This window comes from Cercospora beticola, chromosome 1 (genome assembly GCF_033473495.1).
Source record: "Cercospora beticola chromosome 1, complete sequence".
Lineage (NCBI taxonomy): Eukaryota > Fungi > Ascomycota > Dothideomycetes > Mycosphaerellales > Mycosphaerellaceae > Cercospora > Cercospora beticola.
In genome coordinates this window covers 1-870873 of record NC_088935.1, presented here as the reverse complement: position 1 = coordinate 870873, position 870873 = coordinate 1, and the positions used below count along the sequence as shown (strand labels likewise).

The 870873-nt window shown below is 51.8% G+C and overlaps 340 protein-coding genes and 4 non-coding genes across 344 annotated transcripts; 160 read left to right on the top strand and 184 right to left on the bottom strand.

Annotated features, from left to right (window-relative positions):
• Positions 1-43811: 43811 nt before the first annotated feature.
• Positions 43812-45607, top strand: RHO25_000344 (uncharacterized protein; the record flags this gene model as incomplete). Its single annotated transcript, XM_023592963.2, has 3 exons — positions 43812-43919; positions 43971-45382; positions 45460-45607. 3 exons carry the CDS (start codon positions 43812-43814, stop codon positions 45605-45607), a joined length of 1668 nt encoding a protein of 555 aa, XP_023458973.1.
• Positions 45608-46032: 425 nt separating this feature from the next.
• GEL1 (beta-glucanosyltransferase) lies at positions 46033-47555 on the bottom strand (the record flags this gene model as incomplete). The annotated part of the gene is made up of 4 exons (XM_023592962.2): positions 46033-46618; positions 46670-47212; positions 47268-47385; positions 47438-47555. The coding sequence occupies 4 exons, from the start codon at positions 47553-47555 to the stop codon at positions 46033-46035; spliced, it is 1365 nt and encodes a 454-aa protein (XP_023458972.1).
• Positions 47556-48661: 1106 nt separating this feature from the next.
• RHO25_000342 (uncharacterized protein) lies at positions 48662-51355 on the bottom strand (the record flags this gene model as incomplete). The annotated part of the gene is made up of 1 exon (XM_023592961.2): positions 48662-51355. The coding sequence occupies one exon, from the start codon at positions 51353-51355 to the stop codon at positions 48662-48664; it is 2694 nt and encodes an 897-aa protein (XP_023458971.1).
• A 3502-nt stretch (positions 51356-54857) lies between these two features.
• On the top strand, positions 54858-56653 carry RHO25_000341 (uncharacterized protein; the record flags this gene model as incomplete). The annotated part of the gene is made up of 2 exons (XM_023592960.1): positions 54858-55919; positions 55994-56653. 2 exons carry the CDS (start codon positions 54858-54860, stop codon positions 56651-56653), a joined length of 1722 nt encoding a protein of 573 aa, XP_023458970.1.
• A 183-nt stretch (positions 56654-56836) lies between these two features.
• RHO25_000340 (uncharacterized protein) lies at positions 56837-59158 on the bottom strand (the record flags this gene model as incomplete). Its single annotated transcript, XM_023592959.2, has 2 exons — positions 56837-58417; positions 58478-59158. The coding sequence occupies 2 exons, from the start codon at positions 59156-59158 to the stop codon at positions 56837-56839; spliced, it is 2262 nt and encodes a 753-aa protein (XP_023459133.1).
• Positions 59159-59599: 441 nt separating this feature from the next.
• On the top strand, positions 59600-61223 carry DBP5 (RNA helicase required for poly(A+) mRNA export; the record flags this gene model as incomplete). The annotated part of the gene is made up of 2 exons (XM_023592957.2): positions 59600-59964; positions 60026-61223. 2 exons carry the CDS (start codon positions 59600-59602, stop codon positions 61221-61223), a joined length of 1563 nt encoding a protein of 520 aa, XP_023459131.1.
• Positions 61224-64100: 2877 nt separating this feature from the next.
• On the top strand, positions 64101-65759 carry RHO25_000338 (uncharacterized protein; the record flags this gene model as incomplete). Its single annotated transcript, XM_023592956.2, has 1 exon — positions 64101-65759. The coding sequence occupies one exon, from the start codon at positions 64101-64103 to the stop codon at positions 65757-65759; it is 1659 nt and encodes a 552-aa protein (XP_023459130.1).
• A 1267-nt stretch (positions 65760-67026) lies between these two features.
• Positions 67027-67911, top strand: RHO25_000337 (uncharacterized protein; the record flags this gene model as incomplete). The annotated part of the gene is made up of 1 exon (XM_023592955.2): positions 67027-67911. One exon carries the CDS (start codon positions 67027-67029, stop codon positions 67909-67911), a length of 885 nt encoding a protein of 294 aa, XP_023458966.2.
• Positions 67912-69450: 1539 nt separating this feature from the next.
• On the bottom strand, positions 69451-70566 carry CGA1 (Glucoamylase 1 precursor (Glucan 1,4-alpha-glucosidase) (1,4-alpha-D-glucan glucohydrolase); the record flags this gene model as incomplete). The annotated part of the gene is made up of 2 exons (XM_023592954.2): positions 69451-69586; positions 69641-70566. The coding sequence occupies 2 exons, from the start codon at positions 70564-70566 to the stop codon at positions 69451-69453; spliced, it is 1062 nt and encodes a 353-aa protein (XP_023459128.1).
• Positions 70567-74305: 3739 nt separating this feature from the next.
• RHO25_000335 (uncharacterized protein) lies at positions 74306-76756 on the bottom strand (the record flags this gene model as incomplete). Its single annotated transcript, XM_023592953.2, has 1 exon — positions 74306-76756. One exon carries the CDS (start codon positions 76754-76756, stop codon positions 74306-74308), a length of 2451 nt encoding a protein of 816 aa, XP_023458964.1.
• A 3070-nt stretch (positions 76757-79826) lies between these two features.
• Positions 79827-81840, bottom strand: RHO25_000334 (uncharacterized protein; the record flags this gene model as incomplete). Its single annotated transcript, XM_023592952.2, has 5 exons — positions 79827-80289; positions 80344-80515; positions 80567-80749; positions 80984-81568; positions 81624-81840. The coding sequence occupies 5 exons, from the start codon at positions 81838-81840 to the stop codon at positions 79827-79829; spliced, it is 1620 nt and encodes a 539-aa protein (XP_023460185.1).
• Positions 81841-82174: 334 nt separating this feature from the next.
• On the top strand, positions 82175-82897 carry RHO25_000333 (uncharacterized protein; the record flags this gene model as incomplete). The annotated part of the gene is made up of 1 exon (XM_065602006.1): positions 82175-82897. One exon carries the CDS (start codon positions 82175-82177, stop codon positions 82895-82897), a length of 723 nt encoding a protein of 240 aa, XP_065458078.1.
• A 447-nt stretch (positions 82898-83344) lies between these two features.
• On the top strand, positions 83345-85088 carry RHO25_000332 (uncharacterized protein; the record flags this gene model as incomplete). Its single annotated transcript, XM_023592951.2, has 5 exons — positions 83345-83507; positions 83554-83796; positions 83851-84111; positions 84172-84392; positions 84447-85088. The coding sequence occupies 5 exons, from the start codon at positions 83345-83347 to the stop codon at positions 85086-85088; spliced, it is 1530 nt and encodes a 509-aa protein (XP_023460186.1).
• Positions 85089-87833: 2745 nt separating this feature from the next.
• Positions 87834-88406, top strand: RHO25_000331 (uncharacterized protein; the record flags this gene model as incomplete). The annotated part of the gene is made up of 1 exon (XM_065602005.1): positions 87834-88406. The coding sequence occupies one exon, from the start codon at positions 87834-87836 to the stop codon at positions 88404-88406; it is 573 nt and encodes a 190-aa protein (XP_065458077.1).
• Positions 88407-90076: 1670 nt separating this feature from the next.
• Positions 90077-93406, bottom strand: RHO25_000330 (uncharacterized protein; the record flags this gene model as incomplete). Its single annotated transcript, XM_023592949.2, has 5 exons — positions 90077-91112; positions 91171-91374; positions 91427-91815; positions 92003-92789; positions 92838-93406. 5 exons carry the CDS (start codon positions 93404-93406, stop codon positions 90077-90079), a joined length of 2985 nt encoding a protein of 994 aa, XP_023460180.1.
• A 726-nt stretch (positions 93407-94132) lies between these two features.
• On the top strand, positions 94133-95298 carry RHO25_000329 (uncharacterized protein; the record flags this gene model as incomplete). Its single annotated transcript, XM_023592948.2, has 2 exons — positions 94133-95165; positions 95216-95298. The coding sequence occupies 2 exons, from the start codon at positions 94133-94135 to the stop codon at positions 95296-95298; spliced, it is 1116 nt and encodes a 371-aa protein (XP_023460177.1).
• A 196-nt stretch (positions 95299-95494) lies between these two features.
• Positions 95495-96341, bottom strand: RHO25_000328 (uncharacterized protein; the record flags this gene model as incomplete). The annotated part of the gene is made up of 2 exons (XM_065602004.1): positions 95495-95949; positions 96029-96341. The coding sequence occupies 2 exons, from the start codon at positions 96339-96341 to the stop codon at positions 95495-95497; spliced, it is 768 nt and encodes a 255-aa protein (XP_065458076.1).
• A 1650-nt stretch (positions 96342-97991) lies between these two features.
• On the top strand, positions 97992-99290 carry RHO25_000327 (uncharacterized protein; the record flags this gene model as incomplete). The annotated part of the gene is made up of 1 exon (XM_023592947.2): positions 97992-99290. The coding sequence occupies one exon, from the start codon at positions 97992-97994 to the stop codon at positions 99288-99290; it is 1299 nt and encodes a 432-aa protein (XP_023460178.1).
• Positions 99291-99485: 195 nt separating this feature from the next.
• On the bottom strand, positions 99486-101801 carry RHO25_000326 (uncharacterized protein; the record flags this gene model as incomplete). The annotated part of the gene is made up of 1 exon (XM_023592946.2): positions 99486-101801. One exon carries the CDS (start codon positions 101799-101801, stop codon positions 99486-99488), a length of 2316 nt encoding a protein of 771 aa, XP_023460183.1.
• A 417-nt stretch (positions 101802-102218) lies between these two features.
• On the top strand, positions 102219-103253 carry RHO25_000325 (uncharacterized protein; the record flags this gene model as incomplete). The annotated part of the gene is made up of 2 exons (XM_023592945.1): positions 102219-103038; positions 103129-103253. The coding sequence occupies 2 exons, from the start codon at positions 102219-102221 to the stop codon at positions 103251-103253; spliced, it is 945 nt and encodes a 314-aa protein (XP_023460184.1).
• An 824-nt stretch (positions 103254-104077) lies between these two features.
• On the bottom strand, positions 104078-105054 carry RHO25_000324 (uncharacterized protein; the record flags this gene model as incomplete). The annotated part of the gene is made up of 4 exons (XM_023592944.1): positions 104078-104378; positions 104516-104622; positions 104704-104769; positions 105034-105054. 4 exons carry the CDS (start codon positions 105052-105054, stop codon positions 104078-104080), a joined length of 495 nt encoding a protein of 164 aa, XP_023460181.1.
• A 1692-nt stretch (positions 105055-106746) lies between these two features.
• On the bottom strand, positions 106747-108030 carry GOT2 (Aspartate aminotransferase, mitochondrial; the record flags this gene model as incomplete). The annotated part of the gene is made up of 1 exon (XM_023592943.2): positions 106747-108030. One exon carries the CDS (start codon positions 108028-108030, stop codon positions 106747-106749), a length of 1284 nt encoding a protein of 427 aa, XP_023460182.1.
• A 327-nt stretch (positions 108031-108357) lies between these two features.
• On the top strand, positions 108358-110043 carry RHO25_000322 (uncharacterized protein; the record flags this gene model as incomplete). The annotated part of the gene is made up of 1 exon (XM_023592942.2): positions 108358-110043. One exon carries the CDS (start codon positions 108358-108360, stop codon positions 110041-110043), a length of 1686 nt encoding a protein of 561 aa, XP_023459053.1.
• A 532-nt stretch (positions 110044-110575) lies between these two features.
• RHO25_000321 (uncharacterized protein) lies at positions 110576-111815 on the bottom strand (the record flags this gene model as incomplete). Its single annotated transcript, XM_065602003.1, has 3 exons — positions 110576-111353; positions 111405-111646; positions 111726-111815. 3 exons carry the CDS (start codon positions 111813-111815, stop codon positions 110576-110578), a joined length of 1110 nt encoding a protein of 369 aa, XP_065458075.1.
• A 2305-nt stretch (positions 111816-114120) lies between these two features.
• RHO25_000320 (uncharacterized protein) lies at positions 114121-117318 on the bottom strand (the record flags this gene model as incomplete). Its single annotated transcript, XM_023592941.2, has 1 exon — positions 114121-117318. One exon carries the CDS (start codon positions 117316-117318, stop codon positions 114121-114123), a length of 3198 nt encoding a protein of 1065 aa, XP_023459052.1.
• A 1649-nt stretch (positions 117319-118967) lies between these two features.
• On the top strand, positions 118968-121097 carry RHO25_000319 (uncharacterized protein; the record flags this gene model as incomplete). The annotated part of the gene is made up of 3 exons (XM_023592940.2): positions 118968-119053; positions 119113-120304; positions 120360-121097. 3 exons carry the CDS (start codon positions 118968-118970, stop codon positions 121095-121097), a joined length of 2016 nt encoding a protein of 671 aa, XP_023459059.1.
• Positions 121098-121982: 885 nt separating this feature from the next.
• On the bottom strand, positions 121983-124567 carry RHO25_000318 (uncharacterized protein; the record flags this gene model as incomplete). The annotated part of the gene is made up of 2 exons (XM_023592939.2): positions 121983-122405; positions 122468-124567. The coding sequence occupies 2 exons, from the start codon at positions 124565-124567 to the stop codon at positions 121983-121985; spliced, it is 2523 nt and encodes an 840-aa protein (XP_023459058.1).
• Positions 124568-126087: 1520 nt separating this feature from the next.
• Positions 126088-129444, bottom strand: RHO25_000317 (uncharacterized protein; the record flags this gene model as incomplete). The annotated part of the gene is made up of 1 exon (XM_023592938.2): positions 126088-129444. The coding sequence occupies one exon, from the start codon at positions 129442-129444 to the stop codon at positions 126088-126090; it is 3357 nt and encodes a 1118-aa protein (XP_023459061.1).
• A 1083-nt stretch (positions 129445-130527) lies between these two features.
• On the top strand, positions 130528-131430 carry RHO25_000316 (uncharacterized protein; the record flags this gene model as incomplete). The annotated part of the gene is made up of 2 exons (XM_065602002.1): positions 130528-130845; positions 130912-131430. 2 exons carry the CDS (start codon positions 130528-130530, stop codon positions 131428-131430), a joined length of 837 nt encoding a protein of 278 aa, XP_065458074.1.
• A 679-nt stretch (positions 131431-132109) lies between these two features.
• RHO25_000315 (uncharacterized protein) lies at positions 132110-133774 on the bottom strand (the record flags this gene model as incomplete). Its single annotated transcript, XM_023592936.2, has 1 exon — positions 132110-133774. One exon carries the CDS (start codon positions 133772-133774, stop codon positions 132110-132112), a length of 1665 nt encoding a protein of 554 aa, XP_023459055.1.
• Positions 133775-135224: 1450 nt separating this feature from the next.
• RHO25_000314 (uncharacterized protein) lies at positions 135225-135860 on the top strand (the record flags this gene model as incomplete). The annotated part of the gene is made up of 2 exons (XM_023592935.2): positions 135225-135315; positions 135373-135860. The coding sequence occupies 2 exons, from the start codon at positions 135225-135227 to the stop codon at positions 135858-135860; spliced, it is 579 nt and encodes a 192-aa protein (XP_023459054.1).
• A 15002-nt stretch (positions 135861-150862) lies between these two features.
• RHO25_000313 (uncharacterized protein) lies at positions 150863-152676 on the top strand (the record flags this gene model as incomplete). The annotated part of the gene is made up of 2 exons (XM_023592934.1): positions 150863-151021; positions 151072-152676. 2 exons carry the CDS (start codon positions 150863-150865, stop codon positions 152674-152676), a joined length of 1764 nt encoding a protein of 587 aa, XP_023459057.1.
• A 3241-nt stretch (positions 152677-155917) lies between these two features.
• RHO25_000312 (uncharacterized protein) lies at positions 155918-156772 on the top strand (the record flags this gene model as incomplete). The annotated part of the gene is made up of 1 exon (XM_023592932.2): positions 155918-156772. One exon carries the CDS (start codon positions 155918-155920, stop codon positions 156770-156772), a length of 855 nt encoding a protein of 284 aa, XP_023459434.2.
• A 356-nt stretch (positions 156773-157128) lies between these two features.
• RHO25_000311 (uncharacterized protein) lies at positions 157129-158133 on the top strand (the record flags this gene model as incomplete). The annotated part of the gene is made up of 1 exon (XM_023592931.2): positions 157129-158133. One exon carries the CDS (start codon positions 157129-157131, stop codon positions 158131-158133), a length of 1005 nt encoding a protein of 334 aa, XP_023459433.1.
• Positions 158134-158199: 66 nt separating this feature from the next.
• RHO25_000310 (uncharacterized protein) lies at positions 158200-160124 on the bottom strand (the record flags this gene model as incomplete). Its single annotated transcript, XM_023592930.1, has 3 exons — positions 158200-158529; positions 158580-158845; positions 158945-160124. 3 exons carry the CDS (start codon positions 160122-160124, stop codon positions 158200-158202), a joined length of 1776 nt encoding a protein of 591 aa, XP_023459442.1.
• A 755-nt stretch (positions 160125-160879) lies between these two features.
• On the bottom strand, positions 160880-163537 carry RHO25_000309 (uncharacterized protein; the record flags this gene model as incomplete). Its single annotated transcript, XM_023592929.1, has 2 exons — positions 160880-161415; positions 161470-163537. 2 exons carry the CDS (start codon positions 163535-163537, stop codon positions 160880-160882), a joined length of 2604 nt encoding a protein of 867 aa, XP_023459441.1.
• A 2618-nt stretch (positions 163538-166155) lies between these two features.
• RHO25_000308 (uncharacterized protein) lies at positions 166156-167221 on the top strand (the record flags this gene model as incomplete). The annotated part of the gene is made up of 2 exons (XM_023592928.2): positions 166156-166290; positions 166346-167221. The coding sequence occupies 2 exons, from the start codon at positions 166156-166158 to the stop codon at positions 167219-167221; spliced, it is 1011 nt and encodes a 336-aa protein (XP_023459440.1).
• An 890-nt stretch (positions 167222-168111) lies between these two features.
• Positions 168112-169282, bottom strand: RHO25_000307 (uncharacterized protein; the record flags this gene model as incomplete). The annotated part of the gene is made up of 2 exons (XM_023592927.2): positions 168112-168894; positions 168995-169282. The coding sequence occupies 2 exons, from the start codon at positions 169280-169282 to the stop codon at positions 168112-168114; spliced, it is 1071 nt and encodes a 356-aa protein (XP_023459439.2).
• A 568-nt stretch (positions 169283-169850) lies between these two features.
• RHO25_000306 (uncharacterized protein) lies at positions 169851-173352 on the bottom strand (the record flags this gene model as incomplete). The annotated part of the gene is made up of 2 exons (XM_023592926.2): positions 169851-170012; positions 170065-173352. The coding sequence occupies 2 exons, from the start codon at positions 173350-173352 to the stop codon at positions 169851-169853; spliced, it is 3450 nt and encodes a 1149-aa protein (XP_023459438.1).
• A 1454-nt stretch (positions 173353-174806) lies between these two features.
• EGD2 (GAL4 enhancer protein) lies at positions 174807-175475 on the bottom strand (the record flags this gene model as incomplete). The annotated part of the gene is made up of 2 exons (XM_023592925.2): positions 174807-175128; positions 175192-175475. 2 exons carry the CDS (start codon positions 175473-175475, stop codon positions 174807-174809), a joined length of 606 nt encoding a protein of 201 aa, XP_023459437.1.
• A 536-nt stretch (positions 175476-176011) lies between these two features.
• Positions 176012-176616, bottom strand: RHO25_000304 (60S ribosomal protein eL14; the record flags this gene model as incomplete). Its single annotated transcript, XM_023592924.2, has 3 exons — positions 176012-176059; positions 176151-176414; positions 176491-176616. 3 exons carry the CDS (start codon positions 176614-176616, stop codon positions 176012-176014), a joined length of 438 nt encoding a protein of 145 aa, XP_023459436.1.
• A 768-nt stretch (positions 176617-177384) lies between these two features.
• Positions 177385-178371, top strand: RHO25_000303 (uncharacterized protein; the record flags this gene model as incomplete). The annotated part of the gene is made up of 1 exon (XM_023592923.2): positions 177385-178371. The coding sequence occupies one exon, from the start codon at positions 177385-177387 to the stop codon at positions 178369-178371; it is 987 nt and encodes a 328-aa protein (XP_023459435.1).
• Positions 178372-178847: 476 nt separating this feature from the next.
• On the top strand, positions 178848-179099 carry RHO25_000302 (uncharacterized protein; the record flags this gene model as incomplete). The annotated part of the gene is made up of 2 exons (XM_065602001.1): positions 178848-178928; positions 178986-179099. 2 exons carry the CDS (start codon positions 178848-178850, stop codon positions 179097-179099), a joined length of 195 nt encoding a protein of 64 aa, XP_065458073.1.
• Positions 179100-180763: 1664 nt separating this feature from the next.
• Positions 180764-182060, top strand: RHO25_000301 (uncharacterized protein; the record flags this gene model as incomplete). Its single annotated transcript, XM_023592922.1, has 3 exons — positions 180764-181003; positions 181055-181853; positions 181930-182060. 3 exons carry the CDS (start codon positions 180764-180766, stop codon positions 182058-182060), a joined length of 1170 nt encoding a protein of 389 aa, XP_023458218.1.
• A 465-nt stretch (positions 182061-182525) lies between these two features.
• RHO25_000300 (uncharacterized protein) lies at positions 182526-183190 on the bottom strand (the record flags this gene model as incomplete). Its single annotated transcript, XM_023592921.2, has 3 exons — positions 182526-182840; positions 182889-182974; positions 183040-183190. 3 exons carry the CDS (start codon positions 183188-183190, stop codon positions 182526-182528), a joined length of 552 nt encoding a protein of 183 aa, XP_023458219.2.
• A 611-nt stretch (positions 183191-183801) lies between these two features.
• RHO25_000299 (uncharacterized protein) lies at positions 183802-185677 on the bottom strand (the record flags this gene model as incomplete). Its single annotated transcript, XM_065602000.1, has 7 exons — positions 183802-183822; positions 183875-184142; positions 184200-184567; positions 184682-184817; positions 184869-184899; positions 184955-185514; positions 185670-185677. The coding sequence occupies 7 exons, from the start codon at positions 185675-185677 to the stop codon at positions 183802-183804; spliced, it is 1392 nt and encodes a 463-aa protein (XP_065458072.1).
• A 277-nt stretch (positions 185678-185954) lies between these two features.
• Positions 185955-187210, bottom strand: RHO25_000298 (uncharacterized protein; the record flags this gene model as incomplete). The annotated part of the gene is made up of 4 exons (XM_023592919.2): positions 185955-186809; positions 186862-186918; positions 186976-187043; positions 187108-187210. The coding sequence occupies 4 exons, from the start codon at positions 187208-187210 to the stop codon at positions 185955-185957; spliced, it is 1083 nt and encodes a 360-aa protein (XP_023458225.1).
• Positions 187211-188446: 1236 nt separating this feature from the next.
• RHO25_000297 (uncharacterized protein) lies at positions 188447-189045 on the bottom strand (the record flags this gene model as incomplete). Its single annotated transcript, XM_023592918.1, has 2 exons — positions 188447-188782; positions 188830-189045. The coding sequence occupies 2 exons, from the start codon at positions 189043-189045 to the stop codon at positions 188447-188449; spliced, it is 552 nt and encodes a 183-aa protein (XP_023458226.1).
• Positions 189046-189451: 406 nt separating this feature from the next.
• RHO25_000296 (uncharacterized protein) lies at positions 189452-191074 on the top strand (the record flags this gene model as incomplete). Its single annotated transcript, XM_023592917.1, has 1 exon — positions 189452-191074. The coding sequence occupies one exon, from the start codon at positions 189452-189454 to the stop codon at positions 191072-191074; it is 1623 nt and encodes a 540-aa protein (XP_023458227.1).
• A 393-nt stretch (positions 191075-191467) lies between these two features.
• RHO25_000295 (uncharacterized protein) lies at positions 191468-191836 on the bottom strand (the record flags this gene model as incomplete). Its single annotated transcript, XM_065601999.1, has 3 exons — positions 191468-191485; positions 191551-191577; positions 191633-191836. The coding sequence occupies 3 exons, from the start codon at positions 191834-191836 to the stop codon at positions 191468-191470; spliced, it is 249 nt and encodes an 82-aa protein (XP_065458071.1).
• Positions 191837-194104: 2268 nt separating this feature from the next.
• On the top strand, positions 194105-196652 carry RHO25_000294 (uncharacterized protein; the record flags this gene model as incomplete). Its single annotated transcript, XM_023592916.1, has 3 exons — positions 194105-195669; positions 195731-196437; positions 196498-196652. The coding sequence occupies 3 exons, from the start codon at positions 194105-194107 to the stop codon at positions 196650-196652; spliced, it is 2427 nt and encodes an 808-aa protein (XP_023458220.1).
• A 1576-nt stretch (positions 196653-198228) lies between these two features.
• On the bottom strand, positions 198229-199383 carry RHO25_000293 (uncharacterized protein; the record flags this gene model as incomplete). Its single annotated transcript, XM_023592915.2, has 1 exon — positions 198229-199383. The coding sequence occupies one exon, from the start codon at positions 199381-199383 to the stop codon at positions 198229-198231; it is 1155 nt and encodes a 384-aa protein (XP_023458221.1).
• A 499-nt stretch (positions 199384-199882) lies between these two features.
• On the top strand, positions 199883-204133 carry RHO25_000292 (uncharacterized protein; the record flags this gene model as incomplete). Its single annotated transcript, XM_023592914.2, has 1 exon — positions 199883-204133. One exon carries the CDS (start codon positions 199883-199885, stop codon positions 204131-204133), a length of 4251 nt encoding a protein of 1416 aa, XP_023458222.1.
• A 938-nt stretch (positions 204134-205071) lies between these two features.
• FPR2 (Peptidyl-prolyl cis-trans isomerase fpr2) lies at positions 205072-205713 on the top strand (the record flags this gene model as incomplete). The annotated part of the gene is made up of 3 exons (XM_023592913.2): positions 205072-205183; positions 205253-205513; positions 205667-205713. 3 exons carry the CDS (start codon positions 205072-205074, stop codon positions 205711-205713), a joined length of 420 nt encoding a protein of 139 aa, XP_023458223.2.
• A 4941-nt stretch (positions 205714-210654) lies between these two features.
• Positions 210655-211889, top strand: RHO25_000290 (uncharacterized protein; the record flags this gene model as incomplete). The annotated part of the gene is made up of 2 exons (XM_023592912.2): positions 210655-211003; positions 211057-211889. 2 exons carry the CDS (start codon positions 210655-210657, stop codon positions 211887-211889), a joined length of 1182 nt encoding a protein of 393 aa, XP_023459995.1.
• A 4357-nt stretch (positions 211890-216246) lies between these two features.
• On the bottom strand, positions 216247-217070 carry ATP7 (ATP synthase d subunit; the record flags this gene model as incomplete). The annotated part of the gene is made up of 4 exons (XM_023592911.2): positions 216247-216276; positions 216332-216418; positions 216525-216920; positions 217059-217070. 4 exons carry the CDS (start codon positions 217068-217070, stop codon positions 216247-216249), a joined length of 525 nt encoding a protein of 174 aa, XP_023459994.1.
• A 412-nt stretch (positions 217071-217482) lies between these two features.
• Positions 217483-217833, top strand: RHO25_000288 (uncharacterized protein; the record flags this gene model as incomplete). Its single annotated transcript, XM_023592910.2, has 1 exon — positions 217483-217833. The coding sequence occupies one exon, from the start codon at positions 217483-217485 to the stop codon at positions 217831-217833; it is 351 nt and encodes a 116-aa protein (XP_023459987.2).
• An 816-nt stretch (positions 217834-218649) lies between these two features.
• On the bottom strand, positions 218650-219234 carry RHO25_000287 (uncharacterized protein; the record flags this gene model as incomplete). The annotated part of the gene is made up of 1 exon (XM_023592909.1): positions 218650-219234. One exon carries the CDS (start codon positions 219232-219234, stop codon positions 218650-218652), a length of 585 nt encoding a protein of 194 aa, XP_023459986.1.
• A 771-nt stretch (positions 219235-220005) lies between these two features.
• Positions 220006-221385, bottom strand: RPL3 (60S ribosomal protein uL3; the record flags this gene model as incomplete). The annotated part of the gene is made up of 4 exons (XM_023592908.2): positions 220006-220261; positions 220314-220987; positions 221043-221199; positions 221294-221385. 4 exons carry the CDS (start codon positions 221383-221385, stop codon positions 220006-220008), a joined length of 1179 nt encoding a protein of 392 aa, XP_023459989.1.
• Positions 221386-222009: 624 nt separating this feature from the next.
• On the top strand, positions 222010-222512 carry RHO25_000285 (uncharacterized protein; the record flags this gene model as incomplete). Its single annotated transcript, XM_023592907.1, has 2 exons — positions 222010-222160; positions 222217-222512. 2 exons carry the CDS (start codon positions 222010-222012, stop codon positions 222510-222512), a joined length of 447 nt encoding a protein of 148 aa, XP_023459988.1.
• Positions 222513-222755: 243 nt separating this feature from the next.
• TUB4 (gamma-tubulin) lies at positions 222756-224379 on the top strand (the record flags this gene model as incomplete). The annotated part of the gene is made up of 5 exons (XM_023592906.2): positions 222756-222763; positions 222815-222855; positions 222906-223255; positions 223309-223905; positions 223954-224379. 5 exons carry the CDS (start codon positions 222756-222758, stop codon positions 224377-224379), a joined length of 1422 nt encoding a protein of 473 aa, XP_023459991.1.
• Positions 224380-225598: 1219 nt separating this feature from the next.
• On the bottom strand, positions 225599-226714 carry RHO25_000283 (uncharacterized protein; the record flags this gene model as incomplete). The annotated part of the gene is made up of 2 exons (XM_023592904.2): positions 225599-226595; positions 226653-226714. The coding sequence occupies 2 exons, from the start codon at positions 226712-226714 to the stop codon at positions 225599-225601; spliced, it is 1059 nt and encodes a 352-aa protein (XP_023459993.2).
• Positions 226715-227302: 588 nt separating this feature from the next.
• On the top strand, positions 227303-228928 carry RHO25_000282 (uncharacterized protein; the record flags this gene model as incomplete). Its single annotated transcript, XM_023592903.2, has 1 exon — positions 227303-228928. The coding sequence occupies one exon, from the start codon at positions 227303-227305 to the stop codon at positions 228926-228928; it is 1626 nt and encodes a 541-aa protein (XP_023459992.1).
• Positions 228929-229460: 532 nt separating this feature from the next.
• Positions 229461-230669, bottom strand: RHO25_000281 (uncharacterized protein; the record flags this gene model as incomplete). The annotated part of the gene is made up of 2 exons (XM_023592902.1): positions 229461-230267; positions 230319-230669. The coding sequence occupies 2 exons, from the start codon at positions 230667-230669 to the stop codon at positions 229461-229463; spliced, it is 1158 nt and encodes a 385-aa protein (XP_023458811.1).
• A 388-nt stretch (positions 230670-231057) lies between these two features.
• On the bottom strand, positions 231058-232451 carry RHO25_000280 (uncharacterized protein; the record flags this gene model as incomplete). The annotated part of the gene is made up of 2 exons (XM_023592901.2): positions 231058-232048; positions 232105-232451. The coding sequence occupies 2 exons, from the start codon at positions 232449-232451 to the stop codon at positions 231058-231060; spliced, it is 1338 nt and encodes a 445-aa protein (XP_023458812.1).
• A 928-nt stretch (positions 232452-233379) lies between these two features.
• Positions 233380-236278, top strand: RHO25_000279 (uncharacterized protein; the record flags this gene model as incomplete). Its single annotated transcript, XM_023592900.2, has 4 exons — positions 233380-233671; positions 233721-234061; positions 234154-234265; positions 234318-236278. 4 exons carry the CDS (start codon positions 233380-233382, stop codon positions 236276-236278), a joined length of 2706 nt encoding a protein of 901 aa, XP_023458809.1.
• Positions 236279-236458: 180 nt separating this feature from the next.
• On the bottom strand, positions 236459-237494 carry RHO25_000278 (uncharacterized protein; the record flags this gene model as incomplete). Its single annotated transcript, XM_023592899.2, has 2 exons — positions 236459-236970; positions 237038-237494. 2 exons carry the CDS (start codon positions 237492-237494, stop codon positions 236459-236461), a joined length of 969 nt encoding a protein of 322 aa, XP_023458810.1.
• Positions 237495-239429: 1935 nt separating this feature from the next.
• RHO25_000277 (uncharacterized protein) lies at positions 239430-241494 on the bottom strand (the record flags this gene model as incomplete). Its single annotated transcript, XM_023592898.2, has 2 exons — positions 239430-239742; positions 240014-241494. The coding sequence occupies 2 exons, from the start codon at positions 241492-241494 to the stop codon at positions 239430-239432; spliced, it is 1794 nt and encodes a 597-aa protein (XP_023458807.1).
• Positions 241495-245165: 3671 nt separating this feature from the next.
• On the top strand, positions 245166-245393 carry RHO25_000276 (uncharacterized protein; the record flags this gene model as incomplete). Its single annotated transcript, XM_065601998.1, has 1 exon — positions 245166-245393. One exon carries the CDS (start codon positions 245166-245168, stop codon positions 245391-245393), a length of 228 nt encoding a protein of 75 aa, XP_065458070.1.
• A 571-nt stretch (positions 245394-245964) lies between these two features.
• On the top strand, positions 245965-247988 carry RHO25_000275 (uncharacterized protein; the record flags this gene model as incomplete). Its single annotated transcript, XM_023592896.2, has 3 exons — positions 245965-246817; positions 246905-247300; positions 247354-247988. 3 exons carry the CDS (start codon positions 245965-245967, stop codon positions 247986-247988), a joined length of 1884 nt encoding a protein of 627 aa, XP_023458808.1.
• A 519-nt stretch (positions 247989-248507) lies between these two features.
• On the bottom strand, positions 248508-249104 carry RHO25_000274 (uncharacterized protein; the record flags this gene model as incomplete). Its single annotated transcript, XM_023592895.2, has 1 exon — positions 248508-249104. The coding sequence occupies one exon, from the start codon at positions 249102-249104 to the stop codon at positions 248508-248510; it is 597 nt and encodes a 198-aa protein (XP_023458804.1).
• A 2567-nt stretch (positions 249105-251671) lies between these two features.
• On the top strand, positions 251672-253723 carry RHO25_000273 (uncharacterized protein; the record flags this gene model as incomplete). Its single annotated transcript, XM_023592894.2, has 1 exon — positions 251672-253723. One exon carries the CDS (start codon positions 251672-251674, stop codon positions 253721-253723), a length of 2052 nt encoding a protein of 683 aa, XP_023458805.2.
• A 137-nt stretch (positions 253724-253860) lies between these two features.
• RHO25_000272 (uncharacterized protein) lies at positions 253861-256062 on the bottom strand (the record flags this gene model as incomplete). The annotated part of the gene is made up of 1 exon (XM_023592893.2): positions 253861-256062. The coding sequence occupies one exon, from the start codon at positions 256060-256062 to the stop codon at positions 253861-253863; it is 2202 nt and encodes a 733-aa protein (XP_023458802.2).
• A 717-nt stretch (positions 256063-256779) lies between these two features.
• RHO25_000271 (uncharacterized protein) lies at positions 256780-257883 on the bottom strand (the record flags this gene model as incomplete). Its single annotated transcript, XM_023592892.2, has 1 exon — positions 256780-257883. One exon carries the CDS (start codon positions 257881-257883, stop codon positions 256780-256782), a length of 1104 nt encoding a protein of 367 aa, XP_023458803.1.
• Positions 257884-258528: 645 nt separating this feature from the next.
• On the top strand, positions 258529-260145 carry RHO25_000270 (uncharacterized protein; the record flags this gene model as incomplete). Its single annotated transcript, XM_023592891.2, has 1 exon — positions 258529-260145. One exon carries the CDS (start codon positions 258529-258531, stop codon positions 260143-260145), a length of 1617 nt encoding a protein of 538 aa, XP_023459898.2.
• A 1939-nt stretch (positions 260146-262084) lies between these two features.
• Positions 262085-263732, top strand: MKK2 (serine/threonine protein kinase; the record flags this gene model as incomplete). Its single annotated transcript, XM_023592890.2, has 3 exons — positions 262085-262804; positions 262855-263516; positions 263603-263732. 3 exons carry the CDS (start codon positions 262085-262087, stop codon positions 263730-263732), a joined length of 1512 nt encoding a protein of 503 aa, XP_023459897.1.
• A 657-nt stretch (positions 263733-264389) lies between these two features.
• On the bottom strand, positions 264390-266222 carry RHO25_000268 (uncharacterized protein; the record flags this gene model as incomplete). Its single annotated transcript, XM_023592889.2, has 1 exon — positions 264390-266222. The coding sequence occupies one exon, from the start codon at positions 266220-266222 to the stop codon at positions 264390-264392; it is 1833 nt and encodes a 610-aa protein (XP_023460019.1).
• A 2531-nt stretch (positions 266223-268753) lies between these two features.
• RHO25_000267 (uncharacterized protein) lies at positions 268754-269895 on the top strand (the record flags this gene model as incomplete). The annotated part of the gene is made up of 4 exons (XM_023592888.2): positions 268754-268801; positions 268861-268890; positions 268944-269057; positions 269113-269895. The coding sequence occupies 4 exons, from the start codon at positions 268754-268756 to the stop codon at positions 269893-269895; spliced, it is 975 nt and encodes a 324-aa protein (XP_023460018.1).
• Positions 269896-271066: 1171 nt separating this feature from the next.
• On the bottom strand, positions 271067-271597 carry RHO25_000266 (uncharacterized protein; the record flags this gene model as incomplete). The annotated part of the gene is made up of 3 exons (XM_023592887.2): positions 271067-271352; positions 271409-271505; positions 271564-271597. 3 exons carry the CDS (start codon positions 271595-271597, stop codon positions 271067-271069), a joined length of 417 nt encoding a protein of 138 aa, XP_023460017.1.
• Positions 271598-271880: 283 nt separating this feature from the next.
• RHO25_000265 (uncharacterized protein) lies at positions 271881-273224 on the top strand (the record flags this gene model as incomplete). Its single annotated transcript, XM_023592886.2, has 2 exons — positions 271881-272337; positions 272392-273224. The coding sequence occupies 2 exons, from the start codon at positions 271881-271883 to the stop codon at positions 273222-273224; spliced, it is 1290 nt and encodes a 429-aa protein (XP_023460016.1).
• A 2183-nt stretch (positions 273225-275407) lies between these two features.
• On the bottom strand, positions 275408-277175 carry RHO25_000264 (uncharacterized protein; the record flags this gene model as incomplete). The annotated part of the gene is made up of 4 exons (XM_023592885.2): positions 275408-276412; positions 276468-276600; positions 276653-276674; positions 276725-277175. 4 exons carry the CDS (start codon positions 277173-277175, stop codon positions 275408-275410), a joined length of 1611 nt encoding a protein of 536 aa, XP_023460028.1.
• Positions 277176-282991: 5816 nt separating this feature from the next.
• Positions 282992-284179, bottom strand: RHO25_000263 (uncharacterized protein; the record flags this gene model as incomplete). The annotated part of the gene is made up of 3 exons (XM_023592884.2): positions 282992-283105; positions 283302-283664; positions 283844-284179. The coding sequence occupies 3 exons, from the start codon at positions 284177-284179 to the stop codon at positions 282992-282994; spliced, it is 813 nt and encodes a 270-aa protein (XP_023460022.1).
• An 862-nt stretch (positions 284180-285041) lies between these two features.
• On the top strand, positions 285042-286145 carry RBG1 (GTP-binding protein rbg1; the record flags this gene model as incomplete). The annotated part of the gene is made up of 1 exon (XM_023592883.2): positions 285042-286145. One exon carries the CDS (start codon positions 285042-285044, stop codon positions 286143-286145), a length of 1104 nt encoding a protein of 367 aa, XP_023460021.1.
• Positions 286146-286511: 366 nt separating this feature from the next.
• On the bottom strand, positions 286512-289156 carry RHO25_000261 (uncharacterized protein; the record flags this gene model as incomplete). Its single annotated transcript, XM_023592882.2, has 13 exons — positions 286512-286543; positions 286597-286857; positions 286922-287064; positions 287123-287434; positions 287506-287672; positions 287734-287751; positions 287841-287978; positions 288043-288118; positions 288177-288339; positions 288416-288652; positions 288728-288767; positions 288871-289025; positions 289114-289156. 13 exons carry the CDS (start codon positions 289154-289156, stop codon positions 286512-286514), a joined length of 1785 nt encoding a protein of 594 aa, XP_023460020.2.
• Positions 289157-290311: 1155 nt separating this feature from the next.
• RHO25_000260 (uncharacterized protein) lies at positions 290312-291351 on the bottom strand (the record flags this gene model as incomplete). Its single annotated transcript, XM_023592881.2, has 3 exons — positions 290312-290580; positions 290632-290856; positions 290910-291351. The coding sequence occupies 3 exons, from the start codon at positions 291349-291351 to the stop codon at positions 290312-290314; spliced, it is 936 nt and encodes a 311-aa protein (XP_023458711.1).
• A 1107-nt stretch (positions 291352-292458) lies between these two features.
• Positions 292459-293536, bottom strand: RHO25_000259 (uncharacterized protein; the record flags this gene model as incomplete). Its single annotated transcript, XM_023592880.1, has 3 exons — positions 292459-292820; positions 292885-293191; positions 293279-293536. The coding sequence occupies 3 exons, from the start codon at positions 293534-293536 to the stop codon at positions 292459-292461; spliced, it is 927 nt and encodes a 308-aa protein (XP_023458712.1).
• Positions 293537-294068: 532 nt separating this feature from the next.
• RHO25_000258 (uncharacterized protein) lies at positions 294069-294642 on the bottom strand (the record flags this gene model as incomplete). The annotated part of the gene is made up of 2 exons (XM_023592879.2): positions 294069-294568; positions 294627-294642. 2 exons carry the CDS (start codon positions 294640-294642, stop codon positions 294069-294071), a joined length of 516 nt encoding a protein of 171 aa, XP_023458713.1.
• A 215-nt stretch (positions 294643-294857) lies between these two features.
• On the top strand, positions 294858-296693 carry RHO25_000257 (uncharacterized protein; the record flags this gene model as incomplete). The annotated part of the gene is made up of 3 exons (XM_065601997.1): positions 294858-295026; positions 295123-296238; positions 296302-296693. 3 exons carry the CDS (start codon positions 294858-294860, stop codon positions 296691-296693), a joined length of 1677 nt encoding a protein of 558 aa, XP_065458069.1.
• A 78-nt stretch (positions 296694-296771) lies between these two features.
• RHO25_000256 (uncharacterized protein) lies at positions 296772-298442 on the bottom strand (the record flags this gene model as incomplete). Its single annotated transcript, XM_023592877.1, has 1 exon — positions 296772-298442. The coding sequence occupies one exon, from the start codon at positions 298440-298442 to the stop codon at positions 296772-296774; it is 1671 nt and encodes a 556-aa protein (XP_023458715.1).
• Positions 298443-299122: 680 nt separating this feature from the next.
• RHO25_000255 (uncharacterized protein) lies at positions 299123-300088 on the top strand (the record flags this gene model as incomplete). The annotated part of the gene is made up of 1 exon (XM_023592876.1): positions 299123-300088. One exon carries the CDS (start codon positions 299123-299125, stop codon positions 300086-300088), a length of 966 nt encoding a protein of 321 aa, XP_023458716.1.
• Positions 300089-301119: 1031 nt separating this feature from the next.
• RHO25_000254 (uncharacterized protein) lies at positions 301120-301919 on the top strand (the record flags this gene model as incomplete). Its single annotated transcript, XM_023592875.1, has 2 exons — positions 301120-301256; positions 301355-301919. 2 exons carry the CDS (start codon positions 301120-301122, stop codon positions 301917-301919), a joined length of 702 nt encoding a protein of 233 aa, XP_023459810.1.
• Positions 301920-302552: 633 nt separating this feature from the next.
• RHO25_000253 (uncharacterized protein) lies at positions 302553-302950 on the top strand (the record flags this gene model as incomplete). The annotated part of the gene is made up of 4 exons (XM_023592874.2): positions 302553-302566; positions 302616-302740; positions 302796-302882; positions 302940-302950. 4 exons carry the CDS (start codon positions 302553-302555, stop codon positions 302948-302950), a joined length of 237 nt encoding a protein of 78 aa, XP_023458718.1.
• A 700-nt stretch (positions 302951-303650) lies between these two features.
• Positions 303651-305048, top strand: RHO25_000252 (uncharacterized protein; the record flags this gene model as incomplete). Its single annotated transcript, XM_023592873.2, has 1 exon — positions 303651-305048. The coding sequence occupies one exon, from the start codon at positions 303651-303653 to the stop codon at positions 305046-305048; it is 1398 nt and encodes a 465-aa protein (XP_023458719.2).
• Positions 305049-306003: 955 nt separating this feature from the next.
• RHO25_000251 (uncharacterized protein) lies at positions 306004-308028 on the bottom strand (the record flags this gene model as incomplete). Its single annotated transcript, XM_023592872.2, has 3 exons — positions 306004-307643; positions 307760-307864; positions 307983-308028. The coding sequence occupies 3 exons, from the start codon at positions 308026-308028 to the stop codon at positions 306004-306006; spliced, it is 1791 nt and encodes a 596-aa protein (XP_023459813.2).
• Positions 308029-313940: 5912 nt separating this feature from the next.
• RHO25_000250 (uncharacterized protein) lies at positions 313941-315257 on the bottom strand (the record flags this gene model as incomplete). Its single annotated transcript, XM_023592871.2, has 1 exon — positions 313941-315257. One exon carries the CDS (start codon positions 315255-315257, stop codon positions 313941-313943), a length of 1317 nt encoding a protein of 438 aa, XP_023459841.1.
• A 256-nt stretch (positions 315258-315513) lies between these two features.
• On the top strand, positions 315514-318504 carry RHO25_000249 (uncharacterized protein; the record flags this gene model as incomplete). The annotated part of the gene is made up of 1 exon (XM_023592870.2): positions 315514-318504. One exon carries the CDS (start codon positions 315514-315516, stop codon positions 318502-318504), a length of 2991 nt encoding a protein of 996 aa, XP_023459840.1.
• Positions 318505-318661: 157 nt separating this feature from the next.
• On the bottom strand, positions 318662-321033 carry RHO25_000248 (uncharacterized protein; the record flags this gene model as incomplete). Its single annotated transcript, XM_065601996.1, has 4 exons — positions 318662-320173; positions 320229-320424; positions 320510-320830; positions 320960-321033. 4 exons carry the CDS (start codon positions 321031-321033, stop codon positions 318662-318664), a joined length of 2103 nt encoding a protein of 700 aa, XP_065458068.1.
• Positions 321034-321861: 828 nt separating this feature from the next.
• RHO25_000247 (uncharacterized protein) lies at positions 321862-323996 on the bottom strand (the record flags this gene model as incomplete). The annotated part of the gene is made up of 4 exons (XM_065601995.1): positions 321862-323106; positions 323165-323441; positions 323757-323794; positions 323856-323996. 4 exons carry the CDS (start codon positions 323994-323996, stop codon positions 321862-321864), a joined length of 1701 nt encoding a protein of 566 aa, XP_065458067.1.
• Positions 323997-324382: 386 nt separating this feature from the next.
• RHO25_000246 (uncharacterized protein) lies at positions 324383-324795 on the bottom strand (the record flags this gene model as incomplete). The annotated part of the gene is made up of 2 exons (XM_065601994.1): positions 324383-324525; positions 324546-324795. The coding sequence occupies 2 exons, from the start codon at positions 324793-324795 to the stop codon at positions 324383-324385; spliced, it is 393 nt and encodes a 130-aa protein (XP_065458066.1).
• Positions 324796-325478: 683 nt separating this feature from the next.
• On the bottom strand, positions 325479-326186 carry RHO25_000245 (uncharacterized protein; the record flags this gene model as incomplete). Its single annotated transcript, XM_023592867.1, has 1 exon — positions 325479-326186. One exon carries the CDS (start codon positions 326184-326186, stop codon positions 325479-325481), a length of 708 nt encoding a protein of 235 aa, XP_023459849.1.
• An 867-nt stretch (positions 326187-327053) lies between these two features.
• Positions 327054-328106, bottom strand: RHO25_000244 (uncharacterized protein; the record flags this gene model as incomplete). Its single annotated transcript, XM_023592866.2, has 1 exon — positions 327054-328106. The coding sequence occupies one exon, from the start codon at positions 328104-328106 to the stop codon at positions 327054-327056; it is 1053 nt and encodes a 350-aa protein (XP_023459848.1).
• Positions 328107-329515: 1409 nt separating this feature from the next.
• Positions 329516-330709, top strand: RHO25_000243 (uncharacterized protein; the record flags this gene model as incomplete). Its single annotated transcript, XM_023592865.1, has 1 exon — positions 329516-330709. The coding sequence occupies one exon, from the start codon at positions 329516-329518 to the stop codon at positions 330707-330709; it is 1194 nt and encodes a 397-aa protein (XP_023459843.1).
• A 1408-nt stretch (positions 330710-332117) lies between these two features.
• RHO25_000242 (uncharacterized protein) lies at positions 332118-333933 on the bottom strand (the record flags this gene model as incomplete). The annotated part of the gene is made up of 3 exons (XM_023592864.1): positions 332118-332885; positions 332936-333073; positions 333157-333933. 3 exons carry the CDS (start codon positions 333931-333933, stop codon positions 332118-332120), a joined length of 1683 nt encoding a protein of 560 aa, XP_023459842.1.
• A 1172-nt stretch (positions 333934-335105) lies between these two features.
• RHO25_000241 (uncharacterized protein) lies at positions 335106-336336 on the bottom strand (the record flags this gene model as incomplete). The annotated part of the gene is made up of 4 exons (XM_023592863.2): positions 335106-335453; positions 335504-335920; positions 335973-336157; positions 336219-336336. The coding sequence occupies 4 exons, from the start codon at positions 336334-336336 to the stop codon at positions 335106-335108; spliced, it is 1068 nt and encodes a 355-aa protein (XP_023459845.2).
• Positions 336337-338405: 2069 nt separating this feature from the next.
• On the bottom strand, positions 338406-339335 carry RHO25_000240 (uncharacterized protein; the record flags this gene model as incomplete). The annotated part of the gene is made up of 1 exon (XM_065601993.1): positions 338406-339335. The coding sequence occupies one exon, from the start codon at positions 339333-339335 to the stop codon at positions 338406-338408; it is 930 nt and encodes a 309-aa protein (XP_065458065.1).
• Positions 339336-339527: 192 nt separating this feature from the next.
• On the bottom strand, positions 339528-339852 carry RHO25_000239 (uncharacterized protein; the record flags this gene model as incomplete). The annotated part of the gene is made up of 2 exons (XM_065601992.1): positions 339528-339717; positions 339767-339852. 2 exons carry the CDS (start codon positions 339850-339852, stop codon positions 339528-339530), a joined length of 276 nt encoding a protein of 91 aa, XP_065458064.1.
• A 362-nt stretch (positions 339853-340214) lies between these two features.
• On the bottom strand, positions 340215-340946 carry RHO25_000238 (uncharacterized protein; the record flags this gene model as incomplete). Its single annotated transcript, XM_023592861.2, has 3 exons — positions 340215-340602; positions 340658-340836; positions 340887-340946. The coding sequence occupies 3 exons, from the start codon at positions 340944-340946 to the stop codon at positions 340215-340217; spliced, it is 627 nt and encodes a 208-aa protein (XP_023458669.1).
• A 575-nt stretch (positions 340947-341521) lies between these two features.
• Positions 341522-344130, top strand: RHO25_000237 (uncharacterized protein; the record flags this gene model as incomplete). Its single annotated transcript, XM_023592860.2, has 3 exons — positions 341522-342145; positions 342243-342515; positions 342568-344130. The coding sequence occupies 3 exons, from the start codon at positions 341522-341524 to the stop codon at positions 344128-344130; spliced, it is 2460 nt and encodes an 819-aa protein (XP_023458670.1).
• Positions 344131-344603: 473 nt separating this feature from the next.
• Positions 344604-344924, bottom strand: RHO25_000236 (uncharacterized protein; the record flags this gene model as incomplete). The annotated part of the gene is made up of 2 exons (XM_023592859.1): positions 344604-344780; positions 344835-344924. 2 exons carry the CDS (start codon positions 344922-344924, stop codon positions 344604-344606), a joined length of 267 nt encoding a protein of 88 aa, XP_023458663.1.
• Positions 344925-346601: 1677 nt separating this feature from the next.
• Positions 346602-346728, bottom strand: RHO25_000235. Its single transcript has one exon. It is a non-coding gene; the product is annotated as a tRNA-Arg (tRNA).
• A 373-nt stretch (positions 346729-347101) lies between these two features.
• RHO25_000234 (uncharacterized protein) lies at positions 347102-348107 on the bottom strand (the record flags this gene model as incomplete). The annotated part of the gene is made up of 4 exons (XM_023592858.2): positions 347102-347550; positions 347613-347731; positions 347803-347900; positions 347955-348107. 4 exons carry the CDS (start codon positions 348105-348107, stop codon positions 347102-347104), a joined length of 819 nt encoding a protein of 272 aa, XP_023458664.1.
• A 675-nt stretch (positions 348108-348782) lies between these two features.
• Positions 348783-349790, top strand: RHO25_000233 (uncharacterized protein; the record flags this gene model as incomplete). The annotated part of the gene is made up of 1 exon (XM_065601991.1): positions 348783-349790. One exon carries the CDS (start codon positions 348783-348785, stop codon positions 349788-349790), a length of 1008 nt encoding a protein of 335 aa, XP_065458063.1.
• Positions 349791-350291: 501 nt separating this feature from the next.
• Positions 350292-351011, top strand: RHO25_000232 (uncharacterized protein; the record flags this gene model as incomplete). The annotated part of the gene is made up of 1 exon (XM_023592857.1): positions 350292-351011. The coding sequence occupies one exon, from the start codon at positions 350292-350294 to the stop codon at positions 351009-351011; it is 720 nt and encodes a 239-aa protein (XP_023459244.1).
• A 579-nt stretch (positions 351012-351590) lies between these two features.
• RHO25_000231 (uncharacterized protein) lies at positions 351591-352033 on the top strand (the record flags this gene model as incomplete). Its single annotated transcript, XM_023592856.1, has 2 exons — positions 351591-351888; positions 351951-352033. 2 exons carry the CDS (start codon positions 351591-351593, stop codon positions 352031-352033), a joined length of 381 nt encoding a protein of 126 aa, XP_023459245.1.
• A 439-nt stretch (positions 352034-352472) lies between these two features.
• On the bottom strand, positions 352473-352968 carry RHO25_000230 (uncharacterized protein; the record flags this gene model as incomplete). The annotated part of the gene is made up of 2 exons (XM_065601990.1): positions 352473-352744; positions 352944-352968. The coding sequence occupies 2 exons, from the start codon at positions 352966-352968 to the stop codon at positions 352473-352475; spliced, it is 297 nt and encodes a 98-aa protein (XP_065458062.1).
• A 724-nt stretch (positions 352969-353692) lies between these two features.
• On the bottom strand, positions 353693-358704 carry RHO25_000229 (uncharacterized protein; the record flags this gene model as incomplete). Its single annotated transcript, XM_023592854.2, has 6 exons — positions 353693-357655; positions 357710-357747; positions 357800-358132; positions 358198-358294; positions 358349-358375; positions 358432-358704. The coding sequence occupies 6 exons, from the start codon at positions 358702-358704 to the stop codon at positions 353693-353695; spliced, it is 4731 nt and encodes a 1576-aa protein (XP_023458668.2).
• Positions 358705-359907: 1203 nt separating this feature from the next.
• On the top strand, positions 359908-361902 carry RLI1 (Fe-S cluster-binding ribosome biosynthesis protein; the record flags this gene model as incomplete). Its single annotated transcript, XM_023592853.2, has 4 exons — positions 359908-359927; positions 359991-360430; positions 360490-360657; positions 360710-361902. 4 exons carry the CDS (start codon positions 359908-359910, stop codon positions 361900-361902), a joined length of 1821 nt encoding a protein of 606 aa, XP_023458665.1.
• Positions 361903-362942: 1040 nt separating this feature from the next.
• RHO25_000227 (uncharacterized protein) lies at positions 362943-365345 on the bottom strand (the record flags this gene model as incomplete). Its single annotated transcript, XM_023592852.2, has 2 exons — positions 362943-363059; positions 363111-365345. 2 exons carry the CDS (start codon positions 365343-365345, stop codon positions 362943-362945), a joined length of 2352 nt encoding a protein of 783 aa, XP_023459249.1.
• Positions 365346-366206: 861 nt separating this feature from the next.
• On the top strand, positions 366207-367258 carry RHO25_000226 (uncharacterized protein; the record flags this gene model as incomplete). The annotated part of the gene is made up of 2 exons (XM_023592851.2): positions 366207-367149; positions 367224-367258. 2 exons carry the CDS (start codon positions 366207-366209, stop codon positions 367256-367258), a joined length of 978 nt encoding a protein of 325 aa, XP_023459774.1.
• A 962-nt stretch (positions 367259-368220) lies between these two features.
• On the bottom strand, positions 368221-371414 carry RHO25_000225 (uncharacterized protein; the record flags this gene model as incomplete). The annotated part of the gene is made up of 2 exons (XM_023592850.2): positions 368221-370765; positions 370828-371414. The coding sequence occupies 2 exons, from the start codon at positions 371412-371414 to the stop codon at positions 368221-368223; spliced, it is 3132 nt and encodes a 1043-aa protein (XP_023459773.1).
• A 1729-nt stretch (positions 371415-373143) lies between these two features.
• Positions 373144-374214, bottom strand: RHO25_000224 (uncharacterized protein; the record flags this gene model as incomplete). The annotated part of the gene is made up of 3 exons (XM_023592849.2): positions 373144-373751; positions 373807-373876; positions 373951-374214. The coding sequence occupies 3 exons, from the start codon at positions 374212-374214 to the stop codon at positions 373144-373146; spliced, it is 942 nt and encodes a 313-aa protein (XP_023459772.2).
• A 1746-nt stretch (positions 374215-375960) lies between these two features.
• On the top strand, positions 375961-376634 carry RHO25_000223 (uncharacterized protein; the record flags this gene model as incomplete). Its single annotated transcript, XM_023592848.1, has 2 exons — positions 375961-376082; positions 376157-376634. The coding sequence occupies 2 exons, from the start codon at positions 375961-375963 to the stop codon at positions 376632-376634; spliced, it is 600 nt and encodes a 199-aa protein (XP_023459771.1).
• A 229-nt stretch (positions 376635-376863) lies between these two features.
• RHO25_000222 (uncharacterized protein) lies at positions 376864-378774 on the bottom strand (the record flags this gene model as incomplete). The annotated part of the gene is made up of 1 exon (XM_023592847.2): positions 376864-378774. The coding sequence occupies one exon, from the start codon at positions 378772-378774 to the stop codon at positions 376864-376866; it is 1911 nt and encodes a 636-aa protein (XP_023459770.1).
• A 777-nt stretch (positions 378775-379551) lies between these two features.
• Positions 379552-382801, bottom strand: RHO25_000221 (uncharacterized protein; the record flags this gene model as incomplete). The annotated part of the gene is made up of 2 exons (XM_023592846.2): positions 379552-381936; positions 381998-382801. 2 exons carry the CDS (start codon positions 382799-382801, stop codon positions 379552-379554), a joined length of 3189 nt encoding a protein of 1062 aa, XP_023459769.2.
• A 604-nt stretch (positions 382802-383405) lies between these two features.
• RHO25_000220 (uncharacterized protein) lies at positions 383406-384904 on the top strand (the record flags this gene model as incomplete). The annotated part of the gene is made up of 2 exons (XM_023592845.2): positions 383406-383700; positions 383757-384904. The coding sequence occupies 2 exons, from the start codon at positions 383406-383408 to the stop codon at positions 384902-384904; spliced, it is 1443 nt and encodes a 480-aa protein (XP_023459768.1).
• A 1018-nt stretch (positions 384905-385922) lies between these two features.
• On the top strand, positions 385923-387913 carry RHO25_000219 (uncharacterized protein; the record flags this gene model as incomplete). Its single annotated transcript, XM_065601989.1, has 4 exons — positions 385923-386164; positions 386241-386511; positions 386578-386923; positions 386982-387913. The coding sequence occupies 4 exons, from the start codon at positions 385923-385925 to the stop codon at positions 387911-387913; spliced, it is 1791 nt and encodes a 596-aa protein (XP_065458061.1).
• Positions 387914-387978: 65 nt separating this feature from the next.
• On the bottom strand, positions 387979-388788 carry RHO25_000218 (uncharacterized protein; the record flags this gene model as incomplete). Its single annotated transcript, XM_023592843.2, has 2 exons — positions 387979-388714; positions 388778-388788. The coding sequence occupies 2 exons, from the start codon at positions 388786-388788 to the stop codon at positions 387979-387981; spliced, it is 747 nt and encodes a 248-aa protein (XP_023458987.2).
• A 3431-nt stretch (positions 388789-392219) lies between these two features.
• RHO25_000217 (uncharacterized protein) lies at positions 392220-392465 on the bottom strand (the record flags this gene model as incomplete). Its single annotated transcript, XM_065601988.1, has 1 exon — positions 392220-392465. The coding sequence occupies one exon, from the start codon at positions 392463-392465 to the stop codon at positions 392220-392222; it is 246 nt and encodes an 81-aa protein (XP_065458060.1).
• A 262-nt stretch (positions 392466-392727) lies between these two features.
• Positions 392728-394620, top strand: RHO25_000216 (uncharacterized protein; the record flags this gene model as incomplete). The annotated part of the gene is made up of 1 exon (XM_023592841.2): positions 392728-394620. The coding sequence occupies one exon, from the start codon at positions 392728-392730 to the stop codon at positions 394618-394620; it is 1893 nt and encodes a 630-aa protein (XP_023458586.2).
• Positions 394621-395170: 550 nt separating this feature from the next.
• RHO25_000215 (uncharacterized protein) lies at positions 395171-396060 on the bottom strand (the record flags this gene model as incomplete). Its single annotated transcript, XM_023592840.2, has 2 exons — positions 395171-395408; positions 395549-396060. 2 exons carry the CDS (start codon positions 396058-396060, stop codon positions 395171-395173), a joined length of 750 nt encoding a protein of 249 aa, XP_023458587.1.
• Positions 396061-396462: 402 nt separating this feature from the next.
• RHO25_000214 (uncharacterized protein) lies at positions 396463-397170 on the top strand (the record flags this gene model as incomplete). The annotated part of the gene is made up of 1 exon (XM_023592839.2): positions 396463-397170. One exon carries the CDS (start codon positions 396463-396465, stop codon positions 397168-397170), a length of 708 nt encoding a protein of 235 aa, XP_023458580.1.
• A 592-nt stretch (positions 397171-397762) lies between these two features.
• On the bottom strand, positions 397763-398338 carry RHO25_000213 (uncharacterized protein; the record flags this gene model as incomplete). The annotated part of the gene is made up of 1 exon (XM_023592838.2): positions 397763-398338. The coding sequence occupies one exon, from the start codon at positions 398336-398338 to the stop codon at positions 397763-397765; it is 576 nt and encodes a 191-aa protein (XP_023458581.2).
• A 1555-nt stretch (positions 398339-399893) lies between these two features.
• On the bottom strand, positions 399894-402614 carry RHO25_000212 (uncharacterized protein; the record flags this gene model as incomplete). The annotated part of the gene is made up of 3 exons (XM_065601987.1): positions 399894-400820; positions 401153-401469; positions 401552-402614. 3 exons carry the CDS (start codon positions 402612-402614, stop codon positions 399894-399896), a joined length of 2307 nt encoding a protein of 768 aa, XP_065458059.1.
• A 51-nt stretch (positions 402615-402665) lies between these two features.
• Positions 402666-404067, bottom strand: RHO25_000211 (uncharacterized protein; the record flags this gene model as incomplete). The annotated part of the gene is made up of 3 exons (XM_023592836.2): positions 402666-403118; positions 403612-403793; positions 403848-404067. 3 exons carry the CDS (start codon positions 404065-404067, stop codon positions 402666-402668), a joined length of 855 nt encoding a protein of 284 aa, XP_023458583.2.
• An 816-nt stretch (positions 404068-404883) lies between these two features.
• RHO25_000210 (uncharacterized protein) lies at positions 404884-406590 on the bottom strand (the record flags this gene model as incomplete). The annotated part of the gene is made up of 1 exon (XM_023592835.1): positions 404884-406590. One exon carries the CDS (start codon positions 406588-406590, stop codon positions 404884-404886), a length of 1707 nt encoding a protein of 568 aa, XP_023458790.1.
• A 670-nt stretch (positions 406591-407260) lies between these two features.
• Positions 407261-408412, top strand: RHO25_000209 (uncharacterized protein; the record flags this gene model as incomplete). Its single annotated transcript, XM_023592834.1, has 1 exon — positions 407261-408412. The coding sequence occupies one exon, from the start codon at positions 407261-407263 to the stop codon at positions 408410-408412; it is 1152 nt and encodes a 383-aa protein (XP_023458791.1).
• A 696-nt stretch (positions 408413-409108) lies between these two features.
• RHO25_000208 (uncharacterized protein) lies at positions 409109-409579 on the bottom strand (the record flags this gene model as incomplete). The annotated part of the gene is made up of 1 exon (XM_023592833.2): positions 409109-409579. One exon carries the CDS (start codon positions 409577-409579, stop codon positions 409109-409111), a length of 471 nt encoding a protein of 156 aa, XP_023458792.1.
• A 9-nt stretch (positions 409580-409588) lies between these two features.
• On the bottom strand, positions 409589-410596 carry RHO25_000207 (uncharacterized protein; the record flags this gene model as incomplete). The annotated part of the gene is made up of 1 exon (XM_065601986.1): positions 409589-410596. One exon carries the CDS (start codon positions 410594-410596, stop codon positions 409589-409591), a length of 1008 nt encoding a protein of 335 aa, XP_065458058.1.
• Positions 410597-411621: 1025 nt separating this feature from the next.
• On the top strand, positions 411622-412679 carry RHO25_000206 (uncharacterized protein; the record flags this gene model as incomplete). Its single annotated transcript, XM_023592832.2, has 3 exons — positions 411622-411959; positions 412104-412390; positions 412477-412679. The coding sequence occupies 3 exons, from the start codon at positions 411622-411624 to the stop codon at positions 412677-412679; spliced, it is 828 nt and encodes a 275-aa protein (XP_023458793.1).
• A 39-nt stretch (positions 412680-412718) lies between these two features.
• RHO25_000205 (uncharacterized protein) lies at positions 412719-413405 on the top strand (the record flags this gene model as incomplete). Its single annotated transcript, XM_065601985.1, has 1 exon — positions 412719-413405. The coding sequence occupies one exon, from the start codon at positions 412719-412721 to the stop codon at positions 413403-413405; it is 687 nt and encodes a 228-aa protein (XP_065458057.1).
• A 2439-nt stretch (positions 413406-415844) lies between these two features.
• On the bottom strand, positions 415845-417967 carry RHO25_000204 (uncharacterized protein; the record flags this gene model as incomplete). The annotated part of the gene is made up of 5 exons (XM_023592831.2): positions 415845-415997; positions 416380-416465; positions 416658-416722; positions 417238-417358; positions 417742-417967. 5 exons carry the CDS (start codon positions 417965-417967, stop codon positions 415845-415847), a joined length of 651 nt encoding a protein of 216 aa, XP_023460282.1.
• Positions 417968-420534: 2567 nt separating this feature from the next.
• Positions 420535-422305, top strand: RHO25_000203 (uncharacterized protein; the record flags this gene model as incomplete). The annotated part of the gene is made up of 2 exons (XM_023592830.2): positions 420535-420547; positions 420714-422305. 2 exons carry the CDS (start codon positions 420535-420537, stop codon positions 422303-422305), a joined length of 1605 nt encoding a protein of 534 aa, XP_023460283.1.
• Positions 422306-424734: 2429 nt separating this feature from the next.
• On the bottom strand, positions 424735-425076 carry COX19 (Cytochrome c oxidase assembly protein cox19; the record flags this gene model as incomplete). The annotated part of the gene is made up of 1 exon (XM_023592829.2): positions 424735-425076. The coding sequence occupies one exon, from the start codon at positions 425074-425076 to the stop codon at positions 424735-424737; it is 342 nt and encodes a 113-aa protein (XP_023460278.1).
• Positions 425077-425891: 815 nt separating this feature from the next.
• On the bottom strand, positions 425892-426713 carry RHO25_000201 (uncharacterized protein; the record flags this gene model as incomplete). The annotated part of the gene is made up of 1 exon (XM_023592828.2): positions 425892-426713. One exon carries the CDS (start codon positions 426711-426713, stop codon positions 425892-425894), a length of 822 nt encoding a protein of 273 aa, XP_023460279.1.
• Positions 426714-427156: 443 nt separating this feature from the next.
• RHO25_000200 (uncharacterized protein) lies at positions 427157-427645 on the top strand (the record flags this gene model as incomplete). Its single annotated transcript, XM_023592827.1, has 2 exons — positions 427157-427552; positions 427604-427645. The coding sequence occupies 2 exons, from the start codon at positions 427157-427159 to the stop codon at positions 427643-427645; spliced, it is 438 nt and encodes a 145-aa protein (XP_023460280.1).
• A 542-nt stretch (positions 427646-428187) lies between these two features.
• Positions 428188-428799, bottom strand: RHO25_000199 (uncharacterized protein; the record flags this gene model as incomplete). Its single annotated transcript, XM_023592826.1, has 1 exon — positions 428188-428799. One exon carries the CDS (start codon positions 428797-428799, stop codon positions 428188-428190), a length of 612 nt encoding a protein of 203 aa, XP_023460281.1.
• A 2634-nt stretch (positions 428800-431433) lies between these two features.
• RHO25_000198 (uncharacterized protein) lies at positions 431434-432264 on the top strand (the record flags this gene model as incomplete). Its single annotated transcript, XM_023592825.2, has 1 exon — positions 431434-432264. One exon carries the CDS (start codon positions 431434-431436, stop codon positions 432262-432264), a length of 831 nt encoding a protein of 276 aa, XP_023460274.1.
• A 1140-nt stretch (positions 432265-433404) lies between these two features.
• On the bottom strand, positions 433405-434085 carry RHO25_000197 (uncharacterized protein; the record flags this gene model as incomplete). Its single annotated transcript, XM_023592824.2, has 1 exon — positions 433405-434085. One exon carries the CDS (start codon positions 434083-434085, stop codon positions 433405-433407), a length of 681 nt encoding a protein of 226 aa, XP_023460275.1.
• Positions 434086-435993: 1908 nt separating this feature from the next.
• On the top strand, positions 435994-437896 carry RHO25_000196 (uncharacterized protein; the record flags this gene model as incomplete). Its single annotated transcript, XM_023592823.2, has 3 exons — positions 435994-436565; positions 436622-436862; positions 436913-437896. 3 exons carry the CDS (start codon positions 435994-435996, stop codon positions 437894-437896), a joined length of 1797 nt encoding a protein of 598 aa, XP_023460276.1.
• Positions 437897-437953: 57 nt separating this feature from the next.
• Positions 437954-439306, bottom strand: RHO25_000195 (uncharacterized protein; the record flags this gene model as incomplete). The annotated part of the gene is made up of 2 exons (XM_023592822.1): positions 437954-438956; positions 439011-439306. The coding sequence occupies 2 exons, from the start codon at positions 439304-439306 to the stop codon at positions 437954-437956; spliced, it is 1299 nt and encodes a 432-aa protein (XP_023460277.1).
• A 325-nt stretch (positions 439307-439631) lies between these two features.
• RHO25_000194 (uncharacterized protein) lies at positions 439632-440807 on the bottom strand (the record flags this gene model as incomplete). The annotated part of the gene is made up of 3 exons (XM_023592821.2): positions 439632-440083; positions 440134-440695; positions 440754-440807. 3 exons carry the CDS (start codon positions 440805-440807, stop codon positions 439632-439634), a joined length of 1068 nt encoding a protein of 355 aa, XP_023459164.1.
• Positions 440808-441166: 359 nt separating this feature from the next.
• Positions 441167-442846, bottom strand: RHO25_000193 (uncharacterized protein; the record flags this gene model as incomplete). Its single annotated transcript, XM_023592820.1, has 1 exon — positions 441167-442846. The coding sequence occupies one exon, from the start codon at positions 442844-442846 to the stop codon at positions 441167-441169; it is 1680 nt and encodes a 559-aa protein (XP_023459163.1).
• Positions 442847-443161: 315 nt separating this feature from the next.
• Positions 443162-445173, bottom strand: RHO25_000192 (uncharacterized protein; the record flags this gene model as incomplete). The annotated part of the gene is made up of 3 exons (XM_023592819.1): positions 443162-444230; positions 444283-444872; positions 444940-445173. The coding sequence occupies 3 exons, from the start codon at positions 445171-445173 to the stop codon at positions 443162-443164; spliced, it is 1893 nt and encodes a 630-aa protein (XP_023459162.1).
• Positions 445174-446080: 907 nt separating this feature from the next.
• On the bottom strand, positions 446081-447863 carry RHO25_000191 (uncharacterized protein; the record flags this gene model as incomplete). The annotated part of the gene is made up of 2 exons (XM_023592818.1): positions 446081-447745; positions 447813-447863. 2 exons carry the CDS (start codon positions 447861-447863, stop codon positions 446081-446083), a joined length of 1716 nt encoding a protein of 571 aa, XP_023459161.1.
• A 403-nt stretch (positions 447864-448266) lies between these two features.
• RHO25_000190 (uncharacterized protein) lies at positions 448267-449709 on the bottom strand (the record flags this gene model as incomplete). The annotated part of the gene is made up of 1 exon (XM_023592817.1): positions 448267-449709. The coding sequence occupies one exon, from the start codon at positions 449707-449709 to the stop codon at positions 448267-448269; it is 1443 nt and encodes a 480-aa protein (XP_023459160.1).
• A 922-nt stretch (positions 449710-450631) lies between these two features.
• On the bottom strand, positions 450632-451555 carry RHO25_000189 (uncharacterized protein; the record flags this gene model as incomplete). Its single annotated transcript, XM_023592816.1, has 1 exon — positions 450632-451555. The coding sequence occupies one exon, from the start codon at positions 451553-451555 to the stop codon at positions 450632-450634; it is 924 nt and encodes a 307-aa protein (XP_023459159.1).
• Positions 451556-451949: 394 nt separating this feature from the next.
• RHO25_000188 (uncharacterized protein) lies at positions 451950-453617 on the top strand (the record flags this gene model as incomplete). The annotated part of the gene is made up of 1 exon (XM_065601984.1): positions 451950-453617. The coding sequence occupies one exon, from the start codon at positions 451950-451952 to the stop codon at positions 453615-453617; it is 1668 nt and encodes a 555-aa protein (XP_065458056.1).
• Positions 453618-453963: 346 nt separating this feature from the next.
• RHO25_000187 (uncharacterized protein) lies at positions 453964-455097 on the bottom strand (the record flags this gene model as incomplete). Its single annotated transcript, XM_023592814.2, has 1 exon — positions 453964-455097. One exon carries the CDS (start codon positions 455095-455097, stop codon positions 453964-453966), a length of 1134 nt encoding a protein of 377 aa, XP_023459157.2.
• A 493-nt stretch (positions 455098-455590) lies between these two features.
• RHO25_000186 (uncharacterized protein) lies at positions 455591-457180 on the top strand (the record flags this gene model as incomplete). Its single annotated transcript, XM_023592813.2, has 1 exon — positions 455591-457180. The coding sequence occupies one exon, from the start codon at positions 455591-455593 to the stop codon at positions 457178-457180; it is 1590 nt and encodes a 529-aa protein (XP_023459156.2).
• A 1472-nt stretch (positions 457181-458652) lies between these two features.
• On the bottom strand, positions 458653-459138 carry RHO25_000185 (uncharacterized protein; the record flags this gene model as incomplete). Its single annotated transcript, XM_023592812.1, has 1 exon — positions 458653-459138. The coding sequence occupies one exon, from the start codon at positions 459136-459138 to the stop codon at positions 458653-458655; it is 486 nt and encodes a 161-aa protein (XP_023459155.1).
• Positions 459139-459580: 442 nt separating this feature from the next.
• On the top strand, positions 459581-460438 carry RHO25_000184 (uncharacterized protein; the record flags this gene model as incomplete). Its single annotated transcript, XM_023592811.1, has 1 exon — positions 459581-460438. One exon carries the CDS (start codon positions 459581-459583, stop codon positions 460436-460438), a length of 858 nt encoding a protein of 285 aa, XP_023460198.1.
• Positions 460439-461264: 826 nt separating this feature from the next.
• On the bottom strand, positions 461265-462221 carry RHO25_000183 (uncharacterized protein; the record flags this gene model as incomplete). Its single annotated transcript, XM_023592810.1, has 3 exons — positions 461265-461812; positions 461863-461983; positions 462051-462221. The coding sequence occupies 3 exons, from the start codon at positions 462219-462221 to the stop codon at positions 461265-461267; spliced, it is 840 nt and encodes a 279-aa protein (XP_023460199.1).
• Positions 462222-462619: 398 nt separating this feature from the next.
• Positions 462620-463216, bottom strand: RHO25_000182 (uncharacterized protein; the record flags this gene model as incomplete). The annotated part of the gene is made up of 1 exon (XM_023592809.2): positions 462620-463216. The coding sequence occupies one exon, from the start codon at positions 463214-463216 to the stop codon at positions 462620-462622; it is 597 nt and encodes a 198-aa protein (XP_023460206.1).
• A 740-nt stretch (positions 463217-463956) lies between these two features.
• Positions 463957-465734, bottom strand: RHO25_000181 (uncharacterized protein; the record flags this gene model as incomplete). Its single annotated transcript, XM_023592808.1, has 2 exons — positions 463957-465052; positions 465109-465734. 2 exons carry the CDS (start codon positions 465732-465734, stop codon positions 463957-463959), a joined length of 1722 nt encoding a protein of 573 aa, XP_023460207.1.
• A 303-nt stretch (positions 465735-466037) lies between these two features.
• On the top strand, positions 466038-468475 carry RHO25_000180 (uncharacterized protein; the record flags this gene model as incomplete). Its single annotated transcript, XM_023592807.1, has 8 exons — positions 466038-466146; positions 466203-466498; positions 466592-466610; positions 466680-466874; positions 466936-467225; positions 467289-467495; positions 467560-468068; positions 468130-468475. 8 exons carry the CDS (start codon positions 466038-466040, stop codon positions 468473-468475), a joined length of 1971 nt encoding a protein of 656 aa, XP_023460204.1.
• A 617-nt stretch (positions 468476-469092) lies between these two features.
• Positions 469093-471001, top strand: RHO25_000179 (uncharacterized protein; the record flags this gene model as incomplete). The annotated part of the gene is made up of 5 exons (XM_023592806.1): positions 469093-469298; positions 469360-469522; positions 469587-469829; positions 469888-470082; positions 470153-471001. The coding sequence occupies 5 exons, from the start codon at positions 469093-469095 to the stop codon at positions 470999-471001; spliced, it is 1656 nt and encodes a 551-aa protein (XP_023460205.1).
• A 1294-nt stretch (positions 471002-472295) lies between these two features.
• On the top strand, positions 472296-472384 carry RHO25_000178. Its single transcript has one exon. It is a non-coding gene; the product is annotated as a tRNA-Glu (tRNA).
• Positions 472385-473358: 974 nt separating this feature from the next.
• RHO25_000177 (uncharacterized protein) lies at positions 473359-476014 on the bottom strand (the record flags this gene model as incomplete). The annotated part of the gene is made up of 4 exons (XM_023592805.2): positions 473359-473842; positions 473907-474176; positions 474231-475232; positions 475977-476014. The coding sequence occupies 4 exons, from the start codon at positions 476012-476014 to the stop codon at positions 473359-473361; spliced, it is 1794 nt and encodes a 597-aa protein (XP_023460202.1).
• Positions 476015-478266: 2252 nt separating this feature from the next.
• Positions 478267-480085, top strand: RHO25_000176 (uncharacterized protein; the record flags this gene model as incomplete). Its single annotated transcript, XM_023592804.2, has 2 exons — positions 478267-479647; positions 479703-480085. The coding sequence occupies 2 exons, from the start codon at positions 478267-478269 to the stop codon at positions 480083-480085; spliced, it is 1764 nt and encodes a 587-aa protein (XP_023460203.1).
• A 688-nt stretch (positions 480086-480773) lies between these two features.
• Positions 480774-482336, top strand: GGS1 (geranylgeranyl diphosphate synthase 1; the record flags this gene model as incomplete). The annotated part of the gene is made up of 1 exon (XM_023592803.2): positions 480774-482336. One exon carries the CDS (start codon positions 480774-480776, stop codon positions 482334-482336), a length of 1563 nt encoding a protein of 520 aa, XP_023460200.2.
• A 579-nt stretch (positions 482337-482915) lies between these two features.
• Positions 482916-483841, bottom strand: RHO25_000174 (uncharacterized protein; the record flags this gene model as incomplete). Its single annotated transcript, XM_023592802.2, has 2 exons — positions 482916-483289; positions 483523-483841. The coding sequence occupies 2 exons, from the start codon at positions 483839-483841 to the stop codon at positions 482916-482918; spliced, it is 693 nt and encodes a 230-aa protein (XP_023460201.1).
• Positions 483842-484167: 326 nt separating this feature from the next.
• On the top strand, positions 484168-485418 carry RHO25_000173 (uncharacterized protein; the record flags this gene model as incomplete). Its single annotated transcript, XM_023592801.2, has 2 exons — positions 484168-484687; positions 484745-485418. The coding sequence occupies 2 exons, from the start codon at positions 484168-484170 to the stop codon at positions 485416-485418; spliced, it is 1194 nt and encodes a 397-aa protein (XP_023459063.1).
• A 397-nt stretch (positions 485419-485815) lies between these two features.
• On the bottom strand, positions 485816-486091 carry RHO25_000172 (mitochondrial 54S ribosomal protein uL30m; the record flags this gene model as incomplete). Its single annotated transcript, XM_023592800.2, has 1 exon — positions 485816-486091. One exon carries the CDS (start codon positions 486089-486091, stop codon positions 485816-485818), a length of 276 nt encoding a protein of 91 aa, XP_023459062.1.
• Positions 486092-486386: 295 nt separating this feature from the next.
• On the top strand, positions 486387-488684 carry RHO25_000171 (uncharacterized protein; the record flags this gene model as incomplete). Its single annotated transcript, XM_023592799.2, has 1 exon — positions 486387-488684. One exon carries the CDS (start codon positions 486387-486389, stop codon positions 488682-488684), a length of 2298 nt encoding a protein of 765 aa, XP_023459065.1.
• A 323-nt stretch (positions 488685-489007) lies between these two features.
• RHO25_000170 (uncharacterized protein) lies at positions 489008-490659 on the top strand (the record flags this gene model as incomplete). The annotated part of the gene is made up of 4 exons (XM_023592798.2): positions 489008-489121; positions 489278-490367; positions 490418-490563; positions 490624-490659. The coding sequence occupies 4 exons, from the start codon at positions 489008-489010 to the stop codon at positions 490657-490659; spliced, it is 1386 nt and encodes a 461-aa protein (XP_023459064.1).
• A 2534-nt stretch (positions 490660-493193) lies between these two features.
• RHO25_000169 (uncharacterized protein) lies at positions 493194-494224 on the bottom strand (the record flags this gene model as incomplete). Its single annotated transcript, XM_023592797.2, has 3 exons — positions 493194-494069; positions 494130-494168; positions 494222-494224. The coding sequence occupies 3 exons, from the start codon at positions 494222-494224 to the stop codon at positions 493194-493196; spliced, it is 918 nt and encodes a 305-aa protein (XP_023459067.1).
• A 510-nt stretch (positions 494225-494734) lies between these two features.
• RHO25_000168 (uncharacterized protein) lies at positions 494735-496399 on the top strand (the record flags this gene model as incomplete). Its single annotated transcript, XM_023592796.2, has 3 exons — positions 494735-495730; positions 495887-496121; positions 496359-496399. The coding sequence occupies 3 exons, from the start codon at positions 494735-494737 to the stop codon at positions 496397-496399; spliced, it is 1272 nt and encodes a 423-aa protein (XP_023459066.1).
• A 1029-nt stretch (positions 496400-497428) lies between these two features.
• On the top strand, positions 497429-498570 carry LYS12 (homoisocitrate dehydrogenase; the record flags this gene model as incomplete). The annotated part of the gene is made up of 2 exons (XM_023592795.2): positions 497429-497456; positions 497510-498570. The coding sequence occupies 2 exons, from the start codon at positions 497429-497431 to the stop codon at positions 498568-498570; spliced, it is 1089 nt and encodes a 362-aa protein (XP_023459069.1).
• Positions 498571-499090: 520 nt separating this feature from the next.
• On the bottom strand, positions 499091-500167 carry RHO25_000166 (uncharacterized protein; the record flags this gene model as incomplete). The annotated part of the gene is made up of 2 exons (XM_023592794.2): positions 499091-499668; positions 499729-500167. 2 exons carry the CDS (start codon positions 500165-500167, stop codon positions 499091-499093), a joined length of 1017 nt encoding a protein of 338 aa, XP_023459068.1.
• Positions 500168-501058: 891 nt separating this feature from the next.
• On the bottom strand, positions 501059-502604 carry RHO25_000165 (uncharacterized protein; the record flags this gene model as incomplete). Its single annotated transcript, XM_023592793.2, has 2 exons — positions 501059-502511; positions 502567-502604. The coding sequence occupies 2 exons, from the start codon at positions 502602-502604 to the stop codon at positions 501059-501061; spliced, it is 1491 nt and encodes a 496-aa protein (XP_023459071.1).
• Positions 502605-503142: 538 nt separating this feature from the next.
• On the top strand, positions 503143-504279 carry RHO25_000164 (uncharacterized protein; the record flags this gene model as incomplete). The annotated part of the gene is made up of 1 exon (XM_023592792.2): positions 503143-504279. One exon carries the CDS (start codon positions 503143-503145, stop codon positions 504277-504279), a length of 1137 nt encoding a protein of 378 aa, XP_023459070.1.
• A 310-nt stretch (positions 504280-504589) lies between these two features.
• On the top strand, positions 504590-505551 carry RHO25_000163 (uncharacterized protein; the record flags this gene model as incomplete). Its single annotated transcript, XM_023592791.2, has 2 exons — positions 504590-504906; positions 504987-505551. 2 exons carry the CDS (start codon positions 504590-504592, stop codon positions 505549-505551), a joined length of 882 nt encoding a protein of 293 aa, XP_023460120.1.
• A 2075-nt stretch (positions 505552-507626) lies between these two features.
• RHO25_000162 (uncharacterized protein) lies at positions 507627-508413 on the top strand (the record flags this gene model as incomplete). The annotated part of the gene is made up of 3 exons (XM_065601983.1): positions 507627-507825; positions 508073-508148; positions 508203-508413. 3 exons carry the CDS (start codon positions 507627-507629, stop codon positions 508411-508413), a joined length of 486 nt encoding a protein of 161 aa, XP_065458055.1.
• Positions 508414-508463: 50 nt separating this feature from the next.
• On the top strand, positions 508464-510866 carry RHO25_000161 (uncharacterized protein; the record flags this gene model as incomplete). Its single annotated transcript, XM_065601982.1, has 1 exon — positions 508464-510866. The coding sequence occupies one exon, from the start codon at positions 508464-508466 to the stop codon at positions 510864-510866; it is 2403 nt and encodes an 800-aa protein (XP_065458054.1).
• Positions 510867-512732: 1866 nt separating this feature from the next.
• On the bottom strand, positions 512733-514402 carry RHO25_000160 (uncharacterized protein; the record flags this gene model as incomplete). Its single annotated transcript, XM_023592789.2, has 2 exons — positions 512733-512915; positions 512969-514402. The coding sequence occupies 2 exons, from the start codon at positions 514400-514402 to the stop codon at positions 512733-512735; spliced, it is 1617 nt and encodes a 538-aa protein (XP_023460112.1).
• Positions 514403-515590: 1188 nt separating this feature from the next.
• On the bottom strand, positions 515591-517031 carry RHO25_000159 (uncharacterized protein; the record flags this gene model as incomplete). The annotated part of the gene is made up of 3 exons (XM_023592788.2): positions 515591-516784; positions 516849-516905; positions 516963-517031. The coding sequence occupies 3 exons, from the start codon at positions 517029-517031 to the stop codon at positions 515591-515593; spliced, it is 1320 nt and encodes a 439-aa protein (XP_023460113.1).
• Positions 517032-517589: 558 nt separating this feature from the next.
• RHO25_000158 (uncharacterized protein) lies at positions 517590-519838 on the top strand (the record flags this gene model as incomplete). The annotated part of the gene is made up of 2 exons (XM_023592787.2): positions 517590-519213; positions 519267-519838. The coding sequence occupies 2 exons, from the start codon at positions 517590-517592 to the stop codon at positions 519836-519838; spliced, it is 2196 nt and encodes a 731-aa protein (XP_023460114.1).
• A 210-nt stretch (positions 519839-520048) lies between these two features.
• RHO25_000157 (uncharacterized protein) lies at positions 520049-521694 on the bottom strand (the record flags this gene model as incomplete). The annotated part of the gene is made up of 3 exons (XM_023592786.1): positions 520049-520228; positions 520279-520469; positions 520518-521694. 3 exons carry the CDS (start codon positions 521692-521694, stop codon positions 520049-520051), a joined length of 1548 nt encoding a protein of 515 aa, XP_023460115.1.
• Positions 521695-522216: 522 nt separating this feature from the next.
• Positions 522217-523161, bottom strand: RHO25_000156 (uncharacterized protein; the record flags this gene model as incomplete). Its single annotated transcript, XM_023592785.1, has 3 exons — positions 522217-522300; positions 522352-522476; positions 522549-523161. The coding sequence occupies 3 exons, from the start codon at positions 523159-523161 to the stop codon at positions 522217-522219; spliced, it is 822 nt and encodes a 273-aa protein (XP_023460116.1).
• Positions 523162-523724: 563 nt separating this feature from the next.
• RHO25_000155 (uncharacterized protein) lies at positions 523725-524986 on the top strand (the record flags this gene model as incomplete). The annotated part of the gene is made up of 4 exons (XM_023592784.1): positions 523725-523751; positions 523804-523987; positions 524047-524378; positions 524426-524986. 4 exons carry the CDS (start codon positions 523725-523727, stop codon positions 524984-524986), a joined length of 1104 nt encoding a protein of 367 aa, XP_023460117.1.
• Positions 524987-525340: 354 nt separating this feature from the next.
• RHO25_000154 (uncharacterized protein) lies at positions 525341-525787 on the top strand (the record flags this gene model as incomplete). The annotated part of the gene is made up of 1 exon (XM_023592783.1): positions 525341-525787. The coding sequence occupies one exon, from the start codon at positions 525341-525343 to the stop codon at positions 525785-525787; it is 447 nt and encodes a 148-aa protein (XP_023460118.1).
• Positions 525788-526008: 221 nt separating this feature from the next.
• RHO25_000153 (uncharacterized protein) lies at positions 526009-526374 on the top strand (the record flags this gene model as incomplete). Its single annotated transcript, XM_023592782.2, has 2 exons — positions 526009-526234; positions 526292-526374. The coding sequence occupies 2 exons, from the start codon at positions 526009-526011 to the stop codon at positions 526372-526374; spliced, it is 309 nt and encodes a 102-aa protein (XP_023460119.1).
• A 649-nt stretch (positions 526375-527023) lies between these two features.
• On the bottom strand, positions 527024-527954 carry RHO25_000152 (uncharacterized protein; the record flags this gene model as incomplete). Its single annotated transcript, XM_023592781.2, has 2 exons — positions 527024-527104; positions 527160-527954. The coding sequence occupies 2 exons, from the start codon at positions 527952-527954 to the stop codon at positions 527024-527026; spliced, it is 876 nt and encodes a 291-aa protein (XP_023458985.1).
• Positions 527955-528288: 334 nt separating this feature from the next.
• Positions 528289-529344, top strand: RHO25_000151 (uncharacterized protein; the record flags this gene model as incomplete). Its single annotated transcript, XM_023592780.2, has 2 exons — positions 528289-529065; positions 529126-529344. The coding sequence occupies 2 exons, from the start codon at positions 528289-528291 to the stop codon at positions 529342-529344; spliced, it is 996 nt and encodes a 331-aa protein (XP_023458984.1).
• Positions 529345-530223: 879 nt separating this feature from the next.
• RHO25_000150 (uncharacterized protein) lies at positions 530224-532275 on the top strand (the record flags this gene model as incomplete). The annotated part of the gene is made up of 5 exons (XM_023592779.1): positions 530224-530374; positions 530426-530835; positions 530891-530954; positions 531083-531758; positions 531864-532275. The coding sequence occupies 5 exons, from the start codon at positions 530224-530226 to the stop codon at positions 532273-532275; spliced, it is 1713 nt and encodes a 570-aa protein (XP_023458979.1).
• A 453-nt stretch (positions 532276-532728) lies between these two features.
• RHO25_000149 (uncharacterized protein) lies at positions 532729-534390 on the top strand (the record flags this gene model as incomplete). The annotated part of the gene is made up of 1 exon (XM_023592778.1): positions 532729-534390. One exon carries the CDS (start codon positions 532729-532731, stop codon positions 534388-534390), a length of 1662 nt encoding a protein of 553 aa, XP_023458978.1.
• Positions 534391-534622: 232 nt separating this feature from the next.
• RHO25_000148 (uncharacterized protein) lies at positions 534623-535906 on the bottom strand (the record flags this gene model as incomplete). Its single annotated transcript, XM_023592777.2, has 3 exons — positions 534623-534751; positions 534802-534922; positions 534978-535906. The coding sequence occupies 3 exons, from the start codon at positions 535904-535906 to the stop codon at positions 534623-534625; spliced, it is 1179 nt and encodes a 392-aa protein (XP_023458977.2).
• Positions 535907-536536: 630 nt separating this feature from the next.
• RHO25_000147 (uncharacterized protein) lies at positions 536537-537609 on the bottom strand (the record flags this gene model as incomplete). Its single annotated transcript, XM_023592776.2, has 2 exons — positions 536537-537477; positions 537573-537609. 2 exons carry the CDS (start codon positions 537607-537609, stop codon positions 536537-536539), a joined length of 978 nt encoding a protein of 325 aa, XP_023458976.1.
• Positions 537610-538281: 672 nt separating this feature from the next.
• RHO25_000146 (uncharacterized protein) lies at positions 538282-544368 on the bottom strand (the record flags this gene model as incomplete). The annotated part of the gene is made up of 1 exon (XM_023592775.2): positions 538282-544368. The coding sequence occupies one exon, from the start codon at positions 544366-544368 to the stop codon at positions 538282-538284; it is 6087 nt and encodes a 2028-aa protein (XP_023458983.1).
• A 2029-nt stretch (positions 544369-546397) lies between these two features.
• On the bottom strand, positions 546398-549230 carry RHO25_000145 (uncharacterized protein; the record flags this gene model as incomplete). Its single annotated transcript, XM_023592774.2, has 3 exons — positions 546398-548667; positions 548721-548872; positions 548929-549230. 3 exons carry the CDS (start codon positions 549228-549230, stop codon positions 546398-546400), a joined length of 2724 nt encoding a protein of 907 aa, XP_023458982.1.
• Positions 549231-550964: 1734 nt separating this feature from the next.
• RHO25_000144 (uncharacterized protein) lies at positions 550965-552174 on the bottom strand (the record flags this gene model as incomplete). The annotated part of the gene is made up of 4 exons (XM_023592773.2): positions 550965-551107; positions 551169-551774; positions 551840-551975; positions 552082-552174. The coding sequence occupies 4 exons, from the start codon at positions 552172-552174 to the stop codon at positions 550965-550967; spliced, it is 978 nt and encodes a 325-aa protein (XP_023458981.1).
• A 376-nt stretch (positions 552175-552550) lies between these two features.
• RHO25_000143 (uncharacterized protein) lies at positions 552551-553092 on the top strand (the record flags this gene model as incomplete). The annotated part of the gene is made up of 3 exons (XM_023592772.2): positions 552551-552580; positions 552650-552816; positions 552930-553092. 3 exons carry the CDS (start codon positions 552551-552553, stop codon positions 553090-553092), a joined length of 360 nt encoding a protein of 119 aa, XP_023458980.1.
• A 1314-nt stretch (positions 553093-554406) lies between these two features.
• Positions 554407-555714, bottom strand: RHO25_000142 (uncharacterized protein; the record flags this gene model as incomplete). The annotated part of the gene is made up of 3 exons (XM_023592771.1): positions 554407-554490; positions 554577-555373; positions 555429-555714. 3 exons carry the CDS (start codon positions 555712-555714, stop codon positions 554407-554409), a joined length of 1167 nt encoding a protein of 388 aa, XP_023460033.1.
• Positions 555715-558309: 2595 nt separating this feature from the next.
• Positions 558310-559824, top strand: RHO25_000141 (uncharacterized protein; the record flags this gene model as incomplete). The annotated part of the gene is made up of 1 exon (XM_023592770.2): positions 558310-559824. One exon carries the CDS (start codon positions 558310-558312, stop codon positions 559822-559824), a length of 1515 nt encoding a protein of 504 aa, XP_023460034.1.
• A 491-nt stretch (positions 559825-560315) lies between these two features.
• RHO25_000140 (uncharacterized protein) lies at positions 560316-561484 on the top strand (the record flags this gene model as incomplete). The annotated part of the gene is made up of 2 exons (XM_023592769.2): positions 560316-560381; positions 560462-561484. The coding sequence occupies 2 exons, from the start codon at positions 560316-560318 to the stop codon at positions 561482-561484; spliced, it is 1089 nt and encodes a 362-aa protein (XP_023460037.1).
• A 529-nt stretch (positions 561485-562013) lies between these two features.
• RHO25_000139 (uncharacterized protein) lies at positions 562014-563700 on the bottom strand (the record flags this gene model as incomplete). Its single annotated transcript, XM_023592768.2, has 2 exons — positions 562014-563339; positions 563401-563700. The coding sequence occupies 2 exons, from the start codon at positions 563698-563700 to the stop codon at positions 562014-562016; spliced, it is 1626 nt and encodes a 541-aa protein (XP_023460038.1).
• An 861-nt stretch (positions 563701-564561) lies between these two features.
• Positions 564562-565020, top strand: RHO25_000138 (uncharacterized protein; the record flags this gene model as incomplete). The annotated part of the gene is made up of 2 exons (XM_023592767.2): positions 564562-564765; positions 564865-565020. The coding sequence occupies 2 exons, from the start codon at positions 564562-564564 to the stop codon at positions 565018-565020; spliced, it is 360 nt and encodes a 119-aa protein (XP_023460035.1).
• Positions 565021-565448: 428 nt separating this feature from the next.
• RHO25_000137 (uncharacterized protein) lies at positions 565449-568050 on the bottom strand (the record flags this gene model as incomplete). Its single annotated transcript, XM_023592766.2, has 5 exons — positions 565449-565812; positions 565888-566121; positions 566198-567740; positions 567791-567983; positions 568036-568050. The coding sequence occupies 5 exons, from the start codon at positions 568048-568050 to the stop codon at positions 565449-565451; spliced, it is 2349 nt and encodes a 782-aa protein (XP_023460036.2).
• Positions 568051-569770: 1720 nt separating this feature from the next.
• Positions 569771-570400, bottom strand: RHO25_000136 (uncharacterized protein; the record flags this gene model as incomplete). Its single annotated transcript, XM_023592764.2, has 1 exon — positions 569771-570400. The coding sequence occupies one exon, from the start codon at positions 570398-570400 to the stop codon at positions 569771-569773; it is 630 nt and encodes a 209-aa protein (XP_023460041.2).
• A 236-nt stretch (positions 570401-570636) lies between these two features.
• Positions 570637-574021, top strand: RHO25_000135 (uncharacterized protein; the record flags this gene model as incomplete). Its single annotated transcript, XM_065601981.1, has 3 exons — positions 570637-570656; positions 570851-571493; positions 571559-574021. 3 exons carry the CDS (start codon positions 570637-570639, stop codon positions 574019-574021), a joined length of 3126 nt encoding a protein of 1041 aa, XP_065458053.1.
• A 126-nt stretch (positions 574022-574147) lies between these two features.
• On the bottom strand, positions 574148-574885 carry RHO25_000134 (uncharacterized protein; the record flags this gene model as incomplete). Its single annotated transcript, XM_023592762.2, has 1 exon — positions 574148-574885. The coding sequence occupies one exon, from the start codon at positions 574883-574885 to the stop codon at positions 574148-574150; it is 738 nt and encodes a 245-aa protein (XP_023458467.2).
• Positions 574886-575376: 491 nt separating this feature from the next.
• On the bottom strand, positions 575377-578702 carry RHO25_000133 (uncharacterized protein; the record flags this gene model as incomplete). The annotated part of the gene is made up of 2 exons (XM_023592761.2): positions 575377-575707; positions 575758-578702. 2 exons carry the CDS (start codon positions 578700-578702, stop codon positions 575377-575379), a joined length of 3276 nt encoding a protein of 1091 aa, XP_023458924.1.
• Positions 578703-579021: 319 nt separating this feature from the next.
• On the top strand, positions 579022-579788 carry RHO25_000132 (mitochondrial 54S ribosomal protein uL16m; the record flags this gene model as incomplete). The annotated part of the gene is made up of 2 exons (XM_023592760.2): positions 579022-579091; positions 579142-579788. The coding sequence occupies 2 exons, from the start codon at positions 579022-579024 to the stop codon at positions 579786-579788; spliced, it is 717 nt and encodes a 238-aa protein (XP_023458923.1).
• Positions 579789-580588: 800 nt separating this feature from the next.
• RHO25_000131 (uncharacterized protein) lies at positions 580589-582195 on the bottom strand (the record flags this gene model as incomplete). Its single annotated transcript, XM_023592759.2, has 2 exons — positions 580589-582036; positions 582108-582195. The coding sequence occupies 2 exons, from the start codon at positions 582193-582195 to the stop codon at positions 580589-580591; spliced, it is 1536 nt and encodes a 511-aa protein (XP_023458920.1).
• A 3974-nt stretch (positions 582196-586169) lies between these two features.
• RHO25_000130 (uncharacterized protein) lies at positions 586170-588439 on the bottom strand (the record flags this gene model as incomplete). The annotated part of the gene is made up of 2 exons (XM_023592758.2): positions 586170-588009; positions 588063-588439. The coding sequence occupies 2 exons, from the start codon at positions 588437-588439 to the stop codon at positions 586170-586172; spliced, it is 2217 nt and encodes a 738-aa protein (XP_023458919.1).
• A 325-nt stretch (positions 588440-588764) lies between these two features.
• Positions 588765-589625, bottom strand: RHO25_000129 (uncharacterized protein; the record flags this gene model as incomplete). The annotated part of the gene is made up of 2 exons (XM_023592757.2): positions 588765-589202; positions 589263-589625. 2 exons carry the CDS (start codon positions 589623-589625, stop codon positions 588765-588767), a joined length of 801 nt encoding a protein of 266 aa, XP_023458922.1.
• Positions 589626-590514: 889 nt separating this feature from the next.
• RHO25_000128 (uncharacterized protein) lies at positions 590515-591168 on the bottom strand (the record flags this gene model as incomplete). Its single annotated transcript, XM_023592756.2, has 2 exons — positions 590515-590771; positions 590829-591168. The coding sequence occupies 2 exons, from the start codon at positions 591166-591168 to the stop codon at positions 590515-590517; spliced, it is 597 nt and encodes a 198-aa protein (XP_023458921.1).
• Positions 591169-592483: 1315 nt separating this feature from the next.
• Positions 592484-593465, top strand: RHO25_000127 (uncharacterized protein; the record flags this gene model as incomplete). The annotated part of the gene is made up of 2 exons (XM_023592755.2): positions 592484-592495; positions 592545-593465. 2 exons carry the CDS (start codon positions 592484-592486, stop codon positions 593463-593465), a joined length of 933 nt encoding a protein of 310 aa, XP_023458916.2.
• A 1861-nt stretch (positions 593466-595326) lies between these two features.
• Positions 595327-596250, bottom strand: RHO25_000126 (uncharacterized protein; the record flags this gene model as incomplete). The annotated part of the gene is made up of 1 exon (XM_023592754.2): positions 595327-596250. The coding sequence occupies one exon, from the start codon at positions 596248-596250 to the stop codon at positions 595327-595329; it is 924 nt and encodes a 307-aa protein (XP_023458915.2).
• Positions 596251-598548: 2298 nt separating this feature from the next.
• Positions 598549-600492, top strand: RHO25_000125 (uncharacterized protein; the record flags this gene model as incomplete). The annotated part of the gene is made up of 2 exons (XM_023592753.2): positions 598549-598699; positions 598757-600492. 2 exons carry the CDS (start codon positions 598549-598551, stop codon positions 600490-600492), a joined length of 1887 nt encoding a protein of 628 aa, XP_023458918.1.
• A 279-nt stretch (positions 600493-600771) lies between these two features.
• On the bottom strand, positions 600772-602157 carry RHO25_000124 (uncharacterized protein; the record flags this gene model as incomplete). The annotated part of the gene is made up of 1 exon (XM_023592752.1): positions 600772-602157. The coding sequence occupies one exon, from the start codon at positions 602155-602157 to the stop codon at positions 600772-600774; it is 1386 nt and encodes a 461-aa protein (XP_023458917.1).
• A 687-nt stretch (positions 602158-602844) lies between these two features.
• On the bottom strand, positions 602845-606426 carry RHO25_000123 (uncharacterized protein; the record flags this gene model as incomplete). Its single annotated transcript, XM_023592751.2, has 1 exon — positions 602845-606426. One exon carries the CDS (start codon positions 606424-606426, stop codon positions 602845-602847), a length of 3582 nt encoding a protein of 1193 aa, XP_023459944.2.
• A 1551-nt stretch (positions 606427-607977) lies between these two features.
• On the bottom strand, positions 607978-608908 carry RHO25_000122 (uncharacterized protein; the record flags this gene model as incomplete). Its single annotated transcript, XM_023592750.2, has 3 exons — positions 607978-608104; positions 608171-608647; positions 608736-608908. The coding sequence occupies 3 exons, from the start codon at positions 608906-608908 to the stop codon at positions 607978-607980; spliced, it is 777 nt and encodes a 258-aa protein (XP_023459945.1).
• Positions 608909-609693: 785 nt separating this feature from the next.
• RHO25_000121 (uncharacterized protein) lies at positions 609694-610462 on the bottom strand (the record flags this gene model as incomplete). Its single annotated transcript, XM_023592749.2, has 3 exons — positions 609694-609700; positions 609841-609947; positions 610007-610462. The coding sequence occupies 3 exons, from the start codon at positions 610460-610462 to the stop codon at positions 609694-609696; spliced, it is 570 nt and encodes a 189-aa protein (XP_023459951.1).
• A 1014-nt stretch (positions 610463-611476) lies between these two features.
• RHO25_000120 (uncharacterized protein) lies at positions 611477-612220 on the bottom strand (the record flags this gene model as incomplete). Its single annotated transcript, XM_023592748.2, has 1 exon — positions 611477-612220. One exon carries the CDS (start codon positions 612218-612220, stop codon positions 611477-611479), a length of 744 nt encoding a protein of 247 aa, XP_023459285.1.
• An 822-nt stretch (positions 612221-613042) lies between these two features.
• RHO25_000119 (uncharacterized protein) lies at positions 613043-613817 on the top strand (the record flags this gene model as incomplete). Its single annotated transcript, XM_023592747.2, has 3 exons — positions 613043-613105; positions 613167-613187; positions 613239-613817. The coding sequence occupies 3 exons, from the start codon at positions 613043-613045 to the stop codon at positions 613815-613817; spliced, it is 663 nt and encodes a 220-aa protein (XP_023459953.1).
• A 1978-nt stretch (positions 613818-615795) lies between these two features.
• RHO25_000118 (uncharacterized protein) lies at positions 615796-618051 on the top strand (the record flags this gene model as incomplete). The annotated part of the gene is made up of 2 exons (XM_023592746.2): positions 615796-616159; positions 616217-618051. 2 exons carry the CDS (start codon positions 615796-615798, stop codon positions 618049-618051), a joined length of 2199 nt encoding a protein of 732 aa, XP_023459954.1.
• An 825-nt stretch (positions 618052-618876) lies between these two features.
• RHO25_000117 (uncharacterized protein) lies at positions 618877-621089 on the top strand (the record flags this gene model as incomplete). Its single annotated transcript, XM_023592745.2, has 2 exons — positions 618877-618883; positions 618943-621089. 2 exons carry the CDS (start codon positions 618877-618879, stop codon positions 621087-621089), a joined length of 2154 nt encoding a protein of 717 aa, XP_023459947.2.
• Positions 621090-621480: 391 nt separating this feature from the next.
• On the bottom strand, positions 621481-622102 carry RPL35 (60S ribosomal protein uL29; the record flags this gene model as incomplete). Its single annotated transcript, XM_023592744.2, has 4 exons — positions 621481-621492; positions 621607-621832; positions 621895-622037; positions 622100-622102. 4 exons carry the CDS (start codon positions 622100-622102, stop codon positions 621481-621483), a joined length of 384 nt encoding a protein of 127 aa, XP_023459948.1.
• Positions 622103-622408: 306 nt separating this feature from the next.
• Positions 622409-623198, top strand: RHO25_000115 (uncharacterized protein; the record flags this gene model as incomplete). The annotated part of the gene is made up of 3 exons (XM_023592743.2): positions 622409-622471; positions 622525-622638; positions 622698-623198. 3 exons carry the CDS (start codon positions 622409-622411, stop codon positions 623196-623198), a joined length of 678 nt encoding a protein of 225 aa, XP_023459949.1.
• Positions 623199-625584: 2386 nt separating this feature from the next.
• On the top strand, positions 625585-628340 carry RHO25_000114 (uncharacterized protein; the record flags this gene model as incomplete). Its single annotated transcript, XM_023592742.2, has 3 exons — positions 625585-625636; positions 625745-628191; positions 628242-628340. The coding sequence occupies 3 exons, from the start codon at positions 625585-625587 to the stop codon at positions 628338-628340; spliced, it is 2598 nt and encodes an 865-aa protein (XP_023459950.1).
• A 1383-nt stretch (positions 628341-629723) lies between these two features.
• RHO25_000113 (uncharacterized protein) lies at positions 629724-631001 on the top strand (the record flags this gene model as incomplete). The annotated part of the gene is made up of 1 exon (XM_023592741.2): positions 629724-631001. The coding sequence occupies one exon, from the start codon at positions 629724-629726 to the stop codon at positions 630999-631001; it is 1278 nt and encodes a 425-aa protein (XP_023458845.1).
• An 841-nt stretch (positions 631002-631842) lies between these two features.
• Positions 631843-632904, top strand: RHO25_000112 (uncharacterized protein; the record flags this gene model as incomplete). Its single annotated transcript, XM_023592740.2, has 1 exon — positions 631843-632904. One exon carries the CDS (start codon positions 631843-631845, stop codon positions 632902-632904), a length of 1062 nt encoding a protein of 353 aa, XP_023458844.1.
• A 612-nt stretch (positions 632905-633516) lies between these two features.
• Positions 633517-633662, top strand: RHO25_000111. Its single transcript has one exon. It is a non-coding gene; the product is annotated as a tRNA-Leu (tRNA).
• An 836-nt stretch (positions 633663-634498) lies between these two features.
• RHO25_000110 lies at positions 634499-634642 on the top strand. The gene has a single exon. It is a non-coding gene; the product is annotated as a tRNA-Cys (tRNA).
• Positions 634643-634989: 347 nt separating this feature from the next.
• On the bottom strand, positions 634990-636703 carry RHO25_000109 (uncharacterized protein; the record flags this gene model as incomplete). Its single annotated transcript, XM_023592739.2, has 2 exons — positions 634990-635412; positions 635597-636703. The coding sequence occupies 2 exons, from the start codon at positions 636701-636703 to the stop codon at positions 634990-634992; spliced, it is 1530 nt and encodes a 509-aa protein (XP_023458853.1).
• A 537-nt stretch (positions 636704-637240) lies between these two features.
• RHO25_000108 (uncharacterized protein) lies at positions 637241-638651 on the top strand (the record flags this gene model as incomplete). The annotated part of the gene is made up of 3 exons (XM_023592738.2): positions 637241-637276; positions 637342-638548; positions 638626-638651. 3 exons carry the CDS (start codon positions 637241-637243, stop codon positions 638649-638651), a joined length of 1269 nt encoding a protein of 422 aa, XP_023458852.1.
• A 564-nt stretch (positions 638652-639215) lies between these two features.
• Positions 639216-640826, bottom strand: TUB1 (alpha-tubulin; the record flags this gene model as incomplete). The annotated part of the gene is made up of 5 exons (XM_023592737.2): positions 639216-640400; positions 640462-640516; positions 640570-640637; positions 640691-640714; positions 640815-640826. The coding sequence occupies 5 exons, from the start codon at positions 640824-640826 to the stop codon at positions 639216-639218; spliced, it is 1344 nt and encodes a 447-aa protein (XP_023458851.1).
• A 343-nt stretch (positions 640827-641169) lies between these two features.
• RHO25_000106 (uncharacterized protein) lies at positions 641170-642037 on the top strand (the record flags this gene model as incomplete). The annotated part of the gene is made up of 2 exons (XM_023592736.2): positions 641170-641505; positions 641555-642037. 2 exons carry the CDS (start codon positions 641170-641172, stop codon positions 642035-642037), a joined length of 819 nt encoding a protein of 272 aa, XP_023458850.1.
• A 1640-nt stretch (positions 642038-643677) lies between these two features.
• RHO25_000105 (uncharacterized protein) lies at positions 643678-644799 on the top strand (the record flags this gene model as incomplete). The annotated part of the gene is made up of 2 exons (XM_023592735.1): positions 643678-643697; positions 643758-644799. 2 exons carry the CDS (start codon positions 643678-643680, stop codon positions 644797-644799), a joined length of 1062 nt encoding a protein of 353 aa, XP_023458849.1.
• Positions 644800-645147: 348 nt separating this feature from the next.
• RHO25_000104 (uncharacterized protein) lies at positions 645148-646254 on the top strand (the record flags this gene model as incomplete). The annotated part of the gene is made up of 1 exon (XM_023592734.1): positions 645148-646254. One exon carries the CDS (start codon positions 645148-645150, stop codon positions 646252-646254), a length of 1107 nt encoding a protein of 368 aa, XP_023458848.1.
• Positions 646255-646576: 322 nt separating this feature from the next.
• RHO25_000103 (uncharacterized protein) lies at positions 646577-647401 on the bottom strand (the record flags this gene model as incomplete). The annotated part of the gene is made up of 2 exons (XM_023592733.1): positions 646577-647102; positions 647160-647401. 2 exons carry the CDS (start codon positions 647399-647401, stop codon positions 646577-646579), a joined length of 768 nt encoding a protein of 255 aa, XP_023458847.1.
• Positions 647402-648303: 902 nt separating this feature from the next.
• On the bottom strand, positions 648304-649416 carry RHO25_000102 (uncharacterized protein; the record flags this gene model as incomplete). Its single annotated transcript, XM_023592732.2, has 1 exon — positions 648304-649416. One exon carries the CDS (start codon positions 649414-649416, stop codon positions 648304-648306), a length of 1113 nt encoding a protein of 370 aa, XP_023458846.1.
• Positions 649417-651789: 2373 nt separating this feature from the next.
• RHO25_000101 (uncharacterized protein) lies at positions 651790-652590 on the top strand (the record flags this gene model as incomplete). Its single annotated transcript, XM_023592731.1, has 1 exon — positions 651790-652590. The coding sequence occupies one exon, from the start codon at positions 651790-651792 to the stop codon at positions 652588-652590; it is 801 nt and encodes a 266-aa protein (XP_023458186.1).
• Positions 652591-653678: 1088 nt separating this feature from the next.
• RHO25_000100 (uncharacterized protein) lies at positions 653679-660511 on the top strand (the record flags this gene model as incomplete). The annotated part of the gene is made up of 2 exons (XM_023592730.1): positions 653679-654293; positions 654344-660511. The coding sequence occupies 2 exons, from the start codon at positions 653679-653681 to the stop codon at positions 660509-660511; spliced, it is 6783 nt and encodes a 2260-aa protein (XP_023458185.1).
• Positions 660512-660705: 194 nt separating this feature from the next.
• RHO25_000099 (uncharacterized protein) lies at positions 660706-662345 on the bottom strand (the record flags this gene model as incomplete). Its single annotated transcript, XM_065601980.1, has 3 exons — positions 660706-662088; positions 662167-662240; positions 662291-662345. The coding sequence occupies 3 exons, from the start codon at positions 662343-662345 to the stop codon at positions 660706-660708; spliced, it is 1512 nt and encodes a 503-aa protein (XP_065458052.1).
• A 412-nt stretch (positions 662346-662757) lies between these two features.
• RHO25_000098 (uncharacterized protein) lies at positions 662758-665470 on the bottom strand (the record flags this gene model as incomplete). The annotated part of the gene is made up of 2 exons (XM_023592728.2): positions 662758-665368; positions 665418-665470. 2 exons carry the CDS (start codon positions 665468-665470, stop codon positions 662758-662760), a joined length of 2664 nt encoding a protein of 887 aa, XP_023458187.1.
• A 348-nt stretch (positions 665471-665818) lies between these two features.
• Positions 665819-666548, top strand: RHO25_000097 (uncharacterized protein; the record flags this gene model as incomplete). Its single annotated transcript, XM_023592727.2, has 3 exons — positions 665819-665885; positions 665954-666137; positions 666200-666548. The coding sequence occupies 3 exons, from the start codon at positions 665819-665821 to the stop codon at positions 666546-666548; spliced, it is 600 nt and encodes a 199-aa protein (XP_023458190.1).
• Positions 666549-667109: 561 nt separating this feature from the next.
• Positions 667110-670252, bottom strand: RHO25_000096 (uncharacterized protein; the record flags this gene model as incomplete). The annotated part of the gene is made up of 5 exons (XM_023592726.2): positions 667110-667199; positions 667255-668939; positions 668991-669206; positions 669269-669590; positions 669809-670252. 5 exons carry the CDS (start codon positions 670250-670252, stop codon positions 667110-667112), a joined length of 2757 nt encoding a protein of 918 aa, XP_023458189.2.
• Positions 670253-670842: 590 nt separating this feature from the next.
• Positions 670843-672380, bottom strand: RHO25_000095 (uncharacterized protein; the record flags this gene model as incomplete). The annotated part of the gene is made up of 2 exons (XM_023592725.2): positions 670843-672259; positions 672334-672380. 2 exons carry the CDS (start codon positions 672378-672380, stop codon positions 670843-670845), a joined length of 1464 nt encoding a protein of 487 aa, XP_023458192.1.
• Positions 672381-672875: 495 nt separating this feature from the next.
• RHO25_000094 (uncharacterized protein) lies at positions 672876-675554 on the bottom strand (the record flags this gene model as incomplete). The annotated part of the gene is made up of 1 exon (XM_023592724.2): positions 672876-675554. The coding sequence occupies one exon, from the start codon at positions 675552-675554 to the stop codon at positions 672876-672878; it is 2679 nt and encodes an 892-aa protein (XP_023458191.1).
• A 790-nt stretch (positions 675555-676344) lies between these two features.
• RHO25_000093 (uncharacterized protein) lies at positions 676345-676974 on the top strand (the record flags this gene model as incomplete). The annotated part of the gene is made up of 3 exons (XM_023592723.2): positions 676345-676397; positions 676451-676537; positions 676590-676974. The coding sequence occupies 3 exons, from the start codon at positions 676345-676347 to the stop codon at positions 676972-676974; spliced, it is 525 nt and encodes a 174-aa protein (XP_023458194.1).
• A 1257-nt stretch (positions 676975-678231) lies between these two features.
• RHO25_000092 (uncharacterized protein) lies at positions 678232-678929 on the top strand (the record flags this gene model as incomplete). Its single annotated transcript, XM_023592722.2, has 3 exons — positions 678232-678317; positions 678368-678502; positions 678794-678929. The coding sequence occupies 3 exons, from the start codon at positions 678232-678234 to the stop codon at positions 678927-678929; spliced, it is 357 nt and encodes a 118-aa protein (XP_023458193.1).
• Positions 678930-679876: 947 nt separating this feature from the next.
• Positions 679877-683965, bottom strand: RHO25_000091 (uncharacterized protein; the record flags this gene model as incomplete). The annotated part of the gene is made up of 1 exon (XM_023592721.2): positions 679877-683965. The coding sequence occupies one exon, from the start codon at positions 683963-683965 to the stop codon at positions 679877-679879; it is 4089 nt and encodes a 1362-aa protein (XP_023459296.1).
• A 1278-nt stretch (positions 683966-685243) lies between these two features.
• RHO25_000090 (uncharacterized protein) lies at positions 685244-685642 on the top strand (the record flags this gene model as incomplete). The annotated part of the gene is made up of 1 exon (XM_023592720.2): positions 685244-685642. One exon carries the CDS (start codon positions 685244-685246, stop codon positions 685640-685642), a length of 399 nt encoding a protein of 132 aa, XP_023459297.2.
• Positions 685643-685868: 226 nt separating this feature from the next.
• On the bottom strand, positions 685869-686939 carry RHO25_000089 (uncharacterized protein; the record flags this gene model as incomplete). Its single annotated transcript, XM_023592719.2, has 4 exons — positions 685869-685921; positions 686010-686481; positions 686543-686580; positions 686642-686939. The coding sequence occupies 4 exons, from the start codon at positions 686937-686939 to the stop codon at positions 685869-685871; spliced, it is 861 nt and encodes a 286-aa protein (XP_023459304.1).
• An 822-nt stretch (positions 686940-687761) lies between these two features.
• Positions 687762-689895, bottom strand: RHO25_000088 (uncharacterized protein; the record flags this gene model as incomplete). Its single annotated transcript, XM_023592718.2, has 2 exons — positions 687762-689181; positions 689234-689895. The coding sequence occupies 2 exons, from the start codon at positions 689893-689895 to the stop codon at positions 687762-687764; spliced, it is 2082 nt and encodes a 693-aa protein (XP_023459305.1).
• Positions 689896-691004: 1109 nt separating this feature from the next.
• DPH1 (Diphthamide biosynthesis protein 1) lies at positions 691005-692463 on the top strand (the record flags this gene model as incomplete). The annotated part of the gene is made up of 2 exons (XM_023592717.1): positions 691005-691194; positions 691247-692463. The coding sequence occupies 2 exons, from the start codon at positions 691005-691007 to the stop codon at positions 692461-692463; spliced, it is 1407 nt and encodes a 468-aa protein (XP_023459302.1).
• A 348-nt stretch (positions 692464-692811) lies between these two features.
• On the top strand, positions 692812-695457 carry RHO25_000086 (uncharacterized protein; the record flags this gene model as incomplete). Its single annotated transcript, XM_023592716.1, has 1 exon — positions 692812-695457. One exon carries the CDS (start codon positions 692812-692814, stop codon positions 695455-695457), a length of 2646 nt encoding a protein of 881 aa, XP_023459303.1.
• Positions 695458-695665: 208 nt separating this feature from the next.
• Positions 695666-696259, bottom strand: RHO25_000085 (uncharacterized protein; the record flags this gene model as incomplete). Its single annotated transcript, XM_023592715.1, has 1 exon — positions 695666-696259. The coding sequence occupies one exon, from the start codon at positions 696257-696259 to the stop codon at positions 695666-695668; it is 594 nt and encodes a 197-aa protein (XP_023459300.1).
• Positions 696260-697336: 1077 nt separating this feature from the next.
• Positions 697337-698062, top strand: RPS8A (ribosomal protein S8A; the record flags this gene model as incomplete). Its single annotated transcript, XM_065601979.1, has 3 exons — positions 697337-697341; positions 697403-697471; positions 697534-698062. 3 exons carry the CDS (start codon positions 697337-697339, stop codon positions 698060-698062), a joined length of 603 nt encoding a protein of 200 aa, XP_065458051.1.
• Positions 698063-698449: 387 nt separating this feature from the next.
• Positions 698450-699874, bottom strand: RHO25_000083 (uncharacterized protein; the record flags this gene model as incomplete). Its single annotated transcript, XM_023592713.1, has 1 exon — positions 698450-699874. One exon carries the CDS (start codon positions 699872-699874, stop codon positions 698450-698452), a length of 1425 nt encoding a protein of 474 aa, XP_023459298.1.
• Positions 699875-700693: 819 nt separating this feature from the next.
• RHO25_000082 (uncharacterized protein) lies at positions 700694-701551 on the bottom strand (the record flags this gene model as incomplete). Its single annotated transcript, XM_023592712.2, has 1 exon — positions 700694-701551. The coding sequence occupies one exon, from the start codon at positions 701549-701551 to the stop codon at positions 700694-700696; it is 858 nt and encodes a 285-aa protein (XP_023459299.2).
• A 299-nt stretch (positions 701552-701850) lies between these two features.
• On the top strand, positions 701851-702825 carry RHO25_000081 (uncharacterized protein; the record flags this gene model as incomplete). The annotated part of the gene is made up of 2 exons (XM_023592711.2): positions 701851-702034; positions 702095-702825. The coding sequence occupies 2 exons, from the start codon at positions 701851-701853 to the stop codon at positions 702823-702825; spliced, it is 915 nt and encodes a 304-aa protein (XP_023458259.1).
• Positions 702826-702977: 152 nt separating this feature from the next.
• On the bottom strand, positions 702978-703561 carry RHO25_000080 (mitochondrial 54S ribosomal protein mL61; the record flags this gene model as incomplete). The annotated part of the gene is made up of 2 exons (XM_023592710.2): positions 702978-703359; positions 703413-703561. 2 exons carry the CDS (start codon positions 703559-703561, stop codon positions 702978-702980), a joined length of 531 nt encoding a protein of 176 aa, XP_023458258.1.
• Positions 703562-703708: 147 nt separating this feature from the next.
• Positions 703709-704719, top strand: RHO25_000079 (mitochondrial 54S ribosomal protein bL28m; the record flags this gene model as incomplete). The annotated part of the gene is made up of 1 exon (XM_023592709.2): positions 703709-704719. The coding sequence occupies one exon, from the start codon at positions 703709-703711 to the stop codon at positions 704717-704719; it is 1011 nt and encodes a 336-aa protein (XP_023458257.1).
• Positions 704720-704848: 129 nt separating this feature from the next.
• On the bottom strand, positions 704849-706459 carry RHO25_000078 (uncharacterized protein; the record flags this gene model as incomplete). Its single annotated transcript, XM_023592708.2, has 1 exon — positions 704849-706459. The coding sequence occupies one exon, from the start codon at positions 706457-706459 to the stop codon at positions 704849-704851; it is 1611 nt and encodes a 536-aa protein (XP_023458256.1).
• A 1008-nt stretch (positions 706460-707467) lies between these two features.
• RHO25_000077 (uncharacterized protein) lies at positions 707468-709410 on the bottom strand (the record flags this gene model as incomplete). The annotated part of the gene is made up of 8 exons (XM_023592707.1): positions 707468-707580; positions 707631-707993; positions 708048-708227; positions 708277-708408; positions 708465-708763; positions 708823-708896; positions 708947-708960; positions 709008-709410. 8 exons carry the CDS (start codon positions 709408-709410, stop codon positions 707468-707470), a joined length of 1578 nt encoding a protein of 525 aa, XP_023458255.1.
• Positions 709411-710605: 1195 nt separating this feature from the next.
• On the top strand, positions 710606-712165 carry RHO25_000076 (uncharacterized protein; the record flags this gene model as incomplete). The annotated part of the gene is made up of 1 exon (XM_023592706.1): positions 710606-712165. One exon carries the CDS (start codon positions 710606-710608, stop codon positions 712163-712165), a length of 1560 nt encoding a protein of 519 aa, XP_023458254.1.
• Positions 712166-712732: 567 nt separating this feature from the next.
• On the top strand, positions 712733-714185 carry RHO25_000075 (uncharacterized protein; the record flags this gene model as incomplete). The annotated part of the gene is made up of 5 exons (XM_023592705.1): positions 712733-712867; positions 712914-713101; positions 713172-713255; positions 713312-713881; positions 713972-714185. The coding sequence occupies 5 exons, from the start codon at positions 712733-712735 to the stop codon at positions 714183-714185; spliced, it is 1191 nt and encodes a 396-aa protein (XP_023458253.1).
• Positions 714186-715162: 977 nt separating this feature from the next.
• On the bottom strand, positions 715163-715642 carry COX13 (Cytochrome c oxidase subunit 6A, mitochondrial; the record flags this gene model as incomplete). The annotated part of the gene is made up of 3 exons (XM_065601978.1): positions 715163-715261; positions 715321-715433; positions 715594-715642. The coding sequence occupies 3 exons, from the start codon at positions 715640-715642 to the stop codon at positions 715163-715165; spliced, it is 261 nt and encodes an 86-aa protein (XP_065458050.1).
• Positions 715643-715842: 200 nt separating this feature from the next.
• Positions 715843-716320, top strand: RHO25_000073 (uncharacterized protein; the record flags this gene model as incomplete). The annotated part of the gene is made up of 3 exons (XM_065601977.1): positions 715843-716022; positions 716076-716091; positions 716148-716320. 3 exons carry the CDS (start codon positions 715843-715845, stop codon positions 716318-716320), a joined length of 369 nt encoding a protein of 122 aa, XP_065458049.1.
• A 530-nt stretch (positions 716321-716850) lies between these two features.
• Positions 716851-717593, bottom strand: RHO25_000072 (uncharacterized protein; the record flags this gene model as incomplete). Its single annotated transcript, XM_023592702.2, has 2 exons — positions 716851-717427; positions 717481-717593. The coding sequence occupies 2 exons, from the start codon at positions 717591-717593 to the stop codon at positions 716851-716853; spliced, it is 690 nt and encodes a 229-aa protein (XP_023458250.1).
• A 1334-nt stretch (positions 717594-718927) lies between these two features.
• On the top strand, positions 718928-721416 carry RHO25_000071 (uncharacterized protein; the record flags this gene model as incomplete). Its single annotated transcript, XM_023592700.2, has 3 exons — positions 718928-719026; positions 719095-721047; positions 721105-721416. The coding sequence occupies 3 exons, from the start codon at positions 718928-718930 to the stop codon at positions 721414-721416; spliced, it is 2364 nt and encodes a 787-aa protein (XP_023459391.1).
• Positions 721417-721968: 552 nt separating this feature from the next.
• On the top strand, positions 721969-723039 carry RHO25_000070 (uncharacterized protein; the record flags this gene model as incomplete). Its single annotated transcript, XM_023592699.2, has 2 exons — positions 721969-722461; positions 722516-723039. 2 exons carry the CDS (start codon positions 721969-721971, stop codon positions 723037-723039), a joined length of 1017 nt encoding a protein of 338 aa, XP_023459386.1.
• A 242-nt stretch (positions 723040-723281) lies between these two features.
• Positions 723282-724541, bottom strand: RHO25_000069 (uncharacterized protein; the record flags this gene model as incomplete). Its single annotated transcript, XM_023592698.1, has 1 exon — positions 723282-724541. The coding sequence occupies one exon, from the start codon at positions 724539-724541 to the stop codon at positions 723282-723284; it is 1260 nt and encodes a 419-aa protein (XP_023459387.1).
• Positions 724542-724855: 314 nt separating this feature from the next.
• On the top strand, positions 724856-725226 carry RHO25_000068 (uncharacterized protein; the record flags this gene model as incomplete). Its single annotated transcript, XM_023592697.1, has 3 exons — positions 724856-724889; positions 724950-725029; positions 725083-725226. The coding sequence occupies 3 exons, from the start codon at positions 724856-724858 to the stop codon at positions 725224-725226; spliced, it is 258 nt and encodes an 85-aa protein (XP_023459388.1).
• A 173-nt stretch (positions 725227-725399) lies between these two features.
• RHO25_000067 (uncharacterized protein) lies at positions 725400-727190 on the bottom strand (the record flags this gene model as incomplete). The annotated part of the gene is made up of 1 exon (XM_023592696.2): positions 725400-727190. The coding sequence occupies one exon, from the start codon at positions 727188-727190 to the stop codon at positions 725400-725402; it is 1791 nt and encodes a 596-aa protein (XP_023459389.1).
• An 888-nt stretch (positions 727191-728078) lies between these two features.
• RHO25_000066 (uncharacterized protein) lies at positions 728079-729719 on the top strand (the record flags this gene model as incomplete). Its single annotated transcript, XM_065601976.1, has 3 exons — positions 728079-728687; positions 728740-729565; positions 729619-729719. The coding sequence occupies 3 exons, from the start codon at positions 728079-728081 to the stop codon at positions 729717-729719; spliced, it is 1536 nt and encodes a 511-aa protein (XP_065458048.1).
• Positions 729720-730592: 873 nt separating this feature from the next.
• On the top strand, positions 730593-732039 carry RHO25_000065 (uncharacterized protein; the record flags this gene model as incomplete). The annotated part of the gene is made up of 2 exons (XM_023592694.2): positions 730593-730710; positions 730856-732039. The coding sequence occupies 2 exons, from the start codon at positions 730593-730595 to the stop codon at positions 732037-732039; spliced, it is 1302 nt and encodes a 433-aa protein (XP_023459383.1).
• Positions 732040-732633: 594 nt separating this feature from the next.
• On the top strand, positions 732634-733808 carry RHO25_000064 (uncharacterized protein; the record flags this gene model as incomplete). Its single annotated transcript, XM_023592693.1, has 5 exons — positions 732634-732743; positions 732803-732969; positions 733020-733054; positions 733109-733155; positions 733217-733808. 5 exons carry the CDS (start codon positions 732634-732636, stop codon positions 733806-733808), a joined length of 951 nt encoding a protein of 316 aa, XP_023459384.1.
• A 661-nt stretch (positions 733809-734469) lies between these two features.
• Positions 734470-735084, top strand: RHO25_000063 (uncharacterized protein; the record flags this gene model as incomplete). Its single annotated transcript, XM_023592692.1, has 3 exons — positions 734470-734632; positions 734737-734954; positions 735025-735084. 3 exons carry the CDS (start codon positions 734470-734472, stop codon positions 735082-735084), a joined length of 441 nt encoding a protein of 146 aa, XP_023459385.1.
• Positions 735085-735120: 36 nt separating this feature from the next.
• On the bottom strand, positions 735121-737249 carry RHO25_000062 (uncharacterized protein; the record flags this gene model as incomplete). The annotated part of the gene is made up of 2 exons (XM_023592691.2): positions 735121-736990; positions 737041-737249. 2 exons carry the CDS (start codon positions 737247-737249, stop codon positions 735121-735123), a joined length of 2079 nt encoding a protein of 692 aa, XP_023458363.1.
• Positions 737250-738646: 1397 nt separating this feature from the next.
• On the top strand, positions 738647-741602 carry RHO25_000061 (uncharacterized protein; the record flags this gene model as incomplete). Its single annotated transcript, XM_023592690.2, has 2 exons — positions 738647-739541; positions 739594-741602. The coding sequence occupies 2 exons, from the start codon at positions 738647-738649 to the stop codon at positions 741600-741602; spliced, it is 2904 nt and encodes a 967-aa protein (XP_023458362.2).
• A 404-nt stretch (positions 741603-742006) lies between these two features.
• Positions 742007-743899, bottom strand: RHO25_000060 (uncharacterized protein; the record flags this gene model as incomplete). Its single annotated transcript, XM_023592689.2, has 4 exons — positions 742007-742449; positions 742511-742735; positions 742799-742934; positions 742985-743899. 4 exons carry the CDS (start codon positions 743897-743899, stop codon positions 742007-742009), a joined length of 1719 nt encoding a protein of 572 aa, XP_023458369.2.
• A 684-nt stretch (positions 743900-744583) lies between these two features.
• RHO25_000059 (uncharacterized protein) lies at positions 744584-745542 on the bottom strand (the record flags this gene model as incomplete). Its single annotated transcript, XM_023592688.1, has 4 exons — positions 744584-744799; positions 744871-744990; positions 745041-745169; positions 745222-745542. The coding sequence occupies 4 exons, from the start codon at positions 745540-745542 to the stop codon at positions 744584-744586; spliced, it is 786 nt and encodes a 261-aa protein (XP_023458368.1).
• A 1041-nt stretch (positions 745543-746583) lies between these two features.
• On the bottom strand, positions 746584-747687 carry RHO25_000058 (uncharacterized protein; the record flags this gene model as incomplete). The annotated part of the gene is made up of 1 exon (XM_023592687.2): positions 746584-747687. One exon carries the CDS (start codon positions 747685-747687, stop codon positions 746584-746586), a length of 1104 nt encoding a protein of 367 aa, XP_023458371.1.
• Positions 747688-747993: 306 nt separating this feature from the next.
• Positions 747994-748610, top strand: RHO25_000057 (uncharacterized protein; the record flags this gene model as incomplete). The annotated part of the gene is made up of 2 exons (XM_023592686.2): positions 747994-748009; positions 748066-748610. The coding sequence occupies 2 exons, from the start codon at positions 747994-747996 to the stop codon at positions 748608-748610; spliced, it is 561 nt and encodes a 186-aa protein (XP_023458370.1).
• Positions 748611-748799: 189 nt separating this feature from the next.
• Positions 748800-749439, bottom strand: GPX1 (glutathione peroxidase gpx1; the record flags this gene model as incomplete). The annotated part of the gene is made up of 3 exons (XM_023592685.2): positions 748800-748873; positions 748931-749212; positions 749280-749439. The coding sequence occupies 3 exons, from the start codon at positions 749437-749439 to the stop codon at positions 748800-748802; spliced, it is 516 nt and encodes a 171-aa protein (XP_023458365.2).
• Positions 749440-750114: 675 nt separating this feature from the next.
• On the top strand, positions 750115-751621 carry RHO25_000055 (uncharacterized protein; the record flags this gene model as incomplete). The annotated part of the gene is made up of 5 exons (XM_065601975.1): positions 750115-750173; positions 750227-750330; positions 750401-751053; positions 751111-751275; positions 751328-751621. 5 exons carry the CDS (start codon positions 750115-750117, stop codon positions 751619-751621), a joined length of 1275 nt encoding a protein of 424 aa, XP_065458047.1.
• A 168-nt stretch (positions 751622-751789) lies between these two features.
• Positions 751790-753867, bottom strand: RHO25_000054 (uncharacterized protein; the record flags this gene model as incomplete). Its single annotated transcript, XM_023592683.2, has 2 exons — positions 751790-753591; positions 753672-753867. 2 exons carry the CDS (start codon positions 753865-753867, stop codon positions 751790-751792), a joined length of 1998 nt encoding a protein of 665 aa, XP_023458367.1.
• Positions 753868-754290: 423 nt separating this feature from the next.
• On the bottom strand, positions 754291-756598 carry RHO25_000053 (uncharacterized protein; the record flags this gene model as incomplete). Its single annotated transcript, XM_023592682.2, has 4 exons — positions 754291-756189; positions 756255-756373; positions 756424-756465; positions 756517-756598. The coding sequence occupies 4 exons, from the start codon at positions 756596-756598 to the stop codon at positions 754291-754293; spliced, it is 2142 nt and encodes a 713-aa protein (XP_023458366.1).
• Positions 756599-757046: 448 nt separating this feature from the next.
• Positions 757047-757613, bottom strand: RHO25_000052 (uncharacterized protein; the record flags this gene model as incomplete). Its single annotated transcript, XM_023592681.2, has 1 exon — positions 757047-757613. The coding sequence occupies one exon, from the start codon at positions 757611-757613 to the stop codon at positions 757047-757049; it is 567 nt and encodes a 188-aa protein (XP_023459475.2).
• A 948-nt stretch (positions 757614-758561) lies between these two features.
• RHO25_000051 (uncharacterized protein) lies at positions 758562-759839 on the bottom strand (the record flags this gene model as incomplete). Its single annotated transcript, XM_023592680.1, has 1 exon — positions 758562-759839. One exon carries the CDS (start codon positions 759837-759839, stop codon positions 758562-758564), a length of 1278 nt encoding a protein of 425 aa, XP_023459476.1.
• A 1446-nt stretch (positions 759840-761285) lies between these two features.
• Positions 761286-762060, top strand: RHO25_000050 (uncharacterized protein; the record flags this gene model as incomplete). Its single annotated transcript, XM_023592679.2, has 3 exons — positions 761286-761480; positions 761563-761770; positions 761825-762060. The coding sequence occupies 3 exons, from the start codon at positions 761286-761288 to the stop codon at positions 762058-762060; spliced, it is 639 nt and encodes a 212-aa protein (XP_023459469.1).
• Positions 762061-762244: 184 nt separating this feature from the next.
• RHO25_000049 (uncharacterized protein) lies at positions 762245-762944 on the bottom strand (the record flags this gene model as incomplete). Its single annotated transcript, XM_065601974.1, has 2 exons — positions 762245-762483; positions 762536-762944. 2 exons carry the CDS (start codon positions 762942-762944, stop codon positions 762245-762247), a joined length of 648 nt encoding a protein of 215 aa, XP_065458046.1.
• Positions 762945-763644: 700 nt separating this feature from the next.
• RHO25_000048 (uncharacterized protein) lies at positions 763645-764552 on the top strand (the record flags this gene model as incomplete). Its single annotated transcript, XM_023592678.1, has 2 exons — positions 763645-764261; positions 764321-764552. The coding sequence occupies 2 exons, from the start codon at positions 763645-763647 to the stop codon at positions 764550-764552; spliced, it is 849 nt and encodes a 282-aa protein (XP_023459595.1).
• Positions 764553-766201: 1649 nt separating this feature from the next.
• Positions 766202-767717, bottom strand: RHO25_000047 (uncharacterized protein; the record flags this gene model as incomplete). Its single annotated transcript, XM_065601973.1, has 2 exons — positions 766202-767593; positions 767643-767717. The coding sequence occupies 2 exons, from the start codon at positions 767715-767717 to the stop codon at positions 766202-766204; spliced, it is 1467 nt and encodes a 488-aa protein (XP_065458045.1).
• Positions 767718-768523: 806 nt separating this feature from the next.
• Positions 768524-769155, top strand: RHO25_000046 (uncharacterized protein; the record flags this gene model as incomplete). The annotated part of the gene is made up of 3 exons (XM_023592676.2): positions 768524-768545; positions 768602-768766; positions 768869-769155. The coding sequence occupies 3 exons, from the start codon at positions 768524-768526 to the stop codon at positions 769153-769155; spliced, it is 474 nt and encodes a 157-aa protein (XP_023459468.1).
• A 525-nt stretch (positions 769156-769680) lies between these two features.
• Positions 769681-772180, top strand: RHO25_000045 (uncharacterized protein; the record flags this gene model as incomplete). Its single annotated transcript, XM_023592675.2, has 3 exons — positions 769681-769847; positions 769943-770882; positions 770933-772180. The coding sequence occupies 3 exons, from the start codon at positions 769681-769683 to the stop codon at positions 772178-772180; spliced, it is 2355 nt and encodes a 784-aa protein (XP_023459598.1).
• A 940-nt stretch (positions 772181-773120) lies between these two features.
• On the top strand, positions 773121-773639 carry RHO25_000044 (uncharacterized protein; the record flags this gene model as incomplete). Its single annotated transcript, XM_023592674.2, has 1 exon — positions 773121-773639. One exon carries the CDS (start codon positions 773121-773123, stop codon positions 773637-773639), a length of 519 nt encoding a protein of 172 aa, XP_023459599.1.
• Positions 773640-774693: 1054 nt separating this feature from the next.
• Positions 774694-775986, top strand: CKB1 (casein kinase 2 regulatory subunit; the record flags this gene model as incomplete). The annotated part of the gene is made up of 1 exon (XM_023592673.2): positions 774694-775986. One exon carries the CDS (start codon positions 774694-774696, stop codon positions 775984-775986), a length of 1293 nt encoding a protein of 430 aa, XP_023459596.1.
• Positions 775987-776411: 425 nt separating this feature from the next.
• Positions 776412-777190, bottom strand: RHO25_000042 (uncharacterized protein; the record flags this gene model as incomplete). Its single annotated transcript, XM_023592672.2, has 3 exons — positions 776412-776774; positions 776850-777102; positions 777183-777190. 3 exons carry the CDS (start codon positions 777188-777190, stop codon positions 776412-776414), a joined length of 624 nt encoding a protein of 207 aa, XP_023459597.1.
• A 403-nt stretch (positions 777191-777593) lies between these two features.
• RHO25_000041 (uncharacterized protein) lies at positions 777594-782908 on the top strand (the record flags this gene model as incomplete). The annotated part of the gene is made up of 3 exons (XM_023592671.2): positions 777594-777638; positions 777703-779160; positions 779219-782908. 3 exons carry the CDS (start codon positions 777594-777596, stop codon positions 782906-782908), a joined length of 5193 nt encoding a protein of 1730 aa, XP_023458434.1.
• Positions 782909-783380: 472 nt separating this feature from the next.
• On the bottom strand, positions 783381-784855 carry RHO25_000040 (uncharacterized protein; the record flags this gene model as incomplete). Its single annotated transcript, XM_023592670.1, has 3 exons — positions 783381-784120; positions 784174-784392; positions 784456-784855. 3 exons carry the CDS (start codon positions 784853-784855, stop codon positions 783381-783383), a joined length of 1359 nt encoding a protein of 452 aa, XP_023458433.1.
• Positions 784856-785542: 687 nt separating this feature from the next.
• Positions 785543-786429, bottom strand: RHO25_000039 (uncharacterized protein; the record flags this gene model as incomplete). The annotated part of the gene is made up of 4 exons (XM_023592669.1): positions 785543-785656; positions 785734-785859; positions 785938-786060; positions 786127-786429. The coding sequence occupies 4 exons, from the start codon at positions 786427-786429 to the stop codon at positions 785543-785545; spliced, it is 666 nt and encodes a 221-aa protein (XP_023458438.1).
• Positions 786430-787941: 1512 nt separating this feature from the next.
• On the bottom strand, positions 787942-788679 carry RHO25_000038 (uncharacterized protein; the record flags this gene model as incomplete). Its single annotated transcript, XM_023592668.1, has 2 exons — positions 787942-788391; positions 788446-788679. 2 exons carry the CDS (start codon positions 788677-788679, stop codon positions 787942-787944), a joined length of 684 nt encoding a protein of 227 aa, XP_023458437.1.
• A 1005-nt stretch (positions 788680-789684) lies between these two features.
• On the bottom strand, positions 789685-789987 carry RHO25_000037 (uncharacterized protein; the record flags this gene model as incomplete). The annotated part of the gene is made up of 2 exons (XM_065601972.1): positions 789685-789867; positions 789919-789987. 2 exons carry the CDS (start codon positions 789985-789987, stop codon positions 789685-789687), a joined length of 252 nt encoding a protein of 83 aa, XP_065458044.1.
• A 723-nt stretch (positions 789988-790710) lies between these two features.
• On the top strand, positions 790711-791214 carry RHO25_000036 (uncharacterized protein; the record flags this gene model as incomplete). The annotated part of the gene is made up of 1 exon (XM_023592667.2): positions 790711-791214. The coding sequence occupies one exon, from the start codon at positions 790711-790713 to the stop codon at positions 791212-791214; it is 504 nt and encodes a 167-aa protein (XP_023458436.1).
• Positions 791215-792675: 1461 nt separating this feature from the next.
• RHO25_000035 (uncharacterized protein) lies at positions 792676-794267 on the top strand (the record flags this gene model as incomplete). The annotated part of the gene is made up of 2 exons (XM_023592666.1): positions 792676-793158; positions 793227-794267. The coding sequence occupies 2 exons, from the start codon at positions 792676-792678 to the stop codon at positions 794265-794267; spliced, it is 1524 nt and encodes a 507-aa protein (XP_023458435.1).
• A 492-nt stretch (positions 794268-794759) lies between these two features.
• Positions 794760-795260, top strand: RHO25_000034 (uncharacterized protein; the record flags this gene model as incomplete). Its single annotated transcript, XM_023592665.2, has 1 exon — positions 794760-795260. The coding sequence occupies one exon, from the start codon at positions 794760-794762 to the stop codon at positions 795258-795260; it is 501 nt and encodes a 166-aa protein (XP_023458442.2).
• Positions 795261-797592: 2332 nt separating this feature from the next.
• On the bottom strand, positions 797593-798936 carry RHO25_000033 (uncharacterized protein; the record flags this gene model as incomplete). Its single annotated transcript, XM_023592664.2, has 1 exon — positions 797593-798936. The coding sequence occupies one exon, from the start codon at positions 798934-798936 to the stop codon at positions 797593-797595; it is 1344 nt and encodes a 447-aa protein (XP_023458441.1).
• Positions 798937-800577: 1641 nt separating this feature from the next.
• On the bottom strand, positions 800578-802082 carry RHO25_000032 (uncharacterized protein; the record flags this gene model as incomplete). Its single annotated transcript, XM_023592663.2, has 3 exons — positions 800578-801027; positions 801085-801888; positions 801936-802082. The coding sequence occupies 3 exons, from the start codon at positions 802080-802082 to the stop codon at positions 800578-800580; spliced, it is 1401 nt and encodes a 466-aa protein (XP_023458440.2).
• An 857-nt stretch (positions 802083-802939) lies between these two features.
• RHO25_000031 (uncharacterized protein) lies at positions 802940-804769 on the top strand (the record flags this gene model as incomplete). The annotated part of the gene is made up of 1 exon (XM_023592662.2): positions 802940-804769. The coding sequence occupies one exon, from the start codon at positions 802940-802942 to the stop codon at positions 804767-804769; it is 1830 nt and encodes a 609-aa protein (XP_023458439.1).
• A 148-nt stretch (positions 804770-804917) lies between these two features.
• On the bottom strand, positions 804918-805909 carry RHO25_000030 (uncharacterized protein; the record flags this gene model as incomplete). Its single annotated transcript, XM_065601971.1, has 2 exons — positions 804918-805552; positions 805771-805909. 2 exons carry the CDS (start codon positions 805907-805909, stop codon positions 804918-804920), a joined length of 774 nt encoding a protein of 257 aa, XP_065458043.1.
• Positions 805910-807044: 1135 nt separating this feature from the next.
• Positions 807045-808683, bottom strand: RHO25_000029 (uncharacterized protein; the record flags this gene model as incomplete). The annotated part of the gene is made up of 4 exons (XM_023592661.1): positions 807045-807250; positions 807309-807937; positions 807988-808358; positions 808411-808683. 4 exons carry the CDS (start codon positions 808681-808683, stop codon positions 807045-807047), a joined length of 1479 nt encoding a protein of 492 aa, XP_023459564.1.
• Positions 808684-809750: 1067 nt separating this feature from the next.
• RHO25_000028 (uncharacterized protein) lies at positions 809751-811819 on the bottom strand (the record flags this gene model as incomplete). Its single annotated transcript, XM_023592660.1, has 2 exons — positions 809751-811290; positions 811344-811819. 2 exons carry the CDS (start codon positions 811817-811819, stop codon positions 809751-809753), a joined length of 2016 nt encoding a protein of 671 aa, XP_023459565.1.
• Positions 811820-811971: 152 nt separating this feature from the next.
• RHO25_000027 (uncharacterized protein) lies at positions 811972-813768 on the bottom strand (the record flags this gene model as incomplete). Its single annotated transcript, XM_023592659.1, has 5 exons — positions 811972-812180; positions 812232-812408; positions 812465-813339; positions 813392-813561; positions 813616-813768. The coding sequence occupies 5 exons, from the start codon at positions 813766-813768 to the stop codon at positions 811972-811974; spliced, it is 1584 nt and encodes a 527-aa protein (XP_023459566.1).
• Positions 813769-814217: 449 nt separating this feature from the next.
• On the top strand, positions 814218-815780 carry RHO25_000026 (uncharacterized protein; the record flags this gene model as incomplete). The annotated part of the gene is made up of 2 exons (XM_023592658.1): positions 814218-814555; positions 814628-815780. The coding sequence occupies 2 exons, from the start codon at positions 814218-814220 to the stop codon at positions 815778-815780; spliced, it is 1491 nt and encodes a 496-aa protein (XP_023459567.1).
• A 117-nt stretch (positions 815781-815897) lies between these two features.
• On the bottom strand, positions 815898-818050 carry RHO25_000025 (uncharacterized protein; the record flags this gene model as incomplete). Its single annotated transcript, XM_023592657.2, has 3 exons — positions 815898-817705; positions 817763-817843; positions 817897-818050. 3 exons carry the CDS (start codon positions 818048-818050, stop codon positions 815898-815900), a joined length of 2043 nt encoding a protein of 680 aa, XP_023459568.2.
• A 303-nt stretch (positions 818051-818353) lies between these two features.
• Positions 818354-820041, top strand: RHO25_000024 (uncharacterized protein; the record flags this gene model as incomplete). Its single annotated transcript, XM_023592656.2, has 4 exons — positions 818354-818387; positions 818451-818792; positions 818843-819129; positions 819181-820041. The coding sequence occupies 4 exons, from the start codon at positions 818354-818356 to the stop codon at positions 820039-820041; spliced, it is 1524 nt and encodes a 507-aa protein (XP_023459569.1).
• A 455-nt stretch (positions 820042-820496) lies between these two features.
• RHO25_000023 (uncharacterized protein) lies at positions 820497-821281 on the top strand (the record flags this gene model as incomplete). The annotated part of the gene is made up of 2 exons (XM_023592655.1): positions 820497-821013; positions 821067-821281. 2 exons carry the CDS (start codon positions 820497-820499, stop codon positions 821279-821281), a joined length of 732 nt encoding a protein of 243 aa, XP_023459570.1.
• Positions 821282-821570: 289 nt separating this feature from the next.
• Positions 821571-822537, bottom strand: RHO25_000022 (uncharacterized protein; the record flags this gene model as incomplete). The annotated part of the gene is made up of 2 exons (XM_023592654.1): positions 821571-821983; positions 822102-822537. The coding sequence occupies 2 exons, from the start codon at positions 822535-822537 to the stop codon at positions 821571-821573; spliced, it is 849 nt and encodes a 282-aa protein (XP_023459571.1).
• Positions 822538-823241: 704 nt separating this feature from the next.
• RHO25_000021 (uncharacterized protein) lies at positions 823242-824189 on the top strand (the record flags this gene model as incomplete). The annotated part of the gene is made up of 2 exons (XM_023592653.1): positions 823242-823378; positions 823439-824189. 2 exons carry the CDS (start codon positions 823242-823244, stop codon positions 824187-824189), a joined length of 888 nt encoding a protein of 295 aa, XP_023459572.1.
• Positions 824190-827734: 3545 nt separating this feature from the next.
• Positions 827735-828468, top strand: RPL9B (60S ribosomal protein uL6; the record flags this gene model as incomplete). The annotated part of the gene is made up of 3 exons (XM_023592652.2): positions 827735-827780; positions 827879-828182; positions 828237-828468. 3 exons carry the CDS (start codon positions 827735-827737, stop codon positions 828466-828468), a joined length of 582 nt encoding a protein of 193 aa, XP_023459573.1.
• Positions 828469-828978: 510 nt separating this feature from the next.
• Positions 828979-831242, bottom strand: RHO25_000019 (uncharacterized protein; the record flags this gene model as incomplete). The annotated part of the gene is made up of 4 exons (XM_023592651.2): positions 828979-829177; positions 829249-829386; positions 829464-829611; positions 829688-831242. 4 exons carry the CDS (start codon positions 831240-831242, stop codon positions 828979-828981), a joined length of 2040 nt encoding a protein of 679 aa, XP_023458534.1.
• Positions 831243-832361: 1119 nt separating this feature from the next.
• On the bottom strand, positions 832362-834223 carry RHO25_000018 (uncharacterized protein; the record flags this gene model as incomplete). The annotated part of the gene is made up of 2 exons (XM_023592650.1): positions 832362-832879; positions 832987-834223. 2 exons carry the CDS (start codon positions 834221-834223, stop codon positions 832362-832364), a joined length of 1755 nt encoding a protein of 584 aa, XP_023458533.1.
• Positions 834224-835086: 863 nt separating this feature from the next.
• RHO25_000017 (uncharacterized protein) lies at positions 835087-835941 on the bottom strand (the record flags this gene model as incomplete). Its single annotated transcript, XM_023592649.2, has 1 exon — positions 835087-835941. One exon carries the CDS (start codon positions 835939-835941, stop codon positions 835087-835089), a length of 855 nt encoding a protein of 284 aa, XP_023458524.1.
• An 809-nt stretch (positions 835942-836750) lies between these two features.
• On the top strand, positions 836751-837658 carry RHO25_000016 (uncharacterized protein; the record flags this gene model as incomplete). The annotated part of the gene is made up of 2 exons (XM_023592648.2): positions 836751-837583; positions 837637-837658. 2 exons carry the CDS (start codon positions 836751-836753, stop codon positions 837656-837658), a joined length of 855 nt encoding a protein of 284 aa, XP_023458523.2.
• Positions 837659-838570: 912 nt separating this feature from the next.
• On the top strand, positions 838571-839880 carry RHO25_000015 (uncharacterized protein; the record flags this gene model as incomplete). Its single annotated transcript, XM_023592647.1, has 4 exons — positions 838571-838690; positions 838754-838824; positions 838896-839298; positions 839365-839880. 4 exons carry the CDS (start codon positions 838571-838573, stop codon positions 839878-839880), a joined length of 1110 nt encoding a protein of 369 aa, XP_023458526.1.
• An 867-nt stretch (positions 839881-840747) lies between these two features.
• Positions 840748-841711, top strand: RHO25_000014 (uncharacterized protein; the record flags this gene model as incomplete). Its single annotated transcript, XM_023592646.1, has 2 exons — positions 840748-841284; positions 841337-841711. The coding sequence occupies 2 exons, from the start codon at positions 840748-840750 to the stop codon at positions 841709-841711; spliced, it is 912 nt and encodes a 303-aa protein (XP_023458525.1).
• Positions 841712-845873: 4162 nt separating this feature from the next.
• Positions 845874-847339, bottom strand: RHO25_000013 (uncharacterized protein; the record flags this gene model as incomplete). Its single annotated transcript, XM_023592645.2, has 2 exons — positions 845874-847052; positions 847115-847339. 2 exons carry the CDS (start codon positions 847337-847339, stop codon positions 845874-845876), a joined length of 1404 nt encoding a protein of 467 aa, XP_023458541.1.
• Positions 847340-848798: 1459 nt separating this feature from the next.
• RHO25_000012 (uncharacterized protein) lies at positions 848799-850138 on the top strand (the record flags this gene model as incomplete). The annotated part of the gene is made up of 7 exons (XM_023592644.2): positions 848799-848895; positions 848944-848987; positions 849040-849168; positions 849223-849331; positions 849384-849615; positions 849663-850008; positions 850061-850138. 7 exons carry the CDS (start codon positions 848799-848801, stop codon positions 850136-850138), a joined length of 1035 nt encoding a protein of 344 aa, XP_023458527.1.
• Positions 850139-850723: 585 nt separating this feature from the next.
• RHO25_000011 (uncharacterized protein) lies at positions 850724-851851 on the top strand (the record flags this gene model as incomplete). Its single annotated transcript, XM_023592643.2, has 4 exons — positions 850724-850837; positions 850900-851415; positions 851470-851542; positions 851595-851851. The coding sequence occupies 4 exons, from the start codon at positions 850724-850726 to the stop codon at positions 851849-851851; spliced, it is 960 nt and encodes a 319-aa protein (XP_023458270.1).
• Positions 851852-852051: 200 nt separating this feature from the next.
• Positions 852052-853082, bottom strand: RHO25_000010 (uncharacterized protein; the record flags this gene model as incomplete). The annotated part of the gene is made up of 2 exons (XM_023592642.1): positions 852052-852510; positions 852567-853082. The coding sequence occupies 2 exons, from the start codon at positions 853080-853082 to the stop codon at positions 852052-852054; spliced, it is 975 nt and encodes a 324-aa protein (XP_023458529.1).
• A 426-nt stretch (positions 853083-853508) lies between these two features.
• Positions 853509-853922, top strand: RHO25_000009 (uncharacterized protein; the record flags this gene model as incomplete). Its single annotated transcript, XM_023592641.2, has 1 exon — positions 853509-853922. The coding sequence occupies one exon, from the start codon at positions 853509-853511 to the stop codon at positions 853920-853922; it is 414 nt and encodes a 137-aa protein (XP_023459643.1).
• Positions 853923-854362: 440 nt separating this feature from the next.
• Positions 854363-855534, top strand: RHO25_000008 (uncharacterized protein; the record flags this gene model as incomplete). The annotated part of the gene is made up of 4 exons (XM_023592640.2): positions 854363-854623; positions 854673-855018; positions 855069-855349; positions 855400-855534. 4 exons carry the CDS (start codon positions 854363-854365, stop codon positions 855532-855534), a joined length of 1023 nt encoding a protein of 340 aa, XP_023459644.2.
• A 303-nt stretch (positions 855535-855837) lies between these two features.
• On the top strand, positions 855838-856919 carry RHO25_000007 (uncharacterized protein; the record flags this gene model as incomplete). The annotated part of the gene is made up of 2 exons (XM_023592639.2): positions 855838-856075; positions 856129-856919. The coding sequence occupies 2 exons, from the start codon at positions 855838-855840 to the stop codon at positions 856917-856919; spliced, it is 1029 nt and encodes a 342-aa protein (XP_023459641.1).
• Positions 856920-857026: 107 nt separating this feature from the next.
• Positions 857027-858091, bottom strand: RHO25_000006 (uncharacterized protein; the record flags this gene model as incomplete). Its single annotated transcript, XM_023592638.2, has 4 exons — positions 857027-857157; positions 857213-857279; positions 857344-857827; positions 857877-858091. 4 exons carry the CDS (start codon positions 858089-858091, stop codon positions 857027-857029), a joined length of 897 nt encoding a protein of 298 aa, XP_023459642.1.
• A 476-nt stretch (positions 858092-858567) lies between these two features.
• Positions 858568-859795, bottom strand: RHO25_000005 (uncharacterized protein; the record flags this gene model as incomplete). Its single annotated transcript, XM_023592637.1, has 4 exons — positions 858568-858750; positions 858809-859089; positions 859138-859492; positions 859547-859795. 4 exons carry the CDS (start codon positions 859793-859795, stop codon positions 858568-858570), a joined length of 1068 nt encoding a protein of 355 aa, XP_023458274.1.
• Positions 859796-860152: 357 nt separating this feature from the next.
• Positions 860153-861525, bottom strand: RHO25_000004 (uncharacterized protein; the record flags this gene model as incomplete). The annotated part of the gene is made up of 4 exons (XM_023592636.2): positions 860153-860277; positions 860342-860833; positions 860885-860905; positions 860961-861525. 4 exons carry the CDS (start codon positions 861523-861525, stop codon positions 860153-860155), a joined length of 1203 nt encoding a protein of 400 aa, XP_023459640.2.
• A 741-nt stretch (positions 861526-862266) lies between these two features.
• On the top strand, positions 862267-866228 carry RHO25_000003 (uncharacterized protein; the record flags this gene model as incomplete). Its single annotated transcript, XM_023592635.1, has 4 exons — positions 862267-862764; positions 862829-864279; positions 864335-864593; positions 864648-866228. 4 exons carry the CDS (start codon positions 862267-862269, stop codon positions 866226-866228), a joined length of 3789 nt encoding a protein of 1262 aa, XP_023459637.1.
• A 1127-nt stretch (positions 866229-867355) lies between these two features.
• Positions 867356-868410, top strand: RHO25_000002 (uncharacterized protein; the record flags this gene model as incomplete). The annotated part of the gene is made up of 4 exons (XM_023592634.1): positions 867356-867412; positions 867469-867524; positions 867586-867723; positions 867780-868410. 4 exons carry the CDS (start codon positions 867356-867358, stop codon positions 868408-868410), a joined length of 882 nt encoding a protein of 293 aa, XP_023459638.1.
• Positions 868411-868440: 30 nt separating this feature from the next.
• RHO25_000001 (uncharacterized protein) lies at positions 868441-869932 on the bottom strand (the record flags this gene model as incomplete). The annotated part of the gene is made up of 2 exons (XM_023592633.1): positions 868441-869751; positions 869813-869932. 2 exons carry the CDS (start codon positions 869930-869932, stop codon positions 868441-868443), a joined length of 1431 nt encoding a protein of 476 aa, XP_023459635.1.
• Positions 869933-870873: the final 941 nt, after the last annotated feature.

Sequence of the window (870873 nt, the reverse complement as noted above, 5' to 3'; positions counted from 1 at the left end):
ATAGAGACTTAGTCTTTACTAGCTAGTTCTAGTTAGACTTCTACTACGAGACGTATATAAAACGTAGGCTAAGTACTATATTCTACTCGTAGACTAATAGTTAAACCGAGCGCGCAAACTAGACGCTTAAGTAGTACCTATATATCTATTATAGCGAGCGATAGGACGACTAGGCGTCTATTCTATCGTTAGCGGAATTCGTATATAATAATAGCGCGAATACTACGCTTAAGATATTGCTATTTCGAGTAGTATATAGGTTTAACCTAGACCTTTCTATAGAAATATATAAAAGGGACGTAGGCGAAGCTCGGAACGCGCTTCTTCGGAGAGAAGTACTAGTAGCGAAGGATACTATAGAAAGGTTAAAGTAGAACTATAAAGAGCTAACTAAGCGCTAGTAATAAGTAAGCGAATCTTAGGCTAAGTACTTTAATTAGAAGTACTAGCCGATAGAATTTAAGGTTAGCGACTTAGTCCTATTATCTATAAAGAACCTCTAGTTAAAGGTACTATCGAAAAAGCTAGTAGACAAATTCGCTAGACTATTTAAGGTTATTAACGTAGTTAGAAAGTAGGCGTACCGCCTAGCTCTACTAACTAGCTCGCGGATTTATAATATCTTCTATATATCTCTCTTAGAACTCTAGTAAGGCGGCGATACGTAGGATACTAGCCTACTACTCGTAGATAAGTAAGACGAATAGGAAGTCGAGAGGATACTAGAAAGCTATATAGAGAAAGGCGTAAGGAAGTACCTAGTTCGATAGTATAGATAGCCGGAGGAATATAATATCTAGGAGCCGGTAGAATATATCGGAGATTACGAGGTACTTAATATATTCGAGGCGTAACGCGAAACTAAGTAGCCTATATATAAAGCGAAACCGCGGAAGAAATAGTAATACTAGTAGTTAGTAGAATAGCGGAAAATTCTAAGAATTCTAAACGCTAAGTATCGCTAAGATATAAGAACTACTAAGATACGAGAATTTAGAAAACTAAGATATTACGAGAGGAGAGAAAGTATTTATTTATAGTACTCGTAGGTATAGTATATACTACGCGTAATAGAAGTATATAGCCTAGAGCCGGCGAGATATAAGAGTACTATAAGAGCCTAGTAGAAGAAAAGCGCGAGGCCTATAGGCTACTCGCCGGCTACGCCTACGTCTATAGCCTTATTATCCTTCTCCTTACTCTTCTTCTTATTATCTGCCTCGAGCTTAGAGAGCTCTCCCTTATTCTAAGTAGACTAGCCGAGGTAGGTAGAGGCGACGGCGAGGTCTAAGGCCTCGCTAGAGGCGCTAAGTAGGCGGAGCTTCTATTATACGAATTACTACTATATAGGATAAGCAAGCGACTAGTAGAATATAAGATATACCTCGTACTCTAGCTCGAATATACCGCGCTAGATAGCGAGGCCTATACTCGTCGCTACGAGCTCGTTAGTAGAGGGTATACTAGTAGCTAGCGCCTCGCTAGCCTTCTTCGGCGTAGAGAAGATACCGGCGGACTTGCCCGAGTTGCTCTATAGGCGCTTAAGAGTAGTAGCGATAGCCTCGCCTACGTTATCGAGGTAGCGGCGGAGCTACTAGAGGCGTACGGCGCGCCTGCTTATACGTAGTAGGCGGTAGTAGTAGCGCGTATACTACGCCTACTTTATAAGGTCTAGATTAGTAACGTAGATATACTTATAGTTAGACTTACTATAGCAAACGTAGTTTAGCTACTAGCCGAGCTTTATATCGCTATTATAGTATAGCTCGACGGCTAGGTATAAGGAGTTAGTAGACTCGAAGTATACGATACGTATACGAACCGCGCGACTTATAGTCTACGAGGTATAGGAGGTAGTACTAGTAGTCGTCGTCCTCTACCTTCGGTAGATCTTCTACTATACGAGGTAGATAGTTAGTAGCCGGAGTAGTAGGAGTAGTAGTAGCTCTCCTAGGAGGTATATTACTTATAGGTCGTATACGAGGGAAGTACTAGATAGTTAAGTATATAGTGCGAGTCGGATACGAAGAGCTTGCTAAATATAGATAGTTAATAGAGAAAATACGCGAAGAGTATACGACGAATTTATAGTATACTAGCGCCTTATAGCGCGAGCGCCGGTAGTACGTACCGTTAATAAGCTTATTACTATAGAGGGTTACTATATAGTAACTAGCTACGAACTAAGGCTCGACTTAATATTTACGTACGTAAGAAGTAGTACGAATATACTAGATACTATACTAAGATAACGGAAATATATAGCCTCCTCTACGAGCTAAGGTAGCTCTATTAGAGAGAGGAGATAGTTATAAGAGCTAGGAGTATATAGCTCGAGAGGCGTAGCTTATTAGGCGTTAAGGTATAATAGCTAGTACTACTTATACTTAGCGTAGGATAAAAGTATATAGAACGTATATAAACTAAGAGGTAAGAATTATTCTTAATATCTCTAGATAGGGAGTCTAGAGGCGCTTAATATATTACTATATTCTACTCTTATAATTAGCTCGTAGAGGAAACTATATATTTCTGTCGTCTTAGTATAGTATCTAATACGTTCGTACTACTTCTTATATATATAAATATTAAGCCGAGCCTTAGTTTATAGTAGGTTACTATATAGTAACTCTCCGTAGTAATAGGCTTATTAATAGTACGTACTATCGGCGCTCGCGCTACGAGGCGTCGGTATACTATAAATTCGTTATATATCTCTTATATGTTTTCTCTATTAACTATCTATATTTAGTAAGCTCTTTATATCCGACTCGTACTATATACTTAACTATCTAGTACTACTCTCGTACGCGACCTATAAGTAATATACCTCTAAGAAGAGCTACTACTACTCCTACCGCTCCGGCCGCTAACTATTTCTCTCGTATAATAGACGACTTACTAAAGGTAGAGGACGACGACTACTAGCGTTACCTCCTATACCTCGTAGACTATAAGTCGCGTAGTTCGTATATATATTATATACTTCGAGTCTACTAACTCCTTATACCTAGCCGTCGAGCTACGCTATAATAGTAATATAAAGCTCGGCTAGTAGCTAAACTATATTCGCTATAGCAAGTCTAACTATAAGTATATCCGTATTACTAATCCCGACCTTATAAAGTAGGCGTAGCGCGCGCGCTACTACTACTGCCTACTATATATAAGTAGGCACCTCGCTCGCTACTAGTAGCTCCGCTACTATCTCGATAATATAGGCGAGGCTATCGCCCGTACTCTTAAGCGCCTATAGAGTAACTTAGGTAAGTCTGCTAGCCTCTTCTCTATACCGAAGAAAGCTAGCGAGGCGCTAGCTACTAGTATACTCTCCGCTAACAAGCTCGTAGCGACGAGTATAGGCCTCGCTATCTAGCGTAGTATATTCGAGCTAGAGTATAAGGTATATCTTATATTCTACTAGTCGCTTACTTCTCTTATATAGTACTAATTCGTATAATAGAAGCTCTGCCTACTTAGCGCTTCTAGTAAGGCTCTAGACCTCGCTATTACCTCTATCTACTTCGGCTAGTCTACTTAGAACGAGAGAGAGCTCTCTAAGCTCGAGAAGAATAATAAAGAGAAGAGTAAGAAGAAAAGCGATAAGGCTATAGACGTAGGCGGCGAGTAGCCTACGAGCCTCGCGCTCTTCCTCTACTAGACTCTTATAGTACTCTTACGTCTCGCCGGCTCTAGGCTATATACTTCCCTTACGTATAGTATACGCTATATCTACGAGTACTATAAATAAATATCTTCTCTTCTCTTATAATATCTTAGTTTTCTAAGTTCTTATATCTTAGTAGTTCTTATATCTTAGTAATACTTAGCGTTTAGAATTCTTAGAATTTTCTACTATTCTACTAACTACTAGTATTACTATTTCTTCTATAGTTTCGCCTTACGTATAGGCGGCTTAGTTTCGTATTACGCCTCGAATATATTAAGTACCTCGTAATTTCCGATATATTCTACTAGCTTCTAGGTATCGTATTCCTCTAGCTACTCGCGCTATCGAACTAGGTATTTCTTTATACCTTTCTTTATATAGCTTTCTAGTATCCTCTCGACTTCCTATTCGTCTTACTTATCTACGAGTAGTAGGCTAGTATCCTACGTATCGCCGCCTTACTAGAGTTCTAAGAGAGATATATAGAAGATATTATAAATCCGCGAGCTAGTTAGTAGAGCTAGGCGGTACGCCTACTTTCTAACTACGTTAATAACCTTAAATAGTCTAGCGAATTTGTCTACTAGCTTTTTCGATAGTACCTTTAACTAGAGGTTCTTTATAGATAATAGGACTAAGTCGCTAACCTTAAATTCTATCGGCTAGTACTTCTAATTAAAGTACTTAGCCTAAGATTCGCTTACTTATTACTAGCGCTTAGTTAGCTCTTTATAGTTCTACTTTAACCTTTCTATAGTATCCTTCGCTACTAGTACTTCTCTCCGAAGAAGCGCGTTCCGAGCTTCGCCTACGTCCCTTTTATATATTTCTATAGAAAGGTCTAGGTTAAACCTATATACTACTCGAAATAGCAATATCTTAAGCGTAGTATTCGCGCTATTATTATATACGAATTCCGCTAACGATAGAATAGACGCCTAGTCGTCCTATCGCTCGCTATAATAGATATATAGGTACTACTTAAGCGTCTAGTTTGCGCGCTCGGTTTAACTATTAGTCTACGAGTAGAATATAGTACTTAGCCTACGTTTTATATACGTCTCGTAGTAGAAGTCTAACTAGAACTAGCTAGTAAAGACTAAGTCTCTATCGCTTACGATACTAGCTAGTACGCTACGTAGTCGTATTATTTTATTAAGTAGGATATCTATAAGCTCTACGCTAGTATAGCGCTTTATTATTCGGACGAAAGTTACTATCTTCGAGTAACGATCTATAATTATAAGGATCGCGTTAAAGATATAGCTATTCTACTTACTAGGTAGAAGATCTATAATAAAGTCTATAGATAAATCCTTCTAAGAATAGTTAGATAGTAGGAGCGTAGCTATCTCGCTATAGAGGCGATAGCGCCTCGCTTTTGCTTTCTAGTAGCTACTATACTACTCGACGTACTACCTTACGTCGTTACTAACCTCCGGCTACTAGTACTTCCGCTTAACTAACTCTACCGTCTTATCTTTACTAAAATAGCTCGCTAGGATATCGTCGTAGTATATACGGATTACTTACGTCTATAATACTAGGTCGTTCGGTAGGTATAGAGCCTCTTTCTAGTATATATAGCTGTTCTTAATAGTATATTTCTCGCTTACTACGCCTTCGCGTTCGGCCTACTCGTATAGTACTTTTGCTTTCGGATCGAGCTATACTAATATAGCGGTATACCTAATAATTATATCCGAGATATTAGTATACGGCTACTCTTATATAGTAATAGCGCTAGCGACTCGTAAGGGCAGAGCAAAGCTAAACGGACGAACCGAATAGTTAGCCGCTACTATAATATACCTACTATCGGGCAGCGCTACTCTACCGCTCTTAGCTACCTCTATAACTACCTTTAGGGTATCTAACTAAGCCTAGTAAGTAGCTTTTATACGGGTAATAACTAGGCTACTTGCAAGTATAGTACTCTATATCTAGAGTTTCTACTATAGTAATAGTAGGAGGTTACTTATCTCCTTCGCCTCTCGTACGTAGTCGCTATATCTAGATAGCGTATCGGCTAGGTTAAGCTTACTAGCTTAATAGCTAATAGTAAAATTAAAGAGAGCGAGGAATATTACCTATTTTACTTATCTACCTATTAACTACTTAACGTCTATAAATCCCCTAAAGTTAGCGTAATTAATAAGTACCTTAACCTTATATATAGCGCTTTCGAGATATAGTCGCTACGTCTTAAATGCCTTAACTACTATAAGTAGTTCCTTATCGTAAACCTCGTAGTTATATTTAGTATTAATTATCTTCTATAAGAAGAAGGCAATTAGATACTATTCTGCCTCGAATAGTTAGCTTAGGATACCGGCTACTACGAAGTCGGAAGCGTCGGTTTCGACTTATAGGCGTAGTATAGAGTTAAAGTATCTTAGTAGTAGTATAGTCTAAAATCGATTCTTTAGCTTATAGAACGCCTACTCCTTAGCTGCTTCCTACTTAATTAGCTCTAGCTTCTTTCTATCCTTTATACTCTTTAATAGCGCTATTAAAGGTACTACTACTCTCGAATATCCGAAGATAAATCGATAGTAGAAGTTCGCGAATCTAAGGAAGGATTAAACTTCTATTAGCGTAGTTAGAGTTAGCTATAAGGCGATTGCGGCTACCCTACTTAGATCTATCGTAACGCTACTAGTAGTTACTACGAATCTAAGGAAGTCGACCTTTTTCTAGAAGAACTTATACTTAGAACGCTATACGTAGAGTCTAAACTTATAGAGCCTCTTAAGTATAGTATATACGTCTTATATATATTCCTCGTATATCCTACTATAGATTAGGATATCGTCTAGATATACTATATAGCTTATATCGACTAGCTCTACTAGCGTATAGTTAATATATACTTAGAACGTCGCTAGTATATTCGTTAAGCCGAAGAGTATTACCTTATACTAGAAATAGCCGTAGCGCGTACGAAACGTAGTCTTCTAGTAGTTACTTAGCTTAATCCGAATATAGTAGTACGTATTAGCTAAGTCTAAGGACGTAAACTATACGGCTCCTATAAGCCTATCTAGTATCTTACTAATTAGAGGTAGTAGATACCGGTTCTTAATAGTAATCTCGTTTAGCCTATAGTAGTCGATATATAACTATAGCTTACTATTCTTCTTTAGTACGAATAGGATAGGCGTACTCGCCTCGCTATCGGAACGCTCGATCTAATCGTGCTCGAGTCCTATCTTTAGATACTCCTTAAGCTCGTCTAATTCTCGCTCCGACTAGTAATATAGTAGACGGAATAGTAGTATAGTTCTAGGCCGTAGGTTAATCGTATACTCTATACTATTAACTAGCTTACTTCTTATTTCCTCTATTAGATTAAGAATATCGTTAAAACGATAGAACTCCTTAGAGATAGGCTTAACCTTATCGCCTATCTTACTTAGACTTACTATAAATACTACTAGTATCTTCTAAAGATCCTTAAAGAACTTATAAGCTTCTCGGACTTCGAACTTACTAAAACAATCGTTACTATATAGCTATTTATCTATAGCGCTACTAGCTAGTATATACTAAGTACGTTACTATAGACGGCCTAAGATTACGTTAGGAGTTAGTATATTATATATATAGAAGACGCTACCTATAGATCGCTCCTTACTACTAGAGTCTACGATCCGTATACGTATATAGTACGTACTATAATAGTGCCCTAATTTACCTATAAAGGTAGTAACTAGCGGTAGAGCCGCATTCGGCCTTATTAGTAGGTTATACTATAGTATAAAGGCCCTTAATATTATATTAATATTCGTAGTATCGTCGAGAAGGAAAGCGGCCGGCTTGCTACCCGACTATATTTCGACTTCTCCTTCTACGCGCGTTACTAGTACGCTCTAAACCGGTAGAGAGTTATCGCTATCTAGTTTAGCGCCGGTAACTCGCGCGTTATCTCCGATGCCTTAGCTTTTTTCGCTCTCCGCTTCTTTACTATAGTTACTCTATAAATAGCCGGCTTATTACTATCTTTCTTAGAGTTCGAGTAGTTAGAACTAATATAGCTAACCTCGTTATATACGAAGTACGTAGGTTGCTAACTCTTACCCTTGCCTTTACCTCTACGTTTACTCTTTAGCTTACTGCTATAGGTATCGCGTTAGCCGCTAGTCGAACCGGAGGCTCCTTTATAAGGAGCGTCGCTATTAGTACGCTTACGCTTAGCCTACTTATTCTCGGTATTACTACGATATAGCTTACGAGGTATAGCCTTCTTAGCTTACTCGAGGCGCCTTACTAGAGCGATAAGGTCGGCACGCCTATTAGAGATAATATAGTTCTTAATAATATCCTTACGTAGCGATAGCTTTAGTTTTATAAGGAGCTAGCGTACTAGCTACGCCTTAGTATAGTTACCTAACTAAGACTCTAGGTTACTAAGGTCTATTACGAACTATCGTATGCTCTAGCTCTTACTCTAGTATATATTCTCGTATTCTATAGTTACGAGAAGTATACGGTTCGCTTAATCCTCGACGATATCGTATAGGAATTAATAGAACCGAGACTAGGTATATCCTATAAGCAGAACGCCTAGGTATTTATTATACTATACCTCTTACGCTTCGCCTACGAGATATATAATACCTATAATTACCTTCTAGTAATCCGTCGGAAACCTCTTTAGTATAGCTATAAAGTTTATCTCGAGAGTATAGATAAATTCGCGTACTTCCTTTATAGTCTTACTCTTAAAGAGCTTAGGCGCACGTAGCTTAATAGACTTATATAAGCTATACTCGTCGCTTTCGGAACGTACGCTACTCGTATAACTTGCAGACGCGCCGTCTTGCTAAGGTATTAGCTAGCCGAGGCCTAGCGCTATCGCGCTTAGCTATACTAGTAATTTAATTATCTATACTTCTCTTAGTAAGCGTTCGTTCTTAGCCTTAAGAGTACAGATCTCTAGCTATTTGCGTAACGTATTATTTTTAGCTTAGAGGCGCCTACGTATTATATACGCGTTACTAGTATCGTCGGCATTATCTATATCCTCGTCCTATTCCTCTTTAGCTTATACTATTCTAGATTCTAATATCTCTTCGATATAGCCTAATAGCTATCTATCGTTCGGTACGTCGTCGTTACGATTAGTCCGCTAGGTAGATACGTTTCGCGTAAGTATAATAGGCCTTAATAGATCGCTACTCTCGATAAGGTAGAAGAATTATAATTATAAGAGTAGAATATAGTAATATATTAAGTGCCTCTAGACTCTCCGTCTAGAGATATTAAGAATAATTCTTGCCTCTTAGTTTATATACGTTCTACGTACTTTTATCCTATGCTAAGTATAAGCGGTACTAGCCGTTATGCCTTAACGCCTAATAAGCTACGCTTCTCGAGCTATATACTCCTAGCTCTTATACTAAGATAGCTCTATTAGAGAGAGGAAATAGTTATAAGAGCTAGGAGTATATAGCTCGAGAAGTATAGCTTATTAGGTATTAAGGTATAACGGCTAGTACTACTTACACTTAGTATAGGATAAAAGTACGTAGAACGTATATAAATAAAGAAGGCAAGAATTATTCTTAATATCTCTAGATAGAGAGTCTAAGAGCGCTTAATATATTACTATATTCTACTCTTATAGTAGTACTTAGAAAACTATAGAAACTAGACTACTTAAAGCTAAAAGTATATAGACCTATTACTCTACTTAACATAATAGCAAAAGTCCTAGAAGCTATAGTTACTAAAAGAATATCTAAGAAGACTAAAGAAAGAAAGCTCCTTCTAGAAAAATAAATAGATACTAGGCCTAGTAAGTCTACTACCTTAGTATTAGACCTTATTACTAAATAAGTAAAAACTATCTAGAAAACTAAGCTAGGAGCTATAGTATCTATACTCTACCTTAATATCTTAGAGGTATTTAATAAGATCTCCTACTAGAGGCTACTCTATAATATTAGAATAAAAGGCTTCCTAGACTATACTATTAGCTTTATCTAATTATTCCTCTAAAATAGAACTATCTATCTAAGGCTTAGAGAATTTATAGACTAACTAAGGCTCTAAAATATAGGAATTCTCTAAGGCTCTACTCTATCTCTAATTCTCTTCCTTTTCTTTACTTCTACTCTACTTCTAATACTATATAAAGAGACTACTTTAGTAATAGAGTTTATAGATAACTCTAATATCCTTATATATAGTATATTAATAGAGGATAACTATAAGCAACTTAAGAAAGCCTACTAGAAATATAAAGAATAGGTAAGGAGATATAGAGCAGAATTTATACTATAGAAATATTAGCTAATCTACTTTACTAGGAGTAGGAAATATAACCTTAAAGCTATAGTCTAAATCTAGAGATTTAATAGAGAACTACTACTATTACTTAGACTTCTTAGAGTATAGGTAGATACTAAACTTAAATAGAGCCTATATATTAAATAGATAGATAGATAATTCTTATACGCTAGTCTACCTCTTTTAACTAGAGTAAGTAGTACGCCCTATATTTTTCGTAGATAGAAAAGCTCTCGTACTAGTACTCTAGTAGAAAAACCTCCTTATATCTTTATATTTTATAGTAAGCTCTATATAGCCTACTACTTCTATAGTTTCTAGTTCTCCTTAGGATAATTTATATTATCTTAATAGTTTATTAGATCCTTTATAATATAGTTCTCCTTAGTTATTTCTTATATTATTTATTACTTAGGAGCCTAATCCTCTTACCTACTAGCTTAGAGACTCTAGCCTATATATATAGTCTTTATCTCTATACTAGTATCTATATTAATCCTATACCTAACTCTTTCTTACTAGTTCCTAGAGTAGGTATCTCTCTATATAAATCCTACTTAGATTTTAACCTTCCTTAGTACCTAGTTATATAACCTATATCTAGAGAAATTCTAGTTTATATAGAATATCTAGAATAGTAGGTATCTTTATAGGTAGCTCTAAGTATAGTATAGAGTTAGATAGCTTATATTAGATACTCTACCTTTAGACTTAAAGTTTCTAGAGAGCTCTAAAGCAGAGAGACTAGTCTGCCTTAGAGTCTCCTATTTTAGATAAAAGGCTCCTAGTAGCTAATTATCCTAGTATCTATAGAGATACTACTATTCCTTTCTTCTATTTCTACTATTCTTACTCTTTCTTATTAAAGCCTTCTCTTAGATATACTTAGTTCCTTCTTTTTAGCTTATTTAGAGCCTAGGTTACTACTCTAGCCTCTAGACCTATAGTAGTATTTACTATCTAGAAGAGCTATCCCGTATTCGAGTATTAGAATCTTATAGTAGTTATACTACGCTAGCGTCGTTTTCGTATTCTTAGAAGCTCTCTAATCTTTCTAGGTCGAAATTCTAGACTTTTTATTACTTTCTTCCTATCTCTATAGATATCTAGCTACTCTATACTTTACTAGTATAGCCGAAGCTATCTATTTCTACCTACGACTATATAGAGGTATATAATAGGACTTCGTAGGCCTATATATTAAATAAGTAGTAGAAAAGAGAGCCTATTAAATATAATTACTTTAGAGACTATATAAGTCTATATAGAGAGTATCTTTCTAAAAAGTAAGGTATCTCTATATAGTAGTAGTAAGACTAGCTATTACCTTTAGCTACTAAGTCTAGTCTAACCTAGAGAGTATATAAAGCTATTATAGAAACCTTACTAAACCTATTAAGAAGATCTAGAGAGAGGCTCTAAGGAATATTATAGGATTATATAAGTTAGTTATAATAGCTATTCTAGAGAGAGAAGCAAATATTACTCCTCTCTATTTATATACTTAGGACCTAGCTAGATAAGTATCTAAAAAGCAAGATATCTAACCTATATACTAGTATATTAAAAATAGGTATAGAGAGATTAAAAGATAAGTATAAATAGGAAAGAGAGCTAGGCAACCTATACTACTAACCTAAACTAGATAGAAGGAAATCCTCTAGATAGTATAAGGCTAAGAAATAACGATATAAGTATACTTAGGCTATAAGGTATAGTAGGCTAAATATTAGTAGAATAGAAAATAGAAAAGGAATAAGAAAAAGAGAAGAGTAAGAGTAGAAGAGGAATAACTACTAGTATAGAAAACTACTACCTTCTCTACTATTAGACTAACTCTATATAAAGGACTTACTAGACTAGAGAGTATAATAGTTATACTCTTAAGGATAGAATATATTAGGATAAGGCAATACTTTACTAAAAGAAGAGTCCTAGAATTTATACTAGACTACGAATATAAATAGAGATATAAGATACTAAAATATATATATATATTCTACCTAAAATAGAATAAGAGAAGATACTTACTTTTCTAGATAGAGGGATCTATAAACTAGAAGGATCTAGCTAATATAAAGAGAGAGCTATATATAGTAGTAAAGTAGCTTATTTAAGAAGGAGTTCTAGACTAATTCTTACTTATAAGAGAAGAGATATAGAAGGATAAAAGAAGAGAGAAGAGGAAGGATAGAGCCTAGTAAGAGGAGGACTTACTAGATATCTAGTATTATCCGAAGGAGAATAGAAGCGAAGAAAGCGGCTACGTAGGCTATAAATAAAGGGATATACGAGAGTTTTTCGAAGGCTTTTCTCTCGACCGATATCTATAGAGCGTACTACTTACTCTAGTTAAAAGAGGTAGACCGGCGTATAAGAATTATCTATCTAATTAAGCCTTTCTAACTTCTACTATTCCTTTATAATTAATTCCTATATATTAGCTAGTTTCTTAGCTTATTTCTAAGCCTCTTTCTTAGCTTATTCTACCTTTTTATTTAGCTATTATTAAGCTATAAAGTCCTTAGCTTCCTTTATTTTCTAAGAGCTATATATTATAGTACTACTTATATTTAGTTTACACTAGTTATTAATTAGGCTCTTACTTTTAGTTTTATATTTTTTCTTATTAGTAATAGCCTACTTTAAGCTATTATTTTTAGCTTTAAGTACCTAGTTCTAAGCTTATATAGTAAATAGCTTATTATAAAGGCTTTAGAGTTATTTATAATACTTAAAATTAAATACTTTAGAGAGTATCTATTTAAATATACTACGTATAAAGCAGAAGCTTAATTCTAAGTAGATTAAAGTATAGCTTAAGGCTTTTAAGCTAGTAGTAACTAGCTTTAATTAGATAGATAATTCTTATACGCTAGTCTATCTCTTTTAACTAGAGTAAGTAGTATACTCTATATTTTTCGTAAGTAGAAAAGCTCTTATACTAGTACTCTAGTAGAAAAACCTCTTTATATTTTTTATATTTTATAGTAAGCTCTATATAGCCTACTACTTCTATAGTTTCTAGTTCTTCTTAGAATAATTTATATTATCTTAATAGCCTACGAAGTCCTATTATATACCTCTATATAGTCGTAGGTAGAAACAGATAGCTTCGGCTATACTAGTAAAGTATAGGGCGGCTAGATACCTATAAAAATAGAAAGAAGGTAATAAAAAAAAAGTCTAGAATTTCGATCTAGAGAGATTAGAGAGCTTCTAAGAATATAAAGACGACGCTAGCGTAGTATAACTACTATAAGATTATAATACTCGACTATAGAATAGCTCTTCTAAGTAGTAAATACTACTATAAGTCTAGAGGCTAGAGTAGTAACCTAGGCTCTAAATAGGCTAAAAAGGAGGAACTAAGTATATCTAAAGGAAGGCTTTAATAAGAAAGAGTAAGAATAGTAGAAATAGAAGAAAGGAATAGTAGTACCTCTATAGATACTAGGATAACTAGCTACTAGGAGCCTTTTATCTAAAATAGGAGACTCTAAAGTAGACTAGTTCCTCTACTCTAAAGCTTTCTAGAAACCTTAAGTCTAAAGGTAGAGTATCTAATATAAGCTATCTAACTCTATACTATACTTAGAGCTGCCTATAAAGATACCTACTATTCTAGATATTCTATAAAAACTAGAATTTCTCTAGATATAGGTTATATAACTAGGTACTAAGGAAAGTTAAAATCTAAGTAGAATTTATATAGAGAGATACCTGCTCTAGGAACTAGTAAGAAAGAGTTAGATAAAGAATTAATATAGATACTAGTAAAGGGACTAGGACTATATATATAGGTTTAAGTCCCTTAGCTAGTAGATAAGAGGATTAGGCTCCTAAGTACTAAGAATATAAGAAATAACTAAGGAGAACTACTATTAAGGATCTAAACTATTAAGATAACGCAAATTGTCCTAAGGAGAACTAGATACTATAGAAGCGATAGGCTATATAGAGCTTACTATAAAATATAAGAATATAAAGAGGTTTTTCTACTAGAGTACTAGTACGAAGGCTTTTCTACCTACGAAAAATATAGAGCGTACTACTTACTCTAGTTAAAAAGAGGTAGACTAGTATATAAGAATTATCTATCTATCTATTATCTTAATAGTTTAGATCCTTTATAATATAGTTCTCCTTAGTTATTTCTTATATTATTTATTACTTAGGAGCTTAATCCTTTTACTTACTAGCTTAGAAACTCTAGCCTATATATATAGTCTTTATCTCTATACTAGTATCTATATTAATCCTATACTTAACTCTTTCTTACTAGTTTCTAGAATAGGTATCTCTCTATATAAATTCTACTTAGATTTTAACTTTCTTTAGTACCTAGTTATATAACTTATATCTAGAGAAATTCTAGTTTTTATAGAATATCTAGAATAGTAGGTATCTTTATAGATAGCTCTAAGTATAGTATAGAGTTAGATAGCTTATATTAGATATTCTATCTTTAGACTTAAAGTTTCTAGAGAGCTCTAGAGTAGAGGAACTAGTCTGCCTTAGAGTTTTCTATTTAAATAAAAGGCTTCTAGTAGCTAATTATCCTAGTATCTATAGAGGTACTACTATTTCTTTCTTCTATTTCTACTATTCTTACTCTTTTTTATTAAAGCTTTCTCTTAAGTATACTTAGTTCCTTCTCTTTAGTCTATTTAGAGCCTAGATTACTACTCTAGCCTCTAGATCTATAGTAGTATTTACTATCTAGAAGAGCTATTATAAGAGTAGAATATAGTAATATATTAAGCGCCTCTAGACTCTCTATCTAGAAATATTAAGAATAATTCTTATTTTCTTCGTTTATATACGTTCTACGTACTTTTATTCTATACTAAGTATAAGTAGTACTAGCCGTTATACTTTAACGCCTAATAAGCTACGCCTTTTAAGCTATATACCTCTAGCTCTTATAACTATTTCCTCTCTCTAATAGAGCTACCTTAGCTTATAGAGAAGACTATATATTTCTATCGTCTTAGTATAGTATCTAGTACGTTCGTACTACTTCTTACGTATATAAATATTAAGTCGAGTCTTAGTTCGTAGCTAGTTACTATATAGTAACTCTCTATAGTAATAGGCTTATTAATAGTATATACTATCGGCGCTTATACTATAAGGCACTAGTATACTATAAATTCGTTATATACTCTTTATATATTTTCTCTATTAACTATCTATATTTAGTAAGCTCTTCGTATCTAACTTATACTATATACTTAACTATCTAGTACTACTCTTATACGCGACCTATAAGTAATATATCTCTAAGGAGAGCTACTACTACTCTCGCTACTCTAGCTACTAACTATCTCTCTTATATAGTAAACGACCTACCGAAAGTAGAGGATAACGACTACTAGTATTACCTCCTATACCTTATAGACTATAAGTCGCGCGGTTTATATATATATTATATACTTCGAGTCTACTAACTCCTTATACCTAGCCGTCGAGCTACGCTATAATAGCGATATAAAGCTTAGCTAGTAGCTAAACTATATTCGCTATAGTAAGTCTAACTATAAGTATATCTATATTACTAATCTAGACCTTATAAAGTAGGCGTAGCGCGCGCGCTACTACCGCTATCTACTACGTATAAGTAGGCGCCTCGTACGCTACTAGTAGCTCTACTACTACTTCGATAACGTAGATAAGGCTATCGCCTTATAATAGCGAAATCCTAGAGCTTTGTTTCGTTGCCCCTCGGCTAAAAGGCACAATGTCCGAGCTTAGTAAGCACGGACAGCTCTGGGTCATGAATCTTCAGCATGTCACCACGTGACCTAGGCATCACGTGACCACCCACGTGACCCCGCTCTTATACGCCTATACTCTTAAGTACCTATAGAGTAACTCGAGTAAGTCTACCGGCCTTTTCTTTATACTAAAGAAAGCTAGTAAAGCGCTAGCTACTAGTATACTCTCTACTAACGAGCTCGTAGCGACGAGTATAGGCCTTACTATCTAGCGTAGTATATTCGAGCTAGAGTACGAGATATATCTTATATCCTACTAGTCGCTTACTTCTTTTATATAGTACTAATTTATATAATAGAAGCTCTATCTACTTAGTATTTCTAGTAAGGCTCTAGACCTCGCTATTACTTCTATCTACTCTAGCTAGTCTACTTAGAACGAGAGAGAGCTCTCTAAGCTCGAAAAGAATAATAAGAAGAAAAGTAAAAAGAAGAGTAATAAGGCTATAGATATAGATAGTAAGTAGTCTATAGGCCTCGTACTCTTCCTCTACTAGACTCTTATAGTACTCTCGCGTCTCGCTAGCTCTAGGCTATATACTTCTATTATATATAGTATATACTATACCTATAAGTACTATAAATAAATATCTTCTCTTCTTTTATAATATCTTAGTTTTCTAAGTTCTTATATCTTAGTAGTTCTTATATTTTAGTAATACTTAGCGTTTAGAATTCTTAGAATTTTCTACTATTCTACTAACTACTAGTATTACTATTTCTTCTATAGTTTCGCCTTATATATAAGTAGCTTAGTTTCGTATTACGTCTCGAATACGTTAAGTATTTTATAATCTCTAATATATTCTACTAGCTTCTAGATATTATATTCCTCTAGCTACTTATACTATCGAACTAGATACTTCTTTACGCCTTTCTTTATATAGCTTTCTAGTATTCTCTCGACTTCCTATTCGCTTTACTTATCTATAAGTAGTAGGCTAGTATTCTATATATTACTATCTTACTAGAGTTCTAAGAAGAATATATAGAAGATATTATAAATCTATAAGCTAGTTAGTAGAGCTAGGTAGTACGCTTACTTCCTAACTATATTAATAACTTTAAATAGTCTAGCGAATTTATCTACTAGTATAAGAGCGGGTTACGTAATGTTACGTAATGTTACGTAATGTTACGTAATACCTAGGTTACGTAATAATATACTAAAGATTTATAACCTAGAGCTATCTATACTTACTAAGCTCGGATATTATACCTTTTTAGCTAAAAGATAATAAAATAAAGCTCTAGGATTTCGCTATTATAAGAATATCCGAGCTTAATAGTTCTACTATAAGTTCGGCTAGATTTAGTATCTCGGTATATTCGAGGTCTTTAGTTCGATCCTCGCTCGGAGCTAAAAAGTAGAGTTAAAATTATATTAGTATATATACTAAAGCTAAATACCTTAGTACTAGATAATATTTATAGATTTACTTTATTATATACTCGTATTACGTAACTAGGTTCCGTACGCGTGCGACCTATATACTTCCGTAGTCTCTTACCTATTACTTTAGAGTTAATATAACTTAGTAAGTACTCTTAGTTATATAATATACTATAGCCTCTAAGTATATAATCCGAGCTTAGCGCTAGAGTATTGCCTTCTAAGGAAAGAGGATAGTTATAAGAGTAGGTTACGTAATGTTACGTAATGTTACGTAATATTACGTAATGCCTAGGTTATATAGTAATATACTAAAGATTTATAACCTAGAGCTATCTATACTTACTAAGCTCGGATATTATATCTTTTTAGCTAAAAGGTAATAAAATAAAGCTCTAGGATTTCGCTATTATAACTAGCTTCTTCGATAGTACTTTTAACTAGAAGTTCTTTATAGATAATAGAACTAAGTCGCTAATCTTAAATTCTATCGGCTAGTACTTCTAATTAAAGTACTTAGCTTAAGATTCGCTTACTTATTACTAGTACTTAGTTAGCTCTTTATAGTTCTGCTTTAACTTCTTTATAGTATTCTTTACTACTAGTATCTCTTTTCGAAGAAGTATATCTCGAGCTTTACTTATATCTCTCTTATATATTTCTATAGAAAAGTCTAAGTTAAACTTATATACTACTCGAAATAGTAATATTTTAAGTATAGTATTCGTACTATTATTATACGCAAATACCTACGAAGCTCTATTATATACCTCTATATAGTCGTAGGTAGAAATAGATAGCTTCGGCTATACTAGTAAAGTATAGAGTAGCTAGATACCTATAAGATAAAAAGAAAGCGATAAAAAGTCTAGAATTTCGATCTAGAGAGATTAGAGACCTTCTAAGAATATAAAGACGACGCTAGCGTAATATAACTACTATAAGATTCTAATACTCGACTATAGAATAGCTCTTCTAGGTAGTAAATACTACTATAGGTCTAGAGGCTAGAGTAGTAACCTAGGCTCTAAATAGGCTAAAAAGAAGGAACTAAGTATATCTAAGGAAAGCTTTAATAAGAAAGAGTAAGAATAGTAGAAATAGAAGAAAGGAATAGTAGTACCTCTATAGATACTAGAATAACTAGCTACTAGGAGCCTTTTATCTAAAATAGAAGACTCTAAAGTAGACTAGTCTTTCTACTCTAGAGCTCTCTAGAAACTTTAAGTCTAAAGGCAGAGTATCTAATATAAGCTATCTAACTCTATACTATACTTAGAGCTGCCTATAAAGATACCTACTATTCTAGATATTCTATAAAAACTAGAATTTCTCTAGATATAGGTTATATAACTAGGTACTAAGGAAAGTTAAAATCTAAGTAGAATTTATATAGAGAGATACCTGCTCTAGGAACTAGTAAGAAAGAGTTAGATAAAGGATTAATATAGATACTAGCGAAGGGACTAGAACTATATATATAGGTTTAAGTCTCTTAGCTAGTAAGTAAGAGGATTAGACTTCTAAGTACTAAGGATATAAGAAATAACTAAGGAGAACTATTATAAAGAATCTAAACTATTAAGATAATATAAATTATCCTAAGGAGAACTAGATACTATAGAAGCGGCAGGCTATATAGAGCTTACTATAAAATATAAGGATATAAGGAGGTTTTTCTACTAGAGTACTAGTATAAGAGCTTTTCTACCTACGAAAAATATAGAGTATACTACTTACTCTAGTTAAAAAGAGGTAGACTAGTATATAAGAATTATCTATCTATATATAGTATATACTATAATAGTACTTTAATTTACCTATAAAGGTAGTAACTAGTAGTAGAGCCGTATTCGGCCTTATTAGTAGGTTATACTATAGTATAAAGGCTCTTAATATTATATTAATATCTATAGTATCGTCGAGAAGGAAAGTAGCTAGCTTACTATCTAACTACGTTTCGACTTCTCTTTCTATATACGTCGCTAGTATACTCTAAACTAGTAGAAAGTTATCGCTATCTAGTTTAGTACTAGTAACTCGCGCGTTATCTCTAGCGCTTTAGCTTTTTTCGCTCTCTACTTCTTTACTATAGTTACTCTACGAATAGCCGGCTTATTACTATCTTTCTTAGAGTTTGAGTAGTTAGAACTAATATAGCTAACCTCGTTATATACGAAGTATATAGGTTACTAGCTCTTACTCTTACTTTTATTTCTACGTTTACTCTTCGGCTTACTACTATAGGTATCGCGTTAGCTACTAGTCGAACCGGAGGCTTCTTTATAAGAAGTATTACTATTAATATACTTATACTTAGCCTACTTATTCTTAGTATTACTATAATACGGCTTACGAGATATAGCTTTCTTAGCTTACTCGAGGCGCCTTACTAGAGTAATAAGGTCGGTATACTTATTAGAGATAGTATAGTTCTTAATAATATCCTTACGTAGTAATAGCTTTAGTTTTATAAGGAACTAGTATACTAGCTACGCTTTAGTATAGTTATCTAACTAAGACTCTAGGTTACTAAGGTCTATTACGAACTATTATACGCTCTAGCTCTTACTCTAGTATATATTCTTATATTCTATAGTTACGAGAAGTATATAGTTCGCTTAATTTTTAATAATATCGTATAGGAATTAATAGAACTAAGACTAGGTATATCCTATAGGTAGAACGCCTAGGTATTTATTATACTATACCTCTTACGCTTCGCCTACGAGGTATATAATACCTATAATTACCTTCTAGTAATCCGTTAGAAACCTCTTTAGTATAGCTATAAAGTTTACTTCGAGAGTATAGATAAATTTATATACCTCCTTTATAGTTTTACTTTTAAAGAGCTTAAGTATATATAGCTTAATAGACTCGTATAAGCTATACTCGTCGCTTTCGGAACGTATACTACTCGTATAACTTACGGACGCGCTACTTTACTAAGATATTAGCTATCCGAGGCCTAGCGCTATTACGCTTAGCTATACTAGTAATTTAATTATCTATATTTCTCTTAGTAAGCGTTCGTTCTTAGCCTTAAGAGTATAAATCTCTAGCTATTCGCGTAATATATTATTTTTAGCTTAGAGGCGCCTATATATTATATACGCGTTATTAGCGTCGTCGGTATTATTTATATTCTCGTCCTATTTCTCTTTAGCTTATACTATTCTAGATTCTAATATCTCTTTAATATAGTCTAATAGCTATCTATTATTCGGTACGTCGTCGTTACGATTAGTCCGCTAAGTAGATACGTTTCGTATAAGTATAATAGGCCTTAATAGATCGCTACTCTTAATAAGATAGAAGAATTATAATTATAAAAGTAGAATATAGTAATATATTAAGCGCCTCTAGACTCTCTATCTAGAGATATTAAGAATAATTCTTGCCTTCTTCGTTTATATATATTCTACGTACTTTTATCTTATACTAAGTATAAGTAGTACTAGTCGTTATACTTTAATACCTAATAAGCTATACTTCTCGAGCTATATACTCCTAGCTCTTATAGCTATCTCGTAGTCGAGTATTAGAATCTTATAGTAGTTATATTATACTAGCGTTATCTTCGTATTCTTAGAAGCTCTCTAATCTTTCTAGGTCGAAATTCTAGACTTTTTTATTACTTTCTTTCTATCTCTATAGATATCTAGCTACTCTATACTTTACTAGTATAGTCGAAGCTATCTATTTCTACTTATAACTATATAGAGATATATAATAGGACTTTATAGGTAACTAGCTTTAATTCTAGCTACTATATACTAAGTATTACTAATAGATCTAGTAGATAAATACTAGTCTTACTAAAAGAGCTAAGGATATTCTTTATAGTAAAGGTCTAGGTAAATATAGGCTAAAATAACTTAAAGAAGTCCCGTTTTCTTACTATAGATAGCTCTTAGTACTCTATATTAAGCTTATTAAGCTCCTAGCTATATCTAATAGATAAGAGCCTAAATAATAATATATCTAGTAGCTATAGATAGTAGGTACTATATAGTAGAAATACTATAATTAGAATCTTCCTTTCTAAAGTAAAGTTAATAAACTTTATTATTAAATTTTAGAGGTCTAATCTATCTAGATATAGCGGAATAAAGCAAAGTAAAACCCTCCGAAGTAAGTAGTTAGAAAGGCTTAGGTTTCTATCTACTATAAGCTTATAAAGAAATACTCTCTACTAAGAATTCCTAAAGCCTAAAGTACTACTTACCTAAAGCCTAACTATTAGATAGAGAGATATAGTATCTATAGAATCTTAAATCGTAATACTCTCTCGAATAGCCTATCTCTTAATAGCTAGTTACTTTTCCTTAGTTTTATCCTCTATTATAGTAAAGGCTCTTACTTTACTTATATTTCTAAAAGCTAAGACTATACTTCTTATAGGTTCTAGATACTAATAGCTTAATAGTAAGTATCTCTTCTTTTAATATAGAGTATACTACCTAGCTTTAAATAACTCTAAGTTATTTATCTTCTTTCTCTTTTATTATTATCTCTATATAGCTCTTATAGTATAAGCTAAAAGCTCTAATTCTTCTTCTAGTTTAGGTTACCTAGGTATCCTTACTTCTTTCTCTTCTAGAATAGAAAGGATATTATTAGGTAATAAGTATAGTTAGGTATCTATAGTATCTCTAATAGATAACTAAGATTTAAGTAGGCTACTAAGTAGAACTTAGATTCTATTCTTAGATTTAACTACCTCTACTATTACTAGCTAGGCCTCCCTTATCTTCTTTCTAAGTAATAGTAAGCTAGACTATACTTATAATATACTCTATAAACTTATTATTTAAAAGGTAAAGTACTACTATACTAGTTTCCTTCCTAATACTTTATTATTCTTATACTTCTTCTTTAGCTCTTACTAGATAGCCTTTACTATCTCTTTCTCTAATACTACCTCTTTATTCTCTTTACTAATATAAAGCTAAATCTAGTAGATTACTTTATAGTTTACTTTATTAGTTATTAGAGTAGATATTAAGGTCTTAATAGTTAAGTATAGGTCTTCTCTCTTAAGGAATATAGCTATCTTTCTAAACTATTATTCTAAGTTCTTCTTAGAGAGTACTAGATATAGTCTCTTTACTAAAGTACTATTTATTTTATTTTAATTCTATCTTATCTTCTAAAGAGTTAACTTTAGATATATATATTACTAAGTTCTTCTAACTATAGCTAAGAAATAAATTTGTTTTATATAGTAAACTAGGACCTATATATCTTAGTATTTAGTTCTTAGTATATATATAGGTAGAAATTCTCTTATACTAAATAGACTATCTAGTAGAGAATTAACTATACTAAGACTCCTTTTTCTTAGCTAGAGCTTTTAGAACTCTATCTTCTAAGTAGCTCTAGAGTAGATATTATACTCTAGGCCTTATATATAGTATATATATTAATAGCTAAAGAAGTATACCTCTCTAGTACTCTCTAGTATAGGAATCTCCTAGTACTACTATATTTATAATAAAGGTAGATTTATAACTCCTTTTAATTTTAGGTATATTAGTTTATCTAACTAGGCTTCTAGAGCCTAATTATCTAATTCTCCTTTAGATTCTAGAGATAGTAAGAGATTTAGTTAGTCTCTAAAGTATTATTAGCTAATAGTAGGTCTCTCTAGAACCTACTTTATAACTATCCTCTCTAAATATAACCTACCTAGTATAAACTAATTCTCTAGCTTTATAAGATCTTCCTTTAAATAGATAGTAAGTTCTATTTATATAGCTATCTTTAGGAGACTCTCTCTTTCTCTAATAGTCTAACTACTCTTCTAACTTTATTCTCTTCTACTTTCTAGTAGTAGGGAAATACTAGACTAACTCCTAGTATTATTAGACTATAACTTTTATTTACTAAGTACCTAGCCTAGGTACCTTATAGAGTTTATTCTCTATTTTTATATAGCTATATAGTATATCCTTCTACTTAGGACTAATATATATTAGATATCCTATCTATCTATATATACTATTCTTTCTACTATCTAGTTTATACTTATAAGACTACTCCTTTTACTTCTAACTCTTTTATAGCTTTAGATTCTACTATTACTTTTAAGTCTCTTACTAGAGTACTTTAACTCCTACTAGAAGTACTTACTATTATATCCTCTAGCTTCTAGCTTTCTAGCTATAATATAAACCTAGGCTTATAACCTATTAAATTTTAGAGGTCTAATCTATCTAAGTATAGTAGAATAAAGCAAAGTAAAACTCTCCGAAGTAAGTAGTTAGAGAGGCTTAGGTTTCTATCTACTATAAGCCTATAAAGAAATACCTTCTACTAAGAATTCCTAAAGCCTAAAGTATTACTTACTTAAAGCCTAACTATTAGATAGAGAGAAGAGAAAAAATATAAACGCGCTCTAGTAGGTAACGACGATAATAGCGGGAGGCCTCGAGGCCTTCTAATACGTAATAATACTTCTCGACTAATACTACGATACTATAAGTAGAGAAGAGAGCCTAGAAGGAGGAGGTTACGACTCTAACTTCTAGGCGGCCTAAATCCGCCTATAACTACCTCTCTCTAGCTAATAAGGCTAGAAAATAACTACTAATACTAATACTCTAAAACTAATAATATAAAAGAACCTAAAAATACTTATAGAATAGATCTAGAGTTACCTCGATACCTAGATAACTCTTTCTTTCTCTCTAACTCTTCTCTTTCTCTAATAGGCCTAATAGGCCCTTCTCTATCTTACTCTCTACTAGGAAGAGTCCTAGACTCTTTAAGCTATCTAGAAAACTCTCTAGAGCTATCTAATACCTACTACTACTACTTCTAAAATATAGGCCTAGATAGCCTAAATTAAATATATAATACTAAGACTCTAGCCTTAGGTATCTATAACTATCTTAGTAAGAATAGGAAACTAAAAAGAAAGAGAAATAGTAAAGAAGATAAGCTATAAAGAGCTTAGAAGGAAACTAGGAGTATAGTAGTTTAAAGCTATATAAAAGCTCCTAAGTAGAGACTTTAAAGTTATTCTCTATAGAAAAGAAGAGAAAAGTAGGCTAGAGAAGGACTAATCTTAGCTTAAGGCTATATACCTAGAGGCCTAGGTAGAGATACTAAGTACCTAGGTAACTATATATAGTATTAGGATATCCTAGATACTACGTCTAAGACGAATAAGCTATAAGTAGTAAAGTGTATCTCGATTCTATATATCTACTAACTACTATCTAAAGGAGGTACCGGCCGCTAAGGTACCGGCCGCTAAGTATAGCTAGTATAGTAGCGGCGGCTATATAGTTATACTATAATAATTACCTCTCTCTCTATCTTAAAAAAGTATTATCCTCGATATAGTATACGCCTTAGTACTAAATACGCGAGAGTATATCTCGGTCTCTAAGCGCGAGCTCTCTTTACGTCCCTTAGTTATCTTAATATCTTAATATCTCTAGGCTAACCGGCGCTTCTTCTTAGTAGCGGCCTACTTTAAGGCTTCGGTAGCCTTGCGTTTTTTTATAGATCGGGTAGGAGTAGCTACGGTAGTCTCTTCCTAAGCCTCTACTAAACGGCTCGAGTAGCGCTTAGTCTTCTCGATAGGCGTACCTATAGAACTATCCGTTAGGCTAGTCTTTGTCGTAGACTTAGCTAAAGTTAGGCTAGTCTTTGTCGTAGACTTAGCTAAAGAGGATTTAGCGGCCGAGGAGTTAAGCTTAGGTAAGAAGGCTAAGGGTACCGACTTTCTAGTAGTCCTCTAGCTCTTTAGTATCTCGGTCGCGGTAGGCTTACCCTTCTTTAGCTAGGCCTTAGAGATAGCCTATTAAAGATTATCGGACTTCTTCTTATAGCGAAGAGGCTTAGCTAGAGCTACTATAGAGAGTTAGAGCTCGTCCTCCGAATCTTCTCCGATCTCTAAGGCTAGTAGGGAGTTAATAGCGCCCGGTAGAGAGTTAATAGCGCCGTCGGAGTTATCGTTAGTAGTATTATCTATTAGGCATAAGGATAGGTATAAGCAGAGCGCCGGGTTATCCTTCTATACCTAAGTAAGAGCCTAGTAGTAGCTATAGATAGAACGCGAGGAGAGGAAGAGGCGGTCTAGATATAAGAACGTAGTATACTTAAATTTTAACTTATCGACTATATAGAGCGGCTTCCGACTCTTCTTCGGAGAGTTACGAGAGCGGAACGCGGCTTATAGCAGAGCGACTATCTTAAGAAAGTATACTAGGGCCGGCGTCTACTCTTCCTTATAGAGTACTTCTAGTACTAAGGTCGAGATAGAGACGATATTAATCTCTACTAGCTAGCGGATATTATCCTCGTTTATAACGTAGTCGGAAGGATCGATCTAATTACTCGTATAGTTAGCTTTATACTATATATAGTTCGTACCGTCGAGAAGATAGTATTTATCGCCCTTTATATAGTATATCTTCTCGTAAGCTACTTTACTATAGAGGATATAGCGTCCGTATCCTAGACTATAGCGCTTACTATTACCTTCCTAGATAATATACAGACGGCTATAAGACTTATATATATCTAGGATACTACTCTTTAAATCGAAGACTACTAGGTAGAGCTTATAGAGAGTATCGAATAAGATATAGCCGGCGTCCTTTAGCTCGTATAATCGTCCGAGATAGACGTCTTCTAGTCGGAAACCGGCTAGCGGCAGCGTATCTATATATACGAAACTCTAAGCGTCGAATAGTAAGATCTTAAGAATATTAACCGGCGTATTCGGATGCTCCTAGTCGAAGGCCTTCTAGTAGTCGAGGTCGGAGTACTCTATAGTATTATACTAATACGTATCGAAGACTACGTTATCGCTAGTAAGTACTATAGTAGCTAGCTATAGAGCTAGATATAGTATATAGGTAGAGACGCTAGTACTACCCTCTTCGTCGGACTCGTCCTAACTACTAATATTACTATATATAATACTATCCTTATTATACTCGATCTTAGATAGGACGTTCTAGTCTTCTACGTCTAGCCCGTAGGTATCTCTCCTAAATACGAATAGGCCTATAGAATCGGAGGGAACCGCGTACGCGAGTTAGTTATCTAAGTCCTTAACGATAGTATAGTTAGTAGAGTTAGAGCTATAGCTCGCGAATTCGATATAATAGTAGCGGCTATTATCGATAAGGTAGACCTTATCGCTACTATTATAGAAGCGGTTATATAAGAGTAAAGGCTATAGGCCTTCCGGTTCGTCCCTATTATAGAATAGTAGGAGCTATATAGTAATAGATCGGATAATGCCGTTTATAACGGGCTAGACGTCGGTAGGCGCGCTATAGTAGCTAAAACCTATTCTACGAAATTTTCCTATATTCTAGCTATATTGCTATACGTAGTAGTTAAGTCTCGTTAGCTCGTAGATACTACCCGCGTTAGTATTTATCGTAGTCTAGGTTAGGCGTAGCGTATAAAAGACTGCGCTATTTACCTCTGCCTAGTAGTTAGAAGATCCGTAGACAAAATTCTCGTACTAGAGTCGAACGAGATCGACGAATACGTTCTCCTCTATAGCCGAGCGGGTAGTTAGTACGTCCTAGTTAGGCTTCTTAGCTACCTTAGCCTACTAGAAGTAGCGCTTCTAGGCGGCCTAATTCTATATAAGAAACTAGTTCTTATCGGTAGTATCGTAATAAACGGTATCTCGTTCTACGAATTAGAGGAAGCGTCCCGGTATTAAGAGGTATAGGTAGTTATAGTCTCCCTTAAGTAAGGCTAGAATAAAGGTATAAGCTATATTACCTAAAGCTTCCCTATAGAGAGCGTTAAGAATATCGGCTATATAGACGGCCGCCTAGTTATAGTTAATATCGCCGGTAGAGTAGTTAGCCTATCTAGCTCTTACGAGATCTATAAGTATATAGGCCGTATACTATAATAGGTCTCGATTAGTACGTATATTCTTATCCGTACCGAATAAGCTAGAGGAGATATAGGCGTCGAACTAGGCTAAGGCATTTAGTTAAGCTTAGAGCTTAAAGAAGGACGCGCGGAGTATAGACGCTTCTTCTCGGGCATCTCGTCTACTCTCGGTAGGTAGCGTCCTAGGCTAACTACTACCGCCGACTAGTAGAGATTCTTATCTAGGTTCCGTAGCCGTCTATATTATCTTCCCGAGCTTATCGTCGCTCTATTCGCCGGTAATACCGACGTCCTAGTCGAGTAGTCCGTTACGACTATATTTCCTACCTATTTCGAACGTTAGGGAAATTGCCGTCCGCGTAGAGTAGAAGTAGTAGTATAAGTTAAATAGGAGCGGTATAAGTATAGATAGGATAGCCGGCTTAATAATATCGTATTAGCCGATAATATCCTATCTTATCCTCTCCGCGATATAGGTCTTATAGCGGGTAGTCTTAGTAGCGACCTAAAAGGCTCTTATATTAGTAGGCTTAATATAGACCTTATAGTAACCTAGTAGATAGCTGCGTTTTAACTAGAGTAGCTTATCTACGGGGGTGTCGTCCGCCTCGTTTAGAGCGACTACTATAATCTATTTATATACTACTAGTAGAGAAATGCGATTATAGCTCTAACTAGGATAATATAGAATAATAGCTAGTAGGCGACGGACGGTTTCGGGTATAAAATTAAAGCCGCGGATTAGTATATTATATAGGAGGTAAGGCGTCTATTATACTCCTAGTTTTATCCGAGATAAGAACTATAGTACGAGTTACGGATCGTAGTAGAAGATAGTAGCGTAGGTATAGTAGGTCTCGACTAGTAGTTAAATCTCCTATATAGTAGAGAAGCTAATTAGTAGGTAGTAGTTATTTAAACGGGCGTATACTCTCGTTATAAATATAGTATTAGCTCTATAGTCGAGGAAATCTATAACTATAGACTAGGTAGGGAGTAATAGCTAGGCGTCGGTAGTTATATCGATTAGCGGCGTCTAAGTCGCGCCGACTATTAGAGGACAGCCGTCCTTAAGAGTAAACTAAAGATCTATATTAGTTAGAGAAGAGGCCTAGATAGATATAAGTACTATAATTAGGCTATACGTTATTACGTCGCGCTTCTACTACGTAGTAACCGGGACGATACGGTGCCTGCCTTATAGTAGTACTATCGGGACCGGGGTATTCGCTACGTCTAGTAGTAGGAGGCCGTTAAACTTAGTAAGGAATTTAATAGAGTTTCGCTAGAAGAACGGAAGGGTAAAATCCTTAGCGACTATCGCAGCTATAATAGTAGGAGCGCCTTCTATCTCTATTATATAGTCGCCCTTCTCGCGGCCTATTTATTTAATATATTCGCTATAGAAGTCGTCCGAAGTCGGGATAGTATAAAGGAATAGGTTTAGTACTAGCGTCGGGAGAGCGAATAGGTAGCAGACGTCTTCCTTCTTCTACTCTATAGTCGGCTTAGCTATATTAGAGAGTATTATATTCTTTAGTAACGTCGCGGACGTAGAGGTAATTCTATTCTCGAAGACTAGCGTCTATATTTCGAGTAGCTTAGTAACTAGGGCCGTTCGTTTAAGGTCGCGAATATTAACTAGAATAGTCTAGCTCTTATTAAACTTCTTACGTATCTTTTCGCGTAGTAGGCCGAGCCGGTCGAGCTAGTTATCGTTCGTTACCGAAGAAGCTATATTACTAGCTATATAGCGGACGAGATAGTTATAGTATTTATTACGTAGCGGAGGCGGTCGTATAGTAGTAGCCGCGTCGAGTCGTGCTCTATAGAGCTAGCGAATACGTACGACGTAGACTTCTAGAGGCAGAGTTAGAGCAAAAATAGTATCGCTTAATATATAGATAGACGTAGGTACGCCGTCGGAGTTAAGGATATAGCCTTACTAATAGATATTAGACGTATCTAGCGGAAGATATAGCGGAGATACTAGCAGCTAAGTTTGCTACTATTATATAATAGAAATTTCTAGTAGCTAGTTACTATTAACTACAAAACACGCTAGTATAAATATAGACGCAAACGCAAAAGTAAAGCGCGACGTTACTAGCGTAGTCTACGCTCGGTACGCGTCTAGCGCGTAGTATCCCTATCTGCTCTCGAGTCGGGACGTAGAGGACGTAGTAATAGTAAATATAAAGATAATATAGTATAGCGGCCTAAAAAAGGCTAGGCCTCCTACTAGCGCTAATAGTTACTACGTCGTAGTTCCTACTAGTAAGGTAAAGGATAGTCTCGGTCGTAATTCGCTATTAAATCTATAGTATCGCAGAGGTCGTCGATATCGTACTAGATATTATAGCTATAGTTATAGTCTTTCTATTTTACTAAGTACTATAGCCGGCTATAGGACGTCCTACGATCGAGAAGCCTCTCGATCTTAAAGGAGAGCACGTTATCGTCGTTATAGTTAGCTATCTATACCGGGCCTAGTTCTAGCGGATCGCGGTCGTAAGAGTTATTACCTTATAGGTACGGCTCTAACTAGGCTACCGAAACGACTAGATAGATCTTTATTACTAGAGGGAGGATAAGTCTATATATAAGTCGTCCTATAGTACGATCTACTAGTAAAGGGCTAGCTCGCTAGTAATAGTACTTATAGTTACGCTATCCTAGGATCTCGTACTCTCTATATAAGCGAAGAAGGACTTACTATCCTAGTATAAATCGGATAGAGCGGTATACCGTATCGTACCGGTCTTTTATTACTACTACTACCTATACTAGAGAGTTGGTAGCTTAGTCGCGTGCCTTCTAGTAGATAGCGATATAGTCGGCTATAGGCAATTTAGCTAAAGGTAGGAGCGCGTCTAAGTTGTTCTTAAAACTCTAAATAATTATATTCGGGATTTCGCCGGAAGAGGTATTATAGGAATTATTAAGCTCGGCTTAAATATATAGGAGAGCCTCTATCTAATTAGCTGCCGGGAAGGACGTAATAAAATATCGTAATACGATTTCTATAGTCTAGTTCGTCCTCTTACTTTAACTATCTATCTAAGAGTAATAGGTAGTCGTAGCTAGGAACCTAGTGCCTAGTTTTTAAAAGGCAGACTTTATAAAGTTAGATAGCTATCTCCGATTATAGTCGCTAATTATTACTACTAGTAGGGATCTCTTATAGACGATATAGCTATATAGCTAGGCAGCACTATATTCGGCTACGGACTAGTCTTCTTTTATCTTTATAAGGATAACTCTTTTCGAGAATTTATAGGTCTTAGTAAGGAAGCTATTAAAGCCGTCTACTAGCGGAAGGCTAAAGACCTAGTTAGCCGTAACTATATAGTCTAGTACTACGACGGCGTAGATAGGATTTAGCTCTCTATATAGCCGGTAGTAGTAAGTCTAGTTTAAGATATAGTCCGGGTAGTACTTAATATAAAGATAGAGTTCCTTAGCTAGCCTATAGATATAGAAGGAGGCAAAGACGTAGGCGTATATATAGTAAAATCCGGAATAGTAGTAGTCGTTATAGGCTATTCTAAATACCTCCTTTATTAAGGAACTAGGAATATAAAGGCGTTCGCGGCCGTTAGTATCGTCCTTAAAATATATTAGGCCGTCGCGTAAGAAGAACTATAACTCTAAGAGTACTACTTCTTATTCGCCGTCGTTTTCGTCCTCGCCTTTAAGGTCCCGGATACGCCGCTACTCCGTAGCTTATAGTTACTCTAGCCGCTATACCTAAGCTAGGTCGTTCTAGTATCTATAGATTAAGTCGCGCTTAAACTCCTCTAATAACCCGACTAAGATAGAGTAAAACGCTATCGTCTCTATAGACGTATATATACGACCGGTATTCTTATCGATTATTATAGCGTAGAAATACTATACGTCCTTATACCCGTATAGGTAAAGGCACGTAGAGTTGTCGACTATATCGTAGGCTTAGTCGGGATCGTTATACGTAAGAGGATCGAGGGTATCTATATTCGTATATCTCTAGTCGTCGATTAAGCGACTAAGTATGTCCGGAACGCTATATAGACGGCTAGGCCGGTAGATCGCAACTATACTATAGAACTATAATAAGTACTAGCTAGCTCGTACGAGGCGAAGGTTTATATAGTCTAGGGACGTAGTACTAGTTATCGACTCGGATACTATAATTCCTAAAGCGGCGGTATAATCCGTAAATATAAAGACAGGTTTCTACGAGGCCTATAAGACGTAGCGTAGTTTCCTTATAGTCTAGATAAAGCCGGCGACTTCTAGTTCTATTACTAGATATTACGATTCTATATCCGATAGAGCCTTACTTAAGTATATAACTAGCTAGACTTTAGTAGCCGGGAAACGAACTGCCTTGCCGCTATCGGTAGAGGTAGGGTCGCCTTCTACTATATACGCGACTATAGCAAAGCTATCGTAGCTAGAATTAAGATCGATATAGAGAGGACGATAGAGGTTAGTATAGTAGAGGAAGGACGCTATTCGGTAGATCTTAGCTAGAATATCGAAATAGCGACGCTACTAGTTAAGGTTTTCGGCGTCGTCCTATACTCTAGTTCGCGCTACGAATCGCTTATAGGAATTGCCTTAATTAGGTCCCTATCGTAGTAGGTACTTCTTTCTTTCCTCGAATAGAGCTATAATTTATAAAAAGTACGGGATATAGTGCCGTTACTAGCCCGTAATACTAATATAAAATTCTAACTCCTTAAGCGTCTATAGAAATAGAAGGTCGAGGATAGTACGAACCTTTTCTTCGTAAGTAGTATAACTAAAGCCGCTAACTCTCTAACCTAGAAGAGCCGTAGATAGGTACCTAAGAAAGGTTTTCTAGAGCGCAATACTAATATCGAAGGAATTAAGGAGGCCGAATAGGCAGTTAAGATATATAAGGTAGTCGTCGAACGTCTACGAGAAGATAATAATATTATTAATATATATATAGTAGAAGTCTCGAAACGGCTTAAGGATATAGTTAAGTTGCCGCTAGACGTATTAGACGCTATCGGCGTACCCTATAATTGCGACATTTATCTATTCTTATCCGTAGTAGCTATTAACTATAAATTTATAGCAGTCGCCTTTAGCTACGGCCTATTAGTAGAAGAATAATACCGTATCGATTATAGTAATATATTCCGCGCTATAGAGAGCGTCTACGATCTCGTCTTATTATAGCAAGAGATAAGAGTCCTTAACTACTATCTTATTTAAACTATAGATATCGACTACGGCTCTGCCTTTCTATACTAGTTTACTATCGAGTAGGACTATCTTCTAAATAATAAAGATAGGAAAACCGAAGAGAGTCGGCCTAGATATAAACTCTATTTTGCCGTATTCGTATAAGGCGTTAAAGGCTTTATTAACTACTTCGTAGTCGGGTCTAGAAAGAGGATAAATAGTCGTAGGTAAGCGGTAGGCCTTACTACTAGTAAGGAGCGGAATAGGTAGGTAATCGGCCTTAGAGACTTTAACTATAGTACCTTTATTAACCTAGAGGCGTTTCTACTTCTTAACTAACGTCGCGTACGCCTTTTAGCGAGTCTCGTCCCTATATACTATATACCTATTCTCTAATTTATGCTCTATAGAGTTTAGTAGTATATCTAGAGGGACCGCTACCTTTAGTAGAGTAGACTTACGAGTTAAACGCGACTCGGCCTTAGAAAATCCGGAAGCTCGGCTAAATCTTCGACGCGGCTAGCTAGAGTAGCTAGGAAAGCGCCCTCTAGTACTATTTTATAAACTACTCTAAGACGCGTTTATAGTAGGAGAATTACCTCCGTAGTACTATAATTAGCGACTAAGACGTACTCTATATAGCTGTCTAAGACTACGTTTAAGATACGTAGGGAACGCTAGAGTCTAGTAAGATAGTTCGGCTTAGAAACGAAGTTAAAATTATAGTCGTTCGGTAGTAGGTCGCGTACGGCAATTAGGACCTAGGACTTAGAATACGGCGGCAATACGAAAGACTCTACTATCTCTAATACGGTACGGAATAGCGTCTTAGCCTTCCTCGTAACTAATAATAGGACCTTAGCGTTTTTATACTACTCTAGAGTAGCAACCTTATAGCTAATATCTATTATAATATCCTCTATAGCAATAACGTCTATTCCTACGAGTATCTTAACTAGTAAGTTGCAGACGACGTAGGTAGTATAGCGAACGCGAGCGAGAATATATTCTCCCTTAACTAAGGCCGGAATCTATATATCGATAGTAGCGAATCGGTCGCATTCCTACGTACCTATAATACTTCTAATCCGATACGGCCGAGGTAGCGGATAGAGTTATACGTCCGAGTAGTAGTTATATAAGAAGTCCTCGTCTACGAGAGTACCGCCTATGCTAGTATTAAGGACTACCTAGTAATTAGAGCTGTCCTAGCGTACTCTTAAAGCGAGCCGGAGGTACTAAAAGGATCGTATTAGGACGTTACCTATACTACGCTATATAATAGTAGTCGATTCGATAATATACTCTAGCGGACCGACCTTATTCCTTAAGGAAAACTAGGTCGCTATTAAATATACCGAGGTTTAGTACGTCCTTAAGGTAGACGCTAATAGAAAGTATTAACTATACGTCTAATAGTAGTATTCGCGAGAGAGGAAGGCTAGCGCGAATAAACCTATTATAGCTATAATATCCGTAGCGAAGAAATAGGAATCTACGTTCCTTAGTACTATACTATAGTCGTCCTTAAAGTTAATTATGCCTATAAATATACCTAGAACGTCCGGAGATACCGAACGGCTATAGGATTAGTCTTCGGTATAGTAACTATTAATAGACGAAGGATAGCTATCTAGATTCGCTATATATATACGGCCTCTACGGCTACGAGAACGCGCTCGCTTACGTCTAGGTTTAGTATACTCCTAGGAGAAATAGCCTAGCTTACTATAGTTATAGTAAGAATAGCTAGAACGTTCGTCGATAGGTTCTTATTTAATATATAGTTCTTGTTTAATACGGACGTTATTAGATCCGCCGCTATTTCTATAGAGGCGCGGAAGGCGATCTTATATATAGTCGTTTTACTACGAGGCTAGGTTAGGATATAGTCGGTCTCTAGGAAGCTAAGTATCTATAGAGCGACGGCTATCGGATTAGTTCTACGTAGAGTATCGTCTATAGGCGCGATCGTACTCTCGCGCTAGTCTCTAATACCGACTACGTCTATCTATATTAGCTCTATCGGTATTATACTTACCTAGGCGGCGGCTAGAGCGGCCGCGTTCTATTTGTTTCTAAGAAAACATTTAGTTCTTAATTTAGGTAACGAATACGTTAACTATAGTCTCCGACGTCGGAGAGAGTATAAAGACGCGAAGATCGGGGTATAGGCGTATCTAGGCCGTACTTAATTATACTATACGGTCGGTTATATAGGCCTCTCTCGATAAGCGGATAACGTTTAGGACGAACTCTATAGGTAAGCGGTCTATACGAACGTCTTTCTATATAAAGGCTTCTAAATCTAGGTAGGCTAAGGCCTTAGAGGCCGGTAATTAAAACTTATTCCGAAGGGCCGTCTCCTACTTATCGATTCTATAGCTACCTCGGATGTTTCGATAGTCGTCCTTATTTAGTTCTAAGTAGAACTAGGATATCGCTATACCTCGTAGGTACTTAACTAGCTACTAACGAGTACTAGAGGAGCTATTAATATATATATAGTCCTTCGCGGCGTCTAGGAATAAGTAAACTAACCTATAAAAGGTCTTGCCGCCTCGGTCTATAATATCTTCTTTAGGTAGCTCCGTAGTCGTAGCGTCTAGATAGAAGTACCTAATCTCGTCGAGCTTAAATCGTCTATCTCGCGAACGGCTATAGTAGACTAGAGAACGGCTAGAGCGCTAGTTACTATTATAGTAAGGATCGCGGTTTCGAGAGCTACGAGAAGTATAGGATCTATCGTTACTAGGAGAGGAGGATAGGTTATAGTAGCTATAGTAGTAGCGACCGCGTCCGTCGTTATTCCTACTATAATCGTTACGTCTATAGCAGCGATTATACGATCCTCTATTATCGTTACTATTATTAGAAAGAGAAGGATTATCGCGTCCGCGTCTTAGCTATATACTATCGTAGCGGCGCTTATAGTTATCGTCGTTATAGTAGAGTAAGAGCAAACCGGCGCGTTCTAGACGTTAATTACGCGCTTCCTATTAACGTTCGTTATTAGTTAAGTCTACTACTACGCGGGCGTCTTGTCCTAAAACTCGCTATAGCAGCTATACTAGTCGTAGCTATACTAGTCGCGGCTGCGGTACCTACTATAGCTAGAGCTAGCGTTCTAGGTATATAAAGCGAGCCTCGAACTAGTTAAGCCGAGTCTAAGTCTAGGTCGCGTAGGTCGCTATAGTGTTCCTTATTTTAGTTAGGAAGTCGTTAAGGTTCGGGACTTATAGAATAGCTTAGGCAGGGTCGGTAGCTAGAGGATTAGCTCGTCTAGAGTCGGTAGCTAGAGGATTAGCTCGTCTAGCGGCTAGCGGCTCTAGTATACGACTACCGGCTAGCTACTATTATTCCGCGACTTCTAGTAGAGGAGTACGTCCTAGGTATAGAGAGACCGGGTCCCTATCTACTACCTACTTAGCTACTATTATAGTACGGGCAGCTAGAATAAGCGGTAGTAAAGAATTGCGGCGTTAGTAACTATAACCTATAGCTCTCGTAAGTAGTAGATAGTCGTTCCCGTATCTACGACGCTATACGTTTCTATACGGTCCTACGTACTTACTATAGAGTCCGTTTCTACTAAAACCGCCGAGTAGTCCCTACTAGTATTATTAGTATAGGTTATTGCGAACTAGTTTACGAACTAGTTCTTACTAGTTCTCTATTTCTACTATTACTAGTATCGGACTCGGTAAAGGTGTTATATAGACGTAAACGACTAGTAATTTAACGGCCGCGAGGACGGGAGTCTCGACAGACGGCTATAGTAGAGAGATCGGGAAGTGCTCTAGAGTTCGTAGTTCTAAGCTAGAGGGCTCGGATTATAGCTGCTACTTAGGTAAGTTAGTAGGAGGAGAGCGCTTAACGGACGTATTAGATAGAGTTTCTTACGGCTATTCTTATAAAGTCTTAGGCTACTAAAATAGCGGGCCATACGCGTCTAGCTATAGAGGCTATAAACGCGAACGCGAGCGTAAACGCGGCAAGGATTTAGTATATACGGCGCGGTTAGCTCGGTTTGCGCGTCTACGATTGCGTACTATACTACGTCGAATCTCGTTTAGCGAGCGGATAGGTCGATAGCGGATAACTACCTAAGGGATATTATTAAGAGCTAAGCCTTCTTCTTATTATACGTTAGGTACTACGTCCTAGATAGCGACTAGTTCGCGATACTATAGTAACTCTTAGACTAGCGGAAGATTTAAGAGTACGACTTTTACTACGGTCGTAATAGAAGAGGAGTTTACTACCTAATTCTATAGAAATCCTAGACGAGAGGCACTACGTTTAGCTAACTCTATAGCTAGTTTATATTCGTTCGAGGTAGAGTAGTATATCGTTAAGAAGTCTACGAGCTTTTTTAAGGCTAGCTTTTAGCGTCTAATACGTATTAAAAGGTTGTCCTTCTTAAGGAAGGCTTTAAATAAAAAAGCAAGAGTAAGAGACGTAGTATTAATATCGGGTAGGTCCTAATTCGCTAGAGTAGGCAGGTCTAGATATAGTATTTAGCAGGAGAAGTCTAGTACGCTATAAGAGCCGTTATTAAGCGTGTCCGACGACTGCCGAATTAGACGTCGTATAAATTAAGGCAGGACTACGGGGCCGTCGCGAGCTACGTACGGCCGGTATAGAGGCAAATAGAAGCGCCGCGAAGGCGGACGCGTTACTAAATTATATAGTACTTAATATTAGTATAGTATACTATCTCTTTCTTATATTCGTCCGGTCTTAGTACGCGACGCGTTCCGATTAGACGTCCGAGACGTATAGATCGTAGTACTTAAGATCGGCGGGATATAGGTAGAGTCGTTCGTCGGAGTTAAATATATCTTTCGAACGAGTTTAAGGAAGAACCTCCGATACTACTAGTTTACTACGTCTAGGACGAACAAGCTATAAGCGGTAAAGTATATCTCGATTCTATATATCTACTAACTACTATCTAAAGGAGGTACTAGCCGCTAAGGTACCGGCCGCCAAGCACGGCTAGTATAGCAGCGGCGGCTATATAGTTATACTATAATACTAGAAGCTAGAGGATATAAATAGCTAGGCCTAGCTTAACTAAGATAACTTTACTTAGTTCCTAGATAGGCTTAAAATTAAGAAGGCCTTTTAGCTTAAGAACTAGAGAGTAAAAGAAGAGACTAACTTCTTATTAGTAGTAATAGTAGTATAGGATAGATAGATTATAAGAGAAATATATAGGAGAGGTATTACTATTAGATTAATATAGTATATAGTAGAACTATACTATCTATAGTAGAGGATTATATAATACTTTAAGTATAATAGCTTTAGGTATATTACTACCTACTATAAAGCTATAGAAGAAATATATAGAAACTATATAGAGAAGTATAGAATAGATAGCTATAAGAAGAAGAAAATTAAATACTATAACTATAAGAGAGACTATAAGGTATACTCTCTCTAATATAGCTATAAAGCTACTATAAAGGCTAAAGTAAAAGTATTCTTAGAGTAGTTTAAAAAGCAATAGGAGGCAGCCTTAAGCCTAATATAAGAAGATAGAGCTATAGAACCTATAATTCTTAAAAGGAAAGCTCTACTAGCTAAGCCTCTATAGAGAGATATTAAATATAAAGATAGGCCTCTAGGTATAATAGTAATAGTAATAGCTAGTAGAAAGTAAGTAAGTAAGCTCTACTTTTCTTCTATATAGAAGAATAAGGATATCTAAAAAGTAATAAGTACTCTCTAGGAAGATATAGATATTAACCTAATTAAGCTTCTTTTCTAAGAATCCTACGGATCCTATAAGTAGCTAAACTCTAATAATCTACTAATTTAATATTAATAGGTTAAATACTATCTAAACTCTACTACTAGATAGCCTAGCTATAGAAGAGGCTATAGTAATAGTACTATAAGAACTATAGCTTAATACTATAAATAGTAGAACTAAAGCTAAGAAAGGATACTCTATAGTCCTTCTACTCTAGTAGAACCTAAGAGTAGTAATACTTATATTAGACAAAATTAGAACTAATAGCTAGAAACTACTTTTCTATAATATAGGTAACTTAGTAACTATCTAAGTCTAGATATCTATAGGAACTATCTCTATTTATAACTACTATAACCTCTTAGAGCTAATAAGCTATAAATAAGAAGAGACTATCTCTATACTCTAAGAAGTACTATTATAAACTCTAGAGGATATAAAAGTAAGCTATATAGTAGTAGGAGACTTTAACCTCTACTATTTAAAATAGAAGGGAAATATAATCTAAACCTAATATACTATAGTAGATAAGCTTATTAAAACAATTATAGAAGCCTAACTATAGCTAGCTCTAGAGCTAGAGATAATTATATAGAAAAGATATATAGCTAGCTACTAAATATTAGACCTAGTCTTTATTAGCCTCTCTCTCTAAAACCTAATCTAAGAATATAAAGCTCTCCTAGAAGAGATATATAGCTCTAACTATATCCTTCTTAGGATAACTCTCTATATTAACTTCTAAGAGCTAAGAGGAAGAAGCTAGAGAAAGTAGTAGAAAGCTACTAACTAGGATAGAATCTAGGACCTTATAGCCTAAGATACTAACTAACTTAACTAACTCCTACTTAATATAAAGGAATATCTAGATATACTAGCCTATAGAATATAATCCTCTATCTAGAGAATTATAGAGAAGATAGTTCTAATAGCTAGACTATTAAGCTATATAAAGATAGTATAGACTTAGGAATATAAGGAGACTATAAAGCTAGTAAGAAAAAGAAGTAGAGAATAGAGGAACTATAAAATAGAATAGAGCTATAAGCTATACCTTAAGGTATTATATATAAGAAGTAAAGCTATAAGAAGAGAGCAAAACCTAGCTTAGAAGAGACTAATAAAAGAAGTTATAGAGGACTCTAAGAAAATCTAGAAAATAGCTAAATAAGCTAGAGAGGGAGCTAACTAAGAGTACTAGCTACTATACTTCCTAAGCCTAGCTAATATAGAGTATAATAGAGATACTAATAAGAGGAAGGCTATAATCCTAGTAAAATACTTCTTCCTAGACCTAAGAGAAGTAGACTTAAGTAATATCTAATATACCTAACTACTACTCTAATTCTAGATAGAAGTTAAAGTTTAACTAAAGAATATAGAAGGAGTTCTTAGGAAACTATCTAGTAATAAAGCTCTAGGACCTAACTAAATACTAAACCTCTTCCTTAAAAAGTATAGGAAATAACTTTCCCTAATTCTAGCTAAACTTTTTACTATATATCTAAGAATAGTATACTATTCTAAAGTCTTTAAGTACTCTATAATAGTAGTACTTAGGAAACTATAGAAGCTAGACTACTTAAAGCTAGGAGTATATAGACCTATTACTCTACTTAATACTATAGTAAAGGTCCTAGAAGCTATAGTTACTAAGAGGATATCTAAGAAAACTAAAGAAAAGAAGCTTCTTCTAGAAGAATAAATAGATACTAGGCCTAGTAGGTCTACTATCTTAGTATTAGACCTTATTACTAAGTAAGTAAAAACTATCTAGAAAACTAAGCTAGAAGCTATAGTATCTATACTCTATCTTAATATCTTAGAGGTATTTAATAAAGTCTCCTACTAGAGGCTTCTTTATAATATTAGAATAAAAGGCTTCCTAGACTATACTATTAGCTTTATCTAATCTTTCCTCTAAGATAGAACTACCTACCTAAGACTTAGAGAATTTATAGACTAACTAAAGCTCTAAAATATAGGAATTCTCTAAGGCTCTACTCTATTTCTAATCCTCTTTCTTTTTTTTACTTCTACTCTACTCCTAATACTATATAAAGAGACTACTTTAGTAATAGGGTTTATAGATAACTCTAATATCCTTATATATAGTATATTAATAGAGAATAACTATAGGCAACTTAAGAAAGCCTACTAGAAATATAAAGAATAGGTAAGGAGATATAGAGTAGAATTTATACTATAGAAATACTAGCTAATCTACTTTACTAGAAGCAGGAAGTATAACCTTAAAGCTATAGTTTAAATCTAGAGATTTAATAGAGAACTACTACTATTACTTAGACTCCTTAGAGTATAGGTAGATACTAAGCTTAAATAGAGCCTATATATTAAATAAGTAGCAGAAAAGAGAGCCTACTAAATATAATTACTTTAGAGACTATATAAGTCTATATAGAGAGTATCCTTCTAAAAAGCAAAGTATCTTTATATAGTAGTAGTAAGACTAGCTATTACCTTTAGCTACTAAGTCTAGTCTAACCTAGAGAGTATATAAAGCTATTATAGAAACCTTACTAAACCTATTAAGAAGATCTAGAGAGAGGCTCTAAGGAATATTATAGAAGTATATAAATTAGTTATAATAGCTATTCTAAAGAGAGAAGCAAATATTACTCCTTTCTATTTATATACCTAGAACCTAGCTAGGTAAGTATCTAAAAAGCAAGATACCTAACCTATATACTAGTATATTAAAGATAGGTATAGGGAGATTAAAAAGTAAGTATAAGTAGGAAAGAGAGCTAGGTAACCTATACTACTAACCTAAACTAGATAGAAGAAAATCCTCTAGATAGTATAAAGCTAAGAAATAACGATATAGATATACCTAGGCTATAAGGTATAGTAGGCTAAATACTAGTAGAATAGAAAGTAGGAAAGGAATAAGAAAAAGAGAAAAGTAAAAGTAGAAAAGGAATAACTACTAGTATAGAAAACTACTATCTCCTCTACTATTAGACTAACTCTATATAAAGGACTTACTAGACTAGAGAGTATAATAGTTATACTCTTAAGAATAGAGTATATTAGGATAAGGTAATACCTTACTAAAAGGAGAGTCCTAGGTTTTATACTAGACTATAAATATAGATAGAGATATAAGATACTAAAATATATATATATATTCTATCTAAAATAGAATAAGAAAAGATACCTACTATTCTAGATAGAGGTATCTATAAACTAGAAGGATCTAGCTAATATAAAGAGAGAGCTATATATAGTAGTAAAGTAGCTTATCTAAGAAGAGGTCCTAGACTAATTCTTACTTATAAGAGAAGAGATATAGAAGGATAAAAGAAGAGAGAAAAGGAAGAATAGAGCCTAGTAAGAGGAGGACTTACTAGATATCTAGTATTATCCGAAGGAAAATAGAAGCGAAGGAAGCGGCTATATAAGCTATAAATAAAGAGATATACGAGAGTTTTTCTAAGGCTTTTCCCTTAACCGAAATCTATAGAGTATACTACTTACTCTAGTTAAAAGAGGTAGACCGGTATATAAGAATTATCTATCTATCTATTAGATAGAGAAATATAGTATCTATAGAATCTTAAATCGTAATATTTATAGTTATATAGATAGATAATTCTTATACGCTAGTCTACCTCTTTTAACTAGAGTAAGTAGTACGCCCTATATTTTTCGTAGATAGAAAAGCTCTCGTACTAGTACTCTAGTAGAAAAACCTCCTTATATCTTTATATTTTATAGTAAGCTCTATATAGCCTACCGCTTCTATAGTTTCTAGTTCTCCTTAGGATAATTTATATTATCTTAATAGTTTATTAGATCCTTTATAATATAGTTCTCCTTAGTTATTTCTTATATTATTTATTACTTAGGAGCTTAATCCTTTTACTTACTAGCTTAGAAACTCTAGCCTATATATATAGTCTTTATCTCTATACTAGTATCTATATTAATCCTATACTTAACTCTTTCTTACTAGTTCCTAGAATAGGTATCTCTCTATATAAATTCTACTTAGATTTTAACTTTCCTTAGTATCTAGTTATATAATCTATATTTAGAGAAATTCTAGTTTTTATAGAATATCTAGAATAGTAGGTATCTTTATAGATAGCTCTAAGTATAGTATAGAGTTAGATAGCTTATATTAGATACTCTACCTTTAGACTTAAGGTTTCTAGAAAGCTCTAGAGTAGAGAGACTAGTCTACTTTAGAGTCTTCTATTTAAATAAAAGGCTTCTAGTAGCTAATTATCCTAGTATCTATAGAGGTACTACTATTCCTTTCTTCTATTTCTACTATCCTTACTCTTTCTTATTAAAGCTTTCCTTTAAGTATACTTAGTTTCTTCTCTTTAGTCTATTTAGAGCCTAAGTTACTATTCTAGCCTCTAGACCTATAGTAGTATTTACTATCTAGAAGAGCTATCTCGTAGTCGAGTATTAGAATCTTATAGTAGTTATACTACGCTAGTATCGTCTTCGTATTCTTAGGAGCTCTCTAGTCTTTCTAGATCGAAATTCTAGACTTTTTTTTTATTGCCTTCTTTCTACTTCTATAGATATCTAGCTACTCTATACTTTACTAGTATAGCCGAAGCTATCTATTTCTACCTACGACCGCGTAGAGGTATATAATAGGACTTTATAGACTTATAGTTATATAAGAGCTATAGCTATCTAGAATTAAGAGCCTCTACTTTAGCTATACTTTAGCTTTTATATATCTATTAAATATATCTCTAAGCTATATAAAACTAAAGTTATTATTAGTCTATCTAGTCTTAGAGGTTTACTAGTAAACTTTATAGATCTTAGAGTTAAAATCCTATATCTAGCTATTTTAAATATTACTTTCTTAAGCCTTATAAATTATTATTAGAGGTAGCTATAAACTATTAGTATAGATACTAGCTAAGATAGTAATCTATTTATAGTTACTAGAGTAAATATTTCTAAGTACTTTCTTTATTTCTAAAGTATATTTTATATAAATACGCTTTATTTTATTTATAAAGCTAATTATAAACTCTTTCTTATCTATATTATACGTATTCTTAGGCTTAATCTTATATTAAGTAACCTTAGCTTTTAGAAGCTTAAAGTACTAATTAAATAACTACTTAGAATTAGCTTTAAAGCGTAAATACTCGATTAGTACGAGATACTTAGAAGTAATCTAATTAGGCTATCTTTTTATAAGTCTTAGTATCTAGTTATTTCTAGGCCTATAACTACTAATCTCGTATATAAAATTAAGAACTATTAATAGAGTTAGAGGTATTCTATAGTAGGTATATCTATTAATATATACGATAAGAGATACCTCTTAAGAGTAGTTAAGAATACGTTACGATTTAGCTTTATTTGCTCTACTACTAGTCTTACTATTCTAGTAGTTACTAAGAGTACTACGGTCTACTTTAAACTTCCTTAAAGCCGTAGAAATATTCGGCTTATCTTGTTTACTAAGCCAGTCCAGTGCCTATAGCATAGCATCCATAATGGTGGTGTAATTAATAATTGAATATGTTGAGAAACGCTGAAACTATAGGTTTACGCGGGGTTGTGGGTCACGTGGGGCACACTTCTATCACAACGGCATCCTCGCTCGGACCTGATTGCGACGTTACACTCGCAACAACTGCACTTTCTCACCTTCCTCATCTGTCCTCCGACCATGGCCAGTTCCACTTGACCTGCAGCCGATGATGATGCGATGCGTTGCTGCATAGCTTGTACAATATAAGCCCTGCGCCACTGGAAGATACTGTATTGCTCGGCGTAGGCCTTGTCTTTTGCTTGCTTCACCGCGTCACCATGGCGCCCTTTTCTGCTCTGTTCTCCCTGGCACTGGCTGTTGTCTCAAGCGTGAATGCAATTGATGTTCGCCTGGGTGCAGACTTGAGGTCTGAACATATCCACAAGGTGGGAGAAAGCAGACGGCGATCCAGTTCTTTCAGCTCACACCGTGAACAGGCTCCAGCTCTATCTAAGCGTGCGACACCCGAAGGACTGTCCGCCAAGTACCCAGCACACAACTTCTCTGTTCCTATAGATCATTTCCACAACGAGACAAAGTACGAGCCACACAGCAACGGCACGTTCCCACTTCGATACTGGTTCGATGCTTCCTACTACAAGCCTGGTGGCCCAGTGATTATCCTTCAATCAGGCGAAACCAGCGGAGTGGGCAGACTCCCCTTTCTGCAGAAAGGCATTCTGCACCAGCTAGCCAAAGCTACAAACGGCATTGGCGTTGTGCTGGAGCATCGCTACTACGGCACATCGTGGCCTGTGCCAAACCTCTCGACCAAGAACTTCAGATTCTTGACCACAGCACAAGCGCTGGCCGATGAAGCATACTTCGCGTCAAACATTCAGTTCCCTGGTCTTGAGAAGTATGGCGACCTCACGGCGAAGACTACACCCTATATCTCCTATGGCGGCTCATATGCCGGGGCTTTCAGTGCTCTGCTGCGAGTGATCTATCCGGATGTGTTCTGGGGCTCTATATCGAGTTCTGGCGTAACCAAAGCCATCTGGGATTACTGGCATTACTACGTACCCATTGCAGAGAATGGCCCGCCAGGTTGCATCGAAGCTCATCGCAAGCTTGTCAGCTTTGTAGACGGCATCATCTATTACAAGAATGATACTGAACTGTCTGGACAGCTGAAAAGCGTCTTCGGAATGGAAGGCTTTGGACCCGATAATGCCTTTGCTCAAGCTGTGACAGTGAATCCTCTGGGTGCCTGGCAAGCACTGAACTGGGACCCTGCCGTCTCAAGTAACGCTTTCTACAAGTACTGCGACAACATAACCTCCACCAAAGTCCTCTACCCAGAAACCGAAAAAAGACGACCCGCCTTAGAGACCTTAATCAAAGCATCCGGAAGTACAGCAAACCCAACCTCACTCCTAAACATAATAGGCCACTTCAACGCAACCCAACTCCAAGACCAACGAGACTCCAACGAAACCCTCCAATCATACTTCGACTCCAGCCACAACGAAACCTACAACGCCCAAACCTCCCTCCCCCTCGCCGAATGGAAAAGCTGGCCATACCAATACTGCACAGAATGGGGCTACCTCCAAACAGGCAACACCCCACCCGAATACGGTCCACCCCTCGTCTCCCGCACAATCGACACAGAATACCTATCTCTAGTCTGTAAATACGGTTTCAACATCACCAAACCCGCAAACGTCGACATCATAAACCAATACGGCGGCTACGATCTCTCATATCCACGCCTCGCGATCGTAGACGGAGCATGGGATCCTTGGTACCCAGCTACACCCCACGCCTTTGAATTCGGAGCGAAGAATCGGAGTAGTACAGCTTCAGAACCTCTTATTTTTATTTCCGAGGCCGTTCATCATTGGTGAGTATAGTGCGATCGAAAAATCATCAAATTTTATTGCCATTCCGCAGGAACTGACAGATATGTGATAACAATAGGGACGAAAACGGCCTTCTACCAAACGAAACGACAGCCGAGCTCCCACCCTCCAGAATCGTCAAGACGCAGAGATATCTAGTGGAAGCGGTAGAGTCGTGGATGCTTGAATGGGAACTTGCGAAGCACTCGTGGCATCAGGAAGTTTAGAGTTTCGGAAGTGCTATATGCATAGAATTGCATTCAATATCGGCAGTGAAGAAGTCATGAAGTTTTACATGAATAGATAAGGATGAATGACATGACTCATTTCTGACAAGGTGATAGACTCTACTGTGGTTAGTCCGCCTATTCATGAACCATGAGCTGTTCATCAGTAGCGAGAAACTAGACTTGTGTCCATATGGAATCACAATCAGCCTCAAGAGATGGCACGAAGAGAACAGGTTGGAGAAGTGGCACTGCGTTGGAAAATGACAGAAATAAACATTCCTTTCAACTATGGTGCATCCAACGCCATCATGATTTGTGCGCTGGCGGTAGCAGCAGCACCTCTATTCCCTTGTGATCCCAAGCAGTCCTCGCCGCAGCGAATTTATACACCACTCTGTTCAGCCATATTCTCGCGACCAGTCTCAGACGAAAAGACCGGCTCCCAAAAGCGAGCACATCATGACCACACCGGTGCAGATGAAAGGCGCAAAGCCAATCTCACCCATGACCAGAGATCCTGCAGCAGCGCCAGAAGATGTAGCACCGGCCTTAGAGGTTGCAGTGACGCTGCCAGAGCCTGGAGAGGCAGTGCTGGTAGAAGCACCGCCAGCGTCCTGAGAGCCTGGACCGGTGAGACCTGGGCCCTTTCCGGCACCATCCTTCATGTACTTCTCAGCACCCGATGGAATGGCTGGCAATTCCTCGCCAGAGAAATCGGTGACCTCCCAAGTGTCGCTCTGAGATGGGCATTGCGATGGGCTACCGTTCGACTTGTAGCCGCCATCGCCACTCGGTGGCTTGGTCTTCTCGAAAGCATCGGCGAGAGCCTGGAAGTCGTCCTTTTCGGTGACAGAGTTGCCATCGATCTTGACAAGGCCGTATCCGCTACCTTCCTCAGAATACTCGTAGACGAGGCCACCAGAGTAAACAGCGGTCATGTCGTCACCGTACAGAGAGGCAACTTCTTGGAACTGTCTCTTGTTGGTGATGCATCCGTACTCACTCAGGCTGTTGATCATCAGTATTGCAATCGCGAAGTGGATTGGGCGAAGAACTCACAAAAGTGGAATGCTGTAGTCGGCATACTGCTTCACCTTCTGGTCCCATCCAGAGGTTGTGAAGGAAGATGGGTCACACCAAGAGTAATCGTTGAATGCGAAGAAGTCACTGCGCTGGTCATCGGTACCGCAGTTCATGTATTGAGCCATCTCGAATCGGTTGCTCTCGACGTCAGCGGCGGAGTAGCCGACTGGAATGCTGCGGTACCCCATGCTGCCAATGTATTGCTTCATGTCGCGAGTGACGGCCTTGATGTAAGGCGCGCAATTGGTGTTGTTGTCTGCATTGATCACCTCGTTTCCGGAGAAGAAAAGAAGTGTGTTGTCGTACTTCTGGAAAGCATCGATCGTGGCAAATACGGACTGCAAGTATGTTGGGTTGTATGATTGTGCCGGCTTGTCGCGGTTGATTGAGTATTTTGGAGAGTTGACGTCGAGCGCAAGATAGATGCCAGCATCTGCCAGTGCGCTCATGCAGTCGTCGTGGTTTGCAGTGTTGTCCACCGTGTACACACGGATAGTGTTGATGCCCAACTTCTTGAACCTGATCATACGCATCAGCAGATTGTCGGAGGTGAGCTCGCTTCGCGTGGTCGTACTCAGCAATGTCTCTCTGGCAAGTGTCGGTATCTGCGATTGGGTCCTCAGCCTGTGAGGAACCTCCCGGCTGATAGTCGATTCCGCGAATGTAGAATCGCTGGTCGCCGGCGAAGAATGCTATTCTGCGTTAGCGGACGCCGTGTCTGCATTGGCTCTTGAGATTGCGTACCATTGCCCTTGACAGTCACCGGCTGGATCTTTGATGCTCGGGCTGCGACATTGTTCGGTGCAGCAGCAGCATTTGCGATCGCAGCCGAAGCCGCTACCAATGCGGCGGCTCCCTTCATGTTGCTGCCCGTGGTGATACCTGCTCGTGCGACGGCGGTGGTACGATCGGAACGGTCGGAAAGGTGAAGTAGAAACAACAGTCGATGGAAGAAGCCTCGAAACGAGTGAGAGGCAAGAGTAATTAGAAGCGATAGAAAGAAACCACAGTGAACGTGGTTGAGAGAAAGAGCAGTTGTCGAGGAGGGAAAGCGGCGAGACGAAGAGAGAGGAAACATCGACCCTCGCCTGTGCCAAGGGGTGCGTCGTTGCTTCCCCTGCAGCCAAGGAAGGCTTCATCAAAACTAAGCTCGCGAGACACGCCGTCTACCAATGACACGACACCGTCTGAACTCTAGCGCACCTTCAGCATTTCGATCTGCCGCCGCTACAAAGTCTTGTTCTCCTTGGCCATTGCTTCGTACGAACAGCAGGCGCGTGGACGATGACGCGTATCCGTACTGCCATGTGCTCCGGTACGATCGTCTTCTATTCTTGTGTTACTGTGAGCGATGCATATTGATTTGCTGGGGCTCTACGACACCGCAAAAGTCACTTACCTGGTTACGATCGGTTGCTAGACCGGGGTCATTTTCCCCCAGGTCAACTCTAAAGCCCGCGCATCTCCACTGTGACGCCTCTGTCCCGCCATGGACAGGTCCTTAATCAGCAGCATTGCGCGTGCAACGATCTAGAGTTCGGCCGGGTCATGTGCTTGCGCTGTGCGCATTCTGTCAGTGATGCGGCAACTGTTTAGATGTCTAGTCTTTCTGGAATGATGGAAATACCGCTTTGAGCCGCAAGCCACATGCATGTTGTGTTCTCGTTACATTCCATGAGCTAATTCATAGTGGTCTTCATCCACGTCCAAAAAGTCTACAGTCACATGTAGCTCCGATTGCAAAAGCGCATGACTGGCGTCGTCCTCCTTGTCCATGCCTCTACATATCCATTCGTAACTCCGCAAAATATTCCTCGTGCCCAACCTTGCAGTGTGTGAAGCTGGTAATTCATCCCATCGCATAACGCTCATCAAGGCAGTCTCCCTTGTGGGAAGCCGCCGTCCCAAACAAATAACCCCCAACAATCCCAAATGACGGCTGGTAGAAAGTAATGCATCCGCGCTGAATCAGATAACCGTAGAAGTGCTGAACTGTCGTTTCGACTTCCAGAACATCAGCTTCTTCAGACGGTGCTCCTTCTTCTTGGGCTGTGAAAGAATGGTCTCCGTTGCTGCTGTTGATGGTCTAGTCTCGTCGACGTTTTGTGATCGAGGTCCAAATGGCCCGCCTACCAGCTGTGACAGACTCTGAATGCTAGCGCGCTTTCGTCGTCGGCTCTCAGCGGATTCAAGCGAGCCAGAGGTCAAGGACGGGGTGCGCAGTCCGCTGACATCGCGTCGCGATGAGTTTGCATGCGCAGTACTGACCATGGTTGAACGTGAGCTTGTGAGGGACGGCACATCATCCACAGACATCCTGTAATCCTGTTGCACTTCACCCGTCGTGCATGAGCTCATAGTGCGGTTGTCCGCAATGGAAGATGCGGATGTACCAACACGAGAAGCCTCAAACGAGTTTTGCCGACGAGTGAAATCTGGCGATGAGAATGCGGAAGAAGTTGACGTCTCGGGCGTGGCATACGCATGCGGATCGTCTGGTAGCGATAGGAAGCTACTGGGCGCCGCCATGATCGTTGGCGCCTCGCTGCTATCGGAAGACTTGGTGAGTGAGTGCGCGCGCAAGTCCATGCTCTGTTCAAAAGATTCCGCATCATGGGCAATGGCAACGGATTCGACGGGGCTGGTTTCCTCGAATATCGTTTGTTCAATAATGGAGCTCGCCCGACGCTCAATCGCAGGAGTCGACAGCCGGGAAGCTGAGGTGGTATAATGTGGCGTTTCGAGGTCCCACTCGTTACGCTGGATTCCGAGTCCTTCGTCTAGGCTGGCCTCTTGCGCAGCACTTGTCATTGTCGGGTCAGCATCGACGACGGAAACTTCCGTAGAACCCTCGTCGTCGCTAGTCGACACCGTGCTGCTTGGTCGTGCGGACGACTCTGGCGACTGATCTTCCTCCTCTTCATCAAACACAGCCAATGTTGTTTGCGGGGGTGTTCCAGACCGGGACTGATCGAAAGCCATGAGCACGGGAGCGCTGGCAGTCCGGTGATGAGTCGCCCGCGGCTGGTAATGAGCACCTGGTCCGATAAAGTCGGAGAATCCGCGGTCGCTATGGAGCATCCTCCGTCGTCGCATGCCTACTTGAGTCGGCGTCTTTGGGCGACTCAGAGCATCATCCAGGTCCAGCATGGCTCCCTCCTCACTGTCGCGGTTGCGAATAGGGATTGGCTGAATGTACTGTGGAACGTCAAGCTGCGACGGCGCGGGCACAGATCGGTCGTGCACGATATCTGAATCATTGTCCATGCTGAAGACGGCATCAAGGTCTGTTTCGGCAACGGATCTGGGGGCTTCGGGTTCGAATTGCATCGGCTGCTTTGGCGCAAGCACTTCCGAGCGAGGTCGTGATCTCCGAGCGATCTTGGACACGGCCCAGTCTTTGATTTTTCGGGTCGAGAAACGTCGCTCCGAAACTGCCTCGTCTTCGTCAGTGTTCACACTCAGCTTCGAGGTGGACTCTTGAAGGGAGAGCGCCGAAAGACGCGATGGCTCGCTGGCAAGCAGGCCGATGGTTGGCTCGCTTTTACGGCGGTCGAAGCCCAATGAGCGGCTAGCCGCGTGTTTCTTGCTTGTCCGTGAACGCGTCTTAGCCACGACGTTGTCCGCCGCGAAGGTGAGAGATTTGGAAAGGACATCGGAGGCGGTTGATGGTCGCTCCAACTTTGCTTGAGATCCGTGCTTGAGCCATTCTCCCTCACGTTCTACACGTCTGGCGGTCTCGATGGACGACTTCAGAGACGAGTCGGGCTCGTCTTCCAAGGTGGTCTCGAGGGAAATGGCGCGGGATCGCGGAGCAGGTGGACTTGGGGTAGTCATGCTCAGAACTGAAGATATACTGTTGTTAACAGAGTGTCCTCGAATGGTGTTCAATGAGCTCTCTGTTTCCGAAGATATTGTCGAGAGAGGGCGTGGAATGTATTCCACATTCTCTGAGAATCCAACTTGGCGACGGGATGGAGGACGAGTGGATGCGGTATTATCCAAAGCAGGGCCAAAAGGATCGTGGAGCGCTGCAGCGTTCGACCCAGAGCGTTGGTGAGCGAATGGGTGGTCGAGCGGGGTGCTCGGCAGGCTGCTGGATAAGCGTGGTTGGGGCTCGGCTGCAGCTAGAAGTTTATGAATCTCATGTGAGGATATCGCTGCGGATCGTCGATGCGAATGGTGCGCTCGTTTGGGCTTATCCAAGGTAGAAGGCCTAGTTGGGCTGGAGCTCATCGCGCTGTTCAGGCCAACACCGCCTACGAGCTCACTGTGGTTCCTCCTGTGTCCTCCCCGTGATGGTGTCATGGCATTTGGTTCCACAGGCTGTGAAGGAAGCTGTTCCGCTTGGAGGCCAGAGGCGTCCCCGGCATTGAACTTGAACGTAGGCAACTGCTGTGTTGCTGCCCTCTTATGGCTGTTACGCGCATCTGCAGTCGCTGGCCTCACATCAACATTCATGGACAGTGGTCGCCCATGGCTCGTTCTTCGGGGTTCCAGGTTGAGGGTGTGATCTCCAGGTGGAGGAAGCCTTGGGAAAGAGAACTCTGGGTTCGGCTGCATCTCAATCTTTGGCGCGGCAGCAGCCATCATCGGAGTAGAAAGGGTGTTTCCAACGCCATGCGAATATCCGCGGGAGCCTGACGCCGCAACCTCGGTCATTATCGCGAAGTTCGAGACAAAGGTGGCTTTGATGTCGACGTCGAATAAGTTAATTGTACAACAATGGGCGTCCACAGGTCTGTCGCAACATCGAAATTGCGTCGTCCAAGGTCGCCGTGGTGGCAGAGCGACGTCCGGGACGTGCGAGCGAGGATGCGTGCGGAGGAGGACAGTCGGCGGGATGCGAGGAGCGACGACAGGTGCCAATGGCAAATACGATTATTACTAGAGCGCGGCCATGTCAGTGACCAATGTCTTCGTAGTGCTAGGCACTCAAGCGCGCACGCCACAGCGGTGCAGCGGCGGCGGGGAGGAGGCGTACAGATAGAAGGCTTTGCTCGCAGAGCAAGAGGCACAGCAAAAGCACTGGGGGTACCCGACCGCGAAAGAACGACAACAATAATCAAAAAGGAGTGGACGGCAGCGAGAGCGCGTGCGCGAGCGACGGACAGCACACTGCGAGGAGCAGCGGTGGTGGTGCTGCTGGCTGCTCAAATGGAATGCCCGGCGAGGTGGACGGCGGCGGTGGGTTGTGAAGAGGAACTGGACAGCGGAGAGACAATCGCTCGCTTGACCGTGCACGGACACATCACTATTAACTTTCGCTCGCTATGCCTTGTGCAGACTAGGAGAGATGAAGTCGTCTTGGCTGCCGCGCCGCTGTCTGCTTGCGTTGCACACGGCGCGCCGCTGCATGCTGCAACCACGGGCGCTCTCGCACGTCGTGCACACGTCTACGCTACCCGATCTGGCATATCCACGCGCATTGCGCCCGCAGCTCCAGCGCGCGCCGCGGCATCCGGGCATCGCTGTCGTTGTTGAAGTCGTCGACCAGCAGTGCCTAATTTGGGCCTCGTCTTCACACACGAGGCGTCGTACGTGAGAGGGCATTGCGCTAACTATAGGATCGCCCGATGCAACTCTACCAGGGCCACAGTCAGCCTTGGCTCGGGCCAGCATGAGGTGGTCGCAAGGCAACACTCTATCTGGCCCTCTGCCTATCGATGCGCCCGCTCGACAGAGGCAGGCTTAGACAGCGCAGGAGAGAGCCTGTCTCCGGCAGCGTTGCCCTGCGAACACGACAACGTTGCGCATCTCCACGTCCACGAATGCGTGCGTGAGCTCGGGACCGCCGCTTCACCATCCCGTCCTCGCCTCTCCTTTGCGCGTCTCGTGACCCTCCCATTGGCCAGCGACGTCCGCCATGTCGTATCTCGGCTTTGGAAGCTCCTTGCGCGAACCCCACTGCTCTTCACAGTGGCTCACCGTCGCCAGCTCTCGCCTGCGCCGCCGATGAGCGGTGCTGCGAGCTGTGCTGCGCCTGGCCGCTCAGCCAGCAGTTGTGTGCCCGTCTGGAACGGGCCTCAAACTTGCTCGTGGCCAAACTCACCTGCGTTGCCGGCCAGACGCGGCGTCATGTCAAAGGATACGCTCTGCCCGGCGCTCCACGAATGCGCCTGCCTCGAACCCTGCAAACTGATCTGCATGCTGCGCTTCTGCAGGGGCAGCCTCTCGTTCCTGCACCTACTCGACGCAGCCCGCCGGATGCATACGCACTTGCAGATTAGCACCATGGCACGCATGGAATGGCTGTAAATCAAAAGAGCGATGACTTGCTTTGTGTGCCGGTTGCCGCCTACTACAAAGTCGCCATGCAAGAACAGTTTATGGTATATCCACCCCAAGGATCCACTCCATCTCGGACCATTCGTTCGGCGATGATGAGCCGGAGAAACCTCTTGCGTGCCCTACCAATGTGCCAGCATTCAGAGTTTAAACGAAACGTGCTTACATCTCTCTACGCCCACACGAATGCAAACAATACACACGATGATCAGGGTCCGGATGATCCCGTCCTGAGTCGCTCTGAGCTCGTCGTTCTCACTTCTTCTCTTCACAGCTACTACTCTGCGTCGTCGTCAATACCCCACCGCCACTTGGATGCACAGCATGATGCAGCAAGCCTCGATCAGGGGTCCAAATGATGCTAGGGCCTCCGAGCCGTATTGCATACAGGCGCGCGAGCCAACAGACACGTCGACTTCCTCCTCGCAGACCACGGCCGGAAGTGGGCAACGCGTGTCGCGAAGACGAACCACTGGTCACGACTGATGCTATAGACCCTGATCTGAATCAATACTGACTCGCCGCCAAATCATGCCTTGGTACTGGACCAGAATCCCGCTCAATTCATCCCGAGAGTCTGGATTCGAGGGACTCAAGACAGCTACTCCTGAGTCGTGCCGTGAGCTCTCCCTGATTGTGACACAACAGTGTATCTGCCCGTTCGTACTGCAGATGCGATCATTCCCGGTTGGGTGCTTCTGTGATCTTTTCATTTTGGCTTGACAGCTTCGTTGCACATCCGGGCCGTCCGGATTGCACACTCCAATCTCTTCAATGGCGTGTTCGACCCCTTCATACGCCTTCAAACAGCAAGAGCTGCGGTTCCGACAGAGAGGAAACACTACACAGCATCTACCACTCCAAGACCTGATGTGACAATGCAAGCTAGGATGCCCATGAACAGGAGGCTGATACGAGCTTCGATCAAATACCTCCGATGTAGGTCAGCACAACAGAAGCCCAAGGAATGCCTTGTACACCCAATAACGGCAGAGCCTCACTGCTGTGTAAGATTGACGTCGCATGATGCTATCATTGAAGCTGTTGAGAACAAAGTGAACAGGGCTTGCATAAAAGGTGTTGCGTTGGCATTGCCATGGCTACTGCGGCATATCTTCTTGGGGTCCCAATGCATTGGAATGCAATCACTGGCCACGAAGCTGGCAAGCAAAACGGTTGAGACGTTTCATTCCAGCCTGTCTCGCAAACTGGATGTCGAATGACAACATTGTCCGCGGCCACCGCGATGTCAGACGCTCTTCGCGAGACAAGACTACAGATGCCTGCTCAACGTGTTACTCTGCGCTACGACCCTCCGGCTCAGACGCTCACGCTGCTGACGTACAGGTCTCACGTATGCAAAAGTGGACTGCCTGGAAATTATACTGCACACAAGAGTTAACATTGGCACAAGTCGAGAGATTTATACGGAGAATCGTATGCTATCGTTCTAGAAGCTGCCGAGGCACGCGATGAATTCGAGCAGGCTTTCTTAGCCGACAACCGCCCCGGACCCCACTCTCCACGTTCTTGTCACGCGTGCACCAGCCTCGACAAGCACTCACAGAGGAGCTGTGCTGGGGATCCTCTGCGGAAACGAGCGCTCACGGTCAAGGCGGCACGGCATTAATCTACAATCGGTCTACTGCCGACGATGGTGTTCGTGCATAGCCGAATCATGCAATTCTTGCTCTGTCATGCTCACTCTGTTTCATGCTTACATCCTCGAGTGATTCTCAGCTCTGTCTTCGGCGATAATTGCACCACAGAGACTTCATACTGCTGACTCTGCATATCATCATAGATCATTAATTGAGTGATCAGCCCACCTCAATCGAACGCCAATAGTAATCGACAAAGGACAATACCCATCAAGATGCCGTGGAAATCAAGATGGAGTATAGACATTCCAGCCTGCTCGCTCCCGACCTATCTCTTCAAGTCACCAACCGCAAAGCTCGAAGATAAACCTCTCGTGATCGAAGGAGCCAAGCCAGAGAACTATCTGACCCATAACACTTATCGAGAATGGTGCATGAGATTCGCCGCCGGCCTCCAAAAAGCAGGCCTGCAACCCGGTGATCGAGTAATGCTCTTCTCCGGCAACACCATCTTCTTCACCAGCGTCCTCTTCGGCACCATAATGGCAGGCGGAATCTTCACCGGCGCCAATCCCACCTACGTCGCCCGCGAAGCAGCCCACCAACTCCGCGACTCCGGAGCCAAATTCTTCCTCGTCGGCTCCGCAAACCTCGAAACCGGCATCCAAGCCGCCAAAGAATGCAACTTCCCCCTCCAAAATCTCTACGTCTTCGACGACGGAGTCGAATCCTTCTCCAATCAAAACATCCCAGATACCACCACCCCTCAAGGCATCATCATCAAATCCTGGACCAAACTCCTCGTCCCCAAATCCTCAGCCGCAAATTTCCGCTGGGAAGAATTCACCTCTCGCTCCCAACAACAAGATCGTACAGCCGTACTGAACTACTCCAGCGGCACCACAGGTCTCCCCAAAGGCGTCGAAATCACACATTACAATTACATCGCCAACTCGGAGCAAACAAACTACGTCTCCGCTCTCGCAGAGGACTACGCCGAATGGCGTTCTCGCGCGGCGGCGATCGCTTTCTTACCAATGTATCATGCTTATGGTCAGACGTACTATGGCATGAATTTCCCTTTGCAGGGCGTTCCGATGTATTTGATGCGGAAGTATGATTTTATTGATATGTTGGAGTATATTCAAAAGTATAAGATTACGCAGTTGACGCTTGTGCCGCCGATTGTGGTGCAGTTGACCAAGCGAGATGAGGTGTTCAAGTATGATCTTTCGAGTCTTGAAGGAGTGGGATGTGGAGCGGCACCATTGGGGAAGGAAGTAATTGCGGAGTTCGAAAGGCGATTTGGAGTTGGGGTTACGATTCGACAGGGTTGGGTAAGCCTTCTTCTTCTCCTACTCATACCCCATGACTGACCGTCTAATACTAACACTGTCTTTCTCCTCCACAGGGCATGACAGAAGTAACCTGCAGCGCCGTAACCTGGGACCCCAACCTCAAAGAAAAATCCAAACTCGACCTCGCCGCCGTAGGAGAACTAAACCCCAACATCGAAGGCGCCATCGTCGACGAAAACGGCAAAGACGTTCCCCAAGGCGAACGCGGAGAACTCTGGGTCCGAGGCCCCAATATCATGAAAGGCTACTGGAATCGCCCCGAAGAAACCCTCAAAACTTTCACCTCTGGCCCACCCGGCCAACGCTGGCTCATGACAGGCGATATCGCTTTCAAGGATAAATTCGGTCTCGTACACGTCGTAGATCGCAAGAAAGAATTGATTAAAGTTAAAGGGTTACAAGTTGCTCCGGCGGAATTGGAGGCGTTGTTGTTGGATCATCCGGCTGTGGAGGACGCGGCTGTGGTTGGTGTGACGATTGGAGGGGAAGAGTATCCGAGGGCGTATGTGGTGTTGAGTAAGAAGGATGTGACGACGAAGGATGTGGCGGAGTGGTTGGCCGGAAGGGTTAGTAGGCATAAGAGGTTGACGGGTGGTGTTGTGGCTGTGGATGCGATTCCAAAAAATCCGTCTGGGAAGCTTTTGAGGAAGGAGTTGAGGGATAGGGCGAAGCAGGAGGTCGGTGATAAGGAGGGGCAGAGTAGTAAGCTGTAAGTGGAGACGGGCAGTAGACTTGAGATAGACTTGACATTCTTCATCTGTGCTGAGTTTCTCTTATTCTTACTTCAATGCTACGCATTTTATCGCTTCCGTGGCCCGCTATGCACATCTCCGCAAAAGGAACAATGTCAGGAAATAAGATCTATCACAACTGGCACAAATGCTTATGCAAGCCGGCTACAATTCCTTTACCCAACTTGCAGGCACCACACCCTTTCCAGCCCTGCTCTCCACCTCGCACCACCCATCACCCTCATCCGCCTTGACAAGGACCATCTTCTCTCCCTCATCCATATCAACCTCACCAGGCCCATTAGCTTGGTAGGTATACATAGCTTCGACATACTTCTTCGCCGCGGCACCTCTCCTTCTGGGCGCGACAGCGGGCCCCTGTTTCTTAGGTCTAGGTGCTCCGTCATCGCTTCCCGTGAGAGACGCCGTGGAGTGGTTCGAAGCAGCCGCGCTGACAGGCCGGACGTCATGACCCAGTGAGGCTTTCGATGGGATAGGAGGTGCCGATAATTCGGCATATGAAGCTGGTACGAGCCCGGCGACCGAACCAAACGTATTAGGTTTGACTTTGATCCATCCTGACCCATCATCGGGCTCCACGAGGGTGAAAGAGTCCCCTTCGGCGACGGAGATCTCGCCTTCGCCTCCGGCGGTGTAAGCATATAGCATTTTGCCTTTCTGCTCCACCAGCGAGGCAGGGTCTCCATCGCTGGGCTTAATGTAAGCTGCCGGAGGCGGTGCCATCACACGATGCCGGGCAGTACTACTGCTTGTAGAGATCTTGCTCGTGGGTGCTGTGGAAGTGGCAGACGGAGGTTCGTCTGCTGATGAACGAATCGTCATACCTGATACGCTGCGGTTTGCACTTGCTGCATATCCAGAGCTCAAAGTATTCATCGACCCAATGGTGTCGCTCCTCTGCAAGCTCTGAGGACGACTGTCACTGGCGTGGTCGCCATTACTTGATGGCGGAGGGGGCGCGGCTTGGGCGGCTTGTGCTGCGGCTTGTCGCGAAGCCTTTGCTGACTTCTTTTGCTCCTTGTTGAGCTCGCCTGGGCAATCTGCAGGAACCTTAAGTTCGCATTTCGTATGACAAGTAAACCCACAGTCTTCGCAGCTTAACCCTTTGGCATTCAGTCCCCATAATCGGTCACCGCACAAGTCGCAACTCGTGGGTATCTTGTATGTCTGATTCTTGAACTTGTGGTTTCGAGCTCCCACGGACACGTCACCGACAGCAGACGTGATGGTGCTCACTTCGACCTCTGCTGTGACTCGTTTCCGCTCTGCCTCGTGCAGCAATTCCTGGTGGTGAAACTGTGCCCGCACGACTTCCACCTCATCCCGCTTATCTTTACCCTCGCGAATCGCCTGCCTAACACGCTTCGCGCCCTCGACTTCACGTTGTTTTGCTTCGCATTCTCGTTTCAGCTCTCCTAATGACGACTTGGACTTGGACAAGATGTTCATGAGGAAAGTCTTGCTCATAGGATCTGATGCCATCACATCATCGTCCAACCATACCGGAGCTGGCTCAAAGACAAAGTCCGGAGGATCTTGCCATTGTATCGCATTGTGCCGAGCAAACATCATGCTATCAAGGACGGGGTTGTTGCGTGGGATCTCTGCCGAAAGGTGATCCAACAGCTGGGTCGAGTTCTTCATGGCCTGAGTCTCCATAGAAGCTGCAGTCAGCCACAAGCCATTCAAAGCTGCAGTTCGGGCTTCAGACAGAGACTGGAGCGACTATTCCAACATAGCACATTAGTACAGATCTTCACGCAAAGCACGAGCGCAACTTCTTACATCGAGAAGATCAGGAACATAGTCGTGATAATATCGTTCCTTCTGCTTGTTCGTAACATTGATTGCGATCAAGTACGTGTTCTTCATGTTCCTCATCTCCGCCTGTTGCTGCTGAAAGGCAGCTTGTGCCTTTTGCTTGCCATGGTCGAAACTACTCTCGGTCTTTTTCCGTTTGTTCTCGACCTCTTGACAAGTACTGTCGTATTTGCTCTTGGTCTTCTTCAAGTCCGCGTAGCTGCCATCTCGCTCCTTCTCCAGCTTGGCAGCATAGTCGGCGTGGGACTTGCGCAAGTCCTCGTACTTCGCAGCAAGGTGCTTTAGTGGCTCTGCAACGTGACCGATCAAGGCATTCGCAAAGCGATCGTGCTCGTTCGCCCGTCCTTCCAGTGTCGTGAGCTGGACCGTCCACGTGGTCATCGATGCGCTCTCGAGAGAGCCCGGAGTTACTGTCGGAGTGTCGCCCACGCTCAGGCTGCTGGTCTTCTTTGCCTTCTTCTCATAGTATTTCTTTGCCAGAGCGTTCAGCTTCTGGCTGTACTCCTTCTCAATGGCATGACGTTCGCGGTAGAACTGCTCAATGTCGTTCAGCCAGGCGATGCCGCCTGACACCCAGGCATTCACGGGCTTGAAGCCATCCTTCAGCTCCGCGCCGAAGCTGGTCGCAATCTCCACCTCGGCCATGTCACTTCACGTGCATTCACCGACTCAACAGTCACGGTCATGGCCGAGCAGGCAGCAGTGAAGTGAAAGGACAACAATGCACAAGTGAAGACTAAGACTGGGCATCATCATCTTCGGCCAAGAAAGCCGGGCGTCGCAAGCCCACCCAGCACCCAACAACGTGCCTGCCCGGCCTGCCGTGCCCCGCGATCTGCACGTGCGGCGAGGTCCGTGCCTTCCTTGTTTCTCGAAGCTCGAAGCGGCCATTGTCGAAAGCTCACAACTTTTGTCGCTTTCACCATCCAGCCGACATCTCACTTCTCGCACTTCAGCGAAGTGCGCCTCTTCTCAACACATCGGTCGTTGTCATCTCAACTGACCCTCGTCGGCATTTTCAGCCGCCCACGCTCTTTGCACGCACCACTCCCTCACCAAACACTTGCCCCTCGGCACAACAGTAAGATGTCGACAGAACCAGACGCGCCGAAACTCGGCGGCCTCAGCTTGGGCGACGAAAAGAGCACCAATTCCCCCGCGAACGGTACGAAGGCCAACCCTGCCGCCGCGATTTTTACGCCATCCGGTCCTGGCTTCAAATGGTCCGATGAGGATGACTCGACCGCAACGGGCTCTGACAAGAAAACAGGCGGTGACGGAGCGGACAAGAAAGATCTCGAGAAGGCTCAGGTCGATGGCGCCGGTCACTTCATGGCGGGCTCCAAAGGCTTGAACGAGCCAGAGTTTGACGTCAATGTCAAGTTGGCAGATCTTCAAGAGGACCCGAACAATCCTCTTTACTCAGTCAAGAAGTTTGAAGAGTTGTCGCTGTAAGTTGCTGAAGGATATATATACGACAATTGAGCAACTGTAGGCTGACATTGCAAATAGGAAAGAAGAGCTCAGCACTGGTCTGGACCTTATGGGATTCCAGAAGCCCTCCAAGATTCAGGAGCGCGCACTTCCACTGCTGCTCAAGGACCCACCTCAGAACTTCATCGGTCAATCACAATCTGGCACAGGCAAGACTGCCGCTTTCGTCCTCAACGTTCTCCAACGCGTTGACCTTTCCATCAACAAGCCACAGGCGCTGATTCTCGCACCGACTCGAGAACTCGCTCGGCAGATCGCTGGAGTCGCGACGACCATGGGCATCAAGCTTCTGGAGAAAGGCTTGCGAATCTCGCAATCGGTGCCAGACCCAGAGACCCGTGGGAAGCCCGTCGAGGGGCAAGTCGTTGTTGGCACACCAGGCACAGTGATGGATCAGCTGAAGCGGCGGCTACTCGATGCACGAGGCATCAAAGTCCTTACGCTCGATGAGGCGGACAACATGCTCGATCTGCAGGGCATGGCAGACCAGTGCAAGCGTGTCAAGCAGCAATTGCCGAGGACCGCCCAGGTCGTGCTGTTCTCCGCAACTTTCCCACCAGACGTTTTGGCCTTTGCCGAGCAGTTCTCACCCAAGTCGAATATGATCACCTTGAAGGTCGAGGAGCTGTCCGTTAAGGGCATCCGACAGATGTACCTGGACTGCCAGAATGACGAGGAGAAATACGCCGCCCTTCTCAAATTCTATGGCCTCATGACGATTGGGTCATCAGTCATCTTCGTCAAGCACAGAGAAACAGCGGTCCAGATCGACAAGCGCATGACAGCCGAGGGCCACAATGTTGCCTCTCTGACAGGTGCAAAGGAGGGCGCAGAGCGCGACGAGACTTTCCGGAAATTTCAAAAGGGTGAGGCAAAGGTGCTGATTGCCACCAATGTGCTGTCCCGTGGTATCGACGTCTCCACTGTCACCATGGTGGTCAATTACGACATTCCAGAGACGGTGGATGGTCAACCAGATTTTGAAACCTACTTGCATCGCATCGGACGTACCGGTCGTTTCGGTCGCACAGGTGCTGCGCTCAGCTTCGTTCACGACCGCAAGAGCTGGCAGAGTCTCATGGCCATCTGCAAGCACTTCGGTGTCGAGCCCACCAAGCTTGACACCAGCGACTGGGACGAGGTGGAGCGTAACATCAAGGCGATCATGAAGAACTCTCGCAACAACATCAACATCGAGGAGATCGACATGTCTTGAGGACATCTGATTGTGGATTGTTGAAACAGCATGATGGCAAAGTATAAGCATGAGCATTGAAAGCAAGGGACGCAAGAGAGCACGCATATGGTCATTCATGCGTCCAGGCAGGCGAACCATACCGTTCGATGCCTAGAGACGAGACATGAGGCCGAGCTCGCACTGCAGCTGTAGAAACGGGATGGAACGCAAAGAGGAGCGATGTGCCTGCCACGGAAGACCTGCATGAGATTGGGCAGGCCAAAACAGCATTACATTGAGACCTCGCGCGATGATAGATACCCAGGCTAATAAGGCCAATAATGAAGCACGAACTTCAGCAAAAGAGTCAACATCTCCTGTTTCACCGATCTGGTTGTTTGTGCTCCTCCCTACTTACATTATTGTGCATCTTTCGCGCTCGTATCCCTCACGGGACTGCTCAGCTCACTGCGGCGGCTCCTAACCCACTTTCCATGCAAAGCTGATGACTTTGAGCACCCACAGTGGCGCCCCACTGCAGGGTTCGATGTAGTTACGCCTACCCAATCACAATGTCGACAGCTACTTTCTCCCGTCACGGAGTAGAAAGAGCTCTATCGCTCGCGTGGCCTACTGCTAGCCATTTACAAGTACCAAGTATTCTCTCGTTCAGAGGAGAACATTCATCACACCGCTTTTGCGGGAAGCAGGTACAGTTGCCATGAGAAAGTGGTACGCTAGAAGCGGAGTTCGCTCCACCGAACCAACAGTGGCTGTGGAAGTCGTTGTTTTTGTTGGCTGCAGGGAAACTGGCGTGCTGGCTGTGCTGGCGTTGCTGGCGCCGGGTCAGGCCCAGATTAGTAGCAACTGTGGCAGTGGATGTGGCTCCGCTTTTCACATACATACATGCTCATGCTGTGTAACTTGTGACTGTACCGAGTATCAAAGGCGTGCTCACGCGTTTTGGTGTGCTCGGGCACGATTGTGTTTCTGATGATGAAAAAGGTGATCTCGAAGTCGTGGTCTGGAAGCTGCTTCACGCATGCGGATCGGGGAATTTTTCGTTGTGTCGCATGAGTTCTAGAAGGGTTGATCGCTGTTGAGAACGTGTGCGAAGCAGGTTCGGAGGCGAGATGGAATAAATGAAACGGCCAATCAAACATGAACAATGTCCGTCAGTCACCGTTTGGTTCCTGCGTAAGTTGGGTTCTTCCTGGGCTATAGCACGTTGCTGCTGAGCTGTGTTGCTGTGTCAAAGGGACCTCGTAGAGTCATGTGCACGCAGGTTGGAAATGCAGGTCTGCAGATCGGCTCAACGTTGATGTGTTTGGCTGCACAGGCTGGACTTGTCGGATCGCTAGTCAGTGGAAGAGGTGATGCACATGGTGCAGAAGTGCTGTGAGGGACCGAAGTCTGTTGTTGCGCTGCGCGTGCCGATGGACTGCAATGTCACATAGCTTCCTCCCATGTGCAAAGGGATCCTGGGTGGCGTAGCAGCAGCTCTCTGCTCTGCTGTCACCAAACTGTCAATGGACGCTGGCGTTGGTTCGCCCGGGGACTACAACGACAGGAAACGTTTGCTCGCTGCTTTTGGATCAGCAGAAGCGCCTTATGCACGGTATATGCGTGGTGTAGGCGTTGTGGTTGCTTAAGCGCCTGAGGACCGAAGCGATGCCACTAGCTGCGATTGATGAGCTGCCGATCGAATACGCCAGACCCATGCCACACTATGAAACCAACCGACATGAGCGGTTTCTCACGGTGGGCGCACCATCCGGACAGGCATGGGCAGCTTTCGTGGGGTGGCCGCACCCGCAATTTCACGAGAGGGAGCCGGACTGACTGCTGCTGTGTTGTGCGATGGCTGTCTATCGAGACAGCGCAGAGTAGAATGTGGTTGATGGCGGCAGCAGCATGCGGGCGTCGGAGAGCAGCAGCACGCGCGACGAGGGACGGGATGGAAGCGAGTGGCTGGGCGCGCTCGTGGGCTTGACCCCGGTCGCTCGCTCCTTCCCGCACCAGTCCAATCACGGGCGGCCGCTTTTTGTCTTTTTCGCCGCGCCAGCCTGTGCTTCCTCCTGATCTTCGCAGCAGGCGCGCTGCGAGTGCTTCTCTCACATCCACCACCACACCACACGCCTCGACCACCATCATTCCTTCCCTTGCGACCGCCGTCCGTTAGTCTGCCAGTTGCATCTTTCGCCGCACTCACCATTCTTGCCTGCCTGCCTGCCTGCGCATTTCTGCCCCTTCGCCCGCCCGACCGCAGCCTACAGAGCGACACACCACGCCCTCGTCGCACTCGTCACCGCCGGGAGCCCCCTAATCTCCAACTTGCCGACGATTGCCTGCGCACGCCCACGCCCTCGCACGCATCATCATCATATAGCGCGTGCACGCCCGCAGCCTGCCATCGACCTTGCGACGATCTCGTCTGCTGCTGCTGTCGCCAACACCACCCGCAACGACATCTGACTCGGGTACGCGCTGACTCTCACCGCACCACGCACACACACACAACACTCTCGCCCTCTCGCCCGACGCCTCCCACACGTCAGGACTCACTCGGCAACAAAGCGCGTCTCTGCTCTTCATCTTTCGGCGGCACTCTACGACAAAGACTGCATTGTTGCGGCAGCTGGCTCTGGCACTCAGACAAGACAAGGCTATTTCTTTGTAATCTTATAATTTTACACCTTACAGCTACGCCGAGCCCTTTGACACCGACCGGCGGCCTAATTCTGGCGTGTTCGACCACACGTCCAGCACCATCTGTCTAATCAGTCCTCTCACACAAGAGCGATTCTGTTCCGGTCAGCTGTATCGTCTCCCCACAGCAGCGCCCAACACCAGCACGCTTTCACGACTTCCGATTTCTACGCACTACTACAGGAACGCATACATATCTGATCGAGAATGAGCATTGGCACTGGCGGCATTGCTCAAATGACTTCTTACAACAACAACAACAATAACTCCAACAACGCCTTCCCTTCAAATGGTCTTGGTCTTCCCGGTTCTGGCTTCAGCGGCGCACGAGGCCAGCGTCAGAACACCAAGCGGTTGAGCGTGGCTCTCCCGCCCCGTGTTGCTCCCATTAGCGAGAACTCGACCGACAACCCAACTCCACGCACCAGCCGTTCGCACCTGCTTGCAGGTCTCCGCACCCAGCCCAAGACTCCATCGGTCCCGGCTTCCGCTCCTTACCACCAGACACATCACTCCGTCTCTGGCATCAACGCTTCTCAATGGGCAGACCAGAACTACCCTGGCTATAGCCAGCAGCAGGTTCCACACACTGCCTCGCGAGCTAGCTTCGACATGTCCGCCCAGTATTCCAAGAACGCGGGTCGCCAGATGTACTCTCTGCCCGAGCAAGTCTTGGCTCCGCCATCAATGTACGAACAGGAAGATGTTGACCCCACCGTCCTTCAGCAAATGCAGATGCACAGCCTGTTCTTGGCCCAGCGCCAGCAGCAGTTGCAACAACAGCTCGCAAACATCACCGCCGCCACTCAAGGCGTGAACTTGAATGGCCGCGGCTCTTTCCATCAGCCACAGATGTCGGTGCAACATCAGCAGGCTCTCTATCTCCAGCAACAGCTTCAGCAGCAGCAACTCCAGCAGCAACAGCAGCTCCAGTCTCCAATCGAGGTACCTGGTCAACCTGGTGTTTACCTTGTGTACAACCCAGCTCTTCAAGGTTACTCGTATGTCGTCGACCAGTCCGTTCAGCAGCAGGCACAGCAAATAGTGTCTCCTGTCCAGCAGGCTCAGGCTCAGAACTTCCCGCAAGCACGCTACGACTCTCCGGCGCAGACCTTGAACGTCACCCCACCAGTAACAGAGCGCTCTTCGCCAGCCAATGGCCGCTCTTTCACTCCACCAAAGAAGGCGCCATCTCCACCTTCGACTCTCGAGCACGTTGAGCCTCTGCCACCGCCATCTGCGACCGCCTTCCGCCGTGGTCATAAGAAGGCATCTTCTCTCGCTATTGATGCTTTGGGTGGTGTGGCAGATGGCCCAAAGACTTCCAGCGCTGCGACCTTCGGCTCTCAACGTAGTGCATTCCCACCTACTCCAATGACTGGCACTTTCGGTCCAGGTGCGGCTCGTGCTGGCGAGCATCCAATCCGTCAACCACGCGGCCCTCCGGCAATCGAAGAACTGGCAGCTGCACCAACAAGCAAGCACGAAGGCAGCAAGAACTTTGCCACTCGTCAACGTCGCCGTGCACTTGACAGTCTTATGAAGGCCGGCAATGACCGTCGTGCTGTGTCTCGCTCTTCGGGTGGCAGCCCAGTCAGCGAGTCTGACTTCAACTTCGACCGTGCCGAGGTGCGTGGTAGCAGGAAGATGTCGCCCATCGGCTCCGAGATGCAGCAGAAGCGTGGCAGCCAAGGCTCCGCGGATGGCTACTTTGGTCTGAGCTCAGCATCTAGCAGTGAGGGCGAAGACTTTGGAGCTTTCAAGCAGCCGCCTACCCCAGCAACTCCTGTCGATGCTGGTGACCGCAAGAAAATGATGTTTGGTGTGCTCAATGCCGCTGAGAAGCGCAAGAGCCACTTTGTCTAAAGTAGGAATCGGTGGGAAACTGGTGTTGGTTGCTGGGATACACTTTTTTGGATTTGAGACGGCAGGTTTCTTGGTTCGCAATGCATGTGCACGACCTGATTGATTGGATTACCGTCATGGGAAAGAAAGAAAGAAATTGGAGGAAATGGGACACATTTTGGAGAAAAAGAGGATTCACAAATTCTGGAGAGATGGAACACAAGAAGCTGCAAAGCTTTTCGGAAACATTTCTTCACCCAGAGCTGTTACGCAGGGGCTTCGTTTCTCACGCTGTTGTCCGCTGTGCGCACGATGGCGTGTGAGAGAGCCTTTTCTGGCGGGATAACAACTTTTCATGTTTGTGCATAGTACCCTACCAGTATCTTCACTTCGGAAGAGCTGGGAGAGAGGGAAGATGAAAGATTTTATGATTCATTGGATGGGGTTCAACTTGAGCATCTGTTTCTTCTTTTTATTTTACACATGATCATCAGGAGCTACAAACTACAATTGATGCTCTTTTACGGCCGAACTTGAAGAATTTACTCTTCATTAGGGAAACCATATCTTACACCTTCTCACTCTCTGCTTATCAACTAGTTCTTGGCCAGCTTGCACTCGGAATTTGCTCGTCGAGTTGTAATGAGTTGGTATGGTACGGTTAGACGTGCGGGAATATCTGTTGCTCTATTGCTCTTGCGGTTCTGGAAAGCACACCACAGCATGGGGGAGGAAAGGAAGGATATGGGAACATGGAGACAATATTGATGCGAGAGTAAGATGAATTGCTTATCGACTATAATGACAGTAACGTTCACTGTCCGCTGCTTTTGTAACGTGTTCCTCGAATCGGATGGACGCTAATTTGCAGTGTTGGCGGGTTTTGGGTGGTTGCTTGGGAAGGCAGTCAGTGCATTGGTCGTACTTCCCCATTCGATTGCCACGAGCTCGAACGCTTTTCCCGGAAACATCACCTCACGCCGCGAAACACCATGCCATCGCATCCTACATCGCCGAATGACGAAGGCCGATAACAGAAGGCGACAGAAAGCAGTTGCAGTAGCCTCTTGACATGCTGCACGCCAAAATCTCAGCGCCTTTGTGCCTTTGTCCGCCAAAGCAAGCTGGTTGTAGGCCGGCCTCAGATGCAGCTCAAAGAAACTCCATTGTCGATGAGTGCACAATGGTCTTGTACTGCGATGATCAAGCATATCCTCACATACAGAAGATGACTTACTATAAAGTCTCGTCAATCGAGTTCGAGGTCGCAGCAAAACCATACGCAAACATGTCGTCTCACAAGCAAATCGACGTCACACAAGACATCATGCAGCAGCTTCCTGGTGAAGTTGTTGCGCATATTGCATCGTTTACGGAGAAGAAAGACCTGAATAACCTCCGCCTCGCGTCTAGCGACGCCGCCGCGAAGTCGAGCATTGAATTTGCAAAGCAGAACCTGAAACACCTTCACGTCAATATTCGCATTCAGGATGATGATTCGACTGACTTCGGCCGCTTCGACCTCTCTGATATCGAAGACGCCCTCAAAATTATCGAAGACAACAACCGTGCGAGCTTTGTCGAAGAAGTGACATTCGGAGACAATCTCGACTGGGACAGCACTCCATACATCTCCCCCGACCAGGTATTCGGGTCTCGCGAGATGACCAAAACTCGAACCTTGCTAATGACTCTCTTCTCCAAGTTGACATCGATTCGCAAGGTCTCATTCGCGTTTAACTTCGAGCCATTCACAGACTTCCTCATGCGTGCGCTCGAGGACTCCAAACACCTCCAACTCACCAGCCTCAACCTCTGCCACGGAGGCCTCATGCACGCCTACGACCTGTCCCAGGTCCTGAGAACTTTCTCGAAGACCCTCCGCTCCTTACATCTCCACAATCATAGCCTGCGATGGAATGAGTGGCAAGCGATCCTCGAAAACGTACGCGATGATTTGCAGATTGAAGAGTTCAGCATCAAGAGCGCGATCGTAAAACAGTCCATGTACCATCCGAATCTGCTGGATTTCAAGGCATCATCAAATGACCACGATCCCGATCTGCCGGAGGGAGAATCTTATTGCTTCGAGTGGGATTCTGTGGTCATGGTAGGCAAGACTGCGGTGAAAAGGAGCACTCAAATGTTGTTGATCATGCTGCCAGGCTACTAAGTACGAAGTACGGCAAGCTTGAAGGTAACGTGACGATCGGCACCATCGCAGATATGTTCTCTGGTTCGTGAATTAGTGCCAACGATTGAGAGTGCCTTCCTGTGTCGAGTTACTAAGCTACAAACAAGTCCTCGAAACAGTCAACCAAGAGAACATGTCCCGCTAGTAGGAGGCACGCAAGAGCCTATGTTGGCGCGGAACACGAACGAACCTCAATGACTCCGAACGCGTCCCTCTCTGCGGGCACGCCTTAACGCCTCTGTCAATACTGCTACCAAACATTGGCAGCAAACACGAATGGAATTCATATCGTACCGTATCCTAATCCCAATTTTGTCTTCTCAAAAAGACAACTGCTCAACCCTCTCTTCTCTTCTCTCCTCTTCTCTCCTCCATCCAAAAAAGTATTCTATTCTCTCCCAAATTGCCCAGCACCTGCGGGGAAAAAAAAATGGAAATCCAACCCAACAATAATATTTCCCGCCTCACTCACTCAGTGATAATGTTATATCACTCGAGGACGACGGAAAAGCTCAGAGAAAAGATACTACGAAAAAAAACCAATTGACTTGTTTGGATTCCTAGCCAAGTTCTCATTCATTCATTCATATCAAAAACAAACATCCATTCATCCATCCATTCCTACACATACATTCATTCAGAAAATTGTCCACCCAATTCTTATATTTTCAATGACAAACCCCCCATTCCTCTCGCAAGCCATCAGCACAAGGACAACAGGGTTCTCGTTCAGAAAGTGTGCAATATACCTACCAACCTACCTAGCTCTTCACTATCGCTGGAAAAAGAATACGGGTATTGGAGTAAGATATTTGGCGGAGAAGCGAAGGAGAGGATTTGAGGGAGTGGACAATATATCAGAAGGCGAATGGAGCCGAGAGCCTGGGATGGAGCATTAGTACACTGGAGACAGAGAACGAGAAAAGCAGCTTGTACAAGGTCCAGCCAGGTTTGAATATCTCTTCATCATCATCATTGACGAGTAAACGAGCACTAAAAAGATGAGGTAATTGGTTTCGAAGTTGATAGATAAGTTGATGTTGATAATGACGATGATGATGATTGGTGAGAAGATGGATCATATCATGCCCTTTGCGCCCTGACCTGACCTGACTTGACCACCGCCACCGCTGTCTGCTGCCTCCGTCTTCAGCGCGGCCGTCACTGACTCCTTCTCTCCCCCCCTTCTCGCACCTCGTTGCCGTTTCAAAGAAATACAGTCCTTCTTTCGCCCATCCAGTGGAAAACCCCCCCTCCCCGTGTTTGATATATGTCGCGCAATCTTTGTAATGGCCAGCAGTAGCGGCAAAAACAGCGTCCCAGAAATGTGTCGATGTCCGCGCGTCGTTGCTGTTCATGTTTCTACACTCTCCCATTTCTGCGTGGCATGCCATGCGTACTGTTGCGAACCACAATGTCCGTAGCGCACACATCCCCAGTAAAAGTGGCGACGATCATCATCTCTTCGCCGCTCCCGGGGTTCCAAGGTCTCGCATTCATGCATCGAAAAAAGGCCGATTATATCAGCCCGCACATGCGCAGATTTTCTTGGATGATAATGTCGTTCACAGCAGCCATGACGAATCGTATCTGCATGGTGTCTGTCGCGCACGTGAAGTGTGTGTAGATCTGCTTGGTAGGATGTTGATTGAGCCTAGAGCAAGGTCAGTTTTGCCAGAGAAAAGCCGAATGCGCCGGAGATACTCACGAGACAAAACGGTTCAAGATGTAGTCACATGCGGCGCCATAATCCTGACCTCCCTCGTAATCCGGGAAGTAGTTCTTCATGGGTGACACGGGTAGCTTCTCCTTGAAGCGGTCGATCTTGTTGAGGAATAGAATTATGCTGGTCTTGGTGAACCATCGGCTGTTGCAAATCGAGTCGAAGAGTGTCAAAGCTTCTTGCATTCGGTTCACGGTCTCGTCTTCGAACAAAAGTTGGTCGTATTCTGATATTGCCACCAGGAAGAGGATTGTCGTCACGTTCTCGAAGCAGTGTATCCACTTTTTCCGTTCCGATCTTTGGCCACCAACGTCGAACATGCGATATGTGAGGTCGCCGATGATGAATGTCGTTTCTGTGATACCCGTTGTCTTGACACGCGACCGCAGCACGTCCTGGTCGGAAGGAATGTACGTCGGTGACGCGATTGTGTCAATGGAGTCGAAGTAGTACTTGGCCGAGTCGTTCAGCTGGTACTCCCTACTCCTCTGGAACGCTGATTGCACGCCGGCATCAGCCCACAGAGTCTTGATTGCTTGACCGACTTCGGGAGGTAGCACGTCGCCTTCGATTTGTGCGGGTTGCATGAAAATGGTCTGCACGTGGTATTCGGCTCGTTGATCGTCCAATGGCAGTTCTAAGCTCTCCATGGCCTCCAAGATCACGCGCATACTTTGCACTGTGTTTGAGAAGATGATTTCCCGGAAGCTTTCTCGCTCGTCTCTTGAGTAGCCTCCCTCGTGTATGAGCTTCATCTGCTTGAGAATTGTCGATTTTCCTGATTCACCAGCGCCGAGGAGCAGCATCTTGATCTCATTCCGCAGGTTCATCTTGTCCCGCTTCAATTGGTTCTCGATCTCCTCATTTCGTTGCTTACCCTCCTTGGACTCTGAACTCTGTCCACACCCCATGATGGCGGTTGTGCGCGCACGGCCGTGGCGCGATGTATGTGTCGAGGAAGGGGAATGAATGCGATGGGGCGCGATCGAGGTCGCGCGAGTGCGTGCGGGTAGGTGCTAGTGCAGTAGGGATATACGTCGAGAACTGGCCGAAACGCGTTAGTCAATGCCTTGGAAAGCCTGTTTCCGACGTATGGTATGATGGTAGCACGAAGATGTTGTTTGCCGTCGCAACGTGACCAACGCAGCTGCTGCCGATCCGTGGCTAGCCTCTGCACAAGCTCAATTCACGACGCGATGGTGTGTCGAACAGGTCGCCGGCCAGCTTGCAGACTCTGTCTCGCGAATGCCGAGGGCCGGTTGTGCGGTGCTTCGTCTCGTTTCGTCTCGTGGTGATGGTGGTGTAGGACGGCGGCGAGGGCACTTACCTCGTCAATGACAGCAAGCGTCAAGGCGGACAGCTGTCTCGCACGTCGAGCAGTCGTGGGCGCGGACAATGAATGGAGCGCAATGGAGACGGTGCACTCTCCGCTCCTTTCGCGCGGCGAGCGTCGGCAGGCGGAGGCGTTCGCAGATTGCGTCGGGTCGTCGCGTCTCGGAGGCGGTGGGCGGTGGTCGACGAGGCTCGCAGTCGGTCGGGTCCACACTCGCAGGCAATGGGGTGGAGGGGAGGCAGGTACGCCGCTCGCGTGCAGACGTTCACGCACAGGAGGTTGCGGACTGCAGCAGAGGTGAGGTCTGGCAGTGCTGGCGCTGGAGACAGCAGTGGGAGGCCCAGTTTGGAGCTGCAGGGAGATTTGATTGGTAACAGCCGGGCGCTCGAAATGACTTTCGGAAGGCAGGGAGCGAGATCAACAGCCTTCCTGCTAACCCGTCTATCCCAGCGCCTATCAGCCAATGGGCGCGCGCGCTGCTGTGCTCGACTGCCGATGACCTGCAGGCCGGCGAGCTGGGTCAAAGCGGGTGGCGAGGGAGGATTGGGAGGAGCTGGAGCTGTCGCGGATCTGCGCTGTGAGGATCGCGAACAGCTGGTGGTGTTGGTGGTATGAGGATGGCGAAGGAGCTGCTCGGACGCCGACGCTCCTGCTGGCAAGTGGCACGGCGGCGGCAAAAGCAGCAGCAGCGGTGCTGTAAGTAGAGCCAAGGCAGTGTCTCGCTTGCAGACGGTGCGACAAGGCACGATGTGCTGGTGTGAGAGCGTGGTGCCTCTTCCTGTCCCAACCCTCTCCCGGCTCGCCTGCTGGCATCAACGCAGACACGAGGGACCGTGCTGCCAGAACAGAAAAACACCCTCCACCGCAGAGACCAGCCGCTTCCTGGCCGTGAACAGCCTCCAATCCGCCCCTGATTCGCTCGACGCATCGCATGAGGACAGGATCTCGGACTGTGCCACTTGCACGACATGATCGCGCGGCCAGCGCTGTGACGGGAAATCCTGCCACCACCGCCCGCCCCTCACCTCGCCGTGGCCGTGGCCATGACCCCAGACGTGGAGAGAGTCCGCGCGGTACAGTATACAAACACTAGTCGCTGCCTCTCGTTCCTGCAACTGCATCTGCACATCTCACCCGCCCGCAACAACCAACTCACCGAATAGGCCGTAAGCACATTGACGAAAAGCCATCCCTCGTCATTCACACGACAGGATGCCGCAGCTGAAACGCTTCTGGCCGAAGCCTTTGATGCAGACGGGAGGAGAGACACCCGTCAGGCCGGGTCAGGCCAGCATTTGTACGACCCTCAATCGAGCCTTCGTCTCACACGCCGGCCACTCATCTCTCTGTGTGGCGCCCTGAGCTGAACAGGAGAACTGGTTGCTGACTACAGATCCGGAACGACAACACCCTTCTTCTCAGTCAGCCCGTCCCATCGGACATCGTTCTGTCCGGATCCCATCGTCATCCGTGCTGTGAGCCTTGAGACTGGAGATTTGTGGGAGAGTGAAACGCCATCGAAGCTCCGTCGGGTAGCGCGTTCTAGGGAGCTTCGATACGTCCTTCGAGAAATTGCCTAGTTCCCGCACTCTACATCACGGCAGGCAGGAAACACCTTCCGCTGCTGCTGCCGGCGCCACCACCACCACTCGTCTCTTGTTGCGAGGAAATTCCTACCGGGTCAGGTCCCCATTAAACAACGTGAAAAACATCACTTCCTCAATTCCTTTTACCCCTCTTGCAGCACAACATCAAATCTGAGAACAGTTTACAAAAATAGCAGCAAATCGATCATAAAGAGTGGGAACCCCATGCCAACACTCAATGTCAATCATCAAGGCACGCAAAAGCCAAACAAGAATAGTGACATGCTCCCAGGGTGGAGAGCGTGGTCTCTTTTTCGGGAAATGGGCTTGTCAACGTTGAGGAGACAGAGTTTGGTAACTGTGAAGGGGGTTCGTCCGTTCTTCCTCTTGAAACACGAGCGGGTGGATGGAATTGATTGATGCCATGCCGCTTGCTTCGATTGAATCCTCGGTCGTGCTGCATACTGTACTGTGCTGAGTAGGAAGTCTTCTTGTTGTCCGTGAGCGATGCGAAGCAATATCGAATGCGCACGCGACATTGAATGTTCATGACAGTATATATTACCCATTTGAGCATTCATCCTTGCAATCGTGACTCTTGTTGATTACAGAAGAAAGAGCGTGCCGCGGTAGTTCATCAATCATCGGCATTCCGATGCCGATTCGGCCCCGCTGCCTCATACAGCACAGCAAATCAATCACCCATGCAAAATCAAACCACTCCCTAGGCTTTTCATCGCCCTCGCGTGGTGCTTTCCATGCCCAGCGAACCACGTACGTGCAATCGGAAGGAAAGAGCGATTCGTCAGACCGCTTCTGTCGAATACCAAAAAGGCGGACGTAAGGCTGGAAGGAACGATTGTTCTGCGTGCGACGCAAAGGAAGCGAACCCGTAGCAAGGTACATGTACATACAGTAGCGTAGAGAAGATAGATCTCATTCCCTTCCCTGCGTCATCAATCGCCGCTTTGAGCAATTCTGTGTGGTACAGTTCATGCAAAGTTGAACTAGAAGAGAAGAGAGGTCAACTCTGCGCCGGTATCGCGCTGTTCACCACGTATGAGGTGCAAACGCACAAATCCCCTTCTAAGAGATAGAGAAGTCATAAGTCACGAGTAAAATAATATTTACATTTTACATCTATCAAAGTCGTAAGAAGCACTACTGATTACTCTTCTTCGTCATCATCAGCTCCCCGCTCCAGCTTCAGCTTCAACAGAAGAATAGAAGCGTGTCCGGAGCGCGCCGATGATGGTTAAATAATCTTAGTTCAATCAGGTAGGGCAAACCAAGCGCCAGATTTGCTGCTTGATATTGGGTATCTCTTGAAAAAGCACAATAATCCAAATTGATGGAGATGGGGGAGGCCATGTACGTCCTCCCAAAAACGAAAGAATCCACAACAGAAGTCCAGAATGTTTGGACTCTCTTGTTGCTTTGCCAACCAGTTCGCGCTGCGTTGGGCTTTGTGGTCTCCTGGTCCGAACGCGGTAGCCAGTGAGAGCGAATGTTGTCGTGAAGAGACGACTCTTTCTCTGTATTAGATAGCACGCTGCCGTTCAGGCAGCTGCGCCAATGCTGTCGTGATGGTGATGTCGGTGTCGATTATGATCGAGTCAATAATGTCATTCAGGTCGTGAGTGTGTGAGGAAGGGGCGTCAGAACGTGACTGCCGTTGTATGCAGATGTAATCGTCGAGCAGAAAGAAGTCTCGTGATGGTTGCTGGGAGTTTATGCCATCATTGGGTTGATGAGCCTCGTGGTCCGGCGTCCTGCCATCATGGCGCGGTGATCGGTCGGATACAGGCCTTGGACGCCCGCAGCGTGCGCTTGCACCCGCATTGCAGCCAGCGCATGACGTTCGCAGTATACCCGGCTGTTGATCTCAAAGTAGTCGTCTGTCAAGATCACGCGGCATTGCGAGCAAGTGAAGCATCGCGGGTGGTATTTCTTGTCGACAACACCTTGCCTGGTTGAGGTCGTGGTTTCGAGGTATTGGCCTTCGATGCCGCGATTGCAGCCATGGCATAATGAGTCGTTCTGCTCGTGGTAGTGATGCTCGCAGTATGGGTGGTTGTTGATGACGTAAAAGTCGGCCGTGAGGAAAGGCGCGTCGCAGGTCCGGCAAACGAAACATGCCTTGTGCCATCTTCCTGTGAGACGTCCGTCTGCAGCCTTGACAGATTTTCCTTCAATCATGTGCCCGCAGCCACGGCACATAGCCTTGTGCGACATTGTTGGACGACGAGCATGTCGTCGTTGCTGTGGCTGTTCTGGAGTAGGCGGAGGTTGGGAAGTGCCCTGCGGTGCAGCTTTCATATCACCTGCTTCTGATGGGGCTCTGGACCCGTAGTGCGAGCTCGAATGGCTTCCCGTCTCGTGGCCGTCTAACGATGGCTCTTGTGGAACCATTGGGGATAGTTGCCTATTGACTGGATCTACACGAGGTACCTCGACAGGAGTTCGTGTTCTCAAGGGACTCGCCTGCGCTGATGGGACCTTGAAAGAAGCTTCTCTTGGCTCCTGGCCTGCAGCAGCACGATGTGGAAGCATATTTGGATCCATGGGCGATTCCAGAGCATAAAAGTCCTCTCTCTTCGCTGGCGTCGGAGGAATGGGCGCATGGCGAGTAAAAGCTCGTGGTGGTGACGCTTGTCTTGGAAGCTCTGCACGTTCACCAGGCTTCTGCTGAGCTCGAATGTTCAACCCTGCTGGGCGCAACTGTTCGTCGTCTTCCGGCTTGCTGAGGGCATTTGCAAGTGGAGACAATGCCTCCACACTTCCCGCTGGGCTTGGACGTGTGCTGTATGTGTGATCAGTGTAGTTCGATGAGTGCGTCGTTGAGATCGTCGACGCGTCTGACTCCGAAGGCGCGTGACTGCTCTCAAGCTGCATATATTGCGACACCGGCTTGGGCACCGGAGGCGCATCCTGAATGCGATGATCTGTGCGCAAAGCATTCCTGCTCTGACTTCGTAAGGGTAATGGAAGTGCAGAGGGCGGCGGGTTAGCCAAGGATGGCCTGCGCTGCGAGCTGCGTAGGGCTGGTTCACTTCGCTGCTTCGCTAATGTTTGTAATCCTGACCTTGACGTTTCGGGAGCAGGAGAAGCTGGATACGAGTTGTTTGAAACGAGCCCGGCGGTTTTGGGTACTGACGCGTCTTCTGGTTCCGCGCTGAACTGCTCAAGGAAAGTTGGTGAAAAGATTTCTTCGCTGGGTCGTGATGGCCGCGGTGGCGGTGTCGCCTTCTTCGGTATGCGACTGATTTCCGACTGGCTGTGACTCGTGGCAGGTGTCGTCGGCCTCGAATGAGTTGATGAGGCAGTCGCAGGGCGATTTGCCTCTACCGCGCTTGGCCTCCTCAAATTAGACGATGCGCCTCCATCTTTCGATTCAGCGCTGCCCTGCCGCTTTGCTGCAAAAGGACCACTCTTCAGCATGTTCAGCCGTTGCAGCACATTCTCGCCTCCGTTCAACCGTGGACTCTTCGGTTCATAGCTGTAAGGATCCTCGACTGTGAGATTATGTTGTTCGTTGCGCGACGCGGCCCTTGACTCAGCGCGTGAGGGCGCTCGATCAGTTGCTGGTGTTCTTCTTCCATTGCTGGTCGATGGCCTGCCGGGCGTACTGCTGCCTGATGTTGGCCATGGAGGAAAAGCACAATCCAAATTCGCACTCAGTTCCGGGCTTGGTGGTCGCTGATCAAGATGCCGGGGCATAGGACTGATAATATTGCGGAGGCTTGAGAACTTGCCACCACTCGACGCTGGAGTAATCGGTGCCTCAAACTTTGGATGGGGGCTCAGAAAGGACTGATTCGCTGCCGTAGCATTGATCTTGGGCAATGCGATCCGCGAAGGCTTTTTGCTGAGCGTCGGGCCTCTACTGGGTGTCTGTTCCTGCTCTTCCCTGGTGTGCGCTCCCGTCGCAGGCGGTGTGCTGCTCGCATCATGTTGGCGCAGCTTGAAAGGGTTGCTCAAACCTGGTATGCGACTCTTTGGCGGGCTTGGAGGGGGAGCTGGAGTCGGAGCCGGAGCTGTGACTGGGGCACTTTGTCCAGAACACACATGGTCCGCCAATTCTGATATCTCAATGTCGATGCCACATGTTGAGCACTTGATCGCGGGCAGGAAAGAAACTGGCCGCACGCCATCTCGCGCAAGAGTGGCAGCCAGTGACATTACAACTGGATCGGTTCTCGGTGGGTGTCGTTCGTGGTGTTGAAGTGGTGTTGCTGACTCGTCGGTGTCCTAGAAACGCGGTGCACCATCGCAGGCCCTCGGTATCGTCGATGTGGTTACTGAGGATAGCTCACTCTCCTCGGCCTAGCAATTCGGTATATTCGCGCTCACTCCTCCTAGCTCGCAGACCTGGATTGACAGACAGAGCTCTCTGCTGCCGTTACACACATGTACAAGGGAGACAGTGTGAGACAACAAAAGCATAGCAGTGCAGCTTGCTCAAGGTTCGAAACACCAAAACGGTTGCCAGATCGCAGACAGCAAGCCACACAAGCGAAACCATAATCCAGACTGCGATCAGACAGCTCCCAACGAAGGGCAACGCCGTAACCCAAGGAGGCGTGATGGCGACCACACATAGCGCTTGGACGGCCTGGTGCTGGCGAACGACAGTGCCGAGCTTGTGCCCTGGTCGGTCGGTGGTCCCGAGCCATTGCGCTTAAAGAAATGAAGCTGATCAAAGCTCCGGCAAGGGGCGCACGTGAAGAGACATTGGGAGCATCTTCCTGGCGGAAAGGTTCACCTGTCAAATAATGTTTCAACGCCTGCCATCGTCATGCCGTGAAGCATCGTGCTCGTCGCCGTCTGCTTCCTCAGCTGCGCGCTGTGGTGGGAAGTCCTGTCTATTCTCTCCGTAGCTAGATGCGTACAGCAGAGCCTCCGCTTGGACTCTTGAAGACCCTGGGGGTGACTGACCACGTTAGCGTGCGCGGTTGAACGACGGTGAGGGCCGACTCTCGCAGCAGCTGCGCTCAATTCGGCAGGATGTTCGGGCGGGCAGCCAGTAGTGCGCGCCGTCGAGCATGCAACTGGTGGAGAGACGTTTGGGAGATTTCGACATTCGAGCATCGTGGCGCCTACTGCCCAGTGCGTCCTGCTATCACACCAATCATCTTCGCGCTGCCATCTTGGCCTTTATTCCCGCACACGAGCCATTCCTCTCTTCGACAATACAGAACGCCGCACTGCGACGTCACGCGTCTCATCGCGCTGCCTGAGTCGGCATGCAGTAGCAGCCGCGGCATCACCACAATGGAAAGACGATAGACAGGAGGACTACGTGGTTGTCGTCATTCCAAAATACCTCAACATTCCATCGAAAATCGCAATATCAGCGCTGTGTGAAGCCGCATCCGAGCAGTTTAGTGATGCTCCGGGATATCGAACATCTACCAGGGCACCTGTCTCGCCGTGCCAGGATGATTTCGCCAGACTCGTTCCTGCGCCAGACAGCAAGTGAATTGGCGCGGGTGCTGTACGCGTCGGCTGAAAAACTTCACGAAACTGCCGCAGTGTCGACGTTGACCGCAATTCCCATCGCGACTTTCGGACTGCATCCCGGCCAGGTGAGACGGTTATGGCACCTGTTCATCAGCCCAGTCATCCCCCAACGGTTCGCATGTTTCACAGGCTCTCAGCAGCGATCAAGCCATTGCATGTCAAGAGCTTGCCCATCTAGCCTGCCTTGCGCAGGTCCGTGATGGAGAATTTGATGAAGCGACTCAAAATGCCATGTGGACATCATGCGACCGCAGTGACCATTGTCAGCAAGCCATTTCTATAACAAGCTACATTGGACAGGCTCATCACGTTGCCGGCCTGTGATCGATCATCTTGCATGAATTTCCCTCAGTGATGAAGAGCAGCGGGAGACGCGGCACAGCATTTACTCAATACGAACATGACTTGAAGGACCCTGATGTCTCAGAAGATGGCGGACATACCCTGTCAGTGTTTCGAACGACACCAAGATCTAGACTATGACGCTCCAAGTCGTCGGGAGAGCAGTGTTGTTCTCCTTCCAAGTAGGTTCTTCCGTGCAGTCCACCAACTGCAATCAGAACCCAGCCGCTTGGAGCCACTGACGATTCCACGGGACATGAGACAACAACCACCAACTCAAAGTGCCCAATAGCACGATAGAGTGCTGTAAGGCAACACAATCGCCTATTTCTTCAGCCCTGATATGCGAGGAAGTGGTTAGATTCGGAAAGTGCTAGTCTCTGCATCCGTCACCAGGAACAGACTCCTGAGCACGGGAGCGTAAGCAAAGTGGACGTCGCACAGTCCGAGACTCTTATTACCCAACACGTAAGACCAACCTCTTGTGCTTACAGCCTCTTCTAGAACCTCGACGACCTTCGCGATGCCATTGACCTCCAACAAGCAGAATGAACACGCTGGTGTTGATGATAACAGGAACATGAAAGTGAATCGTAAACTTGCGCACAAGACACATCCAACTCTCTTTACACTCAACGTTCAATATTCCAATTCCGCCGGTAAGATAAACGTTCCGTGCAGAAAAGCTTCATAAATAGTCTCACCGGGACGCACCACTTCCTCTGTACGTACAGTACGACCGAAGTTGTCAAGTCAAAAAGCGACCCCACAACTCTGGTTCTGGTACCGATATGCGTTGACATCAAACGTCTGCTCCCACTACCCACACACCGGAACAGTTCCTATAGCTGTTTCGTCCCACGGAGAGGACACATTCAAGAACCTCTTCAAACAACACCTATGCGTGATGCGATGCCTGCCCTACAGCGAGCGCCACAAATATCATCGTTCTTTCAAACTTAGGAACCGTGTAGGCTTTGTATAGTATTGCATTCCGTCCGCTTTGCCGTATAGTGGTCTCATGCTATCGGGCAGCAACCACGATCTTGATGACACCTGGATCGATTGTGAAAGACGATCAGCATTCGATCTATGGATATTCGAACTCCTTGTCACTTCCGGGCCCTATCATCGAACAACCCTGACGAGAACAGAAAATGGAAACACAGCCACTGCACAGCACATGCGGGAAACGAATCACGTTCTTCATGTCGTAAAGTTGTCTGTCTGCCGTTGTCCACTGCTGAAATTCCCTCTTCCGCCTTAGCCATCCATTTTCCAACTTGGATAACGGTCAGCCAAGAAGAAGAGTTGTACGAGCAACTCCTTCCTGCACATAGCAACAGTAATTTAGTCACTGATACAAAGTCGCAGACTTCGGATTCAGCTACCGCCTTTGCTGCTGCTGCGAATTCAAAACCCTCGCCAAACCCCTCAGCGCGTCCATCTGATTTACAGCCTGGCTTCCTTGGTTTCTGAGCTTCTCCCTCTCCTCCAGTACATTCGCAGCATCCGCCAAAGACTTCTCCGCCACACGCTCCGCAGTTTCGCGCGTCGTGCTGAGAGTATGAATCCCGTGGGCGAACTGATCCACCGCGAATTCCAAGTCTTCGGAGATAGTTTTCAGCCGTGATTGAATTGTCCCCGGGTCGGCGACTGTGGCTGTTGCATCTTCCGAAGAAGTTAATTGTTCAAAGATCCTGCGTTGTGGACTATCGAGTAGGTCCGGATGCACTGGTGATAGACTTCCCGTTTCGGCAGGTTGTTGGTCTTCGGTGCTGCTGGGCTGTAGTGTTACAGAAGCCGCCGATTTTGTTAGAGCATCCCATTCGGCGCGCTCTGACTTTAATCTACACAGGGAACCGTCAGCTGCTATAGGGACTCCGGGAGACTGTGATGCTTACCGTTCTAATTCTCGTTCCAGCTCTTCAGCTTTTGCAGCATTGGCAACATTTCGAGGGTTTGCTTTCTTGCGCAGAGGTATTTGAGGCGGAATCGACTCGTCCCTCGAAAACCAGTCGCTCAGTGTTCCGTTCGTCATCAGGCTTTGTGACAGCTCTTCTTGAATGACGTGCGCTAATAAAACATCAGTCGGCCGAAAGATGGAGGGGAGATAATGTTACTCACCTGCTTGCTGCGCTTGAAATTCCAGCATTGCCGATGGGGTATTCTGAGTTGGAGGGTGAGGTTTTGGTGGTAACAGTCTTGTCCCGCACCACCCAAGCAGAGATCGCATGCGGCGAGGTTCAGTGATGTCTGCAGATATATGCTTGTAAAACTCGTTGGCCGGAACTTCGGTATGCGGCAGAGCTGAAAAGGCGGAACTCTCGTCAGTAATTGTTTCTTGTATGTCCCCGTTCGTGATCTGAGGTTCAGCGGTAGACATTGCTTGGTCTCCAGAAGCGCTGTCAGGCGAGGAACCGGTCACTGTCGGCTCCACCGAAGGGTGATTCGACTGAACTGTTGTTGTGTCTGACAGCTCTGCATGCAAAAGCACCAGGTGAGGAGCTGCACACCCATTTTTGAAAGAAATGATCGACTTACCGTTGCCTCGCCCTTCGTCAATAACACTACTCGCCCGTTTCCCACGCATTCCTGTGCTGCTACGCCGATGGCTTTCCGCACTCGTCTTGCGCATCTCCTTGTTTCGCCGTTGAATGGGGGTATCGGCAAAAGGTAAAGAAATTTGCATCACTCGAGTCTCTCTTCGCTCCTCAGCTGGCTGTGATCGCTTCTTCTCCACCGTAAGAGGACGTCCTCGCCCCGGACTTGGTGAACGATCCGCATTCTCGTGCGACTTTGCGTAGGCTCGCCTGTGTGGGGAGGGTTGCGCTGCTGCTTCTGTCGACTTCTCATCTGACAGGCGTTTGCTCCGTCGGGATGGCTTCTCGGTAACTTCGCGCTCAGGTGTCGTTGGCAGTCGTCTTCGCGTCTTCTTTTGCGTGGTTTTCGGTGCTGGCTCCTCAGCTGGAGGCTCGGCCTGCGCAGGCTCTTCCTTCTCCGCCACTGGTGCACTTTCAGCTGCTGGTGCAGCTTCCAAATTGCTATGAACAACAGCATCCTGGGTGGTCTTCTTCCGCTTACTGCTTTTCCGTGCGAACTGGAAGTCGTCTGCTTGATCGGTATATTCTGCCCAAGGTCAGCGCCAAAATCCCACCTGTGCTCCCTCGCAGCGTGTCCCTACCTTGCCGTTTCTTTCTACTCGCAGCTTTCTTAGGTTCGCCATCTTGTTGTTTTGTATTTATCGTGGTCGTCGTGCCTCCATTGACCTTCGCCTTCTTCGCCGGTGGTTCATTCTCGCCGTTGCCCTCGCCCGACAGTCGCGCACTGCGTCTTTTCTGAGTAGCGCCTCCGTTCATTCCAATGACTTCTAGCGGCGCTCGTGTCAACACGATTGACATGTCTTGGGTCCAGGTTTCGGGCAGGTCGCGTGGGTGTGCAGTCGCGTGCGCGAAAGCTTATCGTCGCAGATCGAGTCGTCGCGCATACATATGGAGCGTCAATTGAGGAAATTTGCGCTCGCCGGCGCGTCGTGCGACTTTTGCTGTAAGGATGGCCTCGCGAAGTGGTCGTTGTCTGTGCGGGTGCGGCGGTGGTCTCGTGTTTACGTGAAGCTGGGATGTTGTGGTCGCTGCTGCCCAACAGCCAATCATGGCACAGCACGCCTCCATACAGCTCGAGCTACGATTTTGGCAACACTGTTTGTCTGCCACACGCACCGCACTTGACAGCAAGATGGGACCGCAAGTGATGCAGCACCCGTTGGTGAGGGCCGATGGATCAACGGTGTTCTCAGATGGTCTCTACACCGTCATCGCCGGTGTCAATGGGCCCGTTGACGTGCAACGACGAGATGAATTGCCGGAAGAAGCTGCAATCGAGGTCAACTTGCGGCCAACTGCTGGGGTCGGTGGGCCGCGTGAAAGGTGGCTCGGGACAGTGGTAGCATCCGTTCTCAAAAGCATTCTGCTTGTTCACATGCACCCGCGAACACTGATCCAAGTCACGCTGCAAGTCACGAAAGAGCCAACCATGAAATTTCGCAAAACGCCTACAGACATCTCGACCTTGCCCGCATTGCTGAACGCTGCCTTCCTTGCACTGGCCGATGGAGGACTACCGCTTGCGACGACGATGAGTGCTGTTCTGGCAGCTGTCGATGTCGAGGGAGAGATCGTTGTGGCGCCTGATGAGAAGACCATCAAGAGCAGTAGAAGCATACACGCTCTTGCTTTCGACAAGGACGGTGAACAATTGCTCGACCAATCCGCAGGGAAATTTGATCTAAACACTTGGAGCAAAGTCGTAGACGCAGCCCAGCAGACTTGTGCTTCTGCTGTTGCGACTACTGGCGAGGACGCGGCAATGGCCAATGGGGTTGCGCAAGGAGAGCCGTGGTTGCGGCAGACTTTACAAGATCAAGCTGCGAGTGCAAGTGCGTGGCGTGGAAAGACCTGAAAGATGCTGGGATAGGCAACAAGCACCTTTCATTGGCAGCAGTCGCACACCGAAGAGCAGCCCCAGATGTTGACTTCGAACCGGCTGCCGCAATCCTGAGAGTAGGATAACCCACTGGAGCCCGGCGGATGGAGGTCACAGACAGTGTGCTCGCCACATAGAGCCTGCTGCACCCGAGCAGCCACTCTTGGCCACGTGCGATGCTAGGACTCTGCGCAGGATGTGCACACTTTTAGCAAGCCATCGAGGCTGTTGTGTTTGCTCGACAAAAGGAGTGCGCACTTACATCAACAGTAGGTAGGTGGCGAAATCAAGAAGCTTGGGAAGGTGCTGAGGAAGTCGCGATGCACGCGCTCCTTCCTCGCACGGCCAGTTCTGCCTCCATCTCATCTGGCACCTCTTCGTCCCACATACACATTCTTCATACACTTTTGATACATCCTAAACATGGGCGGCTCTAAGAGCACCAACGCCTCCATTCAGGCTTATCTGACACCAGTCACCTCTCCAGTCAAATCTCCGGCTGTAGAGACACCTGTGGGCGATGGCTTCACTGCCGAGGAACTTCAAGAAGCTCTCAAACCCAAAGCCCAAGAGACATGGCATCCGGGTAAGGAGCATCTTGGGTTGCTGTGACAATCGCTGATTAGGCAAAGACTTCGAATACATGGACATGGAGATCAGCGACCTCATCGCAGGCCCAAAGGCCGTGACCTTCATGGGACGAGTGGCTAATATCTTTGATGTTGCCAACTCATCCCGGACACCACGCTCCGCGAAAGGTTGCGTGAAGCTGTGTGTGAAAGACGGCAGTGGTGCGATCACAGTCCGTCTGTGGTATGCAACACGCTTGCCAAATATCCGCATTGGCTCTCTTGTGTCTGTCTGGGTCAATCACAGTATGGCAATCTGTCGCTGAAGCGCTTGCTATCAAATGCTGATATGTGTGACAGTCAGCAATGGCGAGAATGGAACACTATCAAGCTCAAGTGCACCACTATTCACTTCAATCTTTCCTGAGCGCGACCGGAACTGTCATATCATGCTACACGAGAACAGCGACGACGGCAAGATGTATCGTACGCCGCGTGAATACAAAGACAACGTACCCATCAATCGCCTCATGACTCTAGAGACATTCATGAACGGAGGCTACGATGTGGTCGATGCAAAGTTGCTCGTGGTCGTGAAGAGCATTGGCGCGAAGAAGAAAGGTATCGCTCCCTTACCGCTCACCGATTTCAGCCACCTGATAGTATCTGACGCGACAATAGTGACCCGCAAGGACGAAAGCGTCACGGAGAACTTGAACCTACAAGTCCACGATGATACTGGTGAAGCTACGCTAGGCTTATGGGGAACTTCGGCATCCTCTCCTCTCGCAACCCAAGCTCTGGAGCACAGCGATGCGTCAAACAATACCGCGAGAGAATGCTGGAAGCCAGGAGAGACGGTGTTGCTCCTCCAAGCACCAGGTTGGAAAATTGGACGCAACGTAAGTCAGAAGCTGGCCTCTTTTCATCTTGCTGCAATGGTTGACATCCTCAAGATCTATCTAAGCCTCACCTCCGCCACAATCATCGACGTTGATCCAGCCATTCCAGACGCAGCTTGGCTACGCAAATGGGCCCTCCGGCTTCGCACCCGCGAAGCTATCAATCCGCCTTTCCCACAAGATATCTTCTCAGCCGACGATGTCCGCGGAAGCTCGCTGCGCTGCTTATACACGATCGGCGACCTGGATGAACTCGCACGATGCTCTCAGCCAATTGAATCAACCATCTTCCAAGGATACCTTAGTCTCCTCATCACAGAGTTCAAACTACTAGACTATTGGAAACGCCAGATGCTCCTATCTGGCGAATGCTGCAGCATCCCGATCTACGCAAATGCTCTGACAGCGAAATGCAAAGGCTGCGACAAACAAGTCACTCTACGCCTCAATCCGAGGATTGTCGGGCAAGTCATTGACGAGACAGGCGCTGTAGCCTGCGGGAAATTGCTTTTCAGCGACGAGGCATGGAGAGATCTTTTAGGGAGAGGGCCAGAAGATCTACTGAGAATGAAAGCTGAGGAGATCGAGTATCTTCATCATCGCATTCTGTTCACTCGGGTCACATTACTCTTTGGCTGGTCAGGAGATGAGACGGTGGCTGGCGGGAGGATTTGCGTGCTTGCGGTCGAGGAGTGAGACGAGTCGTTGGCTGCCATCTATGACGATGTTTCGAGCGGTGGGCTATCTTTGCTTGTGTTCACGAATATTCTGATGGGAATGAAGTTGCTATGTCTGGTCGCTTTCTTCTCCCGCTTCGATCTCGTGGTCACGATCTGGCTCATACTTGCCAGCTGCTACACAGTGCTGTACTTCGGTACACGCTCACCGCTCAAAAGATCAACATTCTATCTCTCTGTCATTTCTCATCACTACAAGTCGACTGAATGTTCTAGGCCTACCGAAGCTGCGGCTTAGGCGTCTACTCTCAAAATTCAATACCATCATCTCTCCGTCACGTCCAAGACATTCGCAGAACCAATGCTGTGGCACCTCCCTGCAGAAGCCACCGACTCCTCATTGCAGAACAACCACGGCTTGACGAAAGCATCATCGTCAGCAACTCATGCAGGGCGCTTAGGGTGACGCACACGTTCATGCCACATATGAGGCTCGTGAAGCCGAAATGTCTCTAACGTTCCTTCAATCTCAGAATCGCGATGGCAGGACGTCCTGCTGACAATGCGCGTTCGTCTACCTCCACGCCGAGCAACGTCAAGTTCTTCAAATGTCCATTGTCATATGCGCTTTAGCCCCCACGTCCCAAGTGCGACAACTCATCTTTGCGGTCTTCGTGCATACTCTCCACCATGGATACACCGCTCGGCCCTGGTCTGGCGTGGCAGGACGACGTAGACGGACAGGAAGCGAGCACCACCTTGTCTGACGAATCCATCAATGAAGGCCGTCCACGACAGTCATCGATGTCAGAAAAGCGCACTGGTTGACGCCGTGCGGCTGAAAATCGGACCAAGATGAAACGGGCAGGGCAGGCAACAAAGAGGAGGCTCAAGCTCGCGCATCGGACAAGGATGCGATCATCGGCCAGCGGGTGTGGCTATCTGCCGTTTTTGAGTTTCGACGGCGCCATGTGTCGTGACGCATGGCGGGAAATCCTTTCCTGACCTCTTCGTATCTCCAGAGGCGAGAGAGCGAACGTGGGAACGGTGATGGTCCTCTCGCGTTGCTGATACACGTGTGAATGAGAGAGAGGCACAACCGCGGCTTCCCGAGTAGCGATCTGGAAAGAGAAACAAGTGTATGCGTATCATTGGGCTATCGATCACAAGGGTCAACTGCGCGGTCGTTATAGGGATGAGATCCTCATGCGTAGTCGGCAATCCTTGCTGAAATCACCAGGACTGGTCCTTCTCCTCACCTCTACTACGTATTTTGATAGGCGGATACTGCTCCGAGATGCGCGACGTTGTTGTTACAACCGCGGCGCTTCGAGGGCGAGCGTTCGCACTTGATGGCATTGTGACAAGTAGAGACGCCGTTTCTGTACGGAAGCAAGAAACGACCCGAGTGTTCCGAAGGCCACGGAGCTGAGTCCATCATAGGCTACCATTGCAGTAGTAGTTTTGGTAGTGTGCGCTTCTCCCGCTTCGGCACCCTTCGATTCCTGCTGATGAAGCTGCGGTCTGGTGACCCAGCAGCGAACCGCTCTCTTGGAGCAGAAAAGGTGGATATTGCAGATGATGAGATAATTGGCAAGGGTGATTCGCTGACCGCGGCCGCGCATCGTCCACTCTCGGTCTGGGAAGTGCTGAATTATTACAGCACGCGTAGATGGATTTTGCCTTTGCCTTTGCTGGCTCTGCGGGGTACCCTTCTTTTCTATTAGTTGCCGAGCTTTGCGTGAAGAGGCCGTCATCTGATAATTGCAACACCGTCATGGGCCGTCACCTCCGTGCCTAGCCTGATCGGAGTAAGTGGCTTGTAATCAATGCCGTCTTCATTGTTCGAGAACATGCTCGCGAGTAGTGCGCGCAGGCGTGGTAGAAAAGTGCAGGAGAGCCGCCGATTCCACAACTGCCCTTCCTTCGAACAAAGAACCCACAACGGGAAGGCGGCAGTGGCACCTCGAATTAGCACAGCAAGAGGCAGCAGCAAGTACTCTTGTCACTACTGATCTCCGCGACCCGACAACGGTGTGCAACAGAAAGCTCAGGCACTGGCTCCACATAAACCGTGCAATCGCCCTTCTCATACGCACACAGCGCCCAGGGTCCACACAGGCACTCAATTTCCTCTTGTCGATAAAGAGTAACGATCAGACGCCCACCTGGCCGACGGTAGAAGAAGCCGAATCGTCGCTGCTAGCTGTGCCTCACTAGCACAAACATCGACATATCGCAAATCACAAACAAAGACCAGCCCACGCGGCATTGTCACGACAAGGAGACAAACAAGCCAGGAGACCGTCTCGTGACAACGACGTCAACCGCCTGTGCATCGCGATTTTAATTCAAGAAAAGCGTGGGCGTGCTCCAGCGCGCGACCCGGCGGCAGCACAAAGTACAGCGAGCCACCAGCCAGCATAGACGCGCAGCTCGTTTGTCGGTTATTAGTCTCCATTCACGACCCACCGCTTGGCTTGCATCCATTTCCAAGACGCAGGCGTGCATCACTTCCGCTAGTGGTGCTGCGAGGTGTAACGACCAGACGCACTTTGGGGAGCTTGCTCGTGATCGCATGTCTTCCAACGCCGCCACCAAGCTGCATTCGCTCTCTGCTACTGCCACATCATCAGCACGCTCGCGGCCCAACACCACGACGACAACCACGACCGCTCCTGCCCGAGGACGTTCACCCACCCCCGGCTTCTATTCCGGTTTGGCTGCTCCGAGAGGGATGCCTTCGCCACGCACCTCGCCCGCCATGAGACCAACTTCACCTCTGTCGCCTGGCTATAAGAACTCAGGTCACTTCGACGGTTTCCAATCACCACCACAACGACCAATGCATTCACGAACGAGCAGCGGTCAGCACCATCACCACACCCAACAGCAACAGCGACGAGCTCCGAGCAACTCGCTGCGGTTGCCGTCACTTCCGAGATTCCATCCCGCGAATTTCCCATCTGCGCAGAGCAGTCTCAATTCCACGCCAGATGTCAATTCCCATGCCTCCTCACCACAACCGCCAATGTCTCCGAGGCAATACCAGCGACTGTACAACGATGCACAGAAACAACTGTACTTCAATCATCGGGAACTCTTCTCCACAGCCGTTGGTGGCAAACCAGTCAGTCCACGATTGCAACCTCTAGGAAGTCCTGGACCTGTAACGCCACTGGAGCTCGAGGGTGAAGAAGGCTACCTCATCGCTGGCGCCCGGAGCATGAACACCTCTGCGGCAACGCCTTCAGATGTCGCAGAGAAAATGGTCAAGGCCGAAGTTCAACGTCAGCGAACCTCGGAAACTGGCAGCCTGAGGCAAGCTTCACGATGATGAACCTGGATGAAGTTCAACCTTCATCACCAACGAACCTCTTCGTAATGTGCGCGCGTGCAGTACAACCACGAATACGCGACACTCTCGGCCTTTTCTGGTACACGACAATAGCATAGCGAGGTCTCTTCATCATGGTCCTCGCACATTGGGCACAAGGCAAAGGCGTTTTTATTTTGTATCGGCGGCGTAAGGAAAAATACCCCTCGAGACCACAGAATGGAAGGAGGTCTGGAAGACGACGACGTCGACGGTAACCCAGGAGGTTAGCCAGAAAAAGAATATTCCACAACACACAGCGGTCTTCGCCATCAACGAGTCCGCTATTCCCTTGGTTCGGCAAACGGATTCCCTTTGGTTCTACATTTTCGGAATACGGAATGTTATCTATAGCGGAGCGTTTCTGCTCGCAGCTCGTGGCTCGTTTGCATCACGCAGGCTGGCTTTGTTCCTCTACGCGCATCATCATCTGGCGCTCGTCTTTTCTTGGCATTAGCTTCTGTATGTACTGATATGGTTGTACGATGTCAGACCGAAGCGAGTCGGATACAGATAGCTAGACAGAGAGATGGATGAAGCATCCAGTCAATGTAGATGTACAACAGCAATTGAAAGAAAACCTCATCATTGAGCCACGTTTCTGAGCATGTCGCTTGGCATCATTTGCATTAAAGTACGCTTCTACTTGCATGCTTGTCATTCTATGGTACTGGTTGTTGATAAAACCTTCCTGCGACAGTAGCAGTTGGGCTGCTGTGGTCAAGCAAAAGCACGTCAGCGAGCAGTTTTCGCAAGCATGTTCCTTTCTGAGCTAAGCTAGTACATAGGTAGCTGGCGCTGGCGCGGCTGGGGTAAGGGAACAACCCTGGTCTCTGCATCGCAGCTCAGCTCCACTCCACATTCCCTCGAGGATCGTGGTGTGGAATGTGTGATCGGGGCTGATGAGAGATCGGAGATGGTACCACGGATACTGTGCTCGCGTATGTGGTTGTTTTGCGAAATTGGGGGAGGTGCATGAAGGAGCAGTTTGCACAGCATATGGTGCATAGTAGGGCTTTTGGGACATTTTTGCGTGGGGAATGTGAAGTACTCCACGCAGTTGCAGTGACAGTTAGGCAGGCAGGTAGGCAGACACATGCAAGAGCAATATGGCTGATCTCTGGAATGTGTGAAGTTAAGGTCTAGTGTGCATCACTAATCTGGTCTTCGTCAGGATCGTGGCTTGGCGAGACATGTACGTCTTGTAGGCGCGGCAGCATTGTGTTCGTCCGAAGAACGGACGAGTAGGCAAGACATGTGGTTGTGGTACTAACGGAGTTGGGTCATTTTGCCTGCTTTGTGGAGTTCGTTGGGTGACCGGTTGAGCCGAGATATCATTCTGGATGTCCTATAATGCAGATGACTCTTTCCTCTGCGGTACAGAGCAGCTCAACGCGTCAAACTTTTGTCATCTGGTCACCAGCCATGGCTTCGCTCGTCTCGAAGCGGTGGTCATCTTAATCGGTCTCGTGCGTTCTCGATTCGACGCTATCGAATTGTGATGGTCTGGGGTTGGCGCGCATGATGGTCTGTATGGAGCAGACTCCGAGGAAGAAGGACTCGCGAATACATCTCGCCTAACTTCGATGATTCATTAGTTATACAGTAGCGCTCGTTCTCCAGTAGCGGCATCAATCACTGTCAAGAAGATCAACGATTTCGATCTTCCTCTTCGTGCCGGCATGAGGAGGACCAGAAGCCGCAGCGGGTACCGTAGCCATCCGCGGTGGATTAGGCCTTGGTAACAATATCTTTGATGGCGGCCTCTTCACGTCGAGGGGAAGTCTCGCTTCTGCGGAGTGAATCACTGATCGCATCCCGATCAGCTCCACGTAGTCTCGACCCAGCACATCCCAGAGCACATCTAGCTCAAAACTTCCCATCATTTTGGCAAGGGAATCGCATCGGGCATACCAGGTATCATAGGCGGCTTGGGCACGATCCCTTTTGGTTATGACCAGCATCAGAGGCCTTGTATAAGGCTTTGTGGCATGCGTGCAGTCGATGTTGCGGGCTGAGACAAGCTGTTGTTGTACATGTTGTGCCTTTGGTTTTCCCAAAGAAAAGCGGCCGACTTGTTGTGTAACGCTGGTGAGATAGAGGTTTACTTGGAAACAGGTGGCACAGCTGCGCTTGAGACGATCTCGTGCCCAGCTCTGCGTTGATGGGGGCTGTTTCTGGACGTAATTTTCAATGCAAGCTCCAAAGATACTGCAATAGAGTTTTCGAAACATGGGTGCATAGTCGTTGTTGAGGTTGGCCTTGGCAAGCGGTTGTAAGAGCTTCAGAAACGGCATGAACACGCCCACTAGTAATGTTGTGCAGCTGGCCATGATCGCGCGGTCCATTGCGGTAAAGAAAGACTCGATTTCAGCGCGCATGTCGTTCTGGAAGAGATAGCGCCACAGCTCTGCTATGTTCGGAGCAGTATTCCGGCTTGCTTGTGCAACAGTAGTGACAAGGTAGTTGTATCCTTTCATTTCCTTCTGGCCTCCTGTCGACAGGAGTGTTGGAAGGAAGCCGTCGAGGACATCGCCCATGAAATGCTTGACAATGACAAGTACTTCCGCCGGTGGAAGAGCGCCGTGGGCCTTTCTGATCAACTCTGCCAGAAAAGCTAGCATGAAGTTTGTATTACCAGTGCGTCGCTTGATCACTTCAGACATGCTATCAAGAATTAGTACGCAGCCGAATCACAGCCAGACTAGATACTTGCTCATGCAACCCTCTGAAAGATATGGTAATCTCTGCCAGAGTCGTACCGTCCTGTTCTTCTGGCTCGACGACTCCGCCTATTGCTCGCTTTACTGTGCCTTTGATCCAGTCCGCCGTGGGGCCGGTTTGTCCGCCAAGCTGGTCATTGAAGAGTGCCTTGAGTGCCTCGAACATGAATTTGATGGAATTGAATCGGCCGAATGCTTTTGTGAGGCTTCAAGTTGTCAGCTGCGCGAACCTAACACATGCTTCAATATGCTTCTTACGCTGGAGCCAGTCTCTCAAAGCGATCACTGATCAGAGGTGCAAGAGTTGCGAAAGCTGCAGATGACTTTTGATCCGCTGAACTTGCAACTGCCGCAACAAGACCATCGTAATTCCCTAGTTGCAAGAGGATCTTGACAGCCTCGTTGTAGATATCTGCCGGGAAAGCAGGTCTTCCGAATATTGTCTCAGTATTCTGCTGCGTCACGTAGATGCAGGCCTCGCATAGATCGCTCTTCGCTTGCTCTATGTCCTCGTTTGAGCTTTGTTGGTTGCACCTAGTTTTCAACCACGTCCGTAGCGGGAGAATGTCGCCACGACCACTGCTACCTTTGGAGTAGGATTTCAGACACCACTGCACTGTGCGTTTGCCCGGCACAAGGATCACGACCTAATCGTAATTAGCACAAGATCGTTGAGGAGCCATGCCAACAGGCATCGCTTTCTTGGCAGAGACACAGAACGTGAGAACGTCTGCTCATTAACATCGCCCTGGGCACAGCTGCACGGCAAAGAGCCGTCTGAGATGCTAACATCATTTGCTGGTGAGAATCGACCAATGACTCCTGCACACTTACAGTATCGCGGTACCAATGCGTCGCTTGAGCGCCTGCGTTGCCGGTATAGCCTTCGTAGTCGTGCTCGTCCGGCTCACGTACGCCGGTAAACGCTTCATCCCAGAGTAGTTCATCGTGATCAAAGTCGACATCCGTCAGGATCTCTGTGCCTGCTTCATCAGGCAGTACCACGCGATTCAGGGTCGTCCTCTCGTCAATGACCTCGTCTATGGCGTGGTAACCATCGTCGGATGAATCACAATCCTCGTGCCACCCTCCACGCCCGTACCGTCTTCCATGGAAGTCGTACCGATCGTAGTCGTCCTCCGCAGACCCGCTCATTTCGTGCTCCATGGACCCGAGGAAGATGTTGTAATTGTACTTTCCAGCAAATCGTTGAAGTGCCATGACTCTGCTGTGGTCAGCCCCTTTCATCGCGGATAGTCGCAAGCTAACGTCCGTATACTTGTGCTCAAGTATGTGCACGACTGCTCCGGTTTCTGAGGCTGACCAACTTTTGAGAGGGCGCTTCAATTCCGAGTAGTCCCGTTCCATACCCAAGGCAGATAAATTTCGTACTGGGTTTTCGGTTTGAACCAGATTGTAGGTCAGAACAATGCGGTAACCCGATGTTACTTCTTGGACTTCGTGCTGCACGTCGGAGTACCAGCAAGCATAACAGGGCTGTTCTCTTGAAGTGGAGAAGCGTTTCGTCGATCCTCGGTGTGTCAGAACAAGGTCACCACCTTCATGTGCTGAAGGCAGGCAGATTACGAGCGTGCCGAACATGCCCGGAACCTTTTCTGTACTTTTCTCTCGTCAAATTTTGCCTCAAGTGGTGTTCGGCTTCACTTACTCTGTATGAGCTCGAAACATCGCACCTCGTTCGTAGATGAGCAGTTTGTACAGCTGAGCGCTAATTGTCGTTCCTTTGGGCACGCCCAGTTCATCGGCCACGTTGACAAGGACGGGAGACATTACTGTGTCGTTGAAGGCTGGATTGCATACGCGAAACTGATCGTGGTTCAGTTCCCATGTCCTCCTGACATTTTGGTCAATAATGGTCTCAGATCCTTTGCCAAATGGAGCCTGATGACTGCATGCAATGAGCCTTTTCGCTTCAACTTCGTGCACTGGAAGTGTTATGGGCGGTTGATTATCTGGTATCCATATTATGGGATCAATGAATTGATTTGCGAGACCAGCAGAATGGGCGAAGCTGCCTGATGGCTGGATCTTCTGCAGGGCGCTCAGCAGATTCTGTTTCAACTTCCAACTATTGCTCGTGCAGCCCACTTCAGAATCCGAGTTCTCAACATCGCCGAACTTGTCCTGCTGGGGTACTTCGACTTCCTTTGGGTCAGCTTCTTCCGGCCTCTCCTCCGGCAGACGGATAGCTTCTTCTGCAATGGCCGGCTCTTCCATTTGGGCACAGCTGCACTTGTTCGTGCTAGCACCTGAGTGTTAGCACGAGCGTCAACACACCAGGCGGACAAGCTGAGTGGCAACAGGTTTGCGCAGAGAATTCAGTGTCCAGAAACAGATCCATCACAAACCCCCTCCCCACCCTGGAGACGCGAAGCAACGCGTCTGTGGCGTAGCAATCTCCGCGTGAGCTTCGCGTGAACTCAAGCATGGGTAGTGTGACGCATGTCGAAATGATATGCAGCCACCGTCATGAAGTGCGGACATCTTTGCAATAGCCTTGTCTTCATCTGCAGCAGTCGTCTATAGCTGTTCTTGCGAATGGAATGATGTGGTCAATGGCGGTCAAGGCTCAAGCTGTTTCCAGCTCCTTCTTGGCAGTGATGACAAAGTCGACCCACTTGTTCGTACCTGCCGGTCCAGCCTCTTTCGACTTCACTTTGCTGTCGGGCGAAGGTGAAGGTGCGGCAGCACGAGACAACAGCGCTTGGAAATTGGACATTCACAAGACATTTGAGTCTTCTTGTCGTCACTTGTCTCGCCTCCAAACAAGTAATCCTCTTCTGACTCAGCCAAACACTTCACCTTCCGCGGACAGAAGCCAACGTTTTCCTTCTCTTCTTCATCAAGAACACGAAATTGTCACGCCTTGACAGCTGTTGACGCTCAATACAAACGAAAGCCCCTGTTGGTGCCATAAGAATCGGTACCAGCGCGCATGAAGCAATGCCTTCACCAGAGAGTATGACAGAGTGGCGACGCAAATTCAAGCAGAGAGACGATGAATTTCGTGCGGCCGTCGAGCATCATTCCAGTCTCGATGCTGCACTCAATCAAATCGAATTGCTGGCAAACTCAGGAGACAGCGTCAGCAGCGAAGCTCTCCGAGCGGCATTAGTGAGTGCTCGAGCTGGCGCGGCAGGTCTGGACAGCCACCTTCGGAATACAGGTCGCCCGTCGCTGTATACTGAGCGCTGCCCCGACCGAGCTCGCGGCCTAGCTCAGCGTGTATTCGATGTCCCAGAGCTACTCGAATTGATCCTCAGCAAATTGCCTGTGCTCGAGCTCCTGAAGTGCTACCGCGTCAACCACCAATGGCGTGATGCCATTGAGTCGTCAGTCAATCTGCAGCGGCAGCTGTCCCTGCGCGCAGACACCCTCGATGGCCACTTCCAAAACGTCTTTCAGGGGCGCATTTGCGGATACAGCGAAGTCTTGCCAGGTTTTGGCACGCGAGCCTTCTTCAGCACGCATCGAGCACTCTCTAGCTACGAAGAGACCCTTCCTGGCAACGAAATACTGTTCAAGGCCGAATTCGCAAGCACGAACGACTACTTTCGTATGCCGAAAAAGATTGGGGCAAGAGTGCGGAGAATGTACGTTTGCCAGCCTCCAGTGAAGGAGCTCAAAGTCTACCTCGAATGCTGTCGCTATAATTTCACGCATCACTCGGACGACCACGACCGACACTCCGCGACAGTGGCGAATGAGAATGGACTGACGATAGGCGACCTTCTGGACAAGACAATAGAGATGCTCGAGGCCCATAAGTTCTGCGCAAATGCCGAAGTGTTCATGCTGGACGACGAGACGGGGGAAGTGAAGAACGAGGTCTCCTTCCGTGGTACGGTCGTGCTCAAAGATGACGACCCGATGCTGATAGAGAAGCGTGAGAAGGAGGAAACGCGTCAGAGGGAGTTTCGGGAGAAGAAATTGCGTCGGCAGTATATCGAGCAATATCGCACTGCGGCGCGACTAGGTGAGTTTTCGCATATTGCTACGCTGCCGCTTTGGGCTAACCTTTGACAGCGAGAGAGTCAAATCAACCCATGCCAGATCTCCAGGAATTCATCGCAGAGGCGACAAAACGAGAACTTGAAGCAGCATCATGAGGTCATGACGAAACCCGAAATCGTTGAGTGCTACCTGGTCCAGACATGCGGCTTCAGCGCAGCGCACAAGAAGACGCGGAAAAAAAGCTTGCATACAAATGGTACACGATGCTCTGTTTACAGCATACGCTACCACATAGAGTCACCGCAGTAGGCGTGACACAGCAATAATTAACAAATCTTCTACATGTAATCCTCATACCTTCCCATCCCCGGCATCACACTTCCGTCCTCGCTTCTCTACATTCCAAGGCAGCCTTCCAACCGGCACCTCAAACCAAAAATTCTCCCGATCCGCCATACCCGCAAACATATTCCACCATGCCGCAAAAGCCGCCAAAATACCAAATGCACCACCTGCCTTATGCAAACCTTCTGCAGCAGAACTCGCTGCATACTGCTGTCCCAATGCCAGACACAAGAATGCCAGATCCAAAACGAAGAACAAGAAGAAGAACGCAAGTGTTGATCGTGTCGTGACGAGTAAGCACAACGTGGTGAAAACGAACCAGCCCCAGAGATACAGCGCGAATGCATCGTGGAAAGTGTTGAGTCCTGTGCTTTGGTCTTGATAGGAATCGACGATGCCGAAGGATGGTGTTAGGACGATTCCGAAGGAGATCCAGAAGCCGCCGTAGGAGGAGAGGGCAGCTGGATAGCAAAGGAGGTTAGTAGTTGTTGCACTGAGTTTGCTCACTGCTGTTGTTTACGAGAGGCTGAAATCACTTACTCGCACCAAATGTATTCCCGCATGCTATTTCCCACATTCCGGCGAGGAGTTGCACTAGCCCTCCGTAAGCATACGCGAGAGCGATGACGAGGTTAGGTGCTGTGATGTCGAGGACTTTGAGGTTGATGCATGAGAGGACGAATGTTGTCAGTGCGAAGGCTCCGAGACCGAGGGGTGCTGGGTTCGCGAATTTGCGCTGTTGAGTAAGGGCTAAATGTGGAAGGGGCGGTAAAGCTGTGATAGGGAGGCTTTGAAGATGATCGTGTTGTGTTGTTGTCAAAGTTGACTTCTCCAAAGTGCTAGATGTGGACATTTCGAATGCCGCTCGATGGCCCGAATCGATCAATCCCGCCTGTATAGCTGGATGGTCACAAAATGTGGGTTCTCTGGACGTTATAAGTAACGCGCTACATCTGGATCACACCACGCTTCTAGTCATCTTCCATTCGAGCGAGGGTACATTGGTCGCCGCTTCTGGATCATACCACGTCTGTGTCATCATCCTTTCGAGCGTACATGTACTTGCATGCAATAGCCGAATATCGTAGGGCGGAAGAGGATCTAAGACGGAGGTATCGTTCCATGAGTCTCGACATCATTGCCTTGGCATTCATTGTATGACATATGCGGCCACAAGCCCTCGCATGACTCCCATGAGAGTGTATCGTGGTTACGGAAAAGGTCGTAGGTTTGGCAAGGAAGCGATGACGGTCCTGATGGGGTAAATCCCGGCCATATACTGTAGACTTTAGCAAGGGTGTCTCAGATGGCCAAGAACTCGCAGCTTGCATTGCGGCTCTCAGGCGGCTCATAGTGGAATGTATGGAGCCTCAGTGCCTTCGAGATGTGGTCAAAAGGAAAGGGCCCTTGGGATAGAGACAGCATATCACCGAGAGTGATGTGCAGAAGAAGTTCTGGTGTTCAAGCCGGGGCCGAAGAACATTGATGAGAGTATGCCTGTAGAGCCGCAAACTCAAGTTGCGTCATGCTCTTTGCACTTCAAGAAGACGAACATGCTGCTCGAACTGTACCTCGGTGAGTCTTACCAGCTGCACGATTACAAGAAAGTGCTAAAGGAGCATCTGGAATTTTCCCTCGGCCAAAAGTACGATGCTCCTAGCCCATATGAAGCAGGTGACCTATATGCTGCAGTCGAGTAGGAGGCGAAGGAATCTCGATTGGGGATGACAGCAGGTACGAGTTCATAAAAAAACGTCAATTGTTCAAGATCAAAGATGATCGATCGATGCGTCAAGATGGGAGTGATGGATTTTTGATACAGTAAGTCAACAAATGAGTTGCAGTGAAGTCAGAAGGAAACGCCGAGGGACAGTTCTTGGCACGAGCCTCGATCCTTCCTTGGACGCAGCCCGTCAGCTACAACACTCTGTACAAAGTCGTGCACCCATCATTGCAGCATCCTGTTCGACGTCAGTGCCATCTTTATGCTACCGTTGCCTCGCACCCGCTTGTCACCTGCGGTTTTGATCGTCGTGACCTCGCTGCAGTCGTCCCCGCGTCCTCCTCTTGCATGACCCCCTCCTCCAACAGCCTACGAGCAAGCTCTGTCCATCTCCGTCGTGTAGCGGTAGGTGAAACCATTTCAGCTCTGGCGCTCGTGGATAATATCAGTCGCGACGATCTCATACATCTGCACAAGGAAGGCATGACCTTCATTCGCAAATTGGCTCAAACGGCTCCGCGCGGATCGTCCTTCCCCTCTGCACCCAGATTCCTCTTCACTGTCGAGTGGCTCGAGCTACTGCATGAAAGTGCATGCGGGTAGTGTGCGAGCGGTCTTCACATGGGAAATGCTTCCCATTCACCTCTAGGCACCTGAGGGCCAGCCAATACACCCGCTCTGCCTACACGTCCTAAATCTTCCTTTCCCCTACATACATCGAGTTATCACTTACCTAGTGCGACGACTGTACTCATGAAAATGCGCAGAATTTCCACGATCATGGCAGTCTTGCCTTGGCTACAAGCAGTGCTAGCCCTGCCATCTCAGTCCTCATGGATGAAGTTCATTACTCCGGATTACTATCCAGGCGCACCTTACATACTGCCGGGTCCAGACACTCGCACCAATACTTGCCATGTCAAGCCTGCACCAAGCGGTGGCGACTCGGCACCAAACATCGTCACTGCCTTCAAGAAATGCGGTCAAAATGGCAAAATCGTATTCGATAACACAACCTACCACATTGAGTCCGTACTGACGACCACAAACCTGTCCAACGTTGAAGTCGACGTCCGCGGAACCTTACTCTGGGGTACCGACATTCAATACTGGCTGGCCAACTCCCTTCCCATGGGCTATCAAAACCAGTCCACAGCATGGTACTTTGGTGGCGAAAACATCTACCTCCACAGCAGCACCCAAGCCGGCACCTTCAACGGCAACGGCCAAGTCTGGTACGACTTCACGAACGGGGCAAGCAACTACCCTCGTCGTCCCCACCAAATCACCTTCGGCTCCCTTCGCAACTCCGTCATCGAGGATCTCAACTTCATCCAGAGCCAAATGTGGACCATGACCCTCATCCACAGCAACAACGTCCTCCTCCGAAACATCTACATCAACTCCACCGACTCCCAACACCGCGATAAGTTCGGCCCTCTGAACACCGACGGCGCAGATACAATCTACTCCAACAACATAACCTTCGCCAACTGGACCGTGGACTGCGGAGACGACAACATCTCCTCCAAAGCCAACAGTTCCAACATACTCGTCGAGAATTGTATCTTCCACCACGGCAGCGGAATCGCACTAGGTTCTATAGGCCAATATCCAGGAAAATACGAATTCATCGAGAATTTCACCGCGCGAAATATCGAAATGTTCGGGCCTGTGCGTCAAGGAGGATACATCAAGACTTGGACCGGTGTGCAGAAAGGTGTTCCACCGAACGGTGGCGGAGCAGGAATTGGCTACATTCGCAACATCACGTTCGAGAATTTCACGTTGCATGAAGCGGAGATTGCTTTGGATATCACGCAGTGCGTGAACTTCGAAGGCGGAACGGGAGATTGTGATACGAGTACGTTTCAGATTAGTGACTTGCATTGGAAGGATATTCGGGGCACGCAGAGGCGGAAGGATGCGGTGACCGACTTTCAATGTTCGGCAAAGGCGCCTTGTCCCAGGATCGAGGTGAAAGGTTTGGAGATGAGGGCAGCAGACGATGGGGAATTGGTGACCGGACATAGGTGTAGTAACGTGGTGAAGCCGATTGGGTTTGCTTGTGATGGGTAGCGATGCTACTGCGAGGGCGAACAAACAGGACCAGGCATATGAAAGCGACGAAGTAATACGCGCATGGGAACCAGTCCTAGTAAAGACGTAATGAAATGGCAACGAAGCAATTGCGAAAGTAATATGAACTTGAACAGATGGACTATCCCCGATGAATGCGACCAAAGTGGAGAGTATGAATTCGAATTCTGCTCACTACTCAGCCCTCTGCTGCCCTCCCCTTCTCCCACCCTCCATCCGCTTCTGATAAGAAATACTCATCCTGGGCCTCTTCTTCACTGCATGCTTCGCCACTTTCTTCGGCCCACCCGTAATCCACGCATTCATTGGTCTTCTGACCCCGATGAACTTCCCCTTTGGACTGAAGACCTCAACTTCAGGAAAGTCGTCCTCCTCCACCTGATCAGACTTCTGCTGCGAATATCCTCGCTGTTCCGCCCTCTGTTGCATATACTCATCTTCCCCTTCGATGCCCAATTGATCGAACGCATCAGGAGTAGGCTTCTTCTTCCGACTACGGACTTGAACGGCGATTTCGACCCATCCAACACTTTCAATCAGAATGTCTGCGCTGTAGACCTTGAAAGGCAATTCGTCGACTTTGCGTTTGCCGGCTGTGCGGTCTGTTAGGGAGCCTGTGCGTTTGTTCGTGGCGTTCCATTGGATTTTGAAGGTCCCGGCGGTTTTGATGCGTTTCTTGGCACTTTCTGTGCCGATGTTCTCCACTGTGCCTGAATATGGAGTTCCGTCTTCATTGACGCCGGTTTGGATGGCGATGGCTTTGTCGTTCCGCGCGGCGTGAGGGGTCAGAGGTGTAAAAGGGTACACGAGGAAAATCAAGTCGTCAGTCTTGGGCGTGATGCGGATGATGCCGCCGAGGAGAAGAGAGCGGCCGGCACGGAGGGTGATCTGTTCAGGTACAACTCGGCTCTTCATGACCAAAGAAGCTCGGTGCTCCGGCTGGATGTGCGTCTCGAGCGAGCTGCGTTGAATTCCCGGAAGATCGATCAGCTCGCCTTTGCCGTTGCCATACGGAATCCGGATTGGCGAAGCTGTGGTGCCTGGGAGGGAGGAAACAATCGGCATATGAGGGTATGCTGTCTCCTTTTGCGCAGGTGGCAGCAGGGAGATGTCTGCATCATCGTCATCTTCTTCAATGCCATCTTCCTCGACTCTCAATTGCTGAGAGTCATCCATTTCACCCTCTTCTTCAACCCCGAGTCGTGTTGAACCCTGCTCCTCGATCACTGTACCGACTGTCTCTTCCACCTCAGCGTCGGCTTCGAGGCTCGTACTTGTGGATGTGTTCTCCGGCTCCCTCGTTTCATTTCGTGTCTCAGCACCTTCGTCCAGTCTCGACTCTGCGGCATCAAGCATACTATCACCAATGCCCGCTGCACTGCTTTCTCCCTGTTCCGGCAATGGCTCATCTGGCACAGTAGGCGCGACCAACACACCACGCTGCTTGACTTTTGCCAGCTGTGCCTGTGTACCTGGCTTCAAGTTTCTGCCCTTGGGATATGCAACCTCAAACAACGCGCTCTTGCCCACATTGACTTTCCCTACCACCCAGCCTGCGCCGCCTCTTTTCCAGATCTCTTCCTTGACTTGCGGCGTCCACCAGCCTCGTTGAGCACTGACACATCTGACATTCCCTAGTCGCAAATTCTTACCCGCTCTACCAAGAGCGTCACGGAGCACTTCCTGCAGGTATGGCATCAAACGATCTACGTCTTCCTTCTTCGGCGCGAGCAGATCCGATCTCGTGATGATGAATGAGATATCAGCTTTGCGGCCTCGAATGTACTGCTTGCTCTTTGATCGTCGATTCTGCGTTCGTAGGCGCGGTAAGTCGAGCGAAGAGATTAAATTCGGGATGAGAGACATGGGAAAGTCTGCGGCGTCGATGACATGGTAGATGTGATTGTCGCGATGTGGGCTCGATTCAATGATATCGCGTATAGACTCCATCGACGGATGAAGGATGGACTGGCCTTTCGACTGATACATCAGGTCGTGACAGCGATCGCATAGCAAAGGCTTGTCGTTCTCCAGAACTTCTACGTCTGGCTTTGGAGGAAGTATAGGTGCCTGGTCTTCTGACGACAATCTCGCCATGGCCTGCTCGAAGATTTTCTCTTCATCTTGCTTGTCTGCGTCTCTTCCTTTCCTGATATTTCGCTTCTTCGGGCTGTAGAATCCGGCAACATCGGGGTCAATCGTCTGGCTCATACCGCCGCATCCTGGACAGACAACGGGCAGGGTCTTCGCAAAATCGTATGCTGATGGTTCTGGTCGGTCGGACAATTGGCTCTGAGATGAGGCATCTGCAGTAATCGCAGCTTGTTGCCATTGTGTTCTTGCGCTTCCAAAGCGCCTCGGATATGCCTCACGACATGGTAGCGGGTGTTGGCCGCCAAACGCGACTACGCGCTTTGTGGCTGCTTCGGTGAGAGTCGCGATGCGAAGTGCTCTCGCAGTGTGCTGGGTTGTACCACCGAGTCTCAACATCAATGTGATGGAGTCTCACTGCAATGCCACAGTCGCGTGCCTGAGAGAGCGGAGACCACACGGAGGAGGAGGAAAGAAGCTCAAGATTTGGACACCACGTGCAGGCGGGAGCGAAGATCTGCCCAGCCGCGTCTGTGCCCTGCATGTGAAGCTTGCTTGATTGGCATCTCCGTGCTCGATTTCGCGGCTCTCCGACACCACTCTCCTTGCGCCAGCCAGCCCACTACCGCCGCCGTTGCATACGTGCGTTGCGCACTCACTGTACACCCTCCGCGCAACCACCGTTCACGCTCGCTACACGACTGTCGAGGCCGATATGGACAGCTGGTGAAGCACTCCGCCGGACAAACCACTTCCCCCCGAGTGCCCAGTGCCGTCTTCCGTCTAGGCTTTCTACCGCCGACTCAAGAACACAACATGCAGCAGTTCCCGTACCCGCGAAAGTCGTCCACCGTCTACACTCCTACCCACACCTCCGCCTACCAACAACGACGACTCCTCAAACGATATGCTCCTCCGCTGCTGGGCTTCGTCAGCCTCATCTGGCTCCTCACATACCTATTCAAGGGTACATCGACATCAACATATATCCCACCTGGCACCCCACCAGTGGTGATCGTTACGAATCTCGACCCCAAACTCTCCGAACCCTTTCGCGAAGCGATCAAAGAAAACCGTCGCGCGTATGCCGCCCGCCATGGCTACTCCTACTTCTTCACCAACACGACCGACTACGATCTGGTGGAGAAAACCCCTCAATCATGGTCCTCCATCCCCTCCCTCCGGCACGCCATGACCCTCAACCCACACAGCACCTGGCTCTGGTACCTCTCCTCGGAGGCTCTGATCATGAACCCGACGCAATCCCTCCAAACCCAACTCCTCGACCCGCCCCTCCTCAAATCCCTCCTTATCAAAGACCAACCCGTCGTCCCACCCGACAGCGTCATCAAAACCCTCTCCCACATCTCCGTCTCCTCCATAAACCTCATCCTCTCCCAAGACGGCGAGGGGCTAGCCAGCGGAAGTTTCCTCCTCCGAACAGGCGACTGGGCCAAATTTTTCCTCGACGCATGGTTCGACCCCTTATACCGGAGTTACAATTTTCAAAAAGCAGAAGGACATGCTTTGGAGCATATTGTGCAGTGGCATGGAACAATTTTGGCGAAACTGGCGCTTATACCGCAGAGGAAATTGAATTCTTATACGAAGACTGCAGAGGAGAGTACGACAGAGGGTGAGTGTTTGCATATCCTCCTATTCACAATCCTGCAATCACCGAAACTGTTGGGAATGTGTAAATGGCTAACAAAAGGTGATGTGATAGGTCTCTACCAAGAAGGTGACTTCATAGCGAATTTCCACGGCTGCCATACGAATCCTAAACGGAATTGCGAAGAGGAGATGCAGTCCTTTATTGCGAAGTCGATTGAGAACTCGAAGAGCCAGTGAAAAAAGAAAAGAGGAAGCAATCATGAAAAATGGTCCCGACCACCTATACGACACAGACAGCTTCTTATGATGGCAAGAATGAGAAGGGAGGAAAGCGGGCAGGAAAATAGGCATGACCACGTTTGTAACAACACCAAATGAAGCGACAGTTGGGGGTTACAATTTGCATGTTCGCGAAACTTGAACAATTTGGGAGGCGAGGAGTCGGGGAGTTGAGGGTGGTGCATTATGGATAAGATACCACCACTTTTATGGCGGGCATACGATATATGTCTTTTGAACATTTGTGTTTTTCTGAAGCAGCTTTCATGAGATAGATACTTGCACACTACTTTTTCAGCCGACGATGTCCATTGACTGGCAGAATGACTCGGATCAACAGGCGGAAGCCCGAAAGAGCAAGAGCTGAGCATTAGATGAAAGATGAGACTTTGTGTACAAAACACAGTATTGAGACCATGTATGACGTCTGATCTTTGCGGTCTTCAAAAGGATGACTATAGCGTAGACACATTGAAAGGCAGGGAATTCCAAAAACGACGAACGTAGAAGTAAGTTTTAGGCGAATGTTCAAGAAGGTAGTAGCAGATAAGGTAGAGAAGCTGGACACAAACATAAAAGTTTCCGACCCATCTTAGGACCTGGCTCCCTCGTCTCTCTCACTTCTTCTTCCCACACCTCATGCCAAAGCTAGGGCAAGGCCATTTGTTCCATCCAACAAGCAAGAAAGACGACTACTATCCACAGAAAGGTCGCTCTTGCAGTGCCCGCCCCATGTCATGTCGTGATCATGTTATTTGATTGACTCCCCACTTTCAGCCCCTCTAAGACTTCTCCGCAGCAGACGAGTCCTCCGTACTGCTCTCAGGGACTTCCTCGTGGTAGAATTTCCGTAGCACTCGCTCGGCATCCTTGAAATCCTTCTCGGCTTGCGTGATGTACTTTTCACAGTTCCTCAGGCTCTCTTTGTCATCGGCAACATCTTTGTTGCCTGTTTCGTCTTTACGAGCGCCGAAATGTTGGATCTTCTCGCACGAGTCTTTGACTTTGTTGAGACCAAGGGTTGCTGAGGAGCCCTTGAGGAAATGGCCTAGGGATGAGAGAACTTCGAGATCTTTATCTTTGCTGTTGGGAGAGGGGAGTTGGTGGTTAGTTGTGCCGTTGTTCTGAGGAGGGGAGATGGTTCTTCTTCCTCTTTACTTTTCATCCGGTCGCCGCGCAGTTTTGTCGGAAAGGGGAGGGACGTTGTGAAAAATACTTACAGACCCTGGTGCATCTGCTTGAAGGTATTTGCGGCTTGATCAAAGAAATCGTAGACTATCGATTTGCTGAACTCGCGCTCGTCTTCGTCATCGTCCATTTCGAGAATCTGGGTTTGGGGTCCATATGTCAGTTGTCTTGTCCCTCGAAATCGCGCTTCGCACGCAGAAGGTTTGCTCTGTTCACTCACCTGCTCGAATGTGGCCGGATCAATCAGATCGCCAAACAGTTTTTCGATCGAGACATTCTCGTCGGGCTGCTCATCAGACACACCATCAGCGTCAAAGCTATACTCGTGCGCTCGCGCAAGTTGAAAGTGACGTGGGGTGAAGTATTCGGACACGGCATTGCGATTGAGCTGCGGTCGGCGCGTCGTGGAGGATGGCGAGCAGCAGCACTGCAGCTCGCAGTGTTTTTGCGCTCCGGCTCCCGCTGACGGCCTCCCGGCGGCAAAGTCGAGGCTCATACGCTGCTGGTGTTGCCGAAGAAAAGCAGTGGGAGAAGTAGGAGAGCGGCGTACTTTCTGATCTGCCGCAGGCATGGTTGGGGGATATCTCTGGTATCGGTAAACTTGGGTGGGAGGATGGATAGTGGGTGATTGGGGCGGGTCGACTTCGTGCTCGAGGTCCGCTGTCGTCGGCGCAAGTGAGGGTATGCTTGGCGCCTGGGTCCGAACGACGGAGCAGAGGACGACGGCGACGGTCGGTGGTCGCAGTGTGGGCTGCCTGCCGCAATCCGTGCTGCAAGTGCAAGCTCGGCTGATTTCTGCGCGCGCGTGTGTGCTGTGTGAGTAGCCCCGAGCACGATGATGTCAGCTGGCGGAGGAGGAGATGATGTCGCCAGAGCACCGGTGCAGCGGCCGGGCAAGGTTGGGCCTGTTGGGGCGGCGACGTTGTGCGCGATCTTGACAGGACGATTAGCTTCCTGCCCGCGTGCGTGCCTGCGTTGTCGGTTGGTTGCTCTCTCACCGGGCGGGCTGGCTGGCAGGCGTGAAGGGTGATGGGGTGCGGAGGGTGAGCGCTGGGCACACGGTGAGAAATGGGGAACGGCTCACGGCGAGCTTAACACTGCACAGCACCACTCACCCACGGCCGCGATTAGGTGCGCACGGAGGACAGGAAGGAGGGGGGATTCGGATGTTGAGCGCGCAGAGTAATGCTCTGGTGGAGCACGTTGGAAAACTGGTCTACCGCCTATGCTGAAGCTAACATTTCGTGCGACCTCTGTCACGCTGCCGCCGCAGGGCCATGGCGGGCGGGCGCCTCGCTCCCACGCACCTCCCGCAAGGCTGCATATGGTGGTGATTTCTTTTGTCGAGATATGCGTCGCCTGTATATCGATATATAGACAATGCTCCACGCGCAACAGGCTCGTCACACTCGCGCAAAAAACTGTGCCTGTCCCCAACGACGTCACTGCACAGTGCGACAGGGAAGCAGGGTCTAAACTCTGCTGTGATCGACCGGCGCTGCTAGTCGACCAGGGCCGAGAACACACTTCTCCTCATCGCAGCTCCACCGCGCGCTGCACGACAGCTTCACCCGCCGGACATAGCGAGCCTGTGAGTGGGAGCACGACGCCGGTGAGCAACGAGCAGGTGGAGTCGAGGTCAGGGCCAAGCATCGCAGAGATAAGGGATGTGCATCTGTCTTACCGTTGTGGGAGCTCCGGGATGTGTCGTTCGGCGTCTGCCACTGCGCTAACATTGCAGCGATCAGCGGGACTGCACTCTCTGCACCTTCCGTGCAACGGGAGCACGTGGAGATCGCGACGTTCAAGCGTCCAGAGGCTCAGCCTTCACCGAGTAGGGCAGACTGCCGCCGTCCCAGCGCACTGTCGCTGCACCGAACTGCGGGAGAAGGCTGTATCGCACTGCACGATGCTGTCAACGGCCGCGCGCACGAGGATGGCACGGATGGCTCCCAGGATCGACCACGCCGCGCCATGACAACACATTGATGACAGTCGGTCAAGGCGTGCTTGAAACGCGAACATAAGCAGCCCCACGATGTGTGAAGTAGTCGGCCTGGACGTTTCGGGAAGTGTGTGGATCATACTCGTCAGTCTATTATACATCGTTTTCCTCCGAGAGGCAAAGCACACTGCATGCAGCTATGTCTTCCCCATCCTCCTCGAGGTCAAAGCACGTATTGGATCTCGGAATCAACCCGTCTATCGCTGGCTCCTGCGCGAGTCGCTAGTGTACAGTTTTCCCCAGCACGCGATGCCCGCTTCAACCAGTGATCTTATAGATCGCTTCGGCGAGCCGGCCAACATTCTCAGACGTAATACCAGCAACGCTGATACGGCCGTCCTTGGTTGCGTACACTGAGTGCTCCTCGGCGAGCTTCGTCATTTGCTCAGGCTTCAGACCAGTGTATGCAAACATGCCGATCTGCGAAGTGATGTGATCCCAGTTGTGCTTGCTACCGAGCTTCTCCAGGTTGCCCTTCAGGAGAGCACGCATCTTGATGATGCGGTCTGCCATCTCCTTCACCTCACCGAGCCACTGCTTGTTGAGGGCTGGATCGTTCAGGATAGTGCTGGCAATGCGGGCGCCGTGAACCGGTGGGTTGGAGTAGAGTGGGCGGACCAAGATCTTGACCTGCGAATCGACGCGGGTCTTCTCCTCTGGAGAGGAGGTGACAATGGAGAAAGCACCAACACGCTCGCCGTAGAGACCCATGTTCTTGGCGAACGACTGGGCCAAGCATGGCTGGTGGCCTTGCTGGATGAAGTAGCGGAGCGCGAATGCATCCTTGTCGGTATCACCAGAGGCAAAGCCCTGGTAGGCCATGTCGAAGAATGGGAAGTGCTCGCCCTCCTTGACTGCGTCACTGATGGCCTTCCACTGCTCCTCAGTTGGGTCGACACCAGTTGGGTTGTGGGCGCAGGCGTGGAGCAGGACGATGGAGCCCTTTGGCATAGCCTTGATGTCTGCCACCATACCATCGAAGTCGAGTCCAATGGTATCCTTGTTGTAGTATCTGTACTGCTTGACCTCGAGGCCGCTGTCGGAGAAGACCGCCTTGTGGTTGGCCCACGACGGAGTTGGGATGTAAATGGCCTTTGCGCCTGGGTAGTGACGAGCCAGGAACTCACCACCTATCCGCAGAGCACCAGTACCAGAGATGGACTGTGTAATGACGACGCGACCCTCCTTGAGGGCTGCGCTGTCCGGGCCATAGGCGAGAAGAGCAGCGGCCTTGGTGAAGTCTGGCACACCAGTGATGCCAGCGTACTCCTTGTCCAAGTTCTGCTGCACAACCTTTTGCTCGGCGGTCTTCACGGATGGGAGGACATATGGCTTGCCCTTGTCATCGCGGTATGCACCGACACCCAAGTTGATCTTCTTGCTGTTGCTGTCCTTCTTGAATGCCTCAGTGATTCCGAGAATCGCATCTGGTGGGCCTTGTGGCACTTGCGACCAGGCTGATGCGGCACGGATGGATTGTTGCTGGAAGGCGGCGCGAGCTGGAGCTGCCGCAGCTCGCTGAAGGGCGGACTTGGCGATCATGGTGGCAAGGGGGGTCGGAGGTGTTGTATGCGATTGAAGGAGGGTGTGAAGTCGCAGAAGTCCAATGGCTGATGAAAGGAAACGTGTCTGATGTGCTGATGCGGAAACACAAGGAGACGCGGATGACAGTCGACGGGGCAATGGAGCTAGTGGGTGATGGTTCGAGAGTCTGGAGATTTTATGGAGCTGTGAAACAAAAACGTGCCTTCGCGCGGTATCGGAGCGTGACCCGGGCCGAGCCGTCGAGATCTAAAAAGTTCAAGCTCGACTCGGGTTTTGAAATCTAGCGGCCACAGAAATGTTCGCACCACGATAAAGGCCGGCACAATGGCCACTGAGCAGGAGATCGTCGCTCGATCCGGAGGGGAAGAATTGGAGGTGCCGAAGAAGAAGAGAGGTCCAACAGCGCAGCTCACGCCAGAGCAGGCCGAGCAGAAGAAGCGCCAGCAAGAGGCAAACCGGCAATATGGTCGTGGAAAGTCAGTGCAGCTACGAAGCATCAAGGACAAGAAACTGCGAGGGAATCTCAAAGCACTGGAAGAGCGCTACAGAGATGCTGCGCTCAAGGCGAAAGATGCAGAAATTCTGCTCGAGAACGACTCTGGATTTCTCGAGCCCGAGCATGAATTGGAGAGGACATACAAAGCGCGACAAGACGACATCCGGAGTGCTGTCAGCGTCGAAACTGCGAAGAAGGGCTTCGAGCTCAAGCTCACCGATTTGGGGCCGTACACCTTCGATTATTCCAGGAACGGCAAAGACCTTGTGTTGGGTGGGCGCAAAGGGCATATTGCCTCGCTGGATTGGCGGAGTGGGAAGTTGAACTATGAACTGCAATTGGGAGAGACCGTTCACGATGTGAAATATCTGCACAATAGCCAGTACCTCGCGGTGGCACAAAAGAAGAACGTCTACATTTACGACCACCACGGCGTTGAGATACACAACTTGGACCAGCACATCGAGGTCACACACATGGAGTTTCTACCATACCACTACCTTCTGGCCACAATTGGAAGATCAGGATGGCTCAAGTGGCAGGACACAAGCACCGGGCAGCTCGTGATGCAGATGAGCACCAAGCAGAGATCCCCCACAGCTTTCGGGCAGAATCCCTACAACGCAATTCTCCACGTTGGGCAACACGACGGTACAGTTTCGTTGTGGTCGCCTAATTCCACTGCACCACTCGTCAAGATGCTTTGCCATCGTGGTCCTGTGAGCTCTCTTGCGGTCGATCGTGAAGGAAGATACACGGTCAGCACTGGACTGGACAAGAAGATGGCAGTCTGGGATGTGCGCAATTACAAGCCCGTACATGAGTACTTTTTGCGCGCACCAGGAGCTAGTCTAGCCATCAGCGATCGAAATTTGACGGCAGTCGGCTGGGGTACACAGACTACGATCTGGAAGGATTTGTTCACCAAGCACCACGACGATGTTGAACAAAGCAAGGTGCAATCGCCATACATGGCGTGGGGTGCGCAGAACCAGGCCGTGGAAAGAGTCCGCTGGTGCCCATTCGAAGATATCCTCGGCATTGGTCACAATCAAGGTTTCTCATCCATTATCGTGCCTGGTGCTGGCGAGCCCAATTTCGATGCACTGGAGCAGAATCCATACGAGAATGCCAAGCAGCGACAGGAGGCTGAAGTCAAATCTCTGTTGAACAAACTCCAGCCGGAAATGATCAGCCTTGATCCGAACGCAATTGGCAATCTTGATAGCGCCTCCCATGAGCAGCGACAACGCGAAAAGGATCTTGATCGCAAGACCGGAGCCGAAGCAGGGCGAGAACGAATTGAGCAACTGAAGAATCGCGGCCGAGGCAAGAACAGCAGTCTGCGAAAATACATGCGTAAGAAGGGCAACAAGAACGTGATTGACGAGCACAAGATGAGGGTCATGGAACTCCGCGAGAAGCAGAGAAAGCAGGCCAAAGAAGCAAAGGAAGGAAAAGCGCAAGAAGAGCTTGGTCCGGCTCTTGCACGATTTGTGAGGAAAGGTGGCTGATAGCGACGACAACATTGCGGATGCACTGTATCATTGACGGAGATGATCAATCAGCAACATGCTGCGGTGCCAGGAACTGCTGGCCTGGTTACGACATCTGGGGATGGCGTGTCCTCTTGCCTTCGAAAGTTCGGCTAATCGGTCACTGTCGTGACCGAAATGATCCAACGAGACCGCTGAGCTAGGAACTGGCTCGACTGGACGGGTCATCTTGCCAGGCGTGTGCCCTTTGCGGAATTCCGGTTATCCTGGCACAGGGCTCAAAAATTGCTGGCCGCAGTGTTCGACACGTTGAGAAATATTCCGTGTCGAGAATGACCGCTGCGGCCGCGTGTAACTTGGGCCTCCTGCTGTTGCAGGACGGACGTACAGTCAAGTCGACAATGGCCAATACGCCGAGTACGATCGCATTTCATCATGGCGGGACTTGCTATGTCCTGTACATAAACAGTCGCTCCTGCCACAAGCATGCGTGCTCGAAATGATGGCAAAGCAAGATAGGCAAGCAACAAGATGTAGACCAGCTCAATGCTCATGAAGATCGTCTATCATGTGTCCTCTCCCGCACCAACTCCTTGGTACTTTCCGACCCATCACCATCACGACTCTTTTCTCGTTCCATTTCATCTCTGGCTTGCTCAATACTCGTCATAACATGTATTTTTCCCTGCGGGAAAGGCATATGTTGGTGCAATTCGATATCATCCATGCTGTCTTGCGCTCGGATATGGCTTTTCGATTTTCCTACCAGCAGTCCACTCTTTGGTGCGATGAATCCATCGCCTCTGCTATCATTTTCAGGCATGCTGTGGTACGCTCCTACTGGAGGAGGAATGTTGTGGTTACGCCCTGATCTCATCATACTCGTGAACGGCGACTTGTTCGAAGAGTGGGTTCCTGATGTTCCGGCTCCTGTGCCAGATGCAGTCCATGGGCCTTTGGAGCCTCCTGTTCGGCCTAAGTTGTCAGGATTGGTATGGGAGAGACTTCCGCCGATGCTGGTGGCTTTGAGCAAGGCTGGGAAAAGTCGTCTTATGGTTGGACCACAAGATGCGATGATTGCTGTGTTCATTTCGACGACTGACCAGATTGCGGCCAATGGATTCTCCCAGGACACATCTTCAGCGTTGGCGATCACATATAGCGACTGTAACCGCAGGATCGAGATGATGCACGTGAACCCTCCCAGGCCGAAGACCAGCATCAACGCCCGTCGTTGTCGTTTGGGTAATTCGAGTGCGTTGAGGACGGGAAGTGGAAGTATTGTGGTCGCTATATCGGTTGCGATATTAAGGCCCGCATTGGTGAACCTGATCGAAGTCAGCCTCCCAACTCCAAAAGCGCGCTCAGATGACGCTCACCAAATCGCGAACTGATTCAAACACTTCCCACCCTCAATCGTCCGGTCCCAGAAATAAGCAATCGGCCAGCACAGGAAAATCGCAGTCAACACAGCATAAATTCCGTAAGCGATAATAAAGGCCATCAGACACCATGTGGATATCCGGAACCACCTCTGAGGGAAAATCCGCAAGTACTGGATCAGGATAGAGACTTTGGACAGTGTGAGGGATATGTTGTACACGTAGAGCGATACCCAGAACTGGATGATCGAGCTGTCAGCTCACTTTTTCACGACAATGACTTTGCAGTATCCCGTATGGAGGCTGGAAGGAACTCACAGCTTTCAAATTCCTCGTCAACTCATGCGGTTCGATGTCTTTCGAATGTCTGCCCATTCCTGTTTCGACTTGGAGAATTATCACGACCATGGTCGCGATTGCGAAGAGCTGCACGACCAAACATCAGCATTTCGCGTTTCATTCGAGATCACATTTTCCGAGAAGATCTCCGCGGACGGAGAGATGGAGGAGAGGACCAACCATGGAAAATGATATGCACAAGTCGTCCCATCCCGCGCTTCTTGCCAGGCATATTCGCGCATACAGTCGCATCGCGACGAATATGCAAGCAAGGACGGTCATGATGATGGCCACGGCCACCACTGCCGCCGGTGAGGCATGGCCAGAGGTCATTTTGGTTTGCCGCAATCGAGCTCTCTCGTCTTCGGTGTCTTGCCCTGTATAGTCCAACGGCCTTTTCGTCACCTTCTCAAACGCCGTCGCATACGAGCGTTGTGTATTTGCGACGCAAGATTTCGCTGAATCGATGATGTAGTCTTGCTCCCGTCATCAACACGGGAGCATTTTGGCGATCCTGTTGTGCACCTCCCCTCCTTCGCGCTGTCAGGATATCCCGACAATTGAATCGTCGAGAAGAAGCAGTGTCGTCAAGTGTGGTACTTGTGGTTGTCGGGATAACTACCACTAATGGTAAGAAGGCCTAATCCGTAGGAACAAGGTGATGTCGAAACGGCTTCAGCACTCTTGCACTGGCCAAATTGAGGAGAAGAGGAGGTAAGCCTCGACCCAGGAAAGGAAGAACTGAAGAAAGCTACGCACGAAGTCGACTTGGAACTTAGAGAACAGAAGTGCACGCCGCAGAATGCCCGTGGAACACCCTGACAAAAGCCTATAGAGATCGGATGCCACAAAGATGACCGGCAAGAACCCAGACGACTGGAAAGGCGGAGGACCGTTAAACCTAAGCCAGAGTGAAGAAGTCAATATAAACTTCTCCATGCCCAGTTCGTGTGTGCGTGTCGCATGGGGATGTGATGGAACCAAAAAGCACCCGAGCAGCCGATGACCAGTACATGGTGACCATGGTATACCCCAAGTCCTGCACCTGCACAATCGAGCAAGATCCTGGGCGAGGAGCACAGTTACCTGCCAGATGCTGGCGGTAATCAAACCGTCACCTTGGTATTCCCACTGGAAGCGTCGCAGTGAGATTAAAAGAAAGCCAAGTCCCTCTCGGACAACTAGATTGAACTGCACAAGTGCGCAGTAGTCCGCCTCGCCATCTTCAAATGCTGCAAAGCGGGTTGTTGCAGCGGTATGCATGTCTCGGCGAGTGTCCCGTGAAGCAAGCGAAACGAAAGCACCACCAGCTTGACTGACCCTAGGAACGGACGGCCCAGAACGCACAGGCCCCCCATGAAACCACAAAACAACCTCGTCCTTGCAACAATGCACAACTTTCTCGGCCATAAGAACACTCAGGGTCCAATCCGAAGAAGCTGTCGACGAACAGGAAAAAAAGAGACCATCTTTGAGTTCTTACCTCATCCACCATTGCCAGACACTCCATCTCCAAGACAAAACCACGTAGCAAACGAAGCATACTAATCAAAGAGAAAAGCGATGATGCTTCACAATAATCGATGTCATCATCCACATCTCAACCTTATCAAACAATGTCCTACTGCACCACGTTTCCTTGGGATTCTCCTGCTCCACAACACCTATGCTTCCAAGCAACGACTTCTTCCTCTCTTCTTTCTATGCACCATCACTAATCAACTCCATTTCCTCATCTCAGCCGAAATCCGAACGGATCGGAGGACATAAGAAACAGCCCCAACCAACCACCCTAGCTTCCCAGAAATCCCAGCAGAGAGGCAAGATCCTAGTAAGCAGATCCGGGGCTAGACCAGGATCAAACAGATCAAAAGGAGTGAAGATCATGACTCGCGTCGTCATCTCTTGCTTGGTCCAGCACTTCAGCGCCGTCATGGTATTGTCTTCCAGGTTCTGTTCGTCACGATGATCGACCTTGTTCTTGGTCTGTTCGTTTCTTGGTTAAGGTAGAAAGACCGCCAGAGACTCAGCACGTAAGCATAGCAGCACATGGCAGAAGCACGAAATACATAATGCAAGTCGTCAAGAAACGTGAACAAAAATGCTTGAATAAAATTTCTCGGACTGATACATACGGATTTGATGGAAGAGTGGGTATCATGGGGGCAAAAATCTCTTCCAACGTCTCTTCTTCTTCCTGCCTTCTCAATGGGGAATCTTAATCAACGCCGCCCAATGCCTGGTTTCGAGATCTTCGCCGAGACAATCAAGTTTTTCGCTCATTCCATGCTGCTACCCAAAAGAAGTTTAGAACCAAGCAATGAAGTAGATCCAAAGAAGAAGTGGATTCAACCTTGCGGTATTTTTATGTTCGTCAAGAGATGACTTTCGCGGATTCAAGTGCCCCGGGTGCGGTATCCGACCGCTCGAAACTTCGCACCTCATGCACAGCAGGTAGTCCGATCTCCGGAGAAGTAGGTGATGCAGAATCGCTATTTCTGTTCGGCGTGCCATCGTCCCGTGATTTGAGCTTCTCGTCAACCCTGTAATTCGTTTTGCTGGAGGTCCTACGAAGGATCCTTGTAATCGCGTCATCATCCAGCGACGTGCCCTCGGTCTTCTCGCTCAACATCTTCGCGGTTAGCCGTAACTCCTTTTCTAGCTCTTTGAATGCATCAGGTGTGACTTTGTCGTTGCTGGACGCGATAGCGAGCTTCTTGCGGTACATTCGGAGCGTGCGGCAAACGGAATCAGTCGATGCCGTAATCGTCCCGAAACCAGAGCCATTGCTCACAGTGGCAGTCGTCCTGAGCACGTTCTCGCTACTCTTGGAGCGAAGAGACATGCCCAGTTGGGAAGTGCTGCGAACATTCTCCTTTTTAGTATTCCGTGGACTCGGTGGTGAAGGTGATCGGTGACGCAGACTTCGTCGCCTAGATGTGTCATAATTTGTTCGGAAGCCAGGTTCAAGTCGCGGCGCTTGTGCTAAAGAAATCCTACTAGTCTTTCTTCTGACCTTTGGCGGCGATGGCGGCTGGACAGCAGTTGTGTTGCAAGGCGAGGGTGGGTCCTGCACTTCTGCGGCCCGGTCGCGCCGAATCTTGGAGATCTCCGAATGTGATAGCACCTTCCGCAGAGGTGGGCCGAGGGTGGTCGGCGTCGACGCACTTTCGCCGTTGCTGTGGTCCGACATTTGTGTGCTCGAACGCGTGGTTGCCGTGCCATGCCACACGAAAATGGTCGAATCGGCAGCGACAGTGACGATCTGAGGAGAAGCACTTTGTTCAACCTTGCTTGTGATTGACGCTGCAATTAGGGCAGCATCAGTGATGCCTTCTGTGTGCCCCCAATCCCTGGCTACCAAATTTCCATAGTCGGTATATAGGCGAACTGATTTGTCCGTGCTCGAGACGCCCACAATGGTGGGGTTACCATTGAGTGAAGGTGCGAACAAGATCTTGGACAGCACGACGGCTTCTCCATTTTCATTGTCTGCACATTTGAAACTGAAGCCGGAAGTGCCAGTTTTCGTGCTGAACTTCGCCACTACTCGGTCGGTGCTCGAGACTAGAATGGTGTCCGGACTTCCAGCAAGACACATGCTTGTGGGCGCAGATTTGAGAGTGATCGCTCTGAGCATAGCAAATGCTAAAGTGCGCGGATCATCGGCTTTCCGTATGCAAGCTTCGCGCACGACTACTGAGCGGTCGGCGGAGCATGACATAAGGTGCTGGCCATTCTCAGACAGGAGTAGCCCGGTCACAGCGCCAGCATGTTCATCCATTGTCTGTACCAGATCCAGGATTCCGCCGTCACACATGAAGAGCTGTATTGTGCGATCTCGACTCGCAGAGGCCAGGAACTCCACTCCGTCACGCTCAAAAGCCAACAGTGCTGTCACTTCGGCAGTATGAGCTCTGATGTGGCACTTGACCTTTTTCGTGCGGAGGTCCACGAGCGCGAGAGCGCCAAATTTGTCACCAGAGGCGAGCATAGAGCCATCGCTCAGCACCGCCAGTGTTCGCATCTCATTCACGTTGCCGGAGGCATCCGAATACTCCATAGGCATTCGAATTGTCTCCGAGACTGTGTCGCCTTCTGCGTCCCAGAAATGCACAGCTCCCTTTCCTGAGTAGGTGCAAAATGCGGCTTTTGAGTAGATCGAGGATCCAAATGGTAGCACACCAAGCACAGGATCTTGATGGGCCGAAAGACAGCGAGAGGATTGAGTGTCTGTGGAGAGGTCATCTGCGCGTTTCGACATTCGAATGCTGCGATTCGAGTCAATCGTCACTATCGCATTGTCCAGTGTGGCAGCTGCAATGGTGATATTCTGGGGGAATGCAGCTCTGGATGGCGAGGTGGAAGGTGATTTCGTCACTTTGCTAGAAGCTCGGCGTTGCAAATCTGGAATGAGGTATGATGTTTGGCCATTTGCACCGTAGACATGGAACATATCACGATCGTCCTTTCGAGCCGTGCTAATGGTGGAGCCTGTGTATACAGCAAGGCTGAGAGATTGCATTTTGTCCCTGTCATCCAACAAGCAGATCTCGCCACCCTCTGTGCATAGCAAAGATTTGGAGTCGGATATTGCAGTGACTGAAACAAACGCGGCATCCAGCAGCTCGCCGAGCAGACTGTTTTTGCCTGCTAGCACCCGGTGTTTTGGAGTCAATATGCTGTTGCCGTAGTCGGAATTCCTGGTTTCATATCGCGGTCGCGGTGTTGTTAAGGCATGGCGAGTACTTTCTCGCGCCTCGCTCGGCGCATCCTCGTCCGGCCTCCATATTTTCACAAATCGCAGCCCTGCCGTGATGATGCTATTGCCCATCCATGTCATGTCATTTATGAAGGTCGTGCATTTGTTACTGGCATGCAGACTTGCAATGCCAGTGCGCTCTTCGATGTTCCAGACATACAAGAAGCCGTCGTTGACTGTCCCCAAAGAGGCCAGATATCGTGAGTCCGGGCTGAAGCTGAGGGCGTGCACTCCGAATGAGTGCTCTGACAGGATGCAGATGGGAGCTTCGGAAGAACCCTCCTTGAGCGCGAAGATGAGGATCCGAGGACGGTATCCAGTTTCTCCTACAGCCAGCCACTTCCCATTGGCGCTCAATGCTACAGAAGTAGCGCTCTTGATCCGATCTTTAGCTGTCGAGGACCGCCCAGTCGGCGAGTCTGACCAGTCTCGACTCGCAGCGCCTAGAGGTGACGCGCCTTCTTTGATCAGCTGGCTGGTCGGTCTGGGTGTGGGTGTGGAAGGCCATCCTCCAACAGTATCGCGCGCCCCACCATTCGAGTTTGGCTTCGCACGGAAGAAGTCTTGTGTAATATTGAGATCCTGGTCGACTGTGACGACCACGGCAGCAGCTCCCGCTGTGTACGCGAATTTGCTGCGACTGTACAGGTTGTCGAAGCCACTGACAGCTACTGTTGTGGTTCCTATGCTTTTGTGCAGGTGCAAGCACGGCTCTTCTTTGGCGTGTTTCGTGGGAGAACGTGGGCTCGGGGATCGGAGGAAGGGCGAGTTCGAGGGCGTGAGTCGTATGCTGCCGTAGAGCGCGCTCATCCTTTCTCATCAAACGAGTGTGGTGGGCTGTTGCGAGGCCGGCAGCGCATAGTCCGCTCGGTGGAGTCGAGAAGCGGCTGGCTGGGTCAATGGTATCGTCTCTAGTGAAGCATCACTGCCGTAACTGCGGAATGCGCGAAAGGTGGTTGCCCGGCAGAACAACAAAGTACCGCCCGTTATCGCTCATAGCACGCCTCACCGCACATCACTCTTTCAGCGTTCACGTTCACGTGGATATGTGCGCGTGAAGTGAACAGAAGAGGTGCCAGCAACACGAGCGCCTTGCTCGACGCGACATACCTCCTAGTGCCTCTCAGGGACCAGCCACAAGGCCGTAAATGGATGGGGCATTGGCAGTTGTTATCATTGGCCCAACGACCATTCACTTCTGGAGAGCAAGACGAGCTCGTCAATGTAGACGGCGACAGACTGAGGTGGTACTAAAACACGAGTCGTTCACCACCGACATCATTCTGTTGCTGCCTCACATGCATAGACACTTGCGACCATGAAACAATGCCGTCGGCTGGAGACCCGCGTATCCCTGTGCTTAGCGCCTCCTGAGGCTCTGCCGAGTCTGCTTGCGGCCGCCTATTTCAGCGCTCAAGCGGTTGCCGGTCGGCTGCAACTGTAAATTCGGTCAGGAGGAGGAAGATAGCACGAAAAGCATCCTGGTCGTCCGGAGCACGCGATACTGCCGACCATGATGGACTCAGAGCGGCTGCTGCGGCGGCTATACGGAGACCAAGCCTGCACACTCGGACATGTTGCTGAGAACTCATGCTCCGCCATTGATGCTTCGCGACGCAGTACACATTCCCACAAGAAGCATGGCGACATGGGCCATGGGCAGCTCGCGTGCTGAACGGCAGCTTCCAAGCCTTTCTGAACAGAAATATGGCGATGACGGTAGAGCAGAGCTCCCAGCCGGAGTCGTGTGCGGGAGTCGGTAGAGCGTCTCTGAAATGATCTTGGAGCTGGGGCATAATGCTGGAGAAGCGCGATGGTTCTGGCCAATCCAAGTGTCTGAAAGTCAGACAAGTTTGCACACAGTGTAAGTCGATAACTGCAGCTAGCTCTTTGGCCATATCATCGCCCATTTCCGCAGCCGATCTCAGCGGCGGTCGAATGGAAGAGGCTGAGAAGTTGCTTGGCGTGCATGGTCGCCCAAGAAACTGGAGCACCCCTCCCAAACGTCAGCGGTTGGCGGGGTCTCGGAGCGCGTGCTGTATCGCTATGGGATGGCTCGCGGTCTGGGCAATGATGCTCGCAGTGTCTGGCGATGGCGCTTGACGTACGACAAGCTGTCGCTCCAGCTGGCCCACCGCTCACAAAAGTACTTCTTCCACCATCGCGCTGCTTCTTCCGCTTCTCGTCCAATTCCCACTTCCGCCAGAGCACACACGCGCCTCGAACAAGCTGTGGGTCCACGCTTAAGAACCCGCAATCGCTCACCTCGGAAACTGCTAACTGACATCCTAGCCGGCACCGCTGGTCCGAGATATTTTAAAAGCTCCAGAAGCTCTGTACCTGCGCACGAACTCACCACTTGCCTCCTGACTGCACCTGGAACCGCATTCACTTCTGCTGTAGCACCGAAGCTGCGGCAAGACCAGAGCTCATACAGCACCCAAACAACTGCTTGAGCCATGTCCGAGGGCACGGAGCAGCCACCAAATGGCATCCCAGAGTCGCACTCTGCGGAAACATACCATGTCCCGGAGGCTTTCTTGAAGTGAGCAAAAGCAACGACAGCACTTGAAGCCTGGGAACAAATGTTGACCTTTTACACAGGAAGCACCCAAAGCAACCTCACATTGGATCTCTCGATGAGTACAAGAAAATGTACCAGGAATCCATTGAGAACCCCGACCAATTCTGGGGCAAGCTTGCACGCGAGCTTTTGACTTGGGAACGGGATTTCCAGACAGTACACTCTGGCTCTCTCACAAACGGTGACAACGCCTGGTTCACAGAGGGCAGACTCAATGCATCCTACAACTGCGTCGATCGTCATGCACACAAGAATCCAGACAAGCCAGCTATCATCTACGAAGCTGATGAGAAGGGAGAAGGCCGAACCATCACCTACGGAGAGCTTCTCCGAGAAGTCTCGAGGCTCTCGTGGGTCCTCAAGCAGATGGGCGTCAAGAAGGGTGACACAGTTGCACTTTACCTTCCCATGATTCCCGAAGCAGTCATCGCTTTCCTCGCATGTACCCGTATCGGAGCCGTTCACTCTGTCGTCTTTGCTGGCTTCAGTTCCGATTCTCTCCGAGACCGCATTATCGATGCCGAGTCCAAAGTGGTCATCACCACAGACGAGGGCAAGCGTGGAGGCAAGCTGATCGGCACAAAGAAGATTGTGGACGAGGCTCTCAAGCAATGCCCAGATGTCACACACTGCTTGGTATACCAACGTACTGGTGCCGAAGTTCCATGGACCAAGGGTAGAGATCTGTGGTGGCACGAGGAGATGGAGAAGTGGCCAGCGTACTATGCACCAGAGAGTATGAACGCTGAAGACCCACTCTTCTTGCTCTATACATCTGGTTCTACTGGCAAGCCAAAGGGTGTCATGCACACTACTGGCGGATACCTTGTGGGAGCAGCAGCAACTGGCAAGTACGTTTTCGACATTCACGATTCGGATATATTCTTCTGCGGAGGTGATGTGGGTTGGATCACAGGACATACCTACGTCGTCTACTCACCTCTGGTTCTTGGCGTTGCTACTGTTGTGTTCGAAGGTACTCCAGCGTACCCAGATTTCAGCAGATATTGGGATGTCTGCGAGAAGCACCAAGTCACGCAGTTCTACGTGGCCCCAACTGCTCTGCGTCTGCTCAAGCGAGCAGGTGACGAGCACGTCAAGCAGCAGATGAAGTCGCTCCGTGTTCTGGGATCTGTCGGAGAGCCAATTGCCGCAGAAGTCTGGAAGTGGTACCACGAGATTGTCGGCAAGAAGGAAGCACATATCGTTGACGTGAGCAACATAACCCCAACAACACCTCCATACAAAACACTAACAAAATCCACAGACGTACTGGCAAACCGAAACCGGTTCCCACGTAATCACCCCTCTCGGCGGCGTAACCCCCACCAAACCCGGCTCCGCCTCCCTCCCCTTCTTCGGCATCGAACCCGCCCTCATCGACCCCGTCTCGGGCGAAGAAATCTCCGGAAACGACAAAGAAGGCGTGCTAGCCTTCAAACAAGCCTGGCCATCCATGGCCCGCACAGTCTGGGGCGCTCACAAGAGATACATGGACACATACCTCAACGTCTACAAAGGCTACTATTTCACCGGCGACGGAGCAGCCCGCGATAAAGAAGGTTACTACTGGATCCGAGGCCGCGTCGACGACGTCGTCAACGTCTCCGGCCATCGTCTTTCCACCGCAGAAATCGAAGCTGCTCTCATCGAACATAACGCTGTCGGTGAAGCTGCCGTCGTTGGTATCAACGATGAACTCACCGGCCAAGCTGTCAACGCTTTTGTTTCCATCAAAGACGGAAACGAAGTCAACGATCAACTCAAGAAAGATCTCGTCCTCCAAGTCCGAAAATCTATTGGACCTTTTGCTGCTCCGAAGGCAGTTTTTATTATTCCGGATCTGCCCAAAACGCGTTCGGGTAAGATTATGCGACGTATTTTGAGGAAGATTTTGGCTGGGGAGGAGGATCAGTTGGGTGATACTTCGACGCTTGCGGATCCGAGTGTCGTGGATAAGATTATTGAGAATGTGAAGGAGAATAAGCCAAAGGATAAGAAGTAAAGGTGGTGGTGTGAAGGTCATGAATTGATGATGACGATGATGTTTGATGAAGGCTGATATGGACTGATGGGATATCCAAGTATTTCTTGACAGTTCATCTCTTTTCTCTTCTCTTCGAGAGAGCGCGTTGGCGATATCCGATACCTTTTGCTGGTCTTCGAATCTTTATCTCTCTAGATACGTACTCTATCTATACGGCGTGACATTTCATCAACTTCATCAAAAGATTCCAACAAACACTTGATGCCTGGTTGCCTTATGCACCCGTTCGTGCTGCAACGCGTGCCTGTCCTGTTCCTCTCGACCACCTTCGGGACCACACGCGTGTGCGTAGGCGGCCACATATATGTTTCACACAGAACTCTTCTTCTTTTCTAAATGTCTCAAACACTTTCTTCATTCACCGCTATCCTATATCCCACTGCACGATCCGGTCAAATCCTGCACAAGCACCTTTTCTCTCTATTGCTTCTCCGCTTCACATGCTGCAATGCAACAATATAAATATGTACACCTGAAGCCTTTATCTCTCTGGTAATAAAATGACCGATTCTGCGATCCCCTCATCTCGACTGAGCTCGCTTTGATTTTCTTTCCAACAACGGCAACAACGGCAACAACGACTCTCTTCCTGTTCAAGGATGTCAAACGTCTCTTCTGCTCAATGAAGCTCTTTCCGCCAACACTACAAAAGCAAAAACAAAAGCAGAAACAAAAACTATGCAAGATCGATATGGGGTTTTCTTCCCAATCGGTGGCCGTAAACTTCGTGAAGACTGTGTGGTATGGGACCTGATTCAGGTGTGCCAAAAAAATGCAAGATGCAAGCAAAAATCCAGAATTCTTCCTCGTCCAATGCAAACAAGGCCGACGAGGCCATCTCATCTAAGCATACCGCACACTATTACTCCTTTGATCATGCATAGGAGGAGGCGGCGACCCAGCTTGATGATAAGCGGGCGGAGGCGGAACAGGAGGCGCATCCCAGCCACCAGCATTCTGATTTGAAGTCGCCCAGCCTTGACTCGGATGCGAAGAAGGAGCGTAGAAGCTGTTTTGGTGCTGCATAGGAGGACCGCCTCGGTTGTTGTTGGGGCCATTCCAGCCTTGCCAGCCTCCAGGAGGTGGTCGAGGTGCGACAGGTGCCTTTCTTCTGCGGCCACCGCGTTTGCAGCAGCGGTAGAGGCAACCGAGGACGGCGAAGAGTATGAGACCACCGACTGCGGAGGCAACGCCGATGACGATGGCTTTGTTGTCTTCGATCCAGGATTTGATTTGGCCGCCGGTAGTGGCGCCTCTGCATTGGCCCTGTTATTGATGTTAGCGGACTATACTGACAGATGATAGCAGATGCTGAGGAAATGACTTACTGCTTGAGCACATCGACCACCACCGCCACACGGCGTGCCGGGAATGAAGTTCTGCTGCAGACTGTAACAGACATTCCTTCCGAATTCGGGACTGGCACATCGAATGAGACAACCTTGGCTGTCACAAGCATACGTGTCGTTGTTCTGAGTATAGCTGCCCATGACAGTTCTGCACTGCTGGTTACGACTGGTGCATTGACCACTGGCGCACTCCAAGCCATCTCCACAGCTGGTGCCGTCTTCCTGAGTCTGGTCCTCAGGACAGGTAGCTGACGAGCCAGAACAGGTTTCCTCAGGATCACACTGGCCAGTGCTAGACCGGCAGACAGTACCCGCCGAAGCGAACTGGCAGTTGCGGCAACAGTCCTCGTTGGAGTCATCGCACACAGATCCTGAAGTGAACTTGCAGGTGGTCGGATTGCAGCATGGATCGTCTCTGCATCCTTCTTCACCCCCGCAATCACAATCCTCGCCAGGCTCGACGATGCCGTTACCGCATTGCTGTCCCGAGATCGTAGTGACACCTCTATTGTCCGTCAAGCACTCGCCATTGACAGAATTACGGAGCAGAGCGCTGCAAATATTGCCAACAGAGCAAGGACTGAACTCGTTGACGCCCTGAGTCGTCTGTGGGTTCATGATGTATTGGCCTCCGGCAGGACAGGTGTTTCCGTCGAGTGGGCAGCATTGTTGCGATCGGACGAATTCCTCGTTGGCACACGAGCTGGAAGTGCAGTCGTGAACGGCACCGAAAGTGTGGCCAACCTCGTGAGCGATAATCTGCCATTCAGAAGCACCCTGTGTTCGGATGACAACGTTGGCGCCAGTGACGGATTCTTGTCCACCACTATTTGATTGGCCATCACCGGTGACACTGCCATTGGTGGTTATTGTGGTACCGACACATGCTTGTCCTAGCCATGCAAGTCCGACAGCAGATCCAGTGCCACAAGAGCTGAGCAGGGTCCAGAAGGCATTGGAGTCGGTTTGCGAGCCACGCCATCGGGAGAACATGTTCAAACGATCCGAGATGTCGACGCTACCAGAGCATTGCTGATTGAACTCGGACGCAGCAACCGGAGTTCCAGGGCAATTCGCAGGGAACACTGTCAGGTTCTGTAGTCCGAGCGAGATATTGAAGGTGTTCTCGTAGATGGCAGACGCCCTGTTGACCTGGTCGATCACATTCTCTCGGGCAGCTTGTTCATCTTCGAAGTCGCCGGTATAAGTGCAGTCCGTGGCCACACCCATCAAGGCGACCTTGCGTGTTGTAGGACATCCAGCAGTCGAACCAAGACTGGCGATCAGGTTGCCTCCTGCACTGTTGCCACCAGTCATTCCATCGAGATCCTGGCGCTTGCCGAACAAATGGCTGAAGTCCATCCTCCCGTAACGCTGTTCTGAACGCTTCGACTTCATGGCCATGTACACCGGGTGATCGCCTCTGGTATTGAAGCCCAAGGCATCAGCCTGACATACCGGCTCCGGTAGAGCATCGCGCTTCAACTCCTGGTGTCCTAGGACCTGGAAGTCACGCCGAATGTCCGAGTCTCTCCACAACACCATGCCGTTCGCGTCCTCAACTTCAATGGTAGGATCGTCCAAGTGCCTTGTTCGCATATAGTTCCTTGCAGTCTGAACATGGTGTGCATCCCGTTCTATCGAAAATGCTCCTTGAAAGATAGGTTCTCGTCCATCTTTCACAATCGACGCTCTCGCCCATCCAACATGCCTCCACTCATCTACTTCATTCCCCAACTTCTGTATCCATGCCGTCCCGCGGTAGACTTTATGCGCTAACCTGTCGACTGTTTCATGTCGAGATATCGTGCCATCTTCGTCAACATATGATATTGTTGCGCCCTCGGGGAGGATATCGTGGTTGGGTTCTAGATGGAATCGTACATGCAACTCGTCACGGACAGCGAATGTGAGGTCGAATTCGTGGAGCGCTGTTACTCGGTGGTTGGGAGTGTGGATTGTCGCATTCTGGATCGTTGAAATGGCTCCGATGGGGTTCCGGGTGGTACTGCTGGCTGATGCCGAGAGGAGCGTCGACGCCGCGTATGCCAGCAGGGAGAAGGGGAGTTGGCAGCGCATGGCCGCGGCGAGAGCGCGAGGGACAGCGCAGTGCCTGCGGAGAGGCGAGGAAGGGGAGTGAGAGTCCTAGTCGCGCGTAGCTATCATGTGGCGGATGAATGGGTAGGCTGTCTCGAATGTCCGGCGAATTCCCAAATCGTTCGGCGGTCGGTACCAAGTCCAAGATTGGATGTCAGCGAGCGACAAACAAATAAAGAGAAAAGCCAAGTGGTGAATGAGAGAGGGAAGGAGCAGAAGTAGAAAGCGGAATGATTAGCGGAGAGAGTCCTCGTACAGCAGCGCAGCAGATCTGACAGACGCCGCTCGCCATCTCTCGCTCGCGAGGGCCAAGAGGCTGGCGCTTCTGGTTGGTTGGCCGCGGAGTGCTCAGAAGGCAGCGTGGCAGTGCACAGGCTACAGCACGACGAACCCGCCGCCCGGCCTTCTATCGCTATGCACAACGAGCGTTTCATCAGAACTGCTACTCCCACTTCGGCCAACAACCCGTTCTCTCGGATGTTCAAGCGTGAGATCTGACGCCGTGCCGGCAACATGCCATGTCCAAACCAAACACGATCGACCACGCTCCCATGCCCGTTCGAGTTCCCAAGCAAAAGCTTTTCGAACGCACGGGTCATCTTCCATCCGACGATCCTATTCCCATTCATGAACAAATACAGTGATAGTATCACAAAACATCCCACATGACCACCATCTCCAAAATCTACCACGTACATGGCTTGCATTGTCTCTTTGTTCCGCGGACGCACAACGTATCGTAGTACGCCAAGCTCAAATGCAGCCTACTGCACCTCTGCTCCGTTCCATGCATCACCACGCGCCAAACGAGCCTCCACACCTACTCAAGCCAAGCCTTCTCCAAGCCGAGAATTGCGTATACATTTGAACCTTTTGCTTTGTTCAAACGCATGATTAGTCTGCAATTTTTTCCTCCTCTTGACGATTCCCGGGCTTTGCCATACCGTAAGCACAATGCGGCCGCATTGTCCGCATGCAAAGCACACGCACGCGAGCAGAGTCTTCTACTGTGGTAGTCTCACCCGTACCTTACCAGGGAGGTACTGCCTCCTAGTTTGCTACAGTAGCTATGTGAGAGCCGGCTTTCAAGCAGTATCGCTCTTCCTAACTCCGTCTTGGGACTTGCGCATTCCATGATCTCACTCTGCCTGGCGTGCGTGTTCTGTGGTGGCGTGCCAGAGATATGTGGATCTGTCTAGAACTGTAGTAGGTTCTGCTTCAGCAGGGCTAGCAGAAATTCTCAGTATCGCTGTTCTCGTAGGCATTGATTAGTCGATGTGCAAGGATATCTTTGTGGCTATGCTCTGATGCGAATTTGTAAGCAAACAATCTGGTCGGTTGCCATCATAGATGCACGACGAATTTGCAGCTGGATCGAAAGCAGGACAGGAGACACGTTGAAGGAGGCACGCAATGGTCTTCTAAGGGGTAACGAGCAGTCACTTCTGTGCAAGACACATCTCTATTATCTATGTCATCTCATAGGTACTTGCCCCTTCCCTTCACGGCGGAGGTGCACCCGGCGACGGTGAAGAAGTCGATGGGCTCTGCACCTCACTCGACCCCTGCCTCACCCTCGCCGCATCTTCATCAACGCCACTATTTCCAACGCCAAACCCGTACTGCGTCTTCTTTCTCCGATTCCTGCGATCACCATACTGTTCATCGAACTTCCTAATCGCAGCCAACGAGCCCATGTCCTCGCTAATCGATGCAGAGATCTCCTTGATCGCCTTTTCGAAATGCCTAGCCGATAACGTTCGCTTCTCGGGGAGTTTGAAGTCTTTGTCGACACCCTTCTTGCTTTCTACCAGATCATTCTCTTCACGCACACATGCGAGCGCGGCAGAGACACAGAGGTTCTTGAGATCGGAGCCGGAATAAAGAGGGGTGTCGGCAGCGAGTTTGGTCAGATCGACACTGTTGTCGAGTGCTTCGTCATGAAGGTGGATCTTGAGAATAGATTCTCGGTCTTTCGCAACGGGCAGATCAACAAGGAGTCTTCGAGGTAGCCTTCGTAGTACAGCATCGTCAAGATCAAAGGGTCGGTTGCTTGCAACCATAATGAACACATTGTGCGAGTCCATTCCATCCCACTCACGCAAGAACTGGTTGATGATCTCGCGATGCGTGTTTCGGTTGCCGGCAGAACTGCGACTGCCAAAGATAGCATCTGCCTCGTCGATGAAGACAATGCAAGGCGACAACTTCTTAGCCAGGCTAAAGACTGCTCGTACCATCTTCTCGCCCTCTCCAACATATTTCTCATAGATCTGAGCACCACTGACTTCCAGGACTGTAGATCCAGACTCCTTCGCAACAGCTTTCGCCAAAAGCGTCTTGCCCGTTCCTGGAGGACCGTAGAGCATGAGTCCTGGCAAGCGATCGGCAGCTAGCACACCGTATTTAAAGGCATCAGGCCGTAGCAGCGACAGTGAGCTCATTGTCTTGAGCGCATCGATAGTCTCGGCAGGAGCGTGAACTTGATCAAAGCCAGCTTTGATGTTGGCGGCGTCGATAACACCAGTCGAGAGTTTACTTTCATATTGGTTCAGATCCTTTTTGATCTTCTCCAGTTTAGATGGAGCCTTGGACGGGGTACCGTTCGACTCGAAGTTATTAGTATCAGTAAATGGCACGCCCAGGTCTTTGCTGCGCACGTAGTCGGCCCAGTCGCGCTCGACCTGAGCCGCTTGCCTTGTGATCATGGTCGCAAGCCCGATATGACTGGCGTTCACTTGATCAGAAACAGCGTGCGTTTCGGAAAGACCAATGGCAGTAAGTACTATACGTTGAACCATATCAAACGACATGACATTCTTCGCCAGAATATCGTCGCCAAGCCTGAGCTGCCGCTGAGCAGCTTCCGTGAATAATTCGATCGTTTCGCTCGGTCGCAGACTGCGCAACATTCGCTGAATATGACGCAGATTGATTTCCAGAATACGACTATACGGTGGCATTGTGATGTTGTCGTTCGCCGGTGTGCCAGGGACGAACTCAGCCTGATCATGCTTCGACATGCGGAAGACGGCTGGAACAGATAGCGTTCGGAAGTCATCCAGAGCTTGTGGTAATGATACAAAGTCAGAAGGATCGCAGCAAGAAGAGCCAACGATCACTATCCTTTGGCCAGCTCGGCGCCGTTTCTGAACAACGGATACGAGTCTTCTGACGATCCTCTCACCCACCCGTGAGACAGTAATGTCTCGCAAATCGCGGATGTGTACAATGGTGCATTCTTGGTGCTCTGCGGGCGCTTCATTGTTGCCGTCCATTGTTTCTACTGTCAAAGAATGCTGCCCTTGTGACTCTTGCTGACTCGAATTACGGATCTGCGTTGCAAGCAGACCTGCTGCATCTGGCCGCCAGCAGCCAGCACTAGAATGCCACATTCGCCAAAGTGCTTGATGGGAGATGTCTGTTTTGTTCGTGTCCTTGTGCGCCCTCATCTCCGATTGGCTCAGGCTGAATTTGCGCAGTGTATTTCCGCTTTGACCAAGCTTAGGTGCATCGAGAATTTGCTCCAGGAGATTCGTCAGTCGGGCAACGTCGTATTCTTGATCGTTGCGTGTATTAGCGGGAGTAAATGTGTTGGGCTTCCAATTTGTATCCAGATCAATGATGACATCTTGTGGCCCAACCTTGCTCAATGCTCTTGCCAACTCGAAGCGGCGGCTCATGAGCTGTTTTCTGAGGCCTTCCAGGCTGAATGGCAGCGGGTTCCCAGCACTACCGGGTTTTCGTGATTCCGCATCCTCGTTCTGCTCATCGTCCATCTCGTCCTGATCGTAGGCCTGGTCCTGATCGTCCTCGGCTTTCCTCTGTGAAGGGACAGTCTGTGATGTATATCCACCGAATACGTCGTATGCTAGATTGGCGAAAGATTCAGGTGAGTCTGCTCCTTGTCCGACATAGTCGGCCGCTAGATCGGCGAGATCATTGGCGTCGAGTCGTATAACGTGTGCTCCGGAAATCGCGGCGAGATCTTCAACGAAGTCGTCCATTTGGACATGCGAGTTTGGATCATTGCAATACAAGGACAAGTCAAGCCTCGATGCTGCCTGCGAAGAGGCGTGCGGTGTATTGCTCGCAATGGAAAATGCCGCTTGCACTCCAGCCTCTGCTTGCAATATGGCCCAACGTAGGAGAGCATGTGGATTCACGTCTTTATACAGATCCTCCGATGGCTGAGCTGTGACTGGTGCATCTCGTGGCTTTTCTGAAACAACGTGCTCCTGATCAAGAGGGGTGAATTTGTGATCGAAGTAGTTCTGATCGAAAGACTTCTTTGGCGACGAAGCAGTTTTTTCAGTCTGCGGCGGCACTGTGGAGGTCGTCTCCGGAACTAGACCCGGGACAGGCCATGCTCCATAGTAGGGCAATGTGAATAGTGTATGGCCAGTCTCGTTGTCCACACAGCGCAACACCTTCGCGTTCTTAGCCCGCCTATCAGGCTTTACGGTGTCGACGTAGAGCTTGACATTGTGCTGTAAAAACCAGTCCGGCAGAGGCGGTGGTTTAGGGATGCTGCTGCCCCCTAATGCTTCCTTCTTCCTCTGCCTGAACGTCTTACCCACCAGCTTGGGCTTGCGTGTGCCATCACTCTCGATCGTCTCATCCTCCTTCTTCACCGTTGCCGCATCTTGTTCGCGCGCTTTTTGCTCCTCTGTGCGACTATCAAGTGCGTTGTGATCATCTGACGAAGGGTTTTGTCCGCGACTGTCCTGCTGCGGTCGAATGGTATGCCCAAAGCTTCGGAGCTGCGGTTGTTGAGATACGCGGTTTCGGGATTGTGATGGAGCTCGCACTCGACAGTTGCCGGCCAAGCGAGCGCTGTAGCGCGCGATGCAGCGCATTCGGTATAAGAGAAACCGGTCAAGGTCGTCGAGGCAAGGGATGTGGGTGAGCTGCTTCCTATCTCAGAAACATTGAAGGGCTGTCTCGAGCTTTCATGCACGAAACCGGACCCAGGTCCGCCGCTGTCTTCGGTCGTGCTCCTCCTTTGTTCCCGATCCTTTCTCCTTCAACAACATCGCTTCTGGTATGCACAGAGTGGCTGCACTGAGCAAGTCGATAACTTGACCAAGAGAACACCTCCACAACAGTTGTACAAGAATGCCCTAGCGGATCTTTCACTTACCTACCAATGCCTCACTCAGCAACTACCAGACGTCCGACTTTGCAGCACCAATCACTAAGAAGATCAAGCTTCAGTGGCGCATCAGTAACATTTCATCCCGTATGCCTAGAAAGACATATGAAGCGCGTACACCTGGCGGCTCCAGAGATCTTCATCCGCTATTGACCAGATGAATCTGTCTGTGGGAATAAGACTTCACGAGAGTATCTTGGGACAACTTCGCTTGATGTTCTATGTTCGCCTATTCTACCGTTCGTGCTGGCGGCGACATTACCCACGCAGTCAGTATGCGGGCTCGAAATATCGAGTATGATTCGAAAGCAGCACACGACATCACCTGGGCCTTCACCGGCAATCCTGGCAGGTATCCTATTGACGCTCAATAGCGATCGTGACGGGCGGTATTTTCACCAAGTCACGTGCAACAGACGAATAGACTCGTTCGCCTCAATAACAGCTGCGTGAGAGCTTTCAATAGAGCTCTATTGAGCAGTGCACTGCCTGTTCTATCGCTCAATGGCCGATCACGCGTCTATAGTGATTGAGCAAGTCACTGGCGCTGGACCTCTATTGATGCCACAAAGATAAGTACACAAAGGCTTTGTTCAACTTTGTCACTCTTTCCTCCAATTCATATACTCGAGCATACCCTCAAGTGGCAGACACAGGACCAGCACCAGACCGCGAAACCTCGTTCCACGCAGAACACGGGACCAAACAAGCAGTTCCAAACAAGCAGTTCCAAACAAGCAGTTCCAAACAAGCAGTTCCAAACAAGCATTTCCAAACAGCACGAAACATGTCCAACTCCGACATCGAAAAAGGCGCAGGCGCCAGCACTTACGTGCAACAACCACAAGCTGCTCACGTCGAACACAGCACGTCCTTCCTCCCGACGTACGAAGAGCACCTCAACGAAAATCTGCGCAAGTTCGGCCAGCCCGATGGACAAGACAACGCCAAGGCCTTCGACCTCATCGAAGAGCCAAAGGCCGGTCGTAGGAAGTGCATGAAGCGAGAATACCTCATCCTCGCCATCATTTTCTTCCTCATCTGCGCCATTGCTCTGCCACTCGGTCTGGTCTTCATTATCCGCAACCACCACTCTGATCAAGAGGTACGAGAAATCAACTCTACCACTTCCACTTCCGTTCAAACGAAGACTGACTTTGTCTCTCTTCAGCCATCGACTTTGCAGACACGTCAAGCCGAAAGCACCTCCTCCAGCATTACACCTGTCACCGCAGTCCTCACATCTACTGTCGTGCCTGTGACGGTCTACGTGACCATGACTCCAACACCAGAAGCCTCAACTCCCACCATCACCGTCACGCGTACTCAATCGCTGTCCACATCGAAGCCAGAGACTACCGCGACATCAGACGCTTCAACAGCCACCGTCACAACTCTCTCAATCGTCACAGCGACACCATCGACTTCAACTTCGACATCATCTACATCCACACTCTCCAAATTCGTCCTCAACCCAGCTCTCATCCCCAGCATTCAGTCCGAACTCGCCGAAGCTTCCTCTTCTCGCGCTGCAGAAGAGACGAAAGCTACAGCGACGACAAAGAAGGAAACTACCACCGCAACAGTCGTTTCTGCAACGACCATCGAGCCACCGACTACAGCTTCCAAGGCTATGCAAACTGCTCATCCGAGATTCGGCTTCTGTGGTGTCGCCGGCTCGAATTGTTAAGAGCGATGAGATGATTGAGCAAGCTTGCAGGATTGGAGGCTCGCAAAGGGCATCTGAGGTTCGGCATTGAGCGTTCGCTCGTACTTGGACATTTTGGTCATGGAAGTTCAAACGATTAGCATAGCGTTCTTTCCTACTTTTGCGATATTAGATCAGCGGAGCTACTAGACAGAAAGCTCAACAGTAGCTAGTCAGCAGTCAGATCAACTACTTCCTTCGCAATGGAACGAAATACCATGAATTGAAATCCTTCCAACCTCACAACATATACTTCATCCTTTATCCCTCGAACTTGTTCCGTCGACGTCTTCTATTGCCGTTCCTCACCCAAAGTCGCGTTGCGCGCAATGACCTAGCATTCGAGTAAGAGATAAGAGTGATTTGAAAAACAAGTCTTTCCCGTAGCATAACCTAATCCTGATCATTTCGCACTTAATCGTATTTACAACTATACACAGTCTTCCTTTCCATTTCAAAGCAGTACCGCCAAACAAGGGGAATCCTATGAAGAAGCAAAAAGCACACCCAACGCTCATCATAACACAATTCCTTCATGAAAAAGAAAGAGAAAACGCCCATCGCTCATGCCGCATCGCTTGTTTCATCACCGAATCAAACAAACAATCCTCATCAAGCGTACCCATCATTCCTCGCCATTCCGCCTCAGGTTGCACATGAATCACAACCACCCCAAGTTGGCTAGTAGTCCTTTCACCTCCGCATCCTTCAACCCATTCGTACTCAAATGCCGCACCTGACTCCCCTTCTTGAGTCTCGAAATCCCGACAGCAACCTTCCAAGCCTCCTTCTCATCCAACACAAACGTATACCTCTTATTATCCGTATCTCTCGTCGTCGCCCTCAGCACATGAAGAGCTCCATTCCCATTCGGTAGTCTGACCATTCCATCCTCGACACACTTGAGAGTCCAAGCTTTAACGTCCCATTCTCGTTGTCCGACTTTTCGGATATCGTCGTCGATTTGGAAGAGTTCGGTGTTGATGCTTAGGACGAGACCATCGGTTACGGGGCCTTCGTTGGCGATCAACTGGGAAATGGGGCGAGAGGGGGATTTATCGCTGAAGAGGTAGACGGCTTTGATTTGGATTTTGTTTTCGTCGGGGGTGGAGTAGGGTCCTCGCATGGAAGGGGGAGGTGTCGTTCGAGCGGTGCTAACGCTTTCGGCGTAGCTGCTTGCGCTTAGGCCGGAGATAGATGAGGCGGAGGATGTGAAGGCCGTGGATTTGGGTTTGTCGTAGGGGCGATAGGAGTATGCCGTGTCTGTGCCAGCTTGTGACTTTGCTGTTGGACGTTCGTATTTCGAGGGCGAGACAGGTGTTCTCGTGGGAGTCGAACGGACGCTTGCAGCTGGTGCAGCTGCTGATGCTTGTCGAATGCGCTCGATCTTTTCCTTCTCAGCCTGTCTGGTCTTCTCCCAGTCTGCCTTCTTCTTCTCGGCCAGCTCCCGCGCCTCGCGCTCCTTTTGCTCCTTTTCTCTCTGCTCCTTTGATTGCGCTTGCTCCTTCTCTCGCTGTTCTTTTGCTCGAGCCTCTCGTTCGCGTGCGATGCGTTCTCGAGCTTCGCGTTCACGCGCCTCCTTCTCTCGGGCACGCGACTGCTCCCACTTCTCCTTCTCCGCCTTCGCCCTTGCAGCCTTCTCTGCTTCTTCTCTCATCTTTTGTGCTTCTTCTCGTTTCTTCTTGAGCTCCTCTTCTCGCCGCCGTTGCTCCTCTCGCTTGCGAGTCTCCTCTCTGGCTTTCTCCCACGCAGTCTTCATATCATTCGCTTTAGGTGTTGATTTGGGTTGAGGTTCTGGCTCAGGAGGAGGCGGAGGAGGCGCCTGAGACTCTGGTTCAGGTGGTGGGGGAGGTGGAGCCTGGTATTCTGGCTCGGGCGGCGGAGGAGGAGCTTTCTGCCAACTATTTGGCGGTGGCCCCGTGTGCTTTGAGCGCTGGCGTGGGCCGTTTTCACCAGCGCTTCCACCATTTTCCGACCTCGATGCATTGTGCTCTCCTTGTGTCTTGCCCAGTGCCCATGCGATCACACCGACGCTGATGACGAGCACTGTCATACCCACACCCGCGCCGCCCGCTGCTACCAGGTTCAGCCACTGCTTGATGACCGGGGTCACCAGTGAGTAGAGGCCAACGACTAGCAGAGTAGATGCGACACCAGCGAGGAAGCTGTTTCGATGTGGTTGCATCGAAGGAAGATATAGAAAGCCCGAACCGGCCGAGTGTGGTGGGATGATGAAGATGTCGTAGTTGCCATCAGGCAGACCTCCTCCCGGTGGCCGGGGATTGGAGCCATGCGGTGGCGGCGGTGGTGGAGGTGGTTCGTCCATTGTTCGTTATTTACACTGGGTACCCTTGACCGTTTGACGGGCACCGTCAGAATGCTACCGGTGGTTGGCGTCGTTGACAAACGCTCTCCGTAACCGCCTGGATACTGCCATTCGTAGTTGTTCGCTCTTGTCGCCGACAGTCGTTGCGTGTCACGGCTTATTTCGAGTCCGTGTCGTTCGAGGGTGCGGTTACCGTCTCATGAATGACGCTGCTGCTGATTCACCGCACGTCAAGCAAAACTCCCGAACGCCGGCCACGAACCCGATGCGCAAAGAATGTTCGACGTGTCTCCAATAACTTGCTCGGAGGGACGGACAGCGAGTGGTGTTTCGAGGTGTGCGGGCCGCTGCAGAAAGGCGTTCGTTGGAAGTTCTGGCGTGTGTTTGTGAAAAAGGATGTTCCCTGGTCGAACGAGTTTCTTCACGACTGGAAGGCAAAGCACGGACGTCACACACGATCCTGCTGCTCGCTCGTCCCGAACACGGGCAGATGCTCTTCACGGGAAAGAGGATTCGCAGCAGTTTCAAGCAAGGCGCAATGGGATATTATGGTGGCGAGGTCCATGTCCTCTTGCACCTCCTTGTTGGTGTGCAGCGACCCATGTCCCCGACCAGCGAATGAACAGCGTATCGGCACACTTCACGCCCTCCATTTGATCAATTCTACGCGCCAAATACTCTCGCTGCACTCGCGATAGGCCCAATCTACTCGCATTTCTGCAATGCGATGCAGCTAGAGTCGCGACGGACGTGCCATCCCTCACCGACTGCTGCCACGTTGAAGAATGCGATGCAGCAAAGTATTGGCGCCGTCGTGTCGGGCTCAGGAACCACAAATAAACAGATGGCTGGTCGCCTGGCAACGCAAGCTCAGACGCTGATGACGTGAGCTCTCCAACCACCGCCGCAACTTCAGTGCTTCACGTGCTCTGCAACATGCACTGCGACGAATTCGTTATAGGGGAAGAGACACCGTCTTTACTTCATGCGCTGGTGCGTATCTGCTGCAGCTCAATGTGGCTTTAGTGGTTTGCGATTGACCGAATAGGGTGGACTGGCAGGGGACGTGTTCCCAGCACAACCATGCAAGGCAAGAAGGTGACTCGAGAACTCTATGCTGGGGCACACTGCCATCACAATGGCTTGAGCCGGAACGGAGAGCCTATTGTGCATCGAAGTTCATCAGTTGCACCTCACTCCATCTTGAGAGCATAGGCGTAGGCGCTGCCAACTTCAATGCAATCGTCTCACAAGCAGGTTTTGCGGAAGATGCGCTGTGCGTCGTTCATCCTGATGTCACTTGCTTTCATGTGACACTGCCTTGCCGCAAGGTACCACAATCACGGTAAGACTTACGTTGCTCAGCATCAAGAGCTCTTCCCCATCTCCTCAAGAGTCCTCTCAACTTCTTTCATCCCACAAACAACAGCAGAAGAACAAGACCGCCACCATGTCCGGCCGTCCATTCTTGACCGACGAACTAGGCACAGGCCTCCGAACAGCCCAAGTCCTAGGCCTCACAGCCTCCGCTTTCCTCGCAGGTATACCTCCACCCATCCTCAACACGTTTCCCGCTCCCCACTAACACCTATTCCCAGGCAAAACCTTCGCAGCATCCTACAACGCTGCCCCAGCTCTCCTCCAAGCTCCCGCTCCTCTGCTCGCCAAACAATGGCAAATCCTCTTCACCCGCGACAAACTCCTCGCTCCCATCATCAGCCTCTTCTCTAGCGGAACATTCGCTTGCCTCGCCTACCGCGACCAAACCTGGACCAAGCCCGCAATCCTCTACACCACAGCCTCTTCTCTCCTCTTGGCTCTGATTCCATACACTTACCTTCTCGGGGAGCCGGTCAACAAGAAGCTTGAAGAGAAGGCACGCACGCTCAAAGCTGAGGAGGCACCAGGTGTGAAGAGAGAGGAATCTGTACATGGATTGGTGGATACGTGGGCTTCCGTGAATTTCGGACGCGCGGTTGTGAGTTTTGTGGCCAGTGCTGCGGCGATTTGGGCGGCGGTCGAGAGACCAGGTGTTGTGCCTGCAAGTGCGACATTGGCAACTGGGGCAAACAGGATGGGCAACTAAACTAGAAGGCCAAACAATATGGTAGAGCAGCACGGAGAAACCACCAATTCCCGAAGCACATTAGAAGTCTTACAAATGAAATCATGTCCTTGAAGGGACACATGCTCTACACAACATCACCACCACCACCACCATGACCATTACCAACAACATCCGGGTACAACTCCGTCGAATTCTGTCGGTTGGCATGGTGGCCACCTCGCATGAACCGGCTCAAGCCATAACTGCCGGAAGATACACGTTCCGTTCCGAGGCAGTGGTATATAGAGCTAGCTCGTTCGCTACCTTCTCTTAAATAGAACATAAATCTTTACTATACTACCGTTTTGTTACCTAACTAAATACTCTCTATAGAGGAGCCTATCTATACTAATTAGTATAAGTTTTTTATTAATTCTTATATAAATTAGCTAGCTAGAAGAGCGTAATTAGAACGAGGTTAAACCTATATATAGTATTATTAGGACCTTAATTAACTTCTAATTATAGCTAATTCTTAGCGAAACTATATCTAGTATAGTATTTTAGATATATAGCTACTAATAGAAACGCTAAAATCTATATCCTTTAGTTAATTTAATATCTATAGTACGAACTATTAACTATTTAAAAGAGGATTACCTATATATAGTATTATTAGGACCTCTAAGTAGCTACTATACTATACTATATATACTTATATAGTAATAATACTAATAATATAATAATATTAGAACTACTAGAGAAGCTATAGAAGTTTAGCGACTTAATTAATACTAGTAGCTAGAAGTATACCGAACTAGATAATTAAGCGATACTAGAAGTTATCTATAATTAAATTATATACTTTCTTAATAACCTTATCTTTTATTATAATAGAGTACTATTTAAAGAAGCTATAAATACTTTTAGCTATCTTATAAGTAAGTAATAGAAGATAACTAATAGGCGATTACTCTATAAACTAATTAATATACTACGCTACTAAGGAGTTCTTATTTAGATTACTAAGTAAATACTAGTAATATATATTAGATAGGCGCTAGAACTAGAAGAATACTAACTCTAGCTAGAAAATAAAGTAAAGTAATAGTATAATATTACTAGCTTCTATAAACGATTAATTTATAGCTCTTAGTAAGCTATTAAACTATAGTAGTTATACTAATATAAGGAACGATTAGCTTTAAAATAAGCGACGAGTTTACTAAAACTAGTAGTAATACTAATACCTCTAGTATATAGTAATATAATTAACTCTAAGAACCTACTAGAATAACTAGCTATTAGTAGCTAAGAACTAATTCTACTACTAACTAGTAATCCTAGCTAAATATCTACTTATACTTCTTAGAACGAATACTCTAGCTAGAACTAGAACTCTACTAGTAATTAAACTAGATAAGTATAAGAGTAGAATATAGTAATATATTAAGCGCCTCTAGACTCTCTATCTAGAGATATTAAGAATAATCCTTGCCTTCTTAGTTTATATACGTTCTGCGTGCTTTTATCCTATACTAAGTATAAGCGGTACTAGCTATTATACCTTAACGTCTAATAAGCTACGCCTCTCGAGCTATATACTCCTAGCTCTTATAACTATCTCCTCTCTCTAATAGAGCTATCTTAGCTCGTAGAGAAGACTATATATTTCCGTCGTCTTAGTATAGTATCTAGTACGTTCGTACTACTTCTTATATACGTAAATATTAAGTCGAGCCTTAGTTCGTAGCTAGTTACTATATAGCAACCCTCCGTAGTAACGGGCTTATTAATAGTATATACTATCGGCGCTCGTACTATAAGGCGCTAGTATACTATAAATTCGTCGTATACTCTTCGTATATTTTCTCTATTAACTATCTATATTTAGTAAGCTCTCCGTATCCGACTTATATTATATACTTAACTATCTAGTATTCCTCTCGTACGCGACCTATAAGCAATATACTTCCTAGGAGAACTGCCGCCGCTTCCGCTACTCTAGCCGCTAACCGTCTCTCTTATATAGTAGACGACCTACCGAAGGCAGAGGACGACGACTACTAGCGCTGCCTTCTATACCTCGTAGACTATAAGTCGCGCGGTTCGTATACGTATCGTATACTTCGAGTCTACTAACTCCTTATACCTAGCTATCGAGCTACGCTATTATAGCGATATAAAGCTCGGCTAGTAGCTAAACTATATTCGCTATAGTAAGTCTAACTATAAGTGTATTTATATTACTAATCCGGACCTTATAAAGCAGGCGCAGCGCGCGCGCTACTACCGCCGCCTACTACGTATAAGTAGGCGCGCCGCACGTAGCTAGTAGCTCCGCCGCTACCTCGATAATATAGGCGAGGCTATCGCTACTACTCTTAAGCGCCTATAGAGCAACTCGGGTAAGTCCGCCGGTATCTTCTCTATACCGAAGAAGGCTAGCAAGGCGCTAGCTACTAGTATACCCTCCGCTAATAAGCTCGTAGCGACGAGTATAGGCCTTGCTATCTAGCGTAGTATATTCGAGCTAGAGTACGAAGTATATCTTATATTCTACTAGTTACTTACTTATCCTATATAGTACTAATTTATATAATAGAAGCTCTATCTACTTAGCGCCTCTAGCGAGGCCTTAGACCTCGCTGTCGCCTCCGCCTACTTCGGCTAGTCTACTTAGAACGAGAGCGAGCTCTCTAAGCTCGAGAAGAATAAGAAGAAGAAGAGTAAAAAGGAAAGTAAAGAGAAGAATAATAAGGCTATAGACGTAGGCGTAGCCGGCGAGTAGCCTACGAGCCTCGCGCTTTTCTTCTACTAGGCTCTCGTAGTACTTTTACGTCTCGCCGGCCCTAGGCTATATACTTCTATTACGCGTAGTATACGCTATACCTACGAGTACTATAAATAAATACTTTCTCTCCTCTCGTAATATTTTAGTTTTCTAAATTCTCGTATCTTAGCGATACTTATATCTTAGCGATACTTAGCGTTTAGAATTCTTAGAATTTTCTGCTATTCTACTAACTACTAGTATTACTATTTCTTCCGCAGTTTCGCCTTATATATAAACTACTTAGTTTCGCGTTACGCCTCGAATATATTAAGTGCCTCGTAATCTCCGATATATTCTACTAGCTCCTAGGTATCGTATTCCTCTAGCTACTCGCGCTATCGAACTAGGTACTTCTTTACGCCTTTCTCTATATAGCTTTCTAGTATCCTCTCGACTTCCTATTCGCCTTACTTATCTATAAGTAGTAGGCTAGTATCCTACGTATCGCCGTCTCGCTAGAGTTCTAAGAGAGATATATAGAAGATATTATAAATCTACGAGCCGGTTAGTAGAGCTAGGCGGTACGCCTGCTTTCTAACTATATTAATAACTTTAAATAGTCTAGCGAATTTATCCGCTAGCTTCTTCGATAGTATTTTTAACTAGAGGTTTTTTATAGATAATAGGACTAAGTCGCTAACCTTAAATTCTATTAGCTAGTACTTCTAATTAAAGTACTTAGTCTAAGATTCGCTCGCTTATTACTAGCGCTTAGTTAGCTCTTTATAGTTCTACTTTAACTTTTCTATAGTATTCTTCGCTACTAGTATCTCTCTCCGAAGAAGCGCGTCCTAAGCTTCGCTTACGTCCCTTTTACGCGTTTCTATAGAAAGGTCTAGATTAAACCTATATACTACTCGAAATAGCGATATCTTAAGCGTAGTATTCGCGCTATTATTATACGCGAATTCCGCTAACGATAGGATAGACGCCTAGTCGTCCTATCGCTCGCTATAATAGATATATAGGTACTACTTAAGCGTCTAGTTTGCGCGCTCGGTTTAACTATTAGTCTATAGGTAGAATATAGTACTTAGCCTACGTTTAATATATATCTCGTAGTAGAAGTCTAACTAGAACTAGCTAGTAAAGACTAAGTCTCTATTGCTTACGATACTAGCTAGTACGCTACGTAGTCGTATTACTTCGTTAATTAGAATATCCGTAAGCTCTACGCTAGTATAGCGCTTTATTATTCGGACGAAAGTTACTATCTTCGAGTAACGATCTATAATTATAAGGATCGTATCGAAGATACGGCCGTTCTACTTACTAGGTAGAAGATCTATAATAAAGTCTATAAATAAATCTTTCTAAGGATAGTTAGGTAGTAGGAGCGTAGCTATCTCGCTATAGAGGCGATAGCGCCTTACTTTTGCTTTCTAATAGCTACTATACTACTCGACGTACTACTTTATATTGTTACTAACCTCCGGCTACTAGTACTTCCGCTTAACTAACTCTACTATCTTATCTTTACTAAAATAGCTCGCTAGGATATCGTCGTAGTATATATAGATTACCTACGTCTATAATACTAGGTCGTTCGGTAGGTATAGAGCCTCTTCCTAGTATATATAGCCGTCCTTAACAGTATATTTCTCGCTCGCTACGCCTTCGCGTTCGGCCTACTTATATAGTACTTTTGCTTTCGGATCGAGCTATACTAATATAGTAGTATATCTAACAATTATATCCGAGACGTTAGCGTACGGCTACTCTTATATAGCAATAGCGCTAGCGACTCGTAAGAGTAGAGTAAAGCTAAATAGACGAACCGAACGGTTAACCGCTAATATAATATACCTACTATCGAGTAGCGCTACCCCCCCGCTCTTAACTACCGCTATAACTACCTTTAGAGTATCTAACTAAGCCTAGTAAGTAGCTTTTATACGGGTAATAACTAGGCCGCTTATAAGTATAGTACTCTATATCTAGAGTTTCTGCTATAGTAATAGTAGGAGGTTACTTATCTCCTTTACCTCTTATACGTAGTCGCTACGTCTAGATAGCGTATCGGCTAGGTTAAGCTTACTAGCTCGATAGCTAATAGTAAAATTAAAGAGGGCGAGGAATATCGCCTACTTTACTTATATACCTATTAACTACTTAACGCCTATAAATCCCTTAAGGTTAGCGTAATTAATAAGTACCTTAACCTTATACGTAGCGCCTTCGAGGTATAGTCGCTACGCCTTAAATGCCTTAACTACTACGAGTAGTTTCTTATTATAAACCTCGTAGTTATATTTAGCGTTAATTATCTTCTATAAGAAGAAGGCAATTAGATACTATTCCGCTTCGAATAGTTAGCTTAGGATACTAGCTACTACGAAGTTAGAAGCGCCGGTTTCGACTCGTAGGTATAGTATAGAGTTAAAGTACCTTAGTAGTAGTATAGTCTAAAATTAATTTTTTAGCTTATAGAACGCCTACTTCTTAGCTACTTCCTACTTAATTAGCTCTAGCTTCTTTCTATCCTTTATACTCTTTAATAGCGCTATTAAAGGTACTATAACTCTCGAATATCCGAAGATAAATCGACGGTAGAAGTTCGCGAATCTAAGGAAGAATTAAACTTCTATTAGCGTAGTTAGAGTTAGCTACGAGGCGATTACGGCTACCCTACTTAGGTCTATCGTAACGCTACCGGTAGTTACTACGAATCTAAGGAAGTCGACCTTTTTCTAGAAGAACTTATACTTAGAACGCTATACGTAGAGTCTAAACTTATAGAGCCTCTTAAGTATAGCGTATACGTCTCGTATATATTCCTCGCGTATTCTACTATAGATTAGGATATCGTCTAGGTATACTATATAGCTTATATCGACTAGCTCTACTAGCGTACGGTTAATATATACTTAGAACGTCGCTAGTACGTTCGTTAAGCCGAAGAGTATTACCTTATACTAGAAGTAGCCGTAGCGCGTATAAAACGTAGTCTTCTAGCGGTTACTTAGCTTAATCCGAATATAGTAGTACGTATCGGCTAAGTCTAAGGACGTAAACTATACGGCTCCTATAAGCCTATCTAGCGTCTTACTAATTAGAGGTAGTAGATACCGGTTCTTAATAGTAATCTCGTTTAGCCTATAGTAGTCGATATATAACCGTAGCTTGCTATTCTTCTTTAGTACGAATAGGATAGGCGTACTCGCCTCGCTATCGGAACGCTCGATCTAATCGTGCTCGAGTCCTATCTTTAGATACTTCTTAAGCTCGTCTAATTCTCGCTCCGACTAGTAATATAGTAGACGGAATAGTAGTATAGTTCCCGGCCGTAAGTTAATCGTATACTCTATACTATTAACTAGCTTGCTTCTTATTTCCTCTATCGGATTAAGAATATCGTTAAAATAATAGAACTCCTTAGAGATAGGCTTAACCTTATCGCTTATCTTGCTTAGGCTTACTATAAATACTACTAGTACCTTCTAAAGATCCTTAAAGAACTTATAGGCTTCTCGGACTTCGAACTTGCTAAAACGATCGTTACTATATAGCTATTTATCTATAGCGCTACTAGCTAGTACGCGCTAAGTATATCGCTATAGACGGCCTAAGATTACGTTAGGAGTTAGTATATTATATATATAGAAGATACTACTTATAGATCGCTTCTTACTACTAGAGTCTACGATCTATATACGTATATAGTACGTACTATAATAGTGCTCTAATTTACCTATAAAGGTAGTAACTAGCAGCAGGGCTATATTCGGCCTTATTAGCAGGTTATACTATAGTATAAAGGCCCTTAATATTATATTAATATCTATAGTATCGTCGAGAAGGAAAGCGGCCGGCTTGCTACCTAACTACGTTTCGACTTCTCCTTCTATACGCGTCGCTAGTATACTCTAAACTAGTAGAGAGTTATCGCTATCTAGTTTAGCGCCGGTAACTCGTATATTATCTCCGGCGTCTTAGCTTTTTTCGTTCTCCGCTCCTTTACTATAGTTACTCTACGAATAGCCGGCTTATTACTATCTTTCTTAGAGTTCGGGCAGTTAGGACTAATATAGCTAACCTCGTTATATACGAAGTACGTAGGTTGCTAGCTCTTACTCTTACCTTTACGTCTACCTCTCGGCTTACTACCGTTAGTATCGCGTTAGCTACTAGTCGAACCGGAGGCCTCTTTATAAGGAGTATCGCTATTAGTATACTTATACTTAGCCTACTTACTCTTAGTATTACTATAATACGGCTTATAAGGTATAGCCTTCTTAGCTTACTCGAAGCGCCTTACTAGAACGATAAGGTCGGTATACTTATTAGGGACGGTATAGTTCTTAATAATATCCTTATATAGCGATAGCTTTAGTTTTACGAGGAACTAGTATACTAGCTATACTTTAGTATAGTTACCTAACTAAGACTCTAAGTTACTAAGGTCTATTATAAACTATCGTACGCTCTAGCTCTTACTCTAGCGTATATTCTCGTATTCTATAGTTACGAGAAGTATATAGTTCGCTTAATCTCCGATAATATCGTATAGGAATTAATAGAACCGAGACTAGGTATATTCTATAGATAGAACGCCTAGGTATTTATTATACTATACCTCTTACGCTTTGCTTACGAGGTATATAATACCTATAATTACCTTCTAGTAATCTGTCGGGAACCTCTTTAGTATAGCTATAAAGTTTACTTCGAGAGTATAGATAAATTCGCGTACCTTCTTTATAGTCTTACTTTTAAAGAGCTTAGGTATATATAGCTTAATAGACTTATATAAGCTATACTCGTCGCTTTTAGAACGTACGCTACTCGTATAACTTACGGACGCGCTACCTTACTAAGATATTAGCTATCTAAGGCCTAGCGCTATCGCGCTTAGCTATACTAGTAATTTAATTATCTATACCTCTCTTAGTAAGCGTTCGTTCTTAGCCTTAAGAGTACGGATCTCTAGCTATTCGCGTAACGTATTATTTTTAGCTTAGAGGCGCCTACGTATTATATACGCGTTACTAGCGTCGTCGGTATTATTTATATTCTCGTTCTATTCCTCTTTAGCTTATACTATTCCGGATTCTAATATCTCTTCGATATAGCCTAATAGCTATCTATCGTTCGGTACGTCGTCGTCGCGATTAGTCCGCTAGATAGATACGTTTCGCGTAAGTATAATAGGCCTTAATAGATCGCTACTCTCGATAAGGTAGAAGAATTATAATTATAAGAGTAGAATATAGTAATATATTAAGCGCCTCTAGACTCTCTATCTAGAGATATTAAGAATAATTCTTGCCTCCTTCGTTTATATACGTTCTGCGTACTTTTATCCTACGCTAAGTATAAGTAGTACTAGCCGTTATACTTTAACGCCTAATAAGCTACGCCTCGCGAGCTATATACTTCTAGCTCTTATATTCTTCCTCTTAGCTTTTAGAGATTAATATAGAAAGTTATTCTAAAGGAGATATAGTTAGAGCTATATATCTCTTCTAGAAGAGCTTTATATTCTTAGATTAGGTTTTAGAGGAAGAGGCTAATAAAGACTAGATCTAATATTTAGTAGCTAGCTATATATCTTTCCTATATAATTATTCCTAGCTCTAGAGCTAGCTATAGTTAGGCTTCTATAATTGTTTTAATAAGCTTATCTACTATAGTATATTAGGTTTAAGTTATATTTCCTTTCTATTTTAAATAATAGAAGTTAAAGTCTTCTACTACTATATAGCTTACTTTTATATTCTCTAGAGTTTATAATAGTACTTTTTAGAATATAGAGATAGTCCCTTCTTATCTATAGCTTATTAGCTCTAAGAAGTTATAGTAGTTATAAATAGAAATAGTTCCTATAGGTATCTAGACTTAGATAGTTACTAAGTTATCTATATTATAGAAGAGTAGTTTCTAGCTATTAGTTCTAATTTTGTCTAATATAAGTATTACTACTCTTAGGTTCTACTAAAGTAGGAGGACTATAGAGTATCCTTTCTTAGCCTTAGTTCTACTATTTATAGTATTAAGCTATAGTTCTTATAGTACTATTACTATAGTCTCTTCTATAGCTTAGCTATTTAGTAGTAGAGTTTAGGTAGTATTTAATCTATTAATATTATATTAGTAGATTATTAGAGTTTAGCTACTTATAGGATTTATAGGATTCTTAGAAAAGAAGCTTAATTAGGTTAATATCTATATCTTCCTAGAGAGTACTTATTACTCTTTAAGTATCCTTATTCTTATATATAGAAGGGAAGTAGAGCTTATTTACTTGCCTCCTACTAGCTATTACTATTACTATAGTACTTAGAGGCCTACTTTTATATCTAATATCTCTCTATAGAGGCTTAGCTAGTAGAGCTTTCCTCTTAAGAATTATAGATTCTATAGTACTATCTCCTTATATTAGGCCTAAGGCTACTTTCTATTGCTTTTTAAACTACTCTAAGAATACTCTTACTTTAGCTTTTATAGTAGCTTTATAGCTATATTAGAGAGAGTATATCTTATAGTCTCTCTTATAGTTATAGTATTTAATTTTCTTCTTCTTATAGCTATCTATCCTATACTTCTTTATATAGTTTCTATATATTTCTTCTATAGCCTTATAGTAGATAGTAATATATCTAAAGCTATTATACTTAAAGTATTATATAATCCTCTACTATAGATAGTATAGTTCTACTATATACTATATTAACTTAATAGTAATACCTCTTCTATATATTTCCTTTATAGTCTATCTATCCTATACTACTATTACTATAGATAAGAAGTTAGTCTCTCCTCTTACTTTCTAGTTCTTAAGCTAAAAGGCTTTCCTAATTTTAAGCCTATCTAGGAACTAGATAAAGTTATCTTAGTCGAGCTAGATCTAGCTATTTATATCCTCTAGCTTCTAGAATATTCTAATACTATATATAATTACCTAGGTACTTAGTATTTCTATCTAGGCCTCTAGGTATATAGCCTTAAGCTAAGATTAGTTCTTCTCTAGTCTACTTTTCTTTCCTTCTCTATAGAGAATAACTTTAAAGTCTCTACTTAAGAGCTTTTATATAGCCTTAAACTATTATACTTCTAGTTTCCTTCTAAGCTCTTTATAGCTTATCTTCTTTGCTATCTCTCTTTCTTCTTAGTTTCCTATTCTTACTAAGATAGTTATAGATACCTAAAGCTAGAGCTTTAGTATTATATATCTAATTTAGGCTATCTAGACCTATATTTTAGAGATAGTAGTATTAGGTCTTAGGTAGCTCTAGAGAGTATTCTAGATAGCTTAAAGAGTCTAGGACTCTTCCTAGTAGAGAGCGAAGTAGAGGAGAGCCTATTAGGCCTATTAGAAAAGAAGAAGAGTTAAGAAAAAAGAAAAAGTTATCTAGATATCGAGGTAACTCTAGATCTATTCTATAAGTATTTTTAGGTTCTTTTAGATTATTAGTTTTAGAGTATTAGTATTAGTAGTTATTTTCTAGCCTTACTAGCTAGAGAGAGATAGTTATAAGTAGATTTAAGCTACCTAGAAGTTAGAGTCGTAAATTCCTTCTTCTAGGCTCTTTTCTTTACTTATAGCGTCGTAGTATCGGTCGAGAGAGGTTATTACGTATTAGGAGGCCTCGAGGCCTCCCGCCGTCGTCGTTATCGCCTACTAGAACGCGTTTATATTTTAAAATAATAATAGTAATTACTTAGTATATAGTAGCTAGAATTAAAGCTAGTTACTACTAGCTTAAAAGCTTTAAGCTATACTTTAATCTATTTAGAATTAAGCCTCTACTTTATATATAGTATATTTAGATAGATACTCTTTAAAGTATTTAATCTTAAGTATTATAAATAACTCTAAAGTCTCTATAATAAGCTATTTACTATATAAGCTTAGAACTAGGTACTTAAAGCTAAAAATAATAGCTTAAAGTAAGCTATTACTAATAAGAAGAAATATAAAACTAAGAGTAAGAGCCTAATTAATAACTAGTATAAACTAAATATAGATAGTACTATAATATATAGCTCTTAGAAAATAAAGGAAGCTAAGGACTTTATAGCTTAATAATAGCTAAATAAAGAAGTAGAATAAGCTAAGAAGAAGGCTTAGAAATAAGCTAAGAAACTAGCTAATATATAGGAATTAATTATAAAGAAATAGCAGAAGTTAGAAAAGTATTAAATTTAGAGGTCTAACCTATCTAGGTATAGCGGAATAAAATAAAGTAAAACTTCTCGAAGTAAGTAGTTAGAGAGGCTTAAGTTTCTATCTACTATAAGCCTATAAAGAAATACTCTCTACTAAGAATTCTTAAAGCTTAAAGTACTACTTACTTAAAGCCTAACTATTAGATAGAGAGATATAGTATCTATAGAATTTTAAATCGTAATACTTCTTCTAATAGCCTATCTCTTAATAGCTAGTTACCTTTCCTTAGTTTTATCTTCTATTATAGTAAAAACTTTTACTTTACTTATATCTCTAAAAGCTAAGACTATACTTCTTATAAGTTCTAAATACTAATAGCTTAATAGTAAGTATCTCTTCTTTTAATATAGAGTATACTACCTAGCTTTAAATAACTCTAAGTTATCTATTCTCTTTCTTTCTTATTATTATCTCTATATAGCTCTTATAGTATAAGCTAAATACTCTAATCCTCTTTCTAGTTTAAGTTACCTAGGTATCTCTACTTCTTTCTCTTCTAGAATAGAAAGAATATTATTAGGTAATAAGTATAGTTAGGTATCTATAGTATCTCTAATAGATAACTAAGATTTAGATAGGCTACTAAGTAGAACTTAGATTCTATTCTTAGGTTTAACTACCTCTACTATTACTAGCTAGGCCTCTCTTATCTTCTTTCTAAGTAATAGTAAGCTTAACTATACTTATAATATACTCTATAAACTTATTATTTAAAAGGTAAAGTACTACTATACTAGTTTCCTTCTTAATACTTTATTATTCTTATACTTCTTCTTTAGCTCTTACTAGATAGCCTTTACTATCTCTTTCTCTAATACTACCTTTTTATTCTCTTTACTAATATAAAGCTAAATCTAGTAGATTGCTTTATAGTTTGCTTTATTAGTTATTAGAGTAGATATTAAGGTCTTAATAGTTAAGTATAGATCTTCTCTTTTAAGAAATATAGCTATCTTTCTAAACTATTATTCTAAGTTCTTCTTAGAGAGTACTAGATATAGTCTCTTTACTAAAGTACTATTTATCTTATCTTAATTCTATCTTATCTTCTAAAGAGTTAACTTTAGGTATATATATTACTAAGTTCTTCTAACTATAGCTAAGAAATAAATTTGTTTTATATAGTAAACTAGGACCTATATATCTTAGTATTTAGTTCTTAGTATATATATAGGTAGAAATTTCCTTATACTAGATAGACTATCTAGTAGAGGATTAACTATACTAAGACTCCTCTCTTTTAGCTAGAGCTTTTAGAACTCTATCTTCTAGATAGCTCTAGAGTAGATATTATACTCTAGGCCTTATATATAGTATATATATTAATAGCTAAAGGAGTATACCTCTCTAGTACTTTCTAGTATAGGAATCTCCTAGTACTACTATATTTATAATAAAGGTAGGTTTATAACTCCTCTTAATTTTAAGTATATTAGTTTATCTAACTAGGCCTCTAGAGCCTAATTATTTAATCTTCCTTTAGATTCTAGAGATAGTAAGAGGTTTAGTTAGTCTCTAAAGTATTATTAGCTAATAGTAGATCTCTCTAGAACCTATCTTATAACTATTCTTTCTAAATATAACCTACCTAGTATAAACTAATTCTCTAGTTTTATAAAATCTTCCTTTAAATAGATAGTAAGTTCTATCTATATAGCTATCTTTAGGAGACTCTCTCTAACTTTAAGAGACTCTCTCTAATAGTCTAACTACTTTTCTAACTTTATCCTCTTCTACTTTCTAGTAGTAGAGAAATACTAGACTAACTTCTAGTATTATTAGACTATAACTTTTGTTTACTAAGTACCTAGTCTAAGTATCTTATAGAGTTTATTCTCTATCTTTATATAGCCGTATAGTATATCCTTCTACTTAGAACTAATATATATTAGATATCCTATCTATCTATATATACTATTCTTTCTACTATCTAGTTTATACTTATAAGACTACTCCTCTTACTTCTAACTCTTTTATAGCTTTAGATCCTACTATTACTTTTAAGTCTCTTACTAGAGTATCTTAACTCCTACTAGGAGTACTTACTATTATATCCTCTAGCTTCTAGCTTTCTAGCTATAATATAAACTCGAGCTTATAACCTATTAAATTTAGAGGTCTAACCTATCTAGATATAGTAGAATAAAGCAAAGTAAAACCTTCCGAAGTAAGTAGTTAGAGAGGCTTAGGTTTCTATCTACTATAAGCCTATAAAGAAATACTTTCTACTAAGAATTCCTAAAGCCTAAAGTACTACTTACTTAAAGCCTAACTATTAGATAGAAAGATATAGTATCTATAGAATCTTAAATCGTAATAAAAAGCTTAATTAGCGTATAACTAAGTAAGAATAAGCTACTAAAGTAAAGATAGAAGTATAATATATTAAAGAAAATAAAGTAGCTAATAGATAGCTCTAGTAATATCTTAATTAATTAATTAAAGCTCTAAAGTAATTAAAATAAGTAGAGTTAAAGGCACTACCTCTATAGTCTATATTTATAGAGCCTATAAAGCTAGTAGCAAGTATATAAGCTAATCTAGCTAAACTATTAAGAATATAATAACTAAGTAGAAAGGTAGTACTAAACCTTTAGTTTAGTAAGCTTAATATATAGCGATTATAATATAGTTTGAATTATAACAATCTATGCAGTAATAGTTAAGAAACACTACCTTAAAAACATACTGGAATTGTAGGTTTACGAGGTTCTGTGGGTCACGTGGGGCACACTTCTATTCCGCTTCGAGCTTGCCGCCTCCAGCATCACACCTCACCCTTCGGCCTCGCTCTTTCATTCTCGGACGAAAGCTAGCATGCTCCAGATGAGAACACAGAATCCTTGCCAAGCAAGACTGCATTGGAAGTCGAAGTAGGGGTTTGACTCACAGAGTGATCTGGCCGTCATATTCTCATTTGCTGGATTCAGACACCTCATAGGCTCCGCCGAGGGCATATCTCCGCGTGAACGGACAATAACGGTCGCTCGGTCGAATGATACTTTACATACTGGGAGGCGCAAATGGGTTGACATGATGGTCACATCGAAAATGGAGAGCGCAGTAGAGACGGACTCCTGCTCGCTCTGTCGAGTGGACAAACCTTCCGCCGTATTTGCAAACACTAACATCGAATGGCTACGAGAGACGGAGTGTCGACTCAGCATTGAAACTGCTCAATCCAACTCATGCGAACAGTTGCGCTCCTTTGGTCTGGCCGCTGTCCCTGTGACCTTTCAATTGACGGAGATGTCAAAACGTGCGAGTCGCTCGGCTGGACAAGAAGACCTGGTCGCGCTCCTTAGGTCAACGAGGTGCCACCGTGTTCATGGAAGCTAGAGAGAGTATAGCTAGCTTTATGGTCACTCGCTTCATAGGCAGGCGCAACTTCAACGCCATGTTCCCATCGGCCGGCACCGAACTGCCTCAGAGCATGGAGCGTGGCTGTTACTCCCATTCATTCACTCTATGGTGGACAGGTAGGTACACTCAGATAATATGGCACGAATGCACAGTAATTCAACTGGGCACGGAAGCTGACAATTGCACAGACTTCGATTCTCACGAACGATAGGATCTCGCACAAGCACAGCACACCCTTCGTCAACCGCCCTCTCAATCAAGCCGCCATGTATCGATCTCAGGAGATGTAGACAATAGCGGTCATTCAGAGCGAGGCCATGTGTAAGTGGTGCGCTATTGCCATGGGTGAAACGTCGATATTTGAGTGAATTGATCTATTGACAATAGTTATTTATAACCGCTGCACTTGGCACCGTTGACCTATTGTTCCGTGAGTGAATGATCAAACGACAATAGAAACTTCACCTGCATTTCTATTGGTCGTTGCAAGAGCTCGAAACCTCACTTGGCCAAACCTCACTAGCATTGTCTGGCCGTTACTTAAGTGCTGTTTGCCGCCTCTACCTTCACGTTCACGCCAATCACTTTCTCACTCCGGTTTTTCGACCCATTCCCACCCAACACAGGTAAGCAAAAAACCTTTTTCCTTCGCGGCGGCGCGGTAGAGCAGAGATGGCGGGCCTTGGGGAGGCGACCTCTCCGCCAAGGGCGTGGAGTTTTTTGAGAGATGGGGAGATCGTCCTCCCAGAAGAGGCGATACAAGAGAGCCTTCGCAACCTCGCCGTCACCATCATTCGGCACAAACAGCTCATTGCGAGCCACCACGGCGTCGTAAGTATCCCTTCCATTCCCTCACCTGACCGCGGAAACTGACATATCAGGCCTTCGATGAGGGCGACCCACTTCTGCACTTTGTGTCCGTCACACACGGGCGCGCGCCCACCGCTGGGCGCCTCTTGAGGCTCGAAGACCTCAACACACAACAAGTGTTGAGCTTCCCTCACTGGGAGGGCGTCTGGTGCGCCACCATCGCCGACGTGCTCTCCATGCACGACGAAACGCTCGAGGCGCCGAGCAGCAAGCTCATGCACAACCACGGAAGCACGAGCCACGAGAGCGATGCTCCATTCACTGTCGCCCACATGCAAGCCCTGCTGAGAGATATTTGGGCACAGATCACCGACCCACGTTTCGTCGGCCCACTCGAAGTTGCGGTGAGAATCCACGAGCACGCGCAGACTTTCCGCAAGGCAGACCTCGACTACACCTTTCAGCAGACCTTCGTCGAAGTTTGGGAGAGATACTCGATGCAGGAGAAGACCGACATACTCAACAACACTCTCGGAATGCTCGACGTCGCTCACATGAGACCGGAGGAGATACATGAAGATCTTCGAGTCCACTGCTTTCCAAAGATCATTCAAGCCAGTCACGAGGAGCTCGGCATTCCATACACAGGACCCGCCCAAGGCGAGCCGTACAACCAGCAACAAGCACCAGAGCCAGCACTCCCACCCGCCGATGAGAACACATGCTGCTGCCCACCGAACTGCGCCTGTCGCATCGTCTGTCAGTACGGTATTCACGAGTGCGAATGCAAGGCGAGAAGAAGCAAGACTAGATCAGCACCAGCACCCACTCCTGAAGCTTCTTCATCTCCAGCGCCACCACCGCCTCCAGCGAGCGGCAGTTCACGTCCACGCGGCAATACGACAGGCAGCCATCGCTTCCACCATCCTCAAGGCGCGCACCAGCCTCCCCGCCGCCAACCGCTCAAGGACGTCTACCCAACAGATTTCTACCTGTCGCGAGGTTCTGGCCGTTATCCAGCCTTCAGTTCCAGTCCTCCAGAATCTCAGCCGGCGACTTTCGCGAGTTCATCTTCCCCATTCCATCCACCGGCAGCGAGGACCACACCAGCACCTCCTGAGCATCAGCCGGCGACTTTCGCGACGTCATCTTCTCCATTCCATCCACCACGAGAGAGGATCACACCAGCACCTCCAGCTCACTTCCCACCGCCATCGAGTACCACACAGTCGCCGCTCGATCTCTTCCCACCGCCAGCGAGAGCCACACTAGCGCCTTTCACGCCGCCACCGAGGACCACACCAGCACCTCTGTCTCTCTTCCCATCGACAGCAAGAACCACACCAGCACCTCCAGCTCACTCTCCACCACGCACACCAGAAGAGACCTCAGCACCATCCCGTCCGAGCCTCACCAACAGACGTCTCGTCTCCGCCGGCGGCAACCTTCCACTCTCCGCACGCCCATCTATCCCAGAAACCTACTTGCCGGCAGCGCCAGCAGAGCGCGGATTTTCCATTTCCAGAGAGGAGTATGCCGCTTTGCCAACACCGAGACGCGCTCAGAATCCTGCTCCTGCCTATACTATTGGAGGAAGTGAAGCCGCGCCTTCCCGCAAAAGACGCCCATCGTGGATGAAGAGAGTTTTTGGCAGTAAGAAGGGCAGTAGCGAGTAGGAGTAAGTGAGGACAAGTGAGGATGTGCGATGAGGAATGAGAGAAAATGAGGATACATGAGGGAAAATCAGGATAGAAGGATATAGATTGCATAAAAGAAGGGCTCACGCTATTGGTTGCTTAATTCCCCATTCCTCTGATTTCTCTGTGTGCTGTACTGTTTCAATGCCACTGACTGTTCAGACAGCTATTCGAGGACAGAAATAATTCTGCTGAGTTGCCGTTCATGGTCCACGTTTCTTCTTGTATCGAAGAATCTCAAAGCCATTGCGTTCCAGTCGGACTAGGCCAGGTCTCTACAGAAATCGTAGAGGCGTGGGTAGCAGATTTCTGCCTCTACCATTTGCATCAGCCCAGTGGCCATGAATGTTCGGGCCGCGAGGTGTGGTGGCGTATCAGGATTCCCGAGAAGCTCTTCAAGCCATATGAAGGCGTCCTCGCCAGGCGTAGACAGCACTGCACTGCACCAGGAAAGTATGCATTCTTGGCCGGATATCTCGTACAGGACAGCTAACATGCACTAGCTAAAATCATCGCCGTCATTGATCACTCTGTCCTGTATTTGCACAGAGTCCTGCTGCAACACGTCGGAACAACGCTTTGGTTCACGCCTCTTGTCGTAGTTGAAACGACTTGCTGACCAACGACTCTGTGCGCAAGCTGGTTGCAAATCGCCCCAACGTTATCGTCGATCAGCAACTGGACAGTCTTCTAAAATGTGTCGACCGCACTCGCACTCGTGGGCACGCCATACGACCAGCAACGATGCTTTCCACAATCAATTATATCATGGCTGAGGCAGATTGACAGTCAACACATGCTTGAAAGTGCTATTGTTAGCTAGTGTAGGCCGTCAATGCAACACCACAATTGGTGCTGTAGCTTGACCACTTGATCCTCCACTGAACTCGATGCTGAGGGTCTCAAATCGTGACAGCGCTTAGACGCCTCACAGCTGCACTGTCCAAACAGCAACACGTGTCAAGTCCGACGAGTATCCCCTAGCAGATTGTTACCTTTCGTTTCACGTCTGTCTCTTGCGCTTCGATCCTGACCCAGCGGACATTGCGTGCTTGACAGCTATGCTCAGCATTCTGCATTTGCCGCGCTCTACTGCAGTTCTACGGCACAGCTGATCCACAAAAGCAACTGAGGAGGCGCAGCATCGGTTCGACGACAGTTGTAGTCGCGATGAGTACCTTGCACTTCGGTGTAATGTCCCATTGGCTGTGTTCCAGCATTGCCACGGCGTCTCGGTTCTCTGTTGCCGTCTTCGTTACATCTATTCTGATCCGGCGGTAACATGCTGCCCAGCGATTCAGGCTGTACAATTGTCACCAGATAGCAGATATGAGAGATATGTATATGTTGGAAACCAATCCTTCGAATTCGCGCTCCAATAATTCTCAGAAGTCATCACTTCGGCCTTTGCATACCATCCCACAATCTACCAACACCTCCTACGCATCCCTTGTAGAGATCTGGAAAGAGCCAGAAAGATCTTCCTCAAACTTTGTGAATAATCGAAGCCGGAAGCCAACCAGATTCCAACGCCTTTCATAGAGCATTGAACTCGAACCTCACTCTTTCGGTAATATGGATCCATTGCCCTTCTGCCGAAGCGATCTGCTGAACAATTGCTAGCCATGTGTGTCTCAAAATTCATCAAATACACCTGCGGATGTAAGAAGGAGATGGAGTTTATCCATTGCGACGCGAGACGTGGGACCAACGTGCGTTGCCACCCAATAGAGAAACAATGGGGCAAGGACTCGACCAATTATTGTTCAAAGCATTTGGTGAAGCCGGATGCGCCAGTAAAATATTATGATCAAGATGGTAACCAGATCTAAGAGTCCTGCGATGGTGGAGAGTCTGACTTAGGTTCGAGGCAAGCAACAGAAGAACCTAACTGGCTGTCAGCCACGTCGGACGGGCAGGTTCCATGATTGGAAACGTGTATCTAGTAACCACTTATTGTCTTGGATTGAAGTATCCTCCTCTTTTGCAGGCGTACGGCATGTTCGAAGGTTCCTTCTTTCCAGCATCACTTGATTGCCACAACAGCTGAGCTTCTTGACACTCCTGGAAGTGCTCGAGAAACGATTGTCGTGAATAGACTTTATCACGAAGGCTGAAAGCAAGTTCATGGCTTCTAGTGCTCTCTTCCACAGCAAGTTGGCAGCCAGCGCAAGACACGCCGTTCTGAGCTGATTTGGACTTTGGATCGTAGTACGGTAGCGCGCAGCAAGCCATGAAATCTGTGTATGGCTGTTGCAAAAGAAGTTCTGGGGCCTCCACTCTTTTGCGTCCCTCACGTCGCGAAGCCAACTGAGCTGCTTGAGCCGAGACAAGGCTGAGTCGATTCTTGCGCGCGATCTCTTCCATAGAATATGTTCCAGGGAGAGTTTTCAAGCTGCGGAGGCTGTTCAGTGACTTGGTGGAAAGCCCGAATAGCCGCTTGACGCTTGCAATTGACATCGTCCGGGTCTCTTCAGACCGTCGCCGGAGACACGCCGAACAGCAACGAATCCAGTTGACAAGATGGACTAGATCGCCGTAACCGTCTCCGCATAGCGAGCATGACCCTTGGCATAGAAGCCGATGAAAGTCAAGTAATGTAACCCACGAAGCTGACTTTGTTCGCAGCAAGGCACAGAGGCAATTGAGCGCGTGCGTCGTGATAAGCTTGTACTCTGGCAACGAAGTCACTATCTGCCGTGCTCGCAGGTTGACTTGACGGAAGGCGAACAATGATTCCAGATCCAGCTGTAGGCAGATTGTGTTGACCAGTTCGAGTGGCAATCGATCGAGTTCTCCCAGTGAGTTCGTGGGATCGCGAGAGATGGACGATATAGATTCGGTCACGGCAGCATGCTCCCGAGCAGGAAACCAGACAACTGCAAGATCGAAGTCGGTCCTGTGGTAGGCAGCAACCCTTAGGATGTCATCGGCGTGAGCAGGCGACGTTGATGCAGCAGATGCCATTTTTCCTTCGGTCGACGACAATGGCCAATTTCTCTTGCTTGTGATGAATGTCTCGCAGACCTGGACGTTTGCGAAAGTGGAAGAAGTGACGCGACCAGACGCGTTGGTTCTGCAACCAATCAACGTCGGCGGAACATTGGAGCACTTCGACCCGCTTCTTAAAATAGTGTATTCAAAGCGCTTAATCCTAAAACACTTTCAACACATAAAGGTGAGCACATGCAGTTTTCTTGCCAAAGCAACGCATGGAACCATGTCATCAGAGCAAGATCTTCCTTCAGTACTTTCCATGGAAGTCGATGTCGAAAACGAAGATGAAAGCGAATATCGTCTCCTGGTTAACAAGCATGTCAAGTACCTTAAGGTCGCACCCAACACCTTCGAACGAGATGTTCTCTCATTTCCCCTCGAGTCCTTACCACCACTACCGTTTTCTGACCCCAGCTGGAAAGTGGCGCAAATCTTTCGTCAACCAGGGTCGAGCAAGCTGAATGTCGTATTATCGTACCGAAATCTAGCCGCAGTTCAAAATGTCTGGCACTCTATCCGCGTCGACGTGCTTGACCTGGACAAAGTCGTTCAGTTGACCGCGGCAGCGTTCGAAGCTATGCTACCAACGTCTACGATAATTTCCAGCGCATCAGCATCACATAGCTCCTCGCGGGAAGTGAGAGTGATTGCCAAAATTGCACGATTCGAGTGGGAGATTCCACGCATCGAACGAGAGACTCGCGCGTACCAGATTCTAGAACAGCAGCAAGTCGCTTCAGGGATAACTCCTCGTTTTCTTGGACATCTCCACGAGCATGGGCGTGTCATGGGCTTCATCATCGAGAAAATGGACGATCGGCAACACGCCTCTCTCAACCATTTGGAAGCATGTGAAATGGCACTTGCAGAATTTCACAAGTTCGGCCTGCATGGCGACGTGAACCGGCACAACTTCCTTGTCGGGCAAGATGGTGAGGTCACATTGCTGGACTTCGAACGCTTTGAGGAGGATGCCACAGCGGATTCGAAGGCGAAAGAGATGCAAAGTCTGAGGTCAGAATTAACAGATAATTCCGGAAGAGGAGGAGGGTTTAGATCTGGTGACTTTGTAGACTGAAGAGCTCATGGCCTGTGAGGATCGTGGACTGGAAGCACAGCATGACCGGATTTTGATCGCATGGGTGCATGGAGTATGCGCTGGCGACTGCGTCTCGAACGTCGTTCTGTTCTCTCTGTGGCTTTCATGTATGTTGTGGATTGGATGTGGGAAGCAGATCGCAAGAAGTGTTGTAAGCGGTCTGCTGAATGGTCTTGGCATGTCAATGACGCATTCATTACCACCATGCCTTCCGTTGTGCGCCTGCAACGAACACACCATCAATCATGTTGTCTGCACTGCTATCTCCTGGTTCTACCTTCTCCTCCCCCTACAGAGCGAAGCATAAAGTCTGACAAGATATCACCGTAGCAGCCATGGAACACCACCGACCGCACAAGAATACCTCGTTCGAAGGATACTACAGCAAGTTCGACCTGCCATCAGGAGCTCACCTAGCCCTGATCTGCTGTCAGGTCAGGGGCGCGAAGCATAAGCCAAATATGGTCTCGTTCACCTATGTGCCCAAAGACGACGCTGCTTCTTACTTCCAACGTGAGGTCTTCTCGGTAGAGATGAAACAAGAAGCAAGCACTGAAGACAACGGCTTCATCATTGAGATACCCGAGCTGGGCTACGTTCGATGGCATGAGAACCACACCGAGTACAAAATTCATCATTCAGAGTTCATGTTCGAAGCGAAGACTCTATCTCGTACCGCTTGGTCCAAACACGCCAATACTCCTGAAAGCTGGCTGGTCAATCTACCATTGCCTCTACATTGGCATGTGCAGTCGCTAGCATCCGAATGTGAATATAAGCTGGAAATCCATGACTACAATCTTCCATCTCAAGATCAGTCGGGTCGAGCTATGATCCACGATGAGAAGAACTGGGCAAATTCTTTTCCGTCCGCGCACATGTGGCTTCAAGCTAGAGACGGCGATCGCGGGTTCAACTGCGCTGGAGGACAAATTCTTGGAATGGAAGCCTTCCTGCTCGGATACCGGAGCAAAGATCTCGAGTTGGACTTCAGACCACCATTCGCTGTCCGCGTGCCTGGCCTAGGGCCTTTCATGACTTACACGAAGAATTGGGATGACAGGACCTTCGAATTGAGCGTGCAAAGCTTTCGACAAAAGTTGACTGTGAAGGCTTTTGCACCCAAGAACACTTTCTTCTCGTTGACTTCGCCATTTCCAGAGGGGCACAGGGAGAATTATCTCGGACAGAGCTTCAACGCGACCATTGAAGTCAAGATCTACGAGAGCGGATGGCTCAGCCCGTGGAAGTTGGTTCGCGAAGACAAATTCGAAAATGCTAGCCTGGAGTTTGGCGGTGGTTATTATCCTCCTGCTGGAAGCAGAGAACGCCTTCACTGATTCCTTTTCGACAAATGCTTATGCTGTGCAAACTATACTACATCATGCCGCGTCCGGGCCATGGAACTATACTGGTCTATACACGCCACTGCCCAGCGTTTCCGGGACCTCAGGCTCTTGCCGTGGAGAGGGTCTTTCATCTCTCAGTGGACTGATCTCAAAACTTCTCTGCCGCGGCAAATCTTGAGCAACGGAACTTCTTCTCGGAGTGTTGAGCCTTGCTGAAGGGGGTGTTCGAGGCGTCAAATTTGCTGACATCGGCGCATCGTTGCCGCCCTCTGGCCGATTCCAGGCCAGAATATGCTGATTTCGCCGCACATCTCTCGAGAGATCTTCTGGAGGGTTCTGGCGGCCAAGGATTGGAGACTCCTGGCTTACTGGGCTTCGACGAGCAGACTAGACAGTATCAGCGATGGAATCGAGAGCATGATACATTTCTCACCCACCGTGTCTTCCATTTCAATCATATGCTCCACAAACACGCTCGATCTGGAACCACTCTTCTCAAGACTGGACTTGGATGCCACCGGCGTGCCGTCGAGCATCTGAGGGTATCTTAGAGCGCCGGCTCTCAACACTGCTCCATCGTTCTCCGCTCGAGACCCGGGGTGGTACGCTTGATACCGGCTTGCATGCGCGCCATATGGGTGGTCGCCTGGGACATTGCCGAAAGGATCAGCACTCTTCTGGATTTCGGATGGACGCTGGAAACCTACACATACCCACTGTCAGACCCAGTTACGGTCCTCGCCATCTTGGTAGATACTTCGCTGTCGAGTATGAGAATGCTGCTGAGGCATGTAATACGCACCTCCTGCCGACATATAAACATCATTTGCTGTGCTTCCTGATCGCTGATGGAGGCCTGCCGTTACTGTCGTTACGTTGGGGTTGTGGTGAAAGCCATCATATGTGTCTTGTGGCGAAAGCATCGGACGTCCGACTTTGCGCTTCTCTCGTCGTTCATCGACCTTTCGCCGGTACCGCCGTGTCAGGAACGCTATCAGTAGCAGCAGGAGCGCGAGTCCTGCAATGCCACCCACAACGCCTCCTGCGATCGCTCCGATGTTGGTCCCACCTGAGCTCGAATCGGACTTTGGCTCACCACTCGCAACGGCAGCGGGATCGACTTTGTAGCATGTCACGTATGAAGCGACAAGCGCCGTACTCTCTTCGCCCGACGATTGCTCATTTCGAAGATAGCAAATTCCAGAGTCGTTGCCGACAAATGAGAACCCGACACAATCGGCTCGGTACGAACAAGACGAAAAGCACTGCCCATACCCGCCTCTATCGACTTTCACCAGCTCATACGCAGCGCCCGCATTCGTCGTTGAGCATTTGATCAAATATGGTATTCCCGCACTATCTGTAAACCGGTCCAGCGAAGCTTGCGGACACTCAGGAGGTGGAGTCGCTAATGGTGCAGTAACAGTAGAAACTGGTGTCGATGCATTCGCAGTGGAAGTCCCTGTGAGACTGGCCGACGCTGTTGTACCTGGCGTCCCAGTCGACGAGGACTGCGATTCTGTGACTGTTCTCGTTACAGTCGCTACTGTGTCACTGGATGTTGTGCGAGTCTCGCCATTGACTGTTGTGGTTCGCTCGATTACGCTGGTGGATTTGATTGTGGTTGTTCTTGTCGCGCTTACGGGAGCTCCGACGATTACGGAGCCCCCTTGGAGTTGGCGTTTCGAGACGTCTGCGGCAGGTAGCGATGCTTCTGTTGGCGTGGGGTTTGGAGGCTCTTCAGTTGCAATAGATGCGGAGTCTACTTTCTCAGAATTTATCATCGCGTCAAGCGGAACGCTTGCTTTCCTCCGGCCTCGTACTCTGCTCCTGCCCAACCATGTCGTGAATGCTGTCTGTGTTTCCGCTCCCGTTTGTGCCTCTTCAGTCGAATGTGGCGAATGCGATGATGGCAGTAATGTCGTCGTATTCAGAGCTTGCTTAATGGCTTCCGCCACGCTTGTAAGATCTGGAACATACATTCTGCCTGCTGGCAAGCCTTGCGGGACTGTGGAGTATTACAGGAGTGGAAGTTGGATGCATGAAGACGTTGCTCGAGGCAGTGGTCTGCGTTGCCGCATCTGGTGATCTGGAAGACAAAGAAAGTTGTGCCATCATCGTTGATGGCTACGGACAATGATGCTGACATCGGAACAAAGAAAGATGCGAGCTGTTCTGCTGCAAATTTCCTGTCTGTACGTGGAGTGCTGGTGCGGGGCGCTTGATGTTGTGAGATTCAGAGCTGCATAGGCGTGCAGAATTGAGGAATCTGGCTCTCTTAAAGTGCTGTTACCGATGTTCTGTCGTTGAGGTCCACGAAGATGAAGTCAGCATGCACTACTCAATAGTCACATTCCAGTGCACCAAAAGCGGCAATCATCACTTCGACCACTAATGAGAACGTCAGATTCTGAGAAGCGATTGAAACCAATTTGCGACTAATTTTTATGAAAGTGGGTGTCGCGTGGCCAACGAGCACAAAACACACTGCAGCGCGTGAGCTTTGGCTGATTGGCAGTCCCAGCCCATTCCCTTTCGGCGTCCAACTTTTCTGCTCAAGTGGCACAATTTTCCACTTGCTCTCCAAAACTTGCCTTTCCAAACGGATTACGAGCTTACCCGTTGTGCGAGCTTGGATCCCGGTATCTCAGCGCAGCAGTGCAATCACCGCCAGCTCCAACTTGAGTAAGCTCCATGAAGGGTTCCAGTGCCCTACAGCAAATCTTGCTTTGCTCGCTCAAGCTTCCTGCTTCTGACGCACAACGAAGGTGTCCTTGTCGAACTTGAACCACTTGTTGAGACGCTTACCCATGATACGAAGCATGACAGGATCAACGCTTGGATCTGGGTGAGGGCGATGGAAATTGATGCTTCCTTCACTTGCGGAATCCTTGCATGTGAAGACCGAGCCACCACTCGGTTTGACTGAGAAGCCGGCATCGATCATGGCCTTGATGAAGTCCTCCCATCTGGTATCGCACTGATGGTCGCTTCTGGCATCGTACATCTGCTGGAAGATGTCGTATGCTGCTTTGTCAACTTGGATGCGAAGGGCAAGATTATCTAAAGCTTGTGCTGCTTCAGTGACCTCGCCATCTCCTTCATTCGGGTCTCTTGGTGCTGGTTGCAGAGGTCGAGTCTTTGGTTTCACCTTCTCAGCGGGAGGTCGGAATATCTCAGCGGTTTCTTGTCCCCAGATCTCCTGTGGCGGTGTATCAGATGTCGTGAGTCGCGCCACAGCTGCAGCACGAGCTGATGCTGTTGCTTTGCTCTCTGATCAGTGGTTAGTGCATTTTCGCATTCCTTCTGGAGCCGAACGAGACTTACCTTGAGCTTTTATTGCACGAATGAGGGTAGCACGCTCGGCCATTACACCATCACGATAATCATCAGTAACCGAGAGGCTGACGATACTTAACGATCCGTCCGCGAGTATCTCAAGCCGCTCGACACCACATTCAGCCAACTGTTTCCACTGCCCGGTCCACCATCTCCTGCGCACAGCCGACCAGAAAAGCTGGAGCATTTTATGTGACTCATCGAAGATATGCAGAGCCCTCCTGTTGATACTCCTCGACTGACGTGGTACACGAAGCAGGTCCTCGAGTGGAGCAAACAAAGGCTCAAGGTTTTCGCGCTGCAGATCCCTGAAGGCTTTGAACATGATCCTGCATGCTTCATAACCCTCCCAGTGCGATGAGTCTTTGAGCTGCTCGATTGGACGATGTCGAGGTCTGTGTGATCGTATCGTGGTCAGTGCATCATCGATAGCAGTCATGCTTGACAATGCACTAAGGAGTAGTGGATCGATACGAGCCGCCTGGTCTTTCGAATTGTCCATGATCTGCTCGAGCATGCGTAAATGGTAAGCAGCTGGATAGGACAGACGTTCTTCGTAGGCCGCCAGCTCCATCAAGTGGTGTGCCAAAGGGTCCGATACGAAATTATTCATCTGGGTGTCGTAAGTGATCCGGCGCCCCGGAAGGAATTCACAGTGTTGGCCAAATGTTTCCGAGTAGAGGATAAGCGTCATGAGGCAGCTACATTGACCGCTGAACTCTTCTACTAGAGAGCGCTCAAGGCCGGCCAGTGCGACTTCGTATTTCTCCGGAAGCGGTTTGCCAACCTTGACCGGTCCACCAGGTTCCTTTAAAAGAAGCAGTATCCTCTCGGATTCAAGATGCAGGCGACGCCAGCTCTCCCAAGCCGTCAGAGGCATCAAAGCGATCTGTGCTTTGCAGCCTTGAACCTCGTCTGGTGTGGAGCCTTTGAACAGTAAGGCTCCCTCACATCGCCCAACATATTCTCGGAGATATGCTGGATCTATCTGCATCAGCCATAGTTCGTCCACCGCAGCTTTGTACCTTGCCCAAAAGCCGTCAGCAAGACCTTCCAAATCGAGCTTTGGTGGTGGTAGGCAATGTGGATTTGTACGGCCATTCTTGTCAGTCCAACCCAGTTCGTTCTTGAAGGCATTCGAAGTAAGTGTGTCCAATTCGCCACGTCCTCTGATTGCTGGAGGGATAGCGCTCAAGCCAAGACTGTCGACAAACTCGCGCAGCAGTATGGACAATTCATGCTGGGCCTGAAAGATGAGGAAAGCTCTTGGGAACCCAACGATATCCAGCCTATGGGCTGCCTCCTTCTCCCAAGAGACCAGCTGGCCAAATTGTCCACCGTACATTTGCACACAATGAGGGTTGTAAGCTGTGCGCATGTAGGGAGCTCTGAAAAAGCACTCTAGTTGTAAGCTGTCGAATGATGCCCACTCGGCTGGCTTGAAGCGAGTGCGTTGATACAGCAAAGCAAGAAGATCGCTCGCTTTTTGACTCAGAGTTTCAGCGTCGAGGTATGATAGCAAAAGGCCCTTGTGGTACTTGGTCGCGAATGTAGGGATGCTTCTTCTGGTGGTGTTTCTGCTCATCTTCCACATTCTGTACATTTTATCCATCAGAAACCCTTTGCGTGGAGCTATGTCCGGCATTGTCCGACGTATGATATCCTTGCGCTGGTCAGGAGACCTCTTTTTCCATGAGTTCACGATCGTATTGCCGTGCTTGTCAAGAAATGTTCGAGTGTAGTTCAAGTTGTTGGAAGTATTGGTCTTCAGATCAGTGATCCGTTTTGCGGCTTCTTCGTCGGTGAAGCTTCGCTCATAAGGCATTACTGCCGTGCGAACAGGCCCTACCCATTGCCCTGCACAAGTGATGCATTTGGTCATACAACCTGGCGGTGTGGCGTCCGACTTGTGTGGATAGCCCGGGTGCTTGTAACCGTACTTCGCATCAGGCTCCTCGAAGTTCAATAGCGTGGCGTAGTAGAATTCTGCGTTGTCGCCATAGTCTATTGCGAAGCCCCGCCTCGACTCTTTCGTTGCTGGCGTTGTGGCCGCCATGCGTGGCCAGTACTGCGCCGGCAGGATGACTTTGCGTGAAGGGATGTAATGACCGACTCGAAACGTCGAGTGCGTTCTAAAGGGACGGCCTCAGCGTCAGGAGATCGCCGCGGATGGCGCCATGTCGTATGCTTGCGGAATCGGTGAGGATGATTTGTGTGTTCGTGTCAGTTGGAAGAAAAGAACAAGAACCACGATGAACCAAGTCGAAGGCAAGGCACGGACTCAGTCAACTTCGAGTGGCGTCGCACCACAATTGGTCCGCATATGCTGATGATACGCGTCATTCGTCCAGAGCAAACAAATGGGCAGCAGTAGACCTCCTAACCCTATGCATGCCTGAGATGTTCGCCGACAGAAGCTGTATTCGCTGAACACGCTTCTTTCACTTACGGCATCTGAGTTGACCACATTGATCTTTATTGCACGTTGCGCAGATATTGTGGCCTGCAGATGGAGTTCAGCATCCAGGAGTGAAATGCGAAGTGAAGTCGTGGCTGCGCCTGCCAAGCAATGGCTGCAGGTATCGTGCAGCGCGGTTCACGGGGGCCTAACTTGGGCTGCAAACCCTCGAAGGGCAAGTGCAGGCAGATGTTGCAATGAGGAACGATGTGCACAGTACATACTGGCGCCATGTACACCTGTCCTGCGAAGGTGCGCAAGCATACACCAAGGCCTGAAGTCTCCTCGAGCCCGAAAGCAAAAGTCCTGAATGAGCTCCATCGAGACCGACGCTGTGCGTCAACCGTTAGCTTCAGTGATCTTACCTTCGCAACAAGCGCAGCTCTCCATATCTCCCCATCGGGCAATTGCTGGTGGCAAAATAACAGCCGTCTGAAGAAGCAAAAGTCTAGCAACTTCCACAAGTCGAATTCGAGCCCCTGACCCGTGCGGAATGCAAAACGACAGAAGTTGCAGGCTCTTGACTGTCCCTTGCCGGTACTCCGAGAATTACTTGGCTTCTGTCTTCACTAAGCAGTATTTCAGCTTGGTCGTAACTGCTGCCAACTTGCCACGCGCAGGTATGCCGGATACAAAGCCCAATCTGGAGAGTGGAAGTATGCGTCGAGGCGGTGCATGATTTAGGCAGCCAGTCATGAGAAGCATGAACGTGTTTAGTTCGATCGCAAGTGACTAAAGCGTAGAAGAAGCGCTCGAACGACCTGATGCGACTGTTAGCCAAGATATCGAGGAGGCGACCCCAAATGGGACGGGTTGCCGCACTGAGCTGTACCAAGCAAGACTGTTCACACAACTTCGCTGCGATGAGCTCTAGATCCAAATATTGTTTCGCGTGATAGATCTCAGTTTCAGCAGCAGCTGCTGCGCAATCCTCACTTATCGCCCCTTCCTGGCTTGCTCACAGTTCACAAATCATGGCAATTACGAGAGTAGCGCCGCCATGCCATATTGAGCGAGTTCTGCGCACCGCATCGATCTTCGGAAGAGCAGGAGCACGCAGGGGGCGGCGTGGAAGTAACTGCCCGTTCGTCCACTTGCTGTACGATGGTAGTGCCTCATTCGGAGTCAAGAAGTGGTCGTCATGGCCAATATCACTCGCAGAGTGCTGGTAGACCTGTCTTCGGCAAGCAGGCAGTGCGCTGTGCTGTGGATCCATTTCTGCTCAATACAGCAGGCCAGCACCGTATAGCATGTGAACTCCAGCCCCGGCACCCTTCCCGTAGCGCACGGCAGACTCAAGGCATGGCTTCTCCGGTTGCTGCTCTCATTTCTTGTAGCTTCCACTCGGACGAAGGTTGGCAAATAGACTGTCACAATCCAGATCATCTTGGAAGCCTCTTTTGGCCCTTCGTGGAAGTTGAAGATACGTATCTTATAGCGGGTACTTGCAAACTCCGGATACCAAGTCATAGCATGCCTCTGCTATCTCGGCTTGCCGGATAACTCCAGGCAAGGATGTGACTCGGACACTCATGTTGCCGTTCGGATACTCCTTGAAGAATTGTTGGTTCCTGCTGCTGACGGATACAACGTGGCCGTTGCTCATATTGAGCAAGGAGAAGGTGTGATCGGATAGACGTTGGATGTGTCCGGGTTGCTGGAAAGCATAGCAGTGCAAGGTTTCCCAGTTAGGTTCGGAGACCAGACCATTGTCGATGGAAAGTCTTACTCCTTAGGGGGCTCAAGCCGATGACCATCACCGAGTCTCATCCTTTTAACGGAGTTGATATCTGAGGCATTCCGTGCTGCCATGATGTAGTCTTGAAGCCAGGACATGGACAGCGCCAACATATATGTTCTCTATTTCCGGAAATACGTGCCAGTAGACAACCGTTGTTGACAGCTTGGCGAGTCATGTCTAGACCCAAAACCGTGAAAGCTGAAACGCAACCCCAACATCTCCGACAGCTTCACGTGCCAAGGAGCGACAGACTAGCAAGGATTCGGTGGCTTAAGCCGATGACGGATAACAGGAGCGGGCACGTCTCACGGTGTATAGATTCATGCATCTTGCTTGCTCGGGCTATCCTAAGAAGACAGTAGATCGTCCAGCTTTTGCATGATCCGCAATACTCAAATGCGGGAGCTTGCCTCCTGTCCATCTTCTTGACCTTGTTCACCGCTGCCCGACTTTCGCTTCAGCTTCAACACTCACTATGGCGCCTTCGCCGAAGAAGAAGAAACTCAATAATGGCAGTGTTCGCAAGACGAGCTCTGTCGCATCCGGGCATTCGCGCAATTCTTCAGTCAGCAAGACCGAGGTGATCATCAATGTCTACGACCTCTTACCTGTAATTCCTCCACATCTTGACTCGCAACTCGGAGAGACACTAATTGAACATCTAGCCCGGCAGACTCTCCTCGCTACTCTGGACAATCGGCGGCAGTCTCCTCCACTCGGGAGTAGTCATTAACGATCGCGAATACGCCTACGGCGGCCACAACAAACGCGGTGTCACAGGCGTCTACTACACGCGACCGAAATACGAGCCTCCGGGAGGCACACACCGCATCAGCATCCTGCAAGGCTTCACGTTCCATTCCCCGCACGAAGTCGAGCGCATCATCAAGGAAGTCAGCGACGAGTTCCTGGGCCCGAGCTATAACCTCTTGACACACAATTGCAACCACTTCACTTCGGCGCTGGTCACGGCATTGACAGGGAAAGCTGCGCCGGCATGGCTCAATCGCGCAGCTTCGATAGGATTGGCATTACCTTGTATGGTTCCGCGCGAATGGATTTCTCCGCCGGACGTGGAAACAGCAGACGGCGCATTGCTGGAGGATCAAGAGGAGCATGACGACGACGATGCGATTGAGACGGCACATTACAAAGACGACGACGATGACGACGCTGATGAAAGAGCGAGTATGTTGGAAACAGAACGACATGCGCGCTTGAGAGAAGAGCAGAGACGAGCACGAGAGGAAGAGCTGAGATATCGGAAAGAGAAGAGGATGAGCATGAAGAGCGGTGGAGCAAGCAGGATGAGCAATGCAAGTCTTGCGAGGGACAATGGGAGGAAAGGAAGCGCAACGAGTAGTTCTGCGGAAGAGGACAGTGAAGAACAAAGTCTCGCTGGCGGACCACGGATAACGACAACTGATGAGCCGCCTCCGCGCTTTGTGAAGAGGACGGATAGTCAAGGCAGAGAGCTACCTGTGGCTGAAAGAGCACCATTGCCAAGGTCTGCTTCGAGCGCTTCGGCGAGTAAGAGTTGAGATGGGCAAGACAGTTTCTTTGAATTGGATATTCTCTTGGGGAGGTTTATTTTGTTTATTGAGATACCCACGCATGCGATCGCTATATTAATCGAGATATTGGAGCTCAGGCAGCATATTCATCGACCCAGACTGCTAAGACTGCATTCTTATGATAATTCACATCTTCAACAGAAGGGTAATGAGGACGAAGATGGTCACGTTCAACAGAGTCACACACATATCTCGTTGAATAGATTAGGGTCGGTGGGTTCAGATATCGATTTGACGAAAAGACTGATGGAAATCAGTCAAAGAAGCAAAACGAAACGTTCATCCTTGACAGGTGCGATGGAACCAGACTACTGGTCCGGGCAGTTCTAAGTCTGCTACGGACTCGTGCTACTTTCTCGACCAAGCATTCCTGAACATCAAGAGCGACTTACTAGTGTTTCCACTAGACCAAGGATGGTCGTTGGTGAGCAAACTCGCGAGCGTGGCTATAATTCCTGGGCAGGGGCAGTGAGCAAGGGATGAGTAGATCGGTGGGTGGGTTGGCCAAGAAGGGGATGATCTTGGTATTGAGTGGCATTGATTCTGTTTGTCGTAAGACAGAGGAAAGAATTAAACTCTTCTAGAGTATAATTACTAAGTCTATTATAGTTACTAGTAGTAGAGGAAGGCATTTTAAAGTAGTTCGAGTAATATACTATAGTAGTATAAGTTAAATAGTTTAGAGTTAGTAATGAGCTCCCATCCCAATTCTTTCCAACCGTCGATGCGATATGTTGCTACAAGCATCGCAACTCTCATCTCTTTTCGCTTCGACTTATAAAGCAGCCATTGAACTCCTCGCTAAGCATGACAGCCATAAAATTCTACACCCGTCCCCGCAACACATCGAAAGCTCACTACGCTCTCAAATTCAGCGTCTTCCTCTTTCCCAAAGCAGACGTAGTCCTGACATGCACTGGTCTCTCAACACTCCCATTCTCCTTCCTCACATCCTCGACACTACTCTCTCCTGCTGCACCATAAAATCTCTCCGCAATCCTCTCTCGATGCCGCACCAAATTCTCAACCCTCCTCAACCCCTCCGCCAAAGGGTTGTGTGTCCACTCCAACCCGTCATTCAGCACCAAATGCAAATAAGCAAAAACACTCGCATCGAATAGACCCGGCCTCTCAACTCCAAAAAACCACTCCTTCTCCCCCAATAGCTGACTCAAAGCCTGAAACGCCTCTTCAGCTTCTTTCAACAAAACATCCGCGTCAACAACATTAGTCCCCGCGCTCTTGACCAATTCCTCCTCAGCCGCAGCACGTAATTGCCTCGTGATCGTAAAGCGAACAAGAGAATGATTCGAGCAAGGCGAGACGTATAATCGTTGCATAAGAGCGTCGTTTTCCGGAGCGAGGTATAATTGATAAAGCCAGGCTTTTCGTATCCGATTATCGATGAGAGACTGGTAGGCTTCGAGACGAATGTCGCTGGGTTCAGAGGAAGAAGTGGAGTTTTGTGTATTCGCGAGCCATTTTTGAAGTTTGTTCGCTGGAATTGGATCGGGTATTTTCGAATCGCCGGTGCTGCTCGAAGTCGTTGCAGGTTGAAGGAAAGGCAACGAGCCCGAAGGAGAAGCGTGGTTGTTCGAGGAAACGAGAGAAAATGGGACGTCTCTGAAACGGAGATATGTCTGTCGGGTATAGCAATTCTATCGTCAGCCTCAATTTCACCACCGATCCATTCTTTATCCAATGTGACCATTTCTTCAGACAGGATCTGCGGTTTCTTACCTGCCACTTCAAACATCCCGGATTAAAACTCGGCCTCCCACCTCTGATATCCTCTTCCTGTGCAAAAACATGCAAAACATTCCCCTGTCTCTGCTTCTGATCCGGCGCTCTTGCCGGTAAAGCATTTCTCTCATACTCTCTTGGCGGAAAGAGATCGAACACGCGCTTCACAGGCGCAGGCAGCGCGAACCAGCTCTGCGGTTTCGATCGAACGACGGGAGCGTTAGAACTTGTGGTGAGGGGTACAACGCGAGGTTGACCATCGGAAGGAGTGTCATCGTTGGACATGGTATGCATCCATTGCTGTCAAAGCAAAGCAGGAAGCAAAGAGAAGAAAGAAGTGGAATGCGTGAAGCAGTGACGGAGTGCAGCCAGACGTCGGAGGTGCCATGTGCTTCGCCGCTTTTCCGAAACAGACCGAATGTGGTCCGAGCAGCGATGTGTAGACAGGCAGCACGATTCTCGAAACAACATATCAAAAGCAGAAGCAATACAAGCGATGAATGAACTGGTGGAACACAGAAATTCAAGGATGTCCATGCTAGGTGCCATTTTGAGTTTCTACGTCTTCCCTTCCTCTCTTCATACCACAACAAGTTTGAATTCGAGGAGTGGTTGACAACCCTCGTCGAGGACCAGCTTGTCCTGTGATGGTGTTGGGGCAGGTACTCAACCATGCCATATGTACTGTGAGTCTTTTTGTCACCTCCACCGCCTTGCTTCTGCGGCTGCTTCTATGTACCAGGTGACTGCTTTTTTTTGTTTTCGCTCCGACTATGCTCGCTAGATGCTTCTTTCGTCATTCATACAACAATCTCCTATGCAAATCATTTCTTCATAATGCTCACTTGATGGGCTACATCGCAGTGGCAACGGTCTTCCCCGTGCTCGGAGCAAGCGAGCCTTCGATACGTTGCTTGGCGCGCTGCTTCTCTTCTTCAGTTGGGTTGGCCTTTGGCTGATCTGGCAAATGTGGCGCATGGCCAGTCGTGCGGCCGATTGACATGCCAACGCGGACCTACCAGACAGTCAGCAAAAGTGCAACTACAGTGGATACGATTGATACTCACCAAGGTCTCAAGAGCACCACTACTGTTTGCAACCAGGTCTTCGTCGAACTTCATCACGCCGGGCTCGAAGAGCACAAGCAGAGTAGATCCTCCAAACTTGAAGTATCCCAGTTCTTCTGCCCTCTTGACCTGATCACCCTTCTTGCGCGTGATGACAGTAGACCCGACCATCATCGCTCCAACGCAGATGACCATTACACGTCCATGGCAGGTCGAGTCAATGGGTACAACAACGCGAATATTCTCGCCATACACATCCAGCGCAGAGCGAATGGCCATGGGGTTGACTGTGTAGTACTCGCCATCGATCAACTTGGGCTCGCCCATGACACCATCGACTGGGATGTGGAAGCGATGGTAGTCTTGGGGAGCCAGGCGGAAGATGCCTAGAGCACCGTTGTGATAGCGCTTGGCATCTTGTGGGTAAGCATCGCCGAGCAGTCGCTCGATGTTGAATTCGCGGCCTTTGACCCAGATACGCTGCGCGTCGTCCATGCGATTGAACACGACTGAACGGCAATCAGCCGGGCTGACAATGATGTGCTGGTCATTGGGAGCCGAGCACGGACGAGCTCCAGGCTTCAGCTCGCGGTAAAAGAACTCATTGAAGGTCTTGAACTTCTCCGTTGGCAACAGGACCTCACTCATGTCAAGCTGATGGAAATTGATGAAACCAGCGATTTGGGAAGCTGAAGCAGGATCATCGTACTTCCGTCCTTGTTTGAAGGACATAGAGCGGAGCAGCTTTCGCACTCTCTTCTTCTCCATCTCTCTGCTCTTGAGGCCCTTGTAGAGAAGACGAATTCCAAGACGTACGTATATGCTCATGCGCTCCTCATTGATCTGGCCAGTGATGCGATCCTGTACAAGGATGTTGGCACTATTCGCGCCCAGCTTGTAGCCTCCGTAAGACACTTTCGTGATGATCTTAGAGTACCACTTTCGTTGTGCTTGGGAGCTAGTGACGAAGCCAGCCATGACCAGATTGTTCACAGCTCGCCAATCGCTGCTCGCACATGTTGCAATGTGCGTGATGATATCGGCATCAGTCGTTTTGCGGCCCCTAGCAATTCTCGGCTGATGGCAGATCGGGCATTCAGAGATCTCGACCACATGCTCCTCCTTGGTGTCCGGATCGCCACCGAGCTCTTCTTCGCCAGCTTCGAGATAGTCTCCCATCTCACCGCTGTCACCAAGGTCACTTACTTCCAGTGCCGGAATCGAAGTCTTGGACGGATGCATGTTGAGAGGGTCGGATGCGTCAAGGTAAGGTGTTCCGCCTCCTGGGCTATAGTCTGGCGAGCTCGAACTGTTTGTGGCCATTGTCAGTTGTGACGTGGAAGTGGATGGGTCCGATTGTCCTGAGCGATGAGCAGAGCCGTTGTGCAAGTCTTGAAGCTTCATGAGCTGCTCCTCCAAACAAATCACCGCTTGGTCCATAGTGAGGTACTCCTCGCCGTTGACATGCGCCCAACGCTTGAAAAAGCCGTCGATTGTCTTGTTGTGGAGGGTACTGCCTAGCGTATCCAGCATGGTGACGAGCTCGATTTTGTCAATTCTCCCGCTTTCATCAGCATCGTACTGTCGCAAAAGAACACGCCAGAACTGCTGCCGCAGAGCGCGGTACGGCAAATATTTGGCTCGGATGTACAAGACAGGATGATATCTTCCCTCCCAGCGCTGCGCGTTCTTGAGCTCCAGAGGCAACTCGAAGGAGTGCATTCCAGCTTCATCACTAAGGTCAAGGGCGTTCTGATCCTCCTGACTAGTGAGGTGGCCGCTGCTGGCCATTCGCCTCGCAGCCAGTTTCGCTTGGTGTGGCACAGCAGTATCAGACCCGCCGTGCTGCAACTGAGGACGAGATGCCTCAACCTGTTGCATACCGCTGAGATTGCCGCTGCTCGAAGACTTCGACAACTTGTTCAAATTGGTGCTAGAACTGTTCTTGCTTCCCAACTTTGGCAGATCATTGCGGCTTGCGCTCCTAGAAAGGGGGTTACGGAATCTTTTGCGTTTCGACTCGCTTTGGTCGCCTTCGATCGAAGCCTCCGGATCTGGTAGCCTGTACAATCCGGTCTCAGGATCAGCCTCTGGAGCGAGCTCGCGCGCCTTCTCCAGCGGAAAGCTAGCAGTACCAACAAAATCGTTGCCAGAGAACTTGTCGCGATCAACCACCGCAAAGTAGAGACTGTAATTTTGCTCGCTCTTTTGAACTTGGAACACCAACTTCTCATCGAAGACTGGGTTGAGGTCATGCCTGATGACACGAGTGCGGTAGGTCTTTCGACCTAACGAAGTGACCACAAACGGATCCATGTCAAAAGTGGTCTTTGTGACGTTCTTCTCGGGAGGAAGGTCTGTAACTCTGTTGACTTCCAGGTACAGCACTCCAGCCACATCTGATGCAGCACCGAACTCGTATGCGCTCGTCTTCTTCTTACGTCGTAGGCGCCTGAGCTTTCTACGACGTCTAGAGCGTTGCTTCTCCTCCGAAGTGCCGCTAGGTGTTCTTGTGCCATCATCTGTCTCGTCCGAGGGATCTTTATCGTCATCATCCTCCTCTTCGAGATCGTCCAAGTTGCTGCTATTCATTCTTCTCAGAAGCTCTTCGTCCTCGTCATCTTCATCGTCTTGCTCAGGATCTGACACGATTCCCTGGAACCTTTGCAGTATCTGCTGTGGCGTAGCTGCGCTGTTGATCGGGTCGGAAAGCTTGAATTGGAGCAAGATCTCGCCAGAAATGTTACTATCCTTTTTCTGCTTCCGTCTGCCGTTGCGTCTGCCCTCGAGCTTGAACCATCTCGGCTCGGGGGTGATATTTCCTGCAGCAAACACCTCTTCCAAGACGATGTCGAATTCGCCCATGTAATCGTTCCTGAAGCGGTCTTTGTCCCAGCACACTGCTTCGAGCAATGCAGAGTCGGGGGAATTGACTGGAAATTGAAATGTCTGATTCCATTCTGGATTCAAAGACTTGTTGACAACGCTGGTTGCCTCCTTGTGATCGCCCAATGTGAGTACGAGGAACGGATCAGAGAAGCCGCTCTTGTCCTTCGCAGCGAGGTTGCGTCCTTTGAGTACCTGCACCACCAATTGCAGCCCCATGCCCATGTGGTCGCCTTCCAGCGGCCGACCTGGAGTTCGCGGAGCACCGGCCATGATGTAACCGGAGCTGGGATTCTGTGCAGCTGGCGGGGTGGACGGAGCAGAAGAGTTGGCACTGCCAGTGTTGCTGCTGCTCTTGATCCTCTTGAGGGAAATGTGGGATGGAAGGTGAGGGCGAGGCATGGTGAGCAGGGGAGCGCCGTCCGGCAGCGTTTGCTGGTTGGCCTCAGGTGTCACAGAACAGCAGGTCAAACGCACGTAGGGGAAGCTGGGAAGGCTGCCTCAGCCTCAGCAGGTGACGTTTGAGGAAGAGGGATTCAATGCTGTTGGCTGAGGCGCCCTCAGGAGGATGTGTCTTTGTCGTTTCGCCTCGGCCGCCAGGGCGCAGCTCGCATAGGAATGACGCTGCAGTAGGATCCAAATCAATCAATAAATGTGGGAGAACGAAGGGAATGCAATGCCGGGCCAAGAGGACGAAGAGGACGACGCGAGCATCGCGGGAAGATCAGCGCGGTGCGATTGTGGGGTGGGCTGTGACGGCGGCGCGGGCAGAGGCAGGAACTGTTCGTCCAAACGAGCACTAAAGAAGCCTCCGCCGAACGGCCACCGCTGCTACGCGTGTCCTCCTCGCTGCAGGTCCGAAAATGCCGCATGGCCTCCTCGGGCAGCGCCCTCTGTGCCTGTCCGGGTGATGTCCTGCTCACAGATCCTCCGCCGCGCGGGACGACGTGATGCTGACCCTCATTCGTTGCGCTCATCGAGCAAGGATGGAGCTGCGCGCCGAAAGTCTGTCGAGATGCTCGAGCTTCTCGATCTCTTGCAGAATGCTGGGCGGGGCGACGCCACGGGCGACAATGAGAGGTCGGCAGCTGTAGAAGGCGGCATCTGATGGCCATGCTGACAATTCTGCACTACTCACGATGTTCTCAGATGTACCGGGACACGGCTCATGACATAGATGGAAATGGAACTTGGATCCACGGTCTCTGACGGATCCGTGGCGCGACGCTGACGAAAGAAAATGGATAAACTTAGCTGTTCATCCCTCCGGATACCGTGGGGTAGACAAGATGTGTGCAGACTCCGCGATCTCGTATCCCAACATTGTTTTGAGGCCTTCGGAGCCAGGCAAAGACAATCAGGCTAATGGGACAAGGTCGTGATCCAGAATGGGAACCAGCAACCAGGTAGCAGTACCTTTCCGGCATGCTGACGCGTACCAGAGCCTCGATACCTATTTCTGTGACGAAAACGAACGTCCGCCTTCATGCACAGTAAGCTGCCATGCGAGCTCTGGATAGAGCTCCATGAACGAATCGTGCTCGGCCATTGCTTAAGTATGCTAGTACGAACGGTCGATGACCTTGGCCATGTAGACCCATGGAGCTTCCATGAAATTGTCCGAATTGACAGAAGAACACAATATATTGGTCAGCCTTGGAAAGGGAACAAGAACAACGTGCAACCATAATGAACGATCGCGAGGACTTGTTCAGTAAGAAGTAGTACAGCGCTTTTGCGGCTTCTCTCGGTCAGCTAGTACGAGTGGCTCATAGATACAATTGCCAACCTCTCAAGCTCCCTCAGCCACTGGCATTCGACACCATGCATGCAAGCAGCATTCAGGCGAAATTTTGCTATATGCTTAGAGCCATGATACTGTTGACAATGTCGTTGTCATTCTCCTTGAGCGCCTTCACAGCCTTCTTCCGGCTGACGCTAGCCTGAGCCATCACGAGCTCGATGTCCTTGGCCTCGAGACCAGTGTCGTCAACCTCCTCGCCATCGTCCTCTTCCTCCTCAGCCTTCTTGTCAGCACCGCCCTCAACGGCCTTGCCCTTGTCGCCGTCAGCGGAGTGGTCGTGACCGGCCTCGTTGGCGGCCTGGCTGGCGAGCTGCTGGGCAGCGGAAGCCTGAGCCTGGGAGTTCAAGTCCTCAATCTTGGCCTCGCCGAAGATGCTATATCTGTTGTCAGCCATTGTGTTCTTCCCCGCGGTTGTTTCAATATCAATCTGCTCTTACATCCAGGTGTTGCTGTTTGGTGACTTGTAGACATCTGGGTTGCTGATGACGAAGAGGATGTTCTTTGGTCGGCGCAGAGTCACGCGGGTGATGCCCTCGACGTGCTTCAATCCGAGCTTCGCAATGGCCTTGCGGGCCTTCTTCTCGTTTCTGCTGTGCACGGCAACCGAAGCGCCTGCTGGGATGTTGGCCTCGCCCTCCTCATCAGAGTCAGAGGACTCCTCCTCGACCTCTTGGACCTTCTTTTCCTCGTCTGGAAGCTCTTCGACACGTGGGTTGGCCATGATGGGCGGTTTCGAGGCGGAAGTGCGAAGCTTTGCGATTCGTTAGCTACTGCTGCGTCGCCGAACAAGCGAGGTGTCGTGCGGAATCTGGTCAAGATCGTGCGCACTTTACGAGAGTACTCACGGGTTTGAAGATTGTTTGCGGGCTGGACGTGTCGTCTGCTCAGTTCCAAAGTTCACAAGTGGTGATGCTGTGGTGCCAAGCACAAAATGAGTGCCTTGTGGGGCCACTTAAAGCCGCTTTTGCAGCGCTTCACATGTACAGTCGCAAGAACGTCACAAGTACAGAACGATACAATAAGAAATAGAGAACGATTGGAGATTTTGACAGTTTCACGTTACGACATCTGCGGGGCCTTCTGAGGACCATGCTTGAACCGCTATCAAAAGCCTGAAGACAGCCGCTTCTTCCACCTTGCGCCAGCCGTTCGCCCAGATGGCTGAAGCCAGTCTATCTTGTTCCAAGTGAGATGCATGCGCTTCCGTTCTAGTGCTGTCATGATGCGAGAGGGTATTTAGCATCTTCATCTCGCAATCTATGCAGCCTTCGCAGTAGCAAGAGCCTTGCGGGTCTCGAAGCGAGCCTGTTTGCTGTTAGTGCCCATTCCTGCTTTTTGCCAACGTAGGTGTTCATCGCAGCACTGCGCATGCCTGCGAGACACATGTCCAACGTACCTGCTTCCTCAGGCGCATCACCTTGAAGCGCTCGAAATCGTTCAACTGCTTTCTCCGGGTGGCCTTCTCAATCTTCTTGGCATATGGGCTCTCCGTCCACTTCTTGTCCACACCGAACTCCTCCCATTGCTTCGAAAGAGCAGTCACACCAGCACCGAGAGCGATCTTTGGGATGACGAGTCCAGTGAGCGAGAGCGAGGAGATTGGGGCGGAGTGACGTGGAGTCGCGAGCTCGGAGACCTTCGATGGGCCATCGACGAGGACCTGTACGCTGTGAGTCTATGCACTCTTTCTCTTCCTAGTTCTCGCCTCCAGTTGTGCTCGGGAAGTGTGCACATACGCGCTTGTGGTCGATGATCTGGACAATGGCGGCAATTCTGCCAGCGTATGGGCCGCTGCCGAAGTGAACGACACGGCCGACCTCGACCTGTCTCCAGGATGGTGCTACGACGGAGGAATCGCCCATTGTGTCGGTCGGTCGGTAATCGTTGGGTGAGTTGTCGGGGTCGTGAAAGGTATCGCTGTCGTTCGACGCAACTTTGCGGTGTTCGGACACACAGAATTACAGATGCTTGGCGGCAGGCACGGCCGGGCCGCGCTAGTGGGTCGCCCCGACCACTTCTCAGATTCCGTTCCACAGAACTTTCTCTTCTCCTGCTTCACCACCACAACAATGTTTGCGCCCTCACAATTCGCAGGCTGCATCTGTGCATCACACATCCAGGTAAGCTCTTGGATCCCGATCTCATTTTCGCACAAAGATGATATAATTTGCGACTGATGGCAGTAGCCTGAGCGCCTCGCCGGGTGCTCGCTAAGGGCACTGTCTATTTGATATTCAATTCTTACATATACTGATCCACAAGCGTTTCCGCCTACTTGCAACATCCTGCGAAACTCTGGTGCAGAATGCAAGCTAACATGCGAAAGATACAGGATCTGGTCTGCCCACACGATATGCACGGATGAGCCCACTTCCAGACTGTGAGGTACGTGACCCCATTTCATTCTCCCTCTTCCTATGATTAAAAACTACAACGCACTAGATAGTAATTGAGCCTTTACGGCGCTGATCACTCTTTACACCAAGATCACTGAGGAAAACCCAAAAACACATCTGCTCATGTCTGAACATGTCCTGATGAGCATGTGCTAACCAGCATGTCACAGATCTATTCCAATACATGATCAGAGAGGCATTCCGCACTCTGTACCAGGTCTTCTCTGCAGCCGCATGGCCACACCTGATGGACTCACGCCCTTGAGGATACGTGGCAAACGCCGCGGTGCTCCCAGCGAGAAGTGGAATGCTGGCAAACGTCGTCGGCCAGAGCTACAGAAACGGCACAACTCTGTCGATATCGCCAAGGCCGACGAATCGCGATCTGCAAAGCTACGCCTTCGTAAAAGCCGTGAGTCCGACGACGACTCGCCGCTCGAGACCTTGCCAGCAGAAGTCTTGCAGCAGATCTTCGAATATGCAGGTAACGTGGACCTGGCAGTAGTGTCTCGTCAGCTTGCTGCGAAGCTTTCCAAGAGCCATCATCTGCAGTACGAACTTACAACACGCCTTCTTGAGCCTGTCCTCGATCCTGCAGATGGTTCCGAGCCCAGCGCTGCAGAGCTGCATGCTGCTACCCGTCTGCTCGACTCGAGATTCATGACCTGGCGATTTTTCACAGCATGGCTGCGTCGCCAGACCAACGTCGCGCTCACGGGAACCTCTGACGACGAGCCCAATTTCAACGAGCTATGGAAAGCCCTCCGGCCTGATCATGCTCTGTTGCCACCAAGAAAGCTTTTCCTCCCGCCATTCACCACAGAGAAAGTGTCTTTCATGTCACTTCTACTTCAAAACGTGAACGACATCACGCTCCTTGACGCCTCTTACGGAGAGATTGCATATGAAGGTCTTGTCGCGGCCATCCAGTCTGACATGCCAGACCTGGTCTTCTTGTTCCTTGGTGTAGGGCTGAACAGCGACACAGAACTTTTGCGAACTGCTGTTGAGGCTGGCTGCAATCAGGAGATTGTGCAAATGCTTGTAGATTCTGACGCTGCGAGACAGCGAGCCGCCGGTAGGTCGAAAGGCGAGGTCGATTTGCTGGATCCAGCCATATGGGCTTGGGCTGAGCACGCTCGCAAGCACGGCAATGATCGGGGAGAGTGGCTCGTTTCTTATCTTCAAGCACGCCAGCGCAAAATCGTCCCATCACGCTAAATACTACTCCACTTCACAATTGACTACATGCAATCCTCGTCATCTCTTATTCTTCTTTCTTTCGTAGATATTTTTCCTACATTCGCAGGATTTGTGCTGATAATTTCCACCATCCTCGGACTGAGCCAAGTTTTGATCTTCCGGTGCGGCTGTGGCTGGTTTCCCCGCGAGACAAATTTACACCTCGCTCCCAAATCGCATCGACGCTTCTCGCCATTCGACCAATCCCCCGAAGTCGTCGCTCAACGACATGAAGTCAAGACGCCACTAGCATGAACCCGCGAAGGGAGTACCACGCGATGGAAGAGCATGTGGCGTCAGCTCAAGCTTTGTCGCGGTCTTCAACGCTTATTATTTAGTCCATGGCCTGCTCACTACTGCTTACTCTTCCAGTTTTTCCGAGGCAACAATAGCACTTTTCTCTCAACGTTTCAAATTGCACAGGCACATCACAGAGCATTGCCATGTACAGCACGATGCCTGAGGAAAGCAGTAGCAAGTTTTCGAACTTCCTACTCACGCTGAGTAACAAGATACGGTCATCGGCGGCTGGGATTGTATGTTCACAGCGGCGCCAGACTGCGGAGTTGGACTAATTGAACTTGCCTTGACAGACGCAACCTGCTCAGTCCAAAGTCCAGGAGGGAACGAAGCCGCTCAATGCCGACCATGCAGCCGTGGAGAGGATTATGGGCCCACCGAAGAATGCACGGGAGAAAGAGACCTGATTCGAATGCATACTCTGGCAACGGAATGCCAGAAAAAGCTCTGGGCTCACTTGGAATATGACAGCTCCGAGCGCTGATAGTACAGAGAGTCCGGCTCGACATCTGGAAAGCACAGCCCGATGAGATTGCAGAGCCTTGAATACGAGAGCGATCTGTTGCCCATGATACTGAGGCCGCCTTCTTGATTCAGGTTTCGCCTTGGGCCTTTCGCAGATCTCCTGGGCCTAAAGCTACACCAACGTCAATCTAGGGCGAAAGCGAGATCAGTCGCTTGCAAACGCGCAGCGCACCATTGAGACACAAATCAGGAAGCGCAGCCCAACAGCGACTCACCAAAACTTCGGAATGAATTGGACGTCAGTTCATGGTGGCCACGCACCACAGATTGCTGCTATCACATCAGGCACGATGGCCAAGCAGCTAGAATTGCATAGCTCAATGGAGCCCGATGCAATCTCACGACTACCCTGTCCGGTCCACAAAGAGCTGGCGGTATCGAAATATGGCTTGGCAATCAAATGCCATCGCGGCATCGGCGCGGCACAAGCCTTCGGCTCAGATGTACTTTGACAGCGGGAAGTCTACAAGCATGATGGCGTACTGAGAAATGCATGAATCGCACTCAAGATAACATCTACTCGAGTAGGATTGCCGAGAAAAGCAAAGAAGATAGCGAAACTGGCACTCCTGAACAAGAACCACTCTGTATCGCTTCTGCTATCGAGGACTGACTTTATCGCAGATACACAATCTACCTAGTCTTTGTTCAAAGTTTGGAGCTTGCCGTCGCTCGATAGCACCCTTCCCGCCATGTTTAATGTGAAGGCTGCGTAAGCAAAGGGCCGATCATCGACGAAGTCAAAGGGACAAGACCTGGTAGGAAATTTTAGCAGGACGTAGTACAGCCTGTCATTTGAAGACAGTAGAAAACGTGCAAGCGTCCTCCACAAAAAATGTGAGACAGCTACGTGAGCAGCCCGAAAGTTTGGGAAACCGTCGAACATCGTTTGGCTTGGCAAGCATGACGAAATCGATCCGCGGAAAGTCGATATGGCTGATACACTTCACGTCGTCACTTCTTATCTAAATAACAACCTATAGCCTTCTGACCCGACACCAGAAGATAACCCTGCATTGACACTACCGCAGATAGGTCGACACATCCGCGAGAACATCCCAGACTAGGACATTCTTCGGGCAGCGAAAGAATTGCAGTCGTCCCCTGAATCACCCTGCAAGCTTCGCAATACTGAACACGCGTACGACGCGTTTCGAGGGGCTCCGTACCAATGTTCAAACAACAAGCCCCAGTCAAGAGTAGCTTGTTCAGCCTTTGCAATAGTGAACACGCGTTTCGAGACGTTCCGTACCGCTATTCAGATCCCCGGCAATCGAAGCTTATCCGATGAAACTGCACAGTGTTTGCAGGTCTATGCTTGATGCGATCAAAGTGATCGGCGACTACTACTCTTCAATTAGCAAAGTCTCCATGGCAGGTGCTTTTTGATCCTATCTGCACTTCGCATCCTCGCCTCACATCATTCGTCCCGCTGTTCCGGCTGAAATGCGACTACATATTTCTGCCAATTTGAAGATTTCCCCGAACCCAACCGCTCTGCAAACGACCAACTACTGGTCGAGCAGTTTCGTGGCCGCCGTTCGTCATGTCCGATCACCCTACTGGTTCAGCGAAACCGGATGGAACAATGCATGGACCTCGTCGATCCGTCACAGCACCTGAGTTGGCTCAAGCGCTTGGGCAACTTCCGTCTTCACGTTGGAAATGGTTCCCAGGCGTAGTAGAAGAGAAGTCGAAGTCGCCGAGAAAATCTGTAGACAACCGACTGAACGACCTCGATGCAGAAGCACAACATCATCACCGTGGTGAAGGTCAGGCGGAGGACGTGAGTACATATAGTCCCTATGGCATCGCTAGCACATTGACATTCACTCAGTCAGGCCAAACGACCGACGAGGCGAAGGACACTGACAACGACGCCAGAGATGATCCCGACCTCGACCTCGAACTCAGACCTATCACATCAACAAGAAACTGGGTAGTAAGAAACCTGTCGCCTCCACCCCGACGACTACCCAAGTCTGGAGCATGGCAAACATACTTCATGCAAGAAGTCGCAGGCGACAAGTATCTCGAAGCGCAACTCCTCCTTATGACGATTGTGACTGGCGCCCTTGATGTAATGACCTACATGACCTACCGCGTCTTCGCATCGAAACAGACTGGCAACACACTCTTTCTCGCTCTATACGCCATGGAACTTCCAGCACTAGATCCCGGCGTCGAGAAGAACGTAGGAGTTTCGATGGGCGTCTTCATCGGCGGAGCAGTATTCTTCGGACACATCGGACACATCTCTCGACAAAGACGAAGAATCTGGTTACTGATATCGAACTTCTTCCAAGCTGCTCTCTTCCTAGCCGCTGCTGCGATGCGATACTGGGCTTCGAGAGACGGGACGGGCCCCGGAGCGATGGGAATTCTTGCGGTATTGTCGTTCGCCCAATCTGGACAAATAGCGAACGCGCTGAATGTGGGGATGCCGGAGCTGAACACTACGATGATTACCGGAGCGTTGATACAACTTTGCACGGATCCGGAGATCTTCAAACTGCATAACCTGAAGCGCAATCGGAGGTTTGCGTTCTTCTGTTCGATGCTTCTGGGGTGTTTCCTTGGAGCAGGAGTTTTGAAGGCATCGAGCCCGAGTGCGCTTCTCGTCTTGGTTGCTTCAAGTAAGTACAAAAAGCGTGGATTGAGGTATCATGAGCGTGTATTTGCGACGGTCACTAATCTTTGTGGTGGCTTTAGTGAAAGGTGCTCTAGTATCAACATTTCTATTCAACCGCGGAATCGTCGAGAAGAAGACACATCTAGAAAACGGAGAGAAGAAAATCGAAGGCCACGCCACACCCGTCACAAGAGTCCTTTGGGGAGATTGAGAGGCAGCACATCGTACTGTGATGTGCGAAGAGCAGAGTCTACTTGGGATGCAACGGCGGCACGAAGTCATCGTGCTTGGACAGAAGCCGAGAAGCGGACATGTGCACATGTGGATGACTGAACATGCTTGGACAGCAGAATTTTCCTATCGTTGGCCCGGATGCGGGGTGCTACAGTTGGCACTTTACGGGAGGTCCCATTAGAGATACACCAACGATACGGGGACGTCGTTACTTGGCGAGTAGGTGAGCCATCTACAACCGCTCACACGAAAACCAGATCAGGCTTAGACAGCACGATTTCATTTGAAGTCAAGAGAAAAGAGGCCCATTGTCCTCTTCAAAAGGCTTCCACTCCAGCAGACTGCATGACAGCCAGTGGAACCACAACTCAACACATCAAAACTACCATTCTCCCAATGGAGAACTCCATCCCCACCATCCACCCGCCTCCCTCCCCTCCCCTCATCTACCCTCTCCCTCCTCCCCACCCTCCCTCAAATCCGGCACCTCATCATGATCCATCCTCAAATACCCCCTATACTTCTCCAACTTCATCGCGTCCCACTCTCCCTGCTCACACCTCACCCCATACTTCCCATCCCAATCCCTATCCGCCTCATCCATCTGCTTCAGCTCCTCTCTACACTTCTTCAACTCAGCCTCAAGTCTCGGGATCTCTTTCCTGAGACGAGCACGCTCAGCTTCGCGAAGAGATTTGTGGGCTTGGCCTGTGGTGTACCAGGATCGAGAGACTTTCGTTTTGGTGTCGAAGTCGTCCTACACGAACAATCAGAAGTGACCGGAGCTTTCAGGGGGAAAACTTACGACAAGAAACCCATACTCAATCCACCTCCGACTAGCCTCTTTCTCCAGAGCTTCAGCATTTCCGAAACGGCGCACGTTTCTTACGTCTATTGGCGCCCGCCCACCCGTTAGCTCAGAAACGAACGAAGAGGAGCAGAAAGAGAAAGCTCACCGGGATTGTTCTTTGCGCGAGAGCTTCTTTTACCCTTGCCACTGCTGGCTCTCGTAGTGGTATTGCTATCTTGGACTTGCACCAGGTTGCCGTCACCGTCGGTGACATATTGAGTCTGCTGTTCGGTCGGAGAAGGGCGTGCGTTGGCCATGCTTGGATTGTTGGAGTGAAGTGCTGTGAATGTCGGGACTTGACTGGAGGAGTGGTACGAGTGGCGGTAGTATGTGAAGTCCGTTGTCCAGAGGGTAAGACGGCGAGATTACTTGTATGCAAATGGAGTTTAATATTTGGCTAGATCTCTTGTACTCACTATTCGAACTGTTGAGAGATTGCACTCACAATTCTGCGTCCTGTTCAGCCAAACCAATCGTAATCTGCCACAACACCTCACTTTCCTCACCTGCGCGCATGTCTACATGTATTGTCAAACTTTTGCTCTTGATGTCATCGCTACTGTTTCTACAGGTTTGTAATCTGGTCTGTCTGTTACAACTAAATGGACAACATACTTCTTCGCTTCGTTCGCTAATGCCATACAATGAGCTCCAAGGACTGTTCCACCAACACAATGCTTCTTCCGATTGCGCCCGCTCGCTCGTGATGCATCGTGGTCAAAAAGAAAATTTGGGCGTTCGTTGCCGCCACAGGGTATCGAGTTGTTTGTAAGCATCGTCCTCGCGTGCATGCTTTTGTGGGTGAGGTCGGAACCTTCAGGGAATTGTAAGGTTACACGGGTAATGTGAGTCGGGTCAGTCGGCGAAATCAGCGCAGTCCTATCACGCTCTGTTCACAGTCAGTGCCATTACGCAGCAATTGGGTCTCGAGAGATACTTGCCATCTCCAACGTCCACACTCGCCTAATCCAAACCTTGAGCTTGCCTTCAACACCTTCAACGTTGTCAAGCTCAACACCCTCCCACCAACATCTTCTCGCTGGCTTTCGCCAGAACAGTAGAAGCTTCTGTGCCATGCCAACAGCGTTCGCAGCACCGGCAGAGTCGCCTTTGATGTCTGTGCGGAGACGTGCAAGTGCGATCGAACAGATCACAGCTTTTTGTGGCTCGGCTGCCCGATGGCCCCATGTATCGTCGTGATTGAAGCCGCTGCGGTACAATTAGCAAAAATTGATTCAGACGTGTGTCAGCGCTTGTTCGACTCACCCAGCTGTCAGCATTTCGATGAGATGTTGCTCTGTTGTGCCTGGCTCTTCGCTCTTCCTCAGGCCAGAGAAAATGCCGTCTTGCTTGAGAAGAGCCCTGCTTGCCGCACGCTTGATGCTGATCATCTCCATTTGTTCGATATCCTTGCGAGGCGGAATGGCATAGAAGTCAAGATCTTCTCGTAGAACAATGATACCAGCGCGGTCTTGTAGCATGTCGCGAGCATTGCCGGCCATTGGCTCAATTGGCATAGTGTTAGGTGCAAGTGGGTCGCTTGATTGCCCTTGTGATTCCTCGGATGTGTTGGGAATGGTTTGTGCAACATTTCGGAAGAACTCGAGCATATATTGCAGGGAGAGTGGGTCGTACTGTGAAAGATAAACAATGTCAGATAAGTATACATCAGTGTTCAAGACGTTTGTGATTTCGTCAAGTGAATGTGCCTTGGCCTGGGTGAGCGGCTTCGAGCGGGTGTTTCTTACGTCGACTGGGTAGACGTCGCCGTCATGGTAGCTGTTCATATGTCCATCAGGCAGCAAACCATTTGGGAACAGAGAGAGCAGAACGAATTCTGGCAGGGTCAAGAGTTCATCTCTGGAGAGCGTGAAACGAGTGCCGCTGTCATGTGTTAGAAGTGGTTACATTTGAGGCAGGCTGCTGGAAACAAACCGGAGCTCGAGAGTAATGTTCTCATCTGAACCTGTTTCATGTGATCAGCTTTCACATGCGCAGTATGGCGATCTGTTGATGCTGACCTCCGCCCAGCGCTGTATTGATCGGCGCCGGCCCTCCCTGCTGGACCTGTGTGATGATACTCGCTGCTCCTCCTGCTGCGGCCATGACGTATGTGAAGCCCTCGAGCGGACTTGAGCCTTCGGTGTATGGCGGTGGCGGTTCTCCGTCGTCGAGATCTTTGCTGGATCTACCGTCTTTGGTGTCACGAGGAAGCGCAGCCTTGGTATCTGCAACGACAGTGGATGCTGCGGCGTGTCCCTCGGTCTCTTCGAATGGGAACGGCGGAGCTGGACCGGCTGGCGCTGTGGCAGTGAGCCCGGCTGCCGCGCACGCAGTGGTGAGCGGGTATGGCTCTTCGGGCGACGGCTCTGGGAAGTATTGCGCTGGGAAGCCGTGCGAGGAGAAGGGCGGCGGGCTCTCAGCGGCTTGGGCTGAGGAAGGCTCAAGGCTGCGCTCCTGCTCGTGGTGGTCGTGCGCGGAGTCGAGGTGCAGGTGCGAGTCAACGTCGAGCTTGAAGAGAGGCACGAGGCCGCGGAGGGAAGGGGTGGTGTGGATTGAGTCGTCGTCTGAAGCCACGGCGCTGAGTAGCGGTGGGCGCGGGGGGGCTGGGGGCTACGGCGAGAGGCGGCAGACGCGGTCCAAGCACAACAAGTTCGGCCGGACGGGGCGGAGGCTCACACGCAAATGTCCAATGCGATGCAGCGGAATGTTTACGACGGAGGCAGAGCAGATCACAACTTCATCGCGCGTGGGCTAGTTCGATCGCGGTTGCGGTGCTGGGAGAGTGCATTGACCGCCAAGGGATCCTGTAGCCGCGCTGTCCAGTCAGCGGAGCGAGGTCGCCAACGCGTGAAATGGCCGCTCAATATTTGGAGACATATTGACTGAGGTGGGAGCGGTCCGCTGCCACCCCGGCCGAGAAGGAAACTACGCGGTCTTGGTCTTGCTGTTTACTGATCAGAAAACGCGTACATCATACTACAAATATGACAACAACCCGGACACAACGCCGGTCTGTGACTACTTCTTGTTGAAGTCAATGACAATGCGGCCGGCCACCTCGCCGCGTCGCAGCGCTTGCACACTTTCATCAAACCGAGACACGCCTCGAACCTCCGCAATTCCCTTCAGCAGTCCACGGCGGGCGTACTCCAGCGCTGCGGCTGTGTCCTGCATCGTACCCACGAGTGTTCCGATGACCGACACGTTCTTGAAGACAAGGAAGTTGGGATCCGTCCCCATGTTGACAGTACCAGCAGGTGGTAACGCAATGCACATGATCTTGCCTCCGATGCGATCTCCCAGGTATGAGAAGGAATCCTTGTATGCTTGGTATGCTGTCACCAGGACGCCGTGAGCACCGACTCCGCCAGCGACTTCCTTCACTCTGGCTGCAACATCCGCATGCTCTTTGAAATCAACAAACTCCTCCGCTCCAAGCTCTTTCGACAACTTTGATTTGGCTTCTCCACTGTCAATGACGATCGGACGCATACCCATGGCCTTTGCAAGCTGGACGCCCTGAATACCAACACCGCCACCTCCTCCAGGGAAGACAACGAAGTCGCCTGCTTTCAACCCGGAATCGACGAGCGCTCGGTGCATCGTACTGGCCGAGCACATAATCGGACCAGCAACTTCGTCTGGAACACCTTCCGGGATCCTGCTCGTGTAAATCGCTGGAGAGACGAGGTATTGGCGGTAGGTTCCTTCGGCGACCAGTCCTGTGTAGACTCCTTTCTGGCAGTAGTTTTCTCGGCCATTCCAGCAATGCTCGCAGTTATGGCAGACGTCCCACAGAGGCTTAATACCAGCACGGTCACCTACTTCCCAGCCTTGGACGTTCGGACCTAGCTTGACAACAACTCCGGCTCCCTGCAGCTGTCAGTCTTCACTTCCATGTTCACTGCCGGGATCGACCTCGAACCTCATGTCCTGCACACTTTGTTCCAAGCTGTGACATCGGTGGAACCGCCCAGTCATTCTGCAAGAAATATTAGCGCACGGGCCATCATGTGGTCTGTGCGTAAATTTGCGATACCATCATGAAGTGGACATCGCTCATGCAGAGCCCTGTGCAATTGAGACGAATCAGAAGCTCGCCGCTCTCTGGATTCATGTGTTAGCAACAAGCATAGCAATTGTCGGCCAGCAACAATGGCATTCAACTCACTTGGCTCTGGAATGTCCACCTCTTGCACTTCGACCTTGAACTCTGGACCCTCATTCACACACACGCCAGCCAGGCCCTTTTCAGGAATCTGTTCAGTAGCCATTTTGCAAAGAGTCAATTCGATTTCAGGGCAAGATCGGGATAGAGAAAGCTGTCGGGAAACAGCTCACAGCTGGATCTACCTTTCTTATAACAACGGCCGTCGGCCCACAACAAGACCGCTGTTCTTATGCCGCTCTTGTCAAGACATCCAGCGCTCGGCCTGCCATTCGTGTGCACTGCTCACTCCACAGGCCATGTTTGGCAAATTGGGGCGGGGCTTGATCCATAGCGGGGTAACAACTGCATCCTGTGGATCATGAGATGTGGAGGATCTGGTCTTGAATCGACGCGCGCAGCAGCTCCGGGGACGCATGCTTCCCGTGCGGTCTCTGTCCGAAGGCAAACAGCTCACGCCTTATATACTAACCATTTGCGACCATCAAGGTCGCATTTCAAACAGCGCCAGTGCAGTCTTCATGCAAGAACTGGGGCTGGACGTATCTCTCTTCCCTTCGACAACGTCTCCACGATGTCATCTCGTGGCAGAACTCAATCTCAAGATTGTTACAGGCTCACGTGCAGCGGGTATAATCTTCGGCATGTATTTCCATCCATCCTGCCGGGGCCAGCCTGCAATGCAGCTATGCTACCCCATGTGTGGGTTCTCCTCCAACGATTCAGGCTCTGCGACTCGACGACAAGTCGCTCGTTGCCTCTTTGCTGCTGCTCCGCCGTGGCACGCGTGGATCGCGTACGTTGTCGGCGCGGGTCTCGGTCGCGGCAAATGGCAATTTCCGTCTTACGATAGAATTACTCCTTTGAGCATTTGCTGACTTCGTGTGCCAATCGTATGCTCTGACTTTGTGTACAGAAACAACCAACACGCTGGTTCGCGATGATGCGCGGGGTAAGATGCCTGTCGATTGGGGTTGCAGGCCGCGAGACGAGACGACACACCGCGAGCTTTAACATCACGAAGCAACATCGTGTCTAGACTGGCAATCCAGAGAGACGAAGTACAGTATGATCAGGCAGTCAAAAACTGGAAGCTCTAGGTGCGGTAGTATTTACGCGTCTGCACTACCCGAGTTGTAGTCAGCTAAATTTTACTAGTTTTATACTACTATCAGCGCTAGCGACTCTCGAAGATGACTGCAACAACAGCGCGTGCAGGAAAGACTCCACGCACATCTGTGTCGCATTCCAAATCGGTGGGTTTGGCTCATTCGTGCATATGGCGAACCTGACGCTCGGAGCTGAGCAAAGTGTTACAGCACGTTGGCTATGCTCTGGTTAACTACTGGAGACTAAAAACAATGGTGGCCACGATCGCCCATCCCGGAAGAGCCTTAGGCACGAGCCCGCCTCCAGACCTATAACCACCACCAGAAGAAGACGACCCGGATCCTGTACCGAAACCAGAACCGGAACCACTATCGCTTTCAGTGGGAAAGGGTGCTGGACTGCTCTCGGTTGCCGAAGCGATTGCACTCTCCAGATCCCGAAGCATACTTTGCAATCCGTTGAAGTTCCTGGTCAGATTTCTCAATTCTTCCCCCTGTCCGTTCACTTCTGTGTTCAGCTGGCTAACTTGTCCGGTGATGTTCTGGACTTGAGACGTGTATTGCAGAGCCTATTCTCAGTCAGTACATTCCTTCGAACGTGAAAGAGAAGACTCACTTCATTCGCGTTGCCATCTGCCTCGGCCGCTGTTCCATTGGCAGTATTGGCAATCGAGAAAGCTCTTTGCGCAAGCCCTCGACTCTGGACTGCGAGCACGAGCTCTGCAATCACCATGGCGAGAGCAGCCACGATGAGAAAGCTTTGTATCCCATTCCACCATTGCTGTCTGTGATACCTCCTCTTCTCTACGTCCTCTTGCTCGGGGTCATTCATTGCAAAGTCCGTGTCGTCGGAGATGCTTGGGCATCATGCGTTGCGACATTGTGGGGATCGCAAGTCTCTATGAGCAGCGGAGCGCTGAAGGACAAATGTCAAAACGAGGCTGACGCGCCGCCACCAAGGCATCTTAATGGCGAAGTATAAGATGTCTCTGCACCGCCTCATTGGCAGGCCGCTCTATATTGCTTTTGCGGAAGGCAAGGCTGAGGCTAGACGACGAGGCTGAAGCGGCCTCTGCCTTTACCTCTAGCTTCGCCACGCCAGCGTGCCCTACGGCCTCCGCCTTCACGCTCGGCACAATTGTCGCTTGCCGGTCTCAGCAAGCCGTACCAGATATCAACTTGCTGCTCATGCCCTGTACTACACATGGCTGATCGGTGGCCGATCACGTTTGCCAATCATGCTTCGCCAGCAAGAATACCGCCGTGTGTTCCAGTACGAAGAACTGCAATCACCTAACACATTCCGCTTACTGAGGTTATGTGCTGGCAGCGGTGAGAGGATACAATGTTCTCTTGACCATTTCATGCTGGATATAGACCCAAATCCGCTCTATACAGCGATTTCCCACACCTGGGGAACCGGCGCTGCTAGCCATCAGATATACTTACGAGACGGCTCAGTCATCAAAGTACGCGAGAATCTGTATAAAGCGCTTCAATCCATCCGAGATCCCGAATCAGATAACCTGTACTGGGTCGATGCAATATGTATCAACCAAAAGTCGGACCAGGAGCGTAATCATCAAGTCAAATTGATGGCGGACATCTACGGCAAAGCGAACAAAGTCCTGGTCTGGTTGCAAAGCTCTGGCGAGAAAGCTGATGTGTCCCGAGCTTTTGCTTACATGCATGCTGCTGCGACATACCACAACAGTGACGACTCAGTCTATCAATACTTGCGAGGCCATCAGCAGAGAACTGATGACGACTGGCGTTCCATACAAAGGCTTTGCAAGCTGAAGTACTGGACGAGAAAATGGATTATACAGGAATTGGTCATGGCCCGTACGGTCGTGCTCAGAGCCGGCAATGCCGAATTTCCGATGACTGATTTCGAGACATTTTGCTACCAACTAAGGCGAGCCAACATGAATGAACAATTCCGAAGACTTAATACTCCTGCAAAAAAGATCTGGCAAACAGTTAACGCGAGTCCTGCATCACGTCTTGCACTTCAGAGACTGGAAGCTCAACTATCAAACCAACCTCGAACACTCTACGAGCTGGTTGAGAACAATCGCGACAATCAGTGCCAAGTACACTGCGATCATGTGTACGCACTTTACAGTTTGGCAGGGGAGCACAGAAGTTATCTCAACATTGATTACGGAGCTTCGCCTGTGCAGAGGCTCGTGGACATCCTAGACTTCGTCACCAACCATGAAGACATGCCTCCAGCAAAGGTCATGGCATTCACAAATCTCCTCATCAACCTTCTCAAAATTAACAACGACGATTTCACACAAGGCTATCCTCTCCTCCAAACTCTCTGGCTCACGATCCCAGCAATCATCCTAGGCACAGCAGAACTTCGTCAGGAATCTCACGAAATTCTCAAAGCCCGCAAAACAATCAAGCCCTTCGAGCAAATGCCCATCTATACCTTCTCCACCGATCAAGCAACCTGGACCTCTATCGACAACAATCAAAATCACCGACATATGTCCGTAGCCGTCGGCCGTCGAGACATGGCACACTTCAGCATCGCAGGCACAAATTTTCAAGGCCTCGCAGCTTGCACAGTAAATCACGGAGATATAATCTGGAACTTCTCCGGCACGAAGCACGTCTTCATCGTCCGAACATTTCAAGGTTCCCAAGCATCGATCGTCGGAAGAGCTTACCTTTTCCAAGCTTCGAATAACAATGGTACTCTTCATTCATGGATCTCGCGGAATGCGAATCAAGGGGATGTAAGTCAGGGGACGCAGCTTCTTTTCGGTTACGCTGGCGACGCTGTTGGAGATTACGAGTTTGGCGAGTACGACGAGTCAGCAGGGGAAGAAGAGGAAGGAGGTTGATGAGAAGGGGAATGTGGTTTTGGAGGATTTCGGGGCTTTTTGCAGGAGGCGTTGGGCGAGGATTATTTCTGTAGTGGCTTGTGGTAAGCAATTTCCCTGGAAGAAGTTTGTAGTTGTGGCTGAGCGCACTTGATGCTGACGGGTTTTGAAACAGGCATGATTATCGTGTTGATGGCTGTGGTGGTGGGGATACATGTGAGGAATTAGTCGTTGATGCTCTACGAACTGTATATGGCTTCGAAAAGTAAAGGAGGATGCAAGCTCGATCGTAGAAATACTTCCATTTTGAGACAACGAATCCTCCTCGAATCGAATAGCCTAGCAGCTGCGCAGCATAGGATCACTTGGACAGGCCCAAGTAAGCTATGTGAGCGATGCTCTCTTCTAATCGACCTAACCACACAAATCCGTCTTCATTTCCCGAAAATCAGTTACACAACTCACAAAAGTATAAAACACAAGCTGTATTTACTCACGCATTTCGGGCAATGGTTACAGCAAAGCTACACACAACAGTCAGCAAATTAAGCGAACAATGAGAAGAGTTGGGTGCTTTACATCTTCAAAGCCGTAGCCATCGCAGAAGTTGACGTAGCAGCCTGCGTAGCAAGCGATGGTTTTCCCGCTCCCGTCTTTGAAAGTCACACCATTGTCTGAAGGTGGCGTGGCTCGAAGGCTCAGGACATTTGGGGAGGTGCCCTGGGAGCCTGGGAGAGCGGCTGCTGTGGCGGCGAGGAGGAGGGTGAGGTAGGTGAAGTGCATGGTTGCGTGGTTTGAGCGGGCAGATGATGGTGGTGGGTGCGACGTCGAACTTGTGAACGCAAGCGTTGGTTTATGTACTTGCTAAGAGCAGCGCGATGGGTATCTGCACTTCTTGATCGATCGTGGTGTTTGTGTTCTAGACAGACTTTCGATAGTGCAGTGTAGCGTGCTGCGTGAGTGCATGTTACATTTAGCGTGTGGTCTCAATCATGGCATGGCACATCCGGATACATGGCCATGTTCAGGTTCATGGCGCTGCCTTGTCTCCCGCGGTCACTCAACTGGGGCAATCTCGACTTCCTTTCTCCGGCGAAATGCTCGTACCTTTCCTGATGGGTCGAAGGGGGACCGCTTTTGCTGTCCTGCTCCGTAGGCGCGTGATTGAAGGAAGGGTCTGTTCCAGACCGTCAGCGACAACCCCCAGTCGACTGAGCTGTGATTTCAATGGCGCGACTGCTTTTTGCGCAGCGTCTGGACGCTATAATCATGCTGTACGCTTTGTGAAGCTCGAGATGGCAAATCCTCCGGCGTTTGGTCTTGTGATTTGCTTGCTCGATCGAGCTCTCCAGACTGCACTTCTTCATGGTATGTCTCACATGATAGCCGAGCCGGAAAATGATATCTTGGGCCGATGTTGATGTGAATGCAGGGTTCGACCGATGAACGCCTGCGGCCGTTGAGTCTAGATCGAGTTCCATCCTGCTGATCGGCTCTCTGTTCCGGCTCACTTTGCAGCATCAAAGAAAGAATGCGTGAATGAGCGACAATGCCGCCTCTTATGCCTGTTGGACTCATCCGTTGGCGGCAAGAATAGTGCTTGCTTCTTCATGTGCCAATGCCTTGCACAGTGGGCCGTGGCACGGCATCGGTATGCTCGGGCCTTGCTGGCCCATGTCCTCCATCCGCTCGCAAACTCATCTCAATGGTCCAGGTAACATCTGAAGTGCCGCCTTGGTCGCGTTCGGTAGTATCCGGATTGACGCTCCAAAGGCCCCATGGAGGACACATCCTGGTACCTGGGCCGATGGACTTCTCTAACCATAGACTAGCAGCATAGCTTGCTTGGCTTCACTCAGCCCTCTACTGCTAAGAAAGACTAAGCACAAAAATTACTTGGCGTTATTGAGCCCTCCGCACGGTTTTGTACTAATCAACATTGCCTGAGATAAGAAATTGTACCGTTGGGACGGTCGTCGAATCGGAGTAAGTCCGGATCCCGGAACTTCAACTCGAGCCTTTTGCTATATTCCCCTGGTTGATCCGGTCTATGGCGGTGACGCCGAAGCAACTTACCGGCTGACATGTCTTACAGACTTCTTTGGCCTTGCAGCGAGTGTGTAGGCAAACTGTGTTTGGTAAGGCGGATCGAGATGCCGACAGGCAACATATGTGCTCTTGTAATGTCCCGGATAGGTTCCGATGATGCATTCTCGGATGCAGGACTTCGGAGCGAGGCCACCAGTATGGAATAAGGTCCTGGGAGTCGTGATCATCGCCTGCCTCCGGTTAACTCCTTCTCATCTGATTGATACCGACATGCATCAAGCGACAAGGCCGTTCCTCACTCGTGAAATTAAAACGCAGGTTGTGCACGCCACAGTATTTAGATGAGATCTCATCTCTTTTTGCACGAGCAGCCAGTGGGCGAAGCGCGAAGAAAGGATGGAATTGCGTTCTTGTGGCCGGCTAAGGGGGCGGTCAATCACTTTGGACACTATGTGTCGTGAGCAGGATTGCATCTAGCACCTCGGAGTGCCCAAGTGTACTGTTCTGCACAGATCCCAAGTTCAAGCAAGATGTAGGTGGATGTGCATGACTGCAATGTGCATGTGATCGATGTCGTTTCTGCCAAGCCGGGAGCGACCAGCATCCCGCGCTTTCGGTCTTCGTGAGTCGAGAACGTGCGACTGCACTTTCCCCTCGCAAGGCGTGTTCATGTATCTCATCTTGATGCAGCGATGTATCTCAAGAGGGAAGACCGCGCTGCTCCAGTTCAGATCAGCATCTTCGCCATGCATTCCTGCAGTCCCACACGGTATGTAAAAACGAGGCTGAGCACGACACCACGATGTCGGTCGTGGCGCGAGGCACATGTACGCAGTACATGCAGCCTTCAGCCTTGTTACACCTAGAAGTGGTCTAGGCAGATCTCCTCTCCTCCCGATTCTCGCAATCCTCTTAGCCTCGCAGCTTCCGTTCGGTACTCAATGCTTTGATGGTGCGACACCAGAAGACCAAACCTTAGCGTCTCGACTTCAACATGCAAGCATGCGGCTCCTCAACATCGAGACCTTCCAATTCACCTCCTTTCGCGAGAACAACCGCCCCAAATACGTGATTCTATCGCATCGGTGGGTTGAGGACCATGAAGTGACACTCCAAGATGTACAAGAAGGCAAGAACACGCATTTCAGTGGATACGAGAAGATCGTGCAGTTCAGCGGCTTTGTCAAAGAGCACATGCCTGGGATAGAGTGGCTGTGGGTGGATACTTGCTGTATCAACAAGGACAACAGCGCAGAGCTTTCAGAATCTCTGAACCTGATGTTCGACTGGTATCACAATGCTGAGATGTGCATTGCGTACTTGGCAGATGTCTCCAACGACATCGAAAGCCAGAAGCCTGACGCACACCAGGTAGATGGCAAGAATAGCAATGTCGAGGAGCATTTCGCGCAGAGTGAGTGGTTCCGTCGGGGCTGGACCTTACAAGAATTGCTAGCACCGCCTACGGTGATATTTGTCGACAGAACATGGAAAATCATTGGCAATAAAGGGGCATCCACGAATGGAAGTAGCGCAAAATTTGCAGGGGAAGGACTCGAAAGTATTACCACTGAGATTACAGGAATTCCCGAACATGTCTTGCGCGACTACGATACATGCAACAAATTTAGTCCGAATGTAAAGATGGACTGGATGATTGGTCGTGCAACTACCCGTGCAGAAGACAAGGCGTATGCGCTTTTTGGAATACTCGGAATCGCACCCGGAGCAAACTATGGAGAGAAGTATGAAGGCGCGAAGCATCGTCTCGACATGGCTTTAGAGCACAAAGAAGGAGCGAAAAGATTCCAGAGTATCGTAGACTGGCTCTCGCCGCCGGATCCATGGACAAATCACAACTCGGCACGTCAGCTGCAGGACCCCGGCTCAGGTGATTGGTTACTGAATTCAGATCCATATGAAAACTGGAAAACTGCCTCTGACCGTATCCTATGGCTGCACGGTAAAGCCGGCTGTGGTAAAACTGTACTCTGCTCCACAGCTATTGAGGAAGTGAAGACCTATTGCGGGGGACGGCCACATGCTGGTTATGCTGTCTTCTACTTCACTTTCTCTGACAGTCGAAAGCAGCAATTGGTCGATCTGCTTCGCTCGCTTGTTGCACAATTGGGCTGGAAAGGTCCCGCTTTGTCCCTACTCCAACAAGCGCACGACAGACCCAATCGAAGCCCGCTAGGCCTTCGTGAACTTGAGGGAATAGTGGCGTCTTGTTTCATTGCGTATGACGAGCTATTCTTGCTTCTGGATGCGCTAGACGAGTGTCCAGAAGACAACGATACTCGGCACGATGTATTCAAGTGGCTGGGAAGCGTCTCGCGCGGAAACAGGACCGTCAAGGTGTTAGCAACCAGCCGAGAAGTACCGGACATAGAGAAGGGAATGACTAAGCTGCACGCGACATCGATGCCAATAGCTTCAGATCCGGTCAACGAGGACATCCGTCGTTACACAGTGTCTCAGCTCGAAGAGGACCATCGCTTGTCTCGACTAGATAGGAAAACGAAGCAATTGATCGAGGATACTATTACCAACAAAGCTGATGGGATGTAAGTAGAGTTGACCCTTGTAGTTGGCGATTTCAGATACTGATCTCGGGCCTTGTAACAGGTTTCGTTGGGCATACTGCCAACTTCAGGAGCTGAAGAAGCTCAAGTCCACTAAGCCCAGTTCGGTTAGGAAGGCCTTGTATGACTTACCTCAGACCCTAGACGAGACTTACGAACGAATTCTGGTGAGTATATCGGACGATTATCATCGCGACGCTGTCGCTATGCTCCGGTTACTGGCATTTTGCAAGTCGCCACCCACGCTTGACGAACTTGCGGAGATCACGATCATTGATTGGAGTGGGGACGGGCACGTAGATACAGAGGACCGCCCAGGGCTCGAGGATCCGCTAGAGATCTTGCCGGGACTTGTTACAGTTTACCAGGCGAAGGAGTGGAATTCTGACCAGCGTGAGCACACCGTGAAAGCAAGAGTCAGGCTAGCCCATTTCTCGGTTCAGGAATATCTTGAGTCAACCCGAATCTCACAAAGCAGAGCAAATGCCTTCCATCTCGAGAAGGGGCGGGATCACAGAATACTGAACCACAGCTGTCTGGCCTACCTCGACTATTATAGCGGTTGTGATGAACGGCTTTCTGAGAAGCGGGATCTGGAGACTTTTCCTTTACTCGAGTACACGGCAAAGTCGTGGTACTATCATTCCCCATTGCAGCAGCCGCCAGATGTCGCACGTGAGCTGCGATTTCTTTCTGACCAGCGTATCGTGGAGCACTGGCTCATGGTGGAAAATATGGAATGGGGCACTGGTAAATTCATACCTCTAGAGAACCATGTGGCCTCAGGTTTATACTGTGCGAGTTTTCTAGGACTCGAGGTAGTTGTCCACGAACTTCTCAAATGTAAAGCAGATCCTAATGTTAAGGGAGGCTTTTACGGCAATGCACTACAGGCGGCATGTTTAATAGGCTACGAGCGAATAGTGCAGATACTTCTCGATGCCGGCGCCGACGTTAACGCTTAGGGAGGCTATAACGGTAATATACTATAGGCGGCATATAGAGATAGCAGGAACGACCGGATGGTATAGATACTTCTCGACGCCGGCGCCGATATATACGCTTAAGGAGGCGAATACGATAATATACTATAGGCGGTATACTTATTTAGTAATAACGAGCGGATAGTGCAGATACTTCTCGATACCGGCGCCGACGTTAACGCTTAGGGAGGCGATTACGACAATACACTATAGGCGGCGTGCTCTATTTACGGTAACGAGCGGATAGTGCAGGTAATTCTCGATGCCGGCGCCGATGTTAACGCTCGGGGAGGCCTTGACGGCAATGCACTACAGGCGGCATATAATAGACGCAACGAGCAGGTAGTGCAGATACTTATTAATGCCGGCGCCGAAGTAAATGCTCAGGGAGGCCGTGAAGGCAGTGCACTACAGGCGGCATGTAAATCATTGTACGGCAACGAGCGATTAGTGCAGATGCTTATCGCTGCAGGAGCCGATGTCAATGCGTCGGCAATAGCTTGCGGTGCAGTTGCTTATACGCTTGAAAGTGCTATAAAGGTGCATCAGGGATGTCAGGACAGCCTTGTAAAAGGGCAGGGCGGAGACTGAGACCAGAAATGGAGGCCGCATAAGCAACGAGGAAATGGTAGCGGAAGAGCAAAAGTGGCGAAACATCGTGCAGATGCTAAGAGATGCTGGTGCGGTTCTCCCCTACAGAGATGAGAGCGATAGAGAGCGATTTGGCACCTTGGCGGCACTATTTTCTTGGAAGAAATCAACTTCTTGGCAGAAGCAGACAAGAGTCAGGCGTATTGCTCGTCGAGCACATCCATCAGGCCATCGCAAACATGCAATGGTTTGTGAAACAGGACATCATCTGTCGTAGAAAGGCGGGAATCCCAATGGAAGGGATGGCAGACAATAATCACAGAGAGAAGGAGGTCATCTCAAAATTGAGGAGAAACATCTCACGGGCATCGCTTCGACTCTAGCTCCGCTACCTATTCAGGCTACCAGCTCGATCCCGATATCTGGTAGCAGTCTGTCTCTTCCGTACGGTCTGCGTACCTCGTACAGATTTAGTCCCCATTGTCTGATCGCGCTGGCGTAGGATCCAGCTGATAGTCAGCAGATGCAACAGAGCCGTGCATATACTTCCAAGTCACGTGCATGGCGTGCAAATGTTGTGAAGCTGAAAGTTGGAAGATGTTGCTGTCAAGCGTGACAGGATGGTCATTGCTTGCATCACAATGTAGCCGTGCAATGCCGCTTTTGTTGCTGGGCGCAGAGCTCGCTCGTCTTGAATTCGAACAGGGTGGCCACTCCCCGGGCTTCTTGAAGCGAAATAGCGGTTGCAAAGACGAAAGTTATTGATTCTTGCGACGCTGTTCCAACAGAATTGGCGCATGGCCTGCCGCAGCACACCCTTTTGACAGACGAGACTTAGTCTTCGTTGCCACGATTACGTCCACTTTCCGTAGCGTGGCATTTTACATTCCGCCCTGCCAGATTCGTCCAATCTTGAAATATCGTGGCGTACAATATCGAGGTCGTCTTCCGAACGAGCATCGTTCTCCTATGAGTACCCTCCAGACAACCCCCCCACAATCTTCAGTCCACCTGGATCTCCAGAATACGCCACCGCATGCCTCAAAGGATGCCACGCGACCCACGTCACCGCATTCGTCGTCTCCAGCTTGACCACCTCTTCTCCCGTCTCAACATGCCAAATACTGAGTCCTCTCTCGTTATCCTTCATCGGATCCGGTCCACCTCCAGCAGTCAAATATGCACCATCGTAGCTGAAGCTCAGATCTCGTACTGCACCAGCAGCCTCCTTTAGGGTGTGGTCGACGAGCCAGGTGTCTGTGTTCCAGAGTGTGATGAGACCGTCGGTGCCGCCTACTGCAATGTGGTTGCCTGTTGGCGATTGTTGTACGCTATACGTTGATCCGCTGTGAGCTACTAGATTATGCACAGGCTGCATGGAGGGGTATGAGAGGACTTTGACAGGTCCTTCGGTTGTCGCGGCGAGGATGTGGTTGCCAGAATTTGTGAAGGCCATCTGATAGAAAGCACCCTTGTCCTTAGTAGGAGATCGATCTGTCGCAGTGGCATCATATTTGGGTAGATTGCTTGCTGGAGGCGCGTTGGGTTCGAGCACCATGGGTGTATCTGCTTTGCGAACGTCCAAGGCTGTAATGACATCGTTTCGCGTTCCTACAAGAAGCTCGGTTCCATTTGGGTGCCATGTCAAGAACAGTGTCTGCTCGCCTGTCTTGTACTCCCCGCTCTTTCCTTGTGTATGCCCTTTTGCGCCATACCCGCTCCCTCCTACCAGACCTGTTCCTCCACCAGGCACTCTTACATCCCAGAACTTCACCAAGCCATCTTGTCCTGTACTCGCCAGCAGGCTCTCCATTCGCGGGCTAAAGGCAAGCTTCTCAACAGTATTGCCGTGCGCACCTGGCTTCGGCCCATCCTGCAGCGCTGTTGTGGCCTTCACATCCGCTCGTTCAGGGTTCCACACTCGGATGTTGTTGTGTATGTTGTGCGCAACCATTGCTCCTGTCGGTGACCAAGATATTGAGCGGATATTCGGGGCCATTGTGCTGTTCGTAGGAATGGGTCGTCCGGTCTCATTGAGCACTATCGGCTTCGCTTTTTTGTAGTCGAAATGCGATGCGACCACATCTTTGCGCAGGTTGCGCCTTGGTGGTGGAGGCGCCATGTTCGCTTGCCTATTTTGAGATATCGGTTTCCATACATGCGGTGGGCAGTCCTGCTAAATATGGCTGCGTTGGCAGAAGTGAAATGTGCAAGCTCGGACGCTGTCGCACGTGTCAAAGTCGCGTGTGGGAAGCTGGCTTGGATCGATGCGGACAAGGATGGCAAACCTGGAAACGGTGGAAGAAGCAAGTCTCCTCCCGCTGTCCTCATCTCCGCCCTCCTGTGCATCGCTTGCTTACACCGACTCTCCTTCGAAGAGTACAAATCTACGCCGTCCTGCTATTGTGTGTTGCGTCGCACAGTTCTCGCGTTGTCCGCCGCCACCAATCTGCACGCGTCACGCTCGATGACGAAGCCAAATCCAGCGGCATCTTGATCGGAAAGCCGCCTGCTTGCTAGGAAGCTTCGGTGCGGATCGCGACAGAACCGACGACGGCACGACTGCCGAAGCAGGACCGGCCACCTACTAGTCTGGGTTAATACTGTCCGCAGTCGCCATCATGCCTACCTCGACCGGCGGGCGCTCAAGTCCTGCTTCCCTGCGTTCGCACCACGTTCGCTACTCCAGCGATTCCAACATCGCCCTGCGGAGCACTATCATGGAGCAGCCCGAGGGTCGTCCCGAGCTCGAAACCTACGATTCTTCCGGCACCAATTCTAGTGGCAACGATGGAGATGAGTATGCGGGCAATCAGGAAAGTCACAGCGACAGCGATGGAATTTCCAGCAGGCATTTCGTGGCAGGCAGTGGGCAGGCATATGCACAGGATGAGGTAACGCCTCTCACCAACGTGTCGACATATGGGTGGAGCCAACCAGGGTCGAGTAATGTGTCCCGGACGACCACGCGAGGTTCCGTTGGCTCTGCGATGCCCGGTACGCCAGCCTACGAGGGGACGGGAACGGCAATGACCAATGGGACGAGACGACCTGCGAATACGAGAAAGGAAAGCAGTAATATCTATGCACCGAACAGAGGGCCTGGGAGCTCGATGCGATATGCATTGAACACGGCTACGCGACCACGAAACGGTTCGACGCATCGACGAAGGAGGAATCCGAACGATGAGTATAGAGCGCAAGAGAAGGCATACGTGCAACGAATACGGCAGGACGCGCCTGACAACGATTTCTATACGGAACCTAGAACACCGAGTCTGGACTACAGTTCTGGAAGTGAGGACGATGAGGAGAGCCCGACCAATGCCAACTACGCAGATCACGACCCGGCCGAAGTTGACACATTGCTCTATTACGGGCAAGAAGACTTGGAGCCATCTGTAGAAGAGTTGAATATACCTGCGAATAGAGAGCGGCTGGAGTGGCATGCAATGTTGGCAAATGTGTTGACGGGAGACGTCGTCAAGCAAGAGAAGAAACGTTTGATCGGTGGCCCAGAGCAACAAGGCGAGAACACACTCAAAACCGAAGTCTGGATAGGAGTACGGGCGAAGACATGTGGTCGATCGATCGCTGCTCAGAAACGTTTGATTGAGGATGGCAGGTCAAAGGTCAAGCAAACGATAGAATCGATAGTCGCTTTCGAGATCAAAGGAGAGGCTGAAGTTGGACAATCGCCTATGCAACAAGTCCAGGATGTGGTGAAGAAGATTGAGAAGATCGAAGGCCTGTACCCTACCCGCCAGGCATTCGAGGCTGCTCATCCTCGAGCTGCATCTTCCGCATACCGGGACACATGCGATGCTGTCATTGCATGGAACAATACAACGGAGCTCATCAGCACTGAGCTTGGAATCCTCCAAAGCTGGGTTGGAAACATGGAATTGGACTTCACGACTGCCCGTGTCCGGCCCGAAGGCGAACAGCATAACGAACTATTCGACGACAGCTCATTCATTGATCGTATTCTCAAGGAAGATGGGCTGAAGTCTCTGCAAGGAGACAAGAACCTTCTCAACGGCGTCAACACTGTCATCCACAAGGCCAAGGCCACCTTGATTGCCAACGCTGAAGCCTTCTCCGATCGTCACCTTCCACCATACATTGAGGAGCTGCTCACTCTCATCAACTTCCCGAGTCGACTGATACAAGAGATCATCCGCATGCGGCTTTCATATGCTAAGAAGATGAAAGACGCAGCGCAGCAAGGTGTTATGACCGCCGAGCAAATGATTCTGCAATTTCAGATCCTGCTGCAGTTAGCTGTGAAGATCAAGGAGCAATACTTGCTCATCGCTCAGCCTGAGCCAGGTTGGGATTTGCCGCCTTGCATCGACGACAATTTCGATTCTGTCGTGCTCGATGCTTTGAAGTTTTACTTCAAGATGCTGAACTGGAAGCTTATGGCTAACAAGAACACATTCAAGGAAGCTGAAATTTTGGAGCAAGAGTGGGACTTCTCAAACGAGCTTGGTCGACATCTTGACGGAGGTGATGTGGAAGTTGCCGAGCAGTTCTCCAGCCTGACATCCAAGTCCATGGGTCGTCTAGCAGCGCATTTCGAGAAGGAACTTCAACGGCCTGCAGACGAGGTCGCTGGTACCGCTGAGATGGACAAACGATATAAATCGATCCTGGACTCCGTTCGTGTTCGACAACGAAAGATCTTCCGATTCGGCAGAATTCTGAGCCAGCGCTTCGAGAACGCAACCGAGTACAACATCAACATCGACAACGAGCTGTATGAGGACTTCCTTCTTGCCCTTAGACTATCAGGCCATTTCCTGGTTGAGACGAACGCCGAAAGTTCTGTGCCCACTCCAGGCGATAACGAGAAGGCTGGTGGCAAGGTCTACATACTGGCTAGTCCCGTCCTCAGAGAGAGGCCGAAGGATATCCAAAGCATGCTCGGAACCTGCTACCACGCCGAAGACAGTCCCGAGGATCCTAGCAATCCCTATGTTCTCATACTGCGACCGGAATTACCTCTTGCCTGGGAAGGTGATCGAATGGACGCTTCGCACTCTGGCAAGGAGATCTTGAAAGTACCGCAGACGCTGGACCTCAAGACTGGTCGGCTACGGCTCGTCGCAGATGGCAGTCTGCAGCGACTTCAGAATGCAAACATGGCGTTCACCACTGCCACAGGTAACTTTGACCTGACAATACTTGTCGAGCAACGAGCAAACCTGCCGCGAGTCAACCAAGAACTGGCAAAGATCCGCAAGACTGCGCACAAGCTCTCCAACACGATCATGGACTCCGTCGCCATTGTGCGCTCGCAGGTCGAAGCCGCAGGGAGAAAAGGCGAGAGCCAAGAACTCATCCAAAACTGCTTTGCATTCGCGACAGAGTTCGGTCAGCGTTCCGCCATCCACATGGACGCACAACGACGAGCGGTCAATCAGCACAAGCTTACAAAGCTTGCCTTGGATTGGGTTTCCTTTATCTGCGATGATTGCGTTGCCTCCGACCGCAAGACCTTCCGATGGGCAGTCGTTGCACTAGAGTTCGCCATGGTCATGACAAGAGGGCAAAACATTCTCTCGATCTCAGACGAAGAGTATGCTCATCTGCGATCTAAGGTCGCAGGCTGCATGAGTTTACTCATCTCTCACTTCGACATCATGGGTGCTCGAGGCACTGTTGCCGCTCAAGCAGAAAAGCAAAGGATGGATGCCATGGTAGGCAAGCTGCGTCTCGACATCGGAAAGCTCAAAGATGACGATGAGTCATCTCGCATAGTACGTGCTCAATGGCTTGACGAACTCGAGAAGCTTGATCAGGCCCGCAAAGACCGCGAGGCAGAACGACAGGCTCTCGGACGAGTTCTGGAAGACTCAAATGACGCTGATCGCGCTTTGACACATCTTTCTGCTTCCGCTGGCAACGTGCATTTGCGATGGCAGCAAGGCCAATTCGTTGGTGGCGGTACTTTCGGCAGTGTTTATGCTGCCATCAATCTTGACAGTGGTCACCTGATGGCCGTCAAGGAGATCCGATTGCAGGACCCGAAGATGATTCCAACAATCGTCTCACAGATCCGAGATGAAATGGGTGTCCTGCAAGTCTTGGATCACCCGAACGTTGTGCAATACTACGGTATTGAGCCTCATCGTGACAAGGTCTACATCTTCATGGAATACTGCTCAGGAGGCTCGCTGGCAGGACTTCTCGAGCATGGCCGCATTGAGGATGAGACTGTTGTTCAAGTTTATGCTCTGCAGCTGTTGGAAGGTCTGGGATATCTGCACGAAGCCAACGTCGTGCATCGAGACATCAAACCTGACAACATCCTGCTCGATCACAATGGTGTCATCAAGTTCGTCGATTTCGGCGCGGCAAAGGTTATTGCCAAGCAAGGAAAGACTGTGGTCGCCGATGGGCCTGGCGGCAATGGTCGCCAACGATCCGTACAAGGCACTCCCATGTACATGTCACCGGAAGTCATCAAAGGCGGGAACCATACTGGCCGTCTCGGCGCTGCAGATATTTGGTCCCTGGGCTGTGTCATCAGCGAAATGGCAACTGGCTCGCGCCCATGGGCCAACATGGACAATGACTTCGCCATCATGTACAACATTGCCAACGGCAACTCACCACAGATGCCAACACGAGACCAAATGTCCGACGTCGGCCTCGACTTCCTAAAGCGATGCTTTGAACGAGATCCTGCGAGACGTGCTTCTGCTGCTGAGCTTCTGCAGCATGAATGGATCTCTTCAATCAAGGTTCAACTCAGTCTCGAACCTGGCACGCCGCAGACGCCTTCGATACAGAGTGAGAACTCGTATAGTGGTGGGTTGGCGACGCCTAGCAGTTCTACGTCCACCAGTAGCCGACAATTTTAGCAGAATCGTCGCGCGGTGAGCGATTGTGGAGAGGTCAGAGGAATTGATGAAACGCTTGGTCTCTGCTTTCCGCATCCGATTGCAAGACGGGATACGGCGGTAAGCGAGAGCGATGCCGATGTTGTCAGGAGTCAGAGGAAGAGTGGGAAGAAGAGAGTCTCGTTCAGTGATGAGGGAAGCTTCGTTCCTCCTCCAACGAGAATGACACTCGAACTACCGGAGAAGAGAAGACTTGCCCTAGAGAAAAAGAAGAGCGCGCTGGAGATGTATTTGGACGATGTTGCGGTTGGAGATTATTGTTTGTGGGATCGTTGCGATCTGTTGGATGTTATGCCGCCTACTCCTGAAGAGCATGAAGTTGCAAAAGGAAGTGCGGTGACGGCATTGAGTGGTTGAAAGATCTCATTACTGGATTGAGTGAGTTGAAGAGGCTGCATTGCATTCTTGAGTCCTTCGACTTCTGGTCGACTTGATACCTACTTTGGCACTAAATTGAGACGTACGAGACGAGAGGATACATTAGCGAGGGCGTTCTTTGGGTTTAAAGAGAGTGGGATGTTTCGAGGCATTATGCATTTTTTTTTTCTCTTCGTTTTGCATTAGTTTAGTCCGGGCCTTGATTATGGGCTGCAATTCCTAATTCTACTCCGGTTCGGAAGAATGCAACTTTTAATCATTCTGCCAACACAAGCCTCACCTTCACTCACTCAGCTGCATGAATAATCCCATGCCTGAGGAAGAAACTGCACAAGCAAAGCACTCCACCTCTCTCACGTGACAGATAAGATAAGCCCCACATAAGCTCAAGCTCCGCAAGGGCGGGAGGGCGCCAACTCTGTGGACATTGATGAAGCCAAGTAGACCACATCCTTTCACTGCAGACATTCAAACTCGACATTCATACGAACAGGACAGAACTACTCACTACCACGACAACCATGAAGGTCGCAACCGTAATCGCCGCATTGGCCCTCGGCGTCGCCGCCTTGGACAAACCACTCGACATCGAAAAGACACACACAGTCGAATGCACAACCAAGACCAAAGTCGGTACGTACAAATCCCCACGACGAGGCGTCAGCCATACCATTTCGCAAGCTGACATATATTCCCTTCCAGGCGACAAAGTAGAAATGCACTACCGCGGCACCTTGGCCTCCGACGGCAGCGAATTCGACGCCTCCTACAACCGCAACCAACCCCTCTCATTCACACTGGGCAAAGGCCAAGTGATCAAAGGCTGGGACGAAGGCCTGCAAGATATGTGTGTAGGAGACAAGAGGAAATTGACGATTCAGCCGGAATATGGGTATGGAGATCGGGGAATTGGTCCGATTCCTGGTGGAGCGACGTTGATTTTCGAGACGGAGTTGGTGACGAGTGAGTTTATACTTTCCTTCTTCTTTCTCTCTTTCTGGGAGTGGGGTTGGGGTTGAGGAGGGTGGGAAAAGGAGGAGCGAGGGAGGAGAGACAGGAGGGGAACGAGAGAGTTGTGGAAGAGAGGAATTCTTGCTAACCTATGTGCTTTTACAGTCAACGGAAAAGGCGCAGAACCGGCCGCAGCGAACGACGAGCTATGAGCAAGATGACCCGAAAACGCGAAGTGTGAAGATTAGCAGCCAGTCTGCGTGAATGATAGATTCTGCAATCGGAAAAAAAGTCATGGTGCTCTGTTGCTCGGTCCGGAGAGAAGCCAGTCTCAATTCACTAATAACCGTACCGTCTTGGTATTAGTCTCGGGCACCGAAACCATCTGCCATAGAACATCCTATCTTTTGGCATTGGTCTGAAATATCCCGAATAGCTCGTCGGCGGTGCGAGAAATACGACGGCAAGGAAAAAGGAAAATTTTCTTCAGAGTGCAACACTGTCTCGTGCGTGAGACACAGTCCCGTCACTGAACCAGGTCTTGGAACATCCAGTGCCGGCTGATGACCTAGGATTGTGCTATAGTAATAGAGTAGTAGGATTGGTTCGAGCTCATTCGGAGTTCGCTGCGAAGTATTAATGCTGACTCACTCTGCACCAGACCGCTGACTACAGTAGTATTGCGCAGCGCGCTATGGAGAAGTGCGACACTTAGTAGTCAGTCAAATTCCGAGATCCCGATGTGGTCGGAATTCTAGGCATCCTCGTTGGACACAAGACGTCCAGTGCTTACCACGCTAACAACGAAAGCGTCCAAGTATTCCACACCGCCTACAAGGACAGTGCTGTTGTTGCAGACACGAACAGCACGCGACACCACGGTCTCAGCACAGCCGATGCATGGAAACGACCGTTGTGTTAGTGATGCGGCGGCGATGCTCCGGTTCTCGATCTTGACTTTTTCTGCTTACTTACCGTGGGAGCAGTAGTGGCCGGCGGGAGTGGACGCCATAGCTCACCGGTCTTTGAAGGCTGACATTACTATCGTGCGGAATATAGGCGTCAAGAATAGCGACAAACGGTGGACACGCTGCCTGGTACGATTCAGCCGGCATGGTATCGTGGTTCCACGGTAGGGAACGCCATTCGAAACGCTCAAGGCAGTGTAGGCGGAGATCGCGAAGCCACTGTAGGCCATGTTCTTCGTCTATGGCGACGACCAGATCCAACACGAGCTCGAAGGTGTATTGTCCAGTCGTAGGCAGCGGATTTGCGTGACGAGCAGTTTTCTGGCGGAGGGTCGAGTGCCTGGTGGGTCTGCTCAGGCTCTCCAAGTGTCCGACAACATGTCCAATGCCCTTGCTTCATTCGCATGAACTGGCGGTGCGGTCTTCGACACTATGTGCCGTGTAAGCGCTCGCTCTCGAAGCACCGGCCGTCCAGCATCTTGTCTGCAAGTTTTCCCGAGTCGATATGCATCCAATATGGGTGGTGCAGCACGGATACATGGTTGTGGCACGTAGACTAAGTCGGCTCTGAATCTTTTTCAGCAGATTATGCATACGTTACACGTGCCACGTTTTGGCAACGTGACTTATATTGCCGGGGCTGGCGGTGGTGCGACCGATCACGACCCTTATGGTGTGTGCCCCTGCGATCTGCGTGCGTAACGGACTTCTGAACTGTGACAATGAGGACAGCGATTGCCCTGTCCGCATGAAGCATTGTTGGCGCGGGTGTGGAACTCGTGCAGACCGCGCGTCGAAGCAGGTACCCACGAGGCATTGTCCGCTCGCTTTCCATGTCGCTCGGAAGTTTTGTTGCAGATGAGGAAGGAGCGCCGCTTCGAGAAGGTGTGCGGTACGCATGAGTTTCAAGATGAGCAGAGATGGGGATGGCTTCTAGACAAGCCAGCATGGCCCTGTCACGACGTCGATCTCGATGCTCCACGACATCATCTGGTGTCGAGCGGAGCAGAGATCCGCAGCGAGCTCAACATCTGCGAATGTCATTCAGTCGGCAACAATGTTCGGCTCTTGCGGAGTGCTCCCAAATGTATCAAGAAATGGTTCTCATCCTCATTCACTCAGTGCTCGCAATGACCAAAGGCACTGTTCATCTTGTGCTGCTTGAAGGTGCCAGGTCACAGGCGCGGCATTACTTCTGCAACGGGGTTAAAGACGCGTGTTTCTCGGCTTGAGTCTTCATCCATATAACTTCGGCCTCCACATCGACCTGACTGCAATTTCGGCAGCTTGCAATACGCAGGCCGACAGTAGAGTAGTCTGGTGTCTGTACTGGACTGACCAGATGAAATAGTGGTCGACGTTGCTGAAAAACCTGAGGTATGTCACATGGCAAGTATGAGGCGTACTCGGCATTTCCATTTTGAGAATTCGAGTTTCTCGAATATGTCTGGAAGCCAGCGGAAGATCCACATGTCGAAGCCCTGTTGCTTCTCATCTCAGCATAGGGAATAGATTGTCTCACGTCTTGAGTCAAGCTCACGTGCGCCCATCACACCGACTGCGCAGACCGTCGCTACCGGGAGATCCGCTAGCCAGATGAAGGTGATCGCTTTTGGTGACGCTGATCGCTAGTTGCACAGAAACCTTGCGTAAAGCAGGGGAGCCATGAGGCCAAGGCAATTGGCAGTGTGGTCCCAAGACGCGAAGGAATCTACGCTGTAGCGGCCGTTTTACGAGAAAAGGCGGTTTTGACCTCGGAAGCGTCGCCTACGGTCAGCCACCGGTGGACATAGTTGCTCCTGAACAACACGATCGTATCGATGTCAAGCGAACAGCGAGCGTGAGGGCCACTCTGTCGCGTGCCGTGTTCCATTTTAGATCGACGCAGCAGCAGCGGATGGTGGAAGATCTGTGCGAGCCGGCGCATCTGGTGACGAGTGATCTGCGCGGCTGCCGCCGCTAGAGCATATGCATGTCAAAAACGTGGATCCGAGCCGGAGAAACTGCTGTAAGCACAGGAAGTTCATGGGTCCCTCGACGACGCGAGTGCCGGTACTCCATCGTCTTCGGGAGGGTTGCATAAAAGAGTAATGGCGCCGAACATATGTGAGACGTTTCCTCCATCATCCGTGCAGCAATCACCCGGCAGGAGGCGTCTGGCGCGCGAACAAGTGCTCGGCGTGCAAACAGGGCCGGAGCTGTGCCACCTCGCGCGAGGCGCTGCGTGTCGTCGGATGTTTCCAGCGCGAGGCAGAGCTGATCGTGCTGCGAGGTGATGGGAGGCTCGCGTGTCTTTGACGCAGCCCCGAGCGGGCGAGCGGTCTTCTTTCGCAGCAGTGAAACAACAGCACCGTAGAGTGCTTATTCTTAGCAGGGCTGCAGCCTGGGTGCAGCAGCAGTCGTTGGTGTTCGCGATCTGCGATGCAATGGTGACGGCGCTACTTCCTGTGGTGATCTGCTCGTGACGGGCTCGTATGTGTATTTGGCGGAAGGTGTGGTGGAGGCGGGAGCTCTCAGTTCACGCTTCTTTCGGGTGCGAGGTGCAGCGCGCGGTCGGTGGGCGTGATAGGCTGATCAAGTCGACAAGTTCGAGAGGCTCGCTTAGAACAATGTGGTGGGCCGTCGATCAGAGCGTGGCACTGACAGGGTTGGAGTGCAGTGAAAATCACCGCCTTTTGCCGTCTAGCGAGCGCTCAAAGGGTGCTTGTTGAGTGGGTGGATCTCCGCCGCGCATATGCGACTCGACCCGCTTCATCGGCTCTGCTTGTCTGCCTGCGACGACGTGTCATCGTCGAGCAGCGCGTTTGGCAGCAGCAACCACGCAGCCGACGAACAGCATAGCAGGCACAACGCAGCACGGCATCCCTGTCGGCGGGCAGCTCTGCCCCTCGAAGTCGAGGCACAGCGTGGCACGGCAGGCGAAATGACGAGCCGCAGAAGGCCGCACTCTGTGCCTCACTAGCGTTGACGACCAACACGGCGGCGTGGTCTCGCAGCGAATCCCATGCTGGAGCGGCCGCCATGCCATCGCAGCACGGCACGCGGCGATCCTGCGAATCTCTGGCGATGCGGGTGCAGAGTGCACAGCTTGTGCATCCAACGATGCGCACTCCGGAGGCCTTTTCCTGTATGCACGCCGCTCCTGTGCCGCGCTGCAGCAGCACGAGTGTGGTGATGGTGTTGGGTGTATGCGAGGCCGGACAGACAGGCGAAGCGCGGCGAGCAGCAGGACAGACACTGGACAGTACTGCAGATCGATGGATGATGAGACTTTCCGTTCACGATCCACCGGAGTGGACCACCTTGGCCCGACGCTGCGAGTCTTCAGCAGCAGCGCGAACGAGACCCTGCACATCGACTGGCCGGGCGTGCAGTCTAACTTAGCGGCGACGAGTCAAGAATGCTCCGCGCGCGCGAGGTCACATCGCTGGAGGGCCTCCTAGGAGGACGCTGCTGACAGGCGGTGGACGTCGCGCTGGTTTGGGGGCGTCCGGCTGGCAAGTCCTGTCAACTCCTGTGGCAGCTCCACCCGTGGGCGATGTGGATTGCCGTTGCAGATTGAGAGGGAGCGCAACGCAACGCACGACCTCCTCCGTGCTGCTGCTGCTGCTACTGCTGCTGCTGCACGTTGCCCATCCATGACGGAGGCGATGCCACCGATGCATCCTTCGTCGCTGTCTTCTGCACCCGTTCACGCTACTGCCAGCAGACGACGTGTGGTGCCGCGAAGGGTGATGTTCCCGAGCCCGATAGATTAGCAGCCAGGATGGACCCACCCGCGCGCCGCTAGCCTCGCGCAAAAAGCACCTTGGCCCAACTTAACTAGCCTCGCGACGCCTGCTCACGCCCACGCGCTTGTCACCTCACTGCCGCTGACCAGGGTCGCCGACCTCCTGTCGCGCTTGCTGCGAGGCTAGCACGTGTGTCCCGCCCATCGACGTCGACGGTCCCGGGAGAGTCAATTTACGCCCATCACTTGGGCGCTGTGCCTCCAATTTACATACTGCCCGCTGTAGCCTCGCCCGCACCAAGCGACTAGCCATTCCTCCCTCGTGTCCGACAATATCAGACTCGCCACGCCACCTTTTGTCGACTCGGGTACCTGATCTGCCATCCCAGTGTTTGCCAATTCACTCTCATCAACAACCATCACCTCAAACCAGACTCTTCTTCACATCCATTGGAATGGCAACAACGGTCAGCATGATGGCGTACCCCGTCCGCAATGGCTTCCAAGCCTATCCGCAACACTATGCCATGTACCCGACTCGTGCGCAGCAACCGCAACTGGACGTCAACCAGCCCATGAACGTCAACCCATACGCATACAACCACGTCGCACAACAACAACAACAACAACAACAACAACATCACCCGCAACCGCAGCCGCAACCACAACAGCAGCAGTCCTACCATGTGCAACCTCGCTCTCCTCAATCCTCGGGATCACCGACGTCAGACGACGGCTTCAAGCCATCACTCCCATCGATATCGAACCTTCTCAGCTTCGCCGATCGACCTGGAGGTGATGCCAGTAAGTTGACGCCCCTAGTCTTCCGCGTGATGTTGTCACTAACTTCTCACCAGATCAAACTTCACAAGGCTCCGCGGCACAGCAACAACAGAAAGAGCAGGTGGGGTCGCAACAAACGTCACCACCACTACCATCATCACAAGCAATCGTTGCACAACAAAACCAACCCGCCTCGTATCCTGTTGCTGAGGCGACTTCAAGTCCTCGCGACGTAGTCCCACCGCCACCGCCAATGCGCAGCGACTCGGTGCTGGAGTCGACGAACAGCCCGTCAACCATCTCGACGGCATCCGCACTCTCGGGCTCTCCATATTACGTGGGCAGCTCAATCAACAACATGGAGCCAGCAGACCAGCGCGCAGCACAATTCCCAGTGATGAAGCGTGCACAAGTCCCTTCGCAGATGAACGCCTCACCATATGGCAGCGCACGCTATACGGCCTCGCCCTACGCGAACTCGCCCACAAGCATGCCGGGCACGACATATTATCCACCACAACAGACTGCGTATCAAGTACCTCAAGGAATGTATCAGCAGAGGCCGCTTCCCTCCAACTTCCCTCCGCCACCCCCAGCTGTCCAGGTCCAATCCTCAGCCCCTCTACCTACAAGCAACCCTTGGGAGCACCACCACTACATCAGCCCATCATCACAAGCCACGTTTCCACAGTCTCAAGACCGCTACATTTGCACAACGTGCAACAAAGCCTTCAGCAGACCATCGAGCTTGAAGATCCACACACACAGCCACACGGGCGAGAAGCCTTTCCGATGCCCGCACAACGGCTGCGGCAAGGCCTTCTCCGTGCGCAGCAACATGAAGCGACACGAACGCGGGTGCCACAGTGGCATGGCAGGTCACATTGCACACCCACACATGATTTGACGTTAAGCGGATTTTGACTTTTTTCACAAAACGGCACACTTTGGACATGGATTTCTGCACCGACAAGCGAGGAGTTCCTGGCGTTATTTTCGGGCCCATCTGCGCAACGCAAATCCCGCGCGTGACTGGGGCCCATGGGGTTTTCGAAACTCTGAACTGTACAGCAAAAAGGATTTACCAGGTAATCCCTGGATCCATTGGATTTTCTGGAACGGCGAGCACAGCGACTGTGCGGCGGAGAGAAAAAAGGATGGTCGTCGCCTTTTTAGCCGAGACGCCGATGTAGAACTAGTATTAATTACTCTGACTGACGCCTTAGCCAAGCAAACAGACGGCTTGAGCTAGTATAGAACGGCGCGCCCGGATGGGCCATCGCAAGCCGGAAGCAATGAAATGAAAGACAAGATAATAATCTGACTGAGATGCTGGTGTCGCAGTTTGTCTCAGTTTGATGTGCGAAAGTGCAAGTCGATCCGTTCAGACCGTGGACTTGGGATCGCGGTGTGATCTTGTGTGTGAAGACGGTTTGTCGCGATCGATTTTCGCGTCTTCATGCTTGTAGGCGGATGCGAAAGGAAACCATTTCGAAACTGTGATCAATGTTTCAAGACTCGGACAGACCACCGCGACACCAAGAAGAAACAGTCGTCAGCATCCAAGTCAGCTCAAATCCCGTGTGAATTCGAACAAGTCCACTCCCTGCCCGACTGGACCCATACAACTCCACGATCTCCAGTCAATCCAGTCCAGTCCAATCCCCATTCATCCTTCCAGACCATCAGCTTGCCCCCTATTCTTCGGACACGACGCCGTAATAGCGGTCGACGAGTAGTCGCTCAGACAATGGACGCGATGACTGTGATAGTCTAGCCAGACATCGGAACTGCATCGTCGGGTTAACTCCCCTGTGTCCGATGAAGAAGGTTTGCGAGGTTCAACCACCGTCTAGCAAATCATAACGCAACGGCACGACGATCCGGACACAGCACGCACGTCGAAGGAGGAAGTATGTCTCGCATATCGGTTGCACTATTTTCCCTCCCTTGCCCTTGTCCCAGTGCCAGGAAGCTAGGTCCAGTGCCTTAAAGGCCTGTCACGACGACACAACCCTATCTCCAAGTGGGTCCAGACTTCCGAGACTTAGTCCCAATTGCTTATACAAGCACCTCTCAAAACGGAAAAGTATTTAGCCCACGTACCTGACGGATCAGGTAAAACTGCTTACAGAGACTAAGTCGCATCCTGGTCCAACTGCAGGGCACGATATGGCTTTCGTTTCTTTTTTGCTGGCTAATGAGGGAAATACGCTACCACTTCGATGGTTCCGCACGATGGCCAGTCCTGTTGCTCCTCCTGTCCTTCGTGCCCCTTGCCTGGTTCAATCCTGTCTTGCTCCAGCCGGATCCTCGCGGGAAGACAGTGATGGGGATGGGAACGAGCATAAGGTTTTCCAATTGTTTGATTCCTCATCATAGGGCTTGTTCAGTTGCAACTGTATGTTTCGACCAACGAGACGATCGATGGACGTGGAGAGGAGGGTCCTGGAGATCGTCCCGGATGATCCATTGTAATCTGCCATTGCTGTGCCGCAGACCAGGCAAGATTCTCCCGCATTGTCGTTTATTGACTCTGGGAAGCTTTCATGTCGGGAAACGCTGTACGCCTCGCCAGTCGCCACTCTGAACGAAGCGCCCGGGATCGTAAGGCGAAGGATCTTCGGGAAGCATACTACCTGTTCCTCCTTTGCGAACAGACACAAACCAGGTGAGAGAAAACCAGCAAGCCTTGTCTTGTCACCTTGAACATCCGCCACTCGTGATCGTCGTCGACGCGAGTGTTCGACTAGGCTAGGCCATGTTGTCGATCGTTTAACTCGTATACGGTTAGTACCATTTCCTTCAGACTGGCAAAACTCAGGCACAAACATCCAGAGACACTGCGAGCGCAGGCAAGAAAGCGGTGTGACAATGTTGCAACCTTGCTACTTTCCGTGAGAGCAGTTCCGCAGGGCTCTTGAAAGCGCTTGCGTGGAAATGGTCCTTTGCTGGGCATCCAACTGGATAGTGAACGACTTCCATGGAAGTTTGTTGCAAGGCTCTGCCTAACCCACACCCAACAGAGATCAGGCCCGTTGGAGCCTGTTGATGTGCGAACGACGGGCTGATTCCCTGTTCAACTCTGTCGATCCTGTTCGCGTATGGCGACAGCTGCTTGGCTACGCAATCACCGTGATTGCTCGAACAAGCTTGGTAGAGTGAGAGCCAAGCAGGTCAAGCCGCCATCATCATGCCACCGTGGCCGGAACAAGATGCCGTTCGCTGGTGTGTTGACTGCGGATACTTATCCGCCTGCAACGGCAGTTGCATTGGGCATTGGCACTTGTTGGTAGACGGGTGAAGTGGTATAGAGTGAAGTCAACTTTCTCGACCCTTGATAGTGCTGGTGACTGATCAGCCACAAGAGCTTGTTGGCAAGATGGGTGGCTGGTGACTCCGCAGAAGTGAAAATGACCCAGCAACAATTCCCCCGACCCGGACATAAAATCGCAAGATATGCCCGACACTTGGGACGATCCTCGCCATCCTCTGGAGGCCCGACGTGACCAGGTCCTCATTCAACTGTTGCAGGCGCGCTTGTTCGCTTCGCTGTACCATCAGGCGACGTTGGCTGTTCCCGGACGTGGCGAAGGATCAAGGTAAGAAACGCCGAGCCTGCAGCTGTCTCGTATTGACCAGCACTCCTAGACCATGACCGTCGTGTGCCGCGACGAGCTCCATCGTTAGCTGTGTTCTACCTGCTCGGACAAACTCACATACCTGTCACATTTCGTCGCCGTCGCCCTGTGCAAAGTTGCTGCAGCTAACGGAACAAGCAATCGGACCATTTATCGACGACCGGGCGGAGCAACTTATGCATTGATGCCACGCACCAGGATGGACTTGATGCACCAGCATTGCAAGTCTGTCACAAGCTGCGTACGCCTGGTCCACGCTACCCAACGCGCATCGGACATCCTATCGTTGTCCCCATGAAACCGTGACGAGAATTCGTCACCTCAGGTGAGACAGCGAAGACAGGAAGCAGAGCTTCCTACGAGCCTCACTCTTAGCAGCGACAGCGGAAGGTAACTGCAGCAAGGGCGGCCGTCGTGGTCGTCAGGCATCAAGAGCTTGACCTTGGACTATCACCAAAGAGGCTATCCTCTGGTCCTCTGCAGTTTTCTTCCTTGTGTATCCCGCCAGTCCCGTAATAGGCGCCTCTTGGCTGGACGCCTTATGACGCGGTGAGAGGTCGCCTTGTGCTGTGCCCCCATGGCATGTCGCTGTGTTCCGATATCCGTGAAGCTCGGGATTTCTAGCGGGCTTCTAGTTGCTGATGCCCGGGAGGTAGCTCTCAAAATTCAATTGTGTTTCAGAGGGAGGTAGGGAGAGATGTCGCTGGCTTTGATGCTGGCTCGGAGAAGTCAGGTGCGGAGGGAAAGACGGCTGTCGGCTCCGAATTGGAGTGAAGGGCACAGCAGGTGTGCTTGTGCTTCCTGGTGTTTTTGGTATTGCCACAATATAGATGCTGACAGAGAAGTCGTCGACGACGCCTGCTGTGAGGATTTGGCGAGACATGTTACAGAACGTCGACGGGCCTCGTACCGGAATCTCTGTCGTTCGGCGAAGTGCGTCACAGGCAAGTGCCACTTCCCGATCCTCCTTCCTCGCAGAGCAGCCGCGAATCCCGTCAACGGCAGCTGCGTGTGCCAACGTGCCTCCCTTCCAGTAGAGCATGCAGAAGCCATATTGCGAGCGCCGAGCAACACTTGTAGCCCAGCATGTGGCCCACCATTCTCTGTTGTGCCTCAGCCTTCGGTTGCTCATGCTCGAGCAGTCGAGCGTTTCCGATTTTGACTGCAGCCCAGCAGAATATGATTTCTCATCAGATGTGAGACTACTGCAGCTTCACAAGCTGCCAAGAGCATTCCGGAACAGCGGCCTTCTTCCACTTCGCCTTTTGGAGCTTCGATCGATGCCTCATCGAGGCTAGAGGCTCTTGTGCTTCATCGTCCACGAGGCGCGTGCTGAATGCTATCAACCTACCGAGACGTGTAGGCGGCGGCTGGGCGATGGGAGGTGCGCATTAACTAGTGCAGGAGCCTTGTGAAGCCGTGCGGCACAATGTTTGCATCCTGTCAATGATTAGAACACGCTGAGCTGCGATTAGACTGCCTGCTGGGTAAGTACGACTGGTGAGCAAAGAGATGGAAACCGTCGAGATCTGCTGCACATGCACATGAAAAGCATACTCAACAAAGGAGACTCAGTAGGCATATATACAGGATGTGGCTCTATAGAACATTGGCAGCACCCATCTATAGCACTGAGAGGTTGCCGAATTTCTCCTAAAATGGAAGTCAGTACTGCGAGGCGAGACCGCAAGCATAGAGGTGAACATACCTGGTAGCCTGGAACTTGCCAGCGACCCTTCGACACGAGTTGCGAGACGCGCTCGTCGATGTCTGGGCGGGCAGCAACAACTTCGTCCTGTATGATCACCCAGGTCAGCCTTCCATCGGCAATTCGTCACGTGACCGATGCATTGAATCTGAGCTTCTGATATCCATGTCTCGATCCCAATCCCAATACGTACCACAGTGAGGTCCTCAAATGGTCGGGCAGACTCAATGTTCTTAAGAGTCTTCTCCAAATCCTGCAGCTCAGCGTCTACCTTGCCCTTGGTCTCCTCAGCGCTCTTGACGGCCTGGGCCTCAAAAGCTTCAATGGCCTTGATCTGTCTCTGCACATCGTACTTCTTTGGCTGGAAAGCGGAGAATTGCTTCTCAATATCGGCGATGACGTCCTGGTTCTTCAGGACGGAGCGGTAGTGCTGGAAGTCAACGGTTTGGGGTTGCTCGGAGAGCTGCTGGACCTTGCGGCGCGCGGCATCGTTGCGCTGCTTGAAGGCGGCCAGGGAGTTGGCGGTGCTTCCCTTGAGACCTAGCTTGGAGCCTAGGTTGGCCCAGTCGACCTTGAGAGCGGCGGATCGCTGTGGTGGAGGGTGTGGTTAGTATGGCTCGCAGAAAAGGCTTTGGCATTGAGTTGAGGAATAGGTTGCCGGGCGCGCGAACGTGTCTTCGTCCCCGGGAGGAGCTGGATTTCGCGCAGATGTAGGAACAGCACATACCGTAGCCGCCATTGTGCAGACTGTCGAGTTGGAAGTGGAGATGGGGTGGTGGTGAAGCTGCTGTCTCGAGCGAGGTCCGAGTTGTCGTCAACTTCGGTGGTGATCCCTAGAACCGCCGGACGCTGAGGTGCCTGAGGCAACCACTCGCGCTTCAACATCGCGTCTCCAATGCGAGCTTGATGGATGTCAAGAGACGAGTATGGCGATCCGAATAGTAAGACGCGCACATGGCGTCGCACGGAGTCTGTCTCTCCGAAGAGCTGCCAACATTTCTCAGAATGCTGTGCGGCCCTACAGCCAACAGAAACCAGAACTCGACATAGACCAGCTCCTCTCGACGCCAACCTGGTCGGTATCTTCTCTTTTACCCAGCAGTAGCAGCTCCTCCTCAACGCCGCAAATCACATCTAAACAGCTTCACCATATGCTCCGACTCTCAGCTCTACCACCACCAAAAGACGCCGCAGAAGAGCTGAAGATGCTCTCGACTTTCTCATCACAACTGCATTTCGTAAAAGACATTCAACAAATGGATACAACAGGCGTAGAGCCGCTCAGAAGTCTACGAGACGAGACACAACAAGGAGAAAAGGAGGCAGAGCTTGGTCTGGACGCATTGAAAGTCGCTCTGGAAAACGAGGAGATCCGAGGCAGGTGGCATAAGCGGATCCGGCGGCAGAGAAAGCCTGCGGATTCGCAGAGATGGGATGTTTTGGGCTGTGCGAGCAAGAAAGTGGGGAGATATTTCGTGGTCGAGGGAGGGAAAGATGGGTGAAATTGGGTAATTTCGATTCACAATCGAGTGTCTCCAAATATCCGACTGGATCGCTACACGGTTCGCTTGGAACCCCAGTGGCCCTGAATACCACAGAATCTCAGAGAAACAAGAGAACTGACAGGTATCTCCAAGAATCTGCCCGCGTCTCTATCCAGCCCGCTTGGACTTCTGGTAGCACTGAAGAAGCAGGATTTTCAGAGAAACGCAAGATCGATGAGTATCTCCAAGGATAACAAAATCTCGCTCTGCAGCACGCTTGTACATCAGATGGCATTGAACACCAGGGATTTCCAGAGAAAACAGAGGGCTAGTGACCATCTCCAGAAAGTCGATCGCGTCGCTCTGCGGCCTGTCTGCAATCCTGGTGGCATCGAATATCACGGTTTTCCAGAGGAACGGGAGGACCGACGGATATCTCTATAAATCAGCTCATACCGCTATGCTGCCCTCCTGGACATGTAATGGCATTGCAAGCATCGGGTTTTGAGAGAAACGAGAGGACCAACGATCTTCTCCAGAATTCCGACTGAATCGCTTCGCAGGCAGGATAGATATCTGGCGGCATCGAACACATGAGTTTTGCGGAGAAACGAGTGTCTAACGAGCATCTCCAACAATCCGACTGGGTCACTCTGGGGCCTACTTGGACATCTGGTGGCATTGAACGCATGAAATTCGCGGAGAAACGGCTCCGACCAACGACTACCTCCAAAAATCTACCAAACCGAACTCCCTCCCCATCTCCCACCCAAACGCCCCAACTCGCCACCCAAACTCCGAAACAACGCACAAACCCACCCAAGCAAATCCCCATCACTTCTCCTCCTCCTCCACCTTCTTCTCCCCCTTCTCCGCCGCCCTCCTCTCCTTCTTCGCCTTCTTCTTCTCCTTCCTCGCCACCGCCTTCTCCCCCGCCACCCTCTCCTGCTCCTCAAGCTCCTCGAGATTCGCAAAGAACACGTGCTTCACCTTCACATTTCCGTCCTTATCAAACAACTCCGTCCAGAATCTCTCCTCGTCCAGCTCATACTCCTCACTTGGCACACGCGTCTCTTTCCACAAGATGTCATATTTGACGCCGTTCAGGGACACCGCGGTCGAAACTTCTTCGACGTCTTGAGCTTTGGCGCCGTCGCCAGTGGTACCATTTCCAGAGAGCGCAGGAGAGTTGGTGACGGCGTACCCCTTGAATTGGGCCGCGCTGCAGAACACCACAATTGCTTTTGGTTCTGGGTGGCCGAGGCAGACGAGGAGGTTGTGTGGGTAGGTGAAGTTTGGGTCCTCGCGGCTCTCTGGGAGGAAGTAGTGGGGGATGAAGTTCGCGATGGCGTTCAGGCAGCGGTCGCGGTGGGCTGGCGACGGAGATGCGTTGGATGGCTTGAGTGATTTTGGTGCCATGTCTGCTGTCTGGTGCGGTGTGAGTGTTAGTCGCGGAGCGATTCTCTGTTATGTGTGATGTGTGTTATGTGACGTGGGTTGGCTATGGAGTGGCAGAGCGTGGGGTTTGGCTTGTGGTATGAGAGAGAAAGAGAAAGGAAGAAAGCGGCGAGGTGGCGGGGTTTTGATTGTGCGAATGTGAAGTATGCGTGGCTGCCTATCTGTTCAGTTTCGCCTTCACTTCAATAACGTCGGGCTGGAAGACAACAATAGCGTGCATATATGCACGACGGTTTGGTGGGATATGCAGTGAATAAGCTCACAGCTTCAGATTTCTTTATTCACTCAGCAAGCACAATGGCGGGAAGGGGCAGGCAACAGGGAGGCAAGGCATACTTCTACACAATATCAAGGCAAGAGGTCGGTAGGGTATTGTGTCAAATACCACAGTACCACGTAGAGAGCACAGGAGTACACGACATGGGCACGCGAACCAAGACTGAGCAGCACGACGAATAATAAACGACAAGAAGGTAGAACGTTCGTTGGTATCATTTCGAAACAAACTACCCTGCAAGCCGATGGACCCCCAAAGGTAGTGTGGCGGTAGTAGCGTACTAGTATACAGTCCTGTGAAGCCTACGCCGAGGAGCTCTAAACAGGTACTGCATAGCCATGGCTTGACTTTGAAGGATGACGATGGAAGAACGCCAACACCATGCTCCCTCCCATCCCTTTTCTTTTCGTGAGACGCTAGACAAAAACAATCGACAAGCTTGACGCTGAAGCTGCTTATGCCTGAGTGACCAAGTCCTTCTTGAGCGTACCGACGAACTGCTTCTTCTCGGTAGGCGTTTGGTAGGCACCGTGACCGAACTTGGAGGATGTGTCGATCCATTTGAGCTCGACCTTCTCGAGGGCACGGCGGGATGTGTGGATGAACATGGACTTGCGGAGGGTCATGACTCGCTTCTTCACACCTGGGACGGAACCCTTGAGGAGGACGAAGTCGTTCTTGACCTCACCGTAGCGGACGAAGCCACCCATACTGCAGAGATGTTAGCAACGGCCTTTGCGAGAATAATGCTTGGGAAACATACGGTGTGATGGTCTTCTTGCTGTGGTCAAAGTCGGTAGTGGCGTTGCCCTCGTCAGAGCCCTTGCCAATGCGGTAGACCTTGTGGTTGACAGAAGTACGGTGGTGGTAACCCATTTGACCAGCACGGGCAACAGTCCATTGCACGTGCGATGGATGCCATGCACCGATACAAGCGACCTTGCGGAGACCCTTGTGTGTCTTGCGCGGAAGCTTCTTGGTGCCCCAACGGCTGGTCACACCCTGGTAACCGTGACCCTTGGTGACGGCAATGCAGTCGATCATCTCGTCCTGCTCGAAGATGGTGTCGATCTCGACTGGCTTCTCGAAGAGACCGTGGCCGAACTCGACCTTGTCAGCGATGGAGCCACCGTTGACCTGGATCTCCATGAGGTGGGCCTTCTTCTGCTTGAGAGGAGTCTTGGAGATCTGGGTGTGGGCAAGCACACGCACGACAGTGCAGTACTTCTTGATGCGCTCGAGGTCACGGGTGATGCTCTTGCCGCTGTCCTCGGCGTGCTTCTTGGCGTACTTGGTGAAAGCCTTCTTCTTGCTCTTGTACCAGTTCTTGTAGAAGCGGCGCTTGACTTCGTCCGAAAGGTGCTCAGCCCACACAGTGGTCAATGAGCGGAGGCCGCGAGGAGTCTCGATATATCCCACCAAACCAACGACGATTATCTGTGATGTACGGGTAAGCGCATGCCATGAATGGTATTGGCGCCGACACTCGTACCGGAGGAGTTTCGATGACAGTGCATGCCTCGACGATCTCCTTCTTGTGCAACTTTGCGCCAGGACGGTCGAGGTCGCGGACGATGGTGGTCATGCCGGCCTTGTAGCCCATGGTGGCAGTCAAGTGGCACTTCTGCTTGGGGTCGTCCTTAGGGAAGCTGTTGCGCAGAACCATCGTCAGTCAATGCCTTCACATTCCCTCCCAGCTCCCATCCGCACTGTGAGGTTTGCTGGTATTGCAGTGGACTTTACCTCTTGACCTTTCCTCGGTGGCGGGCTGCGCGCTTGCGTGGCAAGAAAGCCAGCGAGCCATGGCGAGGCGCTTCGAACTTTCGGTGCGACATTGTGGGTGTTGTTGTCGATGTATGTCGCAACGGACCTGAAGAAAGCGAAGAGATTGGGCTGGAGTGAAGATTCGGTATTCTATTTAGTTGCCAAGCCGTGCGTCGGGCGTGCAAACACCGATCGCACGCGCCGCATAATGGTTCCGCCGATCCGTTCTCCCACAATCCACTGCTGCGATTGACTATGTACGTGCCTGCCATTATCACACCCCGCCCCGTTTGAGAATCAAGTATGATTGAGATGTTGAGGAGTACGTATTTCTCTTGTCTCTTGGGCAAATCCCTTCTTCAACATGTGATGCTGTAGCGGCATTTCCGCCATTTCGGGAAAAATCACTTGTGATACTCACTCCACAATGGGCGATGGGATGTCCAGAATGAGTAGCCTTGAATCAAACTTGATTGATCTTGACTGCGCGGGTGCTTTCTCAATATATACCACACATTTGTGTATCTTGTTGCAGGATATAGCAATGACATTGCTTCGCTTACTACATGATGCGTAAAGTGCTCTGTCCACCCGAGGGTTTTGCCCCGCCTAGCGATGACATATGGAGCTCAATAGCGCTACTCAGGTCAGCGCTTTCATGAAGTACTAACCAACATCACAAAAGCTGCAAAGCAATGGCGCCGTATCCGACAGCTGAAGAGATCTGCAGCTTTGCCTCAGCATTGGGCACAGCCGATCAATCACCTTTCTTCGATCGAGTGTCTCCGAATGTCGTTTGGGATGTGATGGGAACTCACCCAGCCGCAGGGCACTTCACCAGTCTGGGTAAGATGCATGACTTCCTTCAATCGTCACCTGATAATACTGACTCGTATACCTAGACGCTTGGAAGAAAGGCGCGCTCGGCGTTGTCAACAATGTGCTGAAGGAACCTATCAAGCTCGAGCTCGTCAACGTGTTCGGTGGTGGTGATCAAGAATGGGCAACTGTTGAGCTGAAAGCAGATTCGGTCTGCAAGAACGGTATGCCGTATCCACAGCGGTATGCATGGCTCTTGAGGTTTGATGAGAAAGGCATCATCGTGCAGGCCAGGGCATATCTCGATTCGGCACTTGTGCAGAAGGCTGTGGATGGGAATTCTGGTGAGGGTTCATCGAATCTTCCAAATTGGCCATGACGGAGAATGGCAGTCGCGACCATTGTAATCATCAGAAACAGTAGAACATTCTTATTAAGATATCAGACTCTGATGCGTTTGAATGTAGGCGTCGATGTTGATATTGTTACGGCACAAGAGAGCACCAAACAAACATGAGGGCAAGTCTTGGCGACGACGTGAAGTGGGGCAAGTCAGGCGCGTCTTTCGCATCGCGTCGATCTTGTGATGTCCCTCTTTGCATGAACATGACCAGTCTTCGCCATGCCACGGTACGTACGTGACTATGTGTCGCGCTGACAGAGCCACTGACCCTTCTACAGTGAGATCATCACGATCCAGGCCGGCCAGTGCGGCAACAGCGGTCAGTAACACGTTCGATTCCGCAGACCGCATCACTGAGACATCTCGCAGTCGGCTCGCAATTCTGGCGACAGCTGTGCGTTGAGCATGGCATCAATCAAGATGGTAACCTTGAAGAGTTTGCGACAGAAGGAGGCGATCGCAAAGATGTCTTCTTCTACCAATCCGACGATACACGATATATCCCTCGAGCCATCCTCCTCGATCTGGAGCCACGCGTGATTAACGGTATCCAGACTGGGCCCTACAAGAATATCTACAATCCCGAGAACTTCTATGTGCACAAAGAAGGCACTGGCGCTGGAAACAATTGGGCTGCTGGCTATGACATGGGTGGGCAGGTGCAAGATGAGGTTCTAGATATGATTGATCGCGAGGCAGACGGCAGCGACAGTCTTGAGGTCAGGCGCATACGATCGGAGAGCGTTGGAACAGATGTCTGACAACCACACAGGGATTCATGCTGCTGCACTCCATCGCAGGAGGAACGGGATCAGGATTGGGCTCGTTTCTGCTCGAGCAACTGAACGATCGCTTCCCCAAGAAGCTCATTCAGACTTACTCCGTCTTTCCGGACACTCAAAACGCAGGCGATGTGGTTGTGCAACCATACAATTCGCTCCTCGCCATGCGCCGACTGACACAGAACGCCGATGCCGTCGTGGTGCTGGACAACGGCGCCCTCTCTAGAATAGCGGCCGACACTCTGCATGTCCAAGAGCCATCTTTCGAGCAGACAAACCAGCTTGTTAGTACCGTTATGTCTGCATCGACGGCTACACTGCGATATCCTGGATACATGCACAACGACTTGGTCGGCATTGTGGCCAGCCTGATTCCGACACCACGATGCCATTTCTTGCAGACGAGCTACACGCCATTCACAGGTAACAATGTCGACTCTGCAAGGACGGTCAGGAAGACGACAGTATTGGATGTGATGCGCAGATTGCTGCAGCCGAAGAACCAGATGGTGACAGCCAAGCCAAACAAGAACAGCTGCTACATTTCGATATTGAACATTATCATGGGTGATGCAGACCCTACGGACGTAAGTTGACCACGACCTCACCTCCCGTGTCCATTCTAATAATGGCAGGTACACAAATCATTGCTCCGAATCAGAGAGAGAAATCTCGCATCCTTCATCCCATGGGGTCCAGCCAGCATCCAAGTCGCTCTGTCCCGCACCTCTCCCTACACACAGCCTCCATACACGACTCGTTCTCCACCTCGAGTATCAGGTCTCATGCTGGCCAACCACACTGGAATCGCCACACTCTTCAAGCGGATCGTCTTCCAATACGACCGCCTACGAAAACGAAACGCCTTCGTCGATACGTACAAGCGACATGGAACCTTCCGCGACGGGTTGGGCGAATTCGATACTTCGAGAGAAGTTGTCATGGACCTGATCAATGAGTATGAGGAAGCTGAACGAGCGGACTACTTAACTGGTGCGCAGCAGGAAGATCCAGCAGATGGCGGCGCCGATGCCAGAACTGATGGCGTGACGGGTCGGTGATTGGTGATGACCAGATACAAAGTCCTCCACATTGGCAGACTGACCGATCAGTGAGCGCAAAACATGATACCCATGAACCAAATTCGATTGAGAGCGATTTGCAGTCTTCACTTTTCCTGATCTTCAACATCTTCTCTTGTCCTCCATCCCTCAAGCCCATCCCATCTCAGCTCCCCTGATCCCATCCCATCCCCTTCATCACACCTGCAAATTCCTCTTCACCAAGGTTTCCCCCTCCCATCCTGTTCTTCCACATACGTCCTCTTCCTCTTCCTATGCGGCTGCTCTTTCGGCCTCTTGGTTTTAACTTTCACTCGAGGCAATTTGCCTTCTTCGAAGTAGACGCTGATTTTGATTTCGCTGGTCGGATTACTGCGGGGGCCGAGTTTGATTTTTAGGGAAAGGGCGGAGGGGCGGTAGTCGGTGTCGAAGTGGACGTGTTTGGGTTTGGGGGCGTGAGAGTGGTGATGATGGGTGTAGGAGGGGTGGGTGTAGGAGTAGTGTGGATGAGTGTAGTGGGGATGGGTATGGGAGTAGGTGAATGGATTATGATGGTGGGAGGGGAGGGTTGTTGTGCTTGATGCTGCTGCGGTTGTTCCGCCGGGTTTGGGAGGGACGGGGAGGGGGTTGTTGTGGGTTGTGCGGAAGTGATGGGCCATTTTTGTGGTGAAGGGGGAGAAGAAGGTGGCGGAGCGGCGTTTCCAGAGGGGGAGGGGATTTATAGACTTTGTTGAAGGGGCAGGTTGTTTGGCAACAGGAGGTGGAGAGTTTGGGTATGCTCCTGGTGGGGTTTTCTTGGAGCGGGATGAGATTGAAGAGTGAGATGGAGAGTGTAAGGAGGAAGAAGACATGTTAGTGGCTCATCTGGCTTGCGGGAGGAAGAGACATAAGAGGCGGTTTGGAGATGACATGGTTTCGCGCTGTGCGAGGATGGCTGTGTCGTTCAGTCGTGAATGTGGGCGTGTGCAGGTGGGAGAATGCTTCTACGATGATGTCGCCCGAATGTAAACTTGTTTGGGAGATGATCAGTTTTGTCAGACAGAAGTGAGAATGTGCAAGTGTGAGATGTGTTCGCGTGGGATGATGTTTTGGAAGAGTCGAAGCTGACATGTGATTTGTGTCTGAACGGATTCTCGGCATGTGATTTCTTCGGCCTATTTTGGTAACGAGCGCCGTGCTCAATATCTAGCTGCACGTGAGTGCGGGAACTTCAGCTCCTCTATATCTTACTGCCTTGGCCGAACAGTGCATCGACGGTATCGTACGTATATTCCAGCTTTCCGTGCCAGTAGGGCACAGCTGTTGGCTTGGTGATCAGCCAGGCCTGGTCGAGCACTTTCAATACTTCTTCCGGCAGAGGTCCCTTCTCGATATCGTTCAAGTTGGTTTCGAGCTGCTGCTGGCTTGAGACCCCGATAATGATGCCATCATTGCCGCCATCCTTGATGTTCAGCTTAGAGTGATGCACCAGCCACCGAAACGCCGTCTCGAGCAGGGTCAAATTGTGCTTCTGCACCACTTCTTCACATATTTTCAGGGCTTCGAATGTGTCATCGCGGAAGTATCGGTTCCGGTAGTTGGCTCCTACTGCTGATGCTGTATTGCTGAATCGACCTTCGGCTGGGACATCGGTGGACTTAATCTTGCCGCTGAAGAGACCGCCTGCGAGAGGGTTGTAGACCACGAGATCCAGACCGTATCGCTTGAGTGTCGGGATGAGATCCGGCTCAATGTTGCGCTGAATTGCATTGTACATGCCTTGGTAGATTGTAGGTCGCACCCAGTTGTTGTACTTGCAGTGCATGACCACCTCTGCCACTTCAGCAGCTGTGAAGTTGCTCAAGCCAAGGTTGACAAACTTCCCCTGCTTGTGGAGCTCGTTCAACTTCTTCAGAGGCTCTGTGAACGGGATGCTGCGGTCTGCGGCATGGAGGTAGAAGATGTCTACGCAGTCTGTGCCGAGCTCCGACAACGACTTGTTAACTTGCTTCTCCAGTATCTCCGCCTTGTGAGCACCCGCTTCATGAGGGTACCACTTGGTGGCGAGAGTAAGCCCTCGTTCTTTCCAGCCTGCATCGCGAGTCCAGGCTTCTTGCTTGCCGCCAATGTAGACTCGTGCGGTATCAATCTCATTGTATCCACGGGATTGGAAGTGGTCCAAGCACGACTTGTAAGTGTCTAGAGACGTAATACGAGCTCCAGCGGCCTCGTCGGGACTGTTGAAGGTCAGTTCTCTGCTTGGCGTGTTGTATTCTCGTTGCCTGCTCGCTTACCCGAAGGTCATGGTCCCGAGGATGACTCTTGGCTTGCCCGTTCCTGCATTGATGAGCGGCATCTTGGCCGTGGCTTTCGTGGTGATGAATCTGGTGAAGCTGGAAGTTGTTGCTCTCACTGCAGCCACTTTTCTAAACATCAAGCTGTCCTGAACATCGCGGGCGACGTCGGCTTTTGAGGCAGAGACAGCTCATGGACTCATCGGAGTTAACGGTAAACGCCTAAGAATGATGCCATGTCTGTGACAGGGTGGAAGTTTGCTTGTCGTGTTGGGCAAGCATTGCTGTCCATCTCTAGAGCATATTACCAACCAACTTCACCTCTCGCCCTCGCAGCGGTATCGTGCCTGATCGCCCGCCTCATGTGGTTGTTCTGCAGGCGGAGCAGCGCGGCGCACGCGGCGCTCGGAGCAGCTGAGGCCACATGGCCACCGACATGACGCAGCGCGCATTCTCGGCGCTGAACCCCTTCGCCCATCTGCCACACCTTTTTGGGGGCTCCGCACACGCGCGCGCGCGACTCGCTCAACCCGTCACCCGCCGAAATGTACTGGAGCAGCAAGACCTAACCTGACCTGCCTGCATCAATCACGCAATTCTGCCGATAGCGCCTGGTCACATGTCGCCCAATCTGCACCACCACCGCTTGAATGCCTAGTACAAAATCACCTCCCGTATCTCGTCAGTCGTTCGAGCTGCAGTCTACCAGCTTGCTACCCCCCGATCGCTCCCACGACGCCGACTCATCCACCAACGGAGACTCGTCCAGCTTCGTTGACTTGGGCCAAGAGGACTCTCGCCAGCCGAGTCCATTCCTCGACCTCTCATCACCACATCACAAGACTCGTCAAGACGGCGACGAACACGAGGACAGTTTTCTCGCGTGGGACGCGCAAGAGAGGCCGTCGGAGGAAGGCCACGGCCACGCCATGCCGTCCGACCTGCGATCCGATCATACCAGATCGAAGAGCCATCAGCATCAGCCCTTGCTGAACGGAGACAAGCGGACGAGTTATGACAGCCCTGTTCGACCTGGTCTTGGGTCAAGACAGTCAACACATTTCAGAGAAAGAGATCCAGAAATCATAGAAACGAAAGACGATGTTCGGACACGATATACATATGCGGCAGCATTTCTTCTCCTCAGCTTGGTAAGCTTCGCTGTCCAGACGGAGACGGCAGTTTACATTCAGCATGACTTGCATTGGAACAAGGCGTACTGCATGCTCTACTTCACCCACGGCTCCTGGTCGGTCCTATGGTTCGTACAGCTGGCCATTCTCAGAATCTCCAAATGGAACCAGCCCTGGGATTCCTTCTGGCGACGACACGTTGCCCTTCTCCGGTCGACGGCGCAGATGGTGGAGCACAGAACGTTGCACGTCCCGACCCACTTGGCCAAGAAATCCCCTTGGCCTTACTTCATCAGAACTACGGCATTTGTCACCTGTGCCTTGACGGTCGCGGGAGGCAGCTGGTATGTTGCTGTGGATCTGACTACGGCCTCTGACTTGACGGCCATTTATAATTGCTCGGCATTTTTCGCGTATGCATTTGCCATTCCCATTCTGGGCGAGAAGCTTCGGTGGAGCAAGGTGGCTTCCGTTGTTGTAGCAATCGTTGGCGTGCTCGTGGTAGCATACGGAGACCAGGCCCATCCAAAAGGAGGCAGCAAGTCAGGAGGTGGTGCTGGAGGACCTTCCGCCCCTGACAGCTCAGCCGCATCAAATCGAGCTCTAGGAAACCTTGTCATCGGTGTTGGCAGCGTATTGTATGGCTTCTACGAAGTCCTCTACAAACGTGTGGCCTGCCCACCAGATGGCTGCCCTCCAAACCGCGGCATGCTTTTTGCCAACACCTTCGGCTCCATGATCGGCCTCTTCACCCTCACGGTCCTCTGGATCCCCATCCCCCTTCTCCACTACACCGGTCTCGAAACATTCGAACTCCCCTCCGGTGAAGCCTCCTGGATGCTGGCCATCTCCGTTCTCTCCAACGCTACCTTTAGCGGTTCTTTCTTGGTTCTCATTTCTCTTACATCCCCAGTGCTCAGCTCAGTAGCAGCACTCCTCACGATTTTCCTTGTCGCACTCTGCGATCAATTACTCCCGCCACCGATGTATAGCCCTTTGACTGGTGCTGCGATTTCTGGAGGCTTGTTGATTATTTTTGCATTTTTGCTGCTGAGCTGGTTTACGTATCGGGAAATGGAAGAGGAGCGGGCGCACAAGAAGGCGGAGGAACTGGTTGAGGAGTCTGACGTGGAGGATTTGTGAATAGATGGATGATTGATTTGCATGTGGGGTGGTTCGAGTGTTTGGCTGGAGGGAAAGTCTGTGCCGCAGATAGAGGCATTGCATTTGCATCGCAGGGCGTTGGAGGCATGGCGCTCACGAAGAGAAGCTTGTGCTTTGTGTCTTCTACTTTTCGTTTTTAATTTCTTCTTGCATATAGAAGTTGATATGGAAATGATATCTGACTCGCTGTGTTGCAAATCTCGTAAGCGTTTCGAGAATGTGTGAGCTCGGCCCAACCTGCTTGTGAATCTTCATCGCCGGCTTCAAGCCAGATCTCACTCTGCATCTCCCTCCTATTGCCTTCGTTGCCTTCAATCCATCCCGTCGCTCAGCCCTAATCGAATCGCACGGAACCGATTTTGAAGGCTACGAATCGCCAGCGCAGATCAGCAAGCAATCAAGCAGATAAGAGAGCAAGAACCGCGTCCGATTCCCTTTCAAACTCATGAAATATGCCGAGAAGACGCGCCAAGATTCCACCCAATTTGCACCATTTTTCAACAACACATCCTCACCTCATCCAAAACTCCTGACGCTCTACCTCAACCTCACGTTTCCATACCCGCTTACCTCTGGCCCCGCGCGGCTTCTTCCCACTTCCACTCTCACCTCCTCCTCCAACACCAATCCTCGGTGAAGCTTCACCAGAAAGCAGTGGCGACCCGACAGCAACAAATCCTCCGCCATCGATCGAAGGCGAAGAAGCAGCCGAAACCTCCCTCATTGCAGCTGGGGCCGTAGGCGGAGCCTTGCCGCCACTACCTAGACCCTCGATTCTCGTCCTATTCTTCCTATCATTCGATTTCTGAGCCGGAGATCTCAGATCAATAGACTTTGGTCCAAAAACGAGGCCGGTGGAGTGGTTGAAGCGTGAACCGTAGGTTGGATTTGCTGGACCGGTTGGAACAGTAGATCTGGAGTCCGATGGCGGAGTGTTGTCGTGGACCGCGGCGATGATGGCTTTTGCGGCGGCTTCGCGGGCGGCGAGTTGGGCTTTGAGTTCTGCTGTGGAGGGCGTGGAGGAGGCCGTGGAAGAGGATGGGATGAATGTTGGAGCTGTGGCGGAGAGGCTGTTGATCTTGTGGTGGTGATGATGTTGAGGGGTTTGTGGGGGTGCTGAAGGTGCTGAAACTGGTGCTGCTGGTATTGTTGCCGTGGCTAGATCCGAAAGTGGTGGCAGCCGAGTGGGGAAGTGTAGGTAGCCTAGGTGGTGGAGCGGGTGGGTGAAGCTTGAAGTGGTCGGCCTTGTCTTGAACGACCAAGGAGGGGGGTGGTCGGACCTGTAGTTATCGATAGATTCAAACTGAGGCTGGTCCTGCTTTTGAATATTTAGTCGCCGCTTTGGCAATGGACTTGAGTCATCGCTTACCACTCTAAAGCAATGTCCGCAAACCCTTCTCCTGCAGTCAACTGTTCCGAAACGTGGCCGCGGAGCATACAAACTTCCAACGGTCTCCTTGTAGCCATCTTCGTGCACGACATCGACACTCGAATAGCCTATCGGCGGACCCTGATACGGTGCACACTCGGAAGTGTCGTCTTCGGTAGAGCCCTCCAGAAGAGACGTGATACTGCGAGTGCTCCTCTTCGCGGACTTCGGAAACACACCTAGGATTTTCGGAATGGCGACGCGCTTGCGCAGATCTGAGGTTGCGCCGTGGACTCGTGTGTCATCGGGCACAGAGGTAGTTGCGTGCGTAGTCCCTCCCGACGCTGCCATCGTTTGGCGAGTATTTGAGCTGGAGCCTGTATCGAGAACGGGTTGTGGTAGTGATGGGAGGTATGCACATAGTAACCAACTGGAGGTAAATGGCCGTGTCGATGAGTGTTGTTCGGAAACACGATTTTGCAGTTAAATAGTTGTTGTTAATGAGCGGAGCGTGACGGAGCGGCAGCTGAGAGTGAAGCCTGAAGCCTGTGAACCATGGCGCAGCAGCATGTGATTGCTTTTGCAGTGACTGAATACAATGAGGCACAATCATTGTTGAGCCGCTAAAGTGAGGTGTTGCCGTGTTTTCGGAACTCAGCCACATGAAAAGGAGCTTCATTGTCCTATTGTACAGTCTCGTCAATCTCGTTACGTCGTTATCAGTCTTACCGGGTTTGCATTACGCCCTGTATTCGAGTACATCATCACCATGTCCATGTAGCTGCCGCAGTGAGTTTTGGCTCTTGGAGCCTCTCACTTCTACCTCTTCTTGCTCGTGATCTCTCGGGCCGAACCCACCCCAGCCGTCGAACTCCTCGGCCATCTTGACGGCAGCCTTGAGATAGAATTGATTGGCGTCGCCCCAGGTCTTGCTGCACTCGTGCATTGATCGCAGAGCTTTGACGTAGTGGGCGTCAGTATTGTACTTTCCTGTCAGAGCCTTGTCGGTCACGAATTTCCAATCTCGGCCTTCAAGCTCGACGAGCTTGATGGTGTCGATGTTAATCTTTGGTCGCAGCTGAGCAATGTACACAAGAAGTGTAAAGAGCCACCATTGTCGCACGAGTGGAATATGGTGCTTATTGGGGAGGAAGGGAAGTAGTGTTCGGACAGCATGACTGCTAGTCAGGAGATGCACACCAAAGAAGTCGTAACCCTTTTCGTTGTCAGGCTCTTGGGCCGCCACAACGAGCGCTACAGCGAGTTTCTGCGATTCTGCAAATTGGATCTTAGGGTCTTTGAGATCCCATGAGTTCCAGTATTCCAATGCTGCTGCTGCAAGTTCTTCGTTGCCTAGAATCTTCTCAATGTTGTCGCTTCCTTGGTGTTCGGCCAGGTTATCAAATTTCGGGTCGTTTCTCACTCTTTCCAGAATACTAAAGAGCGAGTCTGTGGGGTTTGCTGCGGGCTTTGTGTATTTTGGATCGTCCAGATAAACGTGCCATTCGTTGTAGAAGCACGCTGCCAGCCCCAGTGCTTCGATCGCAACAGTTCGAGAGGATAGTTCGTGGGCGTAGCCGAGGTGTATAAGAGGATGTGCAAGGCCCGCAATGAGGTTGTTGATCAAGGGCTCTTTGCCTGACAGCAGAAACTCGTCGAGTAAAGCTCGCCAGTCGTACCCGTTGACCACGAGCTGGTCTTCAAAGAAGTCAATGTATGCTCGCTGGTACCTGGAGCGTCTCAATCAGCTTGTGCCTTCTTCTTTCAATCGTCGATGCATGCATACTCTCTCTTGCCCAAGTACTCCCTCCAATCACTTTTGTCGATCTCACCAGGGCTGTCTTTCCACGACTCCAAGTGCTTTCCTTCCTCTTCGTAAATATGCGTCAGGTGATCTGTATCTCCTCCCAGAATATATGCCGAGCCGAGGATATGGGGCATGTGATTATGGAAGCGAAGCTCGTTGTAGATGATGCTGTGGTTGATGTGGTTGGCCTTGAGCAGGTGTTTGAGGGTCCGCGCTCGCTTTTCCGGCTGCTCTTCGATCTCGTGCACTTCGCCTTTGGGTAGTTTGATGCCCGTCGCGAAGGGCGACGACCATGAGGGCAGTGAAGGAAGCCTGAAAGACAGCATGTTGTTTTGCTGTCGTCGAGTCAGTGATCAGACAAAGACGTTGTGGTCGAAGCTGTTGCTGATCGAGTGACGTGCCACATGCTCGATCATGCGGGGACCACTCTCTCCGGTCTTGGCTCCGCATCCCAGCAGAAATCGTGTCAAGCACGCGACACTTCACCTGCTTTCACCTGAGTTTGCATCCGCTGCTGAATGATCACGAGCACAAGTCCACCTCTGTCAGCTGCAGCGACGACCTCGAATCGGCCACCCCTCGAGAAGGTGGAGGCACGGCATGAGATGATCTCACACTGCTTCGCTTGTCCGCCAATTCCACGTGGCATGCCATCATCTTTGCGGATTTCCTGGCTCGCAAATATGATCAGTAACCAGAGTCCAGGTTTGCCCGGCCTCTTGGGCCATCATCCAGTGCTTTCCTGTGAGATGTGTTCTAGCTCCCATAGACCTGGGAGATGAACACGAACGGCTGTCTCGGCTTTACCAACCCAGGAACGTTCTCTCAAGCGTGGTGCAATATGCTGCGATGCTTTCTCGCCGGCATGCTGCGCGCAGTGAGTTTATATCATCCTCGCACAGGTCGTACAGCACGAAAAGGCGACAGAGCAGCCGCCATAGGCTGATTCGGGCTCATCACAAGCTTGGCGTTCATCTGGCTCCTATATTGGGCTGAACGGCCCGCTTCCCCATCTCGCTACCTTCTAGCGCGAGATCCCTCGGTCCCTCGTATCTGGGGCGCGTCTCCTCCTCCGCAGCACACCTATAGCATACACACGATTGGCATATTCGGACCTCCAGGTGGGTATCGACGACACTGAGGTCTGGAGCTCATGGCCGCAAGTACAAGTCCCGGATCTTTTTGAATCTTCACGATCTGCTGTTCTCGAAGTGCAATCGTAGCTGGAGGTCTCCAGCACAGCATAGCAACGCGATGTGGACCAGATTCGCGCTCGCTGCGCTCAGCTATCAGGCCTTTGTGGAAGCACAGAATACCACGACAGCTGATGGCATTCTCACGGCTTCACAGATTGCGGCTGCCATCAACAGCACCGGATTCGTTCCGCCGGAATTGATCGACCTTGCTGCCAACTTTCTGATCAGCGCCGCAAATTCTACCAGAGCAGCAATTGATTCTGCATTGGAAAATAATCCCGTGTCTGCAAAGCGTGATGATCCTGAGCTCTACTACTCTTATGGCCGATCGCCACCAGTCTATCCTTCCCGTATGTACAAAACTGACCCGGGTTTGACCAGCAAACTAACACATGCAAGCTGAGGGACGCGGTGATGGCAATTGGACAGAAGCCTACGAAAAGGCTCGAGATACCGTCTCTCAAATGACTGATGCTGAGAAGAACAATATCACCATTCCCTCCTCGGATACTCGTGGCTGCACTGGCTTCACTGGAACTGTCGAACGTCTAGGATTTCCGGGCATCTGTCTCAATGACGGACCTTCGGGCTTTCGAGGAGAAAGCAATGGTACTTCGACAGGCTTTCCGGCGCAGATTCACATCGGCGCTAGCTGGGACCGAAATCTTGCCTACCAACGAGCGAAACAGCTGGGAATCGAATTCAAGGCGAAAGGCGTGAACGTCTTCTTGGGTCCAGTGGTCGGTCCACTTGGTAGAGTCGTGTCAGGCGGGCGCAATTGGGCAAGTGGTGCAATTTATACTGGACGGAACTGTTTCTAACCTTGCTGCAGGAAGGCTTCTCCAGCGATCCATATTTAGCTGGTCAACTTGTCGACCCGGCCATTCGAGGTCTGCAGGAGAATGTCATCGCCAGTGTTAAGCACTTCATTGCTAATGAACAAGGTTGGTATATGCCTGTCATTCCAAAGAGACTCGAGTCTAACCACGCGAATAGAAACGAATCGCAACCCCTTCGTGCAAGGGCTCCTAGCTCCTTTGGGCCTCAATCTTAATGTCTCTCTGTCTTCGAATGTGGACGATCGTCCAATGCACGAACTGTACCTCTGGCCTTTCTACGATGCTGTCCGCGCTGGCGCAGGCAGCGTCATGTGCAGCTACCAAAATATCAATGGCTCCTACGGCTGCCAAAACAGCAAAACCATGAACGGGCTTTTGAAAACTGAGCTGGGCTTCCGTGGCTTTGTGTTGAGTGACTGGTATGCGCAGCATACCGGCATTGCGTCTGCGAACGCAGGAATGGACATGGTCATGCCTACCGATATCTACTGGGGCGATGAGACTCTGGCCAAAGCCGTAGACAATGGTACCGTAAACGCGACCAGACTGGATGACATGGCTACTAGGATTCTCGCAACCTGGCATCGCTTCGCCGAGCTGGAGGAACCTGGCACGGAAGAATTCGAGAATACTACTGTCAGCGACGAGGAATCGACACGAGTGGCCTTCCAAGCCGCTGTGGATGGACATGTCCTCATCAAGAACGTCAACAACGCGTTGCCGCTCAACAGACCTGCGGCATTGAATGTGTTCGGCTGGGATGCTGTCGGCGGGCTCAACACCTCGGCACTGAACCCACAGCTTTGGGGCGTATCTGTTCAGAATGCACTCAAATACACCAACGGGGATGACTTCAATGAGCTTGTGTACATTCAGCTTGCTGGCTCGATCTCTCCTGCTGGCACCTCAGTGCCTGAAGTGGCGTTCAATGGAACACTTATTACTGGAGGCGGCAGTGGTGGCATCCATCCGGTCTTCACCATCGCTCCCTACGACGCTCTCTTATCTCAGTCGCTTGAAGACGACACCACTTTGCACACAGATTTCACCGATAACAACACCCCGACTGTGGAAGACCCCAACGCTCCTTGCCTAGTCATCATCAACTCCTTCGCTTCAGAAGCCGCAGACCGCGCAACTCTAGCCGACGAGTACTCTGACACCCTCGTCACAAATGTCGCCAATCAATGCGCCAACACAATCGTCGTAATCCACCACGCCGGCACACGTCTCGTAGATCGCTGGATCGACCACGAAAACGTCACAGCCGCAATCTTCGCTCACCTCCCCGGCCAAGCATCCGGCCAAGCCCTCACCGAAATCCTCTACGGCCGCCAATCTCCTAGCGGTCGCCTCCCATACACCGTCGCTCGTGCCGAATCCGACTACGGCGCCCTACTTCGCCCAGACCTCCCCACACTAGAAGACCCGCAATATTCCCAATCCAACTTCTCCGAAGGCGTCTTCATCGACTACCGCCACTTCATCCGCGAAAACATCGAACCTCGCTTCGCTTTCGGCTACGGCCTCACATACTCCTCTTTCAACTACTCCAACCTCGAAATCAACCTCTCATCCTCCGCAAACAAAGCCCTCCTACCATCCGACGCCCTCTCCCCAGAAACTGTCGCTCCTGAAGGAGGTCTCAATTCTTTATACGAAATCATCGCCACAGTCTCTATTTCCGTCGCAAATGTGGGTGAGGTCGCCGCTGCGGAAGTCGCGCAGCTTTATTTGGGAATTCCGAACAGTGATGTGGAGAGACAATTACGTGGATTTGATAAGAAGTTGATTCGGCCGGGGGAGTTTGCGAACTATGAGTTTGCGTTGAGGAGGAGGGATTTGAGTGTTTGGGATGTGGTCAGTCAGAATTGGGAGATGCAGGAGGGGGAGTATAGGGTTTTGGTGGGGAAGAGTGTTTTGGATACGCAGTTGGAGGGCACGTTTAGGTTGAGTGGGGAGGTTAATGTTGTTGATGGCGGGGCGGTTTCTGGTGATGGTGGTGGTGGTGGTGGTGGTGGGGACCAGCCTAGTGAGGGTGTGAGGTTGGGTGGTTTGACGCCATGGACAGTGGTCGCTGGTATGGTGGGTTGGGCGGTTGCGCTGTGTATATCTTGAGATGAGAACATATATGTGAAGCAGATGTACACCAAGAAGAATATTGGTTGTCAAGGAAGCAGACACAGATCATAGAATTGAAGCAGACTTTTTCCCACACCAGCTGTGTCCATTCTACCTTTCTATCCCTGGTCCTAAACTACCTGAAACCTCTCGAGCATTCTTCGAACTCGCAAGTTTTCAGTTGTACCCTCCCTGTCCGCTCTGTCCGCCCTGCTGCCACTGACCTCCCTGGCCTTCTTGTTGTTCCTGATCCCACTGACCTCCCTGTCCAGGCTGGCCTCCCTGTGACCACTGTCCACCTTGGCCTGGCTGACCTGGCTGGCCTGGTCGACCTCCTTGATTCCATTGTCCGCCCTGTCCACCCTGTCCACCTTGTCCGCCTTGGCCTCCTTGACCTCCCTGTCCGCCCTGTCCGCCCTGTCCGCCCTGTCCGCCCTGCCCTCCAACCTGTCCAGAGTGCGTCAAAGTCCAATCAACACTGACCTGCTGTCCAGACGGCGCGTCGGGGCTATCACAAGGCATAGCACCAGCTGAAGAAACATACAGGGAATACCCACCACGGCAGCCAACAGTTCCGTCCTTGGCATACTTCTTGATGGAGTCCGTGACCAAGTCAATGATATCGGCGTTGCCGACTTTGCCTGTGAGAGAGGGATCTTGACCGGAGGAGGTGACGGCATTGAAGGCACCTATATTATATCTCGTCAGCAAGGGGAAGAGGTAGCAGGTAACTGAGTGGAAGGGAGTATGACTTACAAGTACCGTTGTACACGAGTGTTTGACCCTGACTTGTAACAGTCCATTCATAGTCCTGTGTGATGGACGCGATCATAGCTTGGCAATCGGTAACAAGAGGGTTGTTGCCAGCAGGTTGAGTAATTTCGATGAAAGATGAGACACCGCAATCGTTGATGCCGGGAGCGTTGCCTGCGTTGGTATTGCCGTGTCGCCATTGATTGTTGCCGTTACCGCCGCTGTAGGAATTCTGTCCTCCGCCGTTCTGCCAGTTGCCGTTACTATCTGGTACTTGGCCGTTGGTGTTTTGCCAGCCGCCAGTGTTGCCCTGTGCTTGCCCGTTGGGGCTCTGCTGCACGTTTGAGGCTCCCAGCATGGCGGCTTGGGGAGCATTGTTCGAAGCTCCACTGGAACGGAATCTGGTGGCCGTGCCCAGGGCTGGCAGGAGAGCAACGAGAACTGATGTGGTGTACTGCATGATTGATGTTTCCGTGAAGGTTTTGGAATTGCTGAAGTGCTGTGGTCGATTGGGATGTGAATGAGGTAGAGTCAGTTGGGAGTCAATGTTGGGAAAGTTCGACTGCTCTTTAATACAGCATGCCAATGCCGCAATACTAACAATAGGTTCAGGCATGGTCATGGATGTCTGTGAGCTCTGTGCCTGCACATCCCGGGTTCGGTATTGGTGGGTTCATGGCACACAGGGAACAGCATTGCGCACATTTTCCAGATCGAGCATGCTTCATCGCTCCACCAACTTTGATCCTCGTGTAACTTTTTGCATAGCCGCACTTCTTTTACCTTTGCCCTAGCTGTAACCCCGCTATAGAGACGTGTCGGCAGCATGGCATATTCTTGTTCGTTAGAAGGTTTACATATCCAAGACTTGGCCGCCCTCTATACGGTCATCATGTGGGTCGCCGCTGCTTCCGGAAAGGTAGACAAGCCTGTTTCCAATATTCAAGCACTTGGCTTCTTCGTGTCTTGAGCCCTGGGGATACGAAGAAGCTCTCGTCACAGGTATTCTGGGCATTGCCTTGCGGAGGGAAGGCCGGGTGATGGCAGTGAACAAATGATGTCGAGTGCAGTACGTGCCTTGTCTTTGCTAGGACATAACCTCGTGCTGAAGCACAAGAGTGTCTGGAGTCACTCTCCAATTCCCGCCAGGTCCCGTGTTGGGACGAACGTGCGGTGTTCGACATTGTGGCTGGTCACTTGTAGCCTTGCAAACATTGAATCCTAGTCAGCGAGGCCCAGACTTCCAGCAACTCCTGGCGACCGCGCGCACGATCGGGTCAGACGCTGCGCAGAGCCAGGCGCGGCTTCAGAGACCTGCATCGTCATTGATCGCTTAGGCATTGCTGCTGGCAGTCCGGTCGTGCTGTAGGATGACACAGCTTCAGAGAGACGAAGAGAGCCAGCCAGAGGTCTCCACCTCACGACCAGAGCGAAAGTTGAAGTTACACATTTCGACCGTTGTCGTAAGCATATAGCGAGCACTCAGCGCAGCCTGACATGAGGACGCGGCGTTGTGGCTTTCCAAGGCGACTAAGTGAAGTGGAAAGAAGAGAAGAGTACGCGAAACAATTACTTTAATTCCAATTACTTTAAAAACAACTACTTTAATTCCAATTGTGCACTTCTATTAGCGGCGGCCCTTCCCGATTCGTTCGTCGCTTCCCAAGCCCAACTCGCTCCTTCTCTGCTCGACATCCTCTGTCCATCATCTCTATATCTCACAAGCTGTCTTCGGCACTCTGGCGGTACTCATCACATCTCGATAACCTGGCGGTACTCATCACACCTCGGTACTCTGGCGGGTACTCGTCACCATCAACTGCAATTTTAGCTCAAAGTATCAGAATCTGCCCTGGTACCTGTCACTCACGCAAGAGCCATTGTGACATACCAGGATACGATGTCCACGCTCTCCTGGAGACCTGGGTAGATCGCTCTAGAATACGGGCGATGTGATGTAAAATTCGAGAAAGTCGACGCAGCAATGCGGTGTCTTCCATCGTCGTCAGCATTTGGCCGTCCTCGGACACGAGTCCGAATATTTGGGATCTCTGAGACTGACGGGTATTCAAGATCATTTAGATTTGTCCTTCCTTCCAACAGGGTAGGAAGGGATGGAGGGTTCGTGTGAGAACCAGGTGAATTGATTACTTCGCTATGCATAGAGTTATGCAACTATACACACATCCACCTTCTGTAACAAGGAATTTCGCGAACTCGCCAAGAGCGCCATGCAGGGTATCAATCGCATGCTGCAGCAGTATTATACCAGATCTCTTCAATCGCATCGACATTACCGCTTCAAGTCCCAGTCATGCCATGCGCCTTTCTGTCGCCAGATATTCACCTCACCCATAGTGATTCATTATGTCCATCAAGTCGTCGCTGGCATTCATCATCTCTGCTTACCCCTCCTAGTATTACTCCCTCCATCTCTTCCACTCCTCCTGGGTGATTCATCCGGAACATACAAACCTCTTTCCACAGCACCCAAGATCTGCAGGGTTCTCAGAATTGCTTCGCGTCGCTCGTTCTCTTCGACTCTTCGTCCTTCGGTGACAGCTTCCTCTTGCAGAGCTCGGAGGTACTCTTTTGGCAGTGGCGGAGGCGCCGGATGCGGGATTGTCGGAGAGTGGTTGGGTGTAGTTTTTGTCATTGTCGGTGGAGGTGAGGTCCGTGGTGTTGAAGCGGAGGCTCGGATGGAGTATCTGTTAAGGAAGGAATAGTGTTAGGATCTGGTTTGCTTTTGCTCTCAACTCTTTTTCGCAACAGCGCTCAGAATGCAGTTCTTCCCGTCATCGCTTTGGCCTCTTTGAGCTCGAACTTGTCCGAGACTCGCTCTGCTTTGACTTCGGTTCCTGCTGCTGCTGTTGCTGCTGTGTAGATCTCGACTGATGCTGACTTCTCTGCTTCTTGGATGACGAACTCGAGCTCGACTGATGGGACCTTTGCTGCTGGGGTGGTTGGGGTCGGACGTACCCTTCAGTCGGCGTTTGCTGCCGGCTATGAGCTGCTGAACCACCGCTTCCGCTGCCACGTCTGCTGCCACCACTCGCACTCGCACTCGCGGTACTTCGCTGTCGCTGTCGGACCTGCTCCTCAGCTTGCTCTACGAGCTTCCGCTTGCTCGCCTTATCTGAAGCGGCCGAGGTCACAGATGAAGCCCGATTGGCCTGACTGCGACTACTCAGGCGCGAGACTGGCGGGCTAAAAGCTCCAACCGTCGACGCCGGTGCTGCTTCTGAGCCCTCCACTTCTGCCTCTGGTACAGTAGAGAGTCGCTCCGGCGATCGCATGACTGAGCGTGGAATTTGTGTCGGTGCAGGGGCTCGTCGCTGCTGTGACTGCTGTGCAGGCTGACCACGAGCGCTCGGCGGACTCACTGCTATCGTGCGATCGATGTTCAGAGGTGGAGCTGTTCGAGGATGTACCCGAGGCGTAGGACTGCCTGCTTGTGAGCTTCTTTGCTGAGGTGTAGACTCGTTTGATCCTCGCTTGACCATGCCTCCGAGCGCTTGGACGAGGACAGACGCATCCGCGAACTCATCATCATCCAGGCCGTCGGAAGAACTGTATACCTCCTTGATAGTCTTTCGAGCAAGCAATCTCGATCGATCATGCTCTTTAGCACAGTCCCAGAGAAACGCCGAATGTTCAAGCGCGACGGATAGTCGCAACGCATGGGTCACTGGTAGTAGGCTGTCCGATAGCTGTTGCGCTGCCTCGAAATGTTCTTTTGCCATTGGCACAAAGTTCAGTGGTGGCAGCAGAAACGAGGCCGCGGACTGTGCCGCTGGTATGTTGATTGGCGCAAGCCCAGGAGGTCTCGATGGAGTACGACGCGCTCCTTCAGGAGGCAGTATTGCTAGTCCAGGCGGCGGTGTCTGTGTTGCAGTTCCGACGTATGGGTTCGTGACGAAGGAGGCGTCGGATTGAATAGACGGCACGGGATCTCGCAGAGGAGCTTTACCTGCTCGTCGTCGACTCCCTGACTCCTTCGGTGATGTCTTTGTTGGCGAATCAGCCGCATTGCCAGTGTTCTTCGGGGTGTTCGTCTTAGACGGTGGGCTTATTGACGTTCCAGATCGACCACTGAGCAGGCTGATCGGCGGGTGATTATGAAAGAGGCAGAAGACATGGTATAGCGAAGCGCGAAGCTTCGCTGCCATGACGCGGCACTCCGGTCCGTAATCGCCATTCTGGCAGTAAGGTAGGATGTACGCCTCTGTGATCGACAGTCCTTCTCGAGCAAGCCAAATGATGTGATGATAGAGCTGCAGCGACTTCGTGTCCCTGGTGAGGTCAAGCTTGCGAAGTTTGCGAGCCCTGTACAGCTTTCGCGACAGCAGAATCGATAGTCCAAGGACCTGATACAGCGATGCAGATAGGAGCGGGTTTGATGGTTCTGTCAACTTTGCGAGTCGACCAAGGATCTTCTCCTCGATTTGAGACACGGCCATCGACGTCTGTCAGTAATGCGCACCAGATCTGTTTGGTGTGTCGTAGGCATGCAAGTTAGTACGGGTCGCTCGTGATAGTGTCGATGGAGTCAAGGTACCAGTGGCTCTCCACAGCAGCAGCTCAATGGGACCGTCGTTGCTGATTGTTCGGCGATCGGATCAACTGCGGTGTATGCAATGAAGCTGGTCGGAGTGGGAGAATGATGCAACGTCAACGTGTTCGACAACGCACAGCATGCCTCCAACCAAGTTCAGGCACCTCGACAGCTGATACCGTACCACGGCCGGTGCGGATTGTGCCTCAGCGACGACCGGGCAGCGCACAGCCCAGCGTCGGCGCCTGACAAGACGCCGAACAGCGGGATCGCTGTCAGCGCTTGTGACGATATGGACAGTCCTGAGCCAGTTACCAGATCAGGCAGGCCATGTAGCCAGTAGGCGACGGTAGGAAATTGCTGTGACAGCGATTGGGTCGCGCCGTGGATTGAGGTCGACCAATGATGGGGCCGGTAGGCGTGAGGAAGGAAACAGAGAATAACAGATGGCTGTACAGAGTTCGTGCTGTGCCTTCGCCTGGACCGGCCGGGCAGTTAAACGCTGACGAGCCATCAGTTCCTTCTGAGCATAGCAAGAAAAGATAGAGGCGAGGAAAGAGTCCTACCTGATGCGTGTGCAGAAAGACAGACTTCGGGTCTAGGCGACGGCAATAGCTCATTCGCTGAGAAATGGTAAAAGCACGAGCCAATGAGGATGTGTAGTGCGAGATATGAGAGTTGCCCAAGTCGGCAAGCACTGAGGCGAGACGTCACCCGTATATGGAGTGTTTTTGGAGGAGGCTGGAGTCGTCTCGATGCGCCTGGCACACGCCGCCCTGACCTCACTCTGCTTCTTGCTCTGCTCGGGCGTTGGGCGAGTGGTGTTCGAAGGAAAGGCGGAGCGGTGGCGGAGAGGACACGCTGGCAGGATTCGCGCGCGCCCAACAGTCTGCAACACCGTCTCTTCGTCGAATTTCGCACTCGACCCCGGCTCTGTGCGCGCCTTGCGCCTCGGTACGTATCGTGGTGGTCGTGGGCTGGTATTTCGTCGAGACTGGCAGCGCTTGGCGTTCGCACCTGGCAAAAGCGGGCAGCGCAGAAAGACAAACAACACCACCAACGCCCGCGAGGCCGTGTCAATGCCGCGCACAAATACAGCAGCGGGCAGCGAGAGGGAGGGAGGACGCTCAGGAGGGCGAAAAGCAGGAACGCACACCAGTTCTCTGCGTGCCGGCAGCGTGCAGCTGCTGGTGGGCCAGTCCGCTATCCCAGATACGTGGCACCGCTGGAGGCTAACACGCTCCCATGCACGACGCAGCGCCCGCCGATTGCCATTGCAGCTGACGTCGCCGCGTGCAGGCGACGTTCGCTCAGTGTGCAGCAGCTCGATGCCGCGAAGGGAATGAACAGAAAGGCGTATGCGCTGGCACGAACGCCTGACGCGCCGTAGCGCCAAACTCAATGCGCTGTCTCTGATCTCACTTCCCTCGTGCGCCGGTCCGCCTACATCTCCTCCACCACCAGCGCACCACTTGTCGCGCTGTCGACCGGACACGCTGTCGCTGCTGACGACGCCGTACCGCCCTTTCGTCCCTCCTGCACGAGGGGTTTGGTCCGTTCCACGAGGTCTGCGTGCCGCTGCAGTGCCTACCCATGGATTCCCGGTCAGCGTCATGCCCTCAACCTGGATCTGTTCGCCTGCAGAGAAATCATGCCAGATGATGCGTCGCTCTTCGCTGGCCATGCCCTACATCCGCGGCTGGATTCAGCCGCCGCATTCTGGTTGTTGCATCGTACCGCGCTTGTTTTCGTCAGGCGATTTGCCGGCTCGACCTCAAGGCCAGCCATTCGGAGGGAACGAGCTTGCGCAAAGGAGCTGCGTTAAGCGACCCTCGTGCGTAGCCGCGACGGGTACATGGTGCCTAGCAACAGCCCGGCTGCCTGCTAAAGATGTAGGCTTTCGATCAATCGCTTTTCCGACATGCAGACTCCGCACCGCAGAAATGGCGGTGTACAAAAAGCATACCGCAATATGATTGGATGACAGGCCCGCCAAGCTTACCAACACGCCTTCGGTATCGGATTACATGAAGATGGCTGGATCTCTACTGCAAGCAGTGCATATCTGTGCAGTAGATCCGTATACCACTCCACTGACGAAGCTATCAGGTAGTGTTGCGCGTCTGCGATCATGAGGTCTGGTCTGCAGCTGCTTATATGCACGACCCAGCCGCGACAAATGCTCCAGCCATCGACTTCGTAATTCCATCGGCCCTTCTGATTCAGAACGTCACGACGAGACCGCTCGAATGCTGAGGATAATGACAGATCTGGCGCTGAATGAAGCCAACGTGGCTGGGAGTGTCCAGAATCATCTGGCGATTCTTTAACTTCAAGTTCGCGGATTCTGAATGTGCTGTGGTGCTCCGGTGAAATATATTTTGGAGAGGGCCTCCAGAAGGTTGGGAAACGCGTCAATCTTGAACCGGCAGCGTAATGTGCCAAGCCTGCTGGCTTCACATCACTCGATACCTGGCAGCTTTCCGTCATTGTGCAATGCTGACAACTGGTCTGGAGCAATCAGTACTCGGTTCATCCCGCAAGACCTCGGTCTTGTACTCGCGTCCAGAATTTGATGCCAAACAGTGACACCGCTGACAAAAAGCAAGTTCGCTCCGGCCTCAGGCAGAAGCACTTGTGCCCCGTCACAGCGATTTGTCAAGCCACGACTCAAGTCTGCAGCCTGTTGAGCACTGTCACGGCAGGTGTGCAATCACCTGTCTGCGTGTAACACAGACACGGATTTGACGAGGAGCAAGATCTTCTCACCGAGGTGCAGTAGGAATGGTGCGCTCTGAGCGGAGCGGTCTGCACCTGCGGGAATCCGAGTGTCACTGCAAGGTCCCGCACCTCATGTTTGTTGGTCACACGATACCAAAGTATACTCCGTGGATGTTCAAAGCGATGCAAATCCATCAGCAACGACAGCACCAGTGCAGATCGGTCCGACTTCGACATGTTGCTGGACATTCAGCAAGTCATACCACGCGCGGCCGCCCGCATATTTTGGCTGTAGGGCTGACCATCTTGGCTTCAAATATGATTTGGTTGGCCGTAACCGCGCCGAGGCCTGTCAGGTATATGAAATTCGTGGTAGCCGGACGTGCAGGAGGCACAATACGCTGATGGATCTGGTATGCGCTGAGTGCAGTTCGAGGACAATCAGTACCACGTTGCCAGGATGTTTCAGAGTGCATGACAATGGTCAATCGTGGTGAGTGGACGATTTGTAGGTCGAGCAGGACTGCACGGTAGAAAGATAAAAGGTAGGAGAGCCTGCGTTGAAAGCCATCTCAATCAGCATCAACAAAAACCTCGATGCAAGCATACAGCATACAGCATCCGGCAACATCCTCCGCGAACATATCAGGTCTCCACTGATCTTGTGCTATCCAATTCCGCGACAGGCAACTAGGCAACTAGGCAACGCCCTGCTGGTATCGAGGTGAGTTAAGGCAAATTCTTGTGCAAACTCAAACCGGAAGGCGCATGCTCATTGACTCGATGAATAGCAGAACATCGGCCAGCACTATTTCCGAAGCCGTGCACAAACCGAAATCAGAAGCATCTGCCACCATGTGCAAATACTACGCTCACTCCTACCCTTGCGGCCACGTCAAGACTGTCTTCGCGGCCTTTTGCGCTCAGGCTGCGCTCGTACAGAAGCCTTGCGGGAGAGGAGATATTTGGGCGACTGTCAAGATGGAGCAAGAATGCCAGCACTGCTACGAAGATGAGCCGGCAGCTATTCCGCGATCCAGAATCGGAGGTGCTGCAACCCGAAAGAAGGTCATCCGTCGGTGAAGATGGTCAAGGATACAGTAATCATGGTGTCGTGGAAGGAAAGCGGTTCGTTGATGTTCGTGATGTACGTGCGTCGTTTATAGGCGGAGTTAGGGTTTTGGGCCAGTGGGCGTTGGATCCGAGGCAATACGAGATGACTTCGCGAAGTGCTTTGCGATATCCTGGAGATATTCCGAGCTCGAGCATGTACATAGTAGAAGCGCTGCTTGTTCGCGTGTGCGAATATGGTAGAGTGTGCGAGCATTCCTGCAGTTCATGCATGCAATTACACATCAGACTGCACATCGCTGCTGCACAACTTCATCCGGCGCATTGTATACTACAACAGCAAGAGCTCACGACCGAGCAAGGGAAATCGAGCTCTCGCTAGCGTAGTCCGACGGGATGATCGTCAAGCCATCTGGCAGCCACTTCGGAAAGGGACTTGCCCACGTGGTGATTCACCAGCTCGACTGCTGTTGCCTGCGCTAGGAGCTCATTCCGTCGTCTTCTTCTGCGCTACTTCTCGAAAACAACGACGACCAAGGTGAGAAGTGTCAAAAACGGCTGGATCGAATAGACTCTGGGCGGCATGGCGAATTACCTTCGCCGGGTCCTGCAGCGTGGGGCCGCACGTGAAACTGAGACGGCAAGTTCCATCACGACCGGGGTCAGCAATACCAACGATTCAAAGACGTTGGATACCACTTCTACCGAACAACAAACATCGACTCCGGTTGATGGCAGTGCTGATCATGGCGACGACAAGCGCATTGGGGCAGACGACAATGCCTCGGCCGACTCACCAGCTCATGGCACCTTGAACGAGAAGAAGGACGACACAACCATCGTAGTCGATTCCACCGATCGCCAAAACAGCACTGTCGCATCAACAGACGAGAAAAATGCCACTACTACCAGCGAAGACCCAGACGACGAATCCAAATACGTGACAGGCACACCTCTCATCCTCCTCGTCATTGGCCTCCTACTCGCAACCTTCGTCGTAGCCCTCGACAACACCATAATCGCAACCGCCATCCCCCGCATAACCACAATCTTCGACTCCCTCAACGACGTAGGCTGGTATGGCAGCTCCTACCTCCTCACTACAACCTCCTTGCAACCCTCTTTCGGCAAAATCTACACATACTTCAATGTGAAATGGACGTATTTGATTGCGTTGCTCATTTTTGAGCTCGGGAGTATTTTGTGTGCGGCGGCGACGAGCAGTACCATGTTGATTGTGGGAAGAGCTGTGGCGGGAGCTGGAGCTGCGGCGTTGTTTTCCGGGGCGATGACGATTATTGGCTATAGTGTGCCGTTGAGGAAGAGGGCGCTTTATATTGCGAGTTTGAGCAGTATGTTTGGGATCGCATCTGTGGTGGGGCCGATTTTGGGAGGAGCGTTTACCGATAAGTTGAGTTGGAGGTGGTGTTTTTGGAGTGAGTGGTTCTCTTCTTCTTCCTTGATCTCATTGAGGAGAGGATGGGCACGAGAGAAGATTGCAGTGCTGACGATATGATTTCTAGTCAACCTCCCATTCGGCGCCGTCAGTATCGCTGTTGTGTTCTTCTTCTTTACTGATCCGCCGAGAGACCATGCGGATATGACGTTCAAGGAGAAGCTCAAGCAGATCGATCTTCTGGGGGCTTTCTTCCTGATCTGCGCCATTGTCTGTCTACTTTTGGCATTGCAATGGGGCGGCACTGTCTACCCATGGTCAGACAGTCGAGTCTATGGTTGCTTCATCGGTTTCGGCCTGTTGCTTGCGATCTTCATCGGCTGGCAATTTAAGCTCCAGGACCGCGCCACGATGCCACCTCGCATCCTCGGAAAACAGCGAACAGTCGCGGCTGTTGCAGTCTTCTCTGCCTTTCTCGCTATGGCGTTGTACACGCACATCTACTTCCTGCCTTTCTACTTCCGTAAGTACAACTGTGAAACGAATTCCGAATTGCCATGCTAACCTCCCCTGCAGAAGCCGTCAAAGGCACCAGCGCCGAGGGCTCCGGAATCCGCTGCATCCCCTACCTCGTCAGCATCGTCTTCTCTTCCATCGTCGTCGGCGCAACTATCACCCTCATCGGACCGTACAACCCACCAATGCTCATCGGCTGCGCAACCTTCGTTGTTGGCTGCGGCATGCTCTACACTCTCAACCCTGGTTCCTCAGCTGGAGTCTGGATCGGCTACCAAATCCTGGCCGGAGTCGGTGCAGGCGCCTGTGTCCAGATCCCCTTCATCGCAGTTCAAGTCGTGCTCAACGAGAAAGACATGCCAATTGGCAACGCTATCGCGATCTTCTTCAACACTCTTGGCGGAGCAATAAGTGTTTCTATCGCGCAGAACATCTTCAGCAATACTTTGGCGCAACAACTTCCCGTTCTGGCACCGACCGTTGACCCGAGAATGGTTATCGCGGCTGGAGCGACGCATATCGAAGATGTGGTTCCGGAGGGGAGCGTAGGCGCCGTGAGATTGGCGTATAATCTTGCGGTTACAAGGGCGTTTATCATGCCGATTGCTGTGGCTGGGTTGGGGTTTCTTGCGGCTCTGGCTTTTGAGTGGAAGAGTGTTAAGGGGAAGAAATTGGCTATGGGTGGTGCCGCATAGTATCAGAAAGCTCTTTTGTCTGTGAGTAACAGACGATAGATGCGTCGGACTTGCAGAGGCTCACAGCACATACTGTACTTTGCAGAGCAAGTAGACCACTCCTCTCGAATGAGTTTGTTAGAAAACATCGTTCCATCCCATCACTGCGCAATGGAGCATATGAGTTCCAGTGATTTCATAGTAGATATGAGGAAGTAAAGAGAAGTTCGTGAAGTGATTCGGTTGAAAGGTAAAATGCAGTATGATAATTTACAGCTGCGACTATCACTACTGTTATACATGATCAATTCTGATTCTGGTTGATGCTCGCTCTTCAATGCGCGCTTTTGATGCTATTCATCATCGGTCGGTCGTTAAAATTCTCGAACTCGCTATGCCATGCATGTCAAATGCGCAATCAATGATCGGCCGTCTCTGTGTTTTGATGCTCTATTCGTCATGATTCCCAATGCGTTCTCCAGGAAGAGGCAAGCAAACTTCTCATCTCTCTTAGATCCTGTCAAAAGCGGAAGAGAAGTTTTACTTGGTGTATTGCCAAGCAGAGGTGGTGTTGTCGGCGAGCTGGACGAGGCGCCAGTTGAAGCCCAAGCAGTCCTCAGCACCGGTGAAGCGGGAAGCAGCGTAGACGGTCCAAGCACCCTCGATGCGCTCACTTGGGCATGCGACCCAGGAGCTGTTCTCGAACTTGAGGGTAGCGTCGTAGACGTTCTCGAAGCCAGTGGTGATGGCTGGGCCGTCGGTGCGGGCGGTGTGGGCCTGAGTGAACTTGAGTTGACCGGCGACTTGGCCGATGGAGTCGTCACCCTCGGTCACGTAGACTTGTTGACCGCCTGGGACGCTGGTGAGGAGGCCGATGGTGCCTTGGCCGTTCACGTAGGTGAAGACGGTCTGGTTGTTGAATTCACCCTCGACGACGTCTGGCTTGTAGGTTGCTGGCTCGGCGCCGATGAGGAACTCGGAGCCGTTGGCGTTGATTTGGCCGAAGTGGATTGGGCTGGCGCTGCGGAGGGCCATGCCGGCGAACTTCAGAGGCTCTTGTGGGCTGCTGCCGGCCTGAGGAGCTGGCATGGCAGCGGCCATGGAGGCGAGAGCAGCGATAGCGAGGTTGGCGTACATTTTGTCGGTGTTGGTTGGTGGGTTTGTTGGGGTGGTCGAGATGGTATTTGACTTGCTATCGCGATTGATGTTGCTGGATTTGATGCTTCGAAGTAACTTGGTCGGGCAGGATCAGGATCTTTGTATCTCACTCATTGCCTCACCTTCCATGCCGAACAGCCCGGGATGATCACCGGCAGAATTCTCACGATAGAGTAGCATGCACATCTGCTGTACGAAAAGATGTGACGTTAGTCGCATCCCACAATAGAAGAGAGAGTCGGAGCTTCGCAATGGCGATCGCACCGAGCGAGTGGTGCCAATACGAAGCGCATCATGTCACTAGTTAGGGACGTGTAGTTGACTTGTGTCAGGCAGACTTCACATAATCCCAGGGTATGATGTAACAAAGAGTGGCGTCGGTCAAGCTATCCGGCCAAGTGTAGAAGCACAACCCCAGCTAGGGGCGGAATTTTAGGCGGACGGAGGCTTTGCCGGATAGTGCTGTGCCAGAAGAGTACAGCAGATCGCTGTAACCTCGTATTCCGTTGCAAAATAGCATGAAAAGTAGGGAAGTAGTTGCACTACGAGGTGTTCTCCCAGTGGCACAAAGTTTTGAGATCGACGAAGGATTCCAAGAATAGCCACTTGGCACGGCGGTCCGGTGCTTTGTGGGCCGAGTTCTCCATCGAGCCCTCCTCGCATCTCGCTTCACTCCGGTGGAGCCTCCGGCATGTCGTCAACAAGGTATTGTTGAGCTTGCATATTGCGTCAAATAGTCCCTGCGAATGTGGACTCGCGATGCGCTGGTATCGAGCACGACTCGTGATTCAAGACCACCAGAAACCCATCGAAAGTCACTATGCCTATGAATAGCAAGACTTGAAGAATCGCGTTCGCCCACTCGGAAGATCGCCGGCTGGGGCTATCGTGCAAGCAACCACGCCCGAATAGGCCGATTGTTGCAGAATGCGTCGCTTGTGAGGTGGCTCGCTTGCAAAAATGGCATGAATGGGGCAATACCGCCAAATGTCCTAGCTCTCGAATGTATCATGAGACAGATGTTGACCGGATACTGTGGTAGCTAAAGTCTTTCTCGTATCAGCGCCTTCAACGCTGACGACAGAAAAGTTCCACCTGATCGTAAGCAGAACCGTGATGGTTTCACCGCTTTCCCACCGACTACCTCAAATCCCGGAGGTGGTTGGTTACGGATCGACCAGGCTCCAAGACGCGCTGTGAAAACATCGATACGCAAGCGGCCTCAACACCTCGATACCCGTCTGCGCTGCACTTAGCTCGTTGCAACATTGGACAAACAATTCTGTAGTTCTTCTAGGCAGAATCAGCCACAATGTGCAGTGAGCTTTGTAAACATCAGCACTACAGCTGAGTTGTCAGACGGCACGCTTGACCAGGTTCGGTACCCTGGAGAGCGCGACATGTTGTTTGGGTGTCTGGAGAATGCCGCACGACTTTTGAGTAGAATCTGCGCCTGTTGATGATCTGCAATTTCGTTCGGAGAAGGATATTCTTCGGACGTTTTGGAAATTGAGGAGTGTCTCCCGCAGCCCATTGCAGTAATCATGGAAGCGATGTTGGTTCAATTGCTGCTGCCGACCAAGGGCAATACGGCCATACAAGCTGTGCGTGTGTACGCCGCCTCGATTGACCAGCGGCAGCCGAATTTCATTGACTTCCAGCAGCACAGCGGCTCAACAAGTATCAAGTACAGCCCCGAGAACATCGAGCGCTTCCCCGAGACAAGCAGTCGGCTTTCAAAATGCTGTCGTATCCAATGCGATGGTCTGAGGACAAAATTCTCGGCACAGGAATAGTGAGTCGGTCTCGCACCTAAGACCCGTATTCCTCATAGTCGGCGGTGTCCCGAATACTGTAATTTTGTCTTGGTGGAGAAAAAAGACCGTCCGGAACATCTGTATCAAAGCACGGGCAAATGATTAGAGACAGAGCGTGGTAAGGGTGTTGAAGGCGTTATCATGGGGGCACCTCCTCTAACGTTCATGTCTCCTCGCCCTCGAGAAGTACTCTTGCCTAAGTCGCGAGGTCCTGTGTAGGGTAGAGGGCGAACTTCAATGCGTAGTTGAGGCCGATCGCCTTCGTGCGATAGCCAAAGCTCTCCAGTCTAGATACTTGAACCGCGCTTCTATGGTAATCTGCGACGATGAGATGTATCGGACTGTTTTCTGCGATGCTTGTGGAGGTGTGCGAATGAGTGGCCGGAAACTGTTAATGCAATTCTGCTCATCGATGTTCGGTGTTCTGCAGGACAGCGTCGCGCGCACGATTTGATCTCAGACTTGATGCTGTCGTCAGCATTGAGAAGACGTTATAAGCATAGTCGCAATTGAGCCCTAGCTTGGGCGTATTGCGAAGTAGCTGAAGGACGGACTTGACGTGTTGGTGTTGGTTGGGAAGGATGTGAATGGGTGGAAGGAGCGCATGGAGCTAGCGAGATCGGATGAGCGCGCCGATCCGCTGCTCCACTGAAAAAAGTCCAGCTTCATCCGAGCAGAAAGTTGAGCGAGGGAATCTGCAAATCCTCCAGAAAGACAATGTCCAACAAGATGGGTGGAATCAAGCGCAAGGAAGCGCCATCTGCTGCTGGGAAAAGTGAGAAGAAGCAAAAGACCGGCGGATACAAATACGAAAAGCCAGCGAAACCATCTCGTCTCGAGCAAGCTGCCAACGACGATGGCGAGGACGACGATGTCGATACGGGCGCGATGAACTCCGAGCGAGCGGACATGGTCAAGAAGCCTATGAGCAACACCAACGCTAAATTCAAGCTCGATACCTCTTCGGCCGAAGCACATGCGAAACAACGACAACTGGCGAAGGAGCGAAAAGCTGCGAAGCCCAATGCGGATGTGGTACACAGGTCGAAGCAGCTGTGGGAGAAGCTCAGGAGAAAATCGCATGTACCCAAAGAAGAGCGTGAGGAGCTGTTGACAGAGCTGTTCTCGATTATCGACGGCAGAGTGCGGGATTTCGTCTTCAAGCACGATTCTGTCAGAGTGGTGCAGTGCGCCATCAAGTATGCGAGGCCGGCACAGCTGAAGGGCATTGTGAAAGAGCTGCAGAACGATGTGCGCGACTTGGTGGAGTCGCGATACGGGAAGTTCCTCGTTGCAAAGATGGTTGTACAAGGTGATCGCGCGGACAAGGACATGATCATCCCACAATTCTACGGCAACATCAAAAGGTTGATCAACCACCCCGAAGCATCGTGGATCTTGGACGACATTTACCGGCAAGTGGCAACTCCGAAGCAAAAGGCGGTGATATTGCGGGAATGGTACGGAGCAGAGTATGCTATCGAGGGAAAGCAGTATACGAAGAAAGCACCCCCTGCCGATGTCACGGCGGACCTTGTGAAGATTTTGGAAGCAAATCCGGAGAAACGCAAGCCGATTCTTGGCTACTTGAAGCAGCTTATTAACAACCTCATTCAGAAGAAGATGACTGGCTTCACAATGCTGCACGATGCGATGTTACAGTACTTCTTGGCCCTTCAACCTGGCTCAGAGGAACAGTCTGAGTTCCTTGAAATCTTACGGAACGATATCGATGCGGAAGAGAATGATGGCGGCGGCGACCTTTACCGAAATCTGGCATTCACAAAATCAGGTTCTCGACTTGTGTGCCTTGCTCTCGCACATGGCTCCGCGAAAGCGAGGAAACAAATACTGAAATGCTTCAAAGACCACATTGAGACAATGGCCTTCGACGTTCACGCTCGCATGGTCCTGGTTGCTGGTCTGGATGTGACAGATGACACCAAATTGACCTCACAGACCGTGCTCACAGAACTACTGGGTCTGAAAAACGAAGACACAAAATCCAAACACGACAGGCTCGAAGCGATGCTCACAAATCTCCATTCCAGGCTACCGATCCTCTTCCCTCTAGCCGGCACCGCTAAATGGCTTTGTCAAGCGGGCGAGAAGGAGGCTATCAAAGAGATCCATGCCGTCCGCGCCACAACTTCCAAGAAAGCTCCATCGCAACGACGAGACGAGCTTCTCAAGACCGTCAGCGAGCCACTACTCGAACTTGTGGCTGATCGTGCATCAAACCTCATCACATCTTCTTTCGGCACCCAAGCCATCTCCGAAATTCTCCTCTCCTGCAATGCATCGAACCGAGCCACAGCAGCCGAGGCCGTGGCTGCTCTGGCAGAAGGAGACCCTCATTCGGAAGACCACATCGCAAAAGACCCAGCAGTCGGACGCATGCTGAAGACACTCGTCACAGGCGGAGCTTTCGATCCAGCGACGAAGACCGTCGTGCTATCAGAGCCAAGACTTGGCTTCGCAGCTACTTTATATCCCCAAATCAAAGAGCACATTGTCAGCTGGGCAACCAGCGACTCATCATTTGTCGTGGTCGCGCTACTGGAGTCAGAAGATGTAGATAAGGATATCAAGAAGAAAGTGAGAAAAGCGTTGGAGAAGGGAAAGGAGGAGATCAAGAAAGCTGCTGAGGCAAGCAGTGAAGGCAAAGTCGAAAAGACCAGTGACGAGGAAGAAGAGACTGGCAAAAACAAGAACAAGAAGCGAAAAGTAGAGCACAAAGGGAATGCTGGCGCAAGAATTCTGTTGGAAAAGTTGGGCTAACGTCGTCTACATGTTGTTCAGAGGTAGACTGATGATACCAGTATTAAAGCATCGTATGAACTTCTGGACTCAGGGCCTTTATGTCCCAGGCAAAACCTCCCTCGTTCCCTCCAGTCTCCAACCACTCTTGACCCACCCTAACAAATCCTCTCCTCCGGCGGCCTCCACTTCACCCCCAGAATCTCAAAAATCCTCTTCTCATCCCTCCCCTCCACAAGCGTCCCCTCCGCCAACTTCTCCCTCCCCTTCCCCCTCAAAACATCCTTATACAAACCCCTCTGATTCAATCTCATCCCCTTCGTACTAGCCAACAACCTCAAAGACCTATTGAAAATGTCATTTCCGGTAAAGTATATCAACGCGGCCCCAATTTCGTCCGAAGGTACAAGGAGTAAATCCATGCGACGCCAGATTTTACTACCTGGTAGACAGGATGCTCCATGCCATTTACTTCCATCGTCTTTGGATTTCATGGCAAGGTTCGCGACGAGGAAGTTTTGGGCTGTGAGGGACGGTACGAGTTGATTCATTATGATGTTGCGGAGGTGAGCGGCGCCGGTGTTGGGGCGGGTTATGATGCAGTCGATGTCGCCGCTGTCGGAGGCTCCGCGGCGATAGGAGCCGCCGATGATGACTTCGAATGTTGGATCGAGTTGTTTGAGAGCGTTGCGTACGATGGCGCCGTGTTGGGCGACTTCGGAACGGGGAATGCGGGAGTTGAAGTCGGTGTAGTGTTCGATGCCGATTCGTTGGTTGGTGGTGAGAGGAGCTTTGGCGAGGAGGTCGTCGAGGGTTTGGTAGCCTTGGTGGACCCATTCGGTTGCTTGCTTGATTCCTGCGCCGTATACACCCATGAAAGTTTGCAGGAGTTGGTCCGAAGGTTCTGCTTTGGCGTTTTCGAGTCTTCTGAGGCGGTTTGTGAAAGCAATCTCTTCGATCTTCTCGGCCAGACGTGGTCCGATGTTTGGAAGCGCTCCGGCCTCCTCCTTCGTGGTGACCTTGATCGGATGATTCTTCAAAGTCGCTATTGCTTTGCGATAGGCTCTGATCCGCCATTCATCGCCTGTCTGGCCGTAATAGTCTGCCATTTGCTGCAAAATTTCGATAGTACCGCTGTTTGGGTTGTCTGAATTGGCACCAGTATTCTTTTGCATGCACTGCCATCTGTCTCGCGCCTCTTTGAACTTGGTCTTGCGCGTGGCCACAAGTTGCAAGCCTGGCTTCTTCTCTTGCTCTCCAGACCCCAAGCCTTCAGAGCTGTTGGGTCGATCTTCATCCTCTTCTTCACCAATGTGTATGGCTTGAAGTGCTTTGGCTTTTGCGATCGCATCGTCTAGTTCGCTGTTGCTTGCAACGCTGGAGAATTGAAAGCTGTTGGCGACGCGTGCCGGATCGTCCAGTGAATCATCGACCGGATGTCCGGCGACAACCGCAGAAGCGACTGCGGCAAGCTCGTCCTCTCTTGGTGGAGTCTCAGCTCGTCTTTCCATTTGGGCTTTGCCTTTCGCAGGTTTCAGTTTCAGAGACTTGTCAGATTCGACTGAGTCTATCCCAGAAGTTTTGGGCGGCACAAAGCCTTTGACTGCAAATCGGGTAGGCGATGGATCAAGAAGCACGCCGTATGTAATGCATTCGGCGGGATATACGTCGTTGACCACGATCACGCTTTGCGGAATGCTGTCCACTTTCAGCCATTTCTTCAAGTCGTCAAAAGTCATAGATTTGTCAACGACAACGTGCGTGATATCTTTACCCCATGTCTGGTGCCATACTGCGCCATATTCGCGAGCTTTTGTGATGCGCATCCGGCGAGCAGGTGCTGAGTCATTGTTTGGGAAGAAGTAAAAGTGCAGATCACGAAAGACCTGTATCGCTTCTGGTACAAGCTTGATTGACGCCTCACGCTTCCGCTTGCCTGTCACTTGTGTTGTACCCGGCTTGCTTCGCTGGCCAGAACTGATGTCGCTGACAGTCTGTCTCAGTCCGCGAGGTAGTGGCGGCTTTGGCGGAACGTTGGCACTCTTCGGATCGGTTGACGATGGAACAACTGACCTTCGCTCGCGCGCAGCGCTGTTCTTTGGCGGAGACGAGTTGATAGTTGCATCTTGGTTCGCCTCCCTCCCCTGAAAGGCTCCGGTGTTATCAGAGATGGAGCGAGCGAGAGGACGCTTTTCTGCTTTCGATGCCAGCGCAGCGTGTTTCTGTTGTCCTCTCGCTGCAGCGCGTTTCAGCGCGTCTTCAGACGCTTGTCGCCCCAGGTCAGGCTCATCGTCGCTACTGTTATCCAACTTGTCCAAAGCGTCGAAAACCTGCTTCTTCTTGGCAAGATAATCGTTCATGTTGGAAGTCATGATGTCAAAAGAGTGTTGAACCAAGCGACGAGAAGGTAATGTTCTGAGCTCAGTTAGCAATCGAGTCAAAAGCACCTGGTGATGCTTGAAGCAAAGATGTGTTACACATGCTGCCTGTCACTGCGCGCTCCGACAATGTGGATGCATGTGAGAGCGAAGGGTTGGTGAGCTTCGCAGGCCGAGTCTCTGCCTTGCGTCTGAGAGGTCTTCTGTTGTCGGCCAAAAGTCGAGAGTGACAGCCATTAGTCTTGGGCCTGCCTTCACTTCACGCATCGCTCCTGACAACTGCATTGCACATGCACACAAGGAACTGAAGCGGCATCCCAGATTCAGCCACTCGATCCACAGCACATAAGTTCAGACACATTCAAGGACACGATATTTCGTTACGAATCTGACATTCTCTGATTCTACGTACAGCAGTCGATACCGCCAATACCAGACCAAAATTCCAAACCCCAGCCCCAAGTGCCCTTTAAAGAAAGTGTTCGAGCTCGATCGCTCGTCTATGCACGCATGCCGACCCATGTAAGAAAAGACTTTCGCATCCAGTGCGCAAAGCAAGCAAAAAGCCCCTGGCCTCAATTAAGTTCATCCAACAAATTCGTTCCTTCATGTTGCTGGCCAGCCTCTCAAGAACCGCGTACTCATCGACGCAGAATCACAATCAATCAGCAGAGCTTGGAAGTCCTGTGAATCACGCCCTCAAAAGCCACGCATGGCATTCTCTCGGGCTTTCGTTGAGCGCATGAACAAGTTCCTCACACTGGCCTGCGCAGTCTTGGCCCCTGTCTTAATCGCATCAGCAAGCTGCTTAGCTGTCAGCTTGCCATATGTCGCATCAGCCTGACTCTCCGCCTTTCGCACGCTATGCCTCAAACAGTCAATTGAGTCAGTAGTCAGATGTCCGATCTTCTGTGCCGGGTGATCATATCCCACAGGATACCCACCTAGAAGATGCACACAGCTCGTTGGCTTCAGCTCAAAGTCTGGGTCGTCTGAGAAGAGCACAACAGTAGTGTAGTCCGTCGTTGGATGCTTCTCGACCTTGGGCTGACCGGCTTGCTGCACGCAGCAGTACTCGAATTGACGGCTTCTGGTGACTTTGTTGGCCAGGCCAACTCCGTTCCAGGAGAACAAGGGCAGGACGACCATGGATTCGCCAGTCTTGCGGATGATGATGGCAGGGCGCCACTTGGTGAGCAGCGGCCCTAGCTGCGTGTAACTTAGTTGCTCGTCGTCGGGTTCGATTTTGGGATCGTTGTTGTGGGTGTGCCATGGCACCCACAACACATCTCCGATCTTCCAGTCTTCGGTCGTCTTGCCGGTACTTGAGGACGTCGGGGTCGTAGAGCTAGCAGCGGGTTGCAGCGACTGCTGCTTGGACAACCCAACTTGATTCGCCGGAGATGTGGTTCGCGCTGCAGCACAGGTGGACTGTGCAGCGCCCAAGGCATATGCATTGCTCACAGGTCGTGGCTGGAAGGCGCTCGATCCTGTGCCCCAGCCATACTCTTTCTGCAGGAATCCATGGCCTCGGGAGGTCTGGGCTGAATCGACTCGTGGCCGACCAATACCGTATGGAAGGGTCTCTGAGTATTCGGTAGCTGCTGCGAGCGGAGCAGCCTTGTATCCTCGAGCGCCAGGGACTTGGTAACGCGCTATGGCAGGTGGTGCGTCTGCTGGTCGACAGCCCGATGTGACTACGACAGACTCGACGGCATCTTTCGCGGACTTTTGGGCATCTACTGGAGACTGATCGTACGTGTCCGCTTTCTCGTCGTCTTCGCCGATCTCTGAACGCGGCATGTTGCTTGCTGCTGGTCTCTAGCCTTCTTCGATTTTGGTCTTTGCACTGGTGCTGATGTGGACTATGTGATGTGGGAATGATATATCTTGAAAGGAAGAGTGAGGCGCCAGCATCGCGACTGGTGAAGGATCACACATTTGCGCGAGTGATGAGTCGCTGCACACGCTTGGACTCGAGCTCTCGGTCCAATCGAGTGAATGGCATCACCTGACATCAACAATGCTACACAAAAGCCCCTCGATGCGAGTACGAGCCATCCCTCAATCTAGACGACTGTTAGCAACGTAAATTTTACAGTATACTGATCTTGACGCCAGAGTATTGGGTATTGAATATTGCCGCCGCCAAATCCAGGTGATTCTCGCTTTTTGATGCAGTGAATCGGAAGCAGGTAAGGGTGGAGGCGCGAAGAACAAAGCGGGTGTCCAGCAACCTTCCCGAGTGAACGAGAGCGGATGAAGCGCGTTGACTCTTACACTGAAGTATTTGTAAATCTCTTCCTTCTCGACACATAAGGCTTTCTTAGGACAGGATAGCAGAGACCGAAACCAGCAGCAGAGGCATCTCACTTCTTCTCGGACACAGCAGACCTAGAAATCCAGTGAGGGAATGACAGCACCACAGCTATAGCCATTCCGGTCGTCATGGCAGGTGGCACATCGTCGCGCGCAGTGGCTTTCCTGGCCACCACACTTTCCGTCGCCATCGCCAGCAAGAAACATATGAGGCTCAGAGGCTTCGCACAGAACTTCAGCCGTTGGCGAGGATGGGCTGGTAGGAAAAAGGAGCATGTCGGAACCCGCCAGGAGAACGTCGCGACATGCAATGTTCCACCGGATGAGGCTGTCGTATCCGACGTGACTCAAGAGCTCCACAGTAGCTCTGTTCAGGGGACCGTCCAGGACGAGACGCTTCAGCGACCGATAGCGGTAGTAGCGGACAGCCAAGATATGCACCAAGGCACCCAGCCGCCACCAGTCCCGGTCGCTCCAGCTGCTGAACCAGCACAAGAAGTGCCAGTAAATCCCGCAGAACAACGAAAAGCCCGAAGAAAGAGATGCATCAGGTTTCGTGGCGAAGATGAAGACGACTATACCAAAGGCCCGATCCGCATTGTCGACGCATTCGACGGCATTGAGAATGTGGCGTCGCTTCTGCTTAACTTGGACTTGTCGCGAAAGATCCAAGCCGCTTTATCAGCTCGAAGGGACCTGCAGACTGCCGAACGAGTAGCAATTGACGAGCGTTCACGTTGGCAACAGCTAGGAGGTCGAATCGGCGGCGAATTCGGTAATCTGGAGCTGATGATCAGGGTTGTCCGAGACCAGAGCGTCATGATCTTCTCCGACCAATATCTGGCTGAGGTAGAAGCTTCAAAGCAGAACGTGAAAAAGCTTGAAGGCTTTCTGTCGGCCGTTCACGAGCAATACCTGTTAGTCGACATGCGGCTCCAGTCCAAGATTGAGGCACTTCGCAGCTGCCGTGAAGACGTGGACCAGTATCTCGAGGAGGCCTTCGTGGTGGCAAGATTGATGCCGCCCGCTCCTGCAGAGGCCTCGCCAGTCTTCGAAGAGTTTGACTTCAAGTCCATGTATGAGCACTACTGCCAGCATGGCTATACACTGGATGAAGGCGAGTTGATCCTTGGACGCGATGGACTTGTTGTGAACGGACCGAACGCCCCTACTGACATAGTTGGTCAGATTGATCCCGGTGAGCAGAAGAAGAGGGACACGGAGGCTGCCTTTGACGAAGCTCGTCGCAAATTGGGGGAAGCCCAGGAGGCATTCGACATGCGCCGAGGCATAGACGCGCATGAACAGCTCAACCTAGGCGATGAAGAACCCGTACAGCTTGAATACTCACTTCGGTGGGTCCAGCGCGGCCGTGAGCTGACTCAAGCGCTGATCAAAGCAGAGGAAGAAGAGCATAAAGCTCGGCAGGCCGCGCTGGATGCCGGAGTAGTCATCGCGGATCAGTACCAGAGTTCAAACTTCCGCGACCATCCCGACGACGGCTACCGTGAGAGCTACGAGAACAACGCCATCGCTCAAGTGCCTCGGAAGAGGATTACAGAATGGATTGCCAAAATACCAGACTCCGCTGACCCAGAGGAACAGGAGTTGGCGATGAGGCCGGAAATCGATAATTGGAGTGCTGTTTACGTCGACATCGGTGACAGTCGCAGTCTGGTTGACGATTCATCGCAGCAGAATAAGATCAAAGGTTGGGCGGAGATATGTAATCGTATGGGCCGATGAAGTATAGTATTTGAATAGCTGGAACGACCTTTTTTGTGTTAGCAATGCCAACCAACCATTTCGGATCATGCAGATTAGTACACTCCGCGTTAATGAACGTTGCTCTCTTCTCACTGCCTGCTTGATGTGGCCATCTTACCAGATGTGAAGCAATTGCACGAGCGGTGTTCTCAGTATGCGCATGTATCGTGTATATTGTTGTGCCATATTCGTGATTTCGAGAATATGGGAGTTTGGCCCAGACGAAGCCCATCACGATCGGCAGAAGTCGACCTTGCAACCATGTGCAGACTGGTCTGGTACCCATGCATTGCCAGAACGAGAACAAAGAGTTTGTGCTGACGTTTGACAACCTGTTTAAGACGCCAGGTGCTGCTCTTTGACGTCTGCTGGCCAGACTCTCGACCAACAAGGATGCAGGCTGTTCATCTGGAGTGGCAACTGGCGACCACGTGTTGAAAGACAAAATGCAGTCGAACGTGCCGTTGCGTGGTCGATGGCCTTGATTGAAGTTTCAAGTGATGTCTGCTGCCAAGTAGTCGCGCTTGCCTTGTGCCGGGGAAGCCATGGTCAAGCAGATTGTGACATTCATTGCTCTCGCAAGAAGCTCGCGCTGTCGTAGCAGCAACCATGATGGACACCGCTGATGATGTGCATCCGAGCAAGCCGCGGAAGGCGCGATGGTGAAGCCGTTCGGGCGAGCTGGATGTAGTGACAACACATCGTCGTGATCGTACATGTATGTCAGCTCGTACACTTCAGGCCCCGGAAGGTGCAGTAGGCGGCAGGAGCAGGCCAAAAAGGACGAGTGACATGGCCATGCTGGCGCTGAGAATGGAGACGAGCTGCACCAATGCACCTGTAATGAGTTGGGACGTCATGCCGTCCAATGATGTTCTCGTGGACAGCGCTGCATTCGGCACGGGCAGCCGATGGGTGGAGCGGTGCTCATGCAGCCCTACGTGCGTACAGTAGATACACACTCCTGTCGCTGTGCCTCATCTTCGGCTGGGAGAACTGCTGAGGGAAAATCGGGTAATTGAAGGCCGTGTTCGCTGGTGTGCAATCAGTGGCCGATGGGAGATTTTCCTATCGAGAGTGAAGAGTCGGCAGAGAGGGCGGGCGGGTGCGCGGCGGGTCGCGTCGCTTGCTAAGGAGCTGTTGGTTTCAGGCCGATCAGCGACATCATTGCTCGGCGGCAATTGGGCCAACAGTCTGACAGAACGGCGGACGAATGAGACGTGCGTGGGAGAAGTGCTGATTTGGCCTGATTCTTGCTGCCTCCGTGTCCTCAGCGGATTTTCTTTCAACAAGTAGCACAGAACGGAACACTTGAGCCATCATTGTCGTTGTCGTTGTCGTTGATATCGAGTGCAACATTGCTAGAGAGCGCGGCTCAGCAAGGTCTTGGCAGATAGTCCGGTGCATGCTGAGGAGGGTCCTGTGGTGGCTAGCGCCTGGTGACTGCAGACGTGCCACATGAAACACGCTCGAGCGAAGGCCACACCACCGCAGACAACTCACCACATTTCCACGGCGCTGCTCCCACCGCCGACACTCCTCCCTCTCCACCGCTGCCCGAACGACGAATCTCCGCCCACCAAGCTAGAGTTGCGGCAATTTGACGGAGCACGGGAGCATTGACGACCGCGAGACCACCTTAGCAGCCGTGGCCGAAGAGTGCTGGTGCACCGCATAAACGAGACACGACACCGCACGCCGAAGCCCGCACCCACGTCAGCGGCGAGCAAGCAGCATACACTCCTTGGACTCCCTCACACCACCTCCGCTCCTCAGCTCAGCACCGCATCACATACCAGAGCCCCGCTATTAGGCTGTCAAGAGCGCCAACGAGCTCTCTTTGACGGCCGCCTTTGCCAAGACGCCCATCGTGGCCGACAATACCCATCTCACCTCCCCGCCGGTGGATCGCGCAGATATGGCGTCGCCGGCACCGCTTCTCCGCCCGCCCATTCCAGGCGCTGGTCGTCAACAGGGCGGGAATAAGCTCCCACGTCTCGGTCTAGCTATTCCGGCCTCACCGAGTCAGCGACCCGTGAACAGCGCGGCCGCGCCGCCCATGGCTGCCAACAATGTACCACCGCTTGGCCTACATATCCCATCGCGAGCACAGCCGCCCAAGCTGTCACTAGCAACTCCAATGGGTACTGCACATACACCGCAAGAGACTGCTCAAAGTAAACGAAGGCTACCGCCCCTACAAATAGCTCCGGGCTTGTCTGCGAGTGGAGGTAGCAGTGATGAGTCGGCACACAGCAGGACGAACAGCTTCGGCGCCAACACTACACAAAATGGATCCGTCTCGACGACGTCATCGTATTCGGCTCTAAATTTTGTAGAAATGCTAAGAAGTGATGGAGATCCAGTCTCAGCCTCTGGTTCATTATACAGCTCGAGTTCGGCACATTCAGGCGGTGTGGGCATGGAGCGAGAGGGGAGCACGCAAGGTCTACCCGATCTGGAGAAGTTGAGCTTAGAAAAGGGGCGACCATTGGATGTAGAAGATCTGGATGATGCAGGCTGGAAAGCTGCAAAGAAAGAAGGACGTATCGTGGAAATAGGCAGTCTCGGTGAAGGTGCTGGCGGCGCTGTGACGAGATGTATCCTCAAAGGTGGAAAGACAGTCTTTGCGCTGAAGGTGAGCATTGTAAACGCGATCAAAAATCGGAAATTACTGACAACGCGCAGATCATCACAACAGATCCCAACCCAGATGTGAAGAAACAGATCGTGCGAGAACTCAGCTTCAACAAATCCTGTGCTTCGGAACACATCTGTCAATACTACGGCGCCTTCATGGACGACACGAGCGGCACCATTGGCATTTCAATGGAGTTCTGTGAAGGTGGTTCTCTTGACAGCATCTACCGCGAAGTGAAGAAACTTGGCGGCCGCACAGGCGAGAAGGTCCTTGGAAAGGTCGCCGAAGGCGTCCTCAACGGCCTGACGTACCTCCATGGCCACCGCATCATCCATCGCGACATCAAACCCTCTAACATCCTACTCACCCGCCAAGGACAAGTCAAACTTTGCGACTTTGGTGTGTCGGGAGAATTCGGCACCAAAGGCGATGCCAATACTTTCATCGGCACCAGTTACTACATGGCACCCGAACGAATAACAGGCCAGAGCTACACCATCACATCCGATGTTTGGAGTCTGGGTGTGACATTACTGGAAGTTGCACAACATCGCTTCCCCTTCCCTGCCGACGGCACAGAAATGAACCCTCGAGCAGGACTGATCGATCTGCTAACATATATCGTCCGACAACCGATTCCCAAACTCAAGGACGAGCCAGAAAATAAGCTGCGGTGGAGTGAGAATTTTAAGTACTTCATTGAGTGCTGGTGAGTCTCTAACGACCTGAAGCCCTTTTGCCCGTTTTCGGCGATTGCTTTTAATGTTCGATGTGCTAATCGATCTTCAAATATAGTTTGGAAAAAGACCCCAATCGCCGCGCCACGCCTTGGCATATCACAAAACATCCTTGGCTAGTCGAGATGAAGTCCAAACGAGTCGATATGTCTCAATTCTTGCGAACGGTGTGGGACTGGCAAGATTAGAGAACGCAATTCAATCAAGGGAGCGAATCTTCCGTTGGCTCCGTAAGCCCTCTATTCTCTCACCTCTTGTCTCCACTGGATATTTGAAAACAGCGCCATTCGGACTCGATCAACTCTGGCGAGTTGTAGCCGGATTCTCCCAGAGTTGCTGTATTTTGGGGCTTCGATACGGTACCACAAGACGTCCTCAGGGGGCGCTTCGTTGGAAGATTGAGAGACAAAGCTCTGGAGAAGCAAAGGGAGGGAAAATTCCAGGACTGGCTTTTACAGCTTTCGTTCTATTTTGTGTTTTTGAGTAACCAGCATGCATGCATCAGCGAAGCGAGATCACGAAGGTTGAAAGAAAGAAGAGCCAAGAGTAGTGCAGCGGCATTCGACGATCATCATTTCTTGCATATGGCGAATGTTGTGTGGATAACCTTCGCAGTATCTCCTGCTTGTACTAGCGGAATTGAAATGGAAATGAGAAAGATGTATCCGGAATGCTCCCTAACCCCGTTGATCTCATTCTTAGCATGATGTGCGAAACGTGTGCACAGGAAGACTTGAAGAAGGAATGCAAAACGCTAATATGTGTGTATATATGCAAATGCAACAAAAGCCGCCACCAAAACTCCCTCCACCTCGCAGCAAATGCACGCACGTAGGCACCAATGCTCAAGCACCCGTAAATCCAATCCCCTCCCTCTCATCATCAATCACCCTCGCATACTCCAAAAGCAATCGAAAGAACCACACCTCAAAATCCTCATTCCTTAGTGCACTCTTCGCCCACGTCCTTCCCTCCTCCGCAACCCTCAACGCCATCTCCTTCCCTTCCTCCTCTGAGTCAAAGTACCTCACAACCTCCAACACTTCCTCTCCCTTCAAGCTCAACGGAATATAATGCACCCAAGGCATAATCCACTCCTCATGCCATTCGCGAAACACAGCCATTTTCAATGGTAGGGAATGACTTGTTAAAAAGGCGTAGAACCGGCCACTGAAAGCATTCCCGTCAATATCGAGCAAGTACTTATACTTCCACGCTTCTTGTTGATCAGCCGGAGGTACGATTTGGAAGAATTCGCGTTGCGCATCGCAATCTCCTGGGTCACATTGTCCGACATGGGAGAAATGGACATCCATGATAGAGCTGAATTCCGGTCTTGAGACTTCTTTCGTGAGCCATTTCCTCGCATTGGGATTCTCGTCCGTGGCGCCGGCATTGCTGCTGGACATGATTTTGGCTTTGTCGAGGGAATTGATTCGAGAGACCAGCTTCTGTCGATGTTGTCTCCTCCAGCCTCCTGATCGCGAGAAACCACCTGTCGTGCTGCCTCTCCACCAAAGACTATTCTTTTTGTGCGTCCAGTCCATGTCCTCGCTTTCATCGTAGGTGACTTTGCCGAACCAGTACCAGGGGCTGGGATACAGAATATCGTTGAAGCTGGACATTTTGCTCTGGCTGAAAATGGGAAAGAGGTCGTGTACCACGTTGAAAGCGTTCGGGCGATCGAAAAAGCCATGCGACTCACCGAAAGAGGGCGAATTGCATACGTCGGAGAAGGCTGTCTGATTGTACACAAATCCCAGTTCGGACAGGGCATATGCTGTCATGTTGTCCATGAGCTGAGATTCCTCCAGGCCACGAGCAGGACTATCAGGCGAACACGAGAGTCGCGATGGTATCCACGTCGGTTGATGAGCGTAAATGTTGAAGCGTGTGGTTTTCACTTCCGCGATACGCTTTCCAGACTTGACATCCTTGGGTCGCGGCGAGAATGAGTCTTTCGGCTTTTGTACCGCTTGAGCAGCAGGCATGTATTTTGTGCGAGCGAGTTCAATCAACCTCGATAACTCGTCGTGCGGCACGACCACACGAGGCTCATCGTGAAAGTTGAATGCCAGATCCATGTCAGGCAGGTACTGGATGAATTGCTCGAGCATACCCGTCACAGCCTGCTGTAACCACTCCTGGCCTGACTCCACAAGCGAGACCTTGCCATCACGTATTAGCAGACCCATCAGATTGTTCTCACTGAAACCTAGTGCTTCCCTTGCTCTTGCTCGAATTGTCGCAGGCGACAGGCCCCAGAATGGCAGCAGCGAATGGTAGATGGTGTCATATTCATCGATGAGCTGCACACCCCTCCTCTTCGCGAATTCGTACCATTTGTCAAAATGTGGGGGAGGAGGGATGCCATATCGTCGTTGGTATTCGGTTACAGCTTCCTGCAGAGTCTTCGACTGTCGCTGCAACTTTGCATTCCACGAGGTTGACGCATTGTCGATGAGATTCTTCACCGGGTGTGTTTGTGTGTCGGTATACTGCAGAGGCTCGAGAGTCTTTGCTGGCGGTAGCGCACTCAATGGCCGAACAGGAAGTGGAGCGGAGCTGGTTGGGAGATGGTGCTGGGTAGACCGCAAAGGCTGAAGGTAGTAGAAGGCGAGACAGATGCAAGAGGCCACAACAGCGAGACTGAGCAGCCTCCCATAGCGCATCCTCATCCTGGGTCCAATTGAAAGTGCGGCCTGTTCATCGAGAAGAGCGACTCCGGAAAGGGCACATAGCGCAGCGAAGCAGATTCGAGTGAGCGAGAAATCGGTCAGTACTCCCGAGGCGACTGCAGCGGAGAGGGGAACGAAGCTGGTGAGTAGAGTGCCCTGTCGAAGTATCTGGAGGAGAGAAGTTAGTGGTTGAGTGAAGTGCACGCAATTGTTGGCAGACGATTGAGAGTTGAAAGGGAAGCGACCCTGGCCCTGCTTGCTCGGCTGCGGAGGACGCGCCGCTCCAGCGCCATCGCGGCCGCAGATAAGGCGATAAGCGAGACATCGGGCTAGACCATCAAACTTACCATCAATATTGTAGACGTGTATAGTGTTACATGTGCAAGCACGGTCATGAGCGTGTACACGATGGAGAGCATTCGTTGTCCGGAAGTCCAATGATCGCCCAGCAGTTGCGAAGCGAACCCGTAGTACACGACTCCACCGAAGTTGGCATTTTCCAATGCGAGGCTGGCGATTGTGGTTGTGATCGCGCAGGCTGCCGATACGTCGCGAAGTACAGCGAGGCAAGGCTCGCCAGATGACCTGGAAGCAGCTAATGGTTTGTTCAAAAGTCCACACGCCGAGTATATCACGCTGCCTCCATGCAGTTGATGCTCAGAGGCATCGAGGGCGCGCTCAATCAGGTGAAAGGCGAGTACTCCGAGAATAGCATAAGACAGGCCCAGTGCAGTGACTGTAATCGATGTTGAATGAGTCCAGAGCACAGCCAGTGCTGACAAACTCAAGATGGTGATTGACCTCCTCGAACCGGTAGGACTCCTGCTAACTTCACGCTTAGAGGGGCTGCGAGCATCGTGGAGCTGAGCGGAAGCTGTCTCCAATATTCCATTCGCGGTCAGGCTGTAGACCAATGCCGGAAGGAGTGCCTAATCCACAGACTTCAGTCCGTGATCTTATCTTCAGAATTTGTGTATTGACCTTGGCCCACTGGATATCGTCACCATCCACAGCCCTATCGCACACATGTGCTAAAGCCAACAATGCTCCTGCGGTCCATGACAAGCGTTTTGAGAGTGTGTTCTCGAGCAGCGATCGAGCTCCCGTCCTCGCTGCAGTGTACATGCAGATTGACAGCCATGCCACAGCGCTTGTCACCAGTGAATGTATGGCTGAGATCGCAACATTGGCCAGGATGGACGATATCAGAAAGGCGAAGGCCAGCGCGGTGGGAAACGGGACGGCGACATGGTGCCCGGGTGATGCCAATGGCGACGGCATGAGGGAGATGAAGTTCACCAGGCGTTCGTCATGGACAGTTTTGTGCCGGGCCAGGCTTCAAACAAGAAAGGCAGCATCTCGTTTGAATTCTGGTTTCATGCTGCCGCATGCATCGTGTGCCGGCGACGCGCAAGGGACGCGCAATTCGTGCCTGCTGCAGCGGCAGACAATCTGGAGAACGCCATCGCGAGTTCCTTCTCGTGTAACGTGTGATGCCGACAGCCGGACTCATCTCGTTGTCTCCGTCTCTGCCGTGTGCATACAGTAGACAACAAGAACAGCAAGACGAGGCTGAATGTCAGATGGCGGCGCATCGGCACTTGCTGACTGACTGCCGACCGATCCTTCCTTGGCTGCTTGGCTGCCCAACTTTCACTCGCGTCTTCGCCTCCTGCCTCGCTCTCGCTTCTACATATCGCAACTACGAGGCCTCTCACGCCTCATACGTGCTGCTGCCTTGGACCTGAACCCTCTCCTAACAAGCTCAGCAAGCTCGCGATGCTTGGTCATAAAATCTCCGACAACGAGTAGTGCCAAAACTGTTCAGGTACCGTAAGAGCTGCGGGCTGAACACTTCGCACGAGACTGATTGAGCCATTTACTCGGAGAGGTCGCTTTTGTTACGCGTCGAACGGGCTCATTGTACGCTTAGCGATAGCGAATCAACTCAGAATTGCCATTCAACCCTCTTCGTATGCACATTAAGCGCACTGAATTTAGTCAGCAAAATGTCAATTTTTCCGGTATACGGTCTGACTCTTCGGTGCGGGCCAGCACCAGGCCTGCAACGTGCAAAGAATCAATGAGACCTACCGATGGAGGGAAGGGCCCGCCAAACTGACGACCTCGGAATCACCAAACGCGCAGCTTGCGCGGTCGTAACTTGGGACGTCGAGACGTCCAACATCTTCTGATCAGTCATTGAAATCTGACGGCCACGCCCTACGGACGTCCGAATGTCCGGATGGCGAGACACACCAAGCTCAAATAGGGTCGTAGCAGCTGGCACATATTCGGCCCCGGACGTAATATGGTGTCGACTTTATAAGGCAACACTAATCAACGAGTTGCTCTACGACGCCGACGCCAGGGTTGCTAAGCTGGTTGCCTCAGCAGTGACTACCACGTGGATGACAATTGGTCCGAGGAGAATGGAAAAGATACATAAGCTACTCTCTTTGCACGTATTGTAGTTAACATCGTCCCCGCCCAACACCACCGTTGACATCAAGACACCTGACTAATAGATCATGTGCTTTCAACTCAATCCAGATGTGGGCGCTGCCCTCGCCGCGATGGTATGAGCGAAATTCCTCGAGCAAAATGCCGATCTACTCTGATACATTGACATTTTCAGGCAGGACCAAACGCCCCGCCGCCAATTTCTGTAGGTCTATCATTGTCAGCTACTGCCCTTGCTACTATCTGACTTCGGTTAAGGTTGGCGATGTCGACACCCGACGTGTTGTCCTTGACGCAATCTTCAGGAAGGCAAGCGCCACACTAGAACCCATAAAAGGCGTGGATGTGAAAGATATTCACATTGAAGCACAAGTAAGTTTCGTAGCCTTTCCCGCAAGCATGCACACTGATCCACTGCTCCCATCAGGACGGCCACAAACTCCTCGCTCGCTGGTACACATCCACCACCCACCCAGCCCCAGGCAGCGCAGTGCTCTACAGCCATGGCGGAGGCTACATAGCCCTCTCCCTCGAAGTCTACGACCATATCATCAAAAACTACGTTGCCAACACCGGTGTCCCAATACTCGCTGTCGAATACCGCCTCGCTCCTGAAGTCCGCGCTCCCGTTCCTGTGCAAGATGTCTACACCGGCCTCCAATACCTCCACACCAACGCCACCTCCCTTGGCATCGACCCCAACCGCATTGCAGTCATGGGCGATTCCGCCGGCGGAGGTCTCAGCGCAGCCCTAGCTCACTACAACAAAGTCCAACCACAACCCCTTCCCATCAAAAAGCAGATTTTGATCTACCCTATGCTGGACGACACCAACACCGATCCTTCATCTCGAATACATACTTCCATCGCTCCCTTTCTTCTCTGGAAAATGGACGATAATATTACCGCTTGGGGCGCCCTTCTTGGGAGACAGACCTCAGCATCCGACTCCATCCCAACAACACACGCACCTGCTCGTTCAACGGTCGAAGAAGCGCAAGGTCTGCCTCCGGCGTACATCGACGTGGGAGAGCTAGATCTCTTCCGCGAGGAAGATCTGCAGTATGCGAGTTTACTCGGACGAGCGGGCGTCAGTTGCGAATTTCATTTGGTACCAGGCGTTCCGCATGCTTTTGAGACTGTTGCGCCGGGAAGCGAAGTTGCGAAGCGAGTCATGGCGAGGAGATTTGCGGTCTTGAAGGAGTTGTAGGGAATGAGCTCAGGACGAACAAAAGACGAAGAGAGACTAAATGAGAAGAAGTTGAGACTGGATGTACGTGTTCAGTCTCTGGCTGAATAGATGACTTGGTGCGATGGGCGAAATATTGTTCTAAGCACGATTCAACGCGCTTCTCGATCATGTCAGGTGAAGCTCATGCCGTATTCTGGAGTTTTCCTGAGATCAAGCACGATCCATATTGTAGAGCATGATCCATGACCGAACCTCAAACAGGCACACGCCCGCCAACTCTGAAATCGCATCAGCACGAATTACCCTAATGAGCACATCCCTCCTGCTGCGAAACGATACATGTGAGCGGGAACAATTGAGGAATGAAGTCCGAGTGATGTACAATGCAAGCTTTTGTGCCTGTGAGACGGGTTTTTCGGGAAGAAAGCAGACCGAACGAAATCTCCCTCGCGACTGGGATTAGAGCGTGGGTAAAACTGTGTTTACTGGAGGAATTGTACGTTACTTAGGGCTGGTTGTGACTGGGTACGAGACAAATTCATGCTTGAATGTGGTCGTTGTAGCGCAGCTAGCAATGTCTGGCCGCTCACTGCACCTCGCGATCGTGGTTCTTGCTTTTCCCCACAACTGGGGGCTCTAGTACGCCTCTGCGAGTACGAGGTTCTCGTGCTCTGCTGAGCTCTTGCGCTCCAGCTTCTGAGATCTTTTTGCTAGCCTTGAACGACCTTTGGTCTGCATTGGACGGAGGAGATAAAGGCTCTGGCGAAGGTCTGGGCTTCTCTGCAGATGGTTCTGTACTCGACGGGCGATGTTCCTTCTTCCATATGCTGTTGTTCTGCGGCAGTAAGACCTTCTGAGCGTCGCTGTTGCGCTTTGTTCCACGTCGGATATGTGACGGCCACACCGATGGTGGAAGATGTGGATAGATATATTGGCCAGGTCCAATATGGGGGTCGAAGTGAACCCCTTGGACATTGTTCAGTACCGTCGGGTGTCTACTCACCGAGGTACTGGAATGCCGTTTCGTTTCTGGGTGTTGAAGAAGCTGCAAAGCGGCGATTGCGATGCTCCTGAGACGTTCGACTGGCTCGGGTGTGATCGCAGCTTCCTCTATTCGCACAGAGAAGACCAAGAGCTCCTGGTTGGTGCTCGCCAATGATAGTCTGGATAAGAACCAAGCAGTCGCGCTCTAGTTGACCGGTCTGCCAGATGCTGCAGCAACCTTCTTCACGTCTTCTGCCATATCCGGAATGCCAGTAATAATGGTTTGCGCCAGAATGTCATGGAAATCGCCATACGCTTCATTCCGTCCTTTCTGTTCCTGATTGTGACGCATGACCACCTCGACAAACTCACGAGTGTAGACGTCTGGATTACGTGCCAACTCGACATAATCAATAATGTCTTTCGGCACATGCGTGGGGAGTAGCTGTGCCTTTTGCGAGAGATTCTTGAGGTTCTGCAGTAGATCTTTCCTACACGTTCGCAATGAGCTATCGTATAAGCAGATCGCGTGGGGGCGCCTTCTTACATCTCTCTCTGTAATGCCTGATTTGTATTTGGGCCTTGATACTCGTGCGCTTGGCAGAGGACCATGTAGAGGTTTGTGATGATGGCGCGCAGTTCCTCTGTTGATTGGTCAGTTTACGCGCTGTATAAGGACCGAAAGCAGATTCATCGCCATACTGTTCACCTCATCGAGAGTAGTCGTGGCGGCCATTTTCGCGAGTTTCCTGGCAGTCGGAATATCACTATGCGGATTGTCAAGGACGAATGTTGTTGGAGAGTTGACAGCTCGCAACGCCAGTTGGTTCAGAGCCGCGTGCTTGGCGCGAACTCAAACTCAAATGTGGGGAGACAACATCCCACGACCCACGTGCGACCTTTCCCGACATTCACTTCGCCTTCCGTTCACTCACAAGCTCAGCACGACATAAACTTTGTATCGCGTACGATGGTGGCGGCTATACCGCGGTCAGTGTGCCACATTTCTTGCGACCCAAATGGCACAAGGCGCGGCCGCCCGGCCGACGAGACCGCACCAGCACCGTAGAGGCCTCAGCTTTGCACGACAACCGGATCGCGATCACAAGCAGCGGGCTGAGGACGAGGCGACGGTGGCATACATCAAGCGAACACTATGCGCAAGGACTCCGGACCCATCCACATCTGCAGACTCGACTGCTCACAATCGAGTTTCCGAGCCTCTTGAACAGCTCTTGCCGCCACTAACGAGTTCCAACGATGTGGATATCCAATTATATGCTCTGATTGCCGTAGTCCTGAACCTATTCGTCCAGACATGGTACAACCGGATCACGCCAGATCAGGAATTCGTCGCTTCCATTGTGCAGATTATTGCCCACTGCACAAGGGAATTGGAGCAACGATTACGGCATGTCGACCTGGAAAGCTTGCTGTTGGACGAGCTGCCCGAACTGCTCGCCGAGCATGTCGACGGTAATTTGGACATAGCGAGGCTCTCCCGCCAGACGAAATGCTGATCCGTGGCAGCCGTTCGCATCGCTCAAACATCGCTACGCGCACGTCTTACGACTGCAGAAGTGCGTCAGAGATACCACGCCCTTCGTCCACATCCCGCTCTTTCACCAGTTCCGGCGACCGCTGAAACCACGCTTGAGCAGCAAGAAAACGAAGCCGCGTGGTGTCTACTTCTCGTGGACCGAGTATTGCCACTACTTCTGCCTCCAGAGGATCTGCAGAATCCATGCCTGGACGTTCTCGTATCGGAAATCCTCGCCGAGCTAATCTTTCATAATGGCATTTGTGGCAAAGCTTGTGAGCCGTGGCTGCTATGGGATGGTATTACAAAGCTTTTGCGAGCAGTGCGAGGTGATGCAGCGCAGACTCAACAGAAGAATGCCACCAGCCAACTGGACACCTTCGAACTACTAACCGCAGCACCCGCATCAAATGCGAGTCATGAACAGCTTCGTCCTCGACGGCGCTTCGACATGCTCACTCATACGTTCTGGATTGTGATCCAAGCCGTCATGACGATCTGGCTCCTGGTTCGTACCTTCACTATCGCAATCCTGCAGGCTTCGTCGATTCCAGCACGACCCATTCGATCCTCACACACGTCAGACGGACTGATTGGAGCGTCCGATGATTCTCACCCAACATCGAAAGGAGTCCAGAGCTCACGCTTAGGCGGCGGCGAAACACAGGCTATAATCGGCATGCATGTTTGGGTGTGCATATCCAAGCTGTTGATGCTGGAGCAACGCACCCCATGGCTGTCAGGTGTCCTCTCATTCCTGCAATGGACGGCCTTGCATGGACCAGGGCAAATCTGCAGCACGAACAGCAGATTGGACAGGTGAGTCGCGAATGTTTCTTTCTTCCTTCATCATCAATAAAAACACCCAGGTCCAGTGATGATGACGCTACCGAGGCGGACGAAATACACGGAGCTACGTGCAGCGTGTGTCCCAACGTGTGTCGCATACCCTGGTATTACTTCCCCTCATTCGCCCAAGCGAGAAAGCCACGACGGCAGCCTGCATGAGCTCGCGGTCATCTGATTCTGACGTCCGCCAATGTCATGCTACGGACCTTTCGTATTCTGGAGACTGTGTTTCAATGCCAGTGCTTGCAGTTGCATGGTCGCTTGGCACGCTTACAACAGCGCGTCGTCGCGAAGCGCTTCAACTCCGGCCGAAGAGCTCTCTGTGTCTCGCGAGATCGCTGTCAATACATGCAGCAGCCAGCAAGCAGCAGCCACCCACCACGCTGATGGAACCTGGCGAGCTTCTCTCGGTCCCGACACGTAATCATCGGGCTCCATCACAGGCGCTTGCGGTGAAGCGAGGCAACACAACATGTGGTGCCTCTATCGAAAGATACCTGTTCCAAAAGAGGAAGCTGCTCTGCTCTCGGCAACTGGATGTCCAATCCCGCTCGCGCTGCGGGTTCGGGCCCTTGCGGGCCAGGGTGTTCATCCAAACCCTGGACAGCGCACAAACATCAACACAAAACGTCCGTGCAGCACCACCCGGCCCATTGCGATTGCGGCCCAAACCTAAAAGAACCTATTTTGTCAGAAGGATCCCGGCCGGACCCAAAGCTTACGGATTGGCCCTTGCTGCCGAAGTTAACTGTGGGCACCAGTGAGAGCGCAAAAGAGCTTCTGAACACCTCTATTCGTCCGTCTAAACAGAAGCGATGCGACGGATGCGAGAAAGCAAGCAAGCAAGAAGCGGGACAAGTCTTGCGACTACTGTAACGCGATCCGATCCCGGTGCCCTTCTCTCGTTGTCAATTCCTCTGCTGGTCTGACGCAGTCCGTGCAGCAGTGCAGCCAGCACAGCACATGCATCTATTCGCCTCTACTACCACGAGGCCACCTCCAGACCGAAGAACCGCAAACGCCATTGCATATGCACGCAATCAGGCGCTTTTACCCTTCTCAGCACAAACACTCATCCAACCAACCTCCCGGAACACCATAACATCATACTGACACATCCATTCACCACCCATTCACTGACTCAATCCACCAAACAGACTCCTCTCCTCCCAATTCCACACCCACATCCTCTCATCAGCCTCAATCAACAAATCCCTCCCCTCCATGCTGCAAGCCACCCGAACCGCCCTCTTCCCCGAAAACAGCCCAGCACCCGCCCGAATCCCTCCAACCCCCGAAGAAGCTCTACAGCTGCGGAAAGAATGTGCCGCTGTCATCGTTTCTGCCGTACCAGAATCCATCCGCGCTAGATTATTCGCGACGGGTGATGTCGAGGTAATGCAGGAAGATGTGGAGTGCGAGTTGGAAAGTTTGCTCGGGGATGGGTACTTGAATAAGCATTTGGTGGTGAGAGTGGTGGAGTTGATTGTTGCGAGGTTGTTTCCCGAGTTGAGGGTTGAGGCTTCTGCTTGACGGTCAGTGGCGGTGAAGACTGGATTGTCGGTTAGCAAGATAGACTAGAAGGTCAGTTAGATCGTTAGCTGGTCGGTTGATCGAATGAAGATTCAGTTCCTCGACGATAACTGATGTAGAAATCGATCATCAAGTCGACAATACTCGTTAGCGATATCGCTCGGTGCATTCTTTCTTCTGTCTCCTGTCTTCCGTCTCCATCGACGGCTCGAGCTACTTTTTTCGCTCGCTCACTCTCCCTCTCGCTCCAAAGGCAGTCAATGCAAAAACATAACAATACAGTATAATCCGAAAGATTTCCTCCTCTCGTTTGATGATAGCCGCGCGAGCGGACTTAGATCCCCTGTGTCTCTGCGTAGTTGACGAAGAAATTTTTGTGGTGGTCTCTTAACCCCTTCTTCCCTAACGCGCAAAAGATATATCGTGCTGTGCTCATGTGTCCCATATTTACCAGTTCCCGTCAATGCATAAATAGTCAAATCGCGCGCTGTGAAAACCGAGATAAAAGCTGTGCAAGATATACAAGCTGGAGAAACGTAAACGTGGAACTGCTTCTGCTGAATCTGTTCAGCGGAGACGGGGTTGTCAGAAGTGAAAGAAAAGACTAGGTTGCAGCAGATCGGATCAACTGCCATTGGCGTTGCCTTGCGAAGGGTGTGATGACTGTATTTTTAGCTTCTCCATCAACTTGCCAATGGTAATGCTCTCATTCAAGTCGAGAAATCCTTGTGGCTGTTGTTCGAAAAAGGCGAGAACGATCTGAAGTGCCTGGCGAGCTTCTTCGGGAGAAGTCGCGACTCCAGACTTCGTTGAACCGCGTCGACTGGACGAGTCGATGTGCGGCGGGAGAGGAGGTGGTCCCATACTGTTGTGATCGTTCGACATCGAGGCCGGATGTATCGTTGTGTTCGAGCCATTGTGTAGAGCCATGGCCTCATCAAGGCTGATCAGCGGATCAGGGGGCTCTTCCATCGGTGAATCGAGTGTCGATCCATTGGTAGTATACTTAGGCGTCGCTGCATCTCCCGGCGAGCTCGAATACTGGTCTATGCGCGGAAAAGTCTGGCTTCGCGGTCGGTGGGAGCTGGAGTTCGACGGCACGGCTACGATCGGTCGCGAATGGGGTGTGGGTATAAAAGGTGAAGGTGCCGTTCCGGAATCGGGCGTGAAAAATGGTGATGTACCGGGACTGAGCGGTCCCGGTGAAAACGAAGACGGCGCTGTGTCGGTGAAGGCGCTGTTCAGTGAGGTCGTGCTCTGACTGTGGAATACACCATGCCTGTGGTTGCCAAAGTCGATGTAATCGTCTGGACTTTCGTTCTTAAGACTTTCCTGGCTCTGCACCCGTTGCAGGTCGATTGGTGACGGTGAACCCAGCCCAGAAGGCGATATTGGGGAGGTGTCGCCCGGAGTGTGTGAGGAAGAGGATACTGCAGCTCCAAAGTCGGCGTCATCGGGCGCGAGTGACGCCTTACGCGACCGCGCGCCCATCAAGTTGTTCTTGAGCTTGAACTTTTCTATCCAGCTCGAACTTAGCGTGACATGGTTATCTGGACTCGTCGTTGTCGCAGCAAATGCGCGCGCCTGAGCCCGTATCATGTCATCGGAAAGAGGATTCCCCTTCTTCTCCTGCTGAGCGATCAATGACCGTCATCATCTGTTACTTTGCACAGCGCACACGAACCTGATTCTTCGCCCACACAGCAAGAGCACGCTCAATGTCAGGAGACCGTCCTTTCGCCCGCTTCACGGGCGATCGACTGCCATCGTCCTGAAAGAGGTACTTCTCCTTTTGTCGCAAGACTTTGGAGACGGTGCTGGGAGCTGGTCAGCGACGATCAAGGCACCTTGACTGCACTCCGGTCGTACCTTCTCTCAACGCCGAAGATTGCTGGTTGCGATTAGCGCTTCGTTCATCGATCAGCAACACAATTCACGTACCTCCAATCTCGGTCTGTTTGCTGTTCGGGTGCTCCTCTGCATATTGACACATGCGCTTTCGGTCCAGGTCAGTCAGAGTTTTGCGCGGTGTCGAAGTCGATCGAGTCGATGTTGCCGACACAGGTGTCAGTAAGGGTCCGGCGGACATCGGTTGAAGAGGCTGGACGGGCTGTTGATAGATGGGTGGGTAGGAAGCCGGGCCTTGACGGTTCAGCATCGAAGGCCATTGCGGCATGCCGGTCACCAACGGTTGCAGCTGGTGGTGCATTGGCCGTTGGTGCATCCCGCTGGCGAAGGCACTGGGTTCCATGGGCAGCTGAGGCGAGGCGAAGTTGAAGCCCTGATACTCCTGGGCGGGCGTGCCGTGATGGGAGTGAGGATGTGTCGGAAAGTGCGTCCAGTGGGTCGGCGGCGAGGATCGATAAGCGGTGTTGCGGTCGTCGTCGGCCATGGCATCGACGACCGTGTAGCAGCGCCGCGGTGAGGCAGCGCTTACGTCGTGGCAGCAGGTGCGGTGCAGTGCAGCAGGCAACGGTGCGGCTATAGCAGCAACGGCGTTGGAGACAGCAGGAGCGAACAGCAGCTTTACACGCCTGTGGCTTGCTTGGGCTTAGGGCGGCAGAAACGGCGGCTGCACGCTATGCTGCAGCAGTTCGCTCGGGGATGCGATGTGCAACATGCGAGCCAGGACTCGACAGCTGGGGAAGGCGGCGGGATGAGGGCATAATCAGCGGCGGCAACAACGACAGCAGCAGCAGCAGCAGCAGCGAGCGAGACTCATATGCGGGCTGCGGTCTGCGCGTGCAGGTTACAGGAGACGAGTCGAGGCTGCGAGGGCCGGGTTGAGTAGATCAAGTGCTGAGAGTTTGCGGAGGCGGTCGTGCCAGGGTGTCTAACTTAGTGTAGGTTTGCCAGTACGCACGGTTCGGCGCGGTGGGAAGTTGGCCCTCGCGCTGGTGCTGGTGCTGGCGCTGTGCTGCTGCGACGAGTTGAGGCTTTGCTGGATGGCCATCCCTGCGGCCTGCGATCGACCGCACGGCCATCGCGCGCGCACTGCTGCTGCCCGGGGCTGGGCGTGGGATAGAGGATGTGGACCGCCCGCCCGCCTAGTGCTCACATCCACATCCGACGACAGGGCGGGACCGCGTCACAGAGCGCTGCCATCGCCAGACACAATGCCTGTCAGACGTCGCACAGTCGTCGCCCGCTCTCGTGGCCTGCCACCGCCGGTGCAGTCCAGGGCGGATCCGCATCCACTTGCTGGCCGGCCTGCTGCGACCGCGCTGCTGTGCGATGCGGTGGTGCCTGTCCTGTGCTGTCCTGTGCCTGTTCTGTACTGCACCGTCTGCACTATGTACTACAGTATTGCCATCTGCCACTCGCCCTGCGATGCAGTGGGCATCATTCCCGCTGCAGGCGCTTGGGCGCTCTGCATCCTCTTTCGTCCACGCGCGACCTCCAATGGCAGAAACATACGCCGCATCTGCCTCTCCATTGCTCGCCGCTACCACCACACGTGCTCCCTGCGCCTGATCGCATCGTCCAGCGCATCGTCACTCACATCCACTCACAGTATGGCACACCCACGCCCAGCCGAGGTCGCCGTGTCTGCTGCGATGACGGCGAGCAGGCCGACCAGACCAGACCAGGCCAGCAGGCATTCGGGCCACCTCGCTAGCAGACTTCCTCATCAAAGATCGTCGAGTGCAGGCCGCCGCAACTATTGCCCGTGTCGTCGCCCAAGCTCGCCATCCAGGCCGACACCTGCTCACATCTCCTCCTGCCCCCGAGACACGCCTTTCCCATTTGCTCCATCGCGTTCAACGACACCGAAAGCTTAGCGCCTTTTCGCAAAGGTAAAAGCTGCAGCGCGCGCGAGTAAGCTTGTGAGTTTGGCAGAAACGCTGAAAGTGTACTTTTGCGATTGGTAGAATATGCTGCACCTGCTCCACACTAGCGGCGATCCTTCTTGCTGCGACTCTCAACGCTTCCTTGCCTGCCCGTGCTTGGCGCCACACCTTCCCGCTGCTGCTCTGCTGGCTGCTGATCCGGCAGAGCAGGCACGACGACATGATGCACAGCAACTCCGTCCGTCCTCCCGAAGGGCCATATCGCGACACCAGACCAGCCCGCCCGCGCGGGGATCACTCCTGTCGATCGGCGCGAGACGGCCTCGACGGCCGCTACCTGCAAGCTTCATCCGCCCACCTAAACTGAAACAGAGCAAAGTAGGTTATCCAAACCTCGACGACTCCCCAAATTACCAGAGGACCAGCCACGCGACCTCCCGCTGGGTGTTCGTCTCGCTTCGCATGCTTTTTGCTATGAATGGCAATATGGCACCCAGCACCACGCCGCCATCACTGCCGGCGGGCGAACGCACGGTATGTATTCCATGTACTCCTGCTCGAAATAGCTCGGACCCTTCCGACCACCACCATTCGCCCTAGGCCTTGTTGAACTACTCCCAGCTATTGAATCCTGGATTTCCCTCTTGGGCCGCGCATCATGATACACCTCATCTACCCTTCCCACTCTGGGCGTCAGCGTGTTGGGATCTCGACTCCTGCTGAGCAATTACATCGATTCTGGCCAGCGACTCAGAGCGCGTTGCATACCGCAAAGCCTTACCATTTGCTAGCCAAAACTTACGCTTGCGCGCTTGCGAGGGCCGCCTCTGCTTAGCTCACACAATTGCCTTCAACTAGCCTGGAGCCGGATCTCCGGGCTGCCTCGACATCGTTTGAGAGTTTCTCTTTTCGATCAATTCTATTGCACCGCCACCAAGTCTCTCACGCCATCCCTACACTCGAACAAGTCCGGGCGTGGTTGGTCCTTCCAATGGTTTCGAAATTCAAAATGACGGCAGCGATGCGGGCCAATGGTGAGATCCCACGTCCACAATTCTGCAGGTTGTACCCAACCAAACTTCTCCGAGTCGAAAGTAGGTTGTCGTGCAAGATTGTAACAGGCATTGTCCGAACCCTTCGGCTTGTACAACATTAACCTTTCCGTTCCTGTAAACTATGCCCGCAAATAGAACACGCCTGATTCGAAACTTACGAGCCCTTCCACCGCATCGCATCGCTCTCGTTGCGAGCATCATCAAACACGAATAATGATATATCGCCGACGGCCACAAGCCCACAAGAAAAGATTGTTGCTGATCATCTTCAAGTCGATCCGGCTTGTCGATCAATAAACGCTCGGGAGAGCGCCGCGGTCTAATCACTACAAGCTCAAGACGGTTCTAGCTTGGCACCACCAGCGGTGCTAGCACTTCAAGAACATATGCAAGTCGAGAGTCTCAGGGAGACGATCTTTGGAAACGACAACAATGACGCGTTAGGAGGTAGTTGCACGACAGCATCAGCCACACAGCCCGGAATGCGCCGTGTCACCAACTCGAACATGGCCACTTCCAGCATGTGACGGAACATTCGTGTTCGATCTTCGATATCTCAGAAGCTGTGGCAGTCAGGAGTGGCCACTGCTGTACCTGCTTCTGGTAAGCTGCAGTTCCTGTCGTACTTTGGATGATGCGCAGACTCGATCGGCAGGCATCAAGCATGCTGCCCCACTGCTGTTCTCCAGGGCGTCGAAATCACAGCGGCCTCGTATGCAGATGCAGATGAAGCAGAACATCCCTTCGATTATGCGTCATCATAGATCTGGACAAGAGATGGCCAGTTCAACATAGTCGTTGAGCATCACGAAAGGTTCCGACTCCTGACAACGATCATGACTCTGACACAGCACAAGCACCGTAGTCTACGCATCCTCACATTACCCCTCGGCAGGATCCGGCATTTGCCAAGCTCTTCGTTGACAGCTCGTAACTTGAAACAAGACATCCAATCAAGCGAGCAACTGTTGAAGAAACACAGCCACGACGGGTTCGGCGATCGACGTCGTTTTCAGTACAAGCTGCGCGCCCATTTATTTGGATTGTCAAGCTCAATCGCGGTGGGGACCTCCCAGTTACACAAATCCAACCACGACAAGGCTGAAGACAATCCTAGACATGAAACTCTCCGAATTGCAATCGACTGCATAGACGCCCAAGTCCGGAGTTCCGCAAGCACATCAATCTATGGGATCGTTGCCAACGAAACTGAACCTTTGGCGTCTAGACCTCGAGACGCGGGGCTTGTGGGAACCGGACTGCCGGGTCCGCCGTTGTAACTTTGTAGGCGAGTATTCGTCACCGAGGCCAACCGCATGTCAACCAAATCTACCGACAAGACGGCATTGATGAATTGTCATCTATCAATGTTTGCGGTATCGACTGCGCTGCATGACATGAGAAATCGGACGATCGTGTTGATGCGCTTGGTCGACTGCGTGACGCTAGGCAGAAGGAAAGCACTGTTTCCTCGTGAGAAGTGCTCCAACTCCAGTGCAATGGGATCACAAACCCGCATAATATCACAAATTCGAGCACAACGCTTGCCTGGAAGTTGAAACCACCAGCATTAATCATTAAATCCAGCGCAAAGGTAACTTCATTGAGCACTTGATCAGCACTCAAACTAGCTTACCAAATCTCTCCTTAGTCAATTCTCCGAGAAATGCGAAGAAGAATGGCGCAGTCTAATATGAGACTTGGCAACAACCAAGTCTAAGGCTTCATCGACTGAGTCTATGACTTAAAGTTGGGAGGATCACCACTTTGCAATACTGAATCGAACACGCCGCATCATGCTCCGAACATTCATGGAAAAATCGGCTTTCCAGAAGGTATATCTTTTTAACTGACTAGCGGAACTAGGGCAACTTCCGTCATCTTCCGGACGTTGTTCTGCAAATGTGCTCACGACGATGCACAGATGTGACGTGCAGAGCACTAGATCAGCGGCCAGCGGACGTGTCTAGACGGAAGACGTTGGACGTTTGTTGTTAGGTCTTGCGTCACTTAGTCATGGGAATATGACCAACGGTGGTAAGTCTGTGCGTTTTGCCTTCTTAGCGTATAAACTTAAGGAGAAGAGAAGGCTGGAGTGATGGGCTGGGCGACGTCGTTTGGATTTGCTGCACCGGATTAGATATTCGGATGGTTGGAGGTGCGGTGGGCCGAGAGATGGGGTGTGAACGGCCGAGTTCCGAGAGGGGAGGTCGAGTCTCCTGAAGATGTCGTGTTTGTGAGAATGCTTACCACGGCCACGGAGATGGTGGGAGTCGAGTGACCATGAGACATACTCAAAAGCTGAACGAACATGGTTTGCAGCGAAGAACGGCAGTTTCACATTGCTTCCCGAACAATTTCCCATCAACTGCCATTCAATCCATATATCCCATCCTTCTTCTCGGTCCCTTCAGGTCCCACAACTCCATTGCACGAAGTGCCACGAGAAATCTAGAAGAAATATTTGTTACCGCCATCGACACACTGCTACCAGTGCAGGTCAACCAATACCAAAAATATCATACCCTTCCTTGTTCCCGAACCATACCCCTTCTTTCCTCTTTCTCTCTCACAAATGTTGCCCTTTGGCCTACTAATCATTCAACCCACCATCTACTACCCCACTACCTTCTGCTCCACTCTGAATGTCTTCTTCACATGCGAAGAAAGAAACCACGTATCCTAGGACTGCTACGAAAGTCCGCAAAATTGGAGATCTATGATAAGCCGGATAATATCTTCGCATTCGAAGTCCTCGGGACATTCCCGACGTGAGAGGGTTTTCCCTTGTGGTTGCGGATGTAAATGTGCGTTTAAGAGGGAAATGCGACGTTGATTTGTGGCCAGTGACGAGCATTGGGATACTGATGGGCAGGGATGAGGGGGTGGTTGGATTGGCGGGAGCGCAGGGGAGATGGGATGAATGCATGATGAAAATCGTTTTTAAAGGTTTCGTTAATTGCTATGGATGTAGTCGCAGTGAAAGGTACGATGGCAGCACGCTCCATCTGAAGTCCGTCAGTGAACGCCTTTGCCGACAAATTGGTCAACGAACGCCTCCCTTTCCTTCCCAACCGATACGCCATATCTCCTAATCAAGATCGTTCGTGCGGCAGTATTCAATGTCCCTCATTGGGCTCAAACTTGCAAAACGAAGAATGCGGCAGCTAAAATCAGGCAGTCATCGCCATCGAACCCACGTCGACGCAAGACGCCTTCGACGTCTCTCACCAGAGATGTAATCTCTGACGATATTCAGCGATGCTCGTCGAAACAAGGCTCTCAAAAGTAAGTAAGCCGCCGGCAACATTTCGAATGTTGTCGCGGTAAAAAATCGAGCTGTTCAAGAACCTCGACGCCCCTCACATCTTGACGCCAAGCTCCGAATAGAAATGGTTCATCTTGTGCTTCTCGGAGGACTTCTTGCCTGTATTGGGATCATACGTATGGCAGCCTGAGGACGCGGCATTCGGTGGCTGGTTTCTAGTCAGAAGGAAGATCGAAGGCGCAATGAAATGCGTGGGGTGGAGAAGGATTGCTGAAGCGTGGGTGAGGGCTGGGTGTCGACTGGTATGATGAATTGGGTATGTGCTCTGCAAGATCCACTCGCGCCATGGTAACGACAATATAAAGGGTGTGCGGGGTGTGTGGAGCACGAGATCGGATACTCACAGTGTACAGATGCAGACTGATGGCGAAGTCTTCGGGATCTGTGCTCGGGTTGCCGACCGAGTGCAAGCCGAGACGGTCACTCATGTACGTTACTTGGTCCGTGGTGTACCGTGTCTTTCGCATCACGGGTAACTTGCTGGTCGATGAAGCTCTTGGGCATGTGGCTGAACATTTGTGTTCGGTATTGCCGTTCAGTGCAGCACCTTCTGCAGAGTCCAGATCGAGTAATGAAAGATTGGAGTTGGCTTGACATGGGAAGCCATAGAGTGTTTCTTCAAGCGTGCCCTTGAGGACTTTCATGACACAGTGAGCGTTTGCATGATCGTGTACGGGCGATGCCTTGCCAGGCGTCCAGACGAGAATCTACATGTCGATGGTCAGTGGGTGTTGTTGCAGGCTAGTGTGGTGGACTGGAGCGGATGTGCTGGGTGCCTGAACTTTAAGGCACCACAAATATGGCGTGCTCAGAGCTAAACCGCTTTGAACACGCGGGCGAGGACAAAATGCCATCCACTTTCCCACTTCTCTTCCTGTAGACTCACCAAGAGATTCGCTTTGCCGTTCCCTCGATCCACGAGGTTCCTCGTGTATGCCATTTCAGCGTCCGAAAACGCGTACCGGGACCATTCTGACTCATCGGACGAGTATGCCTCCATCGCAGAGACCAAGTCGCCCACTTTGACCGATGCACTGTCGATACCATTGCTCGGACCCAAGATGCGATTGATGTCGCTAACGAGACGCTGGAATTCGTCCTCATGGTCAAGAGATTGTCGTCGGGATAGCTGAGGCTCGGGCGAGCCTCTGGCACTGTCGTGCAGCGACGCGGTCTTCAGCGACCCCGCACTACTAGAGGCCCGTCGTGCTGTGGTAGTCATACTCGATGGCGATGATGGTGAGGTGTCCTGGTCTGGCGGGACGAAATGAAAAGTGGGAAGGTGGGACTACGGCAAGAAGAAAATTTCTGGCGAGCGAGTCTTCTGGCAGTTGGGAAAGGCAGTCGCTTGTGTGCTGCTTGCCAGACTTGTAGGGCGCAAGACAAAAGCCTTACGCAACGTGTTGGCCCACCCCGCATCGACCGGAACGTTCTACCTCGAGGATTCGTGCGCGCATGTGAGCGCTCCAGCTTCCCCGATGGTAGCCGGTCATTGGCCTCCCACTCACCGCACCACTGGCTGGAGCTCGGATTGTCTCATGCACAATTACCTCGCACAGCGCCAGCGTGCGTGGGTGGGAGTAGATCGCATTTGTCCACATGCGATGAGCCGACGGTTTGTGCTGCCCACTGCCTCGTACGGAGTGTTGCTCTGGCAGCAATCAAAAGGTAAGTTGGCGGGCAGACACCGACGTGGGCCCTTGCAAACGGGCTGTCCATTGTGGTTAATCTAGCGACGAGCCGGCGCCAGTAGCTGGTTGAGAACGTATCAGCTTGCACGGGCCTACCCTGAGCCAATTTGCACCCAGTGTCGTCCCGAGAATGTAGCATGTGTTTCGAAGTAATGGCAGCCAACTGCTTATCTCCAAACCTTCGTCTGTCCAGTTTTGCTTCGCTCTGTATATCTCTGTCTTCCATATCTCACGTGACCGAGATTTCTCGGGACTTTCTTCGATTGCCCCACTAATGCGGTCATAGTCGATTTTCTGAGCGAACACCTTCTGTACACCACCACCCACCGCGACAACGACTCACGAGTGCCTCGGCGGCCGAATACGCGAGATCGCGATCAGAAATAGCCCATCATGGCGACGACGCTGGACAAAATCAAGGCCATCGAAGATGAGATGGCCAAGACGCAGAAGAACAAGGCCACATCTTTCCACTTGGGACAATTGAAAGCCAAGCTCGCGAAGCTGAAGAAAGAACTGCTCACGCCGAGCAGCAGTGGAGGAGGTGGTGGTGTGGGTTTCGATGTGGCACGTACAGGAGTGGCATCGGTTGGGTTCATAGGCTTTCCATCTGTGGGAAAGTCGACGTTGATGTCCAGACTGACGGGACAACACTCTGAAGCTGCTGCATATGAGTTCACAACACTCACAACTGTTCCGGGACAGGTCATATACAACGGTGCGAAGATTCAAATCCTGGATTTGCCGGGTATTATTCAAGGAGCCAAGGACGGAAAGGGTAGAGGTCGGCAGGTCATTGCAGTCGCGAAGACTTGTCATTTGATCTTCATTGTCCTCGATGTCAACAAGCCACTTACGGACAAACGTGTTATCGAGAGCGAACTGGAGGGATTTGGCATTCGCATCAACAAGCAGCCACCGAATATCAAGATCACGAAGAAAGAGAAGGGTGGAATATCAATCACCACAACACAAACTTTGAACCACATTACCAACGAGGAAGTCAAAGCTGTGCTCAACGAGTACAGAATGGCCAACTGCGATGTTGCAATCCGTTGCGACGCCACTGTGGACGATTTGATTGATGTGATCGAGGCGAAGAGCCGAGCATATATTCCAGTCATCTATGCATTGAACAAGATTGACGCGATTTCCATCGAGGAACTCGATCTGCTGTACAGGATACCAAACGCTTGTCCAATTTCTTCGGAACACGGCTGGAACATTGACGAGCTACTGGAGCAAATGTGGGAGAAACTGAACCTCCGCAGAGTATACACGAAACCGAAGGGCAAGCTGCCAGACTACACTGCACCTGTCGTGCTGCGTAGCACAGCATGCACGGTGGAAGACTTTTGTAACGCCATCCACAAGACGATCGTGGACCAGTTCCGGATAGCAATTGTTTATGGCCGCAGTGTGAAGCACCAACCGCAACGAGTGGGCCTCAGCCACGAACTCGCAGACGAGGACATTATCACGATCATCAAGAAATAATTCGACGGTTTTCGCTTTACGCGCAAGGAAGACTGCCATGTCTGCTCTGCAAGCAGCGGTGTGGCGACGAGCCTCAAGCGATCCGGCTTGGCATGTCACGTTGAGGTTTTGGTCTGCGTCAGCTCAAAGCTGGTACGTAACGCCGACACGTCGATCACCACGCAGTCCTGGACCACATGAGGCCGGAGCAAGGAAAGGGATGGAGGACAGTCGGTAGGAACGACAATGAGTTGAAGGAAGCTGTCCCAACTATGCTGTGCATCGTTCAGATCATCATGACCGAAACGAGTACATGAATACACCAACCTCGAGAAGAACAGTCTTTCCTGCTCTCTCTGGCTGGCTCATGATCTCCCAAACACCCATTTACATCACGACTGCAATATGGTCGTCCATATCTGGACAGTGGTCAGCATCGCAAACACTCTCTCGGCATCAAAGGTGTGCTTACATTTGGAGATATCTCCGAGGAAACAGGCGGCGACGATACTGATCGCACCAAAAGCGATAGACACCAGATAGACGTAGATGTACGAATCCGCATATGCGGTTTGCCCCGCAAGGACAACTCCGTCGTACGCTCCAGGTACTCCGGCAATACCGGGAATGTCGTTGATTCTCTCGATCAAAGAGACTCCAGTCAGTTGAATGGCTTCCGCGATGAGGGTCTCGTTGGTGATGTTCAGGCGGGTCATCATGTAGCCCCCAATGTCTAATGATTTTAGCAGATGCCACCTCCAAGTCAAGTAAGCATTGTCGAACGTGGGTGTGCTTACATTCGACAGCTTTTGTCTCGAATTTGTGGACGAAGACATTGTAGTAGACGCAGTAGCCGATACTACCGCCGATAACTCGAATCGCGAGGGTCAAAGCGGCGACGGTAGCAATCAAGTCATCGGGACAGATGATGGTGGTGATACTGCAAGGAGTCATCGTCAGCTGCACGCAACAACCTTCCAGACGACAAGCAAACTCACATCGAAGCCGGAACCACAATTCCTCCGATACCAAGTCCTGCGATGAACAGCAGACCCCAGATTGTATTCAAATTGTCAACTCGAGCACAGGCCAGCGATCCACAACCGGCGGTCATCAGAATCGAAGAAGCGATCATCAGTTCCTTATTATGTCCTCGAAAAACGGAAAGCAGCCAGAGAACGATAAATGCTCCACCCAGGACACCAAAACTTACGGGCAAGCCGCGAATTCCAACTCCGACGGGGTCGTGGCCGTAGACGTTGAAGGCTTGGGTTGGCCAGAACATTTGGACGGAGAAGAAGTTCGCGCCGCTGCGATGCATGTCAGCACACACGGAGATTCTGATGATCGAGGCAGAGCTGTCGAGATTGATGAGACTTACGAGATGAAAGTGATAACGAGCGTCATGGCTAAGGTTCGAGGGTCTTGTCGGAGGCGTTTGGGGAACATGGGATAGGGGGCGTAGTAGCTTTCCCATATCAGGAAGGCTATGATCATGACGACGCCGAGGATGAGGGGGGCGAGGACGTGGGCGCTGTCCCAGTCGTACTGAAGAGGGAGATGTCAGTGTGAGCCGACCGGATTTCTGGATGACAATTCCGGGGCTTACCTGGTATCCGCCCCATTGCTATAGGAGAAGAGCGAGGAGTCAGCAAGCTGGTTCTGCGAAGAAAATGACGGATTTGCAGAACTGTGGATGACGTTGTTTCGACTCACCATTCCCATCATGAACATAAGCATTCCGCCCACGGACAAGATACCACCGACATAATCAATCTGCCGGAGGACTTCTCGGGTCGTCATGCCTTGAGAGTTGACTCGTGGCGGAGGGTGGTAGAAGACCACGACCATCACCTGCCATAAATGTTAACATTAGCTCAAAGCCAGTCGAATATCTCCGCTCACTCTCTAAACTTACAAGTCCGATGAACGCCCACAACCCACAAATGAGACCGAGCCATCTCCAGTCGGCATAGTATGCGATGAGCTGGCCGCTGAGATTATTGGTCAACATCGTGGATCCCTGGAGGACGAAGCAGTGGCAAAACTTACTACAACACCGACGGCAAGAAAGGCAAAATCGAAAAGATCAGTACAGCAACATACTTCCCTCTCTTCGAAGTCGGTGCCAATTCGGATGTCGCAGCCAGTGCAGTAAGCTCGTTAATTCCAGCTCCTACTCCAGCGAAAACCATGCCGCAGATGAAGTAATTCACTGGTAATTATATCAGCACATTCATCTCACATGCCTCTCGTCGACACAGACGAAACGAGAAGTGTGGGAAACTCACTATCATGCACAGTCGAACAAATAATCATCGCAATCACCAGCAATGAAGCCCCAATAATCGAAACCCAACGTCGTCCAATCAAATCGGAAATCGAACCGACAAACGGACACACTGCAGCGAGGGAGAGGAGGTTGGCGAGGACGAACCAGACCCAGCGGTCGAGACCTCCGATGTCACGGTAGATGTAAGGTGGGACGGCGCCGAAGAGGTAGACGGGGATTTGGCTGCCGGTCCAGACTGTGCAAGTAAGGCGGGAGAGTTAGTGAATGGCAGAGGAGAGCGAGGGGGCCGGGGGAGGGAGGTGGGACGTACGGAATGCCATGGCTACGAGGGACATCATTCGGGCGAAAGACTGTTGTTGTGGGAGTTTGGTTAGCCTGCGGTTCGGTTTGATGTGTTTCGTACGTGGAGGAAATAGTCCCGTTTGCTGTTGTACTTTATCGGAGGAGACGTACCATCTTGCCTATAGGCTCATGATCAACTCCATCGCCATAGGTGCGGAGACCATTCTTCTCGTAGTAGTTATCATGGCCGGCAACACGCTCGTTGGTGTGTATCTGTTCGATGTGGGTAATTTCGGCTTTCTCTTCAGTGTTTTGTTGTGCGATGTCTGTTCGGAGAGAAGTCATCAGTACAATACTTCTGCCTGCTCTTGATTGCATTGATTGATGAGGAAGAGTTCGTTGTGATATCCATACCGGATGATGCCTCACTATGTGCAGCAGGATTCTTCTCTGCCATGTTCGTCGTCGTTCTTCTTGTGCTGCTTGTGGATCGAAGATCTCCCAGAACGGTCTCTGTTCGGATTGACGAGATAGATGAAGAAGGCTCGAACAATTGTTCTTCCTATCTATGTATCGCCCCAAGATCACCATCCGGCTATGCACTCCATAGGCGAAAAGAAACAGTCCTAGACAGGCAGTACAAAGCTACCTGCGCATGTCTTGCCCGAGGGAGGCGTTACCCTCTCGTGTCACCGGAACGTAGTTCGATCTATTGTGAGCCCGTCCCAGGGCGTCAACGTGTACTCCACGCGGAGAACCCTGCAAGACGTGCATGAAGGGACCACATTCTAAGGAAAGATCGTATGGGGTAGCTCGGAGTGCATTGCGCTGGTTGGGTGAGGAGAAATAGCAGTGATGCCTATAGGGTACCGATGGCTCGAATACGGTTTGCGATTATGCATTGTTGACGCTGATCATAATGTTTCTGCAATCTCCCAGGATGGAGTGAATTTTCTGCTTGTACTCGTTGTATTCCGATTGCTTTGAAGTGAGACAGTCCACAGGACTACTTCATTCACTTCGTAAACTCGCAAAGCTTCGAACCTTAATTCCTCGCCAACCCAAATAATTCTGCTTAGACGCACAAGCTTACACGCAAGCAAGCTCGCCTATTCTCTCAGATGGCGACCTTATCCTTTCTAGCGCCAAGTCAGCTCCCCGCACAAGCTGTTCTCTAACACTGGTTCTTGCGATCCTTGTTGATGCACGACTGACTCTGGCGGGTCGAGTCGTGTAGGAATTGTTCCGGAAGGTCCGGAGTAGAAGCGGGCTTTCCTTGAAGTATAGTAACATGAACTCGGGAAATACTGTGTAGGATTTATTCCCGTGTCGTCGAATGCGTTTTCTTAGGCTGGGAGTTGTTCTTTGGCTCGCGTTTTGTACGAGACATTAGGATTGGTTACCGGTCAGATGGAGAAGGCTCACGACAGTAACATCGGACGCGAAGGTGCCGTTTCTGTTGACTCTGCTACTGGAAGTCAGACATTCGGACCGCATCGTTGGGACGTCTGCTTTGAACTGGTCGTACTGGCCTTCGTTGCCACACACTTGGTAGTAGGCTTACATTTGAAACTGGGATCATTTATTAACTTTCATTACAGACATCATTATCTTAATCATCACCCTCTTCCACATGTTGAGAGTTCTCAATATGTCGGTGCAGGTCCACGGGAGGCAGATGTTTGTTTCCGACTCTGTGGCTGTGATTCCACTTGTTATAGGCCCACTCGCGGATCTTGCCGAAGTTGCGGCAGGTGTGAACTTGGTCGGAGTCGATGAAGTTCCGGCCATTCTTTCCCATGCCATCCCACCACCGTGTTGGGATGAGGGTGAGGTCGCTGTTGCATTGGATGTTCTGACGTACGATGTCGAGACAGTGGTCTGCAAAGGTCAGTTGCGTGAGACGGCGAGAAGCGTGATTGGCAAACATACCGATGTGGTATTGCTGGAACTTCTTAGATCCATGGTTATGCTCCTTGTAGTAATCCTTGTATAATGCCTTACGAAGCATGTTCACGCAGTGCAAAGTGTGAAGGACGTCGAGGCCGGCGACGTAACCTCCCTTGCGCTTCTCAGTATCTGGATATCTGTAATACTGCTCATAGTCTGGACCCCAGGCTTCGCGAGCCTCACTGTCGTCAATAAGGAAGTATCGATCTGCCTCAGGTTAGCACTGATTACACATGGAGGATCGACTGTCCATCACTCACGCTTAATCAGCTTGTTCCACGCGCGATCCATGGCCTTGGTGGGAGTGCCAGTGTAGAGCACCTGATCTTCGGCATAATCAAAGAATGGCTCGCCTTCATCGTCGAATTGTGCCGATCCGGTGAAGCGCACTTGCTCCAGCTCCGCTGCAGGTCGCGCTGGCTTGAATTCTGTGCTGTACGTTTGTGCTTTCTGTCCTTGCCTTGAGGTCACCAGTATATTCGTCGCATACCCGAGAAAGAAGACCGCTATCGTGATCAAAACGGCCAGAGCAATGTGGAGTTTGTTGAAGTTGGAAGTCCTCGTCTGCCTCAGCTCGCCTTTGCACCACCGACAGCCCTCAGCAGACCGCTCTCCACCATCTTCCGAACTGCCAACATCCTTCTCATCCTCAAATTCATCCTCCAGCCTAAGCGGTGCATATTGTTCATCTGATGGAGCCATGGTGAAGTCCAGCAGACCAGGTCAGGGTAGCAGAAACAAAACCAAAACTGGAGGGGACGTTGCGCTCTTCTATGGCTGAGGCGATGGCTTTCTGTGGCTTCGGATTGACTCTCCGCAAAAGCCGGTCCTTCGCAATTATACCTGTACCCGTATAACACTTTGCTGTAATTTGCAATGTTTTAGGGCGTCGCATGCGCAACACAGTGACAGCTCTGCCAGCCCGTGGCTCTGCCGCAGCCTTTTACCCAATCTTCACAGCCTCAGTGCGACACGCACGCCCCATGTCTTGGGGAACAGATGGAGCTTGCTTTGTTGACGTGCCCAGACGCGCCAATAGTGGCGGAGGCAGAGACTCAGTTGTACCAGTGGAGCTAACCATGATGTGATTGGTCGGATAGCGAGGTCTCACAGGCCCCGACTCCTGTTTTGCCGTTGAACGTTTGCTGCTGCTCCGCGGACACGAACATGAACAGGAGGAGAAAGATGTCGATGTGCATTCGACACGTTTCAGACGACCGCAGCAGGTTGGCAAATCCGTCTTGGCGATTCCTGGTTGATTGTGATGAAAGTGACAGAAGTCTCGACCCTCGCCCGCTGTCTGTAACGGCCTCGAGGCAGCGAAGCCTGGTCTGAATTGTCTGCGCTTATGACGATGTTGGACTGGGCATGCCTGTCCCAGACATGGGAGAGCACATTGCTGGCATGCTCCAGCCATTGCATCCGTTGCTTGCGATACGATCTCGTGGGACTGATAGCCATACTGTGTGAGGATTTCGGGCGCGATGTGTAAGCTGCTAAACGCGCGACAGAACCAGAAATTGGAGACGCACGCGAACCTCAGACACAAGCTCAACCGGAAGTCTCGGGAGCCTCAGGAGCACATGGACAGATGATCTCAGCGTACACAGCGCACACAGACGTGTATAGACGCACGAGTGCACCACCGATTGATGCATCGAGCACTACCTATAGCGCTTTGCGCTCGAGTGTTGCATTTACTTGCCATTGGAAGCTTTAATGGCACGCTTCCTCGTCTTCATTCGATCATGCGTTCATCCAAGCCTCCAATCATCATCTCCCCTACACGGACGGTTACCAGGTTCAGTCTCAATCAGGTACTCCCGGATCGGGTGACGGTCGTGCCCAGGTGGTAGTGGAAGCGAATACAGCCACTCCGTATACGGAGGACCCCAGAAAATCGTTGTCCTCACGATGTAAAGAAGGAGTTTTGAAAAAGCCGATGCTCTCATAGTCCTTTGCCAGAAGAGTGACAATGACAGGCTCATATTCTCCAAGAATACAGTGTTCTTGCAAGATGTTGAGCTTCGCTCGACAGTAAGGATGAACTTGTTTGGACGTTGCTGCAGTCTTCTCCCTTAAGTCTTCGAGAGTCTCGGCGCAGGCGCGCGTGCGTGTCTCCCATTCCGCAGGGAAGTTGGACCAGATCCAGGGTGTTAAGTAGCAACATCCTTCTGGTGTATCAGCATCGTGGGTGCCGTGAAGCTAGCCAGTGGAACAGAGTCATTCACGTACCATCACCGCTGCCGCAAGTCGAACTTGAATAGTCCAGCCGGATCGCCGTATGATAACAATAGTCGTCACGCTGGAGATACATCAGGGATGAGTTAACGGACTCAAGTTCGTAATCATCGCCTGAGGTGGGCATGAAGAACTTCAGGCATGCCCTGCGCTTCGAATGAACAAAACCCCTTTCTGTGCAGTCCGCTTTTGCATTTGGGCCAGGAGGCTCATTGGAAGCAAGCTGGAACTGGACAGCGAGTATTCCGCAGTCGGCCAATTCCTCTAGATCGGCAGCCCACTCAGACATCTCAGCACTGAACTATCCGATCGTGAGTGTTCGGTGGAACGTTGCGCAGCTCACATCTGGAACGTCCGGCAAAGGCAGGAGACGTATAGTTGCACCTACTGGCTTGTCACAGTAAGGAGCCTCTGCAAGCTCGCCGCGTATGTATTCGCGTTGGTAATGCATCAAGTCCTCCCAGTCGAAGCCGTCCTTGAATCCTGGCACCGTGGGCTGGAAAGGCGATCCCCTCATCGAGTCTGCATCGCTCGTGGCCGTTGGGTTATTTGCCGTTAAGCTCTCCGAGTTCGCGTCACTCATGGCGGCGTCGTTTATGGCGGTGTCGCTTCCGGAGTCTGCGTCGCTCATGGCGGTGTCGCTCATGATTGTGAAAAAGTATGCCTGTCGATGTTGCTCTCACGGAGTCGAGAGCACTCCGCAGAGAGGACGCTGGGCGCCAGGCATTGTCCTTCGGGGTGCATCCGCGCAGGCGCCGATGCAAGAGCACCTCGCGTGAGTATGGCAACAGCGTGGGAGCGTCTCCAGGAAGGCGGAGTCGTTCCAGACCAGCATTGGAGAAGTGGCCCAGAGCGTCAATTCAGTGGATTCGTGAAGCGTGACTGTATTTCATATCTCATCCGGCGCCTGTCCGAGAAAGGCTTGCTCAGTCCGACAGAGACCGGCTCAGCACCTCACTTCGCTGACCCCGTGTAGCGTGATGTGGTAGTATTCCGTATCTCCCGGAACCAGCGCGAAATACGAATTTGCGGCCGCTATCCAAATGCTCCAAACGCAGTTTTCGCCAGAGCGCCTTCGCTAATATCACAAATCCCTATTCATGAGCGATCATGCATGGCTTCCTCTTAGCGCATCTCAATATGCCTCGAAAGAACGTCTACCCATCGCCATCTGTTGCTCAGTACCAATTCGCGCGACCTCTCCCACCACCAGCCGGAATGCCTTGCTCCCTCATAATCCTCGCCACCCGCTCTTGCTCACTCCAATGGGCGTACTCTCCCTTCCACACACCCCACCAGTAACCCAGATCTTCCGCAACCCCCGCAGGCCCTCTCGTATACACCCACAAAGCCAGACCCATCAGCCCACCGTAGAACACTACGCCCTTGATGAATCTGAACCACCACAAGACCGTGCCCACTACCATGTTCAGGATCTTGAGACTGATGAATATGATGACCAGGAGGAGAGCGACTGTCGCGAGGTCGGGTTTCGTGGATACGCTGTCAATTGCTGCGTTCAGGACTGGTCGGAAGAGTGAGGTCGCTTGATTGAAGTAGAAGAAGAGTGAGCGGATGTAGGACCAGTATGTGGGGTTCGAAGCGAAGACGGGAATCTGTTGGCGAAGGCCTTCGGGAAGGTTGTGGCCATGTTGTTCGTAGAGGTAGTTTGCCCAATCTACAGGCAGTAGTTAGAATGAAGTTGTGCGAGATTGATGAGAATGCCAGATGCTTACCCTGGACGTTTTCCATCTTTGCGGCGTCTTCCAGATTACGCTCGACTGGCTTGTTGCGACGAGACGCTCCAGTGGGCGATTCAATGTAGTTGCGGTGTAAGTTGCAAGCTGTTTGTCTTGAGAGTCTGCCAAATTGAAAGCTCAAGTGGGTCGCGTCTCGTGACGCGCATCCTTGTCGCGCATGTGAATCGGCCAATTTCGCTCCGACTCCGTTTGCTCCATCAACACAACATGTCCAGTCATTCTGTCGGTCAGCGTTTGAGCTTGAAAGGTCAAATATGCACTGTGCAGTATGTTGGTGCCGTCCAGAACAAGTCCGGAGAGTGGCTCGGAGTTGAGTGGGACGATTCCGCTCGCGGCAAGCACAATGGAACACATGAAGGCGTGAAATATTTTGAATGTAAGTTAAGTCAATACCTCGAGACCAAAGCGGCTGCGGGTGCGATGGCACTGGCTCTACTCGAATTGCAGGGCAGTCTTCCTTAGCTCACATCAGGCAGAAGCAGATCACCCACAACCGCTTCATTTCTCAGGCCAAATCAGCCATGGGACAAATCGAGGACTTTCTATCAAGCACTCCACGAGAAGTATATGTCTGATGATGCCTCGAACCTTGGAGCGACTGTCTACTTCTCCACCAAACAAGCCGAGGAAGTTGGCTTCCAAAAGTTTGCGAAACGACAAGCTGCTCTGCAAGGCATCCATGTGCTGATTCTCGATCGGATGCGTATACGACACACTGGCAACGACGAAGACGATAATATCAGAGAGACCTGCAAAGACATCACTGAGCTGGATCTCACCAGCAACCTATTCGAGAGTCTCGATGAGATCCTCAATTTGATCGCATTACTCCCGAAGCTGGCTCATCTAATACTGGATGGGAACAGATTCAGCGTGGACTCCGACAAGAACGCAAGAGATTTTCCTCGCATCTCATCGCTAAGTCTGTCGAATACCTTACTGCATCGAAGTGGAGAGCTATTAGCTCCGATTGTAGCACGTCGCTTCTCGCGTATAAAGACGCTCATGATAGCCAACGACGAGCTCTCAGACGCCGAGTCGCTCTCGCCCACAGATCTGCCTGAAACTCTCACATCGTTGGATCTCTCGAACAACTACTTCATGAACCTCGCTGATCTTCGACAACTGAGCTCATGCAGCCATTTGACGAAGGTCAATCTAGAGAAGTGCCAAATCAAGAGTGCAGGTCAGAAAGGCAGTTCCATCAGCAGCTCGATATTGGACCTCGATCTGGCCCACAATGCGATTAATTCCTGGGACGTGGTTGACGCTCTGCCAAGCGCATTTCCCGCGATGAAGCAGCTTCGCACCACTGGCAACCCAATCTACAAAGATATGAAATCGGCCCTGGGAAAGCCATTGATGGCAGAAGACGGTTACATGCTTACGATTGCGCGCCTGCCCCAGCTCGACATGCTGAATTACAGCAAGATTACCGAAAAAGAGAGACTGAACGCTGAGAAGTACTATCTCAACGAGATCACGGCGGAGCTAGCAGGTACAGCTCCAGAGAAGCGGGCGGAAGTATTGAGAAGGCATTCGAGGTGGAATGCGCTGTGTGAAGAATATGGCGAGCCTTCGATACCAGGTAAGTGCATAATGCTTGGCCCCTTTTCATTCTTGAGAAGCATCATAGACTAATGTTTCGCAGACCAGCCCAAAGCAGATTCCATCGATCCACGAAGTCTAGCTGCTAGACTTGTGGATGTTACTTTCGTCTTCACAGACCGCCCAGAATGGCAAATTAGGATACCAAAGTCTTTCAATATCTACTCTGTTCTCGGCATGGTTGGCAAGAAGCTCGGTGTGATGCCGCTGGAGTTGCGGTTGATCTGGGAGACTGGTGAACGAGATCCGATCGGCCTCAATCAAGATCAGACTGGCATTGAAGAGTGGGACTCAGATGAGGAAGAAGACGGCGATGAGACCAGGGTCGCAGAGCATTCAGTGGCAAGAGAAGTGGAACTTGTTGCTGGCACTAGGACTTTGGGAACATATATCGAAGGGCGTGAAGCGCGTGTGAGGGTGGAGCGCAAGTCATGACAATCTTGGACGTAATGTCTACAATGGCGCTATGCAAGTTACCTTCTCCAGCAATGTCGAACCATCCCCTCGGACAGTCTATACAGCAAGCTGCTCCCTCTCAGCACTACACGTCTGCTGCCACTGCTTAACTAACTTCCGCCTGTAAGGCCACGAATCCAGCATACTTTGACTATCCCAGGTCTCGATCTCCATCGCCATCGCATCGTTCAGCACAAGCACTTCCTCCGGCTGCTTCGGACTCTGATCGACTGCCTCAAATTCACTCTCCTCGACACGGCTCTCCAACCACTCCAACACCTTTGGATTCGCAGAAGTCGATGGGACTCTTGGCCCAGCCAACGAGCTCAGATCACTTCCCGATCCACATCTACCATCTGACCTATGATTGGGATAGATCCCTGACCAATATTCATCTGGAGCGACAGAGATAATCTCAACATCCGCTTCGATGGCAGCTTTCCTCGCGGAGCGGAGGTCATCTTCTGCTTCGAGGAGCTCATGAGTGATCTCGTGATTGCGAACAAACCAGCGTCTGTCGAAGGCTTCTTTGTCGACATCGATAGGCTCGAGACCCTCGAGGGTACGCTCTCGATTGAATTCCTTTTCCTGCCATTGGTTATACTCTTTGAAGTGAAACTCCTTCTGCGCAGTATTGAGTCTATCGCCTGCAAGTCGGAGTCGTTTTCGCCGGTCCTGGGTGAATTGCTCCTCGGGTGTCGGTGTGGGAGGTTTGTTCATGAGGGTATTTTGCGATGTGTCGAGGGCTGGTGGCGGTGCCACAGGGTGGACTTCGTCCGGCTGAAGGTTCTTCTGTCGTTGTGCAAAGAACTTTTGATATTGCTCCTGAAGATCGAAGCGCTCTATCGGCATCTCTTCTTCGTTGCTTTCTTCGGCAAGCGCCGCTACCACGTATGCTTCGTCAAGGTGCACCATCACTGCAGAATGTGCCTCTATCAGATAGTCCTTGATTGTTTCGAGCCTTGTTCGTAGCTCTCGTTCCCGCGGACCTAGATTCTCGCACATCTCTTGCAGAACCTCAAGCTCTCCCTGTAGCCTTTTGGCTTCTTCCTCACTTGGCTTGATGTTCAGGTCCGCATCTCCCTTCAATTTCAGCTCATGGCTTCTGATCTCGATATCCAGCGTTTCCCGAAAGTCTCTCATCTCCGCCAGCTGCTTTCGAATGTAGCGTTCCATTTTCTTGTGATGCCGTTGCAGTTTAATGGCTCCCTTGATATTCTGCGACATCTTAAATGGCACCATCAAAGCAGCTGAGTCCTTCACGCCATCGTCAATGAACACGTATCGACAAGGCCCCTGGGTGTAATCTTGCTCCAACTCCTCGGGCACGAACTCGATATATTTCTGAGCACGAAGCGCCTCTTCGGCAGCATAGACGTCCTCCACAGCATCTTCGTGCCTCTGGATGTTGTTCTCATAATGTTCGTTAATTTCGTCACTGTCGTCCGAGTACCGCCGTACTGAAGGTTCTCGCGTTTCCGGATAGTCAGCTGGTCCGCCCTCGACACCAGACTCCTCAGCCGCATGACTATGTGCTTGCGGATCCTGGTGTCCATCATGTTGCGCCCGGATATCTTCAGCTCCAGTCGACTGCTCGTTGGCAACTTCTGTAGCACCGGAAGCGGATGCGTTTTGTGAACTCGTCCTGAGAAAACGAGGAAGATAATCACTTTTGATGATTCTGCCTTGTATCTTGTGCGCTATCGCAGCAATGTCCTCGATGGCCATGATGATAGACTTCCAGCGTGTCGCCGTCGCTTTCTTGGGCTGCCTTTTCGCGACTCTGGAGCGAACAAAGCTATGCTTTAAGGAGTGATGTTGGGTGTTGCAGCTCTCCATGACGTGCAGTCTCAACTTGTCTTAGAGAATTGTGAGTCGGTTCTGGACAAAGGCCACTCGATGCAGTAGCCAAGCTGGCTTTGTTTTGTTGTCGTTGGTCGAGTTTCGTGCCTTCGCTCGCTTTCTTCACTGTTGCAAGCGAAGTCGCGCCTGACAGAAACAACAAAGAATAGTGTACCGCATTGGTAGACCTATTCTCCGCTGCGAAGTCTCATTGAAGACTGGTGGTTTTCAGTTGGGTTGTCTTCACCACGATCTCGTAGTGCATTACCAGTATTATATTTGTTTGCACCACTTCTGGCGGACAGCCATAAAAAGTCGCAAGCCGTCCGGTGGTAACGGATATAGCAAACCGAACAAGCCTGGTTCCACAGCCTACACACATCAACATGCCTCAGATTCTCGCAGCTAAGCCAGCAATTGCTGTCGCAACGTCCTCAAATGCAGCCCCAGCTCCAGCAACAGCTTCCAACATCAATTATGCAGCGGCAGCGTGATCCAGAGTCCAATTCGCCACAGCTTCTACAACACCTGGGCCGGTTGACGATTCCCCCGGTGCGACTCCAACCATGCAGACAATCGCTCAACGCCAGCCTCCCCCTCGTTTGTGTCCTTCCTTAGCACCCGCACCTTCATATGCAAGCGTCAAAACTCGCTTCGCCCTATCCCAGCATCCAAACGACATACAAGTGTATGCAAACAACGTACACCCGAAGCAGCACAAAGGTTGGTTCGACAACGGAGTTTGTGTGATATCGCCGTACCATCGAGGCACCTTCAGGCAGGGGGACGTGGTATCGGTGCCCTTCCATATCTCCAACACGAATCCAAATGTCGACAAGTATCAAAAGGAGATCCAGATCACCGCACAGGGCCCAGTGTACTCAAAGCGCCGGATGTTCATCGTGTTGTTCAAAGCCCGGGAGGCGATGTTCTGTCTGCCATTGTACTCTTGGCAGCAAGTCGGTATCGAGAAGAAGGACGACGGAAGAGGCCTTATAGATGACCATGTCTGCGTTGTCAACTACAAAGACAGAGTCGAGTTCGAAACGAGCGGGAAGGTAACAGGTCCTCATCGGCCCTTGTTCTTCGTGCACAGGCATGAAAACAGTGTCGGACTTACTGAATCAACAACATGTCAGCTTGTGGGAGGCCAGTGGATCAGTTACAACGAGGACATTGGAAAGGTGGGGCGAATAACCGAGAGCAGTTACGACCAGATGCTGCTTGCCTGGAATGAGAGGTGCAAGGCATGCTGGCGTGACAAGGACCCATTTCCGGTGGAAGGCGAGCAAGATTACCGTTTCGTCAAGCTGAATGCTCCCCCGTCGAGAATCGGAGGTCAGTCGCAGGCACCTTCGCGCCGCTCACAGGATCCCTATCACTCACAGGCTCCTTCAGGCTACTCACAGACGCCTTCTCGCCCCTCATATGCATCTTCGCGCAACTCTCACGCAGCTTCACGCGGCAGTATGGCCGGCAGCAACTGGAGAAGAGGCAAAACAGACCATTGGTCACCTGGTCAGCCTTATTAGAAGTCGTGGGTAGTTTCAGTGTAACCAATTTCGCAAGAGCTCCTTGTCGCGTTCCGGAAGTGAATGATTCAATATCGCCCAGGCGTTTCGCGGAAAGCTAGTCTCGCATGATGAGGTCCTATCTCCGACTGAGTGCTCGCTCCTGAGGAGCATCGCATGGTCTTGAAATGCCTTGCACATGCTTAGAGCTTGGTATTAGCTGCGCGGCTTGATATGGAACTGTGAAATTGATCTTGATGTCGATGGAAACTGTTAAGGCTGAACGAGAAGGAGAAGGTGCTCTGCTGACGCCAAGATCTCTCCGCGCACGAGCGTCACTTCCCACGACTGCTCACATGCACCTTTGCTCTCACACTGTCAAGAAAAATTATACTCCCAAAGAGTCTTTCGACACTTCATCATCGCTTTGCTTCAATCTCTTCCATCTAGCTACAGCAAGCCACAAATGCCTCTAGAGCACAATGACCAACGCCCAGCTTCCTCGCATAGCCTCTCGCTTTCCGTACATCAAGTTTCCACCACTCACAACCCACACTTCACTCCAACCACGCGAAACCACTACATCACAACCCAGATTATCGCTGAAGTCCGCTCTATAAGCCCTCCTCCAAAAACGAGAGATTAACGCCCCGAACTGCATTTATAGGTAGGAGCTTACATCACGCAGTAGTGTGCATCGCATTGCCCAATGACTTTTCGAAACAAGCGAAGTGATCGGCCGCCAAGCAGGAACGGGCTGCTGCGAGCAGAAGCTGAAGCGGCACCACGTTCACGCGGAGTTGATCAAGATAGGATAGAACGTGGTTTGCACGATGTAACCATGTTGATCTTCTGCTGTGAGGTTTTGAAGAAGAAAGGAAGGTGGGTGATGGAGAGGGAATGGATATGTATATAAGGAAGCGTGTGTTCGATTGACACGACTTACTTCCATTCAGCATAAGCACTTACCCAGCATATTTTAAAGATGTTTGCCAACACGATCCTGTCAGCAGCTCTCTTGCTCGCCAGCACGGCGTCAGCGCAGTACCAGTATGGCACTTGCACAGCCAATGGACAGAACGGCGTCTGCATCTCCACGTCCGAATGCGGCGGAACATCCACAGCAGGCGCATGCCCAGGTCCATCGAACATTCAGTGTTGCACGTACGGCCGCTGCTCTCGAAGCGGTGTAAGCGGAACCTGCGAGTCCGCGTCCACATGCACAGGAAGCAGGTAAGAGGCCCATGCACAGCTTCATGGAGGACGCATCTGACGAGTTGATAATAGGTACTCTGGCCTGTGTCCTGGCTCTTCAGACATCCAATGCTGCATCCGAAGCGGTGGCGGTGGAGGTGGAGGCAACTGTCCACCTTCAGCTCAAGCCAACATCATCGACTTTATCAAATCCTTTGAAGGCTTCCGAGGCAGTCCATACCAAGATGTTGCAGGCAAATGGACAGTCGGCTACGGCCATCTTTGCTCTCAGTCAACTCGCTGCCAAGAACTGGGCTATTCGTATCCAATCTCCGAGGCTCAAGGCGAGCAGCTTCTGGCACGCGATGTGAGGCAATTCGAAGTCTGTATCGGACAACAGGTCGGTGGTGTTCGACTCAACGCCAACCAGTATGGTGCGTTGGTTTCCTGGGCGTTCAACGTTGGATGCGGGAATACGGCATCTTCGACATTGGTGAAGAGGCTCAATGCTGGAGAAAATCCAAACACAGTTGCTGCGGAAGAGTTGCCAAAGTGGAACAAGGCCGGTGGACAGCCTGTGGCTGGCTTGACAAGGCGTCGTGCTGAGGAAGTTCAGTTGTTCCAGACAGCCACCAGCACTGGTGCTCTGCCATGCTAGATGAGGTAGCATCAGCAAATAACAACATTCTTCGTCGAATAACCTGTTTCACTATCAGACCTTGTGTGATGTCGCCAGGCAACAACGTTGAGATCGTGATGATGTCCGACGTTGAGTTGCCATGCGCATGAATTGTGCAAGTTTCCTGACCTGTCGTGCTGTCGTGTTAAACAAGTGGAGCATGTGATAGAGTCGGAGTAACTACGGGATAGCATCACTGTGACGCGAATCTGTCTGGCACGACGGGTAAACAACAAGAAGTGCGCAGGTGTCGTAGGAAATGTGTCTGCTGATAGAGAATCCCTCGCTATGCCGGCCAATAAGTGGAGCTCTATGATGGAACAGGTTGTGCAATCTCCAAAGCTGTTGTCCAAGTTTTGTACATGTGCCCGCATTCTGACGTAGCGCAATGTGTATGCACTGCGAACGCATGCAATGAGTACGCGCAGTGCAGTATTGAGGGGTGATGCCATAGGACGACCTCATTGCCCCGCTGTGAAACGTGAGGGTGTTCGTGCTCCATATGTTGGCATATAAGAGAGTGCTGCCACAGAGGGACATTCGATTTCCAGATCACCTCGAAAGCAATCAACTCAACTCAACGAACAACTTCAAATCACATCAATCGCCAAAATGTCCGACAGCTTGTGAGTAGCTTCTTTCAGCAGGCCGCAAACGTGTCCTGACGGGTACCAGGCGCCAGTCCAACACCGACAAGGCAGCTTCTGCCTTGAAGCCAGACAGCCAGAAGTCCACCACCGAGCAGCTTGGTGACAAGGCCAAGGGCGCTGGAGATTCTGTCGCAGGCAAGGCTCAGCCAGGTGAGTTATCCAATCCTGTGTTCATCATCGATAGGCGTCTGACAATTTCATGCAGAGGAGGAGAAGTCCGCCACGCAGAAGGCGACTGACAGTGTCTCGTCCGCCGGCGAGAGCGTCAAGGACACTCTTGGACTGGGAGACAGTGAGTTGCCCACGGACAGCAACACCTTCTCTTGAACACTGCTAATGCATTTTGCAGAGAAGCAGTAGAGCAAGAGCTCTGATCATGTCTCCTCTCTTCCATGCAGATGAAGAAGACTTATTTGGACCCACAGCACCTTGTATCTGAGATACCATTGATCAAGTCATGATTTATGCCGTAGCATAGTGCCGCAATGAAAGTGTAGCCGCTACAATGCTCTTGCCGATTTCATCCGCATCTCTTCCCTTGGCTTCTCTTGCTTGAGCGTGTACGTGGCAGCATGCTGTCACACATGTCTGATGGTAGGACTGTAATCGACGAGGTGTTGTTGCGACGGCGTCTGGCTTGTCGTGGGTCGATAGACATGTGTTCCTGGTTAGGACCTTAGTCCTGTTCAGGATCTGGGAAGGAGAATTTGTGCCTCAGGCTTTTCATCCGACGGGTGAGCTCATGATCGACGCTGCCGGAAAATAAATGTTCAGGACGAGCCTCCGAAGACGTCCGATGTTCTGAGCCCATTGCGGACCATTGGGACAGTCGTCAGCTCTTGATCGTCACGCCTGCATCTACCGTTCCATTTCTTCTTCTTGCGCATTCTCCATCATGTTTCGTACAGCGTTCCCGCGTGCAGTCGCAGAGGTCCGACTCTCCAAAGCACTACCAGCGAAGCTCCCCACTAGAAGCTTGACAGCTCGACCGCTCGGTGCATCCAGCAACACCACCTCCGCTCTCCCACGATCGATACGAACTTTCGCCAGCACCGCCAGAATGGGTAGAATAGAAAGCGATGCCTTCGGCGAGCTCGAAGTGCCCGATGACAAGTACTGGGGAGCGCAGACGCAGCGCTCGCTCGGCAACTTCAATATCAACCAGCCACAGGATCGCATGCCACCGCCGATTGTGCGCGCATTCGGTGTGCTGAAGGGCGCTGCGGCGACGGTGAACATGAAGTTTGGATTGGACCCCAAGCTTGGAAAGGCTATTCAGCAAGCAGCCAGCGAGGTCGCATCGCTGAAGCTAGTGGACCACTTTCCACTGGTTGTATGGCAGACTGGATCAGGCACACAATCAAACATGAATGCGAACGAAGTCATCTCGAACCGCGCAATCGAGATCCTGGGCGGCAAGATGGGCAGCAAGAAGCCTGTGCACCCCAACGACCATGTCAACATGTCCGCATCCTCCAACGATACATTCCCTACGGTTATGCATATTGCCGCGGTCCTGGACTTCGAAGAATCTCTCCTGCCAGCTCTCAAGAACCTGAAAGAAGCAATGAAGCACAAGGCCGCACAATTCGAGAACATCATCAAGATTGGACGAACACACTTGCAAGATGCCACTCCTTTGACACTCGGCCAGGAGTTCTCCGGCTATGTCACCCAACTCGAATACGGCATTGAGCGCGTAGAATCCGCCCTCCCACGTCTCCGCCTCCTCGCCCAAGGAGGAACCGCAGTCGGCACCGGCCTCAACACCTTCGAAGGCTTCGCCGAAGACATCGCAACCGAAGTAACCAACCTCACCGGCCACCAATTCTACACGGCTCCCAACAAATTCGAAGCCCTCGCCGCGCACGACGCCATCGTCGAAGCCCACGGCCACCTCAACACCCTCGCCACCTCTCTCTACAAAATCGCCCAAGACATCCGCTTCCTGGGCTCAGGTCCCCGCTGCGGTCTAGGAGAACTCAACCTCCCCGAAAACGAACCCGGCTCCTCCATCATGCCCGGAAAAGTCAACCCCACCCAATGCGAATCCCTCACCATGATCTGCTGCCAAGTCTTCGGTAACCAAGCCGCCACAACTTTCGCAGGCTCACAAGGAAATTTCGAACTCAACGTCTTCAAACCCGTCATGATCCGTAACCTCCTCCATTCTTCTCGCCTTCTCGCCGATGGAATGAACAGTTTCCGAGAGAATTTGGTTCTCGGTCTCGAAGCCAACGAGGAACGTATTGCAACTATTATGAAGGAGAGTTTGATGTTGGTTACATGTTTGAACCCTGTGATTGGATATGATATGGCGTCCAAGGTGGCCAAGAATGCGCACAAGAAGGGTATTTCATTGAAGGAAAGTGCGATGGAATTGAAGGCTTTGTCGGAGGAGAAGTTTGATGAGGTTGTCAGGCCTGAGCTTATGATTGCGCCAAAGGCGAAGAAATAGACGCCATGCCATGTTTAGCGGAAAAAGAATGTGCAGGAAAATGTGTACAATGAGACGATATTTATTCGATGAAAGCATTTCGTTGTACATTTTCAAATCTTCACCTCCCTGTCGTTGCTGCCACTCCGTGGAGCTCTTGTCAATAGGCTGACAAGTAGTACAGCGGAGGTCAATTGGTGGCAGAGAATAGAACAATGTCACGATGTGTAAAAGCGGAACCGAAATGATGAACTCGATCTGGCATACCACTACGTCTGTCTAACCGTAACCCAGCACACCGCATTCGCATCGCATCGCATTCGCACAGCCCATCCATCCCATTCATCCAATCCATACTGATGATAAGTCTATGCAATGATCCGGAACGCGAATAAGAAAATCAAAGGCGAAGCGAAAAGAAGTTTCAAAAAAGCAATCTGGGTATCGTCACCACTTTGGAACCAAACAAGTAGAAAGAAGCAGAAGCAGCCACAAGAAAGAAGTTTCCAGTCCGCTATGCCATTATTAATGCAGGTTGGGGGTGATGATGGTGATGATGCATGCTGAATGGTCCTCGTTCGCCGTGGAAATCAAATGGCTCATGCAGGAGTGCAGAAAGGAGGTGATGCAGTAGCAGTAAGCCCTCGATTTCGAAGTGCACAGCAGCAGGAAGCTGGAAGTGTCGTTCTGGTAGCTGTTTGATGATGCGGATGGTTGCTCTTTCGAACGATGTGATTTGAGCGGAGGGGACCGCGAGCGGCCATCCTAGCAACGCCATATGATGATGTGGTTGCACAACCGTGATGCAGTGGTAGAAGTAGCGCCAACGCCGCCCCAGGGATAAATAATGCTGGCTTGACTGGTTAAGCCTCGAGCGGTGCAAGGATCTACAAGAAGTGTGAAGATATGTTGTATTTTCGTCCTGACCGAGTTGTCGGGTTTAAGGTCACATCGAACATTTTCGGGTCAGGAGGTTTCATTGGTAACCGTAGTTCTGGGGCATACTGTTACCAGGAGTGGACCAGCCTTGCATGCCTGGTTGTTGGCCTGGCCCAGATTGTGTCTGAGCTCCCATATACTGGCTCGGGTTCGGCTGATACATGCTTCGGTTCATGCCTGCATAAGCAGAGTTCATCTGGCCGAGCTGTTGGGCATAACTCATGTTTTGGCCCGGCATCTGCGGCGGCGGCATTTGCGAGTGATGCTGCTGTTGCGGCTGTTGACCATAGCCAGACATGTGTGATTGCCCCAGCGGCGAGGGTTGCGGCTGAGGAGGAGGCCACATCTGGTTCGATGGGTAGCCGGGGTAAGACGGAGTCTGCCTGTGTTGAGCTCCGACAGCCATGGAAGGCGAGCCATGATGAATTTGACCAGGTGCACCTCGATGCATAGTTTGAACAGGAGAAGGCATTGCATTCTGCTGGTTCTGGTAAGCCGAATATGCCTGAGGGATGTCCTGCCGCTGCTGCGCCACCGATTGTGGGCTTTGTAGATTTTGCGGTGCCACGGTGCTTGCTCCAGCTTGCTCGGTCTGAGCCTCTGTCGTCTGCTGCTCGTGGGGCCGCTCCCAGTAATTCGTCAGATAAGACGACCTGTGTTGGCGTTGCGCGGCCAATTGCTTATTGAAATCCGCTGCGCCCACGGCTTGCGTCATGATCTCTGCCGGTGCGCTCGATCTGGTGATATCCACGTAAGCTGGCCCTATAACTTCCTGCCTAGGACGAAGAATGCCACCAGATGCACTTGGTCTGAGGTCCTCGCTCGGTAGGTGAATCATGGGCAGTGGCGCCAGCGATACCTGTCCGAGACCTGGCGGTCCAGCTTCCATGCTGGCATTGCTGTAGATGATTTCCCCTTGAGGAAGAGCATTGAGGGCATTGGCGTGACTTGCAGCTGCTTCTGCTGCAGCCTGTTCTCGAGCCCGAGCGGCTCCTGGGCGTTTCTCTCCAGCTGGGTCGTCCTCTGTGAAACCTTGTTTCCTAGCCTTGGCTTCCCAGTAGTCGTCACGAACGCGGCGGCCACCTTCGATCAAACGGCTACCAAACTGCCTGAACATGGACCGAGCTGTGACGATGGCGATTTGCCGTGACCTGTAGGAGTAGGGCAAAATCTCCTGATGGATCAGGTTGTCCTTCTCTGCTTGGTTTGCAATAATCTTGTAGAGTGACCTGTTCTTGTTGAATAGCAAGTATGAGTCGCGGTATCCAAGCACGCGAGCGCATTCGGTGGCCAGCATAAAAAGCTTCTCCCCTCGGTTGGGAACGTTGAACGTCCGACATCTGTACTTGCGCTCTCCTAGAGGGTACCCGTCCTTGGACACTTTGGTTTCACCGGCCTCATCAATTTCTCGTGGTATGTACTCGTCACCCTCTGGGCCAAGCTGATCTGTCGTGTGGTCTCTAACAGTGGGCAGGGCCTTGACCACAGGAGGCTTTGATATCGAGCCTGGGGTGGATCTGGTTGGCGACGCCTGAGTTGGAGATGCGTGCGATAACGACGACGTCCTCATGTGAGGCGTTTGCACCGGCTGATGACCGACGGCCATCGACATGTTGGGCGATGGTGCAGGACTTTGTTCCGACTTCAGTTTCCGTATCTTGTTGGTCTTGGCGTCATCTGGAAGCGGCGTGTCAGCGTGCTTGCCTCAGCTATCATTCCTGTGCGCACACAGAAGGTGCCACTTCGCATGCGACTCCATCTGTCACACGCTGTGTATCTTTGCAAGTACATACCACCTTCTTGTTTCACTCCGGGTGTGCCGTACGAATCAGGTGTTCGACTACGCTTCTGCCCGCGTGGGCTCGCTGTCGTCAAGAGGTTGGAGGTGCTCGTGGCGTCTGCAAAGGGAGGAATGAGTTAGCATATTGTTCAAATGCCCGACCGGGCTGCGGAGCGCTGTCGAACGGCGGGGGAACGCGTCGCATGGTGATAGAGCGGGTGGGAGACAGTGCTTACTGGGCGCATTCAAAGCTGCTGGATTGATGGTGCCCGAGTCTTCCATGTCCAGACCGGCGTGTAATGTAGATAATGCTTCAAAGCTCCGATGCGACACGGCCAGCATCACATCCCGCTACCTGGCATGGAGCACGCAGAGTCGGTACGGGCCTGTCGCACAGCAAACGCTGTATCTGGCGCAAGTGTCTCGAGGTGCGCGCCGGTGGCGGCGAGTCGATGGAGATACTCGGGGACTGGCGCGTATTGGCAGTGGACAGCAGCGACGTGCCCTGGGAATTCGCCCTCGCGCGTGCGCGCACTTGGGATAGGTCGATGTGGATAATAGCTCTGCGACCAGGGACGGAGCGCAGCGCTGCACGATCCCAAACTTTGACGAGCGCGCAGATAAGCTTGCGGAAGGCTGGAGAAACCCTGTAGGCCGAGCGCAACGGCCAGGAGCAACAGCAAAGGTCGCGAGCGGTGGTGTTGAGGCGCTGTCGATGCAAGGTCGAGGCTGCACGCCGTGAGGGCTGATGGTTGTGATCCGCCGAGAAGCTCTGCAAGCGCGATCCACTTGCGATGGGACGTGCGTCTGAGCGGCTGGATGACGCAGACGGCTCGCGAGTCGAACAACCCCACTAGGCTGCCCTTTTCACAGTCAGCTTCATCCTTCAATACTCTCCATTTCGACGCCCATCGGCGACCGCGCGGTGTGCATTGTCCATGTCCACTGCTCGCGCAGTGCAGCGGCCTGTTTGCAACGCAGAGAAATTGACCGGTCGCGGTGCCCTTCAGCCTGTGACCCGAATCTCTGCGCGTTTCTTCAGGCGGCCGCTGGGGTTACACGTGCTGGCCAGACGCTGGGCCCTCAACTGCAAGGGATACTTTGCTGGGTCGGGCGGAGCGAGGAGCCAACGACCAGGCGCGCGAAGTGCAATTGTTGCGTGAGTTCCAGTGGGATGGTGGAGGGAGGTTCGGGTTGGGTAAATGGAAAATGGCACTCACTTAGCAAATGCAGCGCGCCACGTCGAAGGCGGTCAGTTTCCAACAGAGTGAATGCGGTGCCGTGCTATACTCGCACGTCGTGATTCGTCGTGTGCAAGCTGCTCGGCCACGGCGTTGGTAGCGATTGTACAGAAGGTCGTGCAGAATTGCAGCGGGCACGGCGAGTCGCTCAGGCCCAATGCGCGCGATGCGAGTGTCGTGTTGTTCTTGCAGACGCCGTGCTCTGCCAGCATCGAGACAGAGGAATAATGGGCGAGCAGAACAGGTGCGGTTGGCCGCTCGTCGATGGCCCGAGTGTCGTCTAGGTTGCTGCCAGACGAACCGTGATCGCCGAGCCGGTTTGCGTTTGCGGCTGAGTCGCGAGCAGCGTTCGCTTCCTTCCTCTCTGCTTCCTACTGGCCGTCCAAGACAGTAATATCGTGAGGGTGAATGCGTCCCTTCGTGGACGAGGGCACAACGGAAGGCAATGCACGCGAACTGCACAGGCACCCGCAGCAGCGAATGATCGAGGCAAAGTGGAGCACCGGTGGCTTATACTTGCACTGCTCAACACTCTGGCCGCCGCAAGTCACCCATCTGCGATCTGCCCGCGCGGGAGCGGGCGCTGCTGCATGATTGCTCACATATCGGACTAGACACAAGCGATCGCGCCGCTACTGGTGCAGCTTGATTTACCCAGTGCAGCTTCCATCGCGACCACGACGCGCCCCCGAAACGGCTTGGCTACCACGAAAGCTCCAAAGATAACCAGCCCATACTATCGCAGACAAAGCTCCGCCGCCGCTGCCACTATCGACTGAGACGAGAAGAGCAGCTGGCCAGGATGCCGCCAGCCAATAGCTGTGCACGCACGCCAACGAGGGGCCGGTGGCAGCTCATGCCCTCCCGCGCTTTGTCTCTCGCCACTTGCACTCGCTGCTGAGCATCTGTCGCCTCGAGGCCAGCCTGCTCTGCTCGCACGCTCCTCAGCAGAGCCAGCACATTGACTCATGCCAGTGACGCGCTGACTTGCCAGGTGACGTCCCTCTCCGGCAGCCACTGTGCTCAAACGGTGCATTCGTTAATGCAAATGCCCGTCGTGTCGTTCGCTTGGGCGACGGTCATCCACATCCCACGCCTGCTGCAAGCTGCACGCCCGATGTCCTCGGCACGAAGCTACACGCCTATACACGATTGTCCTTCGTCGCGCGTCCCGCACGGTGCCATGCCCGCCATGGAGATCTACGTGCTGGGGCGCAACGCTCGAGAGCATGTGCTTCGTGCCAAAGTCCGGTAACTCTCATCCTCACGGCCACTACCCTGAACTATAAAGATGAGCAACCAGGATCGCTTTCACACGCACAAAACACCTCGCTCGATGCGTGGCATCATTGGCTCCGTCTGGAATGCAAATGGCTGCATCTGCTCGGGTAGTTGCGCACGAACCGTGCGTCTTGCGAGCATGCACAGATATGCCCTGGCCATCTCTGCCTCGCGTCCAAGGTGAAGATCTGTTGTGGAGCGTAGACGGTCAGCTTGCATCTCTGGTTGCTCGCCCGCCCCCAGCCTTCTGCCTTGCGGCCCGCAGCAGCATGGCAGCAGCAGGATGTCACAGAGCCACAAGATCATGCACTGGATGAAACAGGGAATCGCAGACGTAACATGAAAACATCTGTGATCACACGACCGGACTGACTTTCGGCTTCCCTACCGAGCCCGACGAACCGCAACAGACCCAGTTCACGGACGAACGACAGCGGACGGACGCGTTGCGCAATCGAGCGCTCATGCGCCCACAGCCTGTCTCAGTTGGGCATGCGAGGCTGAGAGGTGACGCCTCCAACGAGAATTGCCAACTCCGTCAGGCTCGTAAAACGCCAATACTCTTTCTTCCGCCAACGATTGGATGGCTACGCTCGAATCCTGGTCGTCCCAAGAGATGCGCTCCAAAGCACGCTATGTGCGGCCGACTCCACATCTGCCTGCATAATGGGCAAGGTGACCTCTCTATGGACCAGGGTTCGGCCGGCTTTGAAAAAGCGATCACATGCATCTCCACAGGTACATTGTATCCTGCATCATCATTGCAAGTGGTATCGAATCACCACAGCCTGAGCCATTCACCGCCATGAATACGTGAACGAATGATGGCGTACCCGATGCAACGAGAAGTGTTCGCCCCATTCATCCCGAGAGTGCGAGCGAGAAGCGTGGATTCAACGCGTGCAAAATAATAGGAAGAGCGAAAGCGCGTGGTCGATAGCTTACGAAAGTCAAAAGGACGGGCCGTCCTTGCAGCTACTCATTCTATGGTCCTATCCCACGGGGTCTGGGAACAGCGTTCGAGGGTGCCGAGATAGCCGACCAACATATGCACCAGGTCAGCAAACAATCCGTAAGACTTTTGGAAATGACGCTGTGGTTCAGGCTTGACCAGGGCAGCCCGCGGAAGACCTTCGTATCTCCGTTCCTCATGACTAGAAGGTGCAGAGCTACGGAAGTTACGTCCAAGCTGTCCGGACTTCATCTCGAATTATGGAGGCCTCTAGCAGGCTAAATATGTCAGATGAGGCTTTTCCTAACGACCTTTGTGGAAGACACGTCCCGGGATTGGCCGCGCGAGGCCTGCTGATAGGATGGACATCACCGCACCGGCCCATCCGAGATCCAGTGAATGATTATGCTTCGGGAGTTGACTCCGTGGTATGCCCCATCACCTTGATTTGTCCTACGCCTCGACCTCGCCATTTGGCAATAATCCAAGAATGTTAGTGATGGCCACGGGCCCTGGGGTCGATCTCTAGCTTGTTTCATATCGCTGACGCAAAGCGCCTGGGCTCGAAGTAGCTCGAAACCCAATGTGCAGGATATAGAACGCAGCACATTTCCGGGAAAACGAGTCATGGTCGCTGAAGCTGCCGCCGTGCAGTTGCTTGTTTCGCTGTCAAACAAGGGCAACTCCACGAACCTGTTCTCGGGCTCAGCACACAGGACCGAGTAAGATCGGACGTCTCGATACGCGTTGTCCTGGAGGCGCTCGCGATTAGTGGGGCACGAGGTCATTGTCCCTATGGATGCCCAACATGTCCCTCACCCATGCTACACTCCCACTACCGCCACGACTACCGTCGACATCGACACGAGGTCGTCCACGCGCTATACGGGTGGCAAAGCAACGTGTCGCCTGCGATGGCGAAGTCTCGGAATCCGGTGGCAAAAACGAGGTATATGCACGCAGTTGCCTAGTGGCTTCTTGCGACTCCATATCGCAACCTCTAGCACGCCTTGCGGTTGCAGTGGACGCCTCGAACAGACTGTCGAATTGGTGTCGTACGTGTAGCTATCGAGCCAAGACGATCCGCCGAGTGTAAAGTGCCTGTTCCGGTTGCAATTGAGGTAGGTTTTGCAATGGCGCGAATGTTACGAAGCACTCAGTCGGCCGTGCCGTGTCAGCTGCCTCGAGCTTCACTCCTCCCGAACGCCAGTATCAATCGGGCTCTTGCAAGAATTGCGTCATTCTTCCAGGCAACGGATTCGATAATTGTTCACCGGAGTGTCGATGTCTATTCGTAGCACCGCGTCTCGTATGCTGGTAAGATACGAATATATTCGCCTGTCAGCCTTGATCAATGGATACCGGTCAGGACAGCTCAAAGCAGACAGCACACCTTGTTCTTCGGCAGCGGAACTCGCCACAACAACACCCTCTTCACAGAATACACCACACCCTCAGAGGCGGCCGACGCTGAAAACAGTAGCAGAAACTAGCTGTAGAAGGCAAACGGTGGGCTGAAGTGAAGTCAACATATACTTTTCCCTCTTCTCCATCCTCGCGACATTTCTTCACGCTGCACAAGCAACCTGGATCCCGTTCTAAACTTAATCTTCCCGTGTCCCAGCACAGCAGGACCCTCGCATCTTCAGACCCCAGATTCTCCTTCAAAATTCTCCGAAATGGCAAGATCTGCATTAGAGATGGTGTCTGACGTGGCAACTAAGGCAACTGCCAATTCGTCCACCCCAATTCTTCCTTTCACAAACCGAAAGATTAAAGATGTGCCGCGGCAGATAACACGCAGCAGCAGCACATGGTGGCTTGCGTCTTTTGTTCTCTGCGTTGGCAATGCATCGTGTCGTGTCGTGCGTGATGCCGCAAGTCATACTTGCATTGCAGAAAGCTCGGGAATTGTGCATTGCCCGGCTTTTCTGACACACTTGACACGTCGTACGCAACACACAGATTCTAGAAGCAGAATAGATGTAGGGTCTGGAAGCTCGGTCACGGCATGCCGACGCGGCTACCTGCATACGTCTACCTCTACCTTTCCCTTGTGGTGCCTTGTGATACTTACTTTCGTGCTCGTGCGTTAGCCACTCGAACTCACAATCACTCATCATTGCCATGCCACCACGCGGGAAGGAAAGAGTAATTAATTACAAAAACGTGCAGCTGTGTGGCGATGCTGCAGATGTGCAGGTGTGACAACAGGTACGGCTGACAATCTGACAGCATTGGCAATAAGCAAACAAGCATGACTGGACTTAAACTTCCGGTGTAGACTCAGTCGGAAGAGGAGTGTGATGACAGATGCAGAAGGGTGCATGTTTGCTTTGGTCCGAGGGTGTAGGAGCCGAAGCAAGCAAGCAAGCAGAAATGTGGCGGGTCTGCATGACCAATGGTTGCCTGACCCAATGATGGAGCAAGTTTGAATGGTGGTAACGGAGTTGTTGTGAAGATGGCAAGCTTCAAGCAAAGAAACGCGAACGGGGAAAATTGTGCGAGTAGTTAAACTGTTTCAAATTGCCTTGATTCGTGTTAGACTACATAGGAAATACTACGCAACTGTTGTCCAAGCCATATGAACTTCATGGTAGTGTTATGATAAGAAATGCAAGCAACGCGCGAGTGGGGATATCATTCTGATGCCTCTGGTGTAGCCAAGTTCTGTTATTCATGCAATCGTGATGCTGGATGATGGGAGATTGAAGTCCCCATTATCTCCGGACCGAATCCAGTTCTTCAATGAATCGATAGATTCCTTCAAAGCCTTGGTATTCAAGCGGATCGTGTTTGTTCGACCCATAGCTTCCGGAGTGCACTGACTGATAATCAGGTGATGACAGCCAGGGATTGGAATACTGCTCTTCTTCGAGTATGTCCTCGAAACCCGTGTCCGATTGCGTAGAATATGCTGGGCTGCCCGACAGCATATCGTCGAGACTTATAACGTGCCTTTGGGATGCCATCATCGGTTTGATCGGGTAGTCGTAGAGATCACTTGCACAGGATTCTTCGCTCATGGCTGACGGGTCATTGCTAGGAGCAAATGGGAAGAGTAAGGCTATCTCGGTTCCAGCGAAGGCGTCAAATGCTGGATCTTGAGTGACAGTGCCTCGCTGTACGTTAAGCTCAGAGCAGAGACGTTCCACCGTATCGGCGTCACAGCCCGGAAAGTGCACTCTTAAATGATCCTTCTGGTATGTGATTGGTAAGTCCCCGAGCGCTGACAGTCGTTTGAGGTCATTGAGCACAGCAGCCAGATCCTTCAGAGCTCGCGAGAAGTCGACAGACAGAACATCGAGGAGACCCTCGGTGTTCAGGTTGTGCTTCTCAGTGGTCTGAGACATGGTGTAGCCGACGACGGAGCTCAGAGGAGTGAGTGCGGTGATAGTTGGGTTGACGTGGAAGTCGATCCATGAACCGGGTGTGGCAGCTGGCACAGAGCGCATCTTGCGGCCGGTCTCTTCCTGCAAAGCAGACACAGCCTTGAAGCGCTTGTTGCCATTGCTGTTCACTCCATCGTACTGGGCCTTTTGACCTTGCGTGAAGAAGGCACGCATAGCCTGAGACACATTCTGCACAACTTGAGATTGTACAGCTGGGCCATGGCTGAAGTATCTGGCGCCCCCTCCGCCGCCGTGCGAGTATCCGCCTGCTGTACGACCGAGTGTCCCGCCAGTCAGATTGGGTCGAAGAGTCGAAGCGAATGGTGCTCGTCCCGACGATGACTGTACGTAAGATCCTATCCTCGATTTCGGGAACGATGCACGATCGTACCGGACACCAGGCTTGCTACCAGCTGAAGAAAATCGTCGGGGAGTCGAATATTGACGGGATTGGCTCTGTCGAATGCGTGCTAGAGGATGGAGTGGTTGTTTCGGTGCGTTTCGGGCGAAGATGGGCTCGAGTTGAGCTGCTCGCTGCCCGCTGACTTGAGCATCGATGGCCCGTAAGCCTTTCGATAAGGCAGCCTTGAGGCTCTTCGCGTGGCGAGCCACGAGGCTGTGCCACGCATGCAGCCCTGGCGGCATGGTGATTGTGGGATGTGCTCAGCACGAGGGTTGAGATGTCAGTGTAGGAGGAGAAGAGGCAAGTGAGGCACAGCCAAACAAGGCACGTCAGCTGTGGTGGAGGAGTGGCGAATGCAGGAATGCAGGGTCCGAATCCCGCCGATCGCGCGGTCACGTGCAGTGCGCAGCTGTGGCGCATTGCATCGAATTCTCGGCCGGCTTCAAACACAGCAGCATCAATCCATCAGCGCTCGAATCATCAGCACTTTGACACGACATGACTTCGCTCAAGAGGTCATACGCGTCGACCGGCTCGGGCACGACTCTAAGCAGCAAGACATACCTCCGAACGCTCAAGTCAGGAAAGGTCCAAAAAGTTGTCCGCGAGCTCTACCTCCGCCAAGACATACCATGCTCCTCCAACCTATGCACCGAGTGCATCGACATCGCTCCAGCAGGATTCAATGGCAAGAAGGAGCCGTTCGTTCTTTCCGCCACACCTGCTGGTACTAAGCTCTATCCCGGCGGGCACTACCTGGTTCCTGATACAAATGCCTTCCTCAATGCCATGGACTTCTTCGAGGCCGAAAACACAGTGCAAGATGTTATTGTGCTGCAGACTGTGCTGGAGGAGGTCAAGAACCGGTCACTACCGTTATACCACAGACTCATTGCTTTGACCAAGAATGACGGCAAGCGATTCTATGTCTTTTTCAACGACTTCCGTTTGGAGACCTACGCCACTCGGGAGCCGGGCGAGACCATTAATGACCGCAATGATCGTGGGATTCGCAAAGCCTGCGAATGGTACTCAGAGCATCTGCAGAAGGCAGTTAAAGCTCGTCAAAGCATTCGATGTCCTGATATTGTGATGCTGTCCGATGACAAGGACAGTTTGCGCAAGGCTCAGCAGGAAGGTGTGGTTGCCACTAATCTAAACGACTATGTGTCTAGTCTGCCAGATGCAGACCGTCTGCTGGATATGGTTGCTTCTAGTCGTGACCAACGTGCATCACGAGATGCCAAAACGCAATTGCTCTATCCTGATTATATTTCCACGTCTGCCATGCTCACTGGTGTCAAGAACGGAACTATGCATCAAGGCACATTCAGCGTATCGCCATACAATTATCTGGAAGGAACAGTGCACGTCCCAGCATTCGATCGTCCTCTCATCATCCAAGGACGCGAGAGTAGCAATCGTGCAGTATCTGGAGATGTTGTGGTGCTTGAAGTCTTGCCTAGAGATCAATGGAAAGCCCCCTCAAGCAAAGTCATCGAAGAGGAAGACATTGGCAAAAACGACAACGCAGAAGTCGAGGATGGCAGCAATGAAGGTGTCATCTCGGTACAAGAGCGAAGAGCATTGCAGGAAGAAGTCAAGCGTGCGCATGGCAAAGTAGCAGAGGGCAAGCCTCAGCCGACCGCAAAAGTCGTTGGCATCATTAAGCGTAACTGGCGACAGTATGTGGGACACATCGACAAGGACTCTGTCAAATCGGGAGCCAAGCAAAGCCGAGCGCAACAGACCGTCTTTCTCATACCAATGGACAAGCGTATCCCGAAGATCAGAGTGCGCACGAGGCAAGCCGGCGATCTTCTTGGAAAGCGCGTACTGGTCACTATTGACTCCTGGGATCGCGAGTCACGGTACCCTGTTGGCCACTTCATTCGTAGTCTGGGTGAATTGGAAACAAAGGGTGCCGAGACTGAAGCTCTCTTACTTGAGTGGGATGTGCAGTACAGGCCTTTCCCAAAGACTGTGCTAGACTGTTTGCCAGCTGAGGGACACGACTGGAAAGTGCCAGCAGATGTCAACGATCCAGGCTGGAGAGGCAGGAAAGATCTTCGCGAGGAGCTCATATGCTCCATTGACCCTCCAGGCTGTGTTGACATTGACGACGCTTTGCATGCGAAGAAATTGCCCAACGGCAACTTCGAAGTGGGGGTGCATATTGCTGACGTCTCACACTTCGTCAAGCCAAACAATGCCATGGACAAGGAGGCCGCTCTACGCGGTACGACAGTCTACCTGGTGGACAAGCGTATTGACATGTTGCCTATGCTCCTCGGTACCGACTTGTGCTCACTCAAGCCATACGTCGAGCGGTACGCGTTCAGCGTGTTATGGGAACTGGATCAGAATGCCGATATCGTCAAGGTCGACTTCACCAAGAGCGTCATCAAATCTCGAGAGGCCTTCAGCTACGAACGTGCACAGCTTCGCATAGACGATCAATCGCAGCAGGACGAGCTAACACAAGGCATGCGCCATCTCATGTACTTGTCAAAGAAGCTGCGAGCGAAGCGCATGGCAGCTGGTGCACTGAACCTCGCCTCACCTGAAGTTCGAGTGGAAACAGAGAGCGAGACTTCCGATCCTGTCGATGTGAAGACCAAACAACTACTGGACACCAATCAGCTCGTCGAAGAATTCATGTTGCTCGCCAACATCTCCGTTGCTGGCAAGAACTATTCCGCCTTTCCACAGACTGCTCTACTCCGCCGCCACGCTGCTCCTCCAAAGACTAACTTCGAAGAACTAAGCAATCAGCTCAAAGTGAAGAAGAACATGGAACTTCGCTCGGACTCTTCCAAAGCCCTCGCCGACAGTCTTGATACCTGCACGGATCCTCAAGAACCTTTCTTTAACACGCTCGTACGTATCCTCGCTACGCGATGCATGATGTCCGCCGAATACTTCTGCTCCGGCACACAATCTTACCCAGAGTTCCGACACTATGGTCTCGCGTCAGAGATCTATACACATTTTACAAGTCCGATTCGACGATATGCAGATCTGGAAGCACATCGACAGTTGGCTGCTGCTATTGAGTACGAGCCTCTCGACTCATCGTTGCAGTCGAAACATAAGATTGAAGGAGTGTGCAAGAATATCAACGTCAGACATCGTAATGCACAGATGGCGGGCCGCGCCAGTGTAGAATACTACGTTGGACAAGCGCTGAAGGGTCGTGTGATGGACGAAGACGGATTTGTGATGCGGATCTTCAGCAACGGATTCGTGGTTTTTGTACCAAGATTTGGTATTGAAGGTCTTGTCAGGTTGAGAGACTTGGGTGGTGAGCAGCTGGGTGGCGAAAGGGAGCCTGAAAGTGTGTTTGATGCTGAAGAGTACTCGTTGGAGATCAAGGAGGGAAGCAGAGCCGGAACAAAGGTTGAGCTGTTCCAGAAGGTGAAGGTGAAGATCAGCGATGAAGCGGAGGAGAGTACTGGTAAGCGGAAGATCAAGTTGGGTCTGGTATGATGACCACTACATTGCTCGCAGCAGAGAGCCAAGCGAAGTACCAGACGAAATAGAATCCTTTCAAAACACGAATGCCAGCATTCGCAATACTCATGATCTCGTTACCCATCCCTCTACCATCTAGATATCTATTATTCCCCCAACCTTCCATCTATATCTACACTCTCCCACTTGCTCTTCCCCTCCCATCCCCGTCCCTCCTCTCTACCAACTCCACCTCATCCCCCTCCCTTTCCCTCTGGCCATCTGGCCCTCGTCCCCCTTGCCCCGAAACACTCCCCATCCTCCCAAACCCCCACCTCTCCCCCTTCCCAGTCTTCCACCCCCTCACAACAACCACAACCAGCAACCCCAACATAACAGTCGGCACAACCCACGGACTAAAAACAAACCCCCCACCCCTCGGATTCCCCAAATTCGCAAAACTCGTACAACACAACCCCACACCAATCAGCGCCCCAAATCCCAATTTCAAAAACTCCCATTTCCTACTCTCCAATTCTCCTGAAAGCCGTTTTTGGAGTAAGAGCCGGTGATTCGAGAGGTATGTGACTAACATACATAGGATAATGACTAAGCCGATAGAGGTGAAGAAGTATACGTAAGTGAGGTTGAAAACTCCAGCTGTGGTTTGAGTAGATTGGAGGACGTCTGTGAAAGTCGAAAGGGAGCCGAAATCGACTTTTTCGGAGTCGACGCCTGAAGGGTTGGTTTCGTTTGCGGGAGAGGGGGATAAGGCGGATTCGAGACTTGTGCGTTGAACCGGGGAGTCGAAACCGGCGATGTTGTAGATTGTTTTGTAGAGGGTGAAATAAATCCAATACAAGGCGTCTTTCGCGAGGGAAGGGTGTTCGTTGCCGTTGGAGATGATGGCGGAGGCGTTTGCCGCGTTGTTGAGGTCGTATGAGAGCATTTCGAGGGTTTCGGAGAGGTCGCGGGAGGTGAGGAGGCCGCGGTAGATGAGGTAGTGGGCTGTTTCGTTGACTTGGAGGCCGACTTCGGAGTAGGCGCCTTCGTTGACCATGGATTGCCATTGCATGTATTGGTTTGTGAAGATGTTGCCGCGGACGACGGCGGCGCGCCAGGTTATGCATTGGGCGAGGCCTTCGACGCTGAGGACGAGGGCGACGTGGAGGGGGAAGTGCAGGATTGACCAGACTTGTTGGATTATTGTACCAATGTGTTCGTCTTCGACTAGGGCGTCGAAGTAGAGCATGTAGATGAAGTAGAGGATCAGGACTGCGCAGAAGATGTTTGCGACAGTCGATGCAGTGAACTCCAGAGCACCTTCCGATTGCACGATGCGTTGAGATTTTGTCGCCAGAGCGATGACCCCTTCGCCGAGGATGATTAGGGTCAAGAGTGACATGCGCTGCACCAGGTGCGTGCCCTTGAAGCTGATATTTCGCCAGACAGACGAGATGGTCGTGGCGATGACAGTCTCGATGATGGCGATAGCGTACCAAGCTCTGTAGGTATGATGTTCCTCTTCGACGCTCCGAAAAGTCCAGATCAATCCAAAATAGGCCATAGCAGCAACGAAATAAGTCGCAGTGATGAGCGATATGGGCAAATATGCTTGCTTATTCCGTCGATTGAGCCAGATGTATTGAATGTACTGGAACACTAACATCATCCGGCTGATCATGAGGTATATCGACAAAGATTTCTAGAAGCCACGTCAGCAAGCAACGACAGTATAGCAAGAGTATCTCTGAACTCACGAAATACCCCTCTGAAGTCGTCCCCTCAGCATCATCTTCAGCTTGTTCCTTCGCACCACCCACATTATACTTGGGCCCCACGACCGCAAACCCAATCATAACCAAAAACTGCACAGCTTTGGCAATTCGCTCAAACAGCGAGTCGGATGCAAAACGAACATCATATAGACTAACTTGATACCAAGTGAACCACAATCTGTCATCAAAGTCAGTCAGTCCAGTCCCAGACCCTCCCTCTCAAAGCCCTCCCACACCACCTCGAACGAGGAAGAAGTACTCACATGCAAAAGAACCCCACGTACTGCTTCAGCGTCTCCGAATCCCTAACCTCATGCACCGCAGTAAAAACCGTCAAATTCGCCGTAAAGAAAAGGTCGTAAAAGAGTTCCAGATTCGAAACTTCACGTTGTTGTCGTACAAGTGAAGCGGTCTTGTCCCCAGAAGGACTCTCATCTTCTCGTTTATCATAATGCGGCGACTGAGCCTTGATATCGCTCCTCATAGTTGAAGCGGGCGAAGGACTTCGCGAAGCTTTCCTTCCGTATGATGTGTCAGATGTCGTGATCTGGTAAAGAGGCAGCTGGCTCGTGCTATTTGCGAATCTGTGATGATGCTCGTCGTTATTCATCGCATATGGCCAGCCAAGAGCGAGAGAAAGTGTGTTGTTGAACAGACTGAAGTGAAGTGGGCACACGTTGAGAAAGCAAGCTGCTGATTGCTGCGGCGCCTACCTGTATGAGCAACCGCGCACGGAGAGAGCGTTTATCCTGAATTGATAGGTAGGCAACACGTCAACCTGGCCCATAGTCAAGGGTGCCCGAAAAACGCCGACCAGGGATCTCGAATTTAGACGTTTGCATTCGTACCTAAACCTTGCTTAAGGAGAACGGGCGTGAAAGACGACGCGCAGCCTTTCCGTTTTAGTCGGCCTCAAGCATGTGAAAATGGTTCGTGAGAGAAGCTTAATATTTCTCGGCGTCTTCAGCGTAATTCCAGCTACACGTTTATTAGTGCAGTGAGATGCGAATTCCGGTCTGCGTGATTGTGAATCAGATCAGACGATCTACGCACAACCTGATATTTGCTGCATGCACGTGCTCGATGCGTTGGGCATTGGACAACAGCAGCAGCAGGCTGGTGCGCACGACGTGCTCAAAGCTGCATACGTATGCCAATGATGCCATCATTCACCCCAGTATCTTTGAGTGCTGACATTTGATCTCCAATCGCTGTCAACGTTTAATTTGTTATCTGAGCATGTTCCCCCGGTTTCAGCAACGGTCGGTCCGGGATCCGCGACCAGTCCTCGACTCGGAATCTTTGGCGTCGATCTCCGTACCCCAGGTGAGGAAACAGAGTGGTTAACGTGGAGTTTCATTACTGTTTTGAGTCAATGCTGTACCGACTCTGGGTCGTAGCAAAGATTGCATATTCAACAACGAACTCTTCAATCACTGTCGTGCGTATACTCCATATGACAGCTTTGCACAGTCACATGTGCTGCCCACGGCATTTCTGCATCGTGTTCGGCCCAGTAGTCGTGTTGCCGGCGAGTTGGCTAGGAGCCGGCAGCGGTCTGCGGGAGCCGCCGGGAAGTCCAATCGTCTCTGGAACACGCAACACTGTCTGGCTGTCACGACACACCGGCGAGATTGTCCCAGAAAGCTGGCTCCAGTACACCGCTGCCGAAATAGCTGAGCTGTGCACGTTGTCCTGCAGGTCCCCCGCCAGCAGCAGAACCGCGTTTGATCGCTTCGCACAGGTTACGGAAGGTGAGCAGTAAAGACTCATGCCGTGGCGCCAATGGGTCAGCTTGGGGTGCATTCTCCATGTGTGCGATAACAGATTCGAGAGCCAGATCTCGTTGCAGCATCGAGGTAAGTGCACCTGCCTCCCACCCACCAGCACTTGGCAGCGGCCGGAATACGCGCGACATGAGAACTAATGTTTCCAGCATGCTTGCCCAGTCAACAGACGACATCTGATGCAGCGTCGCAGGAGGTCGGGCCAGGAGTTCGTCCACATATTCCTTTACGCTGCAAGCGCATTGTATGAGCATTGATGACTCCGGACTAGGGCCAGCTCGCAGTTGCCGCTGATAAATGTGAATGCTTGATGCTGCGAATCCTAGGGTGCCACCTAGTGATGGAAACTCTCGCTTCAAAGCTTTGAGTCGCTGACTTGCTGCTCTTGTGTAGCCATCTATCACCTGTGGCGATATCGGATCCCGACCATCAGTGGCTTGTCGGAGGCCATCCTCCATTTCATCGATGGCGCAAGACAGCTCCAGGACGGCTACCAGAGCCCTGTCGGATGGCATACCGCCTGCCGCAGCAGCGCTCTCTGCACAAGCTCGAAGATGATTCGTCCATCGCATGGGATTCGGCCTGTCAAAACCAATAGCTGACAGATTGGCGCAGAGATAATAGCAACCGACAAACGCCCGGTCGCGCTCTAAGTTGCTCGATGGGTCCTCTGGAGGCAGGTAAGATCTGTTGTATAGCCCCAGGTCTGCCGCTATCCCCGCCAAAAGTGAGAGCTGTTGGTAGAACTGGTGCTGAGACCTATACTGGTGATACCATGCCAGAAAAACAAGAAGACCGGTGAGTACGTCCATGCTCCGCTCCCCTCCTAACAGAACCTTGGAAGACAAGGCATAACGAAATGCCTGAGTCAGACGATCCTGCAGCTCAAGATGTGCCCCAGACGATACTGTGCAAATGGCAAGGGTCAAGACTGGTCGACTCGCGACCATGCGAATAATGTCTGCCCCAGGCCGAAGTTCGACGAATGGAAAATATGGTGTCAACTGTGCATAGATGGTGAAGGCTTTATGCACAAAGTTGTAGTCGACGCCGCGGAGCAACTCTTCACATGCCTGTGAAATGTGTCAGTGTCTTATCAACACGCATCGGATACTTTCGATATTGACTCACAGCACTGTTTCCGAGGCCCCGCGCGAATAGTGCAATGAAGGATTTGCTGTCGTTGTGTGAAAGGTCATGCCGCGATAGGAGGTTGCTGCGATCAGCCTGATATTCGGGATGATTCCCCGCAGGTAGGTCGAACTTGGGCGGTGGGCCTGAGTGCGAAGCTGAAGGACCTGCAAACTCTCCCAATGGAATGCCCTCTGACTCGCCGACGTTACTGGCAGTGCGGCGCTTTCGTGCTTTGGGAACGGCGGGGATGCATTCTCGTTCCATGCGATGGCACCTGGTCCATCGTGATCAGCATGAAGTCTCATAGGCGGATCGAGCAGATCGAAAGGCAATATGGCAGAAGTGGTCGGTGAAGGGATTGTGCATGGTGGGCAGAGGAGCATGGCGCACCACTTTCGGCCAAGACAGAGACTTTGGGACCATGTGGTACAGGATCGATCTCGGCGTTGGCGAGCGAGTGAGCGCTGCAATTGGCAGTATGCAGTGCCCCTGCTGTCGGCGGTGATGGGGTCATGTTGTGGTTGGAACTCAAAGGTCGACGAAGCTTTGCTCGATTACGCACGCACAGAACATGTATCGAAGAACTCACCTCTCGCATCGACCAGTGGGCGTCGCGATACATTTCATCTGTTGACGAATCAGGCTGGGGCGGTCCTCTGTCGCGACGCATACGGTGGATGGTGCATACCTTGAGCGCAGCACATGCTTGGCAGGCACTGTTTCGGGGCTGCCTCTTCCGCTTGAGTTGCCCGTCTGGAGTCGCGATACTTTGCGACGCTGCAGCGTCGACATCATCCGGCGACGGGGGCTGCTGCAGTGCGGACTCCATGGCGGCGCGGTGGGCGGTGCTGCTGGCGCGACGTGATGCTCAGCTGTTGTTGGCGTGACGGCGTGCCTGCCTGCCTGCCTGCCTGCCTGCGAGCGACGAGAGTTTGCCGACTGCGGTTGTTCGAGTGCCGATGATCGGTTCACGCAAGCGTCGTTGGCTCGCACACCTCTCCGAAAGCCTGAGACAAGGCCCGAACAGCCGGTCTTCGGCTAGTGGGGCCAGCACCGTCGGCGAATCTGCTCCGGACGATATCAATGTCGCGTTGTGCCAGCACCATGCGCTGTTCGTGAGAAGTGCAGAACGTCTGCACGACGACGCGGGCAAGCACACTCGCTCCTCGATGTGATGGTGAAGGGGAAACCGTGCCCGGTTTCTTATAGCCGCGATTAAGGTTGGTTGTAAACTTCGTAAACTTCGGGGAATTGGGCCTGCGCTGCCTCCTGCTGCTGCGCGTCTGTCGTCACTTGGCACTTGCTTTGGACATTGGACACGCGCATCGCCTGTTCTTGCTTCCCATCACCTCGCCCTTCTGCAAGCTTATACACGCACCGATTGTCGCGTTGTCCTTTTGTCCGTCTGCATTGCCATCGGCGACATAGTCCGCCGGCGAAGCCCAGATCGCGACTGCCACGATATCTCTCTCCACCACCACAGCCGTTGTGCCAAGCTCCTCCTCCTCGTACTCCTCTTGCGGCCGTATTGCAACCTCACTATCATGAGCTCCTACTGTCTCAGACAGCTCCTCTCCAGTCTCATACCACGACGAAGCAGCAACCAAACGGGAGCTTCGGATGATCATCCCGGAGAGACCTAGTTTCTAGCTCTGGCATTGGCTTCACTGCATACCCTGAAACCGGCTGGGCATGATCAACATAGCGCGCTGGAAGCGTGTGACGGCTACCAGGAAAAGCCTATGGCACAGCGACACTTAGGTCTTCTCTGCCTACTACAGTATCCGTATCGTCCGCACTGTCTCGGATAATGCTGCTGCGAGACCGGAGGCCTTCGAGCGACCTTCGTCACCGACGAACGTCTTCTGCTCTCAGAGCGATGCACGTGTTCCACATTCACTGCGTCTGCGCTACCTCATGTCTCCGGAATTCCCCTGCTCCGCTAGAACATGGCTTCGCCACATCGATGCGCAGACATCATAGTCACGTAGCGGAGAGCTAAGGTGACGAAAATTGCTCAAGGTACTCACTGCTAGAACCTCACGAATCCGTTCGCTTATACAGTTTATCAAAAAGCTTACCTGCTACCCTGAACCCAGGCACCATCTCCTGAGCGACTAGACCGTAAGTCACGATAGCAATGCTAACGGCCAATGAAGGGACCGTCGACCACGGCATATTCCGTTCAGCATCTCAGAAAAAGGTACATGAGCCATGCCAACGTGTCAGCCGATGTTAAGACTTTGGACGATACTATGAAATGGAGTCGCGATACTATTCCGATTGTCTCCGTCTATCGTACGCTATCCTTTCAGGCTTCGTCGTCACTCCAGGGAGCATCGTATAGCTGAACGCAAAAGAGAGGCGGCACGTCGGCCTCGACCTCATCCTGTCTCGCTGATGTCGACTCCCCAGGACTCTCGCCCTCAGGCCTACCAGCCGCCTCAGCCCCCATTTCCACCCCAGAGTCACGGTTTGGCTCGACGTCGTCAAGGAGTGGCATCTCCCTACAAAACCTCTGCTCAACCAAAATCGTGGCCTCCGGCCACTTCTCCATCCTCTTCTCGTCGTACCGCTTCTCCAAGCACACCAACCTCACTCTCAACCCCGCCAAATCGATCGCGTCCTGCGAGACCTGTCTCGTCTCATGACAGTACCTGATCGGTTTCGGCTTCGCCACCCTCGTTGGCTCAGAAGCCGCCTTCTTCTGGAGAGCGTCGGCCTTCTTCTTCTCCTTCCTCACAAAAACTCTCCCCAAAATCCTCCCTTTCCACCCTTTCGCACCACGGGCCCCCTTCTCACCCCGGAGCGACGCAGTCTTCTTCTTCCCATCAAGAAGAGTAACACTCTTCACAAACGCATCCACCCTCTCATAAATCTCCACAACCCGACTCTCCGGCAAAAAAGCCAAATCCTTCAACTCCACATTTTCTTTTGGTTCCCAGCCGCGGATTTCCAACTCACTCATCATCTCTTCCATCTTCTTGAGATGCTCTCTGATTTCGGCTTTTTTGTACATGAGATGCGAGATGGAGGAGTGGTGACAGAGAGAGCGGAGACAGGTTTGAGAGGGGTGGGAGCGCGGGACAGACATCTTGGATCTTGCTCTTGGCGGAGGAGAGAGGCGAGGAGAGGTCCTGTCGATTGTGTCCGAAGATTCCTCTCTCGCGCGCTTTGTTGGGTTGTGAGATGCGTCCTTTTCGTCTCGGAGTGATAGCTGGTGGGTTTGGTTCGTTGCTGCGTGCTTGAGATCTTTAGCTGGTTGTAAGGAGTTGTCGTTCTTGTTCTCAAAAGCTTTTTGATCACGAGCGAGTGTAGTCAGCGTATCTGTGATCGAATGAAAAGGGAGTGCAGAGAGGTGGCAGGGTTGTAGAATATATTCTCGCTCTGCATATTCGTCCTCAAAAATTTAATATTTTTTCTGAGGGATACGTGGTGGCTTGAGAACCAAATTATTTTTGAGGCCACTTCACGCTGACTTTGCGGCGAGACGATAGGATACCGGACGTCGAGGAAAGTAGACTGGAACCAGTGCAGTTGACATGCCTTTGCTCGAAAATAGTTGGTTCTGACAATCTTTTCAGTACGAAAGCTGGCTGAGGCCACTCGCCTGACCAGAGTATGGACATGCAAAGTCAGTATCGAACCCAGCTCACGTGAGCGACTGCTGGCACATCAGCAAGGAACATGATCTTGGAAGAAGAAGCTCGATCATGTCAATATTGGCGCAGAGCGCGATTTGACCTACTGTTACATTCTAATACTCGTAGCACGCTGGTGCTTTTCAATGCAATTCATCACAGCCTGTCTCCATGGCCGAATCAATCTCAACTGGCGTCTCTCGGACGACGCGCGCTTCTGACACCTTCATGCGCCGCCTTGCCCACTACTCCATCTTCACATCCTCAAACTCCTCATCCTCATCCATCTCGTCGCCCGTGCCCTCGTCCGTCGTCTCCATCTTCGCCGCAGCTGACTCTTCCTTGACGACCACGCCTTCTTCGTCCAACAGTGCGCGATACTCAGGCTTGAGCTTGTACGTCTGCACAAAGTCTCCTTGCCTCATAAGCGTAGCGATATCGTCCAAAGTCTCTTTGATGTAAGCTTCCGGCTGCCGTAGTCTCTGGCGCAAGGCCTTGAGAGACCAGTACGAGTACTCCTTAAAGCAGTTCTTGAGCGCGTCGAGTAAGGCAGCCTTCTCCATACGAACGGCCTTCTCCTTGACTGGCTTCTTCCTGTTGCCAGCACCCACTTTCGAGGTGAGAGTGCCGAATTTGAAAGAGTCGCGATCTGTACCGGGATGTTTGATGCGTGCGTCTGTGACGATTTGAGTCTTCTTGCCGGCGTGTAGGGCGGCTTGATATGTCTTCGCGAAATGGTCCAGACTGGTCTTGTCCTCCACCGGATGCATGTCGGCCTCATTAACGACCTTGGGCGCCAGTGCAGTTTGTTTCGGAATCGCTGTTCGGTAAGAGCCAGGCTTGCGCGGTTGCTGGTTGTTGTAGCGATCAAACTTGTTGATGCCGCCGGGTCGCTGACCTGGTGGTGGGCGGTTCGGACGGACATTGCTGTTGTGACCTGGAAGATCCTTCTCGGAGAAGATGACTGTGTTGTTGTAACGATCGCTCTTCAGGTCCAGATTGTACATCTTGGGTATCGACTTCTGCTGCGGCAAGGCATCGTCCAGGCGAATTTGGATCTTTTGCTTCCCATTCTTCTGCGGTGCATGGAACACACGGAGATGGCCCACAGTGACCTGTTCCCCTTCTGCTGCATTCTTGTGGATCTCGCTCCACGTCTTCCACATGTCCTCAGAGACCTTGAGCAGCCACGCATTTCCGCCTCTGGGTATCTGCAAGTCGGTGTCCTCCTCGAACTCGTCGACGTCGCCAATGTGCTTCGTGTCCTCCACCTTGATCTCCGGCTTCACTTGCGCCATGGTGAGAAGCGTGTGGGGTGTCTTCGTGAGCTGGATCGGACGTGGGCGCAAGATGTCGAAGGTTGTGTCTGAACAATGCCGGTCGCGAACAGAAGAAGGTGGTCGCGGTCGCGACAATGACGCAGCGGAACCTGCCGTCGAACGCCTGGTCTGTGCTCACGCGCCTTCTTCACGTCGCCTCGTGCACAACCTCACACTCACACCTGGCAATCTTCTGACGAAAGCTTTGCCTCAACTCGCTCTCGGACGGCCCGGAATCGCACATGTCAGTACAGCCTTCACCTCACTTCAGATTGCCTACGTCTCGCAAGTGCTTCTATTCGCCTACCCGCCCACCCGGAACCGGCCGGGCTCCTCAAAGGAGAGCAGAGCAGCGTCGTGCCCAGACCTCAGACGCATCGAGCGGTGCTAGCAGACCACGACCGCATATCAGTAGGCTCCTCAGCCGCTCTGAGGCCATGAGAATGTGATGGGTTCGTTTTCATGAGGCTCACTTCGCTCGTGAGCATTGCCATACCTGCTTCTTGAGGTCCGCCGATCATTCGTGGTGCGCTTTGTCTTCTGGACCAGAGCATGTGGCCCAAAGATTCCACCAGCCGACTCTGTCCATCCCCTCGCCTCGAAGTGCAAGCTGAGTAACAGAAATGCCCTTCATATGGAGCCCGGCATCGGCGGCACAGCGCCCAAGCAATAGAACCACCCAAGCCACTCTGGCCGGCGCGGACGGTATCGTTCAAATTATCTAGTGGTACAGAATCTGAGTTTCTGGTCGCACTTAGCTGACTACGTGTATTGTGCTCGAGTAAACCGCCGCACAGAGCCGAAAGACTTTGCAGGCCGCGTGCAAAGCCCCGCGGTCGAGCTCGAAATGCATTACCGAAAGCAAAGCTTCTTGACGGTTTATGAGCATCTGATCGGTTCCTGTCCTGCTCATCCTCCATCATTCCTAAGAAGCACACTTTCTTTTTCTGGCAGGCTCCACCGCGACAATCAAGTATGTCAAAGCAGTTCGACCGAAGAAGACAGGCGACTTTTACAAAATCCGGGTAGAATTCTGTGCACGAAAGAGATCTGACACACATGATCCAGCACATTACAGATATACTTCACACGACTGTCCGAATCAGCCTGCACGAGCAGACGAATTTGGAGGTGCCGGTCTTCGCGTTAGTGATCGACTCTCAAAACGACGTAAAAGTCCAAAAAGCTGACCGTCGTCCTAGAAACGCAAGGGTCCGACTCGCTGCACGCTCTTTCTTACCAAAATGTGGCGCCACTGCCAAGCGTACTTCACATGCAGGCACATCCAAACCATCGATTGCAGTTGCTGTCCACCGCGTCTGCCGAGTCCCTGTCAACACACAGCACATGTCCCGCAAGGGTCGACCAGTGTTCCGTCGCCAAACGAGATGGCACCACCAAGCCAGACCACTTCGGCGGGTTCGCATACGCCGCTGTATTCACATTCGCCAGCAGACTTTCACGAGACTTATGACCCTTCGTTTTCTACGACAGACAATTGGCAACAGACACGGCCTGGACTCAGCCTGAGCGCATACGATAGCAGCGCCTCGAATGGGGCGACACCCGCGGTCGACTTCGGCAATAACGCGTCAAACAGCGGCCATGATTTTCTTCGCCCGCCCGCGGTCAAAGAAACACCTTCTTATCATCATGGTGTACAGTCGCACCCAAGCAATACACCCATGACTGCCAACAATCAATATGGCAATCTTCACAATCCGATTGCGCACCAGAGCCAGCAAGATCACTACCAGGGCAGTCATTATCAGTCGTCAGTGCCACCAGCTGCACATCAGCATATGCGGCAGCTCCGATGGCAGACAGGTCTTGAAGAGCCGGCTTTACATTCCATGGACGAGTCACGTCGCAGAGAGCTATGGATGCAAATGTACGCTGTATTTGACCGGCAAGCAGTAGAGGCCGTGCCACGCTTCGCCCCCTCTTATCTTCAACCGCATCCGACACAGATGAGCACATACAACACGCAGCCGACATGGTCCCACCTGCCAACGGGATCAGCAATGCCACCACCAGGACTACCAATGCCACCGCAGCAGCACAATGCAATCAGTGGGCTCTCGAGCGGCCAATCACTTCAAATGCCCCAAAATGTTGCAGCAATACTTCAGCAACAAGTCGATGCATCCAACGCGTGGTCATACAACCAGACATTCCCAGTCAACGAAGAAAATACGGCGAATTCCTCTGCAACAGCGAGGACCCATGCTCAGAATTCGTCAATATCCTTTGAGTATTGGCGTCCTTCACAAGCATCTGCATTAAGAGCAGATACCGGTGGTGGCGGTGCATCTCGAGCAAACGCGGCTGCCCTGCCGAGTAAGGACACCTTCCTGGCCAACCATCTTCGTGTAGTGAAGAGACCGCCCGAAGAGGAATGTCCAATCTGTTTCCACCGGTTTCGCAATGCAGTAAAGCTGCCTTGCGACCATGTTTTCTGCAGGGATTGCATTAAAAGATGGTTCAGGAGAAGCAATACTTGCCCGTTCGATCGACAGAAACTTTTCAGGTGGCCAGCACAAAGGGTCAGAACTGCTCAAGGCAATGGTGGGCAAATTTAAACGAGCAGCTACTAGGGGTTCGAAGTTACAGGAAGAAATGTGTTAAGCTATGCCGGTAGTTCCGTCAAGCAAAAACCTTCGAGCCCAGTTTCCGCCCTGTACTCAGGCTCGTTATTACGAAAGCTATGCAGTCGTTTCTATATCCTCAGTGGATATCTCTGCGAACCGAATGATTATCAGCCCGCCAGTAAATCGACCTCAGGTAGCGTTTAGTTGCATCTTATCCTGGAGGACTGCTGCCATTCGAGGATGTCTCTGAACTCTACAGACTGCCATGATCCGCAGACATTACACCCTCAGAGGCATTAAGTTCGATCAAAATTTGGGGACATATCGCCATCTTCCATTGGTCCAGCAAATCTGCAGACTCACAACTCGTCAAAATTTTCACTCCTAGTAGTATCCAATTCGTTCTTCCAGTGGAAATGCCTCACCTGCGAATGTCTCTGTGCATCCATGATACCAAATCCCCAGAGAACTCTACCTCTGGCAGTATTCGGACCAATCTCATACTAGAGTATGAGGCAGGCAGCTTGACAGCTCGGAAAGGTCGTTATCCGTGAGCCAGTGCGTCGCGTTGTATCGCACCACAGCAGGCACGGTGGTGGAGGAGCTGGCTACGGTGGTCTAAGGTAAAACGCGGCATGCCTGGAGACCCGTCGGCGTCGAGTCAAGGCAGAAGTCAGAGACATGGAGCAGTAGTTCTAGCGAACAGCCAGCTCACAGGTTGCCAATTGTGAATGCTTCTGTAAATGCACGGACTATGGATTCTGTGAAATCTCACTTCTGGCGGCGTTGCAAGCGATCTCGGGATGGAGAAAAGTTGCAATTGGAAGTGCTTCTGCATATTAACAGGCTGACGCTCCACCAGAACTTTTCGGCGTGGTAGCGTTCAACATGTATGGATGCTGGATATGTATTGCCATTTGCAGACGTCTCTGGAAATCAATGGACTGTTTCTCGCCGGAAAGCCGGAATCCAGGAAGCGCACAGCTCAGCATTATGTTGGAGATACTCTGAGCAATCTAGCATGTCTCTGTGAATCAAGGAACCCTCTCTCGCCGGAATTTTTCTACCCAGGCAGCATTTAATACCGTCTTATGCTGGAGACACGGTCCTTCTGATGATTGTCTCCGTAGAGCCACGGACTTTCAGTTCGCCCCAATATCGACTCCAGGTGGCATTCACTTGGATCTTGTACAGGAAACAACCTGTAAAGTAGATCTGTCTCTGAAGGTCGAGCCTTGCTTCCGCTGCTTGATCTGTGGATCCGTTGGCTCTCTCGTGCATTGAGTTACAGAGTCAGACTATGAAGCCTCAATTTTCAAAAGTCATTTCATTGCTCACTTTACAAAAAGTGGTAGTATCATGCCTATCAAGACCAAAAGGAGACATTTTCAACTGCCATTCAAGGCGACAAGCTATCCCGCCTCCCCCTTCGCTTCCTCCCCTTACCCTTCCCCTTCCGCCGGTTCTTCTTCTCTTTCCACAATCCCTCCCACTTCCCCTCCTTCACTCCATCCTCAGGTAACTCAGCCGGCTTCTCATCCATCCAACCCGGAGTCACTTCAACCCCACCACTCTCTCCTACATCATTCACTTGCCCAATTGCAGCAGCATTTTCTTCTTCTTCCGCCTTTACCTCCTCCACGCATCTCGTACAAACGCAGTCCTCCCTCAACCACAGCCTCAGCTTTGCTCTCCGCTCTTTGACTGGCTTGTAGTGCTGGAAAGCATCGTACTCGATGAAGAGCTGTTCACTTGCCTTGATCGGTCTCTTGGTCTCCAGAATCAACGTCCGATGGTCTGCCAACGAGCGCCAACTCAAATTCGGATCGCAGGAGTGGTTAATGAGAGCGAAGAGAGGGCTGAGGCATGCAGCTTGTGGATCACTCCAGGCGTTGTTGGCCACGCGGGCTTCAAGGGTGAAGAGAACCCACGTATCGAAATTGTGGTTTGCGAAGATGTCGATGCCAAAACGAGTGAGAGCTTCGTTGAGGATGGAGATATCTTTGTCGAGACAGAAGATCTTGCGGAGGTTGGTGTCGTAATGGGGAGTTAGGCGGGCGATGAGAGTGTGATCGAGAGGGTTGAAGATGTTGTCTTGCACACAGGCCAGGAGGCATCGGGCCATCAGGATGGTGTGTGGAGCTTCCGCACCGAGGCGGTCGCGGAGCTGAGGAAAGAGTCAGCGTGAAAGTGGAAGCTGCGAATTATCGTACTTACCCAACGCAAGTCGTGCTCAACAGCATCGCTCTCGTCATTTGGATGCAGCTCATCGAGACAACCTGTTCCGCCGTACAAATTCGACGATCTGCCTCTGTTCACCAAGCTGCTCTCCGCTGTTCCAGGACCAGCACAGCCCTGTCCAACAAGTCAGCAAATGCCCACTTGCACTCTCCACAGCGTTCGCTGATGCAGGAGCCAGAGTTCATGCAAAGACTCACCCAAAGTCTGCTCTTGTCAACCAATACAACCTCATTCTCAGCCAAATCACGATTCGCAAAAACGCCAATCACATCTTTGCCGTTGTTCGGACCAACGCCAAATCCGAACGCGTATCTCTTCGAAAAGCACGGAAGGCTCTCCTTCGTCCCGCATCGCTCCCTGTGAGCCTCCTGTAACTCCTTCTCGATCTCTCCGAGCGTCTTGTCGCTTCTACCCGAATGCTCCTCCTTCATCCACGGATACGCCCTCGAAGAATACAGCCCTTCCTCGCGATTCGGCGCATAATCCAGATTATCCAGAATCATCTTCTCTGCCTCAGACAAGAGCGTAGCAAACTTGACAGCTTGGAGCTCGTGTTCTTCATCGAGGTCGACGTCATGACTTTTCGCCAGATACTCCTCAATATCATCATCCACGCCGTTCATAAACCCACCGTCCTCAGCTTCATCGTCCTCTTCATACCTCATCCAAAACCCCATCTTCCACCCCAGCCGAAAATTCGGCTTCGTATTACCTTCCAAAACCCCAACCACATCCCTACAAAGTTTCGCAGCTTTGAATCCATCTCCGGCTGCCAACTCGGGATATCGAAGGAGTTTCAATGTGTAGCTTCGCTTGATCCAGGTTCTCGCATCGTAAGGATGAGATAGGATTTCTTTGGTGTTCGATGCGAGGATTTGGCCAAGTTGGAGGATCTCTGATTCCGAGTATTGCTTTTCCCAGGTTTCGTAGTCTCGAGTGGGCTGCCATTTTGAGGGGTCGAATGGGATGTCCATGATGAATGTCTTTGTGTTCGTGTTCTTGTGCTGAATGCCAAATGCCAATGCTGCGTGCCGCTTGCCGCTCGGCGGCTCGAAGGGGTCTTGGGGTTACTTTTGATGTTCTTACCTACCTGTGAAGAAGGGTGATGTCCAAGTGGTGTGGGAGGTAGAGCTTGCTCTGTTGGTGGGTGTGGGTGGGTGCTCACTGCGAAGGAGAATGTTCGAGTAAGCAAGTTCAGTAGAGAGTGCACATGTCAAAGCAAGCTTAGGGTGTCATCAACAAGCACTGCCCAAATGAGAAGTGAGAGGTCGAAGTGAGTTGAGGTTTGTTGGAAAATCAACCGCACTCACCTCTTCGAGTCGCCCCCTGCCACCACGCAAAGTGAAGCTCAACCGTTGCTGGCACAAGCGGGCGAGCAAACAAACAATCCACCCAACACCACCCTCACGCGCACACATGTGAAATCAAGTTCGAATATTTCAGAAAAAACATTGCAATCAACCTGCCAATGCCTTGAGGCCTGCAACATCTCTATGTGACTGCTGCGCGATCGAATAAAGCAGCGCCCGTGGCCCATTTGACCCCTCGGCGCTTGTGACCGCCTCTCATTCTCTTTTCATCTGCTCGCTATTGGCCATCACCACCTCGAAATGCTTGCCTCCAAACACGATTAGAGCTACACATTGCTAGGACACAAAAAGCCACGAATCAATCAGATCCCTCAACTGCGCTTTCACGCAATTCTCCTGCGCCGCCCGGGAGAAAATGCTTCGTGCGAAGGTTGGTTGAGAAAGGGGTTTATTTTTTTGCTTTGGTGTTACGCCGCCCCAGTCCAGTTCAGCCTGATAGCATTGCGGCGTTTGGTTCGTTCTTCTTCTCGCACACAAGTAAAAAAGGTTCAGTCGGATTTCTCGCGAATGGCCTGCAGTCATCATCGCGGCGCCGAAGTTCTGCCGTCGCTGTCCATCGGAGGGCTTCGCCTTCAGTCGTGGTGGGATAAATATGCCCTTGATGCCTTCCCCATGAATCGAACTCGCTATGCCAATAAAAGTTGTTGGATTTGTACTTGCTTCTGCTGCATCGGATGTCTCGCATCCCAAAGGTACGACGTCTCTCTGCGTCGCCGATGCCCAAGCTGTTGGGTATCACAAGAATGGTATGCTCGAATCAGATATCCTCTCTGCCCTTACAACATCAAGTTATGCAGGTTGCGTTGCACAATCATATCTTGGACGCTCTTCATCGTCTTGTCGAGGAGGTTCGTATCGGTGGCGTTTGTAAAGTGTACATATGCATCCTTCTCGGGATCTCGGACCAGGTTCCTGAACTTGGTTGCGAAGAATTGTTGGCCGGCGTCGACGTCGCGGTCTCCTCCTGTATAGTCTGGGAAGTGGTCCTTGATGCGTGCCTTGCCTGACTGGACCTTTTCTCTGAACAAATCGATCTTGTTCAAAAACAAGATAAGCGCAGACTTTTCGAAGTATTTGCTGTTGGCGATGCTCTCGAAAAGCATCAGTGCTTCATGCATTTGGTTCTGGATTCAGTTAGCTCTTACCCCGCCACGTCAGGTATGCTGTCACTTACGCCATTTCGGTCTTCGACCAAGACATGGTCGAAACCGCTGATTGCGACCAAGAAGAGCACCACTTGCACGTTGTCGAAGACATGGATCCACTTCTTTCGTTCTGATCTCTGTCCACCGACATCGAACATGCGGTACGTGAGGTTGCCGGTCTCGAAAATGGTCTCGCTGATTCCGGTCGTTCGTAGACGCGCTCGCAAAATGTCCTGGTCTGATGGGAGGAAGTCTTTGGCGAACAGCTTTTCAATGTCTGCAAAGTAATATGTCAAATTGTCGTGCAGTGCGTATTCGTTGCCCTTCTTAATGGCAGTTTGCACGCCTGCATCGCGCCACAAGCTGGTGAAAGCCTTCAGGCAGTCCAAAGGCATTGGGTCTTCAGGGCCAATGTCCGGATCCGCGGCAACAATCTCGGCGTATCGCTGGCAGATGTCAGTCCATGCATGCTCACCAAATGGGGAATCTGTGACATACGATATTGCTTGGGTCGGCGAAATCGACCTCCTGCTCTTCCATAGCGCCAAACACGACCTGGAAAGCGTGCAGCAGGTTTTGGAAAATGGTGACTTTCCATTGTTTTCGTTCTTCCTTGGAGAAGCCTTTGGTGTGGATCAAGCGCATCTGCTTCAGCACTGTAGACTTGCCCGATTCTCCCGCACCTGTACATAGCCCGTCAGCGATCGCCCTGCGGATTCTCGCCGTGTCGTGATGCGTGCTCACCCAACAACAGCAGCTTCACCTCCTTGGCGAGGCGCTTCTGATCCTCCCGCAGCTGCTTCTCGATCTCCCTGCTCTTCTTCGCGTCGGGATCATCTTTGCTGCTGCTTCCGAAGCACATGATGCTTCCAAATGCCATCAATGACTCTGCGGTAGTGTTCGGGTCGCAAGATAGGCGCAGCTGGTCTGTCGCGGGAGCGGGCAGCAGGGTGGGCTGCTGGGGTCGGCCGCGTGGAGATGATGGCGTTTCGGGTGGTGGTGCGTGGGCGCAGCTGTGCCTGTCTGTGTGCTGCGCAGAGGGGGCAGGCTGTGCAACGCGCGCGGAGGGTACGCAGCAAGCAGAGCTGTGCGTGCGAGCGGGCTCGGTGAGGTATAGATGCAGCGCCCGGAAGATTGGACTGACACTAGCGGAGGAGGAGAGGAGAGTTCTATCGCCAAGCGGCGCTGGGGGCTGGCAGCGGCGGCGGCAAGCACGGCCAAGTCTGGCACAGCGATGCCCTCATCCCAATCATGCACGCCCCCCCGTCGCTCTATATACGTCAATCGCCCGGTCTTTTCACCAGCGCACCAAAGCAGAGTCACACGCTGCGCTGCTGCTGCGCGAACGCTCCCTCGCCCGAGTCTTTGCCGTGGCCGAGTGTCGGCAGCGTGGCGGCGGTGATGCTGCTCCTGCACTCCTCTCATGGCACAATCACACCCTCAGCAACGCGAGAGGTGTGCTCTCACGCCCGGCATTGGGCCCTGCAGCGCAGCACAGCGTCAGCGCAAGGGGCGGGAGTGTCGCCTCCGCCCACGGAACACATGCGCGCGGTCTGAAGCGAGTCGACGTGCTCCCGCTCATGGAACCGTTGGCGACGCGGCCATGGCACTCGCGATATAGCCGGGAAGATGGCGAAGTTTGCTGCTATTCTGGAAGGCCAACCTGACACGCCCGCGACTCACGACGGCGATCTCATTCGCGTGCGCGGCGCGTGGGAAACAGAAGTCTGCTTGCCTGACTCTTCCTCTGCCTTCGGTGTTTGACTACTGCATGCAACGCAAGATGAGCCGGCCGTGCCAACCCGCGTCGACCGTCTGCATGCTCTGTGCGTCCATACCCTCTGCAAGTCTGCAACTACCGGCTCTCGATTGCAGTCTGAAATCACAGGATCGTATCATCGCTCAAAAGACCCAGTTTTCAGCCCTATGCACGGCCCGTGCCAGCTCATCAGCACATATCAGCGCTACTGTCACAGCCAAACAATCATAGCTTTGAAATTGAAGGTCACAGAGACAGTCGTAGAAGCTCCACCCTTGAAGACCAGCCCAGTGCAGCCCCCAATCCATTCCTGTGGAACATCTCACAAACACCGACCCGCGAGCAAAGGAGCTGCAGCACTACTCACGAAGCACAAAAAGGAAGAAATTCTCCGAAACCCACGAGCTGTCGTGCATCAGTGTCACACTCTAGCTGTGCTAGTACCACTCCCTACCACGCTTCGAAACCTGTGAAATGTAACCCAAACGCGAACACGTTGCGCAAAAGGGAAAACGCACGCGAAAGCAGAAAAGAAGTCGAAGCAGCCCCAACGTAACATGACAAGGATATAGCATCCATCCTTGCTCGGCCACGTGTTCTGCATCATCCGAGGTGTCCACAGTCGGCAGTTTCTGCCGTAAAGATGACAAGAAAAATGGGAAAGGTTCCATTGTATCTTTCCCGCTGACGAGAGTCCGCAGGATCCGGATTAGAATGCCGCCATCTGATGCACCTATGATGATGTTTCATCAATCCTTTGGAGTAGAACTATCAACTGCCGATTCTGCGTAGGCTTCACGGTCCCCACTTCTCCTCAGCACACCACGCACAAACCACAAGTGACCAGAAGCCTTCCGTGCAGCAATCGTGCCTCTCTAGCTGTGAAACATGCAGGTCGTACAGGTTACTTCCAATTGGCCGAGTCTCACTTGTACAACTGTGCCGAACTCCAGCGGGGCGGAGAGAAACACCAGTTCTATACGAAAAATAGTATCAAGCCAAGGCGTGTACGGAGAGCTTGTTTTATCGTCTCGAGGCTCAGTCATCGAGATTCGCCGAAAGTACTCCCACCACTATTCGTCATTGCCATAGACATGATGCCTGCGTCAGAGCGCTTCATCTGCAAGACTGGTGAAGACCACTGACGCAGACATGGTGAAGAGCAGCCACCCTCAGTTTTCCGCAGCATCTCCAAGCCTCGAAGAGCCAGCCTCTCCATCGCTTCGTCGCTTTCGAAGCCTCGGGTCTGTGGAAATCGGCGGAGATACATGAGGATTGGGTCCGGATGGCCCATTTTGTGGCGCATCCCAAATGGCCCAAGGCTGGATAAAGGCGGAGTCTCTGGATTTCCTTTTCATGCCTGCGCGGGCGATCTCTCGCACGTTTATGATGCCCGAGTTCTGCGGTATTGTGCCAAACCTACCGAATCTGTTCATGACTAACAAAGTATTTCCGCTACCCTTTGCATCGTCTTGAACGGTCAAAAACTGGCTGGGCTCGACTCGGAAGGTGTTGGAAGAACTGGCGGTGTCAGCGGCGTCCATCAGGGTTCCAGTAATGGCCTCCGTCGCAATAATGACTCGGCCGTTTTCGATAGCGCCAATGGTGGCCAGGTCTTTTTCAATTTGTCCCCAGTCGACGTTGCTCGTAGCACCACGATACAGAGCTGTCCCATTGCCATTGCCGTTGCTGTTCTCCTTCGCAGCCCCTGGATTGAGCATTCTCACGATTCGAAGTACAATCTCTGAACTTTGGTCGTAGAGTTTCTCCATCAGAGTCGTCCAAGGTATCCCTAGTACTTGCTCCGCCACCGAACGACAAGCTGTCTCGACATTGACAGCGCAACACAGCATCTGGCGATCGTCGGTATTGTTGAACTGATCTTTTGCCTCCAGGAGTCGTTCACTGAGGCAGTGCGCAAAGTCTGAATCGTGCTTGGCCAGGTCGCGTAGTTCGTCTCGGGTGAACGACGACAAGATGTGGCGAATCTCTTCGATGAAGATGGGAAAGTATCCAATCAGTCGCTGGCGTGCATATGATTGCAAGTCGGCCATATCATACTCACGGCCGAATCTGTAGACCAGGAGCTCGTGTCTGAACATCTCGTGCGTCGTCTGGACGCTTTGATAATATTGGCCGCTCCGATGTTCATCATGGTCCTTCCTGTAGGGATAACTCTCATCGTTGCCTCGGTTTGTCCTCCTTTTGACAGAGAGCTTCTGCGCAAGGCTGTCCACTTCGGGCGAGTACTCGCCACTTGAACTCCATTGAAACATCCGGAGGATGATTGGGTACTAGATATCTTCCTCTTTCCGGATGTCAACAAGGGTCAATTTTGGTCCGCGTGTCGTTTTGAGCCCTAATCTGCAGATTTGCTCGAACACTGATTTAGATAGTTTCGTGGTCTGGTTCGGCAACAATGCTGGCGGTGGATGATGGCTGGCGTCGTACCTCGGAAAACCGACACTGAACATGACGCTGGGTCTGCACAATTAGTACCATAGATTTGGAGCTTTTGTCAGAGTCAACTTACGCATGATCATTACTGTTCGCAACTGCTTGTGAACGCACTGGACTCTCGTTCTCGGCGATGACTGTGTCGGTCGAGCCGCCCTGCATGGTGCCTGATAGTGATGCGGTGTAGATGGTTGCGCAAAGTCGGTCGAAATGGTTTGTTGTGTGCTGCCTCCAGACTGTGTTGAATCAGCGAGAGCAGTCAGTCACAGGTTTCAAATGCTTCAGTCGGCAGCCGCCATGAGCTGCAGGCACGAATGGTGCGCCTGGAGGGTACTCGCTGCCGGGAAAGCGCATTTCGCGATGCGGCAAGCGCCATCCTCTGCGGCTCGTGTTTGTTCTGATGTTCCAACCCGAGGGTGCGAGAAGTAAAGGACCAATACCTACTCCAGGGACTCGAACGCGAGGTGATCTGCTGTCTGCGGGATGTCTCACTCGCAAAAGTGCTCACTTGATAGCACATGGAATCATTCGATCTTTCTGACAAGCGGTCTGAGGTCGCCGCCCTCAACGAGCTCCTCCCCTTCACCACCGCCAATTGGCTGACCCCAGCCGTCACCGACTTCCCCAATGATGCGTGCAGGCCGACCCGCAACAATACAGCCTGGTGGCACAATCATGTTTGGCGGAACAACAGTGTTGGGCAACACCTTGCAGCTTTCCTTGAGCATGCTAAAGGGACCCAACACGCAGTTCTCGCCAACATGCACATGAGAAGAGATCACCGCCGAGGAGACGTGCGTTTCAGCTCCAATGAAGACGTTGTCGCCGATGCGCATGGGGTAGAATGTCATCTCGCCGTGATGTAATCGCATGGGAGGTTGCAAGATGCAGTTGGTAGATATTATGCTGGCTCTGTGCACGTCTTAGCCCACGAGTAGCACTGCGCAGTGGGACAGCGCTGACATACTTTCCAATGCTGATGGCTGTTCGAGGAGCTCTTGGCTTCTCGCCCTCAGCTGGTGGCTTTTCGATCAAGTGCAGGTCGCCCCGCATGTGCACGCCTGCCATCACGACGGACTTGCCACCGAGCATGATGTTTTGCTTCCCTTCAATGAACGAGCGTCTTGAGATCTTGTTGCCAGTGTCCTACCTGGGTCAATTCGTGCTCAGCAATGTGCATTTCGTTTTGGGCTCACTGTTGTGATGTATTCGGTCTTCGTCGAGCGACGCGTCCCGGCAGTCGGTCGCGTCGCCATCTTGTCAGCGTTTCCTGGAGGACGTGAGCTGATCGGAGCTCTTCGTACAAAGTTGTACTTTGCTCAAGTCGGTCAAGGATCAGGCTCGTGTCTGTGCCTTTGGGGATCGCTGTTGTTGCCAAGCACAAGCGCCACAGGCACAGCCACTTTCGCCGTTCACTGATGACTGTGTTCCTGCGTCAAAGCTGTTTGACGCCCGACTGCAAACATTCACCTTCACCTGCCTCGCGATTGCGGCAACGTTTTTGGCCTAAAGCAGCGGCGGTGTCTTGATCCTGTGGAAGTGACTCAGGTTGGTGGCCTCAGGAGCGCTTTCATAAACAAGTGGCGCTTCCTTCTCGACGTTCCTTACAACCACACTTCCAAATTTTGAGCAACAGCTGTTTCGCGCATCTTGAGCTCGCACGTCGTGAAATCCAGGACCAAAAGTCGAGTTCAGACGATTGACTACCACCGCTTCACGAAGGTGTGCAGGTGGGTTTCTCCGGCTGGCGCTGAACAGCCACAGCATCGAAGGCGACATCAGGTGCACGGATCCTCAGGCCGCATCGCAAGGTTCCACGAACATCGCAATCATGGCGCTCTACGAGGGCGCGCCATACCGGGCGCAGGATCCTCATGAGATCGCTGTGATGGTGCGAGGCTTCGAGGACAACAAAGGCAAAGGAAAAGGCAAAGGTGGTTTCTCATGCAAGAAGGCTACCTTCGCCGTCAATGGCACTAATATTCAAGTCGACTCGTGGCGCATGCAAGATTGGGATTACAAGAAGCCCAACTTGCCAAGCTACGCCAGAGGCCTCTTTACCACAAGAACGTCCAAAGGCACGCCCGAAATCGCCGTGCGAGGTTACGACAAGTTCTTCAATCACGGAGAAGTGTCCGAAACAGAGTGGAAGAATGTTACAGTCAACACTCGTGGACCATTTGAGTTGAGCGTAAAGGAGAATGGTTGCATCATCTTCATTGCCGGACTCGAAGATGGTACTTTGATCGTATGCAGCAAGCACTCTACTGGTGACCGAGGCGATGTCGAGACTAGTCACGCATCCGCAGGAGAGAGGTGGGTGGATAGACACCTTGCGACAGTTGGAAAGACCAGACAGCAGCTTGCGGCACAACTTCGAGCAATGAACGCCACAGCTGTTGCAGAGCTGTGCGACGACGAGTTCGAAGAACATGTGCTGGCATACACGCCCGAGGTAAGTCTTGCTATTCTCCAAAGATTGTGACCATCACGACCGTTGCGCTCGTGATCGATCAATTTTGAAGCTACAAGATGGCTGACGATTCACGCAGGCCGCTGGACTTTATCTGCATGGCATCAACCTCAACCTACCTGAGTTCGCCACATACCCTCATCATCTGGTGGACCGATTTGCGGACGACTGGGGTTTCAAGAAGACAACGTACCTCGTCAAAGACGATATCAATGAGGTCAAGTCATTTCTCGATAAGGTGGCGGAGACTGGCAATTTTGAGGGCCGGGATACAGAAGGCTTTGTCATTCGGTGCCAGTCGAGGGCCAACACCCAAGTGTGGCATGATTGGTTCTTTAAGTACAAGTTCGAGGTATTTCTACCTGCCCATCGATGACACGGCATGTGCTGATCTTACTGAAAAGGAACCTTATCTCATGTACCGGCAATGGCGCGAATGCACGAAAGCGATCATCTCTGGAAAGGAGCCCAAATACAAGAAGCACAAAGAGATCACAGCAGAGTATATCATGTTCGCCAGGAAGAAGCTACACGGTAACCCAGCACTCGCAAAAGCGTACCAGCACAACCACGGGATCATTCAAATGCGCGACGAATTTCTGGCCCAACGAGGTCTCACCGGTGCAGAAATCATCCGCCTCGAGGCTCAGCAAGGTCAGGTGTCAAATGATGCAGTGACTGGAGATGTGATTCTTGTTCCTGTAGCCACTATTGGATGCGGCAAGACCACTATCGCTTTGGCTTTGTGCAAGCTGTTCGGATGGGGACACATACAAAACGACAACATCACAGTGAAGCGCGGGAAGCCCCAGGCATTCGCCAATGCATGCTGTGCGGAACTGGAGAAGTACGACGCCATGATCGCTGATCGCAATAATCACCAACGACGCGAGCGCCAGCAGCTGATCCAAGATGTCCAGCGAGTTGTGCCCAACACACGTTTCGTGGCGCTCCACTTCGTACATGACCGCGGAAATTACGAGCATATCAGAACCGCGCTGCGAGACAGAGTACTCTCGCGTGGCGACAACCACCAGACCATCCACACTAGCAAGGGAGCAGACGAGATCATTGGCATTATGGAGGGCTTCCTGCATCGATTCGAGCCGGTCAACAGCGAAGCACCTCCTGACGATGGATTTGACCTGGTGATCAACCTTGATCCTGTTCTTGAGTCTCGCCAGAACCTCGAGACAGTCATCACCACACTTTACACTGAGTATCCAGCTCTGTTCCACAAACGAGAGATGCCCACGCCGGACGACATGGACGAAGCCATTCAGTGGGCACTGAGTGACTACACTGTTGACATCAAGCACGAGATCAAAGGCTTTGAGAACAAGAAGCCCAAGGGCAATAATGCCCCCAAGGCACAGCAAAATGGTCAGGCTCGCCCGAAAGAGAAGAAGATCGAGTACTTTTGTGTGCAAGTACCCGCTGGACGTGTGGTGCCAACTCTCAACGCCATGTTTGCCGACACTCCAGCCGAGACCGCTCGAATGTACAACACCCTTCGCAGTCAGCGCCGCATCCAGAGCGAATTTCATGTTACTCTCATCCATCGCGCGAACGCCGCTGAGCATCAAGAAGTGTGGACACATCTAAACGGATTACACGCTCAAGCCGCGGCTCCTACCGAAGAGCGCGCCTACGCACTGAACGACCCCAAGATTGGCATGGCGAGAGTACGGCTCGAACGTCTGGTATGGAATCACCGAGTCATGGCGTTTGTCGTGAGGCTGTCGCCATTTGAGGGAAGCAACGAGCAGTTTCAGTCCACAAACTCCACTGCGCATATCACTGTAGGCACAGCGTCCGCGGACATCAAGCCAAAGGAGTCAAACGACCTGTTGGCTACGTGGTTGCAGCAAGGTGCCAGCGGTGCGGAGGGCAACGGTATCTATGAGATGGCTGTGAAGGGTAGCGTCGAGTTGGAGGGTGTCGTGAAGGGTGTTTTATCGAGGTAGAGGGAGACCTGCAGTCCGGAAACGAGGCACGAAATTTTCGATTGGCAGTCATGAAATAGATGGAAAGTCATACAGTAATGGCATCTTGCACTTGCATGGCCGATATTAGCGATAGCGTCGAGCATCAGTCGTTACGCCACCTTCCTTCGCGACCCTTTTTTCTCCGAGTAATTGTCGTTCCAGCTGTTCATGCCCGCTACACCACAGATATTGCGATCTATCGCATAATGGATTTCCAGATTGATTTATAGTCCTCTGGCTGTCTATTAGAAACGTGGAAGAAGAATGGGAAATCAAGGATGCATACATGGTCATTTTTGGCTTTGCAGTACAAACTTGCAATTTCAAAACGCCTCATCCCGTCACTCCTCATCCAATCCTACATTTCTTTCATTCATATTGCGTCAAAGTCATAATACAAAGCGGTGTCCAGCACACGCTTCCAACCCCCAGTTCCTGTCTGCCTTTTCTTCTTAGACGCGAGATGGGCCGTTAAGTCTGAGCCTATCCTTGGTCTTCTGACCGAGCATGACTTTACTCAGATCTGGCTTCCAAGCAGGAGTGCTTTTGCCTGGCTTGAGCTTTGTTGCGATTTTGGCGATTGCTCCGAAGAGGTTGGGGTCTGCTTCGCGAGCTTCGAGGAGTTGGATCTATGAGTATTGGGTGAGTATTCTGTCGATAGGCGTTGATGGTCTGGAGCTTACTTCACGGGCATCGAGAGTAGAATCCACTGGGATGGCGTTGGTGATGGTGAAGAAGGCCAATGTGGTGGTGAGGAGGCTGGTGAAATGCATGTTTGTTGTTTGAGGAGGTGAGGTTGTGCTGGAAATGGTGATGGAGAATGAAATTGTGTTGTGCTGTTACTGTGTTCGTTGCTGATCTGATGATCACTCATCGATGGCTTTGAGCTTTCCTTTAATACATTTTACCTTCTATGCCCGATCTCGGTGTAATGCATTTATGGTATTGCATCCATGCTCATCGTCGCTGTGAAGGAGAGCAGTCCTCTGCAATGCTGGAAGGACTCACCGGTTCAGCCTGATTCCCTCTGAACGTTCCAAGACACGGTCCCCAAGAATTAGGGCTTGAGTGTTTCGGTTTTTGGGCTATTTCGCGGCATAGTACTTCAGAAAGTGTTGTCTTCCACCGAGAGCCCTGTTCGTTGTCCCTTTGGTATGTGCGATTGCCTGAAGTCGTGGAAGGGTTCAGCCTGATCTCCCTGTGAACTGGCCAAGACTCCGTCCGCGATAGATTCGATTCAACTATCATGGTGCTGTATGCAGCATAATGTCTCAGAATCCATCATGTGACCAAGCGTGAAGCCCTAAGAGACCCCTGCGATCCGGAGTGAAGAAAGTAGGTCATCGACCGTAAGCTCAGAATTGATCTGAAACAGTTTAGTCATGCCAATTCTCAGCCTCTTCTATAGAAAGAGCCTAGATTCAATTGAGGCAACTATGTTTGTTCCAAAATCCCGGACCGAATGCTCGAGATGCTTTGTCCAGACCGGAAGACACCGAACGCGCCGAGATCGAGACATTCGAGTGTTCTTGAACGCTGGATCATGGATCGCGCATAGCAATCGCGACCTTGACTATACGGCGTAGAGTCTTGTGTAGACCGAACAGGTAAGGCATACATAGAATGTTGGTGTCATTGCCGCCAAGCAATGAAGGCTATGCTGCGATTCGCCTTGTGATCCGCGGAAGCCGCTCCATTGCCATAGCGCTCTCATACTGTACCCATGAGAGGGCCGTATAACGGCTTTCTTGCCTGCCTTCACCTTGACTTGTGATCCGGGCTTCACGACATCGCTTTCGGCCTTTCCCTCGGAGAGATGCTGCAGAGGCATGAAGCTTCGGTGGCAAGATGTGTCGGGCGACCGTCCATAGGGCATCACACCGGTGATGTCTGTGAGCATGAGGCGCCGGAAGTCTTTGCTTGGCACGTAGTGAGATACAGGTCGTGCTATTCAGATCAGCTGAGTAAAGAAAGCCTTGACCAAAGTCAGCCATCATGGGCGTTGCAACTCCGCCGACTGGGTTGAGGACGTGCGTCGTGGAATAATCTTGTCGGTGCCAGCATGGGCAATATTCGAGCTTGCTGTTGAGATGTAGGCATTAGCAAGTACGCCGCTCGTCTGAGAGCAGACACAAGCGCCTGGGCTGGTGGTCAGAGATTTGAGTAGGAATGACACTATGGCTTGTCTGACAAAATGATACGGAACGCGATTGCCCTGTCCAAGAGCAAAGCAACTTGTCTTTTCTGCTGGCGGTAAGACGGAAAGATACTATGCGGCTGGGGGCTAGACCGACGTGAGCAACCTTCACCTGAGTAAGTGAAAACAAAAAAAAAGAAGATCAGAGTCTAATTACACCTGGTGGACCAGGCGTACGAGGGACAATTGAGCGCTGTAGCGTACTACACGGACACCCTACGTGGGACTCGAACCTGTTTTGCTGTTAACAAATTGTCCAAGAAGGCTGAACTTGCATGCGTAACTCACCCACAACCTCAAGATCTCGTCCTGCAGTGCCAGATTTAATCCTGGACGTGCAATAGAAGTCTTGCGCGCTACCATTGCGCCAGCACTTTGACCAATTAGCGCAGGACTGGAAGGATACCGAAGCTGCTTGACTTACGGGCTGCGAAGATCGTAGTGAAATGATTGGTCAGCCTGATTGAAAATAATATATGAAGGCGACATCTAACACATCGCCAGAGGAATGACTGTGGAGCCCCAGGGCAGGCAGCAATGATGGTTTGTTGAGGTCGACGGGCGAGAAAAAACTCTGCGGGTGGTGGGGTGAACTTGCCAAGCTTCTGACGTGGAAATTGCTGCCTCAATTTCTGGGTGTTTCCCCTTGAAGCTCTCGAACCTTGGCATATCATACATACGGTGGGGCTGAACGCTCTTCTCGGTGGAATGTGGTATGACTGGCGTTTCCAATATGCTGCAGCTGTCAGAGACTTAGTCGCTGTCGGATTGATCCAGAGCCTCGTCTCGAATCCCTCCCGCATCTTCCACTTGCTCCTCCAGTGCATCTTCCATTGGCTGATCATCTTCAGACTCTTCTTCGTCAGGCACTTCGTCTTCTGCTCCCTCTTCGTCATCTTCTTCCTCGTCGTCCTGGTCATTGGCGTCCTGCTCATCGTCTCCGTCATCGTCGACCATGTCCTCATCACCGCCCGGAGTTACTGCTGCACCGTTTTCAGCCTTGAGTTTCTTGGCTGGTCTGTCAGTTTCGTCTTCAGCGCCAGCATTGCTAGCGCCATTTGTCGTCGCCGCTGTGGCTTCTCCGTCTTTGGCGATCTCTGACGTTTCACCTTCGCCTGTTGGCTTGTCGGTGGCAGCGTCTTTGTCTGCTTTTACTTTCCGTCGGTAGGTGTTGCGCTTATCACATTGGGTATCATTATATTCTGTATCATGTCAGTGGAAGATCTTGGAGGCTGGCAGTACATGGCTGAGATCTGGCACCTACTCTTTAACTCAGCTTCCAGACGAGGTATGAACATCTCGTATTCTGAGTCTTTGAGGGCAGCCATTACGTCTTGCGGCGCTATCGTCTTCTTTCCTGCGGCTTGTGCGTTGTCGTTGGAGCTGGTGGCGGATTAGTCCCACTGGTAACTGTGGCTACGACATCTTGCCATGAGAGTGTGATCTTGACTTACTTGGAAGCGATGAAGTTCACAAAAACTGTCGCGCTCTTATGCAGTGCCAGTAATGCATCCTTGTGTATCTGTGTGTTTGGCGGTAGGACTCCTTTTGCCTGGAGAAGCGGCGTTAGTCCACAGCATGCTCGCAGGAGGCCAAATCAACATACTAATCTCGCAACCATCGACTTCGGCAGTGACAAGTCTTCCACGCTGAGCCCATCCTTATCTTTGCTGGCCTTCGATTGTGCTACTGGCGTGCCTTCTGGGATCTCTTCTGGTCCATTCGAGGTGGTCGACACGTTCGACTTCCGCCCGGGCATGATGTGTGATTTTCGCGGAGTCTTGCAGATGTGACGCGTCGGGTTGTCTGGTCAAACGGGTGCTGATGAACTTGATTCTGGATGGTGCTAGTCGATCTTTCGCCGTGATGCTTGCTACAGCACGGAGACGTGACAGTTTCGTGTTTGTGTTTAACCGGATCTGCAGCTCGGGACGTGCCGGCTGCCGAACTTGACACCAAGCTCGACTTCCTCTTCCGTTTCTCTGTTCTCCAAAAAGGACCAACACGAGCCATTCATGCAAAAGAGCCTACGTGCATGTGACAGCTTTGAAACATATCGGCCGGACTCTGCTATGACAGATCTCGCATATGTGGCTATTCGCCGTGAACGAATTTCACCACTCACTGCTTCACACCAGGGTCGAACGAGTAGCAAATTTCACGGAGCCTTCTACTGGCAAATTGGCAGAATGGCTCGCTGTACTGGTACATGGCATCGAGATGGCGCACATACTCTGCAGACACCTGGCTGATGTTATCTGGTCATGAAATGAGCTATCCATGCCAAAACCGTAAGCAGCTTGTCCTCCATAAAGTCTAATCTATATTTTTGGTCCGGTGATGTACCCAAGCATCACGCTATATCCTCCTCAATGCCACTTGTCCGCCTAGCTGCTTACTCTTCACTCGCGAGTCTCACTCTGATAGTGAGGCCATGGAGGAATTGGACTTAAAAGAGCGAGTTGTGCTCAGGAGAAAACGCATCGATCTACACAGCCACATCAGAAGCAAGGGCCACTACGGCCTAGGTGCCCATGTCACCAAAAATGACATTCGCTCTATCGAGCAACCCACAGCAGAGCTTCGAACCACGCTGGCGACTACATATTGGTTACAAAGAGCACTGACAGATTTGCCCCTTTCTCCCACAAGTCAAGCATCTCTAGAGGAAAGACTTCGCAGAGAGTCCGAATCATCGCCAAGTACATCTACAAGATCTGCTTCATCCACTTGCGATATCAAAGGCCCCAGCTTAGTCGACATACCAAGAGAAGTACGAGCAGCAATCTACGAATACTGTGTTGTTGGGCAAGGGCCAATCTGCCCTCTACTACGATTTTCTGACGACTCTTGCTCGAATAAGGAGCATTTCTCGAAAACTGGTCTCCCAGCGTTGGCAGAAGCCCTTCCCGTTCTGAGCAATGAACTGAGTACGATGTTGCCAGCCTTTTACAGATCGAACACTTTTCGATTCGACGTGCGCGATGACCACGGCATGGAGACACTCTATCGATGGATGGAAGAGAATGAGGAGGAGAGCTCAGCAGCGAGTACGGTCAGCATCAGGCACTGGACCTGGTGGCGGACACCTTCTGGACAACGGGAACATGCCGCTGATGAGACTGTCTTATCGCTGTTGCCGACCGGCCTCATACGACTCACTCGGAGAGGTGGCAAGTTCGATCCGGCGGTATGCAACTGCGACATTGAGGATTTCATGTACATGCACTGTCCGCGCTGGAACCTCAACAAGCCCTGGTCTGTAGCTGAGTTCGTCGATGCCCTGCGCCAGGAAGACGAGTTGCTTATCCAGGCGGTCACCAAGTTCGTGGGCTTCATACAGCAGCAAAACAATGGCTTTCACGAATGGCGCAACTGCCCGAAGTCGTGCAGCTCGTGCGGAAAAGAAGTGATGCTGCTCAGTTCATCGGATGACGTGTAAGATGCGCGAACTTCGAGAGGTTGGGCGTGCATTTCTTTGAACTGGCATTGCCTACAACCTGCTCTCCCCGTCCAGCTTCATTTGACTCGTCTTGAGAACGAACGGTGCGCTCTGGCCAACCATGAGCGAAGTTGGCATATGACACAGGCAGGCCTTGGCTGTTCTTCGAGGTTTATGTGAGCCATGCAGAAGCCGGTGGAACACCAGTGCCTCGTTTGCGTTCACATGCGGTTCACTTGACCCTGCAGCTCGCTCATAAAAGCGCCACTCTTGCAGCAAACATTTCTCAACCCGCAACTTCAACACTGCCGATGTATTACGACTACAATTCAAAACATCCACCGCAACGACTCAAGTAACACCATTTTCATCTTGAGCGGCGTGTCAGCTTTGTCTGTACTCACACTCCATGACTCCCAATTCCGACATCACATCACAGCTCTGACACGGCAACTCAAAGCGCCCTCAAGTCTTCATCGGAGTTCTCTACCAGCAGCTCCAATGGCAAGTCCGCCCAACGATCGCGAGAGCTTCCTCTCCACGCAGCTCAAGAGCGCCACCGTGGAAGAGGGCGCAGAATGCGGCATCTGTCAGGATCTCCTCAAAGAACCGGTCAAGCTACCATGCGACCACGTCTTTTGCAGAGAGTGCATCACGCTCTGGCTCACAGACAAGAGCACCTGCCCGCTCGATCGTGGCGTGCTCTTCGAGAGCGAGGACGATTGGGAGACTGACGATGAGGGAGAAGGTCCGGAATCAGTCGAGGCCATGATTCAGAGCCTGAACGAAGGCGCGAGAGAGATGGAGAGAGTAATCCCGGCGATTCAGCAAGCTGTCCGAAAGACGCGCCGCAAGGTGGAGAAAAAGTTTTACGGGCTTTGGGGCTCTTCCAACGAGGGTCTAGCATCACAAAGCGAGATCGAGCAGGCACGCGAGGAACGCAAAACCTTTCAGAATGCTGCTGAGGTACTGCGATCTGGAGAGCAAGATCAATGGAAAGGAGTCTACACAAAGTTCCTGGCCAAGGCTACCGAGGATTCGGGTCGCGAGATTGACAGCCTGGACGACAGCCAGCTCGCAGATGCAATCATCCTCGCGGAAGCCAGACGAGCGCAACTTCTAATGGCTATCACATCATTCACAGCGCTGATAAACATGGCAACGACCCTGTCTATCCTGGTAGATGTCCCACCCGAACTTCAGGGGATCTCAGCGCTGTAATCTAGATATCGGGGGCGCTGATCGTGGACACAATCAGGATTCATTATCTTACGACACATGCTCCTGCAACTCGGCTGCGGAACTGGCCTATCCAACCTGATCGAATGATGACTATCTGTGTTGTTCTTGCCTTCAAGCAAGAAATGCCGCAAGAGCACAACAGAAGACCAGACACAGCCGCAAGCAGGTCCGAACGCTCGACGCGTTTTCGTCGACATTTTCAATACCCACGCGAATTGATACAAGGCTTCTGAAGAGTATTAGCAAAGTGTCTCAATGAAATCAACACGGTACATTGCTCTTCATCCATTACACATTCTCCCTCTCGGCGATGCATTTCTGCGCCGAAGAACTATAAGCATCCTCTAGCCTAGTCATTCACTCACAGAGGACATATCTGTTCTCAGGCAATGACTCATCTACTGTACTTGTGTAGCACTCCACTGCGATTTACTGAGAGCTCGATGACACTTGCTCATTCACCTGTCGAACCTGTTCACTTCTCCAATCTCCCCATACAATTAAATCTCAACCTTCAACCTGCAACATGCACAACCCATGCCCAAATATTTATCCACCATGTCCACCACCCTCCCAAGCAAACGCGACTTCCTCGCAACAGGCCTAACACCAATCCCTGACACTCATTCAACCGGCTCATGCCCCCTCTGCCACAAATCCATCACCGACACAGTAGCGATCCCTTGCTCAAACCAACACGCCTTCTGCAAATCCTGCATTATCGTCTGGACGACCGTGAACAAGAAGTGCCCTGTAGACGGCGAAGTGCTCTACCAAGGACCGGATCGTCGAACCAATGTGTTCTATCTGCTGGAGATTACTATATTTGATGATGGCGGTGGTGCGAATGCTGGACGTGAGTTGAGTCTTGTGTATGTCTTCGCGTATCGCAGTTCGAGTTCGCTGACACTTTGATAGAAACAGGTTCTGGTCAGGAGCCTCGGGGTCGCGGTAATGCAGGCGGCGGTGATCCAGAGAGGGGTCGTAGACGTGGCGAGTGAGTTCGAAGACATGGGTGTTAGCAGCGGCGCCTGGCAGTCAGCAAAGATGAAGACGACCTTGGATAGAGAGTCTTGACTGCGGAGAAGCACGAAGTTCGAGTCCTGGAAGAGGGATGCAGAAGCGCTCAGAAGCAGTAAAGATCAAGGTTGCGCCGTTCTGAAAGATGATCACTACGAGAGAAGGGTCAGCGCATTAGAATTCTTCAAGCTCCGGGTAGTCAGGTGTGGAGGATTGAATCGATTTCTTCGCTTTCGACCTCATGTCTTTGCGATATGCGAGCAGTTTCCCAGTGCTGTAAGGCATCTCGTGCCTGCGCGCTTAGTCCTGCTTCAGACTTGTCCAAATCATCTCTACGCAGACCTTCCAGTCATTCAACTTCCCACACAGCGTCTCTAGCACTCTTCGCCCTTATGTCTCTCGTTCCTTTCCCCCTTCCATTTATACATGTTTCGTCCCCCCAATCTCACTCCCCTTAACCTTGGTCCAATCAATCTTCCCATCCAACTCCTCATCCACCAATCCACAAACCACCACATTATCCCCTCTCACCATAAACAGCCCTCTAGCCTCCTCTTCACTTTCCTCATCGTCATCGGGGCTCTTAATAATTCGTTCGACGCAATTCTCCAGTGCCAGATTCGTGACTTGATCGCATGAGATGAGATTGCCGACCATACAGCGGCCGTCGACGAGGATGAGGCAGACTTTTTCTGTTTGAGAAGAAAGAAGGTAGAATTGTTAGAAAGTGGTTCGGTCTAGGCTTTTGCGATTCTGCAAGGGTTTGGATGTAGGGCTAGCGCTCTGCGAAAGAATTTCGTGTGAGCGAGCAGTAGAAAGCAAGGGCCGATTTGTGTAGGTAGGAAGTGTAGTGTGCTAAAGGTCCATCGAGCTGTGAAAGGTGAGGCTTACTGTTGAGGTAGCTGTTTAAAGACATGACTGCCTGCGTGCTGCGCTGCCAAAGCTGGCGCGCGCAAACACGATTCTGGGTGTATTGATTTGTCGTCGACGCGAATCAGCCCAGCTTGAATTGAGGGCGCGCGCAAGGACAGGGAGCGGGTCGTCTCACATGAAGAGTTGTTGGTAATGTGAAGTTCGTGAAGTTGGAGAAGTTCGGAGCTCAAGAGCTACGCGAGTCATGCAATCAGACGTCAACAGGCACAATCGATATGGAATCAGCTCAATTGAAAGTCGCATTAGAATATAAATCGAAAAGGATTGCAACATGTTCAAGATATTTTCAGTGTCGTTTGCAGCACAGCCTCTAATGGCACTCTGCATAGTATCTAGTACAAGTACATCTGTACGGAGCGTTTCGTACATTTATGCTCTCTTCAGCTCTCAAGGCTTTTGCTCGCTCATTACAGCGAGTGCCGAATCACAAACTCCATACAGAGACGGACGCGTCGCCGGCGTCGTCTGACTGTGCATGCAACTCGAATGTCAATATAATAGAATAACACATCCGCCAGCGCCAACGCTTTTCCCGTACAGAGCTGCGAAAGCTATCTCTGTGTATGCATGAACCCGCAGTAATAATTTCTTGCACTTTATCGCTTTCTGTACGCCTTTCTGAGACATTGTGTCCAGTAACCGTCATGGGTAGCAATGCTGTAATCCTCCAGTTGATCGAGCTGCACAAAATTCGAAACGCACGGCTCCTAGTCCTCGACAGCAGCAGTTTCTTGCTTCGGCTCCGAGGCGGGAGCGTCAGCCTTGGGCTCGTGGTCCGATTCCGGCTTGCCGCTCTCTGCCTTGGACGAAGGCTCTTTTTCCACCTTGCCTTCCGTTTGAGGCTTTTCGTCCTCCTCGGCCTTGTTGTTGACCTTCGGCTCTTCCTTGGACTCTGCCTTGGCTTCCGCTTTTGATTCCGCCTTTGGCTCGACCTTTTGCTCTGCCTTTGGCTCCTCCGCCTTCGAGGTGCCATTGGTACTAGCAGAAGGCTTGGGCTTGACGGGATTGTTCTTGGTCGCAGTGTCCTTGCCTGCGAGTTTCGTGTACATGTCACGCAGCTTGTTTCCAGGGACACGTTTCTCCACTGCTTTGGACTGTGGCCAGTGATGCTCACTCACATAGTCCCACAGTGGATCAACAATGTCTTTGCCATATTGTGGGATCTGGGCATTGATATGATTGCCAATGGCGACGATGCCTGCCTTGATAAGCTTGAGTCGAGCCTCGTCGTCGGGCATGCGTTTCTTCGTGGCGCCGGAGACCTTCAGAAGCGTCGGGCTCACAGCATCAAGGATACGACGCGCCTTTTGTTCTGATTCGGTCAATGGCTTGGGCACGCCATTTGCATGGGAGCTGCCGTTGCGATGATGGCCAGGTCGTCGACCCTCAGAACCGCGTGGACGATGGCCATTCGGCGAACCGGCATACGGTGTACGCCGATCCATGCTGTTACGAATATCAGATTGGTGGAGTCTTCGCCCATCGCTTGAATGCTTGTTACGCATGGGGCCAGGACTTCCAGACTGTCCAGGTGTGTTCATCCGGCCATGGAACTGACCAAGATGCTTCCTATTGTTGCGATGGTGATTCTCGAGGGCTTTCTTAGCGGCCTGGTTTGTCCCATTGCTCATCTTGTCTTTGAGCACGCTGAGCAAGTAGTTGGCCCGACGGACGAGATGCACCGCACCGGGAGATTTGGCAATTGTCTTCTCGTCGCCGGCCTTGCTGCGCTCTTCCTTGGCTCCGACGCGATGTTCCTCGAGGAAGAACTTTTCGCCCAAGCCCAACTCGGTGTCATCGCGAATGGGAACCCAGGCTCCATAGCCATGGCGGGCAATACCGACACAAAGCATGCCATCTTCTTTCGCACCCCATTCGCTGGTGTACGTGGCGGGCTTTGAAGCTTCGGGCACGCGGAAATTTCGCCAGTCAGCGCACTGCTCAACGCAGGTGCGAATCATGCGCATCTCTTCTGGGCGTTCTGTGAGCGTTTCGGCGTTGAGTCGCTTGACCCCGCGGAAGTCGAAAAGCACTGCCTTCTTTTCTTTCTTAGTGACAGGTTTGCCAGTCGTCCTCTCGATCTCATTCTGGCGATCGACTTCTTCCTGTTGCAGTCGGATTGCGGTGTCAATTACTTCTTTAAGAGTATCCCGAACCACATTGACGTCGCGTCCTAGTAGCCGTGCTGCCTTGATGATTTCGTCCTGCTTCTCGTCCATCGCGCCATAGCGTTCGTAAGCGCGAATGAGGTGACGACACTCTTTCTCACCTAGTGCACGTTTCGGATCCAGGCCATTGTCGGAGTCATCGTCGGGACCGGAACCTTCGTCGTCGATGTGCTGCATGTTGGCCTCGCGAGCTCGCTTCTTTGCCGCACGTTGGTCACGACCATCTTCCATCGCAGACTTGCGTTTTCTCGGCTGATTCTGCTCAATGACAGACTCAAGGTACTCAGCTTCCTGCTTCTTCCGCTCTTCTTCCTTGAGTTTGTCCAGCTCGGCCTTGGGAATGATGTCGTCCCATTCCAGATCGATCTTGACGTCGGTGTACTCAAAGCTGCGCAGGAATTCTTCTCCACCATCTGTGGTCATGCCTTGAGGTTGTTCAGTTTGGTGCTCCTCGGCATTTTCAAGGACGGCATCGATATCAAGCTCCTCCAGCTTCTTTTGGTTGCCAGATTGCTCGAACATCTTCTGTCCTCGCTTTTTGAGGATGTTGGAGATGTCGTCAGAAGATGTGGGCTCAGCAGTGCTTGCACCAATGCGTTGCATGCGATCGCCAAGATCCCGTGCATCTTTGTCGGTGACACCACGTTGAATGGTGATGAACTCCAACATCAGCTTGTTGCGAGCACGCTCAAGGACTTCCTCCTCGACGGTGTCCTTGGACACAAATCGATAGATGGTGACTGGCTTCTTCTGGCCGATACGGTGTGCACGAGCCATAGCTTGCAAATCTGCTTGTGGGTTCCAGTCGGAGTCAAACAGAATGACTGTGTCAGCGGTCATCAGATTGATACCGAGACCACCAGCTCGAGTAGACAGCAGAAAGCAGAAATCTTGGCTGTCCGGGGCGTTGAAGTGGTCGATTGCCATGCGACGTGGACCCGCTGCGATAGTGCCGTCCAGTCGTTGGAACTGATATCCTCGAAGCTGGAGGTAGTCACCGAGCAAGTCAAGCATCTTGACCATTTGACTGAAGATAAGCACTCGATGGCCATCCTTTTTCATCTTGGTGAGCAGCTGATCTAGCAGCATCATCTTGCCGCTGGATGTGATGAGAGCTTTGAGCTGGTCCTCGCGGGAGTCGCTGCCTGCAAGTATCCGTTCTTCTGCGTTCGGGAACATGAAGGGGTGATTCGAGGCTTTTTTCAGCTCCATCATGATATTCAGCAGCGACGTCTTCTGTGCCTTGGGCCCGGCGTTCAGGGCGGCGTAGTTGCGAGTAAGAATGTTCTTGTAGTACTCGAGCTGAACATCAGACAACTCAACACGGATGATCTTTTCGGTCTTTGGCGGCAAATCGTTCTCGACCTTCTGCTTCGTTCTCCGAATCATGTAGGGTGAGATAGCATCAGTCAGTTCGGCGAGCTTCTTGCTGGCGTCTTCTGACATCAGGTCGATGTTCTCGTCGACTTGTACTTTGCCAGGCATGAGGAAATCCATGAGCGCAGAAAGCTCGCCCAGAGTATTTTGCATAGGCGTACCCGTGATCAGCAACCTGCTGGCAGCTCCAAAGTCCATCAACTTGGCGTATAGCTGAGATTCGCGGTTCTTGAGGCGATGAGCTTCGTCGACTGCCATGAACTGCCACTTCAGCTGTGAGAGGAAAGAAGCGTCTGCGAGAATGTACTCGTATGTGGTGAGAAGCACATTGAACTTGACCTTCTTCGGGTTGCCATCAACGAGAAGTTCGTACTCGCGGATGATCTTTCGAGCAGCTTCATTGCCGTTGTAGACGACGTAGTTCAAGTCAGGCGTCCAGTTGTTGAAAGTGTCTGCCCAAGCTGGCATAGTCGACAGAGGCACAACCACAATGAATGGTCCTTGCTGACGCCGATCGTGTCGAAGCCAGTTCATGAACGATACCGTCTGCACGGTCTTGCCGAGACCCATCTCATCTGCCAGAATGACGTTGTTGCCTCTGCACCAGTGATGAGCCAAGAAGTTCAGGCCATGTATCTGGAACTCTCGCAGCTCGCCACCCTTGATGTAGGAGGGCTGCACTCGGAATGGTTTGTACGGCGAGCGGGTGCTGAGGCTTTGCTCGGACTTGTCCGACACTGGGAGCTTAGCAGAGCGATCGAGGTACCGATCAATCTCCGTCTGCGCTATGCTGCTGATCAGTTCGGCAGTCTCCCATGTGCATGCATCGTAGAACAAGCTCTTCCACTTGACGAAGTATTCGACGCCATCGTCACCGTCTCTTGAACCGATTACGCGCTCAACTTGCACGTAGTCATTAAGAGAGTCCAGGTATGATTCGCGGTCGAGGTTCCATCGCTCCTTGTCTTCGGCGGCGACATCGGGATCGGTCTTGACCTGCTGTTCGATCTTGACAATCTTGCGGAAATAGTTCTCTAGTCGACGGAAGCCTTTGTAGCCAGATTCGGCGAGCTCTTTCCATGTATGCCACGTTGCATGGTAATGTGCTTTGCCTTGCCATTTGATCTGTAATCACGTCAGTGCACCTCACATGTGATGTCGGTGTCAGTGAACACTCACGTAGAATTCGTAGTCATGCTTGTCAGGAAGCTCAGTCTCTGCAGATGCGCGTTAACTCTGTCGTGGTACGGCGTTTAGATTTTTACGCACCAACTCCCTCTATCACACGATGATTGAGGATGGCATCGATCGCCGGCGTGTTATCCTCTTCTGCGTAAGTCCAGTAGTTCGGCGTCAAGTTCTCCGTATCATCCTCTTCGAACTCATCGAAATTCTCGTCCTCGTTGTAGGTTGTGACTTTTGCTGCGCGACGTGACGAGAAGCGCACCTCGCCCAGGTTAGGTGTACCTGAGCCAGAGGCGATGTCCTGCATCTTTTGCCTGTGCTTTTTCGCAAACGTGCGGCCGCGCTGACCGCCATAGGTGTCCTGATCTGAGTCTGAGACGTCTGATGTAGCGGCACGCGATGATTCCCGAATGGAAGCTATCACAAGGAACGTCAGCATTCTCCTCGGTGGTATAGTATATGTTGCGGGCAGGACTACATACCTGGTCTGGCGGGGGCGGTCTTTTGGCGTTTCCGCCGGCTGCCGGTGTTGACGGCATCTTCATCGTCGTCATCCTCTTCCTCATCAGAGCTGTCGACCTAGAAAACAAATCAGTGATGCATATAAGGCATGTAAGTGCAAGGCATCCTCACCACACGTCTAGCTGGTCGAGCTCGGCCCTATCGATGGACTGTCAGCAGGAGTGATGGGGAAGTGAGGAGGAAGCGGCGCCTACGCTGCGTCGAAGCCCATAGAGCTCGGGATTCTGTTTCATGTATTCCTCGTCGTCCACATCCGCTTTTCGTTTCCCAGGTCTCGAAGAGGGTTCGGACGATGATCTGTCGTGTGCATGCGCGTCGTCTTGCCTGGGCCGAGGACTCTCCATGTCAAAATCTGCGTCTTCTTCCCCAGGCGCGTCCTCATCTTCATCGAGTTCTGAAGTAGCCATATCGTGCACAGCATCATCATCGGAGAACATGCCCTCGTTCGCGGCGTCGGGTGAGTCCATGGCGGTGGGAAAGTCATTCGTGTCGGAAATTTCGCTCTCGCTTCGGCGTGGCTGGGCAGGTGGTTTCAAGAGGTCTCCATCGACATTATCTGTGTGCCCATTCGCCATGGAGATATCGTGAGAGGGCTTTGGATGTGTAGGAACATGAATGGAAGCCGCTGGGAGATGAAGGTGTTAGCGCGATATCTCAAGACTGAGCAGCTCCCACGAGCTGAAAATTTGCACATCCGTCGAACAGCACTACGCGACCAGTTTCCCCGCTCGAACGTCGCTAGATTAGACAGCAATGCCATATGGCACATGTCCGACCGCGATAGGTGCCCTCGTGATGAGATGGATATGATGACTCGGTCGGATGGCTGGCGGTCTCCGGCGGCAGGAGGTGACTTGTGGGCGCTGCGCTGGGTCACAGAGTATCTAGCGCGCGTGGTATCGGCGTCTCAAGATGTCTCGAGGTGTTCTGGCGATGGGATATATCGGTTGCGATGGTCCTTCGATGGCAGACTTGGGAGATGGCCTCGGTCGCTCCAGGCGGATACAGAACGCGAAAACTGCGAATAAAAAGGGAGAGGAGGACTACTTACAGGCCATGGCTGCACTGGCCTCGGCGGCAGCAATAACAGGGAGGGAGTGTGGGAGGTGGTCTGGTCTGGGTGAAGTGAATGTGTGCACGCTCGTTCTGAAGACCGAGAACGCTGGACGGAGCGGATGCCTGAGCCGGGAGTCGGGGCGTCAGGCCAACAATTGGGAGCCGATCGTGGGACAATGGAAAATGACGGCCGGCGTCCAGCCAAGAACGGCGTCGCACTGCTGTTTGCGTCGTGAAGAGATGATGTTGTTCTGGTAGTCGTAGTGTACTTCTACTGCGTCGAGGAACCGCGTCTGCTCCGCCCGGATCGCACCTTCGCCGTCGCCAAAGTGTGGGAAAATCCACCGCTTCCTGTGTCGGCAGCCAGCACGAGGACCCCTCCAAACCGCCCGTCGAGTGCCCACAGCAGCCCACCAACCAGAACACGTCTGAACTTCTTACTCGCCCCAGGAATTTTGCCAATTGCATACCGCGTCTGCTCCTCTGCTCGACTCATACTGCTTCAGTTGCGGCGGTCAACATCTGCGCGGCGCCCACCTCGTCCACTTCCCCGCCGTGCCGCTCCTTCGTATTGTTGAACGCACTCTGGGCGCAGCCTCGAGGCCTCCAGCAACATGTCGGACAAATTGACACGGTGCGTCCTGCCCCACCACACGCACTGATTCGCAGGAAACACAGCGCTGACAGTCGCCCACAGTATTGCAATTGTCAACTCAGACAAGTGCAAGCCGAAGAAATGTCGTCAAGAGTGCAAAAAGTCCTGTCCCGTGGTGCGGACGGGAAAGCTGTGCATCGAAGTCGACCCCTCCAGCAAAATCGCCTTCATCTCTGAACGCCTCTGCATCGGATGCGGTATCTGCCCTAAAAAGTGCCCCTTCGACGCCATCAACATCATCAACTTGCCCACGAACCTCGAAACGCAAGTCTCCCACCGCTACAGCGCCAACAGCTTCAAGCTGCACAGACTGCCCTTGCCACGACCAGGACAAGTGTTGGGTTTGGTGGGAACCAACGGTATTGGAAAGAGTACGGCATTGAAGATTTTGGCTGGGAAGCTGAAGCCCAACTTGGGACGATACGATGATCCTCCGGATTGGGAAGAGATCCTGAAGTACTACAGAGGATCAGAACTGCAAAGTGAGAAAAACTACCAAACGCGGTCGGGATGTGGAGGAGCATACACTGACGCCAGCCAGACTACTTCACCAAGATTCTTGAGGATGACCTGAAGGCTGTCACCAAGCCTCAGTATGTCGATCAAATCCCAAAGGCCGTGAAAGGCACCAATAGAACCGTTGGCCACTTGGTCACCGATCGTTCGCAAGTGAGCAAGGAGAGACTCGAAGAGATCACCGAAGCCCTAGGTGAGACATTGATGTACGCACGCTCTATCCAATTTGGCTAACACTGCTGCAGAACTGATCCAAGTCTGGGACCGCGATATCGATCTCTTGTCCGGTGGTGAGTTGCAACGTTTCGCCATTGCCATGGTCTGCGTGCAAAAAGCCGATGTCTACATGTTCGACGAGCCTTCCTCGTTCTTGGATGTCAAGCAACGTCTTGCCGCTGGTCGAATCATCCGCAGTCTTCTCCGCCCAGACTGCTACGTGATTGTCGTCGAGCACGATCTGTCCATTCTGGATTATCTTTCCGATTACATTTGTTGTCTCTACGGAAAGCCAGCCGTATACGGTGTGGTTACCGCCCCCTTCTCGGTCCGTGAAGGTATCAACATTTTCTTGGACGGCAACATCCCAACCGAGAACTTGCGTTTCAGAGAAGAATCTCTTCAGTTCCGTATTGGAGATGCCAGCGACGAATTCATGGCCGACAAAAACCGCGACTACGTATACCCAAATATGACCAAGACTATGGGTGGCTTCAACCTCACCATCGAGTCTGGTGAGTTCACCGACTCTGAGATCATCGTCATGATGGGTGAGAACGGTACCGGAAAGACGACTTTCTGTAAGATGCTGGCTGGAGCGTTGCCACCGGACGATGGCAAGAAGATCCCTCCTATGAACATCTCGATGAAGCCGCAGAAGATCACACCCAAGTTCCAGGGCACTGTGCGTCAGCTCTTCTTCAAGAAGATCAAGGCCGCATTCCTCTCCCCACAGTTCCAGACAGATGTCTACAAGCCATTGAAGATGGACGACTTCATCGACCAAGAGGTCCAGAACCTGTCTGGTGGTGAATTGCAGCGTGTCGCTATTGTGTTGGCCCTCGGTATCCCGGCCGACATCTACCTCATCGACGAACCTTCGGCCTACTTGGACTCCGAACAACGTATTGTCGCAGCACGCGTCATCAAGCGTTTCATCATGCACGCCAAAAAGACAGCCTTCATCGTCGAGCACGATTTCATCATGGCCACCTACCTCGCCGACCGCGTCATCGTCTTCGACGGCCAGCCATCCGTCAAGTCTCGTGCCAACAGGCCACAATCTCTCTTGACAGGTTGCAACACCTTCTTGAAGAACTTGGACGTCACTTTCCGTCGTGATCCAAACACTTACCGTCCACGTATCAACAAGCTGAACTCGCAGCTTGATACCGACCAGAAGTCCTCGGGCAACTACTTCTTCTTGGAAGACGATTCTTGAAGGGCACCGTTGCAGGAGGCAACTTTGAAAAACTCAACGCCAACGGCCTTCTTTTGAAGGGCCTGTTGAAGAAGTCCCGCGTCGGCACGAAGCGCAGAGCTTCTGTTAAGAGCGGCGCCGATGAGGCTCTGGAGCGGGGCGATGACGGCGACGACGATGATGACATTGACGAAGAGATGATTTCCGACTTACCAAGATGCGACCCTCTTGGTACTGCTTCGATCCGTATCAGCTTCAGCATACTCTGCTTCCAGTGCTTCCAGATGTCGCAGGAAACGTCCTACCCCGCAGGATGAGGAAAGCGGCATCTCTCGAATGACAATATGACGGGAATAACGAGTGAAATGAACGGGAGGAGCAACTAGCGCAGCTCGTTGGCAACGTTGCTGTCAGCCAGTGGCCAAACGGGACGCACGAGTTTGATGATTTCATCACAGTCAGCTCTTCGTTGATGAAAAAGGCGAACGGGCTGCTAGAGATTGAACGAGGGTGGCAGAGATGTCAGAATGTGCAGCACTGCTTACCGCCAGCGCTAACACAAGATGGTGGTCGAGGATGAAAATCAAAAAAGCAAGATTGAGGTTAACCACGTTGCTTTGGTGCTTTTATGACACGTACCGAATGGAATTAAACAAGTCACTCGTTTTGCTTCCGGCTTCATATGCAACGCGTATGTTCTGAGTGTGCTGCAGGAGAAAGACATGCTTTAGTGTTACATCCTTCATACGATCCTCTCAAAAAGACAAGTTTCCATGTAAGGATCACGTACGTAAGTCGATTCAATTCCTTCCCAGCCATGCTCTTGACGATATCGTCGCACTCGAACTTCCTCGTAGCTGGAGTCGATCTCGTCGCGTGAAAGGGGTCGTTGCTCCATTGCTGACACTGCCGAGGCATTTCAGAAGAACCATAGCGAGGGGTGCAGGACGTACGCATTTTCAGGCTCTTGCTCCTCTCTGCGGCTTCCTTCGTCTTCGCGCGTTCGGGTGCAGTAGCATCGAGAACAGATCTCGGGCACGGAACGTGCATGAAGAAGTCGACTAGATCTCTTCAATCTCACCTTCCTCCGAGCCACTTTGAAGGGCAGGAGGCTCTTCTTTCAGCAAGCTGGTATCGGGCTCAGGAGAACGGGTTCGTCCGCCTTCGCGGCGTGGTCGCTGCAGTCATTTTCAGTAAATGTTCAAAACAGTATCGATGTGAGTACTAACCTTGTTGTCGCGTCGACTCGCCATGCTGGCATCGCTCTCGCGTCTCTTCCTCACACTCGGTGGCCGGCTACCGACCACGTCGTCGTCGCCATAATCAAGAGTTTTACCCTTGTCGCGAGGATCAGCACGAGACATGTAATTCCTCTCACGCTCAGCTTCGCGAGCACGGCGCTCGCTTTCGTACAGGTCATCTCTCGTTGGCCGTCTTCGATCGTCGCGTCGATCATCGCGACGGTCGCGCTCGTCGTAGCGATCGACACCACGTGGTGGTGGCGTGAGGCCAAAGGACGCTTTCCTGTACTGTCTCTCGCGATCAGCTTGAGCTTTGCGTCTGTCGGCCTCGTAAGCATCAATCTCTGGTGTGCGGGTGCGATGTCGGCGATCGCGATCTCTGCGGTCATCTCGATCGTCTCGACGAGATCCGTTGCGGTAATCTCTGCTACGGTCTCTCTCGCGGTCGCGACGGCGGTCATCGTCCTTCTCTCTGAGACGGGCCATGTACTTATCATATGCCCGTCGTCGAATTTCATCCTCAGCTGTGTCCCAGTCGCGAATGCCTGACAGCCTAGCAACTACATCCTCGTAGCTGTCGTCCAAACGAATCGGAGGATGAACCTTCTTCATTGCCGTGCGAACGCTGTCGACAATGGCCTTCTGTTGTCGCTCGGCGCCGATCTGCTTTTCCTCTTCACGGCGCTTGACCTTTTGCAGAATCCTGTCGAAGATCATGCTCACTTCGTCCTGGTTCAGATTTGCCGTCTTTGGGTGTGAGTGCATGATCTCTGTGAATTCGTTTAGTGACGTCTCAAGAGTTACCTCGAAGCGTTGCTCTTCAAGGACGTCCAGTGCATCGTTCCGCTTTGAGCGTAGCTTGCGTTCCTCATCTTCAACCATATCCCAAAAGAGCTCTCGGGCGTTCGAAGCTGTGGCACCCGGGTATGGAGGAACGGGAACTGTGAGATAGTTGAGGAAGCGCTCATCATCTTTGATCAAGGGGAAGAAGTCTGACCACTTCGAACCTGCCTTGATCTGGCCTTCTTGCAATTTCTCGCTGAGAAGCTGTTTGTAGGCATCGCGAGCCTGTCGCTGCTTTCGCTTCTTCAACTGCTTCTCCTTCTGCGTCGCCTCGTTGGCAGATCGTTCGAGCGCCTTCATGTGGTTCTCGAAAGCGAGGAAGATGTCGAGCTTGTGTACGCCTTTCAGCGTTTCATTCGTAACGAATCGCTCGTTATTGTCGATCTTCTCTTCTGCGTCCGTCCACGTTGTGTTTGGGTCCAGTATCAGCACTTCAAGAGTCTTCTGTAGCTCATTCATGGCGTCCTTACGCCGCTTCGCCTCATTCTCTACGTGCTGCTTCTTAAGCTCAAGCACGTATTCATCAAAGATGTTGCGACGTTCGTCCTCATCACCAACACTCTTGAACGCCGATTCGTGCTCGATGGTGGGTCGAGCTGTCTTCCAGCGTGTGTAGTGCTCGATGTTGTCGTGCGTGGAAAGCATGCGGCGGAAGTCTTCGCGCGCCCTCTCCTTGCGCTCCTTTTCCTTGCTCTTTTGCTCTGCACGCATCTCGGTGCAGTACTTCTCGAAGGCATTCTTGCGTTCCTTCGGGTCCTTGATAGCGCGGTACTCGCGATCGCGAATGACGAGGCGTAGTGCATCCTGCCATTCAGTGTCAGGCGTGATATTGTTGCGTTTTAGCAGCTTGAAGAAAGCCTCCTCAGCAGCCTCGGCCGTGCTATACTCTGGCTCATCCGTCTTGACGGGCATTGGACCGCCATACCCAACCTGCTCTCGACGTGCCTCCCATGGGTTTCCGCCCCGGTCGCCGCGATCGCCGCCTCGGTCGAACGAGGGCTTCTGTGGCAGGCCGTGGTCGCGGTCATCGCGCCTACCGCGCCCTCCGTGGTAGTCGTCGCGTCCGCCGTATCCACCTCCACCGCCAGCCACGAAGTCCGGACGTCCGTTTTGCTGCTGCTGTTCCTGCTGCCTGCGCACAGCTTCAGGAAGAGTCCAGCTGGTCTCTTTGGTTACTTTGTTGTAGTAATACGTCTTCCCATCGGCCGCCTTTGCTTCAGCCCAATCCGCAGCACTGCCAGCTGGCCCTGTGGGAGCTGGGCCTTTGGAAGGAGGTGCGACCTCGACATTCGGCGGCGGATCCCATCGAGTTTCCTTGGTAATTTTGTTGTAGTAGTACGTGCGGCCATCGGCAGCCTGCGCCGCCGCCCAATCGCTCATCGTGCCGGTAATGCGCGAGACTCGTGATCCAGGCCTCGTCAGTGCGTCCGCATCGAGGTGGTGTCAATGGCTGATGGGTGCGGGCGATGGCGGAGGTGGTGTCGAAGCAGCAGCACCTGTCAAGCGCGGGAGCTTCAAAGTTTCTCCGCTGCAGTCGCGTCCGCTGGAGCCTTGGCAACGGTCAGGCTGTCCATGCTGTCCTACCCACCCAAACGCCGACCACTCGCAACATCACCTCTCGCAAGCGAATCTGTGCTTTGGACGTGCCTGCTCATCGCTTACGCCTATCTGCTGGATCGCTAGAGACTCTGGGTCGGCTGGAGCGGCGCGAGGACGTACGCAATCGACCGCCCTTCCAAGCTCCGGCTCCTGCGTGAGCAGCCCTCTCAGCGGGCACATGGCAATCTGTCTTGCTCCAGCCAATCCACTAGGTCGCTGTCGACATATGCACTATGCACGACATCTGCAATACCGGTTCATGTGGCCTCTCTGCTCCGGCCGAATATGGTTCTTCGTCCTGAAGAACATGATCGATCGACCAGTTCACCCGCAGCGGTGGTGCATGATGGCTGTCGTCTGGTTGGGCTGCGAGGCGCCATCGACCTATGAGAGGCGCGCTGCCAGGACATGGTGTGATATGCAACTCTGTCTGTCATCGCTCATCGCAGTCAGCTGGCGACCAACGGCCGTCTGCGTGGGTGCGTGGCTTGGTCTTCTCACCAAGTATTGCTGGTCTTGACCGCTGCCTTGTGACCAACCACGCGAAGCTTCTCTGTTGGAATGCGCAATCTACTGTAAGTACTAAGCGATCCGTCGCGCCCTCTGCGTTGCTAGCTCGCACTGTTCCTTCGCGATGTCCAAATGAGCGCGATGAGCGCGGCCATGACTCGAGCGGCTATACCACAATTCAGATATCACGAATGGCCGGAAGGAAAGACTCCAGCACTGCAATTCACGGCAAAAGCACCATCCACGCCAGGGATCGCACGCCAACTCAGTCCATGGTATGATCTGCCTTCGCCAAACCCGATTTCACTCTCAATCCCTTTCGTCAAACACTGCCCTGGAACTGCCCCTCTACCATTCGTGTGGGATCCAGTCAATAGGGACTACTTCTGCTATGAGCCCGAGACGACCTGCTATGTATACGCAAGGCTTGGACGCATCCACTATGATTCTGTAAAACGAGAACACTTCCGCCCGGACGGCGTGCAGCGATTGACCTTCGCAAGCACCTATCCAGAGCACCGAGTCTACCAAACCGGCGAGATCTTGTTCTGGGATTCACGCCGAAAAGACTGGTATCAATACGACATGCAAGCTCGCCGCATCCTCTGGCGTGATCACAGATGGTGGCCCTTTCCACCCAAATTCGAGCCTCCAAGTCTGAATAGCCCTCCACGCTCTCCCACGCGATCCGCTCCAGCAAGCAACGTGCAACACTCGCACTCCTCACTCTACCACACACTGCCGATCAAAATGCGCACGGAACGAGCCAAGACCGAAGAACCACGCATTGTCGAAGTCACTCCTTTCGATGCCTCCACGGTAGCAAGCGACGCAACTCACCACAGCTTACCGACTGTTATCGAAAGGCACACCCACCTCCATCCCCAGCATGACCACATCCATCTCGGGCACAAAAACAAGCACAAACACCTGGACTCCGAGACCATCGTCGTAACCGAAGAGAAAGACAACGACATCATATACGAAATCCCGCTCCACAGTCACCATCGCGGTCGCAAAAAGCACCGCAGACACAGAGGCGGGATATACGACCTGCAGGATCTGGTCGATAGAAGTACGTCCATCTAGACCACCGGACTCCCCATTCCCTCTCTCTCTAGAGAAAGTAAAGCTAACCATGTACGACAGCAACGCGAAAGAAACGGCGGTATTCGTTCTTCTGAACTTCTGCTTCCAGATCAAGGATTCCATTGGGATCTTAAATTTCTTGTAACTTGTTATTTCGCCTCTTCTGCTTCAACTCAAACACGTAGTATACAACAGTCTACGTCTTTCCTTCGATATTACTTCTCCACATTTCGATTCCCACTTCATATTCAAAACCATGACCACGTCATGCCATAACTACTTTATCCTCTATAAAAGTTAGATAGTGAATTGAATTTCATTCCAGAAGCCAAAAAGTTGGACTTTCTCACATCCTCGCGCTGCAGGACGAAGGACTCACAACTACAGCATTTCGACCATGCCACGCAATTCCCGATGTCTGTCTACCAATACAGTATCTCAAGAACAATACGAATTCTTAAGATAAACTTGAGAAGAGAAGATGAAGTATGCAAGTATCACACATGATACACATACATGTATTTCGACATGATATATCTATACATCTTCCATCTCCCTTGCATGCGCGCGACCACGCATACACAGACATGGCGCATTAATAGTTTCTCGCTTTGTCCTTCCTCTTCTCTTTTCTTCCCCTCGAATCTCTTTCTCTTTCCTCTAAATTGTTGGTATCTCTAAGTAGTAAGCGGTAATAGTAAGTAGTAGTGATCGCCATATCCCCATCTATGGTGTCATATGCCCCAACCCCGATAAGATGCCCAAAGATGCCACACCAACGACCCGGACGAAGTCCATTTCCAGTCCGGTCGTAAGTAATAGTAGTTGCTCCAAAGATAATCCAGTCGAATCGCAATCCAATGCGATTCTTCGCCGCATGTGACGCCATTGAGATATGTGTATCATAGTAAAAGCCAGGGCAAAGAAGCGTACAATAGCCTCGATCGAGGCCCCAAAATCCAGAAATGCAGGTGAGTAGTGTCCAATATTTGTTTCGATCATCAGTGCTTCATGAGTCCAGAAGAGTTCCACGTATTAGCGAGCGGAAAGGTCAAGCTCACTTCGTAAACTTCTCAGCCCTCTCCCTCTCTTCCACAATCTGCGCCTGCAACTTGCGCATTTGCGTAAAGGCAGCGTCACGCTCAGTCTGTAGCTCCGCAACTTCCATCTGGCTGGAGTTGACCCTTTCGACAACGTGCTGCACATCCTCTTCCGCTTCACGCAACAAGCCTTCCAATTCTCGCACCTTGCGCTCAAGCAGTTGGGTGCGGCTCATTTCGAGTAGAGAAGTGTCGCTGAGTTTCTTGCTTCCCAGTTTGGGGCTGACCCGCAGGAGAGGAGAAACGGGCGAAAGTTTGCTCGAATCAGGAATGGTGATGGTGAGACGTGAGAGGGCTGGGGTATCGGCTTCGTCGATGCGCTTGACTTGGGCATCGTGGTTGGCGAGCGTGGTCTCGGAGTGCTGTTGCGCTGCAAGGACGCTGTCTTCCATGCCAGCGAGACGTTTCTGCATCTCTTCTATCCTTTTCGTGGACAGTTTCTGTTCCTTCTCACCCTTCGCAATGGCCGCTGCGAGTCGCTCGCGCAGCTTGGTGTTGGCTTGAACTTGTGCCTCGAGTGCCACAGCAAGCTCGTCCATTCGAGCAGCTGAGGCCATCAGTTCTTTCGCAGCCTCGGGATCCGCTCCCTTCGCCCTCTCGCGGTAGTCATTAGCAACCTGCTTGGCATGATCTCGTTCATTTTCCGCGCGCGAGATGGTCAACTTGAGCTGACTGTCATCTTCAGGGCCTCCTGAAGGACTGGAGGGTCCAAGGTCGTCCCGATCTGACAGCATGTTTCGAAGGCCGCGAGTCTCCTGTTCGGCACGATCCAGGTCCATCTTCAGTCCACCCAGATTCTTCTCGTACTGCCATTTCTGCTCAAGAGCATCTTCAGTACGTTTCCGAAGGGTTGAGACTTCGGCCTTCAGGAAGGAAACCTCTTTTGCGTACACCGCTCGCCTTGGCGTGGAGCTCTCAGCCTTGTCTTTCGCGGCAACGATCTTCTTCATGGCGCGCTCGTGCTCCTTTTGTTGTCTGTCGTAACGCTTGATGAGAAGCTGCAGAGCCTTGTGGAGGGCGTCTCTCTGATCGATCGTGTCTTTGTCGCCGTCAAGAGATCCAGCGCGTTCTCGAGTGGCACCAGCACGGTCATTCTTGATCGATCCGACACGACGCAGACTGCCATTCCTTGCTAGCGAACCAGATCGGTGCATGCTCATACGGCCAGCATTCGCCACTCCTTCCTCGGCGATGCTGTTGAATCGAGAGTGACGGCTGTCGCCCTTCAGGTGAGCAAGTTCCTGTTGCAAGCGCGAGTTCTCGTAAACGACGGCCTGGTTGTCTGCAGCCTCTGCCTCGAGACCCTCCAGGCGGGACTTCAGTGATGGAACCACCTCGTTTCGCAGGTTCTCCGCCTCGTTGCGGAACCTCTTCAGCTCCTCCATAGTGGCACTGTAGAGATCTTCAAAGTTCTCCTTGGTCATCTTCTCTTGCCCCAAACGCCTCCTAGTCTCGTCAAGGGTACTTTCCAGCTCGTTCACCTTAACGACCAGGTCCTGCTGATTCTCTTTCTTGTCCAATTGATCTTCCAGATCCCTGACCAATTCTTCCAAGTCTCGTCTCCTATTCAGCTCGATCTGCAGTTTCGAAGCCATCTCCAATTTGATGTTTGCCTTCTCTTGCTCAACCCTGCGGACCTTCTTGTCCAATTGCTCGAGCCTCGCATCGACGTCGGTGATTGGGAATTTTGTCGAGCTAGCACCACTGTCTGAGAAGTAGTCGCTACTTCGTCGTCCTCCGATCTCGGATTGTGGAATGATGGGCATCTCAGCCCGTACGTGATCGAGCTCATCCTCCAATTCCATCTCCCGTCGTATCGAATTCGCGAGCTCCTCGCTGATGTGCTTCAGCTCTCGTTCCAGTTCGCGGACATGGGCATTCGAAGCACTGTCACCCAGCAGCAAAGGAGTGTCCGGATTGTGGAAGTACGAGGCATTCGCTTTGTGCACGTCCAGGCCTGGCGGAGTCAGCCGAGCGTATACTCGTTCCCCCGCCATCTCGATGGGCAAGGTTTTAGCCACGCCGGGAGATGGTATAGGGGAAAGGGACCGATCTGAGAATGTAGTGGTGGGAGACGACGTGCCTTCAGTCCCTCCTGATCCATTCCACCCAAAGAATCTCCCCAGGCCTCCCGCGCCTGTGGGTGATTTGGGTCGCTTTATAGACCCAGCCGAGCCTTGCGAATAGGCTTCAAGCTCCTCATCTGTCAGCCTCCTCTGTACGCCGTCCATTTGCAGAGTCATTGTGGGTGCTTTGCTTAGTGAAAGCATGGATGATCGCCTGCTTGCTCCCGAATCGGAAAATTGTTGTTCGTTACTATCAATACTGGCAATTGAATGCTTATGTGCGTGGGAAATCGTGTTATCATGCTTCGCGTGAAAGGGGGGACTGGAGGGCCGTGGGCTACTGTACGCCGAAGAGGGTACAGTGCTGGCTATGTGCGAGTCTATTGACGCACTGCGGTCGTGGGTCGAGTACCCAGCGGGGATTGTGTACGACGACCTGTCAACTGTCAGCTTTTGACTGTCACCAACGGCTGTCTCACACGCGTCTGAGCTCCATACCTGTCAAGGTCGTCGCGCGCGTGGACTGCCTCGTGGCCGAACAGGGGTCCTGCGACCTCACTGCTCTGCCGCCGGTGGGCGTGTGGTGTTGTCTGCACTGGCAGTGGACTGTCCAGCGAGTATGGCCTCCAATGCGGGTCGGCAAGCCGCGGGGATGCCTTCTCGGCTATGGAAAACGAAGCGGCACGAGGCGACTTGGCTTGCTGGAATGCTGCGAGATGACCGTTCGGACGGACAGTGCTCGGGACTTGTGAGCGGAATGCGGAGAAGGAAGGCGCGTTGATGGCCGCGAGAGAAGTCTTCTTGCGCGCGGCGAGGCCTGTAGCTGGCGGAGCTTCTGTCGCGTGGGCGACGGTGACGGCGGGCGAGGCGGCGCCGCTGGAGTCGTAGTTGCTGGAGGAGTAGTGGAGGAGGGAGTCGCGCTCGAAGGGGGCGTGAGCGGAGGTGGTATGGAGGTTGTCGAGGTCGTGAGCAGCAGGAGGAGCAGCCGTGACAGCAGGAGGGTGGAGGATGCGCGGCGTAGAGGTGGTGGTGATGCTAGGCCTCGTAGCGGAGGCGTGGTCTGCGTAGTGGTCCATGATCACCATCGAGGGCGTCCGCTCTCGACCGCTAGAGGGAGCGTGTCTAAATTGTGTGACTTGGACCGTCGGCCTCGACGTTTCCCAAAGCGTGCATGCAAGGCGCCAATCGCAAGCGCCAACGCTCACCCAGCAGATGCGGCGACGCTGTTTCGGGCATGGCCCGTTGCGCTGGTGGCCAAGCAGACTGCGCGCTGTGGCGCCGCGGGAGATGGAGGGAGCAGTGCGCAATCAGTGCGATGCTTGTGAGCCCTCCAGCAATCTGACGTCCAGACAGCAGCCAGCGCTTCCTCCGAGCAAATCACGGCAGCGCATTGCCCTTTCCTGCTGCACCCTCATATACCGCCAGCATTCCTCCCTCACCACTCACCACCGCCCATCCCTCCACACCCAGCTCCCACCACCTGGTTTGCTGTCACCACCGTCCGCCTGTCAATCTTTCGGCGCGTGCATGCACAATTGCACGCCCCACTTAGCACTCGCCAGCTGCCAGGGGCACAAACTCAATCACGGATTTAGCCCAGGAACCCGCCCGCATCAGTCCCATCTCGGCTTTCGTGCAGAACCCTAACCTCATCCAACGGATAAGGGGTCTACATACGCTTTGCTACTCTCGTCCACCCCTTCACCTCCACCAATTGCACACCACTGCACACTTGACGCCTCGCAACAGCCACGAATGTCAACAGAACTACGATGCAAAGCTCTCGATCTCTCCAGCATGTCCTGTCGAAAGCTCTGAAACCTGTCTCAACGGTCTTGACATCGCGAACATCGACCCAGGAACTGGCTGACAATTGTTTCAAACCTCAACTTGACCGATGATCGCAATCCAGCATAATTCTCCGTCTCTAGTAGACGCGCGCGGCTGCTGCACAACATCCGCAACTGTAACACGTGCCTGCAGACCTGCCAGCAACTGCTATGTGTCGGAGCTACCTTCAACTCTGCAACAAGCAATATATTTCACTCTCTCTTGCCGTGCCGTTCTGTCGGTCTCATCGGTGACCATCTTCACAGCCCTCTCAAACATGTCTTTCCTCCTCATCATCGCTTCCATTTCCCAGCACTCACAACCCTCATCTACACATTTTTCCACACCTTCGCAAAATCCTTACGAATACGCATACGCATCACTTGGCGCACTGAAACCAACCAGCAACCTGCAGCAAACACATGTGAAATTATCCCTCCTCGTCGATCATTTTTGATTGGCAAGCCTAACCTAAGTCCACGGAAGTGGCGCCGTTGAGATAAAGACGTGCCGTACACGGCCCCACGGCAAAACCGAGCACCGTGCTCGACGACGAGAGTTCACGCTCACAGCGCCTATAAACGCCTCTTCGTAGAAAAAAGAAAGCTGTGACCTTATCTACTACATTGCTGTCTATCCAAATGCGGCAAATACAAAAAGCTGTTTGAGAGATACGAGATTTTGCGGAGTAGACTCCAGGCGTTCTGTGGCAAAGTGGAGACTGGAGACTAGTAGCCAAGAACTAGACAGGATGAGGAAAGTAATGCGCATGCCTCCTAAGTGATTGATTTGTTGCGAGAGAATCAAATGTCCATCAATGTGCATCAACGTCTATCGTTATACAACGACCAAGGGCGATGGACTGTTATTCGTCGAAACGTATGTTGCTGCTTCGACAACCCTTCTATCGCACATGCAACTCACATCACAACATCAGCAACATCCATATCCATCTCCCTCGTCATCAACCTCGCATCAGCGCCTTCACTTCTTCTTCCCCTCCAAATCCGCATAAAACTCCCACCCAAAGTTTTTGCTTGGATCATTAAACCTCAACTTCCGATCAATCTTCTCAATCCTCTCCAAATCACTTTTCTCCAACACAAAATCCCCCTCCAAATTCTGTTTAATCCGTGCCTCCGTCTTACTCTTCGGTATAACACTCCTCCCCATCGTAACACCCCACGCCAACGCAACTTGCGCTCCACTCTTACCTCCATACTTCTTTCCAATCTCCACCAACTCCGGATCCTCGATCAATTTCCCGATATTCTTCCCACTATCGTAAATTTCATTCGAGTTTCCAAAGGGAGAGTATTGTGTGACGTGGATGCCTTTTTCCTTGTGGAAGGAGTAGAAGGCTGTTTGTTGAAGGTAGGGGTGGCATTCGTATTGGTGGGCTGCGGGGACGATGGAGCAGTTTTGGAGGAGACGGGTTAGTTCGGATTGGGAGAAGTTTGAGATTCCGATTGCCCGGGTTTTGCCTTTCTTTTGGAGGGCTTCCATGGCGGCGTAGGTGTTGATGTAGTCGGCATCTCCGGTGAGGACTTTGTCGTTTTCTTTGGGGAACATGGAGTCGCCGTCTTTGAAGGCTGTGGTTCCTCGTGTTAGTGTGGAGTCTGGTGATGTGATGGTGGGGAGGCTTACGTGAAGGCCAGTGCATGAGGTAGAGGTCTACATAGTCGGTGTCGAGATCTTTCAGGCTTGCATCGAGGGCCTGCAATGACAGTTCATGTCAGCGAATCTGCAGTTTATCTCCCCAACATTGTCGTGATAATGATCAAGACTCACCTTCTCCACACTCTCCGGATTATGCGAGTTATTCCACAACTTCGTCGTGATAAAAATCTCCTCTCTTGGAACACCAGACTTCTTAATACCCTTCGCCACAGCAGGCTCCGTACCATAAATCCTCGCAGTATCAATATGTCTATACCCAGCCTTCAAAGCCAAGTACACAGCATCTTCCTGCGCATCTTTATCCTGCCAAGTTCCGAAACCAACGGCAGGAATGGAAGCTCCCGTATTGAGCTTCAGCTGAGTAGTCGAAGCCATTCTGAATTGTTGCGATGCGGTCTTGCTAAGATGAGATGTAACTTGTTGAGCTCTTCGGAGAGAATTTGTTGTGTTTGCGAGAAGTCTGGATGCCATTGGGAAAGACTTGAGGAAAAGAACAAAAGAGCCGCTTCTTGTAGAAACTATGTTGGGAGACTACTGTGTACTACGAAGTACGATGATGGCACATCGAGCTTGCGTGCTGACTGTGATGGCCTCACAGGGTTCTCTTCTTACCTCACACACGGGCGAGATGGGAATTGTTCTTTCTGGCTTGTGCGACTTTGGTTGGTTCGTCGCGGAGGGCCGAAGGGAGAGCTGCTTTCATCGTGACGTAGCCGAACTGCAGGCACGCGATCTTGCGATGATGCTCCAGAAGAATCAAGCATTGCCTTTGAGCCGCTCAGTCTCGGCACTTCGGCCTGTGAATTGGATGCTTCGAGACCTCATCGTGCGAATGTCTCTCTTTCGCCAGCCTGTCGGTTGTGTCAAGACGTCACTGCGAGATCGTTGTTGCTGTTGATGCCGACGACGACGCGTACGCGCTTTCCCGAGCACTGCTGCTGCTTCGGCTGAAATTCGGCAGTCGCGTCTGTGTCCACTCCATCTCTTCCTCTCTCTCAGGTCCCTTCACTCATCGAACCGTTGAAGACACCCTCCGTCACCCTGTGCCATGCAGCGGTATTCAAGCGACCCGTCCTCCGAAATGAAAGTGCGGGCTAGGACAATTTACCCGTGAAGAAATTGTCAACGAGCGAGGAGAGGAGAAACGATGTGCCGACCGTTGAGCTTACCACGATTCGTGCGTTTCGTCTGAAGATCTATAATTGAGACATCAATATAGGAGTTCCAGATGTTCGAGAAGAAGCGAAAGGACTGCTCGGTTACGCGTGATTGTATCAGCGATGAGTAGAGTGGCTGACGCGACAGACGATGAAGGAAGTTTGCCTGCAGCGAACACGTCGCAGACAAGAAGCGCTGCAAAGCTGAAAATAGATGCTGGAGAAGACCTGAGCATCTTGGTCGCCATACCGGTTTCTTCACAACGTCCAACTTTCAGGCAACGGAGAACGTGGCTGGACACATGCTCAGTACGCGCGGCCACAATGCGACCTTTCGCACTGCTTGTCTCGACATGTCCCAGATGAAGGCCATCTGGTAGCTGGAATAGCCAAAGGCCACGCGCGTGAAGAAGGCCGAGCTTGAGTCGCATGACTTGCAACTGTGTCCCCTTGTCGTGTGAAAAAGCCTCTCTCGCCAATTGCTTAGCAGCGACACACGACTGCGACCCTCGCCTCGCCATGCTTCACGAAACTGCGTGTGCTTACCCTACATGCAAACAATACGAGGCCATGAGCGACAACGAGGCTGCAACAAGTCAGCATAACCCATGTGCGCTGCATCTCGTGATGCCGACTCGCAAAATTGCTTCACCTTCCATGACTCTTCAAACCATTCGCCTGCTAAATTCAATCATAAAGCACCACCATTTCCAGCCTCAAACGTGTCTTCGAAACAGGCATCTTCCCTTCAGACACGCCACGCATTATGAAACCATTTAGAGCAACTTGGCATAGCAGGCTGGACCTCACGATGAAAGCACATTAGCTACAGACTTCGCTGCTTCACTGACAATTCAACCTTGCACTTGCACTTCCCATTCTTGTTCATCTTCGCAACTCTGAACTCCTCTCGTTGAACATCATCATTACCCAACGTCTCAATTCGCACTCTAACTTAGCAAAGATGCTCCTCACCACCCGTCTCTTGACAGCAACCGCTGCCTTTGCAGCCCTCACCTACGCTCAAGACCAAAACCAAAACCAACAAGCCGGCTCCGAATCCCAAACCCAAGATGCCGCAGAGCTGTACGTTCCATTGCTCATATCCACAATCAAACAAAAGTCCACCTTAACTAATCCTTATCGTTTGCTCTCTTTAGCCTCTCTGTCGTCTCAATTCTCCAAACGGCCCTCCCATCCTCCCTCCTCAACGAAGCCCTAACCAACTCCGCTGGCGTCTCCTCTCAAATCGCCTCGCAATTCGCCGCAGGTGAAACCCCAGGCTGGTTTTCTAGTCTGCCGAATGAGGTCAAGACTTATCTTGTTCCGACCTTGACGGATTTGCCTACTCAGACTGGAGTGTCATCGATGATGACGGAGACGGGTAGTATGACTACGGGAACAGGTGAGATTCCTTTTCTGTCTCTTCTTCTATTCGGCGAGGTTGGGTTTATGGTGTATGGAATGCTGACTGATGTGGTTGTAGATCGCTCGAGCAGTACACGTAGCAGCAGGACGAGTACTGCGACGGAGAGCTCGAGGACTAGTGAGGCGGGTGCGGGTGCTGCGGCTGCGACTGGGGCTGTGGTGGCTGGTATGGCGGGTCTTGCAGGTTTCTTCGGTGTTCTGGCTCTCTGAGGGTCAAAGGCTCTGTAAGGGTTAAGGCCCTGTCAATGGTAACGGTGGGCAGGTTCGAGTATCCAATTGGTCACTGGTTCCATCGCGGATGTTGCGAGAGAATGCTGTTGGACTACTCTGTTCGTGCGATGTGTATGGAACTAAGATGCGTTCAATCACCTATGCCTACGAACAAGCCGCTACCCATAACCTAACCTTCTGCTGCATTTAAGTTTCCACTTCACAAAGCTCAGCATAATTGTTCATGAACCCGCCACCACTCATGACCCCATATCCATCGTTCTCCGTCCAAGACCAAACGTAACGTTTCGGACGATCGGCAATGGCTCTCACGTGGGAGCACATGGGCACCTTGAACCTTGAACGCGTGACGCGCGTGCAGCAGACTATCGCGCTGTGGGATAGCAAGCGGCATCATCGCCTCGGTAGTGGCACTGAACCAGACATCAACGTGCGATAACCATGAGAGATCGCGCCATTGCTCAAGCGTCGTTTCACTCATGAAAGCGCTTCCCGATCCAGGAATGCAGGTTGCAAAGCCTACGATCGTGCATGTCTCATCATCAATTCGTACGACAAGAGCGAGGTCTTCCACAGACTTTGCGGACCTGTCGGTGGGCCTCGGTCCATCTGTACTTCTTCCCTGCGCAGAGAAGATGATATCCCCAATCGTAGTGGCGGCGGGTACCACCCACTCATCTCGTAGGTATCGTGAACCTGCAACGCCTTTTATTACCTGCTTTTCCTGGAGTAGCCAGTCGCATTGTGACTCGAAGCGTAGACGATCATTTGTATCAGCAGTTTCAAATGGTTCATCCTTTTCGCATGACAAGTTTGGACCATTAGACTTCTGCGTTTTCAAAACATCCTGCAGCTTCAACGGTTCCCGCCCATCAACGACCCTCCAAATTGCGAAACGAACACGCCAATTCGCTACCTCTTTTAAGCCTGCGGGACATGCGAGGTCGTGCCCTGCCAGATACGACGCCATCCGGGGGTGATGAAATGTGATCGCGAGTGCCTCTACGGTGTTCTGCAGCCCCTGGAAATTGAACCGCTTAACTCGTGAAAGTTCAAGTACGAGGTCGAAAGCACTTTGCTTGTAGGACGGCACTTTCACTGCCTTTAGGTTGTACGAATCAATACCCAAGGTGCCATATATCCTGTCTCGGGCATCGGAACAGAGCAAGTGCTGGACAGATTGTAAGTACGGCTTGGTACCATCTGCATTCTCCTGAGGTTCAGCTTGCACCAGAAGCATGTCCAGCATGGCGGAGACCGGCCTCCCCCACAATCCACTGAGACCTCGAATTATTACCAACGCAGCGATGTAGATGCATTTGAGGTCGAGAATCGAGAACGAGGTCCCACCGACTAGGAAAAGACAATCGACGCCTCCGCCATGGATTTCTTGGGCGACCCAAAGCCGCTGAAAGTATGGTCTTTGCAGCAAAGCGTTGAGGTCTTTGCAAAATTGAGTACGGAACTTCGAATGCTTATAGATCGGGCTTGTTTCGTATGAACATCTGCAAGGCTGGTGGTCAGATACCCACCGCATCACAGCGACTATGGCTATCCTTCCAGAACCGCACCAATTTTTCCATACTTTTCCTGGTGAGAGGGCCTCCATGGCATCTTGGGAGGGTCCGGTGTCAACAAAGGCGAAGCTTGGTATGTTCGCAAGAATGCGATCGCTGGCCTCGTCTGCTGGTCCAATGCACGCAAGCACACGACGGGCCTCGTTGTATACAGAGTACATCATTGCCACCTGCTTTCCTTTTTCGTCCAAATCTTGTTGGTTGATACATAGCACATCGACCCAGATGTATTTGGCATTCTGTAAACGAGCCTGACGAAGGGCATAATGGCAGTTTCCTCCCACTTTCAGTTCTACACCTTGGACCAAGATTTTCCGCGTTGGTTTTGCTTCGCCCCACGCATACGAAATGGCATCGTAGGCCGGCGCGGCGTCGAAATCGTAAACTGCTAGCTCGAATTCCAGAGACAGCGCGTCCTCGAGCGACTTTTCCTGCTCGGGAATCGCATTGTCATTGAGCAGACGCATGAGTTGGATCTGTGGACGATCGCCAGCGAGTTGAAGGGAATCATAGATATTTTTGTGGTCTTGATGTGCACTCATGCCGAGGGACGGGTGAAGTGCTCGGTGGGAGGAGTATCTTCGCCACTTTGATACTTGCTAGTCGGGCGACAATATGCTCTGAGCCTTGAGTACTTTGTGCGGCAAGTCTCCCAAACAACAAGACCCAGAAGCCCTGACTGCGGTCCGGCTGCGCCTCACGAACATGAGATTAGAGGTGTCGTGCCACCCAGGATTATGCGAGGCCACTGCGTACTCGGCTGCATGACACGTGACGCAAGGTCATTCTTCGTCCAAATTTGCACAGTGAAAAGCTAATGGAAGTACAAGATCATGAGCACAGCTATTCGTAGACAGCAAGACGGAGCCTCGCAAGTGACTCCACTGCTGATCCTCTCGCGAAGTCGTCGGACGTCCAGATCCTGAACGATCTAGCACCATCCCGCTGATTTTCACGCTAGTCTGCGTTGTTCCACGTGCGTAACTGTATTATCGTCCGTGGCCTGACTGTCTTTCGCATTCATTAGGAGAGTAGCGATTGAGGTCGCATTGTCCTGATCGACGCCAGCATCAAACCAATCCTCGTCTGGCCCCTGTTGAACGAATGGTTCGAGCGCTGAGATATGGACGCGTCATTCGCCTCTTCGAGCGCTCGTTCACTCTGATCGGCCGAAAGTCGGCCAATGGTATGGAAAGGCCCGAAACATTCGTCTTCGTGCCTGCAATCTGCCATGGTGCCTCACAGCACCGATGAGACACAGCTGAAAGAAGTACCAAAGTGGTAAAGTCCAAGGGTCTAAGGATGCGAGGTCTGCCTCCTCATTTCGCCTTCCTGACCAGTGTTCGCTTCGAAACACTTCCCTGCCTGTCAAGTAGCGTGATGGTGGATCGCCTAGATCCAGTACCTCTGCGTGAACTTCGGATGACCTTGACGCGATTTCCAAATGCCACGGCGACACTCTGGGAATCGAGAGTCACTGCTGGTCCAGGATGGTCGACATATAGTGAGCCGCTACCATCTTGGCCTGATTCTGCCGCAGGCACGTCAAGCGTTTGCAGCTCGCCGTCTATGGACAACTTGTATGCTTCCCACAAGTCTGCGGCCTCCTCAGTCTTCGCGCTGTCGCGTGCATTGCGTTTCCTCTGGCGGATCTGTGACGTGGAGGGCTGTCTTCTGTGGCTGCGATCAGGTGGCGCTAGTAGTTCAATTGATGGTTTTGGCGGTCTACGCAATCCCATAATGGCATGACCGTTAGCTGTTGCCCAAGCACCCGACACAGCCAGAGTATGAGCTTCGACGTCGGCTGGACTGAAAGATCGACAGGCGGCAGAACGTTGTGCTAAACAGACGCAGCCTTCCGGAGTGTCGTTAATGGTCCAAGTAGTCATGACGCATTTGTTGGAGCCTATCGCCTCTCCGACTGCTGCGATTCTTCTCAGCGCAAGGTTGCCGCAAGCTGGGCACAATCGTGAAGTCCCAATCAGAAGCTTGTCCACATCTGGACCTCCAGCGCTGATGTCGAATTTGGCAACGTGTGCAAGGGTGCCACTTTCCAGGAACACTGCCGATTTAGATGTGGTGACGACTAGGAGTTCCATGTCCAGGTCACGGTACAGCTGCATATCAACATGGCTCGTCAAATGGCCGCCGAGGTGTCCTTCTTCAAGCTCGAGCTGAAGCTGTGCGGTTCTGGCCACGGTCCACTCGCAGACTGACCAGCCGTGAGCAGTGATCTTTGCTTCCATGCCAACAGTGTACAGCTGTCGCCCATGTGCAGTGTCTTGAACCATTGCGCCCATAAGAGGCAGCTGCGAGAGCTCATCGCTGTACGAGCTCTCATCCTCAATGTAGCTCATAGCGATGCGTCCAGCAGAACTCAGCGCCAAAAAGTGCATTTTCACTCCATCATCCGTCGGGAGTGAGACGAAGGTGAATATGGCAGCCGGGTGATCATCTGGGTATTTCATCACATCGGTCTTGAGGAGCCCACTGCTGGAATGGTACACCAAGACGCGGTCATCAGCGCAATGGCATGCGATCCATTCTCCTGTGTTGTCGATGGCAAGATGCCGTATCGGCCACGTAATGTGCTTCAGAACGTGATCTGGCACTGCCACAGTATTATGTGCCTGATGGATAGGATTCTCCACAGCAATGGTAATGCTCCGGTCCAGGGCGACCGTGACAAAATGCCCGGCTTCGTTGCTGGCGATCTTCACAATATCTAGCCTGTGTGGCAGAACCACAGTGTTGCAGGTCAAGACGTCTTCGATCTGTTCCAGCGCGAAATCGTTGTCCTCGTCACCCACGTCGCTATACAGCAAGAAATTCATTAACACCGCAACGAAAGCTACGATGAACACAATGGCTACCATGACCGGGTAGAAATGATGAACAGCAAAGCTGTGCAAGATGTGTGTCCATGTGTGATCGTTGATAGGAACTCCAGTGCGATCGGACCCTCCCAGGACCACTACGAGCGGCGCAAAGAGGCGGATAACAAAACTGTCAGCACCAGGCTTCGCCAATCGCATGACCTCTTTCGCCGTATCGAAGTCTTGCATTCTCATCCAGTCCGCAGGTGTCAGCGTGGCGTTCATGGGCGGCGGTGCAAAGGTGTCGATGTCATTTATTGGGCTGGCATTACTCCTGAAGAGATTCAGGACATCTCGAATCGTGGCGCCGGCGCCCTTTCGCTCGAAGAAGTGGTAGTTCAACGACAGCACAAATGTGGTAGTGACAGCTGTTCCAGCCATCCTTGTGCTCACTGGAAGCCTGCCTTGCAGAAGCGCATCCACCCATGTATGATGCACCGCAGGCGATTGTTTTCTTCGGCGAGGTCTGTTGTGCCTCGCTGCTAGTGCATCTTGCAGCTCAAGCCGCCTTATATCCACGCTCAGTACAGCGACGAAAAAAGTGAGCAAGAAGAAGGCGTCGAAGAGGGTTGCTATCGCTGCAAAAGCGCAGAATGCTGCGACACCGGGAGATACAACAGTTGAAAGCAGACCAAGAACTGTAACATTTTGCAGTGCTGCTGCCACGGACATGGGTCCGATGTCGCCCAGAGCATTGGCGATACGGAGCTCAGTTGCAATCGTGGGAGGGTAGGCGAGCACGGCGTTGATCATTCTGAAGATATTCTCGATGCCAAGAACAAGCACAACGAATGGATACGCGTTCTGCGGAATCATGGACAAGTTGATCTGGAAGTGGGTTGTCAACATCGATAAGCGTGCAGACAGACGACGAGGTCCCATCGCTTACCTGTAGAATGTGGCAGATCGTGAAGCTAGACAAGATAGAACAAGTCATCTGAGTAACAGCAGTCACGACCAGGCCGCCGCGCGAGTGGAACGCCTTCATCCTGCGGAAGCTCAAGATAACATAGATAGCCATAGCAGAATACGCCAATGTGAGAGCTAGATGCTCTGAAATGCTCAGTGGCGTGAAGCTGAATTCGTACACGCGGTGGCGCGTAACATGGCCATCCGATGGAAAGAGCGTACACTCTGGACAAGCACCATCTGCTAAAGTCTGCATTCTGTTGTGCCATCTGTCGCCAATTCCGCCACCACCTTTGTTGAGCAAGGTGATCACGAGTGCATCGGCGGCCTTCAGCGTAGTCCTGTCGAACTGCTTGCCGGCAAAGACTGATGCTGGGCGAAGGACCACATTGAGCGAGGAGGATGTATATCTCTGATCGTTGATGGTGCCAATGATGTCGTCGTCTGCATCAATCAGATCTGCAGAATTGTTCCAGTACATCAGCGGAGAATGGAAGGCCCAGGGCACAGCACTTGATCGCAATTTGTCGTCCAGAGCGTGCATAATGTCGCCAAGGTTTTCATTCCCGACCAGTCTCTGCTGTACAGCAAGACCACGTTTGAGCACATCCTTATTGAGGGCGTCCATGTATGAGCCATGCACCCATATTTGTCGCAGCTCAATGTCAACACTGGTCGATGCATTGTCTACCGGCTTGGCTGTCGTCCAGACATGATGAGGCACGGCGGCCAGACCGGCTGTTGGGTCCTCTGACAAGAAAATAGTCGGATAGGAGAAACCCATGGCTATTGCCACGGAGAGGAGCATGACCCATAGCCAATGCTGAGCAGTCGTTTTGCCATGGCGGTAGAATGCTCTCCGGACCGGATGGTTGACGGAAAGGCGAGGCGGCTGAGTCGTGCCTCTTATGGGTGAGAGCAAGTACCAAAGCATCAGTGCAATGGAAGCTCAGTCCTGCGCGGAATTGGGTGTAATGATGCTTTCAGCACTCCAGGCCTCTGGAGCAAGCTGTCGGATACTCATGGCATATGAGTGGGAGAGTCAGACTGTGTTGTCTGTGACTGAAGAAGCTATGATTGGACTGTACAAGTAGTCCGTCGTCCAGACGCACCGATTCGTACAGCGGTCCAATGCTAAGTGCGCGATTTCAGTGGCGGGCGCGAAAAAGGTGAGTCTGTGTGACATCGAACGATGCAAATGTCGAAAGGATTGATGGCAGAAGGGTAGAACTAAGCCACATGCACGGCCCAGCTGCCTGAGCCACACCTTCAACCTGAGAGCTTGCTGGCTGCTCGCCAACTACGTCAAAGACGACGGAGCTCTGTCTGTCTGTCTATACCAATAATCGTACTCCCACGCTCTTTTCATACTCCGCCGACCTGCCATCATGTCGATAGACCCGCCGGCATATATTGTCTCGCTGCAGAACAACATTCGCGCGCGGCCCATATCATGGGAGGGAGCTGTGCGAGCGAAGACCATCACTGATGAGGACCTAAAGAAGATCAAGGCGATCGACAAGGTGCGAAAGGAGCAGCGGAAACAGACCATCGAGAATTATGTCCAGACATACACTGCCCTGCTCCTTGGGGAGGGCCAGACCCGAAGCATCTTCGAGAGCGCGGCCAAGAGGACAGACATTCTCCAGTACATGCTGGTCCTGACTGGAGATATTGTGGATGGTGAGCCAGCGCCATGTCTGTCGCTCTCGCACCGAGCTCTACTGACCGCTGCGCAGACATTCCCGCCCTGACCGAGTCTCTCATCAAGCACCCACACCCATACAAACCACTGCTTCCACTCCTCAAACAGTCGAACAACCCCGAAGACCCCATTCCTCTCCTCACATCCTCCGTGCTCGCCTCGTTGCTGTCGCACGCTCTTGTTGCACAATCCAAATCCAACCCTGAGATCGACGAAGCCCTACCGAAGCTCTACTCCTACGTCGCCGAGCTGGCCAAGACATCCGACTCCAACCTCCAAGACATCGCGGTGCAGGAATACAGCGCGCTGTTGAGGACCTCCAAGTCAAGACAGCAATTCTGGAAACAACGGAAAGAGACGCTTGGCCCCTTGATGGAGGTGCTGCACAACGCAACAGGTGGAAAGGACTCGGACAGCACAATGTACAATGGTGGCTCAGCCGCAAGCATACGCAGCATGCCAGAGTCAATCAAGATCAGCGGTGTCGGGTTGCAGCTGCTATATCACATTCTCATGGTGCTGTGGCAGCTGTCGTTCGAGGGTAAGCTCGTGGGAAAGGGTTTGGACGAAGAGCACGACATTGTGCCACTATACACCCAGCTTCTACGAATCTCGCCCAAAGAGAAGACAACGCGCTTACTTCTTGGCACGCTCAACAACCTGCTCTCATCTAACAAGACGACACTAATGCCTGCTGCCCTTCCCGCGAGATTGCCTGCAGTACTCACAAATCTCAAAGGCAGACATTTGACGGATGAGGACCTGCTAGAGGATCTCGAAAGTCTGAAAAACATGGTCGACGAGTACACGAAAACCCAGACGACCTTTGACGAATACGCCGCAGAGGTCAACTCTGGGCATCTCCGCTGGTCGCCGCCCCACAAGAACGAGGCTTTCTGGCGGGAAAACGCGCATCGCATCATCGAGGAGGAGAAGGGTGCTCTGTGCAGAAAGCTGGCAGAGATCATGTCCAAAGACTGGGCAAACGACAAGCAAGTTCTCGCAATCGGCTGCAGCGATGTCGCCAATCTGGTGAAAGTATGTCCAGAGAAGCGAACACAGTTGGAGAAATTTGGGCTCAAGTCCCGGGTAATGGCACTCATGCAGGATGAGAATGAAACCGTAAGATGGGAGAGTTTGAGAGCGGTGGGCGAGTGGCTGCGGTATAGCTTCGAGCAGTAAGTCAGGCAAACTGTATGGTAGAGACACAAAGACTACTGATTCAAGATTCCACACACATCCCGCGGGGCTGCGTGCGTTCTCTATTGCATTCCTACTAATGACAGCTGTAACTTTGTTGACCGATCTGGAGACTCGCGAGCGCACGTGGCGAGTATCAGCGACGAATGCCAGCGACTTGAACTCCCCCACGACTTCTATCGCGAGCTATGTTGCAGCAAAGCATCTACGCGAATGCGCGGCAGATCAGTTTGCAGCCGGGATATATCTAAACTAACAGAATGATCATGAGGGCACTCATATACGACGTCCAAATACACTGACAGAACATGGAACATGGTCGCCACTTCCAGACAAGCTGCGACGGCAGTGAACACTGCAGAGGTATCTGGAAAAAGGTCATAGCGTGTCGCAGCACCTCGCCCCGCGCCCAAGACAGCAACTTCTCGCCCTCTGAAAAGTCTCAACGCATAACAACAAGTGGACTTACCCAAGCAGCCGTCGGATATCATGAACCCTTTATCGCCAAGCCCGTCGCCACGAGATAGGTTCTTCTCCCATGCCAAAACAGCGGACAGAGTTGGAACCACTTTTTCTACCACAGATGGAATGCACAGCTCGCTCATGCCCGAAGCAGATGAGTAGCTGTATACGGCTAGGAGGTAGGAGATCCTTCTCGACCCATCCCAACAGAACTGCAAGCGAAGGCGAGATCGGAGCGCGCCCCGCTTAGGATCGGATAAGATTAGATAACTGGATGGCCAAGACAATATGGTTCGACAGGATCCACATTGAGAGCAGTGTGAGCCGCAGTCCGCTCGGATGGTATCTCACTCGGTGAGCCCACAAATTTGGGAGGTGTGGTAGATCGACGTGCCATGCTTCGAAACGAGCCGTTCTCGTGCTCTTGGCCTCGCCCGACGTCGCTTACTGTACGCTGCATTTTCGATCCTTCTTGGGCTGGTGTAGCTCTTTATCTGAGGCCCTGGCCAACTCAGACTACTTTTTACTATCAGCAGATATGACCATCATGAAAGGACTCCAAAGTTTCCTTGGAGGTCGGAAACAGCCCTCGAGCCCGAGTCCTGCGATCGACAATGGACAGCATCGCACCGACGACAAGGAAGCAGGCGTTGAGATGACTGCAAGCGCGAAAGACGACGATGAACAACGCCCAGATGAACACGCGCAGCCCGGTGTACAGAAAATCGAGGCTGTGACTTTGACCTGGTCCAAGAATGCGGTATACCTCATTCTAGTCCTGTAAGTGTCCACGCATCGAAGCCGACAAACTCTTAATAGGTATGGTCTGATCGCTAACTACGATTTCGTATCGCAGGATCTGGTTTCTCACCTTAGTCAATAATATGAAGACCAGCATAGTGTACAGCCTGACCCCATACGCAACGAGCTCCTTTGCTGGCCATTCGCTGTTGACTGTCATCGGTATCGTTGCATCCTCCATGGCTGGAGCAGTCTACATTCCTATGGCCAAAGCGCTCGATCTCTGGGGTCGAGCCGAAGGTTTTCTCGTCATGACGGTTTTCTGTATGCTCGGAATTGTTCTATTGGCCGTGTCAACCAATATTCAGACCTACAGTGCAGGAGAGGTACATATCAATCACCTGCGCGAAGAATCAACCATGTCGTGATATTGATAGCTAATCTTGAACCAGGTCTTCTACACAGTCGGCTTCGGAGGTCTATCATACAGCTGGGTCGTTCTCGCAGCGGATGTGACCAGCTTGCGGAATCGAGGTCTGGCGTTCGCTTTCACATCTTCTCCGGCGATCATTTCTGCGTTTGCTGGCTCGAAAGCCGCAGCACAGGTTCTGCATCTCTCGACTTGGCGCTGGGGTTACGGAATGTGGGCGATAATTCTGCCAGTCTTTGCTATGCCAGTTTATTTCTTGCTTTCCTATCACATGCGCAAGGCGGAAAAGAATGGTACCCTCGTGCGAGCGAAGAGAAATTGGGCAGTCAATTTACAATCCATTCGATGGGTCGTGGTGGAATTTGACTGTAAGTGGCCATCCTCCTCGTATCGCACGTCGTGTTTACTGATGTACGCATACGATAGTGCTGGGCGTCATCCTCTTCGCAGGTGGAATGGTCGTCTTCCTCCTTCCATTCACCCTCGCCGCAACTGCACCAAAAGGCTGGAGCACCGACTATATTATCGCCATGATCGTGGTTGGCTTTCTCCTCCTCGCATCCTTCACAGTCTACGAGATCTTCTGGGCACCGGTGCCCTTCTTGAACCACAAAATCCTCACCGACCGGACTGTAATCGGAGCCTGTGGTCTCAATTTGACCTACCAGATCTCCTACGCATGCTACGCCAGCTACTTCTCCTCGTTTCTCCAGGTTGTGTACGAAGTCGATGTGGCTACGGCGGGATACATTGGCAACATCCTCAGCGTCGTATCTTTCGTCTCCCTCTTCGTCTCTGGCGCTCTCATTCGATGGACTGGACGCTTCAAATGGATCTTATGGATTTGCGTGCCACTATATATTCTTGGTCTGGGCCTGATGATTCATTTCCGCACGCCGGGCGGGTACATTGGCTACATTGTCATGTGCGAAATCCTCTTCTCCGTTGCTGGAAGTGTCTTTATCCTCTGCTGCCAGTTGGCGGTTCTGGTCTCGGTCGATCATCAGCACGTCGCCGCGGTTTTCGCATTCTTGTTCGTGGTGGGTAGCATTGGTGGTTCTATCGGAAGTGCCATATGTGGTGGCATCTGGACCAATACTTTCAGCTCATCTTTACGGCACAATTTGCCCGCATCGGATTTGCCGAACTTGACTTTGATTTATACGAGTTTGCCGCAGCAGCTCAGCTATTTACCAGGCACTCCGACGCGTGATGCGATCGTCGCAGCATATGTCTATGCACAACCTATTCTGATTGCGACCGGCACTGGTTTCATGGCTCTGGGCTTCCTCTGGGTGGCAATGATCAGGAACGTGAACGTCAAGACAATGACTCAGACGAAGGGCAATGTGTTCTGATCTATAGATGGCTCCATCTACGCTGGCTACAAGACGAAGTTCTCAAGAACCGTAGTGCTCCGCCGCTACGAACTCTGCAACGGCCATTCCTCAAGGAAGCGCGTGATACTGCGAGAAAGGGAGCACGACATGACGCTCGTATGCTCCTCCTGCTCATACACGCTCTTCTGCACAGTGTGCAACCCCTTGCAGTCTTCAAGCATCTTACAAAGGTCCAGCATATTGTCTTCCATTCGAATATCCTTCCACATTCGTTGTCGCGCTTCGTATTCGTCCAGAGGCTCATTGTTCCACCGCGGAGGATGTTGCTCCCACCCACCACAGAAGAGCATGAGCGACGGTGGAGCAGCTGCCGTCGGCGCCTGCGCCTTTTCTAAGAAGTCTTGCGCATATTTCAATACACATCGACTATTCCACCAAATCGAAGGACTGCTAGCCATGAAACACTCAAAAGAATGCGGCCGGATGAACAGAGCGTACAGCGCGAACAGCCCTCCATAAGAGTGCCCGTAAAGCGCCTCTCTACCAATCACAATGTTCGGGAATTTCTCTCTGACTGCCGATTTGACCGGTCCTTCTAGGAAATCCAAAAATCGATCTGCGTCCCCAAAACCCTCAATCGAAGGCGTAGTTGGTGGAGTGAGATCTCGACTTCGTCTTTGGAAATCGTACAGCTTTTCAGGCTGTAAAGGATATCCAACGGCGACGATAATGCCGCCATCTGCGAAGCGTGAAGATGTAGCGCGTCGCCAGGCGATTTCAGTTGCGGTCAAGAACATAGCGTTGCCGTCGACGATATATCTGCGTGAAAATCGGGTAAGATGTTGTGGTCCTGACTTTCATCACATGTCACAGGACACTCACACTACTGGCATCGCCTTGTCAGTCGGTGCACAGCCATTCTGCCAATGCAACGGCCATGAGACCTGGATAACATATCCTTCTCCGCTTTGAGATTCCAAGGGGAATTGCAGAGAGTTGGGAAGTGTGATCGTGGCCGTCTCTGGCGCCTTCGATGCACTCATAGCTGTACGCATTCTTGTCACTCGCGGAGTATCATGCGACGTGTTGAGGGAACGCCGAAGCTCCAAGAATTATCTTATGCTCAGTCGCCGGAATCTATGCATGCCGCTGTGCATAGTTGCGGAAGAACTGTGTGGAGCTGCTGATCGTACGATGAGAGATGTAACCATATCAAGGCGAGTGAAAATCTTAGCTTTCTCATGCCGCCTCGCTTGGCCACTGCGATGGAGAGCTGCCAAAACTCCCAGGCTACTGCATGATATGCGCGCTAGGAAACGATAGCCTCGCCTGCAGGGTTAGTGGATTGGCAGTGGGCCCCATAATTTGATGATTAATCATATTGATCTGATTACTCCTTAGCACAGCAGGATGAGTCGGCGTCCGACATCGGACTAGTTGGCCTCGCCTTGTGCCGTAGGCGTTACATATATCCACGTAAGAGCTTCCTCACGAGAGAATTGGTGACTTTCGTTGCAATTCTTCCCGACTTAATGTCGTTTGCCGAGCTCTGCTGGAATCGCAGGGGCGTACGTGTAGCTCAATAGCATGGGAAGAAGGATTGTAAGAAAGAACTTCAGTTTGTATCAGATGCGGTCGGGAGTTGACTTTGGGTTGGCGCATTTGAGCAAGTTCTTGACAAGCGATAGAGCATTCTTTGCCTTATATTATCGATAGAGAAGTGTAGATGTTCCTGTTCATGCTAACGTGACAAGCCTGAAATAGTCGGTTAGGCAGGATGGCAACGCAATTTTGCGGTTTTCTTGGGCCAGTTCCTCAGTCATCCGACCCAGGATTACTGGGATGACAGGACCCTAAATTCAAGTTAGAAGCAAGCATTTACAATTCCAATCAAGCACCTGTGCGTACGATTGAGTGGGTCCGTGCAAATCTTTTTCGACCCTCCACGGTCGGGGTCTGGTGTGCCGCTTCTTTCCCAAATTGTGTTGCCATGTTTGTAATCTGCGGGCCTTGCGTGAGCGCAGGTGAAAGCCATGAGGACAGTGGTGAGAATTGAGATTGAAAATTTCATCTTGATACAAAGACAGCCTGCAATAGTCGTGGTTTGGAGTGGTTGATGGCTTGAGTGGGTGAGTAGGTCCAAGTCCTAGAGCTTAGGACTCCGGACTATATACATTGCTCTTCCCTCCTTTACCAGCGTGCTGGTACTGGTCTCATTGTGTGATCACATCGGATAGCAATGGAATCTGTTTAAGAGCCTAGACTGGCACAGTCACTACCCTAGGTCCGATCGATAGTGTGCACAAGTCTAGCCCGTCTAAGAGCACTGTTTGATCGCCAAAACCAGCATTTTACAAGGACTTCGGCGAATTGCAGTGTAGGATCCAAGGGTTATATACGCCAACAGTGTGCCGCAGACTATCGATCGGGCCTGAGATGGTGACTGTAGGTCGTGTGGTCGGCAGAAGTGGCGAGAAAGGAGGTGCGCGGCTTCCCAGGCTTGTTTCTCGTTCGCCTGCAAGTGCGCCTTTGCTAATGTTCTCCTGAGCTCAAGTTAGGGCTCAGAAAGGGTCTTGTCTGACCACATCCAAGCTCGCGATCATGGTCTCCGCATCTGTGATTAGGTGCTTGACTCTTTGCCTCTGGTAGACATCTTCCAACTATTTTTCCGTATTGGTTTGCCGGGATCGCAAGAGCGTATGTGCACGCTCTCAGAGAAGCGCTGAGAAACGGGAGGAAGACTTTGACTGGCTTTCGCTGTTTCGATAAAGAGTGCCACGACAGCTAAAAAGGAGTGTGTAGGTCAGTTGCTCTTAAGAACAACACATAGAACTTAGCTCGCTGACATATGCAGATAGCTCTTCTTCTGGCGTGCTTATGAGCTTGATCCTGTAGTCCTCATGTTCGGACAGTGCTACTCGTCGCGTCAAAGTCTGCGGACTGTTGGGCTAGTTAGTTCTAGAGCTGAGGTCCAACGCTGCTGCAATTTAAGCTTGTCTTGGCACGGGGGCAGACACCGATAGAACTATGCTTTCCTTGTCGAGCCTCACGTCTTCAAACGTGCATTGGCATCATCGGCATACTCCAGAAGATACGCTCCCGGCAAGTGATGTGCCGTGCAGCACAAATGCGACCTCTCGGAAGGGACGATGGTTGGCGCGCAGCACCGCCGCGTGGCATGAACCGACAGGAGAGGCAGCATGCGCGACGCGTTGTCGGGACCTGAGGATATCGTTTCTTTCCGTGATCCGGCGATCGGATGAAGATGGACCACAGGAAGCTCAGTCTTCCGTGATACTGCAACCACATTGTTCAGGCACTCGCGTGTGGCTCAGGCACCCAACTGGAGGAGCTTCCGAAACTTCCTTCTCCCTCAAGAGCCAGCACTTCGCACTTTCTAATGGCCTGAACAAAGAGGCCTGCTCCCTGCCTTATGACGACGAATCTCTGCTGCTGCTGGCTGATTTCAATGATGAGCTATATTTGACTTGCGGCACGAGACTCCTGGATATCCCAGGTTGACCGGATACCATGACTCGGACACTGCCGAATCACCCTCTGGTGGTTCTCGATCTCAGTAAACGATCTGTAAGTGCCATACAGCTCGGATTCCAGGTCGCGGCTTCAGCAGCAGCATAGACGTCAATGGCTCAACGACGGGCGACGTGCCGTGCAACTCGCACAACCGTTGTGTCCTGCAACATCCCTTCGAAAGGGTCCGAAGGGCTCCAAAACTCGCTTGCGTCGACCGATCTCTCCGAAATTGGTGAAGTTACACTCATCTCAGGTGAAGGTGTGCAATCAACCTGGAGGTCTTCAGGACTGGGATGTGCGCAGCAGTGAAGACGAGATTAGTCGCAGAGGCCAACCGCCGTGACCAGCGAACGGTCTGCTTCATGCTGTTCGCCGCTTCGAACGCCGCCAATCTGCGGATCGCCTTGGGCTCTAATGGCAGATCTTGTGACGTCCAACACCTTGGACATCTTTCGCGCCTGACTTCCCAATGCACGCCACACAGGCCCAACTGACCTCTATACGCTCATTATCCGTGGCAGTAAAGTCTGAAGATGCGCTGCAGAGCATCGATAGGCTGCAGTGGCTTGTTGGTACTTTACACATCTTTGACGAAAGCGCAACGACAAGGCCTCCTCGAAGCGCGAACACCTTCACCGCGAGACATCGAACCAAGAGACTTCTGGAGCGATCTACAAACCAATCACATCGACTCCGTCGCCAACGCCGCACAAGCACTCGTGAATCAAAAGTTCCCTGGAGAAACGCCGACGAATGTGAATTTGCAGACAGTGGCATGGCCGAGCACGTATCAGATTGGTGGCACAACGTACACGGCAATACCCACGGTGACCCAGGCGTCAACATCGATGACCTCGGAGTCTACTACGAGCACGGACTCGTCCAGCATCGCATCCAGCACGTCGGTGTCGACCACAGAATCATCTACCTCGGTCACCTCTTCAACGTCAACGCCAACGCCGACGGAAGTCCACAAGAAAAACCACATCAACGATGGCGATCGCAAAGTTGCAATCGCCTTGGGAGTCATATTCATCTTGGCAGGTATTGTTGCGGCGCTACTAGTGCTGTTGGCTGCATGGTCTAGGAAACGAAGAACAGGCAGCTACTTCAAACCTGCAAGGTGCCCAGATTGCACTTCATCAGGCGCGCCGTCTGTTTTGTTCGGTGTTGATCGGAACTCGGGGGCTTGGAGGGCCGAGCACAATGAACAAACACATAGCTGGCTTGCAGGTGCAAGAGCCTTTGGTTCAGTCAGGTCTGGAGGGACGAATTCGATTAGAGCCAACTTTCCGGAAATGACTGGAAGTGCCGAAAGGCTTCCGATTCCAGTCGAGCCCGGGCAGGCATTAGCCACTCACCATGATTTTCCGCTGGTGGGCGATAGCTGTTCCAGCCGAGGGAACGGACGATTGCAGAAGTCTCGTCCTACGACACGAGAAGGGTTCATCGAGCTCCACGATGCTCCTGCCGGAACGGCCGAACTATCTGGAGATGATCTGAACACGATCAATGAGCTGGAGGGCGACTCTGCAGACCAAATCCAGCCTATCACCAGGCGACTCTCGAGCTTCCCATTCATGTTCAGCTCGAGTGTCAGAGGTGATAGTGATGCAGCCACCACCCCTGGTGGCATGGCGTCCAGATCAAACAGCGGAAATACAAGAACTACAGCATCAGAGTTAGATGCCAATGAGTCTGTCGTAAGAAGACGCCATTCTAGCCTTACGAAACTCACCATCAACCCTGTTGTTATGGCAAACGTCACCGGATCTGAAACAAACCTCCGAAACTCCAGTAATGGCTTTGGTATAACAGTTTCGGATCTGGATCATGACAAAAATCTCCGACCTTCGGAAATGGACGGCGAGTCTCCTACAAGAAGGGCTTCAACATGGCGCGAACTGCAACGTAGCACGTTCACTGTGGACGACCTGAAAGCTGAAATTGAAAGCTTCAACGCGTTACTCGTATCCGGTTCCGAAGGCGCTACTACTAGTGTTGCAACCTCTCCAACAGCCATGGATGATGATCGCCGAGCCTCAGTTCTCAGTCCGTCATCGACTGGCGCTTGGTCAGAGGCACGCGATACATCTCTGGACGAGACTTGCACGGCACCTACAGACTATACTGCACGCACGCCCTCCAATGCGTCACAATCAGCCAAATCTTCATCATCGTCAGGGGATGGCTCGCCAACTGGGTATGTCTCGGCGTTACGTCCTGCATCTCGTTTACCCGACATCAAAACGACAGAAGTGTTCCTTCCACCTCGGCCACCTCAAGTCCTTCTTTCAGCAACGAAGCCCAGCAGCATACACTCTGTTTCGTCGATATCGACGCTTTCCACGCCTCGCTTACCTGCACCTCCTACGCCAAGTGAGCGCGACACCATCTTGAACAGGCTTAAGCAACAAACCTCCTCTCCGCGCATAGCACCGACAAACACCTCACCGGCATGGGCTCCGGCCGGTGCGTACGCGATGGCACCCATATGGAGGAAGAAACGCCCTGCGCCCCTCACACCGGACTTCCTCCTACCCTCCGCCAATAGCCCACGTTTAGTGTCACCATTGAGCGGTGGCGGCGGATATGGAACCAAGAGTCCACTTTCCGCCCTTGCCTCCTCCTTCGAGGATCTTTCGAAGACAACCACACTCAGAGCTCCAGATCCCACTGCCTACCCATCTAGCGAAGCCTTGGCAAGCCCAGCTTCAGCAAGTTCACCTCGAAGACCAAGACCAAGACCTCTCTCGCCGGACTGGCTTCCAGAGACACTGCGAGCGGGCAACGGAGCAAGAAAAGGATCGGCCGACTCTGCGAGCGGCGACAATGCAGAGCCCAAGAATGACAACAGCGGCCCAGTCGAGAATCTCGGCGCAGCGGAAGAAGACCACATCCTCTCGCACCGCCACAGCCAATACTTCCGTCGATGTTCAAGACTTGATCCGGGCTCTCCATACTCGTACACTCACGCCCCCGTTACCCCCAAGTTCCAAAGCGGAGGGAAAGCTATCCACTACCCTACCTCCGAAGAAGTCAAGAAGTTTTCTTTCGACGACGGATCACGGGAGTCATCTAGTCACGGAACCGAGGTTCATTTCGAAGCCAGAGACGACGGAGATGATGGATGGAAGCCTTCCGGTTCTGATCTTGAGGGCGGAGCTGGAAGATGGGCTCTCATGGCTTGAGAAATCGATTCAGTGTGAAACCTTTCGCTTCTTCACCTCGTCTTTGCTGCAGGCAGTACGTGCAGATTTACATGACTATCTCTTTGGACGAACACGAATAATGGTGTGAGAGCTTCGAATGTACATAGTTATACACATTTTGTGCGAGCATACGCCGTTTGGCGTGGGCATCAATTGCAATAGCGGGTCCGACATAATTATTGGCAAAGTGGGTCGACAACAGCGGAGTTGGAAGACATAGTAATGAGTCGCAAGTGCATTAGATACCATTTCAGTTGGAGAAGTAGTCGGTTTAGATGCAGTTACCTTTCGTCATGTTTCCTTGCTATCTCTCGTTTTGAAATTCGGAGGTCAGAAACAGCGTAAAGATAGATCAATTTCAGATCTCATCGCAAAAGTTTCAAGAATCGAACCGGCCACGTTTTTCACAACGATAACTCAATTCCGCCAACACACTGAGGCGAACAGGACTCAAACGTCATCGACGGTACCCTGACCTCCACCACTGGCAACTTGCCCAAATCACCCGAAGGTGTTCATCGCTGAGTTCTCAGACGATTCCCTCAATTCCCTTCAATGCCGTATGTCTGACACACAACCATTCGCCTGTGAAGTCATTGCGCTTCCACTCGAACAAACTCACGCCTTGCGTTGCGATTCCGCCCGGCTGACCGGAAGCCTCGGCATTAACATAGACGTTCGCGCAGCCGAGGAATTCATCGAGCTCGCATGACGTGCCGAGGATGTTGATGTAGACGTTTGGTGCGTGGGAATGGATGAATTTGTAGCTGCCGAGAATGGTCAGAGTAGAACAAAAGAATTGTGCGGCTTCGGAAACATGGAAGTCACACAGGGTACATGCGGTGAGAGAGGATTCAGCAGGAGCACTGGACGCGATCGGGAAGGGAAAAGGAAAAGAGAGACCCACGTCTCCAGGTGCTTCCACCAGGAATCCACTTCAGGAAACTCAGTCAATCTCGCAGTAAAGCAAGAATGGTCGACGATACACGCCAGTCGCTCTGCATTGGCCCAGTCCCGATTGTTGATCGAATCGATAAATTCGCAGGACATTCGAACCAGATATTGCGAAGTCGACTCAATTGGCTCCGTCAGCATAGATGGCGTAGCAGTCGAGGCAGTCGAAGCTTCGCTCGTGGTCTGATGAGTCGGATCATACGTCGGATCATACAGGCCGTTGTCATCATCGAGGTGGTGTGGCACTATCATACTTGCATCGTCAAGGAGGAGGTGAGCCCAGCTATCATCGGACATTGGATACGACGTAGGTGGTTGTTGTTGCTCGAACCCGCCTGAGGGTGGGGTTGCTGGGATCCAGATGGAACCTGAGCGAGAGGGAGCTGGAGTGCGGAATTTGATGGGTGTGTGAGCGGCTGAGGAGGCCGGACTGGCAGGAATGAAGATTGCTGCGTGCTCCATCATTTTGAGGAGTGCAGTGCTTGATTTCCTTCAGGGCGGAGTGAACGCGGGTGGAGTTGCGGTGGCCCGAGGGGCGTGTGACAACGATTGAGTCAAAGAAGCGAATAACGTGGGTGAGCGCGTAGCTCGAGGGCCGTAGCCCTGGGAGAACTGAATTGAATGCAAGGCGAAGGGTGTACAGAGGGTAAAGCCTGACCAAGGCAAATAGTGATTGTGCGTGTAGTGGAGAGAGAGGAGAGGAGGAGGAAACGCGGAAGTTGTGATTCACTTGAAGTCTCCCCCGCCCCGCTTTTTCCGGTAACCCTACTTGTTAACGCCGGCAAGAGCCGCAACTTTTCGACATCCCAGATCGTTCTCGTTCTCGATCCGACTTGCAGCTCCAACACCAACATCACAGCATTCATCATGGACTACCAAAACCGCGCCGGCTCCAAATTCGGTGGAGGTGGTGTCGCCTCCCAAAGCGCCGTCAACGCTGACCGCCGCGAACGTCTCCGAAAACTCGCTCTCGAAACCATCGATCTCGACAAAGATCCCTACTTCTTCAAAAACCACGTCGGATCCTTCGAATGTCGTCTCTGTTTGACCGTCCACCAGAACGATGGCTCCTATCTCGCTCACACCCAAGGTCGCAAGCATCAGACCAATCTCGCGCGACGTGCAGCCAAAGATGCGCAGATGGGAAAGAAGACCGAGGAGGGCTATACGGGCGCAAACGCCGTACAAGTAAAGCGGAACATTGTCAAAATTGGCCGACCCGGTTACTCCGTGACCAAGACACGCGATCCCATCACGAGACAGGAAGGTCTGCTGTTCAGCCTACAATACCCGGAAATCGCACAAGGCGTTGAGCCCAAAGTGCGGTTCATGAGCGCCTATGAGCAGAAAGTGGAGGATCCTCCGGATAAGGCCTTCCAGTACTTGCTGGTTGCGGCGGAACCCTACGAGACATGCGGCTTCAAGATTCAAGCGAGAGATATTGATCGCAGAGAAGAGAAGTATTGGACGTGGTGGGATGCAGATAGTAAGCAGTATTGGGTGCAGATCAATTTCAAGACGGAGAGAGAGGAGAGATTTAGTGGTGTGCCTGGTCTGGCTCCGGGAAAGAGATGAGGTGGACAACGAGAATCTCGGGCGAAATTATTGGTCCAGAAGCAGAGAGCAGAGAACGCGCAGTGTCGTGGCAGCACGATTTGCGATTGTGGGCGCGAATATGAAAGTGTGCCCGGTGCGGCTATCGTGTATAGCGTCGACGAGGTCGCGAACCCAATTGTGCCAGTGAAGGCGCGAGCGAACTTTTGAGTAAGGCGCACGTGGGCCCCGGCGGTGAAGGACAACACGATACGCAAAAAGGCAAAAAAGGCTCTCTGTAAGCGACTGCTATTATACATCCTGGTCAAACGATAGCTGATCCTTACAAGCATCCTTCGGCCTTGCGCGGCCGTCTCGATATTTCCCGCGTCGCAGACTCAAGTGACGCACGTGCGTCCAACACTGCAGACCATAAGCTTGCATGTGAGCTACTCCTTTCGTTTTACTGAACTCATCTCAGTGGAAAACGTGCTGGTCTTCGCTGAGGCGCAGCTACCTGCGCGGACTCGGCTCTTGGTGCACGCGAGCGATTCTCGAAGGTCTCCACGACATCCCAACTCAGTGCTCGCAAGGCCGCGTATTCACCTTCGCTGAGAGTGTAGACCCCATCCTCCTAGAATCGCGAGAGCAGTAAATCCAGTCGCCGTTGGATAGCAACGTGGTGCTCCATGTACCAGTCGTACCGCACACTGTGCTCACCCGCATTCAAGATTTTCTGCCGAAAAGTGTCGAAGCTCTTGGCAATCTGTTCGCTCACTCCGATTTCAAGCATGTCCCAGGTCGTCAAGTGGAACGGCTCGTACATATTTAGGAGGTCTTTGTAAAAGGTCAAAGATGCGCTTTGCTGGAAAATCGTCCTGCTTTCGGTGTTGAACAACTCCTCCTGGTCCCTCGGGCAAGTGTTGTAACCTTGTATGAACCAGTTCGTGATGCATGGTTTGCAGAACATATGGCCGGCCGCGCACTGAAGTAGGACGGGTTTTTCCAACTTGCCATGGCAGATGGGGCATTGCGGTGCTGGTAAGTTCAGAACTGCTGGTACAGCTATGAGAGCGTCGCAAAGGAAAGCTTCAGGACTCAATTGGGGTTCAGGACTCTGTCGGGGTTCAGGGTCTGGTTGGGGCGCAGGACTCGGTTGGGGTGCAGGTTGGTCAGACTTGCGGCGCAGCCAACGGAGGAGTTCGCGCATGGTTGCGATGGCGATGCGTGCATTTCGAGGCATCTGATCGACAAGTGATGCTGAGCCGTGTCTTGTGTAAATGCAAGGCTGCGCCGACTGACTCCCTCCTGGTACGATATGGGTCTAGCTCTGCTGAATGGTGCGCCTGTGACCTCGAGATCAATAGTGATGGAAACAGGAGATGTTGTTGGATTATGTGCGTGGTCAAAACATCAAGTGAACAGCTACCTGTACGACTGTTGTGTTGGGCGACGGGACTTCTAAGCACGGGCATCTCGTCACCAATTCCTTCCTGCCAGGTCCGTGACTACCGTTCATATCCACCAAATGAATGCAACAACGACGCACCACCAGAAGGCTCCACCGCTCTCGTGCAGAAACCAGCACCACTGCCGCCGCTGCCATCCCCTAAAATCCCTTGGCGTTTCCTCCAACCAAAAAAATCGAAACAGCAAAAATACAATACATACATACAGCAACAACAACCTCATCAACAAAACTGCAAAATGAAAAGACAAAAAAATTGGGGCCCGAGCAACTACACTCTTTACAACGCCTCGAACTCTGCGCCGAACTGATCCTCGTCAGAGGAACTCCTTAGACTGCACGGTCACAAATCAGGTCGGAACTTGAATCGACATCAGAACAACTTCGAAGTTTCTCAGGCAAGAAGTGGTAATCTTGAGTGTAAGACGCAACATTGTAGACTGTGCGAATGCTCTCAACCAGTGAGCTAACTCGGGTTGAAAGCAATGACCAAAAAGAACAATATATACATTCACCCCCTCCCTCTCCCTCTCCTTCTCCCAAAAAAAAAAGAGAAACACGGAACCGAATCGACAAAAAAAAGGGCCCGAGCAACTACACTCTTTACTAACACCTCGAACTCTGCGCCAGAACTGATCCTCGTCAGAGGAACTCCTTAGATTGGCACCTGTCACCAATCATTGAGATTGGGGGCATGAATCATAATCAGTTTGGAACTTGAATCGACATCAGAACAACTTCGAAATTCGTGGATGAGTGGTAATCTTGAGTGGAAGACGCAACGTTGTGAATGTGCGAATGCTCTCATACCAAGTGAGCTAACCCGGGTTGAAAGTGGTAATTTGAAAGACGAATTTATACGTCAATTGGGGCGGTGTCTGGGGTGCCGACTCTGCCGAGTTGGGAGGAGAGGTGACGGCGGTGGCGGCGTTGGTGGGGCGCGCGCGTTTGGGGAGGTGAGGGTTGAAGTGAAGGCAACTGCCAGCGCGGAAGTCGTGTTTGCGGCGGGTCGGTTGGAGGGGGCCAGAACATGAGGGATTGCAGAGCAGGTTGACATGAGCGCAGAAGGAAACATCTAATTGTATTCGATACGGAGGCGCTCGTGACCTTCATGTTGAGGATGAGCCACTCATATGGCTCACCTATCACGAGTCTCTTCGGAAGTGAAGGTTCAACAAGAACAGAAGCCATGCATCATTACTTTCGCTACCTGAGAAAGAAACCCGCTCAAACAATTTGCTCTGATCTAGCAATACCCCAAAGAACAACGCCAGAACCTGTAGCCGCACTCTGGGCCCTAAAACTCCGTATCGCTCGTGTCAGGACTTGGAAGCATCATGTCCGGGGCCACAGCTGCAGGAGCACTGGGCTGATTGACTCCACCAGTCGTCGCAGTCGAACCTGGCAGCCGCCTCATGTCCGGGAAACCTGGCGGAGGAGGGCCACGGAAATTGATCGTTCCAGGCTGAATTATAATCTCTCTCAGAAACTTACAACTCTCCTGATATTGCCGTTCGTCCCATCTGCTCCAATCCGGCTCTCCTCTGTTGTCCCTCAACCTGAAGTACTGCATAGCATGGAAATCGTACTCTTGAATTTCCTCCACCAACTCGGGTGGCACTCGTTGTCCCGCTGCACGTCTATCGTTCGCACGTTGATGATTTTTTCTCCCACGTCTTGTGACCTCCCCATCAGTGAAGCAGATCTGGAGCATCGAGTGCGGGTGAATGCGAGCGAGCTCATGGTCGTGAAAAGGTGGTTCTTGGACGTACGCCTCGCGGTCCAAGATCTGTGTGCATGGATCCTCTCTGCCAAATGTTGGAGCCACAGCTCGATTGCGTAGCTCAAAGAGTGGTAGGGTGCCGAAGCCGCATGTGGGGCATTCGTCGTGGGTGCAGAACCAATCTTGAGCGCACAAGATGCAGATCTGATGGCTGTGAGGGCAGCGCGGAACCGTGATGGCGCGGTGGAACTTTGAGAAGGACTTCGTGCAGCCGGGGCAGTAAGGGCGGGTTATTGTTGGTGCAAGATCCTGTTGCAGCTGTCGCATGATAGCGCCCTCGAATTCGTCGTGCCATGGGAGACGATGAGGATGAGCCATGTTCTCGTCGGCGAACGGGTCGCGCGCGAAGCAGTCGCTGATTGAGGTTGGAAGTGCTTCTTCAAGTCGGTTGTGGAGCAAGATCTTCAATGGCCGATGGTTCAAGAAGGTTGTTTGGATAGTCTTGCAGAGAATTTGTGCTGTCAGTGAAGTGGAAACGGCGCGAAGGTGTGCTTAAAGAAGGAGACTGTTGTGCCACCTTCTGTTTCCTTCCGCGCGAGTATCTGTCGTCGCCCGCGCAACGGCGCCGGAAGGCAACAGCAAACGGCCAACAATGCTTCGCGTCAAGGAAGAACAACGGCATTGATTGGAAAGAGTAGCTCAGCAAGCGGTTTCATTAGGTTTCTGCACCTTCTGCTCATGCTTCCGATTGAAAATGCAATTACCCCTGCGCCGGCGACACAAGATCCATACATGCAATTGAGACCTCACAGCAAAAGCGCGCCAACACCCACCACAGCAGCAGCGACACCGAAACCAGTGGGTCGAGCTGCGCCAGCCGTCACAGTCACCACGCTTTGGGTGACCGTGACTACATCTTGGCTAATTGTGAACAAATGTTTGCGACCATCGGTAGTGGCACTGTTTTCAGTCTGGTCCTGATCCTCGCTACTGCCACTGTCGTCGAACTTCTTCGCTTTCACAGTCACAGTCTTCGCCTTGGGAGCCTTGACTGTGACGGTCTTCGCTTTCGGAGCTTTTATCGTTGTCGTCTTGGGGGGTGTGATCTTCGAAGTCTTCGCTGAGACTTTGACGGTGCTCGTCTTGGCGGCTGTGATGATGTTAGCATTCTTGCGCAACAGAGATGATGCTTATGGCGAAGAATCAGTGTCTTTATGAAGTGTAAAACTTACGAAGCAACCCGTTCGTAACTTTTCCGAGCGGATTGGTCTTGATGATGTTGGTGACTTGTGCGGGCGCATTGACAATCGTCGTTCCAACACCGTTGGGTAGAATGCTCACGACTTGCGCAGGAGCGTTGTTCAACGTGTTCACCAAAGTAGTAGCGACTCCATTCGGCAAGATGGTCGTCACAATTCCAAGAGGCCCGGCGTTGGTGACCGTCACCACGGATGCTGGCTTTGTCACGGTAGCGATCGTGGTCGTGGGCTGTAAAGTTGTCGATACCATTGTGATGGTGGAATCCGGTACCGAAGAGACGACCACTGTAACAACGGAAGGCGTCGATGGAGCAGGCTGAGAAAGTGTACTCGTGACTACCCCGTGTGGCGCATCAGAGACGACAACGGTGACAATTGGAGTCGTCACGGTCCCAGGCTGGCCAAGCGTATTCGTGACTGTTGTTCCTGGACTCGGCGAGACCACAATACGAACAAAGGGAAAGGTCCCAACAGCAGTGGTGACATACGTTGTCGCCGGGATTGTGGTTGTGATGACCGCAGGAGAGGTGATGACTGGATTAATCGCTGAAGGAGTACCAGACAAAGTTGTGGTGCTCGGCCCGATCGGAATACCGTTGGACTGTGTGATGGTCGTCACGCCGGGATTGACAGCGGTGATGGTTGAAGTGCCTGTGGATCCTGACAAAACTGTGACGACCATAGGGACTGTCTGAACGATTGGAACGGTAGTCGCGAATGGTATCACCGAAGTAACGGTCTGATTCCAGACGGAAGTAGTGGTCGACAAGACAGGCTGACTCGCGGTGACGGTGACTTGGGGCCCGGTCACTGTCAGAGTGGCAATGTAGCTGATGTTGGGCTGAGCACTGGGTGTGATGATTTGCGTACCGTTTCCCGGGACAGTGACCGTGAGCGTGGCTCCACTTGGACTTGTGGAATTCGCGGTGATTGTCCTGGTGAGAGTTGGGCCGCCTGCAGTGCTGTTTACTGTAACAAAGACCGTTGCGCCATAGCTCGGAGTGCTTGACGGCGTGAGGTAGGTCAAATTTTGCATGGGGCCAGTTACAGTGGCAGTCTTCGCATAGCTGGTAGTGCTGCCATTTCCCTAAACAGTGACAGTGGTCGTAGCCGTGCCGGCCGAGGCATTTCCGGCGAGAGTGCTGAAGACTGGAAGAGGTGCGAAGGTGTCGCTAGCGGTCACAGTTTGCGTAGTTTGAGCGACAGCCGTGACGGTGACGGTGTTGTTGATGTAGCTCGTACTCGCAGATGTGCGATGTGTCGATGCGGCAGGGGCCACGAGAGGGGTCTTGCTGTCATGGGTGGTGACAGTGTGGACGGGTTGGCCGACTACTGTGACCGTGACTGTGTTCACGTTCGCGTTGGCGCTAGCAGTGGAGCTGCTCGAAGAGGCTTTTGGTGCCGGGCCAGAACCACCATCGCCAGAGACAGTGATAGTCTGGACATACGGCTCGGACGCTGTGATCGTGATCGTGTTGATGTTCGCTGGCGGCGCTGCAGCAGGGAGGGCTGCTGATGAGGAGCCTGATGTACCTGTTGCCTGTGAGCTTCTTGTCGTCACTGAACTTTGCTTTGAAAGAAGAGTGATCGTGTCCACCACTGTCAAGCTAATGGTCGTGACAGCAAGCCCTGGCACTTTGCTGGCGTTCGCGATGGGACTCGACACTGTGGCAACTGATTTCGAATCCGATGATGCACTGCTGTGCGAGCAGCCCGATCCGCGCCTGCAACTTGATCCAGGGAAAGCTGAGGTAGTTTGGCCATTCCCAGAACCTTGGCCAGAGCTTCCACCATTCCCGGTTCCAGATCCAGAGCCGGTCGAAGACGAGGACTGCTAGCCTTGTGGGGGAAAGGAATGCATACCAATCAGTGTAAAGTTTGCACATGCGATCGCCGTTTGATTCGCGAAATGTACAACAAGACTCCGATTAGTCATGCACTGACCGCAGCCTGGCGCGTCGTTGTTCGAGACGTAGTTCTCAAGGTAGCTTGTTGAAAGTCAGCTCTTTTCTCCTGCACAAGGTTCGACGCACCAACCTGGCTGTGAAGTTGGGGCCTGTGAAATTCCCATGCTTGCCCGACAGATCGCCCGCTTCACAAGTTTCAGGGTGAGTGGTGTTCGTGCACGGATAGTCGCTTGTGTATGGACTCAAGTGCGGGCCAGCAGCGGAGCAGTTCCAGTCAGGCCCAATCGGCTTCTCGTGGATGTGATAGACTAGAAGTTTGTAAGATTTCCTGCTCTCTTGCCAGCATCTTGTAGGCCACTCACGAAAGGGTCCTCCTTCTGTTGGCAAGCCCAGGAAATATGCCTGTACACTGACACCATTTCCGCCAGGTCCCTGCGAGACCGTGACATTGCCCGTCACGGACTTGCTGTCCGGAAGCTTGGCCAGCCATTGCGGCAAACCATTCCCCTCAGTGGCAGGTGTGACTGCGAGTGCGAGCTGGAGGGTAGAGATGGAGGCGAGTAGGTGTCGAAGGGCCTTCATGACGATGCGATTCCGATCTGAGGAAGCGACTGTCTCGAGTTGTGCGTGCGAATCGTCGTGGAGAGGGATGGCTGTTCAGCAGGATGTGCCAATGGTCGATGCTTGAAGGTCAGAGAAAGCACCAGAGCCAGCAGGAGATATCTGCTGTGCCAGTGTCAAGAAGGATAGGCGCTCAAAGGATGCACAAAGGTTGTGAGGATGAGAGATCTGTATGAGATGAGTCGTGTTGTATGCAGAATGGGAGGTGGAGGTAACGGAAGCGATCGAGGGCATGTCGAGGCAGCAGCAGGCACGATACACTCGCAACATGCAGCTGCTCAACTTACGGGGGAAGGAATCGTCCTTCCAATGGCGCTTTCGTGTCAACAGCGTTCACGATGGAAGGACCGCAAAGATGTCTTCGGCAAGGAGCACAACGGAGGCTTATGGAGAGCATTGGAACGTCAATCTCGCGAATTGAGGCTCCGTAGCGCTGGAGTACGTTTCGATATTGCCATTTGGGCGCGTATTGCACTGTTTGGAAGTGGAAGAGCAGACGTGCTGTCACTGTTGGCGCGTCTTGGGTGCCTCAGGCAACACGGAACAAACGTCGCGCCGAAGCCGACCATCAAAGACTCAACAGGTTTCTTTGAACAGTTGAACATGCCTTTCGATTGAGTATATTATAATGCCAACATTGGAAAATACCAAGATACATGTCGCTAAACTAGCAGGATATGACCAGAATGGTCGAAACATAACAAGAACAACAAGGCTTTCCAGCCATGACACCACCCACATCACCCAACAGGCCATATTGCCCAAAATCCAGATCGCTCAACGTCCACCACGACCGCACGCTCTTGACCAACTGTCAATCTTCTGCCGTCCCGGATCATCGTCTATCACGCTGCGGCTTTCATTGATAGCAATATCTTCATAATTCCAATCATCAATTTCTGGTCTCGGCACCAGCTCCTGCTTATTGGGATCTCCGGCTTCTCCATCTGGAATTTGTGACATCCACTCGAAGATCCGCTCTCGAGGAGCTTGAGTAATGCCGCCTCGCTCGTACCCGGAGCCATAGCCGTCACTTGCATGGTCCTGGAAGCGGGACTTCTGGTAGTGCTGGGCGACATCAACACCGGCTTCTTCGGCAGCTGCTCGGGCTCTCGATTCCTCTTCTTCTGCCTCGATAAGGGCTCGTGTGAGTTCGCGGCCGCGTTGGACCCAGCGCAGAGACCAATCGAGGGGGTCTTCATTTGCTTCTTCAGCCCGGCATCGGTCCTGGTCTGCATCCTCTTCGCGCGCATCGAAAGCTTCTTGCGCTTTCCGGAACTTGAGATGGGCTTGCTGCCAGGTAACTTGTGCTTGCATCTTTTGCTGCCGGGCTGGATCTTGGTCATCCGGAATGGTGGCAGCAGGCTGACTTTCTGCATCGCCTGGCGGTTTCTCGTCGGCGTCCCAGCCTGGAAACTCTTCATCCATTTCCTTGCAGTACTGGCCAAACTCGGCTTCTAAATCCATCGCATCGAAATCGGGCTCAATGTCTGCAGGAGCAGACTCCATTAGCTTCGCTGCCACGAAGGCTTCCTCGAGATATGCATTGACCTTTTCTTGACATATATGAAGATGCTCCTTCTGGGCTTCAATGCCCGCCTCAACAAGACGGATTTGGTACTGTACCGCCTCCTGAAACCCCTCCAATTTGTGCACTTCTTTACGCAACGATGGTAAGTCTTCCTCGGTGTCCTCGTCATCGTTGACTTCGCGCTCGTCGGTGGCCATTAGAATTCGTATGTTCAAGTCGGCGATTTGCATCGTAATTTGGGAAATTAGGTCGCGCCATCGATGGTGCTCTCCAACAGCGGACTTTTCCAGAGCTCGCACTTCTCGCTGAGATTGTATGGCTGCTTGAACCTTTCGAGAGAAGTCCAAATTCAATAACAAGGAGGATACATTTTCAACGCCGTCGGACGCGTCGACTATGCGAATGGGTCCTCGAGTGTAGTCGTTTTCGTCCTCTCCACAAAATTTTAGGTACTTCACGCGCCGCAGAGCTTGATTCTTGGAATCGTCATTGGCTTGCTGCTCAGTTGAAGCATCATCGGTCTCGATTTGCATTTCTGGATCTGCGTTCACAACGTGCTCGGCTTGCATTTCTGGACCTTCGTTCGCAACGTGCTCGGCATTTGGGATGCCTGGTGCGCTCTCGGGAGCTATTGATGGCGGATCTTGGACCTCCATATGAACAGATTGGTCGTCAGGACTGGTCTCCGTAGCTTGCACGGAAATGCCTACACTGGGTTTTTTCAAACGTTCGTCTCCATCTGCACCCTGCGGAGTCTGTCTGGACCCAGATGAACGATCTGATCTCGTAGAGTCGCCATTTCGTGTGGTGCCAGCTGGGCCCTTTCTGCGAGCAAATCGCTGGAAAACTTTGTGAACTCGATTGCTGTCCACAATGACAAAGGGCACAGCAAGCAATGCAGTCACGATTGCGAGTGTCTGCGATCTTCTTTTTCCCTGGAACATGCGAACCATCTTTGCAGTGTTGTTGAAGTTTTGCGATCCAGTTGTTTGATTGACTTAGTGTCTTAGATTCGGGATATTGGTCGAGTCGATGCAATATGGATTCCTGCGGTTTGTCGAGACTCCAGATCAGTGAAGGATGATAATTAGATTAATAGGAGGTTATGATTGTTGGGCACGTTCCTGGATCTTGCAATGAATGGTAAGTCTTTGTTGCAGCTTCATTCACTTCGCCGCCAAGGCACACTGACTTTGTTCTTGGTATGTTTGCACGTGCTCCTGCCACCATTCACCACATTCACCAGTGAATCTGCTCAGGAGGTGAGTGATGCTGTGAACAGGAGGTGGACTCGGTCAGCATATTTCCAAGCTTGCAGCTTGCAGTGAGCATCAATACCATGGCAAGCGATCCAGCATTTCGGTACCCAGAAGCGCCTTTCACTGTGACCTCGCGTGTCCGCGAAGCCCGTGTTGACATTTTTGCACACTTCACGAGCGCAACGCATGAAGATGAAATAGGGCCACATCCGGTCGTGACCCTTCACTCGCCCGACCCCTTTCATCACAACTCTTAGTCTACTTCCCCGACCCATCTTCTACATCAAACCAGTAACAGAAGAGAACTCGACTGCAACTTGCAACAAACAACAATCAGCTGTCGCCCAATCGATTGTCCGCAATCATGCCACGAGTCCCGGACGAACTGTCCGCTGACCAACAGGGTGCTGACAAGTTGACACCGAAAGACCAAGGTGCTGTCGAGACCTCCGCAGAGCGCCACTCCTACCTCTTGAATGAACCTTGCAAGCCTGAACAGCAGCAAGCAGGCTTTAAGCCCTTTGGAAAGTATCAACATCCTCAATCTCGTGGATGGGTCAAAGACCAACTTCTCAAGTCCAAGTCGCAATCCGTTGCAGCCAAACCCAATCGACATGATTCTCTGGAGCCCCTCGATGAGCGCGAAATTGATATCGAACCAACGAAGGAGCCCGTGAAGCTCAATCAAGATAAGGGGTCTGTAGCTGGCCGATCCTGGCGCGGCAAGCAAGGAGGCTTCCGTACAAAGACAGCGACGACTTACGCCTTGCCGAAGAAGTCGGCCTTCGAATGGCCTGTTGGTCGGGCAGTCGCTCCAGCAGTACCATCTGCCCCAGCCCCACCGGCAAATGCAACTCACCCAGAGCCGGCACTGCCACTGTTCGTTAGCTCAAACTCTGCTAATTACCAGACCCATGCTAGCACTGGTCGCACTTGGCGAGATTTTGATATCGGTGATGTGTTCTGGATCTCGTGGACATCTTACTACACTGACCCCCAAGTGACTGCCGACCCCCAGTCTCTCTACCAGACTCGCGATGGTCCGAAGGTCACAAAAGTGCGTCTGCATGTTTGTGTGTCGAAATCCGAGTTCCTGATGCGAGCTTTGCCTATCTTTTCTCATAACAACGGAGGCATCGTCAAGATTCCACAGGACCGTCAGTATGAGTTCTCCTGCATGAAGCAAGTTGGTGACACTACTCGTGTTACCCACCCCCTGGGCACTCAAGTCCTGAGCTTCGAGAGCACTCTTCCAGACTTCGAACTTCGCAACACCAGCACTGTGCGTTTAGTTGAGTCGCAGCCTGTGCACTATGATCAGCGAATTCTGAAGGTCGGTCATCTCGCTGCGTACTCAATCACTCAGCTGAGCCAGCAGATGGCCAAGGCTGAGCAGACCGGAAGCTGGAAGTTCTCACAGAAGACCGACAAGCAGAAGCGGGACGAGATCATTGTGAAGAAGCAGGCGAGTATCGCCGCGGTGAAGACCATGCCTCCGCCTGGAAAGAAGTTGTGAGGGACTTCTTTCTGCGGAGATCCGGCATGGCCATGGTGTTTTGTCGAGAAATGGTGAATGCCCAAGACTGACGGAGTTGTTGAGTTGTATTCAGAAAACTGTCTTTACTTGTGTTTGATTGCATTGATGGGTCGTCGCTCACACGTCGTGAGTTAGGTGTTTCTTGCTATATTCTGCTTGCTTTGGCACTGGGACTGGAAAAACCGGCGTTTATGTTGTTCCAAGCCGGTTGGAGTTGGGGAATTGAGGGTTGACGACTTGCATTCTGGTGGCGAGAGGTCCGCTTTATTTGGTTTACAACGCATTTTTGGGAGCATAGCTTAGAGCGTTTGCGCTTCGATACTTTCTTTGAGGGAGTTTGTGAATTCTGGTGGAAGCCTTGATAGGGCAGGTCTCTGTAGCTAGAAACTCCTGAATCGAAGTCATGATCAGACTTAATTGAACCAGCGTGCAATTTCCATGTTTAGCGAGGCCTGACTCGTATATAGTCGTGAGTTGCAGCAAAGATAGCCCGGAGCATCTTGAGTCTGTGGGATGGTGAACCACGATTTGATGCTTTGAGCTAGTATAGGGAGCTGAGTGTTCTGTGTAAGTCTGGACCCAGTCGAGATAATGTAAGCCTTGCGTAATTTGATCGTATTGACTCGAAAGACTTATGAATCTTTCTCTTAGTGGATTCGGGGTATTTTCAGATGCTCAAAACTTGAATCTATGGCCGGGCTTTCGTGGCAATTTGACCTTGATGATCAAGTCACCTCGGGTCTCAGGCTTTTTGGAGAACGGCATACCTAGGCCTGGGTAACGATCTGTCCAGTCCTCATCCGTCCGGCCTGATTTAGTGACCTGAAGATGCTTGCCATCAATCGTGGTTATTATTCGACCCCAACCTAATTTCGCCTCTGCAGAGTTGATGGCTATTGTATGCTCGAGGTGATTGCCATTGCGAACAAACAAGGGATGGGGTTTATCTTTGATGATGAAGTGCAGGTCTGAGGAACCGTCATAGTCATCATCATCGCCCATGTCTGGGTATTTGATCTTGCTACCAGGCCTAAGGCCGCGCTTGATGGGTACAGCAAGAATGGTGTCCTCGATATCTTCTTTCCCTGTCCGCCGATCGTACGTCTTGCGTCGAACTTTTGAATTCTTCGTGGTGCCGTTGAACATTTCCTCCAATCACAGCGGCAAGGGCCTCTCTACGATTTTCGGTTCGGGCAGTGGAGGAGGGGAACAGAAAGCAGAATCATCCTTCCGCGCTTCACTTCCGCGCGAGAAGTGAGCGAAGAGATCCTCATCATCACTGACGCTGCCACGCATGAATTCGGCGAGAATGCCCTGAGGATCGTTCGAGCCTCCGAATCCTGCGAATCTGGGCAAGGGACGCTCGGCAGTCCCTCGCGAGAATTCAAATTGGGAACTTCTCGGTCCATCCTTTTGTACTGATGCGCTGTGAGTCCCTCCAATGTGCAGGTCATCGCGATGCACCTTTCCAGCTCCGGTCGCGTTTTCTCTTCCAGGTCTTATATCAGGCTTCGTGGCTGGCTTCTGGGAGTCCCGGATAGGGCCCACAGAAGCAGACCGTCGAGCCGCTCGTGCTGGTGACGGGCTGCGACCGACATAGCGAGAACGTCTTAGCCTCGAAGCTTTTACAGGCGTCGTTGGTACGCGGTCATTTCCAGTATCAAGTGCGTCTCTCCTGCTTCCCTGGTCTTCCACGTTCGATCTGCCGCCAAGTTGCTGGCCGAGGGCGGCTCTGGCTTTCTCGAGACGTTCTGTGATCTTGCGGTTTCCAGGTTCGTCGTTCATGACCTCTGCTGGACTGGTATCCAACGATCGCACATCTTTGAGATAGGCCAAACATACAAGAGCGTCTGGGTACCATCGGAACATGGAGTTGATGGCCTCTTGTAGCTCCGAGCTACTGGTCTTGTCAATACAGCATGTGTCTATCCATATCCAGTCAACGCCAACACCTGTGGCCCAATCCTTGACGAATTTGCAAAAAGACTGGATCTTTTGAAAACCTCTCATCTGGCAAATGCTTGGGTCCGATTTATGCGCGAGAAACTGCTGAAAGGTGATTTCGTCGTTCGACCAACGGTGGCTTGTGATGACGTACGGGGGCCGGTCCTGTTCGGTGGGGAATACCTTGAATTCGAGGGTATTGATGTTCAGCAGACGCATGATTCCAGTCCAGGTCGCGCATCTTCGCTATCTAGATAGCACGTTCGAGAAGAGAGCTGAGATTGCGACGTTCTCCACGCCGTGGCTGTGCATATGCATGGTCGAAGCGAAGACAGCCCCATGACGGGCTTGTGGCGGCGCTGGAAGGATTGTCTGCAGCAGAACCCTCACAATCGGGGTAAAGTGTAGCAGAGACGAAGTAATGGAGAAGCAGAGTGGGAAGGCGAAAGTTCGACATGTGGTTTCCTCGTTGGCGCCTGAGGCAAAAAATACAGAAGCTTATGTCATCCCGCTTCGGAGGTGCAGTCTGAGAAGGAGACAGTCGCCATGGTGGAAATTGTCTTCAGTATGTATGCAGCATAGTCGACGACCACGAGGCACTGCGTCCGATATCCGGAGAAGGTTATCATGCTCGGCCAGTACTCGTATGAGCTGAAGTCAGTGCCAGAATTATTGCTGATGCTTCTTTCTCGTCGCCCGTAAGTCGCGCTTCCTGGTCTGGTTCGAGCGACGGGAGCGCACCTTCTGAGTTCTGCCGCGGAGATGGGCCATCTTATGTGCTGACTGCTTGGTTAGATATAGCTGACGCTATGTTGATTTGCTTTCCCTCCTCCTAGGGGCAATGCTAATAACATGCCTACATCCACCCCACATGCTTCCGTTGCACGGAACACCCGGCAAAGCTAGCCTGTTCGCTCGCTGGCGCGAACTCTCGCACTTCACTTGCTATTTCCCGACCCTTCTACCCGTTCAGAGCCTCGACGAAGGACCCCTCCAACTGTGACTTCATGGCGTCGAGAATAGGATATAATAATCAAGCAAGTCAGCATACAGCTTACCAAGTCTTCTTTCAACCTATTTCTATTCGCTAGGCCGACAAAAACTTGTCTCACTCAAGATTGTCAAGCTCTATGTGAGAGTAAGCAGCTCCGCTGAACGACGTCACGCTGCTCAGATCATTCTCATTTTCCCAATCTGGAAGACCATAATTGCCCTCGACCTTCCATTACAGCTCGATCAGCAATATGGTACTAACCACGCTCATGCTGTATGCTGCCGGCGCAGCCATACTGCTCAGATCTATCTACCTGCTCTACCAAGCTTTATTCGGCCCATTGAAAGATATACCTGGTCCATTCTTCGCACGCTTCACTCGGCTTTCCTACCTCCGAAGTCTCTATAGTGGACAAGCTCATTGGGAAGAAATCGCATTGCATCGAAAATATGCGAAAGATGGCCAATTCTATGCTCCTGTGGTCCGGCTTGGTCCGAATATGTTCTCCATCACACGTCCGGAAAAGGCAGTGTATGGTATAGGCTCAAAGATGCCCAAGTCCAGCTGGTATGAGGGATGGAAACACCCGTAAGTGACGAAGACGCACGTTCCCTTGATCAGCCCCGTATCCCAAGCAGAAGCTTCAGGACTGCAGAAACACGATTGCAAATACTTTGCAACCGACACAGACCTTTCCGGAACTTGAGCTTAGCTGCTGACGATTGTTCGTAGATCACCAGATCGATGGACTCTATTCCCTGATCGTAATATGCAGCGCCACGCAGAGACGCGACGGAAGTTCCAAAGCATGTATGCTATGTCGAGTCTTCTGCACTACGAATCATACGTGGAAGCGGCACAAGACATCTTCAACCAAAGGCTCGTCGAAATGTGTCAAGACGGGAGAACAGTCAATATGCATCACTGGCTCCAATGCTACGCTTTCGATGTCATTGCCAATATCACCTTCAGTCGAAGATTTGGCTTCCTGGATGAAGGGAAAGACATTGAGAACATGAGTAAGATTAATCGCTATAAGGCATCTCCAACGCGCGAGAGACTTGTCTTAGACATCTTCGTACCTCCTACTGACTACTTTTGTTAGTGGCATCGCTTGACGCGAATCTGATCTTCTCTTCCCTGGCTGGAGTGTATTCGTGGGCATATCCATTCCTCTACAAAATCATGGAGAAAGTGCCAGGATCAGGCGCTGCAGCACGGACGTACCTCATGAAATTCAATACGAAAATGATAGCAGAAAAGGAAGCTCAACGAGTTGCAGATAAGGAGGCCGGGAGAAGACATTAGCCGGAAGAGGGAACACCAAGAGACTTCTTGAGCCTCGCAATGGACGCCGAAGAGGATCCGGACAAGAAGATGACCAAGTATAATGTCTTCATGATCGGGATATCAAACATTATTGCTGGATCGGACACCACAGCCGTATCACTGAGCAGCGTCCTCTGGCATCTGATCGCGAATCCACATACTCTCCAACGTCTACGCGCCGAGCTAGACCAAGCAATCAAAGATGGTAAAATGACCGCCGACCGCGTCTCCTTCAAACAAAGCCAAGAACTCGCTTACTTTCAAGCCTGCATTAAAGAAGGTCTCCGCCTCTGCGCAGCGACCGGTCTCCCCCTCTGGCGCGAAGTCCCAAAAGGCTCAGGAGGCATCGAACTCTTCGGCCACTACTTCCCCGAAGGCACGGAACTGGGCATCAACACCTGGGTCGCCCATTACGATGAAGACATTTGGGGCCCTGATGCTGCACAATTCAAACCTGAAAGATGGATCGACAGTAGTGCTGAGAAGTTGAAGGTGATGGACAGCATGTTTATGCCTTTTGGCTTGGGATCGAGAACTTGCATTGGAAGACATATTTCGTTTTTGGAGATCAATAAGGTTGTCCCGATGATTGTTTCGAAGTTTGATTTTGAGCTGCTGGATAAGAGTGGTGTGCTGGATACGGAGAATTATTGGTTTGTGAAGCCGAAGGACTTTCGAGTTGTTGTGAAACCACGAAAGACATGAGCGATTGAGGCATTCGCATCCATACATGGCTCAGCTGGCTGCTTTGATGCTGATCTGGCGGGATAATTTGGATCTGGGTCTGGTTAATACTTCAGTGACGACTAGAAAAGCTGGTAACCTACCATGACTATGTTACATTGACCACAAGACTCAAAATCCGTGGTAAATACTCAGCCAATGACATCAGCAACTTGAAACGTTGCGAATTCGAAGCACTACGCAACAACGCGCCAGCATTCTTGAAGCAAACTGACAGTGGCGACCAAAAGCTATGCTCGATTCTAGTTGCTTGACAACTTCGGAGACTTCAGGCCTTCTGGTACCGCTATGAATGGAGTCGAAATAGCAATTTTGCTCAATAGGAGCTCACCAGAAATCAGTCACTAACACGCGGTCTCAGCGCCCGATCTGTTTGAGGCAGTGTGAGTTGCCATGTGGGCAAAAGTTTTGACTTTAGAAGTCACTTGGAACTTACACTGTGATCAGCAGTTGAGGCTTTCTTGATTTTGCCGCCTCGTCTCAATCCCTCTCGTTCCCGCATGTCCATACTCATCCACAAGTACGCAGATACTCAGGGCGCGTGATTCTCCTCTCCCTTCCTAAAGCAGCATCACCATATCTAGTGCTTATTCGAAAAGAAGACCTCTGTTCCACAGCTGACGAAGGAAGCTCGCTATAACGGCGATGGATTTCGTTTCTTTCGAGGGATCAACTTCCTGGAGACTACATCGCTCGCTTCAGCAATCAGCCCTACAATGATCGTCGTCATCCATGACACGCTTCCTGCCATGAGAAGCGAAGGAGGAAGGGGAGGATTGAACGAGCGATGCGAGACGACGAGAATGTCATGATATGGATCTGTCAGCGTAAGATAAGGATACCGTCTCACGAGTGCTGGTGAGTTGAGTGGTGTGGTCGCTACATCTCGCTTACAATGAGACGAAGGTGAACAAGTCGTCGCAAACCACCACCACGTCCTTCTCTCATGCCATCCCGTCTCATCACATCCCATCCCATCTCATTGTCAAGATGTCCTTCGTCGACACTCACCGCTCACCGCTCAATCGTCTAAACACGGCTCATACAATCTCCCCCAAAACTTACCTCCTCTCTCCTCTTCCCGACCTCCCACCCCCACGCTCATCACATCCAACAATACAACCACATGTCCCTTCCCTCCCAACTCGCATCTCCCAACTTTTGAACCCTCACACCGAATTCCGGTCCCTCTTCGTAAACAAGTTCAAAGTACAAGACTGACCCAGTCCCGTGACCATGCATCCTCTTCTATCAACCACTCGTAAGCGCCCGTGGCTTAGCCAACTCCGCACTCTAACTCGTCAACTCACAACAACAGGTGTGGCACACAAAAAGTAATACCAAGTATCAAGTGGCCAAAATGGGTCATCTGATCTCGCGTTTTTGAGGCTGGAACACTCCAGCCTCGATAACTAAGGCCGCGGCGAGGAGGAGCCACACGACGAGCCGCGGACTTGAAAATAGTAGTGTGTGTGCAAAGTCCAAGGCTCTCTGCCGCTATGAATGACAAGAGTGATCAGATGATTGCTTCTTTTCGAGTTGTTAACACCAACGAGCGCAAAAGGTAGGTCAACTGAGTATGCGACTCGAAAGTCAAGTCCTACCGGCGTAGAACTTAGAACTTATTCCTCGCAGATGGAACCAGGATATCGCAACAAGAGTATAGCAGCTTTTGAGCAGGTTTCTCCCAAGCTTGTAGTCAAATACCTGGAATCAAAAAGTCGACTCTGTTTGAGATATCAGCAGCAACTCGCGCAGTTCATGCTGAGAAGCAGTCATCGTCAGCAATTCTAGAATCCCAAAAAGCCACAGTTCTAGGGACATTAGGAAAATAGGGTGATAAGAGTCTAGACCCGGATGCAGTTCATGCGAAACCAGCTGCAGCTGCAACAGCGCGAAACGTTTGTTTGCTTCCTTCTTTTTAATTTTCGCATGAAACGTTCTATGCGTGTCAGCACTGTGGCGTAAGTGTCAGCTTTTGGCTGAAGCTGAAGCTGAATCTGAATCTGGGAGCCCTGTCAAGCCTCGAAGCGGCGATTTCCTGTATTGGACAAATTGCGTATCGAGCCACTTGCCAACTTGCGACGAATGTGCTGCGCAGCGAGTGGCAAACAAGCTGAAAGCTGAAAGCCTAACGTTGATAGTAAGAGAGCCGCGCCACGAATGCGTCGCGGCATTTAGAACAGATACCCTGATCAGCAGTGCAGCCTAGCGGCAGCGAAAATGTGTGCATGTGCAGAAAGCAAGATTTCGGACGATCAGCAAGTAGAGCAAGACACGGGGGCAATACGAGCAGTTGGAGTGGATGGATGCATTGCTTGATACATACGCTAATACGCTTTGCTTCGCGTGTGGTGGTATATAGATGTGATCTGCTGCTTTGCATCGCTTCGCGCCGTCTTAGCCGTTGAGTGCAGCGCTGATGCGGCTGCCTCCGAATTGTGCCGCGATTCGTAGACCTTGTGATCCCATTGGAAAGTAGCTCACGAGGTACCAGACTAAAGCGACGATCTGGACGATTGATGTGAATAGTGTCAAGATGGTGCTGCGGAGCTGTGCGAAGTGAATATGTCAGCGACGAGTATTCGAGTGAGGCGTCTGCGACACAGCATAGCCAATGAAGAGTGTTGCAGCGATCAATAACAGGCATGATGGAGTGCTCGCGTTGATGGCGAAGCAGGGAAGGGGTGTGAGATAGGGCAGGCGAGTAGGATAAGAAGGTCGAGCGGGATGGTGCGGGAGGGTACAGGGTCTGGTCGGGTTGGAGGCTAGCGCCACAAGTCGACAGTAGTTCGACCGCATGATCGACATCGCATCCACGCAACAAAGATATTGTTGATGACGCAAAGACGTCCTGGATGTGGTTGTTGTGGTGGTGTGGCGACGGGCGTATAATCTCCGGAGAACGGCACCCGGGAAGAAATGCAAGACTTACTCCGACCGCAAAGTACAGCGTCAGCGCTATGCTGCCAAAGTAGGTGGCTGTGAATGGTAATCGTTCTTGGGAGACCAGATGGCGCACTGTCGCGTTCGGTTAGCGAGCGCCTGATGGAGTGATGCCCATGCATTCCGGCTGCAAGAGATGCCATTCCGCGAGGCAGGTACTTCGCGATACCACAGGCCCCCGTCCGCGCACTGTGATTGATCGCTCAAGCACGCGCACGCGACGTAAGGTGTGGCGGAGGGAGCAGCAAACTTGGGACGATTGCTCACCATAGACCACTGGCCCCATCATGACCGCCCACGAGCCCAAGAAGAGGACTGAAGCCATCGTCCATCTGACCACGAGTTAGCGTGTTTTCATGCAGCAACATTATCGTGTTGTATGTGCGAGATGCGCTTGGTGCCGTTAGTATAGTCTGGCGGTTGAGCATTGCCAACTGAGTTGAGTGATGCTCATGCGCAACCAGGATGAGGTCCAGAATAGATGAACGAGGTGCAGGAGATCGACGTGAGCTTCAGAGCAGCTTCGCAGCGGGCGGCTGCAGGAGTGCTCGCTCGAGCTGCGGCAAGCACCCCAGATGCACTAAGCTGATGGTCAGGCGGGCGTATCCACAGTGCATAAGTGGCCGCGGCTCTGGCACACTGCGAACGCCCACCTCGTGGCTCGGATGGTGAATATTGATTCGATGCGTCAAGTGATGACGGCAGTGACGGTGTCGATACTTGGAAGAGTGTCGGCACTGCGGGACCGTCGTACACCCTTTCTCGCGAGCGAGCAGGGGATAAGTTTTGCTGAGCATGGGGGAAGTGCTTGTAATGATGAGTACACGAAAGAAAGCGAGGTACGTACAGGATGGCAAACTTGCGTGGTCTCAGGCTGAGTATAGGCAGCAATGTGAAGCAAACGACGAATAAGGCAATGGCAGCGAGATTCAAGCCACCGAAAAGTAGGAGACGGTCCCATCGACTTACTGTGAGCACGAGTTAGCCATTGTCTCGGCTGGGCTACCCGGCTGGCTATGGCTGGGCAAGCTTCGTGAATGACCGCGGAAAGCAGGCTAAGTGCAAGACCTGTGCGGCGCATGCACGTCGGAGTCTGATGCAGGAACTCCACTCGATCACACAGCAGGTTCTTGCAACGCGCCGGCGCAGCTGCAATATGCGATGCTGTGCATGGCCGAGACCGACTGCGTGCGGTCCTTTGTGAGAGCGACATAGTGCCGGAGCGCCCCCACGCGGTGAGGGTGTCTCGTGCTGTAGCAGTGCAGAGCTGCAACGAGGCAGACCGGGCAGCAGTGCGGGAGATGTTTGCAGATGTTCGCCAGACGATGGGTGTGCAATGATCATGACTTACGCGCAAACCACGCCTCTTCCTCTTCTCTTCGTGTCCGCGCGGGGAGTGGTGCGCCAGGCCCTTCGCCCTCCGTAGTAGGCAGCCTTACATAGCCTTCGCTTCCAAATGGATTAAGCTTCGATAGAGTGCCTAAGATTGGGTTCTGTGGGCTCGTGTTGACGGGCTCTTCAGCGCGGCGTGACCAGCCCAGGCTGTTCATGCTGTCGCGGAACGACGAGGAGGCCATGGTGGTGAGGGTGTCGTAATGGACTCTGCGCGTCTTTGTGCAGTGCTCGTAGCGTGTTTGAGATTCGGTGGAGAGCTTGCGAGCTCTGAGCTAGGGTCGAATGGTGTACTTGAATGGCGAGATCAGCGGTATTGTGCTGCCTTGGGGGCGCAGCCGTGAATTGTGGAGAGCCGGGCGCTGGTGTGGGCGATAAGATGGCGACACTATGATGCGGCTGGGCCGTCGAGGCAGCGAGATCGTGTTGTGGTGGTTGCTGGATGTTGGCGGATGGCGATGAGCCGTTCACGGCAGCTTGCACTTGCTGCTCCAGGAGGTGCACAGCACAAGCGCAGGTCGGGGACGGAAGCAGCAGGCTTGGCAGCACGTTTCGGTGTTTGCGAGCCGAACAGCACCACCCACGCTCGCAGCCCAGCTGTGCTCGCAGCTCGCAGCGACAAAAAGAGGGCAGACAGGGGCCTAGCAGAGTTCGCGCTTGGTGCGCAGGGTGATGTGCATACCGATCCTGCTCGATTCCACTATGACGAATGGAGGTGGCAGCGAGCAGGTGGGTGCTCTCGCCCGAGCCGCGAGCGAGGCTACTGATTATCGGTTTCACCTCGCGCTCAAAGGGCTCCATCTCACCTGGTCCTGGAGGCCGCGCAGCCAGTGCAATAGCCCGATGCAGCGGGCGTCGCGGCGGCGTCAAGAATGTAGGGCATGGCGCGGCGTGTGCGAGCTGTCATTGTGTGTGATGTCCGTTGCTGTGGATGTGGCTGAAGCTCCCATAACGACGACCACCATCGATGGACCAAGATCCGGCAAGCGAGGCTCCGTTTCCAGCAGCCTGGGACGCGTCCACGGGCGCTGCGTGTGTCGAGCGCGGAGGGAGTGGAGGCCAACATGACTCATTGGTCATCGTGAGGGAGGGCAGATGTGGAACAGGATGGCAGCCGTTCACAAGTAGCGGTCGTTGGAGGAGGCCTTGGCGGCGAGGGCGATGGAGTACATAGGACAGCGCTCCGCCGCATCGTATCGCCGCCGTTTCTGCTGCTGCTGGTGCCGCTGCTGCTATCATCATCCTGCTTCCCTGACCGCGCCGATATACTTTGTCGCAATTGGTCGCTGCTCGCCCCGTACCACGTACAGCCGAACAGCCAACCTTGACATACGCGAATCGCATCCCATAGTCCCAAGCAAGCGCGTCAAGCGACATCGCCGTTTTCCGTGCACCGCCATTTGGACGAGCCTGCACGGAAGCGCAAACGACGCCATACCGTCTCACCGGCTTCCGAACACGCTGCCTCGCGCCCATCGCCCACTCTCCCACCCCCATCTTCTTCCTTTGTCGCGCTCGTCTGCTGGCGCACAGGGCCCGCGTCCTTTGATACAAAGGTTGACAGTCCTGTTACACCAAGCCCACAAAGGCCGATCATTGCGGGCGCTGCGCTTTGCCCCTCACAATCACTAGTTAGCGCGACACTACGCCCCCAGCACCGACACTTTGTCGCGACGTCGCACAAACGAGCGCATATCAGAGACACTTTTCTCTCTCTGCCTCTTTGTGCTCGAGAGCCGCCGTTAAGCGCTGCACGGGGTGATTGCCCTCGACCTCGCCGCTGAGGTACTCGGTGTCGCATCCGTTAAGACGACAGCTGGACGCGATCCAGAAGATCCGCATCGAACCCCCGATCTCCCTTCGACTTCACGAAGCTCGCAACGCACCTATCCGCTTGCACGTGCGAGCTGCACCAACCATCGCCACTGCGACCTGCTCACCACTGCAGGCAGCCCGCAGGCCATCGACCGAACGAAGGAGCAGCGACGGTGAGTGTGCCTTGCCTCCCTTTCTTTGCAGCGTTTGTGCTGGTCCGCGGCCTCCGTGTATGACTCCCCGCGCCCGCTATCGGCACCCGAGATGGCCTGAACAGGACGACGGCCAGAGCGAGAACCGCATTGCTGGACGGCGACCCAGCATACTCCCACACTCCATCGCGGCAAGCCGACCCGACGCAGCCCTCAGAGACGTCAATGCCTTCCTGCACCGAGCCATCTGGGGCGGTGCTTGGCGTTGCATGAAGACATTGTGGGCCGTGTCTCTGTCGTGCATGTCTGTTTTGGGCGGCACCTGCCATTTATGCCACTGCAGCCATCCGCGAGTGATTTGGCATTACTTGACCAGAACAGAACGTAGCTGACCTTCCTCTCCTCGTCCAGAGCTCCTTCCTCCTCCCATTCTCCGCCCTGCCCGCCCGACCTCTGCACGCGCGAGCGCTGCGTCATTGCAGAGCACCAGGCAACCAGCTGCGGTGCACTGCGAATCCGATCGCCCATTGGATCGAGCAGGATCGTCGTGCTCGCGACGCACTCGTGTCCGGCCCTATTGCTGGCCCAGACACGCACACCACAGCTCGCTCGGCACCAGCGGGCAGCAAGAGAGTAGGGCCGAAGGGATACACACCGGTCTCTTCGCGGCCTATCACGACACCGGCCACACGCATTGCCACGATAGTCTCGCGCTGTCACCAGGCAAAGCGGACACAAGAGCCACGGCAAACACTCGTATGAGCGCTTGAGCTGTCGACCAAGGAATGCCTGCATCGTGTAAGTCGCCACTATATCTCTACTGCCCTTTCCCGCGGCTTCACATGAGATCTGCTTAGACCTCACCTTGTTCGCCACATGGAAGCGTTACTGCGCGGCGGCACTGGCGTGTCGATGCTGGGCCAACAATGTTCGCGAATTGCATTGCTGACTTGTGTTCCCACAGCCAAAGACAGTTTGACCATATTTCCGCCCTTCGACAGTCAAGCGAAGGAAGCCGACGACAAGCGCGACTCACCTATTGAGTTCACTTTTGACAGTGGCTTAGACGACGACGAAATGGCGAGCACGCAATCGCCCTTCATCAAGTCTGAGCCAGACGACTTCAACAACTTCAACTCCAACCAATACATGAACTACAACAATCACAACCACATGACCCAGTCAGGCGGCAACATGAACGTCAATCCAGCGAACTTGACCAACGGCGGCGGCAACAACTTCATGACGTCCTCATATATCGCTGACGACGAATTGGCCGACCTCAACATCGACAGCACGCCACAGTTCGGTGGCGACGTGCAATTCCAGAATTTCCTGCAACAGCAGCACATGTCGCATCCCAATACATTCTCGCACACTCCCGACGGGGCACCAATACAGTCGCCATTCAACAACGACTTCAACTACGGGCAGTTCCGGGCAGCACCGGGCCAACAGCAATTTGGTCACAGCCTGCCGACACAAGCCCAAGGCTTCCGACAGTCTCACATGAGCGCTGACCGAAAAGTTGGTGACTCCCGGTCACCTGCCACACCCAACACGCCGGGCATGGCACACCTGACTGTCAATGACGAGAATCACCCTGGCATGCAACAGATCAACCACCGACAACACAGTTCCATGGGTAACGGCTGGGAAAGCACACCAAGCGGTCACAGCTGGGGCGAATCATCACCATTCCCATCACCAAACGGTCAACCACAGCACCCGCAAATCGAGGCCGTCCTCAGAGGTACCCACCATCACAAGGTTGCATCGAGTCTACCGACAAAGATGGAACCCGGTTTCGGAGCACCTTCCACCACGCAGGAAGCGAAGCGTCGGCGGAGACGCGAGTCCCACAACATGGTCGAGCGTCGTCGCCGCGACAACATCAATGAGCGAATTCAAGATCTCGGTACATTGGTGCCACAGCACAGACTCGAAGACGAGAAGGTGCGCAAGCATCTGCAGACTAACGCTCCACTTTCGCCATCCATCGCAAATGCGGGCATGTCACCGCCGAACGCTTCCTTGCTTGGCACATCAGCTCGTAGAGCCGCTGGCAACATCACCCAGGGTCTACCACTCGAGGAGAAAGACAAGGGTCCCAACAAAGGCGACATCTTGAACGGTTCCGTGGCTTGGACACGAGACATGGTCTGGTTCATGCACCTCAAGCTCAGCCAAGAGCAGCAGCTCAAGAAGTATGTGCAGGAACTTGGCGGTCAGTGGCCATTCGAGGCGTCTGAAGAAGAGCTCCGCATGACATCCGAATTCCTGGAAGTCTTGACCAAGCACCGCGACGCTGGCGGCTTTACTGGCTACACACGCGCGCCTGGTTCAGGTCTTCGAGTGCCGGGTTTCACCAATCTCAACGGTGACAGCGTGGCCAACTCCGAGCCGCAGAACCTCACGATCCCAGCTCTGAGTCCAGGCTACCGTCCAGGCGGTAGTGGCATGTCGAGCGGTATGTCGCACGACTCTGCAGGCTACAACTGGAACATCGACCCCAAGGAGGAAGATGAGTTTGGTATTGGTATGGAGATGCAATAGGGAGGCAACTTCACTTACCTGCCACAACCCAACACCTTCGCGTACCCACAGGCGCCAATACAGGTGCAAAACAATGTGGATCCACTTCTGCACTTCCTCAACTTCGAAGCCCCGCCATCTGCCGAGATCCCAGCGGATCTGGTGGGTAACACCGACATCTGCTCGAGCACTTGATCTGGAGCTACACCCCTTGCATGAGGGACCCAGAGACCGGGGCGTGCTGACGCACTCTGTGACAGCAGCTGTCACAATGCAACCACCCTTTCCACCGACACTCGATACCTGCTGCTGGCATCTGCTTGCGACAATGATGTTACCTCACGAGTGCTTTTGACATCTTCCACCCACACCAGCGGCGTTAGTGTTACACGGAATTCTGATACATGGGATCTCTCGGTTTTGTGCTTTCCTCACCAATGATACCACCATATGCTTTTGCTTTGATGACTGCTTCCGACTATTTGGCTATGATCTCGGCTACCCAACCGCGACGACCCGCTGCTTCGACCTATTCCGGCAAATGCACTGATGGAGTCTGGCGTCTGCTCAGACCGCGCGCATACCTGGAGTTTGGGTCCGGCGTCTCGAACACGACACACATATCACAGCCTGCGAACAAACGCGGCACACTTTCACGAGCCGTTACCATGGAGTTTTTGATTTGTCACGATTTTCCTGAGACACCCTTCTACTGTGTTGTTCTCTTGATTTAAACTGCGATGCCTGAATGGCAAGGGGGGACAAGGGAGATTCTGCATGCTTGCGAGGGAGTTCAATCAACCATGTGTTTCGACATACTACTTGCATCGGGACGAGGCACCACACGACACACAACACCAACACTACCACTTATTATGCATGCATGGCAGAGAAAGACTTCTGAATGGGACTCCCACTGAACAAACGAAACTGATGGAAATTGTTGAGAGCAAGGCAGAAGATTTTTTCTCAAAATCACACTACTTGTCTTTTTTGAATGGAGAGAAGATTGTGGCATGACTGGCTGGTACATTGTGCGACTTATCATCATCAACATCATCATCTGTTTAATGGGTAGCCGAGAATGAATCTATAAATCTGACAAATTTTCCATTTTCACTTTCTTTGCTTGCACGAGTAGGACTGTGAAGGATGTGTACGCTTGGTCGATGTATTTGACATATGGCCATTGGCGAACTAGCAGCTGCGACTTCATCTACATCGGGAGTCCGAGAGCTGCAGGTTTATCGATTGTCATGCGACGTGGTATTGCGGTAACCCATCATGAAGGCTCGACGGCGAAGATACTTAGCCATCTTCAGCTCTGCCCAAAATCGAGGCTACGGCCAGTCGCGCCTCACAACCATCTGTCTCAACCCCAATGACTGGCCTCGAATCAACCACTTCCTCCAGCCTCCGATCCGCAAGCAAGTGACACGCATGCCGACAGTTCTCCTTCTGCAGAGACAAGAACGCCACAGTTACACGAGGGCTTGTGTCCGGGCTGTCAAATGCTTGGACTTGACTTGGTTCGGGGGTAGCAGTCTGATACAATGCCATTCGGCACCTCGTAATCTTGTCGTCTGGCGTGAAGCTTCATCCTTGTCATCGACACTTTTGTGGTATGTTGGTCGTTCTCGGATTTGCGAGCGTTGCTGGAATCTGCCGTGCGAGTGTCTCTGTTTCTCCACCGCCTCGCCTCGCTGGCGATTGCCGTTACGGCGACGGCCGGTGCCCGAATTCCAGCGACCGAGACTGTGAGTGAGACTTGATGCTGTGGAGATCAAGATTTTTGGTCGTTGTGGAGGACCTTGCTGTTGGTCGTGTTCTGGATCGTTGCTCCTGCCACCCGCTGCCACAGCAAGCCACGGTGTTTTCTCACACGCGTCTCAGTTACTGCTTGTCGGCTGACCAAGGGTGCTCGCTCTTCCTTCACCGCACATTAGCAGCGACATATCGTCGTCTGACCAAATAGCTCTCTTGCCGCGTTCCAGTGCTCGGTGACCGCCGCGCGAATTTTTGTTGATGTTGCATTTGCTGCAAGCTCTCAAAGAAGAATATCGATTCCAAATGTTCATGTCTGAGAAGTCAGACCGCCTTCGTGTAGTTCAGATAAGCCTGTTGCTGGGGTGCGTTCTGCAGCTTATCCCTTGCTTGGGGCGAGGTGGTCGGTCTCACGGTTCCGCCCGAGCGGGTTTCGTCACTCCTGCTGCTGCTGCTGATGCCGTGTGATGTGTTGACGGAGGCGGTGGGACGTCCTAGTGGCATTCTCCGTTTGGATCATGGCGTTCGCGAGTGCCGAGCGTGAGCTGGAGATTGTGGAGTATCGCGATGCCGCATCTCTGCTCGAGCTGGGATTTGGCTTCTGCTTTTTGGAGTGCAGCTGTTGTCTCTTTGTGCTGTTGACCGACTCTCCCGTGCTCTGATAGCCACCCTGAAGCGAAGCCGTATCACTTCTTCCCTGCGCTGTTCTGCTTTGCTCTCTCTTCCGCGTCCAGCTCCGCTTTGACCTTCGCTTTCATTGCATCCTGCTTTTCATCTTCATCCCCAAATCCCAAATTGCGCATTGAATCCGGCGCCATCAAGTTTCTGTCCATGCGGCATTGCAGGTAGGATTTGCTGAGTTGCCTGCACTCTTCATCATTGACGCCACGCTTGGACTTGATGCAGCGCAAGTACTGCTTCATGATGGGCTGGCATTCTGCCTCGTGGTCGAGCGGGAAACTGCCTCGTTCCGGTGGCGTAGGTTTGCTAAAGGTCGTGCGGCCTCCTGGTCCTCCAAATGTCGACATGATGGCGGTGCTGTCAAGTAAGTGTTCTCTTTCGGTGATGTTTCTTCTGTGCGGGAGCGCGTTCTGGCGGGAAAAGCACGTCGGTCGATCACCGATGGAGGCCGATTCTAATCAAAAACCCCGTCATGCTTCTAAGCGAAGTTTGATGGTGGAAGACGGCCGATTAGTTGGGGCTCATCGGGCGCTAGCTCACGTTGCATCGCGGCACTGTTCCTGACGCTTCGTCTTTCTAGCCAACTGCCGGCCACGACCTTCCGACTGCTTTAGCTGTCGGGAGGTGACGCGCTGCTGGGAAAGCATCCTCTTCCCAGATGTGCATCACGGCGGTCCGAGGCAAGCGAATGGGCGTGTTGGCTCCGGGTTGGATGCACTGCCGCGCCGCTGCTGGAAGAGGCGTTTGGATGTTTCGGCTGCAGAGGAAGAGACGCACGACGCTTTGCATGAGTAGGATACACTGTAGGGGATGAAAGACACATTGGAAAAGTTTGCCGAGGGCGACGTCTGGCGTACGCTGGCCAGAGGGGATGGGATCACGGTCAAAGTTGAAAGGACGCACTGGTTCCGATATGACCTTAAGAGCTCAAGGCGCATTGCATTGAATGTCCTACAGAACCCCGAGACACCCTTCCGAGTGTCTACGCACGCTGCGGAGTGTGCAGCGGTGATTTCGCAGACGCCTCGACTATGCCATCATGCTTCCCAGCATATGCATCAGCGGATGCCAACCTCTTGATGCCAGCCTTCAACTGTGGACACGACAAGGCGACATCTCCATGTCTTCTTTACCACTTCCTGGGAGGACGTGAACGACGGACCTAGGTATGCATCGTCTCCCCAAGCCTGTTAAATGCGGACTCGATCTTCATGGCCTTTTCGCGAGATCTCGTCGGCGAGTACATGAATCTCCAATCCAGACAGAAGTCGACATCGGTCCGGGAGGCGTTGATCTCCAAAAAATCTCCTTTGAACTCGGTTGCTTCGTACTCGAATCGAACATTGGCGGCTCTCTTCGCAGAGACATCGAACCTGTTCAGCCAGCGATCCAATTCTTGGCAATTTGGACCACTTGTCGTGAAGACGAGCTTGATCTTGATGGTCTGAGTAGTAGATCTCTGGACGTCGGTTCCGTGCTCCAGCTGCTTGAGTTGAGTCTCGCCAAGTCGGTTGAGGTAAGTGATGACATGACCAAAGCAGAAGTCAATCACCTGGGCTCTGATGACAGGGGCCTCGAGTGTGGCGTAGCTGCGAATCTCGTCGTGGATCATCTTGTTGACGCGAATCAGCCCACACGTAATCTTCACGCGGCGCCGGTGGTTTTGTGCAATGACGATCGGATGGTCTTCGACTACGAGTGCGTAGATTGCGTTGCGAAGTTCAGGAGGCAACTCGAGAAATTCGAACAGCTTCTCTGGTGCCTTGTCGCCTGGTCCTGCGGTTTGGTCCTCTTCCGTGGCGAGTGGTTCAGCAGCAGTGTCGAGAGCGCTTTCGCCCTTGTGTGCGGCGCCTTGGTTCATGGTCGGTATTGGCAAGGCATGGAACTCGAGTGCGAGCGACATTGGTGCAGGAGTCGATGTTGCAGGCGGCGACGCCGGACGCGGCCGACCCTTTTTGACGCGCGTGCGCTTCTTGACCTCCATGACCGGGGTTGAAAGCGCGAAGGTGAGAAGTCGAGCGTTCGAGACGGCCAAAGAAATCTTAAGAAGGCGAGGCGCGGGTGAATCGCAGCGCTTCACTTGGCCAAAGCGGGCCAGCCAAGACGTCACTTCCTCATGTGTCACACGACAATACGACGGAACGCGCTGGATTGAATGGCTATAGAACTGGTATTGTGCGCCGACAATAGAGAGCAAACAATAGCGGCCGTCCTATTGAGCTCGATGCCATATATCTTCTCGTCCAAAGTGCATTTCGCACTGAACTTGATCACTGACTTCGACTTACTCGACAGCAAAACCAGCACACCGAACCGCACTTACCATCATCTGAAGCTCTTCACTTCCGCTACCTACCTTCTGCCGCACTCAGTTCTGTCGCACTCGAACTCACTTCCACCACACCATTTCCGCTTCTTCCACTCACAATGGCTCACATCAAGACCGAAACCACCACCCAGCACGACCTCACCGAAGCCAAATTCGTCCTCACAATCTACCACCGACGACTCCGCCACACCCAAAGCAAGCTCGCCGACCTATACGACCTCAACGAAGAACAAACTGAAGCCCTAAAATCCTCCGGCATCACACCATTCACTTTGGCCCACGCCATCTCACTTCGCGCCTCACTTGACGCCGCCAAATATCAAGTCATTTTCGACGAGGCCAATCTCTGCTACCAGAAGCGTCGGGTTGCCACTCTGCAGGCACGCGCCGCCCGATGTTGGGTGCAGCTAGAAGAGGAGAGTGACGAGGAGGACGAGTTTCACTTCGGTGAGGAGGGAGATTTTGCTGTTTCGAGTGGTGCTTGGGGTTTGTTGGTATGGTGCCCTTGAAGAACTTCATTCGATCAGAGCTAACAGGCATTTTAGTATGGTGGAGTGAAGACACTTGGGCAATTCTTCTGGAAGTAAGAGGAAGCATCGTGAGAGGTTTCTTTTGTTTCCGCAGGACGGAACATACTTCATGCCACTAGATAGAGCTCTGCTTGGCTGCTTGTACGCGAATGGAAAATTGGAGTGAAGCACATATTGGAACGAAATGAAATGAAAACTCTTTTTACCACGGGAATGATATTCCCGATCTCACGCCGAAGCTTTCACTGCATGCCACTGGGGAAAGGTCAGCTCGATTGTTTGTGCATAAACGGAAATTGGAGCGATGCTGATTTCTAGGAGAAACCAAATGAGAATTATCTCACTCGTTCCTTTCTCTGAAGGCTGGCAGTACCTCAATGCCTTTCAGCATGACCATGGGCAAGAAAAGTACCGCAGCCCAGCTCTGAGTCTGAGTTATATCGAGCGCACACCTCTCGGTGTGTCCCGCTTACGGCTCATACTCGGAGACCTTCTTGCATACGTTTCCAGAGATCTGCTCCATTGCTTGCCATCGAGACTCCCAAGAAAAGTGTCGTCAGGATCGACCAGAGGCTGAGACGCGCGAAAGACGCTGTGTCTCACGTCCTCCTCATCCTCCTCAACCAAATTCCCAGATCAAAAACCCCATCACTCAAATCTCTAGCATCTCCCGAGTAAACGAATGTCCAACCCTCAACCACTTTCTCATCTCCGTCCAACGGAGCCACTCGAATCGTGCATTTCTCCACTTTATACGCCTTGGTCTCATACTCCTGGAGCCGTTGTGCGTGCTGTTCGCTTGAGATTTCGTACAATGAGCCTGATATCGCAGGTCTCTCTGATCCAGCAGAGTCGGACAAAGGCAGTTTGACTAGAGCAGGGTACTGGCCCCATAATTTCAACTCGTAAGAAGCATTGGTGAGCTGAGCGGGATGAAGGTCAGGGGTAGAGGGAAGTTGGAGGATTTCACGGAGAAGGGAAGGTGATTGGAGTGTGCCGTAGAAGAAGTAAGAGCCTATGGGAGGAGGTTCTGCCTCGATGACTTGTGAGGCTCTGATCCAGGTCGGGGGGTCTGAGGTGACTTTTAGGTTGATTGCTGGCTTGACGGCAGTGTTGCTCTTGTGGAGATTGTTGAATGGAGGGAGAGGAGGAGCCGGTGGGATGGTATCTTGTTGTGATGCTGTCTTCTTATTTGATTCCCGGGAGTCCATTGCTCGCAGTATCGACGCTACTGGTATTGGAACGTGCTAGTATGAGGCAAGATTGAAACCCATGGACACATGCAGTCTGTGCCGCACGAGCTACTAATACTGCCACTAGACCGAAAGCAGTCAGAAGAGTGGATCGCGGAGTCGAGTGCCTACATATTCTTCCATATCCACCTACTCCGACCACAGGCTATTACAGAGGACACTCGTAACCCAGCGAGAATCATAGCCTTTCGTTCTAGAGTCTAAACTTCAAGCGATCATCAAGCGCCTAAGCAGTGCTGGATGTTGTCCCTTGTCGGAGGACGAAATGAGATGCTGTGCATGTTTTATCGAAACCTCTCATGTGTTATGCAAGCTCGAGCCTGGCGAAATCAATTTGTATCGTTCACGCCCCAGAACAGAGAGCATTGTGCTGCATTCAGGCTGAACTTGTACTCGTCCGGCTCGTTCGCGAGTACAATAAAAGCTGGGGTTTGCTGCTTGATATCAAAGCGATGCTGCAGTTCGACTGCGGACGTTGTAGCCGCCGTGGTCATCGGAGGAAAGGGAGTGTGCAGAATTCATCGCTTACCTATGAAAGTCATGTGATGGTACCCATTTTCTCGAAACAATTTCAGGCAGTCACCTACACCGGGACAACTACGAGATCTGTTGTTCTTCTATGCCGCTGTGTCTATGTTAGAGGCAAGCATGATTATGCCGATCTTATCAGACGCCTTGCAGGGAACCAGCAACGCTCAATTGGCTGTGAAGATCCTCCATCGACGACAAGAGGACATCCTTGTGGCGTATTCATCATGCAACTCTTACCTTGATCTTCTGGAAGCAGCTCGACATGAGCAAGATCCTTACTTGTAGCAGCCCGAGGTCTCTTACATCGACTCTTTGCGACTGCGTATTTTGTCAAGCACTCCATCGGCACATCTATGCCTTGCGATTGCTGCCCATCGAGCCTCAAGCTCTGCAGCCGTACGAGTTCTTGATCATGACTCTGAGTGTCGTTTCTGATGAGCTCGGTTCGATGTCACAGGCGCTGACGCCTCATGTGCAACAGCCAACGAGAATTGCCAGCGAAGGGTAGGAATGTTGCCCTTGTCTTGCTTTTGCTCGTCGCTTCGACTTGCTGAAGAATTCAACCAGGATCGCCAAGCCGATGACAATCCGGAGAACCTACCAATCATGCAGCTTCGGACCCATACTGAGACCTCGCGAATGGCTGCGAGTTCAGCGGTCGACGTTTTCTGTTGGTTGCAAGGGGAAGTGCTGCAATACTCTGCCAGATGCAGTGACCAGGAAATCTTCATCTATGTCCCGAATATGGCTATGAAGCCGACTGTTCAACGCAAGACTCACTTCGCGCTTGTGCGCGTAGTTGCCAAGACGACTCCAGCAAGTTGAGCGAGCGACGTCAATCTCAAGCCCGAAGAGCCTGTGATCAACGCAGCAGTTCGCCGTAGTGCATGCTCGATCTCGTCAGAAGCAGCAGCTCGTGCAGTTTTGCGATGATGCCATCTGCCCTCAGACATGGTCAACAGTTCCGACCTTCAGCACAAAGACGAATCGATAGTGCGCTGCGAACGCCTCCATCTGGACCAGCCATTCCGTGGAGGGCGTTGCCAGTTGACGTCGGGGTAGGCATACGAGAGGCGGAATTAAGCATGAAAGAAAGACGAGCACTGACCACAGCCTACTCGTCCGCGGCGGCGTGACAAGGATGATGCGACTGCGATGTCTTGTGGTTCATGCTGTGAGATGTCGCGAAATTGTGCTGATCTCTGCTACGAGCAAACGAGATGAGGCAGAGGTCACCGAGTGCTCTTTCATTTCTTCGTCGAGCACCACCTTTGCACGCCAGTCGGTGAGCTCTTTGCGACCAGGCCAGTCTCGACAGCGATTTTGTAATGAGGCGTCATGGCGTCCGGTATGTTGCGGTGGTAGCTCCTGATAAGCTCGGCGTGGCGTGGACTTGAAGATTCGCGCCACTTTGGCGCAATTCTGTTCGCTGACCACAAATTAATAGCACTATACCACAAGATTGTACAACCCTCTCGTTGCGCGACAAATGTGGTCTCGCGTTGTACGAGACATACCAGTAGTTTGACTGCCCGAAAGCGATCGGAATGTCTCGCGACAGCATTGAGCTCGGGCATAGCTCCATTGTTCGCGCAATGCAGGTACGGATATGAAGGACAGTCCCGTTGGCTGCTGCAGGTGAGCACCGGTACGACTGCGACTGTGTCAGTGACGTCCTGCGTGTCGCTCATCACCTAGAAGAGTTAGATTGAAATCCAAGGAAACGATATGTCCAATCATATGCCTAAGCATTCTGGAGGGAAGCCCAGATCTGGAGAAGGCCGTGCGGGGAGACCAAACTCTAATCATTTGTAAACTTCGTCGCTTGGGCGCATGTGAGAACCGATCGTCAACGTTCACCAGGAACACCGAGGCAGACTTTCCCATAGCGTTGAGAAAAGACTGGCTACGAGACGTTCGCAGCGGGTAGCGTTGATAGAGGTCGTCGTGTCCGGTTACTGCGATTTTCTTGCTTTCCGTACTTTCACTCGTTGTGCATACACACGCGACAGCAGTAACTTCATTGCAGTCAATACCAGCCGGGTTGGCTTTGAAGAAAACATGAAGTTCCTCGCCGCCCTCTTCGCCACTCAGGCTTTGGCCTTCAGCCTGGATACCAGGAGTCCTGCCGTTAGAAGTCGACAAGCTGCTGCAGATATCGCCAGCTCGATCAGAGCAATTCAAAGCGCAACAACAAGCCTCAACACAGCGATCAATTCAGGTGATCTGCTCGCGTTGGCATCTGGCAATGGTGCAGTCATCGATGCTATCAAGGCAGCCACATCGGAAGCCAATGGCCTCTCAACACTTTCCTTCGACGATGCTGCAGGCCTTGCCAACCCAATCCAGGACCTAGGCGCCGCCGTCGACACAACAATCAGCAACCTCATCAGCAAGCGATCATCACTTGATGGCGTGCGGGAAGCCGTCCTCACTGGACTCCAGGATCAACAGACCGCATCGATGGCCTTCTCAAGAGCACTCCTCAGCAAGATCCCCGAAAATCTTCAGGGTATTGCACAAAACCTCGCCCAGCCCATCGCAGACAACCTCGCCAGAGGCATTGCTGCATTCTCAAGCTCATCTTCTGGTGGTGGCAGCGGCGGCGGCGCTGCAACGACTCAAGCAGCTGGCGGCCAGACGACCCCAGCACCTAAGGTTCAAGCCAGCGTGCAGGCGAGCAAGGCTCCAGTTTCAGCAGCAGGAAGCGCGATCCCCAACGCACCAGCCGGCAATGGCTACACGATGCCAACTGTCACGACGGTCACCGGTATTCCATCGTACAGCCTTCCAGGAAGCACTCCAGCAGCATACACCGGCGCAGCCCAACCGATGGCCACTTTCGGCTTCGGTGCTGTTGCCATGGCTGCTGCCGTTGCTGCCGCGTTTTAAGCTTGAGATACCCATTCATACCGAGGAGCAGAGCCGTTGGACGGCTGATTTTGGCGGACTACTTCGAAGTTTCTGAGGTCGCGAGGATGAAAGGACCTGATGTGTAATGATTAATGCGACCATAGACCCTTACTGCTAATGCGCAGACGACCGGCTTGTAAATAATCCAACGTCATGAAGCCCGTTGGGAATGATATAACCCAAAAACAACCTGCATAAACACCCATTTTAGCTCATGTTCATCCTGAATCGCGTTCTCATCACTGTATGAAGCAGCGCGGTTGATCGCGTCTCCTCCTCACCAAAGTCCAGAGCTGTACAACGCGTCGGAGATTGTCAGAAGCTTGCCAAAGCATTAGCCAAGACCAGTGCCCGCCTCGGAACTAGCCTGGAGGCTTGCAGGTGGCTGTCTTGAGGCGGCCTAGGTGCTGGTTGGTGACTGTGCTCGGTGTGGAGGTGTCTTGGAAGAAGTGGAGTCGAAGGAAGAAACCGAGGCTTTTGAGGCACGGACTCCACATCCTTGTTCGAGCTCTCCGATTGGGATTGCGCTAACGGCTGGCTGCTTGTCGCCCTCTCAGGTTGCCCTTCCCACCACTTTGTGCTGCTGTTGCCCGTGACACGACCAACGTGCATTTCATCGTCGCCAGGGCATTGTAACGAACGGACTCGTGGGTTCTAATTTTGACCCTTGAGATGTTCTGTTGCATCTTTCGTCCCGGGGAACGACCCCGAACGTTTGTGACTGACTCTGGCTGAGCAAGTGCGAATCATGGCATACATCGCTGCAAGCCCTCGGAGGGAATACGGCAACCCGAGTGAAACTCGCAATATTGATGGCGCAAGGCCGAGAACGGGGCCGATGAGTTGTGATGCCGTTTCTGGCGAGAACGATTCCATTTTGCAGACCAGTGAAACAGATCTGTCTCAGAGTCTAACCACTTTGCGGCAGGCAAGTCACAAGCGGATGGTGGCAGTAGCCAAACGCGAGCATGAGAGCAACCAACACACTTGAACTGTTGATGGTTTGCTCGCTACCGGCAATTGACGCTTTTGGCAGCGACCTGTGTGTTACCGAACCTGATCTTGACAAGCCTGAATCCCTCATAGCAGGCGCAACATATCATGTCGGCATGCATTCACCTACGAGCTCTCCTTAATGATCGACTCCAAGGCCTTGACAAACTCCTCCACCTCTTTGGCACCTTCAATCGTGATATCCCTCCTTTTTCCCTCTATCACAATGTACGGCACGGCATCAATCCCGTTGCCAGCCTGCTCCCTTATCAGCATCTTCACATCTTGCAGTCCTTCATTTTCGTCCTCCACAAACTGTTTCGCTTCTGTCTCATCAATCCCAGCCTCATTCGCGGCGGTCAACAGTGTCTCCGTCGCGCTGGGATGTTTCTCCTCTTCAAAGTATTGCCGATACAGAGAATTGACGATCGCATTTGACATCTCAGGCCCTCCCTTCTCTTGGAAGTGTTGGATCAAGCGGTGGGCAGGCAAGGTATTGGCTACTGTCCCTCCGAACTTGAAGTCTATGCCTTCTTTATTGCCGTACATCGACATCAGATGCATGTATTTGGCCATCTTTTCGTCGCTGTCGCCGTAGCGGGATTTGCGATACCACGCATACTTGTCTTCACCTTCCTGCGAGGCGCCCGGGTATAGCTGATACGGCTTGAACTTCACCGTGAAGTTGACCGGAGTGGAGGAGTCCTCGCGGATTTGAGCCAGAGCTTTGTCGAGCCGGCGTTTCGCGAGGTACGTCCAAGGACATATCGTGTCGAGCGTGAATTGGATCTCGGAGTCGTACACCATTGTTGTCTGCTGTGTATGAAGTGGCTCTGCTCTGTTGTTCAATCAATCAATGCATGGAAAGCGAAGCCTACTAAGCAACGTCATGGTTCAAAGTCCACTGGGCTGCAGCTCCGCATGTTCAGTGGAACAGCTCCGTTCTTCCTCTGCTCCGCGCCGCTCAGAGAAAAGTTCAGAGTGGTCGTGGACAGTAGCGACTAGAGCAGCAGTCGACATTCTTGGCATTGAATGATGCCTCAGCATCGAAGCTGGTGGCTTTTCCATGTTGACGTAAGCTCGTTGTGTGGAGATCCATCGTCACGGTCAACAACGTCGAACGAGTTCAAAGAGTTGGGCGCGTCAACGCCAAGACCCGGAGTCTGGACGCGCAACGGACTTTGGCTGCTCGGGAGATCCGAGCAACACGACCACTTCTACCACGTCTGATTCATCACTACTAACGGCGCCAAACACTCCCGAGTGCTATTGTTGTCCACTTCACCAGTGCCTACTTGGTTCATCCATGGCTCGTTCTCGTTGCGCTACTCTCTCTAGAGCTGAGGCGTTCCAGCCTGTCGTACTCTCCGACGCATACGCTGACCCAAATTCACGCCGGTAACTATGGCAGCCGATATGCTATGCAGTGCCTGCGAGGCGTATGCCGCTAGACTGATGAGCAATAAGGCTCGTTGAAAGCAATGTCAGAGTGCTTAAGAGAAAGAGCTGGAAGACCAAGTTCCAGAACGACCGGGCGGACCAAATTCACCGTATGTTGCTACCGCATGCGATCGTCTATGAGGACGACCGCAAGCCACAATGGACTTTGAACGGACTTTATGCAGTGCTTCTGTGAGCAGTTCTGCTGCATAACTCAGCATGTTGCGTCATCCGGACGAACTTTGTCTCGCCGAAGGAGGACGGAGACACGGAGCCGGACAGAATCCACCGGACATTCGTTCACGCCGGTTCCTGTCATAGGAGACAGGCAGCCACCAAGCCATAGTATCTCAACAGGACATATATACTCCTTGTTGCTCTTCGAGATGTCCTCATCAAAGCACAACTCAGATCTCAAACGCACAAAGCATTCCAAACGCAAACTACAAAAACAACAACTCCGACAACATGTTCATGGGATACCACGGAGGTGCCTTGGCTGATGCCAAGCCTAAGGAGGAGGCTCAACAACAACGTCCAGTCAGGAGATGGCAGAGTGAGTCTCTAGTCAGTGACGTTATATCTATCACATGAGCCTAATGTTCGTAACAGAGGTCTTTGCCGTACTCCGAAGCCGTTCGCAATCAAGCAAAGCGTAGAAACACCGAACTGGACAGCTCCGCTCTCAACATACGACAATGAATTAGTCGATGGGCCGACAGCACGGGTTCAGTGAGCTACAAAGCTTACTAGATGTTACACCAAGTTGAGAACGACGATCAAAGACGACGAACGATGGGCTTCACAGGACCCAGACACCACGACATTGCCACACCCAGACCATGCTAGAGGCATCACAATATCACGTTACACGCCGAGGTATCGAGCTTTCGCCTGTTTATCGAAGCCGGCTATCTGCATTCGATAGAGCAGCAAACAAGCTGCACAGTATTGGCCGAAAGTTGTCCTGAAGGGAAGAACGAGGCGTAAGCCTATCAACCAACAATGCCAGAAGTGGGAGGCAATCAGTCCATCAGCATCGAGCATTGTATCATTAGCAAGCATAATAGACAGCACGTTATAAGAAGAGATGTGAAACGAGTGGTAACACGATGTTATGACAACTCACGGTGCTACAGTTCGCCTTGAATCGCAGAGGAGCACAAATCCAGGTCACTTGGTAACCCATTCCATTACCAATCCGACTAACTCTTCACTCACTGTATACAAAACCTTCTAACACCAGCACCTTCCCTCAACAACATCCGCCAAATCATGGCATCCACCGAGCAACTACGCCCAAACCAATCTCCAACCGAAAACCACGACAATGCCTCCACAACACCAATCGCCCCCAGAAAACTCTTCACAACCTCTTTCACCCTCATCCTCATCGCGCTCAACATCAGCATCTTCTGCGTCGCCCTTATGAACGTCATCATCCCCGTCTCCGTCCCCAAAATCACAGACGAATTCCACAGCCTCGACAGCATAGGCTGGTACGCCGCCGCCTACCTCATCCCGACCTGTGCGTTCCAACCCCACTACGGAAAACTTTACGCACGATATTCTGCGAAATGGACGATTCTGGGTGCTTTGATGTGCTTTGAGGCTGGAATCTTGGTTTCGGCGTTCTGTCGAAGCTCGAACGTTTTTATTTTTGGGAGGGCGTTGGCGGGGATGGGTGCTGCGGGGGTTTATTCTGGGGCGCTTTATATTATTGCGGTGTTGACGCCGGCGGAGAAGACGCCGGCTGTGCAGAGTAGTGTTGGCGTTGTGATTGGGATTGCGAGTATTGTGGCTCCGATGTTGGGAGGGTGGTTGGTTGATCAGTTTAATTGGAGATGGTACGTTCTGAGAAGTATGAGAGTAGAGATGTGTTCGATATACTGACGAGATGAAGGTGCTTTTTCACCATTATTCCGGGACCGCTGATCGCTGGTGTTATGCTCTTGATCTGGTTGAAGTTGCCGGCAGTGCCGCGAAGACGAAAAACGGGGTTTGAATTGATCAAGATGTTCGATCCTCTGGGAACGATGTTCTTCCTGGTCGGCATCTTCTGTCTGCTCCTCGCGCTGCAGTGGGCGGGCTTGAGTTATGCATGGTTTGACCCACGTATTATCATGCTGTCCATCATGTTTGCAGTAAGCCCCGCGTCGCTAAAGTGAAATGACACAGCTGATATTTTAAGCAGTTCTTCTTCGTCGCGTTCATGGGCATTCAACTTCTCACGGGCGACAATGCAACGATCCCAGTACGAATACTCGGCCAACGGACGATCGCTGCGCTGTCCTTCTTCATCTTGTGCCTCTTCGGCCAGTTCGCCTGCGACATGTATTTCCTTCCGGTCTACTTCCAAGGAGTAAAACTCATGTCGGCAACGGAGGCTGGTATCAACATGATCGCGTTCATCGCGGCTATGGTCTGCGCCTTGATCGCAGCAGGTGTCCTCTCTTCAAAGCTTGGCCAATACGTGCCGTTCTTCTACACAAGCGTCTTCTTCATGGCAATTGGGAACGGCATGCTTACGACTCTGAGACCCGAGACGCCTGCCATCTGGTACATTGCTCATCAGATCAGTACGGGAGCCGGAACAGGTCTCGCTTTGCAGCTGCCAGCTACTGCAGTGCAGGCAGTCCTGCCTGAGGAAGATTTTGCAGTTGGACTTGCGACAGTGCTCTTCTTCGAGTTCCTGGGCGGAGCTGTCTTTGTTGCTGCTGGAAATAACATCTTTGTGAACAAGCTTCATCGTCGGACTGGCGTCAACCTCAACGATGACGGTGCAACAACCGTGGTCAACAGCAGTCACGACAAAGTCAGACAGAATCTGTACATGGATGCGCTGAGATGGCCATTTCGTTTGTCGCTGATCTTGAGCTGCCTGGCGATTATCGGAGTTGTGTTTCTCGAGCGTAAGAGAGTGAAGGGAAGGGGCCAACATCGCCGCACCAAAGACGACGAGCGGAATCAACAGGGAGCGGCAAATGGCATTGAACTCAAAGAGACATCTCCAGGTTCTAGTGCGCGTGGCTCAGATGATTCGTCATGCTTTGGGTGCAGCGATAGGCCTACTTGCATCTTGCACCAGCCTTCGGCCGAGAATGCTTACATTCCGGAAAGGGACACCAGGGAGACGACCAGAGTCAAGGATTTCCATCTTCCTCGGGTGATCGAGTAGACACTTGGCTCACGACTGCCACTGTTGTACGGAGAAAGACCAGTTTGTGCCTGCACATCACTTCCGCAGTTCAGCGACATGCTCCAACGCGGTTCCTCTGGCATAATAGTCGTCGATCCAATGATACCGTTTCTCCGTTGCCCAGGCTCCAGTAATATCATCGGCTCCAGCAGATGTGGACTCTCTCAAAATCGACTGTTGGGCTGCTACATCAGTCCGGCTCCATCGGCGCATATTGTCATTTATGATGTGTCTGAAACCTTCGATCCGGGGACGTCGCAGTTTCTCATATGCCTTCGACACTTCACTAAAGTCCGAGAAGACTCCTGAGTTCGACAGCAAGACCGAGAGCACTGAGGCATCTTCAATGGCCATGGCGGCTCCTTGACCAGCATAGGGTGGGACAGCATGCGCGGCATCGCCTAGCAGAATAATACGGCCGCCGGAGCTTGACCATGTCGAGAGGTCTGGTAATTCTGCGATTCTCCATCTGGTCAGGTTCGTTGTCTCTCTTAGCAATTCAGTCACTGCTGGCTCGAAATCGCTCCATCGTTTTCGGAACGCTTCCATATTGTCAAATCCCGCAATCAGACTTTGGCTGTTTCCTTGCTCTGCGCCATACGCTGCACCATTTCCATACTTATGGTCATTCATTTGCATATGGTATCGATCGTGCCGGGTCATAGTCCATGCCACAATACTTCTCTCCGGGGCCATCCAGAACTGAAATGGATCTCGACCATTCTCGTACAATTGCTTCGAAGCTTCGTGTTTCTCCATAGCAGACTTCGGGACATCAACGAGAAAAGTGCAATGTTCCGTCAGCACCGGCTCTATGCTTTTGACACCTTCGATACATCCTCGTGTCTCCGAGTGGATGCCATCAGCACCGATGACAACATCTGCTTGGACGACTCTGCCATCTTGCAACATGACGCCAACGCCACTTTCGTGCTCGATCATTCCGAGACATCGTTGGTTGATATGGATCTTGGCGTCTGCTTTCGTTGCGTGTCGGACGAGTAATCGTAACAAGTCGCTGCGATGTACCATAGAATGACTGTCTTACATTAGCGTTCTTATTTTCCCTTCTTAGCATTACGATTATACGAACCCATTCAACGTCTTCACTCTTCGCATCGACGACCCATCTCGAAAATCTCGAATTTGTAAGTCTTGACCAACATCCGCACTATCCAAGAAGTCCTCCTCCAACCCAAGTGCAAAGAGACATTTCGTTGCATTGACAGTCAAACACAAGCCTTGTCCACTCTCCCCTCCATCAATGTCATATCTTGACTTGTGTTCAATGACAGTTACATCGTGACCGTCTTGTGCCAAGGAGATGGCTGCCACGAGCCCGCCTATTCCCCCTCCGATGATGAGGACGGTTAATTTCTCGTTGGCCATATTGTAGAAAGGTGGTGTTGAACGTGTAGCAGATACGTCGGATAAATATCAAAGGTTCGGAAGAGGGCTTGTTGATCCTTCGGCCAGCCTGCAGGATTTGTCCTTGAGCTCCACTGCACCGTCGAAGCTTCGTAGCTCCGAGCTCGCAAGCAGAAAGCAGCCAAGACTTCGATCAGGATAAAGTATTCCAGCTTGGCTTTACTGCTTGACTCCAACCAATTTATCTCTCTAGCATCTTCGTTATGCTACTTCTAGTCCATGCGGACTGACAGGTTTAATGCTACCAGAGAGACTTGCCAATAAAATCCTTGAGCACAATGTCTATTCATGATATATCTCCCCGTCCAGTAAACATCCTTCGGCTCCTCAAACATGCCTCACTCGTACACCCAGAACACATCTGTTCAAGCTGTCTAGACGCCATTGCACCACCTTGTAAATGCTTCCTCACCATCTCTGCCAAAGCCTCGATAAATACCGGATTCCCGTTCAAACTCTCCGCCCGTTTGATCGTATCTGCGTGCCCCGACTCAGCGATCAATTCTTCATCAGGCTCATACAGAGTTTCGATATGGTCTGAAGTAAAAGCGACTGGGATAATAATGGCATCCGTCTTGCCTTTTTCGATCATTTCCTCAACAGTCGATGCTGTTTGTGGTCCTAGCCAGGGTTGAAAGCCGACTTTGGATTGCCAGACTATGCGGTAAGGATTTGAAAAGTTGAGACGAGACATAATGGCGTGGACGGAGGCGGCGACTTCTGTAGAATACGTGTCACCTGATTGAGACAGTCAATTGGTTGCTTTGTGTTATGGAGGAACACCTTACCTTTGTTGACGAAAGCCATGGGTTGGCTGTGAGCAGAGAATAGGAGTGTAACGTCTTTCTTTCGTGCTGGCTCGTACGAGCGAAGATGCTCTTCGATATTTCTTGTGAATGCTTCGACAAATCCTGGATTTGTTGGCCATCGATCAATGGCACTCCATTGGATCCCTCTTTTTGTATATGCGCCTCCTTCTAGCTTTCGACGAAGCTTGTAGATTTCGTTCAAGGAACTGCCAGTAGTACTGCAAGAGAACTGTGAATATTGTGAGAAAGCGACAACTCTGCCGCGCTCACCAAAGCCATCTTTAAGAAGCTGAGAGTAAGTCTCTTCAGTGAGCGGCTTAGCGTAACGAAAGGCCACGTAAGGCGAATGCGGTGCCGTTTCTGGAGAGGTACGATCCAAGATTTTGCATAGTTCTTGTGCTTGATATTCTGACCACTTTCTGATCGGTGAGCCTCCACCGATTGCTTCGTATTGGTTCTTGATTTTTGGTGTCCTCATTCGTGCAATGAATGATGCTATGTAGCTTTGAAATCGTCCAAGAGGTATCAAATCGCCATCTGACTAAAATGTATGACGTTAGTCCATGTGCTAAGCAAAGTTGGTTCAGTAGAATACTTACGAACAGCCTTTTCAAAAAGTCTCCGACTTCATCCTGCGTTGATGGGCCACCCATATTCAAAAGGACAACGGCAGTGGAGCCCGTCGCAGAAGACGATGTTTTGCTTGCTTGCCGGAAGAATCTAGTACTCCGACATCGAGTTCGAAGGCCTAGTTGCCTGACCTACAGTGACAACATCGTTGTAGTGATGTCCTGTATGTGTGAAAGACCAAAATCTCGACAATTTCGGCCTCGAATACGACGCATGTCTTATTACATACAATTCATGGTCGTTGGTTGGACAGACCCACAAAGGACTCTATCTATACAACGCCATGGCAACGGGCCGGTGTGCCGGCATGGGTTAGAACTAGCGAGCCTGGCACAATATATATTGACCAGACCAGGCGTCGATGGAGACCAGCTCCTAGGCATTACAACTTGGGCTTGAGTTTTGCTTTCGAGGCCATTTTTTCAGCGTCTCTCTTCGCCCATTCCTTCACGACCTTTCTTTGGATTTTTCCACTCAGCAATCGTGGAATCTGATCAACAATCTTCACTCCACCAGTCAGCTGCTTGTGCTTTGCAGACTTCTTCGCAACATATCGTTGGATTCCTCTTTCAACTCCAATAGCTTCAATGCTCGGGCTTTGCAATTTGACATACGCCCTCGGTCGTTCCTCGTCTTCGATCATCAGCCCAACAACAGCCGCGTCAGCAATATCCTCATGCTCCAACAACAAAGCCTCCAGCTCCGCCGGAGCAACCTGAAAACCTCTCACTTTAATCAACTCTTTCCTCCGATCCACGATCCAAAACTTCCCACTGCTTGCATCATACTCCGCCACATCCCCCGTCTTCAACCAATCCCCCTCCGCATAAGTCTCCTTCGTTGCTGTTTCATTCTCCCAATAATTCAACAACATCTGTGGTCCTCTCACCCACAACTCCCCACTCTTTCCCACCTCTTCAACTTCCCTCTCCTCCTCATCAACCAACATCGCCTCCGTACTCGGCAACAAAATCCCTGCACTTCCACTATCCTCCTCCGTCAACCCAGGAACCATCAACGCCGTACAAGTCGTCTCTGTCATCCCATAACTCTGCACAATCGTCGCGCCTAATTTCCGACAAATCTCATTCTGTAAATCCCTTTTCAATGGCGCAGCAGCCGACATGATCCATCTCACACTCTTGAGATCCAGTTCTTCGATTCCAGATCTTTTATTCATCATGACCAGAACCGGAGGCACGAGTTGTAAATTCGTGATTTTGTATTTCGCGATATATTTCAGATAGGGTTCGAGTTGGAATTGCGGCATAGTGTAGACTGCTTGTCGGAGTTTGCAAGCGACGATGAGAGTGAACATTTGAGCGTAAGCGTGATACCAGGGTAAGAAAGCGAGCCATTTCTCGTTCGAGTCAGGGTTCCCTATCGTCTGGCTGGTTTCGTGTAGTCGAGCGTGGATGACTTGACAAGCGTTCGCGATCCAATTGTAATGTGTTGTGCAGACGCCTTTGGGCAGGCCAGTGGTTCCTGAGGAGAAATTGATGACTGCGATGGTGGATTTGGATGCTTCGCCTTCTAGAGGATCCCAGTTCCAGGTCTGGGCTTCGGAGTCAGATGATAGTATGCGTTCCCAGCTTGTCACGTCGCATTTGCTTTCTGGGGGAACGAAATTGTAGACACGGTGCCGAGGAATTCCGGCTTCGGTTGCTGCTTTTTGGACTTTCAAGAGTACAGAAGAGTCTGCGAGGACGAGACCAGCTGGGACAGTCTTCATTTGATGCACCAGTTCCTCAACTGTATACGTCGGATTCGCAGCTGTGAATATCCGGCCAGAACCTATCGTGGCGAGATACAAGACAGGTGTGTAGATGGAATTCGGTGCAACTACCATGATTGGAGTCTGCTTCGCAATATCCAGCTTGTCTAGGCCGCGTGCAAAGCGTTTGATGAGACGCAGCGCTTGTGAGGCTGAGAGCGCTCGTTCCGGGTGCGCTGCATCGATCCATAGTTGCTTGTCTTCTTCAGCTTTTCCATCAGGAAAGAGAAAAGACAGGAGGTTGCACTGGGGGATGTCGAGGTCCGGAAAGGTCGATCGAATTGGCATCTTGAAAAGATCGAAGTCCAATGACAAGCAGCGCACAATGACTACAAAATCGAGTGATGCATCAACGTGTTGACAAGTATCAGCCCATTGCAGCCAAGTCGCGAGAGTGTCAATTGAATGTTGCCAATGCTTTTCCAGCGCGTAGTCGGAAGGTTCACTCGGTGATGAACCCAACGTCATCACCCCGCCTCGGAAAGCTTCTCGTTTTGACCAAGGTTTGTGCTCAAGAAGAGCGACCAGAAGACATCATCTCTTCATTACATTCGTTAAGCGTTTATATTCTATATGCAAATCTTGCACTTTGCCTGCATCGGACTAATAGCCCTTCTTGTACCTCAATCCATCGCCAAATCTGAATGGCGGGTCTGCAGTATCGAACGGCACATCCTCGAAGCTGTCCTCCACAGCCTGATTACTCCGGGGAAGATCAAATGGCAGCTTGCCCTTTGGCTCCGCACCATCAACCCCAAAGATTACGTCCAAGAATGCGTCTGGGCCACTTCCAAAGCTGCCCAAGAACGCGGCAGCCTGCTCTGCGACTTCGGGAATAGCTGCAGGACGTCCGAGGTAGACGTCCACGATGGTAGGAACAGCAGCGTAAATCTCAGCTTGACGAGCTTTCTCAGTAGCATTGTATTCGAGCGAACCGGCAGTGTAGCGGGCCTCGAAGCCACCAGGACGAGGCTCGTATGGTGCTTGCAGACGAAGGAAAGCGATATCAGCTTCCTCAGGTGTGTCGACCACTTCGATGTTGCGCCTGGTGAGGTATGTGGAGTTGAAACCTTCAGCGTAGACCTTGCCAGAGAAGTCCTTCAGAGGCAGGATGTTGTCCTTGTTTGTCAAGAGAGTGTATGCGTCACGTTGAGCTTGAGCACCCAACTTGACGTACTCATCGTTGCCAACAATATGCGCGGCCTTCTCCACATCCACATATGGGTTGTCGAACAGACCAAGTGCAAACTTCTCTCGGAGCAAGCGGCGGACAGACAAGTCGATGCGTTCTTCAGAGATACGGCCGTTCTCGACAAGTTCGACAATGAGCTCAGGACGTTCCTCGCCACCATACTGGTCAACGCCAGCATCGAGGACGCGGGCAGCGCGTTCCAGCTCGTTGAGATATTCCACACCCCAGGCACGTGCAGGCATGTCTTGGCCGAGGATCACAGTATCGGTGATCAGACCCCAATCGGAACAGACAATTCCATCAAAGCCCAATTCGTTGCGGAGGAGATCGGTAATGATGCCCTTGTTGAAGCTGAATCCAACCTCTTCGTACTCGGTACCGATAGGGCGAGAGTAGTATGGCATCATTTGACGCGCACCTGCGGCAATGGCAGCCTTGAATGGGATCAAGTGGTGCTCGAAGTTGTTGCCAGGATAAGTTCTGCATCACAGTCAGCTACTCATTCAACAAAGAATCGGCTGTTTGGACTCACTGGTTCTTGCCATAAGTGAAATGACTGTCTTCGCCATTCTCCATAGGCCCACCACCTGGGAAGTGCTTGGTAACAGTGGTCACCGAATGTGTTCCAAACTCCTCTCCCTGGAAACCCTTGAGGTACGCAACGACAAGTTCAGAGGTCAAATCTGCGTCCTCGCCCATGGTATTGGCAATACGAGCCCATCGATATTCTGTAGAGAGATCGATCTGAGGGTGTAGAGCAGATCGCAACCCAATAGCCTTATACTCTTCTCTTGCAACTTCCGCAAATGACTGCACGGTCTCTGCACTTCGAAGCGCAGCAAGCCCCAAGCTCTCCGGCCACTGCGAGAAAGCATTCGCAGCGAAGCCAGTTCCAAGGTTCTCAGTAAAAGCGTGTCGAGGGTCCGTGGAGAATGTGATCGGGATACCCAGACGAGTGTTCAGTGCCAACTCTTGAACAGTGTTGTGCCATTCTGCGGTCTGCGTGACATTGACGACATCGCTCGCGAGGTTGAAGTGGGTGAGGAACATGTTGGAGATCATCGTAGTTGTGCTGTTTCTCGTCTCATCGCCCTGGTCGAGTGTACCATTTGGCCCCATCATCTACAGTGTAGACAAAAGATTAGCATTATTTCTACCGACAAAATGTTGCACTCGGGAGCAAGCTTACCATCTGAGTGTGAAAAAGCTGGCCTGCCTTCTCTGCGACAGTCATCCGCGAGATCAGATCATCCAGTCGCTCATCAATACATAAAGATGCATTTTGGTATGGGTAAGTAACATTGCTATGCGTTCTCCAACGAGAGGGTTTCGCATGATGTGCCTGAGGATGAGCAGCAACGGCCGAAGCAAGCAGCCCCAAAACCAAAGCCTTGCGGCCACAAGAGAAATCGGTCACACCCATGCTGTTAGCTGTAGAATTCACTGGCGCGCACAATCGATACCGAACACATCTTGATGCTCTTCTTATGTACTACCAGAAGTTCGACGGATTTGAGGACCGCAGTGCCGCTTGCATTCTGTAACGTCGTATTGCCTAAGTCTCTAGTGCACGCGGTATTGCTGCCATGGTGGGCAACGCATAGGTCACCCAAGGCACTATTACCAAACCAGAAGTGAAATTCGGCCGGAGCCCTCATCGGCAAGTCGTTCAGCCATAATGTCGAAAGTCTCGTGCAGGCAAAGCCATCTACCGGCAAGGCTAGGACGTCTTGGACATTCTTGGTATGCTTGGCGGACGATGAAATGATCGCGTGGCATGCCTGTGGTAGTAGAAAAGGTGGAGTAGCCTGCATGACGCTCGTGCGGAGAGGACCGGGGTTTGAAGGTCTTTGGATCGAATTGCCAGGTTTCGCACCACAATAGCCCGACTAGGTGGGTACCAACCACCCCACATATCCGCAGTTTCTTCTCCATATGCCATCCGCAAAACGCAACCGAACTTGTGCCACCCTGCTCGCTGGTCTTCTGTGTCGACTGGCGCGAAGCGCATTGCTGAATGAGGAAATTCAGCCGCCAGCGATATATCCGATGATGTCGGACCGAGGGAATGTCAGTGGTTCTACAGTCGTTCCGATCCGATGGGCGGTGCATGTGTGCACGGAGGGCGACGTAACCACGTGTGCCAGGACAGGCAGCATGAGCACAGCATGGCCGATTTCTGGCGCTCGAGCCCACGCACAGTGCTGTCAACTGCGTCACCGGAAGCAGTTCGCACATGAGTAGCGGCCAGTGACAGCAGGTGTGGACAAATTGCCCCCGATGGCCATTCGTATGTCTCAAGTTCGGAGTCACTGCCGAGCCTTCATTTTTCACCTCCTCAGCTCCAAGCCCATTCCGGTAGCGCATTTTCTCGCAAGGGCCATCTTGAGGAAACACTCTCGGCCCAATCCTCGCATCTGCCGGATGAAGACATCGCCACTGACTCGTCCACGATCGTTGGCTTTCTGCAGAACATACATGGCTTCGCGGCAGGCAGCCTCTTCCGCACAAAGGGTCCAGAGCTGGTTCGCAACCATCGTTGGTGCGATCAACACGTCGTCAATGGGTGGTTGCTTCTTTGATTTGGCAGTAGCGATAGTACGATCACAATCTTGAATGCTGCGATGGAGTATGGATTCATTATTGGACAATGCCTTTTCCAAATGCTCGAGTTGTCGAATCTCGGCGTCCATGCGCTGCTGTGCAGCATATATGGCTTGCTGTTGAGCCTGTAGAGGAGCGATGGCAGACAGATTTTGATTTACTTTCTGCTGTGCTTGCTGTACCAAGGTCGAGGAGAGAGCCTGTAGTAAGTGCTCCTTTTCCGGATTAGGAGGAATCGGCGGAGCTGGCATGTTTCGTTGCGCCTCAGGTCCAGGCATTGCGATGTCGAAGGGGTCTGTCAGCAGATCAGGAGCAGGCTGCTTCATCTGAGCTGGCTGTGGTTGCGGCTGTTGGTAGACAGATGGTTGCTGCTGTGCATAGGTTCGTTGCTGGCCGTGTGCCGACTGTCCGTATTGCGGAATCTGTTGCTGAGGAAGCTGTGAGGGTGGGTTCTGATACGTCTGATGGATTGGGCGTTGAGGCTGGAACTGAGGTGCAGGAAGAGGCGCGGGCTGTGCGTGTCTACCTGAGGGCAATTCTTGGACACCTCGTGGCGGTGATATGGGTGAGACAGGGCTGATGTCTTGTGCACGTGTATACTGCTGGTACTGCGCATGTTGATGATGTGGAAATGAAGGACCTGTCGCTTGTCCATTCTGCTGTCCTGGCGAGGGAGCAGCGTATGGTGGCGCAGGGCTTATAGATGCTGGTCGGTAGCCATTCGAGGAGAGTGAAGATATACGCTGGTTACGAGGCATCTCGCCAGGAAGCGGCGGCAAAGGAGGCCCATCTCTGGAAACGTCCCGCGTTGTCTCTGCATATTCCTCACCAGGAGCTGGTGTCGCGCCGGGCTTTGGAGGCAGAGGAGGAGGAGCATTCGGATCTGCACTCCTCGCAGGTCCTGCAGCCCCAACAGGCTGTTTTGGCGGAGGCGGAGGAACTCCTGGATGCGCTTGCGGTATAGGGCGAGGGTGTTGTTGATCTTGCTGGGCGCGACTGACAACTGGTGGTTCTCGCCCAAAGATCTGTTGCAAGCACTCAGCCAGCTCTGATATGCTCGCTCTCTCCCACATCCTGCCCCAGTCCCTCAGATATGGATGATACACCCTCCCGTCCACAGCCACATGCTGCCCGGGCCTCACCAACATGTCTTTCCCTGGAGTGACGAAGACATTTGGGGCCTCGTATGGGTAGGCGTGAGGCACCCATAACTTCACCGGGAAATGGTATGTAGTCCCGCGAAATGCGACAGGTAAAGTGCCCGATACGGTCAACAGCAAGGCGGACGTGCCATTTTCGTGTGTGTAGACTTCGGTGCGCGGCGCGAGGGAGGGGTACAGAGCGAGGGCGCGTGCAGTGTCGGAGTATGTTCGTTGCGGGTCGTGGTACTCCTGGTGGCCGACATCAGCCAGATTCGATACGCGATGCCTTCATCGTGGGTATGGAGCATAGACGCACATGGAGCACGCTGTACAGCCATGCGAGCACCTTGTCGGTTACTGCGGCCATGGCAATTGTCTGATCGCGAGTATCTTGTGCGTGTCGTTCAGGCCGTTATCGCATCGTGTCGTCGTGAATCATGAGAGCGGATGATGGCATACTGGTTGAACGCCTGGAGCTCCACATGCGAGCTGGGAAGTTGCTGCACGGGCCCCTGCTGTCTTGGCAATATACATCCGTAATGACTTCACGCCGGCAACCTTCTCCTTTCCTCTGCTCTTACACCGGCACGATAATCTCAGCAACACTTCTGGCCCAGGAACGGTCTACATACCATAATTGTAATTGCACTTTGATCAAGCTGTTCGAGACGAAACTTTGAGGCATTTTGGATTGCCAATTCGAAAGCCGCTCTTCGGCAATATGTCCTAACCTGAACAGTACAGTGTCGCCCGCGTTACTTCACTACTTTCTACACTCCGGCTATCTGAGCTTTCGCCCTCGCGGGGTCGCTCTCTGGAAGCTGACCAAGCAACTGCTCCATCTTCGCGCACATTCCCTTGATTCTAGCACCCATAGCAGCTTTGGCCTGCGCAGCTTCTGCAGGGTCCATCTTCGCCATCGCCCTTCGTTGGCCCGCGCCCCAATTCAAGCGAGCTCGATCCAGCCATTCCGCTGTCTTCTCCTGAACAGCCCACGCCAATCCGTTCTGGAAAGTCTGAAGGTTGACCACTATGTAGTCCATGGTCTCGTCCGGATGGGGAATGACTTTGCAAAGTTCGTTCTTGAACTTGTCATCGCTATAAGTTGCTTCGACATGAGAGATGAAGGCAGCGCTGAATACCTGCTGACAGAAGCGGACCGCTTGGAGCGTGATTGTGTTGCCGCGGAATACTGGTACAGCTTCCATTTTCGCCAGGCCGTCTGCGGTGCAGTCGATGTACAGAGTATCAGGTACTGGTTTGTGAGATCCATTCTCGAGGACAAGTTCGTCCGGATCGATGCGTACGACACGGCCTTGGCGGATAATGTTGGGAATTCGCTTGATCTGGTCGAGTTCTGCGACAGTGATTGTTGCACATCTGTACATGGTCGGCCAGACTTTTTCGTCCAGGCGTAACAACTGCCCACTGGCTTCCAATCGCAAGAAGAGATCCTCGGGTGATGTGGCTGTCATCACCGCCTCTCCAGTCGCTGCTCTACTCTTTGCCTGGCTTTCGGCAAATTCTGGTCCAGGCTGAAAGATAGTGCGTGGAAGGTACCACGAATCTCGCGGCATAATCCAAGTTATCTGCTCCGGATCGATGCCTTGGGTCAACAGCCAGAGACACGCGTCGATTCCAGTCTTGCCAGCACCAACTACAGTATAGCCACCGTGTGGCCGACTTATCTTGACCAAGTCATTGGGAGTAACAAAATTCACGCCGTCCGCGACTTTGTACGCAGGCGGCCCCATGGAGGGCACCTTGACCTTCATATATGTCGCATCAACAATCTTCGTGTTCGTCCCCACTTTGAAGGTCTTTCCCGTAATCATAGATCGCCACTCTCCCTCGCCAAGATATTCATGCTTGGGGAAATACTGAACGCGCCCGGAAGGCAGAAACGTCTGGTGCATAACAATGCTATAGTAAGCAAGGACTTCGTCGGATGTGGCGAGCTCCAATAACCCTTTGTTGAGTCCGACTTGATCGATTTTGTTCTCGCCGAGTTTCCGTGAGTTGACGCCGTAGACTGAGGAAGGCTGGTGTAGGCGCACGAATGGGTATGCTGTCGTCCAGTGTCCGCCGGGTCGCGCATAGCGATCGACAATGACCATTGTAGCATTTGTGTCGCTGAGCATAGTATCTGCAAAGGCCATGCCCATGGCTCCTGCGCCAATGATTAGGTAGTCGGCTGTGATTTCTTCTGCCATCTTGACTGAGTTGTTGTGTGTCTGTATGTGCTGTCTGTTTCTGTGAAAGTTGGATTCTAATAGCTGTGGAATCAGATTCGTGTCCGAGAGGAGCTTGCGCTTCATTTATATGTAAATCGAGTCGGTGTGTTCGAGACTGTACAATACGCACGAAAAGCTGCGGCGCCTATCGAGGGTCCCTGGAAACAGTCCATGATGAGTGATCATACATCATTTACCCAGCCTAGGTGAAACAAGGCCGCAGGGCTATGGTCTCGGCCAGAATGCCGTCTGTTATGCTTCATAGTAAGCCTATCTCGAGTACCTGCGAGTCGGAGGTCGAGACCGAAGTAGTTTTCCACGCAAGTCTTTGGAAAAAAACAGATGCGTTTGGCGTGCACTTCGCAAAGCTCAGAAAGCAAGTTTCAAGATTTAGTCACACTTACTTTACGCGCATGTGCCCCTCGCCATGAGAAGGCCCACGTCTACCAAGAACAATGTACGTTTTTCTGTACAGCTTCGGCCGTATACGAATGCAATCTGATAGAAAGGAGCCATGTCATACTCTGAATCTGCGACATCAGAATACGGTTCGGCATAATGCAGCCTCCTCTATGCAGATCTAGTCGCTAGGCTGCTTATGCCAACGCATATGGGAAGCTCGAACACTTTGTTGCTGGAAAGTCGCGCTCTTGCGGTCGTAGAGCACTTGGTGCGCGAGAGTGTCTGAGAGAACGGAGTTCGCTCCGCAGGAAGCTGTGCCTCGGCTTGGCGCGGCCGCGGAAACTGCGCCCACGTTCGGCTCCGTTGCGTCTTCTTGCGCACGACACGACAAGAACGACGACACGACTCGAAGACATTGACAACGACATGAACAAACAAAGGGTTCGCACGAAACCTAGCTGTCCAGCAGCTTTGATCCAATACACGGCTACACGTCTATCTATCTCCACGTATCGCGCAGCGCTGGATTCCAAGGCTTTCTCTGTGCCTCGCTGGTCAATCTGTTATACAACTTGAGGAGATCCTCATGCGATGCCTCAGTGAAGCGACCAACCATAGAGATATGTTCCTGAGGATCGACTTTGATGCCTCCTGTTAGGTGTATGGTCGTGGAGTCAGTCATCGGCCGAGATTTATCATACGTCTGCATCTCTACTGGCTCGTACAGACCAAGTTGCTTGAACGATGCAACGCCGGAGTTCTTCACCTCAATATAATCTTTCTTCAAATCGCCCTGCTTCTTGGATATCCCTTGACCCTCGAAGGAGTACAGCGGCAGACAGAACATGTCGGCCTGATTGATCCAAAGAATAACGAACATTCGACGTTTCGAGAAGACGGGCCCCTCGCATGTGAGCTTTAAGCGATCATGCGTGATCTTGTGATTCGGATTGAGGTTCGGAATATGATACGGCAGAGCAATAACTTCGCCGATTTTGAAGTTTGCCACTTTCAGATTTGTCCGCACGCACGTGTCGGTTTGAATGTGGCAATTGTATCCTCCGAGACTGTTCTCGGTGGGTGCTGCACTTCCTCCATAAACACTCCCTGAAGAGTGATAGTGCGTGGGTCCTACCGATGGGTCGTATGCACCACTTGGCGCAGCAGCTGCTTTGCCGATGCTGAGGCTTTGCATTGGCCCCACGATGCCGCCACCCATCTTCGAGAGATTGGCATTGAGCAGTGTCTTCCTCAAACCAAGTTCAGTTTTGCCAGCTGGCTTTTTGACTGGGACCTGCTGCCACACGTTGGCAGGTGGTTTTGCTGACGTTGTGTTAGACAACAGAGCAGCTGCAGGCGCCGGCGCCTGCACTGTGCTTGAGGCTATCGGTGATGACTTATTTCCCAGTACTAGTCGTCCCATGCTGCCAGGTGTCCTTGCGATTGATTTGGTGTGGGTGATGAGATTCGGTGATTACTTTCACGACACATGTGGGACTCTATTATCTGCGACCTCGCTCGCGCCATCAAAGGCCATTGAGACGTGTGCCAGAATAGCTTCTCTGCCCTTTGAACATTGTTCAGCTGACACTCCTGGAAATTAGGCTCCGAGAGCGGCAAAGACAAAGAAATGGTCGACCATCTCAAAACGCCACTAACAAAGACATTTCAAGCCGAGCTCTCTTTGTCCCGGTAAGGGTCGCCAACTCGCAATGCTCCATCTATCGCTCGAAGCAGTAGAGTACGTCGAACGTGTCCTTGGATAAGACTGCTCCTTGCTAAGCAAACGGCGCATCATGGACCATTTTCCGCGCAAGATGTTTCTGAGCAGGCCTCGATGGCAAGCGCTATTTCGACATGCGGAACCGGAACGCAGGACCACGGAGCCGGCAACGATTGAACAAGAGTATCATCACAGCCTTGAGGAGCATGATGACGTTGCATCGACCGGTATAAATCAGTCAACAACATACGTGGATAGCGCTACACAGACATCGCCCTGTATATCGGAATTCGAGGTGGAAGTACAGGATACTGCGCCTTCTGCTGCTCTAGCTCGAACGCCATCAGTTCCTTCCATACATGACGCTGCAGGGCCAGCGTACGAACCAGAAGCATTTACAGCGTCTGAACAAGATTGCCCCTCGATCCATGATTGTGAGGGAATAGACTCGTCCGGGTCGCGTCCCTCAGATCAGCATCATATTACTGGAGATTCATTGCAAGTCGCAGGTCTGGGAGAAGCCGAATCTGAGGATGCACGCCGCGCGCTCGCCTACATATTCTTCGTCAATGAGGAAGAGGACGATTATACGACGGGACCAGTCCGCGTTGTCACAGCATCCGACGGAATTAAGGAGGATGCATCAGCACTTCTGTTGACGCTCGAGTTTTCTGCGAGCGTGCGACAAGCTGTGTTGGCACAAAGGTCCTTCCAGAACTTCGAAGCAACGTCACTGCAGCAGAGACGCAGACTCAGGATTCTGGAGAGCGACATTGAGAGAGAGATTGATGCGTCTGAATACCGTCTTCGTAAAGCTGATCCGCAGGATCCAAACAACGAGCAACTAGAGCAACAATCATCAAACATGCGACTTTTGCTCGAAGACGTCAAACTGAGGCAAGAGCAGAGTGATGCTCAGCTCAGAACCCAGGCGAAAGTCCTCCGCACGTGTCAAACGAACGCTTTAAATATCATGGAAGAAGCGTTTGTGATTGCAGGACTGGTCCTCGAGCCTGTCGAAGAACAAGAAGCAGAGGAAGAACTATACGACCTTCAAACAGAATATCAGAACTTCATGCGAGCTCTCGAAGCCAACAGCGAAGACGGCAGCCAAGCAGGCTCTTCTCACAGCGTAGCAATGCTCGACCTAGCCGGAGAAGATTTTATGCAAAGCGCACCGCCACCCCTGTCCCCCGAAGATCAGCAAAAGTTGGATGCCAAAGAAGCCTTCTACGAGGCGAGGCAAAAGCTCTTCGAGGCACAAGTCCGCTTCGATCGAAAAGAGGAAGATCAAGCTCAAGCTCGTCACGAAGAAGAACCAACAGAGGAGGAAGAAGAAGAGACAGCGGCATTCGATCTCCACTGGTTCCAACGAAATCGCGAAATCACGCGTGAGCTCATTGAAGCCGAAGAACAGCTCGCAAAGGCAAAAGCGGAAGCACTTGCTCTTGGAGTTGAGATCAGACTTGAGGATCAGGCGTCTGGTTTTAGTGTTGGCGAGGACGAAGAAGAAGATGGTGCTCCTGCTATCAGGGAGAGCTGGGAGGGCGAGGCTACTGCTGCACACTTCTCAAGAACGAAAGTCGATGACTGGCTGCACACTGTCGATGAGCAGTCTTCGAGCGAGCAGGTAGGAGACGCTGATACTGACGACTGGGACGCTCAAGAAGTCGAGATCAGCGAGAGCCGAAGTCTCGTTGCTTGGGGTCCACCAAGAAAGAAAATAGATAAGTGGCAGCAGGACTGCACGCGGTTGACATGATAATTCTACTACATTGAGAACAGCAGAAGGCGATGCGCCATGGCGTATGCAAAGAAATGAAATACAGGGGCAGGCCTTCACCATCGACAAAGTGTTCGAACTGCTATTGATACATATCTGGTGATCCATGCCCGCCCGCAAAAGTAAACGCCATCCCAGGGTATTGACCACGCGTGTTCTCCATCCATCATCTCATTCGCGGGTCCTGAGTGCTTATCCATTTCCCATGATTCGCAATTCCGTTCGCGCCATTCCAACGTCCTGACCATGTCTGCGTCAATTCATCACATCGAATGCCGTAGTACCCCCATCGTAAATCCTCCTTTCGAGTCACAAGTCAAACCATCTACTGCCTGCCCTTCCATCTCTGATCCTGCTCTCCCTCCGGCGGGAAGTCAGTAGGCTGGTTCGTAAACTCATCATTCCTCGTACCCCACAGGTCCAGAAGCGCCTCATAGCTCGACTTCGTGATGCGGCCAACATACGAGATATCCTCCTGATATTCCACATGCTTTCCCCCAGCAATATGGCAGGTTGTGGTATCAGTCAACTCGCTCACCTCGTTTCTGTGAACGAACCAGATCGCAGGATGTACTCCTGAGGGCTTGAAGCTATCTCTGTACTTCCAATTGCCAAGAGACACGTAGTCCTTGACGTAGCCCTGCTTCCTGATCATTCCGACTTGGTTCCACGAGTAGAGTGGGAGGCAGAACATCTCTTCATCTGCTAACCAAAGAACGACGAACATTCGTCTCTTGGAATACACTGGCCCGACAGAAGTGATGTTGACCTCGTCTGCTGGTTGAGCTTGGGGAATCAGGTTTGCCTTGTGGAATGGCACAGAGATTACATCTCCGACCTTGAATGATGCTTTCTTGTACGATGACTTGACACAGATCTCGTTTCTGAACCATCCTCGTCTGTGGTGTTGGTTTTGCATCGTGACAGATTGGTTTGGTGAGGTCGAAGGTGCCCAGGCTGTGCCCGGAGGTATGAGGATGGTGTTCTTGTACGAAGGAGGTGGGCCTAGAGTCGGAGCGACGATGTTCATCTGCGTGGTTGCAGCATTGTTGTTGCTAACATTCAACCCGGCCATGCCCTGGACCAGATCAGCTGCACCATTCTCATTGACTGGGCGAGTAGCAGGCGTATTTGACGGCGCGAAGTTTGGCGTTCTTGACTGAGCATAACGTGTTGTTGCCTGCTGCAACAACTTACTGCCACCACGGCTGGCAGCTTGAGCAAATGTTCTCTGTTGGCCGCGTGGAGCGGTGGGTGCTCCCATCGGCGGTCCTGGGTGTTGGGCGCGTGGAGCAGTGGGCGGCCTGGACGGCGGTGGTCCACATGGAGTGCCCGGTGGCTGGCCTCGCGGACCGGTTGGTGTCTTGAATGTCGGTGGTTTCATCGAAGCCCCTGGATGTTGGCTTGCAGCTCGTGATGCTGCCCCGGCAGCGCCAGGTTTGACTGGGTTGAATACCATAGCGTCAGTCAGCCAGTGTGTGAGTCTAGTTTAGTATTGCTATGCGTTGTGCGTGTGTCGACTATTCGCAAATGAGTTCCTGTCTTCGATGAGCAGGCTGCGGAGGTTGGGAAAGGAAATAGAGCTTTTGCACTCTCAAGAGCAGATGAATAGTCGTGTCTGCGAACGTGAATGCCATTATTTGCGGTGCCGACGCGTGAAGTGGCTGCAACAGCCATCTTCTCCAACCTTCATAGAAGCTTTGTGTTGTGCTGATAGAGTGAACTGCAGCGTGGTGCGACAAGTTAATATCCTTGTGCAGTGTAAGGATAAAATCTTTCCACAATCAACAAAAGTCTCGTTTCCTTTGTTCGGGTTTGACGTGAAGAGGTGAACAGACAGAACACAGCATACAAAACTGAATCACTTTTATTAACCTCTGGTTGCTTCCAGTCAGCTTTTAGTTTCCCATACCAAACAATCATCCAAGACTCACAAGTACCCTGCGCACACGATGTCAACAGACAGCTCCACGACCGTTCCAATGCACCGGTTGCAAGGGACCGACATGCGTCGAGACTCAGATCCCAATGTGCTCGGTGAGATGGAGAGGAACGGAATCGATGCTACAGAAGTACTCAGCCACTCGTATCCAGAACACGATGAGTACCACGGCTCCGGCTGCGAATATGACACAACGTTCGAGAACGAGCAGGGAGACACCGACATGTCCCCGGAGGACCATTTACAAGCCATAAGGGATCTCCACTATGTCCAGGTAGAGGAGGAAAACAGTCCAGAAGATTATACCGATGGTCCAGCTCGCCTGGTGCTTGCTACCGATGGCCTCAAAAACTGTCCATCGCTCCTCCTGACCTTCGACTTGGGACTGAAAATCATCCGGGCTAGCGAGCTCCAGCGAAGATACTCCCGAGAGGCAAGGCACACTGACTCGCAGATCCGCAAGATCAAGCAGTTTGAAATGAAACTGAAACGAGAAATCCAGAGCCACCGAACTAGGATCAGCATGGCGGAAGCGCAAGAAGAGAAAGCGCAAGAGCAAGACTCGATCAATCCCACAAAGTCTTCGCTGCAAACAGAATTGCATGTGCTCGAAGGTATGCTGCAAGGCGCCGGGATCAGAAAGCAGGAGCTCACTGTTGGCTTGACTTTTCGTGGTACACTACTGCGAGAAGCCCAAGCAGAGGTTACGGCCTACCTCGATGAAGCGTTTGTGGCTGGCAATCTTCTGGCCACAGATACTGAGGAAGAGCTTCCCGTGGAGGACTTCGACCTTCAAGAAGAATACCAAAAAGCATACCAAGAAGAGTTCGGAGACGCGGACTCGACTGATGGAGTCGAGGTCCAGCCATTACTCGACACCAGCAGAGACTACCTCCACGTGGATGTCGTGCCACCAACCGCAGAGGAACAGGCCGAGATCGATATAAGGGCCGCACTGCAAGAGACCAGCGAGCGACTGGCTGCTGCTGAAGAAGCATTTGACTTCAAAGATTACGAGCGTACCCAAGACCGGCAAATCGTTGAGGTGGCCTGGCAGACTGGCCAGCCTACAGAGGACGCTAACCGGGAAGACTTCGACTTGAGATGGTACCAGCGTTTCCAAGCCATCACTCGAGAATTCATCGAAGCCGAAGAGGCGTATCGCGAAGCACGAAACGCAGCACTCGAAGCGGGTCTCGATCAGGACACCTTGTCAAACCATCAGGAAGAATATTTCAACGACCTGGCTTCGGACGGAATGTGCGACTCTGAGGCAGGCCATGACGGGACCTTTTGGGAACATTTCGCTTCGAATTGCAAGCAGGACAAGAAGGTCATCGGATGGCTGGATAGCCTTCCAGACCATTTCGACGGCCATGATTCGGCGCCATCAGAGCCAGATTCTGTGCCCGACCAGCTGGAAGAAGTCGAAGCTTGGGAAAGCGGCAGTGCCATCGCTGGTCGTCCGCTCGAACGCAAGCTAATCGATCGACGGCAAATGGAGATCGACTGGCAACACCGTATTCGAGGGCTGTGGGATCGCCAGACAATCGGCTGGTGGGCACGCATCCGAGCGGTGGTGGACGCGCTGGCGAGCTGAACGATTCGTGGGTTGCATCGGGTACAGGAGCGTCTTGCGGCTCGTTTCCATAGTTCATAGTTGGTGGTAACAAAGCAAAAAGAACACGTCTTTGGCTTCAAAAATCTTGTCAGCGTCCTCTTTTTCTTTTCCTTCCCTTTGTTCGTGTGCACGCTGCTGATGATCGACGCGTCGTTTCACCAAGCTATACGCGTCATGAGCTGTCGAATATCATGACCGTTGAAGGAACACTCGCACGCCAGTGGGTGTCGAGCCCCACTCAAGTTCGTCCATCTGACATGATAATGTGTTTGACGGCCACCAATGCGGTGATATAGAAGAGAAGATGTCAGCAATGTTGGAGAAAGAGATCATGTTGGATCACAAAGAGCGGCGAGTCAACTGCGACCACATTCTTGGCATGAAGCCTCAGGCACCAGCGATGGGACGACAAGTCGAACTTTCGCATTCTATTCTGTTTCTCCATTACATGCTGTGCATGTACTGCAACTATGCGCCATTAGCAGATTTCTCCAAGGCTACATGTCAGGATTCATGTCAGCAGAAGGCCATCTCACCGCCGCCAGAAGCCGTTCATGGGGCTGCCTTCGCTTCGACCATGCATATGCAGTGCGGAAAACGTCGCAATTAGCTTCCTTCTCGAATGTGCTCTACTCCTGCGTGAAAATGTAGGACGCGGACCGGAATCATGCGACTACTGAACATTCATACCCTCGAGTTCAAGACTTTGCTCACTGAAGAGAGCCGGGCAACGAGAAAGAAGCATCACCAATTCCGGCACTGACTTCAGCTTATACGAGTACTAACCGAGCACGATAATATTCTCTGGAATATCTGGCGCCATGCCTCGACTCTGCCGTACAAACACTGAAGTCAATTTCCGCCATGGCACCTGTCTCCTTCACAGACTGCACCTCCGAGGCTGGGTGACATAAGCTTCGGAACGGAACAATCAAGGTGCGACGCTTCTGCCAGCAAACTAGCCGCGAGGTTCCAACGTCCGTAGAGGAAGTCTCTGTGTTCGCATTCGAGTTAGTGATCGGATCACATATCTACAACAAGAGCCAAACGGCACTCCACACGTTGGAGTCAGTAGGCTTTGAACTTGCTTCAGTTGGCTGTAAGCATACTAATCATGATCAAACGGACTGAGAGAATGCTCAGTACACCGTTCCGGTTGCCATCGACCGTTGTGCTACTGTTTCGGTCTTGCAACAATGGCTGCCTGCACTACACTCCAGCTGCTCACCTGATCTCGCTTGCAATGCGAGTCTGCATCTCAAGCTCAGCAGATGGTTTGATGGCATTGACATTGACCGTAAATTGTGCTGATATTGCATCTAGCCAGGGACAAGCTTGGAGTTCATGGCACTCAGAAACCCGTAGGGAACTCAGCACACTTTGATGGAGCCACACAAGACACCTTGATGGAAATCACATTGCGTTGATAAAATTACATTCAGACCTCACTGCTACAAGCGGCTCCGCGTAACAGAGCTCTTGTCATAATCAAAGTTCTTCCTCATTTCATCCAACAACTTCTTATTATGCGCCGCCTGTTCCCGTTCATCTGGACCAAAAGACTCAGGAGGATCAACACCATTGATTCTCCATAACTCCGCTGCGCCCTCAGCGATCGCATATTCGAGATGAATACCACGATCTATTGTGTATGGTTTGAGGATTTTGTCCATTCGGTTCTTCATTCTGGTCGCCATCTGCTTGTTCGTTGGGTCCAGTCTTCTGGCTACGTGGATTATCTCGACAAAAACTGTCTTGGAAACTGGATTCGCTCCTGTGAAGTAGCGGTCGGAAGGCAGAGGCCAGAATTGTACGTTGACATAGTATGCTGGCAGGCCTACAACGACGTAGTAGTCGGTTATGGATTTGGCGAGCTCTTGTCGCTCTGCTGGGTCTTCGAATATGCCGGGAGAGTGGAAGATCTTCCAGATAGGCATGTTGATCAGAGTAAGAGCTGGAGTGGCGGGTACAGTTGTGGAAGTGTGGTCGAGAGACTTGTATGGGACGATTTGGAGAATCTGACACAGGTATGGTCAATTCCTATGTGGTGCGTACTTCGTATGCTATGATCTTGACCACGACGAAGTAAGAGAAGAGTACGGGCGTAGCTGAGTTACATCTCAAGTGTGTTGAAGAGCTCCGCCAACGCACGTATGTTCAGTCTGGGGTATCCTTGGTATCACTAATCCACGATATGAGGATTCTCAATCGATCACAACGACCTAGGTTGGCACGCAAGCAAGTTTACGGACGTATACAGACTGCGATGTCACAACGCTACTCAATACAACAGCAACGCGTGTTCACGGCATCGATGATCTCAGACCTCACCAACACACTTACACGGAACCTGATCGTTCAACACTGAAACCTGCAACCATGAGCGAACTACGCGCCGCTGTCTTCGTGGCAAAACCAATTCCATTCAAAGGAGCAGGTCTAGAAGGCCACTGGTCGCCAATCTCTTGCACATTGGTCTACGATAATTCCAGTGCGTTGCTCGTGGACGCGCCGATCGATATCGAAAACTCCAAAGAGCTCGTCGCCTGGATCCAAAAGATTGCTCCTGGTCGAGTTCTGGAAACAATCTACATCACTCACGGTCATCCAGATCACTGGTTTGGCGTCCCCATAGTCCTAGAAAAGTTCCCGACTGCCAAAGTCTTAGGCACGCCGGGAACGATCGCGCACGCCAAAGAGAATGTAGACCCTGGCTACTATGATGCTGTATGGGGTGCTTGGTTCTCAGATGTGATCCCGCCTCATCGCCCGTGGGTTTTCCCAGAGCCACTTCCAGAGGGAAACAAATTCCACATCGGAGGGAAGTGGGAGTGCGAGGCTATCGACGTCGGCCATTCCGATACTTGCAACACTACGATCCTATGGATTCCGGCGTTGAAACTCGTCGTAGCTGGGGATGTTATTTATGGACAAGTGCATCAGATGTTCGCCATCGCTACCACAAAGGCTCAACGGGATGAATGGCTTAGGGCAGTCGATGTGGTCGAAAGCTTGAAGCCAGCATACGTGATTGCCGGTCATCAGCAAGCAGAAGAGATTCATGGCACTTGGAACATTTCTACGACGAGAGTGTATATCAAAGATTTCGAAAGGCTTCTAGGAGAGGTTAAAGCCCGTGGAGGCACTAGCGATGAATTTTACGATGAGATGATGAAGCTGCATGGAGATCGAGCAAACCCGATGGTGCTTCGATGGGGAGTCAAGTCCAATCTCTGAGTGCTGTTCAGATAGTTAGATCCATCGAGTTGTTATGTAAACGACCAATAGCACTGCAAAAATGGCAGGCGACAACATCTCGGCTTGGCCACGAATTCATAATATTTCAGGCCCTCCATGCACTCTACTTGCTTTTCTCCAAAGCTTTGCTCAATCGTGATTGATCCTATCGAATGTTAGCTGACGTCTGTTTCGGTTGCCTAAATTGTTCTCGTACTGCCCAGACTTGATACAAAAGCGCCCTTGGCGAAGAACTCTGCAAAGTCTTGTGATCAAGTAAGAAACGAGCGGCGAAAGGAAGATCAATGGTCTCATCGTTTACGGCAATAGTGGAGCTGGCAATTCCATAGAGCATGATGTCCTCGCCAGCTGATCCTCCAGCATAGACTCGATGCACAACGTGCTTGCGTGCTTTGATGGCGTTCCAGGCGTTTTTCCTCGCATTTCGAATAGCTTTTAGAGATACATCAGCCCACGATGATGGTTCGTGTGTTGGTCAACAACTTGCATTCGGTTCCTTCGATAACATTTTCTCCGATGACTAGTTTACCGCTCTCCGAGAAGACCTGATCGACCCATAATTGTCCAGCTTCAGGATCTGGTTTGTCGGCGATGGAGAAGAAGGCTTGAATTAAGTTTTTGACGTCTTGAGAAATATCGTTCATCCATTCAGTGCTTTCGATCGTGTAAGACATATTCAATATGAACACTATGCTCCACCGCGGAGGGCAGAAGTACTACATATAGCTTCTTCAAAGCGGGGATCCACGTGCCGAACTAAAATAGTAGTCGGAGAAGGCAATTTATCGTGGGCCACCGAAAGGCTTCACGTGCTAAATACGTGTTTGTTCCTCAATGTTCCCAGTCCTTCGATTCGAACACTAACGACATCACCATCTTTCAACCAAACTGGCGGTTTCATGAAAGCAGCAACTCCGCTTGGTGTTCCCGTCATCACAACAGTCCCTTTTCGCAATGTCTTACCACGACTCAGATTAATCAAGATGTCTTTCAGACCGAACAGCAAGTCATCAGTACACGTCTGCTGCCTGAGTTCTCCATTCACAAACGTCTCAAGTTTAAGCGTCTCTGGCTCAGGAATCGCCTGATACGAAGCCAGCACAGGACCCACTGGAGCGAAATGATCAAAAGATTTCGCAACGTGGTGTTGACCTCCAGCTGCTTCTTGTGTTTGCCAGTCCCGCGCACTCACGTCGTTGCCAGCCATGAAGCCTATGATGTAGTCGGCCGGATTGTCATTGGGACCGAAGTCTTTGACATCGCGGCCTATGACGAAAGATAGCTCGCCCTCGTAGTCCAGTCTCTCAACGCATGCTGGGATTGGAATATCTTGATAGGGTCCAGCCAAAGCATCTGAATGTATCAGCAAATTCTCGGCAGAGTATCATCTTCCTCTAAGGTACCTGGTGGCTTGGAGAAGTAGACCGGGTACTTGGTGATGGGAAAACCACTCTCCTCAATGTGAGCCTTGTAGTTGAGGCCAATACCATATATGAGCGGTGTCGTTGCTAGTGGACACAAGACCTGATCAGATGATTGATGTCAGTGGCCTTTTGCAAATCTACATAGCACTTCAACATGGGAGACGAACCTTCGCTATCTTTGCTGTGGCCGAACTCGGCTTGAGGTCCCATGGCTCTGCACCCTCGTAAATCGGAACTTCTTCGTCTTTGAGATTGTCGAGATCTTCCGGGGCTTCGCCGTAGCGAATGTTGCCTTCGTGGTCTTGGAAGCGTATAAGTTTTTGGAAGGTTGTCTTCATGATGTGATGCTTCGATCGTCAGTGTCTGTAACAAGGCGCTCAGAACGAGCTCAATAAATGGTTGCCTCTTGATACGGTCAGACACATATCGCACTTAGCCTAGTTGGTTCGGCCTACTCCAACATTCGTGCCTGGGCGCCGTGCTGGGGGCCTTGATCCTCCGGGTTGTGCGGAGATGCGTAAGCGGGTCAGCTCGCGTCAGTTGGATCAGCAGTAAGACAGTGTGGTGTAACAAAACTGCTCTGATATTCCGCACAGTGCCGAGCAGTGTGTAGTGACTGGGCAACACGTTGGATGGACTAAAGTTTATGAGTAGAAATTATCCAGATAAAGACATGGTGCTCAAGAATTCCGGAGCTATCAATCCATTAAACGCAGAAAAGTATGCTACACCGTGCCTACATGGCATCAAGGTCTGGCACTTCTCGAGGCCCAATCTCTATTCTTTTCTTAAGGGATGCATCGTCCTCACCACTCTGAAGTCGCCGTATCATCTCCTCAATATCAATGTCTGTGCCGATCGGGTTCTCCGCAAATTCCGGCCCGCTCATGAATTTGTTGGTAGCCTCGATAGTGTCGAAGTTGTCGACTTGGGTCTCTAGCATGTTGCCATCTGGGTCTCGATAGTAGATGCTGGTCGTCGGCCCGTGATTGACGCCCCAGATAGGATCGATACCATGCTTCTTGCGTTGTCGATATGCTACGAGGAGGTCGCGCATGGTAGGAAAGCCGAATGCAATGTGTTCTAATCCGCTGCTTTGTCTCTGTTTTGGGGAAGTGCCCGGAATTTGGACGATTGCAATCCGGTGGTGCTCATCATCGTAAGTGATGAAGGATATGAACGGGTTTCCATGAGTCACATAGCCACCTAGAAAAGTCGTGTAGAAGTCCACCATTGCCTGGAAGTTGGCGGTTCTCAAGACCACATGCGCCAGCGAACATGGGCTCGTCACCTTGTCTCCAGGTTGGTCGAAGTCGTCTGTCGCGGCGCTCATTTTTGTGGCGAAAATGCGTGCTGATGATGATGGTGAAGGAAACAGGAATGAATTGGGAATAAATGTCAGCGCGTGGACGATGTGCTGATGATTACTGATCCTGATGCTGTATCTCACGGCACGCGGCCTCGCGATGCGCGAACCAAGCCAAGAGCGACATGCGAACGCTTTGGGAAAGCATCGCCTGCCCCGCTTTTCGTCCGCTGTACCTTGTGCATATGGATCATGTGACTAGGGTAGGCGGACTAACCACAAGGTGGTGTAAGTGAATTGTCAGCGCGTTGATGAAGACAGGAGAAAGGTCACCGGCAGTGGTGAGAGAAGTGGCAGCGAGTGCCGAGCCTTGGCGCTCCGGGTTTCCAACCACCTCACCTCACCTCGTCCATCTCAAAGACATCATCAACAGCATTGCGGCAGTGGAAAGACAAGAAATCGTCGATTGATCACCTTTGATGGGGCCTCATGCAAAGACTCGTACCAAACTCAAGCGCATAGAAAGATGGTCTCGAATCACGCAGACCATGAGCCATTGTCCTGCACTGCCGACGATCTCCAGTGCGAGGACCGAAGTCTAAGGCACCGAGCCGGGGCCTCCTATCTATCAGCCCCGTAGCACACAACGCGGGAAACTCGCATGACATCCGTCGAACGAATCGGCGCGAGAATGGAGGTGCCGGAGGCTCAACATGCCGCGAAGCTGAGAAGAGGAATGAAGACACACACGCCGAGTCTCGTCGATATCATGTGCGTCCACTGACTCGTTCTAACACACGTCGCGCCTCGTCGGCTGTGCCAACACCGTTTCCTCGCCACGCTACGTGCTGGTCTGGGCGGATGAGCACCAAGGTCCGCTCGTATAGCTTCTTCGCAAGGCTCTCATTCGCCAAACCCACACTGGACAGTGGTATGGACAGCGCCTTCGCAGCATCAGTGAACAGTTCTTGGTCGCGCTCGTCTTCAGCGAAGTTCAGTAATGTCCAGTCCTTGCCGAAAGTATCGAATATTGCAGTGCCATTGCTCAAGAAGACATGCGGTGGACGAATTCCTGGCCATGTAGTGGGCGTATACTGAGAAGGGCTCCATGTCGGCTCGACGTGGGCAGACTCGTCAGGCACGACGATATCGGAGACGTACCGGTAATCCATCTCTATGCCAAAATCCTGGTTCTCGCCATTGTGTTGCTGGTAATGGTCGTGCACCATAGATCGCGTGCGATGGGCTTGGTCAGTGTCCTCATCAACATGACGAGGGTCGGCTCCATCTCGCGTCAATAGTTCCTGCAACTCGGTGTGGACCCGGAAGTGAACTCCAGAGTGAGCCACATTACGTTGAGCTACAGGCTTACGCTCTACTTCATAGGATCGAAGGAGCCCTTGACCACCATTCCCTTTGATGACAGCCGCAAGTTTCCAACCTAGATCAAAAGCATCTTGAATGCCGAGATTCATGCCATAGCCACCAGTTGGAATGTTCTGATGAGCGGCATCTCCAGCCAGGAAAACGTGGAGATTGGGTCCAGACCAGGACTTTGTCACGGCAATGATCGGGCGCCACGTTGATCTCACCAGCACTTTGTCTATTGTGATGGGGTAAGGCTCGTGCATACCGCCCAATACACGGTACACCACTTCCTCCGAGCTTATGGAATCGATATCTTCCTGGTTGCTCTCATGCACGAATAAGTGCGTTGTCCAGGTATCGATCTCATCTTGAGCGATGATGGCCCCACCCAGCCCTCCAGAGGAATCAGTCAGAAAAATGTGCCAAAAGCGTCCAAATTTGTGTAGACGACGGAGATCTCGCGACTTGAAATGCACGAGGATCGCCCGCACCGGACTTTTCCGAACAACGATATCAGTGAGAGCAACGAAAGAGGGACGAGAAGCACATACATTGGACCTCCTTCGATCGGGATCTCGAGCGATCTGCGGACTCTACTGGAGCCGCCGTCGCAACCAGCAAGATATTTTGACACAAAGCTGATCTCCTCGCCCTTCGGGTTCGAGACTGTAGTCCTGACGTGATGCGGCGTCTCCTGAACTGAAATTACCTTCCATCCAAAGCGGAGATCGACTAAATCGTCTTCATCGCAGATGGCTTTGAGCCATTTCTCAAAGACTGCTTGGGAGATGCGCTGCCAGGGCTCCTGAGGCTGTGTGCCATCGTTGTTGTCAGAGATACGCTTTCTGAATTTATCAACGCTTGGAAGTTCCCACTTGCTGAGGATTCTGTCTCTGGTCAGACCAGTCGAAATAAGCACGTCCTGATCGATTTGGGAATCTACACCCTGCTTTCGCAATTCATCTGCCAGCCCGAGGCGTCGGAAAAGTTCCATGGAGCGTGCGTTTGTCAGGTCCATCTTCGGCCAGCTCGTCGTCGTGGCATTGCGTTCGAACAAGATCGATTTGACGCCATGCGCAGAAAGAATGCGGGCCAGGATTAGGCCAACTGGTCCTCCTCCAACAATGACAACCACATTATCCGGTAAAACATGTTCCAATGGAGCTTCGGTCGCCATTGATGTGAGGCGAACAGCAAGCACTAAATAAATGCAAAGACAACTCTGATGAACGATGGGGTCCAATTGTTAAGCCAGTCTATAAGCAGTGTTTCACAGGTGGTAATGTACCCCCTGCCAACGGACTATCTATTTGCCATCTCAGATGATTTCAAGAGGCCCCGCTCGTCGACATCATTTCCCTTTTCGGTCGGCTCCCAAAAGCCCACCCAGCTCGGCACTCCACATCACGGAGCTCGACACACGACTGCTTCTGCTTTCCAGGCACACTACTACTAAACAGCACTGCACATCCGCTCCGCCATGGACGCTGCGGCGATAGTGATCGGAGCTGTAACCACTCCTGAAGCATCGCGCAAACGCAAGCGCGCTCGGCAAGCATGCGATCACTGTCGCGCCAAGAAGATACGCTGTACGAACATTGTGCTCCAAGTGCATCATTCGCAACGAGTGCTGATACTCTATCAGGCAATGGAGAGAACGTCAATGAGCCGTGTCCTAACTGCATCGATCGGGGCAACGTTTGTGTGACGACAAGGAACTCTCGCCGAGTCCCACAAATTACTTCAGCTGTCCCTGCACCTACCAACACCGACTCGCCTGCGCCACCACAAGATGCCAATGTAACTGCAGACTCAGGGCTATCTGCAGACTCAGTGTTCGTGCACGATGACAATGCTGATACTACTGAGCAGGAAGAGGACGCGCTTCACGTATCACCGGACGCTCTGCGAGAGCGAAGCAGCATCTTGCCCAGTGACATGGTATGAACCCTTCAGCGTCCGCCCACTTCAGGGCGGAACCCCTTTCCGACAGTGGTGTTGTTAGCGTATATTGCTAACTCTCCTTCAATGCAGACTAACTGGGAATACCATGGTAGGTGCAGAGGCCGACATCATAACGAGATAGCGCACTGCCAGCAGTCAGGCTCACAACCACATACAGGTCCTCGTTCATTCCTCTCGATATGCTCAAGACCCGCAGTGAAATGGGTGAGCGAACAGACGGGCCGCTTAGACTTCTCAGAGACAGCTAGCCAGTTTGCGTCCGACATTTCTCGGCGGCTCAAGATGGATGCAGACCTCTCTGTTGCGCGAGCACCCGAGCCGGGTGCAGAGACCGCCTGGCGATACACAGAAGGTAATCAAAAAGATCTAAAACGATAAGTGAGGATCACGCTAACTTTCTACCACTTCTTCAGCATACTTCTCGACGGCCCTGGACGCCTCTCTTGGTGTCTTGTGCCGGCCTTGGTTCGAACGCCAGCTTTCCGCTCACCTGGCCGGTCGCCTCTGCGACAGTGGTCCAGCATGGCATGCTCTGAGGAACGTGGTCTACGCAGCCGGCTGTCGTATCGAATTGTCTAAGTCGCGGCTGTTCAAAGAGGCCAGTCAACAGGCGTGGCTGTACTTCGAGAACGCTCTCGCAGTGTACGCTCGACTGCTGTTTTACAAGACCTCGATCATGGGTGTCCAGGCCTTGACGCTGATGGTAAGTGTGCGCCACTGCGACTAGACACCATAGGGTGAAGGTTCATGCTCAAGCCATATGTAGGCCTACTACACGCAGAATATTGGCACTCCTTGTCTGGAATACATGCTTTCTGCGGATGCAGCCCGACTTGCGTTCGCCAAAGGACTCCATCGTGCGGCTCCTCCGTTCCAAGGAATGACCGAACAAGACGTTGAGCAACGCAACCGCATCTTCTGGGCAATATACTGCCTGGAGAAGCAGATTGCAAATCAATCTGGTCGTTCATCGGTATGTGCACCTTTGCTGGGCCATGGTAGTCTCCTATTTCTAAAGCTGATATCATTGATACAAGATGATTGACGATGACGAAGTTACATGCCCCCTGCCCAGGATGAATGCTTCTGGCGATGACGCATTCAACATTGCATACTGCGACAGTCTCGTACGAATTTCTCGGATATGCTCACGGATCGACAAACGACTCTCTGCAGTGCAATGCTCAACCATGGGGCCGGCTGTAACTACGCAAGTGGTCAATCAGTTGCATGCCGAGCTCGAAGGCTTGAAGAACTTACTGCACGACAAGTACAAGCTACATCTCGGCGCAAGAATCGATACAAGCTGTCTCCCGAAAGATTTCAGACTTGATCAGCTCGTGTACTTACAGTACACGTATCTTACTGCCATGCTAAATGTACACACCATCTGGGCCTATCCTTGGTTTCGGACACTCGTAGGCCTATCTACCGAGGACAAATACCGCGATCATATTTTACGCTCTACCGAAATTGTAGCACGAACCTCGCGCGAGATCGTAGTGATGACCGAACACATAAACTTCCGGGCTCAAACCACAGTCCCGTGAGTGCATGCTTCTTACTATTCCGCATCCAAGATTTGTGTGCTAATCTTGGTCGCTCAGGGTTGCATTCTTCGCACCGATATATGCAATGATCAGCCTTTTCATCTATTGCCTCGATCGTGGAAAGAGTTCATCAGATCTAGCCATGCTGGACATTGGAACCGGTTACTTTGCAAGACTTGGAATCGATAAAGAGTTCGCATTGTACGTCCCGTTTGTAAGGGCTATAACGTCTCTGGCATATGGACTCGAGGGATCGACACACCATCAGGAGCCCATCGTGCGAAGCGATGCGATTGAGATGCCGAATTTAGGCGAAGATTTCTGGCAGACTAGCCTTCTGGACGCTGATACTTTGATGCAGCTAGAAGATTGGAGCACCTTCTCCAGAACTAGCCCGGTCTAGATGGACTTGGATTGGATATTCTGAAGCCAGGTATTCGACCCTTGTACAGCACGACTTTGAAGTCAGGCTGTTGGAGATGCGCTTGCAGATCGGACCTCTCTATTGACCCGAAGCACCTGCCTCTGGAAAGAGCATTAAGTATATGCTTGTTAACTCAGCAACACAGTACGATTATGCTCTAAAAATCTACTCGAGACAAATCGGGCTTCTGGCGAAATCTGGTAGTTCGCTGCGAACTTGGAAGGTTCAGCACTCATCAGCCGAGTGCAGAGACACTGCCGCAATACAGAGACAGATGTGAGATTTAGATCTTTCCGCCCAACTTGCTTCAGTTCTCTGCAGAGCTACGAGGCTCAGAGCTCCTCATTACTGGTTGTCCGGATCCGCGAAGAGGGGCACGCTGTGGGGTTTGAGCACTAGTACAACGCTAAACTGCATTGAGTCGGAAAAGCCAATGGAGTGAATACATGTACAGCTTGCGACGCGAGACACATAGCGAGCAAAGGTAACAGTACAGCTTATTTACTGACAAGATGAACTCAAAGCAATAGGCTTTGGATGTCATCTCCTCTTTTTGCCCACAGCAACACTTCTCCATTCCTCGAAGGTCTTGGAATATGGCCAACTCCACACTCAATGCGCTCGTGCTGGGGTCCGTCTTCGTACTATGCGCTATTGTGCTCTCCAGCAAAGTATGGCAGATTGGACGTCGTCCTGCTGATATTCCTCCTGGTCCGCCAACTATTCCGATTTTAGGAAACTTGCATCAGATGCCTGTCGTGAATCCGCACATTCAGCTGCAAAAATGGGCTCAAGAATACGGGTGAGGCAGATCTCTCCGAGCAAATATCATGGAATCACTGATAGAGACTGAACATTCATAGCCCCATCTACTCGTTGATGCTCGGCACCACGACGATGATCGTTCTGTCCTCCGACGAGGCAGTCAAAGATCTTCTTGATCGCCGAAGCGGCAACTATTCGGATCGACCTAATATGTACATAGGCCAGACAATCGCCAGCGGTGGCCTGCGGTTGGTCGTCATGGTACGCATATTCGAATTTATGGTATCTAGGTCCAACAAATTTGCTGATTTGTATGAATACATAGCGCTATGGAAAGTTCTGGCGTATGATTCACAAGACGATTCACAACATTTTGAATATCAAAGCCGCTGTGACTTATGTTCCATACCAAGACTTGGAGAATAAGATCATGCTTCAAGGACTTCTTGACCAACCCGAGGACTTCCTTGCTCATATCCGTCGCTACACGTTCTCACTTTCGACACAAATAATCTTCGGATATCGTGCTCCAGATACGCAAGATCCTAATCTTCTACAACTATTTTGGGTAGGCAAGAGTGTAGATCCTCCAAGTGGGACCGAGATTCTGACATTGCGTTGTGTAGAGCTTCGAGCGCTGGGGCAAACTTGCTGGCAGTGCAAGTGCGCAGTTGGCGGATCTATTCCCCATCATCCAGTCTCTTCCTCGCGCTCTCTCGCTTAATATTGGTTATGCTGAGATGCTGCACAAGAAGGAGAAAGAGCTGTATGTACGACTTTGGATGCGAGCAAAGAATGCTTTGGAGAGCGGCAAAGGCACAGTACGTTCAACCACACCAAATATCCTTGAGGGTCATTTGTTTGTGAATTCCTAGCTAACCTTGCCCGTAGCCGTGCTTCTGCAACGATCTACTTCGAGCACAAAAGACGGAGAAATTCGACGATGATCAGGCAGCATACATCAGCGGCTCGCTGCTCGAAGCTGGTTCAGACACCACAGCATCGATTCTATATGGATTCATCCTGGCCTGTATCGTCTGGCCAGACGTACAGAAAAAGATTCAAGCAGAAATCGATCGCGTGGTAGGCTCCGAACGACTTCCGACGATCGAAGACTACCATCGACTACCATATGTTCGAGCTTGTATCAAAGAATCGCTTCGCTGGATGCCCACTGTAGTCCTCGGCGTGCCACACGCAGCAATACAGGAAGACAACTACAAAGGCTATCGCATCCCCGCAGGAGCAACTGTAATCAACAACGTCTGGGCCATTCATATGGATCCCAAACGCTCCCCATCACCGAGGACATTCAACCCAGATCGACTTGCCAACGATCCACGATCGCTGTACGAATCTGCTATGGGTGAAGCTTCGAAACGAGACAACTATGTGTTTGGAGCCGGACGTCGTCTCTGCCAGGGTATCCATATCGCAGAGCGATCTCTCTTTTTGGGCATCTCACGTCTGGTGTGGGCTTTTGACTTTTTGCCTACCATCGATACCGCCACGGGTAAGCCGATAAAGTACGACGGCGATGATCTGGTTGGAGGAATTACCGTCGAGCCCAGACACTATAATTGCAGAATTGTTCCTCGCGAAAAGCAGAAATCCAGTATCATTCGAGAGGCAGTTCGTAAAGATGCGGAGGACTTTCTTGATCCACGAACAGGCCAGTGGCGTAATATTCCAGAAGGCATGGCATTTAGTACATGGGTACCTGAAGAAGTCGAAGCGTAGGTTGGGATTTTTCGGACGTCCTTGATAAAGGGCGTGAACGAGTTCTTGAGCTGCATAGCTGAGCCACGAAGGTCGATCATTAGTAGTCTATATCTCTCGATAGTCGTTCGACTGTTGGCAATTATCTTCACTTTTGTTGCCTTCGGCAGCACGCATTCATGTGGAAGTACTAGGAGTGCAACACATACTCCTAGATCAAGAAAGTGTGTCAATAGATCTCCAGCGATCGTACAACGACTCCGTTATGGAGTACCCGAAGGCTAGCACGCAGTTTGCCCAAGTGATGGCTTCAAGCTGCTCACATCATATCGAAGCATTTCTCCCAAGAGTGATCGCGCGAGATTAATGTCAATGTTGAATTTCTTGACCAGCAGCAACAATGCTTCGTAGATACTAAATGTATTATATCCCTCTAGAAGTGCCTCTTGAAATTGCGAAAGCAACCAAGCTCTTTGGCAAATAGACGTTCAGACTGCTACGCAACTCGCTCAAGTAGAATCAGTCGATCCCGAGGTCACTGACACAACGCCGACAGTCTAGAAGTGATTTTCGATCGATCAAGAAGTCACTTGTTCGATAGATCGACCGTCTTCGAAGACTTCTCGCTCGGAGAATTGCCGTTGTGCCTTTCATTGCTGTTTCCGATACGCGTTGGGTCCGTCGAGCTCTTCAGAGCAGAGACAAAGCGTACATGATGACGCGTAGTATTCGAACAATCGAGCGTAGGAAATTGAGAAGCAAAAGGGCAATTTTCGAACGACGCTTTTTGTTGCTCACTGTCTTTCTGCCCAATAATTTGACTGACACATGAAGCTTCTGCTGATACATACCGCATTCAATTGCCTGGATATCGTTAAACATCTTGTGCCTGTCGTTGTGGCGCATGGGTGTGAAGCCGAATTCGATGGCGTTGGACGATTGTCAGGCTGATCGTTACAGCTCGTCGAGGCATTCACGTTCGGACATGATAAACAGCTCATTATAACAACTCTGCATAGTTTCATTTAAGATGAATGTCATTAGGTTCCAGCTGCTACAAGGCTCGCTGTCTGAGAAATTCTGCCAAGCTCATAACTCGTCAATGCTTATACAACCCCTCCAAGCAACTGAGCACTCTACAGCACATAAAGCTGATGAGGAACGTTGTAATAAGCTTATGAGTGTGCTGTAGAACGAGGTGACTGCCCATGAACGACTCCCAAATGCCCAAATGGCCCCCACGGCCTCCCCGTTCACTCACAGCCTTTTTACCAACCTCTATACTGTTTCTATCTTTCCAGAGCTGCCACGTTCCTCCGAATTGGTCCAGTGGTTAGGATCTCTCGTTTTCAGGCTCTTAGGAGTGATACCGTGATGGCCCGGGTTCGAATCCCGGATTCGGAATCAAGAACCCACTTTCCAGTGCCAAAACTGGCCTTTCTTTTTGCTTTTGTACCTTGCATCTGTTGTGAATCGATGCAGAGATACCACAGCTAGCTTTCCTTTTGCTCTGCTAGTCGTGGCGGTGTGGTGTGTGGGTGGTGCAAAGCCGAACGCCAAGCCATATCGCTTCAAGTGAAGTGGGTCTGCAGAGTCCAGCCAGAAATTTTCTGCACGCTTTTCCGCAACGACAATGGCATGGGCTGCAGGCTCTTTGTCCTAAGAGCGCGCTAGCGAATAAGTCTTCGTTGGGCTTGTCGTCCTGCATTGATTTTTGGATACCACCCGCTGGAGCTCCCGGCCACTTGCGCCGCGGCGTATTACTCAAGTCCCATGCCTCACGGGCAGCGGCCTCTTGGAGGTGATGTGTACAATAACAAACAACGATTGCGAGACAGTGGTTGTCAAACATGATCAGGGAGTAGCTTTTTCTTCCGTGAAATATTAAATATGTACAACATCAACTCCGTTTAACTCCTTTCAAATATTGTCAACGCATGTATGTTATCCAACACAAATCGCCTTGAAGCGGCCCACATCCCTCCTGCAGCCTTTCGGCTTCTCTCAACAGTCCTCGAACCCTCCATCTCCGCGACCCTGGTGATAAGAACTTGGCACTGGTAGAATCATGTCCGGCGACAAGGCAGTGAACATGTACTGACGAGTCACAGCAAGCTCTTGTAGAGCAAGCATCCGGTAAACATGATCTCCCAGGGCGTGGCAACCAGGTGGCTGGTGCATAGGCCTCAGCCGGGCTCCTTGATCCAAATGGCCAGTATGGCTCGGTGGAGAGCTAAATCAGTCCTTGGAGGCCAACCTCGAGGTGGACTTTTGTACTGATGACTTGCTTCAATCAATCAATGTACTGTAGGCAATTCCGGGATTCCGCTCAGCAACTTTCTACGAAAAGCCGCGCAGGATCCATGATATTTGTCACCTCACTCACTCCAGGCTGGCCTTCCCATCATGGAGTACATATTTCCCTGGTCCTGAGGATGCATCTGCTCGGGGTAGACAGGAACCTGCATTGGGTACACTTCCTGGGGCATAGACATGGCTGGGCCAGAGACGAATTGCATCTTCTGCCTCCTGGCAACTGGCTCCTCAGAGGGACTGGCCTTCCTCTTGCGGCTCATTGGCTTGCGGGCTCCATTATCCGCGGCACGCTCCTGCTGTGGCTCCTCCTTGTGGTCGTGGACACGCTTCATGTGGTCGAAGAGGTTGTAACGCCTTGGGAAGCCATTGCCAGGAATGCCTCGCTCGCAACCGGGATAGAAACAGAGATGGGGCCGCTCTCCGTGTCCGTGCATACCGTGTGCCTCTCTTTCGTGCCTCAGCAGGCATGCCGTGGATGAGAACTCTTGCTTGGAGCAGGACTCAACCTTGCAGCGGAAAGGCTTCAGGTGGGAGTCGATGAACTTGCTGTAATCGCAAGTGGTCAGTCATGTCTGCATAATTATTGGGGGAGGGATTTGAGGGATCGTACTCGTAGTTGCACTTGAGCTTTGTGGGCTTGTGCTGGCAGTTAGGGTCGCTGGCATAAGGACAGTGGTACAATCCATCGGCCTCGGGTCCCTTGGAGTATAGTGGATGGTTCCTGTGGCGTCCCTCGTCTCCTTCGCCAGTCACGCTACCAGTGGAGGAATTGGCCTTATGTGGGACAGAGTGGGTCGAGTCAGACCTCGACAAGGCCGGTGTCAATTCCTGGTGGTGCACGGGTAAGTGCGCGGGCACTGGGCGACCAGGTTGAACGAAGCTACGCCGCACGTCAGTATTGCAGGTTATGTCATGGCGCATTATATCATCGAACCTCATCTGCACCGCAGGTACTTGTTGCTCCTGCTCATACCGGACGAAGCCACCGAATTCCTCACTACCATGGGTGGACACAAAGGATGGACCCGAAATCATGCCTGGCGAAGACGTCTCCGGACGTGGGGGAGGAGTTGGCAGACCGTGGCCATGGAAGTCCTTGGCCAAGCTGGCAGAGTTACTTACTCTCGGATCGCCGTGTGCAACCATGCCAGACACATGTGATCGTGGCTGTTGAGCAGAGTGGTAGGTAACGGTCACCGGAGCATCCGTGCGTGGCAGCAATCGTCGAGGCGGAGAGCCGGATGGATCAGACACAGTCCTCCTTTGGAAATGCGAAGCAGGAGCCTCTGAATAGTGAACCATGGACTGAGTTGGGCCATACATCGCAGGCTGCGGTCCGCTAAAGGCAGGATAGTACGCGCTCATCTGTGGACCTGCTGGAATGGAAGCCGGGGATGAAACCATGCTGGCAGTGGACATATCCTGAGGGCCAGCTGTAAAGACAACGGGGCCGGATGTGGACCAATTTGTGGGCTCTCCAATGAAGGACAAATCCAAGCCGGGCGGCAGCAATGGGAAGTCCGTCTCGGGCACGTGTGTAAGGCTGTGCACAGTCTGGCTCTCATGGCTCAGAGCAGGCGACAAGCCCATATCTACAGCTCCTTGGCCAAATTGAGCCCACGACGAGGCGTCGTTCAGGGCTTGGGAATCCTGGCAGCTGGGCGCGGCACTATATGTGGGCCATTGGCGGCTGGCGGCCTTTGGAAGTGTGCTGTGGTCCGCGGAAGGTCCTGAAGTCCACGACTCCTCTGGCATTGAAGCCTGGCTCCATGATGAGTCGTACATGTCTGGGCAATCCGAAGAGGCACAGTCCGAGGCAGTGTCCGGTGGAGTCAATGGATAGGCTTCCGGATATATGGAGTGGCACCAGTTATTGACCTCTGTGGGCTGTGCAAACAGAACGGATCCGGGCTGGTGGAAGGAGTGAATCTCCTCACTACACACATGAGACGTCAGTTCGTGTCATCGTCGACAGCAGCAACGACACTGTGGTCTGTAAGCAACGTAATACAAGAAGAAACATAAACAAAACAAAAAATGGTCCCGTCCCGTGGCCGTGTAAAACAAGAGCGCGCCAGATGTGTCGAATGGAAACAGGAGGTACAGAGTCGCGGGCCAAACGTCGTTAAAAGTGCGTCGAACAGGATTGAAGGGATCCAAGGGTGGCGGCGGCAGATATTCGGTGAGGGTCAGAGTAGTCGACATTATCCAATGTGGGAGAGCTTCTCAACGATCCAAACAGGTAGCAAGACCATCTCTGCGGAGGGAACACCAGGAAACACAGATTGGGCCATCGAATCGCGCGGCCGCGCAGATTCTCTTCCTAATCCTTGGGATGATCCGTGTGGTAAAGGTCATATCCGCGATGCTGAGAACAGGTGACGAGCAACTCCACTGTGAATAAGTTGGAGGCTTCAAGCCGACCATGTGACTCAACACGCATTGGAGCGTAGAGACAATCCGTTCCGGCCTGGGAGTCCGCAATCAAGTCAAGTCCAAGGGAAGCAAGTCCATGGCAATCAAAGGTCCAATTCCATGTCCAAAGCCGGCTGGCAGAAGGGGTATCCGTGGAGTCCGTAGCAATGGTCTGATCTGAGAAATGAAATACAATACGATCTCGAACAGAGTTCAAGTACATTATCTTGCAAAGCAACGCTGTAGAACATAGAAAAGAAAGTACCTGGCGGCCAATTGATCCTCGCGGCTGCGAAATGTCATCCTGGAAAGTCCGATACGAGGCTACAGGAAGAGCCAAGTTTGTTTGTTGTCGTGTGTGTGTGAAGGTGTTATAGCAACACAAACGACGCGGATGATCGTTGCGGAGTAGGGAAGCTGTCCACTGGAGGAGAGAGGGAGAAGTAGTGGTTGATGTTGGGCAGCGTTGGGCAGAAAGACAGGCGAAGGTTGCAGAAACGGAAGCAGGAGGAACTGGAGCGCGGCCGGGCTCTTCATAAGGAAACGCTGGACTCCCTGGGGGCCGGGAGGGGAAGACTTCGGGTGGCTGAAGTGAGCTGACGCCAGCGGATGTGACGAGACGTGCTAGCGTGCATCGGCCCATGAGTAGCGCACGAATTAGCTCCGCGACTTCCTCGGCTCGCTCTGCACCTGCTGCGCTCGCACCTGCACCGCTCGACGTGGCAGCTCGACAGCGTGCGATTCATGCTGCGCGCACACCTCGTCGCCGTGCCGCTCGTCGCCAGCTGCACCGCCGTGCATCGCGCACATCGACTCACGACGACGGCGATGATGAGCTGACACGTGCGGCAGACTCAGCAGAGGCTGGTGCGGCGGAAGAATTGAGCAGCGCATCCTGGAGCCTCACCAACATTTCCCACTTCTCTTCATCTGCCATCCTTGCTCTCCAGCCACTTCACCTGGTGCTCGGCCTGTGCGACGGTGAGCTGCATCGCGAAGCCGACGCTGACTTCTCCGATCTGTGGTGCCTGATTGTCATTGCCAATCCGGGCTCCATTTCGGCCTCATTCTGCGCATTGGCAGCACAGCAGTCGAGAGCAGTGTTCGCAGCATGTTGGAACTTGGAAGCGACATCAACCCTGCAGCAGATGGACGTCACCTCAAAGCCATTGCTCTTCGCTTCTGGAAAGATTGGCCGCAAGTCTCCGAAATCTGGACACGCTGAGACGTGAGCAGCGTTTCACATATCATGCCGAGTCAGGGCGCTCTGCAGATCTCTTTGGCCTCTTCGTACGGGCTGGACGTCGAATCGTTTGCGATGCTACCGTCGTATCTGTCGCTATTTTCATTGCGCGAAGCAGCCCAGGAGCAACTGGGCGCGTAGACTTCTACCGAGCAACGTGGTTGCGCAACGATATCGTCTATCTGCACCTGCGCAGCACAGCGACAGCGTCATTGTGCAATGGTATGCCTTCCTATCGCTTACCGACCAGGCCACAACCGCCACCACCTGCGCCATCTGCTACGCAACACGACATGTTGATCGATTTGTGCTTGTGCACAATCACCGCAGCAGCATGGCCAGACCAGGACTCTGGATCCAAAGAACTCCTCCGTGAATCGTTGCACGCGAGCGGCATGCAGTTCCTCGACCAGGTGAATTTGCATGGCCACAGCATGCGGCCTGAGTACAGCCAGAAGTGTTCTTCTAGCACTCCATTGTGCAGTCCTGGGCGGCCAACAGAGAACAGCGCAGCCTTCCGCAGTATACCATGACTGACTGCCGGTGATGTTCGTCAGATTTCGACATCGCTAGGCGTTCGACTGTGCCTGCGCATTGGGGCTTGAACACAGCACGGCCTGTCGGAGTGTTCAAGTTCGTACGTCATTCCTAGAAGCGGATCGCATGGCTTGGCTCTACTCGTACCACAGAACCACGAGCTGTAGAACATTGCTGCACCGCGAACCATGCGCTGACATGTGGTGCTGTGCGTGGTGCTCTTTCCAAATGTGCACGAACTGCTGACCATTCTGTAGTGGCGAGTTCCAGATTTCTGCACATGTCTTCCACAAAAGCGCTATGCATAGCACATTCTCGCACTCGGTCAGTTCGTCGGCCTCCGATAACGCTTCGAACATCGCACAACATCCACCATTGCTTGACCGCAAACCAGGAACACGACGGGCCTGGCCGGCCTGGAATCGGTGCAAGGGTTCCTCTTCTTGCACCAGCGGACCGTGCCGACATCTTATCAAAAGGCTTCGTTCTCTTCATGTGCGCAGGAGATATCTCGGATGGTCAACAAAGCATCATAGTTCTTGCCAAGCCTTTACAGATCTTTAATAACTGACCGTCGTGATTCCTTCTCATGCGGACCATGGGCGGCTGCAACGCGGAGCTACCTCGACATGATGTTATTGTTCGAAGTCATGCTGCCATATATATAAGATGGATTGTGGATACCATGTAGGTGCTGTTGGCCTTTCACTGACCTCATTATCATTGTCTATCATCCCCTCGATTCCTTCCTGCTATCGACTGCACAGGTTTCAGCATGGCAGAAGAAGCAGTCGGACTACAACGTGCTTCCTCAGGAGCTCGCAGATCTTCGAGCGAATCCTCCTTGAGCGACAAGGACCACGAAAAGCACAACGACTTCGGAACCGACGTTCGCCACCCCAATCACGATCCGAATCATGGAGCGATACCAGAGAGACCTCTTACCAAGGTCCACACGCACGAACCTTATCCCGTCGACGTTGTCAATCTCCCTTATCGAACGCTTACCGCCGAAGCTGGCGATCGGATGCGCGAGTATACGGAGGAAACAGCGACCGGTCTCCAACCTGTCATCTCAATTAAACGAACCAAGACCGGTGAAGCGAAGCCCCAAGAGTACTCTCTCGTCACATTTGTCGAAAATGATCCCGACAATCCGAAGAACTGGTCAAAGGCCTATAAATGGTATTGTACCATGGTCGTTGCAATCACCTGCTTCGCCGTGGCCTTCAATAGTGCTGTGATCACTGCAGACCTGGTCGGACCAGCCGAGACATTTGGCGTCAGCGAAGAAGTCAGTCTGTTGACTATCACGCTCTTCGTTGTTGGTTTTGGTGTTGGACCTATGGCTTTTGCTCCCATGAGCGAGATTCTTGGCAGGAGAATCATGTACGCGAGCACGCTGCTGGTCGCTGTGATCTTCATCATTCCTTGCGCAGTCGCGAAGAACATTGGAACTTTGCTGGTGTGTCGAGCGATCGATGGTATTGCATTTTCTGCTCCGATGACTCTGGTCGGAGGCACACTAGCAGATTTCTGGAGGAATGAAGAGAGAGGAGTTCCCATGGCTGCATTCAGTGCTGCACCATTCATCGGCCCTGCTATTGGACCACTAATTGGAGGCTTCACAGCTGATCATTTGGGCTGGAGATGGCTTTACTGGCTCCAGTTGATCTTGTCTGGAGCATGCTACATCTTGATCACCTTCACCGTACCGGAGACTTACGCACCAACTATCCTCGCCCGACGAGCTAAGAAACTGAGAAAAGAGACTGGGAACGACTCATACGTGACCGAAGTGGACCTGGACCTACGACCACTCAGCGAGAGACTACGAGTCTTCTTGTTGAGACCATTTCAATTGCTCTTCCAAGAGCTGATTGTCATGTTCATCTCGCTCTACATGTCTGTCCTCTATGGATTGCTCTATATGTTCTTTCTAGCATATCCAATTGTCTTCCAGGAGGGGAAAGGATACTCTGCATCTATCACTGGCTTGATGTTCATTCCTTTGGCGATTGGAGTTGTGATGAGTGCTTTCTTCTCGCCTTGGGTGAATAAGCACTACCTCAAGCAGGTTAAGAAGTATAACGGGAAGCCTCCGGCTGAGGTTCGCTTGATTCCGATGATGTATTCGTGTTGGTTTATTCCAGTCGGTAAGTGTATTGCCAGAGTCGATTACTCATTTTCGGAGACTGACATTTCCAACAGGGCTGTTCATCTTCGCCTGGACATCATATCCACGCCTGACCTGGTTTGCTCCTGCTTTTGGAGGTTGGTTTGTTGGCTTCGGATTTATCTTCCTTTACAACAGCGCCAACAACTATTTGGTCGACACTTATCAGCACCAAGCAGCAAGTGCTCTTGCCGCAAAGACCTTCCTCAGATCACTCTGGGGCGCGGCTGTCGTACTGTTCACCATCCAGATGTACCACCGACTTGGCGACCAATGGGCTTCAACCCTTTTGGCATTCATCGGGCTGGCGTGCTGCGCCATTCCGTACGTGTTCTATTACAAGGGAGCAGCGATTCGAAGATTCTCCAAGTTCGCGTATGCCGGTGATGAGGAGAGCAACACCACAGGCGTACAGTAATGGGGCGATGACTGAATAGAGAAGGCTCGGATGCTTCTGCGGTAATAGCGAGACAGCAGCCGCGTTTTGTACCGATAGTAATGATACCCACATCGCATTTGTAGCAACATTATCCTTCCTGAGATTTAATCAAGACTCAACGCGCACGCACTCCTCTCTGCTGCAGTCAGCAATACCAGGACCATGCTACACTGGAGTTGTTGGTTGTACGCGGCCACAAGAAGTGGCGATGGGTAATCCCGGTTGCCGACAAACGCCTGTTCGCACTTGAACCACAGGAACTTCTGGGCACCAGAGCGCTGGACCAGGCGATCAGTACTGCTAGCTCGCGGTTCCTGATGATCATAACGAGTCGTGGTCGACGGAGGTGGCGCTTCAGAGATATTGGCTGATCTTGTGCTTAGCGGCCCAACTTGTGACCTGTGCTGGTTCATTGACAAGCCACCGGGCCGCGGCGAGGAGACCTCACGACGCAGGCCGCAAGCATGTCCGGAGCTATACAGCTCTGGCAGTAGACGACATTGTTCTCACGCGGGTTTTGTATCTGTGTATCTGACTGACCCAGGCGGTCGGCTCGGTCGGCTTCATATTGTCCCGGCAGCTGGCGACTTGACCGCATTCGGGAGCTCCACTGCACGAGCGAGCGAGCTTGTGACAGCTGCATATGCACAGCTGCTTGAACACGACTATGCCCATGACAGCGGGCCTGGGGGGTCTGCGTGCCACGACTCCCACCTACAACACCACCCCCAGCGCCTCGAGCACCGACATACCCAACGGCACCACCCCGACCAAGAAGTACAGCCTCTTCCCCTCCGTTGCACTGCGCGAGAGTCCGCCCTTCACCACACCTCCGGCCGCAAACAAGACCCGCTCGGATTCATTGTCGCGCGCCGATGGACGCTCCAGCCGCTTTGTCGAACAGATGAACTCCACCTCCACCTTCCTCTCGCTCGAAAGTCCTTCTCCACCTTCGTCCTCCCACGCCATAAACCCTGCGACTATCCCCACGCGAACGAGCTCTAACCGAGCAGCCTCCAACGGCAACCACTCCAACGACCGCGAGCGTAAACTATCCAAGAAACACCGCAGCCAATACAGTCTGGGGTCAGTGCCCGAGAGCAGGCGCTACCCCGAAGTCGACGAGCGTGTGTGGATGTCGCAAGGACGAAATTATGGCCACAAGGCGGGCACCAGTACGGCGTCGCGGGACTTCTCGCGAGACAATCAGTCGCCGCCTACAGTCATTGGTGCCGACCTGATCGATGGCAGCGGCAGCAGCTGGAGCCAAGAGAAGGAGAACATCCTCAAAGGGCCATATGCCTACCTCGAATCGCACCCAGGCAAGGACATTCGGTCACAGCTCATCAGTGCCTTCAACGAGTGGCTGCAGGTTCCTGCGTCCTCGCTTGCGGTGATCACTCGAGCAGTGGCCCTGCTGCATACCGCATCACTTCTGATCGATGATGTCGAGGACAATTCGCAGCTGCGGAGGGGCATTCCCGTTGCCCATTCGATCTTTGGAACTGCACAAACGATCAACAGCGCCAACTACGTTTACTTTTGTGCCCTGCAAGAGCTGATGACACTCAACAACCCCCTCGTCATTCAAATCTACACAGGAGAACTCCTAAACCTCCATCGTGGCCAAGGCATGGACCTCTTCTGGCGCGACACCCTGACATGTCCCACCGAAGACGACTACCTCGAGATGGTCGGCAACAAAACCGGAGGCTTATTCCGACTAGCCATCAAGCTGATGTGCGCCGAAAGTCCTTCACACAACTACAATCCCAACCCCGACCTCCCCCATCAGCCAGCAGATTACGTTCCCCTGGTCAACACAATCGGCCTTCTCTTCCAAATCCTAGACGACTACCGCAACCTCTCAGATACCATTTACACCCAAAACAAAGGCCTTTGCGAAGATCTCACTGAAGGGAAATTCTCCTTTCCCATCATCCACGCGATCCGATCCGATCCCAATAATTTAGTTTTGATCAATATTCTGAAACAAAAGACGAATGATGATGAGGTGAAGAGGTATGCGGTGCAGTATATGGAGAACTGTGGCAGTTTTTCGTATACTCGGCGAGTTCTAAGGGGTTTGACGAAGAAAGCTATGACGTTGGCGGATGAGATTGATGTGAGGGATGGGGCGCAGCAGGGGAAAGGGGAGTCTGTGAAGCTGATTCTGGAAAAGTTGAGAGTGGATAATGGGAAGCATTCGAGGGGGAGTGCTAGTGCTTGAGGGACTGCGAGCGGAGACGAGCAGAGATGTCAATAAGGCACTGAAGCCTTAGGAGCACGACGAGATGTGTCGAGAGCTTGAGCCAAAAGGATTGCAGCTGGCAGGCCATTTATGCTGGAAAAGAAAGCTGAGATGTGAAAACGGGGGGTCATTGTTGAATTTCGCGTTTTTAGCTTGGCTTTTCTCATGATACCAATTTGAACGAGGTCACGATATTTTGGAGATGATGCGAATCTTTCCCTTACTTCCAGACTTGTCTTTGTGTTTATTCAACGGCGCCTCAGAGAAAGTGCTGCTGGGAGAAAGAGATGAGAGACGTTCACAGAGAGATTTGAACTTTGTTCGCCATTTCCATATTGACACAGTAATAGCATTTTCGCATACAGTACTTTCCTGTACAGTCCAACCAAACCCCTTTCCAGACGCCGCGACACCGTTTGAACCATTTCCCATATGAGCGTGTCATTAACATGACCACCGTTCGCACCTCTTCGATTTCTTCTCGTCCAAGCCGGAGAGGTTTTCACAGTGCTTGCGAGGCAGATCTCAGCTCTCCAACCGGATTGCAGGTGAGCTCTGCTAGACCTTGACCTCCGCGGCCAACTTCCTCGCCAGCTTGTTCAAATCCGCATAAGCCTCTTTCCACTCATCCGCGCTCTCCGTTGCGCCCTTTCCAGTATTCGGCGTCAACATCACCACACTCGTCGGTCGCTTCGTAGACCCCGCAGCACCCAACTCCGCTCGCGATGGGACGTAAATGTACGGAATTCCGTGATCTTCGCACAGCACTGGAATATGCGAAATCACATCCATGGGGCTGATATCCGCGGCCAGAATGACGATTCCGGAAGGTAAATTGGCCGGGTTGAGGGATGTGGGTGTTGCGACGGGGGATTTGCGAATCGATTTGACGCATTCTTTTACGCCGCGCTTTAGGGCTTTGGATTTGGCAGCTGGAGGTATGTTAGGAAATCTGCCCATGTGGAGAGTTTGGGTTCCTCGATTATGAGATCTTGTGACAGGGGTTGACGCCTGTCTAGGACTGCTGAAGAGGATGATGCTGTTGCAGATGTTGCGCGCTGTACTGTCGATGTCGTGGTTGTTGTTGTATGGGAAGGGGGAAATTGTGGTGTGCGAGGATTATGATGATGAATGGTACTGGGGGGACTACGAGACTGGGACTCACCCTTCTTTACGGATTTGAGAACTTTTTTCTGGTCTTTTTCGCTGGCTAGTGGGTTTGCGAAGGGGACGAGAGCTGCGATGCCGACGACAGAGAGTGCTTTGCCGTCTGATTGCTCCTCCTTGGGCGCGACGACAGAGACTTCGGTGTTGTCGATGTCCATTACTGATTCGTCTACGCCTTCGCTCTTGCGCGACTTCTTCGATTTCTTCTCTTTCTTTGGCGTAGGCGCTGCATCGGCGTCGACCTCTTCGTGCTTGCGCTTCTTCTCCTTCTTCTCTTTCTTGGCCGCGATTTCGGCCTCTGTCTTATCCTTGCCCATGATGAAGGCGACTATCGGGTGGCAGCGGTGTCGCGAGTATGGAGTTGATAGGATGCGGTTGGTGTCGTGGTTAACGCAGTTTTCTCCGCTGGAGCTCAAGCTCAAAAATTACGGCGAGGCAGGTCGGCTCGAGGCGCAGATGGAAAGCTTGGCATCGCATTGAAACTCCACTGCAGCTACGGCATCCCATCGCCCCATCATCAGCGCTGCAGCATCCTTCCGAACGGCGAAATGTAGGGCTGCGATGCGGAGACACTGTAGTGTACTAGCAAGTCTCAAAATGGCGCCATGCTCCTTCTTCTCCTTCTGTCTACACACGATTCAGCATGATCCTAAAGCTCTCCCTCTGGACTGCAGCAGTTGCAGCAACAACATCATGTTCTTCTCCCGGCCAATCTCATGATGAGCTTCATAATGATCTTACAGAGGCTTTTGCAAGCAGACAATACTTCTACATCGGAGGACAATATATCAATTATACCTTACCAACATCGAACACCACAAGCCGCTACATGGTCGGCCAGATCTATGTCGAACACCTTATCCCTCCCAAAACCACCAAGTCCAACCCAGTCGTATTGATACACGGCAATGCTCAGTCAGGCACAAACTTTCTGAATACCCCAGACGGGCGTGAAGGCTGGGCATCGCATCTGCTCCGCACAGGCTATGAGGTCTACATCACAGACCAAGCAGCTCGAGGAAGGTCACCATACCTACCTGGCCATGATGGGGACTTGACGGCCTTTTCCACACAGCAAATCGAATCGCAATTCACCGCACCAGAGAAGCGAGATCCACTTCCTTATCCTCAAGCAGCAGGGCATACTCAATGGCCGGGCGAAGGTGAGGCCAGGTAGCGCGGTGTGTAATCTTGACGACCAGAGCTAACCTTCCGCGTAGGCACAGTTGGCGACCCCATTTTTGACGACTTCTACGCGTCTCAGGTCCCAGCTCTGATCAACGGCACTATCCAGGCATCCTACAACAATGCTTCATACACTGCGCTCCTCCAAAGGATAGGAAGGCCTAGCTTCGTCTTTACACACTCTCAATCAGGCCCTTGGGGATTCCAGCTCGCAGATACCGTTCCTCATCTTGTCCAAGGTCTCGTGAGCATGGAGCCGCAAGGACCTCCTTTCCAGAATTGGATAGGTTCACCATTTGCACAAGGCTACACTACTACTGGTGGTGCCCGGCGTTATGGCCTCACTAATCTACCACTACATTATGATCCACCGCTTGAGGATGACGATGCAAGTCTCTTGCGGACAGAGGTCGTGCCTGCAAGGAACTCGAACTCTTCAGACTGTACAAGACAAGCCGAGCCGGCGAGACAGCTGGCTCATCTGTCACACGTGGCACATCTAGTCTTAACTGGTGAGGCGAGCTATCATGACGTGTATGATTACTGTACAGTAAATTACATGAGGCAGGCAGGATTGGAAGTAGATTTTGTCTCCCTCGGCGACGTAGGAATCCACGGCAACGGACATTTCCTGTTCTTGGAAAAGAACAGCCTTGAGATTTTGGAGAATGTGGTGTTGCCATGGCTTGAGGCACAGACCAAGTTATAGCCTCGTCTCAAAGACATTGAATGCGAATCTCGAATATTCTTTTCTCGTAGTGCTTGCGTATCAGCGACCTGCCGTAGTCGGTGCGCTTCTCCCTCCATATCGCCTCGCGTGCTCGCCGTAGCCACATTGCAGCTCATGAGAGTATCCGTATCTCGTTCCGCTCACGGAGATTTCCAGCCTTTTGCCCACATTCGGACGTGCAGCTGGCTTTTGGTCAAACTGTGTAAGCGCATGCGGTTCATGGTTCTGTGTCATGTCTGCACGCTTTCCATCTTCTTTTTGCTACAAGATCGACTCCATTGCTTCTATCATGCACGTTCCTGCATCGAATCTTGCGGCGTGCGTAGCAGTTCTCCTTTCCCCTTCAAAACATTCTTCCCTCAGAGCCGTTCCCTCTTCAATTTGCTCCCCTCGCATCTCTCGCTCTGCTCTCTACCCAGAATCCAGGATCAGGTCTCCTTAATTCCTTCATCTCCGACGTTGTGAGTGGCTTTTCGACTTCTGCGACATCGACGAGTTCTTTGACTGCGAAAATTTGGCCAGCGACGGATTGTGAGACCGGGTGGTAGACGGTGGTCATGCGCTTCTTGAGGCCGAGCGCGTGCAGCACTCCTGATGTCTTTCTGGGCAGACCGATGGCTGATCGGAGGAGTGTAATGCGGAAATATGCCATTGTGGAGTGATTTGTTGTGGTGATGGTCGTAATCAGAGGTTCAATGGCAACGCCGAGGAGAGACGGAGGTTCGCGACTCCAGCTTCACTCCGCGACCAACTTTAACTAGCTCCATTGGCATGCTGTGGGCGGACCCCCGTCCGACCATGACACGACACTGAACACGAGATACGCGACAACAGTGGCACAGGGCCTACGCTCCGATCGTCGCAAGCGAATCATCCATTCCAGTCGCGACTACAGCATCAACACTTAGGCGGAGCCACCGCGACGAGACCTCAAGGCTCCAGCCATCATGAACGACCCGCCGCCTATCGAGAACCCAACACTACGCCTGGCTGAGCTGTTGCGCAATCCCGACGATTTGGACAAGCTACCCTCATTACGACAAGAGTTCACGCGCAAGAAGTCGACCATCGACGCCCAGCTCAAGCATGGCCTCTCCGAGCAGCTCCAGATCACCCAGCAGGGCATGTCGTCGATTCAGACAGGCCAGCACACCGTGCAGCTTATAAAAGAGGAGATGATGAAGATTGACAAGCTTTGCGCCGAAGCTCAGGGCATGATTGAAGACTTTCCCGAGATCAACAAGATGAGCATCATGCAGCGCAACTTCGCCGCAGTGGAGGACATGAAGGAGAAGATCAAGTCGTTTGGCAGAGAGTTGCAGGTGCTGGAAGAGCTGTTGCGAGAGGATGATGACGATCTGGAAACACAGCCGAATCTGCTAGCCATTCACGCCGGTCTGTCCGAGCTGAGGGACGTGAGGGATCGTGCCATGGATCAAGTCAAGGGACATGCCGAGGGAGAGTCGGGACTGGAACTGATCGAGAATTTGCCTCTGGAGAGCGGCGTCACCTTGAGAGACCACTTCACGAAGCTGGACGATGTGGTAGAGTGGTTCGATGAGCATGTGGGACAGGCTTGCATCAATCTCATTGGACTTGTGCAGGCAGGCAATAATGGACTGGTTGTGAGACTGGGACTTGTTATCGAGGAAGAGGAGAAGAAAGATCGACAGACAAAGGCTTTACAAGACGCGCAAAGAGAGTTCCAAGATGTGGCGCAAAGATTCAAGAGCATCAATGTGGGACAGAGAGAGCTTCGAGGCTACAAGAAGAAGTTCTTACAGGCCATCGAATACAGTGCAGCCGCACAATTCGACCAAGTCAAGCAGGCCTTTGATGAGGATCCAGAAAAGCTCGAAAAGGCGTGCAGATGGTACTTTAACGACCTGAACACAGTCAAGCTGGGAATGCAGGACCTTATGCCGAAGAAGTGGAAGATCTTCAAAACGTATTGCAACATCTACCATAACCTTATGCACGATTTTCTCGTGGCACGTTTAGACGACAGCAACATCACACCTGTGCACATGCTCGCGATTCTCAATTGGGTGGAGAAGTACTATAGCAAGATGGCCCGTCTGGGGATCAAGCAAGAGGAGCTCAAGCCTCACGTCATCGACGAACGTGAGACGGAGCTGGTGCGAGACTACCGTAATCTCATCACGAAGGCCGTCGAGCAATGGATGGATCGCATGGCAACATCCGATCGACGCACGTTCGTCTCTAGGGAAGAGGGCAGCTTGGATCAGGACGCCAATGAACACCTCCATACGAAGACGTTGGGAGACATGTGGACTATGCTGCGCGAGCAGCTATCGGTCGCAGAGTCATCCGGTCGCCCAGATGTTGTGGAGGGCGTGGTGGATGCCATGATGCGGGCTCTGCGGGAGAGACAGCAAATGTGGCAAAGGCTTATCGACGACGAATTCCGCAAGATCGAGAATGCGCCAGACCCCACAGCTCTTGAGGGAGTTGGTACATTCCAAGAATGGCTCGTGGCCATCGCCAACGATCAAATCGCCAACATCGACGAGGACTCTGGCAGTGTCTCGTTCTTGACACGATTCAAGCAGGACTATGAGCCTCTGGTCAGTCCGGCATATGCTGTGACAAGCACCGCTGACCACGAGTCTTTGATCAATGGATACGTCGATTTGGCTACGCATTGCATGTCGATATTCGCAGCAGTCATCTTCGCGACAGATATCAGACCAGTGCTGACCGAGTTTTTCACACCTGTATGGTATGGAAAGAAGACCATGGCATCCATCACCACAACCTTCGAAGATTACCTCAAAGATTTTACTGGAATTCTGCATCCTTCACTTCAGGACATCTTCGTCGAGGAGCTCTCGGATGCTCTCCTTGTGCGCTATCTGTCCAGTGTGCGAAACAAGGGTGTCAAGTTCAGACGATCCGATCCGTTCACCGAGAAGATCAAGGAGGATGTTGTTACTGTCTTTAACTTCTTCAATCAACATCCTGACATCTTCGAAGTGATCAAGGACAAATGGAGAGTCATATCTTCATTTGGAGATTTGTTGAGTGCGGAGAAGGGGCCTGGTGTCGTGAGAGCGTTCGAAAACATGAAGAACTCATATTGGGATGTGCAGATTGGCTGGGTTGAGGCTGTCTTGAGGAGTAGAGATGATTATGGCAGAGATATGCTGAGCGGGGTGAAGAGCGCGGCCGCTGCGTGGAACGGCGAGAGAGGAGTGGAAACGGTTATGAGCAAGGTCAAATGAAGGAAGAGGCGGATGGGAGTGGTATTGGTCTTTGATTGTTCCCAGCGAGGAGTTTGGGCGTATGTTGTTGTACAGGCAGGACGTGATACCCAGCCTATTTTATCCAATGCAACCTGTACATATATATGCTCTACGGTTGCAGCATGTCATTTCACTTGGTTTTTGCTCTTGCCGTCTTACCTCCCACGATGCGTTCTTTCTGTCCCAGATCGTGCTGACTCATGCGCATGCGGGATGTAAACTTCCCTCAACACGGCTTTTTCGAGCATGACTGAACTTGCAACACTCACACAATCACAGCACAAAGTGTCACGTAAGTCACGATGGACTACCTCATCCGCTACAGACAGATGCATGAAACCTTTCGACAGCCGGAGACAGAGGCACTGGCAGAGCTCAACGGTTTCACCATAGATTGGATCTCGTACTCAAACGACGTAGGTGAACATCCAACAGGTAGGCGAAGGGCAGCTGTGCACCCACAACATGTTCTCGTGCTGCTTCGTGTGTGAAGTTTTGCCACAAGGTCGGTACTCTCACAGTTGCCTTTCGCCTACGTGGCATGGCCGAATTATTTGCTCACTCTGCCTTAGTCTCCATTCGCGATTGTCCGTTTTCCAGACAACATCGACCCGTTGATTGCAGCTCAAGCACTTACATCCCGCTCAATACTTATCTGGAGTGTGCACGAACTATGGGGCGATGGCAAAGACTACTCGTCACTTCACACTGATATTCGAACAAGAACCTCGCATCTATGGTCTTCATATCGAACACCTTCTTTCCGTTTTGTTTGTGATAGCCACCGCCACAGTCGTCCGACGTCCGAACAACGAGCCACTTTTGAGGCCCTCGATTACCTAGACTTCCAAGGCCCCATCAGGATGAAAGATCCTGACCACCTGTTCACGATCTTCGAGGATTACGATTTGCACCAAAAGGTTCCCAAGCGTGTCTGCTTTGGCAGAATGCTTGCCGAGAGCAATGGCAAAGCGGTCATCAAATACAATCTCAAAAAGCGGAAGTATATTGCAACTACATCCATGGATGCGGAATTGTCCCTTATTACTGCTAACATTGCTCTCTGCCGTCCCGGAACTCTCGCATATGATCCGTTCATGGGCACAGGCTCTTTTCCTCTGGCAGCGGCACATTTCGGCTCGACTGTTTTCGGTTCTGATTTTGACGGGAGAAGTATTCGAGGGAAGAAAGGCCGGAATGTTGCAGGCAACTTTGAGCAATATGGTACTTCTGCCCACTATCTCGATGGTTTTGCAGCGGATCTAACGCACACGCCTTTGCGGAAGCAAAGAGTGCTGAATGCAATCATTTGCGATCCTCCATATGGTGTGAGAGAAGGACTGAAAGTGCTGGGTTCGACACGGGACTACCTCCAGCAGGAAGTCGTTCTCCGGGATGGCACTTTGGCACATCTCAGAGAGGATTACATCCCCCCAAGAAAACCTTACAGCTTTCTGAGGATGCTCGATGACATCCTAGATTTCAGTAGCGAGATGTTGGTCGATGGCGGCAGACTCAGCATGTGGATGCCTGTTGCCGGGTCCAGCGAAGAAGAAGTCAACGAAGCTGGAGCTCAAATCGACGCCCCGGTGGAAGAGTACGCAACGCCGCAACACCCTTCGCTCCAGCTTGTGAGCCAATGCAGACAAGACTTCAACAAGTGTAAGTGTTGCTGTCGCGATCATCCGAACCTTCAAATTGACAGGCTGCAGGGTCACGACGTTTGCTTACCTATAAACGGTTCGAGGATGCGAGTGTCGACGCTCAAGCCGCAGCCGCGTACCAAATGCAGAGACTGAAAATACAAGCGGCCGATGCTGATGGCACGGCTGACGACCTCAATGGTTTCCGGAGAAAGGTCCGCCATCTTTTCCCCTCACTGATTGCCATGTCCGCTTTCTTACTGACTGCCCAACAGTACTTCCAAGGCTTTCGAGAACCCGTCAAGACATGATCACCAGCAACACCTCATCGCATGGCTCACCAGCTCGATCGTGAAGAGTTTCACCCTTGTGGCTTCTTCACGATCGCGGTCTTCAGAGCAATAGCCACCTGACGAACGAAGCAATCTTGCCACCAAGATCGAGCCACCTCGAAGTCCGTTTGTTACCGCTGTCTCGTGTCGAGGCCCTGTGGTAGCCTTCTTCAGCCTTCTCCTGTGCCTCACTTACGACTACGAACCTTGTAGCCATATGTGCCTTGGCATAATGGACCCCGTGAGCATGGATTCGAACAGTCATAATCAGGTTTTTGGGGGACTCTTCGTATTCAACATCGCGATGAACGAGTGAGCAGTGCGTCGTCTTCGTGGTCGAGGCTGTGTCTGTGGTGCCTGAAACTCGAACGAATGCTTCTTCAGAGACGACAGGAGTGTGGTCGACGTTGGCCAAGAGTATGGTTGTTGCAGGAGCCTAGCGAAGGGAGAGGCGTTCGTTGATAGGACCCTGGGCGACGTCAACCTGCGTGCGAATGACTCAGAAGATCTGTTGAACTTTTGGTGGGTGTCGGATGCAGAGTGGTGTTGCTGGTCGTCCGCAATACCGTCTAGCAAGTAGGTGTACAGTAGCATTCACATACGGTAGCATCGAATAGAACCAACAGCGACCACTGTCTTTGAATACCATGAGCCGTGCAAAACGAGAGACAAAATCTCGCGAAGACTTTTTCAAATTTTCAGTGCTCTCCGAGCAAGATTACTACAATTAAAATACTACTTTTCATTACCATTGCCATAGAGTTCAGGATTGATGCTGTCCCAGTTTTGATTACCAGAATTCCCAAGTCCTTTTCCGGAGCCAAGTTATTAAACCTTTTGACATGTCGTGAAAAAAGTTCGTAAAACCATGCCCGCTATTTTTTGAGGTCGCCCTCTGTTCCATCTTAACGCCGTCCTGTCCAAACATGTACAAAAAGTGTGCCGTGACGCCGAGTTGATGCTGAACCATAGTTTTGGAGTCTCGTCCAGAAAAGTCTTGCGGAAAATCTCTTTAGCCCTTCGAATGCCATCGCCTATGACCTGGCCGCATGTGATCCGCCACCGATGGGCTCAAAGTATCAGCACCACCGCCAGCAGTAGCAACATTGCTCGTCATAGTCAAATCAGAGCGTCGAACTACATCAGCACTATATCCGCGGTGGTCCAATCCAGGTCTCTTCTGTCTGACGCGCTCTACAGGGTCGTGCCGCCTCGAAGCAACGGGACTATTTGCTCGGCTAGTCGCGCGGCTTCCAGGACGACTGTTTCCATACAGGCTATTGGAAGACGAAGACTCCCCCCGATCGTGGTGTCGTCTGTGCTCATGGTACAGCCTTCGAGAAGTATCTTTGGCAGTCTCGCTGATTGCTACCGGAGGCGCATCTCGAGAGTAAGATTTTGGTCGGCTCGGGACAACCGATTTCCGGCTTCGGGGTGGAGGGCTTTCGTCGAAGAAGCGGACGTCTTTGCGTGGAGAGTGCATCGGAGTGGTGCGAGCTGATCTGTGGCCGTAGTCGTCGTCTCGGTGTCGCCTTCGTGAGCGTGAGCGCCGACGGGATGGTGATCGTCGCCGCGACCTCCTGTCGTCATCGTGGTCGCGGTCGCGAATCCGGAGTCGGCTCAGGTCTGGGAGTATTTGTGGTGCTGGCTCTGGTGGGAGTGATGTGATGATGTTGGGATACACCATTGAGGTCCGCATTTTGGTGATGTGCTCTCGCAGCTGTGCGAGATTTTATTCCTGTTGATTTGTGATGATGACCGGTTTAACGAAGACTTGAATGGCGAGGTGGCGAACCAGCCTATATACCCTTCTGGACCCAAGTGACAAGAAACGTGATGCCGGAAAAGCACGATGCCTATATGGCGTGCTCCCTGCGGTTGACGCGAGTTTCCGCGTCGACGGCGCCGGTCTAGGCGTGTTGGTTGTTTAGGTAATGTCGCGATTTAGAAGATGTTGGGATTGAAGCCTTCCGCGATCTACTGGGAACGTCCTGGTAGATGGTGGTGTTTGGGCATCTGCAAGGGTCTGCGCGGTGCTGCGACAACGTTAAAACCAAAGGGTCTGCAGAAGTTGGTCCTAGGAGCAAACAGAGACGCACTGTTCGGGAGCTTGCATAGTGCTGCTACTGCACTGCGGCGTTGCACTGTATCGTTGGTATGTTTCCTACATGTGTCTCCTGCTGCTCAGAGGGGCTTATGGCTGGGATGACGGCGTTGTCTCTCCACGGCCCTGCTTGCTTGCTTGCGCGATGCCGAGCGCTCCGCCGCGATGGCTCTGACTTGTGACAGACTCAATCGAGAACGGCTGTCAACACGGCCACATTGTGTGCACGCGCCGCAAGCTGTCCCATTCAATTTCTCTGCCGCGAGTTCATCGAACAATGTCCCCAGAGCCGCATGCATTTTCCATTTCGTCTCGTCGCGACATTTTGCCTCCGCTTTTGCTTCGTGGTCACATTTCCGCACAGCATTATACCATGACTGTTGGAGATGGTCCGTATGAAGGTATCGCATTACTCCTCAATAGTCTTCACAACTTCCCAGCCGCCCTTCAGCTTCTCCTTCCACAGACTCACCCGGTTGTCACCGCAGGAGACAGCCAACACATTGCCCGCCATGCTCCAGCTCACGCGCCAGACCACCACATCCAGATTCAGCTCCTCGCTCTTCCACGCGTTTGGATCGCTGATCTCCGAGCCAGCAGGCAGCGTCCATATGCGCACAGTGTGGTCTTGCGATGCGCTTGCAATGTACGACTTGGAAAGAGGTGTAGGTGACCATGCCACATCCCTGACCCAATCTTGATGTCCCTGCAGAGTTGTGATGTTGTCGTAGCTCTGCGTGGTGGCATTGAATGACCAGATCTTGACGAGATTGTCTGAGCCACCTGTGACGAACCTCCGTACTGGGGCAGGATTTTGGCCAGGCGCTTGAGCGCTGGTAAGCTGGCCAGGGAGAATCGCTGGGCTCCACGAAATCGAGTTGACACCAAGACCGTGTGCGGGGAAGATGGTATGGGTGAAGGCGTTGTTCTCGAACGTCAAAACGGATACATTGCCGTCACTGCTCGCTGCGGCGAGGTGGCATCCGGTCTCGGGAGGTGACCAGGCTACGAGGTTGACTGACGCGGTGTGGTGTGTGAACTCGTAGATGCGCTGCCACTGGTTGTTCTGTTCGCGCCAGATCAAGATGCGACCGTCGTATGAGCATGAGGCGAGGATTGTGCCGAATTTCGGATGTGCCCAAGCTACTCCCCAAACCGCTCCTTCATGTCCCTTGAGGGTTTCCGTCAATCGGTGCTGATCGCCCTCAATCTCGAAGATCTTGATCGTTTTGTCTGAGGAGCACGTCGCGAGGCGTCTACCATAGTAGTCGAGTACGGCGTCATGCTATCAGATTGATCGTCAACTGAACTGAGCTTTTAGGTGCATGTTCGAGGCGACACGTACTATCATATCATCGTGGCCTGAATTGGAGATGACTTGGGTCTGCAACTGTTGTCAGCTGGTGGTGCCTTTTTGTGGATGCAGACGCTCAGTACCATTTTTGCTGTGGCTTCCACGCTGTCAGTCGGGGACGACGTGTTCAAGGATTACTGTATGAGAAAAGGCCGCGGTGGTTGTTTGTAGTAGCCCACAACGAGACATGGAAACATGTCCTTGGGTCCCTGACCGATCGGCATCGGCGTAACGATCTTCCGCTCTTGCTGAAGTCACACGGCTTGCACATGAAAGAAGAATGAACCATTGTCACAATCTGCAGCGCCTTACATAGTCTTTCCAACACGATACCTTAGAACAAACTGAGTGCAGAGTCACGCAGAACCAGCAAAGTCCTGATTGCGTCCGTAGTGTGGTCAGTACCCGCGAAGCAAAGCACACGCGCCGCTCGACCCGCACAACATCCCGCCTCGGCCTTTGCTTCTCACTTCCCGAGGTGCTTGCCTTCGTCCGATGACAAGCCGTGATCAATCTCACAAGACAATCGTCACGATGCTCGTCTCTCCTCTCTTTCCTTCTCCCCCATAGTTCCTACTATCACGAAGCTCTCTGATATGGCAGCGGCAGAGTGCGGGCCCTCAAACGGCCTGCAGCGCTTCAAGCAGCACACGGACGTCGACCGCACGCTACAGCAAGATCGTCTCGCCGCACGCAACCACCCGGCTCAAGGCTTCCGCTCTGCAAATCCGAATGCTCGCCTTCTTGATCCAGAATTCGAGGCATTCCAAGCTGGGGTGGAGTTGCCACTGCACGACCAAGTCGCTTTCCAACAGCATGCGAACTTTGGCGGGCCTTCACAAGTGCCAACATGGGCGTCCGACTTTCAGCGCATGTCCATATCGCAGCCACATGCGCTCAAGCAGCAGAACTTCAATACTCAGCCAAGTACAGCAAATTGGGCTCAAGGCTTTCAGCAGCACATCGCACAGGCTGCCCCACGACAGCAGAACTCTTCGCCTTCGCCGCAGGCCTTCCAGCAACGGGCACGATACGGTCTAACTGGTTTTCAAAGCCAATTTGCTCAACCCAACTACGTTGCGCCTACGTATCAGTCCAAGGGCAAAGCCCCGGTCCAAGCTGAGCAGTTTGATGAAGCTGCCTTCGCCGCTGCCTTTGACCAAGCACACGACGACCTGATGGCGGATGCAGCTGAAGCAGAAGCGACAGAGCAGGAACAGGAGCAGACCCCGAGTGCACAGGAGCTGTTGGACGAGCTTGAGGCGGAGAAGTTCGAGGCAGCAGTGGAAGAAGCCGCCACAAACATACTGAAGGAAGATGGTCATGACTTGGACATCGAGGAGATGCATCCTATGGCAAGCATGCATGGCGCCGATATCGAGTATGACACGATGCATGCGCCGATGGAAGAGCAACAAGACCAGATCAACCAGATCAATGACGATGATGCATTGGCAGCCACGGCGGAGGAGCTATTGGAAAAAGTCAAGCACAACCAGTCGGACAAATTCAAGAACAGTCAATTCCTGGCCTTGATGCGAAGGCTGAAGGATCGCGAAGTGAAGGTAGAAGGCGATAAGATGGTTGAGACTGTCAGTCCCTCCCTCAGCTCTGGTTCTACAAGCACCCTTTCGAGCACACCAGTCACTCCTCCAACCCATGATTTGCACCACTACCCTGCCTACGTTGCCGGTCATGAGTGGGACCATTGGGAGAGTCCGTATTGACAGCGCTAACCTCGTGAGTAGACAAATACCACTTCCGCACAAACGGCAGACGCGACGCTAAATGCCTCTAGCATTAACACTGAGCATACCATTCCCGGCCCGGCGCAGGCTTCGACATTCCCAGTCGACACGCGGCCTCCGGAGTATGGAATACCACATGCCGAACAGGATCATGACATGGGCAGAGTCGATCAAAGAGACGGTCAGGAAGTTGTCGACTTGCTGAATGAGCGCGGCCCAATCACAGACGACATGGGTGAGTTCGACTCTCCTTCGTAAAAGACGCTTGTCTGATCGAGACAAGCGCGCAACGGCAGCACATCTTTGTCCGACATGCTCTATGGTCAGAAGGGAACACTGAACTTCAGCTCCTTCACGCCTTAATCTGCAAGAGCGGGTGCTGAGCGTGTCTCAGAGTACGATCCCTCCTTCTCCGAATCTTACGCGAGCGCCTCTCCGCATTGGACGCCGTTCTGACAGACGATGGCTACAGATTCGGAGTACATGATGACCTCCGCTTTATATCAACCATGAGCAAGGCGGTGTCACGGGCCTGACGAAAGCTTGCAGAGCGAATGAACCATCACTATACTCCGTGGCCAAATGCGTACACGCATAAGATGGCTGCCGGCTGCTTTTTCAAGCACGATTTGGACAAGGAACAACCAGCTTGAGCTAGAGCGACACACGAAAAGAATATGACTGACGAGCGATGATGAAGGGATGCCATCTGTGGCAAACAACCTCGCCGAGCAACGTTATAATTTATACACCGTGCAGAGTGCACTATGGCCACGCGTGAATGATGGCGGGATGGAAGAAGTCAATGCCCCCAAAGAGTGGTGGACAATGCCATTTAGGGACTAGGACGAAACAGAGTCGCCTTTCACCATCTACCATAAGGGCCGGTCGGGGCTTTGGTAAGCACGACATGTTGAGAATGCGCCATCGGCAGCCGTGAAGGAGATATCGAAGGTCTAGTCGACACTGTATATAATCGCCTGGAAACGGCGAGCGCCTTTGCTCTACAGCATCGACGACACGCCTCCAGCTCCAGCGCAATACCATGTCTGGTAAGAGCATAGCAAGGGACAGCAGCCTCAATCAGAACTGACCTCTCCAGCACCTCCCAACACGCCGCTTCCACCACAACCGTTGCCACCCCGACCTAAGCTCAACTTCGACCTGGCGACGTCTCTGACTTCTCCACTAACGTCTTCACTGAAAGAAGGAATATCGGGCATCGCCATAACCGCATGAGCAATGTGGGGTCGGTGGTCGTCGCAGAGGAGTGGTTCAATTGTCAGGCTAGTGATGATGGTCACACCAGCAATTAAGTAGGGCCATTTATTCTTAGCCGTGAACATGCAATCATGTCCTCCGCTCGAGTGACTCTGATACTCAATCAGATTATTCCGTGTGATGTCACATCCTCTCTTAAAAAGTTGTTGGCAATCGTTCTGGTGAATTTAGTTGTATCTACTAGGAACGTGCCGATGTCGGAGCCGTCGGCATTGGATGTGAGGAATTTCTGGAGAGCTCTCCATCCATAACATAGCTCCAATGGCTGCTGCAAGGACTCTGCGTATAGGTGTGTACCTTCCCTGGCCATGATAGCCATGCCGTCCTAACAGTCTACACAAGGCCTCATTCCCGGCGACGGCATTGGCCGTGAGGTCATTCCCGCTGGCCGCCGACTGCTGGAAGCCCTCCCAACCTCGCTCGGCCTCAAGTTCTCCTTTGTGGATCTCGATGCCGGCTTCGAGACCTTCAAGCAGACGGGCGTCGCGCTCCCAGACAAGACAGTCGAAACGCTGAAAGAGGAGTGCGATGGCGCGTTGTTTGGTGCCGTCAGCTCACCCACCACGCCCACCAAGGGCTACTCCTCCCCCATCGTCGCTCTCCGCAAGAAGCTCGACCTCTACGCGAACGTCCGTCCCGTCAAATCCGTCACGCCGACCGCCGCTTTTCCAGATCCCATCGACCTCGTCATCGTGCGCGAGAACACCGAGGATTTGTACGTGAAAGAGGAAAAGACATACGATGGCCCCAACGGCAAAGTCGCCGAGGCTATCAAGCGCATCAGCGAGCACGCCTCGTCGAGAATCGCAACCATGGCCGGTGAAATCGCGCTACGTCGTCAAAACATTCGCGACAAAACGGGTAATGCATCAGGACAAAAGAGCATGGTAACCATCACGCACAAATCCAACGTACTATCTCAAACCGATGGCCTCTTCCGCAGCACGGCGCGCAAAGCTCTCGAACAGAGCAAATTCGCTTCTGCAGGCGTAGCAATCGATGAGCAAATCGTCGATTCCATGGTCTACAAACTCTTCCGCGAACCTTCTACCTACGACGTGATCGTCGCACCGAACCTTTACGGCGATATCCTTTCTGATGGCGCTGCTGCGCTTGTGGGATCTTTGGGTCTTGTGCCTTCTGCCAATGTGGGGGATGGTTTCGCGATTGGTGAGCCTTGTCATGGTTCTGCGCCTGATATTCAGGGTAAGGGGATTGCGAACCCTATTGCTACGTTGAGGAGTGTGGCTCTCATGTTGGAGTTTTTGAATGAGGAGGAGGCTGCTGCGAAGATTTATCAGGCTGTGGATGGTAACTTGGCCGATGGCAAGTTGCTGAGTCCGGATATGGGCGGAAGTGCCAAGACTGATGAGGTGTTGAACGATATTTTGAGAAGGTTGTAGAGGGCCCATTGGTTGTTGTGTTGGGGCGAATACTGTGGGATTAGAGCACGACAATTTGGTAGCAGAAGATAGGAGGTGCAATCCCATAAGAGCGACACCAATATCTATCCCAAGGTTGCTAAAATTACACAAAATATCCAGTATGTTGTGCGCTATGCGCGCTATGATCTCTTCCTTTTCAGTACCTTCCTATCTTACAATTTGCAGCCGTGCACGGTTCAGTATGTGTCGAGCTCTTGCTCTCCTTTCGTCCAGCTCAGAGTGGCGTGCAACACACAAGAGCGCTCTAGTCAGGCGCATGTGGCCTTTCACCTCCTAGCCAGTCTGGCTGATTCGAACATATAGTACAATGCAGCGGTCGTGCGTCTAAGATCAAGCGCATGAGCTCGCACAGCAGATTATACACATTCAATCGACTCTGCTTTTTTGACATATTCCAAATAATGCGCGGCCATTCCATACAGAAGAAAATCGAGAAGATTCCTCCAAGATGATTCAGAGATGCTCCACTCGCATTCCATTAGACCACAATATTCGGCAACTCGATCCCCTCACCAAACGTAATCGTCGCATCCCTCAACCGAATCCCAACATTCTGCTTCGGCAATCCCGGCCAAAAATTAGGAAAAAACTCATCCCCCACAGCATTCACTCCCGTCTCCTCTCCATCCCCACCCGTCTGATCCATATTTACCAATCCCAACGTCGAATTCGTCGAATACTGCCCGGGCACAACAGCCTTCCAATTCGGTCCTTCATCCGTAATAGCGCCGAAAGAATCATTCGCGGCAGGGACAGGAGGTTGGTATAATGTCGCATTAATTCCGAGTAAGGCGTAGAGGTCTGTTGTGAAAGGGATTGTAGGGTTGAGGTTTAGGCCTTTGTTGAGGCCCAGGCCCGGGAGGAGGGAGGTGAGGGTGTTGCTGAGGAGGTTTTGGGGGAGGAGAGGAGAGAAGGTCATTTGGAAGAAGGGTTTTTCTGAGGGGCTGGATTCGGTGGGATCGCCGGTTGTGTCGAAGGGGTAGACTTTTACTGTGGCGGAGCCGTCGTCGCTGTAGGTCCAGTCGAAGCGGGCGAGGTGTTTGGGGATGTTCCAGTCTGGTGGAGAGTTAGAGCATAGATCTTTTGTGGTACTCATGAACAGGGGAAGATACTCACTCTTGCGTCCATTCCATGCGGTGTACTTTTGACTGACATAGATGCGGCTTACGCGGGTCATCTCTTGACGCTTTCCATTGTCCTCGAATCCGAAGAAGCCCGGGATGATAAGCAGCTCATCGTAGGGTCCGACTGGAGTCTCAGTGTAGCGTAAGACCTGGAGCATACCAAGCCTTCCGGTGTACTCGCCTGCTATGGCCTCAGGATATTGGCGTTCGAGCGGAGGGAAAGCTTTCTTTGGCAGACTGTCGCTGTTCGCAAAGAGAGGCACACCAGCACCCGGAAGCAGAAAAGAGCCGTACATATCTCCTTTGAGAGTCCACGGTGCTGGCACAAGTTCGATGGGTTCCGGGGATTCGTTTGTGCAATTCGTGCATGCCTGTTGCGCGGAAGCAATTTTCGCCGCGGCGGCAAATGCTGCGAAGCAACGGAACAGCATCTTGTATCTTTCCAGCAACACTTGATCTCAAAGACACAATCCGGTAGGAGTTTGCATGAAGATGAGGGTAGCGTACGGGGTTGTCTAAGAACTCGTGTCCGTCAGAGGCTAAGCACTCGGCTAGCTATACAATCACATGACACTGTGCCTAAACTACGCGTACTATGCTGTAGCGAGGTGGTGAACAGCGGTCACAGTAATCAGCTGTGAACGTGGCCAGTCAGTCAGATTCTGATACTTCTTCATCGCTTACAGCAAATCCGAATGATGATCCGCGATGGAGGTAGATGCCGACATTTTGGCGCGACTAGGGTCGTCGAGATTTCTCTGTAGACTGCCAGATCTGAATCTCCATTGGGCACGAATTGGCATGGGCTGCATTCGGGCTCAGCACTACGCAAGGATGGTCTCGATGCTCGAGCACTTCACCTCGGTAATCTGTCGTCAAAGACTCGTGATCCGAGTAGGTTGCTGTTCGCCCGGATTTGATACTACAGCTGGCATAGCTGCCTGTCGGTAGATTTGCTGCACACACCCCTATTAGAAGATCATCGTCATGGCAGAACACGAATATGACTTACAGCAGTTCTGCAAGGCATACTGTCCGGAAACGGATCTTGCAGCATTTCGCGGACACCGTCTGGTACATGCACACCTCAAGATGGACTCGGGCCGGAAGATAGCAAGTTCCACGAAGCAGCCGAGCCCAAGACGAACTTCACCCTCTTGTGGACCAACTGGCGTCGTGCTATCTCGGCTGCGAATGGCGACAGAGGGTCAAAGAAGAAGACAGACTGAAGCTTTCTGTCGCAATGCTTGGCCAAATGTGCGCGGAAGATTTGAACCTGATTGCCCAAGTGAGACAGAGGGTATCATTCGATCATTATGTGATTAGTATAGCTTGTCGAGCTTGCTGAAAAACTTGCCGACCTTGCCCTCCATCTTACCGACTCCGTCCTGCAGCTTACTGTTCTTCGCAGGCGTACTTCCGTCCTGGCTGGTTTGCGACCTCCTGATCTTATTGCCTTCCGCAAAAGACGTGGCCTGCTCTACTTCCGTGGGCCGATATGCTTGCGAGTGCAGATCGCCGACATAGGCACCATGCTGATTGACTTGCCCACTTGCAGGCTGCTGCGATGATGCATAAGAATAGTTGCTGTATCCGCCGACTGGCACCTGTTGATGGGAAGAAACACCAGGGGATTGTAGAGGAGTGTGGCCAGCATACGCAGGTGGCGCAGATGGCGTGGGAGGCTGTTGTCCGAAACCAGGCGAAGCTGGATAGTTTGCGTACTGCGTTTGTGGGTTATACGTGGCTTGCTGAGGAGCGCCGAATGAAGATTGGCGGAATGAGGTCTGGTTAGGCGGTGGAGAAGCTGGACCTATTGTGCTTGCGGCCATGGGTCCGAAAGAGGGCGCCCTTGTTGCTGCTGGAGGGGATTGAGTAGGTGGAGGAGGCATGCTGCCGGAATGTGTCCGTGCTTCTGGCGTCGGAGCTCCTGACGGAGGACCAGGGAAACTCGTTTGCGGTTGTTGCGGAGGGCCACTGAAGTATGCGGCTTGGGGGGTAGTCTGCGCCGAAGATTGGTAGTGACCAGGTGTCGATGCATGCTGTAGCTGCGGAGGCACGTTATCGTACTTTGCCGCCGCCTGAAGACCAGTACCCGTGCTTCCATCGGGCGGTGGTGGGGTCTTCTCACGATAAGTGACGGGCTCTGGCGCTGCTGGTGCCGCGGGGTTGTAGGCAGCTGGCGCTGCTTGCGGAGAGGCTGCGCTTGATAGTGGCGTTGGTGGGCCAGGCAGCGATTGCGCTGACACAGCACTCGTGGTTCTGGGAGGAAAATTGCTGCCAATGGCGGTTCTCTCTAGTTGCTGCACGACAGGACTCATGGAATCTCGATGTTCGGCAGGCGGACTTTGCGTCACCGGAGCATTCTTGACCTCCAACCGATCAGGGCTCAACACGCCTTTCAGATGACCGACGAATGTCGTAGCGTCTTTCTCGGTCCACAGATACAAGTCCAATGCATGGATTTTGTATAAATATTTCTGCTCATTCTTCAGATCATAAGCTGGCAGATGCCACGTCTGATGATCCTGAATAGATTGCGTGTCGATCGAGAACGAGATCAAGGCTGGCTGCAAGTGATTGTATTTGACAGTTGCCGCCTGCAAGTAGCCGTGGAAAGCGTCTTGGTCTGGGGTGCCCGCATGATTGGCGATCTCGAGCTTGGTCTGGTGGGTGTTCGTATTGTAGTAAAGGTAGACGTAGCTGCTCTTCGTGAAACGATCGTGTGAAGGCTTCGAGGACGGGTCGCTCAAGTAGTAATGCACATCTGCAAAACTGGAGATTATCATTAACATGCGCCGTAGTGGACATGTCGTCAGAAGAGACTCACAGCGTGGTCAAATGCTGGTCTCCTGGACCGGCTGGCATATTGACGTCTGGCGCGACTCTGTGAACGCCTGAAATTCACACCCTTGGAGGAGGCCTGTCCTGTCGATGTAACAGATCTATGATAGTCAAGTAAGCGCGTCCGGCGTCAGTCAAGGTGGCAATGTAGCTGATGCCGATGTGGTAGGCGGCCCAGCCGGTGAAGAGGAGGGCAAGGAAACGGACGGTGAGCTCGCCCAGGACAGCAGCGACCAGCATCTATACTTGTAGTCGGCCATCTTGGCCAGACCAAGCAGCTGGTCGCGTCGTGCTCTGCGTGCAGCTGGAGCTGAGCGGCTCGACGACCAATCGAAGCGCGAAGGACGAGGCAGCTCAGAGGAACGCCAAGGCCGCTCGCCGCAGGGCATCTCCGAGAAGCCTCAGAAAGTCATCGCGTGCAGCATTGACGTGAAATCCACATTGGCCGGCATCACACATCTCATCGACCGTGAGGTAACGAATACCATCCGAATCGCAAGCGGGTCTGCTTGACTGCGACAAATTCTCCTCGCCCGCCCGCGAGGGCAACGACACCCTCGACATGTCTCTCGTTCAACTCTCCCATACCTGCTCGCATCTGCAGAACGCCTCACTCGCACGGCTGGGCCTTACCTCAATACCGTATACGAAGCTGCATCTTTCATTAGCGCTACTTCTGCAAAAGCAAGGCTTCATATCGCAAGTCAAACTTGGCGGGCCATCGCCTCCTGCCTCCGTGTTTGGCCAAGGACCACGAGACAATCACCATATTACAAACTATCCCCACGGCGCTGCAGGGCGGAATCGACATAGTCCGGAGGCTGCCTTGGCATTGGTCGTGCGACACAGATACAACTCGCAGCAACTGCAATCGCTAGGCTTTCCGCAAGAAGCCATCGACTTTGCCCAACAGCATGGAATGAAAAGTTTGGAGGAGCTCGAGCAGGAGGGATGGGCGCGGCGGATACCACAATTCATCAGGGACCTGCATGCACAAATCGACGCATTAAGAGAGGAGAGAGAAGAGCAATACACACGGCAACGGGATCAAGCTGACACAATCGAGAATTCCAACGACGCCAATCAAGCAATCAGCCGCTTAGATCAGACATTGGGTGCGAATCCTGACCAAAGGAGAGAATTTGCAGTAAGAGATGTGCTTGCTGGGCGACCTGCGGAGCAGCAAGCCATCTTCCAGAGGTTCAGGAAGGTGCCATTGCACGAATTGGAGAGCATGCGCTTTGACTTGGAAACACTTGCGTCAGTCGCGGGCAAGCAGGCTTTCGTTTCCGAGCGTCAAATCCAGCTGAACGGCATCACGATCGAGGCGATGGGCATTCCGATCTCGAAGCAGTCGGTTACGCTGCCAGTGGAAGAATACCAAGATCCTTCGCACATGGAGACTGAAGGAGTTGTCACGCAGGAGAATCGTGCATCAAGAAGGCTATGGCTTGGTCTCAAATACTACGAAAGCAAGCCTGTGATCACAAAAGCGCAGATGGTATCGAAACCAACGAAACGGATGTGGTTGAACAGTAGGGATCTGGGGAGGATTGTGCGAGGGCAGCAGGCCGGAGAAGTGAAGCCACTCACCAGGGTGGGAGAGATCATGGCAGTAAGTACGGACAGAGGACTCATGGAGGCAAGAGAATGCGTGGAAAGACAAATAGGCGGACAGCCGCTGTGTCGGGTCTGGTAAGGAGTGTCTCAAAGCTGAAGGAGACGCTCAGCGTCTTGCCATGCTCCACTACATAGATGTAAAATACTGTACATTCAGCAGAGCGCAGCATGAACGCGCTCAACGCGTCCATGTGATTGCACATGTCTTTTCAGAGCTCCTTCCCTGCGAGTCGCGACATGGATCACTCGGAAGGCACCGAAACCCAATCGTCTGCGGAGCATCGCTTCTGAAACATCCCATTGCGTCAACTTCCAACGCCAAGTTCACTCGCAGAAACAATCCAATGTAGTCTCTGCAGAACCCTACACATCAGCAAAATCACCGCACAATGGCAAACGAATCGCGAAACTACCGCACAGCCCTCGAAATCGCGGTCATCTCCCTCGTCATCTACTTCCTGGTCGGAGCACCCGGGATATCATCGACATCAACATCAACCTCTTCAAGCAAAGACACAGACACCGAAGCCAAAACATTCTCAGAATCAAATGCCAAAGCCAAGATCGAACACCTCGTCTACCCATCCAAAAACCTCCAATGTCCTGAACACTCATACACAGCACACATCTACTCCACAAGTCCCTTAATGATATACATCGAAAATTTCCTAAGTGAAACTGAAATCGAGCACTTGATCTCATTAAGGCATGACCTTCCCTCCAAAATGACCCAAAACCTCTCACCTATATCCTCGCCGTCACCGTCCCCAAACTAATTCCCTCCAGCGCCTCGAAATGGACCCCCTCCACAACCTTCAACTTCGGCCTCGAAGCCATCGACACCCAAATCCGCAAATCCGAAAAAGCCTCCATTTCCCGCTCCAACGTGGTCCAATGCATCGAACAACGCGCTCTAGCCTTCCAAGGCTGGCCCAAAGAAACCTTCATCGAACGCCTCTGGACTCAAAGATATAACATCTCAGGCCATTATAGTTTACATTACGATTGGACGACATCGTCGAGAAGTTCGAGACGAGTGAGTAGTTTTATGGTGTATTTGAAAGATGAATGTCGAGGGGGTGGGACGAATTTTCCGAGGATTGAGAAGAGGTCGGATTTGGAGGATGGAGGAGGGAAGTGGTGTCAGTTTATTGATTGTGAGAGTGAGGAAGTAGAAGGAGTGACGTTTATGCCTAGAAAGGGCGGTGCGGTTTTTTGGGCGAATTTTGATTCCGAGGGGAGAGGGTATAAGGAGACGATTCATTCGGGGATGCCGGTGCTTGAGGGACAGAAGATAGGGCTGAACATTTGGAGTTGGTATCAAGCTGGGCATAGAGCTCCAGATGAGTAGTGGTAGTATTGAAACAGGTCTGCTACTGCAGTGATCTCCGATTGATTGCTGTTGCGAGCATGGAAATGGTCATCGGACTACGACAGGCACGAGCTCCTGTGACTTCACCCATGGCACCTACGACTCACCGCCAGAACGATGTAGCCAGCGTAGCTTCAGCTGCTCATGCGCATGAATATACCAGCGCCCTCATATCGATTGTCCACAACGGATGCGAGGGAGCGTCTGCAGAAGAGCGCAATCATGCATCGTTAAATCCATTCAAGCATGAGCACATGCTGGCAGGCACACTCTTGGATCCCGATCTTATGCATATCGTGACAGTGCTTTGACCGGGTGCACGCTGGTATCGCAATAAAGGAGACTCACCCTAAGACTGTGGACAGAATATAATCGTGTTTCAGAAAGGCGTCTGCGGCACAACCTTGCCCGAGGCCAAACGAGTGAGCTGAGGACCCTGTATGGGTTCGGAGAAAAGGGTTGCTTTTTGGCGTTTATTTCGGAGGCTGTAACTCTCAGACGCCGTATCATGCAGATAGCTCTCTAGTGCTGCATATGCGTAGTGCTTTTAGGGTTGTGGGATGCGTCTGCAAAACGAGAGCTGATATGCACGCACGTGAAAACTCGCAGATAGTTTCGTGACGCGTGGAGGTAGTTGAGATGCAGGACATTGTGGTTGTATTGGGGGTCCCGGTCCGTCGGATGCTGTGTGACAATGATCAGATTTCTGCAGGTCAAGATGGGTGATCCAAAGTTCTGAAGGAGTCTTCACAATCACACAGCTTGTTGAAAGCTCCCAGCGAGGGTGGATGCATAACGATTTGCATTCGCATGTTGCTTGGCGAGCTTGACCAGTTCTGATCGGAGGGCCGTGTGTCAATTTGACTTTGTAAGGATCTGGTTGGATGACGACTGAATCGTGCGGCAGGAAACCAAAACACGAGTCAAGCGGAACTTTCCATTTCGAGGTCTAGGAAGACGCGTGAAACCGGAGAAGGAAGGGAGGTGAGGCTAGTCGCTACTTCCTGCACGCTCGCACAAGACCTGGTGATGGCCGGTGAAGGCAGTTTGAGCATGGGGCTAATCCTGAGCTCGTCATTGCCAATGCTGCGACAAGGTCGTATTGATAGTGTGGCAGCATGACGTGCAAATCAGCTGTTCACCGCCAGCAAGCACACTGTGTTCACATGGAGGTTGGTTGGCTTATGATCAGACCTACCGAGATGGCGCGTTATTTGCATGTCGGAGGACGACCAGTCGCTAGCCGACTGATGGCAACGAGGCCGTGGGGTGTCCCCAGGTACATGCTCTGTTGTACGTACTGTGTTCTCGGAAGTTGCTCGTACCACGATTGGCGGGGTGCAGAGCGTTCAGAAGGCCGGCCGCGGTGTACTCGTACCGAGGGTGCTTGCAACAGCATAATCGACACGGTTTGCCAATTATGATAGTAATGGTTTGCCGCAGGACGTAGCGGCGGCCAAGGTATCTGCGAGGACTGGCCGGCGTACCATTCTCAGGAGTAGAGACAAGCAGCCGGGGGCTGTTACGGGTGTTGGAGGTGTAACCATGCGCGGCGAGACACTACAGATGCGCTCGTCCGGTGCAATTGCGGCGCGCGCTTGCTTGCAGTCGTGGTTGTTGGACACGTCGCTGGTGCAGAGGTCGCATGGCGCCGGCGTTGCAGAAGCGTGGTGAAGCAGCAGGATGATGTAGTCCGCGTCGACGAGCGCGTTGACACACCCACGCCGCCGGTGGGAAGCAGACGAGGAGGAGGTGTGTGTTGTTGACATGTGACTTGACACCGTTGACCGTCGAGGAGGTTGCGTGTGGAGCCGACAAAAAGCAGGTGCACTGTTGCGGTCGCTCGAGCTGCCGCTTCGTTGCAGGACCGGCAGGACGACAACGGCTAGCAGCATGAAGGCGGCGCGCCAATCAGAAAATCCCTCACATGCACATCCCATGAAGTGCAGGCCAGTTGCTGTGCGGGTGAGGCATGGCTCCGGCCTTGGTGGAACAGGACACGATGGCGACGGACGGCGGATGGAAGCATCGTGCTCGACACGCGCGCGGCAGGCATGGGCACAGGCATCGCGGCGTCAGTCTTGGGCATCGAAAGCGTTGTTGGTTGCTTTGTCGGAACGAACGAAGGTGACGTTGTGGCGAGTGCGAGTTGGAAGGTTACGGGCGCCGAGCGAGAGCCTCTGGGCCAACGCCTCCACGCCCTGCTGTGGAACGGGAATGCAGTCGCTGGGTCTGCGCTAGAAGTTTTGCAGAGTTATTTCGCCCGCCTGGCTGCTGGCTGTGCGGCAAAGCCATTAGAAATCCGCTGCCACCATTTTGCCTTCTCGCCCGCCGCTCGCGCCCACCCTTCGCACCACCACCTCTTCCTCCTCCGTCGCCAATACAACACACATCACACACGGTCCAGCGTCAGCCAGCACGCACGGCGACCCCACGCGCAGCGCTGCACCGCGCTCATTCGCCAGCGACTAGTCCCTCTGCGACGCTCGATAATTGGCAGGCCCGGCAGTCCGTGATCAGCTGCTGCGCTTTTCCCTGACGTCGCCAAGTCACCTAAGCCCGTTCTTCCTTTGCAGGTAAGCAACCCTGCCACAATCACCTCCTCCGCCCACCGCTGACGCTGTTCTTAGCAAGTTTCAGAAGGACATTGCGCCTGCCCGACGCCTTACCCGCGACGCCCTCTTTGCCTCACCACTACCACTACCACTCCCTTCACCACAACATGTTCGCCTCGACCTTATAGCAGCGGCGGCCCAATTGGGTCATTGCTCGACGCGCAACAGCGTCTCCAACCAATCCACCAGCACCCGACGTGACCTCCGTCGTCGCTTCCGTACTTGAGAACACACTACCACTACCTACCCACGATACACGATAAACCGACCACCACTATGGATCACTCCGACTCGAAACGACCCTCCATGCCACCAAATGCGACTGCAGGTATGGACCACGCCGAGGAGCTGCTCGCTGAGGTAGATGAGCCGCCAGACGAACGAAAGGCCCACACCACGTGGGCGCCACCTAAACTGCCTGCCTACCCTACCTTCAACAAAGCCGATCCTCGAATGTATCAACGCCGCGAGTCTTTGTTGACTCGCCAGCTCCACTCCGAGGCCGAACAAACCGACGATGACGCCGTGTCGCAACATCCTCCGCGCACCTTGAGCACACAGTCGACATGGAGCAATCCGAGCAATGCATCGACGGCAGAGCTGACGAGTGACGACGGCCATAGTGTGGCCAGTCCCTTCCACTCGCCACCACTGCCACCTACCATTATCACCACACACGTCCCGGCTGTAGCAAAAGCGATGACCAAAGGACTGAACATCGCTGAGCAGGACAGCAAGGTGGCGGACACCGGATCTGAGCAGTCAGTGGAGGCGAGCTTGGGGAGGAAGAGATGCATCAGCTTCGCATGTGGTGGGAACAAGAACAAGAATCCGCCGACGTCCCAACCCCAGCCCCAGCCCGCAGCCCCTCCGTCCGAGCCAACAGTCCCGTCTTCGCCGCCCAAGCGCAAATGTGCGCTCAAGTTTGTCTGCCCCACGAGAGCTGCGGCAGAAGCAAAACCGGTTGTCGAGAAGCAGCCTACAATTAAACGCCTTGCGAGCCCACCTCCGCCGGAGCGTCGTAACAGGATCAGTAGTCCCAAGGCGCACCGGGGCTCCGATAGCACCGTTACTCATGCTTCGCCTATGAGTGTTCGCAAAAGCTCAGTCATTCTCGAGACTGCTGCGGTTCCCGCCACATCAGGTGCAATGCCAAAGCTCACTCGCAAGTTTTCCGACGACTCGGATCGCAGCACCGAGGCCACGCGCTTTCACGAGTTTGCGTCGAGTGACGACGAGCCCGAGGAATGGGTGCAAGAATCCACTTGCTACAAAAGCCGCCTCACGGTCAATGACACCCTGCAAAAGGAGATCACCATCCGCAAAGCGTGCGAGGAAGTCGAAGAGGAAGTCTTGGAAGAAGAAGACGCCGAGGACGATGACGATGTGATCGATGAGGACGAAGACGACGAAGAAGACGAGGACGATGTGATTGAACTGGAGGAAGAATCAGACGAGGGTTTCCGTACCGACGATGAGGAAGGCTTCGCAGAGTCCGATTCTGAAGGCGAGGACAGTGACGACGACTGGTGGCGTCCCGGTGGTGCATCGACTGCCGCTACTTCGACGGACCACCTGGATCATCTCGCAAAGAGTGCTCTCAACAGCGAGCCTCTCGCCTCCTCCATTGGCTCACTCAGCTCCAGCCACATCTCTCCACGAACTCTGCTGCGCAAGCCTCGCAAGATCCCGGCGAATGCTGTCCCGATTTCCCAACGTGCTCCGGCTATCGATCTGCCTGACTCTACTGATTTTGTATGCGGCACTCTCGATGAGGACAGACCCTTAGAGCAGGCCTACCTTCTCAACAAGAAGCAACGCGAGGCGGCTAAGCACAAGGCTCGTCCACAAGACATCGATCCTACCTTCCCGACATCCGACCCTGAGATGGATGAGGAGGACGACGAGGACCTCATAAACCCAGAGGAGAGCGATCATGAGAGCCTCATGCACGGCACCATAGAAGACCTCGATGACGAGGCTACTCTACGCCGCAGGATGTCCAAGCGGGGAGGCAGACCAAGTCATGTACATCGGTCACCACCTCCGCCAGCTCGTCACCGATCGCCAGCCCCTGGTGCAATGAAGCGGACGAATACCGCTCGCTCGCCGCCACCTCCGGTGCGACGCGGCACTGCACGTTCACCACCACCGACCTCGAGACGCGGTACCACACATTCTCCACCGCCACGTCGACTATTCGCCAATTCACCGAAGAGGAGTCGCTCACCAGCACCTGCGATGAACAAAGTGACGTCCCCGCCGAACACGAGGCGCATCTCTCCGTCCTCTTTCGGCCTCGCAGCGAACAAGAGCCAAGCAAATGTCCTGGCAAGCCGCCCGCAATTGACGCACACTGCTTCGCTGCCTCGTAATGGAGGCTATACGCTCGGCAAATTCAACGGCTACCGCAAGGACGAGGGCGAAGAGACCGAGACTGGTAGTCACATTCACGCGGCTGATCACCACAAGCGCGGAGCTATCGACATCTACAAGGGCCTGGAGAGGAAACGCCAGCGCCGCAAGGAGAAGCTGCACGCCAAAATGTGTGCAAAAGCCGCGGCCAAGGGCGAGAAGGTCTACAAAGTCAAGCCTGGCAAAGGTGCGGAGAGAATGAGGGAGGTTGGCCTGGAACTGCAACGTTATCGCGGCAAAGGCGAACACATCCTCTCCATGTGATCCCGACGACACCGAAACCCCCCAAATCACTTCTATTCTGTGCGAGCTTGAGCACAGCGCCGCCGAACCATCTACGTTTGGCACTTTCACGGACCCGACTGGAAGCAGCAGAAAACTTCTGACCGAGTCTGTCTGGTCGCTGCGCTCGCTGAAGACCCATTTTCTATATACTTATCCTTTTCCATCATGATTCCCCGACTGAGATCTTTGGAGTCGTTTATAAAGGCATGAGCAATTGCGAGTGTTTTTTTCTTGGGAAGCTTTTTTCATTTTCTCAGAGATACCAGCTCACAGTTGAGCATGCAGAGCGGAGCAAGTCAAATCAAGCAAATTGAGCGTTCTAGCAGAGAGCAGCAACAGCATTCTGATGACGAATGAAAGAGTGTGTCTGGTTTTTTGGCATTGAAATTCTACTTTTTGTTCTGTTTCTTTTCCTTTCTTTCGAGTTTTCTCTTCCCAGCGTGTAAATTTTTTGGGTCTTCATACACAGAATGTAGACAACAAACACACATATGGAGCAGGTCCTCTTGCTTGAGATTGTGTTTGTACATTTCAACGCATGTGGCACCTATTCGCACAATTTTTCGAGCATCATCTCACGCATACGTACGTGCATAAAATGCGTACGTATCCCACTGAGGCGGAGACAGGACAGGCTCGGAGAATTTGTACACTGCCACTGCCACAATTCGTACCTCCTACGTCCCGCCTCCCCTCTCCATCCGGATTTCTGGGGGATCATGATGATGCCCTGTTGCGATGCTTGCTTGCTTGCGAGTCTCTCCGCAATCGCCAAGTGAAAGTCTGACAGGCCGTAGGCAGCAAGAAATGGGGATAAGCCAAGAAAGTCATATCTAAAAAGAGGTCTTGGAATCGGATAATGCTCGCCGGAGCGAGCAGGAGTGATGGTTATGAGTTGTGAGCGAGCGCATGGGAATGAGGATCCACCACACTGATGACATGTACAATCTCAAGCGAAGATGGCCGTACATCTCAACGTTCGCTTGACAAGACAGTGCCCAGCTGGCTGGCTGGCTGCCAGAGAGTGATGATTTCATGATGGAGAGAAGCGAGTGGTGAATGGAAGAACTGATGATGAGAGGAGATAAATGCACAATACCAACTAAGACTACTCGATGCCAACAGACTATTTATTCATTCCTCCTGTCCTTCGTCGATGCACCCAGAAATAGAGCAAGCAAGCAAGCGAATCAATTCATCGTTATCAATCATTTCAGTTCAGTTCCTAGCCCATTGTTGTTGTTGCTTAAGCGAGAAACATCCCCATTTATACACTGAAAACGCCGAAACCCAGCAAATGCCTCCAACCAGTAGCAATTCTTCTCAGTCTGTTCGTCCACTGGAAATAGCATTTCTGCCAACCGAGGGGACTTTTGTATGTATTCAATTCGTGCCCATGCTTCCGTTCTTCTCGCGTACTGCCTTGCTGCCTCGCTGCGCCTAACGTCAGCAATGCTGTGCAGCATCAGCTGAGGAAACCCAACACTGCTTGCCTGAGCGCCTTGCCGGAGATCCCCGTCTATCAACCTTCACAAAAAATCGTCCATGGAAACATTCCGCGAGAGAGGAGTTGTTGGTAGCGGAGCTTTGACCCCAATGCGCGCCAGGAGACTGCGAACTCATGCTCGCGCATGGTTCTGACCTGGATCGGGGATATGTCCGTTGTGGTTGCCATATTGACCATCTTTGTAGACGATGCTATTTGCAGCAGTACGCTGCGTCTGCTGCTTTGTGCTCGCTTCTCATAGCCCGTTTGGACTCAGCTGGCCTCATGTATGAGCCGAGTGTGGAAGTGTCTCGTTTCAAGTGTTGCCACCTTTAGCTGCCGTGCGGTCCAGCTACTCTTTAGTAGCTTTGTGGGAATTGACTGGCCGGAGGACTGTTCAGCATACTATTGCGTTTGGCGCGGCCTTTCTTGATATGCGTCTTAAGCGCGCTTGAGTCCAGGGGCTTGAGAAGTTCAAAGGAACACAGCAATTCGCCCGAGACACTCATCACGGCACCCCAGTTGTCGAATTCGCCACAGTACTGTTCGAAATGTCAGTAGATGTCTCTCCACAGCGATAAGCGGAGTTTCTTACATTTGGCGCAGAAAACACCGTCACCAGAATTCGCTCGTTAAAGAATTCATAACCATCTTCCACCACCATGTGTGCTCTGCATACCAGATCGAAATCGTGCTTTTGCAGGAACTCCATGATGACTTTCTTGCCGAAACAATAGCTGACACCTCGCTCATTGGCTTCCCAATCTGCTTCCATGTCAGCCGGATCAGACCAGAGCAGATCGTTGAGGAGTCCGTAATCTGGCACATCGGTCGGTCTGGCGATGTTCCGGATGTCGTCCATGTGTGATAGGGACGGCGAGAGTCCACCGTGGACACAGAAGATCTTGCCAGCTACGATTGCAGCAATGGGCAATGTGTTGAATGTATCAACAAATGTCTTCCAGATTTTGACATTGCATCTCCGCTTGCACTCGTCGTAGAAGCCGTAGACCCGCGTCACGTTAGCGCATTCATGGTTGCCTCGCAAAAGGAAGAAGTTCTCCGGGAACCGAAGCTTGTAGCACAAGAGCAGTAGGATAGTTTCCAGACTCTGCTTGCCGCGATCCACGTAGTCGCCTAGGAATAGAAAGTTGCTGTTTGGTGGAAAGCCGCACATTTCAAACATGCGAATCAAATCCGTGTACTGCCCATGCACGTCGCCAACGATCTTGCAAGGCGTGGAAAGTTCCAGCAGGGCGGGCTGGGATAGGAACAGCTCTCGAGCAGCATTACAAATGGCAGTGATTTCTGCATTCTTCAGACACACAGTCTTGGTCACTTTTCCCGCATAGCCAGCGTCTACGAGGCGCTTGATCATGTCGTCAAGGTCGGCCGGTTTCAGTGCCCCAATAGCCATGTCACCGGAAGTGGATGCTGAGCGTGATTGCGATCCTTCGGCAATCGCAAGCGCTGCTGCTGCACCCTGTCCGTTTGTCTCTTTGGGCGGCCTCTTGACCAGGATCGACTCGGTGGGCTCTTTGTTGTGCGATTGGTGGATGTTGCCTTGGGGTGGCGCGTCTGATACTGCGTCCACCTCTCCACTTCGCTGCGCCTCCTCGATTTCACTGTACTGATGCCCAGTGCCCACCGACGCAGACATAGTAGGGGAGGGCGGAGGCTGAGCGTCGGCGTCATCGCCGGCGAGACTGCCTCTACGCGGCGTCTCAGAAACCGAAGCAGATGCCCGCGAGTGCTTCCCAGATCTTCCACTCGTAGCGGATTTGATAGACTGCGAATCTGTCTTATCGAGGCTTGTCGATGAGTTATCACCTGCTAGGTTGCTGCTGCTAGCTCGCGGACTGTCTGTAGATGATTTTCCCGGGATCTTCGTGCGCAGAGCACTGCGAAAGGATCGCGAGGACTCTTTTGTGTCGGATTTGCTGAAGGACGGGTATGAGCCCAGCTCAGGTCCTGTGGGTGTTTGAGAACCGCTGCTGCTCTTGCCATCCTTGGACGGTTGGTTGCCCATGATTGCGACCCGACACGAGGCCTCCGATTGTGATGTCGTGAATGAATATCTCGTGTGACGCGTGTCGCTCAGGTAAGCTAACTAGTGCGGACGATGCGGTGGTATGATGCAAGGCTGCGCGGCGCTGGTTATGGAGGGCGGAAGAGTCTCGCCAAAAAGGCCAGACAGTGGATTTCAGCGGAAGCGGTGCCTAATGCCTTTGCATGAAAGCTGTTGTGGCCTTTGGCGGGAAAGGTGTCGTGGCTCGCTGGGCCAAGAAGATAGCGGCGGTGATGGCGAGCGGCCAGAGTGCTGGCGGGCGGCGATGTCGTCTTGGGCAAATGATAGCGGGAGAGGGCGGCGAGTCGTCGTCGTCGTCGTTGTCGCCAGGGGAGGCAGCAGAGATGACGGTGAATCAGTGGTCTGCTGGGGTGATGCGCAGCGCGAGTGTAGCTTAGTGTGGGCAAGAGAAGCCCGCTGCTGAGAGGAGGAATACGTCAGTCTGTCGCTGCTGCAGTTTGTGCCTGAGCGCTGGCGGGCATTGCCTGGCGGAGCGTGTTTGCCGCAGCGGAGCACTGGTGGCGGAAGAGGGTGCACGGCGGCGATGCAGCGCGGGGCGGAGTGGCAGTGAGTGTTTGGTAAACGTACAGCTTCGCGTGGTTGTCTGTATGGCCGGTGGGTGCAGACAAGGATGCGGGCTCCAGACACAAAGGGCCTGGCCAAGCTGCCCGTGATCGAGTCAGTCGTAGTCATCCGCTAGCCGCGCAGTGGAGAGCTGCAGCTGCAGCAACACGTCTTCCCACGTCGCCCTCCATCTGCTTTGTTGCCCAACATAACACATGGACTGCGCATTCGAGTGCGTCGCTGTGCTATCACGCGGTTGCATGCACATGCGTGCTCACATCTGGCCCGGCGCCCACCAGTGCTACACAGACACTTCTTTGAACGCACACGTCCAACGTCTCTGTGCATTGTGCCCGCGTGGTGCCGAGCCAAGGAAGCACACGACACGCTGTTGCAATATTGTGTACCTGAGATAGGGCGCGAAGAGACTGTGGTGTAGATTTACAGAATGCAAGTTGGGCTGGATTTTGCATATCTATCAGCTTTTACGTGGCATACACGCCCTCTAATTTTTGTCATGCATCGTCTTCTATTAACGCCGAATGCTTTGCTGCGCTTCTCGTGTCCAACACATCGACAACGTCCTCACATAATGACCTCGTTAGCCACGTCGCGTTTCAGCTCCTTGTACGGCAGGCAGACGCAGTTCTGCACACGAACCTCGTCCGCGACAGCGCATTCCTTGCCCAGAATAGTGATGCTTTGCACCTTGACACCATTCTTCACAATGCTCGTGTTGTGCTCACGCGCTGGTGTTGGCGTTCCCTCCACGCGTGCCCATGCGCCGACTCTGCTGCCCCAGCCAATAATCGAGTACAAAACGCAAGCATCGTGGCGGACCTCTGCATCCTCCAGAACGATCGATTCCTTGATGCGCGCACCCGCACCGACCACAGCGCGAGGTCCGATGGATACATTTGGTCCAAGCTTGGCGGTAGGGTCGACCTGTGCGCTTGGGTGAATGAACACTGGGGGGAGAATGTTCGCGGAGGGCTTGGCAAGCTCTTCTGACTGCATTTGGAAGGCCTTGGTGAGGTAAAGAGCGTTGGCCGGGACGGCGGATCCAGCAGTCTTGATCTGGCGCCAGAAGTCCTTGGTCTCGAGGACGAAGAATTGCCTGCTGTCTGCAAGGTCCGCGAGGATGTCCTGCTCTAGTCGAATGACCTCGTTCTTCTCGCCATCTTCATCTGGCACGTACTGCGAGTCCAATGCATCAGAGGATGGATACGAGACCAATCGTGGGCGATCTGTGCGACGCTTAATCGCGCTCTTAATGCTGGGGAAAATGGCTTCCGTAGCGAAGAGATAGACACCGCAATTGATCAAGTTCGAGATGTGTGACTCTGGCTTCTCCACATAATGGAGCACTCTCTTGCTGTGTGTATCACTGACGATGCAACCGAAGTTGGTAGCCGCCTCGTTCGGAACTCTTGTACCCAGAATTACAGCTTCCGCATCTTTCTCATCGAACAGGCGCAGCATCTGCTCAAGCGGGAATGAACAGCAGACGTCGGCGTTGAGCACGAAGAAGCGATCCGGTCGGCCCTTGAGGATTGCATCGCGGAAGTGGTAAAGACCTCCAGCAGTCCCCAAAGCTTGGTACTCGCGAAGGTACTTGACGCTGATCTTGGGGTGGGTGCGTGAACAGTCTTTGATGAAGTCGCGGAATACGGATTCGTCGTAGTAGCCAACGATGAAGACCTCGTGGATCTCGGGCACTCGGGTAACTGCTTGGAAGCAGTGCTCGATGATGGGGTGGCCGGCGACTTCGAAGAGCGGCTACAAACAGTCAGTCTCGAGCTCGAGTCGTGTGAAGGCATTCGAATTCGCAACAAGTGCGCACCTTTGGCAAATCGAGCGAAAGCGGTCTGAAGCGTGTTCCTCGAGATGGGCCACCGACCTAGGACAGCGTTCAGTCTCGTTCTTTCCCGTGTGTCGAGTTGTGGCAGCTAGATACCAAAATGACAGCTTTTGTTACTGGACTGCTGCCAGCTTTGCCCCGGACGGGTATCTGCAGGGAGGCCATTGTCGACCAGGAAGCGGAGGATTGCGGGCTGGTGGTGGTCGCGCGGAGTGTTGGAGTGCCTGACGCAGTGGTGACAAGTCTTGCACACAGCTCCAGATGATTGTCCAGAAGGTTGATCGATCATACCCCTTGTCGCTTCATTAACCCTGCAGAAACGCACTTGTGCACGTCCCCTAGCGGCGCCCCACCCCCAGGGTCGCGCCTGTCAAAGCCGAGTCTGTTGCTCCCGCAGCTCGTGCGCTGCCCGTGAAAACGTGGACAACGCGTCAACATCGCGATTCATCTTGCCTGGTCGAATAGCGTGAATAGGGAGCTTCATATGACATCTGCCACTGACAGCTGCACCAAAGGACCCGGCACAATGCCGGCGGGATGGGCCCTTCTCCAGACCTCGCGCAGCTCAGCGCGGTGTGGAGTGATGATGTGCCGTCAGATGGCGGCAAAAGGATCTGCGGCGCGTCCATAGCCCGACAACCACCACCATCAACGCCCCGGTATTGATGTCGACGCGACCAAAGCAGGCACATCCTTCGGAGGTATATCAATGATCGCTATGCCATGGATCAGCAAGTCCCTCTCGATAGCCCGTTGTCGCCGGCTCCGACAGACCAAGCATGCAATGAATGCAAGCGACGCAAAGGGCGTTGCGATAAACTGATCCCAGAATGCACCCCATGCGCCAAGAACAAGAGACACTGTCTCTATGAGAGACATTCGAGGACGCCTTTAACCCGCAAGCATCTGACCATGGTCGAAGAGAGGCTGCGCCAATCCGAGATACGTTTGCGGCAGGCAGAGCTTCGAGCAAATGAAGCTGAGGCCAAGCTGGAGGAGTCTCTCAAGGAAATTGCTGTGTTACAAGTAGGTGCGGAGCAGCGCCATCAGCACCCTGTTGACGAGAACAGCGGACACGCAGAGTCCGAGTCACCATTATTCGACAAGCAAAGTATTGCGGATCTACCAGAGGGTAGACTCGGGCACAAACAGTCGTTCTCGCAGGGAACGGCTACTCGGGCTTCAGAATATCATATTGAAGAGCCGCCAGCCGATGACTTCAGCTGGAATGAACAGGCAGTGATGCATAGTCCATTGCTTCCTGATTACCCAGGCGCGGGCGATGCTGGGAGTCCGACCGTGCTCGACGGAATGGCTTCGCTCTCTGTTGTGGACGCAGGCACCGGCTATCTTGGTGTCGCATCTGGTGCTTCAATGCTCAAGCTAATGTTGGACGGCGACGGGGAACGAAGACTCGCCAAGCCACGTACAGGCATACCTCGAAATACTCATTCGGATCCGGACCAACTTGGTTGGGTTTCTACACCCGTGCATTGGCAGAGGAACATTGGAATGGTCGATCTGGATGCCGCTATTGATGCTTACTTCTCGTGCTATCATTTGGCATATCCCATCGTTCACGAGCCAACCTTTCGTGCTCAGTACGCGCAAGTTATAGACCGCCCTGATGGCCCCAGCTGGAATGCGCTTGCCTATATTGTTGGCGCTATTGGCATCTTCAGTACTGCTACGGGTCCTGTCACGCAAGACTTGGATCTCTTCGAAGCCTCAAGGGCCAACATCTCGATCGCCTCGCTCGAAAGTGGTAACCTAACCCTTGTACAAACTCTGACCCTCATGTCCAACTATCTCCAGAAGCGCAATAAGCCCAATTCGGGGTACAATTATCTCGGATTGGCTCTGCATATGGCCATCAGTCTAGGGCTGCACAAGGAGTTCAGCAACTGGCGCATCGCCCCATTGGCCATGGAGATCAGAAGACGGACTTGGTGGACACTTTACGCATTCTTCTCTGGTGCAATGATCACATTCGGTCGGCCAGTGACCTGGCCATCGCACGGGATCGAAGTTGCCCTACCGCTCAACATCGATGACCGCGACCTGACGCATGCTTCTCTGTCATTGCCACCGCCCAAGACAGGCCTGACTCCTTACTCAGCTGTTGCATCACAGGCTAGATTCCATCTTGCGACCAACGATATCTATGAACGGATCATCTCAAGTGACTTTCCCAGCGCCACGGAGCTCCTGCGGCTTGACAAGGAACGAATCGGAACATGGCACTCAATTTGGTCGGATGATGCGTCGAACATGCCGGAGCGCTACCGGCTTCCTCGCATGATCATGAACTGGAGATTTCGCAACTTTCGTATCATTATGTTCCGGTGTAAGCTTTCCTTCACCCGAACGCCTCCCAGCCACGGTGCTAACTAGTCGCAGTCCATCTGATCAAGCATGTCCTGCGAAGTCGAGAGGTCGGTCCGCAACCGGCAAACGATCCTGCGACGCAAGAAGTTATCGATCGATGCTTGACCGAAGCTGAGGCGTCCATCGCTTCCATACATGGTTACTGGCACAATGCAGAGCACAACGTCATGGCATCTTGGTACGGGCTATACTTCATCTTCCAGGCGTCCATGATTCCAACCATAATGCTTCGCAACAATCCGAATGCGCCACAAGCCGACACCTGGCGTGCCCAGCTTCACCTCGTCCTCGCGGTCCTTGAATCGATGCACTTCATCAATCCTGCCAGCAGAGAATGCCACGAGCTGATTATCCGTCTGTGCGGAGGATTCCTTGCTACGAGCGCAGGCATTGCTGAAGCATCTCTGCATCCGGTCGAAGAGTCTCCCGAGACACAACTGTCAGGCTTGCAAGGAATGATGTGGCCAGGCGTTCATGGGACTGAAACCGACACTTTCATGCAGGACCAAGACTGGACGACTTTCTTAATCAACATGGAACCTGGAAGCCTTGACTTGCCTTTCAATCATGATCAATTTGGTTGAGCATTCGATCGTTAGAAGACATTCCTGGTTCTTGGATGGTGAAAAGATTTCCATTGCCTACTTGCTGAGCCCCGGGCTAGAGATCCGGCATAAATCTGCCTTCGGCTGCATGCCGCAGAAGCAATATCAAAGATACTCTCATGAAAGCCAAGTGCGACAGAGAGGCACGACGGTGCCGCAAAGTGCAGCTTGAGGCCTGAGTTATAAACTTCAGAGTGGGACTCGATCGATGCGTTCTTCTGAATGCCCCTCCGCGAAGGCCTTGCTGATCTTTTCTGTGCTGGCCTCGACATCAACGGCTCTTGGGCCATCGAATATCTCTGCTATCTCCTCAAGACTGTGACCACGGGTCTCTGGGAAGACAAAGTACGTTATGGCAAGGAATATAACCTTGGCCACGTCAGCTTCCATTGCGCATGAAGATAACAATGCCGACCTACCAGAAGACAGCAAAACACGATATAGTATCGCCAACCGATATTTTCCAGCCCGATCGGATTTACGAATGCTGCGATTACCAAAGAGCAGTAGATGGACAGCAGCTCGCACGTCAAGCCCTTGGATCGGATAGAAAACGGAAAGATCTCTGTTGGATAAGACATCAACAACGGGGTGTAACTGCAGTCGTAGCCTGTCCTCTGTTAGCGCGTCTTTCCTAGCTGGATATTATGCCACCAACCGAAGTAGAACACAAACAGGCAAACGATGACCACGATCCCTGCTGGCTGCGATCCGGTTTCGTTATTGACCGCTGAGCAAGCAGTCCAGACAATGTATGAGAGCAGCATAATAACCCCAGACATGTTGAAGAGTGTCCGTCTGCCGAGTCGATCGACACAAAAAGCGGCACCTAAAGCGACTATGAAATTGAAGATCTGCAACAGCCCGTTGATCAAGGTCTGCATGAAGGGGTCCGTAATCCCTACCGTATTCAGAACCAAGGTCAAGTAATACGACACCACGCCTATGCCGTTCCACTGAGCCATTGATCCCAAGGCAACAGCGATGAATAGCCTCTTGCGGTTTCCGGGAGTCGCTACCAGTGTGCTCCAGCCTGTGGCTTTGGACTCCTGTTCCAATCTGATAGTGTCGACAATCTCGCCCATTTCTCTGATCACCAAGGGACTCTGTGTGTCGCCGTCTGCGTGGAACGTTGCTAGAACGTTCAGAGCCTCGTCATTTCGACCTTTACTGACGAGCCAACGCGGCGACTCGGGCAGGAAGATGAAGAATGCCAGTTGGACGGCGGGATAGCCGGCCTGCAAGATACTGGGTATGCGCCACGACCAGCTGTTCGCATAGTCCTGCGTGCCAAAGGTGGTCCAGGAGGCCAATATCGCGCCAAGGTAGTAAAGGGTCCAGTAAGCGCTCGTGTACTTGCCTCGATGGGTAGGGTACGAGAGCTCAGCCAGCAGTAATGGACTTGGTTGAGCGGCAAACATTCCGGCAGCTCCGACGACGAGCCTGGAAACAACGAATTGAGCGAGAGTCGTCGCGGTGGCTTGGACTACTGTGGCTACCATGACCCCGATGATGCCGGTCAGCAGGACTGCTTTACGCCCATAGCGATCGGAGAAGGTCCCGACTATCGGCAAAGCGAGAACAGATCCGATCGACTGCGCCGCGTTGACAAGTCCAAGGAGTGCTCCTGTCGGATTTCCGAAATACTCTCTCCATTGCGGAAGGGCTTGCAAGCCATTCATTAGCGACCCATCATATCCAGCGACTGAGCTTGAGATCAGAGGAACCAGTAGTATGAGGTTGAGCTTAAGCAGATGCGGCACTTGGAACCAATATTTATCGGTTTTGGGTAGTACTTCAGCCAGAGCTTTGCCGACAATGAGTTCGTCCTTCATAGTGGGCAACGTGGCTTAGTCCTGGTGACCGGATGCTGGCTCGGGCACAGCAGGAGAGGAGCATTCTCCATTATACCTCGCATCGAACACTCACTTGACTGCCGCGGTGCGCTCCGACCGCGTCGTATGTTCTCGCGGCAATTTCTCGGAGAGATCCAAGAGTGAGGAGAACCACCCCGTCTCCGCATGGGGAGAGCAGCGAAGGATCGAGATATGCAGGGTTGTGACACGCGAGGGCGACAGTGTACCTGCGTGCTAGCCGATGATCTGCGACGTCAGGATCTCTCACACTGCTACGATTGTACACACGACCACCGCATGTGCGGAGACTACACCTAAGAATACTGCCGGAAGGTCGCGACTTTCAAGCACGTAGCGTGGCCAAGATGGATCTCTCAGCGTCGCGCATTAAAGAATGAACAGGCCGTCAGTAGCAGTGGATATCTCGATCCCTCCTCGACCAAAACGTCATTCTAGCATCAATCTGTATTGACAACTATAGCTGCATGTTATCGGAACGTTCTAAGGCAGAGTGTATCCACCATCAATAACAATGTTGGCTCCCGACATATAAGATGAGGCATCTGAGGCAAGGAAAACGTACGCCTGGTGACCCGTCAGCTCTGAGGAGATGTCAAGACTACAATGTGCACTTACTCCTTTCAGCTCAGCTGGATCAGCATTACGTCCAGCTGGGACCAACTGCGACCACTTATCCCGCCATTCCTTAGGATGACTAGCAATCATTTCCGTTTCAATAAACCCCGGCGAAATACAATTCACTAGAAGCAAAACATCACATCAGTCAGCAACCTCCCCAACCAGCACACTGAATCACGAATCACAGAACATACCTCTCCCAAACTCCATCCACTCCACAGCCAAACACTTAGCCAAATGCACAACCGCCGCCTTGGAAGCATTATACGCCGCCTGTTTCTGCGGAACATTCACCAACAAAGCACTAACACTCGCCGTAAAAATGAAACTCCCATCACCTCTCCCTCCATCATCCTCTTCTTTCTGCTTCTTAAAAATCTTCCCGGCTGCTTGAGCAGTATACATCGCCCCATCGAGGTTCACTTGCATGATATCTCGCCATTGATCTTCAGAATACTCTAAACTGTCGAAATGACTTGCAATTCCTGCGTTTGCGACAACGATATCCAAGCGGCCGAAATCGGATGCAATTTGGTTTATTGTTTTGGTGATGGTTTCTTTGGATCGGACGTCGGATTTGTAGGGTATGATTTTCTGGTTTGTTGCTTGGGAGATTGATTTTGCGGTTTCTTCGGCATCTTTGCTGGCTGTGTAGATAAGGGCAACTGTGGCGCCTGCTTCTGCGAGTCCGCGGACGACTTCGAGTCCTATTCCTCTTGCGCCGCCTGTTACTGCTGCGAATTTGCCGGAAAGGGAGAAGTGTGAGAGGACGGGGCTGGAAGCGTTCGTGGGCTTTGCGAGAGGCATCTTGGATGAGTGAATGGTAAATGCTGGATCAAATGAGTAAATCGTCCAAATGCGTGAGTGTAACCTCAAGAAATTTGTTGTTGTAGCTATACTTGCTATAGCTCGTCAAGCTCAGAGCTCATGCAGATCGGCTCGTGACAGAGCTTCACACCCTGCGCGCATGTGGGTACAGGGCGATTGTCAACCGTCTCGAGGCTGTATGTACGGCTGCAGCTTCGGGCTATTGTCACTGTTGTTTTGAGGCGTGTGGGGAGCCACGAGGACCTAGTCTCCGCGAACACTGTGGAGATGCGGGGGCCTTTCGACCGAACAGAACGTCAGAAGTGGTTCGTTGTATCTCGTTCGATCCGAAGACAGTCTTTGGCGGCACTTGAGGCTGCAGCTCTGGTGGGCAACAAGGGGCACGTCTCGAAGTTCAGGTGTGGAGACTCCGTGAAGCTGTTGTGTCACTGTCCTCAGCGCTGCTCTGGCCATGCCGAGATAGAGGACCTGCTGCTGCCATAACATCATAGCAATACATCGTCGAAGTCGTCTAGCTACGCTTGTCCGCAGCAGTTGCAAAGATGGGCTCGGCAACGGAAACAGAGATTGTAAATCGCGCCAGCACATCCAAAAAGACACCATAGCTGATTTCCAATTTAGAACCCTTCATTCGTGCTACGAGCCGTCAAAGATGTCGCATTTGAGGATCGCCCAGTTCCTCAGCTTCGCAATGCGCATGATGTTCGCGTTCACGTGCAGCAAACGGGTATATGCGGATCCGATGTTCACTATTGGCAACGGGGTCGCATTGGGGACTTTGTGTTAACCAGTCCCATTATCCTTGGTGAGTGAGGATAAGATCGATCTCCCTTACGAGAGAGCGAATGCTGATTCGGTGAAAAGGTCACGAATCATCAGGAATCGTCGTCGAGGTCGGCAGCGCGGTGAAGAATGTCAAAATTGGAGATCGAGTTGCAATAGAACCTGGTGTACCCTGTCGCCGTTGTGACTATTGCAGATCTGGCGACTACAATTTATGCGCTGATACCGTGTTCGCTGCGACCCCACCTTGGGATGGTACCTTGGCCAAGTACTATATTGTCGCATCGGATTATGTCTACCCTTTTCCAGAGCATATGAGCATGGAAGAAGGAGCGTTAGTCGAGCCCACTGCTGTTGCGGTACAAATTAGCAAGGTTGCGGAGCTGCGAGCGGGACAAACTGTCGTTGTTATGGTAAGTTGAATGTCCCCTCAATAAATCACCTCTCACACAAATTGTAGGGCTGTGGGCCCATAGGTGTGATGTGTCAAGCTGTAGCGAAAGCGTACGGAGCGAAACGAGTGATCGGCGTCGACGTGGTTCAATCAAGGCTCGACTTCGCGAAAAGCTTCGGCGCAGACGATGTATACTTGTCTCCAAAGCTCTCAGAAGGCGTAGACCCAGTGGAGCACCAAGAAAAGGTCGCTGCACTCATCAAGAATGAGTTCAAATTGGGTGAAGGACCAGACGTGGTCCTAGAGTGCACCGGTGCCGAGCCATGCATACAAACTGGAATCTATGTCTTAAGGAAAGGTGGAACATATGTCCAAGCAGGCATGGGCAAGGAGAACGTCGTGTTTCCGATCACCACGGCCTGCATCAGAGGACTGATAGTGAAGGGCTCCATAAGGTACACTGCTGGGTGTTATGCGCAAGCAGTAGACCTTGTAGCATCCGGCAAGATCGATGTGAAGCGTCTGATCACCAATCGCTTCGCTTTCCAGCAGGCCGAGGACGCATTTGAGCTTGTTAAAGCCGCAAAGCCCGATGTTTTCAAGGTCATGATCGAGGGTGTACATTAGAGTGATAGCGTCCAGTGTCAAATGTCTCGATCCAAGTCCTTGCGCCCTGCAATGTGAAAGACTTTCTGCTTTGCTGGCAACAGTGTGGAGTTGTCGTGTCCCAGATATGGTGCTGCGCCGCAAAAAGCCACCAGAAACATACACAAGCGTGATTCAGTTTGTTTGTCCATTCTCAAGCATCTGGAGATCTGAAAGTGCAGCGTTCTCACAAAGAGTTTCGGTCGGAACGTGGCAGTAAAAGGATAGTTACCAATTGTTCCTTGAAACAAAGACGTCCAGAACCGGAAGCTTGCAAAATGTACTACATGGCCCGGCATCAGTTGGACTGTGCAGTGTAGACAATTTCACTTCACGATGTGCTGCCATAGTCGCATAATATACGCAACATGCGGCCACAGCACGTTTGGTCCACGTCCTCTCATTGAGTGTCGTGATGCATCTTTCGATCCTTCGGCGCCTTGGTCCACAGGCTGCGAGATTGTTGCTCATCCGTATAAGACCCTGCGACTGGACAAGCTGTGCCCGCAGTGTACCGCGACCCGCGATAAATTACTCAAGGAGGTCGAGGAGAAGCAGGGTGTCAAGTTCGACGAATGGCAATGGAAGGTGTCGTACTCGATGCCAAGCGGCGGGAAAGATTACTGGACGAAGAAGACTGAAGAGAAGATGGAGCCTCCCGAGACGCCCAAGACGCCCAAAACTCCTAGAAGTCTGAAGACGCGTACGACGCATTCGTTGTCGAGATTCAGTTGGAGAAAGAGCAAGAGGAAGAGTGTGAAGATGGCGGACGTGCCTGAGTGAGCCAGGGTAAGGATGTTGCACAGTCAGCAAAGCAGCGGATTGGTCCGTCGGCCTGTGCTTCGCTACCTCACCTTCGTCGTCAAGGTACGCAGACAGCACTCTCTCCTGCGCGCCATTGACACCAGCAACCACGTCAAGAAAGCCACTGGTACCCGTGGGACCCGGGAGAGTACCTCAAGCGAACACATTGGCCGCGCACGGCCCCCTCCACCACCAGAACAATGCCAACTCCAGAGTCCGAATCGTTCAAAGCCGCGAAGCCAAAGGTTGCGCCGACCTTCGATGGCGTAGACTACGATGACAACAAGGCACTCAAGGCCGCACAAGACGCGATTATCAGAGAGCAATGGGTTCAGAGCATGATGGCGCGATTGATTCGAGAGGAAATGGGCAAGTGCTATTACAGGGAAGGTGTCAATCATTTGGAGAAGTGCGGGCATTTGAGAGGTGAGCAGCATGCACACGGAAGAGTTACAAACATGTGGATACTAATCTCTGGGGCAGAGCGATACCTGCAACAACTCAAGCACTCGAAGATCAAGGGATATCTGTTCGAGCAACAGAATTACGTGCCAAAGACAGAGTAAGATGTACATTACGGAGGAGAGTACGAAACGGACGAAGACATTATACGCTCAAGAAAGGCTACTGATGAGTGCAATCATACTATCGGCACTTTCAACGCACGCGAGGCCACAAATGTACAAACGCTTTCCATAATTATCCTGACGACGTTGCGGAGTCAGCTGAGCTTCTACACGTTCATCGCATGGGTCTGTCGAAGCGGCACTGTAGCGCGCACAGATTGGTAGCGATCCCGGAAGAGTGATGAAATGGGCACAAGCTTTGATTGTTATCGTCACTTCGTATTGCCGGGAAACCCCACGTCTCCATCTAGCGCTATCTGCACCACACTCCGACTATGCATGACTACTTTGCCCTAGGTAAAAAGCCCCTCGTCCCACGTGCATGGTCGCTCCCAGCCATCTGCCCTGCAGGACGCATGTTGACACTGCCTACAGGCTTGTGATCGACAGCCAAATTTCACATGAGGGCCTGCGAGAAATTCTCCCTCGACACAGGGCTACGTGTATAGACACACACGGCATGTTGTCTGGCCGAAGTTGGCAAGATGCGCGACTGAAAATGTAGAGCATCGCGCGATGGGGAGTAGCAGGGCCCAAAGGACTGTCGTTTATATCAATATTGACAAGAGTGAAGAGCTCAATATGAGACTCATGCAGTCACGCCAGGACCACCCTTCTTGACAGCATATTCTTGCATGAACTCCGGGTTGCTGTCGAATTCTTCTTTCAGCTAAATTGCATGTCAGCGCATTTCAACTTGCCGTATTTGAAGGTAGCCAACTTACAATATCAAGTCCACCGACTAGCTCTCCATCGACATAGACCTGAGGGAAAGTAGGCCAGTCACTGAACTCCTTGAGGCCTTGTCTCACTTCATCGTCGGCCAGAATGTTGAAGAAGCCATATCGTACGCCCTTCTCCCTAAGAATGCTGACGGTCTGCCTTGAGAATCCACACTGTGGAGCCGATGGAGTGCCCTTCATGAAAAGCATGACTGGCGCGGCCTTGACCAGCTCGCCTAGCCGCTTGTTCAGGTCCTCTTTGCTCTGCTCGCCACTCACATGTCCTTCTGTGCTCTGCGGCGCCGTCTGCTGTTCGTTTGCTCCGGGCTTGTATTGTGATAGATCGCCATTTGAAGCACTGGTTCCTCCCATTGCTGTATCGCGATCCTGCTCCTGTCTCGTGACGTTCTGCTTGGGAGGCAGTCCACCAGCGCCCTTGCCATCACCTCCGCTATGTCTCTCAACTGCTGTCCTGACCTTGTTTGCATCTGTGCCGGTGATTTGCTCCAAAACTTTGCCGTCTTTCTGCAAGACCACGAGTGGTACTTGCGTCACATCGTAGCGTTCGCTGACGTCCGACAATTCCTCAGCGTCCAGGCTCAGAAACGCTATCCGGGGAGGTGTCGTTGGTTCGTAGGTCGATGCGAGAGTAGTAAGGATGGTGGACATTTGCTTGCATGGCTCGGCCCATGGCGCATGGAAGTAAATCACTGCCAGAGTGGTTCCTGGAAGCTCTGCGATGGCATTGTTGAAGGCTTGCTCTGTGTCCACGCCGTGCACCTGAGAACCTGCAGCCATGGTGGCAATTCGTTTTGTGATCGTGATTGTGGCGAAGTCGAGTTGGGTCGTGGCGATGGTATGCGGCGTGAGAGACGGTGGTGGAAGTTGGTGGTTTTGTCGTTACGGATGGCGCGATAGCGGCTCGTGGCGGGGTTCGATGAGTGGAAATTCTGCCGTGACATGCCTGCTTCTGACAAACCTCAAGGTTCGCGCTAGCGGCAAAGATCCCGACAATCAGATATCGGCTCGCGCAGCCGAAGCGAAAAAGTTCCAACAGAAGGAACTCTGGAGACGCAGACGCGACGAAGCACACGATCACTTGCAACGGATATCGCATCACGCTTCTGCCATCATGTCGCTCCCGATCCGAGAAGTGAAGCCGAAAAGCGCCAAAACGAAGCGCTATCTCGACAACAAAGCGCCGCAGGTCGTTGAGAATCCCAAGACGACGCTCTTCCTACGCTACTCGTCCTGCTCAGAGATCACCCAGCTGGTGCTCAAAGACCTCAATCGCCTAAAAGAGCCACTCACTGTCAAGTTCAACAAGAAGAATGACAAGCATCCGTTTGAAGACGCTACGAGTTTCGAGTTCTGGGCAGACAAGAATGACACCAGTTTGATGGTTTATGGGTCACATAGCAAGAAAAGACCACACTGCTTGACACTGATCAGAACATTCGGATACAAAGTACTGGACATGTTGGAATTGCTCATAGACCCGGAGACATTCAGGAGTTTGTCGCAGTTCAAGAATGCCAAAGCAACTGTGGGTCTGAAGCCACTGCTCTCGTTCTCAGGGAGTGCCTTCGAATCGCCAATTCAGAACGAGTATACCATGGCGAAGTCACTGCTCTTGGATCTTTTCAAAGGCCCGGACACGGACAAGGTGGATGTGGAAGGATTGAAGTACATGATCCATTTCACTGTGGACGAGGAAGAGCAGGAGGGCGTAAAGCCACAAATACACATGAGGTGTTACCTTTTGAGTTCGCGGAAAGGGCAGAGCTCTAATTTGCCAAAAATTGCAGTGGAAGAGATGGGGCCCAGGATCGATTTCAGAGTTGGGAGGAAACAAGATGCGGATCCTGAGATGCTAAAGGAAGCCATGAGGAAGCCAAAGACCACAGAGGTATGCTCGCATCAACGTGTTGATACAATGCTTACAGACGATACTGACTATGACAACCAGGCCAAGCCAAAGAAGAATATCGAGACAGATATGATCGGAGACAAGATTGGTCGCATCCATACCGGCCGACAAGACTTGAGCCAATTGCAAACCAGGAAGATGAAGGGATTGAAGCGAAGCAGAGATGTGCCAGACGACTCCGGCGATGTGGACATGAGCGACGACGAGAATGGGGGCGTGCCGCTTGCCGCGGACAAGCGGTTGAGGGTCGAGTCATGATTCCTCATCAGCCTGAGGTGATGACGAAAATTGTATTCCTCTTGCGTTCAAGCGTGGCGTTCGGCGTGTAAAAGGACGGTTGTCGGCACTTGTATCTGGTCTCGATGCGGCAAAATGTGCAACAGAAGCGTAATACTCGAGACATCCACCCAGCCTGGCAGGCATCCTACTAGGCCTGTGGTGGCACGGTGAATCGAAAGTTCTTCTCTGCTGGACATTGCTGAGCATCAACGTGTGGAAGCGCCTGTGCAGCTGGCATGACCGACTGACCAAGGAGTTCCGAGGGCAGACATGCGACCGCATTCCAGGGCGATGAATGCGTTTGCTGATACTCTCGCGATGCTAGACACCACCAGGCTATGGTTAATACTGGCTTCGGTTATAGTTATTGAAATTGATGTCAAGCCGCAAATGCAACAAGTCTTCAGTCCTCAGTCCACGCCACAAGGATGCTATCACCAGTCTCAAATTTGATTCAGGCTAAAAGCGACGACCGCCTGCGACGTCTCGTACAAGCATCACGGCACTAGCGGCATCTCCATCCTGCATACACGTGTGAGTCTGGAGAACCCCTGCTCACTAGCATTCAGCCGAAGAGTTTAGAGCTCTAGACGCATCACCTGCTGCCACTCGTGCCACTGACAGCCACGCGCAGGATGGATGGCCTGAGAAGCCTAAGGTGCGACTGGCTAACGTGCCCCAGCTAACACCCATGTTACATCTGCGTACCTGTCTTTAGCCGAGACGCAATGCTTCTGTTGGCGAAATGGCTCATGCATGTTTGTAACATGCTTGAGCAGAGCCATTGCTACATATTGCAGGCCGTAGCTCCCCTTGTCCAAGCCTGAGTCCATCCATCTTCGCATCCCTTCCCTAATCATGGCACCAGTAGGAGGTGCATCACATTTCGACCAGGCGGCTCTCCAGCGCCGCCAGGCCTTGCAAGGCTCTTCTGGTCCAGCCGCCCTGGTCAAGAATGCCAAGGTCTTTGGCATTGCTTGCTTTGCATGCTTGGGAGGACTGCTCTATGGTAGACTTATCGCAGCCATTACTTGTGTCGCACTCAACTGACTATGGCTAGGTTACAACCAAGGCGTCTTCTCTGGCGTACTTACCATGTATAGCTTTGGCACCCACATGGGCCCGTGGGTAGAGAACCAGACTAAGAAGGGTTGGTTGACGGCGATCCTCGAGCTTGGAGCTTGGTTTGGAACCCTCTACTCTGGTTTCCTGGCCGAAATTATATCACGAAAATATGCTATTCTGGTCAACACCGCTATATTCATCATTGGCGTCGTTATTCAATGTGTAGCTGTGACTGGAGCGGGCGCCAGTGCTATTCTGGGAGGTCGTTTCATCACTGGTATGGGCGTTGGTAGCTTGAGCATGATTGTACCGATGTACAACGCTGAGGTAGCGCCGCCTGAGGTCAGAGGCGCTCTCGTTGGCCTTCAGCAGCTTGCGATTACCACCGGTATAATGATCAGCTTCGTAAGTACTGGATAACCGGAGAGACAAGGTGACTATGCTGACGAAATGATCGCAGTGGATCGATTATGGGACGAACCACATTGGCGGCACAGGATCGGGTCAGCAAGACGCAGCTTGGTGTAAGTGCAGTCGCCTAAGAACATCGTCTTCGTCTGCCCTGTCTGGACATCCGTGCGGCCATGAGCGTCAGCTTGACTAGAAGTTGCTTAAACGTTACGGAAACACATGCTGACTCTCCCATGACTAGTGGTCCCTCTCGCCTTGCAGCTCGCTCCTGCGGTACTCCTTGGTGGGGGCATGCTCTTTATGCCTTTCAGTCCGCGTTGGCTCGTCCACCATAATCGAGAAGCTGAGGGTCGACGAAATCTGGCCAGCCTCAGAGGCCTACCGCAGGATCATGAGCTCATTGAGCTTGAGTTCCTCGAAATCAAGGCCCAGTCACTCTTTGAGAAGCGTTCCACAGCTGAAGCCTTTCCTGGTCTGTCCGATGGCTCCGCTTGGTCGACGGTCAAGCTCCAATTCATTGCTGTGGGATCTCTTTTCAAGACCATGCCAATGTTCCGCCGTGTCATCCTCGCCACTGTGACCATGTTTTTCCAGCAGTGGACGGGAATCAACGCCATTCTCTACTACGCCCCTCAGATCTTTGCAGGCCTAGGACTCTCTTCTAATAGCACTTCTCTTCTGGCCACTGGCGTGGTTGGTATCGCAATGTGGCTTGCTACCATCCCTGCCGTCGCATATGTCGATAAGGTCGGACGAAAGCCCATCCTGATTTCTGGAGCGATCGGAATGGCGACATGCCACATGATAATTGCTGTGATAACGGCTAAAAACGAGGACTCGTGGGAGTCTCACAAAGCAGCAGGCTGGGCGGCCGTTAGTATGGTGTGGCTTTTTGTCGTTTTCTTCGGCTATTCCTGGTGAGTCAGAATCGAAGTCTAGGCCTCGTGGCTTAGCACATCTCCGTGTTTTGGAGAGAGTCCCTGTTTTGATTGAGTGGTGGCGGCTGACAGGCGTGTTTCAAGGGGTCCGTGCGCTTGGATTGTCATAGCAGAGATTTGGCCGCTCAGTCAACGACCATACGGCATCGCGCTTGGTGCGAGCAGCAATTGGATGATGAATTTTGTGGTCGGACAGGTTACGCCGGACATGCTAACGTCCCTACGGTACGGGACCTACATCTTCTTTGGTGGCCTGACCTTCCTGGGCGCAGCTTTCATCTGGAAATTCTTCCCAGAAACCAAGGGCCTGTCTCTTGAGGAGATGGACGTTCTGTTCGGCTCCAAGGGCTTTGCACAAGCCGATACTGAGAGAATGAGAGAGATCCACCGCGAGATTGGATTGGAAGAAGTGGTACGCCAAGGAAGCGTCGCTCACACGCACGACACCTGGAATGAGAAAGCTGGCATAAAGCACAAAGAGTCGGAAGAATTGTAAATACTCATCATCCGGAGGATTAGCATTCTGTGCGTACTGGCTTAGCTTTGGACGAGATTGTGCCTCAGATTTGTGTGTGAGTCGCGACTGCCTTCCATAGAAACAATGGGTGAATGCGATTTTCCTCCGCGAATTGAGGATCTTCGCAGCTGCTGAATCTAGATAGAAGGCAGATCGTGCTGCGGAGTGCTGTCTGAGATTCGAGTGTATGTACTTCCTGGCGCCGACGCCTTCCATCCGCGGTCCTTGATGGAGTCTTGGCACATTGTCACGTGAAAGCGCGACGGGACGCGCCTCGCCACGACTGCCGTCTTTGTAACTTGCCTTTACAACTTCTACTCTTTGTCTTGCGTCGCCTCTCAAGCACCGCCGGCTATTCATCAGTCCACATACCCCACCAGCGTGGCGATAATTTGCCAAAGCCTGTCATGGAGATGAGCAGGCAAGATAGGCATGGAACGTCGCACAACACTGCTCGTTCACGCAGGCGCATCGAGTTCAAGGAAGGATGACGAACGGCATGTTCAGCAAGTAGAGACGTACTTGGAACTTGAGAAATTTCGACCTGCGAAAGCGAGATCTCTGGCTGCTTGCAACGTCGAACTTGCGCCATCATCTGCGAGACCGGTCCACCAGTCCGAAGTGGCGGCGGAGAATGCTGTGAGGGCACACGGCCAATATGACAAGCGGATCGTAAAGCGCCAACCCGTCGAGAACGACGATCATAGGTCAGAAGTTGCCCAGCTTCAGGACTCATCTGAGTACATCGACGATACTCAACTCGCCTACACTGCATTGAAAAGCCAACTTTTCACCGCTACCACGGCATCAACATCGAAGCATTTGACATCTCGGAATAGCGGTCGGTCACCTCACGAGAGAGATACCGGGAACGCGCTTAGCCCTCGGCGACCTGTCGAAAGGATATCAGAGACTTCCCCCGCCAGCCAAGACAACAGCAATGCCTCCATGGTGACCAGTCCAAGGCGCCGCGCGGGAAGTGAGCCTGTCGTCGAGTCATCCTATATGAGAACCCCCATAGTCGCTCACCCAGCCAAGCGCCTGCGGCGCTTATACCCAGCTTACGACCGAGCTCAGCTCGATAGTGGCAGTCAGCCAGTGGAAAGAGTACTATTCCCTCTCTCTGCTGGCGCGACTCATGACCCCACAGGTGAAAAGCGGCGCACTGAGAACGAACGCGGTGATGATGGAACCATTGCTAGCGACGATACGACATCTGAACTGCCCACCTCGTATTCCTTGAGCGATCTCGCATCAAACAGCAGGGATGGCAGTAAGCAGGATCGACCGCAGCTTGTCAATCGTTCCGTCAGCGACCCAGGGCCGATAAGCAATTCGCTTGAGAAGAGCTGTGACCCTCAATCGTATATGCTTCGATCTCCGCAACACGCCGCATTGGGCAACAGGTCGCCCGCTAAAGATGGCATTTGGCGAACTATCGCTGATGAAGCTTCTCACTCTCGCGTGGAGATTTCAGCTGGTCAAGGTCTCAATCTCAAGGTAACTCTGCCCGCGTCAACACAACCGAGCAGTCATAGAGACGTCGCCCAGCAACAGATAGCCCTGGACCCAGCCGAAGCCGAGCTTTGCTCTCTTGCTCCGGAAATTCATCCACCGAAGCCAGCGACGTCTAATGATGGTTTCATTACACATGCTACGGACGAGCTTAATGTTCTACGTGCCACATTCCTCTCGAAGTACTCACCTATGATGGTTGCTCGTCAGATATCTGTGCACGAAAGAGGACACTGGTCTGTCGATTGTTCTTCGTGGCAGGCTCCCAAAAAGCTGGCATTCTGGCGCCGCTTGCAGATCTGGATTGCCAACGGCACAGCGGGGCACGACATTTGGTGTACAAGAATAGCAGATGTACGTCTGACTTCACGGAACAGATTCGAGGAGCCACTCTTGCAAGCCGACTCAATCAACAAATTTGAACACGTTCGTATATATTGTTGGGGAGAACTGGTAGAGCATGTTTATCTCCTGCTTTACACGGCCAGTGAGGGCGGTGTCAGGAAACTTGGCTTGAAATGGATCGACTCGAAGGGCGACATTGTTGTTCGGATGAGAGGCCCCGCTGACCTGCGTTGATGAGCCTCGGACAGTGGAAACTCACTCTTGTACGTACGCACTTTCTGGTGATGACTGGAGCAAATAGGCTTCCGAGCTGTGTAACACATCATTTGCTGAGGAGACTCAAAATGAACCAGGACAGCATGTATCGCAGTGTTGCTCCGAGCAAGTCATTAACGCGGGTTCTATCTGGCTTGAAAGCAGTCTGGGTATCAAAAACACGATCTATCTACGCTGAAACACCAGAACATTACCACTTCTTCCCTTCCGTGAAACCGTCCATCCTGCTGACCATGTAGTCTCGTCCTTTCGCAAAACTCACGACGAAACCTGGGACCGACCACCCGTTGAATGCTGCAACACCAGTCTTTGGCCCGACCTGGAAAGGGATTAGCAGATGCCAACATGGAAATTCGAGGCCCGACTCACAGGAACGAATTGTGTCTCCTTTGGCACAAAGTTGTACGTCTTCTCCGCAACATTGCCTGCCTTGGCCTCAGAGAGTAGGTCGTGGTCGATGTTGGCATGGAGCACGGGAAGAGAACTGTACCTGTTTATCGGGTCAATAACACTGCTTCGCAGATGTGTTTCAGTCAACAACTCACATGTTCATCACTCCGCCACTGTCGACGCCGGACACATCACCAGCAGCGTAAACCCTTGCACCAGCCTTGTCGACTCTCAGAGTCTTCTCATTCGTGCTCACGAATCCTTTATTATCCTTCAGGTCGTTGGGAAGCCATTCGGTATTAGGTTGAACACCAAAAGCCGGAATGTACACATCAGCCTGGATCGGTTCACCACTGCTGAGCAGCACTTCTGTCTTGCCGTTTCCGAGATCATTTTGCCCATTGACCTTGGTGTTATAGCGAACCTCCACACCAAGCTTCTTCAGCAGTGACTCGGCCTTCTTCGCGCGGCTTTCGTTGAACACCGGCAACAGTTTTTTCCCGGCAGTGACGAGGACAATCTTCGCTTTGCCGCCGAAGTGAGCGCCCAGTTCGCCTGCAGTCTCCACGCCTACTGGTCCACCGCCAGAGACGACGATCACTTGCGCCGACTTGAGTTTTGTGTTTGCTTCGCGAAGTGCGTTTTGGGAGACAGTGTGATCACCCTGAAAGCCAGTGAGTGGTGTCGGAGTCCTGACACCTGTCGAAATGATGAGAGCCCAGTATTCCAAACTCTCAGTACTTCCATCCGGCTTTGTCAGAGTCACCTTACGACTCTGTGTATCCAATGCAGAGGCAGAAGCCTGGTGAAAGACAAGCGAGTCTTGAAGATTGGTATATTGCTTGAATCCATCTTTGATCGGTACAAAGCTTTTCTCGAAGCTCACATTTCCTTCGGCGGAACAAATTTGTCGAGGAGCTGCAACGTGCCACCAGAAATGTGTTGAAGGGTCAACGAGATGGAGGACATATTTGCCACTTCCAGAGCTTTTCAGTTTTGGTAGAAGGTGTTTGCAGATGTGGTGTGCCGTTCCTAATCCTGCCCAGGCAACGCCGAGAACGACGATGTTCCGCGTCTCGCTCATTGTTGCTTCGGAGAAGTTGTCGCTCGGTCGGAATTGTTGGGGAAAGATTGAACAAATTCGCGAAATTTGCCAGATCTTGTCGACTCGTGAAAAGCGATGATGAAAGTGAGGCAAAAGAAAATCACCACCTCGAATCACAGCGTATATGTGTGCTTCCTGCCGACGGTGCACAACTCTCGAGCTGACCACCGTCACCATAGAGATGACCACTCGGAGGTCGGAACCAGGGGAGATGAGACAAAAGGAGCAGCTGGAACAGGTTTAGCGTACAGTTTTGAGCGTTGTGATAGGCTGGGGAGCAGATCGCCGAGTGGTTTGCAAGCATGAGGCTGACATTGCGACTTGCGACACCTCGGCGATGTTGAGATTCCGTTCGGTGATATTGGAAATGGGAAAGTTAGCATATCTTTTCGGCTGTGCACCAAACCGCACAAGGTAAACTTTGAGGAGAGAAGGCTGACTTCTAGATCAATTATTTCCAAATGTGGCGTTCCGGAGAGGTCGGGCAGCTCAGGTACAGTTGTTGAGATGGTATGAGTAGAGATCGCTCTATGCTAATCCTTCAGCGCACGCTGTTACACAATGCAAGTGAGCTCGCCAATGGAATTAGGGCTTCCCTGTATGCCCAATTCACGCACCGATCTTGACCCTATCCTCCACAACCCGCTCAGCTCTTCGTATCAGCTCTTCATACACAGTCCACGTCAAAGCCGAGCTCACAGCTTTCCTCCCGATCCTCAAACTGAGCCCATAAAACATGCTCCGAACGCCTTCCTCAGCCAACATTGTCCGAGCGGCCTGTACGAGATTCCTGTATTTTCCCGGAGCAATTTGCAACCGAGTCTTGATCGCATCGAAAGGGTTCGTCAAAGTAGTAGCTGCCATTGCCGCTACCACGCCACTCATGAAGTTGATTGTGGCATTGCTGCCCATGCTCCGCACTCCAGGTTCTCCATCTGGGCCGGGTACCAGTTTTGATAGTTTCGCAAGCTGAGCTTTTGACTGTTCGTATAATAGAACGTACAAGCCGGCGTATGGTGCATCTCGCACAGCAGTAGCGCCGAAGCCTGCAAAGAATCCACGCGCACCTTCTGTTCGGATAATGTCTCGTGCTGCGCTGGCCATGGAAGTGTAAGAGTAGTGCGTACTCTCATATCTGACCTTCAGAACCGTAACAGGATTCATGATGAAACCCGCCGCAACTCGCGCTGCTGCACCAGTCGCAAGGTTCGCCACATTGCCAATCTTTGGCAAAACTGACGAACTCTGACCTGCTCCAACGCCAGTAGTAGGAAGTCCAGGGACAGGTATGACAGGCATGCGAGAGACATATTCTCTCATCTGATTGAGTAGGCCAAAGTATAATGCGCTACCGAAACCCGTCCTGATGACAGAAGGAGTTGTGCCGCGCCATAGTGAACGTATAGGATTCGGTCCATCAAGAACGTTTCGTAGAGCCTGTCGCAGTGATCCCGCATTTGATTGTTGTACTCGAGTCTTCAGGAGATCCGCGGGCTGAAGTAATGCAGCACTGGCGCATCCAGATCCCAGGCCGGCTAGAAAATGAAAGCCTGTACAAGAGATGTTAGCCAGAGACTCTACGTGATTGTTGAGCCTCAGGCACCAAGAATAGCAGCCAGTGGCGAAACAGAGGCCGAATACTCACCTACACTTGTCTTCTTGGTCTTACCGCCATCAGACATTGCGGGTCTCTCCGCTGATGGTCTCCGGATGTCAATGTGCAGACTCCATTGCGAAGCTAGTGATGAAGTGAGTGCTGAGAGTGCGCGTGTTGTCCCAAAAGATCTGAGCGAGAAGTCTGTGACGTGTGTGAAAGCACGGTGCTATGCGAGCCGAACACGTTCCGGCACGCGCGCATAGCGCCACCGCTTCTCTCACCCATCCCTACTGACCGGTCACATTGAATACAGTGCTGGCATTATCGGCGTGAAAGCGGTGTGAGAGTAGTGATCAAAAGACGTTATCTACGACTATACGTGTGTGTGTGTGCCTCTTCAATTACATTTACCGGTTCGGTTCAAACAATGTCCAAACAATACAGTCAGTCTCAAATAGCAGATTCCAATCTGGTGGTCGCACTGGGGTATCTTGCGCAAATGCATCAGATCCAAAACGAAAATGACCGGAAACCATATTTTCCACACATCAAATACCATCTTCAACAAATGAAATTCCATCTCTTACGCACTGCTCTCCGTCTCCTCCATCGCCTCAAACAGCCATGGCGGCATATCCACAGACGCCAATGACGCCGTTGCGCTGCTCGGTGTCAAACTTTCCAGACTGACCATCTTCTTCAACTCCAGTACAGCTTCTTGAACTGTCATCGCTCTTCTATGTCGGCCCGAGCGGGGTCAGGCGGCCTGTGGTTCGGAGAACTCACTCATAGGAGTCGGGTCCCCCATCTCGTCTTGTAGGCTTCTGAAGCCAGGCGGAGCCGCACTGTCAGGGATGTCATCGAGGCTGTCGTCCTCTGCGAAGCTCTCTTCGACCTCATCAAGGACAATGGGCGCACTGTCTTCAGCATCTTGATCGTAGCTCTGTTCACGGAACAGGGGTGTGTGAGCACTCTCCTGCGACGTGCCCGACGTTTGTCTGAATGGCACAGGTCGCTGACTGGTGCCCGACGAGTGACGACTTCGTGGTCGCTCAGTGCCCGCACTTTGATGCGAGCCTCGTGAAACTGGTCGATTCGAGTGCGAGCTTTGCCTGCTGTTCAGGCGTGGTGGAGGGAGCTTGTCAGTCGACTCGGGGCGGGGCGAGCTGCGGAAGTTGCTTGCAGGGGGCGTCATGAGGCCCGACTGATATCCCTTTGGCAATGGTGCTTGCGAAGGCGCACCCTTCGATGGCGTCAGTCGGCCATCTGCATTGTAGCGTGGAGCATTCTTCAACGCCGAGCTTTCCATATTCGCTCTCCATTTGCTGAAGGCACTGCTCAGCTGCTGCTGGGCAACCTTTGGAGTAGCGAGACTGCTCAGAAGAGCTGATGCTTGTCCCGTGACGCTCTGTGCTTGTCCGCTGGGCCGAGCGAAGCGGTCCTTTTCTTCCTGCTCCATCTGAAGGTTGGCACGAAGGCGGATTGCGATATCGCGGCAGCGAGCACGGTCGAAGTTTGGCTTTTGAATCAGAGTGATGAGTTCGTTGAGCTCCTCATTGCGGACAGCAAGGAGCTCGCGGAGGAAGGCGATCTCGTCCTCTTTCTGCTTCTTGGTCTGTCCTTCATCTTCAGCATCTGCCTCGAGGCGCTCGATTCGTGTCTCGCGCTCCTGGAGTTGCTCTTGAAGGACTAGAATCGACTCGCGCAAAGCCTGTGGGGAGATCTTTTCAGGCGGTCCGAAAGACGCCTGTGGTGCATATGCCGGAGACGCTACGGCCTTTGATGCTCTTGCTGTCTTTGCGGCGTGGTGCGCTGCAGTCTTAGCGATTTCAAGTCTCTCTTCAAGATGAGCGCACCTCTCCTGGTAGTGTTGTAGCTTCTCATGCATGAGGTTGAGTCGCTCATTCAAGACAGACTCTACGCGGTCTTTGTCCTCAAGAGCATGTCGCAAAGCACGCGAATGCTGGGATGTGAGCTCCTGAATACCAGATTCATATTTGTGCCGCGCCTCATCAAGAGCCACGCTGTTGGAGTGGTTGACTTTTCGGAGGGCCTCTCGCTTGTCGGTCTCGGCTTGCTCTTGCAGGTGTTCCTGGCGCTCCTTCATAGTTTCAAGCTCCATTCTCACATTCTCCAACTCTGAGCGCGTCCTGCTGAGCTCCGTCTCAAGCTGGGCACGAACAAGGTTGACTCGGTTGTTAGCAGCCTCGACTTCAGTCTCGAAAGCCAAGCGTGTACGATGCACTTCAGCTCGTCCCGATTCCTGGGCATCGTAGAATTGGCGCTCGTAACGTGCGGTCAGGCCTTGCTGCTCGGTGAGTTGGGCCTGTAACTTGTGCATCATCTCCTGCAGCTCTTGGTTGGAGGACCTTGCGTGGTCTACGGCGTTGCGCGCTTCAGCATTCTCGACAGCGGAAGCACGGACGATGCGCATCTCGTCAACGAGCTGAGCACGTTCGCGAGCGGATACCAGCTGCTGATGCTCGAGAGCCTCAATCTTGGCGCGATATTCTTCCTCCTTCGACCTCCAAACGGCCTTTTCGCTAGCAAGTTGCCCAGCTGCAGTGGACATGTCCTCGTGGAGCTTCTCGAGTCGACGCTTCATGCCCATTGTAGACTCTTGGTACTCCTCAGCTTGACGAGTGAGCATATTGACGGTGGATTGTAGTTCCTCTCGGACTCGCTTGCCCTCTTCAGAATCATGCCGCCACTTGTGGCTCGAAAGGCGGTACTCTTCGAGCGTTGCTTGCAGAGCTTCTTTCTCGGCCTCAGAGTCTTCAATGCGCTCTTGGGCCTTTTGGCGGGCTTCTTCGGCCACATCCAATCGCTCGATCCATGCCTCCCGCTCCTTCTCCATCACGCGCACCTTTTGCTCCTCATCTCTAGCCGCATCACGTTGGAGCTGCAACTCTTCCTCGGCAAGACGTAACTGCGTACGGACTTGAGATTCGCGCTCTTCAGCAAGCCGCAACTGTCGTCGCGATTCGGCTTCGCGCTCTTCAATGGCTCGTCTTTGATTAGCCTCCTCAAGTGATTTCGCCAACGTCTCATTCAGGCGCCCTTCGAGTTCCAACAATTCGTCCCGCTTGGGCCCTTCTTGTTCTGCTGGTGTGGCCGACTCTGGCTGTTTCCTCACAGTCTCCTCTACCACGGCACGAATATCGTCCAATTCCAGATTGGAAGAAGCAGCACGCGCGAATGATACTTTCATATCAGCCAAGACAGTGTGCAGGTCGGCGATGTCCATGGCTTGCTGTTGCATGCGTTTCGGACTTTGCTCCCGCAGCGCCTCGAGAACGGCGAGCTTGATCTGGTCAATGCGCTTGTCGCGGCCGCGGGAGATTGGTCGAGTCTTGAGTTCGTCGGATTGTTCGTCCTCGTCATCCGCGTCACTTTCAACAGTAGACGGTGTACGCTTAAGCTGCAAGTCAGAAGACTTGTTACGCCTAATGACGGTATTCTGAATGCTTCGTAAGCTTTCTTCAAGTGGCAGAAGTCTGCTTTCCACAGCGCGGCCGATGAGTTTGTCGATGTGATTGTCGAAGAAAGTGCTTCGCTGGTCAAATTTCTCTGCATCGGGAGGTGACAGCATGTCGGACCAATCACTGGTGGGTACCTCCTCTGCCTTGTTGAGTTGTCGCACATGCGGGTAACCGGGGAAAGCCATGTCACTGAGGTCTGTCGTGCGATCAAGCTGTGGTGTAGCGCTCGTATCCTGCCGACGTGGGCTGGGACTGGGTGCTTCGCGACGACCCCAGTCTGCCAGATAGGTCACACCCTTCATTGGATGAGAGCCTGGACTTGGCATTCGCATTGGTGTAGGCTCTCTCTCAGATTCCGTGGCATTCAGATGGCGCATGACGGCATCGATCTCGTCAAACGAAGGGCCCGCATCTGTTACAATATCAATGCGTTCCTGCGAAGCTCGCTGTGGCCGGTCATGGAAGGCACGTGTGTCCAGGCCGAACGACAAAGGCTGTGCGATAGGAGAAACCACTCTTGGGCCATCTTCGCGGATTTCGCCTTCTTCGAGGTCGCTAATAGAGTCGTAACGCTGGTCTTCTGTAGCTGCAGTGACTTCGCTGGTCTCAGCAGGCGCGGTTGCTGGTGGCTGGAACGGCTTGGCCAACGCTGATAGCGATGTTGAGTGCTTGTGGCCATGCTTGGGATGTGCTTCAGCCCCAGCTGTTGTGGCTTCTTCGTGCTCGATGACCTCTGCTTTGCTAGTGTCCGCAGTGATTTCAGAAATCTCAGTGACAGCATCTTCGGCATCTACCTCTGCTTCAGCCTCTTCCAATGTAGACATAGGTCTCTCGGGAACATTGGAACCGAGTACTCTTTCGGCCGGCACAGGGAAGGCGGGCACATCGCAGGGCAGCGCAAATTGTGGAACCTGGTCTCCGTCATCACGCATCTTGCGACCTCTCTTTGCATTGCCTTGTTGAATGCGTCCTTCATCGTCCACTGGCTCTTCCGAGTCCGATGATGCCTTCGGCGTCGGAGGCTTCACGATTGCAATAGCCTTAGACCTACGCGCAGGCTTGACGATGTCTGGGATATCAACTTTTCCAAAGATCTTTGGAAGTTCGTCAACGATTGTGGAAGGCGCATTCATTGGCTGCTTCGGAGCGTCTGATCCGAATGCAGGACCTGAAGCTGAGAAGCTGAAGTCTGACGACGTAGGCTTGAAAGTCGCGGCATTCGCGTTGAAAGACCCAGAAGACTGATGCCTGTTGTGTCCAATCATTCGCCCTGCATCTGGTGCTGGTGCTGCCAGTACCGGCGCGAATGACTGCGTATCGAAAGTCGGGATCGTAGTTGGTGCACCGAACGTGAATGGCTGAGAGGGCTTGAATTCCGCGCTTGGGTTGAAGGTGAAGGACGGAGCGGCGACGTTGAAACGCGTGGATGCGCTCTTCTTCCGGCTATGCGCAGATTCTTGGACCGGTTGATCGCCAAGCGGATCTCTTTCGACCTGTGATGCTGGTGGCTGTTTGTCCTTGGGGGCAACAATGGCTACCACATCAGGCGATTTCGATTCAGCCTGTGAACTCTCTGACTCTTCCGCCAGTTTGGCGACATCGCGGTTGACAGTCTTCTCTCGCTTTTCAGCTTCGAGAAGGTCGCGCTCGAGCCCTTCACTAATATTGTGCCGATGACCTTTCGGTGTGGGGACTACAATTTCTGTACTGGCTTGAACCCTCTTGTGCGGCGGCACATACGTGGACGCTTCAGCCTCGTCGGCTTCATCTTGCTCCTCTTCGTCATCCTCTGCGAGCTCCGGAAGGGCCGGGGTGGGCCGCAGACTAGATCCGTGTGAGCCGTACGGCAGAAACGAGTTAGGCATCGAGGGTGCGGCCATCGACTGCGAGTATGCGTGTTGCTTGCGCCTGTAATCTTCGACCAATCCTCTACTGTAATCTTGCGGAGATTGTGGGAGGATTTGCTGGCTCAAGGGGGATCCTGGTCCGCGGCCAAGATCTTGCCGCAACGCAGCGATCTGAGCTGGCGATCCGCCACGAGGCAACATTCCTTGTTGCAAGTTAAACGGTTGCTGTTGTTGATTGAAAGCCTGGAATACTTGAATGCTTGGAGACTGTGCTTGCAAACCTGGAATGCCCGGAGACATGCTCGGAGGGAATTGCGACTGAGGCTGTGAACCTGGGAAACCGATCGAGCTTCCGGTGAACGTTGAGTGCCTATGCATGTGGCCAAAAGGCCCGTTCATTGGCGATATAGGTGAGGCGACAGACATTGTGTGCGAGTGACCACGCATGAGAGTTGGCCTGCCCATGCTCGAGGCTGAACCAGTTGGGATTGGTGGCGAGAAGGGCAGAGGTGGGTACTGCCCAGACGATTGTCGAGACAAGTCCTGCATCTGTCCAGGCACAGGAAGTGGCGGCAGAGGTGCTGGCTCGTCAAAGCCCAGGGAGACGCCCAAAGCTGCCAACTTCTGTTCAGTGAGGAAGTCCATATATGCCTTCCATTTGGCGAGATCCGGCAGCATAACATTGATCTGATCCTTCGTTCGAGGCACGCGTGCTTCACGCTCGTCTGGGAAAATGTCCTTGACTTGGGCGGGTCCATCTCGAATACTCGACTCCTCAGTGAGATCGTAGCCTGAAGTGCTGTAGCCAGCGTGCTCGAAAGTCTTGATACGCGAGGCAATTTCTTCCTTGCTCATTGGCTTCGGGAAGCCAGCAGCCTCGTAGTCATATCGGGGAATGGCGATGACTATATTCTTCCCACGCCAACTGACCCTCTTCTTCAGTCGTGGCGGTTCGAGCCTCGAAGGAGAAGGCGTGGGCGCCGGAGCGCTCACTTTCGGAGGGCCTGGCACAAGCGAGGCGGGCAAATCGGCGAGAGTGATAGTGGGGCTCTCGTGTCCTGCCTCTGGGGCACCTTCAGGGTCGCTGCTTCCATTGATTTTGGCCAAGAGTGCTTCCTGCTTGGCTATCGCGTCTTCCTTTGCTGCGGCGTCTCGCGCTTGCTGATCGGCCACTTCTTTCACCAAATCGCGCTCCTCGTCCTCAGGCGGAGGCGTGTCCGCCCATCTCGACGCCATGACGCTCTTCGGCACAAAGTTAGGATCGACCTCTTCTTTCTGCTGCTTTTGCGGCGCCGTATTCTCCCCGGATCTCGGAACCGACTCTTGCTCAGACAGCTCCTTCCTTTTCTGCTTCTCCTCTTCCTCTGGCGTCGCCGCCCATCGCGACGTTAGCAGGTCCTTTGGCAACTGCTCCGTCGTGTCTGCACTCTTCAGCTCCTCTCCCGCTCGCTCGAGTGCGTTTTCCGCACTCGCATCTGGCGTCTCCGCCCATCGTGATGCGAGGAGGCTCGACATGCTGTCGTCTCCTTTCTCACCTCGCAAGGTATCCCAGAAACTCTGCTGATCCAACGTACGATTCTCCTCGCGACGTTTGTGGCCCGGCCGCTTGACCTTTCCACCAACAGATGCTCTACGCGGGCCTTCGGCGTCTGACGTGCTCGCGTCACTCCACCAATGCGCACGCTCCGACTGCTCGAGACGCTGTGGCAGATCTACCCAGCGCTGCGTCCTTGACCGAGGTGTCTGGTCGTCGAAAATACCGAGCGGAGAAGTGTTAGGGGCTACTGGCAAGCTGAGATCTGCCAGGCGAGAGGGAATGAGGTGTTCCAATCCAAAGCTCGCTGGGGACGACTGGAGCTCGCTGTTATCCTCGAGAGGATCTAGTTGCGAGAAGGCAGTGTGAGCGGACCTCGAGCCAGGCGAGGATGAGAAGTTGTACACCAACGGGGAGCCCCAAGGCGCAGTGTGGTAGTCGGACTGATTATCTCTGCTCCGCACGCTGGCTGGCGTTCGCGGAGGAGGCAAGCGCGAAAGATCGGGGCTCAGTGTGGGCGGTGAGAGCAGGAAGGGCTCGCGATCACGTCCTCGTCGTTCGGTGGGCGGATCAGCTAGAGCAGCATCTTTGACAACGACAGGCGGCGACGTTGGAGCAAACGCGGCGGTCGACGTGGTGGTGTCGGTGGCTATGGTGCAGCATCATCAGTATCGTCGTCCATCCACCAACAATATTCACGGCATCCGGCTGAGCATCAACGGCCAGCCAGTGACTTCTCCTCACCTTCCACGTTTCCAACAGTTCGCGAGCGACAGACGTCCCGTCTCTATCGCTCCAATGGATGTAGTGTCCTGCTGCTCCGTCGTCTCCCACAAACGACTCTTGTGCTTCTCCGACGCGTCCTGGCACCAGTCCTGAATGTCTTGCAGGGAACACCGGCCAGAATTTCCTCCTGACGCGCTCCGCTCAATTCGGCTTTCTTTTTGGTGATTTTCCGAGCAAATGGCTACAAATGAGAGGGAAAGGAATGACGAGTCTGCATCGAAGAGCAAATGTATGTAACAAGACCAGGCATCATACGCAGGACAAACACGCCGGACAGAACGAGTTGCATGCACCCGGAGCGGCGATGGAAAGTCGGGAGAGTCGTTCGTTCGTCCAGAAGCAAGGAAAGGGAGCAGGCGTCCGTGCTGTGGGGGCCCGAGGAAGGACTCCCATCCAACGACATTGCGACACGACACGTGAAGGACACTACTTCGAACAACCACCCAACTTCAACTGCTGCCGCATCGGGCTTACATGCGTAGGACGCGACTCTGCATCCTTTCCGTCAGCATGTGAGACTTCTATCATCATGTTCGACAACATTTCCTCTTTCCAGCACGAAATAACCCCAACACGATGCTCAACATCAAAAGCATTTCGTCACGTGGCGTCGAGCGTGCAGCGCGAAAAGTTTAAACTCAGCCTAATCGGGGTGTAGCCTAGGAACGATCCGCTTCTGTTCACCAGAGCTTCAGCGAGAGAGAATTGGTATCAATGCCTTGAACAGCTTGGTAGCTTCGAGAGCATCCACAGAACCTCACGGATCTTCTCGGACCGCTTGTCTAGACGTCACTCATCTCAGACTGTAGGACACGTCTTGGGAGCATGAACAAGAAGAAGCGTAGTAGTTCTTGCGATCGATGCGTCTTTACCACAAACTCCGCCATCGAACAGGGTAATATTTGATGAATTGTTTACTCATGCAAGCTGGAGGCTAGGTTGTGATCAGTTGGTCATTTCAGCTCCACGGGCTCTAAGACCACTGGACTCGCTCTTGCACTTTGGACATCCTATTGGGCGATTTGGTCGCGATTCCACATTTTGGTATTCAAACATCACACATCTTACATTTTTACATCGGTCATGATATTTCCCATCTCTGCATCAATTTCAGCCGTCTCTGTTATATGCCGCCCAGGACTCATCATAACCATTCATAAGCCCTCAAGTATCTTGGTCATCCACTTAACTCATATCCTCTGGAGATCATGTCATTCTCACGCCTCAAGCACTAACCGTCAAAGCCTTAATATCCCCCTCTCTCGAAAAACTAATATCCTTACTCAAACTGACATCTTGCCCCAATTCATTCATCGCAGTAACACCCATAACACCAGTCATAGGCGTATCTTTCGGAGGACTGAGTCCTGCAGTTTCTTTCATTGCATGTAACCAGGCTTCATCCATGAAACCTCCGCTTTCGCCGGACATGGCTGCGTATGCGCCCTCATCGAGACCCCAGACGTCACCGGCGGCATCGAGATTGATCAGGCTGTCGAAGTCTGGCTCGAATTCGGGTGCCATGTTGATTAGGCCTGGGAAATTTGGTGCTCCGCTGTTTTCATCGTGTTCGCCCATGCCGGATTCGTGTTGGGTGGCGTGGCCGTCGCTTCCTGGAGGTGTGGATGCTAGGTAGTTGTTCAGTTTGCGGGCGATGTCGTCGTCTGTCATAGATGCGGATGCAGGGCCCATGTTCGAGAGATTCAGCAGTCGGTTATCGCGGTTGCTGCTATCACTGATTCCATTGGCGGAATCTGGTGGTGGTGTGATTGCGCCGCTGCCGGATCGCTCGATGGCTGGACGTTCATCTGCTGGCATTACACCCAATCTCTTGCCAACTCCCAGTAGATCTTGAGCAGATGTGATGACTCGTCGTTCGCGAACTTCATCGGTTTTCTGAGGAAGACTGATTTCCGCTTTGCGAATTGCGGCTTCGAGGAAGGCGGTACTGTAGTCTGCAGCTGCATAGATGTCGCGAAGTCTGCTCATGATTTGCATGCATTGACAGAAACCTTGGAGGCTGGTTCTCCTGGTTACCTCGTCTGGAGCTTTAATATCGAGAAGATGGATGATTATCGCCGGAAGGAGGACTGTGATTCCCGAGGTGGGTAAATACCGCACCATGTCGAGATCGTAGAGGCGATAGGCAATGCTCGTAATTTCGCTCGCAGCGAGCCGCACAGCTTTACGAGAATGATCGAGCTGTTCCGTCTGCTGCTGTCGTGGGGGCAGAGCTGTAGATGGCAGGACCTGGGGTCGATGCAAAGCGGACAATGTCGCAAAGTAGATCATATGCAGCAGGCTGCGATTGAGTACGAGCGAGTCCCTGCCAGAATCGACATCTGTCCATGTGGGAATCGCGTATTGTGCTTCATCGGGAAGCTCGGACTTCCACTGCTCCAGCTCCGCATTGCATGTCTGTACCTCCGTCTGCTCAGGATCGCGCTTTTTCGCAACGAGGCGGACCGTGGTCACTGTGTTGCCCTCGTCAGAAACGACGCCATGATTGCTGTTCAAGACTGAATATTGCACACTAAGAACGTGGCTCATGCAGATGCAAAGCTTCGCGTTCTGAATGCACATGATGTTCAGCTGCCTTTGCATGTCCAGATCTCGGAGCAATTTGCAGCCTGCAGGAATACACGATGGTCCTTCGGGAAGCACAGCACATTCGAAATCGCTGAGCTCCAGCATCGGAACATCGAAATCCGCATTTTTGATGCGAGTTGGCCGACGCATGCCCAGTGCAACCAGTCGATCACGCATGTAGGTCGACCACCAGATTCGTTTCCACAGTTTCTTCCTCGCAGGATCCATAGCAGCTGATTTTTCTGGATTTCGATGGAGTCCGATAGTGTGCGATAGCGAGACTGCGATCCCCATCCAGTGGTGGCTGTCCTTTTGGTCATCTGGCGTCTCATACCAGTATGTCATAAGCAGGAGTGATTGGATCAAACATATGCGATCGACTTCGATATCGAAATCGTAGAGGGTCCTCGTTTTTGTGAAGAAAGCTCGGCGGGCATCTCTCCTGGTTGCATAACCCGCAGCCTTGAGGAATCGTATGTCCACTGACGCAACCGCGCAGAACATCATAGCCTGGAAGAGTAACAGGCTGATCGGTGAATTGCCATCGTTCCTATCGATCGTCGCTACCAGATCGTGGATATTGAGCAACGGCATGAAAGGATGTATGAACTCCACGTAGCTCCGGAGCAACTCATCGCGCAGTTGCTGACTTGGTATCGTCAAAGCTCCCTTCTTCTCCAAGTACAAAATATCCTCCGTATCAAGTTTCGAGGGTAGCGGTTTGATATAATTCGGCAGGCTGTAGGATGGCTGCTGTGGTAGATTGAAGTGAGGCATCACGGCAGCTGGGCTCGACATGGAGGGTTTGTGAGTCAGTCGCTGTAGGTTCATCATCATATCTGACGCGTAAAGATTTGGCCTGGGGTGATCTGAAGACATGGACATGCTTCGCCCGAGATCTTGATCTGTGGTGACGTTCAGCATTTAAACATCTTCAATACGCATCGTTTCAACTCACACAAGGCATGTGGGACATGTTCAGAAACGGATTCCTTCCGCATTGGCGCATACGGTGGTGCCGCAGACATGGGAAACACGGAAGGCTTGTTGAATGGCAAACCTCCCTTGCCGAGCTGCGGCGAAGCTCCCAAGTCGTTCGACGTCCATTTCCTGTACAATATGTTTAGAACGAGACCACAACAGTCGCGAACAAGCCCAAAACTCACTTCTTGCGCTTGCTCTCCGAAACAATGCATTCGACCTCGTCGAGGCGGCAATTGGTACAAGGCGGACCGTGTTCGACGACATTGCAACGGACTTTGCGCGAGCGACAGCACTGACAAGCCTTGGAAGCTCTTCTCTTGACGCTCTTGTTCGGTCGCATGCCATTGGGCTTGAGTCCGGCATCGGTGGAGGTGCGCTTGTTGGACGAGGACTGCGGAGGAGCATGTGCTTGCACGTCGATGGTATCAGAGGGCGAAGATGACGTCTCCGACATGGCGGGCTCTGGAATAGCTATGGAGCCCATGGTTGCATGCCAGCTACGATTGAGCGAGCTGTGGTTGGAGGTGGAGGGGACGAGACAGTGGTAATGGGAAATGCAGCGGAAAAGAAAGCACGTCTTGGGCGAAGCTAGAGATGAAGCGCCAACCTTGACCAGCGCCTGCGATCCTCGTAACGCTCCACCTCAGAGGGGCATGGTGTGGATGATATGAGATGGCCCAAACCTTCTAGCGTGCCGCGACTTATCTCCGAAGTAGCGTGGGTGCAGGCAGAGGGCACACGATGCCGCAGCGTGCTCGCTAGCAGCAGTCTCGACCAAGCCCCAGGCTCGCGTCGGCACAGCTGCTGCGTGAATAGGTAAGCTGGAGGAATGGGAACCTGGGCGTGTCAACAGCCTGCGTATCCTGGCTGCCGCATGTGCCGCCGGCCGTGCGGTGGTGTCAAGGCGTGTCTCGTTGCCAACGCCAAGTGGCGCAGGGCAATGGTCGCGAAGAGCGGAGCCCCATCTCGCGCTACTGCCAGAAAGGCGGAGATGATGGAGTCTGCCGTGCACAAATCTGCGGCCGGAGGGTCTTCTGGGCGCGACGGTGGTCGCTGGCGCTCTCCATCGTCGCGCCCGTTTACCGCGTCCCAGGCCCAGTCCCTGGCAAGCTCGACAAGATACCGTGATGACCAGAGCCGCAATCGGCGTGTGTTGGGGCGGCGGCCATGTCGACGCAGCTGACTCCGCACGTAAGTCTCCGCGGTGAGCGCGCAGCAAGTTCGGAGGCTGCCCCAGTACAAGTGTACAACTCTCGACCAGACACCTCCACGTGATGGAATGCGCTCCGTAAACGGACGTTGGAAGCGGAGAGGAAGCGTCTTGGATCAACGATCAAGCGACTCGGATCCGGCGCGTCGCGTTTGACCCTGTTGCTGTCGTCGAAATAGCCACGGCCATTGGTCCCACATCATCCCCATTCGTTCGGCTCCGGCGAATGCACGCAGAGCCAGGGCATAACTCTCGTGCGTACAGCGCTGCTTCTCACCGTGACATTCGTTATTTCCATGATTGCATGCATAATCCAACGCGTCATGCTGGCCACAGCTTTTTGCGGAGAGCGGAGGTGTGCTGTCGAGGGCAAGAAAGCCGCGCTGGACAAGCGAGAAGGTCATCAGCACTCGAGGCTTTTGAGTGGCTGTTCGGTCCAAAGGCGGGCACATGGTTGAGCCACAAAAGTCAATCGTGCTCGTCTTCCACTGTCGTGCTGAACCCGGAGACAGGACATGGCCATGGACACTTCTTCACGCTAGCACTGAGACATTCTGTTCACTTGAGGCTGCACGTCCGAGCAGTAGTCAGCAGCAATGACAATCGTCGACGCGTCTATATGAGCCTGCTGTGTCAACATCTGCTCGTTGACCAGGCGTGCTATCTCACTCCGCTTTGGTCTGCAGCCGGTGCCAAGTGTCGCTCGAGCAAAGCACCGTGCTCCGATGGTCTGCATATGCGCCGGCTACCGTCCAAAGACACTCTGCAGCTGCAGGCCGGGCTTGACTCGAAGCGGTCGAGTACGCTGAAGCTGTGTGCTGATCGGAGTTCGCGCACAGTACCCCATAGCAGTCTTCTCACGAGCATTAGCAAAAAGCGCGCAACCACGGGTATTTCGCTTCTTGGACGCGTCGCACTCGCACCGCTTCGCCGATCATGATGTAAAAGCGCCAGTCATGATGGCGCGAGCGTCACATGCAGATTTCCAGTCGCCAATTTTCGCTCTGATCAGCGCAGCTTCTTTTTTGCACTCCCGTTCATCGCTGACTGTCGGCTGCGCACGATCTCTGGCAGAGAGATGAAACTAGACCAACTCAACTCGAACTCGTCTGCCCGCCCGTTCAGACAGTGTCGCAGCCAAATGCCCCAAACTACGAGGAGACCTTGTTAGCGAACCAAACTCAGGTCATCGTCCAGAGTGGTCTTGCTCACCGATGTAGAAATACGCGCCCAAACCGGTCCCCAAATGCCACCAGCCGTGACCTTCAAGGAGGATTCCCCATGGCAACCCGATTTCATGTCTCCATCTGCGGATCGTGGAACAGTATTCGTTGTCCAGATTCCAAACTGCAAAGCCTCCCAGGAATAGGGTCATTCCAAGTGCAATCATTGTCCACATCTGCTTCAGAATCCATCGGTCTCTTTCATCCAATTGTTGTTCCTGTGCTCGTGTCGCATCAGAAACGGTCTTGTCTCTCCTCATCCGCTCATGCTCCTCCTTGCGGCCTCGGAAATAAGGTCGAATGTCCCTCTCCATGATGTACATGCTTCTGCTGAGGACGATGATCGTGAGGAGCGCATACGCATTTTGGTGAAATGTCGGATCCTGCAAGTAATGATAATACAGAGTTATAAAAATGGCAAGGCCAGTGGTTCCTAGTGCAATCGAGATTTGTATCCATTGTGACCTTTTGTGAGCGAATGTCGCAAAGAACATGAGGCAGGTGGTGTAAATCATGGAAAGCTCATCGACCAGCTGGAATGGGTACAGGAGCGTGGAGTGGAATGCGAAGGAGCCTGAGCCGACCAAGAAATATCCTATATTGCAACGAGGACAGGTGAGCTTGTAAGTCTTAGTGAAAAGGATATCCTCAAAATCGTACCAATAAATGTGATGAGGAAAATGCGATCATGTCCATATTGGATGCAATTCCGGGCGCCTCGATAGGCCAGGTAGATGAACAGCAGATTCGTTAAAGTGTTGATGATTTCTGCCGAGTATTGAGTCGCGTAGTAATTCTACGCGTTGTCAGTCTCGCCACAAGACAGGCCAAGATGTATGAAGCTTATGGCCGGGGAGCGCTGAGCTTGGACAACGACGGTAGGTGATCCGGGTCTCGCATACCTCTTCACACCAGTCCAAGGTGGACGTTATGGGAGCCCAGTATCCATCGTCCCTAGCAGGCGGATATGGGATGCTGGGTAGCCAGGCTACCATGCTAGGATCGAGATGTTAAACAGCGATACACGAAGTTGACGTAAGCTTCTGGCGTGCAGTGATGAGCCTGTGGAAGTCGCAGATGGCCAAGAAATGAGAGGTGTTGATCCGGGTCGACGTGAAGGACTTCTGTATGCAATGAGTGGCCGTGTGACCAGACAAACAATACTCAACTGTTTGTGGTGTCTGCAGGCACACACGTCACTTGCAGTAGGTCTCACTGGATCTACCGCGGCATGCGTGGCTTCCCGAAGTCCATGCCTGACGCCAAGCCTCAGTCCCGGAATAGATGCCGCATGTGATAGCGATAGCGATCTCCAAAACCACAAGCACAGCACCTTCGAGCATTTGTCGACGGCGACGCGGCTACGGCATCATGGCGATCCCGAACGAGAAGCTGCAGCAGGTGTGTATATCCTCATGCCATGCTCTTTCCTCGCCGTGTTGGCCACGTAACTGACCGCCACCACCCCAGCTCTTGCAAGAAATCGAGCAAAAGGCCGCCTTCGCCTCCCAGCAACTCCAGATCGTGCGCGGCCAGATCAACTCCAAAAATCGCGAAAGTCGGATGCTGCAGCTGAGTGCGGTGGAATTGGACTCGTTACCAAAGGACACTCCAGTTTATGATGGTGTCGGCAAGATGTAAGCTACTCCTCACCCTTGCTCTTGGGCTGTATACCGTAACCGAGGCTGCTTCCGGCTACACCATGACGATGGGTCCTGGGTCCCAGACTAATGCAAGGGTTGCGATATAGGTTCGTGCTTACTACTACTGAGGATATCAAGAAGCGTCAAGCCAAAGAAGCGACTGATGTCAAGGCCGAAATGGCAAATCTCGAGAAGAAGCTGAATTATCTGGAGACGACTTATAAGAATAGTCAAGAGCATATGAATGCTATTTTGCAGCGAGGCGGGTGAGGGATTATGATCTGCAGGGTGAATGAAGTTGGACGTAGCCGCTTGCCATCGCTGGCTTCGAGTGCTTTTGGCTTGAATATGCACTTTCTCCGGGGAGCACCGTCACCGAAATTTACGGCTGGCTAGCCTCCACAGCGTCTTCGCTGCACTCCCAGTCCGACAGAAGGCCAATACCCATGCTATGAAGCACTTACTGAGGGGGCTTCCATTATCGACGCGGTCGATGTGCTGCCAGCAGTTGAGTCGCCGGCATGACTGCGACTGTGGTCAGCCCTCTCGAGGAGGAAGCAGAACAACTGTGACAAAAGCCAGACTGCGGACGTAGAAAATCCTGCCACATTGCAAATGGCCTCGGCCTAGCAGGAGCTGCTGCCTCATATTCCCGCACGAATTAGTCTCAGCAGATAGTCAAAATCAAATGCGTCGCCTTACGGGCTACGCAAAGCGCTTTCAATCCATTCAAGCCAACTTCTCGTTTTATACGATTGACTCTCCAATTGCAACAAGCTGTTCGCACAATAGTCGTTCTTAAAAAGAGCATATTGAGCAAACATCACTCTACTTCTGTTTCGCACAAGAACCTCCGCCTCCTGAACCAGCCAACTCTAGACCTCGACTGCACTCAATACCTAATCACCCCGTGCAAGAGGACTGATCCCCTCTCTCTCTCTCTCTTCCTAGCACAAATGTACTTGATCCATGCCTACACCGTCAAGCTTTAGTTTTAAACCCATCGCCACCAAGATGAATAAGCTCAACAAAATTCTCTGAATATCCGAACATTTCTCCTGCGTGCCTCTCTGCTCGGAACCATCCAGCGCGACCGAACCTCTGCCACTTGAAGCTCTCTGTTTCTGACACAAGTCAGGAGGATTGATTGTCTATCGATGAGCATTACCACAATAATGTCTCCCGGATAACCAAATTTGCACTGCTGTGCAGGACAAGATCACAGAGCATAAATCAAAATTCTTGAAAATGGTCAGTAGTCTCTCACGGGACCAGTCCGTTATGCTTGTTCAAGGAGATTCAAGCTGGACAGATGAGGATTCAAGGCCAATGAAATCTGGTGCATTTTGATTGTCATGAGTCGTATCTATGCAACCCGAGCTGTTTGGTAGCCAGACGAGTTTGCGATTTGACACAGGCATAGAGGCACGTACGGATATGAGCAATGATTCCAGAGAGGCTTAAACATATTTTGAATATGAAAGTATGAATTTAAGAACCGCCCGTTACATGCAGTATCAAGATCATTCATGCGCTGAGTGCCAACCTGCAGCCGAGGACTGTATCCCATCCAGGTGAAAAAACCTAGTTCCGTGTAGCGAATCCAATTCTCGAGCCGGTCGTGTCAAAGACGGAGTAGTAGTTCTCGAGGAACTTTTGGCCGATGATCTGCATTTCGTGGGTCAGTTACGTGTCTCTGGAAGGCACACGAATGCAGATGAGAACACAAGTCTTGGGACTGTCGGCTAACTTACAGTGTTGACGCCAGAGCTACCACCGTCGGTGATCCAGCTGTAATACTTGCCCGAGGACAATCCGTAGAAGCCGTATTGCGATGTAGGCACCAGGTATTGCGCAGGGGTCAGATTGTAGGTGGTGGATCCAAACTTGATGCCAAAGTTGGCGGTCGGCTTGGTGGTGAAGCTGGCCAGACCAGAGCTGCTATCAGTTCTGCCTCCGGCAGCAGACAAGAACTTGTTGTATGCGGTGGTGGGAATGTAAATCAGAGTTGTACCAGTGTCCACAATGCCCTGGGCGTTGGAGGCTAGGGTCGTGGATCCGTAAGTGAAGCTAGCAATTGAGATACCCCAGTATGGAGCAGCTGAACCACTTGTCAATTGCGGGAAGTACTGAATGCTTCCAGTGTACTTGGAGCTGTCGGTCCCACCGAGAGTCAGTTCTCCGTTGGCGTCATTCGTATCACTGCCGGACTCTGGACGGAAGTACACGCCGAGCACTTCTCTTGCAATGCTGCCTTGGCTGTAGAGGTTGTCCATGAATGTTGGAACGGTGTTTGCATTGGAGACAGTGCCTTGCGTCAAATCAGCGGGACCGAAGCCGATGATCCCATCAACGCCAGTGAAACCCTGAGCTGATGTAGCGGCACCAAGCGACTGAGATCGGACAGTCAGACCGCCGAACGAGACAGTGTCTGTGTACTCTTTGCCAGAGACAGAGCCACTGCCGTAAGAGACCTGGAAATTGCCTCCGGTGGCTCTGCCGGTCGATGTGGCCTCGCATGAGCTCTGAGCACCACACCACAGGTTCGAGGCTGCAATTCCAGCATTAGTGAAAATTACACAGTTGCTTGTTCAGTAGCAGCATACATCCTGTGTCCACAATAAGGTCCCAGGTTCTTCCTCCCACGACGATTGGCGCCACGTAAGTAACATCCTCGTTGGTAATAGAACCAGAGCTTTGACGGGCAGTGAGCTTGCTACCAGAATTGATCTTGCTGATTTTAGCCTCGCCACTCTGCACAATGCTCTTCATTGATGAGAAGTTGGCGACACGCTTCAGGGGAAGAACGATAGAAGAGCTCTCCTGCTGCACCGGTGCAGCAGAAACTACAGCCGCAGCGGCTGCGAGGCCAAGGGATGCTCTGAAGAACATGATGAAGAGAATATGAAGACCGAGGCGAGAGTAAGTTGTCCGGGATTGTTGAGCATCGTGGTGTTGGAACGAACCGCCTCACATTTATATAATGCCATCGTAAAGAGAAAACTACTGGCGTGGCAGTCACGTCTCGCACTTCGTCGAGGGAGAGTGATAGAGGACGAGCGCTAGGCGATGATACCTGCCTATTAGGTAGAAGGGCCGTCCTGCATCTCGCGTAAACATGTCCAGCAGGCCTCTATCACATACCTGAGACATGTCGCATCACCGCATGTGGACATAAAAGCATTTCTTCTTCGGTAGAAGGGTTGCATTCTGTGGCGTGCTGGCGCCATCGTCGTAGCCAATAGTAGATCGCACATGGCTCATAGCATCCGTGCCCGAGCGTTGGCAGTGAGCTCGCCATCACTTGTAGGTCTTGCAGCGGACCCAATATTCACTTCATCCACCAGTGACAGAATCAAGACTTGCCAAGGACGTGCTAGAGTGCTTGTTCAACGCTTATCGTTCCTGAGAATGGAGAGATGGTGACATCCACTAAGGTCCAGCGCTTGAGCTGTGCTAGGAAGGCCAGATGCAAATGCTGGATAAGCTGCCGAATTTGCATAAGCGCGCCATCTGCGCAGCAGTTTGATCGACCAAGCAACCGCCAATTCGAATGCATCCCCGGTGTCCGTCGATTTGCTAGAGGGTAGCTGCGAACGTGTCCACTAAAGTTCGCGAACAGCAGAGCTTGATCTGTTGCTTAGCATGCTTGTCGATCCCACCCAAAGCAGAAGGTAGTGGTGTCTTGCGACCAGAGCAACCAGTACGAGGTCCGGCAGCAAGCATGTCGTTGATAAGCGACAACTTGCAGATACGTCGCAACTAGTGCATCTTATTGTATCGCCCCATTGTGGAAGGTGTTGAACGTCCCGCATGAAAGGTCATGAGAACAATCTGTGAATTCGAGACACTACGCCGGTGCTCAGAGTGCTCCAGGTCTCCTGTGTGGCAGCAGATGGGCGGGGGAAGCTCGTCTGGGTTGGGACAGCTCCGTTCGGCAGAATGTGTCTTTCAATCAGCGCAGGTGGGAATGCAACGCCAACTCCATATTGAGCGCTCCTCAACTGGACTCATTGTATTTCGCACGAGTAGAGCCATAGTCACAACTAGCTCTTACGCAAGAGCAGGTTAGCGAGGGCCTCACTTGCATCGGCGGCAAGCTGAATCGGCCTATTGTCATTCGGCTTCGGCTCCAGCTGTCTCTGCCACCGAGAGCGTATTCCGGACAGCTCGCATGGCTCTCCTCCAGATCGACTGGTCCGCGTGATAGAAGTGGTGCAAGTCGCGATTTGAGTATCTGAGGCTGCAGTCTGCAGTCGACGCGGTTTCAAGGATGTTCCTGGAAAGCACGGTCGACATGGAGGGCAGCGTGGAAAGGTCCGACTTGGCAAAACAATGCATCACCACGCGTCGAGCAAGTCCTCTAGTTAACGCGACATTGCCTTTCATCAACCGTTCGCATATTTCTCTCGCCGCCGTGGCAGCAAGGCACCCATCGCATGCTGAACTGATGTCTCCAGCGTCACACAGCTGAGTGCCAGTCGAGTGCAGTACTGCGAGACAACGGACGCGTCGCGGCGATTGAAAACCAAACGACCTCGCCCTCGAGCGCGCATACCTCCTGCCAGCAGTGCCCCTTCCAGATCTTCGACCGCACCACCGATGAACACGTCAAGAAGGAATTATATGAAGATGGCGGAAGTGGTAGCACTGCATACCAGCAGATTGTACACACTATTGCGCTTTGCACAGACAGCCAGTCCAAGCAAAACTGCACTGGCCAAATCCGATGACACAATGTCATGTAAATCCTCCACCGGGCTCTTCGCTCCATACCGGTTGCTTAATCGAGAATCTAGCGAGGTTCAGCGTTGCTGGTACGCTATGCAAGGCTGACCACCGTTAAGCGTTCACGGTTTTACCTGCAGGCTAGCCTCATACGCCTCTGGACACTGCGATCATGAACGTACGCAGCAAGTGTCACGAGGACAAGAAACGGCATGCAGCATTTCGTGCTTCCAAGCCGTCGTGGCCGTCTTCCGATGCGAAATGGCAACGTCGCCCTCGGACCGTTGTTGTGAAATACAGGAACCAACGTTCGCCATCGTTCATGACGAGGCAGCGGTGGCTGACCTTGTGTTTGATGTTGACATCGCTCCCGATTACTGCCATACACAGTGGCCCAGCCTCACCCGTTGGGTCAATGTGCGACTGCCTCAGAGCTGCAAGACGTTGGTCATGACAGCCACAACATTTTCCCTCCTAGCGGTCATTCGCCTCTATCGCAGACTCAGGCATTCTCTCATGAGGCTGGTCGAGATTGTTCTGATACAGCAATTTCACATTATCAGCAAGGCTGGTCATGAGAAAAGAGATGGCTGTAGGCAGCGGAGGACTCTATATCATGGCTTCGAGCAATCCTCGGTCCAAAGGTCAGTAAACCACTCATTCCTCGTCCGATACCGTTTTACATTTGTGCATCGCATCAGCTACATTGCTTCGACCAGTCTACAACAGATCAAGCAGAGTTCCGGAGCCGCTGCAGCCATGAAGGCCTCAAACAGTATGATGCTCGCTGCTGCCACAGCAACCTCAGCTCAGACGTTGCTGAACAACACCGGAGATGTCGCAGCATCGAGCTCCGTTTCATACTTGGTCGCGGCCTATGAGCAGTTGTCCACATCGACTGCAGCTGCATTGGCAGAACCTTCGACTGATGCGGCGCTCTCGTTGAACGACCCGGCGGCGGCAGCTACTCCAACTGAGGCGGCAGCTGACCCAGCGGCACTCTTGCCGACCACTCCTACCGATGCGCTGGCCGCTGAGACTGGAGTGGCACCAGCTCCTACTGAGGCTGCTATTGCTGCAGAGACAGACAATGCGGCGACGGCAGCCGACTTAGCAGCGGCGGAGGCGACACAAGCCGAAGGATTGCCACCGGTCGACTTGGCCAGTACTACATCTGTCACCACAGAATTTAACACTCAGGCCGCTGGATACACACAGGAATCGCTTGCTCTGCTCCCGACAGTCGAATCCGCTACACGCACATACACCGTCCCAGCCGGTCTGCCTACATCATATCCCTCGCCATTCCCTCTTACGACTGGAACCAAATACGAGCTGAGTCCAGATGTCGACCTGCTGCCCACCGCGTCTCTGCCATCCTACGTTACAACGGTAACATACACAAAGGGATCTTCGATGTTCCTCAGCACTGTGACATCTGACTGTGGCAATGGCACCATGGTCTTCCCGCCCAGCACTCAGCCTCCCGTTCTGCCTCCAGCGCCTACCACCGGCCCAGAGCTCCCGCCTGCTCCAGCTCCACCAGCCTCATATCCAACATTTGGCCCGCCATCCAGTACGTATCCATTGGCACCACCGCCGAGTGAGCCGACTCTGTCCAGCTCCGCTTCCATCTGGACGGACCTTCCTCCTTCGACGCTCACGGAGATCCCGCTGACCACTCTCACCATCATCACTGGAACCTTGACAAGCTACAGCACAGTGGTGTCCAACTGTGGTAACGGGAGCATGACTCATGCACCCAGTGCGCCGATGCTGCCTCCGACAAGCATCAACATTGGCCCAGTGATGCCGTCTCTGCCTGGTGGAGAACCTGGGCAACCACCCGCACCAACAGAAGCACCAGGACTCTTTCCCGGCCTTCCAACACCAATTCAGCCACTGCCAGAAACTCCATGCTCAGAGGCTACTGGCGAAGCACCTTACCCGATCCCTGCAGCGACCACTACACCTGCTTACACAAACGTCTGGTCGGCATCTGAGGTACAGCTCTCGCCCGCCAACCCAACACAGGGCCATCAGTTCCTTCCTGTTCTGAACACTACAATGGCAACCATTCACAAGCCCACACCCAGCCCAACAATTGAGGACCCCGAATTGATGGGTCCTCCGACGACAATCGCTGGAGGCTTCTCGCAGGGAAGTGGCACAGCAGACCCCGGCCTCTTTGCTGGAGGTGCATCGTCTGTCCACGGGCCCAGCAAGATCTGGGTGGTCCTTGGTGCCTTCCTGGCCGTCGCTTGGATGTTCTAATGAATTGATGTGCAACTTGAGCATAGCAGTGTAGCCGCATGGTGATGGCGTTTGGGTAAAGGAATACAGGGAGTTGGGCTTGCAGCGAGATTTGGCGATCTGGTTAGTTGTGATAGCGTCCTTGCAATATGTAATTGGTAAAATCGGTGCATATAAGAGTACAAGAAAATCACTCGTCAAAAATTGTTCGCTCGTTTCTTCTTGAATATTTTATTCCGCGATCGCAAGTTCCATTCATGTTGTGCAGTGAGGCTCTGAGCACGTGAACTGAGCATGCAGACCCCTGCTAGCGCATGTCGACCTCGAAAGTCGCGTCGTGAAAGAAAGGCATCGCAACAAGCCGACTACAACAACCACTCTCTTTGCGCTTCCGTACTCTCGCCTTTCATCGCGCAACTTAGGCTACGAGCACATTCTGGAACGCGCGGACACTGCATTGAAAAGACCCCGCCTGAACGAAGCAGCGCATTTCGAAGACAGACAACGACAACATGGACTACGACGCATTCGGCGCCACCGATGGCGATGACAGCGGGCCAAAGATCACAATCCGAGAGGTGGGTGCTTGCGACGAGCGCTGAAGGCGTCTCAGCGCATTTGTGCAGAACAAGCAGAATAACACATTTGGCGATGGCAGACTTCGAATACCACGATCCGCTTCCGATTGTCCAACACCTCGCTCGCGCTCGCCAACTCCGTACGTCGCGTAATGCTCGCAGAAGTACCCACCATCGCGATCGATCTCTGTCAAATCGAAAGCAACACCTCTGTCCTCGCTGATGAATTCCTCGCGCACCGATTGGGACTCATCCCACTGAGCACAAAAGGCGTAGACGAAATGGTAGATTTTCGAGACTGCACATGCGACGAATACTGCGACAACTGCAGCGTCGTCCTCCGACTAAACGCCGCCAACCGCAACAGCGACCAAAACCTCAAAGTCTTCGCGCGAGACCTCTTCGTCGAATCCGGCGCTCCAGGCGCAACGTACAACCGCACGAGCTCCATGAACGGCTCCTCATCCGATGACCTCCCCCCACGCGGCTCACCCATCATCGCCGACCCAGCCGGTCAAGGCCCTCTAATCTGCCAGTTACGCAAAGGCCAAGAACTGCGAATAAAATGCATAGCAAAGAAAGGCATAGCGAAAGAACACGCAAAATGGGCACCTACAGCAGCCGTAGGATTCGAATACGATCCGTGGAACAAATTGAAGCACACAACACTTTGGTACGAAACCGACCCGAAAGCCGAATGGCCAGAACCGCAAAAGAATGGCGACTGGGAAGAACCGCCGCAAGAAGGGGAACCCTTTGATTATGCTGCAGAGCCCACGAATTTCTATTTCGAACTCGAAGGAACGGGCGTCATGCCTCCGGATCAGATTTTACATTCGGGAATTCGGGTCTTGCAGGCTAAATTGGCTGGTATAATACGAGATTTGAACTCGGATGGACAATCGGGTGATCAGAATGGTTATGGGGGTTTCAGTCCGAATGGGGATCCTATGACGAACGGTGGGCAGAGTGCGTATGGTGGAGGGACGGCATATGGAGCTGATGGGTATGGAGGTGGAACGGCGTATGGTGGGAATACGGCGTATGGTAATGGGGCGGGAAGTGTGTATGGAACTACTCCGTATGGGTCAAGGCCGTATTGAGAGCGGGGCTTGAGTTTCACGAAGATGGAAGGGGCATTTGGGAGAGTGAAGAAAAGGCCTGGAGTAGAGCGAAAAGACAGTGCAACCATGCATGCCTCCCATTGAAGAGACGAAAGACGCGATGGGTTTCGAGCGATGGCGTTGGAGGTCGCATATGAGCTGGCGAGCTCAGGTCAGATCATCAAGAAAAGTCAGAAAGATGCCACGCAAACAAAGTCCTGGCGCCAGGTATGGCAGTCAGTAAAACGCAATTAGCTCGACGAAGTGCCGCAAAAGGCTCTGCTAGAGGACAGTGTACCAACAGTAGACTGAGAAAATGTAACAATAAGTTCATGGCTAAAATGCATTCAAGAAGATCGTTGGGTATCTAATTCGCATGCGTTGAATCGTCTCGATACGGCGGACGTTAATTGTCCCCGTCATGCTCCGTCTGCCAGTACCTCATCGTGCCCCAATCGTACTTCGCTCCCATCCCTGAAGCACACTCTCTATCATGTCACGCTCCGCCCTCTATCCCTTTATCCCAGTGTCATTGGTTCATAAACATATACTCATCGAGCTGTGCTGTACTCAGCTGAAAAGGATGCTCAGCATCCTGAAACCCCGTCTCATTCTGCCCATGCCCACTAATCGGATGATAAGCGTAAAACGCCTGCTGTCCATGCGGCGTAGGAGGTTGCGATACCGAAGGCGTCGAAGTCGCACTCCGACAATCCGGTATCCTGCAAGGCTCATGATGTTGAATCGTACAAGCAACAGCCTGATGAGGATGTATCGAGCAAGAAGCACCATGTTGAAGTGTGCAAGGCTCATGATGTTGAATCGTACAAGGTGGAATTTCATCATGATGTTGAATCGTGCAAGGTTCGATACCACCGTTGCACTCCTGCCTCGTAGCTTCTTCGCAGTCGGGATCATTGCAAGGATCGCAGGGATCGCAAGCAGCATCATCGCACGGCTGGAGATGGTAATCAGGAAATAAGTCATGATAATCGTTGCAATCAAGGTTGCAAGGAATGCATACAGGAATGTTGCAGTCCTGCTTACTGCATTCGAACGCTGGCACTCGAAAGGGAGTGGGAGCGAACGGTATACTCGAGATGCTGGAGGCGCGGGACATGGGCGTGCCGCTGATGTCTCGGGATCGGCGAGATTCGGCTTTCTTTGAGGCGGATTTGAATCCTTGGACGTAGAGATTCCATTTGTGAGGGTCGTTGGCGATTTCTAGGCCGTGGCATTCGCGTTCGCAGTGTTCCTTCATCTTGTCTTTTCGACTGTCGACATATGTGCATCCATGGCTGTGCCTGGCTGGGCACTTGATGCCAGTCTCTGGGTTGTGGACCTGCTTCTTATGCTTTGAAAGGTTTGATGAATCGTCGAAAGCTTGCGAGCAATGCGGGCAGACATGCTTCTTCGCTTTCAAGTGAACACTGTTCAAGTGGCCGTCGAGTGCGTGCTTTACTGCAAACGAGCGCCCGCAACCCGGCCAACTGCATACGAAGTCTTTGGCTCCAGTGTGCGTTGTGAGGTGCTTGTCCAGTTGGTCCTTAGTCACGAAAGCCTGTGTACAGCTTGGACATTGAAAGGGCTTGTATCCAGTGTGCGAATGAACGTGTCGGACCAGTTTGTTGGCCGTGGGAAATGAGCCTTTGTTGCAGCCTTGCCATTGACATGTGAAGCTCCCAGCGCCTCGCACATGGTGAGAGCGAATGTGTTCGTTCAGCGTCTTCGCATCTTCGAACTGTTGGTGGCATGCTGCGCCATCTATGGTCCAATGGCAGCAGTAGCGTCCACAGACCAAGGCCGATGCTCCAGCCAGGCCAGGCCTCCGTACGGTCCGTGTTCCGGTAGGCGTCTGTATAGCACAAATGTCAGCTTGAATGGCATGGAGTAGGTGGAACTATGGCGCAACATACCTTGACTGATACCAAAGGACTGTATTGCGCCGATGAAGACTGCTCTGCCTGTGCGAATTCCTGCGCCAATTGCGAGATGTCACTGAACGGTGAATATGCCGTCGACTGCTCGCTGCTGGAATGCTGCGAAGGTGGGGGCATTTGCTCGCTCGCAAGAGCCTGGTATTGTAACTGATCGCTTTGGCCATTGTCCGGACTGATCAGAGAGGAGAACTGGCTGGAGGGATGCCAATAAGGCAGCGTCGAGGGATTCTGCTCAGCGACGCTATTGCGAAGAGCACTCTCCTCGAACCTCGTCATGCTTGACGACTCCTCTCTACCACACACCTGATTGCGGCTCGTCGATACAGGTGGATCGTGCGCAAGACCCTTGGATTTGGGCAGAAGGTAGTTCGAGACCTTTCAGCCTTTGTACCAAGAAGCTTGTGTTGGCCGTGGGTGGAGGCAGTGGAAAGGTCCGTGGGGGTGCCGCTTCCGGTACTACGCGTGTCTCTCGACGAATGCTGCCACCACAAACGAGCCTCTGGTTTCGCAATATGGCGTGTCAAGAAGTGAAGGCAAGAAGAAGAATCAAGCACATTGATGGCTCAGAATGCCGGAGGTCGAGGTAGTAGAGGGGTTCATGGTTGCTCGACGTCAATTGTGCGAACTTGCGCAGCGTGAGCACCTTGATGGACACGATGCCCGCCAAGCATCGCGAGCCCGTCACGCGTGTGGTCGGCGGCGGCTATCCTGGATCGTGGTCTTGTTTGTCTGCCCTGGATAATCGGCTGCTTGCTATGGCGGTGTAGATCTTCTTGCTGCTGGCTGCGCTCGATGTCGTGGCAATCCTTTGCCCGCTTGGAGGTGAAGTTGCGATTATCTTTGTCGTGCGCCAATAGCCGAGAGCACAAAGTCAGCCCAGGCAGACCCTAAGTTAGTTAGAACAGCCCGTTTCGCTCCGCTCTGCGCGTGGTGCCTCTCTGCTCGGCTGCTACCTCACCTGCGCCGCCCAGCTCACGGCCATGTGCGAATGGATCATCCACCACTCCCAAGACCGGCCGCGTGGCTGGCATAGGCAATCACCAGCCATATAAGCTTGCTAGAACACATCTACATATCTACCTGCGCCACTTTGCTGTCTCACCTGCTTCATTGCGCCAGAACTGCGAGACGTACACGATGGGAAACTGCTGCGGCAAGAGCTCAGACGAGAACTTCCAAGGCGAAGGTCGCACCCTAGGAGCTGCTCCCGTCAATGCTCCAATTCCATCGAACAATGCGCGCGCTGCCGCACCTCCGAAGGTGACAGGACCAGGGCGAACACTGGGGAGTGCGTCGGGAGAGCAGCAGCCACCGGGATCAGCAGCGGCGAGGGCAGCAGAGGTTCGTCAGAATCCCAGACTCCTAGACATGGCTCTGTCGATCGCATAGAGCCAGTGGCAAGTGGTGCGAATCATCGTACTAACATAATTTCAACAACAGGAGCGAGCAAAAGCAGCCCAAGGCAAAGGCAAGCTTGGCAAACAACTAGACGCCCAGAAATCGCAAACACAGAAAGATACATTGGCACAGACTGCACGAGATAATGTCGCGGCGAGGGACGCTGATGCCGCTGCTCAAGCGAGGGCGTATAATTGAGCTCGAGTGGGGAAAGAGAGCATACGACGGAACGAAGTCATGAGCTTGCATGCACATTTGAGCGCGTAGGAAGGAGACGTACGGCCGTGGAGCGGGAGCAGGCTGTATTGAATGAACGCATACAGCCGATCATGGTGGTCGGTTACGGTTGAAGAGCATAGACTGGGAGGCAAGCCTCAGCGGCAGTGGGCGAGGAATGAGAAGGCACATATGGACATTGACCATCAATTCATGATTCGTGCATTTCGTTTCCAATCATATCTTATAAAAATCCCCCATCTTTCTCATCAAGATCGTAACCTCATGGCGCATATACCACATTCGAAGCGTAAATCATTAGGATCCAGTCATTCAGATCGTCTCGTCTCGTCTTCGCGTCATCATCATCATCATCATCATCATCGTGATAATCAATCATCGATCTCCTCTCAAACAGACCCCATACTCCTCTTCACAAACCCCGAAGTCCCACTCCGCCACCCCACAAGTCTATTCGCAACATCGCTGCAATAGCCATGTGTCGCAGCGCCCTTTTCAAGATCATTGCTCTCATCCACGCTCCCACTGTTATAAGCTCGTGCAACGCGATACCACATTTGAGCATCAAGGTAGCCTTGTCCTTCCTCTTGATCCATCAATTGCATGATACCGCGGCCGGCATTAGTTCCGAGGATACCGTCGCGGATCATGGCTTCGATCTGGCGGGAGGAACAGTCGGTTGAGACGAGACTTGCGTCTTTCATGGGGCCTGGTTCGCCGGCTTCGATCATGTTTGTGTTGCATGTGCCGTTGCTGTGAGGGTCGTTAGTTGAGGATTTCTGTGCAGTTTCTACTGGTGATCTTGAGGGCTGATTTCGGGAAACTTACCCGTTGTGAGATTGGAGGATACCAGAATTTCGGTGAGATCCTTGAGTCTCTGGTACACGAAGGCAACCGTGCGATTCCTGAAGCATCATTGCTAGAACCACTCGTGGGTCAACGCCACCTTCCTCTGAGATCCGAGGAGTGAGATTGAGGAGAGTGTCGATTTCTGCTGGGGAATTCTCCGGGACTCCCCAGTATTTGCAAGCGCCAGCCAGTCTACCTTTATTTGCATTCACCCTGCGTAGTGAGAAAGTTAGCATGTATGCAAAACAAACACGTTTGTCACGGCTGGTGTGTGGGGCGAAAGACTTACAATTCCTCCCAGCTCAACCACTCCGACATTTGCGGCCATCCCTCTTGTGCAGAACCATTGCCATGATATGGCATATAGCTGTGTACACTCGTGTGGTCCGTACCACCATGACGGGATGGCGTCGATGCCAGAGTAGAGTCCGGGTCCGATGAAGCATCGCACGGAGCTACGCAATAAGCAGATCCCTCGAGAAGAGACTTGCAATCGGAGTTCAACGTCGGGTTCAAAGTCTGCAGATCCGCCTGTGATCCGAACTTGGCTGCCACACTGTCGCATGTGTCTCCTTCCGCCACGACATACCACTGGGAACAGCTTGTAGCACCGCCGCTAGGGATCGGTCCAGGCGGAGGGATGCACGAGTTGGTGGTGTTCTTCGCAAGGGATGGAGTCGTGCCAGATCGTCCCGACGTAATAGTCTTGTTCCAGCCCTCGGGCCCGTTCATCGGTGCGTGAGTTGGCTCCAATCTGGCATTCTCAGTAGAAGGGAATGCAAGCGCTGCGGCAGTCGTCGTTGTATTGCTGATCATCAAGCCAACTGGAGTAGCGGTCGGAGCGAAAAGAGCACCTGCATCGGACGAGACCTGTACACCGGTAGGGCTACCCAGCGTAGCATCGGTAGCATGCGTCGGCAGCCCGGTGGGAATCTCGTTGTGTAGTTGCGGGAGCGGCGAAGGGCTCGCAGCTTCAGTCGACATGGGCTCCACCATTGCTGAGTTGATCACAATCCCTGAGGCGTGCGCGAGATCAACCAAAGATGGGACCGCAGTCGAAGCCGTCTGTTTCGCATTCACGACCTGATACGTCGATGAAGGAGCGCCGAAAGCTGCTTGACGTCTCGCTCTTCCGCGCAATGCATAGGTCGCGTTCGATGAATCTGCATTGGCAGACAAATCTGTGACGCCAGTACCAGTTACCTGAGAACCCGTCGCCACCTGTGCTGCCGTGACGAGTACGGTTCTGAGACTTGTTGAATTGCCGCTGCTAACAGTGACGTTGATCATTCGCGTTGTGTTGGCAGATAGCAGTGTGTAGTTGAGGCTTGACGCGCCTGCACTCTCGACAGTTTCGTCGATGGTGGCGGACGCAGGTACAGGCTCTTCGAAGCTGGCAACTGAGGCACTGGAGTTCCTTTGCACTGTTGCACTGTATTCGGCAGCACGTTCGCTGGCTAGCACGACCGGACCACGTGTCATGGTGGCCGCGGTGTCAGTTGTGAGAGCAATCACTCCGACCATCGAGCCGTTTAGGCCAACAACAGCAGCAACAGGGGTCGAGGCAGTGCCATCAGTGCTAGCCACGGAGCTTGCGGCGCCTGATTGCTCAGAACCAGGTGATACAGACGCTGGCGTAGGCACAATAGTGCTCACAGATAGCGTGCTTGCCCGGGACGTAGGGAATGCAGATGGAGAGTTCGTCGAAGCGGCCCTACAGATGCCGTTGGCATGGAGGAAGGACTCGCACCATGTCTCCGTCGAGGCTTGGTCGTATTCGGGGAACGTGAGGTAAATGTCGAACTGACGCGCAACAACACCACAGGGCACATCTGTCACCCATTAGCCATGATCATGAACGGAGATCATCCTTCAGTCGTACCTGGTTTGGGGTCGAAGTAGAGTGCTTTGCATGTGCCGACTGTTGGCAAGCTCTGCGCTTTCGTTCCGACACTATCTACAGAAATTGGAGTTATCCCAGGTACCGTAGTGTTCAGGCGTTCGCGGCGAGAAAGGGCTGCGGGGGAGATCGGTACGGCAAGGACTGAGCTTGCCAACAATACGATTGCCGTGAGCTATTTCACATTAGCAATGCCTCGATTTGGCCAATGGAGATGGTGAACTTACATGAAGCAATCGCATGCTGCCAGACGCTTGCCGCGAAAGCCATGCGATTAGCAGAAGTATGAGGGAAGGAGGAGTGCAAGATTTAAGCCCGATTGACAGCATGATCTCGCCTCTTTGCGCGTGCACCACTCAGCACCAAGAGTAAAGCCCGGTCGGCCGCACGCAGATGAAGGCTCTCGCGATCGAGAAATCAAGCCCGGTTGGCACCTCCTCGTGTCTCTTGGCGATGTGCTGTTGGGTGAAGATTTGAGCCCGATTGGCAGCAAGATCTGCCTCTTTGCGTAGCACTTCTCCAACGAAGGCAGGGAAGGGGAATATTGATGTGGAGGCAATGTGCAAGTGAGGTGCTGGGGAACGTAGGTACTCAGCTTGTCAGTAGTTCACTCCGTCCCTTGTGACCCGAAGGTCAGTGTTCACTCGTGGGCTTTCGTTTCTCAGTCTGCTTCGGCAAGTAGAGTAGAGTCGTAGGTGGGTTGTTGCAGTTTGGATGCTGCAGGTGATTGCAGCAGGTGTTCGCAGCAGTTCGTCCTGTTTTCCAACGGAAAAAAGGAGTGGTGCCGAGCCGCTTTGTATTCGGATAGGCAGTGGATTGGTTGAATACAAGAGCAGATATGCAGGTGCAAAGATGCGGAACGAGGAAGAGATCCGGCTCCATTTGTACGAGTAGGCGGACATCGCCACATACTCCAGTGACACTTGGCGTTGTCCCGAGAACAAAAACGTCGCGGCCATCGTGGTGACGAGCTGCAGGGCCGTTTTTGACAACGTCCTGTCCGCTTTGAAAGAATCAGCATTGAGGCTTTTCCAGATCGTTCGCGGGAGTTCATGCCTGCTAGACAACGTACGCCCTAACCCGGACTAGACGTTGCGCATTGGGAAAGGCGACGGCGACGTGCATTACTGAGCCGCCAGCTTCAATGCGTACTGCTCCGCCAACCGCCTCCCTATCGGTCTCGCAGGTCTCCCTGACAACGTCGTTGTGCTTCAACTTGCTTGCAGCATTCGTTAATGGTACTCTCCCGGCCAGAGCCAGCCCATTGCGTACTCCTTGGTGTATTGGCAGAACGACTGTCGTCGTCATTTGCTGGAGGATGCGGTTGTCAAATGCTGAGTAGAGATCGACAGCTGTTCGCTTCTCCGGCTGCGCTCATCCGCGTTCCGGTTCACGGCGCATGTCGAAAGTGCATCGGAGTTGACCCACTACAAGACTTGCATTAGTATACATATTCACTGAAAGGAACAGTCATCGCGAGCAGATGATTCCTTCTGGAAGGAGAAGCACTGGGAAAAGCCTTGAGCTCTCATATCAAAGACACTTGCGCTTGTGTTATTGAAAGTCGGAATAAGCAGAGGCTCGCCTGCAGGAGCGAAATGGTCACGACTACTAGGCCTCAGTGACATGTCGCCGATGTGAGAATGATGAGTCGTGTCATCGGCAAAAGGAGGAAGATGCATTGCTTGACTTGACTTTCGGCTGTCGTGGCCGCAGCTTCCTGTTCTGAGCTTGTGTCGTGGCACTCGTTGCTTCCAGCGAAATGCCGACACATCTAGTAGTTGCCTCCGGAGCTTTTGCTACCATAATAGCTCGTGTTCTGCGGAGAGCCAGCTCAGCCTGACAAATTCTTGCACTGCCTTGCATCTAAGCCGTTCGTCAGTCGTGGTAGCGAGTAAAAGCCGGTGGCTGGAGCCACGGTCGAGCTTCTGAATCCATCTTGACCGAGCCGATGCGGTTCCTCTAGCTACTTGTGATTCCGGTAACGACAGCGACATCAGTGATGGTTCCACCGTTGAAGCCATCTTGTGACCAAGGGCACGATGAGGCTGCGCAGATGACAGCTTGCATGGCCTCGAACTCCACAAAATCGCCTGCTTTGCTGGATCCCAATCTTTTCAAGCTGTAGTTTGGAGTGTTTTGAAAGATGTTGAAGGGCGACGTGACTTCCAGGTATGAGCCCATGCCGTAAGGCTTCATCACTTCGGCAATGTTGGCCGCACAACTGCGGTGACCGTCGAGGCCGATCTTCGCGTACATCTCTGGGAAGCATGACATGAACGTCATGTCGTGGACTTTGACAGTGTCCTGGACCAGCTTGAGGATTGGCTCGTCTCGATTTGTCCAGAGATACTCTCCCACGGCCGGGGTTACGCCGTCTAGATGGTAGCGAGTGTAGTCCATTGAGAGCTTCTCTTTCAGATCTGTACCCTGCACCCAAGCAGCGAAGTCGACGACTTGTTCTCCATACAAGTCGACGACACGGAAACGCTCGCCTTTCTTGACTTCGAAGGCAAAGCCATGCGCGGCTTTGACGATGTGCGTCTTGGTTTGCGGGTGAGAGTCGGGGCTGGGCATCTGGGGGAAGGCCATTGTATACGCCAGGCGATTTACACCTTGATGAACGACCGCGACAGGTTGGTGGGAGATGGAACAGCACGCGTCCTTCGGCAGACTCGAGGATTCAAGTGCCAACGATCATCGCGTTTATTACGTACATGAACTGTACATCATTGTGGAGTTGGTACCTGGGAGCTATAGCGACGCGGGACTCGTTTTGGGCAGGGGAATACGAACGATGACTGGCAGCATCACTGAATGTATGCAACATGTCTCTGGCGCAGCGAGAGTAACTGTGCAGAGGTGTGCCTACGAGCAATGGCCCAGCCTCGTCCTCCAGCAAAGAAGCTTTCCGCACGAGCTCCTGTCCGTGTCTGTGCTTCGGTTTCACAATGACGCAGCCGCTGCGCGACTCCTGCTGACTGCCGCGTGAGCCTGGTCGTGTGGGCGCTGACATTGGAAACATTTCTTACTCCCCCCAAGCCCGACTCGGTTCGCGGCGACGACTCCGGACAAACTGGCGCGCAAGACGTGGCGAAGTTTGCTGCAGCTCGTGCGTGTTGACGAAAAGGTCAAACTGCCGCCGTTGAAGCGATACTCTGGACGCTGGTTCCCAGGCATCCGAGCCACCGCACGAGCAGGCCTCGCCAGCTTCCGCTACGCCTTCTTGCCCACCGTCCGTCAGAGAGCCCAGACCTCCATCTACCGCTATCTCGTCGCACGAGCCCAACGCAAGCACCACCGGGCGAGCAAGCTGCCCGGCGGCGTGAACAGACGCTTGCTCTCGCCGAGGGAACCGCATTCGAATGATGGGACTGCCTCGACAGGAGCAGACAGCGAGACCGATAGCATGGCATATACGGGGCCCAGGAATGATCAGTCCTTTGCAGATTCATTAGGCCTGAGGTCGGAAGGGAGGGAACCTGGGGCACGGAGGAAGAGACTGGCTGGCTATCTGAAGACTGCGAATGAGTTTCGACAGAGCTATTTCAGTCAAGATGGAGCACGAGAAAGTCACAGCGTTGAAGATGGCCCAGGGGCATTTCCAGATGCAGCCGTGGTACGGAATGGCAACGAAGAGATGATATTATTCCCAAGCTATGCTAGACACCACGTGAAAAGTAAGGTGAGAGAACGCTCCGCGAGAGCATGCCAGTGACTACAGTTGGCGGCCGCTGATATTGCAAGTAGCATCATGAAGTTGCAACGCCTGGCCGTGAAATGTCTGAGGAGGAGTACTGGAGACGAGAGTGGGACAAGAACGAGGACGTCAATGCTATAGTGGATGTTGATGTCAGGGGCTGGATCTACACACCCGCAAAAGGTCAACATACGCGCAAGCAGAGAATGGTCATCGGCTTAGCACGACAGCTGTCTGGAATTCCGGCACCAGCTGCCAGTACACGACCTGGGGACAATGGCTATGCAGACCAGGTGTCAAGCCGGCCTTCGAGCCCGACACGGCAACAGGATGAGGACCTCATATCGCTCGAAGCGGAGAACATCGTCCGCAAAGGACAAATGGAGGAGCGATACGCACAACGCGGTGCCTTCTCCGAACAGCCAAGCAAGGCCACCGACAACGACAGTCTGTATGGGGACGTGCCCGACCGTGGTCGTCCAAAGTCGTCCTATGCGAGCAGCATCGCTTCGCAAGACTCCGATACCACTGCTACGCCCTCTGTTCAGAAGCGCCAGACATCGGCCCAGCCTGGGAGAATGACATCTGCCGAGCTCGCCGTTGCAAATGCACACCTCCTGGCCCGCCTCAAACCTTTCATGGCGAACCCCATGGCGAATAGCCCCATTAGTGCATTCTTCTATAACGATAAAGCGTCGAGGCAGCAGACAGTCTACACGGACGCCTCAGGACATTTTAGCTTCAGAGCAGCACTCGACTTTATTCCCACCCATGTGCGGGTCCTAGCATCGGAGAAGCTCTCAGTGACAGAAGAAGTGCATGTTACTGCCCCTGAAGGCGTCAGCCTTATCAGCGACATTGACGACACCATCAAACATTCGGCCATCAGTGCAGGTGCTCGGGAGATCTTTCGTAACGCTTTCATCCGAGAGCTACACGAGCTCACGATCGATGGCGTGCGGGAGTGGTACACAACCTTGGCCGATATGGGCGTGAAGATCCACTACGTATCGAACTCGCCATGGCAAATGTACCCGGTTCTGACAAGCTACTTCAAGCTTGCGCATCTACCCAAGGGTTCCTTCCATCTGAAGCAATATTCCGGGATGTTGCAGGGCATCTTCGAGCCTGCTGCAGAGCGCAAGAAGGGCTCGCTTGAGAAGATTATGCGAGACTTTCCAGACAGAAAATTCGTCCTGGTTGGTGACAGTGGAGAGGCAGATCTCGAGGTGTATTCCGAAGTTGCACTGGCCAACCCTGGCAGGGTCCTGGGCATCTTCATCCGAGACGTGACGACCACGCCAAAGACGGGCTACTTTGATTCAAATAGTAGCCCTGGTGGGAGTGGAAAACACTCCCGCAACCATTCGCGACACCCAAGTGGTGAAGTTCTTGCTCAGTCGAAACGACTTTCAAGGCCTCAAGATACTCGAAACGATGAAGCCGATCTTCAAGCAGCCATTGCTGCCTCCCTCGCAGATATGGAAAACGAGACGCGGCAAGCACGAAGGTCCATCAATCCTGATGCGATACCTGACGATTATCTGTCACCAAGCAGAAACGGCAGCGCCACAAATCCTCGTTTACCTTCACGGCCCCAAGCACGGCGTACAGTCAGTGGCTCAAGCTATGCTGCGTCACCGGAAGAGGATTTGATCGATTTTTCGGACCCAAGTCCTCCTGCACCTTCGACCGAGAAATTTAATAGGAACTTCACTCCGCCGACACCTCGTCACGCAACAGGCCCGAAAACTGTATCGTCTCCTCCACCGCCACCAAAACCAGCTGGGCTTAAGAGCCCCCCGCCTGACGCTCAAGTTTCAACGACTACCGGGAATAGCGGTAAGACGCCGCCGCCTAGGCCACGGAAATCCTCAAGTGCGGTGCAGTCCACTATTGTGCCACAGATCCAAACGCATCAACCATCACCCCTTTCGCAGGTACAAAGGCAGGAGTCAACTAGGAAAGCACCGCCTCCACTACCAGAAAGGCGTAAAGTTAGAGGCGCAATCGCCAAAGCCTTACCCATGCCCGGAAGCTACTGGCAAGCAGATCCCTCTTCTGGGGCGTCAAAGCCCAAGCTTTCTCCGGTCGTGTCTTCGCCTCTAGCTCAGTCGATGAAAACAAAAAAGTCGTACGACGACTTCAGCCCAAGCACATCAGCAATGGGTCGCACAACAGTCCCGCCGCCCCCAAGAAGAGAAGGGACAAATCTAAGCACTTATTCAACTACATCACGCCATACGCAAAGTAATCGACTATCTGGAGCCTGGCCAGAAGACGACGGGCTGCCTGTGAGTCCTGGGGACGGAGTGAGCAAGAAGGAATTTCTATGGCAGCAAAGATGGCAGCGGGCGAAGACTGTGCTCGAGAGGAACGGCGTAACACTACGTTCCTGGAGAATTGGAGCTGATGTTGCGGACGTCTGCGTCAAACTCATTGAACAAGAGCTGCGAAAAATCGAACGCGAAGCTAAGAACAACAGCAATAGAAACAACAGTGGGCGCAGATGAGAGTGACGGATACCCCTTTTTCTGAAATTGAAAATTGCATTGCGGCATGAAATGGGAGCACAGCTAGACCACGATATTGTTACATAATCCTGAGCTGATCACTCAATCCCACCAAACATCAAATCATCACATCCTCCCTCCCGTGACCTCGACCACAGACCCAGTCATATACCGACTCTCATCACTAAACAGAAAAGCCACAACATCAGCAACATCCTCCCCAGTCCCCATCCTCCCCAACGCAACTTTCTCAACCTGTTTCTTCACTGCCTCCGGCCCCGCCACCACACCCGCATTCGTCGGAGTATCAATATATCCCGGCGCCACAGCATTAACTCTAATCCCCTTGGGACCCAATTCCAATGCCAAAGCTTTCGTAAACCCTACAATTCCGAATTTCGTCGCGCAGTAGATTGCGTATTCGGGTGAGGCTTGGATGCCCATTGTACTGCTGACGTTGACGATTGCTGGTGGTCCGGCGGTAGCTGCTCCCTCGCTGTCGTTGCCAATTGTAGAATTCTGCTTCGCAGCGAAAGAAGCAGCAGATTTCTCTAACCAAGGAATCGCAGCTTTGGAAATAAGATACGTTCCTTTTAAATTCGTATCGACGAGTTTACTCCAATATGCATCCGTCGTTTCTGTGAGTGGATATGCTGTTGGGTTGACGCCAGCGCAATTGAATACGAAATCCAATTTTCCTACATGAGCTATCACACGGGCGAAATATTCTTCCACAGCGGAAGAGTTGCTCACGTCAAGTGTATCTGCAAAATGTGTAGAAGGAGATTGGCAGAGTGATCTCGTTTCTTCGACGCCGGAAATGTTGATATCGGAAAGGGCAAGTCGGGCTCCATGAAAGGCCATTTTGATTGCGGTGGCGCGGCCTATGCCTGAGGCGGCGCCTGTTATGAGGCAAACTTGGTTTTGGAATTTGGTTGACATCTTGTGTTTTCGTTTGCTGAGGGTTGAGAAGATAGGGTGTTGATGCTGTGATAGCGATGAGTGAGAGACAGTGAACTTGTCTCGAATCTGCTACAGTACCACCACCGTGATGTAGCATGATGCCCACAAGAGTGGAGCAGAGATGCCTTGTGAAGTGGGGAGATAGGTGGGTGCAGGCACTTATGATTGGTCAGCCTTGGAGATAGGCAGACCGATGTTCAGAGCAGTCTCAAGACAATATCTAGTTTGCTTTCATGCTCAATGTCCTGTAGATCCATGCTCGAACGACGAACGTATGGTACAGCTGATGCTCTCTCACCGGAAGACCTGCTTGCAATGACAATAGACAATCGACAAGTGGTTCAGGACAATTCCACAACACCATCACTGCTTGGAGCACAACTCATCAACAATTACTTCTTTGCACGAGCCTTGCCTTTGCCCTTCTTGGGCTTCTCCTCCTCTTCTTCATCGTCATCATCGTCTTTCGCGGTCTTCTTCTTCTTGCTGGCGACAGCTTTGGTAGCAGCAGCCTTGCGCTTCTTCGGCTGCTTGACATACTTATCTTTGCTAAGGTCGTTTTCCTCGTCTTCCTCTTTCTTGACGGCAGTCTCGTCAGGACCCTCATCAGCGGATTCCTCGAAGGCTTCTTCAAGGTCAGGCTTCTCCTTCGCTGGAGCTTTTGTCGGCGCTACAACTTGTGAGGCCTTCATGAATGGCAGCGGATGAGACATTTGGTTGTACCTGTACAATATTAGCGGAGTCAATTGATGCCATCTCAGCGATGCACTTACTGTCGAGTAAACGTGGCCTTCGCCTGCGTCTCGATCTTGACGTGCTCCATATCAGCCCCGCCCACACCAAGCTCCAGAATAGCATCCCAGTCATCCTTGGTGAGGTAGTACGAATCCATGAGCTCGATTATCTCTGGCACAGCATCCTTGCCTTCCTTTTGCAAGCGCTTGACGAGCTTCTCAAACAAAATCGGCAAGTATGTCTGCCGAATCTCGTTCTTGTCTGCTGTGACCCGCAGACGCATGTGTCCTTGGATCTCCTTCACGAATCTTGACAGCTTGCCCGTCTTGGAATTGTTGCCGAGCCAAGCAGTGAAACGCGTCTGCGAGCCAGCCATGCTGCCATACACGAAGCTTGCAGGACGTACAAAGCTGAAGACAGCATGTGTGGGCATGAGTGACCATTGCTGCTGACTGCCGTGGATCATGCGGTCGACCAAATCTCCATCACTAATGGAGTCTGCCGCCTTGCTTGCCAGTTCCAAAGCCGCCAATCGCTTCCTGCTAGGCTGATCATTGTACTTGTTGGACCGCTGTGGATTCGTGCCAAGATAGTTCTCCTGCAACATGAGGGGTGCAAATTCGTGATCATTGAAATAAAGTTCAGTCTTGTCGTTCAAGGTCGACTTGGACGCTTCGTTGAACAGCCCTCCGCCAAGAATCTTGCCCACCATATCCCACGGCTTGAGGACGGTGTGCTTCTCCCAAGCTTTGCTCATGTCTTTCCCGTCTTCGAAGCACATTGCCTGATCGTCCAATTTGGCTTGGCTGATCATGTTGATCACCTGTCTGATATCGGCACCAGATCCTTCGATCAGTGCGTTGATGACTGGAGGGGGTAGCTTCATGCCTTCTCGAAATGCAATTGTCATGATGCGTGCTCGAATCTGGTCGGTAGTAGGTCGACGGAAAGGCAGATCAAAAGTGCAGAAGTCGAATGGTTTCATCTTGGGCAACTTCCGATCATTGCAGATCAGGATCATGGGGACCTGGGTCTTCTTGCATACTGCAGCCAGTGCTCCCACACCTCCACGATCTCCGGCACTCATACCGTCGACTTCGTCCATGACCAAGACGATCTTTTTGTTTGCTTCTTTGACGTCCTCGACTCCTTGTGAAAAGTATCCCATAAGAGAGGTGGCTGCTAGTGTGCCCTTCAGCCCGTTTTCAACAAGCTTCTTCGAGCGAGTGTCAGACGCGTTGGATTCGACGATGTCGTAGCCTTCCATCTTAGCAATAAGATGTGCTGCAGTGGTCTTGCCGATGCCAGGGGGTCCATGGATCATCACGGCGCGATGAGTGCCAGAGCCATCTGGTCCGGGCATTTTGAAGCCGGTCCGCTGGTTCTTCGGAAAAGCGCGCAGCCAGCGTTGCAGCTTTTCCACTTGTCCTTTGTTGCCGCATATCATGGACATCTGCGTCGGAGCATACTTGACAGTCCACAATCGACTATCAGGGCCATCTGCTGCTTGCTTGCCTTTATCCGATTTTGACGCGGCCGGAGCAGCTTTCGAAGCCTGCTTGACCGGGCTCTGCTTTGCAGCTTTCGCCGCAATACGAGCCTTTCGCTCCTGCTCTTCACGTTCCAGCTCTGCAGCTTGTTCTCGGATCTGTTCCTCCTCCTTGGCCATCTTTTCGGCATACTTTTCTGCTGCAGCGCCGGAACCTCCGTTGGCGGGCAAGCGTCGTATAAGCTCAAACAAGCCTTCTTCATTGATGACCTTGAGCTTGTGTTGCTGAATGGTGGCGAGCTTCTTTGGTCCAGCGTCCTCACCAAGCACGACGTAGCTGGTTTTGCTCGATGGCGCGCTCATAATGCGACCTCCGTAGCGTTTCACCAGGTTCTGTCCCTGCTCGCGGCCCAATCGCTCCAACTGCCCTGTGAAGACAAATGCTAATCCAGCAAGACAGTTTTCCGCTCCTGAGGGCATATCTGAATCGGATAATGCCCCTGCAGGCACGGCGGAATTGGCGTGCTGTGCACCAAATTGGAACTTTGGCTTGCCGCCATCCTCACCGTCCTTCTTGCTGGGAGGTGACGGAGGTTTTATCGTTGGTATGCTATCAAATATGGCTTGCACTTCTGCGCTATCCTGAGGAGCATCCTTCTTCGCTTTCTTGGACGCAGCTGTCGTCTTCTTCTGAGGTGTCGCACGCTTCTTGGCAGGCTTCACTTCTTCGATCTCTAGGTCATCGTCGTCGTCTTCCTCGATTGCAGTCGATTTTCGCTTCTTCGAGCTTTTGACGGGCGTCTTCTTGGCCGGCTTACTCTCGACAATCTCCTCGTCATCGTCTGGCACTACGAAATCGTCATCAGGATTCGTGTCCTTCATATCGATGTCCTCGTCCGGATCTGCATCATCTTGTCCATTGTCTTGAAGCTTTTTCTGCCTGCCCGCGGCCCTTCTCTTTGGCTGGATCATATCCTCATCCTCATCAGTGCCCTCCTCGTAGTCATCGCCCCTCCGCTTGCCAACCTTGGCTGCAGCTTTAAATTCATCGTCTGCATTGTCTTCCATATCATCATCGGGGAAATCATCGGCATCAAGGTCGACGTAACTCGTAGCCTTTTTCGATCGGCTCGAGGTCTTGCCGCTAGCTTTCGTGCCATTGGCCTTGGCTTTCGGAGTGGCCTTTTGAGGGGTGCTCTGGGCAGTACCAGTGTTCTCCTTCTTCGGTCTCACAGCTTCAGAACGTTTGGGCTTTCCGCCGCCAAAGAAAGCACTCGCGGTCGTCTCTTCAAGTTCGGGTTCTGGCTCAACCTTCTTCTTCGCAGCGGACTTCTTAGGGGAAGTTTTCTTCGCAACAGGCTCGTCGTCATCCTCGTCATCTTCCACAACTTTCCGTGGTCGGCCTCGCTTCTTGGGTTCCTCCTTGGACTTGGGCTTCTCGGCCGGCGTGCCTGCAGGCTTGCCACCAAAGAACGAGCGAATGTCGGACGGCATTATGAGGGTTCAATGTGAATTCCAACACGCGCGGTCTGTCTCGCGTCTTTGTGCAAGATGGCCAAGCAGCGTGCGGCACAGCAGGTGCAGGCAGGCAGGCAGGCAGTCGAACAGACACCAGCTCCTTCTCGTGTCGCTGCGACGCGGTCATGACGCGTGAATGGGCAGCCACGCACGGGGAAGCTTTCTCGGCAGCTGCCGAACCGACCACAACTTTCGCATCTCCCGCCGACGCCGACGACAGGCCTGGCATTGAACGGGATGCGGCGATAGCATCGAGCAACTGCTCCATTTCCTGTGCGTGGAACATACAAACAACATGGCATCAACGCGCGTGGGCGTTCGCGCCCCTTCAGCCCTCCTCGCATCAGTCACCACTCGCGCCTGCTGTACGAAACACTCCCTCCGTATCACACACCCACAAACTGACCCAATCCAGGCCTACGAAGTGCTCTCCAGACACTATGCACCCAAGCGCAAACACAATCCCGAGCCTTTTCCTCCACCCCTCGCCCCTTAAACTGGCTCATCCCCAAAGCCGGCGAATCCTCCAAATCCCGCAAAGGCCGCCCCAAATGTCCCACAGGCGGCAGCACAAAAGGCACAACCCTCGTCTGGGGCAGCTACGGAATCCGTCTCATCGACACCGACCGCCGCATCTCCTCCCAACAACTCAAAATCGCCGACGAAACCATCAAAAAACGTCTCCGAGGCATGAAATACCGCCTCTATCATCGCGTCTCCGCAAATATTGGAGTCTACACCTCTGGAAACGATCAGCGAATGGGGAAAGGAAAGGGGTCATTTGATCATTGGGCTGCTAGAGTTCCGGTTAGTAGGATTTTGTTTGAGTTGGAAGGGAGTATACATGAGCAGGTTGTGAGGGATGCTTTTCGGTTGGCGGGGAATAAATTGCCCGGGCAGTATGAGTTTGTGAGGAAGGGGGATCCGCCTGTGATGGGGATTACGAAGTTGGGGAATGGGGTTACGGAGGAGATGTTGAGAAGGCCGAGGAGGGAGGTTCCTGCGCCGGGGCCGAATATGGTGGAGCAGGCTGAGAGAATGCCGGCTACTACGGCGCCTTGAAGGAAGTGCGAGGCATGTAAATGACTGTATCAACAGCTTTCGTTGTATAAAGAGATTTTCGCCAATTTCACTACGGACAAGGCTTTCTTCGCTTGCAGCTTCAACTCTTGCATAGATTTTCATGTGCATCCCATACATTCATGAACAACGTTCTAACAGACACTCAATGCTTCGTGAGATGGGGACTCAGCACAGCATCTTTTTTGTAAATGTTCGGTCATTCGAGAAGCCCTCTGTATACAGTCTGAAACTAGATACGCTGAAATGCAGCCTCCCATAAGGGGAAGCACAAGAACACATGAATAGCATGTGCTCTAGCAACAAGTCGCTCTCTCAGCAGACTTCCAAATGGCCGTGGCAGCTTTGCTCGCAAAGCGTTGGCAAGTAGCCAAGCCCAAATCTGGAGCATCACCGCGACCTCGATTCTGTCTTGTGTGTATACAGCGGTGACATAGCACCGTCATCCTTTTCGCGCCGAGGAATTAAAGCCGCCCATCCATCTATATGGTATCGTCCTCGGCTGTGTCGTCATAAGAAGTAAGAAAGAAGAAACGCCGTTTGCCAACCACTATGTCCAGTTCGGGTATACCCATACAACTCCCACTGCCCCATTTATCGAAGAAGACGCCTGTTGGTGGTATCAAACGGCCAAGTCGTAGAGCAAGCAAATTAAGAAATATGTCGGAAATTTTCGGATCGTAAAGTGCGATAATTCGTAAACCAGGTCGTGGCGGTCGTGTGTGAGGTGTAGCGATATACACTTAACATACATAGCTCGAAGCAGATGAAATGATGTGTCCTCAGTAGCCACTGGTCTGACCCGCCGGCGGGGCTATCGCAAAGGCAGCGGGATCCAGCTGTAGGTCCTTGATGATGCGGGCATTTGCGAGTTGCAGCGCATAGAGGTAGTTGTTTATCTCTGTCAGGCACTCGGAGCGCGAAAGGCCAGATTTGCCCATCGCAAGAGCTGGCGTGAGCTCATTGAGATCGCGATAGCCTTGATTGATGATCTCGCGGCGCTTCTTCTCCGAAACGATGTGGTTTGCTCGTTTTTGATCGTCCGTGAGATTCTCCTTCTTGCGGGGCGGGCCACGTCGCACGTCGTGTACGGGGAGCGTCATCGGACCGTTCGCGTATGGCATCTGAGGCGGGGGCATGGGGTACTGTTGAGCGTACATCGCCGTATGAGTTGGTTGAAAAGGAGTTGCCATCGACTTGCGCCGCTTTCTCGCGCCACCGTCGCCTTCATCGTCGTCTCCCTCGTCGTACTCCTGCTTCACGCCGCTCGCACTGTTGCTGTTAGGCCGCTTGTTGGATCCTTGCTGCGAATACGGTCCTGCGCCATTCCATGCGGTGCTGTACTGCGGAGCGAACTGCTGGCTGTGGTGGGGTTGCGATCCATGGTCCGCCGGCACGTCTTGGCGAAATCGGTCGTGGCCATTATTTGGTGGGATTCCAGCTGCTTGAGGAGCTAGAGGGATGCCTAATAGATTTCCAACCTTCTGGCTGTGATCGGTGGCAGTACCGGCGAAGTTGCCGTTCGAAAAACTCGTATCGCTGCCGAAAGTGCCAAAGGGTCTGGCACTTTGAGGTGCTGTTGTGGGTACGTATGCGCTGCGGTGCATGTCTCCGATCACCATTTCAACGAGACTGCCACCGCTGTCCCGCGGTGGGGCGTTGTTAGGAGCCGTTCGCGGGACGGAGCTATGTAGCCACTGTCGGTCGCTGCCAAAGCCGCCTGCACTACTTGCGTTCAGACCTGACATACTCATGGCGCCCCAGCTCGCACCGTCCAGTGTGAAACCTTCGTTAGATGCGTTGTTGCGAAAGCCGCTGAGGGTAGTGGCAGCCGCCACGTCATTTTGCGACATTGCCTGTTGGCTGTAGGTCGCCATACTGTTTATCTCGTTCGCTGAGTAGCTTTTGGACTTGCGTGTGGCATCATCGCTGCGAAACTGGCTGCCCACATTATTGCTGTTGTGGCCCTGGTTGTGGGTGTAGCCGAAATTGGTGTCATGCAAAACGTTGGGATGCTGAAGTGAATGCGAAGGCGCGAGGTGCTCTGCGGCGTTGCTACCCCCGGCGGTGTTTGTTGAAGGCTCTTCGTAATATCCGAACGCAACATGCTTGCCGCTGGAGAAGTCGTCAGGGTGTGTGAAGAAATCGGCAATGAGGTTCTGCTCGGATCCGGACAGCAGAGGTTGCCCGGATGGAGGCACCTGGCTCAGGTCGAAGCTGAAGGAATCGCCTTTGAGGCACGCGTCAGTGTCACATCACATAGATGCATTGCATACGCTGATCAGCATCGTCGCAACTCACCAGAGAACTCCTTCGCACCGCCATACACGGCCAACATGTCGATACTTTGGGGTTGCTGCCCTTGGTGGTGGTGGTACGGGTTGTCCATGGCTCTGGGCAGGCCTGCCGATCGTGCTACCTGAGCCGCCGCCAGTGTGTCTGATGTTCTTGAAGATTGGACGTTATGCGAATGTTTGGGTGCTTCTTATGGTGAGCGTTCAAGATTGTCCGGAGGGCTCGCGGTGACTGGATTGTCATTGTGTTTCATGCGTTCACCACCATTGCCAGCCGTCCTGCTGCTGATTGTCTCCTTCTATTGACAGACTATAATTGGGGAAGCGGAGATGTCTGCTATTGTGTCGTGGTGATTGAGCGACGGGAGCGAGTGGAGAATGGCGGCGACAATGGGTCTAGACTCGAGATGCGGCACGATTGATGGAGTGTTGGCGTGGACGTGGGCGTGGACTCTGTTTGGAGCAACAGGCGACTTCAACGATTGCTGCAGTGCCTGGTGGATTGAGATGATGTTGTCGTTGTCGCTACAGCGCAAGGTGAGAATTGCGCCCACGCAGATGCATGTGAAAGAAGAGCATGTGATAGTGCCTCAGCGGTCCGTGCTCACTGCGTCCCAAAGGTTATTACTTTTCCCAACGTCTGGCGGCATCCCAGCTGCCACATGACGCTGCGCTGCCCACACATCGCTTGGCTGTCGCCAGCTCTGCTCCAGATGCATCAGCGCCGGATGGTTTTGACCTCGTGGTTTGGCTGTTGCGAACGCTGCATCGGTGCTCCTTCCACCGCGCTCGGCTGCAAACGCGATGACATAGCCGAAGCGAGACTTGGCGGACTCGCAGCCGACGTCGCAGCTCTGCCGTGCGTGAGCAGTGACGGGAGAACACCGACGCAGTTGTCTGCTCGCGCAACGCCCATGTCTTGATCAAACTCGCACAATAATGAAGGAGAGCTGTGGAGAGTGCAGGTCCGCTTCGAGTCACTGGCCCAGCGAATCCTACATGAGCTGCATGCCTGCTCGGCGGAATTCAACAGCAGAACCTGCATCTCGACCAATCGCAACATTCTGGGGCCGTGCACAACGAGAAGCCACAGCTACACCCACTTGCTCGGTGGTCACGAGACATATCAACAACATTGCTGATGCTTCGAGCAGTATCTTGAAATCACTGACTGTGCGGAGCAGTTGCAGCTACAAATTCCAAACCTGACTTCTTGAATGCAGCCTACATTACACCTCTATATGGCAAGTACGTGATTGCATTGGCGTGCCGAACAACTGATCACCACAGCGGAGCAACGCCGACTTCATGACCGATTGCAGTCCCCCAACTTGCCAACCTGGAAAGCCAATACGAGCGAGCACGAGTGGCTTGGAGTCCTTGCGGCCTGGCACTGTCAAGGCAAACGAGGCTGTGAAGGGGTGAGGCCTTCTTTTCTCTCTGGTTTCCGGAACTTACGATGCTACTGCAGACATTCAAGTAAAGCCACTCTGGCTGTCTGCTGAATTGATGTATGAACGGCGAGTATATCCGGCTTCCAGCTACTCCGTGACTGCAGGTGGGCAGCAGTCTTGCATGATGGCGCGCGTGCAGCTGCATGCGAACCCTGTGTCCTAGATCAGTGCTGCGAAGCTCGTCAGGTTGATCAGCTAATCGTCGACTGCTGTGCTAAGTGAGTGGACTACGGAGTCAGCGATACCCTCACCAGCGGCCATCGTCGAGGCTAGGGCCGTTGAGAGCATATTCGGGCGCGAATTGGTGCTCCCAGGGAGCTTGATGCCATCCCGCTGTTGGCTTGTGCATGCAACTACTGCTTGCCCGCTGTCTTCATAACGACATCAAGCATCGTGGCTTGCTTGACCGGTAACCTTGGTGACCAATCTGACGCCCGGATTCCCAGACTAGCGCATAGAGATGTCACGTCGTGGGGAACGTTCAACCTTCCCATCGCTATCACCGCCCTTCGGATTGGACCAGATCGCTGCATCCGACCCCGGCTTCCAAAAGAGGAAAGCATTTGATGGCAGAGCCGTCGATAGGGCTAGCTTGCGCTCGGAGCGGCCCTGTGAACAGCATGCAAACTAGGGTAAGAGGTCGGCAATGGCGATGAAAGAACGTCATATGGAAAGGATGTCGGCGGCACGCGCCGGAGGGATACCATCGAATGGCCCATGTGACAAGTGACTTGCGGAGTACATGGCCGGACGTGATATGATTGACTGCCGGCGTCTGGTAGGCTCGAGCGGTGGAGTGTGCGCGTTGTCATCGAGAAGGTCTTCGGTCTAGTGAACCAGTGGGCCTGGGTTGCCACAGTGCGCTCACATTGGCCATGCTAGACTGGCGCATGGTCGGGCAGTCCGTCTGCATCACGTACAGACTCTGTGCGAACCTGTTCGCGATATCGCTGATCAGGCCGATCTTCAATGTCGGCCAAGCTTGACCACGTCGCGGAGTCCCTTCGTTATAAGATCTGCTGATGCCATGTCAGATCTTGCACTCCGCCATTTGCTGGTACCAGGGATCTGTTGGAAGTCAGCACATACATTCTCAGCATTCTTCGTGGTCCACATGAGGCAGACATCATGGGCAGTGACCTTGATCCCTCGTACGTGCTAGGTCGCAGAGTCCGAAGGAGTTCGCAAGTGGACCGCCGTGTGAGCGAGTGGTTCGAGACGGGCGCAGGAGACTTGGAGCAACGCCTCAACAGCCAGGACTACCAGCCTCTTTCGGGCAACGCAGGTCCGAGATCCATCCCAATGGCATCTTCAACATGGTCCTCCATAGCGCCATCTGCTCAGAGTCGAGGTTCATATCCAGGTTCGGCCCAAGTTCCATCCTTGACCAATTATGGATCGACGGTGGGCAGCGATTTCTCAGATGTCTGGACAGGTTCCGCCGCTGATCAATATCAACCCATGCTGGTGGACACAACTAGCGAGGAAGGAGACGTTGTGCGCGACCAGCGACCGGCAACATGGCAATGTCCTTTCGTTTTCCTAGGATGTAGCCAGATGTTTGGTAATGTTGCACATTGGGACATGCATTGTCGGACGCACCTCCGGAACCAACTGCCAAGGCACGTGGAATGTCCTTTTCTTCAATGTGGTTGGGAATACACGGGACCTTCTGGCCAGGATGCCTGGCGCGACCGATGGGCTCACGTGGTGGCGTATCACACCAGAGGCGGGCTTGCCGAGCCTCGAGCGTCCAGGTCCATGATCCAACACCTCTATGCCAGCAGGCTGATAGATAATGCTGAGGAGCAAGAGCTGAGGTCAGTAGGCCTGCAACCTTGAGAGTACCAGCATCATATTGATCGTGCGTAGGGGATCTGCAACAGGACCGTACACGGTCTCTTCCAGCACTTCGCGCCGGCGCGACAGATACCCAGGATCCAACCAGTTCCCACGCAGTGGCTGAACTTGATGGGAATAATTGAACGCATCCGGAGCCATCGGCACTAACATCGTTTTGCCTCTTATCCTGTCATGGTACTCTCTTGTGTGGCGCGTCCTTTGCTCCTGGCCGAGCTTATGGTCAACAGGTCAGGTCTTTTTTAATTCCTCGGTATCTTCAATAATCCACGAATCGACAAACAGTCACTGGAGGCCGCTTGTTTTATGCTGTTGTTAAGGCTGATATTGTTAAGCAAGGAAGGATGCAGTCCAGGCGAAGAATGACTCGTGAGGAGAACGAAATTGCGAAATGCCTGAGGCACGACGTGGGAATTGGCAATGTCATGGAAGGAAGGCAATGAAGGAGTCAACAGATCTATTTGTATATGCTAATAATATAGCGATCCGCTGCGGTTCTTCATGCATCCTGCATCTGCTAGGCATAGGTCACAATGGAAACGTGTCGCACCAGTCTTAGAGCGACTTCGCCTCACGGAATTCGCTAACGATGTGAGGCCGCCTCACTTTGGCGCGGCAAGGCGGTCACTCGCATCACGGACTAGATCCGCCTCATCATGTGTCAGCGAATGTGGCATTCGGAAGAGCTTTGTGCGTGTCAGGACTGCTGAGCCGGTTGCCACTAACGCTCTTGAAAAAGTCGTACTGTCACACCATCACGACGCAGCACCAGCCTCAAGTCCCGACTCCAGCTCCTTAACCCTCTGCTCCCACTCAGGAGAAGCACGCAACTGCAAATCTAACTCTTCCTTCTCGTCCTCCAGCGCCAACCTCTTATCAGCATCGAGACGCGTAAATACATGTCCACCTTGCCCATCAAATTGCAGAATCCAACCATGGTACCTCCATAAGCTTCGTCGATGGCTCACAGTCATCAACGTGATTCCTAGTGCTTTCGCCTCATCATACATGATCTTCTCCACTTCTGGCGTCAGAGATGACGTGCATTCGTCGAGAATGGCATATTTTGGTCGATGGTAGAATAGTCGGGCGGCAGCTACGCGTTGCTGGAAGCCTGTGCTCAAAGCCTCTGGCCATTCTTGTTCGGCATTGAGACCACTGGTGTCGATCTGTGATCGCCCTCGGTTTTCTGCAGGGCTGTTGGAGGCGCTTGGGTCGTTGGTGTTTTGCGAGCCGGATATGCTGAGGAGGGATTCAAGGCCCAATTTGATCATAATGTCAACCAGGTCTTGATCTCGGATGCCCTTGGCGCGCATGTCGAGGAGATTATCCGGGTAGAGGATCTGTTGTCGCAAAGTTCCCTTGCTCAAATATGGCCGTTGCGGAACGTAGAAGATGTCTTCATTGGAAGGTTTCCGAACCATGCCGCCGTATACCGGCCACAGACCACCGAGAATGCGGAACAAGCTGCTCTTGCCACAACCGTTTGGTCCCACGATCAGCATATGGTCGCCTTGTTTGATGTGAAATGATAGGGCTTTCACCAGAATATCACCATTTGGCGATACAATCGGGACATTATCAAACTTGATGTCATCTCCCTCTTCGAGCTCACCTCTCCCAGCCAGGATTTGAGCGTTGTCTTCCGTTGAGGCTGAGGAAACCAGAGCCTTTTCGAAATGCCCACGCTGGATATCTGCAATGACGTCCAGAAGCATGCTGACGCGACTTGTGTATCCTGCCAGTTCGGAGACCTCCTTGTAGGAGAACATGAGTCTGCCAAAGGCATCGCTCGATTGCAAAAGCAGTCGTCTGTTCGTGATGAACGATTCTGTCCTGTCGCCAGTCCCTTGGCCACCAGGCTGCGCTCCTGGCAGTTTGAAGAAAACCGGGACACTGCATAGCAGAAGGCCCAATGATCCCCAGAAGTACTTGACCACGAATTCTTCCATAATTCCATGGTACAGTCGTCTTCGCAGTATCCTATTGACATGTCGGATGAGTGTGAAATAGCCTTTGTCGACCATGTCTTTCTCTGCATCAGCTCCATCATACAGCGCAATTTCTTCGCTGTAATCGATGAGACGAGAATGCTGTGCTCTGAATTCACCCTCCAATTTCGCTTCTTCCGCAACGTATTTCCCGAATGGCGGCGTCAGCGCTCTCATCAGGCTGGCGCTCAGCTGGACCATTAAGCTCATAGCAAACAGTCCTTCACCACCAACGCTCCGAGAAAGTGACCAATTGTAGATAACCAGATCCAATGTGGGTTTAGACAGACTGGAGTAGAGCTCGGCCAAACTGTTCGAGAACTTTGTGACATCGACTGTGATGAGCTGATCTGCATTCTTTATCCTGTCGTCCAATGCTGAGAGGGTGTAAAAGGTCATGTTGCCAAGATACAAGTTGTGGATGTAGTTGGTCAGGCGTGCGCGGTACGATAACGATAGGGTGGTTTGGTGGTATGACAGCATCGAGTTGGTGAACGTGGCTGGAACAGCAACGAGCATCCACCACACGAGGCCTTTGAGGAAAGCTTTCCCTCGACCTCTCACCAAGTCGCTGACTAGTCGGCCATCTAGCTCCGCGACATACCTGGGACATGTCAGCTTCCAAGTGGAGCATACTCACGCCGCGTGCTAGCTTACAAACTGATGAGTGTCCGAAGGACGAGAAACACGGAATGACTCGCAAGTAACCGTGCTTCCTTGCTCTTCCATGATGGTATGCATATTCGAAGGAGTCGTCCAAGACTGCGAAAGAACTCCCGATTGAGCTCGACCTTCCTCTTCTTGCCATGTTCATCGCCTCCAAGTCCTTTGCGGCGATTGTCCGCTGCTCTCGCAGCAGCTGCCTTTTGCTCCTTGATGGCTCCACGGATGCGTTGTATGACAGCTAGAAGAAGAGCGGCATATATTGTCCGCGAGATCTTCGTTCGGTGCGCGACGTATAGTGAGGTGAGATCGGAGAGGATCTGCTTGAGGGAACGGTTCGAGATGGTCAAAGGGAGCGACTTGGTCGCCATGTTGTTGACAAGTCGGCGGGTGCGACTAGTACCCGCGGTAGACAGAACATCAAGGCAGTGGAGATGAGGGTGACCAAAGTGCACGACTAAGCCGACGCGCTCATCGAAGGCATGTGACGCTCGTGAACGTCTGGAGGTGGACGGTGAATGGACGAGCTTGGTGATGCGGCTCTTTCACATGCGCCTCGGTACGTAATCCTTGTCACTTGTCACTTCCTGCCTGAGGCAAACACAGTGCATCAATGTGCTCTATTCTCTCAATGCTTGGTGTCGTTGACCTCTTCGTCTTCCATTACATTCATCTACTTGCATAGTTCATGCTCGCTCAAGCATAGCGGCCTCCACGTCCGGTACTGCTGCTCTTGCTTGGAGCATACGCCTTCTGGCTCATTGGCGCTTGTGCAGCGGCCTGTTCTCTAACCCTGCTCCTCCTTCTTTCACCGATAATCGCAGAAAGCACATATAGCAACCACATGACGCCTGCTGCCACTCCATACCCAATGATGGCGCCATTGCTCGGTCTATTGAAAGGCATTCTCCTGGCAAGACGCAAGCCCAGACCGCCATTGATGATTCCAAGCGTCACAACAATTCTTCCGAGCCACAAGTGAAGATAGCTCCAGAGTGTCCTTCGAAGATGCTTCCTGAAAAGGAAGTGGTGCAGCAGGCCGAAGAATGGTTGGAAGAATAGTAAGCCAAGTAGGACGATACCGATGATGGGATGTGGGTCATGGAGCATGTTTCGTGGGCCGGTTCGTACAAGCTGCGAAAGACGTCAGTGTCATCCGTGTCTGCGGTATGGCCGGAGAGAAATTTTACTTACCCAGACTCCCAATCCAAAAGCTGCAATGTACAGGACATACGCCAGCAATTGCCAAACCGCGTGAATGACCCACAGCCCCCGAAAGCTCGCCAGACGGATTAGAATGCCACCCGCGGGGAACAGGAAACCAAAGGCGACTGTTGCGAGCACTGCATGTGCTATGACCTTGGTGCTGTAAGAGTCCGAGAAGAAGCCCGAATTCCCGAATCCTTGGAAGCCGTTGCTACTGTAACTGCTCCCGCTGTTGTCGCTGCTGCTGTCACTGCTGCTCCCGCTACCGTCGTCGTAATATGAACCACCGCCCCAAGCATAGGTCGTCGAAATGCAGGCTGCCAGGCATGCTGTCGCTAATGTGAGCTTCATCGTGTACCAGAACAGCTCTTGCGCTTGAGCACTCTGCGGGCAAACAAGGCCAGGCTCGAGGAGAAGGACGCGGGCACAAGAGCGATTGTAGGTGATGTCTGACCTGCAACAGAAAAGTAGAATCGTCCCTGGAGCAAATTGCAGTGACGCCTGTGCAATGTTGATTGAAGTCTGAGGAGAGCTTATAGAGGACTAGGTTCGGCGCCTTTCTATGCAAAAAGGTGAGCCATCCCAGCCATGCTGTGGCCGAGCAGCCACCGCGGCGGATGTCCAATCCCTTGACGCGCACCAACGGTCAGAGTATAAGCTTACGTGTCTGGGACGCCCGCTGCAGCTGCGTTTTAGCAGTTGTGGTTGGTAGACGTTCAGACTTTTCGGGTCGCGGCAAGCCGTTGGGGATCCGAAAACTGCGACTCCGCCAAGAGCAAGGGTTCTTTACGGAGAACAACAAAAGCTTGGGCGGAGATCCATTCGCTTGTTGTAAAAGATGACGGCAGCAGGCTGAGCATTATTGTGAAAGGTCCATCCTTCGTGCTGCAAAGTGTTGCTTCTGGTCGGGCTTTGCGTGAGCGCAAAGGTTCGTTTCCTAGAAGGCACAAGTAAACTCTGCGATTACCTCCTAGGATGCAAGCCTTGCTTTCGCACCATGAGACAATCTCATCTACGACTGTTTGATCATTCAAGATCGGTTCGAATAAGCATTTCGCCAAGCTCAGCGACGATTCTCCAGTGAACGGTCCTAGCCCTGCCACCACTTGTGGGTTCTATACCATTGCTGGTAAATTTCCGGATGGCAGCCGGAGGGCATTGTCGTTATCGCTGTTCTGCCGAGTCCAGCGGATTGCGCAGTAGCAGACTGTCGATATTCCGTGGGTATCATTTGACGACCCTACGTTCCGCCTTGGGATCGGATCTCAATTTTGCGGGGCTTCTTCCTCTCCTTAGGGGCGTCGACCTCGTCCAGCCTCTGTTCATGTTGCTGCGTTGTAGATTGCTCTTCCGTCGGAGGTGCTGCACCTGTACGCTGTTCCTCTTCGAGCGCGTCCGCCACCTCTGCGGGCGTAGCATCTTCGAACCGTTTTTGCACGTCACCGACCTTGATCCACGGTCCATGAATGGCTCCCGTGCTCGCACCCACCAGGCCGCCTATAAAGCATGGAAGCGTTAGAAGGAACAAGATCTGGAGCCCAGCTGTCTGCGTACCTATCGCGGTCGTAGGTATAGACAATATCCCTCCTACTAGCAGACCAAGCACCGTCCCCAAGCCCATTCCGACGCCCGCACCAATCCCTCCGCCCCCAAAAAGTCCTTGCCATGTGCCACTCTGCATTCTTCGTGCCATCTTGCTGTGGCCATTTGCTTCGACTTCCTTCTCGTAGGCCTCTTTGAACAGCCGCTCTCGCTCGGCAGGTGATGAGGCCTTTGCAGCCTTTTCTTTCAGCTCTTTGGCCATATTCTGAGCTTTAGCGACATTCTGTAACGCGCCGATAGTCTCTTCCAGTTCTTTTCGACTCGGCGGCTTCGACTGATCCTCTTGCGACATGGTGGTCGTTGCGAGCGTCGATGGCGGTGATGTTCCTGTGATTAGTGATGGAAAGAGAGTACAATGTACCTACCAGTGAAATGAATGCATCGTAGTGTGCATGACTTGAGCGAGTACAGCACGCTGTAGCTGTGACCTCACTCTTCGCGGTTCCTGGTTTTGGATGCCGTCTCCACACGTGGGAGGCCAAGCTTCGAGTTCCGTCTGATGACACCAACCTCGTCCATCACCTCCTTGCTGAAGATATGTATCATCGTACATCGTGATATGTGGGCATCATGTCGACTCTGTCGGTGCTAGTGCAAGCAGATGTCGACTGGATGGCAGGCGGGATCCTCGGCGACGCCAAGACAGAGAGAAGGCAAGTCAGCACGCTTTGTTCCTCGCTGCCGAAATGCTCTCGGAACACGAGCTGAACTTCCTCATCATCGTGCACCATCCGGACTCAGGTCTTACCACATCTGCCGTATCACGAAGACCGCATGGCATCTATGTATAGACATCTGAGATCTCCACGCTATAACACAAGGCACGAACAGTTCAAGAACGTACAATTCTGTTATTCAGGATGGCTCGATACGCCCACGATACTCTTATCTATCTAGAGCTGGAGGGGACTGTACAAATCGGCCTGAGGACGACAGCGAGAGCCCATCGCTATAAGACTGTCCTCGATGCGTTTGCAAGGTAGGACTTCTAGTCGCGCTCTGATGACAGCAGCATCAGCTTCGTGGAATTTCCCACTCTGGGCACTGCGCACCTGAGTAAACCCGGCTCGTGGGAGTGCAAGAAGGATTCAGTCTACCCGTGTTCGGTCTGAGATATCGTGGCATGAGACACGATAATCAAGGTCTCATGCTGCCACTGGTCCAAGTCGTACTGGCGCCGCTGTGAAACGAACGCAGGGACGACATTTGTAGAAGAAGCGCTGGATTTCTTACACGCCCAAATTTGACTAGTAGTACACTTTCTCCGTTTGAGGACAGCCATACTGTCCTTAACAATCTGAAGTGCATGGTGGCCGACCTCTCGCCGCTTAGGGCGGTTTCTGTTGAACATTGGGGACAGCAGCCATGAGCTAAGTCCATCTCACAAGGACGACAACAGAGGCATAGGCTCAAGCAGAACTACTAGGCCCCACGCGAGGCGCAAGCTCCTCCGTCAACAGGTACAAGAAGGCCGTTCTACGTCCCCAGAGGTCATCATCGCTCATTCAACTACCACCTTCGCTTGTTCAGCTTTTGCAGTATTTAATCGCTTCAGCAAATCACGACTGCGATAGAATTTGTTCCTTTGCACAATACTCGATCTAACCATGTATTCCAAGGTAGATTCGAATCGCTGGAGTCCGGTCGAAGCATAGCTAACACATGTAGGCCTTCATTTCCCTTTTGGCTGCAAGCGCTACGGTATTTGCTGCCGCAGTTCCAGGCGACGATGATAAGAGCGGCAACGTCGGCAAAGGAGAGCAAGACAATGGCTACGACGCAGGATACGATTCTGGCTACGACACTGGCAGCAAAGGCAACGGCAACGGCAATGGTAATGGTAGTGGCAATGGTGGAGTCAAAACCGTCACCGTCACCGTAAAGGGCAACACCGAGTGGAAGACGCAATGGAACACAAAGACCATAACTTCGACTTCGACCAGGAGAGATCCTCCTCGCACGATCACTGTCGAGGCAGATCCAGTCACTCGCACCACCACCGTCACCGTCAATGCGGCTCCCGCAGCAACCACGCCTGAGATTCTCAACGTTCGTCTGCACCCCAACGCTGGCTGTTCCTCGAACTCAGTCCGAGGTGATGGTAACCAGGTGGACTACTCTGAAGTGGCCATCGCCGTTCCTGTTAGTCGCAAGGGCCGTGGCGACCGCAAGAGCCAGTGCTACAACACACCAAACGACTTCTCAAGCCTCTCCTTCGAGAGCTTCTTCGGACGCAAGGGCCTCGATGGCTGCACTGTCCAAGTCTTCGACGACCAGAACTGCCAAGGAGGTCGCATCTTGAGATCTATCGGAGTCAACAACAACGAGCGTGAGTGCTACAATGTTCAAGCCGGGGGCCAGAACGGCGGTCAGAACGGAGGCCAGAACGGAGGCCAGAATGGCTGGGGCAACTCTGGCAGTGGTCGTGGCAATGGCAACGACGGCAAAGGCAGCCAGCAAAATGGCCAGCAGAATGGTCAGCAGGGTGGTCAGCATGGCAATGGTGGCAGCTCCTCCAACAACGGATCCAAGGGCGGCAAGACCCAAGGCCCAGGCGCTCAATCTGTGCTCCTCGTTTGCAAGAACTAAACCCGTCACCGCCATGGAAAATCAATGAGACGACCAGCAAAGACGCCACGTGAAAGAGTACAAGCAAGTCGCTGAGATTCCTGGAGTTTTCTACTTTTGCTTCTCTACACTGTCCTTACCGAAGTTCTGTGATAGCGCAATAAATATACATACTTCTATTTCCTCGATGATTTGTGCCCTGTGACGATAGTCATACATCCAGTCGGCCATGTATGTAGCAATCGTCGCTGTGTGATCTTCCAGTCATTGATGATCACAGATTCAATGCCTTGTGGGCTGCTACACTGCCGTCTTTTATGCCCTGCAGCTCTCTCTAGGAGGGCAATGGTCTCCTCGTTGCTTCGTGTTCGCAGACAGCTCACGATACGATCCAGTCCCTGCAGTACAGGAAGAAGCGGAAACACATAGGTAAAGAACAGATGCATCACATCGCCTCGAAACCAAAAGACCGAAAACAAAAAACACATCCAAGTCTCCAGCACGACAAAGATGAGACTAAAAATCCGCCGTTCCTGTAATTCGATAATAGCAAACGCATCCGCAGTTTGCAATGTACTTTGTAGTATTTCAACGGCTTTATTGTCGTCAAAGCGATGGAAAGAGCTCATCAGTCGATAGACCTGCGTACCGTTGGACTCATATCCTTGTTGTAAGGCAGCCTCCTTGTCTCCGCGAGTCGTGCTGCTGATCGCCGCAAACGGGGGTCTCGCAGGATCCACGGCTTGGGGGATGAAAGTGAGATTCTTCGAGAGCGAAGCTTGGTACATCCAGGCGTCGAGTTGGGCATTTGGTTGGAGGTCACTTAGTTGGAAGGGAATAGGTCGTCGCTTTTCGGCTCTTCGTCTGGTATTAATTGACGATTCGATGTATGATGCAAGGCGCCCACTGCCAGAGCAGATATCGATGATGCGCCATGGCTTCTCATCAATACTCAATTCTTGTATATGGTCATAAATGACTTCCGCAGCGAGAGCCGCTGGGGATTGAGTCTGCGCTATGGCATTCTGCCTGATCCAGGCGGCGGCAAAATTGTCCTGAAGGTCATGGTATACGAATCGAGGAACGCTAAACCGAATGAGCAACTGCCACACTTTGCTAGAAGAAATTTTCGGACGTGCCACGAGACGGACATACATACAGCCAAAGATCTCCAAGTTCGACGAGTTGCCAACGTCCGCCAGGAGCCGCAAAGTTCAGTTTGTCAAGCAAACTTGACAAAGTCATCATTCGCTGCAGGCACGTTGCCTGCGAAAGCTTCGTAAAAAACCGTTTCTTCCTTCCTTTGGGCATGGGCAGAAAATAGCTGCCTAATCCATTTCTAGAAAACGTTCGCAGCCGTTGAGGAGTTGGAGTACCGATGTCGTGATTGTTCGGTGCTGTGCGTGTTCCAGAAGCGGCAGTGGTGGGGATCCACGAGTGAGACCAGGGTCAAAGCGTGAGCTTGATTTCGATAGACGATCCGCACGGCGCGCGAGTTAATCGATCGCTTATTATACAACTTCAATATTGAATACGAGAAAGAGAGCCGAGACCCAACGTCCTTGTCAATACGCAGAACTACTAGTGATCAGTGATCACAATCGTTTGCAAAGAAAATGTGGTGGCAAACTGCCAATAGTTCATAAATGTATCGTTCGTATGTAGTATATGTGGGCATTGACGTTGGCCCGTATGCATCTATATGCCTGGCACTATATTCAGTGCAAATGCGCTCTAGGGGTATCTTCGCGTTGTAAATGCTTAAGACTGATCGGAATTGATGCGAATGTGGCAATGTGATCGCAAAAATGCCCGACGCTCAAAATATCCCTTGATCTCTTCCAGTAACGCCTATCCTATCATGATCGTGAACAACTTCGTATTATTGATCGCGCTCGTCGTCAGAATGGATCTTTACGACCTCATTTTCTTGATGCGATGAGAGTTTCTCTTCTCCATTGACGGGCCCCAGAGTCCAGACCCATTGCCGATGTCGTTTCCGTCTGCCAGCGACAGGCGTCGCCGGGCACGAGTCACTGTCACTTTCCTCCTCATCTGACGACTCGCGCTTGTCTCCTGTATGCGGCGAAGGCGGCGATTTCGCAGAGGGACGATCATCGTCCTGTACAGGTTTTTCGGTCTTCTGGTCCTGGGCATCTTCATCGAGCTCACTGTCGCTCTGCGTAAGTTCGAGTGTAGAAATAGTCGACGTCGAGGATTCTATATCGGAATGACGAAGAGTGAATCGTGTATTCTTCACATCTTCGGTCAAGGGCTCTCGGAACGCCACCTTCTTCGGAGCCGGAAACATTGGCTTTTGGTGGCCGAAGTGCGATCGACGTGATGTTCGCGGCAGCGGAGAGTTGATCAAGATCGATGTGGTGTTGAAAGTGAGCTTGTAGGGAACAACAGTCGAGAATGAATCGATAGAAGACAATGAGGATGTAGTTGTCGCGGAAGAGGCAGCAGAGTCGTTTGTTGTAGTTGGCTGTATCTGTTCTGGCTCTCGCGGCGAGGATTCCGTCGCAATCTTTAGTGATGATAGATTTGGCTTGGTGTTTGTCTTCTTGTTCTGGGCAGTCACTGGATCCAGGGCATTCCGAAAAGTATTTCTTGCCGTCGGTGATGTCGCAGAGAGTGTTTCAAGTCGCAAGCTCGTTGAGCTCTTTCCAAAGATCGATGGTACGTTGTTGGTGTCCAACGAGAGTTTGGGTCGTTTGGCCGGCGACCTCGAAGGTCGAAGTGGCGACGGCGCTGAGGTACCACTATATCCCATGTGCTGTGACGGGAGAATGGCAAGTGACATGGTGCTGGTGTCCATTTGTGTGTGAATAGAAGGCTGTGGTGTCAGGTATTGAATCATGCTTCGCCCTCCAAGCACCTAGAGCACTCTGAACAAGCGGATGCAGGACGCCAGGCTCAGCGAGGTGGGAGGGACCGCGTGCCGTGATGTAGTGCAGGTGACAAGAGCCTGGTCCGCGTGTGCAGCTTCCTGCTCGTATTGGGCTTACGGCAGCTGGCTCGATTGAGAATACAGTGCTTGGCTTGGGGTATGGCGTCGAGCAGAGCCGGATCGACAGTTCGGCCTCCTGCCTTGGAGGACGGATTGGCACGAGTAATGAAGGGAAGGAGTCAAGCGCTGTTGGCGGGGTTGGTGTTGGGATAGTAATACTATTAGACGCAGCGACCATAGCGGGGTCCTGCAGAGGGTCTGCTCACTGCTTTTAATCCGTGTCGCAATCGGAGCACTGTACAACAGAAATAGAGTAACGAATGGCGAGCGGCACCGTCTGTGGGATCGCTGCGTCTAACGTTAAGCGCTAGCAATCCATGTAGGCGTGGATGGCCACCAAAAAGCCTGTTCGAAAATAGCACACTCGTTTGCGGCCCTAAGCTCAAATGAGCCGGGTGGGGCACAACGGCCAGAGCACCCTGTGGAAACGCTTGCTTCTTCTTCGTGCCCACTGCATTTGCGCCTGGCCTGCTCGTTGAAGCTGTTGTGTTACTGTTTCAGCCGCTGTTTGCGTATCGATTCTGGCTGGAAGACGCATCTCGCTGAATTGCTCCTGTAAGCGCGTGATCCGGGCACATGAGCGGCACGGCCAAGGCTTAGATGCGAAACACGTTCGTACATTGGTTCGCGGTTGACGACGAACCAAGATTCAAAGCCATCCAACATGCGGAGCCTTTGTTGCCACATGTCCGCGTGTCGTCGCAGACACTCAGGACAGCTGGTTGTAACATCGGCAGTAGTGTGATTGCAAGAATATCCCGTCGGTCTGCGGAGATACGTCGGCGTTGGTCGCATCGATATTCCTGCTTGGGCTCCTCTACTGACTGCCACCTCGTCGTCGCTGGATCGGAGTCTGTACCGTGGACTACGATAGCACTTCGGCATTCATCATGGGTCTTGATCGCGACAGCGCTCGTCACGACCTGCTGCAGCGCATGTCACGAAGATTGCCGCTTGCGGCACCTGCCATCATCCTGCTTGTGGCTTGCCGGGCTTGCGTGTTGCTGCAGAGGTTGAGCGAATGTGCTGACGATGCCAAGCAGTTATCCTAGCAGTGAACATGGCGTGCGCAATTATATGCAGACTGCTTGAACAATGACGCACACTCAATTGCCCATTACACTGTATAGCTTCAGGTGAAGGCAATCCACCTCATACCACGCACTCCGCCTCCAGGAAACATGCGAGCGTATTTTGTTGCCCGCAACATCTGGTACGAGCAACCCCGATTCTCGGGCGAGACGGATGGGATATCTGGTTCAAGCCTGAACAGGAGTGTGACGCATGAACACGACCGAAGAGAGCTGTCGGTGGCTGTTCTGGCAAAATCCCCATGTCTCTGGGAGGATGGCGGGTAAAGGTGCATTTGCTGACCTGTGTTTCACGTGTGACGACATTGCTCCAGGTTTACGATAAGGTCAACCCTGCCGGGTGTGCTTCGCTACAGCACTTAACCATCAAATACCGTGCCGCTCCTCGAGGATACGAACTAAGCATAGATGTCAGTTGGCAGCTGTGGCAGTATTCCGGAGGTCGTGATGATGTGAGCGTTATGTGTTCGTCAGTTCGTAGTGAGAGCCGGTTCATGTGGTCAGGATCGGGTAACACCTTGAGAGCGACGGCATTCCGATCGCCGTGGCAGCGTCCGCTCGTGAGCTTGCAGATCATTCAGAATAGCACGATTGATCCTGGCACAGCTGGTGAAGTCCGTACGGAGGTGATACCAAGTATGGTTTAACAGTCTTGTGGCTCATTTCAAGGACACGTTGAGACGTGGCAGGAGCGTCTTCGGATGGCTGGTTGATGTTCCGTAGATTGAGCGCCATAGTAATCAGAGTAAGTTTCCTGGGTGAAGGTCGCTCAGATGCTGATGAATGCAAGTGGCATTGATGATGAAAGGCGATCGTGTTCATGGCAGTCTATGTATACAGGTGCAGGTGCGAGGGACACGCGTGCTAGCGCGTCTTCAACACAAGGCTTGGCGGCGCGGTTTGCACTTCACGTCGAACACCTCCTCGCCACCGAGCGACCACAACACATTCATGTCAATTTCCAGCATAGAGTATCCACGCCGGACAACATGAGAGCAAAATGGGTACAAGAATGGTTCCAATACCAAGGGATAGGGTGATCCTGCACTTCGATTACGATTGCTTCTACGCCTCTGTCTTCGAATCGGAAGATCCGAGTCTACGATCACTCCCTTTCGCCGTCCAGCAAAAGCAAATATGCGTAACTGCTAGTATTTCTCGCCGAAATGCTCAAAGAAAGTGGACGAAATACTGAGAGAAGCGTGCAGATTATGTGGCCCGAAGCAGAGGAATCTACAAGCTACAGCTGGTCAAAGATGCAAAGCGTATGTGCCCAGACCTGATCATCAAACTAGGTGAAGACATCAGCAAATTTCGCGACGCCTCCAAGGAACTCTACTCGTTCATCAAGAGCTTCAGCTGGAATAACAAAGTGGAAAGGCTCGGCTTCGATGAGGTCTGGTTAGATGTCTCCGATATCGTTGACTACAATCAAGAGATCCTGAACAAGCACGACTTGGAGCATTCATTTTTCCAGACGTCTAAGGATGATCCTACAATCGGTTTTCCATTCGATGCAACCAAGATTGCTGGCCACTCATACCCGAAGGACTATGCCTCTCCCTCCAATGAGCCCGACGAGCTGACCTTACGCCTTCGTCTCGGGAGTCATCTTGCTTTGCATATCCGTCATGAGCTCGAGAACCAAAAAGGCTACACCAGCACAGTCGGCATTTCCACATCAAAACTGCTTTCGAAGCTCGTCGGAAACCTGAACAAACCCAAAGGTCAAACGACCCTCATGCCGCCATATTTAACACAAGATGGCGAAAGTGGCAACGTCACAACCTTCATCGACAACCACGACATTGGTAAGATCCCTGGAATCGGCTTCAAACTATCCCAAAAGCTCCGCGAATTCTGCTTGCAGCGTCCAGCCGCCATCGATGAGGGACTCGTCTACGGCGAAACCAAAGAGCGCGTGACAGTAGCAGATGTTCGCAAACATCCCGACGTCAGTCCTGAAATGCTAGAAAAGCTCTTATCTGGACCAGGATCCGCGCATGGTATTGGTCAGAAGATTTACGATCTACTGCATGGACGTGACGAGACAGAAGTCAGCTCAGCACGAGCTGTACCGAGACAAATTTCCATCGAAGATAGCTATATTCGTCTCGATACGATGCCGGAATTACTCAAAGAACTTGACGCTCTGGCACGAAGTCTGCTGAACAGGATGCGAATTGACCTACTTGCATCTGACGACGATTTCGACGACAACAAACCAGGACAGGCAGAAGAGGACGTTGAGAACGTATCTGCCAAGCCGATTTCCACAGCTGGAAAGAAATGGCTCGCACATCCAAAGACTCTTCGCCTAACAACTCGACCTCGAATGCCGCTGCAATCAGACGGTACCAGAATACGCTCATTCAAACGCATCTCGCACTCCGCGCCATTACCCAATTTTGTCTTCAATCTCAATGGATCAGTCGATGCACTGGCGGAGAAGTTGGTCAAAGAGACTCTCATCAGCATGTTTCGCAAACTCCACCCAGAGAAGGCAGGATGGAACTTGAGCTTAGTGAACTTGGCTGTCACCAATATGGCAGAGACAGCAGGAGACAGCAAAACCGCGAATGGACGCGATATCGGCGGCATGTTCAAGCGACAGGATGAAGTGTTGAAGGATTTTCGAGTGACGGATATCAGCAACTCGCCGCCCAAGGCGGGCCTCTTAATACATCAGGAGAATATGTTCAAGGAGGAGGAGAAGGACGCATCATTGGGCACAGAAAATGAAGCGTCGAAAACTGGGGATCATGCGTACGAGGCTCAGCAGACCTTGTTCGATGACGACGACGATGAAGAAGAAGAAGCTGGCTGGGTGGAAGACGAACGAGATGAGATGGACGAACTTTGTGGGGAATGTGGCATACGATTGCCTACGTTTGCGATGGGTGCTCACCTGCGATTTCACCAACAGGCTACTGTATCCAGCTGACGACCTCCCTATGAAAGCCGATCGGATACGGTATCCTGTGCCCGATTTGGACATAGAATATGACTCAGCCCAGCAGCACTCTTACAAGGCTATTCTAGCCAAATCCATCGAGGCCTTTCCGTAGCACTCCAGGGACACACTTGTTATCGGACTGCTTTCCTCGGAGGGACTTGCTTCGTACTATGTGTCTTGGATCCATTGACAAGAACGAGCCCCCCGATTTTGGATACGAGTACGAGTATAGTACGAGGTTCATGTTGTTTGCGGAACACCCTCTCTCTAGGCAGACGCAGAACGCTGTGCTTCGCCCTCGGTGCTGCTGCCCACGACACTATCGCGACGCATAGCCCGGGCTTTCATCGCTGCGAGTTCAGCCTTGAGCTTCTCGGCATATCCATAGAGGTTGGCTATCTCGGTCTTGTAAGCTTTGGTCTGGCTCTGGAGGCTGGTGATCACACTGTCCGACTGCGCGGCTTCCAACTGTAGCTGAGCGCTCCTCTTCATGTGCCCAACCGCAAGCCCGTGCATCTCGCCAAACTCGCTGCGCAAATACGCATTAGTCTCCTTCTGCATCTCCCTCATCTCCTGCATCTTCTTCCGCTCAAGACCCATCTGCACATTCTGCTCCTGCAAATCCTCAAGCTCATCTCTCGCAAGACCGCACATCTCATTCAACTCATTGATCTCCTGACGCAACTTCTTATTGTCTCCCTCAAGCGTCGTCGCAGTAATCTTAGTAAAACTCAATTGACGTTGATGATTCCGGATATCATTCCGTGTATTCTGCAACTGCTGACTCAATTCCTCAGCTTTCTCGCGCTCAGATTCGAGATCGTGCTTCATCATCTCGTTCGCGCGTGTTGTGGCCTCGAGGTCGACTGTGATTTTGGCGTTGTCAAGCTGAGTTTGCCGATTCAGGTGTTCTTGGTAGGCGAGGTCCTCGTACAGCTGATCGACATCGTTCTCGTGTTGTCCACGAAGACGTTCGCTACTGGTGAACTGCTTCAGGATCACGAGACGCTCGCGTTCGAGATTCTCGATTAGGTGCTCCATTTGCGCAGAATGCTCGGCGAGCGCTGCAGATTGGCCGAGGCGTTCGGTGAGGTACTCCTTTTCAAGCTCGAGGTCGACGATTTGGTCTTCAATGTGACCCATGCGCTGTTTCATTGATGGAGCGTTCTCGTCTTCGCGGTTGGCTTTCTCTTGCTCTTTGCGGGCTGTGAAGCGGCGCGCGAGTTCTTCGCGACTCATCTTGGGCATTTCTTTGAGCTCCTTAGTATCGTTGAGGAAGCAGCTGTACTCGCGACTGCAACGCGCGAGAGCATTGTTGGCTTCCAAGAATTTGCGATTCAGCATAGCTTCAAGGACGACATTCTTGTTGGTGTCGCGAGCCAATGTGATGTCCTCGAAGGCGGCAATGGCCTCGTCGAGCTCTGTTCTGAGGAGATCATGTTGTTCGCCAAGATCTTCAATGTAGTTGGCGTTCTTGCGGTCCTTGATGGTTGCAATCGGATTCAGCTCGTTCGGCACTACGAAACTGTTCATCGCTCGAGCGAGTCCATAGTCGGTGCGCATAGATGGCGCGCTGCAGGCGCTCGTCACGAACGAGGTGGCGAGAGTGTCGAACGACTCGACGCGGTGGAGTGACTTCTGTTGCTGCTTCATGATGAGGCGTTGTTAAGTTGTGAAGGAAGAAGATTTTGCCGCTGAAGATGACTCTAGAAGGGTGGGAAGAGGTGAGAAGGGAAGAGGGGAGAGAAATGTTTGTTTACCTTTGCAGTTGCGTCGCCTTTCGGCGCCTGTTGGCCCAAGGCGAGGTTGAGCATTTGCTCGCGACGCTTCATGCGCCATCTCAAGTTCGGGAGTGTCAACGGCATCTTCATGATCCGGAGTGTCGATGGCGTGGACAAGAAGCTGCTGTCAGAGCAACAGCGCGAGTCTGATGGGTGTGAGCAGTTTACGCAGCTTGGCGTGAGCCGTTTATGTTCTTCACTTGCAGCTTTCAGCCACCCTGAATCGGCCTTTGTGTACGTGAGTATTGTCCCAGATCCCCCCTCTCCACCATTGCAGACACAGTCGACGGCAACGCGTATAGAGTGAAGTGGCAACTTCAGACGACAGGCAGCGTGAGAAACCCACCTTAACAAGACAGTAATCCGGCACATCTTCAAGCTTGTGTTTATCGTCTCGTTCGGGGTATCTAAAGTGCGCCTTTGCTGCTTGCTGCAAGCCATCTGCATCGTGTTCATAGTCCTGTGGTTCTCAATGTTCAAGCTCCCCTCACCGTAATGTACAAATCTAAGCTGTACACACCCTCCGTCATCGCGGCTGCGTTTCATGTACGCCTGCTCTTCATCTGTTCGTGCGATCCTGAAAAGGACCAGTTCCACTGCCCGACCTGAAAATTACTCGTCGGGTGCCGCCTGCTTTGCCTAGCTCACCGAAATACTTCTCCTTCTCTTCCTTGCTCTTCTCAGCGCTGGCACTCTTCTTCGCTCGTTCAATCATGCCCTCCACCCACCGTTCCTTATCTGCTGGAAGACCACCTCGTTTCGTTGCACTCGAGGGCCCAGAAAGGCCGACATCGCCTGACATGGGAGCCTGAGTCTGTCTGCTAGACGGTCTAGAGGCGCCAGCGGTCGAGGGACGTGAGCCTGATGAGCTTGATTTCGACGACTTTGGCGTCGTGGCCGGGTGGTCTCCGCCAAAAGGTGACGTAGCAGAGAGACTGCTCGCAGTCTCCCGTGAGTCGAGAGGTGGGCGCTTCAACGGCATTTCGTCGTCGTCACTGCTGCCAGGCCGGTACGATTCTCGCGGTGTCATAGGCGTTGGCGTCTTGGCTCTGATATATTCCGCAGGGTTACTAGACTTGCGCAAACTTCCAGGCACAGTGGGCAACGCTGCGACTTCGAGATTGCCTTCTGACACAGTACGACTGCCGTGATGGTTGGCAAAATCCCGGAGGTAATCTGCAAGGTCGGCCCAACCTCCGCCAACACGCACCATCACGCGCTCGCCCTCGCCTACCAAGCGCACAAAGAGCTTGATCGGATCCTCTCGTCCACTATGAGTGAGGTGGTAGAGCTTCACCTCCGGTTCTGCAGCTGATCTGGCCTTGCGGGGAGACCCATCTACAGGAGCAATCGTCATCTGCTCACCCTTGGGGACTACACGCAGTGTCGATGCTTTGGGTCGTGGGCCGCTGTAACCACGGGGACGGCTGACCGGAGTTTCCGCACCTGCTCTAGACTTGAAACGGATCGAGGCAGGGAGCGTCTCTAAGACCTCGGAAACGTGACGATCGAATGAGTCTGCAAGAACGGGTGGCATCGATGGTGACCCTACCGGGCTGTGATCCGGTGCAGAAGCCGCACTCTCACGCCGGGTATTCTTGTTACCACGCAGCTTCTTCATTGCCACATTCAGAGGAGCCAACGGGGACTCCGGAGGCTGTTCCGCTACTGGGCTCGAGCGACTGATCTCCGGTGTGGCTTGGTTTGACGACGGCGATGGGTGACTCGGCAGGCTAGAGCGTCGTGGTGGGGGCGTTGGTGGGATAGGCGGGCCAAGTGCTACAGCGCCATTGTCCACAGAAGCTCTCTTGCCTTCGTCCGCAATCGCTGATGCCCTCCGGGACATGCTGACTGGTGTTCGAGAAGGCGATCGGCGTGACGAGACGCTGCTGTGACGGGAACTCTTCGGTACGTCAATGCTTTTGAGTTCAGAACGAGAGAACGCTTCGATTGAAGCGATCGAAGCACGCTTGACCTTGTATATGCTCCCAGCTTCTACATCGCTAGTCTCAGCATCCACTAGTGATGACTTCGCTCCTGGGACTGACTGCAATTCCGGTTGCGATGGTGCGGTCCGTGGCCTTGACGGAGACGTTGATGCTCTCCGTTCGTCTCTGGTCACAGGTGCCCACTGCGGAGTTTCTGGCGTTTCATCAGGCAGGAGATCTGGAGATTCTGAAGGCGGAGCTAGCGAGGCACGCCTAGTGCTGCTGCTGCTATGCTCTGAGTCTTTTGGCTTGCCCGATGTGTGAGGGGCAAAACTCTGTACGAAGGTCTTGTCGAAGTCATCAGTGTTCATCACAGCCATAGCCGCCATGGGCTGGGCCACGTTGCGAGCTTGCGTTGGTTCGGCCGATGAAGGTTGCTGTCGTGGCTCAGTGTGAGATAGCGGCCAGCCGTCCGGGAACTCTTCTTGACGTGATCCATCCTGCGGCGACTCGAAGCTACTGCTGGATTTTTGATGCGGTATTGACTGTTCCGCGCCAGAGGTGGTCATCGCCCATCGCGCATGGCTCGCGTTCTGTGAATTGCCGTGAGCGGAATGATCTGACCGCTTAGCAGTGGATCTGCTGGTGTCTGAACTCTCCGTCTCATTCACGGAGCTCTTGGAAGAATTGGCGCCAGATTGTGTGGACATGGTCGGGCTGACAGAATTGAATCTGGAACTGGCGAAAGAGACTGGAGACAAGGCCGCACGCTCGGCTGACGAATTCCTGCCGTTAGCCAGTCTGCTCCCAGATCGTGAGAGGGGCACTTCTTCCGTATTCTTGTCCTTCTTGAACAGCCGCGTGAACGCATTGCTAGCGCGCTCAAACGGCCGCACTGGACTCTGAGTCGACTTGTTAAGTGACTGATTGCGCTCAATGTCCCGCAGGAATGCTGCTCGCTTTGCTGCCTCAGAGCCTGAAGTCTCTTCCTTTTCTCGATCGTTCGTTGACGCTGACCTTGACAGACCACCGCTGTTACTGTCAGTCGCGGACGAGAGCTGCGACTGTGGCATAACTTTTAGTGGTGCTGATACAGATCGATTACCGGTAGCCCATGGCTCATTCGCGCTCAGCTCGACAACCTCCGAAGCGAAAGGAATGCTGGTCGGAGTACTTGTATCAACGGACAATTCGGCCAGCTGAGACTCATCGACACTCGACCGAATGCTCTGAGACGGCCTTCGGATCGCATCATCGTCAGACAATGGGTCTTCTGTTTCCGATACCGCAAGCGTGCCGTTGGAGCTCTTAATCGCAGTCGGAGCGAGTGCTTTCTCGCTACGTGAGTGGATGGATTGGCGTTGTTGTCGCCACTCATTCTCGTTGACAGTCCGCTCCGCCTGCACGACGAACGACCCGTACTCGGCTTCAAGGGACTCAAAATCATCGATCCATTCATCAGGTACACAATCACTCCTTCCCTCCAGGTTATCCAAGAATCGATCCAGTCGTTTCCCTAACCTGCCGATTTGTTGCTCAAGACTTGACTGCATCGCTTTCATCGTTGCGCGTGTGAAGTTTGTGCTGTCCACACCAGTCGTGGTGTTGTCAGGTGAACTTGAGACTGCCGCCCAGCAATTCTTCAGCTCTAATTTGGCTCGTCTCAGATCGTCAATGAAGCGCGGGGCGCTCCGAAGTATTATAAGTCGTATCGTCCAAACATCAAGTAGTCGGTTCAACCGTGTGAGAAAGGGTAACGCCTGCAAAATAGTGGCAGTCACCAGAGCTGTGAAGTCATCCAATTTCTTCAAGTCTGTCGTTGTATGTAGATCATGTTCGCCAGCGCCATCGAGACGTGATGGCGGTCGTGAATTAACCCGGTAATGTGAATTCAGCACATAGTCCTTGAGCTCTTCCACATCAATCTCGTCCAGGGCTTGTCCAATCTCGTCCGCGCGCTCTTCATACTCTTGCACCAAGCTCGCGGGCAAGCTGCCCCAATATGCATCGTTCGTACCGCTCTTCGTAATGCTCGATCGTTCGTTGGAGCTCTCCGCTGGCGCAGCAAAGGTATTCGGCCATTGCCATTGCTCAATCTCTCTTGTCCAATTGCGCAGATCCAGACATGTTTGCGCGGCCTTTGCACCCAAGCTCCGCTCTGCCATGGTAGCAGACCTGATGCTGGCGACCAGAGCATCAGAGCTGTCGGCCATCTCGCTCGGGTCGGTCACAAAGGCGCGAAGGGTTGCGGTGGGCGAGAGATCGCGTAGGAGAGCGTCGGAATGGCGGACATGGTGCCGAGTAGGCGATCGGGAAGGCTTGCGTGCGTGGATCCGTCCATGTGTCGGCGAGGGAAGCCGGGGCGGGTTCACGAACGCGCTGCTGGCGGACGCCATCGGGGAGAGAGGAGGCGGAGTCGCGCCGGAGCAGTGGGACGAGTGGGTGGTCGTGTGGTGTCCCTTGAGTGTATTTCACTCGCACAGATAATTGCCTTGTGCGTGGGTGGGCCGGCGACGTTGTTCGGCCATGTGAAACGCTCGCAGCTGCTCCCAGATCGGTGCGCGCGGTGCTGGTGCACTTTGTGGTTGTGCCTGCGACCGCCACCGACTCGCTGCGCCTGCTACATTGAGCCGTGACGACAGCGCATGAGTTCTCGTAGTCTCACGTTGGCTCGGCCTGGGAGTTGAACGATAGCAGTAGCAGCAGCAAGGGCACGATCAAGAAACGAGCACCAGAACCAGAGGCAGAGCTCCCGCTACCCTGAGATCGCGCGTGCATCACCCCGGGCGCGCCTCATTGGCGGACCGCGACGGTCGGTCCTGCCTAAAGCGAAGTCTATTAGTCACCTTGGCTGTGGTGGCTCCTGCTTCCGCGATCACACAACTGCACATCGCATGCAGGCAGTCGCACGACGCAGAGGCAAGGGCGCGCGAGCAACACTCCATGTCAGCATCGATGCGCTCCATTGCTCCGTCGTCACACGTTGGCGAGCTACTGAGCACGCAGCTGTGATCAAGCCACGCCGACAACTTCATGTTAATACCCCTGTCTACTGCCAACGCTCGAGCTGCCAATTGATCGACTCGACATGACATGCTGCCATGTTGGGTCGCCATGAAATCAGCCTGTCTTGGGTCGGGCTCGATGCTCACCACTGCAGCACTTGGGCGCGCTGCTCTGCGCTGCCCATCCGGCAGTGTGCATATCGCAAGGCAGCTGTGCATGCTGCTTGAGTCGCAAATCTCCTTGCAGGTGCGCCGGCCGATCACCCACTAGCTGGACGCGCTCCATCTTCCGAACGCGTCCGTGACACCCGACGCGTACTTTATTACAGCACTTCAGCAGTACGTTCATCCTCCCACGGACTACTGTAGCATTTCCAATTCTGCTCATAGACCTATCCCATGCTCAGCGACGCTGTCAGATACTGGACTTCACATACCGCGCACATGCTGATCATGTCGCCTGGCTGAATCACCGGTCTCAGCCGGCCCGGATATAGAACAAGCAAGGCAGCAACACCATGAGCACCTGTCTCAATTCGTGCACTTTCTTCACAAGAACCGTTCACGAGGCTTGATAACATTCTCCGGAATGATAGAGGCTTCACTGCTTTCTGAATTAGATCCGGACAAGAACTTGCCGCAGAGCACTGACTGAGGCACGAGTACATGTTTCTTCTGCCAAAGACTGTGCCTGGAATCTGCCTGCGAGGCTGTTCCGTACAGCGGCGTGACCATCTACACTCTCCTACTGCCTGCACCTCACTTGTTGGGATTGCTCGTGGTCGCGGCAGCGCCTGAGCTCCTCCATGCACTCAAAATGAGGTCCACAATCTGGTCTACACCCTTCCCATTCTTCACCTGGGCAAATATCGTTGGCCCACCCTCTCTGTCATATGCTGTCAGCTTCATCTCCAATAAGCCAGAAAGAAAAAGAAAGGAAAGACAAACTCACCTTATCTTCCTCGCATCCCTATCCATCACCCCCAAATCCGCCCCAATCAACTCCGCCAGATCCGTCTTATTCACAATCAACAAATCACTCTGCGTAATCCCCGGCCCTCCCTTCCTCGGAATCTTATCCCCTCCACTAACATCAATCACATAAATAATATAATCCGCCAACTCCCTCGAATAATTCGCCGCCAAATTATCGCCTCCGGATTCAATCAACAAAAGGTCAGTTTGAAACTCCTTCTGCAAATCTTGCAACGCTGCAAGATTTTGCGAAATATCTTCGCGAACTGCAGCGTGAGGACAACCTCCTGTCTCAATGGCCCGAATGCGTTCTGCAGGGAGAGCTTTGTGACGGGTGAGGAATTCGCAGTCTTCACGGGTGAAGATGTCGTTTGTTACGGCTGCGATGTTGTATTTTTCTCGCAGGGCGAGGCAGAGGGCGAGCATGAGGGCTGTTTTGCCTGAGCCGACGGGTCTGTGCCAGAAAGAAGAAGAGGAAATGTGAGTATGCTTTGCTTCGGTATGTCATGTTGATAAGTTCTGAAGAGAAGAAGGAGACGTACCCGCCAATCCCAACAGTGAAAGCTCGATCTTTCCAATCTCGACCTTCTATAATGGGCATTTCACGTCTCAGGAAGGAGCCCGGTCCATCGAGGATCTCGTGCGTGTGGCCATGGTCTGCGGCGGCATGAGAGTGGGATGCTCCGCCTTCGTGTGAATGGCTGTGGCCTGACATTGTTTGCGCTGTGCTTGTGGCTCGATAACTTCTTATTGTAAGTTGGCTTTTCTGTTAACTTGCTCGTTAATGGTGGGGGCCCAGAACGAGAGAGTCACGATTGTGGGGCATGGAGATTACGGATTGCGATTGCGGCGCCCAGGACTTCTGAAAGCCAAAATCCTGGAGCTTTTTGGCGTTGGCTTTAACTTGGGCTTTTGCGGACTTGTGAGATACATTTTCGGTCTCTTGATGAGGGGTATCGAACATCGTTTGTACCTCTTCGCAATATAAAAAAGTCCCTGATTTTGTGGACTCATGGAATGTCAGATGCACAGCATCGTACCTCGCCAACAAAAGTTTGGCATTATTGGAAGATGCTGCTGTTCCATCGAGCGTTCGGCCACATCTGTCCAGCAGAAGCGGAAAATGGTAGCGAGACATCGTTATCATATGCAAAGCTAAAGTTGACCATTCCGTGAGCTGATACAAGTATGATGGAACAGGCAACTTCCTTGCGAAGGGCATTACTGGATTTGACTGCCGCTATTCATTCAATTCCCACTAACTCTCTTACTCCATTACACCGAACTTCCAAAGATCTTTAACAGCACTCATCGAACTATGCTCAAAACCACGCCATCTGATATCGTTCCTCCAATCTGATGCGACATCACGTATCGCTAAAGACCTCTCAATTACTCGCTGCGGAGAGAAAAACTTGTCAGCAACTCTGCTCCGAATTGCGTTCAGATTCGCTTGTGGTGTCAATCAATACACATTGGACATGTTAAAACACCTCTTCTTCATGCACTAGAAGTTCACGACTGTTATTGTGTGATCTTCTAGAGCTCGAGAAACAGTAGCGTTGAGTTCTTCTTCCCTCCTTTGGCATGAAGAATGCACAGTACTGCTCTCGAATGGGGAACACGAGTTGGGGGATGGCAACTTACTATAGTGATAGTGTGAGATCGCCGCGAATACTGGCTTTCAATTCAATCTCGACATCAAGGTTGGCTTCCAGTGTGAGCTTGAGACCGTCGGTGTCTTTCAGGGCTGACTGGAACAGGTTAGTCTCACGAGGCGACTTTTGTAGGCCGGCGATGGAGGATAACGTACCCCATTGCTCTCCTCTTCTTGCGGCGTGATATAGTATGGTTGATTCGGGTTTGAGCCACGAACTGGAATCTCTCCTCGCATAGCTCGAGCATGCGTGACAGGACCGTCCATAGATGTGCTGTCGGGACCTATCCGCTCGAATGGTCGTTGTTGATCAAGGTCTCCATTGGCATCTGCCTCTTCCAAAGCCTCCAGCGAGCCTGTTTTCATATACTTGCCATCTGTCATGGCTTGCTGAATACGCTTCCTTCGCTCTCTTCGTGAAGATGATCGTGATCGGTTAGACTCAAGACCTGCTTCCCGCTTTTCTTTCTTGATGAGACGGTCCTGTTTCTCCTGTTGTTGGACTGTCCTCTGCTTTGGTGGATTCTTCAAGGTTTCCTCTGACAGGTGCTCGAGCTTCGGCTGCTCGTTGTACTTCTTTCGGTACGACTCATTGTTGATCTTGTCCGCCATCTTGGCCCCCAGCGTGGGCTAAAGATATCCGGGGAGTATGTGGTATGCAAGTCGCTTTCAAGCCGTGTCCAGGTGTATCGGCGACGTGTTCCTGCAGTGAGTATACGATGGAGTCGGCACGAAAGACTGGTGAAAACGACCAAAATGCAAGAGAGCGAACACAACGAACAGGAACCTGGACTCGCCTCGTCTGCCGTCAGCAGCACACAGTACCCACCTCACACCTGCCCTTCAGACCCGCTATGAATCGCCAGCGAGCACCAGACGCAATGAAACCTGTTTCCAGCCGATCGCACGACCATCGCCTCTGCATGTTGCGTCTTGCGGAGTGGTATCCCTGTGCGCACCGCCACAGGTACCCAGTTTTGTGACTTCATCCTTCCTGCAAGCACTTTACGCCTGGGACACGCAATGCCTCGGCGGCCCGCACCACTCGCGCCTGGAAGTGCAATCAGGAAGCAAGTCGCCTGGCAAGCAACGTGGAATATGTGGCATTAGACTCAAGGTTTTGATCATCGTGTGTGGCTAGCTTCGCATGCGTGCAAGACGACACCTGCTTTGCAGCTTCGACGTGCAGCCGCAAAACCTGGCAAGCTGGCAGCAGGCCGCTTCCCACGGACCCGACATTCCATCAATCCAGAGGATGAAACACTGCGAGGCTGGGTTCCGGCTTGGAGACTCGTATTCTTTTCCACGGCTGATCATTTGTCGTCATTGGAAAGAGTACATGAGTTGTGTCTGCGTCAAGAGATGTATCGTGATGTATCTGACAAGGTTCATGGTAGGCGCGAAGTCCGGCGTCATCAAGGGCTCAAAGTGAGAGTGACAGAGCCTCGCCAAGCAGGTAATCAGCTCGCAGACATCGATCATAGTCAAACTTGGGTAAAAAGTCTCGTCATTGCAACCATCATCTACGATTACACAGTCGTCCAATCCAGCTCCCTCGGTAACATCATGCAATTATCCATAAGAAACAAAACTCTGCTTTTCGCGCCATACGCCCTTTGTAGTAGTCTAGTTGAGCAAACCAAGAGTAAGGTCACCATGGATCTTTGCCTTCAATTGGATCTCAATGTCGAGGTTCAGCTCCAGTCTCAAACGCAGCTGCTCGCCGCCACCACCATCTTCCTCTCCGCCGCCTTGCTCCTGACCCTGCTTGCCTCCACCGGTGAGACCACCCAATGCCTTTCCGGCAGTGTCACCCACACTGTTGACTGCGTTACCGGCAGTGTTCTGAACGAGCTCGCCGGCCTGGCCGACAGCTTCTCCACCAGGCAGGTCTTCAGTGATGCCGTCCAGAGGACCGCCTTGCGAGTTCTTGGTTTGCTGTTGCTGCTTCTTTTGGCGTTGGCGCTGACGGCGACCACCTGCGGCGCTCTGGTCGCTTCGCGCAATAGACTCGGTGTCGCTCTCCTGCTGGCCTCCTTTGCGGCCGCGACCTCGACTCTGGCGGCGACGAGATTGCTGGCGAGATTGCTCTTGTTGCTGCTCGGCCTCCATTTGTGGTTCGGCTTCTGCTTCGCCGTCGCCTTCTGCGTCGGCTTCAGCTGATGCTTCTTGTTCGGCGCCGCCTTCGGCTTCGGCTTCGTCTGTTTGTTCTGGCGTTGGCTGTTGCTCTTGTTTCTTCTGGCCCAGCTTTTTAGGCGTCTTCTTGGTGGTTTTGCTGTTCGTTTCCGCGCTGCCAGAAGCGTTCAGTCCAGCGTTCGCACCCCCGGAGCCTGATACGCTAGCAGATTGCTCTTCCTGCTGAGATGACATACTGGCTTTTCTGTTTTAGTGTAGTTCTTGCGGATTAGTTGCGCCGTGCTTGTGCACAAAGTCAGAAGTTGAGGAGAGGAAATGCGAAAGATGTGCACTTAGACCTAAAGGAAGCGGCCCCAAACCTGTTTCCAAGAGCATTGATTCATTCTCATGCTGTACCCACATCACGCACCTGACGCAATAAAGCTCCATACAGCCACAGGTTGCAGGGGTGAGACTTGTTACAGGGCGAAGCGAGGGTGCGTGGATCGGCTTGCGAAGACTGCAAGCGGGCCGCGTGGTGTGGCGCAAGTCCAGTCTGGCACTCGACCGCATGAGCTGCATGACGAAGACACCAAAGGACCTTCCAGCGCGGTCAAGGAAGTCCGCATCAGGCTGGTCCGCTTTCATCATCACACCGCGTCGTGTCCTTGGATTGAATAGGATATCATCACGATCTTGTTGTCATCCTTCATGACCCGAAAAGGGTGGCTCGGGGGCGCTGGTTGTTCCACGAAGAGGCGAGCTCCCTTGCACGACTGATGTCACTGGACTTGAAATCTCGTGTCCGCTTGTCAGCCACCAGCAGTCTTCGGCGGAAGGTGGTTCCGTGATGCTCGTAGTATGCGAAGCAATGCAGACGACGACTGATGAAGGGGAGAGTTGTGAAATGAGCAACGAAGCTTCAAGCCGTCGAGCAAAGTCGAGGTTCCTGCCCACAGCGACGGCCCGGATCAGTGCCAGGACTTTGGCAAGCACTGCTATTCGCGCCTGCTGACTTCGACAGTCGTGCTTGCGGTGATCATGTTGACAACATTCAGTTGAACCAAGCAATCCACGATGACGAGCAAAGGAGCAGCTCCCGATGCTGCTGCGGCGAAGACGCGGATCATCAAGCACATGGTAAGGATGAGACTTGAAGTCGAAATGATACAACGAATGAATGCCGAGTAACACCTCTCAGAACAATGATCATCATGATTCTGTGCGTACTGACATACCAGACTTCGACCCGCAATGACTGACCATGGGGCAGGTCGTTCGCTATTTGCAGCATTATGGCAAGATTCCGTCCTGGAAAGCATACGACGGCGAAGTGACAGACGTGGACCTCAATGCACTCTCCCTCTCGTGTCACGGAACGACAATCAGAGTGCCATTTGAGCCTCCCATGAGCTCTTTACGGGAGGCGCGCGAACGCGTGGTCGAGTTTGATCGGGAGTGTCGCAAAGCTCTGGGGCAGTCCGATGTTACTGTCAAGGCCTATGTCCCACCCACTGGAGCACGTGCGATTCCCTTTGTGGGCATTCTCATCACAGCTGTGGCCTATAGCCAGCGCTGGTGGTTTGAGAAAGGCCAAATTGTAGAGCAGTTGTTCGGCAGCTCTTTTGCGAAGTTCGCCTGGACGATTCAGCCGTGGCTCCTGATAGGCTTGGCTGCCGTACATGGCAGTGAGATGCTATATTTCTCACTGACCAAGCTTCCACAGCACTCTGTCAATGTGCGCTCTTTGCAATGGTGGCTGTGGAATGCTTCGATCTTCATTGAGGGAGTCTTTGCCTGGAAGAGATTCGATGAACACGTCCAGAGGCAGAGAGAAAAGCAGCAGCACTGATCCCGACAACTTCTGGTCACCACCTGTATGTGCTGCTCCACAAAGCAGTGGAAGACATCTTGTGATTTTCATACACTGGTATCGTACCACAGGGCAGTGCAACAGTCACTCGCGGGTTGCCATGAGGGTTGCCATCTGTTCAGGTGAGCTTCCGATACACACCATCACGCTGTGCATGATACGTGGACAAGGCTATGCCAAGGGGCATTCTACAGGCTCTGAGATGAAGCGTGCATGGGGACGCAGCCGGTTCGCGCACGCTGCGCAGACGACGTCTTGTTCGCGACTTGAAGTCAGGCACTCATCAATCAGCTAGCAGGGGCGGTCAGCGATCGCTGCTGTTCTCGGAAAACATTTGTGTATGATACAGAGGCTGACCAGAACCAATTCCAGGACTGTCTGACAGCTGCAGCAAGCCGTCGATGGATCCGTGACACACATACAAACAGCATCCCAACGGAGAGCCCCCTCGCGTGGCCAAGACGTGTTGCTTCATGTTCATGCTACCATCCGAGGTCTTGTGGGTCGCGGGTAGTGACATTGGGCTGGTTGATGTACAAACCACAGCTGACTCTTTCTGGCTCGATCATGCGCTCGGACGAAATACCCAACAGGTTCCTGGATGGCGCGTTTATCCAGTCAGTGCTGGTGACTCTATCGAATTTCGGATAGCTAGTCCTCAATCGCTGGCGTCACGCGGACGCACAGCATGTGGTGGATCAGCCCGCGCGGCTGCTCGTGCCGACCTCAAACAAGCCAACTTCATTCATCGCGCTCGAGCGCGAGAGAGCCCAGACTCACCGTGCAGTTTCACTGCGCACCTGTCGTGTCTTATCTCCTTCATCTTCCGTCGTGCTTACCCGCCTCTCTGCAGCAGCTCGACGTCCACGATTCTTACTTTTGTGCAAGCAGAGCCGGTCTTTGCTATGTAAAGCATCGTTCAGTCTTTGTTTCGGGATTGAAGATGCACCGCAGCGCATCTGCTTCACCGACAGTCTGGATGCCGTCGGAAGTTGCTCAGTTCAGGGTGCACACCAACACTGCGCATGATGGCAATCACCTCTCCGCCAGTGAATATTCGCCGCACAGCATCATCATCGTTCCGACGGTCTGGCAAGCAACGTGCAAGCTTGAATGGAGACGCAGAATGACCCGCGAGACGGCAGCACCGAACCACAGGTCAGCGTTGCAGTGTATAACGAGGACGAAAATTGAGCTTGTGCGACGGCGTTACACAACGCACTCACAGAGTTGCAACTGTGTGTAACATTCCGCTGTGTCGGTGCCGGGAACGATTCGCGTCGCCATGACACGAGCAGAAATGCCATGAAGACGATGGAAACACGCGGATCAATCATACGAAGCGCGCGGCCGAAGCGAATCCACGGAAACTGCGATTGAGGGTGTGGCGGTTTGTTTACTTGCTGCGCAGTGAGTCGTCTAGCATTTCATTACAACCGCCACCTTGCATGCTTACCGCCTAGGAATGTCTCAAAGGAAGCTGACGTTTCGCCTGGCTGCTTCGCGCTACGGCTTGGCCGCTTTCGGACCCGCGGGTTGCCAACAAAGAACAAAGAAAGCCTGTCCACTTCATCGACTCCGCAACAATCGCAGCATTGCGTGAGGCAGACGATGACCGTGCTCGGCATTGGACAAAGGATCGCATGCCACGGTTGGCGTGGAATAATAGACACAAAGATTTCTTGCTTTCCTTTGCAATAATGGGCCGTCTCGATCCGTCACGCGCTCTCATTGGTACGCTCCAGCTCTTTCATTGTCGATTCGGCATGCCAGTGGAACAAGAGGACTGTGAGACCCTGCCATCTCCTTCTCGATGTCTGCCTCTATTCAGGAATCATCGGTATCGTCACTTCCCGTGCATCGACAGTGGGTTCATCCAGTCCAGCCTGTGCAAACGCAGCCTCCCGCAAATGAATCCGGGCACATCATTTTCACGAGACAACTGTGGCAGCGAACCATGCCAGACGGCACCCATCCAACTGATGAAGCTGTCTTGAACAAGTCTCAAGCTCAGGATACACGAGGCAGCAGCCATAATACTGCCGCAGCTACCAGTAGGCGCACGTCGTCTTCCGTTGCTGCACGCCCACACAGACGCTCTTCCAGTCCCTCCGCCAGAGATCCCTCCAAGACTCCATTGACACCTGAAGAGAGTCCACCCTTTAGTAGAACAACGAGAAAGCGAACGGCTGGCATTGTTGAGGTCGAAGACAAAGATTTCGATCTGCCTGAAGCGTCGCCGGCGCACACCAGATCTGATAGCGGTGAGATCCAGGTGTGTATCTGTCAACCAGAGCCCAAAATACCCAGACCTCGCAACGGTGAGTACTCGTCCTGATACACGACAGTCGGTCATTTCAAATGCTCACAAGTGGTAGCATTCATCTTATATCGCCAGAATCAACAAGCGCAGGTTGTCGCTCAGAACCCAGGCCTCGCCAACCCAGAAATTTCCAAGATCATCGGTGAGCAGTGGCAGAACCAGCCACCCGAGATCAAGAATAGGTGGAAGGCGCTTGCTGAAGAGGAGAAGCTCCGACATCAGCAGCAGTATCCATCTTACCGCTATCAACCTAAGCGAAGCAATCGCCGGGGCAGTCTGTCGTCAGAGCCAACATCAGGAGTTGAGAAGCCTCGCTGTCACAAGTGTGGTGGACGAAGCATCTTGACCCCATCAACGCCATATACTGCGGGCAACAGTCCTGCGTCAGCACACACGCCAGGGTCGCTCGCCACGCCTGTCACAAGAACGTTGCCCGTGCTACGCGATCTGAGTCTGCAGTCGCCGGCAGCGAGACGACACGGTCGATTTCCAGGAAACGCCATGTCTATCAACCACCACGATGAGCGCGATGACCTTGGACCCCTTAGCCCCGAACTCAAGCGTCGCCGATACAACAATAACAACGACCACCCTACCACGATGGCTTCTCGCGCACCACCATCCAGATTTGTGGCTGCGCCGCCTCCGGGTCCGCACGGTGGTCCTGGAACCCCATTTCCGTTTAATCAGCCACCTGCACCACATCCTTATCCGCCAGCAGCTCCACACGGTCGTCGAGAATCACTGCCTGGCCTACGCGGTGTTGTAAGTCCACCGGGGCCGATGGCGCCGCCTCCACGACCAGGCCCCGGGTATGCACAACACCGCCTGTCCCAAGGTCATGCAGGTCCACATGATCGGTCTCTGACACTGCCACCGTTACAGACTCACAGTGCTAGTGTTGCACCAGGGCCGATGGCCTCTAGTGGAGGCGTGAAGAGCGCCAAAGAGTCCATCATGACCTTGGACTTTTGGTACAAGATCAACGTGCTGGGCAAGGTAGCACCACCAGCACCAGTGCGAAAAGCAACCCCGAGAGGACCATTGGTCGCTATCGAAGGTGATAACGCGGAAGCGGTCAAGGCGCTGGGCAAGTGGTTGAGCGATACCTTGGGCAAAGGTGACGACCTCAGCGTGAAACAGCTGGACGAACCAGTCATATCGGTAGGAGGTGGCAAGCAGCAGATCATGGCACAGTATCACCGTCTAGCAGCGGAGTGGCTCATGCGAAGCGTTGAAATCAGCGACATGCTGATGATCAAGAATGCCTCGCCGACGGACTCTGTCATGGTTGATTCCTCGAGCTCAGTCACCTCTTCCAAAGGCAGAGCCAGGGAGAAGATTGACGAGAACTACGACGATAGCGATGAGCCAGAATCTGGTCCGAAGAGGGCATCGCCAAACAGAGTTGTGGCGCGAGCCGACGATCCAGTTCCGCAGAAGGCGGATCGAGATGTGGAAGACGCCGAGAAGATGGACGTCGACACAAATGCGCGTAAGATGTCAGTCTCCAGCAAGAGCTCATCCACCTCCAATTCGGCAAAGCCAGTCGGTATCATCGCCAACTACTCGCTTCACGCCAGCAACTTCTTTGCTTGCCATATCCCGATCGAGCCGTATGCACAGTACTCGCCCAAGGATCACTGGGAGTGGACGGCGACACACTGGCGCGGCATCATCAGTCCGGACTTGACCATTTACGTCAAAGACAGCACCACGCCAGAAAGTGGCAAGCCTACGGTCGAGATTATGGAGCCGGGCAGCCTCTTTGTCGTGAAGAGAAGCAAGACGGAGGGGAAAGATGCTCTCGAGATCGAACCTTCCACACTACGCCGTCTCGGGTTCGAAGTCAGCGAGTGGGTTCGTGGATTCGGCGAGAATGCCGTATAGAATGGGATAGCGTGAATGTGCGACTGCTGACTTGGTTCATCAGATTCAGAGCTTGAAATGTGTGCAGAGGAGGGTGTGGTAGATCGGAAGTCTGGCGTGCTGGCTTGCCTACGTATTGTCGAAATTCGAACATCGTGACACGTCCATTGATCAGTTCTGATCAGTTTTCATTTGTTGTTGCGTGGTGTTCCGAGATCTTGAAACTCTTTGCGGCGACTCGCATGCTGCCACGTTCGTTCAGCGTGACAGCCTGGTTTCGGAGTCCGTCGTGACACGCTTGAAACGCACATGACATGTCTACCAGAGCTGTCTTCTCCAGATCTTTGGGTGAATGTGCCATGTGCACGAATAGCACGTGCTCAATCAGTAGTGTGTTGTTCCGTGTGAAGCCGCCCCAGAGCGTGGACAGTAGTCAGCCTCGGCAGCGGGATCTGTGCCTGGACTTTTGCGGATTAGGCTGGGGAAGGCTGTCACTGGCGCTTCCCCCGTGCTTTCACATGCTAAACCCGCACGTCTCGTGGCCGGGGCCATGACGCTTCGGTGCTGAACGGCAGAATGGGAATTGGCCAGAGAGAGAGACTTCGCGGTCACGATGGCCAGCTGTTCGGCGCATGCCATGCCATGTGCTGAGCCTTTCTTTGCCGTCAATTGTCCCCTTTCTGTTGATGTATGAGTAACACGCATAGACATAGACTCCTGCCACAATAGCATTCCTTTATTGTTCATTCAGCCTACCAATTCGACCTTCCCTACGAGCGACACCCTGCTGCGCATGCCTACCGGCGAGGACTGCACGTCTGTAGTGCGGATGCTGGGCTCGAGGCCATGATAGGTATGTACACAGTCCATTCACAGTGTAGGCGCAATCCACAGCAGCTGATGTCTTTGAAGACCACATCCTGGGTCGCCCATCGACCCGCTTTCGCAAATACCAAGTCCTCGCCGTCGTCGTCTTCTGGAGCCTCTACCTCCGCAAATTCAAACGACATGGCCCTCCAGGCGTCGATCGATTCTCACGATGGCTCTCCCAACGCTTCACCATGCACCAAGCCCTCGTCGTATCCTGCATGGCCCTCTACGTGTCGCGGAACTTTGCAAGAGTCGTGGGCTTGGAGTCTCCAGAGCCGTTGGCGAATCTCTACGATAAAAAGTTCTTTAGAGCGACATGGGTTACAACGGCGTTGGATGCGGGTTTCTGGACAGCGATGCATTTGAGGCCGAAGTGGCTGAGGCATATTTGCGAGATTATGTTTACGCTGTATTATTTGGTTTGTGCGGAGCAAGCGGATGAGATGGTGAGGAGGGTGAGAGGTGATTTACGAGTGGATCATTTGAGGGTTAGTTGGAATAAACCCAATACGCCTGTGCTCAAATTCTTGACGAGCTTGATGAGGCCGAGGTTGATGAAGTATGAGCCTAAGAAGATCAGGATTCACAGACCAAGGGACAGTGATTACAAGGAGCCTATTGAGGCGTGGTTGTATTTCAATGGATCGGATACGGAGCTGCGACGACAACGAGAGATTGTGCTGGATATACCTGGAGGTGGGTTTGTGGCTATGGATCCTCGATGTCACGATGACAAGTTGATGCACTGGGCTGGAAAGCTTGGATGTCCGGTTTTGGCTCTCGACTACAAGAAGGCACCGGATGAGTGCTATCCTTACCAGCTGTATGAGTGCTACGACGCTTACTATCAGTTGATCACGACCCGAGGACGGTGCATCAATTTATCTGGAGAGCATGTTCCGAAGATCATCATCAGTGGAGATAGCGCAGGCGGAAATCTGGCTGCGGGTCTTGTACTCATGATTTTGGACGAGAAGTCTCAACATTCGACCTGGCATACAGGCTTCATACCGAACACGCTTCCGCCCCCTGAGGCAGTGGTGCTGATATACCCAGCCCTTGAGCTCAATATCGGTATCTGGATGTCGGACGAACATCTGGCTCTCATGAATTCGCTGAAACGCAACAAGGACGACAAACGGGTGCTTGATCGCAAAGTCCAAGACTATCGCCGCATAGATCGCACAACGCCATACACTTCAGACGCAGAGGACTCGGACGATACAGTGACTCCGAACCCTAGGAAGAAATCAGTCGTGGCGGTACAGCCCGAGAAGCGAATGAAGACTCGACTGGCCATGAGCAGCGTCATATCATACACGAACGACCGCATCATCAGCCCTGAGATGCTTCGTGCCATGATCATCGTCTACATCGGCCCTCACCGAAGACCCGACTTTACAACTGATTACTGGCTCTCACCCGTAAGAGCGCCCGAAGAACTCCTAGCGAAATTCCCAAAGACCTTCCTCATATGCGGTGAACGCGACCCACTAGTGGACGACACCCAAATCTTCGCCGGCCGCCTCCGACAAGCCAAATTACTCGAATTCGAACGTCAAAAAGAAGTCGGGCTCGTGAGCGAAGACGCGAAATTCAACGACGATGACCATTTTAAGAAAATCATCGTCCCGCAAATCAGCCATGGTTTCCTACAATTCGTCAGCCTTTACCACGATGGTTGGGAATGGATCAACGAATGTCGAAGATTCATGCAAGAGGCTTTTATCGAATCGTATAACAAAGAACAACCTTCTTCTGTTGCATCGAATGGCGGAACGGATTATTTTTCGAATCCGAGAGGAACGACGCCTTCGAGACGGGGGTCGCATGGGTCGGAGAGTGAGAGGCCATTGGAAATTCCGTCCAAGTTTCGGATGACGAAGATTGAGAATGGAGGGGTGGTTTCGCCGTCTGCGAAGAGGAGACATCATTCGAGGAATGGGAGTGGTGGGGGGAGGTATTCGAGTCAGGCGAATGGGTCGTCTTCTTCTGCTTCTGCGGGTAGTGCGTCGAATTCGAGGAGGAATGGGATGAGGTGGAGACGGTATCATCATATGTCTGGGGCGGTGAGTCCGAGTACGAGTCGGAGTGTTGTGAATCGGTTGGCGAGTTCGGAGGATTTGTTGGAGAGGAGGATGCGTGGGATGACGGGGCCGCTGTTGGGGGATGTTAAAGATGATGATTGATTGATGAATAGGGTTTTGATGTCTGGTGGGGAGGTTGTTGTTGTGATACCATGTGAGTACAGGATATAGCAAGCAATTGCATCGGTGTTCTGCCGTGTACATGCGACTCCTGTATGATCGATACGTGCTTTGGATACCACACGATTTGTGCCCAGAAAATGAGCAGAGTAGCATGACGAGCGCTGACAATGAGAGGAAAAGTGAGACTGTGCGATTTCGGGAGAAAGTCTTGCGGGACTGTCTAGCTGCATAGAAGGCCACCAGGCGCTGGAAATGCCCATGGAGTGACCATACCGTCCGATTACGCCGCCATGATATGGTATCTCGAAGCGCTCAAAGCATGATTCACCCTTTTCGTAACTTTTGTTGCTCGTCAAAATATTGCAACTTTTTACGCAACAGCCTGTTGTCACCAATCAGCACACCCAATGCACGTGGTTGTGTATGGGATCCCACCACCATTCCTCCTCGCCCAAGAGGTATTAGGTATATGTGGGTGTTTTGGATGCAATCATACCTTGACGGCGAATTGCCTCTGAGGGAAGTGTCGCTGCTTCTTCTTTTGCTTCTCGGTCACGCGCTTGGCATCCTCGGGAGACAAGCGGCGGCGGATGGCACGAGTCTGCTTCGAGCGGAGGTCGAGTGGCAGGTACTTCTTCTTTTGGTAGAAGAGGCGGAGCTGAGCGCGCTGGTTTGCGTTGATGATGGTAAGGACACGGGCAATCGACTTGCGGACGTCGTGGCTGTTGTGTCGTTAGTACCCTGGCTCTTCTTCCCCATCGCACATTGTGTTGCCAAATCGTACATCTTGTTCAGCTTCGACGAAGCACCGCCAGCGATCTTCTGAGTGCGCAGCTGCACGAGCTCGGCCTTCAAGTCATCGAGTTGCTTCTTCAGCTCCTCCTTGTTCTTGCCCCAGAGCTGCGAGGCCTTGACTTTTCCGGACGACTGCGCGCAAGACCGTCAGCATTTCTGCGCCGACAATTGTAATCCGAGCGATCGATTCGTACCATTTTGACTGGAGTTCCTGTAGGTTAGTTGTCGAGAGAGAGGAAGTGTCGTCGTCGCAAGCGAATGTCTCGTGTGTGCGAAACGTCTAAGTGGAGAGGATTTCTCAGTGGCCAAGACTTGTCGGCGTCTGGTTTCCCCGGTCTCGGCTAGCCTTCCCGAAACCAACGGATGTGCTTTGTGGTTGCCAACCGTGCATGTGATCCTCACGTCAGGAGCAAGCAACTATACGATAGAGACGGGCGCAACAGACAACCGGAGACAGAGGCTTTTGGTTACGCGAGACGGAACTTCTCATACACATCGCGAGTATGGCAGTCAACATGGGAAGCTGGGCGCAATTACGGCAGCAAGCAAGAGCACAAGAGACACAGGTCAGTTTGGTACCATCGTCCACAGCCATACAGATTCTAACAGCGTCGCCTAGACAGAATCGCTTTTCCACACATATGCACAGTTTGCCTCCAAGACTGACATAGATCCCGAGCCGAGTGAAGAGGAAAGCCGCACGGAGGAGCAGCTGAACGAGATACTCGAGAAGGTAATTAGATCATTACAGCGACATGCATCGCATGCTCGAACTGTTCTAATGACATGCAGCGCAACGCATCAATAGCCTCTCTCCAACGAGCAATCGACTCTGAATCCACGCCATCGCAACTCAAACGTACGAATCTGGAACGACACAAAGAAATCCTATCACAACACCGCAGCGAACTCTCCCGACTGAAATCACAAATCTCTCAAGCCCGCGATCGAGCGAACCTCCTTTCGAATGTGCGAAAAGACATATCGACATATCGCAATGCGCAAAACCCTGAAGCCCAGGAAGCAGAATACATGCTTCAAGAACGAAACCGATTGGATCGATCGCACAATGTGGCAGATAGCGTCTTGAGCCAAGCTTACGCGGTAAACGAGAGTTTCGGGCTACAACGAGAAAGCTTGGTGAGCATACAGAGGAGGATCACGGGTGCTGCGGCGCAAATACCTGGCATCAATGGGTTGATGCAGAGGATTGGTAGTAAGAAAAGGAGAGACGGCATTATTCTGGGCTCCTTTATCGCCATATGCTTTTTGGTCCTGCTGTGGATGTGGTGAAGGATGCGCTGAAGCTCTGGTAACTCGGACGCATGATTATGCTCAGCATTTTTACGTCGAGACTCTTCGGTATGTCTTCCATTCGCTCGACTACTGGTCTGCGATGCTGATTTGAGCCCCCATCAGGCACGAATCAAATGTGTCGCTTCGCACCAGCGAGTCTCTGCTGGTGGAGCTTCCTGCGTGATGCAGCTTGCGGCGAAAGCAGCACCTTTCAGCAAGTGCTAATAGCTTGCACGCCTGCCTCGTGGGGTGATGCGGCATAGGCAGCGTCATATTCATGGCGGCCAGCATTACACCGAAGCATGAAGTCGCCACTTAGATCGCATGCGCCCGTCGCTGTTGGTCCCCATCCTCGAAATGATGCCCATTTTTGGCTTAGATTCAACAGTACCGATTCAGACTTGCGACACGCCATCGATTGAGGAGAATCTCTGAGCACCAGACTGTGCTTCAGGGAGTCGTGGGCTGCATCGTTGGGCTGGGAAAGCCAGAGCTCCATCGGTCATCATTCCAGCAAGAAACTTCGGCCTGGATCCTGTCGACTGGCACGCCAATTTCCCGCAAGCTGTCTATGTACGTCGCAAGCGAGGCTTTCCGACACCAACCAAGCCACTTGATCTCAATCATCCGGATGAGTGACGCATCCTTGGTACCGATTGCTCGGAGCCATTGAACGTCGCCGCTCGCGATCCGGCCAATGCCGTCCACGGGAGTAACTTTAGGTGAAAAGACGAACTTGTTCCGGCCATAAAACATGGGCAAAGTCTCGTTGCGGATCGATCGACAGACTCTCGTTAGAGCAGGTTGCTCGGGACTTCGGCATTCATAGGGCTGGGGGATGGCCAGAACTTGTGTATTCTGGTCGATATATTCATGCGTCACGATCCAGTCTCGATTGTAGCGGGACAAATCGACACTATAACATTGTTAATTATGAATGTTCCTGCCAGTTTGCTCGCGCTCTGCTTTTACCAGTGTTCGCTAATGTTGAAGCGGCATTCGAAGTGCCTTGGATATCGTATGGGCCATTGGATTCTAGCATTTCCGCTACACGATCGCCCTACTCCCATTGTGACGACGTCCAGGGTTGCATGTTTCTTGCAGTTCTCGCACTGAACGACAAACAGGCAGCCGGAAAGCTCGTAGATGCGATTCCGGAGCTCTCCGGGCAAGCTCAGGAAGCCAGAACTCCGTACATGGGCTTCATGGGCAGCCATATCGCGTACTTGAACGAGCTACAAAGATCGATAGAGAACGAGTGAGAATTGGGTAGGATAGCAGTGTGGTTTCGTTCACTTCAGTTCGATCAGATAAGAGTTATCTGATCGTGCTAAGCCGATACCGGACAGGTCCTGTGAGCTGGCGGATTCCGGCTAGCCAATGATACAGCTTCCGGCCTTGATGCTATAGACCGTGCGCGAGAATCTTACGATTGATGAGGGTTGTTGACGCGATTGAGGGATATTATGTGATCTCACGCGTTGTGTCCGGATCGTGTTTGCGAGCAGTAGACGCGCTGTGTTGCGCTTGCTCAGCTTCGGGCAACGATATATGCCAGGTCCTGAGCATACATATGTACAAGCCATGTAGGAATGTTTGCGAGCACAGGAAAGCATGCTCATCTGGCGCCTCCACTCGGCTCAGTATCATGTCTCACGAGACTTCCCATAGAGAAGTCCGAGGCTGTACACAGGGGGGCCGCAAGCCAGCGGCAGGTGAAGCAGATATACCGGTGTGAGACTGCCGGCTGCGCTGAGCCAGGAGATGATATGTTACCGTTTTGCGATGACCCGGGACATATCTTCAGCAGGACGCGACAACGTGCAGCTGCTGAAGATGATTATTCTCTCACCACTGCTTTCGATGTTGTAGCAGTGAAGGGGGTAATCCACTGGCGTCTTGGAAGCTTGGTGAAAGCACTCCACTCGTTAAAGTCCGCATCGTCGAGCACCACTCTTTTGCCGTAGTATACCCGATTTCTTCAGGATCGGACGCAAAAGTGTACAACAATACTGTATTTTCGTTGTGTGATGGTTCGGCAAGGATAGCAGTGCACCGATCGACAGGGCCCCGCTGGATGAAGAAGCCGAATGGGGAAGGCGCGTGGATCTGCTTCCTGGGCAACCCCGGATGACGGAAAGCAGTAAACATCGAAACGGCAAGCACGAACCGCAACCAAGGCGGCACCCAACGACCACGAAACGGCCGAGAGGGTACACGCTCGCCATTGTCTTCTCTTCCGCTCTTGTTGGTATCAAGACAGTCGTTTCTGTATCTTTCGTATCGTCTAACCAGCTACCGCTAGTGATCGCTGTATTGCAGCAGAACAGCGTTACACAGCCAGCATTCTTGCCAGTCACCAGGCAACGCCGACTTGGACACGATGAAGGACAACCGTGAACCTAGCCCGACGTACATGTCGAAGGAGCAGATGAGTATGTCTTCTTCACTTGTGTTGCTGCCTCATACCCCTCCTCGCCCATCGCGCCTGCGAGAATGCATCACCATCGAGCATCGCGACGCCGACTTACCGCTACGTGCAGGTTCCTACCTAAAAGATCTTCGAAAGCCTCTATCGCGACCCTCGGGCTCTCGACCTGCTCCGCCCTCCAAGTTCGGCAGCGTCCGACGAGCAGGAACTCCCAGTGCTCCAGATGTCGTCAACAACAAAACTTCGCTAGATGACGATCGACCTTCGCTCCTGACTAGCAACAGCATGCCGATCATGCAGCCACCACAAAAGCTGTCGCATCACCGCACCGATTCGACCCTGTCGCAACGAAGCATGTCGCGCAGCCCGTTTGCTGGACGACCTCTAGCCCGAGCCCCATCAGCGACGCCTGAGCCTTCAAAAGACGATGCCGACCGACCGCAGCCGCGTCGCACGCCGAGCATGAAATATATGGAGAACGGGACGCGGTGGATGGAAAAGCAGGAGACGCGATCTTTGCGGCATGCTCTCGAGGATATGGATCTGGAGGAAGAGCGAAAGGTACATCTATCTGCGCAAGAGGAGGCCGCGGAATTGGTCTGGAAGCATCAGAATCCGGAAGCTGCTAGCGGACCCTTCATCAATCCAGATCTCAAGCGAGACTACAACTCACACTTGCGCAAAGGCAGCTATCACCGCAGTCACAGTCAGGATGCATACTCGTCTGCAGGGTCCCGGAGTGCGTCCGAGGGGAGCCAAGCGTCTATTGCAGATGACATCCTTGGGCACCCGAAAGAGTTGCACACCTCTAACAAAGGCCTTCGAAAAGTCAGCCCTCCCACAGGCGAGGTGTCTGTGCAGAAACGACGCGTGTCGAGTGGAAAGAGCTATGACCAGCTAGCCGAAGCGGTCGCGAAGGACATTGCAATTGCACAGCGAAGAGTCAGCAGTGGCAGCAAACGCATCATGAGTGGGGAGAAAAAGAAGTTCATGGATCCGAACGACCGGATATGGGAAGATCCTGAGGAAGGCGAATCACCGCAGAGACAGCAAAGCACACGGCAAGAAATTGCAAAAGATACAAGGTCTACAGCCACTTCTCCGGTCCCATCGTATGTCCGCAAGAACCCATTCGCTCGGGTCAGGGCCCAGTACGAAAAGAACCTGGAACGTTCAACTTCGGCGCCGACACTCCAGACTCTCGGTAGCACGCCTCTGCCACGACACGAACGCGTTGAAATCCAAAGGAACCCACCAAGCCAAAGCCGGAATGCCTTCTATACATCGAACGAAGTGGTCCTACCACCGACTCCACCAGCGGAGTCACCGCATGAGGCAGATGAAGTTGCTCCAAAAGGCACACCCACAAAAGACGGGAAGGAGATCAGAGGTGACGATATCAGAGCAGCGACCAGCAAAGCCAGGAGTGCCTATAGTCCCAATCTGCCGCGGCCGACAATGGTCAGTGACAAACCTGGAAGACCTATTGTCAGTTTTGAGAAAGACTACAAGACGAAAGAGATCGTGATGGAGGAGCAACATGTTGATTGGCCCCCAGAGGCTTCCACTTCCTCCAATCTGGAGCATAAGGATCAATTCGAAGCGACGCCCAAGAGCATGCCGTCGCCGTCCAGGAGCAGTCCTTTTGCGCGGAGAACGACTGGTGAACAATCGAGCCAACCCTCCATGTCACGACCCCTGCCAAGTTCGCCCACGAAGAGTAACATTCCCAAGATTAATGTTGACGATGTGCCTAAATGGCAACCTTCGTCCCAGGCGTCGAGATCTCCGGCTCGATCAACTCACGTCCCTCCCATTCCAACCATATGCGCGCCTGATGTTCCATCTGTGCCGACGATCAACGTTGACACAGAGACTCCGTTGATCAATGTCAGCGAATCACCTGCAAGTTCGCCTACGAAGTCTAGCAGGATACCTCAAAAGGCCAGCCCAGCACCAGGTTCCAATCGTCCGCCGCCCCGCCATGCCAACACCATGCCCGTTGGCCAGAACAAGTCTACACCACACTACACGCCTTCAATTCGCCAGTCCGGCGCACTGTGCGCTCATTGTGCTTTGCCCATTGCGGGAAGAATATTGAGCGCAGCAGGTGAACGCTTTCACCCCGGATGTTTCGTCTGCAACCAATGCAACACGAATCTGGAATTGGTTGCATTCTATCCTGAGCCCGAAAAACAGCGATGTGCTCGTCTGGAAGATCCGGACAGTCAGGATACAGACCCTACCTTGCGTTTTTATTGTCATCTCGATTTTCATGAGCTCTTCAGCCCTCGCTGCAAGTCTTGCAAGACACCAATCGAAGGAGAGGTCATCGTCGCTTGCGGCGCTGAGTGGCACGTTGGGCACTTCTTTTGTGCTCAATGTGGCGACCCTTTCGATTCCAGCATGCCATTTGTCGAGAAGGATGGATATGCCTGGTGTGTTGGCTGTCATACCAACCGATATAGCTCAAAATGCCGTAAGTGCCGGAAGCCTGTCACCGATGTTGTTGTAAAGGCACTGGGGTCGGACTGGCACAGCAATTGCTTTACTTGCATGGTACGTTATGAACCCACGACGCGTGAAACATCTACTAACCACTGCTGCAGGAATGTCATGGCGAGTTCATAGATGGTCGATACTTCCTGCGTGGCGAGAGTCAGGACCCGGTATGCGTCAAGTGTGAGGAGAGAAGGTTGAAAGCATAGCGCGATTATGCTGCGAGCTCCGGATAGATCTGCTCTATTTAGAAAGTCTTCAAGCTTCCCTGTTGAGTAGCGTGAGCAGCATGAGCGTTGAACTCTAGATCGCATACAGGACATACAGCCCGCAAGACACTTGAGCGCATGCGTTGTCGTCTGTCGGAAGTTGCTCATGAGAAGTGCTCACCGCCGGCAAATCTGCGCGCAGATCATGTTTCCAATGCTCCTGTAACCAAGGTGATACAGTGTAGCGCGCGGCTGCTGCACTACTTCGGAGCTTTGAGCGAATGTGTGCCTGTACCTCCAGAGTGGTAGGATGTGGGCTGACGTGTGTTGTGCGAACCCGCCAACCAGTTTCTCATCGTGCGCTGAAACCCAGGTTTTCGAGGGTTCGTTATTGGTTACTGTTGGTCATACGGCGACGAGCGGATGATGAAGGACAGGAGTGCAGTGGGATGGGCCCCCGACATGAGGATGAGATGGGACGCGCCAACCCATCGTGAAGCCACGAGGATTGAGCCGCGGGTGCCCCGTGCTGCCACGCGTGTTCGAAAGCCAAATTGGCGCCATTATGCGCCGGAAGGGGCTGCGTCGGCAATGCACAGATGGAAATAGGCGACGCGATGCAGGTCGGACAGGGCCGAGGATTGGTGGAAGGCATTGGAGGTGTTGTGCCCCTCGCATCGTGCCAGTCAGTCCCGGGCAGCAGCAGTCGAAACGCAACAGCAACAGCGTTCCTGACGAGACGGCCGCCAGCGAGGCAAATTAGGAGAGTTGGATCGACGACTACGTACCAGCGCCGATCTCGTATGTGGTGGCCAATGCCGGCGGGTTTCATTTTAGAGCCCAACACACAACTCCCAAACTGCGAGGCAGTGGGGGGCGGCTGCTCACACGACCCAGCTGCAGCGCGGCGAGGACTGCCATTCTTCTCATTGCATTGCGGCCAAGCGACCAGCTCGCCAGCACATGCGCCGACGCGGCCCACAGCAGCCAACACACACAGTACAGTACAGTACAGCACATCACCGCTCCGCGCCGCCGCCGCCGCCGTGTAGAGAACTGCGCAGGCCGCAGCTGCACGGCGAATCCGGCATCCTCCGTCTCGGTATACCAGCCTGCTATAGCACCTTCCCTGTTGTCAGGCGCATCTGTAACGTCCTGCCTGGATTATCCCGACCTCTTCCCTAGCCGCGAATCGTAATTCGGCCGCCGTGGAAGCCTACCGCTACCACCGTCAACACCACCACCACTCTCTCTGCCGTCGCCCCATTGACCGTATGCGAGCATGATCTCGACAAGCAGCCCTACACGACAGTCCATCCATCCTGCGAGCCCCCGCGCACGACCGTGTGCATAACCCACCGGCCCAGCGCCAGCCCAGGACAAATGGCAATACATCGCGGCATCCAGTCCGCTCTTTTCTACTACTTATCCTGCGCACCATGCGCGGACTCACGCTACCGCAAGAGGCGCAAACGCGAGGCCGCGCTTTCCCGAGCAGAACGTCTTGCCTTGGAGACTGAAGAGTTCAATGCATATCGCCATCCCGGAGAGCCATCGTCGACAAATCCCCATTGGCAGAGCGAGATCGAGCTGGGCCCAACGCTTGTACGCCGAGGGAAGAAGAAGGTCACGACTGCAGACAGTCAGAGAGGCCTGCAGCCGAGCAGAGTTAGCAGCAACACCAGCAAAGAGCCGAGTCTGGCAGACCTCGGATACAGAAGTGGCAGCGATGCGAGAGCCGATAGCAGGTCGCAGTTTCGTGTGCATCAGAGGGACGATGAGGATCTGTGGGGCTCGTCAAGTATGCTGGATGGATCCATGTATGCCTCGAGTATACGAAGGCCGCCTACGGCAAGGACCGCTGCTTCAGGATCCAGCAGGTATCACGCCACCCGCAATCCTGCTATCAATGATATGCATCCACCCACTGTAACCAAGGTCGACAAGCGTGAGGACGTGATGTGGATGATGCAGCCAATGCCAGTCGCTGAGGTCATGAGCGGCAAAGAACGAGCGGCCAGAAGCAGAAGCGACAGTGGCGCCAGCCGCCTCAGCCCGTGTTCCACAAACCTCTCCAGGCAGGTCAGTACCAAGATCATCGAGCAAAAGTTGAGGGCTGGCACACCTTCAGCAGCTGCCATGTCTCGTGAGGGCTCGGCTCGATCAGCCCATAGAGCCAACGAGCAGAAACATCATACTGGAGCTGAGCACGATTTACCTGCAATTCCACCTGAGCACAGTCGACATCTCCCTCCTTCACGGATGCACGAAGAGCAAAGTGACGAATCATCGGAAACAATCCTGCGGAAGCCGGAACTTGCAGCCGTCCGATATATACGACCAGAGCTCTCACCGGTGCTTTCCGATACTGGACTGCCATCATCAGCTCGATATCTTGCACCAAAGGAGAATAGTCTGCCAACTCCGCCCTCGTCTAGCGACGGGACCACCGACATTAGAGACAGTCTTGTCCGTCGCTCCACCATGGCTGTCATCGACAAATCGGGAGCTGATAAAGCTCGCCACAAGCATCAAGAAAGTGAGTTGAGCATACGTCCCGAGCTCTTTGACAGCTGGTATACTCCCGAATTTGAGTTGCCCAAATGGGTTGCCGAACATACCAAGCGGGAAGTACGACAGAGATGGAGTATGGACATATAATGTCAGCACTTTTCGTTGCATGTATTGCATTTGGCTCTGAAGCGTTCTAGCGTGGCGTTCAATGGGGGTTTTTCTTTTTCCTTTTTGATGGAGTTGATATGTTGTGGAGAGCACAGGGAACAGAAGACCTTGGAGATTGGAAATTGGGATGATGCACAGACGCACTTCCAGACAAGAACAGCCTAGATTGTATATATTTAGAAAAGAGCAGGCTTCAACACCTTGTTGAACTTTGCAAGCCCATTCGCACATTGTGCAATGGAGTTCTGATTGTCGTACAGGCGACTTGAGAGAACGAGATCGCTCAAGAGTCCTCGAGGGTGTTTGGACGCGACGAATTCTCCAACCCTAAGTCCTCAACCGGGCTTGATCCAGTCCTGGAGCGGACAAGGGCAGAGGACCGCGCAATGCCATTCTGTATCACTGGAGCCCTACAACAAGATCTATGAATCTTCTGAATCTGTTCTGCTGTCCAAGCCAAGTATGGCGCAGCTGATTTCTGGAGTCTGCTATTTGACTTGGGAGACATCCAAGAGATCGGAAGCTCCATTTGGCGGCGGGGCCACAGTCAAACCGAACAACGACCGATTGGCGTCGATCACAACAGGACAGATATCCGGGCAGCACGTCTCTTTTGCATCGTCAAAGATCGAGATGGCTCTAGAAAGTGACGAGCTCTCCACAGCTGTGATGTCAATCCACACCTCGGCTGTATCTCGTGCGAGAGAAAGAGCTTGACATAGATAGTACGACATCCTCTGACTACATCTGTAGCTCCGACGCTGTCAGACAGTAAGCTCCAACATCTCCAACAACTCAATTTTGAAAGAAGTCGATCACGATGGGACAAAAGACTAAGCAATGGCAATTGGCTCACAAGCCAAGAGACGACCCTCAACTTGAGGGACCAGAGCAGACATTCAAGCTCGTTGAAGATGTCGAACTGCCCGACCTGCAAGACGATGAAGTCCTCGTCAAGACTCTCTACCTCTCCAACGACCCTGCCCAGCGAGGTTGGATCGATCCCGACATCCCACCAGAGCGCCTCTACCTCCCACCCGTCAAACTCGGAGCCCCCATGTCCGCACGCGGTCTCGCCGAAGTAATCGAATCCAAATCCTCCAAATTCAAAAAAGGCGACACAGTCCTCGCTCCCACCAACTGGTCCGAATACGCCATCGCCAAAGACAGCTCTGTCCAACCCGCTCCCGACCTCCCCAACAACATCAGCAAAACCGCCTACCTCGGCGCCCTCGGCATGACCGGTCTGACAGCCTACTTCGGCCTCACAGGCGTCGCCAACACCACCAAAGACGACATCGTCGTCATCTCCGGCGCCGCAGGCGCCACCGGTTCCATGGCCGTCCAAATCGCCAAGAAAATCATCGGAGCGAAAAAAGTCATCGGAATGGCAGGTACCGATGAGAAATGTCGTTGGGTCGAAAAAATCGGAGCGGATGTTTGTTTGAATTATAAGAGTAAAACTTTTGCTGAGGATTTGAAAGCTGCTACTCCAGCACCCGAAGGTTACGCGAACGTTTACTTTGATAATGTTGGAGGTGAGATTTTGGATCTCATGTTTACGCGTATGGGACATGGTGGAAGGATTATTGCTTGTGGTGCTATTTCGCAGTATAATACTGCGCAGGAACGTACGACGGGATTGAAGAATTGGTTTGAAGTTGTGATTATGCGGTTGAATATTAAGGGGTTTATTGTGTTGGATTTTATGAAGGATTTCCCGAAGGCGATTGAGGTTTTTCAGCAGGCTTTGAAGGAGGGGAAATTGGATCTTGAGGGGGGAGAGACGGTTGTTAAGGGGAAGTTTGAGGATATTCCGAGGACTTGGACGAAGTTGTTTGAGGGGGGGAATCAGGGGAAGTTGGTTACGCAGATTGAGTAAGCTGTACACCTCCTTTGCTTTGATGTGGAGTTGGTGAGCTGAGGCTTGAGGGTAGGGAACGATCTAGTCGAGCTCGATTGTAGGAACAACTTTCCGGCTTCGAATGAACTGTTGCAAAATTGGTTCGGCAATGCTTGTTGAACGTGCCGTTGTCTTGCTATTCCCTTTTTGATCTTGCTTATGTCGATTAGTGATCGAACGCATATTCACTGCTACCCTTGCACGAGGTCCCTGGGCTACTGATACAACCGAATGCCTCCTTAGACAAAAGAAGCCCACTGATATCTATCAGCTTCCATCTTCGAAGAAGAGCCCCATGAGACAAATCTTCACTCCGTGTCGTCCTCTGTCCCGTCGAGCACTTTCAGCTTTCCTTGAGCATGTGCCAATCGTTCAAGTCATCAGACAACGCATGCTGGTGTAAGTGGCAACTGCGTCCACAGAAATGTGGGCGTGGCGCGACTCTATCTCCCTCCCTTCTCGTAGCTTACGACTTGTTGTTGTTTCCTCACTTCACACGACTTCCGCATCTCCAGGTTGCTGCTCATCCTTGTGTTCGCCCAATAATATTGCCTGCAATCTTATATTGACATTGACTTTAGACCACCAAACGGTCCCGTGGTGCAGTGGTAGCACGTCCAGCACAAATGAGGGCGCAGCCGCAGGGAGTCCTACGGGACAACTCGGCGTTCGTGTGATCCGGCTGTACCGCCTGCAAAGGTGTCTGGAAGACCCGCGTTCAATTCGTGGCGGGACCAAGACTTCTGTTTTGTGCATTTGGACTTGCTGTGGCAGCCTGTTGCGTTTCTTTCCGCTCAGGACGTGTAATTTTTTTTTATCGAAGCCCCATATCGTTCTGTTTTGCCATTCCTTATCGCACTTCTCACGGCGCCGGTCAATAATGTCACTCCAGGCTGTAAAGCCAAGGGGCAAATGCATATCTTATGCTGCACATTATCTGCCTTACTCGCCATTGCCCTTCATCTCTCGCTCTTGCTCCATTCAATGTCTTCACTGCGACCTTAATCGTGGAGGAATAGTTATTGCACTGTTATATTAGCATCAAAGAATTACCTCCACAATGGTTCCGTAGTGCAGTGGTAGCACATCCAGCCCAAGTGAGGGAGTCTTGTCAACTCTCTCTTTTAATTCTCTCACTTGAGAGGATTCATTGAGATGAATTGTCTACCTTCGACGATCCCAAAGAGGTCGCGGGGTCTGCCCTGTTGTTCCCCTTTGTTTTCTCGATGCTCCCGGCTGTAGCATCTGCAAAGGTGTCTGGAAAGCCCACGTTCAATTCGTGGCGGAACCAAAATTCTTTTTACACTTTCTGCGGCTTCTTCGTGTGTATGAGGCTTGTCGTGTGTTTTGTCGAAGTGGATCGTCACTCTGGTCCTTTCGAGTAGGCAACGTTTTACATCCTTAGAAGTGCTTTCAGGGGCCTGAACAGTCTTCATCTCTCACTGCGCCAGTCAGTCCTCGGCTGTTTCACCTCCACCTCTTCAATTTGCTATCACTTAACCCTAAACCCTCATATTGTTCTTTGGTCGCCCTCACCTTAAAGACAACAACATCCACATCACTTTGTGACTCCGACCTCGTAGCTCAGTGGTTAGAGCGTGTGGCCACAATCACCAGACCGCGGTAACGTCGGAGCATTGTTTGCAAACAATGACTTCGCGCGACGTTACGGCGGTCGGTGCCCACAAAGTCCTAAGTTCAATTCTTAGCGAGGTCTTCTCTTTTTGCGCTCGATATGTCTCCCTCAATGCTCTTGCCGTGCAGTATTGGTATGTTCGTACAATGAATTCGGCGCTGCGTAGTCGGCCTTTTGCTTTTTCGCACCTATTCATCTCGACCTGTTTCGTCAGTGCGCTGATTATGTGCACGAACACAATCGATGAGTGCTTTTGCCAGAGTTGGGGGCAGAATAATACAAAATATACATTTCCTAACACAGTAATGCCCTTACCATCGTTCTCCAGGTATTCTGCTTTCATAATGGTTTCGTCCCGTTGCGCCCGCTCTGCAAACGATGCTTCCATCCACGTACAAGTAGATCTTCCTTCATTCTTCTCAAGACGCTTAATGCTGCGACCATTCAATGGTGTTGAGATCCACGCCTTCTTGCACCAACTCCCATAGCGGGCTCAGCTCGCGCAAGAATGTCACTCGTTCCTTGACGGCGTTGAGCACGTAATCGATCTCAGCGTCGGTAGTGAAACGTCCAATACCGAAACGAATCGAGCTGTGAGCCGACTCATCAGAGTTTCCGAGTGCTCTGAGCACATACGATGGCTCAAGCGAGGCTGATGTGCATGCGGATCCAGAGCTGAGTGCGATATCCTTCAGGGCCATGAGCAATGACTCGCCTTCCACATACGCAAAAGAGATGTTGACGCAGCCAGGGTATCGGCGTGAGGGGTCACCATTGAAAGAAGTGTGCTCCATAGCCAAGAGCCCTGACGAGAGTCGGTGGGAGAGCTCGCTGATCCGCTTGTGGTCATACTGCCAGATTGTCAGCTTTTGTTCGCATGTCAATGCGGTAAAAGTCTAATGTGTCATTGTCGAATCATAACCCCTGCTGTGTTACAGCATAAAGTGCACCGGTCAAAGTGCGCTCAGAAAGCCATGCATGTATGAAGCATATAATCATGTTGAATGAAGCGGGTACGAGGGATTGAATGCTTACCTCCATTTCTTCCTTGCATATTCTTGCTGCTTCGCCCATCCCGATGATGAGAGGCGGCGCCAACGTTCCAGAGCGTAGACCTCTTTCCTGTCCTCCACCTGAAATAATGGGGTCAAGTCTCACTCGCGGCCGTCTTCGCACGTAGCAAGCTCCAATTCCCTTCGGTCCGTAGATCTTGTGTCCAGATATGGACATGAGATCAACGTTCATTTTGTTGACATCAATGGGGATCTTGCCCACAGCTTGCGCTGCATCGGTGTGGAAGTAAATCTTCTTACTCCTGCACAGCTTGCCAATTTCCTCCACAGGCTGCACCACGCCGATTTCGTTGTTGACGGTCATAATCGATACCAGACATGTCTCAGGCCGCATGGCCTTTTCAAGCTCTTCCATACTGATCAAGCCGTTCGACTGCACTGGCAAGTATGTCACTTCAAAGCCTTCGTCTTGCAAATGCCGACAGCTGTCCAAGACACATTTGTGCTCTGTTCGTGCAGTAATGATGTGATTCTTCTTGCCACCCTTCTTGAAGAAGCGTGCCACGCCCTTGACGCTCATGTTGTTACTTTCGGTGGCACCACTGGTGAAAATAATCTCCTTCGCATCGGCTCCAATCAGGTCGGCAATGTGCTGGCGAGCATCTTCAACTGCCTTGTCCGTTTCCCAACCGTAGGCATGGGTTCGTGAGTGGGGGTTGCCATACAGGCCTGTGTAGAAAGGAAGCATGGCATCGAGCACTCGCGGATCGGTGGGTGTTGTCGCCTGTGCATCAAGGTATATGGGCCGCGTTCCAGTGTCCATGACAGAGGCGGTTTTCATTATTCCAGCAACTGGGCTCATGGCGGCGTCGGCGGAGATATTGGTATCGGGCATGGTAGCATCCTTGGGCTTGATGCCCGTTTCGGCGAGAAAGGCACGCTGGTCCTGTCGAATGGTGTTCTCGATATTGACGGTGGCGTTATGCGGTTTGGACTCGGAGACATAGTTTCTGCGCGACCTCGCAGCGATGCATGCGCGGGGCACGAAGGACGCCTGCGTCGACGTCGAAGCCCGGCGCGCGCATTGGCGGAGGGCCTGGCGGGCGGCGGTGGGGGCGATGTTCGACATGGCCGGGGGTGGTGCGTTGATGGCGATGGCGAGTCTTCGATGCGCAATGGAATGGAGCTTCGCCAAAGTCGACGACGACAAAAGATGGGCTGACTAAACATGCCGACTCTCCGACCGGCCGGCACGAGGCGCGGCGTGGCGTGGCGAGAATGGGTGTGGCTGCCGTTGCGTCATGTCTCCCAAGCCCGCCTACGCACGCAGATGCAAGAGACGACCGACAGATGCTGCTGCGAGCGATCTGGAGCGCGGGTCGCACTGCGGATGCTGGTGGAATTGGTCCTTGGGCTTGTGTCTCGCAGCAACCTGTCCATGCTGCGCCGCGAGTGTGACAGGCAAACACGCCGATCGCGCCCATAAACGAATCTTCGTCGCCGTTCTTGGCCATTGCTCCCGCTAAGCCTCATCATCGCGCGCATCCAACTCTCCGTCCTCCTCCACGGCCACCTCGGCCACGCCCTCCTTGCCCTTCCACCTGCAATTGGCAGCTTGGGACCACACACACCGCATACTGCTTGTCAACCGCGCAACACCGCCGCCATGAGTTGGAAAGGCTTTACCAAGGGCGCCGTTCGGGTACAATCTCACTGCCTATTCACAGCTTCCACGACAGACCATGGCCCGGCTGACAGCTTCGACAGGCGCCCCAAATGGTGAAGCAGAAATTCAATATGGGTGAAATCACCAAAGACGCCATCTACATCGACGCCGAGCGCCGCTTTGCTGATCTAGAACGCGAAACGAAGAAGCTGCACGATGAGTCGAAGAAGTACTTCGATGCAATCAACGGCATGTTGGACCACCAGATCGAGTTCTCCAAAGCCTGTGCCGAGATCTACCAACCCATATCGGGCCGAGCGAGTGATCCAGACTCGTACGTGATTGACGGCAACCCGGAGGGCATTCGCGCTTGCGAAGAGTACGAACAGATCGTGCAAGAGCTGAAGGCTAGTCTTGCGCCGGAGTTGGAGATGATCGAGACGCGGATCGTCAAGCCAGCAGATGAGCTCATGGAGATTATCAAAGTGGTGCGAAAAGCATGTGTGAAGCGCGACCACAAGCAGATTGATCACGATCGGCACAATGCGACCCTCAAGGCGCTGCAAGATAAAAAGGACAAATCGCTCAAAGATGAAAAGGCGCTATACAAGGCCGAGAACAACGTGGAAATGGCCACCCAGGAATATGAGTTTTTCAACAACCTCATCAAGGAGGAGCTGCCACAACTCTTCCGGCTGGAAAAGGAATTCATCTTGCCACTTTTCCAGAGCTTCTACTACATGCAGCTTAACGTCTTCTACACGTTACACGAGAAAATGCAGAGTATCGACATTGGCTACTTCGATTTGACCAAGGGCATCGAAGAGTCGTTTGAGGAGAAGCGAGGTGACATCCAGCAGCAAGTGGAGGCACTGTCAATGGTCAAGTTCAAGACCACCGGTGGCCTGCGAAAACCTGCTGCTCTCAAATACGGAAACCGCCTAGCCATCACAAATGGCAAAGCCGAGCCCGAAAACCGCCGTCTCACCATCGATGGCGGTCACGCTCCTCCGGCATACGACGAGAAGCCATCCTCAACAGACCTTGTGCAACGAGCGAGCAGTACTGGCAGCAATTGGGCTTCTGCCGCCAAAGCCAAAGGCGCTCCTCCGCCGCCCAAACCGAAGCCGGGCCGTCTCAGTGCTGCTCCTGCCGTGGAAACCGTCACAGCACTATACGATTACGATGCGCAAGCAGAAGGCGACCTCTCATTCCGAACAGGCGAGGTCATCGAGATCGTCAGCAGAACAGACAATCAGAATGAATGGTGGACAGGCAAAATTGGTGTCAGGCAAGGACAATTCCCAGGTAAGCTCTTCTCCCCTTTCCGAACACCACACTCTTACTCTCCTGTCTTGAATAAATACTAATCGAATCCTGTATAGGAAATTATGTTCAACTCAACTCATAGGGAGGGTTTCGTCGCATTGGCATGATTTCACCGCCACCTACTCATCCCACCGGATATCAACGGAACGCCTGATACTCGTGTGGAACGCATGGAGGATGTCTTATTTTGTAGCTTGCTGAAATGTGCTGGACGTGACCAAGATGAGACGAGAGAGTAATGTGTATAGGACTGAGCATATATGAACATCTTACACACCTCCTTTGCGTTTGTCGTGCTATCACGTCACGTCTCGAGGTGCAAACGGAGGCCTATGGCAGGCGAGACGTGTCGCAGAGAGCAACCTGACAGCCCTGCACAAACACGAAGTTGACAGTAGTGACTTTGTTTCCGAAAGGTCTGAATAACACATTTACTTCCAATTCTCGCTACACGCTGGGATATTTTTGAGCAAAAAGTATTCGATTGCAAACACAACACCTGACGGGTCAACCTCTGTCGCCAACAAGCTTGTATCTGTGACTAATTTGGGTCAACAGGGAAAAGAGTTCTGCTGCCCTGCCTCGGTGAGAGAGTGGCTGGTGCAGCCCCATTGTGCGGCCTTGCTGCCGGTGGGGGCGAGCCATCCTACTCCTCGCCTTCAAGTGGCGCCTCCTCGTCGTACTCCTCCTCTCCCTCGGAGACAGAGGCCTCCTGGTACTGCTGGTACTCGGACACCAAGTCGTTCATGTTGGACTCAGCCTCAGTGAACTCCATCTCGTCCATACCCTCGCCAGTGTACCAGTGCAAGAAGGCCTTGCGCCTGAACATGGCAGTGAACTGGTCACCGACACGCTTGAAGAGCTCCTGGATCGAAGTGCTGTTTCCAACGAAGGTAGAAGACATCTTGAGGCCGCGTGGTGGGATAGAGCACAGTGCGGTCTGGACGTTGTTTGGAATCCACTCGACGAAGTAGGCAGTGTTCTTGTTCTGCACGTTGCGGATCTGGTCCTCAACTTCCTTCATGGAGACCTTGCCACGGTAGATAGCCGAGCAAGTGAGGTAACGGCCGTTGCGGAAGTCGCTGGCGGCCATCATGTTCTTGGGGTCGAAGATTTGCTGGGTGAGCTCTGGAACGGTGACAGCACGGAAGGAGTGTGCGCCACGGCTAGTGAGTGGTGCGAAACCAACCATGAAGAAGTGGAGACGTGGGAACGGCACCATGTTCACGGCAAGCTTGCGCAGATCGCTGTTGAGCTGACCTGGGAAACGCAGACAGGTTGTCACACCGGACATGACGGCGGAGACGAGGTGGTTCAAGTCGCCGTAAGATGGGTTGTTGAGCTTCAGAGTGCGCATGCAAATGTCGTACAGCGCCTCGTTGTCGATACAGAAGGTCGCGTCGGAGTTCTCGACGAGCTGGTGAACGGACAGAGTGGCGTTGTATGGCTCAACGACGGTGTCGGACACCTTTGGAGATGGCATGACGGAGAATGTGGCCATCATGCGGTCTGGGAACTCCTCACGGATCTTGCTGATGAGAAGGGTACCCATACCGGCACCAGTACCACCACCGAGGGAGTGGGTGATCTGGAAACCTTGGAGGCAGTCGCAGCCCTCGGCCTCGCGGCGGACGACATCGAGAACCTGGTCGACGAGCTCGGCACCTTCAGTATAGTGACCCTTGGCCCAGTTGTTTCCGGCGCCGGACTGGCCGAAGACGAAGTTGTCTGGGCGGAAAAGCTGGCCGAAAGGACCAGCGCGGACGGCATCCATGGTGCCAGGCTCCAAATCGACGAGGACGGCACGTGGGACATACTTGTTACCGGAAGCCTGTGGAGTTCGCGTCAGCTCGAGTTCGAGCAGTTTGGTGCTCTGCTCAATGCGGGCGTACCTCGTTGAAGTAGACGTTCATGCGCTCGAGCTGGAGGTCAGACGTGCCATTGTACCTGCACGACGTCAGTCGCTGCTCCACTTATCCATTGCGATATTCTGCACATACACGCCAGAGCCGTCGAGGCCATGTTCGCCGGAGATGGTCTGCCAGAATGCAGCACCTATTTGATTGCCCTTGGCGATGTCAATTCCTGCCCGAGTCGTGTCGATACAGCGCGTTTACGTACACACTGGCCGGTTTGGAGATGAACCTGTCGTCGAGACTCTGTTAGCACACTGCCGCCGCCATTTGTTGTCGCGATAAACGCGTGCCCCACGCGGTGGTGGGCATCAGGGGCGGTGAGGACTCACGATTTCACGCATGCCGGGAATTTTGGCGGTGTTGTGGGGGGTGTTGGTTTGGGTAACGGTATAGGTGGGAGCTGGAGGGTTGACTCGAAGTCGTCGTGGGTTGCGGGGCGTGTACGCGGCTGCCTGTTGTTGCAGTTGCAGTGGATGAGGAGGAAGCAGGCGGCGGCGGTGGGTGTTTACCACCAGTGGTGGGCCAGGATTTTAGAGCTGCGCGGCAAGAGCCAATCAGCAACCGGTGCGCGGCGTCCCTGAGGCAGGAACAGACCACGACTTTCGCTTCCCGCTGGAGCTGCGCCGGTCCCATTCACTTCGCAGAAAACACAAACTGCAGGCACGTCTCACTCCACGTGCCGCTATGCAGTCGTCAGCCATGGCATCGTTACGCCTCGCCGTGCCTCGCGCCGGCTTCTCGATGCATGCGCGACAATTGCAGCGACTGCGGACGCTGCCGCCAGTACGATATGCGTCCAGCGAAAAACCTACGCCGCCGAAGCCGCGAGTGCTGGAGAAGCCCGACAAGTTTCGTCCGCCCTCACATCCGTCTCGCCTGAAGAGCAAGACCAGATACACGTATGGCCCCGACCTCACTCAGGCCCAGAAGACGAGGCGCTACCCACACATGATGCCGCCTGAGGGCACCTTCCTGCACTGGTTCCTCACGAACCGTACTATCCACTTATGGATCTCGTTGGTATGCGCACGCCGCCGGACGCTCCTCCTGCATGACTAATGTCTTTCAGAGTATCTTGATCTCACTGGTCTTGGGCATTTGGATCACAGATTTCTTGCACAACACTCCTTACCGCGATATGCTGCCTCCGCGAAGCATGTTCTTCTCCCATCCCATCGCGTACATTGGCCGTTGGATCGAGGCATACGACTTACATGTTGCTTACGTCTCCGCCCAGACGGCTGAAAAGAGAAAACAAAAGGTAGATGATGTGAGGAAGCGTTCCGAATATCGAAAGGCGCACGGGTTGGATCAGGCAGAAGGAGGGCTTTTTGGAGGTTGGAGCGCAAAAGAGGAGGACGAAAGCATGGGACCTGCTCTGCACGACAGCAATGGGCAACCGACTGATCAAGCTTCATCCGACCATGCAATCATCGCAGCACCTGGAACGGAAGAAACCTCGGCTGCTGACCCAGAACATGCCGAGGACACTTACATCGACTTTGAAGGCAAGAGGCAGCCCGTGAAGAAGAAGTGGTTCGGGATCTGGTAGCATTGCAACACGACAAAACTTCTCCGCGTGCTCGCGCAGTCTTGAAACCTACTATTCCTAGCGGCCGTTGCGAAGGGCCGTACTCATGCACCGGGACACCCAGACTGGGCAGCCATTCGCGTGAGTCCCCTTGAGAGAGCGGCTCCGCTGTTGATGCATCCTGCAGCATCCTAGGGATCATTCTCACAACCTCACCTCAAGTACTCGCTTCAGTGCTATAGCCGATTCGCTGTTTTTCCGATTATACGAGGCAACGAATGGTCTACACCCAGGGAGAAGTACTGACAATCACAGGTGACAGTGTTGAAAGTCAATTGCAAGGACCGAAGCCTCACTGTTTCATGCCCTGGCCACGTGGAATATATGACGTTGACTCACCCATTCAGTCGAAAGCTGAGCGTCGCATGCTGTCAGTCGGAGCCACGAGACGCTGCTTCCGATTCTCCTCGGTTTGCCGCGATCCTCTAGCGACTGCATCCGTTAATGGCCGAATCCGATCGCTTTCTGCGTAGGCACATGAAAGAAGACCATGGTCTGGCAACCTGTACCTTTCTGACTGGACAAAACATCTAGTCAACATCCAATTGACTGAAAGGTTGATCAGAAAACGAATGGCCCACTTGCTGTTGTGCGCTGTGGCCGGAGCGCGCTCGAGCATTTCGGCTCTCAAATGCGATTTGTGCTGAGTCGTCAGTGGACCCTAAGCGCCAAACCGCCTGAAAACTTCTACATTCTCCCTAGGCCTCTGTTCGCATTGAAGTCATGTACTACTACGAGGCGACTCAGATGAGGCATGCCGATCGCACAATTTTTATCCGAGCAGGGCAGTTCGACTCCTTCACTTAAGTTGTGAACACACAATACTTGGAAGCCACAGCAAGTACGTACGAAAATCATCATTCACCATCATTATACAACCCTCGAGGAGATCGTAGCGTCCCGTGACAGGCGCGCTTAAGAGCACCGACCTTTCCGAGTCCTGTCCACACATGTCTCTCCACTAGTCCCCGGATCTGTTGTTCTGCCGGCATTGGTGCAAACGGCGAATGGTCGTAGCGGCAGTGCACTTCTTGCAATCAGACCTGCGCATAGCTAATCATGCAATCGAAGCAATCAACAGGCGCGACCGCCTATGCTGGAAGTTAACAAAGTTGGAAAGCGTCCACTCTGACGATAGTGCTCGGTATAATCTACCTAGCGGCAGACGGCAACTTGACATGGGTACAGCCATCGCTATTCTGAACACTCGTACGTGTAGGAAGACCTTTCTCGGTAAATTCGACATCTTGCCGAGACCGGCCGAGGCTCACGTTGATAGAGAGCAGAGACGTGCTAGGGCCTGACGTTGTAGTAAGAATTAGTGATGACTGAAAAGATCTCTCCGAGGTTTGTCGGTGTTTTGTCTGGCACTGCGGTCGTAAAAGCCTTTGAGGTCTCGCAGGTCTCTGCTGCATTCACAGGGGGTGTTGCCACGCAGATCCGGGGCCTACAGGGATCCTGTCCCAAACTGGCCATCGCTCAATACGCCCGGCCTTTCTGCTCGCACCGATTTCTAGGACTTGAGCACCCGCTCCATGGCTTCTTGCTCTGTTGTTGTCGTCCGATGAAGAACATCCGTACTCTACAACGACGAAGACGAGATGGGTAACGCGGCATTCCTGTAACACACCCCCAAGAAGTACCTACAAGACGACTACTGACTGACCTGCGACACTTATAGCTACGGTGACCGAGGAGATACGTTGCTGGCAATTACCTGGACGTGGTTCTCAATCGCAGCTGTTCTTTACGTCTTACGAGCAGCCAGTGCTGCACGACAGAAAGCGGACGGCAATTTTTGCGGCATAAGATGGGACTTCGTGTGGGTCACGGTAGCTGTGGCGCTGGCATTGACCGCACAAATCATCTACACCGTCTCCTACGAGTTTGCTGCACACGGAAACCAAGGCCTCAAGACAGTCGCCCAGGTCATCTTCTATGGCACGATTGCTAGCTGTACGGCCATGACGTCCTCGGTTTTTGGCCGCTTCGCCGTGGTAGCTTTGCTACTGCAGCTACAAGGCCCAACGTATCCAAAAGGAAGAATCGTACTTTGGTTCATAGCCATATCTCAATTCATTGTGAATGGCATTCAAGTAGGCCTCACAGTCAACCAGTGTGATCCGGCCAGCAGACTTTGGAACATCATGGAGCCTGGAACGTGCCAATTGATCCTTGTCACAAGGAAGATGGGCTTCTTCACTGGCGCATACGGCGCCTTTTGCGATTTGTCGCTCGCATTTTATCCAGTGGTTTTGATTATTGGCCCACTGCAACAAATCAATCCAAAGTTGAAAGCGGCAATCTGCATCGTTATGGCGGGCGGAGCAATTGCAGGAATCGCCGGCATCGTGAAAACGGTACAGATTGCGAATTTGCTATATGTTCAATACGATTATGCGACTATCGTCATCTGGATACTCACCGAAACCTGGTTCATCATCATCTTTGGATCAATCACAACGACCAGGCCGATATTCGTGGCAATCGGACGACATATCAAGCTGTTTGGAAGTGGGTTCTGGACGTCGACCAAGAAGCTCAGCAACAAAGACAAGACCGACTCTGTCGAGATGTCGCGACCATGTGTGCATGTGCATACTGAAGACGAGTGCAAGAACCCCACTTCGAAGATCAAGGATGAACACGACCTGAGCGACGATGAAATGGCGCTCCATGACAGTTATCCCCGCCATCCGTCATACGATCACAGTCCAGCCTGAAAGAGCGCCACTCTTGCATCTCACACACAGGGGTGAGATCTCAAGTCCCGAGGAATACCCTTGCCTATCTGCGCACGTGCGTCACGCCAAGCACTTATGCTGCCCGGCAATCGTATGGCCATTCTAGTTGTCATGAAAGATGATAGCTTGATTGCACTGTAGTCAGAGAGCTCAGTGAGCTTTATCTGCCACGCCGTGCCTAATGGCGGGGGGATGGAGTATAAAACAAAGTGCTTCGAGAATGCTAGTCATGGGCAATCGACAGAGACGACCATTCGCAATCGACCAGGCTGAGATCGCATCTGGATCACTGGAGGTTGGAAAGACCGACCCTTGACCTTCGCATCCATGGCCGGCACTTCAAGGCTCCTGCTTATCCTGGCAACTACTCTCCTTGCGGCAGGGTTCCCACTTTCTGATGTCGCCGAGCGAGCTGTCCCGTACGACTTCTCGTCATCGGTCAACTCCAGCCTGCCAAATGTGACGATCTTCGCAACTGGTGGCACGATCGCCAGTCAAGGGACTTCGAATACCCAGACTGTCGGATACTCCGTGGGCCTGGGGGTTCAAGAGCTTGTAGATGCAGTACCCGAGCTTCTCAACATATCCAACATCAACGGATTCCAGGTATCGAATGTTGGATCTGGTAGCATCAATTCAAGCATTCTCCTCACCCTGGCTGAGACAATCACGGCTGAATTGAGCAAGCCAGAAATATCTGGAGTTGTGGTCACTCATGGCACCGACTCATTGGAGGAGACTGCCTTCTTCCTCGATCTGGTCATCGACTCACCGAAACCTGTCGTGGTCGTGGGAGCGATGAGACCGGCGACTGCGTTGAGTGCTGACGGACCTTTGAATCTCTATCAAGCTGTAACATTAGCAACTTCTGCCAATGCCAAGGGTCGCGGCGCGATGATTTCGCTCAACGATCGCATTGGATCAGCCTTCTATACGACGAAGAATAATGCCAACTCCCTCGACACTTTCTTCTCCACAGAAGCTGGCCAACTTGGATTCTTCATCAACCAGGTTCCTCATTTCCATTATGCTCCATCGAGACCTATCGGGCGAAAGCACTTCGACATTTCGGGCCTCGAGACATTGCCGCCGGTTGACGTCCTATATGCTCATCAAGAGATGGAGCCTGATTTGGCGTCGTTGGCAGTGGCAGGAGGTGCCAAAGGACTGGTGTTCGCAGGTATGGGCGCTGGCTCGCTCTCCGGAGCTGCTGGCGAAGCTGCCGAGGCTGTCTTCAATGCCACGCAAGTACCCATCGTCGCAAGTCACAGAAGCTCAGATGGTTTCGTTCCGGCGGATGAAGATGACTACATTATCGGCAGTGGATTCTACAATCCGCAAAAGGCGCGCGTGTTGCTGCGGCTTGCTTTGGCAAAGGATTATACTTTGTCTGAAATCAGAAACGTTTTCGCTCTCAGTTATCCTAAGCCATAGACAGAGTGATCGTATGAAAACAATTTGATGAACGTCAGCTCTTTACTTTTGTCTAGACGGGATACCGCTGTATGTCTATCCTTTTGTGTATGCCACCGAGGGCTGAAGTGCGGAAGTGGGGCACGATGTCCTTCTATCGACCACAGTCGATGCCGGCCAGGTCGTCGCAGTCATTATGTCTCCCATGCCCATAGCATCCATCACGGGCCATTTATTCTCGCATGACCATCGCACTTCTGCTCATGCTATCCAAGCTGCCGTCAAAATCCTACCAGACGCACAGAAAACCCGGAGTCGAGTCGAGCCGAGTCGAAAGTGCCATCTAGGCGCGGCAAATCGTATCACACTTCTTGCAGATATCCAACATGACGTTCACAGCCTCCATATTAATCAACTCCGAATAAGCTTCGAGAAACGTGATGATGTCCTGACCGTTCATTCTTCTCGGCGTGCCGACCCTCTTGGCCAATTTGTCGACTTCGCAGCGACAGGGCTCAACGTACTTGGATTTCAGCCTGGCCATTCCTGGCATGAAGACTTGTCGATCGTAGGGTTTTCGCTTGAGAGCCACGCGACGGTTCTGGAGGTCGAGTGTTACGCTGAAACTGATTTCGACTGGACGGCGCATGTCGCCGATTTGGATGGAGCGGCAGACTTGGACGTGGTTGAACTTCTTGAGGAGACGGCCGAGTTGGTCGTGGAAGGCTTCGATTGAGCGGAGTTGGAGGACGGCATTGGTAAAGAGGAAGGTGTTCTCGAGGTAGTAGATCTCGGAAGCTTCTCTGCGGATTTCTTTGCTGACGTAGAGGAGGGCTGGGCCACCTTTGCGAAGGTCGTGTTGCTGAGAACTAAGGGTGTAAATGTTAGTGAGGGTTCGGAAGGCAGGTGAGTGAATGAATACTTACTTCGGTTCGACTGGCTTCGGGTCAGATTGCTTTGAGTTGACTCGCTTCGAGGGTAGAGTGCTCGAGCTGCTACACACTATCGTGATGGGACCGCGGCGACGCAACGCCAAGCGGTACACGTAGTTGCGCAATTCCCCAGGCAGATCGAGGAAAGTAGCCCTTTCTGTAATATTAGGTGGGCGCGACGTCGAAGTTTGTTTTAGTGAAGGGCTCGTCAGCCGTGGTTGCGGTGGCGCCAACATATCTGCTCTTGCGCAAGGCCTCATAACGACGCATCAAAGTCGACCTGGTGGTGATGTTGAGGAAGGAGAAAGACACAGAGGGAGGGGAGAGACTTCGATTGACCACCAAATGAGCCGCAGATATGCGGGAGCTGTACTTGACAATAGGTAAGTCCCTGCAGCAGCTTGCCATTGTGATGTGTGCATATGTGCCTGAATGTTCACTTGACAAAGTGAGCAGCTAGCGCCAACTCTAAAACTGCCGACAAGGATGTCAAAGTCGCGCCGAGGTCGACCACGACATCTATCTTGCGGGCTTCTAGTATCTTATTGTTGTAGAGTCTTTGAGAAACTGGCAAGTCCGACATTTCACGTGCCTTCACTTCGCGTGCTGTAAATTGTGCTCCTGTGCTCCCTTTCTTCTCCAGGCTGCCGTTCGCGCTACTGCACCTCTGCCGAATTCACATGGTACTCCCGCAGCGCCACATTCACATCGAAAATGTCAATTGAGGGTTTTTTTCATGCCAGGAACCGAGCCCATGGGTTCTAGACTTCAGCTGCTGTGCATCGTATTCGCAACTCAAGCGGATCGTGAGTCCATTGGCAGCTGCCAAAAGGCGTTGCACGGGTGTATTGGGGCCGCCCAACCCGTTGTGATAGCTAGGGACCACTTCATCCGTCAATCGAAAGATACTCTGCGTCAAATGGCCGTCGAATTGATGTGACGCATTGACCGTTGACGTACGTGCCGGATAGCACAACAAACTGCGAGTCTACGAGTTCTCGCAGCGAGTTCGTCTGTGGCGCATGTAGCAAACGTCCAATCTTGACACCGTCTCAGCATGGCGTGGCCGACAAGATGCATGATTGCTGGACCGCTAGAGGAAGGCTTGCAGGTGGGAGTCTTTGCTACCCCTAGTTGATCATGAGCCTACTCCTGCAGCTTTGGGAGCCTCCACGATGTCGGCAACAGCGTATTCGAGTTGCTGCGCGGAGTCGCGTCTCTGGTCCCGTGGCAATCTAGCCTCTTGGATAAGTCTCCGGAGCCCCTTGACCATGCCCTCGCGTTCTGCAGGCTCGGCGTCTGCACTCCCAGCCCATCGAATCTTGCAGTCGGGATCGACCAGATACACATATCCCACTTTCTCGTTCAGCAGCCCGATCGACTCCTTCATGATCTCGCTCACACCTCGTCGCACCATGAAGTATCTGTGCTGCTCGTCCGTAGAGAGCTGGCGCCGTAGGTTGCTCCGGAAGGCCTGCAAAAGCCACCACCGCAATGTATTCTCCTCGTGGTTGATCCACACCCTTTGTGCTACACCTGTGTTTTCTCTGAGGACTTCGTACAGTTCCGGGTTTTGCTCCTCGCTCACAAATGTATCGACTTGCGCCTGGGCCCACGTGCTGGACACAATGCTCACGACGCTGACCTTGCCCTCCATGACCTCGCAAGTGTCCCTACCCAAGCCCTTGTAACCATCCTTTCGCCAGCCCCCTGTCTCATCTTTGATATGTTCTGCTTCTTTGCTAAGCGTTTTGCCGAAGAAATTCGGAAACCACAAGCTGAGGTCTGCTCGGAATAATCTTTCATTGGCTTTGAAAATCTTCCCGCGATGAAAGCGTAGGTTGCTCCAGTCCCGGAAGTAGGGTTTGCTAATCTGTTTCGTCATCGTTCGTCGCCGCTCCATGTGCTTGTCGAAATCCACGAAGTCATCTCGACGCTGGCTCAATGTCCGGTTGTCGAGGCCCATATTCTCGCCTGGCTGCGGCGGGCTGGACATTCCAATAGGCCGCGTGAGGGGCTGAGGGATGTGTTCCGCATCATCATCTGATTTGGCTCGCTTGCGAAAGCCAGGCTGGTAATCGGCGGCGATGCGAGCGGGAATCTGGGGTGAGGGCGGTTGTGGACGGGGCCGCGGTGGAGGAGGCTGTTTGGAGGCAGTCGGCGGTGTAGAGTAGCATCTATGCCCGTCAGACAGCGCTATGCTGCGCAATGCGCGGAGACACCGCAGAGATGGGACTCCTTTCTGCGCCATTGTCTTTCTCTCTGCAGCTTCACCTGCTCACGGTCTGAACTGACTGTGCCAAGACATTGAACAGACAAGCATGTTCGGGGATGACCCACTCTGCTCCGCAACTCTCATTCCGGCCGACATTCGCACATCACCTCACCTCATACCACCCTTCCACACCATGCCTCACGTCAGACCCCGACCTGTGTCATCATTCACCAAGCATGTCCAGCCGCATGATTGTGACCATTACAGGCAAGCCGACTCTGCGGTTCTGGTGGTCCCCGCTAGCTGTCGCGAGCATTGACCGGGCATGAGTAGAGTGAATGTTTTATGCCGCCTCACACGTGGTTGTTCTCGCTAATTTGGTAGATCCTGCGATATGCCGAGATCATTCACTCCCGAGGCCTTGCGATAGCAAACCGTGCTGCCTGTACGATCGTCAGCCAACAAGAATCCATAAGGTCAACTTGCTACACTGGTTGTCCACTCAACACGAAACCCGAGTGTTCGTAAGCTTCTCGGCTGCCACCACACCTGGGCTGGCGACACATCGGTCCGCTGAAGCATATCTGACAACGAAAGCATGACTTGAATGTCTCGTATTCCAGAAGAGCGGACAAGAAGCCTGCCACGGCACACGGTTCAGGTCACCTTCCCTTCAACGATGGGCAAGGCTGCCAAAATTGTCCTACGCGAGCGACTGGACACTTCCTCTGCTTTCTCTCGGTCATGCAATCTTGCTGTCAATGACGTGACTCATGCTTTCGGGACTGAACTTCACAGCGCATCTCAGTAGGCCCCATTTTGGCCAGGGATTGGCCGAGATCTCGCTTCTGTTCCTCAGTCTTATTTCCCGGCCGCATGTCCGAAGCATGTTGGACTCCTTTCATGTCCTGGTAAACGGTATGCCTGCATACATTCATGACATCATGAAGAAGCGCCTCGAGGCACGCTTCCGTGCATTTCTCTGGCGCGCCTACCATCGCGACTGCATAATCTTGACAGCGGCTATAGCGTGTCAACAATGGTCTCCTGTCAATCGCCGCACACGTCACCACACTGCGGCTGCCATTCTGGCCTGCGTTGATGCAGTGGCGGTGTGAGTCGACACTACGCCCGGCATCCGTATAATGCGACCGACCAAAGTCAAGGATCATCATGAATGGCCGTTCCAGCGACCATGATCCGAGACAGTCTCAACGGAGACCTGTATGGTCATGTGCAGCCCCTTTCGTCTGCTAAAACTGATGCGGCTCAAAGGTTATTCAAGAACCCTGCGCATGCACCCAATGTATGCTTACTCTCCAACCCCGTACCGTGGTCCTTCCAGAAGCGCGGTTCTGAGCTTTGACTGGTCCACTGGACTGCCTCATTGAGCACTCCGAACAACCTTACCGTCTTATTGCGACATGACCCTGGACAGACGTACCTGAATCTGGTGCTTTCGGACATCTCGTCCTGTGATATGGCGACATGCTACTGCTTTCTGGCTCGATGGCCCACCAGTGCGTAATGCTAGTCATCCTTTGTGGAGTCCACTTTCGGGCATTTCGTCATGCAACAGCCAGGGCGAATAGTGCTTTTCGTCCTGCCGTGGCACAAATTTGGCACAGCAGAGATTGCGCAACGTTGAGACGCTACGAGACCACGGTAGTTCTGGGGGTTCTTGGAGATGGAGATGTGCTTCGTGGTGTCGAGAATGTCTCGCGAGGCGCAGAATGTCTCCGAGTGCGGACGAGGCACATGCTTGGCAGAGGACTTCGGCAGTGGCATCAAGATTTATTGACATGTGAATGAAATGAGGGCAGTATTCACAGGTGAAAGTGGAGCGCAGAAGCGATCTATAGTAGTCTATTATGGTGCAAGGACGATTTTCAAGTGCGCAGCTAAGATCGACACTCCGTCCTCTAGCTCAGTGCAGCAAGGCTAGCATAGCGCATAGCATCAGCCTTCGGGCAATGTCACCGATCCTGAACTGACAATCACGTACTTCTCGAGCTCCGTAACTCGTTCATGCTGTCAAAATGCAATATCCGATATGACGGCGTGTGTTTGGAAGGATACCGGTATATCTCCTTAGGTGCTAAAATCGGACTCCGGCTATGGGTCCGTCCTTCACACAACGGAATACGACTGCACTACTGTTACAGGAACACACTAGAGATCATTCACTCGGGCTATAAAAGAGGCGTGGTAGTGGCACAATGTCGAACATCACAGAACAACACAACAGCACTACATCAGAGGCCTACACAGATCGGCCTTGGTGTCAGAGAAGCAACAGGAACGACAAAAGCAGCAGAAGCAACAGCGAATACAACAGCAATACTCCACAACAGAGGCTTGTCGTTGTTCCTATCATATCCAAAAACAGACACATCAAGAACAGCAACAATGTTCCGACCAACATACGACTCAGAGGAGGAGGCCAACTACCATCTGCCTCGAATTCTCATGTTCCACGGAGGTGGCACAAACTCACGAATCTTCCGTGCACAAACCCGCGTACTTCGACGACTACTAAGCCCATATTTCCGCTTCGTCTTTGTCGAGGCTCCATATGTATCATACCCTGGCTCAGACGTTGTCAAAGTATTCCAAGACATGGGTCCTTTCAAGGGCTGGCTACGATGGCGAGAGGAGGACTGCTACAGAGACCATGTGGAAGCCACTCAACGAATACACGATGCCATCGAAGCTGCAATGGTTGAAGACGATATGCGTGGTGGTGAGGGGGAATGGGTTGGAGTTCTTGGCTTCAGCCAGGGTGCCAAGCTAGCCGCCTCCCTACTTTACACACAACAATACCAAGCCGAAGTTCTCGGAAAGCCTTCGCAATGGCCGCGGTTCAAATTTGGCATTTTATTACAAGGCCGCGCTCCGTTCGTGTGGCTTGATGCAGAGGAGGAAGTTCCAGCAGGATTGGTTGACGCAACGGCTTTGAGCACTGCAGACTATTCAAATCTGGCGCCGATTCCGCAGGGGAGGAAGCTGCACATTCCAACCCTGCATGTGCATGGACTGCAGGATCCAAATATTCAGCTCCACAGAGCATTACTGAAGCATAACTGTGATGGCAAGACAGCGCGGTTATTAGAATTGGATGTGGCCCACAGAGTCCCCATCAAGTCCGCAGATTGCACAGCACTAGCACAGGAAGTGCTTGCCACAGCCAGAAAATCCAATGCCATATGATGATACCCTAAACTCCGGTTTCACTGTTCCTCATAGTGTCTTCTTAGTCGAATTGACGTCTCCGAGCCGTAGTCGCGCCTGCGTAGTAAGCAGAGTGTGCCTTGGATTGCCCTGGCTGAACAGACACGAGATTCGCGTGGTGGATCTAGGTCAATGGCTGTCAAACGGGATGACCTTGCGGCAATCTCGCGTGTAGTCGCGTGGTATTCGTCATTGTCGCACGTTTTGAGGCGGCTAACACAAGGACCGCGTCTATTGCGCGGTTACTGATGAGATGGTGGGCTGGCGAAAGAGGAGATGAGGTGAGACTCCGGAGAGCCAGGCCCCCAGGCAGAAATCTTGGCAAATTCTTCGCCGTCTTCGCGACTTCACTTCACATCAACTTCCGCATCAACAGCAATCATTGCGAAATCGAACATCGCCGCTCGCTCCGTCACCGCGATTATGGACTCTGTAGGCACTCTGAGCGTCTTCTCTTCCATTGAGAGTGCACTCCGGCCAATGTGTCCTTCCTTGTAGTCCTGGTCCACTTGTATCACCTCAGCCAACCAATTTCGGGATCCGATTGTCACGCCAGTCCCGCTTTAAAAAGATTTGCCATCCTCGCGGACATGCGGTTTCATTCATCTACCTCTGACTGAGCAATGGCGCAAGCTCGCAGTCAAATCGTGGTCAGGAATACTGATATACTGGCCGTTTTTCAAGCAATCGCGACACACGTTGCTGTTCACCTCCGTTGACACGTCTGCATGTGGCATTCCTCATACCAGCCCTGGTAATGGCTGGTGCAGTCATGAACTATCGTTGGCACGTATCGAATTGAGCGAAGCGACCCATGGCTGCCGGCTGGACTACCATTGGCCTTTCGGTACAGCGGGGTCTCCACGATACCTGCCTGTGCATTAGTACTCGTCTCGAGTGGCCTGTCTGCTCGCTCATTGATCCAAGCAACGAGCCTGTAGCACAAAAGTATGAGTGATGATGAAATTCGCTGACATATTTATGAAGGCCATTTTCTGCGTCAGGCTTTTCTGACTCAAATTCCGTGCAGTACTGGCGACTGCCGCTTTATCTTTCGCAGTGTGGTCATGGAAACTGTTCCATCTCTGATAGCATTTGGGGCACTGGCTCCATGGCCTAGCTTAAATTGGCAGGTCCGACTCAGGGCTACTCTGAAAGAAAATCGAGCACTGGAACCAATAGTCGCCGCTGTACTCGAGCTTCCTTTGCTATGGGAAGCGTTGCGCCGGAACGATGACCATCTAGACCAGTTTTCCGGCAAAGCTGCAGCAGAAGACTTGGCGAAATGGCTGGCGGAGGATACTGATGACCGCCAATCCCAGGAGAACCGCAACGCCATGACCATGCCCATTACTGTTATCTCACATATAGTCCAGTACCTGGAATTTCTGCGGCGAAGCGACAACTCCGTCGATCATGCTTCGTTGCTGGAGCACGTCGCCAAGCGAGGTGGCATTCAAGGCTTCTGTGCCGGACTGCTCAGCGCTCTGGCAGTAGCCAGCGCAAGGCACGTATCAGATGTTGGGCTTTATGCCGCGAGCTCGATTCGACTTGCCTTTTGCGCTGGAGTGTATGTCGACATGGACCAGGAACGCTCCACGCGGTTCACAAAGCTTGCTGTACGATGGCCACGAGGAATGCTATGCTCCACGATTGAGCAAGTGCTGACAAAATTTCCGGATGTGAGCATCACGTGCTATATGCAACGGACAATGAGCTGATCCGCTGCCAGACATACATCAGCGTGCTGCGAGACGAGAGAGATGCCACCATTACGTGTCCGGAGTCAGCACTCAAGCAATTACAAGAAGCCTTGGCTCGCGAGGGAGTTTCCACTCGTGATACCGGCTCACTCGGCCGTTACCACCATGAAGCATACAGAGGAATACCCGAACACATCTTGAAAGTCTGTGGCCCGCATCTTGAGCCTGCTTTCACCAACGTCAGCCTCGTACTTTCCAACACAGATGGAACGCCGTTTCAGGAGAATAACGTTGTCATCATGGTGCTACGCAGCCTGTTAGAGGACCAAGCGAATTGGCACGACACCATGTCAAAAGCTGCTGCCACTTTCGCTGCAGGAGATTTTGGATCGTACATACTTGGAATAGGCACGGACGCAATACCACAGTCGGTGGCGAGACACGCACACACTCGCAGAATGGCCACTAACACCAGTGACCTTACGGATGTAATGCCGCCAAGGACACACCGGGCGTCAATATCATTCACGCCCTCGATAAATGACAATAACCCCAAACACGCCATTGCCGTTATTGGTATGGCCTGTAAATTCCCGGGTGCCGATTCTGTGGACGAGTTTTGGAGTCTTCTTCTCCAAAAAAGGTCCATGTTGTCAAAGATGCCGGCAGAGCGCTTCAAATCAGGGGCTTCCTCAAGATCAAATGATGACATCAAATTTTGGGGCAACTTCATTGCTGACATCGATGCTTGGGACAACAAGTTTTTCAGAAAATCTGCCAGAGAAGCCCTCTCGACTGACCCGCAGCAGCGGCATCTTCTGCAAGTCACATATCAGGCTCTCCAGGACTCTGGCTACTTTTCCAATGTCTCACAGCCTCGAGACATCGGTGCCTACATAGGAGCCTGCTCTTCCGATTACGACTTCAACGTAGCCTCACATCCTCCCACTGCATATACTACAATCGGAACTCTTCGAGCGTTCTTGAGTGGCAAGATCTCGCATCATTTTGGGTGGTCTGGGCCGTCCCTGACTTTTGACACAGCTTGCTCTTCATCAGCTGTTGCAATACATACAGCCTGCAAAGCTCTTCAGAGCGGTGAATGCTCGCAAGCTATTGCTGGCGGCGCAACTCTCTTCAGCAGCCCGTACCTGTACGAGAATCTGGCAGCTGCTCATTTCCTCAGCCCAAGCGGTGCGACGAAGCCATTTGATGCAGGCGCAGATGGGTACTGTCGCGGCGAAGGCGTAGGTGTCGTGGTGCTGAAGAGATTGGATGATGCAATTGCAGATGGAGATGCAATACGTGGTCTGATCCTTGGCTCAGCTGTCAATCAGAACAGCAATTGCGTTCCCATAACGGTGCCGCACTCGGAGTCTCAAGCCTCACTGTATCGCAAGGTAGCCAAGGAAGCCGGCATAAATCCTCACAGCATCGACTTTGTCGAGGCACACGGGACTGGGACACCGGTGGGCGACCCCATAGAGATGGAAAGCATTCGAGAAGCTTTCGCCGGCGCTACTCACAGAAGCTCGCCGTTATTCGTGTCTTCGGTCAAAGGTGCGATCGGTCATCTAGAAGGCGCTTCCGGAGTTGCAGCACTCATCAAGGCCATCTTGCAACTAGAGCATAGAGAAGTGGTCCCACAAGCATCGTTCACCACACTGAACCCACGCATTCCGCCGCTTGACCCGAATCACATACGTATACCGACCTCAGCACAGAAGCTTGGCCAACAGCGTCTGACCGCTTGTGTGAACAATTACGGTGCAGCTGGTAGCAATGCTACTCTGATGCTGTCGGAGGCGCCACGTCGCCAACCTAGATCTCCGAGCTCCGGCATTGCGGAGAGATATCCCATCATGCTGTCTGCAGCGTCCCCAGGTAGCTTGATCGCATATTGCAAAGCGTTGAACACGTTTGTGTCCTCGTGGCGCGGGTCGCATGCACCTGCTGAACATTCCAAGCTTCTACCCGATCTGGCATACAGCCTTTCGAGGCATCAGGATCAATCTCATACACACGCCCTCGCCTTTACAACTGCATCCGCAAATCTTGGAGAGCTGCAGGCTCAGCTGCAGAAGCAGACGGTAGAACACAACACTATCACAGAAGTGCGACAGCAGCCTCCGCTAATTCTGTGCTTTGGAGGCCAAGGCGCAGACTCAGTTGCGCTCGACCAACGAGTCTGGGAGTCTTCGACTATACTACGCCGTCACTTGGACCGTTGCCATGATTTACTGCTTGAAATGGGCTATCCGGGCATCTACCCATACATTTTCCAAACAGAGCCCGTCACGGACGTTATTGCGCACAATTCGATCCTGTTTGCTATGCAATACGCCAGCGCCCAGTCATGGATCGATGCGGGCCTGCAAGTTGATTGTCTGGTGGGACATAGCCTTGGCCAACTTACCGCTCTGAGTGTTTCTGGCATCCTGACACTTCGAGATGGTCTGAAATTTGTCGCTGGCAGAGCCGCCTTGATGGTACAGCGATGGGGCCCAGAGCCTGGCTCAATGGTCGTGCTAGATGCGGATGAGGAGAAGACTTGTCAGATGACTTCAGCTCTCACCGAACACAATCCTCACCATCAGTACGAAATCGCTTGCTACAATGGCCCAAAATGTCACGTGGTGGTTGGCGACCGGATGTCTGCCGCAGCCTTGATTGACGAGGCCACAAAGATTGGCATGCGACACAAAGCACTCGATGTGAAGTATGGCTTCCACTCGCGCTTCACAGACGACCTTTATCCCGAGCTAGACCAGCTCGCAGCTTCACTTGAGATCCAAAAACCAAAAATCGCTCTCGAAAGCTGTACTAAGGACAGTAGCTGGGATGCGCCGACCTCCAAACTCATAGCAGCTCACACACGAGACCCAGTGTACTTCAAGCAAGCTGTACAGCGCGTGAGCGAGCGGCTAGGTCCGTGTACCTGGCTCGAAGCTGGTTCTAACTCCACAGTCATCGGTCTTGCAGCACGAATCGTGGGCGTCTCCAGCGATGTTCCAAACAAATTTCTGCCTGTTGCATTGAACAAGCCAAATTCTCTCGAAAGTCTGGCAGATACCACAGTTGACTTGCGGAAGCGTGGCCATAAGTTGCAATTCTGGAACTTTCACCACTCGCAGCAAGCAGATTATGATATGCTGAGGCTACCGCCGTATGAGTTCGAGAAGCATAAGCACTGGCTGGAGCTTGTGATCCCAGGGCCAGCGGAAAATCTTTCGCAATCCAAAGCACAGCCATCTTCACCACAATTGCCAGCAACACTCATCAGCTTGATTAAGTCCGATTGGCAAGGTCATCGTTTTGCCATCAATCCTCGTAGTCCAGAATTCGAGATACTGGCCAAAGGGCATAACGTTTTGGGCAAACGTTCCTGCCCTCCCTCAATCTATATCGACCTTGCAGCACGCGCTGCGTGTCATGTCAGGCGTGACCACCAAGATCAAGTGTTGCCAGAGGTCACTGGCCTGCAGATCGGACCGTCCATGAGTCTGGACGCAGAAGGCAGCATCGAGCTCCTGCTTCAGCCTTTCGGAGCCGATTGGAGATTCTCGCTCAAGACCGTTGGCCCTGATAGCAAATATACTGAGCACGCTTCAGGTACAGTGGGCTTGCAGACCAAGGATGCTGCCATGGAAGCCGACTTTGTACGCTTTGAGAGACTTGCCAATCGCGATCTCATCACTACTCTTCTCCGAGATGCGGAAGAATCCCTTTCAGGATCGATGGTGTATAAAGTCTTGTCATCACTTGTGGACTACGCTGAGCACTACCGAGGAGTTCGCCATGTCTGCGCACGGAGCCAGCAAGTTGCTGGGAAAGTTGTCTTGCCCAAGGAGCTTGCAAATTGTTTGTACGAGGGCAGCATCATCAATACCGCGCTGCTCAACTACTTCACACAGGTTGCAGGCATATATGCCAATTTCATGTGCAATCAGCCGGAAGGACATATCTTCAAATTATCCAGTGTCGATGTCGTTCGGACAGGCCCCAGTTTTCAGCCACTGAGCGCAAATAGCTTCTCCGAGGCTGTCTACGAAGTCCTTGTATACGCTTCTCCTGGATCTCAAGAAATCGCCAACGACATCTTCGTCTATGATGCGGCTACTGGCAGGCTTATGCTTTATATCCTGGGCGCTGTTTTCAAGAGTTCAGAGCTAGTACCGACAGCAACAGTACATGCTGTTACTCCTTCGCTGGAGCCCACAGCCACAATGACAAGATCGCACAATCCAGAAGCGCCTTCCCTAGCTGGAAAGGGTACCGTCACATTGAATGATCCTGTTCAAAGAAAGCCCGTTCCGCCTAACTCCACGGTCTCAAGTCATGCAACAAAAGACACGAAAGCTATTATCCACGCACGACTGTGTTATATATTGCAAGAACTTGCAGATATCCGACCCGCAGATGTCACAGGAAGTGCCACTTTCGATGGCCTGGGCATTGATTCGCTGATGATCATGGAGATCGTTGGTGAACTCGCAAAAGCATTCAGCCTCGAACTGTACCTGGACGATGTGGTAGAACTTGAGAACATGGACGCACTACTTGCGTACCTGGAGCGAAGAGGCTGTGGCAGTGCCAAAGCTGAAACTTTCGAGTCTGATGCTCGCCGTCAAAGTGAAACCTCAACAACAGAGCTATCGCCACGGACTTCTCGTGCCATGTCGTATGGCTCAATAGCCACACCCCTTACTCCAGCTTCTGAGATTGCGTGGCAGAGTGGCGACCTGCCATCCCATCTCTCCGCATTGGTTTGCGCATATCTCCACCTCGATACTGAGCTGCATGGGCCAGAAAATTTGGCTGATGTGGGCTTTGACTCCCTCGTTGCGATTGAGATCACAAGCGACATCAGAAGACAATTCTCCTTGGTGGTTGATCTTGAGGATCTTGATGAACGTTCAACCTTTGCGGACCTCGTGCGTCTTGTCACTGGGGAGAAGATGCCAACTTCACCAGCTATCGCAGACCCTACGAAATGTGAAAGGCCCGCGACTGCTCCTCACAACATGCCACCGCATCCAGTACATGCTCCAGAGTCGCGGAACGATGTTGCAGTCTCAACACTATTCGATAATGTCAGACTAAAGTTTGATACGTATGCAGAGCAGACTGGATTCCAAGGGTTCTGGACACAAGTATGTCCTCTCCAGAGTCACCTAGTTGTGGCGTACGTGGTCGAGGCACTGGAAAAGCTCGGATGTGACTTAAAGGCTCTATCTAGTGGCCAAAAGGTTCCACCCATCCAAGTAGAGAACAAACACAAGCACTTAATGGCCAGAATGGAACTCATCCTCGCTGATGCTGGACTGCTAGAGCCACGAAACAACAGCTATTTCCGAACGGAAAAGCCCATGCCCAAAGAACCATCGTCAGCTCTCTTCACAGAAATGCTCGCTCGCCACCCACAACACACATCCGAAACCAAACTCCTCAACATCACAGCGTCCAATCTTGCCGCCTGCCTAACAGGCACAGCTGACCCACTGAGACTCCTCTTCGCCGACCCCGTAAACAAAGAAATCCTCGCCGACGTCTACGACTCAGCTCCCATGTGCCAAGCCATAACCCGCCTCCTCGCCGACTACCTCTCTCAAATCCTGTCCAGCCCCCATTACTCTCCATCATCATCAACAACAGAACCCTTCCGAATCTGCGAAGTCGGAGCCGGAACAGGCGCAACAGCACGCCACATCATCGCCTTCCTCGAAACCCTTGGTATAAATTTCGAATACCACTTCACCGATATCTCAGGCGCATTAGTCTCAGCCGCCAAACGCAAATTCCGCAACCTACCCGGTTTCGATAAGATGGTCTTCTCAAATCTAGATTGCAATGCGCTACCTGCTGAAGAACTTAAAGGGAAATTCGATGTTGTTATAGCCACGAATTGTATTCATGCTACTCCGCATGCGAGCCGATCGGCGAAGAATGTGAAAGCGCTACTCAAAAATGATGGAGTCTTTTGTTTGGTGGAGTTTACGAGGTCGTTGTATTGGTTTGATTTAGTCTATGGCTTGCTAGAAGGATGGTGGTTATTCGACGATGGGAGGACGCACGCGCTTGCTGATGAGCACTTTTGGAATAAGAGTCTGCGAGATGCTGGTTTTGGTCATGTCAGTTGGACAAGTGGGGATACGTTGGAAAGTCAGACTATGAGACTGATTTGTGCTTTCCCTTGAGCGAATAGTTTGAGATCCAAATTCAAAAGCGAGTTGATCTTTGTCTTGATTGTTGAATTGTGCTGTGTTCCAGCGCAAACTGTCTCCGACGCTATGGTTATGTACACCATTTTGATGACCATCTGAATGCATCAGCGCATTCAGACGTAATAAATGCCGGCTTGAACGCTTCACTCAAATAACGCTCCTGCATCTTACTCGAAAGCTTTCAAATCTAATGGCACACTGCTTCCCCTCCCAGCACGATACCTCTTTGGTCCGCCAGCAAAATCTCGTGGTTTGGGTAGCTGCCCATCGTCCTGAAATTTGAATCTGGAGTCCTGTACTGTGAACCGCGCTCCCGAGCTTCTAGCTCCGCTATCTGCTCGACTTCGATTCCCATTCGTCAATGTATAGCTGGCGGCATCCGGGAACGAAGGCATCCTCCCTGGTCCATCGGAGCCCAGTGATACACCTCCCGCAGTTGGCATTCCACCTGGTGTGCTCGCTTTCAGAGGAGAAGGTGGAGGGCCTTGAGGTGATGAACCTGCCCGCGACATTGGAGGTGGCGGCGGCGCTGGTGGAGGCACTGAACCAGGCCTGTTCGGAGCAGCTGTAGGAGGGGGCGGCGGTGGCGCTGGCGGGGCTGCCGCTGGACTGGCTTGCTTGTTCATTCCAAAGGCATTCATGGCAGCCTGCTGTGCCAAGCTCACTTCTTTGTGTGCGCCATTCGTCTGCGGAGGCGGCGGAGGAGCAGGGGGTGGCGTAGATCTCGAATTGTAATTGTATGGATCATACTCGTCATCGTCGTCCTTGACATTGCTTATCCGTGAGACTGGAGGTGGAGGAGGTGCTGCGGGCGCTGAGGGAGGAGTTGGCGCTTGTCGTGCGAGGGGCGCGGGAGGAGGTCGAGGTGCGCTCGGTGGAGGTGGAGGGGCTGCTGAAGGAGCAGGACTGGACGATGGTCGCGGAGGATCGTGTGTATGGAGGTTCAGCATCGATTTGGAAGCAAATCCAGATGGCTTCCGCGATGCTGGAGGAGGAATAGGAGGCTTCTTGCCAATCGGCGGGGGAGGCTTTGGTTTCGATCGTGCATCGCTGTCAAGAGATAGTGAACTGGTAGGGCGCAGATTGCTCTTCAGCGCAGCGACCGAGGGTGGGAGAGGTGCGGAGCCCGGCGGAGGCGGCGGCGGCGCTGCGCCTGGTCTGGGAGGCGGTTGTCCATTCGGTATTGAGGGCGCACTCGAGACCGGTGCTGAGACCTTCCTGGCATTCGTCTCTGGATCCGAATCGTACATGTTCACTCCTCCGCCCGTCTTCCTCAATTTCGGCATCCCGCCCGCAAAGAGACCTCCCAATTGCGGTGCTGATTCCATACCGCCTCCTCCTGCTGCTGCGTTTCCTGGTTGATCACTATTGCTCCGAGCTCTGTTTCCACCTGATGGAGCAGGTCTCAGTCCTCCCGGAACAGGTGGCGCGCCTCCAATAGGTGGTCCGCCCGAGTCCTTTGGTTTGTCGATGATAGGCGCGCTGCGGTCATTGACAACGCCAACTTTCTTCAGCCGTGTGCCCTTAGTGATGTCTCCAAGCAGAGCACCCTGTGCAGCGCAAACATCAGCAAACTGTCACTATCTTGTGCGTTCCGGCGCATCGCCCGCTGTACACGTGTAACGTACTCTTCCTTTCACCTCATTCGCAGCAGGTCTCGCGGGTAAACTGGCAGGCGGCGGCGGAGGTGGAGGCGGTGGCCCTTGTAGACGATCAGTGACTGTTCAAATCTATGCTCATGCCATTACTTACCACCAGCCATGCCAGGCATCGGCGGGGGCGGCGGAGGGGGTGGTGGTGCTGGCATGGTGTCGTTCTCGGCGGGCGGAGTCGTATGCTTCTGTCTTACTCAGGTGACTGTATACTCGCTTTCTGCTCGCGACGTGTTGCTGAGCCGCATGTGGGCCGAAATTCACAAGGTGACTATGTGTAGCGATGTTCAGAGAGCAGCGGCACGAGACATGGGGAGCGTTAGCAGATGCCTGTGCCTGGACGAAGCCTCTTGGCGGATGATGTACTGCGCATCCACAGGGCTGAGTCTTCCCGAACTCCGGCCACCTTCCGGCGAACGTGAAGATCGTACTAAAATCACCGAAGCGACAAAGTGAAGTCATTTGAGAATTGCATTTTCATCTTTTGCTAACCGAGCAACACTGTTCATGCATTCATTGCAGCCTCGAAGCCGCCATTAGCCATCAAACACTCTGTACCATCCCCGTTCAATACTCGAAGTCATCGTCCACACTAGGGCCCTGATTCTTGCCGACACTCTCCTGCTTCCTGTACATTTCTGCAACTTGCTTACTGCTCGTGGCCTCATCTGGCTTCTTGTCATCACGCACTCGAATGAATCGTGGGAAGCGCAGAGAAACACCCTTGTGTGTGCCATCGCTGCCGAACTCGCTCGATGCTGCACGATATTTGGGAGAAAGCGTGAGATCAGCAGTCTTGACCTCCCAGACATATTTTGGTTCGAACCAGACATCCGGCTGATCATTCTTGCCCGTGCTATGGTCATAGAATGGCTTGGCCCGGTCGATTGCCAATGGCGAGAGCGTGTCGTACAGCTCAGCGAGAAGGGCTTCGCTGAAGCCCGTGCCGATGTTGCACACCGTCTCATACTGCTCCTTGTGGTCGTTGTAGCACGCGAGCTGGAAAGCCCCATACCAGTTCGTTCTCTTGCCTTTGCCGTAGTATGCACCGAGCACGACAAGATCAAGAGAATCACCGGCACCGGCAAGGTAGTCCTTCTTCACCTTGAGCCAATTCTGTGATCGACGAGATGGCTCGTAGTGGGACTCTATACCATCCAGCATCTTCACCATGAGACCTTCGCACGATGCTTTGATAGAATCCTCGAGCAAAGTTTGAATCTCCTCGACTTCCTTGGAGTTGCCAAACTTTGCGAAGGCAAACTCGCCTTCGATCTCTTCGAAAGCGCCATACATGGCTTCACGTCGCTCTCGGAAAGGTTTGTTGACCATGGCTTGTCCGTCCAGGTACAAAATGTCGAATGCAAAGACGCAGACCTTGACCTTGATGTCTTCTGTCTTCACGTCCTTCTTTTTCCGCGTCATCAGCTGCTGGAATGGCAAGACGTGCTTCTTCTCAACGTCCCACGCGACAGTTTCGCAGTCAAGTACAAAAGATTTGGTTCCCTTCTTCACCCAGTTTGGTAGCTTCTCAAGGATATCCGGATACTTCTTACTGAGGTCTTCGCTGTTCCGAGAAAAGATGTTGGAAATGCCTCGATCACTCTTGCCAGCAGCAGGAGCGACAGTTGCGGCAAATTCCTCGTCGGCTTCGTGCGCAACGTAGTGTATCTGAGCGCGCTCGCCATCGTACTTGTATTCACAAGTGAAGTCCTTGCCCTCGAAGCGATCAAGCACTTCTCCAATTGACTTTGTAGGTTTGGCCAACATGGGCTTCAGCGGCACGCCGGGTCGTAGCTTGACAGCCTCACGCAGTTTCCAGATGCCATTCTCCAGTAGGGCGGGAATGATGACCTCGTAGGCTGGAAGCTCGTTGTATACAGCCTTGAAGATCTCTTCACCCTTCTTGAGTTGCTCTTCGGTCGGCACTTTCTTGCCGTCTTTCGACACGGAATGTGCTACCATCGCGTGAGCCACGGCAACTTGCAAGTTTTTGTCCGCCAACCCAAGTCTCATCTTGCCCTCGAGAGCACGGATGATGAACTTGCTCTCACTTGGACCGCCTTTGTCCTTGTTGATGTCGATAGTCGACCCCTTGGCCATGTTGATATCCGCGGATGACAACAGCTTCTTGATGCCGTCTACCTTGCGGCCTTGAGCACCTTGTCCTTCGACAGTGGCGATCTTCATTAGGCCCTCATGCACGGCACGCACTGTCAGTGGCTTCGGTTTGAACATCATCGGCTGGCCGCCTCTGCTCTTCGCTGCCACGAGTCCCAGATCTCCCACCTTTTGCTGATCTTCCTTGACTATCTTCAGACTTCGACCAGTACTCTCACCAATGGCTTTCATGATGAGAGATTCGCCGATGCCCAACTCAATGCCGGCATAGTCAGCAGCTAGCTTGCCCACCATGAGTAACACGACAGGTAGTAGATCGTCTGGTGTCAGTCGCAGCACTTGGCGGAGGAATCGAGCACAATGCGCCAGAATCTCAAGACGCTTGGTCGTCATCTCGATCTTCGAAAATGTCGTGCAAAGCGCAGCGTAGGGCACAGGATCACCAGCTTTCCAGTCCGGATACGGGTCTTTTGTGTCTGATTTGAGTGTGCTTTGCACGGCCTTTGCAGCTTTCGCTGGCTTGACTTCCACCTCTACCTCTTCCGCTGCAGAGTGTGCCGATTCGTCTTCTGCTGATGAGCTTGCCGCCTCAATGGGCTCATCCTCAGCCTCTTCCTCGTGTTTTAATTCGACCTTCTTTGATTTGCCAGCGGCTTTGGCTGTTGGTGCCTCCTTCTTGACGGCAGTCTTCGTCGCTACGCCCTTTTTCGTACCATTTGATGCGGGCTTCGAACGAGCCTTCTTGGTCGGTGGCTCTTCATCGTCTACATCGTCCTCCATCTCTACGTCGTGGCTGGCCCGTCGCTTCTTGGAGGAGCTCGAGGGTGAGTGCTCTAGCTTGACAGCGGCTTGCTCGTCTTCCTCATGCTTCTCGCTCTTCACATCCTCCTGGTCTTGCATCTCAACATCCTCCTTCTTCACGCTACCAGCTGTGCTGGCTGGAGGGGTTGCACTCGCATCCTCAGCTGGCTCCTTCTTAGGCGTAGCTTTAGTGCCAAAGGCCAATTTCGATTGTTGAGGTATTGGCTTTTGCCCATTCGGATTGCCAAAGAATTTGCTAATTCAATGTCAGCGAGCACATAGCTGGAAGGCGTTACCATACGGACCCGAGAGTCTGCTGGCTCACGACATACCCAAGCTTCGCCTGCTTCGGCGGCATGCTGGCAACCCGATGTGAAAATTGTTGGAACGATCTTGTCGCAAGCGTAACTTGTCTCAATGGTCGCCAGCAGTATCTCATCAGCAGGCACGGAAATATGAGATGGGAGTCGAAGTTCGAGAGTTAGGCGTGTGGCGGACGACGCGTCGCGACACTTTGGCGATCAGGCAGACATGGGGGAGCACCAAGGCTGACATCACCACCGAAGTCGAGCTCCATCGTCCGGTTCGGACTTTGTACGCATCAACCACTGCACTGCACAGAGAGGCAAAACTGGCGTCGCTATTTTGGAAACCACCATCTCTCCCACCAACCCCTCCACCTCCGCCGTCAAGGCCTACTACAATCATGTCGCAGACTCCCACCCAACCCAGACTCACGCCACAATTCTGCTTCAACCAAACCGCACTCCGAGGTGAGGCACATCTTCATAACTTGAAGCCGTCATCAAAAGCTCACGCTCATGCCCAAGTGCCACCCTAGACTTCCTCCGCGTATCTCGATCCGCAGTAGACGATACCATCAACCAAAATCTCAATGCACTAGCAACGCCCGCCGCGAGACCATTCGATCCTGCATCAACGACAGAAAGACAGCCTCGACCAATTGGGAAACGAGCATTAGACCCAGAAGCATGCCAGACATTCAAGGATAAAGTCCTGTTGCCGTAAGGCTCAACGATATGATTCGAACTGTGCAGCTCAACAGACACTAATATATCGACACCAGATCATGGCAATCCCGCTCCGACGTCCTAAACTACTGTGCAGGCGTAGCTACATCACCCGATCCCAATGATCCCGACCACATCCTACGAGAAACCGAAGACGCGCGAGCGCGTGAAAGAATCATCGATGAACGTCTGGATCCATACAGCGCAAGATACTTCCCGCAGAACACCAGGACAGAATCGCTCGCGTCTTTGATCAGAAACGAGAGAATGGTTGAGAACATTATTCGTGCTCGGACGTGGGGTCTTGTAGGAGAAAGATGTGACAATGAGACGACAGATGCAGATAAGGCGCTCAACGCATGGCGAAGGAGAACAGCCACGTCGATGGTGGAGCAGGAGCGATAGCATGAATTGAAGAATTTGCAAGTTCACCACTCATCAAATTATCAAATCTGCTCTCTCATCTTTCGCATCAAGCATTTCAATACACGACGACGATTGACGATCCGTTTCATGAACTGCACTTCGAATCCCGATCTCAAACCACGATCGAAGCGCCAAAGTGCGCTTTGCCTTGGATCCTGATAGTCCACCCACTCCCATGTTTTGTCCACCATTCCCTTTTTGCGCCGCGAGGCCATGCAACTACATCTAGCTACATAATCAATATCCACACACAAGGTACAAGTCAGATCTTTTCCCCCTCGACAGATCTCTTCTCTGCACACAAATGTGTCCAAACACCAGCCGGAAAGTCCTAATTGATCCAGCGCCAAACAGGGTTCCCAAATTGCAAAGTTGCCTCCGATTCCGTTAGAACTTAAATGCCACAGAAGGGTATATATTTCAATATCATCGCTCATCAGTGTCGTGTTGTTATGTAGGTATTCGCGAGGTGTTTGTGACAGTTCACCCGCTCGTTGTTGAAGGTCGGTATCCAATCGTGCTTCGTTTGTCATTGACGCATTATCGCTGAAAGAATGACTTGAATTTTGCCGATGGTCCGACGTTGGCGTTTGCAGGAGGCTCGACCTGCGTGCTGCGTTCATAAAGTTCCTGTACAGATGTCAGTATTTGTGAGCCCGCAATTTTTTGCCCATGCTAGACCTACGTCTTCATCTTTCAGGAGCTTGACATCGAGCACGAGCTCCTTGATTTGCTGATTCCCTTGTAGTCCTCCCAGGTTCTTGTAGGGCATGCCTTGTGCTCGTTGCAAGCTGACAATGACATCGCCCATGATTTCAAACTTCTTCCAATTGATGCGACCGTCGTCGCCAAGGAAGGTCTTATTACCTTCCTCTGCTGTAGCCAGATCGCGTCGATGTAATGGTAAATAGGGAATCCGTTCTCCCGAGCTATTCTCCCACGCAAGTCGGTATGCGAAATGTGATCGTGACGGCGCCATCAGGATCTCAAGTTTCAGCCAGTCCTTGCCCACGGTGGGCTGCACCAGTTCACGTGTCGCTGCCAGCCTGTGCACTGATGTCGACTTGACGCCAGCAATAACGGCACCCAACGCGTTGTAGTTGTTGAGCTCTCTCAGTTTACGTGCTATTCGCATAAACTTCTCCAGCATCAACACCCGGTGCTTAGGCTTATCGTGCAACAGGACGTAGTTCGCTACCCAGCATGCGATCTGATTGAAGTGCTCGACCATTCGCTCAACATGAGCCAAGTTACGGCAAGATTGTTTTTGTTCTTTGGAGAGCGAAACGTGACGTACCAGATCGCGTGGCCGTATCGACGAGAACATGATCCAGTCTATTCTCGTAAGCTCACGCGCGATCAGCTCATCAGGTTGGTCCAGAAGAGCCCGCCATTGAATCTTGGTCAGTGTATTGCGTTGTATTGGTTGCAATTCTCGCGCATGTCTTTGCGCTTGCTCAACATATGCAATCATCTGATTGGAGATCTTTGGTCCAGTGTAGATGTCGGAATCGCAGCTCAGCGTTGTGCCGCTAAGCTCTGTATCGAATGTGAAGATCGGGTCGTCAATTAGTGTGCTTGCAGTCGAGGCCATTGAGCTTCGAGAATGGTCGCCTGCAGCTTCTCTGTCCTTGTCGTTGACAGCCCAATTGGTATCGTCGTCCTCGTTGACAGATTCCAGTGCCACAGTAATTTCCTTCGCAGCAGCGGTGAAGATTCGTGTGTCAGAGATCTTGTGTGCAAAGGTTTGCAGGCGACGCCGTGTCCGAGAGAAAGCGAAATCACCTGGATATGAGGTCACCCATTTCTCGATGACAGCAAGATATCGAAGCTGTGTGGTCGACTTCATCATCATGGGCGCACCTGTCTGCTCTAATGTGTCGAAGCGCTGTACAATAGCTTCCAACAGCTTTCCAGGAGCTGCGAACTTGCGATACAGAGCCAGGAAGATTGACGCAAATTTCATATCAGCCCGCGAGGTAGGCTGATCTAGTAGTCGATCGACCAGCTCATCGAAAGTCGCGCCATTTTCAGCCAGCGCTGAGGTGGGAGAGGCCCCAGGCACTACTGATTGAACATCTGTGCTGATGGACGATCGTGATGAGGTTGCGGAGGGCTCGCTTGCCGACTCCTCGTTGAAAAATGTGCCGTTCATCTGTTCTTCGTCCCAAGGCACACGAAGACGCTCGCCAGCAGAATATGCAGGAAAGCTGGAGTCCACACGATTGTGGTTTGGATCTTTCTTGACAGTATGTTCAGAGCTGGCTCGTGAATGTCCGGTAAGAGAGGGACGGGGAGAGGCTGGAGTGAGTGAGTTACTCTGTGCTCTACGCCGGAGAGACGTTGCTCTTTTCAGCGCCGAGGGTTGTTCTGCAGAAGTCAGCGCATGAGTATACGACACGCCTACATGTTCACACATACCTGTTGGCGTTGCGTGGACAATGGCATTCATGAGCATCGATATACCACGCTTGTATCCGTCTGGGTTAAGCTCTGAGACCTGCAAGGTAGCAATGTTCTTGTTGATCCGCCTTGTGTTCTGCTCCACAACGCTGGGCTCGACTTTTCGTTCGCTCGTAGGGATGTCGCACTTGGTTGCAACAAGCACAGTTGGCAATGATGACTTGGTGACGGCCTCTGTGTGAAGAAGTCGCCGGTCAGCAAGCGTCCCTCGTACATGGCTGACGGCCCCCACTCACTGAGTATATCTCGCAGATCTCGAATGCTACTAGCTTCCTCGCAGCTGTACAGGGCTAATGCACCATTGACCTGGGGCATTACCCTATCCTCAATGTAGTCTGGCCAATCGATCGTTCCATCGTTGTTTGTGTCAATCTCGTTGAGGTCCAGCTCCAGCAGACGTAGGAGGTACGGGCGACCTTCGAAGGGGAAACGACGCTCAGCGGCTTGCGATCGGGGTAGGCTGTTGAGGTCGAGGGCTGCCTTAATGAAGGTGGATTTGCCGACGTCTCCAGCAGAGATCACAGCAATGTTGATCTCAGGCGGCTGGGGTTCCGACTGCTGTGTGGTCGCACAAAGCTCAGGTTAGCGTGGTCCTCTTCTTGTGCTGCGAGTCTGTAGAAAGGTCGTGGCAGTGCTGAAGCGAACAGAGCACCAGCAGCTGCCGCAGCACGCTGGCGCGTCGCAGTACTCGCACGCACGTCCCACGGCAGAGGAGAGAGCGGAGGCGGAGGGAGAGCACACGGGGGTGTCGTTGCAGGTGGAATTCACAAACATACCTCCACTTCGGGGCGTTGGAAGCGGTGATAGATGCGGACAGCGCCTATCGCTCCGGCCAGCTCATCGTCGTCGCGCGCAGCGTACCCGTCGTGGTGGTTGTTGTGGGCGAGGGATGCTCCCGTACTACTCAAGACAACCCGTTCGGCTGCACGCAAGGACTCATCTAGAAGAGCAGGGGTTGAGTGCGTCCTCTTAGCGTGTGTGAGCGAGGGCCTCCGCAGACCAACAGATCGATCCTCTCCGCCGCCGATGCCGACCTGGCTGTTACTGATCCCGCTGCTGCTGCTGTGTTCCTGACGCAGGCGACTGTTGCTCCGGGCGCCACGTTGTTGCGGCGTCCGCTGGCCGTGCGCCTTGCTGGTCCTGGTCGACCCCTGCTCGCCGCGCTGCGCGTCGCTGTTGTGGTGGGCGCGGTGCCGCTGGTCGTGCGCGCTGGGAGGCATGATGCAAGCACCACCGCGCGCCGCCTAGCCTTGTGCGACAATTGCTGCTGTGTGACGACGTCGACGTTCGCTCGTGCGGATCGTCTGCCACATGGCCGCCCCGGATGCACGCTGCGCAGAAGAGTTCGTCCCCGCCGCCGGTCGTGGTGTGAGTGCGCGCGGTGGACTCGTCGCTGGACGCTGCGTGCAGAAGGCTGAAGACGAGGTCGCGGTGGTCAGGACGGCGCCTCAGCTCCCACAAATGCAATGCGTCCGGCACGGCGGCGCTGCTTCCACAATGGCTTGATTCGCCGTGGCGCTTCCTCTGTGCATGCACGCCGATCATTCGAGAGAATAGGGCAGCCACTGGCCACTGGTCCGGCCAAAGATGCAAGAGCTGCTCGCCAGGCTCATCCCAGCAAAGCATGCTCCGCGACCAGGCAGCTCCCCGACTGTGCACCGGCGCACTGCTCACATTGACGGCGCCGTACGGAATGGCGATAAACACATGTATTCGGCAGGCACAGCGGCATGCCGAGTCTCCTGCCACGATGCCCACGCTAATGTCTGCAGCTGCAGCCGCTGACCGAGCTAGCTATAACAACCAGATGCTACCACAGGACACGACTCGCCAGTGCGCTCACTATCTTGACCCCGACGTATGCTCCCACTCCCAGCACGCCCACGCCGATCACGAAGGTTTTCAAGTTACGACTCTCGACGTGAGAGTACGTCGCCTTGGCCTCCTCGCATTCGCCCATGTGCGTGATCGTCTCGTACTCAGGGACGTATTTGAATGCAAACCTGGTTTCCTCCTGCAGTCCGTACTTGCTGTGTACAATCACAGCCCAGAAAACCTGCTTCAGCGTTTCGATCTTCCGCCGGTCGAGATAAGGTATCATTCGATAAGTGTAGCAGAAGAAGACGAAGAAGAGACATTGCCCTGTCATCAATGCCCAGTAATATGGTGATGGACGCGGCAATCCCAGCTCATCACAGAGCTCATTCCCATTGAGCCAACGAGCGGACGCAACGAGGAAGTCCGCCGAAGCATAGCCTGGCGGCTGCCCTTCCAGACTCTTGATAATATTGTTTGCCAGCACAGCCGATGTGTGAGTAGGGTGTATCTCGTTCAGGAGTAGTGTCTCCATCAATCGCTTGGCCTGTCCAGTCGTCTCGAAGTGTCCAGCCGGGCAACCTATAACGTAGCCAATATACCTCCACAAAGCAACATAGTCCTCAGCTTCCCGCTGACGAATATAGATCCCCTGCCTCGGCAGACTCAAATAGATCAACGAAGACGAAAACGTCGCAATCGTCGCCAAACAATCCAAATCATTGATCGGCACCCCCCAAGCCTCAACATCATAATACTCCGGCCTCGTCGCCCTCAACTTCATAATCCGCTGTCTCACAGCAGCATGCAGCAACCTTACACGAATCGTCGACGCAAACCCATCCCCACCAGGCTGCATACTCTCCACCGATTTCGTGCATTGCAGAATATGCTGCGTCGTCTCAAAAAGTCTCCCTCTCGCAACTTTCGTCGAAAAACCACCCGTCCGAGCCAAAACTTCCACGACTCGAGCTGCTCCCATGCCACCGAGTAGTGACTGATATGCCAAACCCGTCAAACACGCTCCACCATACCTGTAAAACACATCCTGACCTCGTTGAATTTGGTCCCAATCGACCCATTCAGGAACTTCATTAACCTCTTTCCAAAATTTCCCCAGCAATTCATCTTTCTCTGCATTCTCCTTCAAAATCGCATAAAGATCCCTTTGCGGGACTTTCAATTCTTGTTTCTTATCGTCTTCTGCCCTGGGAAGTTCTCCCGTAGTATTCGTACTCCCAACAGCTGAAACTTGTCCATTATTCCTCGGCAATTGATTCTTCTCCGGTGGCGAAATGGCATTCAATCGATCCAGAACTTCTTCGGCAATGGTATCGTAGGAGAATTTGAGAGGTTCGCATTGTTCCGGTGTGAGATGTTGGGAGTCGAGTTCGAATCTATAGCCCCATGCGCTGTGGTACAGTGAAAAATGTTCATGTCAGAAGGAGTCTTGCCACTTTGGCATGTGATAATGTAGATTACTAACTTTCTGGTATTCGGTGTTGTCCTGTAGAATGGGTTTGGCCACGCCATCGTTGCTAGAAGGAAAGCGAAGATCAAGGAAATGCAAATATGCGACTGAATTGAGTTGATAAACTTGCACGCATGACTATGTCTTGTACAATGGTGAAGAAGGAGCGAGTTATGCACTGGTTGTCTCGCGGCACGCTACCGCGGCCTTAGCCTGTGATCGTGGACGCCACGAGACGAGTGACGTTATCGATCGCTCCCTGCTCTTGAACAGAGAGTCATGAGACACTCTCAGACAGGATTGAGTGAAGAGGTTGCCCGCACAGCTTTGTAGACAGTGCAGGAACAATGCTGGTGGCCAGGATCTTTTGGCCAGCACAGCTTCTGCCTCGGCGTTCATCACAAGCTCGAGTTACAAAAACCCTTCCAAAAGTGCCAAGATGCACATGTCAATACTATACGACTCGACGTGAGCACAAGAGGATTATTTGCTGGCAGTATACTCGCCATTTCATTTGCTTACAAGCGTCAAGTCGACGCGCACGATCTACTAATATGCTACAATTTTCGTCGCTTGCCCTTCGTTTCATCTTCATCGTCAGCACGTTCTGTACCTCGCCATTCCGAGATCTTTTGTTCAACGTCCGAGAACATCTCCTTCGTAGAGAGTGCCATACCGTCTTCGCCAGGATTGAACATGTACGCATTGGCAAACATGCGCATCAATTCTTTCTCAAGTTGTGCTCCATTGACGATCACTTTCGGTGGTGTCGTATCGGAGGTGCGCTCTAACTCCACCGTAGCTGATGTTGCATTTGCAGCCTCAGAAGGTGAATCCGTAGTGGACGTTGCCGCCTTTACAAGCTGCGTGCCGGCCGTGATGGCGGTTTTGATTGTCTTCAGATTCTGCGGCTGCCGCACTATGTCACTGTAGCCAGGTGCGTCTCGATCTCGGACGGGCCCAGCAAAGTAGGCAGCATGTTTGTGACTCAGAATGTCGTTCATTACAGCCGACGACATCTTGTTGAAATTGCGCACCGCGATGACCGTATTGCTGCGTGGCGCGGGGGTGGAGGATTCTCCATCATCTCCTCTGTTCGGTGACTGCTGGCGCTTGCGCTTTGATGGTGGTTGCTGCTGGTTCTGCAGGGTGCCACGGCGTTTGCGAGTCACCCGACCAGATGCAGGGGTAGCAGAAGGAGCTGCTGCATCCTCGGATGTGTCTGCAGGTGTAGATGGCTCCAATTTGACACCATTTCGGCTCGGTGGTCGATCATCGGAATGGGGATTAGCACCAGTGGCGGTACTGACAGAGTGACTACGTGTGCGTGCGCGAAGCGATTCGTCGGCGGTCGAAGAGACCACACTATGACCTCCAGGACTTCGCTCACGTGCGTTGGCCTTTCGCTTGCTGATTCTACTTTTCGATGCTGGCTCGGCTTGGAGTCGATCCTCGACAGACGACACGTCCCGCCCACGACCACCACGCGCGACACGTGCTGGTGACCTTCGCTCCTGTGTTGGACTGAGTGGCTCAATGATGGGACGAGGCTTCTCTGCAGAAGGCAGCAAGGGAGAGGGCTGGAATTCCTCCTTCCACAAAGGCTTGGGCTTAGGCCGAGTGTTCCCCCTCGGTGGTGTAGCAAGCATGCTGAGTACGTCTTCGACCCTGCGATTAAGATGCGGTGCCACCCGTGGAGCAGTCGCTGGCGTTCCGTGCGCGTGTGGAACGTACGTAGATGCGCTTGGTGCGTTGATTGGAGGCGCTGGTTGAGGGCGGATGGGCTGGTGGTGCATTGGCCTGGACGGATCTTGAGGAGCCACTTGGAATGGTTGCATAAACGCTCCTTGATGCATCTGACCAGGATGAGGTTGCACATGCGCTTGATGTCCATACGTAGGCGTTTGCGGATGCGGAGGTTGATATGAAGGCCGCCGGTCTTGATAAGGTGGCTGCTGCTGGTAGTAATTATTCGCATGAGGAGGGATAGGGCTCTGATACGGCGCTGGAGCAGCTCCTGGAGGAGGTCTGTGTGGCTGCTGGTAATGCTGCTGCTGCTGTTGTTGTATGGGTGCGGCATATTGATGTTGCCCAGGTGAGCCGGTGTGACCAACGGGAGATGGGGGCGGTAATGCCATGCCCGGCGGAGGAGGGAGTATTGGCCGAGGCGACGAAGAGGGCCGGGAAAGGGATTGTTGCAGCTGAGGGCTGCTCATAGATCCTTGGCGGCCATGTGTATGAGGGGGCCCATAAGGAGAATGATGTCCACTAGGAGGGCCTTGAACATAATTGTGATTCGCTGCATGGGTATGAGGCACAGCCTGCACTTGCTGCGGTATTTGACCTGTAACTTTTGGTGGGATACCGAAGCGAGGTGATTGAGGTGCCATCTCAGACAACGGTGGCAGTTTTGTGTTGGAAGATGCCCTCCGATGCTGTGGCTCAGGTCCATGATTGATGACGGCGTCGATTTTGGCCTGAGCATATGGTTTCGAGGTTGCCTGGGAAGAAACCTCGGGCTGCTTTGGTATCACCGGGCTGGCAGTCGCAGATGGAGTGCGAACGATGTCTGGGCGTGCAACCACAGGCTGCGTATGAGCAGTGGATGAAGGCTTCGGCGAGGGCTTCGGGCTCTGGGTCTGAGGGCCAGCACGCTCTGGAAGACGTCTTGCACTCTCCTCACGCTGCAGCCGCTCGTCCCACAGTCCAGCCTCAATGTCCTCAACGTGCTGCTTGCTCTCGGCGTATTTGGTCTCGTAGCCCTTGATTTTAGACACTGCATTCTCGCGGTATCTCGCGTAGAGCCGGGTGACGAGTTGAGGAATCAGATGCGCATGCTGTGCTGCCTCGTGGACCGTGGGCAGCACTGGACTCGCGATTTTGCGCTTGCGACTGCTGGGAGACGCATCGCCGTTCGAAAGGTGGTTCTCCTCATCATGGTCGCGGCCCAAGTCATGCTTCACCTCTTCCTTGAGTAGGCCCAGATACAGCTCACGCAGAGCGTCGGGACTCAAGCGACCGGCATCGAAGGCAGGGTCATTGCGCACCAATGGCACGCTGAGCAGCTGGCTCGAAATGCGGTTGAAGCTGATGGGGTGCACGCCCTCACATCGCAAGGCCTGAAAGAGCAGTAGCGACTCGAGGTGGGTGTAGGCGGTGACGAGAGGTGTCATGAAAGCGCCGTCTCCAGCACTGGCGCGCCACTTCGCTGGATCGGTCGGGTCGTCTCTGTGCATGCAGGCCGCTCATATTCTCGAGAGCAGGTGTCTCATCAGATGGCGCACATGTCCGGCGGGCGTGCGAGCGTCAGGCAGTCAGGCAAGCAGGCGGCGAGGCCGTGAGGGGGCGCGTGGTCGCGGAGCGGTGGACGGAGCGGAGATGCGAGATGGAATTACGGGCGGCGTGTCGGTGGCGGACGTGGTCCCATGGGCGTGCGGTGTGTCGTTCCAACGTGTGTTCGGTGCAGATTGCGACCAGAGAGCAAGGGCCCATTCTCAATCTGAGAGTGCCAAGGCCGGCGCGCCTCAAGGCGTTGGTCGCGCGTTGCCTTCTGCTGCTGCTGCGGGCAGCGCGTTGCGGAGCGGCATTGACACGGACAACCGCGAGACAACCAACAACAGCAGCGTTCGTCACCAACAACGGCATCGCGGCAATCGGCTGACTGTCTGCTATCTGCTACTCCTGTTGACGACACTCGACCAACGCCGCGGGCAGGCTGTCACAGCGTAGTGTCTCCGGCAAAGAGGCCCTTGCGTTACAAAGTGCAGCCGAGACAACTCCCTACCCAAACCTCCCCTGCGGTGCGGATCGTCACCGTAGATCTCTTGCTACTGGAATTGTCAATTAAACCACCAGTGTTGCCCGTACGCCCAACGCGCCGACCCTCTGCTCGTGTGCCTCCTTGTCACCCACCCCGTTGTCGCCCGCCCACCGTCTCCTAGCCAAGAGGCAGGCGCAGAACCCGTAGCAGTAGTAGCAGAAGCAGCACCACCACTCGAACCCTTTGCGCATCTTCAATCCCACAACATGGCGGAAGAGGAGCAGCAGCCCAAGCGGGTTTCGCGCCCTCGTCCCGAATCGTAGGTGCTGTAGAGCTCCTCTTGCGCAGCAGGCGATACTGACCGCTTCGCAGCACCATTGCGCAGAACTTCGCTGCCGACCTGGACTCGATGTTTGGCTTAGGGGAAGTCGACGACTTGTCAAGGACGATTGAGGAAAAGTATGCCTGATCAGCTCTGCTCCTGCCTGAGCTCCGCTAAGACTAGCGACAGGAAATACACAGTCAGCTCGGGACAGCAGCAATTGCAAGAGCTCGAAGCCCGACTTCGCGAGACCGAACAGCGCTTGGCCAAGGTGTCGCGACAAAGCTCGCCAGCACCTCGAGGCGACAATGCCGATTCAAAGCCCTACACGAACGGCAATCACACTTCGGAGGGGGCAGCGACGAGACCCAGCCCATTGGCACAGAAACCCACGTATCCAGCCGATCGGCCGCCGACCGCTGACCGCCCTCCATCAAAGCGAGCAGATACGGACAAACTGGCTGCGAGCATTCCCGGAGCTCTGCCACAATCGCCATCACCACACTACCACAGCAACAACGATTATATCATGGTGGACCGCAATGGAGCTCAAGCCCAGAGGGGATACGGTTGAATGAAAGACGAGAAATGGCTGGAGAGGTGGCACCGCTATGGAGACTGCAGTTCAGGCGTATGGACCGGCTGTGAGAAGGTATGGAAACCGTTCTTTTCAGCTCATTTTTTGGAGTTGCAATTGTCACTTAGTTGCTGCGATAAGCATTGCCAGACCACGGCGTTCTTTGCGTACAGTACTGCTTCTGCTCACGACGTCACCGTGCGTGCCACCAGACCGACAACATCCTTGCACAATATAAGCACAGAGCTAAGGAGTCTGCTGCATGGACGTTGGAGCAATATTGAAACTGGTCACGTCATGGCCACTACTTCCATTTCATCAGCACTTTGCTGAAAACCTAACTACCGAAGCAACACAGCTCTCCCCGCCCAGTTGCAGTCAGCAATGGACCCTCGTGTCCCCTCAATGGCTCCGCACGTGCCGACCAACAAGAGAGAACCATGAAAGGGGCGCCATCCCGCTCACATACCAGGCACTGCTTGTCAACAGCAACAATTTTGTCGAACGCTGGACGAGTTGCAATTCGATAGACATCGTGACAGGGTCCTAGCGGTGCTTACACGGTCTACTGCCGGAAAACAAAACAGAAACCAGGATTGAGAACTCCGTACCCCTCTGAGTGGGAAACTCGAGTGCACTTTCGATCCCGTATCTCTGACTTGTGCATCGCAGCTAAGGCACTCCGTCTCGACAAGCGAGGCAGCTTACAAAATGCAGTTCGCGAGAGACATCGCAAAGTGAGCGTTTTGCCCATTTTCCGCTTTGCTGCCCGCAACTAGACGGTGCACGCGATATGCTTTCCAATCTCTACCAGACGTCCGTATGGACACTACTTCCATACACTATTGCCGGAATCGTACTTTGCAGCATTGTCTACATTATCCGCATTCGTTTTCGACCAGGCTTGAGGCACATCCCAGGACCATTTCTCGCTTCAATCAGCGACCTCCATAGGGTCATAAGCTGCGCCCATGGAAAACAAATGGACTACCATCTCCAATTGCACAAAAAATATGGAAAGTTAGTGCGAATCGGTCCCAATCATGTCATGTTCAGCGATGCTGCACTCATACCGCAGGTCTATGGTATTGGCAGTAAATTCATGAAATCCAACTTTTACCTGCCGTTCGATATCAAAACCCCGACTGGGATGATGAGCACGGTATTCTCGGAACGAGAGGCACGGCGCACAGAGGTATCCGACGACCTATCGCGAACGCTTATGCTTTGAATACGTTGAAGGAGTTGGAGCCGATGAACGACGCTTGTTCGGCAATGGTTGTGCAGAAGTTCAATAGACTGGTTGGGCAGGATATTGATCTTGGGACTTGGTTGCACTGGTATTGATGCGTGATGAGCATTGTTGATTAATGGCTAATCTGATATTCAGGTATGCCTTCGATACGATAACGTCCATCACGTTTTCGAACACTCTTGGATTCATGGAGCAAGAACGTGATATTGATCGGATTCTCGAATCGGTTGAAGGTCGGCTCATGTTTAACAGCGTGATAGGCCAAGCATCGTAAGTATATGAGCGCCAGTCTTACCACACTGGTAACCGTGTCTACCTCTGAATGCAACTACCTCTGAGTGCAACCCCAGGTCGCTAAGCTAATCAGCAAAGCAGTTTATGGATCGAGAGCGAATTTGGTTGGGTGCTTGCACTCAGAGGTAGTTGCATTCAGAGGTAGCCACCGTTACTTCTCTGGACTGTCGAGCTGCAGCCACGGCCAACACTGTGACAACGGCTAGAGTCAAAACTCGTCGGCCGATCAGAGACACTCAATTTACGGTCACTAATGCCTCCAGATAGATACCTTCACAAATACCTCTTCGGCAGCACCCTCGTCTCAAAACTCGCCAACCTAACCCCCTCCCTCCGAATCATGAACACAAGCAAATACATCGTCGCCTTCGCCGCCAAACAACTCCAACGCTACGAGGCCTAAGACTTCAACACCGTCCCCCTCAAAGAAATGCTCGACCGCTTCAAACTTACCAAAGAAGGCTCCGGCGAAACAAATCATCTCCTCCTCCCGAATGCTTAGCCACGCCACAAGCAACATCTTCGCAGGCAGCGACACAACCGCCGCATCCCTCCGTTCAATCTTCTACAATCTCTGTCGTAACCCCCGCGCTCACGATACCCTCCTCACTCCGCAGAACGAAATGGAAAACTCTCCGATCCAGCTACATTCTCCGAAGCGCAAAATCTTCCATACCTTCAAGCCGTTATTCGCGAAGCGTTGCGAATGCATCCCGCTGTAGGGTTATTACTCGAACGTGTTGTTCCTTCCGGAGGTTTCGAAATCGAAAATACTAGGATTTCCCTCCCAGAAGGTACAATCATCGGCGCAAACCCCTGGATCATGGCACGCGATGAGAAAGTTTATGGACCTGATGTTTATGAATTTCGACTGGAGAGGTGGTTGGAAGCTCCTCCTGAGGAATTGAAATTAATGGACCGGAATGATTTTTCGTTTGGGGCTGGGGCGAGGACGTGTTGTGAGGAAATTTTCTCGCTCCTTTTATATTCTTTTCCCCGCTTTCTTGTTTTTTTTCTCTGTTGCTTCTGGTGGCATTTTGTGGTTTTCGTCGCTAACGAGATTCGGTAACGAGTAGTGGGGAAGAATATCAGTTTGCTGGAGATGAGTAAATTGGTTCCTCAATTCTATTGACAATTTGATTTTGGACTTACGGATCCGGAGAAGGAGTGAGAGTTGCATAATTTTTGGTTTGTGGGCCAGACGGGCTTGATTTGTAAAGTGAAGCGCAGAAACAAGAAGTTGAGCTAGTATAGGTGACACCTACGCTCGTTGCATGAGATACAGAAGCTTTGAATCGCAGAAAAGTCTCGAACGTTCTCATAAATCATGCTCATCACTGTACATTGCCATCATATATTGATAAAGAAACTCTTCTCCCCCTCTTGCGGCTTAACCTCCGCCCTCTTTATAATCGGATCCGCGCAAGACACTCTAATCCTCTCAACCGTCGCCGGACTAATCAGACTCAAAACCTCCTCACAACCATGCTGTTTCCTCGCAGCCTTCAACGCATCCCGTATAGCAAAGAACACCGCAGAACCCATAAAAAGCGGAGGCTCCCCCACCCCCCTCGACCTCTGAATCGTCCTCAGGTTCTCCCAATTCACGTCCTTCAACAAACTAACATTAAACTCCTGCGGAATATCCCTAAACCCGGGAATCTTATACGCTCCAGGTCCCCTCGTGAAAATCTGTCCACTGGCACGATGCCATAGAGATTCTTCAATTGTGAATAATCCCATACCTTGTACGAAAGCCCCTTCGATTTGCCCATAATCGATTGCGGGATTAATAGAGCGACCAACATCCATTTTGATATCTGCTCTTCGACACGTCCAATCACCGGTTAAAGTGTCGATTTCGACTTCTGCGGCTGCGACGCCTTGAGTGAAGTAGAAGAACATGTGAGTTTGTTCGCTGGTGGTGTCGCCCCAGACGTAGCCGATGTCGGGGGTTTTGTAGAAGCCGTTGGCGGAGAGGTTGACGCGGTCGAAGTAGGCTGCGTGAGCTAGTTGTTTCATTGTGGCGTCTTTGCCGAATTTTTCGCGGTAGGGGGCGAGGCGTGAGTTGAGTTGTTGACAGGCGTTCCAGATGGCGTAGCCGTTTAGGTCGGAGGATGCTGATGCTGCGGTGGAAGAGGTGTTGGCGACGGTGTTGGTGGCTGTCTCGGAGATGAAGACGTTGTCTAGAGGTACGCCCAGAGCTTCCGCGGCGATCATGGTCATCTTTGTGTGTAGACCTTGACCCATTTCTGTACCGCCATGTGCCACGAGGACACTGCCGTCATGATAGATGTGTACCAGAGCACCGGCTTGATTGAGGAAGAGCGCAGTGAAGGAGATGCCGAATTTGGTGGGAATGAGAGCCAGTCCACGTTTCTTCCACTTGCTCTTCTCGTTGAAAGCGGCAACTTCTTGTTTGCGACGTTCCCATTCCGACTCTTCACGTACTTGCTTCCACATTAGTGGCACATACCAGTCTTTCAGCTCTTGTCTGAAATGTGTCTTCTCTCCCGCTTTGTACATGTTCATCTCTCGTAACTTCTCGACTGGAATCTGCAGACGATCCGCCACTTCCTCCATGGCAGTCTCGACGATGAACATGCCCTGAGGTCCACCGAAGCCTCGGAATGCAGAATTCGATACGGTATTCGTCTTGCAGATGCGCCCACGCACAAAGACATTCGGGAAGTTGTACACCCCGTCAACGTGGCTCAGAGCACGATCGACCACAGCGGCACTCAGATCTTGCGTCCAGCCACCATTATTGTAAACGTCGGCGTCGAGCGCTTGCAGCTTGCCATCTTTGCTGACAGCGATCTTCCAATGTGATAGAAACGGATGCCGTTGACCGGAAGTCATGATGTCTTCATCGCGATTGAGCATACATCGCACAGGCCGACCAGTCTTCTTCGCTGCCGTGGCACAGATACCAGCGAGCTGTATTGAACGTGTTTCTTTTCCACCGAAGCCGCCTCCCAGACGCTTGACTCGGGTCACAATCTTGTTTGCAGCTACTCCAGTAACCTGAGCGACGTATGCTTGTGTTTCTGTGGGATTCTGTGTTGAGCTAAAAATCTCCATCTCGCCATCTTCGGGTTTCGGCACTGCCACACAAGCATTCGTTTCGAGATAGAAATGCTCCTGGCCACCCATGCGAGCAACACCACTGAAGACGTGATCAGCCTCTGCGAAAGCCTTGTCAACATCTCCATTCTTGATCCAGTGATAGTGATCATAAAAGCTGTTGGCAGCGATCGCTTCCTCCATTGTGAATATGGCGGGTAGCTCTTCGTACTCCACCCATACCGCTCGCATGCCCGCTTCAGCACGCTTCGCCGAAGTGGCTAGGACCATTCCTATCGGCTGGCCGGCTGTAAATACTTCGTCTAGAGCAAAAAATGTCTCGTCACAATTGGGAGCACCCCAGTAGTTGGCCTCTGGATTCGGAAGATCTCGATGATCAACATAGTCAACGACACCTGGCAGCTCGAGCGCCGCAGAGGTGTCGATGCTGACGATCTTCGCGTGAGCCTTGGAGCTAAGCAGCAGGCATCCATATAATTCATTCTTCTGCACCGGTATATCATCAGTATATTGAGCTTCGCCAGTAGACTGCTTCAGTGCAGCAACATGTTCCTTCTCTTTACCCAATATGTTTTGCTCGTAAGCTTTGCCAGCAGTATGATCCTTCTGGCCCCTGGAGATCTCGCGTTCGATTTCGGGAATGCAATCTTGGTCAAGCTCAGCATCTGCCGGATTCAATGCAGCCAAAACCTCGTGGTAGAACTTGTAAAAGAAGCCGAGTGCAAGTGATTTGCGGTAGGTTGCCATGCCTCCTGGCACGCCAAATCGAAGATCGAAGTCCTGCTCGAGTGCATTCATGACACCTTCGAGCGTTGCTGGGTCGGCGAATTTCTTGCCCTCTAGATATGCCATTGCATTCTTCGCGCCGATAGTGATGGGCGCCATGCCTCCATACACCAGACTTGAGTTTTTGACAATGTTCTCATCGTCAAGATGGACACGCAAGGCGGCGTTGACAATCGCAATATCGTCGTCCTTTCTCTTGGCTTGCTTGTAGGCACGCATGTGTTCGCCTTTCTCCTGGAACACGGGTATTTTGATACTGGCAATGATTGCGTCTGGTGGTAGCGCAGTTACTCTGTATGCTTTGAAGAACTCGGTCATCGGGATTTCAACTGTCTGGTCAAGCGACTTTGCAACTATCGTTGCGTTTGTACCAAGGAAGACGGGATTGAGATCGGAAATGGGTGATGCTGTTGCGAGGTTTCCCGCAGGCGTTCCGACATTTCGAATCTGACGACCGGCAAAGTATTTGATCTGCTTGTTGATCGCTACGAAAGGCTGGCCGCGTTTTTCGCCGTAACGTTCGGCTGCTTCGAGTGAGAGATGTTCGAGGTCGGTGAGGGTGATGTTGCCACCAATCTCAACATGATCATCGTGAAACTCGTATTGACGTAGTTCTGGAATATCTCCCACAAAGACAGACACAGTGTATTGCATAGCCTTGAACTTCACCTCGATCTGTGTTTCTGTGCTACCACCGATAATCTTGGCCGAAGGATAGACACTTTTGATCTCCAAAAGCTGCTGAACTGTCACTGGACGATACCAACGCTTTCTCTTGTTGCCAAAAGCCAATGGCTTATACTCATGTTTCTTGAGTGCGGGCGGAAATATTAGCTCGGTGTTGGAATTGTACTCGATGAAGCCTGGAGGCGTGAAGCGCTTGATCGGTTGATCATCGCCCGCGTCACCCGATTTGCAGCATCCACCTGCACCATTTGTGCCTTTCTTCTCCATGCAACAACCTGAGCCACCGTTGACCTGGGCTTTCGCACAGCCTAAGGTGCCGCTGAAGGTTTGTGCAGCATCGAGAATCGGTCTGTAGCCCGTACACCTGCACAGGTTGCCATCGAATGCTTCTTCGACCTCGATCTCAGACGGTTGTTCGTTATTACGAAGTAAAGCGTACAAGCTCATGACAATGCCGGGCGTACAAAAGCCGCACTGGCTGCCATTGCCCTTTGCTATCCGCTCCTGCGCAGGATGTGGCTTCTTCACCGAGCCAATGCCCTCAACGGTGATGACATGCTTGCCGTCCACCGAGACTAGCGGGGCGAGGCACGCATTGACCGAAGCATGATATATCTTCTTCGTTGTTGGATTGTACTGCGAAACGACAACAGTGCAGGCTCCGCAGCCTCCCTCAGCACAGCCCAACTTTGTCCCCGTCAAGCCCACGCCTCGCAGATATTCCAACAGAGTCACTTCCGGATCGGCCTCATCGAGCGTGACCTTGGTCCCATTGAGGTAGAATCGCAGGGTATCGTCGTAGTGCTCGGTGGTGGAGGACAGCGATCGCTGGGCAGCAGGCTCCACTGCTGGCTGCGGTTCGACCAGGCCGGGCGCCATGGTCTGCCCGCCGCTGCTGAGGTGTTTGTCGTAAGGAGCAGCTCACGGTGCTGTGCTTGTCATGGACTGGAGTGAGTGGTGGCGATAAGGCAGCTCGCCGTTTGTCGAAGGGAGACCAAGGAGAGCACGGGAGAGTTTGGGGAAAGACAAGGAAATGTTGCTCTCTCACCTGCAACAATCATCAGCGAATCTTGGTGGGCTGTGGACGACGCCTATCGCATCCACACGCGTTGCATGCAGCGCTCGCTCGCGGTTCCCAGGACGGCGGCGACATGCGATGCGTGCCAGAGTGGAGCTGCTCGGCTCGCGACACCCGCCGCGCAGGGTCTGCCATCGTTCCTCGCCGCCGATTCTGGACAGCAGCAACCCTCACCGAGTACTGTACGTCCATTGTCGGAGTCATTCTTGATGCTCACCCGCTCTCCCGCTGAGCGTCGAGTGCCGTCGATGAGCACCCACGACCCGCCAGTGCATTTCGCTGCTGTCGGTGGTCTCCGACTAGCCCCATCCTCGGCCAAGGTATGTGTGGGATGAATATGCAGCACACAGGCATCCTCCATACCTCCCATACCGCCTCACTATCAACTGAGCTGTCAGCGAGACGGAGAAAAGCTCCAGGATCTCCCGCTGTGCTCCATGGAAAAGCCATTGCTCTACTTCACGGTCGTATCAATACACTGCCATCTGCACTGAGCATTGCCACATCTAGACCGCTCACGAGACATTTACGACCGATCACGAGCTCATCGCATGCCTGGCACTGACAAGCCCTGGTCGACATTCGCTCATAGGTAGGTCGTGCGGTATCTCCACTCGCAACGAGTACTTATGCTGGATTCACCACCAAGTCGATATATGTGACAGTCTCTAGAAGAGCGAGACCTCTCAAGCTAGCGCAGGTACCTCAGTGAACACGTCAGAGCTGCGCCGATTCTTGCACGACCTCGACCACTGCTTTGGCCGTTGCCGTTCAGCATGCTGGCCCGGAGGGTATTCCAGCCAGTCAGAGCTCCTTTTCGTCCTCCTACAGGTGCCGGACGGCTGCTCTAGCAGCGCCGTCCAGCTGACTGGTACCACCTGCGAGGTCAGATGAGAAGCTGGGCAGGATCCACTACTGCCCACGACCCGATGAGCTGGCGGATGGAATCATGTACCTTCAGAATAGCTCCGCTCTTGGACTTTAGGATCTGCCAGATTGAAGATTATCACGGACTATCATCGCACAACCGTAACGCAGAGCGCACCAGGCCCAATCCAGCAACTACAATGTCTACAACCATGGCGTCGAGCTCCACCGCTTCTTCCACAGCCGTGGCTAGCGATAGCTCCCGAGCGCAAGAAGAAGCTCGTGCAGCAGTCGTCGCATCGCTTGAATCTGCTGGCTCAAACTACGACAGCCAATTTCAGCGTCGAGCAGCCGATATCCACGCCAACGCCACTGCTATTGCCAAGCAAGAAGCAGAATTAAAGAAGCAGACTGCTGCGCTTGCCAAAGAAAGCGCCAAGTGGCAAAAAGACCTCGACAAGACCACCAAAGGCCTCAACGAATTCGGCGATTTGCAGAATTGGGCTGAGATGATGGAACGCGACTTTTTGGTTTTGGAGGAAACTCTACGACTCGTTGAAGGCGAAGCAGAGCAAGAATCTGCCAGTGGCGGAAGCACCTGGAGACTGTAGAGGAGCAGCTGAGGTTACGCGTTCTTGAGGCTCGGAGATAGTCGTTCGAGACTGGGTTCCAGGGACATGCTTGCTAATGAGTGAGGCTGAAAAGAGAGACTTTATCCAGTGCACAGGACGGCAATGGAGCTTGGCATATTGGTTTTGAACCCAAAGCTGGTGAATGAAATCAAAGAACTTCCTGAATTCATCAGATCTTTTGAACACCACCACCACCGTTCCTCTCTCAAGTAATCATATACCCCCCATCGACAGGCAAATTCACCCCCGTAACCCAAGCTAATCGAATTCAGTCAGAGCCAAAAAGTCCAAACCAAAAATTGAATAGAAGTAACGAGGGAATACGAAAACACAAAAAAAAACTCACCACAATCATCACTCGCAAGAAACAGCACCGCTTTCGCCACATCTTCCACTCTCCCCATCCCACCAAACGGATGCGCCTTATCAATCGCCTCCTTTTTAATCGGACTGTTCTGCAAATTCTGCGTCATAGCCGTTTTTAAGAATCCAGGACAAATCGAATTCACATGGATTTTATGTGGTGCGTAATCTAATGCGATTTGTTTTGTTAGTTGGGCTACGGCGCCTTTGGAGGCGCAGTAGGCTGGGGTGTTGTGGTAGGCTACTAGGGCTTGGATGGAGGCGGTGTTGATTATCCAGCCAAGGGAGGTGGTATTAGGGAGGGGTTGTTGGGAGAGCATTTGTGTTAGGACGTATTTTGAGCCGAGGAAGATGGATTTGACGTTGATGAGCATTGTTAGGTCCCAGTCGGATTCGGGGAGGAGGTGGATTGGGAGGGGGGTTGGGTGGGTTGATTCGACTGAGATGCCGGCGTTCTGTTTGAATGGCGATTGTTAGTGAGAGGAATTGGGCTGTAGGTCGGCTGAGAAGGCTCACGTTGCATATGATATCGATGCGGCCGTATTTCTTGACGCCTAGGAGAACGATTCATCAGAGAACGTGTTGAGTTCTGGTGCCGTGGAATGCAAATCTCACATTGAGTCACCATATGTTCTACCTCTTCAGCCTTAGTCATATTTGCATGAACGAAGACCGCCCTCTCTTCACCATGCAATCGATGCAATTCCTGGAGTGTCGTCTCTCCATCAGTACGATTGTTGAAGTCGTCCGCTTTTCCGGTAGCAGCATTGGTCTTGTTGCGCGGATTCTCATAGAGGTCGACGCAGCAGATTTTGGCCCCTTCCGCAGCGAGTTGAAGTGCGATTGCACGGCCTAGGCCAGATGATGCACCTGTCACTATCGCTACACGATTCAATAGACGACCGGAAGACATGATGGTGGTTGGTTAGGTAGCTTCAAGGTTGATCGCTGGAGCGAGAAGTGAAGCGTTGTGGAGGAGAAGCTCGAGCTCAAGCTTGCCTGCTCTGCTATTCGAAGGATGCACGAAGTAGAAGCTGCATGACCTGTGTAGCGGGCGAGAACCACGCAATTCGACGTCGCAGCGCTCAGTCCTGAAATGGCGCGTCGTCCTTCCGCTGAGACTTGTTGGATTACCTCGCGTGGACATAGACCATCGACGTGCACATGAAATGGAAGATCATGCATTTCTCCGTGATGCAGCTACCCGGCTTTGACCACATTCTACGAGCCAAGTACAGTATCTTCGTCCATCATCTGATCCTTCATTATGTGCATTCAGATCCCTCGTACGATTCCATTTCCCTTCAACTGTGATGAATCCAAGAATCTAGTATAAAGGCTCCCGTGTGAAAATGCTCATTGCTGTGGACATGTTCCTCATTTTCATGCCCTCCCTGATCCCAAGTCCCTGCTTGCCAAACGCCTCGAGCCCTCTCATGCCATGCATCAAAAATCCGAAATTCTTTTTGAAAGCGCCTTCGCCGAATGATATCCACAATGAAGCAACCAAAGATGCATAATCGTACAGTCAACACCAGGATGCGGCGGTACGTGTCCCGAGCAGGCCCTTCGGACATTCCAAAGCGGTCTGCTGTTGCCGAGGTGCTGCTCCAGGAAAGAAGATTACAATGCCGCTGATAGATGCAATGCAATGCAAGTTAGTAATGTTGCGCTCCAGTCATTAGTCTCTCCAGGCCGTGGTCGCGTAATTCTGAGCTCACGTCATGAGATTCCCTCAGCTCCAAAGCCATTTACTCCTCCATTGTGCCGAACTTGACTCGTGAGACCGTTTAGGTTTCTTCTCTTTTGGTTTGCTAGTCTCTGCCTTGCAGCCGTGCATGAAGGAGTTCTTTGGGAAATCGTAGTCGGCCTGCTCCCAATGCGTGATGTTGATGTTGACATATGGTTCCGGATGGTTTTTGATGTACTCCGTGGTCGGATACCCAACAGGATCGCAAGTCATCTCATCGCCTTCGTTCTGATAGATGCGAATGTAGTCAATTCTCATCGTGGCAGGGAACAATTTGGCCAGACCAGTAAGATTGACGGCGGAGAAACTGTTACTCATTCCAAAGTTCGCGATGATTGTCATGGGCTCCTCTGGGATCACTCTTTGGCCAATATTGCCATTAGGCCCAACGGAATTGCCTTCGATCTTCCATGTGGGCTCATCGCCCACATACCAGGTGATATATCCATCTGCGCCAGGCTCGTATTCGAATGCATAGATTTGGTATGCATTTCCATCGTACCATTTATTGTTCAGCGCAGTAAGAGCCGAGATGGCCTCTTGATATGGTCCTCCTTGGTACGCGTTCGCTTCGGTGATGCGATAGTCGTAGATCTCCATCCAATCCGACTGGGGCTGATAGAACAGGTCAAATGGCGCCACTTGGAAAGATTGAGAAGCAGCACCGATGGCAGCTCCTGCTGGAGGATCCAAGTACTCAACAGATGCTTCGATGGCATCGATCTCTGGAGCACTTCGACTCCTGCCGGGAGAGGGATGGTCTTCGCCGCTGCAAGTGCACGCGGGCAACCTCATTCCAGGAAGGTAATTAAGCCCATCTGGATCGGATTGATTTGGGGTAATGCCCACATCGCATTCATCGTGATAGCTGTATGGCCACATCCCGTCTGTTGTTGCAGCGTAACCGGGCCTGCCCAAGTTTCCCATGGCCCAGAAACCTGGCCAAAACCCGATCGTATCGCCGCGTCCTGGCAGAGATATGGAAGCTTCCAAATAACCACCTTTGAAGCAGAGTTTGTTCCACGACTGCAACATGCCCGATCGATAGTTCAGGTTGTGATTTTGGAAAGCGTCGAACTTGAGGTTGAGTGTGCCATTTCCGGTGGTCACAGCGTCGGGATCGTACCATTCGAGGTCCATGGTCACACCGTACCAAAAGTCCATGGCTTGGAAGTACGGGTCGTCTTCGTCGTAGAATGTGCGGCCGTTGTCATTGAATTCGTCACTAAAGACGAGTTGCTGCTCCTTGCCGTTATCACCTTTGCGAGTCTTCGCACTTTCTGGGGTGTCCGGATCTATGAGACCCCTCCGCACGTTTTTCAGATAAGGCTCCTTGTCTGAGATACACAGCGGGTCTTTGGAGCATGAGGTCCCCTGCGGTTCCAGCTTGCTCTGTACGAATGTCCTAGACGATGTTAGCGACAGCACATGCTCGGAGCTGTAAAAGAGATGCGCACAAAATTGGATATCCGATGAACAGGATCAATATCCCAATGGTGATTAATGCCAGCCCGCCCAAGTTGACGGCACCTCTTCTGTGAAGCAAGTCGGAGCACCTGAGCCTGTCATCCTTATCGTTTGGGTCTGGATTGTGCAAATAATCGTCCTTTTCCACGTCCTCGGGGAACAGTAACAGCCCGGCCCCCGGGAGGATGTTGAACTTTTCGCTCACGGTCTGAGTATTCACCCCCTCATCACTACCTGCTCTGCTCGGTGCTCTCGAGTCATCGAAAGGCGAGATGAAAGGCCCTCCATATCTGCTATCTCGACTCCCAGCGCTCTCCGAAGACCACGATGTTCTCCTACTATTGAAGCCACTCTCTGAGGGCGATCGCATAGGGCTGTCATCATCTCGAAATCGTCGTGTCTTGCTCTTGCGCGGGGGTAGCAATAGTTCTGCCGACTCCGCTGGAGCAGCGGAGGAATACAAGGAGTTTCCGCTCACGGCATTTCGCAATGACTGCGCGGTGCCAGACCGGCCAGGCTGTGTGAGTGATCGCGATGAAGGTTGCCGTGTGGCAAGGTGTGGACGTGAGTCTGCGCCTACGTCTGTGTTGATATGGAGGATGTCGCCGGCGCCCGAGTTCAGCCTGATCTGCGGCGGGTTGTGCCTGTCCATGGCCGACAGGGTGCGAGCGGCTGGACCAGGCCTGGGTAAGAGCGATTTGCACTAGGGGCCTCGAAGCGCAGTTTTATGTCGACCGCATGTGTTGTCCGATACAATATGGTGAGTGCGATTGCGATACAGTGAAGAAGGCCTGTTAGAATAGCGGACCAGACCAGGAAAGGCAGCGAGATCGTGTGTGAAGCAGGGCCAGAGGTCGCGTGGACGGCGGGGATTGACGCGTGTGGTATGCGGTCGTTTGGTGGCGAGGACGGCGGAAGCGCAGCAGCCACAGTCGCAGGTGTGAAGGAGAAGGACAGCGACGACGACGACAGCGAGCGACAACGAGCGACAACGAGCGAACTGGAGATGAAGACGGCGAAACGAGGTTGTGCGAGCTGTGGTTCTCGACAACGGCACAATTGACTTCACCCTGAATGGCGCGGAGCGCGATCCACCCAGACTCCACTCTCGCCATATTCTGCACTCAAATTCTGCTGCACGACGCGTACACAATACACCTCGTCTGCGCTCCGGCTGCAACGACGTCCTCCCGTGGCACCCTCCTGCGCTGCGTGTGCTGCACCGGCCTCGTGCCCACTCTGAAACCCGTCTCCACTCCATGTTGCTGCGCGCCGCCACGAGCCAGCCTCAGCCGGCGCTCTCTGCTGGATCGCCCACGGCGGCGACCAGGGGGCCAACGGCGGCTCCTCGCGACCCAGCGCATCCATGCTTCGAAATAGATTCGCCTCGCCTAGCTATGCCTCTCCGCCTGCCGCTGCGCTCGCAACCACGCCGTTTGCAGAGCCGTATCGCCCCGACTGCAGTGGCCGTGTGCGCGGCCTGCGTCTGACGCGGTGACAACAAGCATGCTCGCGCGAAATCGTTGCTATGCTATGCAGGAACACCCGAGCAGGATGCGTTAAGCATTGCGTGACTCCGGAGCTTAGCGAGCCGCTAGCCACGCTCGTCTCACACTCTAAAGTCTTTTTTCAGATGCCACGACCAGGCAAGATTTCTGCCGCCATTTCTTGTCCACGCACAGTGCAAGCGTCAGATCAGAACCTGGTCGCCATTGTTCACACAGACCTGCACTTACGCAAGGTCACTGCTACGCTGCCAACATGGAGTCTGATCGCGCGGCAGCCGATCTTGGCCCTGATGTATCTCTTACATCCTCTATCGACGGTGACATCGCCACACAGCCGAAACAGCCCAAGCGCCGCTTCATTGGCCGACGTGCGGCAGACGCCAAAGCCGCAGCGAAGGCAGAGGCCGGCAGTGGCTCGATCGAAGAAACAGGTGCCGTTCAAGGTACGCCACATCCTGCCTATACCAAGACCGTCCATCAAGCTGACGGGCATAGTTGCTGCCCGGCGACGGCCTGCTCGCGCATTGAACAATGTGCCAGATGACATCTTGTACGACAAGGACATCAACGCCGCTATTGCATTGTTGCCCAAGAACTACAATTTCGAGATCCACAAGACGATACATCGAATCAGGACATCTGGCGCGAAACAGATCGCACTGCAAATGCCAGAGGGGCTACTACTGTTCGCGACTACCATATCCGATATTATCACGCAGTTCTGTCCCGGCGTAAGTACGCTGATCATGGGCGACGTCACGTATGGTGCTTGCTGCATCGACGACTACACGGCTCGTGCCCTCGGCTGCGACATGCTTGTACACTATGCTCACTCTTGTTTGATTCCCGTCAACGTAACCAAGATCCAGACGCTGTATGTCTTCGTGGACATACAGATTGATGTCGAGCATCTGCTTGCCACTATTGAACGCAACTTCAAGTCTGGAAGCACGATTGCGATGGTAGGGACGATCCAATTCAACGCTACTCTTCACGGCACGTCGCAACAACTGCGCTCAGCGGGCTACAATCTCATTGTCCCTCAGATCATGCCGCTCTCCAAGGGCGAGATCCTCGGCTGTACATCCCCTCGGCTGACCAAGGAGCAAAGCGTGGATCTCATACTGTATCTTGGCGATGGTCGATTCCACTTGGAAAGCGCCATGATACACAATCCGTCCACCCCAGCGTATCGATACGATCCATACTCACGGCGGCTAACACACGAGACGTATGATCATGACACTCTTCTTGCAGACCGCTCCAAGGCACTATCTCAAGCACGAAAGGCAAAGAAATGGGGCTTGATACTGGGCAGTCTTGGACGACAAGGTAATCCTCATACCATGACTCTCATTGAGAACCATCTTCGCGAACAAGGGATTACATGGATAAATCTGCTTCTCAGCGAAATCTTTCCCGGCAAACTGGCTACGATGCCAGATGTCGAGTGTTGGGTCCAGGTTGCTTGTCCCAGGCTGAGCATCGATTGGGGCTATGCCTTCCCGCGCCCGCTGTTGACACCTTACGAGGCTCTCGTAGTGCTAGGCGCCCGAAAAGGGTGGGAGGGACAGATTGATGAAGTGACTGGCGAGAAGCAGGAGACTGTGTATCCCATGGATTTCTATGGCAAGAATGGCTTGGCGAGGGTGAAACCGGACGACCTCGCAGTGAAGCCGGTGGCGTCGAATAACTGCGTACAAGTTAGTTAATCCATGCAAAAACGAGGCGTGGTCGTCAGACAACATGCTGCATAAATTCCAATGCCCCTTTCTGCGCGAGTTCGTCATCCACTGCCACAATCCAGCGCGGCTCGGGAGAACGTGATCTGCGGCCGGCATTCTCACCTCGAAGCTGAGCCGCAAACACGGCGCCGTCGCCTTTGCATCACCCATCGCCGAAGCTGCCACGCGCCATGCTATCCTGCCATCGCCTTTGTTGCGTGTCGACCGAAATAATACTGCTGGGCGGCATCACCAAGTGAGCCCCCGAAGGATGCGCTCGCGTCGTCATCGCTATGGAAAGTTGAGCGAGCTGCGATCTAGAACGACCAACACACAATGCCGCCAGCGCCGCATGCGCAGTCGAACATCCGCGCCTACGTACAATGGAAAGAGCCGGCAGTGTACGCAGGAGAGCACATAGAATGCATCATCACGTTCAGAAACATAGCACGGCGTGCTGGCGCGGAGAAAGTCAACACTGGTGCAGGCAATGCCTTGGGCAATGGCGGACTGCATAGCAGAGTTCAGTCGATGGACCCGTCGAGGGTGCACAGTCGGCGGTCGTCACTGGCACAGATCAAACCTCCTCCCGTATCGCTGTCTAGGGCGCCGTCGGTGTCAGCGGCCAGCGCAAAGGGCACACAAGGCAGCAAGGGACACCGCCCTACACTATCCTTGAGCGTGGGCAATGCCTCTCCGAGACCCGGCAATGGTCTACTAGGTGCGACGCCCCAGACTGCAAACACGCCAACGAGTGCATCCAGACCAGACAAGGGCCATGGACGAAGTCTATCGATCATGTCGCTTGGGAGCGAGGCGATTAGTGAAGGGAGGATGCCCATTGCAAATGCTGGACCAGGGAAGAGGGCTGGGAAAGGACACGGTCGGAGCACTAGTTTGCAATACACATCGAGTTTGGGAGCGAACACCGCTGCACCTCTGGGCATGTTGTCACCACGGCAGCCATCGCCTTTGTATGAAGCCACGAGTCCTTCGGACGACAATGCCTCGCCAGGTCCTGCAGTGCCAATACGCCCGCCTCGACGACGACCGGGCACTGCATCTGCCGATACCACGCCTCGAATTCCCAGTAACTCCAGCTTGAAGAAGCAATCCAGCGCGGAAAGGCCAGATGCCGCTGCCTTCCAGAGCTTCAAGTTTCCGTTAGATCCTTCTGCGCAGGCTCCGTCACCCATTGAGCCCTCCGAGGCAGTACGCCCGAAAATCACGCGAAATCCTTCGACAATGCATTCTGGCCGAAGACAGCGATCGCCACAACCACAGGACAGTTGGTCCAGTACAATAGGCAACCTCAACCCCATCGCACGGGTGATGTCCGAGACGTCCCAGGATGGAACACCGAGAACGAGCAGCGAGTTCTATGCCATGAGCAACCACAGCGATGAGACCATGACTTCTGAGCTCCCACTTCAGCAGCAATTTGGACGTTTACTTCCCAAGTTCGCGCATTCACGACAACCTTCACGATCCCCGCAGAACCAGCCTGCCGTTCCGGAAACGCTAATGATGGCCTACGCGCAAACCGTAGGAAGATTCACAATCGATGGCAGTCTGGTCAATGCAGCACCTTTCGAGGAAGTGAAACGAAAGGGAGTGCAAAGCGGCGGCGGCGTTGTTGGTGTCGAGCGTTCGAAGCGATCTTCAGGCTTGTTCGGTGCTTTGAGCTGGGGGAGCATAGGAGAGTCTCTCGGTGGCTTGTTAGGTGGGGATGAGATGAGCTCGATGGCGCAGATGAAAGCCACAGTGGGCTCCAAGACGATTCCCCTACTTTCGACTCCCCAGAGCTTGCTGTTCGTGGACTTGAAGCTTGCGCCTGGCGAGAGCAAGAGCTATAGCTATCGCTTCGCCCTTCCACGTGGCCTGCCGCCGAGTCACAAGGGACGCGCAATGAAGGTCACCTATCATCTATCGCTCGGCGTTCAGCGACCGGAAGGCCAAGCCGTGAAGCACGTCGAGATACCATTCCGCGTGCTCGGCAGCTACGATTCGCGTGGCGACACGCTTGGGCACGACCTCATGTCGCCCTATATTTTATTGCAAGATGCTGCGAGGACGACAAGCGTCCCATCGGAGCCATCTCGGGCTGGTGCTGCGCCCAAATTTATGTCGGATCTCGTATCCAAGACAAAGAAGTCGCCCAAGCAGGGCCTAGAAGATTTTTTACGCTACACTGAAAGACTGCTGGACATGCCCATGGACTCGAACGGCGTCTTACTGTCGCCAACCTCACCCACGTCGCCCGGATCTATGCTCTCGCGAGAGAACAGCGTCGTTGATCTGGCACCGACGAATATCAAGGAAGCCATTGACTTCGCAATCCTCCGCGCCAATCGAGGCAATTCTGGGAGCTCGCGGGATAGAGAGTCGCAGAGTAATAACAGGTTCAATATTGCCCGGTCTGGACAACCAGTCGCCGTACTCACAATGCTTCGGCCTGCATACAGACTCGGAGAACTAGTGACTGGTACCATTGATTTTGCTGCTCCTTCAATGGCGATAAACATGCCCCACCGGGCTTCGACGTATTCTTTACTGATCGAGCTGGAATCTTGTGAAAGTGTGGACGCTTCACTTGCACTCCGAAGCAGCAGCTCGATCAGCCGAGTCACTCGGAAAGTCTACGCGGCAGTAAGAGAGTCATCGCTGTTTGCGAGGCAAATTGGATTCAGCCTTGCCATACCTTCCAGTGCGGCTCCAAGTTTTGAGACTACTGGAGTCAGTCTACATTGGCGGCTCCGGGTCGAATTCACCACACATAGACAGTCTCAAGGACTAGGAATTGAGGGCACGGGCGGTGATGGTGAATTGCTCGAACAGCTTGGGAGCGATGAGCGTGGGACCAGTTGGATCGCCAAGGAACGACTGCCAGCGGACACGTTTGAGATTGCTGTGCCATTGAAGGTGTATGGTGCAGTCGGGGTGGACGGCATCAGTCACGAGAGCGAAGCATTGTTTGTGTAGACATGGACCATGAAATAAATCAAGTAGCTCACAGTATGCACGACAGAACACCTGGTGCTGAACTAGTTGTGCATGTCAGGAATTCATAAGTAAGCGCAATGAATTCACAAACCTTATTAGGATAATTGCGACAGCCTATGGTTGCCGTATTCAAGAACACAATCCTCTTTCCCTCCTTGCCTCCCGCCTTGCCTTCACAGAGCACCACTCAGCCCACCACCAGCTTCTGCACCTTTTTGGCATCCTTGCCAGTCTCTTTGCCAGTCTCCTTGCCAGTCTCCTTCCCGATCTCCTTGCCCTTGTTGCCATCAACCTTCTTCTGAGAAACCATACTCGTCCCAGGACAAGGCCTAGCAGGCGACTCCGTCCCATACCTCTGCGTCCAACCCTGCCGATCAAAGCACTTAAGCGCCAATTTCGGTGCTTCACAATCCGGAAACATCTCCACATCATTCGCCACATAAATATCCTTCGCATCAAGCGTACAACCACAATCTCCGCTCCACACCGACGCTTGAGTACAGCGATCGGGACAGCGAGCGGAGCGAACGAGATGAGCGGATTGAAGTTCGACGTTGGCGACGTTTTGCCAGAAACAGGTGCCGAAGTGGTTGATTGCGGAGTTGCGGGCGCTGGCGCAGAGGTTGTAGCATTGGGTTTGGAGGAGGGCGAGGCTGGGGGCTACGAGGTCGTCGTAGCGGGCGGAGAAGACCATGGGGGCGCAGAGGTGGTCGTCTTGGGCTAGCGATGGGGCGGTGAGGAGGGTTAGGGCGGAGAGAATGGTGGTGGCGAGGAATTTCATTTTGAATGGAATGGTTGTTTGGCGCTTGGTGGTTTTGCTGGATGAGTGAAGTAGTTCTTTTGTGTTGGAATGTCGTCTCTTTATGTACTTTCTGTGGCGAGAATCTCATGCACCCTTCCTCACTTGCTGCCGCTGCTCTGTGAACGGGGACGATGGTTCAAACTGACTCGGATTGTGTCTGGGAATTATTTTCTTGCGAGTCTGTGCATTTCTTCTGCTTACCCTTCATTTCCAAGAGTATGGATGGCATCGTAATATGTTCCGCTGGTGCACGTGGCTGGAAGCTAACGTAGACTGCAGAACTGAATGACATAGAATCAAGGTCATGACTGAGAATGTCGGGTAGAAGTGTGGGCGTAGAGTAGAAAGTGGAACAGGTCCACTACCAAATCACAGTGCAACAGTGGATTGTCCGTAAATGTGTGCATTCGGGCGACGAAGTGGTCTTGCCAAATGTGCTTAAGAGAGAATACGGTCCAAATTTTGGAGCACCTCCAGGGGCGCGCCCGTCTTTGATCTCAGCGGAGGATTGGTCGAGAGTGGAATAACGTCTCGAAGATGTCTATACTCGTGTCCTCGTAATGTAGACCGCCATGAACCCGTCTAGGCCTGACTAGGATCGCGGAGAAGCATGACGTTCTGTTCAGCAGCGCGACGTTCTGTTCAGCAGCGCGAGGATCCCGAAAGGTCAGAGCCATTATGAAATGATAAGATAGACTGCGCGCCGATCAGTCGCATGCTCTTCTGAGAACACGATATGTGATGGCAACAGAGAGTTGAATTGAGAACAAGATGTGTGGTGGTGGCAGAACCGAGTAGGCAGGGATCGCCACGAGTCTAGGGCTCTCGGCTCCGGCCGGACCCACATTCTTGGCACACTCGCTTTTCGTTTCTGGCTGTCTGGAAAGCTGCAACGCCGACACTTCAGGCTCGCAGTTGTAGCACGACCATCCACCCAGCGCCCGTGAAGAGACCGCCAATTTGTACGTCTACCCACGCTCAGCATTGACTGGAGCAGTATTGTGTAGCAGGCACCGACTAACAGCGATCCGACAGACTTCTTCACAAACCGCCAACATGGGGTATCGTCCATACCATTCCAATACCCTCAGTCGCACGCGACACTCGCTGACATGTTCGCAGTATCTCTCGTGACTCCCGTCACAAGCGCAGCGCCTCTGGTGCTAAGCGCGCATACTATCGCAAGAAGAGGTATGCATAACCCGATTGTCTCTCCACCCATATCAGAACAATTTTCTGATATGTGAGAACAGAGCTTTCGAGAAGGGTCGTCAACCCGCCAACACCCGTATCGGAGCCAAGCGCGTCCACCTCGTCCGCACCCGTGGCGGCAACCGCAAGTTCCGTGGTCTCCGCCTCGATTCCGGCAACTTCTCCTGGGGCAGCGAGGGCATCTCTCGCAAGGTCCGTGTGATTGCCGTGGCATACCACCCTTCGAACAACGAGTTGGTCCGCACCAACACCCTCACCAAGTCCGCCGTTGTCCAGGTCGACGCTGCGCCTTTCCGTCAGTGGTACGAGGCCCACTACGGCCAGCCACTTGGTCGCAGACGCCAGGCTAAGGCTGAGGCTGAGGAGGTCAAGAAGAGCAAGAGCGTTGAGACCAAGCAGGCTGCGCGCCACAAGGCTGCTGGCAAGGTTGAGGCCGCCATCGAGCGTCAATTCGAGGCCGGTCGTCTCTACGCCGTTGTTGCCAGCCGTCCAGGCCAGAGCGGCCGTGTCGATGGTTACATCTTGGAGGGCGAGGAGCTTGCTTTCTACCAGCGTGCCATCAGGAAGTAGAGGTAGATTCGGGAGAAGAAAAAGGGCTGCGCTTAACCAGACTTCTGTGTGGCGTTATGGGCATGGCTGGGCTTCGCTGCATTTCAGCACGGATGGGCAAAGGCAAGAGCTGCACGTTCATCTGCTGGGTCGAGTAGCCTGTATGGTAATAGACCACGGCAATGCACAAGCAGCGTTACGAAGGAACAAATCTCACGATTTTATGAATTTCGTGGCCATGGTCATGTTGCACCACACTCATGACAAGCACAGCTCCACTGCTGTTCGTGTGCTAACAGAAAAGTCCATACTGTGTACGTCCACTAGATTATACAAGGTCTCGAAAAAGCTGTGCCCGATACATTAGTTCTTGTCACTGTCGTTTCGCGTCATTCTCTTCCAACTCTATTATGCCATGATCACAATTCCTACACAAAGCCCAAAACCCATCGCGCCAATGATACCCAGTCCACTACGCATGGCACTCGCGCCATTCTGATCAACCGCACCGGATGTTTCTGAGACAGCAGTCCTTGTGCTATCGCTCGCAGCAGAACTCGTACTCATCGTTGGCTCCGCTGCCAAAGTGATACCGACCAGACTCACAGTGCGTCCGTCATAAGTCAAAGCGTCCGCTGCCGAGCTTTCCTCTTGTGAATGAGCAGACTGAGTCGCTGTTACCGGATAGACGACCTCAGAAGGCTGCGGCATAGAAGCCGCTGCTGGGACTGGCAGTGCAGCTGATGGAGATGATACGTCAGACTGTGCAGCTGGCGCTGGGATTTCAGTCTGTACTGGCGCTACAGGAATCGAAGATGATGTGAGCAAGGTCGTAGGCTCCATTGGTACTGGCTGAGCTTCATACGCTGGGGCTGTTTCGTTGTTAGGTGGAGGCAAGGGTGCTGCGGGCGCAGGCACAGCAGCAGCAGGGGCTGGAGCTGGAGCTGGAGCAGCTGGTGGAGTTCCAGGCACAGCGTATGGCGGAGGATGACTGTCAGCGGCGGAGGGAGCAGCGGGAGGTGCAGCCGGGGGCGCAGCAGGTGCTTGTTCTTGTCCGACAGTCGCTCCCTGGCCAGGTGTCGCGGGAGGCTGCGGCGTGTTCGCAATCGGGGCGGGAGCGGGCTCAGGAGGAGGTGCTACTCCGCTGTTCGGGGCAGGCGAACCGGCTGACGGGGCACTGATCGGTGTTCGAACAGTATCGACCGTCTCTGCTGGCGGCGCCGGTATCACTGCAGCGGGGGGCGTCGCAGTGTCTGGGTGTGCCACGATGGGCGGCTCCGGTGTCTTGGACGCATCAGCGCCAGTAGAAGGATCGAAGACAAACGATGGCTCTCCTGTTGGGGAAGGTACAAAGACAAAGGTCGGCTGCTCAGTAGTTGGTGAAGGCGCAGGCACTACCACTGGCTGCTCTTCTGTCTTCGATGGCGTGGACACTGGAGGTGGCTGCTCGGGCGTATTCGGCGGCGCAGTTGGCAAAGTAGACTGTTCCGCGACAGTCGATGGAACAAATTCGAACGTAGGTTCTTCACTCGAACTCGAGCCTGGAGGAACGAATACGAACGATGGCTGCTCTGTTGTCGTGGACGCCGGATCGAAAGTGAACGATGGCTGGTTCGTGCTAGATGGGGCGGACGTGGAGGGAAGATCTTGAGATGGACTTGGATCGAATGAGAACGCCGGTGCGCTGGAACCAGTCTCGAGGGCAGTGGCTGTCGCAGTCGACGTGACTCCTCCACCACTGGTTGATGCGCTGCTTGAAGTGGTGTTGTTATTTGACTGAGCGCCCACAAGTGTCAATAGAGCGACTCCAGCCGCTGTAGTAGCGAAACGCATCGTTTGAAAACGAGTGGACGTGGCAAAAGTGCCACCGCTAAGAATGAAAGTGATGATTAGTGTGAAGTGAAGAAAATGTATGGTGAGAAAGAGCACACAGCATGATCGGCCGTTCGTACTCAGGTGGGCGCGACTCCAGCCCACCCGCTGCGGAAGATGCAAGACCTAATCTTGAACATAGTTACTGGGATGCGAAGACTAGTCAAATGGTGTCGCAGACTCCGCATCGGCAGAGGCGTTCTTGTTATTGCATGAGCCTGACTTAGCTTGAGTTTCATATCACCGCAGGATCCAGCTAGCGCGTATTTTAGCCTTTGACCTCACGGGTTTCAGCAGTGTATTGCAATTTCTCGTATCTTACGACAGCGGGCTCTGATAATCAGTGCTCAGGACCGTCCAGCGAACAGAGAGGATAGTCCAGGAGTGCAGTTTTGCACTCAGGACAATGGCCGGCCCACGCCCGTAGTGCGGTCCATGAAGTGACATATGACTCGCGAAACACAATGCTCGGCACTGAATCGTCTTGTCTGCCAATGCACGAATGTTTGTGCCGGCTCGGATCCGAAAGTTCTGCTCAGCGAGCAGTCGAGAGTCGAGACTCAAGTAGCGCCTCTCGTGTCTAGCACGTTGTGGTTGAAATGCTATCGCAAACCCTGCCGCGCACTCGCACGGGATTCGTTCCATGTTCTCCCTACTGCATAACGCCAGCGCTCACTTCAACCCGGATTGTTATGCAAAGTCGAAGATTATGAAAACGGTGTCATTTTCTCTGTCGCACATGGCGCAACTCAGGACTGGCATACTCGTTGATCGACTGTCCTACGGGTGCAGAGGAGCACTCGCGACTTCGGTGTATTGCTCATCAATAATAGTTCCATCCGTGGCGGTGATTTTCTTCGTGCCCATCTCGCAGATCGCTACACGGTCCAGTTCGATAGAAGCCCAGATGTGGTCCTTGTACCGGGCAAGTAAAGCTCGAGAGTCGATCTTCAGAGGCGCGTTCGCTGTTGGACCATGGCCTTGCAAGCGATCTTCAGATGATTCGCCTGCACTTGCAGAGAGGACACGTCCGTCGGGCGTAATACTGACAGGCTTTTGCGTAGGCTTCTTCTTGCCCTTTGCACAAATAGTGTTTACAACAGTCGCATGCAGCTTCAGAGGGCGGCCGTCTTCGACCAAGAACCCTTCTTCCTTGAAGATTTTCTGGAGAGCGAGGCAGAGGGGATAGAGTCTGTCGGTAGCATCTGCCGGCTCTGCATACAGTATACTAGTCTTTTCCGGAGTATGCATTGACTGCAGTCCCTGCAAAGTGATTGTTATGCCCTGTGTTGCTGTTGATTCAGCTGAAGTCAGAAGAGACGGGAAATCAAGCTTATCAAGGCACTCTGTGGCCCTGGCGAGCTGCTCCTGAGATAGACTCATAACGCCTAATGTCAAATGCAAGGAACCGGTGGGTCGTATGGCTTTCGGGTGAATATTTGGCGAGGGTATATCGTCCTGTTGCTCAGCAGATGAGGCAGGATTTGCTGAGGTGCTGGAGACATCCTGTATGAAGGCTCGGAGAGCATGCTCGAGCTGTGGTCTTGATGCCGATGTAACCAGAGGCAAGCATAGAAAATGCGTAAGAGGAGGCTTCTTTGCCGCGGCGCTATCCTTCCCTCCGCGATGACGGCCCATTGCAGTCAATGGTGGGCGTACAGCAATGTGAGGACGTAAGTTGGTCAAGAGAAAGGCGCGCATTCACTCAGGCTCGGATTGGCGCTGTGCTCGTCGAAGCCGACAATCCGTCAACTGTGCGATGGAGATATCGGAGTGAATTGGCAGCAAGTAGCTTGTTGGTGATTTTGTGGGCAAGAGTCAGCGGAGGCCCTGAGGACAGACGTCACATGCGAGCTCGGTGCAGGCCCACCAACTTTCCTGGGCCGACACTCACACTCACTTGAACCACTGTCACACAAGAACAACACCGGCACAACATGGCAGATACTGCTGTCGACACCGGCATGGACGGTCCCGAGGGCGAGACGCCGAATCAGAGGCAGGCACGCCTGCGTCGAGAGAAGCGCCAAAAAAAGATGGCCGAGCAAGGCGAAGACCGACTGGCAAAAATTAAAGCCTTGAACGGAGGTGTTGCGCCGCCAGACGAAGTGCTCGGAGGGCGTGAGTAGATTGGGTAATGGACAACGATTACTTCGCGCAAGATTGCTAACATCCAGGCAGCGGCCCAAGCACCCAAAATCGCGAGCGTGGACGACGATCCAGAGGAAGTCGACATCAGCCAACCTGGCAGTTTCGCGCCGACACCGAGCCGTACGCCGAACCCAAAGCAAGATCCTCTGGCTGCAGCGATGCTTGAGATACAACAACAACAACAGCAGGGCCAAGGAGGAGCCGCGGGCGGGGAGGATCCCATGATGAGGATGATGCAACAGTTCATGGGAGGCATGGGAGGCGACCCGAACGACCCCAATGCACCACAGGACCTCCCGCCAATGCTCAAAGCCATGATGGGCGGAGGACAACCACAGGAAGCAGCCCCAACCCCAGGATCAGCCTACATGTGGCGCATCGTGCACGCTGTCTTCGCATTTGGCCTGGCATTCTACATCTGTCTAACGTCCACCTTCAACGGCACTAAGCTTGCGCGGAGCTCGAATGTCTACACAGAAGATGATGGCTATGGTCTCGGTCCTCGTTTGTTCGTCATTTTCACCTCTGCAGAACTGGTACTGCAGAGCACAAGGTATTTCGTGGAGAGGGGCCAGCTTCAGGGCGGCGGCATGTTCGCTTCCATTGTGAACAGCGGAATCATCCCTGAGCCGTATGCGAATTACATTCGTGTCGCTGGGAGGTACATCACCATCGCCCGGACCATTTTCACGGACGTCATGGTTATCGTCTTCGTGTTGGGTTGCATGGCGTGGTGGAAGGGCTTAGGCGCAGAAGCATAGCGTCGGCCGTCGCGTTCGCCTTCACTTCATAGTCCCGTAATTGTACACGAAGTACATTACTCCATGCGTCTCATGGTGATATCCCACGCCCCTGCCAACGCCTCGCTGTAAGTGAATTGTTCCCTCGCCGAAGTGCAATCAACCATCGTCTTTTAAGCATTCTGTGCAGCAATATCGCCTCTTGCCTGCTCCAAAAGTTCCCTCTCTCTCCTCACCCTCGCTCGCACTTCCTGGCTCAATTTACTATCCCTCAAGCTCTTCTGCCTCTGCTCCTCCAATTTGGCCAACTGCTCCTGATCTTCCTCAGTAGGCTCGACCTGCCGCGCATTCGTCAATCGGATAAGCGCATCCAGTATTTCTGATGACCGATAGTTCTTCATGTTGACAGTCTCGACCTTTTCCGCGTCAGCCCCTTCAGGCTGCATATGTATTGATAGCACTGCTGGTTCATCCTGTTGCGCTGTTCGATCCACTGTCATAGGTATCGATGGATTGTGGTATTTTAGTCGAACGAGTTCGTGTCGCCAGAACTTCCTGCACGACATGTCAGATACGCCATCACGGTAAGAGGGAAGTTGAAGACATACCTCGGACCCATGTGTCCCTCATTGATTCTGGGAGCGAAGCGTAGATTTATCCGTTTCACATCTTTCGGTAGTACAAGGGCGCCGGGTCCCAGTCGTATAGCAAGCAGACGATTCTGTAGCTTTCGCATCCGTTGCGGTAGGGAGACCATGTTGCCGGTGTATGCTCAAGAGACGAGCCAGCAGATGTGCTGGCTCGATGGTCGATACGCCGTCGCCAAGACATGCTCACCTCCGTGTTGGCCGCATGCATTGGACCAGCGACCATCACGACCACCTTCCTTCGCATTACCATCACAATGGCCGCACTTTTCCGCTCGTCGCGGAGCATTTGTCATTGCCAAAGGTCATTCTCGACATCTGTACCTCGCGCAGTCAGCCTGCAGTGGGACAAAAACGATTCCGAAGCGCTCGCGGATGTGCTACCTCCATACCCCTACGGACCAGCACGATGGTATAAACAGAGCAATCGAGGTCTATACGGCGGACAACGGAAGCAATTCGGCAACAATGTCAGCGGCGACTTCGAGGTCAAGACGCGACGCACGTGGAAACCCAATGTCTTCACACGAAAGCTATTCAGCAAGGCTCTGAATCGACATGTACAAGTGCACGTTAGCGCGCGTGTACTGCGGACCATCGACAAGCTCGGAGGGCTCGATGAGTATCTGCTCGGCGAGAAAGAGGCAAGGATTAAGCAATTAGGAGTATCTGGCTGGTGGCTTCGGTGGGCTATTCTACAGACACCTCAAGTGAAGGCACGCTTTGCAGCAGAGAGAGAACAACTTGGCTTGCCCGCAGATCTGGATCAGGCGTCCGCGGTAGAGGAAGCATTGTCTGAGCCTAGTGAGGAGGGTGAGGCTGATACAGAGGTCGTTGCTATGGACGGTACCTTCCAAGTGGAGCACAACCCGGATCTGCCTCCCATCAAATTCCGAGTAGGACCCAGACAGCATGTCATGCTTACGGAGAATGGGTGGATGCGCACCAGGCCCGATCCGCAGAGATGGGTAGAGCAAACCAGAGAGCGAATCAAAAAGGACATGTTCTCCAACTGGTTTGAAAAGAGAGCGGAAATACTGGAGGCCGATATGAAAGAGCGAAGGAAAAAGGTAAACCTGTCTGAGCAAGAGGCAAAAGATGTCCTTCGAGCAGCAAGAAGAGAATTGCGAGCGGAGCTGGAGGCTAAGGTGGACAAGGTGTACAATCGTGAAAAGAACTTCCAGAAAAAGATCCGGCACTTGAAACAAGAGGAGAAGAATAGGAAGCAGAGCGAAGAGGCGGAACTACCTGATGAACTGAGCATCTGAATACTCGCACTCGAGCTGCAGTTAGATGGAAAGCAAGCAACAGCTTCAAGACGCAGCGACGCGAGCAACCACACCTTCAATTATGTCATAAATATACCAGACCGCTTCGCGACTTGCTTGCGAAGGGCGCTACGATGAACTGTCGCTCATGATCTCGTCCTCCCCCTTTCTTACTTTCACAATAAACAGCAATACCGCAAACAATGCCGAGGACAACCCGAGCGCCACGAAGGGAAGACCGATCCCCTTTTCAAACAACAATGCAAGCAAAGGACTACCAAACATAATGCCCAAAGTGTCAACAATAGCGATGACACTGTAGGTTCTAGCTATCTCGTTGGCAGGCACAATGGTGCTCAGGAAACTTCGCATCAGCAACGCCGCACCTTGTCCAAGACTGGATATTGCAAGACTGATTCCCGCGACTGGAATATTTGGGCTTGCGGCCAGCGCGAGCCATCCTACAGCCACAAATATCTGCGAGATGCGCGCGAGATACAAGTCCTTTCTTTGGCTGCTGAGACCAAACCGCGTCATTGCGAGTGTGCTGAGATAAGGCAGAATGACCACCAGTAGCAGCACTGTGACTCCATTCCGGATAGTGATGAGAATTGTTGCTGCCGAGAACGTCATGCTGTAGCGTTTGCTGACGTATTGCAGGAGAAGGGAGGCAATTTCGGCGATCAGGATGTGGGCCACGAAAGGTAGAATCAACAATGGAACGCGATAGTCCCGCGTTAGAAATGCCATCGTCGCCTTGAACTTGTCGGAGTAAACAACGATCACGTTTGCTGAGATTGGTGGGTTTGTTGGTGCCAAGTCGGGCGGTCCTGGAGTGCTTCCAGCCAGATCCGGCTCGGCCTGGGTCGAATCGGCCTCTTCCTTCCCATAGTGAAGCGTTTCCGGAACGAGCAGGTAGAGCAACATGGCGAGAATGAACATCACCGTACCCATAATCGACGGAATCCAAGGGCTCTTCCGCATCAGCAGCGCAGCAAGCGGCGGCATCAACAAGCTGGCACTCAAATTCGCCGCCCCAAGTCGCAGGAACGCACTCGCCCTATCCTTCTCAGGCACGACATCTTGAATCGCGACGAAGAATAGGGCGCTGATGACCGGACTTCCCCCACCCAAGAGACAGAACAGCGATTGCGCCCACATGACCCTAACGTCGAAGATTTGCCACTGCCACGCCACAAACTGCGACCAAACGAGCTTGGCAGCAATTTGGAACAAGTTCAACATAATGAATGGCCACCGTCCATATCTATCAGCTGCCCAGCCAAAGGGCACAGCGAGCAGTAGTCCGGGGATCCCATTGAGGAACAGTAAAAGTCCATTCAGCATCGCCAGATCGTTCTGGACCTCATCGGCTTTCTTACACCACAACTCATCAACACCTCCTATCGCTCCGGGTCCAAGAGCACTGCGAGGGAGCTTTATCTTCGACGGGTCGTTGGTTTCATAGTATTTGTAACAGATAACCGATTCGTATATGCGATTCAACGGCACTTCTCCAAGTTGATCGCCGAATGAGGTCAAAACGACGACTGCGAGCATAACGAGGAGAATTGCATTCGGAGTTCGAAAAAGAGCATGCCTGGATACGGGCTTGCGATTGTGGCCTTCTGTCGAGTTTGAACGCAGAAGTGGCGACGTCTCTGAGTGCTCAATAATATCGTCGCCGCGAGCGGTTTCCATGATCCGGGCACGAATGCCATCTTTTGAATGAGCCACCATGTCGATGTTGCGCTGCAAGGAGGTGTTGCAGATTTGCGATACGCTCTTCCAGCAAGTGCCGCGGCAAAGCCCAAGTTCTTCTACGTAGTCTTCTGGTCCAGATCGTCAAGCTCAAGTGAGGCCGGTAAAGGTGAGATTCATATGGAAGCCTTTCAAAGACATCATACCGCCTTATATCTTAGGACGATGAAGCGAAAGCAGAGGCTGTGACGCTGCTATGTCGTGCGAACGTTGATAGGAGGAATTGGCAGGATTTCGCCTCCCCATTCTAGTCTAGTTAGACTATCTACGGCGTTCGGAATCCTTAGCACGCAACGCGCGGGTTCGGCGCCAGGCACCAACATTAGCTTGAGCGTCGTTGGCGTACCGCCCGAAGACAAAGCTGCTGCGTTCGCTGATTCATCATTCATAGCCATGGAACTGAATCATGCTTTTGAAGATGTTGGGCTACCCACTTTATGAATTGATGTAACTTCGGAATTCGAAAGTGTACCGAACTCCGAGGGAGGATCTTGGCTGGAGGCGGACTGCACTTTGGTATCGACCGCGGATTATGCATGAGACTTTGATTGCATTACGCTACCGCGTCTGAGGAATTGAAGTGCTTCTTGGAACTCGTATCTCTGGCATGTGCAGAGTTTCTGAGGCATCATGTCTACCGAAGCAAGACAGACAAAAAACCGAAGTCGCGAAGAGAGATGGCAAGTGAGTATCGAGGCCTGCATGTTCACATGTGAGTGTCCATAACTAGACTGTGATGCCTAGATCTTCAGTAGCGAGTACTCATTTCTTAGAAATGTCTCTGGAGCATGCTTCCGTGTTGGGGTTAAATTGAAAGCAGCGACTTTCCTCCATATTTCGAGAAAGCGATGCCATTAGCTTTACCTCAGAGGATTTTCTAGAGGCACAATCTTGCACTCAGTCAAGCTGGTCGGCTGGTCGGCTGGTACTTGTCCAGGCCTTCGGAGAAAGATGTGGTTTCCGAGGATTGCTTGTTGTTATGAACGCTCACGTCTCTAGATACATCTTCGACACTTTTGGGCCTGGATAGTCGCGAACTCCATGCACGAACCACCAGAAAGCCGTCAGTGTGATTATACCGACGAGAATGACCGAGTTATCTACCAACGAATTAGCGTTGCCAGTATCAGATAACAGCAAGTACACCTACAATTCATGAGCGAAACTGTGACCGGGTACGCAAACGGAAAGCAGAACCAAACATTGAAGAACACGATCAATATACACGCAATGATATTGACGATGTATCCGAGAGCTCCAGGCATCCAGAAAGGCCCTTTGGGGATATTCGATCGTCTGGTCAACACGTTTGGTAGGATGGCGAGGAGGTAGCTTGCCGTGGTTAGAGTGATGAACGAGGAGACCAGTACCGTGAACGCCACCTTGCTTCCGAGTTGAATGGCGCCCAGACCTGTCGTCAAGAGAGCACAGAATACCGTGGCAGGCACTGGACACGACAGAGATTCGTCGACCTTGGCGAAGAACTGGGCGCAGGGGGTAGCGTTGTCTCGTGCTGTGAACACACTCTCAATTTAAGGCTCATGCAGCAGGTTCGAGCATAACTCACCCAAAGTCCACCAGAGACGGCCGACCATGGTGACTGTGCCGATGATGCAGATCATGATGGATAGCAGAACGATCAGGAGCAGCCCAAAGGTCGCTGCCCTGCTACCAGTCGCTTGTGCATATATCTCACTTAGTGGAAACGATCCACTGCTAGTGATAATGGCATCCAAATCGTATACCCCTGTCGAATGATTAGCTCCAGCTGGCCACGAATTTTTATGCCAACGTACCGTAAAACACAGCAACTCCAAAGACAAAGGCTGTGACGAACCCTAACCCGACTTGAATCATTATGGCCTTTGGTAGGTCGACTCTCGGATTTGGCAACTCCTCGGCCATATGCGTAACGCTATCCGGCGTCCCTGCACTCGAAATATTAGCAGAAATATCGCCACCGCTACATGTTAGGGACGCTCACCTATGGCGAAGGCGCCATTGAGAACACCGGTGAGAAATGCCACGCCGTTGCTCCAGCCAGTGAGATTGTTGAAATCGGCCCAGACGAACGAGTTGGTTGCGTACTCTCTTGGCATGGTTGTAACGACTATGACAGTGACTAGGCCTCCGACAACGATCAGGAAGAGCCCCACGTGTTGGAGATATGGAATCGTCTTGTTGCAAAAGATCACAAATGCGGTCACGAGCCATATAATGCAGACGAAAGCCACATATGAGTGCCATGCCTCGATTACCAGATCTGTGTGGAACAATGCGTACCTATGGTGAGAACCACTAGTCAGCAAAGGGCCCTATACAGCGTAGTGACAACGGCTTACATCTGCACAATGACATTGGCCGGAATCGTAGCGATGGATACCAATGCGAAGATCCAGCCGAAGAAGTTTAGACTCTGCAAAGGGCTTAGTTCTCAATCGCTGTCGAAACTTGCAATCATTTTACCCCAGTAAAGAAGCCTAACAAGGGTCAGCGATGGCATGGTCTAGCAAATTGATGCTCTCACCCAGCACTCGTCCATACCGAGGGCCTGCAGTGACCGAAGCCCAGTGATAAACACCTCCTGAGGACGGAATCGAAGACGCCAACTCCGAAATAGAGAGTCCAATGAAGGTGTAGTATACACAAGCAACGATATATTCGTACAATATACCTGGCGGACCTCCATTGAGCAGCGAAATCTGCAGCGAACCAGCGAACGCAATCCAAGCGTTGTTAATGGTCAACGCTAGACCACACACTTCCCACGTGCGATACTGTCTCTTGAGCTGATCTGGATGGCCGGAAGCATTAACATTTGTTCCAGGTTGGACGGAGCTGGTTGCGAGTGATTTTTCGACGGAAGTGTGCGCCGGAACTGTGTGTTCAGCTCGTTTATTGATAGAAATTGTCGATATATTGGGCTTCATTCTGCTGGAATTTGTGACAGGGCAAGGCCGACCACAGAACAATTACAACACGGTGCTGATGGCCGAGGGCAGTCTTGTACTCCTTTCATGCATGAACTTGGCGCCTAACTTCAGCACGAACAACTCGCAGATTTGTGCAGAAGACTCCTTTGCATTGGCAGATCAGCTTGCCCTTAAGCACCTACTGAACCTTAGAGATCCTTCCACAAAGTCACGCTTGGCAAAAACATCTCCAGACAAGGGTAGGGACCGCACGTGTTACACAGCATGAGCCGCGAATATCTGGTCGTTTGGCATCGTGCAAGATCTTGCGGTACATTGGCTGGAAGTCGTGTAACTATTTCCCGGGTAACGAGGCCTGCAGCAACATTCATGGTACTTGTGGCTTGCCGTGCCATGCGCTGGTTTTCCAGCCGCAGTGCAGCTTTCAAGAAGCATAATATAGAGCTTGTAAGTAAGACGGCCTCGCTTCAGCTTTGCGACTTGGCGAAATGTATGATGGTGGTTGATGCAGGCAGGCAGGGCAAGTCGGTGGATTGCAGAGGCCGAGGACGAGTGCACAATCCAAACTTCAAATGCTTGGCATTCCAAGCCACATCCTTCGTCTCTCTTCGGTCGAGCCGTGGCCAGCAGACTCGCCCGCTCCGGCACCATATCGCCGCCGCCAAATTCGAGAGCACCACGTACGACGTGAGTCCGCACATCTCAATGGCTGCTGACTGCAGGATGCAAGCTGGCCGATGCAGCGCGGATCGCACCCGGGGCTGATGCAATTACCAAACCACAATGCCCGCCGGCTGCGATAAGCCTTCACGCGAAGACGAGGCTGATCCGAGCTCTCACAGCTGCTCTTCTTGGGCATTGGATCTGGTGAACGTATGCGGCTGGCCCTCTGCTGCTGCTTTTGCAGAGCCTGAAGGCGTGACTAAACGTCCACAGGCATCCAGCTGTCGGCACATCGCACGTCAGCTCTTGCGGGACAGATTGTGTCGTAGCAAGCTGCCTATAGTGGCCGATGAGTGGAGATAGGTCCTAACGAATGTGGATCTGAGGTCCTGACTAGATTTTGCATTGCTAGGAGATCCATCAAAGTTGGAGCTTTCCACCTGTGGGCTCGCACGCATGGCTAAATACATGCTGCTGGCTGCCCACGTCGAAGTCTGAGCCTTTTGCAAACGGGCCTACATATTTCGCCATGCAGGACGACGATCAGAAGCAGCGTACACGCTCATGGCTGTCGAATTTATTCTCAAGCGATCGAAATACCACTGACACAGATGGACTTCCAAATGAGAGAACTTCATTACTGCCAAAGCCGGTCAACGATGAAGAATCGTCCAGAGATGAAAATTTTGAGGACGAAAGCAAGTCCCGGACACAGCGCGTCCTCTCCGAATTCTGGATACTTCTGAGAGGATCAATACCTGTTATTCTGGCGTACACATTGCAAAACTCCTTACAGACAGTCTCGGTTCTGATAGTGGGAAGATTAAGTCCAGAAGCGCTTGCTGTTGCAGCTTTCAGCTACATGTTTGCAATGGCCACCGCTTGGCTAATCGGCATGGGAGGCACGACCGCGATCGACACTCTTGCCTCTGCATCTTTCACAGGAAGCAAGAACAAGCATGACCTTGGCATAATCTTACAGCGTGCCTTTCTGGTTCTGGGAATGTTCTACGTCCCTGTCGCAGTACTATGGCTGTGGTCGGAGCCAGTGTTCAAGTTACTCGGCCAAGAAGACTACATTGCGCGCGACTCTGCTAAATTCTTGAGCATTCTGATTCCCGGTGGCCTTGGATATATCTACTTCGAATGCATGAAGAAGTATCTACAGTCGCAAGAAATAATGCGACCCGGAACCTACGTTCTGCTCATCACATCACCGATCAGTGCCGGTCTGAACTATTTGTTCATCTACACTTTCAAGCTCGGCCTCTTTGGCGCCCCTATCGCAACTGGTATATGTTACTGGCTTTCTTTCATACTCCTGGTGCTCTACACTCGGTTCGTAGCTGGCTCCGAATGCTGGGGTGGATTCGATCGGAAGTGCATAAAGAACATTGGTCCATTTGCTCGACTCGCAGCGCTCGGCATTGTACACGTCGGAACGGAGTGGTGGGCCTTTGAGATTGTGGCGATTGTTGCCGGACAACTTGGGACAATACCGTTGGCTGCGCAATCCGTCATCATGACTGCGGATCAAGTCATGAACACGATACCGTTCGGCATTGGAGTAGCAACGTCTAGCCGGATTGGCAATTTATTGGGGTCAAGGAATGCGCGAGGTGCTGCTCTGTCGGCCAACACTGCAGCAGTTCTATCCATGATCCTCGGAGCGATTGTGCTTGCGATACTAATGGGTACCAAGGACAACTTTGCCCGGCTGTTCAATGACGATGCTCAGGTTGTAAAGCTCACTGCTGAGGTCCTACCCTATGTAGCACTCTTTCAGATTGCAGACGGCCTGAACGGATCTTGCGGTGGTGCTCTTCGTGGCATGGGCAGACAGCACATCGGAGCTTTCATCAACCTGGGAGCCTACTATTGCGGCGCGCTCCCTCTCGGAATCTACCTCGCGTTTCATGGCTGGGGTCTATCAGGGCTATGGATCGGCCAGTGTATCGCATTGTACTTGGTCGGACTCATAGAGTGGCTAGTCGTGGCTCTCAGCAATTGGAACAAACAAGTTGAGAACGCCTTCAAGCGTATGGACCCTGGGGACCTCGCAGAGCAGGCACAGCAGGGAGAAGTCTGATGACGCGTCCTGCGATAGACAATGCAATGTTTCACAGATAGCCACAATGCGAAGCCGGTGGATTTCCCAAAGAGGAAAGCATGTACGATCTATCAGCAGTTGCTGCGATTGCCTCCAGATTGCTGCAAGCCAAGTCTCGAAGCTGAGCTCCCCACCTTCTTATCTCCAATGCCTCTCCGTCATATCAGAAGCTTCTTCATGCGAATGGAGCTGTGTCGCTTGGCCATTTGACTAAAAGTTCTGCATCGTATGCACGTTGGCCGGCCGGTATGTGTGCAACGTAAGAGCAACTGCACCCCAGCTGTCGATGCATCGATCCGGGAGCCCGTAGCGTCGCCTATCTCCAGGAACAAGGAATATCCTATGCAGAGCCGGCGTATGCTGACGACACGATGGCATTGGCCGTGGAGCTTGAGGTGAGCTGTGTTGAGCTCTTCTGGCTGTTTGTAACAGTTAGGTAAAGATACGATCGTAAACACGCCGTCAGGCTGGATTTTTGAAGTACTTCTGTGCGTGAGAGCCCTGCTCATTTGTGTTGTATCAAGCTTCACTTGTTGCTGTTGAAAGATGTTGAGATTTTTGGGAGCAATTGCTGCAACCGCCGTGGCCGTTCAGGCTCACGGCGACCATGACCAGGAGCCTCTAGAGGGACCTCATAAGAGCCTGTGGTACAACACGCTTCCAGGTGACGGAGGCACCCAAGTGAGTAGTCTCATGAAAGCCGCCTGAGCTTCAGCTGATCAATCAGGCCGATTCCGTCTTCTCTGGCATTTCGACTTTCGGACGTCTTCCATACAGCCCTTGCCTGTCGACCGACGATGTCAAATACGACATTGCATTCATCGGTGCACCTTTCGATACCGGCACCTCGTACAGACCAGGAGCAAGATTCGGTCCTTCGGGCATTCGACAAGGTAGTCGGAGACTGAACCTCTAGTACGTAAGAAAGACGATGAAGTTTACACCAGATTCCACGATCCAAAGGCTCACGTAAAGTGCGCTTTAGCGGCGGATACAACGTCCCTCTCGATACGAATCCTTTCGATAGCTGGGCTAAGGTTATTGATTGTGGTGACATTCCGGTGACTTCGTGAGTCCGGATAGTTCCTGATTGTGATTGAGAGTGTGTGTGCTGATTGGGAGCAGATATGATAATGTTTGGGCCTTGCACCAGATTGAGGAAGGCCACAATAGCATTCTCATGCGTGAGCCCGCTACCGATGCGAAAGAGAAGGGTATCTCCAAGCATGGAAAGACTTTGCCTCGTGTGATCACCTTGGGCGGTGACCATACTATCACGCTTCCACTGCTGAGAAGCATGAACCGTGCCTATGGCCCGATCACGGTCATCCACTTTGACTCTCATCTTGATACCTGGAGGCCAAAGGTTTTCGGCGGTGCGCCATCCAAGTCTGCCAGCATCAACCACGGCACATACTTCTTCCACGCTGCTCAAGAGGGACTGCTCAGAAATGATACGAATATCCATGCTGGAATTCGTACCACATTGAGTGGCCTGTCCGACTACGACAACGATGGATATTGCGGCTTCCAGATCGTTGAGGCCCGTGAGATCGATACCATTGGTACTGAAGGCATCATCAAGAAGATCCATGAACGTGTTGGACACAAAAATCCAGTGTACTTGAGTATCGATATCGATACCTTGGATCCGGCGTTCGCTCCGGCAACAGGAACCCCAGAGACGGGAGGCTGGTAAGACCAATTCCACTCAGAGTTTCCTTTCTATCATGATCGCGAGCGTTCCTTGCTGTTCCACGCGTTGCTGACTGAGTAATTGGATAGGTCGACCAGAGAACTCCGAACCATTATGCGGGGCCTGAAGGGCATCAACCTCGTAGCAGCAGATATCGTCGAGGTTGCTCCTGCATACGATACGAACGCTGAACATACAACTATGGCCGCGGCTGACACTCTGTACGAGGTAATGAGTCTGATGGTGATGAATGGACCATTGACTGTTGCCAAGAACGGAGAGGAAAGGAAGCAGGACTTGTAAAGAAGGACAGCATATCTGCCGATAAGATCGCTGCTGAGATCGCGCTGGAGGGGAGGAGAGCACGAAGTGCGGAGGTGAAGTCGCTGTTGAGTTCGGTTCGGGCGAGGAGAGAAGCGATAAGAACATTTCGAACCAGAGATGTGTCAGAGCGGCCATCAAGGTGGCCAAGCTAGCATGAACAGTTAGGAGCTTTCAGAGGAGATGCTTGCAATACCTGGTCACGTCTTTGTTGCCGTGATCGTGATTAATGCTGGCTTCACTTGGAGAAATATTTTTTCCAGAACTGAGGATAGTGTCACTTTTCGTGCTCAGAATCAGCTTAACGAAGTCTGCAATCATGTCGGCAATATTTGAGTGGAGTACTGAGCACTGATGACTATCCTGACCCGTACATCGTTCTTCTGTATGCGGACATCACTTGGTGTTAAGTTTCAAGTCCATTGAGTGAGCATCAGGGTCGGAAACGTGCTTGTGATCAATCTGTGAGGTGAATCTTTCAGCGTAGGGAGCGATATACTTGCCACCGCATGTGGCGCACCATCGAAGTTGCAGTGTAGTGTGTGTGTGCGCAAAGGTCGAATCTCGAACCGTGAAGTGAAGTGCTGTCAGATGAAGTTGAACGGCAACCGGCAGGTACGCTCCAACTCCGGGTCTTCGCAAATCTCACCTGCACGCTCTGCAACACCGAGCGCATGCAGCATCTCCGCCTAATGTACCGTTTCGGCGACGGAGAGAATGCGCGCCCTGAGGTACTTTGGTGCCCCAATGACAAGTACGACTTGATACTGCACACACAAGGTAGAAGACTGCCGCATGTCCGAACATAGGACACAGTCGAGTGTTCATACAAGACATTCTTCTCCGTTCCATAGCGGCTTGATATATGTACATGAATCTTGCCTGCGCTTAAGCACGAAACGCCATGTATCAACCCCGTGAGCAGTGCCTTCTTGTCCGTATTCAACTCATTTCCGCATCTATTGGTCCAATCTCGTCGGGAACGTTCCGTTCTCTCGCTGATCATCCCACCTCTCAGTCCAAGATGCTGGGCAAAGCGATCGGTAGGCCAAGTAGAACTGTCTCTGTGTAAGTATTCCGTCTTCGCAGCCTCTTCATAGCTTCCTATTGTGCGCACCTGGCGGCAAGGCTTGAAGTCCTCGCCCTTTGCGAGAATGCACTTGTTGTAGTCGACATAGTTTTGCCAGCAGTGCTTGGTCTGGTTCTGGTTCGGAAAGCGGGCATCGAAGCCTGGAGATGTCAGTGAGAACTCCAGTATAGTATGTGGCCGTCCAGCGAGAGGGCCCAGAGGCGCAGGATGCGCTCGTGGTGGCGAGGAGGGCTCGACGTACCGGCTGTGATCATGTTAGCGCAGAGCTCTGTCGCGGTCGCTGGGGCCATTGAAACCTACCAGTCACGAACTTGAATGGCATGGTTACGCGCTCCTCATCGTCAGACATTTTGGCGGTAGTTTCGAGTGGTGTGGTGGGTGGTAGAAGGGGGGCTTCGTCGCTGCAATTGTGTGTCTGTGTCTAGGACATCATCGAGTGAGGAAGTACAGCGAGGAGCTGGCCGGTAGGCGCGACCAATCACAAGCTGCGCTTTCCCGTCCGTTCCCATGCCAGAACTGTGAACAGCAGCTTGCCCATTGACTACCTCGATGCAAGTCCACCGCGATCTCTCTCCACTCCACCACCCTCGACTAGCCAGAACCATGCAGTCTACCCGATTTCTCGCAGCGAACATGCTGCGCCAGGCCCGCGCCACCCCGACGCTCCGCATGAACCAGCAGCAGTTGGCCCGCGGCTTCAGGACCACTCCCAAGAGAATGGCAGGACCGGTATGAGAGACCTGGTAGAAAAGAGCAGTACGCTTGTGCTAACAGCCAGACAGAAGGAGGAGCAAGCCGGTATGGCAGCCTGAACACAACAGTCCTCAAGCAATAATCTCTAACCCCCATTTCAGCACACACCATCTCGCAGCGTCTCCGCACTCTCAAGAAGATCCCACCGGAGTTGATTCCTCTGGGCGTTGTCCTCGCCGCTGCCATCATTGCCGCTGGATACAGCTTGGGTCGCAAGCTCATGACCGATAAGACCCTCCGTTTGACGAGAACTGGCAAGCAGGCAGACCACTAGAAATTGTGTATTTGAGCATCAGGAAAGGGTCGGAGCATTGTACAAAGAGGCTAGGCACGCAAATTGAGTACCACGATCAAGGACAAGATATTTGAGCTGTGGAAGACACAACATTTCAAGAGGTATTCACGATTTCCCATGTAAAGCGGGTTATGCCATGCGATTTCCCAGGTCAATTGCATCTCTTCTGCTCATGTTGCTGCACATCTGAATGAGGATGTCGCGATCCCGATCAAGAATCTGCGCCTCTGTGTATGTGCATGTTGTATGGGAGCGCGACTGTAACATCCTGGCCACGCTCGCTAAAGCAGCATCGGAGAACCCAGTCACACTCACGCTATTGCCTCCTCGGCAGTGTAAACAAGCTCGACACTGAAGGTGGATTGTCGCACTAACACTCGAAAATATGTGTTCTACTGGTACATTTAACACTCGCAATTACCATCGGCGACTCAAGAAGCTTGCTAGCACTCTGCACGCCTTCGCACGCACGCCTTCTGGAAATCGCACACCGCGCCCCAACGCTCTGCCTACTGTTTCTTATCTTGAGCATACACAAAATTCGCACCCACCACCGCAAGACCATTCTCCTCAGCCCACTCTCGAACTCCCGCCCTCACAATCCCATATCCCCAATGCTGTCTCTGCTTAGGCTTACTCAAATGCAACCTAGCCGAAGTCCCATTCTTCGGCGCCAGAGCAGCAAACACATATCTATGCTTTCCCGTCTTCGGCGGCGGTCCAGGAGGCTGATACTCAACAATTTCCTCGGCGTGCTCCAATCCATTCTCGAGACCCTCCCCACTCGTGTCTGTGAGAGTGACATTGGTGATAATCCAGTGACACATTTGGCTCCAGTCAGGATTATCTCTGCTGCGAGCGTCTGGGTCGGTGAGGATGAGAGTTAGCTGGGGGATTTCACTTGCGTCTGAGAGGCGTCGCAAGTTGGGCAAGTGGCCGAGGAGTTGAATCTTTGGCGTCTTTTTCATTTTCTTGACTTTGATGGTGTTGCCGACTTCTGCTGCGTCTTTTGGCCAGGATACGTTCAGTGTGAGGAATGGCTTGAATTCATCGAGGACTGTTGGGATGATTTCGGCGATTTTCAGTCTGTTCGTCGTTAGTTCTGTGCCTACTCTAGGGGTCTATCTCATAGTGCACACTTCTTGATCAGGTCGAATTCGGGTCCTTCAAGCAACGTTATTTGTTGCTCGTTTTGAGGGTACAGTGCTGCGAGACTGAGCCCGAAGGCAATGAGCAGTGGTATCAATCTCATGGTGGGCTTGTGCGTCGCAATTCAATGCGTGAATGACACGAATATGCTGTTGGTGTTGTGTTGTAGTGCAAGCAGGCAAGTGCTCGTGTGCTCTCATACCTGCTTGAAGCAGGAGCTCCCCCCGCCGCTCGCACCTTAGCTCACATTCAGCTTGACGTGCTTCTGACAACATTGGTACAACTTTATTGATGAGCTATTCAATAAACACGAGGAAGGACCCGTTTGTCGTTACTGTTATGATGTGCAGGCTTCGCCAATTGTAGTTGGACTTCGATCGAATCCTTCAAGCCAGAGCGCAGTTGCCTCATAATCCCCCATTCCGTTTTGTGTCGGTAGCGTGTTGTAGACCTGCTTGACTAACATAATTCGCCCTCTCTGCGCGAGAAGAGCGCAGCCAGAACATCAGACCACCGCCCACTCCGAGGATTGCTAGCAGTGCTGCGTTGGACCTCTAAGAAGACTAGTAAGACATAGAGGTCTGGGCATAGCTCGTGATCAATCACTTACGATAGGTCCTTTGGATCCATGAGGAGAGAAAGGATTCGTGGCCATGTTCAAGCTGAAATTGAGTAACTTTCTGATCTCAGAGATTGCGAAGTGCTGGGCTCAAACCTATTCAGATGTTCATAACAAGCACGTAGAAGCACACCTTATATGCTCGTCTGAGCAGTAGCAGTCTTCTATACGTCATGTTGATCCACGTTGAAGTGACACATAGACAGTGAATGCAGCAGCTAATCCACTATGCACGCCTTGTTGAGAACTGGTTACTAACTAAATCCAGCGATGCTCTGTAGCGTGAACCAGAGTGCTGCGGGGATACGGTCGACGAGTGCTTTTGGTAACAGTGTTGTTCACTTAGGGCCATGTTAGATGTCTCTTGTGATGTGTTCGATCGCAGCAGTTAGAATTCGACTCGCAGTCCTGGACTTCACGTGCTGGAGAGTGTATTTCCTCGCTCACGTATGCTGGTGTAAGACACTCAACACGGACGCCTGACGTAGTTGGAGAGAAAGGGCCATAAGCTTTGGCGCAGCGGACTCGTTGGTCACGACGCTCCAGAGTTGGCAGCGCGTAGCATGTACACGCCTCATCGGCAATTGCTTCCATCGTACACTGCTCTGTCCGCGACCTCGTGAGTGCGCGCACGTGTGTCACAAGTGAATCGGGAGGGCGACGGGAGAGACAGACTCGCACAAGGACCTGGCTTGCAGGCGCAGGAGTCCTTGCGCAAGCTTTTGACGGGCTCCGCTTCTGGGAAACGTCCATCGCCATCGCGCCCACCAAACAAACATTCAGGGCACCGCACCTTTTGCAGTCCAACACCGCCCAACATGGCAGCACTCGGTGAGGATCTGCTGGGCGTGGTCAACAAGCTGCAGGACTTGGTCTTCAACACCATCGGCAACGATTCGCTCGACTTGCCGCAAATTGTACGTCTGTTTACTGCCGCTGCTGGGGATCGCACCGCATCGCCACGGCTCGACTGACACGCGCATAGGTTGTGGTAGGCTCGCAATCATCTGGTAAATCATCTGTCTTGGAGAATATCGTCGGAAGAGACTTTCTGCCTCGAGGCAGTGGCATCGTAACACGACGACCGCTCATCCTCCAACTCATCAATCTCCCCTCCGAGCGAAGCGACAAGCCCGACGACCATGCTGTGCACATCCCGCACACTCCGGAGGCAGTGGCTGGTCAGGATGAATGGGGCGAGTTCAATCATATGCCTGGCCGCAAGTTCTACGACTTCCAGGATATCAAGAGGGAGATTGAGGCAGAGACGAACAGAATAGCGGGCAGCAACAAGGGCATCAACCGACAACCCATCAACCTCAAAGTCTACTCGCCACATGTGTTGAGCCTGACGCTCGTAGACTTGCCAGGTCTTACAAAAGTGCCCATTGGCGATCAGCCTACAGACATTGAGAAGCAGACCCGGACACTGATATCGGAATACATCGCGAAACCAAACAGCATCATCTTGGCGGTATCGCCTGCGAATGTCGACTTGGTCAACTCAGAATCGCTCAAGCTTGCGCGACAAGTTGATCCGACCGGCAAAAGAACGATCGGTATTCTCACAAAGCTGGATTTGATGGATCATGGCACAAATGCGTTGGATATCCTTTCCGGTAGAGTCTATCCTCTGAAGCTCGGCTTTATCGGAGTTGTCAACCGCTCGCAACAGGATATCCAAGGGAACAAGTCTATGTCAGATGCGCTCCAGGCTGAGCGGGAGTTCTTCCGTATGCACCCAGCATATCGCAACATTGCATCAAGATGCGGCACGCAGTATCTGGCGAAGACGTTGAACACTACGCTCATGGGCCACATTCGCGAGCGACTTCCAGATATCAAGGCCCGACTGAATACTCTGATGGGCCAGACGCAACAAGAGCTGTCTTCATACGGCACCGATACTTTCACTGGCAAGGAGCACCGTGGCTCACTGATCCTCCAGCTCATGACCCGCTTCGCGACTTCATTCACCTCATCGATCGACGGTACTTCTTCAGAAATCAGCACGAAAGAGCTCTGCGGTGGAGCCCGCATATACTACATCTTCAACTCTGTCTTTGGAAACAGCCTCGACTCCATCGACCCTACCATGAACCTTACTGCCCTCGATATCCGAACTGCGATCCGTAACTCTACCGGTCCTCGTCCTTCGTTATTCGTTCCCGAACTCGCATTCGATCTCCTGGTAAAACCACAAATCAAGCTTCTCGAGATTCCCAGTCAAAGATGCGTGGAGCTGGTGTACGAAGAGCTGATCAAGATTTGCCACACCTGCTATTCAAATGAACTTGCACGGTATCCTCGGATGCAGGCGAAACTCATTGAAGTCGTCTCGGATTTGCTGCGCGAACGTCTTGGTCCTACTTCTTCGTACGTGGAAAGTTTGATCGCCATACAACGGGCTTATATCAATACCAATCATCCGAACTTCCTTGGTGCGGCAGCAGCAATGAGTGGCGTGATGCAAGACAAGCATGAGAAGGAGAAGAAAGCGGCTGCGGCGGAAGAGAAGAGGAAGCGGGACGAGCGAAGGCGGAAAGAGCTGGCACAGAACGGCGTCAATGGGGCGGAAGCACCAGAAGAGGAGGAAGAGGAGCAGAGCCGTGTTCTCCCTCTACGCGCGGGCGCGAAGACAAAAGAGACGCGAAGCATGAGCCCAGCGGTCGGGAGAGACGGACACCGACATGGACACACAACCAGTGCGGCAAACGGCGCTGGGAAAGACTCGTTCTTGAACTACTTCTTCGGAAAGGAGAATGGGCCTAGCCAAGGCGCTCTGCCTGGACCTCATGCCGCCAGTCTGCCTGGTAACAGGCATGTGAGCCAGAACGCTGAGCCGAGCATCAGTGCGAGCTTCCGAAGAGGCGACACCAGAGCTATCCCTCCACCAGAGCCTGTCGCAGAGGAACCAGACCACGAAGAGAATGCTTTGGTAAGCAGCACAATGGTCGAGCATGCAGTTGGTCCAAATACTAATTTCTCATCACAGGATGACCCCACAGGACCAGCGTTAACAGAACGCGAATCACTGGAGACGGAGCTCATCCGAAGGCTGATCAGCAACTACTTCAACATCGTGCGCGAGACCATTGCCGACCAAGTGCCCAAAGCCGTTATGCACTTGCTCGTGAACTTCTCCAAAGATGGAGTCCAGAATCGTCTAGTATCGGAACTCTACCGAGAATCACTGTTCGAGGAGCTCCTCTACGAAGATGACGGGGTTCGCGAGGAGCGGGAGAAGTGCGAGAAGCTGCTTGCTACGTACAAGGAAGCGAGCAAAATCATCGGCGAGGTGTTGTAAACGAAGTTTGGATGTCGTCTGGTTTTCACGGCGAAATTTGTACCATTTTGATCTGGACATCAGCTGCAGCCAGCGTGTCGAGAAATCAGCTCTACCTGCGCCAGTCACGAGAGCTAATGAGCCAGGCCGGTAGGGTCGGGCCATATGTATAGATCTTGGGAAAGGGCTGTACACTACTCAATACTGTAGCACGAATATCATGCTGAAAAGCGATTCCGCACCAGAGGAAACATGACATGACGCGCAAAACACAGCTCCAAGCCCTGTGCATGTGAGAGGCTGAGAACATGGGTCCCTTGGCGCAGGTCCGCGGAAGATCTGCAGGCTGACGAAACGTGTTGTGGCTGCTGGCGGGTGGCTGAGTTGTAAACGACGCCATTTTCTTGGAGAGCTGCTCCAACTCCATCAGCACTTACGAATGCCTTGCCTTCCTCCCCTTTGTTCTTCACGCTGCGACCCATAGTCTGTTCATACCGGGTCGCTTTATATTGTACAGTTGTCCCTTGAAAGCATTGGAAGAATAGAGAGAGCAGCAGAGAAGAAGATTGAAAAATGCCCGGGTTACGCCAGACCCACGCGCTGCACACGACAGGTGCAGCATTGTCGCCGACGGAGCGAGAAAGATTGATCGAGCCGTACCTGCCACGCGAGTCGCCCTCATCCCCGCGGAAGACCTCACATAACGATGGCCCGCGATTCCACCACCGACAACGCGTGCGTCCGGCAATGCGTCAACTCGTGCATCTCTTCCTGTTCAATGTCGTGCATGCCATCTTCAGCATTTACGTCCGGACTCGACAGATCTACCACGCGTTGTATGACCGCATCTGCGCCGTGCTTTACTACCACCACCGCACGCCCGAGCTGATCAGGAGGGATGTCAAGCCGCTGGATAGAGTGCCCAAGCACTTGAGTGTCATTTTGGATCTGCCGCCTGAGGGTGGGAAGAAAGATGCGTTGGAGACACTTTTGAATGATGCCTGCGAGCTTGTGGCATGGAGTGCAAGCGCAGGAATTCCTATGCTCTCCATGTATGAGCAGACAGGTGAGACATTCTCGTCCATCGGCCATGTCGAACAACCAGCTAACATTATCTCAGGCATCCTCAAATCCTCGCTCCCACACCTCCACCGCCGCATCAACCGAACTCTCACATCCTACTACGGAGCAACCTCTCCTCAGAAGCCCTCCATTTCCCTCCGTTCTCCGAACCTTCCCTCATACAGCCCGCCTCAATTCGCAGACCTTCCCAACGGCACGAACCACAATCATTCCGACACGTCAGCACCTCACATCAACGTCCTGCTCTTGGACTCCACAGATGGCCGACAAACAATAGTAGACCTCACCAAAACACTCGCCGAAATGTCACAAAACGGCAAGCTATCACCCGCAGACATCAGTCAAGATTTGATCGACGCCGAGATCACAGAAAGCGTCATGGGCGAGCCAGATCTTCTGATCGTTTTTGGCGAAAGGGTCGTTTTGGAAGGATATCCACCTTGGCAAATACGTCTCACAGAAATCTTTTATGCTCAAGACAATGTTGCAGGTGTAGGGTACCAGATTTTCCTGCGAGCGTTGTATCGATATGCCAAGGCTGAGTTTAGGTTTGGGCGATAAGATGACAGAAGTGAGGGAGTAGAATCGTGTAAAGGGGACGTTTCGATTTATTGGGGGTATTGTGCTAAACAAGGTGCCTTCCTTCCTTCTTGGCTCCTATTTCTTCTTCTCGTCCATTTTCCGTGCTATTCCAGTCATGCCGCCATTCATGCAATGCGTATTGATGTTCCTCCAATCGTGTCGCTTTCCAGCATCTTCATGCTACCGCCATGAGACTTCTTCTTTCGGTGAACAGGATCTTCTCACTTGATCTCAGTCTTACCGAGAGCATTCGCAAGATCGTCCACATCGGCATCCTTCTTCTGCGCCACAGGCTGAGCCTCCGCAGCATCCGCCTCCTTGACAACCTTCTCCTCTTCCGCCTCTACCTCATCATCATCTTCCTCTTCATCCGAGTCCTCGTCCTCCAACTCATCCAACTCGTCCACTCCCCAAGCATCCTCATCATCCTCATCCACACCAGGATACTCTTCCGCAGAATCCTCTTTCCGCTTCTCCAACACGTTCCTCAAAGCCTCAATCGAAGCATCTTCCTCGGCGAATTTATTTCCGTTCAATTCAACTCTTCTCAAACGGGGCAACGCTGAATCTGTCGTTGCAGCATCGGAAATTGCCTTCAGACCCTTGGCGTCGATTTCATTGTATTGCAATCGTAGAATTTCCAATTTCTTGTTTCCGGCTTTGGCAAGTGCTTCTCCTAGCATTCTACCTCCTCGAGCGGAGAGGAGACAATCTCCTACGGCGAGCTCACGGATTTCGGTCCAGGTTGGGACAACAGTCGAGAGAGTCTTTGCAGCGAGGGCGGTGAAAGTGTTGTCTTGGAGATCGAGAGTATCCAATGTAACGCACTGGCTCAAACCGTGCTGGAGGAGCTGCGCGATGCCTTCTTGTCTGATTCCATTTTGCACCATCTTGACTGTTTTGACTTTGTTGTTGGCTGTGTAGGCTTTTACCCAGGCGGGCATAGAGCCTGTTTCGAGACGATTTCGGCCACATACGACTGTTTCGAGGTCGGGGACATTTTTGCCTTCTTTTCGTGCTGCGGCTTTGTTTTCTGCTAGTTGGGCGAGGGCTTCGGCGACGAGGGTTCCTGCTGCTGGACCGAGACCGTTGTTGTTTAGGTAGAGGTGTTGCAAGGGGGTGTGTTTGCTGAGGAAAGGGCGGAGAGGCTCGACGGTGTTGAGGCCAAAGGCGTTGTCGTTGAGGTTAACTGTGTGGAGGTTTGGGCACTTCAGGAGTGCTGTGAGGAGGGCGTCGAGTGCTTGGGGGATTTCGGAGAGCAAACGGCCGGTGAAGATGTCGGCGAGATTGGCGGTTTTGAGCTTTTGCTTCGTTTCGAGAACTTTGGCTAGGGCCTCTGAGGCTTCGACGCCGATTGTGTTTCCTTCGAGATGCACTTCTTCGATGTCGGCGTTGTCTCGCAGTGGGCCGATATGTTTCTCGATATCTTCGGCCGTGTTCAGCTTGAGGGCTTGGCCTCGAATGCTCCAGACGTTGGCCATGTCGACTCGATGTATGTGCAGAAGTTGTGTCTTCTCCAAGGAATGTTGTGCAGTCCGCTCGAAAACGAAGCAATAGTGGGATGACAGTCTGGAAGTGGGGGGACAAAAAGATCCTTGTCGACCAGACAACCTCACTTGACTCGTTTGAGAAATTGGTGAATTAGTGCGGCTCTGCAGAGAGATGCAGGGGCCGATGCATGCTGACAAACCTTATCGCATCTTTCGGAGTGACGTGCTCGCCGGCAGTCGCGAACTTCTAGAGCGTCTAGACATTTTCTAGACATCTCAATTACACTCCACCACGATCCATCACCATGTCGACCGCCGCGATCAATACCATGGCTTCGAGTACGCGATCGACCTTCGCGCATGGATGAGCACATTTGAGTACATACTAATGCGACCCAGACTCGAATAGCACCGCGCTTCAACCCAATAATGCTGCTGCGGACCTCAAACCGAAGGGCGAGAGTGCTGCGAAAGTGAAGGTGCGCATAATGCGCAGGCTTGCGCGGCATTACACTGGCTAACACTCACATAGCCCTGCTGCGTATGCAAAGACGAAAAAGCCGCCCGCGACGAATGCATGCTCTTCTCCAACGCCAAAGACCCACAGGAAGCTTGCCAGGATCTGGTCTCGAAGTACCGAAGTTGTATGAGCAGTTATGGATTCAACATCGCGTAGTCGGGATGAGAAAAAGCTTGTAAGCATAGATTGGGCGTTCCCATGGGAAAGAGCATGATGAATTTGGAGGCACAGATATGGCCTGTACACTACTGTACACTATTGTACATATTTACAACACGATAGAGCACTGCTCTCAGCTCACACGATCGGAACAACCGATTTCTATCCATCTATTTCGTCTTCTTCTCTGTGGTCGTTGATGGCTGGTGGATGCCGACGAAGCTCAATGCGCCGCTCTGGACTGCGAGGTCCCAAAGACACCAAAGGTAACATAGACCGAAAGCCGCAGCTCCCAGGCACACGTTTGCTACTATCCAGAGGTCTGGTTTGTCCTTCGGTGGTGGCACGAAAAGCTCCGCGGCATGCCACGCTATCATGGCCAGGTACGTGCCCAGGTGGACGAGCTTGGTGAGCACATTGACGCCGCCCTCACTCGCGGGTTTCGTGTAGGCGCTGATGCTGAAAGGTGGGAGACCCATGAGGTATGCCCATAAAGACGTCAGGACCAGGTACGGCATTCTCAGCTCGTCTTTGGAAAGGAGTGGGAACAAGGTCCAGTTGGCGGCGAGGTTGGCATATCCTACCCATGCTCGAATGGCGGGCTTCATTCCGTTTTCTGCTGCCAGGAGTAATGTCATCGGCAAAAGAGGCAATAGAATGTTCTTCTCATGCACTTGATACGAGCACAAGAAGAATCCCCAAGCTGTCGTGGCCAGCGCCAATGGAACTAGTTCTTTCTTCGGCCGGAGGAAGATGATCAAGCACGGAGGTAGTATCGATGCCAGTGTGAGGGCTAGAGCGGCTTTACTCAGTAGTCCTTGATCGTACTGATGGAGTTTGTGAACGCCTGATGCGTGGATCGTGCACCAGATGTTGGCCACCTTGTCTTCGAATAAGCCCCTCGAGAACGGAAAGATCCGATGCACAGCTTGGGCAAGCTGTACTACATAAGGCCAGTAGACTGCCTGATCGTCCAATTTGAAAGGTAACGAGTCCAAAAGCGGTGGCAATGTCGCGTCAGACGGTAGCAGAATGCCGCGATATGCATCCCAGGCCGTGCCTAACAGTAGCGGCAGGAAGACTAGGGCGAATGAGCCAATTGTAGTTATTGCGATGCCAAACAAGCGGGCTATATCCACTCGCGGAAAGATGCAAGTACCAGCGAGGTACGCTGCGATTGCTGGCGCCCAGAAGAGCGCCATTTGTTTGAAGCCGAGCGCACCCACAAAAAAGAGGCAGGCCCAGAGTGCTCTCCCAGCAAGTATGTTGGAAACTGCAGCCACGAACAGCCCCAACATGACTGTGTTATATTGGAAGTGTCCATGATCAATAAGGATGGTGGCAGGTTGCATGAGAATTGCAGTCAACGCAATCGCTGCCTCCCATGAGTTGATGTTGTGCAGACGCGCGAGATGTCGTGCACAGACGACCACTGCCGGGATGTAGACCAGATGCTCGGAAAGATAAACAGTAGCGCGCATGAAGACTTTCAAGTCCGGATCGTCCAGTCCGCGAGACTGATATAGTGCGAACCACGAGGGGTTGATGAATGCGCCAATTTTTCCGAGAAGCCACGAGTGGTACGCCGTCAACGGAGGATAGTCCAGACCCCACCACTGAAGATCGTGAAAGTACCAGTGTGTTGTGGGCAGGTTTGTTGTAATCTCTAACCAATGGCGCTGAGCTTCAAAATCGCCGTGCATGGGAGGTTTTTGGAATCCTGAATATGGCCAGATGGCGGTGCACCAGCGGAAGAGTCCGACTACCATGAGGATGCATGGCAATGCTACCCATTGCGATAGAGCTCCTTTTATCGGCCAGAAGAATGCCACCAGAGGAAATGCAGGCTGGTCGTGTTTTGTTGTAGGATCTTGGTACACTGTGCCATTGGAGCTGCTGCTTGAGACCAAGTCTCCTTTTCTCTTCTTTCTCGGTCGATGGGAGGGGGTGTTCGGGGCCATTCTGTACTTCGACTGTCAGCTATCGGGTCATGCTGCAGCTTGCAATCCAGGTCAGCAACAGATTCCGGAAGTTATTGTCTTGGCCAAAAACGAGACGTGTCGTTCAATCTATTTCATCGTCTCGGCGCTAGCCACGCCAAGCTAGCGTCGGCTTCGGCTCCGGAGCGGTCGGCTAAGGACCCTGTGGTCAAGGCTTGCCCACGCTAGCGCAGAGAAAAAGTTGAAAGCATAAAAAGCTCTCCAGCCATCTGAACCGGTACTCTTTCTTCTCACACTCGACAACTTCCCAACACCTGACGCCGCACCTTTCATATCGTCGGCATTCTCTGTCAGCATCATCAACACTTCACATCGCGCAACAGCGCAACACATATTCGGTTCGTGGGCTTTTCATACTCTTTCACACGCTACCTCTAGCACCGTGATCGAGCATTTCGCACCTTGTGTGCAATTGTGGGCGCGGCATCAGAGACCTGTCAGCTACTCGCTACAGGCACCAGTGGGCTGGGTAACAGTGTCGCACAACCGTCTTGGCTGTTGTGGGAACACTCGCCTTGACACGCGACCAGTGGGCTGAAGACGAAATTTTCGTTCGAGGGCTTTGCAAATCTCACTTCGAGTGAGACTCTATCTGAGGGCATCAAAAGGACATTGCGCTTGCGCAATAGTCTCGAGGGCTTTTCTGAGGGCTTTACACGACTTGCTTCGTGCGTGGGCATTTGCGATTGTTGCTACTGAGAGTGAACGCTTGCGTTCTTCCTGCTGGGTTTCTGAGACGAGAGGCTTCTGCCACTGCTCCGACCTTGTCGAGCAGTTCATTGATACTTCGATTGAGACATTCGAGTACTGACTATATCCGGGCAGAGTTATCATCACAGACCTTCAGCAATGGCGAAGGACAAGAAGGGAAACAAGGCTGCTGCCGCTGCGGCTCCAGCCAAGAGCAGCAAGTCCAGCTCTAAGCCTATCGAGAAGGTTCAGACTGGCCGCGTGAGCAAGTCTGACAAGGCTAGCGCGAAGGAGACTGCAAAGAAGACTGCCAAGGCTGTCGAGAAGAAGTCGAAGAAGTCGAAGAAGGAGCCAACGCCAGAGCCATCCAGCGAGAGCGAGAGCGAGGATGAGACTAGCGCAAGCTCCGACAGCAGTGACGAAGAGGAGGCTGAAGTCAAGAAGCCTCAAGTTAACGGCAAGGCAAAGCAAGCCGCTGCCAAGGACGACAGCTCAGACAGCGACGACTCTGACTCCGGCTCCGACAGCGAGGCTGCTCCAGCGCCAAAGACCAACGGCGCTACCAAGGCTGGCGCGAAGGACGACTCCAGCGATGACTCTGACGACAGCAGCGACAGTGACAGCGACGCCGCATCACCTGCCAAGAAGGCTGAGGCTGCAAAGGTCAACGGCAAGGCCTCGAAAGCTGAGAAGGACGACTCATCTGACGACTCCAGCGACGATGATTCAGAGTCTGATGAAGAGGCTCCAAAGGCTGCAGCTGACGAGGTAAGGCTAACGCATCGCTACTTGCATTACAACCGACTGACATTTTCAACAGAGCTCCGACGACTCGAGCGACAGCGACAGTGATGAAGAGGAAGAGGAGAAGCCCGCGGCTAAGACCGAGAGCAAGAAGCGCAAGGCCGACAGCGAGCCAGAGGAGACCTCCAAGAAGGCCAAGACGGACACCACAGGCGCTGTTGCCAACCTCTTCGTCGGCAATCTTAGCTGGAGTGTCGATGAAGAGTGGCTCACGCGCGAGTTCGAGGAGTTCGGAGAGCTCGCTGGTGTCCGCATCATCACGGACCGCGACTCTGGCAGAAGCAAGGGGTTCGGATACGTGGAGTTCGTCAACGCTGAGGATGCCGCGAAGGCACTCGAGGCGAAGAACGAGGCGGAGCTGGACGGACGCAACATCCGTGTCGACTTCAGCACTCCACGCGAGAAGAACGCTGGTCCTCAGCAGCGCAGTAACGACCGCCAGCAGAAGTATGGCGACACACCTGGCGAGCCTACTGCCACCCTCTTCTGTGGCAACTTGAGCTTCGAGGTCACTGAAGATGTCGTTCGCGAATACTTTGGCGAGCACGGAAACGTGAACAGCGTCCGCCTGCCCACCGACCGTGACACTGGTGCGCCAAAGGGCTTCGGCTACATCGAGATGGGTTCAGTGGACGAGGCGAAGGCTGCATTCGACGCTCTTCAGGGTGTCGATGTTGGCGGACGTCCTGTGCGCCTGGACTACGCTCAACCACGTCCTCCGCGTGAGGATGGCGGATTTGGCGGCGGCCGTGGAGGCGGTCGTGGAGGCTTCGGCGGCGGACGTGGCGGTGGTCGCGGCGGCCGAGGCGGATTTGACAGAGGTGGCCGTGGTGGTGGCAGAGGTCAGTCTTGAAATATCTGACACACGATGATCAATTGCTAACATACTCTTTAGGCGGAGGCCGTGGTGGTGCTCGTGGAGGACGCGGCGGCTTCTCTTCTACCAACCGTGGTGGCTTTGGCGATTTCCAAGGCAAGAAGGTCGCTTTCGACTAAATGTCCTTGCTTCGAAGCGTCGTCTGCACAGTTCCAAAGTTGATCTCACGATTGCAATGGGAGGCGTTGTGTCACTGGTCTGCGGCACGGTCAAAAGTTCTAATGAAGATTACATGTACGAATAGTCGTTGTGTGGATAGCACGATGTCTGGCGCTATGGGAATGGAACGATTTCTTGACAATTGCGCGTCCACTGCACCCATTCACATGCACCCTCTCCACCATATCCACCACATCTCTCTCCACGCCGGTCGGAGGCCTCGACACGTGCTCTTGCGCCTGACACCACTGTCACACTATGCAAGGGTGCTTCCTGGGCGCTGGCCTAAGAAACCCTGAGATCAATCGAGGCCCCGCCCGCGATACGCCTATATCGGGCAGTCTCTTGCATTGCTATGCCCGCCACTTCGATAGATGGTGAGTCGACTCGGGGCAGGGTTCAGACTGCTTTGTTTCCACATCCTGCTTTGTTGCACAGGGTCCCAGACTGTGCCAGACGTGATTGCCTCACACGACCTGGGCAGCCAGCCCCGCCAACCGTCACATGGGGTCGCGCTGATCCCTCGCTCACACCGCCGACACCTCAAGACAGCCGTTGCCTGCATCCTCGCCCAACTCGCAGCGACGCTGTCGGCTTGTTGAGCCTCGCCGAAGTACTGGCGCTGCGAGTTATTCACTCATTCTTGCGACCGCTGCCTGTCGTCGGACCAGGTGGGCCATAGCTGTGCTCTCGGCATAGCAGTGAGCACGTTCGCGAGCGCTATCGCACAGAGCGACATTCCGGATCCCCAACTTGCATCTTTCACCAATACACACTCCGATCGAGACTTGATCGCGGCGGGATCGAGACAAGATTACTGTCCAGGAGACAAAATGAACAACATGAATCAGCGACCAGCGCACACGAGCGATCACTTTCAGCGGCCTTCAGGTCACACGTCAGCCATGGCATCACGTTCTCAATCGTTTGACAGGCGCACACGCGCAGAAGGTGAGTCTTCGAGCAGGCTGATGTGCCGACACTCAGATGCACTTCACTTGAGCCTGAGAATGTCACTGCATAGTATAGACAACATAATCCGCGATGGCGTGCTTCTACCTACCAAGCTATCAGTGGGCTGACTTGTACGGAACAGTCGATTCATGGGTCGAGATAGCCTCACAACCATCTTCGTCTTCACTATCATCGATCGGCGACAATATCGTCACAACAGGGCTACGAGTGCAAGGCGAGCAGAGATCGAGACGACGGCGAGCACAACGGCCTGCTGCACCTACCCATCTCAACCTCGTGAGGACGCAAAGCGTAGGCGGCACGAGCAGTCAGGAAGAGTACGAAGAAAGTGAAAGCGAATCGGACAGGATCATGACTTCATCTAACGAAGGACCCATTACATTGCAAGGACAAAGAACAGCAGGCGGCACCTCAACGCAGACCACAGCACCTGACGAGGGACTTCTGCAGTCATCTAATGATGACGACGATGAGAACCGAACAGCTATCAATTACCCGATCAACACCGAGAACTGCTTCACACCACTGCCGAACGCATTCTCTCATCCGCCCGGCGCGCAAAGACGGACCCCAGCACAGCAAGCCCCAGGTTCATACTTTCCGGCAACAAGACCTGGCCCTTTCCGACGCCCATCGACTCGGCACTCGTACCCCACAGGCACTGATGCACGGCGACCAAGTCACATCACTCAGAACCCTCTGTCGCCCTCGTTCAATGCTACAGTTGAGCATGATGAGGCACTCAAAGCGAGCTTGCAGAGCCTGCTATCAGTTGCGGCAGCTGCACGAGGGATCAACAAAGTCGATTCCAAACAACCGTCCACTATGAATATGGCTCCACGAAGCAATAGGATCGACCCCACCACGTTTCGACTAGTGCCTGAATCGGCACTCCAGAACACACCTTCTCCCCAGAGGGAGGAGCCTACATTCAAGCCAACGATCCGCCGTTCCTCGACGCAGTCGACCGAGACAACGTCTGATCTCAAAGAGGGCAAGCGGAAAACACTTCCTGGACGAAGCTCAAGTAGGGAGCGAAGATCCCTGAAGAAAGCCAAGAGGTCAGAGTCTCGTGAAGGCTTGCATGTGACGCCAACCCTTCTTACCTGGGTGGTTTCAGCCGGAGTCGTGGTCTTTTTGAGTGCATTGAGCTTCAGCGCCGGCTACAGTGTCGGGAAAGAGGCTGGGCGCCTTGAAGCTTCCACGTTTGCCGGGGATGAGCAATTGAGGTCTTGCGCCCGAGAGGCTGGCAGGTCTAGTCTGGGCTTGAAGAGATCTTTGGCGCGAAGTGCCATTCAGGTTTGAGCATCTGTTCGCGAGGCTCGCATGAGGATGGTGTTTACGACATTTTGACGAAGTTATGGGATATGGTGCATCGATAGAGAATCTCATGGAGGAAGATACCACTGTTTGTTTGTCATGTTTTGGAGTTTGACGAGAGCAAAGGGAGGTCAAAAGGTGTTGGCCGCGGATGATTTGGAGCGGCCGCATAACTGGCGAGATAGCTGGAATCTGCAGCTTGATAATGAGTGTATCCAACTCGGTCTTAGAAGTCCATTCAATGACCGTCTTAGAGTAGGAAAATCTCGCAATCATCTCGTATTGCAAAACTCGCGGAGTTCTTACTCATTTGCAAAGGGTAGTCAAAGCTAAGCAGGCGAATGACAGTGGTGAAGGAGTATGCCTGTTGAGAGAGATTTTCACTCGATTTCTGAGGGTAGCATCCTGATGGGCTTGCAAGTGAACGTTCAGTTATTTCATGCTCACTCGCGTTAATCGTTGACGTGCTTTGGCGCTCTTGCCATCAACCCTTGAGCTGCGCCAAACGCAAACTCGACAACAACACCTACCGATTCCGCGTGTGATAGCCATCTTCAACCACCACCCAACACCTGCAACATGAGCAGGAGTTTCTCCACCATCCCGCCGGATGGTTTTCACGCTGGGCACCTCCAGCACGCTATTATGGCGTTCAAGAATGTCCCCGGCCGCATGGGGCTCTTCTGGCAGTGCACAACCGACATTGACACAACCGCTCTCAACCAAATCTGCCGCTTTCTGGTGGCAGAGATCCTTTCGCCCCAAGTAAAGCGAAACTCTGCAAAGCCGTCGGCGTCCTTGTCGATGAGCAGATCCGCCCAGACCACGAGCAGTTGGCCGAAAGGCTGATGAACCAGCGTCTTGAGACTCTTCCAAGCGTCTACGATCCAGCGGTATATAACCTGGATGCACTCAGTAAGCAGCAAGTATCGATAAACATGACCGCAAGCACTGACACAACACAGCCTGCATGCCCTGTGCCAACGCCCGCCTGGGCCATGTAAGCATACCCACTGATCTGCGATAGTATTCAGTAACTGACAGGAAGTGATAGTGCGACATAGCAAGCCAACCACCAGGCACCCACTGCACCAATTGCATGTGAGTGCTTGTTACCTTTCCATCATATGTTGCCAGAGCCAAAGTACTGATGATCCCTTAGTCTTTGGCGCAAAGACTCGTGCGATTGTAACAACGGTCTGATGGTACCTCTGATGGAGGCTCTGGTCGCACAGGCCGAAACACGCCCTGGGCAGCCACTTACGCCGCCTAAAGATTACACTGTGCTTGCTGCAGACGAGCGACAGCAGCATACGAGGGACTTCTGCGAACGTCATTTTGGCGTCCACTTCGAATGGCCACAAGCTCAGCCGCCTTCACCTCAGATGCCTCTCGCCATCCAGAACAACGCGCTCGGATTAGCTGGAAAAGACTTGCGAGAGAAAGTCAAGGCGCGCAAGCAGCAGAAACAAGCTAAACGCAAGGAGAATGCTGCTATCTTTGGCAAACATCAACGAAACGGTCAAGACCCTGCTCGAAAGAGTGGCAGTCCGACAGCGAAATATGGCCGGTTAAGGAAGCAGGCGATTGTTGTTTTGCCTCTGGGCCAAGCGGACCCATTGCCCACCGTGCATAAAAGGCCATGGAATGTTGAGCCGGGCACATCAGTCATCGTCCAGAAAGACGGCCCAGCTCTGAGCGTCAAAGAGCACGCCATGGCTTCAGCCGGTGCGGGCAAACGTAAGCTGGAATGAAGCAGGCCGGCATTGCCTCCTCATGCACAGAATCCAGAGCCGACATTGGTGGACGGCGACAACTAGCGGAACGCGTTGGTAAAGACTGTGACTTTTTGCTTCGTCACATTGCCCAGGCGGCGAGAAGGAAGACGAGCAGATCATTTGAATTGTTGATGCGAGGGCCTTACAGATCGGCGGAGCCGACCGTAGCAACGGCATTGGCGGTGAAGTGGCATCAGCTTTTCCCTCAAATCCGCAGGCAAACATTAAAGACTTTAGCGACCAATGTGGTCGCATAGGTCTATGCTCTTTGACGTGGATGGCACAGGAGCTCGGGCTGTATAAGATCATCCACCGGGAGCACTCAATGACAGCAAAGTTATTGATGCTCTATTTCCATACATCCCGCTCTTCTGTACGTCTTTCTCCTTGTTGTGCGGGACTTGTGCTGCATGTAAGTGTGTGTGCAAGTACAAAGCTGAAAGACGTGAGGTGAAGTCGTGATGCTCAGCGCCAAGCTTCGAACCCTGGTCTCGTGCTCTTCCTCCTTCCTTCTCACATGCAACAACCTTTTTTGCTATTTCTCCTGTGATTGAACGAGAGAGCCTGGGAGCCTGACGAGAAGTAGAAGAGATGCCGCTATCGTGATTAATATTTTGGAAATACTTGGATAATCGAAATGCAGACGAAACCTCAAATGGAAGAACCATCTCCAGACAACGTCGAGCAACAGCAACAAGACCAACAAATACTCATATCATCAACCTCGCCCATCCTTCCTCAACTACCTCACAACACACACTTAGCACTCCAAATAGCTCCCTCCTTCGCCAACTCAAGCGGTACATTCCTCTATCTCTCACTCGAGATATCTCCCTTTCTCCCTCTTATCCTTCCAGCTCCTTATAACCCCACACAAAAACACCCACTTATATCTTCTACATAGTAACAATCCGCCTCGTCCCCCTCCCCAACACCCCCTCTCTCAGCGGTAGTAATGGTAAACAGATAGCACGTTTCACCTGCTCGACCTCCCACCGCTTCGAACGAATCGTGAATTTCATTCGAAAGAGGTTGAAATTATTGCCTCATGAGAGTTTGTTCTGTTATGTGAATTCTGTGTTTGCGCCGGGGTTGGATGAGGTTGTTGGGAATTTGTGGGAGGTGAGTAGGCGAGTTTCTAATTTGTTTGTCGAGGCCATCTTTGGCTAATTTGTTTTGGGGGGGCGTGTAGTGCTTCAGGACTGGGAATTACTTGGTTATGAATTATAGTCTTGCGCAAGCGTTTGGATGAAGGACATGCCAGGAATGCTCAGCGCTGACAATATTTTCAATCTTCATCATCACTCCCAAAAATCGCCTTGAACACATCCTCTCCAGGCCGATTTCCTTCCAGAGCCTTATTCTTTTCCACATCGACCTGAGCTCTCACATTCTCACTCGCTGGTCCGGGCTCATGATGTTCAACTTTCCCACCTTCTGTTCCTCCCGACACAAATTTCCCAGCATCCCTCATCATCCGCTCCAAACTGACCTTACTCACCAAGTCCAGCCTCTCAGCCTTCTCCATCGCCTCAGCAGCATCTTCCGCAGCCGAAGTCCCAGCCGCAACATTTGCTGGCGGACGGACATTGAATCGTTTGCAGAGAAGTCGTGTCGGATAGAAATGTTCACGTTTCCTCGTCAACGGTCCATACATGCCCAGCTTTGCCGCTTTGATTGCCGGATCCTCTTCTTTCGCTGTCGCGGACTGCGAAGCAGAGTCCGGCGCATCGGATGCGAGTTTCGGCGTAGCAGAACCTGAAGTGAATCGACTCGCCATGTATCCCGAAGCAGGTTTGAAAATCTCCGCAGCTTCAGCGAATTCTCGTAATTCGTTGGCCCATTCGTCGAGACTGGTGCCTGTGGCTCGCGAAGGAAGGGAGTTGTGCTGGCCGGTGGACAGTTCGAGGAAATACTTGTATCGTTCTCGCTTGCCAGGATCTTCGCTATAGGGCATCCATCCTGTTTTGCCGCGGGCAAGAGCTGCAACGGCAGTTTCTTTGCTAAGGTTAGGAACCAGATCCCAGAGTGTCCGATGTTTTTCAGCTTCACTCTGGGTATAGCCTTCGGGGGCCTTTTCACTCAATGCGGCTGGAAGGTCTTTACGGCCACTGGCTGAGGCGAGCTTGTCGCGCTGTGCCGGGGTGATGAAGTCGAAGATGGATTTAGAGGGCAGCTGCTGTTCCCCTAGCAGTTCGGCACGCCCTTTGGCGTCTAGAGTTGAAGCCTTTGCAGCATCCGCGGTCGACACATATGATGTTGCGGATGAGGCAGAGGACTGGAATGCTGGCTTCCAACCTGGTGGCACCTCGGGAGGTGGATATTTGTTCTCGGTTATGGTCAAAGCGGCGGCCGCAAGCACGAAACCGTCCAAAGGTAGACGTCCATCATGGCATTTTCGGAAATTGTTGACATTGGTCGAACGCTGAACGAGCTTCTTGGAGGGCTGCAATGTCGGCTTGATGACGTTCGGATTGGCATTGCTGGCGACCAGGCCTCCTTTCTTCTTCTTTTGCCCAATGATTCGGTTGTAGCTGATACTCGGTCCGACAGCATAGGGATCTTCGTCATCCTCGCCATCATCGTTGAGAACGCCCACGCCGAAGCCTGACTTTTTGAGGGGCTTCGGTTTCCGTCCGATCTTGGACCGGCTCAAGATTCGAGAGTCTTCTCCACTGTCTTCATCATCATCTTTGGCAGTCGAGTCTTCCCGAAGCTTGGCTTCGCCCTCGAAGCCCAGCCCTTTCTTATCCGTCTTGCGCACCAAAGAGATCATGCGCGTGTTCTCGGGAGCGAACAAGTGCATTTCGCCAGTCTTGTCGCCTTGCGCACGTCTTTTGACTTTCGGGCCAATCCCTTGACCTTGCCGCCAGCCCATTCGCTGAAGCAATTTGACGCCTTTGGTCTCGCCCGTATTGTTGAAGAAGTCTGAGAACATGCCACCGACACCTCCATCTTGACCACCAGTTCCCAGCCCAGCGGAGGATCCTTGGGTTTCCAGCTTTTGCGCCTCTGCCTGCTCAGCCAGATCCTCTTCATCCATGAAATCTTCGGCGCGTTGCTGCTTCGCATCTTTGCTGTCCTTGGCGCGATTGGATCGCGAAGACACGAACGTGCTCGGCGTCCATCCTTCCTTGGAGCCTACAGTGTTGAAGTAGCTGGAAATGCGGTCAGTGAGAGTTCAGCTTGAGATGAAGCCCAGACTCACCCTGCACTGAAACCACCTGTAAAGGCACCATGCAGCCTCTTTCTGCCCCTCTCATCAGTCACCTCTTGCTTCCAGATGGGCACATAGCTGCCATCATCTCTCGTCTGCTCATCGAAGGGCGGTAGCGGGGTGCCGTATAGTGCATATGGAGCGTGGCTCGGGGGAGTATCGCGGTCTTCGAAGGCGGCTCTGGAGCGCTTAGAGGACATGTCTTAGTCTGCATTCACATGGCCAGCACATTGAGACGGTCTGTACGGGCGGAATGACGCGTGCGCGGCGACCTACCTAGCTCCACTGTGGCTTTCTTTCACATGCTGCGCGGAGGGAGAGAGTTGCGGTAATGGTGAGATGGTGCGGGAGTGGTGGACGAGTGCCGAAATCCTTCCTTCAGGGCTGCAGAAGCGAAGCGGGATGGGGTTTGCTGTGCGAGGGATGACGCTGTATGCAAAGCGGTGCTACAATTGGCAATTCTAGAATTCGGCGGCACGGTCCACTGCCGGCTCAGGAAATGAAGAGCAGACCCAGGACGGGCAATGGTTGGTGGAGCGGATGATTGCTCCCCACTGCATCCACCTGGCAGGTCTCACTTGGCCGTGTGCTTCACTCCATACGAACACCATCTTCGACAACAGCATAACAACATACATATCACGTGCTGGACGCTGGACGTGAGCGAAGGAGCGAAGGTGCGCGTGTCGTGCCGGCGTGAGATTCAACGGCCAGTCAGCCGAAATTGGACGAGATTGAGCGTTGTCGTGGTGGTGGGAGATATCTTTGGTACACGCCGCTCGGGAGTGGGCAGCAGCACGCGTGAACCCTCATCACAGCGCAAGCCACGCGAGACGACACTCCCACGACCGGCCAACGCCAACGCCAACGCCTGCTTCCAGCCCACCGCATCGCATCATCGCTGCCCGCACCGCACCGCCCACCGCACCACACACACCACATCCCACTGCGCAGCATCGATACCACCGCATGTCGCACACGTCACTGTCCGCCCACCTGCATCCATCGGCGCCGCAGCACAGGGCGTGAGCGTGAGCCTCCGCCAGGTCAGGCCCACTGCTGCCCTGCCTGCATGAACCTGGCCACGCTACCCTAATAATTCCACCGCGTTTCAGCACCAGCAAGCACCAGCAGGACTGCCGGCGGCAGCGCCAGGCACCACTCCGCCCACCCAGGCCATCCCGCGCCGTCAGCAGCAGCATCTCCGCAGCCCGGATCTGGGAGACTCCCGCACGCTACCACTGCCTCTGCCTCCGACGACGACATGTCGGCAGCCGCGTCGCCAACTGCTGCCCTGCCTCGTCCTGCGACCAATACCTCTCCCCAGTCGAGGTCTGCGGCTTACTCCTCCGACCGTGAAGCTGCCCGCCTGCCCCATCGCACCCACTCCAACTCGCACCGTTCATCCGCCGGCCCTTCTTCGCCCCGCCGGTCAATGTCCACATCGCAAGCCTCGAACACGCCCGCATCGCACAGTCGTCAGCCCTCTGGCAACCTCGAAAAGGTGTCGCGCCACGATTACGAGCAGAGCAATGTAGCTCAACCCCATGCACCTCCCTCCTCCTCGTCGCGACGGAGCGACTCGCACGAGCCCGCCATGAACGGCACCGGTGCTCATCCGCAGCGGACTGATTCTCTACGAGCTCCTTCATCGCACGCGCGGACGTCTTCTCGCTACCATGACCAACCCACGCCTGCCCCCAGCGGAGGTAGTGACGTCCGGTCAGGACAGCAACCGACCAACCTCAGACGGAGGACTACACTGGATGCAGCCTCCGGGACTTGGGAACTGGGCAAAACCATTGGTGCGGGCAGCATGGGCAAGGTGAAGCTCGCCAGGAACAAGGAGACGGGTGAGCAAGTGGCCGTCAAGATTGTGCCGCGAAACAGCCAAGGTGAGGAGCACCGCAGCCAGGCGGAGAGGGAGCGGGCAGAGCACAGCAAAGAAGTCCGAACCGCGCGAGAGGCGGCCATCGTCACCCTGGTCGACCATCCATACATCTGTGGCATGCGGGACGTCGTACACACAAACTACCACTGGTACATGCTCTTCGAATACGTCAACGGTGGCCAAATGCTCGATTATATCATATCGCATGGTAGACTTAAGGAGAAGCAAGCGCGCAAATTTGGCAGACAAATCGCAAGCGCCCTCGACTATTGTCACCGGAACAGCATCGTACATCGGGACTTGAAGATTGAGAACATCCTCATCAGTAAGACGGGAGATATCAAGATCATCGATTTTGGTCTCTCCAATCTGTTCTCTCCTAAGAGTACTCTCAAAACCTTTTGTGGAAGTTTATATTTTGCGGCTCCGGAGCTATTGCAAGCGAAACAATATACTGGTCCCGAAGTGGATGTGTGGAGTTTTGGAATTGTTTTATACGTGCTCGTCTGTGGGAAGGTACCATTTGACGATCAGAGTATGCCGCAATTGCATGCCAAGATTAAAAAGGGCTTCGTCGAGTATCCACCTTGGCTGAGTAACGGTGAGCGATGAGACGTATCGAACAAAAGCTTGCACCTACTGACGATTCGCAGAATGCCGAGGATTGATTGCGCGAATGCTGACTACGAACCCTCTGGAACGTGCATCACTGCAGGAGATCATGACACATCCCTGGATGACCAAAGGATTTAATGGACCTCCGGAAAACTACCTGCCCGAGCGGAAACCCTTGATGCTACCCCTTGATCCGGTTGTCATTGACAAAATGACGGGTTTTGACTTTGGCACGGCAGAGCACATCACCACGCAGCTAACCAAGGTTGTGGAATCGGCAGACTACCAGAACGCGATCAAGATGCAACGTCAACGTGCTGCCGCTCCACCACCAGAGACCGACCAAAGGCGAGGCGTCTTCAATTTCTACAAAAGGCGAAGCTCAACCACTAGTAGGGACACACTGAATACACCATCGGCTGAGGCGATTCAGGTGGGCTCAGATCCTTTGAACGCATTCCACCCCTTGATATCTGTATATCATTTGGCACAGGAGAAGATCGAACGAGAGGCAAAGGAGAAGAATCCTGGTGCCCTTTCTATGCCGCATGTAGCAGGAGAAAAGCCTCTCGGCATGGTGGATCTTCCCGCGCCTGCGCCTGCACATACTAACGCTTCTGCATACGAGATGGCCGGCGAGAAGCCTACCGGTGGGCGCTCGCGGCCTCGTGCACGTACGCATGGAGAGGACGAGGTGACCCAGGATATGCGGAACATTCATCCTACTGCCACATCGACATCGCAACACCCGACGATCGTCGAACCGGAGAAGCCTCCTCATAATCGCAAGGAGAGCGTCGCTGGTGGTCTGCTCAGGAGGTTTAGCAAACGAGAAAGGTCCGAGAGGCCGAACCACCCCCCTTCATCGCTGGACAGGTACAATAGCGAGACACCGAGAAAGAGCTTCAGCATGCGACGCACGCGGGATCGTAGTCAGAATCGCGAAGCTAGTCAAACACGAGAAGGAGTGCGACCGGAAACCGCCGCAAGCAAACAGAGTGACTTATTGGTACCGCCAGGTGCCGCCGCCGCCACTGGTGATGCCACGAATGAGAAAACGCCGCCGCCTTCGACCACGCCTTCCAAACGGAGTCACGGGCTCGGACGATCCGTCAGTGTCAACTCGAGCGACATTCGAAGACGCCTGACGAAGCGCGGCGCGTCCGAGGGATCATCCAAACGTCCACCATTAATATCCACGGGAAGCTCGGAGAATCGTAAAGTGTCATTCGATCAGAGCAGCAGCATACGGGAGGCCCAATCTGACGCTGAAGGACCAGCAAAGCCAACCAGTGCTTTTGCCACTCGGGCACGATCTCTGGGACATTCTCGTAAAGAGAGCATGCAGGTCCGCAGGGCGAGACGCGAGCAGGCTCGGAATGGCCAGGCAGACCTGCCCGAGGAGACCGATGCGGAGTTGATGGACGAAGTTGACACCAAGAATGGCAGTGGAAGTCCTAACATGAAACCTGTCTACTTGAAGGGATTGTTCAGTGTCAGCACGACCAGCAGCAAGCCCCTGAACTTCATACGTGCGGACCTGATACGAGTATTGCAAGAGCTGGGGGTCGAGTATAGAGAAGTCAAAGGTGGCTTCTCTTGCAAACATGCCCCCAGCATTGTACCGAAGACCGGACCTGAGGAAGCAGCACCAGCACCACTCACGCCTCCTGTGGACACCCACCACAAACGCAAAATCAGCTTTGGAGGCTTCCGATCCCAACAACAACAATCTGCAGAGGCCGGGGGCGAGCCGTCGAAGACTCCTCGTAAGAAGCCTAGCTACACGACCGGCGCCTCGGAAGAAGACAGCGAAGAGGATCCACCAACCAGCCACCCTCGAGCATCAGCGCAACAGCGTGCCGCAGGAGAAACGAGCACGCATGTGCAGAATGATTTTGGAGAAGGGCTAGCTCTGAAGTTCGAGATCTTTGTCGTCAAAGTTCCATTGCTAAGCTTACACGGAATCCAATTCAAGAAAGTTGACGGTGGCACATGGCAGTACAAGAATATGGCGCAGAAGATATTGAACGAATTGAGGCTGTAAAGGAATGGAACGCGAACAGCATCCGATGGGATCTCGAGGTCGTAGAATGGAAGATCATGGGAAGCGAAATCGATATATGGGACTTCTTCCTTTCTGGTAATAAGGATCGATCGAATGCATTGAGCAGCAGCTTGCATGAGCGGGTCTTGTTTTCAAAGTTGCTGCTTGCCGAGGAGTTTAGTCGATTCGGGAAGAGAGTACAAACTTTTTCTTGATATTCCTTGTTTTTAGTCAAGCGAAAGAGAGGGAGAGATAGCGGAGGAGAAGCATGCATGCATAATTGACTGATAGACCGCGATTGTATTGTGGTGGTCTGGTTTTACCTTATCGTTCCGTTTTCGTCCCTTTTTCGACACATGCAATGCCTCTCACTATCTTCTTGCTCTCTTCTGCAATGCTTCACTTTACGCCTTTCCGACCCCCATAACCTTCTCCTTCAACCCCACATTCTCTGACCCTTCCTCGCCATCCACAGGCGCCAAATTCCCCTTCGCAGGCCCCATCAAATTTTTGCCTTCTTTACTAAACCTACTACCATGCACGGGACAATCCCAACTCTTCTCTGTTGGATTCCAGCATACTACACCTTGCATGTGAGGACATAGAGCGGAGAATTTATGGATTGTGTCGCTTCCGTCGTCTTCTTTGTAGACTGCGATGGGGGTTTTGGTTTTGGGGTTTAAGACTCCGCCTTGACCGGGGGGTAGGGCTGCGAGGTCTTCGATGTCGGAGGTTAGGTGGCGTTTGTATTGGGCGTTGATTTGGAGGTCGTGGGAGAGGATTTTTGTGGCGGATTTTAGGAGGCTGGAGATGCGGGTGGGTTTGTAGAGGGGGTTCCAGGGGTGGGCTATGTGAATAGCGTTAGTTATGAATGGGAGAGGAGTATGGGATGAAAAGGTGGCGTTTACTTTTTCCTTCGATTTCGGAAGCGATGATTTCGCCGGCGATTACACCGTGGGTGAGACCGTTGCCGGAGTCGCCTGTTATGATGTAGGTGTGTTGGGTTCCTGGGTCGAGGCCGATGAAGGCCATGTAGTCTGCTGGTTCGAAGACTTGGCCTGACCAGGCGTAGTCGACTGAGCCGGCTTTGGTGAAGCGTTCGCGGACCCAGGTTTCGAGTTCTTGGAAGCGGCCTGGGAAAGTGTTGTGTTAGTTTGAATGTGTGAGAGAAACTGGCTAACGATGGCAAGACTGACCTTCTGGATCTTCTTGTCCGACTTTGTGGTCGCAGCCTCCGATCACGATGTAATCGTTCTCAGCATCAGCCTCTGTGAGACGAATGTATTTGTAGGCCTCAGCCAAGTCGTAAAGAAGGACGTCTTCGACATATCCCTGTTGGCAATGGTAAGTAGAAGCCTCATCAATCATGACTCTAGACAAACCTTTGGCACTTTGATAGCAAGAGCATACGTCCTCATATACTCCATCTCAGCAATAACACTGAGCTTCTGCAGTGGCACACACGTAGCCATGACCACATCCTTGGCTGTCACGGTATGTCCCTCGTATGTCTTGACTTCGACCGAGGTCTTGCTGCCAATGGGACCGATACCAAAGCCTTTCTCCTGAGTATCCGAGACCCGGGTGTGCGTGTAGCATCTGAAGTTGTGCTGCTTGTCAAGGAACTTGAGCAAAGCATTGACGTATTTGGTAGGATGGAAAGTAGCTTGGTCGCTGAAAATGGCCGCGTCGCGTTGATCGGGTTCGCCATCCCAGCCTTTGACTTTGTAGCCTTGCTCAAACTTGACATTGATGCCAAATTCCTGAGCCTTTTCTACCTCTTCCTTCAACTCCTCGATCTCTTTGTCGTGATCTTTTGCTTGTTTGTTGCGGTCATACTGGCTGACTTGGATTCCTCGCAGCTTGCGGTACTCGCAGTCGATGTGATGCTTCTGAACCAATTCGCCAACACGATTGATCGCCCATTGGTGACTCTCTGCGGCGATCTTGGCGCCGTTCTTGCCGTGCTTGCTCGCGATGTTTGCATAACCATCGTCGAGAGCACTGGCCAGATGTCCGGATGTCCTGCCTGTTTCTCCGCTCAATATACCACGGGCTTCGAGCATGACTACATTGTAGCCGCGGGTGACAAGCTCATAGGCTGTCTGTACACCAGAGATTCCAGAGCCTACGACCACGACATCTGTCTCGAGGTCTTGATCGAGCTTGGAGAACTGGGGTCGATTTGAGTAGGGTTCAGTGCGGACCCAGACTGGCTCAGTAGCTCCGGAAGTGGCATCGAAGTAGTTGGCTTTAGGCTGTGGAGGATGTTCAAATCCTGCTGCTTGAGTTGTCATGTTGCGTGGTGTCGGTGGGACGATCTCTGCTTGAGCCGACTTTTGTCGTTGGATCAGAGCTGGCAGCCGAATGGTCGGCTTTGGCATATGTGTCGACACTGAGCGGTACCTGACAACTCGAGACACGGCCTGAGATCTTGCCGTGGAGGTGAAGCGAGAGAGCAACATCCTTCTTCGAAGAAGGAAGGTGGTGAGCACTTGAGGGGAAGATGAGTGCTGGTGTGTGACTACCAGCAGTACTAATTACCGCGTCATGATTGGTGCCTTGCGCATGTGAAGGACAAACAGAACGTGCATTGGTGACGACAATTCGCGCTCACATCTGCGACTTTCTTCGGAACCGGAAGAGTACAGGAAGTGCTGGGCGGTCTTTTCGCGTCCTTCGCGACGAATGTGGCAGAAGAGGTGCATAGTGCTTCGCTGCCATCACAGCGGCATCACGATACGGTCGTGGTGACATTTGCTGCCGCCCTCATTGGAAGTTGAGGTCATGTGCCATCCTGGGCGTTGTGCGACGCGAGCGCGTTGAAGACGTGAAGTTGACGTTCGTTGGTGCAGATTGCCAAGACCACAGACGAGGCGCCATATTGTAGAACTACTGAACACACAGCTGGACCTCACCTCCTACTTCATCGTGGCAGATCGGACTTCTTTCCTGCTCCCATGATACTTCACTCAATCTGCTCACAGTTGCAGCTTCCACTGAGAAGCTGGCAATCTGTGTCTCGACGGCACATATTCACCATGATCGATGGCGATCGCAGCACCTTTTATCCAGTGGTAGGCCGCCACGACCGTATCAAGATTTCGCAAAGTCACCTTGTCATCCTCAGTGTCTTTGCTCCGGTCGTCCTCCTTATTGTCAAAATGACATCTGATCTCGGTTTTCGGGACCAGGGTCTGCCCAGGCAATCAGTGCTGTGCTTCGCATATCTCGGTCGTCCATTGTCTAGCTGAATTGATGAACTTACCGTTAGCGATCTAGCAAGGAAGCTCAACCGATTGGCCTGGCGATTGCGATCATTAAAGACCCAAGACTTCAATGCCGTAACGACTGGATCGATGAAGGTTTGATTGACCTTGCCGAAGTTCTGCGAAGGTTAGCACAGGAGGATTGATGGATGTGCATTGGTTGACTTACGTCTGCCAGTGCTTCCGTGAGCGTCTTAGTGTCCTCTTTGTTGAATTCGCTGTAAAATGGCCAGTTCGCCGTATCGCGTGCTGCGGAATCTATGGCCAAGGTAGCGTTTTCGAATGATTCGCTTGCGAGCTACAGCTAGGTCAGCATTCCTTTCTCCGTGACTGCATATGCACTCACTCACCTCACGCTGCTCATCGAACCTTTCCCATGTATCATTGTCGGCATGGTCGTCCGGCACCTTCAGATCTTTGAGTATCTTGGACGCCTCAGTCAAGTACTTTGCGTATTCTGACAGGTGGCCCAGATATTTGTCAGGAGACAGAATCTCGCCAGACGCCAGAAAATCATGACCACGGTGGCTCAACAGCTCTCTGACTGCGTGATGATGATCAAAGTCGACCGTGGAGGCATCGTTCACCACAACCGACAGTGAAAGTGACAAGGGCACTGCAAGGGAGGTGATGGGCAAGAGGGCAATGCCGAACAGCTTTGTGAAATGCATTTCAAGAGAATCTCTAAGCTGATAGTGGAAGGCTGTTGAGTGTAAGGTTGTTGCGACCTGGAGACTCTATACCATCATTTATATCCTCGTGAAGAACCACTGGTGTGCTGCAGTGGCATCGCCTGGATCGAAGCCGGTGTTACACTGCGCAGAGGGGCATGTTATGCAGCTCTGCTTCTTGAGGCCGAGCATGTCCGGAGATAGAGTACGCCGTCTGCAGTTCTGCAGACTTGTCAATGCATGGGGAAATGTAGTTGCCGTTGATGGTGGAAGTCCACACGCCCAGCAATGCCTCAATTCGTGCGCAATCCGAATGCTCATCAGCAGCCCCAGACGATCATGTTTGCAAGAGCTTTGTGTTACAGATCTTGCTATACCTGGACCAGGCACTCCACGATCTGAAGATTCGCTGCGATGCAGATGGCTAACAGCTCTGATCATGGTCGATTTAGTGATATTGCCACCGACGTTGCGAACCCAGCTCGCTGTGCAGATAAGTGAGTAATATCTCAAATACTCCATGCGCGTAGCTGAGCAACGTTGTTCGGGAGCAGGCTGTGCATGGTCCTCTACCAGTCGGATTATGAAGCGGCCTTATATGATGGCCTTCGTGCGGACAAAGCTGCAGAGATCTTGCGCATGTGGCTGAGAGCTATACCATTGGGTATGCACCATACTCGGCTTAGCCCCACATCGAACCAAACGAGTGCAAGAACCACATACGGACGGAGCACAGGAGCGTGATCTGACGATTGCAGATGATGCTATGCTGGATCTTGATTATTGGAGTCTTGTCGAGGTGCGTTGCTCGCCAGTCACCAGGATCCCGGCAGCTCGAATCGAGCTCTTCTTTTTGAGACGCTTCTGCTTTCCCTCACACATTGTGCTCTGGCGATAGAGCGTTTGAATCCGACTGCTTCATCGTATAAATGAATGCCCGTTTAATGATTAGCCTTGAAGCATTGCGGCCATGATACTGCAACACGAGGGTTGTTCAGCAATGGTTGTTGTTGAGCAGTTTTTGCAGAATCCAGCATAACATCAATCCTCTTCACTCTTGACCTCATCATTCGCTCGCCGATACAAATGAATCTGGTACCGCATATTCTCCAGCTCCATACGATACTCCAGTCCTTGAGGCAACCTGAACCATCTAGATTCATCCGAAACGACCTTCTCCCACTTCGCTGGTGTCTCTTCTTCACCACGCTTCTGTTGTGTGCCAAGAAGCGTATGATCAAGCAGCCATTGCATAGGATACTTCTTCTCAGCTTCATTGATCGAAACAGTCGAGTAGCTTCCAGGACTGTCCACAACTAAAAGATGTGCTCCAGGTTGTGTCGCTTCTGTGATTTTCGCGAGCATTTTCTGTGTCTTGGGGACGGAAGTCGAGTAGAGTTCGTTGAGTGTGAAAAGGAGTGTTATGAGATCTGTGTTCTCGTAGATTGCCTTGCTTTGCGAATCGTCCAGGTCCAGTGCGTCAGCTTCTTGGAAAGTGGCCGCGAACGCATCCTCCGGAAGTAACGCGACATTCGCTGCCTTGGCAGCTGCGGAAGCGTATTGTGACAGGACCGGCGGACTTACAACAGCTCCTCGCAAATTCGAAACCGTAGGACCCCATGCAGCGATATCCAGAAACAATGCTGAAATCCTGGCATCCGGTTCGTCTCCTCTTCGTTCAGACAACCAAGCAGCAAGCGCAACCAATTCAGCACCAGCACCACCTCCCAAACAAACCACCTTGAGCACTCCTCCCTCGTCCTCTTCTCGTCCCTGACAAATGTTCTCTTGCAAATCACTGAAAATCTGCAAATACCCCAAAGCTCGACTAGGACTCCACCTCTTAGCATAAACGTTCAAATACTCATCCTTCCCAAAAGCCTTTGCAAAATCCCGTCGATACAAATGGCCTTTGACTTCTTGCAACAAAACCGTATCATCATCATTCTCTCCCGAAGACTTCAAAGCATCCCGAAAAATATTCAAACATTTCTGCTGCAGCGCCAAAGGAACAGTTGAAACTGCTTGCTCGGTCTCACTCTCATTCTCAGTCTGCTTGCGTTGCGATGTCTTCTGGGGTTTATTCTTGTTTTGAGGCAAGCGCTTATGCGAAGCTGCTTTCCAGCTTTCGGTTCCTCGAGCCATTTGATGATCTGGGCATTTTCTGTCACTCGCGCTCGTTTCCGCTTTTTCGTCTCGGATCCGGAGGGAAGTTGTGGAGGAAATGAGCTTGGTGTGCGGAAAAGCCGACGTTCCGCCATGGAGCGAGCGCCGACTTCGCCGTTGCCGTGAAGGCGGGGCACCAACTTGAAGTGGGATGGGATGGTCGTGGTCGTTTAGAAAGACAGTCATATATCAAGTCACTTTGGAAAGATATAAATACCGAGCAGTATTGGATTGAAGAGTCTCCTCGCATCAGATTTCTTCTACAATTGCGGACGAATAGCAAAAATGCGGCTTCCATACGGTGAGAGAACTCGCCACACTTGGTTCAACCATTGCATTCGCTAATCCCTGTCCAAGTCGACGATGACCCAAAGATGGACACGCCTGAAGACCAGGCCGTAGTCGAACGTGTAAAAGCACGACGAGGTGGAAAACTCATACCACTGGACAAAGCTCTACTACACGCTCCTCCAGTCGCAGATGGCTGGAACTCCTTCCTCAAGTCTATCCGAGAACAAACAACATTACCAGCATCAGTACGAGAGATCGCCATCTGCCATGTGGCTGTGTTGAACCATGCATGGTTCGAATGGGATCAGCATGTACCGATCCTGAGGAAAGCGGGTGTGCTGAGTGAGGAGCATATTGAAAAGCTCAAGGACCGGGAGTGGGATGGCAGCGGACTGGATGATAAGCATCTTACTGTTCTGCAGTATGCCAATGCGATGACGATTGGGGTTATCGTCAAGGATCCGCTGTTTGAGAAGTTGAAGAGTTTGTTCAGTGAGCGCGAAGTTGTTGAGATCACGGCAACTGTCGCGGCATACAACACCGTTTCGCGGTTCTTAGTGGCTCTTGACGTTGGTGAGATGGCGGCCAAGTATAGTCTGGACTTCAGTTAGACCACTTCATGAGAGTTCATTCCAACTATTGCCAGTGCTGAGCCTCCAGATGCTACGAATGCTATGCCGAAACATCCGTATTGTAACGCAAGGGCGAGATGTGAAGCTTCAGCTCGTGCTAACAAGCAAGGTGCAATAAGACTGCTATTTGGGGTATAATTCGCTCAATCTTGTTCTTTCCTTCGACGCTTACGAAGCCGGTGCTTTCTCGTTGAGTGCGGCTTCGATGTCAGCCTTGATCTTGTCTGGAGAGCTCGTGCTGGCTGGACGGAAACTGTTAGCATGGCTTGAATCTTTCGCCGAGAGGTGTGTAAACATACCCCATCGCTGCTTGACCTTGCCGTCTCTTCCGATGAGGAACTTCTCAAAGTTCCACTTCACGCGCTTCAGTCCCATGATGCCCGGCTTCTCGGACTTCATCCACTCCCACACTGGCTCAGCCTTTTCTCCGTTTACATCCGTCTTGCCCAGAACTGGGAATGTGACGCCGTAGTTGAGCTGACAGAAGCTCTGAATCTCATCGTTGCTGCCTGGGTCCTGTCCGCCGAATTGATTGCATGGGAAGCCGATGATCTCGAAGTCCTCGTGCTTTGGCTTGACCTCTAGTGGAGACAAGCATGTCAGTATGCAGGCGCGAGTCAGGCCAAGACGCAGATGCAGCTGTCATACCTTTGTAGAGCTTCTCGAGGCCCTCAAACTGTGGAGTGAAGCCGCATTTGGACGCGGTGTTCACGACCAGGACGACCTTGCCCTTGAGGTTTGAGAGCGGGTATTCCTGACCCTTCTTATCTTTGGGCGTGAAGTCGAAGAAAGTGGTAGCGGACGACATGGCGGCGTAGGTTGTTCGTCGGTAGGTGAAGGCTACGGTGGTGGGAAGTTGGATGCGCTTGGAGGCGGAATGGAGGACAGAGATTGCAGCACGAGGCATCACAGTCTAGCGTGGTGCGGCGAGAGAGGTAATTGTCATGGGAGGAGCTCCCTCTCTCACTTGCCCCGGCACGAGCGATGCCGTCATTCGCTGCTGCCAGAAACGACCACGTCTCCGACGGAGTCAGCACCAAAGAGTCGCACGCCGCGCATCCGCGACCAGGTCCTCCGCCCACCTGCTATCGCCGCTTTATAAGCCTCTCATACCCGCCAACCGATGTACGGCGTCGCCGCGATCGCGCTGGTCGACAGTTACGAAGCAGTCCAGATCGGCAGCCTGCCGACGCCGCAGCTCCTACTCGGCCAACTCGGCTGGTCTTATCACATGAAAATCCACTTGCTGTAGGAACCCGGCCGCCTTACGTGAGTTAGCGGGTCGCCAGCGCTCCTCAGGCAGCGCACGAATGTCTTCTTTCACAGCCAAGGCTGCCAAGGATAGCATGGTCACAACATGAGGACGTTGGGTTGGGTCTGCAATTGAGAGATGAACATGTGCGTGAAGCACACCATCACCTTCGGGCGGACGTGAAGCTTTTCGGCCGAAGAGGATCGATGGCGCACCGATCTTCCACTCAGGATGCCCGCTAAGAGACAGCGTAGCTTTCAGAGGACCATCTGCATTGAGCAAAAGGTAGGGTACGGCGAAGCGGAACACAATTTCTATTCTATCTACATTTCATACGCGACAGACTGTTGTCAAGCGAGCGCGGCGTCCAGCTTAGCAAGCAGTCAGAAGCAGAGCAATATCAAAAGAACGAGAGTATGGGAATCAATGTGGCAATTGTTGGGAGTGGTATGCAGGAGTGATAGTCCTTGTACACTCAGCTTAACAAACAGCAGCTGATATTGTTCACCATTTACAGGCCCGGCGGGCTGCATGCTGGCACGCCTTCTTCTGAACAACGACAGCCATGTCACCGTAACGATTTTCGAAAGTGAGAGCAGCATTGACTTCAGATCTCAAGGAGGCACTCTGGACCTGCACGAGAAAACTGGTCAAGCTGCACTCAAGAAAGCTGGACTGTTCGACGCATTCTTGAAGTACGCTAGATATGATGGCGAAGCATTCAAGATCGCGGATAAGAATCTCCTCTGCTATATCACGCAGCAAGGATCAAAGGGCAGCTCAACTACTGGGAGACCTGAGATTGACCGGCCAAGGCTAAGAGAGTTGATATTCAGGAGCCTGCCTGAAGGCACAATCCGGTGGAGCAAGAAGCTTGTCAAGATCAGCGATGGTCACGTGCTTTCTTTCGCAAACGACAGCACGGCCAGTGGCTTCGATCTCATTGTTGGAGCAGATGGCGCATGGTCGAAAGTTAGACCCCTACTCAGCGATGCCAGACCCTACTACAGCGGCATAGCTGGTCATTCGCTTCTCATCTCGAACGCCGAACAACAAGTGCCCGATCTACACAAACTGGTCAATCGCGGTAACCTCTTTGCCTTCTCGGACGGCAAAAGTATCATGGCGCAGCAAATTGGAGACGGCAGCATCAATGTTGCAACCTGGGCAGTAAGGCCGAGCGATTGACAACCAGCTTACAATGTCCACGATCTCGAAGAAGTGAAGAAGGCAATTCGCTTGGAATATGCGGACTGGCATCCTGAGCTGCTTGCCCTGACACAAGCCGCAAATGGCGCGGCACAGCCCAGAGACTTGTATATGCTGCCAATTGGCCACAAATGGAAACATCGACCGGGCGTGACGCTGATCGGAGATGCAGCCCATGTGATGGTGAAGACGCTCCATCCACTTCTCCTACGTTGCCAAACTGACCACTTTGCAGACACCGTTTGCAGGGGAAGGCGTTGATCTCGCATTCCAAGACGCCATGAAGCTCGCCGCAGCAATCAAGGCGTCTCATTCGAGTCAGGAGCTTGATCGTAAAGTCGAGGCATTCGAGAGAGATATGTTCCAACGAGCGACGGAGACACAGCAATTGACTTACGACATGATGACCGCGATGTTCTTCACGCCTGGTGCGCCACGAGAAGGCATTGAGCGATACATCCTTCGTGCGGTCAGAGGAGAGCTAGGGCCTTGGATCACTACTTTGCTGACCCCAGTGGTATACGTGTGATTCTTTATTTTTAAGCTCTTATGGTGAGCGGGCTTAAGGCTGGGTACTCCCTGTTATTATTTAGGCGAATGTGAGATTCACATCGTCAGTTGCCGCACCACGCAACTATGCTGCTCGCTAGCCTCTGCCTTTACCATCTCGTCGCCGCAAAGATGCGACTACATTATGTCAAAAGTCTCGAAAATGATGATTGAGGGATCCAATCCCGTCATCGCCATCACCCGGCGCCGCAAAACTATCCTTCGTCTCGTTCGTACGCGCCGTCATTGGTCTGCTCTCTCGGCCTTCACGTTTGAGATAGTCCGCGTAAAGCTTACTACTCGTGAAGTCTTGCGCTCCTCCACCTCTAGTACTCGACGACCCAGCTCTACTCAAACTCCCCGTCAAAATTGCCGACTCGTCCTCGCAAACAACCACCATCCAGACACCAACACGATCATCCGAGCCAAACAGCGGAGTACAATGCAACCAACGTGTCCTCCTACCTTCCATTTCCGCACTAGAATTCGAAGTAAGCCAATTGACTTTCGCCGTAACGCCCGTGCCACGAGTCAAAGCATCCAGAAGTCCTTCTCGAACTGAAATTGGTCCGCCGATTCGATCGAGGAATTTTGTTTGGATTAGGCCTGGGATTCGTAGAGAGGGGGATGTGAATGTTATGCGTAGAGAAGGATAAGGGCGAACGAGTAGATAGCTTTGATACACGCCGGGGAGTCGTCCAGAAGGACCGAGGTTTGCTGCGGGCCAGAGGTGTCTTTCCGTAGCAGAAGTTGAATCTTCCATTCCGAGAATTATACGGCTGGATTTTGATCCGGTTCGATTAAGCAGAACTTTTGAAGAAGATGTCATGGATCCTATTCCGCCCGTTTCAGATGGGACTCTACTTCTGGTCTTTTGTTGTGCTCTGTTCTTCACGATTTCGGCTTCTTCTTCTGTAAGAAGTTGGCCCCAATCGCTTAATATCGCCATCGGATCCCGTCTTGCACTTTTCCGTGATGCAGAGAAACTCCCATTCAGGGCTTCTGTCCCGTATTGAGCGAGAAGTTGAGCAAATGACTCTACTCCTCTGCCATTTTCAATAAGAGATGAAACGTCGATTTGACAGCCTAGGAAGTACCGTACAGCGCCTTTGTTGTCGTATAGAGGGGCGATCATCAGGAGATTCATGAATGGTGTGCCGTCTCGTTTGTAGTTCAGGATCGTCTCGGTACATTCTTCTCCTTTCGTCAAAGCTTGTATGAGTCTTGCGACTGTTGTGTCTGAAGATTTGGGACCTTGGAGGAATCTGCAGTTGCGGCCGATGGCGAATTCTTTGGTATATTGCGTGATATTGTAGAATTCCTCGGAGGCGTACACGATAGGGTTGTCTTGGACACTGGGATCGGAAATACAGTAAACTTCAGCCAAAGATGGGATTAGTTCGTGCATGATTGGGGCGCTGTTTCCGGTGATTTCTTTGACTAGTGTGTCGGTGACGAGACACACTAGTCGATGCGTAAGGTAAGCTGGTAAGGCCTCTTCGACCAATGTCTGTTCTTTCTGCTTTGTCTGCGTTTCGAATCGTTCGTCTAGTCGAGCTGTCCGGAGTGGTGAATAGGTCGCTGGTGATTGCAGGCGATTGGCCACGGCGTTGGCATATTCAATTGCTGCAATAGCCTTCTTGGCTTCAATGTAGTCTTTCAAAACATCGATATATGCAGGTCTGTAAGTCTTCAGAAATTGCTTGAATCGCACAGTGAGGGCGTAGTCCTTGAGAATCAGGTCCAGATGGTCAGCAGAGAAGAATCGTTCTGACAAGGCTTCGAGCTCATTATTGAGTTGGCGAGGTCGGATGGGAGGCGGAGGCTTCAAGTTGTAAGAGTCCCGCTCTTCGGTTGAGTCTCTCGTGTCGGCCACTTCTGTGCTATTAGTGTAGAGCTCATCGTGTGACTCCTCGGGTATATCGAACACACTCGGTGATCTCGGTCCAGCTGCTCAGGACATCAGTGCATGTTCTCAAAAATACCAGCAAGTGCTGACTAACGAAGAGTTGCATTTTCCGATGGCATACCAATTGGTGAGCTTATCAGCTGTTCGTCTTCGCGTTGTTCTCTTGAGTTCAGATCCGGAGATACATTCACCACTCTGAGACTGCCAGACATATTCTCCGAGCCAGAAATGCGGCGTAACTTTGGTGTGGTAGTCCTCGCAACATGCTCGCCATCTGATGGAGCCTGGGTCTTCTCTAAAGTATCCGCGTCACACATACTGGCACCACGATCGGAAGCCACAGCACGCGGGTCAGGGATCCCTTGATGGTTCCAGACATAAGGCTGGTCGCACTAGTGATAGTGTCAGCTCGCCAATGTCGTGCCGCAGCAGCTGTGATGGTGACATGTGCTGCCGATATATTTGTTACACAACCTGGGGTGCAGAATGCGATCCCTTTCTAATATAAATCAGCCCAAGGTGAACATTGGGTAGCCGGATCCAGCTCCCCACGGGCATTGGCTCTTTTTAGCTCCAGATCCAGACGATCGTAAACTGGGAAAGTTGGCGATGAGGAGAGCCGAAAGTGACGTTCGATCGGACGTGCCGATGCCGACGCGGACATGGATTGTCAAAACAGCTCCTGCGCGACTGCTATGCAAGTGTCTATGTTTATATAAATGCAGCAATCGAACAGTGGCTCAATTGATACCAGTCTGCGTCAACGTTTGTCGAGCGGTGGTCAGCTTCAATCCGACTCTCGCATCAAGCTCAAAGCTTCCCCATCTTTCCACCTTCGCAAGCTCGTCACTGCACAGCTTGAGCTTTGCAACATCGCCGTCTTGACCTCCCGCCTCGTTCCAGTGGCAAACGGAGAGCTCATAGTGTGCTACAGGCAAAGGCCAATTGTCCGCTTGATCGCATGCAGTGATCTGGTGCGGCTCGTAACAGAATACATGCTCACCGAGCATCGTTTTGGCCTCCTCGGTCTTTCCAAGATTCCTCAATACAGTTGCTTGCAACACTGCACAGATGGCTTTCTCGTCCACAGCTTCGCCAGGCCAAGTCGGTTGGTCACGCGACCAGGCCAGCCGAGCCATGGACTCTTGCAAATGCGCCGGACTCATGCGCTTGTAGCCGTTCCAGAAGTAGATCATCTCCTCGAGTGGAGACACGCCAATTGCATCGATAAGATCGCAGTCGCGAGTCTTGGCCCGATGCTGCCACTTCACAAGTTTGCGATTGATGTACACGTCCAATGGTAACTGTCGTGCCATGAATTTTTTCTTGCCCGTATTACTCGCGACCTGGCCGAGGAGATGCTTGGCCTTATCTCGGTACGTCTCTGCAAGCTTCGGATCTGTGTGCTGACATTGTCTGTACAGCTCCACGAAACAGGAACCAGCAATGTAGTAGTAAAGTCCATGACTCCAGTTATTGAGATGTACGCACTTCTGAAATGCCGCAGCGCATTCCTCGTACCGGTGCAGGAACATTAAAGCCATGCTGGTCTCAAAGACGCGAAGAGCTTCCATCTGCTTCAACGATGAAGTTTTAGCATCGCGAGTGAGGATATCCACTGCTTCTTCCAGGTTCCGTTCCACGCCATGCATTCGCGATTCCTCTAAGACCCACATGATGGACCGTGGATAGAGAGTGCGCATCTCCTTCAAAAGACCATGAAGCCTCTCTTTGGGATATGACTCTTTCCTGTGAATGTCGCACAGCGCAATGGCGGCGTTGTGGAAAGGCAGGAGGACCAGGCCAGCCATGGCACCATTGATGTTGTTCTTGAATGCCGTAGCTCTCCAGAGCAGGCGCATGCCCGCCTCGCGATCTCCACGAAAAGAGAAGATCGAAAGGATCTTCCCAAAGGCCGGAGGTATCATGGAAAGCAGGAGCTGTAGCAGTCCAAAGCACATCGCGGCTCCCGAGTGTATAAAGTGATCTATTGGATCGTCCATGATGGCTCTGAAGTCGAAACCGTCGACCTCGGTGTCAGGCTGCCGTTTCGAGCTGGACGATTCATATGCTGGTGGCCCATCACCGGCTGCACCATTGGCTGTCCCAGATCCGTTACCAGCCGTGTCTTTCTCCAGTGTTTGCGGTTTGTCCTGCAGGTTCAGCTGGTCCACATCAGGATATTCAAGCTTCCCCTGATATTCCATAGGTGTTGGCTGTTCCGAAGCACTCTCCACAGCATCTTTGAACTCGTCCTCATCCTCTGTCTTTTCCACAGGTGTTAACACTCCAGATGATGTGCCTGATGTCTCTGCTTCCGAAGCTTTATCCACGCTCGCACTGGACAAAGATGATGTCGACCCAGAGTGATACTTCTCCACGTATCGATTCTCCGCCTCAATGATCTCTGAGAGTGTGGTGAATGCCTTTCGCAATCTGTAGAACCCTCTTAAAGACTCTGTCAAGCTCTCGTTCAGTACCGCAACCACTGCCGCCATGAGTTGCGTCTCGGCATGGCAGAGCGCATACTCAGAACCTCGCGGATAGATTTTGCTCTCGTGGGCTGTCGAAGGATCTCGTAGTGCACGTCTTTGGTGTTCGCTGGCTGCCTCTTCCGCGTCTGCAAGTCGCAATGCTGCCTAGAGGAGGGCGGACACCGTCAGCGCGTTGTCCTCGATTCGTGCCTGGACAGCAAAGCCCACACCTGCTCCATAATCTCCTTTTCGAACCCTAGAGTCGCTCGCAAGAACAACGTTGTCGCCGTTCCCAGCTTATGGAAAGGACTGGTGCCTTTGCTCAGCTCAACTTCTGCTTTCTCGACCTCTAGGCACCCGTAAGTACAGCTCATTCGAAGTTCGTCGTAGGCTTGTTACCATCGTTCATGATGAGAGCCGCATGGCTCATTGCCTCTGCCACTATTGCTCATTAGTCGCCTTGTGTGCCAGTCCTCCGCGGCGGGTCCTCACATGCATGCGGCTCGTCCAGCGCCGTGAGGCTCTTGCTGGAGTGCACACTGGGCTTGGCCGCTCGAAGCCATTTCATCGCCATGCTGCGCAGTCTTCCGCTGCTGGCGGTCTACCTTTCCGACATCTGCAAGTAGGAGCAAGAAATCTCACAAAACTTCTAGAGGGTCAGTCCCAGGCGCCACTCGGATGACATGGTGACGGAATAGCTGCCATGACACGTCGCGTGGGCGAGCTGTCAAAGTAACTGGAGAGCTGAGACGCGAATGTGGATCCCGTTTCTGCACAGCCTCTCCGTCCGTCTGCTCGACTGCAAAGCTCGCATCCGTGCCGAAGCAGGCCGCTAAACATTCGCTGACGCAGATGGAACGAGATGGAGTGTGCAACATTGGTCGGCGGAGGCCATGCATGGACGGAGACAATCCTGGCAGGCGGACACGAAGCCAGCCACAACGACGTCACGGAATTTCCCACGAGCAGAAGCTGACACAGAAATCACCGACGAACAACGGGAACAAGTCTATCATTACAATCTACTTCTCCATCTCCTTCTGCGCCTCCCGTCTAATCCGACCAGAAATCAGATACACCGCCGCCCGCATCTCCAATATCGGATCCGCAGAAGGCTCAATACCCTCAACCCTCGGAATAGGATCAAAAATGATCTTCTGCTGCTCCTTGAGACTCTCATCCGTCTTCACATAAGTCTCAAGAACAAAACTGCCCAATTCCACAAGTTCTCTGCTTTCCGGCCACCTCATAGTCGCATCGTCAGTAACATCGCCCTCTTCCGCAACCTGAACCACAAGCTTCAGCGTCACAGATCCCTTCCCAAGCCTCTCTTCCAATTCCTCGAAGAGATAAGAATCAGATTTCTCCTTTAACTCCTCCTCCGAAAGCGTAATGTACTCCTCAGGCACCACACGATACCTCCCAAACTTCTCCTGTCCTTCCTTATTCACAAACTTGAAAGCATTAACCATAAAAAACTTATCCGTCAAGAAACTCTCCGGATAAGGTATAGGGACTTTGAAAAATGCGTCAGCAGCTGGACTGCCTTTCAGAAACTCTTCAAAAACTCCGTTCTTCGATGCATGCATCAGTGATAGGAATCCTTCGCCAGATGCTACTGGAAAATTCGGAGTTGAGTGTCCGATGATATCTGTATGCTGATGACCATCTTCACTGAGCAGGAAGCGAATTGCTAGACCTCGAGGACTGGCTTTGGGATCTTTGTCTGAGATTGTTGGAAGGCCGGTTCCGACGGAGAATCGCATTAAAAACGGTGTTGAGGCATGGTTGAAGTGTGGTGCTTTTGAGAGTGATGCGGCTTCAGCGGCTGGTTTGAATGTGCCTTTCACGAGGTGTCCTTTGGCATGAGCTGCGGGGGGTCAGTCCTATTCCAGTCACATCTTGGGATTAAAACTGTATATTCTTGCCTGGACGAAATGCTTTCGGGGTACCAGCACTTTCACGAAGTACGCTCACGAGCTTGTTCGCAACGTCAAGGGTGTGGGCGTCGCTTGTCAAAGGCATGTTGAGAGGAAGAGATCGATGTTACGCTACGTGAGGACAGGCATCGCTTTGCATTATATTGCTTTCTGTGCCGCATCTGTCAGCTGAATGCCTAGCGAGGGCGTCACATCTCAGCTGCAGGATCGCGGTATCGATGTTCCAACAGCACGTGCGCTTGATCCGCTAAGGTAAGTTGCAATCGGGCCATGTTCATTCGCCGTAGGCTGTGCTCTGTTGCTCGAGTAGATATTATTTTAGTACCTCGATAGACGAAAATGTGCTCGCATATGCTCATTGTTTGCAGCTACCTTGTCATGGCTTCCCCACGCTGCTTACCCAAGGATTACCGAGCAGCTGCATCGGTTATGTCTAATTCTCAGCCAGGAATTTCCATGGTCCAATCAGACTGCTGTATTTGCATCTGCACTTAATGTAGCACCGGTGAACCTCTGCTTGCCGCACTTACTCTGACGCAGTTTCGTAGGCTGTGAGTGTCAAGCAGATCATCCTTATCGCCACAAGTGCAGGCTAGCTCATATGCAGGTCTTTCCGATAGCCTCAAATTTCTCTCTGATGTCGTCGGGATGCACTCTCCTGCCTGTCTTGTCATGAAATGCGCTCGCGATGCCCAACCAGCTCGCCTCGCCATGCTTGCCTATCAGTTGGCATAGCAGTTGCAGCTCATCGAAGGAGAAGAAGTCGTCCTCTTGGAGGGCTCGCCATTCGCGGATGCTGAACTTGACCGACGACCGAGTGCTTCGAACACTTCCTGCCACAGAGCCAGCCCTAGAAGAGGCCTTCTTGACGACGCTGGCTGGCTTCTTGGCGGTCTCCTGTTTTGTATGCTCTTTCTTAGCGTTGTCTTTCTTCTCAGCTGCATTCGTAGTCTTCTCCTGCTTCGGCGGTTCATCTTTCTTGGGCTCCTCCTTTGCAGCATCGCCACCGATCTCATCCCAGCGCTTCTTGCACGCTTCTTGCGGCTTCTTGAGCGCTTTTGCGACAATCTTCCATGTAGATCCAGCTTGCATCTGGTCTCGTAGCTCACTGTCTTCGGCCTCCGTGAAAACGAACTTGTCGAGTTTTTGCTGACCTCCACCATTGTTGTTGTTCTTGCCAGCATCTTCATTCTCTTTCGCTCCTTTGTTACCCTTGCCTTTGCCCTTTCCCTCACCTTTCTTCTGCTCCTGCGGCTTATTCTCGTTGTCCTTCTTGTCGTTCGACTCTCCTCCGCCAGCTTTACCTGCGTCCTTAATCTCATTCCAGCGCGCCTTCAAGCAGTCCACTCCCTTTCCCATTTCCTCCGCGATGTCCTTCCATGATCTGGAGCCGCCCTTGCTAGTCGGCTCTTTCAGCTCTCTCAACTTTGCATCCTCTTCAGGAGTGAAGTCGTTGCCAGGCTTACCCTCGGCCTTCTGCGCATTGTCTTTGCCGCCCTTCTTCTGATCGTTCGAAGGCTTGCCTTCTTTCGAACCTTTCTCTTCTTTCTTTGATTTGCCATCATCCTTGACGCTCTTCTTCTCTTCGCCGCTCTCTTGTTCCTTCATCTTGTTGACACTCTTCTTGATGTCCTCAAATGTGATGACTTCGGTTCCAGCGACAATTCCACCTCCGTTGATAATACTCGAGCCCTTGTGGCGCACCATGACGAGCTTCCCACGCCTGTCGCGCCTGATTTCCGCATCTGCGATGGCTGAAGCAGAGGGTAGTTGTAGACTTTCCATGGACCTGTTGAGTGGCTGACCAGTGTCAGAATCAACCAAGTACATCTTCGGCGCCGCTATTGAGCGATAGGGGAACAACGTGAAAGACATGTTGTGGAAGGAGACTCGAAGAATGGGATTAAATGAAGTGAAATGAGAAGAGACGGAAGGAAAAGGGTGGTAAGTGGAGGTAGTGATGCGAAGGTGTCTGAGAGCGAGACACTTTCGAGCAGCACAATGAATGAGGCGACTAGTGAAAGGAGTATGCGGAAAGAATTCATATGAAAGGAACTTCGGGACTGACCTGGCTCCTTCTGCTGGAGTTGGACTTGATGGCGCTTTTTGGCAGGAGCAGGTCGAGTGCCGAGATATTGGGTAGCTGCACAGGTAGGTTGTCTGCATGTGTCGCTTCCGCCGCGAGAGAGGTCGAGAGACGGCCCATGGTGGGTAGCTGTATGTGTGGCCCTTATGAGTTTCTTTTGTCAGTGAGTGAGGATTGCGATCGGCGATGGAAATCAATATCGAAGCTATGATGTTGGCGTGAAGTGTAGCCGGCGTCATGGCAACGGTCGCGCCGTTCGGCGAACGTGAAGCTGCATCTGTAGACATCTCTTGCACGGAGTTTTGAAACAGCGCATAGTCAGTTTGGAGGGCAGAAAAGCAAGAACCTACAAAATGTGCGCCGCACACAAAATCGACCAGAGGAGCAAGACAAGTCTGCGGAGGAAAAAAGTCTAAGACTGAGGTGCCTGGCGACTGGTTCAACATCAGCTAAAAAGCGTACTCGATATCAGAGATGCAATCAAGACCATGATAGGCATTGGGGCAGGTGCAAAATCTGCATTTATGGGTCGTTTCTTCATCTGGTGGCGTGCATCGTGCTTCGCGTAAGACGTCCTTTACTGCCTGCTGTGCATCGATTCTTATCAGACTGGGAAGCGGCAGACCACGAGCTTTGCCTGTGCCGAGTCCAGTCGTTTCGCAATGAGGCGTCCACGCATGTATTGTGCCGCCTGGTGTCTATCGTAGGGCGAAAAGAAGTCATGAGTTCGTCGGAACGACTTTTCGCGAGGAGCGCTTCGATGCGGATTTTTGCACCCTTGTTTCGCATTATCGCACTGGTAAGTTGAGCAATTGTGCCCAGGATGAGTCTGTACTGCTGTTCGATGCCTTGACTTCAATCCTGTCTTTTCGGCGTCGAAGGCCGAAGGTTGGCACCTGCCACATGAGCCCATCTTGAAATCATGCACTACTTATCAGCTCGCCTGCGTGTCCAGCCTATGTGTATCAATGCTTTCTGCATAGGCTTCACTGTAGCACAACGCGGACCGCAAGCCAAGCCAGAGCGGGAGAGAGGCTGTGGACACGTGAAAGGAGAAGTGAAGTGAAATGTGAACCCTTGCCAAGACACCAGATTCACGAGATCTCCACCACGATTGGACTGGGAAGCAGCAGGAGACCAGGGGTCTTGCACGAACACGTTTGTTCTATCCCCACGACCACGCTGCACAATTGCACCTTCGATTCTGTTACGATCCAGCTTCACCAGCCACCACGATGGCGTTCCTTGTCAGCATTCTGGTTTCGGTGCTGTCGCTGTTCGCCTTCAGCAATGCGCACAACATTCAGCTGCGGGCCCACTCCCGAGAGTGCTTCCACGAGAATCTCCACAAGGACGATCGCATGACCGTCACGTTCCAGGTCGGCGATAGAGAATTTGGAGGAAGTGGAAATCTGGATATCGACTTTTGGGTGCGTTGAACAAGAGGAGCGACATTTGGACTAGGATTAATGCATGGGTGGGACTTATACTGACCCGGAGGCTCTGCGATAGATACAAGCACCGAGCAATTCGTTCCTCGTCCACCAGCGAACCGTCAGCGCCGGAGATCACTCCTTCGAGGCGAAAGAGGATGGACGATACACATACTGCTTCAGCAACGAGAACTGGTCAGCGAACACAAAAGAAGTCAGCTTCAACGTGCACGGAATTGTCTACGTGCCCGAGAGCGAGGCACCACAAGATCCTCTAGAGAAAGAAGGTGTGTTGGATACCGATGATACTGCCTGTCATGTACATTGCTAACAATACCGAGTCCGCGCCATGTCCGAGCTGATGGCTCAGGTCAAGGACGAACAAGGATACATCGTGGTTCGCGAGCGAACACATCGCAACACAGCCGAGAGCACCAACGCTCGTGTCAAGTGGTGGAGTCTGCTCCAGCTCGGCGTTCTCGTCGGCGAAGGCGTCTTCCAAGTCTGGTGGCTCAAGCGTTTCTTCGAGGTGAAAGATCCCTCTCGTCCTTCCTTCGGACGGGGAGCGTTGGGCTAATCTACTGGCTATCAGGTCAAGCAGCTCGTGTAAAAAGTACACGACCCATGTGAAGTCTGAATTATGTCGATATGCAGCGATAGACGCGATGAAGCCGAAAAGCAATCACAGCTTGCTCAAACTGCCACGCTCCACCTTCCCAAGAGTCTCGTCAATCCTCGAAATGCAGCATGCTGACCGACTCTCAATTCGGCCTGCACCAGCGCATCAACAACAGTAGTACTATATCATCTAGTCGCCCTCCATTGCTGTCCAGGAGCGAGTAGAATGCTGCTGCTAGGCCTCTTTGCTCCTCTGCTCGCTTGCTTTGCGTCCTGGGTGTATGATACAGAGCCCGCTTCTTCGCAGGATTGCTGATGCCGAATTCCCAGGTGTTCTTGTCCTGGGCGAATCGCAATACAATCACTCTCGCAGTGGGTGAATCTGGATCTTCAGGAGTCAGTGAGCATCCGAGAAAAGACTTCGGGTGGTATACTTTTCCTCGCGAACTGGAACTGTTTGACCGCATTGAAGTTCGCGGTCTCGCCCATTGCTCTGACCCAGTTTCGTGCTGCCTGGAAATTTCGCTCGTATGTCAGCCCGAATCTGATGGTACTGCGGGCGTAGAACATCAACAGCGTTTCTTCGCGTAGCTGGCGGTTGGCACGCGTGATCCCTGGCTGGTGGTGACTTCCGTGTCGAACAACGGCAATGGCGTGGCAGGCAAAGACAAGCTCGTAGATCTGGCCGCGGAGCTCCGCCGGTAACTTGAGAAAGCGACACACGTCCTTGGATAACGTCTTCGGGGTACTCGTGGCGCGCTTCGTGGGTTCATCGCTGACTGGATCTGGAGAACAGAGTGGATTAGTTTTTGCTAATCTGATTGCTAAGTTTTCGTATAACATCGTGGCATGATGTTGTTCTTCTCCAGTGACGGAAGCGAGCTGTTCAGTCAAGGTGAGTTGGGCTGGCAGTGGAACTGAAAGGAAAAGTGCGCTAGTGTTTCAGCTTGCACAAGCTTCACTTCACTTCCAGCTGCGGCTTGGCATCAACAAAATGTCTGCAACAGACACAGCTCGAAGCTGCAAGAACATCACAAAGCATTTCAAAATTGCCGCGCGAGAGATGATGCGAAGCACGGCGGCACTCGAAGCACTCGTCGCGCTCATGGAGAAGTCCCGCTTCCGGAGTCGAGCAGAGCACATATCGATATGTGTGGACGCCCGTTGAAAATGCTGCATCTGAAGTACAGCTGCGCGCGCGTGCGGTCGATTGCAAACTCAGCAACTGCGGGCCTCTCGTTTTGACCAGCACACCTTTCGAAACACTCTTTGCTCACGACATACCACACGACCTGACCTTCTCTCGTCTACCGCTCGGCTTCGTTGACTTCTTCGCTTTTGCCCACCGGCAGCAGCTATCCATCCACTTCGAATATCACTGCAAGCACACGCACGCACTCAAACTCAAGCACAGCGATCCAGTCACTGCTCAGCCACTTGTCACTCACCAGCAGCCGCGACCCAGCGACTTCTACCCTTACCGCAAGCCCACGCACAAGCTCAGCCTCAAGCACAGCGATCTACTCACTACCCACTCACTGTCATGGCTTTCCACTACGGTGCCGGCGCGATGAGCAGAGCCGCCATCAACATCGCAAATCCCAGTCAGCGCTGGATCGAGCCCAACCCAGAAGAAGTCTCCAAAGGTAAGCAAGTGATTAAAAAGGCGGCGGCAGGCATCAAGAAAGGCGGGCGCGAACTGGCACGCGCACCCTCACGTCTGAGCAATTTGCGGCGTCTATCATACGCTTCATCACGTGGAGGAGGAGGCGAGTCTCGGCCTGTGAGCCGTTTGAGCGCTTGGATGGACAAGTATATTATTGGGGAGGAGAAGGAAGGAGAGGACAGTACCGAGGGACCAGGAGTATCGGATACAAATATCGAAGAAGAAGAGGCAAGTGAGGGTGGAAATGAGGCAGGAGTAGGACAAGCAAGTGAGGAAAAGGAAGAAGAAGTGAAGAAGACGCCAAGCAGAACGGCCTCAATGATCAAAAGAGCCTTCAGCTTCCGCAAGAGTCGCGCGTTCCGCGCATCCACAGCACCATCCACTCTGCAACCACCACAAGAAGAACCGCAGAGCGACGAAAAGAGAGGCGGCACCACCACCGCCACACCACCAAGCGGCGAGGGTAGTCCCCTCGTTCGCGTTGCAGCGAACGAGTAAGTTTTTCTTCTCTGGTTTTCGCGTCGAATACCAAGCCACTGACTGTCAATATCAGAGAAATCCCCGACCGCACGACGTCGAGAGAAGCCCCGGTCTTGCCGCTCCCTTCCTTCCCATCACTCATCACAATGCCTTCGGGCGGGGAGATGGAGGGGAGCGGCGCTGGACCGGTTGGCGGAGAAAAGGTGGTGGTGGAGGAGGAGGAGGAAGAGGAGGAGGTGGTGGCCGTGGCGAGCCTGGCTTTCGTGGGTAGGGCTCGCCTGGTCGACCTCTCCGCTGAGGAGTAAATAGCTGCGGCAATGAAGGTGGCTTTGGGGTGATGTTTATGTTTCCCGTGTTTTCAGAGAATGTGTCGTGTTGTGTGATTTTACTGCTGACTTGACGTAATATGGCTAATTTTGTAGGTGAGTTTACTCGTATCTGTTGCTCCTCACGATCTCTCTCCGCTCGTCGAGTAACTTCGAAAGCGTCTGGAGTGGAGATGCTCCAGATTTACGAATTATAATAGACCAGAGATCCCATCTTGTAAAACTAGCACTCCTGGTAGGCCAGGTGAATGTCCCCATATTTCTGCCCCCTTCTTCAATTCCTCTGCCAGCCAACAGACATCAAAGCCATCCAGTATGCAGACGCTCCACATCTGTTCAGTACCTAAAAAATCAAGATTACAGAACACCGAAAAATCTGCATACTGGATCAGCAGGAGAGTCGGAATTGCAAGTATTAGTGGGCTTGCCGGTGCTGGATATTATAGCTTCAGTGGATGTGAGCAACAGCAACAGAAACATGGGCCAGGACTCTGCTGGTTGGATGAGTCGAATGGCATTCGGTATGGAGACGCTTCGGATCAGTAGCACGCAGACACGTCAGAGACACGGCCAGTACTTCTGCTGAAAGGGAATGTATGTATCCGTGATTTCCTACATCCTCATGACACATCTCCGCTGGTCAAAATTTTTCCAAGGCACACAGTATGGAGACACTCCGGATTTATGCCGCCGCGCAAGATCAGAGATCCAGGCTCCGATAATCAGTATTGCTTCCACTCATGATATTTCTCCGCTGGTCGAAAACTCTAGAAGGCATTCGATGTGAAGATGATCCGGATTCGTTTGGTCCAGAATACTCGAGACACCACAGTACTTCTCCGAAATTAGGTGAAGTGTATTCATATTTCTGCACGCTTAACATTTGGTTTCTGCTGATTGAAAGATCTGGAAGGCGCTCAGCCTGCGGACACCTCGGATTTTGTTGGCTTTGATAGCCAGAGAACCAGCTCCGGCATGCTGTGCTTCTGCTGATTGAACGACCCGAAAGGCGCTTCGTGTGCAGACGCTGCGAATTTTGTTGGCCCCGAACGCCAGAAAGTCCGCTCCGGCATGCTGTGCTTCTGCTGAGAAAAAGTTTTGAGAGGCGCTCGACCTGCAGACGCCGCTGATTCTGCTGGCCTTGCAGGGCAGAGAATCTGCCTCGAAACGCTGTGCTTCTGCCAGATCCGCGGCTTGTATGCCAACAGGGCTGGAAATGCTCGGTACGTGCAAGCGATTTTCGTGTTGAAAGCATCAGCATTCATGATCATTATTGTAGGGAAGGTGAGATGATGAGAAGTAGTCATAGTCATAAGCAGAAACAACTTTTGGTACTATAGCACTGAGAGCTAGTGACAATCTGTAACACAATAAAGAAAAAGCCCCGAGTCAATCAACCACCCAAGCAGGCAGGAGACATCAGAAGGCAAGACCATAACGCAAGACCGTATGCGACCGTCATCATCCGAAGAAGAGAGGCCCGAGATCGAAAGAAAGAGCAAAAAATCCAGAGCCGCCACATGGCGCTCATACCAATGAACAGAATGAAAAGTCCTCCCCCACCAGCGCCTGCCTTGGCAGCGCCATCCTTCTCCATAGTGAGTAGTTGCAAGTGCAAGAAGTGGTAATCATGGTGCTTCCTCGGAGTCGGCACCGAGATCAACCGCCTTCTGCTTCCAGAAGCGAACTTGTTCTTGAAGTTGAGCAATGGTCGTTTCAAGTTCGTCTCGCTCCTGGACCTTCTTGGCTCGTGACTTACGAGCCGCCGCTGTGTTCCTCGCACGCTTCAGCGCGACAGTGTCATTTTCGTCGACGAGAATTGGTGGAAGAGGCCTGTCACGCTTGCGAGCAGAGACACCAGCAACGTCGGACATCTTTGGCGCAGGGCTGAAAGGTGTCGGTGATGCTTGGGTTGAGCTTCGCTTGCGAGCGTTGCCTTCGCCACCAGGGTGGACAATGATAGTGTTGGAAGAAGTTCGTTCCATGGATGGAGCAACAGGCGCGGGCTTGTTGTCTTCCTCAGGGAACAAAGAGAACCAAGACTTGTCGTTGGCCATCTGGTCGACAAAAAGTGGTGATGTTTGGTAGTCATCCGGTGTATCAAGGAAAGTCGATCCAGGGGTAGTCAGGTTGGTAAAAGATGCTGATGGTGGTACAGAGTCTGCGAACAAGTCTTTCGGAGAGATGGTTCCGGGAGCAGCGTCGGAGTTGACAGCGGTGAAACTGTTCGTGCTGGAACCCATCAACTCGAAGTCGTCGCCGAAGCTGTCGAAGCCGAAGAGTTCGGCGTCTCCACCAGCGTGGAGATCGCCGAACGTGCCGCTGTACGCGACGTTGATTTCTGAGTCCATGATTAGATCAGATTCAGTCGAGAGATCGAGCGGTGCTGAATTACCTCCGCCTCCCATCATGAAGGAAGTGATGTCTGTTTGTAGTTGTTGTAGTTGCTGAGTGTCCTGAATGTTGGATTGATTGCCGAGATGGCCAGTCGAGTTTGCGTGGAAGAGCGGTACAGGTGGACGAGTCGTGCGAGTGTCTCCTTGGGCGATTAAGTAGTTTCCGTTGGCTTGAGGGCCGGCTGGGAGGGCGCTGTTAAACGAAGGAAGCTGCGTCGGACCGCGAGATGCAGCGCGTCGAGAGGGCTGCGGGATCGGATGATCGAACAGCTGGAAGTCTTGCGAGAACTGGGGAGTTGGTGGCGTTTGCCGTGCAGACAGTGGTGTGGGAGGCCATGTTTGCTGTTGTGAAGCCGTGGTGGGCTTTGGGTAGGTGTTCACAGAGCTGGTGTCGAGGAGACAGCGGGCGCTATTGTGAAGGTCCGAGGACGCTTCGAGAGTGGAGTTGAAGTGGTAAGTGGACTGGCCGAGTATGGTGACGGACGGGGGTCTAAGCAGAGGCAGCCATTTTGGAAATGGATGCGTCTGTTGTGGTGTGTGGTATGGCTGGAAGGTGAGGAAGAAAGGCAGAAATGGGTGGGGAAATCGGCGTACTTCAAGGTGCCAGCGCGCGCTGCCAAGCGGCTGCCTCTCGCTGTGAGTCACAGGCAGCTGCGCTCGGCCGCAAATTCACCTCGCGGCCCGGGCACGCTGCAGCAACTCTAACCACAAGACGAATCTCCACTTCACCTGCACACGCCTGCTGCATGCTGAAAATGGGCTCATTGAATACTCACATGCGTGCGCATTCCGGCGAAGCTTTTCGCATCTCTCCAGCGCGTCGCATGGCGCAACAAAGCAGCCTTCTTCGTCGCGCTGGACAAAGTTTCAACGCGCCCGGACAGGGCTGGCTGGTACTTGGTGACCTGCGCATCCACAATCCTGAGGCCGCAAGTCGGCGCAGCTCGCGGCTGTGCGAATGCGGTGTTCGGATTCAGCTTAACTAGAGCGCCGTGTATTCCGGTCAATACTTGTGCAGCTGTCCCGCGTAGGGCGTCGGTCTACTGCTTCTGACCATCGCCCTTCCTGAACGGTGAAGATCGATGAAGGGCGTTCAGAGCAGGCAGACGGCGCGTGGTGCTGATTCGTAGGTTCCATGTCACCGCCGTCGCCAACAGTCGAGAGCGCAAATGCTCATTCATTGCGATAGAGACACTCAACGTGGGGTAGTAGTCCCGCCGTGTCGCACTTTCACCCGTGGTATGCACGTCTTGGTTACCCCTCTTCGACTTTTGGACAATGAGCTCTGCTGCTTACCACGCTGCCCGTCTGCCTTGCGGCGTCACAAGGCAACCATCAGGATGTGAGATGAACGCGACATGAATGCTGGTTGGCGAGAAATGGCGACTGCACCCGCATCCAACCAGCAGAAGTGCCTGTTGCTGTACCTGATGAACTGAGATGACATCGCGTCTCGCGTCTCCGATGATCGGCGCTTCGAAAATCCGCTAGTGTTGCTCTTCCGCGACAAGCCTCGCTATAGCATCGACCTCAAGCAACCGAGACAATATTCCAATGGCGGGGCAAGGACAGCAGAGTAAGAGACGGATCTTTGTGCATCTGTCAACATTTTCGGGTCTGATGTGAGCGCAGTCGATTTGGCACAGCTGTCTGCGCAACAGCTATCTCAAGTCAAGAAACAACTCGACGATGAGGTTCAGCACTTGACCAATTCCTACCAGAACCTGCGCACTGCCCAGCAAAAGTTCCGCGACTGTATAGTCAGCATCAAGAATGGCGTGGCAAGCAGTGCTGAAGGTATGCCTCCGAGGTCCACTCTTTCTTCTCGTTCCTCCCTCCCAGCTATTCGTTCCCTCGCAGCGGACCTCGACCATGCGCAATGCCTGACTTCTGATCTAGCGAAGCCGCTACTTGTGCCTTTGACCTCCTCTCTCTACGTGCCTGGAACGCTGGCCGACACTGAAAAAGTGCTGGTTGATGTAGGAACTGGCTTCTATGTGGAAAAGGATGTCGCAAGCGCGCAAAAGTTCTACGAAGGCAAGATTGAAGAGCTTGGGAAGAACATCAAGGAATTGGAGAACATTGTGAACAGCAAGGCGAACAATCTGCGTGTAGTGGAGGAGGTCCTGCGACAAAACGTGCTTGCAGGTGGGCAGCAACCTAGACAAGCAGCTGCTGGGGCCTGAAGTGAGCACCCAGCAAGATCGCGAAGCATGTGAGATGATGAAACTCATCCCTCGTATCGTGCAGTAAGACGATGAGTTGTGCCTCAGCCATCACTCCAAGCGTCGGGGTAAGAGTGTCAATGCGGGCACCGAACGAGAAAGAGCTGGCAGCACTTGTCATGGGCCATTGTGCCAAGCAACAGAGCAGCTACGGAGGACTCTATACTGTGCTGAGGCTGGGCGGCATTGCAATACTGCGGGTAGCTTGCGAAAATGCAAGCCAGAGCGAGGATGTAGCGAGAGATGCGCACGTAGCATTGCATAACCCATGCGCCTTCTCGCGTCAAAGGCATACTGAAAGCGACATCTGTCCTGCTTCTCGGTCTCTGTCTCCGTCTCATATATGTTCCCGGCGAGCAAAGTGAATGATAATGCCAAGAGTCTACGTCCAGCCGACCCCACCCCATTACCTTCTCCTCCTCGCTCGTTGTTCCGCTCCATGCACCGACCGAGCGGAACATTTGCGCTCTCAATGTGGATCGCGACATGTCTTTGAATTCAGCACTGGACGTGCAGGCCATCGCGTCATTGGCACAACAGCAGCAGCAAGACGAGCAGAACGCGAGTAGCAGCACCAACGGCACGAAGCGCAAGGCCGAGGATCAAGGCGGGCAGCCGCGAGCTCGCAGGAATCGCTATGTCTCCATCGCATGGTACGTCTGGTCCAATGCATGTGCAGTTTCGCGACCGCATCGATCTGGCGGAACGCTGCAGACTTCGACGCGACAAGTTGGCTGACTGTTCGCAGCAATGAATGTAAGCGGCGCAAGATCAAGTGCAATGGGCAGACCCCATGCCAGCGATGCGGCAACTTGAACCTCGAGTGTGTGTATGCCCCCAACTGCTGCAATGGCTTCAAAGAGTCGCAGGAGTACAAGGAAATGTCCGGGCATATATCTTTGCTGCAGGAGCAAATGAACTCGTTATATGAGCAGCTCAATCAGCTCCGGGCACATGTGAGCGGGCAGCTCGCACCTACAACCCACCCAGCCGGCACAGCGATCGACCCTTCGCTACAGCAATATTCCACCCAACGAGCGTCTCTCGCTGCGACGCAGGCATCACCCGGAGGACCTGTTTCGCCTAGCCACTTCCATCGACCAAGAGCTTCGAGTCAATCTCAGAACAGATATAAAGGTCCCACGAGTGTAGCTTTCAACCTGGGAGTTGCAAAGACCAGCCTTGAATCAATGGGAATAGCAGGTCAAGGCGAAGAAGATGTCAGTGGAAGCGGCGAAGCAGGCACTGGGACGGCAGAAGGGACACCTCAGCGAAGCCCCGTACCGAGAGCTGGTCAAATATGCCAAACCATACACGCGGATAAAGACCCGATATGGAGTATACCCCAAGAGGAGGCGATCAGGTTATGTCGAGTATACGAGGATGAGATGGGACTCATGTATCCTGTGCTTGACATCAACAAAATCGTGGAATACGCGTCCAAGCTGTACAGGTTCATGGAGGCTGCGCGTCGTGCAGGGCTCATGCAACAAGGCCTGCCTGGCGCTGATGCTATTGACGATGAGGAGACAAACATCCTGAAGCTAGTTCTGGCTACTGCGTTGACGACAGAGGCTGGTGGGCGCAGCGAGCTCGGGCAGCGTTTGTTCGAATACGTGCAACCTGCTATTGACACGATGCTGCTTGGAGCAGTCGGCGTCAAGGCGCTTCGCATGCTCACCATGACAGTAAGTGACAGCTGCGCAGATGCATCTTGCAGATTGCTAACACCTCACAGGCAATGTACGAGTTTCACCGTGACAACGAAGGCACATCCTGGCGGCTCATTGGCTTGACAGCTCGCCTCTGCATCGAGCTTGGACTACACAGACGCGAGACATACGATGCCATCAAGGACGAGTCCGAGCGAATCGATACGATACTCCTCTTCTGGTCGATATACGTCCTCGACAGACGTTGGAGTTTCGGCACGGGCATGCCATTCGCCTTGCAAGACTCTGATATCGATCCGCAAATGCCGAAGCCAGAAGACCGGTCGCCGTACTTGAGCGCTATGATTCAGTACTCCGGAATTGCGAGCAAAGTCTGGAGATCTGTTGCAGCTACGGCATCATCCACGAAAGGCAATGTTGCAATCAACGAGGATGAGATGAATTACCTTGACTATCAGGTCATCCAGTGGCATCGCAACGTTCCTGCACAGCTTCGATTTGAACATCCGTCGTCTTCGTCGGGTACAGTGGCCACACCGGTCGGTCCATCGGTCTCTCGAGCTGGTCATCGTCTTCGCATTATACTCTACCTGCGAGCCAACCAAATGCGCATTCTGATCTATCGGCCGGTGTTGCACTCTGCGACGTCAATCATGCAACATCGGGAGCAGGCACAGACGGCAGTCGATGTGGCCAAGGACACGATCCGCGTACTCACCCACATCAACCAGACTTCGGACCTCTATCAGACACAACAGTGTCTCTTCAATGCCTTCCTCACCTCTGCTCTGGCTGTGCTTTTCCTCGCAGTCTCGCACACGCCTGCTCTGTTCGCGGAAAGCGTACGAGAAGAATTCTATATGGCTCTTGACCTCATTCGCGGGTTTAGCAAAGGCAGCTGGGTTTCCAAACGCCTTTGGAAGACTATTCGAGTTCTCAAAGAGGTTGGTCCGAAACTTGGATTACACATCAAGGAAGCACCGAATACTACACAAGGCCAGAAGAACGCGGTCATCGAAGAAGACCCCGACCCAAACAGGTCTGCAGCCGTGGCGATGGCAGGGTTGGCAGGCGTCAACGTGGACGAGATGAGTCTCTACAATGGGGCTCCCCAACAGCATCAATGGAATGCGCCTCATGCTAGCAGTTCTAGTCCTGAGAATATGGTGCACGATCTGACGAGTCTGTTCGAGGCGGCTGGTGGGTATCAGGGAATGGGCTTGAATGGGGATCATGGAGGTTTCTCGGAGCATGCGCTGACTGATGGTTTCGTGGATGAGGGGTTGAGCAACATTTTGAAGGAGTTATTTTGATGTGTAGGCACACGCGGACTTCAATTCGCATAGAAAGCTGTTCTGCATGCATCCATGCGTTAATGCAATGCGCTGTGCAATGTCCGGGCAAGTTTGGGACTCAGCCAGCGTGCATGTCGAATGTGTCCCTCAGGCCCAAGATGAATTACATGACATTGACAGATCACAAAAGAGCGGAACGGTGCGTGCGATTAGGAGAAATAAGATGGCGAGCATCGTGTTCAAGTGGATGGCACCGTTGGTGCAGTGTGCAGTGCGGTCGGAGGTGGCTAGCCGACACGGCCCGAAAGCGTGCCAAGAAAGTCTGCCTATTGTTGTCAGCTTTGGCTGCTATTGTAGTTGACTTCTGACTTTACAGCCATCCGAATTATTGTCCAACGCGCGACTGCCTGCGACGATGGATTGCGCTATGCAGCTACAGCCGTTCGTATTGTCGCCAGAAATCGGACGATGCTACTTCGGCGCGTTGCAGCGGTCCCCTAGCTCTCCGATCGGGTGGTCACCGCAGTGCGTGACACAGCATGGGTCCCTCACTCCCTATTGTCGAAATGGTAGATCATTTCGACAATAGCAGCGTGAGAAGCTAACACGCAATCCACAATACACTATTGACACTTTCCCTCTTGATAAGTATCCTCTTTCCTACACGTCTTCTTTCCTTTCAGCACAACTGTTCATCCTCAAGAGGAAGCCACCTTTCGCAAAGCACTCTCTGGGTCAAAATCACCAACTGGTCCACCAACTTCTCGTTCAGGACACCTGCTTCACATTCGACTTGTCGAAAGAGATCAGCTTGCTTCTGTGCTTGTGAGACTGAGCAAACACCTTCGTTGCTACTCGCCAACTGCATTTCCCGATCAAGACACCGCAGCGCCTGTCAGGGCTCAAGTACTGCCCATCACTCCGGAGAGGTCCGCACTCACATTCGCGGGACACGAAGATGGACTCAATCACACATCTCACTCACAAGCTGCTTGCCGAGCGTGCTCGTCAACAGCAAGAACAAAAGCCGACTGAGACCGCGCCTCCGCCATACTCAGCGGCAGACGATGACAGCGATGAAGAGGACGACGAAGACGAGCGTGCAGTACCGACGAAGCTCACCATCAACGCTGCTCACAACATCCAAGGTTGCAACAATCTGGTTCCTACCTCAACATCACCTCTAGCAGATGCCACCAGATTCGGCACAATTCTACTCCAAGCCATCAGCCAAATCAACGGAGCACAAGGGGTTGCTGATCACGCATCAAAGCCTCGTCGGGCACTCAAGGTGGATCTCACCATCAACTGTGGTATCACCATCGTGGGTGATCGCAACGTTATCGGCAATGTAGGCTTGAGAGCCAAAAGCCCAGCAGAGACCACCGCACCATGTGCTGCTGGCGCAAAGCGGAAGGCAGAGGATGGACCTTCTGAGGAGCCAACCGCTAAGAAGCTTGCAGTTGTTGAGGAGTGAAAAGATCTTTGTCACGACACTGGCAAGCGTCGAAGACTTGCACATGTTCAGGATGCTCACTGGCTCTCGCCATGCTTTGTTGCTGCTGTTACTCTCTCGAAGAGCTGGGAGTCCCTGTTATTATTGTTTTATGCCCGGAGCGATGCCTGGAGCGACTGGGATTTAGCGGAGTTGATAGCGACCTGCATCATGCGGGGACGCATAGCATAGTTGTGACTTGCAATGACACTTTGCTCAGCATTTTGCACTACTCGATGTTCGTTGTTGGTTTTAGTACTGCAGCACGTGATTCTCATACGGACCAAGACCCGCAGTAAAGGCGAGGCTCTCGCGAATGACAGCAGCCCCTCCTGGTCTGTGTTTCTCTTCACTATCGCCTGGCTGAAGATACATGTCACATCCATTTTCCACTTCCCGCACGAGTCATTGTCCAAACTTGCATCACGACAGCAGCTACGCGGGGCAGCACACCACGCAAGCCGCACCTCACACGCAGTCGGTGTGGGACCCAGCTCGCGCCTCGACAGGGCACCAACCAACCTCGCCAGCATCCATACTTTGCCCGTTGCATATGTTGCTATAGAGGGACCACCGCCAGCCGCAGCAATACCATTCGAGATCAAGCGCATACGAGACATGCGCACGCGGCAAGTAAGAACGGGTTCGTGATCCACCACTAGGCCGCCAGCAACGCAGACACCAGCGCTTTCCACCAACAACGCACGCCTGCCGCGACTACACACATACGGCCAGGCAATTCTCGTTGCTTCTGGCAGGAGCCACCGCCTCGCAGCACCAGCGCGCACCGCACCCGCACGAGGCCAACGTGGCTCATTTCGACTTCTCCGCCGAAATCCCTCTCAGCAGCGATCGCTCCAGCTCGCCGCCCATCCGACACTCATACTATCGCTCCCAACAATCTCCCGCCGGCCACAGAGCGGCCTTCTCGCCGCCACACGCCGAGTCGCGAGCCACGCGCCGCTTCCGTCTGAGCTCGGCTTTTGAGAAAGCCTGCAGTGTGCATCAAGTCGCTTTGGACGACCTCTCCGAGACCATGTCGTCCTCTAGTCAAGCGCCAGAGTCTTGGATCTCGGCTTTCTGCTCCTTGGTCGGCCACGAGTACTTTGCCGAGGTGTCGGAGGACTTCATCGAAGATGACTTCAATTTGACCGGACTTCAGAGTCAGGTACCTATGTACAAGGAAGCATTGGAGATGATATTGGATGTGGAGCCGGAAGACGCAAGCGAGGAGGAAGAAGAGGAGGAGGAAGATGAAGATGAAGACCAGGACGAAATGCACGATGGCGATATTATCGGGCGAGGGGGCTACAGGAGAGCTGCAGATGCTGCGGCCGCGGCAGCAGAGCGGAGACATTTGCGCATGGCCAGCGATTTGAGCGTGATCGAAAGCTCGGCGGAAATGCTGTACGGGCTGATACACCAACGCTTCATCACGAGCCGGCAGGGAATACAGCAGATGGCAGAGAAGTATGAGCTGGGTCACTTTGGGCATTGTCCGCGTGTGTACTGTCACGGCGCAAAAGTCCTACCGGTAGGCTGCTCAGATATTCCAGGACAAGAGACTGTCAAACTCTTCTGCCCGAGTTGTCTGGACGTCTACACGCCTCCTAACAGTCGATTCCAAACGGTGGACGGAGCATTCTTCGGGACGACATTCGGCTGCTTATTTTTCATGACATTCCCCGAGCTCGATGTTGGAGGGACAAGGCCTGCACCTCAGGTTGAAATGTCCACGTCCTCGCCTACAGTCGGCCAATCTTCCAAGAACCGCCAGTCATCGCTCTCATCAACAATAACAGCGGAGCAATTTCAGTCAGGTATTCCACCGCCTCCGCCTCCTGAACCAGCGCCTGCACTCAAACAACCGGATGTCATCAATGGCGTGGCACCAAAGAACCTTGCACCTGGACTTGGATTGGGCTTCATCTATGAGCCTCGAATTTATGGGTTCCGAGTTTCTGAAATTGCCAAGACTGGTCCTCGAATGAAATGGTTACGTAGTCGACCGGCTGATGTCAATGAGCTTGATGAGTGTCGGATATGGGCTCAAAATCAGGAGGCCCTACTAGCCAGTCAAGGACAGGTCACGGACGAGGGTATTCCGGGGCCGCCCATAGGAGACAGTGAAATGGCGGATGGCGTTGAGGAGCGGGATGATGGGGAAGTGGAAGATCAAGAAATGAATGGTGAGGGACTGGTCGATGATGTGAAGCATCAGCGACGGAAGACTAAGCGGAAAGGAGATGTCGGTGGGGCTAGTGGTGGGTTAGTTAATGGAGATAACCAACCGACGAGAAGTACAGTGAGGGTGGGAAATGGAGGATAGTATTCTAAGGACAGGACCAAGGTCGCTCGAGGGGGGCGTTGCGCAGTCTGAGAATAGAATGAAGTATATGAAGATTATGTCGGGAAGGAGATGAGACCGCGAGGCGTGCAATGCAATGCAATGCGTTCACGATATGGATACGTCTACTACTAGAGGGATGGGGGAGGGGAACTGGGTTGAACAAAGGCCGAAGCGCTCCTTTTGCTGCAGTCAGCAAGATTTGATATCACTTTCAAGCGTTCACATGCATAGAATGGCGCATTCATTCAACCATTTTTCAAGCACGGGTTTCCTGCTACTCGATTCGACCTTGAAAACGACTTGTTGTGAAATGCTACACCAACATCTCTGTCTTCTCTATTTCATGCATCGTATATCTCATCTCATCACATCACATAAAAATCTCCCTAACACATAAATCTCATCTAAGCCTTAGTAGGAACCAACCCCTCCTTCTGCAAATACTCCGTAATCTGCACCACCGCAGCTTCCACACTCGTATTCACCGAATCGATATAAATTTCTGGTTTCTCGGGCTTTTCATATGGTGCGGAAATTCCTGTGAATTCTTTGATTTCTCCCGAGCGAGCTTTTTTGTAGAGACCCTTGGGGTCGCGCTTTTCGGCGTCTTCGACGGAGATGTCGACGTGGACTTCGATGAAGGGGAGAGGGGAGTCGACGTTTTTGGTGGAGGCGTGGAGGTCTCGGGCTAATTGGCGGTCGGCGGCGTAGGGGGAGATGAAGGAGGTTAGGGCGAGGGCTGTGCTGTCGGCGAAGAGTTTGGCGACCTGTGTTGGTGGGGTGTTAGGGTTGACTGCTGGACAGTATGGTTGTGGGAGAGGGGTGGACGGGTGGAGATGTACCTCTGCGATACGTCTAATGTTCTCCTCGCGATCTTTAGGAGAGAATCCCAGGTCTTTGTTCAAGCCGAAACGGACGTTGTCGCCGTCTAATCGGTAGGTCTGGAGACCTTGCTTGAGGAGATGCTGCTCGAGGGCTTCGGCGATTGTCGACTTGCCTGAAGCCGACAGACCCGTAAACCAGATGGTGGCTCCCTTTTGCCCGCGGAGCTCGCTGCGTTCCTTGCGCGTGAGGCCGGGGTGCCAGGTGATGTTGCTAGATCTACGGTTAGGCTGGATTTAAGGGAATTTTTCTCTGGTCTGGTGGACCCCGCTTTGCTGGTTTCTTCTACTCACGTTGCCATTGTGTTGGGTGTTGAAGGGTGAATTCAAGGGTGTGAGAGGTTTTTCAATTGTGTTGAAAGGAGTGACGAGAAAGGGTCAAGAGAACGGGGACGTGGACTGTCACAAAGGCGAAGTGGGATGGATTCTCATTTCCCCCATGTCGACATCGGAGCTTGAGATGCTGCGAGACAGCCCTGCCGGGCCGATCATGCATGCCGCCCACGATCTCCCGCGCATGAAAGGTGGCATGAGTCTTGGCGTTGAGCCTCAGGCACGAAAATCTCGTCGCGTCTTTCGACGCGTTCTCTCCACACTCGGCGTCAACAACACGCCCGCCATCCATATCGCCGCCCACCATCTGCATTTTGAAGCGTTCAAGCGATGCACAACGACCGTCACGACTATACATAGACCAGCCGCGCCATGGCTCATGCCACGACTGGCTTTTTTGAGAAAGACCACGGGAAGGTAGGCATATAACGACATCTCGTGCTCAGCCTCGAGCGCTGGAGACTGACAACGCATTGAACAGCGACATGGCTACTGGAACCGAGGGCAACACGATCGAGCGCCGCTGCTCGACGCACCGGCCAACATCCCACCGAAAGCGGCAATTCCAGCAACAATAGAGGCGAAGACGAAATTGAAGGCCTTTTCCTTCGCTGCGTCGGAACCGAAGGAACACAAAATAGAGGCTGCAAAGAGCGAGCAGGGAAGCGGCAACGCGTCGAGAAAGGGCAGCAGTATGCACAGTACGCCGCAGCTGGAACAGTCGAATTCATTTCCATGTACGCCAGGCGCTCGATTGCCACTGGAGGACTTGATAGGCGACTGTGACGAGGTGAAGAAGGATGAGGAAGTGCTGCGATCTCCTGAAGAGCAGATTGGCTGGATACCCAACAGCTCTTCAGAGCTGCTCACCCCAAATCGCAGGAAACGGAAACGAGCGAAGAGCTCTTCTCCGTCTTGCCCGGGTTCCTCCTCGCAGGCACATGGTGTTTCAACACAGGCAGCACACCAGAACTCCGTCGGACGAACACCTGCCGCTGATCCTGCAGCAGACCTGTGGCAGCGATATGCGAGTGGGAGAACGAGTGGTGAGCACTTGCAGGCTCCCGAGAACACATTCATATTCCAGGCATCACCGCGGCCGCTGGAGACACCAGTGAAAGGCGGAGGACTTCGGCGATGGGCCAGTACCGGCAATGATTGGCCTAGCAGCAAGAATAAGCGGCAACGAACTGGTGTGGGCAAGACGAGTATCAATGTGTGGCAGGATCAGACGGCCGTCGAATCTGGTGGCAAAAGCAGAGTGGCCACTATGGTGCAGAAATTGCAAGAATCTCTCGCCACGCAGAAGTTGGAGCAAGCGCGGAGGGAGGCACCTCACCCTGCGACTGTCGATCTGCCTTCGAGTTCAAGCCCATTGCCTGACACGGGTGACTTTGCGCCCAAAGTGCAGGCTACCAGCCCGCTCCCAGCACGGCGTCCAGCTCTACCAATGCCTCGTCCGCCTATGCAGACCTTGCGCCCTACACTCTCTGGAGGAATTCGGTTTGATGCCTCGAGGCAAGCAGGCGATCCGCTCAATCCCGGTGCAGCGCCCACATATTCGCTTCAGAGCAAAGCTCCTTTGCCTGCTTACAAGCGTCCATCGATCATCCGGCCGCCGAGTCAACCGAAAGTGCCTCAGATCGTTGAACCTGCGGCTCCACGAGTCGTGGACGATGTTGAATTCGGCGATGACGATTTCGATCTCACCGTCGATGACATTGATGAGCTGTGCTCGCAGAAACCACCAACTCGAAAAGTGTCTCCGAGAAAGAATACCCACAAAGCGCCAGAACCTGCACTGATCAATGCACCTGGACGACCGGCTCAACAAGGACCCACCACTATTACGATCGATGATGATGACGAATTTGGCGATGGCGGCATTGACGAAGACTCCTTTGTCCAGGCGGAATTCAGTGCTACACAGGCAATGCAGGTCAGTCACCGATTCAGAGGATGATGTGTTCGAGTGTATGTAGCTTATGTCAAAGTAGATATCACCACGAAGACGAAGTCCACGAAAAGGCCACCAGCGAAGCCCTCGAAAATCACGCTGCTCGGCAAGCTGCACGAGCCAGACGGATAATCATACTCCAACCCTGCAACGCTACTTTGTGAAGCAAGTCGTGAATGGGCAATACACTGACGACAGAGGTCGAAATTGCGAGGAACTTATTCTCCTCACGAACAATGAACGCAGGCGCATTCCCACAGCCATCACGCTTCGCGGATCATGGAGTACAACGTCCGTGGCCCCGAAGGCGATCGTTCACGTAGCACATATCAGGCGTCGGACTCCCTTGAACAAGCCCGCGAGCCCACCGGGGCAGATCGTCATATCCGATGATGAGCACAGTCCGCTTTTGATTGTGCACCCAGACCACATGCTTTCGGCAACGACTGTTGCCGACTCATTCGACTGCATTCGCAAAGCCGTATTGCAAGATCGCATCAAGGCAACAAGTGAAGGAAGCAAGGCTATGGTATACGGCAAAATCTTGCACGAGATCTTCCAGCAAGCTCTCTCCGCGAACGAGTGGTCCGAAAGCTTCTTGGCCGAACTGGTCGACCGGACAATTCAAGCACATGTCGAGGGGCTGTGGGAGCTTGGCATGCGGGATACCAATCTTGCGGCCGAGGAGGTCAAGGCGAAAATGGGCGAGATCACTGCCTGGGCAGGAATTTTCGTGCAGCCTGAGCCGAGCGCTGCGGCGCAAGTCGACGACAAGCAGGGCGAAAAGGTGCTCATGAGTATCAGCAAGCTGATCGCCATTGAAGAGCATGTTTGGTCACCGCAGTATGGTCTGAAAGGCAATGTGGATGCCACAGTACAGACGACCATTGTCAGCAGACCTGGCGCTCCGGACCTCCAGAACCTGATTGTGCCATTCGAGGTCAAGACGGGACGAACAACGCAGAGTGCCGCTCACCGAGCCCAAACGGCGCTTTACACCCTTCTCATGTCTGATCGATACGATGTGGGCGTCGAAGCTGGAATTCTCTATTACTTGGAAAGCTCCTCCATGTCCCGGATCGCACCGCCGCTGAACGAGATCAAGCAAATGATACAGCAGCGGAATCGATTGGCAGCCTACATATTCCGAGCCAGGAACCCACATCATGATGAGGACGGAAGTGCTCCAGCCCCCTCGCAGATGGCCCCGGAATCTGGTCTGCCATCGATGCTTCGGAACCCTTACAAGTGCGGCAGATGCTATGCACAGCAGAGCTGCTTCAGCTATCACGCTCTGGTTGAGAACGGAAATGCGGACACCGCCGGCATGGTGGACGACAACAAGAAGAACCATAGCCTGACATGGCAAGAAGCTATGGGTCACCTCATGCTGCATAGTGAAGATGTTGCCAGAAGTACTACTCTGAAAAAGTGGTTCTCCAAATGGGACAAGCTGTTGACTCTGGAAGAGAGCGATCAAGCACGATTTAGAAAGGAGCTCTGGACAATGTCATCTACGGAGCGCGAAGCTGCTGGGCGATGTTTCGGCCGCCTTCAAATCGTCAAGGACATCACAGCATCTAGCACTGCTACCCAGGTCGATGGTGTTGAAGGCAGCGGAGGCAAGATCAATCGCTTTGCCTACGTCTTCTCTCGGGCGCAGTCCACTCCTGGAACTCCCTTTACAGAAGGCAGCCAATTGACGCTTGGAGAGCCGATCGTTGTATCATCTGAGCAGGGCCAATGGGCTCTTGCAAATGGGTACGTGGTCGCTATCAGCAGATCCGAGATCACAGTAGCAGTCGATCGCAAGCTAGGCGAAGCTCGTCGACGATTGGAAGAGTTCGACGAGATGAAGAATCAGGCATTCCAAGGCACCATGACTGTGGGTGGCGAGTTGACCGCTGCACAGAGCCTCGAGCCCATTCTCTACCGTATCGACAAGGATGAATTCAGCAACGGACTGGCGCTCGTGCGAAATAATCTCGTTGCACTCATGGATAACACTCCAATCGTCAACAAACTCCGGGATCAGCTCGTCTTCGATGCTGAACCGACTTTCACGCCCACGCCAGCTCTGCATGGACAGTTCGAGCCGACTCAGTTGGGACAAATGAACGAGGACCAGCGATCCGCAGTCTCTCGAGTGCTTGCTGCAAACGACTATGCTCTGATACTTGGTATGCCTGGCACGGGAAAGACCACGACGATCGCCCATATCATACGAGCTCTGCTAGCAGAGCAAAAGTCCATTTTGCTGACCTCTTTCACACATACTGCTGTCGACAACATTTTGCTCAAGATCAAGGATATCGCACCCCCAGATTCAATACTGCGATTGGGAGTGCCGGCCAAGATCAACCCACAAGTACAGGAGTTCTGTCAGCTGGCTGCCACGCCTCGAAAGATGATCGATGAAGTTGAGGCTGCGTACATGGGTACTCAAATCGTGGCGACCACCTGCATGGGCACGAACCATGCTCTCTTCCACCGACGATCGTTCGATGTGTGTATTGTCGACGAAGCTTCTCAGATCACTTTGCCGACTATCCTTGGCCCTCTCCTCCACGCGAGGAAATTCGTGCTGGTTGGTGATCATTACCAGCTCCCACCTCTTGTTCAAAACAAACTTGCTCTTGAGGGCGGCCTCGATATCTCTCTCTTTCGTCAACTCAGCGAGGCTCAGCCGAATGCTGTCGCAGCCCTCGGCAGGCAATACCGAATGTGTGAGGAGATAATGTCGCTTTCGAATGAGCTCATCTATCATGGCAAACTTCGATGCGGCAACGAAGATGTTGCGAGAAGGACCTTGCATTTGCGGAGTCCCGATGGACTACAAGTCTACCACGGACCACAATCTGCGTGCATCACCACAGGCAATGCTTGTTGGTTGACGCGAGCCACTGCTCCCGAAAACAAAGTCGTCTTTGCCAACACGGATCCAATGGGTAAGACTGCGCGGGAGACGCTCTCCGGTGGTGGTAAGATCACCAATCTGCTCGAGGCGACTCTCTCTGCACAGCTTGTTCTGTCATTCCTGGCACTTGGCGTCCCGCCTTCTGACATTGGCGTCATCACTCTCTACCGCTCACAGCTGGCTCTTATGCGGCAACTTTACCGTCGTGCTGGTATTCCTTCCACAGTCGAAATCGACTCTGCGGACCGCTACCAAGGACGAGACAAGGAGATTGTCATACTGAGTATGGTTCGATCGAATGAGTATGGAATCGTGGGCGATTTGTTGAAAGATTGGAGAAGAGTCAATGTGGCGCTTACGCGCGCGAGGAGTAAACTTGTCATTTTGGGAGGAAGAAAGACGTTGGAGAGGAATGAATTGTTGGCAAGCATGTTGGGAATTATGGACGAGAGGAGTTGGAGAATGGACTTGCCGGATGGTGCAGATGGGCTGCATGCGTTTGATTTTTCGACGCAGGTCGCTGCTTCGTTAGTACAAGTGGAAGCGAAAGACGAAGGTGATCTTGGCGCGGTGAAGTCTCCGAGGAAGAGAGGGAGTCCGGTGAAGAGTCCAGTGAGAAGTCAGAAGAGCAGTCCTATCAAAGGGGAAAAAAGTCCCACGAAGAAGAGGTCTGCGTTGCAGGCTAGCTTGACGGCGGGCAATCGGCTTCCGAAGTTCGTGAAGGGGAGTAAAGTCGCCGGGAAAGCCAGCAAGGCTATCAGGGACGAGGTCGTTATGGAGATCTGGGAGGACTTGACTGGGGAGGAGTTTTGATTGGCGAGTACGCTTTTTAGGTATGTTCATGCTGGATGAATAAATGAAGCTCGCGGCCGAAGGGCTGAGGGTGAACGCAGGGGAAAGAAAGTGGTAGGATATGTATGTCTGTCATGAGTGGATGAATGGAAAGAGTGGCGCCAGAACATCTCTTGCCTGAGTTGGACTTTCAAGATAATATCAATTGATCTGAGGAGCTAAAGTCATGCTTGAAAGACACTTTAGAAGTCGAGATTTGGCATGCATGTCGATGCTTCTGATCTCGATAGGCTCCAAGATCTTGCTGCCATTTGGTCTACATTGTGCAATAGTTTTCTGCTCGTTTGGCATAAGACTGACTAAGGATGTGCAGTAAGCAATGCCGTCGCCAGGCAGCAGAGCTGATAGAAGGAAAGGCTGAGGATGTGGTTATCGTCTGAGAGATTCCGAGCTTCGAGCGCTGCCAATAGGAACATGGCAGTCAGGTTGGTACCTATACCATGGTCGGAATGCTTCGTCTCGACTTGGTGCTTCGTGTCGTTTTGGTGTTGCGCGACGTCTTGCTGCTCGGTCCACTTTGCCCGACTGCTTCAGGCGAGTCTTTCCTGCAGACACCAGTTGAGAAGTCTCTGTCGTACTTCTTTTGAGCCATTAAAGTAAGACCAAACCAAGCGAAGCTCTCAGCGCTCTTGATCGTCTGTGCATCGTGTAGCCTCGTGATCGGATTCGCATTCTCCCATTTTCCCAGCGTCAATGCTTCTTTCCCTCCCCGTATGGGTATACCATCTCGAGTGAAATGGCTTTTGGACGTCAGGTCTTTACCGCGAATTGGCAGAACACGATGGTAATCTAATGTTTTTTCGTCGACCAGGTGCCAGAGTTCGTGGTAGAAGGTCATTGCTGTGGTATCCAAAGTGTTGATTTCTGCGCCTTCGGGTGGTGCGGTTTCGGGAAGTCTCAGCATTGTGTTGCCTTGCCAGCTGCTTGGGCAGAGGATCACCCATTGTGCGCTGGTCCACGGGGCGCTTTTGTCGTCACGGGGGATTGGGGTAGGTTTTTCCAGGGGGGAGAAGACCCAGCCTGCGTCGTTTTCGTGGCAAGCTGATGGTTTCTTGGTTCGTGGATCGAGATCCCACGGGGTGTTGATCTTTGGTTTAGCTGGGAAATCGAATTTGGGGAGGACGAAGTAGCCTTGCTCGGCGTTGAAAGTGTACCAGAAGTACCAGTTGGTTTCTGGTTCGTTTTGTTAGTGGTTGTGATGGATTTTGATTATCTGCTTGTCTTACCGAAGTTTCGACGACATTTTGTTTGCTCCCATTCCTCCAGTTTCCATTTTTCACCAGCTGGACGATTGGGGTCTTTGGGGATTGCTTTGCCATCTACATCTTTGACTTCATCATCTGCGCGTTGCAGGCTGAGGAAGGTGGAATCGCACAGTATTCTGGGCTTGTCGGGACCGTCTCGCTGCTCATATGTGAGAAAACGTTGAGCTTCTTGGTATTGTGCTATGAAAGAATCGAATTAGACAGCTGGACTCGACTTCGAACAGGAGAGGTGGGAGATCTCACTCCTTACTGCGGACAGCTTCCGATTATAGGTGTTCTCCGGCTCGCCTCTACCTTGCTGCTGCATTCTTGTAATCTCGTTAATGCTGTACTCGTACCCATTCGAGTCTGGCTTCTCCTTTGGAGCGATGCCGAAGAATGAGTACAGGAGCGTGCGTGTGCGAGCCTCCTTGGGATCGTTATACTTCTTCGGGCTCAGGGCATCAATGGCGTTTGCTGTCATTTCGTGCATCTGGAGCCACATTGTACCAAATTTGTTGACGTGTGGAACACAAGAGCTCTTGTATTGAGAGGCTTTGCGGTAGTCGATTTGGAAGACATTTTTGATTTGTGGGATAGTGGCGACAGTGAGAGTTGGAAGGATGAGAACGGCCAGGAGGCAATGCCAATACTGCGACCTCATATGGCGAGACGATGGCTGATTAGAGTAGTCACGGTTTGTCTTGAACTCGCTCCTAGTCTCGAGGCTTGCCCGCGCTTTATGACGGGCCCTGAAGCGGTCAAGTGTACAGCAAGTCTTGCGCTGTGTACTCCAAGTCACGCATACTGTCGGCGTGTCCGCGTGCTATGGTACTATGCTCGGTCAGCAGTCGAAATACTCAGCTGCCGCAGTCTTCTGCTCGGTTTTTAGCAATTCGATGTTTCGTCTGATGCCAAGCGCGCGGTGACTTATACCGTTCGTCATCAGTTCTGTTTACACATCGTCCGAAGCATTGATGTCCCATTCTGCACAAGAAGATACAGGTAGTAGAACTCAGGAATGTCGATGATATCCAGAGATCCGTTATAGAGCCCATGTAGCGGCATTATGTACTCATTTGTTACTTGTCTAGCGCTGTGCGGGCAAAAGAAAAGGCCAAAATATTCGTGCATTCATTTCCTAGTGCACTGAGACCCTAACTTTAAACCTGTGTTAAGGTCGTTTTCTTCATGTACGTGCTGTCAGTGTTCAGCTTCCTGGGATAATTCGCTGGTATGTCCTCGCGTTTGAATTCGCTAATATGTTGCTGTGGGGTCTAATGCTCTCTTGCCATCCATCACAGCCATGTCCCCTTCCCGACGACAACTGAAGTACGTGGGTCGTTGACATCTAGCCTTCGTACGCTTGAATTGCTGTTCGAAGAGCTTTGGAAATATCTTCCGTGGAGGCTGAGATGTCGCTGGCTTTGTTCTGGACTAGGTTGATGAAGGTGAATGCTAGAGTCTGTCCAAGGAGAGAAGAGAAACTCGTTAGTGTCGATGGTTCTTTTCAGGCTTCTACCTCAATCGGAATCTACTCACGTCGACAAGACTGTCATGTTTGCGCAGTACTGCAACCATGGGCCGCCCGATGAGGGGAACGCTATCCTCAAGCAGACCAGCTTTGCTTGTTAAGACTCGCAGGAGCACCGCAGAAACTTGAGAAAACTACATCGGTGAGCGTTATAGGTCAGTGAGTGGATCGACCAAGGCTTGGAGATATGGCAACTCAGAGCCACCTCTTACCTCTTTCCACGCATCGGAAATGCTGTCTGCGTCACCACCAGCCGTGATAGGCTTTGCCCCGAACAGCTGGCCGGATAAGAGAGTGGCTTGGTTGACGATGTCGACGAAGCCCTTGATGACGACCTTCAAATATGTTCAATCAGTCATCTCTGGCCATTCGGAGAGTTGTGCATCGTGGGAGTTACTGACAGGATATGGACCTTCTCCAATGACCAAGAGTGGACCATTGGTGGCGGTAATGGTATTTGCAGGAGCTCCCAGTTCCTGAGTCTTCGCAGTGAGGCTCTTGATAGCTTCAACGATGTTTGCCGCAGAGATGTCTGAAGCCTCAGCGCCGCCATGACTAAGCGAATAGCTGCTGAGCGGTTTCTGTTGCTGCTGAATTCCACAGCCAAGCCATCCGCAGTCTGACACACGCTGTAGTGGAGCAGCGGCAGATGAGACAGACAGGGCTGTCATGATGGCGAGCTTGAAGGAGTTGGAGGAAATCATGATTCCGAGGCGTTGTTTGTGGTTCGAGTAAGTTGAGTGAGCAGAAGAATGGCTGCGCACCGCTGCAATTTTATACTCTACGGAGAGTGCTGCATCCACTACTTTCGAATTCCGCAGGACATGTCATAATTGTGCGTATGAATTTGAGTTGTGATGCTGGAATTACTGCAGAAAGCGTCGATGGCACCAAGGCAGCCTGCTCCGAGCTCCATATCTGCAGTCTGCAAGCCACATACTGCAGCTCTTCCTGTACTCAGAGCAGGATCGTCCAGCACAGCAATCATGCAAGCTACACACGAGCTGTATGTTCACTTGATACATGGCGCTCGGTGGTGTGGGGTCATCGGAACCTGTAGCTTTTGATTCGCAGGGGGCAGACAGCAACTTGAACGACCGTCGGGACAGCCGTGGCTATGACTCGCAGGGAATAGCACATAGTACTCTTCATAGGGTGCCGGGGGCAGGTAGATCGCTCGCCAGTGTTTTCGATGCTGCGGGCCTAAGGGTCGGAGCCCTTCAGCGCGATGTATGTGCGCAGGTGGATGGCTTTCGAGCAGCAGCCGTGGATAACAACGTTGATTCCTCTTCCATCACCATGGCTGGCACGCTGCGAGGAGAGCTCTTCTGTGTGCTGGGACATTTCATCATGTAGTTGCACGTACCTGGAAGAGAGTGATGATGATGTTGTTTCTGTGAGTTGCGTCTGTGATGAGGCAATAGCTTCTGGGCATTCTCGACACTCAAGGCAATAGATCACCATCCCCGTTTGGGTAAGTGCATCAATTAGCTGCTCGAAATCAGCTTCGGGGCCTTGAACAGCATTAGAAAATGCCCCGCATGCTTGGCCGAGGCTCTGTGGGAGAAGATTCGGGGACGAGAGCAGCAAAAGCGGTGGTGTAAGGGCAGCAATCATAAGCGGTCGTTGTTTCTGGCGTGCGTTCCCGGCTTCCTTCATGCGAGTCAGGCGGAGTACAGAATGGTCGACCTGGTTCCGAGAGCAGTTCGAGTTCTTGGATGATGCCATGCATGCATGCGCAGAAATGGCCTGCTGCAGTAGTGGCGTTCTCCAGATCGCGGGAAGGTGATGAGGAAGTGAATTGCCTTGATTTGGAACGGAGGCACTTTCCACGTAGATGCGGATCGTATCATCTTTGATCCGAGAATGGTCAGAGTCATGTCGGTCTGGAAGAGCACTTTGTCAATATTATGCACTGTCGTCAGGGCAACCACGATGCCTCAATTTGAAATACAATGGCCTTCCGCCACTCACAATATCTTTGATCCGAACATCAGTTATTAGATTGAGTTGCTCCATGTTGTTCATTGTTGCTGGGGCAACTGTAAGCAAGGGCAGGGGCAGTGCAGACCACGATTTCGACAATCAACTTTTACAATCATACAATGCTTCATGACCTGAGCTACCAAAGTAGTTGGCTCCGCGCTTGCTTGCTACGTAGTCTCTATCTCTTCGTACATCTATGGGTTCAGGACTCCTCTTTGAATATCCAGTGCCTATCTCGAAAACTGGTTGGACAAGCTCTGTTCAAGGCTTGTGACTCCGTCACGACCATTCTTTTTCAGCAGCTCGACCGCCCTCGAAGTGTCCGCAACTACACGATTCTCCTGATCGCCTGGAAGTGGTTCCGCATAGTCCGTCTTGGATGGGTCTATTCTCCTCAGCGTCTCGATGGCTCTCTGATACGTGAAAGGCTCGCCGAGTGTCAATATGCGCTCTCCCCTTACGCTATCATCGAGCAGCGCCGCAACGTGGACGATCGCAGTGTCCTCGACATCAACATGCCAAGTGGCTTCAGGCAGATTGCGAATCAACTGTGTTGCGTTCTCATCGCCGCCGTGGATGCCTTGGACGAACCCCGCCATCGACGAGTTCGCCCCATCGAGGATCGGTCCCAGCACCAGTCCCGGCAGGACAGTGTTGAAAGTGAAAGAAGGCTTCTTCTCCTGTATGTATTTCTATGCCCACTGTTCGCTTTCAACTTTGCTTGCAGCGTAGACCTTAAGCATGCGGGATTGATCATACGGCGGCGGCGCCCATGCTGCTTTGACAGCTTCGACGTTCCACTCACTCGCGGTGATGTGCCCGACAACGCCAGGCGCAAAGCTGGGCAATGTCACGACAGAAGAGGTATAGACAACCCTTTTGACTGTGTCCGTGGCTGCTGCCGCTTCTAACGCGTGCTTGACCCCAGTGATAGTAGCCGGTATCACTTTGTTCGGGTCTGGCGACATCGAAAGATCGGATGCCACATGGACGACTCCAGCAACACCTGTGCACACATGCTCAGCAATGGACTATACTTGAGCTCGAAGCGACTCGCCTTGCACAGCTTGCAAGAAGGCACCCTCGGCCTGCATGTCTTCAATCACGACTCCTTCTACAATCGCATCTGAATTTCTAGCCCGGAGGGTCTTAGAAATAGCTTCCAGCTTCGCTGCGGATCTGGCTGTGCCTCGAACGCGATAGCCTCGCTTGAGAAGCTGACGCGAAATGTCAAAAAAATAATTGGAACTCGTCCGTGTTCACGAGTCGCGTACCTAATCAGCCACATAGGACCCGACATAGCCGTTTATACCGGTTACCAGTACCAGTGAGCCTGCTGGAATCACGCTGTCGTTGTTGCCTGTCATTGTGGACCGGGAAAGCTCATTGACTTAATAGTCCTGGCAGTGGCTGCTGTAAGATGTTCTTATACCGTGGCAGCCGGGAACTGTAGGATGTTGTTCTTTGAATTGGTCATCCGACTTGTTACGTCCATCGCTCCACTGGACATCCCACATCCTAGCTCGTGTCGCAGTCAGAACGGCTGTCGTGCTGAATCTCGTTGAATGCTCCGTTAGCTCACAGGCGGAACATCGGAACCTCCGGAATGATCAAGTTTCTGGCAACGGACTGCGCCAGCGTACTACTGTCAGACTCGCGGTTAGTAATTCATTTGATCTCTCTTTGTGTGATGAGGCTACGACAGGCGCTACCTTCTCAGACTAGCCTTAAAGAAGTATGGCTCAGATCTGCTAAGATCGTAGCCTGAAACAGTCGTCGCATTTTGTGCTTGTAGCTCATCGGGGTTTATTTAAATCCGCTTTTATGCATATTGTGAGCGGATATGGGTCACTTATTCACGCTCATACATGAGAAATCAAAATTAGTGATCCCCAACACTCCATCAGCTAACGTCGCTTGTCGTCAGCTGCAATGACCAAGGTGAAGTGAATGCCCAGCTTTTCGCTGTTTAGTCACCATGGTAGTCGCCGCCCATCGTAAGGTCCCATCTTGTTGTCATCCCAGCCGGTAACACGAATCGTGTAGAACTTGCCACTTTCGGACTTGTCTGCCTCTAGGATCTTGTCCAAGACGCTGGCGACACCGACTTCGACATGCAAGTCTGCATCTGGTCTGGCCAAGTCTATTTTCAACCACTAGAGGCAGGTCAGCGCGTAGCTGCAAACGCAGGCATCGAATATGCTCACACCAGGCGAGATCGCTATGACAGCGAAGTCATCATGTTCGACAGCGTGCAAAGCCGTCAACATATTCATCGCCGCTTCAGAAATCTTGTACGAATGGCCAGGGATGAATCGGAAGCGTTCGATCGAAGAGATGGATCCCGTCTCGGATGAGCTTTGTCAGATGAGCCCAACACCATTCATAACAAATGAACTTGCTACTCTTACATATTGATAAATTTTTTGTCTTTGCCTCGTTCGAACAAAGGTAAGAAAGTAGCTGTCACTACTTGAGCCGTCACGAGATTCGCATCGAGGACTTCTCGCAATTCGGCTGATGTGAACTCAGTGCATGCCTTCCGGTGAGTATCTTCCCGTGCCGGAATTGTTTACGAGAACATAGATTGACTCCGTATGTTTTAGGTTGCACGATTGACAACGAGACTGCAATGTACTGTGTGTTTATTAGAGTATTTCGAATGCATATAAAGCACGAGACTGATCACTGGCTATACGTTTCGACTATGGGTGTATGGACGCCGAATTTCAGAGGCGATCATTTCCCCAAAGGTGAAGTCTAGCGATGACGCCAAACTTGCGTCAGCATTAACAGTGTACCCAATGCTTAAACGGTCTCTATTACTATAGCGGGGCATAAACTCAGAGCATTTGTTCATCGATTCTGACATCGAAAATGTATTAAGTAGCCGGGTAGGTCTCTTCGGTCAAACATTGTTGTCACATTCGGTCAACAGTCTTTCCTCTGTTCTGTCATCGTCACTCTTGGTTATTCACCTGCATTTTGCCCCTCTCACGATGCCGCAAGAAAGTTCCAAAGAGGTTGAAGGTCTCTACAATGAGCTTGGCACAGGCTACGAAGACGCCTTCGGACAGAACCCTGCACAAATTCGATTCGTACGGTCGGCCGTCGAGCAACTTTCTGCTGCAAGCTTTGTACTTGATATCGGATGCGGTACAGGGAAGCCGACTGGAAGTGAGGTCGTGAAAGCGGGCCACAAGTTCCTAGGAATCGATTCTTCGACTACCATGATCGATGCTGCGAAACAAAACGTCCCAGGCGCATACTTCGAAGTCATCGACATGCTGGACTATGAAGGCCCGTCCAACCAGGTCGATGCAGTCTTCGCAATCTTCGCCACGTTCACACTTAGTCATGCGGAGACGATGAAACTGGTCAAGAACATTGGAGCCTGGCTTAAACCTGGCGGATTCCTTTTCGTTGGCAGTATGAGTGCTGAAGCGCTGGATACGGCCGAATGGGCGTCTCGAGATACCGAAACAGGTGTCGTGAAGCGATGATTCTTAGGTAATCAGGTGGAATCTCGAGTCTATACGGAGAAAGGTTGGCAGCATCTTGCTGAAGTCGGCGGATTTGAAATCGTTGCGAGAACAGTAGAGCCGTTTACGCCACCAACGGAGCAGAAGAGTGATTACGAGCCTCACCTCTATCTGACGCTGCGAAAGTCTGCCTGATTCCAGTGACGACTCCAGGCCTAGTTCCCTGGCTGCGCGTATGGGATATACGGGCACTGTTTGATGGAAGGTTTCACGAGTACGCCTTCGAAGTATTTTTTTTTCAGCCGGGATCCAGTCGGACCTGGAGTGGTCTAGGGATCTGTACGTTCCATCAACAGTTCATGATCGTTAATGGACGAATACACTTGCGTTTCCAATATTCCTCCCACGCAGCCTTGAAAATGCCAGGGTCGAGGCTGGACAGATATGACGAACAAGTGATACGACGTGAGTTGGAGGCATTGTCGAGGTAAAGCTTTAGCTCGCCGTTCATGTACCTGTGCACTAGGTGCTCTCGAGATCCGAGAGTATCAGCGTAGGATGGAGTTCAAGATGTTTCGGCAAAGACGGGTGGACTCGGAGTGCGAGCTGTGCAAGAGCCTTGTGAGCGGGCGGGTGGACGGACCGGCAAGGCTCGTGCCGACCCTGATTCATATCGTTTTATTTCCTCGACGACATGTCTGATGTGCGTATCTTATCTCTCTCCATTGTGCCTATCCTCGCCTCTATGTCGGCTGAAACTCTTCCACCCCAATGGCGCTGCTGATGCTATGCTCCTACACGTGCGGAGAAGTCTTTCCAACTCCACCACAAGTGGCACAGAAGTCCCCGGCCCAGCATGACGACTCGCGAGCCCAGAGACTCCTATCAGTGCAGCGTTCCGGCGTGCGGCCTACTCTGCTCGTAGTCGCAGGCGAGAAGCCGTAGTCATCTTCGCCATGATTCGTCAAGAGTACCGCACTCGATTCGAGTTCCCTAAGCACTGTTATGCTATCGTGCCATTGAGGCCGGCGCAGATCACACTAGAAAGCCATTGCAGAGACTTTACCACCATCTGTATTCATGGAGCAGCTTTTTCGTGGGCATCAAATCAAGGCTCTAAGCTTTGGACATCAGATTCCAGCATCAGAATGCGTCCTAATCGCTTCGAAGGAGCAAAGCTTCGCTCTGTGTGGCGGGAAACCTGTGGACCTGTAGCTCTTTGCATATCTATTCGCCTACAAGAACCGGAGTTGGCTCCTCGTCTGGGATGGGTAGAATCCTCAGCCCCAGCTCCTGCATATACAATGTGAAAAGCAGATTGGTGCTCGTTTGGGCGTTCACTACGAACGGGAGTGCAGCCATACTCAAGAGATAAGTATTCCATTGCACCACCGCCTAAGAGATGCTCGCACTTCGTTGGACTGGCGAAAATTTCATTTCTACCTTTGAAGCTCATTTGTATACAGGAAAAATATCCGACAAATGGATGATGAGAAGGCCTTGGCGGCCGTCAAGCAAAACGCGGTCGGACTCGTTGACATCGAGAAGACTCCGGCGTGTGTGGCAACCCAGGAAGTGGAGGGCGATGCTCTGCCCGAAGATGAACACCCAAGGAACTGGACGCTGCGACGGAAGTGGTTGGCCGTGGGCATTTCCTCATTGCTTACAACGATTCCACCCGTCGCTTCATCGATTGTAGCACCGGCGCTGGAACGAATTCGAAATGATCTCAACATCACGAACAAAGCCGTCGAGTTTCTGGTTCTTTCTAGCTGGCAATTGACTTTCAACTGTGGTCCGTTCATTCTAGGCCCACTTTCTGAGACTTTTGGACGAGTCGCGGTACTCCAGGGGGGCATGCTCTGGTTTCTGGTGTTCAACCTCGTTTGCGGCTTGTCTAGAGATACTGGAACCATGATCGCTTGTCGCTTCCTCGCTGGCTTTGGGGGTGGATCTGGAGTAGCGGTGCGTCAACATTAAGTATGAATCCAAAATCACGCAAAGAAAGATGCTGATACGACGTCTTGACTCAGACGGGCTTTGGTGTTGTGACTGACTTGTTTGAAGCTCACGAGCGCGGCAACGCTGTGGCGCTGTACAACATCGGGCCCACGCTTAGCCCAGCGATTGGGCCAGTATTCTCAGCTTTTGTTGTCGAGTATTCCACCTGGCGATGGTCCTTTCACGCTATCACCATCTGGACTGGTGTCGTTCTACTTGGGTCTGTCTTCTTCCTACAAGAGACTCGAGAGTCAGTCCTAAAATCCTGGAAAAGCCTGGACATTCAGGATCCACAGAACTTTCAAATGCCCTCTCCCATGCACCGCAAGTCTGCAGCAAAACTCGCCCGATTCCAGTCGCAGCTAGTTCAAGCTGCCAAAAAGACGCCGAATGCACTGCTCAGACCCTTTCAAATGCTGGGGAAGGAGCCTGCGGTCCAAGCACTGGCTCTGCTCAACGCCTATTTCTACGGCATCATGATGCTGGCTGTCGCCATATTTCCCACCCTCTATGTCCCGGTCTACGGTCAGACGATTTCCATTGCAGGACTGCACTACATGTCCTTGGCGTTGGGGTATTTGGGCGGAGGATACCTTTGCAAGTTTGGGATGGACAAGACATACAACCATCTTCGCCGTCGTCTTGGTGGACCGGATCAAACAGGGCGACCGGAGTTTCGCATACCTCTGATGATTATCGGGAGCATTTCCGTGCCTGTTGGCCTGTTCCTCTTCGGCTGGTCAGCACAAAACACTTGGCATTGGATTGTGCCGGATATTGGCGCTTTTGTCTTCTCTGCCGGGATCATGATCAGTATTCAATCGGCTACGAACTACATGGTCGATGCTTATACCGAGTTTTCTGCAAGCGCTATCGGAGCCACTTGGTTCTTGCGTGGCATTGCGGGGTTTACGCTTCCTATCGTGTCTCCATATTTGTACCAGCATCTGGACCTCGGCTGGGGTACCTCTTTGCTTGCTTTTATCGCCATGGCTGTTGGGCTGCCCGCTCCTTTGTTGCTTTGGAAATATGGAGAGATGCTACGGAGTCGCAGTAATTTTTCGAACATTTGAAGACAATTCTGCGACCGACGTTTGCTTCAGTGTCTTGACTATTGGTAATCTGACTCCTGGAGTGCAGATGTCTGATGGGAGTGCATAGAATCTCGGGGAAACAAGATGTCAGAATTCATCTAGTCACGCTCATCGTCATAGGTCGGGTGTCCATGTGCTCCATAAAGTACAGTGGCTCCGATATTAGAACTTCCGCGCCAAGAACGCACTCCCTGTCAAGTATTCCAGAGCTCATCTTGGTCTCGGAACACCGGGCAGAAAGATTTCTCCGGAGTGAGTTGTTAGTGAATGTATAGAGTTTGAAACAGCACGGCGAGGTTATACATTCTTGTAGTGTGGCGGTGCCGAGGTGAACCCGAATATTTGAGTTGCTTGGATAGCAGGGGAGCTCCGGATGTCTTTCTTTGGAAGGTGAGGTCCAACTACTTCACCTCATACACTACTCAAAAAGTTATACGAACCCGAGGGCAGATATCTTGACCCCAATTATCCATGGACGATTCAGCGCCGCCGACGCCCATGAGCACGCAGAACCTCGAGGTGCGAGTCACATCCTGGAAAGATCCGGATGGCGCGTTGCTACGCTTACGGCAGCTGGAAGAGACACTATCCGAGTGGCCTGACGAGCCCATACCTCCGGCGTCGTTGGATCCTTTGCCTACAGTCGTCGTTCTCCTGAAAGAGGGCCGTGCTGTGGCGTGTGGTGGGCTGCAACCTCTCAGCACGAGAATTGCCGAGCTCAGGCGATTTTACGTTGTACCGGAGTGGCGTGGAAGGCAACATGGCGTGTCAGATTTCTTGCTCCAGCAGCTGGAGGAAGAAGCTTTGAAGCGAGGATATACGACCTTGACGTTGGAGCTAGGCATTGAGCTACGACGAGCGAGAGCATTTAGCGAAAGACATGGCTTCGTGCAAATCCCGCTATATGGACCGTATATCGGGGCGGAGGGGATCTCCGTATGCTACGAGAAAAAGCTGCTAAATCCACCCTAGCCAAAGTCAGCTTTACTCGCTTTGTAGCAAAAAAAGTGGTATGCCAGATCGTGTCGGCGTTTGGGAAATCTCCAAGAAAGAAGAAGTGGACTCCAATCCTCGTGGGACCGGGACCGCATCTTCGCACACGACAGTACAACCTGGCCGAATGAGGGATCACCAGAAAACTCTGTGAAATCTCATCAGACGATGAATCTATCGCCCTCAAGTCTCCGCTGGAGATCATGTCAGCACTCGGGGTCAACTCCGCATTCTGGACAGACAGTGTACTCGTTGAGGTGTACTCATCCAGGCACACCGAGCAGTGTAAGCTCCTGTAAATTTTCAAGATGCAGGAAACTGCTGCACATAACAGGCACTTGAATGTCGGTAAGTGCTCGAGCTTGGCCTTCCCTAGTGGCGATTGTCCGAACGAACCATATTTCTGGACGCGATCTGACTTCACAATCAGCGGACGGCAAACGGAAGCATTGTCTGAGAGATCAATGTCCTGCATCGTTGCTCGTATCTCTTGTTCATTGCTCGCGAGAACTGCTGATATGTCAATTGGCGGAGTGTTTCATGAATCCAGTTAGCACTAGCCATGAGGGCTCCTTCGTGCAACTTGCTTCCGCTGGAAGAGTACAGATATTGCATGGCCGCTCTTTCGATTGCGAAATGAAGCAATATACATGGATTGGAAGTGGCTTCTTGATCGCCCAAGAACACTTCCATTTGAGTAACGGATTATGCAGCAGCAAGACAGCTTGGCTTAGGCTTCGCTCTGGGCCAGCACATGCAATATGGTAGCAGCCAGCGCCGTAGAGTTGGAACGAAGAATATCTCATGCTGCATGAGAGGGTTGTCCTGCACGACTCAAAGTCTTGCAGCCGTATGTAGTATGAGCATTGACGTAGAGTTGTGGTTGTCCAAGTGACACAATTTTAGCTTAAAGTCGCTTCCCAATCCTTCTTTCTGACCTTCCATGGCTGGAGCTGGCTGGGCCTTGGACCCTTTGCACAGTATCCTGGCATTTGTGGCCTCTCGCTAGCTCGCGCTGGTCATCAGCATCTTCTCGCCTCGCTGTCTGCATCCTTTTCGGGCTCTTGTCTTATGGTGAACGCACGATTGTCGTTCAGCTGCTCGAACCGTATCGGAGGCGTGCGCATGTGTTTCAAATGTGTTTCAATGGTCAGATGAGGATGTTCGGATCCAGAGTTGACGTCGAGCGCTTGACGAAATCGTTTTGTCCGTCGCTCTTTCCAGCAACAAAATCGACCGTCCTAGGGCGGGTTGGCATCGTTCCGGCGGTTGAAAACGTGCTCGAAGTTTGAGTTTGCGCGTTCTGTAGCGCTGTCGGATTATGGAAGGGAAGCAGTCATAATATCTGGAGCAAGGCTCTAAAGGGCGCCGGTCATGTCTGCGAGAATCTCACGGTGCCGATGTCCAAGTCTTGCACTCTTGTAATACTTAGCTCTTAGTCGGCCCAAATCTCGCAGACATCTCGGGCGAATGGGAGATCAGTCGTGAGCATACAGACATTCGGACAGCATAATACCTCTAGCTGATTCATCTGCTCCAGATGGTCAATCTTGTAGAGCTGTAATGAGAGTGCCCCACAAAACGATCTTCTTGTTGAAAGTCTGGATAATGTGACCACCGTCGCGACACAACACCATATGCAGCCATGTACGTCGTCGAAAGATACTGTCACGTTGATGCTCTCATCTCCAAAGTCGCAAGACCCTACAATCTCAACCGTGAATCTACCGTGCTGAGTGCTCATTTCGCCCAACACATCATCATCGTATACGCCATCAGCCACTTTCGCGCGTAGCCAGTAAGCGCCAGCCGTGAAGTGAATGGGGCTTGCCAAGCGACGGCACAGAGCCCGACAGAATGGTATGCTATGCAACGCGAATTTGATTCTTCGGCCGCTACGAAAGAGCAATCGAGAACGTGCGAAATCAGATGACAGACGACTTTGCATGAATAAACCGGAGCCGAAAAAACAGGCGCGGTGCGTGGCTGAGATGGCGTCGGCGCATGCTAGACGCCCTGCATGCATCCACCCGATGTCATACATTCTTGACTCTATCGCGCGGCTCCCGTGCATTGACGAGAATCTCGGCTTGTTCCTTCTGCGGCGTATGCTGCATTGGGTAGTGAAGGTGTCACACCGTGTTGCCAAGATGGGGCTTTTGAGGCTTGCTGGGACGAGACGTGCATCGTTCGCACCCTTTACGAAACGACGAAGTTGCTCTTGGACGAAGTAGCGAACACGTGAAGAAGCACGCTGAATCATTATTGATGAGTATTGCTAATAGACTCGGTCTGATTGGGCGAATGCAGCCTAAGAAAGCCTAAGAGAGCCCTGAGTATCGATCGTCAGAATGTCCTCGCGCTGCAAATACTGCTGAAGAGCATAATCCTGTCGCCAATTGCGTGGGTTTAGCATGTCGGCAAGCCCATCTTTGGCCGCAGTATCCAGGTGCTTGCCAATGTGGTCGATACATTGCTCCCAGCTACCAGGACCTGAGAAGGTCTGGTCGCATACGATGCATCGGCTGTCGTTCGGAGGCTGTCGCAAGGTCCTGCGGCATCTCTCGGCCTCCATATCCTCATATCTCTTTTGCGTGTCGCTCTTTACCTTTCCCCCACGGGTGGAAGACTGCTCACTCTGCGTTGAATGCATGCGCAGGATGTGCTGTGTAAAGAGGTCCTTGCGATTGAAATCCTTATCTTGTTCGCTCGACGGCCCTTTGAAGCACTGTATACAGCGCCAGTATTCGAGTTGGACGTGCTGTGTCTGAATGTGACGCTTCCATTCGTTCTTCGACGTGAACGTGCGGTCGCAGCCATAGACGACAAAGAGGCACGGGAAAACGCTCGCTGGCGCAGCACGACTGCTCGATGATCGTGATCGTGTGCTTGGCTGGTTGGAAGAGCCATGTCGCGAGTATGGCGGACGCCGTATCCTGCCAGTAGTGGTTCTATCTGTGGTTGCCGACAGCGTCCTTCGATGACGAAAATTGGCAGGCCTTCCACCCTCGCCCGGGTGAGAGAGCATTTCACGATTCTGTTCCCGAGAGCCATACGCAGGCTCGATGTCCGGCGGTAACCCTGCTTGACCATCGTCTGGCACGAATCCGTCATAATATGTCAATGGGTGCAGGTGCGGATAGGGGTACGCGACACCCCTCCCCAGCGAGGAAGTGGGGGTGTCATCGGGCTCGTCGGCCTGTGGATGAACTTCATGCATAGCGACGCAAGCATGTAACGATGCCGTATATTGCGACCCAGGGGCATAGCCACCGTGAGGGAGTGGCATGTTCTCAAGGAGTGGGGTGGGCGATTGTGAACACCAGTGACCTCCTGTCTCGGTCTTCAACCTCGGTGAGCTATTGCAATCGCTGCGAGAGCTGTCGACGCTCGGTGGTCCACCGGCGCTGGTCCCGCTGTAAGTCGGCGAGGTAAATCGCGACCGATGGTCTTCAACAAACTGCGGATGGGCAATCTGCTCCGAGTCATCGCAATCAGGTCGGCGGTAGATCTGGGTTGTTCTTGCACCACCATGAAAGTAGTAGTGCTCAGTCGTCGGCAAGGTCGCACTCCAGGAACCTTGCTGATCGAAGTCATCGCCGGAGGTCCGGCCCCGATCTATATCGCTTGACGGTGATCTGTTGTCGCGCTGCATCGTTGTACAGGAGATAGGTGGCGGTGTGGAAAGGGGCACTCGGTGGTGCTATTCTCAGAGAGTGTCGAGTGATTCGGATGGGCCCTTGCGCAACTGCAATACAATTACCGACAAGGTCGCCTAGGTGTTGGACGCTGAATATCAGTGCAGTTGTGATTGCGGCGCAGTGATGTGTGTTGTCATCGGACGGTGAGGCTGCGCAGAGGCCGCAATGATGTAAATGCGGATTGACTTCAGTCGCGGGTAGTTGTGAGTTGAGATTGGACAAGAGATTGATAGTCTTTTCCGCAGACTGGAGTGGCAGTGTTCACGAAAGGGCAAAAGCAAACGACTTTGCCAGTGCGCCGCTCGCTATGCTGTCCATATATGCAATCACATAGGCACTCCTGGTATTGGCGTGTGCCTGTTCGAGAAGCAGAGCCGCCAATGTACCCTTGTACCGAGAAAGGCAGACACACCAATTGCCTTGCGACCGATGCTCACCGAGACTAGACGCCAGAAAATCGCTAATAGGTCCGATGTGCTGGGGTGCAGCGACAATCTTACCCAACTTGGCTTGTGTGATCCCAATTCGAATGCGCACCACTGTTCAGCGCGGGATACACAGGGTCAGTGGTGCGATGCAGCATTCACGACAGTTGGGAGACATCATGCCCAGGTTTATGGGTCTCATGTGGCGCTCCATATCCAATAGCCGAGCAAGAGCACTGCCAGCCAAGGATGGAGGTGGGAGAAGTCGAGCATGTATTGTATTATTAGTGCTTGCGCCTTCACGGATGTGGATAGATGGGGTTTCTCTAGCGGAGGAAACTCAGAGGAGGATCTGTGGCTCTACGCCACGAAGCGTGTTCCAAAGTGGCCCCGCGTGGTTAGTAGCAGGGCCTTACTCGGGTCCGTAAAGATGCTGCAGAGGAGGTCTCGAGACCTCGACAGCACCTCAGTGGCTTTCACTATCGTCGAGCGAGGCAAGCCACAGACCAGACCCCGCCTCGAGCACCGTGGTGTCGCAGCGTCGCGAAGCAGTAGTGATGACTTTTGTGGAGGCGAAGTTGATGCCGCCAAAAGGCTTTGATGCTGCGGCGAAGCGGAGAGAAGAGCGAAGGCGAAGGCCGCCATGAGCGCGGCCTCTGAATCCAGATTGACATAGCGTCCTATACGATTGTACGGCTTCACTCCAGCATGAGCGTCATGGGATCCTCGCATTGTCTGTAGCTTGTTTGAGATAAACGGTCGGCTCCAGATAGGCAATCATACAGCGGAAGGCTTGATCGAGGCTTCTGCGGCGTTGGCGGTGCCGGGCGGAGCGGAGTTGGGTTTCCGCGTGTAAGGAATACGCGACATGCATACACTTCACGCTGTCATCCTGCGGGCGATCGTGTCGAGGTACGCCGTGCAACATGGCGCGGAAGGTTCGCTCGCACGCCGCAGCCACGCAGCAGCACGTTGGCCGCTAAAGCTGTGCTTGGCGCGGAGAATCTAGGAGATCTAGACGCCAGGATGGAGTTGGGCGCCGGGAACAACTCCGCGTGCCGAGACCAGATCTGCGAAGGATGAGATGAGGAGAATAGTGCAGAGAAATGAATGTGATGAACGCCTTCTTCGGGCGCTCCGATATGCTTGTTGCAAACCCGCCAATTCAGGTCACAGTTTCGGCGTGAACTGGAACTTGCCGGGGAGAAACCAGTTTGCTTTTCTGCACGCCTCAGTCTGGGTAACGCTGGTCGCTTGGCATTTTATCGGAGCCGAATTGAAATATTCTTCAACGACTTGATCAGCATGCTCTTCAGCGTCGTAGCCATAGCATTCCAGCACTGTGCTCGGATCGCCATAAAGATTGGCGCTCCTGATTGGGACTTGGCCATCCAGTTCACACGTCATCGTTCGGTTCCTGGCTTCTGCTGCTGCCCCGTCGGGCAAATGCCAGAGCCACCCATTGAGGTAAGATAATTGTTGCTTGTACGATGCTTTCGGCATGCGCCCACGTTCGTACAGCGCGATCGCATCTCGCAGACTTAGTGTGCCACCCACGACATGACTGAGGCATCTCGCCAGGAAGGCGCCATCTTCCATGCTCGTTGCCGCGCCCTGTGCCTGTTAAGACTAGCGGTTAGTCAACGATGAGGGTTTTGTCTTGGATGACGAAATTACCATATGGTTGGTCATGCTATGCGCAGCATCTCCCATGAGAACAACGTTCTTTGCTGAGTTTGACCAAGACTCCAAGGGTCCGGTCACAAGTAAAGGCCAACGAGCGATCGGCGCCTTGATCATACTGATAACTCTCTCAATCCGAGCATCGTATCCTTGGTACTCGTTGCGCACTTCCTCAACAGACACCTCTTGCACTGTGTCGACAGAAGGCTTGCGGAAGTGACTCAAAACCATGTTGAAATCCTTACAGTTCGATATCGGATACGAGATGATGTAGCCCGAAGGCGACATCCAGACTTCCATTGTCTTGATTGAGTCACCATTCGCATCTTCCACAAGTGATCTCGTCAGAGGGTCACACCTCACTTCATCGTAAGGGACGATCGCTCGGTATGCGCAATTTCCAGTTGGAGGACAAGGTCTGACGTGCAAAAACAGCGTCTTTCGGACCACGGACTGGACACCGTCAGCACCCACGACCAGATCAAAGGCGTACGTCTTCCCAGTTGTCGTAGCCACATTCACGCTCCCTTCCGGCCCTTGAATCAAATCTCGAACCCTGCTGCCCACAAGAATTCGCACACCATTGCGCCGCGCAACCTTCACAAGGCCGGTGTGAAGATGGTGCCTGTGGACCAGCCACCAAGGATATCCAAGAGCCTCTTCGACCCGCTTGATCAAGGTGTAGCCCACTTTCTCTCCATTCTTCTTTCTCAGATTGAGCTCTGTGAATGGAACCAGATTGTCGCCAATCGCCTCGTGGACGCCGTATCGAATGAGGAGTCTCGATGCGTTCGGGGTCTGCTATAATCAGCCCAAGCCTATGCCATCACTGTGCCAGTCTCTACCATCTGGATGCCAGCGCCAATCTCTCCCAACTGCTCTGCCGCTTCAAGTATTGTGACCTGACAGCCTGCCTGAGCCATTGCAATGGCCGCCATCAGACCTCCAATTCCCGCGCCAACGATCCCGACACTGAGCTCTTTCCTGGCCATTGCAAGTGCAAACGTTGCGATAGTCTAAGGCTTCGTATATTCGGCTATTCGATCTAGTTCTTGGACCAGTCTCAATGGCTCGGCTGAGTATAGATGTTCAGCAGAAACCAGAGCGGATCTCGAAGATGTTGAGCCAGGACCTCTCGCTCGTGTTCGCATCCATGGTGGCCATTCCGTCGGCATCTCATCCCGTGGAGCTTCCGCCAGAGCAGTTTCAAAAGCGAAACTTGATCAGCGCCATCGAGATGGCCCCCGCAGCGAAAAAGGTTCCAGCCGGGCAAAGGATCGATTTCGACCGCAGGCCAAGCATTTTTCGAAGCAAAGTGAAGAATGCCTCAGGAGCTAGGCCACCGCGATGTGGTTGTCGTCAAAATCCCAAGTTCGCAAAAGGGACGTCGGCGAACTGCCTTGAATGGCATTGTTTGTGATTGTCTTGCTGAGTGAGCAACCAGCTTGGAGCGACGTCGGCCGAAGCTGCCGGTTTCGAGTAACTTCACATCAATCTTCAATGAATTGTCGCTTGGATTTCAATGGTATCCGGGACGGAGCTTCCCGCGATATCTAACCTCATCTAGCGAACCGCTTTGTAATCCGGACGGCACAACGTCAACAACTTACTCTCTCTTCTGAAAGTATTGTGCTTTATCTATGTTCCATCGCTGTACGGGTGTTACTTGTTGTCCACCAATACATCAGTTCTTTCCCTTCAAATCAATCATTGATGACCCATGAACAAGCTTGATGCATAGAGTTCGGAACCTTCCACGCTGATGGGCATCTGTACCTGGTTCTACGCCTAAATCGGAGAAATCGCAGAGCCTCATTCACTACAGATCACGGGGACAAGACCTTCGGCCATGTCTTCTTACAATCATCAAGGCAATGTCCAGAACACTGGCCCAGAGCCGGCACTGTCTGGCCCTTCTTCTGGAACACTAACACCTTCTGAGACGACGCCACTTATTCCTCCGATACCGACTACAGTGGCAAAACATGGAAAAGGCGATCCTCCCAGCAACGCGACCCCTGATGGGGCAGCAAATGTCAAATCATTGCCGGAGAATGGCAGCGACGGCGACGGGCACACCCAAGCAAGCCAATCGTTAAGCCCAATCCGAGGACTCCTCGTCTACAGCGCACTCGGCGTCCTCATCTTCATCGTCGCAACCAATATGAGCTTACTCACGACGACTCAATCATCAATTGCAGCCGAACTGGACGCTTTCGAAGCGACTTCGTGGTTTACTTCAGCTTTTCTCATCACCATGTCTTCCCTGGGACCACTCAATGGGAAATTGAGCAGCGTCTTCTCGCCGAGGTCGTGCATTGTGGTCTCGTCGCTACTGCTTGCAATAGGATGTCTCTTGTGCGCGGTGGCTTCCAGCTTTGAGAGCTTTGTCTTCGGAAGATGTGTGCAGGGAGTGGGTGCCAGTGGGGTGTTCACGATTAGTATTATTATCGTTTTGGAACTCACTGGATCGAAGCGGCGTGGACTTGGAATTGGGCTGCTCAATACTGGATTTACTGTCGGCGTTGCTGTAGGAGCGACTGCCGCAGGTGCACTACTTCCGATTACGGGATGGCGAGCATTGTTCTGGATGCAGATACCAATCTGCGCATTTGTTGGTCTGGTGCTACTTTTTGCCCTGCCTGGAGACTTTCATGCTGGCAAAGTTGCTGATGAAGAATCGACATGGACAAGACTTCGGAGACTGGACTACACGGGCGCGCTTCTACTTACAGGATCGCTTGTGCTGTTACTATATGCGATGGCAGCACCTAAGCAGATACCGATCTGGCCAATTGTCGCTTCGGCCATCGTGCTAATTCTTTTCGTCAACAACGAGGTTTACTTTGCCAAGGATCCATTTATTCCAGTTGCTTTACTCAAATCGAGGGGACTGCTTTTCACTTGCCTAGGAACTGTTGGGTTCATGATGGCCAGGTGGAGCGTGCTGTTCTATGCGCCGACTTACGCTTTGGCAGTCCGGACCTGGTCGCCTTCGACAGCTGGAGCAATGCTCATCCCGACAAATTTTGGCTTTGCGCTCGGCGGACTTTCAGTAGGCTGGCTTCACATCAAGCGCCAAGGATCTTTCTATCTGCCGACGCTGATCACATATCTGGCGTTTCCCGTAACACTGGCAGCTCTTGGTTTCCTATCAATCGACAACGTGCCAGCTTGGGCATTTGTCTTTGTACTCTTCGTCTGTGGCTTTGTGACTGGAGCAGCAATGAACTACAATCTTGCACACATGCTACATCTCACGCCAAAAGCAACTCATTATGTGGCTACTGCATTGCTGGCCACATTTCGTGGCTTCGCTGGATCGTTTGGGTCGGCTCTCGGTGGCGGCCTGTTCGAGCGCACACTGTATACGGATCTACAGAGGAGGTTCCGAGACGCTGGACTCAAGAATCCTTCGCTCGTGCGGCGCCTCCTGGGATCGCCAGCTCTCGTTGAGCAGCTGTCAAGCCCAGAGCGAGAGATTGCGATTGAGTCTTACCAGTATGCGCTGAGGGTTCTTTGGTTCGCTATGGCGGGAATTGCTTTCGTGGCATTTTTCGTGCAAGCAGGAACAGGCTGGAGAGGGTACAAAGAGAAGCCAGTCGCAGAAGATGAGCGAGAAGCTTTGCTGAACGACAGAGATGACAATGATACAGAAAATAATACTGCACGGACATGAAATAGAGATACAGCATCACGCACACTTAGCAGGCATACGATACTGCAACAATATTTACATTATATTATGGCATCGACTGAGCCCCATATGACAATGAGCCACTCGATGGGAACAACGAACATGAAGTAGATGGCTTAAGCATCGCGAACTACAGCCTTCCACCTTCAGGAAGCTCAAATCTTCGATCTCCGGCATACAGCTCATACGATCGGTCTTCGATGGGCAACTCAGCTGCTCGACCTTCGCTGTACATCTCACCACGGTGTGATTTGTCCCAGGCGCCCTGTTGCTTGTCCCTCGAGGATACAGAGGCTTCGTTCTGCACCATCTGTTGCGTCTCGTTCTCCGATTCTTGCGAGGTTGCTTTATTTCCCCTCTGTTTATGCCGCATCCACAAGAAGAATCCAACAATGAGAGCGGCAAGCACAGCGACTGTGGCGCCTACGGCTATGCCTGCTGTCGCGCCGGTGCTCAGGCCATCTCCTTCGGATGGTGACGTGTCTTCTCCATCGCCCATTGGCGTCGCAAGACTTGCTGAATTGCTGGCAGTTTGGATCGCAGACTGTGTCGAGGTCGCACTGGGATTCGGTGGCCACGTTGTGTACAATCTAATCCCAGCAAGATAATTCGCGGGTCCTAGCGTGAGGAGTTCAGATGTCGCCGAGCTATTCCCTGGACAGCAGTAATAAGGATCTCTACTTGTGTCGACGGAGAGCCTGGCACAGCAGTATGTCGTCTCGGAACAGGCAATGACTTTGTGGCTGCCGCCAGGAGCATCGGGATCTTTGAATGATATAGTCAGCGCGATTGAGAATATGGAAGTAGGAGTATGAGCTGACCTTCGCGCGTTCCGTTGCAGAAGCCAGAGCAGGCAGGCGACTTCCAGGTCGGATCTGTGCATCCCGTGCGCCAATACAGGTTGTCCTGATTGTTTCCAATGGACCTTCTTGATTTGCATAGACCATTCGTTGTGCACATGCTCCGCAAGTCACAACACATACTGAATTCTGCGCTGCTATTGCAGATGTAGTCATTGCCGCTGCCGAATTGAGTCCCATTCTGCCGATAGCATGTCGGTGCTGCGATGTACGGTAGTACAATCAGGATCCATGTCAGCTTGTCTTCCGCGAGGAGGATCATGATTGCTGTTGGGCTGCTGGAGAGGACATGGGTCGGCGAGCAAGGAGCAAGGCTGGACAATGTAAGCAAACGATCCTGCCTGTTCTACGTGTCACCAGTCGCACGCGATCGACCTGGAAGATCAATGACATCCAGGTACTGTCAACACTAAGCCATCTACGTAGAGGTATCGATGTCTGCCATCGATGGTGCCTGCAAATAGAATCGATTATAGCCATCACCATGCGTCCCTAATGCAGCCACGTCGACATTGACAAAGTTTGCTGCCGTATGGCAAGGCTGGCGATGCGGGAAGGCTGAGTGCGCCGCAAGGCTGAACAAGAATAGACATAATTCTTTTTACTCGAGCAGATCATTGCCACAGAGTGGCTGCGAAGATACTTCGTGGCGAGATGCAGTATAGACTGACAAGAATCGATTGTGGTTGGACATCAATTATGTATGCTATGGGCATGAAGCTGTTGAACGAACTCATGGCCTCAGAAAAGGACGCTTCTCGGCAGTCAGCCTGTTCGGATACGGTGCCGGTACTGATAGTGAGCGATTATGGAACCCGCTTTACAGTGAGTGGTCGTAGAACTCCCACCCATTACCTGTTTTACTTCGAGACGCAAGTCAAGATGAAGATGCGGGAGCTCACGCTGAACAACAAAATCGTCATTCGGATGCATCTGGGGTCATGTCGATCTAGTAGCATCATGCCTTCACTTCGACATCTTTGTTGCTTCTCATATACAATGAGCTGTAGTTGGGATGATCATACAAAGAAGATCTGGGTACAAGGCCCGATCAATCATCGTCTAGAATGTGAGCACCAGCATATGTGGCGGTGTCTTGTCACATGACGCGAGTTTCTTACCTCCTGCCGCACGCGATCCACTCTTGAAACAAGCGGATGCCCTAGAGTGGCGCTTAAATCAAAGCTACGTTGGCTGTCTGTCAGTCTCCCGCAACGTAAACGATGCATTTCGGGTTCTTATTTGACACGCTCCGTTGTCATTCCTCCAGATGGCAACGATGTGGCAATATCGAAAACGAGGACCATGAGCGGCTTGGAATGTTGGTAACGTGAACTCATCTTCATCATTTGGGTATATACTTCGTAACATCATCTCAAGGCCACATCCGCAGTTTCTTACAGAGTGTAGCGGAAAGTTGGGCCACCGCCCTCCAAGTTGTCCTTCTCGCCACGATCAGCGGCACGATTCTGGAGCTTGAAGTGCAATTGCAGAATCAAGGTGACCACGATTGTGAGCAAGCTGGCAGTGATACAAGCCCAGAGACCTGGAATATATCTTGGCTTGTCGACCTCGCGGAAGACGAGAGAGCCGGCAATACCACCTGAGACAGATGTTAGCGCCACTGAACAAACTTTTACAGTGTGAAGAGGAAAACTCACCGATACCCCCGAATCCAACCAAGCTGGCAGAGCAGAAAGCACGCTTCCACTGTCCACGGATGTTGTTGGCCTGGAAAGACATGGTCATGACGACGTTGGCTTGGACACCAGCGCAGCAGATGAAGACACCGAGGTATCGAACACCGGAAGACTTGGCCCAGCCCATAAGAGTAAGACCGATAATAGCAACAGTAGCGTTGAAGATGAGCTGGGGTCCACGCATGCGGTACTTGTCGCCAATCCAGGACTCGACCCACATGACCACAGCGGCAAAAGCGTAAGGTGGAGCAACCAAGCACTGACTCTGTGCGACGCTGAATCCCATGCCAAGGTTGAGAATGATTGGCAAGAAGTAGGCGAGAGCGTAGGCCATGGTGGTGGTGCAAAGGAAGATGAGGGCGAATCCCCAGACCTTAGGGTCGAGTGCTGGGGTCAAAAAGCGCTTCATGGTGAAAGCCTCAGTCTTTGCGTCACCGCGGTCGTGCTCGACAGTGGCGATCACGTAGCGGACCTCACGCTCGGAGAGGAAGCCCCAGCATTTCCAGGCTTGTTGATCCGGGAATGGGACAACAAAGACGAAGCCGAGGATGGAGATTAGGACGGTGAGGATACCTTCGATAATGAAGATCCTAAATGATTGTTAGCAAGTTGATCACTGGAGCACTGGCATGTGACTCACCATCGCCAGCCAGCATAGTTGGCCAGTCCGTTCATCTGCATCAAGCCGTATGCGAGGATACCGGATGCAGCGCTTGCCAAAGATCCGATCATGTAGAAAATGGCATATCGCTTTCCGACATCATATCGAACGAACCAAGTCGAGAGTAAATACACCGCTCCGGGGAAGTAGCCGGCCTCGAAAATTCCGAGGATGACTCGGAGTGCAGCAAGATGTGTCCAGTCGTTGACAACGCCCATGCCAATCATGACGATACCCCAGAGAGCGCAAATGCTCGAGAGAAAGATCTTTGGTCCGATCTTGCGGGTCAATGGCGTAGCAACGGGTTGCAGGAGGGTGTAGGTCAGGAAGAAGACGAGGGTAACAATGGCCTGGAAATTGTCAGTCGAGAATTTCCAGCAGCCGAGATGCGTAAATACTCACGTAGCGGTTGTTTCCAACCATCTCCATTTCAGTCCTCATGCCTGCAATGGCAGCATTGGACAAGTTTGTGCGATCCATCAAGCTGACACAGTACATCGTGCCGAGGACGACTACGAGTCTGCGATCGATTCTGTGCTTGATCTTGCGGCCTTCTTCAGGCGTGAACCAAGTGATTGGGTCATTCTCGTCTGGAGTGCCTGGCGTGGGTGTCTCGGCCTTCTCGAGAGCGGTCTCGGTGTAGATGACCTTGTCATCCTGAGCAATGGTCGCCATGATGAGCAAATTTGACAGGCCTAACACAGGACCTCAAGGGAAAAGAATACGACTACGAAGGAGTGGGAAGGAAACAGAACGACCGAGGATCGCCGCACGTCCAGTATATACCACCGCGTGCCCTGCTGAACCTGGTTCAGTCTCACGCGGAGCGCGCGCACACGCGCGCTTCGTATCGTGCGAACGAGCAGGATATTACTTGGCCCCGCGGTGGTATGAGACGTGGCGGACGCCGCCCTCTTGGCAAAAAACCTGAAGCTCCTATAACAAGCTGGAGATTTCTCTTGGTACGCGGGGTCCATCTCGACCACCGGGGTTGGCAAGGCTTGTCATCCTGCGGACTCGCCTGGTTTCGCAACTCAAAATCTACTTCAGGCAGTGCCGGTGGTCTGGCCCTGGCTGGGACGCAGTTTTAGTCGAATTGAGCTCCTGGTCTAGGGCTCGTTGGAGAAGATACTTCGGGTTTTAGTTGCGCTTTGTTGCGGGTCTTCGCCACGTCGCGTGCGCATACGATCAAGGAGGCTTGTGTTGATGCTTGTTGGACATATTGTGGAGTGTCTCGACAGGGGTTGGGCTTAAATGTAAGTGAATAGTCGATATACCCATTCGACGTCGAATTTGAGTTGTATTCCTGACGATCGCTCTCCAGACACATGTTCGCTGCAAGAAGCAGATCTCTCGTGAAGCTCGTGTGCGGGCCACGTGGTACATCGAAACGTGTACCTCAATGGCGCGTGGCTGCGCTGGCGCGGCCCTTACGGCGCGGCGCCGAGCCTGGCGAGAGCCTCACATGCGGGGAAGTCTGCGTGCAAGTTCTGCTTGAAGAAAATCCTCCGTTCTGTCTCTGCATAGCGGCAGTCGTTGCAGGCAATATGTACCGGTGACCTTCGTGAAGCTGCAGAACATACACGGTCCGGTACCGACCGTATTGGATTCTAAGGAAAGTCTAGACGTCCGGCATTGATATTCGGCTTCCCGAGCTGATCTTCACGTGGAAAAGTAGCTGGGACCGAGGGAACCCACGATTTTCGTGCATTGAATGTACTAAGTCCTGATGGTATCTCTTCCTATCCCACAGCCGATAAAATATCGTCAAAGTTTGGTGCATTCCGCCACAATGCCCAGACATCAATATTGTCGATTGGCGACGCGACTGCAAAGATGGCGGTTACTGCGAGTGAGTACTTTGCCACTGTCGAGGGTTTGAACACGCCTGTCACAGCTGGCAAGAGAGTTCTTTGTGCCATGAGGTTCGTATTTGGATCAGCTCGAATGACCATCGCCTTACCGTTGAGGCCACCATTACGCATTGAGAATACTCCACTCGCTCCAGCCTCAGATATTACAAGAGTGCATCCACTATCGTCGGTCCACCATCCTTCTTCAGTCCTCCTGACAGCTTCGCCATCCGAGGACAGCATTGCAATGGGGCGCTCAAATATCGATCGATCGTCTCGAGTTTGAGCAGATATGGCGAAGCCGGCATCGAAAAATTCAACCTCTTCATCAGGAGAGTAGATACGATGGACTCTCACGTGCCATCCTGGCCACTTAGCCATTGGAGGGATAAGCGTTGTGCGAATGGACGCCTCGTGCTCCTTCCACGGCTTCCACGAACTCAAAATTGTCGGTATCGTCTCTTCTCCGATCTGAATGTCCTGATATACAACATCGTATGGATTAAAGCGCACTTTCCATTCATCATCACCTCGCCGCGAGCGACGCACAGACAAAGTGGAATCTGGCGCCATTTGTTCCAAATAAAGGCCGCACGGTACGCTGAAGCCGAATGCAGATGAGTATGCAAACTTGCTGTATTTGGCTTCTCGTGCTCTGAAGCGTTTCTTTGTTGATTGACCAGAGGACAGGAGGAAGTGATGCTCCGCTGTGTTACACATGATGTGCATTGGAGGTTTCAGCAATCTTAGTCGCTCTAGATCGCCCTCTGGACAAATCTCCGGATAAGCCAGCTCTTTACACTGCCAGAATTCATCGTGCTCTGGCAGGGCCAAGACGACGAAAGTCTTCAGACACCAGTAGACGCTCTGCGGCGACGTATAGTTCTCGGCGAGAAACATGTTCGGGTAAGCATATCCGGTATTGAGCGTTGCATCTGTGTTGAAAATAGCTTCGTGCTTCGCCCACCAGCGCAAGTGTCTCGTAATAAGGCCTTTCACTACTCCAGGCTCTTTGACTGGCCCGGGAAGTTCGACTCCAGCTATTGATGCGGCAGACCAGAATGCGGCGAATGCAAAGCGATAAGTCAAGCTCCGGCCAAAGGGAATCGCAGCTCCGTTCTTGCTGAAGTATCTCCAAAATGTGCTTGCAAATTCAGCCGCCTGCTGTTTGTACCTCTTTATTCTTCCAGGATGATAATCTGAAGCAAAACGTACGAATAGGAGTTGGGCGAACTGTATGGCAAAGCTGCCAGAGTAGTAGTCCGCTTGCTTGTGCTCGTCACACCATAGGCCATCGGAGTTCCACCCTTCGCCTAGATAAAATGTGTCTAGGACTTCCAGACTCCGATCGATGTGCGGCTTCACTTCGTCGACGGGGACCTTCAGCACACGAACAAGCGCGAGGTTGACCAAAACACGGAACCAAAGCCTATAAGAACAGTCAGCTAAATCTCGTCAATGTGCGAATTCAAGGCACAAAACCAATTCGTTTGAGGCATCTTGTGCTCATTGATTTGTCTCAACCAAGCGACCAAATTCGCTCTTGCCTTTTCGTCGTCTGGGAATCCAAACATTTCTGGAGCTGTCAATATGGCATACGCAATACTTTCCATCTCCACCATTCTCTGGTCAAAATCGGACAAATCACCCCAGTATTCTTCGCTCCCGGGGTCCACGCCAGCTTTCAGTCCTTCTAGCCAGGTGCTCAGTTGACCGTCCTCGTGTAAAGGCTCTAACTCCAGACGGAGTAGATCTGCAACGACCCATAGCGGACGAGCAAAACCTTCCAGTTGTGCAGCGGTTTCTGAGAAGCCGGCACCAGTTCCTGTTGCGAGCTTGATCCGTGCATTGCGAGGAGATCTGTAGGCATGTAGCGGCTTCAGCAGTGTCACAGCCGCGTGGACGAGTCCAGATCGCGAGTCGAAAAGGTTGTCAGAGAAACCCGGGATATGCGGCATGGCGGTGGTGGCGATCGATTGGATTTCGACACGACGAACAATGCAATGAAAGCCATCATATATGTATCCATAAATTGTGGCATGCGCTCAAGATGCTTCGGGACATCTCGCTGCCGAGCGGCAGAGAGCTCAGGAACAACAAACTCGCTCTCTTAGCGATCATTCTTCTCCACTGACTCAACATGTACGACGCTTTCGCCTTTCAGCTCCTCATCACTGTCACGTTCCGCAGCATTGGCATTAATGTCGTACTTCTTCCTCTGCTCTTCTCTTCGCCAGAGATACTGTCCTACCAAGAACAGCGACCAGTAGCAGATAATGAACACAATGTTAACCGTGAACCCCTTCGTCCATTGTGGAGCTAGCGCTTGTTAGCAGATGCGACTTTTCGAAGATCGACACAGCGGCTTACCTTCGAGGATCGGAAATACCGTAATCGGGTAGAAACTGAAGAATGCCCAACCAATCGTCATCATCGCACCAGTCGTGAAGCTGCGGGCTTCATTGTCATCGCGCATCAACATATTCGCCCACGGGAACAGGATTGGAGTGACGCAGGACGTTAATCCGAGAAGGTAATACACCGTGACTGTAAAATTGTTAGCAAAACAGCTCGAACTCGTGCAATACGTGGATAGCACTTACAATGCAATGCTCTCGGAATATACCAGACTCTCAAGCATACATTCGCAAGTAGTAGGACGCCAGTGACGCAGCTGAAGACAATCCACATTGGATAGATCATCACCAAGCTTGTGACCAGAACTCCAGTCACGATCGCCACACCTTGCACTCCCGTCGGAATAAGATTGATCTCCTCGATCGACCACGTTCCGTAGAGATCGGCGTCTTTCTTGAGCCAAGCTTGCATTTGTCCACCAACATAACTTGTGCACTGGAAGAAGACGTAGCATAGTGCGACAACGTAGAAGTGCCAATGTGTGAAGACCCGTTTCAGCATTTTCTTCGAGATTTTGGAGCTCTGCTTCGTGCCCTGGCTTTGCATTCTTGCAACAGCAAGCAAACGTTCATCCTCTGTAAGCCACCACACTCGAGGCTTTGTGGTCGGTAGTCCCGGGTAGAGGAAGAAACCTGCGAACGCGATGGAGATGCTTATACACCCATCAATTATGAACAGCCATCTCCAACCAGACATTCCAAGGTTGCCGTCCAGTCCTTTGTGTGCTGCAGCCTGCAAGTACCCGCTGAACATGGCTCCAGCGTTGCTAGAGACATACCAGACTCCAGCACGTTTGAACACTTCATCCGCACGATACCAAGATGTGAGGAGGTAGAGCGAGCCTGTAGCGGCGGGAGTCTCGAGGACTCCGAGGAGGAATCTTGTGCCGTAGATCTGAGGGACACCATTCAGACGGGATTGTGTGAAGGTGAGGATTGACCAGAGGGTTTCCATTGTGGGTACGTAGTAGCGTGCGAATTGGGGTCTGGAGATGATCATCATGCTGGGAATCTCGAAGATCATGTAGCCGATGTTGTAGAAAGTGCCGAAGAGAGAGTATCTGGTTCCAATTTTAGTTTGTATTGTGATCTCGTTGACGTGTGTTACCATACTCGTTGCCTTTGATCTCCAGTTCTTCTCTCATACCAGACCAGTATGCGCTGTTGAGAGCATTCTGATCGAGCCATTTGATGTAGAAGCACAAACAGCATAGCGTCAACAAGACACTGTCGAGCTTGCGAACCAGCTTCTTCTCCTCAGGCGAATAGTGACTGGGGTACCACTAGGGCAGAGTCAGTGCTGGTCAGTAGGCAGTTTGTAAGTTACAAGAACTCACATCGAAGATATAAGCCCAAGCCACCCAGACCGATCTCGTAGGCTTCTGCGTCGCACTGCTCACGATGACTTCTTTCCCGTTGACTGTCACAATCGCTTTGTCGTCAACCTTTTTCACAGGCTCAATCACATCTTCGGAATTTGTCGTCGCCATCTCTGCGATAGAGGCGTTGAGTTTATTGAAGAATTCAACTCAAGAGTTCGTGATCTCGTTATGAACGACGACATCCTGCAAGGCGGTATTCACACATGCTATATGTATACAGCGCGACAGCTTCGTGGTCTGCCAGTGTGCTTGTCCAATTCAGCCACATCTGGCTCGGTTGGAGCTATCCCACAGTCCGACCCCTCTCTCCCGGAGTCTTGGCCACGGCGCTCGGAGGATCTGCAGCGGGAGGACAATAGCTTCGTGACATAGGCCGCCGAACAGCTCAGGCAGGCCAAGCAAGAGAAGTTGCCCTAATGAGTGCCAGTGATTGAAGAATGGCGAGCTGCCATACTTGAGGGTAAGCGTAAGCGTTGAAAATACTTGCAACCCATCTTTTGCAAGATCCACTTCGTTTCCATTTGGCAGATGCAGTCTCATCGGCCATCCTTCCAGATATGTCACCGCAGAGCAGCACGGATGTTTCGCCCCAAAGTTCCGTTGGCACTGGTCGCAGTACACCACTTACCGAGTGCGACTCTGAAGAACTTGCTGCAACCTGTCCAGTGGGAAAACGTGATATCAGCGACGTTTTGTCAGAACTCTTCGCCGAGAATGTGACAGCCAAAGCACTTCGTACCGCACACGCCGCACTGTCTGCGCTCCCACACGAGTTTCCAGAGATTGTTCCGATGAACCAAGAGTCAAATGGCAAATATAGTCTTCGACCGGCAGACTTTTGGACTTGTGGTTTCTTTCCGGGAACGTTATACGCAGTCTTAGAAAGGCTCATTAAGTAAGCTGAACAGTTCCATGGAGGTGCGAGCAGAGCTGCAAACAGTGGCTGACATACTCGGTTATTGCACAGGTATCCGCAAAGCGTTCAAGCCAGCGAATCAATAAGCAAAGAAAACCTTCGCCGCGAGTTCGCCTCTCTCTGTGAGACTTGGATCGAACCGATTCGGAAAATGGACAGCCGTACGGATACGCATGATCTAGGTTTCATCATCATGCCGGCACTTCGAGCTGACTGGGAACTCCTTGGAAATCAACATAGCCTAGCCTCGATCATTCGTGCGGCCCATAGTCTAGCAACCAGATACGTCCCATCGTCAAAGGCCATCAGGAGCTGGGATCTGCTTCGGAAGAAAGATATCGAGATTATAGACCAAGAGAGCAACATGATCGTCATCATTGATAGCTTGTGTAACCTCGACTTGCTGTACTATGCTGCTCATCATTCTGGAGATGTGAACTTGGCGCATATGGCGACAGAGCATGCAAAGACCGTGTTGAAAACACACCTTCGGCCGGAAAAATCACTTCAGCCTTGGGCAGTTGGCGAGTCGGAGGCATATCAAGGCCAGTGGTATTCAACTTGCCATGTCGCAAATCTCGATCCAAGGACAGGAGAGCTCAAAGCGCGTCTTACAGCGCAAGGCTACTCGAAAGACTCAACTTGGTCTCGCGGGCAAGCCTGGGCTATCATGGGGTATGTGGAGACGTACGGCTGGACCAAAGATCGAGTATTCCTTGAGACGGCGTGTGGCTTAGTTGAGTACTTTCTCCATCGCTTGTGGACTGCTCCAGCATCTGTACTCTGCGGAAGACATGTCCCTCTGTGGGACTTCGATGCGCCACTGGATGATGAGCGAATGCCACTACGAGATTCCTCTGCAGGTACCATTGCTGCAAATGGACTTCTTGGGCTTTCTCAAGCGCTGCTGGGAGTTCAGGAACCGGCACTTGCATCGAGATATCTTGAAGCAGCGGTTGCAATCATTGAAGGCACTCTCAACTTTGCGTTGGCATTTGAGAAGACGTGCCTGGTGCAGGATGCGAATAGTAAGATCAGCGCAGAAGAGACCATTGCTGGGAGTCGCTTCGACGGGATTTTGAAGTTTGCAACTGCCAATAATAACGCTACCGCCAAGAAACGATATGCAAATCATGCTCTGGTGTACGGAGATTACTACCTTGTGGAGTTTGGCAACAGGCTTTTGCGAATGGTTCTGGCATAGATAGATGTCATGGCAGCTGGAGGAGAACTTTTGCCAGTCTTAGCGAACGGGGTTGCGTTGATAGAATTCCACAATTTCTTGTTGCGCGCCACCAAGAGCCGGAACTGACGATATGTATTACCACATAGCGGAGGTTGTATCGAGCGTTGCAGCAAACATCATGCCGTCATCGAATGCAATTATACGATCCAGGTCGGCAAAGTCTTGATCCAGCATGAGTCCGCTAATTGCGTCGAAATCTGCCGCGTGTGGCTCTGCGGAAGGAATGTTGTCCGAGTCCGATCTTGTTGGTTGTGTGGCTAGTGCTAACGACAGGCTGAAATCTTGATTTGCTTCCGAAGCCCAATACATGACGTTGATACGATACGAGAGATTTGAGACACAAAGACTGTGAAGTTGTCTTAGCCTTGTAGCGTACCTGGCGAAAATGTCTTGCTTTAGACCGGCGGCCGCTACTCCAGTCCACCGTGCAGACATCTCGTCCAGGCTCCGCAGGATGGACCAAAATTCAGAGGGCAGGCCGTTGTTCCCGTTCGATTGCCACCAGATGAGTAGAACTCGCGCCGCGATGAACAAGCAGAAGGCACAGGCACTACTCATTGGCGACTCAGCAAGAGATCTGTGGATGTACTTTTCTGCAATGGAAGCAATCTCGACACTTGCCAAGTAACAAGCATCGACACTGCAATCCACAGGCAGCCGACTCCGAAAATGCCAGTGAGGTGGAGCGTATGCTATTATCTGGTGCAACAGAATCATGGTAGCATTGTGTGTGAGATGTGCTGTCGTCAAATTCGGATCCATGAGCGGAACATGCCTTGTCATGTTGGGATTAGCTCGCCACTTTTGCGGCAACAAAAGTTTCCAGTGCACCAGGCGTGAGTCGAGCTCCTTGAAGCGACCAAGCCAGGCGGTAATTTGAACGGCGTCTCGCACATCTACTCGGGACTGCAAGACGTAGGACATTACGCGGCTCATGGAGTCGGTCGCTTCGATGTTATAGGCGAGAGCACCTATCGTGGACAGCTCCAGTGTGCTTCTGCATTTGTCCCATGTGCCGAAGTAGGGCGTAACTACCAACTCTTCCTTCCGCCACAGATGTCCATCGCAAGGCAATCGACGATGAATGTCATCGGCATATGTTGATGTAGGCCAGCCTGTGGTGACAGCGCAACATCGCTCGAGGAGGAAAGCTATCCAAAAAATCCTGCGTCGCTCTTCCGTTGTCGTGAAGTCATCAGTAGGACGGAGTGGCCGGACAGGCTGACAAAATGGATGACGATTCTGGTCATCCGGCTCCTGAGAGATTTGCATGTAGATTGTGGTTTTTGTGAGAAAGCCAAGTGTCTGCCATGCCCGGTCGATGTTGCCACTTCCTAGATCATCGAAGGCCAGAATGATCAATGCCTGGAGAGCTGCCAGAGATGAGTGGGCTATGGCATTTTCAAATATCCGCTTTCGAAGGCTCGTCTTGCTCTCGGACGTCAATTTATTACCTGGCACAAATTTTGCAGCAGCGACTGTCATGGCGTCAAGCAGGGTGCAAGTCTCCTCTCGTGTTGTGGCACCAGAACTTCCCTGAGAGAAACGACCTTGGTGTATCATCGGGATCCAAGGGTGAATGTGACTGAAATAGGTGTCGATTACTGCATCTGATGACTGGATACAAGGGTTCGATGGTGTATTATGGGGGCCGGCGACTGCTGAGTTCTCCGTGCTGAGTTTTCGCTTCTTGCTGGGAGAGCCGATTGCTTGTGTGGCCGCAACGGAAGGTTCAGCTGCGGTGTTGACCAATTTGGGGAGCTCTTGTGCAAGTAGACTAAGGACATCGTACGCTCTCTTTGGAACGCCATCGTAGGCGTCAGGAAACGCTTCGCCTGTCAAGGGTGAATGAGCTGTGTTGGCCTGCTGTTTCGCTCGCTGCTCTAGCAGATATGTACATTGTCAGACTTGCGAATAAGAGCAAATGTTGGAAGAAATACCAAGTCGTCTGTGTATGGCTTCGATTGCTCCGGGCTTAACACCAGGCTTCGTTCGTTTTGTGGCGTACGTGCATTGTGACTCTGCGAAAGAGCGTCAACGCTCAGCTTACTGCCTCTTTGTTTGATTGAATTACGCGTTCTCCGGCAATGCGAGCAGCACGGACGCTCTTTCGAGCATCGTAGCTTCGCCTTCCTGCACTTCTCGCATGCTAATGCTTCGTGTCCGCAGTTCGACTGTTCAAGATCCAGGCCAGTGCCGTCTTCGGTATCGCCATTCGACGCCGACATGACTGAGTGACCGCATCGTGGTGTACAATTTGCGAAAGATCGAAGTATATGTATTCGTCCGAAGTCCGGGATAATTGCCCCGAGGTTGATTGGAGAAGGGAAGAGGAGTAATGTAGAGAAGTGGAGCTCAAACCGAAACCGAAGCTGACTCAGCGCGCACGGTTCACGCATGTAACACGGATAGACGCAAATGATCTCTGCGGAGTCACAATCTTGTCCATTGACGCACGTCTAGAATGGACTATAATTTGACATCTTGCATCAATACCGGGATGCCTGCTACATGGCTCGCCGCTGCTGAATATGAAGGCGAAAAGGGGCTGTTGGACTTGCAAGCGTAAGCAGCCGATGACTGCAGGGTTGCACAAATGCTCATCAGTTCACTAACGTACGGCCCTAGAACGGAAGATCGGCTGCGACAAAACGATTCCACGGTGCAATAATTGCAATCGATCCCAGAGATTATGTGAAGGCTATGGAATAAGGCTGAACTGGCCCGACCAACTCCAAAGCAGGCGAGACGATCATATCGTATGCTTCGTGCCAGAAGGTTTCAGCGCTGGAGAGTCTATTAGCACTCAACAACGCAGATTTTGCAACACTACTTACCGTGACTTCGCTCTAGCCAAGCAAGAGCGTCTCACCTGGCTTCAGATCATCAAGAGACTATGCGCAGAGCCAAGTCCGTCCCTTACTCTGCACCTGCCAGCAGTGGGCAACGACGCAATGCTGCTCACTTATTGTTCGTATCTGCTCTCCCATTCTGTGTGCACATAGCCTGACGCATGGCAGATGAGCAGATCATAGCACCAATGTGTTCAACAACGAGAGCATGGAACGGTTTTCAATTCCAAGTATTGCCCATGGCCTTGTCCAGTCGCGATAAAGTCAGCAGATCGCTATGCAACTCCATGCTGGCCATATCAGCACATCACCGCCAGTTACCAGGTGCAGCGCTTGCTTACAAAGTGGCTGCCATGAAAGGCTTGCACGAATCCGTCACAACCTTGGGCGGTGGTCTCTGTGTTGTGAGCCCCGAGACAACGCTTGCTACCGCAATGATGCTGTGCATGTATAGTGTGAGCTCTGTAATTTGCCATTTCGAAACTAACACTGCTGACCAGCCTCAGGTATTCGATGAAGAAGAAGCTCAATTCCATGCGCACTTGGAGGGTGCCAAGAAGATCTTGAGCTGCTTACCTGCGAGCCAAAGGCGGCAGCCTGCGATCGAATTCCTCGTAAATTGGATCCTCTACTACGACATTCTGAGCAACTTTGCTCAACCTTTTCGAGACAGTCAAGCCCACCGCGAGATCGCCTTCTCGAGGGACCCGCAAACTAGGCCGGACCTGGTTCGTAATACAGTCGCCCATTTCTATACACCTCTGACATTTAGGAAGATAGTAGGCTTGCTCGGCTGCTCCATTGAAGTGTTCGATATCATTTCCTCCGTCAACAAGGTGCGCGCTGAGGTCCTAGAGCATGCTAATCGGGACATCACAGGCACGAGGTGGCAAATGCGCGTGGCTCTGGAAGAGAAACTACGAAACTTGACGCAAAACTTCAGTCCTGATGAGGTGGCTCATTCCACATGCGATCAAATCATAGCGTCTACAGCGACGGCGGAACTGTACCGCTTGGCAACTCTTTTGTACCTCGTGCGAGTTGTGCCTGTGCATGGCGATGAGGCGCAGAGAAATGCTTATCTGGACCAAGCTTTTATGGCCCTAGGACAGGTCCGCGTGGCAACATGTCCCTGGCCAGTCTTCATAATCGCCTGCGAGTCGCGCACGGAGGAGCAGCGCATGAAGATTCTGAATGTCCTGGACTGTATGGACTCGGCAAGAAATGTCGGCAATGTTCGCATCACGCGGAACATCATTCAGACCATATGGAGACAGCAAGATCTGAGGGGATCCGCAGACATGACCGGGCCGGTGCCTTGGTGGCTTTGCATCGAGTCGAGTATTCCTGTGCCTTGGTTCACATAACAGCAGCATTTTCGTACGATTACAATGAGAACTGTCAATATTCAGCAACGCTCTCGCGTCTAGTAACACAATTTTCTCGGCCGGTGTCGCTCTGATCGCATCTGACTTCTTCGAGAACAAGCTGTGGAGCCAGTAATACCGAATTCTTGGGCGAACGCGGTGCATGCAGCAAGGATTTCTAGTTGGGTCCTCGAATAGGGCCTGTGATAGCGAGGCCGAGTGGCCCTTACGACGCTAGTTCCTGAGCAAGGGTCGAGGTCCGCTTCTTAGCTTCGCAAACAGCTGCCCTCCAGCTCAATGCCAAGGCACATGACGTTCGCTTACCAAAGATTGTTGAAGCTCCATCAACAGTCACACCAAGCTCGAAGCTTGAAGCTCGCAGATTGACAAAAGCCTCTGTATTTTCCCAAGCAACACTTCACCACAGACCAGAAGTTGTCCGACCTTTCGACAACATGGCAAGCCCAACACCCATCGATGCCCCAGAGCACATCCACAAACTCCTGTCCGAACTTCACCAGAGATCCCTGGACCAAGAAGCTGTCCTATCGAAGAGCGGCAAAGTCTTCTCCTCCAAGGTGATAGGCGACCTCGAAGATCAACATGCAGAAAAAGCCGCCAGCGAGTTTGACAGAATTATGCTGGACAAATTCATTGCTTTGGATCAAGACAAATGCCAATTCGTATACCAGCTCATCAATGCAACGGGCGCAACGAACGTTGTCGAAGCCGGAACCAGCTTTGGAGTGAGCACTATTTATCTTGCCCTGGCTGTTGCTCAGACCAAGGCTGCGACGGGCAAGTCTGGGACTGTGATTGCGACGGAGAAGGAACCTCAGAAGGCGGAGATTGCAAGAGGATATTGGACGCAGTGCGGGTCGACGGTTGAGCAGCAAATTGATCTGCGTGTTGGCGACTTGCTGGAGACATTGAAGGTTGATTTGCCAAAGATTGACCTTCTGCTGCTCGACAGTGAGTATCTGTCGCGCGTCGTGATGATTTACTGTAACTGACATGTGTGACAGTCTGGTCCGCTCTATCCTTACCAACGCTCAAGACTGTCCTTCCGAATCTGCGACACGGCGCGGTGGTCCTGACGGATAACACGATTTCCGGAGCAGATGGATACAAAGATCTACTGGCATACTTGCGGGACCCGCAGAACGGCTTTCAGAATATGATATTGCCATTTACCAATGGCTTCGAGATGAGCGTATATCTGCCGAAAGTCTCACAATAGAAATAGAAAGATTGAATAACATCGTCGAGTTGGCCGCAGCTCTCCGCGAAGGCCACTGGAAATACATGATCTCTCATGGCACACAACTTTCTTTCAAGGCTCACAGACCCTGATGGCAGATTTCAGCAGAGACAAAACAACGAGTGAATGTCTGACAAGACAGCTGAACTGTCAGCGGTTCGCCGAGAGTTAAGAGACTGAGAGTGGGGACAATCCAAGACAGTCGTCGGGTCTTGTGGAGCAGCAGCTGGATAAGCCGGTTTCTCTACAAAATGTACGACAGCTCCACTCAATCACCATTCACCGCCGTCTTCTCGACAAACAAATCTCCACTCAAATACTTCAACCCCGTGTCACACCCCACCGTAACCACAACCTTGCCCGGCCCCAGCTCTTCGGCAAGCTTCAGCGCAGCAAGCACATTGAGCCCAGTCGAAGTCCCCACCAAAAGCCCCTCTTCCCTCGCCAACCTCCTACACATCTCTCTCGCATCCTTCTCATCGTACGCTCTGGCTTCATCATACATCTTGGGATCCAGATGCGGCGGAATAGCGCCCGAGCCAATTCCATCGATATTATGGTGTCCAGTGTATCCCTTCGTGAGGATTGGAGAATAAGTGGGTTCTAAAGCGACGATTCTGGCGTTGCCGAAAGAGTGCTTCAAAACCCGGGCTACGCCCTTGAGCATGCCAGCACTCCCTACTGCGCCGCAGAATGCGTCAATTCCGCTTGGAAATTGCCGGAGAAGTTCTTCGCCCATCGTTTGGTAGCCGGATACTGCGTCTGAGTTTGTTGAATTGATCGGAGAACCAGCAATCACTCCTCTCATTCAGCTTTGCAGCCAGCTTTCTCATCTCCGGGAAAAGATTTGCATCATGCCCGCCAGAAGCACTTTCGACAAGATGGAGGTTGGCGCCGAATGCCCGCATGGTCTTCAATTTTTCCTCCGCGAAGATGGGAGATGATATTACTTCGAAGTTGTAACCCTTGATGGCGCAGACGAAGGCTAGAGCAGAACCTGTGCTTCCGCCGGTGACTTCTACGACTGACATGCCTGGTTTCAGCACACCTCTCTGCTCCACTTCCTCGATCATGGCTCGTGGCATTCGGTCTTTGTACGAGCCGGTAGGATTGTAACCTTCCAGTTTCAAGTAGACCTTCGCAGATGTAGGCGGTGTGATATGGCTCAATTGAACAACTGGTGTATTGCCAATCGTGTCAAGGACGGAACCCGTAGGAGGCATCGGCTTAGCCATGATAGTGCGATATGAGGTGCTCTGTTGTTGAGTTGTAGATGCCGCTGGACTGGGCGTAGATCTCCTGCTCGAATTCGATGAGTGAACGGCCTGACAAAGTGCAAGACTGCAGCGGTACATGCCGTCTCCTGCTGAACTGCAATCGCACCTGCGCAAATTCTCACCTCAGATTTATGTATTCAGGCCAGTAAGCACTGTTGTCAAATATAAGCAAACAGCGAGACCGCTGCCAGTTCAACGGCGAAGCTCAGGCTAAATAATTCTGACAACTAGCTTCAAAGCTCTCGCACCAACTTGCCGTAAGAAGAGCCGAACACTAGGTGAAGAAACTTTGGACCTAGGGATGTATCAACGTTGAGGCGCACAAGGGTCCTGAGCGAGGCTCATAAGGAGCATAATGGCGAGTTTTCAATCCGACATATCGTAAAGTTGTGGCCAGAGTACCCCGTGACTCACAGCCACGCCATTTCAGTGACAAGATGAAATGAGGGTCAGAGATATTTCGGCAGAGGGTATAGATAGTGCTCGCTGCAGCACTTCCTCCTGCGATCAGAGCATTCTTTCTCTTTCACCCAGACTCAGTCGTGGTTTCCAGGACTCCTGCCGAAGCACATATCATCCGCACTTCATGGCTCTAGATTCGAAGAAACACTTCGAAGCACAGTCCAGTCTCCAGACTTTCCCCATCTGCCCAAGTCGAAGCAATGAGCCTCAAGCCCACAACGTCGAGCCCGATCCCGATGGAAGTGTCGAAGGATGAAAGTGGCTCTCCTATCGCTGTCGCCAATGAAAGAGCCAGAGCGCATTCAGCAAGATCTCCGTGGTACTCTAAGATCAAAAGGTAGGTATCGCGTTTGGCATCCGTCTGTCTTGAACAGGTCGCTGATCATGCCGGATCCAGCCAAAGTACCCTCGTCCTGATCTCTGCATTCATGATCAACTTCACAGCATGCGGACTTCTCTTCGGCTTCGGCGTCTATCAGGCCCACTACGAGTCCCTCGCGTTGATCGAAGGCACTCCATTCTCCGGCGCCAGTTCAGCGACCATCGACCTCATCGGTACACTGTCCGCCGCATTGATGACCATGGGAGCCCCACTGGCAGTCGGATGGGCAAAGAACTTCCGCCCATGGGCCGTCGCATTCGTGGGCGGAGTGAGTTACGGTATTTCTTGTGTAGCTGCGAGCTTCGGAAAAGAACTTTGGCACTTCCAGCTCTCGCAAGGACTCCTTCTCGGCATCGGTACATGTCTTTCGTTCATTCCATCGATGACTGTGGCGCCAACGTGGTTCGACCAGCATCGAGGACTGGCCATGGGTGTTATATCCGCAGGGACTGGCGTCGGCGGACTAATCTGGGCTCCAGTCATCACGACTTGTATTCAACACATGGGATATCGAAGCACACTTCGATTGACAGGAGGCCTAGCAACGGGCTTGATCTGCGCTTCGAGTTGCTCTCTCCGGTGGGGACCTGCGTTGACTGTCAGCATACGCGCCGACAACGATGGACGTTCCCGTTTGCGAGCAGCATTCAGCGTTCCTCTTCCTTCGCGCAAAATGGCAACGCAGAGCAGCTTCATCGCTCAAGCACTGAGCTCGGTGTTCCAGAGTGCCGCCTACTACACCCCAGTCTTCTTCACAGTCGCATAGGCCAGGTCCATCGGATACGACGACGATCAAGGCGCAAACCTGACTGCTGTGAGCAATGCCTGCAACGCTATCGGGAAAATTGCTATTGGCTTCGTCGCAGATCGCATTGGACGTGTCAACGCATTCTTCCTGAGCACTTTTTTCACTGCCGCCGCGACTTTGGCATTCTGGGTATCGAGCACAGTTATTGGTTGCACGCACGAAGTGGCGGCCAGAGGCTTGTTCGTGACCTTTACTGTCCTTTACGGCCTTTTGGCCAGCGCCTACATCAGTTTGTTCTCGGCAGTCTTGATGGAGCTCTTCGGGGCAGATCAGCTCCCACGAATTGCCGGTGTCATGTACATGACTCAAGGCTTGTCGGCACTTTTGGGGACTCCTGTCGCTGGACTGTTGGTGCAAAGTCAAGCGTCGCGGGATCCTGGGGCATATGTGGGAATGGCATCGTTCGTTGGCGCGTTGCTCTGCTGCGCTTCTGCGGCCATTGCTTGGGTGAGAGTCGGTCTTGCACATAAGAACGATTCGGTCGCGGCGTGAGGGATCTGAAGTTGTCAAAGTAATGCGCACAAGAATTGGGCTGCAGTCATGAGCGCGGAAGAAAGAGGATAGGAACAGGGGTCGAGCCGCGCAGGTGCAACATATAGACAGCGTCCTGATCAGCTCTCCGACGCAGGTTTGGCATTGTGCAGGAGACGTCGCGTCCTACTGTTCGCAAAGCCATTGCTCAAGGAGCGCGAAGCAGGAGTGTCCCTGCAGACAGTCAAGATGCTGCGTAGCGCCGAGACAACTCGCGAACCCACCACATCCTCGCCGATTGCCCTCCTACCCTTTGTCATGCTGTCCTCCTCCTCTCATTCCTCTTATGCCAGAAACTCTTCGCTCAACTACAATTCGCCCTCCACCATTCGAGTCGCTCCTATGCTTCTTATCTTCCTCGTGGTATTCGATATTGAAGATGCAGCCATTGCCAGTCACTTTGCAGCCATGGGTTTGCGTACACATTTGATAGTTCCCGCTATTCTCGTCGCTCGTCCAAGGATAGCAAAGTCCGTCACCTCCGTAGCCGTCCGTGACGCAGTACTGTTGTGCAGAAGAATTAGAGAAGGACATTCAGTCTTTCGAAAGGGGAATTCTCATGTTGATTATAAATGACATTAGTTATGGCTGTGTGTGGACGGGACGACGTACTCCGGCTAACGCGAATGGATAGATAACGGAGAGCAGGGTCGCGGCTACGAGAGAGAATTTCATAATTGCGTGTCTGGTTAATATCGTGCTGGCGATAGACGCGTGTAGTGGTCAGGCGTGTAGTGTTGGCTCTCTCCCTAGATCAAACGAGAATGTAAATGTCGGCTTAGGCACAGGGCAGGGCAGCGCTAATATATGAGTGGGCAATGGGACATAGAGCGCTATTTTCTTCCATACCCACGACGGGTATGGCCCTCACCGAATTGAAGCCACAGTAGTGCGGACCGGAGAGCATTCTCGTACGGGTAATCTCCTCGCTCTCTCGGATTCCAGGATTAACGGGTGGGCATTAGTTCTAGACCACTAGTGTTGAGGTTCGCGCCGGGTTACCAAGTATCCGTCAACGACGAACCAGCAACCGGCGATTTTGGAAAGCTGACCAATAAGTATTAGACAGGCGCATGTCGAACGATGTTGCTTGACCAGTGTAGACAGAAAAGGACAAGGAGGCAACGCGAGCACGTGTTTGTATATAGGCATGGAGTCACTTGTCGTAGCCTTCCCGTGCAGGAAGCAATTCTCACGCTGTTCCCCTCTATGCCAAATACTCATCGGTCCAACTAACAATGCGCCTTCCACCCACTCGAGTCCCGTTCCATATTAAAGGAACATTGGCTGCCCATCGCTTTGCACGGATGATTGGGCGCACACGCCTGCAACCGTCCGCCGTTTTCGCCCACGCCAGGAGCACAAGAACCGACTCCATTAGGTGATGTCCGGCAGCGCTGTCATGCACAGGAGTTAGAAAACGGGCATCTTCATGAAGGAGGTCCGTCCGGGCAAAGAGCTGATGCGATTCCTTGTGGTGCATGGGATCGATCACGACGGTATGTGACAAGAGTAACGTACCCCAGCTGAGGCGAAAGGAAAGGCCATAGAGAGAAGAGCCGCAGCGGCGAGGAAGAACTTCATGATTGCGTGCTTGTTGACTGACAAATGGTTGATGAAGGAGGGAAATGAAAGCAGGTTTTCGGGCGTGTCTGGGATCGACAGGTGGTCAATTTTGTGAGTTATATACGGTCGCCATGCCGTATGTTGTCAGCAATAGCACTGTCATCTTGTGGCAAGTCAGCAATACCACTGTCATGCAACAGTTGAGTATCTGCGGACCGAAGTAAATGCGGAGGGTTCCGACAGACCAGAGCCGACGTCGTGAAAAAGCACGCGGCCGGGGGGTATTGGTGGTCGTGGTCCAAAGGCTAAGTACCATTTACTAAATCCGCGCCGAGGATGAGGAGGGCCAGATAAGACGGGCTTGAAGTAGACTTCATAATTAGAGCTATAACGAATACATGTTCCAAGACGGCTTTGAGGAGGCCCATGGCAGTCAAAGTTGGATGTTTCAGTTTTGAAACGTGTATTGAGAGACTGAAGCTGTTGTACATTTGGCGGTTCCCACTGGGCACTTCCAAGCAGAGGACAGGTTTCGTGGTCAGGGGAGAGGACGGACAAGGCTTCTTCGCGGAGCATCACAGAGTTCAAGCCAATGCTTCGAGGGATCTACTTGGCAGAGAACGATGCCGTTCATCTCTTCAGCATGTACCAGTAGCCTCTCCTGTGGTCGATCTCGGCGTCCCGATGCAGGTCGTGCGCAGAGACAGGTCCTTTGACGACCGTTCCTGGTCTTGCGCTTCTGGTCCAAGCGAAGAAGAGCGTCTCGCCTAAGCGGACAAATCCAAGGGATCTCCAAAATGCCATGGCAGTTCTTTTCGTATCTTCCTTCCAGCGCTGTCTTTCGCCTGCCGAGAAGCCTCTGGTCTTCGCATTCAGTTCACGTTCGGGATATGAAGGCAGCGTCAGTACAATGACTGATTTACCAGCAGGCCGTGCTTGCAAGAGGACTTGTTCGATGATTCGCGTCACCAATTACGTGCCCCAGCCTTGGCGGCGGGCTTCCGTGTTGACGGCGAAGCGCTCAAACACCAAGATCCAATGGTTGTCGTCAGCACCCCAGATGCCTTGGCCTCGCCACTGCTGCCCGAAGGAGCAAGCGGAGAGTTAGTCGCCGATGCGTTCACTTTCCGGCTTCAGGAAGTCGGCAGACACACTCGCAACCCACTCCGTCTTGGGCTCTGCTTCTTTGAGCTTGAGCTTGAGCTGGTCGCGTCGCACCCGCACGGGAGACATCCGCTAGCGCGACTCCAATCGGCGCCCATGTGCCAAGCCCGACGAACACACCCGATATTCTCACACAGCACCACCGCCCATTGCACTTTTCCCTTCTGCAGACGCCGCAGCATCGTCCATCGCCAACACCTCCACGACACTCACCCAGCGACCTCCGCCCCGACACCGACAACATGCGTTACATCTACTCCCAGGAGACGCTGGACATCCCCGAGGGTGGTACGTCGAGCTCGCCGTCCTCCGCTCCCACCGCCGACAACGTTTGGCGCATTGGGAGGAATACCAGCGAGAACAGTGAATACTAACTGCGCCTCCAGTCAAGGTCAACATCAAGACCCGCCAGGTCACCGTCGAGGGCCCACGCGGTAAGCTTGTCAAGGACCTCGGTCACTTGGCTGTCGCCTTCTCCCACCCACAGCCAGACCGCATCAACATCGAGCTCCACCACGGCTCGCGCAAGAATGTCGCTACTCTCCGCACCGTCCGCACTCTTATCAACAACATGATCATCGGTGTCACCAAGGGCTACAAGTACAAGCTGCGCTACGTGTACGCTCACTTTCCCATCAACGTCAACTTGGAGAAGAACAACGAGACTGGTCTGTGGAATGTGGAGATCCGGTATGTCTTTGGCACTGTTCTGCGAATTTGCGCACAATACTGATTGAGGAACAGCAACTTCTTGGGCGAGAAGCTTGTGCGCAACGTCACCATGCAGCCAGGTGTCGACTGCGAGGCCTCCAAGAACGTAAAGGATGAGCTCCAGCTGACCGGCAACTCCCTCGAGGCCGTCTCCCAATCCGCCGCCGACATTCAGCAAATTTGCCGTGTCCGCAACAAGGATATCCGAAAGTTCTTGGACGGTATCTACGTCTCTGAGCGCACCAACATCGTCGAGGAGGCTTAAGCGCATCACGACTGATGACGGCAAAAAGTTTTTTCGTTGCATGAACGTTCCAGATGATACCAGGCAATGGCGTCGAGGCGCAATCGGAAAGTCAAGAGATGGCTTTGGACGACTTCTGGGCCAGACAACTGCTGGGTCTTCTGTGCAAGAGCGCGATCATGGGCTTGATGAGGAGGATGATGATATAGGGCACATACTCCGAATACACTCCCGCGCTTCGCGCGCAACATGCTACCGACCTCTCCTATGTCCCCATTGGGTGTGACATCGGACGGGAGTTCTATCTCCTTGTTCGTTAGAGAGGCTGGAATGCAAGTGTGGCCTTGTGCTGCTCGTATTGGTGCTGCCGAGGTCGCACTTTGCTGCTACTGACTTTTCGTGCAGGTTGCTCTCTTCGAGGCTGTTCGCCCTCATAACTGTACGTCGTCGGCAACATGTGTAAAGGTGATGCTCCGACGCAAAGACTGACTTGGATTCGCCTCTGAAGGTAAGTCGCACCATTTGGACTGTCTACAGGTACACGCCTGGAAGATAGATCGGCATCGCATCCTCCCACAAGCTATCAGCGATCTGATACTTGTTGCTGCCATCCGCATCCATAATCCAGAGCTGGCCGTATGGTTGCTCGGCCTGATCGTAAGTAGCTGCTTCAGCTTTCCATCCTGATGCACCACTCGAGTACACGATCCTACTACCATCGTACGTCCATCTGTTTGTCGTCACTTGGTCAGCACGTGCATCTCCAATCCACAATTATCATGGGCATGCCGGCAGACTCACACTCCGTGGGCATCATTCGCAGCAGAATCTGTCAGGACCTGAAGATCCGTGCCATCAGGCTTGATCGTGCAAATATCGAAGTTGGTGACATTCATCCTCCGCGTGAAGACAATGCGCGAGCCGTCTGGGGAGAAGGATCTGTTCAAGCACTCGTCAGCCACCTTTCCACCTTTACACTTCGCGCCGGACTACCGATGGCGGACGGGAAGGCTTACGGAAAATTATCACTCATCGTTCCCTCCGTAAGCTGCGTAGTGACATTCTTCGCAATATCATAAACGTATAATCCATACCCTGCCGACCCAGGAGGACCCCACTGACGGTACACGATCGAATTACCATCGTGGGAATAACTCGGGAAACCTGTTCATAGCACATCACAAGTCAGTCGACAACTTCCACGCAAGTCTGAAAACACTCATAGTGGGTTCTCGCTTACCAGAATTATTCCTCAAAACCGTCAACCGTTCCGGCAAAGAACTATTATCCGCTTTCACGCGATAAATCGCAGCAGCGTATTGTCGTCTCTGCTGGAAATACCCTCCAGCTCCAAATGCAATCCACTCTCCATCGGGCGACCAAGCAGGTTGAATCACTTCCAGTGGTGCTTGGAGATTATTCGTCAGATTTCTGATTGGCCCTGCGGCGGGAATTGTGATGTTTTTCAGATCCTCATTGTCTGCATGATGGAGGTCGGAAACGTTAGCGATGACTACATTTTTGCGGAATGGATCTGGGAATGCGATCTTCTCGCCATCCGGAGATGTTGTTGGGAACTGTCGTCCGATCGCGTAGATCCATTCTGGATCTGGGCTGAAAGGTTTGTGAGAAGGGTTCGGAGGCTCGCGGTTGAGGACTTCGAATACGACTTGTTTTCCGTCCGGAGACCAGGAGGGATTGTTGAATGGCATCTGTAAAGTCCGGGATGTGACGGTGGCGTTGGCCTTGTTGGTGTAGTAAATCCCCGCAACATCGGCATGGCTTTTGACGAAGTACCCTATTCCGAGCTCATCACTGACATACTGCGGCGAAACTTTAAGAACATTCGTCTCCGTCTCCTGCCTCGTCTCGCCAGTCTCGAAATCTACTGACCAGATCTGATTCGCGGCGTCATTCCAGAGACCTGCGGAACGGGCGTTGTAGGTTTGAGTTCGTTCCATTTCGTAGTAGACTATACGTCTTCCATCGGAAGACCACTTGGGACTTCCGAGTGCATAACCAGGTTTCGTGGCGACAAGCCGAAAATCTGTTCCATCGGGTCGAATAGCATAGATCGAAAGTTCCTGCGTATTTTCCCATGCTGTTCCGTCGCTGTGACTGTACCAGCCCGTATTGCGGTCGGAGCTGAAAGCGATCCATTGACCGTCTGGAGACCAGGCGGGTTTGAAGTAGCCGTCTGGACTCCAGGAGACGCCTTTCACGGATGCCGTGTTGGTCAAGTTTCGGGTTTCGCCCGTTTCCAAATCTTTCACCCAAATGTTCGCTTTCCAGCCATTACCTGAACTGACATACGCCAACCAATTCCCATCAGGAGAAAGAACACCTTGATCATCCACTGCATCTGTCGCTACGAGTTCTTCGATTCCAGTTCCGTTCACCCGGACACGATACAGATCCGCTTGGCCTGCTCCTCTTTTCTCGGAAGTGTAGATGATATATTTCCCATCGGGCGAGAACGTCGCATGGTATTCGAAGACAGCAGAAGAGTTGGATAGGAGTCTTCGAGCATTTGTGCCGTCGCTGTTGGCGATGTAGAGGACGGAGGATCGTGGAGAAAGACGATTGAACATCAAGGTTCCCTTTTTCCCATCCGGACGGGGTGTTGATGTGTTGCCTGTCTTGGACGTAAGTGATACTGAGATATCCCGTTTGGCGTGAGGGGCGTTGTAGCCGTGATAAGACGCAGCATGGCCGCTATTTTGGTAAGGACATGCTGCAAGTGTGGTGCTGCTGAAGAGTGCTAGGCTTGCGGATGCTATGCTGAGAAGTCGCATTTTAAGATCTGTCCGAAGGAATGAGAAGTCGTCGCCTGCATCGATAGTAAGAATATCACCAATAGAAAATAAAACGAGTGTCTGCCAACTTCATTAGGTCGAATAGCGATCAAGTCTCTAGAATTACAATCCACCGGATTGCTATCCACATTTGTAGACCTGGTATCCATGCTTCACGCCGCTGACTAAGTGTCGAGAGTTTGGAATCGAGCATGGTAGTAGTAGCCTGAACTAGGATCAGCTGGCCAAAAAAAGAACCAAACAGCATTACCAAATTGCGAAGGACAAGGTATTTTGCCAAAAGGCATGCAAGTGAACAGCGATAGCCGGAGATTTTCCCGTACAAGATAGCTGGGAGCATAGCATGCCGAAGAGCGAACATTCGGATACTCCCTGAGTACTAAATCGAGCCCCAGTTCCAATATCGAGCTCCACGTTAGCCGGCAGTTACCGACAATTTGAACCGGCTTTAGACAAGCGAGGCGAGCTTGCGAGCGAAGTGAGTACTCGGAGCTGCGAGCCTGCGAGCAATAGCGACGATGTACGATACCCGAGCGCGTGAGGCATGGGCCCCTAAAAAAGATAGCATTATTTCTTTTAGGCAACGAACGAGACCGAGCCGATGGCGAGTGTCGAGAGAGGCGGCAGTGCACCTTGACAACTTCAGTCTAACACTGATGAGGGGTGTCAAATTTTGATTCACCAGCTGGGGCTCGATATTGGAACTGGGGCTCGATTTAGTAGCCAGGGGATACTCGGATGTAGGGCTTTCTGCACCCTTGTATAGGGCTGAGTAGTGCTGACCATGTTCACTCATCACTCATCAAATGAGATCGGGGTTGATTGTCAGCGACCAGGATCATGAACCCCGAAGATCATGAAGTTGAGCGCTCCGAACAAGGTTCGGAGTTCAAAAGGGGAATTCTGTCAAGTTCAAAGCTAAGAGTGTAGGGCTGCCATGCATATACATCTCCAGCGACCGCGTTCTTCTCCCTCTCACACCCAGTCTTGAATGCCTTCGCACGTCCAGAGTCGATTGGGGATTTTACGAGAATCTATGCTAGGATGGGTGTCGGACTTATCCAGCAGGCAGAACGAGTTCGAATGCGCATGCCTCCCTCAGCCCCTCAGCAACGAAGTCTGTACATGAGCAGTCTTCGTGTTCAGGTCGCTACCACCAGAATCATCAGACTGGTGTAACTTTCGAGAGAAAGTCTCAGGCTTCGACTTCTCGGCCAGCTCGTTCCAGTCCAGGTGCAGTTTAGCTTCCCCGATGTATGTTGGCAGCGGATCCTGACCAAGCCTGTCCTTATGCTGAATGTGAACGCCGATCGTCTGATCACGAGCGACTCGGATCACAGTGGAGAAGGTGTTGCTGTACGAAGTGCCTGTCACCGCAAGACTGTATAGACCGACCACGACAGCGAGAAAAGTTGCAGCGGCGGCCGCCCCATACGCCGCAAAGAGCCGTTCCTTGTTGTAGCGATAGGCGTTATGGGTGACAGATAAAGAGACATTGGACATGATTGGCTCTTCTGCTGCGATCTCCGGAATGGTGAGAAGAGATAATGTCATGTTCTGGAAAATCTCCTCAAGGGTCTCTATGATGGCCGCAATGGCCGCGGAGTTGTGGAGGACTTTGAGTAACTGGCATAAAGCGGGTACAATTCTTCAGTAAATGCAAGTTCGGTCTCCAGTATGTGAGTCTTGTCTATTCTTGGTAGGTCTCCCGAGAACAACATACCGAGAAGTAGCTCTCCGACGACTTCCATATAAGCCAGGTACGATTGGACCTCGGGAGTATTCAGCCCAAAAGCCCCCGGACAGGAGGCACGATCCCTTGAGCTCTCGATGAAGATGACATTCTGGAGCTCGATGGCATTGATGCTCACATCTTGATTCCCGTTATTGAAATTGAAGGATACCGTGTAAGTGGCGTTGTAAAGCATGCAATTCAAAAGAGCCACATCGTTAGAATGCAGACCTTTCTGAGCCATATTGTCACGGTAGGCCAAGTACAATGCCTGCGGTCTGGAGTCGTCTGTGCCGAGGCGAGCGTCGGAGGGCAGAACGTAGTCCTGGTAGGGAAAGGGAACATATTCTGCTATGCCAAGCGACGCGTCTTCCAAAGAACTAGTGATATTGAAGGGCACGATACTGCTTTCGGCGACCCATGACACGTGGAAAGTACTGAACGTAGTGCCACAGGCCGTGGAGCCATTCAGACATTGGATGCCCGCTACGTCAAGCTCACGGAGAATCTCGTTCGGGCTGCTGATAGGCATGCACTGTATGGAGGGAGCGTAGAACGTGATATCGTAAGAGGAGTTCGCTTGTGGGGCCGGAATGCTTGGGAGCTGTCCTTGGTATGCTGCTCCAAACAAAGTTCGTCTGATACGATTCGTTGGTCCAGCCCACTCGGCGTCAAAATCGTAGCCACCGCCTCTCATCACAGTTGGCTGGTCTTTGGCCAACATGTAAGTATTGACAAACATGTCTCTCTTGTTGTAGCCTGGAAGGTGTATTTCCTTTATTCCGTGCGAACGAAACTCCTTCGGCACAACTCTCAGCGCTGAGGGCGGGAAGACGACCGCCAGAGGTATCAACCAGGCGAGCAAGGCGAGAAGCCCCAACAGAGGGCTAGCTTTCAAGCTAATCCAGTTGAAGAGTTGATAGATAACCTTTAGCTGGTCTGCCAGATCATCAATAGTTGACAGCGAAAGAGGCTTTCGCAGTCGTTGCCAGAAGATCTGCCAATAGACAGTCGAGATGGTGATGACAAAGGCGGCGCGGACGAGGAACGCACGGCCGGTGCCGATGGCTACGTAAGTGCCTTGCGGCCAGCGTGCTTGGTCAACTCGACGGTCATGTAACCTTGAGTAGAAGTAGTGGTGTCCGACCGCGAGTGCAATGTCCGCGATGAAAGACACGAGCAGTGTTGTTGGCACAAGCCAGTGCGGCAGGGACTGACGTTTGGCCATGTGTGCTGCGCTGTACTTGTGCAGACAGGCGACAGGGTGCTCACGAAATCATCTGTTGACGCCGCAGGTGGAGATGAAGAAGAATGTCCTCCCTTGAACAGGATAACGATTTGGTGGCATGTTTCGAGGCGACGAATGTCTGTCTCGTCCACACCGGATGCTCGACAGCGGAGGTGGCAGCCATTGAACTCGGCAGTGGGCCACTGTGGTGGTTCATTGTGCTCCCGCTGACCAATATCGCGATGTCAGACGCCGCAGACCACAAGGCTGGATCAGCGCAAAGGCGTGGCTTGCAGTGGGGCGAAGTACATGAGTTGACAATCCGTCCAAGTGGTGGTCCGCTGGGCACTGCCAGCGCGGCGAGGCTGAGCCCTACATGTAGCAACTCTGGGGAAGGCCACGTTCTTGGAACCAAGGCTGTGGCTTTACGAACGGTGAATGCAGCAATTTTGAACGCTTGCTGTTGCCAAGCGGCTGGCTGTAGACGATGTGTCATTTCTTGGTCTGTCTTCGGCGCTGCTACAATAAAGAGATTGCTTTTCCAACTGGGTATCAATCTTTTCACTCTGCTTCTTCCCCGTAGCCATCCATATGGCGTTCTCTGCGTATCTTCTTGCCAAAGTCTTGCCTTTGGCATCCATTCTTCGCTTGACGGAGTGCCTTCGCTGCATCCGTTTTGCGCCGACGCGCGCTCATGCTTGACCACACGAGCTGTCGCAGCCCAGCGACATATCGCGGAAGCCATTGCAATTTTCTCATAATCTTTTTCTCGAAGATATGGCCAATCGCTTTGCTGTCTCCCCAATGTCACCTCACAGTCGATATGACCACGCCTCTTCACCCCTGTTCACTTACGCTCTCCCTCAGTCCTTCTTTCGATCTACGCCCATCACCCTCTTCCCACCCATACTCTTCAGCGTCTCCGCCAACTTCCCACTCTCATGCAGCTCCTCGATATCGTCTCCTCCACCGATCGACTTTCCATTGACCAGCACATTCGGCACGGTCCTTCGTCCAGTGCTCTTTGCCAAATGCCTTTGCAGCCCAGGTCCCAATTCATGAATATCCAGTTCGACCACGTATGGCTTCGGCGTAATCTCGTACAGATCCAGCAGAATATGTTTCGCCTTCTTGGAGTACGGGCAATACGACTTCGAGAACACGATTATAGGCCCTTTGCGCAGAATATCATTCAATTCCGTCTCAATTTCCTCTTCCTCTTTTCGCTTCTTGCGAGCTGCTTCTTCGTCTTCGTCCTCTGTCGCTGTCTTTGGCTTCTTCACATTCCCAACCTTCGCCACCCCATCGTCATCCGCAATGCCCTCGGGAACGCCTTCAACGACCTTCTCATTCCCAGGCCTCATCAATGGCTTCTGTCCCTTGACCCTCTTCTCTCCACCAGCCACGACTTCAGTATACGCGGGCTCAACTTTCGCTTTCGTCTTGCTCTCGCTGCTCGTCAGGTCCGCGGCTTCATCGTCTGCGACTGCTTTATCGTGTTCTTTTCGCAATCGCTCCACCCTTTCTGCGCGATCTCGCTCATCGGCTACAACGCGGTCGCGTTCCAGCGCTGATTTCTTGCGATCGATTGCGGCGCGTGTGCGTGTGTAGAATGCGGATTCGTGGGTATTCGACGCGCCGTAGGAGAGGTAGTAGATGATCGCGATGGTCAGGAAGGCGATGAGGCCGATTGTGCGGAATTGACGTGTTGAAGGCATTGTGGCCGGATTGATGGGGTCGCAAAGAAGGAGAAGGATATGAAGAAGGAGTGGATGTTGGATGTATCATGTGCAGCTATGCTTGCCTCGGCGGACCTGCAGTAGTTGGGGCAAGAGGCTAGACCCCGCATAAAGTTGACTCTTGGGCCCGGGCCGTTACCTGCGCTAGTACCACTTCGGACTAGCTTGTGAAGAAGTAATCGATAACAGCGGTCCAGCTTTAGGCAGCAACAAAGACTTCACCTTCACCTCCTCTTGCTCAACAACCACCCAATCCTATTACTATCAAGTCTAGCAGACCGAATTCCTCACCAATATCCAGCTGACTGGTGATACACGATCCAACTCGACGGCACCGCCGCCTGGACATGGATGGATACGCCCAAGGTTGCCCATACCTTCGCTTCGGCCAGTTCACAGGATGTGAACGACATTCCCGCGACAATCAAACGTTCAGGACGACGCCTCGACCTTCATCCGGTCAGCATGCTTCGTAGTTGGTTTTACAAAGTCCCCACTGGTTACAATAGCGGCAAGAGAGTGCAACACGATCGCTACCATCTATCCAGACGGCAGATCGCCGCGTGGTGATGCTCTCTCCCTTAGCAGTACATACGAACAAGCACTGCGAACTCTGTGCTCCGCCTCATTGTGCAAGGCAGCAGCGCCGGTCGGAACCTGCCAAGTCGGTTATGCGCCCGCATCGGTTCAGCCAGCATTGGCAGCGCGATGGCATTGTCGTGTGGGAAGATGAGCATGCATGTCTGCGGCGTGTGATGCTATGTAACTCGTGACTCATCGAGATGGCAATGCGGTACTCGATTCCAGGGTATAAAAGGTCGCATCCTCGCCCGTCAGGTAGGAACAACACGATCTTTCTCTTCCTCCACTTCAATCAGCCAGATCATCCAAGCCAGCAGAGTCTCACATTCAAGATGGCAACCACTACTCCTTTCTCCCTCAAAGTCGAAGGCAATGCAGAGATCCCGCTTCCAGCTGAGAGAGCTGTCATCAACGTCTTGGTCAAGAGCGAGGGCCACGATAAGGAAGCAGTCTCCGACGAGGCTCTGAATGCCGCCAAGCACGTGGAGAAGCTCCTCCGTGAGATATCACCTTCTGACAGCACTCCTGAGGCGAAAGCCGCTTCTCCTCTCGCGCAATGGTCGAAGACTTCTCTCACAGCCACAATCTTCAGCCCACGCAACGACGAGGGCCAACTTCAACCTCGCCAATTTCGAAGCAGCATCACATTCGACATCCGCTTCAAAGAATTCAAGTCCCTTGGCGCTTTCGGAGCCAAAGTTTCATCGGTGGCTCATGTTGAGGTCAAAGATATCGAATGGGTCTTGACCGAAGAGACCCAGGCTACCTACCGCTCGCAACTTCGTAAGATGGCTGCCAGCGATGCCATGAGGACTGCCAAGGACTTTTGTGATGCTCTTGGCTGTGGGAACCCGCGGCCTGTTGAACTCGAGGCAGATGGGTATCGTAGTGCTGGTCGCAAATATCACATGGCGAGCCAGGAAATTGGAGGAGGCGGTGCTGGGACTGGAGCCTCGATCCTGCTGGATTCTACGCCGCTGGAGCTTACGCCGCAGGAGGTTGTCATGAAGTTGGCAGTGGATGTGACGTTTCATGCTGAGTAAGTTCATTTCACAGTCCCTGGAAGGTCATTGTGATACTGACGGCAATCAGCTCGAAGAGCGGAAGTGCCTGAATCGAGGAAGATGTTGTTGAGCGAAAATGAGGCATCGTATCTTTGCTATCAAGTCTACATTAATCCAAATCCTGCCTTTCGCGTGGGTTTTCTTCTCATATTCCAGACACCTGCAGCGCGTGTCCTGCGCCCGAGACCGCTTCTTCTGCATCCAGCCTTCAGAGCATGCAGCATTTCGAACCCGCGCCATCCAGCTAGGACGACACAAAAGCATTTGGACTTGTCCGCGGCACCCACCAGGCATCTTCAAGCTCTTCATCGACTTCACCTGGACTTTCTTCGTCATGAACCAGCCCATTGGTGCGCCACTCTTGCGTGCCTTCGCATCAGTGGTTCAACTCCAATTGATGCCGATTTGTTGTCCAGCCGCACTAGGGCTTACTTCTGCAGTTCTGGAATCATGTTATTGGGGCCTACGCATCGTGCCAAAAACCAGCGAGAGCCACTATTTCCTGTCCTGGACTCAACAGATCTGGGAGGCATAGCTTTATGCCAGCCTACTCGTCCTACTTCGGGAGGAAGTCAGGACACCGGGCACCCATGACAAGCGTAGGTCATCAAAATCGGGACATAGAAGGCGTTAGTATGGCGGATGCTAACAATATGCACTTCGTTCTCCTGCTCGCTCACGTATGCAAAGAAGTTCTTTGGTCTGAGCTAGCGTCTCACTTACTGCCCGGGCCGGTCAGCGAGGCGGACCGTGCTCTTCGTCTTACAGAACACCACCATAAGGTGCAGGTCACGTCAACGTCGCCATTGGCGAGTGGCAAGCCGGACTTCATACTGGAGGGCGCGGCTTGCTCCGACTCCAAGTCGAGAAAGCCGTTCACAATTGCATATAATTGTGCACGTCCTGCTGCCAGATATTATGCTTCGTCAAGACTTCAGGTCTTTAGCATCGCGATCGAAGACATGACTCTATTCTCTTGGTTGATTTCTGCCTTGTGGTCACGCTCTGTCATCGCTCAAGCCTCAGTCCCTCTGTCATGGGCTCCGAAAGATTTCCCAATTACGGGCCAAAAGACCAATGCGGTACGGTCATCTGGGAAAGGGAGATTCTTGACGAAGAGGAACGTCTTCTAACATCTGTCGCAGCCTGCACTGAATCATTATAACGCTACGTCGACTCTCGCGTACCAGTCAGATGATGTGACAGCGGTGAATTGGTATGCACCATCGACTATAATGATCATCGTAGTCCCATTCCAATTGCTGGAGGTCTGACAAACTCACGCAGTCATTCCACCTGGTTCTTCATCACGACCATGGACAACAAGAAACACCATCTCTCCAACATCATCTGCCTCGAGGGCAGAGATCTGTTGCGTGTCTACAGCGTGTATTCTGATTTGTCCAATACTTCTGTCCCGTTTCAAGCCACCGTTCGCGCGGAACCAGTCACTGCTCGCGAGGACCGACTTTCAATTACTAGTCATACGCAGAATATATCTGTTGAGACAGCTGCAGAGCAACACACCTTCATGAATTGGGTCACTGAGTACGATGCAGTACGAGTAGACGCGCAACTCATGCCTGCAGGTTCAAACTTCTATCTTGCGGGCAGCGGAGGTGTTCAACTGCCCCCGTCTCCTACTCAGGTAGACCCGTTCGCAGGATTTCCAGGCTTCTCATGGTATTGGGTGAGCAAATTTCGACTTTTGCAATACTCATCCACACTGCGGATCTAACACTCTTCTTTCAACTAGACAAACCCGAACCTTCGCATCAACGGCACCTTCACAGTCAACGGTGTCACCTCCCCAATCGACAGCACGCAGTCATTCGCCCACTACGGACGTCAGTACGGCTACTTCGCCTTACCCAGCGTCTACTGGGCCGTTTGGCTCCGGTTTCCCACCGGAGAAATGCTCATGTCTTGGAACATTTTCCCAGACAGCAACGGTCACCACTCATCAGCTTGGGCATCGATCTGGCATCCCAATGGATTAGTTGAGTATCTTCCTGTCGGAGGAAAGACTTCCGCTTCCGATGTTTCGACGAGTGCGAGTGGGAGGCAATATTGGAATTCGTTCGTGTTGGATTTGCCGGCGATTAACTCGAGTCTTGAAATTCAACAATGGACGCGAAATGCGGAGTTTGTAGCAGATGGGTCGCCATTGAATTTGACTGAGAGTTATGCAGAAGGCAGTGGAGTTTGGAGGGGCAAGTGGACGACTTTTGTTGCACATGTGGAGCAGGCTGGTGCGAAGACAGAACGATGATTGGGAAATTCGGTCGCTATCTGGTCTACGGAACCACTATGCCGGAGAACCAGGAATGCTGATGATGTATCATCCGCTCCCTGAGAGCATTTACATGGTAATGCTATCAAGCTTCGAAAGGACCTGGATGTGCATTAGCCTACTCACGGATGTTATACCGGGCAGGAATTCGGACATACCTTCTCTATATACCGCATTCCAACAGCTACGCCATCAGCATCATCATCCAATTCGCCTTCTTCTCCCAAGTCCATGTTGTCTTCATCAAGACATGTCAAGCAATCAATTACGACATCTCGGTACGACTCTCTCATCTTTCCGGGCAGCCTACATTTGGGGAGCTCAGTGAGCGGCTTTCGTTCCATTCGGACTCGTCTTTCCGAAATCGCGCTGGGGTAGGTCAATGAACTGTCGTTTCGGCATGGGGACTCAAGACTGATGATGACCAGAGTTCGATCTTGAGGCGACAAGCGCCGCGGCTGTGGCTTGGGTACAGCCTTACAGGATTGCCGTGCCAAGACCTCGAGCACATTTCATGTCAACATCGGAGATTATGGTTGCTTGATTTGACAGTAATGCAATGGGAAGCTTCGATCCATGTTCATCTCGTCTGTAGCAATGCGTGGACACTTTGGCAAGAGTAAGGTAATGATAAAGCGAGAGAACACAGATGAATGAATGCAAGGCACGGGAAAGCCGCTGCGAATGTGCTTCACAACCAATCGATCGCGCCACATGATCCCACCAGGCTTGCATAACATTGACTGGGCTCGGCTGGCTCTCAGGCGTTGTGAGGGGTCGCTCCGTTATCGCCTGGACTCACAAAGAGAGAGCTCCTCGCACGCTGAGCAGAGTGCGACAGCCGTAATGTCAACTACTAGCACTGACTTGCTACACCTCACCCGCATCGATGCAACCTTGTGGAAAGACTCCAGGTACGCTTACACGAAGCACACATACTACGGCTGGCGTAGCGAACCGATCGAAGAGCACGTCTGGCGGCGGGAATACAAGCCCATCGGCGCCGGCGCATTCGGTGCTGTTTTTCGCGAAGTATGCATTGAAGGGCGCAACAAGGCCGCCGTGAGAGCCGTCAAGCATATCGAGAAGCCGACCGCATCCCAACGAGCTACAAGGGTTGATTTTAGCAGGGAGTTGGAAGCCATCGCCCGATTCTCGAAGCCCGAGTACGAGCCTTTCTTTGTCCGTTCGGAAGGATGGTACGACGGCGGAGCCAATATCTGCATCGTGATGGAACTGGTTCAGCATGGAAGTCTCCAGGACTACGTGCGTCAGAGTCAAGGTCTGCCCGAGCCCGAAGCGAGGTTGATAGTGAGCCAGACCCTGCGAGGCATTGCGCATATGCACCGTGCAGGCTACACACATCGAGATCTGAAGCCTCAGGTACGTGATCGTGTGATGACGTATCACGAGTCCAGACTTATCTCCAACACAGAACCTTCTTGTCGTCCAGGGAGGCCCAGCTTGGCATGTTAAAATTGCTGATTTCGGTCTGAGCAAACGCCTTGTGGAGGATTTGTCGTCATTACGCACTGTCGCTGGCACTGCCGGATATATGGCACCCGAAATACTAGGCATTCGCGCACAAGGAGGCGACAGCTCTCACGATAGCAGTGGATCCTCGTATACTAGTGCTGTGGAAATCTGGGCAATAGGGATCATCTACTTCTTGCTACTGACAGGCGGCTTCCCTTTCCCTGCCCAGGATTTTCACCTGCTTTCCAAATATGTCCAGGGACGAGCTCATTTTCCCGTGGAGCGGATGCAACTTGTAAGCCTCCCTGCTCGTGATCTCGTGGAAACTCTTTGAAGACCACATCCGGATGGTCGGCCGAGTGCTGATTCATGCCTTGATCATACCTGGTTCAATTTCCAAGAGAGACTGCCGATGTGTCCGTCTAGCCATGATTCTGCCTCGGACAGCTCCGTAAATCGGGAAATCAGCCCGCAGACTAGGCCCTTTAGCACGCGTGCCTCTGCAAGCTGGAATGGCACTGAAGACACGGATCGCACCATGATAGCTGTGAAACAGCCCATGCAGTGTTTGTCGGGTGAAGATAATGTGAAGGCGTTGGGACAATCCAATACCCCATTCTTGCGGACTAGGGATCAGCAAATCCCTGCAGCATCGATGTTAGTAGCAGGTGCGCCTATTAAAGTCAGTCAAAGAGTCGATGCGAACTCGTTTCGCCGCGTGATGGATGATCCGCGAGCGCCTCTCTCTCTAGACCCCCGGCATATTCGTCTAGAACACCGATCGACAACGAAGACAAGATTATGGTTCGACCAAGTGTCGTCCTCTCCATCAGGCGAGCGTCTCATCATCTCGAGCGCTCACGGTCTTAACCTCTGCGATCCGGCTACTAGGAAGAGCATACGTGCATTGAGCAAGAGTCCTGCACGCCCGTTTTCGTTTTCTCCTGACGGCACGCTGCTAGCATTCGATGGAAATGACGAGGCATTTCCGCGGTCGGCAGTCGTGATTTGCGACGGGATTACTGGGAAGGTGTTACGCACGATAGATCTCGTACCCTTCACGTCAGGCTCGCTCCGTGAAGTAGCATTCATATCCAATGGTCAGGTGGTCTGTATCTGTGAAGCGCACCGTGCAACCGGACCACTCACATCAAAATTTGAAGCAATTATCTTGGATCCAGGGAGGGGGACGACAACAAGAAAGATTCGCTTACTGGGCTCATATCCTGATTTTTTGTTTTCTTATCCACACGGCGCACTGCTTGCTGCTATCCTGAAAAATCAGGACCCCCTCCTCAAGTCTGTCGACATCTGGGACATGACAACATCGAAAATCGCCTGTCGTATTGATGGTTTGACGCCCCTTGCCTTTTCTCCGGACAACAGAATGATTGGTGGATTCTGCAATGAATCACACGATCATTTTCTAAGAATTGTGGACGCAGTGAAGGGCACGGATGTTTGGCGAGTCTCAGTGAATGCAAAAATCCAGGATCTGGCGTTCGCACCAAACGACGCGCAACTTTTGTGGGTACTTTATGGTGGTGCCGATTGCTCACTTGGATGCTTCAGCGTGGAGCTTGGCGCAGAAGTTTCTACAGGAGCCTTGAAGCTGGATACTACGTCACCCTACGCTCATAGATCAGGGCGCCGTCGCAGATTGCTAGATCTGTCGCCAGACGGCAGAGCTCTGTCAGTAACCTGTGGAAGTGAAATAGTATGGTATAGTGTGTTTTAGTGCTTAGCATCCTGGAGTAAACTGTATCGAATCTTCGCAACATCTTTATCGCGACAATAATATGTCCTACTGGCGATCAATTCGACAATCTTCGATTATTCCACCATCTGAAACGCCATTTGAGCACGTCTTCATCGTCGCGATGGGCACCGTGTCAACGACTGATTTGGTATCAATGATGTAAACAAGGGCCTCCGCAGCTAAAGGTTGCCATTCGCTTGTTCGTTGTTGTCAATGGAAGATCGCGCTCTTGCGAATGTTACAGCTCCTGCAATTTGATGTGTAACGATGCTGCATTGCGATCCCTTCTTGTGACCTGGTCAACGATCTTCAGTCAAGCATGAACTGGGCTTGGTAGAAGTAGTGTCTTTTTCCAGAATGTTGCAGCAAGCGTTGTTGAGTTGCGCAAGCGTTGAACTTCACTTCACTTTTCACGCGGGCCGCCAAGACTTCCTTGCAGCTGGCCCCTGCCACCGCACAAATCCAAACTCTTTTCTTCTCATTCATCCTTCTCTTCACTCTCTTCAAGATCAACATCCGACAGAAAGCTACCAGGAGGTTCGGGATTCCCGTGCGCCTTTACTGACCTCTGTGAACAGACCTTTTGCGCAGCGGCCAACTGCCGCTTCTTCCACCAAACTCACTGGAACCTCGAGATGTTCCTCGATAACGTGCAACTTGCAACTCAGTTCTTTAAGAGCTTGCCTGGCCCAGCACATGGCCGAGTCACCAACCGCCGCATATCCTTTGCCGCGACTGATCGACTGACAAGAGTCCTACGGGCGCTCTTTTTGTACGTCAAGCCCCTAGACCCATTGCGAATCATGACTGACCTGTCCTCAGTTCTTCAACGACTGCCATACCTCGTTCCGCAAATGTACCTCATCTGCTTTTGCAGTACACATGACGTCCAACAAAAAGACAACAGTCCGATCGCCAACTGGCAAGCCCCATCAAGCACCCGTGTCGAGTTTTTTTCAAGACGACTTCACCAGATCGGCACCCTTTCCAACCACCTGGGTCTGCGGTGATCAAACCAGCAACCCTCTTACAACCCCATACATACTGCAAACCCTGTGCCATGCCGAAGAGCCGACCGTCCTACGAGCGTAGCAACACGTGCGGCGGTCTTGCTGGCATCTGGTCAGACAAAATCACTCATACCGACCCTTGCGACCAAACAGTGCGCGGTCCATTCACAACAACTACCATCGCCCGCTCTGCGATCCCACGAACTTCAACGTCAGCGGCATATGAAGTGCAGCACTGCAACTGGTCGCTCCGCAAAGACCATGACGCACCTCGTTTGCGCATTGAGCTCTTGTCAGCCAGACCAGCTGAATCTCGACAGCATGCCACTCGACACCAGTAAAGGTATACAGCTGCCGCAGACCATGCAAACGCAATGTTCCTGGCCACAATTCACACCACAAGAGACAAGTCCAGGCGTAGGACTTTCGTTTGTGCATCGAAAGTCCGCCAATTCTTTGTGCTATGGCAGCCCTGCTAGCCTAGCTATTCTCTTACCACTACTTACATGCACTGGAAGAGACGTCCCTCGTCAGTGCATTGCCGTCTCACCACGTCGGCTTTGACTCACATCATCTGGTGCATCACACCACGTTTTCTCGCATCATCAACATCCCAATGCGGTTCATGTCAATACTTCTAAAACCAGTAGTCTCTTCGGACGCGACTGCGAGCCTCACTAGAGGCATCGTATGTCTCCACAGGCCAGTTCGAAAAGGTCAATCCAACCGCAGGAGCATGCCATCCCGCATTCTGTCCGACAAGGCCGTATAGCCTTCGCCATAATCACAACTATGGTCACTCGAGTACAATCCGCCTGCTCCTTGCAAGCTTCTAAGACGGCAAAGCTTCCATCAAATTGGCATCTCGTCGTCCCACTACGAAAGCCTCGAGCCGGACCACGACAACTGCTGTCTTTCCAACAGCTCACCGCTCTAGCTGCGCCTTGTCCATTGCAATGGGTACAAGCAGCTTCGGCAACACCAAGCTATCCAGCCGTCCCATGGAGTCGTGCATACACACCACATCTGATCTCGCATCACAACTTCCCAACAACCAAGCCAATAGTTAACCGTCGTGGTGCACTTCTCGGACCTGGCACCACAGTTCGAGCTTGCACGCTTCACGATGCCTTCATTAACAAGTAAGTCCTTCCTCCGCCCCCATCATCCCTCTCTCGATGTCCTGGCAGCTTCCAATGGCCTCTCTTTGCTCGTATATTTTGCAAGAAAATCTCCGAGAAATGAATCAAGGTACGCGCTCCCTCCCTCGACTAACGTGGAAAATGATGAAGTGCAAACTTGGTTGGTGGGAGACAGGATTCTCCCTATGGTCTACCCTGATGCCTGCACAATATCTCGGTACCAGGTCTTTGCCTTTGCAAGGGTCATGGTCACCATGCTACATTTGGGAGAATGGCAGGACATTCTGCGACAAGGCCCTCCTGTGTTTATGACGAAGTCTCGTGATTTCCTGCTGGGCCTTGCCACAATCAAGGTGCCCCGCTCTGCCTGATATTAGTGGCATATACTCGGGATAGCTGAGCAGAGCTGGTGAAATCCAGTAGAGGCATAGGAGTGTATCTGTTACAAGGAGGCGACTGGGCGGCCTGGGGAGACACCACAATATCACAATACCACAGGTACTTCCAACGAGAAACAGCTGCTCATACTGCTCGTCATTTATCTTGACGAGAGTTCAAACCGATCGCGCGGACTTTCAATCGACATCATATCGATCTACGAGGACCTTTGAACCAGTGTCTACCTCCCCAACCCCAAGGAAGTATCCACCCGACAAGCGATGCTACAGTAACGATTGCTAGGCACAAGGGCGAATAGTTCCATGTCTGCAAGGTCACAGGGTACACCTGCGGGAGAAGAAGGATGCAGCACAAGAATAAAAGCCAGAGCATTGACAAGTAGCCTGTTGGTACCGAGAAGCGACCAAGATTCCACGATGCCGGGGCGAATGTCGATCGTCCGAGGCTGTATCGCGTTCCGAGCACGAAAAGATAACTCATGCTCTGGCAGATCACCGTTGTTGCAGTGATGGCGCTAAATGCGACTGTTGATCCCAAGATAGCAAAGCTGACCACTGTGGCGATAGTTACAACCAGCAGAGCGGCGTTTATGGGAATCAATGTACGAGGATTGACCTTTCTGAAGATGGCGGACCCTGGCAGAATACCGTCCCTTGATAGCGCAAACGTTACGCGTTGCGCGGATAACATTGATGCTGTCGTTGCGCATGTACAATCTATCCAGTTCAGGATGAGGATCGCGGTAGCTCCTCGCCGGCCAATAACCTGCACCAAGAACTCTGCCCAATTGTTTGCGTAGGGAGAAGAGATCAGAGCGTCGAAGTCTTGAATGCAGAACAGGATCAAGACAAGCGTAGGTATCGAAAGAATCGTGGTGCTGACGGTGGACAGAACCATTCCCCTGGCAACGGTCTTACTGGCATCTTTGGTTTCTTCAGCCAGATGTGCAGATGCATCATAGCCTCCAAACTCCCAGGCGCCGAAGAGGAAACTGATAACCCAGCAGTACGCATCCGAAGCCTGATGTGAGTCGCCTTGATTAACTCCGTTCCGGAACTTTCCAAACACAAAATCTGCAGATTGGAATCTGCCGCGCGCTTCGATCGGAAACCAGGTCCAGAAGAGGAACAAAAGCACGAAGAAGATGAATATCGTGATGCGGAAGTAAATCTGTAACCAGCGCTGGCTGACAGTGACCGGCACAACAGCAAAGCAGAGGCCTGCCAGAACCAGCACAAAGGATAGCCAGCGTTCATGGAGGACAGTAGCATCCGGATAGTTGATCTGCAATGCCGACAGCAAGAAATTCGTAGCACCTTGCTGCGTTCCAGGCACAGCTAAGACCCAAGCGGACCAGTTCCACCACTGCGAGTATCAGAATCAAAGCCGAGAGCAAGAATTCCCACAAGCCGTTAGGGGACACTCACGGCAGTATTCCAACTCAGAAAAGGACCCCATTTCGGACCCGCCATCCAGTACGTCCAGAAGTAAATTCCTCCCGATGTTGGCAAAGAAGCGGCAATCTCTGCGAGGTTCGCAGCCAAGATGCAGGAAATGCAGCTAACGACTGTCCAAGATGTGAAAGCTGCTTGAGGGCCACTGGTTACCATAACCCAGCCAAAAAGGATTGGAAGGCCGGAGACGAAGTTCATGCACTCCAATCAATGTCAGGACGTGGCTTTTCATCGTAGTGAGGCTCATACCGCGAATGTCGCTGCCCAGTTTTCGAATAGCCCGAGACCACGCTTCAGCTCTGCCACTGCGTCAGATACGCGTTCACATTTCACAATAAAGACCAGTTTCATCGCTACCTTGTTTATACCCTAGGCTTGCCAATACCTCTTCGTCAGCATTTCGGATCGGATGCTCCTCTGTCTCCATTTCCTGCTGAACGGACAGACAGGCATCCTTGGTGGAGTCGCTCATCGTGGAAAAGCTGCCGCCGCTAGATCTGGCTTCGAGATCACCTAACAGAGGGCGGTCCATATAGAACGACAGCAGAGACGGTGTTGAGTGAAATGACAGAATCGACCGCGCGGCGGTGAGTTATGAGGTATCTGCTATCTTGCTCACGTGCACCTTATCAGCAATGGGTGGTAGAGGTGGGATGGTACCACACAACCTACAGGCACGAATCTTGGCGTTCCATGCTCGCGGGATGCTCCGACCGATGGAAGAAGACGGTTGAATGAGCAGATCTTGGATGGTTGTATCTGTTCTATCGAGACAATTGAAGATCTGACTGCGCCGCACCGTCTGTCTTATTGAGGGACTACGTACTAGAGAAGGCAGCCAGTCCCCGTCTGATTTCGTTGAAACAGTCGAAGACACTGCCCAGCAAGAAGATCAAAAGTAGTGTCTCGGGAATATTTGGAGCTCGAGGGGCCTAGAGCTGGACGACTGTGTCCCTCTTCTCAGCTATCATGGTCCATCAACGCCTTACTCGGACAGCCCCAATGAATCACGCAGTACGAATACTGTCGTAACGTACATTCTCGTATCGTATAGCAAATGCATCATTTTCAGTTGCAGCACTGAATCTCAAGAGGCATCGACTTTTGCCACACTTGCTCATGCTTTCATTACACGAGGCCCGATGCAAGGATCAACGACGACTTGCAGATGCTGAAGCATATGCACAAGCTCGTACTTATGCAACTAAGCCGCCACCAGCCGCGCGAGCGCGACCTTGCCAAGCCTTTGATATTAAATGCTGGTTGCCGTCGATGGCTCCCCGCTCATTCAGTGGGGTTCGGTTGCACTTGGACCACGTGTTCGCCGTCCTTCGCTTTCAACGATGATCCTCACGGGAACGGGACGGATGCCCGCTGCGGCCCCTTGTGAGTTTGCATAAATGACATGCATGCTGCAAAGATGTTGCCATAGCTCCTTCGCACGTGAACGGGAACGAGCTCGGCCTGCATCAACGACAACGCCTGGCATGATACGAGAAGAGAAGTATCACATGAAAATTTGCGATGGCAGCAAGATGTGCCTTAGAGCAATGGCGGGCAGTGCTGCTATATCACAGTACAGTGATTATCGTAAAGACGTAGCAATCGTTGGAAGGGAATTTGCCTCTGTTGTACCTAGCTAGCACACTTTCCAGCCATGTCACCAATCACTCCAGCCACTCCAACTTCTGTCGACCTCTTGACATATCTTCGTGAACGATCTTCTATCGACTATGACTGCCTCGATCCGACAGGTATAAGCGGCTTCTCTCAGATACATGACCGTTTCTGACTATGAGCAGCTGCAGAGAAATTGGGACCATTCGAGGATTGTACATCGAATCAGGCAAGATACGGTTGGTGATCTTGCTTCGGCATTGTGAACTAATCGCTTGAAGTGGGAAGCCTTTGCTCAGCTGAGCAATCCGAAACACGCTGCGCTGCTCAAGGAAGCTATTGCTCACGCCAGCCGAGCCGAGGCCGATTTCAGAGATGTCTCTCCCGAAGAGCTGGCGGTGGAGTACGGGGTATGGTTCATTGTCTAGGAGGACCTAGTTTCCTGTCAGGCTGACCATCCGCAGATGATATTGCTGTCCCTTCGGATGATTCCTCTAATTCGCGGCTCAATACATGTCATGTGCAATCCACTCTATTCTTGGAATACAGAGAAGGTGTACAAAACGGGCCATCGTGAGTATGATCACACATCTGTACACTCTCGTACGCTAAGCATTTTGTGCAGGTTTTCACAAGATAGCACACGATTTGGATCCGTCCTTCGATCTGTCAAGACTAATAATGAAGGTCCCGGCGACTTGGGAAGGGCTTCAGGCCTGCAGAAAGCTGAAAGACGACAATATCAAGACTCTCGCAACCACTTTGTTCACGATGGAGCAAGTTGTGCTAGCCGGTGAAGCAGGGTGCATATCCATCTCACCATTTGCTCATGAACTGCGAGCTCATCTGGACACTTCGTAAGTCTGCGCTAGCAGATCCCGAGATGGCATGCTGAACGCCGCAGGTACCATGATACACAGCCCATCATGGATCTGTTCCTACAAGCCCAGATGTACTACCAGCAACACGGAGTCCCCACTAAGGTCAAATCCTGCGCATTTATGACGATCGACGAAATCATCACCATGGCTGGGGTCGATGCAATGACCCTCCCAGCAGAAGTCCTGGAAGAGCTTTCAAATACAAAAGATACAGTTGACCGGCTTGAAGAGAAATCCGTCTTCCATGCAGCGGCCCAGAGTCTCCAGGCACATTCTGCTCGTTTGACGAAGCAAAGCTACATCGACGACGAGGCTGGCTTTCTGCGAGCTTACTGCACACAAGGTAGGGGAAGGGCGAAAACCGAGGATGTAAGTTGCACCTTGGAAAGACTTGCCTCACGTGAATCTAATCTTGGAGTAGTCTATTGCTGTCTTCTGCAAGTTTCAGGTGGATGCTGAGAGTCTCATGGCGCAGCATAAACTACGTGCGAAACTTTGATACCGCAACTGGCGTCGATACCTGTGCGCTTCGCGGAGTGTGGAGAGCATCACAGGTGTCACACTCAGTCGTCTTATCAGTGTGTCGTCGCAGCTATTGCGTTTGGGAATAGTATTGTGCGGCCACGCAGTTCAAGCCTCAATAACAATCATGATGCCAGCTGATTGAATGGCAAAGTGAACTATACTAAATAACGGAGACTGCAGTAGGCCGTCGATGTTGTGGCCTGTTTCTTCCAGCCTGATGTCCGAATAGAATATGTCACTCAGTCAATTGAGCATTCTCTGTATACACAATTCAAGCACGAAATGCAGAGAAACTCCACTTGATGACACAACAAAGCTCGTCGGGAATCAAATCTAGAAATGCAAATGATGAGAAGCCTTGCAAAGATCGGAGCTAATATGCCGCTGAGCTTTCATGATCATGACATCTTGCCCGTACCTGCAGCTCCACTAGGCACAGCTTCGTAGCGAGAAGTGTTTCTTGATCTAGTGCGATTTACCTCCAAATGCAAAACCTCAACCTTTTCAAACTTTCACGATCTCGACTCACAACAAACCTGAGCAGTCTCATCTTGCAGCAATGGGTCATACTCGCCAAGTGATCGCATTATGCTCAGTGGGCAACCTTGGGAAGTACGTATGTGATGAGCTGATAGCTGATGGTCGTTACGACTTCGTCGTCATCACAAGACAGGCAAGTTGACTTGAGAAATACTTCTGAAGGTTGTCGCAATACTGAAACTCCAGAAACTTCAGCTTAAACCCGACGATTTCTTTGAGTCCCGCAAGATTGATAGACGCGCCTGTGATTACAGCACGGAGGCAGTCAGAAGGACTCTGAACGAAACGAATGCTAGTGTCTTTATATCGTTCAACAACGCCGATGGACAACAGTTCGTAGACCTTCATTGCGCTTGGCTCGAAGCATGTCGTCAATCCAAGAACTGCAAGCGGTTTATACCCTCGGAGTTCGCTGGAAACATTGAGGACTTCCCAATGCTTCCAAGACACTATGCTACCTCACGAGCGCCGTTTCGGACCATACTTGAATCGGAGAGAAAAATTGAGTGGACAATCGTGAACAATGCATGGTTCATGGACTATTTGTTGAGGGATGAAAAGACTTTCCTGCCGACAAACTCGCATGAGTTCCCGATCAATCCTAATGACTGGACGGCTCTGATCAGAGGCTCCGGGGATGAAATCCAATCTTTCACGAGTGCTCGCGACGTAGCGAAAGCACTCGTCGCGCTGCTCAGCGCTCCGACTTGGGTCAGTCCGGCCTTGAGAATAACACCCATCCCGTCACAGACTAATGCATGATAGCCTTCGAAAACATTCATCGCTGGACAGTGGGCGTCGTTCAACGAGCTCTGTCATATTATGGAAGACTTCTACGGTCAGTGACACTAATTGTATCTGTTGTAGCTTCCACTAATATCATGTCTCAGGCCGAAAATTGACCAAATTCTATCGTTCCGAAAGCGACATCGAGCGAGACAACGCACTCCCCGCAACTCCAGAGAACATGGAGAAGCTGTACATGGCAAGCGTGGAGGAGATGATGATTACGAAGGCCGGTGCGATGCCACGTGATATCGTGGCGCGACAACGCAAAGAGCTCTTTGGGAATGTTCATTTCGATAGTGTTACAGAGTTTCTGGTCGCCGTGGGCGAGGAGCGGGCTCGTCCAGCTAGCTTGCTGTGAATCGGATCGTCCAGAGTGCTGTGAAACATGGTGGCTCTTCGACAAGTCGGAGAGACTGCTGAATCTCGAAGCTATGTGTCGTTAGGTTGCTGAGCACTTTTTGAGAGATGAAGTCGTGTTGAGCAAGTGCAGTCCATTCATCTTTCTCACTAGTGTACGGTTGAGGCTACAGGACTCTCAAGCTAGGGATGTTCATCTGACTACAGCTTCGCTGTGATCCCCGGCTTGATCGATTCTAGTCGCGCACATAACTCAGCCCAAAATTTTCTCTGAAGTATGGTCCCCTCTCTACTCCTTACCATCTCGCCTGGCTCCGTGATCATACTTTCACTCATGTACTTCCCATGAGACTCTGGCCCTGCTGCCGCTGCAGCCACTATGGTTCGACTTCCAACTTCCGTTGATCTTGCCAAAAGAACGGCCATGATGTATAAGTACCATCCTGCTTCTCTGGCAAGCTCAGAGTGACAAAACCCAGGATTCAAACAATTGATGACCACCGGATAGGAGTCTCCTACGCGGGCTGCCATCTCTCGAGTAGTAAATACCTGCAGCAATTTGCTCACAAAGTAACGCTCACCCATATTGGCCTTTACTGGATCCGAGAGCGCAGTGAGTATGTCTTCCTCTTCTGGGGCCCTAAAGTCGGTAAATTCATGCTAGGGTAGCACAATCAGTGAGAAAACCATATACCTCCATGGGCAAATGAACTTACAACTTCGCTCGAGGTGAATGTGAGAGTGGTCAATACATTGTATCGCTCCGCAGTCGTCTTCAACTTCGGCAGGAGGAGAAAAGCAAGCAAGAAAGTGCTCACAACATTAGTCGTAATGGTACTCTCGTCTTGTTCTGCGATACGAAAAGTTCCGGTTGCGATGCCAGCGTTGGCGCAGAGGACGTCCAGACGATCAAGCTCCTCATCGATGCGTGCTGCAAACTCTTGTACGCTGTCGTAGCTGGTGAGATCTAGCCTCATGACAGTGACACATGATGGAGAAACATCGCGATCGATGGACTTCTTCGCTGCTTCGCCCTTTGCTAGATCACGGACTGCTAGGACGACTCGTGATGCACCCAGACGAGCAAAGTGACGGGCTGCCTCGAGTCCCAGGCCGACATTAGATCCCGTGACGATGATGTTCTGTCCGTCAAACCGGGCCTTGGGCAGCGAGGGCGTGATGAAGAGCTGGCGATACAGAAAGCCGCCAAGAAATGGTAGCGGTACTGGCATGATGCGACCTGCCGGGTTGTAACGATCGAATGTGCTAGGTGATTCACTTTGGTGGCCTTCCTCCCATGTGCTGATTCCAGGTCCACACGAACGCCCCTCTCCAAGGCAGCTGATCACACGACCGTTGGATGACGCGCGGCATTAACCACTCTGCAACACATTGTGGATCTCCAAGCTGGCCTAGGATGTTGCAGAAATCTATGCAATAGAGTTCTCTTCCCGCGTAGTTGCGTGAATTATCGGATTGGAGCTCCTCACAGCTCACCAACATGACACTAAATTAGTTGTATGCACGGATCTCAACGATGCAAGGCGTCCCGCTAAGATGGAATGGAAGCAGTATTTGAGGTAATAGTGCAGGATCAAAGTCGAAGGGACAAGGCAACCCGGACACGATCTGTAAATCACGATCACGACTTCTACAATATGGCCGCCTCCAACTCTCTAGAAGCAAAGTACGTGGCCTACATCAATGCCATCAACGCGCGGCCTTTTCCAGGTTTGAAAGAACACATGCATTCAACAGTAACATTGAACGACAAGTCCATGCCTCTGGCCGAATTTGAGAAGTTGCTCAGCACAGACATCGACGCAGCTCCGGATATGCGCTTTCAGCTAGCTATGCTACTTGTCGACGAGAGCAAGCAGCAAGTCGGGTGCAGGATTGAATTTCGGTGCACTCCCCTGCAGAAGGAATTCATGGGACATCGGGTGCACGGCAAGATCAAATGCATGGAACACATGTTTTACCAATATCGAGATGGCAAGATTGCGGAGGTGTGGTGGATGCCAGGCGAATTCGTCGGCATTAGTCCCAATGCAAGTGCGACAAAGCTCTGATGGGGTCGATCCTTCACTTGGGCAAGGTGTGTGGGGAGGACAGGGATGGATGCACGGATGGACATTTGCCTATTTGGGCAGGTATATGAGCTAGGGTATGCAGTATGCAAGTCGACTTCTGCATAGTTTGCGACCACATTGAAGGATCACCACGATTCGGTATCTCGATCATGATCTGCATTCTACGAAGCTGTCTCAACGTTTCGAAGCGTGCATCGGGTTCGTCACTCCGCATACTGTCTTGTGGTCAAGTCGTTAGAGCTGAAGCGACCATGCTCGTCAAGTCGCGTTGCCAGCGAAGACGATTGGAGCTCTGTCTGAGGGGAAGCAAATGCACCGCACGAGCAAGATTCGCGGTCTTGCCTGTATCCTCAGATTGTGCGTCGAGAGTGCTCCCGACATCGACCGCTCAGCTCGTCAACATACTGTAACACACGATCATGAACAATACAGAGGCATCAGACAGCTTTGCTTCGGTCTGTGGACCACCAAGGCCGATTGTTCCTCTCTTGGATGGCATCTCAGACTACCATCTCTCGTTGGTAGTGCCGATCATAGTCCATTGGCTCACTGCCGGTATCTACGAGGCATTCCGGCAATTTGGAATCTTCAAAAGATATGAGATCCATACTTTTGATGAAGAACAAGTGTGGAACAAAGTCAACCGTGCGGAATGTCTTCGAGGCGTGATTGGCATCCAGGCATGTAACGCTTGACATGTTCGTGAGCGCGATATTAATGAAGTCGCAGGCCATGCAGACGCTTGTCGGCCTTCTACTCGGGGCAATCACTTCGGAAGAAAATCTGGATCATAGCTGCGTAGAACTTTCACTTTGGGAACGGAGAATCCAAAGCGTTCTGCTGCTTTCGATGTCAGCCATCGCAACAAAGAGCCTGAGTCCCACCTATGCCGTAGTCGCCTGGCCAAGTGCAGATCTCACACTGTCACTTGAATATTATACCTACATAGGGCAGGCCGCTCGAATATTCTATCACTGGATCATGCCGCTATTGCGATTTTACATTGCGCTGTGGCTCGCCGACACCTGGGTGTTCTTCGTTCATCGAGCAGAACACAGCAATCGCTGGCTGTACAGTGAGTACTGCTCCCACTATGAGCAGAGCACGGTTGATCACTGTACGCAGAAACGTTTCACGCCCGTCACCACGAACTGTTCATACCGTACAGCTGGGGTGGTATCTACGATCATCCCATCGAAAGTCTCTTCCTCAGCGTCGGGGCTTTCGCGATCGCCATTGGAGGCACTGGAATGTCGCTCAGAGAGAGCATGATATTCTCCGCCTTTTCTTCTGCAAAGGCTTGTACCGATCATAGCGGTTATGCCATCCCTTGGAACCCCATCGACTTCTTCACAACCATAGGGGCTCAGTATCATGACAAGCATCACCAGCGGTGGGGCATCAAGGTAAGCATTCGTGTCGCGAATTTCGCCTACCGAGTGTTGACGATGGCCAGAATAACTTTGCACTGCATTTCCAATTCTGGGATCGGCTTATGGGAACTGACATGCGAGACGATGAGGCCGTTGAGATATTGTACATTCGCAACAAAGAGTCAGCAAAGGCTGCCATGTTAAAGCGACAGACTTAGACTCGACTGTTGAATTGCTCTACCATCTTACATTTGTATATGCACTCAATCGACTTGATTCTGATTGATCATGCTGCTTTCCAAGATCAATTCTGTTTCGATTGGTTGTGCAAGCGAGCAGCCTTCTCCGAAGCAGAGAGTATCAAGCTCATCATCATGTGATGTATTCGCCAGCACGAGCTGGGCCGTTTCCCTGCTAGAGTACTTATATGCATCGAGCTTCGACTCCCAACGCCTTCCGACTTCCTTACGTATTTTCCGAAGACCCTGAATTTCATTCAGGACGGCTTCTGCGCCACGACAATGCCAGCCATACCGATGCAATCCCTCATTCTGGTAACTGGTGCCAATGGTTACGTTGGCACTCATGTCACAGAGCAGCTTCTTGAGCATGGCTATCGTGTACGTGGCACAGTTCGCGATGCGTACAAAGGAAGATATCTGCACGAAGTCTTCGACGGGAAGTGGGGATCCGAGGCATTGGACATTCATGTCGTTACCGACATGGCCACCGAAGGAGCCTTTGACCATTTGTTGAGTGGTATCGTTATCCCGAAGCTGGGTCTTCGACATGTTAGTGCTAAAGCAATGTAGGTTGCGCGGGAGTGATACATGTTGCATCAGACCTGAGCCTTGATCCGAATCCATACAAAGTCATTCCTATGGTGGTCAATGGTGTGAAGAATCTGCTGAGCGCTGCGGCCCGTAATCCCAGCGTCAAGCGGTTTGTCTTCACATCGTCTTCAGCAGCGACAACTGCTCCTATCGTCGACAAGGAATTTCGCGTGGACAGTAGCACTTGGAATTGGGCAGACGTTGAGCTCGCCTGGCAGCCTCCACCTTACACCGAAGATCGAAGACTTGCTGTGTATGCTGCGAGCAAGACTCTAGCAGAATTAGAGTGCTGGAGATTCGTGAAAGAGGAGAAGCCTCCCTTTGTCCTGAACACCGTCTTACCGAACTGCGTCATTGGCAGGATACTCTCGAGTAAATTATCTGCATCGACAGGAGGGTGGTACAAAGGTCTTTGGGATGGCAAGGCGGATGATCTACATCTCCTACGACACGTATTCCCTCCACAGCATTATGTGAACGCCACGGACACAGCACTCTTGCATATTGCTGCTCTTCTAGAAGAAGACGTTGTGGGTGAGAGACTCTTGGCTTTCGCAGGTCCGTTCAACTTCAACGACACTGTCGAAGTACTGGAACGACTTGATGCCGCTGGATGTGGCGGGGGGACAAAGCATTGGGAGAGGATCGAGAATGCATCGAAAGATCTGAAAACTGTAGACACAGCGAGGTCTCAAGAGATTCTTGAGCGGTATGGAAGATCAGGTTTCAGTGACCTGGAGACATGTCTTAGGGAAGCAGTGACCTCTTGAGAAGGTCATGCAATTGCCTGTGGGCAAAGAATTGCTTGAGATATCTGATTCGGCTGCTATGAGCGGCAACGTCAATCGACGCAGGCTCATTCAACATAAGCCACCAACTAGATCGCTGCAGGGACTATCAATGTCTCGCCGCCATCAGGGAATAAGATCTGGTGATTGTAGAAGGATCCTGCAACACTGGCCAGAAGTAGTATCGTGCCGGCGATATCTGACTCTTTTCCTGCCCGACCTGCGAAAGTTGTTGTTGTTAGAAGTTGTAGCCAGGAAGTAATGGCGGAACTCACCAGATGCATTAACAACGGGACGGTTCATGACAGATTTCTGATCTGCTCCCGAGCATCCTGTAGTCATCTGAAGCCGTCAGGGACAAGATCAATGAGCAGAACCTCATGCCTTCTGCCATGTTGGTGCATACCTCAGAAGGAAATGTGCCTGGCGCTATCTGGTTCACTCGAACACTCGTCTCTGTGAGCAGAGAGGCCAGCATTCTACTGAGATGCACCGTTCCTGCCTTGCTGGCTGCGTAAGAAATGTAGCCTCGACACGTGTCTTTCAGAAAAGCTGAGTTGCTCGACATGTTGATTATGCTCGATGTGTGCCCGTTGAAAATTCCAGAACCCTTTTCCAGAAGAGGCAGAAACGCCATTGACATCAGAAACCCGCCCATAACGTTGGTTTCGAAGGACTTACTCCAATCGCTCGGAGTTGATCGTAGAAAGTGTTCTGATATGGCATGAGCGTCTTTCAAGCACGGTTGGCCATTCTCCGCAAATCGTGTTTGGTGGTCCAATGCGATGCCAGCATTATTGATGAGGAGCTGAATGCCATTCCCCTCGATAGAGCCAATGTGCTGCGCAAGCTCCATAACCTCTTCCTTTACGCTGATGTCGGCGACCAATCTAGGTCAAAGGTCAGCGGATCGTGGCAAAAGCCCAACGATATACTTGCGGGATCATAACTCCTGGGCCGGTGTTGTAGATCGCAGTGACAACTTCCAAAGCATCTTTCCTTCGATCTACAACGTATACCTTTGCTCCGTTTGCCACCAGTGCTTGTGCAATCATGAGCCCAATTCCAGATCCAGCACCTGTTAGCACCGCCGTCACGTATGATATGTCGAACACATTGCGGGATTCGATTTCTTCTGGTGCTTTACTGCGCATGGCTGATTTGTCTCCGGATGATTTTTTGTTGCAGTCGAGAATCTGTGGCCGAAGTCACATGCAATAGCACAACGAATTACAACCACTGGGCCATTCGATGGGTTTCTCTACCATTGGTACGTTGCAAGCCCGCCGGCTTCGAGATGGCATGACGCAGATGGGCTCCGGTGATCGATCCATTTCAAGCTGTGCGATGTACAAAGAGTTGTTCTCGTCTGCGACTGCATTGCATCTCAACATACGCTAAGCTATTCACTCAAGGATGCATGCGCCTGCAGAAAGCCACCAAATGCTTATGCATGTACAGGCCCCGTGAATTTAGCACACGGCTGAGAGGAGGTCTCCACATGGTCTGCAGCTTGTGGGAATAGCTCCACCCGCGTTATATGCATCACAAGACGCGAGGTGCATACACTACCATAGCGATCATGCATCTCATCCATCACTGCACTCGGTACGATCATCCAGCGCCATGCTCAGTCCAGCTTCGCTGCATCGATGGACCTGCCCCTGTCCGCCTCTCGTTGAGCAGTACTCCTCAGCAGCATCTTCTCCGCGTTCAAACGGCTTCTAGCCCGATGGCGTGCAATCTCCGCAACATCGTCAAAGTGCGTTCCCATCAGCCAGTCCCAGACAGCCAAATGAGCGCCGAAATTTGTCTATCACCCTTGTCAGTCGTAATCGTTCTTGCAGACAGAAAGCAGGACGCATGCTCACCTTGAGACCCCAACTTTGATGATGGACATCATGAAAACTGGCATCGGTGCCAGTGATTGCTCGTATCGGGTCCCATGGAAATACATAGCCGCAGTGGTCTGATACATTCTTCAGCGTAGAGTACCCAAACAGCAATAGCGTTGAACGGGTGGGCAATGCCGTCACCCAGCAACCGATGCTATAGGCAAGTCCATCTACGACGATGCTATCGAATATGTGATTGTACGATCCGCCCCAGGCATATGGAACATATAGCCGGTGGTGTTGATAGTGGAAGTGTTCTTCTATCGTGTTAGCTTGATTGTATTCGATTACTGTGAATCACTCACTGTACATCCACCTATTTGTGTGCTCCATGCGATGTATGGTGTACATCCACGCGTCTGCTACCAGCAGTGCAACAATGATCTTGACTAGTGGCACCAGATACCAGTACAAGGCCTTGCCCGCTGACAGATCGAGTGCGCTTGGCGTATCGCGGGCGATATCAATCGCAGATCGGGGCCATGATAGAGCAGAATCACTTACTCCGAGGAGGGGTCTAATGGATGCCATGACCTGCTTCAAGGCCATCAAGACAACGCGTGCGCGTCTGGTCCACATCGCGATTCCCGCTTCGACGTCTTCCATCAGTTCGGGGTCGGTATTCCAGGTAAGAGCAATTCCAAGACAAGTCTGCATGGCCTGCTGTCTCGTGAATGACTATCACTGTGTTGAAACTCAAGGACTCAGACTTACCTGGCATTTTATTGTTGAGACAAAGCAGTCCCACCGAGTGACTTTGTTCTTCGTGAGCTCCTCCGCCGATGTATGTATCCGATATTTGCTCAGCCAGTCAAATCGATCGAAGACTTCAAAGACCGCAGACGCTGCCCAGTGGATGACGATTGGAAGTAGAATAATCAAGTACTGGTCCGGGATGCCATTCAGCAAAGTCGGTGCCGGAGATTCGACGGGATATACGGGATGGGTCTCGTTTGCGATCATCGTAGGCGGCAGATAACGAGCTCTCACTCCGCGAGGACGAGGGAGTTGCGATCAAGAGTAAGTGTATAACAAGAAGACGAATGAATAGTTTGGGAGGTCCTGGCCACTGTTGCCTTAAGACTCACCAATGTCATGCGGAGCGGGAAGACGCGCCAATTGGAACAAATGAGCCGCACCTGAGCTATCACCGGTCACCATCATCCCGTGACGAGTAGAGCTCAAGCTGTAGCTTCGATTGGAAGGAGATGACCGCCACTGCTTTGCCTGCTTGATCGCTTGCATGGCTGGAGTATGAGACGTGCCAGACGCGAAGATAAGCCCGAGCAGTACATAAGAGGACAGCTTCCTGATATCTTGCTATAGAGATTCAAACACCACGATGATTTCATCTTCGAGAGATCCTGGTTCTTGTACATTCTGCTTCTTCGCGACAATCTTCGAAGAAAATCGTGAGTATATGGCGGCAAGAGTGTGTTTCATCACTACAACGAGGGCCGCATTAGCAATTGCTTCAATGACGGATTCATCAACTCTATGAATACGTACAATACTGCGAGAGCGACGCGCCGACACACATTCGGCTGCCACTTCCGAACGCCCAGAGAGGTTGATCAGAGCCAACTTTCAGTGTTCCGCTGTCGCTGATCCAGCGCTCAGGGTGCCACTCGTCGACGCAGTCGAACGTCTCTGGGTTCCGATGAATGAACCACTGGAAGACGTTGACTCGCGTACTGGGAGGAATCTCGAATCCAGCGAGAGACACAGAACGATCTTGTGGTGTGACCCGTGGCAAGGGTGTGCTGTTCGGCCGCATGCGAAAGGACTCTTTCAAGACAGCTGATAGGTACGGGAGTCGGTCCAACGATGCTGGAGCTGGCGACTGTGCTTCTTTCAACTCTGCATCGCCGCCTCTGTCATCATGATAGGTCGCATCTTCAGACTTGGCACGAGGCATGCAGGCTAAAACCTCGTTCCTCAGCTTCTCTTGTGCATCGGGATTTTGAGAGATGTAGAGAATCGTGTACGCCAATACAAGCCCTGCCAGCAGTTAGTACTCTGGATCGACGCTCTTGGATGGAGAAGAAGTACCTAGAACTTCTCGAGCGCCAGCTACGATAGAGAGAGGTCAGAAAGTGTTTGTAGGATGGTTTTGAGGGTTGCTCACAGATTTGATCGAAGAGCTCACTTGCAATTTCCAGTCTCTGCTCTTCGCGGCTCATCTGTGGCGAGTCTATCTCAACTGCTGCTTTCAAGACTTGATACAACGAAGCTGGCTCTTTTGACAGACCTGTTGGGTTCATGACTGTAATGTCGAGCTCAGCCCGATCGCAGATCTCAAGAAGCCACTCCTCAAGCGCTTCTCGTGATGTGTAGTACGACCTCGGTAGCATGTCTACTCCGATTTTTCTCAAGGCTCTTGTCCATCCCGGAAGCTCTTGTGGCCAGAACGCCTGCTTACAGTACATCAGTTCATAGTTTTCGAGCCAAAGACCAACACTGGGCAAATCAAGCAAATACTTCGTCCCAGCTGGAGCACCCAACAAAGTGCTTGTCAACGCATCCAGACTGAGGGCGTAGCATAAAGGTAGAATGTCGAGTGAAAGTCCTTGGTGTCCTTCGATGAGGGGCAAGAGTCTCTGGTAGAGAATCTGGTCCACTGTTGTACGAAGGGGTTCCGAAGTGAACAACGCCGTCTTGGCCAGCGCAGCGGATACTCTTTTCCTTCGCATGGAATGATCGTGTCTTTTCATACTCGAGAAAGAGGTTTTGCGTCCGTAGTAGCGGTAGAACCTGAAATATTCTGGCTTCTCAAAGCTTCCATTGTATATCGGTCTGACTCCATGCTCGTAAGAGTTGATAGACAAATCCGCCGGCCCGACTCTCAGGATGGGGCCGAGTTTTCGATGCTTTGCTTCCAGAATTTTTAGTTCTTTTCCTCTATATCGCTGCCATAAGACCCAAGCGGAAGATACGCCGCAACTCCAATGGGCGTGGGGAACCTGGTTCAAGCTTGATCGATTGATGTGTCTGAAGATGGCCGCCGAGGTCAGAATGGCAAGAAAGGCAAAAAGTGGTACTAACGACCGTTCTGGTTCAAGGACAAACGACGACATGTTTATGGCCTGGGCTGAGGTCGCCATTGAACTTTTGCAACTATATAGCGGCAGTATTATGAGCTCAGGCTGGCGAGGGAATTTCCAAGCAGCACGTAACCCATAAAGCTCACCCAACGCTAATGCCGCTCGACATAGCTCATGCATGGGTCGCTTCTGCTCAACGCGTGATTCTCAGAACTCGCACGGGCTGTGCAGCAACCACTTTGGCAGCTGAGATGCATACGAGAAGTGGAACATGCAGAGTATTAGACTTCCGAAGTGGCTGACATGTGAAAATCGATTTCAATCCTCCATGCTATACAAGATCCTCAACGAGACTCTGTGTGCAGTCATTCGCAAAGCCGCTCATGCGTCATGGCAGCACACTCGAAGATCAACGATTGTAGATTCAGCATCGCAAGCAGCAATGAGAGCCATTCATCCTCGGAGGATCAGATCTTCCGTGGAGGACCGAAATCTTCCGGTGGATTGATAACTTGCTACGCAAGGGATGGTATCTCTTCCACAGAGCTCATATTGACGGCATGGGCCTTGTTTCTGAGATCATATCTTGCCACCGACCTTATCGCTTTCGCATCAGTGAAGGACACCAGATCGGACAGGACAACGATCAAACAAGCTGGCCATGGGACGAACGGACAACCAGAAATCACCACCTATAGTCTCGAGATTCCAAGCCAAGGCTCCCTTCGACATGTGTTTGAGCTTATATCCAACAAATCCACAGGGACGCCGTTCGACGCGGAGCATTTGGTGCACTACAACACCATGATTTTGTTCCAGAGCCGAGACGTCGTCAGCAGAGTTCCGGTGAACTCAGAAATGTGGCTTGGTGTGCACGGCAGAGAACAGGTGAGCAACAAGGGAACCAATTTTCGCAATGCAATACTGCCGTGGAAATCTGACTTCTGTGCAGATTGAGTTTTGTCTGATTGTCACCCCAAGCTCCCAATTTTCGAGTCCAACGATCGAGCTCCAAGGACCGCACCATTCGGTGAAGATACTTCAAAATCTGCTGCAGTCCTATCAACACATTCTCTACGCTATTTCCTCCCAAGCTATTGCGCGGTCAGTTGGGAGCCTTGAGCCGTTGACAGCATATGATCTAAGTCAGATTTATCACTGGAACAAGGAAGCTCCAAAGGAGATGTTTACAACGATTCCAGGGATCTTCGCTATGCATGCGCAGAGAAGACCAAAGGAGCCTGCAATCTGTGCCTGGGATGGAAATATGACATATGCGATGCTCGATCATTTGTCCACGAAACTTGCTCAATTACTTGTTCAACTCGGAGTCACACGAGAAGTCATTGTCCCATATGGATTTGAAAAGTCAAAGTTTGCAGTCATTGCCACGCTTGCTATTCTCAAGGCTGGTGGTGCTTTCATTCCGCTCGACTTCAATCATCCTGAGCAACGGCTCCGCTCTATCATCGATCGCACAGAGTCCCGCATCATACTCGCGTCGAAACTCACAGCGCCGTCATTTCGATTCTTGGGACCAAGAGTCCTGCAGATTGATGACACATTTCTGGACAGCCTGCCAGAAGAAAGTATTGCATCGAACCCACTGCCAGTAATATACCCCAACACAAGTGCATTCATCCTCCTGACATCCGGAACCACTGGCCAACCGAAATGCATCGTCGTAGAGCACTCTGCCGTCTGTACCCTGAATGAAGCATATGGAGAAGCGCTTCACCTCAGCAGCAGATCGAGGGTGCTGAGCTTCGCCGCATACACGTTCGATGTCAGCACTGTGGATATGTTTGCTACACTCCATCACGGCGGATGCATCTGCATCCCGTCGGAGCAAGACCGCAAGAATGATCTCACTAAAGTCATCCAAGACTTCCGAGTCAATTGGGTTGATCTGACGCCCTCTTTTGCGCTGGCTAGTATTCCCGATCCCAAAGAAGTGCCATCATTGGAGACGCTGGTCTTGGCTGGAGAAGCAGTCGAGCGTGTACATGTCGCACATTTCGTTGGAAGAGTGCATCGGGTGATCAACTGCTACGGGCCCGCAGAGGCCGGAGGCTGTCTGGCAAAGATGTACTGCAATATGCAAGACGAGCCCCAGATCGTTGGCCGTCCGCTGGCTAGTGCACGATGTTGGATCGCCGCTTCTGAGAGTTCAAGCCGACTTGCACCTATCGGAGCCATAGGTGAGCTAGTTGTTGAGGGCCCAGCGCTAGCACGAGGGTATCTCAAAGATCCACAAAAGACGGCTGCGGCATTCTTCCACCATAACGACTGGAAGTCTCATGCAGAGCTACCAGGGCCTCAGAGGCGATTCTACCGAACTGGCGATCTTGTTCGATATACCCCGCATGGTGAAATTGAGTTCATTGGTCGCCGAGACACACGGTAAGTGATCATCAAGAAATGAATAGTAGCAGTTGGTGCTGATTTGGTCCATTAGAGTCAAAGTCCGAGGTCAGAGCATCGAGCTCACAGAGATTGAGCACCGCCTTTCACAGCATGCTCTCGTAGAGAAATGCTTGATTGTGTTCCCGCAATCGGGCGTGCATGCTAAAAAACTTGTGGCAGTCGTACAACTCCGAGTTGCTCTCGACTCAGCTACTCCTCTGCTTCCTGTGTCTCCTCGAGATCTTTCACAGCGCGGATTCTCGTCAGCTTCGTTGGAGCAACTTCTCTTGCAACAATTACCACCATACATGGTACCATCGGAATGGCTTGTAGTCAATCGCCTTCCTCTAACTGACTCCAAAAAGATAGACCGCAAAAAGATCAATGACTGGGTGCTTGGTCTCTCGATCACGGACTCTGGCCAAGACATCTCTTCTCCGCTCCTGCCAGACAGCTGCACTACGCCTTTGGAGTTGAACTCTATCGTCAGCAAGATATTGAGCAATGGTGACAAACAAAAGTATGATGCTCTTATCGGTCGAGACTTTTGTTTGGCTAATGCAGGCATCGACTCCGTGCAAGCGGTCACTATTTCGAAAGCGGTCAAGCAGAATTATGGCGTGCAAGTGTTGGTGGACGAACTCATTCAACCAGATCTAACCATCGTCGGACTCGATCGAAGGATAGCTGCACTCCAGGCTAAGGACGTAAAGGCAGCAGCCAGCAGCAGCTCAACCTGCTTCCAAGACGAGATCTCAACATTGGCACGAGGATTCGAGCTGAAGGAGCCTCTCAACGGAAGAAGACCAGTGACCAAATCACCAATGTCACACGTGCTCTTGACCGGAGCAACAGGCTTCCTAGGCATCGAAATACTGCGGCAGCTACTTTGTATGAGCAAAGTTCGCAAGGTCTTCATCCACGTTCGTGCACCGGATGTCAAGGCTGGCCTCGAACGAGTCATGACAGCAGCGAAGAAGGCAAATTGGTGGTCAAGCACCTACTCCAATCGTTTAGAAGTATGGCCAGGAGATCTCGCTCGGCCAAACCTGGGTCTAAGTGACCTCCATTGGAAGCATATCACTGACAGCTCCAACATGGGAGAGAACCTGGATACTATCATGCACAATGGTGCAAAGGTAGACTGGAATCTTGCCTACGAAAGCCTAAGATCTGTGAACACAATGTCGACACTACAGCTGCTTGAAGCCATCGCAAGGCGTCCTGGTGGACTACGATTCGTCTACGTTTCAGGTGGCCAGGCTCTCCAACTCGAGGATGAAGATGAGCAAGACATGATTAAGAGTTGTGCTCATGCAACGGGCTATTCGCAGAGCAAGGTTGTTTCTGAGATTCTGGTCCGGCGTTTCGCACGCGCTAGCAGCAGCAGAGGCCACTCGATTCATGTGGTGAAGCCCAGCTTTGTCATTGGAGATGTACAACGGGGCATAGCGAACCCTGACGATTATCTATGGAGGCTCACCAAGGCAGCAATACAGCTGGGAACGTATAGTCGTGGAGAACTGAAGAATTGGCTCTTCGTTGCAGATGTCCGCACAGTGGCACACACAGTTTGTCAGGCTAGCCTGATGGACGCGACAGAGCTTGTGGTGATAAAAGTCTTGGATGGACTTTGGATGCGAGACTTCTGGAGTTCTGTGATACAGGAGACTGGACACATTATGGTGGCAGTGAACGATGACAGATGGTGGAAGCTGCTGGCGAGCGACGTCGAAAAGCGTGGCACAGAGCATTGCCTGTGGGCATTGCAAGACATACTGAGGCCAGGGACAGGATGTATTTCTGCTACCATGTTGAAAGCACCAACAAAGCTCATGACGGCAAGGAAACCACATATCACGCAAGCCATCAAGAGCAATCTGCGCTACCTCCGAGACGAGCTTGCATTCTTGCCATCGACGCCATCCCACCGGGCGAAGTTATGAGCGTAGCATAGACATAGGGAGTGGACTGATGGACAACTCATTCAGCCAAGCTAGTCTCGAGAACCATACTAAATGTTGTATCGACCTAGGTGCGCACAACTGGGTGTCCCAGATCATTCCATGTGTCACGGCGGTGTCCGTTATGGCATCACAGGCTTCCCAGTAAGCTGCCGCTGGCGTCAGTCCATTGTCTGTGGGTCTCGTATTCTTGCAGTGCCACTACGGAGTGCATTCACCGCATGCAGCAAGAGCTGTTCAATCCATGGACCCACAGACAGACACGACCAAGCCGGAAAGACCGACGACGCGCATCATGTTCATGTGATGCATGCGTATACGTGAGGTTCCATCCTCGCCTCGCAGTCCTGTTGACGCTGCACTATATGCCCGATGTTGATCAGAGGTTCGCAGATCTTCGGCACACGAGCGGAGTTCCGGAGCTCGTGCACGAATGCTGCAGGCGTTCTCGTCCTGCATGCTGCAGCAAGGGGAGCTCAAGCTGTTGTGATCCGATGTGCTGGGAAGGATTGTTACAATCCGGGAAGCTTGCATAGATCTACATGATCTGCGTGCTATGATGAACGAGCCCGCTGCTTGCCAAATACAGTGGGTCAATCCTGCATTGGAGTCATGAATCTCTCCAGGCTCAAAAGAATTGTGGATACGATGGTGCAAGGCAGCGAAGAATAATCCCAAGTCACATGCTTTCTACGAGGCATGCGCGCGGAACAACGTTTCCGTCCACCTCTGTCGCAGCTCAACATTTCTGTGCTTGCCGGCAGGCAGGAAAATGTAGTGAGTGGGCCAGCATCTGCAAACCCGTACAGTCGGGCATGTTCCCGTGAACGGAAAGGACACGCAAACGGTGGCTGCAATCATGCCCAACGCAATAGACAGCTTCGATGGTGGATCGCTTCCAGAACGTCTGGGTCGCAAGGACTTTTGCCAATGGAGAGGAGCAAGAGCGCTAGGTATAACGTATGACCTGGTGGTAAGAAGAATACATGTGCAAAACTTCTTCAGAGTAATCGTGAACGAGATTGCAAAAAGGTTTTGTGAACGTGGAACGTTGTGGCTCAAAGCATTCCCTCACAAGCACCGCTGGAGCCCCAACCCCTCTCCCCATCATGTCGACAAACAATCATGAGTTCGATCTGCATAGAATCTTCAATGTAGAAGGAAGAGTAGGTGTACATTCCGGAAAACCGCCACCCTGCATTGCGTTGATGACTTGCAATAGGTTGCTGTGATCACAGGCGGCGGCTCTGGCCTCGGGCTGATGGCAGCACAAGCGCTGTCAGTGCCACGAACGCCTTACTTTCTACCATGCACGACATTGACTTACAGAAACTTGCAGTGCTGTCAACGGCTGCAGGGTGTACATTGTAGGTCGCACTGCTGCGAAGTTGGAACGTGTCGTGCAAGTACACGGCCAAGGCATCAAAGGCTCAATCATACCGTTGGTCGCCGACATTTCGCGCAAAGACGAGATTGCGTATGGAATGCTCTCCAGGTGAAATCGGTGGCATGAGCATGACTGACTTTCCAAAGGCGCCTCGTCCAAGAACTGGAGAAACGAGAGAGTCACGTCGATATCGTCATCAACAATGCGGGAATATACAGCAATCGACAGTGTCCCGAGGGTTCCAGCGCAGTAGAAGTGAGACAAAACTTGTTCGACGTGGAGAATGCCACCTTTGAAAACTGGAATGATGTGTATCGAACAAATGTGGCTGCGGTCTATTTCGTAACGACAGCTTTCCTCCCGCTGCTACAGCGTGCCAGCGCCCGCCGGCCCGGCTGGACAAGCACTGTCATAAATATATCCTCGATCAACGGCCTCATCAAGGAGTCGCTCAGCCGATTTGCTTCGAACTCGGCCAAGGCTGCAACGATTCACTTGACCAAGATGCTGGCGGTGGAGATTGCTAATTGCCGCCTTTCCATCAGAGTCAACTCCATTGCGCCTGGACTTTTTCCGAGTGAGATCACCACGGGCAGCAGCGATCAAAGTCAGAAGTCTGTTCTGCCGCCAGGAACATGCAGCGAGATTTCGGCTGGAAGACCAGGCAACGATGTGGACTTCGCAGGGGCAATCCTCTTCGCGGTAACAAATGAGTATATAAACGGACAAATCGTCGCCGTGGACGGAGGCTATCTGGTTAAATATGGAAAACTATGATGCACGCGCTGTGCTTATCGACTCCGATACTCATTCAGTATCTTCGTCCTGTTGGTCACGCCCGCCAGTAAATGAAAACACAACAATGCCAGCGACAGCGCAGATGGCTGTCAAGACGGTGACCGTCACCGCCCATGTGCTAACATGGTACAGAGAACCCAACAATGCAGGACCAAGGGCAGTGGCCAGACTGATGCCGATATTGAAGGTGGAGTAAGTTCGAGCAAAAGCTCCGCGGTCGAAGAGATCGGGATGCGTACCACGCAACTCATCTGCTACATCCGAAACGTCCGTGGCCAATGGAGCAAGCACCAAGGTCAGGCCTAGTCCGGTTGTGGCAAGCAAGATATACAAAAGAATGTGATCGACAGTTTGGTTGTGGCGTATCAAGGCCATTGGCCATATTCCACATATGGTAAGGAAGAATCCACAAGCGGCAGTATTTCGAGCTCCAAACTTGCTCGATAGGAGTCCGGCAAACGTGCTGAGTAAGCTCGGCAAGGCCAGTACGAGGAATGCAGTCCCAGCCAGTGTCGACCCCCAAGAAAAAGTACGCTGCACCATGAGTGGAAGAACAGCGTCAAATCCAGTGATGGCCGTGGTATGGATGAACCCGCCAAGAAGCGCAGCCCGGAGGCGTCGAGATGCTAGAACAAGCCGCATCCGGCGCAACTCCAACCCTATTCCACTGCCTGCGCCGCTGCTTTGGACAGTTGTAGCCGGCAGAAGCGGCGACTCCTCGGATATGTCTGAGGACGGTGCAGTATTCCTCAGCGGAGCATCGGCTATGCTCAGCCGTAGTCCAATTGCAACGCCGATCAAACCTGATATGGCATAGAAGACGACATTGTATCCTCCATGGTCGTAGAGGAGACCGCCAAGAAATGGCGAGCCAACCAGACTAGCACTCAGTCCACTAAGAGCAAAGCCGATCCAGGCTCCTCGAAGGCCAGATGGCACCATCTCATGTATCATGCCTATGCTGCTGACATAGATCGCACAAGCTGTCACTCCCTGCAGACATCTTGCGACTATGAGGATCCATATGCTGCCGCCAAAGCACATGAGCAGCGTGGCCAGCAGAGCTGTGCTCTGAGCTATCAGGTACATGGTTCTCATCGTGCATATGCTTGCGCATGTCCAACCAATGAATGGTGAACTGATGGCGTTGGCAAGCCCGAAGGCGACCAGCATACTGGACAGCCAGAATTGAACTGTCTCATCTTCGTCAGCGTCATGCACGATCTCTTCGGGAGTGAGAGAAGTCGGAAGATCCTGCCTACCATCTTCGGGTGCGACATCCAGTCTCTCAACGAGAGAATATGGAAGAATTGGCACCAGCTGCGAGCGCACGACGGTCAGCATGTGTTGCTGACGGGCTGTCGTGGCAGCAGTCACTCACCACTCCATACAAAGAGCCGTCGATGAAGGTCGCAACAAAGGCGGTGAGCCCGACCAGCTTCGTTGAAGAGCTGAGGCCGCTCTTCCTGCTCATCGCCTTGGATTCGCGCCCCGAGTCCATGGCCTTTGCAAGATGCTCGAAGGTCAATTGAGATATCGACAGACGTTAAATGCTGATGTTGCGAGTTCAATTGCTGCTCTTCACTGTCACTATATGGACGATGCAGTTCTCATGAATCGCGGCGATCCTCATCCCGCAAGTGACGGTGGGGCGAGCTCAGTTCCACACTTGCAACAGCCACAGACAGTGCTACGAGACTTGTGTGCTACGACACATCAAGAATTGGACGCGGTATGCCAAATCCGACACCTCGTCGACTGCATGTACCCAATGGAGGCGCTCTCTATACAGTTCCTAAGTCCTCATCTCATCCTTTTTGTCCTATCAAAAACGTGGTGGGCGATGGCCAAGATAGTTCGAGATGGTCCACCAGCCGCGCTTGCCGCCAAGTGCTACAGCAGACGCACCTTGGTACGCCCATCGAGTAAAATTACCCCATAGCCGCGGGAATTGGTACCGGCATCCGTGCCGTACCACGGAGTGAGACTCTCAATGTCTGCTCTCCTGTGTAACGTCAAGACTGATCTTGTAGAGGCTGGGAGCCTTCTCAGATACCTGTCGCAGTGCATTATACAAGAGTCGTCGAAGATCCTGTTGCCAGATATCAAGAAATCGAACGATTGGCCTGGCCGGACATGCTCGGGCGAGAGGTGACGCCACCGATCGTGGTCTTCACACCCTCCTCAGATGAACCTCCATTCCTTGCTCTCAAGAGTCATCGAATGCACCTTTGGGTTTAGGGTTAGGGTTAGGGTTAGGGTTAGGGTTAGGGTTAGGGTTAGGGTTAGGGTTAGGGTTAGGGTTAGGGTTAGGGTTAGGGTTAGGGTTAGGGTTAGGGTTAGGGTTAGGGTTAGGGTTAGGGTTAGGGTTAGGGTTAGGGTTAGGGTTAGGGTTAGGGTTAGGGTTAGGGTTAGGGTTAGGGTTAGGGTTAGGGTTAGGGT